General features: G+C 34.7%; 8 protein-coding genes, 1 long non-coding RNA gene and 4 other non-coding genes across 20 annotated transcripts; 7 read left to right on the forward strand and 6 right to left on the reverse strand.

Moving 5' to 3' along the window:
* Positions 1-18,185: 18,185 nt before the first annotated feature.
* On the forward strand, positions 18,186-47,072 carry LOC149076138 (homeobox protein PKNOX2-like). 2 transcript variants are annotated; one of them, XM_089243682.1, is made up of 10 exons: positions 18,186-18,751; positions 20,798-21,034; positions 22,058-22,229; positions 26,280-26,498; positions 33,484-33,645; positions 36,486-36,609; positions 37,319-37,446; positions 39,422-39,498; positions 41,592-41,788; positions 45,180-47,072. In XM_089243682.1, exons 2-10 carry the CDS (start codon positions 20,814-20,816, stop codon positions 45,371-45,373), a joined length of 1,494 nt encoding a protein of 497 aa, XP_089099808.1. In that variant the 5' UTR covers positions 18,186-18,751; positions 20,798-20,813; the 3' UTR covers positions 45,374-47,072. The 2 variants fall into 2 exon arrangements, with proteins under 2 accessions (XP_089099808.1, XP_089099807.1); XM_089243681.1 differs by having other exon boundaries at positions 18,746-19,199.
* Positions 47,073-146,586: 99,514 nt separating this feature from the next.
* On the reverse strand, positions 146,587-146,660 carry TRNAS-GGA (transfer RNA serine (anticodon GGA)). The gene has a single exon. It is a non-coding gene; the product is annotated as a tRNA-Ser (tRNA).
* Positions 146,661-280,311: 133,651 nt separating this feature from the next.
* Positions 280,312-288,086, forward strand: LOC149076140 (uncharacterized). The gene is made up of 2 exons (XR_016194207.1): positions 280,312-280,439; positions 287,819-288,086. It is a non-coding gene; the product is annotated as an uncharacterized LOC149076140 (long non-coding RNA).
* A 17,229-nt stretch (positions 288,087-305,315) lies between these two features.
* LOC149076141 (uncharacterized) lies at positions 305,316-305,714 on the forward strand. Its single transcript, XM_089242186.1, has one exon. The coding sequence runs from the start codon at positions 305,316-305,318 to the stop codon at positions 305,712-305,714; it is 399 nt and encodes a 132-aa protein (XP_089098312.1).
* Positions 305,715-311,041: 5,327 nt separating this feature from the next.
* On the forward strand, positions 311,042-911,319 carry LOC149076142 (cell adhesion molecule Dscam1-like). Of its 7 annotated transcripts, none has more exons than XM_089243683.1 (18): positions 311,501-311,672; positions 875,531-875,863; positions 894,573-894,872; positions 896,071-896,325; positions 897,849-898,130; positions 899,799-900,065; positions 900,461-900,799; positions 902,101-902,397; positions 902,528-902,713; positions 905,213-905,308; positions 906,289-906,300; positions 907,452-907,543; positions 908,297-908,480; positions 908,586-908,729; positions 908,856-908,886; positions 909,057-909,214; positions 909,365-909,568; positions 910,754-911,059. In XM_089243683.1, the coding sequence occupies exons 1-18, from the start codon at positions 311,606-311,608 to the stop codon at positions 910,921-910,923; spliced, it is 3,417 nt and encodes a 1,138-aa protein (XP_089099809.1). In that variant the 5' UTR covers positions 311,501-311,605; the 3' UTR covers positions 910,924-911,059. The 7 variants fall into 7 exon arrangements, with proteins under 7 accessions (XP_089099815.1, XP_089099813.1, XP_089099809.1 ...); XM_089243685.1 differs by lacking the exon at positions 311,501-311,672 and adding an exon at positions 775,398-775,762; XM_089243684.1 differs by lacking the exon at positions 311,501-311,672 and adding an exon at positions 775,607-775,762 and having other exon boundaries at positions 909,365-909,562.
* On the forward strand, positions 385,843-385,914 carry TRNAS-GGA (transfer RNA serine (anticodon GGA)). The gene has a single exon. It is a non-coding gene; the product is annotated as a tRNA-Ser (tRNA).
* Positions 447,728-447,800, reverse strand: TRNAR-UCU (transfer RNA arginine (anticodon UCU)). The gene has a single exon. It is a non-coding gene; the product is annotated as a tRNA-Arg (tRNA).
* On the reverse strand, positions 827,946-828,017 carry TRNAA-GGC (transfer RNA alanine (anticodon GGC)). Its single transcript has one exon. It is a non-coding gene; the product is annotated as a tRNA-Ala (tRNA).
* A 20,325-nt stretch (positions 911,320-931,644) lies between the features above and the next one.
* On the forward strand, positions 931,645-946,752 carry LOC149076146 (lipoprotein lipase-like). Its single transcript, XM_089243691.1, has 8 exons — positions 931,645-931,727; positions 931,976-932,319; positions 932,484-932,630; positions 934,676-934,802; positions 937,777-937,884; positions 940,175-940,303; positions 941,365-941,631; positions 945,973-946,752. Exons 1-8 carry the CDS (start codon positions 931,667-931,669, stop codon positions 946,611-946,613), a joined length of 1,824 nt encoding a protein of 607 aa, XP_089099817.1. The 5' UTR covers positions 931,645-931,666; the 3' UTR covers positions 946,614-946,752.
* A 4,146-nt stretch (positions 946,753-950,898) lies between these two features.
* LOC149076147 (MFS-type transporter SLC18B1-like) lies at positions 950,899-977,892 on the reverse strand. The gene is made up of 13 exons (XM_089243692.1): positions 977,528-977,892; positions 969,863-969,958; positions 969,683-969,756; positions 967,487-967,634; positions 967,168-967,236; positions 961,872-961,959; positions 960,789-960,928; positions 960,544-960,642; positions 959,842-959,933; positions 959,060-959,155; positions 957,486-957,560; positions 954,977-955,070; positions 950,899-952,291 (listed from the first exon to the last, which is right to left on the reverse strand). Exons 1-13 carry the CDS (start codon positions 977,780-977,782, stop codon positions 952,193-952,195), a joined length of 1,425 nt encoding a protein of 474 aa, XP_089099818.1. The 5' UTR covers positions 977,783-977,892; the 3' UTR covers positions 950,899-952,192.
* Positions 977,893-1,024,321: 46,429 nt separating this feature from the next.
* Positions 1,024,322-1,046,808, forward strand: LOC149076148 (G protein-coupled receptor dmsr-1-like). The gene is made up of 2 exons (XM_089245496.1): positions 1,024,322-1,024,489; positions 1,043,430-1,046,808. The coding sequence occupies exon 2, from the start codon at positions 1,043,549-1,043,551 to the stop codon at positions 1,044,788-1,044,790; it is 1,242 nt and encodes a 413-aa protein (XP_089101622.1). The 5' UTR covers positions 1,024,322-1,024,489; positions 1,043,430-1,043,548; the 3' UTR covers positions 1,044,791-1,046,808.
* A 21,497-nt stretch (positions 1,046,809-1,068,305) lies between these two features.
* LOC149076149 (kelch-like protein 10) lies at positions 1,068,306-1,070,105 on the reverse strand. The gene has a single exon (XM_089242187.1). The coding sequence runs from the start codon at positions 1,070,103-1,070,105 to the stop codon at positions 1,068,306-1,068,308; it is 1,800 nt and encodes a 599-aa protein (XP_089098313.1).
* A 28,418-nt stretch (positions 1,070,106-1,098,523) lies between these two features.
* Positions 1,098,524-1,116,513, reverse strand: LOC149076150 (proton-coupled folate transporter-like). Its single transcript, XM_089243693.1, has 7 exons — positions 1,116,437-1,116,513; positions 1,114,018-1,114,959; positions 1,112,301-1,112,543; positions 1,111,445-1,111,528; positions 1,108,182-1,108,338; positions 1,105,897-1,105,952; positions 1,098,524-1,102,241 (listed from the first exon to the last, which is right to left on the reverse strand). The coding sequence occupies exons 2-7, from the start codon at positions 1,114,901-1,114,903 to the stop codon at positions 1,102,174-1,102,176; spliced, it is 1,494 nt and encodes a 497-aa protein (XP_089099819.1). The 5' UTR covers positions 1,114,904-1,114,959; positions 1,116,437-1,116,513; the 3' UTR covers positions 1,098,524-1,102,173.
* Between the last annotated feature and the right edge of the window lie 8,703 nt (positions 1,116,514-1,125,216).

Genomic DNA, 1,125,216 nt, shown 5'->3' on the forward strand with positions numbered 1-1,125,216 from the left:
TGTCGACATACACCGGCGATGGTCCGAATGTATAAGAATATAATCAAATATTTCGGACATTCACCATCAGTGCATGGTGAATGTCGACATTCTCCAATTCCGGTCTTTAATAGTGATATATATATGCCGCAACTATCCAGGAAAAAATTAAAACCTTTGTATAATTATTACTTTTTGCATGTTCTACAAATAGATATCTGTATAAAAATGCTTGCTAAACATGTTTCTGATTATAGCTGAAATGCAATTCAAATACTTAATAATTGAGTAATGAATAATGATAATGTTTATAGTAAACGATATTGTTTATAGTAAATAATATAATAGGATATTTTTAATCTTTATGGTTAAATTTTATGTGATATTCAATTTCTTGAAAATTTGTTGTTTTTTTGGAAAAAAATTGCTGTAGGCGCCAGAAACCTCCAAAAATTTGTTACTTAAATAGCAAGCACCATTCGGGTATAGGCCAAGAAATATGGTATTTCAGCTTTTCTCAGCCTTTCTGAATGCAAGGACCAGTAAAATAATCTGAGACAATTCGACGGACTTCTAACTAGCATGCGTCCCGTATTTTACAAGACATTCCTGTGCTTTTGTCCGTTCCAGTTTCATACAATTGTCCCGTTTTTTCAACGAAGCTTATTCAAATTTGTAATCTTCACTTAAAATGGTGAATGAAGATAACTTTCACAACATATGAATTATACTGTGGAAATTATGACTAAAAATATAAATACTCATTTTTCCGATCTTACATATTTTGTCATGTGTGTTAAACGTTTTTTCCCGTGAACTACATTTTAATTCACCTCGAGTCCCAGTAGTCCTTCACTTTTCCACCGATTCATAACTTTCAGCGATTTCAGCAAGAACTGGTGATTTTGCCAACTTATGCCAATGGTTTTGGTGATAATTGGCGCTGTCTCGTATTTTGCCATATTTCAGATCACAGTTTCCCATAATGAAAGTGATCCCCCCCCCCCCCCCGCAGTAATGAATGGTTTAGTTTAAATGTAATAAATTTTAGTTTACTGCGGTTTGCTGCAGTCCTTCATTTCCAGACTTTTCAGCAGTTTTAGCGAATTTGTCATGAACTGCATTTTTTGGTTGCAATTTACTTCATATTTAATATTGCGATTTCCAGTATTTTCTTCGATTAGATTTTTCTAATGGTTACCCTAGGTATGAAGGTCTGGCCCAATCCACACGAGTAAAAGGGTTACATCCAGTGCCGTCTTAACGCATGGACCCATCCCAGGCTCAAGAGAAGAAGAGAAGAGGGACTTGAGTAAAATGGAAGTAGTTGAATTTTTCAAGAATTTGCTAGGTAGAGGACCTCAGAAAAATCACTTGGCCCGAAGCCAGAAATTTCGAATGGAGGGGGGGGACCACTTTCATTTCGGGGGGGGGGGGAACAAAGTGGTAGAACAAAAGATTTGGCCATCTTTTTCCTTTTTTTCGGTAATTTTTTCACATTTCGGGGGTGGGACAGACCCCCAATTCTCTCCCCTTCCGCTACGGCCATGCGGGGGGCCTACGATGCTCTTAAGACAGCCCTGCCTACATCCCGGAAGGGACTGAGCCCGTGTCATGTCTGGTCTGACAGGTAATGGAGGTCTAATTTTTATTTGAACCCATACGAATGTTACTAATATCAATGAAAACATTTTTCATTTAGTTTGAATTAAAGTAATCAAGTCTACCTGTGCGTACCATCGCCGCAGACCACTTGTGTTCCGCAGACCATAGGTTGAGAAACTCCGTGATGCTGTAATTCCCATGAAATAGGACATGCTCGGACATGTTCACTAATCGACTAATGCTTTATTCATCGGATCGATTACCTTCATAGAATTCGCATAGTTTGTTGCAGGCCCGTAGCCAGAAGTTTCGTTCGGAGTGGGACCATTTGCATTTCGGGGGGGGGGGGTGTCAAATTGATAGAACAATAGATTTAGCCATCTTTTCCCCTCCTTTTTAGGCAATTTCTCACATTTCAGGGGGGACCAGACCCCCAAGTTCCCCCAGCTACGGCCTTGGTTTGTTGCATACATATTGGAAAATTGCATTTGTCTGATTGAAATTAGTGAAAAAGAAAAATGAATTGAGTTCAAACAACTCTTCGGTGCATACATATATGCATACTTTTAACTTTTTTACAGATTGATAGAAAGTAATTTTTTCCCCTTCGAATTATGTTTAATAATTTTAAAATTTGGTCCAGTCAATTCAAAATTCCAATTTTGAATCTTGCAGTTTTTCATTTCTAATTCATTCATAGTACATGGATTAACAATAAAAAAAATTTTCATTACTATTCTATGTCAATGTAGCACTGATCCACACCAAAACTAAGTAAAATTGCATCTTCATTATGGCTATTTAATTTTATCGACTCTTTTTCCTATGATTTTTCGAAACTTTTTTTTTTTTTCTTTTCGTTGCTGCAGTGACTGCTCATTGCTCATGAAAGTCATTGTTTAATACACTTCTTAGCTTGGGAAACTTCACATGGAACGTAGCCAAAACTTGGCCAAATGCCACGATTTCACTTTCGTATGCTTTCAACCGCATTCACGGATCTCGATACTTGGCTGGGGCAGATCCAAGGCGATGTGTCCGGGGAAAGGGGGACCAAATGGGAACAAAAGGTGGTACGGTGACCCTATGCTCTATAATTTATGTGGCAGAACCATGCTGGCCTCTCTGGATCAACACTCGATACTTGATCAGGTTTTTCAACTGAGAATAGAACTTTTTTTTTGTTATGCAATATGTATACCGTAATCTGGGGCTACTTTGCACCTACGGGGTTAGTTCGTACTAATGCGGAAAACAGGGCTATCTTAAGAGCATCATGAGACCCCGGGACAAAGGATTTTTCTGAAGCTTTTCCTGGCAAATATATCTGGCCAGAGAAGTTTCCAGAGTGAGTATATAGGCCTATATATTTCAAAAAGATCTTGATTCTAATGAATATTTCCAAACAGTTTCGATTCTGCCGGACCTAAGATATCTGTATGGGTGGAGATACGCACCCCTCTCCCAAGCGTCAAAGGTGGGGCCGACTGATCCAATATATGTGCGTATATATAAATTGACATCATAATTATCATCATGCCCCCCTCTCCCCCCAGAATTTCATGTCTACCTCGGCCTATAGGTATCGGTCCGCTCAAACATTTGAGCTACTGATGCATTCGTAATTTTGTGACTGGAAATTTAAATTTTTCTTGACAAAAGTTTCAGCTAAAATTGAGCACCACAAATACTGTATGTTATAAGCAAACGACATCCAAAATAGCGGTTGTTAGTGAACCGATAGGTTCGACGTCTCCTGTCGAACAGAATCGGAACTGTTTTGTAAATCATAAGAATATTTAGGTTAATGTTGATAATCCTTTTTTTCAGCATTGGGGCAAAGTTACCTGTGTAGGTTCAAAATAGCCCTGGATTACGGTAACGACATTTTTTTTTTTTTTAATCTTTTTTATAAATCTGGGAGCATTTTTTTTTTAAATTTATATCCAGCCAATATATTTCAGCTTCATCAGCTACTCTGTATGAAATAACTGCAGAAATATATCAGCAGGTTTTACATATACTTTAGTTTACGTGCTGTATGTGTTTTTTAAGAGAGAAGGGTACTATCAAAGCCTCCTAGATGCTATAGTTATGGATACTATATTAGGAGGCTTTGGTACTATTCTTTGGTGAAGTTCGGAAAGAAAAAGACTACCATATATTGCTGGTCTCGGTCGGGTCACTTATGGCAAAGTTCTCTTTGGTGGTCCGGGTCTGAAGTGCATCCTGTTCTGCTGCCCAGATATATTCCCTTATCTAGTATATTTATTAGTAAGAAGAGATGTCCACGTTCAGCAGAAAAAAAAAAGTTAAACCTTTTGCAGAAGAGAACAATCAGTGCATTCTTATTTTTTCCTCTGTGGTGTGTCATAATACTGTATTTTGCACGCGATTCCCTCATCAGCGGTGATAAAAAAGTATAAGAGAGAACTTCCCTTTTTTTTGCATCGTGAGTAATTTGTGGTTTGTACCAATCAAAATTATAGTCTCTGATGTTTCTCCGGCTCCATACGTATGCATTATATGTGTGTAAACGTATAAGCAGTATTTCGTGACACGTTTCTTTAAAAGAGACGACTGAACGCAAGGCTTTTTTTAGGATGTCAATTTCGGTTGATGGCAATGCCTCTCTAATGTCTCAGTGTGTTGGATGCACTGTACGTAGGTGTTCAGAAAGAAAAATTTACTTTCACAGAAATTAGAAAAATTTGGTTTTTTAATTATTTCTTGTTGGGAAGTAATGTTTTTTTTCCTTCCATTTATCTCGACGTTAAAGTTTTATAATTAAGTTACAAAGAAGTTTTTTTTTAACAACTGGTTGTTGCGAAGATGAATTTTTGGAAAGAGAGAAAATTCAGCTGCCTTTGCGGGGAATCGAACCCACGTCCTTTCACTTTCCCGGTAAACGCACTAGACTACAAAGGCAACGAATTTCAATCTTTCCTTGGAGTTCGTACCTTTTATAATTAAGTTGCCTGCAGGAAAACAGATTCCGCGAACAACTCTTCTTTGCTATTGTAAAAAATATGATCACATATTCTTTAGATTCTAGTAATTTTCGCGAAAATCCGAAACTGTGTTCTTTCTTGGGACTGTTCCAAGTTGCCGAACCATTCTCAATTTAAAATGGTTTTTTTTTTCAATTCGGTTCAGTTTTCTACCCTACCCTAAAGTTATTGATTATTTTAAAGTAACTCTTAGATTACGTCATCTAGTATCAGGGTCGTAACTTGAAACGAAAATTTACTCTGTTACCCGAGTCATTGCTTATTTTGGCTCTCCCCCTCCCCGAGTAATTTTGAACGAAAAACAGTAAACTCAATGTATTTCATAATTCAGCACCCGGGGCATCAGACTGCCCTGCCTTTCCCTAATTGCAGTCATGGCCCCCACAAGGTTGAAGCTGAAAGGGCTCTATCCTTGGCGCTCGGATGATTCTCATCATTTTTTTTTTCACACTATAAAGAGACCCGTGAAATATCCCAGTCTAGGGGCCCTGCTCCAGGATGTGGGGGCCATGGTTGCAGCGCTGTCGAGTATTATTTACTAAATTGTAGAAGCATACGCGTTCTGCATGTTCCATAGAGATAGAGCCATAACTATAATACAATCGAACTAGGAGATGCGAAATTAAATGAACGTACTATATTCATTGTGAGCCAGGTAAAAAAATTATTGAAATTCCTCAATAATTACTATGGTGGGTTTTTGTTTTCTTCTTAGTTGGTTAAATGAAGATTAAAAAAAAAGGCAGATAAATGATTTTTTATAGTGAATAAAAATCGTTATAGTTCCTAATCTTGCTTAGCTAAACTATTTTTCAAAAAGCTGTAAAAGCTGTATGGTGGACATTCTGTCCACCCTTGAGGCACAGAATGATTATTGTGTGTTCATGTCTTGTCTATTCTATGTGGTTTATGATTTGTCTTTGAAATGTATTTTGTGTTTGTTTTTTCAAAATAAAAAAAAGTTATTTTGAGAAGATAGCGGTCACCGTATTACAAAAATCACCTTTCATGACATCGGAATAAGTTAAATCAGTAGACGTCATTAAGTGCAGAAATATCATACATTACTGAACATTTTTCGTAAAGTCACTGGAAATATCGGGGGAAGGGCACAACTGAATATTTCTATAGGTGTTATACAGTGGCGTTGCAGGGATACCCTAGACGTGGAGCACGGTGTGAAAATAATAGCTGGGCCACGGAAAATTTTTAGGACCTTCTTTTCTCCGATTTTATATGTTTTGTTGGGGGAGGGAAATCGGCACATCCACTATTTCAGAATATACAGGAATGCCGAGAAATACCCATGGAAAAAAATTTGAAACACATTTAAATGTAAACTAACACAAAAATTTGTGAAAATTCAACGCTGAAGGTAATTTTAAACTAATAAGGAAAACAATGCCCAAATTAAAAAAAAAATTAAACTTGATGAATTAAAAATAATTGAAGAAAATATATAGTTTCAAGTACCAATGAGAATCCAGAATTTATGCTAGAAATAATTCCAGAATGGATGAAAATTTGTAACTAATGAAAAAATTATCCCAGAACTGATGAAATTTCAGAACCAATGAAAGAAAGAGTTCCAGAATCGAGGAAAATTCAGTATTAATGACAAATAATTCCAGAACTGAAAGAATTAATTCTAGAATGGATGAAAGAAATAATTCCAGAATTAAGAATTAACGAAAGAAGTAATTCCGCAATTGATGAAAATTCTGAATTAATGATATAAAAAATTCCATTATTGATGAAAAATCAGATTAAATCCTCGAAAAATTTAAGAATTGGTGTGATAGCTTCCAATAATTTATTAGGAGTGCGGGGCCCCACAAAACATGGAGCCCGTTGTGACCACACCTGTCGCACATCCCTAAGGGTGGCTCTGTGGTGTTGGAACCTAGAAAGTTGTGGGGCGGGGCCCCAAAATCCTGAAGCAGGGCCCCTATTTTGAGATCCTTGGTGGGCCCTCAAGCCAGACTTTTCACAGACCCTTTAGCGTATTTATAGTATGAAAAACAAAAAATTATGGCAATTGTTCCGGGCCGCCGGGCTGGCCCTATCAGCCCCGTCATTGTGCGGGCTCGAGCACCCACAGAAGCTCCAAATACTTCTGACGCCCCTGGGAGATAGTGGCAAATATTGGGGAGGGGGTTGGACCCATGGGCGATAAATGTTAACGCTTATGTACAACATGTATAACAGAATCTACGCGAAGACGAGCGAGAAAGCACATTAATTCCGCAATAAGACCGGTCGTCTACTGGAAGCGGCTTGAAACGATAAATAAATCGCGCACAGTTGTCTGTATTAGCAAGACTGATCCTATTGCACAGAAACTGGGAGAACGTCGTCCACTAGAAACGATATAGAGGGAGACTTCCAGTGACAACAGCAGACGATCCACACATCCGAAAAAATTGGTATTTTACGCGTCTTGCAGTTACTACGAAGGCGCAGTACTGTTGTTTATTTTTTTTCGCGTCACTCATTCCGTTGCTTTTCCTTCTTTGGTCTTTGTTTCTCCTCCCCTCACTTTCCCGCTTGGACATGGACGCAAAATATTTGATAACTGCCGTTTATAGGTGTGATGGTAAGTATTTACTGATTAAATATTATTTATTTATTTATTCAGAACACGAATGCCTTCCCCGAGTTTGTGTCTCATTGAGTATGAACTTAATGAAAGAAAGTACAAGTCCTCATTATCCATTTCTAAAAAAATTTAATTTTTCAATATTTTTTCAAGGTTATTAACGAACTCGTCTGCACGAAGTGCAGTTGCGAACTCAGTAGCGTATGAAGGTCGTTTTTATTAGTGGACGACGTCAGATACTCCAAGCATGGACGGAGATACGGGGGGGGGGAGGCGTGGGGGGCCATCAAAGGTGAAGTCGACAGATCTAATGCATGTATGTACAGATGAATCGACATCATCATCATCGTGCCCCCCCCCCCAGACTTCCAAGTCTATCTCCGCCTATGACTCCAAGTCGTTTGTTGACACTCCCGTTGCTTGCCGCATGTTGCCGCTTTTAGGCCCCTTTCACACGGAGCGGATGCGGATGCGGACGCGGGTCCGCATACCCTTTCAAACGAGCGCTGAAGATGCGGACGAATCGCCCGCATCTTTAGTTCGAAATTCGTGCATATGAACTGTTTTTTCGCAATTTTTGTAATTATTTTTCTCCTTCACCCCTGATTCAGTGCCCATAGGCAGCCTAGAGGCATTCTTTGGTGGTTTAATCTACAGCCACATAGAATATGGGAATAAAGATGTCTTCATTCCGATCCTCACAAGTAGTCGATGGGAGAAAATGTCTTCAAATATTTTCAAAATATTTTGAAAAAAAAAATCCGTCTTTTCGGAAAAATATGGCAAAAAAATTCCAAAAACATCCAATGTTCGAAAAATCAAATCCAAAAACATCCAAAACATTCGATGTTCCAAAAAAAAGAAAAAAAAATTCGGCAAATATCAAAGAATTTGCAAGTATGAAAAAAGGGAGGGGTTGGGACTTTCAAAATGTCTGTGCTTAGAAATATTCACATCACAATTCTGTCTTAGGCCGGGATTACACTATAAAAGTTTTGTAAAAGCTCTTTGATAAAACGTGAAAAATTCAACCATTAAGATCACCGGTTGCATTTGCTTGAATGCAACCGATGCGCCTATTGGTTGAATTTTTCAACTTTTATAAAAGATCTTTTACAAAACCTTATAGTATAATCCCGGCCTCAAGTATGGATTACACTATAAAAATTTTATAATAATTCTTTTAAAAAAGCAACTAATATATTTATCGGTTGCACTTGCAATTTATTAGTTGCTTTTTTCAAGTTTTATAAAATAACTTTCATAAACCTTTTAGAGTGAAATCCCATCCTTACATTAGTCACTTCTGAAATATAAAATTTCATTTTTTTAAGTTTATAGACTAAATATCGAGTAAAATATACTCGTAGGTATTCGGGGGGAGCCACCAAAACTATTCAAGCGCTAGGGTCTTCAAACGTCTTAATCCGGCCCTGAGTGAACACCGTACGTAGATAACGTTGTTTAATAAAAGTATTCTTTTTAAAGTTTAAAAAAATTAACAGATTAAAAATTTAAAAAAATAACAAATATTTAAAATAATATTTCAGATATTTATATTTATAAATAATTTTAAAAATTTAAAAAGAAAAAAATGATTATTTTTAAATTAAATTTGAAAGTTATTAAAATACGTAGTCAATTAAATATTCGTAATGAACAGAACGGCTTATAATTTTGGTCCCGTCAGTGGCCGTTGTTGGCAGGTTTTATTGTATAAAATTGTGAAATAGGGACAAAAGGCAGTTGAAGTTGCTATATCTCAATCTCAAAAGGAAACGAAGGAATACACGTATGTAGGTACATTATATTAATGAGCAAGGACCATCATATGGTGTTTTTAAGGGTATTTATGGCAAATAATTAAAAAAATTCCGTGAAAAATCACCTTCAAAAAGTAGCCAAAGATGCGGACGAATTCGCTCCGCATCCGCATCGTCTGAATAGCTCCGAATAAACCTATTGTCAAAACTTCTATGTGCGGATGCGGAGCCCGCACTTAGGGCCCTTTCACACGGAGCGGATGCGGATGCGGGTCCGGAAGAAGTTTTAACAATTGGAATATACTGCGCCTTTCAGACGAGCCGAAAAATCTCCGCACCTAGGAAATGTTCATGCGGGTCCGGACGTCGTCCGCATGTGTCAAAACCTAAGTGCGGGCTCCGCATCCGCACATAGAAGTTTTGACAATAGGTTTATTCGGAGCTATTCAGACGATGCGGATGCGGAGCGAATTCGTCCGCATCTTTGGCTACTTTTTGAAGGTGATTTTGCACGGAATTTTTTTAATTATTTGCCATAAATACCCTTAAAAACACCATATGAGGGTCTCTGTTCATCAAATATAATGTACCTACATACGTCTATCCCTCCGTTTCCTTCTGAGATGGAGATATAGCAACTTTAACTGCCTTTTGTCCATATTTCACAATCTTATACAATAAAACCTGTCAACAACGGCCACTGACGGGACCAAAATTATAAGCCGTCCGGTTCATTACGAATATTTAATTGACTAAATACTTTAATAACTTTTAAATTTAATTTAAAAATTTTAATTTTTTTCTTTTTAAATTTTTAAAATTATTTAAAAAATTATAAATATTTGAAATATTATTTTAAATATTTATTATTTTTTTTAATTTTTATTATTTTTTTAAATTTTTAATCTTTTAATTTTTTCAAACTTAAAAAAAAATACTTTTCATAAACAACGTTATCCACTCAGGGCCGGATTAAGACGTTTGAAGACCCTAGCGCTTGAATATTTTTGGTGGTTCCCCGATACCTACAAGTATATTTTACCCAATATTCAGTCTATAAACTTAAAAAATGAAATTTTATATTTCAGAAATGACTAATCTAAGGATGGGATTTCACTATAAAAGGTTTATGAAAGTTATTTTATAAAACTTGAAAAAAGCAACTAATAAATTTATCGGTTGCATTAGAGCAAATGCAACCGATAAATTTATTAATTGCTTTTTTTTAAATAATTGTTATAAAATTTTTATAGTGTAATCCGGCCGGGATTATACTATAAAGTTTTATAAAAGAACTTTTATGAAAGTTGAAAAATTCAACCAATAGGCGCATCGGTTGCATTCAAGAAAATGCAACCGGTGCACACTCACACACACACATTTTGCATTCAAAAAATTCAACCAATAAGATAATATTGGTTGAATTTTTCACGTTTTATCAAAGAGCTTTTACAAAACTTTTATATTGTAATCCCGGCCTAAGACAGAATTATGATGTGAATATTTCTAAGCACAGACATTTTGAACGTTCCCACCCCTCTCCTTTTTTTCTACTTGCAAATTCTTTGATATCTCCTGAATTTTTTTTTTAGGAACATATTAGTTTTGGATGTTTTTGGAATTTTTCTTTCACATTTTTCCGGAAAGACGGATTTTTTTTTTCAAAATGTTTTGAAAATATTTGAAGACATTTTCTCCCATCGACTACTTGTGAGGATCGGAATTAAGACATCTTTATTCCCATATTCTATGTGGCTCTAGACTAAACCACCAAAGAATACCTCTAGGCTGCCTATGGCCACTGAATCAGGGGTGAAGGAGAAAAACAGTTACAAAAATTGCGAAAAAATAGTTTTTATGCACGAATTTCGAACTAAAGATGCGGGCGATTCGTCCGCATCTTCAGCGCTCGTTTGAAAGGGTATGCGGACCCGCGTCCGCATCCGCTCCGTGTGAAAGGGGCCTTAGGTTTTGACACATGCGGACGACGTCCGGACCCGCATGAACATTTCCTAGGTGCGGAGATTTTTCGGCTCGTCTGAAAGGCGCAGTATATTCCAATTGTTAAAACTTCTTCCGGACCCGCATCCGCTCCGTGTGAAAGGGCCGTTAGTGGACGACCAATCTGAGTCTTCACATGAAGTGATTACGCACCGACCTTTCGAAGAACGATATGAAAGGGAAAACGAAGTCGAACGTTGCCTTTCAGAATCGGTTTCACTGAAATGGTCTCGATTTAATTCACCTTAGTGAGCGTAAAATGAATGAATGATATCTTTGTTTTGCACAACTTCCCCGAAATACTTCAATGGTAGAAGTCCAAATAATGATTCAGACGGGAAAAGAGAGAGAAAGAGAATTTTTAACAAGAATCCATCGATCAATTTTATTGACGTCGTTTTTTTGTAAAGATTCTTTATATTCACGAACACAAGAAAAGCAGCAAAATGCATCATAATAATAAGAAGACCTGTATATGTGCAAGGTCATAACTAAAGGGGGACGGGGGGGGGGGGACGGCAGCTGCCTCGGGCGGCACAATTAGGGAGAGGTAGTTTTAGGTGGGAACAGAGAATATCATTACAAAATTATCGAATTTTAATCGAAGAGGGTTGTGGGGGCGGCAAAATAATATTTGCCCCGGGCGTCTGAATCATGTTTATCCTCCGGGCGGCAACAATCCTAGTTACAGCCCTGTTTATGTGAGGCTTACGCGAGGGGGGAGTTGGGGTTATAACTCCCCTCCCCCCCATCCCCAAGATTATAGTGTTGAGCCAAGATTATATTGTTATTTTGCAGGAAAAAAATCTGAACCCCCTCGAGAAAATTCTGCTTACGCCTATGTGTGTACACATATTCTAAAGATAACTTTTCTATTCAATAGCAAATTTGTTTTAAAACATTCAAAAAATACTGGGGAAAAACAGCATCTAGATTTGTCACAATGTCACTGCCCTTTCTATAATATATTGTTGGTCGAAATTTTTCTTTCTCTTTCCAGAAAAAAAAACAACTGCAAACTTTTTATTCTCGTATCTTACGTCGCTCCCATTTTCTTTCTCTTCCAGTTTCTGCTTAATGACGCAGAAAGATAGGAAAAGGAAAACTTCGCATTTTTTGTTAGACAAAAATTCCCATCAGCGGAAGGAAAAAAAAAAAATACAGGAATTATTGTAAGTAAAATGGTAGTATGTAGTAGGGAGCTACCACATGATCACAAGGGACACAAAAGATAAAAAAGGGAACCCCTGGGCTCAGTCAAATTCAAACATTGGAAGCAAAAAAATACTCTATCTAAAAAAAAGTCGTTTTTTTTTCCATTTTCCTCCTCCGTCTTTTGCATTTTATCTTTGCAGGGTTTAAACCTAAAAACACGATCAAACTAATGCATTTTTTATAGCAAAAGCCTTTTATGTTTTAGATCTTTAGGGTTCTCTTTAATCTACTAGCGAATAAGCTATTTTGAACATTTCCCCCAAGCCATGTATTTCGGGAGCATTTTTATTCCAGAAACTGACTTCAGAAGTAATTAATTAAGAGTATGATGCACTTAGAATTAATACCCCGACTTTAGTTTGGATGAACTTTGTCACCAGGAATAGACAAAGTTTAGGATAATTAGTCATGAGAAATATTTCGCGTATACTAAGATAATCAGCAACTATTATCATTTTTTAAGTTACACAAAATTCCATTACTTTTTGTCAATTAATTTTGATGTATTATATATAGTTTGATATTATGAGCACATTTAGAAAATATGTACCTCAAAAAACCCTTTGGATGAAATTGTATTTATTATACGATCCGTCCAATTCGTGGGAAATTGTCGCCTTTCGACTTGACCGAAAATTTAACCAAAAAAGGAATTTCTTCAGTTCTTGCTGAGTTTCTTCCAGTTGACAGGATTCATAGTTCGTTGGCCAAAAGTCTATCTCAGAAGATCTATGGAAAGCACATACATTAAAAAGGTATCGTAGTCTACGTTAAGCAGTTCAATTCTTACTTTTCGCAATGGCTGAATTCAAGAAAAAAGACATAATTTTCGTTTAAAAGAGAAAATTCGCGTTTTAGAATAGTATAAGTTACTGAAATTGAGACCTTTCATTGGTTAATTTTAATTTGTCTGATCGGACATTGTAAACTTTTCAAGTCATAGAAGATATAAGCAGGGCTGTCTTAAGAGCATCATGAGCAACTGGGCCAAGTGGTTTTACTGAGGCCCTACCTTGTAAATTCTGAAAAATTTCAACCGGATTTCATTTTTGTGAGGCCCCCCCCGGGCCGTGCCCAGGTGGGCCCATGCATTAAGACGGTGCTGGATATAGGTCATAAACATCGACTTACATGTATATACGTTTGCTAGCTTCTGTGTGAAGCACTATCGCTGAAATGTGCCAAGGTCGAAGAAAAAACAAGCCTCTTCCATATAATATATTTCACCAAATTCAAGTCACCAAAACAATTCAAATAAACTTTTTAACTTCCATTGCAGCTGTGGATAGAGTTATTCAACGCGAGCTATATTTTAATCTCAATTTTTTATCTACACTTTTTTTAAAGATAGATTTTAATTGATTACATGACGAATAGAGTTTATCAAACACAGTATATTTTGATATTTAGGTCTATTACGAGACAAATCGAAAATATATGTATATAAATGTATGATAGTTTTTCTATATTACAGGTATGATATTTTTATTTTTTGTTATTTTTTAGGTGTATGTGTGTAAGTTTAAATTGTAATGGGATCATGATTTCGTCATCGAATTTTCGCGCTCTCTCTTTTTCATTGACTCTCGCAATTTCCAAAGAGAGAAAAAAAAGTAGCGTATTTTTTTTTTTTTGCTCTCGTATTAATTATTTAATTATTACATGAACTTTTACTTCTTACAGGAGCATTATGTCCATACTGTTTGGAAATCGAAAGCTTAATGTGTTGACTCTGAATTAAAATTTAGTACCACAAATTTTTTTTTTGAATAAATATTTATATGGGAAAAAAAGTTACACCACTGTGTTGGGAAGGGACTTATGAAAACTGGCGCTCGTAACTTCAAATCAATCATTTACTATCTGCTATAATTAGTATTTCTTTTTTTTTACTCCGAATCTATTAGGTAATTATAAAATTCAAGTTATCCAAGCTTTATCCACATTCAAAAAAAGAAATTGCTCATGCCAATAGCTTTCTAATCGTCGTAATTTGTTCTTGCTAAATCCATCGATTATACATCTTTAAAAGTAAACTTTTAGCTCTTGTGGTTAATTCAGAGTCACGCCTACTCAAGAACTCCCCCTGCCCCGACATTCTGATTTCCAGGGGTTTAAATGATTTTTTACCAGCACATTTTCTTTAATGTATTTCTTTTTAACACACTTGAGAAATAATGATTTTTTACTCCTGGATATTGTCTAATATACGTTCAGTGAAACTGTAAACTTCTCAAAAAAAGGAGAAAAGAAAATAGGTTAAATGTGCATAATATAAACACTCACTCCTCCTTAAGGCTAAATAATAACTAACTTTTATATTAAAAACTTCAACAGAGAACCCCCTCCCCCCTTCTACGGATGAATATTTTTGTCCCGCCGGTTCCCGAAAAAGTACTGTAGTTTTATTCAAAGTTTAGTATTTTTTTAGTTCTTGAATAAAAATTTTGTGACTAGATGCGGTGTGTAAAAAGCTATGGTATTTTCTATGGAATCTTTTTTTTCTCAGGCCATTTTTCCGGATGCAGTTTATTCATCGCAGTGACTTAGGTATCTGGAAATTATGGTACTAATGATGTACAGCATTTATTACAAAACCAGGTAAATATCTTATGTCTCAGAGTAAAATTACGAACGGACACGGAATGAAAAAGCCTCGGTTATTTAAATTTTTTTGTAAATTTGTAAGAAAAAGCATAATGAAATAACTGAAGTGTTTTTAAAATTTACCTTGGTTGCTTGATTTGGAGAAATTATATTCCAATTCGTCTGAAAGCGTAAAGCCAATCCAATTTTTAAGCTGATGAAAGTGCACTTAGCCTATGAGAACGTTTCAGTTCCCGAAATGAAAACACAAAATGCAATGCTATTGGAATCAGCTACCTCCCTCTTCGATAATCCGTTTATCTTCATAAGGCAATTCACGAATTTTATTGAATGTGAATTTTCTTCTGCATTCTCCGCTCTTATGCCGACGGTGATTAATCTCTCACATGAAAATGAAACTTGAATTATTTTCTCTCATAATAATCTTTCTTTCTGCTTTTAAATTGAAACTTACATGCTAGCTAGGCTTTGGGGCTCAAACCCTTTACAGGAGACCCCTTTCAACTTTTGTGAAATAATGCCTATCAATGATAAAACATTGAAACGAATTTTCAAAATAAAGTAATATAGCAAGGAATAATAAAAAAACACCGATAAAATTCAGAATGAATAAAAATCAGTTACCATTTCGAGTCCACTTGTTTAACTCGAAGTCCTGAGCACGGGCTGAAAAGGCTCACTCGTCAGGACGTCACTGAATATTTGCGAGTATCCACTACCAAGTGCGAAAAAAAATCGTAGACATTTTCAGTTTTATTAAAGAAAAAGAAACAGTATTAAGAGAAAAACCTTAAAAATTATGTCAGCAATACTGGTGAAAAAAAAATTGTGATTCGAAACAATATTTTAAACGCATTTTGTATACACTCATATACGAAAAACAAATCGATAGGCAACCCCTGAATAAATAATAATTATTAATGTCTCAAATTTTCCCATCATTCTTAATTATTATATCTAATTAAGATCAGAGATACCCATCGTGATTTTAATAAAACTGCTTTACTTCATGCCAGAACATTTGTGAATCGTTGCTTGAAATGGACAATTAATAGCGTAAAAAAGAATAAATCGGAAATATATGAAATTATTCAATTTCTGAGTGTTTAAAACGAATGATTTTTTTTGTCAGCTGTTTCTTTTCCCGCAAATTTTATGTTGGAAAATAAAATATTCATTGATTTATTAGCAACGTATTTTTCTTTTCTTTCGCAGCACTCGCACTTTCAAAAACAAAATTTTGTAGGCTTCCTTGGTTTTGGTTTCGAATTCATTAATTTGGCTTTTGAATTCATTAATTGGGATTTCAAATTAATTAATTTGGGTTTTGAATTCGTTAATTCGGATTTCGAATCCATTAATTTCGTTTTTGAGTTCATTATGTATGAATGTTATCTTATAAGATATTAAAGAATCAATTAATTAAATTGCATTTCAACTATATAAGAATTTGTTCTAGCATTTAAAAAACATTTTCTAACAAATATTTGTTTGTTGAATACTGCAAAATTTTATTTCGGATAAGTGTGCCGCCGGAACTAATATATATTTTTTTCAGACTGCGTTGCTTATGCCCATGTGGCCCCAAGTCCAAGAAATACGGTAATATTCAAGTTAGCTATCTACACATGTTAAATCAGGGATTCTTAACCTACGGGTCGCAGGGCCGTCTTAAGAGTATCATGGCCCCATGGCCAATTGATTTTTCTGAGGCCCTACCAAACAAATTCTTGAAAATTTAAATCAGAACTCATTTTTATGAGGTTCCCCGTGCCGTGCCCGGGTGGGCCCATGCCTTAAGACGGCACTGACGGGTTGCAAAAGTTCCCATAGATGGGTCGTATAAATCCATTAACAATCCGGTTATAAATTCATTTGTTGCACCATGGGTTCCATGGAGTACCATTATGATTTCGGTTACCTGGGCTGGGACTCAGATATCTTAGGAGGATCTTCTTGAGATATGATTTTATATACAGTATGTTTGGAGAGAAGTCGACATGGGATATTTTTACAGAATGCCTAGGAATACTGAAAATTATTTATATAGAAATACGAACTATAATAAGAAAAATCAACATAATTTTAAGAATTTAAGAAAAAAATCATTTCCATAATTAATGGATTTAATAACAGAAATAATTCGAGAATTAACGACCGAAATCATTTCAGAATTGATGGCAGAAAAAATTCCAGAATTGATGAAAAACATTTTTAAAATTAATGGAAAACTATTTCAGAACTGATGGAAAAATAATTCCGCAATTAATGAAACATAATTCTAAACTTGTTAAAAAATAATTCTAAAAGTAAGGGGAAAAATAATTGGAAATTAATAAAAAAATAATAATAATTGGAAATTATTGAAAAATAATTCTAAAAATGAGGATAAAAATAGATGGAAATTAATAAAAAAAATAGATGGAAATTAATAAAAAAAATAAATGGAAATTAATGAAAAAATAAATGAAAATTTTTATGAAAAATTGTTGAAAATTATTGACGGAAATAATTCCAGAAGTAATGGAAAACATTTCTAAAATTAATAGAAAACGGCTCCAAAATTAATAAAAAATGACTCTAGAACGGACCAGAAATAATTCTACAATTAATGGAAAATAATTCTAAACCTGATAAAAAAGTAATTCTGAAATTATTGAAAAATAGTTCTGAAATTTGTGAAAAATAGTTCTGAAATTTTTGAAAAATAGTTCTGAAATTTGTGAAAAATAGTTCTGAAATTTTTGAAAAATAGTTCTGAAATTTGCGAAAAATAGTTCTGAAATTTTTGAAAAATAATTTTGAAATTAATGAAAAGTATATAAAATTAATGAAAAATAATTCTGGAACTAATGAAAAATCTATAAAATTAATAAAAAATAATTCTGCAATTAATGAAAAATAATTCTGTAATTAATGAAAAATAATTCTGTAATTAATGAAAAATAATTCCAGGTCCAGTATTTATGAAAAAGATCATTTCAGAATAGCTTTTAATAATGTGGGGCTCGGAGTTCAGGCCCTGTTGGCCTACCTTTTAAGACGCCATGGGAATTTTCCATTTCGTTAATCAGAAATATTTAATAAGAATTTTTAAATTGAAAACAGACTGACTGATTTGTCGTGAAGTTGATTGCTATTTACGTAGCGGCTAAAAATAGTTAAGAAGACTGCTTTTTTCAATGGATCACATCTAAACATTACTTAAAAAAAGTCCGTCGAATTAAAAAAGTTTTTCCCGCAAGTAAAGAGAAACACGATTTTCTCCCCCCCCCCATCCTCAAAAAATAATCCCATAAATCTTGTCTATTTTTTTTTCTCAGCAAAAGGCGCACATTCAAAGTTTCACTCGTAGATCCCTCCCTTTGTCCATCCGTTGGATGTAGCGGTAGATTTATTCTTGTCAGACTCGTACCTTTTCCCATCCCACAACCGCTTTAGGAAGCAAATTAGTGACGCCCACAAAAGCGGACCGTAGTTTTTAAACGCGTATTTTTATCCCGGATTTAATAAAAAAAAAAATTTAAACCCGGACGGATTAAAAAGACAAAGTCCAACTAACATATCCCCGGCAATTAATCGAGCCAACTGCTGGGAGGAGCAATTCAATAATTCGATCTGCGACTGGATGCAAGCGGCTCGCATGTCAACACAGATCTTCCGTTGTGGAGGACGACCCAAGGATGGCAGGGAGGACCACAAGGAACAACCCAAGACGGCACGATTCCCTGTTCTTTACGATGTGGAAATATGGTGCTGAATCGAAATTTTTGAGAACACGAGAAAAGAAGAATTTGTTATTGAGATAAATATCGGTGGATAAATTCGTATTTGGATTATTAAAAGGTGATTGTAGACGAGGTCTTGATATCCCTGTGGGCTCTCACGTGACGTCACGAGCGTCAATTCTAGGGTGGGCCCTGAGCCCGAGATAATTGACGCCGCCATTTTTGACGAAGACTGACACTTTGGTAAGATGCCACTCAATCTGTCTAATCCGCGCTCTCTCTCTCTCTCAACTGACTTGTTGTAGTGAATACCGCGATGTTTATCTCACATTATTTTTTTTCGCTTCCAAAATCCACAACAACGTGTTTATATTAATTTGATGAATTCACTTTAAAAAGCTTGGGATTAGTCTCCATTTTTATCTACGTTATTTTTATTCGAGGAAAAAACAATATATTATTTTTTGGATCTTTAATTGATAGTTTTTGCGAAGAGAGAGAGACAATCATTAATTAATGATAATTTCTCCAACTAGGTGCTATTATATATTTTATTGAGAATTTGTGTAGTGGTGATTTTTTTTGTTCGAGTTTTCCCTTTAAATTGGTATTTATAAGTGATTTAAATGTAGGTTGGATTTTTAGGGAGGATAAAAAAAAATCTATATAAAAGTCGATAATGATGGATATGGTAAGTTTGTTGGAAGAGAAGGAATTTTTTTTATTTAATAGCATGTCTCTTCTCTTTTTTCATATTGTCAATTTAATAATATATTATCTATTGACTCATTGATGACTTAAATTTTTGAATATTTTCGATTATTAGATAATTACAGAGGGATAAAAAAATCTCCTATGCTTATCTATGAATTCTATATTAAATCTTGTTAATAGTTCAATATAAGCTTTGTATTTGTGTTTACAATTTCAAATCCTTCATGAATTATCAAATATTTATAATAAATTGGTAAATAAACATGGCCTTTGATAAATGTTGGAAATGTGTTTATATTAATTTGATGAATTCAATTTTAAAAAGCTTGGGATTAACTCTCTATTGTTATCTATTTTGTTTGAGAAAAAAAAAATATTATTTTGTTTCTTTAATTTATTTTTTTTGAAGAGATAGTCATTGAGATCATAATTTGTCCAATCAGGTGCTATTATATGTCAATCAATTTTGTGTAAGAGTGATTTCTTTGTTTGAATTTTCCTCATAAATTTGGATTTATAAGTGATTTAAATGTATTTAGATGTCTTTAAAATTAGATGTCTTTAAATGTATTAGATGATTGAAAAAAAATGATATAAAGTCCATAACTGATATGATAAGTTTGTTGGAAAAGACAATATCAGTTATCTATTTAATATCGTCTTCTATTTTATAATATTGTCACTATAATTATATATTGGTTGTCTATTGGCTCATTATTGACTTAAATTTTTGAATGTTTTTGCATCATTAGATATAAAGGGGGAAAAAATCTCCAGTGCTTTCTTATGAACTCTATATTTTCTCTCTAAAAATCTTTCAATTAGTTTAAGATAAGTTTTGTATTTGTTTACAACTTTCAATCATTATGAGTGTTATCAGAACTATTTATTATCCCTTCAAAAGTAAATCGATAAATAAACATGACCTTTGTTTATTTATAAATGCTGGAAATGATTTTAATGATCTATACATTTAATCAATATGTATAATTAACTAAATTTATAGATTATTAATATTAATTAATGTGTGGATATTATTTGTGGTGTTAGTGTTTGATGAGGGTCTACAAAATTTGTGTATTGAAAAATTTTCTTTGATGAATGAAATTAGGAATTTTTCCTATGCGTGTGTGTAAGAATGTCTTTTTATTCTGTTTCGCAAAAAAAAAGTTTCTCTTCCTTTAAATTACACACTGTGAGCATTATTGCCTAATGATCAAGAAGGGCACTGGGGATTTACGCAAGGTCTGAAATTCAAAATTGATTAATTAGCTTACTAACATAACGTCTTTGACCCTAGTCTAGGAAGGTCTCAAATTGAAATTTATTTCTGTACATGTCTGGTCTTGTTTGTGTACAGCAATTAAATAGACAGGATGTTTTAAATCTTAGATTGGAGTGAGATAAGTGTTAATTATTTAGTTATATAGCATCATTGTTACCTATATTCCATCACATGCATTTTAAAATAATGATGTATTTAGTGTTTGTTTGGAAGACAATTTGATTTTTGTATGATTGTTTTCAATATAATGAGTTATTTTATTTACTGACATTTTTAAAAATTTTTCCTAGCAAATGTTGATTGATAATGCAAAATTCTTCTACTGGTGATGCTAAGACAGTAGGCAGTAATTCTAGTGACACTTCTGGTTATCCTGAGACAGGCATAGGCATGATTGGACAGTGTGGTGAAGATCTCGCCATGGCAAGTGAGAATCAGGGCTTGATGCCAGCCACTCCATCAACACCGAATATGATGGATCCCCAAGCTCAAGCTCAATTTGAAGCTGACAAGAGAGCAGTTTACAAGTAAGATTACCTCTACTTAGGAATTCATTTTATTGCTTGTAACCACAGCGAAGGCAGATTTTTGTGTTTTTTCTGTGTATTGTCATAATTATTAGTAAGTAAAGGCAGAAAAACACTTCATTAATCTGATTAACTTAAATTCAGAAAAATTGTCAGGAAAATGCCACAGAAGTAACAGCAAAAGTGATGAAAAATGTGTCATTATATTCATTGTTGTTTCACTTTGGTGATGTTAAACAAAAAGTTCATTAACATAATTTTTTATGGGAATCGGCCAAGATTTCCAATCATTGATGTTATAAATGATGTCATGATAAGCAAGGTTGGCACAGCATTGTTTGGGTGCATAAATTGCAGACATATTCTCTTGCTATTTATGGGATAAGTTTGATGCCATGTGACTATGGGTTCCATTCTGTCCACAAAAGGTGTTTGTAAAAAAAAAATCAATCCACACAATATATTGGTGATTGATACACCAGTTTCTGGCCCACAAGTAGTAGCTACATCACAAATCTGGCCCACAGACTGAAAGCATTATTTGCATATCTGGTTCAAAGAAACACATTAGGAAAAAACTTTTCTAAAAATTATTGTATAGTTTTATGTGAAAACATTATATAGTTGATTGCACAAAATATAAAATAGAGTGTTAAACTGTATAATATGTAACCACATTCTCATTTTTAGTTTTTTTTCCACAACCCATTGAAGTATATAGTAGAATCCTATCATGAGAAACTTCAATAGACCAAAGAAATCACTTTGTTATAACAAAATTTTGCTGTAAAGGAATTCCGGGCTTTTGCATTGTTCTTATGCAAACCTATCTGAGGGATTAGGAAAGTGTTAGTTAAACTAGATTTTTTTTGCTATAATGGTATTCATGAAAATCGGATTCGACTGTATAAGAAATTTATGAACAATTTAACAATTTAACACTGATTTTCCAGTCATGTGTAATTAAGTCTGGCCATAATATATATAGTTTATGCACTATAATTTATATCTTTCTTCTTTTAGGCATCCACTTTTCCCTTTGTTGGCACTACTGTTTGAGAAATGTGAATTGGCCACACAAAGTGCGGAAGTGCCATCATCTGAAAGTTTCAATATGGACATACAAGCCTTTGTTCAGCATCAAGAACGAGATCGAAAGCCTTTTTTCAGTGATGACCCAGATGTGGATGGTTTGGTATGACAGGTTATTTTATTACAATTCATTGCCTGATATTTTCCATGAGTAATTATAGTTAGAGTTTGAGGCAAATGCAAAATGTTTTGAATTTATGTCAGCATGTCTGCCAACATAAAAAGGGACTAATAAATCTAGGAAAAGGAATTATTTTAAATTCTTGGGAAAAAATATGCTTGGCTCCAAAGAAATATAATTGGCACCTACATTTTTCATCTATTTATAAAGCCCTGTATTAATTATTAACCCAGAAGTTTAGGCACTAAAAATGGTCCTAAATAGGCCGGCAATAAAGTATTAAAAATGCTTACAATAGACACTGAAAAAGGCATTATAATTAATGGAAGAAAGGAAAAATAGCTACCGTATATACTCTTGTATGAGTCGACTCTCTCACTTCAGGATCATCAAAATTGCAATAAATTGAAAACCTGTGGCCCTCAAAAATCAGCAAAATTTTAGGGGGTGGGGAGGAAATTGTATATTTTCATGCAATAAAAGTTACAATGAAAAGTGATTCAAATGTTTTGATTCATTTCTTCTGATTCTGCGAGCTCTATACAGAGAAAACGAAGTCATTATATGGTGTAGCATCTTCGTTTTCACCTTCAACTGTACTATGTTCAGTTTTGCCCATTGAATTACTGATACAGCACTTTTTAAAGTATTTAATGATTTCAGTGGAGAAAGAGTTCCACACCTTGTAAACCCACTGGTACACTAGACTAGTCTTCAGAATTCATTTGTTTGGTCTATAAATTTCTTAAGTAATCTATATAAAGTCCAATGGCATCACGAATCGTCAAACTAGCCATGAGGAAAATTTTGCTACAGGCCATGTAGCAAAATGGTTTGGTAAAGTGTGGGGATTGATGTTTTCTCTTCAAAAACTGAACCGTATATAAGTCAACCTCCCCCAAATTAAAGAACAAAACTTTCAACACAAAAACTCCGCTTATACACGGGCATATACAGTAAAGACTAAGATATTATGGGTCCAGACAGACCCCTGAGTTGTGCTCAGCTTGAAAGAAAGGGCCCGGAAACCTGTTAAAAAATTGGTTGCAAAACTTCACTTACTGCTTCAATTATAGTTCAACTTTTTTTTTTGTATAACAATGCATGATTCTGTGCAAAAAACTAAAGTATTTGTGGTTTCTCAGGATTAGGTCAATTCCAGTGCCACCATTATCAGACGCGGAGCCCCTAGAGAATATGATTGTGGGGCTCCTTCAAGATATGAATAATTCCCATTTATTTGTTAGTACATTATTTGGAATATTCATCAACATTTTTATAGCTTAAATGACTACCTTGTTTTATTGTTATAAAAAATATATTTACTCCTTTTTCTAGAAATTTATTAATACATATGTTAGACTCCTCAAAGCGTGGAGCCGGTGTGGCCACACCTGTTGTACACCTCTGAGAGTGACTGTGCTCAGTTTAATCTATGCTGAATATGTGTCTAAAATAAATATCCATGGTTCTTTGCAGTGGATTTATGGTGTAAAAAATAATTAAAACATCATGGGCACCATAGCCCTGTCAGCTCTTACCCCACCCCGTAAAGACCATGGCAACCTCTTAGGACAGTCATCGGTCATCTATCCATATACAATGCAGTCCAATGCATGAGCAAGATATGCTATGTGAAGCATGTGAAGAAAAAAACTTCTAATTTTTCTAATATCTTTATTCATACATTATGGATTGTATTCTTGGAAACAAAAACATTCAGGTGTAACACCATCTGGCCAATGCGAAGTTAATGTATGACAGCACCAAAATATCTATATCTCACACACTTACACCTATTTGAGTTCAAATGGGGCTGGAATGGTGGGGAGGAGACTCTGATAACAACTAACGCTGAGTTGTAGATTTTAAAGAGAGCAAATCACACACACATTTGAGTTTCTGCATAATATGGCAAATATTCACAAATAAGCTTTAAAAATGTTAAAATAGGCATTTCTGGCAGGGAAAATTCAAAGGTGTTTTCACACACACATTTGAAAATAGGAAAAAAAGCGTTTATGGCATTTTGCCTGAACTTCAGGCTCTGTTAATTAATAATGGTGATGCTTATGAAAGTTTGAATTCTGGGATTTTAACAGTTTGCATTCATAAATCTTAGGTCTTACTGATCTCCAGGTGTTTACCATGGTACATATAATATAGATGCTCAAGAAGTAAAATGAAGAAATAATTAAAACTAAGAGAAAAATACTAAACTAAAAGAAATATTAAAATGTTGATTTAGAAATATCTGGTCTTCAATGGAACCTATAAATTACTAACTACTTTATCACTAGGTATGGTACTTTTCGCTGTATATTAAAAGTGATCAGTATGTAGGTAATAAACCGTGTATAATGTAATATTGAAATAGATGCATATATGTACAGGGTGTACGGAAAAGGGCACTGCCAACTTTGAAATTGAATATCTTAAAAATGGTGAATGATAAATAATTCTTTTGCATGTTTGTTTTCAGCCTATAAAGTTTTAACTATTGGGTCTGACAAAATTGTGAAATTATTGGTTTTAACAATAGATGACAGTGCAGTTAACAAACTTTCGTTGGCCTTCAGATGCAGATTCATGTATTTGGTAAAAGCACAAACTCTCACAGATCACTACTTTTCTCAATCAAGGTGCAAATGCAGAGACTTAACAAATCTGATTTGGACCAGCACAGTGCCATTTATCATGGCTTCCACATCCTGGAGAAGGGGTTCCCCTAAGCTAGAATTTTTAGTTTGTCCCCAAGCCAGACTTCTCCCGGACCCTTCTATAGTGAATTTATAGCATGAGAAAACAAGAGATGATGGTAATTGTCCCAAGCTCCAGGGCTGGAGCCCTTGTGGATGGCATGCCATCTATAGATGAGATGTTCAACCAGGCTCATTAAAAATTGTGATGACAATTTTCAGCTATGTCTGATGAACATGTAACAAACTTTTTATCGAAAAGTTTTTTCAAGGTATTCAATTTTGAAGTTGGGATGCCTTTTCAGAAACCCTGGAACATTATTATTTTCTGTAATCCAAGATAATTTTTTTGTTAATTGTAAAAAAAGTTTTCCATTAAGAAGACATAATTTTCTTCTCTGTTTCCATGATTGATAGGTTCTGTTTAATTCAGGTTTTTAACCATGTAGTTTGACATTGACATCACAGGACTACATTTTTTCCAATTCAAGACAGGTTTTCGCTTAATACAGATTCCGTTAAAGACAGGTTTTACTGTATTCAAAATTTAGTATCAATATAGCATGATTGCATGAAGGTACAGTAGCCTCCACCATCTGAAATGAATGAAACTGGGACTATCTTGGTCACCAAAAAAGCCCTGTGAAAAATTATTATTATTATCTGAAAAACAATAGAAAAACTATTTCTATTCATCACCACTCTGCTCAGACAATTTTTTCATATTGCCCTGCTCTCTCATTGATGCTATAGTATCCATATTATTATTTCCGTAAGTATTATTGCCCTCCTGGTATTTTCCATCTCCTCTCTCTGGAAGTTGGGGGGGGGGGTGCGATATTTGCCCACTTTAGGAAACACTACATTAGATCGTTGCATGAAATTTTGGTTTAAATGTTTTCAGTGTTAAGGAATTATATGGACCTCAAACTGTTCATCGGGACTCAGGTTTTATAGACTACTGTAATTTTGCATTGTTAATGCTGTGATCTAAAAGTTATAGAACAGTATATATCATCTAATGAAATCACATATTAATCACAAACATCGTTTCCATAATTAAGTATTATCAACAATTTTATTCATATCAATTAAAAAATATTCAATTGGTTAATATCTATTGAGTGTTAAAGCATTAGAGAAACACTATAAATTAGGTACATTTGTTACTTAAATAAGCTCAAAGAAAGTGGTCAGGATGTTTGATGGTGGCATTAATTTCTTGTACATAATTGAGCTGTGATTATGATAACTACTTTAGGTTGTGAAAATTTTTTCAATACTAAAACTAAATGTATTGAGGTGTGAATAATTTTTTTTTCTGGAATTTCAGATGGTGAAAGCTATTCAAGTGCTGAGAATTCATCTGCTTGAACTCGAAAAGGTCCAAGAGCTGTGCAAAGATTTCTGCAACCGCTATATTACTTGCTTGAAAAACAAGATGCAGAGTGAAAATCTTTTACGACCAGATTATCCTGGACTTAGTAACAACATTCCAAGCTCAGGATCTAGCACACCATCTAGTGCGGGAAGCCAATCTCAGCCATTGCCAGTGAGTATAAAATACTTTTTTTTTTTAAATTTCGCACTTCAAGCTTTAGTATTGAAAACATTATAATCTTGTTACTACAATGCTGCTAATCCACAAATGTAATCTGCAAATTTTCAAGAAATAGACCAGAGGTGAGTGTTGTCAAAGTGTAAGGTGTATAAGTTTGTTTGTGAAGCATAAGAATTTCAGAATTTTCAGTGATACACTTTTTTACACGCTACCTTGATTGAAATATAGTATTGGGAATGAAGCTGAGCATGAAGCTTAAGGGAGACACTTGAGGATATTAAAAGTAGGGTTGGGTTTCTTTCAAATGAGACCGATTTCTTCCAAGACAGTGGAAGAAACTTAAAAAAAAACTGAACAATGCACTAGTTATTGTTTAGTTAAAGTACACATAATTAATGCTTGTTATTTTGCTTCATTGGTTGTAAAATAATATCAAATATGTTTTAAAAAGAATATTTTTTTAACATTTATTTATAAATATCTCACCAAAATGTGCAATATGTAATTTTCCAATAAAGCACACATATTAAAACAAATTATTTCAATTACCATGCAAAATGGTAATCTGAGTATAAAAAATATACAGTTTAAGGTATAATTAATACATGTTTGTGTATAATTATACCTTTTTTATTGTGAAAATAATTGTATTGTGTAAAGATTTTATGATAAAAATGTGATAGGGAATTATCAGCTTTTTCAAGTTCTTTTCTCCATAAGTTAGTTTCATATGCTCAGCACACTTGAGAATATTTAAATAAAAGAAGTATTATGTCACATGCAATAAAAGTGTAAAAGTATTTCAGGAATCATCATAGGAATGAAATATGATTGACAGACATTCCCTATGCAATAAGATCAAAGCTGCTGGGAGGCATCAGATATAACATCCAATTAAAATGCTTTGAAACATTGTTAATCAATGTTTTTTCATCATTGTGAGTAACTATCTCCATGAGGTGGATAGAAGCATGCTTGATATAATTAGAAATTTGAAATTGCATAAAGTGTCCAAAGATTTAATGCAGAAATTATAACCCATTTCTATAGCACTCAATATATCACCTAAAGAGAGATTATATAAACAGTGCTGATTCTTGTCGTCAAAAAATGGGGGGGGGGGGCTTTTTATAAAATGCTGACATATGATACCTTATTTCTAAGTCATAAAATTAAGATATGGAGAGACCATTCTTCCCTATCATTTGTTGGCATTTTATTGATCCTGAATATTGGGGTGAAAGATTAAATTCTGAACAGGAAGTGTGGCAAACTTGTAATTTAATTATAGTAACTTCTGATTTTTTTGAACTGCAAGTGCAAAACTTAATTCAGTCATACCATTCAAAGTACTTTTGATATATGATAGAAAAGAATATGTTAAATATCTGAAAATCTCAAAAAGCTATGATTGTATTGAAATGCTTCCAAGTTATTCCACAAATTCAGCAGGTTTAAAAAGAATTATATACATATATTTTTCAATTTACCCACTCAACTTTGGAACAGCCTAATGGCTGTGATAACAAAAAAGGTTTTGTTACACCATGTTGCACTGACCTGATAAAACTGTACAATTAATATTAATTTCTTGTCAATAAAAGTAATTTAAACTTTATACATAAATAAAGGACTTTCTATTCAAATATACAACTAATAAAACCTTTCAAAATGGGTACTATATATTAACATTATAGTTGAAGAAATCCTGGGTCATTTTGACCCAACATACTATTCTATAGAAAAAATGGGGTGTAGAATTTTCTTGGAAGTGTTACCCTTTCTAAAATTTTTTGTAAATGAAGATAGTGAAGGATAAAGGTCTTTCAAGGTCAAGGCCAATTCATTGTAAGAGCAGATTATCTTTTTTTCAATGGGGCAATGGCACAAGTAGAACTAAATATTTTTTTTTCTTTTGCAAACTTGAATACCTGGAATTCTGACGGGACCCAATAAAGATTTTGGGAGAGTAAAAGCTTAACTCTAGAAAAAACGTGTAGTTGAAATTTCTGTAGGCAAACGATGTCACAGAAAAAGTTTAAACTTCTGGTTTGCACCAAATATGCTTTGCACAGATTTTGAAACCTTCAAAAGTATCAGCGTCCAACGAATCTCTCTCTTTCAGAGCACATAGTGATGCAACTGATCAAGCCATTTGAGAATAAGGGCAGAAATGCCTCAACCGACACCTTTTTTTCACTATACTGAAGCTGGCTCAAATGCTAAAAGCCAAGAAATACGAGTTTAGTAGAGACGATGAGACGAAATCAAAGAGCAATATTATCTCATGCAATAAAGATAGTGAAACTACAGTTGTATGGAACAATGACACCACAATGACAATTTATCAAGGAAAGAACGATATAAGTTTTTCATTACTCAGCATGCTTCATCTGGCAGTCAATATTGGAAGTAGTTAGCCCCCAAAAAAGCTTCCTCACGCACACACAGAAACTATTTCACACTACAATTCAACAAAGTGGAACGATCGTAGTTGTAGCGATCAAATGCCCAGAAAATATTCGGTGAACGTGGCATCACTGCCGTTTTCTAAAACATCCTGGATCTCACTATAAAAATATTCCTGTATTTTGTATAGAGCAGTACAGAGGGCCAGAATTAGTTTTTGGAAAGCAGTTCCTCTAAAATCTTATTGAAGAGCTGCGTTCATCATACGTGTTGCCCTGGCGCAAAAGGAAACGTTCGTGCGCTCTTGATCATGTATCTGTTTGTGAGCGATCAAAATAATAATAATAGTAATAAATAAAAATAAACGAGTTTGATATGTCAGGTAACATAAAAATGTGGAAAGAGAACTGTTAATGTTTGCAACTTCAACATGCAATGAATGTGCAAGAATAATAAAAAAAATTGCTCAACTGCTCATTATAAATTCCACTTATCAGTAAGATAATCAATACTTATTTGGCAGAATCATATTATAGACTTTTTCATGCTCAATTTGACACGCTTATTTTACATCTTTTTCATATTATAGGATTACTGAAAAATGTTTTTGGACGGAATAGAGTAAATAATGTATACTAAATCTTATTTTTACTGAATTACATCATTTTTTTAGCTAATTTTGAAGCCCATTTTATATTTATAAACAAATATAATTTTCCATTATGAATACACAATTAAAAAACATTGAATAAGAGTAGGAAGAAACCCAGAAACCGAAAATAAATTCCTGTTTTCGCTATGAAACACTGTTTTTTCAAAGTTTGGGCCAATTTGACCCAGTCCGCGGTTCTAGGTATGCCGAAAGTGCTAGTGTCAAGTAATTTTCTTATCTTTATGACCTTGTTGAGCATGGTTTTATTCACATAAAAATATTGAAGTGACCTAACAAACTTTTTATTCATTGATCTTAGATTTTGTTTATTTTACTAAGGTCTTTTTTTGAGACTCATTGACGAGTCCTAACACTTATTTTATGCATATTGTATTAGAACAGTGGTCAGAAAGGCTTTAGTTGTAACCTCTATTTTAGTTGATCACAGAACATTTTTTTTTTCTTTGATAATTTTTATTAAAAAATCCTCACAATGAAATTTATTAACACATAGATTTTGAAAATATTGGTATTTTGTACTTGAGAGATTAATTATAATCCCAAGAAGAGAAGGCTGTTTGGAAATTTTCCAAACACCATATTGAGCAACAATAGTCCAACCCTGTTATAATGACCTTCAAGGAAAAAAGTAAAAGTTTGGTTTGACGACAGAAAAAAAAATTTATGTTCTAGATCTAATCTAATATGTTAACTTATTATCTTGTGGAAACAGACCAAAAATTTCTTTTGTTACATCCAGAAGCTCATTATAAACTAGGCACGTTCGTGTGGGCATTGTGCTGGGCTCTCATCCTGAGGATCCAGGTTCGAATCCCATTGACGGCATAGTGGTGGCTGGCTGAATTTGGCTTTCTGCGGTTCTTTCTTTTCCAGCTTTGAGGCGTGAATGCGAGCTGGTCTACCATTTGAAAAATTTTCTCCTCAGAGAGCAGGCAGACCTATAACACAATACTGACAAAACATGAAAATTCAATCATTTCCATCTTTACTTCAAAAAATGGAAGACAGATGGTGTCACGAACACGAAACAAGTGCAAGTTGACAACATAAATAAGTTAAGGTGACACATACACTCAGAACACACATTTTGGCATGTACTGATTCATTAGAAATTTCGTATAAGAATATGTCTGAATATTGCATGTGTGGTGCTGCTTGTCTTGTACAATTTTTATATTTTTATTATATTTTTTATGCCACTCACTAGCTAGGCATTATCTAGTGTGTTCTTGTATTGGAGTTCAGTCTGGCTCCAACTGTCGACCGCACATGTCATAAAAATCTTTCTCTCTTCTATTAAATAATTTAAAAAAGAAAAGGAGTCATGACTCTGTATGTTTACGAAATAACAACCAGACATCCACCAGCACTAGCATCACCATACATGTACGGTTTAGTAGTAGTATATCAGGGTTTGACTCGAGGAAGGGTTTGACACATGGAACATGAAATAATAGAGACTCAACCATACATTAGAATTGAACTTTGGTAAATAAATAAATGATCAAGTAGCCCAGCAGTTGGATGTGGTTGCCAAACCTTGTATTAGAAGGCCTTGAATTTAATTCCTTATCCCTGCTGAAAACTTGAAATGAGTACATGAAATCATATGGGCGAATTTTTTATGTAAAGTGAGTCATTGAAAGAGACAACCCCAGATGTCAGATTGCAGTGATGACTGAAAAATCTGTATTGGCTCTGAAATTCTTCTGTATGTGCTTGCAAAATTAGAGTCTACAGGTGACAAAAAATTTTCTGATTTCACAATAATGTTGCTTTCAACATACAAAGGTATTACTAGGCCCCAGAAAAGTAGAAAACACTATTTAAGGCTATTTTTTTATGTTTTTCTCCCAAAGAAATTTGGCTTGTGCTTAAATTATTTTTTGATTTGTCAAGCTTTGAATAGTTTTTTATTGAAGGGCTTTGCAGTAAGAAGGGGTTAACTCCATTTTTGGCACTTTTGAGCAGAGCACTTTTAAATTGTCAAAAACCTAGATGAATGCTTTTGGATGATGTTTTGAATAGAATAGGTATATAAATATAATAATGAGGAACTTACTTTTTACATGTTACAATGTTTTATTTTTAAACAATTTATTACAATAATAATAAAAAAATATTTATTGTAATTTTCAATTTTACCTATGACAAGAGAACCTAGTCACTTTTAGATTTTCACAGATTTGAAGTTAGTAGTTCTACAAGTGTGCCCTTCCAGTTAATGGAATGGCCGATATAATGTGGGGTCATTATAATGATCATAAACTGCATTTACTTACAGAGTGCTGTCCAAAACCTTGTCAACCCTGACTTTCAGATTTTGGACTGCTAGAGTCTCAAAAGATTTAAGGCAGTTTCTATAGAAGTAGGGCAGTTTCTCTACCAGTGTACTGGTAGGTCCATAAAATAAAAAAAAATTGTATTTGTTTTCCTGTCATATTTTGGTAAAATAACAGGTTTTGGACAAGTTTGTGGCAGTTAAGGACAGTTTTTTATATTTTTACTCAGTTTCAGTTTTTTTTAAAAATTTGAATTTTGATAATTTTTTAAATTTTCAATTAGTTTTCAGTGTATTACTTCCATTTAAAAAAATCTATTGGTTTTCATGTTATACGTTCGCTTTTTGAAGTTTTGACAATTGAGCATGGTTTTGTACAGTATAACATCCATGTGTTTCATCCAAAACCCAACCTGGATATATATTATCTAAAATGATTCTGTATAGTAAAAAATTATTTTACAATCATATTAAATATTTATTCTTTGTGTAACATAGTCACTTTAAACACATAATGAATGTGTGAATTTTCTGAATTTTTGGAATTAAAAAAAAACAATATTTGAGGTTTTGCCAGTTTTTGCCGGAAGTTTTCGATGGAGGGTTTTTGACATGATAGTTTAAACCATGGTTAAAAATGTCAAAAATTTACTTGCATCAAAAACCTGCTAACACTGCATTTGAGTCAAGTCCACTTTCTTGTTAAAAAAATATTTCCTTTGTTTGGTGTTAGACAAAGATAATTCCAGCAGTTAGTTCCTGTATTTCTCAATAGATAGAGCTAATACCATTGTAACATTGGGGCAGGAAAGGGGCTGACTCCCTGATCCAATGGAAAAAAAAAATAGAGCTAACCCCTTCTTGCTGCAAGCCCTTCAATTTTTAATTGGGGAGGATGAGAAATTAAAAATATATTAACCTTCTAATGACCAATGTTCTTAATTGGGAATATCAGTTTTATTAAACAGAAAAAAATATTTCTAGTCCATGAAAGCACTAGATTTTCTTTCCCATATGGTGTAAGATTTCACACTTAATTTAGGAAACAAAAATTTCAGCACTTATGCCATAAATTACAATTTTTAAAATAACCCATTTTTGAGAAAAAATAAAAATTATTATTTTTTGTTTTTTTTTGTAATGTGGTTTCAAACTATTAACATGGGCAATTCCAGAAAACATACAGGAAATATTTTGGATTTCATGAATTTTTTGGTTAATAAAAGGGGAAAAAATAAAAATCAATCTAGATCTGAATTTGGCCGTGGAAAGGTTAATATGATGAACACTAATCACATTTCAAATAAAAAAAATTATGGCTTCAGACTCTTCCATTGAAGGAAGAAATGCCAAATTCATTGTTTTTTTTTGACTTTGTAAAAATTGGATTGATTAAAAAACATTCTTTGTAGATAACTGGGCTTCATAGTTTTGGATAATAATTTGAGTCAAACATTCATGATGTCAGTTTATTTTTTCGATAAATATTTTGCAGTACCAAAATCTAGAAAGAAGGATAATTTATTTCTCTCAAAACACTTGAAAAATCATAAAAGTCATTCCTAGTTTTCTTTATGCTCAAAATGTTATTATTTTTGTTTCTAAATCTTCAGGTGGCCAGCAGTAATGGAACATTGAACAATTTTGTTCTGCAGTCTGGAGTATCCCAAAATTCTCTGTCCATGAACTCTCTGGATCAGAACCAAGTTGTACAAGGTAGCACAATGTACCAAATGGTGCACACTCCACAGGGTATTGTTGCACATCCAATTCAAGTAAGTTAAAATCAATTATAAATATGTGCAGCATAAATCTGTATATAAAATTGATTTTATGTCTGTTCGTGTATGTTCTCTGTGCAAATCTACCGATCATTACCAAATTTTGAATATACAGCAGTACCTCGGCTAATGAAGATGATTTTGAATCACATTTGTAAGCCAAAATGTGATTTTACATAGGTTTCCATGTAGAAAATTGATAAATCCCTTCTGGGAATTACCCAAAATTTCAAAGTATCTTTCATAAAACACTTAAGAAGCTCTATAAAAAATAGAAACTGATCAAGACATGAACAACTTCACAATTAGATGAAGGAGAATTTGAAGAAAGATGAAAATTGCAAATATTTTTATTTTACGCTATGTATGCAAGGTATAAGTCAGGTTCTATCTGGAAAACGATTTTGAGTTGAAAATAAATTAATCTGGCTCAAGTCAGATTCATTTTGACTGGCACAAAAATTGAGTTCATGACGTGTCTGTGTTATGTTATCACATGCATCCACATCCAACAAAATGTTCTTTAGCTGGATATGTATTCGTTAGCCAAGGCAGGAAACTGTAAAAAATCGTTACCTAACAAATTCATAAGCTAAGGTGTTTTTAGCCAAGGTATCACTATGAACCACCAATTAGGGCCTGACTTGAACGATAGGCTACTTTAAAAGTTTGTCAGAGCCAAGTTAATGCCTGAAATGGCAAAAAAGCTGTTGGGCATCAATGAGTGGTAGGCCTCAACAATGATTTTTGGAATGTTTATTTTAGTTATGGTGGTTCCCTAACACTGGATTTCAGACATGTTTACTCCTTTACAATGATTTGTCACTCATTAAGTACTTCCAGTATGGGGAGAACCCATGCCTCCTTGAAACTCCATATCATGAACCTAAAGAATATGGATTTGGCTAATGAACATTTTGGTTGACATGGGTGCACATACATATTTAACACAGCCATGTCGGGAGCATAATTTTCTTGCAATCAGAATTACTGACATTCAAGCCTGTTTATATCCACCTCAGAATCACTTTCCAGATTAATCTATATTTCCCTTCCAGAAAGCTTTTGGTTAAGCAAAGTGAAATAGGCATTAAAAAGACCTATATTTGGATGGTTTCAGTGCACATGTTCTTCAAGTGTGAGAATCTTAGCTTAAAACTGAACAGTTCGAATATTCTAGGACATTATATTTTACATTTTCATAAGTATGAGGGACAAAAATGAGCTGATCACATCACATAAGACAGTGGTTCTGAAACTGTGGGTCGTGACCCTTTGGGGAGCTGCTTAATTGAGCTAGGAGGGTCGCAAAGGATTTTCCAAAATTTGAATGTCTTAAAATAAATTTTCTTCTTTTGCAATGTAAATAAATACTGTAAACGTCAATCCCAAAACAAACCTTAACTCTTAGCTGAGCTACTTATTATTATCAATGTACGCACTCACTAGTCAAAAGTAAATCACAATTAATAAATTTTGAACACTACAGGGTGTCTGGAAAAAGTAACTTCAGTCTTAAAATTGAAAATCTTCCAGGAAATCGAATGGTTAGCCCTGTGAAATTTTAATTATAAGGTTCGATGAAATCATGTAGTTGAAAATTTTGATGATAGATAGAGGAAGCCTTATAAACATTAAACTTTTAACGGTTGCCAGAAACAGGTTTATTTATCTGCTGCATGCACATGCCAGCATGAGCACTCATGTATCTTCATGCTTCCCAATCAGAATATTGGTTTTTCGAAAAATATTGGTGCAGTGTTAACTAATGATTAAATTTTTAATTAGGGGTTACACTTTGAAAAGTTTGGGAACCACTGACATAAGAGGACATCCATGAACCCTACTGGGTTGTGTACATCATGTAAAATGCAAAGATCTTCAGTATCTTGATTGTCTTTAAATGCTTCTTCATGACTGTGGAGTTAAGTTGTTCATCTTGGCCTTCAGTAATTTTTTTGTATTTTTTTACAGTGCTTCTCTGCATTTATAAAACTTCGAACTTAATTTTGGGAACCATACCTGAAACAAATTGAATGATTTTCTGTAGAAACCTATGGAATAGCCTCCAGATGGCAACATATATATAGACAAATGATGCCACTCTCTGCTGTTTGTAGGAAGTACAAAAGCCTGGATAACCTTGCGGAGATGAAGAAAAAAATGAAAATTCACATTCCGAACGTATTCACTTTCCAAACTTTGTCTCTACTTGTTTATGCAGGCTTTCACACTTTATATGAACAGTGGAGAGTGACATCACGTTTCTCTTAATGTTCAGTAGTGCAGTTGGAGAAGCTCTTGTATTTATCTAATATAACAAAGAATTTTGAAATTTTTGAGAGTTCAAAACAAGCTCTGTGTTTGTGTCAGAATCTTTTCTGACCTAATGTATTATTTTTTACCTCTTAAAGAAGAGATGGGACCGCAGAGAAGCATATGGCAGTATAATATACAGTAAAACCCTGGTTTACCGAATGAGATAAAACTGACATTTTTTATTCATTAAATTGAGGAAAATTATCGTATCGAGGCATTAAATGTCTACACAGAAACTTCTACAAAAACATTTTTGAATCGAGAAAATCGTTAAATTGAAGTTTGTTATATATTGGAGGTCTGATTTTTTGTAATATGAATGACCATGGAATACTCTTTAAACCTGAAATAAACTGTATTATTTGGTTTATTAGTCCCTGTGTATAAAATCACCATGGAATGACAACAAATGATCAGAAATGTGTGGATTTAGATCCTCATTTTGTGGCAATTTGATCTTTGTGTAACATTGCTTTCAAAATGTTATTTTGATTGATCTCTATCTATTTTTACAGATACAAGGAGCAACTATGCAATCAAGTACACCAAATTCTCATGTTATACATGGCAGTACACCACTCTCTCAAATAGGAGCTTCAAGTCCAATAAGTCAGACTGATAGTAGAGTTCCAACAATTGGTAGGCATTTTTTTGTTCTTATATATAAAAATATGCAAACTGAATTATGTTTCTGTATACCATTGAAAAAAAAGGGAAAAGTTAGATTAGATTAATAACACATAGACTGAGTCAGAAGTTATGATTTATATTTGTGATTTTGCTAGATATTTAGAGTTCTTTTTAGAAATATTTTAGGCAGGAACTGTGTAATAAAAGACATCCTGTATACATAACATATTAATAAAAATTATTTATTATAAGGGAAATGTTTATTCATACAATCTTATACAGGTGCAAATAGTGAAAACTTTGGTTTGTTTATTTATGATTTCCATTATGTATTCACATCATTAGTTGATGACATTTATCTTTTATAGTTTAAAGCTATGTTCAGTACTTTTAATGATTATTACTGTTTATTAATAACAGTAAAAATGAAATAAATGAATAAAAAATTAATATTAATTTTTCATTCTAATTATGACACCTACTACTAATCAGATAAAAAACCATTATTGAAAGCAAGGAGAAATATCAGATTTTTCAATCTCTGTATGATTATTTTAGGCAAATACATAAGTTGGGGAAATGAAAATATATTAGTTGAAGGCAGAAGACACTGAGTATAAATGACAATTTTTGTGCAAACTCCCATTCCATGTAAAAATTTGTATTTTGTATGCATATTAAAAACTCTAGAAATAATAACTAAAAAAATAAATTGCAGCTCCAAGGTCATCCTTTGGTAGTGGTGACGAGGATGATGACCTGTTGAGTAAGAAAAAACAGAAGAGAGGGGTATTGCCAAAACATGCAACTAGCATCATGAGGTCTTGGTTGTTCCAGCATATTGTGGTAAGTATTTGAAGTTGGGCATTTTTTTTAACCCTTAACTGGCGTGGTGAGATCATTTTGACTCCACACATTCTTCATCTTGCCATCCCTTGAGAAAGAAATGCATCTGGACCATCTTATTTTCAGTACCTTTCAAGTTAGCTGTTTGTACGTGTTTGACAAATTTATGATGCTATTCTAGTTTTTCTTCCCTCCATATCATAGTCTCCCAAACTTTTTGTTCCATCGCCCCTTCATCAGAAATTTTTTTCTCTCATCGCCCCCCAACTGAAGTAAACCCATAGGATCCTATGTTAAATCAGTAGGCTCTATCACCCCCTTGGACCATTCCATCGCCCACTTTGGGAAACACTGCTCTATATCATCGATCAACTTCCTCCACTTGCGTTTTTTTTTGTCTGATAGTTGCAGTGTTCAGATGTTCATATCGGAAGAGTGCCAGTTTTCTCGAAAATGGTCTCAAATTAATCATGAAATATAGGATATCTGAAGTTGAGCATGAAGATAGAGCTGTTTGTGAATTGTATGCGAGATCTGTGTGATCAAAATGTTGTGTTGTTTGCAAAGACTGTGTTTCCGGCTTCGAATAAAACATTTTGCTACTTGTTAAAATATAGTAAATATTATTTTAATTTGTAAATTATATTTTCTGAATATATTTTAATCATATCTGTTCGTTTTTTAATCATGAAAATTGCATTAACAATTTAATATATAATTAAAAAAAATGCAAATATCATTATCTCTCCATTTCTTTCGAATGTGTGTCTTAGTAAAAGACCAATTTTGAGAAAATAGTTAAAACAATTTCAAAAATTTAGTGAATTGATTGATAGATGAATGAAGTCATGTAAAAAACCCATTGCTTTTATGAAAATTTCTTTTTGATTTTGATTTTTTAAATGCATTAATATTTGCTGTTGTCAAAATGGCACCACAATGCCAGTTATGCACAAAATTTTTACGATGACAGTTAAGGGTTAAAGTGAATAGTCAAGTTCTCTTTGAGTACTTATTTCTTCTCTGTACATACACATCATCTGATAAAATCAATCTAAATGATATTTAATTTACTTCACTGTAACAGCCAGTATTGGACCTTGATATCTCCTTGGTGGTTTTCATCAGTCAAATGTATTTTGCATTGTTTTCATTAACCTTATATATTAATAAATTCAAATTAAAAAAAAATAATTAAAATGGCAAATGCACGTTTTTTTGTTTTTATTCATAAGAATTAAACACAAAAATTAAATTCCAGTGAGAATCCTTTCATGCAAGCAGACATTTTTCTGGAAGCAAATGAGTGATTTGATGTAACTTTTCTAGAGTTATAAAAGATGCTGTAATTTTTTAGCTTAAGCATTTCACAAAGATCCATTGACCTGCACCAAAGCTTTTAGGCATCAGAATGTGGGCTAAATTACACAAACTAATTAAGTAGCATTGATATCATAAAGTGAAAAAAAAAATGCTTTCCCAACTAAAAACGTGCAAACATGGGTTTGAGTTTCTACTTGACCAGTTGGTGACATTAACAGAGGGTATACAAATGCTTGAAATAATGGAAGATTTCCCTACTGCATTAATTTCTTTGACTTTTTTCTGTAAGTGAAACCGATTCAATAAAATTAAATTTCAAATGTCAGATACTTACACCATTAAAATGGCAAATGTGATGAGCAACAGCTTTATAAATTTCTTCTGTTGAGCTGAGCTTCAAATTATATAAAAATAGACAAACTGATTATGAAACATTCCAGAAAGCAAGAAATCTTTTTTTTTGCCATCGAAAAAGATTTTTCCTCTTTCTTTTAAAACAAATCAATGGGCATAAATAAATACATATGATGAATTGAAAACTACATTTTTTAAATGTTCATATTTTTGTACGACACAATATATGTACAAATTTCACATATGCCTGATTTATTTAGTATTTAAGCTATATTAATTAGCATGAATTTCATTACAGCACCCTTATCCAACAGAAGAAGAGAAGAAACAAATTGCAGCTCAAACAAATCTCACACTATTACAAGTGAACAATTGGTATGCTACATTCCAATGTTATTTCTTAAAATGTATTTTTTTTTTCTGTCACATTTTTCTACTTTCTGCATCACCAAAGATTAATTGATGCTTGAAACAACAGCTAATTAAACAAATATATTACAACAAGAGAGAGTGGTGCATCTCAATAATTTTCTAATTCATAATATTCTTATCTGTATGCTTTATATTTGTTTCACACAGTGCACAATCGAGTCACATTATTGTGAACCCCCTCCCCCTCCTATTTTCGAAATAAACTGTCTAAAGCTAATGAGATAAGGCAAGAGTCTCAAGCTAGCTTAGTGCAAGTATAGGGTGAGATGTAAACATTCTAAAAGTGCTGCAGTCATTATGTGCCGATTCGTTAGAAATTCTGCAGAGGAATGTGTACGAGGTACATGTTCGGTTAAGTAGTAGTAGTCATTATGACCCCACAATGGTGCTGGTGTGTGGTTGTGGGAACATCAGGCTGGACTCTCACTGTGAGGATTCAAGTTTGAACCCCATTGACGACACAATGGTCGTCTGTAGAAGTTGGTTTTCTGTAGTTTTCATACTTCAAGGCCCGAATGCGAGCATGTCTCCCTTTTCTAAAGTCTTTTTGCAGAGACCAGGCATACCTACAACATGATACTAACATAACATGAAAATTCAAGAATTCACCATCTTTACTTCAAAATATGGAAGACAGAACATTAGCAAGAACACGAAGCAGGCACAACCCCGACAACATAAGTAAGTTAAAGGCCACACATACACTCAGAACACACATTCCGGCATGTGGTGATTCATTAGGAGTTTTGCAGGGGGGTGTGTACGAAGTACATGTACAGTTAAGTAGTAGTAATTACTGTCACGGGTTGAAAACTTAATGTATGAGATTGAAAAAAAGGACTATTATTAGCTCTCCAGCCAAGCATCTCAGTTTGTCTGAAACTCGGCTGCTTAAAAATTTTCTGTTGCTGGTGGTGTGAATTGGATGATTAAATCACTAAATGTAAAAAGGGGTCATGTCTCATTTTTTTCAATTTTTATGTTTTGACGAATTCATGTAATAGAGACACCAATGTGTAATTTTATGGCAAAAAATGCATTCATTAATGCTTCATTAAATGTATTCCATAGACACTAAAAATAAATTTTTTACTGAAAATGAACTATTGGAGAAAACATGATTTTTCTCTCTCTTGAAAACATCAAAAAATGAGATGTGGCCCCTTTTTACATTTAGTAATTCAATTGGTTTCAGTGGAATAAACTGAAAAAACTTTAGAACAAATCTTATAATTTGATTTCTTAATTTCAAAAATTTGTTAAGAAAACTGCTAAGCTCCTGACATAATATTGTTATACATGGGCAGTTCATTCAATGAAAGGAACAAAAATCAAAGAAGGAACCAATTATAAACAAAGGCAGATAACAAAGAATAAACCACAAATTCCTAACATGTTTAGACATCCTATGGGTGCCATTTTCAGAGGTTAAATATAACCATTGTCACTCTGACTGAGTTCGTTACCAAATCCTAATTCCCAATTGCTCAGCAGAAAAAAGTATATCATTTCACTGCACCCATAGTGTGTTGAAACCTACCAGGAATTAGTGGATGTTTCCTTGTTATTTGTCTTTATCATTAGTTCTTTTTTTGATTATATCAAGCAAAGTGTAAGGTTTGCATCATCTGGAAGAGGCGTGATGGTATCAGAGAGTGGGGGGGGGGGGAGAGAAAGGACCTCGTTGGAGAAGAGGAAAGAAGACTGGAGTGTTTTCTGGTTGTTAGAGTAGCTCCTGTAGATTCAAGAGGCAACTTGAAAGCGTGAAAGAATGTGTATAATATTTTAATGTTTACTGTTAAAAGTTAATTACATCAACTATTATCAGTAAATGACAGTATTTGTTGTTGAAGGCAATCAATGGTCAAAAACAAACCCAACACAAAGAATTATTATTACTCTTTGATAAAAAATGTACATGATATTAGTATGGTCTCTGAAAACACAAGTGAAAAAATGGATGAACATAATTTTATGCAAACAATTTTTTTTATTTATTATATAGCTTACAATGATGATACTACATTTTTCTTTAGGTTTATCAATGCAAGGCGCAGGATTCTGCAGCCAATGTTAGACGCAAGCAACCCAGAGACGAATCATAAAGCCAAGAAGTCCAAAACACAATCAAACAGACCAGTCCAACGTTTTTGGCCCGAAAACATTGCCTCAATTCAACCTCAAGTCCAGAACCAGGGTGAAGAGCAAGGTTCTACTGAAGCTGGTACTTCAGGTAGGGTCTCATTTCATTTACATTTACTGACAAGTAAATATCATTAGATCTTTTTACTAACAAAAAAGATTTAGTTCAAAAAGTTCTACACAAACAAATCACTTGAATAAATAATGTGATCCAAGCAAATTTCTTGAATATGTTTTGTGAGTTATAAGTTTCACTTAAAATCTTAGCATCATATTTTTAATTTTGTTCCATATTGTTATAAAAACTAATAATAAATTATTACATTTTTATTTGAATTAAAGAAGATGTGCAAATGTAAATAAATGTATCCATTAAAAAAACAGGACAGGCACTTTTTCAAATTATAATATATTAATTGTAAGTATGAAGTTTGTTCATAAAGTATCCAACCATAATTTTTCATGAATGAACCAATAAAGCTAGGGAAACGTGGTTTGGTGCACGTATGTAGGCCATCCTAGTGTACTACATGCTTGAATATTTTCCTGCCTGCAGAAGTTGCCAGTTGCAGGCAGACTGCAGATGAGTGTGGAAGTGTATGTGAGTGCCGTCACATTTTCGTTTTTGACAAAATGATAGGAAAAATTAGAACTATGCATTAATCGTAATGGAGCTGCCAATTGTCAAGCAGAACCTCTTGGTAGTAAGTACTCCTTGGTGATGGTTGTGCCATGCGGTACGTACTCATTATGAACCATGCTACTGGAAGTCAAAGAAGACGGTTAACATGAAATCGACATTGCTTCTCCTGAAGCTCAAATCGTCAGTCAAATTAGAATGAATGGGTCCAATGCTAATGCTCGCTCGCCTCGTCTGCAAGTTCTCTAATCTTGATTCAGTGATCCTGCATCACCAGTGATGATCTCATGTCTGGATATTAAGGACCTACCAGAACGTGCTTCATTCTCCATTAATGTGCAGCCATCTTTGAAACTGTTATACCATTCCTTTATCAGCATTATGCCCATTTCTTCATCTCTGAAGGCTTGTTGAACCTTATGGATTGCTTCCACTCAGGAATCATGAAGCTTCATGCAGAATTCAATGCAGTAGCATTGCTCAATTATTTCCTGCCATTTGGTTAAAAACGAAAATTTAGACGATTGCTCACTTGCATTTCCTCATTCACAGCGGTCTGCCGGCAATGGGCAACTTCTACAGGCAGGAAAAATTTCAAGCATGTGCACTGGGATTGCCTACATACGTGCACCAAACTATGCTTCCCTAGTTTTATAGGTTCATACATGAAAAATTATAGTCAGATAATTTTTGGACAAACCTTGTATAGTCTTTCTTGTGTAAGGGAAAGATAAATTTAATGTGCTGAGACTTTGAATCCTCCTTTTCTTTTCCATTTAATATTACAATTGAAAATGCCAAGATATTTAAATAAAGGATGTCTGGGCTAAAGATATCCAAAAGCAATGGCTTACACTGAAAGATCTACTCATGCTTCTCAGGTTAATAACACCTTATATGCTACTAAGTATTTGGCAAGAGATCAAGTATCATTTGGACAGCTGCAGAGCCACTAAAGTGCTCACATTTAACTTTATTAACCAGCAAATAAACATACGTTTGCCCTGTTCAATGCAACTTAGATTTATAAGTAACTAGTTATAATACCCTGCGCTGCCCGTGTTTTCTTCAGTGAGGATTTTTGGATGAGGACATACTTTCTTTAAGGGACATACAAACTGGGTCCAAGTTAACCAATATGGCAATTTCCTGCTCGACTTATGAAAGAAACAAATCTAGATTACAGACACATAGAAATGAATAGTTTTTTTCTTTTTGATGGGTGCTAGGTATTTCGATTTTTCTTCTCTGAACTTCAAGTTATCCATCTGCCTATTTTTGTTTCAAAAAATACTTAATTGAAGTTGTGGAATTTACTTCGATGTACTTTATGGGCCCATAATTAATTTTGAAACATCCTAAACTATATTAATTTATGCAGTTGAATATTAAAAGACAATACAGAGTCTTTTTAAAGACAATATTCATTAATTTTCATGCTTGAGAAGATATAACTATAAAGTTGAAATCAAAGTTATTGCATGGATATCCAACACAAAAGGTCCGTCTAATTACTTTATATTTAATTTCCTGGGCTTTATATCTTTAAGCAAACTCAATATTTCAAAAATCGAGAATTCAATTCAATTTTTAAAATTATTGATGTGGCAGAAAACCTCCACTAAATTTCCTCATTTCTATGGTAAAATCAGCAATTTTAACACTGAGGCTCAAGCAAAGGGTGACCCCCATAGAAATCAAAGTGATGCTGATGATGATTATGATATCTATTCAAAAAGCCTCATTACTGGGAGGATTGAAAACGACAAACCATTATAAAGGCATAAACTATTACACATATATACTAGCAGTATTAAGAAGTGACAAACCATTGTAAAGGCAAATGCATGTCTGAAATGCAATGTTAGGGAACCATGGTAACCAAAGTAAACATTCCGAAAGTGATTGTTGAGGTCCGGAACTATTATTGCCCAACAGTTTTTTTGCCCAGCTCTGACGAACTTTTAAAGTAGCCTATCATTCAAGTCAGGTCCCATTTGGTATATATGCAAAATTTGGCGACGGCAGATCTAAAATTGTAGATTTGTGTAGAGAACATACAGACAGACAAACAGAATCAATTTTATATATATAGATGTAAGCATGTGTGGTTCTCTCACTATTAGCCATTACATTCGTATACCTCTGGATTTTGTTGAGTCTGTATGTCCAAAAAATAGGCTTAGATAAACTTGGAAGTCTGGGGGGCACAGTCATTATTGCTGGGGGGGGGGCACGATGATGATGTCAATTTGATGTATGCACTAGATCAATTGACTCCACCTTTGACGCTGGGGGCATTGCCCCCCACCCCCCCCCGTATCTCCACTCATGGTCCAGAATGAGAAGCATCAATTAGAGAAAATCACTCTTTATTTTATGCAGGGTGTTAAAGTAGTCAATGCTCTGTGAAACATAAATACTCAACATATATGGTGCATAGCTAACAGCATGCACCACAAATTATTGATGAACCATTGATTCTGAGTACATATCTAGTGTAGTCTGATTTTTCTCAGATGCATCATTCATATTGCAAGGGGTTGTATAGTTATTAAAATTAAAAAAAAATTAACTTTTTATATGGACCCCTTGTGCTCAAAACCCCAATGAGAAATTGCAATATTTACTGAGATATTTGAATTAAAAAAATAGAGAAAAGTTAGGGAAAAATAACATAAATATGGTATTTGCAAAGTTTCTCTAATTGGAAGTATGCCTCTAGAATAAATGGTTCACCAGTAATTTGCAGTGTGTACTGTTAGCTATGCACCCTGTATATACATGCATTTTCAGTATTTTTATATTTCAAAATCCTGTCTTTGCTCAATTTTTTTTCTAGGTATGAGTGCTTCAGAAATGAGGAACCACTATCCAGCAGGCAGTAGTTCAACTCCTGGTCATTCCTCACCTGATGGAAACCTCAGTCAGAACTGTACTGATAATGAAGACAACACTAAAGCACTCAGTGTTGGGAGTTTAGATGAAATTAGCATGAGCAGCAATGCTACCACTGATGATGAGAAAGATCATTGATTAATCAAGCCTGTGATAACTACAGTGAATATCCAGGCCTGGGACTGAAAATTATTGAAGCCAAAGATGTTTGCAAATTACACTATTTTTGCATGATTTCTAGAAAAATCGTGTTATTTGACCGTGAATTAAATTACTGATTATCTTCAATGTTTCTACTTCAAATGAAGAGTAGCTTACAGTTTTAATGCAAATTTTGAATACCAAAAAATATAAGTTTTGAGAATTAGAAAGGGGGTTTATTTTTTTCCCATACATTTTTAGGCATAAGAGATTATAAATTGGGCAATCAGTTTTGTTTATTCATGTTTTATTATATGTTAAAATTTTCTTTGCATGATTGTTATTTTTTTACTTTGCACATAAATATCAAAGTGCTTATTTATTTGTATATATAGAAATAATGTGATTTATTTGAAATGTTACAAGGTTTTTATGTTTACCATATTTTTTTTAACGCACATACAAAATTATGTATTAAGATCAGTCAATTTTCATCTCATTTCATCATTCAACTTGAAACGATCATTTCTCAGAAAGTAATATTCATCCTTTGATTGCAAAAAAGTTAAATTTGTTACTGTTATCATTCTTGATTATTTTTTAAAAGGGATGTTTTTATTTTGGTTTTGACCTTGCCCTTATTTGTTGGAGATGAAGGACACAAGAATTTATAACAATGGCCATTATTATATTTTTTGAGTTGCAAAATTATTTTTCATGCTCATAATATGGTTGTTTCATGGCAGCGATTTCATGAGTATGTATTTGATATCGTTTGGTGGATAAAATTTAGACAAAACGAAGTGATGGACCAAATGACAAGAGATCTGTTCCAGTACACGAGATTTTATGCTTGCTTTTTCCAGTGAAATCTCTAGATTAATGGTTTGCAACCTTTTTTAATAGTGTAGCCCTTTTTACTCCAAAATTTCTATTTCTGATCACCACAGGCCTCTTTTATGTACTTTATTTTAAAATTTATTGATTTCTTTTATTGTCCTGAAGCGATCATGGAGCCCCTGCTCTAGATCATCCTCAACATTCTATTTTACCACCAAAAAGAAAACAGATTCACTAATTATTTTTTCCCATTTGGATCTGTGAATTCAAATGCTCTCATCAGCTATCATATGCGTTTTGAGTGTAGCAAAAACATTATTCCCCCAATGAGACCAGAAAACCAGAAAGGTGGCATACTTGGCCTCTAAATGGTATAAATAAAATTGATTTATTAGCTATAAGCTATATTGTTAGGCATTTTAAGTCCCTTGTTCATACAACCTTCAACAAGCATAATTATCAAGAAGCCGTAGAGATGATTTGTCTGAAGACAGGGATGAGTTTATTCAAAAAAAGTTATCTTAGATAATACAGTAAAACCTCGATAAGTCGTCACCTCAAGTTATCGAAAAATTGTGACGGCTTAAGCGGAGTGCCGTCAGTTTAAATGTGCATTATTGTAAAACTTTATAAAATTTAAATATACAGTTAAACCTCCGTTTTAGGGAATAAAATAAAGCACAAAACTATTTTAAGTCCTCTATTCCATGATCTGTCACCTTCAAATATGAACTAATTTATCTTTGAATAAGGGGACACTTCTATGGGTGTCCCTTATTGAGAGGTTACACTGCATAGTATTGTATTAAAGAATAACTTGGAGTTTACAACAGTAATAAATTTTTTTTCAGATCACAAAAAAAAAAAAAAAAAAAACTTTTACCTTTTTGAATTTTACTTTTCTTGTATGTATACAGATGCATTTATGGTTTTTTCCAGTAATTTTCTGATTTAGACTGAACAGAGCAGCTATTAACTCAAATTACTTTTTTCTCTAACACAGCACATTTAGTGCTTTGAATTCTTCATCGGTTGTTCCTTGAACAGATGTAAGGTAATCTCGAACAGTCTCTAAAGCTTCAAGAACTTTTGTTTTTTTTAGGTAGCAAATGAATTTCCTCTATGTCACTTTCGTCACTTGAACTGTTATGTTGTTTTTCCTCCGACAGTTCCGCACATAATGCTTTCACGCTCGCTTCTGAACATATTGCAAGGTTGTTATCAGTGCCCATATAATCAATGATATCGGGAATATTTGAGTTTTGAAGATTTATGTCATCCAATAAATTGGAAAAAGTATCAGAATCGGGGTCTTCATTTTCAACCACACTTTGCTGATCATTACTCACAAACCCTGCGTGTTTAAACACATTTTTCAGTTTTCTGTGATATTAAATTCCAACTTTTGTGGGTATACTTAATTGCATCTAAAACAGACACCTCAAATTTTTCATTTTCTTCAACAGCTTTAAGTAAATCTTTAATAAGCAATTTTTTATAACCTCGTTATAAAAAAATTCTCGAATTACTCCTTGATCGAGGGGCTGGAGAAGTGCGGTAACATTTGGCGGTAAAAATATCATTTCAATGGCTTTCAAATTTTCAAGACGAGTGTGAGCCGGGCAGTTATCTACTGTGGTAGCGACTTTCCTTCTTTGGTTTGAAAATTGCTTATCCAATTTACGAATTTGCTGTTCCCAAATTATTGTAGACATCCAAGCATTTGAATTGCTATCATAATCCACTGGGAGGGATTTAATGTTCTTGAAGCATCAAGGTTTCCTGCTTTTTCTAATCACCAGAGGCTTTAGCTTTTCAGTTCCATCCATATTTGCACCAAGCAAAATTGTCAAACGTTGTTTACTTAGTTTACTGGCAGTACACTTTTCTCCCTTAAATGCTAAAGTCTTATCAGGCAAAAGACGATAAAATAGTCCAGTTTCATCCATGTTGAACACATCCGATTCAGAATAACGTGCTAAAATATCCTGGAGGATGTGATTTTTCCAGTGTTCTACCACACTGACATTAACACATGCTGCTTCCCCATTCACTTTCTTAAAGGAAAGACTATGTCTCTTCTTGAAGCATTCAATCCAGCCGTTACTGGCATTGAAACCTTCAGCATCAAGTTCTTTTGCAATTTCTAGGGCTTTTTCTCTCAGAATAACAGCGGAAAATGGGACATTTTCTGATTTAATGAATTTCAACCATCTGAGAAGGACTTCTTCGACAACTTCAAATTTTGATTTTCGCAATCGTTTCCTTTGATCCGTGCAATCACTTGCCTCTATACTTCCTTTGGACGATAAAATATCGTTAAACGTGGTCCGCGGAATACCGTGTTCCTTGGCAAAAGCAAACTTCGAAACATTCGATTTTTCGAAAAGAGCAACAAATTTTTTTTTCTCCTTTAAAGATAAAGATGAGAGTTTTCGCTTTTGGGACATCATTAATTTGAAAACGTTTGTAAGATGGTTTGAAAGTAGCAATTTACTTACAGCACGTATATAGCATTCACTGACAAGAACCAGAATTCTCGGAGCTCATGTCATCATAGGGTATGTGACAATTGATATCATAGGTATATCTTGACAACTGAAAGAAGACACTTTCTTTTTTCTCTCGCCAAAACTGCTTCTCTTCAACTTCGGAGAATCTATGGCAAGCTCAGGCTCATGGGGGGGGGGGGGGAGGAGGAGGCAATGGATATGTTGTATCAGAATCCCATTCCCATTTAGTGGCTACTCAGTGGACCACCATATAGGTAAGAAGTGAAACCAGTTGACCCCACCCCTAGCAGCTTAATGATTGATTTTCTAGTAAGTTTTGTTTCCGGCTCCCTCAATCCCGAGGGGGGGGGGGTGATGCACTGCTCAATGTAAGAAAAAGGAGGTTGGAAACCATAAATCTCTTCCCATTTGGAAGCTCTTTTTTTTTATTGGAACCATAGAAACCATCTTTTTCTCTTTCTCAAGCTTTCCCACAGTGACGAGTTAACCGAAATTAGCGACGAGTAAACAAGGGTTTTATAATATTGTTATCTATGAGAACTACACTTGGACGAAGAAAACTGACGATTTAACCGGAGTGACGACTTATTAGGGTGACGAGTTAACAAGGTTTTACTGTATAATAGTTGAATTTTAATAGTTAGGAATATATAGATTTTAGATGCATTCATTTAGTTCAGGGGTTCTTAATGTAGGGTTAGGTCTTCGGAGATGGGTCATCCTAGTCCACTAACACCCAGGGTCTCTTGTGCAAGGGGCCATGACCCAAACCTGATTTGCCAGGTCTTCCAAGGAGGGTTGTGAAAATCCAGTTACAGCCAGGGATTCTTGAGCTATGGGTAATGACCAGGCTCATATGGTTGCTACACAAGTTTGATTCTCAGAGGCTTCCAAGATAGGTTGCACAGATACACTTACAGCCAGGGATTCCTGAGCTATGGATCATGACCCTAACTTGATTCACAGGGGATTTTGAGATGAGTTTTATCAATCCACTTACAGTCAGTCCTGTTATAAATTTCCACCAAGTTCGAAAACCAAACAGTCCCATGGGTCGTGAAGCTAATCATTTTGTTGATTTTTAGTTGCGGTCTGAAAAAGGTTAAGAACCCCCCTGATACAGACATATATCAGGGGTGACATCTCAAAATTCTTATTTTTTGTAAGTTCCATAATTTCCTGCTTCTGTAACATCCACTTTTGCAAATTTTGCTACTTTGAGAAAAAATGTCATTCTGTAATTAGTTTGCAGCATCTTAAGAAATGGGAGGATAGTTATTACGTTTTTTTTTTCAAAATAAAATTTTGACTCTTCTACTTTCATTTATAAGCTCTTATTAAAAAAATATATTTAGTCTCAGAAAAAAAACTGCAGATAATATGTAGCATTGGGGGATAATCTGCATTTAGTTCAATTTTCTTTCAAATATTTAATTCACATCATACAATGAAGAACCTTATTTAAATATCATACTTGGATGGATATTACTTTCTGGATGATCAAAGCAATTTTTTTTTTAGTTTTGATGAAAATATGCAAGTATGGTGAAGATTTTTATGAGTGAACGAATGTTTAGTAATTGAAGGAGTATATTATTTATACATTCTGGGACACTTGGCATCACTGTATTTTTCTTTCTGTGCAATATTATATCATATTATAGATATTTTTCTTTCATCGTTATTGAGATTCTCTTTAATTATGAGATATGGCTTTAAAAACGGATGTTTCTTATTTTTCTTATTTCTGTTTTGTTTAATGCCCTCTTTAGATTAGTGGTGCTTTAGAAATTTTTCCAGAAATCCAATAATGTTGATAAAAACGTTCCTATCATCTTCGGTGTCCTATTGTTATGAGGAATATAAAATCAATTTTAATTTATAGTAATGTTGACAATGCTTTGCAGATTCATAAATGTATTGATTGCAGATTTTTAAAGACAGAAATATTGTATCAATAGAAAATTAAAAATTTCTGGAATATACTATAATTCACCTTCATTTTTGATTATCCCTCTTGATTAAACAGGGAATTATTAGAAAATATGTTAGATGTGGTTGCTAATTTTGTTTCAAAGTTTTAAAAACCAGAAATCAAATTTTTTACTCGATTCCTCTGTCACAAAAATTTTGTAACCATGGTGATGCATTTCTTACTTGTGAAATATGCATTTGACTATATGATACTATATATCAATTTTTTCTTCCCTGAATTTTTGCATCTAAAATTGGGAGGGGGGGGGGGTTATCATTAATGATGCTAGAGTAAGGAAATGTGATTCACCAAGATTTATAATTAGTAATGTATGTCTTACTGCATTTATTCCTTTTTGTCTCTGTGAAAAAGATTGGGTTATTTGGTATACAAATCTTGAGTCTTAAAATATGGCTTGGCTTAACATGTAGAAGATCATTTAAGCCCGGGGGGGGGGGGGGGTCATTTAACTTTTTTGGTCGCAGGTCAGATATGTGAGATAGCTACCACTCACTACCACTCACCAAACTAGTGTACTCACCCTGTTATGTGGATTGATATTTTTTTTATATATCCCTTTTGTGGGTCATGAGTTATGCACATCTTGGACATCTAAACAATTGTTTACATTGCTCCAATACATGCAAACTTATGTGTAGATACTATGTGAATGTGTGTCTGTTTTTTTTTTTTTTTGGTAACAAAGCTCAATTTAAGCTTAACATAAATAACAGGTGTGAATCAGGTGCCTCTGAACGGAGCAAATCAGCTTGCAGTGTGATATAGACTGAAATATACTTAAACATACCCCTCAGACAAAAAATTTGTCAGTCAGAATTTTATGTTCAGCCACTGTTAAATCAAAGGATTGTGCAGGTTGGCCAGATTATGTGGGCACTATACTTGATATCTGGTGTTGTTCAAGACAGTTTTCATCAGTATTTGTGTGTTGAGTTCAAATCTGGTAGTTTTTTGGACCAGCTCAGATGCACATTTTCTCCTGAATATTCATTATGCTAATTAGCCACAGTTGTAGCCCAATAAATTTGCTTATTGCCATTTAGATGATAGGAATGGAAATAAGTTTCTGGTAAAGGTGCAGGTCAAACTGAAAAACCTGGTTGTCAAGAAATTCAGTGTAGGTATTTAGGTTCTAATTGCTCAAACTTGTTTCCTCAAATGAAAAACGCATTTCCGCATAACTGGAATATTTTTATGTACATCACAAAACTTTCTTTGCTTTAAATTTTACCTTGCTTAAAGTCTTCTTTAAGGACATCTCGATTTATAATGAAAATAATACCAAGCATCATTTGATTTGCAGACAGTAAGATCATGATTCATTCTTAAAATATTTCCAGTCCTCCATGGTCCAATGTTTTTGTCCCTCTGCTCCATCCAACTCAGAAACATTCTATAGACCATAGTTCCCCAACCTTTTTTTATCCCATCGCCCCCTTCTTCAGAAATTTTTTGCTCCCAGTGCCCCCCAACGCAATCTAACCCATAGAGTCCTATGCTATACCAGTAGCTTCTACTGCCTCCTTGGAACATTCCATCGCCCCCCAGGGGGCGTTAACGCCCACGTTGGGAATCACTGTTCTAGGCAAAACTGGGCAAAAGTCTCTGCACCCTGCAAAGTCCATATGCAAGTTGCTCCACATGTTTATAACAATATGCAGTTGCTAGTGGAGTTTTCTTTTTCCAAATAACTGGAAAGGACCTATGCTGACACATTATGGTAATTCTTGTCTCAAAGAAAAATGATTGTTATCTACAAGCTAGAAACACATTAGTGATCTGTTTGACAATATGGTCTTTATAGACATTAATTTCGACAAGACTTTAGTGAAGACAGGTTTTTATTGTTGTTGGTAGATACACATAGTACTGTTAATGTACTTACAAATTCTGCAGCTCTGTTATAGAATGTCTTGCCATGCTTAAATGTTATTGCTCTGTTTTGCCTCACGTCAGAATTTTCTTTGAATTTCATTGCATATGCAACAAACACAATTCATTCAGAAGACACTCAATGCATATTTTCTATGAATTCCGCAGTCAATGATATAGTGATTGATTTTTTACCATGCAAAGTTAACTACAGAAATCTTGAATTACTACTGCAATGAATCTGCTATGTGGCAATTTTTTGTCTGAGGTAGTATATCTATGAATTTTAGTGAGTAGATCGTCTGAACTTAAAAGATGAGTTAAATATAGCTGGACTGAAAGTTTGAATGATCCTATTCTTCGAAACGATACCAAAACCTGCTCAAAGGCAAACTTTCATATTGGAGAAATCAACGATAAACCTTGAAGCATGCCTTTATGTATGTATGTATAAGTTATGTAGCTTGCTTGTTGAAAACAAAATTTTAATCTGATTTCAACGAATATTCAATTTGTGAGAGGGGAAAAATAGGAGAATTAATCTTATTTTCAGCAAGCAAGCCACAAACCTCTATGACAAATGATTGTGAAGGTGCCTTTAGATAATAAGATACAGTAGTTTAAAGTTATTTCTCTTTAAATAACAAATATCTCCAATGTAATCAATTATATAAATTTATATAATTTTCTTTATTTTTATTGGAATCTGTTGACAATAATCTACTGTACCTAAGTTTTTTATTCAGTAAAATTTAATATCAATGTTTTTCTCAGCCACCTCCTTGGGTATTTTGCTTGTTGGGGCCTTGTATTTGTAGTTTTATTTATATAGTGGATCCTGTTAACACGTCCCTTAGATACCTGATTTTTATTTTTTGCTGATTATTCTTTAAATTTACTGGTGAACCAGATTTTTTTCCAATATTGAAACATTTCTTGTTTAAGAAGTTTCCCACTTAATACGTGTATCCTCTTCATACCTGAGTCAAAACTGACTAGTAAAATTTTTTTTTTGATTGATTTGTATTCACTGTATGCCAAAACACCCTTTAGAAAAAAAATATAATTAATTAATTCATTAATTATAATTTTTGGATCAATATCTTTACTAGGACCACTTAACTTAGACAACACATGTGTACCTCAGGACTTGAAAAAAGAATTACTAAAATTCATTTTAAACTATTTAAAACTGTTAAAAATGATCTGGTGCGGAGAGGTCATACCCATATTTTATGATTTCAATTATGAAGATGCATGAAATGGGATCCACTGCAGTAGTTTAGGTGTCTAATATCACATCTATCCTTTGTTTTTGGGCTGGAGGACGAAAAAATGTTTTGAAATTTTTCTTCACTTTTTCAATCCTATCCAAATGCTTTATTTTTTTCTTCATTATCTCAGTTTTCTGTAAGCCATTAAAAAAGGAATGTCCATATTGTTCATTGTAAATACATTGTGTTCACCATAAACAGGTACCTTTGTAGCGGATGACCATCGAAACATTTTGTCGAACTATAACGAAGAACTTATAAAGTTTAGAATTATGTTATTTTTGTACATACCACTGGTATATGCAATTCACTCTCATGGAGACTGTTCTCTCTCATCATTATTACACATTATATATTGTCTTTCATCAGAGATAAGCTCTTTTTATATATATTATATGTGATAATCTTTTTAGCCACTGATATTTCTTTCATTGTAATTATAGCACATGTATAAAGGAAAGTTTCACTTCTAAATGTATATATTTATTATGGATATACTGAGCAGTTACAATGTATATACATTTATATAGTTCCTCTTTTTTTTTTTCATTCCCCCATTTCGAATCGATGACATGGAATCTTTTGAAGATGGTCTCTCTGCTGACCTTCACAATTGTTATTGTAAAAAATGTTGTTTTACCTGAATCTTTACATTTTGTTACTCACAAATAAAATAAAAGTTTTTTCTAATACATGGCTGTTTGTAAATTGATTTCAAGAAAGATATTGATGTATTTATAATTCTGAAGATGACATTTAAAAGAGTATTGGCAGCACTTTTACAAAAACAGAAAAGAAGAGCAGGAATAGCCCACCCAATTTTAATTTCATAATTTGATGAATACACAGGGTTTATTTTTATTACTTACATACACATGAAAATTCAGGCATATGCTTTTTTCACTTCCAATATGGAAGATGGTTAATAGTACTTCTTGAACTTACATACACATGAAAAGTCAGGCATCTGCTACTTTCACTTCCAATGCGAAGGACAGGTGACAGCATTTATTGAAAACTAAACACGCATAACTCAGAAATACATTAGGGCCACGCATATATATGCACAACTGGCATGTACCAATTCATTAGAAAAATTCCTCAGCTGAATATTTACGAGATCTGATTCTGGGCTCATTTCTTTGCAGCAGCAAAATACAGTTTGCTGAATTTCTCGGCATTGAAAATCGGTTTAACTGCCAACTTTATTTATCAACAGATATTTGCCTCTCTGAAGGTGATGGCACGTTCAAAAGACATAGATTCATCTCAATCTGTTAAATATTTGTTGGAAAACCATGAGAAATCACATTCAGATACTTGGATTTGAATGATTTCTTCAATTGGAACTTTGAGTTGGAAATACAGTCGAGTCTCTCTATAACAAAATCACTTAACAACTCGTTACACAGAAACGCTTTTGTATTTATGGAAAGAATTCGTCCCATAAAAAAATTCACAAGTTTAACAAATAATTTTTCATATATCGCGTAAATTGACGAAAATGTGAGCATTCCGGTGAAAACTTAGTTATGTAGAAAAATTAAGCCTATGTCTAAAAATTTAAGAATATCATTGTGCTCGAAGCCCCCATAACGATGAATGAGATAACCCTGCATAGAGTATACAGAAGAGGTATGTTTTTGTTCACTAAATTTACTCAAAATTATCAACTGAATAAGTGGAAAGATCTCATTCATTGGGGGGGGGGGCAGGAGAAGTGGGGCACGAGAATAAAAAATAGATGCGATGGATGAATAAAGTTAAAGAAAAACGGATTTACAGGGTGTCCCATAAATAGAGGTAAAAACTTTAAGGGGAGGTCATAACCACTACATCCTTGAGCAGGGCTCCAAACCAGACTATACTCTTTTATAGTGAATTTATAGCATGAAAAACTAAAAAACATAGTAGTTGTCCCGGGCCCCAGGGCAGGAGCAATGGCAGCTCCACCCCTGTGGGGGCCATGGGGGAGAGGTAGAAAACATCAAAAAGATTGAGAATTGCATTAGACCTATGGCCGGAAATGTCGCATGTCACTAAGCGGCATTAGGGGGGAAATATGTGATTTTTCCTCATTTCTTTCTGCAGCTCCTTGTTCGTATACCATTGCATGCACCTCCTATTTTACACTAGGACAGTACATGTACACGTTAAGTACATGTACACAGTTATGCACGCTTCACAACGGTGACGCATTGATTGTCGAACCCTTTCAAAAATACCCGGTATTTCGCGGAGGATGGAGATTCTTTTGTCGGGGATGGTAAGAACTTTGAGCAAGTGTTGTGAAACTTGACGTATACACGTACTGTTATCGTGTAAATTATCGCTAAATAAAGGGTTTTTCCACCCATTATTGGCTTGTCATTTCTGCATCTTCGTTTATCCTCCAGATCATCAGGTTGGGGTTTCAAATTACTACAATCATACATTACTATGCGACTCTGTTTTGTGTTTTCTACCTCTCCTAGAAGTTTGTATACATTGAGTTTTGAATCACCCTGTATGTACTACTAAATGACCAACTAAATTTATAAATGGTAAGTTTTGAGTCTCAAAATTTGTAAATGTTTTAATATATTGTAATATGAATTTTTATTTTTATTTTTGATATTTGTTTGAATTTCGAAGAAAAATGTAAAAAAGGAGTGAATGTAATACCATTGAATTGGCAAAAAAAAAGAAAGAAAAAAGAGGGAATAAAGAACGTGTCTAAAAAAAAAAAAACGTCAAACGGATTACGAGTAACTCGTATACTAAACGTACTTTTTTGAATGGATACATACGTACATATACAATATGATGAATAGTATCAGCGTATACAAATATGTATTCATTGATTATCTGGAAGCTGCTCGACATCGTTTGAACCGTAATATTCTTTCAACATCCCCCTTTGATTCTCGAGAAAAATCTCGCTTAGTATCGATTTGAACGATAGAATAAGAACACACAATGTGTATGCAAAAATATAATAATAATAACAACAGAAAAAAATATGTTCTACTCTGGTAATGTATGAATTCCAAAACTATTTACTCAATGGGAAGTTGGTGTGTTAAAAATAACTATTTGGAATTTTTTTTATTTTTTGGAAAAAAAAACAACAAAACACACACAAAAAGGGAGTTCTAGCTTCCCCAAAAGAAAATTTTGATTGATGGTGTTCTTTCAAATGGTAAAATCCATATCTAAGAAATATTTATGAAGGAAGAGGAAAAGGCGAGATGTTTCATTTCATAAAAAAATGAAGCATCAAGAAACGTTTATAAATCATTAAAAAGGCTTGTTTTTATTTATTTTTTAATTTTTTTTAAACAGTGTAATAGTCTTAGAATGCAAATTTTGTTATTCACGTCCACGCGCGATTTTAGATTCATTTTTCAGGACTGTACCGAAATTAATGCAATAAATAAATAAATAAATATTAGGGAACATAAATGATAACATGTGTCACAAAACTAAGATACTCAACAATATGACAAAATAACAGAAAACTGGAATGTTTTTCGGAACTGGAAAAATGATTACAGAGACACACACAGGCGTACGCAGAATTTTCTCGAGGAGGGTTTCAAATTTTTTTCCTGCAAAATAATTCTATAATCTTGGCTCGGGGGGGGGGGGGTTAGAACCCCAAAACCCCCCTTTGCATACGCCAATGGAGACACATATACCATGGTTCTAACCTTTCTTAGCAGCGACTCAAAATCAAAAACACCATCAACATCCATGGTCTTTAAAAGTATGCTTGTAAAATGCTTGCTAAACAATAAAACGCTTGATTTCAGAATCTTTTGAACCCAATCAATTACTTATATGTTAACAGGTGGGGCAAACGTAGGCAGAGCCCGCAACCCGAATCAAACAGGGGCCCTAAATTACCAAAAGCTTCCACTGAATGATTTCATTCACCTTGCTTTCACACAATTCTGAAACTATTTCTTTCATGAATTCTGAGGAATTCTAAAATCATTTTCTCGTTAATTTCCAATTAATTCTTTCATTAATTCTTGTGATATTTTCCGCTAAATTTCGGGAATGTTTTCGATAATTCCGGTATTATGCAATTCTTTTCTTAACTTCGGCCTCTGTGGTCTGGAGATGGGGTATGGTTATCATCCGTTCTCTTTTAAGAGGACACGTCCTTCTTTTTGGTGTCATTTTAAGCGTCCACTGAGACGTTTTAGAAAATTCGTTCTTTTGTCCTCCTTTTCAGGTTTCCGAAATCACTTTCTTTCTTTTTTTTCAGAGGATTTTTTTTTTCACTCTGAAACACATCTCTTCATTGGTGTTTGAGTGTTTTTCCCACACATTTTTACACGCTTTGACCAATGCCCTCGAAATTCCCAGACGAATCCAAATTGCAACCAAGCGAGATAGATGCTATTCCAAATATGGCCTAGCTTGTCCTAGGATAACAGGAAAACGACAGGCGGAAAAACATATATGTAAAAAGAAAACCGCAATATTCATTTAGAGAATATATGCCATTGTTTGTTCAACAGCAGATGCCGTGTGCTGCAATGGGGAAATGGCGGGAAGGGAGAAGGTTAATTATTCCATTCAGAAATAAAGAAAGTAGGATGCAAACAACGCCCAATGCTGATTCCTCTGGGGAAAAAACACCATATCAAAAAGAAAAAAAAAACTTCTGATGGTATAGAAAGAAAACTCCCTCCTTGCTCCAGGCGAAGTAATAAAACTGACCAGAAGATGGGCACAATTCATTAAAAGCAATTTGAGACGGATTGTTACTTTTTTTATTTTTTATGATGTCTGTGCCAGACATATATGTTGAAAGTCCAAGACTATTACATTGCTTTTTGGCCATTCTCATTCTATCCCCATTTTTACCTGATCTGAAATTCTGAAGGAAAAGAAAATTACCAATCGACGGTAACATTAAATAACCTCAATTTTGCATAAAACCACCAAACGTTTCTATAAGTTTGATACATTTTTCTACATTTGTCACTTTTCCCGTAATTATGCATAATTCCCGATTGAAGTTGGTAAGTATGAAGTACGATAAATATGGAAGAAAAAATTATGCAAAAAATATCACTTATACTTCAACCACTTATCAGTTTCGACTGTACGTGATAAGTGCACTACACATATTTTACCATAAAAACTAAATTACCGTATTTTAATGTGTATAAGGAACCCGATTTTTTGGGCTTAAAATTTAGAAAAAGTTTGAAGATCTAAAGTTTATAGTACTATCGAGGTATAAGGAACCCCCTCCTATTTTTAGGACCCAATTTTTGGCAAAAAATGTTCCTAAAACGCGTTAAATACGCTAAATGGAAATAAGTGTTATGAGAACAAAAAACGTATAAATTATGTATTATCAGCATTGCAATGTTAGATTTCTTCACATTTATGAACATTTTTAAATATAAGCAACATCACTAATCGAATCCATCAGCCCAGACTGCAATTTGAGCAAAATTTCCGGTAAATTTAAATAATTTATTGACGATTTATCATATTTACCAATATGAGCTGAGGATTATACATAATTACCAGTAAATGTGAAAAAACCGAAATTAATTAAACTTACAAAAATGCTTGGTAACTATGCATAATAGCTGGTGATTATGCGTAATAACCATATTTATCAAATTTACGTAACATATATAGCGGTTCTGTTTTAATTAAGAAAAATTATTGTAGAGGTGGGTTTTTTCTGGAAGTGGAGCCATCTGTTGTGCAAATTGGATAAAAGGACGTCATCAATGGTGCGCACACGCAGCCGTCCTGCTTTCTCAGTTTTCGAATCTGGTAACCCTAATCTTGGGGTTTGGCTTATGTGTCCTTGAACTTAGCACCGCATGTGCTACCACCTGTTTGCGCCATTCGCAAATTATTCGACTATCCCACTCTACAAAGCTGAGATTAGTTTGTCCTAATGTTTAGCGGTTACATGCATCAACTACGGAGTTATTAGCGAATTCATTGGGTCGGTTCTATAAGAATCATCCCTGTGCTATGTGGATGCTGATTTTCCCAAAAATATGTAAAATCACGGCTCAAGACACTAAAAAATGTCTAGGTCTCGACCATGGCCACTAAGATGCCTCTGAAACCAGTGGTGAAACGCATGGATTTATTACCGAATTGTACTGGCATCTGTAAGATCCGTTTCAGAAGTGACCAATAGGTTAAGAACCCCTGAACTAAACGAAATATTTTTCTGTGCATTCAAATGTTCATTAAGATTCCATATTTTTTTCTAAATTTCTAGATAGTACCTTCACAGGAGCAGGTATATTTTCTTTTGAGAAAGGAATATATATGTCTTATTGCCAAAGCCCGAAATTGGCCAGTTCGTAAAGTGGCCGACCAGATCGCGAATTAGCAAATTTTGTTGTAAATTGACTTGCCCGTTTTCCGAATTTCGAGCTTTCGCAGCCAGTTCGTGAAGTCCGATAACAAAAGATGTGATACGGAGTCATCGCCAAGTTTGCGTATTTTTTCGTGATAATTATGGTCACATTAGCTATGGTAACCCATTATATCACGGTCAAGATGCGTAATCATTTCTTTTTTCAAAATTTGACAGAAAAACTATATATATATGTTTGTTATTATTTTTATTTTTTCCCCAAATTTTTTTTTTTTCTGTTGTGAAATGGAGATAATCTAATGCAGTTACTATGTGTAGCCATGTATCACACGTTGGGGATGAAAAAAAATATTTTGTTTACTGGAGCATTTTACATCAGCACATCGAATTTTGGCGGGGATCTCCGGCCACTTTTCGAATCGGTCGGCCAAAGCTCAAATCAATTCTGAAATTCGGACTTTGGCCAAAACTCTCGGCCAATTAGCGAAGTGAAAGGCCACTTGGCGAAGTGGGCGTACTTCAGGCTTTGGCAGTAATATATGTAGGCTACATGGTATCCTGTAAGTGCTAGCAGGGCTTTTACCTCATCAACCGTCCATCGTAGAGGTATCATTCCAGTTTAAAAAATGCTCAACAGGCGTTCAAAAATAACCCTGAACCAGTTTTGAGAGTGAAAATACAATGTTTAACAAAATGAAAAAAAAAAAAAACTAAATTAATATAGTCCCCTTGCCCTCTAACTTTAAATTAAAAAGTTGTCCTGTATCTCCTGAGGCCAACAGAAAAAATTCCATGTCTCTCAGTGCAATATTTGCCAAGGTATTTGAATCCAAAACTTGGAAAAAAGTTATGAAAGAACACTAAAAAACTAACGGACAACGCTCCTTTCCCTCATTTATGCTATCTTTTTCCAACTTATCTCCGATTTTTGAATTCGAATATTTCAGTGAATACTGCACTCACAAACTTGGAATTTTTTTTGTTGGCCCCAGGAGAGACCGGGCAAAAACTTCTAATTGGAAGTTAGAGGATATGGGAAACCGTGTATAAATTTAGTTTTTTTATTTTGTTACATACTGTATTTTTTCCCTCTCAAAACTGGTACAAGGTAATTTTTGAACGCCTGTTGAGCATTTTTTAAATTGGAATCATACAATCATACGACGGACAGTTGATGAGATAAAGGCCATGCTAGCTTATAATAACCCTAGGAATGAACGGGGAAAAAAATGAAACTAGAATTCCACTCAGGAAATTGTAACCAAAATACCCACACACACACCCGGGGGAAAAAAAAGAATGAATGATATACGTACATATACCGCGCAGAAGCAATTACGAATGGGATTTTCTGCATTCTAAATAGACAGCGAGTCGGAGAAAGAAAAATAAAAACATTTAGAGGGAAGCGAAATAATAACCGAAGCAACAAAAAAAATGTACGAGTAAAATAATAATGGAAAATAAAAAAAGATTGTTGCATACAATATATATAAGGAAAAAGAGAAAACTCTTCATTATTCACGGGAAGAAAAACAGGAAATTATGTATCAGGTTGCAGAAGAAAAAAAAAAAAAGGAATTATTTATTGATAAATAATTCAGGTTTGAGAATAAATATGGATGTAAAATGAAAAAAAAAAAAAAAAAAAGGAGGCGGAAAGGTACATTATGTTAATGCTCAGTTGGGAAATATTCCGCACTTTGTGAATATATAGAAGAATAAATAACAAGAGGCTTGAATAACAATCCGAGAGCTACTTGTACAGCAACTCTGAAAATATTCCGTTCATCGTTAGTTTCTTTTTGCGTTTCATTTTTTTTTTTACTGACCCTCAATCATACATCTATAAGTGTATTATGCATCTCCTACATTATTTCTAAATCCATAACAAAACCCAGTAATACATGTTGAGCGATAGAACACTCGGAGTTCCGCCTCGATATGTAATTATATTTGTGTACGAACTCGGTTTCCCATGATAAAAAATTGAATTTGGTAAATTTATGGATTATCTGCATAAATTTGTTACATTTATTTGCTTTCTCCTGGTAATAGAGTATGATTGAATCAGTGAAGAAAATTCTTTGGGGGAACGAAATATTTAATTAAAATAATACTTTAGGCAGGGAATTTTATGTCTTGGATTTACGATGTTTTACTTTTGATTTACACTGAAGTCGGATTTCTTTGAGGTGTAATTATTTGAAGTATAATTTTTTGATTTTTGTGTATTGTAAATGAAAAGAGATGTTTTTGGAGTGTGATTGGGTTTAGATCCGATTATTTGTGTGGGAGAAAGATATACGATATGCAACACACAAAATATGAGGTGCTTTTGTAATCTCTGATTTTTACAAATCAGATTTTCAATTAAGGAATTTTTGACAGGTGACGTTTTTTCTCTTGTTTATGCTAAATTAGTTTATTTCTTGACTGCTTATATACTATGGAGAAATGAGGTGAGTTGTGACGTCATAACGAGAATCTAACAATGTTTTGTGAAGCTCATGATATTTGTTCAGTAGGCGCTGCAAAATTCTTCAATATTATCTGTAAATGAATTTAAAGCTGAAATAAACGTGTTTTTGTAGTGTTGCGGGAAATGTAACTTTTGTCATATGATGCGTGAAGCGCATTCCGCTTGAAAATATAATAATTTTAAGTAACTCTTGATTAGGCTAACCATATTTTCTCAAGAAAAATATGGAAAATTATGCTCCTAAACACACAGGAAGATGCTAATTATCGTTAAAAATGATACCGAAAGTAGGTCAATTATTGCTATAATCACCGAAAACATCTCCAATCGTGGGAAATGAAGCACTACTGAAAATAACCGTTTTGCTTACAAGGTTTCGGCGAGAAATTCGGATGATCTCTATTTGACGAATGGGTGAAAAAAATGATAACCTCGTCCTAACCACACGTTAGAGAGGTAGAGAAGATGAAGGGGGGGGGGGAGACCAAATTATAAATAAAGGAAAACAGTATAATACATAAGTGCAGATAAAAGATAGAGAGATAAGACAGTATAGCTCTTTTGATCTTATACGTATACAGTAGAAGGATACATCGTATGTGGGGGTGGGGGGAAGTCACTAATAATTGTTTAGAAATAAAAGTAAGGTAAAAAGAACAACTTCGTAGGGTTACAACAAAGTCTGACGGTGATAAGAGAGGAAAGAAAACAGAGAGAGAGAGAGAGAGCGAGAGCTAGTTTGACTTTATTGCAAAGGCGTTTGGACGCAATATTGCGTCCTTGATCGTAAAGTGGTTAAACCGAATTCTACGAGAGAAAAAAAAGTTAAAACATGAAGAATATGTGAGATGGATATTCATTTTATTAGCCATAATTATAATTATCATAATATGAGTTATAAGTTAGGATAATAAATTATTCTTTGATTTCAATAGAGAATAAAAATTCAAGTTTTTCCTTCATTGCAAAAGCACAAGAAAAAGCACGACATTTTCATGAAAAAGTCAGAATGGCCACAATTTCGTGACAATACAGGAATATTCCAGGAAATACGGCTCAGTTGGTCACCTCAGTCCTGATGTGAATCTGTTAAATAAATAATTTCCAAAGAGAATTCTAGCGTATGAACTCTGTGTTTTGTGAAATGACGAGCAGTTTTTATTTTGAGAAATTGAGCTCAAAATAAAAACTTGCATACCGAGCGCACTTGCCCGGTATGCAAGGAGGCCCGGGTTCCATTCCCGGAGGAGGCAAATCAACTTTTCTTTCCAAATTTCAGTTTCGGCATTAATATCCAGAAAATTCAATTTCTCAGTATATTTCAGGCCGAAAAAATACCATCTCTTCAGTTTTTATTTTATTTTTGGTACCAGAACCATTACATTTTCATAACATTAAAAAAAAAAAAAATACAACAGCATTGAAAGATTTTATTTACCCTCAAATTATCTTTCTTTTGTTATCCCTTATTCAATGAAACTACATATTACAAGATGCGGAACCAACGACTAGATTCGCCCACACACAAGTAATATTTCCCATATAACGAGACGGTTAAGAAATTAGAATTAGATCCTGTAACAATTGCTTTGAGAAAATTTCTGAAACACTTAACAATGATTCACCATTAGTGTCTGCGACATGAAACATTTCACGAATACTTTCTTCCAGTTAGCATGGAATTGCACTCGTCGATGAAGAGAAAACTATTCTTAAAAGGAGACGAACAGCAGCCATTAGCAAAGCGGAGGTAGAAAGCGATTTTCCCAAACATAATTAAAGCTCTTTCGGCGTCACTTCGAAATTGGCACAAGCTTTAACCATCATTTTCTGCTGGGAAAACTCTTCCACTCTCCGAAGCTATATATATATATACAGTCGAAACCTTATTTACTTACTTCGAAGCTTCACGATAAATTCCCCTCCCTCTTCAGGATCTTTTCCCGTATGCGCCCAACCCTATCTACCCTTTAAAATTTCACTCCTTGTCCATAGTCCACGGGAAAACGCCTTTCCCCTATCCTACGATTTCGGAATTTTAATAAACGCATCGATCAGGTGTTTACTCGTCCACTTTGGGAAGGGAATACCTCTTCCTTACTCTCATCCTTTCATCAATTATCAAAACTTTAGCGCCAAGAGAGTGCGTAACGCTATCTCGATAAAGGACAGAAACGGGATACTTTTGCTTCATTATAAAGCGGAAATCATTGTATTGCAAGTGTGTCTATAGACTAACGTTGAAGTGAATTTGAGGTGCAGCTGATTCAGAAGCCTCAGGGAATGTTTAACGGTTTATAGTAGTGGTAGTTTCAAACGTGTAGGTGGTAAAAATCACTTGAAGTCAAATTTTCATTGTGTGGAAATTATATTGCTGGACTCGAAACAAATGATGAACATCGCTGTCTTAACGCATGAGCCCGACAAAGGGGGAGGTGCTTAGATGCATAGAAGGGCCTCATAATTAAGAAATGTGGTACCGGGGCAGCAATTAGATACTTTGTCAGCCGGGGCAAGCATTCAATTTGGCAATTCCGTGTAATGTAGAAGAAGCGGTAAAAGGGTGAATTCGGAGCCCCTCTACTCCAGCGCTCGGGGCACTAGATTCACCTATCCCGCCCCTTTTTACCCCAGTTGTGACCCTATCTTCTTTTCGAAAGTAAGTATATAAACCGAAAGGCTGGTAATTTCAGCAAGTTGGAGTCCTGATAATCACTTGTCCGGGGACCCTATGATACTCGAGATAAAAGTCACGAGTATCAAGATTTACAATGATGAAGTTATGGGATGTAAAGTTGACTTAAAAAATCAAACATTGCTTGGCGATGGATGGATGGATATCCATAATGAATAAATTCTGAGTGCTATCAAACGGTATGGTAAAGCCATCCATGTTGATACTATTGACAAATTCAGCTCATCATATGGAAATTATTTAACAAATTTGGTTTTTCGTTCAGTGAACTCAACAGAAAAAAAATTCAAATGTAAAATATGAAGTTTTGTTACAGACAATACTGAAAATGTACGGTTTCTTCCAGAAAGACTCTGGATGAAGAGCTTGGCTTTTCGGGACTTACATATTGGTGCAGTGCCCACATTTTAAACCTGTTAGTCGAAGATTTGGTTAAAACTGATGTAACAAAGTATGTTACAAGTATATTTAGATATTTCCGCAATCATCTCTCGAAAGCATGGTATCATGTGTAAGGTGGAAGTGCATTGGTCTTCCTGAAGAGGTATGATGGAATATTTATTGTGAATTTCTTGAATCTTATGTTAAAAATTTGTCACTTGTTACCAAAGTTTGTGAAGACCAAAAATCTCAGATACGAAAATCTGTAGTGAAATCTTAAATATTGGTTCAAAAAGAAATGTCAAGGGCATAATTGTGATTCCGAAACCAATAGCCATAATTAACGATTTTGTATAAAGGAACAATTGCTCCATATCTTAATGTGTGTTATCATGGAAAAAGCTGCAATTGAAGATAAAAGAAGCACCAACATCAAACAATAAAAAGGTCGTCATCAGAATATAAAAGCAGATATGAACAATCATTAACAGATTCACATTTTGTTGCATTTATTCTAAGCTCATCAGTGTTCACTTCTAATAAGGAATTGATGTCACAAAAGAAGAGAGAAACAGGGGTCTTGAATTTATCAAACAAAAATGCGGCTCTGGTTTCTTGGCAATAACATTAAACTTTTTGGGGAAGTTAGAACCGTTTCATACTAAAAAATGTTCCCCCCCCTAAGATTGCTGATACAATGTCTGACTTTGAGTGGTGGAATAGTTTGTATAATGTTTCGAGTAAAGATATAATTGCAGGGAGCGATATGCGATTTGTGAACATGCTAACTACAGCCAAATCATCGATGCCTGTTAAAAGGATTTTTTCAAGGTGTAGTTCATTCCGAATAGCGAAATCGATTAGGAGTGGACAAAGCATCCGCACTAGTGTTTCTAATTATTCACACAGGGTAAAATTATTTAATACTTGCTGTAAAAAAAAAGATATCTATTCAAGAAATGATTCTTTATCTCTTTTCTTAATAAAATGTTCTGATATATTTCATAATTATATGATTCTTTAGGGGCCATTCAAGTATTACATAAGCAGATTTTCATCCATTTTTGACCTCCTCCTCCCCTTGTCAGCAAAAGACAGCGAAACACTGATCCCCCCCCCCCCCGGTCAGCAAAATTTCGTCAGCAGCTTAGAATATTTCATATCTTCAAAAAGGGGTGGTTTTGATGACTTAAGCAACCTTCAAACCATCCTCTTCCCTTGTCATCAAAAGTCAGCAAATCCGAATAATATATATATATATTTTATATATTTATTAAAAAAAAACAATATAAAATCAAAAAAATCTGATTTAAATCAAATAAATCGATTAAAAAAAATAAAAAATATCAACAACCCTGGTGTGAACCGATGAAGTTAGGAAGGCGAAGTTTTGTGCATGTATGGGGTAGGCAATCCTAGCGCAGGAATTTTTTCCTGTCGGCAGACCGTCGATGAGTAAGGAAGTGTGTAAGTGAGCGCGCTGTGTCGCATTTTTGCTTTTGACAGAGAATGGAAGGAAAAACAACAACAACAACGCTACTGTATTAATCGTGATGGAACTGCCAATTGCGACGAAGAACCTCTTTGTAGTACTCCTTGGTGATGGTTGTGCCCTAATGTGAGTACTCGTCATGAACTACGTCACTGGAGTCATGGAGGACCGTCAGGATGACTTTGACATTGCATCTCCCGAAGACCGAAATGGAAATAACGGATCCAATGCTAATGATTGTCTCGTCTGCAAGCTCTCTGATCGTGATTCGATGATTCTGCATCACCACTTAGTCAATAACTATCTTAATTCTTGATGTTGAAAGCTTACTAGAATGTGCTTCACTCTCCATTGATGTGAGGCTATCTTTGAAGCGGTTGTACCACTCCTTTATCGGTGTGGTGCTTATATCTCGAAGGTCTGCTGAATCTCGCTGATTTTGTTTCCACTCGGGAATCACCAAACTTTCCCCAAAATTTAATGCGGTAGGGTTGTTTAAGTTTTTTTTGCCATTTTGTCAAAAACCGTAAATGAAGCGCTTATTTCAGAAACCCCGTAATGGCAGAATTTATTATTTTGAGATAATCAGGAAAAACCTTCTAACTTGCCTAAAAGCAGCCTTATTTTAAGAAAAAATCCTGAATGTGAATGACGGTCCCATACATTAAATAGAAACGTGGTATATTTATTACGGTTCAGGGGAGACTGGTGAAAAAAAACCCAGCCTCTGCAGTTCCGGGGCTTTTGCAGTAAAATAAAATTTAAAACACTATTTTACCATTTTTATGATATTAATAAGTTCAGTTGGGGGTAAAATCAACAAAGCTGACTTATAATAACATTGGATTTTATTTAGGGGAATTACAGATATTTTGTAGAAAGAAATAATCATATGTAATATCATTACATAAGTCAGAATCTTCTCTTATTTTAACTTCAGATGTCGGCCAACTCAAAATCATATTGTAGAATTCAGCATAGTCTGTGGTATATTCAGCAAGCTTGTGCAGATTATCCATTTTTTTTCTGTTGATTGGGGTTTTTTCAGCAGGGTAGCTTCAGTAGTTGGCAGTTCAAGAGGGCGAGTGGTCTTCCTCAGAGTGGCATAGTCTGTTCGCAGCAGAATAAAAATTTACTGCAGTAAACCCTCGATATAACGATATTCTGCAGGCAAAGAAAAATATCGTTGTAGATGGATTACTGTTATATCGAGAGACAATATTGTCATCACGTGCCACCAAATTTATGCTGCTGTTAGCATACTTTCTAAATCTGTGTTGTTAGTACCATCAGAAAACGTACTTTAAAATACTTAAAAATATAAATAAATGAAAATTTAAAACCGAAATATAATGAAATAAGCATATACACATCAATACAACTCAATATGATGAACTAAAATTAAATACAAATACAAATACAACGCCACAACAGGCAAATTGCCCAACGAGGTGGCTGAGTTAAGAACATCATGGATCCCGAGCCCCTACCTACTACTGCTGCCCACACATGCACCCCCCCCCCCCGCGGAACCCCCCAACGAATCGGTACATGCGGGAATGTGCGTGTACGTGTAGTGCTACCTGACGTAAAGTTTTTTTTGTTTCTGTGTAATGCTTGTTATGTGTAGTGCTGTCATCTGCCCCCAGTTTTTACAAACTATGAGTGAAGTGTTATGGTTGAATGATTTACCGTTGTAGGACTGTTGCTCTCTGTGGCGAGACTTTTTAACGGGGAGATCGGCTCGCATTTGCGCCTTGGGAACCACAAGTACAACGAACCACAAGTTGGGAACCACAGAAAACCAACTTCAGCCGACCACCACTGTGGGGTTCGAACCCGGATCCTCGCATCACGAGTCCGGCACTATAACCACTCGACCACCACAGCGGCCCACTCGACCACCACAGCACCATACATAGCACTTTAAATGATGAGAGATTAGAAGCACTGAGAGAGTGACAAATCTGTGATGTGTGGTTGGACATACGAGATCTGGTGGCAATCTATTCCACACTGTTCCAACTCTGCATCAGAAGCTATAAAATTTAGTATTACCCCTGTATTTTAGTATAAAAAACATAAATGTCAGCAAATCTTGTTTTTTCAAATTTTCAATTTTTTTCCCAAAAAAATTATTCATTTCGTTCAAATTTTTTTAGCCAAAATGGTGCAAGGTATATTTATCTTCACATACAATTTTTTTCCCAGAATTTTATTGCTAAATTTTATGTAATAAATCACACTTTTGAAGATTCACTTTCTCCTGTGGAAGTCATCTTAAAAAATTCCTTGAAAGTTCAACTTTAAGTGATGCTCTCTGATGAAAGCCCGAAGTTCATATTAACCATATTTCTAATTCAAAACTAACACAATCCTTTAAGTCAAGGCTTAATTCTCTAAGGTCAAAAGAAAAAATTATACAGTGAGAAAAAAATCACACATTTGTGACACCAGGGTCTGAAAGGGATACAAGGCACCCATTTTTGCTGCCACCAGGTAAAACCAAAGAAAGTGTTCAGAAATAGTTTTCTCGTAACATCAAACTCAGTAACTGTACCTCTAATATTGCAGCCATAAAAAATATCATAGAACCGTTCCAACCATTTGCAGCACTCCCCGTATTTAGACCTTTACAGTTATAAAAGGGTCAGCGAAATCGAGAGACAGACCAGCACAGAAACAAATTACGTATGGTGGAAACAAACACACGCAATCATTAAATTCGGAATGTGAATACGAAGAGATTACTTGGGAAAGTTTCGCCAAAACTCACGTCGCATCGCTTTTCGGGAATATGAACATCGAGAGCATGTGGGTAGGGGTGTCCAAAATATGAAATATTGATTTAAAAGCCCCCATCGACTATCAACTATTTGAAAACTTTCACAACCATCGACTTTGCGGTTAAAATTCGTGGGGGCTTTACGCATTACCGCAAGAATGATTTATAACTAACTCTGTGGATATGAAAAGTCGAAACGTATGTACAATTTTCAAATGGCAGGAGGAGGGAAAACTTCCGCGGATAAGAATAAATTAATCCAAACCGGTGGGCGATGCACAACGCAGTTTGTTGAAATATTTAATTTGATCTGATATGGAGGATGTGGATAGAGATATATTGAGTTGGTGACACACTCACACACACGAATACGCGTACGTACACACACACACACACACACACACACACACACACACACACATTCATGGAGAGAACCTTATCAGCAACTAAAAGGTTAGTTGGAGGAGAGAGAAAGAGAGAGAGAACGGGAGAGGGCATCTAAATCGATACAATTAATATTCATGGATGGAGAACGAGTTGGCACTCTTCGTCATCATTTGCTGCAGGGCCGTTTGGAGCAGCAGTCGTACAAATGGACTTTCAACGGAAGGGTGAAAATTTATACGTTTTTACCCTAGAATTGACTTTTTATCGATACGGAATATAAAAATGTTTCGCCAAATATATATTTCATTTGAAAAATCTTCCAAAAAGTCTCTCTTCCCATAAAAAATTTTTCTTTTTCACAAACAAAAATACGTGAAGTTTTGAAATCGGAGTTACATTTGTAAGGGTGAAATATTTAAGTTTCATGCTCGTCGAATTTCGAATGTACGATCCAATGTACGCAATCGTATCATGAAAAAGCGAAGTACGAATGATATCAATCTTACATAACTCATATGAAACATAGCCAATGTGACTCAAATCTCACCGGCGCCACAACGGTGGTCGGATGAAGTTGGATTTCTGGGGTTCCCAACTTCGAGGCGCGAATATGCGAGCCGATCTCCGTTAAAAAATCTCGCCACAGAGAGCAACAGGCCTACAACGTTACAAATATTCAATCATTACCTTCACTCACAATTTCAAATAGGTATAGATGACAGCACCGAAAAATCAGACACCGCACTAGATACACCTATGGTTACCAGACGTCCTCCTTTTCGATGACATTTAAATCATTGTCCTACGTTTTAGAAAATTCACTTTTTTTTGCCCCTCCTCTTCAGGTTTCTGGAATTATTCTTTCTTTCCTGGGAAATTTTTTCCCCTCTGAAATATATATCTCTTCATAGATATGAGTATTTGTGTGGTTTTACCCACTCATGTGTTTACACGCTTTCATCAATTGATGATTCAACGCCTTCTATTGGCAATTTTCGCTCTTATTTTTTCCATCCCTACAAAAGTCACCTGTGCGAACAATACCAACTCTGCGTCTGAAAAGAGGTTTTTTCCATTTTTGCTGGTTTTTATTTTTGCGTCCCTGTATTTGAGTTCTGAAAAACTGACATCTGTGAATATGTCTTATTCGAACAACTCGGGCGCATCTTTTTCAAAAACATCACCTGCAATAGGCCTATTTATGAAGAGCACACACACACGCACGCACGCGCGCTTCTTATGAATGTGCATCGATTCCATCAGTTTTGTAAAATGAATAACTTAAATTGCTATTGTATCATGAGAAATGAAATTAGCATTATGAAATGATATCGAAGCAACATCGAACGGAATTTTTCGAATTCAATTTCAATTCCCTATCACCTGATATTTGATATACAGAATCAAAATAACTTAAAATATTCTTTTCTATTTGCAATGTAGAATAATATTTTACAAAACAAATAAGTGGAATGTTTAACTGAGATAATACAGTAAGAGATGGGAAAAAAAGTTCAAGCAGGCACTTATAAATATCCCGAAAATTTCTGTCATTTTCTCCACTCTGAAAATAAATGGACTCGCGTTTACAGAAAAGGTATCAGATTTCTAAATGGATTCTAATCTATTTAAATTTTTACTTTCAGCGTAAATCGTGTTTTTCGCGTAGTAAAGCACAGTTCGCAGAGAGAGAGAGAGAGAGAGAGAAAGGTAAAAAAAAAAATAATTTATTTTTTTTTCAGAGAAAAAAGGAAGCCTTTCCCGTAGAGAGCTTTTGTAATTAGTCTCGAGTGCACTCGGATCTAATTTATGTTAACGGGCGAATTTCCCTTTCAGCACATGAACAGTGCTTCAGTTAATACATATGCATTGTTTCCTTTGTTCTTTCTGTGAATAGCACTGATGACTGAGCATTTATGGCTGCAGTTCCGTTGCTAAGGATTAAGCAGTCAAATATTCTTTGGAATTCTTTACAGGTAATCGCATCTCTGGGACCGATAATTTGTCGTTATCTAAAACAAAACTTTATCTACAGAAAATGCCAAGTTTGTACATAATTTAACTTTACAAGTATATTTTCCAACTTCAGATCGTTTGTCTTCATTTTAAACATACACGATTTCGAAATATGAGATTTTATTATTTCGATTTTATTGATTCGATTGATAAATTTGATGACTGCAATTTGCGACATTTACGAGGTAGAAAATCATTTAATGCTTTTTTCTCTGTGGAAAATGAAGGAAATATAATTTCTCTTAATAACTACAGTATGTGAATGTGATAGCTACTGGGAAGTCATAACCGTTTCATTGAAAAAATAATCGAACTGGAGACTTAGAAAACCCAATTATCGGATAAGTTTCAATAGTGAAAATCATTTTAATCCAAACCTTTAATAAAGTTTGATTATACAGGATGTCCTGTTAGTCCTAATGTAATTCGGCCTTTCGTGGTAATGAAAAATGTGGTTCTAATTGAAAAATGTTCAAAATGTGTTAAAAAACCCCCTCTGTACAAGCATTAGATTACAAGCATTCACGAGCTATTAGTTGATTGTTTACGCTGTCCATGTACGGTGCCTTTCAACACATATATACGCTCCAAGGTTGAAATATTCTATCTGCTTCCATAGCTTAGATGGAAGAGCACTCATCCGGGGTTCGAGTCCCCGGGGGGGGGGGCGCAGTGATGAATTTTCTTCCTTGTAATCTTCATCTCCACAAATAACCAGTCTTTCAATGAATCTTGCACTCTCTACTCTAACTTCGAGAATTAGAACATTGTTGGCCCCCAATCTCTTCTGAGGACAACAAATATCCCATGTTTCTAAGTGCAAGATTTGCTGAGATATTTATATTCAAAATCAAAGAAAAGTTGGGAAAGAACAGCATAAACTAACGGGTAGCGCTCCTTTCCCACCTTTTCACTGTTTTTTCCAATTCAAATATCTCAGCGAAGAAACATATGATTTTTTTTTTGTTTTCCCCGGGAGAGACGGGGAAAAAAATTCCTAATAGGAAGTTAGAGGACGGGGAGGAGGTGGAACCCATGTAAAAATTTAGATTTTTTTATTTTATGACATATTTTTACTCTCGAATTTGTATAAATTGATGATTGAATACATTTCGAACATTTTTTAGTTAGAACCATACCTCTACGACGAATGGTGGATGAGATAAAGGCCGAATTAGGACACCGAAACATAGAGATAAAATGAATCAAAACTTGTCATTATTTGCTGAAAATCAAATAACAAGAAATCGCATTACTTCACCCCTCATGTACCTAGTACACACCCCTGTGTGGAATCACCAACCAATCGATGCACGCCGGTATGTGTGTTTTGAGTGTATGTGCGGCTCTTGGCGTAGTTATGTTGTCAGAATTGTGATTGTTTCGTGTTCTATGCTCATACTACCATGTGCCTTCCATATTTTTAAGTGAAGATGGTAAATGCTTGAATTTTCATGTTATGTAAGTATCATGGTTTTTGGTCTTTTTGCTCTCTGCGGAGAGATGACAAGAAATACTGCATCACGAGCTATAGCTTCTTGTTTACAGTGACGGTTTTAGGTACTACAGTGTTATAGGTCGGTAATACAGTAAAGAACACAGAGATGAATCAACTCCAGAGCATATATTAGTAAATATTTCTCAACATGCCAACCACAAATATTTCAAATTCCGTTTTACTTTTTCAGTACCTACCGTACTGTTAAAAAAAAAGGAAAAACACAGCAATTGTTTTTTAAAGTCTTGGAAACTTTGATGCGAGTCGAAAATATTACACAGGGGTATGTGAGCTCTTTAATTTGTGTGTTAAAATGTTTTTTAGATATTGTTTCGTCGCTATTTATTGAAAAAGTACTTTAAAAATGCGTCTGCGCACTATAGACATAATACTGTATTATAAATATGATAGCTTTGAATTGGAATCTGTGCTGTCATCTATGAAATACAAAAAAAGGTAAACGTCACTGTTTTTCTCCATCATCGTACTCTCCACAAAGAGGATAACACATTGCAGGCGAGTCACAAATCCATCAACGACAGAGTGCAGCAGGTCCGGATGTATACATGACACCTCTCGGCGGATCGCATCTTTCAGTTCCAGCAGATTGGATGGACCGGATCGATACACCCGGGATTTCAAATATCCCCATAACCTGCCTGTGTCAAATCTGGAGACCATGAGAACCTGCAATGCCTGCTAATAATTTTATCTTCCCCGAACGTCTGTATTAGGAATGCCTTTACCGGAGGGAGTAGCAGTGTGACTAGTTGCTTCATCTTGCATAAACGTGACGGTAGAAAGCTCATCTCTTTCATGCAAATATGGCACGATCTTTTCGCGCAGAAGCGTTAAATAACTCTGCGCATTCACCGTAGCCGTTTTCCACCCACTGGGCACTGTGTTTCAAAGAAGAACGGTCCTATGATGAAGAACCTGTGGGATATATCTATATCACAATACCTAATATCACAATTATGGGTATTAACGTCGCCATGAAGCGAAAAATGAGCTTCATCTGTCCACAAGATGTTAAAGACCAGGTGCGATTCTGTTCGATTTTGGAAAAAGCCCACCTCGCATATGATTTCCTCTGTACTGTATCCGCTGGAAAAAGTTCACGGCACGACTGCAATCTGTATGGGTTTAGATCAAGGATTTCATGAATAATATTGCATATCGAGGATGGTGGTAAGCCAAGCGTCTGGCATCTTCACGAGCACTGCTGGTCCCTGCAGCTGATTCGGACGGTAACGCTTCCGTTTCGGCTGCAACACGTGGCGAACGTGCCTTATTTAAACATGGTCACCCGGCTTTCTTACACGATCCCCCAGCGTTCCAGTTTCCTCAAACCGCTGAACAAGCTTTCTGAGGTCTGTCGCTGTTAAAGGCCCTTTTCCAGTCCTGACATTCTTCTGAACTCGAAATTTACGCAAGGCAATGGTCGCTGATTCCTGGTTTACGTAAAACAACCTCACCAACAAAAGCTTTATCATTCTCACTCAGCATCCTTGTTCACATACACGGTGACAACTAACTGATTGTGGATTAGGAGCGCAAGTTCTTATAATCGTCTCATTTGCAAATTTCCACCGAAGTCGCTCGTACCAGCGACATCTATTGGATGTTTCTGAGTTATTTTTTCCCTCTCAAAAAAATTCCCGTGACCTAGCAATGCTAACCTTGCAAACCGGTTTTTATTTCGGTTATTTTTCGATTTTTATGAATTTTTAAAGTTTCTACGGACTTTTCGCCAACCTCGTAGTTGGACAGTTACGATTTCATTAAAATCTGTGAAAGTGTCCAGGATAAAGAAGCACAGTACCGAAGATATTCTGTGTCGTAGGGTTATGGCAAGTTTAATTCAAAATCGTCCAATGTGTAAAGAGGTTTCTAAATTACAAACACAAATACAAAGGCCACAAAAGGTCCAACGAGGTGGCTGAAACAATTATGCCAATAAAAAATATTTATATCAAATATTAATCAAATAACCAAAATACAGTAACCCATTACAAAAGCATATTTATCGCCAAAAAAAAAAGATAATTAATGATATATAATGCATTGCCCATAAAAAATTACGGTTATCTCATCTAAGTATGAATAGCTTCTCGATTTATCCCTATGTTTATCATACTCCTTTTTAAACGTATCGTAATAGTTGGAATTCATGACTCCTGGAGGTAAGCTATTCAATTTATTAACAAACCTATTTGAGAAAAACTCCCTGCGATACCACAACCTGGAATTGTCCCTTAGTAAATGAAGAGAGTAGTTGATTGACAGACTCATGGTTCATCCTACCCATCCCGTTAAAATTTAAACATTTCAATCATACCCCTACGACATCTGCTCTCTTCCAATGTAAACATTTCCAAAAAATCAGATCTCTCTTCATAGCTCAAGCCCCGAGTGCCATGAAGAGCATGCGTACCTCTACTCTGTACCCTCTCAACCAAGTCTATGTCTTTCTGTAGGTACGGTCGCCAAAACCTTACGGCATACTCCAGTGCAGGATGAACTAAGCCTCGAAAAAACGGAACAACTTTAGGCAACGCAGATGTCAAGTTTTATTGTATAATGACTATGTGTAGTCGTTTTATAAAGCAATTCAGATACGAATGTCTGGTAACCTCAGCGCATTGCATCAAGACATATGTGATTTAAATATTTCCTTTTTTAAGGTTATAAAATATGTTTTCTTTCCTCAAAGCGTTATAAACAACTGAGCCCATTGGGATTCTCTAGTGGTCTTCCAAACAAAAACAAAAATATTGAAACGGAATCGGAAAATCAATAAAAAAATAGGAAAGAGAATTAGAACTTCAAATGTGAATGACAAAGAATCCATTGGCTTGCGTCGAAACGATTCTACACAAAACCCAATGTTGAAAAAAAGTGATGGATACCTTTTTTTCTAGTTCTTATATCATAGATATTTTTTCAATGAAAAGCTTTTTATAAATCGTAAAAAAAACCTTGTTTTTTTCCTTCCGGAATGGTCATATTTAAAGATCTGCCAATCTTTCAAAAATCGGGGAAAAGTCAGTTTTTTTATTACTTTTTTTTACTTTATTTCTCTCCATGACTGCCACTTCCCCTGTCGTAATCACCTTCAGGTAAATCGATGAAGAAGTGCTTTTAACTCTGGACACTCTATCACGTTCCGCTAAGGAAAGCCCCGTGAAGGTTAGGAGATGAAGAAGAAGGAGACGAGTTTTATGGCGAGTCTGCAACGATGCTTGAGTGCTCCATTTGTAGATCGGTGACTCGGCAATTTTTCTTTGGCGTTGCTCATGTTCTGCCTTATCAGGATGAACTGGTTCCCGCAACTCCCGGAACTCTTCCCGAAACTTCCCGAATACCCAATTTTTTTTTTTTTTATGATTTTACTCTTTATCCTCTATTCTGTCCTCGTTACCTCTCTATCAAGATTGGATAGGTAGATATGATTCATGAACCATGCAGAGCCACTGCAGCGCACTTGTACTTACATTTCAGCTGATTTGATTCCCTTTGAAAAATGGCTGTGGTAAGGAATTTTTCTCTCTCGTCTCGTCCGATTCCGTGAATTTAGTTAAGATTGTGGAAGAAAGAAAGAACGGATTTCTAAGAAAACGGCACGTGCTTCTTATAAGATGTCTCTCGTTATCGATAGACACGATTCATCTTTAGAAAGAAGACTTTACTTTATTACAAGTGGTTACTGTTTTGGCTTATATAAGTAAAATTAGCAATTGCCTCAAGAGTAACATTCAATCTGATTGCTCGTGGAAAACGACAGTCTAAAAATAGACAACCAATTCTTGTAGATTTTCTTCCGATTCTGAAACTGCACAAGGGAAAAGCTCATCAAATAAAAATTCTCAAGTGCTATGAATAAGTCTTTTGAATAAGTTCCTCCGGCTGATAAGGTAACTAAATTTCTTACGAGTACTTATTTGGTGAAGATATTAATAAAGAAAAATCTTTTGGGAGAGAAATGAAATTTAATTCACAGTTCAAAGAAGGAATAAGATAGCTGAGTGTATAAAAAAAAGTACAGAAAAACCTTCTTAAGGGGAATTTGTTTAATACGAATTGACAGATTCAGTTACTCAATACGAAATTGATTAACACGAAATATTTTCGATCTTCCTAACAAGATTCGAGCAAATACGTATGTTTAGAGAATGGGTTTTAATACAAGTCCCTTTTCGATACATGAACTTCAGAGTTACAAAGGGAAATATTTTAGTGCCTTTAGAGTTACGAAGAGAAGTATTTTAGTGCACATGCGAATTACTTTATAGAGGAAATTATTCAAATTCAATAGATTTTTATACATACACGTGACTAGGGACATACACACATGACTAGACACATACATGACTAAGGTTGATTTAGATCCTATGATAGGCACTCGAACTATTATTTTTTCTCCTTGTATTTCAGAATTTTTTCCGGCATTAAAACGCCCTCTGGGGCAATGAGATAAAATCACATAAGCAACAGAACTTGGTGGTGCTCGGTCCGTTCTGTTCTGTAACATGTAGTCAATATAAATAATGCTATTATGCGCATAATTATTATGAAAATCTTATGGAAATCTTTTGAAACTCAAGGTCTCTTTTATTAAATGAATACAGTTGATATTACTTAATTTTTTGTTCGCAATAGTGATTTTACTATTGAAGAACCAGAGCTTCAAAATTTTTACATCCGTGGCACTCTTGTGAATAAGATTATAATTCCAAAAACCTCATGGCAACAAACCTCATGTACTTTCAAGTAGAAACATATGGCGTTTAGAAAGAAAACTATTCGTAAGTAGCGAGAGCGATTGTGTTTTCAAAAGAATATGGTATTTATGAAATCAATAAAGTAATATTTCTCCTAGAGAGTATCACTATATCCCTATAAAAAGTAAAAAAGTAGTTAGCTAAGATGCCACTTTGTACATTAAACCTTGTAAATTTTTATTCCATCTTATAATTCTAAATATCACAGTATGATTTGGTGGCCCACAAACTTCGTGGAAAGGTTTAATTTGGCCCGCAATGTCCAAAAGGTTTAATTCAAAATTCCCCTGAATTATACCAAGACCTCCAAATGTTTACGTTCGTGACACCCTGGAATGGGGTAATAATTTCAAAACCCACAGCAACTCTGCCCGATCTCAAGGAGCTGGGTGGTAATTTGAAGTAGAAACACTCCTGGTGTGAACCAGTGTTAAAAAGAAAAGAAACCTGCTCGTAAGTCCGAGTGACAATAATTTCAAAAATTCGATATTAATACAAATAAGTAATATTGCTCCGAGAAAATATTACTATATCCCCATAAAAATTTGAAAAGTGATCGATGAAGGCGCGATGTAGCATAATAATCATTGTCTTCTTCAAATCGGTAGATAAATAAACTGAAAGAATAATGTTACATAATACAGCGCAGCACAATGGAATAACCTTTCTTTGGCCGAAATCTCTCTTTTCAAAGACTCCTCATGATTTCATTAAATTCAACATTATTAAAAAATGAAAGAAATAAAACTCTGAACAAAGAAAAAGAGTTTCATCAATATTTGCTAATATCGAACTAAATAACAGATTGTTATTGTTAAAAAAAAACAGCAATTTATTACTTGATCACTAATTACTTCAGTACAAATTTATATACTAAAAAAATATAGAGAGAACTGCTAGGAATTGCTCCTATTCAAGTAATGTTCCTACAACTCAATCGAACAACAAAGGCTTAAGAAGAAAGAAAGAAAGAGGTAATAATTCAATTAAAAAAAAGAGAAGAAAACAAAATACAACTGATGGTGTTAAAAAAAGAAAAGGCGGAGGAAAAGAGCAATGAAATAATATAAAATACAAAAGAAAAGTGATTTTATTTGTTTTCGTGTGCTTTTATAAAACAGGAAAAGAGTTTTTCCTAGTTTTTCATTTTTTTTTATCCTTCAGTTTTGTAGATATATATATATATTTCTTGATAAGAGAAATCAATTTTCAGTTTTCCTTTTGGATCTCAAGCTCATTCTTCTCGAAAGTTCTATTGTTTCTATTTGCTGCTTTAGGGAGTTGTGTGTGAGAGAGAAGATGGAAGTGGCTTTTCCTTGAAGGAGGAGTAGATGCTAGGGTTTGTCTCGTGGGCGTTGGGCAAACATCTCTGCAATTGTTGAGTGAATTTGTTTTTTTTTTGTTTTTTTCGTATTTTTTTTTCTTTTTTGGGTAAAACTTACCAGTTATACCTTCTCTTTTATCCAACCTTTACTCTCTTCTAAAACTTCCTTATATATATTTTTTTCCATAGCTTTTAAAAGTTTCTTATTATTTTCTTTTGTTTTCAGCCCATGTTCTTCTTAGGGGTTTCTTATCTGGGATATACTGTAATACGAGAAGTGTTTGTGGGGTTTTTTCCCTGTTTCTATTTTCCATCTGAAAGGTTCAGTCTTAGAGTCAGTGTGGTATTTCTCGCGGAAAAACTTCTGTTCCATCTTAAATCTGTAAGCTTACCGTCGTTCCAGTAATTGAATTGTGTATAGTGTGAGGAGTTGTATTACTGTCTTCAACAACAATATGAAGGATTTTAGTGTTTTTTTTTTTGCGTTTTCTTTTGCTTCTCTGGTGGTGGTGTTCAATTTTTGGATCGATCCGGATCGAGATATTTTACTTCTCGATCATGTATTCTCTCCCCCCCCCCGGCAAAAGAACTCATATTAATACCTTGGGATGAATAGTTGGGAGGAAATGAATTCACGAGGATAGTAAATATCAATATCTTGCTTTTGTCGAGAACAATGATGTTCTAGAAATGAAAATTTACCAACAAACACCAAGAAGTTAAATGAATTTTTTAAAATAATGTTTATACTTTCAGAAAAAAATGTTAGTAATATTGAGTGGTATTTAAAGTGTGATATACTATAGTATTTACACAAAAATTGCCACGTTTTTAAGACAAATAAATCACACTGGTCGAATGGTCGACGCGTTTCGGCTCTTCAATGGAGAGCCGTCATCAGGACCTCGTGGTCAGAACTCACACGAATGAAGAGTGATGTTTACGTCTGGTCGTCCGAAGAGTTCGCCTTTGTATTTGCTGCGTCCGAGTGGTCTTTGGATGCGAATTGGGGAGCCATCTGTTGTAAAGTGTTGAAAGTTTTTTCACGACTGAGGTTAATAAAGCCTGTCCAAGCTGACGAAATAGGTGGTGTGTTTCTTCCATCATTAACGAGGAAATTCTGGCATGTTCTGATGAAATATCCCTCGAGAAAATTCAATTCCGAATTGTGTGTTGCTTTTTTAAAAACAAATGCTTTGTCAAAATCAAAATGATGTGAATGTTGCCAGCAGTGTTGGGCAATAGCCGAATTATCCGTCCGTCCCTTCTCAACATGCCTTCGGTGTTCGAGAACTCGAATATTTAGATTTCTTCTAGTTTGGCCAATATATCCATTTTCACAATTCTTGCATGGGATGAGGTAGATACCAGATTCTTTGGAGGGTGAGAGGATGGCACACCGAAGGCATGTTGAGAAGGGACGGACGGATAATTCGGCTATTGCCCAACACTGCTGGCAACATTCACATCATTTTGATTTTGACAAAGCATTTGTTTTTAAAAAAGCAACACACAATTCGGAATTGAATTTTCTCGAGGGATATTTCATCAGAACATGCCAGAATTTCCTCGTTAATGATGGAAGAAACACACCACCTATTTCGTCAGCTTGGACAGGCTTTATTAACCTCAGTCGTGAAAAAACTTTCAACACTTTACAACAGATGGCTCCCCAATTCGCATCCAAAGACCACTCGGACGCAGCAAATACAAAGGCGAACTCTTCGGACGACCAGACGTAAACATCACTCTTCATTCGTGTGAGTTCTGACCACGAGGTCCTGATGACGGCTCTCCATTGAAGAGCCGAAACGCGTCGACCATTCGACCAGTGTGATTTATTTGTCTTAAAAACGTGGCAATTTTTGTGTAAATTAAAACCAGGCAAAGTTACTCATTTTTTTGTGATAATATACTATAGTAGTTACAGTAGTGATTATACAAAATTGTTCTACTACAATACACAGGGTGCATTGGTAACAGCACACATGGCATGGCATTTTACTGGTGACTCGTTGATTCTAAAGGCACACTTTCAATTAGAAAAGTATTCATAATAAGGTGTAAATACATCAGATACGCCATTCATGTTGCAAAGGGGTTGCATAGTTACAAAAATAAAAAAAAAATTAACGTTTTATACGGACACCCTGTGATAATAACCCAATCACAAAGTTGTTGCCCTATCTCTCCTAAGACCAACGGAAAAGAATTTCCTGCTTCCAAGTACAATGTTCGCTGAATTACTTGAGTTCGAAAAACGGAGAAAAGTTGGGGGAAAAACAGCATTAAATGCGGGTAAACGATTAACTTTTATACCCTTTATATGTTAATAAGTGAGTTACAAAGAGAATCGGTATCATTACTTTATAACGGTATTTGTTTTGGTACTGTTGAATAATATGAACCGTAAATGAACCTTTTGATGCAAATTATTTATCCATACGCTCAAACAAACATTTTCAAACAAAAAAATATTTCTATTATTTTTTGGTAAAATCATTACTTTAACTAATTGAAGATATGATGGATTCATTCTTTTAAATGTTGATAAAAATATCAAAATCATATAATATAAAGATAATTAAATCTCATTGTACAAATGCTCTTTAAATCAAGAATATTTTCTAATATGTGAACATGCGAAACTAAACTAAAAGGCAAAAAGTTTCATACATGGTGCTTTGTGAAAAATATTTGGTAACACATTTTTTCAGAAATATATTGTGTGCAATAGGTATATCCTGTAAATATAAGCGTTGTGAAAATTTTCGCTTGTTTTTATCAGTGAGTCAAAAATATAGTGCATATATTCAGTCTGCTTAAAAAATATAGCCAAGATACGCCCATGGTTATTCGCATCTGTGGGCTTCTTCGCAATAACAGTCATTACGCAGCAGAAACAACTTAAAGTGTATCTTCATTCTAGAGCAGGGGTTCTTAACCTTTTTAGTTCCATGGACCCCTTGTGTCAGTAGAGTGAAGACAACGGATCCCCCTCTCTGAAAAGCACTTTTAAACACATAAAATAAAATAAAATAAAAACTAATTCGTTATAATCGAAAAATCGAGAACGGCATTACACTATAAAAGTTTGATAACAGATCTTTTACAAAACTTTATAGTGTAATGCTGAACTAAAGCAGAATCGCAAGGGACCGGCTATATTTTCAAAGTTGGACATGTTTCCGCATTATCAAAATTTGTTTATGAATGAAAATCAGTGGCGATAGTTTTCGGATTAAAATTCGTGAAGACATCAGATGTTTCCGGAAGAACAAAAGATGTGTGTGCGAGCGGTAAATAAAATCAAATCCACGTTATATGAGTACTTTGAACATTTTCCACTATATATATATTTTTTTCTTTACATAAACAAAATCTTTTAAATATTCGATGACTCAAAGACCTGCTTCTGATAAAGTTAACTTTTATGGCTGTTGCAAAATTTCTTTCAGAGTTGGTGGAAGAATCTTTGTTGCCAATGCATATCTGTGCGAAAAGCAATGAAAGACAATGATTTGAGAAACTTCTTTTTTTCAACAAAGTAGAGAAACCAGATTTATTACCAAGCATCATCAATGCAAAATGATTGAAGTTTCTTTTACCAATTAAAATTTTGTCAACGAAAAAATTTTTCCAACATTTTGAAAACATCGATAGCCTTTGTAGTTTCCGAAAGATGCTCACAAAATAAGAATCCTTTTTTGATGGCTCCAACATGCATATAGCAAGCAAAAACAAGAAGCTGGCAAAATTGAAAGATGTCTGAAGTTTCATCCGACTGTATACTGAAGGGAAATGGCTAAGCTACCAAATCCTCGCTGAAATTATGAATACACTTAATTACGAAAAAAATTTATATAGTTGAATTTTCTCTCAATCAAGCTCATGAACCCTCTGAAATACTATCATGAACTCCCGGTTAAGAAACCATGTTCTAGAGGGTGCACAACCTCTTGCCCGCAGGCAAAATGTGCCGCTAAGGCATCCCATCTGGCCCATGAAAGATGTTCCGGTGAAAAGTATGGATACACACAACATAATAAGTAACTGCGCTGACCATATTTCTTTCATAAAAATACGGGAAACGGGAAATAGATCCATACTGGAATTAACCACTTCACCAAGAAAATTGTAAAACGCACGTAGGCCCTATAGATGTCAATTACAGCCAAAAAATTGTCAAATGCAAGTAAAGTTTCTAATTATACCCAAAAAATTATCAGAAGTAAGTAAACAAGTAAAGTTGCTAGTTACGCATACAAAAAAATTGTCCAAAACAAGTAAAGTTGCCAATTATAGCAATAAACTTTCAAATTCACTAAAGTTGCGAATGGCACCCAAAAAAATTGTCGAAAGCAAGTAAAATAGCCATTTGAAGCCAAAAACTGTCATATGCAAGTAAAATAGCTAACTATTGGTAAAAATGCTAAAAATAACCAACGGCGGGAAACAGAGAGCTATGCGAAATACATTCATCTCGAATAGATCTTTATTTTCCACCATTGTCGATTTTCCAGCGTTTTCAACGATAGTTGGCTATTATGACTAATATCACTGTAGTAAACTATGATAAAGTCATAATTATTTGATAAAATTAATAAATCAATCCTGTATAAGACATGAAGATAATCCTGACGTAGTTCTGATTTCAATAAAGAATAAAAATTTAAGAAATCCTCATTGAAAAAAAAGGGGGGAAAAAACGAGACATTTTGTAAGGAAATCGGGACGGCATAAACTACGCGAATATCCCGTAAAATACAGGCCATTTGGTATCTTGCTATATGTACACGTTTCTGCCCCGCGAGCGGCAAAGATACCGCATATCTGGCCCATGGATTGGAAAGGTTGTGACCCTTGCTTTAAATATATATTTTCTAATATGAAGTTTCATATATTTTTAAAGCTTCCTACTCAGGAAATATTTCTTGGATTTAATACAAAATAAGGAAATAACGAGATTTAAGCAATTATAGATTTAATTGACCATCTCAAATCATGAAGTATTACCAAAAAGATTTTTTTTTTTTTAACAAGAGAGAAAGATTGTTCCGTGAAATTGTAATTTCGCATAATTCCCCGTTTCTATACCCAATTACTGATTCATTATTATACACTCGTGTATATATATATATACATAAGTATTTTTTTTAATCTCAAAAATTTTTTTTTTCGTTTGGTGTTAACTAATTATTCCAGTTTGCATAAAAGCCAATTATAGAAGTTTTTCCACAGTTTGTCTTTCAATAGGAGTATTGGATATATATATAAATAAACCTGAGCCTCAATATACACATAAATCTTGGGGGAAAAAATCTGCAATTACGACAGATTCCATAACAATGGGTTCCGAATTTATTTTTTTCCTCCCTTATGGTATTTAAGAAGTGGAACAAAAGAATAAGTGATCAAACAATGGGAAACCGTTTACAAGTTCAGCAATGCAATTAACGATGTGTTAACTTGGTTTAATTAATGGAAAAAAAAAGAAACCATTTCATTTTATTCCGTGAAGAAAATTTTCTTTTTACATCTCAATTTTTTTCACTTACTTGAACGGCGTTTTTTGATAGAAATATTTTTTCTCTCGAGATTTCTTGAAATATTTGTTGAATACAGTTTAGAATGAATTCTATGAATAAGACTTCCATTTTTTTGTATTTATTACTCTAATACGCGTACTTCAGAGAATATATGGGTTTTTCTCTCTCTCTTATGAGAAAGTCTCCATTTTTTATGACTAAAATATGATTGAATAATTAATGAAGTTTTTAGTGTAAGTACCATTTTTCTTCAGAATAAATTTTTTTTCAGAAAAAATGTGTGACAGCTAATAATACGTTGTTTCATGGGATTTGGTGTTCGGCTTAATTTCAAAGAAAAAAAATATTTCGTCCTTATAATTAATTATCCAGATATTTCAGATCAGTGGATATGGTAATAGAAGTATTTTTGAGGTACACTTAGTTGTGAATAACAACTTTTTTTTACAATCTAAAATTAATCTTGGATTATTTTTCTCGCGCATTTTTTTCATACATTCTTTTAGGAAGCTCCAGCTTCGACGAATACTCTGATATAATTTCTAAAGTTTTCAATGGTACTGAATTATTTTATTTTTAATTACATTTAAGCTAACCTTCTATGAAGTGGTGTATATTTGAATATACACAGAGTGAATTTGTAGGTGAAAACTCATTATTAAAAGTCTGTAAAATCTTGAACGTTCATTGTATTATATAGAAAAAATCTATTTTTAAGATTTATTTCAGCGCAACAAATAGCTGCATAGTGCCTTGAATTTTTTCTAAGTAAATGAGGTATTTCGTTGGGTAGTCCGCCAAATCGGGGGATACCCAGGCCATATCGCCATGTAGCAATATCAGCTGATTATTCTCACGGACTGGGTACCTCTCTTAATTTATCTATAAAACAAACATAATAGGGTAGGGGGCCGAAATATCGCCCACTTAAGCCATTGTTTTAATTACAAGACTAATTTCATGTGCAATTTGTGTAAAAATTGTTTTGTTCTGTTGTCTAGACTATTATCAAAAAATAACCTTGCGATCTCTGAATTTTTCCTATTAAAAAAAAATGTTCCCAATATCACCCACGTCTAAAATAGGATGAAATAAAGTTTAATTTATGTTATGATTATACTTTCTTTATTAAACGTGAAAATTAAGACAACAAAATCGAAAGTAATACAAGACAGTTTTTTTGTACTTTTAAAAATATAATTAACGTACCCTTTTAACACTTTTCCCAATTGCAACATAAAAAAACAAACAAACAACACTTAGGAGCATTCTATACAAAAATAACGTTTTGTTTTCTTTACTTTCCTCTTATCGCATTTTTCGTGGGACCATTTGTTACATATCAAACATTTTAACCATGCTTCTCCATGACAATATTGAGCATTGGGCATCATTATATTTTTCGCCACGATTGCTGTCGTTGTCGTCAATTGACACATATGGAGGTTCTTCATCTTCTGAAGAGATCCTTCCATTTTCCGATTTGCGTTTTTTTTCGGAACTGGTTTCTTTACAGCTTTGCCTTATGTTTTATGCCAGTGTCTTGCCAGAAGTTGAATAACTTTCAAGTGATAGTGCTTTTCCCTTTTCTTTTCTAGAGACAAGTCAGGGTATCTGTTGAAAAAGGGAGAGAGAGGTATTTCCTTCCTGAACTTTTTTCTTCAGAAAATGAGTGGCATAAATTATTTCTAATGGCAAGTTGAAATTCCATCTTTTTTACATCCTTTGTCCTAAGTCCATAGCAAGTTGTATCCATTAGTAAATAATACTATAATAATAAACAAATTGATCTTCTACATAAGGAGATAAAAAAAGCCTTCATCCTAGTGGCACATCAAGCAAAATTTTTGAAGTTCATCTTCAGGTTTTTTACGTGGCCTTTTAATGTAGATCTAGGTACTTGAAAAGCTTCCAATGCTTTCAATAGTCCTACCTCTTTATTTTTTTTATCGCTATTACATCTTTTTCATTTTAATCTTGTTCCACGTTTTTCTATGTGACATCTGAAAAAAACCTACTTCAAAAGTGTTCCTAATATATAGCCTAAGGCGATAATGGGAACACTCGAGTGGTCGATATTAGGAACAATCTATCGCACAAACATGGCGGCATCCGCCCCGGAATCAAATTGCAAACCAAGAAACAAACCACATCAAAATGTATCCTGTTACTATCATTACGGTCACTATCACTGCCTCAAATGATATAACGTTCTATCATTTGAACTTTATTGATTATACTAAAAGTAATGAAACGCGTTTATTAACGCATCGTACACGAAAATAAGAAAAAACTCAAAGAGCAAAGAAAAACAACACAAGTGCGTCTAGTTTCCACAAACAACCACTGAAGGGGGAAAGCTTCGTAGTTTCGGTAGTGGCCACCAACTACCAGCATTAATCAGGAAGAAACCGTGGTAGGCTGTATTGGAAACGTATACCTTATATATACATTACAAAATACAATACAATCATAACAAGTATAAAATCGAGTTGCATGAAAGAAAGATCATGATCTATACGTATACAATCATGAATCAAACATATAATCCTATATCGCATATTAAATCCTAATCCGAATCTAAAATCCTACATAGCATATTGAAATCAATCATGAATCTGATATAAAATCATAATCGGTTTTATCTTTAATTTAAATCATTCGGTTTCCACGCATTATACTGTTCTTGTTCCATCAGTCCTCTTTATAGTTGATGACTCTCTTTTTTTTTGTAAACGGCAAGGTTGCTCAATCTGTACGTGTGCTACTGGTTGATAGGGATCTGTGGGATCATTCTGTCTTCATTTTCTTCTACCAATCTTATTATTTTCTTAACTTTATTCACTCTGCTTTTGTTTTTAAAAATCTCTTTGATCCAGAGTGTGACATTTCTAGCAGAAGTCTAGACCTGTGCTTTGAAAAATATTTAAAAAAAAGCTGTTAAACATTGACATAAACGGCTTGAAGCCTTTGAAAGAGAAGGTTTCAACGCTTTCTTACAGTTTTATTTATTTTACTTCTTTTCTTACATCCATTTCTTTGCAACATCCATGTTACAAATAACATGGTAGGAAATAGTATATAGGTCTCCACATTATCAAAGGTGAGCATGTAGAAATTTTGTAGTAAGTAAAAATAAATTTGATACTTTCTCTTTCAAATTTTTTAAGCTGTTGGTTTCTATCTTTAACAACTTTTCTCAGATATCTGTTTCTCAAAACAGGTTCAGACTTCTGAACCACCCTTGCATTTGAAGAGTTCAGAGATTTTATAAAATTATACACAGTTTTAGTGTCAGAAATGAAATTTAGGGAAAATCATTCAGAAAAGATTTTACGAGTTGATTTTATGAGATGTGTAGATAAGCATTGCAACAACGTTTGGAATGAATTCTTTCGAAAGAGTTGGAAAAATATATATTATACTATATACATTACGTTTCATATCATACAACATTTCACAAAAAAAAGAACCCCAGCTTATGGTATTTGTTACTCATTATATCTGAACTAAACTTTCTTAAAAGAGCCAGAAAAAAATTAATTTAAAAATTATAAAAATTCATTCATAAAAATGAAACGCATCTTGCATTTCTTTGACATTTTCTTTGAAATCCGTGATTTTTACCTTATATACTCGCATAACAAGTTTAAGAACTCTCTATTCGACGTAAACACTTCAGACTCAGGTTCCGCTATCAAATAATAACATGCTTCGTCTTCAGTCACGCACACCTTTAATCTGTTTTTGTCGAAGGATTATTAATCTAAAGACGGGGAAAAAACGTCAAAGAATAAATGAGTATGAAGGCGTATGTTTTGTTATTTTCTCTTACTCTAATTGGTAAAGAGAGGAGGAAAATATTAAAATAAATAAGAATGTGACGGGAGAAAAAAAAAATCACATCCGTTCTATTCCTAAGTCCTGTTTTCCTTGTAAATCCTAGAAATTATTCCAAAGTGATTCGTGATGCAAGGCATTTGGTTCTGTCTTATTCTGATCTCTAATGGGAAGAAACTATTAAAAAAAAATGTAGAGATGGGACACGTTCCGTGTAATCTCTGTTGTTCCATTACGGATTATTTTTTTCGAGATTTGCATTAATGATACGTATAAGGTGGGGGAAAAAATATCAACCCGCTTTATTCCTAAGTCCTGTTTTTCTTGTAAATCTTAGAAATTATCTTCGGACTTTGACCAGGTTATCTCTAACTGCTTCACAAACTGGCTGGTCAATGCCCGAAATTCCGACATTTTCCGGGTCAATTTACAACGAAATGGACCAATTCGCGATCTGGCCAACTTCGGGCTTTGATAGTAACACATATATCAGGGATGGCCAAAATTTCTCTCTGTTCGAGGGCCAACATAATAGCCAAGTGTAGCGTTATTCACGGTGACAATCCATTCTATAAGCCGCACCAGTAAAATAACCCAGAAAAATCGCAAATTTGTATACGCCATATATGGTGAAACACAGGCAATTTAGTTGCTAAATTTCTACCCTGGGCTTCGTATTTCATCACTTAAATGACACACATATTCATTATGAATCTGGTTGCGTTCCCAGATAGCTTCGTCGGTTACAGTTCTGAAGTGTGATTGTTAGTTGACAAACTTTGAAAAACGTTCGTCATAGTCTCACAGTGAGCAGAGCTTCAAATACGCATTTCAGATACATAAATACAGAGACCACAACTCGCAACTTGTAACGAGGTGGCGAGAAAAAAATGTTAATATCGAACTTTTACAGCAACTTGTGTGTTCGAAAATAGTATGGTGAGCACATAGTAAATTGTTTTCGCCACTAGAAATAAATGAATGTAGATAGAGTCTGCTAATCAGGGAGTCTGCTGTCGGAACCAATACCTCAAACAATGATCAGAAATTCAATTTAATACACAGTTTTTACTTTGTCGAGGGCCGTACAAAATCCCCTCACGGGCTAGCTGTTGGCCGTCCTTGATACATACGATTCTAATCAAGACCGTTGTGTAGTGTTCACAGCTGTAGGTAAGTGAAGGTGCGCAAACCAGGTTACGAGCGTCAAGACGCCCGGCTGCAACTACCCCGTTTTTCCAACTCTTTCGTTATCTGCTAGAGACAGGCGATGCGTTACAGGTCTATTCTTTACCACACCATTATACGGCACTCTACGGACATTTGGTTTCATTCACGAATTGCTTGTGCTGCTATTCAAAATCCACACAGCACCACATATATATATGATCCATGTTTGATCGAACTCAAGTTAAACGTATCAGTGCTATAGTTCTGTATGTTTTTATCCCTCCTTGTCAAGCGTACCCCTCAACATTGAGGATTGATTGACCTTGTACTATGATTTTTGTACCATTTTATAAAGACAAAAATATAACCGAAACACAAGCAAAATAACACTTTTTCCCCGGAATTTCACGTGTTGATCTGGATGGAAATTATACGTTCATTTATCAAATCGGGCGTGAAATAAAGGTTGTAATATCCGGTGAATTTATTTTAAATTACGATTTTATAGAAAGAGATACGTGGTGGGGGAAATGTACAGAGAAAAAGAGACCATGCACTAGATGGACCTCTACTTCGTGAGGGTAAACTAATGGTTTTAATATATAACGTCAAGTACCGGAAGTTACGTCGGTTTCTTGGTCCGTTTGTTCTTATTCGTGGGTAATTTGCGAGAAGAAAAGTTATTTATGGTTCGAGGGTCGAGTCGGTCGTAGTCCAGAAAAATTTCAAGTTCTCTCTTCTTAAATGAGGGAAAACTGAGATTTTTCCACCCGCTACGAAACGAAAACCACGGGGAAAAAATTCGAGTAAAGATTTAGGCGAAATGTTCGAAATGAAAAGGAGAAATTAGGTTATAAAACTGTCAGGAGAAATTTATCGCTTTCGTGTATGGTAAAATAATGGTATCAAATAATAAGCTTGGAAAATTGGTATGACCTTTTATGATGAGAGCAAACGGCGTATTCTTTTACAAAGTACGCCATAAAGAAGTGTTAATGATAGCTCGTACTAAGAATGAGAAACTAATTTTCTTTGTAATTATAAATACGAGCATTCTGTTTAGTAATGAATCCAGGCTCGAAAATTCCTCGGGGTAGATATTATTATGATTATTATGATGCTTTCGATGAGGCACCAGCATCAAACATTGCTTAATATTATCCATACAAAAATTCTAATATAAATTTTTTTCTTGTGTAGAGAGATGCAGCGTTAATATTCATCGTACGGACTAGAAAGTTCTACGTTCATTATGTTGAAGAAAGCAGAACGAAATTTAGTCATATCACAGACACTAACTGGTTTATGTTGTGAAAAGTGGGTCTAATTAACGTATTGCTATTCCCAGCCTCTCTAGAGAGGAAACGAAAGGACAAAATGCGCAAACTTGGTGTGATTTTCCGACCATGAATAATCGGTTTTTGCAAAAAGTAAATGAATAAATAAATAAAATAAAGATACAATAAGCAAAGTTGTGGACCAAATATATAATTGTGGAAGTGATCGACATGATCAATGACGAAATGAAACATGAAAATAGGAAAGAAGCATCTCTCATGAACTAACGAAACTCTTACATGCTCTAGAATATATTTTTTTTATTGCCAAATGTATTGGTAAATTTTTCTGCCAACTGTGTGTGTATTATATAATTTTTTTGATTGTCAACTATGTATCACTTGAGTTTTTTTTATTGTTAACGTATTACATGAATGTTTTTAATGCCAACGATATGATGTGAATTTTTCTATTGTAAGGTGTATGTTGTCTTTTTGCATTGCCAACTGTATTAATATATTTTATTGCAAACTGTATTATGCGTTTGTTTCATTGAAGCTCTATTTTGCGAATATTTTTTTATCGCCCACTTTATTATGTAAATATTTCATCTCCCCAACTTTTCTTTCTTTCAAACCGGGCACAACTCCGGTCTGTCACCATTTGGAATTTAATGGGCCCAATCTTATCACCCCAACTGTATTATCAGAGTTTTTTTCAATTTGCAACTGCACAGTATTATATGAATTTTTATTGTCAACTGTGTGTGTGTGTATTACGTGATTTTTTTTTACCAACGGTATTATGTGAAGTCTTTTAATTGCCAACAGTATTATGTGAAGTCTTTTAATTGCCAACAGTATAATGTGTTTTTTTTTATTGCTAATGGCATTATCATAGGTTGAGATAGACATGAAAGGCTAGGAGAGGGCATGACAATGAAAGCTGTGGGGGGGGGGCATGATAATGATGATGACAATGCTAATTCATATATATGCTTATACATTAGATCAGTCAGCTCCATCATTGACGCCCTCATGCCCTCCGTATCTCCGACCATGGGTATTATATAATTTTTTTTTATTGCCAAATACAAGGCCACAACAGGCAAAATGCCCAACGAGGTGGCTGAGAAAAAAAGTGCCCATAACAAATATGGATGAAATAAATAATACGAACTCTTAAATTTATTTCCAGTCATGCGAAAATTATTTTAGCGGCACAGCATGATCTGGCAACGACATAGAACCATCGCGATAGTCGAATAATGATAGTCATCCATTTTCTGATGGCTTTTAATGGCACGAACCTTCAACACGTTACGCAAATTTACATAGCGGGTCTGTATTTGTTTCTTCATCGGTGATAATTTCAACATTTTTTTTTTGAAAAATTCGTTTCTGTGGTATCTGAAATACAGTAAATACCGACTAAGTTAGGAGTAGCTATTCCGGTACTTTTAGAAGTCAGTTTTGATCTAGTACAGACTTGAAGAACGACTTCGTAAGAAATAATGTTAAAAAAAAAAACAAAAAAAAACGGTGCAGAGATAATGATGAAAAAAGATGCAACAGAAATAAATGACTATGATTAACCGTTCATTGATTATATAGTATAAGTGTAATTTCGTGGTTGTACGAATTTATGGACTGCCAATAGCCTCTGGTGTTTTTGGTTGGCCCAGGTGGGAAAAGATGAAAGTTTAATATCGTTTCGAGCAGACCTGCAATCTTTCTATTTCCGGATGCAATTAAGGAGAACTTTGGTCAGTTCTATTCCCCTGGTGTTGTTGCTTCATTTCCGCCTCCCCGAACTTCAGCAAGAACCAACAAAACTCCCATTCGAGCATATCATGATTTCCCCTGTGAGGGGGGCTACACGAATTTTCGCTCAATATATCAACAATACATTGCACCCACACACCTAGAGTATTATTATTATATTATTATTATTAGTTTAATACCAGAGAAATTCTTTCAAACTTGTCTTTTAATGCTTAAATGATCCTCAAGATGGCAAAAACGAAAAAAAACAAGCGTGTATTTAGCTGAAGATTTACCGTAATTTCCCGTAATAAGGGTGAGTTTTATCTCAACGGTATGAAAGCTGAGGGATATTCGATAACTTTTTTTTTCCTGGCATTCTAACTTCGACGAAATCCTAAGAAATTTTATGAACATTTTTTACTACAAGGATGACGTACATATGTTTAATCAGCGAGAATATTATGAAATTCTTGAAGTAAACAGAAGTAGAAATTTCAAGTTTTGAATTATCTTAGTTCTTGAATGAGAACAACGTGCGGTTTGTATGAAGCTTTTAGCGTGTGAAAAACCTCGGCGTTTTTACGAAAACATTTTGTATCCAAAAAAATAACTGGCTATATTTTTCTTAATGCGGTGTAACTACTGTATTGGTTTAGTACAAAGTTGTATTAAAATGACTTATTTCTTAAATATATTACTGTTGTGTGCGGGCAATATCTGCATTCAGAGCTCCTTTTAAAATTTTTTTCTGAATTCTTATTCCCCAAGATTGAACTCCGATTCATTAGTGAAAAAAACACATCTAAACTAAATATGTCCTGAACATATACAGCCATTGGTTTACCATTAAAAAAAGAGAAATGAATCCGGTTAAGTATTCATCTCAGTGGAGTAATACAATTTTAAATTAAACGTGTTGTCTGATAATATTTTGTGCGTACGCAGGCTTTATGCTTTGAACCAAAACATAAACGGAAAAGAGTGGAACTCAATAGTGACCCTGCTGTCTCAACCGAGGTTTGATTACCCCGGGAGGAATGTAACGGAAAACGAGTAATTTGGCCATGAATAGGTAATATTTGTAGAAAAATGGCTGGAATTATTGATATTTCATAAGAATTGACTGAATGTCACAGTTTTGCCTCATTCAAATACGGTCACCCTATAATTGAGACCCTTTTTTTGCCAAGCCTTTATGTAAACAGCTGTAGACTTGATTTAAATTTTGAATTTATAATCATTTTTACATTTAAAATTCGAATACAGTCGAACATCGTTGAGAGGTTCTGACATAATCAGTTTTTTTTATTGGTTACTACGAAATTCATTCAATACGAAGGATTTTCTCGGTGTATTTCAAATTCACTCTGTATTCGAAATTCAGAAACGATAAACTCAAACAAACAGCAGGCAACGTACGGAAAACGAAGGCCCACAAACAGCTTGTTTCTCACCCCTTGGAGAGTCCATAGCTAACAGCACGCACCGCAAATTACTGAAGAACCTTTGATCCTACGCATACTTCCGGATACGAAAAAATATCCAAATAACGTGTAGTATGTTAGACATGCTATTCATGTTGCAAGGGATTGTACAGTTATTAAAAAAAAAATCTAACTTTTTACATGGATATACCATTTTCAAAAACCTAGTTAGAAAGTTGTTGCCCTGTCTCTCCTGTGGCAAATAAAAAGAATTCCATTCGACTGATATTCTGCGAGATGTTTGAATTTAAAAATCTGAGAAAAATTAGGGTAAAAACCCCAGCTTAAATGCGGGTAAAACGCGTTTTCTGTTAGTTTATGCTGTTTTCCCCCAATTTTTGAATTCAAATGTCTCAGCAAATATTGCACTTGAAAACATGGAAGTTTTGTTGTTGGCGTCAGGAGAGACAGGACAACAACTTTTTAATTTGGTTTTGAGGACGGTGTTTGAATAAAAAGTTAACATTTTTATTTTAACAACTATACAATCCCTTGCAGCGTAAATGGCATATCTGAGTACTACGTATTGTTTGGATGTTTTTCTAATTGAAAAAAAATATATATATATATATATACATATATAACAGTTCACCAGTAATTTGCCATATCTTCTGTTAGCTATGTCCCGTGTATTGTCTTGAGAAAAGAGAGTATTTATAATTTTTTACAATTCATATATAAAAAGGCTTTTTTTTTTGAATTAAACCAGCAAATAAAATTCAAATCAAATCGAAGAGTATTTTTCTTATCAAAATGATATTCCACAAAAGCACCTGAGTAAAAGTAATAGTGACAATTTCAAACTCGTACCTGGCGTTTCTTCGACGTGACTGGAGAAACGACAGGTACCCTGACAGGCAATGTTACACGGTAGTGAGGAGAAGAAGAGGTGATTTCAGACAGGAACTTGGAAATATAGTGGTATAAGTTTGAGCACAAGAAAATAATAATAATAATAATAATAAAAAGAGTGAAACTTTTCGGACACTTGAATGTGTCACTTACGATAGCTCGTTACCTGCTGTAGACGACGTCAGTTAGCGACAGGCCACCTCCCTTATACCCTAGATAGATATAGAGAGATGCTCTCGCACACTCTTCTACATCACAGACTCTTACTTCATTAGTGAACCACTTCTTCTGTCAGATGTTTTCTGATGCTTCCTGTTCTTCCGACGCATTCCTTTACTTCGCATGCTATTCAAAGTATGTTTTCATGGCATCCTCTTTGAATTCCTACATTCCCCTTTTTTCCCCTCAAAAAAAGAAAGAAATACATATGCGTACAAATTGGTATAGATGAAGTATTCAAAAGAAATTCTAGGTGAAATTGAATTATTTTCAGACATAATAGACTGTTTCACATGAATTTCAAATGTGATGAATATTTGGAATATTAAATTCTTAAAACTACGTTTACTTTAAGGGAATTATTACTTGAAGACATTGAATTAATTCCTTGAAAATTCTTTGATACATAATTTTAATCATTACCTACCTCCTAAAATATTAGCGAATAACATTTTCCGGTACAATTATTAATTATTTCGATGATTTGAAATACGGCGAAACTTAATTAAGATTATTCGTTGAGATGTTTTCAATTTATTTCGAAATCATGAATAATTTATTTTGATTTCGTGTGTGTTTGAGCTTGAGTGATATATACAGTATATATCATTTAAGTCACTTCACATGATGAATAATATATTTAGATGTATTTACATTATATACTCTTTTTAATTCTAAGGAAATGGAATGGTGATCCGGAATAACAATTCGAGAGCTGAGGTAAAGCACATTTGATTTTTTTTCTTAATTTCGACGTAATGGAGAAATGTCTGATGGGAATAAGAAAATAGATCAGTTTAACGTATTTTTTTTTTTTTATCATTTTATAGAATAGCATCTCTCAACCTTTCTTAAACCAAGGCCCACTGATATGTCTGAAACAATTCGGCGGAATACTAGTTTACAGTATCATGATCGCTTTTGTCTGGTATTTTTCGGGACATTCGCGTAGTTTCAGGTCGTTTCGACTTCCTCTACACAAATTGTCCCGTTTTTTAAACGAAGCTCACCTGAATTTATAATCATTTCTAAAATCATGAATGAAGAGAGTTTTAATCACTTATAAATAATATTATGATAAAATCATCAGTATGGCTGTATAATTTATATAAATTATCATCTATATATATATATAATAGCATTTTTCAACATGTCTTCTCGGAACGACATTTCAATTCACTGCGATTCTAGTAATTTCTTCATTTCCCCACCCATCAACGATTTCTCAGCAGTTTTAGCAACTGGTGATTTTGCTGAGGTATGGCAACGTTTTTAGTAACAATAGGCGATGGATGTCCCGTTTTTCTTAAATTCTTGTCTGTATTTAAGATCCCAATATTCAGTATTTTTTCAATGGAATATGCTCACCTCGTAAACTTTGAGGTTGAATAAACCGAGTAGGTGTTGAGATTTTAAAAAATCTCTTCTCAAAATCTCTCTACTTCTCGCCAAGTTTAGATTCATTTCTAATTTTCTTCACGATTACGGGTAATTTCAGTTTGAAGGGGTTTTTGATTCCCAGACTAGAGTCTTCGGTGGACCCAAAGCCGTGTTAACACAATGGTCCTCGGGCCACACAAGTGCAGCGGGTCCCCATAAAACTCAGATGTGGTTGAAATTTTTGAGAGCAAGCATGTTAATTGGTAGGCAGGCATTTATACCCAGGTGGGCAGCCTCAGGAAAATCACTTTGTCTGAGGGGGGCTCATGATGCTCTTAAGACTGCTTTGGCGGCCGAATTTTTCATAGGCACTTCTATAGTAAATGTGAGAAAAGGAAAAATAACTTTCATACGAAATCCACAGGACTGGAACTTCATTATGAAGAGGCCATGGGTCAGGACAAAACTGCCAAGAGTAGGTAGCACCCCCCCCCCCGAAATTTAAAATGCCGTTTTCTGCTATTTTTCGGATAATTCGAGTTTTCAGTAATCTGAGGTGGTCTCGGTCCCGTTCACATCGGATTATCAAGACTCTACTGTATTAAAACAAAATTGAAGCAGTTATACCCTTAATACAGAGGATACACTCACTAAATACGCATGCGCACACTTGGAACACTAATCTGGTTGGAGATAGCTCTTTATCTTAGGGGGAGGGATGGAAAAGTCATTTATCGAGACATTTAACTAACTGACTGAGAGTCTTGTGATTCAATGCGACAAGAACATGGGAGAGGGGAGGGTAAACGTAACGGTATGCAATTAATTTTTCCTCGCCTAATTAAATTCCTTAATCAAGTGAATTCATTCGAACAGGTCGGTGCTTGGGAAAGTTCCCACACACACACTCACAAATACGCTTTTATATCCTCTAGAATAAAATATTTCACGGGTCACCATGTGTCTTCAATTCAGTGTGTATCTAGATATTGTATCCGAAAAGCATTCATTGTGTCGCTAATCGCTGTCACGAGAAACTGTAATTGATCCAAATTGAGTAAAAAATAAATAAATATTGACTAAGAACCTCATTAAAACAGCTGATCTTTGTCAGAAAAAAAAAATACTTGCGATGATATTCCTTTTAATGCTATATCTGTGACATATTTATTTTTTCTTCCGTTTCAAATTGAAAAATTGTAAGAATATAGTAGAAACTTTCACACACGCATAGAGTTTGTTGATGAATACAAAAAAAAAAAAATCCTCTTATATGAAGGGTTGTGTAAGCTTTTTGGTTTTCTGCGCCGCATTGAAAGAAAGAAAAACCGTTTTGTGTGTATCACCGTTTTGGACGCAAAAATAATTTTGAGCCACATTCAAAATGCGAACGATTGGGTGATGAGAGAATATTTTGAACCCAAACTTATCATTCCAAGAGCGAAAAGAAAAAGCTGTTTCACGTTTCGTGGCAAAATGTACTCGAAATTTATCCAAAACAGGCATTAGTGCATTAAAATAAAACTTTTTTATGAGAGTTCAAAAGTGCTTGTTGAGCCGCATTAAACCTTAATCTGGGCAGAATTTGGTCCACAGGTTGTGTGTTGGACACCTAACAAGGGTATGTAAAAATTTGGTGGGCTTGCGCATAACTTCTGGAGCGAAACATGGAGCTATTTCTTATTTTATATTTGATCATGTGTATGTATTGATTATAATTTTTGTTTAATTGCATTTTTGATTGGGATGCTATATTTTTGAAATATATGACATCCATATTTTTATGGGCATCTTTTTCTCGGCCACCTCGTTGGGCATTTTGCCTGTTGTGGCGTTGTATTTGTATTTGTATTAATACTAATACTTAACCGTACAATATACTTCATAAACATTCCCCCTGGGGAACTTCTAACGAATTAGTGCATCTCGGAATGTGCTGTGAATATGTTCCACTCCTATCGTGAAGTTTGCTTCTGAAGAATGCCGGTTGTGTGTTTAAAAAGTGGTGCTATCTCTGAATTCCGAATTCAGAAGGAAACAACTCGGAAGGTTACTATGCCTGTGTTGTATTATGCGTGAATTTGAAAAATGTCGTAGGGCTGATCGCTTTCCGTGGAGAGACTTTTTTTAAATGGTAGATCGCTTGCATTCGTGTTGTCAAGCTGGAAAACCATCCTTCAGCTGACAACTACTATGTGACCTCCCTACCACATTAAGACATCCGGGTTAAAAAGTGCGATTCTGTGTCTAGGGGACATACACTGAATAATAAATGTAGCGATATGTCTGTAAACGTGTGCATGAATGCTAATACATAAATTGATACAAGATTCATCGAAAAACTGGTTATTTGTGGAGATGAAGATTACAAGTAAGAAATTTCATCACTGACCCCACGGGGACTCGAATTCCGGTCTCTCACTTGCCGGACGAGTGCTCTACCATCTAAGCTATGGAAGCAGATAGACTATTTCAACCTTGAAGGGTATATATATGTTGAAAGGCACCGTACATGGACGGCGTCAACAATCAACTAATAGCTCGTGAATAACAAAGGCCAACCAGATGGCCATATGCATATAGAAACATCCTCTCCACTTGTCAATACACGATTCATCGAAAGACTAGTTATTTGTGATTACAATGTAATCTTCATCATATATATACGCTCTAAGGTTGAAATGTTCCATCTGCTTCCATAGGTTAGATGGTAGAGCGCTCGTCTGGCAAGCGAGAGACCGGGGTTCGAGTCCCCATGGGGGCAGTGATGAATTTTCTTCCTTGTAATCTTCATCTCCACAAATAACTACTCTTTCGATGAATCTTGTATTGGCAACTGGAGAGAACGTTTCTGTATACATAAATTGAGTTTCCCCATAAATTCAGTGATTTGAAGCGCCCTGTATTGTCATAAATTCCGATTAAATCATTAATTTATATAAAAAGAAATCCGCATAATATTTACTAAAAATATACCAATCCCTTCTATTTTTACCATATAATAAATAATAATTCCTACATAATTTGATGAAGATGAATGAATCTATTCCTCGAATGTCATCATACTGTTAAGAATCTCGAACAAGCTGATGTCAGTGTAAATGTGAGAGTTTTTTTTTTCCAATTATCTTGGGGATTTTGGCGAATCAATATGTTTATTATACGGTGTCCCAACATGCCCCAAATCGGGCCCAGACAGATTCTGATGAATCATGCAAGTAGATGTTTCTTTGCCTTTGCCCAGTAGTCATCAGTCAATGTTTTGTGTCAAAGTTCTTTCGCCATTGACACATTTATCCTTCTAGTCACGTAAGTACTTCGAGAATCTAATTTACGAGAAAGAATTTACCGTAGGGAAGAGTGACTTCGTTATATGTACTAAACCTTATTCTTCAAAATAAAAAATAACAAGCTCTTGGGGTTTAAATAGTATATAGCATAAGATATTTTCATAAAAAACAAGTGCTATTCAATCATTTGATGTAAAATAAAGCATTGTTTGATGTACATGAATATAGATAATGCATAACCAGTCTCCAACATATTAAACTTTAACCCTCTTAGCGGCAAATAAGAGATATTTTTACGGTCGCTAAACAACCAATAAGCCCATTGGTTACATTCGCTCTAATGTAACCGATACGCTTATTGATTGTATTTTTTTGTTTTATTTAAATAACTTTTTTGAAACCTTTATAGTGTAATGTTCATGAAGTTATGTTATGAACTAAACGTTATGTTCATGAAGGAGGATGCCTCTTGGTACAGAAAAAACGTCAAATTTGTGTCAATAAAGAACGCTGCATGAAAGAAAGTTTTCAAGAAATATGCAGATCGGAGTCATAAAATGCAGGGTGTACGATTATCAGTTCATTTCTTAATTTTCCTGTTACTATTTTCCGCTCACACAAGGGTTTCATTGTGATGTCGATATTGGGGGAACACAAGTTTCGGCCAATCCGTTAGAAATTCTCCAAAAGAATGTTTACGAGGTGCATGTAAGATAAAGTAGTAGTAGTTTAAAGTTCCGGGGACACCGTGATGACCAAAAGTTTCACCCCATTTGGATTTCTTTTTATGAGAGCCATCTGAAAGAATTTTTTGCATGAAAATCTCATTCAATACACAAGTAGACCAGGTTGTTTTCTTTCAATTGCGTTGTTCATTTCTGTGGATACTACGCTTTTGGATTGTTTCAGTGGCCCATACTAGATTGCACACAAGAATGCTTCGATATTAATGGTGGTCATTTTGAAGGTATTTTCATGTGAACAATGTCACATGTATGCATTTGTCTCTTTTGTATTCCATAAAGAACTTTTCCAATATCGGTCAAACATTTTCTAATATCAATTGCATTTTCCTTGAAAACTATGGGCTGTAGACATGATTCGTCTGATGTATTAATGCACCAGAAGTGAAAGAGAGAAATTTATGAGAGACTTAAGAAGCACACTGCGTATTATTACACTGTAGTTTTTACGGTTAGTAGTAGCAGCAGTGGACGAATATATGAATTCTCAACTATCTTAGAACTTAGTGTGTATCTGGTTAAAAAATATACTAAACGCTGAAATCAGAGATTTGTCAGTATTGAGGCATTAAGAAGCAAATAGAATTGACGTTATTTACTACAATGAAAAGTTATATATTTTTGTGTTTCTCATCATTCATGGGGAAATCTCAATTATTTGGCGATAAGTTTGTTTAGCATTTGAAATCTCTGGCAATTGCAAACGTTGATCTTGAAAATGTTTGCAGATTTTAATGAGAAATTTCTTTCAATTGCCAGAGCAGTTTACTGAACTTAGACATTGCAACGCGAATTCTCTGTTATCTACTTGCCTAAAACTCAAGGACCAATTTGATAATTAACGAACTATACAATCTAATTCCCGGGCAGTGTCATCAATGCTGGAGGAAACACATACAATTTATGTCATATTTTATGATTAATAGAAGTGGCGTATTATAGACTGGCTCTCGATCTATTTATCATTATTATGCACTACTTATCAAGTTTGTTAAAACCATACACTACATTCGAAACGTCTGAAAATTATTTATTACTATAAGGAGTATAACACACACTGGAAGACTAGTTATGCATGATGAAAATATAATCCGAATAGAGGCTCGTTCGCTCCACTATTGGCCTTGTTCCCGTAAACCTCTGGCTGAGCTCATTAAGCTCTGCGCTATCGATCGCCAAGAGCTGGACGGAACGACCTCCATCCATTCAATCCACCCTTCCAAAAAGAGTTAACAACGGCCAACGTATAGCGGCAGCTCTCCCTGTCTCTGACTTTTGTAGCGGTTTGAACATCAGCCGAAAGTTTCGAACAACTGCAAGGTACTAAGTTCAATTATGTTACGAAAGTAACTTTCGTTCTCGGGGAAAACTTTAATTGAGACTGTGAATGAGAAAAGATGCCGGACGAAGATAAGGCGACGGAAGCGAGTAATTGAACAATTAAACTTCCAATATCTTCTCTTTCTTTATTATTAGTATTACTATATTCTTATCCTCCTCTTACTCTCCGAGGAAGACAATCGTTGCCACTTGGAAAAAGTTATATCCGAAGACTTTCATTTCTTAAAATTTACCAGATACACTGATGAAATAATATGAATTAGTTGTTTCATGCGTGAAAGTAAACGTTTAGCTCAATAACCACTATTCAGATGCAAAACTTCCCGAAAGAAAGAGATAAGATTATATATAATTATTTGTATTTTTTTTTGACTATGAATTCATTGAAATATCGAGAAAGTGCTTGTCAAGTATTCAGTCACGTCAGCAGATATTTAGCCATTTTTGAATCTCCCACCACGCCTTGTCAGGAAAAGTCAGCATATAACTCTGAGCCCACTCCTCTCTCCTTGTCAGTAAAATTTCGTCAGCTCTGTGCCCACCTCCTAACTCACATTGGGATCAGAGACGTAAATGGAGAGGGGCACGAGACCCCTATGCACCCTCTCCACCAGATGATAAAAAATTTATTTTTTGATGCAAAAAATATAAAAAAAAATTAAAATATTGGAAGAAAATATCTTTATGTGTTATAATCAATTTCTGTTAATTTCAATGCTATTTGAAGGCTAAGAACTCAAAATTTCTCTTTAAGAAATTCATTGCGACCCACCCTCCAAGCAGAACTTGATGCTCCAAGCCACATATGCTCAACCCATAGCCTTCGGAGTTATCTCCTGTGGCCAGCCACCTCAAACCTAATTTTGTAAAAATGAAATAAGCAGCACATTTACAGATCGCTTAAGTGACCCCTCGAACAATTCCAGAGCATTCAAGTGGCCACTGGCAAATTTTCAGATCACTTAAGTACGCCCTCGGCACATTTACAGATTACTTGAGTGACTCGCTGCACAGTTCCACAAGCTTAAGCGGTCCGCGGCACATTTAGAGATCCCCTTAAATGAATGTGGCACAGTTTTAGAGCACTTCAGCGGGTGGCCCACAGTGCAGTTCTACATCACTCAACTTACCCACGTTGTACATTCTCAAGTTACTTGAGTGATTAGCGGCATATTTACGGATCACTTGAATGACGAGCGGCACAGTTCCCGAGCACTTGAGTTGCCCACAACACATTTCTAGAGCATTAAAGCGGCATTCCCGGATCACTTGAAGGATCAGCGGACCATTTAGAGATCACTAAAGTGGCTCTATAGAGGACTTATCAATAGGGGGAATATTAGATAAGGTGCTCACAAACTGGGGAAAGGTTTTTCTTGTTTTTGGCACACCCAGTAAAGATGCCATTAAGAATATTTCATATTTTTATAGAGGGTGGTTGATGACTAAAGAATCATTCCAAATCCCTCTTGTCATTAAAAGTCAGCAAACCCCCCGTCCCTATCGATGTTACGTGATACTTGAATGACCCCCTTGGCTACGCTAACTGTTTGGTGGAGCAGATTTTCAAAAGCAGCCACTTTTGAAGAATTTTGAAAGGACTTCATTGCTTCGATGAATCTCGAAAGTTATTGATGTTGGAAGGGATTCCACATTTTTTGATTGGATTTTTCTCAAAAGCCATTTCAAATAACCGTTATTGTCTGAGAGAATTTTGAATTATTGTTGGATTCTGAAAAAGATTTATTTTTTGGGAGAATTCTAAAAAAGAATTATGAATGAATGTAAACGAATCATTAGTGAATAAAAAAGAATTCTGAAAATCAAATAACGTTCAAAATGAGTTCTGGAAAGCCATTGATGTTCAGAGAATTTTGTAAAACTTAAGCATTCGTTCAGGAGCATTCCGGGGTTTTGCAGCCATTGTTTCCTTGAGGATTCTAGCGAACCATTGCTTACGTGATGATTCTGAAATACATTGTAATACAGTCGAATCCCGTTTTAACGAATACCGTTATAACGAAATTATCGTTTTAACGAACATTTTTCTAATCCCTCAAATAAGTTTACATAGGAACAATGCAAATAACCTGAAATTCCTTTGTAACGAATTTTTTTTTATAAAGAAGTGATTTCTCCCGTCTCTTGGAGTTCGTTATAACGGGATTCGACTGCATTTCAGAAAGAAAGCTTGAAAAATTCTCAAAAGCACTTATTGTCACTTTTTCCAATTTTAATACGTTTTTCAATAATTTTCAAAGATATTTTGTTAATTTTAATTATTTCCATAATGTGCAGTTTATAAATTTGGCCAGTTAGATTATAACTATGTAGTGCTATAACTTAAAGGATAGACAGGGTGAACTTCACCTAATCTGCCAAAAGAAAAGAGGTGATAAACGAGCTGAAGTGGAACATAAAACACCATAGCAGCTCTGTCTTACCGTTTTTGACTTATGGTGGAAAATAGGAAAATGCGTCATATCTGAAAAAACCTGAATTTATGAAGTTCCTGAAAGATTTACAAGCAAAACTAAGCACTTATTTGGAAAGAGCAGAAAAAAAAAAATTCCCCACGAGAACACAGTATCTGGATTTAATGATGAGCCTCAAGTGCTAAAAGATTGGTGAAGTGCAAAATCAAATTGTTGCCAAAATCTGTAACCACCAATTCTGAGAATATCTACTTCAACGAACACTGATTTCAGTGATGTATTGCAAACAAAAGGCTAAATTTCTCCTCGACACCGATATGGTTTATTGTAGGCTCTTTCGATAGCTGATGGAATGGAAAACTTTTTGGCAAATCTGACCGATTATAGCTAGAAAAGTGTTTGCAGAATTGGAGGTTACAGATATTCGTGACAGTTCGATTTCCCACTTCGCCATTCTTTCAGCGCTTGTATCTCGCCATCAAATCCGGATAGTCTGATGAAAACGTGGTCGCATTTTACAGAATTTGTTTTCTGCTTTTTACAAATATGTGCTCAGTTTTTTTGTAGGTTTTCAGGAACTTCACAAATTCAGATTTGGCGTATTTTCCTTCTGTTCATCATAACTTGAGAACGTTAAGAAATAGGACAGAGTTACTACGTTGTTCATGTTCCATTTGAGCTCGTCTATCACATATTTTCGCTTGACAGGTTAGGTGGAATTCAACCTGCGTGTCAAAATACTGTTTCTAAATATCTGGAACCACTACTACTACTTAACCGTACATGAACCTCAAACACATTCCTTTGCAGAATTTCTAACGAATCGGTACAGGGCAGAGCATGTCGTGTGTGCGTATATGTTTTTGTGTGGCCCTAATATTATATATTTAAATACGCATTGTAATTGCTTCGTGTTTTTGCTGCTGCCGCCATCTGGCTTCCATATTTTGAAATGATGATGATAAAAGTTAGTATATTTCATGTTGTGCAAATATCGTGAGATATTATGAGAGAGATATCACGTGATCCAAAAAGACATATTAAAGAAAACCCGGGCAGCGCCGGGTATTATAGCTAGTATTCTATAAAACTGAAACCATACATATTTTCTCGTATATATAAGAAAAGTCGGCATACTGTACATAAATATTATTATTTTTAAACGTTATTCTTTCACGCATATCTCACTTAACATTTCATTCCCTGCTTTAAAAGCACTCATAAACATGGAAAAAGAGTAAAGTTCCTCTGCAACACGTCGACAAACCTTCTAGAATATTCGATTCAAAGAACGGGGAGAAAAAAGTAATTGACATCAATCCCCATGAATTGTTTTTAACCGATGGTGAAATTGACTGAAAAATTCTTCAGAAAAAGTTTTGTTCCATTTCACCCACTCTTGGGAGCACGGTTATTGTTTCGTACCCCATCATCTCTCTCTCTCTCTCTCTCTCTCGCACTTATGCAATGGAGTAGAAAAGCTCGATTATAGGCAAGAAAATAGAAATATTACAATGCCTAGCTATTACACATCGGGACGATGAATCCATTCTTCCTGTAGGAAATTTTCTCTTATTATTCGGTTGAAGCATTTTCGGGTTAGATCCGGCGAACTACCCCGTGTCTCATTTCTTGAGCTCTAGATATTTGCTTCACTCTCCTTTCCAATATGTTGATATAGGCGCAGCTGAAACTAATATCAGTACCGAAATCGTTTTTCTTTCGGACGGAGGTGAAAGTTAACATTGTCTGGTGGCTTTCTTTTTGCTTTTACCATCTTCTGTTCGCGTCGATGAGATTACTGAGGGATAGTGTTTATCTTATATTATATCTCCTTCGCTTTTTCTTATACTATCTCTCTTTCCATATATATATCTATTTTCTTCTTTTTCATGTGATTGGTTTTGCCAGGACGTCTTTATTCTTCTGGTTTAAGGAACACATGGGGAAGAAAAGAGAAGACAAAGCAGAGATCGTCGTCTATCCAGTGTGCTTAAGAAATCCCTGGTTGGAGATCTGTAGTGAATTCCAAATAGCGTGGGAGATGATTACTTAAACTCCATATAATTCTCACGTTCTCCTCGCTGTATACACATACAATATATGTTATATTTACGTAAATCTATTATGTATTGGAACACTGAACTCAGCGTTGCATGAGAATGATCTTGAGAAAACCTGTAATGGATAAAGTGGAAACACTGATGTTTTTTGGTATGACGTTCCGGATGTTGAGTGATGAAAGAAATTGTACCGAAATGAAATGAAAAAAAAAAAATGTCTGTAAATTTACATTTTTATTCCAATACCATGATTTTTCATAATTATTTTTGAAAAAAATCATCTAATTTATATTAAAATGTTAATTAATATTTGAATGTGTCTGGTATCGGTGATTTACGTACAAAGATTGACCTGGACTCAGCTATGTTTTTTGTGCCATAATTGCAGTGATATTCATAGTTAATAAAATGGCAATTTTTAGAATTCTTCTCAGTGAATAAGCTCAGCATTTTGTTTTCTAACTGCACTAAACAACGAATGAACTCAGCAATTTCTTTTCCTGTTGCATGGAATAGCGAGTGAGTTCAGCAATTTATTTTTCAACTGCTTAGAATATCAAGTGAGTTCAGCAATTTTCTTTTCAGCTGCGTAGAGTAACGGTAACGAGTGAAAATTTCTTTTTCAGCTGCATGGAATGGCGGGTAAATTCAGTAATTCTTTTACCTGGTGCAGTGAAATTGACTCGTCAATTATTTTCCTTGTTTCACGAAAATTTTTTATAGTATTTTAAAAAACACTGACCAGATAAAATCTAATACACGAGTGAACAAAATAAGAGAAAGTAATATACCAGCGACCATTGAAAATAGGGGTTGACGTGTTTGTATACTAATACAAATGAACAAAAAAATTCATATTTTGAACCCAGAGAAATCCGTTCCCATGTTCCTAATAATAAAGCCATAAAAAACGAGGAAAAACAGATCGGGATCTGCAGGTATTAACCTACAGTATATAATAGAAATCTTTCCAAAATAATCTCGAAGGAAAACTCGTGCTTCGGCTCAAAGAGAGAAAGAGAGCTAACAAAAACTAAACAATTCATAAGTATCCAATGAAAAGAGCAAGACATAGTAAAATATTTACCAAGTTGAAAGCGAAAATAGATTCATCGTACGAGTTAGTCGTTGTACAGAGATTTCATTGCCTTCGACTCCTCATCCGGGGGAGAATAGTTACCAGTTCCATTTTAAATGTATCTCTCTCTCTTGCCATACTCATATATTATTCGCGAAGATGGCCTGCAACACACACGTACCTTCAAATGACTGCGGGAGTCAAAGTACTCACATTAAATAATTGAAATAATTCAAAAATATCGCCGGGGACTTTCAAGAGCGAGATATATTTAGTACGGCAGGTTCACAGTATCGGAGATGTAACGGCGGTCAAAGTTAAAGTGATATTTCATTCCGACTATGCGACTCGTCTCTTGGATTGCTGCCATTTTACTTTAAACTGTAGAGATAGTAGGAATTTCGAGAGAGAGAGAGAGAGAGAGAGAAGAATGATGGTGGGGAAGGGGAGGGGGAGGGGAAGGTTCACACACATTACAGAAAGGAACAGAAAACGACTTTAATTTCTCACCAGCTCTCACTCGGAACTGCCGTGTGAACTATGTTGGTTGCTGTTAGTCGCTCCATACCCCGTCCGTTCAATTTTTTTTTTTTTTGAATAAAACTGAAATTGCTGGGGTTATTTTGCTCGAACTCGTATAAGTTCAACCGAAGGAGCGCGTTGCTCGAGCGAAAAGATGATTCCGTGCGTCGCTCTTGCGCACGAATGATCCACTATGAAAAATAAAAGAAAATTCACAGAGACAAAAAGAAATTGCTTATCCAAATGAAAAAGGCTCTAGTGGTGTTTTACTGAAGACAGAAATTGAAAGACGAATTGGAACTTGAGTTTCCTTTTTGCTATTTTTATGACTTTTTCTTGAAAATAATATAAGTTTCTATTCTATTTCGTTTTGTTTTTTTATCTTGTGCAATTCAAGACAAATACGTCACGTCGAAACTCGCGGTGGAAAACAATTTTCTAAAACGTCAGGTTCAGTATACAAGAAGCGTAAAAAAAATATTTATTGAAAAATACATAAAGAAAATCACTAAAGGAAAAATGAGGAGTTTAAAAACGATTTTTTTTTTCTCCGATAGTAGTTTCATGTTTGAAGTTTCGGTCGGATAATCTGGGTCCACAATCGAATTTAAGTTTGTATTCGAGGTTATATCACGGAGAATTCTAACCGAATGCAGCTGTTTGTACTGATAGAATCACTGGATGAATTTTGATGTGATCTGTATTTGTTATCGTTGAAATAAATTTAATAACTTCTTTCGTTCGGTATAAATGCAGTCAAACTCGGTTATAACGACATTGAAGTTTCCACGAAATTTGGTCGTTATAACCAAGGTTGGTAGTTCCAAGACTTTTATTTTTATGGGAATTTTTTCGGGAGCAATCAAATCTATTCTATAAAGCTTTCATTTCCTTATGATTACGGTGAAAATATTTTATCGGGAAATTTAAAGAAACTAAATTAAATTTATTGGAAACATTTTAAGGAAAATCGGGATCATGAATACGGGTTATTGCCGATTCTCGCCATAAATGTTGCCGTTTGTTGGCAAAAAATCGCTTATAAACAACTGTGAAAAATTAATAAGCTTTTTGCTACAGCAAGTCCACACAGAATTACCATGTGAAAACAAAAAAGCTGACCATATCATTATGCGAGATGGATATTTTTTAGGGGAATGGAATAGAATTGCTTATTTGGTTAGTCAAATTTTTTAAACAATTAATCGACTGATAAATCGAATTTTAATCAAATATTTTTGAATGCTAACCATTCATAACAAACTAGCATCGCTAACTATATGATATTAATTAATGCTATTTTATTCACACATTTCAAGCACCTATTTTCTAGATGTGAACAAATATATAGAAATATATTAAGAAATTCTGGCCACCCGAATGTGGCAATTTAATATGCTGAACACGTACTTCTCATATCGTGGAATTTGTTAACTCGGATCTTCTCGTTGTCAGAAAATCGGTTGTTTTAGGTTAGGCACTGATTTCGAAACTACTTCAGATCTTCATACTGTTTGCTTGTTTCCTTTAGAAACTTTAGGAAATATCTAAAAGAGGGTTTCGCTACCAAAATGGTACTGGTGAGGGGAAGATGATTCCCGAATGCCAAAACTATTGTTCACAATGGAGACAATATATGGGGGGGGGGGGGATGAGAAATGAAGTGGTGTAAGTAACATTGAAATTTTTTTTTCAAGACAAAGATATTTGCATTTGAAATTACTAGCAATTATCGTGTCAGGAAAATTTATATTGCTGCCATCCTCAGGCTATTTCATCAGCTTCAACTTGCACCACTTCATTTCTAAGTGAGTATCAAAATTCTTAGTTATTTTATGTATTTTATGTGACTAAGTACACATTAACCAAATCTGTGGACTTGACTACTTCATTTCTCAACCCTCCATATTTTGAGCTTCTCTGTTAGAACTCCCGTCAAACACAATTTAAAACGGAAATCTACACCTGTTTTCGTTGAATGTACTTGTATTTCCAACGTCGAAAAATTTGGTAAAATTGTCAAGATATTTGTCAACAATCAAGAATATTTAAATATGACTATTTACCTCAAATGCTGTGTATAGGGCATAATTTAGGACATCTGATCGATTTTGTCAAAAAAAAAAAATCAAGTTAATTTACAAACTTTAATGAAAACTTTAATTGAATTGATAGAGCAGATTAAATCAACTAAAATTTTTTACAGCGGTTTACAATTTATCGATTAATCGGACTATCCCTAATATTTATATTTTTATTCATATTCGCAACTACATAATTTATAAATTAATGGAATTCATGTTTACTTCTCTGATTTCAGTAAACATTATGAATTAAAGCAGTTTTTATTTAAAAAAAAACAGGACACACACTCTCTGTCTCTCTGAAAAGAAAAAAGTCAGAGGACAAAATTGCAGGAATGTTCCGTTCATAGATCATGCTATTGAGTAAATCGATGCGTCAAACACATAATAAATAGTTGAAGATAGCATAGATATTTCCTCAATGTTCTAAGCTTTAATTACAGGAACTTCTTACAAAAAAATCATAAAAACGGAAGCAAAAGTGACGAAAAATGGTCGTTATATCCGAAGTCACTGCGTTTTCATCGACGTAATAACCAAGGCTCATCAACATCCTGGTCTATGAGAATCACCCTGAACCGCCAGTTATGGATGTTATAGCTGAGGTGTCGTTACAGCCGAATTGACTGTACATATTTTCAGCTGTAAAGATCGTGAAAGTTAAGTTTCATTATATAGGGTGGTTCAAATTGGTTTTTGTCCGTACTTACCCCTTAACCGTTGACTTTAAAAGTATACTTCGAATTACAAAGGTTTTCAAATGACGTGCGGTTTCTTTCAATGACGTAATATTTTTTTGAGGGAACGCATAAAAAAATAAAAAGATTAACTTTTTCATAGTCCCCGTGTGCTAAAAATCCCAGTTAGAAAGTTGTTGCCTTGTCTCTTCTGAGGCCAACAAAACACTTCCAAGTTTCTAAGTGCAATATTTGCTCTTTCAATTAAAAAAAATTGACTAAAGTTGGGGAAAAAAAACCAGCAAAAACTAACAGAAAGTTAAAAAAAAAAAAAAACTCTTTACTCTCCATTTATGTGGTTTTCTTTCAAACTTTTCTTCGTTTTTGTAATTCAAATGTTTCAGTGAATAAATATCGCACTGAGAAACGAGGCAGGGCAACAACTTTCCAATTGAATTTTTTAGCACGCGGAGACCGTATAAAAAGTCAATTTATTTATTTTTTTTATGAGTATGATCCCTGAAAAAAAATTACGTCATTTAAAGGAAACGCGTATCATTTGAAAACTTTTTGTTATTGGAAGTTTACGTCTAAAGGCAACTGTTACAGAGTTTGGCTTAAAAACAAATAATTTGAATCACCCTGTATATTCAAATATGTAGAAAGTAAATATGATACGAGGATTTTATGCCGAGGGGGGCTCAGCAAAAAAAAAAAAATCAAAAAGTCATATGAGGATTAACTATGAATAGGATTTCATACGATCCATCTGCAAATAAAAAATTTAAATATATAAAATATCAAGGGAAAACTTTGATATTATTCATGACAACACATACACTCCTTGGATTTATTACAAATCCCCCCCTATTATAATCCCTTTCCAGGGGCATAATTTTTCAGCCATCTCGTTGGGCAATTTGTCTCTGTTGTGGCCTTTGCATTTGTACTTCATTTGCCATAATTAAAAATAATGTCCTTCTAACTAACCAGAACAATTTCTTTTGAAACAAAAATAATTTTTCAAAATAAATTAATTAGTACGTTTATGGAATTTCGAAATTTTATTAAGGCTACAAACATGGAAAAATTTTGCATAAAAAAATAAAGTTCGGAGAACGAGAGAAAAAATAAATAAACAAAAACATTTAAATTCAAAGGAAAGTGTATAAATCTACTAAATAGGAATTAATGAGTTCATGTTTTTATTTGGAGAGACTTTTTCAATCCAATACAAAAAATAGATAGGAAATGACTTTTTTTGTGATTTACATTTATAGATTTCACGACTTTTTTTTTTAAAGGTTTTTGATTTATCTTTTGATGGATTATATCCTAATTTATAAAATGAGTAGGATAGAAAGCGGTTTTTAAAAATTTTAGAGCAGATATTTTCTTCACATTAAAATTTTATATCCTTATACTTTTTTACGACCATTTTTTTATTTTATAACTTATTTATATTTTTTCGATAAAAACAGAAATCCATATGAGGCTCTCATGCTCAATAAATAAGATAATCAACAAGATTATCTCATTACCTCAAAAGTATCTGCGCACCAACCTCTCGATGAGTATAAAAAACAAGCCTGCCGCTCGGAATCGGCAATAAATTGTAGGTCCCGGTCTAATTAGCCCTCGTGCGCAGAAAATGACCGTGGTGCGACAAAAATGACCAATGAGCTTAAACTCTTGAAGCTTTTACATGAGATTATATATCTATATAGTTGGGGGGCAACTTGCTGAATTGGATAGAATCGTAGTTACCTCACCGTGTGTCCCCCAAGGAAGTGCCTTTGGTCCGGTAATGGTAACCTCTTCCAGCAAAATTTCCCTTTTGACTAATTTTTTCCCACGCTTTTCGAAAAATTTGCTGACATCTAGTGACGAAAATACCTAAACAAATATTTTACAATAGAAAAAGTATTGCACTGCATTGATTTCTTTATTTTTTTAAAAAAATTCTTTTGTTTGATGAACTTTTAAAATTTCCCACAAATGCTGAGAAATTTCCCACTTGGACAAATTTTGGCCAATTTTTCCCACGAGTTACCATCATTGCTTTGGTCCCACACATTTTCACTTTTTATCGATAAATTCGATCACCGTATCGATGGAATCGTTAGCAAATTCGCAGGTGACGTGAAACTAATGGGAGGTTTTAGTGCGATCTACAATTTGCACACATCTATAAGGATTATTAATCTCTAATTTTTCGAATATGATGTCGGACGTGTAGCAACTGTGCACTAACCACGAATTTTCAGTTACTGTATGTTCGGCATCATCCTCCAGAAATTATAGAGCAATAATTCCACACCATAAAACAATCCTCTGCTTCGTTTGAGGCTTTTCATGTGAAGGTCGGGGATGACTACGGTAACTGAAACGAAACCACATCTAATGGCCTAAATTCCAGCAATGGACGTAGGTGAACGCTCATGCGTATGTGTTGGGATTGCTGATTTAAAAAAAAATGTGGGAAAAATATGCGCCACCCTGTAGCTAGATATAAGGTGACTGATTGATTCAAACTAGATGGTTAATATATACAATTTATATTAACTATTTATTTGACCATGTCGCTCTCAAGAGCAACATGGTCAAATGTTGAATATGACGAAAAAAGTGTGATATGAAATGCACCATGCATATTTTTTTCAAATGAAGGCATTGTATATTTTGTGCTTGTTTCAGCATCGATGCCTTTAAGCTAACCCTGAACACTCGATTTTTACTTGTCAGCTGTTCATGAAGTTTCTATAAATATCACAGAATGGCTCAAAGGTACACGTGTACTAGCATTTCTTGATAAGTCAAGCGAGAAGGGTTTTAACCCTTGCATGCTGGATGGGAAACATCATGTGTGGGGGAGACATATTGCTGCACATTCTTCAACAATGATAGAGAAGTAAATTGGCAAACAATAACATTTTCATACTATTCAGATCTATGTAATCATATAAACACAGTGCATATTTATAGGGATGCTGCACTTCAAGGCAACATCCCATATTCTTTTAAATACTGACAATATTTTTTTTTTGTCATGTAATAGCACAATCAGCCTCACATTCCTCATTTTCTAAATAAAACACCTCAAAAAATTTATTTGTGTATTTCAATGTTTGGCAATTAAAGGGTTAAATAATGTATAGAAATAAAATTGTGGTTTTGTGTGTGTATGTTCTCTATATATATCTACAATTTTTAACTTATATCTACCAAATTTTGCATATAGACCAACTTTAACATAAATCGACTTGAACGATAGGCCACTTTAAAAGTTCAACTAAGTAAATGCACCCGACAGTTTGTGGACCTCAACAATGAATATTTCAAATTTACTTTGATTACTGTGGTTCGGGTGCGGTAGCCTAGGTCGATAAGATACTCGCCTAAATTACTAAAGCATGTGTAGAGGTGCGCTAATTCGATACCTGGTTCGTCCGGGTATCGAAACTTTTCTGACACAGGGGTACAACAGAAACGGCGACATGACCACAGAAAAAGATTGCTACCGCAGGGAGTCCCACATCGAGGGGTTAGTGCGCCAACCTCTCGTTGAGTATAAAAAAGAGTTGCCGTTCGGAATCGGCAATAAATTGTTTGTCCCGGTCTAATTAGCCCTCGTATGCAGAAAAAAATGACCGTGATCAATGGTTGCCGTGGTTCCCAAACAATGCATTTCAGACATGGCCTTAGTTTTCACTTATTAAATGCACCCAGCATATGCAGAATACCTGGGCAGCTCTGAGTATTATTGCTAGTAATTATAATAGAATGATTTGAAGAACACCCGTTGATTAAAACTTGAATATTCCTCAATTCTAGCCATAGTCAAGATACAGAATGTTTCCATTTATACACGGAAAAACGAACCCTTAATTCATTCATCTGTGTTTAACTATTTTTTCCTCTTGAGCTTATATGTAGATGAATAAATGGATGCATCTGATGTGAAATGTAACGCTCACGATGCTTGAGTAAACTTCTGTAATTACTAAAGTATGTATTGTGATACTAACTGTATATCTAATACATAAATCATGACGTTTCCGTTCCTTTGTTTACATTCACGCTTAAACAATTTTTTGCAAATTTTAACCAGACACAATATTTGCAACATATTCGTATAATTAACTCAATTTTCATTCTCCTCTTAAGTAATCAAGACTCAAGAATTATGTTTTCCTCTACTGTTTTGCGGCTATGGATTCCTCTTCTTTGTTTTGCATTTCTGTTACTTGAGAATTTTATTTATAGATGTACATAGCTTTGTGTTTGTTCAAGACATCATTGTGCCAAATTACTTGCCATTAGAAAAAAAAGAGTATTTTGCTTTTCGAATCTAATCTCGTGTATCGTAAATACTGTATTCGGAAAATGTTTGCACGTTACATTACAAAGGTTTATTTTGAAAAAATTATTTTCCGAGTTACTTAACGTACTAGTTTTCTTTCCTTATTAACGAGTTACAATATGCATAGTGGTGATTTTGGCAATGTGATTCTGTAGGATATTCGCATAATATCTTTGAAGCTATGCGTGTTTCAGTTTGATTCAAGATTTTTCACTGAATGACAAATGAAAAAAACAAATGTTTCCTTTAAATAAAATCCGTTTGCATTACACGAATTTACTAGCAAAACAGATACAGGTTGAACATTAAAGAAATGAACAATTTTAAAATTATTTGTAAATATATTTTGTTTACGTGTGTGAAAAACACTTAATGGTGTGCAGTATATGCAATATTTTAAAGGAGAAAACTGTATATGCGTTTTATAGCCGTATATATGTTATATGCTAACCCGGAGTCACTCGGCAGATATTGTGTAATTTTTGGTCAAAAATATTGTGATGTATCCTCTTCAATCCTCGCCACATCACAACAGTTATTGGAAGGAAGCTTTATTTTTTATACGTATGATTTTTTATGTAAGATATGCTCCAATCTGTTTGGCAGAAAAGGAATTATATCTACTGGGTGACTACGTGTTTCACACAATCCCGCATGCCAGAAGCACGAATGTGCAAATTTTTCTTTTTTTTATCAGCTGGTTGGATACCTTATTTTGCCATCTAAGTTTTGCTTGAAACGCAAAAGTGTATTAAAACACGTTACAAAAAGTTAGGAAAATAACTTCAATAGAGTAACTTCAATAGAGTAACTTCAATAGAGTAACTTCAATAGAGTAACTTCAATAGAGTAACTTCATGGGCAGAGTAAACATTCAATCGTCTTTCCCCACCTTCTTTTTTCCCCCAAGACCTTGCACATTCGTGCTCCTGGCACGTTCACTGTTCACCTCGTAAACATTCCTATGAGGAAAATCTAACGGACTAGTGTAATGGAAGGTGTTCATGCATGTGTTGAGTGCCTAACGTGCAGTTTGTTTCTGAGTAATGCCTACTATGCGTTGAAAGTGTGCTGCTGGTTCCCGAATTTCGAAGTAAACAACTTAGCAGGTTATTTTGTTTGGTGTGTTAGGGTGTGAACATAATGCGTCCGTATTTCAGATCCTGGAAACTCGCGTCGTCTCCGATTGGTTAAAAATCCAAATTTCAAGTTAAAAAAAAAGTTGAAATTCGGGTTTTCAACCAATCGGAGACGACGCGGGTTTCCAGAATGAAATACGGACGCACTATGTTCGCATCCTTACGCTTGAATATTAAATGTTGTAGGCCGAGACTTCTTTTTAAATGGGGGATTGGATTGTATTCTCACGCCTTGAATTCGGAAAACCACAGAAAATTTGTCGTGATGAAACGATGGTTCGTTCATCACGATGCACACACGACCGCACAATGATAATTAAGGGATTTTGCAGTCCCTATTTCAGTGCATCACTATATTGCGCTTGAAATAAGGAACGCAGGGTTTGTGTCTTTCGTGGTATATAGGTTAGCGCATTTTCCCGAATTGCCAGAGGACTGGGTTCGATTTCCGGCTATGAAAGAGACATTTTTTTCCCGAGTTCAGCACACCATAACATCCAGAAAACTCTCTTTCCTCTACGATAGCCGTATCTGCTATACCTCGTACAACAGGCATTCTCAACCCGTTGCTCGCGAGCACCATGGTGCCCCCTGAAGCACCCAGCGTGTCCGATCTCGTGCTCGCTAGCACTTGATCAATGTCACGACCCAATTGAACACCTAAAAATGAATTGCTTTCAAGGATTAAAACAAAGATTTCGATTTCATGCATCCATGTCAAACTTGCCGTAAGGGTGATTTCAGTTCATAAATTGATCATATCTATTGTTTTTTGATTCCCAGCTGGTATATATAGGAGCAATGTATCAAAAATTACTGTTTGTTTTGGAAATTATCACATCCATAGTCTGAATTTTACAGACAAAACATTTTTCTGCAATTTTTTTAAATCCTTACTCTTGATTTGACAATCGATGGGGTCGCACGGGGGTCGAATAAACGCTCAAGGAATTGATTCGCGCACCGGTAGAAGTAGAGAGAAGTATTATTACTAGGATGGAAAGAGTGTCAAAGCCAGTCGTGTGGATAGTGTTGACTACCATGGGCACAAACTCGTAATGGTACCAAAATAAAATGTACTCCGCAACAAATACAGAGGCCACAAAAATGCAACTTGCCGAACGATGTGGCGGAAAGAAATGGGGTAAAAATGCCCATATATAACAAACTTTAAGAGCAATACGTGTGTACGAAAAGGCCGTGTAATGAGAACATAGCAAATTACTCTCGTCACTAGAAATAATGAATGCTAATAGTTTGGTATAGTAATCATTTCTGTTGTGGAAAATGATGGCTTAAGTAATGATAAGAAGATCGATTTAATGCACAGTAATTTTACCTAGTCACGAGTCGCACAAAATAATCTCACGGGCTGCATGCGGCCCGCGGGTCAGCTGTTGGTCATCCTTAAGTCATATATGACAGTCATATAAGTGATTTTCACAGATATGCAATACAATACTTAGTTTTTGTATAAAATTTTGAACTTTTCTATCTCTTTTGTACATGCCTCTTTTGGGGAGGGATTCTCATTCACCGGGGGAAAAAGCAAACTTAGAGAAATATGGTTCTCTTAGCAAAAAAAAAAAAAAAAAAAAAAAAAGGTGGAAAGAAAACCTGTGAATTCATCTAAGTTTTTTCAAATTCTATTGTCATGTTTCATTCATTCACATACTTCTTTTCTTTCTTGATCTATGAATGGTTCACCAGTGTACAAATTCGATCGATATTTTGAGATTTGGAGCAATTCTTCCTCTGAATTGTAAACGAAAAAAAATTTACAATTGAAAGAAATGCAAGTCTTTACTGTTTGAAACAGTTGTCGATTCTTAAAGAAGAACATGGACAAAAATGAAGAACGAAATGGTTCAAATTCACAGAAAACAAAATGAAAGAAATAAAAAATAAATATAGAGATGGAAATATGAATCATCTCTTCCCAGTTTTTTTTTCATATTTTATTTTTTGATCGGTGAAAAAGTGAGAAAAATCTATTAAGGTTCAAATCTTGAAGAGAAAAAAAACGAAATTCGTATTTTGAGTCACAATTGGTGTCATGAAAACATGACAAGTCGTAAATGTTTAGGAATTTTGAAAGAAAGAGGCAAAAATGAAGTTCACATTGAAACTTCGATAAAATTTTTAAACTGTGAACAGAAATTAAAAAATAAATCGAATTCCAGTCGAGAAGAATTTACAAAAGATCTTATTCTAACAATACTTTATCAAAATATATATATGTATTTTCAATATATAATAATAATAATACAAAGAAAATGTATTTCAAGTTTAGATGAAATAAATACGTATCTATTGATTAATTCCGTGATTGTTTAATATTTCTTGGAATCTGTTGATCTATGGGATACCGTGGATACAGGGCCGTAACTATGCTGGGGCAACCGAGGTACTGCCCCACAAAGAACGTACACTTATTTTGCATCATTCTTTCCTTTTAAAGGGTAAATACGTGTGGCAAATCTGTTCAGGTGTAGATAAGATTTTTCTATCTAGGAAGCAAAATATAGTGAAACAGCGCTACAACGATACTCAATATAACGATAAATTACTCTACAACGATATGTTTCCAAGTCTGGTTTGGAAATGTCTATACTCTAATGTTAAACCGCTGTCTCTCGATGTAACGATAATCGCTCTAGAACTATATTTTCACTTGGTCCGCAGAGTATCGTTATATCGAGGCTTCACTGTATAACAATTCAATTTTTAGGGTCACCTAGAAAAATGGCATGTCCCTCGGGGGGCCTAATAGGGTGATATATGTATTTATGTCTTTTCTATGTGTTTTTGTTTTGTATTGTGTAAAATGTTCATGCTTTAGCACAAAAAAAAAAGAAAAGAAAAAAGGGGCTAATATTTATAAGCTTGTTTAATTGACTATATCAAAATAAAGAAAAAAAAGTAGAAATCTCGGGAAAATGATGAATGGATTTATTTGTTGAGTCGATGAAATTCTTTTATTATTAGAGTTTTCAATTTTCACTTCAGAACATTTGTTAGAAGTATTTTTATTCGAAGAACTTATATGAAGCTACTCTTGCTACATCTTTACGTATCTAATACATGATTTAGTGAGATTTTAATGGGTGTGCCAATTAAGCCAGGGACCTCGAAATCATTTAGAGTTGAATTGAATTAATTGAAGTAAACTTGAAGAGTTGTACGCATTCTGAATTTTTCAATTTCGAAATTTCTTCATTATCTCATTTCATTTCGTTTTTGGCGAATGCATCCTGTGTTCCACAACTGAAAGGCATTCTTTTTACAACATTTGCATCGGGCGCAAAAATTTGGCGATGCCTGGTCCCCGGAATTCGCTTGAAACGACCCTGAATTTGAACTCGATCTATTCCAACAACGATTTCAGAAACGAAATCGATCAATGAAACATGCTCAGTGCAAGAAATAAATTATTTTCCTCCGTTCCTTCGAAGAAATCGGTAACTGATATATACACACACACATGGTAAATGATGATAACATTTCGATTCATAATCCATCGCGCTACTAGGAATAATTTATTCAAGAACTAATCTGGAAACTGAAAATCCAGTTCGAGTTAAATAGATGAAAGTTTAAGAAATGGACAAAAAAAGAAAAAAAAAATCTATGTACGCCCCGATAGCCACTATTTTATTGATGGAAAGGCAGGAATTTTTTTTCCTTAAGAATTTGTAACAGTTCCAATATCAGATTTATCTTATCCATTCAGAGGAAGTGTCTTGGTGGTGCCGGTTCTATGGAAAAGAAAAAGTAAAAAAGTTCGTTGCTATCGCACTCCAGAAAGTCCTCTCCATATTTGATCGATAAGGATTTCCTCCTCGATGAAGAGGATCAGAAGGAGAAGGAATAGGGAATAGAAGGGCTTCTAACCTCCATTTATATTAGAACACCGACGACCCGTTGTTCACTTTTGTGGCACTAAGCCAAGAAAGTTTTCTTCTTTATAGTAATTTTTTTACAGGCGTCCCCCCATGAAATCACTCAAGATTTTACTAGTTTTATGGTGCGTGCGACCGTGAATTTTTTCCATTTTTTTTTGCGTGGGAAGTTCTTTTGGAGGATGTTTTGTCACATGGGTACAAATTTTGTACACGGAAATTATCGAACTCAAATAATGATGCTAAGGAAAAAAATAATAATAGAGGTATTGATCTGTTTTATTTAGCTTTTTTGTTCATCTGTGCTTCTGTTTTTGTTTTCGGAAAGATTTTTTGTGAGAACTTTCTTCTGTAAAAAAAAAAAAATTAGAATTATATATACTTCTTGAAAGTGTTTTTATCTTACTTTGTTTTCTTTTGTACTTCAAATAAAGGTTTTGTGAGCGTTCACTCGATATTATGCCAATCTCATCATGAGAGATTTTTTTACTAGATCAGAATATTTTTGAATACTTATTATATGATGCTGCGATTCATTTTCTTTTTGCTACACACTTGAGTGAGAGAAGTGCAGTGAAGTGAGATCAAGTAAGAGAAAAATAGGAAGTGAGAGGAATGAGATAACAAGAGATACAGACTAGAAAAAAATAAGGGAGAGAGAAGAAAGAGGAAAAAGCAGATTGAAGCAAGAGGAGGAGAGAAAAAGAAAGTGAAAATGAATATTAAAAAGAAATAGAGAAGGAAAGAGTTAAGAAAGAGTTAATAGGAAGAAAGAAAGGTGTGAGAGAAGAAATGTTAAACAGAAAGAAAGAAAGGTCAGAGAGAAGAAAAATAAAAGAGAATGAGAAAAGGATAAAAGAAGAAAAGAAAAGGGATGGGAGGAAGAGAAAGAAAGAAAGAGAGGAAATAGAAAATGGGGATGGAGAGAAAGAAAGAAGAAGAAGAGAGGTGGAAATTAAAAGATATAGTGAGAAAAATGAGAGAAAAGAAGCAAAACTAGAGAGAGAGAGAGAGAGAGAGAGAGAGAGAGAGAGAGAGAAACATGAGGGAAAAATACAAGTGGGGGAAAAAATCCTCAAAGCAGAGAAAATAAGACGCAAGACAATTAAAAGACATAGAAAGAAATGGGGGAAAAAGCGACAAGAGAAAGAGGCAGAGAAAGTTCCGAAAAAAAGAGCGTAAAGAGATATGGAAAAAGAACAAAGAGTAAAAGAGAGAGATAGAATATGAAGAGACACAAGAGGATGAGAAGAGAAAAAGATGAGATAAGAGAAAAACAGCACATAAATTATATTTCATTGAAGTTTTTTAAATCAGTTGTCACTCACTGACCACACGACCAGGAGTGAAATCTCTTCATCTTTGGCAGGATATCTTCGTTTTTTTCCCCTGAGCAACTTTTTGGTCCTCAGCTAGGAACGAAAACTAAATTTTACACCCATGTCCATAATAAGAAGTACTTTCCGATAATTTTCGAAACTCTTTTTAAAAGAGCGCATAGCTTCCTTATCCGGATAGAGAATCTGGTTTAAAGTTAGGGTCGATTCGAAAAGCATTCAATTTTCGTCGAAACAGCTTTTGAAATATTTAATTAGGTCTTTGATCGTCAAACAACGTTTGAAGATTAGATCTCGTTAAGGACAAAGAAATGTTAAACCACCGTCTTTCGACATACAATGCTCTTTGAATAATTTAAAATAATTGTAAAACTCATCATGAATTCTTATTTTTAAACGTCTCTGAAAAAAAGATGAACTTTCAAAGTAAATTTAAAATGCATTTACCTTTAAATATGCAATTAAAAAAAAAAAAAGGAGAGCTCACTAAAATATATTCGATCCATCATTCAGAAAGAAGTTTTAAAAATCACTCTTCTCTATTGAAAAATAAATGTTTCAACTTGACGATCGTATAATAAAAATTCAATCGAATGATCCAAAAAATTGAGTGGAAAAGTGGAAACCTTGAACTTGATTCCAGTTTAGTTTGTTTTTTTATGAAGATAGGTTGAAGCTGAACGACGTGCAATGCAAATGAGTATTCTCGAATATGGGGCAAGGGGGAAAGAAAAAAAACGTCGCCGTCGAGAAAACATGAGGGAAATGGGATATTTATAAGAAAGAAAACTGAAATCGATCCGTGGATTCAAAAGAGAATTCTATCCATCAGACGTCTTCGGGATTTTCCATCGGAACCGCAGAAAAAGAGAGAATTGATGGCCATCAGGATCGAGGGCTCCACTCAATTCCCTGGCTTTGACGTCATACTTTATATAAGTTGAAGACTTTTTTTTTTCTTGTAATATTATGATTCTTCAGAAATGGCACGATTCAGAAAAAGCGGAGCTTGAAATGATTGAAATAGATCCGGAACCGCATTTCAAACACATTTGAAGTAAGTCTTCTGCTATGCTGATTTTATTTTTTAAAATTAAAAGTTTTAAAAATACTGTTTTTTTTTAAAAAGTTAAGCACGGGATGCGACTTTGCAAATGATAGGTGTGAATTTCGTTGGATGTGAAAGTGATGGATTTTATGAAAATATAGAATGATATCTGTTTCAGATCCTTTACGCTAAAACGGGGGGGGGGGTATTGGTTTTTCCTCACTGTAGATATATTTGTTACGGTAAATGTGATGAATCGGTTATTATGCATATGTATCGACCGTCTTGGTAAATTTGATAAATTTATCACTTTTATTGGCAAATATGCGTAATATCCACACACAAGCGTCCTTGGTAAATTTGATAAATACTAAAAGAATTATCACTTTTATAGGAAGTTGTGCATAATACCCAAGCGTCGTTCGTAAATTTGATGAATAATTGATCGCCTTTGTCTAAGATTATGCATAATACCCTAGTGCAGGGTTTCTCAACCTGTGCGGCATGTCGCCCTGGTGTGCGTCAACCTTTGTCCCGCGTGCCGTAGAGGTGCGGCCGCGGATAATCATTGATTAGGAAACGCAAGAAAATACGGTAACCACTTAAGAATGAAAACACACACTTATTTGCTTTGTTTTTTATCTTTGAATTTTTCACAAATGAGCAAATCCATTCAGTAATACTCTGTTAAATTTGGAATAAACGGAACCAAACTTCTTCGAGTTATCTAGAATTTATCATTATGTGTTTTGGAAAGCAGTATAATTCTTAACTGTAATTATTAGGATAGAACAGATCTAACCGTTCAACAATGATTCATTTACCATAAAATTTCCAAATGGATAGAATTCGAAGACAGTAAAATAACAATAAAACAATAACAATTAGGGATAAATGATAAAAAAAAGATGGTTCGGTTTCAGTTTTCATTTAATTCATTCTAATAACGTTTCAAGAAGAGACTTATTATTCATAAGAGATTTTATTCTTCGTGTTAGGATAAGGCACGGGTTCCATCATCGTTCGTACATTATATATTGTTTTTCCGCCGTCTTAAATTTAAATTTATTGTCCTCATGTTTTCTTTCTGGTTTTGTGCAAAGAAAAAAAAAAAAAAAAAATGCCAAAAAAGGAAAAAAAGAAAATCCAACATTATAATAATCTTCTCAAAAAAAAAATATCCTATAATATTTTGAAGCATAATCCGCGGATTTTACGCAAGAAACTACGGTGACTGTTGGGAAATAAAAACCCACTTACTATTGTTTTTTAATATAGGAAATTATTTGAATTATAGAATAAGTAAATCAATTTACCTTACTCTAGTAAAAGGTTGAGTAAATTAAAGCAAACTTTTTTTTCAATTATACAGAGCCTTGCAAGGCCTTCCACATGCAGTGATAAATAGATAAATGAAACATAAATAATAATAAAAAAAATTTACACTGCAGCCTGTGCTTAACTTTTGAATGGGAGCAGTGTGATTCTTCAACGGAGTAGTACAAATTAAACTGTTCAACGCTGAATCATTGATCATAAAATTTCCAAATGAATGAAGTTTTATAATAAGAAACAATAGCACTAGGGGAAAAAAAGATAAAAAAAGATGATCGTTTCAGTTTTCATTAATTCATTCTAATAACGTTTCAATGTCTCGAAGAGACTTCATTTTATTCTTAATGTTAGGATAAGGTACGAGTCCCATCATCGTTCGAACGTTATATATTGTTTTTCCCCCGTCTTACATTTATTTTCGTCACTTTTTCTTTCTTGTTTTTGCCTTCTTTTTTTTCGCAATGGATTGATGTTAAGTCTCGAAGTCGTTTGATGGTAATTCTATGATTAGTGACAGTCTCGTCTCTTCTTGCGTGAAAAACGGCCATAATTTGACGATAACTGATAGCGCATAATGAGGACAATCTGGGCTCATTTTTCCTGTTTACGTCTGCCATTCTTGTCATTTTTGCCGTTATTAATATATGGAACGTAGCGCCGAGGATAACGGGAGGGAATTGTCACTGGGTCGAGAATGACGGAGAGAAAGAGGTCCTGTGGCCCGTACCCACCTATTTTATTTGGCATTTCAATGGGATCGGGTTGACACGAAGTACATACTCAGTGCAAAATAGGACAGAAAAAAAAGTGTCATATATCAGCTATGGCCTAGAAAGTATTTTTTTAATGTTGGTTCTGTACAGAGAATCCCAAATAAGACTCAAAATCACGTAAAACAGTTTTATTACCATGAATATTACTAATCCATAAATTGTCAAGGGGGTTAGGGGTGCCACTGGCACTGATGCCCCATTCCAGCACTTGGGTAACAGATATGAAAAAGATTAATTTTTTTATATAATTAATCAAGATGGCTGTGCTTCTACTGTCAAACTAAATCAACATCAACGAATCTCTTAATCCACGTCACATATTATTTGTACATGGGAACATATATCTGATAAGAGCGGCCTTTCCCATAATGATAAAAGTCAATACACTAGACCAGTGGTTCCCAACTTGTGATACACGTGATTCCAGATGTGTAATTTTCCAACAAATAGCTTTTAAATTAAAGTAAACTAATTAACTCAATTTAGTTGAAATAATTAGTAATTATGATTTATGAAACCTCGTGTAACGTTTTTGAAGGAAAAAAATTGGGTAAAAAAACTATTTCTTTCATTTTTAAAAAATAATTTTTGTTCATGGTCGTGAAATAAGGAAATTACTGATAGAAAATATGGGTACAATTTCACAAAATTTCCTTTTTGAAAAGTCATAAAAAATTAATTTATTTACAAATAAATCTTTAAAAAGTACTATGACACTCATTAGATCACTTTAATATACATGCAATTTACTTTATTACCACACACGCCCCGCTTCCCATCGGTCATAGATAACTATTAGATAACATACATAATCATTAGACCACTGTTCTTCACCCGTTTTTTGGCAACAGACCAGTTAAAGCAGTTGAACAATTTTGCGGACCGGCGGAAATCGGAGAAATAACCTGAGGACCGACAAATACAGATAGTAACATAAGAAAAATAATATGTGGACCGGCCAAAGTAGAAGGAACAACTTGAGAACTAGCAGAAATTGAATAAATAGAAGAAATAATTTACGGACTAGCAAAAGATAAATATAGGAGAAATGATTTACAGACCGACAAAAGATAAATTAAAAAAAAAGAGGAGAAATAACGTAAGAACTTTCAAAAAATTTCAGAAGTAACCTGAGGACCGGCAAGAGAGAGAGAGAGAGAGAGAGATAGAGTAGGAGAAATGACTAGAGAATACTAGGAAAAAGTGAACTAATGGGAGAAATAACCAATTTGTATTTGTGGACCACATAAAGATAAGTAAGTATATAAAATATAATTTGTGGACTAGAAGTAAGTATTTGATCATTTGATCATTTTTGTCGCAGCACGGTCATTTTCTGCACACGAGGACTAATTAGACCGGGACCTACAATTTATTGCCGATTCCGAACGGCAGGCTTGTTTTTTATACTCGTCGAGAGGTTGGTGTGCTAACCCCTCGATGGGGGACTCCCTGCGGTAGCAATTTTTTGCTGCGGTCAAGTCGCCATTTTTTTGTTGTACCCCTGTGTCAGGAAAGTTTTCTGACAAGGACGAACCGGGTATCGAACTCGCGACACCTCTAAACATCCTTCGGTACTTTAGGCGAGTATCTTATCGACCTGGGCTACCGCGCCCTAGAAGTAAGTAAATAAATGGGTTAAATAATTGGACTACCGAAAAAAGATTACACCGTAAACAGGAGTGGTAGTTTACGGATTGGCAAAAGTAGGGGAAAGGCAGAAAATTGAAGACTAGCAAAAAATAAATAAATAAGAGAAATTAATTTTACGGTAATTAACAAATAAATAAAAGAAATAATTCGTGAACTGAAAAACAAAATAAATAGTGGAAATAATTTGTGCAGACCTTCTGACGGGTGAGATTGTAATACAAACTGATATAGAAAGAACCGGTATAACATTTAATTGAATTTCAAATTATATAGCGGTTATATGAATTGGTCGAAATGTTTCGTGGACCACGGTAGGAAATTTTTGGCGTACCGGCACCGGTCCGTGGACCAGTGGTTGAAGAACACTTCATTAGAACTTTTGATTCCAGAAAAATGTTCGTTTCACACTTTGTATGAAAAATTTTTGAATTTTAATAAGAAATCTAAGATTTTTTTAGTTTTAAACAAAACGCTGAACAAACGAAACTCAAGTCCAAAATGGGTTAAAATAGAAAACATTAGTAGAGATACAATATACACAAAGTTAAGCATTTAAATGTTACTCATGAATTTTTTTGGAAACACAGGCCTTTTAAGCATTTTAAAAGAGTGTTACGTAGCACACGTCTTTAGCTATTTAACTCCTACAAACTTCTACAGGTACTTGAAGCAATATAGGTTGAGACCCCATGGGCTGGACCGACTAAGTATAAGGCGAATTCTTTTCCCCAACTAGATGCCTTCAAATCATTTTTTACTTGCAGTGATCATTTCCGAGGCGAAAAATGTGTTATCAAACATAAAAACCCGTTTTATTACTCATATAAGAAATAATTTATTTAGTCCACTTAAAAAAAGCCATTCTACATGTAATAAAAAATTCCAATTTTTGTCTTCTTAAACTTAATATCCGAAAAAACAAATATTTCGAAGGGAAAAGAAAACAATATCAACTGTTTTAGCACAGCGAGAAAATATTCAGACAAGTAGAAAACAAACATATATTTTCCTTAAATCTTTATTCCATTGTAAAACGGGAGAAAAATGGCAATATTCAAAATGACGATGGTGTTTCAAGTTTTAAATGTTATAGTCTACGCGTAAACACTCATCACACTTGAACTCTAACGACTGGTGATAAAAAGTCTGAATGAATCCATTAAGACGAAATATTTTCGAAACAATGCTCCATTTATTTTCGCTTCTTCACAACATTTATACGTGGGCGAAAATCACCAGAAAATTTTTCCGTGTGAAATATTCAAAACATATCTGTCCATACGAGTTCGGAAAGCTCTAAGAAATTCCAGCAGTTTTGCAAGTTCATTGTACTTCAGAGCAGCGTTGTTTTGTGTGACTTTCCACTTTGTTTCGAGACAAAGTAAATCGTGCGCGTGATGCGACGGGAAATAATCATTTCTTTAAGAGACAGTACTTAGAAACATATTACTTCTAACAAAGAAAATTTTTCTTAAATTTCGGGACACGAAGAAGTTGGGGAAATATTTCAGATAGCACATGCATCAGAAAAGAATTTCTCGATTCATTGCTCCATATATATATTCAAGGATTTATTTTATTTTATTTTTTGCATGTTTTAGTGATTGTTTAGTTCTAAGAATTCCAAGTTTAGCAATTATTCGTCTTGTCCCACGAGACGTATTACATTTTGGAAGCTTTCTTCAAAGATTTCCTATCATGCAAATTGCTAACCTGTTTTTAGTGTGAAGAGAAAAGTTGAAAATTTTATCTCACAACGTTATTATATGTATATATTTCTCTCACTTTTATTCTCAAGCTTTATATATGAAATTTACGATAAAATTCATGTAAAGAAAGGTTATAATCAGGCAACCAGGACTCATCTGCTTTTAGCGTTGGTTCTTCGTAGCGTTCTTAAACCAAAGATGCTCAACTTTTTGGAAATTGTGGGCCACTTCATTGTATGAAAACATGCCGCGGGGGACTTGAGTGATCTGGAACTGTGCCGCGGGTCACTCACGAGCTATAAATGTTTTCCGAAGGTCATTCATATGAGCTAAAAATGTTTTTTTTCCGCGGGTCACTCATATAAGCTACAAATGTGTAGCAGGCCACTTACGTGCTCTGGATTTATGCCGCGGGTAAAACAATTCATCTGTAAAATGCTTAAGATATGTAAGAATGTGCCGTGCGCCACCGATCTGATGTGGAACTGTGCCGTGGGCCACTTATATCAATAAGAGGACACTGGAAATGTACCCGAACCACTTAAGTGGTCTATATCGGTGTCGCGGGTTACTTAAGTCATCTGTAAAAGCTCCACGGGCCCTTGAGTGATGTGGAACCGCATTCATATTTGATAATGTGGTCACGGGCCATCTGATGACTCCGACGGCCACACATTTGGCCTGCGGGTCGAGCATGCGTAAGACATTAAGAGATCCTATTTCAGCCATTGATGCGCAAGTAATATCTTTGATCGTATTTATTATACGAGGTGATTCTTAAACAAATACTTACCCAGTTTTCAGTTGCTATTACTTAAACTTTTTTCTTTCAACCGAGCACAACTCAGGTCTATCGCCATGGGCAGATTTTACTGAGTTGTGCTGGAAGTGTAAGTGTGTGTACCTAACAGTCTGAGTGCATATCTAGTGTTGTGTATGATTTTTCAGTGCTGCCATCTATATCTCAGAAGCGAAGTGAGTGATGTGTAGTGACTGAATATTTGTACTGTTGGTAGGCCTGTTGCTCGGGGGGAAAATGGAGATATTCAAAATGGCGATGGTGTTTCAAGTTTTAAATGTTATTAGTCTACGCGTAAACATTGATCACCCTTGAAATCTAATGACTGGTGGTAAAATGTCTGAATGAATCCATTAAGACGAAATATTTTCAAAACAATGCTTATGAAGCATTACAGCCTTTTTTTTATCCTCACCGAGAGGTTGGTGCGCTAATCCCTTGATGTGGGACTCCCTGCGGTAGTAATTTTTTTCTGTGGTCATGTCACCATTTCTGTCATAGGAAAGTTTCTAACGAGGACGAACCGGGTATCGAATTCGTCACACCTCTGAACATTCTTTGGTACTTAAGGAGAGTATGTCATCCACCTGGACTATCACGCCTGCGTCCCGTCAGGTAGAAATACTATTGAAGTTTGTGTCCAGCTACTGTGGGAAGTGACATAAGTAAGATCAAGGTAAATGTTTTCTACGCTATCGCTTATCAAAAGCGTACGGTCCTTTTTTTTCACACAGCTTTTTTTTTGTTTCAAACCGAGCACAACTCTGGTTGTGCACTGAAAAATACTACTTACTACCTAGTGAGTTGTGCCGGAAGTGTAACTGAGTGTGTACCTAACAGCTTGAGTACAAATGTAGTGTTGTGTTTGATTTTTCAGTGCCGGCATCTATATTTCAGAAGTGAAGTGAGACATTGTTACGATTACGATTGAATTACATTTGTACTGTTTGTAGATCTGTTGTTCTCTGTGGCGAGACATTTTTTTCACACAGCTGCAGGATGAGAATGGAAACTTTATTCTCCAACTGTATTGAAAATGTCGTAATAGTTAACAGTTATGGAATTCATTTTGCTCAATTAGAAAGATCACCTTCTCCACTGGAGAAACTGCGAGACGCCCAGGCTCTGTCGCAGCAAGCAACGTAAGCACTTCGTCCTCCGGAAGGTGGGGGGTCCCGGGGATCTCTGGCAAACCTTCTCCACTGTAGATGCAGCCAATTTGACCTGACTAGTCATGTGAAACGATCGCTACCGTCCAAGAAAGAGGTTCACAACCTTCGGAAGCCCGATGCCCTGTTGAATTATTCTTTTCAGAGGAAGGCCCGGTCATAAACACGACTAATGGGAAATAAATATAAAAGGAAATGAAACGATGAATCTTCACAACACTGTCGGCGGTTGAGATACATTAGGTTCATGCCACTTTCTTCAGTCACAGGACACAATCTTTATGAATACATCAACTTAACGGATCGCGGTTGTGGGCGATCAAAAAAATTTCGATAATTTTCGATATTTTATCATTGGTTCTTTTAATGTTTCATTGATAACCTGTAAGGAGCTCCGTAGGTGTAGGAGGTTTGTTTTTCTGAGTTCTTGCGTGTAACATTGTAGGAATATTACTAACTGAACTGGTTTTTTGTTTATTAATCTTTTTCTTTTTTCTTGAAAATGTTAGTTGAATGCATAGGTATAAAGACGATGGTAGGGGTAACATTCGTGTAGTTTCTTTTAAATTGATTATTTGTTATTACAATTGTTTATTTTTGTATATTTGGATGTTGCCATGAATGTTGTAAGTTACTCTTTATGACCCATGAAAGGATCATTCCTTTGGGTCAAATACTAGTGTTTGTTTTTGTAATTGTCTTTTTGTATTGTTTGGTTTTGTGTTTCGTCTTGTCTTGTCTAGTAAATGATAAATAAATAAAAATAGACAGTACTTTGACACGGTTAATTGCTTTAATGTATGAATTTAATACTATAATTTAATATTTTAAGTGAATTTATAAATGCCATTCAACCGTTTTAATGATTTGGTAATCCATCTTTTTTTGTAATATGTTTTTAATTCAAAATTTAACATTTATTATTTTCTACGGACTATAATTGAAATATTTTGTGATGTTAATTAACCCTGTATCTACTGATGGTACTTAAAAGTATTGGTTCTCATGTACTAACTAATTGTAAAAAAAATAGTATTTGTTTTGTTTATTTTTAATCTTTTAATTAGAACTAGAGATGCACTTTTAACACTTAGATAAAATTATATGTACAGAATTATAAAATTTACTTTAATGTATATAAATTGTATATACTTAATGTATATAAATTGGTTGATAATAAACCAAAATAGAAATTCATCTTCATACACAAAAATATATCACGTCCGAAAAACCAATAAAATACTTTTTAAAAAAGCTATTCGCACACAGTTCCAAAATGGGGAGGGGGAACTCTTTTCATAGCATTAAAAATACAATTAATTGTCACAAATTCCACAAAAGATATTCTGTCAGTTATAAAAAACTTAAATTATGCAGATATAATACAGTGAGATTCATTTACTGTTAAAAAAAATATTTTATCAAAAAAATAAAAATAAATAAATAAAACATACCGTCATCTCTCACTATTTCCGCCTGAGTTTACTCAGATAAGATTAACGACCGCAATATTGTATTAACCAACTAAAATAACATAGTAACCAACGTTGTTGCATTGTAACAACTTCATGTCTCATCTAGACCTCATGGAAGGAATGCAAAATCCCTATAGGTCACAAAGAGAGAGAGAGAGAGAGAAAGAGAGAGAGAGAGAGAGAGAGTGTGCGTTTATTTTTTTTCCATTTCTGTTTTTCGTCTATATTGTACTGTTTTGATGTTCACTGTGTGCTTTGTATTTTTATCTGATTGTGTGTACATTTGAAAAAAAATGACTATCAAATAATTTACATGATAATTATTTATTATTATTATCATTATTTTCTTATTATACTCTTCCTAATCTGGTAGATAAAGGGTGAAGTGGAATAGTTGATCACCAATTGATTGTATCGTTCTACAATGCGTTAAAGGATAAAGTATTATATATGCCAATATACATCAAAATGAATTTATGCAACTTATTCCATAGATAAATATGAAATAGAAGAAATAAAGAGAAAGATGATAAAGAATAAAAAGTTTTGTGAAAAGTAGTAAAAGAATATTTCGTTTGAAACTACTTTTTTCTCGGCTTCAAAGCTCTCAAAAGGGTGATGTAATTGGAAAAATGTCTCCCACAGAACGAACCAGATGACTTCATATAGGGAACGGTGAATCACATTTCCATCATAAAATTGTTGTTCAAAGGGTTCCAAAAAAGAAGTAGAAACCAAATTTTTAACCGGAAGAAATTCTCTTAAGTTTCTCACTATGATTTTTTTTTCACTCTCTCCACCATTCGCACCGATAACAAACGGTAGTGATTTTCTGGTTCTTCGAGTCGTTCCAACTTATTTTTCTTTCTTATATATATAAGAGTGTGGGGATATTCCCAAGACGACCCGAAGAAGAACAGTTGAAGAAGCGAATCCTTCGACGACGCGTAGATCGAGTTTCTATTAACGACAAATCCGATCTTCCCTCAACAGAATCCTTCAGCTGGTTAGAGATAAATAGGCGAAGAAAAAAGAGATGGTGAAAAGAAAAAAAAACCCGATACTATAAGAAAGTAGTAGAAGAGAGAAAAGAAGAATCAAGCCATCGGAAACAGTCGGTGCGAGATCTTTCTGTTTGAGACGATACTTGTAACTGCTTCTGCTGCGAAAATCTCGGCCATCGTTAGGTCACTAAAGCCCCTTTTGTGATCAAACCTTTTATTCATTTTCCTGCATGGCCATCTCATGGACGTAGCGAACTAATGCTTACATTCATGATTATGACCCTGGATAAGCGCCGTAATGATGTTTGAAACTGTTTTCAGAGAAGTCGAATGCCTTGTATTTCCATAAAATGCTATTAAAAGAAAATTTGTGAATAAAACGAAAAAAGTCTTTTGATTGTTTCTAATCTAATAAGTTGATTATTAATATTCTATATTTATTCCTTTACTTCAGTGTTTCTCAAAGTATGCGCCGCGGCTCACAGGATCGTCGCCAATCTTTGTCAGGGGCATCACCGATCTGGAGATGTTGATCCGTGTGCGTATATATCTCTTTAAAGTGGTTCCTTTGTAAGGGTACCAAATTATTTTGGGGAGCCGCAGATGAACCATGGATTCAGTAAAGAAGGCGGGTGAGAAAAGTTTGAGAACTATTGGTGGTGTTTGAGTTATTGGGGGGGGGGGTGACCCAAATTTGGGTAGTAGGAGCTTCTGAGGTGGGTCGTACGAATCCCTTTACACACAATCCAGTTATAAATCCGTTTGTTGTGCCACTGCTTTCAGATCGTCTTGCCGATTTCAGTCTTCTGGGACCCAGACATTTTTTGAATCTTCCTGAGCTATGATTTCATAAACCAGTGTTCCCAACCTGGGGTACGTGAGTACTCTGTGAGGGGTCCACGGGGTAATTTCCGTTTACTATTACTGCAGGAATGACACATTATGTGCTGTGAAATTGTAATTTTTTGATTTTTTATGATATACAAATTTGAAACAACAATACATTTTGGACTTTTAAGGGGGGTCAAAATTGTGTGATCCCCGGACGCTACAGAGGATTCGCGGATCATTAATCGGCACCACAGGGAGTCCGTGGTGCATTGACCTTCACTACAGGGGAAGTCTGCGATTTAAAAAAGGGTGGGAAACACCGTAATGTACAATATTTATTTGGGAGATGTTTCTCTCAGGAAATTCAATGAGATTTTCAAATTTAAAATAGACCTATTTGGGATTTTCGTCCCCTTTGTTGCCAACAATATCATATAACATGTATTCACACGAATTGAAAATAAATTTGAAATCGAAAAATTGAAAAATAAAACCGATGAGTCGAAAATTGGTAGTGTTGTCGATTTTTCATCTCAGCTTTAGACGGTTACGAACCTTGCTTTAGGTCTTTTTTTCCTTCTTCCTCATTTAAAATTGTGTAGATTCAATGTTGGTTTTTTCTCTATTACAATACTTTGTATCCGGCTTCTTCCACCAAGGGCCATTCGTTCTATACTTGACTTCATATTTGTTCAGCAGACATAGCGGCGTTAAATCTGTACCAGACGGCTACTAATTAATTTTTTGCTTAGAATTTTCCTTATTCTTTAGCATTCATGAAATGTCATCTACAATTAGTGTGCTTGACTATAAAAAAAACGGGTGTAGTGAGTGTTGACACCCAAACTATGTGAGCATGAGAAAAAATCTGAGTAATAAGGAAAACGTTTCAGAAGAATGGGGTAAATAAATCGTCTTAAATATCATGTCAACAGAGATTATGTTTTAATGTCGATAGTTAAGAACATAGAATATGATAAGATTCGGATGAATATATGCATAATTTCTGATTACTCGAAAGCTTCATTATATATGTAATGAGCTCAATGTGATTTGGATCACGTGTTTCAGAACTTTTATTCAATTTCCTACTCGATGACACTTCACTGACTACTTTTTATATGCTGTATAAATACAACATATGAAATTAGTCTAAAGTACACAATCATTGATTTATGTATATTTTAGTCCTAAAACATGATTTTTTTTCTCTCTACATCCATTCAGTTGCCACCCCTCTACCCCCCCCCCGAAGGACTATTTTTCAATGACATAAATTGCTGCATTAACCAATCTTTCAAATCACTCCGAAAACGATGGCTTGTGTTACCAGAAATTCGTGGCCATCATTCTACAAGATTTATTTATTGACTAGTAATATCATTTCATCATATCTTTTTATCTAAATTGCCAGCAAGCAGATAAAAATCCATCGGCTCTCACCAAGAATTTCTCATCCTCAATTCCATAAGCCCTAATTTCAAAAAACCGATGTAGCTTCTGGTCCAACAAGAAGCCCATTCACATTTCTAAAGAATCACCAACGTCTCATCTTTTTCGTGTCTAGAGCTGACCATTTCTTTCGTCCGAGAAGACACACCCATACACGCTATTAAGAAGTTTTTCTTCTATTTCTTAAAAGGGTGCGGTGAAAAAGCCTCAACAGCCTATATAGTAGTAGTAGTAGTAGTGGTGCTGCGAGACAATAGGAGGGCGTTGAGCTGTGTTTATGATCCCTCGGCGCTGTTTCTTATATAACTAGCGAAGATCGATCAGTTGATCCATGATGGACGTCTTGTATCAGAATCCGTTCGCCCCCCTACACGCTAGAACACATTCACTAAAGGCCCCCCCCCCCGAACAAAACAAACCTAATCCTTCTTGCCTTTTTATACTTGCCAAGGCACGAAACGCAACTCATATATATACTGTAGGAGATGTGCGAATTTTTTCTTTTTTTTCAAAGAGATTTGCCTTCTTCTTGAAGAGCGTCAGCGGATTACTTTAGGAACTGGTGATTTATAACATCCAAAAGAAATAAAAAAAAGAAGTAAATAAACCAGAGGGATTTCTACTAAGATCATTTTTATGAATTGCACTTTTTTTTTCCATTTTATATGTGAATTTTGTAAATGAAGATAAATGTATCGTGAAATATATGAATGAATAAAAAAAATTTTTTTTTGTAAATAGATATTGACTGTTATTTCAACGAAAGATGAATTCAGCGATGTAATAACTTTCCATCATGCTTGAAGATTCATTCTACATCTAACCGATTCTACTTTTGAACCAAGCAATTTATTTCATGATAACATACATGCTTAACAACTACGATAGTGAAGAGTAAGGTAAGACCTGCGGGCCAGATGCGGCCCGCTCATAGGTTCTATCCGGCCCACTGCAAATTTTAAAATAATAATACAGAAATTTTCAGTTTCAGTGATTTAAAAAAATTAAGGGGCTGTTTCACTTTTTGCATTTTGCTTATAGCTGTGAGAATTTAAGAAAAAAAGAATTGATTTATATATATAAAAACTTTTACATACGCAAAAAATTGAGAAAGAACACGCCCTTGTAAATATGCATAAAGTATACTAATATGCTCATACGTTTTCTTATAAAATATACTTATATATTTTTCACAGTTGTACAGGATAAACCATTGTGTCACGTGAATCAATGTCGGAATATCTCCAGCCCACAATTTTTTTTCTTTTTGTGTTTTGGAGTGCCCCTAAAAAAGTTTGCTCATCACTGGACTGGTCGATTGAAGGCACTTCAATTATTTTGGGGATCTGAAGGAATGTATCAGGAACTAAGACGAGTTCCAGTCAGCTCTTCTCGCGATGTAACCAGTAAGTTTGACCGTGCCTAGTACATGGTGAACGAATAAGAACGAGCTTTCTCGGCAGCGCGGCACCTAGATGGCACCAATGCAAGCACGTATTTTGACTTCCCCTTTTAATTTTGGAGAAAAGGTTAAAGGGTGAAATTTGCACCCGCTGGTCCGGTGCCTTGGACACAAGACCCGTGTGCTCCATTTACCAGTTGCGGCTCTGTTTCTTAGACATGGGAGGAGTAATCCCCTACTGGTACTTTACTATGGCTAAAACTCTCTTTAGCAGCGTCACCATAGGGAGCTATGGGATCGGTTATGGTTGCCTTGAAAATTTCGAGGATAAAATGAATCAGAACGTAGTGAAAGAATTTTGATTCTTGATAAGTGTCTCACAGTAATTTCGGGTAACATCGAAGTGCCTCAAGATGGCGAAGGAGTGCTACAAGACATTTAAAACTCTCGAGTGCAACACGAACGTGAAAAATTTTGGGAGCTTTCCTCAGAAAATTGGAGAACACAGATTGAGACGTTCCTACAATGATTGTTGTTGACGATGACTAAATACTGTAACTGAACAATTTCAATTTTTTTCAAAACATGAACCATAGCGTGGATTTCAAAGTTTTGAAGAATTGCATACAAGTCAGCAACAGAGGTATAAGTTAACGAGAGTGTGAACTATCAAGACTAGGAATGAACCCCATCTCCAATTTCAAAATTTCACGGATCGCTTCCGATGGATATCATCCTAGGACTATTTACTATCAAGCTACCCTAGAGCGGATGGGCTGTACCGGAAGATAGTCATCAGAAGTAGTATGAAGCAGTGGTGTCAGATTGCGTCAGCCAGATGGTGCGGCAGTAAAATTCTTAGAAAAATGATACTAGTGAACATTAGGGGTGAATTATAAAGATTAGGTAGTGAGAGATAGTGGTGCAAAATGAGGAAGTAAAAAATATGGTGCTAATAGTAGGCCTACATGTAGAGCATGTAGAGCTCTACTTAACTATACTACTAATTATAGACCAAGTGAACATTCTCCTGAGAATTTTCTGTGCGACTGGTACGTGCCGGAAAGTTTTGTAGGTATTTCCTCCCCCCCCCCCCCCAGCTTAATTATTGTTATTGCCTGAGGTATGCGTATATATGTATTCCGAAATTGACAAATCAGTAAGTGTTTACTTGTATATATCCTAACGTGTAAGAATATAAAAGATGTGAGCCTGAGTTTGTGAGCCTGATGTTTTAGGAGCTATGGTGACAAATGTAGTTTTGTATATAGATACTATTACCTAATTATAAATCCCAACTAATCAAGGAAAAATACTTTTAATAAAGGAATATACTATCTTGTAGATAATATTGCCGAGGTTAACTTGGGAAGAAAAGTCTACTGGTCTCCGTCGGAAATTGAAGCTAGGTCTTCTTTCAATCCGGCTGAATATATTTATATATCTTATATCTTAACCAATATCTTATGGGAGACACGATTTTGTTCATCTTATAACACATACAGTAGCTTGACGTGGTGAAGTTGAGAGCAGCCTACTTAAATTTCAAAAAATGGCCCTAAAAGGTGCCCACCTCCCAACAGTAGAGACAGAGAGATGATTTCCGAGGTTGGTTGGGCAATGATACCCAGAAAGTCTTTTCTCGATGAACTGAGAAAAACCATCGTCCTATTTCATGTAAGTAACAATGAAACACCTGAACTTCTTTAGCATGAGAAACTGTTTCACCATGGACATATTTGCATGTGGTAATTCAATAAAAATGTAATTGTACTTCATTAATGTTTTTATTAGATTGCTCAACATTTTCTTCAAGTTTTAAAATACTAATTTCTTCTCTCTCCATAAGAATTATTTCTTTCTATATATACATATCATCCGTAAGATTGTATTATCTGAAGAAAGTCGGCGAATTTACTCCCATTCATTGTAGAATAAGAAACATGGAGGGTACCAATTCTACAGAAACAGAGATAGTTGGAGGAAATGAAGAGTCGATGAACCAATCACCAGAAGCCGAGACAGATCTACCAAAATAATAAGAGTAAAAAAAAGAACTAAAGAGAGAAATCTCACGTTTATCATTGACAAAACTGACGCCCTCTTTTATCTGGAAAAGCATTAACATAGATGGAAGGCTATTTGAATCTTTCAGGAGCTTATTAACGAGGTACTCTTTTCTTTTCCATTCCCGTTACTCGGGCTATATAGATTGACAGTTTGAAATCGGAGCGATAAGTGTGTCTGTCGCGTATGGGGTAGCACATCTCTTCGACCATATTATACCACACCCGCTCCATTCGCTTGGCATCAGAAACTAGTTTTCGATTTCCTCTCTGTATATATATATGCACATGTTTTTTACAGGTGAATAAATTTAAAAATAAAATCACAAAATGAGGAAAAAAAGATTCTGAAAGACACGAAATTGTTGTCAAAGTTTCAACTCTAATAAATAAAGTGTTGCAGTTTCATGTTATGTACAAGCACATGCTTATCATTACGCGTTTTTTTTTTATCAAACTCACTGTATGTATATATGTTCGATTACAATTTCATTTAAGTTAGCATCTTCCAACCCATTTTCCACTGGCCATATAGGCATGCTCTAGGATGCCTCATGTCCATGGGGAGCTACATGTCGATATCTGTTACTATGCTGTTCGTAAGTATGTTATGTAAGCTATTACTTCCAGCTTAGTACGGGGCCCCGAGTACATAACTTTGCTCGGGGCCCATGATGTTGAGACTGCCCTGCATAGAACTCCCACTAGAGCAGAGGTTCTTAATCTTTATAGTGTTTCATTAATTGAAGCCGTAAATTGCCTGAACGTGATATTCCTGGGTTGTTGTCGGCCATACTATAGGAAAAGTTTTCACGGACACTTTGTAACAATAAGACGAAGGCCACTGACCCCCTACGCCATTAATATGAAAGCCAAGCACTCTTTTACAAAATAAGAACCAGCAGTAAGTTAACAGCACCTGCCAGCTGTTAAAAACCAACCTTCGTATGGATAGCAGAGAGTGACATCATCCTCGAATAAGTTAATGATCCTTCATCCAAGCTCAGGGACTTGGAATTCAGATACAGTCCAGTGAAAAATTTCATTATTGGCATTGGGGGGGGGGGGGGGGCGAAGGTGAACATTTACTCTCCCCGTTTTCTAGGCACACTCTTAATGATTCGCCCCACTCTGTTTGAAGATTCTGTATCTACTTATGCTAGAGGACGGTCCCCCCCCCCAATACCTCTCCAAGGACACCTGATTAAAAATCACTCTGCATTTGAGAAAAGTTCACTGAACTCTATTCAAGGGCGCAGAGGGGACTAAGAATCCCTGGGTTACATTGAGGAAGCCCGGGCGAACTTCGAATAACAGTGACCGCACAAGACTGTAGGCGATTACCGACGATCAACCTGAACGTGGTCCATCATGTTCTCACGGTCTTCCTTAAGTAATCTATCCCATTTACGAACCTTATAATCACTCATGGTATTCGGACCATGTACTACCCAGATCTGGCGACAAATTTCAGCTAGTATCAGAGAATAAAGGAGTAAGGAAGAGAATAAAGGACCTCAAATGATCAATATAGAAAAATTTTGCCAAATTTTTGAAAGTAGCCTTTTTGTATTTCGTTCCTGCTTATTATTTTGTATGATTACATTTCAAAATGCAAACACGAAGAATTTCTTGGTGATTTTCTACCTATTTCGAAATGCATTCGAGTTGATATTTCCGGATAATTTTTACGCACTTTTATTGTTGAGATTAATGAATTTCGATTTTAATTAAACTCAATGCGTTTGGTGTACAAGATCTTAACTTATTTTCCTTTTTTCCTCCGGAGAATTTAGTTCTTTTTCTTTCTTTTCCCAGCAAGTTATTAATAAATCGGTAAATTTTTAAACAGCATCTACGTGCCAAAGTAAAAATACTTATATATGTTGAAGAGAATTAGAGAAAGCGAGGGGTTTTGAGATATAAAACCTAGGGTCGAGTGCTAGAAGGTGGGAAAAAGCTCTCGAAAAGGCGAAGGCCGCGCTACTAAAATGCCATTAATCTCTAAAGATGATGATCAAGCGAGTCATTATATAGCTATAAAAAGAATAGAATGTATGTACTCTTGTTAGATATCGTTAATCACGCTGACGTTATAGCATTAATCACTTTAAGCGAGGATGTGCAATTTTGCGAGGCTCTAATCCACAATCTTCTCCATCGGTTCGAAGTTTTATGGAATTTTCCATTTACTCTCTCCCTTTCTTTCATAGAAATTGGCTGCAATATATTTAAGTAGATCGGGTTGAGGAAATCACCCCTGGCTTACATTGGTAATAGCTATTGTACTATATGGAGAACGTTTAAAGTATCCAAGTTTCTTTTTTTTCTTTTGAAAAAATCTGATTGAAATATGATAGATGTTCGTAAAAATCTGCTAAACTTTTGATAGTTTAGTCTATATTGCACGTGTTCGGATTCAGTTTGTGAGATTTCTCATTTGTGTGTATTTTATGAATATATGATAAATCTTTAATCCGTTTACCAACAATTTCTTTGATGATGAAATTTCTCACAACGTAAAATTAATTGAAATTAATTATCTGATGATTGCGACATAACCATTGGAGAAATATTTTTATAAGCATTTTCATACATCTTTATGATTTTTAATACGCATTTTATAACCAATATTTGGAGAGAAGCACAGTAAATATTTTAATGCATGCGGTTCACGTATCAGTAAATTTGTTTGCATAGTATAAAATTTCGTCGACGATCCATTTTATTTGATATTTAGGTTGTAAACTTGAAGTTTGAGATAATCATAAGGAAACTTCGCATATCTTCGCCAACTAATATTCATATCAGGCAATAAAAATCATATAAAGAAAATATGAGTGAAATGATGTAGAGACTTTTTTTTTTTGAAAGAAATTCTATTAGAATGGTTTTCTTCCGCTTCGTGTTTCATTTGTTAAATGGAATTTGTCTTTTCATGAAATGAGCTTTCTTGGTTGTACATAGGGTTTTCAGATACACTCAATAAATTATTATTTGATTTGTATGTAATATGACTGAAACTGAACGTCTATGACTGCTTTTTTTTTTCGCTGTAGAATATAAAACTAAAAGATAAAAAAGATACAATTTTTTTTCTATTACTCTTTTAATATGCATTGAATTCTTGAGGTGTAATTCCAATAGTATTATAATTAGTTAGTTGCTTCCCATGCATACAAATGCTGTACAAATGTAAAATTGTATTAAAACAAGGATACAACTGATTATACTACAATATTCATAAATAATTATTGAAAAAAACCAATAACAATCTACAGAGTTTATGGAAAAATACTTCTTGGTTCAGAATATTTTCAGCAAAATCAATTTTTTTTAAAATGTCAATTTGAAGCATTATTAGAAAGATGATTTTTCTTGAATTTTAAAGCAAGCAATATAGAAAGGTCCAAATTTTATCTGAAGCATTATGTTGGGTAATCTAAATCTAATTGCATTTGTACCATTGATAGTATAGTAGAATTTTTTTTGTAAAATCAGCTACAATAATACAGAAAAGTTTTTTATTTTAAGTGCACAGTATTTTCAAAAACATATTGATTGCAAAACTATCTCAAAGGATCTATCAAGCATTAGTGCACGTGGTAGGTAAAATTTCCATGATAAACCACCTAAAGTACTTTATCTTTCTTCAATGGTTTTTTTGGAAAGAAAGGACTATTTTTGTAAAAATATTGCTACACTGGTTGCAATAAGTTATCTATTGTTTTTCTCGAATTAAAATTTTCAATTTGCGTCTAACATCTTAAAAAGTTATGTTAGTGCTATATATTTTCTCAAGAGAGTGATTTCATAATTTCAGGAACAACTATGGAAATTCAATTTGGAACAAAACTAAATGATCTCTTCTACTCTATTTAGCCTTTGTAACGATTATTTGAAGTATTAAAATGAATTGAAATTGTGACACATCCAAAAGTGTTACATTATGTAACGTGTATGAACAACGCATCATTAATTCATACACAACGTAAATAAATTTTCATGTACCAAGGAAAAAAGTTAGTTTTCTTCACAACATCCAAAATAGACTTAATTATAACATTTTATGACTCCAATGATTATAAATGGTTTATATCTAATATTTATTGCGAATTTTAGCGGGATTATAATCATAGATAATTTTCTATAAAAATTATAAATAATAGTGGAACCTCGACACCACAAAAGTACCGATATATACGTCGACTTAAGCGAATGTCATGTTAGAGAGGTTTCATTTAATCTCACCTTCACAATTTTTAAATAGCATTTATGTATGTTAATATATGAACGTGTGTACTTATAGATGAACAACTCTGTCCTATAATTTATAAATTAAAAAAAATATATTTATCTGCAGTATTCTATGAAATGTTTCCAAATAATCTCGAATTAGAGTGAGAAAAGAATAGCGCGTGTCAAAATATCTGTTTGTTGTGAATGAGTAGTGCAATTTTCAAAAATAAGAAAAAATTTCATTTTTAGCTTACTCAACTATCATCTAGCTAACTTCACTATCATCTAGCTTACTCCACTATCATATAGCTTACTCAACTATCACACAATCAAAAATTACAGATATCATTCATACGAATTCATTCACAGATCATTCACACCCATCTGTGAATTTTGCGGGTCTCAGGTCGAGTTTTTTCGGTTTCAAAGAGTAGGAAGTGACTCTATCCTAAGCTGTGAGACAGGATCTTCGACAAACGAAAAAAAAAAAAAAAATTGAAATACACGCTGTCGTGACAATTTATCAACTGGGCCAACAACTGGAGTAATTCAAAAAATTAGTTGTGATAACACAGTATGAATCGTCGTAGTCGACTTAAACGGCATTTAGCCATCTTGTGTCGATAAGCAGAGGTTTCTCCCTATTCAATTTAGTATTTGCCCACTACGATAATAATAAATGTCATGTTGTGTTTTTTTTGTTTTTTTTCGAGGTGGTTGGGTTATCCATGTGACAAGCTTTCGAGGTAATTCAGAGTATATATACGTACCGATATTTATAATGTAATCACAATAATTTTCGCATAATCAAATCCATCAACTCTTGTTCTTAAGTTTTAATTTTCAAGTGTTTAGCACAAAAATACCAGAAATTAAAAGTTATTTCGAAGAATTATAACTGGAAAATATTTTATTCTAATATCGTACACGTGTAATCTGTAATTGTGACTTTCATTTCTCACAAGCAAATAAGCGTTTCATTTGAAAGATAACTTTACTATGCTTTTACCCAAATAGGACTCGGAGCTATTTAGAACCAGAAGAATAACAGAATTTTCTTCACGCAAGTGTTATACTTCATTCTTAACGGTAATCATAAATATCTCATACTTGAACGAGTTTCAAAAGCTAAAGAGCTATTCAAGATTAATATAACTGGAACTAAGGAACAAATTCGCGCGTGTTGGTTTAATTTCAAAAATCTTCAAGTAGGGGGAAGAAAGAGAGAAAGAACCTTATTTTGAAAGCTGTGTACTTCAATTTAACGCAACAGGATAAGTAATAGCATTTGAAATCACCGTTTACGGTGTAACGAGCTCACAAATTATCAAATTAATTTTTAAAAAAATAAATAAAATGCAAATTTTCGGTTCTCAGAAACACACTAGATATCACAAAGTAAAATATATATTTAATCACATCATTAAAAATTACAATAAGTAAAATTGAACGCGTTCAAGTTTTCTCATTAATGAAAGGAAATATGCTTTATTACTTTTGTTATTAATACTGCAATATAAATATTTGCGTTTAATAATCGATTCCGAAACCATTTCTGACGGAGTTGAGAATAATAATAATATTAAAAGGACAAAAATAATTTAATAAAGGTCATATATGAGAAGAAAATGAAAAAGATCCGATATCATATTTCATGAATTTTTTTGTTTCTTCCGGTTGCAGGAATTTACTATTAATCAAATTCGTTCACTGTTCAGTTGGTTTTGATCTTGGCGAACAACTATTAGTGAATCTTCTCAGACATTTACGCGTAATAAACACAACTGCAAGAAAAAAAACTTACTCAAAGAAAACTAGGATAGTAATAGCTGCAAAGTTCGATTTATTTCTCAAACAATTTTTCATTAAATTCGTAAAGTTTTTTCCGGTTCTCTGGAACTTTCCTCGGAGCTGAAAGTACTATAATTCACAAAAAATAAACAGGAGAAATAAAATATCAATAATAATAATAATAACACGAATGTGTGAATAATTTATAATGAATAGCGTATAAGTTTTGTTTTCTCTTAGTGCTTTACAAAAATGAATATCTCTCACCTTTTGAATCATATATTCTTTGAATATTCAATCTTGCATGAACGAGTGGATGTGTATAGGTCTGTGAATATTGTGACGTAGATAAACTTTTCATACGTTCTCAAGAACTTCATTGAGTTTTTCGAAGTTTTATGCAAAATTAATGTTTCATAGAATATATTATTTATGCTAATTTTTATTTGCGTGACGCTGTGCTCGCATTATTTTTTGAAGTAAATAAATTATGGGAGTATTCCGTTAAATACCTCGATACACCTCGTATGTATAAGCCTCGAGCTAGACACTAGTAAACACATGGAGACTCAGGTGCAGTTACCATATATATGTTACAAACGCTGGTAAATGTGATAAATCCGGTTATTATACATAAAAACCGGTTATTCTTATGCATAATCACCGAATATTTTAGTAAGTTTGATAAATTTCCCTAAATTTATCACTTTTACCAGCGATAATACAGTACTCAAGCGTCGTTGGTAAATTTGATAAATACCAAAATAATTATCACTTTTATACTATCACGTTAATAAAATAAATTTATTAACACTAACAAATTCCGTGGACGGATCATGCTGATTCCTTGGGAATACGTGAGGATCACGTTATTATTAAAAAATTTTACCGGTGATTATGCATAATGAGTCGTTGGTAAACATGACAAATTGTACTATATGATGCACTACACATCATAATTCATACATGTATTGTTTCATTATATCGGGGTATGATCATAAAATTTGTTATCGGGGTCCGACTATATTCATCACACATAATAAACTCATTTAGAAATTTTTCATATATATCGAATTGAACCAATTATACAAGATCATTATGCATAATCACAAATAAAGGTAATAAATTTCAAGTATTTATCAAATTTGCTAACGACAGTTGGTTAGACAAGGATGACGTCACTCTCCGCTATCATACGAAGGTTTTAACAACTGGATGTTGCGAAGATATATTTTGGAAAGAGAGAAAATTCAACTGCCCCTGCGGGGAATCGAACCCACGTCCTTTCACTCTCCGGGTGAACGCCCTAGACCACTAGACTACAGAGGCACCTAATCTCTCAATCTTTCCTTGGAGCTCGTGTACACTGAAAGGGACCGTACATGGACGGCCGGACCAGACTCAGGCCAAGCTCACAACTGCTGACACTGCCACCAGATGGCGACTTAGACAAGGATGACGTCACTCTCCGCTATCATACGAAGGTACCGTATCGCAGGTAAGGTATATTTATATAATATTTCCAAAATATATTTTCGCAACATCCAGTTGTTAAAACCTTCGGACAGTTGGTTATTATGAATATTCGGTGGTAACAGTGATAAATTTATCAAACTAACCAAGCCGATTGGTAAGTATGCACAATATATATATATATATATATATGTAACTGATTTATCAAAACCACCGTAACGTGTATCCTCTGAATTCTAAACGAAATTAACATGAATCTTCGTCAGATATGACTTGTATTACGTTTTCTATATGATTTTGAAGTTCATTTCCTCTTTCGGTGAAAGGTTTCGTGAATGACATCCTTGAGGGCAAGTATTCGTAAATATTTTGTAAAATGTTTTGGCGACAAACATCTCGTAACACAGTGAACAATGTTACTGCATTAATCAATAGCCGAACAATAAGCCTTCCAATAAGTGTCAGTGTTGGTATCATTCATTCTGAGCGACGTTTTCGACGCCATAATGCGCGTGTAATAATTTTAGGCACTGAATAACTTTCACCTCTGAACTGTGTCGACGCCATCGGCGCTTAATTTCGTTATTCGGTTGATTTTGTGAAATTGAAAGATTCATTCGATTTATCAAGTCAAAAACACTACGAGGGGGGTCTTTCAACATAAGTATTTCTTTTTCCGATAATAATAAATTTTAAATTGAAAGTACAGGGTGTTTCAAAAAGAATCACCCGATTTGAAATGCGTATATTACGAAAAATATTGAACTCATAAGATTAAGATTGTATTATATAAAATTTTACTACATGGTTTTACTATAAACTTTACTATAAAGTATATTTTATAGAACTAAAATTTTTACTGTAAACCTTATTACATAGCTAATCAAAGTTTTTTTACAAACCAAATTAAAGGTGCCCAACATGCCCACCTTATGATGCACGGAATATGTCTATACGGTAGTCAAATTCGTCCCAAACTTTTGCGAGCATGTTTGCTTCCACTGCTTCCACGGCTGCTGTTACGTGCATCTTCAGTTCGGCTAATGTAGCTGGAAGGGGAAGCACATAAACGTAATCTTTTATAAACCCCCACAAGAAGAAATCGCACACTGTCAGATCCGGCGATCTTGGAGGCCACTGATGTTTAACTGAATCGTCAGGTCCCGTACGGCCGATCCATCGTTTAGGAATGTGATTGCTCAAAAATTCTTGAACGTACAAGCTCCAGTGTGTTGTTGCCCCGTCCTGCTGGAAAATGAAGTCAACCGAATAGGTTTCTAACTGTAGGAAAAGCCAATCTTGACAAACATTGAAGTGGTGGCTAAAGGAAGAGCGTTAGCGCTACCTGTCGGCAATTGTGTGAAACTCGAGATTTCCTTCTTTCTACCTATACATTATTCGATCAAAACGGATTAAAAGCTAATTAGTTATGATTTTTTTAAATCGGATGATTCTTTGTGAAACACCCTGTATATTTCTATAACGATTTATTATCAGTTATGAATCAGTTCAAATTAAAGAAACCAAAAAAAATTTGATATTTTTACGATTGTTGTCCTATTCAGAAAATTTAGAAAGCTGCCTATTTGATATACTCATATTATTTTGCACAGTGTGTCTAATGTGAGCCGCGCATTGGACCCATCACAGGTCGCCGCATGTGGCTCAACAAACAATCACAACCTAACATTAATTAACAGTTTATCCAATAATTTTATATTGTTTTGATTAAACTTCAAGTGTTTTTCTTTTTTGCGACGAAAAGAGAGGATAAAATGACTTAAAATGGTGTGTTTGGCTTCACAGTGTTCTCATCAACTACAGTTTGTATTTTGAAGTATGACCCATAAAATTTCTTCTGCCCATATGGGCTAAAATGGTTTGTTTTTCCCCTCCTCTTCTAGTGTATCCCAGAAAACTTAAAAGATTCGACAAACCTCTCTCTGGCCTAAGATATTTCAATTACTAGAAATCGTCTCTTTCAATACTTATCCCTGAATACGGTAATGTATTAGAATCGTTAAGGCTATGTTGAGTTTTTTCTATATGATTAGTATATATAGTTTTGTTTCAAAAAATTAGAACATATACCAGAAATTTACGAGCGTAGTTCGTGAAACGTTCGAGTCTTACAGCTCAAATTCATAGCATGGCTGTAATTTGCATTCTCATCATCATCTGAGAGGTTCTTCTTGAGCATATGGGTGGCGAAAAATTCGCATAAAAAATTTAATGCAACCTAAAATGCCTAACTACTTTTTTCTCTTTGTTTAACAAAGTTAGGACATCCTCAACCTTGTTTAAAAGGATTAGATTTGACTTAAAATGGATTATTACATGAATGTTTTCATGCAAATGAACATCACCTTGATCGAATAAGTGTTATATGTCTCTCCTGGTTAAGTATGTAAACTTGCAATAGGGATAGTTAAGCAGATAGATAGATTGGTGAGAGATATAGAAGGATTACAGCGAGAGAGAAATAGACAGCTTTTTTCCCATCCCAATATATCAAGGAAACACATATTTTCTGGATATTAGGTCGAGGTGAACTCGGAAAAAAAAATCATCTGATTTCTACCTGGCCTCAAACTGAGGCCCTTCTTGCAAATAGCATGCTTGCCCGGTTTGCAAGAGGGCCAAGGTTAGATTTCCGGTGAAGAGCAGATGACTTTTTTCTTCCGAATTATCTTGGCATAATATCCAGAAAATATCTGTTTCCTTGTTATAATAGTTAAACTTAACGTTACGGGTATAAAAAAAGGAAATTTCTGAAAAATCGAAATCGAGTGTGTATTTGCCTGGATAGTATGAGAAAAACGGGTGTTGATATCGGTAGAATACATTGAACTGCGGTCATCTTTGGCCTCGATCATTTATGCATCGGGACATTGAATCGATGTCCGATTGAATTGGACCTCAATCATGGATCTCATTGTCACTGTTGTCATGCGATAATAGATAGCTCTCATTTGCTTCTTCTTTCAATAACTCGTGATTACTTGGCTACTTTTTCTATTCCATGCTGATTAATGTCGTGCATATTCGTTCGAACTTTCTCAACCGTTGACTCCTCTCTTTCCTTCGACCAATCGGCTCTCCCATTACGATGGTAAGTGCTCTAATTTAGTTTCCTTACCGGAGCAGAATATAACAAGGAATTTTTTATTTTATTTTTGCACTGTAGTCATTCCACCGGGAATTAAACGAATAACCCTCCCTCTATTCTCCTTCGTTTTCTTTCAGAAATTTTCCTGCAGTACCAGAGATTCCAGCCTAGGGAATTCGAAACGGCAAACATTTCCTCCTTTACCACTTTTTTTTGTTTCCTTTCACTACTTTATTTCCAGCTTATTTGAGATTCTCCAATCTATTCCAGGAATATGCGGCGCGTTGTTATGGCAGAATGATACCCTGGGGATAATCGGTTATTTTTGTTATATACTGCTACTTTTCCATCATATGGAATTATTAGTTTCATTTTCACGTTTAACTTGATATCCGTTTATTAATGTTTATCTTTGGAGAAAAATGATTCTACTTCACTTTTATGTTTCATTTCAAAGAAAGAGTCTTTACTCAAAGTTATTTGGAGAATTTTCAAAACTTTAATTTTTAGTGTTTATTTAATGTCTTAACGAACTGGAGAAAACATTACGAAAAGAAAAAAAAACAATCACAGAAAATTTGCTTAGTGAGCTCTGATGAAAAATGTTAAGTTTCACGTCTGTGATTTGAGGAAACAGATTTAGAAAAATCCTTTGAATACTCGGATTCATGCGAGACTTATTTGAGTTCCTCATAATTTAAAGTTTTATTTGATCTTTTGTTAAGAGTGTACTCTTATAAAATTTCAAAAGGAATTTAAAAAATCAATTCTTACCAGTGATTTACAGTTCCTACGAATGATATGTACTGTACCATCTGCCAAATTGAAATCTTTTGAGGCAGTCACGTCTCTGCTCAAAGGTTGATATTGTGAATAGTTGACGTAGCCTAAACTGTTCTTCACTGGTATGGTATGGCCCATTTACTAATAAAAGTATCTCCCATGTTCGAGTATTATATGCTCTCTTCATTCTCTCTTGAATCAGCTATTGTGGGTGATTTATACATTAAACATTAAAAGACCCAAAACACCTCACCTCACATTTCAGAGAGAGAGAGATTTCAAAGCGTTCCAGAAGGATGGAAAGCAATTCATACAGCAGAACCCCAAAAATCCGTTGCAAAGTATCCGTTGCTTCAGAATATCTACAGCTGTAGGCAGTTATGTCATGGTATGCGAAATTTCTAAGTAATCCTGAAACTTGGGGAGGGGGAGGGGTGTCATACTTTTTAACACATGGCTAAAAATCTTCAAAGACTGTAGAAGAAATGTCATTAAAAATATTATTTAACTATTGATTTATTTCAAATTTTGTGCACTGATAGTATATGCTAACAATATATATATATATATTTCTGATAGTTATTATATTTTTAAATTTTTCAAACATTAATGAAAAAATATTATTAACACCTCACTTGCATGATCGAATAGAATGACATAAAATTGGAAAGAAATTACTTAAAACAAAGAAAAATATTGATAAACAAAGATAATATATATATAAAATATAATATATCATTTAAAATATATAAATATTGAGAAATGAGGCAAAAGAATGCGATTTTAATCATTTATGGTTTGACTCGAGCTTAAAATAGATTTAAAATTCAAATTTTTAAAAATTAATATGAACTAAATATGTGTTTTCTGCAAAACATTTATTATTCAGTTACACAAATAGATCTCAAATATTTATCCTCAATTTATGAACTGAGCAGTTTCCTTTATTTTCAATCAATTTTTATTCCATTACATTAATGTCATGCTATTTCATTATGCGCGCGCAGTTTGTTAGAAATGCTAATCACAGCCAGAAAAATTGCCAAAGGCAAGTAAAGTTGTCAACTGTAGCCGAAAAAATTGTCAAAAGCAACTAAGTTGATAATCACAGACGAAAAAATCATTTAAGACAAGTAAAATTGCCGATTATAACCGAAGTAATTGTCAAACGCCAGTAAAGTTGCAATTAACAGTCAGAAAAATTGTCAAACGCCAGTAAAGTTGCAATTAACAGTCAGAAAAATTGTCAAACGCAAGTAAAGTTGTCAATTACAGCCAAAGAAATTGTCAAACTCAAGTAAAGTTGTCAATTACAGCCAAAGAAATTGTCAAACTCAAGTAAAGTTGTCAATTACAGCCAAAGAAATTGTCAAACTCAAGTAAAGTTGTCAATTACAGCCAAAGAAATTGTCAAACTCAAGTAAAGTTGTCAATTACAGCCAAAGAAATTGTCAAACTCAAGTAAAGTTGTCAATTACAGCCAAAGAAATTGTCAAACTCAAGTAAAGTTGTCAATTACAGACAAAGAAATTGTCAAAGGCAAGAGAAGTTGCTAATCACAGGCAAAAAAAAAAAATTGTCAAAGGCGAGTAAATTTGCCAGTTACAACAGAAACAAGTGTAAAATGCAAGTAAAGTTCTATTTACAGTTAAAAAAATTGTCAAAGATATTGCATGTCGAGTAGTGTTCACGAAAGACCACTGAATTCTTTAACCTCATCAAATGGAACTGTACTTTGAAATTATTTTCTTACAAAAAGGGAATTAACTAAACAAATCAGAGCTAACAAAGATTTTTTGAAACAACTCCCCCCCCCCCCACCTAGAGAACACCAACAAATAAATTTTCCCCCCTTTTAACCCCTTTTAAGTTTGTACATAAACTAAGAACTTAGGGGCTCAATAATATAACTCCCATAAGGATTCTACAGTTTTACTCTCCGTCCTTACAGCGCAATTCTATTTCTAATCCACTTTAAAGTAATTAGCCTAACGATAGTGAATAAACGACATCTCTCTAGCAAAACTCTAATTGCCGAGCCAACCCCTTTTGGAATATTATTCGATCACAAAACCAGCTTCAGCGAGAATTCAAATCCTAATGCAGTGTTAATTACCAAATTGAGCTTTCCACTCAAACTTGGCGATACGGGTTATCGAATTTTAAAATTCAGTCCGTGGATTGGGGGAACGGGAACAAGTTTTCCCTTCTACTTCGCTCATGTCCAAAACTGGGAACTGGTATAGTAAAACTGAATTAAGTCTTTATCCTTTTCAGAAAAGTTATTCCAGGGGGAGTCTAGTTACGCGCAATTACGCGGTAAAGTGTCCAGGAAATGCATTTAACATGGATGAATTCAAGTTGCTTTTATCCCCCATCCACCTCCTTTCTTCCTGCCTTATCTTTGTTCCGCATTTACTTCCGGTACCAGTTTTTGAGGATTTCTGCCACGACGAGAAGAAGAGGTACCTTAATTGTTAAATTACATTTCTGGAGGGAAAAATAATTCAGTACCTGCGTTAATTGGTTCCTACGCAGTTAATGAATTATCGCCGAAAATTCGTAGAAAGCGGGAGATTCCTCGGAGATTTTATAAACACTCAGAAATCATTCTATAATGAAATTATGTTACTTGTACATTTCCTTGTGGTATTATTATTATCATCGTTTTAGAATAAATGCAAACAAACTACAATTTGGATGAAAGAAATATGAATGAGAGGTATACCTGGAGAAATACAGAGTGATTCTAAATTCATAGAAAGAATTTTAAGAGGTGATATAAAACGCTTAAACAAGCATTTTTAATGTGTGGTCGAATCGCAATAGCAAAGGCGGTAGAGCGTGTTTTTAGAGAGAGAGAGAGAGCACAACAGTACTTCACCAAAAGCAAATATCATATTTTTACGATGGAATTGCTCCAACCATTCGAGGGTGCAGGGTATTGTAATGTGGAAGGCTTTCTCATGGTGCAATCTGGGTAACGCAAATTATAGCACAAGGCATTTTACCGCTTGGCGCAGCGTATCCTTGACGGTCCTTGCTAAATTTAAAAACAAACTCCGATCCAATACGAAGGTGCATATGCACCCTGGGGCCTTTCAAGTATTACGTCAGCAATTTTTTTCAGCCATTTTTGACCCCCCCCCCCTGTCAGCAAAATTTTGTCACCTCTGCTCCCTACCTCCTATCACATATTGGTGGGATCACTGCACGCGGGGAAGGGGACATAGGGGGAGCCCCAAACGATAAAAAACTCATTTTTTTAAATGCAAAAAAAAAATTTTTATAAAAAAAATGAAAATTGCGAAAGAAAATACCTTTATATATGCTATTATAATCAATTTCTGTTAAATTCAATGGTATTCGAATTTTAAGAACTCAGAATTTCCTTTTAAGAAATTCATTGTGACCCACCCTCCAAGCCATATAATGAGAAATCCTTGGCCCGTGGACCAAACGTGGCCCAGGGGGGGGGGGGTTTATCTGATGTGGCCTGCCCCCCCCCCAACCCTAATTTTGTAAAAATAAACTAAGCGGCATATTTACAGATCGCTTAAGTGACCCATGGAACAATTCCAGAGCATTTAGGATTAACACAGATTGTTCCGGTGAGAAAAACGATAATGAAGCAAACATGGCTTAGGAAATGGGCTTCTTGGAAAGAGAATTGTCATAAACGTTTCTTGTTAGACCTCTCAAACTTTGAAAGCATCCATTAACATAGAAAATTCTAAGCTCTGCCCATAAAGGTACGAGTACATAATATGCTTAATCGCTTTTATTTATTACATGAGGTAATAAATAAATATATACCATGTGTTGACTTTTCCTTTTCTTCACTTTTTTCCTACTCTTATTTTTTGCCTGCGCACAGACTGGTTGGCAGCGCCACACCAGTCTTCCACCATACTAATTCCTAGAGGTGAAATGAAAATCTCTTTGATGTGCCTACCATGATTCGATACATATAAGTTGAATATTCGACTAGTGGACGTTGCTTGGCTCGCAATGAAATATTTTGTAACATCTGTACACATTAATGGGAAATTTCAGCAAGCTACTCGAGGATGACGCATAGCATGCGAATGTAAACGAGCCGCCACGGAAACAAATTAGGCCCCAAGAGGACAGCCATCACCATTTCTGATATCCGCAAAATTTTAGGTATGCGAAAATGTAGCTCAATCAATGAACTAACCTGTCAGTTAATACAGCCAATGACAACAATGGCTATTCTTAGCGTGAGGGTTATACTTGCACCACATCAAATTAACTTCGGATGACGTCATTTGGCTTACTTTTCTGTGTTGATATGTTTTGCTTTTATGTTCTTTATCTCTCCTTCTCGAAGCTTTTACGTGGTATTTTGAACCGCCCTGTATAAATTCAAAGCTATGTTATAAAAACCTAAAAGGTATGGAAAAGTACAGGCTTTTCCAAAATTTTTTGCACAGCAATCTCTGCAACGATTGACGTTAGAAACATACCTTTCAGCTATGAAAAAAAATTCAAATGACATGAAGCTCTTTAAAATCTCAATATTTGTTTGAGGGGTAGTAGATAGGAAAAAATAAAGAGATTAACTTTTTAAGCGGATTCGTGCTATGAAAAGTCATTTGCAAACAAATTTCCTGTTTTAAATGCTATATTTATAGCGCGCGAGGTATTAAATATATAAAATCACTATGTTTTAGCAGCTTATCACTGTGTTGGCAATTTTTCATCGGTTCAAAAGTTCCTTGGTATAGGAACTATACAGAAACGGAATGAACTCAACCATTTTATAGATTAACATTAAATAACAATTAAATTTTTTGACAATCATTTTGATAGTTTCAGAATTTTTACAATTTTGAATTCAACTTACATTTCGCAATTTGTAAAACCCATCCTCAATCCTCAATCTTGCTGAAAACTTCAAAGTCAAATATATCCGTTAAAAGTTTGCATTTAAAAATATGGAATTTTTTGCAAATGAATTTTTGGAGCATTATCTATATTTCACTAATTGGAAGTTTTGGCACACGGGAACTGTATAAAAAGGTTTTTTTTTTAAAAAGTTTTTTACGTATACGATTTAATTTTGAAGGAAAATATATCCGAGTTTTTTACTTCACATTTCATTTAATTCAGTACTTGAACATTTACTTTGAACGATTACGAACACTTCAGATCCCACCGTAAGATAATCCATCATCTCAAAACATTATGAAAAAGTTTTTGTATTGTAATAATGTTACGATTCTAGAACATAAAGAATAGAGAATAGACTAGAATATAAAGACTAGAACAAATAAAACGTTTCAGCGATTAGATTATATTGAAAAAAAACAACAAAAAACAGCTTTCTGTCTCTGAGAAGCATGATGTTCCACAATGAGTTCTCTTAATTAAACTAGTGGATAGAATATATATCATTAGTAAACTAATAAACCGATTCGATATTACTTAAAGTACTTTTTAATTATGGATGAGAAGATCCTTTTGAAGTATAATGTTGGCAATTTTTTAACATTGTGTGAAGGTAATTGAAGAAATGAAAATATAATTAATTGCAAATATTTCTATTGGAATACATGAATGAGGCCTTTCATCTTCAATTTTCACTAATCATGTCAAAAAAATTCAATTAATGATGTTGTAAAACTTGCGTACATCATACAATTTGATAGAAAATCCTTTTAATCATACCAATCGGAAATGTCACTTTAACTAACATTTTATCAATTTATTATTAATTTCTATATTACATGTCTTTTTAATCAATAGATACTACATATTTTGCTAGTTTGTGTATTTTTCTTGGAATTCAAAATTCATTATTCATAGCTGTGCAGTATAATGTGTATGAAGGAGGGGGGCCTCTTTACAAACGTTTTTAATTGGTTATCGGTAAATTGATTGAATTCATCTCGTATGCGTTACAATAGATATAAACATTAATCGTATCCTCATCAAGTGGAGAGGATGCCGTTTCGACACCGATGGACTGGAACATTAATGTCTCATACTGCTAATTATATACAAATGTGCGCATATTCCACATTACTCGGAAGATAGAAAAGTACTTACCGCATAGAGTAATTAGTACTAATCATTCAAAATCTTTCCAAGATTTGCCTTTGTTAATGCGTTTTATCCATTTTCTGGAAATGATGGAGATTAACTGTTTTGAGAAATTCAAGATTTAGAGTGGCTTTTATACGAAATATTCATTTGGCGGATTAAGTTTGCGGATGAGAATTATTTTTTTGCGAAACATTATTTCTCCAGTTTCAATAGGAAGAAATAATTTTAAGATTTATAAAAATAACATGTAATAAAATAATAGGAAATGATGAAACCATTTTTATTAGGTGTTTTTCTTCTGTTTGTAATTAATGATGAAAAATTTATTGTATCTCTCTTACGTTATCATCATTAAACATTGCAGACACTTGAATCACTTGTACAAAATAGAGATAAGAAACAGTTGTATAAATTGGTTAGTTGAATGGTTTATAATTTCTTTAAAAATGATTGAATGCAAAAAACCAATTTAAGTTGAAAATTTTAATTTTTTTAATAACATACACACGCACACAGTGTGGCTTTATGTCTGTTGCGACATAAGAACTTTCCTTCGTACTACAACAACAAATATATAGTATTCATTTCAACTGCTTGTTAGTATGCATGAGTATTTAAACTGTAATTATATTTAACTGTATTTACTAGACGGAAAAATTATGCATAATTTCAGCTATTTTTTTCTATTTAGTAGATAGAAACGAGTTAATAATTTCACTTACTGCATTTAATAAATGGAAAAATAATTCATATAATTTCAATTACTGTATTTAATAGAAGAAAAAAAATTCATGATTTCAGTTACTGTATTCAACAGAGGAAAGAAGAAAAGAGGACTTTTCATGATTTCACTTACTGCATTTGATAAAGGAAAAAGACTTCATGATTTTTTTAGTTACTCTATTTTATAGACAGAAAAGAGTTATAATTTCATTTACAGTATTTAATAGACGGAAAAGAATCATTATTTCATTTACTGTATATAATAGACGGAAAAGAATCATAATTTGTTACAGTATTTAATAGAAGAAAAAAACTCGTGATTTCAGTTATTGTATATAACAGGCAGATAAAGATTTCATGATTGAAAAACATTTCATAATTTTTTGTTATCACTAATCTTGAAACATTTTAACTATACATGTATTTATCACCAAAAATCGTTACAACCGATTCAAACTATGTAATCAGGCACTAAAATAGAACATTTAATATTGTGTCAGAATTTAATACAAACAATTTTTACAAATTGAAGAAATTCTGGAAAATTATTTTTCCTCTATAATAGGAAGATATTTAAACTCCCGAGAGTTCTCATGTCAAAGAAAAAATGAAGTTAAAGAGAAAAGAAACTGTATAAAGGGAAGTTCGGATTAAGGTGGTTTTGAAATGCAAACGCCTTCAAGCAACTTGAGAATTAAAGGAGAAATGTTTATATAGATCCTGTTCGACACAAAAAAAAATCACCGAAGATGGTAGTTTTGATTGAAAATGAAATGTTACAATTAGTTTATTTATTCGAATATCGAGAAATAATTTTTTTTTTTTGAGGATTGATTGAGGAATTTTACACTAAGTGAATGCTGTTATGAATGAGAAATAAGAAGAGTCTTTCAGTCGTAAAGGATAAAGTCTATCCATATGCCTTGTTAGCTTGAAAAGAATAACAAAATAAAATAATAATAATAAAAAAGGAAATATTTTCAAGCTGGAAGAAGCCATAATTAAATTAGTTTGATCGAGGCTCAGGAGTTGAAAGCAATTCTGCTCAAAAAAGAAAAAAAAAACTTTAGCTTCATTCCAATAATTTGTTCGAATATTTCACTAATGGCCACGAGATACATTAAATTACATTTACTTTATACCTCCCGGGAATAAAACCCAAAAGAAACGAAACATCCTAGAATATCCCATTCGAGGATTGGATGACATTAAAACGCTTAAAATTCTGTTTACTTTGAAGAGGAGAAAAATACGCGATCCATTCGTTGATTGCTTATATTTTCATCGTACAATCGTCAATAACATTACATAATTATTATCGTCTTCAAAATTAATATAACAGTAAATAAATTATAGATTTAATTGCACAGTAAAAAAACAATATATATATAAATATACTTTTGAATCTATTTTACGAAGTAAAAGGAATAATTCTCCAATAATTTTACAAATTTCGTCAACGAGATGTCCTTGTACCTTAAATTTCGCATACGTGTGTGTGCATGCATTCAATTATTACAATTTCATAATTTTCTAACCTGATTTATTTTCAATGCAATGAAAAATATAATTACTTATTCTGACCAATATGGTATTCTCTCAATCTGAGTTTGGGAATTCTCTACGTTCGAGAGCACTTTTCTATAAAAAGGAGTGAACTTTATACAAATACAAAGGCCACAACAGAAAAAATGCCCATAAAAATATATGGGTGTCGAATAAATATCTGAACTGTATCAAAAGTACAACAACCCAATAAGAGTAATAAAAAAACCAATAATTATGATAAAGTATGAATATACTGCCCATAAAAATTCTGGTAGCCTAATCTAAATATGGATAGCTTCCGATTTATCACAATATGTTTATCGCATTTCTTTTTAAGCAAGTCAATTCTATCATTATTCACGACCCCCAGAGGTAAGCTATTCCATTTATTCGTAACCTTATTAGGGGAAAAACTCCCTGTGAAACTACAACTTAGAATTGTCCCTTACAATCGATACTTCTCACCCTTTGTCGAAAGCGTTGATAGACGATGTCTTAATAACTCATGGTTCATCCTAGACATCTCGTTGAAAATTTTAAACACTTCATTCATATCCTCCCGACATATGCGCTCTTTCAATGTAAACGTTTTCAAAAAATCAACAAACTCCTCAAGCATCTGCATTTATTGCATGATTGCTTCATAATTTATGTCTTTTGAAAATGAAAAAATGTTGAAATTGGAGTTCATATTACACTTATAGTTCATCGGAAGTTTTCATGAATATCCTTTGGGGTGGGACAGGGGAGTGTTCAAGCATTACTTATAGTTCATGTACTATTTGTATGATTAACAGTGTGAAATAGATTTAGTATTTAAGGAGCAATGTAACAAAAACCCTTTTTATTCATTTTGAACTACCTATGTCATTTTGTATGAAAAGAAATCTTTATATGACGTCAAATAAATTTAAGCGAAATTCATGTAATATTCGAAACACGATTACAATGAATTCTGGAAATGAAATATTCTGTTATTTCCATAGTAAATTAAACTGGGAATGATGCAGGTTATAAGAAAAATTTAAAAGATCTTATGGCATGCTCATAAGTCATATCAAAATCTGTTAATGCACATGTGAATTTTTTGAAATTGCATTTTACATTTACACATCATGCATAAAACACTGTAATCAAATAAATACGTCATGATATAGATTTTGATTCGTAATTGTCGACATTGAACATCGAAGGACCGGACACATCCCCTTCGTAATCTTAGCAATATACGGCAAAATATCATATTAAAATTTTGCAATGTTACAATCTATAGATTTTTAGAAACTAAGTTTCAAACTCAAGTAAAATATCAATATAATAATATTCTTCGTATAAAACTCGTCCAAATTTTTTATTCACAGATTACTTGATGCAACAACGCAGCATTAAAGTGAAAGTAATATCAGTTCTAAGAGGCATGTAAAAGCAAAACAAGACATGTTTTGGAATCACAAGAAATGGAGATTTCATAAAATGTGAAAATTAATTGAAAAAAATAGATACTTTTAAAATGAGGTTTTAAACGTAGTCGGCTACCTTAAGAAATAAATTTTCGATATTACCCACCAGCAATATCACGCGCTTTTTTCCGTGAAAGGATGAGTGTCGTTATAACAAGTGTTGACTGTATATAACTAGGCATCACTTGCATTTTAAATAACAATTTTAGAATTCTCTAAAAGTATTTATTATTTCTGATAGACCTCAAAGTTCATCCCGCTCAACAAAATTTCTCTTATGAAATCACCAGATGCCACGAAAAACCCATTCTATATACCTAGCGGTGTACGTATCTCTCTGGTGATTGATTCTCATACGTAATTAGTACTTGTGGTGAGCATATTTCCGTTGGAATCACTTCAGTCATAAGCAAGTGCTAGTTATGTACGGAATGGCATTTAATCTTAAGCCAGAAATTGTCGTCGTTGTGCATTCCAAAATGGCATCGGAGATTATAGATATAGTTACCGTAATGACTGCATTGCCTAGACAACATCAGTAGCTTTATTGATGGGATCACGTCCATTACCATGCCCAAAGATATGATTAACCGACGCCATGTTTCATTATAGTATTAATAATCAGCGAGGGTTATACGGCGATTTTAGTAATAAACTCTTAGAGTAATATCGATAACTCTGCAAATCTTAAGTATAATTCCTACGTTACAATCAGGTGCCATATAACACAGCTGTACAAAGAAAAAAGAAAAAAAATGTTTGGATTTTTTAACCGATTTTGACTATATTTGGTGTACTAGTTTCAAATATGAAAACAGTTTTTCTCTCTATCAGCTCCACTTTTTGAGATTCAGCGTAAGTCAATGCGATATTTGACTGCACAACTCATTTAGTAGTGATTAAGTTTTCAAGCGGGGATTGGTTCTCGCTTTTTTCTGCCTTCCTTCTCTGTACTGCTATCAGCTCATTGTATAAAGACATATTTGTTGGCATAACCCAGCGTTTACATCTATCACAACTTATAAAGTTCTTTGTTACCTTTCAAATCGAGCACAACTACGGTCTATCGCCGTGGGCAATTAGTTACCGAATGAGTTGTGCTGAAAGTGGTTCTTTGTTTCGAAGGTTGGATGAAAAGAATGAATGACATCCAGCCGAAGAAGTTGTATTAATCATCCTGATGTATTTTGATGCATATGGTGACGTGTACGCCCTACAAAAAGAACAGAAAAGCCATCCCTGATTTTGTTAAAAGAGATTACCTTGAGTATTCTGGCGTCAGGCTTTGTGATCAAGATAAGCTTGGACTCAACACATTATGTGTAAAACTTGTACAGAACACCTACGACAGTGGTCAAATGGGAAGAGAATGAGTTTAAAACTTGGTGTTCCAAAATGAAAGAATAATATGATACCATAGCATTGGAAATAGAGAAGATTAGGTTTCACGAACGTGAATGGGTGATTTGTGTGGATTCAAAAATGGTTAACTTTCTCCCTGATCAGCAAGGGGGATAGCAGAGATAAACCATAATCCTGGATAAGAAAAGATTTGCTTACTCCAAGAGAGAACATGGTTATTGTAGAAAGAAATGCCATTCGTGAACCCTTAGGTGGACGAGAGAGAATCATCTTGTCTATTTTGCATATAAAGCAACGGTTAATGAAACAATTAACGAAACTCTTGATTAGGATAGTCCATGCTTTGCATATATGGGACAAAAAAAATGCCTGGAATAAGTATAGAGAAACTTGTAACTGAAATTTTTGATGGCCCTCAAATCAAAAGCTCATAAGCGGATTCAGAACGAAAAGCGAGAACTTCATTCGTTCATTCTGGCTGTTTTTCTCAGAATCTTGCGATACTAGTCTAAAATAGGGTGTTGTGATATTGTATATGCTGTATATAAGGTGCGTATGCTGCATTTCACCAGAACATAAAAACAACAGAAGACCGATATCGGGGCAGATGGGATGCTCGCATGGTGGCAGATTACTTTTTGAATCTGCAATTTGCTAAAAGACTGTGTAAACAAAGTTCAGTTCACTCAAGAATTTCAAACGAAAAAGCTTTCGGAGTAGAACAGAGTAATGTTTTTTTTTGGTGGGTGCATAGTTGGAACATGGTTTCTTGCTGGGTAACTTTTTTGATCAGTTATACCTTTACACATGCTCTAGGTCATTCTTTTGGTCATTTACATGCTTGCAGGACTCTAGGTCACTAACTGACCTGGTCCCTCACTCTGTAGGTCATTTCTTTTGGTCATTCACATGCTTACTTACGCTCTGAGTCACTCTTTTGCTCACTCACGTTCTTGCAAACTTTCTAGGTCACTCATTGACCTGGCCCGTTGCTGTCTGGACGGAAGAGGATTTATTGAGTGTTATTATAAATTTTGCCGCTCTTCTCCCATTCTAATAATTTTTTTTGGCCAATCATTCCTCAAATTCATAGCCCCGCTGAAGTTGCCGCCCCGGGCTGTAGCCCACTAAGTCTCCCCATAAATATGCCACTGGTTGTAGGGATATCCACTGTTCAAACTTTGGGTCATCTTGTATAGAATCCGTCGAGAAATGAATTCACAAAAAATTCATGAAGAAATGGTGTGAAACTTAATTTAATTTTAGTCGTATTGTTCGTCGATAATGACTTCCTAAATAATGCCATAATGTACGAAAAAATTGATGGAAATAATTTGATTTTCATTTCTATATGATGTGGAATAATTTGCATTCATGAAACTTTTGAATTGTCATACCACATTGAAAATCCGTGTTTTTAAATCAATACAAAGTTGGCGTTTTTTAAATATTACATTATTAATGAGAAAAGCATTTATTTTTTTCCAATCTTGGAAAGAAAAACACTTATGGAAATTCCAAAATTTCCCAGAGAATGACGATTTTCTTTTAGCAAGAAGTACGAGTTCATTATTTTAGCTAGAATGAATTAAAAAAAATAACATTAGTCCAATTCTCAATTTTATTATTTATTGTCAAATTCAAATTGTAGAAAACAAACGATTACATCCACCGTATGCTAAGTTACCTTCGGAAACATATGCAATAAAGTTTACCGTGACAGGCCAAATACCCCAATTAGTCGTACATTACTTATTAAATACTCTAAATTACTTGAATAAATTTAATATAATATCGTTACACTATGGGCTAATCCATTTTTAATGAGAGCGTGTCAAGATTGCTAAATATAGTTTCTGACGTGCTATTATTATGTTGTTTGTTCCCAATGGAATGAGCAGAGCGTACGTTAGAAGATCAAAAATAACTTCACAACAAGAAGTATTTGATAAGAGAAAAAAAAATAAGAAGAAAGAGGAGTAGTGGTGTTTTGGGTCGTTCTGGCTGCACCGCACCAAAAATTGTCCCGTTCTGGCTGCACCGCACCAAAAATTGTCCCGTTCTGGCTTCAAATAAAACACAAAAACCACAACTAAACACAACTTTACAAGTTTTAAAGATAGAAAACATTGAATTTTTTATATATGTAAACGAGTAGGCTTGCATTTTTATAAATTATTAGATAATGAAATTTGTTTGATAATAATATTTTAATATTTCTAAAGACTAAAAATTGTATAAAGACAAAAAAAAAACTTACTGTTCATTGTTTCTGTTATCCATTGTTTTCTTTTTTCAGGTGATTTTATTTTTATCACTATGTATGCTAGTACGAGCATAAAAATATTCAATGTCTTTTTTATGCGCGCACTAACATGAAAAGTAATAATTTTATCTTCCTTATTTATTCTTTAGCTTTTCTAATAAAAATACCAGGTACTGAAAAAATTGCTATAAAACACAAACTATTGATTACATAAAAATTATTTTTATTTAATCTAATTGTTCAATCTAAACTGTCCGAAAAATTAAATGCTTTGTTAGATTTAAAAACGCCGATTAATTCATTTCAACAAATTTTGTCATGTTTTTAGATCTTACGTTTTTTAAATCTGGTTTTTTTTTTTTTGTTTTGCGGCCTCCAACCTCCCCGAATAGCCGCACCCTAACCAACCAGGTTTTTGAAAACAAGGTAAAATATACCTAAAATTTTAAGTTTTTTTTTTAAATTTTGTTGTCATTAATTTAAGATTTAGGAGGGGTTCACTTAATAACACGCTATGAAGCTAGAAAAACCCTCCTCTAAAAACTAGCTTGAAGCATTTTTTTATTTTTATGTGTCCAAATGCAAAATTTTCTAAGTTATTAAAAAAGTAAGATTTATCAGTAAATGGGTTTAATGTTATCTTATTTTCTTTTAGTGTGTATAAAATATGTTTCTTGGATTTAATAAAGTGTTGTGTATGTTTTAATAGTTTTTCATCGTATAAAACTTCTTTATACGTAGTTAAATCATAAGTGTTGAGAACACTTTTTTTAATTCCTTTCCCAGCTAGTTTAGAAGACATCCCAAATGTGTAAGCATAAAGTTTTGGCTTCAATGAGCAAAATTCTTTAATAGGCTCCCCACATGTTTCATCTTTTAGATACCCTAATCTGTTTTTATTATCGATATTGTAGAAACGGCTATCAGAAGAATAATTACTGAAATCGAGAACATGACTGAAATCTTTTTTTAATTTTTCGTAAACATTTGACGCTTGGATATTTAAGACTAGGTTATCAGTGTCTGTGTAAATAAGCGTGCATTTGTTCTCCCCGAAATATGATTGAAAATTATAATAAAGATCAAACATTTTTTCTTTAGCTAATTCTAGTATAGTGAAACCTATGAAAATTGGTTTATTTAAAACAACTTTTTTTTTTCTATTTTTAAATAAAACTAAGTTTTCGTTGAGAATTTCAAAATATTCCATAGTTGGGTTCGCTAAATGTTTTTGAGTTTGACTTTTAGTTAGAGCACATTTAATGTCCGTTTTATTTCGTACGTTTTGGCAAGTTTTGCCAAAGAATGCATTATTCATTAGTTTATAGAATAATCGATCAAAATCATTTGTTGCTGATTTTCTTTGTGAATTATTAAAAAGCACATAGGGTTCTAAAAAAGGTTCCTGACGAAAACTCAGTATTTTATGTATTTTTATCAGTTGAAGCCCCATTTTGAGATAAAATTTTAGTAGTCTATAATGACAGGTATATAGATGCTTATCATATAAAGTGTTTATTAATTTTTTTACGTTGGAATTGTATTTTATATTTAGATTAGCCAGTAAGTCTTTTTGGTAAGGTGATAACATTTCCTCGTTAATAACTAGATGTTCAGGAGCTAGGGGGAACGAATTGTGTTTATCATGTAATTTTCTACTATATTTCAAATCTACTTGTAAAATATATCCAGTTTCACTATTATCAGGTACATTTAAAATATTGAATTTGTTAATTTCTTCATCACTCAACCAACGGAAATTACCTATTGGTAAACATTGAGTTTGACAGTAACCATAGAGATTATTTACGTCTAGAGAAAGTATGTATCTCTGTTTCTTACTCGGGTCAAAACCATATATTTCTGGGTTATTAGCTTTTACATGGCGATGATTATTAAAACACATCCCACCTCTCATGGCATCTTCTATGAAAGTGTACATCTGTATTTCTGGTAAAAGTTCAATACGAGCCATCGTGTATTTCAGTCCAGCTACCCATGTGAGGTGAGGTGTTGATAAGAACTTCGTTACTTCTAGACCGTAAAATCGATATATAATCGTTCTAAAATGCTCAAATACATCACTCAAAAGTAGCACATCCGTGATTTGATAGAGCTTAAGGTAATCACTGAATGTCGAACATTTAAAATTATTCCAAATTAATTTAGCATGACTATATTCATCGTCACTTATTTCAGAGTTTGTTAGTAAATTGAAAAAAAAATTTTTATCGGGTAAACGCGAGTATTTTAATTTTTTTTCATCATCGAAGAAAGAATAGGGAAAAACTCCTTTTTTTCTTAGTAAAAATTTATTTTTGGGTGTGAAAATTGAATTGAAGAGAGGAAATTCAGTATTGATATCAGCTAGTTGTTCTAATGAGCTCTGAAGAAATTTATACGAATCCAGTATCAGAATCTCATCTAACTGAATGGACGTGAATCGCTCCGAACTACTGGGTATAATTCTTATATTTTTAAAAAACTCCTTGGTTAGAGCATTGATTATTAAATTAGAATCATATCCTGTGAAATTGTGGATAAATAAAGGTAAAAAGAATTTTTTTTTTCTGTTTAAATTGCAGGAGTTGTGGGCAAAACCCATGAACTCACCTGTTGCATGACAATGATCCTTGACGACTGTATCATTATCACCGAAACACTGTCTGCAAATGTGGCAGAACTCTTTGTTAATATTATTTATACTATGTTTATCAAGTGGTTCTATTTCATGAAGCTCGTTAATAAGCTGTTTTTTTAATGTTTTAATTGTTTTTAAAAAAACCTCAACAGCATCTAACCCGCAATAATAATTTAAAAATATTATTTGCTTCTTTTTAACAACAGCGATAGCATAACTAATCGGTACATGTTTTTCTATAACAACAGAATTGTCACTTATAATTATAGTTTTTTTTCTTGTTATAGCTTCAAAATCCGCATACATACAGATAGGGTGTTTGACTGTTTTTATATAATCTTCGAAACTTGTCATTAAATTTTTAGGCAAACTCACGGGGACAATGTCATAGCAAAGTTGTTCGTGTCTTATGAGAGATTCTCTTCTTTTGAAGCCAAGTAGGCATGAACTGCAATAGTGATGTTTACCGTTACTGTTTATGAGTCTGTTGATATTTGTGATTAAAAAATAATGACCCTTAAATAAAAGTAAATTTATTTTTTTTTGTTCCCTTGTTGTTTTTCCTATGTAAAGAGGTGTTACGGATTTTTTTTTATATTTAAAAACATTAATTATTAGATTGTTTGATTTTTCGAAAATGTGTATATTATTAATATCCATAGGGAAATCTTGTTCATTAAATTTCAAGTATTTGAAAAATTTAAAATAAGAAGTTTTTTTACTTCTTACATTTTTTTTGGGGGGGATGAGAGCTGCTAATACAGCAAACAGAAAACATTTCTGGTCATTAATATTTTTAATTTCAAGTAAACATTTTTTATTTTTTAAATATTTTGGTAACGATACAAATTCACATCCACCCGTCAGAGGTTTATATCGACCTAAACTCAGATCTATAAAATTAATGTTTTCTATAACCCACCCACTACCATTTCTAACAAAATTATCTATTCTATCGAGAATATTAACTAAGGCATCATTCAAAAATATCATCTAAATTATTTGAACATATTATTTTAAGAACTTTTGATGCGAAGTAAAATTTGGTTCTTGATATATTACGATATTCATCGTATTTAAAAAAGGATATTTCCAAGCAAATTATGATCTTAAGATATGTTTTATGAAATTTTAAAATCAAATTTTTAATCTGGCCCTTTGTTTTCGATAATAATTTATAAGGATCACGTATGGTTGTTACCGCTCGATATGTTTTGATAAAGTTATTGAAAGCTGTTTGTTTTAATGCAAACATTTTGACCACATAATTTTTTTTTAAATATTAGTATTATATTATACGCAAAATATTATTTAATAATATAAAAATTTAGTATTCTTTTATTTTTTTTTATAATGAGTTTGGACACATAAAAGCTAAAAAAAATGATAGAATTTCTGATACCAAAATACTATTTAGAAGTATAAAATTCTAATCTCTTGGCAACGGGGTAAAATCTGCTGATCAATCATTCAATATAAAATTTTAATTCTTTCTTTTTTAAAAAACCACCACCACGATAAAACCTATTTCATACATACTTATATATACTTTTAATACACACTTTTTTTATATTTATATGATAAAATACTTTTTTTTTCCTTTTTTTCACATTTTTTTTGTATAGATTTTATAATTTTTTAACATTTTTTTTTTATATATTTTATAATTTTTTAACATTTTTTTTTGTTTATATTTTATAATTTTTTAACCTTTTTTATATAGATAAATTATAATTTTTTTAACATTTCATATATATATTTCATAGTTAAAAACGCGATATAAAAATCTTATTAAGAAATCAATGTTCTTGAATTTTATTATTTAAAATCATAGCGCGAATAAAATAAAAGCTAAGTTGTTCTTTACACGAGAATAAAAAAAATTTCTTTGTAAAAACTTACCAGGAGTAGCCATCTCGTCTTCCGAGCTTTTCGTTTGTGTAATGTGAAATGGTAAGCGATGCACTAGCTTTTTATTTTAGATTCAAGGTCAACTCACGCGATTAATCATTCCTGTTAAAACACGATATAGCATACCACAAAAATAAACATGGTTTATATGACATTGTGATGCGTGAAAGACTTGAAGAGAGGGGGTGGTGGAATGTTATGGTTTTCCCCATAATTTAACTTCGGTTTTAAGATAAGGGAGTAGAGGAAGCAATTATTCATAGCTAAGCCAAGAATTATAATTTGATCGTAACCTTCAAGAAAAAAGGAAGATGATTACCGAATATGTGTTACGGAAACAATCATATTGTTTCTGATTTTCATTCACGATTTGACCTTCAAGAAATGAAAAGTGACCATTATAATGTATTAACATTTGTAAAACTTTTTTTATTTCCGGGATGGTTTTTACGTTTCTAATTTATTATTTAGCGTTTCGCGAGGTTGAGGTAATTACAGTGTAATTTGTTTAACAGCCTTGAATTTTTTATATCCATGAATAAAAAAAACCAACAAACAAATACTCGAGATATTTATTCTTAAGTTAAAATATTTTTTTATTATTCTTACAAGTTAGATACAATATCATTGTAACATATACACAGTGCATACACAATCAATATAATCTTACATATCAATGTTATAATGACAATATGTAATTTTTTTTTTACAAAGATATACTCGAGAGTAGTAAAACTCGAATACTAGCAGATTGTTTAATTAATGAAAAGATTTTGTTTTTTCACAAAAACACTGTGAATTTCTGTCACCACGGAATCCACCGATAACAGTTTAAAGTATGCTATTTTAACAGAATTAGTTATCAACGGTAGATCAAAGTCAGTTTCTAAAACACAGTTAACGCATTCCGAAATGCTGTTGTAGAAATTATCGCAAAATATATGTGGAACCCATAGTCCAGCTTCTAGTTTTAAAATGCAAAAACCATATAGTTCATCATCCATCAACGATGTTGGAATGCACTCATCGTGAAGTTTGGCCAGAATTTTCTTGTTATTCATTACTTTGAAATATTTTAGTTCCAATGGACAGCTATCGGGGTAATCAAGGGATACACTCATCGCACTTTTTATTGCTTGAATCATATCCGAGAATAATAACGGTGTAGGGTGAGATGGTTTTTCGTTCGAGCGAACATAAACGTAACCATATTTCTGGTCCATCTTCAGAGCGTGGAATGATGAAAATTGAGATGTTCTAGCGTTTATATAATCACATTTACAAAATTTTAATTGGTGTATTAAAGCAAGCTCACGCAGTACTGTATGACATCATTTTGGGGGATACGGGAAAACTGTAGCATTTGTTTAGCAGCAAAAGAACACATTAACTTCTCGTTCTTTTCTTTATTGTTCGTCAATTCATTCAGTCTCTTGCCTCGCACGATATGTGTAAGGAAATACAAACAGAAAATACCACATGATTTTGAGAACGGTGATTGGTACACAGTTTCATTATATTCGGTAACTTTTGAATTTCTACGAATAAATCGTAAGATATACACGTTTCTGCATTTCATTCCGTAACTATCAAAGTAATAACATTTTTCTTCATCAAAAAAAATAGCGATCCAATGAGAACCGGGCTTATTTTTGGGGTCTATATTTACAATATACGCTTTATGCTTCCTTTTCCTTTTTAGCGGAAGTTGATCGCAAGCAAAAACCCCTGCAAACACTGGTGATAGTAAACTATCACCGTGAGCGATTTGAAATAGATCGTTAGAATTCATATTTAGAAATCGGTGTAAATGCTTCTAGATTTATCGATTTGTATCGTTTTTGGGACTTGAGAATAAACAATCAATGTCATCGTCTCTGTTAAAGCTTCTGAAAATTTAATTTCGATAGATAGATTGGAGGTTTCAGGAGTGGAAATCCAATCACCTTCACTTGAAAAGTCTGGAGTTAAATCCCATGCTATCAAGTAAAAACCGTTAGGATAATCTTCGTAGCTTATTGGGATATCAGTAGAACTGGAAAATTTGTTCAGGTCTGTGAATAATGACATATAATTTCTAACGTAGGATGTTGCAGAAGGAGTGTATGGGTTTGATGGATACGTCATGCCATCTTTTCTTAGACATATATAATTTATGTTCGAATGCCTGAAATTGAATGGATTTTTTCTTTCATCACCACTGAAATTTTTGTTTGGTACTAGACCGAGAATCAGTCTACTGGGAATTTCACTCAAGAAAGCATTTGATATAACATGGCTTTGCAAACCTGCAGAAAGGGTAAAGCTTCGAATCTCACTGTGTTTAATCTGAAGCTGTATATTTCCTAATTCCAATGCTTTAGCATGTCCTAGAAGAACAGATGGAGCTATTTGTACTTTTCGAACGTACAAACTAGCCTCTGTGATTAGCAGCTGTGTGTCTGTTACATCACTCATTAGAACAAACGAATTTTTAGCGCGTTCTAGCTTTATGGTAAGGTCAACTCCATTCAATAAAAGTTTTGATTGGTTGGCTAAATCAAAATGTAATGGACCTATTAAATCCATCTCTCGTGAGGCTTTGCAACGTTCATGACGTTGTTTTAGACCGGAGTTTAAAGAGTTCAGAGGGGCATGGTCATCCATTTTGCCAGCAGTGTCAATGTAAAACAGCGAACTAGTCAAATGAGTTTTTTGTGCTGCACTCGAGGTGAACAAAAGTGATTCAATATATGCCTTGTATGCATAATTAGCGTAGTTGCTTATTGGTTTATCATTCAAAAATACTTGCAACGAAGAAAAACACGTATTCAAAATATAATTTATTGGTGTAGATTTAGAAGTTTCGGGTAAATCTGTCCCATCTTGTTTCACGATTTTAGCTTTCAAATGCAAATAAATATTCGAAGGGTCTATGTATTTCTCAGTGTTACTCCCACTAACTAAAAACTCGATTGGACCTTTTTGTGAGATACTTGCGATTGGTTTTACTTCTACAAAAGTAGAATCATCCACAGCCACTTGAATGAAGGGTTTTTCAAAAATATCTAATTCTGATTTCAAACACGGACATCCTTTTTGTTCCATATTGGAAATAAATGTGATGATATTTTGTTTTAATCATCTATTTTTATAACTTAAGAAAATAAATCTTTTCGCTTTTTCTTGGTTAATTTTTTTTTTGTGATTCTGCGTCGTTTTCGACCTGAACCTTTTTGGATCTTATCAATAACATCGCTGGTTATTGAATCACGCATTTGCGTCAATCTGGATTTAGCAGCTGTTTTAAAATCCTGACCACTTATTACATCATTTGCAACGTTAGCAGATGTTTTCAAAATCTGTCGACCCAAATATCGACCACCTTTAGCTAGAAATGGAGTAACATATCTAAATATATTAGAAAAAAAACCATTTCCTCGTTGAATTAACCTGCCTTGAAAATATGGTAAGCCTCCTCCTGTTTGCTGATTGATATAGTAATTGCAACAAGCTTGCGCGCACAACATAGTGACAATACTAGATGCTTGTCACTATAATAAGAATCTGAAGAAAAAGGTAGTCTCTTTTATATCTCCATGAAAGATAAGACTAAAAAAACTTTTCCTGAGTGGAAACGAATTTTCGAACCAGATGAATCACGCAAAACAACCTCAATCGATTCGATAAAATTCCTCGATACGGAGCAATATAATGGACTTGGAAAGCTTAGTATAACCTGTTCATTATCTTTTTCTTTTAAGACAGGTATAATTTTAAGTAGTGGGGCCATGGTATTACCAATTAACTGACTGGAAATGATGTCTGTATAGATAAATATTTCTGAAACCCCAGCAAACAACTCAATTTTATGTTTTGAGTGATATATACCATGTGGATAGTTTAGTTTTTCATACCCCAGAATATCTGCTAGTTCCTTAGAAAGATTTAACTCATGGTTCTGTGGTACAATTATTCTCGACATACCTTTTTTTAGCATTTGAAAATTAATTTTTTCAAAATGAGGTGTTAGTTGTTCACCTTTCGCATACAAACCAGGAGGCAGAGAAAAATTTTCGGTTTTTTGAACATCTATTTTACGTTTGAATGCCACTTCAGCTATTTCAAAAAAATCTGAATCATTGACATTTACAGAGTTTTTATCATAAACACTTGCTGTGACACCGTGAGAAAATTTTGTAACTTCTCTTTTCAGATTCATCATAGCTGAAAAAGATGCAGCATCCTTTTTATTGATAATCAATTCAAAACCTTCAGAGACTCTAATTTGAACGTATTTCTCAGTTTTATCGAGTGAAAATTCAACTGCATTTGTACCTGTAATCAACTTGATATTCTCATTTAAACCCGAAAAAAATGATAAATGAGAAAACTCATCTTTGACTGGTTTAACTGGAATCATATAGTTCGGGATATCAAAACTTCGTTTATCTACTAGTGTAAAGTATTGTTTACTTAAGTCCCTTTTACTAGGTGACCATGAAAACGTATTGTGTGTTGTCGAAGTTAGAACTTTATCCTCCTGAGGTAAACCCAAAATAGCCATCAACTCAGATGCGTTTCTATCAAATTTAATTTCGTATTCAGTAGGAATAATAATTGTTACTTCTTTTTTTTTCTTTTTCACATTAAATGATATCATATTAGTATTAGCGGTGTGTAATATATTTTTATTAATATTCTCACTAAGTGTAGCAGTGTCATCTCCGGATAAAAATATTTTATATTCTCTAATGCCTGTATCATCAATCTGTTCAAAAAATGTTACTTGATATTTGGAGTTATCATCAGTAATGTTATACCATGTTTTAGGAATTATAATGTCTGTTAATGCGCATTTCCAATTTCCCTCAAGAAGCAACGGATTGAATAATTTTGTGATGAAATGACTCTGCGTATTTTCTGGAAACAAATCATTATTAGCGTTACTCGCGAGCGTTACGAAAAACTGATTCTTCATGTTTTTAAATCCGGTTCCCGTATCCATTCATTAAATTTCGAGCTGTACCCTAAAAATTTCACGTAGAATTCTTTGTTTTTACCAACTTTACGGGTTTTCAATATCTTTTCAATCTTCCAATATGCACTATCAAGCGGTTTTATAACCTTTTGTAATTCGAATTCGTTAAAGCGTCCAATAAGCGGTTCTTTTTTCAAATCAATCAAATCATAAGTTGGTGGTTGAGTTTTATACCGTGCTTTGATGAGAAAAATTTCTTGTGTCCAATTAGGTAGATAAGATTTATGGAAGACTTTCCTGGTTTTTGAAATTCTTACTTGGTCGTTTATTTTGAACTTGAATCTAACATTGTGGCTAGAGCCGTATAGTCTTTCAAAAATTTCTGAATGGTGAATTTTCTTAATTTTTGATGGGGCAAAACCAGTACTACGGTTAACCGAATCGTTGATTGATCTAACTAGCGCAGGTAAAAAGTGAATGTATTTATATTTCGAGGTGTGAGTGAATAGCCTATATATCTTGTCTTTAATTTGACGGATTTTTCGTTCAGCTAGCGCAGCTTTAAAAACTGATTGTGTTGAGTAATGTTCGATATTATTATCCCGAAAGAAAGTCTGTAGTTTTCTGTTGAAAAACTCGGAACCGCGATCGGTATGGAGTTTTTTACACTTTTCTTGTTTGAAAAGCGCTTTGAAAGCATGCAAAACTTGGTCCTGTGATTTGTTTTTGAGGGGGTGAACGAAAAGTTTCCTTCGAAACACATCAACAACAACTAACAAATATTTTACCCCTTTATTGTATCGTGAATATTTCTTCATGTCCATCAAATCGGCTTGCCACAACTCATTAGGCCCTAAAGCTATTGTGGGCCGAGTTGGAAATTTGTATCTGACAGGTTTATGAAGCGTATAAGTGTCCTGACGCATTAGCCAATCTTTCGCTAACCGCTCAGAAATATTCGCTTTTTTTGCTAACTTCTTCACACCACCAAAAGAAGCAGGATTTTCCAAATCGTAGTAAATATCCCCTAATAATTCAGCCATTGAGCACCAGGTTCGTGCGTTCTACTTCGTTTACGTGCACTTCTCTTAGGTTCTTTTTTTTTAAATGGTACTCGCACTGGAGTGAAGTAGCCTTCAGGTAAATTCACCGAACTTATATTGCGTTCATCCGGAGAACTTTTCTTCTTTGGTGTTAGCAGACTTTCCTGGGCCAGTGAAGGAGACTCTTGTGCGAAAGTTCTTTTAACCATATCATTTTGTATCCATTCGAATGGTATTCCAGTTTTAATCAATTTCATAAAAAACAATGGAAAAGCACTGGGGATTTCAGCTGATCTTCTATTTCTGAGTATAAAACTGAATATATCGATGATATGCGTACCTGGCAAAGATTTCCCGTCTATTAATAATTGTCCTTGTTCATTCCAGGATAGGTTAGCTTGCATCATTTTATCTATAAGTGGAAGAACATACTTCCTTGTTGTTTGTGGAATTGAAAGATATATCTGCTTAATTATCGGATCTTCGTCCACTTTTTTAGGTGATTCGATAACTGTTTCAGTTACATCAATCGATTCCTCAGGTTTTTGGATTGAAACTCTGACAGGGTCGTACGGAGTATGAACCAGTTTTTTGTATTTAGAAACGAGATTATTAAGTATTTTCACTTTGACGTCATCAGACATGTTGTTGGTATTCAAAAGATTTCCGATCTCATTTTCGGTTTGTGACTCCTCAGATATTCTCATTCGCCGAGGTAACAAATATTCTTCTGGAACTAAGGCCATTTTTTTAGCCATTTTTAACGCTGGAAAAGACTGCCTATTGCGCTGATCACAGAAGGAATAAGATATGGTAGAAACGCTCCACCTGTTTGATTAGATAATATCCGTTTCTTGACGTGGTTTGAGACCTTCTTGTCAGCAAGCTTTCTAATCACTGTCTTATATTTCTTAAGTTTAGAAACATTACAGTTCAGGTCCTTGTTATGTAGGGCATTATAGCATACTTCACATATAGAATGCAATTGGGATGGACTAACATTTTTCAGAACAGCACGACGTTGAAGTGGGGTTGCTTTTTGTAAGAAAGCAAGCATATGGTAATTTTTACGTATTGACTTCATTTTGTTGGAACAAAAACACAGTAGACACCTTCTGCGTCCGAGAAACACGAATCTCTCAAACGAAGCGCTTTGTTGCTTAACGGATGACAATCAACCAGCAAATAAGCATACGGTTTCTCAGTGCTTTTTTTATAAGCATCGATGAAGTATTTCGACTGACCCGGGAACATCTGACGAGCCAAACACTGAATTTGACTGCAATCCCTGTTGTTCCCAAATAAAATAAGATAATGAGTATTAAGGGAAATATTTCGAAAAATTTTATTTTTAGGAAACAGATTTTGAGTTAAAAGTATAACACTTTTATTGCCGTGATGAGATGTTACTGTAAATAAACGTGATACTTCATCATTTAAAGATTCTAATAAATCATCAAGAACCACGACATCATAAAAATCATCAAATGCTTCAGGTATGCCTTGGTAAAAATCTATTTTTGATTCTTCTATAAACCATGGCTGGAACATTGAATAACACCATAAGATATTGTTAATATCTCTCCCATAAAGATTACACTTTAATAACTTTCTGACTAAAGTTGTTTTGCCACTTAATGTGGGTCCAACAACTAGTGTAGTGGATGGGAAACGAAAATGATAAAGATCATTCATCACTACATCTTGACTGGCAAAGTTTTGAGAATTCATCTCTATTCAACTGCACACCGACAAAATATGGAGCTAGCTTCCCTTGATTGTTTTTAAAGAAATGTCTGATATCAAAAACACTTTTATTATCCTTTAAGCAAACATGAAAAAAGTAACTTCTTCCAAGATAAACCGATTCAAAACAAGATGAATTAGTGAGATTGGGCGTTAAAGCTTCTTTATCATGATTAGTGGTAAACAATATCAAGAGGAAAAAAAATAGCAGGCAAATAATGCTTATTACATAAAAAGAAATAAATCTTGTATGCCGGTTTTGAAAAGAGAGCATCGTTTTAAATAGCAACCTTGAATGCCGCGTGACAAGCTTACAATTGCGTTATCTTAAAGAAAAGTTTTCTTTTTATTCAGGTTAACAACAAAGCAGGTATATTATAATGAGATACGGAAAAACAACCTTGAGAGGGAGAGATTTTAAGTAATCGGACTTGCGATTTTTGGGTGTGGGGGTTTTCGTGTTTTATTTGAAGCCAGAACGGGACAATTTTTGTGAGGGTGCAGCCAGAACGGGACAATTTTTGTGAGGGTGCAGCCAGAACGGGACAATTTTTGGTGCGGTGCAGCCAGAACGACCCAAAACACCACTACTAAGAGGTAATAAAAGAGATGAATAGCATCGTGAAAGAATATTTAAAGCATACCTTGGAAGCGGGAATATTTCAGAGATGCGTTCGATAGCCATCGGTTCTCCGTCAGAATAGGAAAGAGTTGTTTATTGTATGTAATACCCTCTCTCTCGAACTACTTTTGCTAGCAGAGAGGCTATGGCAGTAATAAGAATTGATGTTCCACATAGGATTTGCTGGACAGGATAGCAAACTGTTTTGCGGGTGACATCTGGTAGTCCCCATTTCTCACAATTAGGAACCACCCATGAAATCTGTTCATGAATCGGAACAAAAGAGTCTGTCCCTAAGTCTGAGACTCGATAGCGGTAATTCAATTGGAATAGCTGATGAGGAAAAAAAACAAATCAAGACCAGAAAGCGAAATGTTGCTATTGCCACCATGGGAATTTATATACACAGTAAAACTCCGTTGTAACCTCTTCAAGCCTGAGCCAAAACTGACTACTTTAAAAAATTTTCTTTGATTGATTTGTGTTTATTTAATGTCAAAATGCCCTTTAAAAAGAAAAAAAAATAATGATTTGGGTTGATATCTCTTTGCTAGAACCATTTGAGTTAGATACACATATGTGTACCACTCAGGTCTTAACTTGAATCTGGAGAGAAGAGAATAGAGAATCTCCAACAGCTGGAAAATTGTCGTTGCGAAACTGTCTTGTTATGTGCAGAAGGCTCACAACTGCACAGCCTAATGTGGGAAGAGCAGGATGCATAACAAAAAATCTGGATAGGCCGGAGTTGTATAAAAATGCCACTCCCACCTCTCACATATCAATAAAACCACTCTTTTATTCATAAACAATATGCAATCCTTTGTTAGTTACCAAAACCCACTGTCATTCATATTTTCTACCGTATTAGGGCTGACCATTATTCATAAATGTTTGTCTTACTGTACGTTTTAAAAATTTATTACAGAGAAAAATATTGCACACATTTTTTTAAGATAAATTTTATAATGTCTAACTTAATTGCAGGAAACATAAAATCATGTATACACTGTGCAGTATGAATACATACACTTTTAAAATAAACAAAACATTAACGTAAAACGTAGGCTCAATTCTCACAAAAATTGTTTAACCCTCTATGGCTCACCCTATTAAAACGCATTAAAATTTTTTTTTTTGCTAAAACAAATGTAAATTTATGCTGTTAGCATATCTTTTATGTAAACAATAGATTAGCACATCAATTTAATAAATTAGAGTGGGGGTTTTTAATTAGGTAAAAAATGATTAATTAAGAGTTAAATACACAGTTTGATTTTTTTATAATGCTATCTATTAACAGTCGGACAGTTTCTTGCTTAGCAAAGTCGAACAGTGGTTTCCTTGAATTTATTTCGGATTCTCTGAATTTGGTGATATTTTACACGCAAAATTTCAGCAGCTCTTAAAAAAACACGCCGACAGGGAATCAATTCTATATAGTAAAAAAAGTATTCTACTTATATAGCCATATTTTGTACTGAAATGACACTATTTAGACCATGCATTCATTCATCGTATATACAACGGACCAGAAGTTTAAACTTACTTTACTTTTCATTGATAAATGATTACACAAATTGATTATACTTTCGACGTCTTGGCGAAGAAATTATTCTTTTTTTATCACGAAGAATAGTTATTTTTTAATTAGGCCAAATAGTCGCGAGACTTATAATAGAGTTTACCGTATCTTCAAAATTGATGCATTCACGGTGATTGTCAGATTCAAATTGTAGATTTGTTATGTTTGATTTGACCGTCTTAAAACCTAAGCACTACTCAAGTGGGGAAAAGCTGATCTCAGATGCATACGGGCAATAATAATGATAATGAATAATGATAAGGAATAAATGATAATGAATAATGATAATGAATAATGATAATGAATAATGATAATGAATAATGAATAATGATAATGAATAATGATAATGAGGTATACCGCTATATAATTTTTGAGGGTTTGTGCTTAAATCGGTAGTATCACGCTACTTTACCGCATACCGCCTTCACTCATATGTCGCCATACGGCAATTTCCAACTAGTGAAGTTGGGTGGGCAATGAAGGCGCCATCTGTAGGTGGTCGAACTAGGCTTGGTAGGTAAAGAACTTGTTTCTGATCTTCTATGCCCTGGATTTAAACTCGTGCACCTTGACAAAAACCTTCATAGAGGAAGACGAGCATCTTACCACTGCGGCGCTCGGACGGCATAAATCGGTAGACTGGCTCTTTCAGCCCACGAAGGTTTTCAACAGTTCGCTGATCTGAAGATGAATTCAGGAAAGAAAGAAAATTCAATTGCCCTGGCGGGGAATTGAACCTACGTCCTCTCACTTGCCTTGTGAGTGCCCTAGACCACTAGAATACAAAGGCAGTAAATCTCAATTTTTCCTTAGAACTGAAGTGCAGTGAACGGGACAGTACATGGGCGGTCTAGTAGTCTAGGGTGCTCCCCGACAAGTGGGAGAACATAGGCTCGATTCACCGCAAGTGCAGTTGAATTTTCTTTTTTTTCCGAATTCATCTTCGCATCAGCCAGCTGTTGTAAACCTTCGTATGGAGAGTGGAGACTAACATCATCCTTGGACCTAGTTTGATCCGAGAGAAGGGCAATGCTTGCTTTGCCCGGAGTCCACGATGCTGCCGAGATGACCTTGATTTCTGATTCCAAGTAAAATTTGATACACGAAATCATCAATATCCTGTATTGAATGAAATGATCAGACCAATAAGAGATATCCTCCGTTTCATACTTTTTCTCCCTTATCCATAAAGAAATGAAAGCCACTCATTACATTATGCGCCACCAATGCACGCACGTACGGATCGACGTGGTATTTTTTGATCCACAATGATCTCGACATAGATTCAATACAATAAAAAAAACCCATTTTTTATGAAATGGAAAATTTTATTTGCTTTCAAACAAAGTTTGTGAATTGAATGCGACTTCCCCTTCTTTTTTATTAAAAAAGAATGCTCGGATATATTGATGTATACATATAAGGAAAAAAATATATATATACAACACGAAACACAGACACCTGGAGAAACGATACCGTATTCGTCCAGGAAATGATGACAAAAATGCTATTCTACCTGCAACCCTTTCCCATCATACAGTATCACTTGCGGCACTCAACGAATTGGACTTGTGGATCCTTGTCTTCCCGTGGACAAGGTACATATATTCTTTCAGAGATCCTTTCGCTCGAGGGAAAATCTATTTACTTTGTGTTTCAATAAGTTTTTTGTTTGCTTCTAGATTTGTCGGTGTAAGCCTTTGGCCTTATTCTAAGAAATAAAATAAGAAGGAGGACAAAAAAAAAAAAAGGAAATTCCACCAAAAAAAATCAAAGTTCCCGTCATCCGTCAGAAATCATTTGGGACACGAGCGCTCAACATACAGATGCTCAATTGGATTTCTTATGAAAAAAATATAAAGCAAAGAAGAAGTTGAATTTGTGGGTAAAAGCGACTCTTGTAAAGATTTCGAAATTTCTTGAGAAAATTCGATGAGATGTGCTTTCAATTTTGCCGAAGGAATTCTTTCTATACAAACCCCCCAGACCGCCCCCCCCTTTCCTTTTGTTTTAGTTTTAATTTTTTATAAGATACGTTTCGTGGAATTCATGGTGATTGTTTTTCCACGTGATTTTAAGTGAGGCTTTTTCGGTTCTTTTCTTCTTTTATGATGGTGGCCCTGGTATGTATTTTTTGAAATTGAATGTGACTTTTTTTTTTTTGTGAGGCTGTCACTTAGTTCGTGACGTCAAATGAATTTGTCTGAATGTTTTTTCGGACGAATTTCTGCACCAAAAGAGGATACGAGAAAGAAAATAGCAATTCCTCATTCTATTGAGAGAATACAGTGGGCCCCGCTTAATAGGATAAGGGATTCCCCGCTTAAACGGTTAAAATCCTCCGGCACAAAAATTCCTTCCATAGAGACAACGTCAAAATTCCTCGCTAAATATGATAATTTCAATGTTTCCCGGCTTTGATCGAATATTACGCTTCACACATCAACTGTTAACACACATCAACTATATAAACATAACAATGTTTTTATTGAGTGAGACATTTGGGATTAACGGAAAATAGGTTCTTAAGATAAATACATTTGAGAGTAGGTACCTCCAAGTATCACGTTGTCTTCGATACGTACATTTAATTATTTCATTTTTGTTCTCTGTTGATCCAATAGAAGGCGCTAACTTTCCAAATGAAATGTAAAAATCTTCCTTTATAAGGTATTCTGTTCATTGTAATTAAGTATAATTTTTTGTTTCATTTTTTTATGCCTGATTTATTCGAGAAGCTTTATTAATATTGATCCTTCATCAGTTTTCAATAATTAAACTATATTAACGTTGTGAAATGGCAATTGAATTGTTACCTGCATGATCGGATACCCCGCTTAATCGGACATTGAGTGCTGGAGTCGCAGATATCTTTATAAGCGGGGTCGACTGCATTTAGAAAAAAAAATTCGTTCGACGTAACTATACGAATAAAGTGACAATACAATGACATAAATATTTCGTAGGATCACACTTAAGAGAATCGGTCAATGTTTTTCAACCTGTGGTCCGTGGATCCCGAAATTTTGCGATTATTTTATTGGGGTTCCATGGGGATCATTTTATCCACTTGCATTGTATAAGTGACAAATTCAGTGCTGTGAGATGTAATTCGTTTCCGCAATTGTTATGATATTTAAAAGAAATACATTTTTCGATGGGGGGGGGGGAAGGGGGGATTGATTGGCTATACAGAGGGTCCGTGATATCAAAAAGGTTGGCAAACAATGGAATAAGTCATGAAAAAGATACACGGTCATATGATGTATAAGCCTCTAATGTATCAACATTTATTACGAACGTTTTTGGTTGGCAGCCATATTTACAAAAAGTGTGTGGATAATATTGTTTCTAGATTACTAAAATGCTCTGAAGGTAACTAAAGAACTCCCTAGGCTGCAAGAAAGCATTATTACTATAACACTATGACCACTCCACCCTTATACAACTCGTATACATTCTTTTGGAGAATTTCTAACGACCGGTTACACGTAGGAACGATGTGTGTGCGTGTGTGTGTGTGCGTGCATATACGCGTGGCAAATTTGTGTTTTCACAGTATTGTTTGTTGTCAGAGTTGTTATATTATTCTGAGTGTATGTGCGACCCTAACGTATGTATGTTGCCAGCATTATTCTTTTTTCATGTTCTACTTCCACTTTTTAACCGTACATGCCCCTCATACAGATTCCTCTGCGGAATTTCTAACGAATCGGAACATGCAGGAAAGTGTTGTGTAACTGTGTGAAAAAAGCATGGCCTGAATGTATTTATGTTGTTAGAGTTGTGCTTTGTTCGAGTTCTTGCTGGTGCTGTCATCTGGCTTCCATATTGTGAATTAAAGATTGTAAATGTGGTTAAATGTTCATGTTATGTAAGTATTATGTTGAAGCACTACTACTACTACTACTTCCTGCACAAGAAGCTTTTCAGTGGCCAATCAATACGTAACATGTTTTCTTCATGCGCATTACGTTTCACATGTACGCGTATAGATAAAATAATCCGAATTTTTTCCACCATCTACTTCCGTTGGTATTTGGAGATTGATGGCCCTAAAAGTGTTTTGTACAGATTGTCCCGGATGTAATTAATTAAACGGGAAAACATCATTTGTTTTGGGAAGGAGGAAAAAAAAAAAAATCAGGTTTACGGAAATTATTCAACACAGATACACACACACACACAGAGTGGACAAGTTTAATTATAAATATATATCTCCCCCCCCCTCAGTTCCTTTTATTTAGTTCTCTATTAACTAGAGCTTTATTAATAACGAAACTTAATTAACCCATAAAAGCGCTCGGTCCTGATTGCATCTAGTCTTTTCATAGAGTGGTTAAGGCCGTCGAAAATATCGCGTCAACAGCGCCGAAGAAGAAAAACGTATAAAAACATTCTCTATATTAATTCTTTCCACTTTTAATTAAGATAGGCAGCGGTAAAAACATGTCAAACAAACACGTGCCATGGTGGAGAAACTTGAGAGAGGCGGGGCTATTAATTGTTTTCTAAGCGCCATTTTTCTTACTATCAATTGCTTCGTCGGGGCTGAATTCGGTGGTAGTGGGACGTACGGATATAAAATTTTATATATTCATATTATTTTAATATTTTTTACGATAAGATTGAACCTGAGAACTATTTTGACCAGAGTTTACGATTCGAAATAGAATTATAGACTTCCAACAAGGATTTTAACTGAACCTATTGAACTGAACGTAATCAGCTTAGAAAGAACGCTTGTAGTACTCCGTATAACTCGATACGCCATCTTTGACAAAATAGCGTCTTACTTTACCGAAAAGAATCGCTAGCTAATGAATAAGCACAGAGTAATAAAATTCATAGAAATAATTACACTTGAGTAATAGATATACAGGAAGTGCGGGCGTGTTATGGAATAGGCGGGCAATATTAAATACTGGGATTGCACTTTGCCTTCAGGTATGACCACTAAGTGGAACAGTGAAAAACTACTTCAAAATTCCATCCATTATGCTCTACAGTCAGTGACGTTCAATTGTCACCATCATTACATGTGCTGAAAGGAGAAGGGATGTTTTTAAATTTATAGAAATAAATTCAAAAAGTTTTCAAAAGTGTTTAGTATTTAATTAAACAGTTCCTAACTATTTGAAAGTAAGCGCAATGTATATCGAAGAGATGCATTTTATTACTTTGTGTTTATTCATTAGCTAGTGTTTCTTTCCGGTAAGGTGGGACGCTATTTGGTCAAAGATGGCGTGTCGAGTTATACGGAATACTACAAGCATCATCTGAATCGATATTTGTAGCATCTACTGTACCACATACAGACGATGCAGAAGCATTCTTCCTCCAGGACGGGAGGTTTTCGAAAGATAGAAAGGTCCGGGAATGTGTGCCCTATTTTTTGTGGGCCCACCTTGACTGTTCCGGATCTGAGAAGGAAGATTGGCACTGCGAATTTTGTAAATAGCCAAATAAATTATGAAGTTCCTATTTCTTATTGCCATAGAAGCAGTAAATCTTGTTTTTGATTAATTATAGTTAGTTTTTCTTAATGTGTAACACCTATTCCATATTGCCTGACTGTTTCATATTACCTTCCCGATAACAGTTTTGTGTAAAGTACCTCTTTTCTCGAACATGATATTTATTTTTAAGTACCCTATATTTGTCATTGGACAAGAATCAAAATTTTTTAAATACACAGGTCAAATTGTAAAAAAAAAACTCATTATACCAATTTATTTTCTCAACTTTCAAGCAGTTTAGAAAGCACATCCTATAGTGCCATTTCAGTACACAACAAACGGTTATATAAGTACAATACTTTTAAAAAAAAATCTCTTTAGAAGGAGTTAATTCCTTGTTGGTGTAATTTTCTAAGAGCTGTTGGAAATTTTGCGTGCTCAGACATTTATAAAATCGCATTAAATTGAGGAGATTGGAAATAAAATTCAAAGAAACAACTATTCACCTTAGGTAATGATTTTATCATTTATTAATTTTTAGTTATTATTACATTTTATTTGTGTATAGATAGCGGAAAATTATTTTATTTGTTTATGGATAAAATAAAGAAAAACTGTATATTTTGCTCTTAATTGGTCATTATAGGTAATTGAAAAGTCCACTTTAATTAATTAAATTGCTGTGTAATTTTTCAATTAAAATATGCTAACAGCACAAATAAAAAAAACAATGGGTGCTGTGTTAAAAAAATTTACCGTATTAAACAATTGTTTTAATATGTTCTTGGTGGGGGTGGGAGAAACATAGAGGGTTGAATTAGAATAATTGAAAAAATATAAATTGGGGGGGGGGGTATCCCTTAATCTCCTCGCATACTTCCTATAAAATTACTGTATATTAAATGGATAATTATACAGTATTACCCCTTTACGATCACGGATGTAATATTGCATCCAAACGTCCGTAGAATAAATTCAAACAAATTTTCTGTGTTTTCTTTCTTCTCTCTTCACTATCGTGAAGCCTTATAGTAACTCTATCTCAACTGAAGTTGCTTTTTATTTCCCTCCTTTCTTTGTATACTCTGATGTTAATGATTTTTTCCCATACATATAATGCATCTTTCTACTATATGGATGAAAGAGCGGAAGAGAACACGTAGGCTGGAGTGAAAAGAGACTCTATAAAAGAACTTTTTTATCTACCTTATCTACTGTACTTTCCCTTTTATATTTTTTCTACCGTGTAGTGAGGTTACGACGAGTTTACCAGACTTATCTCAAATTCATAAAATAGGGATAATCTTAATTTCTTGCCAAAAGCTGGTAGGTGAAGTGGTTAAAGAAAGTAGAGTCTACCAATCAACGTCCTCTAAAAGAGTAAATGTTATCCTGCACATGAGCTTAAGAGACCCTACGAATCTTCGAATTCACCGCATTATACTAATAAAGAAAATAATCCAGTGAAACTATCGACCATAAACTGCCACCTCAGACTCAGCTGCAAAGAATCTTACTCATTATAATAATGTAGGCTTTTTTAAATCAGCTTGAAGTTTTATTAAAAAAATAGTTATAGTGGAGGTGAGATTTTTTTCTTCAAAATTTTTTTCAGTAAAGACAATCCATTAGGAAAATATCTGATGCATCACAAAATACAAAAATAACAATACAAATATATGATAATCATACTTGCCAACTTCACTAACTACTACTAATGTGATTGGCTCTAATTTAATGACATTTCTTAATTTCCTACGCTGAAACGAAAGATAAACATCAAATTTTCAACTGATAAATTACACAAAAGATATGAATTTGCATGAATTTTGATGACTTTTGAAATAAGTAATAATTATTTTCACAATATATTAATTGTGCTCAAATTCTGCTCCCCATTATCGAATTATAAAGATTGCGGGAAAAAAATTCGTAATTAAGGAAGATTTCCAGTAATTAGAGATGTGGAGGGAGGAAATAACCAATCACATGAAAAAAAAAATGAATAAAAGATGATATTAAAAAGAAATCAAAAAGAATCTGTTCGGCAGCGAGTAAACTTAATTCTTAAAGCAAATTATCGTGTGGTCGACTTAATCCAACGGCATGTTAGTCGTGAGAGAAGACAGTGTATTTTTCGGACATTATCAAGCGGAGGTCGAAACGATCAATAAGCGTGTATAAGGTTAATATCTTCTTAATTACCGCGTAGAGTTAGCGGAAACTAAATATCCGGTAATTAATGTTTGCGATTGCTGATGATTTCACCCCACAGGCATTACAGATCCGTTACCGATGCCATATTAGCGAAGATAAATGATTTATTTTATTATTTCAGCTTTTTTTCCCCATCCTCCCATCTTTACAAAATAGGACTTTTATTTTGTTTAATGGAATTAAGTTTCTTAATTGGATAATTTCTCCGAGATTCTTGATTACCGATTTTTTTGTTTCTTGTCATATAAAAATAATCTCAGTAACTTCAATTCGTTAGAAAAAAAATATAAAATTAAAGTGGAAACCTCTTTATTCGGCAATTTTTTTTTGTTCCATACGGAAAATATAATCAAAAAAGACAGTATTTTTTTAACATGTGAAGATACTATCTTGGTAATTAAAAAAACATAAGCAAATTTCGTTTTTCCATTGAAATTCCATTACAAAATTGACTATTATTATGATTTATTGGCAGGAAAATGAAGAATAACCCGTGGGTTCTAACTTGATTTGTAAAAGCATGCAGCTGACGGAAATAAACTCCTCATAGAGGAATTCAATCATGTATAGAATTAAAATTTTCATGTTTGAAACCAGCATAGAATATTCGAGTATGTGGAAAATGACATGGAGGAATAACTGGATTTTTTTTTTTAAATTTAGCGAAGTTCGAAGGGCGACTAAAAATATTTATTTTTGTTCAATGAATGCTGGTGATTTTAAATGCATAATAAGTGAAATAAAAACTTCATAAATAAAAAACGAAATATAATAGTAGATTATATTTTTTTGACCAAACATTATGCATAATTAATCATTTTTAAGGACTGAGTTCACTATGCCGTGTGATGGCAGTAAATTCATATCAAGAACTTAAGAACTTGAAGGAGTTTCCAGTAAAAAGGAATTACTGGGGAACCTTTCTAAATAGCAACTTCAGAAAATGGCGAACTTCATTTTCAATACTGTACACATGAACATTTTTTTTGACCGGAATTTTCCTCTCAATGTTGAACAAGTTTTCTAAGAGGCAGGTTTTCTGAGGAACGAAGTAAAAACGAAGTTTTTACAAATTTTTCAAACTTTTATTTGTCTTCTATGTATTTCATCGTTTATGGTAAATTTTTTTTCCATCATAACCGCATGAGACAATTAAAAAGTTATACCGAAAGTGTAATCATCGATATAAATTAATAATAATAATAATCATCATCACCAACAACCACTTTCAATCCATTGATGGATGGCCACTTTCGATCCATTGCTTGGTCACTAAATTTTTCCATTCTACTCTGTTTGATGCTTTTACCATCCATTTGTCTCATTCCACATTTCGGATATCATCGCTCCCTCATGTTTGGGAACGTCTTTTTTTTCGTTTAACACCACGAGAATACTTGTGGTCTATTTCTTGTCCTAACTTCTAGCAATACTTGAAGTAATGCGCCCATTTCCACTTTAGACATTTAATTATTTTCCATGACATCATATACTTTTGTGTTCGGCTCCTTATCAATGATTCACTTTCTATCTCTCCTTGTGATGTCAAGCATACATGTTTCCATACTTTTTTGTACATTCTATAGTCTTTGTATCGTCCATGTTTCATCTCCTTAAGTTAGTGCTGGTAGCATATACTGGTTGAATAGTTTTGTTTTTAGGCAGAATGGCATGTTGTTCTTCAGAATCATACAGTTTTTGTCAAAAAGTGCTACACCCGATACTGATTCTTCTGTTTATTTCATTGGGAATGCTGATATCCATGGTGATTTCTTATCTCAGGTATACGTAGCTTTGTACTTCTTCTCTCTGTGTTGCTGAGTAAAATTTTTTCTGAAGCAAATGAATTGAACATAACCTTAGTCTTTTGCAGATTCATTTTCAAACCTACCTGAATACCGGCCTTCGCCAGTTCTAGTATAATTTCTTTAAGTTCATTTGGATTATTACTGCCAATAACAATGCGTCGGTAAAACGTGAATGCTTGAGAAATTCTCCATTTATTTTAATTATGATGATGTCTTCGGGCAAATGAGAAAAAGTTTTTAACCTTTAAAAAAACACATACGTATGCTGAAGTGAAACCCATCTGAAGAGCTACCTCTTTTTACTTTCAATTTCCCTAGTCCAGAATTTTTTTCCCGATACTGATTAGTTCACATTACAGTATTAGAAGGACTGATTTTAAAAGAAAAAACAGAGATTGGTGATCTTAGAGAGGTAGGCAAAACACAAGTTTCGTTGAATCAAGGAATAAAATTCAGTATAAACTTTTTCCGTACAGTTATTTTATATCTCTGTTTCATTACGATCAGATTTTAAAATTATTATTATTTTTTTAAAATTAGGTTTTTATTGTTATTTCGTAGTTATTGTATGCTTATAAATTTCTCGGAAATTTTCTTTTCTTTACTTTAAAACTGTTTTGTCTGTTCTAGTGTTCATATTTTGTAACTTTTTTGTGGATCGTGTGAAGTAACAGCTTTGCAAGTCCTTCCACACGCAGTCATAAATACTCTTATGAAAATGAATCAAACTTTTGACATTCGGTTATTAAAGGTGAAACAAAACATTTCAAAAATTATATTCATAAATACAATTAAACAGCATCAAAATTTTTGTTTAAAGTTATTTAGGTAATGTTGAGCTTTTTTTTCTCTTGAGTCGATCTTTCTGTGGAAATAAATGAATCATCATTTTGAACACTTTTGTCGCACCGCGGTCATTTTCTGCACACAAGGGCTAATTAGACCGGGACCTACAATTTATTGCGGATTCCGAACGGCAGGCCTGTTTTTATACTCATCGAGAGGTTGGTGCACTAACCCCTCGATGGAGGACTCCCTGTGGTAGTAATTTTTTCTGCGGTCATTTCGCCGTTCGGTTTTTCGGCCGCCTTTCAAAAACAGGAAAGTGTCCTGACAAGGACGAACCGGGTATTGAACTCGCGACACCTCTAAACATCCTTTGGTATTTTAGGCGAGTATTTTATCAACCTGAGCTACCGCGCCCAAAATAAAAAAAGCAATATTAATATATCATCCGTAACTTAAACGAGCATGAATACAAACACCGACAACATGTTCAGAAAACATTTCTTTAGGAAAAAAAATTACTCAGAAAATATTTAAAAATTGTCTACCCTTATCTTTTATCATTTGTAAAACTTCTACAATCAATAGTTTGAAAACTCAAAATATTCACTTCCAATGTCAAGATGCTTAAAAACAACATGCATGTATACAGATATTCGTATTTGAATTTTCTAGAACTGTTTTCTAATTTTTCTTTCCCCGAATATCACTTCATTATACACCAGAGTTTGCGGCACGTTTATTTTTCAGTACAATAATAATAATAAAGTCGGAAAAAATGAATAGCAATACGGAAAATCGTCGAAGTGCTTAAGCCCCGAACCGAAAAGAGGTGGAATAAGATAAGGTTGCGGAATAAACAATAATAGAAAAAGAAAGAAAAAGCTCAACTTGTAAGTTGAGAACTCTTTTGATAAACGAAAGAAATCAGTAGAAATATGAGTGGAACAGTTTCGTAGAGAGAAGTTATCATTGGCGAAAAATGGTGAAATGCCACCATTTTCATTTTTTTTATATATTCTTCGCATCTACAGTAAGAAATGTTTTTTATTTCTACGTAAATATATATAGACACATACGATCTAAAGTTACTATTTGAAGTGAGTTTCTACTAAAGAATCACAAAAAGAAGTTACACACATACATATATATATAAAAGAATAAGTCAGCATGAGAAAATATATAAATTGCAATTTTTTTTCCCAGGAATTGGGAGCTTATACTCCACCAATTTTATAGTTTCTGTGAGTAGAAGTTTATTATTATTCTTTTTCCTTCAAAAGAAATATATAGATATACGTATACCCAGTTCAATGACTACTTTAAAATACATCTTTATAGAAAAATAAATGCATGTATATTTAAAAAAAAAATATATATATATATATTTTGAGAGAATGATCTAGAAACAACAGTAAAGAGTACTGAATTTGCTTTTTTTTTACTCCCAGAAAACGTTCACGGAATCTTGTTTAAACGGAAATCTGTCTTTTGTATTGGTTTCAGTTTTTAACAAGCTGTTTGTGAAAACGGATTTGTGAGTTGGGAAAGAGTATTAAGTAAGTCGCGTGGAGATTTCCAAAGTCATTCATTCCTATTTTTGGAAGGGAAATGGTAAACAAAATCTATAAATAAATATATACATACTGTGCATATAAAGGTTGAAGAAAATATCAAACTTATTTAGCGTCTTACATTATTTGTTTAGTTGAATGTGATGAGAGTCTCTCGGGACATTAATAATGTAGTTCATACGAGTTATTATATCATGTCATGTTTGCCATGCCCATTTAGCTTCTGGTTTTGAATAGAAATGTATGAAACATCTTTTTATATGAATTCAAATACTCGCGCTTCCCCACAAGAAATTTGGTTACGAAAGAAAATGATTTCCGCACTAAATTTATTGAAACAACGAAGATTACGGACATTTAGTTATCGCCATTACGGATTTATTCTAAGCGCATAAAAGGTGACGAATAAAACATGTTGGCCGAAAAGACGGAAATCCTAGTTTCCTTCTAAAAGTTTATTGTGAACTTTTAGTTAGTGCGTTGAAATGATTTATAATATCCTGCTTTCAAGCCAAATTCCATCTATTTTACTGTGTATAAAGAAAGTAAATAAAAGCTGAAAATTTTTTCGTCGATTTAAAAAAATATTTAAAAGCTCAGTATCTTCGTACTCTTAAATTTAATAATCGTTTGAATTTAGAATTAAGGGGTAAATATAAAATTTTCATTTTTATACAACTAATGGCTATACACGGAACAAATAGAAGTTCGTTCAGATTGAATAATTTATATTAAGTGCTCAAACAAATAAAACCTTATTCAAAAAGAGTTATAGAGCCCAAAAAATAATGAATCAATTCAGGCAATTAATCGTACTAATAACATAAGATACAATCACAATATGTTTATATTATCGATAAACGTCAGTCTAAAAGCCATATTACAACAATAATAGAGCATGAAACAACACAAATACAGAAGTTCATTCTAAAAATTTCAAAAATATAATCATTTCTGTCAATATTAAATGAAAAATACACATGGAAATATGATTGTACATGTGAATACTTTGCGTGTCAACAGCATAATTTTATATATTTGTATTTCAATACAAGGTAGGGAAAAAGTCCGTAGAAAATATAAAAATTCATAAAAACCGGAAAAATAACCGCAATAAAAAACAGTTTGCAGGGTTAGCATCGCTAAGTCACGGGAATTGTTTTAAGACGGGGGGGGGGGAATAAAAAAAAGCCATACTGATGTACACAAGTCAAAGGAAAGATACGCAAATACAAATACAAATACAAATACAAATACAAATACAAATACAACGCCACAACAGGCAAAATGCCCAACGAGGTGGCTGATAAAAAGATGCCCATAAAAATATGGTTGTCATATGTTTCAAAAATACAGCAACCCAATTAAAAATGCAATTAACACAAATTACAAACAATATATACACATGATAAAATATTATACGATGCCCATAAAGATTACTTATGGTTGTCTTATTCTAAGAATGGATAGCTTCTCGATTTACCCCAACATGTTTATCGTATTTCTTTTTAAACGTGTCAATTGTGTTACAATTTACTACCTCCGGGGGTAAGCTATTCCATTTATTAACAACCCTATTGGAGAAAAATTCCCTGCGACACCATAACCTTGCATTGTCCCTCACCAAATAACGAACAGAATGCCACCAAATCGTTTATTACAGCAGCATGCGTTCTACATGACCACCACCACCACAGGGGATAACACATTGCAAGCTAGTCACAAATCCAGCAACGCCAGAGTGCAGCAGGTCCGGATGTATACATGACACCTCTCGGCAGATCGCATCTTTCAGTTCCGACAGATTGGATGGACCGGATTGATAAATCCGGGATTTCAAATATCCCTATAACCAGAAGTCTGTCGGGGTAAAATCTGGAGACCGAGGAGGCCATGGGAACCTGCAACGCCTGCTAATGATTTTATCTTCCCGAACGTCTGTATCAGGAATGCCTTGACCGAAGTAGCAGTGTGACTAATTGCTCCATCTTGCATAAACGTGACGGTAGAAAGCGTATCTCTTTCACGCAAACAAAACATTGCTGGATTTTTGTGAAGTGTGTTTTCTTTGTACAGTTAAAAAATTTAAGAAATGTATATAATTTTATAGAATACTAACCAATAAGTACATTGACAAGGCTGTTACTTAACCCATTTGTGCTCACCAGTATTTTTTCCGAAAAAAATTGCAACACATACGCTCTTCTGTTAAGCTGTACTCAAATGAGTACAATTGGGTACCAATGAGTAAATCAAGTTAACTCTTTAATGAATTCATATTAACCCACTGAAAGGACTCTTGGGATCACAGAGTGTCTGTGTCATCGTCATGTATGTCATTTTGTGTTTTGTGTTTTTCTTTTCTTTTTGATGTTTATCGCACTCGTTTTGAATGTATGTTCAATGTGTTGTGTTCAGTGAAATTGAAAAAAAAATAATATATATATTATTGCATTTTATGACGTAAATACCACGGAGTAAAATACATATATGACTATGAATTTAACGCAATCATATTGAATCGATGTATACGCCACATCTTTCAATGATAAAATTCTACTTTGACGCAATAGCGGTATTGTATTTTTCAGACTATCAGACTATCAAAATATATGAGGAAATGTTTCTAAAATTTCTCTGAACCAATTCTGGATCATTAATAAACAAATAAAGTTTTATTTCAACTATGATCCAGAATTGGTTCAGAGAATTTTAAAAACATTTCCTCATATATTTTGATAGTCTGATAGTCTGTAATACACTACCACTATTGCGTCAAAGTAGAATTTTATCATTGAAAGATGCGGCGCATACATCGATTCAATGATTGCGTTAAGTTCATAATATTAATATTACGTGAAAATGTTCACAGTCAATTTTCGAAGACAACATATTTTGAAACGAAAATTAGTGTGGACACCTTTTTAGTGCTCCGCCGCCTCTAAAATTAAATTTTCAAAAACTAATCACCGTGGGGGAAGGCAAACCAAAAAAACCCCGCTATATTTTATTTACATAAAAGTAAAAGTTAGGAAATTCAGTTTCCTAAAAGTATGTGAAATATTTCGATAATTACTAAAATAATGGTAGATATTTCAGAAAGAAAATGAAAGCTTAAATAAATAATTTTTAAAAAATTATAATGCACATTCTCGTCATGCATACAGCATCGGAATCTGCGGTTGCCAACGTTTTTCTTGTTTCTCAGAATACTTAAACTCCATATTAAATGTTTCACATTCACTGCTATTGAATTGGATTTGATTTTGGTTTTATTGGCAAAAGGACTAATTATGTCAAGCTGCGCCAAAACATGATCATATCAAAATAAGATAAAATTTATTCTTGTCATGTCAAGGAAGTAAAAGTACGTATGTGAATAAATCATTGTTGCGTTAAACGTAAAATAATGACCACTCCTATTGAATGATTTTTGGAAACCTGTAATCACTGTTACGAAAACAATAGAAATTATCACGAATCAAAAAAAAATTCAATTGATTTTTCATCGATTTACTACATGGAGGTAGCGTGTTATTCTTAAAATATTCCCAAAATAAGTACAGGGTGTTTCAGAAAGAACTCTCTAACTTTGAATGACTACTTGGCAGTAGCGATCGATATGAAGATGAAACAAGTAGTTCGTTTCTCGGGCAGGCCTGGAATTTATATGATGTCGGTTTGTGGAATTAGATACAACGTTGTCAAATAGATGACGTCAAAGTCTTTTTAAGCAGTGGGTGCCCTTCGCAACATGCGTGATATTGAACTTCGCAAACATGTGTTAAATCGAAAAACGATGGATTCTATATTATAACCTCGCTTGGCAATGACATAACAAAAGCGAAGAGAGCTGTTTAGAGTCACTTTCTCTACTGCAATGGAGGTGAATGAATCACTGATGAACTGTTCAAGTCGGTACAGCGTTTGAAGGCTTTTGCCGTGAAAAAATACCGTTCGAATGATACCAAAGAAAGGTCATGAAATGGAACGACCGTGGTGCTATCTATAGGTTAGAGTGCAATTAATTTTTCAAAGCAGTGTATTTGAAATTGAGTGGTATCCCCACCCCTGAAGTCGATTTTTCGAAAATGACTTTGAAATGTATTTCATTCAATTGTCAGTCACATGCAATAAATTTCTTGTCAATCAGTTAATTTGTTCTTTCAAAATAAAAGAAAAGTATGGTCAATGCTCTTCGTTTTGGTACTGCCAGAATTGATACACTGCATACAAAAGTTTCACTTACACATAATACATTTATATACCCCAAGTAAAATATTACATATCTTTATTATCATGATCGCATCATTATTGAAAAAAATGTAAAATGATTCACAGATTTAGCAATTGAACAATCAGTAGTTTTTTAAAAAATTTTGTTACATTCAGATTTTCGAAATTTATATATATATTTTTTTTCAAACTTTAAAATTCATAAAATTCTAATGAATGGCCGCATATTCACTTTTGAGGTTCATTTTACTAATACTTGTGAAATAAACATCTCTGCAAACTTTTAAAATTTTTGATGCAGCAGTTTCTTTTCTAATCTTACGGATGAGCTCAAAAACTGCGGAAAAATCGCGTTCAAAGTGTTTTTTCTTGTATTGTATACATTTACACTATAATCCATTACTTTTTCATTTTGAAAGAACAAATTAATTGATTCAAATGAAATTTTTTGCTTTTGATTTACAATTCAGGGAAATATATTTTAATGTCGTTTTTGAAAAATCGACTTCAAGGGTCGTAACACCCCCTTAAAGTCCAGCACATCAAACGTATCACTTGTTTCATCTTTAATATCTATCACAATTGCAGATTTATGTCATTCGAAAGTTAGAGAGTCTTTTCTGAAACATCTGGTAGAAAGAACAGGAAACCCCCCCCCCCCCAAACTTGCAGTAGAAAGAAAGCAATAATATTCGAATTCTAGTTCTATACTTTGATGAGAACAACACCGAGGAAATTTTTTTTCAATTTTTTTATGGTTCTTGTGAAATCCAGTTGTCATTTTGCGGACATATGAAGTCACAAGCAATGGTTTTTAAATCCTTTAACGACAATTCGCTACGGAAACAAATTCTCAGCGATTGGTGTCTTCGGACACAGAAGATATTTTCTCTCTCTCTCTCTATTCGTTATATTTATTTATTTTCTCTCAAGAAAAATCTGACGAAAGCAATTGAAAAGAAAAAGAAAAGTTGTAAAAAAAATAGAGAATGGGAGATAAAAGTATAACCAAGCTCTGTTTTATCCAATTGTACAGAATACAAGATGACGGTACTACATTACCACTGAGACAAGAGGTATCCTTAGAGGGATTTGCTATTCCCTCGGTAACTGTGGCTGCCACTTACAGATTCAAGTGCCTTTTATACTCTACTCTTTCGGTTTTTCTTTCCAACGACACCATCTCTTCGACTTTTCATCCTAGAATAAATATTTACGGATGCATTTCTTTTCATTGTTTGTAGAGACATAAAAAGATTCCCATAGGGTAATTTTTCTTTTATACGTGGCATGTACGCAAAAAAAGTTTTAAAAATTTTAATAATAACAACAAAAGTTTTACACTGGTTTTTTTGTACTCAAAATCTCAAGTACGATTGGAATGTATCCAGTAGAAACATCTTGTATCTAATAATCATAATCCTGAATTACAATATTTTTTTGTGATAAAAAATCTAGTGGAAAATTTCTGTTCATGAAACGGAAATGAATATCCCATTACGAAAATATTTCTTGTTATAGTAGAATATTGGAAATATAATCGTAAGTTCGTCTTCTTATCTTTCATAAAACAATGTTTTAGATTATATGTGAATTGTAAATTCCTGAATAATATTGAAAAAAAAGATCAGAATAGGTGACAGAAAATATTTTATTTCTATGAAATCGAAATCGATTTTCGGATTCTAATTTCTTAATCTCATTTAAAAAATGTTTTATTTTTTATCATCGATTTTCTGGATATTTTTCGTAGGACATGCACGAATATTGATGGGAGGTATTTCTCATTTGATGCAAATATATTCTTAGATATTGATATATGGCGAAATATTAGACATGGAATTGTTTCTTGGAATTGAAGATTAACGATATGAGTGATTCAAAAAATTTCTGACGAAATTTCAAAGCGTAATCAAAACTTTTTAAGAAAATGTTTACCAACAAATGCTACGTTTAGATGATACAAGACTTTGTCCAGGTGTGTAGATAACAGTGTGTATTGGTAACGTAATGGAAATGAAGGCACCATCTATCGGAGGTGTCCTCAAGTTCTGTGGGTAAGGAACTAAGGAACTTGTTATCTATGTTCTTCTCCCGTATAGAACCACTCAGGTGAGTAAGTACCCAACAGGGATTCAAACCCAGAGAAAAACGTGCCCATTTTAGTTATGCCATTCATTTTAATAGGGACAGTATTTATACTGATATACAAATATAATTTCTTAATACGTTCCCTCTATCCTCTAACTTCCAATTAGAAAGCTGTTGCCCTGTCTCTCCGAAGCCCGAACAAGAAATCTATGTTTTTAAGTGCAATATTCACTGAGATATTGCTGATTGAAAATTAAGAGGAATACCTCTCTCAGAATTCAGAAAAGTTTCATTAATAAACTGCAAAAATTGCAAAAGAATGTTTCGAATGTTTTTTTGAGTTTAAAAGTAGTTTTAATTTAGTTCTTGAAATGTGCTGTTATGTTCTTTCTCTCATTTTCAGCGATTTCTTTTTAAACCCAAATGTTTCAGCTAATATCGCACTTGGAAACATGGAATGTTTTTTTGTTGGGGTTAGAAGATACAGGACAACAACCTTCTAATTGAAAGTAAGAGGCATAGGCGGATATGGACTTGGAAGTCTGGGGAGGGGGGGCACGGCCATTATTTCTGGGGGGGGGGCACAATGATGATGATGTCAATTCATATATGCATATATACATTAGATCAGTCAACTTCACCTTTGACGCTGGGGGGGGGGGAACCATGCCCCCCCCTCCGTATCACCGTCCATGGTAAGAGGACAGGTGGGGGGAGAGGTGCTCGTATAAAAAATTAAATTTATTATTTCAGTACATTGGAAGTGTCCTCCGCAGAGAGCAGGCATACCTTCAACAAGATACTTACATGACATGAAAATCAAGCATTTACCATCTTTACTTCAAAATACGGAACACAGATGGCAAACACCAGCAAGAACACGAAACAAGCCCAACGCTAACAGCGCAAAAGCGGTAGGACCATGCATATGCATACACTCACACAACACGTTCCGACATGTACCGATTCGTGAGAAATTCCTCAGAGAGGAGGAAATTCCTCCTCTCAATGTGTACGGGTGTGCATATTCGGTTAAGTAGTAGTATATATATATGACTCTTGTACAAGAAATTACATACCTAAAAAATGGGCGCGCTTTTCGGAAACAATGTTTCTATCAGCAACGGTTCAAAAGATGTAGGGTATATAATGATATGACTATACCCCCGTGTATAAGTAGTTATATATGCGTATTTATATATGTCAAAAAAAGGGTTTAATGAATCATAAATTTCACGGAATCAACAAATATAGTAACACAGTAAAAATGCATATAAGTAGTATTTAGTACTCATGGAAGTTATATTAATTGACTTGGTTTAAATCATAATTTCCCAAACTTTTTTTTCCCATCGCCCCCCATTTAGAAATTCGTTTTCGCTTATCGCACCCCGGATTCAAGAGAACCCATAGGATCTGATCTTATGTTATACCTGTAGCTTCTGTCGCCCCCCCCGGACCATTCCATTACCCATCGGGACGGGGGTATTAACCACTTTGGGAAACCCTGGTTTAAATAAAGAGCTTGAAACTATAGCGTTTTGATTCTCTCCATTAATTAATTGCTTAAAGGGAATGATTTAATTGCAATTTTATCATATTTTTGTTCATGCAATATCATTGACACTTCTCTGGAGTAGGTATCGTAAAATTCGTACATTGGTTCGATTCATTATTATAAGTCAATAACGACATTTATAAATACATTTTACGCAAAACAAATATGCCACAAATAATTCCTAAGTGACGACGAGAGAGGAAATCAACGGTAATCAATCCATACACAACTTTACCAAAGGTTTCACAAAACCTCCCAGACTCACTTACAGTGTCTCCCGTAGACGCTAGCGTGTAGTTAGCAACACATTGGTCAGCTGACAACAATATTGATCTCATTCCCTTCCACCTATGTCGTAGTAAATAGTGCAAATAGCGTCGAATACAATCTCAGTATCGAGTACAATAATGACTGGTCGAAGCAATAACGGCGGAAGATACCGTGACTTGGACAGAGAAGAGAGAGGGCCGACAATATATAGGAAGTACAACAGCGGAAAAGGGTTCAGAGGAATGGTGGGTGAAAAATAATCTCATACCAACACACACAAACTGTATAAGAGAAAGACAATAAACCGAACACGAAGCTAAATTACACGCTTAATATATCGATGGCCTTTCATTTCAACGATGAGACAAACTCCAGTCCTTTTAATATCGATATTCGCTATATGAACACCACCTCCAACCTACCTACCTCATCAGATGAGCAAGCAGAGAAAGGCTTACATTTATGATCAACCGGGAATAATATTGTGGTGGTGTGTGTGGCAGTTGTCTTCTTCTGTTTGCCTTTTATTCAATGGATATTACTTTTATTGGCCCGTAAACGGGACCACAGTTTTATGTCCCGGATGGGGAATTCTCGGTATCAGTTTTTTCTGGGGGAAACTTCCTGCCGTAACGCGAGAGACTGAGAAGAGATTTCTTAAGTTTATTTACTTTATGTATTTTATTTTTGTCTCATATTAATTCAATACCAAGGGAGTTTTTTCACAACATCAACAAAAAAGAATGGTTAAAGACCGGATAATGGGGGGAAAAGAGATTATCGGATTTATATAGACCTTTGTACGAGATGTTCAAGGAATAAATGAAAATTGCACTGTTAATTCTGAAATTAAAGAAAAAAATATCAGCAAATAAAATAGAAATTCAGCGGCGACAGTGGCATGTCCGTATGATTGAATTGGGAGATACTAATAAAAAATTATTCCACCTTCGATGGAAAAAAATGTCTGTCAGTAAAATCTTTACCCTCTAGTTTAACTTAAAAGAATTTACTCCTGATAAAGAAAAGATAAGAAAATTTGTATTTATATCGGCGACTCAAATTCTTGAGTTTGTGTCACTTTTCAGTCTTGAAAGTTGTGAGACTGTTGACTCTCTATTTGGTTAATTATTTTTTTTTAGATTTTTATCGAATTTCACGAGCGTAAAATGTGAGAAAAATTCTGAACTTTAATCATCGATATAGTGTTTTGACGAATTTTCTTGCTAATGGCAGGTAAATTTCTTTCGGTTAATAGGGAGAGGTGCAGATTTTACGAATAGATATTTTATTATTGTGCCATATATAAAAATTTCAATTTTTATTCATTTCTTCCTATTGTTTATGGAGGTGTAAACATTATAGCTCGATTTCTTCTCTTTTTAATATTTTATTGTAATTTTTCAAATCCAATCATTAAAAATAATTCTTTTCCAGACATTTTCATTGCCACTGCGAATATTTTCGCCCCGGACTTCCGCGTCAGTTAAAGGTGACCCTGACTTCTGTTCAGTTAGATTAGGATCATCAATACTGTGCAACAACACAACGAGGTCAGATGAGTGGTTCAGCATGCTTAATGATGAAGTTCATCCATCAATGGAGATTTTATTCGGCGATGACATGTTCTAGGATCGCAATGTCAAGATATATAGATGTCGAATTGTGAAAAATTGGTTGAACAAGCACGAAGCACATTCAGACACGGGATTGACCATCATGTAGTCTCGATACAAAATCAACAGAGAGATGATGGAATTTGTTAGACAGGAATTTGAGAAGTCATTCGAGAGACACGTCCTTCATCCATCATAAGGATATTGGTGGTGCATTAACGCTACTGGGCTGCTGTACCTAAACGGTTTTCCAACTTCGAGGTGCGAATGCGCGAGCCAGTCTCCCATTTGAAAAAGTCTCTCCACAGAGAGCAACAGGCCCACAACGGTACTAAATATTCAACCATTACACTTCACTCACAGTTTGAAGAATAGATGGACACACTGAAATTAATATTTAACACTACGTCGTATTTAGACTGGTACACATGCGCATTTCTGGCACTAGATTGGCAATAGAGATGAACTGGATTTGTGCTCAGTTTGATAGAAAGAAAGAAAAGTCAAGTAGTAGTAATAATACTGTTACTAAATTATACGTGCACCTTTTGTAAACATTCCCTAGAGGAATTTCCAGCGAAGCATTGCATGCCGAAATGTCTCGTGAATGTATATGCGTAGCCCTAACGTCTGATGTCATACTTAAGCGAGGTTCATGTTCAAGACCTTATTAGAAGTAAAAGTGGCATTATAGCTTGAGTATTCGTGTTTTTATATGTTTAGTTTTGAAGAGTGGTACATCTGGTTAAAAAATAATCATCGGAGTCAAGATAATTAATTATGGCATGACAGACATTAATTATATTGTATGATAGAATTATAATTATAATGATTGTTGAGATTAAAATTGATGCCGTAATGAAAGCATTATAAAAGTCGTGATGGGAAGGGGGGTACGATCCTCCGAAGAATTTTTTTGGCCAGGCGGTGTATTTTTAAAAAAAAATGAATAATATTTATTTGTTTTTAAAATTTTCTATAAATCTGGACCTCTGGAAAATAACTAACAACTGAGCAAGGAGGATTAGGATTATTAGGATTTATTTTTTGATCATGTCTACTTATTGAACGAACGTCATGCGCCAAACTTACGTCCATGAATTCGTCCCAACGTTATCATGAGCGTTCTAGATTACTTCAGCAAATGCTATGAGAACGGAGACTATAGGAAAGCCGTTCACAAGAAAATTTGAAGAAATTTGTAGAAAGTAGAAAATATTCTCTCACGTCCCATTGTGCATAAAATTTCCATTGTACCATGACCATATACTGACTCAGATGGGAAGTAATAAGTTCATTTCTAAGAAAACATCTCTGCTTATCTTTTTAATAATGGGATATATTTTGAAGAAATTCTTGTTTACTCATTTATATATTTATTCATTTTTATAATATTTATGCTTCTTTCTCATTTCAACAAAGATAATATCTGAACTACTTCCAGAAAAATCATATACTTATTCCAGAAACACATCTCATTTCCTGGTACTTTTAATGTATTCAACGGAATATATTTCGTACTCGGAATCTATTGACACTTTTTCATGAAACTCATTTGCACATTCCATAAAATACATTACTCAAGAAATACAAGAAACTTAAGTCCCGTCAAGCGTGAGCGTAAATTTTAAGTTGCCGAGTGCTTTAAAATAAATGTATGAAGACGTTAAGGGCCGTTTACACGCAATTTTATTGTTAAGTTTCCAAGTGGACAAGTATATATATGGGATTCTATTTCTTCGGTTAAGTAGGCACATTGCGCTTGCATCAGTGGCTGCGGCCTCGTATTATCCAAAGAGAAAGAACATTGGCTACTTGATCACTTTGGTTGGGACAGTTTCTTTCAGCACACGATGACTCAAAAAATTTAGTTAACTATAATATTACTTGATACATATGGCCGGGCCTTTAATATTGAAGGTTTTGTTTCCGTTAATTGATTTTCTTGAATGTATAATATATAAGCATAAGAAAATATAATAGTTCCATGTTTCTGTGATACAAAAACACATCATCCTGAAAATGCAGAGTTTTTAGCTACTAACTTCATCCAGTGGTACTTTGAAACACAGTGCGTTTTCAGCAGTATTTTCAATAATGGGTTCTTTCAACAGTATTCTGAACAAAATAGATTTTTCCTTTAAATGACACCAATAGGTTTTTTTCAGCATCGTAGACACATTGGGCTGAAGAAAGTTAAGATCAGAGAGAAAGAAAGTTAAAATAATTGCATTCTACACAAAAATACATGGGCATTAACAGAATCGTGGACAAAAATGGGTTTTGATAGCATTCTGAACAATGGAAATTGTCTACTGGGGTTCGGACACCGTCGTCCGTTTGAGTTAGTCCTCAACGTTTCCTCAACACTAGCGGTTGGCATCATTAGGAGAATAAATTTTGAAAGTCGTCTAAATCATCGAAAACAATAAGTTTTAATAACATTCTGAGCAATTTTGGATTTTAACAGTATAATGGAGCACCATGATTTTCAACAGTATAGTGGATCGCAATGATTTTCAACAGTATAATGGATTGCAATGATTTTCAACATTATACTGGAACACACTGATTTTCAACATTATACTGGAACACACTGATTTTCAACATTATACTGGAACACACTGATTTTCAACATTATACTGGAACACACTGATTTTCAACATTATACTGGAACACACTGATTTTCAACATTATACTGGAACACACTGATTTTCAACATTATACTGGAACACACTGATTTTCAACATTATACTGGAACACACTGATTTTCAACATTATACTGGAACACACTGATTTTCAACATTATACTGGAACACACTGATTTTCAACATTATACTGGAACACACTGATTTTCAACAGTGTTTTTTAATTTAATTTTTTTTTATTTTATTGGACTGAACACAAACATAAAACATGGCATCAAAACAACCGAAAAAAAACAAAGAAAAATAGTAACCCCCCCCCCCCAAAATGACATTACAATAACACAGACACTCTGTGACCCCAAGGGACCAAGGGACTACAATTCCTTCCAGTGGCTCAATATAAATTAGATTGTGACATTGTTCTTCACATCGACTCAACAATATTCCTCACAACAATGAGATTGAACGGCATTCTATTGAACCATGAGTTGTAACAGTACTTTAGAACAATCATTTCCACCAGTATTCTTTGTAATGATTTTTTTACGACAATGTTTTTCAACAGTGTTTACGACAATGTTTTTCAACAGTATTTACTGCAATGATGACAACATTGTTATAAATACTGTTGAAAATAGTTGTAAATACTGTTGTAAATACTGTTGAAAATAGTTGTAAATACTGTTGAAAATAGTTGTAAATACTGTTGTAAATACTGTTGAAAATACTGTTGTAAATACTATTGAAAATAGTTGTAAATACTGTTGAAAATAGTTGTAAATACTGTTGTAAATACTGTTGAAAATACTGTTGTAAATACTGTTGAAAATAGTTGTAAATACTGTTGAAAATAGTTGTAAATACTGTTGAAAATAGTTGTAAATACTGTTGTAAATACTGTTGAAAATAGTTGTAAATACTGTTGAAAATACTGTTGTAAATACTATTGAAAATAGTTGTAAATACTGTTGAAAATAGTTGTAAATACTGTTGTAAATACTGTTGAAAATACTGTTGTAAATACTGTTGAAAATAGTTGTAAATACTGTTGAAAATAGTTGTAAATACTGTTGTAAATACTGTTGTAAATACTGTTGAAAATAGTTGTAAATACTGTTGAAAATAGTTGTAAATACTGTTGAAAATAGTTGTAAATACTGTTGAAAATAGTTGTAAATACTGTTCAAAATCATAGCTGTAAATAACCAAATGCGACCTCTATTTCACCAACTTTTCGTCATAGAGGGTATCGTTTCAATGTCAAAAATGCTCAAAATGTGTTTAGAAATCACGCTGTACTAGTTTCGAGAGTGAAAATACTGTCATAAAATAAAAGGAAAAAAAATTTATACGGTCCCCCTGTCCTTTAGCTTCTAACTAAAAAAAATGTTTTTGTTGAGCTCAAAAAAATCCACGTTACTCCAAGTGCGATATTCGCTGAGATATTTGAATTCAAAAAATCGATGAAAGAGGGTGGGGGAAAGAACAACATAAACTGATGGACAACGTCATTTTCTCTCATTTATGCTGTTCTTATCCAACTTTTTTCCAATTCTTGAATTCAAATATCTCAGCGAATATGACGCTTAGAAACGTGGTATTTTTTTTCTTAACCTCAGGAGAGACTGGGTCAAAAACTTTGTAAATGGGTTTTTGAAAAAAGGATGTCCATATAGAAATTTAGATTTTTTTTATTTTATGACACACTGTATTTTCATTCTCGAAACTGGCACAGTGTGATTCCTGAACAGTTTTTGAGTATTTTTTGAATTAGAACCATACCTCTACGACGAACGTTTATCTACATTAACTACATGAGATAAATGTCGCATTAGGACTCATTGGACACACTGTATATTTTTACAGCATCAATTAATATTATATAGTTACCAATACTACGTTTGTTATAAAAGGATTTCAAAACATTCGATTAAAAGTTTTTGATCAACCAGTTACAAATTTCAATCGATTCCCAGCTCTAGTTTTTATTAATTTTCTAGCAGGCAACATTGAAATTTCGAGAAAAAAAGCTATGAAAATTTCCCTCGAATGCTCTCCTCATAACGAATGTTTGTTGACGAAAACATGAATTTTTTCAATAATCTTGATTATAGAAAAGATCCAACCCACGTATCAGGAAATAAAATAATGGAAAAATTTTTATTTACGCAGTCAAATAAAATATTGGATAAGCTTTTATACTGCATCAATTAGCCGTTTTCAGTGTATTTAGATACATAAAAAAATGTTTTCATGCACACGCACAAAAAAAACCTTATTATATCTGCACCTTGGAGGATGAGCGCATATTTCAATTTTATGCTTTTTTTTTTTGCTCCTCTTTGGTCTCGTATCTGCAGTTGCTTAATTCTTTATGCTCGTGATGAGATCTAAATGAACCTCGAAACAACATTATCCATTAACTCGGAGGCATATAAACACGGTTCATCTTTTCTCTACTCTCCACATTCTCCAACAAAGCTTTATCAACAGAATCGAATTTAATAAGGCTTTGATAGGGCGTAGAGTGATGGGGGTCGGGAAAAAGCTTGCCAAGTCTCCCACATCCACAGAAACCATCCTTCGACATTTTTACATCCACGCCACGCTTGCTCTCTCTCTCTCTCTCTCTTCAACTCCATCATCCCCATGCTTTCAAACATTCTTTACTCGCAGGAAAATACTTCTCTCCTCTAATATCCTTCCAACTCATGTCCATAATATACACGCCACCATGAAGAAGGGGGGGGGGCATCCACTGTCTTCAGACCTCATCAGACCGGGGGGTGGACGGTGGAGGATGAAAATCCGTCGGAAAATTTTAATTAATCATCTTATTTTGTTAATTTTGGAGGAGATGGGGGAAAAAAAAATTATTGTACAGCCTTAAACAAGGGTTGAGTGACATAGCAGGTGCTAGGGAACCCTCTTTCTTCATCCTCTAGGTGCCGGCAGTTGATTGGACGCTGAGAGAATGTTTCCCCTTCCTCGGTTTAATACGAAGCCATTGGAAGTTATGGAAGGATTTTTATCATCCGTACTTTTATATAAAGTTGTCAGGGCATGGAAATTCACACTTTGTCGCTTTATTGTTTGAAGCTGCAGCTGGCACGAAAGTTTCATGTGAACATTCTTATGATTAATTGTTAGTTAAATAATTCGGAAATAAATGAGCTTTTATGTTTTTTATTTGTTTGATAAACGATTTCAAAAATCAAGAAAATTTAAATTTTGTAGTTTTAGTGATTTACTTGGTGAATATATTATTTGAGATAATTTCTCCAGTTTTTTGGATGGACATTCAATGAAATTATGACGTAATCGGTTTCATTTTTAGTCAGTCAATAAACAGGTACGTTCAGGGTTCCGTGACTACCTTCATTTTGATTTTATATTGCAAAAATGAGAAAGCTTCGCGAATTATATACCTTTAGAAAGTTGGTGGATATTATTAGAATATTTATTGCATTTTTTTTCATAACTTTTTTTGGTTGAAACTATTTGGTATTTTTTTTATTAGTTAGTTATTGAATCATGTTCCGGACATTATTCCGACAGCCGAAATTCAGACAGTGTTGAAATAAATCTGTAACCAAACGTCACATTATTGAAGATTATAAGCCATTGTTGCCCAACAGATTTTCTGCCCATTTCTGGCATTTGTTAAGCTTTGACGAACTTCTAAAGTTACTCATCGTTCAAGTCGTGTCCTGCATGGTATACATGCAAAATTTGGGGAACATCGGTCAAAAATTGAGATGTCGAGAATCAGTGTGGTCTAAGTCACTCAAGTGCAACTTTCCATAAACAACAAAGCGTTCTTTTCTGAAGGCTTTCAAAAAATCAGTTTTCCTTGAAATGTTTTTTGCTTGTAGGATACTTTAGGGGAAGGACCAATGTCACCTATTTCATTGATCCAATTGCTTTTTTTGCAGTAATAACAGTAAATTATAAGAAATAAAAAGGACTTAGACCACTTTGATATTAAACAAAACTGATGTATTGTTGAGAAAAAAAAACACAAATATGTGTTTACATATGGTCACAAAACTAAATTATTTGTAGATTTATTACGGGGTGTTGAGTCACTTCTGTAAAAAATGTGACTTAGATCACTTTCATTCTCAACCCCTCAATTGGAGATTTGTATAAACGACATACAGACACGCAAACAAATATGCATGTATGCATACAGAAAATCAATTTTATATACATAGATTTTAATAGGACTTTATTATTTGATTTCCCACAGTACTATCCTGTTAAAAAGCTAATGAAAAAAATGGAATTGATAACATTCACAATAAATTTTTCTACAATTAATTACAAACTGTTGGGATTTTCGGATCCAGATCCCTACCAAACAAAGTTATCATTTCTCAGTTCCATGGATGGACCACACGAGGGCACTCATCATATGGATATAGGTATGCGCCATTATACGAGTTGGCTTGTTGAGAGCATCCCGCATCTGCAACGCAGTTGTAACCAATGATAGAACGATAAATAGAACAAAAACCAAATTATTTGAACTATTTTAAGGGCGCGCTCTGTGATTCTATAATAAATATAGGAGCGAAATATAGCGGGTATTCACATATGCACTGGGGCTTTCTTTTATCGAAGATATTACTGCTAACTTTTCTCAGACATATTTTAAAACTACGACTAGATATCATTGAGTGCATCTTTTGAATAGTTATATACAATGTTGATATAGATTCTACTATTACAGTTTCAGAATGCTCTAAACAACAGGTCTTTTGGTTTTGTGCTCACCCTGTGATCCATAATGCATAAAAATTCTAGTTTCATGTCTGAGTTTTTCCCCGAAAGTTTATGGATCATGCAAACTAAATTTTGATTTGATAAGTTCACTTTGAATTTCGTCCAAAAAAGCCTTCACAATTGTTTTTAAGGTATCTAATATTTTCTCCATTTTAGGTAAAGTACACACATATCCACAATACGGTATGTTTTGAGTCATGGTCGTCTTTTCCGACTATTTTCATGTGAATATATCCGTGAAATTCTCTTTTCTTCCAACAGCAATGTATGCAGAATGCATAGAAAACTCCGCGGAAAAAATGAAAATAAATAAATTCCGATATCTCTTACGTAAGCGGATAAAGATTGGAAACAACGCGTGCGTGATATTGTTCTTATATAATGGTTAATCTTCTTTTGTTTCCCCTTCTTTTAAAGATTCCTTTTTACCATAAGGCTTAGTGAAATACCTACGAGTGGAAAAATAAAACATAAAACACTTTTTATGTGCACCGCTTTCTTCAAAAGCACGAGTTTTTTTTTTTACAAAAAAAAAATTAAATTGAAAGAAACACTTTCAACTCTGAAAGCGAATTCAGCAGATTCACAATGTGGTGCACCGATTAGTGCGAGTGCAACCCAATTCTCCCGAAACGATTTAAAACGGTTTCCATTAACCTTTTTCCTTCCTACATCATTCCTATATATACAGTATAAACGTACTTCTAAACCCGAGTGAGAACGTGAGAACCCAGAGAGTGAACGTGTTTAATCCATTTTTTACGATGATTCAGCGATAAATCTACTGACTTGAACTTTTTAGAGAACTAGACAGTGTTAGGGCTATCAGGCAAGTGTAAATTGCCACGTAGAAGATTTTTCCCCGAATTGACTTGGCAATAATGTGATTCGGAGCATCCATTCATGCTGCAAAATATTTAAGTAAATTAATTTATATGTGCTTGAGGATGAGCGCCTTCATCAGTTTATAGGTTTTTATATGGTTTTGTTTTAGAGAAACCTTCAGCCGACTGGTTTATTTATTTATGAGATATTTTCGTCCACAACCCTCAATGTGTTTGCTGCTCACAATGACGATAATTTACGAGATTGCGCTTTCTTGGTCAAATTGTTTTACCAAAACAGTAATTCCGCAGTAACTGCTCTGCGGAAATATTGGACTTGGAAGAGGATTCGAAAAGGTCCAACGAATGTTAAAAACCTTCGGAGTATGGTAACGAAATTTTTTAAACCACAGGATAGTTGGCTGTTCGTCCTGGAAGAGGAAGAAACACGTTTCTATTGACGCAGTACAGGAGGTTTCGCTTCAGGTGGAAGAGGACAGAACTTAAGCCACGTTCAACTGTCCATAAGATCATGCGGAATATATCCTCCGATATTATCCACACAAACATTCACTTGTGCAGTGGTTACCTCCACATGATTATGACGCTCGACTACGGTTCTCACTGCAGTTTCTAGCTCGCGTTGAGGTCGATTCAGAATGGCCTTGGAATATCCTCTGAACAGGCGAAGCACATTTTCACTTAGATGGTGTAGTCAATGCTCACAACTGCCGAAAAATCCACACGCTATCTTAGAGGCTCCATTGCATTCACCAAAAGTGACGGTAGGGCGTGGATTTACTGCATCATTTATTATTGGTCCCTACTTCTACCAGGAGTTAAGTTCTTCCAGGTGTTCGATCACCTGGAAGCGATATGCATTGCTGTAACAGAACGAAATTGTTCCGGTTCTGCAAGCACGTCACTGCCTTGCAGACACAATCTTTATGCAAGACGGAGTTCCTCCATACATTGCAGTGCGTGTTAAGAATGTTCTTAAAACACATTTTACAGAAGAACGTGTCATCAGCCGGCACTTCCCTAATCTAAGGTGGCCTCCCCGATCCGATGGATCTTAACCCATGCGATTTTTGGCTTTGGGGGCATTTGAAACGTCTGGTAAGTCGTGACAATCCACTTTACCTGACCTTAAAAGCCGCATTTCACGCCACGTGCTGAACATTTCCCCGCACACACTTCGGTCAGTTGTGGAACATGCCATCTTGCGATTTCGCATGGTATGTGAAAATGATGGCCATCATGTGGGACATGTTTTGTTGCAGTAACAATTGTAAAAGTTGTTTAACAATTGTTAAAATTGTGAACGTTTGCCTAAGTGTGTCATTTCTTAATAAAATACCCTCTGGTGGCGACATGTGCAACTACTTTTCCCCCCGAAACAAATTCCCATCACTTCATTAAGTCCTCCACATAATTTCATAATTTTCTGATGACTGGTTTCGCCTGTAGGCTACTTTAAAATAGGGTCTTTTAATTATGGACGCCCTGTATTATATATTTATGTATTTAATGTCATGACATATTAATGCTTTTACATTTTGTATTGTAAAGGGAAAATTTTAAAACCATAACCAACGTCATCTTTTTAAATGAGACCTATCTATTCTAGATCCTGATGCAACTTTAATCACCAGCCTAGGAAGTGACTATAAGAAGCGGAAGTTACTATGAAAGAACCCAAGTATTTAATCACTAGCACATGAAAAAACACCAAACAATACTACTACTACAAAACAGCATATACACCTCGTCTACATTCCTTTGTGGAACTTCTAACGAATTGGTACATGCTGGAATGTACGTGTAATGAACTTTTCGTGAAGTTTGTTTCTGCGTAATGCTTGTTATGTGTACAGCTGCCATCTGCCTTCAATTTTTCTAACTGTGAGTGAATTGTAATGATTGAATAATTGAAACGTTGTAGGCATGTTGCTCTCCGTGGCGAGACTTTCTAAACGGGCGATCGGCTCGCATACGCGCCTATAAATTGGGTAACAGAAAACCAACTTCAGCCGACCACCACTGTGGTGACGGTGGGGTTCGAACACGGGTCCCCGTGGCACCAAAGAATACTAGTGTGAAATACTACTTCATTCCTTTTTAGCGAAATCAAAATCGAGGTCGTGCGCCACATCTGAAGACTCCCAGGACCACATTTTGGCTCGTCATTGGAGCACGGTCATTATTGCTGGGGGAGGGGGCACGATGATTCTGATGTCAATTCATATATGCACATATACATTAGATAGGTCGACTTAACCTTTGACGCACCCCCCCCCCCCCCGTATCACCGCCCATGGTTTGCCCATGGTTTAAAACCAACAATCTAATTTACTTGAAAAATTATAACAAATAGTTATGCTTTTATTGAATAGATGCCAGTAGGAGCTCCAACTAAACCCTCTTTCTTGCATGTATAATAATAGAGTATGGGAATTAATATGAAATATGTATATATCATATTCAGCATACGAAAAATAATAGCATAGAAAAATTTTACGGCAATTTGAAATGAAAAATGTATGGAATCATACCACAAAATGTTTATTCAGATGCTGCACACCAGTTTCATACGAACAACCAGTTTTACTTCGAGAATTGAGATAGTTTGTTTTAGTGATCGCAGCAGAGATCCAATGCTTTTTCCTCTGGTGTATAATAACAGTATTATTTGTATGCTGGAACCACTGCTACCATCCACAAGAAATGAGGAAAATATGAGTGATAAAATATCCTATTGTTCGTTAGCTTTATCTATATTTATATCCGACACATCAAAAAGTATAATACGATTTTTTTTATTCCATAATATACGTGTGACAGAATATATGGCAATGAAATAAGAGCTGAAGTTGCGGCAAACATAAAAATATATACCGGTATTATGGATGGCCTATATCAGATTTACACCGGCATGCAGCGCAAAAATAAAAATATGTGAAATAATATCAAACATATCGTCCAGGTGGATGCTGCTTATCGGGTCTGAACTATTAATTGATTTTACTACAGTATCAAGAAATTTATTGAAGGACCGGACACACCCCGCTTCCATCTCAAGGAGATATCAAAGCGTAAAATCGAAGCGAAGAATTATAACAGATAGTTTTATTTTTATTCGATAGGGGACAGCACGTGTCCCAGCTCAACTCGGTTTCTCGAATGTCAATCAATCTTTATTGTTTTGATACAAATGTCCCATCAACCAAGAAACAAGTAAAAAAGAATAACAATTAGTTTTTACACTATCAAAATGGAAATACATCAATGAAGAAGGGGAAAAAAAACATGTGAGATGCATGCATTAGAATGTGCTCGACAAAATATACAGACAAATCAGATATGAAATAGTGTACACACAAATGCTTAAAAGAAAAATAGAAGTTATAGGCATGTTTTAGCCATAAGATAAAATAGTTTTACAGGAGAGAAAGAAGCAAATGATAATAATAAAAATAGTTTAAAAAACGGAAAGCATACATGAAGCTAAAAATTTTACAGTACAAAACGGGGGGGGGGGTGGAATGAAGAAAAAAGTTAAAAAAAATAGGAAATTAAAAAGTTAAAAATATAAAAAAAATAAATAAATATAAATATGTGTGTATATATATATTTATATTTATTTCAATATTTTATTTATGTTAATATTTATATTTTTAAATTTACAATTTGGTGACATTTTTTTACATCTGCGTTTTAGAAAGGAATGCATATCGTTATGGATCAGAATATTAAATAAATATTTTTATCTGTAGAACTTATAAGTCAGACAATAGATTATTACATGAGACCATGTGTTTCAAGTTCTTTTTAAATTGCAGAAATTTCTATCATTATCAAGAAATATATTGAAAATTTACCTTGTACAAAAATAGGATTTTGCAGTTTTTGTAATTGAAAGATGACCATTTTAATTGACAAATCAATTTTTTCCTTCCACAAATCTGAAATAAATAAAGTTGAACAAACAAACTGAGTTTTGATCAACTTGTAGTGACAATTTCTTGCACTATTTTCCATTGCGATCAAATCCGTTTAAATATTCTGATCAATATAAACTTGTAAAATTTGTGCCAGATATTTTGCAGCTATGTCAGGGTCTTGTGAAAACGAAACGAACGCAAAGCCATGTTTTTTCCAGTTTCTCCAACGTGTAATAATAGAATATAAATATGTATAATAACACTGTGATGGGTTGGGAAATTTTCCTCCTATTATTATCATCATTATTTTTTCGTGGATTCACAAATTATTTCTCCCATTAATGCCAGTCCGTAAAAATTTTCACGTCCAGTCCGTGTTAATTTCAACGGCCGACATGTATTGAAAGATTGAAGAACACTGTCCCAGACTACACATCTAGTCTCTATCAAGGATGTTTTGGTTTTTCCACATAAACTTTTAACAAATCTCTTATTTCACTCTATTTTATATGTCTAACAACTCACCTAGATTTATTTAGAAGCCTTAAATTTTCACTGAAGAAATAATTGTATACGTAAGCTATAAATGGGAGATTTAAAGGATCAAATTGTACTCAAGATATTTGAAGATACGAAGAACCAAACAATGTAAGGTATGAAAGAAATGGATGTTCGAGAGCAAATATTGCGAAATGTACATAATAAATTGAAAATAAAGGTAACACATAGACTAAGGAACGAAAATAAGATATTTCCCAACGAGGTTCGTGTACGTTTCTTACACAACACAGGCTCTTTCAAGTATTAACGATATTATTTATTACCATTTGTGGTGTTGAACATTTTTTTTCGATGTTGAAAGAGATCTTCCTAACATTCCTCATCTTTATTTCAAGTATATAGTGTATTTTCATCTTGTAGTTTATTTCAAGATTTCCTTCCCGCGTATTGTATTTTCTTGTGTAAAATATTTGAATTACACGTTAAAAACATCCGAATTTTTCGGAGTATTTACCAGCGTTTTTACTTTACATTATATTTGTAGCTTTCTGAGAGATAGAGAAATAGAGACCGATATATTTTTTTAAAAATAAAACTTTATAGATTATTTAATAAAGATTTATAGATGTTGTGCGGATGCGGGAGTAGAAAAATCGAGATTTTTTTCCCTATAAAACGGTAAAATATATGGTAACCAATCCTATCTCTCTCTTAACTTATTCCATATTTTATCATTTGTGGAATGATAAAAAATGCAGATTTATCAGCTGACATTTTTCCTCCAATTGGCGAAATCTTTAGCAATGGATTATACATAGGAAATTATGGTGTATAAAATCGATATACAGTGATGCCTCGGCTTATGAATTTTGCGGAAAATAACGATTTTTTTCGTACTTTTTCTGCCTAGGTTAACAAATATGGATTCGGCTAGCGAACATTTTCGTTGATATGGATGCACGTGCCAACATAAAATTAGCAGCATCGTGGGCTGAATTTCCACGCCAATCATCATCTTAGAATTTCTCTCACTAGAGCCCGATCCACCCCCATATCCACCTCGGAATCTTATACAAATACAAACACAAAGACCACAAGAAACAAATTGCCCAATTGGCTGAAGAAAGATTCCCATTAAAAATATGGATGTTCAATATAACTGAACGACAGCAACCCAAAATAAGAGCATGCATTACGAAATAAAAAACTAATATACTAATAATTGATAATATATAATACACATTGCCTATAAAAAAGATTATGGTTGTCTTATCTAAGTACGGATAGCTTCTTGATTGATCCCACTATATATATATCGTACTTCTTTTTATACGTGTCAATTGTGTTAGAATTCACAACTTCTGGAGATAAGCTATTCCATTTATTAACAATCCCGTAAGACGAAAACCTCCTTGGGACACCACGACCTAGAGTTTCCCTTACTGAACGGTACTGGTGTCTCCTTGTCGAAGCAGTTGATTGAAGGTGTATTAATAACTTATGGGTCCATGCTATCCATCCCGATGAAAATTTTAATCACTTCAATCATATCTCCCCCCCCCCCCCCCCCCCCACGACACCAACGTTCTTCCGATGTAAGCATATTCAAGAAATCTCTCTTCATAGCTCAAGCCTTGTGTTCCAACACGCGTAGCTCTTCTCTGCACCCCGTCAACCAAGTCCATGTCCCTGTGTAATTATGGCTCCCAAAACCTTACGGCATACTCCAGTCCAAGACGAACTAAGCCTCGGAAAAGCGGGAGAATGACTTTAGGCTCTTATGCCAGATATACTTCTATTTCTCTTTCCGGAAGTTTTTTAATCGTTTCAAGTGAAATGGAGGATTCAGGTAATAAAAAATGCATTAAAAAAAGGGGCCTATCAGAGAACACGTTCTTTCAGTGCATTACTCAGCATAAAACTAAACCGCCTGGACATTCTAAGATCTAAGAGATAATCTTTTACATCATATCATAGACGTAATACAGGGTGTTCTGTTAATGGGCCGAGAAACTCCGAGGGTTGTTAATAGGCATCAAGAGGAACAAAAATTGTGATGGAACATGGTGTCGCAAACCACGTTGGTAGGTTGAAAATCACGAAAAACGCATGCACAGGCTCCACAGGAGACGTCCAGAGGAGACGAAAGGTGGATGTCAGTTGATCGCTGAATGCGTTCGTGGGTTCGCTCACCGTATCTGACGTACTCACCATATCTGGGTCACTTTAAATCACACGTTTATACGATGCCTGTGGACACTACGGAGGATCTCATAGCGCGGATTGTCGCTGATGTAATGATGGATATAATCGTTTTACCCGTATTTAACATTTCCCCCCACCCCCATCTTCCCTGTTTTTTGAGTTTGAATATCTCAATGAATATTGCACTTGGAAACGTGGGGTTTTTTAGTTGGCATCAAGAGAGACAGGGCGACAACTTTTTAATTGGGTTTTTGGGCACAAGGTTACGATGTAAAAAGTTAATTTTTTTTACTTCAATAACAATACAGCCCTTGCAACATGAACGACATGACATATCTAAGTACTACAAGTTATTTGGATACTTTTTTCTAATTGGAAGTATTTTCCTAGGATCAACGGTTCGCCAGTAAAATGTCATACGCCCTGTTAACTATGCACCCTGTATATCAACAGTATTTTTAAAAATCACTTTACATATTTGCTATGCCTGGCATGAGTTTTTTCTAATGAACTCATAAAAACGATACATTACGGTATTTTAATTTTGGGAATCTCGAAAAAGCAGAGATCATTTATTGGAAAAATTCCTAAAACCTACAGAAAATGTAAAAATTGCGGTTTCGATTTAAACCAATTTATAAACGGAAATTACAATAATAACGAGATCCTGAAAGAAATTGGATTTTTGTGGTAAACGATGGGTTTTACGCAGAAGAGAAACAAGTGTATTTATTATAGGTATTTTACTAGGAAAAACAATTAAAATTCCTGAGGTTTGTAAAGAATAAAGTGTATTATCCTTTGAAGGAGAACATATGGTCATAATTTTTACTTAGGAGGAACGTACCTTTACGCAATGAATTCCACCAATACCCAAGAACACTATAAAATAATTAAATGATAAAAAAAATATGATCGCATCACAGGGATCGTTTCTATAATAAACGTTACAAGGACTACCGAGAACTAACTGCTGGTAATTACGTAATATGTTTTCGGAGGGATTTCTTAATCTTTTACTCATCCGTGAAACATTATTTCCCTTAACTGATCTACTTGGACGACGACGGTGTTGAACAAGCTGCTCGCTCTTGTAATTCGGACATCGTTTTAAAAGGACACGACCTTGCGGTTTTCAAAAGACCGTTCGCTTCTCTGTAGAAACCCTTCCAAGAACGATTTGCCGAGTTCCGAGAACCGGATAATTCAGCTGTCATGAATTGAGCGAAAATTGTGATGGAATAAGGACGTTCTTGAGGGAGGAATATATGAGGAACTTATTAATGATATTAAGATTATTTTTTCATTATTTTTTTGAATACCTATAGAATTACCTTCGAAAAAAGCTCTGATGCATTTCTGTTGGTGGATTTCGTACAACACAATTCTGTGTACGTAATTGGATTTCTTATTGCCATCACGTTTTCTTTTGATGAATGTGATCTTCGGATGAATCTGTGATATAGGAGATAAAAAAAAATTTCTAATATCCGGGTCGCAAATAAATTTTCATCATCATTCATATTCAGGATTGAAGAGAGGGGCCGATAGTTCAAAAACTATTGGACGAAATTTACCTAAACTTTGTGAGTTATTGCGACCGCTTCGTTATAGCGACCGGATATCATTTTTTTATTCAATATAATGACCTAAATAGATAATTCAATCCAATACAACGTCCGATATCAGCTCATATCCACTCCGAAATGGACGAAATCCTTGTTTTTCGTTTGCCTTAACTGTGTTTGACCTTGACCTTTCTTATTACAGAATTCAGTACATAGGTGCAGGGATTCAATTCGTTATTGTTGTTTTATTGCTAGTATATAACTTGATGCATTTTCATTGCAACTGCTAACATGAAAAACATAAAAGTGAATTATATAATTTTTTATTCCGTCCAAATATGAATTCACTTACGGAGTTATTTTTTCAAATGTTCGATATAACGACCTCTCATTATTTAACGTCGGTTTTCCGTAGAACGATAGGGGTCGTTATAACGAACGTCGACTGCATAACCACCATGGCTTTATATGGCTTTGGAAGTTAATTTCTAGCTATTGCAACTAATTCAAAGCTCCACGGCCTTTTCAATAACTTTTTCTCTCCTAAATTTCTGATTTCGAAGGATTCCGATGAACTTTATTCAAAATTTTTTCCCCTTGTTGAATATAAACATAGAATATTTAATTTTAATTTATTTTAACTTGTTGTTAATGTTTTCCCTTTCTTAACTCTTTCCACGGCATCAATAAAAATCACCAAAACTTCCCTGTCATTGACGTATATATTTTTAATGCAAAAAATATTTTTCCCGATTCTCAACAGGTGCAAAGTAAAAAGTATAGGGTAAAAAAGTATTTCACTGAGAAATCGACTTGGGATATTAATCTCTTGGATTATCAATACTAAAATAAGAGACTTTTAACGAGCGAGATATCTCGAAGATTGCATATAGAGGGTTGATTGAAAATCACAGGCAAGTTTTGCAAAGTTACGGCATATATAAAAAAAACACTGTTTCTACGAAAAATTTTATTCGGTCATTTTTCTGACTGCGGCTTGTAGGTTACATTCCAGCGGTTTATTTACCGGTAATTACGGTACATATTTGCAAGTCATAAGAAACCAATCCTCATGAAAATATTCCGAAATAGCATCATTTTGATATGCCTCACTAAACGTTTGTGTAATCGCCAGGTTTAAAAATTTCAAAGAAATTGGAAGAAAATATTTATTATTTTACGCGAATACTGACGCACCTTATTCAAATGATATCCATACTAATGCATCTTTTTAATCAACGCAACATTTTTACCCACCGAAAAAAAATTATTAAATATTACTGATTTTTTTTTCACTTTCTTTGAAGAAAAAACTATCCCAAGAGAGTATATATAACTAGATACGTTAATTAATAGGAAAAGATTCACTGGTTGACAAGTTTATTAGACCCAATGGAGTGAACCATTTCTCTGCGTTGAGATTGGAATTATTAGTGCTTCTGTTACGACAACGAAAACACGTGGAATGAACTTTTTTGTATATTTAATGAAAATTATTCCCTTTTCGTTGCTTATTTGAATCAAAATATAAATAGAATTGACACACGTTTTTCTCTCAAAAAGGAAAAATGTTCGTGCTGGGAAATGTATCTCGTGATTGTTAAAATAATTTAACCAAAAGGCAATATAAATATGCATAAATAAATATCCTATACGAGTTATTGTTGGTAATTGTTATGAAATTATGTTTTTTGAGTTTGTTGTATCAGGACTGGGCTGTAGCAGGTATTGAAGGTGCTGCCCTACCAGGCTGCAAAAAAGTGATCAAAATATTGTCTAAGGCCTAAGAATTTAATCCTGACTTACACTGTGACTTAAAATTTTATAAATTTAAAGATGCATTATTGTTATCAATTATTTTTATAGCCCATGCCTGGCCATGCCACACACACACACGCACACGCACACACGTAGTTGCCACTACTTATTTTCGCATGATATGTGGACAATCAAAATTGTTTGGTGGGCTATTTGCTGGGCTAGTACTTTGTAGCTTTAAATCTCCCGTAATGAAACTATTTTGTCGGGTTCTGTTTCGTACAGACGAAAAATAAAATGAAGATTGGTCATAGCTTGATAATTCGTATAAAGAACATACACCATAGCTATATTACACACGTTACTAAAGAGCTCACCGGGTTGCATGTGGACCGTGGGACATACCCTGAGGACTCTTAGTATAGAAAAAAAATTCGGTGGAATATGTAAATATGTATGCATGTAATATGTTAAATAATCCGGCTTCTCATAATAATATTTTTATTAAATAAGAAACAAATAACATTGCCAGTTTCTCTGCATGTAGTCAAATTGGTTACAATTAGATGGATGGAAAATGAGCTATTTTAAATAAATTATATTTCATCCATGTAATCGTAATAGGTTGAGAGACATGCGGAGGAACTGGTAATCGTAATCGCGTGGCCAGGAGGGAGGATATGAAGAGTAGAACGATGAATAAATGAACAGTTTCATGTCATAAAAAGGTGAGATCGCATGAAAATACATAAGTGTTGAAAAGAAAAGAGGATTCTAGGTGTTCTTTCCCAACATGAGTGTGTTCAAAGAACGAGCTAGTTGATAGTTTTCGTTTTCCCTTGACTGGAAGTAATTGATATCCTCGTTTTGTATGGAAGTGCATCAGTTGGATGATGCTATTGCGTGCATCTTTTCAATAGGATGACGTGAGGAGGAGGAGAAGAAAAAATATCATTCAGCGTATTCTTAGGGGAGACCTAAAACTATCAATCATATCATATATGGATAGAACAATTTATGGAACTAACGCACATGACATAAGGGGATTGAGAACTGAGTTGGAAATACCGCGATTCCTATGTGATACGGTTTCTGTATTCACACATCTTTTTCTTACTGTTTTTGCTTCTTTCCATATCGAATCACATCGGTTTCTTTAGTCAATCATCGGAAGATTCCGGATGGTACATGTCGGAAAACTTTATCACAGGGGTTAGTTTGAATAAAATGTTTTTCTGGAATTATGGCTCATATAAACGTTGCTATTTGATTCATATTTATGTATTTATTTATTAAGCATAGAAGGCATGCGATGCACCTACACTGAAAAAGTAATAATAAATAAAAATAATAATGACATTAATAAAAAAATAAATAAAACTAGCCTGTAGAGAAAACATTTCTCATATGGAGCCAGATCAAAATCTTCAGTAGCAAAAGCAAATCTTGCGTAGGAGGCGCATAAAAGTTCTGACGGTAGTCTGTTCCACATTATTTCCACACGGCATCTGTACCCGTGGAAATAGCAATCTGCTCTGGCCGTTTGTATTCTTATGTGGAAGTGATGCCTCCGTAGGTTAGCTCATCAGTCCATGATCTCGAAAAAAGGTTTCCCAGATGGTAGATAAATCATTTGGTGGACTAGTTTGTAGTACATGTTCAGATTTGCAGCGTTTCTACGACATTCTCGAGAGTGCAAACCCAGAAATTCAAGCCTCTCGCAATAAGACTAGCCACTCATGCCAACTATTCGTTTGTAAAGAACTTTTCGAAGAGCTTTATGCCCTTAATTTTGTAAGGGCTCCATACTTGTGAACAGAACTCCAGAGTCGGGAGAGCGTACAAACAGAAAGCATATGACAACGTATGCACATCACATTTGCGGAATGCCGTACATAACATACATGAAATTCTATTAGCTTTACAAACTACGACATGGTAATGCTCAGTAAAATTGAAGATGTGACTCATTGTAATACCTAAATCCATTGCCTAGCTGATAATATTCAGGATCAGTGTGTCTGCCCAAATGCATCGATAGAGATGTATTATTATTCGTATGCGATAATATTATTGAAATTGGATATTTTGACTATCACAATCATTTACATCTGCAGGATATTCTAAAAGCTTAAAGAATAATATTTTTTCGGGATGTGTTATTAATTAGTAACGGTTCACGGCCGCTGAAACTTCAAAATTTCGATTTCCCAAAAATGACTTTATAAAATATTTCTCTTGACTGCAAATCAAATGCAAAAATATTCATATCAATCGGTAGACTGGTTCTTTCAGAGTAAAATATGAAAGAAATGAATGATAATATAAAAGTATCCAATAAACAAACCTTGAACGTGTTTTTCCCAGATTGAAAGTTTTTGCTGCTCATCTGTAAAATTAAAAAAAAAAAGAAAAATACTACTCCAAAAATGCTGAAATTTTGTAGAAGTATTCATTCAATGTGCTAGTAAAATGAACCTTCTCTATAGCTATTGACCAATAAGAAGCATTCTTAAAAAAAAGTTGAATTCAAATACTTATGAAATATATATTTTTTTCAACTTTTAAAAAATGTAAAATTCTAAGCAAAGGTCAGAAATTTGAATTCGAGGTTTATTTCACAATAACATGCCGAATAAACATCTCTACAAAATTTCAGAATTTTTGGTAGAGTAGTTATTTTTAATCTTACAGATGAGTTGCAAAAGCTCCAGAAATGCAATCTAAGAAAAGCGAGTTCAAAGTTTGTTTCTTGGATGTTTCTACATTGTGTCTCATTCACTCCCTTTTTTCTTTTATTTTGAAGGAATCAATCAAACGATTTACACAAAATTTCTTGAAATTAATTTGCAATTAAGTGAGGCATTTTTCAGTTATTTATTTCAGTTATTTATGAAAAATCGAATTTCTGAAGGCTTAAAGGCCATGGCACTCTTTAAAAAACCTCCTGTACTCTAAAAAGTTATGAGTTATTCAAACTCGTAACTTCACTGCCCAGTCATATAAGCTTTGTTGCAGCTTTTCAGAATCCCGTAAGTGTAGGTCTCCTGGTCAAATTTTATTCATCAAGTCCGTAAAATAGCCAATCTTCGAAAAAAAATCTAAATATTTGTTGGCACTTGTATGCATCATCATTAATCACTGTGACTAATAATCAACATGCTCGAAAACGTTTTCAAAACAACATTCGAAATAGATTTGAACTCGGAAAAAAATAGCAAATGTAACATTTTTTTTCCTTGATTTTCAAATGTTAAAGAAAAATTCATGAAATGATCATTAACTTGTTTTTCCGGACATTTTTAACATTTTCTGGATAAAAATTTGAGTTGTTCACGTGGAGAAAAAACGAATATTTGATGCCTAAGAACTGCACATGACTCATTTTCTTTCAACTACAAAAAGAACCTAAAAATAAATAAATAAATACAAAATTTCTGAATTATTATTTTTCTTATCTTCAAAAACTATTCAGCTGTTTTCTTAATGAACCCACAGGTGCTTTTGAGTGAAATCCACGTAATAACTCGACAGAAGAAATAATTTTGAAATGTAATTACTGAAAGCATTTTTATTATTGTTATTCATTTTTGGTTTAAATTTGTCCACCAGAGTTAAACAAAAAAAAAAACTATTTATAAATAAGAACAAGAGAAGAAACAGAACTCAATTATAATCGGAATTTTAAGAAAAATATGACCATTTGGCGTAGTGAGCGAAACAAATACAAAAAAATGGAAGTTATAATTTTCTTCTGACATATATTTCTATTCATTTGCTGTAAATATTCATGAAGATACAGTATCATAATTTCTTAATACATAATTGATGAAATTTTAAGAGATAATGATAAAAATATGAAAATTTTATACAGTAGTTTATTCAGGTAATGAGTTTGAAACGATCCGTAAATACATATATTTGATATTTAATATGAAGTAAAGTTTTGTCAACGGATAGCATCAATATAAATCATAAAAACATTAATACTAATCTAATACCCAGTTCTAATTTTTTGCAACAAATTAAATTCTTTACCTCAGATCCAAAAGAAATTTAAAAAAAACCATATTAAAAAGAGCCAAAAAAGATGTTTTTAGCTCAACGGAAATTACAATAGTGCAGTTTTTCCTGTGCATAAAACCCTGATATTTTGGCTTCAGATTTCATTACTTTGATGAAACAATTTCATGTGTGAAGTGCGTACTAAAGTTTGCAAAGTTTAGATTTGTATCACTCTCTGGCTCTGAGGGAAAAGAATTAACATATGTATATCGAAACAAAGTATCATAGAGACACGTATATGAAGCATTTCTGAAGATTATTATTATTAGTAACTAGCTCTAATACCCGGCGCTGCCCTGGTTTTCTCCAGATCCTGGGAGCATGAAAGAAGTGACAAACCATTGTAAAGGAATGAACGCTAAACGTTGAATACATAAAATGTCTGAAACGCGTTGTTTGGGAACCACGGGAACCAAAGTAAACATTCCAGAAGTCATTGGTGAGGCCCGAAAAACCATTGTTGCCCGAATGTTTTGTTTTTGAACAGTTCTCATATTTTTGTACAAGTAAACAAAATGAAAAGCATTAGCCCAAAAAAAAAAATATATATATTTATATAGCAAAAATATTATTTTATGGTATTTATTCTAATAAGGCAATCTCATGAACTATAGCATTGCCTCTTTGTGAAAGCCTCGAGCATAACTGGAATTACTTAAATCAGTAGATTGTATTATCGCAGTACGTTGATCTTAATTCAATTTTAACAAAATATGACTTCTAATTCCAAAGGGAAAATTCCGATCCCATCAGTATCACCCTCGAGTCATTAGGCATAAGTCACACCACGTCACACTCAACGATTCACCGTGGTATGTTGACAAAATCTCGCACATAATGGAATTTTCGTGTAAAGCTCTCTCTTATGGTGAAATTCTCGAACAAACAACCTATTCAGAGAAGCAGACAAATAACAGATTTCCAAAACCAAGAAGAGTGTATCATAGAGAAATACATAACTTATATATACAGTATCTATCTATATTTTCAACAGGTACGCAAGAGAGAAGTAAATATTTTACGAACCACCAACAGAAGAAAATTACGATTTGGAAATAACTCGCCTCAGGGAATGCGAAATAGAAATCGCGTCGTGTTTTCGTCACTAATAGCTAAAATAGCTATTTAAATCCAATGCTCGGTATCAGGTTTAAAATTACCCGCGGTTTCGTTTTAGCTTAATTAACAAAATTAGACTCCGTTGCAGAAGAACATGCTCGATGAACTTTGAACTTCGGCTGGTAACACTTTGTTTGAAAATCAGCCATTTCAATCAAAGGAAACAATGCACTCCCCCTCCCCTCTTCTTTGAGTCTAGTTCCAACTCATCCGTGAGCCATGTTTTCTGATGCTGATAAATAGCTAACTCCATACACGGGTTTATAACGAAGTAAGACATTGATTGATGGGAACTGAAATTCATGTTGTGTTTTTCGTTAAAATATTTCGCGAGTGCTACTGATAAAACTACTGATAAAATAGAACAGAAAATAAAACAGTAGGCTATCTATAATGTCTTAACAAGTCCTTAATGGAACTTCTGTCTTTCAAAATGTAGAGATGACGTTGGATTTTTGATAAATACCATCTATTTTCGGAGTCTGCATGTGAAACACATGCTAGCAAAAATTCATTCAACTAATTTTAGATGAAATTAGAAAGATAAACTTCTATGCATCTAATGCAGGGGTATTTAACGTATCGCCTGCTGGCCAAGTGTGGCCCTTGGAGCTTTTCACCAAGGCCCACCGACCGTTTGTAGGAAATAACAGTAGCTAAAATACACTGAAAGACGATTAAATAAATACAAATAAATTCGATGATGGCTGCATTTTTCTATGGTTAATGCTGTGTATCTCATGCATTACTGGGGCTGTCTAACAATTTGGAGCTCTTTGGGGGCCCCTGGGGGGAAAAGTTAGCATGCGTAATTGCACTGTTTAAAGAAATGCTTGAAAATTTCTGAATAAAAAATATTTTTCTGAATTAATGAAAGGGATGGTTTACAGTATATCTAAAAAAAATAATAATTTTGCGATGTATTGAAAGAAATAATACCAAAATCATTTTAAACAATTACAGAATAAATAAAAGAAATAACCAATCAAAAAGAATTTCAGGATTGTGGAAAAAATATTTCCAGAATCAATAACAATGTTCAATATTATTTGGGGCCCTTTCTTTTTATACTCGAGGCCGTGTTGGCCAATCCGTTTAGATGCTACATTAAACTCATGCCCCCCCCCCCACTCCACAAGGGTGTAGCTGACAGGGTATCAGCCCTGATTCTTATCATTTTCTTGTTTCTCACTCTGTAAAAATCCTTACAGTAGAGGGAATGTCCAAAGACATTTGCCTGCTACAGCATAGGCAGGGGGCATGATTAAATCAAGTCTTGTGAATCAGGAACTGCATATTAGAATTCTGAATATTGCAACTGCAACATAAATTCGTGTCTTGGCACGAGGGTTTCACAGTAAATTTGAATTTGTCCTACAATGTATGGAAGGTTAAAGAATCCTGATCTAATGCATTTATGCATTAAAAATTCTTTAATTTTTCACGTATTTCCATAATTTTTTTCTATTCCTATACTACGTGCACTCATTGTAAAATCCAACATAATTTAGCTCCAAGAGACAGATTAACTCTTAATTTGACGATTTTGCTTTCAAAAGCAACATGGTTTCCTTATACTTTTCAAGTAAACGCGTTCTATATTTTGAGCTCATTTCGGCATTGGTGCTTCTAAAGAACTCCCAAACATCGAGTTTTACTTGTGAGATGTTCATGCAGTTTCTGTAATTACCAGCAGAATGACTACAGTAGACTGACGTATACAGGCTGTTTCACTATAATTGACCGAAAGGAGCATAAATTCTATGGTTCATTTTAAAAATTAAACAAAATTATGAACAGTGATCAGCAAAGAGAACGGAATTTATCTGTGGTTGTTGAGCCCCCACCTGTCAAAAACTCATTATTGGGGGAATACAAAAAATTTAAATTTGCATACGGCCCTCAATCTAAAAAATGCCAATTAGTAAATATATAAATATATATTTTTTAGCACTTTTCTATGTAATAATACAAATTTTTGTTGATTTAGGAAAAAAGCTTCTGCAATAGGTGGCAACAATAACAAATACAGTACGACACAAATAGTAAAAGAAGTAATTAAAAATAATCGTTTTTGGAAGAACACAAAAAGAAAAAAAAAATAGTTATTAAAAATTAACCCTTCTGTGTTTGCGAGAACACCTTTCTATATGAAACTCTATGAAAGAAATTCACCCCGTAAAATTTGGATCAAAATTCGCCGGGATATTCGTTTTTCTCATCTAGCGGTATTTCGATGACTAACAAGTGCAAGAAAAAGGGAAACACAAAAAAAATAAATGAAACATTACTGAAAAGGAAAAAATAGAATTTTCTGAAGTAACAGGATAAATTATGAATAATTATTTTAATGATTATTTCTTTATTTTCATAATTTACTATCATATCATTTCTTTACAAACATGAATTTATTGATATTCCCCATTTGGCTCCTAGAAAACTAAATCGACTTTGAAATTTTTTTCTTGAAAACTGCTAAAAATCACAAGTTTTGACTATCAATATCCCCATGGATTTCGATCCAAATTTTACGGGCTGAATTTCTTTGAGTTTCACAGAGGAAGGCACATAAATTAACAAGTTGACATTTTTTTCAGATTGAGGTCTGTATACAGACCCATGTTTTTCAAATATTGACGATAAATTATGTTTTTTGTTATGTAACAGCATTCAGGGTACCTCATTCGTTCAATATAACCGCTCAAAAACTTTCTTCTCTGGATATTTCAATGCTTATATTTAAATGCTTGCTAATTAACGGGTTAAACCAAAAACAAAAATTACACATACTAAAAGTCGAAATTAAAGAATTTAAATTCATCGAGTATAATTGTAGTTTGAGAAAAGTCGTAATTAAACATTACCTCGAATAATCGATATTGATTTTTTCGGTGAATGATCATGAGACAATTATTCATCGACATAGAACGCAAAATTAATCGTAATTTTTCATTTCGTGAAAAGTGACCCCCGAAAAATTTTCTTTCCTTTTCTCTCATAAAGTAAAATGTCAGACTTTTAAGCAATTGGACTTGGTACTTACAATTGATCCGATACCAATTCTTTTCATTTTCCTTCTATTCAAGGTGATGAGTGAGAAATTTTTAAAAAAATTTTCTTTCTAATACATTTCTTTCATCTAAATCTTCCAAGTTTCAATCGATCAAAAAAAAAAAAAAATCGTCTAGTTTCTCTCGCTATATCTTTTGTTAGAACCAATCCATTAAATCTTTTTATTCGCTGTAGTGATTCTTTTTACCAAGCAATAGAATTTTTTTTATAGAGATTTCAAATTTTCCGTATTCACCGCATAGAGGAAATAAAGATTATATTAAACACATTATCAAAGATTTTCCTTATTAAAGCTTCATTCGAATGCAATAACGAATTTACTACGATATTGAAAATGATCTTGAAAACATAATAAAATACTATTGAAAATTAACTTTTTTGTTAAGAGTAGTTTAATTTCTTTTGAGTAAATAGATATCATTACGAAAATCATTAAAGTTCATTTTCCCTATTCAATACACGGTGTGTCATATAAATTCGTAAATAGTTTAAAAATTCATAAAAATTGAAGGAATTGGTATATTTGAATACGAATTTGTGAAAAGTTATTTTGCCCAAAAAGAGTTTTTTTGCATAGTTAAAAATTTAGTTCAAATGTTTGGTCGATAGTGGGCGCTGCACGAAAGGAAATCGTTTGAAATATGCAAATTAGAGTCTTATAAAATGCAGGGTGTACTTTCAACAGCTAATTGCTGAAAATTCCTGTTACTTGCGCTTACATAAAGTTTTTATTGTGATGATGATATTGTTGGAGATAAAGCACTCTTGGTTAAGTTGTTTTATCTAAGCCAGAAATCGCTGGATGAAGTTTCACGAGCGTTTCGCCCAGAGAATGGATTGCAGAAAGGTTCAGGTACAATCACTTCTGATTCTTTCGTGAATTGCCCATCTAGCGAAAATATAAGAACTAAATTTTATGTACACAAACAAAAAGTTCCCCTTCGTGAGAATAACGTTTTTGCAAATCGCATTCAAATATACTAATTTATTGAACTTTTGTGAATTTTTAAACTATTTCGAGTTCATCGGACACCCTGTACATTGCTTGTTACTTTGGATGATACACCAACATGCTGATATTATGCTAATAATGACTTTCATCAAGTGCAGTTTATTATATACTAATACACCATAACTTAATAAATGCGTATAGTAAGACAGACTTTTTTGGTAAAAAGCTCTCAGACTTCCTCTGATTCCCCTTTAATGTCTTCGTTGAGTCTCAATTTCCCTTCTAATTTTCTCCTAATTTGAATAATGTGGACGTTCTTCATGCCTTTAAAGAGGAAAACTATCTAACGACTATTTCGGGAGCAAAAACCATTACAAAGAGGCGGGTACTGTAATTTTCGATTTTATAAAATTGGAAAGTCAAGTCAAGAAAAAATCCAATTGAAACCGTTAAAGTGAATAGCACTCATTAAATAATATAACGAGGTCAATCCCTCTCTCTCTCTCTCTCTCGACAGTTAATGCTATGTACCATAATACCTGCAATCCAATTCGATTGCTTTAACATATATATTTGAATCGATATTTAAATTTAGTACCGTAAACTTGGGCAACTTTAGTGCATGCATTGTTTCATATTTAAATTATTTGGCGGGCTGAGTTTTCGTGATATCATCACGTTCTTAATCCAGAATTGCTCACAACATGTAGTTGAATGCGATGAAGTGCTGAGTTATATTCTTAGTGGTGCTTCTGATTGTTGGCGCATTGATTTTTGTATTTAATGATTATTATAACTTAGTGAAAACTTCTTAAAACTTTGATTATATAGTCAAAATCGCACGTCAAGTGAAAACAAAAAAAAGCAATTAATTAGTTTACAATTTTATAGTGATTAATTTGCTGTTGGAAATATTTCTGTATGTTAATTAGCTGATTTTTTACGCCAAATATAATATAAACATATTACTTTTTTACGGGTAATATTAGGACATAGTTGTCCATATTTCGGTAATTTTAGAAAAATATATTTTAGTTCGTTCTGAATCCAAAGTAAATTGTATTGAGAAGGCAGGAAAATATATTGGAAGTGGCCAAACGAAGAGGACAAATTTTGGCTTTTGTACGAATTTGATAAAAGAAATTGCTATACCCAAAACACTTCAAGACGATTTATTTCTAACTGTCATGAAGAGAAACAAGTTTAATTTAATTTTATTTATTAATATTTGCACAACTTTCACCTATTTCTGTGTTTCAATAAGACGTTGTAAATAAGTGAAGAATTTTCCATATTTCACAAATTCCCATCACCTGTATTTCAGGAAAAAGTAACTTATATGTTGTTATTATTAATTACTTATTTCAGGTTCATTTCATTTTCTTGCATTTTCGTTGAGAGATGAGTAAAAAACAATTTCCAGTTCCTCTTAAACTTTAAAAAAAACAAAAATAACTTTACTAGGAGGAAAAAAAACTAAAACAAAAATTGCTCATTGTAAAACTACTTCTGTAGAATTTCTACACGCCAGTGTTGGTAACAATCAGACAAGAGTGCTTATATGGCTTTCATAGCGCAAAAACAGGCTTGTCCTAAAGTTACTCCGTCATGCTGGGTAACTTTAGGACAACAGAATTGTCTCTCCCTATTTATTTTATGTATAATTTTAAATAATTGAGCATGGTAAGCAAGCAAGCTGAGGTTTATAACAATATTTTCCCACAGAAATCATGTTGTTGACACTCACAGTACTGATAGTATATTCAAAAATGTACAGTTCTTGTCCTAAATTCACCCTAGTTTACGGAATGTGTAATTACCTTTAGTATAAATACGAATGGAAATAATAAAAAAAATCATATACTGATGATAACTTTTTATAGTACTATATCATATCGAACAAATTTAAAACTTTTTCTATACATCCCTGAACGTTCGAGATGTAAAAAGTATATATACGTTATATATAAAGAGAGATATATAACTGAAATATCTATATTAAATCTCAATATCCTTATTTTTACTGCGCAACATAAATAACTAGTTCAGTTCTATTAAATGGGCGCTTCTATATGAGAGCTTGGTTGCATGTAGAAGAACTGCTGCAGAATACTTCAAAATAAAAACGTTCATTTTAAGAGAAAGCTTTATTTTTATTGTGAAATTTATATACAACATTTTTCAATGCTTTCTCCGTTTTTTGAAACCGTACACTTATTTTATGTGTCCGAAGCAGTCCTGACGGAATTCAATGGATACAAGAAAAAAAAAGAAATAAAGTAAAAAATAACGAAAAAAAGGAAAGATAAAATACTATATAAAGCATAAAAGAAATGTATATTCGTATTATATGGAGAGAGAGAGAGAGAGAGAGAGAGATTTGGATAACGTGCATTCAAACTAAGTAGAAAAATATTCATGCAAAAAAGTAGAATGTATTATATTTCGAATGCTTTTATGTATACGAGAGGCAAAAGAAAAAGAATTTCGAGAGGATATCGTATTAGCAAGGTACGATCCGATTGCAAGATTTTTCTACGATATTTCCTTGTTTTTTTTTTTAAGAGTAAAAAGAACCTGACATACGCCGAAGAAATGTTTTGCATTTTATAGTTTTTTTTTTCCTACTTAAATATTTATTTTTATTATTATTATTATTTTTTTATATGAATTTCTAAACTTGTGTCAATGGCAGAGATTCTTATTTTGAAACTGAAATCCGACAGGAGACTGACGTAAACGCGTTTCAGTCTAAATTTTTAACGAATAAAGTTTCTGAAGTGTGTTATATGTATGTATATATATATGTGTTATCGTGAATTCATCCTGTTAGAATAAGAAGAGAAGTAGGGGGGGGGGATATACTTTGACATTACTTCGAGCTTTGATGTTTTGATAGATTTTTTTGGGATAATATCGAAGCTATCTTTTAAAACTGCACAAGGCTTCAACATACGAGTTGTACGTGAAGAGATATACTAATAACTGATTATTTTGATCTTCTAATTCGAATATTATTATGTAACACGTAACTTATATACAGAGTGGCCCATAAATTCGTAAATACAGTCAACGCCACTTATTAAAATAACAGATAATTTATTCATTCCGGTATTGTTATTTCTTTTGCAAAGAACGCAACAGACCAATATCATAACTTGGGAAAAACTTCGTTGATATATAATTATCAGTACTTCGGAAAATGCTATCAATTCTTTAACATCCAGTTTTTTTTGCGCATCCTAAAGCTAAGGTTTAACCGAACTTACTTTTTCTCCTTTAAGTTATCGTTATCAAGCTGCAAGACTATGTAGGAAGGTGCTCTCTTTCCCTTCTCTTGTTGATAAATATTTCCTTACTTAATGTCCTAAGCAGTCCGTAGCCATGTACGTGTACAGCTTTTGCAATAACCTTCCAATACCGAAGGCAAATGTATGACGATAAAACAAACCTTTTCCTTAATTTCTTGATCAGTTTCTTTCAGTTGAATATATTCAAATTTCTTTTTCTGTTAGACTTTCCTCAAGGGATCTATGAAACCTATTGCACATAAAAAAATTATCATTAGTGGTATACATTAGAGTCTAATGATTAGACAGGTTCCATTCTAACGCCTCAAAATTTCTAAATAACAAAAATGTAGGAGTTTAGCTCAAAGTTAAAAAAAAGGCCTGTTTTTTTAGAACAGTATTAAAAAAAATGAACGATCGAACATTGTGAGAACAATTATGTGGGAAAGAAAAGCAGTTGTCACGTTTTACCAATATCCGTTTACCATAACAGTACATATTATACGGTTATTGTTATCAGAAACAACGAGTATCGATAAGATCACATTAAGAGCGTTAAGGAACGAGGACTGTAGTTTACAATTTTTTTAAATTTAAGTTTTAATTCATAAAGATTGTAGGAATTGGCATTTTTGAATGTGGTTTGCGAAGAAGTTATTCTAACGATGGGGGATTTTCTTCGGTACAGAAAATAAAAACCCGACTTCACATATTTTTGTGATACACGGTGCTGCATGGAAGTAAATCAATGGAAATATGCAAATTAGAGTCTAATAAAATGCAGAATGCACAATTCTTAGCTCATTTTTAAATTTCCGTTATTGGCGCTTCAAAAAGTTTTCATTGTGATGTTGACATTAGTGGATAAAGCACTATTCGTGAAGTTGTTTTATCCCACCCATGACTAACCATCTGAATCTTTACGACGGTTTCGGACACGGAAGAGATTGAAGAAAGGTTCAGGTCCAATCATTCCTGATATGATTTCGTGCAGTGCCCTCTATTGACAAAGATATAAACTAATTTTTCCCGTGCGAAAAAAAAATCCCATTTCGTGAGAAGAAAATTTGGCAAACCGCATTCAAATATACCAATTCCTTCAACTTTTATGAATTTCCAACCCTACTACTATTTTTCCGCACATAAACTCGAGCGCTTTGGGAGCACCCTGTATATACAATTGCACACATGGAAGACGTTGGTTAGTTGTTATGCACATAACAATTAATAATAATAACACTTTGTATTTGGACATTGATTGTTATAGAGCAGTAAATTATATGAATGCGATGGAGCAAATAAGGTTATTATTTAATATTAATTGATTATAAGATTTAGTACAAGACACATTTACTGGCTGATAAGGTAAATTGTGATAGAAAATTGTATGCTGACTTATTTTAGAATTAATACGCTGACGCACATCTTCATTATTATTGTAACTAGAGACATTCATTATTACTGTGACGTAGAAATTGTTTACTTGATACGTTCAAGTTAATTGAGTATTTCTACTAATTCTGCGCATAGAACTAGCTTTTATTATTTGCATTATAAAGAGTGGAACATTTATTGCAATGTAATAAATGCAGCAAGACTGCTGGTCAAAATTAATTCAGTTACCGTATTTCAAGCAAACAAAGTCATTATTTATACTCTCGGAAATTATTTAAAATTTTTTCAAAACAATGCATTCGTTCAATATATACCATTACTTTAAAAACTTTAAAATGTGAATACATATTCAATATTGTCTTCTTATATTTATGTGTCAGTTGATTGAATAGCTGATGATAGTTATGACACTATTAACAGTTGTGTGTCAAATACTTATGCAGGCAAAAACTGATTACTTTTTTATTTGCAAAGACAAAGTATTACGTCTGCAGATTTTGCGATTAAAAATTCATTTTTTCCGTGGCAAAAAATACTTTTAAGAAAATTATAATTTCGGAAAAAAATACTTTTATATGCTATTGTAATTAATTTCTGTTAATTTCAATGATGTTTGAAAGGCTCAGAATTCAAACTTTCGTTTTAAGAAATTTATTGTGACACGTTCCAAGCCGATATATGCTAAACCCATGACCCACGGACCAAATGTGGCCCTCGGGGTTATCTGATGTGACCCGCCGCCTCAAACCTAATTTTAGTAAAAATGAACTAAGTGGTACACTTACAGATGGCTTAAGTGACTCGTGGCACAATTCCAGAGCGTTTAAGTGGCCCGTGGCACATTTTCAGATCACTTAAGTGACACGCGTTGCAGTTATAGAACACTCAAGCCGTCCATGGCACATTCAGAGATCCCTTGAGTGACATGTGGCACAGTTTTTGAGCAAAAGCGGCCCTCAGATCAGTTCTACATCACTCAAGTTACCCGCGGCACATAGACCCAAATTATTCAAGTGATCCGAAGCACAATTATGGATAACTTGAGTGACGCGCGGCACAGTTCCAGAGCACTTAAGCGGCCCGCGACTCATTTCCAGAGCGCTTGAGCAGCACAGGCACATTTCACAGAACACTTGAAGGATCCGCGGAACATTTAGGGATCACCAAATTGGCTCTGTAGAGGACGTATCATTAGGGGGAATCTTAGTTCAGGTTCTGATAAAAACTAACGAAAGGTTTTCCTTGTTTTTGGCACACCGAGTAAGATGCCATTGACAATATCTCATATTTTTATGAAAGGTGGTTGATGACGTAAGCGGCATTCAACCCCCCGTCATTAAAAGTCAGCAACCCCCCCATGGATGCTTACGTGATACTTGAATGACTCCAAACATGAAAATATATGCACTCACACACAAGACGAGAAAAAGAAAAGAAAAAAAATACACGTATATTACTCTATTAGGCCCCAAGGGACATGAAGTCCTTCCAATCAGCCCAATTAGTTAAATTATTGTATTTTGCTGTGATATTTGTCCGCGAGTGATTTAATATATTAGTGGGCTTTTTGTGATGTAATAAAATATATATAATACGTGCATTTCTCTCCAGGAGTAAAAGATTTGATGAACGAGAACGTTTGAAATAATTAACAATTGAAATGTTGTCATAAATAAATGAGATGGATTGAATATGTCTATCTGACAAATATATCTTGCGGTTTCACATCATATTATTTATACACATGTGAAACAAATTTTTGATAACTAGTTTCGAACTATGAATAGTCTGGTCACGTCAGAAGACAATTTTTCTTTCAGAACACGGCCCATTGCCAACTTATTTAAAACGCTTCGGACTCTCCAACAACAAATTCTGTAACTGTGGCGGTGAAGGGGACATACTGTACTATTTCACATAATGCCTGTACACTAGAGATGCTCATTTTCCACAAGTAAATCCATCTTACACAAACATATGGAAGAAACAAATCATTAGGTCACAAGTCCTCACTAAAAAGATGGAAAACCTTAAAAATTCCATGGAGACCCATACCCATACTCGGACACATCCGGACTTCAATCTTATCAGATAACTCACCGCCTATTACCCGAAGCAAATCCCTGCTACGGAATAGACTAACAATGTGATCAGAATTCAATAACCTCTATATTACAGTATACTCTCTGGTAGAGTATCTCTGATGACTAGCCATATGTGATTGGGTTATCTGATGTTCACACTTTTGTTTGTATTTATATCTCTGAAATGTTTGGAAATTGTGGAATGCGTATGGGATGAGCATATATATTATTTCATTTTGCATTTTAAGCATTTGAAAATATGTTTCCCGGTGATGGCTTTTCGGTTAGAAGTCCCGTAGGATAAGAACCGAGCCATCACGGTTAGTTAGTTTCGAAAAATATAGATGAAGTCATTCAAAAAAGTATATTTAACGCACACGATGTAAAGGATGTCTTGTAAGTCTTAATGCTGTCTTTTTCAACCGTTCGTCGTAGAGGTATAGTTCAATGCAAAAAATGCTCAAAATGTGTTCAGGAATTCTTTTCTGCACTTTTTGTGCGTGAAAATACAGGGTTTGTATAAAAGGGAAATTCTTAATTTTTTTACGCCCCCCTCCTGTTTTCTAACTTCCAATCTGAAATTTTTTGCCCTGTCTCTCCTGAGGACAAAAAAAATCCATCTTTTTAAGTGATACCTCTTATGTTTTATTCCTTGAGATACTTGAATTCAAAAATTGAATAAAAGTTGGAAAAGGATAGCATCAACGAGGAAAGAAGCATTATCCGTTAGTTTACGCTGCTCTTTCTCCAACTTTTCTCCGATTTTCGATTCCAAATATATCCGCAATATAGTGAATATTGCATTTAGGAACGTGATTTTTTTTTTTCAATCAGAAGACAGGGCAGCAACTTTTTCTGATTGGGGTTTTTAGGAAGGGTGTGGATATAAAAATGACGAGTTTTCATTTTGTGACACACTGTATTTTCACTCTCGAAACTGGCACAGAGTGATTTTTGAGCAGTTTTTAAAGTGAAATTATACCTAAACGAGAGGATCGGTTTATGAGATTAGGCCGCATTAGGACTTACAGGACACCCTGTAGTATGAAATATTGATTTCTTTGCCTATACTGTTCTCCTCCCAAGTAATTTGAGTGTGCATATTAAATTGCTACACTTATTAGTCCCTATAGACGTACAATGTAAGACAAATACTAAATTTGCAAGTTTTTGTCATACCACAGAACTTATCCGATTGCTACAAGTAAAATTCAGGGAAGAATATCAGACAAATAGCAAAGTTCACCTTGTAGTGTTGTTTGGCTCAAACAGTAGATATTTTTGGAAATAATAATCTTCCTAAAACAATAATTTCCGCTCTACCTTCCGGAATAATCATTGTCACTTCTGACCACAAATAAAAAAAAGTTCTATTATATTTGGAAACAAAAAAGTACAGTGCGCACAGCATAATCTGTAACAAAAGTACAATCCACATAAAATAGAAAAAAAAAGACCATAAAAACAACCTCTATTTCGAAAACTCAGCTACCGGAAGGGAAGCCGATTTTTGTACTCGTTTCAAAAGCAATTTTTCCACCAAAAATGCATTTTTTCTCTCATTTTAAAAACTAAAAAAAAAAAGTTATTCGTTTCCAGTTTTTGCGAAAAGAAATAAATTTTCCCTAGAAATGTTCAATCTTGTGATTACGCCAAATGCTCGTCGTTCCAAATTCTTCTTATTTTTCTCTCGTTTTTTCTTTTCTTTTATATTTCTTCGCTATTCTTTTAAATAAGAAAAACGGCAAAACACGTTGAGTTAAATCCGAAGCATCTGAAATCTATTTATTTGTTTGACCCGTCGTCGATTCGTGTAACGCTTAAAAAAATGAAGAAAAATCACAAAAAATACTTACGAGATGAAGTAAATAAAATATATATATGTTTATCTATATATTTCTGTTATTGAATTCGTCATAACGGAGGAAAAAAAAAGTTTATGTAAAACCAGAAAAAAAACAAAAAAAAACAACGTATTCGGGAAACATCAAGAATTTACATACCGAGACATTCGCTAGTATTTCCGCTTAATTCAATACAGTGTACGCAATATATATTTTTTCACTGGTGTAGAAATATCTGGAGCGGAAGATACGATTATTCAGCCGTGAGGGGAAAAAAATTTTCCGTTCCAATTAATATCAAACTTCTCTATTCCATATAAAAGTCCAAAAATAGATATAATATTTTATGTACACAATTATTTCTGAAAAATATTCATATAACCGTTGTAATGTTTCGTTATTCCAAGAAGAATTTCAGGTTGAATACGGTGAGTGCTTAGATGTCAGCGTGAATTACGTGAACAATTTTAATATGGATCTGAGCTATGGCGTATATTAATTTAATTTGAATTTTTTCGGTAAGAATAAATTTTATATTGAAAGTATGAATTTTGTTCAACATTATTGTTGAAATAAATATAATATCTGTAGGCTATTTTATTGTACCTGATTTTTTTTCAGATGATATACACAAGGTGCATCGGAAAGTCTTTTTATCCCGGAATAAGTCGGGAATTGTTGATGCTTGAAGCTTACTTTCAATTGGAAAAAGTTTCCACATAACGTGTAGATCTTATATACGTAATTCATATTGCAATGAGTTGTATAGTTACTAAAAGTAAAAAAAATTAACTTGTTATTTCGTCACCCTATTCTAAAAAATTCAATTAGAAAGTTGAATAATTTTTCTGTCCTGAAGAACCCAAAAAAAAAAAAAAAAAAAAATTGTTTTTTGTGAATATTCGCTTAGATATTTGAATTTGACAATTGCTGAAAATGCAGGAAAGAACCACATTGTTTTTAACATACAAACTCATTCTATGCTTGATATAATATTCCTTCCCTCATTTTCAGCGATTTTCGAATTTAAATATTTCAACGAATATTGCACTTGAAAATTGATTTCTTTGTTGGGCTCAGAAAAAACAGGACAGCGGCATTTTTGATTATGTTTTTTAAAACAGAATGGCCAAATAAAAAACAATTTTTTTTAATTTTAATAATTAATAACTACATTATTAACTATATTAACTATATTAACATAAATATAACATCCCCAGGATAAATACTCGTTTATATTTATTTTCTAATATAATACAATAATGTGAATGAAAGTACTTAACTATTTTTGAAATTGCAATTAAAGTGATATATATTCTATACAGGGTTTTCCACTCATAGGAATATTGTAATTATTTTCCACTGAATAGAATTTATGATGGAATTGAATTTCAGATATGTACTATTATCAATAGCGAAAGTGATTCAGACGATATAGTGATAAAAATTTAAGTATAATCACTGTTATAACTTTTAAATGGAATTTACAAATATTGCTTCATATGATATGCTCAATCCAAGGCCCGCGGGCCAAATGCGGCCTTTGGAAACCTCTGATGTGGCCTGCTACTCAAATTTAATTTTAATTCTACGTATTTGAAAATGAGGTTTAGGAACGTCTGAAATTAATCTAGATCATTTTGAAAATGAACGGTGTCATGCCAATATTGGTGTCATTCACTGTTTATTGTGTTGAGATTGAACAGTAAGTATTTTGATTAGAGGCTTCAATACTCTGCTGTGGATGCCAATAGTCTTCTGATGAATAGTGCATCGAAATACAAACGAAAATAATGAAAATTCCAGTCTGGTTTTTGTTTCAAAATCACATTAGTATCACAACTTTCTCACCGGAACTGATGAGATATCGCGCTTTCTTAAAACCTCTTATTTCAGCAATGACCAGCCAAGATACAGCATTTTGTAAAGCTGATTTTTTCTCTCGATGAAATGCATTTTCCTATCACCTTTACTTTGCATTTGCTGAAAACCGAAAAAAGGCCTCTATAATTCATTAAAAAATAAAAAAACAACAACATTATTTTAGATCCAGTTGAAAAATTATATGAAAATTATGAAACATTGCATTTTATTGTGGCTCACGCTCTCGAAAGGTTGAGCACTCTTGGATAACATCATTTCATTTAGTGGGTGCCGCTGCAGAAAGCAAAATACATTCAATTCATGGAATCATTAGTTTATTATTATGGTGGAATCATAGTTATTGAAAAATATGTAAATAAACACATTTGTGTTGAATGCACATGAAACTGATACCTCAAGAAATAGACAATGCGTTGCAGAATTTTATATCAGTAAAACATATAATTTTTCAAAAATCTAGAAAAATATCTGATTCTCAATACGATTATTGCGATTGTATTGAAATATCCATTCCAATTATCTGCGCAAATAAATCCAAACTATCATTAAAATACATCCGAAACGATATCCAGGAGAAAGAAAAACAATTTTAAAAGTTTTACTTACGATGAAAAAAAACTCCCATAAATTATATGGGTTTAGGGAGAATAAAAAGGATCATCCATGCAATTCCTCTTTCATGGAAAACTAATGTTCAAACATTTTTTATGTAACGTTACCGATGCCATCTCTATACGATAGTGATTTTAAGAGGAAAATAAAATCAATGTAAATAGTCATTTTTTTCTTGCGTAAGTTTTCTTATAAGAATCGAAATTTAAGAAAAAACTCGTGATCATTCAAAAACAAAAATGTTTAGAATATAATGATTGGATAAGACTAAAAATAGATTTCGAACAAGAAAAATTTGTCGTTACATATGGCCACGAAAAATTTTGAAAGATAAGTCACGAAGAAAAAAAAAAAACCATGTTTTCTTTTGTTTTTTTCAGGGACATGATATCTGATAAATTTTACGTGGATTTTCTTACTGGTCTCGCTTGGTTTTTCCTTTCGAAGTACCAACCCCTCCTTTACTATCCCATGTGTCATGGCCGTAAGAAACGATCAATAGTGGACGACCACTTTACGATATTGAAAATTATTTCTGGTTACTCTAACCGAACCTCCAGCAAGAGAGAAATTCGTTTCTTTTTATTTTATTTTTCTTTTATTATTATTTTTGGTCATACTAGCCAGGGAATGCCATCAGTTATGTATCACTGTGTACTCTGATGCAAAAAGTTCTGGTATGTTCGTGTAACGGATATTCTTGGAGGGGCTACTACAGAACCAATAAAATTATTTAGGTATCTACTACTTTTATTATTATTATTTTTTCAATTTCTTTAATAGAAGAGACACGAGATATCTCTCAGTAAGTTCTGGAGTGAAATAGAAGTTACCTGATACTGTCCGATTTTAGAAATCAAACAATCTTTCATAGCTGTGCATTTTTAAAGAATTTCTAAAACCTTTATTTTCTCCGATTTTGTGAACGTTTCTAAATAAGCGCTAGACTCCGAAAATGTTTCATAAATATTTGGATATATTTAATTTCTTTTTGAAATAGTGAACATTTCTCTGCTTCTTTCGTTGTAGAAATGATCTAGATACTACAAGTAATTGATATGCAGTTTTTCTGCAGTTTAGAGAAAAAAAAAAAAGATTATTGCATTGTATAGATTCACACGATTATACTTCGCCATTATACTGACCACATACACTTTTCAAAACAATTAGGGGGATATGTGCTATTTATTTAAATTTATTAAATTCATTAAAATTTATTTGATGATTAGCCCTTGTGACAACCCTTTGGGAATATCAACAATGTTCTTCGTAAATATTTTATCAATTGAGATTTTTAAAAATCACAATCAAATAAAAACTACAAATTCCCTAATTGGTTTGAGCAGTATACTTAAACAGTCGGTTCTTGCTATAATGACTGCTGCCGTTCCACCTGACCTTCTTGGACGCTATATGAGGAGGTTGTTATATCGAAATTGTTAAAGTAAAAATTAGCCTCTCAAAAGAATAATGTATCTATTATAGTCAGAATTAAAAATTATATTATTCATTTTGCCAGAATGAAAATGTATTTGCGATGAAAATGTATCTGATTAGAAAATTAGAATACTGTAATAACTAATTCTGCGCGCCTGCCCGCCCGCACGCACGCACCGACACACACACACACACACACACACACACACACCGTTAGAACAAGCGTTGACTGACCTTGTTTTGAAAAACGAATGTTTTGCCTTCTAAGTAAGTTTAAAGCATTCTAATACTAAATCACAACAAAATTCACACGAGATTTCTTGCGATCGATGTTACAGAATCATTTCAATTTTACTATATAAAGGATGATTTTTATTTTCGCGTCTAGATTAGAATTTCAACCCTTATCCTTATCTTATCTGCGTGTAGCGTGTTTTCTTTCATCTCTTATACTTTTAGATGTACATATAAATTTTGCAGCACATGTCGAAGCGAATTAGAATAGCTTTTATGTCTTTTGTTTAAAAAACTTTCTTTTAGATTCCAAGATTCCTCATGAAATTTCCAATTTCACAAAAATAACGAATTTAACACGTGCCATAATGGATGACATTATGCTTTAACTAGTTTTCGTTGCTTTTACAGATTTACATTAGAAAAAGTCGAATGTGCTCCGAATAATTAGTATTCTCATAACTTCAGACATCATCAAAAAGCCTCCAAAAACTATGCTGTAGCTGAAATATGATTAAAAATATTATTAACCACTTATTTTATTTTAAATTTAATACATACATTTTATAATGCATATTCTATGCTATCAAACAATGTTTTACATACAAATACAAATGCAAGGCCACAACAGGCAAAATGCCCAACGAGGTGTCTGAGAAAACGATGCCCATAACAAATATGGAGATGTCATATATTTCTGAAATACCGCATCCCCCTAATTAAAATGCAATTATAAAAACTGAAAACTACATATATACATGATAAAATATTATACAATGCCCATAAAGTATATTTATGGTTGTCTTGTTCTAAGTATGAACATATCTTTAATGCTTATGTTTTTGCAAACTTTTAAACGTTGGGGGAAAAAATGAATTGGTAACATCTTGCGTGCTAGGTAGTGCAAAGATAGTATGACATTAATGTACTTGAACAAAAATCAATTCAGAATGAAATAAACTCCAGTTCTCATTAATACTTAATTAATATTCTCCAGTTAAGAATAATAAGTATCAGAGATATGTAAAACACTGTATTAGCATATACAGCATATACAAGATATACAGAAGACTGGATGTTGTGAAGATATTTATTATTTTAGATGTTAATTTTTTAAGGAAGGAAAAAACTCATCTCTGCCTCTACCGGGAGTCGAACCCGGGTCCCTCTGCCTCGACTCCCGGTAGAGGCAGAGATGAGTTTTTTCCTTCCTTAAAAAATTAACATCTAAAATAATAAATATCTTCACAACATCCAGTCTTCTGTATATCTTGTATTAACAAGTGGAGAGCGACATTCATGTCATATATACAGCATATGTCATGACATATATTCATTTCACAACTAGTCAAACATACACTTATTTTTTGTGAAATACATTTTAATCAATTGTGAGTTGCAATAGCCCTCTATTATCCGCCACTGACTATTTTTCAGCAAAAGTTGACAACTTTACTTACTTTTGACAATTATTTTTTTTCTGATGGTCCTTATGGATTTCGATTCCCCATTTTTTCTTATGAAGGACATTTGGTCAGTCTTTCACTACAGATGCTTTCCCACCGGAACATCATACGCGGGCCGGAAGAAACTTCTTGGCGAGCCCCATTTGGCCCATGGGTAAGAGGATATGCATTCCTGGCAAAGAAACTAAAATACGTGTTAACACAGCTTATCCTGTAATAGTTTTTTTTCACTTCACATCGATGATCTTGATATATAAAACAAATTTTAACATTTTCCTCAACACAATATACTTAAATTTACAGCAAAAATCTAATGTCACTACACAGAAACGAATCTCTGTCATTCGGTCTGACAATGGTAAAGCTACAGGGATTTTTTTGGGGGGATTCTGAGTAGATTACTTACTTTCAAACCAAACCTTTCCCATCATACGAAGGAATCAATTCCATTGAGCAGCTTTATCGCAAAGGAGAATATATGACATATTGTAAGAACTTCGAAGAGAGAAGGTGCCACCTTCTTATAAATTTCATTTTCCGTGTGAAATTTATTTCCTTTTATTGGATTCCATCGTTTCTCACCATATGTATATCATTTTCTTCCTGCCGAGAATATGTATATATATTCCGTTCTTTTTTCTTTTTGTATATTTTCTTTATATTCTTTCTTACAGAGTGGATCCAGCGGCCAGGACATTCATCCTGTTAAAGGCAGAATCGTTCGATGATAGCTTTACGAAGAGAGAGAGAGAGAGTCAAAGAAGTTAGAAGAAAATTTATGGAGACACTAAAAAAGTGGCGATCTGTCAACATATGAAATTTAAATGTTTCCTATGTGAGAAGTAGATTTATATGCGAAAATTGATGGAATGGAAAACCTGGCTTTTTGTGTCACCATTCTTTTTTTTCTAACTTATATATATTTCCAGAGATATATGTAAATTTTTTTCCTCCAAGATTTATACCGGAGGTGACGTTGAAAATGTTTTTTTGAAGTTGCTTGGCTATGATAGCAATCTTTTACGTCAGGAATCTTCAACGCATGGCCCTCGGAGTTTTTGTCGTGGTCCCACTGATCATTTTCAGAAAATTGTTGAAAAAATTGGAAAAAATATTAATTCCAGAATTAATGAGAGAAATAATTTCGGGATTATCGAAAGAAATAATTCCAGAACGAATTGATAAAAGAAATTATTCCAGAATTAGTGAGAATTCGGAAGTACTGAAAGAGATAAATTTAAAATTTTGAAATAAATAATTTCAAAATAGTGAAAAAATTACGTATTAAGAGGAGTATGCAGTTTATCTGTGATTATGCATAATACTCTAGTGTAACTGGTGAATCTGATAAATATGAAAAAATTCTAAGTGACGTCTAGTAGGTTATATGTGCTGAATATAGTCGGACCCCGATACACTGATAACAAATTTTACGATCGTACGCAAATATAACGATACAGTACATGAATGAATTATCATAAAAAGTATATCCCATAGTACAATTTATACCAACGATGCAATACTTAGGTATGCATAATCGCTGAAAAAAAAAAGCGATAATTTTTGTAGTACTTATAGTACTTGTTAAACTTATCAACGACGCTTGGGTACTATGCATAATTGCCGGTAAAGGTGATAAATTAAAAAAAAATTATCAAAGTTATCGAAATGCTCGGTGATTATGCATAACAACCGGTTAATTTGTATAGTAACTGGACTTAGCACATTTACCGTAACATTGCCATTTCGATTTCGGTTCGGAATAAGATGTAAGATGTCATTTGACTATAAGTAGCGTTTTCTAAGTTGATCCGTTCTCTCTGAGATTTAATTTCACATTTTACTTGTCGCATTTTATTCTCTAAATTTCTCATTGTGATGAAATTTCCCATTTTCGTCCTATGCTGATCATTATGTGTAATATTTTTCTAAATGGAAACGAGGAGATACCATGCTCTTATAACAAGTGAGCTTACACTCGAATTTCATATACAAGGAAGAATATTTTTCTCATCAAAAGATTAAGCCTTTATTTCTATCAAATACGGGTGAAATTCGGCTATTTTTCTGAAAACTTACATCGGAAGTATTTTTACCACCTTTGCCTAGACATTATTATTAATATCACCACCATTCAAGGATTCAGAAATTACTAGAACATTTTCACGCGTTTTTAATTAAAAAAATTAATATTCTTAGGAGTAGAATGAATGGTTATACAGTAATTGAAATTCGAAATCAGTTCTTTTGAAGTGATATGAAAAAAATACGATTTCTGTCGAATAAAATCTAATAAATTCTTAACAAATTATGTTCTATAATTCACATTATTTGTATATACTTTCAATCATATATTCAGACAACTTGAAACAAATATACATGAAATTTTGAATTAAGACTAAAGGCAGGGGTCTTCCAACTTTCAGATCGGGCCAAATTGAAACTAAATTTTAAACATAATTTAGGGCGGCTCCGAGTTGAACAAGGGCAAATATAACTGAAGACTTTTCATTTTATTCATTCTGAAATAATTTATTTTGTTAATTATCAATTTTGATTAGTTCTGTTAAAAAGTAGTAAACAATAAGTGTTCAATGATAAATAATTCACCAATTAAAATAATTAATGAAATAATTTTTTTCACTAAATCTGAAATTATTTGTTTATTATTTGTTGTTATATAAATATTTATATTATTATTTATTATATTATTATTATGTTATTATTTGTTAAGTATTTGTTTACAATTTTTTATCATGTGTGTGTGTGTGTATATATATATATAACAAGATAACTGAGTAAAAGATGCCCATAATAAGTATGTTATATATATATAACATACTTGTTATGGGCATCTTTTACTCAGTTACCTCGTTGGGCATTTTGCTTGTTTTGGCCTTGTATTTGTATTTAAAATTTTTTAAATTATTTCGTTCAGTAATTCTGGATCTTTATTATGACTGGAATTATTTCCTTCATTTATTATAGAAAATTAATCAATTAAGAAATTAAATTTTTCATCAATTATTTCTTTCGTCCATTACGAAATTATTTTCATCAATTCCAAAATTATTTTTTTCATTAATTATAGAATTAATCGCTCGCTTTCCAACGTTTTCAACCGATTTCTGAAAATGATCGGCGGGCCACGGCAAAATGCTCCGAGAGCCAAATGGGGCCCATGCGTTGAAGAGAAAGCTGACTGAAAGGATTTATCCCTAATTATAGCATTTTTTAATACATGCGTTTCCATTTACTATTTTTTCAATTTTAAAACTCGTGAAAAACCAACAGAAATTCAGGCAAAAAAGGAAAATTTCAAACTCGTAACGTAAATAAAATTTCAATCCGATCGATTTCCTCTCTCTTTACTTCTTTTTTTTTTTTATAATTCATGATATTGATTAATCGGGAAGCAACTTCCTTGTATTATGCAGTGAACATCCCTGGTAAGTGAAAATCGATTTTAAAAGCATTTACTGGTTTATAAAGACATTTAACGCACGCTCTCTGAAAAGTTGGGAGGAAGTAATGTTTCCCAGTTTTAGAAATGCATTTTTAAACTTTTCAGTGTGTTTCCAAAAGGAAGAGAAAGAATCGTTATTGCCATCAATTTTGAAGAAAACATTTTGAGGTTTATATATAGCTTTTTGAGTAATATTTTTAACATTTGATATTGTATTTGAAAAAAAAAATTCCGAGTAATATGATCGAAAAATTTATTGAAGAAAATTCTAATAAAAAATAGCAGCTGGAATATTCAGTTTGAGATTCGATTCGTTTAAGCGGATAAGGACTGTAAGTAAATGGTTATTTTTTGGAATTTGTATTTCTTTTTAAACTAAAAAAAAAAGATTTCTATAATCGCAATTAATTTTTAGAAAAATATAGAAGGAAAAAATTGAATAAATTATTGATTGGATTTTCTCTCCATTTTGCTTGGATTTCTGTCGAGGAAATATGTGTATTATGATACCGAGCACGTATATCAACCTATTATTTGTATGGCTTGTGCAGATCCGAACATGAGCTGGTGCAAAGGGTTCGTGTCCGGTGTCCCTGCCCTGACCGTATGAGTGACAGTATGAGTGTCCAAGTAAGTGACGTATGCGTGATCAAGTGCGTGACGTATGAGTGACCAAGTGAGTAGATGAGGGACTTTACAAGTGACCAAGTGAGTAGATGAGGGACTTTACAAGTGACCAAGTGAGTAGATGAGGGACTTTACAAGTGACCAAGTGAGTAGATGAGGGACTTTACAAGTGACCAAGTGAGTAGATGAGGGACTTTACAAGTGACCAAGTGAACGAACGCATGAGTGACCAAGTGAGTGATGGTCATTCACTTGGTCACTTATACAGTCACTCACTTGATCATTCATATATAGTCACATACAGTCACTCACTTGATCATTCATATATGGTCACTTATACGGTCACTCACTTGATCATTCATATATGGTCACTTATACGGTCACTCACTTGATCATTCATGTATGGTCACTTATACGGTGACTCACTTGATCATTCATATGATCACTAATACAGTCACTCACTTGGTCACTCATACAGTCAGTCACTCATACGCCACTCATCCACTTATTTGGTCACTCATGCTATCACACATCCAATCACTTTGTCAGTCATGCTATCACACATCCAATCACTCGGTCACTCACCCAATCACTTGGCCACTCACACAGTCAGTCATTCATTCGGTCAGGGCAGGTGAAGTTTCAGAGACGAAATTTTCTTGGGAGGAATGTACCGGGGGCCAAAACGTACCTGGGGCAAAATGTCGGGGAAAGTTTCCGTAAACCGCAAAATGTGCAGTCACAGCAGACCATTAAATTACATTAACTAGAAATTACATTTCAGATTCAGTTGCTTGATGTTATATCAATCACAAATATGTTGAAAAGGTCGAGTTACGCGTGACATTTACAAACACCTGCCACACACATGCACATGACCATGCAGCCATTTTTTTTCTACTGGCACGTTACAATAATTTTCTAATATATATATGAGCTTGATGACTCAACCTAAAGTAATCGTTCCCAACACGTGATACGGGTATCTCTACGTGTATGAAATGGTCCATTCAGACGTCCTCGAAAAATAAACAGTAATGGCTTTAAAAAACAAGTAAAGTAATGCAAAAATACGAAATATATTTTCAATGGAATGCTATCAATGCATGCAACAATATAAGATGGGAGTTATATATAAGCATCATGCACATTTTTAGCGATCATTAAGTCTCTCAGACATTTGAAACGGTTCGTATGCATTTCTAGGGTCTGCACCTTTTAAGTGTTACGCACTTTTCGCACAATCTTTTAGGGGGGATGAGAACAAACTCCCTATACATTTCTTAGACTAAGCAAGCCTCCTGTGTATTCGAAGCCTGTGCACATGTCTAAGGCCGGTCGTCCGCTGGAAGCTAGCACAAAGCGAAAATAAGTCACTGAACAAGTCGCGTGTATGTGCAGGACTGCTATAGCGGTACTGCACATACATGCGACTTGTTTGGCTCGTGGTAGCTTACAGTGGACGATCGGCCTGAGGATCAGCAATTCTACGTACGCCTATTTAAAGAGGTACTCATTGCTAAGTGTCAACAAGTCTTCTTCTTCCACATGTCGGTACGCAAATACCCTACACATTCATTTCAAGCGGCACGCACTGCAAAATGTCTCCCACGCATGTCAAGGAATAGCTCATATTAAAGGTACCTAAAGCATGCATCTTACTCATTTTTAGGAGCACTCAACATACGAGTCATACTCATGTCTAGGCGGGCTCAAAGTATTTGTCTTACACATTTCTAGGGGTTACTCAACGCATATCTAGAAGGGCACGTAAGCTTACACATATCCAAGGCGTATTTGAAGATTCCAATTCTTTCGCAAACGTTCTCGAGCAAGAGTGCGCAAAATTTTCAATTTGTGGGCCAGATATCTATCCCAGATATATTTCTGTCGCTTGCGGGACAGAAATTTATGCATGAAGCGTGACCACATGACCTCTGTTTTATGGAATAATCCCATAATTTTGACCATCCTAACTTTTTTTTATAAAATGCCACGTTTTTTCGAACGAGGCTCACACAAATTTTTGAAATCCAGAAATGAGATTATTTTCATTAACTTCATGATTATGCTTCGTGAATTATATATGATAATTATGAAAGTATAATAATTAATTATAGTTATATATAAATATAATTATCCTACATATTTGTCAGAGAAGAACGTTTTTTGGCGAATTAACATGGTGACTGAAAAATTGGTATTGTGGTATGGAATTTGTAGTATAGAAAATATTGGTATTGGAATTTATGGTAGTATACATGCCAACATGAAATAGGGTCATTATTCCCTGAAAAAGTCAAAATAAGCATTATTTTGGACCTTCTTCTTCTACGGGAATAATTTTTTTGGCTTCTAGATTTTTTTGCGACTTGTCTAGCCCTGCAATACCAATCATTTCCTGCAATTGGCAATTTTAGCAATATATTTGGCTACTTTATCTGACTATTACAACTTTTTTTGACTATAGTTGACAAATTTACGTGCTCAATACAATTTTTTCAATGAATGACAAATTTACTTGCTTGATAATTTTTGCCAGTAATTAGCAACTTGACTTGTGTGCCTTTGATAATTATTATTATTGTAATTATTTGTAACTGGCAACTTTATCTGCCCTTGAATTTATTTGCGGCTGTAAATAGAAACTTTAACTTCCTTTGACAATTTTTTTGGCTGTGACTGGCAACTTTACTTTGCATTTGGTAATTATTTAGGCGATATCCCGTATTTTCATGAGGAAAATATGATCAGCCTAATTATTTATGTATTTTGCATATTGATACTTCGGTACCGGAACACCTTTCGCGGTTCGGACGGGAATCCTTTGGCATTCCACATTTGGCCAACGGGCTGGAGGCTGTGCACCCGTGTTCTAAAGTAATTCGCCATAACAGAAACAAGATTTGGAAAGCAAGAACGTAAACAGATACATGAAAGAGAACATATCAGTCATTAACGGGAGATTCTTGATCTCATTTCCGAGATGTTCAGTGTTTGTCATAGAGTTCACGTTCAGCCGATTCGCCGTGGGATAACAAAGGAAAGACGTCGGACAGATCCTTATCATAATAACGTTGTGTTTATTTATTACGCGAAATACAGGGATTTTCTTGCAGGAATCATGTCATATTCGAGCGGAAATACTCGGAGCTGCCGAGGTATCAAGATACAGTTGAAGTAATAAGAAATATTAAGCGAGTGAAAAAACAGTATTGGGTTAAACACATATCTTGCAAGTAATCCATATATAACATATTCCTCATCGAAACCAAATACAGTCGAATCCCGTTATAACGAACTCCAAGAGACCGAAGAAGTGAATGGTTATAATGAAATTTCGTTATAAAGTAATTTCTAATTTTTAATATGCGGAAAAAAAAAATCGTTGTGGCAGAATTTGATTCTAGGGGGAAAAAAATACTTATTTACGTTCTAGATAATAAAAAAGATGAAGTTGAGTTTTAAAAACAATACAAAGCAACTCAAATCAAAGCATTGGAGTTTTTTTGCATAAGTTTTACTTAACTAACATTTTAGAGGCAAATAATCCGTAATTATTATTATTTTTTGCACAAGTATTGGGGAAGCCAAGGAAACAACAAATTCCTCTAAAGTATATGCATGCTCAAACAAATGGTCTGGAAGGTTCCTCTGATCTGATAAATATCGTTTTAGAGTTTCAAACTTGCTTGGTGGTTTTTGGCCAAACTTCGTACGTCTTTAGGCCAGCTGATGCAATTGAAACTTCGGAGTGCATTAGCATTGCATTGGAAGGCTTCAGACGCTGTAAGTAGCAAAGCATACTCTGCGGCAACGGTTCTCAACCTTTTTTGACTCGCGGAGCTCTTTCTGGTACATAATTTCTATGGTGGAGATCTGTGTAGGCCAATTGTTATATCTGACTTTCGCTATTTCACCAGCTTTCCATTTATTCACATTTTCATATCAACTGAATTTGCTTCCCTGCAAATCTGTTTTGCTATCACACCATACCATTCTTTGAAACGATTCAATCTGCCGACACTTGCTTGAAAGTTTTCGCATCCAACAGCACGTGTGAATTCGAAAACCTTTTCTCCTATGAGTGGACCGATAACTGGCGCATTTCGGGAACGAAATGTCCTGATATCAGGTAAAGACAGCTGCATCCACATCTTGTAAATTCGAAAGTTAGATCTTTCTCCTAGGAGATCCAATAACTACTGTTTGAATTTGCAATTTCGATTTCGTCCGATTTTTTCAAAAACGTTCAAAGAGTAGATGGAGAGTGATTGCTGTTTTTCGGACACTTGTTTTCGAGTTCGTTATAACGGATTTTTCGTTTCGTTATACCAGAATTGCACAATACATTGTTGCTATGTAAATTGATTTGAAGGATGGGAAAAGTTTTCGTTACAACGAAATTTTTGCTATAACGGTATTCGTTATAACGGGATTCAACTGTATCAATAGAAGAATCACTATACGTATATTAATAATAACTAAAATGATAAAAAAATGGAAAGAAAACCAAATTTTTTAAAAGTTATGTTACGGTAAATGTGATAAATATTTTATTATGCATACCAATCGCTTTAGTATGTTTGATAGAGTTATTACTATTCTGGTGAATATGCATAATACCCAAGCATCATTGGTAAATTTGATAAATACTAAAAAAATTAACACTTTTACCGGACGTTATGGTAACAAGTGACGTTGGTAAATTTGATAAATACTTGAAATTTATCGCATTTATCTGCGATTATGGAGAATTCCTATTTGATAAGTATTAAAAAAATTCCAAATAAATCTAGTATGTGTGATGAATAAAGACGGACCCCGATACAATGATAACAAACTTTACGGTCGTACCCCGTTTTTATGATAACAAATTTTACGATCACATTCCGATATAACGATACAATACACGTATGAATTATTATGTATAGTGGCTATATATTTCCATCTATAGATTCATCAATACCATGGCTTACCAATGACGTGACACTTGTGTATTATGCATAATATCCAGAAAAATGATAATTTTTTAACAGTTATTGCATTTAACCCATTAACGCCGGTTGGTAAGAATATTTGCCATTCTAAATTTTAAGTTTTTTCTTTGCCAATAAATGGTGGAAGTGGTTCCACTCATTATTTTTTGTGTTAAAAACGTCAAAGTCGCCGTTAATGGGTTATCAAGGACGATAACTGTGTATAACCACCGGTGAAAGTGATTAATTCAGGGAAATCTATCAAATTTACCAACGACGCTTGGGTACTATGCAGAATCACCGGTAAAAGTGATAAATTAAGGGAAATTTATCAAAGTTAGCAAACCGTTTGGTAAGTATGCATAATAACCGTTTACTATACCCCATTTTTCACCTTTACCATAACAGTTATATAATAAGAAAAAGTTATAAAAATATTTACTGAAAGTAAAAATATACAGCAAAATAGAAAGAAATAAAAACTAAGGAAGTGCATGAAATATCAAGGCTCATAAATGTAGTGAAAATGAATAAATATATAAAAAAAATTACCTTACTATAATAATATAATATAAAAAACAAGTTCATAAAAAAAAAACTATCTTCATGTTCGCTAAAACAAAATTTGCATAAGGGTAATTCGCTTTCACTTGTTTCCAGGTAAAAATTCCCATTTTTTATGGCATACATTTCTTATTTCTCTGCAGAACAAAGGAATAAAAAAAAAAGAAATGGGGAAACTTATCAGTTGTTCATACGTGTATGGCTCATAGAATTCTGAAAAAAAGAACATTAATTTATTCATTATGGTACAAAAACGTTCTATTTTCCGAAAAAAAAAGGGTAAAATACAGGGGAAAAAAATACATGAAAGCAGAAAAAGAATTAAAAAGAATGCAAATGAAGGAACAATAAAAAAATTAAATATAAACTAATATATTAATTTTTTTGCTGCAGGTAAATAATTTATTCATACCTGATCTTATTATTTAGAAAAACTGTGAGAGGATTTTCAACAACTTATACGATTTTTTTTTATTGTTCAAGGGGGGAAGAAAGAGAAGACATGAAAATAAATTAATAATCTGATAATATTAATAGAAATTACAAATAAATAAATAGAAACCTGGAAATAGTTGTTCTTCGGTGGGAAGCATGAAAATAATAACAGCTATTGTTATTTACATGATAGTATCACTCGAGGTATGTCTGCTGGATTTTATCAGTCCTTTCTAATGGCCGCTGTGGTGGTCGGCTGAAGTTTGTTTTCTGTAGTTCCCAACTTCGAGGCGGAAATGCAAGCTGATCTCCCCGTTATCTCGCCACAGAGAGCAGAAACTCTACAATGATACAATTATTTAATCATCACACTTCCCTCATAGTCAAAAAACACAGCACTTGCCTGCACATTCCGGCGTTAGAAATTCCGTAGAGGAATGTGTGCGAGGTGCATTTACGGTTACGTGGTAGTAGTAGTAGTAGTCCTTTCTAATGAGTTTCCCCCCGTTTATTTACTATGTAGAAATTATTAAATTTGTTTATAAGTTATACATTGTTTATAAATTATAAATTTGTTTCAAATAATGTTAGAATGTATTATTACAAAACTATTGAAGTATTTCAAAAGTTAATTTATTTGGGAAGAATGTATTCACGCGCATTTCAAAACTTCATTAAATATTTATAATGAATAAAATTTAATTTCTAAACTAAGTGGAATAACTTATTTCTTAATCTTTTGAGGAAAAAGCTGTATTTACTCCAATTTAACTTATACAATTAATTTAATCTTATTTTTTAGCCGCGCACGTGGATATTTTTTGTTATTTAAAAAATAACAATTTTGTTATTTAATATTTATAAATATTTTCACCGATTCCATTATATATATATATAAAAGTATAAAAATTTAATTTTTTCAAAAAAATTGCAAAATCTAAATGCAGTAATTTCCGTAAATAAATACAAAATAATTTTATGCGAATACAGAAACTGTCGCTATTCCACGATGTTATCACTGCGACTAGGTTTATCTTTCCTAGACATAGTTATAATTCGAATATTTATTTCTTTTATTTTAATATACATTAAAATCCCTCTTAACGGGCACCTCTCTTTTACGGTCAAGTAATATATAATTTTCCCCCCGTATAATAAAAGTATTCTTCTCAAACTCCTTATTAACGGTCACCCCTCTATTACGGAAAACTTTTTTTTCCCAACAGGTGTCCGCAAGACAAAGGTTCCACTGTGTTCCTTAAACCCCTGAAATGCACAGGGTGAGCCCATTGACGTATGAGAGTACGGTCTGCAGTAGAATGGTATAATGATCAACAACTTTTATTAAAAATGAAACAGTTCAAAATTTTAGATGTAGATTGCGTTCTACCGTTTATATGGTTGAATAGAATAATCACATTCAAATAATCAAGACTACCCCGTAATTGTTAAGAAATTCAAGGACTGAAATAAAATATCGTTCTCATGTGGCTCGAGCCACAAACGGTGCTCACAGGAGTTTGATCGTAGTGAGTAAAAAACTACTAAAAACCAGGATTTTTGGTAATGTTTGGATAGAATTTTTGTAGCTATTAAGATTTTTTTTTATAAAGATACTTTTTAGTGCTGTTTCCTGTTTCCATCTATTCATCTATTCCATCTATATTTCAAATTGTGAGTAAAGTGCAACGATTGAACATTTGTACCGTTGCTCTTGCTCTCTGCGGCGAGACTCTCTAACGGGGAGATCGGTTCTCGCATTATCACCTCGAAGTTGGAAACCATAGGAAACCAACTTCAATCGATCATCACTGTGGCACCAGTGGGGTTCGATCCCGGATTGTCACGATGCGAGTCCGTCACTATGACCTCGCGATCACCACAGCTAGGGCTATATAGTAAGAGTTAACTGCAACATAAAATCATGGAAAGCAAACGTAAGCGTACTTACAGTTTACTCGATCAAGCCCCTTACATTTGGACACCCATATTTTGCAACTCTCTGGGTCTCTAGGAAAAGTATGATAAGTGACTTGAATCCCAAGTTTCTTTGACTTCGGAGAATTGTTCTTGTACGTTTGCAATGACACAATAACTCATATTTGTTTACCATTGCTTTACACAAGAATCACAAAAAAATATTTCAAAAATATCACTCGCGCATACCATTGAAACTAACAAAACACCGTGAATGAGAGATCACCCACTTGAAAACAGTGAAATGAGCAAATAAAATTTAAAAGAATCTTCTCTTATACAGTACGTTTTGTAAGCTAATGTCGTCTGCGAGAAGAAAGTAGCAGGGACGTGACGTCACACAGCAGCTCCGAGACTACACCCCCTGAGCCAAGACGACAAGCGCTACATGAAAGAGATGAAACAGCCATTGCTATATAGTCCTGAGCTGGTGCCGATTCCGGCGCACGATGAAATAACGCTTATTATATAGCCGTGACGGTGGTGGCCTGTCAACATGTCTGTTGATGTGAAAATAGATCCGATGTCCCGAAAAAATCAAAAGAACATTGTTTTAGATTGCTTTTCCATCGAAAAATAATGCTTGGTTCCTGTGAAATTTGCCTGACACCTAAATTTTTCTTTGTTTGTGAAGCTATCTATGTGCTACAGTCGAATCCCGTTATAACGAACTCCAAGAAACCGGTCAAATCACTTCGTTATAACGAAATTTCGTATAAGGAATTTCAGGTTTTTTTGCACTGTTCCTATGTAAACTTATCTGGGGGCTTTCAAAAGTGTTCGTTAAAACGTTATTTTCGCTATAACAGTATTCGTTAAAACGGGATTCGACTGTATTATATGTGCATAGCTTCATGCATTATGTATATGCACGTAGCTTCATAAGTACATACCTTGTTTGTATGATTTCTTTGAGAGAATAAAGGGACAAATCATGCCAATTCGTTCGAATCATGGGTCAGCCATCTCGTTGGGAAGTTTGTCTGTTACCTTTGTATTTGTATTCGAATTTTGTGTATCGTCCTCATAAAATTTGGCCTTCATACGGGTAACATGTAGTTTCTCCGTCCATCCGTTCGCTCGTGAACAATCCGAAAGAAAAAAGAGAAAGCGAAATCCAAAACTCTCTCTCTCTCACTTGAGTCTTTCTTCTTCGGAAATGTTATTTTTATTGCCGAAACAGATGTCGTTCCCCTCATAAGCGTAACTGAGTAACGCCGTTGACTTAGTACCTACCTATGAGAGATAGAAAGTAGCAAAAAAAGTAACAAGCAAAAAAATAAAAAGAGAAAAATAGCATACAAACCTCATTTTGCTGCTTCTTCCCTCTTCTATTTACATCTAAAGAAAAGATCTAGCTTGTTATTAATAGATGAACGTCTCGCACGCTCGTCGGTTTTATTCGCTTCTGCTGCACGTGCTCGACGTTCGAGTTTGAAACCTCCGGTAGCGTTTCATGTGCGTGCACACCCACATTCTTCATGTATCTTTCCCATCCTAAAGGTTGCCCTCTACATTTGCGTTGTTGAATTTATCTGTTTCCAGTTCACGCCACACGACGTAAACACTCTCTTTGATATGTTTGACGTTATTCCCGGATTCCGCTAAAAAAAAGTTTCCCTTTCGGAAATCGTTGAAGACCTACTTTCATACGAATGTATAAATAAAAAAATCGAATAGTTTATTTCAGCACATTTATGTTGATTTTCATTTTATTGCTACGAAAAAAAAAAAAATAATAATAAAGTAAAAGTTTCCATTTTTCAACAAAGTTTTTGATGAAACGATTTTCATTCTTAGACTTTCCTTTGAATCTGAAACTTAATTTTTTTTGCTAATTGATTTGTAAAATTACTTGGCATCATTGAAATCGTTTCGATGGCATTTCATTTTTAATTCATTGAAGGGTGTCGCAACCATTGAAGTTAACTTTTAAAAAATGATTTCAAAAAATATTTCACTGAATTGCAAATAAATTGCTAAAAATTTCGTACCAATCGGTTAATCTGTTCTTTCACAATAAAAGAAAGAAATAATGAATCATAGTGTAACGTTTACAAGAAAAAAACATTTTGAACGCGATTTTCTCCGATAGAAGTTTTTGAGCTAATCCGTAACTACTGGACCAAGAATTCTGAAATTTCACATAAACGTTCATGCGACATGTGATAGTAAAATTAGACCACGAACTTAGATACCTGACCATTCATCAGAATTTTATGAGTTTTTAACGTTTGAAAAAATATATATAAATTTCAAAAATCTAAATTCATATAAGAACTGCGATGAAAAACTTTATTTTTTATACACGGTCTCCTTGTCTAATAACTCCCAATTACAAAGTTGTTCCCGCTTTCTTGCTGAGGTATTGCTGGTTAAAAGTTAAAGCAACATCTTAGAATTCAGAAAGATCTAAATACACTGCAACGGAAAAGAATGTTATGGATATTTTCTCGAATTTGTTCCTCAATATATGCAGCTTTCCCCGCTCACATTTCCAGAACTTTTTCAATTCAAACATCTCAGCTAATATTTCATTTAGGAACGGATTTATTTGTGTTGGGTACAGAATAGATATGGCAACAGCATTCTAATTGGAAGATAGAGGAGTAAGAGCAAGTTTATTCTCCATACTTATCAAAGTCTACAAGAAGTCAGACTTTGATTTTCTCGATCAATGCTGTTAAACAAATTTTTGGACAAATAAAAGTTTGAAAATTATATTTTTTTCTACGTTTTGTTTGATACTTTAATGTCCATTTTAAAAACGTTAGCTGGAGTGCATCGAGAATGTGTACCACTTAATAAGCTGAATATTTTTGTCGTCACTAAGAGTCGTCATAAAGAGAACTTTCCAGAGGTATCGGAAAGTTGAGATTGCAATACGTTAGTGATAGTATATTTCCTCTATAGCATGAGAATGATAAGCAAAATTTGGGAAACAGTTTCATAACTGATGATCATGAACTGTTTCCGTAAATGAGGTTTTGAACGTGGTCAAGAAATCTTTCAGTGATGCTGATTCCAGAACAGTGGAATAATGTAGCAGCTAAAATAAATTATAATTATAAAATATTAAAATTTGGGAAATAGTCTCGCAACTGATGATAAAATTTTAATAATTGATAACCATTAGGCTATTATATGTGAATGTTGATAACTGCATAGTGATTTGTAGTCATTTTACGGATCCAGGATAGATTAATTAGATAATTAGAATTTTTTCTAGTGACTTTGGACTTCGAATTAACCGAGTTCGACTGTAATGTTAATTCTTAATGAGAGAGATAATACAAAAAATGTACCCAAATCCCCTTATCTGAGGGTACAATATTTTTTGCAGCATAATCCAAAATAGCTGTACTAAACTAAAACTATTCAATTGATCCATCTTATGATAAAATTGAACGGAATTTCGTGTCTCAAATTATACAATGTTGTTTCACAGCTATACTAAAGACCCAAAATAATTCAGAAAAACGAGTTCTAACTCCGTATCATGTCCTTCTAACAAACAATCTTCGTAGAAATATTTTTAGATCAATTTCTAGTGGCAAAATATTTTTCTACCAATTTTTTCCCCTTTTTTCTCAACCATCATATTTTTGAAGTGCTGCCTTCGCATGGAAACTTCAGGAATCCTTAAAATAAAAAAAATGAAAAAAAAATGTGACGAATCCAAACATGGCAGGTGCGCCACTGCCATTACTTCCACCATCGTTCTGTTGTTGACCCATCTCGCTATCTTTCTTAGTAGTGTGGTTGAATAAATATCGGGTGGAAGGAAAGTGAATGAAAGGAGACAAGTCAAAAGCTCTACTACGTCAATCTCCTGGGAAATTAGGTGCCTCAGCACAACTGCCACAGAAAACACAGCAAAGTCAACACAACATAATAAAACGAGTGTCCCTGAGGGAGAGAGAAGCTTTACGAATAAAACTGAGAGGCCATATAACTAGATTTTCCCACGGAAATTTTTCTTTTCTTTTGAAAATTTTCGTTTTAGTTCTTATGAATTTAATAGTCATACTCCTAGACTCAAAAGATAGCCATTTTTTTGTGTGAAAAGTTTACCAAGAAGAGTCCCGAAAAACACAACTTAAGTATACCTACTTTTCCGATGTTCGGGAGCTAATTATGGACAGTGGAAGTTTTCTTATGGAATTTCTTCGTGAGAACTTTTACTGAAAAGTGATGTTTATACCTTTTCTGCCTTTTTGCCATCCTAAGCTACGGACCTTCAGTCTTTTTTGGATGCTGACCATCGTCTATGCCAATCATCATTAGAATAGAACCGATATGAAGATTCTGATATAATTATGTTCCAATTAAAATCAACGCGATGGGGCCGTTCAAATATTGCGTCTGAAAATTTTTAGCCATTTTTGACCCCCCCCCTGTCAGCAACTACATCACTCAAGTTACCCGCGGAACATTCCCAGATTACTTAAGTGATCCGTGGAATAATTACGGATCACTTGAGTGATGCATTGCACAGTTCCGGAGCACTTAAGCGGCCCGGAAAAATTTCCATAGTACTTAAGCAGCCCAGACACATTTCCTGAGCACTTGAAGGATCCGTGAAACATTAAGAAATCGCTGAAGGGGCTCTATAAGAGATTTATCATTAGGGAGAATGTTAGTTCATGTGCCCAACAAACTAGTGAACGATTTTTCTTGTTTTTGGCGCACCGAGTAGGTGGCCATTAATAATATTTCATATTTTCATAAAGGGTGGTTGATGACGTAAGCATCATCCACACCCCCCCCCCCGTCATCAAAAGTCAGCAAATCGGGAACCCCCCGCCCCCATTGATGCTGACGTAATACTTGAATGACCACAACTCTTGAAAACAGAGTTCAATTCTGATGTCGGAAAGAAATAATTCGCGGGTACAAAGCCAGACATGGCCCACGAGCACTCTCAGCGGTGCTCGCTAGCACACAGGTGGAAGATGGTAGTCCGTTACGGTTGAAATAACTCGTGAACCATTGGTACCAGAAACGCTTTGGATCAAAGGAGTATATACAAATACAAATACAACGCCACAACAGGCAAACTGCCCAACCAGGTGGCTGACTTAAGAACATCATGGATCCCCGAGCCATTTTTTGGAGGTCCTACCTACTACTGCTACACCACACATGCACCCCGCCCACACCCCCCCCCCTCCCGCGGAACCCCCAACGAATCGGTACATGCGGGAATGCGCGTGTACGTGTAGTGAAACCTGACGTGAAGTTTTTTGTTTCTCTGTAATGTTTGTTATGTGTAGTGCTGCCATCTGCCACCAGTTTTTCTAACTATGAGTGAAGTGTTATGATTGAATGATTTTATCGTTGTAGGACTGTTGCTCTCTGTGGCGAGACTTTTTAACGGAGAGATCGGCTCGCATTTGCACCTTGAAGTTGGGAGCCACAGAAAACCAACTTCAGCCGACCACCACTAATTTTTTGACTAGTTCTCTCCCTGTTCTCTAACATTCAATAAAAAAGGTGTTGCCTCGTTTCGCTTGAGCCAAATGAAAAAAAAACCCACCATGTTCTTATATTCAATATTAGCTGAGATATAGGAGTATAAAATGATATTGTAATTTCGCTGAAAATTGAATTTTATATCGTAGTACGTTCCTTAGTACCGCATTGCAGTCGTATACTTGAGTACTCGCACCGCGAGGACTCAAGTTCGAACCTCATCGGCAGCACCGTGATGGTCGACTGAAATTGGTTTGCTATGATTTCAAATTTCGACGAGTGAATGCGAGCCCATCTCTCCCTAAAAAGTCTCATCCAGACAGACTTGCAACGCAGGCACGTAATTAGGATTTTTGTGGCGGGGCATCGTGGTGAGTTGATACCCCACTGTTTTTGGGGAGAGAGAGGCGCTAAGGAGTCGGTGTCAGGTTTTTCTAACGCTCGCCCTTAATCACACATTTTCAGACAACACAAATACTTAAGTTCAGACAATACGAATTTGAGCAATATCAGCAATTTGTAATTTTGTACGAACATATTCAATTTAAATATTATTGTCTTTGAAACCACGTAAAAACTTGAGCTTAATGTCCGAGTGCTTTAGCCTCTCATGACTATTCCCATTTGTTACACATTTAATGCAAGATTGATTGCCTTCATATACAGCAAGATTTTCAACTTTAATTATTTCAGAAGATACGTTCATAAACCACAAAAGATCTTGAACTGCTTTTACCATAGCAATCACTTTTGCTTCGGTAGAAGACAAAGCAATACAGTTTTGCTTCTTGCACGACCATGACATAGGACAGTCATTTATCATAATATTACCTTGGACTGATGTTCTATCATTGGGATTTACTCCCCGATTTGTATCGACATAACCGACAATTTCGAAAAGGAATCCTTTATTTTATATTTAATTTTTATGTGTTAACCGTTCCCTTCAAATATCTAAACACCCTTTTCAAGGCACTAAAGGCAATGCTCTTGGAGCTGACTCAAACAATTGACAGGAATTAGAATATCGGGTCGAGTAACGTGAGCCAGGTACAACAGAGAACCAATGAGCTCCCTGTACGGTCCTTTAAACAAATCCCCATTCATGAAAGATGATCATAGCAGATGTTGATTTCGGTTCCATTGTAACAGCACTAGGTTTGCATTTATTCATATTAAATTTCCGTAACAATCTTAATATATATATGGTTTCTGATCAAGATATAAGCAATCAGAAGAGAACTCCATATGAATATCTAAGAAATCTGATAATTCACATTTTGACATTTCAAACTCTTTAGACAACATGTCAATAATTATTTTAAGCTCCTTATCATCTGAGCCGGTAATTAACAAATCATCTACATACAACACAATGATAATTTTTTTAGCATCATTAAAATTTCGGATGAAAGTACACGGTTCAGAAATACATTGAATAAAATGAAACCTACTTTGACGACGAAGTTGACAAATTTCTGATACTAGATTCTGATTGGCGTGGGCTCTGTTTCAATCCATAGATACTTTTCTTCAGCTTGCACTTCCGGCCGCTGCCGTCGTTGTATCTCTGAGGTTGGTCCATGTAGATTATTTTATGCAAGTCGCTGTTCAAGAACGCGGTTTTTACATCTAAAACACACAAACACTTGTAGATTCTCTTGAAGTATCACCACAAGTACAAGTCGCAAAGCCGAGATATCGATGACTGGTGAATATGTCTCGTTGTGATCCAGTCGTTCTTTTTGCATAAAGCCGCGAGCTACAAGCCGAGCTTTATGTTTGCCATCGCGTTTCTTTTTGCAGACTCACTTGCATGAGATTGCTTGCTTTCCTCTCTGAATTCCTTCAAGAGTCAACACGTCGTTCTTGATTATGCATTTCATCTCTTCGTCCATGACTTGCTTCTAGGGTCCACGGGCGGATATACGCCACCCCCCCCCCGCCCCAGCGTCAAATGTGGAGTCGACTGATTTAATGTATATATGAATTGACGTCATCAACATCGTGCCCCCCCCCCCCCAGTCTTCCAAGTCTATCTCGGCCTATGCTAGGGTCGCTGTTCTTCTTTCGAAAGAGACTGAATAACGTTGTAGTCAAGCGTTTCTTGACAGGCAACCACTGTCATATAGGCTTCAGGATCAGGATACCGGATCGGCTGTTCCGTTTCTCTTTTAGATCTCCTTCTTCGTTCAAATTATCTTTCACGGTTGCATCATCGATAGGGTCGTCTGTGTTGTCACCGATGACGGTCTTTAATTCATTAAATTTTACATTTTTGGAGACCACGATACGTTTCGTATCTGGATCCATGAGTCGATATCACATTGAAGAATATCCGACGAAGATCATCTGCTTCGATCTCTCATCCAGTTTCTTAGAGCTTCAGAAGTTACCACGTACGCACTGCATCCAAAAACTCGAATATTGCTTAGATCCGGATCAGATCAAAACTTCAGTTTTTTTACGGTATTGCTTGGAATTCGATTATGCAAGTATGCAGCAGCTTGAATCGCTTCATCCCACATTTGTTTTGGCAAGTTGGCTTTAAAGATGAGGGTCCGCCCTTTGTCCAACAAAATCCGATTAGCTCGTTCAGCAACTCCGTTCAACATTGGTGTATAAGGAGGAGCAGGGTCAATCACGATACCATTTTCGGTTTCGTAACGAACAAAAGTTCACCCTTCACATATTCACTAGCATTTTAACATCTTATTTTCTTCATAGAAGTATTCCGCTTCAGAAATTTTATCAGTTCTGTAGGGAACCTCAATTTTCTTTTTCAGCAATCGAACCTCCATGAAGCATGAGTGATCATCAATAAAAGTGATGAAATACTTCCCACACGCGTGGGTAGCTGGAGTGATCGTGGGCCCTTTGATTCCAAGTGGGCCCTTTGCGGGTGCACCTGCCTAGTTACGGCACTGTTGACAGACGAAAGAAACTTCATTTGCCTCCACGGGGAATCTATACACTGTATCCAGTTTCCTGTATACATTGTATGAACAGTGGAGAGTAGCACCACATACATCTGGTGGCCAATGCGCGACCACCATTATATGGCCTGGTTTAGCGTATATATTCTCGATGAAAGAAAGTTGCCACTGCTTCTAAATATAATAAGTGCACTATAAGCGCACTCACTCGGATTGCGTGAAGACGCTGGCTGGTCCGATTCTCAAGCGGACGGATTCAAGTGAATTTTCAAAAATCATCGTCTCGACATTGTATCCAGTTTCTTGGCCATCTTGCTACCAAGCATTCAACTGACGTTGATTTCAGTCTCTTCACTTACGTTGGAATTTATTGAATTCATATACGTCATTGGGTGATGTTTATTTCACTGGAAACATATGAAGCCAGTACAATCACCCATGGGAAAACAGACATGTACATATTGCCACACTCACATATTATATTTGAGCGGTTCTGCTTTACGGATGATAATCCTCGAATTCGTAGCGAAGTACATAGAGACAGTACATATTAACACTCAAGTTGGGTTCATATGAAAGGATAACGGAAAATCGGCAGCGATCGTTAATGTTATGGTATGGAGACCGGTCGTGTAAACCAGATTAAAAGCCATATGTCTTGTTCGAATGAGATAAATCCCTCGCCCCGTGCTCGTTCCAGATCAGTGTTTTGGTGAGGATATATAAGCACAAATGTGGGGGAAGGCTTTAACGAGGCTAATTCCCGTATCAAGCACATTGTTATGCTGGACGTGGTCTGACATTCCAACCTAACCATCGTCGGGTGGGTGATAATTACGGATTCCAGCTACGCGATAAGGACGCGCGCTAAAAGCTGCTGCTGCTGCTGCTGTCGCATCCGACGCAGAAGTACGAACGTATATACTTCCTATTGAATTTGAATTGAACTCACAAGCAGCTCTGTGAACTGATATATATATATATATATATACACACAATGCATCATATAATATTGCGCTGAAATACCACGGATTTCTCTGGTCTCTTTGCTTATCGCTCGCGGCCACAGACGTTTATGCATGAAGACAAGTTATTAATATCCTTTGTTGAGAAATATTTAAGTCGAATTCTATGCTTCGATGGGGGAGCTCTTTATTCTGGTAATGATCTAGTCGATATTCATCTTGGAAACCAATAGCATACTTTGTTTGAATACCTTGCGTATAAACCAAGTTCTGGAAATGTGGAAGAAGGGGCGGGGGCGGGATACTACTCGGAATATTCAATATATCAAAGCAGCGTTCGGTGATTTCATGAAAACTGCATATGCATCTCTGCAATAACATGAGATTTCGAAGGCGAATGTATTTGTCTAGTACAAATTCTTTATGCAAAGAGTTTCAAAACTCATTCTAGAGCATATATATTGAAAATTCGAATTTTTTTGATTAAATATTTTATGTATGTATTTTTTTATTTTGCTATTCTCAAGGTATGAGTTTATTGTATTCACAAAGGTAATATTTTTTATACATTGATGCAAATGGAGTATGCATATATAGGTTGGTTTTTTGAATTTTTTTTATTATTATTTATTTAAAATTACTTATTTTATGCAATACGTGATTACATTCAATGCTAATGAGAACATTATAAGGCGCCGTCCTTTTCCGACAGGAAGCCACTCGGAGACACCATAAAATATAAGGTTTGGACTCACGTGTTCAAAATTGAAAGTTTTTCGCCGCGACACATTTAAGTCGTAATTCCGATCTAAAACGACAAACAGATCCAAGCAGATGTAAAATGAAAGGGTCAGATCTAAGTAGGTGCAATTTGAAAGAGGGCCAGATCTGAACACTAGATGAAAGATGAAAGAAGGCCATATCTAAGTAAGCGGCAAATGGCAAGATAGAAGAGAGCCAGATCCAAGTAGATACGAGATGAAAAAAAGGCCAGATCTGAATAGATGAAAGATAAAAGATGGAAGAGAGATCTAAATAAATGTGAGATGAAAAATTGTGAGATTTAAGTAGATATAAGGTGAAAGGGAAAGATCTAAGTTGATGTGAGATAAAGGAGAACCAGATCTAAGTTGATGTAAGGTGAAAAAGGGCCAGCTGGACACTAGATAAAAGAGGGCCTGATCCAAAAACTAGATGAAAGATGGTCGTCAGATATGAGTAGATTTAGGATGAAAGAGGGAAAAATCTAAGTGAATGGAAGACGAAAGGGCCAGATCAAAATACTAGATGAAAGAAGGCCAGTTATAAGTAGATTTCACATAAAAGAGGCCAGATCTAAGTAAACGACAAGATGTAAGAAAGTCAGACCCAAGTAGATACGAGATGAAAAAAGGCCAGATCTAAATAGATCAAAGAGGAGTCTCAGGTTCAAGTATATTCAAGATAAAAGAGAGTGAAATCAAAGTAAATGTGAGATGAAATAGGTCTAGGTTTAAGAATATGTAAGTTGAAAGGACCAGATGGCCTGATATAAGTTGATGTGACATGCAAATGTGCTAAATCTAAGTAGACGCAAGAGGAAAGTTCGGCAGATCTAAATGGATGCAAGATGACGTCGCAGCAGGATGAATTGGGTGCTCGAACACCAACAGTATTCTTTAGCACCGGATTGAACATCTCAGAATTAATTTAGAAATAAATCAAAATTTTTTTATAAAAGATATAGCTATATAAATCGAGCACCCACCCACAGGTATAAAACACTTCCGATGCCTCTGGATGAAAGGGCCAGGTCTATGTAGATGCGAGATTGAAAGGGACAGATCTAAGTAAATCTAACAAGGTGAAAGGTGAAAGGGGCCAGATTTATAAGTTAGTAAAAGGTGAAAAGCCAGATCTCTTTCCGATCGCCGAAGTTAATCAGCATCGGGCTCGGCTAGTACTTCTGTTTGTGGAGGGTGACCACCTGGGAACACCGCGTGCTGTGGGCATCACTTTTTAAAGATATTTTCCATAACGAGCTTGAGGCGACCATCGATTGACAGTGCCTTCATTTCCAACCCATCTCATTAATGGCAGTAAATAGCGATATGACCACAGTTGGTGTTTGGTGAAGTAGATCTCTCTAAGACGTCAAATTTTAGTACGGAATGACGACATAGTTATTTTGATTCCTGCATAACTTGTTTTGCACAATTGACAAACGTGAGGGTAAGGGGAGTGATTCTTTTTTTTATCTTTCATTACTTTGGGTAGATTTCGGTATAAATTTCAAAATGAATATGCATAAATTTGTAGGAAAATCGGCTGATTTCTAAGCTTCTATGTGTGATATAAGTTTATATAGAAATATACATATTCTTTTCCAGTTGTCACTGCAGCAAATGTTCTGTATAGTTGGTAATTGAGGCGAATTTTCCAAAAAACCATGATCAACATTCGTTTTCCGATATATTACAGTACAGGATCCGCAGTTTAATTTTAACTCCGGTTTTTTACAACTCACATATTAATCAAGCCACAAAAGATGTTACCCTTCTTTCTTGAACCCCGACATCACACTAAACTGACTGCTGCTTGAAATGACTCACGGAGAACAAAATTCATTTATCCAAGTCTTCTGTTTGTGTTACTATAAATACGACCCGTACTTGACACTGACATTTCATCCGTCATCAAAAAAAGAAATACATGTATATACTTCAACGGGGTCTTTGTAATACAAGTGACGAGAATGTCTGTGAGGCCCGGAAGGGTACCCTCGGTAAGAACAGTAACTGTTACGGAGTTCCTATTTGCTCTATTCACCTGGAATGCACGAGAAAAATTGCGTGCACGTGCGAGGTGCCGAAGTACATTTTCGTGGAAAAGTTTAAAATACAAAAATACAGAAAATGTAGAGAAGCAATCAGTGAGCTCATCACAACAGAACAGGGGCAAAATTTCGACAAAAATCGCTTCCCGTAACGTGGGGGGGGGGGGCCAAAAAACAGGGTAATATTCCACGTGGGTAGACACCCCTTCACTTAACTCAGAGGAGCTTAACACCCCCCTTCCACAAAACCAGGTTTTTTAGTATGATGTGTATGTCGGTACTCATAACTGAGAGGAGTTTTTGTATGTTGAAGATAGCGAAGAGAAATAATTTTTTTTTTGCTTGTGAAATTCATCATGTCTCCTCCCTGAAATAAAGAAAAGTATTTTTCTTTTCTTGTTCAGGAAGAGTTACGGAAAGAAAACAGGGTTATTACTATTTGTGATTTGTATTCCTCCATTTTTACAAGGGAGAAAGTATTTTCGCAGAAACTATTAGAGATTGTAATTGAGATAAAATGATGTATAAGAGAAAAGATGTTTGTACGAACTGTTCTGTTATAGTTTTTTGTTCGTTTCTCTACCAATTTGAAAACGAATGTTATTCTCAATTTCGTCCTATAAGCGTTGTTTGTATTAAGGAATGAGTGAGGCACGTGTAGATGCTTAGAAAACTGATATGAACGTCCTTCACTGACTTATGACTTTCCAGATGAGGAACGATATACCCGGGTATAGTGATGTATATGTTAGGATAAATGTGATAAATCCAGTTATTATACATAATATCCGGTTATTATGTGTAATAGCACACACTTTGGTAAGTTTGATTAATTTCCCTAAATTTATCACTTAATCCGGCGATTATGCAGAGTACCCAAGCGTTGTTTTTAAATGCAATAAAAGTACTAAAAAATTATCACTTTTCCGGTGATTATGCATAACACCCGAGCGTCGCGTCGTATGTAAACATGATAAATCGTAAATAGTCTATAAGGTTTTCGCGGCCATCATTTGATAAAAATTGTTTTTTCGGGTTCGAAGACCGTCGTCCGTTTGAGTTTGTTCTCATGATAAATCGTGCTATATGATATACTATACATGATAATTCATACGTGTATTGTATCATTATGTCAGGATACGATCGTAAAATTTGTTATCATTACATCGGGGTCCGACTATGTTCATCACACGACACACATACCAGATTCATTCGGATTTTTCTCAGATTTATCAAATTTACCAACGTTGCTTGGGTACTATGCATAATCTCCGGTGTAAAAGTGTTATTTTTTTTTAGTATTTATCAAATCTACTAACGATGCTTGGAAATTATGCATATTCATCGGTAAAAAAACATAAATTTATCAAACTTTCCGAAATGATTGGTAAGCATTCACAATAACCAGTTACTATATATAATAACCGATTTCTCACATTTACCGTAACATATTGTGAAACTCACTTACAGCGATATTCAAGGGACTGAAATTGTGTCGTTATAACTGAAGTTGATATTTGTAGGATATTGATATGAAATATATGCAGGGTGTCTATTCTTATTGTTGTCCACTTGGCAATTCCTCATAAGACCACCTCGCGCGTCGTCGTCTCCTGGTCGAAAAAACGACTCGAGTTTCCCGTTTTCCCTGACATGCTGCTTGTAAAAACCCTTCAAAACCAAAGAGAGTGAAGAAAAATAAAAAACAGTTTCTACTTAATTACACCCAAATGATCACAAGAATATTTGCAAAATGATACGTACTGAGAAGATAGATGAGACATCAATTAAAAAGTCGGCCATTATTAGTGAAAATGTTACGGCCAAATCCCGAAATCCGCTAGTTCGCGAATTTTCCAATTTCATTTTAATTTGATCTGGCTACTGTCCGTTAGCGAAGTAGCTGGTGAACCCTACCAAAGTCCGAAAAGAAAAGGCATGATTCTTGTTCATCGCTAAGTTTGCGTATGTTTTCATGTTAATGATATCGACGTTAGCTATTACAATTTATCATATCGCAATTACAATGTGTGTGGCAATCATATATTTTTCAAAATTTGTCAGAAAACTATATGTCTATAATATTATATAAAAATATCTTTTGTCTCGAATTTATCGTTTTTTTTCTCTCGTCACATGGATTTAATCCAATACAGGGTACTATATATAGCCATGCGTTAGGCATTGCGATGGAAAAAAAATGGATTTGACGCTTTCCGGACCGTCTTGCATCAGCACATTGAACTTTGGCCAGGGATCTGTAAGCCCTTTGCGAATTGGCCAGCCGCAGCCCGCAAAATTTCTGAAAATCGGACTTTGGCCAAAATTCTCGGCCAATTCACAAAGTGACCGGCCATTTCGTGAATTGGTCGAACTTCGGGCTTTGGCATAGCATATATGATATCCAAACTAACCAAAAAAAAAAAAATCGACTGTCGCTTACACGTTACCGTGGACTACATGCATAAAGAAATATCTCGGTAACCACGATTCTGGAATAGCGAGGAGACTAGTGGCACGTGAAGTCATCAGTCAACCGGTCTCGTAGGTATTCTAAAGGCAAGGCTCTAATATTCTCGTCTGAGTGGTGACATAAAAATACACGCTATGGGTCGCCTGGATATCGAGACTTCTAGTCTCTAGAACAAATGTAACAAATATTGTTGGACATCATCTTAGAAGTCGTTCAAGTAAAAAAAAAAGAAAAATTAACTATTTCCCAAACAGTTGCATGAAACATTATTTTTACGGTCCCTACATGTCATGTCTAGCGAACTAAACGCACTGGCATGTTAAAAGAAAATAAAGAAATAATCATTCCTTTACTGCGAAATTTAGAAGAAATTATGAAACGTTGAATTATGTGAATTTCAGGCAAATTCAGCGTCAGAAAACGCATCCTTTCAGCTAAGCTCTAAAAATCATACAAAAATTTAAATCTAAGAATTCTCAAACCTAAGATCTAATTTATGAAATTTAATCAAGATGATTTTCCTGAAATTTTATTCGTTAACATAACATTAGAAATTGTTCATTTGCGCTCCTTATTAAAAAATTAAATTATTTGAAATCGATTGCCATAAAATAAATAATAATATTACTTCAAACATGACATTTCCAAACAGACATTCTATGACAAGAAATGTTCATTTTGAACCCCATCTACATTCCTTTGAAACAGCGGTTTCCAAATAGGGGTGCCTGGCCCTTCGGGAGTCCACGACCTAAATGTAGAGTTGTGAAAAAACATTAATTTCAAATTGAAAAAAAATATAAATAAATTACTTTTGAAAAGAAAAGTTTTCATTAAATTTACATGCTGTAACGTTGCTAGACTGCAGTAGTAATGTTGTTATAGTTTAAAAAAATTTTACTCGTGGGATGACATCGCTCGTTTAGGTATATGAAACGTTGCTTTAGCTGTTTTGATTATTTTGCAGTCCAGTTGATGACATTGCTATAGCATCTACCAGTACTGGATAGAATGCCCTCCATGTTCGAGAACAGTCTTGCTAATACTACTACTAAACCATACATGTACCTCGTCCATATTCCTCTCCGGAACCTCTAACGAATTGGTGCATGTTGGAATGTCCGTGTAATGATACCTGGCGTGAAGTTTGTTTCTGTGTAATGCTTGTTTTGTGTAGTGCTGCCATCTGCCTTTTCTAACTATGAGTGAAGTGTAATGATTGAATAATTGCATCGTTGTGTAGGCCTGTTGCTCTCTGTGGCGAGACTTTTTAACCGGGCGATCGGCTCGCATATGCGCCTATAAATTGGGAACCACAGGAAACCAACTTCAGCCGACCACCACTATGGCGACGGTGGGGTTCGTACCCGGATCCTCGCGATGCGAGTCCGTCACTATGAACACTCGACCACCACCGGGGCAGAACATTCTTGCTGATGGATGGCTGTAGTTCCTGTTGCTGTGCTATGACAAACACCACTAAAAGTATTTGGGGACCGCTGCGTTTTTAAATTTGGTGAAATATTTTTGCATTGCTCCGTATTTAAAAAAAAAACTAATGTAATTAATAAAATGACTAAAAGAAAGTTAATCTATATTACTAATATTCTATTTTTGCATTTATATTTTCCAGAATGCAAATGAGAGAATATCCCAAACGTATTCTTTTTATCTGAAAAAATCCAGATGTTCCCTAATGTATGTTTTTTATCTTGAATGATCGCATTTATTTATTCAAGATTTAATATCATTAGAGATGAAACTAAATCCTCATAGACTCTTAATTTATTGCTGAGAGATTCTCCGTAGTGGTCACGAAAAATAAATCCCACCGCAACCAGATCTCGCAGCACCTATAATGGTACGTTTAAAGTGTCATTTCGGCACATTAATAGCGATGAACGTTTGGAAATGGAATCCAAGTGGTGTGGCATTCCCTATTATCACCCACTTATGGCAACGCAGATGCGGATCCATTAAGGACTGGCAGACGCGGGACGAGTATCTTCACTGAAAGTAATTAGTACGTCTACTGTAATTACAGCACGTTTTACGCATAGTTATTAACACGCTCGTTTTGCCATAAAACAATGTTTCGGGCGCTGCGAAAATTCATCAGATAATGAAGCCGAAATATGAGAGTGGAGAAAATTCATCTCGCGCTATTTATTCGACGACCCCGAGACGCAACATGTTTTGGAAGTAACAGTGTGTTTGGGTCTTGTCATAGCTCAACATGCAATGGTAAATTACGACTAACAAATTACGCATTCTATATGCTTTGATATTATAATTTTTTTAATGTTCCTTGATTTATAATTAATTTTTAGTTTTCTCACAGTTAAAGTCAATATATAGGGTGATCCAAAAATCCGTAAACAGTTACAAAATTCACAAAGTTTAAAAAAATTGATATACGTATTTGAATGCAGTTTGCCAAAAAGTTATTTTCATGGGAATGTTTTTCGTACAGGGAAAAAAATCATTGAAATTTTTGTTCACTCTCCTGATGCAAAAAGAAAAAAAAAATCACTGTTTCTAAGTGAATATACGCAGAGATATTCGAATTCAAAAAATTGAGGAAATTTAGGAAAAGAACAGTTCTAAATGCAGAAAACCCGTTTTACCCACATTTAATGCTGTTCGTTCCCAAATTTCCCCCGTTTTCCAATATCTTCCTGTTAATTCCAATATCTCTGAGTATATTGAACTTAGAAACATGGATTTTTTTTTTCATCAGGAAAGACAGTGCAACAACTTTCTAATTGGAAGTTAGAGCACAGAGGGGACCGTATGGAAATTTAGATTTTTATTTTGTTAGACATTGTATTTTCACTGTCAAAACTGGTACAAGGCAATTTTTGAACGCCTGTTGAGCATTTTTTAAATTGGAATTATACCTCTAAGACGCGACGTACGGTTGATGAGATAAAGGCCGTGATAGCTCTTACAGGACACCCTGTATATATTTTTTATAGAGTACGTGACAAAATTAGCATTATTGCTTTCGTAAATTATTCACTTTCCTGTGGATATATGTTATACATTTCTTTTCAAAATAGAGGTTGAACAGTAATTTTGGATGTTCGTTTGATTTCATGAAATCCATGCCACATTAATAAAACACAACGCCATTTCTTACAATGAAATTTTGGAATTTTCTTGAATTTTTCCTAAATTTTTTTCCCGAACTTTAAAACCCTCAAGTAATTAAAAATGAAATTATTTTCGCAAAATTATACTGCAAGCTCAGAAAAACTGTAGTTTGACCGAATGGAGAAATTAACAACAACTTCAAAGTGCTTTAATAAAATCTCGCAATTTACGGGAAAAACTCGGTAAACACTCATGAAAAGTCGGATGAAAAATGAAAGGAGGGAAAAAATATTTCGGGAAGCGATAAGTGAAAGAAGAGCGTTGAAGTGTCTCTCAAATACACGTTCATTTTTGAGTTTAGGAACAGTAATTCCATTTCATGCATCGCTCTCAATTTTTTTTAACCACAAAAAAACACCGTTTCATTGAAAATACTCACTCTAACAAACATAAGTGAATGTGAATAGACATGTGTACGTCCGAATGTTCTAGAAGAATGCAGATCACGCATACATGGTCGACCACACGCACGCACACACATTTTTTTTAAACACTGCTCTCACTCACATTCTAACGCCCGAGTAAATGCTTCAGGATATATCTCGTACAAAAAACTGCAAACATCCTCAGGAAATATAGCTTTTATATATATATATATTTTTTTATACCCATCCAAATAGTCCCTTTGTTCCCGTTTTTATTCGAAATCGTTTTTTTTAACCCTCAAAGTTCTTATTATCGATTTTTTGATTCGTTTAAGGGCTGTTGAATCTATAGACCGTTTTTCAAGTCTCAGCAAGAGTCAACTTCACACAAACCCGAAGTGAAAAGCGAAAAATAAAAAGGCAGAAGGGGAAAATAAATAGAAACGAGTAAAAGAGTGTTGCCACTCCATCATGCCACAACGCTTTTGATGGAAACATTTACGAGTAAAAACATATATTTTGCTTCTTTTAAAAAAATAGTAATAATAAAAATAAAAATAGGAGAAATCGCAGAAGCTTTAGAGTTTAGCCAACCGGGACTTTACTTTGGACGTAGTGTGTGGTGTTTCGTTCACTGCGGCACTTTCCGATGTATCATATCAAGAGGATTTCTTGAATTCCTTTGACAATGTGGTTTTTTTCCTTCTTCCTTCAATTCTTTCAAAATATACTTAAAATATACAATAAATGAAAAAAAAAGGGAAAGAATTGGTCTTTTTATGTGGTTTAATGAAAATCTGAACTCCTTTAGAAGCTACAAAGGATTGATACAAATAAATAAAAATTAAATCGGAGATAAAGAGTTGAAACACTTTTTGTAGGAAAATGAATACAGAGTCAGAGCCGCTTATTAGAATCAAGGATAGTGTTATCATTCGTGTATTGCAATCACTTTTGCAAAGAATGGAACTGATCAATATGATAACATGGGGGGGGAAAGTCGTTTATAGTTATCGGGACAATGAATGTTTTTTTGGCTAGAAGTTCTTTTGCGCATTCTGAAGGCTTTAATTAAATATGATATAGATAGTTTAATTAAATAGGATTTAATTAAACTTATTTTTTTTCTTGTAAGTTATCTTTATCAGGCTGCGAGACTATGGAAGGTGACAGCGGATCTTCCCCCCTCCCCCTTGGCAAACATTACCGTACTTGATGTCATCAGTTCATAGTATCATGTGGGGAGCTACTTTTGCAATGCCTTTCCGTTTTGTGAAGGCAAATGCATGACAAAAAAGCCCTTTTCTTCAGTTTCTGATCACTTTCCTTCATTTGACTAGATTCAAATTTCTTTTTCTGAGAGACGTTCTCGAGAGAGATCTATGAAACGCATCGTACATTTAAAAAAATATCGATTATTGATATTTGACAGTCCCATTCCATCGCCTCACAAAGGCTGAGTAACAAAAATGCAAAGATTTCAGCTCAAAGGGGGAGGAAAAAAATACAGTTTTTAAAAAAGGACGATTTTGAACATTTTGAAAACAGTCATATGGGGAAGAAAAACAGATTTGTCCTGTTTTGACGATACCCGTTTATCATACACCCCGTTCGATCAAACGGGATACATGGTCACCGGTATTTCGAACCGGACTTTTTCAGAATATAGTTTCATTCGGTTACTGTTATCAGAAACCCTGAGTCCCGTTCTGATCACATTAGGCACCTTGAACTGCATTATAGATAATTCGGACGTTTAAATTACTTAACCCTACATAGTTCCGTATATAGTTAACTATACATGGCTGATACAAGGTCAAAAATCTCATTATATTGATGTTATTCTTAATATTTTTTGGTGCATAGAAAGTACAGTAGAGCGTCTCTATAACGGACTTCGTTTATAACGGACAGCTAAAAAAATTTTAAAGTTGTAAAATTTTTATCTGACTTTGCGCGCGCAAAGACTTTGTTTTGAGTAGTAAAGCATCATGTAAACCAGAAGTTCTTATCCTTTTGTGTTTCACTGACCTTTTGAGCCGATGAGATGAAGGCCATGGACCCTTTCACAGAATTATATTAATCACAGATTTGAAAATAAAAAAAAAAATTAGTTGTTGAAAACAAATAAGCACAACTCAAGTCTATCACCATCTACGAACGATTTACTACCTAGTGAGTTGTGCCAGAAGTGTAACAGTCTGAGTGCGTATGTAGTGTTGTGTTTGATTTTTCTGTGCTGCCATCTATATTTCAGAAGTGAAGTGAGTGACGTGTTAAGATTGAATTACATTTGTACTGTTTGTAGGTCTGTTGCTCTCTGTGGCGATAGTTTTCAAAGGGGGAAAATCGGCTCGCATTCACGCCTCGAAGTTTGGAACCACAGAAAACCAACTTCAGCCGGCTGTGGCGAAGGTGAGGTTCGAACCCGGGACCTCGCGACGCGAGTCTGTCACTATGACAACTCGACTGCCACAGCGGCACTACTACTTATCCGTAAATGCACCTCGTACACATTCCTCTACGGAATTTCTAACAAATCAGCACACGCCGGAATGTGTGTTCTGAGTGTAAGTGTGGCCTTAAAATATATGCATGTTGTTGAGTTGAGCTTGTTTCGGGTTCGTGCTGCCATCTGTCTTCTATTTTCTGAAGTAAAGTAGAAGACAGGATGGAAATGCTGGAATTGTCAGGCTATGTCGGTATCGTGTTGTAGGTCTGTAGGTTAGTAAGCTGACTACAAATTGCAACTTAGTCATCAATATTTACATAGGATGGTAATTATCAATTATCAAAACTTTATGGTGGGTTACGAAAATGTTTCCTAAATTTTAATAATTTATAATTATGTGATATACTATATAATTGATCTTAGCTGCTATATTATTCCGTTGTTCTAGAATCAGCATAACTGTAAAAATTTCGTGACCATGCTGAAAGCCTAATTTATGGAAACGGTTCATGATCATCCGCTACGAAACTGTTTTCCAAATGTCGCTTTTCATTCTAATGCTCTATCAAAGAAATATACTTTCATTAATGTATTACGATACGTACTTTCTGATGCCCTTAATGACTATGCTCTTAATAAAGATAAAAAATTTAGATTTTTCGGATGGTACACCTTCATTCATGGATTGAACAACATAATCGACATTAAGTGTTACACATTCTTTATGCAATCCAACTGAACAAAGTTGAAATGGGCATTCTAGATTATCAAAAAAAAAAAAAAAAAAAACAACAAAAAAGCAGAGAAAAACAAAATTTTCAAACCTTTTATTAGTTTTTGAAAATTCGTTGCAACAACTTGACTGAGAAAAGCAAAGTCTGACTTGTGAATATTTTTCCAAACTAAATTTGCTCATACAAAAATCATGATTATTTTTCGTCCAACTTTGAATAAGTTGTGAATAAAAAATTCGAATTAGCCAGTTCTCCTGTACCTTGCATTTTAAAAAAGATGATCCAAAGTTTGAGAAAATGATGGAGCAAGCCTATCATTTCTAGTCTTCGAGTGCATGATCGGAAATGAAATTGAACGGTGCAGAAGGGTGCAACAAGCATGAATTTCACGTTGGTGAAATAATGTTTGCTGACTAAATAACAGAGAGGTGCCCTTTGCCCATAGTATCAGCTACTATACGTAATTGGATATATATATATAGTGTCATATTTCTATACATCTGTGATATATAGTCCTATATATATTCGTATAAAACGTTGGGGAGCTCTATTCCTTTTCATGCGCACCCTCTATATCGCTCCCGATCTTATCAAAGCCGTATAACATATTCAATAACTGGAAGTCAATAAAATCTGAATATATTTTATACCAATTGAAAGTGTATGTTGAATAGTTTTCACTAATAATATATATTCAAATTACGCATGACTTCGGAAATTCGTGCTTATTGCCACGACGACTGACAAAAGAAAGCAAAGCAAACGTATGCTTGATTAGAAAGATTAACATTAGATTATCCTAATTAAATTCCGATGTCGCAATTGTCTCATTGCATATTCATTACAAAAAACTTTCTAATTTACGTTTCGTAAGTAATTCTTGAAATTCGAAACGAGGATACACATATGGGTGGAGGGAGGGGGGGTTGTCTTTACTTCTGATCCGAACATGTCTGGGAACCATTCCACCGTAATTTACATTAATTAGCGTTAAATCTCTAAAAATGTGAAGTTACGAAACAAGGATATTTCTAAAACGTGTTGCACAATATCAATACTTGTGTTTCATGCAACATTGCGAATGCATCAGAGATACATTTTTATTAATTTGTAATTCTTTTATTACTTTTTAGATAAATTATCTCGCAGTGAGTGTGGGGGAGTCGGTGCATAAAATACATCGCATGCATTGTTGTAACCGTGAACGTATGCGTGTGCGGCAGCAGCTGTGTGTGTGTGTGTAGCTACGCATCAAATTGACGCGTCACGTGTTAATCCTTTACTTGGGATCAGGATATTAAACTTAATCCCCACACACACAAACACACACACACTCACCTGCAAAATACCATTCGATGTGTCTATAAGAATTATAACAGGTCTACTTCGTTTCCCGGACATTGTAATCACCCGGGAAAGCGCAGCTAATTTGTCCCGATGACTGAGCACTGAACCCACACAGCCATTAACGCAATTAGGAATAATGTGACAAGGAAATTTAAATAATTTACTGAGTACAGCGACGCAGTCGAGTGGCAGCGACTGCTCCATCAAACTTGTAAGCAGGAACAGGATAGTGGCGGGGGGGGGGGGGGTGGCCTTAATTCTGGAGGATCGATAGAGAAACGATTATGAGGTGTCTATAGATATTCCATGAAATGTGAACTAACTGTCCATGAACTGAAGCACTTTTTGTATTCATATACGAAAATTGATGAGTCTTTTGATCTCGATGTTGAAATAAATCATTTTGTCGAATTCATTTCCTACGTGTAGCTTTTTTTTCGCTTGATTGTGAAATTTGGGATAATTCTTAATTTTAATAGTAATTATCAGTACGATACAGCATTTACTGTTCATGAAATGTATCGTGGGAATGGGGAAATTAAAAACTTTTTTACATTTTTCTTCCGGTAAGTGCTAGAACGAAATCCTGTGTGTGAATATTAAGGAATTCGAATACTTCCGAGAGCACTTTTCTATAAAATGGTTCTCGAATAAACTTCAACGACATTTTTTGGTAGAAAATGTTTCAAAATGGTGAAAATAATAATAAATTTTGGACTACCTATATCATTTTCTGAGTCATTTTTATGTCAAATTTTAAGCAAAATTCATGTAATATTCGAAACATGACTGCAAAAATTTCTATAAATAGAATGTTTTGCTATTTTTATAATACGTTGAGATAGCAATGGTGCAAGTTATGAACCAACCTTGGAAGTATTGCGTCGTATGATCATAAGTTATACGCAAATCTGTTAATGTACGTGCGAAATTTTTGAAATTTCCTTCCACATATCGTCTATATATTTATCTGATTACAGTGATTTATACCAGTGGTTCTCAACCGGGGACCATATGGCCCCCTAGTGGTACTGGGATATTTCAGGGGGGCCACAGAAGAAAACGGAGAAAAGGGCCATGACAGATGGTTTGGAGGGCTGCAGAGAGCTGAGGAGAAAAATTAAGGTGTGAAGAAATAAAGCTTTCAAGTTAGTGACTATACACTTACAGAATCCAACAAAACCACCCATAAAACCAGGACCGTCTTAGGGCATGGACCCACCCGGGCCTCACCACCTACATTTTGCAGCAGATTCCCTAGGATCAAGGCCAAAACTAGATACCACCTATACACCCAGGGCAAGCGCACATTTTGATGCCGCTTGTAATGTTGAAGGACAGGTTTCAGAATGCAATTTGTGCTCCCTCGGGTCCAGTGCCCGGGACCCGCCTGCTCCCTCCTAGTTACGGCCCTGCTTAGGATGGGGTTTTTTGAAGGCCCCCCCCCCCTCGGCTACATTTTTCACAGACCCCTCCTCTACAGTTAGTACAATAAATTTTGAATATAAGTAGGAAATATGTAGGCTGTTTATTTCCAGCTAAGTATGGTACTACCATAGCATCATTTTACCTAAGGTGCCCATGATGTTGAGATGGCCCTGAATAGAACTCGGAGTAGCGGCGAGCTCAATAAATTCTAGGCCAGTGGTCTGGAAGCCAATCTTATTTGCAAAATTTTCGTTCAGTATAAATTCATTGAAAAAATTCAATACGTATAAAGGTTCTTGCTTCTAGAGGAGGGTCGTAAACTCTGGGTAAGAAGGGGGCCACGAGAAAAAAATATGGTTCAAAGGGGGCCACGGGCAAAAAAAGGTTAAGAAACACTGATTTATACTATCATATTGAAATTATCATATTGACTTATCATATTGAAATTTCGTAATGATACAATGAATAGAGTTTGCGAAATCGTGTTTCAAACTCATGAAAATGTCGAAAATAGCCTTCTTCGTAAAACGCGTTTAAAGTTTTTATTCACAGATTACTTGTATGTAAAAACGCAACACTAAAATGGACGTAACTTTGGTTCCGAGCGTCATATAAACAAAATAAGGTCTGTTTTGGAACCACAAATAATAGGGCTTTTAAAAAAAATGATATTTTCTTACTAAATGACATTTTTAATGTTGTCGGATTTCTTAAATATTTGATAACAGTTTGTGTTAACCGAAATTATAGTACCAAGTACTGCTAAATTTGTAGTGGTTCGTATAGTATTTCCCCAGCATTAACCACCGAGCTAGAGAATTCGGATTTTCTCAAATATCTGGACTAAGAATCGATAAAATTCGTTGATTTGAACCTTTTTGGTTCTCTGCATTTTAGGAACATTTCGCAAGTTCAGGTGATTCTAGCCTTGTTTGCTTTTGCTACCCATAGATCTTAATTCATTAAAAATGTTCGATACTAAGCAAATTTGCTCGTGTGGATCAAATGGGTAAAATGTAAACATGCAAGTACACTGCAAAAATATGCCGAGTTTTTGTATTACTTGATCATGCGTGCAATATTAAAAGAAGCAGAGGAAAAAAATCATAAAATAACATATTTTGTTATGCAAATGCGGCAGCATCTTTATTCAATTTCTGAACATGCAGAAAAACGTACAGAATACAAACGTATAGTGTCTGTATTTCGTATTGTGTTGGTCGTAATAATTAAAAAATATCAAACGCTGAATTTGGATTATTTTTGGGCAAAACGCATTTGCCAGAATGATGAACTATTATTTTACTCTTATTTGCTTAATTTATTCAGTGTTTAATATGAATTCATGTCGGTTTTTTGAATGACGGAATGACAGTAATAGACCAGACCTCAACATTCAAAAAGCTACTGTTGCATGATTTTTACGGCATGCCGGATAATGCCGAAAAATACGCTGATATGTTCACGATCTTTCAATGAAGAATTTCCTTTTCGAGTTAAATCAAGTTAAACAATTTCCCGATAGATTCGTGGTGTCAAACCCACGGCACGCGTGCTGTAAATGGCACGTCTGACGAGAATTAAAGAAATTCTATTACATTGTTTGATCAAAGAAATTCTGTCCAACTATTAAACAATCCTTTTCTTATTCATGACGGTCTTGTAAGCTGCCAAACCTGTATTTAATATGGTAGGCATTCTTACAATGATAATTATGTGATGACTTCCTATTTAATGCGTTTCTGTTCGGTTTTTCATCTTTGGGCATAGTTGCTGGACGTCTCATGTGCTAGAGCTTTAGGATCGTCCACATGGGGGACATGCATTGTATAGCACAATTACATTGTATATCCATGGATTCTTGGGGAAGGGGAGAGAGCGTTAAGCCCTTTTACAAAGATCATTGGGAAGGGAGGGTTAGTATTTGCAATCTTAATTTTCCTGGTAAAAAAGTTTTACATTTTACTCATGTTTACTTGTCTAATAAAACAGCAAATGACACCTTGAAAAAACTTCCAAAACCTAATCTCATATATAATGCTTCTTATGATAATTAACTCCAGTCATCAATAGAGTAGCCTGCTTACTCTCGCACGAGGTAGTAGCAATGTAAATTTGTTCGTAATCAATAAAATTTCGGAACTCCCCAAAGGAATTTCTGATTCTAGTCGGACTCAGCCTGTAGAGTGGCTACCGCTCTCATCGTTTGCTGGAACGAGACCTACAGGTTATCAGAACTAATTACAAGATGAACAGAAATATTTAAGCCCCGGATGAGATTTTGACCTTATCTCAGCACCCGGCTGTAAGTTGAAACTATTATTTCTTATGGACCTATTTTTTTCCCTAGAATACTCAGTAAAAGAGCTATTTAAAATCAAAGTTGCAAAATGCGAATCAATATCGACATTATTACACGAATCCCAATGGACACTTCCGTCAGTTCAGCAGCATTTCACGTCCCATTCCGTTTTATAATTACTTGGGGCTGATGCTTCGTTACCAGAAAGCAATAACGTGTTTAGACAAACGCACGCGAATGGGAAACGACGAATTCAAGCCCATTGTAATTTGTTTATACCCTCCTCGGGAGGAGGAGGCCTTGAAATCAATTAGCTTCGAGATTGGAATGGGATCGAACATTTCGGGGGAGGGAATGAAAGCTTCTCTCGAAACGACTGTTCGATTCTATTCTTGTTGTCCTACATTCGATTGTTCACATTTATTAAATACTGCATATTTGAAATTGTAATTTCATGTGTTAAGATGGATTTCCAAAGAAAAATCTATCGAATCGGGAGAAATCGAACGTTTTGGCATCGATGTTGAGAAATTTAACTGCTTATTACTGTAGAGGCTGTCCCAAATTAATTGCACAGGAATTATATATCCGCAACCGTTGACTTCAGAAACATACTTTCGGTTACAGAAAGTTTTCTATAGGTGCTATAAAGTACGGTTCGCACCTCTTCAGCAATAAGGAATTTCTATTATCGTAAAGACCGTTGTAACAATGAAGTACCGTAGTTTCCGGATTCGGATCTATGTCGAGCTCGACATAGGACCACTAAAGGTATAATTTTTCGAATTGGTCTGTCTATACATAAATATATAGAAAAATTAATTTTTTATGTTGACACTGTTAAGTTTTCAGCATTTATGGCTAAAAATTGGGTGTAGTTCACAAATTGTTATACGTAAATTCAAGTTGCAAAAATTCAGTAACTCCCAAAAATTATAATTGTTATTTATTGAGAATGGAAAAATAGTATCGTTGAGTTCATTCTAGTTGTGTACAGTCCCTAAAAATGGCAACTGTTGAGCCAATAAAAGCTTACTATACCGACGCAGTGATAAGTTGGCCCAACATAGTGATTTTATATGTCTAATATCTCTATAAATTATAAAATATTAATTTTATTTATAAATATGATTTACATTTCAATTAGGGATTACGGGTGGGAATCAATTAAAATTTTTAACTGGCTAATCAAAAATTTTTAATCGAGTAATCGACTGATTGATCGAATATTTTTTGAGACCATATAATGTTAACAGATACTATAAAAATATATTTTATTTTTCTCTCACACGCCCATTCGGCAGATGTAAACAAATATGGGAATAATTAAGAAATTAAGGCTGCCCGCTTGAAACAATTTAATATGCCAAAGCTAATTTTGTTACAACTTTGTAATTTCTTTACTTGGATCTTGTCGTTTTTTTTTGTTTGTTTTCAAATCGGTTATTTTAGGTTGCTCACTGATTTCAAAACTAATTTTGATCATACTGCTGCTTGTTTTTCTAGAAACTGCTCTCAAATGGTACATAAGAGAAGAGGAGCTGATGCTTCCAAGAATGTGAAAAAACTATTGCTCACATAGTGGAGACAATGAATTTTGGTCTCTTTTAAAATTCCCGTCAAACTCAATTTGAAACTGAAATTGTCAGATCTTGGGGAACATTAACTTGTTGAAAAATTTGATCAAAATATTGATTCAATTATTTTCAAATACGGCCATTTATGTAAAATGTTGTGTATAGGAACACAATTTGTAAGACATCTAATCGGTTTTTGAATTTTTTTTTTTAAAAATCATATTAGTTCGTAAACTTTTAATAAAAATTTTAATCGAATTTATTGAATCGATTAACTCAACTGAAATTTTTAACTGCAATTGGCAATTAAACGATTAACTGAGACCCGATTAATCGGACCAGTCCTAATTTCAATAATTGAAACTTTTAGCACATGGGGACAGAAAAAAAAAATTAATTCCTTTATTTTTTATCCATCCGACCCTCAAATAAATTTTGAAATTTTAAGTAATTGTGCATCATTTAAAAACTTTTGGTATTTGAAAGCACGTTTTTTTACGAAGTCAACGATTGCAAAGATGACCGCTGTGAAAGCAATTTTGGACAGCCTGTATATTGGAATGACTCTCGCACATTAGCATATAGGTGTCGATAGGCTGAATGAACGTCAGAACTCTGAAGTGTCGATAGGCTATAAAAGACAAATTCAATTTATAATAATTCAATATACTATATTTGTATGGGGATGATCTTTGATCGATTTAGTAATTTGAATTGCCGTCCGAAGCTCGATTTTTCACTAGTAAAGCAGAAAGAAAATCATGCTTAAGGCATTTAGTGGAAGTCGTTCGGAACCACGGGATCGGAAGAATGGCACGACTAGAGCCATTACCACCACATCAGTAATCGAGAAACAAGGCAATGAGACGTCGAACGGGAATTACGTTCGACGTCCCACGTCATCGCTAATCGATAATTCGATCCTTTGTGAGCAAGAGACATATGACTGTGCAATCATTAGTTCGCCTGGACTGAGCAGTAAATAGGAAATGGAATAGGAATGATTCTCTCACACCAAATGTGATTATGGCATGTATAGCTAGTTCCGCGCTCAAACATGTATCTCCATATTTTTTTCACAAACTTTCTAAACTATATAAAAATATTTTTTAAAACCTCTGCGCAAAATTTCCTACTACAGTAGTTCAGCAATGTTTCTGCACGCTGCGATGTTTCGAAAATGTTTCAGAATTGACTACAGAGCAGAACAGTACGGACCGAGCACGACCAGACTCAGTCGCTTACGTTACAAGCTCATTGCCTCGGAGGGTGTGGTCGTGCCGGAGAAAATCCTGTGTTACAAGGAGAAAAAAAATAATTGGGGGTCCCTATCATGGAATCTAAAGGGCCCTTAGTTATGTATGTGTATACATATACAATTACAAAAAACATGTGCGAGGTAGGACATATAACGAAGAGAATCAGCTTGTACAATGAGTTCGTTGTTCCCTACTTTAGCGTGCCTAGAGGAACCTTTGATAATACACATTCAAATGCTAAATTTAAAGAAGCTTATACAAGTATAAATATGAGCAAAAGTGTGAGAGCGTGCAATACAATCAGGGGCTTGAGAATTGACTACAACCAAACCTCGTTTTGTATGACCTTGCAAACGGAGTAACCCGCTAAACGGAGTCAGCCATGATCTCGTCACCCCCCCCCCTGCCTCATTCTTCCATTGATGCATTCGTGCACAGAAAATCACCATTTGGTGATTGAATGGTATTCTTTCATGATTGATTTATTTAAGTTATATATTATTTTTTTAACTAACCCTGTCATACAAAATTGTAAAATATTACAAAAGCTAAAGATGGTGGAACCATCTGACCATAAAATATTTTTTAGCTTTCAAGCTAAAAATTACTCCAGTTAAAATATGGTTACAAACCATAAATATTTATTTGAAATAAGAAATAAAAACTCAACTTATTCAAGTTTCTTTAGTAATTAAACTGTGTATTTTAGTAATTAAAACATTAAAAACGAAAATAAAAATGAAAGTTATTGGATTCATTTTTCAAAGAGCTTGAATCTCAATACCCTTTTTTATGTATTTTTAAATGATTAAAGCGTTACAGATCATATATCTAGCTCCTACTCCTAATCAGTACCTGGTCCGTCTCTCTCTGTCCCAACGAAGAGATATAAGCAGGTGGTTAAAGACCTGGACCATGCTGGAAAAAATCACATATCTATATAAATCACACCGGAATCTTTGTCGATAAACGATGAAAATGAGCATTTTCGTAACTGGACGTGAATGCACGATTGGCCATTTTCGTTAATTTCACGTTGAATTCTCGAAATCATGACGAAAGCGGAAGAAGTGATAATTTTATCGTGATGAGCCAAATTGGCCTCTCAACCTTTGCAAGTCTCTCGGAAGTCTTTCTGTAATAAACCTCGTGCAATACGCATATTTTAATCATATCAAAAATATTACCTCTTCACGAAAATTTTCGCAAGTTTCTGTAAATAAAATTATCGTAGTTCTCTATTATGGTTTAGGTGGTTTATTTATTTATTTTTTTTTTTTTGAACCAGATCCAAAGTGTAAAATAATTTCTTTACCCATATCCTAACGAAATTTCATGGTTTTCTTTCTGTGTGTGTGTGTAAAAAAAACACACACACCTATGAGTTTTTACTTGAAAAAAAATGAGTCGAAAAAGAATCAAACTTTTTGCATCAAGATTTGATAAAAATCGAGTCTTTGTCTTGGCCGAGCTTTCCTTATCCTCAACTAGGCTCCATACCAACCATCTTCAAACTGTTGCTCATGAGCACCAAGGGTGCTCAATAATCATGACAGATTTCGTGAGTGCTTTATTAACGCTTCAATTGAATACCCTATAAAAATTGCATTCAAGAATCACGATTAGCAGATTTCAGGAGACGTATGTAAATGTTGCCGTAAGGGAGTGCTCTCTGTTTGACGATTAGCATAAGCAGTGTTCGCGACTCGAGAAAGGTTGAAGACCCCCCGCTCTATACGCCCAACGGCTTTTCCCATATTGGAGCCATGTTCTGTCGAATGACGAGAAAACCGACAATAAGTGACCATTTAACTTATTGTAGGGAGTTTAACTTGAGCAGAGTTTAAAGGCGTATAATTAGGAGTTGTTACAACAGCGCCGTAGAGGACAATTTGGAAAAGTGACACGGTAAGGGCGACGCGTTGTGCGGGTAACCCGCTAACGAAGTTTGACCGTAGTCCCAAGAATCCAGTCTCGATGAAGCCCAGCATATCGTTGCTGTTAGTAGAAAACTCAGCTAGTCTTTATTTGAAAAGAGAAGCACGGAAAGTTTTTGTGAATTTTGTCTTTTCGTATAAAGAAATATAATTACAGAGCTTTCGCTTTAACAGTACCTTTCCGTACTGCACATGTATGTGAACTCTTTGTCGCATGGAAGTGAATACATTGTATTACTGGAGAACATTTCCCGGCCCGAACCACCAAATCGAATTACTATGCATACGCTACCCTACCATGTGGTCTGATGTGTAACGCCTAGAAACCTGAGAATGAAGTGAAGATTGTATATTATACAATATATTAATAAATTTATATTATACATTATATTTTTACCTATCGATAAAGCAAATGATATAGATGACAGGAACATTATTCTATAATTTGTACAAATCAGTAATATAAAATAATTTAAAATTTTGAACCAGCTCTCACCTTTAGACACTTTTCACGATACATAAATACTAATATCTAGGGACTCGGCACTCCTACTTCTGATGCAAAATACAGAGGGCAGGACTTCTCAAAGACGAGAAATAAATATATAACATTATAAATAACTTAGGACCATGCGATTTCATACTCATCAAATGCATTCCGGCCCGTACCAATTCGTTGAAAAATTCTTTTAGGATTATTTAAGTGCATGTACGGTTTACTAGTAGTAGTATGGTATTTTTGTAAGTTTAATCCGTGGATTGTACGTTAAAAAACAATAATTTTTTAATGTGGATCGTACAGGGTGTATGGGAAGTCCTGGACACATTTTGAATGTTAATAACAAATTAACCAATTGACATTAAATGTGTGGTTCGCGCAGCTTATATTCAGTGCGCAATATTTATCATGGCCTAGATTTTTTCCCCTTGATAAATTAAAAAAAAGTTCACATTTTGCTTACAGGTAACGCTGTAAAACAAAATCACAACATGAAAAAAGAAATATATATATGTATATCACTGTGACTTTTTATCCCAACAGATTTTTCTTTCTCACATGTTGGAATAGAAATGAATATTTTCGAAATTTGTTTGCAAAAAATATTTTTGAAAAATATGTAGAGATAACGTATAGATATACGTGTGTGTGTGTATAGAAAAATTATCCATGAAAAGTGAAATATTATGGAATCAAGGAGTGTGGCTTTTTTCCTCTCAAGTTTTTGTAGATATTTATTTTCCGGGGATACAGAGGCAATTTTTTTTGTACGTTTTTGAATTAAATTATCATATATATCGCGAATATTTGCCAGTATGGACTGTACAATGACATTTTTTGAGTTTTGCCATTTCAATGAGATTTGCTATTGCTCAAACCCGTGACTCGTTGGTCAAATGTGGCCCTCGTGGCTATCTGATGCGCTTCGCGACCTCGAAAATTGTTTTGTAAAAATAAATTAAGCGGCCCATTTCCAGGTCATTTAAGTTACTCGTGGTGCAGTTGCTTGCACTTGAGGGGCCCATGGCTCAGATCGCGGCACATTTCAAGATCACTCAAGTTGGCTGCGGCACGTTCACCGATCAGTTGTGTTAGCCGCAGCATATTTTCAGATCACTCGAGTGACTGACCTACGGCACATTTATAGATGACTCAAATGGTTCATTATACACTTCCACACAGATCACTTAACCCTTTGGTTGGCAGGCATTAAAATATCCAGATGGGGAAAAATTTTGAATATTAAGCAAATGGGTACCCCAAATACAATGATAAAAAATTTATTGTCAATATTTAAAAAATATATGGGACGTTGCAGCTCAGGGAACACACTGTATTTATATGATTTACATATATACTATATTTGATTAGTACAAAAATTTCATTCACTGTATACCAACTTACTGCTCTATCATTTTTGAAGAATGTCCTCCACACACACATATGGTATTTCACTCCAAAATGCAAGTGTCAAAAACCGATCTTGTTGGGATTGCCAAGAAATATGAGACGTGTACCTTTGATCCATTCTACTGATAATGATAGAAACTTTATGAACAGCTCAAAAGTAAAAATTGAATGCTCAGGAGTTGCTTAGAAGCATCAATGCCGAAACCAGCTCAAAAGTACAAACTATATTTATATGACAAATATAACAAACTCATGTTGCTTTTTTGACAACAAAACATTGCCAAATGAAGGGTATAAGATCGCACATATATATATGAGTGATATAAATTCCGGTACCACAGTTCCGGATCACTTAAAGTGAATCACGTTACATTTAAAGATACTTAAGTGGTCCGCTGCGCACTTACAAATCACTCGAGTGACCTGCAGTACAGTTCAAGAACACTTAGCGGCACATTTCCATATCGCTCTCAAGTGACCCGCGTCACATTTGCAGCTCACTGCGGCACACTTTCAGAGCTTTTAAGCAACTAACCACAGATTTTTAAATCATTTTAAATGGTCTATGGCACGGTTCCAGATCATTCAAGCGTCCCGCGGCATATTCCCAGATGGTTGAACATCCTTGTCTTATAATATAGTGAAATAAATTCAATGCATTTTACACATTGTATGGCATTTAATATTTTTTTTTTTACAGAAACCAGTTTATTTTTTCAGAATGTCAAATGAAAGACGACAAACAAAAGAGAGGAGAAAAATAACATTTTTTCAAAGAAAAACTTTTTTCCTATTCCATTATTTCGAAACAGACACAACGAAACTTATCCCAGAAAGAATAAAGAGGAGAATCTAGATTTTATATATATATATTGTGAATGTTGTACCACATTGAAAGCTACTGATGTGTTCGTATTATGTGTCCCAAGTGAACCGATAAATAAAATCATGATTCTTTTGAACATGAATGGATGAAACAGCAGTTTTTCTGTTTTCGACATTCATGTCTGAAAAAGTAAGAAAAAAAGTCTTTACTTTGGGATTTCGTTTCATGTCGAAAACATTTTACAATATAATGATAAAATATATAGGAGGGAGGATATATTTGAAATCCTAAATACCTTCACACGTGCTACACTTTTTATTCCCAGAAATTGCGGGTGTTTCGAAAATTCTGATCTTCCTTTGCAAAAATTTTCATTAGTCATTAAATATACGTATAAAAAAATTACTTGAATGTAATTGATTTTCTTATTATTCCTCAGGGGAAATCTGATGGAAATGATGACCGATGTACACATTTTCTTGATACTGCCACTCTAAATAATGATTAAAATAAAAAAAAGTACTCTTTTTTTGCACACACAACCTCCTTGTAGAACTGCGGGATAATTAGGCATCTGATACATTAAACAAACAATTAATTACGTGGAAAATAATTATTTTTAATGACTGTTTCAAGTCAAAAATGAAAAAAATAAAAATAAAAATTATTAACATAATTAATTTTTTTCCCAATTTCAGTGAAATTTTACGCTTTAAGTAAAACTTCGTAACTATGAGAGTTTTTCCATTTTCTACACACAAAATGGGATGGGATTTCATAATTTTTTTAATTGAAAAGATGCAAATTTTTATAAATAGGTATACTAAATATTTTAAATTTTAAAACATTCAAATAAAAGTATGCGAGTGTTTGTGGTTAATTTTTTTTATTTTTTCGTTGTTGGCTTTGATTTTCACTTTAACAAAAAAAACCATTTCGCATCAGATTACATGAAAAATATTGTTTTTACCTGGATTTCTTATAAAATATGGGGATATGTCATGAATACCATGTCTCTTTTTTACTCTTAAACTAAATTATACTAATATGTGTAGTTAAAAATAAAAAATCATTGAATTATTCAATAATACCAAATGTTGTTTTTAACTATCACAAATTGTTTTTGTTATTTTAATAATGACCATGAGAAATCAAACTGCAATAAAAAAAGATTAGTGTTATGCAGAAAAGATGTTTAAAAATTAAAATTTCAAAGTCATGTAAATATATATCTTCACAATTTTCTCATTGAGTCATAATTTTTAGATCTATGTTTTAAACCATAGAAACACGTTTCTCAACCATTTTGAACCCAAGGACCCTCTAAAATTTTTCAAAAAACTCGATGGGTGGTTAATTTACATTATATGTGGGCCTAATTTATTATTCCAACCAATGCGAATTTTATCAATATCAGTTATATGTAATTGATTTAATTTTGATTTAATCAGAATTAAGTTTGTAGTTTGCCCGTGAACCACCTATCTTAACTTCATGATCCGCGGTCCAGAGATTTATAAACACTGCCGTAGACCATTGAGAAAGCTTATTTCAGTGTATCAGAATAAAAACTCCGAAATTTCAATAGCATTTCCTGATGGAACGCCGTGGTATTGAAAGGTTCGCGACTTCCGGGCACTAATGCGAGCTGTGATTGATCTCCCCGTTAAAAAGTTTCTCCACTGAGAGAAATCAGGCCCACAACATTAAAAAAAAAAAAAATCACGCATGTCCATCTCAAGCAAAAGTAAACCAGCCAAGTTGTCTTCTGCTTCCGAATTCGGAAGGAAAATGACAGCACTATGAACATATAAGAAGCATTCCTAAGAAACAAAACTTCAGGTTAGGTTTACAACGCATACGCCTCTGGTCCCTGTCCTCCTCTGACTTTTATTCACTTGCTTGAATTTCTGTCTTTTGCGTTAAGAAATCTCGTTACTGAGCGAACTTTTCAATTTATGCAGGATGTGATTTATTTCTATTCTATTCATTACTCACTGCCACAGAAAAATGATTGATGATATAATGTCGGAAATATCACATTTACGTTGCCGAAGAATCATTTAAACTTTCTGTTCATGCGTGATTCCATCAAATTTCCTATTTTTTTTTCGATATCCAATCGAACTATATTTTTGGAATGGCCCTCACATAAGGATTGCTTTATTAGAATTTATGAAAACAATGAAATTCTCTGAATGAGCGTATACTCTGTTTTTGTATTCAGTAAAATAAAATTGCATACGATAGAAAAAAAATTAATTTTTATGACTATAGACACTTTCCACACATGTATGGTCGATTACAAATCAACGTATGGATTTCGGTTTGGTTGCGGAAGCGTTTGAAGCGCGAGGTCGAAACTGAAGGTGCTGAGTTAATGCAAGGGTCTTCAACCTTCCAAACATTGCGGGCCAAATGAAAACTTTCCACGAATCCCGCGGGCCACCACATCATACAGTGGTATTACCCGTTATTAAACATAGTTCAACAAATTATCGAACACTTTTATTTACTCTGAAATTATTTCTTTCATTAATTTTCAATTTGTATTTATTTAGAAATAACTTTGTTATTAATTCTAAAATTTTTACCGATAATTCTGTAATTATTATTTTTAGTAATTCCAAAATTTGTGCCAAATTATTTCTTTTATTAAGGTTTTTTTCAGCATTTGTGTAAACTCCGTTAATCGTGTATACCTCTTGTATGCTGAATTTTGCCTCGAAATATGTGAAATTATTGGTCTCAAATGTATACAAATCATATGAGAATTGTTTTGGCTCTGGTTCGCCCCTCCCACCGAATTCTTTACGACGGCCCGTTAAATGTACAACATTACTCTTGAATCTGGAAGGTATCTGGTCCATATAGCGTATATACCAAGGGTCAATAGAATACGTCCACCAGAACGGGCACTATATACGGTCTGAGTAGTTTCAGTATACTGACACTGCTCAGACCTATGAAGCTCCCGTTCTGGTGGAGGTATTTCATCGAATCTTGGTATACACGCTATGCGGACAATGGAAGAAAGGAAAATTTAACAAAAAAGCGCCACTTATACACCTGGTGGTCAGAAATTGAAAAAAAAAATTATTGCATAAATCTCTTTCCCATGGTCTCATTAATAAGATATTCTGAAAATTTGGCTGTATATTATTCGAATGAGCCGTTTTTATTCGAAGCACAGGAAATTTAATTATAATCACCCTGTATATTCTCAAAATGGTCGGCGGGTTATGGGTTGAAGACTCTGCAATGAGAAAACAACCATGATAGTGACAAAATGAACAAAATTAATATTAATTATTGTGTGTATGTTCGAGTGGCGTGGTGGTAAGATACTCATCTACCACCGTGAAGGATGCTGTCGCGGTCCTAGCTTCACACCCGGGGAAAAATATAGATCTTTTACTTTACGAGCTTGAAGCGACCACCGATAGATGGCACCTTCATTTCCAATCCAACTCATTAATGACAGCAAATTGCGATATAGCCAGAGTTGTGTTTGGTGAAGTGGTATAAATTATTGTATTATCAAAATTTAATTTACCTAATACACTCAACAGCGTCAAATACACGTGAATTATTATTGGTACTGTTAGTTGTTAAATGGGCTTCGGCACATAATTCGTCTTAAAGATCATTCTCTCGTGAATGAAGGATGGACGTCGGAATGTTATGTAATGCTTGCAGCTCTGCTCTTCCGAAATGTGTTTAAATTGACAAATATGGCTCCACGCTCCACTTACAACATCGCGCATTCTTGAAACCTGAATCACAATCTTCACAAGTGAAAAAAAATTTAGAATGCGCTTAATTTTCGAACATATTAGTACTAGTATTAATTTTGAAGGCGTATTAGATAATTATCATTCATAATATTCTAAGAGAAAAAGAATCTATCAGAATTGGTATGAGTTAATTTCTATAACGAATAATTAATTAAATACATTATTTCTTAGAAAATAAATTCCACTCTCATATTTTTCTATCGAATGATAAATTGCAACTATACCCGTCTCTGAAGAATGTTCTCCCACCTACGTTTATAATTAATTTCCTCAGACAAAATCAATGAATAGTTTTCTGTGAAATAAATGAGTTATAAATGAGTATTGCTATGTTAACACCATATATACAGAAATGATAAACGCAATAAGACTCGGTGTTCGGAAAGAAATAAACTTATAATCGTATTTTCGTAAGTTTTATTTGTTTTATGTAGTTTCACTGCGAATAGATTTAGTCGAAGTAGATTTTTTTTTGTTGATAAATTATTTCAACTCAATTTTCTATAATTTTTTTTTTATAATATTTTCTGAGTTTTATAATTATTTTTCTTTGAAAGCATGTTTTTTCTGGAATAAATGTAATGTCATTATAAGCAGCTTACGGCTGGAATATAAATGAGTAAACATTATGTATCGTCTCTACGATTTTCGAATCATAGAACTTTCAAATAAACAAATTAGCGAATTTTTTCTTATACGGCTGGAAATGTTCTCACTGATGAAATTTTCGGGTAATCTCTAAATAATAAGGAAGAAAAATTTAAATTTTACATCCTTGTGATGGAAATAAATATTTTTATAATGTTTGCATAGCATCATGAGTTTAGAAATTAATTTCTAAGAAATCTTATTCGTGTTAGTGGGAAACTCTTGTATCTTGACCATAGTAAACCTTGAAACACTTGAAATAGTTTTGATTGTATTATTTTTTTTCTAGCTGGGGGTTTTGGAGTACAAGAGATTAAAAATACATAACCACCTTTCAACTAAACGTGGTTTCAGCTGTTTGTCTACGGCAATGATAGATATTTGACAAGTAAGCATATAAAAGGTAAAAAAAATAAAATGTGTTCTTGTGTTTTTACTGTGTTTTTTCTCCACGTTTTAAGTTCAGTGAACTATATTTAATAGCTATAATCTATGCATTCTCCTGATAAATAGTATCAAGTGCTCAATTATACCAAGCATCATGAGAAAAGTTATTAATATTTTTCACAAATAATAGAGCGTCGTGTACCTTGGAGCAGTACAAAACTGAAAATTTTCCTAGTTTACCTTGCAATACCCAATTTACACCACTTTTTAATACTTCTTTTTTTCGTTTTTAAATGCGATTTATATTTTAAATTTTAGTTCTATACTTTTTTCAAATAGAAACTTCAGCTATATCCGTTTCTTATCTTTCATTCATCTTCGGTTATTTCCAGTCATTTATTTGTTGGAAAACCATAAAGTTTACAGCGTGGGAATGCATTCAACAAAAACTTTTACCAAGTGAAGTTCCTTAGGGGGAGAGGTGAGAGAATATTTTATTGTTTATCACTAACAGATATAGTAAATTTTGACATCACGGATATTGCATCTCTAATGCAATCATTTAGCATCAAAGGAACTGACAGAACTGACGATTTAGAAACATAATTTTCCTTTCTACAAGTATAATATAGAATAATTATACATTTCATCTATATAAATACGTTCCTACCTCCATTTTTGTTACTTTTGTTTACATATATATATATATTTATAATAACATTTGTGTATTATTTTGATAGTTAATTTTTCAATGTATGATTTATATAAAAATTTATTATTATTATTAATTATATGTTAAAATTTATTATTTATATCTAGAAAAATACTGATTACATTATTTTTCCTGTAGCATTTGCATTTTTTTATATTTGTAATTTTACCGTTCCAAGGTACAACAGTGTATGCTTCACGGTACAAGACCCCTTGTTGTACCTTGGAACATTTGTGCCTTTTCAAAATTCCATATTTCATAATTACAGTAAGAAAGTAAGAAAGAAAGGAAATGTAAAATATATATGATCCCATTTATACGATGTTTCATACAGTACACAGTTACTGAAAATGAATTTGATGAAATTTTACGGTAAAAATTGACTTGGAAAAAAAAGTTCTAAAAATAATGCTCCAAGGTATAGCAGTCTATACATACTGTAGGCCACTGGTTCTCAATCGGGAGCCATATCGTTCCCTTGTGGTCCTGGGTTATTCTAAAAGGACACGGGTGATAATCTAATGGAAAGACAGACATGAAAAGTGAAATTTGGTCATTTTTATGTCTGGGAATTCCAATCAAAAAAGAATTCAATCGGGCAGCGAGATTCTAAATGTCGAGAACCATTGCTCTAAATCGCTTTTCTAGTCACACACCGACCTAGTATCTTACTTTCTAGGTCACTCTTTTGATCACTCACCGACTTAGTGTCTCACTCTCTAGGTCACTCTTTTGGCGCTCACTGACCGGTTGCTTTAAACTCTAAGTCACTCCTTTTGTCAGTCACGTGCTCCAAACTCTCTAGGTCTTTCTTTTGCGCGCTTACCGACATAGTATTTCACTCTTTTTAGTCACTCACATGCTTGCAAACTCCATAGGTCACTAGTTTTTCCTGCAGACGCGTATTAATGGTTTGTGAACTATTATAAAAATTTTGCCACACTTCTCACATCTACTCTAATTTTCTTGACCAGTCCTTCCTCAAATTGTTCACCCCTTCCGAATTTACCCGCTAAGACACTCTGTAAATACACGCCTGGTTAAACTCCCAATAAAATATATAAAGACTCGGAAGTTATTGTTTCGTGGCTGAAATGTGGTTTATAGAAACTGAGGTTATTGTACAGGGTGTCCTGTAATTGCTAATTTGGCGTTTATCTCATCAATCGTTTGTCAATAAAGGTATGGCTTCAGTTCAAAAATGCTCAAAACATGTTCAGAAATTGCCCTGTATCAGTAATGAGAGTGAAAATACGGTGTGTATAAAAATTCTAATTTTTTATACGGCCTTTCTGTCGTCTAACTTTGAGTTAGAAAGTTGTTGCCCAGTTTCTCCTGAAGAGAGTCAAAAAGAAAAAAAAAACATGTTTCTGAGCGCAATATTCGCTGCGATGTTTGAATTCAAAAAGTGGAAAGAAAAGTTGGAAAAGAACAGCATGAATTGGGGGGGGGGGGACGCACTTTCTGTTAGTTGACACTGTTCTTTCCCATATTTTCTCAGAATTTTGAGCTCAGATATCTCGGCGAATGTTGTAATTGGAACCGTAAAAAAAAAATTGTTGTTCTCAGGAGAAACAGGGAAACAACTTTCTAATTGGAAGTTAGAAAACGGGGCGGAGCGTATATAAATTTAGAAATTTTTTTTGTGAACACTGTATTTTTTCTCTCGAAACTGGTACAGGGTGATTTCTGAACATATTTTGAGCATTTCTGAAATTGGAACTATACCTCTGCGACGAAAGGTTAACGTGATAAAGACCGCATTTGGACTTACAGGACACCCTGTATAATATACTTACAGTTATACCATTAATTTTCTTATGGCGAATGAATAAATGATTCTTATGAATTACGTAAGTTTTTTTTTATCGTATATAAGTTTTTTACGCCGATAAATCGAAAGACATTTTCTTTTATAACCGGGCTGATTGAATTTTTTTTTTTACATTGCATTGATGGACATAACGAATTACCACTTCGGTAATAACGAACGGCCTCACTTCGGAGCGAAAAATGGAGAACTCATTTAGCGTTGGCAGTTGCGCTTCTGGAAATAAGCTACCAATCTGTCACTCAAGTCTTCTTTTAGCATTACTCCCCGGTGAATTCACTGTTTCATCTTCTCCTTTGCCCATCTCCTCCAAGGATAATCCTTGTAGTCGATGGTCGAGCGGTCAGAAAGAAAGTCATAAAAGAAATCTTAAGTAAAGGGAACTAAATAAGGGGAGAACCTTTCGTTAGGCGCCTTCCCGTCGAATTATGCTCGGATGTCCAATTTTCTTTTACATGGAAGAAGAAGCTTCTCTTTCGTTATCATGTTCCAAGTATAATGGACACATCTCGAACATCTACTGCTTTCGTGTGGATTGAGGTGCAAGTTGAATATCGAGTGAGAACTAATCCATTTTGCCGAATGCGTTGGTTCATGGGTCTTCTTAATCGTTACCGGATGATTTAGAACAGCTTTTCTGAACCTATGGTCCGTTACGATGTTGTAGGTGGTCCGCAAGCAGACTTGAAATGAGAGTTTGTTCAATTGTGAAACTGATATTAGTAATATCCTCTTAGGCTCGTTTAAAAAACTAGACCCTTATAAGCTGACCGGACAAAAAAATTAATCACCCTGGCGAGCAAGCACAGAGGTGTTGTTAATCCGTTCAGATAACACAGCGGTCAAGTCACGTGATCAACTACGCGCACTGTCTCTACGTAATAATAAGACAGTAACGTTGAGTGAGAATTTTTTTTTTTTCAAGTGAGAATTATTCGTCAAGATGGGTAAGGCCCCTTTCAAACGGAGTGGATGCGGATACGGACGCGGGTCCGCATGCCGTTTCACACGAGCACTAAAGATGCGAGCGCACCCGCATCTTTAGTTTCAAATTGGTGCATAAAAACTATTTTATACTCGCAATTTTTGTAATTATTTTTCTCCTTTATCCCTGATTCAGAGTGCCCATAGGCAGGCTAGAGCCATTCTTTGGTGGTTTAATCTAGAGCCCCATAGAATATGGGTATAAAGATGCCTTCGTTTCGATCCTCACAAGTAGTCGATGGGAGAAAAAAATCTGTCTTTTGGAAAATATGAAAGAATAATTCCAAAAACATATCCAATGATGTTCCAAAAAAAATTATTTTTTTCACAAATGCAACCAATAAGCTGATGGGTTGCATTTGCTCGAATGCAACCGATAAATTTATTGGTTGCTTTTTTGAAGTTTTGCAAAATAACTGCTTAAACTGGATGCGACGTACCTGCACAAACTTCTTTCCTAACCGAATCCAGGCGGTTATCAAGGTCAGAGGCGGAGTTACACGATATTAACGTGATTTTTCAAGGGGTGACTAACGTTTTGTCCGTAGAGCTTACTTCGAGTGACCATATTTCATCAAGATATGCAAGAAAAATTGTCATCTTATATATGGAATACCGCTAATTCTGCCAAAACATGCAATTCTCAATTAAATTGCTAATTGTTGTGGAAATTAAAGGCTATGGTAATTCAAAGTAAAAAAATAAATCTCACGAAAAACTCCAAAACCTGGTGATCACATTTCATTGAGAAAAAGTATGAAAACTTAGGGTTCTGACTACGGCAAGAAAATAACGCCAATTGTTGTCAAAAACATCGTTATAAAGCTGTAAAATCACCAATTATTGCTGAAAAATCACCAATAAGTGATTTAATCGCGAGGTAATCGGGACTACTGGAAATTACAGTGAAATTGCAGTTGAAATGCAGTTCCCGGTGAAAAAAAAAAAGTTGAATATCACAAAAAAATAAAGTATATAAGATGAGAAAATTTTTATGGCCATAATTATCAACGCACAGTTTATAAGTTATGGGAATTATCTGTATTAAACCTTCGTTGAAAAACTGAGGCAATTGTATAAAAAAGTCGGTAAAACCAAAAATACAGGTGTGCCCTGTGAAATACGGTCATTATAGTCACACTTCTCATAGGGGTTCGTCGGTCGACATATTTCAGACATTATACTGGTCCTTAGATTTAAAAAGGTGGAGAAACGCTGTTTTTTTAGAAGAAAATTGTTGAGATGGAAATTTTTTGAAATTGAAATTCTAGTTCGTAAAAATTACAGGTCCACAACGGTAGAAATACTCAATCTATATTATATAAATTAAATTAAATTAATCAAAATTTTTAATTTAAATTAAATGTTATTAAATATCCAATCAGTTCACTCAAGGTTCGAAATACAGGTGGCAACACTAAAATTTTACACACAACACTGGATACGGAATCAGACTGTTAGTTGCACACGCACGGCACTTCCGGCACTACTCAATAAGTGATAAATTTCCCATGGCAATACACCGGAGTTGGGCTCAGTTTGGAAAAAAAAGATGGCAGCACCAGCAAAAAAAAACAAAACAAGCATAATACTGACGACATAAATGCATCGGAATCTAAACGCCTACATCCGCACGCACAACACGTTCCTTTATGCACCAATTGCTTAGTAATTCTTCATGGAAATGTTTACGAGGTGCATATATAGCTATGTGAGCTGGTTTTGAGATATAACTATATTATTCGAAGCAGTAGATTAAACAATAAAACAATTATTTATTTGCAAATATAAACGAAGGTAAAATAATACGCGATTTGGACGAGAGCAGGGACATGTACAAAGATGCGACTGGTGAATATAAACATCAAAAGCTCTCTGGCCAGACGGCCTTGACATGGAATTTTTGTGGTGTTGCCACAAAGAGGAAAATAATTTTTTGTAAGTTCTAGGAAGACACTACACATATACGGTTAAGTAGTAGTAGTGGTTGTTGCAGAGAATTTTTTTCGCTATTTAATCGGTTTTCTATATTTAAGCTCTAGTACATTTCATTTGGATAACCTAACGGGAGTGCTTCGTCATTATCAATTTTTGACATTAACCGAGTGTTTTTATCCCCTGTGTGTGTGTGTGGGCTCTAGCTCTGGATACCATAACGAATGAGCTATCGTTGGATTTCCTTCAACGACAGCTCCACACTTGACATCTCTGTTATTCTTAAAAATCATCCCCAACCGGTCCTTCAATCCTTTTTGACTGATAGACAAAAGATTAACTTAGTGTTATATTATATCTATGCTTTGGCTAGAGGCTCCGGCATTTTCCTTCGCAGTATATGAGTTATCATTGAATCTATCTAACAAGAGCTCTTCGTAGGTACCAAATTTGTCTATTCTGCGATTGTTTGCTACAAACATCGTCATCATATTCTTTTCAATGAGAAATGTGACTTAAACACAGAAATGTGACTTAAACACAGAAATGTGACTTAAACACAGAAATGTGACTTAAACACAGAAATGTGACTTAAACACAGAAATGTGACTTAAACACAGAAATGTGACTTAAACACTTTAGAAATGTAACTCAAACACTTTAGAAATGTGACAAAAACTTTAGAAATGTGACTTAAACTTTAATTTTGATCGGGCTCACGTTCACGAAAGCTATGAATGGGTCCAAAGTAGACAGAATAAGGCAAAAGTGTGCCCTTTTCAAAGCTTTTCAAAGATTCTGTAAGAAGTATACGCTTCCTGGTTCGTCACGTGAGATGAGCATAACTTTGAGATTTAAAATGGGCCCAATATGTACGATACCATATATGTTCAAATGCAAAAAGAAGAAAAAGAAAAACAAGAAACTCCCCGACTTTTTACTTCATTCATTCAGTTTTCTGTCAGTTCTTCCCAAAATAAATTACGAACTTAAAGACGTATTCATATCATAAAATGTCGCGTGTCCCATTTCTTTGGACCGATCGATGGTGTCGCCTTCCCTTTTCAACATTTGCAGTACGGATATGTAAGCCAATTGAGTAATCAGGAGGTCCGTAATGCCAGAAACCCATTATGATAGCCATAGCAGTCAATTATTCTCAGACAAACTTCAGTTACGTGCTTAAGTGATTTTTCATGCCCGATGGTTCCGCCAATCGTTTTTATATAGTTATGTGCGTGCAGTATTTGCTGTAATGTGTGTCTAAGGACAAAAATGGGTGCCGAAACGGCGCCATGTTTCCATGCCTTTCATTCACCTCTCATTAAATACAGATGATCATAAACAGGATAATAAATGTAGCGTCTTATCATTATGCTCATTTTACTTAGCAACGTGATTCGTTCCTTTAAAAATGTAATAGTTCCGTACCATATAGTAATATTTTAATGCATAGTTAAAGTATTTTTTTTTCTATCAATGGTAATAAACGATATTTTATTGATTGATTTTTCTATTGATTTTTTATTGTATTGGCTTATAATGACTTTCAACAGTGTAGCCCTCAACAGACGCAGGTCTGGTGCGAAAATAACATCGGTGGTAGGTGGTGTCTTAGCAATCCTGGGGTTCCTGCAGAGTCGATTTTATTTGCAATGGAAATAATCTAAATCCAAAAATTTATACATTATCACAGAATATTGAAAAAACAGATTCCAAGGGCTATGAAAATCGGGACTGAACGGAATAAATAATTTCAAATTAAAATTATGAATTGATAAAATTTTTAAAAATTAATGAAACAAATATATATCGCGAATTAAGAAAAATATCGAGAGACAAACATTATCATCTCGTGACATCTAATTTATGCTGCTGTTCGCATATTTTCCAAATCGGGGTTGTTAGTACCAACAAAAAAGAAGAAAAAAGAAAAAAAACGCTTTTGAGTATTCATTCGCCGCAAAAAATGTTTAGTTGATAAACAAAATTAAGTTTGCTTTATTCCCTCCTGCTAAGAGGTTTATTGCAATACAATTTAGTGTATCGAACAAAAAAAAATGACACCGAAAACTTAATTAACACTTTCGGTGATTAGGTGGTACGAAATATCGATATAATTGAATATTTTTAAGTAAAGCAAGTGAATGTGATGAGTTTAGGAATATATGCTAAAGGATATTTCGAGCAAAATAAGTATAAAAATATATCGTTATAGCGGTTTTCAAATTCTAAAAAAAATATTGTTATGGACGGGGTTGTTTATCCGTAGTAAAGGATATTGTTGCATCGAGTGCAGTGTAACATTTGACTATAGGCGATTTCAAACAAGATTTGAAAAAATACCATTGTGGAGGGATTTATCGTTATATCGAGTATCGTTGTAGTGAGGTTTCACTGCAATTGAAAATCAATATAAATTGAGAATTAAAAAATTTCAGACTTGATGAGCGAAGTATTTGGAAATCAATATGAAAATTCGGTATTCACGTAATTTTTCAGAATTAATAAAGAAATGATTGGAAATCATTGAAATAAATAAACACAGAACTGTAAATTCAGAATTGATAGAGATTTGGATCGATAAAAATTCAAAGTAATGAAAGAAATGAATTAATCTTTCAGATTTGGTGTAAGCCTCTTCAATGGTTTTGCGCCCCCCCCCCCCACCCCTCATTTCATTCATTGGCTCTGGGTCCCTATGTCCCAACCCGTTGAAATACCACTGGTTAGGGTATTTTTCAATTGAAAAAATTAAAATTTTAATCAACATTTTAGAATGAGGTGTTTATTAATTTTTTTGCTCCTTCCCCTCTATGATTTTGGATAAACAAAGGTTGAATTTACCACCCGGGGCATCAAGTTAGTCTTTTAGATAGTTATGGCTCCATGACGATGTCAGGCGTGAAGGCACCTGTCGCACACTCATAAATGCGGCTCCGACTTAGCACACATCAATACCTAAAGGAAGTAAAATCAACTCTAAAGACATTATAAATTCATGTTGGGGCTGGTAATGATGATTAAATATTAGGTTCAAACCAATAGAATCGTGGTATTATTGGTGTGTCGAATCAAATATATGTTTTAGGACATGATTGTATTGCTCGTGGCAGAGATAGTAAGGCTCAAGCTCTTCTAGGAGGTTATCAGAACAGCGATTTCCACCCGGAATCGGACATTGTTCCTATCACTTTGGTTTACATAGTGCATAACATATGCATATGTAGGAAGAGGAAGGAGCTTAAGAGAGGAGAAGGATAACACGGAAATTCCCGTATTCTATTTTGCTCCATCCCATTCGAATTCCTATGTCCGGTTTGTCCATTGTCCCCTTGAGAGAATCGCGGCACATTTCGTGTCGAACACAATCATATTGCCGTGTCTGTGACAAGAGCGCGTGCAGGACTCACCCGCAACATAATCTTAAAACCAATATATTACTGAGAACAGTGACTAGAGCAAACTATCAAAATCAATTATCGATAAGACTTGTATTCTCTTTATCTATCTATCTACTCTATCTGTGGTATGGAAGCTCATGATCCAAGCACGAATTTCGGATTCTGCCCGCATCCACTGTAGTGTTGCACCATACGTATGCAACGCGTACCTGTCTAAATAATTTCTATTCCCCCTATTTTCACACAGCCACATTGCTTGATTAGTGGCGTAGAAACGTCTTTGAAAGCGTTGAATAGCATTTGAATTGTGCAGTGGTCGAAGAAGTTAGATGAACCAGGGAAGATACTTCTTGACAAGCGTAAAAACTCGGAACATTATTATTCATTGGTTCTTTAAGAAGAGAGACTAAACTTTATTCTGGGATTTTTCCTCAATTCACAAGTTTCGTAAGAAAGTTTTAGTATTCCCATTCAACTTTTCTCACATCAATAAGTTTGAATTACGTCTTGAGTTTGCGTCTCTATGAATGTCACTCCAATTTGTCTATTTGTTGTAAGAAGGTATAGTAAGAATAGGTTATAAAGACATCATTTTGTCATGATACCTCGGTTATAACGTCGATAAGTCAGGGCCATGGCTGATCCCCCCCCCATACTATAATAATGTTCACGAACCCCTTTTTTTTAACATCAATCAGACGCAGAGACCTTCGATATAACAACGGAATTTTATGGTGTTTTCCCAAGAAACTCTCACAATTTGAGTCGAACGCATTGATGGAAATATTAGCAGTCTTTCCTATTGGAAAAAATCTCTCACCAGAAAGCAGAGAGACCTTCAACACGATACTTACATAACATAAAAATTCAGGCGTATGCATTTTCTTTCAATATATGTGAGACAGATGGCAGCCCCGGTATAACACGAAGCAAGCATTCTGATAACATAAATACGTTAGGGCAAAAGGATAAACTATATATAACAGTAAATGTGATAAATCCGGGTTATTATACATAACAATCGGTTATTATGCATAACCGCCAAGCATCTTAGAAAATTTGATAAATTTCTCTAAGTTTATTACTTTTACCAGCCATTATGCATAACACCCAAGCGTCGCGTGATTGGTAAACATGATAAATCGTACTATATAATGTACTGTACATGATGATTCATACACATATTGTATCATTATATCGGGATACGATCATAAAATTTGTTATCATTGCATCGTTGTACGACTATATTCATCACAAATACTAGGCTTATTCGGAATTTTTTCATATTTATCGAATTCGCCAATTACACAAGGGTAGTATGCATAATCCCAGATGAAGGCGATAAATTTCAAGTACTTATCAAATTTGCCAACGACATTGGGTTGTTATAAATAATCGCCAGTAAAAGTGTGATATTGTTTTCAGCATTTATCAAATTTACCACCAACGCTTGCGTAATATGCATATTGACCACTAAACGTGATAAATTTATCAAACTCAATAAAATTAATTCAGTCCCTTGAGTATTTGTTTGTATTGTGTGTGTATGTGTGTGTGTATTTGCTTATTATATGCTTACATTTGTGTATATGTTTGTGTAGTTTGTGTATTTGTGTAAAAATATGTTTGAATTTGAATTTGTGTGTTATATGCTTGTATTTGTGAAAAAAAAACACTACCAAGAAAATTGGTAACTACGCATAATGACAGGTTATCATGTGTAATATCCGATTTATCATATATTTACCGTAACATATACACTCACACAACACTATACGTTCCTGCATGTATCAATTGGATAGAAATCCCCCAGAGGAATTTTTACGAGGTACATGTACGGTCAGTCAAGTCACAAGCAATAGTATTTTCTACTGACACCCAAGACCATAAATACTAGATTTGTTGCGTGATGTCAATAATTGTACCGTTTTCCATCTTTTGAGTACAATATAAGCATTGGTAGAGGTTGCCATACAGGTGTTATTCTTTTCAACGCGTAAATAATTCGACAGGTCCAATATAGCCCTCTTCTCTCCCTATCGTCTCTCTATATATACTTTCTTCTATCTTAAGAACTTATCAAAAACTTGTCTCCGTTGTTCTTCCCACCAGGGAAAAATTAATAGAATGTTTTTTTTCCCCTATAGTTGCAAAAATGGAAATTCACATGCAGTATTTCTGGATAGACTAGGACGAGCCAACTTGTTTTTGTCAGCGAACGGGTCGCAATGGTGATATCGTATTGGAATTTTTTTTTGAAAAAAATGCCTTATAATGTATCACTTAAAATCAACTAAAACCACGTATGTAGATTTAAACTGAAATGTTAAGATAACTATTCACATGTTTTGGAAAGTTGATGATACAATAATATCATGAAGTTAAGAGATAGGGGAATTGACGATTATACCGCGTAAGTCAAATTCGTGTAAGTCACGGTACGATTTTGCATACAAATGGATACATGTATATAAATATTGGTAAATTGAGGCCAAAATTTAGAAAAAAACGCGTCTTTCTTTTTCACCTAATGATAATTTAAACCGTTTTTAAAGAATAATGAAACTTTCAAACCCAAACCAACTAATATATTTGTCTGGCTCCGGTTAAAATATTGGAATAATCAAAAATAAATTTAGCTTGAAAAATAATTATTAAACAGACTGTAATTCAAAAATTACCGTTCTCTTGAGAAGGCCGGGAAGCCGTAAGAAAAGGATCCAGCATCGTGAGAGAGCGTCGCGGAGATGCCGGTGCCTTGTCAAAGAGACCATGCCACCAGAACTGCCGTCGTTGTCTCAAGGCAGTAGGGAAATACAGGCCTGTGGACCTTATAGCGACACAGCTAATATACAATAACACAGAACTTGAGCGACTATTTGATCATTTTTGTCGCACCACGGTCATTTTCTGCACACGAGGACTAATTAGACCGGGACCTACAATTTATTGCCGATTGTGAACGGCAGGCTTGTTTTTATACTCATCGAGAGGTTGGTGCACTAACCTTTCGATGGAGGACTCCCTGCGGTAGCCATTTTTTTGCGGTCATGTCGCTGTTTCTGTTGTACCCCTGTGTCAGGAAAGTTTTCTAACAAGAATGAACCGGGTATACTTGAGTGACGATCCTTGGAACGACAACACTCGAAAGGCGAAACTAGAAGATCCCGGCATACGAGTGATTGTACACTGGGAACAGACAAGCGTGGCAAGACTTCGCTTTTTCTAGTCTGACCACAAAGAGATATCGGACTCCTTGGGGATGAGGAACGGCATTCTCTACCGCCGTTGGGAGTCGGAGGCCGGAAAGACTTTCAGATAGCAACTCATCATACCCGGAGGCCGTGTGAAAGAAGGCTTTAGAGTTGCACAGAATCGCGACTGATGGACAGGACCGATGTGGAGAAGTAGTGTAAAAACTGTGACTCCCGAAAAGGACTTCCGAAGCGGACTCGTGCCCGTCTTCAACGCGACAGGGTTGGTGCTCCGTTCAAGAGAACTGCACTTGACATCTTAGGACCGTTACCTGAAACCCATGATTGTAACAAGTTCGTACTTGTGGTGATGGACTGTTTTACCAAGTGGCAGGAAGCATTTTCCGTTTCCCAATGAAGAGGCCGAGACGCTGGCACAAGTGTTGGTGCAAAATAAGGTGGCTCGATACGGAGTCCCCATGTTGATCTATTCCGATCAAGGAAGAAACTTTACGTCAGCGGTTGGTGATCGACATGTGCAAACTTCTGGGAATGGAAAAGACACGACCTACTCCGTTTCATCCGGAAGTATGAAACCTCATACCAGGACCATCCTGGATCACCTCTCGCTGTTCGTGTCGAAGTACCAACAAGATTGGGACTCGAAGTTACTGCTGCTCTTGCTGTGCTATAGGAGTGCCGTCAAGGAAGTCACTGGATTTTCACCGTCACAGACTTTCATGGGATGGGAACTTCAGCTGTCGAGTGCCCTGCTGTGTGGGCGACCGCCAGATGCTCCTCTTCGTATGGAAGAATACATCGACAAATTCCAGGAGCATCTCCTGGAAGATGTGTTGCATCGCCAGGGACGGGGTTAACCTCGGCTCTGAGAAGATGAGCGTTTACTACGATGCAAAGAAATGGAAAATATGCATTTTAAAAACTTTTTTTTTTGCATGGTGATTTTTTAACGCATATTTTCTAATTTCTGGTACATGTATCGGAGTTTTCAAGTTTTTCAGGATTTTTTAGAGTATATTTTTGGTTTTAATGAATATTTAGAGGATTTTTAATGGATATTTTGGAATTTTTTAAGTGCATATTTTGGCATTTTTAAGGGTATATTTTGGCATTTTTAAGGGTATATTTTGGCATTTTTAAGGGTATATTTTGGCATTTTTAAGGGTATATTTTGGCATTTTTAAGGGTATATTTTGGCATTTTTAAGGGTATATTTTGGTATTTTTAGTGCATACTTTGGCATTTTAAGTGCAATTTTAATATTTTAAAGCAACCGTTTAGATTGCAATTGGCATTTTAAAGCGCAAATTTGCATATTTTGTCTCTTTTTTTAGTGCATATAATCGGGACTCTGATTCCCACTTAAGAACGTCTGCTATCTCAGCAATAATTGAAAAATCCCGTGCTTATGCTTGAATTTCAGAAATCTGGACTGTTCACAGAAAATTCAGGATAATTGTCCGTATATTGTGCAACTCGGAATGGTGGTGTAAGTCGGGCATTACTGTATTATATGCTTGGAAATATCATATTTTTTTACCACCTGTTAGTGATCGAAAACCGTGAAAAAAAAGAAAAGCCATGATTACAAAAAAAAAAATCTCCACAGCGATAAAAGTGTGCCCGAGTCATCAGTTGGGAACCACCACGCATTATATAACCTAATAATAGAGATAAAAGCCTCTTGATATGTGTGTGTGTGGTATGGATTCACTGGTTTAGTAGTGAGCCAACTGTTTCGCACAATTCACTATCAACTAACTGGAATTCTCTCATAGTAACTGAATACCGTAACGTCAGGTAATGAGTTTTTGATTGAGTTTTCTTCTTCTGTAAGTTGATTGATTGTATATGCCGTAACAATAAATCATTCGGAACATCGTCGGTACGTTTGTTTGACATGTTTCCGACGTTAACTTGCCATTGCGGCAACGTGTTGAGATACCGTTTCCGTGTTTCAGAAAAAAAAAATAAGACAAAATACGAGATAATTTACATGTTGTATAATTTCCCTAGAGTTACGCGTTTCGAATGATTTCATACATACGTGTAGTGAGTAGTTCTTGTTCACGTCCATTTTTGTTTTTGGTTCTCATATGTATGAAATAGTTCTCACACATATCAAGCCAAATACGACACACGCGAACCATATTTTATTCCTTTCTTAAATCGGCTTTATTCACGGTGAAAAATAGAAACCGTTTGGATGCCACGTTGATTTACCAGAGTCAGGATTTCCAGTTGATTTCGCAACAAGCATTGTTCTCGGTGTTGCGTAGGAAGAGGATCAGCAGGAAGGGCACACACATACACACACGCGCGCGCTCACAACGATGGAAAAAACCACACGCATAACAAGAGGAACAGGCCTATCTCGCACATTTCGATTGAACACAATACAAATGTAGCCCTGACACCATTACGCTATACAATAGTTCTAACAAATTATGGATTCTTCGCATTTCGGCATTGTCCCATCTCCTCTAATGTAAACACGTGCGTAATACGAGTTCTCGGCTAAACGGCAGCGGGTGCAACAGGTTAGCTTAGTGTGTTGCGTACACTGTTTTCTTTACGTTTTGTTAACTTTGGATTTGCATATAACGATTGAAAATATTACATAGGTATGGGCAAATAGAAATGCGGCCGTAATGCTTCTTTAACGAAACATTGTTTGGTGAGGCACTATGCTGTAATCGTAACACAGAAACTGTTTCAAAAAACTCATTGTGTCCAAGAAATTCCACAGCGATGATACCATAGCTGGCTGAAAAGTTTTTGATTCGCATGAAACAGCGTTTTCTCAAATGTTTTACTTTTTGATAAACTCTTAAAATGATTTTGTTGTTTTAAAGAATCATCGAAAAAAATTTGATTCTAGGGATCAATTGAAAAAAATATTCATATTGTTTGGAATTCTTGAAGAACTCTTGAAAGATATTCCAAAAACAATGATTCACAAAAGCAATTTTTTTTGCACATGTGTAAGTGCAAATCATTCAATACCATGTGAAATTTATACGGAATCGAGAAGCAACCAGTGAAATGTTTCTTAGGCCGGGATTACAATATAAACTTTTGGGAAGTTCTTTTATAAAACTTAAAAAATGCAACCAATAAGCCTAGTGGTGACATTAGGGCCTAGTGGTAACCAATTTGCTTATTGGTTTTTTTTTATTTTTCAAGTTTTGTAAAATATCTTTTACAAAACAGTCTTTATTTTGTTTTATCGCTTAATTTACGCTTACTGAAACAGCAGTTCGCAATAACAATAAATTTATCAATGAACTGAACAATTCATGTCTTACCCCAATAAGTATTACATAAAGTACACACAGTAATGAATTTTCATTACCTTTAATTACCTACAAAATTAAGTCATAAGTATGGATTTATACCTTCTGTGACCTATCCTACAAAGATAAAATTAAGTAAAATTAAACATGAGACCAGTTCCTCCCAACAAAAAAAGTAGCACTCGAATGGATGATAAACTGACATCAAAAAGCGAAAACATTCCGGTGAATGAATAAAATTTTACGTAGAAATAGAAAATGCCTGACAGCATATTTCCCATTATTCCTTCTATAATTCAAAAATTGTATTTTTCATAAACAATTCCTCGCAAGCATAATATATATATATATATATATTTTAATCTCATCCACATATTTATAGTTATTTAGTGATAGGAATACGAGATGCACATTTTTTGGGTAGATTTCCCAATGGTCAATGAACTGCTGTATCAGTCGCGAGTTGTTCTGGTATATTTCCGTGTTTCAATGTTTTCAGGAAAATTCATCTCCCTCTTTTCTCGTGTTCATGAAATATCAAAAGCGTTCATAAAGAGGCAGCAGCAGCTGAATACGGCTGCATCTCTCACATACGGAAGCTTTCACCTTCCGCATGTCATTTTCTTCCAGCGAGCACGCGATATTTTGCCATAATATATCAGCGGGAACTTTCTATCGAATAAAATCATTTTTGATGGCGTTTTCTCTCTCCTCTCTTTTATGATTTCCATACAACTCGGGGGCAGTGCCCGACGCTCAAATGAAAGATTTTAAAAGTGCCGCATACATTACAGAAATCCATAGATTCTCGGTACCATAGAATTGGGACTCACGCGGCACGTGGATCGTGCGACTGTATAATTTCGCATTGAAATCGGAAATATTTACGTACCTGATGAGCTATTATCATTATAAAATACGAAATCAGTTTCAAGTATATAATTATGTTCAGTTTCATTCGAGTTTATTTAAGTTTACTGACCCTAAATACGTTTAAAATTCAAGTTGTATTCATCAATCTTATCAGTGTACTACTAATCCAGCAATGCCACAACTCACAAAAGTTTCAATAGTGAAATTTATGAATTTGAAATATCTTCGTGGCAACATCATTGAGAAACACACAATTTATCAGATGAGGTAGAAATGAATTGTATTGCGTTATACAAGGAATTATCGCAGAACTGATAGTGTAATAGTAAATAGTTCGGTTTTGAATTCGTAGCGATAAGATTACGAGATGTATATTTGATCAATGGCATCATATATTCATCTAAATTTTCAGAAAATTATTCTCCTTCTGAAAGATACATTTTCTCATTATAACGGGATAAAATACAGTTAAACCTCTGAAGGTTCAAATTATTGGGCAAACTCTTTTCGGATATTCAGAATCTTTCCCCTCATATATTAGTTCATTTTTACCCCACACGCACACACACTTTAGCTTGGAGGTATACTATATAGCAGGGGGTTGCTAACCTTTTGTGTTCCATGGACCTCTTGTGCCAATCAGATAAAGACCACAGACACCTTTACGGAATAATATTAAGAATACAAAAAAAAAAATATCAATGTAAAAACAATAATATCAATATAGAAACAATAAGTCACTTACTTTCCTCATCTAAGCTCACGGACATCCTGAAACCTGTCCAACAAACGTTAAGAATGTTCTTAAAACACATTTTACAGAAGAACGTGTCATCAGCCGGCACTTCCCTATTCTATCAGGGGCCTCCCCGATCCCCGGACCTTAATCCATACGATTTTTGGCTTTGGGGGCATTTGAAATGTCTGATAAGTCGTGACAATCCAAGAACTTTACATGAGCTTAAAAGCCGTATTTCACGCCACGTGCTGAACATTTCCCCGCACAGACTTCGGTCAGTTGTGGAACATGCCATCTTGCGATTTCACATGGTATATGAAAATGCTAGCCATCATGTGGAACATGTTTTGTTGAAGTAACAATTGTAAAAGCGTTTAACAATTGTTAAAATTGTAAACGTTCGCCTAAATCTGTCATTTCTTAATAAAATACAAAGTCCCATCACTTCATGAATCCTCCACAAAATTTCAGAATTTTCTGATGACTGGTTTTGCTTGTAGCCTACTTTAAAATAGTATCTCTTAATTATGGACGCCTTGTATAAAAAAACCCGTTAAAGATAGGGCAAACAGCTTAAAGCATTTGAAAGAGAAGGTTTTTTAGCCCCAGCGCATGCATATGTTTACACTATAACTCATTATTTCTTTCTTTTGTTATGAAAGAAAAATTTAACCGATTGACGCGAAATTCTTAGTATTTTATTTGCAATTAAATGAAACACTTTTTGAAGTCATTTTGAAAATCTGACTTTAATGGTCATGAGACCCATTAAGGTTGACATCTTTCGCGTCACTAAGGGTGCGCATGTACAAATTTTGTAGCAAGTAAAAAAAAACAGTAAAACTTTGAAACCTTCTCTTTCAAATTCTTTAAACCGTTTGTCTGTATCTTTAATAGATTTTTTGCGAATATTTTTTCAAAAGAAGTCTGGGCTTCTGGACCACCCTGTATAACAACTTCATCCACAGTGCCTTCTCAGCATTTTTTTTTCCTTTAAATTTTAATAATGATTTTGCACGGATCTCTAAATATCAATAAAACTATATGTAATGTCTTCAAGATGTTATATAATTTTATCCAAGTAATTAAAAATTTCAGAGCGCTATTACGGATGCTATTAACGCGTAATATATTTGAATATTATTTTGTTTTAATACAATTTTTTTTAATCACCAAACATTTTCAGCGGCGACGGTGAATTGCAATTTGGCGCGTAGTTTCCAACTCTTTGTTGGCGATCATCAGCGAATTCAATGCCAGCGGGGAAAAAAACATGCCCAGTCGATAGACTGGTGTAGAGAAAGATCTTCTCTGCCGTCAACTCGCAGTTGTCGCGAAACACCGACCGGCAACTACGTTACACCATAAGTTCTGTGCTACTACTGCTGCTGAATTGGTGTTTAGTGTGTTTGTGTAAATGTGTGTGTGTACATTTTTATTAACCAACCACCACTCTCGTCTTTTATACCCATACTCGACTAAAAAAAATAGAGAAGGGAAAAAAAAACTAATGGACATATAAATATCACTTAACATCATTTTACGAATTCTCATTCCGACATAAAAAAATTATGGAAACAATAATTGTCAATGAAGAAGTAGTTATAAAGTGTCTTTTATACAAATTTTTATTAGTGAAACTACATTTATAAATCAAAGGACGAAAAACGAGGAATAAAAAAAACAATCCTCTACATTTTTTTGTTTTTGTTTTTTTTTGTATTTACTTCCCGTTGGATTAACTTAATTTCTGTGTTTATGATCCCGAGTGGAAAAATTCCTCGTGTGTCAGGAGTTTTTTTGTAGGAGAAATTAACTGCAAATCTGGGTGTGGACAAATATGGATGTTAAGAAGATCATTCGAAAGTCTTCGAGGCAGCTCATAATATTGCAGCTGTTATGTACAGGTAGGGAAGAAGTGATTGTTCTATATTTCCAAATATTACAATGTGATTCATCTTTTTAACTGGAATTATTCTAATAATGGATAATGTGATAATTTCTGTCTTTATAGAAGTTATTTTTCAGCACTGATTTCTATCTAGGCACTTCGAAAATTATAGAATTATAGAAAACAGAATGTTTGAATAATTACGCTGCATTTTAACATATGCATTACAGAGAAACGACTATAATCCTACAATTTTTTTCGCAATGCCTGACGGTTGGCCAATTATGAGTCACGAACGGTAAAGGAAACCAAACTGTGACGGATTATGATGTTAAAAAATGAAGTTCTCGATTAAACAGGCTTTAAAAAAGGCTAACTATTTTTGTGATTTGACACTTGTAATATTGTGAATCACGATTTTTTTAAGCATAGATGAACCCGGTTTACATCAATAGATCACTAAAAATTTAGCTGAAAAATTTTTTTTAGTTTGATTATTCAATTCACTTAATCGTCATTTATGACGGCTTTTAGTAGCATAATTTTTCAGCTATAATCATATTTTGAAACTATATGATGAGTATTATACTCATTCACTTGTATTTAAAATAAAATTAGAAATTTTCAGCTGTTCTGATTTTTTTTGAGTATTTTAAGCTCAGATAGACGAGTACTTAACGAATTCCATTAAAATTCCGTGACAGCAAAAAATTAACATTGGGCTTAGTTAAAAAAATACTATTATATAAATATCCGAAATATACTGAACAGAATAATTTATTTCTTAATATAATTGAGAAAAAATAACACAAAATAATTTATGTTATAAAAAAATTAAGTGAATTGTTCCTTTCACCAGTGAAAATATTATTTATATGAAAAATTACATGCAATTACTGGAATTACATAAATTTACATGAAAAATAGATTTTTAATGTCATCAGTTTGGCAACAGCTTTTTTCAAAAAATTGTATATTTTTTACGATGCTTATGTAAGGAAACAAACCGAAAAAAAAGACGATTCCATTCAAAGTTTTCCAAGTATGTAAATAATTTCGAAACTGAACTTGAATAATTCAGCAATACTTACTGATATGTCGGCATTTCATTAATAAACTGGGTGAGACTCAAGAGCTCTTCCTTTATAATACTCGGAATATATTAATCAAAATTCTTTATAATAAATATCGTGAATATATATTTATAGAAGATATATATATATAAAATTATAATCATCAGAATAAAAATGCTCTCAATATACGCCAGAAATTTATTATTTACCGGAAAGAAAACTTCGACTCGTGTGCATATATGATCGAACAAAAGTTCGTGTTTGTCACTTTCGGGATTACGTTACAGCATGAATTATTAACACTCATGAACCATGATACATTTCGCTTTCATTAATTTTTTATACTTGGACTTTTAGACCATATTATTTAAATTTTCGAAAAAGATAACGGAATGTATGACATGAATAAAATACAGTACGTATATACTTTTCCATCTCTATTGGAATTTTTTTTTCATGTGGATGTTTCCATTATCTATAATAATGGATGGGAAATTGTTGCAGGAAAAACAAGTATGTGGAAATCTTTGAAAATATTTCATTCGCGGGATTCGAAAAAAAGAAATAATATGTATATATAGCTTTTTGTGATAATCAGAACTTGTTTCATGGTAGTTCTTTTCAGAATGTTTTGATCATTTTATCGCATTGCTATCATTTTATGAACTCGGGGGGTAAATAAATTAGACCTTGAGCTACTGTCCTCACATATTATTTAAATATTTAATCTTGACGCTAAAAATGGGAATGTACTAAAATAAGTGGCAAAAAAAAATAAAATTCAATATCGTTAATCGTGATTGGAGAATGTGGAATATGAGCTGGTTGTTATTTTTTTTTCTCTACCTTAGATTACCAAAAGGGATAAATTGAGAGGAGCTTAATTTCAAAATTTCCACATTTTTCCAAAATGCACTTTCTTAACGGTTTATGAATGTTTGCGATAAGGTCTGTCAGATTATGCAACCAAGATTAATCCAACGGGAATATCTGTGATAGAAATAAGTGGTCAGTCGTTTTTATCAAAAAGGAACAATATATTCACCTTTTTCATACACACGCTTCGGTATTTTTCATCGCTCGATAACGGACACTCATGTTCGCTAACTAGGGGAGTGTCCGTTAATGGATAAAAAGGTCTATTAAGTCCCGTCTATGTAATTTAAAATTGTGTCCATCAGTGTAGGAGTCTGCTAACGGGAGTGTCCGTTATGGTAAATTACACTATCGTATTATGTTAATGGCGAGAGGGCAGTAAGGGTACTTTCCCGGGTTAGTAAAAACCTTCTGGAATTGACAGATGTAAAAATTTCCAATTTGACTTGTGACAAGCTCAAATTTTAATCGAAAGGCAACATTTCCAGTAATTTTTTTTTAAAACAGAAATTTTCCAAAATTCAAACGTGGATGAAAGTTGATCAATTCAATTTAAATTTTCAATTTTATTATCATTATTATTGTTACAAAACATATAAATCACACAAAAAAATCCATCAAGGAATCCTATAGGATCCATACACACCAGTTTCATACGGGTATAATCATTTCCAATAGTTGAATCAATAACATAATTTATGTGTATAATACATACACTAAAACAAAGTAAGAGGAAGAAACATAATATTTAAATATTCTTCTACTATTCCTACCATGCTATCTGTTGGGCTATTTTCTACTTTTGTAAAACAAACGTATTCCGGAAGAATACGTTTTTTACTTCTACTATTAATTTCGCAAAAGAAGAAATGTTCCCTTTCTGAAAATATGGTCCTTTATTACGCTTGGCTACACAGCTCTTCATTACGGCGATCCTGTTCATTTGTCAGTATTTCCTACCCTATTCCTAAAATATTTTTTCCTCGTCTGTCACAAGAAGGTTGGTGTGCTAACCACTCTGCGTGGTAGCTTTTCGTGAGAGCCATATGCTTGTGTGGTTTTATTGGTGCTATATTTCTCTGTTAAGTGTGAATAACACATCTTTTAGAGCACTAAGCCAGTTTCTAACACAAGTAGCATCCGAACATCCTTTGGTAATAATTTTTTGATATTTTACTGTATACATTGAAACCTCGATATAACGATATTCCGCAACAAAGAAAAAAATACCGTTGTGGAGGGGTTATCGTTACATTGAGAGGAAACATTATCATCACGTGCCATCAAATTTACAGTGCTTTTGTCATCTTTTCTAAATCGGCGTTGTTAGTACCACCAAAGAAAATGCACCTTTGAGTATTTTTTCACCGCAAAATTTTTTAACTGAGAAGTTGATAAACAAAATTCAGTTAGATCATGCCCTGTAAAGAGGTTTATCGCAATACATTTTGGTGTGTCACACAAAAAGTAATGATACCAAAAACTTTATCAACACTTGAGGTGACCAGGTAGTACCGAATACAAATACTATTAGACGTCCTCGGTGACGAGTTCGGAAACATATTGAAGGGCAATTCGAGCGAAAAATATATAAAAACAAATCGTTTTAGGGCGGTTTCGAAATCTCCTAAAAAAATGTCATTATAGAGGGGTTAATCTTAGTAAAGGATATCGTATGAAGAGAAGTTTGACTATGGGCGATTACAAACAACATTTGAAAATGTATCGTTATGGAAGGATTTATCGTTATATCGAGTATCGTTTTGCAGGGAAATATCGATATATCAAGTATAATTGTTGCGAGATTTCACTGTTTGAGGCTGACAACCGACGTCCTCTCACTGGCCGGGTGAGCACCCTAGCAACTGAGAGGACGTAAACACGATAGTCCACGCTAGGCCAGTTGTATTTTCTCTCTTTTCTAAATACATCTTCCCATCATCCAGCTGTTAAAAACCTTCGTAACGATTTCACTGTATCCCTTTTTTTATCACAAGAACTCATCATACATATTCAAAGCACATTATAATTTCTTTCCTGAGTATGAATTGTAAACGATACGATTTATGAAACTCCGTATCAATATTTTTATTAATCTCGTAAATGGATTAGAAACATTAAAAAAAATTAAAATATTTAAAAAAAATATAATGTTTACAAAAAAATTTTTTTCACCATAAATAGTTGAAAGAAACAAAACCCGTTAATACGTAATAAAAAATCAGTTAATACACGTTACTATCGAAAAACAATCTAATACCTTCAAAAACTATTTTGAAATCAAAGAATTAAGTAGCGTTCCTGGAATAGGTTTCGGATTGGATTTTTTTTAAAGATAATGCGAGAAAGCGGGGAAAAAAAACTAGAGAATTAAGGATAGAATATAAATAATTAATATTTCAACGAACAAATACTTTTTTCTTTATAGGCATTCTAAGAATTTTATTAAAAATTTAGAATTTTTTTCCCTATATAATGGATGTATCAGACGAAGTATTTATATTCGAATTTATGGATACTCGTCAAAAAATGTATTGGTTTCTCCCCTATAAGATATACAATTTGTTCTGATATGTTTTTTTGTTATTCAGTTTGTTTTTAGTGTTGCAGAGTTTGATATCATGTGCATCATTTAGATGTGTAGGAAGCGAGTGGGATTTCCAAGAATTTTTCATGAAGAGGGGGGCTCTAGTGGCACCAATAAATAAAATCCAAAATATGTACGTACTTGAACTGAGTTTTAGAAATCTGTATGCATTCTAACTTGGTGCAAAATTCTTTTATGCCGTACATCAGGAATCTACAACCTCCTGCTCGCCAAGAGGTTCCTCCAGCCAGTGGAAATTGTTCCGATAAAAAGTAAAAATACACTCAATACGATAAATGCTTAGGCTAATCCAGGTCCGAAGCCAGAAATTTCGTTCGGAGAGGGACCACTTTCATTTCGGGGGGGGGGGGGGGCAAAGTGATAGAACAATAGATAGGGCCAGCTTTTTTTCCCTTTTTTCGGTAATGTTCTCACATTTCTGGGGGTGAGAACAGAGATCCCCAAGTGTCTGAGCCCCCGAGTGGTTCAGGGGTAAGATGCTCGTCTTCCACTATGTATTTTACCATCAAGGTCGATGGGTTCGAATCTGGGCATGGAACGTCAGAAGCAAGTTCTTTACCTACCGGGCCTGGGGCGTCCACCGATGGACGGAGTCTTCATTTCCCATCCAACTACACTGGTTGGAAATTGCCATATGGCTGTAGTTGGTGTGCAGTAAAATAGTAGACCCCAGAGCCTCGCTACGGCCTTGGACTAACCACATTCCCTTTATAAAAAAACTCAGTGAATCACGACCTATACAGCTTATCCCCAACTATCGCCAAAAATTATCAAATGCAAATTAAGTTGCTAATTATGGCCAAAAGAAAATGTCAAAGGCAAGTCACTAATTGCAGCCAAAATAATTATCAGTCTATAGCTTTCAAGTCATGAAAAAAAAACGTAATCCTAATGCCAAAAATTCAAGTAAACCTCGTTGAAAATAAGGGGAAAAACGGAACATTTTATCAAGAAGTTGAAACGACCAAAATTACGAAAATGTTCCTTAAATGTGGGTATATGGTCATCATATGAACACAAGTTTCTGGCCCGCGAGCGACAGAATTACCGCATATATGGCCCGCGGACCGAAAAGGTTATGTACCCCCCTGTCTGTACATTAGTCAAGATAGTGCATAAAAACTGTTATTACTGAATAGTTTTAGAAATTCTTGACACTTTCCGAATCTTCCAGGAAACATTAGTTACCTCACCAAATAAAAAAATTTGAAAACTACCAATACAATATTTACTGCAAGCAATATTGCAATCACTTTCAACTTATAATTTCCCTCATCATACCAATATCTATAATTGGATGAAAAATTTAGAATTATATACTGAATTTCTTTCTAATATTAATCGACAGTTTATGGAAGTTGAAGTTCAACCAAATTGAGATATTTATACAGACTTTTTGCTCATGCTGTAGCTATTTATATGATAGAAAACATTTTATTACCGTCTTGAAGATTTCATGTATAAAAAAAACACTTTGATATATAACTTATAAGTATAACGTTTTTCTTCCAAAATGAATATAATCGTTTAGGATCGTCTTACACATATTGGGTTTCCAATTTTCTATCGTTTTGGTGGTCCTCACGTAGGGGGAATCGGCTTATACACTAACGGACTTATACATAAGTATATACGGTAAATTTTTTAAATTACTTTCGAAACTCTATTTTTATAAAGTTTTATCCTTTTTTAAAAAATTCAATTATTTAAATCTTTTGATAGAAATAACTTCCATTATTGGCTTTAGTCAATCCACAATAATGAAATATCTCGGTAAGTCCACTCAGAAATGTAATTATGATATATCAAACTCCTGTTTCATGATTTGAACCGTTGGAAAAAGATATTTTCGCAAAGGGTATATATAGTCATTTCTATACCCCGAAAAACATTCAATAGCCGTTAACTAATACCGGCTAAGTGCTATGTTATGTTGAATAATAATGGGTTTTTATTAAATATGAAATCGACCCTGATGATAAAGGGATATTTCGCATTATTATAATTCATTCCACGTAATTTGAAATTTCAATTAACTCTTTGAAAGAAATCTGCGATAATCGTAGAAATTTTTGTTTGTTTGTTTGGTTTGACTTAAAGCTATAATTAATTTCTCGCGTTAATTTTCTCAACTACTTAACGCGTCTTATTCATTCATATCTTGAAAGAGAGAGAGTCCACGCAAAATATAAACAAAAGTTGTGTGCCTTTTACACTCGCTAACCGAGTTTGGGTCTTATAAAATCCTTTCATTTACGCCTTTTAGAAATTAAAAAGTAATTTTTAAATTATATTTAACGATGATTATTCTGGAAATGAATATCCCTCGTCCAGAAAGAGTTTTAGAACACTAACTCGCTCCAAGTCGAAATTTTCAATGTGAATAAATCGGATCAAAAGCTTTCTCGCTGAGCTGTTAGGAAACATTCAAATACAGAGGATATAGAAACACTTTTGCGGATCGAAATTTCAAGGAATTATCCAATGCTTTTGACAAGTTCTACAATAATAATTACTTCTCACTCCGCTGATCACGTCTATGATGATTGGGAAAATGGAAATAATTGAAATACATGAAAAAAAAGAATATATAAATCCCTTTTCTTCCGGGTGAATGGATTTCGATGACTTAATTACTCAATTTTCTAAATGAACGCTGACAGAATCTGCTGTTAGTTTGTTTTCATACGTATATAAAGCGTATATAAAGGCAGGGATGTATGCTCGATCAAAGAGCGTATGACCGCAGTCTGGAACAGATGATTGTGGGAAACAATTGGCGAAACTATAAATTCCTAGGTGACGTTGCATTCTTTTTGAAATATATCACGAGATAAAGAACACATTTATCGGAATTTGCACTAATTAATATTTAATAAATTACAAAAATTAATAGCTCAAACAATTGATATTTCTTCGATGACAAACGCAGCGATATCGTTGTTACTCTTGCAATAAATAATTGGTTACAATAATTACGGAATAAAACAATACTAATAATACGAAGAGAGAAAATGCGTGAATGAAAGAGGAAAAAATAACCAGTAAAGAAAACTTTTATGTTTGTCACCGTAAGTAATAGCTTAATATTAATTATATTCTAAATTCTGATAAGTTATTCGAATTATAATTGATAGCAGATTATCTTTACAGCTAGATATTGCACAAAACATCTTTTGATGCTCCCGTTATCTTAAAAATTTTAATTAGTACTTTCTTAAACTTTCAACTGGGAAACACTGAGAATTTGTTTGAGCAGGTATAATTAGCAAACTAGCTATAATACCCGGCGCTGCCCGGAGGTTTCTCTGTATACTTTGTGCATGCACAAAGTGGCAAACCATTGTAAGGAGTAAATGTATCTCGAAGGTATTTTTAGGAAACAATTGTAACCAAAGTTAACATTCGGAAAGTCATTGTTGAGGTCTACGAACCATTGTTTCTTGACTGTTTTTCGCCCATTTCGGGCATTTGCCCTGCTCTGGCGAAGTTTTAAAGCAGACTATCATTCAAGTCGGATTTTTTATGTTTTGGTATATATATGCAAAATTTGGCGATGATTAGTCTAAAATTGTAGATTTGTATGGAGAAAAAACACAGACACGCAGAAAAAAATCAATTTTATATAAAGACAAGGTACCCTGAATGTATCATGGAGAAAAAAATTATTGTCAGCGTTAAAAAAAATGCGTCACAAATACAACAAACACACTGTATGTACAAATGATTCACATAGATTAATTAGAACAGCATATAACTGCCATATAGCGTTTACCACTCACTTTTCTATCCATTGTTGAAGAAATGACAACAATATTTCTCCCCCACACGATATTTCACTCCAAAATGTAAGGGTTACCAATCATCCTTGCTTATCCTCTCAAGTGTGATTTTGAACCATTCTGCTGGTGATTGTAGAAACTTCATAAACAGCTCATAAGTATAAATCTGTTTAGGAGTCGCTTAAAAAAAGCATCAATGCCGAAACGACCTCAAAATGTCAAATGCCATTACCTGAGAAATATACGAAACTACGGTTGCTTAAAAGCAACACGGTCGAATAAAGGGTTGAAAATATCAAAAGATATCCATTACTATTCTATAAATAAATGGAAATTATTTTGTTACAAATGCTTCCACAGTTACAAGCGTGGAAAACATTCAAACAGGGAGAATAATTTGCTGAAAATTAAATACTAAAGAAATTCGTAGAATTCGTTGAGTACTTTTCAAATTTGGAGTGAGAGTGAATGTGATATCTACAGGTGTGAGAGAAGAAAATATTTTTCCAAAGCTGCGATAACAAGTGGATAGTACAGCTTAATTTAAAATTTTGGAAAGAGCTCATCTCTCTGTAAATCCCAATTTTTCATGAGACAACTGAGTTTTTCTATTGAGTTATTTGAGCAGTTTTTTTAAATTAACGTACAGTTGTTGCTTATTTTAGAAAAAAAACTGCTCAAATAAGTCAAACGTATCAACAGAAATTTAGTTGTTTTGTATCATGAAAAATTGTAATTTTTAGAGATGAGCACTTTATGGAATTTTCGCAATTCAGTTTTACCCTAGTATTTTTCACATGATAAGCAACGCTTATCGTATTTTAGAAATAGATGGCATTTAAAAATAATGAACTACGTTGTGGAAGATATACGATAAGTAATAAGCTTAAAAATTTCCGCTTTTTAGTACTTTCGGTGTTACCACATCTCATAACCACATATTTGATGGCTAATTCTTTGTATTCTCAGTCACTGACTCTGCAAAGTTTATGACTCACTTTGAACTGAATAAACATGAGTTCGACGTTATCGCGCACGGAACGTGAACAGCCCAGCTTGCATAGCAATGCCTCTCAGAGAAACTCTGAGAGTAAGAATCCAATCGAAAATGTTGGGTATTTAAAAAAAATCGACGGACAATCATTCTCTTAAAAAATGTGCAGTTCATTTCTGAACATTTTAAAGACGGGAATCGGGAGAAGGTAAGAAGGTCCGCCGACTAACACGCAACGCTTATAAAATACATTCCCTTTCAAGCTCTTTTTGCCCTAACATCTGTGTTTTTTCACCTGGTCATTTAGAGTCTTTCTGGAGGAGAAAAAAAATACTTTGAGGTAAAAAAACTCTTATGATGAGGTTTTATTTTTTATTTTTTCAGGTTCATTCGTAAATCATGACGTATTAAATGAGTTTGAACATGACTTTCAACACAATTGGTCTTGAATTAGTAGCCATTATTCAACTTCAAAATCTTAGAGATCAACTTTCGAAAATCCAACTTGCGTTTAATATGTTTTTTTTTGTTTGAATCAGATTCTTAAATAGACCTCGATACATAAAGATCTCCGTATAATGTCATCATTTTTAACGTCACCCGGCCTATAACGTCGCTTTTTATTGGTTCCTACCAGCATAATTAGTGAATTATTAAGCCACCTCGCCTCCTATAAAGCCATTAAAGAAATTTTTATTGAGTTCCTAGGGGTGACGGTACACCGAGGTCTGACCGTATAGCTATTATATAATATCAAAGGTTGTTTCAAAAGCCAATGAAACATTTAAAAATGTGTGTTAATATTTCTTATTTATGCGTGTGGATTTTAGCTGTATAATGGTGGAAGTGTTTTATTCTTTCTTCGAAGCACGACACTGAGGTAATGTTAAAACCGTATCTCAGACAAGGCTATTCCATACATACAAAAATATCGAATTTGAACACCGTTTATTTTTCTCCGTTTTAATTTTTTTGATTCCATATACTCGGAAGCTTTCTGCAGCTGAAGAACAAGTTTTAAATTCCAGTCAGACGGGGTCGGACTGAGATCCCAGTCCCTTGCTTGCGGTGCATTAAACCACCTAATCGATGTATGAGGGTCTGCAGTAAAACCTATATCGTGACCAAGAATCTTATTTTTAAAAATATAAAAAAAAAAAGTTCAAAGTTTCACGCACAGATGGCTGTTGTTCTGTTCGTGATTGGTAATCATTGAGCTACTGAAGATACGAATCATGCGAATGACCACAATCCATGTTAGCAAATTTATGGATTGTAATTAAGTACAAGTATGTGACAGGCAGGCACAGGACGATTTACATAATTAGAATGTGGCAGCTGCAGGTATTAAAAAAAAAGGTTTAAAATTCTAATACACTTTATATATTTCAACTGTTCGTGTCAAATTTTTTGCTATACTATATGTGGATAATTTTTTCAATCGAAAGTATGCCTCTAGGATCAGCGGTTCTCCAATAAAATGCGGCAAGGGGGAATTGAATAATCAACCTGTACACAAGACTTTTTTAAATAACACGATTTTATTTCAAAAGCAGTGTTTAAATAGCGTAATTAAATTAATTCAATCTGATTTAAATAAATTGATTAAACTCTTCTTTAAATTAAATTCGAATATCTTTTGAATTTTTAAAACTTCAAGTTTATATTTTGAATTCGTGCATTAATATATATATATATATTTTTTCATTTATTAAAAATCCAAGCTGGGTTTTCAAATTATCTTATCTGCGGCTTAGAAAAAGTGTAGACTCTTGAATGATTTATTAAATGAACGTCTCCGCAGAGTTTCTTCAATATCAGGCACTCAGTAAAGCACACGTATTCTCGATAATATGGCGGTGATTAATCGGCCGAAGAGAAGAAAGTTCTCGAATTCTTTTCCATTTCGGAAAAGTCACGTTCAAAAATCCATCTTTCAGGATGAGGCGAGCGTATAATATTTATATATCTATTTATGGGATTATTCTCTCAATTGGTGTATCACTGATATTAGAATTGAAAATGAGCGAAATTTTCATGCGGGTCTGTCTGAATGGTTATTTGCGATTTTGATAATATTATTTTATATCATACTACATTCCTCCCGAACCTCGATAGAAATATCCGGACATGTGTTCTATGTTCTCGATTGTTATAAACATAATTGAATCGTTGTTTCTGGATTCAGACTTAACATGGTTGTGGTAGAATCCAACGCAAACCTCTCGATTATTGTGATGATGGAGGTGGTAGTGGTGAAGCTATCGTGGGATAGATTTAACCGATGTAGCTTTAGTTATCGAGTTATTTCGGCTTGGAATTCCCTCCTATGAGAATTTATTCACGTCTCCAACAGCCCAGAATCGATTACAAACGATGCATCTGCTTCTTGGCAGGATTCATGCTCGAGATGTTATTTTGATTGAATCAGGATAATGATTTTTGGAAGCATGTTTCGAATTGTAGAAAGAGTGTCTTTTTCACGAATGCTCTGTCTACTCCTGGATTTTGTAACAATTCAATAGAAATTTACTGGTACATCTGTGATTGCAATTGATTTTTGACGCTTTTGAAGTTTTTCCAGGCAGTTAATTAGCTCGTGAAAAAAGTACCAAAATCAAAAATTTGAATACAAATGTATTGGTACAATTTACTGGTATTTTTATTCAATTTAGTAATTGAATAAAAATTTACTGGTGCATCCGTGATTGCAATTCTTAATTTTTTGCCACTTTTAAAGTCTTGAAGTTTCTCGGGACAGTTAATGAAAAATAACAGGCTCGTGAAAAAAGTACCAAAATCAAAAATCTGTATCACATAATTTAACGAATTTTTGTTCCGTTGTTATGCGTGTTTTGACACATTAAGACGCAGATTTCACCACAATCCAATCGGCATGTTTTCTTTTTTATTATAGGGGGCATACAAAAATTTCAATTACATTTTTCCGAATCGTCATTTTTTTGGAGAAAAAGAATCAACCCATTTAGAACATTTTGCTCTCGTTGTTATTACTTTTTTTCATGTTTTAATTCAATTACAGGATTAACAGTAGAATTTATAATTCGTTCGGACACTTTTGACAAAACACTTTTTAATTTATTTTATACTATTTATTCTTTATATTTAAAAAAAAAAAAGTTATTCTTAAAATTTTCTCCGTTAAATTAGTCAGATAGTTATGATAGAATTGCCAACCGTTACCGTAGACCAGTGATTCCCAGCGTGGGCGTTAACGCCCCCTTGGGGGCGATGGAAAGTTCCAGGGGGCGGTAGAAGCTACGGGTATAACAGGATCCTATGGGTTAGATTGCGATGGGTTAGATGGGAGGAAAAAAATTCTGAAGAAGGGGGCGATGGGACAAAAAAGGTTGGGAAACTATGCCGTAGACCGTGATACGAAGCACCGTGTTTCCTCGCATCCTCTCCATCTTTGGAATGGAGTGGTGGATTTTTATGTAAGGGGCAGTTCAAGTATCACGTCAGTAAATTTTTTTACCATTTTTGACCCCCCCCCGTCAGCAAAAGTCACCAAATCTATGCCCCCCACCTTCCCTCTTTGTCAGCAAAATTTCGTCATCAGCTCTACCCTCTGCCCCCTAACGCATATTCGTGGGATCAGAGATGTACGCGGGGGGGGGGGGGGGGGCTCGACCATCAAAAATATATTTTTTAATGCAAAAATATATTTCAAAAAATTATAATTTCTGCAGAAAATACCCGTATATATATGCTATTATTAATCAATTTCTATTAATTTCAACTCTGTTTGAAGAGCTCAATGTTCTTTTCAAGCTATTCATTGCGACCCCCCCCTCTAAACCATATATGATAAACCCTTGGCCCGCGGACCAAATATGGCCCTGGGGGTTATCTGATGTGGCTTGTCCCCTCAAACCGAATTTTGCAAAAAGGAACTAAACGACACATTTAGAGATCCCTTGAGTGACATGTGGCGCTGTTTTAGAGCACGTAACCGGCACCCATTGCGGTGCTACATCACTCAAGTTACCCGCGGCGCATTCTCAGATTATTTAAGTGATATGCGGTATATTTACGGATCACTTGAGTGATGCGTGAAGCAGTTCCAGAGCACTTAAGCGGCCCGGACACATTTCCAGATCACGTAGATCCGCGAAACATTTACAGATCACTTAAGTTGCTCTGTAGGGGACTTTTCAATAGGGGGAATGTTACTTCAGGTGCCCGCAAACTATCGAAAGGTTTTTCTCGTTTTTGGTGCTAAGAGTAAGATGACATTAAGAATATTTTGTATTTTCGTTAAGGGTGGTTGATGACGTAAGCATCATACACCCCACTCCCCACTTGTCATCAAAAGTCAGCAAATCGGAATTCCCCCCTCGATGCTGACGTAATATTTGAATGACCCCTAAAACAGACACGTATTATATTGCATACCTACTACTTATTATTGAATAAGTGTATGGAGAAAATTTCGTAGAAAAGACGACAATTTGAAGAGGATAATCTGGGTTAAATAGGGATTAAATATATGTATTTTTTTATATTATAATAATTTATTCAGGCTGCGCCCTGGCCACATTTCTCAAGCTCGCTCATTGAATGTTCTCGTATAAAGGAAGAATTTCTACAATGTTGAATTACAGTTTAAATCAAATCAAGAAAATTTGATCGGGGAAACACTATTTGGAAATAAAATACATGCTGTACAACATCCGTAAATCAAAACATGACTAATTATTATTGTTTGTCCAGTTATTAAGTTTCGGTATCACACATGTGAATTTCATTTGCTTTGCTGATAATTTGTTATGGGTAACTATAATTTTAAAATAAACAGAAAAATATCAGGGACGTACATAAATTTCAAGTTTTTGTATATTTCAAAATAGTCATTAAGAAAAACAAACGGGTGTTCATTTATTTTGCTATCGTTACTAATGAGTGTTCATATTCTCTACAATTACAAAATTAGCAGTAGAATTTTATATTTTTTTTCGGATATTTTTCGTGAAACACCTCGTATGTATTTGCTCTTTATATTGGGAAATATATATATATAGATTTATTCTTCAAAATTGCTAAAACTGGAACTTCAATCTTATTTGTCGTACAATCGAATATTTATAATCGACCCGCCGAATAATTTTTACCGCTTTCGGAAGTTTTATTTTTTTAACTTCTAACTAAAAAAGTTAGGAACAATTCTGTTTCCATAGCAAATATTTTGATATTTTTCATATGCTATCAAAGACATTTGCCTCACACATTGACATAAATATTTAATTTACACTGATGAGAAAAAAATTGCCTCATCATACTAGAAAAATTGCATTTTTTCACGAGTTAAGGTATATTCGTAATAAGGTGGAAGGGAATGTGATGGGTACTTCCTTTCTCATGAAATGGTCTTTTAAAAAAGTCTGGGAAACATACTTCAAGCGATCCATGGCGACATTTCCACCGAGCTAAAGTATAGCAGAAGAAAAAAAATCATATTCTACACACTAGCTAACTTTCTTACCCGATAAGCAGTCATAACACATACTTTGTAGAAAAGGAGGAAGGAATACCAACTATACTGATAATTTTACGCTCCACGTAGCACTTCATAAATTCGAGAGTCTTGTAAAATGATTCTCGTCACCTCCTTCTTGAATTTCGTTAGTCTTTACTTTGTTGAAGAGTTTCCTCGTGAGAGATATATTAAAGGGGAAAAAAGGATTATGCGTAACGTAAAGTAAATAAAAAAGGACATTGAAAACAGTAAAAAAAAAGGATTTCAATAATTTTGGTAATTGAAAACAGAAAACTACGCAATTTATATTCCATTACCGTAATTATTTTTTGAATAAGCACGGGGGGGGGGAACATTTCCCGAAAAGGAAAAAAAAAAACATTTGTGAGCTAAAACGCAAGTGCCGCAGTGGCGTAAGCGCTGCAGTCTTCCACGATGTGCGGTTTCCCAACTTCGACAAACATTTAAAAAGTATTTCCGCTGAGAGTAGGCAGATGATACTTATATAACATGAAAATTCAAACATTTACCATCTTCAAATCAGAATATAAAAGTCATATAAAGGAATATAAAAGTCAGATGACAGCACCGCAGTGCAGAAACTAGAAACAAACACGACTCTGCGTGAACCGATTCGTTGAAATTCCGCAGAGCAATGTGCATGAGGTGCACGTATGGTTAGTAAGTAATCATTACATGATGAAACTTGAAAGCTAGCTTCATTTCAACTAATGTTTCCTCAAATAAGAATTTATTAGAGAATATTTTTTGCAGAATCAATTCTGAATATTTCAATTACAATTAAATGGGCAGATGTAATTGAAAATGAGATAGCGTCCGTCGATATATTTTTAGGATTATTTTGAGAGAAATATTGCTTAACACGCATGCAATTTTTTAACATGAACATTATTTGCAGAGAATTTATTATAATCATCATAACTGAACCATAAAAAGGCTTTTTTCTCTTCAACTACTTTCAACTTTCAGCATCATCAGCATTTTCAGTTCAGTCCTTTTTGCTTATACAGTGAAAACTCTTTAAATTAGCCACCCTCTGTTTCTTAGAAAACTCCAAGTAGCTTTCCGCGCGAAGAAAGGCAATAACAGATATTTTTTTATTGAAATGAGGCAGTATAGACGGAAAATATTCCGGACCAGAAAATAATTGGTTTTATAGAAAGCTTTTCAAGAGAGTAAGGCTGTTTATAATTACTGTTTAAATTATTATCCGATGTATTTTTTCACAATTGTATAGTTAAGTTTCTGTGAGTGGGTACCGAGTAAGAGAATAAACTGGCTAAATGGATAATTTTCTCTTCGGGATCCCGAAATAAATTATCAGATAAATATATACCGTTTTAGTTGGTATAAGCGCTACACTAATTTCTCATTTTTAATCAGAAATCTTCAAACGTGATATTTATTATGTTCCCTGAATGTGTGTGTGTGTGTGTGTGTGTGTGTGTGTGTGGATACAGAGTTTCCCTATTGATTTTTTTCGTGTACAACTTCGTTTGCACAAGACGTTTAGAACAAGGAAGCTCAACCTTTAGGAAAGTACGGACCACTCCAGTGGTTTGAGATCGTGTCATGGGCCACTTAATTGAGTGATCTGGATCTATGCCGAACGCGCGCGCGCTTTTCTCATTAATATGTAAATGTGCCGCGGTTCACCTAGATGATCTATAAAAGTGCAGTGGGGGGGGGGGCATTCAAGTGATCTGGAACTACGGGTCTCTTAAGAGTGATTTATAAATAACGCTTGTGACTCAAGTGGTCTATATATGTGCCGAGAATAACTCAAGTGACCTATGTATGTGCCACAAATAATTTAATTGTTATGGGAATGTGTCGCGCACCTATTAACTCGTCTGGAACTGTGCCGCTGGTCTCTGAAAGGATCTGTAAATGTACCGAGGTCTTGTCAGTGGACCTGCTAATGTGCCACGAGTCATTTAAAATGTTCATAAGTGGGTTGCGGGCCACTTGAGGAATGTCGAACTGCACTGCACATCACTTAAGTGATCTGTAAATATGCCATCGGACACTCAGATATATATAAATGTGACGCGGAACACTCAGAGATCTGGAACTGTGTCGCACGTTACTCAAATGATATGTGGATGTGCCCGGATCACTTAAATTATATCTGAAAATATACCACGGGTCCACTCAAGTGATGTGTAACTACAAAGCGGATCACTCAAGAGAGATTCGTTTTATGTCTTTCAGTTGATTTTCACAAAATTAAGTTTGAGGTCACGGGCCATATCAGATGACTCCGACTGCGATATTTGTCCTGCGGGTTATAGGTTGACCATGTATGGTTTAGAATGTGTGTTTATAATAGAAAGTCACACATAAATACTATATTTGCACAATTTTACAGGAAAGTATATACTGCATAGATATAATGAAGCGATTCCACTATATTTTTAATGATCAGAAATGGAAACATAACTTACTTACATTTTTCCAGGTTTCAATTTTCTAATACAAGAGGTTCGATTATGCTTTTATTTTGTCACAAATATAATATAATTTTTTTACCAAAAAAAAAAAAAAAAATACGTGGCATAAATTAATGCACAATCCATAACATCCACACGAGTTACTACCATTCGTCTTGAAATTACATTTTTGCAAATTAATGTATGAAATGCATTCGTCGGAATAAAAGTGAAACTTTAATATCATTATTTCAGAAAAACATACCCTTGGAGGAATCCAAAATCTAATAGAAATGAGAAATTCCCTGGAAAAATCTTTAATAACTCAACACTTTCTTCCTCCTACCTTCATTTTTATAATTAATTTAAAACATCGATATTTTTCTTTCTTCAGAAAATGAAAAACATTTTATTTTTAGTTTAGGATTTCGAATTTTCTCGATGTATTTGGAACATGATACATCAAAACAATATTTATATTTATTTTTCATGAATTCATCTACCATTTTTTTTTCATTTGAAAATAATACTAATAAATAAATAAATAAATATATATATATATCTATATATGTTTCTTGTAATCATTTAATATATATAAAACATAGCGAACTGTACTTTTATATAAAATCAATTGAAAAATAATATTTTTACGCTATTTTTTTGTTATTATATATGTTTTCTGAAAGAAATCTAAAAGAAAAAAAAAATGAAATGTAAGATTGCAGTAATTTTTCTTTATAATAATCTAAAGAAAGAAAGAAAGAAAAGAGCCAAGGGACAAGTATTTTCTAGATTTCGCAATTCTTTTTTACTTTATACTTAATGGTGTTTTCTATTGCATTTATATTTTGATGGGATGAGAAGAAAAAACGAAATTCAACCTTCTTCTGTGCTTTCGGTAATGCATTTTTATTGATATCGCTCTGGGCAATTTCATGTATTGTTTTTGGTACATATATAGATATATTTTTACAGTTCAATACTACCTTATATTTTTTAAAGAATTTTTAAATATACTACAGTTACGTATAGAGTAGTTAGGAGCATAATTAAAAAAAAACTTATTAAAAACAACTAACTTATACACTACTTATTAAAACCACTTATGACATTTTTGTAATTCTTGGCAAAATGTTGTGTCTTTTTTTTTTTTTAAATTTCAAGAGGCCAAATATTTAAATAATATTTTACCAACATAGGATACTGTGGCTTTTTGACTTGTTACAATTAACTTGTAACAAGTCAAATATATGTTTCCTCATAAACTGAAAGAGAAAGACGAAATTTTGCCACCTTCCAAAATTTTAACGAACGAGATTCCTAAATGCAGACAACTCAATTTCTTCAGAAAATTTGTTATTGATTTTTAAAATGTGTCCAGGACGGTCGGTTCACCCGTAATGTATGATCCACTTTTTTTTGTCATTGGAATTAGACATGAGTGAACGCCAGAACTCAGAAACGGACTTTTTTCACGTTACCGAGATCTCTTCCATCTCGGCAGTTTGAAAATTAATGCTCTTAGAAGATGGTGGTAACTTTTTACCGAATTGTATAAAATTATTAGTATCAAATTCAAATTATTATTGATGATCAAATTAAATCGTAAAATTAATTAAAGCTATTTTGTCTTCAGCTTTGAGCCAGTGCGATAAAATTACGTAATTGGACTTGAGAGCTTGTTTTAATAACTGAAGTGATTTGAAATTATCTTTAACGAAAAAAGAATATAGAATTTTTTGAATTTCAAATTATTTATGTTAAAAATTAAATAACACTAAAAATTTAATGATAGAAAAAGGTTTTTATTCATGTAGTATATGTTTTATTCATTAGAAAAAGGAGTTTTTTTCCTCTCACACGATTTCGTATTTGATCAAAACATATCTCTCTCTTCAGTTACTTGATTCTCTAAAGTGCATTTCAAGCAAAAAAAAAATTCAGCAAAACTTAACGCTGTTACTCAATTCACAGCTAAAATAATACTTTGATTCATTCATTTATTGATGCGTGCAATTTGTGAATGAAAAAGATCCGAAGAATTCAAAAATGTGAGACTTTCATTTGAATTCAATTCACTATCTCGTTTAAAATGGGAAAAAAGGGAGAAAATTTTGTGTATACACACTCGAAACATTTACGTAATTTTAACGTATTAAATCTTTACACACACGTGTGAATAAAACAAATTTTTCCAAAGAGCGTACTATTCTTTTTGATTTTTATAGGGTTTGTATATCCAGGAACTCGAGATCCGTTTCCTTCATTAGACATGAAAATGTCGTTATGCAAATGAAGTGTTAATTGATTCGGAATGTGTAATGGAAGGGTTCAATTGAATTTGCTGTCAACCTAATTTAAAAAAATTCCAGATGCTAGTCTAGATATAATGTACAAAGTTCATTGTTAGTTTGTATGAAATGTTTGCATTCAACTGTTTGACCTATAATTTGTGAAAAAAAGAAATGAGAAAAATATGTTTTTTCCTTCAAATACATTTTTAAATGGATTTTATATTCAGAAATCATTTCATTTTTTTAAATGTCTGTTCAGTTCGTTGAATAGAAACTAGAAAATATTTTATAAAAATAGCGTCTTCAGGTTCCACAGTTATTTCCGCCATTGTTTCCTGTGTAAGTGCTCATGTTCAGTCTCTTAATGTGTAAGATTTAATGTCCAGTATGCCAACATTTCCTTAAAATGAATATTAAACGTTTTCTGGACGCTTGACAAATTCTCTTAAACAATTTTAATAAGAGTATAAGAGAGAAAAAGTGTAGGCAAATAAGTATGGCTGGAAAGCCGCTCATTGGCTTTGCGCCTGTTACACGAAGTCATTTTGGAGAATGGCCAACCGAGCATTTCTAAGTGGAAGAAAGAGTGTTGTTGTGTTGTCATAAACACTCACGCATACACAGCACGGCCCAGACATTCTGCAATCACCGACTTCCTAAATGAAGGATTGACTCAGTGACAGAGTCACAAGATTGTTTAGTAGCGGGAAGTTGATTCCCTTTACAAGTTTGAAATATTGTGAGAGAGACGCGCTTTTGAAATAACATCGTGTTCCACGGGATTTAACCACGGCAGTCATTATTTCTGAAACGTTTGACTTTAAAGAAATACTTTTGAGTATTTCGGTTGGGATACAAACAACCACTAGTTTACATATTATTGTGGTAGTAGAACCAACTGTTTTAGAATGTTTAGAATGGAATTTCTACACTTGCATTTACCATGTGACATTCTGACAAATGTCATCTAGTTTATATGGAAATCATAAACTGATTTATAAATTTGATTTAAGTTTATCAATCATATTATAGCTTTTCGGATTCATGTAAGACTTCTGCATTTACTGTAATATCGCCCACTTGTTTAAAAATTTGGTTTTTTAGAGTCTTGCGGGGCTTGTATTGATGTGACTCGTCTAAAGAAAGTGATTATGAACATTATTCTGTTTCTTTCAAATGACAATAAATTTGAATGCATTTCAACTCAACTCTGTAGAACCGATTGATTTTGAGCATTTTCTGACAAAAATTTGTTTGTAAAGTATGAGAAAATAATTATGAGTAATGACAGTTTAATCGCGGAATTTGAATTTCATTCTTTAAAGGTGATACGAATACAACACGATCATGTACTTGCTTTTATTTCTTGTTGCTGAATTTTTAAACTTTTATTTGATATCAATATTTTTATGGGTATTTTCTGTTTTCTTTAGCCACCTCGTTTGCCTGTTGTGATAAGAGAATTCAAAAATGTTTTTAACTTGTTTTTTTAAATATTTTTGCCTTGGGAGGGAGCTACACCACTCTGCGTACGCCCCTGTGAGGTAGATACGCCAATTTTAAGTTATTAAAAAATTTACTGTAATTGTCTTTCTTTATACTGCAGCTCCTAAACTCACGAGGAGCTTATTCCGGAAAATACCATACTCGTATATTAAGAAAGACCACTAAGTCCCCGATTACAGGAGTTATTTAAATTTTAAATTGACAATTGCTCAAAAAGCTATCACAACGTGAGTAATCAAGTAGTGAATGCTTACTGGACAATGCGAGGCCACGCCCACTGGCGCATGAGTATAGTGCCTAATTGATTGAAGAAAGGCCTGTTCCTATTCTACTTGTCTACTTAAACACAAAATCACTTCATCACTTACCAAATAAACAAACCCTTGTAAACCTTGAACCTTCACTCATATATCGGAGTGCCGTAGACAAGACATTAAAACCCGTGTAAATAGCCCTTAACGTCTCCATATAAAATAATTGACGACTTAAAATTTAGTTAACTACTAAATCACTCATCCCTCGAAAACGGGGCTTTAGACAATAAATTTTTCCATTAACGGACCACGAACAAAAAAAAAAGTTTATAAATTTTTCCTGATACAATTTAATTTTATCAATTACCTAATTCGATAAAATTTCACAAAAAAAAATTTAAAAAAAATTCCAACCACAAAGTTTACTGTTACTTTCTCAAACGAGCTGATTACTAAATGAAACACAATCAAGATACTTACCAGACTCATGTTTTATAACTTTACGTTCCGTCATTCATCGGTATTATAATAGACACAAAAACACATTTAATACCTACATTCACTATTCTTTTTTTTTTTCTCTTAACATAACATTAAAGAAAAAAATTGAAAACGATAGTAAAGTCTTTAAAATCAAAGTCGTAAATATCCAGAACAATAACTTTCCCTGGAGATAAGCTCCATTTCATGGATCCTGTTTCAGAGCAAAAAAAAAGCAAAAAAGATTTTAAAAAATTCTGGATAATTCCCTCAAAAATATCTTTATTGCTTCTTGAATTTTTTTTTTCAACTTGTTTTTATTTGACTTTGGAATGAAAAAAAAAGATTTTTTTTGTCTGTTTCTAGGCCGTAATCTCATACTATAGCTCTTTTAACTTTATTTGCATAATAAAGGTATTTAAGTGACTTTGCTACGGAGAGATATCTCACTTCCCTAGAAAAACTAGCATCACTATAGTGTCTATTTTTATTTTTTTTTAACTGAATGGGACGTTGTTTATGAAGGCGTGAAATGTGTCCACGTACATTTGGATGCTTCATTTTTATTATCATTTCAAACTTAATTTTTTTTCTTCTTCCATCCTATTCTCGTTTGTTTATGATTTTTATGATCTTGTAAATGTTTCGGAAACCATTAAATTGTATATATATATACTTTTTTCTTTTCCTTTTTTTCATTTTCTAGAATCGTTTTCTGCAATTCTGACATTCGGAAGTCATATTCGATTCGTTATTACCAGTCTCCTTTAATGGAGTTTATATAGATATATATTTTCTTTTCCTTTAAGATAAGATTTTGAATACTCGAATAAACTAACATTAGACAGTTTGTTTTGCTTATAAGTTTATTCTGACTTGTTAAATGAGTGTAATATTTTAGTTTGGATTGTATAAACCTTTATCAATTGATGAGATTTTCTTTTGGAGATTTATTTGCTTATATAAAGTATATATTTGCTTTAATTGAATCAATGATACTACTGTAGATTAGTAAATACGGTTTTTTTATTATACATTTTTAATTGAATTAATTTATGAAGCATTCTGTTATTTTTCGAGAGTAGTTTTTGTTTTAAGAATTGATTTATTCTATTAATGTGCTTTTGATAGCAGTATTTTTAAATTTTTCCGTTGTCAGAAGCAACGTCTTTGCCAAAAAGTCTTAAACTTCTCAGATATTGTCGGTCAAATTGATACTTTCCATGGAGTTCGCAGGCCTCAAAGTTGCACTGCAGTACTCATTTTATTCAGACTGAAAAGGGGACTTTGCGTAACGCACAGTGATGTCATAATGGATGGATCAAACGGGCTCCAAATTACAGAATAAATTTCAACTTTCATTAAATATGTTTTTTCCTGAAAATTATTTAAATTATTTCCTCTACAAATTCTGAAAAAAAAAATAGAATGATAGAATGAATATATTTCTTCCGATAACTCTGAAGTTATTTTTCTCATTAGTTATGAATTCCCATCAATAATGAAATTAATTGTTTCACTTATTCTAAGCTTACTCTCACTAAATTCTTTTTTTAGATGATCACTTTTTACCCCTCGAAACATTCTGGGTCCAGTCCCCGATATAATTAAGGCGACAGTGTTCATAGCCCGTCTCATCCTGGAGGCGGGTCCCTTGGCCGAAATCTTTGGGAGGCACCACACCGGTATTATTCTCGGGCTCTTCTAAAAAATTTATAATATAAAAAACTAAAATAATGGATTCATCATTCATACCCAGGGCTGGATCCCTCTCAGTTTCACAGCAGGAGCGGGGTGGAGGGGGTACACGGCACTCGTAATGTAATAATGTTTTCCCCCTTGTATCGTCATTTGATGTTGAGAGCAGTTATTTTCTGGGAATACTCGACGGGCCGCGGCAAAATACTAGGATCACATTTAGTCCACGAGCTATGCATTAAAACCTCGGGTCTTCGCTATCATCTGGGAACAATAACTCTTTAGAAGAATGTATTCCAGTATGACTGATATCTGACGCATTTTCAACATAAAAATCTCGCTGTTTAATAAAATTTGGGTGTCGATCCAATAATTGACGAGTACGAACTTGGAAGCCCAGTTGCTACTGAGCCCCAGGTTGAAGATGCCTGGCGTGAAGTAATTACTGCAAGTAAAATTTTTACATTGCTCTCATGAATTATCTCGAAATTCACTTAAGACCTAAAATATTAAAATTTTTTGCTACAGCACGAAGTTTTCGTTTGTTACTTGTTTATATTTTGTCTTCATCAATCATTCAAGGGGTATTCGTGATTTTTTAAAAGTCAAAATAGAAAGAAAAACCAACAACGAGCATTTCAAGTCATCGTTTAGTATAGTATGCTTTACATAACTCTAGTGCGTTGCTTAAAATTCATGATTTATACGTGATTTTGAACTAATGTGTTACGTGGTTACTGGATGCATTGAAGTTCGCTTTTCTACAAAGGAATCATATTCTTAAAAGATGTGGGATGCGTTGATGATGTCACGTGGACTATATTTTCAATTAAAATAACATTGTTCTAGTTATGGAATATGTAAAAATCAAGAACGATAGTTTCAAAGGGGGAAAAAATCAGATTTCATTAAAAATGAAAAAGTTTTGAATAAAGTATGACTGTACATACACACACAAGTAACTTGAGCGTTGCTTAAATTATAATCAACCCCGACGAGAGAATCTCAAAAATATTCATCACAAAAAAGAGCGAAAATTCACCGCAAGTTGCGTCGCATCATCATGTTGTGGAGACAATAGTTACGAGTTTTCCCGGAACTCATTTCCAGCAACATTCACAATAAGTTCCAGAACCGGAAGAAAGGAAGGAAGCTTTTCTGGGACTGTCAATTATTCAAAATTACTCCGGCAAAATTCATTTTATTCATTTTTCCAGGGATTATTATCCATTAATTTTTCGGATCGGAGCTCTCGTACAATAATTTTATCCCGGAGACCGAGTAATTCATTTTCTAGTTCAGTGCAGCGGAATTAGAGAATCATATGTATGTAGGTATCTCTCGAAGGCTACAATATGGGAAATATTCGGTGAGGGAATTCCGAACCATTCGCTATTCTTATTTAATTCATTGATCGAAGATAGACCTAAATTCCGAAATAAATATGACTCCTATATTTTAATGTTTTAAATTTTGCTCTCTACTCTCTGATGCTAATTCCATTGATATAATATGGTTGAACTTGGAAATATACCACAAACAGGATTATTGAATTAAAATATTCGAGAAACATATATTTTGTTTGTACACGAATTTTTAAATGCCCTTCGTCATGTATAATCAGTAGGAAATTCCAACTCGATAGGATTTTCATATGGTAACAAACTTTTGAAATATTTATTTATTCTGAATGTAGTAAGATATAAGAAAAACATTACCAAACCCAACCTACTGTTATTTTGGATAAATTCATCATATGGAATTCGATAATATGAATATTATTTTGGATATATTCGTATTTATTCGAATACGTTTTATACGTTGCTATAAATATAATTATAGCATTAGCATCTCACGCAGGCTCACAGTTTCATTCTGACCACGACGTTTGAAGTGAACGGACGTAGTTTTTTGGGTGAGCAACCGAGCGTTAAGATTTGGTATTCAACCCCTCTGAAGACGACACATATTGGTGTCGAAATGTATTAGGATTTTTGTATTTTCGTGTATTTGCCTTATTCGTTGGTGTGCTCTTAATATTCTTGGGCAAAGTTAATCAACTCTTCCATAAATACAATTCTAAAAATATAGCGTTATTGATAAATTTTTTATCATGCTAATTTTTGGTGGCTTATTCTGTTTTTTTCTTTCGAATAATCTTTAATAAAATTTTGTGAGCTATGAAATAGATTACTATACTGTTGAATATACCCATCTATGTATGCATGGAAATGGACGCAACAGGGACTTGACAGAACTCATTAGCATTTTAAAAGGTTTTTCAGGAAGAATGGCCTATTGTAATCTATGCTTTACGTCATCGTATGATCTATCGGCTACGTTTGAATAAAAGATCGTTTAAATTATAATACGATGATAAGGATTATATATATATATAGATTTTTTTTTTGGTTGTGTGGGCTTTCTGGTTATCAGATAAAACCAGCCAATTCTTTTTTGTCTTAATTATAATTGAGACAAAAAATAAGTTCCAGATTTATTATTATTTTTTTACATCGTCATAAAAATTGTACAAAGGCTGTTTTACGAGTACCGATGTTTTACGAAGAGCGTTCGAGAGGATTACAAAAAATTATGGTGGATTTTAATGTTAAATATGGAAAATAATAAATAAGCGGGAAAGGGGGTTGTGTGTAGCTTTATTCTTTTCTAAAAAAAATGCATTGGGAAAATATGAAAAAAAATTATATATCTCCTAATACAACTGACGTTAATTTGTAAAAAATACACTTTTGAATTAATTGCTACATCAACTAGTTCATTATCATTATCAGAGTAACTCATCCTCATAGTAAATTGCAAGGAATTGAGTAATTTGTTACTCATTAATAATGCTATCCATTCACAAGACACTTTCTATTTTGGGGGCCCAATTTTTTGTGAAAAGTTCCTTATGCACGTTAAAACACGGTTATCAATTGTGACTGAAATCTATGATTTATTTGTCTCTTTCTATGACAAGCTTCGCATTTTTTTTCAGACTTACTATAGTATTTGTTGGTTATTTTAGAGCATAAAAAGTGGATAAAACCAAGAATTTCAATCACTAAATCATTTATTCAGTCATTTTCATTCTGGGTTACTGGGCAAATTTCAGCCTGTATAAAAGGGGAAAGGCGCAATTTTTAAAAAAAATTTTATGAGTAAAGAATTTTCTTTGATTAGGGTCCCTAAACGAAGAAAATTGTCAAACCTCATAAAAGTAAAATTTTGGGTGTACAAATTTTACTGGCTAACAATTTTTTGGGATTATAAAAAAATTAAATTTTTATATTCCTCAAAATTCTTCTTTTACATGAGTAGAAGATCTTGATTTTTTTCCCCTTTTTCATTCAATATTTTTTTTCATATTTTACATTAAAGCGAGAATCAAGTTTAGAGTTTTTATTCCTGTTGGACACTTTTCGTGAATCACACCAAACTTGCAGGTTTAATAACAGTGGTGTATATGATGGGTGAGTACATATGAGTACATGGTGTATCATAAATTCGTAAATAGTTTCAAAATTGGTAATAAAATTGAAGGAATTGGTATATTTGGATGTGATGTTTGTGAAGAAATTATTTTCACGAACACGTGTATGTGTTGTTGTTGTTGGTTTTTTTTGTACAAAAAAATAGTTGAAATTTTTGTTGGCAGATGTCACTGCACGAAAACAAATCATTGGAAATATGCAATTCAGAATTCCACAAAATGCAGGATGTATCATTAACCATTAACAGCTCAATTCTGAATTTTCTTGTTACCGGTGCTTACAAAAGGTTTTCATTTTGATGATGACATTGGTAGATGCAGCACTATTAGTGAAGTACTCTTACCTCAGACATGAATCACGCTTTACGAATGTTTCGGACACAGAAAAGTTCGAAGAAAGGTTTTTGAAAGAATTCTGTGATTTGCTTTCGTGCAGCAACCTGTATCGACAAAAATTTGAACTATTTTTTTTCATTCCTGAGCCAAAAAAGCGAAAAATCCTCTTTCGTGTGAATATTTTTTTCGCAAACCACATAAAATATACAAATTCCTTCAATTTTCATGAATTCTTTAACTATTCACGAATTTATGAGACATTCCGTATAATCGGATACACGATTTTTTAAGCAATGAATAAAAAATGTTTAAAATTTTTTTCCTCCGAATTTTAAATTAAACGCTTATATCTTGAACACTTTTTTGTTTGCATATTCGATTTTATATATAACACTCTCCGAACAAATAGTATCTCTCCACTAACTACAAATTATTTTCCAGTCTATTCGGATTCTCAGGCAACAAATAGTAGCTAAAAATACGGAATAAAAAACGATTGCTATGTATAAATATATTTCGACAAAGAAAGCATCTGGGGAAATGGAGAGAAATTAATATTTGTAGGCTTTTTTGAGAATGGGTTCTCTCTCGACGATCGTTTTTTATATTTCTTTTCGGTATGCTTTGATAAATTTGGGTGTGCCCTTGACGATCGGTAGTGAGAGACTATTTTTAGACCATAATTTTATTATGCTCGAAACCGCGTCAGAAAGAGAGAGAGAAAGAAAGAAGGAAAAGTTGATTTCATTCCACCTCCACAACGTTAAGCGAGTTTAAGGGGGTATTAAAAGAGCCCATAAAACTTCGTTTACTGGGCTTCGTTACAATGTTCCCAGACATCGGCCCTACCCATTTTTATAGCACCGGGACATTCAGTGGCTCGAACAGTGTGGCGTAATATATATAAACGGAATCTTTTTTTCTTTTTTTTTCACTATTTTCCGAACATTTTCACCAGTTGGTTATCGACACTGATGCTAGTTTAAGAGTTCCATCATCGGTCGGATAACGAATTTCCTTTACATCTTGAACGTGTGATTACGCTCTTAGAAATGCGATTTTTTACCCTTTTTTATGTATTTCGTTATTTTATTGTTATTACCAATAGTGATACCGTTATCGGTATGGTCAGCGAAATAGAGCGAGATAAGTACCTATTCCCGTGGACTAGTTATTAATGACGTTTCGATGGCTGTTGACTAAATTGAAAGCATTTTTCCTTTCGAAATAACAGAGATGATAGTATAGGAAAAATCATGTAATATTTGTTTTTATATAGTAACAGTTTTCTAATATATCATTTTTGGTAGTATTTTTTGATTGTAATAATTTTTAATATATGATTTCTTTTAATTTTTTTAATACAACTTAAATGGAAAATGTTGATAATTTCAGAAACATTTTGTAATTTAAAAATTATACCAAATACTTAAGGAAAGTGAATCCGATTTTTTTTCTATTAGATTTAAATAACACTAAATTTATTCACATTATCATTTTCGATTATGAGTTTTGAGTCTTGAGGATTTTGAACAAGCTAATGGTGCTGACAGGTCCTGATTTCGAAATCAACAGGCGGCGGGTGGAAATCAGGAATTTAGACACTATCTGCGACTGAGGTCAAATATCTTTGATCAGTGGATATATATTGTTCAGATTTTAGGGCCCTGGATGCCCTACTTGTTTATGTTAAAATTAGACAATGCTGCTGCAAATGAAAATACTGTGTATCACGGAGATTTGCTTCAACACTGCATTTAGTTGCTCCGGATAGTGCCATGAAATCGATTTTTTTTTTTTTTTGGTAATGACAACTGAACATTTGAGGACATTTTCTTTTCGTTGATAGATTCTTCGGAGGTAATACTGACTGGGTCAAAATTTCATGACACATTTTAAAAACTAATGCAAAATTAAGCGATTGTGCATGGAGATGCGGTATTGAGTAGAATGATTGTCATGTGATCAAGATTTTTCTTTTAAACTACAATATTTCATACACATATTTACTGTAATATCTGTATTACCCCCTGTATGTTAGAAGAATCAGGTGGGTAATATGGACTCTACCGCAATTCATGTTAGCAAATTAGTGACTGGAGATACAAAGGCTGTTCACATCAAAAGTGGTATAGTGTAAAAAAATGTTACGCATTCTAATGTGTACTATATCCGTTGGTGTCAATGTTTTAGCAAAGAGTCATGAATTTTTAACTATTTTTTTCTATCTAATAAAATGTATGAACATGAGAAACATGTTACTGTAAGTCATACGCAAATTGAAATATACCACGGAAAAAAGTTCTACAAGACAGCAATGAGAGAGTTATATGACATCAAATTTCGTACTGGTAGATGTGCCTATTGTCATTAAAAATTTGTTTTCAAAATCCCTGACACACCAAAAAATAATTACCAACTTGAACTGGACATGTTGGTTTTTTATAATAGATTCTGCAGATTCTTCAATATACAAAAAAGTAGACATCCATAATTTTATGCTGCATTATACACGGAGAAAAGCCAGTCGAACTAAATTATTCTCAAACATCTTCTCCATTCTTATCTTTTTATTCTTCTCGTCGTCAGTACCTTAGCTTATTACACCAGTGACTCGCTTATTTGCTGCTACAACTACTTACTACTTCTACTACTTTGTTACGCAAGTGAACATCGCTGGAAACAAACGGTTGAGTAGAACAAAATAAAAATACACATAGAACAAACGCTTGTACAGTTCAAACAAGCGGAAAAGAGTTCCTACTAAGTGCAATACTAAAGGTAAAAACAAAAGGAGCAGAAGAAAAAAAAAAGCAATAATAATGGAAGACAAATTTTTAAGACAAAAGAAAAAAATTCCAAGCGTTTTCCTTGTTTACACCGACCTTTGCTTTTTTTTTTGTCTCTTTGGAAGACGACTATTGCGAAACATTCCTACGGAAAACAGAAGAAAGAAAAATAAGGCTAGACAGCAAAAATGAGGGAAGGAAAACAAAAATAAATTCTTTTCTTCCGCTGTGAAATTTACGGACGAAATTCCGAGTCCGAAAATTGCACCAACTTGCGTAAAGAACGGGGTCGAGACCTAGTCGTAGTTGTTATTGCCGTAGCGGTGTTCCCGTTGGAAAAAGGACAGTTCTCCTAAAAATAAAACAGGACAGTTTCCTTTTTCTTATTTTCGAGACAAAAAAAAGCACAATGTTATAAAAATGCAAGGAAAAAAAAAACAACTTTTATTACGTGAATTTTTCTCCAAAAAGAAATGAAATAAGAGAAGAAATTGCGGTTTTTTGAAAATTTTCGAACGTACGTTTTTATGATAGATGATCTCTTAGAGTAGATGAGATTTGTTTTCCTTGCTTCGGGGATGAAATTACACGAATTTATAGATGGAAATGGACACAAAAAAGTTATGATTTACATTCGATTTATGAGCTGTGTATCCATAAGAAGCAATCTATTATATTACCTGACATTATTCACACTCGGTAGAATAATTCATTCGGCAAAATCGGATTTTCTTTTCCTTCTTCTAGTCTGAGGTGCCACGTTATTTTCTGAATTTCTGAATCTGGATGTCGTGATGAAGAATTGCATTTTTATTTGTTCTTTTATTTATTTATTTTTTTATTTATTGCATTTTCTGATGTGGAATGAATATGTTCCATTTGTTTCCTTCTTTTGCATGACGTGTGTACTACAAAAACATAAGTACGACGGTGATGAAATGCATTCGAATTTACAATTTTACAAAATTTTTTCAAACACAAGTCCATATTGTTCACGATTTTTGGTTACTTGAAAAGTTATTTTTGATCTGAGAAACTGAAACAATATGAGATTCGAACAGTGGTGACTTAACGGGTGTATCCCATAGCGCACATGGCTCCGAGTCAGACTGTAGCGCCCTGTATTGGCAGAGGATTTTCATCAATTCTAAAATTATTTTTTCACCAAATATGAATTTTCATTAATTCTAGGAAACCATTCTTTTTTACTAATTCCTGAAACTATTGTTTCATTGATTCTGAAACTATTTTTTCATTGATTCTGAAACTATTTTTTCATTGATTCTGAAACTATGTTTTCATTGATTCTATTATATTTATTGTTAAATATGAAAACCTTCATCAATTCTGAAAATATTTCTTTCAATAATTGTGGGAAAATTTTCCATTAACTACGAATTTTCATGAATTATGACAAACTTTTTTTTTTCAAAAATTTCTTTCACTAATTTTTAAATTATATGTCATCGATTGTGAAATTATTTCTCACCGATTCTGAAATTATGTCTTTCACTAATTCTGGGATACATTTTTTCATTGATAGTTTTTTTTCCAACATTTTTCTATAAATTCTCTATGTCAGCCTTTTATCGGCTGGCCAATGCAAAAAGCTTTGAGAGTTACTTGTGGCCGTGCGTTGAAGAACCCTGGTGTAGGACAACAGTAATGTGCAGCAACGAAATTAAATTTAGATGAATATATCAGTATTCAGTAGTACTGAGTATTTATTTGTGGATAAAGATGGTCATTATATGACCATCCATATCACACTGTTTAAATATGTAAATTTATAACACATAATATTTTAAACACTATATCTATAAAACATCGAATTGTGAAGAAGTTGGCTGAAAGAGCGCGAGATATCAGTCTGAAATTAATGAAATTAATTTGACAGATTATTGACACATTCAGAATTAATAAAAAGAATAATGAAAAACCGGAATCGATGAAAGAAATTATTTCAAAATAAATACAAATTGAAATTTAATGAAAGAAATAATTTCAGAGACACAAAAGTATTCAAAAATTCGGAGAACTTGTTTTATAACGGGTAATACTACTGTATGAATTGTTAGCCCGCGGGCTCTATGGAAAGTTTTAATTTAGCCCACAACGTCTGAAAGGTTGAAGACCCCTGGTATAGGCTAATGATATAATTGAAAAAAATAAATGAAAAGGAAGTTAATGAAATTTCATCGGGGAGAAAATAGGATCAACTGGAAAATACTATTTTCCAGTTTTTCAGGAGTAAAGATCCAGATACTTGTCAAAAATAATAATAATAATAATAACGGATTACAGTAAAGATTGGTTGGAGGAGTGGATACGTGTAAAAAGAAAAGGTATTGCGATTTTTTTCAACCTGAAGGCACATCGAGGTTCACAACACCGTAAATCCTTCCTGTTTTTATTTTCAATGTTTTTATTCCGTGATTGTGCCTTCGAATCCAATGAAATTTCCCAAAAGTTTCTTCTCGACGACATGAAGTGTCTTTCAATTCTCAGTACTCTAGTTCCAAGAAAAATATCAAGTGTGTTCGTGGATTCCTGCCGTTGCACCGAAGGAGATCCGTTTTCCTCCAACCTCCAGGGGATTTAAAGGATCTTCTAGAAGATAACTTTTACACCTGCGTCCATTAGAGTTTCAAAGAATCGAATCTGATAACAGGGTGATCGACCCTGAGAATGTGTTTCTTTCTTAGTTTTCTTCTCCACATTGCTATATTAATTTAAGAATAAGTTCAAAGTCAAAGTAGCTATATGAGACAGACTGTTGTTGATGAGAGCATTTCTTCACGGCTATTCATTAAACACAAGATGCCAATCCAGACTTTATCGTAATAATATACACACGAGGGTCTGCGATGATGGAAAAATGTAACGTTCCATCCGGCGTATCTGTCAGCGATGGCTTAATAAGATCAACCTGAAAGAAAAAAAAAACCACTTGCGTCACCCTTAGATACTACACGTCGTATCAATTATAGCGAACGTGACCCTCAACGAAAGAAAGGGTCAGAGTCAAATCCTTATCTTGACCCCGACGGGAAAAGGGTCATGCGGTCTAATTGCGAAGAGCATTGACTCCTTTATGCAGTATATATATACACACAGACATACGCATAAGCCACACCACACACGAGGAAAGTAAAAAAAAAAAAAACAATCACTTAAAATTTGGGGTTTGTTTTCAGTTATCCTTGTTTACGAAGACACGCTGTATTATGAGATAGTATAAATTAGTAAAAAAATGCATAAACAGGATCTGTTTCAGACAATAGGAATGCTGTTCGTAAAACTTTAAAAAAGAAAAAAATCAAGAAAATTATTATCACTGTTAATAACTTTAGCATTATAAGAGGGATATAATTCATACTTATCTTTTACATGGAAATGCTCTACGTTATTATTAGAACTCGAGGTGGTTTTGGATTTCTTTCCTACAATAATTTATATTTTTCTTAAAATTGAATATCTTTGAGGGTCTCATACGTTTCAACATGGGCAAAAAGCCTCGAAAACCATGCTCTAGCAGAAATAAACATTAAAAGAAAACATTATTTAGATATTAAAATTTGGTACACGTATTTTTAATTGTTATATGCTATGCTTTGCTATACTAAGACAATGTCTTACATATATTGATATATTTATTATTTCGTAAATTTTTAAACATGCAAATCGCACTAACATCTTGAGAGCATGATAAAACTTGACAACAATGCAATTGAATAAGAATTAAAACCACAACTGAAGAAAACTGTTCAGCCCATCAAACGAGGTAGGATATTTCGTTGACCAATGTTACTTTACGACCTTGTTAATACGATAGATACAGGAAACTGGCTAAGTGAGGAGATATCGATGTTTCAGGAAAGGAAAATTCATCGCTGCCCTCACGGGGGACTCCAACCCAGGTCTTTCGTTTGTCGGCCGAGTGCTCTACCAACTAAGCTATGACAGATCGAATTTCCTCTCCTTAGAGCGTATGTGGTGGCAACATTCTACTAATAGCTCGCAAATGACATTGGGGCCACCAGATGGCAGTATATGACAAAAGACGTCATTATTTTCTCAAGCGCTCAATGTGTGTGTGTAGACAGCGCATTGCTGTTTAAAATAAGTACGGTAAAAGGAGTTGTAACTACAGAGGGAGTTCAAAACCCTGAGGAAAATGTTCGTCCGGATTTCTCGTTATAAGCGGTTTTTCTTCTTCTGCTCTGTCAGGTTATGAAATTTTGAAAAATTGCTGTTCTATATGCATTAAATTTTTTGTTTAGATAAATTTCTTCTAATAAAAAACATCGTGCAGGCATAACATATACACTCAAAAACATGCGTACCGAATTTGAAATAAATCACTGGTTAAATAATATTTTCATTGATACTTCTATTAGATCATACTTTTTTTGAGGATTTGGTGTTATTACTAGACGCCGAAAGTTTAATGGCCAGAAAAGCAATAAAAATGGTCGAAATAGGCTGGCAAAAAAGGCACTAAGAATACCTAAAATAGACACAGAAAGAGGGCATTTATAATTTATGGAAGAAAATACAACTAAAAGCTAAAGTATTAATTGTCCAAAAAGTAGCTGAACGATTGGTTGCACTTAATCTGTCTACTGTTTCAATTAGAGTTTATAATAATTGTATTATTATCCAAGTTAAATTGATTTCAAGAACAAAATAAAGTATTTGAGGTCCCTCAGGTAAATTAAAGGGCCACCGTTACCAGATGACGAACCCAAAGAGAAAATTATCTCTAGGGTTCCTTCGAGTTGCGAATAATTCTCGTTCATTCAATGTATTATTTAAAATAATCACTATCATTTCTATATTTGAAACATTTTAATAAGTTTTAACAACAAAAAACATATTAACAACACAAAATTACTTTTTTTATATTCCCACATATAAGGGACTCCTCCAAGCGCGGAGCCTGGTATAACCGTGTCTGTCGCACACCCCTGAGGGCAATCTGGTGAATTTGGTTGAATACCAAAAAATATGTATGTAAAACAAATAACCATGATTGTTTTGCAGCGCATTTGTGGTGTAAAAACAAAATCAAAACGACATGGGTCCCCGGAGCTTTGTGTTCTCCTACTCTGTCTTGGGGGACTCATGACGCCAACTGATGACCTCTTGGAGCAGTCATCGGTCAGCTATACATATACAATGCAGTCCAATGCCTGAGCGAGACATAATGTGAAGCATGTGGAGAAGCAAAAATTTCTAATTTTCCTATGCTTTTCTAGCATGGGCTACGTTCATCTGAAACACTACAACTAACACCCACGGCCCCACAGGGGTGGGGCTGGCAGAGCGCCAGGCGGTGGTCGATTCTTACCTGAACTCTTGTAACAATTCTTGTTTTTCATGCAATAAATTCACTACTTTCGGGCCCGTGAAACATCTGACAAGGAAGCCCGACAACGATCCCAGCCTAGGAAGGGGGCCCTGCTGCAAGATGTGGGGGTCATATGCTAACACCATCCGGCCAAAATAAAGTTAACTCCTGACAACACCAAATTCCCTACATCTCAGATCATCATTTCGCCAAATTATTCTGTTTAAATGAAACTGGAAGGAGGGACGAACTTTTTGATGAAAATTAACACTAAGAGTTGAAATTTAAAAAAAATCATTTATTTTGTTTTCAATACTCAAAATAACCACATTTTGCATTATGGACTCTGAAATGCACGAATGAACGTAAAACTATGTTAAAATAGGCATTTATGACAGAAAAATTTCAAAAGAGGCATTTCTGAACAAAAATAGGCATTTATGACAGAAAAATTTCAAAAGGGGTATTTTCGAAGAAAAGCTTGAAAATAGGCATTTAAGGCATTTTGCCGAGCTCTAGTTATTACTAAACAACATTGATTATTCGAAATATGTTTTCAAAAATTTTTCTGAGATTTTCTGCGTCTTATATTATGTTGAAATGAGACTGCCATAAAAGCAATATGTATAATGTAAAGTCATAAATTATACTTGGACAAATATGCGTTGTTTTTCCTAAAATTTCATTTATTATTTACCCAGTCTCAATCTCAATATTATTTTCATCTTACTCTCTCTCATTTTCTCATCTTCCTTCACCATTATTTGTAATTTATTAATTTTTCAATATTATAATCAACTTCATGATTATTTTAGAAGGGGAAAAATATAAAAATATTATGTTATACGATGCAAGTAAATGCCGCCATTTATGATATTTCCTTAGATATTCGATATAATTAAATATCTTAAGAAATCACAAGCAAGTTTTGTAAGTAATAATCACTATTAGAATAATAAAAACTTCTATCGAGAATAACGACTCTTAATGTATCTCCATTCGTTTGCATACTTTAGCATTCGGGAAAAAAGTTATTTAATAAAACGTATAAAACAAGTATACATTTGTATAAAAAATCAACGTCTAATCTCATTAGAGACACAATCACAGGAATTATTTATATAAACATACTAAAACCAAGTAATTATCTGAGCATTTACGGCAAAAATATTTCTCTTAATGTTCTCGGATTCTCATTGACTGAATGATATATTATTATTAAAAAGTCTCATTTCACTTTGATTTATATAAAAATCCATTAAGATCTCTTTGAAGAAAACCCCATGGAGAAAAAAATATATACATAATTTATATGATTATTTTTGATAAAAATACGGTGTAATGGTATATTTATAACATTTAAAATTCAATTTACTTGTTATCACACTATCCCGTCTATTACACGAGTTTAGCATATTATTTCATGAATTTGTATAGATTTGTATTCGTCTCATTTCTCCCGAATGGTAATTACATTAGCACATTTTCAATATTCACAATACATCTCTAAGAAAATAGATACGGTATTGAATTAGTATAGAATTTTATGAGGAATATTACGATCCGGAAAAAATTAATATATGATATTATTGGGATAGATGATTCTGTTTTCTAGGAAAGTGTATTAGTACCATAATCAATAATAAGTGGTAATTCATATGTATTATTATTACCTTCTGCAAAAATCTCTGATTTTATCATATTTTTTCTGTTCTACTGTAAAGAATATTTTGATGGCTACTACTGTATTAAATTTGTGAAAATGATTATGAAATAATTATCCATTAAATTTAACAAAAAGGATTTGTTTTTATTAATGAATCAATATACTTCATAAAAGCAATAGTTTTTGCAGAATTTTAATGAAGAAAAATATTTATAATGCTGTTTCTAATAATTATTTAATTTTTTAGTGTTCTTAGATCAGAAATCTTCAGCACTTGGCCCATCGGCCATACGTGGCCTTTATAGCGTTTTGTCGTGGTCTGCTGTCAATTTTGAAAAAAAAATAGCAACCCAAAACTAAAAGACTATAAAAAAACTTTTTGAATTAAAATGATTTCAGAATTGAAAGAACTTGAATTTTTGAAATAATTTGAAAATTGATGAGAAATCCTATTCATAATTAAATAGCAAATAAATTAATTGATTCTTAAATTAATATATAAATTATTTCAGAATTAATATATAAATTATTTCAGAATTAATATATAAATTATTTCAGAATTAATATATAAATTATTTCAGAATTAATATATAAATTATTTCAGAATTAATATATAAATTATTTCAGAATTAATATATAAATTATTTCAGAATTAATATATAAATTATTTCAGAATTAATATATAAATTATTTCAGAATTAATATATAAATTATTTCAGAATTAATATATAAATTATTTCAGAATTAATATATAAATTATTTCAGAATTAATATATAAATTATTTCAGAATTAAATACAAATTCATATTTGATGGAAATAAATTATTTTAAGTGTAATGTAAATTCACGTTTAATAAAAGAAACTATTTTAGATCTAATGTAAATTCGTGGAAGAAATTTTTTTATATGTAATGAATTATATTAATATTATATATATATATGTAATATTATATGAATGATTTAAACTCATGTTTAATGGAAGAAATTATTTCAAATGTCATGTAAGTTCATGTTTGATAGAAATTTTTTTTTGAAATAATGAAAATTTATGTTTAATGGAAGAAATTATTATAGACGCGATGTGTGAATTAATGTTTGATGGATGAAATCATTTTACATGATGTGTAAATTTATATTTTCCTTTGAAAAAATTATTTCAGAATCAAATAAAATTCATAATAAATGAAAGAAACAATTTAAAAATATGTAAAAATGCATATTTAATGCAAAAATGATTAGAATTTATTTACATTTATAGTCAACACAGGTTATGATTTGAATTTGGGTGAAAAGTGTGGAATTTATCCACATTCTTTTAAAATTGCACCTCTTGGTCTAATTAGTATGAATAAAATGGTCGTAGAGTTTCAAATAATGATAACCAATAAATAGTCAAATGTATATCGAAAATAAATAAAATCCATTTGTATTTTTTTAAAAGCCTAAATATCTAAATAATAATAAGTTATAAATTTTTTTCAACCCACTAATTATTTATCGGCTGATGAATCTATACTTTGCCAACTTTGAGAAGGAAAAACACCGAGTCAAATCATTGATTTTCTCTCTCTTCAAACGCCAAATTAATTAGACTGAGGGTAATTTATTGCCGTTTAAATTAACGATCGAGTGATTGATTGTTTCAAGTCGATGTCAGAAAACCGAAGAGCAACTTAGGAATATTCGAATATTTTTTTTTCTGCATAAGTTGTCTAGGTTGTCAGCGAATTTTCTATGATGTGACAAGGAGTTAAATTTCGCGGGGGTGGATCGATTCTATGTCTCCTGAAATTTTATTACTGTGATATCTTTAGTCACTGAACCAATTCAGGGAAATACCAGACGCTTATGGTGATCTTACATGAAAAAAGTGGTAGTGACAAAATATTTTAACTTGATATATACTGTTGAGAATGTGTTGTCGATATACAGTGGAACTTCAATTAACGAGCTTAATTCGTTCCGCGAACGTGCTCGTTATCATAATCGCTCGCATATCGAATCAAACGTCACATAGGAAATAATGGGAGAAACTCGGATAATTCGTTCCACAATTATTCATTCACATAAAAATGATAATAAAAGTCGCATTCAATTAATAATGCTACACAATAATAATATAATACATATTACACTAAAATATGTATTATAATATAATAACGTAGGAATAATTGACTTACTCTAAACGAGTCAAGAGAAGAGGACTATCGTTCAGGACGATTTACGGAATCTGTTGTTCGTAAACTTCTTTTTATGTATCTTTGAAATAGATCCTATTAAATGACACTTGCTTTTGCCTCTTTTTTTTATGATTTCTTGGAAATGGGAAATTGCATTGTCATTGGGTTGATTCATTGCTCGTTTTGCTACAGCTTTAATTGATTGGGGCTTTTCTACAAAATTTTGCACAGATCACCATATTTTACACATCTCCCTAATCTCATTCGAAAAAGTGAGAGACTTCTCCTCATTTCTTTCTTCCTCAGACGAGATACCCTTCATAAACGGTTTCGTACAAACAACATCCATCTCCTGGCCACTAGTACTTGAACGTCATCTTCATGAACCTCCAGTCTCATGGTCTTCGAGAAGGACACAATCTTTTCGACAAATGTTGGCTCCTGTTTATGACCTAACCCCCCCCCCAAAAAAAAAAAAAGTCACGTTTAATAATGCAAACAGCCCACAGTTTTTTCCAAGCAGAATTAAAAGAAAAATTTAAACGCCCACACGCATGGTTGCAATATTACATCTAGTCTCCTATGCGTAAACAGTCATGCTCTCACGTGTGTTAATTTTTCAAGTGAGGCACGCTGATCGGAGACTCTAGGACAGAACATTACTCACGGTTCCACAGTAAGCGTGTGGACGAAAGAAAGAATCCATCAGTCCAGTTGTGATAATGTGAAAATAAATAAACAAAGCGAATTAAGGGTGGACTACGTTTGTAGGTGTCAAAATTGACGGGAGCTATTTTCTTTAGAATACAGAAAAATTCATGGTAGTGTCAACGCGAACAAAAGAAATTATGTATAATGCCACAAGTGACCTACTGTGTGCGATGATCAAAAAACAAATAAACAAAGTCTACCTTGAAAACTGAAAAAAATATCTCCGAGGAGAGCTGGCAGACTTTCAGCACGCTCGCATAACATGAAAAGTCAGATGGCAGCATCAATATAACAGGAAAAAGCCTGAGGATTGAAGAGGTAAAATGCTCTTTTACCACCATGAGAAGTGCCATCAGAAGCACGGGTTAGAACCTGGGGAAATAACATAAATAAGTTGTTTTCCCTACCGAGCTTGAGGCGTGGTCAACTGGTCTGTTTTTCTGTGGTTCCCTACTTCAAAGTGTGAATGCGACCAGATCTCCCCGTTAAAAAGTCTCACCACAGAGGGCATCAAGTCTACAACGGTACAAATATTCGATCATTACACTTCACTCACAATTTGAAGTATAGGTGGCAGCACTGAAAAACAGACACAGCAATAGCTGCGCACTCAGACTATGCGTTATTTACACTTCCGGCACAACTCACTCGGAGGTAAATTGCCCATGGCGATAGGACTATAGTTGTGCTCGGTTTGAAAAAAAGAAAGTAATAGCAGTAGCGGATGTGATGTCGTGTGGACATCGTGCTAGAGGCTAGACTATCATCGTGAGGAACAACAAGTTCAAACCTGTTGGCTGAAATTCGTTTTCTGCGATTTTAGAAGTTTGAGGTGCAAATGCCAACCGGCCTCCTATTTGGAAAAGTTTTTCCGTAGAAAGCTGGCAGACTTTCAGCCTAATAATCACAAAACATGAAAATTCAGACATTAGTCATTTGATTCGGAAATAAAAAAAACAGATGACGGCACGAGAATTATGAAATAAGCATAATTCTGACAATATAAATATGCTACCGGTCCCTCTAACACACATTATAACACACATTACAGCGTATAAACAATTCATTAGAAAGAATGAGACGGTTTATTCTCAGCCCAATACATCGAGGAAATAGATTTTTTCCTGGATATTATGCAGAGTCAAACTCGGTTCTTACCAGCACTCGAACACAGGCCCTCTTACAAATCGGGCAAACGCACTACCACATGCACGACTGGAAACATGACCCTGCCTTTCTTATTTCGGCAATGTGACATGAGACGCTAAAGGCGTATCCCTCTCATAATTTCAGCAAATGACCTCCAGAATAAGGAAGGAAGTGCTATGTCTCCTCTGGTGTATATGGTAGCGCGCTTGCCCGGTTCGCAAAACGACCTGGGTTCGAGTCCCTGTGGGGACCAAATGACTTTTCTATTCGAATTCACCTCTCACCTTGGCATAATGTCCATAGAATTTCCTTTTGCTCAAATTCGTTTGAAACTCTCCAGATGCATGTTTACGAAGTGCAAGCATGGTTAAGTTTGTGGTATATTTTAAGTTATATTTTATTTTAAATTAAGTTTTGGAAGTTTGGTGAAGTTATGGTTGCAAAAAAAACAACAATTGAAAAATTCACAGCCTTGCCAACTACGTATATATAGTCATTATTAGTCTATCATATTTCCTTGAACTTTATTACCGACAAATTTTCATTTTGAGGAAGCGTATGAAAAATTTATTGCTTCATCATTTTTAAAATATTATCCATGAATATCAGAGAGGAAATCCATAATAAGTTCAATTTATCCATCGAAGAATATCCCAGAAATGACTTCGATTTAGAGACCTGTCAAGAACATTTGACTGCGAAATAAGCACTTTTCTCCGCGACAAATTCGAAATATTTTACTCGAATTGTTCCTAGAGGAAAATTTATCCCCCCTCTCCTGACGTAGTTATCATTATTCTCTTCCTAAAGCGTAAAGAAAAGGGTGTTTCCCCCCTCTCAGACCACATGTCACGCTGCTAAACGGCTGTTTTCCAAGATCCTTCCAACGCCTTTCGCCCTCACTAAATTTCTAACATTTCTCGAATACCGCCCTATACGACCAATCCACACACTCACAGTGTATGCACACGTATATATATACTTGCCATTTCTGTTCTCCTCACCATCCATCTGAAGCTTAATTTGCATCTTATCCCCATCAAATTCATTGCAAACGGAACTGAGTTTTAAGTTAATCCGTAAAACGGGAGTCCTTCGTAAAACTCTTTTCGGAAGAACATCGTCCTTAACTGGAGCTTAACTCCTACAGTCTCAGCCGAGTTTTTACGCTTTCCCAACGGCTTACTCGGATTTCGGACCCGGATTGCCTGTTTGGAATTTCTATTCATTTGCTAAACAATTGCTTAGGAAATTCAGTTGCGTAATTTTTCTTCATCCATTGGAATCGGAGAAATTTTTCCTCTTTTTATTTGGGACTTTCAGACATTTCATCGATGACGTTATCGAAGTCTTTATCGAACGTTTTTCTACAGGAAATTTCTATCGTTATTTTCTTTTAGTATTAACACTTTTAACACAGATTGACAGAAATTACGTTTTTTAGTTTCTCTCAATGACAACTTAAAATAGTGAAATAATCATAAAGAATGTGCCACCCAGTGTACATTTGCTTGGAAAATAATTGTTAAGGATTCAATCTGAACAGCAATGCGGTTAAATCACGCTACAATGATACTCAATGTAACGATGCTCTTTTAAATCATCTTTGGAATTAATTGCCTCTATAGAGTAATGTCAATCTCCTCTCGATACAACGATATCCTGAATTACGATAAATCCCTGTATAACGATATTTTTTTTTGCAAATATTTCGTGAAACCACTACAAGCTACAACGATAGTATTTGCATTTCACTCAAAATCATCTTCGATGTATTTTCAAATTCCTATCAGTGTTTGTTCTTTCGAGGGTGTTGAATAACATCGGTATTTTGCTTTGTCTATCGTCCGAAAGTGTAACTGAAGTTGCTGAGAAGCTACTTTTTCTGTGTAGTATACCAACACTTTTTTAATCAATTAATAACTTTGTTTTTGCTTATATATATCAACGCATTTTATGGTGATACAAACAACACCAACTCAGAAGAGATGCCAACAACTGGATAAATTTGTTGGCGACTGATGAACGCTACCTCTCGATATAACGATAACTTCTCTACAACCATGTTTTTTCTTGCTCCGCAGAATATCGCTATATCAAGGTTTCAAAGTGTTGTACAGTCAGATCTCGGCGTACGTCGTTAATTCGTTCCACAAAAGAAATCACATTCATCTCAAAAGTAGCCTAGAAATCCTAGGAAAAAAAAAATGGGAAGCTGAATCAAATTATATCGATTACCGAGAACTATTCGGGATCATGTAGATTTGTATGATTCATTTGCCTCTATTATAATTTTTGCAATTTTAAATGGTAGTTTTTGTGCTTGTTCAGAGGTAATGTGAGTAAATGATCAATGCACCTCGTGATATATAGTAAGCGTTGTCTCATCTCTTTGGAGTTGCTTTTGCCGCCTTGGCTCAGTGGACGTGGTCTCGAATCAGCTGCATGACGTCACTGCTTTAATACTTTTTAACCAAACCACGACCTTGAAATACCAGGGTAGCCAATAGCAATTAACCGGTTCTGTGAGGGCGAGGACGTCAGCTGACGTCAGCGATGCCAGCCAGCTGGTACTGGCGCGTCATGAGACAGCCTTATTATATAGACCTCCAATGTACATAAATTTTGTTGAAAAGCCTCCAGTGATCTCCATTTTCATACATCAATAAATGTTGAGGTTTCCTGAAAGCACCCAAGTTCCCCGGGATAATATGCTTTCATCACCAAGTGTGATAGAAGGGGGTGTGGGTGTCTTTCAGTTCCTATCAGTCTCATTAATTCTTAGACTAACGATGTAAGTAAGTAAAGCTAACTAATTTACATAATAACAATAACACTAACTAATAACATAATTTGGTAATCACATGTTAGGTGAATGTTTTTACTAATATATTGTTGAAATAATGAGGTCACTGAGTTTCGAAATCTAACGAACACACGGATCTTTACCAATTTTATTTAACACTACCATCATTAATAATCGTCAAAAAAATTGCCAAATGTAGGAAAAATTAAAGGATATGGCAGAAATTGCTGAGAAATATCTTTATGATGGGAAATCAATTATCACTGCGAATCTGCAGTGAATTAATTTTTTCCGCGGCATAAAAATAACAACCCACCCCTACCCTCCTGTAAAATTACCATCCCTGTAAAATGCTATATCATTTCAATGAAATATAGGCTTTTTTCGATTGGCAGAGAGTTGAGTAAGAGATTTTGGTAAAGTATTCAAATTGAAAAAAAAAAAAACATTACAAAATATCTAGGCTTATCAATGCTGAAATAAGATAATTTTGAGGAGACGAGATATCTCGTCAATGTCGCTGAGAGAGTTCAAATCTATTTCACAAAAGAAATGTAAAAATATGAGATGTATGTTTAATATTATAGTCCGTATAAATAATCTTGAGAGAGAGGTATTGTTTAAGCAACAAAATTTATCTTCAGATATGCTTTGAGTTAAGATTAAGAATTCGAGCAAACTTCGTTAAAATACTACTACTTAACCGTGCATGCACTTCGTACACATTCGTCTACGGAATTTCTCACGGATTGGTATACGCCGGAATGTGCATGTACGTGTTGTGAACCTGTGAAGTTTGTTTGTGTGTAATGCTTGTCATGTGTAGTGTTGCCCCCTGAAATTAATTTTTATAGCTATGAGTGAAGTTTAATGGTTGAGTAATTATACGTTGTATGTCTGTTGCTCTTTGTGGCGAGAGTTTTCAACGGGAAGATCGGCTCGCATTCGTTAATAATATTGGAATTTCCCGTAAAGTACTGGTCAAATGGGAAGCTACTTTCTCATCGTTTTGTCCCGTGGAGATGTGACGCCCGCAGTAAAATATTTCTTTTCCAAGAACGAGACGTTAAAACCTTTCATGCTTTCGCTCAAATTGCGTCCAACTGCGAACATCTTTAGGACGAGGTGGCGTAACTGCGGAAATACGTAATTCTAAACAACGTAAATCGGGGTATTACTGTATTCGTTATCATTAAAAGTACAATTTCGTTCCCTGATGCTCGAAGGGGCGACTTGGGGGGGGGGGGAGAGCTATAATGACTTATCATTAAAAGAATCTGTTTTTCATCAGAATCGCAATGTAGTCATCAAAGTTTATCAAAGTTAATTAGAGGCAATTATATATATATACACCAAGTGGCCAAAAAATTAGGAACACCGTGCTACTCACCACTAATATCGTGTAGGGCCTCCTCTGGTTTCGATGATAGCAGATATTCTACTAGGCATGGAATTTATAAATTGCTAAAACTGATGAAGAAAAATATTAGAGCATGCTAACGAAATGGAAGCTCTTGATTCCCTCAGATTAGAAGATAATATTTCGGCGCTTTCAACACATCTTTCAACATCGTCCCACAAATGCTCAATTGGGTTGAGATCGAAAGACTGGGGGAGGGGACGGCACTGAAGCAATTGAAACTCTGAATCATGTTCTTCAAATAAATCTGACATAATTCCAGCCCTGTGGGAGAGTGCATTGTTCTGCTGGAAATATATAAAGTCATCATCATCAGAAAACATTATGACCAAAAACGGGTGCACGTGGTCAATAACGAGATGTGGAGGTGGACGCTGGCGTCGACCGATGTTTCCAATTGAAATAAGAGGCCAAGAGTATAAGAGGGAAAATGCTCCACAGATCGTGATCCTACCATCACCCGCTTGAACAGTTGTCATGTGGCATGCCGGATCCATGCTTTCGCGCTGCTTGCGCCACAAAATCGGATCCAGCCATCAATGTCATGGAGAAGAAATATTGTTTTGTCAAATCAGAAAACCTTCTTCCATTCATCAAGTGTCCAATTACGGGGTTCTCATAAAAGCCGTTTTCTTCGATTTTGCAGTGAAATCAAGGGGACTCTGGTTGGTCGCCGGCTATTAAAAGCAATTCGTTGAATCAGGAGAAAGCTTTTTACCAGCAAATCCGGTTTATTCCGTCAGCACATGTGCTGCACGGACGAGTTGAAGTTTAACTGATGGGCGTTTTTTTTTATACTGAGTGTATATGTTACTGCCAAAGCCCGAAATGCGGTCATTTCGCGAATCGGCCAATATTTTTGGTCAAAGCCCGGTTTTCAGAAATGATTCGGACACTTCGGCCCGGAGATCCCTTTCCAAAGTTCGATGTGCTGATGATGTAAGATGGTCTGGCAGGTGCCAAATCCATTTTTTTCGTCTCCAGTGTGTATACATGCCAATATATTGTAGCTGTATCAGATTAGTTGTGGCGAGAGGGGGAGAAAGAAAAATTTTCTAGAGAAAAACTATAAAAATGAGTTAACACACATGGACTGCCTCTTGACTGCGGTTTTATGGGTTGGCATAGCTAACGTGGACATGATTATCGCGAGCAAATGCACGAACCTAACGATGACCCCGAATCATGTCTTTTGTTATCGGACTTTGGCCTGGGATCTCAGGCCAGGGCCAGTTTAAAGCGAAAAATTAGCAGCAACATATTTATATACCGAGTGTAAATTCTTATCATTTTCCAATGGTTATTTCGTGAACCGTTGGTTTCAAAGACAACTTTCAATTAGAAAAAATGTTTCAAATGATGTCGCCCATCATCTGAAATGCCGTTCAAAAGAAGAAAAAAATTAGCAACAACGTTAGAAAATTTAAATTCTTTCACTGTTACCGTCCTCTAATTCTCAGTTTAAAAAAGTTGTTGCCCTATCCCTCCTGAGACCAACAAAAAAAATTCCGTGTTTCCAAGTGCAATATTCGCTGAAACATTTGAATTAATATATCAGATAAGAAGAAGAATAAAGCAGAATAAATGAGCAGAAAGGCGCGTTGTCCATTAGTTTATGTTGTTCTTTTCCTTTTTTCTCTGATTTTCAAATTCATATATCTCAGCGATTACGACACATGAAAACATTCGCCCTCAGGAGAGACAGGGCAACTCTAATTGGAAGTTAGAGGACAGGAAAACCGTATGAAAACTTAAATTTATTAATTTTTTTATTAAACCACTTAACAGTTTTGCCCGAACACCTTTTGGGTGCTGCGAAAGGATCTTTTTCTGACCGCCCGTAAGCCGCTCGGGCAGTATATTTTTCTACGCCAGTCCTCTGATTTGCCCGGCTTTTTGTCTTTTTCTAGTTTGCAGTGTTTCTAATAGATGTCTCTATTTGTCCAGATAAGTTTTGATCGCAAAACTAGCTTAAACCAGTCTTAAGATTAGGTTTTACTGCTTTTCGTTGACGCTAGTTGTTCGGGAAAAAAGCCAACTTTAAGTAAGTTTTCTATGTAATTAAAAATTAGCATGAATTAATAAATACAGTACTTGTAACCGTTTCAACTGCTGATTTGAATTTATGTAATCGATCTGAATACAAAATTGTTTATCAAAAATGTGCTCATTTTTGGACACAATATGGCGAAAAAGGGAAACTTATGTGGTTAATAGTATTTTTCATTTGGACGTCATTTAAGATAATAGGAAACATCATTTGAAACATTTTTTTTTCTGATTGAAAGTTGTCTCTGAAATCAATGGTTCAGGTAATAGCCATTGGACAACGTTAAGAGTGGACACCCTGTATATATGACACCAAAAATCATACTTACAAGCTAATCATGCCATATTTTTCTGTGAAACTGATGATTTTATCTAAGAAAAATAAACCATGAAACAATGAACACCTGAGGAAATAAATAAAAGAAAAGACTGGAATTTTTTTGTTGGAAAAATAGCGTTTTCGTTTTACGATAAATTTTTGTATAGTTTTTGTGAGCATTCTTTTTGGAAAAATAAAACGGTGAAGTTGATATGACAAGGTTTTATGCTCGAGACTAAAATATAAAAATACATATGTATATAAATCTTTTTTTTTTCGTTTTTGTGCGTTTGCATGAGCTTATGTATGGAAGATTTTGTTCAATGCATTCATGCAGTTTCAGCATGTTTCCCTATTTTTTTTTTTTTTTTTACAATATGTGTTATTTAATACCATGACCTTTCGTTTCGGAATGCATTACGAGATGAAAATGTTGAAAAATAGTTTAAGACATGCTGCAATAAAAATAAAATATCCATAGTATATTGATGAAATTGAATTTGTAGCCTCCGAAAAGATATTTATTCAACATTTCGAAAGCCTCTGTCTCTTATAACTTACATTTTTCGATATTTTACTCGTACATGAAATTATGAGTGTAATAAATCTCACTGAAATCAAATGAAGTACAACCGAAAAACCTACGAGATTCACATCTATTTTCCCCGAATTTTCAACAATTCTTATGAAGACGCAAAACAAAGGTGTAAAACATATTCGATAATATAAGTCTTCTTAACAAATATCTAAGAACACCGGTTGAAAATTGTTTGAATTCTTGCGTAAAGTTTGAGTTGAAAGTATTCGAGGTATTTTCGCTCTCGATGAGTCAAGTCCCTTGACAAATGTTTAAAGAATAATGAACGTATAATACACGGATATTAATTAATCAGTTTTCAGAACGAGTGAATACCCGTCCAACGTATTTAAGAAATTAGTTTTCCGCCTTTAAACAACCGTTGGTTTTAAAATTATTCTAAGATTCCCTTCCTTTGATTTTCTTCATGGGTTGAATATTTTCCTTTTTTGAACATGTCCTTCTGTGCCCTCTGTTTACTTCAACTCTATTTGAATAACTTAATTAGTATGCTGGGATGCATTTTTCACTGATTTCTCGAGATTTTAAAATTTTAATCCCTTTTTGTGATTAAAAAAATATCACCGTGACTCAATAGGCATAAACCACAAGATTAACGTCAGTTTTGAGATACACGTGTATCACTTCCCCCTGCATTCTAATTTGAAATATTTAACGAACATTCTTCATTAACTCGTAACAAATACACATCTCTGGCTAAAATTAAATTTCTATCGAAAATTCCTTTTATGAAAATTGTATCGAGTATTGAAAATTTAAAAAAAAAATCTATCTCAAATTTGGATGTATGTCAGCATTGACGACTATCAAACTTAATCTCTGACAGTTCAAAACTAATCACATGTAAGGGACTCAAAAGTAACCAGAATGAATTTTCGAGAGAGGAAGGGGATGTTTTTTACGTCCGCTTCGTCAGTGAGTATTAGTGTGTATTCTCCGTGTCATTTAGACAAGCAGTCCTCGAGAAAAACTGCATGGATTCAGTATGATTTTGATGTCTACCAATGAGCGTCGTCGATTTTCGATGTCGAACTTGAAAGAACGTGTTTGCGTCACAAGTTTTGTTTCTTCTTTGAGAAAAACGACATACAAATTGACCGTACCAGTTCTATTGAACTCCAGTCAATGTTTCCAATTCAGGATTGTTCGATAACAATCGTACATTATTTCACCGTAAATATTTTGAATTTGTTTTCATTCAAACAAATTCAGAAACCCTCCTCCCCTAAAACCTCAAGGGCTTGCTCAAACCTTCTTTTTTCGAGCCTCTCGAAGTATTTTGTGACCATTTTTTGCTAATGTTTACCCCTTAGGCTCTGCCATGAGGAAAAATCTGATAGAAGAGATCTCAGCAACGGGATAGGCTTGATGGTAGGGCATTCGTGTGGCTTTCCTCCAAAAACACACTGATCGATGCAAACACGTCCATTTGAATCTGACGCACAGTGAACGAATGAAAAAATCAGTTATTTATAAACCTCTCCTTAATGATGCAGATTTATCAACTGATGCGGATGGTAGTAGTGTGCAGTAAATGATTACACACCGAGTGGAAACAGGTGAACAGGTGAAAGGGAATGCCCCCCCCTTCCTCCAAAGAAAAAATTCTCACAACTTTTGGAACGCCCCAACCCCCCCCCCCCCCGTAAATTGTATTGTGCGCATTAACATAATTTCCTATATATAAAACCACTGATGAAAATTTGATTATTTGAAGAAAAAAATAGTCCGTAATAGCGTAAAATCCTCATATGAAAGTTTCATTCCTGAATTATGAAATCTTGAGGAATGGAAGGAGTTGTTTGTCAGGTTTTTGTGGGATAAAATTTCTGCCACAAATTTTAAATTTTCTTCTGTTCAAAACTTTTGCTACTGTATTTTCACTTTGTTTACATATAGTTGTGTCTATATTTTTTGTATGGATGTTTCTTCAGCACCTGCATACCATACTGAATTTGTAATAATGTATAAATTTTTCAATGCCGATTCCCCAGGCGACCACCTGTATGTGACACCAAACACCACTGGTTGAAAAATCCCGTGTGCCGATAAATGACCGAAGTTGGTGTGCGGTATAACAGTTTCCTAAAATGTAAAAAATCGAGTCTAAGGGGCCCCGCTATTGTTTTCGCACCGGGAATATTATCCACATTGAGAAATTCCGGTGCTTTTTTAGCTTATAATATGTAGAATATATATAGAAAAATATGGTGCACCCACTCCTTAACTCCTTAAATTTTTTCATCAAAAACGAGTAATGGTCACCTATAAAACCATTAAATAGAATAAATTTTTCAGACAGACCTTCCATCGAGAAATACGTGTGGTAAACCACTTATTTCAAGATTAGAGCCAGAATTCTGAAGGAACCATCATGATAAAAGAAACTTGCTCCCAGAAATCACGAAACAAATTTATCTACGATAAATCCCAGATACATCCCTATTAATGATCCAGATTTTTTACTTCCCATGGAACATTGTTCCGGAAAAGGTAAGATAGGGAGAAAAACAAACAAACAAACGAAAGCTAGTTTCGCTTCAGTGACCATTGTCCAGTGAGAACGAGGGCACCTGCCGTCAAATGGTCAGTATCAATTCGAACAGAAGCAGATCTTTCATTCCTGTAGTAAAAAAAATAAATAAATAAATAAGATGTAGAAGAAGAAATAAAACACGAAAAACTAGGAAAGGGAGGAAAGAGAAAAATAATACTCGTATATAAATAGAAGTTACCGGGAATAGGAAAAAGAACGGACAACTCCATCCCAGTATCTCAGGAAAAGTGAAGATTTGTCTGTACTTGGATTGAGACGTTAGCGCAAATACCTGCAAGAATTGCCTTTTTTTTTTTTTTACTTCAAAGTGTTTTAAATGAATTTTGTAATTAGACATACAGTCGACCCGCTTATAATGGATAAACAGATAAAATCCGCTGGAAACCAAATTTCTCCCATAGCCCTTTGAGACCCGAGCATTCATTTTTCGGAGTTTTCAAGATGCTTTTTACATTTTTGATATTCAAAAAATGCTTTAGAAACACAAATGTCAGCAGATGTTTTTTTTTTTTTCAAAATATATTTTCTTTTTGTGAAGACATAATTCACTTCGTTCAGATTTTTCTGAAAAAAAAAAAAAAAATCTTATACTGAGGAAAAAGCAACCACAACATTTGTGCATGCAGGGTCTGAAAAAAAAAATAACACAAAAAGGTCCCGTTTTTTAATTCCCAAACCATTTTAATTCGCAATATTTACTTTAATCATAGAGATGATTTGCATATTTTATCAATATTTATAATATAATAAATTTTGGATTCTCACATATTTATCATGCTAAACTTTTTTTGCTTTATCGTATTTTTTTTTTTTTTTTTTTTGTTGAAATACATTTTATGTCACTGCAGATTTATTTTCTCGCCAAAGGTTATTTATGCCCTATAATTGACAATTTTCTGGGATAATTGGCAAAATGTTTTTGGTGAGAATATTAATATCCAGTATTTATGATATATATATATATATATCATATAATATCCCGGGATTTCCCGTATTTTGTTCTCACTGAAGCATGATCATCAACGTCAGTACAGTCAACGAAACTACTGAGGGTACAGGGGGCAACTGCCCCGGGGGTAAAATTTAGTGGGGCGCAAATTTCAGGTGATAACAAAAACACATTTTGGAGGGTGTTGCCAAATCACATTTGGTTCTTCTTTTGCAAAAATCCAAGTTACGCCCTGGTCACAATGAAATGGCAATTCCGTTTACAATATTTGATGATGTTACTGCCAAAGCCCGAACATGGCTTGTTTGCGTTTGTGAATTTTTCAATTTAATCGAATATTTCCTCGATCCGTCTAATGTTCGAATTTCGGCTTTGAGTCAGCCAGTTCCCGAAGTGGCTAGAGATCCCTGGAAAAATCCCGATAACTAAAGACATAATTCAGGGGTCATCGCCAAGTTGGTGCATTTTTTCTTGATAATAATGTCTACGTTAGCTATGGCAGCCCATCAAACCATAGTCACGATGCGGTAACCATATTTTGTCTTCAAAATTTTACAGAAGAAACTATGTGTGTCTATATTTTCTCATTTTCATAGTTTTTCTCTCAAATTTCTTTCTTCCCTATCATTACAACTAATTCAATATAGCTACTATATATAGCCATGTATCAGACATTAGCGACTAAAAAATGGATTTGGGGCCTAACGGACCGTCTTACATCAGCACATCAAACTTTGGCCAGGGCTCTCCAGACACCTCACGAATAAGCCGACCGAAGCCCGAATTATTTCTAAAAATTGAATTTTGGCAAACCGTTCGGCCATTTCGTGAATGCATATGATTTTTTCCCCTAAACGTCAACCTCGGTTGTAACGAAACTTTGTTTATAACAACAAATTCGCGTGGACATCTTCAATCTTATCATATTCCAGTTTGACTGAAATTATTTCGGGCCATTTTCTATGTTAACTTGAAATTATTAACACGGATAACGAAATTCATTTCACATAATTAAATAGATGATACCGACTATGATTTGTCACTTTATGAGTTTGGTCATTAGTTATCGTGTCCACAATGTCTTTCTATCGTAATGGATAATACTGTTACAATTATAGTCATGAGATATCTCGCGGAAACTTAATCAATATGGAGGTGAATAATGTATCTTTGACTCTTCCATTCTCAGATTTAGTCGCACTAATACTCGATGCGGGGAAATGTATTCATTGTAGTCTTTTAAAGTTTCCCGTTACAAATTCACAGTTTCTAAAGGAATTGGCGTTTCGTGAATCATGAGCTGTCTGATGGCCATTACCATAAAAATGGCATCAGACACCTTTTTACGATGGTTGTCAGTGCCAAAAGAAAAACCGCTTATTTTTAAATGTGTCAACACTTTTTTAATATGCCATAAAAAAATTTCATTGTGCCTCGAAAAGGTTTTTTATCAATGTGCCGTAAAATTTTAAAATAGCCATGGCACAAAAGTTTGAAATAAATGCGCAATGCAAAGTATCGTAAGCCAGCTTAAATTAACTTCGACAGATATTCTTTATCGCCATCTATGGGCAATTAACTACCTAGTGAGTTGTGCCGGAAGTGTAAGTGTGTGTACCTAACAGTCTGAGTGCATATATAATGTTTTTCCGGTTCTTCAGTGCTGCTATTTTCAGCATCAAAGGTACCAATAAAAACTTTAAAATTGATATGCTATTAAAATAAATGTGCCATAGAATTTGAAATAAATTCGTTATCCTCATTCCTTAAATTAAAAAAAAAAATCGGGAAAATTTAATAATCGATGTCAAAAATTTCAAATAAATAAATAAATAAATAAATAAATAAATAAATAATATATATATATATATATATATATATATATATATATAATGCCATAGACATTTTAAATAAATAAATCTGTCATAAAATTTTAAATAAATCTGCTATAAAAAATATACCATGAAGTATCCCAATTCTGTCAAACTGGCCTAAAAAGAAAAAAAAAACCACTGGAGCTCAGTCATAGTCATATTCCACTGAGCGATCTTATTTTCTGGATTACGAGAAACTTTATGAAATTTAAAATGGTACTTACTTGAGTTATATTAACTATATTGATTACACACTTATTAACTAATCAATTTCTTTTTAATCTTAAAATGCTGTCATCATTTCTGTATTATTTTGTCGATTCCCTAGTTGGATTTCATCGGTATGCCTTTATATTCGGAATACACTTGAATTATAAGTTATACACCGAGAAAAAAAAATCAAACTATTGTTTTAATATAAATGCACTAATTTCATTCGATGTTCTTATTACGTCGATATAATAATTCTGTCACGGAAGCCATTCTGATTTTCTCAAGGGAAACACGACGTAAACTGTAGAATTTCCTTTCCTTCTAGATCTCGAGATTGACCTTCGTGTATTCTATTCACTATTGTTCTGCAACACATATATACGTATTCTTCAGATGAAAATCACCTAGTAACCCTCCTACTATTATGCCGCTTATGCGTTTATTTCTTTTACCGTCTGTATGGGTTTAGCCTCCCCCCCCCCCCCAATTAATGAATGATGTCCATACTTGACATGTCCTCTTACATCCTACCTCTTCTATTGTGTTTACGTGACTGAATCACCTTTACGTATTATCGTTCGTCGTCGTTGATTTGTGGCTTTGTGTTTTACCAATACAGTTTCCTTAACGGTATGTAATTCTTTATGGTACCACATCTATTTGATCCAGTTTTCAGATGAAGACAGAGGTCGAGATCATGACTATAAACTATTGAGAGATACCGAGGGTCATGTCGGAAAGAAGTTCGGACGAGTTCGTTCGCGTAGCTAGCTTAATTTCACGCTACAGTCACAAAAATGGTCATCGCATGGTTAAGTTGAAAAACCACACGTTGACCTGATCTCGATTATTTCCACATATATATAAGAACACGTTTCTCATTCTGATATTTTTGTAGCATTTCGAAATCACTCGGAATCATCGAGACATAATCGAATTGTACGCATTCCGAATGCAGTCAAATTGAATCACCAAGATAGATAAGAATCGTCATTGACCTGGTTTTAGCCGTTCTGATTGAGCCTCAAACATTAGACTCCGCTCTAATTATCCCATTTGGGTGCATTAAATGACCATGATGCGATAAAATGAACAAGATTGGAATAGATAAGAAACTAAATTAAGTTATAGAGAGTACCATGTGTATGTGCTTTTTCTTCATTTGATTTCTAGTTTCAAAACTGAAAATTCTTTCTACGGCCTTCATTATTCAAAACATATCGAATAGTACATATTATTTGTATTTATTTTATTTAAATGTCTCTCAATCATTGTTGAACAATACTAAGTTACATCCAAATCTACGTAAATGCAACTGAAACTGGAAATTTCCCATGATGATAATGTGCGTCAAGTCCTATAGTGGGCACCGTTTTTTGAAATCGTGGATAATGTTATCATTCGGGATTAGTTATGTAGAGAATTTCCACCACATTAACATTTAAGCGTAATGTTTTTAACTTACTTATGTGATGTTCAAGAGTTCTTGTGAATTAATTTTTTACATGGAAAACAAGAAGGCAATAGTAATATCTTCATCATTAATTTAATTTAAATTTAATGTTCCGATATTGAATATGCCAGTGTACCCAATATTCAATTTTATACGACTCGTTGAAATGATTCCTGGAGAGTTAGACCAAAAGATATAGAAATAGTCCTAACACGGACAAATATTTAATCATAACACTTCACTCATAGTTTGAAAAATAGATAGCAGCACTAAAAATTCACGCACAACACTAGATACGCACGCAAACTGTACATAGTTACGGGTAATAGTTACATAGTACATAGTAAATTGTACATAGTGATAGACCGGAGTTGCATTCGGTTTGAAAGAAAGAACAAAATACTCGTGTATGTGGAAATTAGAGAAATATTTAAAATTCCCAAAGGTGACATGCAACACCCCTCCCCCCACGTAGGAAAGTGGGTCAGACAGGACTCCACTCCGGGGACCAGGATGTGAATCGCATTTTCCCACACTTTAAACTTATGATGAGCGATCTTGTGGAAATTCCTGACCTGGGCGCCCGCGAAAGATCCCAGCCTATGGGTCTTGCTACGTCCCATTATTAACCAGATCATGGCCCACCACCCTGTCGCAATGAAAAGATACGTACAAGCAGGTGTTCGAAGGAGACCTGGGACATGGTGGAAAATATTTGGTATGTGCAAGTGAAGTTTGTTTCTGTGTAACGCTTGTTATAGTGCTGCCATCAATTTTTCAAACTATGAGTGAAGTGCAATAATTGAATAGGTCTTGCTACCGGATGGGGGGGGGGGGAATGAATGTTGTCGTGAATATGAAAATTTATTTTAGTTCGAAATTCCGTGATTATATGGATTTCATCAATGAATTTCATTCAGAAATGGTCCTCGAAAAAGTGATTAATCACTTATAAAGCACATAGAAGTGATCCAGGGGCGAAATATGGCTCAAAAGTCAAAACGTTTGTTTACTCTCATGTGCTATAGATCATAAATTAAAAAAAAAATTGCTATACTGACCATTACGGAGCAAGCATACCAGCTCATAAATGCATTGATATAAATATAACAATAACTTTGCGAATGCTTTCAATAAATGTGTAGAAGAAAACATACCAAAGGTTGAATATACAATTTTCCTCAGTAGCAGCAACTATACATGGAAAGACACCACATATAAAAATGGCAGAAATGTTTCCTCCTTAATCTTTCTCTGAATGAGGAGGAGGAGGAGGGAAAAACTCATTCCATCAGATCGTCCATTCTTATTCCTCCATCATATAACTCGGATAGTAATATCTTGAAAGTTTAATTTAACTAAAAGAAAGGAGGAACGAAAATGCACCCGGAACGGGAATGAATGACCAGGAGAAGGAAAAGGACGGGTGAATAGGTTTCGCCTTCAATCATCCCAGGATTATGAATTTCGAGAGATAGAGAGAGAGAGAAACAGTTCTTTCCTTCCATTCCAACCTCTTGATCCCTTTCCGCCCTACAATCTTTTCAAATTTAATTTATACTTCCGTTTCTATTTAGAAAATCAATTACTGAATCTGATCAGAGTATAAGATAAGGAAAAGAATATCTTTCTCTCTCTTCCTCTCTCATCTCTCAAATTTAAGACAGACGTTTCAATTACATACGCAAGAATGATTTCACTTCATTTCCCCTGGACATTTTTTTTTAAATGTTTTATTTCTATAAATTTCAGTTACTAATAATTTCTAGAACAAACACTACATCTCAGTTATTGCTTTGAAACGGTTTTCCAATTAAATTATTCACTATGAAGTTTCGTTTTATTTTTCGGAAGATTCCAATCGATGGAGCAATTTTATCACTAATAATATTTTCTTTTTCCGATCTTTTTGAAGAGCACTCGAATATTTCCGGTAATTTCGGATAATTGAAAACTTTTCTTAGGAAAGTTGCTTGAATTAATTTGTGAATATATATATATATACTAATACTTTTAGCTTGATCGATTGGAAATTATTTTCAATGGTTCGATCATTTTTAATGACATATCTTGATGATGATTTAAGGAAAATATTTTTTTTTTGATCGGATATTATCAATATTTTCATTGGTACGTATACAGGACCTGACATAAAAAATGTGACAGTATTTTGTAATATAGATACAGTCGAGTTGTTAGAATCGTGGATAATGTAATCACCCGTTACCAATTTTGCAAAGAACGGAATTTGATCCAATACCATAACATATAAAAAGGCGTTTATAATTATCGGGACTTCGGATGATAAATTTTTTTCCGCTTCAAGATTTTTTTTTGCGCATTCTGAAGCCTAAAGATATAAAAAAAACTTTTTTTCCCCTGTAAGTTAACGTTATCAGACTAGGAGGCTAGAAGGTGTTTTGTCCCCCCCTCTTTTTGTTGACAAACATTTCCATACTTGATATCGTAATCAGATCGTAGTATTCTCTGCGATCCATGTACGTGTGGAGCTGCTTTTACAATGGAATTCCTATAGAAAAGGCAAATGTATGAAGAAATAAAAGCCTTTTCCTTCAGTTCTTGATCTGTTTCTTCCAGTTGACCAGATTCATTTTTTTTCCTTTCCTGACTTTTTCAAGGGATCTATGAAATGTATTGTAAATATTCCGGAAAAATATCTTAATTCGTGATACACAGTGAAACCAGTTTAAGACGGGCACTGTATGAGACGGAAACCTGTCTTAAACGGAACAAATATATAGTCTTGTGAATAATTAGTGTTTTTTCAATCATAGGAAGCTTCTTTAAGACGGAAACTGTCTAACGCGGAAACGGAAGCCATATTTAGTCTATTTGTAGACACAAAACCTGCTAAAACGGAAAGACTTTTTGGCCAAGTGCAAGTTTTTGGATGGGATGAAAGTTAAGTCGTTCTGATGTCTTTTTTCAGACAAACTCTTTCGCTTCTTGGAGAAATGATGAATGCTTATTATCTATCTGAACTGGTTCTGAGGGTCGGGTGTGAGAGGAAGTGGATTTACTATTGAAAATTTAGCAAAAGCTCTTGTTTAGAATTTATTTCATTTGCGATAGAAATGGTGACTTTTATCAGAAAACACTCCTATTTCTTGGAAAAAGTTTGGGGAGAGTAATACACGCGAGGGGACTGAATTATTGTTCACAATTTAGCGATACCTCGTTTTGGCTACTTTAGAGATTTTCATTCAGTGTAGAGACGGCCACCGGCAACAAGAAACGGGTATTGAATTTGAACACAAAAATGTTACAGGTATGTGGAATCTTCCTTCCACAAACATTATTGATTGTTGATCTCATTGTCACTGCTGTTTTAAAAAGATATGTAATTTCTCAATTTTTATTTTAAATATACTGAAACCTCTCTACAACGATACTCGATATAACGATTTTTCCTTTACTACGATAAATCCCACTATAACGATATTTTAGGAGATTTTTAAAATCACTAAAACGATATTTTTTGCATATTTTGTTCAAAATCGTTTTGAATTTGATACTGTATCAACTTCGTCACTTGTTTTCCTTCCTCTGAAGGCATCTGATATCATCAATGTTTTGCACTAAAAAATCACCGAAAGACGCGAGTTTAGTCTTGTTACTTTCTGTGTAAGACACAAAGTGCAATGCGGTTGCACTTCTTTGTGCAGGGGCAATGAATCAAATAAAAATTTTTTCGGCAAATAAATACATAAGAGCGCATTTTCTGTGGTATTAACAATGTCGATGTAGAAAAGATGACAAGAAGAGCATAAAATTGATCTCATGTTAGGATAATTTTCCCTCTGGATGTAACGATAATCCCTCTACAACGATATGGTCTTCAAAATATCGTTATATCCAGGTTTCACTGTATTAAAAAAATTCCATTTTTGATAAAAGTAAGTGTTCATTCTATCCAGGAGAACTTTTCATATTGAAGTTTACCTATATTAGTGCATTAAATATGAAATTTCAAATGCATAGCTATTTGAAACAGCAAACATGAAAAAATTCAAAATAATAATACGCATGTCTATGTTTAACGGTCGTTGGTTAATATAAATTAGGGTGATGTTCTCAAAACTTAAGTTTCGTAAACGATAGAAACAATTCACTGCATATATTTTTATGTGCATTTCTATAAAACGGAAACCTGTCTATAGTCCGTTTCAGGTTAACTTTGCAGTGAAGAGGAAGCTACGAGGGAACCTCATCACTCGTTGCTATGGCAACAAAAGCCTCTTAACCAATGTATCGATGCGCGGCCTCGGTAAGGTATGGACGATTTCTAGGATACCGCGAAAATGTCGTTGTGGTTGCTATAGATTTTTGGATAATGGTAACCAATATTTTTTTCTAATTTAAAAATTTCAAACGAAGAAACATCGGTTCAAAACGATATTTTTCCTTTTTTTTTTCACAAAATCATTAAAAAAATTGAAATATTCTGTATAAATGATCATCATAAAACTCCGATTTATGGGAACTTTATTTTGCGGCGGAGGAGTACACTCTCTACCTTTCTCTCCACTGCAAAGTTAACCTGAAACGAACTATAGAACGGAAAATAATTTCAGTCACTTTACTTTCCGTTTCATACAGGTTTCACTGTACATTAGACAGTTGCATTCTAACGCCTCACAATGGCTTAAAAACAAAACTACTGGATTTTACTGGAGTGAAAAAAAGATGGAACCGGTTCAACATTTTGTAACAAATTATGTAGGCGAAAATACAGTTGCCTCGTTTTACCAATACCCGTTTACCACACATCCTGTTCAATCAAACGGGATATATGGTAACCGTACTTGCAAACGGGACATTTTTCGGATACAGTTATTATTCGGTTATTACTATCAGAAACCTTGAGTCCCGGTGTGAACACATCGATATAGACTGTGCATGAAAACACGTGATCTTCATTTCGAAATTTTACACATGGGGCGCCATAGCCCAGGTCAATAAGATACTCGCCTGAAGTACCAAAGGATATTTAGAGGTGTCGAGAGTTCGATACCCGGTTCGTCCTTGTCAGAAACTTTCCTGACACAAGGGTAGACAGAAACGTAGACATGACCCCAGAAAAAGGTTGCTACAGCAGGGAGTCCCACATCGAGGGGTTAGCGCACCAACCCCTCGGTGAGTATAAAAAAGGCTGCCGTGAGGAACCGGCAAATAAATTGTAGGCCCTTGTCTAATTAGACCTCGTGTGCAGAAAGTGACCGTGATGCGACAAAAATGATCATATGATCAAATCTTATACACGTCGAGTGGCCTAATTATTGACCGACAAAGGCAAATTCCATCCATGCAGATCGTTATGAGTAGGCCGACTATTTTTTCATGGATGGGGGAAAACGAGGGATAAGGACCGTAAATATGGGAAAAATATGGGACATCACCAAATATTATCGAAAGTGTTGCCAACTTTGGGGGAAACTACCAATTATGGTTATAATTGCTGAAAACATGTCAATTTGCGAGAAATACAAGGATATTACCTATGACTATTAATTGTAGTCATAATTATCATAAACTATGAAAATCATCTTGATTTCAGTAAATAATATGAAATTGCGAGCAAGCTTTGTTGAAAAAACAAGAATAAAACTGAACGTTTTTTTTATATTAAAAAAAAGTCGGGATGACCAAAATTAGGTGAGAAATTAGATATGTCCCATTAAATACGGGTCATATGTTCACCCTAATTATAAGAAACGGTTTACGGCCTTTGCCATTGAAAGCTGAATACACTGAATAATCAGCTGGTTAATCCACGATGATGCGCCTGCGCTCAGCTGCCCTGAGTGACATTGATTCGATGAGTATTTAGTATTTGAATGTGATGCTGAGGGATATTGCTGACATTGTGACGTTGATTCGTTATCATTATACGGGGGGGGGGGGGGGGAACAACAATCGGTCAATGCACAATGTCCCGTTTGCAAGTACGGTTACCATATATCTCGTTTGATTCAACAGGATGTGTGGCAAACGGGTATTGGTAGAACGACGCAACTGTATTTTCGCCCACATAATTTGTTGCAAAATGTTGAATCGGTTCCATTTTTTTTTTCACTCCAGTAAAATCCAGTAGTTTTGTTTTTAAGCCATTGTGAGGCGTTAGAATGCAACTGTCTAATGTACAGTGAAACCTGTATGAAACGGAAAGTAAAGTGACTGAAATTATTTTCCGTTCTAGACAGGTTTCCGTTTTATAGAAATGCACATAAAAATATATGCAGTGAATTGTTTCTATCGTTTACGAAACTTAAGTTTTGAGAACATCACCCTAATTTATATAAACCAACGACCGTTAAACAGAGACATGCATATTATTATTTTGAATTGTTTCATGTTTGTTGTTTCAAATAGCAATGCATTTGAAATTTCATTTTTAATGCACTAATATAGCTAAACTTCAATATAAAAAGTTCTCTTGGATAGAATGCATTGTACTGCATATTCTTGGGTGAAATAACGACTGACGATTGGGCTGGCCAAGAAATAGATATCTTAGAAAGTCAGCTAGCTGACATAGGCACTCATGTTGCTTGACAAAGCTCTAGGCACGCTTTGCAGATAGGATCCGATAGGCTGTAGTGCGTCATCGATTTCTGCCATTGATAATATGCCGGAAAATTGTCAACAAATGCTGATTTCATCCAAAACCAAAATCCTATGTTGTTGAGATATACGGCATTCATGGATTAGCTCGATTCCTCCTAATCCGGGAATTGAGCTGAGTTCCTCGAGCAAGAGCTACCAGGAATAGTGAAATGCACTTCTACACCGTAGAAGTGCAAGTATCTGTTAACAAAAATTATGAACAGAGTGAGTATATAGCCTTTTTAGACCCTGTTCGCAAATGTGGAGAGGGGGTTGTCTATTCTCACTTTAGGTGACCTTTTTTTGCAGGGCTTTCAATCCTGACTTCTAAGATTATACGAGTGCTATAGTTGTGAAGTTATAGTTGTATAGTTGTGAAGTTATAGTTGTATAGTTGTGAAGTTATAGTTGTATAGTTGTGAAGTTATAGTTGTATAGTTGTGAAGTTATAGTTGTATAGTTGTGAAGTTATAGTTGTATAGTTGTGAATTTATAGTTGTATAGTTGTGAAGTTGTTGTAGTATCTTTTTGTTGTTGTTGTTGTTTTTCTATCAGCTAGAAAAACAACAACAACACTAATTTTGTGATATTTGGTCTGAAAAGGATTAGAGATAACGTGGAAATCTGATTTAAAAATAGAGGTCGCACCTTCAGAACGCATTTGTTGTTCGGATTCTTCCATACTTCACGCAGTTCATCAAACTAAAAAAAACAAGAAAATATTATGATTTTTATCATTTCAATTCTGGAGCCAATTGAGTCAATATTTGATATTAAAAAGATGATGCATAATAATGCATAATAATTTGTTATTTGAAATTTTTATTAGCCAAAACAATATTTTCGAACAGTGCCACTCTTATGTAATGCATCCAAAAATGTAATCAAAATATTATTTTGAAACGAGAAAGAAACTTATTAATCGGATATAGCCGTGCCATTGTTCAAAGTCATTTCGTCTTCACCATCTCTACTTCGAAGTCTCATCAAGCTTGCTATGTAAGTGTTATACGTAGCAAGGCCAATGTTCTCTGAAAGGTGGTTATAATGTCTACTAGACTGTGACCGGCGAAACATTTACAGACAAGCCGTGAAATAGATAGTAATTCTTTCGAAAAGCAGTTGCTCCAGAAAAAAGAGAGCGTCAACTCAAGACAAATAAGAACCTCTCAAAACTACTATCCTAACAATTTTTGAAAGGACGAAAATATGTGTGTGATAAAAAGAAAGATATTTCTGATTGATATGATGATATCCCCGTTTGGCACCTAATTCCAAAAACTCGATGACTATATTGCCTATCTTAATTTATTTTAAGCCATTTCAAAACACGTTTAGTTTCTCGTATATCATGGATGTCATTAGCTTGAAATTTTCATCGATGGAAAGTGACATATATTTTATTTTTATAGAAAAAAACCATGAAAGTAAAATCTGATACACGCGGTTTGAGCAATGATTGTTTGTGTGGGAAGATCGTACCTAAAAATCAAGAGATTGTAGAAAAATCTAGTTTTTGGTAAGATTATAAAATAGTTTAAAAAATTGTTTGCAAAAATTCGTAAATTTCACATTGAGTATAGTAATACATTACACATATGGTGTTTCATCAGAAGTGTCTTTAAGAAATAAAAATTCTACCGTTAATTTCAAAATTTAAGTCGAATATGAAAAGAAAGGATTGTGCTAATCTTGAAAATTCATTATAGTTATTGCAATACAACTTAGTTCTAAGATACAAAGAGAGAGAGAGAGAGAGAGAGAGAGAGATACAATCCAAAATTTTTCAAACATTTCATGCCAGAAAATACAATTAATGCGTTTGTTTTTCCAGGAAATTCTCCCGACTCAAGTACTGTAGAAAAGATGCCAAACATTCTGTCGTGTGTAGAAAAGAAATGTCTCAGTAAAATGGAATGTTCAATAACGAGAGCATGACAATAAACGCATCTGTTTAATCATTTATTAGTTCCATAATGAAGAAATGAAAAAAAGATGTACTTCACTGATACAGTCAGAGCCAAAATATATTCCAGGGATAATTTCTGCTTATAAGAGAAAACATTTCCTTAAATAACTACAGTGAAACCTCACTACAACGGTACTCGATATAACGGTGAATCCATCTAAGACGATATTTTCTCAAATCTTGTATGGAATTGCGTATGGTTTAATGTTAAATTCTCCTCGATACAACGATATTCTTTACTATGATAAATCCATCTATAACGATATTATTTTGAAACTTGCTCAAAATTTATTTCAATATATTTTTGAATTCCTCATACGTTTTTTATTTCTTGGACATTTATTAACATCGGTGTTTTGCAACACTCGGCCCTATAAAGTGTTAATGGAGTTGTCTGTATTTCTACTTTTGTGACTTTTGCGTATTTGTAATACAGAAAAATATATTCATTTAACTTATATAAAGACGAGACACTTTATTTTATTAATCCGCAAATAATTTGTAGTTTTCGCTGCGAATAAATGCATATAAGTACATTTTATGGTGGTACTAACAACGCCGATTCAGGCAAAGATGTCTACAACAGCATAAATTTGGTTGTGTGTGATAATAATGCTGCTCTCGATATAACAACGGTAATCCCTTTATGTTTTTGTCCCGCAGAGTGTTGTTGTATCGGGATATCAATGCTTCAGTAGGTATTTAATTTAATCATCTAAAATGAGTGATACTCTATCCACTCGATCCACTTTAATTCACTTAATTTACGCATTACATAGTTTTGCATAAATCTTCCATTAAACATTTAAATGCAATCGCAATATTTGTTACTGATTATAATTAATGATCATTCCAATCATTTTATAACTTATATGCATGAAAAGTCAATGTTATTGAGTTAAATAAAGCCGTAAAGCGTAAATATATACATGTACGTGGACCTATGTCACGAATTCCTCAATAAATACAAGTTCGAAGATTAAAATTTCTAATACGAACTGTTAGAACGCAATACGCATGCACTGGTCAGAAAAAATACCTTAAATTATATATGATAAATACAAATAAAAAAAAAAGATAATTTGCATCATTTTCCATTCGAGAGCGAGATAAAATAAAGTGAAAATATATTCCAGTACTGATTTGAAAATAAAATATGTATTTATAAGTACAGCGCTCAGTTTACCAGGACATAAATTTGAATTCTTCGAGTCGAAGCGTTACAATTAAGATGATGAGAAAGAAGTTTCGAAGTCAATAAAAGAAATGCAGTCTTGAATACATAATATACTTAAAAAAATAAAACAAAGTCCCAATCTTTAAAAGGAAAAATAAAAATTATGAATGCATTTTTCTTAGTGAAATTCGATCTTTCTGCAACTTTCCCCGTCTTTTTATTTCTCTCTCCATACATTAAAATAAATCTTTTAATGATTGGTCGATGGAAGAAGAAAAAACAACATGTTTTAAATGAGTCATTGAACTCAGTTCCTGAGGTAATTGCTCCAAAGATATGAAACAAATCCTTAAAAAAAATAATACCAGCTCATACTAAAGTAATAGCAATCACTATCTCTGAAATCTATTGGGAGGGGGGAAGGAACATTTTGCTTCTTGTGTTTTAAGGCAATTAAATCAATACACATTTATCGGCTTATTACCTATTCGGAAAACAGCTTCGAAATCGGTAATGTACATTTATAAATATGCATTATCGATTTCGAATTTTCCTGAGATGAAAATTATACTATTTGATATATCGATTGAGAAATCTTCAGTCTGTTAATTGATTTATTGTATCGACGAAGGTATAGTATGGAATATTTTTCTAATGCATTTCAACACTTGATGTCGCTCTCATTTGTACATCGATGGATTTATCAACAAATCTATAGATCTGATTCTCTTTGTGAGCATGCATATCGAGCTTCCACTTGTTATTAAGTACTGTATCAGGATCTAGTTAGACTAAAAGTCTTCTTTTGTAGCATCTGCTATTATCGTAGTAGAAAATTTACCCGAAAAGAGACACATTATTCAATCGATATGCCAAGTTTTGCTGAAAGTCGTAAAAATCCAGTCGAATCAATCATTTTTGTGAAAGAGAAAAGAAGATAGTTTGAGTGGAAAATGATTCCAGATATATAGAGGCATATATTTTGAATCATATCATTGGGTATCTCCAGGTTTCTCTTGAATGATCCGGTGATCAATGATCCAGGCCATGGCTACAGAAAACTAGTTAATGCTTCATTTTCTTTTCAGATAAGCAAGACGACTCCCATTTTGGCTACGGTTAGGGCAAGGGTCTAAAACTTTTAAGAACTGCGAGAATAGCAGGGGTGCACAACCTTTTAAGTCTGTCGGGACAGATATGCGGTATTTCTGCCAGTCGCGGGCTAAAAATTTGCATTTAAAGAGTTATTTTTGTTGTTCCTTAACATTTTATAACGTGTCCCGTTTTTTTCGTCCCGTTATTAACATCAGAATCCACACATTAAAAAATATTGTCTTCCTAGTCTTTCTTCAATTAATATACTTCACTTGGGTACATAATGCCAGTTATACAATATGCTATCACTATCACAGTTTGGGGTGGTGACTACGAAACTTATATTAACATGATCAGAAGTTATTTCAAAAAGTAATCAACAATGTATCAAAAAAATATTTATGATCCAGGACTGCAACAAACAAGACACAAACCAGCAGAATCCAATCCGAAGCGATAACACCAAATAAAACCATAATACAGAAAAAAATTTTATACAGGGTGTTAAACAATTTTTATTCTATAAGTTCCAGCACGGCCTTTTTCTCATTAACCGTTGGTAGTAGAGGTATGATTCCAATTTAAAAAATGCTCAGAAGGCGTTTAAAAATTACACTATACCCAGGCGAGTGAGACACTATTTATAGGTGAGATATCTCGTCCATGCCAGTTTAAGGGTTAGGAAGGCTGCAGATGTGTTTATAATAATTTTTTAACAAAAATTATTTTCATATTATTGGGTAATGAATCGAGGAACAAAAAGGTTGTGGAATTTAATATTATTAACAAAATTCTTATTGAACATTTCAATATGAGTTTAATGCATTTTCTAATGACGACTCAGACCAGTTTTCGTTCCATACACCAAAAAAAAAAAAAATTCCATTAGGATTCAAACGTAAAATCTTTTCAAGCTCATTTAGATTTTAACTGAATCTAAAGGAATCCAATTTTAAATTCAAATTAAATATTTCGTTAAGGATTTCAGGGGGAGGAGGGTGGGGGGGGGGAAATGTTGTCGTTCCCATTAACGCTTTTAAAATTGGTCCAAAGAAAGAACGTATAAAATTTGGCTGGATTTCAAGAAACGACCACTTCTTTCGGGGCCACCGAGTGTCATCGTCTTAGAGAATTCTCTAGATATAAGATCTAAAGAATACACACACATATAACAGAAATCAGGGGCATCAAAGGATTTTCCGTCCGTGTCACTATCGCTGAGGCGGAACGTTGCAATTTCAAGAAAAGATTGCGCGACCATCAATTGACTCATGGAACTAGTGATTTACCCATCATTACCGGAGCACCATTTTGACTGGACGATTTCTATCTAACTGTTATCTCTCTACTTTTTTATCTCCATTTATTTCTTTGGACTACTCGATTTCAGTTTCAGCCCCCCCCCCCACACTCCCAGTTTCCGCGTTTCTAGTATATATAAAATCTCGATGCTGTGTTTCCATCTTGTTTGGTCAATTGCTACTGCTGCTACTCGAGCAGGTTTCAAAAAATTGCCCTTTTTTCGAGAAAGAGTTCGGCAAAGTCGCGTGGATTTATCATTTTTTTGATGTTTTGTTTGTTATTATTATGTTTTACTTATTTGTTTCTTATTTTGACTGCCGTTTATTTCCGGTTTCCTGTACTTGTATGTAATGGATTTTGGTTATACGGGTTTCTTGACCTCCGTCCAGTTTGTCTTTTTCTAGAATATGCGAAATGTATACGATGTATATACGCGTATACTGTTACATAGAGTTATTTTCTTTCCCAATGGCTTTAAAGTTTGCGAGATGCATCGGGAGTTTCTCACATGATGTCGAAGAAAAAGATTTGTCACTAGCGGTCACATTGTACTTGAATTTCTTTTTTCTTTTCTTTTTTTCGAGAGTTTGAGAGCATGAAATATTTTCTGGAAAATCCATAACTTATTTTTTACACACGTTTTATTTCTATGCATCCACACACAAAGAAAAAAAAACGAAGATTTCGTCGCATATCTCTCATGCTTTATTTGAATATTTCGGGAGACACTGTATAATTCTTCCATCTATTTGGTGGCCGTCGATAGCAACAATATGCGTCATCGTGGAAATATTTTTAGAGAACTCTACCAATTCTCGGTAATGTTGTTCAAATGTTTCTTCTTTCCCTACAGACGATTGGTCTAGGTTTAGAGAAGCCTTTTTTAAACCCCTTACAGCGGCAATCCCGAAACATCTCGGGTTCTTAAAACTCTCTCAAAACGGCAACTCCGAACCCATTAACCGTTGTAACTTTTCTTCTCCTGATAGCATGTCTTTCTTTTCCCCCCCCCCCTTTCGTCCTGCCAATCAAATGCCAGTGGGCGAAGTCAGCTTCTGTTCAAAGCCTGATAACAGAAGGGGGAAGAAAAAGAACTTTCCCTTCTAAGTTGTATACGATTATGCTTTCAGCATAAATAACACAAACGGTAGCTTTTGCCCTTTCCTTGCTTCATTATAATTAATGTTTAATTTTGGGGGGGGGGGCGACGCATTTGTCAGCTCACGAGATCGGGAAAAAATATTCTTCTTGAAAATAGATGGCAACTTCTGGAAGATTTTGTGATTTTCACTGTGGCAGTTATAATGCGGATCAAGAAAATTTTAAAAAACCACTTAAAGGGTTAATGTCCCGTTCCCCGCCTTAAGTTACCCACGGTACAGTTGCACATTACTCAAGTGGGTCGCGAACACGCTTTCGAACCGATGAAATAGCCTATTCCTAAAAGTTGAGCACCCCTGGGGTAGATAGTGCAAAATACCGACGTTATTAAACCCCCTCTAAAGAGCAAAAACTGATGGGGAATTTAAAAATATATTGATAGTAATGTAAGCAAAGTATAAAAAGTATCGTTTTCGAGGTATTTATCGCAGTAAAGGGTATCGTTGTATCAAGAGGAACTTGACATTAAACTACAGGCGATTCCAAAAAAGATCTGAAAAATCATCGTTGTACAGGGATTTATCTTTTATCCAGGGAAGCATCGCTGTAGCGAGGTTTCACTGCATTCAGTTCTAATTACAGTATTAAGTTTGCACTTACAGGAAATTTATAGGTATTTTTACCATTTTATGAATTTATCAATATGTTAATACATTTCCAATTGAATGAAATCTCATGTAATTTACTTAAAGTATTACTGTTACAAGGAACTCGAACTTTTATTGAATCATATGTTTTTCTTTCATTCTAGGTGAGTGAAGAAATTCAGTATTCTGTTACAATGATGGGAAGATTGATCCTTTTTTAATCGTGTATGTGTGAGTTCTATTTAAACGTCAGTCATTTTTGATAATTACTTTTGTTTCACAATAGACAATTTTTATTTCAACTCCCTAAAAGTGTATCAGAACCTACAGTTTATTGACGAACAAAATCGGCTGCAATCTTGCTGTCGCGGTGTTGGTGTTCTAAACTCTCGGTGAGGGGACTTTTGTGGTGGCCTTGTGTTTTTGGGGTCGTCTACCGAAGAAGGGGGGGGGGGAAATCTATTTACCAAAATTATTTTATTGCTTTTTAAATAGGGACCGGCTCGAATTTGAGAAAGTTCCTCTACAGAAAAAAAGACAGATCTTTAACACTTACGTAACACGAAAATTCAGCTATCGGTCATTTTCTCTCAAAAATATGAAATACATATGGCAGCACCATAGAACACGATGCAGCACAATTCTAACAGTTTTTTTAGTGCCACGCATATACTCATGATACACGTTCCGACATGTATCAATTCGTTAGAAATTTTCCTAAACCGCCCCCTCCCCACCAATGTTTACGAGTCTAACAAATAAAGAGTTGACGTTAATTGGAACACCTACCAGCAAATTCAAAATATAAAATGGTAAGAATATGACCCAATCTTATGTAAAAGACGATTCTGAATTTTTATCTTCAAACTGACTGCAGTAATGAACGTTTAAAAAACCCTCTACACAAATGCAAAGCTAGGGTTAATTTTAATTGAATTAATGCAAAGCTAGGGTTAATTTCAATTCAATTAATGCAAAGCTTAGAAATTAATTTAAGGGTTAAGCGACCCGTGGCGCATTTACAGATCACTTAATTTAGTGTCCCGTGATACGTTTTCAAATCAACGAAGTGGCCCACACCGAACACCCTTGATGTAAGACATACTTTTTTTTATATAAAAAACATATTTTTAATCTTTTTTCATAACCGTGTGAAATTCCCAAAAAATAATTTTAATAATTATTATTATCCATCGCATGTAGGAAATTGAATAAATGACTTTCGATTATAGATAAAATGTTTGAAAATAATTTTTTTTTCTTCGATCTGATTTGCGGTAACGAAAAGAAGCGTCTTTACTACTCAGAGTACGTCTAATTTGTTATCCAAATTAATACTGATTTTCTACAACCTGGTAGAGGAGAGTAGACATGGGCAAAAGCTCGTTCGGAAAGATACGGAAAGAGAATTAATTTATTTCTCCAACTTCAAAGAATGATGAATTCACCGTCTTTTCCCGTTTCCAGATTTAGCATCCGTTTGTGAATCTCTCTTCCTCCTCCATCCGTATACTGTTTATCCGGCATTTCCTAACGAAATTACGCGATTCATCTAGAACTTAATCGAATTCGTTTGTAACTTAACGAACAAAGCAAATGTCCCTGCGTTAAAACAAACCAGAGTTGGCATTCATTCGAGTGTCTATCTATCGGAGGAAAAATAGATGGCGCAATACTCATAGTAACACGGCAAGAGAGAGAAAGAGAGAGATAGAAATCATGGGGAATTGGATGTGAAGTACGTACCGTACACGGTGTTTTTGAATTATGAGATAGTTTAGAAACGACTACTTGAAAATTGATTTCTCTCTACGAAACAAATCCAAGTTTACAACCGGAAAATAATCGCTCAAGCCATGATGATGGTGATGATGAACCCTTTATAGAATATGAAATTAGTGAATTCCTTTTATGAAATTCCTTTAAATCGCAAATGAACTCGCAATACCTGGATACATTCGCCTGCGAACATCCGTGTCGTACATCGAAATCACGGGGGGTTTTTGATCTCCCGATTCGGGAATAAATTTTTAACGGCTTCAATCGATGATTCCTTTAGATCTTCAGTTTCGTTCCCGTTAGTGATTAAATTGCGTATAACATACTAAAGAAAAAAACAGGGATGACATGATAAATTATTGATTCCAATTACCTTCACGGTCCTAAACTCGAGCTTACTGGAAGCTCAAAATTATTTTTCTTTATATCAGAAATACTAAAATTATGTACCGAAGTTGTCGATTATACATTTACATATAAATATTGTAGTTTAAATTATATATCAGGTAGTTTGTTAATATAAAGATCGATCCAATGGAACTCTCAGTGAGTTTTTTTAACATGGATGGGAAAGATATACATATTTGATTTATTTTTATGGACATCTTTTTCTCATACACCTCGTTGGGCATTTTGCCTGTTGTGGCGTTGTATTTGTATTTGATTGTTTGGTAGTACCGAAATAAAGTTATCTTGATGGAATCATAGAATACTCTTGCGTTTGTTACATAGATCGTCACCATAAACAGTCGGATGGGCATTAAACTTTTTAAAGAGAAGATTTGCACGTTAAAAAGGACGGTGGGTTGTCCGCTACAATGCACATTGGTTAAGCTTTATTAAGTCGTCAAGAATAAAGTGACATGCTTTATTCTAGAGCAGTGTTTCCCAACATTTTTGATATCGTGGCCCCCCTTTAATTAAGGTTAATCCACTTGTGATGCAGGTCAAAACCGGACCACAGTGGATAACCACTTGTCCTACGTGGACCCTGTGCAGCGTCAGAAAGTCAATTATGAAGCCTACCCTCTCCCCTAAAAATCACAGAAGGAGAAAGAACAGCATCTTTTTTAGTAATAATTTTTTTTTCATTTAAATGACATTTAAGACAACGGGCAACATCATTAGAAAAAAAAAAATTGTAATTGAAAGTTGTCTCCAGAACCCACGGTTCAGGAAATAGCCATTGGACAACGGTAAGAGTTAACACCGATAATTTCCTCCACCTTCATATACCCACTCTCGCACATTCTAATAAAATAAGTTTAAACTGATTCTTAAAATAGTTGAGGAAAACACGAAATTTTTTTTTTCAAATTCGATGGACTTTGTCGGTGGAAATGATGGCATCTTGAACGAGACATTCTTGTCCGGGAAACTAGGGTTCAAGGATAAAGAAGAATACAAAAGAGGAATCGTCCTGGAATAGGAAGTAGATGGTGTTCCGGGAAAAAAGAGAAGGAAGGATGAAGAAAATGACGTGTTAAAAAAGACGTGAAGCGCCTTTTGTCGAAATATTCAGTTCCCATGTAAAATATCTATATCTATATATATATGCACATAAAAAAAAAAATAAAAATTGAAAAATAAATATAAAAGATGCAGCTTCTCTCTTTTTTACTATTATAAAGGAAGGAAGGAACTTAAAACGATCCTGAGAGAGTGTCCGGGAGGTGGGACCGTCGGATATGACGTCATCTGTCATCATCTGTCAGCCAATAGCTTTCATTTATATCCGGGTTACACTATACTCTCGGAAGGTGTGGACGGATGGATACATGACCGGGAGAGGCGAGAAGCAGTAGGCCGTGGACGAAGGTTATCAAAGTGGAAAATGTCCGATTTGCTACTGTAGTCTTTTTCCGTGGATGACAAACGGCCTTCGGATGGACGACCATGTTGGATGACGTCGAGAAGAGCAGAACGGTCGGGAAGAAAAAAAGGATGGCCTTCTTCCCACTTTTTTCTTATTCCCTGACGTGAACTGAAACTAGAGAAAAATTCACGAGGCAATCCCGAAACATTAAAATGTTCCCGGTTGAATATTTTAAACCACAACTATTTCACCACCATTTCACCACCTTTAATTGTAATGTTGATCAGGGCTAGTGTGTCTATTCAATATCCACGCGCAAGAAACATCGAAGAAGTATTTCTATCATGTCCACCATGTGTTCTGAAGTATTATTATGGTGATCCTTCATACTCATCTGAAATTCAAGGTATTCTAATACCTTTCTTGTCCCTTTTTTTTTAAATGGTACGGGAGTGAACTTCAATAAAATTTTTTGACAGAAAATGTCCCCAAATGATGAAAACAATAATAACTTTTGGACTAAAAACCTTGTCATTTTGTATAAAAAAGTCATTTTTATGTCAAATTTAAGCAAAATTCATGTGATATTCCAAACACGACAGCAAAAAATTCTATAGATGGAATGTTTTGTTATTTTCACAGAGTATTCACATAGTAATGGTGCAGGTTATGGACTAAAAATCAAAATTTTGTATTATGATATGATCATAAGTTACACTCAAATCTGTCGATGTAAGTTTAAATTTTTGGAAATTTTATTCTACATTTCGTCTATAAAACACTTTAATTAGAGAAATATAGGTGATAGACATTACATTTTACTTCATAACCTTAGCAGTATATAGTAGAATGGCATGAATGTCGCTCTTCACTTGTTAATACAAGATATACGGAAGACAGGATGTTGTGAAGATATTTATTATTTGAGATGTTAATTTTTTTTTTTTAAGGAAGGAAAAACTCATCTCTGCCTCTACCGGGAGTCGAACCCGGGTCCCTCGATTGCCGGACGAGTGCTCTGAAAAAAAAAAAAATAATAATATCCCAAATAATAAATATCTTCACAACATCCAGTCTTCCGTATATCTTGTATTAACAAGTGAAGAGCGACATTCATGTCATATATATAGCCATCTGGTGGCTCGTCGTCCATGAGCTATTGACTGATCGGTTCACCGTCCATTGCTCGGTTCCGTTCGGCACATATATATGCTCTAGCGAATGAAAAATCTCTATCTCCTCTGTAGCTTAGTGGTCAGAGCACTCGTCCGGAAATCGAGGGACCCGGGTTCGACTCCCGGTAGAGGCAGAGATGAGTTTTTCCTTCCTTAAAAAAAAAATTAACATCTCAAATAATAAATATCTTCACAACATCCAGTCTTCCGTATATCTTGTATAGTAGAATATCGTATTAAAATTTCGTGATGATACAATGAATAGGTTTTTAGAAATCGTGTTTGAAACTCAAGTAAAATGCCAAAAAAAAAAAAAAAAAAAAAAAAATAGCATTCTTCGTAAAACACGTTTAAAGTTTTTATTTACGGGTTGCTTGTATGTGATAACGCAACACTAAAGTGGGCGCAACTTTGATTCTAAGCGTCATATAAACAAAGCAAGGCCATGTTTTGGAATCACAAAGAATCGGAATTTCATAAAAAATAAAAATCGATATTTTCTTTCAAAATGACGTTTTCAACGTAGTTGGATACCTCAACCCTTATAGCACCAATGACGAGATATCTCGCCTAACTTGATACCTTTTATTTCGGCAATTTTGAGATATCTTGCGTCCTCAAAACCCTCTTATTTCGGCAATGACGAGCCCAGATGCTGCGTAGCGTTTCCATACATACAAACATGCTTTCTATCCCCGACAACCTGCCAGAACAACTGCCAGTAGACGGAGTCAGCTTTTGGACGCCAAATTACGCCAAAGATTGGTAACAGAAGAAGAGAGAGACTATGCTTTTTTTTCTTTCCCTTCGGGATAGCAGATAGCCATAATCGTTGTCAAAGTCTATAGAATTTATCAAAACCTTTGTCAAAGTCTATGAAAAGTTTATCAAAAGCTTTTTCAAAGTCTATAAAAAGTTTATTAAAAGCTTTTTCAAAGTATATAAAAAGTTTATCAAAAGCTTTTTCAAAGTCTATAAAAAGTTTAACAAAAGCTTTTTCGAAGTCTATAAAAGTTTGACAACAGCTATTATAACGTCAAAAAGAAAATACATATTGAATGCATTTATTGCATATCTGCACCCATCGCACATAAATTCATAAGTCAAGCTTGGTTTTTTAATACTTTTTATCTTGTCTTCATGCTTCAAACGGAGTGAAGTCACTATGAATCTTCTTTGGTATTTAATTTCAAATCTCGATTGTTTGATGAACTTTCAATTCAAGAAACATTCCGATGACAAGACATCGATCCCCTTGAACAACGTAGATTAAAGTCAATGGTTTCCAAGACATCTCCACTGTGATGCTGTTCATGGTGTTGGCAATCTGCTGAGAAAAATGTCGGTAAGAGAATTTATGAGGGGAAAAGATTGAAAGCCAACCTGTTAAATGCATGTTAAAAAACAAAAAAGAAAACTGGAAACAGACTGTTCTTTTTTTTGTAGTTTGTTTTTTTTAATGTATATAAAATACACCACGGATTGAAATCAAGCCAGAGACTTGCTGTTTGGCTTTGTGCCTTCATTTCTAAACACTACATAAGCATTCTACGCTTGATTATCTTTCATAGAATTTTTGATTCATAGCATTAACACTGTCAGAGTTTGTCATGGCGTGAGTTAGCTTGAGCTAATGTTCAATTAAAGGACGTTAAAAACCGGTTTTACGAAATAAAATGGGAAAATTAAATACGTAGGTATGTACCGAGAATTTATGTATCCAATTCTTTTTTTAAAGAAAAATGAGGGAAAAGATGCGGTTAATAAGAAAAAGTGCCATGATAAGCATGAAACATTTTTGTGCTACTGCCAACTCCGCAATTTTTTTTTGTATATGAGCGTATAAGTGAATCTTTGAGCGCCAAGAGAGAGGCTGAGAGTCATGCTACGTGAAATTATTCAGAAACAGTCTATTTTTGGTTGTTTATCTATGTGTGTATGTGGTCAGAATTTATGCATTCTTATGAAACAAGTTTGGAAAGCGTTTTAAAGTTTGTGAAAATTGATGGTTGAGTTCTGAGATTGGTTCTGAAATGTTCACGGAAATTTCCTTGTGAAAGAAATTGAATGGGGTTGGTTTTTTTTAAATGTATTAATAGTCTACTTTTCTCCTCCTTCCGATACATCCATGAATTTGAATGTGGAACATTCACTTCGTGGCTTTGGTGTTTATTGATGTGTAAAAATTTTCGGACGTAGTGTGTTACGAGGAAATGAGATTTTTAACTACAATTCTAGGCTGACCCGTAACCAGTCTGCGGCAACTGATGCTGGAAACCAATGCCCCAAATCCTCGAGTTGAATGGAGGCCCCCCCCCCCAGGAAAAAATTTACGCTTATTTTGTATATTTCTAAGAAAATTTGGCAATTTCTTGTTTCAAATAATTTTCAAAATAAGAGTAGGAGGAAGGGAAGAGATACCCTCTTTTTCTCCGGGCACAACCGACTCTTCAAAAGGGGCCCCGTGAGGTCCCGAACAAACACGCTTCCTTGATTCTAAGGCAGATATTTTTTTTCTCTTTTGTTCCCAACCTTTTACTTTCTTAATACCCCTGGAAATCCATAGGATTGCGTATCCTTAAAAATGTGTGAGAAACGCGAGTAGTACCAAAATTGAGTGGTAGGCGTGCTTACTTCTGGAAACTTACAGGAAACTCGCACCCCATCTTGAAATGCGTCTGAGAGGCTTCGTTACTTTTAGAAAGTCGTTAGAAGCTTGCGAAGTCCATAAATTTAGCACATCCTCAAACTGAAACCAAAATACCGTAATTTAATCATTTAATGAGTTTAATTGAGGTGCCAATTAATAACTTCCGAATACGAAATTCACTAAAACCATTAAATGCTGTTGCGTTTTTTCGAGAGTACCTTCGAGCAAATTTATTGGAAATTCCCGTTCCGGAGGCTACTATCACTTTGGTCGCCATTCCAGCTGACTTGGCTTAGAATGGAATTCACTCGATTTTAGTAAAGGTTTTTAACGTTTATTGTTACATGAATCCTTTGTTCTAATAAAAATAATTCCAGCTCCACCCCCACCCCCCTGGCAAAAAGATAAAGGCTACAGACACCTTTATATAGAATAAACAATAAGTTGATTCTTTTCTAATTTAAGCTCACGGTTTCAGTAAAATGGTTTTGAGCACAACACGATATTAGAGTATAACATATTTATGCTGTCAGCGTTATGCTTGCTTCGTGTTATACTAGAGAGCTGTCATCTATTCGATATCTTGAAGTGAAAATTTCGAATGTCAGAATTTTCACATCATATAATTGTCATGTTGAACGTTTGCTTGCTTTCAAACTTTTCAAATAGGTCTTAATGTCTGCAAAACGGAGCTTTTTAGACATTTGAACACAACGTGTTGCTTCTTCCAGAAATAACGACAGTGTTACTCATTGGTGACAACTGGCAGGTATTTGCAATATTTATCGATTTCTCGATGTACGGTTCTTGTCTTAGACCATAGTTTCCCAAACTCTATGTTTCATCGTTCCCTTCTTGAGAATTTTTTTTCTCTCATCGCCCCCCAACTCAAACGAACCCATAGGATCCTATGCTATATTCTTAGCTTCTGTCCCCCTATCTTGGACCATTCCATCAACCACCAGTAGGCGATATCGCTCACTTTGAGAAAAACTGTCTTAGACATATGGCGGATTTCTGGATGTACGGTTCTTGCCTTAGACTATGGTCAAAGCGCTACGATGAGGGAACAATACCGGGTTGAGGCTTTTCCAACATCCAGATCGTTTTCCAGCAGGATCGAAACACCTTCTGTTGACATTTAGCATTCCTCAACATTACTCGGTTCGGAGAAAATATACAGACAAAAGAAAATACAGTACTCACATCGAACTTTTCTCGATACGTCTTAGAAGTTACTTCGTGTATCTCGTTGTCTCTGAAACTTTAATGTGTATTTTTAAGGAATCCCTTTTTCTCTAAAAATTGGGGAAAGAGGTTTCTCATACGTGAATGGTATTATAGATATTAACAAACCACTCAATTACAACATTTACATTAACAAGTACCAAAAACATATTTGTGATGTATCAAATGACAATAATGAGAAATGATAAATAAATATGCCCTTTTTTATATGCTTACATATTATGAAATATCTTAATGGAAAACCTTTTCCAAATTTTTAGCCCTAAAAGAAATTAAGAGGTTCATTATACACGTTAAAATAATGTACGTTAAAAAGGGGGAACAAAAATCAAAACGAAAAAAAAAGCGCAGGTGCCACGGGCCACTAAAAGATGGCGCTGCTCCCAACTGTGATTGTGTAGGTGAAAGAACCTTCCGAAAGATGGCGCTTCTCAGAGGGGTCATTCAACGGGTTTTTTCCCCCTTGCATAAACAGTCATTTTCCCTCTATATTTTTTTCTCAACTCTTTGCTCATTTTTTTAGTGGAAACATCAATTTTATGAAAAACATTTCTCAAATGAAACAATTGAATTGAACAAAAAATCTTAAAAAAAAAATTTGACGATTTTTTTTTTTCAGATTTGATTATTTATTTCTGACAATAAAATTAAACAGAATCTATATTAATGAAATCCTAAATTCTGAATGCTTCCAATGAAACAGTGATGATAGAATGACTTCATTGTCGAAATGTAAAAAAAACCCCATACTCTGTTCGATTTTCTGGGTGTACAAGGTGGACATAAAATAAGTTGGCTTATGCCAAGGATTATCTGGAACTTGGAACTTGCGAGACTCCATTGTAACTGTAACACATAATGAGCTGTGGCTCATAGAGAACGAGTGTGTATCATGAAATATGAATTCTGTTGAACAAAAATAAAGGGTAAAAACACAACACTCGTTATAATTCTCAGTTGGGTCACGACTCAGAGAAGAAATCTCTCTCTCTCTCTCTCTCTCTCTCTCCATACCAAAATAATAAAAAATATATATATAAAACCGAGCGTGCACAGTTTGATCAACGCCTTACGCAATTCCCAGATTATGTTTATCCTTATGACTAGAACGTGCTACTGAATCTAAACAGAGAGGAAGTGGTAGTTTTCTACGACGTGTGGCAATAACTATGGTCACGAAATGACCATCATATCACCGATTTCGAGGTGACAAAATGGCTCTCGAAACTTATTCAATGCTCTTGCCCTAATTTACGCTCCAATGACCGCGAATACAAGTTGATGGCCTCTGTGTGTGTTTTTTCGCGAATACAACGGCGTGAACTAATACCTCGTATATGTGTGGGGTTTGGTTTTTCTTTTCCAATATACTCACAAATGGAAATACCTTCACGCTCCTACTGTATTAACTAACTCCGAATAAATCAAATAACGTATGTGATATATCTTTCATATCTGTTTCACCCTTTCATTTCATCGGTGTTGTCAAGGCCCGGATGTTGTTGTCCTAAAAAATCTTGAAAAATGACTTGAAAAAATGCCTTAAAAATGGAGGGGGGGGGGGGAAAATACCCTCAAAATAATGAAACAAATTTCTCATGAAAAGCTGGTTATGTTCGAATGTCGAAAGAAAAAAATTTGGCAGCATCAAAATCACATGTAAATTTTTTTTTCTCGTTCAGATTTCATCAAAAAAATATTTTTGTTTTCTAATAAATGAGTTATAATTCATGAATCTATTAGGAACACTGACATTATGGCCCCTATAAGAGTGGGGTTGGCAGGGCTCTGACTTGGGAAGGGCGACTTAGACGATTCCTACCATTTTTTGATTTTTCACAAGAAATTCACTACTGATAGGCCAGTGAAGAATCTGGTCCAGGGCCCTGTTGCTGGGGGGGGGGGGGGATGGGGTTTATATAAAACGAAAAATCAACCCCCTTCCCCACCAAGAAAATCCTGTATGTGACTATGGTTAAGAAGCCAAAAGGCATCTTTTATTTTCCAGAAATTCAAGCATAAGAACTCAATGCGATCAGTAATCTCATAATTTTTTCAATCTTTTCCATTGTCAAAAAAAGTTCAAAAGTGAAAAATATCGTGAAAATGCACAAAAAATGTCCCGAAACTAAAAAAAAATGCCTTAACAGTGGGATAAAAAGCAGAAAAATGCAAATGTTATCAACATCCGGGCTCTGGTCATGACATTAGAATCTGAAACTAATAAAATAGCAAAAATAAAATGAGGTGTGGGAAAGTACTAAGGTGTTTAGAGAGAGAGATTTCTGCTTCCGCGATCATAGTGCTCCAAGACGGCAAATACGTACACGTGCTTGCACGTCCCTTTTTTCTTATTGAAATTTTCAAGATGTTTTTAGCACATTGTTGATACTAAAAACTACATTAAATTTCGGCTGGGAATCGATCGATTAAAAGTTGTATCAGGTAAATGAAAAAAAAAAATTAATCGATTAATTGAATTTTAATCGAATATTTTGTCGTGACTATATAGGGCGCGGTCGATAAGATACTCGCCTAAAGCACTAAAAGATGTTTAGAGGTGTCGCGAGTTCGATATCCCAATTTTTGTCCTTCCACAGAATATATCCACAGAGATATTCGAATTCGAAAAACATTCGAAAACACATCCCCCCCCCCCAGATGGTGCTGTAATATTCTAACTGAACCTCAAGTGAAAATCTAGTAGAAGGGGAGCCATGGTAAAAACGCACGCTGGAGCTCAGCTGTGAAAAAAATCTCAGTTGTGAAGATTTAAAATGTTTAAGTGAAGTATGATGAGGGGAAAGAGGGACTCTTTCGGAATCCAGCAGAACTGCATAAACCCAGTGCCACATTAACGCACGATCCGGTATGATCCGGGGGTTCATGCTCAGGGAGCGAGGACTACATGATGAGATCTGGTACTATGATTTTCAAGCGTGTGTAAGTAAATATGTAAGTGGTTTCCAGCTGAGTATGGAGCCCAAGAATATCAGTTTGCCCAAGAGGCCATGATTTTGAGACGGCTTTGCACAGAAGCCTAACAAAAGGAAAGCTCCAAGGGTTCCAGAAATCAAACCCATTTATAAAAGTTTCGTTCACCTTGAACTTATTAAAAAAAATCAATTCAATAAGTAGAGAGGGTCTCACTCCTGGAGGGAGGATGGGGTCTGGATAAGCCGGGAGCCGCAAGAAGAAAATATTCTCCAAAGTGGGAAATGGGCAAGTAAATGTTAAGAAATACTACCTCATACAACCGACGTAACTCAATTATGGTACACATTAGTCAATATTATTATAGTTCATGACCAGAACCACTCCTGATACTGAATATTGACCGGTATAAATGATTCATAATAATTGAATTAGACGTCATAAACTTTTATGAATAGCATGTACCTAAACACTCGAGATCATTATCATCAACTTCGTTAATTCGTTAACAATACTAATTTCCTGAATAGCTCCACGATAATTATCGGATACGGTACTTCATCTGGTAAGTATTCCATTGCTATTATATAAGTAAGCAGCGAATTTATATCTCAAACGAAGAGGAAAGATCAGCATCGACACCATTCAGTTGTCGGATCGTTTATGAGTCTCCAGAACTGAAACCTCCTTCGATCCGTCAGTTTCCTAATTCAGTACATTAGTACAGACATATACACAGAGAGAGAGAGAGAGAAATGGATGCTTCATCTCGATCGCAACATTGCGATGGGGGGAAGGGACATTTGGTTCAAATGCAAACCATTCAGGCTTTTACATTTGTATACATATAAACGCCGGCATACATTACCATTATTCCGTTACGATTGCTTTTGGGAGGTGAACGGGATTTAGACAAGACATCCGAAATTTGTCTGAACTCTGAGTAATTTCATTCGAGTGGAAGGGCTTTCGTGAGAATCGTCTACAAAAGGATTCGATTAAAATGATTCATAATTCGATAATAAGATTCCCGTTTTAATTAGATTATATTGACATGTATGCTCGTGGGATCAAATATAGTGTTGGATTCGGTGTACAAATAGCTTCTTTGTTTTACCTGTCCAACCTTTTACTAGTACTTTTATGAGTGAAAATACCGAACATTCGAAATATCATGAACATTTACTTGATATTACACAGGGTGATTGAGATAAACATCGCCAAGTTGGTAGGGCAATGCAGGCATACGATAACAATCCAAAAATCACATAGGAACAACGGTGCGCAAACGCAATCCGGAACCGCTACTGGTAGTTGTTGCGTCACACACACTTTTAAAGCAATCTCGAACTCAGCAAGCATGAAGTAGCAATTCTCAGAACAAAAATATTTTTTTAGGGGCCACATATACACTCAGAACACACATTCCGGTATGCACCGATTGTTTAGAAATTCCGCAGAGGAATGTGTACGAAGTGCAGTTAAGTAGTAGTAGTAGTAAGCACGCAGTCTATGTATCGGCTCCGGATTGCGTTTGCACACCGATGTGATTTTGGACTGTTATCATATGCCTGAATTGCCCTTTCAGTTTAACGATGTTTTTTTTTCTGAATAACCCTGTATAGATCGTTGAGCAAAGCGGCCATTATCTTGTATGCTTTTGTTTGGAATTATCTCTGCAGGTAATACCCCCCCCCCACCCTCCTGCACTTACATTATCAATTAAAAGCAGTACAATCTACCTCACCTCGTGCCACCAGGAGTCCCAATTTGAAGGACCTACCTTGGTGCGCTAAACGATTTCCGAACTATCCGAAATTTCGAATTTGATCCCAGATAGATGATAATGGTGAAAATAGACAAAATTTGGCAAGCATCAGTGATAGTAGGAACTACTTCCGTCGTACGTGCACCTCGTACATATTCCTCTACGGAATTTTCAACACTGGAGTATGTCGGAAAGTGTGTTCTGTCTGAGTCATATGGCCTTAACTTGTGTTGTCAGAATTGTACTTGTTTCATGCTCTTGATGGTGCTGCCACCTGTCTTCCATATTTTGATGGTGGGTCCTTTAGAACGCACGCCAGGGCCATCGATTTTTTTTTAATTTTTTTAGCAATCTATATTTTTACTTGTATATGCTACTTTGAATCTCGTTGTTAAATGCATTTTGTCAAAGGGGTCCCCGAACTTCAAGTATAACCTGATTATTTTAATTACGCCTGACCTCGCACATGGTTTTTGAAAATGTACCTAAATGTACATGACTCGGTGACCTTCAAGTCCCACGCCAGGGCCTCCAATTCGTTTTTTTTGTTTTTACCAAATTGTTTTCAACAGTCTCGCAATTTGTGTAAATATTCATGATAGTACGTGCTACTTTCTCGTATTTGAATGCATGTTATCGATGGATCCTCTTGGTACCCTAAAATAGAAGCCCCCGAAATCGTTGTATAATCTGATTATCTTTGTTATGTATGTCTGACCCCTCACGTTTTTTTTTTTTCGTTTTTTTTGTAACTATATGAATCTATAATATAATCTATAACTATAGCACATACATGACTAGGAGTAATTTAGATCATATCATAGGGACCCGAATTATTGTTATTGTTTTATTTTTATTAATTTTTCTCCTTGCAACTCAGAATTTTCTCCAGCACGACCAAGTCATCTCGGGCAATCAGCTTATATCGCGGAAGCATCTGGTCGTCATTGGTCAACACCGATCAGAAAGCCTCCGCGCAGAGCTTTTACGTCACAGAAGTGGGCCATTTCACCTGTAGCCATTGAATAGGGCAGTCCGACGTATGCGAAATCTTTACTTTTTATTTTACTGTATATTCAACGACTATAGGTGAAATGGACGTGACGTCACGAGCTTCGCGTGGAGGCGTTCTGCTATATACGTTGTTGGCTCGGTCAGTTCTGTACATGCTCAAAATACTTCTCTGGGGCCCTTTTTTTGATGATGTGATTCTCAGATATTCCCAACAGATCTGTGTGATCTGTCTAGAGAAATTGTTAGTGTTAGTACAAATTTCGTGCCCGAGCTGGGATTCGAACCCAGACCTGTACAATAAAATGCTAGCTCACTAACCACTTGACTGCCAGGCGGCCTGTTTCTTTCTTTTTTTATACTATCAAAAACAATAATTTGAGTTGTCCTGCGTTGTTATAGAATAGTGGACCGACCATACATCTTGCGCAAGAGATTTTCGATGTAAAAACCCATTATCATTGAAAACGAAATTGAAAAACTCCATGGAAATATCAAGGTTGAGTTAAAGGTCAACTGTATTATACGAGTTCGTATATCAGAGAACAGTTTTCACAACCAGAAACGCAATTTCCTGTTTTCACGCCCTAAGTGCCCCGTTTTTGTTTTTTCCAACAAAAATTCCTGTCCGTGCATCAAAAAAACGGGGTGCTTCTATTTTCCGGTCTTATTTTTTTTTTCAGTCACTTTTCTTTGTCAGACTAAACAAAAACCCTGCGTGTCTATCCATTTTTTTTTTCGCTTTCCGTTTTCTAGACGGAATTTTGTTGTTCTTTTCTTTTTATAACTGTATATCCGCTGAACGTGACCTTCTGCCCGTGAAAGAGAAGCTGAATATTCCAGTGCTGTGTGTCTCATCCTCTTCATGGACACTTTATACGCAATGTTTCTGACGATTATTTTATTTCGATTTTGCTACCTGAAAATTGAATTAGTCATCAAAATGGCGTCACGCACACAACTTTCACAAAACGTGCTTCATGAAGCTGAAATCTAAGCGTTTCCACGTAAGAGAAGTGTGACCAGGTGAAAGTGCTTACCTTTCACATCAAGCTTCTTGAACAGCGTATTAGCGTCTTGCATTGTGCATTCAACCAAAGAAAAGTGGGGAGTTAGGGTGTGTCATAGACACGGCCACAGGTTTTGACGTGAATGCGTTTTTTGTGCCTAGAATCGCGTAGTAGGTATCATCGGCTTTGTCTTTGGAATAGCTAACAAACGATATCAATGTCGTCCATTTTCGTTGTGAACTGCTCGAGATATAGCGGAAAACAATTTGTTAGGATTCGGGACCGCGAACCTAGTGCCCAGACGGAAAGAGATATTGAAACCGGAGTGATATCTTTGTTTGCACCTCTGCCATGTGCATCTGACGATATCATTGCTTTTCACTTGCATTATGTACTTCCTGAGATATAAACGTTTAAAAATTTTCGTCATGCAACTTTTTGCGAATGCTCCCAGTATCGCCAGGTGATGTAAAAGACGCATTCACGTCAATAATGAGCATTATGGACTAAAGTAAAACTTACGTTGTGTATCAAATCAAAACTGCCCTACACTGTGGGTCTAATTGTAACTAACTTTCTTTGTTTATAAAAGCAAAACTGCATTGTTATGAAACTATAACGAACTTGCATTATTATGAAACTATAACGAACTTGCATTATTAATGAAATAGAAACTTGCGTTTTTAATGAAATTTTCCTTGCGTATCAAACCGAAAGTATTTTACATCGCTTCAGAAATCATAACGAAATTACATTGTTAATGAAACCAAAAATAACTTGCATTGTTATTGAAATCAGAAATAACTTGAATTGTGCGCCGAACCCAAGCTAAATTGTGGCGTTTGTGAAACCACAAAATGCACTTGCATTGTTTATGAAACTATAACGAACTTACGTTTGTAATGAAATTGAAAATAACTGTGTGAAATCGTGAAATTGTGCGTGAAATCGTAACTTGTATATGAAACCAAAACAAAATTTCATTGAAATGGATTGAAACTGCATTGAATTTTTAATGAAATCAAAAAGAATTTTGCGTCAAACAAAAACTAACTTGTATTTCGCGTAAAACCAAAACTAACTTTTACCGTTTATGAAACAAAAATGAATTTGCGCATTGTTTATGAAACAAACGAACTCACGTTGATCACTAAAGGAACGAACTTGCATTGTCCATGAAACCGAAACAAATTGACACTATTTATGAAACCAAAAACTACCTTGCACTGAGCATAAAACCGTAACTAACATCATTTTTGATGAAACAAAAAATAGCTTGCATGATGGTCAGTTTAAGTGTCACGATAATATCTCAATGTTTACAAATGTTGCAGAACAAATAATCAGTCTTAGCCGAGAAATTATCAAGAATAACTCATGTTTCAGTAGTTTTTTTAAAAAAGAAATTATTGAGAAACTTTTGTTCAGACAAAAAATATTTCAAATATTTATACTTTTAAATGTACTTTCCCGTTGCTTCAAACGCAATTTTTTTTCAGTTAGTTTCAAGATTCTTTGATCTTCGGTATCCATTAAAGAACCTTCCAGATAAGCAAGAGAGAGAAACTGTATCAGAAAACATTATTTTTTAATCTTAGGAAAAAAGGAAAAGAAAATTAATCCTGAAACTTTCTTTGCCGACTTATTGGTAGTTTCAATGACTTTTATCCGAAGATACAGCGGAGTCGCACTCAGCGCTACGAAAACGTATGTAATCCGAATGAAAACCTCCATCGAGAAACCTTGACATCTTCCGCATCGATAAGTGGTGGTGGAACTAATTAGTCCGACTTACTGTCTTAATTACGGGTCATTTAGAGTCAAGTAAGTCCTGGCTCGTACTTTCTAATTGTACGGTCACTCGGGCGTGTATACAGTTACCTGTTAAAACACAGTATCATTTAAAGCTTCGTTATCCTTTTTTTTTTTCCTTCAATAAGCGTGGAAATTTAGTGCTTTGGAATCGGATTAAGAAGAAAAGCAGTAGGAGTTTAGCTTGACCGAGATAGATCCTAATCAACTTTTTTTTTAGTATACGCAATCTGTAAATTCGTCCAATCAGTGATATAAAAATGCATAATAAGGACTTTTAAGTATGTTTTTGAAAGAATCGTTATACAGAACAGAAAAAAAGAAATCGAAGTTTTATTTGAAAACAAAATTTTTTTTTTAGTATGGGGTTCTCAACATTTTAGAACATGCAGGTGAATTCATTGATTTAAAAACATGTCGCTGGCCACTTCAGTGGCATGTAAATGCGCCCAAGGTCACTTAATGGAACTATGTATGTGTACTGCAAGTCACTCGGTTGAACTGATAATGTGCTGTGGACCGCTTTATTGATCTGGAAATTTGCTGCTGGTCACTTGAGTAATCTGAGAATGCTCAGCGGGTCTCTTAGGTGATCTGTAAATTCGCCCCAGGTCACTTACTACTTTACCACACACCAACTCTGGTCATATATCGCCACACGACAATTTCCAACCAGTTGAGTTGGGTGGGAAATGAATCCTCCATCCACATCGGTGGTCGCCCTAGGCTCGGTAGGCAAAGAACAGCTGCATTCAATGCTCAGATTTGAACCCATTACCGTTGATGGTAGCCTTCACAGTGGAAGACGAGCATCGCACCACTGCTCCACTCGGGCACCACAAGTCACATACTGGAACTATGTAAAGGGATATTGCATATCACGTAAGTGAACCGATAATGTGCTGCGAGCCACTTTAATGATCTCGGAAATGTGCTGCGGCAAGTTGAGTGATCTGATGATGTGCCACGGGCCACTTAAATGGCTTGGAAATTTGTTGCTTAAGTTATCTGGGAATTTGTCACCGTACTGTTCATCGTGGATCACTTACGTGATAATGTGTCACTTGGTTCATTTTTACAAAATTAGATTTGAGGTCACGGGCCATGGGTTCAGTATGTGTGGCGTATGCAATCATTTAATCTCTCCAACGAATCAGCGATATAAAAATGCGCAATAAGGACTTTTTAATCATTTTTCTTTTTGAAACGAATCATTAAAAAAAATGCATTTGAAAAGAATTAATTTAAATAATTAATTATAACTTTAATTTTTTGACCGAGGCACCCATTAATCAATCTGTTGAGTTTATTGATTAATTAATTGATGGTAATGGAAAAAAATCATAATATAGGTTTATAGATTTTATGTGGATATATGTGTGAAAAACATGTGCAAAGGATAAAAAAAGGTTGTCATAGAATAATTTTTCCGAGAATTCATTGATTTCTTGATTTGTTTCTCAGCTGTTGTTATTTTTTTATGCCATAATTTCTGGTTTTCAGCATTTGAAGAAAAGTGCATTGTGTATTAAACTAGAAACTGCATTGTGCGGTCGTTTATCAAAGCCATACTGACGTTCATTGTGCATTAAATTAAAAAATGCTTTGCATTAAATATGTAATTTAATTGTAAACTCTAATTTGTATAGTATTACTGAAATTGACTGGGGAGAGATAAATTATGTTATGTTATGTTATTACGTATCAAACAAATACCTGTCTTGCGCATATGCATGAATAATATCAATTTCAATACAAACTTTCAATAAAATTAATGAAAGGTAAGTAATTGCGATGTGTTGCGTATAATAAATATTGCGTAAGTAATAAGTATTGTTTTATGGGGGGGGGGCTGGTGCATTAATATTTACAAACTTAAAAAATACATTTTTTACGTACTTGAATTACAGTGACTTGCTTTTAGGTACTAGAATTACAATCTCAGGGCCGTCATTTCAACTTTTTCCGGGGGGGGGGGGGAGGGGACAAAGCACATGTACTCAATGTATGTATATACGGTATATATATATATATATATATATATATATATATATATATATATATATATATATATATATATATATATATATACCATTTTTAGTGTATTTTCGAAAGCCACCCCCCCCCCCCTAAATGACGGACCTGATTACAATGACTTGTTTTTAGGTACTTAAATTACAATGAACTTTTTTGCGTCTGCATTAGAATTTTGGTTCTACCTTACACCTTAAGAATTTTTAGAATATTTTAATATAAACTGCTGGGGCAGAGCATATTATTTGTGCTACGGTTCTCCATAATATAAAATGTTCTTTTTTCAAACCATATTTTGGAACACTACTTGTTCAACTGTCTTGAAATTTCGTACGTTTTTTGGTTTTCTGTAACGATGAAATTGCTTATTTAATGGGATGGATAGGATGGACCATGAGTTGTTAGTACACACTTAATCAACTACTTCGACAAAGGGACACCAGTATCGTTTAGTAAGGGACAATTCCAGGATGTGGTGTCACACGGAGTTTTTTTCTAATAGGGTTCTTTATAAATGGAACAGCTTATCTCCGGGGGTCACGAATTGTAACATAATTGACACGTTTAAAAAGAAGTACGATAGATATAGTGGGATAAATCGAGAAGCTATCCATACTTAGATAAGACAACCATAATCTTTTTTTTTTATGGGCAGTGTATTATATATATTATTAACTATTAGTTTTTTTTCGTAATATATGCTCTTATTCTGGTTTGCTGTAGTTTAGTTATATTTGACATCCATATTTTTTTCATGGGCATCCTTTTTCAGCCACATCGTTGGGAAAATTCACTGTTGCGACTTTAGTGTTTACATTTGTATATAAAATGTTTTAGAGAAATTTCATGGCATAAAATATGGGTATATTCTTGTGATTTTTAAAAAAGTTGCAAAATGGATCGCCCTAAAAAAAAATGTTATTAAGACGGTGCCAAAAACCAATCTTTTATTTAAAAGAAACGACTGATAATTGATAATCTTCATTGTTAATGTCGTATTAGAAATCCATTCATTATGCCTTAAATGTTTAATTTCACTCCTTGAAAGAAAAAGAGCAAACATTGATCGTTCAGCACTGCGTGGAAGATTGCGAAGATGAGCACCGTTTTTTGGTTGGAAACAATGAAAATGAATTGAAAAATTTCTTTAAAAGAAACTAAAGGTTATTTTTAGCCATTTAATTCAACCGAAGAATTTCTATTTTATTTTTTATTTTTGAAAGAATGAAAAAAAAACAAAAAAAAACTAGAAATATCCAGTTGTCACGCAATGCGCATAAATTCAAGGTAGGCACGAACACTTGATTTCATCCACGAAGCGTACCAAGAGCTTGTGACTTGAAACGTGCTGACGGCAAAACATTTTAAAACAGGAAACAAAGAACTCGGAAAAAGAAGCGAAAAACAGTTTTTTTTTCTTTTAAAAAAATATGGAAAAGAATTACGTTGGAGTAGTTGAGGTGGTAATGACGATTTTCTGGAATAACTGAAAGGTGGAAAATTTCTTACATTCCAGAGCAGGAATAAAATGCCCTTCCTTTTTTTTTCCTTATTTCTCTCAAGTAATGCACTGCGTTCTCAAAATCCAAGCCTTTTCGCAAAGAAAATTCATTCTCCAGAACGGAAACAGGAAAATAACAAAAAATATATATATTTTCGGATGCTTGATAACTCCTGAACTTCCTTTTGCTCTACTTTTATTTTTTTTTTAATATAGACATATACCATGTTATATAAAGAAGAAAAGTTGGTTGGTTGGAGAAGAAGACATTACACGATTTGAGTTTATGTTTTCGTTGATGTCCTCATCAAAATGATTCGTTCACCTGTATTTAAGGACTTATTCCCGCAATTTTTTTAACCTCCTAGAAAATTTCTGTAAAAATGAAGACTTTACCTTCATGTCCAGGGCTTCGAGAGATAACACACGATTGAATTTATTGCGATTTTGGAAGTTCAATTCACGGCGAAAATAAAAGAAGTCCCATGTATATGCCAATAGGTATTGTTCCGGATAATGTCCCTTATACAAGGCCTTAAAATGAGTAAAGAAACAATTTGCAGGACGCCACAGATTTATTTAGAATAGCTATTTACACGTATTCACAAGCAAAGCTTTGAACTATACATGCTAAACAGAGAGCCCTTGATAGACGGTATAAACTCTAAAAAAAAATCTAATAGCAGTATCTATTGCTACTGTTTATAAAGTGTTATACAGGAGTCCTGACCTTCTTTTTTTTGAAAAAATAAATATAAAAAAAAATCTATTTAAGATACACACAAACGGCTTGAAGAATTTTAAAGAAAAGGTTTTTCAAAGCTTTTTTTTTTACTTACTACAAAATTTCTAGTTGCGAAGCTTTAGTGACGCGGAGGATATCAAGCCTACATAGCAGCTTTCATTACCATGTTATTTGTAACACGGTTGCTACAAGGAATGGAAGCCGAGTCGAAGTCGTCGAAGTGCGGTAGTTAAACTTCGTACTTAATACATCTTACGCAAAAATTCTGCGCAAAATTTATTGTACTATACCTACTAATTAGTTTCGGTATGCTTATTAACATTTTGGAAAAGTTCAAAGCAGTAAAGATATCATTATTATTTTAAATGAGAGAGTTTGTGCTTCTTCATACAGGAGTTTTTCATGATGCGAGTAAAATTAAGGAAACTCGGGATATTACTGTATAATAAAATGAAGTTAAGATGGATATTTTTTCTTTTCGTTGCATAGTAAGTCTATTTTTTTTCCTACCGTACAGAACATGTAGTTTTAGAGAGACGAATCATTAGCATTAAAAAAATAATAATGCATTCGCATTCTATTTTGTGCAACTTAATTTAAAAAACTTGTGGATTTTTATTTTAAATTAAACTTAGAAATATTGTCGATATATTTGATATTTTATATTAAAAAAAGTAATAATATTCTAACATTCTTTTGTATCATACTATATATTGATCTATCGATCGATCAACCCAAAAATAGCTTTTACCGAAAAATTTAAAAAACTAAAATTCTTTGCGGGAAATCTCATTTTTTGAAAAATGCGTCCCATCAATAAATTATCACCTTCCAAAATTTCATAAAAATGTATTTCGTTCTTCCAATGCCTTCACTTTTTATTTTCTTTCACCGCATATATTTAATGCTCTAGAGATCTTTGCACTGACAGTTTCAAGGTCTCTCTCTCGCCATTGAATGCACCAAAGAAAATAGGTTGAAACGGATTAGTAGAGAAAATGTGTGTGCGAAACACAATCTAATTAATATCCAATGGCTGACCGAGTTACGAGATATAATTCATTCATAACGGACAAAAAGAAATATGCCTTTTCTATTTCGAAACCATTAATCTGTAGGATATATTATATCATTTACCACAATCGCCGTGTAACTAATCTTCGAGATGCGCACTTAATTATCTTTTGCCTGGATATAAACGATTAATCACGTATAATTTCTCAAAATATGTTTCCTCTAAATAAAAGTAGAAACTTCAAATGACTACTTTTAACCGTGGGTGGAAAACACAGAAATATTCCACAATTACTTCCGCAAGAAAAATTCCTGATGTTTTTTCAAATATAAATATTTTCAGTAGAATGTTTTTTCCCCCGAAAATTAAAAAAAAAAATGCCTATGTATAGTTTTCTAAAAAAATTCAAGTAACCGGTTCATTTATGAATGTACCTATATTTGATTTTAGAATACAGGTTGGGTGAAAGTAAAAAAAAAATGAATTTAAAAATTAATAAAAAAAATCAACCGATTGACATAAAATGTGTTTTTTGAACCAAAATATTTATCATGGCGTGGCGTAGAGGTTTTCTTTTTGGATAGACAATAAGAAAAGTTCGGAATTCCACTCACAGATGGCGTTGTATCGCCGAAATTCGACTAACACGAGAAATTCGACACAAACAGTTTATAATTAATATTTATTGCGATTTGCGTTACTGGAAACTACTATCATCTTCGTTCTAGATGATCACATATGTAGCGATTCTTTTCCCAAGTTAAGACCTGCGTTATGTGTACCTAACTCCAATGTTCCAAGCAAAGATATAGACCCAAATTAATTAAATTATTTTTAAAATTGAAAATTTATTTTTTAAGTGCATTTTGACATACGATAAACACAAGTCAATGAAAAAAATTGATTGCCAATTTGGCTTCAGGGGGCGAGGAGGCTGTATTTCGATGTGAGCACCCTTTCTAGCTCGGGCTACATCTGATTTTTAATTAGTTTTTGAAATTAGACATATACTTTTCCCCTTCTGTTATTAACACACATTATTATATTTTACTTGTATTAAGTTATATTTTCTTCTTATATTACCACGAAGGTATCTTGGCTAACAATAATCCCATTTTTGATGCCAATCGAATGCTTTAAACTTGGCTCCGAGCTACATCAATGATCGCGTGCCGAATCTCGAACTGAACATTCTAATTACGTTAACTGAGGCTTATCTCCGCATCGAAACAACCGTCCTAACATTGAATTGTCCAAGTGACTTAGCGGCAAGGTATGACAGATGCCTTAACCATTCCTGTCAGGTGCATACACGCACATATATACACTACACACATACACGTGAAACGGATATCTGCGTAATATATCATTCCAAGTATCCCTCTTCGTTCCGACAAGTTCGTGTCAATCAGGAAGAGCTACTGGTAGCGATTTGGACGATATCTGATGGTAAACGCGTTGCTGAATTCCAGTGTCAAGTAAATACTTTTCATACTGTACTGACATGGATTAAACTGTCAAATAATATTTTGAAAAGAAGGAAAGCGACAAAAAAACTTCCTATGAACGCAGGAAACGTCAAGTTCATGAGTGGAATTGTCATAAATTACAGCATTTGTCAATATATATATGTGTGCCCTCTGACTATTAAGAAGGCTGTCCAAAAAAAAAGAAAAATACTGTGCAGGAATCAGTAGCTCGATGAAAGCGACTTCGGATAAATGAACAGGATGGATCTAAGTTCAAACATTATAACTTGAGTGGATATTATGTAGTGTCAGTGAGAGTACTTATTGTACAGAGTACAGGTGCGGATCCAGGGCGATGTGTCGGTCGATTAATGAACTGATTGTGTAGGTTCGTAGGAACATCCCGTATTTCACGGGACTGACTTGTTTGTCTCCATATTATCAGCTTTTTGAGAGGGATGCGATCCCCCCTCCCCGCGCTCTCTGGTTCCTCGCCCGACAGGGTATCTGTGATTAAACTTGGCGTGTTCTGTGGCGTCAACTACCAATTAGAAAATTATAAAAATCTTTTGCAACGTGTTAATGGAAGTATTTTTGAATTCCTTTTAAAGACCAGATGTCAACTCCGCAAACCCCTTTATACTCGGCACAGCTTTTGGTGCAGGATTGGCATGTTTGTAAAAGAGCTTTACCGGCAAAGCACGTTCTTCTATAAATTTGAACATCTTACTCTTTAGTGACGAAACGGGCCGCTACGTAGTCGTGTGGCATGATGATGGACTTACATCGCGATGATCTAGGTTAGAACCTCGTTGAGGGCATAATGGTGTTCTGTTGAAGTTGGTTATCAATGTTTATCTTTCTAAGTTACGAATGCGAGCCTATGTCTTCCATTCAAGAAAGTCTCTCCATACAGAGAGTAATCAGGTATACATCAATTGAAATTTACGCGTAATACACACATTCACTGAGGTTTTTTTTTTTGTCTCTGAATTCTAAAGACGGCATCACTTCTTGGCACTCTTCTGAAACAAACGTCGGGTAAGTTATGAAACACATACTCGACACATTGCAACATGCATCAAGTCGTTAGAAGTTCCTCAGAGCAATATTGTCTCGCTGTACTTGCGATTTAGTAGTAGTGAAGAAATAGAATTGTTTTTGCTGAAGATGTTTGGATAGTTTACCATTATGAGCTTGAGGAATTTAGCCACATATTTGAGAAGAATCGATATGTGCACCACAATTAAAAGAGAAAAATCCTCTGGTGGGTGGACGGTTCTCTCCCGGAACTATTTTTTTACTCCCAATTTCATCCTAAACTTTTAATAAGGCGCTCCTAAAGCTTCGTAGCTTTCTAAAGGGTAGTTGAAACTAGCTCAGAACACGTCATCTTTTATTACAGATACCCCGTATGTAACAACTGACATCCGTTGACCGGAGGTCAGTCACCCATTCGTCGACAATGTCGATTTTGGTTGACCTCGTTGACAGCTTATGGAATTTTATAGCCCCAGGGAGACGTTAATCCTCATCGACATCTAATCTCCACGTACAAAATATAGTCTTTTTGTTTTTCACACCCGCATTCGATATCCTTCGCCATAAAAATCATGAGCGAATACATATTTTAGTTTGATATTGCAAAAAAAAAAAAAAAAATAACATAAAGATAAGCTCTGACTGCCACATTGATACTGATCCCTAAAAAAAATTGTGTGTGAATAATAAAATTTTTTTCCATCTCCATGATCATGTTTAAGACGAAAAACATTAACAATGGGGGTGGGAGTGGTGATAAAATATAATCATTAGACACATTAGGGTGGAGGCACCCACATTTTACAAGGGTGGAACACCTTCTTGCGCTCGTGTGTAGATACCACATCCTGTCCTTCAGTGAAACGCCCACGCGGATTTTTTTCTTGAGCCATCAAGTTCATTGCTGCTGTCACGGGATGAAAAATAAGACGCATGGTTTTGTATGTGCTGGGGCCCATTTCAAACCTTCTTATTACTTACTCACTTCTTGTTATTTGAAAGACAATGTAACCAACACCCAAACGGAAGGAAGAAGGGCGTCGAGCGAATTTAACGTTTGAAAATTAGAAAACTAAGTAAAATGCATTTTTGTGTGAAAAGAGCGACAACAGAATCGATCTTTTCAAAAACGCACAAGTCTAGACTTAAATTATCACCCATGCATTCCGGCTAGACGCGATAGGAATCTAATAATAGTTTTCCCGCCTACAAACTTTACGGCATTGAAGTTTTCACTTTATGACCTTTTTTTTTAAATAATTTCACTGGAAAAATTATCGTTGAAAACTATTCTCATTTATATAACATTATTTTTATACAGGATGACTCTCTAAAATACATTATATATTCCAAAAGTTAAATATGAAATCAACTAATTCTAATAGCAGTGTAGTTTGCATTGAACACATTTGTCATTTTCAAAATACCAATAAAAAAATTTTCCAAAATACATTGCGTTTATGGCGTTGTGCATTATGTATTCGGTTAAGTTCCAGAAATAATCGACACATACTTACATGAGCCCCATCATCAAATCTATGAACCATGTATCGTTTACAAAATGCTTCTACGAATATAGCTCCGGTAATACGTGGGCTTTTCTTTACTGTCCGTATCGAATTTTTCACGCTTTTGTTTACGTGTTTGCCATTTATGCCATTTCATAATTTTTGTTTCTCATGTCTGCCCGAATTTTTTACAATAAATATTGTGAAAAAAATCATCTCGATGATGGGGGGCAAAATGTGGAAAACTTGGCATATGTGACAAAGGTTTTGTTTAGAATATCATCAATTTGTATACATAATTCATATCATAAATTTTCATACTGAAAATATGAGCCATACAAGTTGTCTGATCATATTTCGGTAAAGAAAAACAACGGACATAAATTGTTACCGGAAAAGAGATGGCAAGGATTTGTTTATTTCCATATTTTTTTTTTTTATTCAGGGTTTTGTTTATTGTAAATTTCTCGTCATACGTCAAGAATTTTGTGTCTTATTTATGTTGTGTGCGCATGTTTTTACTTTTTTTATGTTTTCATTTGAAATTCTTGTCTTGTTTATGTTGTATATGTTTCTTCTTTTTTTATGATCTTGTTCATGTAGTATTTTTATTTTATTTTATCACGTAAATTTTCGAGCATCCGTACAGGCGTCATTGCCTCTAGATGGTAAATATGTTTCACAAAAATTAATTTTAATTCTTTCTGTATATGCGAAAATGAATTTCATTTGAAAAAAATTGCCAATAGGCTAGAAATTAAGGGCTAAAATAAGAAAAATATGGGAGAGGAATATTTATATTTACAGCCATAATTGTCCTAAATTATGATTGAAATAACCATAAACCTTCAAATTCTTGATTTCATCCAAAAGTATAAATAAGTTAAAGTACTATAAGGTTCATTTAAAACAATCGGGGGGGGAGGGGGAGGAGAACGGCCTCAATTATGGGAAAATACGAGAATATCCATAAAAACGCGGGTCATATAGTCCCCCTAATAATACACCAAACCATACTCTCATGAGATATTTTGTTGATTTTATATAAATTTTTGAAATGTGACATCGGATTTTTGACCAATCCTGTTGTTGGACAGTATGTAAACAGTATCTCAATAGCATCCAATAATCCACGCATAAGAAATTTTCAATTCAGTAAATAACTTTAATGGATTCTACACGTTTTTCCTCTTACTGGCAGGCCATTTACTGAATTCGTAATAAACTGGATAGAGCATTGACTTTGATAAAACTTTCAAATTACAAATATACGTCTCTCGTTATCCGAAAACCCTCATAAAGCTCTCTCTCAACTATCTGTTTAAATATTTGAGCCGAATACTTCACTCTTCACTCGTCGTAATATTGAGAATGCCGAAAATCCCCCCGATTGCACGCGAACTTTATTGCCAGGGTTTTACAGCTAGCCTCTGATGATTATAAGGCTCAGCTTCATTTCCAGAAAACGGGCTTCTCTGGGACTCGTTTACGATCAGGAGGCTCTCTGCTTCTCTCTTACTACTTAAAATTCGTATCTTAACTTAGTTTAACCAGATTTGTGTTAGTTTGTGTGTGTGTGTATAAGGAGGAGTAGTGTGAGAGGGGATATTGAGTAGGCGTGTTATTCAAGGAAGGATCGAATCTCTCCGAGGATTTGCTCCACCTTCTATAAAATCCACTTTCTACTACCTAAACGCACCCCCCCCCGCACTTAAAATAGGAGCGAAAAATACCTTCTTGAGTAAAGTTCTGCTGCTGCTGCTGCAGTTGATTCAAAATGAACGCCTTGATCCGCCAGTAAATATTTCCAAAGCAGTTTTGCTCGGTCTGGAATTGAGGTAGTAGAGACAGAACAGAGGCCGTGACAATGATGGCGGGAGAAGATCCAGTTTATTTCTCTAACCACCACCATAGAATTTAGAATCTCCTCTCCCCCCCCCCCCATCTCTGTCTATCCAATTACTTCTTAAGCAACTCCTATCTCATCAAAGGTAGAATTAAATTAAGCTACTACCTTAGCTTTGCTTTGCCAGTAATGAGAGAGAGAGAAAGCTCTTCTATGTGTGTATGATGTCGGCCAGTGCTTTTAAAAGGCTCCATGGTGGTTGGGTAGGTAGGTTTGTAGTGGGAACAGGGATTCAGCTGAGTAAAGTAAGTCTTTCGTCTTTGCTCAGAAGGAGATTTGCCATTGGAATTGCCTAGAAGGGTGACTGGCTCTGGCACGTAGCCTTTTCTCTATATTTTCCTTTTATGCAAATATAACTGCAAGACGGTGGCGTTTTCGACTGATTGTATGAAGAAATTGTGATGTGGGAATTGTGAGTCATAAACCCGAAATAATTTTGGGGAATATCGGATACTTCTGATATTCTACAGGGTGTTTCATAAAGAAGAGCTAGCAGTAAACACCGATACAAACAATTGTCATAAAAAAATTCATGGTCTAACATCAAACGCAAACGCGCTAGCGCGTTTCGAAACGGCCGCTCGGCAAACGTTAAAACGGCGTTCCTGTTGAAATTTATCGGGAGAAAAAGAACATCATGCATGCAAATAAATATTTCATGCGTTCTCGTTTTTTTCGGCTGTGGAAGAAAAAGAAAACGTATGCAAATCTGCGCCATAGTGAATAAAAGGTGCGGACGTCAGCCCTGTGAAATTATTCCAGCGTGCAATAGCGCGTTTTGCGGGCAACCGCCTGGCGTCCGCGCCTTTTATTCACTGTGACGCAGATTTTCATGCTGTTTCTTCTTCTTGCCCAGGTTACATTTCCATGCATGGTGTTCTTTTTCGTCCGATAAATTTCAACAGGAATGCCGTTTTGACGTTTGCGGAGCGGCCGTTTCGAAACTCGCTAGCGCGTTTGCGTTTGATGTTAGACCATGCATTTTTTGATGACAATTGTTTGTATCGGTGTATACCGTTAGCTCTTAAAGTTTTTCCCATCTTTTCTGAATCACCCTGTATAGAGTCTATTTTGAAACTAATGTATTTGTTGTCTTTGAAAATTGAAGCATAAATTCTGATGAAATCCTTTAACGCTAAGAAGACGAATCGACGGACTATACCTAGAAAGACGTAGGGATCTGTGAGACCCCATAGCTTTTTTTTCGGCAGTTTTTGAACATTTTAATGTGTTAATGCGAGGTATAATATGTTTTAAGTCAGAATAGAGTTAGAACACAAATAGTTAAGGATGACAGTATTTACTTTTTCATCCGTTTTTCAGTCTTCAAAGCATTCTGTGCAAACGATCACTCTTGATGTGCGTGAGTGTGGAGTGAACTCGGGACTGGAAGATTTTTATTTTTTCCCCGATATAGGATTCCAGCGCTACATAACTTCTAGGTTTTTACAGTATCAGTGAATGGGGTTTCGCTTTATTTATTTGTTTTATTTTTCTCGCTATTGGAAGCACCTCACGATTAATTTTTCTGAACCAAGATTGTCGATTTCGATTTGAAAAAAAAAAAAAGACATTGCCAGAGAGTGGGATGGAATCAAGTATCTGTAAGCAATGAATTTCTCGTAAAATATTTTGGAATTATTGAACGTTCTATTGACGAGAATAGTCCCGTGATATTCCATACACTTCAATCTGCAGCAGTTTTTTCGGAACCGAAAGATATGATATCATTGAGCTCTCCGATATTTATGAAAATCAGTTGATGTTTGGCCAAAATTCTAAGTTGTTTTGTGGCTTCAGTGTGGTTTGCGTTTATTGTTTCCAGCAATGATTTATTCTGCTTCAGCTGAAGCACCGCTGTGGAGTATAATTTCATTCCAATTCACACATCCTTTACCAAGACTGCGGCTTTTGCTTCGCGAAAGTTGTGCATTGGATAGTTTTCCTCCTCCTCCTCGGAATGATCATCATAACTACCAGTGCTTCTGGGTTTCTCTAAACGCAGCCGACTTCCTAAAAATTTCCTCTTCTGTGAATTTGCGTCTTTTTGCTATTATCCTACAGCAATCATAAGCACGTGGATGTACAGAACAAGCAATTTATCGAACAAAATGACAGAAATATTGGTTTTCCAACTTCTAGGGGTGAATGCGAGATGTTCTCCCATTAGAAGAAAAGTCTCACCGTAGCGGGAGCAGGCAGATTCAACTCAATACTTACATAACAAAAAAAAATTCAAGCATCTGCCACTTTTACTTCAAAATGTGAACTACAGATGGCGACACCGCTAGAACACGTGACGTGCTCTACTTTGAAAACATAAATACGTTAGTACCACACACATATACTCACAAAGCACGTTCCAGACTATACCGATTTGTCAGATTCCCCAGGTGAATGTTCACGAGGTGCATGTAAGTAGTAGTAGTAGTAGTGATGACTGAAAAGATCATAGAACAATGGAGTCCCCCATAATTTAAGTTCTGATTCGAATATGGGTCTGGAATGATTAATCTTTTTTCCCTCGAATAGTCTTGAACAGCAACAGAATTTCATCTTGCGGAGAGAAGGAAAAAACCCAACTTCTTTTTAAATGGAAGACAGTCTCACATCTACGCCTCGAAATTAGAAAACAGCATAAAATCGAACTCAGCCGATCACCACTGCGTTGCCAACGGGGATCCACTTGAATCCTCGCCATTCAAAATCAGGCGATGCCCACATACACATACTTCTCTTTGAAAATGACTACGAAGTAACCATTTCGCTGAAACCAAACGCTGTTGTAAAGATTGTAACACTTATTGTAGCACATGTTATTTTAAAGTTCCAGTTTATATCCTTTGAGATCCGGGTGCCACTAATGTGCGGGTTGATTTTAATCACTGTGGAAAATTTTTCTTTCGACCTCTGGGAGTAAAGCACTGACTTAAAGGATTGTGTAGGTTTTGACATGGTGATGTGAAATTTGGAAGGCTTTCATCAGAGGGCAGCACTTAATGTTGAAATTTCCGGGGGTGAGGGGTTTAAGAGTTCTTCCAGGAGAAAATGCCCCCGGGAAAAGTGTGATTTATTACATAAAATTTGGTAATAAAATTCTGGAAAAAATTGTATGTGAAGATGACTATATCCTGCATCATCTTGGTGGAAAATAATTGAACGAAGTGAATTTTTTTCGAAAAATTTAAAATTAAAAAAAAATTCCGACATTTTTTGAGTATCAAAAATGCACAAAAACATTTTGAAAATTCCAAAAAATGAATGGGTTATCAAGGTGAGAGAGACATTTGCTTTCCACATTTGGAAGTGAAGATGGTGAATGCTTGAATTTTCATGTTATATAAGTATCATGTCGAAAGTCTGCTTGCTTTCTCTGCGAAGAGATGTTTAATGAGATAGACAGCAAAATAGACGTTCGATATGCCTCTTGTAAACGCCTATTACTATTGTATTGTTATCAACCACGATGAAACATCCCGATAGTAGAAAAAATTTCAACTATCATTTCTCTGCATCAAAAAACAAATTTCAACAGGAAAATATATTCACGTAAGGTTAAAAAACATTTAAAAGAACTAATCATTTCAGACTGGTTTAAAATCAGACCTCCAATTTTAATTATTCTATATTCAACACAAAATGAAAAACAAGTGAGGTGCACATTTTTCTTATCGCTTTGAAAAAGAGTAAAAGTGCTCGTATAAAAATATTTATTCTGATAACCCCCGAAAGAGAATATTTACATACAGAATCTTCGTAACGCTCGTTTGTGTAAAGACCGTATATTTATATACACGTATATTTTTCCCCCTCTCTTTTGAGTTGTGTTATTGCTTCCACCTACGCAAGGAACAAGGCTATTTTTCGCTTATAGCCTCGGCAGTTTCACTATCTCAACTACCGGCGATTAAATTAATGTTTATTCAGAAATTTTAGAAAATGTATTTATTTCCCTGTTTTTTTCCTGGGAAACATTTGTTGTAACATCATTTTCTTTTCCGTTGCAACTATGAATATATTTATGTAATCACTGTTTGTGAAGATGCATTTCGTTATGCGTATTACTATTTTGATAAATTGATAGCCGAGGATATGAATTAGAATAGAACCTAAGTAGTAATTGTTATATGTATAGCTGCTTTTTATTTCTCGATAAATCTATCCGTTTTTCTTTACCTGGTACAATCAATGTCAAAATATTATGTTCGATAGGTATGAGTACGCATTATTTTCGAAGAGAAAATCTACAAGATGTACTAAAACAAAAGTACTATATTGGTTTACAGTAAGTAAGATGGGAAAGATTATAATAAAAAGAAAAAATATTCTTGTAAGATTGCTTCCAATGTTTCCAAACATGTTAGACTAGTTAATGGTGTTTCTCGTATCCACCACTTCCATTATTTCAATTGATATATTAATTTTTTTTCTCTAAATTTTTTTCGAAAAAAAATTTGAACGTGAAGGTTTAATATGGATGTATCGTACCATCCAGATCGAACCCATTCTGAAATTAACCGTTATATAATACATAACAGTTATATATGATCATGTCTCGCGACTGGTCCAGACGCTTCTTTTTGGTTTCGGCTGTCTGCTCGGTAGAACATCCGACTCTCATGCGGGAGGGTTTAACTATTTAAGCGGCTTTTAAAATTTTTCTGATCCGGATTATAACTGCTACAAGGGAAATTACACAACTTTCAAAAAAATCACCTATTTTTAAAAAGGATATTTTTTCCTCGATTGCGTGAGCTGATAAATCTCCCCCCCCCCAACACAAAATAATTATAATAAAAAAAAACAAAGAGGGGAAAAAACTAGTTTTCTGTTCCTTTTACAGAAGCGTACACGGCGAAACGTGTACACTTAATCGTATACTACCTTGAAGGGAACGAGAAAATACCATTTCTCTCCACTTCTGTTACAAGACTTTGAACAAGAGCTGACTCTGTCCACTGGCAGTTGATTGACAGGACGGTGGGAAGGAAAACGTGTTTTCAGCAAGACTGTTGTACAGAACTAGCTGGGCTCGGGGTTGCCGATATGAGGCGGTTTTAAGAAGATAAGTGGTTTCGGCATTGCCGAAATGAGAAGATTTTAAGAAGAAGAGATATCTCGGAAGTGTCGCTGTAAGGAATTAGGTGGGGCCAACCGAGCGAGGTGGTCAAATGCCTACGGTGGCTTGGTAGTGTAGACCGCTTCTTTCTAGACTAACAAATTTATTTTACAGTGATCCAAATGGACTCCCATCATGTGGGTTCCATTTTGAGCTCTTCAAACATTTCTACAGTTTCTTGGTAACAATAACATGGTACATGGACTTCGAGATTTCAGGTGTGAGCCCATAAAAGGCATCGTGGGTAATTTTGTATCCGTGACAGCTTCTATTGCACCATCGATCCTGTTGTCAGTTTCGAGTGAAATTATTGAATTATCTCTGCAACGCTCTTAGCCATTTTCGTTCCCATACTTGAAATGGCGCAATAAATTTAGTCAAAGGGCATTTGCTCCTATTATCTGGTGTAATCTTTAACGTGTCTTCGCTTTGATATTCTCTGAAGAAATACTGTATATAAACTTACATGGTAATTTGCAAGATGCAAATTTATTGAATATCCCTTCCTTCTACATACATTTCCGTAGTTATTTTGTAATTAATGGTAAAACAATGAAACCATGTAGCACCACGGTGCTCCTTGAAGTACCCAAAGTTATCGATACGCGTATCCTATTTAGTGCTCGAGAACACTTGATCAACCGTTCCAAAATTAAACACTTTGTACAAACTGTATTCAAGGATTGAAATCATCCTGATTTCATGCGTTCATATCCTAAGCCTGCCGTAAGAAGTTACTCTTTTTTAAAGATGGGTACAAATGGTGCGCGCGACTATAAAAAGGTTGAAGACCTTTGATCTAGCTGTTTTAATAAGGAGCCTATAAGTTTGATAAGTATTAAAGATTCAGGTAAGTTTCAGTTATTTCAAAGTCAGGATTTGTTGTTAAATATTCATTTTTATGAATATGTAACATGAACCGATTCGATCTATGTGCACCTAAATTTGGATTCCCACTGCTGTTCCTACAGCATGTTTGTTATTAAAGTTCGCCTGTTCAGAAGTCGTGAAGATTGTTCAGAAAGTTGTGAAAGATCTTTTGAAAAGTCATAATTAATGAATAGCTGGAGTCTTTGAAGGAACTTCCCCAAAACATTTCTCATACAATCATTGAGATATTCTTAAAGATTTATACCTTTATGATGAATAGCAACGGCTGTAATTAGCTGAGAATAGTAGAACACCAATTATAGTGACACCCTCGCTTTTTTCCCGTAGAGATCTTATACTAACACTTATCTTATACACATCTTATACTTTAACCGAGGCATAGCAGAAAATGGAGGCTTTTAAAAAGGGGAGATATCTCATCGATGCCACAGTAAGAGGGTTAAATAAAAATCATATATTTTTCTGATTTCATAAAATCTTTATGATGAATATTTACGGCTACAGAAAGCTCAGCATAGGGGAACTCAAATTATAGCCAACCCGCATATTGCTATAGGAATCTGTATATTAAATTAGTTTTATGCATTTTACAGCAGTTTCAAGAAGTCTATATCAATGATTAAATCTTTTATGCCATCTGATTTCGTAGCTTATAACAGAGATATCTCCTCTTTCGAAACTAAATATAGCCTTCCCAATTATAATAAAATGATGTTATTTCACCATATCCAATTTTCCGATTCCAAACCAGTGAAGTATTGAGTGGAAACTAATCTGGATAAGATACCAAGTACTATATAGGCTGAAAGTGAACTATCTCACTTGTGATCGTAATTCATGATGAAATAGCTCGCTATGAAGTTCAAAGAGGATTTATTTGCAATGGTATGTGTGTGATAGTCCGCTCTTCATTCTCATGGAAAAGCGCATTGTATCTCCTAGGGAAGAGATTCAAGCTGCTCTTTGAAGATTATATCCCTACAGAAATATGAAGTTGACCAACGAGTCGGTCACCTTTGTGATGACTAAAATCCCTTTCCATAAGAATCTCCATTATTTAATCCGACGGATGAAAAGGAATTCGGGATATAATTACGCACAACGAGGTCCAGTCTTCCTTTATGATCATCGAGTGAAAATGCGTAGTTACCACGTAGTACGCGGAATGGCTAACTTGGTTGATTAAACATCTTCACGGTAGCTTTTAGCTACGCCGAGCATAAATTCCGTGTTTATTGAAGTTTCCTCTGCTGTTTTGATGGATGCTGCATACTGTATTATTCCTCTACAATAAATGCAGAATCGATGAATGTCAACCAGGGTATATTAATGGACAAGTGGGTTGTAGCCAGAAAACTGATGAATATTTCGATTAATAAAATGACTCATTATATATGAACAATAAGTTACAATACTTTTTATCGCAATAGTAACCTATCTTCACATCAACACCTTTTTGATCACAGCAATAATTACAATCAACGTCAATGCGAATTTTTTTTTCATAGTAATAATGAGGTTTTCATAGTAACTATGAGCTATTTATATGCGACAATAACTTTTTTTAACTCATTATAATGACGTAAATATTGTCTTTTATTTCTACCAATTTTATGCATACAATGGCTAATCGTGCTATGAGCTGTAGACGCATTCAATTCTAGATGCTTTTTTTCAAAGACAGCGCGCACACTGAATATTGATGCATTAATATCAAAGGGACTTTTTAAAAGACTTATTCCATAAATCCATGTACAAATCCATTGAAATTCATACTTTCTAGGGGAATCGATTAAAATTTTCAACTGGTGAATCAAAAATTTAAATCGATTAATTGAATTTTAATCGAATATTTACAAATACTATTCATTCATAGCAAACGTAGTGCTAGTAACTTATAATATCAATGCATGCTAAAAAACTATATTCTATTCATTTCACGCATCTATCCACTGAATAAATATAAACAAATACAATAGGTTAAGAAATAAAGGCCACGTCCGCGTGAAGCTATTTAATATCGCTTCCCACACCCCATTTGCCAGAAACATGATTGTGCAAATTTCTAGAACTTGGAAAACGACTTTTGAATGTTTATTCTACTGGTATTCTCTATGGTAGTTGTCCTCTCCTAAAATGTTTTGCAAAATGTGTTCCGATAGAGGATACACATTTGCGCTTTTCTGACAAAATTTAGCAAAATGACTGATCCAACCAGCTGATGAACCCAAAAGTGAAAATTTCCACATTCATGTCGCTAGGATAAAAGGAACGATATTCTGAACATGCCTGTCATATCCTGGGATTTCATAACTTTTGTTGAATTTACTTGTGTCTCCTCATGTCGGAAAATTTTATCAAAATATGGATTCAAATATTTTAAATACGGCCACTTATCTGAAATACTTTGTGTAGGCACATAATTCAAAACATTTAATCAGTTTTGTAAAGTCAGTTTTGTTTTATTTAAGTTATAAATCAAGTTTATAACTTAAGCTTTAGTACAAATTTTAATTTAATTTCGATCGGATTGGGCAAGTCGATTAACTCAACTAAAAAGTTTTACTGCGATTAACAATGTATCGATTAATAATAATAATCGGAAAAGCCCTAATATTTTCTTATGCGAAATTAGAAAAAAAAAAAAAAAACACTGAGGAAATCAAATTTAAATAAAAGAAAAGAAAATCTATAACAAATAAAAATATATAAAAATACAATAAGTTTTTCCGATAACATTAAGAGTGAAAGGAAAAAAATTAATAACAACTCCTCTTATAAAATGCCATCGCGATTATCATCGAGAATTTCGTTCCACCGGGCAGCAGATGTTATTACCATATTTACCTTTAATTACGATATCAACGCAATCACAGATGAACATGTGATCACAGATTAAATATAATAATAATAATAACATCAATGAAAAATAAATAAAAACAACTACACCAGAAAGCAATTACTAGATTAGAAATCCGATAAAACTAAAGCCTAGAGGCTTCGAAGTAATCAACAACTAAATGATTAGTCGTATTAACACAAGCCATTTTTTTCCCCCTAGCTTCATATATATATAAAAAGCCTGTAGTTTTTCCTTTTTTTTCTCACTTTCAGTCTTGTCTCTACCTTACAGAGATTATTGTAGATCTCTGCCATTTTCCTCCTCCTCTCTATTCTACGTGATCAGAATACCTTGAGGTAGAATATATATAAAAAAGGTGGAGTCGTTGCGGTTATAGCGATACCCTGCATCGATAACACTTGTCACGTGTTCATTATGGCCCGATGTAATCCTATAGGTCTTAACGCTTGGTCCGAGGCGCAGCCGTTTGGTGTCTATCATCAGCATTCCACATCAACTCGCTCTAATAAAAATAATAAATTGATTACTGGTCTATAATATTATTCAATAAGCGGCGTTTGTTATTATTAGCTGTTATGGTCATTTATAATCTTTGTTGACAGACTGAACACCGTTTTCTTTTGGTAATGTCTTCTTCTTTTATATATGAGGTGAAAATGATAGGATATGATCAATTGTATAGGTTATTTATCACTGCTGTTGTGTGACCAATCAGTTTTGACAGTTTGTCCATTATCGAAGATATGACTGCAAAATATGTTCATGTATGTCATAGTAAAATTCTGACGATTGATAGATACTAAGTTTTACTGATATAAAACCCGGGGTTTACTGAAGCAAACTGGTAAAAGAACGAAATGGAAACATTTATAAGCACAACTATTACTAATTAATGATTTTTTTTGTAAAACATAGACTAACATCACAGAATGTACAATTAACTAGCAGTTTTGGCAAATAAAAAATTAATTAATGTTGATTGACAAAAATGTTTAGTATTAAATAAAGATAAGATAGTGATGATTAGTTCATAAAAATTAGATTTAGAGAATTACAGATTCGTAAAAATGCGACGATTTCGTCACCTGTAGAGCAAAAAGGGAATTTCACTGATAGCTTAGGGAGATTGATGTAGTAAAAGCCCAAAATAGAAGCCAACGAGCAGTTTACTGTTAAAAAGTTGGATTTACTGCTTTTTGGGCTTTTTTTACCCAAACATATCGCCCCCCCCCCCCACACACACACACCAGAAGTACGAATATGCAATGTCCTTGGAAAAAAGAATGTAAGAAATGACGTTTGAATATTTACTCCACCCATACGTTATTTCTCCCTTCATCATATATCGGGGTGCCGTATATGGGACCATAACAGTTCACACCCTTCCCCCCCCCCCCCATCATCACTTTGTTAATTAAATGCAGTAGTGCATTGAAGTCACGGTTGGTATAAAACAATAGGAGTGACGACAGTCTAAAGCCCCGTTTACATGGGAAATGAAAAATCCGGATTTACCACTCCTCCATAGGACAAAATCGCAAAGGATTATGGAAAAGGGGTATTCACTCCAAAAATCCTCATAGAAGAGGGTGTAATTATTTCCTCCTTTTCTTACGAGGGAAAAAAAGTCGTCAAGTGGGTGCCCGAATTCTCAATACTACAGCAATACCGCACATATAAAAGGGGCTTCACACCATATCTAGGATCGTAAAAATTTTCGACGAGAAATTTTTGGTTGGACAATATTTTTTCTCGGACGCTCTTCGTAAAACACCTTGCATATCATCCCCCCCCCCTTCATGCCACAAGCACGAATATGCGATTCCCCCCCCCCTTTTTTTTATTATCATTGCTCTATGGAAGTTTTTTTTTTTTAATATTTTGTATAACATGTGTTTCAATAGGGATAAATATTCACGTTTCATGCGCACAACTTAGATACCAATACGAGGTATCCAGCCAGCTGATAAAAAAGGTAGGGGGGGGGGGATTATTGCACATTCGTGCTTCTGGCATGAGGGGGATGATATGAAAGTATGAAAGGTGTTTTACGAAGAGTGTCCGAAAAAAAAATATTGTCCGGCCAAATTCCTCTTCTAAAATTTTCGATCTTAGATATAGTGTGAGAGTTCTTGAGTCCCGTTTACATGTGCAGTATTGCGGTAGTAACTGGGAATTCTGGCACCCGCTTGACGATTTTTTTCCCACGTAGGGAAAGGGGAGTAAAGGAAAAGGAGGAAATATTTACACCCTCTTCTATGAGGACTTATAGCGCATACCCTTTTCCCATAATCCTTTGCGGAGTGGCAAAACCGGATTTTTCATTCCCCATGTAAATTGGGATTTAGACTGTTGTCACCCCTATTCTCTTATATACCAACCATGGCTTCAATACGCTACTGCATTTAATTGACAAAGTGTTGATGGACGGATATGAGCTGTTAAAGTCTCATCTACGGCATCATGATATACGAGTGAAGGTTTGAGGAAAAAATTAAAATTCTCTATGGTTCATTCTATAATTCAAGTAAAACATGAAAAAATGTAAATATAAAGAGAAATTTTTTTGCTGTGATCGTTTCAATCTCGTGAAATATTAGGGAAATATAAAATTAAAAAATCATCTACACGAAACCCATTAAAGACATTTTACTTATCAAAATTTGGACTCTTCCTATCAACAAAAAAAAAACTTACTCCGTAATTTTTGAGTCGAAATTCGTCGAGATATTGATGATTGAAATTATTTATTTTGCTTTTTTTTTTTTTCGTCAGTTTCCGTGTTTATTTAAAAAGACCGTCATTTTATCACTTTTATCTCTTTGGACTTTGTTTAGAAGAGAAAAAATGTTTGCTTTTTCTATTGGAAGAAAATGGGGTGGGAAATAAACTTTGATTAGGAGTTTTTTCTATCATAAATTCGTCACTGTTTCGAACATGGACGTTTTCGTATCATTTCATCTATTCCGCGCAAATCCTCTAGTTTTTTTATTACCTTGTTTGCCGGAATAAAGAAATCCCCAGGGTAATAAATTTCGCAGCACTCTATAGAGAGCTGTGTAACTTCGCATTCAATGTCTTCATTAGACATTTTATTTCTTGCACGTAACGTTTGTTACGCAACATCGGTTATTAGTGTTCCTCGACCGCTTTGTTTTTGTGGAATTCTTGAAATATTTTTGAAAATAAGATTTATAGGCAACCCTCAATCAATGGGTCCATATTCTAGGGAACCCTTAACTCAACATCCATAATTACTAGCAAATATACGAAACTTAATCCTTGTTCTAAGAAATTCTAAATAGCGTTCTCTATGTGAAGCTCTTGAAACAAAATCAGTGTCTATGGCAGGGGTTCTTCACCGTTTGTGTTCCATGAATTCTTTTTTGAAACCAAAACAAAGTTCAGGAATACCATCTGTCAGTAAGATGAACATGTCATGAACTTCTTTACAGAGTAATATTTTGCATATATTAATGCATAAACAATAGGTCAATTGTTATCCCCCCCCCAAACTCATCAACCTTTTGAAACATTTCCAGGGAAGTTCATTGGTCTATAGATTTTTTAAAATAATATCTACATTCAATGTGTGACCTGTGAAGTTACATACAGTTCTAGAAATCACTTAGAAAATATCTGTCTAAATACAGAGAATCATAGAAATAATATAAATGTTCTAAGAAACTCTCCTCATGATATCCATGTTCTAAGGAACTCTCCTCACGATATCCATGTTCTGAGGAACCTTCCTAATTTTATCCATGTTCTGAGGAACCTTCCTAATTTTATCCATGTTCTAAGGAACTTTCGGAACAGTAAGCATCAAGGTCCTCCATAGATTTAAGCATAACTGTTTGCACTGCAATTCATTGCCATAAAGTTAGTTGGACTGCTTTTTATTGCTTTTTTTTCGTAAAAAACCGTAGTAGTATCTAAGGAAACCAAAGAATTTCACGGAACCCCCGATTGGAAATACTAACCTAGGTTGCGTGTGCATGATACGTATAGTGATTTTTTTCCCCACTTGTAATTTACACTGCTCGCTCGAAAATACGGATTCTGTGTTGGTTCATGTCAGTTTTTTTTCCTGATTTTGCCATTTTTTTTATTCCATGACTAATCAGGATAACGATCCTGACGGGAAAAAAAATTGGAAATAGGGTAAGGGAAAAAAGGAAAAGAGGAATGTCAATTAGCAGCTAATTAATTTAATGGGAATCAATTTTCTATTGCACTGTGGAATCATGTCGGATCGTTACGGTTTATGTCATTAGACATACGAGTGCTTTGCATGTTTACTGAAATAAAAAAAAAGGGCAGTTTGATTGATGGTTGTTTTTATTGTCTTTATATATTTTTTTTGTTTCTTGTGGCTCTGCCCTCATTTCCCAGGCATTTCAGAAAGTGATAGCTCAAATTAAAGTTAAAAACAAAAATTGTTTGGGAAAGTTTAAACTTGTGCGAATAGATTTTTCGATTTTTTTTCCTTTAAGCATTGTGCTGCATTTATTTCAATGAAACGATAAGGAAACTGAAATTTTCTGCCATTTAGGATTTTTTTTCAAAACTAATCTTGGCTTAATTTGCCCATTAGTCTAAAATGCAGAAACTCAATATGTGCGACCTTCTCTAACATAGCTATAGCCATTTAAATTTAGCCATGGTTTAATTTGCCTTAGAGTCACATCACTGACGGATAATAGAGAAAATCCATCACACAAATAATGAAAATCTATCGCACAAATAATGAAAATCCATCACAAGAATAATGAAAATCCATCACAAGAATAATGAAAATCCATCACAAGAATAATGAAAATCCATCACACAAATAATGAAAATCCATCACACAAATAATGAAAATCCATCACACAAATAATAAAAATCCATTCAACAATATCACGAAATAAAAATGTTTTCCCGCCAAAGATACCGAACAGTGTTTCAATTTTTTGTAACTTTTCTCATATTTAGCTGCTAATTTTTTGCGCTTGGTCAGTCGAATTGCTGCAATAAATAAGAAGCCAACTGAGAACACCGTGAGACTTTCAACCACAAATACACTAAATCGCACATAGCCTAAAACCTTGTAAGCACTTCTCTAAAGAACTTCTAAGAATCGGTGCATGTTGGAATAAGCTGTATATGCGTTGTGTGTATAACATGAAATTTATTTCGGAGGAATGTCTGGTGTGAGACTAGATAGGGCGGTATGACTTTGCGGGCGGAATTTTTTGAATGGGTGTTTGGCTCACATACACGCCTTAAAGTTGAGGAACCACGGAAAACCAACTTCAGCCAACCAAGGCGTCTGGAATATAGAGTGAACTCATCGTCCTCCATCTTAGAAAGGCAAAGTCATAATACTGACCTGTCGCACAGAAATATGGCGAATGAATCAGCCTAGAATTTCCAAGAGCTCTGCATCTGACCTCCAACAGGGTGGCTCTAGAAAACATCTCTTCCCGTGTGGGACCTATTTTTGGTGCGCTTTGACCACGTTTTTTGGGTGGACAACGTTTTTTTCCCTTTCAAGACAGATTTGGTACACCCTGGAGTGGCGCCCCTTGTGGCCGCATGGGTCACACGTCCCAAGAGCCGTCTTGACCAACACTAAGTCTTCAGTAGGGGTTAGAACCTGAATACTCGCCAAGTGAATTTATCATGATGCCCGTACCACTGCATGGTGGCTATTTTCTCTGACTTGCCACGTGACACATACTACTACTTTTCTATTTTCCTCAGAATAGGGTAAAAACTTAATAAGTACATCGGCGTAATACAATGGCTCTTAAACTCTTGTACGTCACGGTTCCCTTGTTCAATTGATGGTTCATCTGTGGCTCTCTCATTAATTCTAAAGAATTTTCATCAATTTTAGGATTTTTTCTTTCATTCGTTCTGAATTTTCATTGGGGAGTAGATATTTATCAGCATTCCTGTATATTCTGTTATAATGCATAAATCTTTGGAGGTGACCAATTCTGTTCCACCACAAAATATATAAAATCGGGGCTAAGGAGTCCGAAACAATTTTCCAGCCGGTCCCCGCGTCTGATAAGAGCGGCCCTGCCGTGACACACGCTTTGAGAAACACTGGCATAACGGACAGCAGTTGTGGTTCGTGCCATCAACTGTCCAACAGTGTATCTGTTCTATAACTTCTTTATAAAACACCCTATGTTTCTCATCGCTTCATGCTCAGTAATGCTGAACGAAAGCTCAAAACTTTATATTTCTTAAACAAATAGTTCATGAAATCTATAAACGTGTATTTGATAATTGATCATTCGGTTAAGTTCGTCCCCTGATCATTTTCAGTTCGACTTCCAATCTAATTAAACCATATCTATTCGACGACAGTCTCAGTATGCTAACACCCAAACCCAAGACGAACAGATCCACCACAGGCTCAATTCATTATTCCACCGAAAAGGAATCTCTAACGCGTAAAACCTCCAGCAGTAAATACCCTTCACTGCACGCCTATAAGCAATCAAGTCGCTGACAGAGACATCTTGCACAAACCCCTCCAACACCAGTTTCACCACAACTTCAATCGAGTTTCCAAGACACACCAACCACCTTTAACGAGTCGCATACGTAATGAGCACCTCGTGGACACGCACACGCAGACAAACCACGGGAAACGAACGCCGCGGGGTTTGAAGAACAAACCGCGTCCTCAACAGAGATGTCTTATTAAAAGTACACATGGTGTTTCCTTAAAACCCCCCTATAGGCAGGATTGGGAAAGTAACTAAGAATTAATTGAAATAACCAGAGTGTATATAGCAGACCCGTGCGGAAAATCGACTCGTATATTTGGTGGTGCGCGGTGCGGGGTGTGACTAGTTAACCTGTTTCATTATTTTCCGCCCTTAGGCAAGGGAACGGACCACCCGATGACCATCAGCCTCAAGGAATATGATTATTATTATTAGTAGTAAAGGATTTCTAGTGATATTCTCAAAGGGGGCGCGAGAGGCAAGAAAAAAGTTTCAGACAACATGAGAAAATTCTACTCGTGTTACGCTTTTATTTTTATCTTGTGATCGCTTTTTCCGAAAAACCTGTTATTAATATAATTAATAACAACTGGCTGGGATGGTCTTATCCAAGTCTGAAGAAGACATGATGGATTTTTTTTCCCCCTGCTGTAGCTCCTCCCATTACCTGGGGGTTTCCTTTATTAGGAATATTGTGCTACTGGTTGGTTGTTACTACAACCGTGGAAAATTGTCTTTGATCGATGGCTTTTGGATTCTTGATTTCATCACGAAACCGTGAAAACTCAATGTACGTTTCTGAGAAAACTCATTTCTACTGGATTTTTTTTTCACTTGCTTTACGATTAGTTTTTTTATTCCATTAAATTGACTGAAAGAAAATTAGTGGATAAATTCGGAGAAATTATTATGATTTTGATACATGATGGTGAAGTGACAATTTTTTTTTGTCATCTAATTTTTTAAAAATATCGTTCTGTTGAGTTATTTTGTGCACTATATATGCAAAAATATGCATTAAGTAATTGACTAGATTTATGAATTAATTCTATTAAGATTTCTATAAAATTTACATAAAATCCATGAGAAATCTTGATCATCGTTTCAACTACTAAATTGCACGACCAATTGCATAAAAATTTATTTATATGTATTTCTTATTTTTTTCTTGTGGTTACTAATCTATCGCTGTTAAGTACATTAACCTTTTCGCTTACAAGCTATTGACAAGAAATTCGGTTGATCTGTATTTGACGAATGGGCGATAAATATGGTAACCTTGTCCTAACTTAACCGCACGTTAGAAAAAGAAAAGAAGGTGAAGGGAAAAAGTAGGGAAAAAAAGAATGAAAGGAACACAGTATAATAGATAAGTACAGATAATAGAGCATGCATACGAAGTAGATTTCTCTTTTCACCCTTATCCTACCTGTTCCCTTTCACTCTTATATATATATACACGTAGTAGAAGGATATGCGTCATATTTGGGGAAAAACACTAATAATTGTATGGAAATAAAAGAAAGGTAAACAAAAACAACTTCGTAGGGTTACAACAAAGCCTTGCGATGATGAGGACAAATAAAGAGAACAAATAGAGCTTACTTGACTTTATTCCCCATTCGATTGAACGCAATATTACGTCCTTGATCGTGAAGTTGTTAAATACCGTTTTCTGCATGTAATATCTTCATTTATATTCAGATCAATGGAAGTTCGTTAAGTTAAAAAAAACAACTTTATTAAAACATTTTTTTGAAACTTTGTTTAAAAATTCAGCAAATGTTTTAAAGAATTAAAATTTTTTCTTCTTATCTCTTTCCAAAAAAAAACCTGTTATAAATATAATTAATAACAACTGGCTAGGACTATTTTATCCAAGTCTTTTGCTTTAGTCCCTCCCATACCTTTGAGTTTCTTCTATTAGGAATATTGCTACAGGTCGGTTGTTACAAACTACAGCCGTAGTCTGGAGAAGACATGATCAAGTCTGGACAAGACATGATGTATCTACCGGGTATCCTGTAATGCTAATGCGACCTTTATCTCATCAAATATAAGAGGTATGATTCCGATTTTAAAAAAATGCTCAAAAGTGGTTTAAAAACTACCTTGTATGTTTAAGAGTGAAATAAAAAAAATTGTAAAATAAAAAAAACCAAAATTTTTATACGGTCCCCTAGTCCTCTAACTTTCAATTAGAAAGTCGTTGCCCTTTATCTCCTGAGGACAATAGATGTTTGTTTGAAATTCCATACTTTTCCAAAGTGCAATATTCACTAACATATATCAATTCAAAAATCGGAGAAAGTTATGGAACAGCAAAAACTAACGGACACACACAACACTCCTTTTCCTAATTTATGCTGTCCTTCAACTTTTCTCCGATGTTTGAATTCAAATATTTCAGCGAATATTTTACTTAGAAACTCGAAAATCTTTTTGTTGGCCTCAGAAGTGATAGGGCAACAACTTTCTTACTGAAAGTTAAAGTACAGGGGGACCGTTTAACAATTTAGATTTTTTTTAACTTTGTTGCATATTATGTTTTTGCTGTCACAACTGGTACAGGGTAATTTTTGAATGCCCTTTGAGCATTTTTTATTTTTTAAATTGAAACTACATCTGCGACGGTCGGTTGATGCGATAAAGACCGCATTAGCACTTACAGGACACATATTGCTATAGCCCCTCCCATACCTTGTATTAGGCATACATATTCCTACTGGTCGGTTGTTACTGCAGGTGTGGAAAAATTGCCTTTGATTGATGGATTCGTCACTAAAGAATGAAATTAAAGTACATTTCTGAGAACACTCATGTTTTTATTTTTTCTCTCTCTCATCTGCTTCACAATTATAATTTTTATTCCAGGAAATTGGCAGAAAGGAAATTAATGTTGAAATTCGAGAATCTAAAAAAAAACTAAAAATGATTTCGACACATGATAGTCAAATGAAAAAAATTGTCACCTCACTTTGAAAAATATCCCTCTGCATACTTTTCTTTGAATTGACTAAATTTATGGATTAATTCTGTTAAGATTTCTATGAAATTTACGAAAGACATAAGTCATTTGAAATTTCGATCATCGTTTCAAATACTTAACCTTTAGTGTTACCAAATACAGAAATTTTGTTATTATGTAATTCTTATTTTTTTCTCAGTGACTGATCTATCACCATTAAGTCCATTGAATACCGGTTTTCTTCCATGTAAAACTTTTCATTGATTTTCAGAAAAAGGGTTTTTTGTTTTTTCAAGTATGCATTGAGTTCAAACAATGAAAGACTCAACAAAAGCTCTAAACAATGTAGAATAATCAATAAAAAATTTTAAGATTTTTTTTTATTCATATCTTAGCAGGCAGAGTCGAATTACAATGATTAAAGACTATCATGGACATAATCAATACAAAAAATACAATAAAGTAATAAAATAAAAATAATTCATCAAATTAAACACATTTTATTTTTAAAAGGAATTAATTCGACTATACTAACACATAACACTGTACAAAAATAAGTATACTTCATGGAAATACAAATGAAGAACTAGATACAAGGAAGACAATATTTTGCACAAAGAAAAATTCAGCACGTTTTGAACAATACGAGTCACAATTTTTTTTATGTAATGAACCTCAACAAGATTTAATAATCTGATTTTATTTCAAAAAAGAGTCACTTTTTTGCAAGAGCGAAAAATTTAACAGCCGATTTTCTTTAACAACGAGTCTCAACGTTATTTCTTCATCCAGTCGAAACGTCATCAATACCTTTTAAATTGCAAAGTATTTCAAACAATCAAAGTTCCACCAATGATTTTTTCTGATTATGAAAGTCTTGAATTGTTTTTAAAATAACAAAAAAGTTCTATTAAGTCTAAATTTATTGGTCTTATTTTTAAAGTAAAATTGATGTTCTTATCTTATTTTTAAAACAAATTTTTACTTATGTTCTAGTTCCTAAAATGACGATAGTCTCTGTTTTTCAATATTCTATTTTCAAAAATAATTATTCACAAAAATAATTTTTCTAACAATGAACATGACAACAATAGTTCTTCAAAAATTAAAAAACCAGACATTAAACTTTTCAATGAAACGATGGAAATCGAATATTACACAAAATAATTTTGTAAATTTGCGGAAGGTATATCCTCGAGCGGTAGCAGTAATAATCGATAAAAATCAAAAGCGATGCATAATTTCTGATTAATAACCCCGAAATGATTAAAATTATAATTATCCATTGTTAAACGTAATACTATATAAATAGTCTCTAGCGCAAAAGAGAGAAACAAATAAAATTCCCTCTGTCAAATAACAGTTCGGATGTGAAGTTTTTGAATAATTACGCATGGGAAAAACTACCAAATACGCTTTTGTTGTCTTATTGTATAGACGGCATCTGGGATTTCAACAAAGCTTTTGTTATCCCCGGATTGTTATTCTAAACATGAATCGAACAATAGCAATTAAACAAAGCAACCAGATGATAATCAACCTGTCTTACGAAGATATAGCATTGATATTCATGATTGATATAATAAGAAGGTCCTTGATACGCTCTTTCCGAACATTTCATTCTTATTTATTTATTTATCTATTTCAAGGGGGCATGTGTTTGCCTTTTTTTCCCTCAGTATTTTTTGTCAGGGTCAGGCAATCAATCTTTATTTTTTCCTCTTATTTTCTACAGCTTCTAATCTGTTTGAGTTCGTAAGGGGCCACCTATCTTATCCTAAGAAAAGAAACAACGGACCCAAAAATGGTAAAAGAACCTCGAGATCACAAGCAAGTTAATAAGGCGTGCAAAGCCATTGGTTATTTCTTAGGTTAGGTGTTAGGTGTTGGGGGGCTATTTTCCGAAGGGGAAAGTGAGGGGCTTTAATTTAGTTTCTGTTCCCTCAATCACGTTTTTTCGTGAGCAGAACTTTTTTTTTTCCTGCCTCGTTTTCTTGACTGTGGCCCCACGTTTTCGAGGGTTTATTTTTTTTGTTTACCCTTGGGGCCGATTTGCGCCCCCTTAGCCCTCGTATCACTAGTCACGAGCGTGTCTAACTGAAATTCTCGCCCTTTTTTTTTTCTAGGATCCGTGACTTTTCTTCGTTTTGTTTTTATTACACCCATCTGTTTGCTCTATTTTTTTCCCCCTTATGCAATATCTTACGAGAGGGTCTTCCAGCTCCACTGTTTTTACTGCAGTTATCTAAGTTTTTTTTCACTAAAATTCGTTCTGTGTAATATATCTTTTCCCCACCTTGACCCTCGGTATAGTTCATCTTATCTAGATTGTACTTTTTTTTTGTATGTTTCCAATTCTGAAGAACAATTTTGTATTGCTCTTATTATCGAGTTGGTCTATATGAGCAGAAATAAGATTTAAGTGGGATGAAGTCAGTCACGGAATGAACGCTAATTTTTATAGTGTTCTGTTTCTGAAACTTGCTATTTGCAGACTGGCTGGATGTGATGGATACATTTTGAAGGAAATGACTCGGTCTAGATGTGGGCTGAAATGATGTTTATCCTATCTAGGGTCCCTTCGAGAGAATAGGATGTTCTGCTCTGCATCACATTCTGTGTAGGTCGAAATAATATCAGCCGTGTATCACAATGAATACGGCACAAGAATTACTTTGTTTATGACCGTGAAGAACGTCAGGGTTTCGGGATCTTTGAGCTTCTATTTTTATAGTTGAAGCACCTGGAACTATCGTCCATCAAAATTTTTGGGTAAATATAGAGGCGAAAGAGACATAACTGGCAATCGGTTGGCAGTCAAATGATATGCCCATGAATACAAACTCTACCTCAAAGTAGGGAAACAATCTCCATTCCAAAGGTGATTTAAACTCAAAAATTAGATTATTAGCTCTGTATCAGATTCTGTGACGGTCGGAAGTAATGTCATCAGTATATCATAGTTGAAATGAATGCAACCTAAAAATAGCCTGGCCTATGACCCTTAAAGCATACCATACCATACGGGGACCCAGAAATTTCGCCTCCGACGTTTCACCCTTGGCATATTTCTCATCCGGAAGTTTCGCCCGACATTTTGCCTGCCCGTAACCATATAAGTGATCGAGTGAGTTACTAAGTGAGTTATTGTGTATGTAACCAAATGATAGTGTAAATGACCAAGCGATTTTGAGCGCACATTACTTGTGATTGTGCGAGTGACCAAGTGATTGGGTGAGTAAGAGCCATAGAAGTAACCATATAAATGGGAGTGAGTGAGTGACCTTATGAGTGACCGAGTGATTGATCTTATAAGTGAACAAATGTGTGACCGCATAAATAGGTGGGTGTGAGTGACTGTATGGTTGAGGGAATAACCATATCAAACATCAAGTGAGTTTGTGTGCGAGTTACCATATTAGTGACTGTATGAGTGACATATGGTCACTCGATCACTCATACGGTCTTTCATTTGGTCACTAATACGGTCACTCATACGGTCTTTCATTTGGTCACTAATATGGTCACTCACCCGGTAATTCATATGGTCACTCCCCACTCACTTGTTCAGTCATACGGTCACTCGCGCACTACTTTTCACTCATACGGTCTTTCACTTGGTCACTCATACGGTCTTTCACTTGGTCACTAATACGGTCACTCACTTGTTCATTCACACTCTCACTCCCGCATTCACATGGTCACTCATACGGTCACTCATCCACTCACACTTCGTCACTTATGCGGTACCTCACTCACACCTTTACTTCGTCACTTACACGGGTAGGGCAGAAGAAATATCAGGGGTGAACCTGGGTGGGCGTAAACCTCCCCTTCCCCCACCATACCATAGCCTTGAAATAGCTTGGCCTATGGCCGTCAAGCAGCGTTCCTTAATTTATTTTTTTTTGCCAATGACTCCGACTCCTGGAACATACTTCTTACTCGTGAATTTCCTACCCCCCCCCCCATTCCCCCTCCACCGTGATCTTAATCCATTTTTTGAGTAAATTTATAATGAAGAAAAATGTTATGAGAGCCAACATTCTTATTCCTCAATATTATTGTTTCGTAAATTGACTCTCCTACCAAGCACACTCTAGTCACGTTAAAGGATCTGAGTACATTCTGTACTGAAGCACGAGATGGTCATGTAACCGAATGCCCCTTTAGAAGGTCCGAAGCTCAAAAACCATGACAAAAGGTCTCATTATATAGCGATGCTCTCTGTCGACATTAAGCCCGGGAAAGCTCATGCGTTAACGCGACGCTGGTTCTATGGGTAGCTCTGCTGAATTCTGAATACAATCACATTTTTTCCTGTCATATTTTAGTTAAAATCTTTATATTACAAAGGTATAAAACACAAAAAAAGAGAAAACAGAAACAAAGGAATGATATGACCGGACACCCCAGTCTGATCAGCTGAAGGATAAACGAAGATCCAGAAATGACAAGCCAATAATGGGTGGAAAAACTCTTTATTTAGCGATACTTTTTTACACGTCAAGTTTCACAACAAGTGTTCAAAGTTCTGATCATCCCCGTCGTAAGAATCTCCATCCTCCGCGAAATACCGGGTATTTTTGAACCACCATTTCATGATTGATTTCATTCAATCGATCATAAATTTTACACTTGTTTACTGGCGAGGTGCGCAATGGCTCCTGCCCATGTATGTAATATATCTTTCTCAAGCTCAATAAATGGTTAGGTTCCCCGGAGGCACCCGAGTCCCCAGGGACAATGTGCTTATATCACCGAGTGTGACAGAGCCTGGTTGTCTCTCGGTTCCTATCACTATCACCATCAAATTGCATTAAAATCCTTGATATAACTGTTCCATACATGGCTATCAGACATCCTTTATAAGACTTGCCTGTGGAAATAGCACTTCTTGAAATGTGGCAAAAATCAGCATTCCAATTATGCTTTGCGTACACACCAGAAAAATCCATTGAATTTTTCAAAGCATTCGCGGAACACGAGGTGTGTATTGAGAAGATAGGTGAATTATTGCAATAATTACAGTGATCGAAAGCCCATTCATTCAGCGTAAGACCTATTGGAAAATTTCACTCGATCAGCAGATGCAAATTTCGAAAATATAACTCTCTTGAACGGATTGGGGAGGGGGGGGGGGGAGAGAATGAGATTTTTACGTATAATCGCGTGATAAGGCATACTTTTTCAATCAGCAGCAAACTTTTAAAGTTAATGGGAAGAAATTGCCTTAATGCATAATTGTTTCCAGCTATAAATTATCTACTAATTGTGTGAGAGAAGGAAAAATCGGAATTATGTTACGCAATAAATATCATTAGTGCCATTCATTATGTAAGATTCAGCCGCGATTTTCGGTATGTTTCGTTGGCATTGCAATACACAGACCGGGTGTTAAAGTAAAAAAATCAATCAAAAAGCTGTTAGATGAATTCGTAGAAGCTTCGTTCAGTAAAAACAAAAATTTACACCAACTGTGCAGACGATGATCTTATCACGCTTATTAATTAATAACTGTTCATATAGTCGGACAATGAACAGTCAGAATATAAAGAGTGTATATTATGACATTTATAGTCACAGGGACGGAATTAGTGATTTTATAAGTGGATTGAGAGACTCTTGATATCAACTGTCAGTCTGATTTATGGGGTTTAGTGCACGCTAGTTTTCTAAAACAACACATCTTCGAACTTTTCACTCTTCAAATACTATAAAATATTGTGCCTAACTGCGAGTTCGAGTTTTTGTTCTACCTACACTAAAATTATTCTTAACATATTTTAATATATACTACTGGCAGGCACATTACATATGGTAATGTTTTTACATTGAAATATTCTTTATTCAAAACTGAGTTTTTTTGTCAGATAAGGAACATTTTTTTTCCCAATACCACTTGTTGAAATGTCTTGAAACTTTATGTGTAATATCCTCTCTGAACGAGAGGATTTCTTATTAAAATGATTCAAAGAAATTTTATGGCACGAAGTACGGGTAGATTTCAGTGATTTCTGAAAAAGCTGCACGTTGCTGAAGTTAAAATTGAGAAAAAAATATAACCAACTTTTAAAATCCTGAATGCTCTCTTCACATACAATTTGCATAAAAATTTTCATAGAATTTGAGAAAAGAATGGAATGCCTGAATGAACAGAAAATTTTTTATTGAAAAGAAAAGTGTGTGTGTGTTCTTTGAAGGAGAAATATTTTTCCCATAAGAAAGCATGTGTGTGTGTGTGTGTGTGTGTGTGTGTGTGTGTGTGGGAATCCAAGATCGTGCACCAACTCCTTTAACAAGTAAAAATATGTGCTCTGTTAAAATACATGCATGGAAATTCACATTCAAAATTAGAAGGGTTAACCAGAACTTCATAAGATTATCGATGTTATACCCTGATTTTTAATTAAGAAAACGATATTTTTCAAATACATTTCGAAATAGCTTCCATTACATTCCCCCCATACTTATTAAATAACACTCATAAAGCATTTTAAGATTTGTGTGATCATTAAAATTAGGAAAAAATAATAATTATACAGGCATATGCTGCCAGTTGCTAAAAAATAATTATATTTAATTTTCGAGTATGAGTAACAATACTGAAATATTTTTAAAAGAAATTAATGACTCTAAAAACTACTCATCATCTATTTTTTCCGCCCTCGCAAACGCTTTGACATCTTCTATAATGAACATCAATAAAAATTTAACACACCTCAAATAAATACAAATAAATACAAATACAAATACAACGCCACAACAGGCAAAATGCCCAACGAGGTGGCTGATAAAAAGATGCCCATAAAAATATGGATGTCATATGTTTCAAAAATACAGCAACCCCATTAAAAATGCAATTAACACAAATTATAAACAATATATACACATGATAAAATATTATACAATGCCCATAAAGAATACTTATGGTTGTCTTATTCTAAGAATGGATAGCTTCTCGATTTACCCCAACATGTTTATCGTATTTCTTTTTAAACGTGTCAATTGTGTTACAATTTACTACCTCCGGGGGTAAGCTATTCCATTTATTAACAACCCTATTAGAGAAAAATTCCCTGCGACACCATAACCTTGCATTGTCCCTCACCAATCGATACTGGTGTCCCCTTGTAAAAGCGGTTGATTGGCGGTGTACTAAAAGTTCATGGTCCATCCTATCCATCCCATTGAAAATTTTGAACACTTCGATCATATCTCCTCGACACCTGCGTTCATCCAATGTAAACATATTCAAAAAATGAAGTCTCTCTTCATAACTCAAGCCCTGTGTGCCAATAAGGACACGCGTAGCTCTTCTCTGCACCCCTTCAATCAAGTCTATGTCCCTCTGTAGGTATGGTCTCCAAAACCTTACCGCATACTCCAGTCCAGGACGAACTAAGCCTCGAAAAAGCGGAAGAATGACTTTAGGAGAACGCGAAGAGACCTTTTTGAAAATGAGACCAAGCATTCTATTCGCTTTTTTGACAACCGCTGAACAATGTTCAGAAAACTTAAGTCGCTCGTCAATGAGAATTCCCAAATCGGTGACTCTAGTTGCATCCGGGATAGTGACACCATTCAACTCGTAAGAGAACCGTGGGTTGTTCGAACCAAAATGAGCGACCATGCACTTATCTACGCTAAACGTCATGCTCCATTCATTTGCCCATGCTGCAATCTTGTCTAAGTTGGTCTGGAGCAACTCCCTATCGCTTTCATTCCCGATTACCCCCATTAGCTTCACATCATCTGCGAATTTGCTAGTAATTCCATCGATACCCTGATCGAGTTTGTCGATAAAAAGTGAAAAAAGTATGGGGCCAAGGACACTTCCCTGAGGAACTCCACTTGTGACGTCTGTCCAACCAGAGAATTCCCCGTTCACCATAACTCGTTGCGACCTATCTCTTAACCACGATTCTATCCAATTCAGCAAGTTGCCCCCTATTCCAATCTCGTGTAAACGCTTCAAGAGTTTGCCATGTTGTACCCGATCGAATGCCTTCTGGAAATCAAGGTAAACAACGTCGACATTTTTGCTCTTACCCAAAGCCTTAGTCACGTAATCGTAGAAGCAAAGGAGGTTAGTTACACATGACTTCCCCTTCCTGAACCCATGCTGATTATCCGACAATACATTATTCTCGTCTATCCACTTCACAAACTGCCTTTTGATGATAATTTCCAAAATTTTCGAGAGGGAGCTCGTCAAACTCACTGGACGATAATTAGACACCACTTCTCTACTACCCTTCTTAAATATCGGAACAACGTTAGCCAGTTTCCAATCTCTCGGGACGATACCCTCAGCAACACTACTCCTGTATATCTGTGCGACTGGCCCCAACAATTCATTAGCACCTTCCCTGAGAACCCTGGGATAGATATCATCTGGTCCTGGTGCTTTGCTTGCACATACATTTCTTAGAAGATTTAGGACCTCCACGTCTTCTACTTGAATATCGTTGAGGGTTCTATTACCCCATGCAACACCCGTATATCGAATATCATTATCTCCATTAAAAACCGACGCGAAAAAGTCATTGAAAGCACTACACATGCCTACATTGCTCTCTACCTTAGAGCCTCCTATCGAGAGGGGACCAACTGTCCCCCTCGATTATAGGTCCCCCTAATAATCTTAATATCTTTAAATTTTAAAAGAAAAATCGCGTTTCCTAATAGATTTTGAAATCGTTTCTATTATATTCTTCCATACCGATTAAATAACACACGAAAAGCATTTCAAGATTTGCATGGTCATTACAATGATAAAAAAACAACCAGCATGTGCTGCGTGATGTCAGACATTCATGGGAAATTCACACCTCCTCCAAACAAAAAAAAAAGCCTCACAACCTCATCTCGAACCATCAAGAGGCGGACATTGCATGACTTTCTTGCTTAAAAGCTATTCAATGGGCGACTGCAGAATATATCGCCTGATTAACGGCAGTGATAAAAATCTCGTAAGTACAATACAAAAATCACTAAAAAAAAAAAAAGAATAGCCATCGTAGCCAACCTTCAATCTTTTCTTCTTCACCGATGCTATTCCTTTTCAATAAGCGAGTACATTTAAACAATCTATGTCTATAATGTTTCTTATATTATTATTTTTTTTCTCCTTTCCTCCTTCAAAAAAAAAGTATAAGAGGCAGTGGCAAAAAGACCGTACACATAACAACAAAGTACCAATTAGGAGACCGTGCTCCTATCTCATTTTCTTCTAAACTCTCTCTGTCTCTCTCTCTCTCCATCTCCATTCCTCTATATTCATTTTCTACGCTCTTATGGAATAGAAGATGGGCAAAAAAAAAAAAATTATTATTTCCACACACATATACACAAAAAAAAAAAAAAACGAACATGGAGGACATCATTACCTATTGTTAAAAAGAGTACCACTAAAGGAACTCTCTCCCTATCCACATATATGCGATCACGCTCTCTCAGACAAAAGGTTTTTCCAGAACAAAGCCCCCGTCTTAAAAAATAATAATAAAAAATACTAGATGGAGTTCTGAGACATGGAGAGAGAGAGAGAGAGAGTCTGATGGTATATACATGTGTTTTGTGGATAAGATATGTATGTATACTAGTAAGTAGCGCCAAAGCAATACTCTTTTTTACTCCAGGATATTCTGAAGAGAGGCTTTTGCTCGCTCACATATCATTATGGTATGAGGAATGGGCTGCCGGAACACGCAAAAAATCAATAATCTTCCGATTTTCGAGTGATTCTCGTTTTGCACGATCCTAAAACACACGCATTTATATAGTACGTATTTTTGCTACTAGTACTGCTACTATTTTCAATGGCTTCGTATGAGTTTGCTCGAGGCCCTAAAGAGACGCTGTAATTTCATTTTTTTTCCAATGTGTACCGTCGTTATCTGAAAATTTTTCTCTTTTTAATGTCTTTTTCGAGATGGTAGAATAATGATCTTTGAACGTTGTGTGCTTATGAGATAGGATAGATATGTATTTATATGAGCGTGCGTATGAAAATTTAGATTTTTACTGATGGTAAGTATACGCTAATGCTTATAAGGTTTACCATATTAGAAAATACGTCTGTCTTGAATGGGATTTTTTTAGTTTCGCGTTGTGTTGCTCACGAATATGTGATTCAATCGTCTGCGCATATGAGGGCAGTTTTCTCTGTGATTTCTAACATGAGCTGAAATGTGAGCATTCATGAAAGAGATGTTATTTTCTTTCTTTTTAACCCTGTCAGGCTCGAACATTCATTTTTTTGAAATTTTCATGATATTTTTGTTATTTTTCATACTCAAAAAATACAATAAAAACATAGATGTCAGAGAATCTTTATTTTTTTTTTCCAAATATTAAATTATTTTTTGTGAAGAAATAATTTATTTGGCTCAACTTTTTTTCAGCCAAAATGATAAAGGGTATATTCATGTTCACATAAAATCCCCCCCCCCCAGAATTTTATTGCTAAATTGTATGTTATAAATCGCATTTATCTTGGGGGCACTTTTTCATGGAAGCCATCTTAAACATCCCCTGAAAATTCAGCTTCAAGTTCATATTCACCATAATTTTAACTCAAAACTTACGCAATACTTTATAAGTCTGGGCTTAACTCCCTGAGGTTAAAAAAAGAAAACTTTACAGTGAGAAATAGCAAATCGCACATTTGTGCATGTAGGGTCTGAAAGGGTTAAATTTAACGCAGCAGGTAGGGGGTTGTTGTTTCCCAAGGGTCGAGCAAACTCAAGCAGAACAAACTTAATATATTGTAATTATGAAGCGGGCCGTATCTCGCAATCTTCTGCTCATGCGAAAGATGTATTTTGAGAAGAAAAAAGGATAAACACATACGAAGTCCATATCGAAGGCCCTTTCGTTGTCGACTCTTTACGTAATCAGTTGAAGGTACCAAACCAGTTGAAAAGTGCAAAGTTCAGCTACTTGGACCCAAAATATGAGGCAGACCCTGCCCTCATATTACGCTAAGCATATTTTGCACAAGTTAGGACACAAACTTCAGGCACTTTTCTGTAATTAATATGACACTTACATAACATGAAAATTCTAACTAAAAAATATATTCTTGACATTTTCACTTCAAAATGTAAAAGAGAGATGGTAGCGCCGGTAAAACACGAAACACTCATAATTCTGAAAACATATAAATACGTTAGGGCCGCACAAACAATTGCAACACACATTTCGACATATACCAATTCGTTAGAAATTCAGCAGAGGAATGTATACTAGGTGCATGTACGGTTATGAAGAAGAAAATAACCCATATGCGATGAATGAATTTTACATGCATGAATCGAAAAATATGTGCACACACAGTATTGCAAGAAGTTACCGAAAATGACCTGCTGAAAACACTGGTAATATGGTTTATAAATGTAAAGAAGTTCAACAGAAGACTATTCCGAAGAACATACTGAGAGTGTGTTACGTTTTTCGATTATATTCACTTTATCCAAGAATTGTTAGTTTTCAAAATCAAACATAGTCTTACTATCCGTATTCTAAAGCCTAATCAACATCCACTGCTCTACGTAGCTTCAACCCACGAAATACCGGTTTTTAGGTGGGGGAGGGGTGGCTTGAGTAGCGCGGGCTATTTTAGTGGTCGATTTTGCGTAGACATTCTCCATAAAACCAGTTTTGCGATACTCAGAATATATATATATATATATTGATAGCGCATCAAAAATGATGAAATAGTTGAGTGAATTTGCATATATATATATATATATATGCATTATATTTCATCATTTTTGATGCGCTATCAAGCTATCAATCAATATCCCGAAGCATTTATTGCCCTTATTTCTCTACTTTTACACGTTTTTTTTAACATCATGTTTTCCATCCATAAAAGTCTTGGAAATATATGGAACGTATTTTTGATGTCGTCTCTAACAGATCCATTCGACCGGACAGGGCAGACACCGGGTGAGGTGAAACGGGGGGTTCTTCCAATGGGAATATTACCTTAAAAGCTGTCATGTTGGTTCCGAGATCACATACATTTGCCACAGCGAGAAAGTGTCCCGACGAGATAAGCGGGGCCGAGACATTTCTCTGAAAAGACATAATATCTACGCAGGTGTTCGGGGCATTTTGAATGTTTGTGAGTCAACGACAACTGCTCTTGTCACACGTCGTGTTTGGCCCTTTCTTGATCATCACGAACGATTTCTCTCTCTCTCTCTCTCTCTCTCTATACAGAAAACGTATGTCAAATAAAGCATCTCTAAACATAATATGCTGATGGAGCTGCTCGAGTAGGATATAGTGTATGCGTGTACCTCGGTCTTTATAGGAACATAATATTGCCTTATGGGGGCAGAAAGGTTAGGAGAGGTGATGGTTTTGATGCAGCAGTTGAATAAATATGCCAGCAGCCGTGTAATTGCATTCATTTCAGTATCATCTGTCTTATGATGAGAGAACTAGCTTTTTAGCGATCGATGTCCGGTGCTATGAGTGACTTTTCATACAAGGTGGAGACAAATTAGTTGGACGCTTTCGTAACTGAATAATTTGCAAAATATTAATTGTAAGGTACCAGTCCAATAGCAGATGAGTAGCAATGTATCCCAAGTTGGCGGATAGATGGGGATTTTTAGTTATGGGGCAATTTTAATATGAGCAACAGAGCGAATAGACATAAAGTCAGGATTCAGGGATCTGCAAATCTTTATACTGCCTAGACCATGGCCCCCACAACCTGAAGCAGGGTCCCTAGGCTGGGATGTTTTAGGGGCCCTTTATGATGAATTTATAGCGTGAAAAACAAAAAAAAAAGTTTAAAATCCTCCCGGGCCCCAAGGCTGAAGCCTTGTCAGTCCACCCCTTGTGGGGGACATGGCGTAGACCCCCCTTCCCCCTAACCAGTTCGCCGCTCTGCTTCAATGAAGATCGAAGTGTGGTCGAAGAAGACCTGTAGGCCATGCTGGAAAATGCGCATGTATGTGTATGTACTGTGAACCTAGAACGAACGCACGCATTACCTGACGAATTTGCAAAAGAGCTTTCTGGCTTGTACCAATTCGTTAGAAATTCCTCACAATGTGCATGCATGTACGGTGTAGTACAGCGGAACCTTCCCTACCGATACTCCTCGTTAACAGACACTTTTCTGATCTCCAGTCCCGTGGAATAGGGCTTTAATGTATTTCACTTCCCGTTATCGGACACTGATAACACACAGTAAAATCAGGCAAATTCTAATTTTTTTTTCCAAACTTTAATTTATTAATTTTTTAATGTCATAAACCGAGAATTTCACGTATTCGACGAATATCATGTTTTATCCCAAGCTCGTGTTGGTAAATAAAGTGTTCAGTTAATTATATAATTTACGAAAATTGATAATAATTGTTATATGTTTATTATAGTAGTAATAATTTAAAATTATGTTCAGTTAGTTATATAAATAACTGAACACAACCACGGTTTAGGATGGTGAATACGAATGGTAATTATGGTTTTGTTTGTTGATACGTGTAAAGAAGGCCAAGAGACAGGACTGATAATGTTGTTATGAATGTTTTTTTACCTTTTCACTTAAAGAACTGTGAAGAAGGTAAAAAATTAAAGAAGGTAAAAGGTTAAAATTAATTTTTATTGCAAAATGTATATGAGAAGTGAGCACGTATCATGTACGGAGGTAAAAATAATTAATTGGTTTAATGAAGGAATGAAAAGTTATGTATTTCTCCATTTCATCAAACTTTCATTTTTATTTGAGAACTATGCATAATCGCCAGTAAAAGTGATAAATGTAATGAAATGCAATCAAACTTTCTTTGTATCGATACTATTGGTGATTATGCATATTCCCAGTGTTGTCACAGTGACGTATACATTTTAATCCATGGGAACCAATTGCGACCGAAGCCAAATGCTGAATAAATGTGAAAGTCGTATAAACGAGGATCCATTGTATATTATATCTGCCCATTAAACGGACAAATTTTTTGGTCCCATGGATGTCCGTTATGAAGAGGTTCTATCGTAGTAGGTGACAAGGCTGATGAATGATGTGCTTAAAGCACCACAGTAATAAAACATGATATTTGGCGATAAACAGTGTCAGAAGTTTGGAAATGGTGTTTTGATAACCTTCGTTTTTGCCACTTATAGTAACCACGGTATGCCATAGGATAGCTGTCTCTGTGCTTTTGTCCACCTTATACAGCGCAAGTTGTAGTTTGTGCTGCTGCACACACATGCGTTAATAAAATAGGTTTAAAATAATTAATCACAGTTAACATTAATGGTATTACTGAACTTTTTTCTGCCCCAAATTGTTTGTAATTTCATTATTTTCTGTGTAGTTAATTCCCGCATGTAACTTTAGTACTTGTAAACACAAATAATTTTTCAAGAGAATGTGAGGATTACATTCCTGCGGGAGGATACTCTGCCTTCTTAGAAATAGTTTTCTTTTAATTTTGGTTGTGTTGTCTTTTGTTATTTTGCACTTTCCACGCACGTATAAACAACAGCCGTATGCAGTCACGTATTCCAGTGGTTGAGGTTCGTTTTTGTGGCGTTACTTGTTCTCTGCTGATGGATGGCGATGTGGTTAAACGGCGCGAAACTCTTTCTCTATATATATATCACAGGTATCCTCCTCCTCCTACTTGTGGTGAGAATAAAGCTTCATTTTCACCTCCTTTCCCCAAACCTTCATCTACGTTCTTCTCCTTGTGAAAAGTGTTACTGTTTACGCCATTGAAAAAAAGTTGTTTTTCCCCCGAGTATCATTTCGATATTCCTTATTATCCCCTTCCTCGATGTTCTGGATCCGTATTGGAACGTGTTCCGCGTTCCATCGAACTTCGTTCCGATATTTTATTACCGGGGGGGGGGGACTGTTGGAACGTGCCAGCGGTTTTATTTGTCTGCGATTTTTTTTATCTATTTACTTATAACTATTTAACTGGAATCAACGGAAAATTTTTCCGTGTTTTCTCCTGATTTTTATCAGATTCTTCATAAAAAAAAAAACACTTTCAAAAACAAGTGACGATTAGTCATAAAAAAGAACAAACGAGGGAAATAAAAATGTATTAATGGTTCTGAATAAATGCATTTCCTCATTCTTTTTTAACAGCCACTTTTTTCCCCATAAATTTCTGATACTCTATAGAAATTTTTTTTTCCACACGCTTTTTCAATCTTATGCCAGTTCTGTAACTTTTCTAAATTATGCGGAACAATATTAAAAGTTTTCCGCAGTGAACTACGATGAGATGCGAGGATCGTTCAAAGCCTCATTTCGATAGCAAAGGACATTCCGATATCTCCATAAGCGTGAAGTGGGATGTGTAATAGTCTTCTACTCTATCTTTCAAGTTCCGTTTCAAAGCTCCATTAAGATGAAAAACACACTTTTTTTTTGGCAGTAAAACATGGTTTTATTGGATTATATTTTATTGTTATTTATTGGATTATTTTTTAAGGTTTGATATATTTTGCTATATGAAATCTGATCGGAATTCTTAATTTCGGGAATGATTGATTGTCCTCGTTGTCACATAAATGGGATTGAGTACATATCGTTAAAAATTGATATTTATATAATTTAAGCACAAAGTACTACAGTGTAGCCTCTTATAAATGACGTTCAAGTGGCTGCGTCACAAAGTCGTATAAATGTAAAAATTGCATATGAAACATCTTTGGAAATGACCTCTTCCTCCCCCCCCCCCATGGACCTAAGAAAATCGTAATTATTGAATTTAACGACCTTTAACATCAGAAAACACGTCTAATAATCGAGGTTGAGTGTCGAATAAATAAAATATTTTAACATTAAAAAGTATAGGAATGAATCACAGTTGGATAATAACTCTCATAAATGTAAAAGTCGTACAACCGAGAGATGTATAAACAGGGTTATACTGAAATTGAAGTTACTGCTCATGCACAGCAGGCAAAATTGTTTTTTTTTTAATTGTCCTTATTTTTAGGACCTAGCAAACTGGATCTAGATCGTTTGTAGAAGAGAAAAACATGTTACTGCTTATGAAAGGTACAACACTGATATTGAGCAATGAAGGACCGGGCACGCTCTCGCTTCCCATCTCAGAGAGAAATCGAAGCGTTCTCGAAGGATGGGTGCACCCGGAAATTTATCAGTTTATGTGAAAATAACAAACAACGATATTTCATACCTACAATAAGGAATCTGGAATAAAAATTGTAATCATATCATAGTCCACTCTTAATCAGTCTATAATCGTACGATTACAAATACAAATACAACGCCACAACAGGCAAACTGCCCAACGAGGTGGCTGACTTAAGAACATCATGGATCCCCGAGCCCCTACCTACTACTGCTACACCACACATGCAGCCCGCCCGCGGAACCCCCCAACGAATCTAAATGCGGGAATGTGCGTGTACGTGTAGTGCAACCTGACGTATAGTTTGTTTCTGTGTAATGCTTGTTATGTGTAGTGCTGTTATCTGCCCCCAGTTTTACTAACTATGAGTGAAGTGTTATGGTTGAATGATTTACCGTTGTAGGACTGTTGCTCTCTGTGGCGAGACTTTTTAACGGGGAGATCGGCTCGCATTTGCGCCTTGAAGTTGGGAACCACAGAAAACCAACTTCAGCCGACCACCACTGTGGGGTTCGAACCCGGATCCTCGCATCACGAGTCCGGCACTATAACCACTCGACCACCACAGCGGCGAATTACGATTGTTCTTATGTAGATAGTCTCACAATAATTTTTTGTATATGATAGAATCTAGAATATATCAATCTCCCTGATTTTCAGTGCAAGCATTCACGCCGGAATAAGCTATAAATTGTCGTCCGTATGGCAGACCCCTCCATTTCATTCACGTCGGCCAGTAGTGGATGAAACAACTGAAGCTTGACTTCCTAAGCGTAGATTATATTTTTTTATTAGGTGTCGGTGAAACAGCCGATGCTCGTCTTAGCCGTAAATCACACTTTTTAGTAGTCCATGCTACCTATCTTGTTATCTTATAAGACGGGTCTTCTGAGCGTGGGTGTCACCCACTTGTTCCTACAGCTCGTGTCTTATTATGGAGTAGATGTAGGTTACGGTCCAGGAATTGAATCAGCTTCTACAAGCGTCGAAAGTTCAGAATACTGTCTAGAATTCTTATCTTCCAAGGCAGCATTCTGGACTCGTACAGTTGACCAAAGTGGAAGGCTTCCGTCTGGAGAGCACGTGACCATGTAATGCCAAAGGAAACCATTCGAACCGCAAATGTATACGCTGTTACTAGAGCGTTTAAAACAACGTAGAAGATACATCGGAAAGGGGCCATGCTCGGTGATAACGATGTCCAATTTTGACAGAAAGAGGGGAGGGGGGAAATAAAATATTATGGCGTCCCTTTTTCGATTAAGATCAAATGCATTAGGTTATGTAATGAACGTTCGAAAATCCTGGGGTACCCAAAATCAAAGGACCTGGCGTCGTCAAAGGACTTGACAACTTGCCCCACTTGTCAAAGTGGAAGTCAGTCGTTGTGCGTTGTATATGCGCAGAGATTTATGTTTTTTAAATGTTTGATTTTTTTGGATTGGATTATTGCTTTCATTATTGTCTGGATTATTTCTTTCATTACTGTCGGGATTATTGTTTTCATTATGGACTATTTCAGCCGGATTATTTTCTTCCCTAGTCATTGCCTGCCGGTATGATTGTAGTCTACTGTGCATCGGATTAATGAGAGTCTATTTTGTCCCCATATTTTCATATATTTGTTTTTTTCAATCCAAATTCATCAAAAGCTTCCCCGTTTAAAGACTGAATCCAAATGAAATACAAAATTTTCAACACAAACTTGTTTCATTGAGCCGTTCAATAACAAAATCTATAATAATAATTAAGTAGAAAGATTGCGTCATTTTTTTCTCAAGTCTTTTCCAATGGCGTCTTCAAACTAACCTCAGATCATTTTGCTACTAGGCTAATTGTAAAGCTCAAATATAGTAAAACTCTTTTGATCATTTATGTTCTATCAATTCCAATGCATATGATGTCGGATTGGGGAGAAGGAAAAAAAACCAGATAAAATCATATTAGTTTCATGCGATGGCATTATTAGAATTATTCCGCTTATCATTATTACGCGGTTATACTCGAGCCGTTTACTTTGTTCACGAGAAAATTTCCCTTAAAACAAATTTTTTTTCTTCCCCTCATTCAAAAAGGAAAAGGAAGGCCCGATTGAATGGCGAACGAATACGATAAACATGATCGAATTAAGTAAGTGAAATGGAATTTTCGGCATTGATTGCTGCCACCCGTTTCAAAAAAAATAAAATAAATAAATAAATGCTTAAATTCCCATTTGCTTGTCTTTCCTCTTTTGTGAAGGTGCTTTATTTCTTCGGATCCCATTCAATTGAATCGACGATCGTTCTTTTTTTGGGGGAGGGAATAAGAAAGGACAAAACAATAGGAAAAGAAATAATATCGTATAAAATGAAGGGAAAAAAAAATCTTTTAAGAATAGGAAGGCATCTCTCGGGCCATGTATCCTCCACCTCCAATTCTCCCAAACGGACAGAAATCTTTGAACAGAAAGGACAAAAGCTGGGAAAAGAAAGGAATAGAAAGAGAGCGGCTATTTGGAAAGGACAGAGAAATGGTTGAAAACAATATGGCTGTGTCCGGAAGCGATGCCTTGTTTGGAAGGGACGATATCCCGTAGATGCTGTTTTTTTTTTGTCTTATCTGCCTCTTGTTGAAGAAGAAATGTTAAGGATTCAAACATTCTATTCCCATTTTAGATCATGGGGTGACCAACTTTCAGGAGAGTGCTGGCCTTTCCATTGGTTTGAAAACTTGTCGTGGGCCACTTAAGTGATCTGTAAATGGGCCATGGATTACTTAAGTGATCTCGAAATGCGCAGTGGGTCGCTTAAGTGCTCTAGAATCCTGCACTTAAGTGAACTTTAAATATATCGCATCTCACTTATGTGATCTGGAATTGTACTGCGGACTACTCGAGTGATTTTAAGCTGCTCCGTGGGTCACTTCAGTTATCTGGAAAGGCACCGCTGGTCACTTATGTGATCAGGAAGTGCGCTGTGGGCGGGCCACTTGAGTGATTTATAACTGCACGAGAGTCCTTTTAGTGATCTGGAAATGCACTACGTGGGCCACTTCAGTGATATGAGAATGTACTGCGGGTAACTTGAGTGATGTAGAACTGCACCGCGGACCACTTGAGTGTTCTGAGACTTGGTCGCTAGTCACTCGGGTGATACTTAGTTTATTTTTAGAAAATTAAGTTTTAGGTCGCGGGTCACATCAGAGGAATCCGTGGGGCCACATTTGGTCTGTGGGCGCAGGGGTTGAGCGTGTAGGTTTTAAATACATACAGGGTGAAAACTCTTGAGTCCGTTTCAGATAAAATAACTCTTGAATTTATTATTATAATCATCACCTTCAATATGATTTTTGTTATGCTTTGGCCTATGTATTACCATTGAAATTTCATTTTCGCTCTATCTTAAGAAGTATAGTCAGTCTGACGAAACAAATTGTCTGTCGGAATCAGTGCCCCAAAATCACTCTAAAATTCCTGAAATATCTTTGAGAACAAAATCAGTGTTTAGCAGTGTTATAGAAACGGTTTTAATTATGAAAAATATCATCGAAATAACGTGCCAAATTTTCACTTTTTGAAGCTGGTTGAATCCCTTATTATTACTTTGTTTTTATCGCAAATACAACACCCCACATACACAGTACACGAATATTGGACAATAACAAAACAAAAAGAAATACAAAAGAAAAAAAAACCACACATATACACTATGTGGCCTAAAGGACACTGAATGAATGCCAGAACTCCGACAAACCGAATTTTTCCCGCGGTCGAGAAATCTTTCAGCCCAGCTTCGTGGCACAGTCAAAATTTACATCCCTGCCGGGACTCGAAGCCGTGGCCTTTGGATAAGAAGTCCAACGCGTTGTCCACTACGCTACAGAGACTCCCGAGAGGATACCATGTCCTACCAGGAAGCTAAAAAGAATTTGTATTTGATTGCTGTTTTCCCAAATACTAGAATGCTTAACTCCTGTTGAAACGCATGTTATAAAGCATTTTAAAGAAATGACATGACGCATAGGTAGAGTAAACATCCCAACACCATATCCCACGTTTTGTAAATTTGCACATTCATGCTTTTGGCATGAGAAGGACGATATATTTATCTTACTAAGAGCAGGGCTGTCTTAAGAGCATCTTGCCCTCCGGGAAAATGATTTTTTTAAAACCCCCATACCTCGTAAGACGTTTAATTTCGAAACATTTAACCAAATATCATTTTCACGAGGCTCCCGGCCGTTCCCTTGTGGGCCCATGCGTTAAGACGTCACTGACTAGCAGCCGTATATGTACTGATATACAAAATTTAATTTTTTTATACGGTTCTCCAGTCCTCTTACTTTCAGTTAGTAAGTTGTTGCCTTGTTTCTACTAGCATTTGTTTCTTTTAGAGCCCACGGCTCCAACAAGGGTGGTGTGTGCTAACAGGACTTCTCCTCGCACGAACGATGTTTATCTTTTTCTGTTTTTTTTTCACACGATGGATAGACTATATATATGGCCTGTGAAAAGTCTAGCTTAGTGGGGCACGGCAAAGATCCCAGCCTAGGGGAGGCCATGACTGAGCTCAAAGATATTTCCACGTTTCTAAGTACAATATTAGTCGAGATATTGCTCATATTGAAAGTTGATGGGACAACTGAGAATTTAGAAACGTTTCAACCCTCTATGATTCGGTACATACAGTATTTGAATATGCACGGTAAATACATGGTGGACTCTAACCCATTAAACCAATTAATTTTCTCATTTTGTTTAGTGTTTTATGAAGTGCATCTTTTAGTGTCATTTCAGTATAAAATACGGCAATATTAGCGCAATAACTTTTTTTTTAATCGAGAAAGAGTTGATTCCTTGTCGGAGTGATTTTTTGAGAGCTGCTGAAATCTTAAGTGTTAAGAGATTTTTAAATCACACAAAACTGATAGGATTTGAAAAAACAACCTATCAACTTTGCTAAGAAAATTTCATCTGCTTGTAAATAACAATAAAATAAAAGCGAACAGCAGGTATATTTTACCGTCAATTGTTCGTCGTAACTAATTGAAAATTTGACTCTAATCAGTTAAATTACTGTGTTTTTGTATTGTTTCAATTAAAACTATACTGAGAGCACAATTTGCATTCGTTCTTTTCAAAAATAAAATATTTAACACATTTTTATGGGGTTGAATCGTATTGATTGATAAATATAATGCAACTTCAAAATCTCGAGTTTTCAGACTTCTTTTTCTTACTTTCCCCCTATACAAACTACGTAAAATAAAATAAAAATACGTTTAGATAACTTTTACTAATTGAAAGCATTTTTCTACAACTAACGGTTCACGAGTTATTTGAGCGGAAACAAACTTAAATTCTCACCCTCTATACATCAAAGATAGTACTTATTCACTTGATGTTGTTCCTCATTGAATCAATGCACAAAAATATACTTTTTAAAAAAATTTTTTAATCATCGATCTAGGAGAGGAAAGTGCACGCGTTTTAATTAAAAAACAACGACGTCGCTGTTATCAGTCGTTTAATTTAGGTTCGTTAGATTGATTGTCTGTCTAAAGGAGAGCTTTAGAAAGCTAGACGTCTGGTGCGCCGATGTCTAGAGGGTGAAACTTTCGATTGACGTTAATAGGGGGAAAACGAAATTTTTTCGCCCAAAGCCAGATTTTGAGAAGCGTCGATTACGGAATTTTAATGGCGTTGGGGACATTTAAGATATCTTTACGTTTTGTCATGTTTTTAAAATTCTAAAAGAGCCCATTATTCCCTCTCAATTAATTATAATGAAATAATGCTCGATGGACAGAAATGTGTATTTGCATCTGGGAATCATCTTGAGGATCAGGTGCAAAATAAGAATTATTCGTTGTTTTCTAAACGCCTAATTGACAAATTTGAGTACTAGTTACATTACACATTTTCATTGTTCAGTAAAGTTCTAGTCTGCTCAATCAACAAATGATTAAGCCTAATTTGGTAACCAAATTGTTAGTGAATATGATTTCGAACCTCTTGATATGACAAAATACCGCGAAACCTCGCTGCAACGATAGTCGACGTAACGATAAATCCCTCTACAACTATATTTTTCAAATTTTGTTTGGAATTGCCTAAATTCTAATGTTATACAGCTCCTGATATAACGATATTCTCAACTACTCAACTACTCAAGTGATCCGGGGACCACTGTAAATAACCCCTGCTTAATTCCTATGCAATTTGAGTTTGGACGGCTTCGTGTGGGTTGTGGGGGGGGGGGGGTCCTCCCTAACGAGAATCATGTCTCCAAGTACCGTTTAGTCATTAGCCAATCTCTACGTTAAAAAGTCTCGCCACACAGAGAAACAGTACACTTCACTCATAGTCAAAAAAATAGGTGACAGGTGGCACTGTATAGTAAGGCACTACAATAAGCATTGCACAGAAAGAAATTTCACGTTAGGTTCAGAACGTACACGCACATTTCAACTTGTACCAATTCGTTAGAGGTTCCATGGAGAAATATGAACGAGGTGCATGTGTGGTTTAGTAGTCATCACTTGTGTCTCTTCGTAGAGAGCAGGCATAACGTAATACAGTAAAAACCCTGGTAACCCCTCATATGCGGTCACTCCCTCTTTTGTGGCCAAACAATAATTTCCCCTTGTGTAATAAAAGTAAGCATTTCAAACCCCTGGTTAACGGTCACATTTTTTATGGACGTATCCCCACCGGTGTCTGCAAAAGTGAGGTTTTACTGTACTCTTACATAACATGGCAATTCAATTATTTACCACCTGCCCATTCCGGCATGTACGGATTCATTAGAAATTTCGCAGATGAATGAATACAACGTGCACGTTCGGTCAAATAGTAGCAATAGTCATTTGCTATGGACGAAAAAGTAATTAAACTTGAAACATTTTAATTAACTTGAAGACCGATCGCAACTGCTGATCAAACTCTCTTTAAGGATAAATCGGTAGAACATACCCGGATAAAAAAATGTTACTAATAAACTTTGCAAATATAAGAGAATTAAGAGAATATTACTTTGTCTTTATTCCTAATGTTTTTTTATAACTTCTTATGCCGTAAGGACTGAAATTACCTTTTACTGTATCAATTGCGACCCATTGAGTAATTGTTGCGACAATTGCGTAGAAAATGAAAGAAATGGTAGAAGGGTAGCCATATATCTATTTATCATAAAGCTTTCTATATAGATATCAAATAGGGTGAAAAATTGTTTTCTTGCTCCACTGTTAAAAGGAAAAAAAAATCAATTTTTTTCGCTTCTTCGGGGGAATATCCGAAATTGGTTTCTGCTTATGCCATCTTCTTCATCTCGTCAATCTGTCGTCCTTGAGAACATCAAATGCAGCCTCCTGTGCTGCAACTGCTGCCGTTCTCCACTAAGAATCGACGAAGACGACGACGACGAGGACGTCTTCTTCCTCTAAGATTAATGAAAATTGTTGATCGTCGAAACTTTTGAAAGAAGAAGAAGAAACCTAGGAGGCCATTGATTTTGAAGGATTGCATCGGCCTCTCTCTCTCTCTCTCTCTTCTACGATCACTACCATCATCCAATTTACCTCTCTGTATATTGGTACTGTACCTCCATCATCATCTACCATCTTTTCGTTTGACTTAGTGATTCTTAGAGGATAGGGAATTTCAAGTTATTAATAATCTATTTCCTTCAGGAGCGTAATTGGTTGTAAGGGAGACATATATATATATGCTAACACACATACGCACGCATACTCATTGGTGGTTATTGAGAGAACTCATCATCAAAGGTTCCAATGAAAAGCCATGAAATTATCCGAAGTCACGGGAGAAAGAACCCTAAAGGTTCTTTGAGAATCGACAGAATGCATCTATCTATTGGTTCTTAGACCCATGCTAATTCGAAGATCAGAACACATGATATTCTTTCAGCTAGGATCATGCAGGAGTGCACATGATCCCGAATGAATGACTAGAGGGGATTCACTTCGTAATATATTGGTAAAATACAGCAAGCTTTACCGGAATCAAAGTTCTATAATGAGTCGAGAAGTATGATGTATATTCAATGAGCTTTATGAAGAGTTTTATTGAAATTCAGTATTAATAATATCAAAATTTTGTCATTCAGAAGGTTTTTCGGATTTTTCAGTTAGATATGCCTTAACCCTCGCAGCTGCATTGACGAAATATCTATCCTTTTTAAAAACCTTTTATATTATCAATGACAAGCTCAGACATTTTGTAAAGCTGATTTCTCGATGGAATACATTTTTATCCCACTAACCCCCCAGGGATGATTCGAGGGAAAAATCTCTACTTGTTTTGTGGGACATATTTTTGGCGCTCCGACCACGGAACTTTTGATCGACGAAGCTTTCTTTGCCCTTTGAGCTTGAATTTGGCACCTTTCCTATATGCGGCCACACGGGTCGCATGGTGCAAGATCCACCCTTCCCATTAATTTTGCACCAACTCAAACGCGGAAAAAATCCTCATAAAAAAGATATGACATTTTACTTCCTCCCCCCTAGTAAAATGTCATATCTTTTATTATATGACATTGTTATATGACCCCCCCCCCCGGGGTTGGGGTTCAATGATTTCTGATACGCCGTTTAAGAAGCCATTTAATGTTCAACATCCCGATAATACCAAAAGCTGTTGAATGAAATTTTAAAAATGTCCACATTTTGAAGTGAAAATAGCATTAGTAATTTATACTTCAAGATATAAAAAACAGGTAGCATCACTGGTATGCCAAGCAAGCATGATTCTGACAATATAAATACGTTAGAACCGCACATATATACGCACAACACATTCCTGAATATATCAATTCCTTAGAAATTTCCTAGAGGAAAGTTTATGAGGTTGCATGTGCAGTTAAGTATGAAATTTTGAGTTAATTTTACATGTTATATCTTGAATGAGGACGTCTAAAATGTATCTGTAACAGTAAAAGTGAATTTTGGATACATTTAAAAGGCTTTATTTTACTGGAGTTAACACAATTTAAGAGGAAAAAAAAATTCAAAGCAACTAAATGATAACAGGAGTTTTTTCACAGGCCCGAAAATTCCCAGGACGTCGATTTTATTGGCAACGTAGCAAGTAATAAACCGCTTAATTTGATGTTTACGTGAGGAAAGCAATAAAATACCTAATTAAATTGCATTAAAGCTCGTCCCGAGTTATTCTCACTGTAATTGTGAGGGTATCAAGGTTATCGATATTTTATATATAGATGCATTGGATTATGTCTCAATGTGGTTTTATAGCTTCATTTTAAGGATATAAAATACTAAATATTTCTTTCCAATAAAAATATTTTTTATCATTCTTTGAAGCTAGTATTTTTCTAATTAAAAGCTCGACAGCTCAGTCCTAATCGACAATAGCTTTAATCGCAATTTACTGCGGGGGGAAAAAAAGTACAGTATTTTTATGTGTGGTATTTTCTATATCATGAAATCTGTTCATGGTATAGAAAATCGTTTTATTCCTTTTTTATATATATATATATATATATATATATATATATAACACTATATATATGCATATATATATATAACACTTCTCTGTTTCTGTTTTAAAAATATTTGTCTTTGATAGGCTATTCAAAAAAGGATCAAGTTAGCTTGCAATGTTTACGATGTAACCCACTTATGTATTATAAAAAAATGCTTTTCGAACTAAAATGCTCTATGAAGATGGAAAAACGAAAAGAAATAAGAAATCTTGTTTTTTCGTTTTCTGCATATAAGATTAATTATTGCTCATTGGTGAGTTCACACTCGAGTAACATTTGTTTCTTTCGCGTCTTCAGGAAACATTTTCTGGAAACAGAGAAACCAAAAGAATAGAAAAAGAGTGAAAGGAAAATAGAAAGCCAAACAGGCCATCGATCATTGTATAACTTGACGGAGAGTTTGTAACAAACGCATTGTACAATCTTTCTGAGGTGACAGTTTGTGAGTGTTTCCCACACAAGGTTAGTTTGAAAATCAACTCACTTGGCAACTCCGTTTACTAAAGACGTCGACTAAATTCCCATTGAATAGGACACATACAAGTTCTAAGACCTTTACAGCGTAACTATTCACCAGAAAATTATTAAATTTCAGGAAAGTCTTAGTTGAGAATGGGGAGAATTTTCGAAGCTCCTTTGAAGACGGAAAATCCCCGCTTGAACGTACAAGAGTTTCACCAGCGAAGCACGTTGTATACAATCAGTCTTTAGCGAGAAATTAAGCTTGATGGCACAGTGGTGATGTTGGTTTTTTTTTGGGGTTTTCCAACTCCCGTTCTCCCGTTTTAGAAGGTCTCTCCGCAGAGAGCAGGCGCACTTACTACACGATACTGTCATAACATGATAATTCAAGCATCTTTCATCTTTACTTTAAAATATGGAAGACGGGTGGCAGCACTAGCAGAACACAAAAAAAAAAAAAAACAATTTTGATATCATAAATACGTTAAGACCATGCATACACTCAGAAAACACATTCCCGCATGTGCCAATTCATTAGAAATTTCGCAGAGGAATGTGTACGAGGTACATATATGGTTAAGTAGTACAGTCGACGCTCGAATTGTACGAGCCTCCAATTTACGAACTGAACGTTTTTCCGAAACAATGTTCTGGTCTCAAACAATATACCGTTTTTTTGTCAAAAATTGTGACTTAAAAATAGGAGCGTTTTTTTGTACATGGATAAGTAATACAGGTATTATTAACGATATTATCGATATACCATTTCAACATTTTTCAGCCAATCGTAAGCCCCGAAAATCAGGGAAGGGGCTCCTTATACACGATAAAATACGGTACTATTTCTTTGAACGAACTTTTATTTTACGAACTTTTGATATTAACCATTTTTCACGTCCGTCAGGATTCGTAAAAACGAGCGTCGACTAGTAGTAGTGAAAAAAATAAGAACGCAAATGGTTATGATTGATATGTTTGGATACCCTGACGCGAAGCTTGTGTACTTTGGTTATACATTTGTAAAAATTTATCACGTGCACTAAATTTTCACAGAACTCCCCCCCTCCTCCCCTTCATGTGGTAAATGTTGAAACTGAGATTTTATTTGCTTTCAATTTCTTTCTAGACGTTTTTATACTTTCATAGCTTTCTGATGGGTAGTTAAACCTTTCAGTGGTTTTTGAAACTCCATTGATCCGCTTTATAATTGCCACAGTAGAAATCGCCAAACGCCTGTGCGAAATGCCGCTCTTTTTTTCAAGAAGACTATTTTTCCCCTATTTTCGAGGTGACACACGTCTTCTCCTTCCTGAACTCCAAAAATAATAAAATAAAACAATCGACGAAGAGAAATAATTTGGCTTCTATTATTATTTTTACTGCACGTATATCCCAATACTAAACCGAAGTCACCGGAAAAAGCATTGTCTCTTTCGTTCTGTTATCAAACTCTGAAAAAAGCTGACTCCGCTCACTGGCAGTTGATTTGAGAGAGTTGTAGGGAATGGGGGGGAGTGGAACACATGTTCGCGAGAAAAGCTTGCTTTATAGAGATCTCTTGACTCGGCCGAAATAAGAGGGTCTTAAGGAGGCGAGATATCTCGTCAATGCCACTTGGAAAGTTGAGGCCATGACTCTTACGATTCTTATGATTTGTTCTTATTTGACACTATAAATTCACCACATAGGGACCCGAGGAAAATCTGGCCTGGGACCAGTTGAAAATCCCAGCCGAGAGGCTCAGCTGCGGGATGGGGGGGGGGGGGGTCGAGAGCATGGCTGAGACTGTAGACTGCTTAGGTAACTCTAATTACACACTACTATTAAGCAAAATAAAATATTATACCACCAAAAAGGTAATTTTTTGGAGAAAACATAGACATATATATAGATATTATTATTTTTATACAAATGTAAAAATTTACACATTTTTTGAACAATATTTTATATTCGTGGCTTATTTTATGACTTGAAATACTGCATCACAGGTGTGATTATTATTTTCGTATGATCAATATCTCATTCAATATGATGCGGTATGTGTTTTTTTTGTTATTTTATTTCTTTGTAAAATCTTTATAACTTTTTTTTCATCATTGATTATAATAAAAAACAACTACTTGAAATCTTGATTTAAAATCCGAAATGCAATGAAAATATTTTCGCAACATTAAAAAAAGGTAACGGTACCTATGCCAATTATTTTTTACAATCAATTTATCTATCATCATACTAGAATATCAGATAAAAAAAAAACATGAAAAACCTCGAATGACAATAATAAATAGTTATGAGGTGAAACTTAATTAATTTACTCAATTTTACAAGCTGGAAGTTAGCTTTAACTTAATTTTACTTAATTCGATTCCGTAGTGAAGGTTAAGTTTTTTTGTTTTTTTTTGGTATTTTCACTTTTATTCTGAAGAAAATCCGCACTAAGAGATCAAAATAAAAATCAGGAAACAAACAAACATCGGTTCAGAAAAAGAGAAAAAAATTAGTTCCAAACACACACACACAGTAAATTAGAAAGAGTAGGAGTTGAAAGAGAATAAAGATTACATCAAGTGATAGGAAAGAAGAATTAAAATATAAAACTTTTTTTTTGCATTCTCACAACAACAAAGTGAATAACAATGAAAGAAATAAAAAAATTTCCTGCATTACTATATTCTTTTATCTTTATGTATATATATATACATACATAAAGATAAAAGAATTTCGATTATTTTTTTCTAAACGTGTTTCTCAGTCTTTTATAAATTCTTGAAAATGTTCTTGATAATCGTTTAAAGTCTTCAAAGAAATAAAAAAAACCAGCAAAAAAATTGGCGAGATCGAATAAAAGCACTTTATATAAAAATATAATATATACTTCAAACGCATGTTTTTCTTGGTAAAACATATCTTTTTGACAACGTATGAAATGGTTTTTTTTTTTAAATATAAGAGATTATGTAAAAATAATATCATAGAAAATATATGAAGCAGGTACGTAAAGAGGATCGACCATTCGGGGGGTGGGGGGGGCACAAAAAATTTCCCTCGCGAAAAATTTTGAGTCACCACCCTTAAAAAAGTATTTAAATTTACAGCATGTTAAGGGGTCTTTCGGAAAATATGGGTTCTTCGAAAAAATATTTTTTGTATATTTCACGGAAATATTAACATTTTTTTCTAATTTTTGATCAGCTTGATGGGAAGGGAGAGCATGCGTTCCCAAAAGCACCCCCTTGCTTACGCCTCTGTATAAAGTATGTTATTTTGCACGAGTCTTTTAAGAACAGATCTTTATTATTATATTAGCATTACCGTCAGTGTACGTAAACCAAGCTGGCTTGTATACTTCTCAGTTAACAGATCTTTGTCATTAAAACACTAGGAAACAGTAAAGAAACATGATATCCCACGCCTGTTGCAGCGTTACTATGTATGTCCATTCTACGAACAACGAGGGATCGTTACAACGAATATCGATTGTTCCTCATTTTATCAAAAAATAAACATTACGATCCAATGTTGAAATGATGTAATAATTTTTATAACTGTGGAAATCGTGGCTTCCTGACTACAAATACAAATACAACGCCACAACAGGCAAAATGCCCAACGAGGTGGCTGAGAAAAAGATGCCCATAACAAATATGGATGTCATATATTTCAAAAAAATACAGCAACACAATTGAAAACACAATCACAAAAATTATAAACAATGTTTATACAGAGATATAGATGGCTTTTTTCTCAGCCAGAGATATCAAGGAAACAGTTATTTTCCGGATATTATGCTGAGGTGAGCTTGGAAAGAAAAGTCATCACGTCTCCGCCGGGACTCGAACCCAGGCCCTCTTGCATACCGGGCAAGCATGCTACCATCTACACCACTGGAGACACATGAATCTGCCTTCCTAATTTCACGCACTGTGTCGTGAGGCGCTGAAGTAGAGGCATTAGTAGCCTCTCTTAACTTCAGGAAATGGCCCCCGGGTGGGACGGTTTGGAGAGATATAGATGGCTTTTTTCTCAACCAGAGATATCAAGGAAACAGTTATTTTCCGGATATTATGCTGAGGTGAGCTCGGAAAGAAAAGTCATCACGTCTCCGCCGGGACTCGAACCCAGGCCCTCTTGCATACCGGGCAAGCATGCTACCATCTACACCACATGAATCTGCCTACCTAATTTCACGCACTGTGTCGTGAGGCGCTGAAGTAGAGGCATTAGTAGCCTCTCTTAACTTCTGGAAATGGCCCCCGGGCGGGACGGTTTTTCTCCTCGACGGTGGGTTCGATTCCCGGCGGAGACGTGATGACTTTTCTTTCCGAGCTCACCTCAGCATAATATCCGGAAAATAACTGTTTCCTTGAATGTTTATACACATGATAAAATACTATACAATGCCCATAACGTATTTATGGTTGTCTTATTCTAAGTATGGATAGTCTTTTGTATATTGCGCTGTGTAGTGTATACGTTATATTGGGATATCAAAAGTGAAGAAACAGTTTTAAGCGAATTTCATAATTGAACGGACGGTGGGCGAGAAGATCTGGACACATTTTTAAAGTTAATAAGAAATAAACCAATTGACTTAAAAAGAGGTGAGATTTGCATTAAAATTCTTATCATAGTCTAGAGTTTTTTTGATAAATTTTTTAAATAAGTATTTCAGTTTACAACAGTTCACAAAGAGTGAAATTTGTTTTGTGATCGAGTTTTCAATTTGACAGCGCCACCTGTGAGTTAAATTTGAATGTTTTTCTTTTAAATTTGTCAAGGGGGAAAAAAACGCAAGTCGTTATAAGTATTTAGTGCAAACCGCACCTATTTATGTCAAAAAAAAAATTAGTTGATTTACTATTAATTTTTTATACGTATCAAGGACTTCCCGCTCACCCTGTATTATACGAAGGTATCATTTTTCTCCAATATAATAAATTTTCTCATAAGAATTCATCGAAATTCTTCACATTTAAGGGCAGTGTTTCCCAAAGTGGGTGATATCGTTCCTATGTGATGATGGAACTGACCAGGGTGTGGAAGGAGCAATAGAAGCTGCAAGCACAACATGGATCGTACGGGTTGGTAATTGGCGATGAGGGGGGGGAGAAAAATCTGTGAATTGGGTGATAACACAAATAAGTTTAGAAAACTCTGTCCTAGAGCATCTAAGAAAGGGACGATATCCGTGAAATATCGGTAGAAATTCTGGTCAGAGTTTTGGACAGTTTCGTTATGATCAGAATTCCCAAGTACGTGTTATTTTCGAATGGATTCAAATCAAATACGTCATTCCCCGATCCATGAAGGAAAATATTATGGAGGAGGAAACACACCTTAAAGATTTTTCCCCTCCACTTTTTATATTTTTATTTATCGCTTCGTTTCGTTTTGTTTATAAGAAAATAAATAAATAAAATAAGGAAACTGTGTGTGTGTGTTTTGTTCCCCACCGAACTCATAGAACAATATGAATCTGTAGCATTTCTAACGGATTGAACCTTATGGTTATAGACACCTTATTGCATTTCTCACATGGTTCTTGTAGCTGCACCGAAAAAATTCATCTCATAAAACTGAATAAGCTTTCTAATCTGAATTTCTTTTTTCATTTGAAAACATTTCGGATTGGATGCTTATTTTACATAAATTTCGTTTTCGAAAATTGGTGGTCAAAATTAAAGTGGTACATAGTATTGTGCCGTCTAAGGTGTTTTTTTTCTGAAGGTGTTTTTTATATGTGTTTTAGGAAACAAAATTCTATTCTTCTCTGGCTGTCTCCATGGGGAGAACGACGCGAGCGAGGTGATACTTGCGGGCACGGGGGCAATGAATGAATGAACGCCAGAACTTTGCCACTGGACTTATCCCGTAGCAGAGATTTCTTCCAGTCCAGCTTCGTGGCAGAGTCTGGAACACGGGCACGGGGGCAAGGGGGACCACATGTATTAACCTTTGCTAACTTTTTCCGACACAACTCTGGCCACACAGGCCATGTTCTTTCCATTTCATAATTTGAATTTGCTGGTAGATGTCACAATTAATGACAACAACTCTTTGTTTGCACAGTATGTATGACTGTGATTTCGTTGATTTGTTAATATGTTTTGTTGGTATTTCTTTACTATGAAGTTTGCAATCCAAATTTTTTTTCCTTACCATAGTTTGAATTACGAAAAAAGTATTTTTATATTTGGAAAGTAATATTATTCCAATACATTTTTATACATGATTTTTGCGGCTTTGAACGTCGTGTAAGCAGTACAATTCGAAAGAGATTTTTTTAAATATTTTGTCCGGCTTTCAATATGTGCTACATTACATACATTAACAATTAAAAAAAATTATCAGCTAGAAAAAAAAAAAATTGAATACTGAAGTAAAAGGATCATCAAGGTAATACGTGACTAGAAAATTTTAAGCTACTTTGGGATACTGGTTATCAGTGATTAAAACTTTAATTTTTGAATAGGAATGATTTCAATGAGTGATTATTCAAACATCATTCACAGTCTTTCATTGATGAGATGGCTGAGGGGGGGGGGGTCAATTGCTTTTAAAACATACCTCCATCTTCATATGTGTACATTCATCTTAACTAAACCCCGAAACTTCTCCAACTCCTAATCCCATCTCGTCTGTAATCACCACAAAATTTGTTAACCGCGACACTACCCAATTGTCCGGGGAAAATATGTTGTAAAAAAGTTTGTATGCTTTTTTTTTTTTTTACACTAAATAAAGTGTTCCAGACTCTGCCACGAAGCTGGGCTGGAAGAGATCTCGGCAACGGGATAAGTCCAGTGGCAAAGTTCTGGCGTTCATTCATTCAGTCTTTCATTGAATTTATTATCAGTCAATAATAGGGAAAAGTCTGATTTATAGCAGTGACGAAAACGCTTTGAGTGGGTATTTCGCGTGTCTGGTGCCATTGAAAAAAAAACAATAATAAATTCAGTCATAAATTTCACTTGTTTGAGGAAGACATATGGATTCATAATCTATCTTATTCCTCAATTTTTTTTTTGATTTGTCACCACTTCTCACGCATATGTGGGAAAATTGTGGATCGAAGAATGGTGGTCCCACATAAAAAAAAAATGTAGTGAATTCCATGCTAAATCGATTTTATTCTATTTTATTTTTCTCCCATAGAGAAGGACTCTGAAATTCTCGCGTTTGCAGCATTTCTGCACTTCCGGATAAAGAAGTGATGGGGGAAAAAAAACTTTTTCTCGGAATGGTTTGGTCATGGAAAAAATCCATTTACTTCCGATGGATCTGGAATAATTTTTCCTCCATCTTTTCCATCCACGCGAGGTTTGGAATGAACGAATTTCCTGTAGGGGGAAAAAAACATATCTCTGTGGTGTTGAAAGGAGATGAAGAAGAAGAAAGAGCATGCCGAAGACCAAGGCATGAATTTTAAATTTTTCTTTCCACCGAGGACGTCTCTACGGAGAGAAAACGCAGTCTTCACTCTATATCTGTCCTTCGTTTTCCCAGTCATTCGATGATTTCACGATTTCTTGGAAAAAACTTCAGGTATACGTTTTTCCTATACGAAGAATGACGACTTCATTTATGTCATATACACAATAGAATCACAATAAATTGTACTTTGGTATTTTTTATGACCACTTAAAACAGGGGGTGCACCTTTTGATAGGTGCAGGTATGCGGTAATTGTCGCTGGCCAGAAATTTGTATTTATATTGTAGCCATGTGATATGTGTTTTGTGGCACATTCCACTAGTGTCGGCTATGCCACCTTTTTATTTTATAAAACTTTATTATGATATAATTGCGACTCTATCATAATTAATTATTGACACACAAATTTATTCATCCCACATATTTTTTGTCAAAAATATATGCGTATTTTTTTGGGGTAATTTCATTTTGACTTGCAGTGCACGCATTTTTTTCCGTGATTAGCGATTTTTCAGCAACTTTAGTGATAGTTGGCAACTTTACTTGCCTTTGAAATGTTTTCGGGTTTAAATGGGAACTACTTCCCTTCGACAATTTTTTTAGATATGCTGAAAAAGTCAACTTTACTTGCCTTTAACAATATGACAATTTTTTGGCTGTAAATAACAACTTTCCTTGAACAATTTTTTCGGCTGTATTTGGCAATTTTTATTCACCTTTGGCAACAATATCCCGTATTTTTATGAAATAAACATGGACATCCTAGGTAGTTATCGCGTTATGTGTTATGATATTTTTCTCTGGAACAAGTTTCGCGGGCGGGGTGAAACACCTCGGGGGGGGGGCACATTTGGCCCACAAACCGGAGGTTGTACACCCTTGACATAAAATATCAAAAAACCATGAATAAACTGGGTGTGATCAAATTTAAAATTTGTGTAAACTGTCGAGAACAGTAGAAAAATGCATGGCTCTTTTTGTGATAGCCGATAGTAATGTTTTTAACGTGTACTGCTTGTGATACCACGTACAAATTACATCAGCGTGATATTAGGCTCTCGAAGGATTCCTTAACCTCAAGTCGTCCAGTAACTTCACTCAGCTTCAGCTTGGTCATCTTCTTCAATGGCAGATGACTCTGCTCCTTACTTAGGCACTTCTTCATCACATAAGAATTCCGGTCATATCGCTATACCTCAATTTACTGGCATTAACGAGTTTGTTTGGAAATGAATTCGCCATCTATCGGTCGCCTCACGCTCGTTAGGGAAAATATCTTGTTCTATATTCTTCTTCCGGTTCGAACCCTAGGCGTGACGAGAATCTTACCACCGCGTCACTCGGACTTCAAGGAAATTGTGGATGATCAGGCTCTCATTACAGCCAGTGGTTATTAACCAGGAGACCTTGGAGACGTTTCAGGGGGGGGGAGGGTTCTGTGAGTTTAGGTGAGGGAACAATTACCTTTTTTTAGATTATGTACTGAAAATAATTCTGTAAGGACGGTCCAAAAATCATGGCTTTATCTCATTAGCAAGGAGGTCTTTGTCTTTCATCTTATTGACAAGTGGGTTTTCTGGCTTTCATCTCATGTGTACAAAGGGTTCGTGGGACACAAAAGGTTAAGGACCCTTGGACTATGCAATGTTTCTCAAAGTGTGCGTCGTGGTTCCTATGGGCACTACCAACCTTCGTCAGGAGCATCGTGGCGAGCTGGAGACATTGATCTGTGTAAATATTTATGTTTTGAAGAGGTTCTTTTATATGGAAAAATACCTACAAAAATATTCTGGAGAGCCGAGTATAAACCTTAAATTTGGCAAGAGAGCCACGGGTGACAAAAGTTTGAAAATCACTGGTCTAAGGTCTTCTTGTATTTCTAACAATGTACTCTCTACCTTCAGGGTCAAAGCAGCTGTTTGTTACCAGTAGGTATACTTTATCGTCAGGGACTCTCGTTACCTTTTTCGTTCGGTCAACTCTATTACTCTTATTATATTAATTGAAAGTTTCTAACAAAAAATACGAGGATAAATGCCACAAGAGAGCAAGGATCGTCACTAAAATGGAATAGTGATAAAATTTGCTAAAAGAAAAATAAACAATCTGCATCTAATGCATATTCAGAATATCACCCCATTTTGTTGGCTGAAGCCATGTCTGGAAGAAACTTCAGCCCTAAAACCTCATTTTTTTCAGTTTGAAAGGTTTGACACTCACTTATGTGACGAGTGAATGTGTTACGTGATCTTGCATACAACAACCAAGTGAATCGGTGAAGTATCATAACGCTGGAAGACAAGCATTTTGATCTTTCGCAGTTGGAAGAAACTTGGGAAAAGACAAAAAAGGCATTATTTAAAATTATCGATCTTATGAATTATGGCTCCTGCCATCTTATTACAAACAATAATACGTTTAGGGCACTGAAACAGGGTGCATGAATGGCAAAATGGAATAGGGATTTCGAAATTTCTTCAGCAATATCCATCAATTTTTTTTCAATGTCTATGTTACTGTATGTGTATAATATCTAGAGATCATTTGTCCTTAATTCATGAACTATGAGGTTTCTTTCACATTGTTACTACGCAAGCAACATATACTTTATTTTACTTATCATCAAGATGTCGGTAAGTGGAACTAATATAAAAGAAGAAAACCGTTCAATGATCATTCGATAACTCCACCGAGATTTTCCATTGTCTTAATACGAACCATAAAATTCAGAGAATCAACTTTGCATGTGCTTTTGTTATGAAATAGCTATTAAACGCATTAGGTATGCATCGCGTGTCCCGCTACTCCGTTTGTGCAATCATTCATTAAGGAAAATATACCATTGGAAAGATTTTTTTTAAAAAAGGAAACACATTGGCATCAGTATAAAATAATGAATGCATAGATTACAAAACTTAAAGGGCGTTCGTTCGATGTCAAAGCGCTATTCAATAAGATTCGAGCGTCGTCACCGAGAAGACAATGTGTCGAGATGACGAGATAAGGAGTTACCACGTCTGAACAGGAAAATAACCCGTCGACGTCGCCGTCATTGGGCGCGGGTGGATACCAAGACATGTCTTTAAAATGTGTCCTCCACCTTCTACTTACTTTCCAGACAAGAAAATTCGAAGTTGTGTCATTTTCGAACACCCATTTCCACACAGCCTACGCTCTTTTAGTATATTATCTGCCTTATCGTCGTTTTCGAAAAGTTCGTCCCCACCCATTTGCAACCCATTTGGCATTCTAATTACCCATTCGGGCGTCAATTTGTACATTAAGAGTTTGTGTCTCGAAATGCATTTATTTGGCGGAGGTCTAACCTTCAATGGCACGAGTGTGTATGTGTGTGCTAGCGAGAAGATTATTTCAACCTCTGGGTATGGGGCGTCGGACAAACATTGTTAAGTGCACGGTTTTCTTCGCGTATCTGCATAACCATTGAATCTTTGTTTACAGAGGTAGAGAAGTATGCGTAAATACAGAGCATAATGTCTTAATATAAATGCGATACTTCAAACTTTAATTCTTAAGAAATCAACTCCATCTGATTTTCAGTTCTGAAGTTGTCGGCTTCCTTCCAAGGAATGCGATGCGAGTCTTAAATGAGGAAACAAAAAGAAAACTGCTTAATTTGATTATCTCTGTCACTGATTTTTGATGAACAAACTAAAATACATTGTAGTCATAAACTAACTTTGACGATATACGAGCCCCCAAGTGAGCGCAAAAATCAACTAATGTGAATGGAATTCGGGACATTGGTATTTCTCAGAACATGCGCTCAAAAATGAGTAGACAAACAAAAACTAAGCTCTCACGGTTACGGTTACAGCAACAAAATTTCGAAAAATTTGAATAGCAATACTTACTTTAATTCACCGAAAAATGATCGGCTCAGTAAAAAACCATGAATGGCGTTGAAAAGCCACGGTTCCTGTAGCACCATAAATGATAAGCATAAGAAGATCTCACTAAGGGGTTGGTGTGCGCAAAAGAAAACTTCGAAAAAAACCACATCTCAAAATTGTCAGAGATATTTTATTCATTCCAAAGAGACGAAATTAGCACTGACGTTGTGCAACAACTTGCTCAAGGCAAAAAAATAAATTAATTTCGGGTATGAAGATCGCGTAAAACCTTGAAAAGTGCACACGTACTCATAAGGAACAAAAAAAAGAACAATACCCATGACTGATAGGTTTTTGGTAAAGCTCAAAATGAAGGAAGAATGGTGACTTTTTTTGCCTTAATTAGAAAACCAAACAATAAAATTCATAAACAGTCAAACCTCGTTAATGAGTCACTATTGGGAGAGCAAAAATATGACTTAGTAAGCGGAGTGACTCTTTAAACGGAGTAAGCCATAGCTGTGCCAATTCCTGTCTGAGGATAATTGGGACTTCCCAAAGGTGACCAGGTAAGCGGAGTGACGTGTTAACCGGGTGACGCACTAACGAGGTTTGACATCGCGTTTCAGTATGTTCTCTATACAAATCTACTGTTTTGGGCCGATATCGTCGCCAAATTTCACATAATATACCCGACTTGAACGATTGGAACGAAATGCCCGAAATGAGCGAAAAACTGTCGGGCAACAAGGACTTCTCGTACTAAACCATAATTTTTGGAATGTTTATTTTGGTTACCGTGGTTCCCAAATAATGAGTTTCAGACATGTTTACTCCTTTATATCGGTTTTTCGCTTCTTCGATACTCCCAGTGTATAGAGCAGAGTCGTCTTAACGCATGGGCTCATTGGAACATGACCCAGGGGCCTCAAGTGCAAAGAACACCTTCATGATAATACAACCTGATTAGGATTTTCGAGATTAAGCATATAAATTGGTATAAATTAGTAAGTAGGTATTTATAGTCAGATAAGAGGCTTTAGAAAGATAAATTTTCACGGGTTCCCATGAGGCTCTTGAGACGGCCCTGACATAGCGAAAACCTAGCAGTGTCGGGTATTGCAGCTAGTTTAAAATAAGAATAGAAACAAAAAAAAAACATCTGCAACAAGCTAGAAATTGAAAAAGAACGGTAAGCAAAAGGAAAAAAAAATCAACATTCTACCTTCATTTTGAACTTCATCAAGAACTCCGTAGTAACTTCGTCACTCATTGCGACCAATCGCCGGACACTAAATTTTCTCCCTTACTAATACCAATGCAAGGTTTGTTAATATGGCACCTCGGATTCATATCACTGAAACGTGGTCACTCTAAAATCAGACGCAATCATTTGACAAATCAAGGAAATTGAGCTTTTCTTAAATACGACATAAAAATGAAATAAAACACATATATTACGGCGTTGTGTGTGAAATTAAAAGGACATTAGTACAGACAGCCAAGGAAAAATGCGAAAATATTTTCTTTTATTTTGGATCACGTCTGAGCAAAACGACGAGAGAATCACACCCATAAATGTATTACAAGGGGTAGATGAATGATAAAAGCGTGACATATCGCAGTTTCTTAATACTGACAAAGTCACTTGCGCGATTATTGCTCTGCAGTAGCAGACTGTCATGAACGTGACCAAATCTAGAATGAGAAACGATAACAACGTGGACGGAGGCAAAATCGTTTCCTTTAATCGCGTGACCGTTACGCCCATATCTTGGATCGATATCATACACGTATGTATGTATGAGCCTTTATGAGTAGGAATCCATCTTTCTCCCGCAGTTAAAATATAAAAAAAAGAAGAATCAAATAATCAGTGCCGTTATTATTATTATCATTCAAAAATCGAAGACAGAAAAGAAATGATGACATCTGCCGATCCATTTTTGCGACAAGGGATGAATTTCATGAATAAATTCTTTCAATCCTCTCTCTACTTCTATACATCTGAAAATACATCTGAAAGATTTCAGCTTTGGAAGTTTTTAGAGTTTTCCAATATTTACTGAAGATTCCCAACACCTCAAATATGGAAGAATTGAGATGGAATTGGAGATTTATTCGTTGGAATAATACGGGAATGAGTTTGCCGTTGTCAAAACGTTTCTCCAATTTGATTTCCTGAGTAATTTATGATGACATTGCCAAACTTGTGATTCGAACATAAAGTGCAAAAAAAAAAAAAAAAAAAAAAAAAAAAGCTTTCAAATTGAATTGAAGCTGATGAATTTATATGTGTCATGACAAATCTGCCAAGTTTTGAGAATTTGAAAAATGGTCAGCCCATGCTCAGTCTTCGGATGTTGTAACATAATGAGTCTCACTCTATTGATCAGCTTATTTCTCATTATTGTTGGCTAATTACCTAACCAATCTCTGGTTCGACAAGATTGAGTTTCTGGAGATGTCAATTCCGCTGTTTATACAAGGGTTTGGAGAACTGGCTTAAGCGAAGATGAAATTTTAGAAAGGTAGTTCAGATACCTTTGAGGGTAGTCAAATCTTCATCCACTCGTAATTTTTGAATGCAATGCGCTAGACCAGTGGTTCTCAACCTTTGAAAGCCCGCGGCCCGGTTATTTCTTTTTTGTGAGTGGAAGGCCCGGTCATACACACGAATAAGGAGAAATAAATGGTTAAAAATGAAAAGGTCAACAACTGACTGCCCGGTTGGACTGATGTCAGGGTCCGCTGGTTGAGAAACACTGCGCTACACAATTACGTTACAAAAGCAACCAACGCTTTTCTTTCCCAAAAGCAGTGTTTCTCAAAGTGTGCGTCACAGCTCCTAAGGGGGTCGTCAAGCTCTGTCAGGAGTGTCGATGTGAGCCGGAGATATAGATCAGTGTGCCTATTTATGCGTTGAAGTGGTTCTTTCACAAGTGTGAAAATATCTACTAAACTATTCTGGGGAGTCGCAGACGAACCATGAATCGGACAATGGAGCCGCTGATGAGAAAATTTTGAGAACTACTGCTCTAAAGCATGTATAATGATGTATGATGATTAATGATCATGATGATGCATGATTTTTTATACACGCCGAACGGGATCATACAATTACAGCCATACCAAATTCAGCCGACATTCGACACCAGATGGCGGCGCTGGTGATCAGCTGAGTTAGATCTCACTGTTCATTCTACCATCCTCCCTTTTTCACCTTATCTTCCAAGGAAAGAAAAATGTTCGTATCTTCTGTCGCACTGCACTCGCCCAGATTGTGAGGATATTTGTTCGATTTCCCACAGAAACAGCTACATTATCTTTCCAAAATTCATCTTAATAAACCAGTACAGTAAAACTTCCGGTATTATCTCGACAACAACAAGAAACCGACCGTAATCCCAGCTCTGTCCCCGTAAGGATTATAAGCTGGTTATTGAGAAGAATATGGGCACGGTGGGAAAAAAATCTGAAGATATATCGAATCAGTGAAGCTCCCCATCGCCGAGATGGGACCTCCTAGTCCAAAATGCGACGTTACCAGCAAAATGTGCAATATATATGTTTCTGCCGAATTCGGCCAATTCGTGAAGTGGCCAGTTCCGGCCAATGATCGACATTCTGGCTTTCGTCGGTCAATAGCCGACCCCTTATGTCGATCCCTACACATCCCAATACGGGGATCACTAGGATATCGATATTCAGATTCCTTGGATCGTTAGGGTTGCCATAGCTAAACGTAATTATTATCATTAACCATAGATAAATATAAATGACCGTAATTATCGCAAAAAATACTCCGACATGGTGATGACCCCGAATCATAGGGATGTATATGGATATATAGGACCGGCTAAAGCCCGGTGAAACCCCAATTTTCGGACATTGGCCGCATCAACTGCGCTGGGCTGGAGGCAGTAATGAGCATCGAGCTTTGGCAGTAACATATACGCAATATGAAGAACAAAATACGTTATTTCCACAGTATACGCCGATCAGTCGGTGATAAAATGCATCGCTGATAATAGCGCTGATAATGGCGATGATAAATCGTGATGCATATCTCTAAGTCAACGAACGTTTTGTATATTATTGCATTGGAAGTACAAGTCTTCCCCTCTTAAAGGGATATCGGACACCCCGCTTAAAAGGATAAAATCCTCCAGCAACAAAATTTCTCCCATGGAGATAATGTTAAAATTCCCCACTTCATATGATAATTTCGAAGACTTTTCCCCCCGATCAATCGATTACTACGCTTCACACGTCAATTATTAATACATATAATACAAATACAACGCCACAACAGACAAAATGACAAAAGATGCCCCCCATAACAGATATGGATATCAATATATTTCAAAAATACAGCAACCCAGACATGATAAAATATTATACAATGCCCATAGAGAATACTTATGGTTTGTCTTATTCTAAGTATGAATAGCTTCTCGATTTACCCCAATGTTTTTATTTAATGAAAAATTTTTTGGAATTAATGTAGAATATGTCACTGCTAAGATTGGGGGAAAAAATTGAGAGTAGATACTGGGGCGTCCAATTATCCAAATTGTCTTCAATACTACATAATTAATTTATTTTTGTTGTTTGTTGAGTCATTAGAGGGCGCTAACTTTCCCAATGAAAATTAAAAATGCTAGGTATTGTGATCACTGAAATTTCATTTTTGATGTCTGATTTATTCGAGAAGCTTTATTAATATTGGCTCTTCATCAGTTTCCAATATACAAATCATACTGACGTTGTAAAATGGCAATTGAATTGTTCCCCGCATAATCGGATATTATGTGCTGGAATCATTGATATCCGACTATAAGCCATGCCAACTGCACCCGGAAAAATTTTCACTTTTACCCGCAAGACATAGTGATGCAGTTTTGATGCATATCAAGTGAAGACTCACTGTTTTGAAACATAGTACGTAGATAGTAATAATAATTACCCGAACATGGAACCTTCAAAATTTAAAAAAAAAAAGCAATTAATGGATAGAGATAAGACTAGTTCTTGTTAAATCAGCCATTTTTTTTTTAAATCTTTCTCGACGTTATACGTCGAGAACGAAACTAAAATGTAAGTCAATCATTTTTCTAATTCTCCTATAATGAAGGTGGATTTCGCCAGAAGCTCGAATGAGATACGAACTAGTTCCTCTATAATCGAACACACGCTAACATTTTCCTGTTCGAAAAAACTGGCACGTATAATTAATTCAATTAACAGAGAAAATAGGAAAAGAAAACAGCAAAATTTTTAATTGCTTTCAGTTGCGAATTTACAACTTTGCAAGTCATAACCCCATGAAATGTTACTTGTTTTTTTTTCTCCTCATCCAAAGAACATTCTCATGGTCGTAACAGATAACGTTGTCGAGTTATTGTTAATTCCATAAAAAAAAGAATATTTTTTTATGTGTAAAACGAAAAAAAGAATGATCCGTGTACATTAAAATTTTAAATATTCTGTTTTCTCAGCGACAGTTTTGTGGAGATTATTCTGTACTAGTGAAGCTTCATTCGTTGATATTCATGAACTTAAAATTAATTATTGAAATTTCAAGCCCCTTTTTTAATGGCTATTGCCCTAATCTCACCTCTGGCAGAAGGTTATTGCGATGAAAAGCATTCCTTCCCCTTCCTACTTCTCCTCATGCCCTCCCGTCTTAAGCCTTATTATGTCCGGGATTTTGTAGAGTTAGGCTCGAGTGCCGTAATTGCAGTTATCTCTTGCCGAAAATATGAAATTTTTTTCCTCTCTCTTCAGTTTTCGACCATATCATTCTTGCCAGAGAATAGAAGAGAGACTGTCTCCTGCCCCCCGCCCTCTCTCTCTCTCTTTCTCTCATGCACTGTCACTACACTGTCTCCATGTTTCTCTCTGATTTCCATGAATGTCAAGTATAATTACGGTCGTACATTCTCATTTACGTAATTAGGCTTTTTTTCCCCTAATATTCCAAAGTTAAGTACACCAGTTATCGTATACTTTATTTCTCTCTGAAAGTACTAACATTGTATAATTAAAAAAAAATGCATATATATACGTATATTATTTTTTAAATTTTGCTAACATTCATATTGATATTTTTTTCGATGTTCCGTTTCATATTGAAGAAATTTATACTATGGAACTTATATGTCAGTAATTCCTAATAACAGAATAACAAAATAAACAGGCAGGTGTGCGAGATGCATAAACGGTTAAGTAGTAGTGATAGTAATTTTTTTGAATGGTTTTAACTACGTTTTAGATCATACATGCTAAACTCATGGCCCATAGGCCCTATGTGGCCCTCGGAGTAATCTGATGTATCCCGCGACCTCAAACTTAATTTTGTGAAAATGAACTAATGATAACTCAAATTATCTGTGGTGTAATTCCACATCACTTGAGTGGCTCGTGGCATATTCTCAGATCATTTAAGCGTCTCGCTCCAAATTTACAGATCAGTCAAAAGGCCTGCGGTATATTTATTTACAGAACACTTGGGTGACCGGCAGCACAGTTCCGGAGCAATTAAGCTACTCGTGGAACATTTAAGGATCACCAAAATGACTCGTGGCACAACTACAGATCCTTCAAGTAGTCCGCTGCACATTTTCTGATCACTTAAGTGACACAAAGGTAGAGTTCCAGAGTACGTAAAGCTGACACCGGCACAGTTCTAGAACGCTCTAGCGACCTGCAGCATATGTTTACATTACTTAAACGAACCTCGGCACATTTATAGATCACTTGAGTGACTTTCGGCGCTATTCCAGATCACTTAATTAAGGGAGTGGCCCGCAACATATTTTCATTTCAAATCAGCAAGTGTGGCCCGCATTCTCCTAAAAGTAGAATATCCCTGTTTTAGATTGTTGTTAGGTGCGATGAGACATTTTTTTATGAAATTAGATATAGAAGTAGAAATTGTATACGATAGTGTTCGCCAATAAGCATAAAAATTCAATTTACTCCAAATCTCTTTGAGGAGTGAAAATGCTTCTTAAAGTTTTAGGTAATTTTTTTAAGATAGCTATTTCTCTGTTTTTCATAAAAGCGCAACCATTTTTTCATAAAACTCCCCTTCGGAATTTTGAAGTAAGAAGCTATAACTCTTCAAAAAAAACCAAAAAAAAACAGATAATACTGTATTTCAGTACAGTGATTCTCAACCTATTGAGCGCAATAGCTTTTGATCCACCAAATGTCTCAAATAAGAGGAGGATTGCTGTAAGGCATAATATTCTAATGTTACCCTTGAAAAAATCCACGATCGTAAAAGTTCAGACAAAATGTGTGTTTTCGATCATATGTATTAGTATAAGATACCTGATATAATAAGGTACCCGAAGGTACATCAGCCACTTGTACAGACTATCCCATAATCGACTGACTGTTTTCAGAATGAGATAGCAAGAAACAGCGACAGATATTAACGTGGTTCTTGCGGAACACACATGTGCGAAGTCAGGAATTTCAGATATGTCATTCATGTTGCAAGAGGATGTGTAGTTTTTAAAAGAAAAAAGTTAACTTTTTATACGCACATCCTGGGCCCAAAACACAAATAGAAACTTGTTGCAATGTCTCTCCTGATGCCAACAAAAAACATTTCACGTTTCTAAGTGCAATATTTGCAGAGATATTTGAATTAGAAATCGGAGGAAAGTTGCAAAAGAACAGTAAAAACTAACGGACAACGTTTCTTTCCCAACTTTCCTCCGATATTTGAATTCAGATATTTCTGCGAATATTGCACTTAGAAACCTGAATTTTTTTTTGTTGGCATCAGGAGAGACAGGGCAATTGGGTTTTTGGGGAACAGGATGTCCGTATGAAAAGTTAACTTTTTTATTTTAAAAACTATAAATCCTCTTGCAACATGAATGACGTATCTGGAATTCCTGACTCCGAACACTTATGTTCCGCAAGAATCATTTTGATAACTGTCACCGTTTTCTTTCTATCAAATTTTGGAAGCCGCCAGTCTATTGTGGGACACTGTATGTAGAGAAAAAAAATGATTTGTAGCAAAATATAAACCTGTGTTGTATTCAAACTTACATTCAGAATGAGAATCATCATTTTATTTTTTAGGTCATAAATAGTACCTAGAATAAATTCGAAATACGTATTTCTTATTGAAGTTGCAATCTTCAGTTTATAGTTAATGTGGATATTCAGAAACCGTTTACACGTATTTCTCCACGCAAATAACAATTTTTGATATTCAATTTATCTCACTGCATTCTTATCACTGTACAATAAGCGAACGTGAAAGGAAAAGAAAACATTATCTTCTAATTGTGACTATGTACCGATATTTACTCACGATGAAAAGCGTATCGAGGAAACTAATTGCTAAACGTTCGGTAAATAGGTAAGTAGTTAGTAAATGATTAATAATATAATTTGTTGGTGAAAAATTCTCTAATTAAATCAGGTTAGTGAATAAGAAGGGAAGGAAACACGAGAAGTTGGGCCGCTTTGTTTCCATAATAAAAAAGTTATTCGGGAATATAATTGATGATATTTGCATTTTCTTTCCGGAGGAAAATTTTGATAGGTTGATTGATATTCCAACAATTATAATGAATCACGTGAAAAAAATTCTCGGTCACGCGATCTTTCTCGGGTACTTAAATGTCACTGTTGTGAAGATAAAATGACAGTATAAGGTAAATTTGAAAGAGAACAGGAAGAACTGTGTGAATTTCTAGAAAAATACTGAACCAATCGCTCTGAAACTTTCGTCATATATACTCTATGTCAGCACTCACCATTACCAACGAAATTTTAGTCACGAGTATATTTAGGGGAAAAAATCAGTGAGAAAAAAATGTTTTTGATCAACCCTGTATCAGAAAAAGCTTCAAATGACTTGCAACTTTGGAACAATATATTATACAAACGTGTGCATTTTCGTGAGAATAAGCACGTATATTAACGAACATATGTTTTATATTAAGGAAAAAAATGTTTTCTATATAACAATTTTCATCGCATGTTTTTGCTTATAACATGCGGGGTTTTCAAAAAATTTCCACGAAATTTAAAGCAAAAATGACGCTACGCACGAAATATGCTGTATAGAAATTTAAAATGTGTCAAATCATTATTTCATTATTCACAATGAGACATGAGTAAATCCAGAAAAATACCGAATGAATCGCTCAGAAATTTTGGTCACATATACCCTATGTAAGAGGATACAGGAGGCGATCGCCCCCAACGTTCCCCAAATATTTGTATTATTAGCAAAAGTGGTTACAAAACTACAGTATTTTAAAGTCTTAAGTCATTTGCAGCTTTTTCTGATGCAAAGGGTTGATCAAAAATATTTTTTTCTCATTTGATTTTTTATCGGTTCCTCTAAATGCACTCATGACTAAATTTTCTAAAGACCGAAATTTCAGAGTGATTCGATCAGTATTTTTCTAGAAATTCGAGAAAAAATGTTAAAACTTCTAAAAGGATAGACTTTTGGCTATATAGTGTATGCATTTTCTGAATGCGATGGCTGGAAGGAAATTTACTTTAGCGGAGATGACATGAATCACACACACACATGGAGGAAAAAGAGCAACACTGCAACATGTTAAAACACCTGTCGTCTATATTTTTATGAAGTTTTACCTCTTCCATGCAGTTGTAGTTTCTGAGTGATACACACACTCACGGTTTTTTTTTTCTACCTAAAGGTTGGAGTTTACCATAATCCGTGACACTGCATTTGTAGTATTAGCAGCTGTTAAAACTGAAGGTCATCAAAACAAAAAATGGAACACACCCACACTGTCATTTCATATATCTTGCTTTGATATAACACTGTTAGGATATGATATTTTCCGTCCATTTCTATACGATAGAAATATTTTGAAGTAAACCTATGATCGAATTTTCAAGTCTTTCATTGCTGATGTACATATGCAAATACAAAGGCCACAGCAGACAAAATGCCCAACGTAGTGTTTGACGAAAGTCCCATATGCATAAATGATTTTGGCTCTTTCCGTCCATTTCGAGAAGTGACTACTACGTCTAAACGTACATGAACCTCGTACACATTCCATTATTTGGAATTTCTAACGAATTGGTACACGCCTGAATGTGCGTTCTGAGTGTTCGTATGGCCCTAACGTATGCATGTGAATCAGAATCACGCTTGTTCTGCCACCTGGCTTCTTTATTTTAAAGTAAATATAAAAATGATTGAATTTTCATGTCATGCCAGTTCTAAGTTTATCATCTATCGAAGTCACATCGAGTTGTTGGTTTGCCTGCTCTTTACGGAGATACTGAAGATCCCTGATCAATGTGCTGATGTAAATGGGTCCGGTAGGCCCCAAATCCATTTTTTTCATCGCTAATGTGTTGTTCATGATTATATATGGTAGCTGTATCAAATTAGCTTTATGTGACGAAAGAAAAAAAAAAGAAATATGAGAGAAAAACTATTTATATAACAATATAGACATATAACTTTTTTCTATAGAATTTTGAAGGAAAAAAAATGATTACCTCATCGTAACTGAGATATGATGGGTTGCCATAGTGAACATAATTACCACGAAAAAATACGCCAAATAGCGATGAATCCGAATCTTGCCTTTTCTTTAAGGACTTTGGAAAGGGATCTCCAGCCACTTTGTGAACTGACTGGACATAGCATGAAATGCTAACATTGCCAGGGCCAATGCAGAAAGAAATTAGCCAATTCGTGAAATCGCCAAAACGCGCCTATTCCCGACCGATTTTCGATTTTTGCAGTAATATATCGAATGGATTTTCAAATTTTCACTTCCATGTCGAAAGCAAAAAAAGCAGGCATTCGATCTAAGCTTGTCAAACCGGATGTCAGTGCACTTACCTCTGGTGGCTATACACATTCAAATACTAAGGTTGGAAAATGAAAATCTCCACACGAAAATCATTGTCGAAACGTCATTCACAGCCGTGTGCAATATTGGAAATTTTAATGCGGTAAAACTCGGCAATTTTTTTTTTTTAGCAGAAAAGACGAGATCATTTTTTTCCGGCGAAAAATTCATAAAAATTTACATAGATATTTGAAACTACCGTTCGCGTGCAGAGCAGTTCACCACGAGAAATTCAAATCGATAGAAATAGCGTACATGCTTTGAACAACTTTCTATGGGTGAGACTTTAAGAATAAGACACAAAATGTAGAAGTATTAGAGCATAGATAAGAAAATATATGTATCTTAAGATTGATGAAAAGTTTATTCATACATAAAAAAAGTGTTTCCTAAGGTTTTCACTGGATGAAAGATTTTAATAGCATTTTCTTTGGTTGAAGTGTCAATTGTTTGCGTAAAACTACCTCAAATATTGACTCAATTTTCCCATTTACTCAGGTTTTGCGCTTTTCTTACATTTTTTTCATCATCATTATTATTATACTTCAAAAGAAATCGTATCCAAATACTAATCAATGTTATTATTTCTTTTTTCTTAATTGATTGCCGAGCAATGTCTTTTAAAAGGTTTCTCAAAAAAAAAAAATCTAATTAATTATCTGGGGGAGTATTGCCATCATTAAAGTAAAAACATTGGATTTTATCTTCTATCGTGAAATGGCTTTGATAATGAGCAAATGTACATGTTGTCTGCATTAGAAGATAGTACACAAAGTATATTTAAAATAAAATTTCACTGTTATTTCTGGTCTAGTTATGGAAATTAATCGAAAAAAAAAAAATCTAATTTTAGAATTTCTCTATTTCAGGAAATATAATGTTGTTTTTTTTGTTTCTTTATAGGTAAGAATGTTATTGAAATATGAATTTATGTGAATGATGGTATGATCGTGTGAGTCCGAATTACTTTATTTGAAACATGTTTCATTATTTGTATTAATTTGATTATTTTGTCTTACCGCGGTTTTATGCACATGAAGACAGATTATAATGGAATTCATATTGACGATTTTAAACTTATGCGTTAGTGCTAATCACAAAAATTCAATCTGGCTGCTCAATTCAATCAGTGGTTGTGTAATGCTGATCACACATCTTAGAGCAGGCCTCCAGGCCAGACCCTTGCGAGCCTTTCTACAGTGAATTTTCGCGGTCTATTTTTTCACAATAACGTTAGTAAAGCATTTTTTTTTACAATTAACATGACAATATCTCCAAAACCAGAACCAATAAAATTTTTTCCATGGTGATATTCATATTCAGCAGGTCAGGAGCATTCAGAACTGTATATTTTCATGTCGGACGCAATTTCATTACTGTTCGGTGAATTCGATTATAACCGGTAAAAGTGAATTGAGCGTGCAGAAACTATAAAATACAGCCCTTGAAATAGTCAAAGCATAGTCTGTGTATATTTTTGATATTTTGCTTTGTTTTTGTGTGTACCCAGTTTTCTCTTCAATAAATACAACTACAAGGCCATAACTGGTAAAATGCCCTACGAGGTAGCTGAAGAGCCCATAACAAATATGGATGTCATATATTTCTAAAATAAATAAAATATTATACAATGTCCTTAAAAATATTTAAGGTTGTGTTATTCTAAGTATGGACAGCTTCTCGATTTATACCAATGTCATCGCATTTTTTTTTAAACGTGTCAATTGTCTACCCCCGTGGGTAAGCTATTCTACTCATTAACAACGATATTAGAGAAAAATTCCCTGCGACACCACAACCTAGAGAATTGTCACTTCCCAATAAATACTGTTGTCTTTTTTTATACTTTGTATACACGCTTCATTGTGTGTATAATCTATTCGTGTATATATAGAGTGGCTCCTTATTTTACTGTCGAATAGTTGATCCTAGAGACATATTTTTAGTTCGAAAAAGTATCAAATTGACTTGTAGAACTAAGATACGCCATTTATGTAGCAAGGAGTTGTATAGTTATTAGAATACAAAAAATATATATATACAGTATATACTGATGCCCTCTCCTCAAAAACCCAATTAGAGGTGACCTGCCTCTCCTGAAGCCAATCAATGAAACGCATGGTATTTAAGACTGAGATATTTTAATATCGGAGAGAAAAGTTGGAAAAGAACCGCATAAAGTAATGGACAAAGCTTCTTTTCCATTCAGAAATAAATTCTACATCAAATTCTAATATCTGAGCTTATTAACGATAAACTACGACACTGTTCAGGAAACCAGATGTTTTGTCAATATAAATTAAGAGAGTAAAAGTGAGAATATTACATGCCTAATTTGATACAAATACAAATGCAATCATCAAGTCTGCAACAGGCAAAATGCCCAACTGAAAAAAGATGCCCATAAAAATATGGATGTTGCAACATTTCCTCCACATGATCTATTCTGAAATATTAATATCGGTGTTTGTGAATTAATTCCCCAAGGGTCAGCCATTGAAGAAGTTGAATAATATTGGAAAAAATATATAAAAAAAACGGTATAAATTCCGGTCAACAAGGAGAATCAGCATTCCTTATATGTACGACAAATTAATGTGACATCAGATCTAAAATTCTGTGTTTTTACGACCGTCGTCGTCAATGGCCTCGCACTTAAATCGATTTATAACAGTTTCTTCCATAAAAGATACATCGTACGGCGAAAAGAAAAAAAAAGAGGAAAAATCTGGCTGTGAATTAAAGGAACAGGTCACGGAAAAGCTCGAGCAATCGGGCAACACACGTCCTTACAAGAAACGATCTGTGGACCCTCCGAAAAGCCCCAATTCCACACGATCGCTTGGTTTGATTCCTTTCTATTGGGGCAAGGAATCTTCTCTTTTATATTAAAAGGAAAAATAAAAAACAAACAACAACGAAAAGATCAAGGAATATACAGAGGAAGGGAATTGAGTATCCTTTACCTCTCTCATAAGTTGGAGCAGAGACAAAAAAGAAAAGGAATAAGGTTCGGCGGTATATGAGAACAGAAGAGAAAAGGCTGCCCAAAGGCAAAGACGACCAGAGGGACTGCCTTGTCATCATGTACAGAACAAAGCAGGATTCTCTGTTTCTGTCTGGGTATGTGTGTGTGTGTGTGTGTGTGTGTGTCTGGTGCCTATGTCTTTAATGTGTCCCTCCTGGTATTGATCCCATGGGTTGAGATGGAGAAAGCAGCCAAATAAAGAAAAATGACGAAGCCGATGATAGAAGTTGGAGATTCAGGAGTGAGGGAAATGGAATCTTCCTGAAAATAGTTTTCTCGCTAGCCAACAGGGGAAAAAAATCATTGGATGAATAGATTTTTTTTGCGTGCTTTTGTTCTACTCGGTAGGGCAATACTCCAAACAGATGGTACTTGGTAGGCATATGATGCTATAGAGGTATTCTAAATTTTTTTTTGTAAGTATTTCTTATAAGTATTTTCCTAGTGTAGTTTCTGGAGAGCTATAAAAAAGTTCATTCACATTCGATGTACTTATAGAATGGACTGAATTTTTTTGAATGTACTACTGCAAAAGTTCATTTGTACGTAGGCCGCTTTGAAAGTTTCTAGCGGTGAATAGTTATACAGCTGAAATAACATTTTGCAAATAGAATTCCTTACTAGCACCAATGCCGTTTTGCAATCTTTCAAATACATTTCTGAGGGGAATTCTGGAACTCCCTAATCGACTGGCAGTTAAAAATACCATTCACTCCATCAACCACAATTTTGTACCTGCAGATCGCTTATAGGCAGCATCTGCCTTTGGGCTGGCACAACAAGTTTTAGGGACACAAGTAGTCTCCTGCATATTTCAGAAAACTCCCCTTCTAAAAGCATTTTAAATTAACAGAAATTGACTGAGAAGCGTATAAAGATATTTTCTTAGGAGATTTCGTTTCTTTTTTAAAAAAATTGATTGTCTTGGGGAGCGCGCACGAGCTCCCACAATGCCCCCCCCCCCCTCCTCTTCTATGAATCTGCCATGAGGGCCTCTTTTTGATTCAAGGGAACGAAAAAAAATTACACAAGGCTTTTCGTGGCCAGACTGTAGGGTGGATGAGGCAACGTTTTCTAGCACTTTGGGATTTGGTCAGTTTTATATATGAGAGCTTCTTCATCTCCACAGAAACAAATTGTCGATTGCTATTTGGTTTTTGGGTTTCATTGTCAAGTTTAAGTTCATCATTTGTGACTTTGCTAGAAGCGGACATTGAATTTCTTTTAAATAACTTTTCTAACATGAACTGTCTCAGAAGAAAAATAAATTAACGTCCAGCAATTTTTATCGCTTAGAATTATGGATATAAAGTTGTTTGCGCGTTGCACATATCTATTCCCCAAAGTCTAAAACACGGGTTCTAAAACTGTGTGCCGCGGCACCCTTGTGCGCTTCCAACCTTTGTCAGAGGCACCGTGGAGCGGTCCCAAAGGAGCTGACGAAGGTTTTTGGGAAATATTCTTTGTTAAACAGCTCTGGAGAGCCGGTGGAGCTCTCCAGAGCGGATAAGCATTGAATGGGAAACACGGGTGCAGCGGGTGCAAAAAGTTTGAGAACCCATGGTCCAATAGATTATGTCAGGCAACGTTTCAGTATCCATTGATACACACAACGACAGCTTGCATGCTTCTGAACACTGCGAGCTTCTTCTTCCGCAGGTAGTCCTAAAGGTGCTTCCATCTAAAAGACTGTCTTTAGTATTGAAATTCGTGTAACCGGTTTCCAGCTTATGTGCTGAAAGGTGTAATTTCACCTTTTTGCATTTTACAGTTTTAATCATTTCCATAAAACTTTTCATAGAAGTCCCATCTCGAAGTCACAGAAAAGCATAGCACGCAGTGATCTATATTGAGACTCATTTTTTGTGCTTAATCAACTCTTCTCCTGGCCGCTTTAAATTTATTCCTTGTTTGAATAAGCAATTTAAAAAGGACAAACGGTTTTAGATCATCACAAAGCATATCTCTGCTTGTGTAATCACCATGATAGGGCTTATGAAATCATATAGTGGTAGGCTTCTGGAAATTCACAATAGTTTTTTTTAGTACATTCGTATTAACATATAACAGCAGGGGGGGGGGGGGCAAATAGGAATGTCCTATTTCTAATAAACCTTGAAATAATGGTAAGCATTAATTATATCCGTGATGTGTAGATACGATCCATTATCATGAATGCAATAACTAGATAAGTAAAATGATTTTAATTATGTGATGAACAACCCTAAACTCTGCTGATTTATCATTAAGATTAATCAAGAGATTTCATAAGCACACTTACTCTTGTTTGTTCATCATTGCTTTTTTCTTGTTAATGAAAATGTGACAAGATTAAGAGTCTTAGCGAGGATATAAAGGCGAGATCTCAATCAAAGCCTTGTAGGAAATAACTTGCCGAATTTGATGTCTTTCCGAGCTTATAAAAACCTAATTCTATTGAGCTTAGTTATGCCACGATCAAAACATTGTTAATGGAATTACAATGTCACTGTATATTAATGGAAGGATTACCCAAAATTGTTTAGTTATTAAAAGCAAGTTCTGGAGCGTGATTTCTTCAGTTCGTCAGTACAAATAAGATACATAATACATGCGTGTAGAGAAAATGAAGTTCCCTTAAAGTGTAATATGAACGCCGAAATTCCAAGACCGATTCCATCTGTATCCATGTATGTACATCTCAGCGTGATTCTATTCGACGTTGATTTACACAACGCTATGCTATTCGCCTCCGGTCGAGATATATTCTGAAACTACACGTAGCAAATCGATGCTCATCTTGATGCATTGGATGACATGCCATTCCCGGAAGGGATGAGGATGATGATGTTGATGGGGATGTCATCAGAATGCCATGATACAGTTTGTCCGAGTGTACTGATCCCTCATTTATCACATCTGTTTACAAGGCCGTATCGTAAACATTGTATTTTGAAATTAAAACTGTGTACAGGATTACAATCTAAAATATAAACTATTGCACAAGTTCATAATTTTGATATGCTACAATGCAACTACTATTAGTATATTCTTATGCCAAATAATCCAAATATATAATCATTAGTATATATTTTTTTAAATTCGAATGTCTGAATAGAGTTTAAAAATTGCAATTTTTTTTTCATGTTTTTATCACTGTTGATTAATTTTATACAGATTGATACGATTGGTACTTACACTTTTGATTGATCAACGTATTTTATTCATAAAGAAAAAACTCTTGGAAAAAAATCACCACGAACCCGATATGGACCTTATCGGCAATCACAAATTTACATAATTGAGATGCATGTGTTATATGGTAAATGTGATAAATAGGGATTATACTGTGAGAAATTATGCATAATTACCGACAATTACGCATAATCAGCAGACGTCTCGTTAAGTTTGATAAATTTCGCTACATTTTACCGGCGATATGCATAATTGGAAGGTTTGTTGTATTTGAAAAGAAAAAAAAAGTATTTTTCTCTTCATTTAATCATAATCAGTTCATTAGTTTTTGCCCTTACGTGATTCGTTCACACAAGTATGTTACCCCAACAAGTGTTAGCTTTCTTCACATACATCAAAACATGTCAAAGCTAAAACATCACTGATTACAAATGCAAATACAAAGGCCATAACAGGCAAATTGCCCAATGAGGTGGCGGATCATCATCATCATCATAGACTGAGGATAATAACAATAACTGTAACGCTCAACTCTGGTGAATTTAAGTGTTAAGTGTGTGTGTGCGGTTCTATTGACGATATATATCCTGTTTACCAATGCGACTTGGGGATTATGCATTATTCTTCGGTAACTGTGACAAGTTCGCAATACATGAATAAAATTTATTAAAATTGTCGAAATGGGCGATGATAATGCATAATAACCCCCTATCATCCGTAATCACGGATTTATCACATTTAGATAATTCTGCATAAATGACAAAATAAAAAGTAAGAGAAAGTAGAAAAACATGAAATTTAGAAATTTGATAGTGGCAGTTGCGGTGTAGAAACAATATTTTTTTTCGAGATTTTTGTAAGAATTGAAGGGAATAAAAATTTCAAAAAACAAATCTAAAGGGGTTTTAGGTGTACACATTATAGTTAAAAGAGGAATTATGAAGTTTTTCTTCGTGTAAGAAAATCGTAAGCAATTATGTAAGAAAAATCAGTACGTAATTTCAGCTCGTACATGATTTTTTCAGGATGAGAGAGAATATTATACGGGGGGGGGGGGGGGCAAAAAGTCGTAAAAACTTTAAAAATGAATAAAACCCGGAAAAATAACCGAAATAAAAAAGGATTTACAGGGTTAGCATGGACAGGTCACGGGAATATTTTTAAGACAGGGAAAAACAGCCGATAGGTCGCGCTGGTACGAGCGACGTCGGTGGAAATATGCAAATGAGACGGTTATAAGAACTTGCGCTTCTGATCCACAATCAGTTCACCGTTATAAACCGTGTATGTGGACCTGCTGCACTCTGCCGTTGCTGGATTTGTGACTTGCTTGCAGTGTGTTATCCCCTGTGGTGGCGGTCATGTGGAACACATAATGCTGTAATGAACGATTTGGAGGCATTCTGTGTTCGTTAATTTGCGCATCTTTTCTTTGACTTGTGTACGTCAGCGCCATCTTTCGGCTGTTTTGAGTTTTTTTTCCTGTTTTAAAAATTTTCCCGTGACCTAGAGATGCTAACCGTGCAAACCATTTTTATTTCTGTTATTTTTCCGATTTTTATGAATTTTTAAAGTTTCTACGGCCTTTTTGCCCACCCTGTATTATTCTTAGTTCCGTTCTGTAGTATTTGTTTTTCCTTCCTGCTTACAATCATTAGATTCAATATTTACCCTCTTTTTTTTAATTCTAGTCAGATGTAAAGAAAATGGTTAAATACGGCAACATGGCGACAAACATGATTGTGAATTTCCTCCAAGCGGATTTCCGAATAGAAATACATAGATATTGGAGTGTAATACGAGTTGTAGGAGAGAGGGGGGGGGAAGGGAGAAATGTTTTCCAAGACCACAGACTGAGAGCCCATCGATTTCGCAGTTATTAGACTAAAGTCCTACGGCGTCGTTGCCCTTACCTAGAACATGGAAAGAGCGATTGCGCTAATAGAACTTGACATAACCTTAGAGGCCCTTTTCCCATGGAGTTTGCCGTTGACATCATTCATTTAGGCTCGAGGGGACAGCAATAGCACCTCGTTATCCTCGGCAGAAGCCTCTGCAACTCGGGAGTGTGTGGTGTATCGCCATAAACAGCAGCAGTAGTAGTAGTAAGTAGTATGCGGCGGCGGAGGAAAAATTAACTTTGAAGCGTGTACACGTGAGCACGAAAATAACGTAATTTTCTCTCGACTCGGTACAAGTAAAGAGACAACGAAAGAGCGAGAGAGAGAAGAACAAAGAATATTAGCTTAAGTACAATAACGAAGGTACTCAACTACCTTACATGCTAGCTTGTCTTCTTATTTCCCACATGGAAATCACCGAAGACGTACGTAACTTCTTCCAATCTTTGCTGCTTGCTATGTCGGGAAAGCATTACTTATAAATGACGAGCTCTGCCCTCCATCATCATATTATATTGAATTATATATTCATTTATTCACCATTTGAATAAGAAGTTTCGCATCGTCACAATCACTTTTACCGTAGTAATTTGATCTTAAGAGTCAGGCATTTCCGTCTAACATCTTTTGATCACTCGTCGTCTTGAGTAACATAACGTACGCAGAGACGTTTACTTTTTCCTTAAGATTCTACCACAGTATGTCTCCGTCTCACACTACATAAAACGTGACTATGTACAGCAAAACTTAATTTGCTCCCTGGATCGCGGCTCATCATTAGATGCTACATTTAAATTCAAAGTTCATCAAAGAATGTAGGTAAGGGTCTCTCTCATCTTTGTTAAAAATCTAAACCTGCACAATTCAAGAACATATCCTTTAAGGTGTGTGATTGCAATATGCCGATTTTCTGTATTTTTTTTAATTGGAATGGAATTTGAAATTTAATGTTCTCATGATGTGCAGCTCTTTATTTGGACACACGACCCTTTTTTTTTCTTTTTCTTTTTGCTTGGGTGATGCGTAGTTTCACTGAAGTTTTACCTGTAGTACAGGAACTGTCATTTGGAAATTCACGTGGTTATTTTCTTACGATACATTTGTATCTCTTCCCAGGTTCCATTACTCCACAACTTTAGTTCGTTAATCATGACTTGCGCAGTTTTTAATGATTTTTCAACAGAAGTCCTTGTAATTTCAATCTGCGTAAAATTTTATCGGTTATGTAGGTTGCTTTAGAATGTTTGACATGTTGATTTTAATGCCAGGAATGTTGCATTCACTGCGCATGAGTGAGTATCGAATTTTTTTGGCAGAAATTTCACGTGACTAGGTCTCTAGGGATTTTTTTTTATATTCACTAAGGAAGAAAAAAAGGATTCACATATGCCCGAAATGTGTCTCTAAATTCCATGAATAAATTTTCAATTTCGGATTCATTAATTCATTCATAATTCATTTAGCCAAGAGGTAGACTGATTTTTTTTATACCGTCCATTGAGATATACCGTGGATCGTTACAGGGCCGGACTTAGTCATTTGGCGGTAATGTGCGAGAAAAGTTTTGCGATCCTCTTCAATATTACGAGAGATATTGTGCTTGTGTTAGGCGTTAGATCCAGAATTAACTAATTTTTACCCAAATTCCAGATTAACTAATTTTTACCCAAATTCCAGATTAACTCATTTTTACCCAAATTCCAGATTAACTAATTTTTACCCAAAACATGAACTGAAATTCAATTTAGGGGGCTCGGTAAAAGTCTGAAAATTTGGATCAATAGAAAAAAACCTTTACGAGGAGGTTCCAGAGTAGTGTCTTAACCCATTGACGTACTGGATAGAGTGTAGGTCGATAAGGAGTTCCACATTGACGAGACGTACAGTATGCGAAACAAAATAACGTCTAATTACATTGAAATAAGATTTTGAAACGGTGTGACTGACACTTCAAGACTGATAAAGTGACGGGCCCAGAGAATCCCTTCTCAACGTGGCTCATGGTGGTGTTAAGACCATGCGCCCCCCCCCCCCCCATTTGGAAACGCTGTAATGGCTTTAGAGACCTTAGGTATAGGTCTTATATTTTCCAAGTATTTAAAACCACAAAATTTTCTTGAAAAACGACATAAGAAACCCTAGATGCTGAATAAATCTTACACTAAAGTCTTGTTAAAAATCAAGGCTCCCTTTGAGGATGTGGGTTCAGCAGGTTAACAACCACATTTTTGTCTCTTGATAAATCTACGCATTTTTCATCAATAGAGTTTCAAGTTTTGACTTTTCAAAGCATGAACATTTATATTGAAATATTACACGTAGTCAATACAATAAAATCAATCTTCACGGCCCTAATACTTTGAGTTCCGGTGCGATCACACCTGAAAAAAGAAATGATAATATTAATCTCTTACGATTAATCTTAATAAATCTTACGATTACGGGCGTAATATTACGTCCAAACACCAGTGAAATAAATTCAAACAAGTTATATGTGCTTTCTTTTTTTTTTCTCTCCCCCCCCCCCCAACCATCACGAAGCTTTATAGCCACCCTATTAGCAGAAGTGGCTTTTTATTTCAATCCTTTCTTTACTATTGCATGTAAGAGCGAAGAGAACAACGTAGGGTGGAGATGAAAAGAGCACTCTTAAAAAGAAAATACCTTCTCATCTACCTTATCTAAGTTATTATACTTTTTCCTTTTTTTTCTCTCCCCCTCCCCCCTCTTTTCTAACGTGCGGTTAGGTTGGAACAAGGTTACCAGATTAAATATAGATAATCCAAATTTCGTGCTATAAACTTGTACATGAAGTAGTTAAAAGTAGACGCACCTGTAAACAGTCGTTTGAAAACTATTGATGGTGATTTTGAAACACAATAATAATCATCTATATTGGTTGATTAACTTCATTTGCATAGTACATTACTCTAAAAAATATTGATCTTGTCATTGTCGTGTACTCAATGAAATGAATATTGTATACGATTTTCAGTCACGCGTTAAAATTGATTGAACATGATCAATGCCATTTTATCGATCGCGACTACTTTATGCTCGGAAGGTATAAAAACAAAAAAAGCAGTAATCAGAAAAAATCATTGGGTGTACTGATACCAACCCGAAAAACAAATCAAATTCAATTTTTTTTTTCGAAAAACGGAAAGGAAAATATCGTAATGAGAAAAACCAGAAAAAAGGGGAGTAATTATCCAAACTTTATTCAAAAAACTCCTTCATTTGATTGGCACACACACACACACACACATTCTATGTTTTTCCAATTTTATCTCTCAATTTTCTTTCAAAAAAGAAGAGTAAGGAGGAGAAATCATCTTTTCTTTCGAAAGCAATTATATGAAATTTGCCGTATTTTTGTTTTGATTTTAGAGTTGCCACCGTTATATCGATCTGACATTTATGTACAGCAAATTAACAGAATTCTCATCTAAATAACATCATCATTAAAATATTTTTTCTTAATTTCGAATATTTTGTGACAGTTTTATTTCTTTTTTTTCAAATGAGAGCATTTTCTAAAATTTGAATAATTTTTTTTTTCCACATTCCCATCGAACGAATGCGGTCAAAATAAAAATAAAATAAATACGAGAAAGGGAGAAAAATGGATGAATTAATTAAAAAAATCGATGACAGAAATAGAAACTGTCGGAGAAAATTTTCATCGTTATTTATTTTTATTTTCATTTTTTTTTTCAAATCGATGATAGTTTAAAGCGTCACGAAGTGACTCAATGTGAAATCGAATCCCTTCCATTATCTTTATCGCCATCGTTGTCGTTATAACTATCGATGAACAAGAGAGATATAGCGCTGTTTCGAGAGAGATTTCAAACATTCTACTTTCCCCCTCTCCCTATTTCTCCTGAAATATATATATACCTTCTCTCTATTTTTATTCCGGTGAATTTTTCCCGCTTTTGATTTCTACTCACTGGAATGAGATGTGATAGGAAAAAGAAATGGATACAAAAAAATCACTTTTCTCGTTTTGAATGTTATTTCGAAACACATAAAAATGGTTCTTTTTGAGGAAAAAATATTTTGGATTCAGTTTTAAGTTAATACCTTGAATAAATAATGAAATTGTTTTTTTTTTTACTGGGTTAATAAAAAATACAGTATTTCTGTCGGTGATAGTGAATTATTAGAATTGATGTGAGAGTAATAAATATGTTGGTGCATATATATGTGTGAAATTATTATTTATTTCTAAAAACATTGCGTTTATTGTTAGTCCCAAGGATTTAAAGCTGGGAAATTTTGCATTTTTATTGCGGCTTTTACTTTAATCCTTTATATCCGAAATTGTGAAAAGTAGAATAAGAAGAAAATTGTAATTAAATTAAAATAAAAGTATAAATGTAATGGTAATATAAATAGCTATCATGTAAATTATTTCGTACGGTCATTTCAGTTCTAATTAAATACATAAACAAAAACAATGTTTTGAAACAAAATTAGTTTGTTCAAACAAAATTATCGAACCTTAAAATAATAAAAATTACATAGGCAGAAATTATCGTATGTCTCTTACACAATATGGCTTTTACATATTTATGGCAATTTTGAAGGCTTTTAGCGCTTCCACCAATGCGACGCTTGCATTGATTTTTGTTTGAAGGAATACAATCACCACAAAATTATATCATCATACAAAATTCAAATAAAAACTAATTTAACCGCATTTAAACTATTCAGAATTGGCTCTGAGCATTTGAACTATTCAGAATTGGTTTTCGGCACTGTTCAACAAATTTAATTAATTTATTCATTTCATTCATACAGATGCAGTTACGGTTTTTTTTCCTTTTAAAATAAAATCTATCTAAGGATGCTGACTGATCCATATTAGTGAATTCAATAGCATTTAGTGAATTGTATTTCATTTCAATTTATTTAATGCATAATAATATTTTTTACGCATTTATAACAAAGGTCGCCGAAAAAAAGTAAGTACATGAAAGTGGTATTTTCATTTTGCCATTTTACACCAAGAAATTTACTGCACAAAAAATATTTTCTCTAAAAGTGTGCAATAAATTACATGTAAACTATATGAAAATATTTTTTGGAAAAATATGATTCATTATATTTTCATAAGATAATATTTCCATAAACTCTCGAGATAATATTTCCATAAACTCTCGAGATAATATCATAAGGTGTCATCACAATTTCTATTTAATTTCATATAACATTTGTATTCATTTCAATTCGATATAAATGAATTCATGAAGCTGAAAGAGAAAATCCTCTCACGTAAACGGTATCGTTGCCTATCAACAGAAGAAAAATTAAAATAAATAAATATACACAAATGTATATCATCCTATTATTTCTTAACACCTATTCATATATATTAGAAGGTATCTATATCCCCAGGTTATTCTCTATCGAAATGTGAACTACAACATAATTCCTATCCAAGCAAAAATGCAATATATTTCAAGATATATCAAACAACAACAACAACAAAAATATATTTCACGATGAAAGATGAAATATTTCATAACCGGATGGGAAACAAACAGAAATTCAATTAAATTTTAGAGACGAATTTTATAAAATAAAGGAAAAATAATTGAAGAATATAATAGAAAATAATGATAAAAGAAAGAGAAGAAATCGATGACTTTCATTATACGTAAAACGAATTTTGAACTTTTGAAAGCGATTGGACAAGAGCGTTGTCGTCTTCACCCCAAAAAACCTCAAAACTCACATCCATATGAGGCTCATTCCATTTCTTTCTTTTTTCTTCTTGTTTTCATGTGGAATCAATGATACAGTTGGTAAAAGGAAATGAAAACATCAGCGTTGGAGAATGCTTTATTCTAGTTTAGTTTTACTTTTTTTTTAGCCTTATACACAGACAGACATTTCACTTCGTCCTTTTCCCCCACCATTGTTTTTCAAGATGAGAATTTTCCCTTCTTCTCAGAAATCGAAATAAAAAAAGAAAAACCTTTTCCATAAGAATAAGAAGAGACGGGAATCGTCCTGGAAAAGAAATCGTTTTCTACACTCAATTTCTTTCTGATTCCAAGAGTGCACTCTCCGGAAAGGGTGGGAGTAATCCAGGCGTAAGCAATCGGTTCCAAGAAATGACTTTTTTTTTTTGGTTGCCTTTCATTTCTTACGTTTTACTTTCGTCCTTTTTTTCCTAAATTAGCCTTCTGCAAATGAATGAAGCAATTTGCTTTTCTTTTATATATCTTTTTTTTTATCGAGATGGAATGGCAGCAGGAGAATGAAGAGAATGAAGACATTGATGGCGCAGGTAACCAAAAAAGAATCTCCGTCGAAGAATTTAAAATACAGGTATAGTTGTCTTTTAAAAGCTCTCTATCCGCGATTCAGTCACAGACATTGCTGTAATTAAGAAGAAGAGAATAAGGCTTTGAATTTTTTTTTTCTATTTTTTATAGGATATTTGATCCCGCGGATTTTTTTTCTACGTCCAATTCATGATAATTTTGGAAATGGGGGGAAAAAAATTAATCCAACGGTAATGTTGTAATTCTGTCTCTCGATAGAAATAGAAACTGGAAGAAGTGAAACAAATTTTACTGCTAATTTCTGACTGCGTAATTAAATTACTTCGTCTCACTAAACCAATGTAGAGCCTGGGAATTAATTTCGTTAGGGGTTGAGTATAGAGAAATTTTTGCTGTTTGGATGAGTGCTACTTGGTGATGATGATATGTGTATGGATTGTAAGGTTTTTTTTCGTGATTGGGGGCTATTTAGGGTTTTATGTGAAGGAAACTAATTAAGTAAAGGGGTTTCTTTTGTGTGTATGAGTGAGAGAGAGAAGTTCGTATAAGGTTTGTGTGTTTCAGTGATTTAGATCACTGTGATCCAAATAGTTTCCATGATGACAAATATTTATGAAAAGTGTATCACCTCAATCTTTTCTTTTTTTTATCGGGATATAATGGCAGCATGATAATGAATTGATGTCGCAGGTAACCTTAAAAAATTTCCGACGTGGAATTTTAAATACTGGTATTGTTGTCTTTGAAAAGTTCTTTATCTTCAGTTCTGTCACCGACATTGTAATTAAAACGAAGGGAATAAGGTTTTGGAATTTTTTAAATATTTTTTTATAGGATATTTGATCCATGAATTTTTTCTTCCTACAGTTCATGATAATTCTGGAATGGGGAATAAAACAAATTAATCAGACGGTAATGGTGCAATTCTGCCTTTCGGTGGAAATAGAAGCTGGGAGAAGTGAAATAAATTTTGCTGCTAATTTCTGTCGGTGTAATCAAATTATTCCGTCATACTAAGCAAATGGAAATCAATTTCGTTACGGTTTTAGTGTATGGAATCTTTTTTGGGTCAGCGCTACTTTATGGTGATATCGTGTGTGGTGAATGTAGGCGTTTTTCAGTGATTGCGAGCTTTTTAATTAGATTTTATGTGAAGGGAACCAGTTAAGTAAAGGAATTTCCTTTATATGTATGCATGAGAAAGAGGGTAGTGAGATTATATGTTTTTCAGTGATTTTGTATTCACAAAAAACTGTGAATACAAATAGTTCCCCATAATGAATTTACTACCTCAGACTTACAGACGAACAGAACTAGTTTTCATCCACTGATCGTTATGTCTCCAACTCACAAGGGTAGCAAAGGTTTCTAACCGAAATACGATTTCAACTTTTTAAAGATAACAAGTATCAACTTACAATTATTTCTAAGCAATATACTATCTCTAACCATCTGCGGCTGACAAGGATTTCCTAACAAAACTCTGTTGAACCATGATTTGTAAACGGTGCTCTAGGTACTAATGAATTTCAAACAATGTTCTAGTTAACAATGAATTTCAAACAGTGTTCTAGTTAACAATGAATTTCAAACAATGTTCTAGTTAACAATGAATTTCAAACAATGTTCTAGTTAACAATGAATTTCAAACAATGTTCTAGTAAACAATGAATTTCAAACAATGTTTTAGTAAACAATGAATTTTAAACAATCACGTATGAAGAAAATTTTCGAATGACAGGAGAAAAGAGTGATATTGGAAAAAAAAAATTCATAAAAAAAAATTCTAGGAAGCAGATTTTCGAAAAGCACTCAACATGTTGAACAGGCTTTCCGACTTTACTGATATAGAATGATTTTTTTCAAACAATTGCCACCGAGTAATCAATGATTATTCTTCGATGAAATTGCAGGTGAACTTTATGATATTCAGAATTGTCATGACAGTAATAATTAATTTAATTATTTTAAAACAAACTTAATCAAGAAACAATATTCACTATAAAACTATGTTTTCACAGGCATCGAATTTAAACACGTAATCGAATTCTTGGCCTGAAGATAGGTGGTCTTGTTCTTAGTGAATTAGAGGCTATTCCCACGGTGACCATGAAAACGTGAAAACTTACATTAGCCCCGTACATTTCTGAATTCTCTTTAAAGCTGCTGGAATAAAGTTTTGATGCTCTTGCTAATCCTTCACCATGGAATCTCAAAATTATCTCTAGGATTTCTGGGATGTTGAGCGGAAGGATTACGATAGAATGTTGCAGAAACTGTGGTAGCAAAATTATGGATTGTGTGTGTGTTTATGAGAGAGAGAGAGATAGAGAGAGTCCAGAGCTGTCTTTGTAGCCTGCGAGATCTTTCGCAACGATAAACCCTCTCTCTAGTTCCATGTTCCTCGATCTTTCATTTCTAAAACCACTTTTCCATGGGAGCTTCTCCAGGCTTTTCGGCTGATGGATAGACAGACAGTAAAAGACCCTTTTAGTTCCTCGCTTGCGAGGCTGACTGACCTCTGTTGGAACTCCCCGTCCGTCCCGGAAAATTAAACCTTTCCTGGAAAAGAGTTGAAGGTACGGCGTAAGAGGATGATAGCATGCAGATTGTTGGCTTTTGCCATTATCCGTGCTTATGAACTCAGCAGACTTTGTAATTACCGCTGAAGAATTCATTGTATAATTAATTTCAACCTTTCCTGTAATTGCCAGAAATTCCAATTATCAACAATTCCTCTCATTTTCTACGGCCATCTTCCGTTTTCGTACACTTTATTCCAGAAAATCCCACGCGTTACGTCTCTATGATGATGATGCAGTTTCAGTTTGAGGCAGGGAATTTTTGAAATCCCCTTGGAATTCATACGGAAGTCATCGTGTCAACAGGAAGGAATTAAAGGGTGGAATTCCTAAACGAATGAAAGATTTGCTTGAGGGTGGTGCAATGTAAAGGTTGGGGAGGTGGAGGGGAATAGTCTTCAGAAATAATCTTATTACTTCGAAATAAATTATTCATTCAAAACTGAGTATACTTGGATTCTTCAGTAGCGTTTTACTACTATTAATCATAGGAATTCGTTAATAATTACTCATTGCTCATGTGCCACGAGTTGATGCTCTCTAAAGTCAAGCAGAGGAATTTCTCGAGGTTCATTTTTTATCATTATTTTTTGAAGTTTCTTCGGCAATTGAAAATTACGATGGAATAACATTTAATAGCCGATCTATTGTTGAAATAACTCTTTTATGTGAAGTTGGTATTCCGTAGATGTTATGATATCGGCAAAAAACAAGAGCACTTTGTTCCTGTGGAAACTGATTAAACAAACTTAGAACAAGAACCAGAACATCAAATGCATTCTCTATCGTAGAAACTACGGGTATGAATGATATACTGCTTAACAATTCTAATGCAGAATAGACTCTCACGTTTAGACTTTTCAAAGGTTTGAATGAGGTTGAGGTCATATATAAGGATATAGTTAAAGTCAAGTTGTCTTGTTGAATGTACACTAAAAATCCGATATAACGAGTACGGCTTATAATGAGAACTTCGCTTTATGGAATGGATTACGAATGACTCTCAAATGGATAATGTTAACCGCACAAAACATTTTCTATTATGGTGAGTTAAAAAATTACGAAGCTTTCGCTTTAACGTTAACAATTCTCTAGAGTCAGTTTTTCTTTCTTTCCCTTGAAGAATTAAACTAAAAGGTTGGAATTAAATCACTTATTTTAGCATATGCTCCTCGTAACATTGCTCTGAGGTACTTCTAACAAAGGATGGCCTCAGAAAAGTTACATTTTTTTTTACCCTCCTCCCCATATTTTTAAGGCTTCCCCCCACTATGACACGGGATATATAACGATTTTATCTGACCTTTGTCTCTCTCAGTGACTAAGAGACACGGTCACTGCCTGAGCTGATTTGAACGGAACTTTCCGTTTGAAATCGTTTCCGAACGGCTGAATAAATCGCGCAAAAATAAAATTTCAACCAGCAACATCAAATGTGAGCCGTCAAGTGTTCATAGTGGCAGACTTGCATCGCGAGTACATGGTTGCGAACCCCACCGATGCCGAAGTGGTAGTCAGCTGAGGTTGGTTTTCTGTGGTTCACAACTTCGAGGTCGAATGTGAGTCGATCTTCCTGTTAAAAAGTCTCGCCACAGATAGCAACAGGCCAACAACGCTACAAATATTCAATCATTACGCTTCACTCACAATTCGAAATTTACAGATAGATGACAGCACTGAAAAATCAAACACAAATCTAGATACGCACTCGGACTATTAGGAATGCACACACTCAAACTTCCGGCACAATCTGTTTAAATTTATGGGACATCCTGTGCATTGAGAGATAGGCGGCTTTTATAGATAGAGGCAACTAATGCCTCTATTTCAGCGTTTCACGCCACAGTGCGTGAAATAAGGAAGGCAGGGTCATGTCTCCAGTGGTGTAAATGGCAGTATCTTTGCCCCGTCGCAAGAGGGGCGCTAAATTCGAGTCCCGGTGGAGACCAGATGACTATTCTTTCCTAGTTCAGCTCGGCATAATATCCAGAAAATATCTGTTTCCCTTATACCCTGTGTATTGATTCCTTTTCCTAGAGAAATCCAGCAGCAAAATGAACAGAACTTGCCGCCTGACATCCCCCATATGTCATAGAAGTTATATAAAATTAAACCACATTCGTCTCTCAGCTCCGTCTTTTTTTTATGGTTTTTCCAAAAAAGAGAGAATTCATCATATTTATCGGACAGATGAGATTTTTTTTTTTCATTAATTGAATTCCAGAGAGGAAAAAAAAAATGGGTGAAGCGATTGGGGTAGAAAGATGGAAAAAAAAACCATGAAAGAAAACATGAGAGCAAAATCCATGATAAGAAGGTCGACGAGAGATGATACAAAATAAAAGGCTATAGGAAATATTCACCAGAACAAATGTTCCTAAACAAGAAAGACTGAGAAAAAATTCATTCCGGTACAAATGTACTAGCTGCGGCTGTCATGTCCTCATTCCTACATTTATTTATTTTTTTTCAAAAAAATATATATATACCGTTTGAACAATAGATCCAGGAGTCATCGTCCCGGAAAATGCGGCGCTTCCTTTCATAGACATAAATCAGGAGTCATAATTTTCTCGTTCTTCATAAAGAATTCTTCTGCCTCCTTTTGTGTATTTCCACCGGTTCTCCTCTGTTTCTCTGGCTACGCCATTGCCTTGCAGATGAAAAATGCATTTCCTCTGTCTTGTCTCTTCTCTATATTTCTCCCCCCTTCTCTCTACTTCTTTTTATTCTTGCCTCATCTATGGGACAAGAACTCTCCTCACTGTATTGCAGCTGTAAGTACAAAGAGAGTGTTCCAGAAAGACCATAAATTTTCAGCTGTTACTTGAATAACACAACTGTATTCGAAATATTAATAGCTGACGTTATAGGAAAAAAAAAAAAAATGGGGGGCTCGAATGTGTCTATTTTGAAAAGTATTTTCCATTTATTGAAGAAGTGGTGAACCTTTTGGCACAATATAACGCAAAAACCAGGGGGGGGGGGGAAGAAAACTAATGTTTTATGTTTTTAAAAAAAATTCCAATTTTTTCCGGTTATTGGGAATCCCCACCCCGATTGTTCCAACGTTTTGCCGACATTGATGGAGTACCAATGATGCTCAACGTTTTGGATAGAGTGAGGTCCACTTCATTGGATGAAAACTTATCGCGGGGAGCCTATGCCATTTGGAAATATGCCGGGGGTCACTTAAATGATCTGAAAACTTGCAGCGGACCACTTAAGTGTTATGAAACTGCACCGCGGGAAATATTAGTGATCTAAAATATGTCGCGGTTCCCTTGAGTGATTTGGAACTGCACCACTAGGCACTAAAGTGATCAATAAATATGACGTGGGGTTTCTTTCTGGGAAAATGCCGCAGGCTAACTAAATTATATGAAACTTCACACCGCGGGTCGCTTCCATGATCTGGAATTGCACCGCGGGCCCCTTGAGCGATCTGGAACTGCGCCGCAAGTCACTTAAGTGATCTGTAAATGTACTTTACATATGCAACTGTATTCGAATATATTACAATACCGTGGATCATTTTAGTGACCAGGTTAACTAAATGATCCGGAACTGCACCGCGGGTCACTTCCACGATCTGGAAATACACCGCTTAACCCTTCAGCGATCTGGAATTGTGCTGTGGATCATTTAAGTGATATGAAACTGCACTGCATCGTGGGTCACATAAATGATCTAGTAATGTGCCGTTAATTTAATTTTTACGAAATTTGGTTTGGAGCCATGGGCCACATCACATGGTTTCGAAGGCTGTATTTGGCACGGCGGCAATGGTCTAAGCATGCATGGAGTAGACACCATATACCACGAAAAATCCACCGTTTATTACTTTTGGTCTGAATTTTTTTTGTTTTTACTTGACGTTAAATCATCCAGGATAAGACGGGATCAAACAGGAAGTTTAATTGCATTTTAGTTTACAAATAAGATGACAAGAAATTAATAAATTTCTTGAAACTTTTAAAATCAATTTGAAATTAATTATGAGAGTTCTCTTAATCCGCCATTAAATGCAGATTAGCTCTGACGGAGGGTTCTTTATTCATTAAATGACGGTATTAGCAGCATTCTGGTAACATCTGCAGTTCATTACAGTGACATTATCAACGTCAAGCTAGACGGAATATATTGAGCAGTTTTAAACAACGGCAAGATTTCAGTTTAATTCTCAACTTTGTACGTAAAAATTTTCAATTAAGTGAAAAATCGATTGACAATTCCGCTTTGAACATTCGGGTTAACGCTTTCAGGACATATGGTAAATATCTTCTGTATTTCACTATAAAACTATAAAACTCCATGTATTCACTATAAAACTATAAGACTCCATGTATTCACTATAAAACTATAAAACTTCGTGTATTCACTATAAAACTATAAAACTTCGTGTATTCACTATAAAACTATAAAACTTCGTGTATTCACTATAAAACTATAAAACTTCGTGTATTCACTATAAAACTATAAAACTTCGTGTATTCACTATAAAACTATAAAACTTCGTGTATTCACTATAAAACTATAAAACTTCGTGTATTCACTATAAAACTATAAAGCTTCGTGTATTCACTATAAAACTAGTAAAAGAGTGTAATCGTTCACTTTCATTTAGTGAAAATCTATGTTCGTTTTCATGTAAAAACTGTCTAAACTTGAGAAAAATGGAAAATAAAATTTTTAGACTAGACTAAAATAGTTGAGAGAGACAGAGAGATACAACCGGAACAATAGAAATGAGTCTGTTAATCGTTTGAATCATGATTTAGAGATAGCCTGATTGACTCAGAAAACAAACTAGCTGTCTTCAAACAATTGGAAAACGCCTCTGATAGATTACATCTTTATGAAACAAGTCAGAGGAAAGATTATTCTGTTCTACGTGAGAGAGAATTTATTTATTTTTTTTTTTGTAGAATATTTAACATTGTCAGATTTTTACGTGCCAGGAGAAGGTTTCAAGTGCCCGAGTGGCATGATGGTAAGATGCTCGTTTACCATCGTGAAGGTTGTTGTCAGGGTCTCGGGTTCGAACCCAAGGGAGGATATAGATAAGATATTTTCCCTAACGAACTCGAGGTGACCACCGATAGACAGCGCCGTCACTTCCAACCCATCTCACTAATTTCAGCAAATTGCAATATAGCGATATGGCCAGAGTTGGTGTTTGGTGAAGTAGTAGTAGAAGGTTTCAAGAGAAAGAAATTTTTTTTAATTTCCTGAGCATAATCCGAAAATTTCTCTACTTTGAGAAGAAATATATACATATTGCATATCCATTGCGTAATTCAGATGTGAAACCTTCTGTCACCAATAATGAAATCTTAAGGTATGTTTGAAAGAGTACTTAGTCATGTTTTTGTAAATAAAGAAACAGATATTTTCCTTCTCATATCTACACGCCATCTATAAATTTTACACGGATCTCGATATAATGGTAACAAATTTTACGATCCTACTCCGATATAATGATACAATAAGTACAATAAATGTATGAATCATCATGCATAATACATAGTAAGTACAATTTATAAAGTTTACCAACGACGCGACGCTTGGGTATCATGCATAATCACCGGTAAAAGTGATAGATCAAGAGAAATTTATCAATGTACCAAAATGCTCGGCGATTGTGCATAATCGGGATTTATCACATTTACCGCAAATCATAGATTTGCAAATATATCAGTCTTCGAAATCTGTGTAGAGAGTGTCAAGAAATGAAGTTTAACATTTCAACGTCACGCAAGGGAACATGACTATTCTAATCTTCTAAAATCATTGCAGGACTTTATTATTCAACATCCCCTTCATTTCTTTTTTTTAATTTCCGGGTATTAAAACATGTTGTCTAGACAACTTTTTTTAAAGGGCACACGATTGTGTGACATGGTCTTTTATTTTTGTCAAGTATCTCGTGTCGCGGCGATTGCTTGCGTTCGCAAAAGGCCAGTAGTATCAAGTAACACCGGTATATAACAGCAATATAAGAAGATTATTCCACACTATCTGATATCCTTTTTCTTCGCTGTAGTACTATCAAAGCGGGATGAGATGATAGGTAGGTCTTTTTGACGTTTGGGCGTTAGCCAACGTGTGTTCAAAGAACAATGGACCAAAGGGAAATGAAACACCTTGACTTGGCACTCGGTCAGAGGGAGAAAATGAAAAAAGAAAATTCCCGAAAGGTACGCGATAAGGTTCTTTATTTTTTCTATGAAGAGGAAGAGGCACGGACAATGGTCAAGGACAGCAGTAATTCGAAGAGCGTGAAACGTATTAGTAATTACCATAAAACGAAGGCCCGAATAACCTTGATGAACTTTTTATATGCGACTTTGTTATTTAATACTTTCTTTAAACAATTAACATTTCGGTGAAACTATGGGATGAAAACCTTGGGTGTAGCCGGAGTTTTGATTCATAGAATGAGGCTTAATCAGCATCAGTGCGTGAAGGTTCGACGTATTGAATCTTTGAACACTATTTTTGTTTCCTCATTTGAATATCGTCTACTGTATTTGCATATATGCAAATATATGTTGATGAGGAGGTATCTTAGGCTCGAGGAAATTGTATAGACTTATAAATGAAGTGTTAGAGAAATATAATTCGAAGAAATTGTTTAAAGTTCGTTGTTAAACTTGTTAAATTAATGAGCATAATTATAAACTTTCATGGGTAAATAATTGCTAATCAATGAACAGTACTTGAACAAAGAGAACAAACATATGAATAAAAATAAATAGTTCCTTACGATAAATTACGTTATTTCTATGTGAAATGCATCTCATAAGTGTTTTTTTTTCAGTAGAATATTCAAAGGCTTGAAAAGATAAATTATGAAAGACTCGTGAAAATGTTTTATTATGTTGAAACCCTCAGAGAAATTTTTCACCAACTATATACTTCTAATCAATTAAATTTTTTTTTTCCTATCTAACATATTGCGAATGATCGTATCTGCCATCGACGCAAGAATAAAGTTTGCTTTACATGTTGCTGAAGATTGGAAATAATTTCAGATTATTCCGAATTTGATGCGTTCCCCCCATTGTGGTAAATTCAATGAATAAAATTATGTTTTATATTCTCGTATGAGATTATTTTTTCGAGTCCAGTGGTTCTCAAAATTTTGTCAATCGTGGCTCCCTTGCAGAGTTCATAGATTATCTGCGGCTCCCGAGAATATATCAACAGAGATTTTCACTTATAAAATAACGACTATAGAGCATAAATAGGCACATAATTAATATCTCCGGCTCACCACGACGTCCCTAGGAGCCGCGCGTACATTTTGAGAAACACTGATTTGGTCCATCGATAGCGCATTCTCTCCGTGAGCTTTCCTTAATTAGCTTCATTAATTTTTTAACGATTTTTCAAAAATGAAAACGGCGACATGACCACACAAAAAATTGCTACCGCAGGGAGTCCCCCCTCGAGGGGTTAGCGCACCAACCTCTCGATGAGTATAAAAAACAAGCTTGCCGTTCGGAATCGGCAATAAATTGTAGATCCCGGTTTAATTAGCCCTCGTGCAGAAAATGACCGTGGAGCGATAAAAATGATAAAATAATCAAATGATGATCAAAAATGAAAGAGAAAAATCATCATATTATATAACTCGACGCTTTCGTCGCTTCGTGCTTTGAAAACCATATTAATGTCCTTATATCCACCTATAATGGACTGGGGGTCTTTTGTGGATGGGTCGTAATTCACTTCAAGGGTCGTAATTCACTTTGTTGCTCTCGTGCAGAAATGTGAAGTTGCGTAAGTTTTCTTATTGATTTCGATCAACTTTTTTGATGTAATCAATCCAATCAATAATAAAAATCACGAGTCACTTCGATTGTCAGATCCCTTGAAAACATGAATTCTCACATACATATGAATTTTATTCACGAAATCTCCGAGCTGCTCAGGCCTACGAATGTCATTAGAAGAGAAAAGAAATCGTTTATTCTGGCAAGGATGCCAGATTGGGAAAATGCAAATCTGAATTTAGAAGTTTAATGCCGGGCACGAGGAAAATAAAAAATTTGGGAAAATCATACGGCAATTTTTAATCAGAATTTTTATTTGCTTTTCTGGCCATCAACAGAAAGAAATTTGAAAACAATATATATATTTTTTGTCATATGCCACATTACGTCTCATGGCTCTATAACAGCACATTATTATAATGACAGAAAAGGAACAAAATTACCATCAGTTAATAAGTTATAAAAATATAATTAACGCTTAATTTTTTTCCTCCTAAGTTATCAGTAACCATATATTTGGAGTGCTGAAAAATTACTCTATATATAGTAACACGAAGAAACTCCGATACAAATTTACAACAGAAGGAAACGAAGAAATATTCACAAATTCAGCAGCGTTCCCAAATGATCTCAACAAATCTTCCACGCTCCTTCTTCAGCGATATTATATCGTCCTTGAATAAATGCGAACATCCTCAATTGACTCGTTCCTTAATGACGAAAAAATTCAGTTTGATGCGGGACATTTCGAATACAAAAAAAAAAAAAAAAAAAAAACCCGGATAAGTATAGAGGAAAGAGGTGAACGCTACCCAACTTGAACCGTTAGCAAATCGGGAAAGGAGTTATGCAAATTAGACGTCTCTTAGAGGAAATCGTGATGTACTGCTGTCTTTAGGACTTAGTGTTATCTCTCTCTTTCTCTCTATACGAATATTTTTCACTTCCAATTCCATCAAAGACCTCTTCCTCATGTCGAGCATTGCATGCGAGTATGTTTTATGCATGCAAGAGGATTCCTACCAAACTTGATATATATATATATGTATAAAAGTTTTTGTATAATGCAAAATAATAGTAATAAAAAAACTTTTTTTTTTCCCCTTCAAAACTCCATGTCCTGGAAGGAAGTAAGAAACTGAAAAGAGAGAATAATAATAAGAAAAAGAAATAAAATTCGTGTCTTTGAGAGTCACCGGATTCGAAGTCAAATCCACTTCACGAGGAAATTATATCCACGAGAAACTTATACTGAAGTTCCTGCAAAGTACTGTAAACCTATTCCGTTTTTTTTTTTACCTTCATTTAATCTTTCTCTATCGAATACTTTTTCCCTCCACATCTGGAAAAAAATAAGGAAAAAAAAATTCTTTATATATATATATATATATATATATACGCGACAGCTGATTTTCTAGATAAATACTCAAGAATAAGAAGAAAAAAATAAAATTCTCAGTCTCTCATGTCTAAGAATTGTCGAGGACAACATACTTAAAGTACTTTAGGGTGTCTACAGTACATCTGACTTCAATACCTTCTTTTATAAAGCGACATTTATATGTTAGTCTTTATTGCTCCTATCTAGTTCTTCTTTCAGGATTGTTTCTCTCTCTGAAATATATCTTTTCTCCGAAAGAAGATTATATTTGCTAATTGGATTTTTTATATATAATTTCTCGGTTATATTTTTTTTTCTGAATCAAATAGTCATTTTTAATTAAAAAGTAATTACTAATATTACAAATACTCTTTCTGATTATTTTATTGAGTAATGTCGAATGTTAAACATTTATCGAGTGAATTAAAAATGTTCAATTTGTATATGCAAAACTGGTTTTCCATCTAATTGCTTGTTCGGATGTTCCTCGTAAGACGTGGTCCCATTCGACCGGCGGGGCTTAGAGCTCCAGCCGGGGTGGGGGTACGGGACGATTTTCATAATTGTTTTTTTTCTCGCGTTGTTAATTCAGTTAGAAAGGGTCAGTGAAAATTGAGGCCTAGGGTACCGCTAAAAATCCTAGCCTAGGTGCCCTGATGAGGAAATTGGGTCATAGAATACGAACATGCAATCTATGACTGATTAACACTAAATTTTGCAGATATGCCAAGTAGGGTCCTTCAAGAACGATGTGCTATTTTAAATTTTATCAACAGCTGGCGAAAACTTCATCAAATTAGGCAAAAACGTCAAGAAATTGCAGAAACTTTGTCAAAAAATGGCGGAAACAATATCAAAAATTACAAAATGCCAAAAAAAAACAAAAAAAACGACAAGAACGTCAGAGAATTATTTGATTCAAAACATTGCCAAATGGTGAAAAGGTTGTCGAAACCGTGAGAAAATGTCAAAATAGTTTGATTCAAAACATTTCAATAACAATTTAATTGAAAACATTTCAATAACAATTTAATTGAAAACATTTCAATAACAATTTAATTGAAAACATTTCGAAAATAATTTAATTGAAAACATTTCAAAAATAATTTAATTGAAAACATTTCAAAAATAATTTAATTGAAAACATTTCAAAAATAATTTCATTGAAAACATTTCAAAAATAATTTCATTGAAAACAATGCCGTGGAAACAGTTTGATTCGAAAGATTGTCAAAAACAGTTTGATTCGAAAGATTGTCAAAAACAGTTTGATTCGAAACATTGTCAAAAACAGTTTGATTCGAAAGATTGTCAAAAACAGTTTGATTCGAAAGATTGTCAAAAACAGTTTGATTCGAAAGATTGTCAAAAACAGTTTCATTCAAACAATTGTCGAAAAATGATTTGATTCATTAACAAAAAAGGGGCGAAAATGTCGTTAAAAACGGCAAAAAATTTTACGCTAATGATCTCCCTCTTTCTTTAGTCATCCCTATCCCCATATTCATAAATATAAATAAAAACGCAAATTCATCGGCATGTGTAGGAATGTGTAAAAATGACTTCACATACGCATTTTAAGTTTCTCATTGTGAATTTACATTTTGCCTAAAATGTAAATTCTACATTTCAGGCAAAATTATGTATTCATCCTACTTAAGGATGAATACACAATTTTGTACATATACATGAATACGTTGTAGCGTTTTAAAAAATTTCTGAGAATTGTCGAGGGCAACATTCTTAATGTCAAGGTGTCTACATTGCATTTAGGTTCCAATATATGTATAAGTCTTGATTTCTATAATTTCTATCTATTTTTTTTTTGTAGTAGTTTTTCAGCGCAAATACTATATTTTGATAAATTATAAGAAAAATTCAAAATTTAATATAATTTTAATCAGATATATTTGCAAAAAATTCTCAAGGGCACTAGTGATCAAATACAACAATTTTTTTTAATCAAAAAGTAATTGCACAAGTACAGAATTATTAACATTATCGAGAATATTTACTAATTTTATTTCCAAATGCTGCATTTACTTACTAATCGAATTGAAATTTTCCAAAAATAAAAAACATTTACAATTCTCTTTAATACATTCCTCTCTATGAGAGAAAATAGCACCGTTATACATATTTTACATGTCTATCTGATTTGTATAGTGAATTCACGTTCATTCGAGCTTAATTTGGCGCTTTTATATACTACCTTATTATACAGGCATTTTATTCTGAACTTGTCACAGAAATTATTTATAGGGTCTGTTAACTCTTCATTAATATTCCAGAATGAATTAGTTTAAAATTTAATTAAAGTAATATAATCCCGATTTCTTTCGGAGAGTTTCCATGACGAAAAAAAAATGTTTAAATATTAACAAGAATTTTTTCCTCTTTATTAGTAAACATTATGGTTTGATGGAATAAATTATGTCCCGATATGAGCTGGCAGTGGAATTTTTCCAAATTTTGTTGCCATGTCCCAAATTTTTTATATGAATTTCTTTCATTAAAAGGATAGATTATTAATATAACTCCGAATTAACCATAATTAATTAATTTGTTTTATTAACTTGAAGTATTCGAGAATTTTTTCAACTTTTTTGTATTATTATTTTATTTTATGATATATAATAGTATAGTTTTTTAAATATAATTAAACATAATACGAGATAAAATTACTCGTTTTTTTTAAAATTAAAATTTGAATCAACTCTCTTTACGATCATGGACAAAATATTTCGTCCAAAAGCCAGGGGAATAAATTCAACCCAGTTCTCTGTGTTTTCTCTCCTCTCTCTTCATTATCACAAAGCTTTATTGTAACCCTATGAACCGAAGTTCTCTTTTATCTTGCTCGTATTTTCCATCCTCTTGTTAGCGATTCCCCCCGCATATAATGTATATTTCTACTGTATACATGTAACAGCGAAAGGGAATACATAGGGTGAGGGTGAAAGAGAAATCTGCTGTATACTCAGAGACGAAAATGATTTTTTGATTAAAGTAAAATAATTAATTTATATGAATTAGAAAGTTAAGTAATTGCAAATTGACTTTAATTGCAAAGAAAAACATTCTAAATTGATGTCCAATTTTTTGATACTTCGAAAATATGTTATTTAAGTAGCCAGATATCATATACAAAAAAATTGGGCGATTTGGTCTCGAATTGTACTTGCGGCCACGTAGGGGTACTGGAAATTCACGAAACTGATACGTCGTTGAACGGCGAACTTTATTGGAGTAACTATAAACACTTAACAAGTTAACGTTGTGAATCAATGCCACCCATAATCCAGCTAGCCAGCCGATGTAGCTTCGGGAATGATGAAAATTTCCTAATTGCCCAGGAGAATTAAGACGTAGGATGCTTATGGAACAGGAATGTGTGCCTAGAATGAGCTAAAACATCTGGGTGTCCGAAAATTGGCTGACTTGGACAAGGACATGTGACGCAAACATGACATCGATTCGTCGTTGTACGGCCTACGCGACTAGTGACATCCAACGAACGCGGACGGACCACCACCAACGGAATTTGATTATCGAGTCCGGACGTGCCCCAAGGACGCTATAATATCAGTTTAGATTTCGATTCTTAGATCATGATTTATCATAATTATTTCGTTGATTTATACTCCTGTAATTGGACTTGTTATTCTGTTATACAAATTTATATAGATATATATACATATACATATTTAATAAAATTCCGGATGCACCCATCTTTAGGGAACGCTTTGATATCTCCTTGAGATGGGAAGCGGGGTGTGTCCGGTCCTTCAGTGTTCAATGGTCTCGAATTGTAAGAGCAGTCAAAAATAGTTTTACTTCACTTTCAAATGGTTTCAGTTTAACAGTAAGGTTAGCTGAAAGACCTAAAAATTCGGAACATTCGACATGATACATGATATACATTGTATGATGAGTATTACGTTCTCATTTGTGTTTAGTATTCAACTTTGATTAACGATCCGAATTCAAAGTGCTACAGAAATTCATCCGATGACAATCGAATGTATATTCATATATAGTATTTGCCACGTTTTTGTGTGATATATCATACAAAAAAAATTATTTCGAAAGGAATGAGGCAGAAGAGAAAAAAATCGAAACTGAAACAAATTGTTGTTTGAAACTGTAGTAAACAGAAGAGAGTAGAAGAAAGTCCACCTTGGGGTATAACGGATATACAGTAGGTACACAGGAATATATTTAGCTTTTCTCGAATTATTCAAATTCATGAAGAGAGAGAGAGAGAGAGAGAAAGAGAAGGGTTCGGGAATTTTTCTGAAAAATCGTTTACCGAATTTGCAAGTATCATCTCTCGCATACATATATACACGCATGTGAGCTCCAGGCTTATCTGTACCTGAGCTAATGCATTTTTAAACAAAAGTCGCGACTATCAGAATTTTGTTTCTTATCTTTTTATGCAAAGATACAAATCGATGCGGTTGGGAGAAGTTTCGGTGTTATCCCCTTGCAATGAAGTTCATTCCTTTTTCCCCTTTCTTTCTGTGAATAATTTACTCAAATTTCGGATATTTTTATCTTCAATAAAAAGGCCTTAAGTATTTTCGGTATATAGAGATATGCTTTAGTTGTTTCTTTTGTTCCAAAAATATGTACGTGTACTATACATATTCTTGTCTGTCTAACAGCAATTTGTCTGTCTACCGTTGTATAATACTGTGAAACTCTTTTAATGCGAGCAAGATCAATGCTAGGTCACGAATAATACGAGCGTTTCTGAAACCTTTGATTTTGAATTTGTGAATATTTTAAAATTTATTTGATTTAATTATTTTGATAGGGACAAATCGGTGCATATAATGTTGGCGTATATCGCTTTGAACTGAACCCTGCTCCACACACAAAGACATAGCTTAAATCCTATCAATTTACAGATACAGTACTTCAAAAATCGAATCCAACATCGACGTATCAATGAAGATTGATTTCCATAGTTCTGGTTGGATCAGGACTTTATTTAATCAAAACATTACCTTGTAGAAAATTCAAATATACAATGCAATGCATGTAGGTGTATATACTGTATATATATATATAAATGTGTGTGTGTGTGTGTTGTTAAATATGGCACATTTGCTACATTATAACAATATGCAGAATCATTAATTTCATCTGGGTCTCTACTAGTACTCTGATTCCCAATCAGAGTAATTCGTAAATTCAAATTTACAGATACTGTATTTTTATAAGAAAAATACAAATACAACGCCACAACATGCAAAATGCCCCAACGAGGTGGTTGAGAAAAAGATGCCCATAATAAATATGGATGTCACATATTTCAAAAATACAGCAACCCAATTAAAAATGCAATTACAAACAATATATATATATATATATATATATATATATATATATAAATGATGAAATGATGAAATATTATACAATGCCCATAAGAATACTTATGGTTGTCTTATTTCAAGTATGGATAGCTTCTTGATTTACCCCAACATGTTTATCGTATTTCTTTTTAAACGTTTCAAAAAAAGGTCGAATGCCTTGTTAATAAACGCAGATGCAGGCAGAGACCCATTAATGAGGTTTTCTGACGCAGCCCCCTCCTTCCTTTCAAGTCGAGGCTACGGGGATACCTTAATTTGTATCAAATTATGGAGCAAAAGGATGAAAAAGCTCATTAGCCCGATGAAAGCCCTAACTATTTATGTACACATATAAATAAGAGCTTGCCTATCCAGCACCTCGATTGTGAGAAGCCATGTAAAAAGATTTTGTAGATTGTAAAGATTGTATCCAAAACGATACTTTTTTTTCGTTTTAGCAGATTTCAATATTAAATTAAATGTGAAATTTATGTTTTTCTAGGAAAGTTAAAGTTATATATGAAGGACTCTTATATCATAATATTATTTAGAGTAGAAACTGCGACAGTTTATTTTTTCAAGTTTCGACTATGACGGCCATCACGTTATTGTCAGAATTACAACACGGGATTTGTATATTTCGTGCTGTCCCGTTTTTTTAGCCTTTCCTTTTCTTTCTGGACCAGTGTAGTGGATGGAGATTTCTCGTGTTATATACGTGTGCAGTTTCTGTGTTTTGTGTATGTGTGTGTATACGTGGGGCCAGAATGGCTTCCATGACAACTAATCGCCCTTATGTTGACCTGTTTAGCTTACATTTCATGCGGAACTTTTTTTTTTTCAATATTTTTTTCCGAACTTCGGTGGTTCACGTGGTGGTTTGACGTTCATACACACACATTCGTATATATATATCATATGTATTTTGTATTTTTTTTTCTTCTCGTCTTTTACGTATCATTATTCATTATTACTTTCACGTGCTATACCTTTTTTTTTAAATCTCTTTTGCACGACTGGCTTCCTGGTAGGTGTGTTCAACCGGAGAAAATGTAAGAGGATACTAATTGATAATTTCTGGCCAATGTTTACGAACATTAATGCGAAAGGGAGTGAGAAGAATATAATATGGCTTATTCAGTTATATAAAAACAGGAGTATTCGCATGTTTTTCTGAGATGGATGATTTAGGATGAGAGCTCATTCGAGTCACCATAAAGCAAGCTAATATATGAACACATGCAATGGGCGGCTTTTAAAGAATCGCAGCAATATTAAGTATTATGATCAGGCATATAACTAAATAATGCTTAAAGCTATAAATATTTTTAAAACTCGCGAATTTGTTTATTTATATTTTTGAATGTTTCATCACAATTTCAATGGCTAAAACAATGTACGATATTCAATAGTCTATTATAGATTTTGTATAGAAATCTAACATAGTGGAATTACTTCATAGTAAGCATACCACGAATACCATTTCTTTTTGGTAAATTTATGAAAAAATAAAAATTGAAGTAATTATAATATTAATCGATAATGTGTGCGTGTGTGTCTCTGTCAGCCTGACACACGATGGTGACATTGTTTTAGCACCGGGCCTAAAATTACATATGCTCAGCCCTGGGAAAAAGATCTGAATCAAATTATGTTCATTCTTGATTGTTACAATGTCATCCAGCTTAGGGTTACCAGACGTTCTTTTTTTATGTCATTTCAAGCATCCCCCAAAGTTTCAGAAAATTCGCCCTTTTGTCCTCCTTTTTCAGGATTCAGTAATTATTTTTATTTTTTCCGGGGGAATTTTTTTTCCACTCTGAAACCATGGGCGGAGATACGGGGGGGGGGGCGTGGGCTGCAGCGTCAACGGTGGAGTCGACTGATCTAATGTATATATGTATATATGAATTGACATCATCATCATCGTGCCCCCCCCCCAACAATAATGACCTTACCCCCCCCCCCCCCAGACTTCCAAGTGCATCTCCGCCTATGTCTGAAACATCTCTTCATTAACATGTGTTAACATGTTTTTTTCCCACACATCTTTACATTGCATTAACTAACCACCGTCGAAATTCCCAGAGTACAAGAATCCAAATTGCCAGTAGGGCAGCGGATAATATTCTAACTACGGCTCAGCTTGCTCCAGGACAGGGCCGCAACTAAATATTTGGTTAGAAGGGAAAAGTATGAATTTTAGCACCCCTTTATAATATTTAAAGTGAGGTAACAGAAGGATAAAATTTGCGTCTCCTTTGGTCCAGCACCCGGGGAACCAGATCCGCCTGCATCCTCCCCTACCTCTGGGTTGCGGACCTGGTTCAGGATAATATGGGGGGAAAAACAGCCCGATAAACAGCTCTGAAAGAAAAAACCGCGACATCCATATTAAGAATACAATTGTTTGCAATATCTAATGCCATTTACTGAAGGTAGAGGCGTTACCTTTCCCCATTCGAAAAAGAACGAAACAGGATGCAAACCACAACACTCAATGCTGATTCTTAGTGGCACTATCCGTTGTGAATTGGGAAAAGTGACGTTAGAAAATCTGTGCCTAGGCTCCCTCCTTTCTCAATTTTCGAATCTGGCAAACCTAATCCATCTGAAGGGGGGGAGGGGGAAATCTCACGCTCAAAAACATTATTGACCTTTTAGCACGAACTCGCCATGACGTTTTTTTTTTTGTTTTTTCCTGAAGTCCTGCATTTTATACAAAAACCATTGTGGGGCCAAAAAATGATCAGAACGATGAAAAATTGTTTATTCACATGTTAATTTAGTAACGATCCCTCAATTGGTCACGTCACGTCTGTTTATATGAGGAAAGACTCAAAATTTTCTCGTCTAGACCAAATTTACACCCCAGAAGCCAACATAATTTAACAATAGTTTGGGGCTGTTAATTTACGGACACAGAATATTGTATCTCTCATCTACAAACTCGAGTGCGTGATGAATTCCCAAATACGGTTAGAATTCTGAGTTTTAATGTATTTATTTAATCCCGCTGAAGTAAATTCTATTTCGTGGTACACGTGGGAAATATATGTTGAAAGAAGAGAAGGAAATGGCGCCTGAAACAACAAAATAATATACACTAAAGAAGATTGAAAAAGTCTAAGAAAATATTTTTTTCCAGGCCAAAATACCGAACAAAAAATCCCCAAGAGGTAAAAAAAACGAAAGCATAAAAGGAAAGAGGTATAGCCGTTTCACATGACATACAGTTGGAGGTACGGACACGTTGCTGGTTGAAGGACGTTGCGCGAAATAGAGCAGTATCTGCTGTAGAAAAGGGTCAGTGAGAAAGAGAAGGCAACTGGAAAATCCCAACGGGCATTACGTCCCGGAGTCGAGATTTGTAGGTGGCATTACGGAATCCTCTCGGTTGCGGTGTTTGAGATTAGTTCGTTATTTGACCGGTGGGAGAGATTTTGCCAGGTATGTCCGAGAGAATATCCCGGACAAACAGTAAACCTTTTATTCTCTCACCGACATGTGTCATGGCTCGTAACTTCTCTGTTTCCTTCCATTTTTATTCTACTACTAAATTCAAAAAGTTCCGGGACTTATTTTAGTATGGAAGAATGGGCACAGATATAACTTGTTTATTTTGTGTTTCCTTCGAAGTAACTACCCTGTACAATTATGCAGTTTCGTAATTGTTCGTACAAAGGCGTAAATACGAATCGAAAGTTATTTTTTGTCACACCTTCCAGTGTCTTCGTCGCTGCTCGCTGGTAGACGGAAAATTCACCGACAGCAGGGTTCGGCCCAGTGAGCCAGTAAATGAGCGAGGAATGGCCGAGTGAGTGAGTCAGTAAATGAGTCAGTACAGTAGTTAGCAAGTGAGTTACAAAGTGGTTAGAGAGAGAGTGTTGGTGACTGAGCTCAGTAGTGAGTGCCAGAATGAGTGACCTAGTGAGTAAGTGCGTCACCTGGTATTGAGTGTGTGACAGAGTGGGCAACCTAAATAATTTGATGATAGAACGAGTGACCTAGTGAAGGAATGGTAAAGTGAGCGACCCAATGAGTAAGGGGTCATTCAAGTATTACGTCAGCATCGAGGGGGGATTTCGGATTTGCTGACTTTTGATGACAAGGGGGAAGGGAGTTTGAAGGTTGCTTACGTCATCAACCACCCTTTTTTAAGATATGAAATATTCTAAGCTGCTGACAAGGGGGGCGGGGTCAAAAATTGCTAAAAATCTGCTGACGTAATACTTGAATGCCCCCTAAGTGAGTGGCCGACCTGCTTAGATAGTGATCAAGTTTTGTAGTGAGTTAGTGATCTGGTGAACAACCTAAGGAGTAAGTGAGCGACCCAGTGAGTGAGCAATAGAATGCGATTGAATAAGTGACCTGGTGGGTGAGTGAGCGAGAGCGATATAGCTCTAATGACAGGTCGGTTTTGTAGTCTTCTTTAATTTGGTCAAACTGTTGTCGGGAAATTTTTGTCGATAAATTTTCCTAGCGGTAATCGCATGGCGGTGAATTGCTGTCGGTGAATTTTCCGGACACGCTGCTCCCTGTACTTCTTTCAAGACAAATGCGATGGAAAAATTGTAACCATTTTCACAATTAAGAAGAATTCCCCATAAGAGAAATATACCCGAGAGCCTCGTGTCCAGACGGAGTGACATCTGGTGGTACATGGGTTTTTGAGAGTACGTATAAGGGCGCAAATGTGTAAGCTAGCTATTTCTAGCTAAGTATGGGACTCATCACTTGGCCCGCGGGTTTCCATGATGTTGAATATGCCCTGCATAGAACTACCAAGAAAGAAATTCCCATCGTTGAACTTTAATCCGGGCTAGTAACTACTGAAGTCCGGCACCGGTGATTTTTTTAAAATAGTGCTCACGTGAAAAAATAAAAAAATGAAGTTGGAATCTACGAATGGACTCAAAAAATTCAGTTCCGCATTCGATTCACCAAATAATGTTCCATTTACCCTCGTTGTTACAAGAAACGTGCACCAAAGCAATAACCACATTTGTTCCCTGTAAGGTGATTGCAGCAAATATTTCCACAAACTTCCTCGGCATAATAAATTGATATCCTGTCTGAATTATACTGTACGGCAGACCCCTACATAACATTTCGGTCAAGAGAATAATCCGCTACCGGGAAATAATAGCGGTCAAAATGTGGTTTTGTGGAGGGATGTAAAAAAAAGAAAACAACATTATATTATGCAGGTAATTCTACCTTAAAAAAACCTGTTTTCTTCAGTTTTCACTTTCTTTCGTGAAAATTGCAAGCGATTTGTTCCATCCTCGTTGTTGTGTTCCAGATCATCACCTTACTCATGTAGATTCTACCCTCTTTGATATCTGCCCACAGCAAATTTTTTTTTCGGTTAAAGCCTTGAGGCTAATATCAGCATTTACGCTATGTTGTTATTATTTTTTCTAGTTACACTAGATCAGGAGCATTGTAGAATGATCGTGAAACAAGGGCGAATGGAGAAGGGACCCCGACGTCTAATACTTTAGAAGGATCGTGCTCATGATTTTCGCTCTCACTGAGGCCCGAGTCACGAAGGGCCATGACCCCGGACTCACTCAGACCCGCGCTATGGGCTCCCGGAAAACGCGTTACTTTTTTGTTTTAACCGTCTTTTATTATTATTATAAAGGGGGCCAGTCACGAAGCTGACCTTTTACGATCGTGCGTCACGAGTGAGCTTCTCCCTTATATCGTCTTATAGTAAAGCTTACGAGACTCGAGTGTTAAGATATTATGCCGGGTTTTTTTGCGAGCTACCGCTTGGAATAGTTCGAACAACGCACGTATTGGTGATTTCGAGGCATTTCTGTGGGACGTACTGCCACTTGGAAAAATATTGCAATTAAGTTTAGTTCACTTATGCGAGTTCCTGGTCTAAGATCAGAAACCACTAACTAGATCTTCTTAAGAAAACAGAGAGAGAGATTAGAGCGAGCACAATGACATTCACATTTTAGAGTAACTATCATTATTAATGGAATTTCGGGATAACGAACTTATACTGGAATGGCCTTTGTACTGATTCATGGCTATCGCGAGCGACTGTGATGTCTGGAATTTTAATCTTTATGGGCACCTAAAGCTCTTAAATTCTCCACATAAACTTGAGTGGGTTTTTGTAGTTCCCTTTATCTTCAAAGAGTCCATCAATTTTATGAACGGTCATTGATTTCTGTGTTTTCACCAATGGTCGAAATGGATTTCGGTCAGTAAACAAAACAAATATTGGAGCAGGCATTTTCAAGCCTCAGTTGCATTTTTCAAATGTATGCGACGGATGATTATTACGCGTCTTTGAATCATGGTTGAACTAAAACCGAAAAGTACCAATTTCTGAATCCATTCGAGAATTCGCTTGGCTGAGCATATCTAAAAATATTTCATAACATTAAAAATACGGCACATATGACGTGAAGTTATCGTACCAAAAACTCAAGACATCGAGACTTGAACATACGAACAGTCAGATTCTACGGAAAACATAATTCCAACCTTTTTGAAATTTCAAATTCTCTGAAAAGGCCCTCAAAAAGTGTTTTGAACCAACATTTACATTCAAATAACGAAGAAACTCTTGATATACCGGATGATTCAAATAGTTTGGCCATAGGACTAACTCTGCAACCATTGACTGTAGAAGTATACTTTTAGAACTGACAAAAAATGTTTCAAATGGCATCAGGTTACTTGAAATATCGTAATTTATTTGTGGGGTCATACATATTTAAAAAGTAAAGAGATTGAAGAAAAGTGAAGAAATGGGGAAAACACAACATAAACTTATGAACAATGCTTCTATTCTTCATTTATGATGTTCTTTCGCAACTTTTCTGAAATTTTTAAATTCAAATAACTAAGCGAATATTGCACTGAGAAACGTGGATCTTTTGTGGACCTTATGAAAGATGGGAGAAAACTTTTTAATTGGGTTTTTTTTGTATAAAAGTTACTTTCATTATTTTTTTTTATGTACACGACCCATGAAAAAAATTACATTTTAAGAAACCGCATGTCATTCGAAAACTTTTTGCAACTGAAAGTATACTTCTAAAGTCAACAGTTGAGAGACAGTCAATTTGAATCACCCTGTATATTGTCGTTGTATTCGTACCGAATTGTCACTCCACAAAGCATTTTGTGGACCTACTTTCTGGAATCACTTCATGAACAGCACTCGAAATTTTCCGAAACTAAGTTTATCAAGGCTCAGAAAATCGAATACCTACTATAATATGCGCAGATTGGCGATAATTGACCAGTTGTTCCATTTCAGTCTGAATAAATTCTCATGAAAAAATATTCAGTCGAGTGTTTCCACAAATGAAGTTGTACATCTAGTTACTTGAAGTCAAATTTTATACAATATCAATTGAATAAGGCCTACGAATATGGATTGAGTCAAATTGGTTTCATCACTTCTTTTCTTCTACATTTGGCTCCCAAAAGAATAAATCCAACTCTTGACATATACTGTCTGTAAAATTATTTCTGAGTGACGAATGGTCAGCAAACAAAAAAATAAATCACTGTTTCACAAAGTGGGAAATATAGCTCCTTGAAGGGAGGGGGGGGGGCGATAGAATGTATCAGGGAGGGAGGGGGGGGGGTGTAGAATTTGGAAATATGAAATGGCAGTCCGTTTAGGATGATTCAGCAGGTATACGGTAATTTCGCCTGCTCTGACCGTGTGGGTGACGAAGTGAGTGGGTGAGTGACGTAATGAGTGACCATATGAATGACAAAGTAAGTGGTGAGTCACCATATGAATGACGAAGTAAGTGGTGAGTCACCATATGAATGACAAAGTAAGTGGTGAGTGAACATATGAGTGAATAAGTAAGTGGTGTGGTTCAGTGACCACATGAGTGAATAAGTAAGTGGTGTGGTTCAGTGACCACATGAGTGAATAAGTAAGTGGTGTGGTTCAGTGACCACATGAGTGAATAAGTAAGTGGTGTGGTTCAGTGACCACATGAGTGAATAAGTAAGTGGTGTGGTTCAGTGACCATATGAGTTACCGAGGGAGTGAACGTGTGAGTGAGCAAGTGCGTGACCTCGTGGTCACTCACTGTCACTCATACGACCATTTACTTGACCAGGCATACGGTAACTCACACACTCACTCGGTCACTAATACTGTCACTCACACACTCACTTGGCCACTCATATGGCCACTCATTCACGCAGTCACTCATTTGATCATTCATACTGTCATTCACTCAACCATACAGTCACTCACACCCACTTACTCATGCGATAGATCACTTGGTCTCTCATAGGAGCTGATCTGGGCAATCTAAATTTCCGGAGACGAGAAGTTCCAAGGGACTGGGGCGAAAATGCCGGGAACGGAACGTTAGGGGGGGGGGGGGGCAAAATATGATAGAGTCGAGATTTCCGGATCCCGGGTCAGCGGGGGGGGGGGGGATAAGATAAATAAATTTTTACGACTAAGCTCTATATTGAATTCTTGCGTTATTCTATTTTATAAACCGAATATCACGGTAGATATTGATTATCTATGATTCATTTAAATGCTTAAGGCCGGTATTACACTATAAAAGTTTGCTAAAAGTACTATTATAAAACTTGAAAAATGTAGCCAATAAGGTCAACAGTTTCATTTTCTAGGATGTAACCAATAATCTTATTGGTTAGATTTTTTTAGTTTTATAAAAGGGATATTATCAAACTTTTATAGCGTGATACCGATCTTAGAAATTTCGGTTGCATTTTGTTCATGATGGAATCTTTGTATGCAAAATACACATGTTGTTCAACCTACAATCTCTTCACTTCTTAGACCAGCATTGCACTATAAAAGTTTTATAAAAGTACTTTCATAAAACTAGAAAAATGCAACGTATAAGCATTTCGGTTACATTCGAGCGAATGTAACCAATAGACTTATTGGTGGGTTTTTTTTTCAAGTTTGTTAGCGATCTTTTATCAAACTTTATAGTGTTAACCTGACCTTAGACACTTTTTCTTGAAGCATTTTAGATGAAATTATCGGTCTTTGCATTATTATTTTAACGAAGTGTTCGAATATCATGTAATTAATTAAATATCTCGCAAGGCTATTGGTTATACGCATAGGTGTCTAAAAAAACCATCTGAAAATTTTCCGTTCACAAGCATGTTCTTTTCAAGAAGTATCATCGGGTGTTAATTGACAGCGAAGAGGTTTTCTAAAACCGACTAGTCATTTAGCAAAGATTCCCCATATATTCCTACACATACATATATTCAAGAAAATTTATTTCCAATAAAAATAGGAAAAGAATGAGGAAAAATCTTTTTTTCCTGTCCCGCTACTCACCATATAACGCACACTCCCAATCCTCTCTACTCTCTCTTCAACATGCTTTCTTGAGAGTCATTTTAAACGAGGTAAAGATGGTGAAAGAGAGAGGGGGGGGGGAGGACATTGGAAGATGAAGCATGTAGTAATCTTCGCTCTGGTAACCAAGCCGATATCGAAAGAGGCTCCTAAAGTCCCTTCCGTAGAACCTACAGTGAGTACTTATCCGATACTGGAGGGATTTTCCTCTGTCCCCATTAATTCACAAGAGACTAGAGAATTATCGACACCTAAGCATTGCATAAAGCAATGAATTCCCTTAAGGAAATTTCCACGCTGGGAGGTGCGTAGAGAGGATCCCCAAAACCCACTTTAATACATTCACGAGAATATCTAAGCGTCACATCTACGATGGCTATTTCTAATTTCAATCCGGGATGAAGAACCTTCCGTCCCGATAGTAGTTGTTTGTTATGTGTGCATATATCGTCAAGGTATTTCTGGTCATTTGTAAAAGGTGCGAATAGTAGTTGTTTACCCCCCTTTCCTTATCTTGGCAACTTCTCGGGATTACTTACTTGCTCATCTCTTAGTTATTCGGGATGAATAATTAGTTGGCAACCGCGCCAGAAGAGATAACATCCCAGAGAGTCTTGCTTATTCTAGGATTTTCTCTCGTGTAATGATTCTGTCTTTATTCTGCTGATCCAATACACGATGTTGTTTAACTGAATTGGAAAGAAGAAGAATCATTGGAGATACTCCTGATAGCAATGTCTAAACAACATCGTATCCCGTTAATCAAAGTATAGTATGCATTATATGGGGGTGTCTATAAATTCAAGTTTCTTTGTTCACATCTGTATACAGCAGTGTGGCTATTCATTAGAAAGCTATGAAAAATTGTGAACATGTCTTATCCCAACCAAAATTCTCTTTTATGTGTGATTTGTTCTATTAATGAGGATATACCATTTAATGAAGTAATTTTCATTTTATGTAATGCATTAGTTTTCATTAAATTTTTAGTGGGTGGAAAGTATTTATCCCACCAGCACTCTCTGGCACCAATATTAATGAGAGTTACTTGAAGGAGTGAAAATACTCCAAATTTTAGATTTTCCTTTTAAATAGAGTTACAGTAAACTCTCGATAATCCGGCCCATCCAGTAATCCGGAGTTTTTTAGGCGGGTGTTTTTAGAATATAGAAGAGGAGATCATGTTACTTTACGTCTGTATGAGCAGAAGTTTACATTATTTAAATTTTATTTAATTTTTCAAGTGACTTCCAGTAATCCGGAGCTATCGATAATCCGATACACCCTGGTTTGATATGTGTCGGATTAGCGAGAGTCTACTGCATTTCTCTGCTCCTAAAGTCATTCTTCCGCTTTGTCGAGGCTCAGTTCGTCTTGAACTGGAGTATGTCGTAAGGTTTTGGAGACCACATACCTACAGAGGGACTTTATCGAGGGAGTGCAAAGAAGAGCTACGGGTGCTCTTGTTGGCCCACAAGGCTTGAGCTATGAAGAAAGACTTGATTTATTCAGTATGTTTACATTGCATGTGCGGGGATATGATCGAAGTGTTTTCAACGGTGTGGATAGGATGGGTCATATCATTTTACAACGCACAAACAACAACCGCTAAATTTTTGAAGCAAACTTGACGATTAAACTAATACATATTATTGTTTATAAAATATTGAATAATATCAAACCATATTTTTGTTTCCTGTGGCACAATCAAAAACCGGTCATCTATTTTAATGGAAGAAATGTATTAGTTGTGTCTTTTATATGATAGGTGGCAGCAGGAGCTTTAGTTCAATGATGTTTCTTGCATCTATCTATATACAGGGTATGATGTAAGTGCTAATGCGACCTGTATTTCATCAACCGCCCGTCGTAGAGATATAGTTTCTATTTAGAAAATGGACGCTTTTTTAGCATTTTTTAAATTGGAATCATACCTCTGCTACGGACAGCCAATGAGATAAAAGCCGGATTAGCACTTACAGGACACCCTATATATAATTAATTTTCTGTCTGGCTGCTTCTGTGAGTTCTCCATACAAATCTAAAACTTTTAACCGATCGTCGCCAAATTTTGCATACATATCAAACAGGATTGACCTTGAACGACAGGCTAATTTAAAAGTGCCCGAAATGGTCAAAATACTGTCGGTCTACAATGGTTGGAGGGCCTCAACAATAACTTTTGGAATGTTTACTTTGGTTGCCGGGGTATACTAACAATGCGTTTCAGACATGTTTGCAATGGTTTATAATTTCTTCAATGCTTCAAGCGTATGGCAGCACCGGGAATTACATCCATGCATATAAAATTGATTTTCTGTTTGCGTGAGTGTATGTTCTCTATACAAATCTACAATTTTAGATCGATCGTCGCCAAATTTTGCATATATACCAAATGGGACCCGACTTGAACGATAGGCTACTTTAAAATTTCGTCAGACCAGAGCAAATGCCCGAAATGGGTGAAAAACTGTCGAGCAACAATGGTTCCTGGGGCTCAACAATAACTTTCGGAATGTTTACTTTGGTTACCGTGGTTCTCAGACAATGCGCTTCAGACATGTGCATGCATTTACAATGGTTTGTCACTTCTTTAATCGTGCCAGTATACGTATAACAGTTTATGGCTTATAACGGTTTGTCATTTTTTCGATCCTCCCAGTAATTAAAGGAAAACCCGGGCACAGCGCCTTGTATTATAGCTAGTATTGAAATAAAATAGATTTGTTACAAAACAGATTTTCTGTCTTGATTTATTAAATATAAAAGTTTGGTTTGTTAGTGTTTTAGAATTCTCAGAATAAGATTTTCTTCAGATTTGTAGAATTCTTGGTATAATTTTTTTTTTTTACAAGAGATAACATTTGTCAAGATTTTTCTTCTTATTTTTATTTGTCCAGCAGCAAAGGTGAAGTTTATAAGATTTTTTTTTTCTCTGGTTATTTTTCTGAGAGTTGGCTTATACATCCCAGCCCCTTGTTTATCAAAAGGAACAGTGCAAGCACATAACACTATTGACTCGGACGCAGCAAATACAAAGGCGAACTCTTCGGCCGACCAGACGCGTAAACATCACCCCTCCACGACTCATTCGTGTGAATTCTGATTACGAGGTCCTGATATCGCGTCGACCATTCGACCAATTGAATTTATTTGTCTTGAAAACGTGGCAATTTTTGTATAAATATTATTATAATTTATTGCTTAATTCCTTTTGTTTTGTTGAACGATTTTGCGAATATAATTTGGGTACTTTTAGTTAATTGCTTAAAAATAATTTTAGGAAGGGGGACGTATATATATTCGGAATTACGCATGATATTTTCTTGATTTTAAGGGAATGTTTGTTCAATAATGAACCAATTATTGAAATTACATTCATTTCTTGGTGAAGACTTTTATCATCCTTTAATTTTTTTTAAACACGCGGTTAAAAAAATGAAATAAGTGGAGAAATATAAAATTTGGGAAAAATAATATTAAAAATAAGATTCATTATAAATTAATTCCCGAACTGGATTTCTTAGGAATATTCTTTGATCCTCCCAGGACATGTTTCAGTGCTCAAACACAGAAATTCTCGACCGACAATAACTTTAATGGCGCTAATATTTAAATCAAAAACCATTAGCACGAGACCTTTGAGCAAACAACCATCATACAGACGATCTTTTATGATGAATTCTTTTTAACATTTGGGGATTATTTTGGTCTTATTATGCAGAGATTTCCGTGTTTTTACTCTTAGTCCTGCAGGATTTTAAATTTTAAAATAGATTTGCTGAATCTCTCTCGCTGTTTGAAGGACTTTGAAGACAGAATTTTTCAATGTTGAATTCAATTTACATAATTTAGTGTTATTTTTTATTTGTGGTGTTTAAATCATGTTGGGCCGTCCCTAAAGATCAAGTGTTTTCTTTCTTTTCTGTTTTTTTCGGGTGATGTTCCCGTTTCTAAGCGTTGTTTGTAGGTGCGTGTTTCAGCTACTGCTGTATATTTTTTATCACAAACAGTATTTGTAGCAAAACGGTGAAATTGAAAGTCTACTGAAATATGCAGTCTGGATTTTGTGATTGGTTCTGAAGGGTGTTTTAACCCTTTCAGTAGCAATCCTGAGATATCTCGTCTCAAACGTGATCTACTTTATTTCTGTCACCCCGAGATATTTCGTCTTCTAAAAATACAATGAGCTGCTTTTAAAGTAAAACATGTTTTCCATCTCTCCCACTCCAACCAATCAACTAACTGCAGTGGGCGGAGTCAGCACTTGTTCGACGTTAGATAAGAAGGAGCGAGAAAACTAGAAAAATAAATTTCAGCTCAGTATAAGTGATACAAAAAGTTTTACACATATTATGAAACTTGTCCGATAAAACGCTGCATGTATTGATCATTGAGTGACAGTACTTGCACCAAAAAAGACTCATTTTCCTTTGGTTACCCAAAATGAATTCCGTAATATATATATACAGTATAAGCTGTTTCTATCACATTCATTATACTTACTGAACACAAGAACATCTGATTTTGATACGTTTCACATCATTCAAAATAATTTTTATAAAGAAAAGGGGAAAGTAAAGTCTAAAAAAATTTTTTTTCGCTCAAAAATGCACAAGCAAAACGCCCAGAGAACTTCCAGAACCAATAATAATATCTAAATGGCTCAAGAAACCCATAAAAGTTAGCAAATGGTGCATTCCGCCTGCGCCGTGAAAAATATTCGCAGGGAGTGACGGTAAAAATCTCAGTAATTCACCATGCAACCACTTGGCATGATAACACAAAAAAATATCGGCCTAACCTTCAACGCATTAATCTGATAACACTTACGCCAGACTTCAGCAGTAATAGGCTCAGATTCATTGCTTTCCAAAAGGAAAATTGCACTAGGCTTCCGTGATAAAAGCAACGGGATAACGAGGAAATTTGGCATTTTTTTAGTTTAAAAAAAGTGGGCCCCTTTATTTATCATGTGGGAACGCTGAGCTAAGATTAGGAGAGAAAAAATAGTTGAAAGAAAAGTATATCCACCATATATTTGTGTATTTTACAGCTTCCACTACAAAACACCCCATGCATTGAGATCAGTTTCAAAAGGGAGTCAACTCGGCCACCCACGAGATAGCAAAGTAGATGCTCTTCTACCAGCCGGGATCTGTTCGCCTCGGTACTAAAATGATAAGCTTTACTGACCTCTTCCCAGAGATTTCGTGGCCCCTGGCTGTTGATTGCTGAACGAAGCTTCCCAGACACTGAGCTCTTTCTTTCTCCCCGTTTTAGCCCGCTGACAGCCTAAAATAATTATTTACAGATAAGGCTTGTTCAATTGGGTGCCGAATGATAGGTCTCTTGTCTCGGGCTCGCACACAGCACTCCAAATTTAGGCTCTTTTCATTCCCTCTCTCCCCCTATATAAATCTCGTACCTATTTCTGAGGCCATAGAAAATGTAAGAAAGAAAAACATTGAAATTTCTCTTGCCTTGTTTATCTAGTTAAAATGTTTATAATGTTCGCCACACATCCGGTAAAAACTGCCACTCGTTTAACGCAGCTTCAGACTGCAGATTCTTAGCATTCTCGCTACATCAGTCCTTGGCAGTGTTCTGAATTCCTCAACGCTTCTTTTACGTTCTGTGACGCGTGAAAGTTTAAAATATTATGAATTACAAGATACGCCGACACACCTGAAAAAGGTCCCATTACTTTGTGAAGGGCCGGAATTGGGGGGGGGGGAGGGGGTGCAAATGGGAAACTGTGCCTGGGCGGTAAAATTTTGGGGGGGGGGCGGATAGTAAATTCGAGGTGTGAATAAAAATGAACCGTTATGAAATCATCGAATTGGTAGAGACGGCAAATTTGTGTTCGCACCCACCCCCCCGACACGCTCAAAAATCTTAGTTACGGCCTCGACTTTGCATAAAAATAGCACAGTGTGGTTCGAAACTTTTTTGCAATGCTTTTACGAAAATATTTGTAATTTCATTTTAAATTGAAAGAGAATATAATAATACAACAACTGCACTTCTTTGAGGATAAAATTTATTCAATAGAGGGCTGTGAAACAGTCTGGGGGAATGGCAATTTGGAAATTTAGAGGTGTGGCGAAGTTGACATGTCGATCCTCCTGAATATAAGGTTATCAGTTTTTACACTCGTAAAATACGGATACCCACGTCTGTCCTCGATCAATTTTCGATCGCATGAGACAATTTAGCTAATTTAGCCAACTTTTGCAAATTGACACCTATCAATGGGTAAGTTACTGTTATTATCGCGATAAAAAAACGTTCTAAGATTTAAAAAACAATCTGCTTAAGAAGTATAGTGCTCACATTAACAGAAACAAAAACTAAAATAATAATTACTTTTTTTTTCTTTTCTTTTTTGTTAAGACGTCAAAAAAGTGTGAAAGTGAATATTTACGAAAAATTATCAATAGGCTTAATGATAGCTCAAGTTATACTTCCCACTAACTGCGACTTATTAACGATTTTGGTCAATGGGACCAATACATTGTCATACCATTGGAATGCATTGGCATCGAATGAAAAGAAAGAAAATATGCATCATAGAATCTACGGGGATGCTGAAAAATATCAACTTGTAATTTAATGAAATTCACACAAAAAAGAGTGTAAAATAAACGCAAAAATTCTGGAAATTCTTTGAAATTTAAAATATGTCCCAGAATTAATGAAAGAAATAATTCGAGAACTAATAAAAATTTACAAAACAATTATTGATAAAAGGAAAAGTCTGAAATCGATGACACAATAAAAAAAATTCGGATTTTGTGTGAAAAATCCAAAATAAATTTTAAAAAAAAGTAATTGAAAATCAGAGAAATTAACTTGAATCAATGAAAGCTTGGATTTCATAAAAATTCAAAATTAATAGAGAGATACTTAACCAAACCTGATACTTACATTTATACCAAACCTAAGCCTGTGAAGAAGCCCGCTATTATTTTGCCCGTATATGTAAAGATAAGCTATAACACTAATAAAATTTGATTAGTAAAAGTACCATTTACAAATTCAACAAAAAATTGAAAACTCGAATATCACTAACGTTAAATTCTTGCAGATTTTATTTTTGTGATAACGTGATTAATAACGTCATTTTATATTTAAAAAAAAAAAAAATTCACGCTTTAAAAATTAATGTTTCCGCTTTCTCGGCATCTACCTTGTGATAACGTAACTTCAGTGTCGCGATAAAACGCCTGATAAAACTTATCCATTAATTTTTCTTCCCTGCATATAACATGTTATATATACGTTTTTTAATCTGTGGGTTATAAATTAATGTGTATAAGGTGTCAATACTATAGAGATGTAAATTTTTTTATCAGGCTTCACGCATTTTAGCTAAAATGACTTGCTGCAAACCAAAATAAGATAGAGACACCTACTGAATACATAGACATAAACGTGTAAGAGAGCGGGTAGAAAAACACGAAAAAAGAAAAGTGTTGCTGTCTAGCTACGCTCGAAAAATGATGGATGTGTCCTTATGAGGCCGTGTTGTTGGTTGGTTGGTAAACTTTTGGTGCAGCTATTTAAGATGGTGTTTTTTCCCTTCTACTCCATGATTGACAAAATGCTCAATATTAATATATGTAATCATAAGGTATACACAGCCTTGAAGGCAATAACAGAATCCGTGGATGTTAATGCAGGGATCTAATAACATTACACATGGTTGGGGGAGAGAATCCTTTTTTTAATATACACCGTCTACACAAAGACTTCGCGATTTGTATTTTTGGTGGATGTACGTCTGTGGTGTCATATGTTGAGGAAAGATGGCACTAAATACTTATGTGAATTGCGTGTAGATCCTCCAGTTTTTTTATTCTGTGGCAAGTTTTTTCTGTCGCTTTTGTATTTTTCTGCCTTGTCTCTTTTCACATGAGCGTAATCAGAGGCTAAGGCAAGGGGAAAAAGGGTATAAGGGACCAATGCCCCCCCCAAGCCAACAAACATTTCGTATAAAAAAGCAATATATCGAAAGTAAATAACCTTTTATATACGCTATTTTAACCCATTTCTGCTAATTTAAATACTTTTGAAGGGTGGTAACTCAAAAATGTTCAAGAAGAAAATTTTGTGCCACCCCCCCCCCCCAAGTCTTTTGTGCCCTCTCATAGGTCGATCCTGCGTACGAAATATTGACCAATTCATATTACAAAATACTGAATTCTCCTGAGTATAGTACGAACAAACATGACATTTTGGTGGTGCTATTATTCACATTGGAAAGCACTGGTCTAAGCGAAATGTTGCGCAAAAAAAAAAGCGCAGTAATTTCACCAAAACTTTTTCACACTTGACAACTGGATAGAATGTGGTGAAGGTGACCTCGACGTGCGGAACAGATTGACCCCCCGTGACCACTCCTCCCCTTTCTTTACAGCATCATCACAGTGAGTATTTGTCGAGCTCATTTACCAGTGATTATATGTAATCCCCAGCTTGTACTGGTAAATATGATAAATTGTTAATGAATTACTAAAATTTACCGGTCGTTTTGCACAGACTCCAGTCTAGGATGAGATTCGTTTGAACCCCACCATCGCCACAGTGGTAGTCGGATGAAGTAGATTTTCTGTAGTTCCCAACTTTGAGGCGCAAATGCGAGTCGATCTCCTCATTAAAAAGCCTCACCACAGAAAAGTAACAAGCCTACAACAGTACAATTATTCAATCATTACACTTCACTCATAGTTAGAAGAATGGATGACAGATGACAGCACTACACATAACAATCATTACGATGAAACAAACTTTACGTTTGGCTCACAACAGGTACACGCACATTCCGGCATGTACCAGTTCGTTAGAAATTGCTTAGAGGAATGTACGAGGCGCATGTGCGGTTGACAGCACTACAGTAGTAGTAGTCTAAGACGATGGATTCAATCGATTTACACTGGTTTTGCTTGCTACTATACCACAAAAGACCGATAATTATTTATACATTTTTATCCTTATACTCCTCGTTTCCATTGAATTTAAGTTTTATGATAAAATATACGCAAAATAGCGCACCATCACATATGGGAGAAACTGATAAGTTGTTTGGATTTAAGTGACATTTCCGTATGACATCTTCCATCACAAACTTACCATCTTAATTCGGGAATTATTCATAATCACCGGTACAAGTGATAAATTCTCAAAATTAATCAAACTTACAGGGACGATAGGAGAGAATATGAATAGTAACCGGCGATTAAGGATAATAACCGATTAACCACATTTACCATAATATATATTAAGTGTTTAATTATTTAGTTAACCATACCCATGATATGAATATTATCAGACGATGAAAGTAGACCAGTGCATTTCTTGAATGAAATGAAATGAGTTGATAATGATAATATAGTATAATGATAATAATAATCGTAGTGCTTACAATATATATATGTCGTTACATGTTTCTGATGTATATGAATGTATGGAAGCCTGTAAGAGAGTGTTCAATCACAAATCTCTCGGGAAAATACGTCGAATTCAATAAAATGCAATTCGAAACGGATTGGCGTTTAGGCAACTCTAGCGATGGTGTTTTCCACCTCCGAAGACGTAATTTAGGGATTATTTAATCATCCAGCAAAGCGATGTGGATATGCATTATTAGTGTTTACTCGGAATTTCCAACTCCCACGAAAATTTAATTACTGAAGCGAGTACTAATATGTATTGTGTAAGATGTCGCTAGATGCATTTACTTTTGCGATGAAGTGTGTACGTTGTATTCCACGAACGTGTAATCCTACCTTAATTCGATTTTAATTTAATCCTCTTCAGGAAACTGCAACTTCACGGTATTTTCAGATTTCCTCTTAACATCCTAATACGTTTATATGGGAAAGCAACGAGGTGCGTGTTTCGTAGATTTTTCTAAACTAATTACCTGGAATTTATATGCATTTTGATTTATGCCCTTCTCAGTTTTAACTCTGTTATCTAATACCAATACGCGTCATTCAATACTTAATAATTATTTTTTTAGTTGGACTTGATTCTGAGAGAGTATAAAATTCAAAACTGTGTGCGTATATATATACGCGAGTAATCTCGTTACGAATCTCGAAAACTCTCGTGTCGGACTAGCATCGTGCTGGACTATCATCGTAAGGATTCAGGTTTGAACTCCCTTGTCAACACCGTGGAGAGTCTGCTTAAGTTGGTTTTATGCGGTTTTTCAGCTTTGAGCCACGAATGCGAGCCGGGATCCCATTTGAAAAAAAAGTGTCTCTCAGACAGCAGGCACGCTTTTAACGAGTTATTTAAGTTGCAAAATAACAGGAAAATTCAATCAATCACCATTTCATTTCGAAATATGGATGGCAACGCCATTATAACACGAAACAAGCAAAATTTTCTGACAACTTAAATACGTGAGGGCCACACATGTACACACACGCATCACGTTCCTGCATGTACCAATTCGTTAGGAATTCCCTAGGAGAATGCCTGCGAGGGGTTTGTGTGGTTAAGTAGTAGTGCCGCTGAGGTGGTCGAGTGGTCATAGTGACGGACTCACATCGCGAAGTCTCGGGTTCGAACCCCACTGCCACCACAGTAGTGATCGGCTGAAGTATGGCGTCAGCATCGGGGGGGGGGGTTTTGGAGGAGGTCAAAAATGGCTGAAAATCTGCTTACGTAATACTAGAATGGCCCCTTACTGTAATGAAAAGGTTGTTTGTAAATTTACAAGAACGACTGTTATTTAGTATAGCTTGCAGTCTAAAGCCACAAATAACGAAAACACAGAGGACTCAACTAATAATTAGCGTTTACCAGACTTTGTAGACATTTTGATTGCTTAAGAGTCATCACTGCCGGACTCAGGATGATACCGAATTCGTACCTTAAGTTCCAGAATAGAAAACTGCTCACTAAAACACGACAGAATGTAAGCGGTTTTTAGAACTGAAATAGCACCTACATCGAATTTTGTATTGGGAAATTAAAATGCAAATTTTTAAGCAATCCATTAATGTTCTGTATTTTGTAATGATTAAAGTATTACACTGATTTAACAACATTCAAACGTTAAGATTGATTGTTAATGCATTTTATAGTGAATCAAGGCAATCTATGTAAGTATTGTATTGCTATAAGAAGAGTTTCGAATCACATCTTTCACGAGATCTGGATCTAAAGCTCTGGCGAGTCTTCCAGAAATAGAAAACACTATTTAGACTAAAATATTTCACCATCACTGGCATACGCAAAAAGGGGGTGGGGTGGGGTTCCAACCCCCATTGAGCCAAGATTATAGGGTTATTTTGCAGGGAAAAAAAAGTAACCCCCCCCCCAGAAGGAAAAAAAAATTGAAACACCCCCTCTGTTCTGTGTACGCCTATGTTCACCATTATATGAATTTCAGCAAGGTGGTAGACAATTTTTGTTCTGTCGATTTCCCTTGGAGAAATAAGAGTGTTTTCTCTTCACTATGCATTTCGAAAATGATGTATAATAATTGGAGCGTTTCATAGTGATATGACCATTTGAAAAAAATTATTTTTAATGACTTGGGGTCACAGTTCCAAATCACTGAGGGAAACCACTATGCGTTGCATCAAAAATACGGACTTATAATACATTTCTTTTCGATTTTTTTTTTCATTATTCCGTGTACATAATTTCGTCCAGTATAATAGATGGATACATTAATGTAACATTAGAAAGAGTGAAATCGTTGCTAAGTATGAGTGTGGTCCTGGAATAATCCTTTTCTCAAACTACGATCCCCACCACTGGTTGGAAGTCAGCCTTGTAAAATGAAGTATGAGTGGGATACGCAGCGCAAGATTTCTGAATAATCATAGGACTCGTATTTTACAGGACATTCATTCTTGCTAGTGTTCATGTTAAGGTAAATAGGTCATTATGCATACTTACCAATCACCTTTATGAGTCTTATAAATTCATCACTTTTACATAATGCCCAGGCGTCGTTGGTAAATTTGATAAAATAATTCATTCTTTTAACGGAGATTATCCAAGCGTCATTGGTAAATTTGATAAATACTGAAAACATTATCACTTTTACCGGCAATTATGTATAATAACCTGCGTAATTGATGAATTTGATAAATATGAAAAATTCCGAATGAGCCTGGTATGTGTGATGAATATAGTCGGACCCCGGTACAATGATAACAAATTTTGCAATCGTACCCCGATATAATGATACAATACATGTACGAATTATCATGTTTACCAAACGACACGACACTTGGGTGTTATGCACAATCGCAGGTGAAAGTGTTACTTTTTTTAGTATTCAATTAAATTTACTAACGACGCTTAGGTACTATGCATAATCGCCGCTGAAAGTGACAAATTTGGGGAAATCTATCAAACTTACCAAAATGCTTGGCGATTATGCTTAATAACCGGTTATTACGTATAATAACTGATTTATCGAATTTATTGTATCATATATGCGAACAAAAAGGCAAAAGACAAGCTCAAAGTAAAAACTCACTAGAGGAGGAAAAAATAAAACTGAAAGAAACAGGTTTCTCAGGAAAAAAGCATTGATCTGTTAACTGCCCATTCGGTTACTTTCACGGATAGAAGAGACAGTGTCAGGCCTGGCTGCTCTGAAATAAACAATTAGTACTTACTGATATAATCACTGGTATTTATCATCGTAATAAAACTTTTTGTTTTGCAGTCACTTACTCACGTCGAGAGATTTTCAGTGAGTAAAAAATTAAGTTAGGCACATTCACCATACTCCGCTTATTTTTTTAAAGAGAAAGGCTATGAAAGAATAACGTTTCGCGAAATACTACATAAAAGGAAAGAAAACTTTTAAAGCTGAAAATGTCGCAGCTTCAGGTTCGGGAAATTGCTGTACTCAAAGGTCAGTTCTCAGAAATGTGTCGTACGGAACCTAGACACGACATCGATAAAAGATGAAAATTTATCTTCCAGGGAAACAAGAACGAACATGCGGATGGAGGAATATTACTATTATTATTATTATACCGCTTCAAAAAGTAAATTAACCTTTCATGAAAGAAGAGAGACGACCATTAAAAATTCCTTAAAAGACGAGAGACGAAGAAAAGAGATTTTTACGAGCGATTCCAACGGCCCGGTCGTGTGTCTACCGGAATGGAATGAACTGAAATTTTAATGCTTCCTACGTCGTTTGTATAATGTTGCAAGAGCCGGAGGAAAAGTGTTGCAATACGTATCGAATGCGTTCGCAAAATGCAGTCATTTCTCGTTCGAAGTATGTATAAGGAACCACCTTCACGACGCTAGTTTCACTTCCAGCCGTACGAGAGTCTCGTAAAACACCGGGGTTATGACGTCACGCGGTCGTTCGTGACGTCACACAGAAACGTCTTATATAAATACCGGTACCGGTAACTCGTATCATGAATAAATTAAAGCGAAGAAGAGAGAAGGTAACTTATGTTGCATATATTCATGTATACACCCGGTATTATATGGAGATAGGCTCGAGGCTCGCCGCTCGTTTCCAGAGAAGCTCGTTCAAGTGCTTGCCGGCTTGTATTTCCTCTAAGTCCCACGGGTACCTTTATTTCATTTTGACGTTCCAGCAGGTTGCTTCGAATGAGTCCCATCTGAAAGATTAATACAGGAATAGGGTAGCCCTCCTCCTATTCCCAAGGAACATGCAACAGCCAACAGTTCCGCGGCCGTCCTTGAAGAACGGTTACGACTTCTTTATGACTGTGAAATGAAGGCGCAAAATTGAGCTCTTTTATTGGTCTTCTATTTTTCTTTTTCTTTTCATGTTTTTACTTTGCACCTAGACAGCTCTAAGATAGTCCTAAAATTACGCTTTGAGGTTTGCGTGTTAAATAAGTCCTTGGAACGACTGTTCAAGCCTAGGAAGAAATAAAATTTAAGCCGTTTTCGTTTCTGATTTTATGCACTTATTTAGTGAGTTATTACTGTGAATTTCATTTTTCAAATCCGAAAATTTATTTTTACTAGTTTGAGTGTGATTTATATGGTTTATAGAATGCTAATAAAGTGTCCAAAAAAAAGTTATACGGTTTATTCTAAAATCGGAGTAAAATATAATTACAGGAAAAGGTGATTAAGTTGTGATATTTTCACTTCCGTGAAATATTAATTGGATACATGCGAAAATTAAGATTTTTATGATGTCGAGAACTAAAAATGAAAAAATGGTAATCGGTAAAAATATATGATCACTTTATATTGCACCAAAAGGGGATTGTATATTTTGGACCATTCTAAATTCTCTCCCACTTTAACACGCCAACTTCTTCTTTCTTGTTTCACACAAGTCTTTTCTACACTTCTTTTGGAATCCCGGATGCGGTCTCCGGCCTTTATGTGCCACTGGTCGCACGTGCAATTTTTTCTCCATGGGCGTTTGGTTCAGCTATTTTTAACGCTACTCATTTTTAACCCTCTATCGTTGACCCCCATAAAAACGCATTGATTTTTTCCCTTGCAAATATAAATGGAAGCTGCTCTAGCATATTTGTAATTTAAACAATGCATTCGCCTAACAATTCAATTGATTAGACTGGATATTTTAATTACCTCAAATTATTAAGTAAGGGTGAAATATACAGTTCACCTTGATTTTAATGCTATTTATAAACAGATAAAATCTTGCTCAGCAAAGTTAAGTAGTTTTCACCTTGAATTTTATTTCCAATCCCTCAATTTGGTACGATTTTGTACATCTGCGAACACATAAAATTTCAGTAGTTCTATCAAAAAATTACACCGATAGGGAATCAACTCTATGTAGATTAAAAAAGTATTGTTATTTATATATAACTATATATTTTGTACTGAAATGACACTACATGAGGTACTCGTTCAATCGTACATCACGCACAAAAAGGGGGGGGGGAAGGGGAGAGAGATAGAGAAAAAAGAAATTGTATAATATGGCCTTTCTTAACATGTATTGGCCATGTACATTCATACATGCAGGGGGTCATATCCAAGTTCCATTGCCGCATACTACTGGCGAACTGTTAATCCTAGAGGCATACTTCGAATTAGAAAAAATATCCAAATAACGTGTAGACTTCAGATACGTCATTTATTCTGCGGACTTACTAACGGACATCATTCACTAGTGTTATTCAGACAACGCTTCTTTCCATCATATATGCAGTTAAAAACCAAACATTTTTTCAGGTTTGGAATTCAAATATCTCAGCAAATATTGCACTTGGAAATGTGGGTTTTTCTTCCCAAGAGAGACAGGAAACAACTTTCTCATTGGGTTTTTCACGACAGGGCGTCCGTATAAAAAGTTATTATTATTTTTTAATTTCAGTGACTATACAATCCCTTGCAATATGAATGACTTATTTCATTATTTCGATCATTTTCGTCACACTACGGCCATTTTCTGCACGAGGGGGACAATTTGACCGGGACCTACAATTTATTGCCGATTCCAAACGACAGCCTTTTTTATACTCACCGGAAGGTTGGTGCGCTAAACCCTCTCTGAGGTCATGTTACCGGTTCTGCTGTACTCTTGTGTCAGGAAAGTATCTGGCAAATGAGTATATACTGTATATATTCATTTCTCGAAACAGCCAGTATAAATCAAAAGTATGCCTCTATTAACAACAGTTTGCAAGCAATTTGCGGCAAAGGGACTTAGCTTGCACCCTATATATCCGACCCTACAAGTTTCAAAATATATATTAATTGGCAGAATTTCCTTTTCCTTTTACTGCAGGAAGGAATTCAAATGAAAATTTGTCAACATAGTGATAATTTTAATTCTTGATTTTTCTGCCACTCTTTACGCACTGGATTGAATAGTGATAGAAAACTGACAAAAATTACAAATTTCAATCATCAAATCAGTACAGTAATACCTCGACGAATTCTCGTTCAACTGCTCCGGAGTTAATTTCTTTCGCTTTAGAAGAAAAATAGATTAAAATTTACTGATTGTGAGACTTCTTCAATTTCGTTCATGTAAAAATTTTAGTTTTTACATACCCCACCCCCCCCCTCCCTTCACTCAATTATAATTTTACTCTATCATTGCTCAGTTTCCTTCTCCTTCACTGTTTTGTATTCTCATTTCATTCTAATTTTAGAATCATCATAGAATTTCTGTACCTTCTCAGGCACTCTTCATGAAACAGCCAGTATAAATTGATATTTAATTTTCTTTTTAATTAATTTTTTGTATTTCTTTAAACCAGAAATATCGATTCGCTATTCAAAATATATATAAAAAGCGTCATTTACGATATTAAAAGTCCATCGTGCCACTCGTATTTTAAATTAATTTTTTAATACTTATAAATAAAAAAAAGACTTGAAAGGATCATTAAATTTGAATATATGAAAAAAAATTATGCAAGATAAATAATAAACGTTAATAAATTGGAAGTTTATAGAAACGTCAGCAAAAAAGAAATTTCATGATAGGAAAAAAAATAATATTTTTTCCGTAACTTTTTTTTTTAAGTCTCATGTAGCTTGAGAGAGTAGTCATTCGAAAAATTCTTCACGATTAGCACAACTCAGTTTTAAAAGAAAAAAATGATGTGCTATAGATAAAAAGAACTTTTTTATATATAAATTTATTTTTGGTTTATAGAAAACAGGCTATTTTTTCCTCGGAAATTTCTCTGGAATTTCTAAAATTAAAACGTGTTTTAAAATTTTCAAAAAGTTTTTTTTCTTCTGTTACTAAGTACATGACCGACATCGATGCAATAGGAAAAACTCTAAAAATTTACCAATTGACTTCTTTGATTGGGTCGTATAAAAAATTCATTCTTGCTACTCCTTCATCACTCAGTTATTCTACACTATGATGGCTCAAGTGCCTTCTCTTTTACTGATTTTTAATTCTCATTTCATTCTAATTTCGGAATCAACATGAAATTTTTGTATCTTTCGGGAACTCTTCGTGGAACATCCAGAATAAATGGATATCAACACTCTTTTGCAAAATTAGTTCTTTTTTTTTTTTTGCATCTCTTTGAACCAGAAATATCGATTCAATATTCAAAAGTGAAAAAAAAAAGTTCACGATATTAAAAATCCATCGTGCTACGGTTCTTTAATTTTTTTAATAGTTATAAAAAAAGACTTGAAAGGATCATAAAATTGAATATTAAATTTGGATATTAAAAAAATTTATACACAAGACAAATAATGAACTTTAATAAATTGGTTTTTAATAATTGGTTAATAAAAACTTTTTAGAAACGTCAGCAGAAAAAAAAATTCATGATAGGAAAATTAATATTTTTTCGTCTCGTATAACTTGAAGGTAGCCATTCGAAAAAATTTTCATGATTAGCAACTAAGTTTGAAAAAAAAATTGATACGTTAAGATAAAAGAACTTTTTATATGTATTTATTTATTTTTTTGAAATATTAGGAAGCAATTTTTTTTCTTGGAAATTTCAATAAAGATGGTCTAAAATTTTCAAAAAGTTATTTTCCCTGCTACCAAGTCCATGGCCGATATTGTTATATACCTTGAAGGTGTTTTTACATCTATTCAGTCTTTTTTTTTTTTCTTTGAGCCTCTTTTTTACCTATATTTTCGTTCTTACCTCAAACCTCGATAAAATATTCCTTTTCTGTTGATTTCGACATTTCTCCACCAACAACCCCTTCCTCAAGCCAATCTGAATTCTCCATATGTGGAACGTCTTTTCTCTGCTTCTTTCCTCTAGGAAATATATATTCGAGAGATCTACTTCGGAAATGGAAACATCTTATAGCTATGTGCGTGTATTTTCTTATTTACTTTCTTTTTCTTTGATGCATATACGCTTCGAAAAAAAACTGCTTACTTCCCCCTTATGGCCTATGAAAATAGAGGGCATCTGTTGTCCTCCCGTGTTGCGATAAGAATATTACGCATATGTACTTACGTACGCATATAAATATGCGTATGTATGTATATCCCGGGCTAATAGACAATGGATTCATACACGAATTGTTTTATTTTACCGTTTTTCTACTGTGGTAACACTTTCATTTTACGACTTTGATAGTGTTATGGCCAGTTGTTATTTGGCATAAGTAAAAATGGTTTCTTCGGGCGTTGTTGGATGTTTATGGCTTGAGCGAAAGAAAAAATACTTTTTTGGGCTAAATCACTATTTTTATCATCCGTGGCAATTTTTGTCATAAATATTTGTGTGTGTTTTGTGATTGAGTTTTTTTTTAAATGTGCTCATGGGAACATTTCCAAATATAACCATGTTCTTGTACTCTTCCTAGTGAAATTAGTAGCTAATTTCTTTCCATGGTTTTTCTCATTCATTTAAATCATAGTTTCTCGACTTTTTTGTCCCATCGTCCCATTCTACAGAAATTTTTTCTCCCATCGCCCCAAAACGCATTCTAACCCATAGGATCTTATACACGTAGCTTCTACCGCCCCCTGGAAATTTCCATCGGTCCCCCCCCAAGGGGGCGTTAACGCCCACGTAGGGAATCACTGATTTACATCATATATATATATTTTTTTTTTTCTTTCGTTTTTGCATTCCCTTTCATTAGTTTCGTTCTTAATTCTGTAATTTTTTCCATCACCACTATCATTCTTTTCAGTGTGACTGTGGCTTTCCTCTCTGATTTTTATTTCAATCCTTTAGAACCTTTGCTCAGAAATTGTTCAACAATTTCGTCGAAAATTTTCCTCTGGAAAACAAATGTAAAGAAGCAGCAGCATCTCTACATTTCTTTCTCTCCATACTTCTGCTTCAATTTTCATTCACTTCTATTTTTCATATCATCTAATCCATTTATGATTATTTACACAGCGAAACCTGGCTATACTCGATATAATGATAAATTCCTCTGCAATAATATTTTTATTAAAAATCTTGTTTGGAATTGTGTATATTCTAATGTTAAACTCCTCTCGATTCAACGATTTTCTTTACTACGATAAATCCCTCAATAACTATATTTTTAGAGGGTTTTTGAAACCGCTATAACGATATTTTTTGTATTTTGCTCAAAATCGTTTTAAATTTAACTTTAACTTCACTTGTTGTCGTTCGTCTAAAAACGTCAAATAACATCGATATTTTGCATTACAGGATCATCGAAAACTAAAGAAAGCTAACTAAGAAAAGCTCGGTATTGTTACTTTCTGTTTAGAACACAAAAGTGCAATGCGTTAAATTTCTTTTTACAGGGACACAATACATCTAAGTAAATTTTCTTCATCAGCTAATCAATTAAAATTTTTTGCGGTGAATGAATGTATAAAATCACATGTTCCGTTGTTATAAACAATTCCGATGTATAAAAGACGACAACAACCGCATAAATTTTAAGGATAATGCTGCCTCTCAATGTAACGATGATCCCTTTACAACGATATTTTTCCTTGGTCCGAATAATATCGTTATATCGAGGTTTCACTATACATGCTTTCTGCTGAATATCCTCACTCACTGATATCATATCTGTTCTCTCTCGCTATCTTTTCATTCATCTTTCATTTTTTTTATTTATTTCCCTTCGTAATTCATTCATTTGTACATATTGAATTTGTTCATCGCGATTTTATTCAACTCATATTTTTCTTGTACTTCATATAATTTCCTTTTCTTACTTCATTTTTTATATTCCTCCCTCTTTTTATTCTTTAATTTTTATTCATCACCCATTTTTTTTTACATCACGATCACTTATTTCATTATACCTTTTTCTCAGAATTTTCTCTTTCTCTTTCTTTAAAATTCAATATTTAATTTATCTCGTCGCTTCTCTGTCCTGTTTTCCTTTAATATTTTATTCAAATCCGTCCTATTTTAATTTTTCGCTCACTTTCATTCATATACACACTATTTCCCGATTGTTCTAGAATCTAAAATATAACTCGACTTGCATATTGTAACTTTATTTTCTCAGGGAACATATCCAACATATTTTTGTAAAGCATGTTTTGGGAAACAAATATTTTATAAGCGTCAAAGTGTTAAAGAACTAACCTGAATAAACAGGAAAAAAAAAAACCAGCCGGATCGAGTGTCAACAAAGATATGAAGTTAACTCATTACGTACGAAAATCTTAATTAGTGGAACAAGAATGTTTAGAAACTATTTCCTAAGGATGTAAACTGAACTGGTTAAGTACAGGTATGGTTCGTTTAGGCAAATGATGGGCCAACTATGGCCCGTGGGAAAGATATGGCCCGTCAAGGGGTTCCATCCGACCCGCCAAAGGTGTTCCGGTAGAAAAGTATAAATATACTCAACACAATAACTACCTCGGCTGACCATGTCTCCTTCATAAAATCGGTTAATACGGGATATTGCAAATTATCACTAAAAACAAAATTGCCAAATGCAAGTAAAGTTGCCCATTACAGCCAAATAAAAACTATCAAAGGCGAGTAAAGGTGCCAACTATCGCTAAAACTGCTGAAAAATCGCGAGTGACGGAAAGTAGGATGCTTCCACAAGAAGCAATGAAAGAAAATTTCACAAAAAAGTTGGGACGACTAAAATAACCGGAATATCCTGTAAAATACAGGTCATATGGTCACATTATACATTCAAGTTTCTGGCCAGCGAGCGATATTTTATCACATTTATGACCTACGAACTGAAAAGTTTGTGCACTCATGGTTACTCTACAAACACGCACATTCACTACAGTATATTGCGAAAATTACAGCAAAAATTAGAAATGCAGAGAATTCTAATAATCTCTTTGGAACTACGTACAAACATTTCTGTAGTTCGAATATAACATGCTTGAATATAACATGCTTTTGCCATGCCCCCCCCTCTATATTCCATAACTTCACAAAATGTTTTATCGAAACATAGAGAAGAAATAGAGATTATAAGGAAGCTAAAGAATATGGAATACGAGCTCCTCGTGCCCACTTCCATTTCTCTGGTTCGGCGATTTGTTCCATGCGTTCAGTTCTATTGCAGTTCAGTGCAGAGCCAGTTATCCTTGTACGTGCATCTGACCCAACTCTAAAACTACTGTTTTATTATATAGGTTGTTTTTCCTTCTATTTATACACTTCCAATAGTTCTCTATTTTTCTTTCTTTCTTTTTTTACGGTTATTTTTCTTTTATCTTATAAACTTATAAACATAGCGTATACATGTTCTGTGAGATTTCTCGCCAAGAGAAAAGAAGTTTCCGAGTGAAACCAACCTATCTTACACATTAGCCTTGAATATTTCATAGACACCTTCTCAGATAACGGCCACAGGAGATCCAGATAGCGATTGGTATGTGATGCGTACATGTGTGTGTATATATATATATATAACTAGGAAAGGGTGAGATTCAGTCCCAACATCAGAGCCATAGAGTCGACTCACAACATGAACTCACCCTTGGGAACAACATCGACAAAAGATATGGTGGTAAGGTTCAGAAATTCATGGATTTTTTCCGGTATCGGAACCAGAGCAAATGAAATTATTTATTTATAATCTTTGCAGTTGTAATATCAATGGTAGCTGTATTTTTTTTTTTTTTTGTTGTGGATGTATGGTTGCTGTTTTATAGATGGAAAATAATCGATTGAAAGAACAAAGGTTTCTCTCCAAAAATAGTCACAGGTTTGCTTACATCCATAGCATTGAGAATTTAATTGGGTTTCAGCTATTCTTCTCGTTATCAAATGATTATGCAACCTTCATATATAGGTATCCGACTATACATATTTCTTGTCACTTTTCCGTAAAATAGTAGTGGAGTGAAACTTAAATAATATTTTTCGATAGAAAGCGTCTCAAAATGGTGAAAAATATAATAAATTTTGGAACACTTATGTCATTTTCTATGAAAAAGTCATTTTTATATAAATTTTAAAGCAAAATTCATGTAATATTCGAAACACGATTGCAAAAAATCTATATGAATGAAATGTTTTGGTTTTTTCACAGTAGATTTAGCTACTAATAATGCAGGTTTGACACAAAATTTTAAAGAATTGTATGGTATGCTCATAAATTATACCCAAAAATCTGTGTGAATTTTTTATTAAATTTCAATCTACATATTGTGAATAATATGTAGTACACTACAATTGGACAAATATACGAGATAAATTTTTTGGTACACAACCTTAACAATATATTACATAATATCATACTAAAACTTCATGATTCAATCAATAAATTAATAGGAATCATGTTTCGAAAATGTTTTACAAATCATGTTGTAAACTTTTATTCACGTATTACGTGTATGTGAAAACACAACACAAATTGGAGTAGGTAACCAGTTCTAAGAGTCATAAACAAAACAAAGTTAGTTTTGGAATTACAAAAAAATGAGACTTTCATAAAAACATAAAAATTAAAATCAATATTTTCTTCTAAAAAGGACGTCAAAAACGTAGTCGATACCTTAAATTTCTAATCATTGTAAAATATAAGATGAAATTCTGTAAAACGTATCAATTATTATTTTTTCGCTTATTACGGTGAAGATAAGTTGCTGCAATAGCACTTATTTTAACTCATGATTTTCTCTATCAAATAGAAGATATTATTTTTGTCCGAAACAGATGTCTTATATCTCTACGTGTCTTGCTTCAAATAATCATGACAAAAGAAATGGGAAGAAAGACTCGGAAATATTGGTCAGGAAATGAGAAAATTGAACGGGAATCTTTTTCTTTTTCCCAATAAATCAACGAAATAATAAAAACTCCTTTAGAAAAATATTGTTGAAATCAAAACCTTTTTGGCAGAAATGGAAAAAAATATATAGATTAGGTTTATCATAGATTTATATCTAAGATAAAACTAATCTAATGCGTGTTAATTTCAGTTTCGATCAGTATGTTCTATAAGTTAAGTTTATCTTTTCAAAGTTACGTGTAAGAGACTTTTAATCTGAGTTAGATGGTGTCCTTTCTTATGAAATATTTCTCGAGTTCAGCGAAAAATTCTATTTTTTTTATGTCTTCCATATATTCTATATATGCTGGAATAGAATTAGATACGAATCACGTTATAACGAACTCCAAGAGACCGGAGAAATCATTTCGTTATAATGAAATTTCGTTATAAGGGAATTCGACGTTTTTGCATTGTTCTTATGTTAGCTTATCTGGGGGATTAGAAAAATGTTCGTTAAAACGAGATTTTCGCCATAACGGTATTCGTTAAAACGGGATTCGACTGTATTTCATATTTTCTATGGGAAGAGAATAATTTTGTGAGATACTTCAATATTAAATTTCACTGATTTAAAAGAAAATTGAATTCGTCATATGTCATTCCATTGAGTTTGATACGAGATTTTTTTTCTATCGTTCAATTAGTTTTTCTATAAGCTAAATGTATATAGCAAAACTTCCTTTAATGGCCACCTCGAACAACGTTAATCTCCGAACAACGACCAAATTTTGTTGGAACCCAACGCGTCCCATAGACCTAACATTACAAAAAACCTTCGAACAACGATTTCCGAATAACGGCCACTTTGGAGTTGGGGGAGGGTGGGGGGTAAATATTCATATCACCGCCCCTTGGATCATTCCATCGCCCCCAGGGGGCGATATTGCTTACATTGGGAAACACTGGTCTAGTTGAAGCTCCAGTGTGAACAAAGAATTATTTGGAGTTGCTGGTACACTGTGGCGAATTACTTTCAATTTACAAAATTGAATGGGATATGCATATTTAAAATATAAATATAACCACCATATAGAGATTATATATGTAAATTTAATCCAATTTTTGATCTAAAAAATACTTTTGATTAGACCAGTTCTTACAAAGAGGATAGTGACTTTTTTATTAGTCTTAGTAGTTAATTACTCATGAATTTCATGTATATAATGATGCGCATAAGTACCTTTCTACAGTTTTCATGAAATCACCGTCCCGATAAAACTAGAATTTTTCTCTTTCCATATTTGTTTCTTTAAATACAAAATGATAGCTGTTATGATACTTTCAATAACCAACAAAAATTCGTAGAACTGCCATAATAGTTACGATCCTTTTCTGTTATTCCACGTATTCATCCCATATAGGGTTTTTTTTTAGAAAAAATAGAACACTCTCTAGTCATGACAAAGCATTGTAAATATCTGAAGTCATGCGATTTTAATAACTATCCGGAGAAAAAAAAGACTTGGAAACTGATAGAACGGCTTGTAGAAGTTACATCTGCAGACGAACAAAACCCACTGGAATGTTACAGGGGAAAATCTCATGTCGTTCTGTCTTAATTTTTTTATTTTTGTCTTTTGACTTGACATTTGTCAACAGAAAAGCATTTTACTGTCAATTTTTTGAGACAAAATACCTCAAGTTTATAAAGTTGAATCTGATATGTATATTTATATTATAAATATTACGTACAATAAAAAATAATTTCATCCAATGGATTTAAAAATTTCCATTTTTAAATCCATTATCCAAATCTTTTCTGATGACAACAATATTATTCTTACAAAAAGGATATTCAGTGACTTTTATATTATTCCAAGTAGAAATATTCATGAATTTCATGCATACAATGACGCGCATAAGTATTTTCTACAGCTTTCATGAAATCTACGTCCCGATAAAGCCAAATTTTTTTCCTCGTCCATATTTGTTTCTTTAAATATAAAATGATAGATGTTATGCAACTTTCAGTCAGTACTCAAAAAAAATCGTAGATCGGCCGTAATAGTTACGATCCTTTTCTATTATTCCACGTATTCATCCCATACGTTTTCATATATATATGGGGATTTATCTATTTTTCCACAAATCTGTAAATTTTTTTTTTATAAAGAAAGAGAAGAACACTATAGTCATGACAAAGCATTGTAAATATCTGAAAGTCTCATGCGATTTTAATGAGCATCCAGAGAGGGGAAAAAAGACTTGGAATCTGATGGAACGGCTGTAGAAGTTTCTTCTGCTGACTAACAAAACCTACTGAAATGTTACAGTGGAAAATCTTCTCATGTCGTTCTGTCTTCATTCTGTATTTTTTTTCATTTTTTATCTTTTTGACTTAACATTTTATTTCTTTTCTACCTTTTTCCTGAATGTTTTTCTTCTCGTGAAAGCCAACATCATTTCTAGGAGACGTCGTTCAGAAAGACACCAGCAGCATTCCCAAGCGCATAGTGGCGAAGGAACGAACAGCAAGAACACCAAATATTCTTGACATCCAAAAGCACTGGAGTGCACTTTCTTTCTTATTTTTTCTTGTCATTTGTTCTTCATTTTTTTTCCTCTCTTTTGTATCTCTTTTTTGTTCTGTCTTATACCTTTTTTCCCCCTGTCTATATCAAAAGTTCAGAAATGTACTCGAAGCATTCAATATTATTTTCTTTGGGAACAGACAAGAGAAAAAATAGGAAATAGATGTATTCCTTTTTTTTTATGCTTGAAGTGAGGTAAAAAAAAAAGTTACAAAAACGTTTTATTATGTTATCAGTACAAAGATTTTATTTCAATTTTTTTTTCAAATATATATATATATATCTTCCGAATAGCCGTAAGATCGCTTTGGTGCTTCTTTCACGCCGAGTTTGTCGCTTTTCTGTAAAAAGCCTTCTTTTTGCAATTTTTTGAGAATATTCTTTGAATTTTTTTTCATATTTTGTTTTTTTTTATTATATAGAAAGCTTTTTCTCGAGATGTTAAAGAAACCTTTTTTTTTTAAAGAATTTTCATGTTGCGCGTCCTTATTGAAGTTTTTTCTGCAGTAATTTCTTTCATTAGCAAGGAATTATTATTTTTTTTTTGTTTTAAAACAATGGATAATTAGTTTTTTTTTCATTGAAAATAACTAATTTATTAGAGAAAAAAATCAATTTTCGCATTCCAAGTCTTTAATCTATTATCATTCATTATATTTCCTCAAGAATCATTCGTTAATTTATCTAGTGATATTGAGAGCTGGCTAAACTTGTTGGCAGTGAAACAACTGAGTAATTAATTGAACTATAGTCACTAGATATAGCTATCCTTATTCCTGTCGCCTTAAATTGGACAGCTGAGACAAGCTCGCATTTTGGTACTTCCGTGATGTTGAACGAGTAGTCAAAAGAAGATACAATTTAAAACTATAAGGTCCTCAAATCTTCTAAATTGTTGAACTAGAGACAAAACAAAATCATATAATAGTTGGGGGACTTCTCTGGTACGAGCACATCAGATTTTTCCACTATGACCAGCATTCTTTTGAGAAAAAAGCTCACATCCCTTGTGAGGACAGAACGATAGTCATGACCAGTTTGTTTTCCCCTTAGGACACCAGACCCGTCTACTTCTCCTTAAGGTCCTACTTGTTGGTTGTAGATAATAGTCTAGATCAGGTACAGATCTTATAATAATTCAACTCACCCTGTTGCTTGTGAAGTACTGGACAGTGCATAATGCTTGCGAGAACTTGATCGAGACTCCATTCGGGAACCCCTCCTTTCAAGTTGCATTCAAGAATTCGCATTATGCTGGTCTTGCATGAGTATATGGCTAACCGGTAACTTCCAGTGAGCCATATAGGTAACTTCCGCTGATGCCGGGTATAAAAAACCCGGTCGGTCGTCTTAAGAGCATCGTTGCACCCCCGGCACAAAATTATTTTTCTATTTCAGATGCGGTGGCTATAAACTCCTGCTTACCGATTTTCAACATGCTTCATCACAACAATCTTAACCGGATCTCGTTATCGGGGGGGGGGGTCTCTTTTCTGCACTTGAAGCCCATGTGTTGTGGCCGCGTGGGACAATGGGTTAAGGCGGCAATCGGTAATAACTGTGCATTCGACTCGTAAAAGGTTGAAGTGAAGAGACCTGGTCAAGATGTCAAAAAAAGCATTCCATATAATACAAATACAAATACAAATACAAATACAACGCCACAACAGGCAAATTGCCCAACGAGGTGGCTGCTTAAGAACATCATGGATCCCCGAGCCATTTTTTGGAGGCCCTACCTACCACTGCTACACCACACATGCACACCCCCCCCCCCCCCGCGAAACCCACAATTACACAAACTCTACCAGCCTGGAATTGAATTCACTTAAAAAGAAATGAAATCACAAAGGAAAATAACTATGCATATACTTTCTTAGCCACCTCGTTGGGCATTTTGCCTTTTGTGGACTTGTTTTTGTATTTGATAATAATTATAATAATAATAATAATAAAAAGGCAAATATAGAGGCAGTGGGATGATCGCCTCCAGTTCACTCTATCACCCTGGGTGATATGACTCTCCCGTTCGAAGAACCTGCTATATCCGCTTATGAGCATAGGTAGTCACGGCAGTGCCCTGGGAGTGATTTTCTGATCTCCAGGCGGGAACATGAGATATTCACCCATTTGTAAAAGTCGCAGAGAGCAGATAGACGTACAACATGATATACTTGACATAAAAATTCAAGCACTTACCGTCTTCACTTCAAAATATGGAAGTCAGATGGCTGCACCAGCAAGAACGCGAAACAAGCGCATCCCTAACAATATTTATACGTTAGAGAGGCCACACATTCCGGCAAGTACCGATTCGTTAGAAATTCCGCGGAGGAATGTGTACTAGGGTGCACGTGCCGTAGAAGAAGTAATAGTAGCAGTAGTGCCCTGGGAGACCAAGGTAAGCTAATAATATGTAGAAAGATCAAATTTGAAACTCGGGTGTTAATCTGCAGACCAACAGTTTCTTCACGAATGCAAGTACATTCCTAACCAAGATCCAAGTCTAATCAGCCCTCCGGTGCGTAAAATGACCATGATTCGAAAATTTAATGGAATACTTCACCAAAAGAAACTTAAATAATCATAAAGTGGTCACATGGATGAAACACACGCACACAATGTACGATATCTCGAATTGTGACGCGGGATGGACCATTCTTTTTTTTTTTTAAATACACTACAGAAACGAAGTTTTTCTTTACATGCTTCACTTTAATGCTTGCTATGCAGTAATTAAAAAAGCATATTCTCTGCCCGAGGGTCATAATTCCAGCGGAATTTGATCGATTCCAAATTCGAAAAGTGTCAGTGTGAATGGGGTGGAGAAAGAAATTTGAAAGTTAATTAATGACCTTATTTTATATTATGAATACTTAAACAAGTATCCTAATTAATTTCAAATTTGGACCGAGAGAAATGTTCATTAAGGCGTTGTTGATGTGCTTCCTCAAAGTTTATCGGACAATAAAAATCTTTTAGACAACCCTCTAAAGAATTATCGTATTTACGCTGGAATTTCTTAAACTTTTAAGACTTTAATCACGTTGATTACGGTGTTTTTTTTTATACTCCATCTTTCTTGTAAGAAAACTGCGTGACAGACAGCAATTTTTTTTTCCTCCAAATTAAACTAGTTTTTGGTTAAGGGGGAAAAAAATAATTTGAATAACTTAATTAAAGTACGGTCACGGTCGACTGTGTATGCTTTGCTAATTTATTATTTTGCATTCTTAGATTTAAAATGTAAAGTGGGTTAACGTATAAGGGAAAGATAATTGTGTGCGTAATAATTACTCTTTCTTTATAGGGAAATCAGTTGAAAACGATCCGATGCGAAAATATTACTCAGAATTAATGAATACATTATTATGAGTATGTCATGTGCAAGGGTGTGCGCAAGGAGTGCGGTCCACTTCATTTGTTTGAAAACGTGTCGCGGGTCAATTAAGTGATCTGTAAATGAGCCACGGGTCACTTAATTGATCTGGAAATAAGCCGCGGACCATTCAATTGAACTAAGATTGTATTGCGAGCCACTTAAATGATCTGGAACTGAGCCGCGGGCTGCTTAAGTAATCTGATAATGTGCAGCGGGCCACTTAACTGCGTGCCACGCATCACTGAAATGATCCAGTGCGGTGTTCCAAGCCATTCAAGTGATCTGGTACAGGGTCCGAAGCCACACAATGATCTTTTAATGCGCCGTTCGAGTGCTCTGGAAATGTCCCGCGGAAAACTTGATTGAAGAGAGAATGGGCCGCACTATACTTAAATTATCTGGTAATGTACCACCTATTTCATTTTCACAAAATTATGTTTGAGGTCACGAGCCACAGATGACTCCAAGGGCCTCGACTGACCCTCAGGTCATGGGCTGAGCATGCATGATGTATGACATTAAAATATATTCACCAATCTAATCTAATCAGCAGTCAAACTCAGCTATAACGACCTCAGTCGTAATGACACCTGCGTCCAACGTTAATTAATAATTGGCGATCGGGATATACTTATACGATAAATTAATCTACAAAACACAACATGTTTGGCGAAAATCGGTGATGTGCTGTAGTAATTATCCCAGTGTCCCTTTTTTCCGCGGTGAAAGTCTTCTCTTACCATAAAGAAATAAAAACTTCGTGCAAAGTATAGTAAAATCTCTCTTGGCGAACGCCGACGGGACAAAAAAAATTCGTCCTTAAATTACTTTAAAAGGGATGACCGTTAATCAGGGGTTTGAAACGCATACACTTTTATTATACACTAGGAAAAATTACTATTTGGTCGTAAAAGAGAGGTGACCGCATCCGTTAGGAAGGGTTTTATTGTATTTATTTGATTGCCCCTGATTATATTTTTCTTCAAAAATAGGTCTAGAAAAAATCCTTTTTCCTATTATAAAGACACCTCGGTTATAACGATGTCGTTACAACCGAGTTTGACTGTATTTATGTAAGCAATTTTCAAAATGAACGAAACTCATTTAATTGTCAATTGTATTTCCTATATCTTCCTGAAATAAAGAAATTCGGCTAATAAAGTATCTGTTGAATACACGTCATTATAATCAATTAATCAAAACGGAATTAGATACAAGCAAAGTTGTCTTTGAGAACACAAACAGGCGACGCCACTCCATCTACCAGAACCAATAAATCATTAATTTAGCAGACACTGTATTTTTCCTATCGAATTATATCTCGCATCGAGTTACCAGAGAGCTTCTATTCTAGAACATCGACTGTGTAATTTAATAATTTATCGTAAACCACATGATGCTATGTTTTCGCAGCGTCTATGAGACCCGTCACATCGGTGTCTTCCGATAAAAAAGTGTTTTACCGGCTAATTTATTTCCAATCCTGAGCTGAAAATTGCTTTTAATTGGTCTTACACTCCTTTTTAATGACGGGCTTTCGGAGCGAATGTAGTAGTAGTAGTAGCAGTGATAATAAACGGTGAAAATATTAACTCGTCATGCAGAGAGCTGATATTGAAAGCAATGGCAAATTATATACTGTAAAAAAAAAAGAACAAAAATGGCAGGAAGTCTTACACCAGACACCTGCAATCACTTTTCTTGGCTTCTATGTCTTTTTTTTTGGCACGAAAGTCTTTTCATCCATTCATCTTTCCACGCACGTGGAATCTTTCATCTTGATGGACATTTCCACGATGAATGAAGTTAAGAACACTAATTAACACACCTCCCCCGGCCATAACAAATTTAGCTATCGTTCAGAAATAATTTATTTTTCGCTTCTAATCAACTTCTTCCCATTTATTTCTGTAAGATGTCTTTTGTTCGCTTTATAATTTATTTTCGAATTCAGAACGAGACTTATTAGGTAAATCCGAAGAAAAAAAATTTTCGGAAGATTTTTGTGTGCTGAGTTAGAAGAAAAATCTGATGATCGATCAATATATCAAGCTATCATCTTCTAGCACACTATTTTTGAGGCAATACAAGTATTATAGACTAGGTTGGTTGAGAGAAGAGATACTAGGGTATTTATTTGTACTACTATGGAAAATCCCGTCAAGTAATTTAGTAGTTAACTAACTTTTAAGGCCTCGAGTGCTTTAAAATGTGTGCAAACGTTAAGAGTCTCACATGGGTTCAGTTGTTAAGTCGTCAAGTAGACAAGTATGATGTAATGGGGTTTATTTTTTCGATTAAGTAATCTGTATGCGCATGCGGCAGTAGACATGGCCTTACGTTATCCAATGAGCATTCACCTCTTTATTATTTGCGTTGAAACAAATTTTAATACTTGACCACCAGTATACTTAACAAGCCCGAGTGGCGCAGTGGTAAAGATGCTCGTCTTCCACTATGAAGGTTACCATCAAGGTCCGTGGGTTCGAATCCGGGCATAGAACATCAGAAGTAAGTTCTTTACCTACCGAACCTAGGGCGACCACCGATGGATGGAGCATTCATTTCCCACTCAACTCCACTGGTTGGAAATTGGAGTATGGCGACATATGACCGGAGTTGGTGTGCGGTGAAGTAGTAGTAGTGTACTTAACAACTAGATACTTGAGGACTAAATTACTTGAGGCGTGTAAATGGGCCTTTAGGTTTGCGCTACAAAAAGAGTGGCATGGTACCTTCATATACTTTCAGTTTAAGGAATATCAATGAAATGTCATCATAATCTGTAAGTCAGGAAACTCAAACGCACCAAAACGCCCGTGAATCAGATGTAAATCAGACGTTGATTGAAATAATCAGTCTCACTCTGGGGATATTTCACAATTTTGTGAATATTCTAAAATTTAATTATTAAACTATTAAAATGTATATTTTAACAAAGATTCCTGTGTTGAAGTAATTTTACGTAGAAAGTTGTTGGCATCAACTGAATTTCACATTTATAACCATTTTTTATCTGTATTCATAATTCAAAAACATAACGATCAGGAAATGTCAGTTCAGTAACACATTACAGGCTGAGAACAAACGTCTATATCCTTCCTCAAAGCATGAATTTTTTATTTAAAATTTGAAATTGATGATACTGAACCCCGTTTATACCATGGTAATATATTTAATATATTTTTTCTTCAACCAAGAATTTTATTTTAAAATTTTAAATCAGTTTCTACGAAGTAGAACACAAGAAAATACTTGAAAGATTGTTTTATGTCAAGTGGAATTATTGATTATTATCAATAGATGGCATCTTTTATAATACACGATGCATTGAAGGGATAATATTTCAAAAGAGTTAGGTAGGATGGACCTTTTGATACTAATACACTATCACGACTGTTAGTGTATGACAGTAAGGAGCATCAACACCCTTCTGCAGTAATTTGGTAAGTAACAGGATTGCAAACTCGTGATCTTTGAGCTTTTTTGCTTTTTGGTGCATTTGATAAACATTAAAATTTATTTAAGCATAAAATTTTTGTAATTATTTTATATATAACTTTCTAGCTGGCATTGTCGAGATATCTCGCTTTCTAAAATGCCCCTTATTTTAGCAATGACAAGCCCAGATATTTTGTATGAGAGGTATTAGACACACAGAAAGAGATGAAAGTCAAGCAAGAGCAGCATTTTTTATAGAATATATAGAATATATTCAATTTCGAATTTGATCTTCAAATATCAGAGAATATCATCCGAGTGTTTTTGTTAATGATGCACATATAATATGAATCTCAATCCACTATTCCTTAAACATCTCGGCGGAACCTTCAAGAAGGGAGAAGTCGTGACGCACATCCTTATCATCACATATGAGTCATTTCGAAGGGGATGAAAAAAACTATCATCTCAAATCGTGTCAAAGTTCGTAAAGTTTGACAAGAAAATATTTTTTTTTCTCGGGGTGATTTGCTCAGCTCGTTATGGTGATGCTGACTGGTGATTAGACTGTATGAATTCATACATATAAGGAATTAATGATGGTTGGCTGAAAAAATGCACTAACTAATTGTGCCTTATTCGCTGTTACCACTTCGAATTCCATAGCTTTTGCATTCCGTTATTCATGAAAAGATACTACCTAAAAGAAAAAGAGATAAATATTTTCCTTGGAGCGTAAAACCTCTAGTATCTTTGTATGTTAGTAGTGGCTTCAGCTATTTCTTTCTGCCCCTTTTAGGATTATTTTCTAAAGGTTTTCAATCCACACATAATTCCTCTGAATACTTTTAGTGAAACATTTTTCTCTCAGTCAGGCATGAGAGCGAAAAACAATGAAAGGAGATAGTTAAGTGGTAATGGTTTTCTTGGTTGAAAGTAACTAATGCAGAAGTAAGGTTTTCGAAACTATATATAGTCGGGCCTTCTTAATCGGGAATCGGGTAAACGGACATCCTCCGCTTAAACGGTAAAAAGCCCTCTGGAATTAAAATTTCTTCCATATAGGAACAGTTTCTCCCCCCCCCCCTTATTATAATAATTTTAACAACTTTACCCTGCTTAGAACAATATACCAACCCCCAAAACAACTGTAAATATATTAACCACTATGTACATAGTATTTTTATTAGGTAGAACATTAAGAAATTAAGTCTTCGATATTTTTTAGATGTTTAGATATAATTAGATTATATCTAAGCAATATATACATATATAGATGTTTTTAGACATTTTGTAAAGCTGATTCCTCAATGGAACACATTTTCCTATTTCACTTATTCTGCACCAGCCGAAAATCGGAATAAAGGCTATTTTATAGCTAAAAAGTTTTTCGTGATTTCTCTGCTATACCGAATGAAAGGTTGAAAATATTTACTAAATATAACTCTAAGAATATTAACTGAAGCATTTTTCTATCTGTCTAACGCTAAATTTCATTCAAGATTAGAAATATCCAATGTTTCTCAAGAAAATTGTTATAATAGTATAGTAAACCCTCTCTTTTGCGGACACCCACACGACAAAATAATTCGTTCGCGTAACAGGAGGTGACCGTTAATGAAGGGTGTGAAATGCATACTTTTATTATATCGGGAGAAAATTATTATTTGGTCGTAAAAGAGGTGTGGCCGCATTTAAGGGGTGTCTGTTAAAAGGAGTTTTATTGTACATGTATTTATATCTCTAGTAATTCACAACATTAAAATAACATAAACACTCAAGAATTTTACAGCATTTATAAAAAAAAAAACTCGATGAATTACTTTAAAATGTATCTTCCAGATATAAAGAGACGAATGTTGCTTCTTCTGAAAAATAACAAAAAAGATACATTAAATTCTTGAGGAACATAAAAAAAAAAGTGCGTGTTTAATGTTACGTTTCCATCGCTATAAATCCACCTGATATAAAACAGATGAAAGTTACGGCTTGGTATGAACACTTTGAGGTTGTTAAGAGAGATATATGGAGGGTAAAAAATACAGGGGGGGGGGGGAGCACATGCGTCCAAGAGTTTTCACGCATTTCTTGTTAAAGAAAAAAATATATACATGATAGGAAATGTATGCTTGGTGGAGATACCGAAGGATAATGCTATTGCCCGTAGAATGAGCCGTGGAGGGTATGTACACATACAAAAACTCCTAATTCGATGGTGCCGTGGAATTTTTTTTTTTTTCTATTTTCTTCTCCACTTTCTTGGATATATTTCTTTTCCCTAGGAAAGAATTTCCCTTCAAACTAACCTTTCCTTAGCCCCATCTACCCTTTTTAGGTTCTGGAACACTGATTTTCTCTTGCTGCCTTCTTTACAACCAGAATTCTTTATAATCAGGAGCTTTCGCGAAATGCTTGCCGTAGTACTTGAATGAGGATGATTATGTGAAATATCTGAGGAGCTAAAGTGATTCGACTTCGAAGTAAATTAGTCTCTAGTGAAAGATACTACCTCAAAAAAAGGGGGGATATTTTCCATGGAGCGTAAAACCTCTAGTATCTTTGTATGTTAGTAGTGTGGCTTCGGCTATTTCTTTCTGCCCGTTTTAGCTATTTTTCTAAGGGTTTTTAACCCACGCACAATTTCTCTGAATATTTTTAGTGAAACGTTTTCCAGTCAGGAATGAAAACGAAAACGAATGAAAGGAGATAGTTTAGTGGTAATGGCTTTGCTATTAGTATATTCAGAGGGTATAATAACGGAAGTAAGGTTTTCAAAATTACATACAGTCCCCGTTTAATCGGGTATTGGATGAACAGACATCCTCCGCTCAAACGGATAAAATCTTCTGGAACCAAATTTTTTTCATAGAAACAATTCCCCCGCTTATTAGAATATTTTTAACAACTGCACCCCGCTTAATACAATACTACAACCCCAAAACAACTGCAAATATATTCACCCCCATGTACATAATATTTTTATTAGGTAGAACATTAGAAAATTTATTCGGTAGAACATGGCAAATATGTTCCCACTTAAGAGTTTAAAAAACCTAGACTTGCAGGCTCGAAGTGTCTTAGCTGTCTTCAGTACATTCAATTATTTTATTTTTGTTCTCTTTTAAGCCAATACAGGATCCTCACTTTTTCCATAAAATAAAAAAGAAAATCCCAAAAAGTTTGGAATAAGAAAAAATTTAACACACGCGGAAATAAAAAAATTTGAGTTTATTATTAAATTTGAAGTTTGAAATTTTAGAAGCAAATAAGTCTCTCACTTCAAAGTGAATTAGTCTCTCGTGAAAGATATTACCTCAGAAGCAAACAACTTTCATCACACAATGTGGGGTCGGAAAGCAAACTGCGAGCCGCGAGAGGGCACTTTCTCGAAGTAGTAGATGAAACGCCACCTTTTTAGAACCCGCCATTCACAACTACTATCCGTCGCCGATGTGATGTCTGTATGGCGTCATTTGAGCATTTGTTGTAAAGTTTTCAGTAATAAAAATTCTTTCTCCTTTATTATTCGTCTTTACTTTTTTTCTTCATTTTCACCACGTAGGCGCCCTCTCACGGCTCGCAGCCTGTTTTCTGACACCACTTAGTGACAGTTGTTTGTTTTGGCGGGTGCTATTACCCCTTACAGTTCTGACCATGAGTTTAGTTACACACTATATAATATCTTCGGCTATGTCTTTCTAGCTTTTTTTCTTTTTGAAAAAAAAAAAAGGTTTTCAACCCACACCCAATTTCTCTGAATATTTTTATAGCGGCACGTTTCTAGTTAGGAATGAGTTAGAACGATAAAGACTCTCTCTTGAAAGGAGATGGTTCAGTAGTAATGGTTTTGGTGTTAGTACATTGGTTCGCATGATGATGATGATGATGTAATCTTGCTTAAAAGATACTTTAATACAGAAGTAAGGCCTTTCGGAACTACATTTATGTATTGAGGGGTGATTCTACATCGCCAAAAATAAATAGAATCATCGGCTGTTACTGGATCCGATAATTGAAGACTTACCGAGTGCTGAGAATAGCCCTGGGCATTCTTCCTACGCTGGGAATCGCCGACATTTTACGTATTCCGGCATCATTCGTTAATGAATTCCTCTCGTGGGAAAATGAGTGAATATTGCAGCAAAGCGTGCTGTGGAGGTCAATGTTGAGGGAATTTTCAAACCACTTAATCACTTATGGAATACATTAAGGAAAGAAAATTTTACTCCGTAATTAATGTTAGATAATATTTTTGTGAATTGTGTTTGAATTTGATCCACTGGAATAGACTTTTCTTTTTTTTCCTTTTTGGATTTGCGTAATTATAGTTATGTTTTTCAAATAGAATTATACTATTTATTTAAAATATAATTTTTTTAAAGAACTAAATTTATTTTTAGTAGACTCCATTATTTTTTCAAAGACAATTATTATATGATTTTTAAATATAATATTTTTTTTAATAAAATTACTTTTTTCTGAGTATAATTTTAATTTCTTGCAAGATATACTAAAAACTGGTTATACTAGCATGTATAGATTCTCATTTTATTTTTGGAAAGAAAAATTCTGCCCTTACGGGGACACAAACCACGGTCTTTCGTAGTCCGAACGACTGCTCTACCGCTATATAAGCTATAGAATCAGATAAAACATTTCTTCCTCAGAGTTTATATGAACTGAATGGCACCACATCCGATAGACAGAAACAATCGGCTAATGGCTCGTAAATGACATTACGCCCACCAGATAGTGACAATAAAAGCAGCATCTCTACATTTAGCCTGTTTCCTCCGTATATCTTGTATTAATAAGTGGGGCGCGAACACCCTTTTCTACATATTTAATTTTTTTCAAATATAATTTTAATTTTTTTGTGATGGAATTATTGATATTTTTTCAAATGTATTTTCATAAAATTTCAAATTTTCTTTCAAATAAAACCTCAATGAAGCACTGTATTCTTTAGCCTATCCCTTACCCTTAAGTTTTTCAAGGCATAATTTTGGAAGCACACAACGGTTAAATTGTTACGGCATTTACGTTAAATTTTGTTTTAAAAACAATCTGCGAGAAATTGGCCGAACACTATTGTAAGATAGTCAAATGCCGACTAATTAAATTGCGTTTCAATCACTGAGAATTTGTCTGATTATGCATTTCTTAAAACAAATATTTGTTTGTAGAATAACGTATGTATATGTGTTATAACTATTTTTTTTTCCGGAAAAGTATGACGATTACATCGGATAAATTTTCCTGTTCATGCGACGCTTACGTCAGAAAATGCGATAAATAATTTAATTATTCTTCATTTAAAGAATCATTCTTTACTACTTTTGAAGTTATAATTCCACTATTAAAACCCATTCGTACCCACTGTACTCATTTGAGAACAGCGAGGAATATTTCAGCCTTGCAGCTGCAATGTATTACTTTGAATTGGATATTAACAGCGAATAATTTAGCTCATTGACTATAAACTAAAAATCTCAGGGGGAAATAATTTTCTACAAGATCCATTGCTCGGCACCTAAAAAAATTAAATTTTGAAGATGCGAACGAACGTGCAGAAAAAATTGCTATACCTATTTCCGTTCACGATTACGCTGTTACTTTACTATTGATAGTGATTTAATATTAGAATGGGTGAAATTCTGGAAAATTTAATCATGTTAGCTGCATGATTGAGACATTTATTTATGTATACTTATGTATCAGTATTTATGAGACAGTCGATTTTCTCAGCAGGGGGATTTTTTTCAGGTTTTCTATATTCAACAGATCGATACGCTATACATGTATCCCTGAGGAGTTTAAAAATTCACGCGCATATGTGAATCTTTTGTATGAAAGCACCCAATAATTTTTCATTTTTATGCTGGAGAAGAACGTTTCTATTTTTTTCTCTTCTTTTTTTCATAGTGAATATTGTTCGAGGGCAAAAGAGGCTTGGAATATACTTTTAGTGCGACGCTTCAGCAATGCATTTAGTAGATATCCCGAGTTTTTATGTGAGCACCTACTCGTGTTTTGCCGCAGCACTCAGCTGTTTCTCGCTTCTCTTTTGCTTTTATTCTAGGATTCATGTTATTTCCTGCTGGTCCTCTCCACTATTTCCAAGAGAATCTCCTCTCTCCAGTTTTTATTCGGGTTTTGCCTCTCGAGGTGGTAACGGTCGCCAACACATTGAAGTGGATTTTCTGTTTTCGCCCACTTCAGAGATAGAAAAGGCCCCGCGGATCTTACACATGCACATTTGAACTACTGTAAACGTCTGGAATTCTTTACTCTTTTCTGTGTTCCCTTTTCTTCATTTTTTTGCTTATCTTCCATTTTTCGTAAAATGTTTTCATCATCTCACGGTTATTTCCCTTGAAAAATGCATACGCTATAAATTGTATTTTTACGTGAAAGCGCAATTTTAAAATGTGTTTTGTTCAATTTGAATGTAGTTCTAAAAGTAATTGGGGTTCATCGAGGCCAAAATTTTAAACGAGGGTACGTCTATAATTATTATATCGGTACTCGGTATATCGCAATACGGACAGAATTACAAACTCGCATAATTATTGATAAAATGTGATTCATTGCTATATGTCGATCGTATTGGCTTCATTTTCTTGTATTTCTTGAGAGGTTCATTAGTGTAAAATAATTTCGTTAAATTATACTTTAGTCGGTCTGTTACCAAACCGGAATTACAAGTCTTAGGCATGGATCATTGCTAGATTTTTTTCAAACAAAATTTGATCAAAGATACTTTTTTTTATTTGTGCCGGATTTAGTGAAGTAACCTGATACTGTGTGGTGACATTCTGTGGACCAATGAAAATATCAGAGAGCTATATCAAAATTAACTGGTAACCCGTTGACCCTAGAAGAATACTTTCAATTAGAAAAAATATCCAAATAACGTCTGTACCTCATATACGACATTCATATTGCAAAGGGTTGTACAGTGATTAAAATATAAAAATTAACATTTTATTCGGACACCTTGTGCTCATAAACTCAATTAGAAAGTCGTAGCACTGTATCTCCTGAAGCCAACAAAAAAAAAAAAATTCCACGTTTCAAAGTGCATTATTCGATGAGATATTTGAATTAAAAAATTGGCGAAAAGTTTGAAAAAAAACCCAGCATAAATGAGGGAAGGAAGCGTTGTCTGTTAGTTCACAATGTTTTTTTAACCCTATTTTCTCATTTTTGAATTCTAATATCCTAGTGAATATTGCACTGAGAAACCTGGAATTTTCTTTGTTTTCCTAAGGAGTAACAGGGCAACAAACTTCTGATTGCGTTTTTGAACACACGAGGACTGTATATTTTAATAACTGTATCACCCCTTGCAAAAAACGTGAATGTGATGTGTATATAATTATTATATTATTTATTTCACGAATACAGTTAAACTCCTCTAAGACGGCCACTCGGCGTTCCGCAAAAAAGTGCCGTCTGCGCAGGTGACCGCCGAATTGGGGCTGTATGACGGGAAAAGCAAATTTCAGGAGGCGTGTCAAAATAACAGCTTTCAATGTCACAAAAAATTCTTATGCTCAATTTACTTACAACGCCCACAAAACAGATACATATACAGTCAAACCTCGCTACAACGATACTCGATATAACGATACATCAATCTACAACGTCATTTTTTTAAATATTGTTTGGAACAGCTTATAATAGTCTGTAATGTTAAACTTCTTTCGATACAACGATTATCATTTACTCCCCTCTATAACAATATTTTTAGGCGAATTTTGAAACCGCTACAAAACTTTTATTAATTTTTTATATTTTTTTAATTCATGTCGCATGTTTCAGTTCTTCCGAGGACGTACAATGATAACGAGGTTGGGCATCACCTAATCACCGAAAGTGTTCGATATTGCTACTTTTTGTGCGATACATAGAAGTGTATTGTGATAAACTCCTTTACAGGAGCAAACACATCTAACTGAATTTCTTTTATCAGCTAATCCATTAAAATATTTTGCAGCGAATAAAATACACAAAAGCAACCCCCTGAATCCACACTAAGCTGTGAAACCAAAATGTTCTCGCAAAATTACGCAATAAAATCACTTTTTATACAGGGTGTATAGCTAACTCATCGAACAGCAAATTACTGGCAAAAGTTGATCCTAGAGGCGTACTTCCAATTGGAAAAAAAATTATAAAAATAACTTATAGACCTCAGATACGTCATTCATATTGCAAAGGGTTGTATAATTATTCAAATACAAAAAAAAAATAAATTTTTATACGGTACGGTCACCCTATGCTCAAAATCCCAATTAGAAAGTTGTTGCCTTGTTTCTCCTGGGTTTAAAAAAAATCCACATTGAAGATTGAAAATTCAAATAATGGAGAAAATTGGATAGGGGAACAAAACATACCAACATAAAAAAAAAACGGAAAAGGTTTTTTTCCTTTCATTAATATGATTTTTTACTAATTTTTCTCCATGTTTTGAATTCAAATATGTCAACGAATATTTCAGTTAGAAACGTTGAATTTTTTTATTGGCATCAGAGGAAAGATAGGGCAACAACTTTCCAATTGTGGTTTTGAGCAAGAGAGAGTTTCCGTATAGTAATATTAATATTTTTATTTCAACAACTATACAACCTCTTGCAACATGAATGGCAATATCTGAGTCCTACACGTTATTTGGATATTTTTTCTTATGGGAAGTATACCTCTGGAATCAACGGTTCACCAGTAATTTGCAGTTCAAGAAGTTAACTATGCAACCTGTATAATTATAAATTATAAATGCACAGAAGCAGACGCAATCTCGACATGACTTCATATTTTTTTTATTTCCTGCAAGTAAAGGTAATAGTCCTGTTTATATATTTGCAGATCACTCCCCACGTACATAGACAATCAAAAGAAGGAGGAGGAGGAAGGCTACTTTCGTAACTAAATGAGAGGGTTTCCCAAAGTTTGCATGAACGGCTATATTGCGTTCGATTAAGGTTAGCCACCTCCCAAACCATCATCTCGATCCCACAAAGCCTTTATATAGACACTCACTATCATCCTACCCACGGCCACCTACCTCTCTGTTACTACTATCCATGGGCCATTATCTCCCTCCCCCCCCCCTCTCTCTCCAGTCGAAAGATAGAGATTCTACGTACACTACACCACACAACCCTTTGCCCGCATTTGCCGTACTACTACTACTACTACTGCCTATAACCTCTGGCTGGCTGCTTACCCGCCCACACTCGATAGAAAGCCTCCCTCGTTTTCCACGGTTTGATTCCGGAGCTTCAGGTGTGAAATTTCCCACAACGTGTTTCCTGTGTTTTCCCTGATGCCCGAACGCGCAAAACGCCGCTCTATCTGGCTCTCTTTCTCAGTGTGTATATGCATATTATACTTACCCACGACCGACCTCTTGTAAATGCTTTTGATGCCAGCCGCTTGGAACGAATTCTTTTCGCCCTTGATAAAGAAATGCTCGAATTTTTAACTCGAGGGAGAAATTTCTCTCCTCTCTCTCTCTTTTTTTTTCTTCCTTGCTTTCGCCAAAACTCTAGAATTTTTAAAAGGTCGAGGCTTTGAGTTCGTTGGTGATGAGGGAAGTTTGGCAATTTGCGGTGGAGGCCTGACATCAAGGAACAATTTACGTACATAGAGCCGATGGAAGAACGGATCCGTTGATTTGAGGAAACATTTTTTTTTTTTCTCTTTCACTTTTCCTCTTGAAAAGATCGCTTATAAAAGCGCTTAATCGGAATGGCGATTAGCTACATGAAGTAAAGCCTATCTTAACATGAAACATTCTAGGTATGAAAAGACTTCTTGGTTTATCTCCCTGGAAGCACATCATCATTTATTCAAATACTGATTGGTATCACAGAAGCATTCTTTTTTTTTTTTTTGATGAAATCACAGTCATAATAGCATGTGTAGGTATGCAAGAAGATTTCCTTAAAAATTAGAATAACATTTTTGATTTAATGTAACCATTTTAACAGACACGATCATAGCATTTTTGTATCGTTATCGTTAAATACGGGAAACTGATGCATTTATTGCACCACATCGTTGAGCAAAGTCTTCTTGGGAAAATATTTTCGAGGCATTTTATATTTATTTTCTAGTAAATTTGTAACTTAATCTTGGGTCCCTATCTGGAACCCTCATAAATGCACGCACACACACACACAAAAACTGTCCTCCCATTTGAAAATGTCTCTTCTCAGAGATCAGACAGATCTTCAATGCAATACTTATAGGCATCCAAAGGCGTACGCAGAATTTTCTAAAGGGGGGGGGGGGTGTTCAATTTTTTTTCCTTCTCAGTGGGGGGAGGTTACGTTTTTTCCTGTAAAATAACACTATAATCTCGGCTTGTGAAGGTGAACCCCAAAACCCCCTTTGAGTACGCCAATGTAGGCATCTGCTATTTTCCCTTCAAGATATAGAAAAGAGCTGGCAGCACCAGTAGAACACGAACCGCGCAAAAATCTGGCAACATAGCTGCCACATTTAGGCCCTGCTAGCCACCCCTTTGTGAAGGCAAAGGGCTAAATTCACTATCACAAATCATGTGTATGAAACCAATGACGCCTTATCGGGTGAGTCAACACGGTTCACACCCAAAGTCTGGAGCCATGCAAGGTCCTCCATTAACATTAGTAATTTTTTGCTCTCGGAATTCTTTTTTTTTCTCTTTTGTTTCTTACTTTAATACCCAAGTTCTGGCATTTTATAACTGTCTCTTCGATTCAATGTTTTACTGTTGATAGGTATATTTTACAGAAGGTTGAAAAGGAGGCCCCACGCAAACTTGTCCAGCGTAAAACCAATTTCTCATATATTATGTACGGTATGTCTCACGAGATCTGCATATAGGCTATAGATGCGGATTTCTCTAGTTTATTAGATAGTACTAAAATCAATTTTTGAAGATTATCAATATTCATCTAATACTGGAATACAGTTTCTTAATAATTCTGTGGAACTCATTAAATGCGTATTTTAATCAAACTAATATCATATACAAATTATTGTACATTTGAAGTACTTAGCGATAAAAAATCATTATCTTTCTTATTAAAAAGCTTAGACATCATTGTATGGGAGAATAAAATCTATGGAGCATTGGATTTAGGCCTATGGTTAAGCTTCAAAATATTCAAACGGTGACCGAACATAATTTGTATTTGTATTGTACAATCTGATCCATCTCACAGCATAGGGTGAATCAAGGGTGTTCAACTTTTAGGGCAGTGCGGGCCACTTCATTGGTTTTAAAACGTGTGGCGGGCCACTTAATTACGCAATCTATAAATGTGCTGTGAACCACTTGAGTGATCTGGAGTTTCGCCACGAGGTCACTTGAATACATGCTTATACAGTACAATGGCTACAATAGGCAAAATACCCAAATGTATTGATGAAAAAAAAAATGATTTAATGATTTGAAAATGTACCACGGGGTGCTTAAGTGCAGTGCTGCGGTGATCGGTAAATATGCTGCGAGTCACTAAAGTGATCTGCAACTGTGCTATGTGCTACTTGGGTGCTCCCGAACTGTGCCGTAAGCCACTCAAGTGATCTGGAAAGCGCCGCTTATTTAATTTCTGCAGAATCAGGTTTGAGGTCGCAGGCCACATCAGATGATTCAAAGGGCTACATCTAGCCCCCGGGATATGGGTTTGGCATGTATGGAGCAAACAAAAATACGATGATTGGTGTAAATGTAACAAAGCTCCACACATATATATATATATATATATAACATTATCAGATTATATTAACTAAATCATGGCTTGAAATTTTCCGCATTCAGTCTGAAATATAACCACACCCAAATCGCGATGCGAAAAATGTTCGATTTTAGCCCTAACTTCAGTTTTGCAGGTACTAAAAACGACCATCTGCTTGTTTCCGTGAAAATTGCGGCGTATTATTAAAATTTGATTAATGGATCCCCGAGCTAAGCCAATTAATCACCATATGTTAATTTATAATTCAATAATTAGGTAACTATTGCAGCCATTTCATAAATGCAATTTTATCTATATTGCATTACTTGGGTGAAACGTGATGTCTAATATGCACGTACTGCCCGTTGCTCGAGAGAAAAACCTCCTGCGCACGGATTAAACAAGAATTTCAGTTATTCTGATGAAATATTGATGTCCGTAATAAAATACTAATATTTGATGAGCCATCTTCTCTGATGATTGATTCAGGCTTTCAACATCAGTGGGGTTTCAATGAAATGCATTTAAATTGCTACCTGTGTAATATACTCCAACTAATTCAGGAGAAATCCTCAAAATAATTATCACGACGAAATTGTGAAACATGCAATAATAATTATTTGCTTAATTAATTATTAAAATTATAAGTAATTATTAATTTATTATTTCCACGCGTATTTCTAACCAACATCACATTAGTGTATGCAATATGCTTACTTAATGAGTACCTTCGAGCATTTCTTGTATTTTATATTAAATCTGAAAGTAAATTTAAAGACGTAATCCTACATAATTAGTTTTCTCACTTTATATTGTATATCACGTTTATGAAAAATCGGCGGTTTGCACAGAAATTTTATATTTTCCTTAAAACGAAACATCGTTATTTTTTCTCGTAATTTTGGTTTTAAAAATGCATATTATTATTTTTTAATTAAATAATTCCTTATTTTTTGTCTTTGTTTCCAGGTGAGTCCGAATACATCTTTGAATAATTTATTGCTTCTTGAAAATTTCAGGTAAGTTTTGTGTGATTGTAGTTTCTTTTTATGAAATATTTTGTTAATAACGAAATTATGTATATATTTCCCAGAAATAAAGGCCCTTCCCTCAGTGCTAATTAATATAAATACAGTGGACAATTGTTCTAACGACCACGTGTTATGATCGGTGCATTATAACGACCGATACGATCGTCCTAATTTTTTTTCATAATCATCCCAGTCCATTTCCCATCCAATTTAACGGCTTACAAAGAACAAAGACAGTTGAATTCAATACGCTGTCCTAATGCAAATCCAAATCCCATTTTTTGCCAAGAAATATTCGTAATCCGTGTTTTTTCGTTTACACAAATTATGCGCGTTTGATCATTACCTTTGATATTGGAGATTTCGGTAAGTGGACTGCGTGCAGGTGTGTCATAAATTCGTAAATATTCAAAATTGAAGAGATTGATATATGTGAATACGGTTTTGCGGAAATATTTACGAAGCCTTTTTTTTAATTTAAAAAATTATTTTTTTGTCGATAAGTGGTCAGGTAAACCAGTGCGCAGAAGTGATCGGACCCGAATCTGCCTTCAATATCTTCTTGTGTCCGAAACGCTCGTAAAGATTCATCGATAGTGCTTTATCCACCAATGAAAACCTTATGAAAGCGCCAGTTACAGGAAACGTCAGAAATGAGCTGTTAATCGTATACGCCCTACATCTTATGACTCTGATTAGCATATTTCCAGTGGTTCGCTTTTTGTGTAGCGCCCTCTATCGACAAAAACTGAACTAAATATTTTTTCTGTAAAAAAAAATCCCCCTCAGGGAGAATAAATTTTTCATTCCATATACATTCTTACAATTTTTATGAATTTTTTGAACTGTTCACGAATTTATGGGATACCCCATTATTAATTATTACAATGTTATTACTTTCTAACTTGCTGAATTTTCACTTACAACATGAATTATATAAATCATTTTATCTTCCAAACGTGAATTCTCTCAAAAAACTTCTTTTTTTTTTCAAACGTTCGATGTAACGACCTCTTAATATACCATGCATTTAAGGATCATTATAACGAACGTCGAACGTATAACTTAATTCAAATATTTCTTTATGATAACACCACATCTATGATAGTATCCTGCGTAGGCGACTTCCAGATGGAGTTCATCCACACTGAAAATTAAAAAAACTCATCACACAAGAAAAAAAATTCGTGTTACAAAATAAATATGTAGTGTATGATCCTTTTATATTTTAAGCCGAAAGTTCTAATTTAATTCAAACTTGGATTTTTAATCTTATTATGGATTAACTAAGGTTTAGACTTGGAGAGTTTCACAAGACTCAGAGAGTATGTGCGTGGTATAATTCTCTCCAGGCAAGAATACAATGTATTTTTTTTTTCTTTTGCTGTCCTTTTATGGATATTTTCACTTGTAAATCAAATTTCAGCTTTGAAAGCCTTCGTAAATTTTTTTCTGACAAATACTTTCCTCGTTCGAGTGGATATTATGGGAAAAGTGAATTAACTTGTTTTTTTCCCTTGTAGACGCAATAAATTCATGAATGATTGACATTTTAATGGACCCGCTGGGTTGTTCTGAAAATGAAGTAAACATATATCGTGTCAGCAACATCTATGTAAAGCAAATTTTTAAGTAAATCGTTATTTAGCTGACGAAATGAATTTATTGTTAATACTTGCTGTTTAAAAATTATGACAATGGCTAAGAAAATTTACATAAATTCGATCAGTTGTACGAAATTTGTTGCATCAGTTTTCAGAAATCTTCAAATTCAAATATTTCAATTTCCATGATTAAAGATACATATAGAGTAATATCTAAATAATGAGCTTTTTCATCATAGTGAATTTCTTTTCTTTAAAATTCACAATTTATGAATTATTAATATGAAAGTTACGGTATTACTTGCTTGTGTGCAAAGTTTTTTGGATATATAGAATAAAAGTTTATTATATATATGCTTTCAAATTTTCTTGTATATATGTTACGGTAAATGTGATAAATCGATCACCATACATACTTACCAATCGTCTTATTAAGTTTGATAAATTTATCATTTTTACCGGCGAATATGCAGAATACCCATGTGTCGTTGGTAAATATGATAAATGCTTGAAATATAACGCCTTTGTCTGTGATTATGCCTAGTGTAATTAGTGAATTCGATTTTAAAAAAAAAGGGAAATTCCAAATGTGTCTAATATGTGTGATGAACATCGTTGGACCCCGATGTAATGATAACAAATTTTACTATTGCATCCTGATATAATGATGCAATGCATGTATGAATTATCATGTACATTATAGTATATCATAAAGTGCGATTTGTGTTTACCAAAGACGCGACGCTTGGGTACGATGCGTAATCGCCGGTAAAAGTGATAAATTTAGGGAAATTTATCAAACTTACCAAAATCCCTAATAACCGGTTTTTTTTTTATAATTACCACATTTACCGTAATGTGGTATATACAACAAAATTTTAGTATATATTTACTTTAAAATTTTGTGGTATAAAACTTTTGTCTTTATATTTTTTGTTTCAAGCCAGAAAAACTAGGGTTTATACGACTCAATAAGATTAACTCAACTAAACAAGATTGAGACAATGAAATCCCAGACTTTTGCCTCATTTTATGAATTGAATAGATTTATTTATTTTAACTTAGTTTTTATTCAACTACGTTAATGTCATGCTATTTTGAATCCTAACACAAATGACGTTTAAAAAAAAGTACGATAAACAAATTGGGATAAATCGAGATAAAAATATCCATAATAAGGCAACCATAATATTTTTATGGGCAGTGCATAGTATTACTTTAGTTTTTTCTTACGCTTTTATATTGGGTTGGTTTATTTTAGCTACATTTTAATCTGTATTTTTATTGACATCTTTTTTCCAGCCTTTGTATCTGTTGTAGCCATTGTGTTTGTATTTATTATGTCCGAAAGGCGACTTTTTTTCTTAATGTTTTAAAATTCGCATGAATATTAGAGATATGTATAATAATATTATTATTACTCAAATGAATATTAGAGATATCAAAATTATTACAATGATATGACAAATCATATACAAGCAAAAATTATGTGTAAAAAAATTTTAAATAAATTAACGGTTAAATAAAAATTTAATTAATTTTTTTTCAACTACATCATAGTTATTTAAGCCATTTGACCATTTAAAAAGAAACGAGACCTTTGATGAAAAATGAGAATTTTTGTCATACCTGCATGCAACTTTTCTTATCATATATTTCTCTGTATAGAAATTTCTTCTCCAACTACTTGACCATTTGACCATAGAAATGATGTATCAGCTATATTGTTCACTGGACATGATCCGATTGCGTTTCTTTTCCACAAAACGAAGGCTAAAAAGATAGCCTCTTCTTTTTCATCCGATTAATTTAATATTATCCGAACAGAAAAAAAAAATGCCGATAAAAAAAGGAAAATAAGGAAAAAATAATAATAAAGAAGAATAAGAAATATATATCTTATTTTTTTCCTTGCAATACGTTTCTTCACCGTTTCAGTGTCGTTCCAATCTGGGCACGTGACCGTAAACGCTAATTAGATCCAACAGGCGCTTCATGGATACTAATTAGAACAAGGAGTCGAATTAGAAGGAAAGTGTAAGACAAGAATAAGAAGAAGAAATGAAATACTTTCTTTTTTTACTTTATTTCTTTATTTTTCTAATTCTTTCTTATTTATCTTAGTATCATTTTATTATTTTTAACTTGTTACTGGGATATGTGACAGCCGTCCCTATTCATTACTCGCGTGCGTTAACGTTTTGGTGGTATCATAATCATTTCGATGTTGACATTTTCAATGACATTGTGAACTGATGGTCGTTCTGACGCACAATGGTGCTAGCGCTGTTGGCAGTGTATTTATAATGGCCCTTTAATGACGCTCTTCAATGTCCTTTGATAGATAGTCCGTACTTGGGTTGAATAGCAGTCGCACGCGTGCAATCAAATAGCATACAGATATATATTTATACATAAAAAACAAATAGTTTTTCCGTCCTTTATTTGATTCTTTAGAGGAGTGATTATTTTTCGTAATATGGTCTATTCTTATGGTTCGAATGGGTGGCCATAAATCACGATCGAATAAGGTAATTATCGGTGCGAAAATTCGGAGAAACATGCATGTTTAAAATAGGGCTGCATGTATATATTACTTGGTGAATGTGATAAATCCGGTGATTATGCATAATCACCGACCATTCTGGTAAGTTTGATAAATTTTGCGAATATGTCACACTTACCGGGATTATGTGTAAGCCCCAACTCGTATTGGCAAATATGATAAATCGTCAATGAATTACTTTAATTCACCGTATACAGGGTGTCCTCTTAACTCCTGGGCCAAACTTTGAGGGAAGGTAAAATACACATAAAGAAGCATTTTTTGTATAGCAATGAGGGGTGGTCGGAAATTAAAAGTGTTGGGGAAAACCGCAAAATGTTGAGGAAATTAAAAAAGCGTTTTCATTTGCATAAATAATTACAGTAAGAGCTCAAATGTGCCACCACCACCGCCAACATCGATACAGGTTAGGCAGCGTCTAGCGAGTGATTGACATACCCTTTCGAAGATGTCAGGTGTTTCACGAGCAGTTGCAACAGCAAATGAAAGTTTTGCAATGAGGTCCTCATCAGAGTTTTTCCGCCAACACTTTTCATTTCTGACAACCCCCCCTCCCCTTTGCTTTGTTATGTGTATTTTACCTACCTTAAAGTTTTGGCCCCCGAATTCAGGGATACCCTGGATTTTGTTTCAGTCTAGGGCAATGAATTCAGTCGGTGATGTTTATTACGTTTAAAAGTGTTGATAAATTTGAAGAAAGCTGACATTACAAAAATGATAATAATTTATACGTTTTTATTCTTATAACGATTATTGTAGTTTAATTTAATTTCTTATGGCAAAATATGTGTATGTACTGCCCCCATCACATACGGGGGATATTGATAAGTATTTAAGTGATATGTTTCATTCTTTATTTATTTATCATACTTACCAATTTCATTCGGGAATTATGAATGATCACTGGTGAATGTGATGAACGTGGAAAATTTATCAAACTTACCGAGACGATTAGTGGTCATGCTAATAACCTGTGATAGTGGATAATCACACATGCATTTACTGCAACATATGCATCATATAAATATAGATATTTACCATGAATATATAAAATGGTGGAAATTCTGGTCATCCAACGGAAAATAAAATTTTATGGAGACAAAATTCCCAACCGAGTAGAATATTTATGAAAATTCCCGTATTGGAGAATTTCAATAAAACATTACGAGAGATGGCCTGTTTTGCAATATCTATCCGAAAACAGAGAACATTTCTAAAATAAATTTACGGTATTGAAAAGAAAATATTTTTTCATTCAAATTACAGAAATTTCATCACTGGCTATTACGATATGTGACAGCCGTCCCTATTCATTACTCGCGTGCGTCAACGTTTTGGTGCTATCGTAATAATTTCGATGTTGGCGTTTTCAATGACATTGTGAACTGGTGGTCTTTCTGACGCACAATGGTGCTAGCGCTGTTGGCAGTGTATTTATAAAGGCCCTTTAATGACGCTCTTCAATGTCCTAGATAGATAAACAGTACTTGGGATGAATAGCAGTCGCACGCGCGCCATCAAATTATTCCATACAGATACATGTAAACATAAAACACAAATCGTTTTTCTGTTCTTTATTTGATTTTGTAGAGGAGCGATTATTCTTCGTAATGCGTCTATTCTTACGGATGGAACGGGCGGCCATAGATCACGATCGAATGAGATTATTATCGATCGAAAAATACGGAGAAATATACATATTTAAAGTAGATCTGCATATGTATATTCTAGGGTAAATGTGATAAATATCCGGTTAAAAAAACTATGCACAATCGCAGCCTGTTTTGGTAAAGTTTGTGTGATAAATTTCCCCAAATCTTTCACATTTACAGGCATTATGTCTAATATCCAAGCGTCGTTGGTGAACATGATAAATCTTACTAAACTTATCATATTTACCGGTTATTGTGCATAATTGCTCTTTATATATATATATATATTATGAACCAGATATAATGAACTCGGATTTAACGAATTTTTTCGAACATCCACGAAATAACTCCTTCTTGACGAATTATTGAATCGACCCTCAGTATAACGAACTCCTATTTAAATTTTTTTTTTATCGTACCCGCTATAGCGAAGTATCATTTACAAATTTTACTACCGCACCCCCTATATAATGAGCTCTTATTTAACAGATTTCACGATCGTACCCTTGAGTATCATTTTACCAAATTATCACTTTTTTTACGTATAATTTTCTAACATTTACCATATTCCAACGATAATTGGTTATTATGTATAATCATAGATAAAAGTGATAAATTTATCGAACTTACCGAGGTGACTGGTGATTATGCATAGTCACCGGATTTATCACATTTACCGCAACATATATATCATATTTTAGGGGACTCCATCAGGTATATTATTCCGAAATATTTTGTAAGTCAGAAGGTACGTTTATTTTTGCATAGCTGGTACTTAGGTTGACTGAGTTGATAAAATATGGACTGGACTGCTTATAAAATTGAAGCCGTATTGAAAATTCATTCAAACTTAACATTTATTACTTGTGGTTTAAATCATCTAATGAATTATTCAATTGTGAAAACAAAATATAATATACCTGACACAGTGCTGTCAGCAACGCCATGGACTGGATAATAGATATATTGCAGGTATGGCAAAAAAAGGAAAAAAAAAGCAATCTTAATATCACAGCACGAGTATTTATATGAATTGAAAATAATACTGTTGCCACCAAAAATAAAGAAAACTTCTGTGAAAATATAATATCGATTCAGGGTAAACAAGCAGCTCCACAATGTAAAGATAGGATAGTCAACATAAAATATTTAAAATTATGATGATTTTGCTGATCCAACAGAAAATGAAATTTTACGAAGACCAAATTCCTGCTGAGAAGAATATTAAAAAAAATCCATGCAATGGGGAATTAATTTTTCAACAAAACATTCCGAGTACATTTTTGCAAATATTTATTCAAAACTGGAGAAATTTTTTAAAGCCATAGTTAGAAAAATCGTTTTAATCCGAATTTTACGAATTTCACCACATGTCAATATATATATTTTTTTTCAGTGTATTAAAAGCAAATAATAAATATTTACTTCTATCTTTTGCTAATGTGTAAATATTCAAGAAAATACCATTAAATAATAAAGACATTTTTAACATGTTTATTGAGAAATAATTGTCTTTTCTAAGTTCTTTCTTACCTGAATTTTAAAACAAAAGCGCACTATCTGTTAAAAATAATTTTTTATAACGCAATTTTTTTGCGATTTCATATTTACCAACTTACCGGGTTGGTAATAACCTATGAATCAATTAAGAAAGAAATTGAGTTTAAAATATTTTAGAATTTTTTATGTAAAACAGTTATATAAAATTTGTCATTTTTTATCATTTCAAGAAGCTTTCTAAGAAATTGCCACTTATTTTTCTCCATTCTTCTCAACTTCAACGTGTTTGAATAATTATTCTCACATAGAACATGAGTAATGGGAATCCTAAAAGAAACCCATTTGATTTGTAGCTATGAAATCCAAAACTAACTTTTATCTGAAGCATTCTTTTACCGAGTATTTCTTAAAGAATAAAAAAAATCCGATCCCTTAATTTTCAATAAACAATTTCTTACATAAATAATGGGAGCGGTGTTTTTGATCAATAAATCAATGTTTCAAAGGTCGAACAATTCCGATAAATTGTATGCACTTTTTATTTTGGAGTCTACATTTTGTTCGTTCTTTTGAAAATTGGGTGGGAAATATCCGAAATTCAGGAGAAAAGGGGAGTAGAATGCACAACATAGTGTTTTAAATATTATATGCTGTGTTGGTGGGGATCGGGATCGATATTTATTTGCCTCTTTGCGTGCGTCATTTCCAATATCATCAAATAATTTTTCAAAACGCGTACACAATAAAAAAAAATGATAAAACGGGGGGGATTACAAGCTTTCCCCTTATTTTTAACTGTAGATTTTAAATTTTAATAAATTTTATTTGTTAAAATTCGTGACTCGATGAAGAGAAAATAGCTTGCTTTCATGTGTGGATTATTGAATAAATACAGGTAAGAAAACCAAATTATGCACTACAGTTTTATTTATTTTTTTCTCGCTCCGTTGGTAGAAGATATAATTCTAAAGAACCATTTATGGTTATATCGAATGTCAAGGACAACAGAGCGATCATATTTGTGCGTGGCAGTGATGGTGGCACGCGTGCTTTTAACCTTCTATGGTTCCCATAGGCGTATACCTCCTCCAAAAACGGTATTTAAAAAAAAAATGCATAAAAGCCTATAAATTGGTGATATTAAAATTTTTTTAATTGAAACAATGCATCAACACAGCAATTTAATTAATTTGGGTGGACTTTTTCATTAGCTAAATTGGTTTGTTAAGGGCGAAATGTATTAGTTGCCTTCATTTTACTGTTATCTATACAGTGTGTCCTGTAGGTACTAATTTGGGCTTTTTCTCATCAACCGTAAGTCGTAGAGGTACGGTTCTAATTTGAAAATGCTCAAAATGTGTTCAGAAATCACTCTGTGGTAAATAAAGTGTATGATAAGATAAAAAAATCGAACTTTTTATATGCCCCCCCCCCCCCTTGTTCTCTATCTTCCAGTTAGAAAGTTGTTGTCCTGTCTGAGGCCAACAAAAAAATCCCATGTTTTCAGTTGCAATATTCGCTGAGATATTTGAATTCAGAAAATCTGAGAAATGTGGGGGAGGAACAGAACAAATTAATTAACAACGCTGCTTTCCGTCATGTATGCTGTTCTTCCCAAACTTTTCTTCAATTTTTGAATTGAAAATATCTCAACGAATATTGCACTTAGAAAAATTACAATTTTTCGCTGACCTCAGAAAAGATAGGGCAATAACTCTCTTGGAAGTGTGTGGAGAGAATAAGGAAACCTGTAGAAAATTTAAATTTTTTATTTTATGACACAGTGTATTTGACTTCACTCTTGAAACTGGTACAGTGTGATTTTTAAACACATTCTGAGCATTTTCAAATTAGAACCATACCTCTACGACGAACGACTGATGAGATAAAGGCCTAATTAGGACTTTCAAGGACACCACGTATAAACAGATGAAATCTTAATCAACAAATTTCAATAGTTGTTTCTTTGAATTTATTTCCGATTCCCTCGATTTGATGCGATTTCATAAATCTTAGAACGCGTGAGATTTCAGCAGCTCCTAAAAAATCACACCGAAATGAATTCAACTCTTCCCAGTAAAAAAGTTTTGTAGTTATATAGCCGTATTTTGTACTTGAATGACACTAAAAGATGTGCTTTCTAAAATGCCACTAAAATTCGGTAAATACTAAATTATAATGGGGTTTGACTATGTATTTACCATGCATATATTCAATAGCTCTTTTTTTGGCCAAAAACGTCTTGTGAGTTTCTTGTAATTGACCGTTTCAAAATCGACGAGTTGGTTTTCATATGCTCAAATCATAGTACTTGAGTACAATTCATGAGTATAGTATGAATAGTATCAATTCATGATACGCTAGAATAAAATAATCAAAATTGCTGACTAAGGATCTTAACCGTCAGTGGCCTTTCGCATATATGAATATATATCGCAAATACATAGTCGAAAAAAAATCTATTATACAAATTTATTTTCTTAATTTTTTTTTTGTATTTTAGGAAATAATTTTTTAGTGTCATTTAATTACAAAATACGGCTATATAACTGCAAAACTTTATCTTAACTACAAAGCTGATTGCTTTTCGGTGTCTTTTTTTTTTTTTTTTGGGAGAGAGTAGTTGCTAAAATTTCACACATTCAAAGATTTACAAAATCGCACAGAATTAAAGAGAATGGAAATTAAACTCAAGGTAAGACGTTGAAGTCAAATTGCTGAGCATGATTTTGTCTGTCCAAAATAACAGTAAAAAATAAAGGAAAACTCTCATTTTACCCTAAATCCATTTTTGACTGACGTTACATTTGCTCAACGTTTTGTTAAAAAAAAAAATTCAATTAATTTTCATACAAATTTCTGTGTGAAACAAACATATTTGGAAATTAACAAGTCTAATGAGTGGAATAGTGCTTTTTGAAAATTTGTTTGCAAAGAAATTTGATATTCATAACTTCAAACAAGAAATTTCCATAAATTTTATCCCAGGTTTAGATCTGGATATTTTCTCCGTGACCGTTAACAGAAATAAATAATTTTGTTTCAACAAACTGCTACTTATTTTAACCAAATATATTTAATTAATTTATATTAATTAAACTGTTGATTAATTGTAAATTTGCATTAATTATAAAGAAAAGCATGCTGAGTTAATGTCCAATTTTTTGAACTTGTCAAATATATATTATTTAAGTAACTAGTTATCATGCATAGAAAATTGTGTAATTTCACCATAAATTAGAAGAGCGGTCAAAAGTGGGTTAATCGCTAACTGTAACTAATTAAAAGATCCACTATAATTAATTAAATTGCTGCGTTGATATATTGTTCCTATCAAAAACTAGCTTAACAGCACCCATTCACATTCGCATTTGCGAAGAAAAAAATATAATGCTTTCTTGAGAATGAAGCATAGAGTTTTAATGTGTAGAAAGGTAGAAATAATTATTCATCAAATTTAAATTGTGATGAATGCAATAAAGCCCCTACAGTTTTATTTAAATCTACAGTATTTGCAATTTAGATTGCTTGAAAGTCTTTATTTGAACTTCATGAAATTTTCAATTTAAGAGGTTATCTGCCCGGATGAAAATTCAAGACAGTACTATATAATACGTTATAGGACCAGCATCAAACTTTCAATGTCTTGGAAGACGATCGGCTCTACTTGGTTCTGATGTATGTTTCCAGCTGTCGAAGTTACTAACTAAGTAAGATGAAATATGCGGACGCAATCTGAAAATGTCCCTCCTAATTAAACGGAGAAAAGTTCCAATCAATCAGCCACAGTTCGCACTAATTACACTTCCTGGAGAATTCCATTTTCCTATTATCACTTTGACGAATGAGATTCCCGAGTTTGGCTTGTAAATGTGTCCCCATATGCACGTCGCTTCATCTCCCGATGCGGAGAAGTTTACGCAAAACTTCCCAGAAAATTTCCGTAAAGACAAACGTCTTTTCATTATGCTGACATTATTCTTGCACCTACGTACGTATTTTCGCCGTTCAATTTCTTTGTTAATACAGTAAAACTCCTGACACCGGCGGGTTAAAAAAAATTCTACCGTAAAAGAGAGTTGACATTAAATCAGGGGTTTGAAATGCATACTTTTATTATAAAAGGAAAATTATATACTATTTCACCATAAAAGAGGGGTGACCGTAAAGAGGGGTTTTACTGTTGATCATCAACATCAAACTACACATGGTTCCGAGTTGTCTCCTCTGTATCTAAAAGTTCCTTTCTCAAGCAAATACAGAGCAGTCAAACTCGGTTATAACGACATCGAAGACTCCACGAATTTTTTTTCGTTATAATCGAGTTGTCCCAAAACCAAGAGTGACTTTTCCAAGATATTTTAAGTAAGAAAAATGTAATCAGATGCATCGAATACTATAAATACTACAGGGCTGGATAAATCACAAAAAGATCTAGGACCCAGAAAATTTTTTAGGCGCCAAAAAATGTTTACCCGCAGAGAAAGGTTCGAAGTAATGCTTCTTTTGCCATTTTCAGGGCATAGTGTTATGATGCAGATATGCTCTTTTATGTTGGCAGATATGCTGTTTTCAATTCCAAACATTTTGTGCTGCTCTCAGCCTGAAATTTGATAGTAACTACAACAAGAAAATTTTAGGCATCAATACCAATTTTTTTAGTCGCCATGGTGACCTGGCACCCGGAATTTTTCCAGCCCTGAAATATACTATACTTATACATGACATAATTTCATTATGAACACAGATGATCATATTTTATGAAGAAAAATATGGGAAATTGGGATCAGGAGCACACACACATATATAAGAGATTGCCCATTCTCGCCAAAAATATCACCAATTTTCATTGAAATCGTTAATTATTGCTTATAAGTAACTCCTTGACGGGGCCATACCAATAATAAAGTTAGGGCGTAAAAGGCATGTAATAAATATTTTTTTAATCTATAAGTATTAGTAGAATAGCCGACGAATACGTGTCTCTATGCTATGAGCTATAGTTCTAAGAATTTCTTGAGAAAACTATATATAGAAACGCCAAAGCAAAAGCGTGGGAAATAGTGTCATTATATCCAAGGTCGTTGCGTTTTCATGTACTTCATAAGTAAGACCTTTAAATTATTCTCTATGGGAAACAGTCGGGATCACTAACTATTGACGTTATAGCCGAGTTTGACTGATTATGAAATTTTTAAAACATTAATCAGTATCTTATATGTAAACTTATATGTTTTTAATTGGGTTGCTGTATTTTTGAAATATATGACATTCATATTTGTTGTGGGCATCTTTTTCTCAGCCACCTCGTTTGGCATTTTGCCTGTTGGGGCATTGTATTTGTACATAGTAATCTCTAATTGAAGTGCATGGAAGCTCAATGGTATCCAATCAAACAGGTGCATGTAGTCTTTATTGATGCATTGAAAAATATATCATGGTTTACATACTAGCTTGACTAAGCAGAACGATAGAATCAAGAAAATCCCATATTTTATTGAACAAGTAAAAAAATCTAAATTTCATGATACCAGTTGCTAGGTTATATACTACATTTGCATGCCTATCGAGGGAGTTGATGAACGGAACTCGTTGAAAATTCGCAAAAAGAGTTCTATAAGCCGGAATATATGAAGTACAGCATTCAAATACTGGCGATTTGGATATGCATTCGCATTAAAAAAAAACATTTTTTACGAGTTTCTGGAAACATTAGCATGCGCGGAAAATGGCCATAAAAGGAACGCGATACAATACATGAACATATAAATGCATGCATCATCGCAAACGCAAACATCGATTTGAAAAGTTCATAAATACGATACGTTCCTCACGGAAACCATTCTGGAAAAATATAGTGCATTTTGATTATTAATGCATTATACATTACCATTTTTGTTCATTATCATATTTTCATTGTTAATTATACTAAAATAATACTTACCTATTACTAAACAGAATCGTTAGAAGTTTCTTTCCAATATTACACAGATTTTTGATAGTAAACAGATTTATTTTTATAAAATAGAATATCTACAGAGAGAAAATGCGATAAATATTCGTATATATATGAATGTCTTTTTATTAGTAGTTTATAAATCATAAAAATTTTAAGAATTTAGAAGTATGACAGAGTTTTATAAGCAATAAGTTCTACCAATTATAGCTGACGGTTTTTTTTTTCCATGTTTGTTTTACTATTTGGTAAAAAAAAAAGAAAAATGTTTATTTTCCTGAGCAAATTCAATTTTCCCTTCTTTTGTTTCCTCAAAAATAGTAATAAAAAAAGATAGGGGGGTTTTTCCCCATTTTCTATTTGGATTGCTTTCAATCCACCTCAGGGAGTGAAGTAAAAACCTTTTGAATCGGATTACGTCTAGATAATTCGGTGATGGACATTTCCGTAGAGTTTACTTTCTCTAGACCCTAGAGTGCTTTTTCCCTCCTCCCACTTCCTCTTTTGAAAGTTTTATCGGATTTTATTTGTAGGTTTCATTTTTTTCAACCCCATGAATGTTATGTGTTTTTATGTTTTACGAAAGTGACCGCTAGCTTTTTCAAATATTTCTTTCTTGGAAGGTATCATTCATGTATGATGTCCATTAATCAATTTAAATGCGTGTATGTATATTATCTCGTGGGTATGGGCGAACTACGGCCTGCTGGCCAAATGCGGCCCGCTTAGAGGTTCTATTCGGCCCACCACAGATAATTATATATATATGTTACTGCCAAAGCCCAAAATTGGCCGAATCGCGACGGGGCTTGCCTGTTCGAGAAATGGTCAGTGATCCCTAGCCAAAGTCCGATAACGAAAGCCGCAATTCACCACGTTTGTTACGACAACCCATCAAATGGCAGTTGCGATGCGGTAAGCACATTTTTCTTCAAAATTTGGCAGAAAAACTATAAGTTTATATATAATTATTTTTTATTGTTTTTTTCTCTCTACCGTCACTTGGATCTAATGTGATACAGCTACTACATATAGACATGTATCACACGCGAGCAATTAAAAAAATGGATTTGGCTCTTACCGCACCGGCTTACATCAGCACAGCGAGCTTTGTTCAGGGATTTCCGGCCACTTCGCGAAATGGCCGCACGTCGGGCTTTGGCAGTAACACATATATGTACATATATACGTTTTCGATTTCAGTATTTAAAAATAATTAATTCCAGCGGGTGTTAAATTTTTTGCATATGTAATACTAAAAAGATGTGATAATTTAGATATATATTCATTTATAAACTTTTTCCAAGTTATTTTTCACTCTTATTTAATTTTATTTATTTATTATTGTTATTTTTTTTTTGGCCCGCTCCTAAATATGTTTGCCCATCACGGCTATATTGAATGAGTTAAACAAAATATGTATGTCTTGAAGTTTAATAATGATCATAAATTCAATTTAATAAACAGCATTTTCTTTATATTGAATCAGTTTTTATATAATTACATTGACTAGCATGACATGGGTGTAAACAATAATTCTTTTTCTTAATGTTTTGAAAATTTACAAAACAAAACCTCAGTATCAGAGGTACTGGGTGTCCCATAAATTTGTAAATAGTTCGGAAATTCATAAAAGCTAAAGGAATTGGCATATTTGAATGCGGTTTAGGAAAAAGTGATTCTTATGAAGAGGATTTTTTTTGCTGCAGAAAAAAAAAAAGTTCAGATTCTTGTCGATACAGGGCGATGCACGAGAGCAAATCAGAGAGATCTGAACCTGAATCTTTTTTTTAAATCTTTTCTGTATCTGGAACTTTCTTAATTCTTCAGCCCTTCATTCAGTGGTTTCCATTTTTCAGCTTTTCATTTGTGGCTAAGTTAAAATAACTTGAATAATAGGACAATATCCACCAATGTTAGTATCACAATGGAAACCTTAAATGTTAGTATCACAATGGAAACTTCAAATGTTAGTATCACAATGGAATCCTTAAATTTTAGTATCTCAATGGAAACCTTATGTAAGCGCTGGTAACGGGAAAATTCAGAAATCAGCTGACATTAAAAACACAAGAAAAAGATGAATTTCATTTTTGGTCGATCATCTCCAGAACGTCTGGACAAATTTAAATCAAATTTGGTTTTTACATAGGTTGATATAATAAAAACAAAATGGGCATACAATAGTTATGATATAAGACGCATTAGAGCCTGGTAGTATGACACACAGCTCACAATATCGAACAAAAAATAAGTTAATAGAGGGTATGGTCTCTTCTCACTGTTAAACAAGGCACACAACGTGAATTCATACTAGAATTCATTCTCACCTGAATTCATACTGGAATTCACGAATTCATCCAGCTGTTGAGAGGTGTCTGTGGCAGTCAGTCCTACTCCCCCAGCAACACTGTTTTCAACTCCTGTATGGTTCTGGGAGAGGGGTGACGAGTTGCAATTGCCCTCCCAAGAACGCCCTCGCTATGCACAATATGGTTCAGGTCTGGAGATATGGCTGACTACTTCATCCGGCGAATATCTTCCCTTTCCAGAAATTCGTCGACCATATCAGTCCTATATGGACGCACGTTGTCGTCTATTAGAATGAAATCAACGCCAGCTGCATCCCAGAAAATGTGAACATAGAGCTCCAAGGTTTCATCTCTATACCTGACAGGAGTCACAGATCTTTTGGTAAAGAAACGAACGAAGAATCTTCATTTGACTTTGATCACCTCATAGCCCCTCTCGCCCAAAATAGATATTTTCTATTATAAATTTTCAATTCAAATAGCTCGGCGAATATTCAACTTGAAAATATGGAATTTTTTGTTTTTGTTTTATGCATTAGAAACAGGAAAAGAAAGCTTTTAGAGGTTTAAATTATAGGTGAGTAAGACAATTAATTCGGCCACGTACAGAAAACAAATAAAATTTGTATTTTAATAGATTTCCAGCTATTTGGAAACAAAATTTAACAGCATCTTCCCGTAATTAAAATATATACATATATATACAGTACATCGAAAAAGAAGGTTCTACAATAAACGGTTTGATATTGGATGGATGTATGTTCAGTATAAGGATTTGAATAGAGAAATTTTTCAAAGCAAATTCATGATTTGGGGGAAAAAGTTCTATTTAAATTATGAAAATTTCGGCCCGTGTTTATACGTTACCTTTTTAAATATTGAAGATGGGGAATAGATATTTGCTTTTGTATCTTGCTAATATGTAAATATTTGAAAAAAATAGGCTGTATATACTGTATTTATTACATGTTTATTTAAAAGTGTTCATCTTTTTTCTTAGATAACATTGATTATCGACTTTAGAGAAGAAAAAAGAATACACATCATATTTAGGCTATTTTCCATATCATATATATTTTGATAATCATATGCGAATCTCTATAGAAAAATATGTAGCTTAAAATCTTAATAAATTATAACAAAAAAAAATCAATTTAAAAGAAAAATGACAATCGAAGTCGGTGATCTTCGTTAAATAGAAATAACCAATTCAAAATATAGAAATTTAGTCCAAGTTCAGTAATGAATGCAGAAAATTGAATTATAATTTGTGTGTACTATCATATTAAATAATTATATCAACGCTACATACGATTTATCGTTTTGTATTTTAGAAGACTATAAGGAAAAAAATAAGATATGTGCATTACTGCATTGCTTTTGCATTTTTTAAACTCAATTTCATAATTTCCATAAATTCAGAAGGAACCTGAAAGGAAAAAACTTAGTTTTTTTTAAAATTATGCATACCCCTAATAAATATAAACAAAATAGATATTTGAATATTATAGATTCGTATTCTGCGTGCGTTCTCGATTGCACAAAAAAATTACTGTATACAGTCTGTCGTAAAACTTTACAATCGTTTTTTACCGTTTAAGTTCAGAAATATAGCTTTATTATATTTCCTTAATATATAAAAAAGAGGGGTTTTTCTTCATGTTTCTTGGAAGTTTCTTTCCCCTAATGGACAAAATCAAAATTTTCTTTTAAAAGCAAAAAAAAAGAAGAAAAAAAATCAAACACGAACTTGCGTGTAGAATACAAACCTGAATTGGAGGAAAAATATATTCGTATACATAATACGTGTCCGTATTCTGAGATACTTTCTTCGAATAATGGTAAAAGATTCTAGACGATTTTAGAAATCACGAAATTCTCTGCACAAAATATACTCGTTCCTGCGGTTTTAGCCGTAAATATAAAATGCATCGACTATATACCGTAGGATCCATTCGCTTGGTGAAAGAATCAGAATGTGGATTTATGTCTCAAGAAAATATCTCTCTGGCTTCCTTCCACAAAAATTGTATTTTCGTTATTATTATTCTTCTTGTGTTCCATGGTTTCAATCCGAACCAAAAAAGAAATGAGTTGCTATAGTGAATTTTTAATACGGGAAAGGAGGAAAAAAAATATATTTTCGAATATATTTGGTATTACGAGAAAGTTCTCTTATACTTATGTTGTTTTCAAATGCTATACCTGCTTGCTAAAAATAATTCTTGCTAGTTAAATATGTAAGATTACGTGAATAATGCCAGTTAAGGCTTAATTTTCGGTTGCTCGTGAATTCCTAAAAAGGGAGAGTTTCGGCGGAAGAATAGTGGGAATTGAAGGTATATGAGGTTTGCTTGTTTTTTTTCGTGGCATTCAAATACTTCATCTACGAAATTAGGCACTGGAAATTTTAAATACAAATTCAGATTCATGATATTGGCACCTCTTGTTCCTTAAACACGTTAAGCATCGAGAATTTTTTGTTTTTTTAGCAGAATTCATTTAGATTTCGTTTCAGGAAATACCCAAACGTTGAAGTCTTTGAAGTTGGTTCCAAATTTGTTAAAGTTTGTGATTTATAGAATGGAATCTAAAGATGCTAGATAAAAAAAAACCAGACAGTTAGGAGATACTAAAAACAAAAAAATCTTCCGTACTTGGCAATTATGCTCGTTCCGATTCAGCGTGATACAAATGTAGTTACCTACATTTACACCAGTCTATCACCATAAATTGTGGGCACTACTTTTAAAGGATGATAGAACACATCTAAATAAACATTTTTCATAATATGAGGCGTGAGCGTGACACCAACGGTGAGCCGCTAGGCGGCGCTGAACACATAAAGCGCTGGTTGTCGCTGAACAAATGAAGCGCTGGTTGTCGCTGAACACAGTAATACTTATAATTGTTTCTATTGCTGGCGCAAAATAATACATGATAATATTGATAAGTATAACTACCCTCTTAAAATTTTGCCCATGAGTTCTAAGTAAATTTATATGAGTTATTGTTGTGAATTGCTGAAGGGATTGCTGGTTTCTGGAAACAGAAAAAAGCGGACGTGTATTTTTTGTATAGTGCTGCAGATGGGAATGTTCCAGGAGCAGAAATACTACACCGGAAGTGTTTTCTGGTAAAGACGCGTACTTACCATCACAACCCATGAACGGCAATTATGAAATTTTGGGCATTCATGCCCACGCGGGCAAGCAGGCAGAAAGAATCGTCTACTTTTGTCTGCATGGAGAGAGAGACACCCAACGAAGGAGGGAAAAGAAGAAGCGATGACTGCGAATGCACAGATAATGCAAGACGCGTATACTCCCAATCTGAGCGGAGTCATCGTGATTCCTTACTCGTCTGCTGATGTCACTCTCCCAAAATTAATTACAGTGGATGACGTTGTCTCACTTTCTGTGCAATGGCATTATTCTCGTTAATACGGACAACTGCGCGACTGGTTTATCGCTTCAAGTCGCTGCTAGTGGACTACCAGACTTTATCGCTCAAAGGTTTTTCGAGATGGCATGTGTCTCGTCGCAAACACTCCCGATGAAGTCTTCGAGCTTCCAGAGCATTCCCGTCCACAGCACTGTACATAAAGTGCATGCTCACCTTTTCTTCTAGATTCTTGAAAATAGCCATCACCTTTTTATTTCAAAACTAAAACTACAATAATCGGCAAGAACAGCTCTTTATTTTCTTATTCAGTGACAGCGACGCCTATCTGCTCACCACTTGCGTTAGACCCATGTAATAGTAATAATAATAGTATGACGAGACGTGTTGTATGTATCACACTCTTTAAATGTTTGCCCGTGAGTTCTGAATCACCCTGCATGTATGTCTTATTGCAGCGTTTCTTAACCTATGGTTCAGAGAGGATAGGCAGCCCTCTGGCAGAGTTGAGAGTTACTTTCACCAAAAATGAAAGTTTAATGAATTGCTTGTAACAAATATCCATGATATTCATATGGGTTCAAATGAAAAGTTACATCCATAATGTACTAAGAGATGGTATATACACTATTACCCGAAATATACTAAGAAATTGAATTTTCTGGTTGTTATGGTGAAACTAATATTTGGAAAGAAAAATAATGTCTTCCGGGAATCGAACCCGGGTCCAGTATCCCACATCAGTATCCCAGTATACCGCATCAAGGGTGCTAGAGTGGCATGGTGGTAAGATGCTCGTCTACCAACGTGAAGGTTGTTGTCAGAGTCCCGGGTTCGAACCCAAGGGAGGATACAGATAAGATATTTTCCCAAACGAACTCGAGGCGACCACCGATAGACAGCACCTTCACTTCCAACCCATCCCACTAATGGCAGTAAATAGCGATATGGCCAGAGTTGGTGTTTGGTGAAGTAGTATACCGCATCAGTATCCATAATACAATTTAGTGTTCCGTTGAAGTGTTCAGACATTTTATCGGTTTTGTGTTCAGAAAGGTCAAGAAACGCTGTGCTATTGTATTGATAAATTAGAAAAAATAACGAAAATCAGTAAATAGATTAACTCAACACAATACACTGTTGATAAAGAATAAAGTCTCAACCAATAAGAAGAAATCCTAGCTATTTTATAGAAACAAACGCTGAAAAGTTTGTTACCATTAAAATTTCTCAGAAATTCTCCAGTTGAAACTTCCACAAAAATATTCTTTTTTCCGTACATCGTTGAAATCTGAAGTTTCTGCTCCATTCTACGAATTTTCTAAATAAAAAAAAAATTATATCAAGTCACATCTTTCTCTCGTTATAAATTCATCTATGTGTGTGCAACGCCATTCTATTATATTCCCTCAATCCCCATACCATCTTCAATATAGCTCTATTCTTGAGCAGCGGAACGGAAAGAATGTTCCCGTATATGAATTTTGAATAGTTAAATATTTTTGTTATCGTTGAAAAGATTCAAAACTCATTAAAATAGCTTTTTTCTATTTTAAAATTATTCCTATGAAAAAAGTATAATGTTAATGTACCATATTTCTCGGGACGTGTATATATATATATATATCTCGAAGACGAAGAAGAACAAAGGAATTATTTTGAAATATTAAAAGAGAATTTCGCTCAACGAATATTCGCCTATTCTACACGATAGGTAGAACAGCTTCGGTTTTGAGAGAGACTGAAATATTCAATCTCTTTTCCTACCTTGAAGCAATTAACTCGCAGAGACGAAAAAGCTGCCTAATGTGAGGAAGGAAGGAAGGATGGATGAAACAAAGCGAGAAGATGGGCTCACAGTTTTTAGCCCTGCTCGTTTTCAATGAAAATTCTTAATTAAGAGATTGTTGTTAATTAAGTCCCCGAGATTTCATCCACCAAACTGTTTAGCATATCTTAACGAAAAGTGTTATAAGACTAACTACCCCAAGGCCGTAAATTAGTTCTCATTGGACGGAACTTTGTACGAAAAAATAACGAGAAAATAAAAGAAGACGTGTATTCAGACACACACATACACAGAAGCAGAAAAAAAGAAGACAGTTTTAGCTCTCTCTTTCGTAACTACAGGATACGTAATAGAAGAACTAAGCGTGTTTTTTTTTCTCTGAAAAAAAAGATAACCATAAATATTCTGGATAACTTTAACTAATGGCTTTTATATTAAAGTGGACGAGAAAGAAAAGTAAAACGTAATCTTACTTACTAGCGATGTTCATTTTACATGGAGATTATTATGTTTTTCTACTGTATGTAAGATCGATCTTTGGAATTGTTAGTTGATATTTAAAAAAAAAATGCCAGACAGAAGATAAAAGTTTTGAACACTTAATGTTTGCTTTCGTATTATGAAAAAATGATGTCAATAAGATTAAACTGTTTAGCTTTTGAAGTCCTGTTGTTTTATTTCTCCATTTTCTTCTCTCAGCGGCTTTTAAATAGTCTAAAATTCAAATAAATTTCATATGGAGAAATATTATTTCAGGTTATATTACTTGTGTGTGTGTGTGTGTTGAAAATTAATAATCTCTTTATTTTCTTATGTACTGGCAGCTGAATGTTTTTGCTTGAAAATAAGGCTTCATAGGACGAAAATGTGTACCGTGAGCTTGTTTTTTATTTTTATTCAGTGATTAACATTTTAAGCATCACTGACGAGATATCTCGCCTCCTTTAAAGTACCTCATTTTAGCTTTAACTAGTGTAGATATTTTGTAAAGTTAATTTCTCGATAGAACACTTTTCTCCCTACCTTTTATTTTGCACCTGCTGGAAATTGGAAGAAAACCTACTACAGAGAAAAACGATATGAAATTTTATAGGGGACTTGGTGGTGTAAAATTCGAAGTAATGCGTACGAGGTGTGTGTATGGTTGAGTATTAGTAGCAGTAGTAGTAGTAGAGGATTTGGGGATTTCTACAATGCTGCGGGAAGGGGTTAAAAGCCGTTTGTAATAAACATTCCATACATCAAATGTTTAACAGGAAAATATATATTTTTATGTAGTGGGCCGAAAACTTGAGATTACTTATAGGTATTCGTTTGATTCCTTAGTTTTGAAGAGGAGTGATTTGAAAAAAATTATAATAATCGAAAAATAGTTGTTGGGTTGTCTTTTTGTCTTTCTGTGAGTTTCGAACGAATATTGTCAATGTTACAACGGAATTCAAATTAGTGTATACATAATATATTGAAATTTATCTTATTTTTTTGCTTCTCGGATCCTTTTAAAATTATTTTACAGTTGAATTGTAAAACTTATTATATATTTTTCTGCTTTTACCTTTGGTGGATTAAATGTTATCATATGCTTACCAAGTTTTTGACACCCTGGCAGTGACTAGAGAATACCAGGGTCAGTTGATTTGCCTGGATAACTTCAGAATTTTATTAACATTCCTAACATTGATTGATCAAAATTATTAACTTTTCTAATGTTTTGTAAATGATAAGCTATTGAATTGAAATTAAATATGATAAATTATGTGTTTATCTGAAAAATGTGGGAAAAACATGAAGAAACAAATTAAGAAACAACTATTGAATATTCACCGAATGAATTATGCAACAGGATTATTCTTTTAGATTCATAAGACATGTGGCTAAATAAATATCACAGTTTAGAGATCTTTTCTTATAACCATTTCAACTTTAAAAGATTGATATAGTCAGTTAGAACCATAGTTATAATTCTATTTGAATGTGTATAAGTTAATTAATTACTGTACATACCTAAAGAATATGAATGAACATGCATATACAGAATGTATATGAAGAATATGAATTGGCAGAGAGCTAAGAAACTGAAACCATGGAAACCACAAAAATTAAGATTAATGAATTTTAATTGTAGAAGACGCCCACCTTCTTCAAACCGTACAAATTGCACTTGCGGTTGTATATTAGTTAGTCAGCCTTATAGTCTGTGTGGCTTAAGGGTGTTGTTAGTAGAGCTGAGCCTAACTACTTCTGCTGCAAGTCATTATCACGTCAAATTCGCTTGTTACACTTTTTCCCCTATGTTATGTTGTTCGGAATAATTAGAAACGGCAATTTGTTTGAAACCACAGTTCGTAAACATTCCACGTAATTTCTTGTGTAGAACTTCGAAGAAGTCTAAGATCTTCCACGTGGGAAGAAAATCATTTAAACGGAAACCAAATACGAAACACGAAAGGGGGATATCTTCAGATACGTATAAACAAGTGAGTTCCGAAATTTTAATGCAATATGCGTTATCTTTCGTTATTTATACAGAGTGGTCATAAAATAGCTTTGCCGATATACGAGCTCCTAGCGGCTGCAAAAACCAACGAATGCGAATGAAATTCAAAATATAGGTGTTTCCGAGTATGTGTTCGGAAATGAAAAAAAAAAACCAAGTTCTAGCTCTCGCGGTTATGATTTCAGCAACAGAAATTTGAAGAATTCAAATAGCAACACTCACTTTTTATGCATTGCGAAATGATTGGCGCAGTAAAAAAACCATGAATGGCGTTGAAACGGTACTTTTAACACCATAAACGCCGGTGCAGTAGGCAGACAAGAAAAGAAAAACAAGATGTTGGTGCGCTAACCCCTCCGTCGAGGACTTTGGTAAATCTGTGAGACGTTCTCCTCCGATGGGTTAGCTCACTAACACTTTGCGGAGATCTTTCTTCGTCTGCGTCCTGCGCTGGCGTTTATAGTGTTGCAGGTACAGTTTCAACGCCGTCCATGGTTTTTTACTGCGCCAATCATTTTGCAATACATAAAAGTGAGTGTAGCTATTTGAATTCTTCCAATTTTTGTTGCTGTAACCATAACCGCAAGAGCTAGAATTTAGTTTTTCTTTTCATTTCCGAACACACTCGGAAACACCTATACTTTGAATTTCATTCGCATTCATATGACTTTGTGGCCGCTAGGGGCTCCTACATCGTTAGAGCTATTTTATGACCTCCCCCCGTAGATCTTGCGTTTCGTGTGATGAGTCGATTGAAATCTATGCATAAAATATTCATCACTGGAAATGTAGAAATGGCGCTGCCATTAGATTTGTTTGAAAGCATTTAAGCCAAAACGTAATCCAATGGACATGGCAGTGAGATTAAGTCTTTCAACTTTTTAATTCCCTATTCAAGTAGAATAATGTTCGAGCTGTACCAGGCGTGTCGCGTCATCAGTCAACGCCAATAACTTTAGAAAGATTTGGATGGCATCAGCGGAATGAAGCTCTATAACAAGTTCCTAGAATTGGCAAAATCGATCAATGACTTAGGATCGCATGAGGTATGTTAATGTTAATAGGAAGGACTGCTTCTTGGTTGCTGTAACCCACAGACGATCTTCTTGATAAATTATAGATGATTTGTGAGAAGGCATTTGGAGAACACTGAAGACTGAAAATATTTCAGGATATTTTTTCTCCATGTTTTTTTTTCTTCCCGAACATTTAATCGCTTCAGAGAGAGATTCTTTAAATGGTTGAAAAACCATAACGCGCCATACCATAAAATTTCTCTACAATCTATCCATACGGGTTGTTTTACAAAGAATGTCCGATAGAAATAAAAATAAAATTATGGTTGATTTTTGAAAACTGAAAAGTGAGGTATGAAAAAATTCAGTTTTTGGTAGTTTCCCTTCCGTAAAAACAATAATGTTTATTGAGGAGTTATTAAAATTAACTTTTATATACCTGTAACAAAAAAAATTACAATAAGTGAAAATCACACTTTTTTTCTATTAATTTAGCGCGTAATTTTTTTATGATATTCTTCATTTTTGCCATATTTTACATGCTAAAATGGCCATGTATCGAAAAAGAATACTATCGCGGAAAGTGAATTCTCAATACACAGTTTATTTCATATGCACAGAATATTTAAAATTACTTTATGAGAAACGTATTTAACATCTAGCGGGGCAAATGCCTGTGCAGGCAATTAAAAATTAATATTCTAAGGAATAAATTAAAAATTACAAAATAAACAAAAAAAATGAAGAAAAACACGAAACACTAAATAGGCACACACAAATACATATACAACGTAACTAAAACAAGACCATTTTTTCCTAACTAAAAAAATATACATAATTATATAAAGTAGCAAAGTAAATGAATTCTTGCTCCTAATAAATGTCGAAATACAAATCTACACTATATGCATCTATTTAAATGAATAATTTCAAATAATGCTCTTTTGAATGCTGCGTATGTGGGCATGTTCTGTTTTCCAATAGTAATGAATTTTATAATTTTAATTATAAATTATTAAATATGCGCTCAATTATTAAATATGTTTACGGAAAATTTCTTTTTTTAAAAGTAGGAATACGATAAATTATATGAAGTATTCCCTCGGATAAAATTATCTCTCAAATCGCATAAGCTTTTATTACTGTTCGAGAAAAGTGTATTACGGAAAATATAGCATTATGACGCATGGGAAGTAAATTAGGATTTCTAAAAATTGTAGAATGAAAGTGAACGTGACTCAAGTTTCTGTACTTTTGAAAATTTTTTGAACTGGAAATAAATTAGTTTTATAATCACCACCCCATATAATTTTACCGTAATTTCGATCATCAATCTGAAGAGTTTTCGTTCGAATGTGATTTTGAAACGGAACATATTTCTGTCAAAAAATAAGAAGTTTCATAATATTTTAATTCGTTTTTTTACTAAAACCCGTACAAAAATTTTAATTTTTTTAGTTAAATTACCAGAGCTTAGTTTTACTTTCACTGAGATTGATTCATATTTTCTTAGAACTTTAGAATATATCATAGACCAGGAGTCTTCAACGCATGGCCCGCAAGCCACATTTGGTCCACCGAACTTTTTTGTCGTGGCCCGCCGATCATTTCGAGAAAATCGTTGAAACTCGTTAATTTTTGAATAAATAAAAGAAATAATTCTAGGAGATAAATAAAAGAAATAATTCTAGGAGATAAATAAAAGAAATAATTCTAGGAGATAAATAAAAGAAATAATTCTAGGAGATAAATAAAAGAAATAATTCTAGGAGATAAATAAAAGAAATAATTCTAGGAGATAAATAAAAGAAATAATTCTAGGAGATAAATAAAAGAAATAATTCTAGGAGATAAATAAAAGAAATAATTCTAGGAGATAAATAAAAGAAATAATTCTAGGAGATAAATAAAAGAAATAATTCTAGGAGATAAATAAAAGAAATAATTCCCGAATAAATAAAAGAAACAATTCCCGAATAAATAAAAGAAACAATTCCCGAATAAATAAAAGAAACAATTCCCGAATAAATGAAAGAAATAATTCCGGAACAAATTGATGAAAACTCAGAGTTAATGAAAAAAATAATTCTAGAACTGATGAAACTTGAATTCTTGAAACAAATAATTTTTGAATTCTTGAAACAAATAATTTCAGAACTAGTGAAAAAAATAACTTATTGCTCAATGAGTGAAATAATTTCGTATTTTCTGATGGAAATGATTTCGCAATCAATAAATAATAATTACATAATTATTGAAAGAAATTATTTCAAGATATATTGAAAAGAGGAAAATATAATTTCAGAATTACACTGAAATGAATAATTACAGAATAAGATTTAAAGTGATTTCAGATCAAAATTAATCTCAGACTTGATTAATTTAATCAGTAATTAATCAGAAACTTTTTCAGAATTAGTGCTAAAAATAGTTTCAGAGATAATCAAAATTGATAATTTTTAAAAGAAATAATTTCATAATGAATAAAAGTTCCCTGTTTAACTCGGGAGCCCAATGTGTTTGGCCCGCGGGTTTAGTGGGAAGTTTCAATTTTGCCCGTGTCTGGAATGTTGAAGACTCCTGTCATAGACTTTTTATTCTTTTTGGACACTTCACGAAAAAAAATCCCTTGTACAATAACTCCCTGACTGAAAACATCGCATTTTGAAAATGCTTAAATCCAAAACTAGCATTTCAAGTTAATTCCTTCCAGATATGAAATTTAAATTCATAGAGGGTTTTCACAGCCTTGGAAAGATCGCGATACTCTTCCGCTTGTTAAACCTGGAATCCTTTATGACAACCGAGGAGAAGGAACAAGATAAACACTACTCAGACTACGAAAATCAAACCATTTGTTGTCTCATACAGGATTTTTTTATTCCGCTCTCCAGCAGATAGAGTTGAACCATATTATGAATGCAGTAGAAGAGCGAATGTAAATGACATTTGCTTGTTGAAGAGGCATCTTATACATACATGTATGCGCAGTTTTTATTTTGTATGTGTAGGCTGTTGTAGGTCTTCTCGTTTGCTGCTGCTGCCTACCAGACATTTTAATGCGGACTGTTTATCCTCCCTATTGGAAGAGTTTATGTGATTCTAAAATGTTTATTTAACTGGGTAAAGCCAAAAAAAAAAATGAAAGAAAAATAAATAAATAAGAAAAAAAGATATCCACTTGAATTTTTTACGCATTAAATTTACATAGGAAAGACTTGGGACCATTTCTTTGCAATGTTGTTTTTTGATGTTGCCCCCATCCTTTCTTTGGCTCTAAGCCTATCTTTTTTTTTTAGTTTATACTTATTCCCGATGTACCTTTATTCGATTTGTTCTAAGAGAATCATAGCTCTTCGGGTCGCTTCGGGATAAAACTGGGAAAAAATATATAAAAAGAAATCCTCTCCACATTTTGTAAGTGAGATTGATTGTTCCAGGACGTAGGCAAAACCCTGAAAACGGTCGTAATCCAAGTGAAATATATTGAATTTTTTTTATGTATGTTTTTTTTGCAAGTTTTTTTCTTTCCTCTCTCAGACACAGGATTACTATGGTGTACGTGTTTCGAGTTCTTTTAAACTTTTTTTTGTATGAATAAAGATTGGGTTCAGTAATTAGAAGTTTTGAATAAAAGAAGGGTGATGTTGTACTGGAATTAAACAGCATGGAACACGCAGGCAATAAATAAATAGTGCTTAGAATCGATTTCATGTTTTATTTACTGTACAGCGTTTATGCAGAAATTTCCAAGACTAGAGCAGTCCATTATCGAAAAAATTGTATTACTCGTTGTCAGGGTTCGAAGAGAACCCCCATTATCACTTGTTTATTACGTTGCTTTCTAGAGTTCCTCGAATGCTCTATATTTTACAGAATGATGTCGAAATGTTTTGTTAGAGTTCTGTATTTAAAGGACATAGAAAAATCGTGACTGTTTAATTTCTGATTTTATTTTTGGAAACAATAATTGTCTAATGTTGACAAATCTGGTGCCTCTTCTTGCACATAATCCCTGATGTCAGTAGCAAAGGAAAAGGTGATGGTGCTGATCCTCGGCTGAAATGAAGCACATTGATAAGTATCTGCTCTTCCGCCTTTCGAATCTTATCGTTCCATCTTGTCTGCGCCTTCTTGGACGTTTAACATCACAGGGTGGGTACTAATATGGAATATTTATGGTCCGTTTGGTGTCCTTTTTTATTGCAGTATGTCCAGCCCATTTACACATTTTAAACGTACTTTTCAATATCATTTTATATATTACCAATTGTTATAAAATTCGAAGGATGAGAACTTATTAAGGTCATTCTTTTCTATCAAAAGTTCGAGAAAAGTTTATTTATTGTTGTCCTTCAAAGATAAGCTGTAGTAAAATCATTTCTTTCAAAAAATGTATAATAGAACATATCAAATAACAATAACTATGTTAGAAAGAAATATGTCTCTCAAAATCACACTTATACAAGATATTTGTCACAGAAGACAAGTTAGTGACAGATAAACCAAAAATTCAGCATGAATATGATGATAAAAAAAAGAGAGTGGTACATATCTCTGGATATACGATACAGCTTTTCTTAGAAGACATCCAGAACAACTTTTATATGTATTCTCGAAATATTCTTTCTTGTCCTTCAAATCTGCGGATATTGCTGTGGCATAAAAGAGAAATAGAGATGCCCAAACACACGTATCCGTATACTTTAGAGCTACCATTTAAAGTCCTCTGCTTGTAACGGGCGATCCGATGTACGTTTTCTTATCGGAATTTCGGTTGAAAAAAAAAACATATAAATAGGATCTCTTGTATACTCCCACACACAGCGATATATATTCCAGCTCAGTAAATGTATGATACGGCATCCACTATAGATCTTGAAGGCATCTTTTTGGGTGATGATGATGACGTTGCGTCTTCCGGATGCGGAGAAGTAGTGAACGGTCGAGAATAAAAGCCGGACGTATGTCATTCCCGTCACGTCCGAATGCCATCATCTTTCCGGAATCCAGGACCGGCCGCATATAATGCCCCGATGTCGTGCAACACAGCCACATACAACACACATACATATATATTTTCCGTATATTGTTATAGTTGAAGTTGTATTGGATTATGAGGTTGGATGGAGGCTCGTGTATACTATATACTCTATTTCTCTGTATGTGTCTGTCTATATTCGGATTCTGTGTCCGTCTACGTCCGTCTGAGTGTCTCGGTGGACTTCGAGACTCAAATAAATGCGTGGTATTGTCCATCTACTTTTTTTTTTCTTTCACATATTCTTGCTTTGATTCTCTTTCCACTGATTTTTTTTCAAGAATTTTTTCTTCCTTTCAATGCATTTATTTATTTTTGTGAAATATCTTCTTGAAAGTATGATTTGTGTTTTATAGGATAACAAAAAAATGTAGTTTGGGCGTAAAGAAACTGTTCAAAAAAGACAGTGGGGTCGGTCGTGAGAAATGAAACATCCTATGACTTAGACAAAGAATAAACTTTATTTTTGGATGTCTGATTGGCAAGTGTTCAAAAAACACGTGTAGATGTTATAAATTACATTAAAACTATGGTATTTAAGCTAGTTAATGTAGTTATATATTCAACATCAAAAAATATTTTTTTAAACATTTGCATTGTTGAGGTTCAGAAACTATGCTTGTGCAAATAATTAAGATAATGTATATGTATAGCATCAAAAGACATTTAACGCATAGTTTTTGATGTATTTAATTTTACGGAATTTCCGGGCCTAATAAGATATCCAAAAGTAATGGTTAATGCTGATAGAACCCCATATCCTAAGTTAAGAAAGTGCTACACCGTTGATAGGAGCTATATATCTTCGTTTCTTTATACAAATACTTTATCACAGACACGCATGTGCGCTGTCGACAATTTCTTCGAAACGCTTTTCGCAGCAATTGCGCTTACTGTCGGCGTGAGGAAGCTGTGATCGGGTGAAGTTGCTTTCCGGTGGTGTTCCAACCTCAAGGTGCAAATGCAAACAATGTGATTTTGAAATTAAAAGAAAAAGTCTTTCTACAGAAAGAAATCAGGCCTATAACATTTAAAATTCACGCATAGTATGTGATACAAGCAAAACGAAATGCCGAGTTGTTCGCTTCCGAGTTCGGAAGGCAGACGGCAGCACTTGTGTAATGCATGACAGGCGTTCCTCAGACACATACTTGACAATGGTACACTCTACCAAATGAAAGGCGAGTAACTGAAGTTTTACAGAGGAATGCATGAGTGGTTTAGTACCAATAGTAGTAGCATGGTGTATGCCACGACATAAGGTTCAGTGCGTGTTTAGGTCAGCTGAATTTAAACCACTCACGCTTGTTAAACGCTGGGTACGAACTGAGTGTAATGTGAAGCCTCTTACAATTCATATCAAGAGCCCTCTATCTCTGCAGTAGTTCATTTAATAACTCTTCAAATTCTATTAAACACATGGCAAGAGATCGAGTGCCATTCGGACATCTGCAGAGCCACTAAATGTGCTCACATTGAACTTGCAACTGGAGGACTTGCTCTCTTCAATGAAACTTGAATTTATAAGTGTGTGATTCTCTCACTATAAGCCGTTACTTTTGCAAACCTTCACCCCCCCCCCCCCCACACACACACGCTCGGTCACCCTGTATATAACTGTGAAAGTTATGGCATTTATAGGAATCTATATCTTATATCATTCTTCATTATTAAAAACTCGCATTAAATTTTGTTTTTCCCAAAGTTACCCATATGAATAATTCAGGGCGTGAAAAGCATTATCAGCAGACTCAATCATAGGTACAAGAAGAACCCTTAATGGAATACTGGTTTTTCGTAAAGAAATCTCCCCGAAAAATTTAAAGTTTTTGAATTTTGCATTTTATAAATTGAACGATAGAGATTAAATTAGGAAATACATAAAAATTTACTCAAATATATTTATTAATTTTTTTTAATGTTTGATTGCATTGGAGAGGAGCACATGGCCCCGCGTACGCGACTAGATTGAATGCCTTTCGCTACTTCTTTCGCCCTCATGGAATAGTAGGTATGAAACTATCGTATTTTTAAAAAACATTCTATGAAAACATAGCTTTAAGTTGATTGCCACCATCATATATTTTATTTTCAATCAAAAATTAAGACTATTCAGATATCTAGATTGCAACTAATTGACTTCTTTATATATATATGTTCTTCCTAAAAGATTGCACAAACTAAACTGAATCTCCTAATATTTATTCAATGAAATTAAAATGTAAGGATGTGAATGGGCTCTTTATGTGGATGAATATCACGAAATTTATATTGAACCAAGTTATTGCTAAAATATTTGATTTTTTTTCTAAGATGCATCGAGTAAAATGCTTTCTATTAGTAAATATGTACGTCTAACCCTAACGATAACTATGAAGGCCGCTAGATCCTTGAAATTCACTTGTATAAGATTTTAGACCGACTCAACGTTACACAAATATCATTTCTAGACCCATTATAAACATATTTGATGCAAATCCATTTAGGTTCTTTCTTAGGTACATATTCTAAAACATATCATACCGTGTGTGCACGTGTATGTATATTCATACGAATGTATGTATTCATAATGGAGTTCTTGGATTTCACAACGAGGACTCGAACTAGTAGGCGATTACATTTTCCTTCAAAGTCGTAGAGAAACAAATTTGGGTTGGTTTGAAAACATGTTGCGAATAAACATCGGTATCAATTACGTTCCCTCTAAGTGATAAGAAAACATGATACCGTGTGAAGATTCTCGGAATCTTTTCAATAACAATTTTCTGAAAAATTTCGTAATGGAAAAGAATTTTTCTATGATATTACATTAACATCAGCTCTAAATCAAATAGCTTCAAAATTTCATAGTTTTAATGGTAACATATCTACATAAATTGCCAATATTTCTTTATTCTTTTTGCATTTAGGTATTTTATTTCCATTAATAATGAAGTTTTACTCGGAATCAGCGTTGAGCAATGTATTCCATAAAGATGAAAAAAAAAAAATTGGTGACTAATTTCAGTACTTTTTTTTTAATTCAGAGGATTTTCATCTATTTTGGACAATTGTCGTAATATTTTTCAACAAATAGTTTATACATTTTATATTTTCGTCGTAGATAGAGATTTCTAACTTCACTTTCAATTTTTATTAATACCTTTTTGTATCTATATATACTGTATATAAAATTGATTTTCTGTGTGTGTGTTCTCTATACAAATCCTACAATTTCAAATCGATCGTCGCCACATTTAGCATATATACCGAACAGGGCCTGGATTGAACGATAGGCTACTTTAAAAGTTCGTCAGAGCAGGGCAAATGCCCGAAACGGACGAAAAGCTGTCGGGCAACAATGGTTCCTGATATGAATGTCTACTCTGGTTACCGTGGTTCCCTAGCAATGCGTTTCCGACATGCATATGCCTTTACAATGGTTTGCCACTTCTTTAATGATGTATTCATGTCATAATGATGTTGTTATTATTGCTATATTACCTTATATTACCTATATTACCCTAAAGTATTCCCAAAATTTATGAAAATATTTATTAAAATAACATGAAATTTTGAAGCTAGCTTGAAACGTTGATTAGATATTTTATTTTTCAAGTGATTGAATTCTTACAAAATTATGATGAATTCTTACAAAAATTATGATGAATTCTTACAAAAATTATGATGAATTCTTACAAAAATTATGATGAATTCTTACAAAAATTATGATGAATTTTTACAAAAATTCATTTCGTTGATTCAACATCCAATTAATTATATCGAACAGTTGTAAGTATGCTAATTAAAATAGTTAATAACAAAATGTGGAGATAAAACATAATAAGAACAAATTTTTAAAAACAAATATTTTTTTTGGAAAAAAGAAATAGTAAATGTTTAAATAAATATAATTATTAATATAATTGAACTAATTGCATAGGCTGAACTGCATGTCATAACCGTATAGAAAATAATATTTTGGAAAAAATATTTCTATAACAGCGAAATAAAGCAGCGTTTGAATGAGATTTACGCTGCTTATCACGAGGACCAAAATGCGACATAAGAAAATATTACGCTTTATAGCGTGTCTTAGAGACGCAAAGTTTGGATTTTTTTTGCGTTTAATCATTTGAAGAGAGCACAAAAATTCCAGTATTACATCATATTCTTACGGGACAGAGCCAGGGCCACGTCTGGTCTTACTGTATGACATAAATGCATAGTTATATAATTCTCTGAATGAATCTCACCAGCTTTAGATGGTAAGAACAGTTTTACTCCGGAAGCAAGCAACACTGCCTAGCATCAAATTAAAATTCCGTTACTTCCACAACCATTAGCATGACATCTGTATTGCGTTCATTTCGTAGCATGGATTAAAAAAGATCAGTATCTGAGTTCTGAATTTGAAGATAATATCACTTATCGTGCTATACACGGTGAACGTGATTACTTGTGTGGAAATGAATATAATTTTTATATTATATAATTACATATAATGAATATTAATATAATTTTAAGAACAATTTCACTCCTCTCTAAAATTCTAATAGGTATTTATTTTTTTTTTATCAGTGGGAAATAACTCTACGAAAAACAAAATTACATAAAATTTGGAAGAGTACTTATTCACACCTCAACGAAATTTGGAGGAGTAAAATTGAATTGGGATGCGTATTGGCGAACACTGAGTGAGATTCTGATGTTTTCAACAGGAAAAAGCTATGTACGCATCTTTTCTTACGAGTTAAAACATCCATACCATTTTAACTGGTTTGATCTCTTGCAACAAGACAATGCGCCACCACACAAGTCTGAAAGCGTGATCATAGTTGGAGTGACACGCATTTAGGTTTACGTCACCATATCAGACCTCTATGAAGTAAATTTGAGATGTTATGCAATGCACTGTGGAACCGAGAAACATATAAGCCTTACATTACAACAAACTCCAATCACGCCACAGAATACATAAAGCACACTCTTCATTACACAATTCAACACCCCTTAGTATATTATAATAAGATATGTCTATGCCAGGCCGAAATTTTGTAGTTGCATAATACTGTCATGGATCCAGAACAATTGTCAGAAATAGATCTATTATGTATTAAATTCGTGTAATTTTGGCATAATCTACGCCTATGTACGTATACAGAAAAATAATCATTTTGAAAAAAAAATGAAAAAATGTTTTTTGACTTGAAAGAAAAAGTATTGGAAATTGATTTCCCTTCTCAGATAAGTTAAAAATGTTTTTTTCCTAGAAAGAAAATGACGTTTTTCTGAAATCGTTGGAATCCGCAACTAATGAATGCATATTGGATTTTCCCACAGAAAAATAGGGAAAGAAAAAAATTTCATCAGTCCCAAGAAAAAAAATAATGTTATTACATTGAATCTGTTTTCATAATACTTTTTATACGTAATATTGGTCTCTTCTCAACTGTGAATTGAATCCGAGCCATTTATCCTGATTTTCCACTCCTTTTGGCACGGGATTTTCTAGGGGCAACAACAACAATGTATAAAAATAAGGTAGGAGGGATTCCTGTAGAATAACTTGGCCGGTTTTCAAGCACTTCTAATCCAGTTCAAGAACTTAAAAAACCAGTAAAGGGGATTTTCAAAATTCTTTTGTAAGCAAACAGGTATGAGCTCCATATTGAAATCCTTCTTTTATCCCAAAAATCTTTCTTTTACTCCTTTTATATATTTCTTTTGTTCCTCACAGTGTATAACACTGATTTACTTTGCTAACAATTTCTTACTTTTCTGTTTCTTTTGCTGCTCTTCATTCAAAGAATTCATAAAATTTGTTTGCTTTATTGGAATCGGATCAAAATTGTGCATTTATGGAGAAGCAATATTCTTTGAAGTTTTACAAGAAAAGTATTCATTTTATATACTCCATATAAATAAAATAAATGTTTTTTGTTCCTTACTTCCGAATAGAAAACTTTGATATTCCGATCGAAGAAGCAAACATTTTGAAGTTTTTAAAGCTGATATTATTCACATACATACACTTGTGTTTGGTTTTTCTGGGGGAATTTTTCATGTTGAATGAAAATTTTATGTTTCCCAGATTTTTCTTCAAATGTGAATAAGTGTGTAAATAAAGAATAAATACGAATAAGTATAAATGTATGTATAAAGAATAAATGTGAATGAGTATAAGCGTGTTCTTCCGATATATCCATGTCATCAGTCATGTATTAACGTGAAATTTAAAAAAAAATGCAAAAATACAAAATATACAAAAATTTATATCATTACTTCTGCAAAAAATATTATTACTCATTTTGTTAAATTATTACAGTTCAAGTTACTTCGACCCATTATAAATCTCAAAATCATAAAAGAATAGCTATTAAAAATACAGAAAATTGATCATATAGGAAATAATTCCAAGGAAAAAAAATATAATTTAATATTGTATCTGTTTTCATAATACTTTTCATGAGTAATATTGGTCTCTGCTCAATTATGAATTGAATCCGAGTCATTTATCCCGATTTCCCACTCCTTTTGGCACGGCATTTTCCAGTGGTAACAACAACAATGTATAAAAATAAGGTAGGAGGGATTCTTGCAGGATAACTTGGCCGTTTTTCAAGCACTTCTAATCGAGTAAATATCCAGTGAAGGGAATTTTCAGAATTCTTTTGTAAGCAAACAGGTATGAGCTCCATATTGAAATTCTTCTCTTTCCCCAGAAATCTTTTTTTTATCCTGCTCCTTCTCTCTGTTATATATTTCTTTTGTTTCTCATAGTTGTTCACAGTGGATAACACGATACAATTTGCTAGCAATTTCTTACCATTTATTTTTTCTTGCCTGCTCTTCGTTCAAAGAATTCACAAAATTAGTTTGCTTTATTGGGCTTGGATCAAAATTGTGCATTTATGGAGAAGCAATATTCTTTGAAGTTGTGAGAAGAGTATTCATTTTTCATGTACTCCGTGTAAATAAAATAAATGTTCTTTTCCCTATTTATTTCCAAGTGGAAAACTTTGATATTCCAATCGAAAAAGCAAATATTCTTGAAGTTTTTAAAGCCGATTTTATTCACATATGCCCGCTTTTGCTTGAACTTTTGGAAAGTTTTTCATGCTGAATAGAAGTTTGATATAAATTTTTTCAAATATGGATATGTACATACGAAGTATGTGTACGTGAATGTATTCTTTCAAAATTTTTGAACAAATTTTGACTCGGTTAACGAGCGATGATTCGCATTAAGAACAAAAATTTACGCTTTGTTCATTTAGTTTCACATTATCACAACTGAGCTGATGATTTTTTTGCTTTCGCCCACACATGTTATGTAATTGCGGATAATATTCTTCTCTAAAGTCTCCGGTAAGCGTGCCTCACTCGGAAAATTAACACACATGTGAGTGTGAATATTTTCGATATGAAACTAGATGTAGCCATGAGTACGTGCGCTTAAATTTTTTTTTTTCAAATTCTACTTAGAGAAAACTGTGGGCTGATTTGCATTATTAAAGGCTAGCTCATGAACAGGAGCCACTACTTGTCGAAGATATTGTGTCCTTGGAAAAGACCATGGACAGGAGGTGCATGAGGATGGCATTCAAGAACTAGTGGGGGGGGGGGAAGTCTAGGAGTTGACGGTAGATGAAGTAATGGATATCTTTCACACTCACCAGCAAGAGTTTATAGACGTCATCTGAGGGGGAGAAAGAAGTCCCTCACTTTAAATGAAATTAGAAAGATGTGTAGAATGAGGGAATCTGCAGAAAAGAACCACTTAAATAAAGCTGTAGCAGCGTGCGAGCAATGAATCTGTCCATCGAACACTGAAATTTACCATTTTCCAGAAATCCTAAAAAGGAGGCAAAAGCAAATGTCATTGGATAAGGCTCTTTTTTGAAAGTCACGCAAAAAGAATAAGTTTGCAAACAACAGTGAGTATGTAAATTGTCCTAAACAATAGTCCTCCTGTCTATCGTCGTTTAGAATAAGTAAACAGTCAGTTATGTTCGTAAACACATTATCGCATAGTATGTTTGTTTATGGCGTTATTTACATTAATAACGGGGGGACTATTTCCGATGTTTAGTAAAATAAAGAAAATATGAGAGTTCTCTGGTAAAAATTTAGGTATAAGGAAACTTCAGTATATCGAGACTGTTCAGTAATATCAATCATTTTTTATTACATTTCTTTGTATGTATTTAACTGTAATACCAGAACTATCATAATTAAACATATCTTAATATTAGATGTATATCATTATGGTGATCTGCAAGTAATATTAAATTGATTTTTCTCAATATTCGACGTATGATTATCAATGGTTCAACTATGAAAAAAAAATTCAATCACTAAAAAAACAATGTGTCAAAGCAAATTGCAATCAATAAATAAATAAAAAAAATAGGTTTTTCTAAATTTGATTATTGCTTGAGTAATCGCATGAGTAATATTAATGTCACACAACAAATGTTTTTAAATCCTCAAATTTCCATTCCATTTATTATTAAATAATTGAAGCATGAAGATTTCGATTTCAATACGATAATCAGAAAACCGAATATTTTATTTTTTCTCAAAATAATTTTTCAATCATTTATTTACATCTTTTCTGATTTTTTTTAAATAGATAAGAGTGATATTAATGTAAACTTGCTAAGTTTTCAACCTCCCATTCATAAAAGTGATCATGTTTTTTCTCCTTAAGGTACTAAGTGTTCTTGAAATATAAATTTTCTTTTGGAAATGATTAATTTGCCTAGATATTACAAAAAAAAAAGGTTCAACCACGTACCTGTTGTTTAGTTAATTTTTTGAAGAAAAAAATGCAACGGTTATTTCTTCCTCTTATTTTATCTCTTAAAGAAGACGTGATAAGAGATAATAAGTTAAGATAACATGCATTCTTTATGCCTTTCTCGTGAACTTGAATGTTTTCTTTTTTTCTTCTTGTTCATTCAAATAGTGTGGTTTGAGTTTTTTTCCCCCCCAAAAATACATAAAATAAACGTTTATTATTTTTCTTTTTATTTGAAGTTTTACTTTTCCACATACTTTTCTTATTTTTTTTCATCGTGGTATTTGTTTTATGCCTCACCTGGCCTTTTAAGACAAGTGTCTCAAGAAGGAGATGGTTAGAAGAAGAAAAAAAAAAACCTTTAGTGAATGAGTAAACCCTTTCGGGTGAAAGTGAAAAATTAACCGTGCTCTAATTAACTCTAATTAGTAGCTCAACGCTTAATGATATCGCAGAAGGGGCAGAGACAAGAAAAAAGGAAGAGTAACAGTCTACTAAATCTAAGGTCTTCTTCATTTTCTTGTCTTATTTATTTCTTTTCCTGTGTTCATCTTAACGGCAAAGATTAAGAGTTGGGTGCAAAGAACTAAGATTTTTCTTCACTTGTCCGACAAGAGTGTTTCTTCAACATTTTTTTTTATCCTCCTTCGTCTCCGATTTTCTAACTCCATACGAAACTCTGTGAAATGGCGAGATTAAATAATGAATGTGAAAAAAAAAATCAATTTTGAAAAAAAAAAGATAAATTTTGCTGCGAATCTCAATCTTACTGAAGTCTAACAAGATTTCGAGTAATTCTGTAATTTCGATTGGAAGGAAATCTTTACGCTTAAAAGGATGAATTCGTAAATTCAGTTTTTTTTTCCTGTTTGCGGAATTCAATTCAATGATTACATTTTTTTATAGTTATCATAGAATGAAAGAAAAGCAAAAAAAAAACAGGATGATGTTTTGTGTATATAAAAAAGAAATAGCATTTGTTTCCATTAAAATTACCTAGCTAATTACACTGTTCTCTCTTCTCTAACTACATTTTATTAAGAGTTGTAGAAGTAAATGTCCTCAGACCTAAAATCTTCGTGCAAATAGTGTTTGTAGATTATATTTTTCGCAAATCCACCTCATTTTTTACCCAAAAAAGTAGAAAATAAATTTTAAACCTTTCACTAAGATATTATAGACTTCTAATATATTGTTTAAGAGTACTTGTTATAATGCTAATTAATTTTTAAATTAACACGCCATTTAATTCTTAGTTTGAAATATTATGTTCATTAATTGTTCATTGACTAATAAACTGTGTTAATACACTTTCCAAGCAGATACTTTTTACTTGGGGAGATAATTTCCAAGAAGTCTCTTCACTCAACTCTAGAAATACCGAGCATTCGCTCTGAACACTTTCTGAAATTTGATCTCACCCACTATACCTTTATTTTTCAAAATTTGGCGCAGTTCCCCTCCGTGAATTTTTCTAATTTGTGGAAAGGATTAACCAAACATACGGGGTGTTTCAAAAAAAGAAAAAAAGATGGGCTAATTTCTTAAAGGCGGAAGTTTAAATAATACATTTTTTTTTTTGTTTTAGAAATACTTGGTAGAAAGTAGGACACAAAGGTATTCGCACATGAACATGGTCGTAAATGGTGTTTTCTTCCAGTTTTGTTCCTACGTGACCGCGCACATCCATGAATGCTGAATAGGGAATTTCTACGAAACACCGTTCAGTGAGGATTCTTTACATTATAGGACCCTTTATAAAAATCAGCGTAAAAGAAAGCATAACTCTGTGCACGTACATGCATGTATTTACATTTATGCAACATAACTATCTTGACGCCAATATGCAATTAATGAGAAATGATAAAATGGTTTTCCTTCAGCATCAACTTGAAAACAGAAACTGCAAAATTGCGGCAATTCCTCACGTTCGTTCTGCTAATAAATTGAGTATAAGTTTCAAACGTAAAATCTCATGATTGCTCCAGTTGGGATGAGGGCGGGGCATAGGTGGCGGAACCCTAGGATTCAGGTGATTGGAGCCCTTTAAAGAATGTTTGTGAAGCATGCCCTCAATAATTTATGAACATACAAAGCAGTGTACGTGTTTTATTGAATTCCATACATACGAATACGCTAGCATCCCTAGTCACCCATCATTGTTTTACCTTATCGGAACCCCTGATTGGAGAGGATTTGGACTCTATTGCAGGACTCTAAATAACGGAACAGAAGAGATTAAGGCTAATGTTTCTCAGTAAATGGAATCGTACGAAATTCAAGCCGAAATTCGTACATATTTATTGACAACTGATGCAGATTTTTTCATACCAGAAAAATGAGACACAGGCAAAAATAAGCACTAACACATCTTTTGGATACATTAGTAATACATATTAATACAAAGTAACGATATATATATTCCATAGGCTTACCGTCATTATTTACTTTAAAACTTACCTGAAACCTTAAAAATCACATTCAATTCGTCGTTTCCTAAAAAATTACGCGTTTACATCTTATCTCGATAAGTTGGAAACCGCCATCAAACACAATGTCAGTTACTTGAATGAATTGCGAAAACATCCACATTAATGGAAAAAAAAACATTTTCAGCTTTTTTTTATAGATTGATAGCATAAATATTAATGTACGTGAATTTGATAATAATGTAATGACATGCCAAAATAACTCCACTTGAGAAGCCTTCTTTCTGGTTATTTATTCCAATTCTTCGGTGGAACGGGTTCAAGTAACACGAGGCGAAAAAAAAAAACCCTTCAATATAGTATAGGTGAGCTTTTAAGAAATTTGTGACAGGCGAACGCATCACAATTGCCAGATCACGCGCTGATGAACAGTAATGGAGAAATTGCAAAATCCCTCTCTTGCTACTCTTATTTTTTTTCCCACCATACACTCCATTGAAAAGCTTATCGGTTAACACTAAGAAAGAGAGAAGAAACTTCCGTTGAAAGATAGGACACACCATCCATTCTTTTATTATTATTATTTTATCCTTTAAGAAACTTCACGAAGTGTTTTGTCTCCTTGATATTCTGACGTTATTGACGAGAGTAACGCACCTAAAAAAACACTAGATAAAAATTCATAGAAAAACCCAAAAATTCATTTTCATCATTCATCTCTCTCCCTTTCATGAAGTGAAGCAAGTAAGAAACATAAAAAATATATATATATATATGTATATATACAAGGAACGAAATGATAGGATCTCGGGATTTCTATTTATAAGAAGAAAAATATATTATAAGAAAAAAATCTACTTACATTGGAACAGAATACCGCAACAAACTAGATAAAAAGGATAAAGTGAGATCTCTCCTAAATTGTGTTCGATCTACTAACTCAATATTTTACTATGTATATATGTATTATATATATGGCTTCTGCTTACTTTTTCGTAAATGTAGTCAGCCGCTTTCTGCGGAAATTTCAATTTAAAATCGCAGGAAATTCAACACCTGATCACGAAAGGTAAGAAAAGAAGTGTTGGTAGAAGGAGATCAAGTTTCCCAAAGTGGTGTCGTTTCTTGCATCCTAAAGAGCACTTCAAGATCGTATACTTTAATCAACAACCAAATCAACTTCGCTCACACACCTACTCTCAATACCGTTGGCTAACATTTTTCAGAATAAATTGTTAGTTATTCGGAGCTTTAAGGAAAGTGTTCAACCGAGATTTAGTAAAAAAAAAGAGCATTTAAAAGTAAAAAAGTAAAAATACAATAAAAAAATGCAAGAGTATTTTTCGAGATTGCTCTAAAGCAGGGATTTCCAACATGAAACTTCTCGTGGTACCTTTGATATAGTTATAAGGCTGTTCCGTAGAATCCTTGATGATAATGAGGTGGTTCAATGGAACTGGAACAAATTTTTGAGTATTGATACAAAAAAAATGTCCCCACTGTCATCTCAGAAGCATCAGCATAGCCCCAGAGCAAAATGAAAGAGGGCTTAGGCAAAACCTCTTAATTTACATATTTATTGCTATAAATCATTATATCATACCTGATCTTGGAAGCCCCTAAACAACTGAGGCTCCCGTGCCGTGCCGGGTTGGACTCGGGTGTTAAGATGGCCCTGGGTGTCCCATAAAGTGCATGTAAATTCACGGATTCTCACTTCTAGTGGATAAAAAAATTCTGAGAAAAAAAACTTCCTTTTGCAACTTAGAATTTTCTGATGAAACGCAAAATGACATTTATGAATTTCTGGAGAATCTGGTTGGAAAATTAGGAGTAAAAAAATGTAATGTCACTGTTTCTAAATTGTTTAAACATCCAAGTGGTATGATTTTCTTTTAAACCACACTATCTTGTTAAAATTCAAAATAAAGAATAACGTATAAAGTATTAGTAACGAGAAAGTTCTCTTCTTTGAAAAGCTGTAGTTTTTGCGAATTTCATGGCATTTGATTTTGTGGCACCTCAAAAAAGCTGTCGCAGAACCCCATGGTTTTGCGGAACACTAGTTGGAAACTAATTTTCTAGTCTTATGAATTCCCCCTTTTTTTTGCTCGAAATTTCTACTCAGAAGTGTTAATTTTTTTTGTTCTATTTGATGTACAATAATTATTTATTATAAATTCAGTTCTATAGCTCAGTTCTTGCTCCAATCGTTATCATTCATGTCCTCAGCCACAGTAACACATGATTCTTCTTGGTTTTAATATAATAGGCCTACTACGAAAATTAACGTTCTTTTTGCTTGCCTTGTGCTTAAAAACGAACTTTAGAGATTTAGAGAAACCATCATATATGTATTAGTACATGGATCATATTCCTATGTATAAAAAAAAAATCAATGAAACCTATGCAAAATAAAAATTTTGTAACAATTTTTGATAGCAAGAAAAATTTAGAGTCAATAGTTTCCTTAAGAACCTGGTAGTTAAAAGTGACTGCTATTAATTACAGTAATAGCTGGTGAATATGCTGTTGGGATGTACCAAAAGTAAGACAAGTTGTAAGATAAGGTTACACCAAAACAAAGCAAAATAAGACAGACGATCTTCAAACATTGAAAGAAGCTCAGTTTTTTTATTATTCTATTGAAGTTATACGACTTTTTCCAAGGGTTTCTAAGTTACTTATGAAGTTACTGTGGATAGTTCTTTATTTATCATTAATTATGCCTTTTTTTGTAAACCATGTAAATAGTATTTATTTTATGCGAAACCGATGAATTACTGCATAATTTGTAAATCGCGCAAGTTGGTGACGAACTTGGTGAGCTTAGTGAAACTCCGATTTTTTGATGATGTGAAGGCGTAGAAAGCTTGTACAGTAGAAAGAAACAGAGGGGAAACGGGAATTTCCGAGATTGTTCGAGACGTGTGATTTTAAGATAGCTTGCCATACAGAAAGTGGGCGAGATAGAAGCAGACCTCACGCAAGCTCTTCGTATTAGCGTATCGCTGTGTGTATTTGAATCGCTGCTTAAATTAGTGCAAATTGTTGTTGAGTAAATTTAATCTGTGACGTCTTGCATTTTGTCTTTATGCCGTTATCCAATCCAAGGACTTGTGAAGACAATGTTATATCTTATAAGTAGTTTAACCCTCCCCCTCTTAAATACGGGACATAGGACTTGCTAATATCAAAATTAACTTTCTCAAAGAATAATAATAGTAATAATAATCGCCAAAGTGAATACTTTTTTCTAAACGAAACAACTCGCGGACAATCAGAAACAACCATTTGGGGAAGAGAAACATACGTTTATATAATCTATGATATACTATTTTTTAATACATTTCCTTGAATTGCTCGCATCAATGAAGGATCGATTGAATCCATGAATTAGTTTAGAAGAAAGGTCAATACATCTTGGAGAGTGTTTGGACATCAGAAATGAATAAGAGAGGGTCAATACTGACTCTGATTCTCTTATTTTTATAATATAACATAGCCTCTCTCTCTCTCTCTCTCTCTCTCTCTCTCTCTCTCTCTCACACACCATGTCATTTTTGTTGAGAGCATAATTTGTTAGTTTATATCCTCCACAATCAAGACATTATAGAGTCTTTCTTGATGAAACTATTCTATATATATATATATATATATATTTATTTATTTATACATGTATTATCCAGATCTAAATCATCAGTGTCGTGAATATCTTGTAGCAAGACTGTTCTTAAATGTTCGCAAAAGATTAAACATGCGTGCGTCTGATATATACAGATTCTTGAGTTCGATTCAAAGTCCTTATTCCTTATCGCATTGGCCTAGCTCAGGGGTTTTCAACCCATGACCCGCGGACCAAATGTGGCCCTCCGAGTCTTTTGCCGTGGCCCGCCGATGATTTTTAGAAAATAGGTAATTTGCATAGAAAATCTAATACATTCCAAAAAAAAAAATCGTTTAAGAGCTCTGGCCATTGCAATATGTACAGCTGTATTTAGAACTGTGATATACTTTACAAACCTAATAGTAATGTGTGCATTTGATACATTAAAAAAGCCGTCATAACGAATTCAAGGTACCCGGAGCCAAAACAGTTTCTGAGAACTATGTTTTCATATAGGCTGCATATTTCGAGAGGCCAAAGTAGGCATCCGAAACGTATACATAATTACACAATTCACAAAAATTCTGGAAAACACCTTGATGAAAGAGCTAATTTTAGAATTATTAAAAAATACAATTTTATAATTGATGAAAATTGATGAAATAGTTACAGAACTACTGAAATAAATAATTACAGAAATGGTGATAGAAATAATGGCAGAAATAGTGATAGAAATAATTGCCGAAATAGTGATAGAAATAATTGCAGAAATAGTGATAGAAATAATAGCAGAACTAGTGAGAAAAATAATTGCAGAACTAGTGAGAAAAATATTTTTTGAATTGTTGAGAGTAATTTTCAGAATTTCTAAGAGTAATAATTCATGAAAAAAATGAATAAAATGATTATGAAATAATTTCACAATTAGGAAAGTTGGAAGTTAAAGGAAAAATAATTTCAGAATTATCGGAAAAATTTCAAATTCATTAAAAGAATTAATTAATTAAAAAGAATTTATTAATTTTTGAATTAATGAAAGACAGTTATTTGAAAATTAGTAAAAATTCAAATTTAAAAATAAATTCGAGAAATAAAAGTGTTCACACACACACAACATAAATTTGGAAACCCTATCTCTAAAAATAAAAAAGGTCGAAAAACACTGGGATATAAATCTAAGTGCAAAAATGCACGTGGATACGCGAATGTTGCTGATCCCTTACCAGTTGGCATAGCTTAGATACACCCATAGCTGGATAATCAAATGCCATGTCATTTTTACTTGACTATCCGCGCGACTAGCTTTCTTCTCCTCTCTTCCTTTCTCTCGTTTTTACTCCACTTCAATAGACTATTTCACTCTTAGTAAGAAATAAATTGACACGATCGTGGAATCTCGTGATTTTCGATTTTTCCCCTTCACATTATAAGCCATTTCCAATATACGTTCCGAAATTCAAGAAATCGCAATCCAAGAAACAGACAGAGAAGTACTAAGAAAAGTGAAAAGTCTCTTTCAGAAAAGCTGACAGACATCAAAGGGTGACGACAAAAAGACAACAGGATATTCTTGTAAAGAGAAGAGGTGGAAAACTTCTTATATTCAAAACTGTTCTTTCTCGCAGAAATTCAAGGGGCGAATATGAATAATGGGCCCTCTGTGCTCCAGGTTTCCCACTCTGGGATACATATATATATATATATATATATATATATATATATATATATATATATATATATATATATATATATCAGAAATACCTAAACCAGACAGACTCTCGTGGGTGGTTGCATACCTTTAGGTCATATAAAAATAGGATTTTTGCCCTTTTTTTTTCCGGAGTAAAAGGCGAAGAAAAAATGAACTGTGTGAGAGGTTGACAAGAAAATGAGAAAAATCACTTTCGCTATGGAATTCCTCATTTTCCTCGGCGGTGATTTTTCAAAGTTAGGAATTCAAAGAATCTAGAAATTTCTTTGGTGGGAGAGAGCAAAAAAAGGAGCAAGGGCTTGTGGAACACGCGACGTTTCCTATATATATACTCTCTTCTCTCACACCTTTTTTTTCTTGCTTATTTCAGTATAAGAAGCCGCCAGCGGAAAATGAAACAGAAAGTGAAAGAGACGGAACTGGGACAAAGAGAATATTCCAAACGAACCACGTTCAGATATCGAATAAAAAGGGGAAAAGGCGACGCGACTCTGCAGAGAGAAATCTCTAATCTCTGAGGTTCTTCTGAAATGTAAAAGTCAATATAGAGTATAGAAGTATAGAGAAGTCAATAAGCAGAGGCATGACATTCGTATAAAACGAATTCCGAAAGAAATTAATATTCTGAAACATAAATTTTCAATTATTTTTTGAAACCCAGATATTTCAGAACATACATGCGCATTCTTTGTCCCAGCGGTTCTTAAAACTTCTTTTGACTCGTGGAGCTCTTTTTAGTAAGTACAATGAAACCTCTCGCTACAACGATACTCGATATAACGATAAATCTCCTCGACAACGATATATTTTTTTCATTTTATCCATATTATTCCTGTGGGAATAAGTTGCTCGTCTTCCACCGTGAAGGTTACCGTCAGGGTCCACGGGTTCGAACTGGGGGAAGAACGTAGAAAACAAGTTCTCTACCTACTGAGCCTAGGCCCACCACCGATAGATGGTGCCTTCATTTCCAATAGTAGTAAATTGCCGTATGGCGATACGACCTCCTCCTCCTAACCAGATCGTGGACCACCGCTATGTCTCAATGAAGAGGTGGTCGAATAAGACCCGGGTGATGCTGCGAGTGTATATGTTGTAAACCTAACAAGAAGTTTGTTTACGTGTAATGTTTGTTATAGTGCTGCCATCTATATTTGGAACAATGAGCGAAGTGTAATGACTGAATATTGTACCGTGGAAGACCTGTTTTTCCTCAGTGACGAGACTATTTAACGCAGAGATTGGCTCACATTTACGATTCGAAGGTGGGAACCACAGAAAACCAACTTTAGACAACATCCACTCTGGCGACGGTGGGGTTCGTACGCGATCCTCGTGCGATGCGAATTCGTCCCAATGACCACTAGACCATCACAGCGGCTTTCAATGTGACTGGAATTAATGTGTAGTGATCCAGTCGATGTTCCCATAGGAATTTCTCATCCATAAACCACCGCCAACAACACCCATGGGGCCCCAACGAAGGAAGTTTCCTGTGCTGATTTTCAACATGATACTTACATCACATGAAAATTCAAGCATCTACCATTTTTATTTCAAAATATGAAAAACAGATGGCAGTTCAAGCAAGAACACGAATCAGCATAAATACGTTAGGGTCTTCTGAAACGTACACTGTAGTAGCAGTGGCCTGAGTAAGTGCCTAACTATAAAATAACAAAGAATATTCAATATATGAAGATAAATGGAAAATTTCACGAAATCTGTGAATGGATGAAATGCGTTACCCTCGCGTGTCCAGTCACCTTTTATTGTAACGTTACTAGTTACTATTGGGAGAAATTCACTTTGAAAGTCTTTGCTTTCATGGAGCCGAAGTGAGGGAAATAGGATGCAAACAATTGTAGCATTACCTATAGAATGGAATGACCATCGAATACTTCCGCGAGAAATGGGGAATTTTTCCAACTCTCGAACACGGTAGCTCTTGAAGCGAAACGTGCCAAGTTTCAGTGATATCCTTTCACTGTTTGAGTTTGTTTCGACACTGGGGCTGGTGGAATTACACTTCTCTGGAATTCGGCATCAAGGCAGAATTCCTAGTGGCGAAGATACTTAAAACAGAAAAGGTCTAACAAACACACGCTCGCGTGCCTGCTAACCTACGACCGGAACTTAACAAGCAGTAGACGGCTGTGAGGAAAATTAGCTCTGAATCCTAGAATATTAAAGTCTCTAGAGCGAATATGAAGTCTTTGGCACTGTTTGCACTCGATCTCTCCAGATGCCTTGGGCGTTCAAAAGCATTCGCTCTCACGTGATCACTTGTGTGTTCTGGGTAAACTTCACCATTCGTTGCTATCACGTGAGTGGAAATATCGGGAATAAGGAACGGGGAAGAGAGAGAGAAGGGGGGGGGGGATATAATTCGGCTTCACTTAAAACCTTATCATTCAAGGCAAATGCTGCCGGACATAGTAATTGCTCTCCCTCTCTATTTTCTTCGAGGATTGGCTAAACAGGGAGCTTAGAGTTAATAACGATTCCGATAAGATTATTTGCAGTACTGGTGCAGGCAATATTCGGATAAAAATGTGGGTTGTTAATCGCTTATCATCATACAAAACGGGCAAGGCTACCGTGCTAAACGGAGCAATTGATATACATTTGATGATAATATGTGATGATACAAATTTTTGATTTTTATACATTTTAAAATAGCCATAGAAATGATAAATTTCGTAAATTTAAATATCGTGTCTCAGTAGAATTATTTTTTCCCACACACCCACAAATCTATATAAAGAAGAGTGTCTATATTTGTTCGTACGAAAATAAGAGGATGATCACTGTCTATAGAAATGTCCTCTCCACTTGTTAATATCAGATTTATTGAAAGACTGGTTATTTGTGGAGATTAAGACTACAAGGAAGAAAATTCATCTCTGCCCCCACGGGGACTTGAACTCCGGTCTCGCTTGCCGGACGAGTGTTCTACGCTATGAAAGCAGATAGTGTATTTCAACCTTGGAGCGTATATATATGTTGAAAGGCACCGTACATGGACGGCGGCAGCAATCAACTAATAGCTCGTGAATAACATTTCTATATGCATGTGGCCATCTGGTGGTCTATGTCATTCACGAGCTATTAGTTGATTGCTGCCGCCGTCCATGTACGGAGCCTTTCAACATATATATACGCTCTAAGGTTGAAATACTCTATCTGCTTCCAAAGCTGAGATGGTAGAGCACTCGTCCGGCAAGCGAGAGACCGGAGTCCGTGTGGGGGCAGTGATGAAGTTTTTCGCAGAGTTGGATTATGCTACTATGAAAATTTACCGACCTAGAGGTCCTTGAAATATTAAGCTGACTGATCCACCATCTTTGAGCAAAATTGTGCTGTCAATATTATCGCTATAGCCGATCGCTGTTCCTATCTTGCTTTCTCAACGATTAGACGTCTCTTAAAAAGGTACGACGCTCAAAGATGTACGACAAGTCCGCTCTCATTTATAGAAAATATATATGAAACCAGTTCTAAGAAGCGTATAACACAAAATATTTTCTTAAATCGGGCATCCGCTCGTGAATCCCCAAGGTGCTGACTAAAACACCCGAGAATGCTCGTCGGAAAATTTGATGTCCGCGAGTGCTTCATCGACACTCGGTAAAATTATACCATTCAAGAATTCAAATTGCACCAGTCTGACTTTAAGAATAACAGACTCGGTGTTCTTCTTCCGATTCGAAAAAAAACATTGAAGATGTTCCATCTAGAGGGAGAGTAAAAAAGACGAACTCTCAATATTCATGACGTTCAGAGAGGATGCTTTAAATTCGCATCTATGGTGAATAGGTAGCGTCAATAAATCACGAAATATCCATAACATCAATTTGAAATAGTGATCCTTCATCAATATTGGTGCTTAAGAAAGTATACGATTTGCTTCAAAGAAAGAAGATTTAAGCATTTCCCGAAAAGTCATGCAAAATGTAAACTTCCTTGCAAGACTTTCCTCGAAGTGAAGATTTTCCTTTCCGAGAGACATTCTTCGTGATCGTTAATCCTAAAAAAAAGGAAAAGTAAATGTATCGCGCTATATCTCGTACGATACACCTGAATACTCTATCCCCCTACAGAATACCTTATCTCGCGAGACGAACTCCTTTATTAAAACGTGTTCGAAAAGTTTATTAAAAACAGTTTTTGTTCGTGAGCTTTTACCTTCCACCAAAGAGGAATTATTTCGCCTCTTTTCACAGACAGAGAATTCAATAAATTGTTTCACGGCCCTTACGAAGAATGAATATGATATCATCCGGAAACTTCAACTGCTGAAGATATCCGAAAAATCTACATATACAGCGTCATTAAAATTCAATTAGACGAATATTGCGTCTTTGCCTGTGGAAAGGGTTTAGGAGAAGAGCGAGGAGAGTCTTCTCTCGGATCATGAGGATAGGAGAGAAATTTTTGTAAATGAAGACTTCATAAAGGCTTCTCGGAAGATTGGTTGCAGCAGCCATGATGATGAGATGGAAGAGAAGAATGTGTTGGGTACCGGCGACGGGGATTTTTCCCCCCCTTTGCATATTCTTGATAATTTTCATGAGGTTACTTTTCCCTCACAAGGCGATGAAGAACGAAATCTCCGTAATTTATAACTGAATAACTTACCGTAAAACGATTCGAGTCGTCTCTTTCGAGGAGTTTCAGTGGATTTCCAAATTACAAAAGACCTGGAGTTTCCGCTTTCCATTGTCAAAGATCCCTGGAACTGTGGTATAATGACGCTGGTACAATTTTCTCGCTACTGTGATGGATTTTCATGGAAATTCATTTTCCAGATTTTCTTTTTCTCGGACCGACTCATCGTCATCAACCTATGGAAACATCAAGCCCACGCATCGTAGAATGGGTTGTTGAATGTTGCGTTGTATATTAATAAAACACCTTGATCTCTACTCACAAGTGCATGAAATTTTTCTGGTCATTAGATGCAACAAGAGCAAAGTAATATTCGCTAATACGTATCCAGACGAGAAAAATGTTGAGTTGTTTGAGATACCCTGATTGCTATTAAATAACAACCAAAAAAAATTTATTCTCGATATTTTTAAAAAAATGGGATGTTGCACTTCAGCAAGCACTGCATTTATATTATTTACATAGATTAGAATAGTTTGGAAATGCTATTTATATTGTTTGCCACCTTACTTTTCTATAATTATTCAAGAATGCACAACCTGTCTCCTATACAAATGGCTATTTCCCTTCAAACTATTTGATATTTTAGTTATATTTGCGATCCATATTTTTATGAGCATCCTTTTTTTCAGTCACCTCGTTGCACATTCTGCCTGTTTTAGCCTTTCTATTTGTATTTGTAAACACGTGTTGGTATGTAAAATCAAGCAGTGACTGTAAAATCAAGCAGTGATTGTTTTTGAAGTTATAAAATCTGTCGTAAAAGTCATGGGAAGTTATTCGTGATTGTAATTTGAAGTTTAAATTGAAATGGTGCATAGATGCAGTGGCGTTTTAATGCGTGCGCAAACGCGGGTACGGCAGGAAGGCTTCGTGACAGTGAGATCTAATTACAATTATTGACAGTGAGTGTGTAAATTGGGTAGGTACTTGTAGCCAGGTTGGGGGGCGGGAAAATCACTTTCCATGGGGGTCAATGATGATGTTCAGACGGCCTACATAGATACCCTAATAGGTTTATACAGGATTCACACATGGAGTATGTAACACTAAACCACACATGTATCTCGTCCATATTCCTCTGCGGAATTTCTAACTTATTGGTACATGTTGGAATGTGCGTGTCCGTGTAGTGAACCTAACGGAAAGCTAGTTTCTGTGTAATGCTTGTTATAGTGCTACCATCTACCACATATTTGTCGAACTATGAGTGAAGTGTAATGTTTGAAGATTTTACCGTAACACTACGGATGTGTAACACTACGGATCTAAGTTTCTTTGAATTCAGTTCGCAATGAAAGATTGATAAGGCAGTTTGTGTTGAGTATCACAATTAGTAATGCACTCAACCATCATGGATTCATTTTGGTGCCATGTAGATTTATAGACGGATACAGAAGGAGGTGATACGAGCCTAGGTTCACTAAAAAGTTATTTTTATTGGCATAGCCGGAAGGATGAAGGTGGACATTTGCTGCCAGTTCATTTCACGCACCCACGGTGTCTCCCCCTCCCCCCAGCTTGTATCCACTTATGTTCGAAGACTGGTGCTGCTATTCCGGGAAATAAAAATATGTGACTGATAAGAGACAAGACATGCTATAAAACTTCGAGTCCATAGGCAGAGGGCAGATATCCGATATACAGGTGCGACTATACACTTGTTGCGATCATACATCTTTAGAAGCTAGAACACAAATTTTTGACATTAAGGCAAGCCTATGGATAACAGTCAGTGTTTCGGTATTGATTACCAGATCACATCATTTTGGTACGAAACTGTCGCAGCTTCAGTATGAATTATTCCTGGTCAATTTACTGGGAAACATCGAGAGTTAATATGAGATATCCGCCTGGAGTCGAGAGAGGTGGCACTGACCATTTGGCTTTTTTAACGAAGAGTCCTGGTGTTAAGTGAGTTGACCGCATTCGTACAGCGAGAGTTTCATCGGACATTTGGAGATGATCAGCAACGTGAGACAGCGTCTATAAGAAATCATGAGTTTAGAAATCATCTACGGCGTAGGATTAGATCTGTAAAAGACGAGGCTCGTACTGATAGAAAAAGATTTGAAGAATTTTTTCTTCATTTGCCTATTAAAGGTATCGAGCGTATGAGAATGAACTTAAAGAGGAGCTCGTGTCGATCAGTTTGGTGATCTTGTATTTGTCAGATTGAACCTATATGTACGATGCCATTCAACCGTTTAAATTGCATAATGTCCAGGAATTTCCGATTTCCCCACAGAAGCCGGCATGTTGGGAAACAATGGGGGGCGGGGGGAAGCATGCCGGGAATACCCGTATCTTCCGGGATGTCAGGAAATTCAAGTCACAGATTCCGTAAACTGTGGCGAAAGATTCTTGACTGTGTAAAAGATACTTAACGATATGGAATCGATTGAATTGGCTGATTTGAATCTTGTCTGTTCTCTGCATTTCAGTTTTCTTTGTTTTCCACGAACTACGTTAGAAGTAGCTCGAATTTTATGTTTACTTTTGCTACCAAAAATCCAGTTTTTTATGGTAGTAATATTTATGAATATTGGATACTAAGCATATTCGTTCTTATAGATTAGAGGAGCTAAATGAAAAAATAATATCGAAATATTTTGTATCATTTGATCAAGTTTATTAGATTTAAATGAGCAAAAACTCAAGAACTTCACTACGAAACATGATGCTCTAATTGAAAAGCAACATCATATTTCTTCAATCAACAAAAACATGCAAAAACTGTGTGCACAATATGCGGTACACAATATCTCTATTTTGTACAAGGCTAACGGTAACTAACTCAGAGCGAAAGAAAGGCTTGGTTTTCACTACCTTTATCAAATTCCAGGACAAATCACGTTTGCTACAGTGAAAACTATCCTTTTATTGCGATTCGCGTATTTATTCAGAATTCAATATAGATTAATATCAATTTCTGAATGTATCACGTAATCCTTATTGAACCTCGCTTTTCACGGTATGCCGGGAATAAACCACACTCCGACATTCAAAAAGCTGGCGTGCCCCAATTTTTATGGCAGGCTGTCTAATGCGGGGGAATACAACAACTGCCACAAAAAAAAAAGACCGTTGCGAGTACATTGTGGCGAGTGTATCCAATTGACACATCAAGACGTGAAGCCCGATTTGTGTCTAACCTTTTCCGACAGTACAGTATTCCTTGTTGTGTACAATAAATGTGTTATCCTACTTTAAAAGCATGTAGCGTCACATGCCGCACCTCGTATAAAGTCACACATCAAATATTGACTCTTTGCTAAGGATTATCGTAAAAAGGATTATTGTAAAAAAAAAAGAACTCATCGTAAACACACAACGCATGGAGAGGAGTGAAAGTGAGGAAGTCAAGGAGTTATTGCCAGTGACAGAATCTCTGCTGGAATGAATGAATTTTCCACACACACAAAAAAATAAGAAGAGTTGGGGAAGGGGCTGGCACATGCAGAGAGCCATAAAAAAAATATGTTCCTGCAAAAAACCTGGAGCATGGCGATTTGAAAACGGGGCGAAAAAGTCGTGTTTTGACAACAAGAATATTTGTCACACGTCATCCCACGCACAAACTCTCCCGGACCATTTCCAACTGCTATCCTGGTCGACAAGAGTTAAGAAAAATAAACCTCAACATTGGTTTTTGGGATCTTCTTCGGGACAACGCATATCGGGGGAAATATAAAAAAAAAAGTACATATGTGTGTGTATGTGTTTGTGCCAGGGAGAATTTACCCGCATAACCGACAGCCTATCTTTTTCCTCCTCTTTTTTTTTCACGGACATTTTCCTGCTTTTGTACACATACATTTTCTCTCTATTTTATATATATATATTTTTGCAGTGTGCGAAGCGGAAGAACTGATACGTTTCACTCGCAACCTGGAGTCAGATATGTCAATATCACGGTGGTGTTTGAACCGAGACAGTCTGAAGCTTCGAGAAAGAAAAGAAATATATAAAAAAATTTCAAATAAGAGATAAAAAAAATAAGAAAATAAAAGAGAAATGTCGAGAAATACTGCGGGGGAAAGATTTTTACTTGTTTTCAGCCACAAAACTGCAAAAAAAACTTCTTTCTTTTTCTCGGTTTCTACGTTTATTTCCGGAATCGACCAATATCGCCCAGAAGGAGGCCAAAGAAATGCAAATGCGTGGTTTCGAAATACTGTGGGTGTACCCGTGTATGCATATTTCCTGCTCCTCTGTATAGTACTGTTCAGCTATACGGCTATCCAAGTTTGATATTAACGTGCTGTCAACCATCTTGACAGAAATTTTGTATATAACTACTCGTTTACTTCGTATTAAATCTCCGTTTTTAGCTGCAGTCAATCTCCGTTTACGTTAAGGGATAAAGAAATTATGTCGTTATAACCGAGATTAAAATGCTGGTGTGAAGTATGATTCAAAGAAAATTCTCGGACCGAAGATTCATTAGCAATAATTCATTGAGACGAAATTCCCTGACCAAAGATTTAATGACAATAATTCACGATAACGAAATTTACCAACCAAATATTCAGAGACAATAATTCATTGCGGCGAAATATTCTAACCGAAGCCTCAACGACAATAAGCAACCGCGGAGAATTCCACCGACCGAAGATTCAGTGACGACTCAGTGACCGGAGATATATTGACAATATTTCACAGCAATTAAATTCATCCGCCAAATATTCAGTGACGATTAATAATTCACTGTGAAGAAATTCCCTGACCCCAGAGATGTAGTGGAAATAATTCATTTCGATGAAATTCACCCACCGAGAATATTCAGTAATAATAATTCACTACGAGGAATTCTTCGATGGTAAAATTCATTGAAGGTGAATTCACCGACAACAGTTTAGCACCATGCAATTCACCGAAAGAAAATATCATCGAAGAGAAAATTCACCAACATCGACCATTTCTGCCACTCGTTTGTTGTCTTGATCCGCCGATATCTCTATGAGATGTGAAGCGAGTAGTGTCCGGTCCTTCAATGTTCAATGCCTTGGTCGCTCAATCGCTGTCTCGGCAAAAAAAAATAAATAAATAAATAAACATATTTGTAGGAATGAGCTAAGCTTTTAAGAATTGTTCAAATAAATAACCCGAAAATTAAAACTACTACTACTAAACCACACATGCACCTCGTCCATATTCCTCTGCGGAACGTCCAACGAATTGGTACATGTGTGTATGAATAGTGAACCTTCCGTGAAGTTTGCTTCTGTGTAATAGTTGTTATGTGAAGTGCTGACATCTGCAACCAATTTTTTAAACTATGAGTTTTTTCTTAACTCATAGTGAGTGATATGTAATGAATGAATAAAATAAAAGTGCTCAAAAATGTGTTGTTACATATCCGATTCGTTGCTTTAATTGACGTTAAAGCAAGCTTCATTGACATTATTCTTTATGAAAACTGGCCGGCATATATAGCTGCTTATTGACGTTATACAGTAGCTGAGATATCGGGATTACCGAAGTCCATATTATACAACAGATTCGGAAAACTGGCTGAATGAAGATGTATCGGCTTTTCAGGGAAGGAGAAATCATTAGGTAGAGCACTCGTCCGGCAAACGAGAGACCGGGGTTCGAGTCCCCGTGAGGGCAGAGATGAATTTTCTTTCCCTGAAACACCGATATATCTTCATTCAAGCAGTTTTCCCAATGGTTGTATTAACGGGGAGAGTGACGTCTTTCTACATATTATTTAGAGTGACTGCAATTTATACTGTTAGTATCACACTTATATACTGTACTTTGGAAAAAGCAATTAATATACAGATATTCTATGGACAATCCAGTTTCTTCTTCGGTTCTCAATAAATCGAAAAAATATATTCGTTTGAGTAAATATCCAAATAATCAATACAAATGGCGTTTTATCTCCGATCTTCTCGTAACTAAATCAACCAACAAGAGCTGAAACAGACCATCCACCTAAACGAAAAAAAAAAGGGAAAAAAAATCAACAAAAACCTAATTACATTTCCAGTTGAATACGGAAACGGTAATACACCGTACAAACACATAAATAGGGTTATCATACACGGTTCGATGCTGTGGGAAGCGAATGGAGAAGCTGCCGGATAGCCACCCCCACCCACCTCCACCCATTGCTAGCTTAGCCGACAGATCCTAATCAGCAATGTTTCTTCGGTCCAGATAAGGCTTCTCCTCTTCGTCCAGTATAAGATGATGTTCTTCTTCGCTTGGTGCCATACACGGAAAGACGTGTATTGGAATGTCTCTGAGCTGATGGTCGTTGCTAGGGGCTATGACACTCGTTAAGCAGAAAATTTTCAGTCCCAAAGATATGCTTAGCCGTTCTTTTTGACGATCGAAAAATCTGAAACTGCTCGATCCCTCATTAAGAGGATTACTTCGGCAACAACAGCAACGGAAATGGTGAAAAGTAACCTAGTTTTTTCTTCTTTTTTTCACGTTTTCCATCCTTTTTCTAAATCCCTCCATCATTTCTGCTCCATGTTGTTGCTGCTGTAGCGTTGTTTGCCTGCGAAGCGAAAATGGATTAATCCCACCGTTCATAGCAACGAAAATGGAATTTCTTTGTCTTCTCTTATAATCCATTGGTGAGCTTTAATGCTTCATACTTCCTCGTGGAAACTTCAGTGTTGTATTCTCTCTCTCTCTATCCTAGAATTCTCAATTAATCTCTTTGATTATATGTTCGGGTGGAAAAAGGAATAAATAGAACTCATGGTCTGAATTTAGCTTCAAATCCAGTTACTTTTCGTCATCTGGACTATAATTAATGTTTTCGTCCCTTAATTATATACGCTTGCATGCATGCTCAAGGTTATCGAGATTAAACTTCTCCAATTCAGAGGATTTTGGAGGGCATTTCAAGGACTAAATGACACCAAAATTCGACAATAGATAATTCAAAGATGATTATCGATGATGATTATGCTCCAGTGTCTATGGATGAAAAAAATATTGATAAAAAGTCACCAATAAGGAGGTGCCAATACTCAGCAAATCATTCAACAGGTGTTCACTAACTACTTAACCGTACATGTACTCCATAAACATTCCTCTAGGGAATTTCCATTGCAGATGTTCACTGCTTTGACTTCCCATAATGCCTTCTGTTCGCAGGTCTACCGATAAAGACGGTAAATCTGCCGCATCTCAAATACATCATCCGACAGCATTTCAACATGTTCACGTGTTCTTCAAATGTCTGCCTTAAACTGTTCAAAACACAGGTTTTCAAACGCAAAACATAGCTAATATACATATCTATTCTATAATATAAAATCACAAACAAACTCGAAAAGGGCCTGTTGCTAAGCAACCGAGTGACGGAAGTGGGTGAAATTTTTGAGTGACGGAAATCTGTTACGGAAGTGGGTTCGATTCATATATCGATATTCACATTCATATATCGTACATTCATATTCATATATCGATATGATATCATATATCGATATTGGGTCGATATTCACATATCGGGACCCATTTGACCCATCGGGACCATGTTATGTGCATGTACCAAGAGGCTCCTACATCCTACAGCAGAGCCCTTAGGCTGGAATTTAGATTTCGAGCCCCCAAACCAGCTTTTCAGGGGCCCCTCTGTGATTAATTTATAGTGTGAAAAATCAAAAAGTGATAAGAATCGTTGTGGCCCCTGTCAGCCCTTCCTTTGTGGGGGGGGGGAGGTCCATGCCGAGAGGTATATATATGTATAATATACACACACAACAGCAGTGCTCCCAACACAGGGTCGGGGTACCCGGGGAAGATTTCACGTATAAGTAAAAAGTTTTCATTTCCAGGGGCCCTTGATGGATCTCATTGTTTTCTTGCTGCTTTAACGTTGAAAAATTTCGATAGCGGAAGCAAAAGATATATCCAGTCTGGGGCCCCACCAAAAGTATGCGAATTGGTGTCCCGGGTAATTGGTTGGGGGGTCCTGGATTTTATTCGTTGGTAAAACGAATACAAATGAAAATTTTTCATGGTACTCGCTCCGTGGGATGGCCGACAAGCTTCCAAGTCGGGGCCCATGTTTACAGGTTTCATTTTGGGTGCCCTGGATTTTATTTGTTGGTAAAACGAATACAAATGAAAATTTTTCATAGCACTCGCACCGGGGGATGACCGACAAGCTTCCAAGTCGGGGCCCCCATGTTTACATGTTTCATTTTGGGGCCATGGACGAATCTCATTCTTTTCTGTTGTAGAATTCGCAACAGCGGAAGCCCGAGATGAAGCCAGTCTGGGGCCCCACCAAAAGTATGCGAATTGGTGTCCCGGGTAATTGGTTGGGGGCCCTGGATTTTATTCGTTGGTAAAACGAATACAAATGGAAATTTTTCATGGCACTCGCTCCGGGGGATGACCGACAAGCTTCCAAGTCGGGGGCCCCATGTTTACAGGTTTCATTTTGGGGGCCCTGGATTTTATTCGTTGGTAAAACGAATACAAATGAAAATTTTTCATGGCACTCGCTCCGGGGGATGACCGACAAGCTTCCAAGTCGGGGACCCCATGTTTACAGGTTTCATTTTGGGGGCCCTGGATTTTATTCGTTGGTAAAACGAATACAAATGAAAATTTTTCATGGTACTCGCTCCGGGGGATGACCGACAAGCTTCCAAGTCGGGGGCCCCATGTTTACAGGTTTCATTTTGGGGCCCTGGATTTTATTCGTTGGTAAAACGAATAAAAATGGAAATTTTTCATGGCACTCGCTCCGGGGGATGACCGACAAGCTTCCAAGTCGGGGGCCCCATGTTTACAGGTTTCATTTTGGGGGCCCTGGATTTTATTCGTTGGTAAAACGAATACAAATGAAAATTTTTCATGGCACTCGCTCCGGGGGATGACCGACAAGCTTCCAAGTCGGGGGCCCCATGTTTACAGGTTTCATTTTGGGGGCCCTGGATTTTATTCGTTGGTAAAACGAATACAAATGAAAATTTTTCATGGTACTCGCTCCGGGGGATGACCGACAAGCTTCCAAGTCGGGGGCCCCATGTTTACAGGTTTCATTTTGGGGCCCTGGATTTTATTCGTTGGTAAAACGAATACAAATGAAAATTTTTCATGGCACTCGCACCGGGGGATGACCGACAAGCTTCCAAGTCGAGGGGCCCCATGTTTACAGGTTTGATTTTGGGGGCCCTGGATGAATCTCATTCTTTTCTGTTGTAGAATTTGCCACAGCCGAAACCCGAGATATAGCCAGTCTGGGGCCCCACTAAAAATCTGCGTATTGTGTCCCCGCTACTGGATGTGGGGGGTGTCCGACAAGCTTGCAGGTCAGGGCTTCATGGAAATGTTGGCAGGTTGTAATTCGGTGCCCCTGAATGTATCTCATTGATTTTTGTGGTTTAACATTGTAAAATTTGCAACACATCGGTAGCCCAAGATATATCCAGTGTGGGGCCCCACTGAAATTCAGCGAATTGAATCTGGGGACCCCCATGGGGAAGTTTTCTGGGGATACTTGATGAATCTCATTTGTTTTTTGTTGCTTTATTATTATTTTCATTAAAATTCGCTTCTTCAGTAGGCTGGTGCTTTCACACGTCCCTTTCCCCTTTTCCATAGCACGCTGATGAAGTGGGACGAAATAAACAAGATATGTTCGGGAGAGAAGTGGGGGGGGGAGGGGTTGGCCGCCAAAGGCGGCAGGGGGGCAGAGCCCCCCTAGTATATATATAACAAAGAAAGGCGTAAGTGAACACATTCGTTGAATGATTTGTTGAGTGTCACCTATTTGTGGATTTTGTACTTCCCCCCCCCCCCATTTCATAGCTTAGTGCAGCGGTTCTCAACCTTTTTTGACTCACGCGGAGCTCTTTTAAGTAAAAAAATTCTATGGCGGAGCCCCGTAGGCCACTTTTTTAATTATTCATCAAAAATACTGATTTATTTTTACTATTTAAAAATATTTATAATTATTTTTTTTAATTTCACTGTTTTTTTATATATTTTCCTCGAGCGGCCGCGGAGCATCTAGAGAGTGCACGTGGAGCACCGGTTGAGAACTTCTGACTTAGTGCATCACAGAATGCGTGTATTGTTCGAATTTCATGTCATTCACCAGTAGAATGTTCTCCACAACCCTCAAAATTAGAGAAGTTTGATTTCGATAAACCTGATATTACACATAGTGCTTACAACGTCCCGTTTTAACGAATTCCCATATAGTAAAAATCACGTTTAACGAACACTTTTCTAATCCCCCAGATAAGTTTACATAGGAACAATGCAAAAACCTGGAATTCCATAATGACGATGTGATTTCTCCTGCCATTTGCAGTTCATTATATTCGACTGTAGAACATAAATGTTTTAACGATAAATAAAATTGTGTCATGTAATTGGTTCATCAAGTGACAGATACTCAAACAAATTTTTTAATATAACTGCGATAACAATGAATGGTTTTTTCCTCACGAAACTTCGATGACCATCATCCTCTCACAATACGAAATATTTCTGAAACGAAATCAAAATACTGACATTCAAAATGAGTAATTTGACAATACCAATAATGTAGAAAAAATTCAAATAAATAAGAAATATATTCCAATAGAGAGTTTCAACTATTCTAATAAATTGTATTTTATGTAATACTAAATCCTTTTAAATAATTGTAAATACTGTATTAGTATCTTACAATAACTTTATTGGACAATTTTGATATTATTGTATAGAACATATTAAAACTAAAAAATGTATAAAATGTATCATCCATGACGAAAGCAATTCGTATGAATAAACTTGAAAAGATCTAAAAATAACTTTATGAAAAAATAAATAAAATCCGATGAAAAATTAGGCGTTATAAATAAACGATAACGACGTGAAATAAAGTACTATATGGGATTTTTGAAGCCACTGGTAATAGCTGTTGGATGTTTGGCAAATCATACCCTCGTTATAACAACTACGTAACGACAACAGTCGTTTCCTCATACATCCTTCTTAAAAAAAATAAGAAATATTTTCAGTGTGGGGTCTTTGCCAGAAAAATGAACGAAATATTTCGCAACATATCTAATAATTATTTATGGCAGCTGCGACCTTCTTGTCCGGGAAAAATTCCTTTTTTTTTCACCAGTATGTGTGTTCCTTCTCCTGCTACTACTTCACTTACGAATTTAGCGTTATTCCTTAAGTGGCGGAGCAAACTAGTGTTTTAGAAGCAGCCTTGTCCTGACATATGTTGTAATGTCTTTATATTTTTGTTTCACAAGAGACTTTATATATATATATATATATTACCGAAGAAAACGTCACAGAATGCCAGGAACAAAATGTCGATCAATTATCCTTAATGATAGGGTTCCTATTTTTTTTTATTTATGTTTTCCTCCATCTTTTTCTTGTCTCCGATCTCTATTCGCAAGAGCAGGTCGCGATCAATTTATCTTAAGCATGATATTATATATATTATTATTTTTTTTAAGTGCATAGTTTTTTTTTTTGTTACATTTTGTCATTATTTAATTTCACCATTATTTTTATCGATGTTATCAATTTTTTTTTCTTTAATAATTCTATTAAAAATATTTTAATTGTTGATGCGGAAGAGCCATAACTGGAGAATGCATGCATTACTTGGACGCAATCAATTAGTTATTATGCTGGAGTGCTCTTGGTTTGCATTAATTACGTTAGCAACAATTATCGGTGTCGTGATTAATAATTGGTTTATGTATTATCAAGGATCATATTATAAAAAATTCTAATCTTCGAAAAACTGTCATTGAATGGATATATTGCTTGTAAGAAGAAAAATTTCTTAGCTCCGTATACGTATAAATATTCAAATAAAAACTTGCAAACATAACAACAAAATATAAATTGCGTAATTGACATTATTAGTAAGACAATGTAAATTTTATATTTGATTTACTTTCCTTCAGCAGTGTTAATCAACCAATAAATTTTAAAATTCCAAATAAAAAAAGTAATCCTTTAAATCCATGAATTAAAACAAATGCATGAGGTATTTTTAAAATACATAATGTTTAAATTAATTAAAAGAATGAAAAATTCCACTTTTTCTTCATCATTCCGTAATAATTTTTTCTATATTTGTATGTGATGAAAGAATTATTTCTTTCCTTAAATATGATCTTGTACTTATAATAATGTATTCCCTTTTGAAATTATAAACTACGAAAAAACATAACAGTAATTCAAAAAGAATTTTGACGTTCCGCGATGACGGAAACGATACTTTCTCATTATCGCAATTTCGCGTGAGAACTAGCTCTATCTGATTCGTACTGTTGAAGGTCGCGATGAATTTATCTTATACACGATATTATATATATATACGTTATTATTTTTTTAATTTCATTTCATGTTTTATGCGCATATTTTTTGTTGTTACATTTTGTCATTTTTTATTCAATCTCACCATCATTTTTATCCACGTTATTAATTTTTTTTATGATTCTAAAAAAAATATTTTAATTGCTGATATGGAAGAGCCATAACTGGAGAATGCATACATTACTTAGACAATCAATTAGTTCCTATGCCGGAGTGCACTGGGTATGCATTCCTTACGTTAGTGACAATTATCGGTGTTGTGATTAATAATTGGTTATGTAAAATCAAGGATCGCATTAGAAAAAATTCATCTTCGAAAAACTGTCATTGAGTGAATATATTGCTTCTAAAAAGGAAATAGCAAAGACTTATAAAATATTTAAATAAAAGCTTAAAATGTAAATTACGTATATGACATAATTAGTAAGACAATGTAAATTTTATGTTTGATTTACTTTTTCTCAGCAGCGTAAAGTAACAAATAAATTTTGAAATTCCAAACCAAAAAAAGCGATTCCCTAAATCTGTGAATTAAAACAAATGCATGAGTTACTTTTAAAATACATAATGTTCAAACTAATTAAGAGAATGAAAAATTCCACCTATTCTTCATCATTTCGTAATAATTCTAAATTTGTTTGTAATGGAAGAATTATTTTTTTCCTTAAATATATGATCTTGTACTTATAATAATGTATTTTATTTTAGAATGTTAAAATAAGAAGAACATAATCAGATAATTCAAAAAGAATTTGACGTTCCTAGGATGAAAACGAAACTTTCTCATTATCGCAATTTCGCGTGAGAACTAGCGAGAGAAGGCTCCATCTGACTCATATTATTGAAGAAGAGAAGCAAAAAAAAAAAAAAAAAAGCGGCAAAGAAATGCAATTAAATGCCCACCGAAACAGAAGAAAAAAAAATGTCGGAAAATGTTGTCGAAAGGAGAGTAAAATAAAAGACACGTAATAAAACATTCCCTAACGAGCTCTAATGAAACACGAAAATAAAAACTATTCCCATCACAGGAATCCAAGCTGGAATTTTTTTTTCGTTTCTACTTTAATTCTTTTGCAAAAATCAAGGGAATGCGTAACAGATGCCACTTATGAATGCTTGTGGATGAAGTTATAAAATTTCAAAAATTAAAAAAATAAAATATAGAAGAATCTCTTTAAAGTTCTAGAATTCTCTATTATTCATTAATTGCATCGGTTTTTTGCGTAGTAATTTAACAATGGAAGGAACTCTTTCTTAAAAAATTCGTGGTTACATACCGTAGAAAGATGATTAATTTCGAAACATGTTAATGGCCGCAATTTCATTGTATTCGATTATAATTTGCGAAACGTTCTCAATTACCCTTTGTTTTTGGCTTCGAACAATTAACTTGCAATGTGGTTCATTAATTTTTTATAATTATTAAAAATGGGTATGAATTGAATTCTAAATTCTATTCTTTATTGACGTAGACATTGTGTTTAGTATTAAAATGATGATGCTAAGTATTTGCTCGTAAATGTTTTCCCTAATTATTAGAAAATTTTGAATTACAATACACAATCCTGGAAAAAATGTTAATTGGTATAATTATCTCGTTAATGTGTGAGAAATCAACATCATAATTATATTTGCTCAATATTTCGTAGCTTTTATATACAAAGTTAAGTTAGTATAACGTTATTCTTCATTGAAGTCAATTGGTAGTAATGAATACGATACCTTAATGACTATATGAAATTCATATTAATAAATTTCAAGCCAAATCAATGCAATGGGTATTAATGATTCTCTTACGAAAAACTTGCTTCCAAGGGCTGTCATAAACGATTATATGTAATTAAAATTTCCATAAATTCTCTACAAATTCACCGACTGAAAATAAAATTGGTCGATTCCAATAATCTTCAATTTCAGTAATGCAAACTCAATTAGTATCTCTTTCGAATAAATGCTATCACTCATTAGTTTTTGGGTTCTTATATCTGTTGAAATGTATATATATATGTCAACAATTTCAATAACTATTTTTCAGTAAGTATTTAATTAATTGTCTAAATTCGTGATATTTTATATAATTTGGTTATTAAAACGTATTTTGAATAAATTAAGTATGTATATGAAATTTTAAATTCATACTTTTAACTGAAATTATTATTCGTTTTTTATTTATTTTTTAGGTAAGGCAATTTCTATGAATTCACTGAAGTTGGTTTTCTACAGAAATGTTCAGTACCAGGTAATAACGTCTCATTGAAAAAAGTTATTTATATTATTCTTATCGCTGAACCTTAATCTTGATTGAGTAATGAAATTACAGGAAATACTGCGTTCTGAGCAGGGCTGAACAAGTCACGAGAAAATCTTTTCGACAATTTTTTAGGCGCCAAAATGATTTTTTACCCGAAGAAAAAGGTTCAAAATAATATTTCTTTTGAATTTTTCAGGGCATAGTGACCCCCTCTTTCATATTAGCAGATATGCTGCTATTAATTCCAAACATTTTGTGTTGCTCTCAGAATGCAATTTAGTAACTACACAAAGAAAATTTTCGGTGCCAATACCAGTTTTTTAGTGTCGCCATGGCGATCTGACTCCTAGGACTGGATTTGTACAACGCTGGTTCAGAAAATTCTATGAATTCTTCAATTCTGTAAGGAATTCATAAATATCGATCATAAAAAGAAAAATTTGCATTCACAATATAATATTGCGAAAGTGTCTTGAAAAAAGAAATTTTTTAATCATATTTTTTCAAAAAATATTTTATAACGCCATTAAACATTTTCGATTCATTTTTAAGGTTTTTTTTTTTTTTTTTAAATGCTATTATAAAGTGTTAAATTTATTTTATGTCATCGACAAATGCAATATCAAGAGAGGATCGATGATATAAAAAATATATTTTTTAAAAAGTGTACTTTATTGTAAAAAGTGGGAAAAACATAAAAAAAAGTGTACGTGTTGAGATGGTCAGATTTTGTCCAACAGCTGGTGTCAAACTCTGTTGCCTATCAACTGTGTCCAAAAGATCCGGGATTTTTTCTACGAAGAAACAAAAAAAGGGACAATTTTGCTAGGGGGAAAAAAAACGAAACAGGACATAAAATTTAATTTCTTTGAAACAAAAAAAAATAGAATTTTTTTAGTAAAGACAAAAAATAACGGAACATTTCCTTGATATTAACTTCCATCGCAAACGTCTGTTGTGACCCCAACGAAGCTCGTTTCTTCTCTTTTTTTATTGTCATTTTTTTTTTAATGCAAATTTTCTTTTCTTTTTTCTCTCCATGTTCTTTCATCAAAGTTAATTTTCTTAGAGCCTCGAAGTCTTCGTTTCTGTTTATGTCATTAGCTGACTTTTTTTCTGCTTATCTACATTTTCTAGTTTTCTTCCATCACATTTTCCCAAGGATAATCTTCCCCCAGCAAAAAAAAAATATTATTCTTTCCCCTCTGATATGAAGAATGCATTTTTTTTCTTCTTTTTTTTTTAATATAGAATTATGCAAATTAGATCTTGCGCTTGATGACATATATAGAAGATGAAGCGTTAAGGGGGGGGCTACAGGTTGGTTCAGGATCACGTGTTGCACATTAGAATGTTACTAGGCAGTATAAAGGGTAGGTATGTATTTCGCGAAGAGTGTGCGAGAGGAATAAAACCTCCATTGATAATTTTCAAGTAAAATCTGAAGAAATTCAATAATGGAGAGGGAAGTTTGAATGTGATAGCGGTACGTTCGTGAAACAATAGTTGAGGGCAATGCAAAACTAAAATTCTTATGCAGTTATGCAGCCCCTCAATGAAATTAATGTTTTTAAGTAAAATTTGGTCATCTCTCTTTTATTGCACCGGAAGATACTTAACCTGTAACATTTTCCATAAGCATTTGTTGCGAAATGGATGAGTGAAATTTTTCATTTTTATCACTTTTAAGTGCTAAAATACTTAACTTTAAATGCCAAAATACTTAACTTTAAATGCTAAAATACTTGACTTTAAATGCTAAAATACTTAACTTTAAATGCTAAAATACTTGACTTTAAATGCTAAAATACTTAACTTTAAATGCTAAAATAATAGCTAAAAAATAAATAAATGCTAAAATAATAGCTAAAAAATAAATAAATGCTAAAATAATAGCTAAAAAATAAATAAATGCTAAAATAATAAATAAATGCTTTAATTTCAGAATCAACAGTAAAGTTTTTCGTCCATCTTTAGTGAAATAACTCTTATTTATGAACTGATTGATATAAATTTATGAGTAATAATGAGCATAGAAACCTATCTCAAGTGATGAATAAACAAGAAAAATGTAAGATTAATGCAGCAATATGCATTCTTTTTTTGGTTAATTTTTCTGTATGAATGGAATGTCGAGTGTAAGTTAAATATAAAATAATGAAAGTAGTTTTGCGACCAATCAGGAAGGACGACCCAAGTAATCATTTTATAATCAACGTTTGCTTCCTCAATTAAATGACTCGCAAATTATAATTTGATTTCAAGGAACTTGTGAGAGAATCTATTGGCCCGCAGACATCATGACTGGTCCATTAAACGAAATTTGTTCTAATTAATAATTAATTTCTCCCAATATACTGGCATTTAGAAGAGTTATATACAGTCAAATCCCGTTTTAACGAATACCGTTATAGTGAAAATCTCGTTTCAATGAATACCGTTATAGCGAAAATCTCGTTTCAACGAATACCGTTATAGCGAAAATCTCGTTTTAACGAACCCTTTTCTAATCCACCAGATATGTTTACATAGGAACAATGCAAAAAAACCTGGAATTCCTTTATAACGAAGTGATTTCTCCGGTATCTTGGTGTTCGTTACAACGGGATTCGACTGTACCATCAAGGGTTTGCAAAAAGCTATAAAAAAATCCACTGCCGATCAGTGATTCTCCCATCGGCGATTCTTCCATATCACCGCGGGGAATGATTGCGAAGTTTTTCGCTACTGATCCGGCGGACTATCACAATTTTTTTCCTCGGTGGTCCGATTGTTTTTATCAATGGTCTCGGACCAGCGGACCACCAGTGATTTCGAACGCTGCTGTATTGCCATTATAGTTGTCATGTTGAACTACCCCCGTTTTGATGAAATCAAGACACAAAATTTTTGCCGCAAAATGAGGACTTTGTCCCATTTTGGTGGTAAAAACCAAGTTCCTGTTTCTAATTGGTCAGTTGAGCTACCATTAAGACGAGAAAATTTAAATTTTGGTCAGTTGTTCTAATTTCGTCATATCTAGAGGGTTGGTATACGTCCTCCTTTTTGAAGTCATTTCAAGCGTTTTCCTACGTTTCGGAACATTCGACCTTTTCGTCCTCCTTTTCAGGGTTACCGGGATTTTTTTTTTGAAATTTTTTGTTTCTCACTTTGGAACATAATGTCTCTTCATTGGCATGAGTGTTTTTGTGATTTTTTTCCATTGCCCAATAGCCGTCTTAATTCCAGGAATTTTTTTTTTTTTTTGCTGTCCTGTTTTGGAGTTGGGGAAAATTATTTTTGTGACCGGTTTTTTTTATTGGTCAGAATAGTGGCGCCATCTATTGCAAAAATTGGGAAAAGTGACGTCACCATGGGAACACGCGCAAGCGTCCTTTTTCTCAGTTTTCGAATCTCATATCCCAGTCCATATCCAACCTTCGTTTGACGTTCAAAGCCTTGACAAAATTCGAATTAATATTCGGATTTAGAGAACCAATATCAATTAATGAAAAACTTTGCATCGTTTGTTTATTTTCGTTTATATAACTTTTTGTATTTATCCCACACATCTCTCAGTACGCTTTTCCTCCTCAAATTTGTGGAGTCAACACTTAGAAATATATATACATACCTATCGGCTAGGAAATACGGTGGGTTATTGTGAAATAGTTCTCACCGCCCTCGGCAATTAATGAAATACCTCGTACTCAACGTCAATTAAGTCTCATTAAAACAAGACGAAAATTCACTTAAATGCGATATTTTTATATTTTGAATGAGTTACAAAAATTCATTGCAAAAATACAAATAAAAGGAAAAAAATTTATCCATTTACATATCTAATGAACTTAAATGAAATTATTTGATATTTGGGAAGTAAGGAACTTCCAATCATTGAATTCGTTACATTTTTTTTCTTTTGATCATTGTGATCATTGAAGACATCAATGGAAAAAAAATATATATATACTTCAATACCCGTTCCCGTTATTATAGTTTGATTAATTTCCCGAATTTTCCTTCTACATTAATGAAGATGTTTTTGTAACGTGTACTAAATCCTGATACGGAATAACGAATCGAATTAAGTGAAGTATAATTTCAAACTTTGTCGAAAAGATCGGAAATTTCTTGGAATTTTTCTTTACTACATTCTTATACTTCTTTTAATTTCGAGAAGAAAAAAAAAGACATTTTCTTAAATACGGACATTCCTAAAAATTAATTGGAGGTGCTTAAAATATTTCTCTGTACATATTATATATAAGTAAATTGCGTGTATTTATTTATTTTTTTTTTTTTGGATCTTTCACTGATGCCACCCACGTTTCCACGGTCTGATCCGCATTCCAATGGTAACAGAATCCAATTAATTGGTTTTCTGTTAATTGCGTTGTTATAATTGCTCCCGGAAATTATCTCTTTCCTCTTTTGGCTCCTATTCCAATCTCTCATTTTATTATTATTTTTTTTTTTTTTCATTTCTTGTTTTTCTTCAAACTCTCACACCATTCATCCTTTCATTTCTTCAGCCTTCATTCACTTATCCTTCGGAACGTTAATTAGAGAAACTGGTGATCTGGGAACATCTTTCTCTCTTTTATTCGATACTGTTTCTTTTTTTACATTTTATTTTATTTTTACTCTCTTTTCCCCCTCAAGTTTTTGGTATCCTGTATTTTTCAGGGTTTTGTTACTGGTTTTCTTCCTTTTTCTACTTCATTTCCACCGTATCCGTTTACCCTCCCATACGAGAATTAAATTTCCAGACAAAATAAACGGGTGATTAGTATTTCACTCGATACGTGGAATTCTTTTTTACAGTTTTTTTGTCAATTGGGATTATCCGGAAATTTATTGAAATAAAAGATGAAATATTTTTCACGCATTGATAAATATTTACGTATATCTCATTAAGTTCTTTGTATGTATTTTGTTGCATTTGTTTCTCTTAATTATTTAGAATTAAAATGTAAAATTATTGAAGCAAATTAAAAATTTCTAGTCATTCAAAATCATTCTCTACACTTAAGATTTTAAATTTATTTTAAATTTTATTTCCAGACCCGTAGTCATGAAGAAAAACAAGATGAAGAACCCAAAATACCATAACAAACGGGAACAAAAAATGAAAAGAAAAAAAACCGAACCAAAGTAGGGTCACTCACAGATATAATCCCCCTAAAATTCACTCTACCAAAGTAACTCCCAAATAAGGGACGGCTGATAATAAATTTGTAATGACTGCGGCTGACCAAATAGACATTTGGATCCTTTTATTTCTATCTGCTCTGGTCCGTTGTTTCTCTGGGCACAGAATTTCGATATCTGTGCGAAATGACATCCTAACGTGCTACCTCATACAATGCAGGGAATTTTTCGTTGCTCAGCAAACGACTGTGTACAGGGAAGCATTCTCTCCATACTTTGCGAACTTATTCACCATGAAAAAATGGTGCCTTTCATTGTTACTTTTGCTCATAACCAATGAACGGGTAAAAATTTAAAAATATTTTGTCGGTAGAAATGTGCATTCTTAAAATATTGAAAATGAGTATACAGTACATATTATATTACATGTAAAACATCATTGAACTGGAACCAATGCTGCCACCTATCAAATAAAAAATACAACTGTCATGATTATTCGATTGAAATTGATGGCCGGTTTTTGAATAATGTGTCTCATAGAAAAATTCAATATGGTATGACATTAATAAATATTTGATGAGTAATAATATTAGCTGAATTGTCAAATTTGTTTGAAAATTTTAACAGCTGTTTGTGTGCTGTAAACTAACGATAGCGAGATGAGCAATACACAATCAAGACATCCTGCTTGGATTTTCGAAAAGGTAATCACAAACAATATAGGCCAGAGTCAGTTCGATTCTAGTCTGTAACTTTATGATAATAATTACAGTAAACTAATAACAATATTTTATTTTGCTCATTTTACTAATATCAATTTACCGTACACAAACAGTAACTGTTAAAATTTTCAAACAAACTTGACAACTCAACTCATAAAATATTAATTAATATCATATTATATTGTTTTTTATATGCCACATATAATTTAATAATCCAGTCGTCAATTTAAATCGGAAAATCACAACAGTTGTATTTTTATTCGATAGGTGACAGCATTGGTGCAGCTGACTGATGTTTTATATGTAATTTAATACGTACTCCCTATATACTCATTTTCAATATTTTCTAGAAGGCACATTTTTACCGACAAAATCATATTTTTAACTGTTCATTGGTTATGGACAAACGTAACAAAGAAAGGCACCATTTTTGTCATGGCGAATAAGTTCGCAAAGTATGGATGTTTATTCTGAGAATGACTAAGAAGGCTTTAATGTACACAGTCTTTTGCTGAGCAGAGAAAAATTCCCTGTATTGTATAAGGTACCATGTTAGGCTATCATTTCGCAGAGATATCGATATCAAAATTTTCTGCTCAAAGAAACAGCAGGTCTGTGCAGGTGAAATAGAAGAGAATGTGCACTCTATCTGAAAAAAAAGTTCGAAGCATATTTTATGTAGGAATAAAATTTTTCCTTTCACCGCCTAGTGTAAAAGATGTAAGTAAAAATGATGTTTAGTGTAAAAAAAAATTAGTGTAAAAAAATTCCTAGTGTAAAAAAAGCAAAAAAAAAAAAAAAATTGTCCCGGGATCCCTTGTTATAGCCCTGACAGGCCTACCCTTGGAAGGGGGGTGGGGTGATGGGACTAACTTAAACTATTCAGGATGGATGCTTGATTTCGTACTCAGAAAATACTCACCGACAACTCGGATGAACACCCTATGTGTGATTCAATGAATAGGATCATGAATATTTCAATAGAAGAATATGTTAGAGTTATTGTACAGGAGGTTTTCCTCTTTGGTATGGCTATAATCAAAGCTATTGATTGGTCAATATGTCTCTCTATCAGCTGACGGGGCACCAACCTCATGCCAACGCTTCGACTTATCTGAAGAGCATCGTGGACAACTCGAGCAAGTGATGTTCAGATGGTATCAACCCTATTAGGTTGAAAATTATAGCCTACCAGTTTTCATATTTTCTCTTGAAAGTCATACTGCCGGATCTCAAATAATCCGAGCCCCCCCCCCCCCCGGATGAGCTCAATGCATTAAAAAAAGCACGGAGAGTCTCCGCTTATCACTCCGCAAAATGTTCACAAAAAAAAACCTATTTTTAAAGATAAAGTACATCTTAGATCATAGTTTCCCAAACTTTTTGTTTCATCGCCCCCTCCATCAGAATTTTTCCCTCTCTCATCGCCCCCCAATTCGAGTGAACCGATAGGATCCTGTGTTAAATCCATAGCTTCTATCGCCCCCCCCCCCCGGACCATTACATCGCCCACTTTGGGAAACACTGTCTTAGATAATGACATCTTCGAATAGTTCATTTGAATTCCCATAGATGGCAGAACACTACCAAACCCAGTAAATCTCTTAAACGCAAAACGTCCAATTAAACACACACACTCGTTTCTCTATAATATAAGAATTTTTGAACCAGAAGCTAGTTCATGAATACCATTGTTCATAATCCATACTTATCTGGATTCAATAAGTGGTAAATAGAAATTTTTTTTTTCATTTGATTGGAAGTGAAGATTCTTGAATTGAAGAATTTACAAAACTCCACCATCTACGCACGTAAGTCTCATCCAGACACGGCACGGGACCTCATTTGCATAGGTGCTTCCAGGATAAAATCTGGCACAATAATTAAATATGCTAATTGAGAGGTGGTGCCTAAGCCTTCATTTTGCCCTGGGGCTATGATTTCGTTAAAATAGCTATAGGAGACATACACTTTTTTTGGATAAATATTCAAAATTAGTTTCACTTCCGTAGAACAGCTTCGTTATTACCAAGGTTTCCGTGAAACAGCCTTATGAATATCAAGTTTCTGAGAAAAGTTTTACTTTGGAAACCTCTGACCTAGAGGATGTGCAAGCATAGTATCCACAAGCGTCGTAGGTGAATTTAATATAAGTACTAAAATATATCACTTTTACCAGAGATTATGAACAATACCAAAACGTCGCGTCGTTGGTAATCATGATAAATCGCACTATATGATATACTATTCATGATAATTCATAATTTATATTCCATAATCATATCGGGGTACGATCGTAAAATTTATTATCATTCCATCGGGGTCCGACAAAATTCATCACTCTTTTTTTCATGTTTATCAAATTCTCTAATTACACTAGGATATTATGCATAATCAAAAATAATTCAATAAATCTCAAGTATTTATCAAATTTATGAACGACACTTGATATTATGCATATTCACCGGTAAAAGTGATAAATTTATCAAACTTACCAAGATGATTGGCAAATATGCATAATAGCCGGTTATTATGTATAATAACCACAACCGATTTATCACATTTACCGTAACATATATGTTTTTAAAAAAAGTTTTTATTGAAAAAAACTCAATATTTGATAAAATAGTTCTAATAATAAGGATTTCCATGGGGAAAAAAATATAACATGATTTTGATGCAGTATGTGAACTACTATCTTCTAATTGCTCAATATTTCATTCGGTTAAAAAAAAATAGCATAAATGGATGAAGGTAAAGAAAAGCTCTTAGAGGTAGATCTAATCTCTCAAAAAACTGAATAAAACCCTATTTTTTTCCTCCCTAAAAGAGAATAAATAAAAAGAAAAAAATGTTCCTAATAGTAAGGTATATAGATACATGTTTGAGAAAAACAGCATCATTGCGATTTCGTGTTAGAGAGGAAATTGGAAGTTGAAGGTAAGGAAATAAGAAATAAAATAAGAGGGACTTTTTTTTTGGATCAGTAGCAGCAGTTGCATTAGAAAGAGGGAAAAGCAGTCGCTCACCTTATGGTCGAATAACATTCCTAAGAAATACACTAAAAAAAAAACCTGGATTTATTTTTTACCTCTTCTCCACAATATAAATGTAAATATTCCGGTATTTTGAACAGGAATGACATTTGTTGCACGTGTTACCCGTAAAGATGTGAGATCTTTCTTTGGAAGACATCGCTTTACATGAGTTTTCCGGGAATGGGAGATTAGAAAATAAGAAGAAGAAAAAGAAACCACAGAATGAGAGTTTATTTAATCGGATACACTTCCAAATGTGGTTAAAGCTACAATGTGAGATGCACTCCGTATTTTTTGTGATGCATTTTATTTTCAAAAAGTACTGAATAGTTCGAATGCGAAAACATGGCGAGTGGGAAAAATATATATGTATATATTTTTTACATGAATGTAACTGCTATTTTCAGCCATAAATCTATATTATCTTTATGTTTCACTGATCTAGCTTTAAATGTATGAATATCATTAGAGACCTTTGTTATCAAAAATTTTATTTCTCTTGCGGAATCAAGTCTCAGCTACATTCTCAAATTTCTAATAAATATATAACAATAGGAATATCTGTGGAAGGAATATCAAATATCTGTGTATGTATATTAAAAAGTTTTATCTATATGGAATACAAAAAAGAGATATCTCTATAAGGAGTATGAAAAATATGAAAAGAAATTATTCATAAAATATGAAAAATATGAAGATGAAATATCTCTATATGAAAAATATGGAAATGAAATACCTCTGTATGAAATGCAAAAAACATGAAAAAGAAATATTAGTATAGAATATGAAAAATATGAAGAAAAACATATCAATATCGAATATGAAAATTGTCAAAATGGAATAACGCTATATGAAGCACGAAAGATGTATCCCTATATGGAATATGAAAAATACGAAAAAGAAATATCTATATCAAAAATAACTGTAATATAAATAATTTCATTAACGGAACGTGGCTATGAAGTGTAGAAAACACAACTATCGGGGAGAAAAATGTTTCTTAAAATCATGAAGAAAATCATTCCTATTGTTCTGAGGCTAGAAATAGAGTGAGCCTGATTTCAAATTGTTCTGCACATATACAGTGTTTATAGGAAAATACTCACACGTTTCACCATGTTCTTAGAGACCTGGTGGAACATCGTGGTGTCTACATACTCCGAAATCTGGACAGTAATGGTAATGTTTATCTTCAGTTTCCCCAAGGTGTGTTGACCTTTTTTGGTGTACAGCCAATATAAAGCGCAGCCAATTTTCAAAACCCGAAATGTAGTCAAATCTGGAGCACTTGGTGAATAGTCTTTCTGAGATTTTTACTTAAACTCACTTAGATATAATATTTATTTAACGAATGCCGGCCAAATCTTACGAAAATTTGGGTCGCTGTCGCTACAATGGGTTCAAATTCAAAGTTTCTTCGGCAACGGCAATTTTTCAACGTAAAATAAAGAAAATACTCTAAAATTAGATTGAAGCATATGACAATATTTTGGTAAACCTCTTCTTCTAAATTTGTGTACAAAACGGGAGTCTGTTATTCGTCACATTGACATGGTGCCCCAGACTTCCTTTTCAGAACTCCACGTTCGATAAGTTTTACCTATAGACATATATGACGGAACCCTGCCTTCATGTTTGAAAAATGTACCATCCAAAATGAACATGTCCTCACTATGCTATGACTGTATAGCCATCAGTTCAACATTACGAAAAAAAACAAAGGACGAAAAAATGAATGCAGTTACGTATTTAGGTATTCGCCGATACGCAAAGTGCGGTGTAATTTTAAATTGAATTTTACAGCAAACGAATATTTTGGTCCCCACCTCATAGAATGTTCTCTTATTAGATCGGATATACCGAACTAAATTCTCGCTTCCTTCAAGCTCCTTATAACGGGTCATGACATTGCGAATGATGATAGGTGAAATACATTGTTTATCAATATATGATGGTATATGGCTCTGAAGTATGAATGCATATATGGCTGGCTGTGTGTGTGTGAAGTCATCGCGAGTTTGTTTTTCCAGATGAGCTAATAAAATTAAATACGTATGTAATTTAGCTCGTAGCTTCACGGTAATACCATCAATGTTCTAGTGAGAATTCATACCAGCGAGAAACATTTTGCTCAAGGTAAAGATTTAATGAATTCGCAGGGCACCGTTTCATCTTTGTCTAATTGCACGAGAAGTAAACAAGCTTCTCGCATTGACAGATGTAATGTAATAACGCAATAGCAAACATTGTTCGACGGTGAGGAACAAATACGCTCCGGGTAGGAGAATGGGAGGACACAGGGGCCAACGCCATGTATTTTAAGCCATCAGTCCAGCTGTTTACGGTTGACGAGGCTTAACCAGGTATATACTGATGCTTGTACTTGGTGGATGTTCGATTACAAATGATGGCAAGGTAGAGTTGAAGGATTCGGGATGTGGAGTCTCTCTCTCTCTCTCTCTCTCTCTCTCTTCTGCATACGTATAATAAGAGATCCAGTTAATGTCCAATGATTCTCCTCCGCTTCTAGGAACGAATGCCTCTCACTCGCCAAACGAGAAGTGTTGAGTTTAATGTAAACTGAAACATGTGCCGCTATTAGTACGTTGCCCATAGCTAATTTCAAAATGATGCTACCGTAGACTACGATTTCGGGAGTTATTATCGGATTGTTGATTAAGCACGAATATATTTCTGATTATGCGTTTGTTTGCACGAATTCTTGTTCGAGGCATCTTATCTTCCATCAACCGTATAACGTTTAATTTGGTTTGCATCCTAATGCGTGAAGATAAGAGTCATCAAATTTACATCACCTCAGGATTCGTATTTTCTTGGTGCAGTTACTCGGAAACAAAGTAGTTTCTCCCGTTACTTGCATTTCAAATATTTTTTGATGCAGAAAAATCTGAGATCATATCCAATAAATTATTCCAAAATAAAAAAGCCATGTTTTCCAATCTCGAGGAAGTGTTCTCCTACACATGCAGTAAATTTTATTTATAATAATAAAGGTTACATTGTCTCTCTCTCACACACGCATATTAGATTTATTTTTTTTTAAATAATTTTTGGTCTTGCTTTATCTACTGAAATTGAACATTTTTTACTCTTAAAAACCTTGCTGCACTGTGTGCATGGTGAAAATTTGTATGTCGTTACAGCGCTCTTTGCCTTCTAAACCATTGTAATGTTTAATATAATTTTCATAATTTCTTCACCACCATTATAAACATATTGCCTATTTCCTGCTAAAAATGAAATTGAAATATCATGCAGATTTCACAAGCATTGGCGTACGCAAAGCGAATTTTTGGGGTTCTAACCCCCTCCTTGAGCCAAGATTATAATGCTATTTTGCAGGAAAAAATGTCCCCCCAACCCTCAGAAGGAAAAAAAAATGAAATCCCTCCTCTCGAGAAAATTCTGCGTACACCTATGCTCACAAGTATGTCCTTTGATTTAGAAGGGACCGTATATACAAAATTTGAAAATTATCTCATGAACTAAAATATAAATGAAGCAAATAAAAATATAAATTTACTCATTCATCACAGATCAAACGACCTTATCTTAAACCATAGAGGTAAGCTCCTGAATGAGCTCTGCATGTTAAATAATTTATTTATTTTGAACGGCACTTTTCCCCAAGACAACCCAGGTAATTTCACCATCTTTAATCAAAATGGTGCTAGTGTAGTTGATTATATTATTGTATCTGCTAATGTGTACCGTCAAACAGTTGAATTTGAGGTTATCCCGAAACTCGGTTCCGATCATTTCCCTATCAGAGCAACCTTATATTTAATGGATACTAATTATTTTGCGAAACCAAATATAAATACCGGTTTTTTAAAATCCTTTTGGAATAGTGAAGATGGCTCTAAATTTGTAAACGATATCGACTCACGATTTTCCGCTGATCCAGATATCGGCACCGAAGAAATCGTTCCATTTCTGATGCAGACCGCAAGAAATCATGGGTTAATAAAAAAATCAAGGTCATCGAGGGGCCTTAATACACGGAATGGACGCTTCGGTTGGTTCGATGTTGAGTGTCAGACTGCTAGAAGGGAGTTACGAAAAACAACCAGGATTTTGAGCAGGTGCTATAATAATCATAATTTTACGCAATACAAACTACAACGGAATGTTTATAGGTACTTATGCAATAAAAAAAAAGCGGCATATTTCAAGAACTTAAACGACCAAATTTGTTCCAGCAGAGATTCGAAATCCTTCTGGGAGGTTATCAAAAAATTCAAGAGAAAAAAATCCCTCCATTCTGAAATCAACATATCAACATGGCACAATTACTTTTCAACTGCGTTCAAAGCGAATAATAATACAACACGAATGGAACCTCCATTAAATAATAGCTGTCGTGCAATTGACCCAATTTTGGATCCCGATATTACTTTTCATGAAGTAAAAAACGCTATTCAGAAACTAAAATGTGGGAAAGCCGCAGGTTAGGACTGCTTAAAACCCGAATTTTTTAAGTTTTTAGGAGATTCCTCCGTGATTACTCTTACAGATACCTTCAATAAAATCTATACCTCAACTAATCTACCCGAATCTTGGATCGAAATAATTATCTCCCCGATACATAAAAAGGGTGATGTTAACAATCCGGAAAATTTTAGAGCAATTTCCCTCATACCAGTAATTACAAAAATATTTACATCAATCTTAAACTCCAGACTCTATAATTGGTTAAACGTATATGACGTTCTCCTTGAGGAACAAGCAGGTTTCAGAAAGGAATATGGTTGCATGGATCAAGTGTTCGTTTTAAACTACTTCATTCAAAACAAATTAAAACGGAAGAGAGGAAAGCTGTTCTCAGCTTTTATTGACTTCAAGAGCGCATTTGATTCGGTGGACCATCAAATTCTCTGGTCGGTTCTCCAAGAGTTTAATCTTAGTGCAAAATTTGTTTCCATGCTCGCTGACATATACAAAAAAGCCGTCGCAAGGGTGCGCTGCTCATTAGGATACACTGAGTTGTTCAACATTAACTCTGGTGTTCTTCAGGGAGAAATTCTGAGTCCCATTTTGTTCTCATTGTTTTTGAATCACCTCATAATTCGCTTAAATTCTGCAGAAATAAAAGATTTGTCTTTCCCTGATGGAACACAACTCAACATCTTGCTGTACGCGGATGACGCAGTGTTACTGGCGGACTCCCCTATGAATTTAAGAAGAAAAATTGATATTCTAGAGCAATTTTGTAAGGACTATAAACTAACGGTCAATGTGAACAAAACAAAAGTCTTGGTCTTCCGTAAGGGGGGGAAGAAGTCCAAAAGCGATACATTCTTCTACCAAAATAAAATATTGGATACCGTTAATTCTTATACTTACCTCGGAATTCCCTTTTCTTCCTCTGGAACATACCATCTGGCAAAAAATCACTTCCAAGCGAAGGGTATATCTGCAATACATGCATTATGGCCTATTCTTCTTGGAGCCAAACTTAATTCACCTCATAGCTGGTTTAAACTATTTAACGGTATGGTAACCTCTGTCTTGATCTATGGCTCACCAATTTGGTCAATGCATTACCTTCTACAACTCGACAAATGCTTCTCTTTTTTTATTAAGAAACTATTTAATTTGTCAAAATATACTCCAAATTACATATTGCGATTGGAACTCGGATATACCTCTTTATCTATTACATTTATAAAGTTGATTGTTAAATTCTGGATACGTATTCTCAAAATGCCGGACTCTAGACTTAGTAAGAAATCATATTTACACCAATATAGCAACTCGTCCACTGAGTCAAAATTTAACTGGGCTTCAGACGTCAAACTGTTACTTGAAAAATCTGGCTTTGGGTTTGTTTGGTTTGCTCAGGATCCCAACACAGCTGTTAAGTTTCTGCCACAGATTCTGCAAACACTTGTAGACCAAAATCTCCAAATTGACATGAGTGCTATGGAAAATAGTAATAACCACCCTCATTATAAGTTTCTCAAATCGCATACATTTGTTGAGGATTACATGACATCAAAAATTGATATCACAGTGAAAAGAGTCCTTTTTCAACTTAGAATAAAACATAATTCAATCTTTTTTCATGGAAAAATCTTTGCAATATCTCCCCACAATTTCTGCAATATGTGTAATCTGAACGAACTCGAAACCTGGCACCATGTTTTTTTCAACTGTTCAATCTATCGTTCATATAGACGAAAATATCTGTCTAACCTCATAAGTCATTTTGATTTGAATGGTCTCTTAAAATTATCTCATAAACAATATCATTCAATTTTCAATTTCATTGTAGCTGCTCAAAGACTAAAAAATTTTATTCTCACAGAAAGCGAGTATGCAAATGAATCCGAGACATAAATATATTTTGATGCACTCTTTGATATATATGTGTATTTTTTTTTTTTCCTATTCAAAGAACCTTCTTATGTTCCTATTCAATGCGTTTTTGTTTTAAATATTTTTATGCATTTTTTTTCTTGCTTTATTCAATATATTGTTTGTAACGTTTCTCACGAATGTAACTAACTCAGTGCAATCCTAATCACCAATCTCAAATTGATGTATTGTCTCTCTCCCTTCAGCGTATGATATATATTCAAATGTCACCACCATTGTAATAGGCTCACGGCCTAACAATAAAAATTCTGTCTGTCTGTCTAAAAATATAAATTTAAAATATAAATGAAAGTTAAAATTTTATATTTTATATGGTCCCCTTTACCAGGGCCGTAACAAGGATTTTTGCCCCCCGGGCAATCATAATTTTGCCGCCCTACAACTTCAAAGTTCGATAATTTAAAATTGCCGCCCGGGGCAATTTCCCCCCCCCCCTGCCTCCCTATAGTTACGGCCCTGCCTTTACCTATACTTATGTTTGACAAAAGTTTGTTCTTCGTCTAATTCAGTCTAATAAAAGAAGCTCCATATCTCTAAGATTCAAAAAACATAATTTTCCTCACTTTCGAAAATATCAAATACATAAAAAAAAGAGTAATAATAATAAATACACTGCTGGCCACCGTAAATGCAACACCCTGAAGGAAGCATGCAAATAGTATGAAATTTACAACATGCATTAGCGGAGGTGAGATATGCAAATGATTAGAATTTCAGCGCAGACGCACATCACGCGCGCCTGTGGCGCCACTTCAAAGCGCTATTTAAGGCTTGGAGATTTCGACGATTTGAAGTACGGCAATTGTGTTTTTCTTGTGGTTTTTTCAAAAAAACGATCAATTATGCCTCGTAGAAAACAGCGATCATCTTTTGATCAAGTATCCAAGTTCGACAGAGGAAGGATAGTGGCCTACCGAGATTGTGGATTATCTTTCAGGGAAATCGGTAGTCGCGTTGAACGAAACCAAAAAACTGTAATGCGGATATGTGATCGTTGGATGCAGGAGGGTACGACGGACCGACGTGTTCGATCACATCCACCTCAGTGCACCACTTCACGTGATGACAGGCGTATTGTGCGTATGGCAGTGACGGATCGCTCAGCCACATCACGAACCAAAGCACAGCACATTCAGTCTGTACCGCATCATCCAATGTCTGCGCGTACCATTCGACGCCGTTTACAGCAGAGTGGTCTGTCCGCGAGACGTCCATTGCTTCGTCTACCCTTGACGCAGAACCACAGACGTCTCCGCCGCCAATGGTGCGATGAAAAAAGGATGTGGACGGCACAATGGAATGAAATTGTCTTTACTGACGAGTCACGCTTCTGTCTGCAACACCACGATGGTCGGATTCGAGTCTGGAGACACCGTGGAGAGAGGATGCTGAACAGCTGCGTTATGCACCGCCACACTGGTCCTGCACCGGGTATTATGGTATGGGGCGGTATTGGATATCACTCTCGCACTCCTCTAGTACGCATTGCCGGTACTTTAAAAAGCCAGCGCTACATCTCCGAGGTGTTGGAGCCAGTTGTCCTTCCTTACCTTCAGGGCTTGCCCGCAGCCACATTTCAACAGGATAATGCGCGACCACACGTGGCACGCATTGTCCAAAGGTTCTTCGTCAATCACCAGATTGAATTGCTTCCCTGGCCAGCTCGCTCTCCGGATCTTTCGCCGATAGAAAACATGTGGTCCATGGTTGCTCAACGATTGACCCAGATTACATCCCCAGCTGCCACACCAGATCAACTTTGGCAACGCGTGGAAGCTGCTTGGTCTGCTGTACCCCAAGAACACATCCAAAGTCTCTTTGAATCAATGCCGAGGCGTGTGGCAGCGGTGATCTCCAACAATGGCGGCTACTCTAGCTACTGATTTTGGCAGGAACCACACTTCACAGAAGTCTATAAATTTAATCATTTGATGCTTGGTCAACATGTTATCTACAAAATAAATATTGTTGCGATATCTCTTGTCTTTCTTGGTGTTGCAATTTGGGTGGCCAGCAGTGTATATATTTTTTTTAATTTTAAAAAATGAAGTTGGTATTTTACTAATTTTGGGATAAATGAAGGCAATAGTATAAAAACTTTATTTTTAGACTTTTGTGCAAGAATCGATTAAAATTTTTAACTAGTTAATTAAAAAATTTTAATCGATTAATTGAATTTTATTACGATGTTCTTCGTAAATATATCATATTAATTAATGCTATAAAAATATGAAATACTTACCCCGGCCTAGAAAATATATGATAAGAATTGATTAAGAAATTAAGGTAGCTGGATTGAAGCAATTTGATAACATATTTTGTCAAAACCTGTGGTTTTTTCACGTGCATCTTGTCGTTTTTTCTGGGTTTTTTTTTTTCTTTTAATTTTATCTACTGTTTTTGTTTAGTCACCGATTTCGAAACTACTTCCGATCATACTGCTATTTTTTTTCCTAGAAACTCCTCTCAAATGATACTTGTGAGGATAATGGCCTCATGATTCCAGCAGAACAAAAACTACTGTTTATAACGGAGAGAATGAATTTTAGTCTTGTTTTATAAAACTCCTATAAGACTTAATTTTAAACAAAAATCACCAGTTTTCATTGAATCAACTTATATTTCCTCATGCCAAAAAATTTGATGAACATATTGATTGTTTTTTTAACATGGTCCCTTGTCCAAAATGTTATATGTATACAGGTCGTAATTTAAGACATCCAAGAATTGATGGAAATTCAGATCAAATGAAAAAATTCTAGAATCGATAAAAATCCAGAATTGAGAGAGAGAGAGAGAGAGAGAGAGAGAGAGAGAAGAGGGAGATGTGTATATGAGAAAATTCAGAATTAATGAAAGAAATAATTCCATTTGATCATTGATAATTTTTGTCGCACCACGGTCATTAGCATTTTCTGCGCACGAGGGCTAATTAGATCGGAAACTACAATTTATTGCCGATTCCGAACGGCAGGCTTGTTTTTTATACTCGTCGAGGGGTTGGTGCACTAACCCCTCGACCTGGGCTACCGCGCCCCAGAAATAATTCCAGAATTGATGAAATAAATAATTCCAGAATTGATGAAATAAATAATTCCAGAATTGATGAAATAAATAATTCCAGAATTGATGAAATAAATAATTCCAGAATTGATGAAATAAATAATTCCAGAATTGATGAAATAAATAATTCCAGAATTGATGAAATAAATAATTCCAGAATTGATGAAATAAATAATTCCAGAATTGATGAAATAAATAATTCCAGAATTGATGAAATAAATAATTCCAGAATTTTGATGAGAGAATTCCATAATTGATGGGAGAGAAATAATTCCAGAATTTGATGAGAGAGAAATAATTCCAGAATTTGATGAGAGAGAAATAATTCCAGAATTTGATGAGAGAGGAAATAATTCCAGAACTGTTGAAAATTCCAGAACCAAATTAGTTGAAGCTCAGACACCTTGTTCACAACGAAAAAAAAAATGTATTTTGATGTATGAATAGTTTTCACTTCTACTACAGTAAGGGCGGAGCGCTGCCCCCCCCCCCTATGAACCGCAGGGCTCGGTGCGGAAGCACCTGACGCACACCCCTAAAGGTGGCTCTGTACCGAAAAGATATAGGTAGGTAGAAAAATACAGGGGAATCTACATTCCTCTTAAAAGTATATTCCTAAAAAAGTCTACACTCCTAGTTTACGAGTTTTGATCTAATGTATGTGCTTTTGTAGTTTTTTACTCCGTGCTACATATTTATGAACTACAGCACAAAGTTTACTCACAAACTGTATGTATGCGAATGTACATATTTTCTTTTTAGATTTTATTTATTTACTTACCTTGTTTATCAGGTCCGTAAGGCCCTGACCTTATTCCAAACACAGATTTTGAATTTATTCTCCATAGAGATTTTTCATTTAATATTGATTTTTTTTTTCTTTTCCTGTTTCAGCAATCGCGTTGAAATTTTTCCTGACAGTTTTATCGAATTTTTGTTTCGCCCCAACACTCAGTTATTCTCCCATGTGAGAATGAGAAATAAGCTTGACTAGAGTAGAGTATAGTGTAGAGAGAGATGCTTGTAGCACAGGTACTTCCCTCCTGCACTCTTCCTTTTCCTCCCATTTTTTATACATTATTCCACTCGGAAGGTTCCGTTGGCAGAAGCTTTTTGAAGTTCAAATTCGAAGCGTTGGTTTAAGCTTTGAATAACAAGAACTTCCTCGAATATCGAACGAACAGCTGGTAAAAGTTCGAGTCATTTTTAATGTTTATTTAGATTATTTTACACGCATATTATGTTCATCCTTCAGGGACGCGTCTCATAGTGATAATATTTTTATATTATAGAAATTTTACAAGGCATTGAATGAAAAAAAATTATGCAATAAAAATAGTACGTTCGCTTTGCATTAATGTACTCCATATATGCATTATCATATTTACTATCTCAAAAAAATCGCATTTTACATAAATACATTTATTACTTGCTAAACTTCATTCAATGTAATATTACATACCATATATTCTCCAAGGATTCCTCTTTTTCAATAACATTCAAGACGATACTGAGTAACATCCATAGATGGCGATAATGTACGAATCCAGCTGTACCTGAATAATACTCCGAGTTTGGAGATAAGAAGTACTGCTTACTCTAAAAGAGGTACGTGCGGAGACCAAAATTAAATTGTATCTTTTATTGAAATGGTTAGGCGTAAACTTGTATCCCGCCAATGGACCTGATCCACATCAACCAAAATTGGCCACACTCTCCACATAAACTATAGAAAGATATTGTTTATGCGAGGCCCCCTCCTTTCAATATTTTTTACTCAAAAATTTTAAGTCTTCCCATACGCCTACGTCTGAATATCGCAGTGTTTCTCAACCTACGGTATACAGACCATTGGTTGTCCTAGAAGATTGGACAGATGGTCAGCAGGCAACGGGGGGGGGGGAGGGCAAGGAGGGTAACTACCCCGGGTGGAAAAATTTATGGGGGCGGTAAAGTATAGGTGATACACAGAACGCCGTGATAAACTTATCGCATTTTTAATTGATGAGGGAGGTAAAATCATGTTTTCCCAAGACGGCAAAATAATACAAAAATCCTAGTTACGGTCCTATCGTATGCGGATCGTATTCTGTGAAGCAAAACATAAACTGAAATAAGGTCTGTAATAAAGGTAAGAGCCTTTATGCCAACATTTGTAGACGTCTTTTAAATTTATAATCGTTTTATAGTGAAAAGTCAAACTGCACGAAAAATTAAGCAAATTATAAGCTCAATCACATCACAGGCCGGTTACAATTACAAGAAACTTTCAAGACTCGTATCCAGCCATTAGACCGCATGTTTGTGACCCCTGTACTAAAGCGTACTTGAAAGTTGTTTGGAAAACAATCTACGACTTTCACTTTTACGTATATCGAAGCATACAATGTCCTTTTATATTTTTCTAAGCTTCTCCAAAATTGTGATCAATGACATAATTTCGATGGGGAATAAGGGAGTGTTTTCTTTCTATAGTTACAATCATGCAAATTCAAAAACGTAACTTAAGCTATCCTAAATTACTGTTTATGATTCTCGCCGATATATTTGGGTATCATCCACCTAGATACGAAAGAATCTCGATAATTTGAAATAATCAAGAGAAGAATGTTACTCATATTACAACCAACCACTCAAAAAACTAAGCGTAATTTAAAAAGAAAAATGAGTATGCGCACTTGATTATCAAATATACATAAATCTAGTGATTAATGTCTTAAACGATCATTTTATGACCACGTAAAGCGAAAGGAGGACGAAGAAGAAGAAAAGCACGAAAAATTTAGTCAATTACTAAAAAACTCAGTCAAATGCTGTCATATGATCTCATAAACCATTAAAGCATTCCACTGTATGTTGCCAATAATTTCAATAAAAAATAAATTGAAAAAAGTAAGATTTCAATCTAATCAGCAGAAATTTGTACTTTTCTTCAACACGGATCGTTGTAATATTCTATGAATAGATCGTAATTTCTCCCCTACTAAATATGTATATACCTGATACTCTGAACTCGTAAATCATGATGTATTTTTTGTGAAATCGCGGAATTGCCAATCTCTGAAAAGGCCCAATGGCATATATGCAAATAAATATTATTATTATTATTACACCTGATTCTGAAAGAATTTGACACCTTAGAAATCAAACGCATATGTAATTGAAAGTATACCTGCCACTATAGAAAACCACGAATTCAATGTTTTCATTTGGAATCCAAAACTTCCACGAGTTTAACGTGTAGACAACCTTTCACGTTAACTTTCTATTCGTGTTGAATCTCGAGACAACACAGTTTCAACATAAAATTCACGAGAGCAGTATTGAAAGTAAGCTTTTCCCTCTTTCGAAAGCATTTCTCCGAGTATTTTCAATAAAGTTTCAGATCTGGAAGTTGTAAATTGACTCTCATTTTCTGTTCGTTCAAGTAAAAGGGGGGAAAAACTTCTATTTATTGAACATTTCTCAGACGTACGAATAGGGACATATGAGTGCAAGCTTGTTTTCCATCGAGTACAAGCTCATTTTATGAAACCTTCGTCAATATCCTATACTGTTCGAAAAAAGCAAATAGACTTTCTCTTGCCCAAAGTCAGAAGTAAAAGAGATTTTTCAATACGATCTAATGGGAAGATAAACATGAACAGATAAGGGAAAAGTCTTCTCCTCACTTTTCTTTTTAATTCTGAACTCCATTCTGTGAGATGTTGCTCAGATTGTTACGAGAAAGGAGCAGTCACAATCCTCGACAGAACTCCATATAAAGTAGATGAATTCGGCTTACCTTTTCCTTTCTTCAAAGGTCGAGTGGTAGGATTCTCTGCAATGTTTACTTTGGGTTTCTCGAAGACGAACAAAGAAGATGAGCTGGCATCTCGATTGCTGTCAAGAAAGGGGCTTTGGAATAACATAAGCTGGAGGGCGTGAGAAACTTGGCAAACAGTGATTTGTAACGCTGGTGTACTACAATTTATGCAGCTGGGTATTGAGTTAGTTTGAGCACGTTTCCATGGCTAACAACTGGCTACCCTTCAAGTGGGTATAAATATCTGAAGATGGATACGCACCTGGAATATCTCTTGAATATTTTATTATTTGGAGTAGAGAAAATAGAAAATTATTAGAAATTATTTATACATTTTTTTTTATTCTTAAAATTTATTATTTTGTCATTATCAGTTTTGTAATGAATAATGAGTTCCGGTTAGTTTTAGAATAATTTATTTTCTAACAACATGGGATATACAAGTACATTCTCCGGATTACGAGTGCCGTTGGGCAAAAAATATTCACATTCTTCAAATCAACGAATAAATGGTTTATAAGATTGAAACATTTTCGACTTATTCGACGCGGGAAATGCTTTGAAGAACTCGATTCCAACCATTTGTCTTTGTCTCTAAGCAAAATTACTTTTAGACTACGTAGCAGTGAGATTTGTCTGAAAATATTTATTTGGCGGGCATGTAGAATGAATATAAGAGATCTGTGTTATTTTAAATGAGAAAGAAGTTCGCTTCAAGATACAAGTTTTCTTATCATTGGAGTAACTTTCGAGAACAAATTAAACTCTAAACTCGAGTTTCAGCCATTCATTTTTCATTGAACTGACCAAAAAGAAATAGTCGCATTATGAAACATTTTATTAAATATCCTTTGACAGTATTAAATATGCATTTGACTTGACAATAATTTGGTGAGAACGTGCAATGTCTTAGCATTTAGGCAGATTTACATAATTTTTCACCAAGATCTTAAGTGAATCCAGGAAGAGTCGACGACTTCTTAGTGCCTCATTTCTTCTGATTCAAATGTCATAATGACTCACGCTCTTTCAACCCTTTTTTTCACTTTGAAACACGTGTATTTTGGATTCATCATTCTCGAACATACCATCGCCCTCAGAGAAATAAATGTCTATCGATGTATAAATATGGTCATTAAGTGAGCTAAAATACTCAACCGACTTCATTTTATTGCTGACTTTAGTCTAGAACAACAGAAACAACCCCAAATCCCAATGCTTGCTGCTGATGTTACCACAGAAAATGTTTAGTGAAATACGTTACTTTTTTTTATGTAGTGCCCAACCAGAGCTGCTTCTACTTTGTATCAATTGAATTTTATCACAATTTATATTTTTGTGATTGATGAGTCAATCAAACAAATGATAAAATTATGTTTCTTTTGAAAATTTCAGCATTATAAAAATAAATGCATAATTTTTCTTTCTCATACTTCTTCCGACATTTGGCATTTTCCTACATTTTCACGTTTCCCACGTGAAGAAGTTTTCTTTTTGTTCGTCTTCGGAAATCTTTCAACTCCTTTGAATTCAGCAACTGCACCAAAGCACCAAAGACACGAACGAATGAAACAAAACAAGAAAATACCGTACGAACTTTCTTTCCCTTCCTGTCAAAGGATAGATAAAAATTACCTGGCGCTGGTGCCATTCGTCCTCACTCAGTCTGAAGAGAGACCGAATGCCACCCACAAAGGGCCCACCGATAAATCTTCTTGCATCGGTATTTTGGGCCGTATACCTTCGTGCGTGTATGAGTGTGTGGGGTCCAAACCAAGAAGACATGGGACAAGACACCCGAAGGTACCTATCAGCCTAATGCGTGCCCCCTATTATCGATGAAAAAGCCCTTTAAAACTGCGGGAGATTAACTGCCGGCCATCAATCTCGCCAGAGATTTCAGGCATAACCTTGACATCGATGGGGGGGTCACTCTCAGAAGTCCTCTACTTCTTTTTCTATTTCGCGTTCTTATTGGACGTTGTTGGCAAAGACGTTTCTTCAGGTGAATAGTTAAAAATGTTACGACGACTTGTATACTTTTAGTGTGCAGCGGTTCTTAACATTTTATGCTCCACGTACCCTTTGTGTCAATAAAACTTATGTCAGGTACCTCCTTTGCCAATAAGATGAAAGCCACGGAATCCTTCAGACTAATATTTATAGCATAATGTAAAAACAATAAGTTCATTTTTTTTCTGTTATCCATACTCACGCGAACCTCCTGAAATTCCTCCAATAACCCGTGGTCAAGAACCCACTGTTTTAGTGCATTTTGTAGAAGACACTTCTTCAGGGATTTCTCTATATCGGGGGTGGAGAACTTTTTCAGTCCGCGGGCCAGATATGCAGTGTTTCTGCTACTTGCTGTACAGAAACTTGTATATAAAACGTGACTATATAACCTGTGTTAACGGAATATTCCCGTAATTTAGGTCGTCCCAACTTATTTTATAAAGTGTCCTGTTTTTTTCTTATTTTCATCAAGACTTGGTCGAATATTTGAAATTAAGAATTAAGATCATTTTCATGACTTATAAATTATATTACGATAATTATGACTAATTATCACAGAGTTATAGTCATATAAATAAATACATCTCACATATTTATCCAACATATTTTTTGGTGAAGTACATCTTGCCTTACATCATTTTCTGCGATTGGCGATTTTTCAGCAATTTTAGCGATTGTTGGCAAATTTACTTGTCTGACAAATGTTTCGACTGTAAATGACAGCTTTATATACTTGTGTTTAACAATATTTTTGGCGATATTCCGTATTTATATGAAGGTCAGCCTAGGTATTTATCGTGTTGTGTATACTGATGCGTTTCTACAGCAGCAATTTTCGCGGGTCGGAAGCTGCACACCCCTGCTCTAAATTATCTTATGCTTTTACTGCCAATTAATTACGATAAATTAAGAAATACAGAGTGGATTTATTCGCGAGCATATTTTTAATCATAGTGGGACTAATAATCGTGATTAATTTATTTGATTTGGAAGTAAATTACTTAATTTATTTTTAAAAATAAAATGAATCTATAATGATAATCACACACATACACACATACGTGAAGAAACGGATAAATTAATGAATAACTTATCATTTAGAGATATCGAAAAGCACTTAAAGAAATTCATTCAGAGCAATTAAACTTTTTATAGAAAAATTTGGATAATTAAGAGGAGAAATCAATTATTTATGATAATTAAACACCAATAGAAGTAGTATACCGAAAATTCAAAAATAATAGAAGAAAATTATTAATTTATAAATAAATAATTATCGTACTTGAAGTATTTTTCAATGAAAAAAAGGTATTAATTTTTGGACAATATACATCAAAACATTAATTAATTTAGGAACAAAAACCTTTTATGGAATACATGTTTATTAATATTGAAATCAACCGTTACATCAAAAAGTAGATAAAAGAAAATTAAAATTGTAGAAGATTAAATGTATATAAATGCATAGCGGAAGCACTCAAAAATGCTAAACAGTAACGTCCCAATCACGGGACATACGAGTGCTTCGTCCCGTATTTTTTTTTACTTTTATTTTAATGCATAATGTAATTAGTATGTCTCTCGCTCGTTTCATTAAAACCTCTTGTATTATTACACTTGTAATTAATATAATTTTTGGAACTCCCTTTTCTCTCTCTCCCGGGAAATCTCTCGCAACACCAGAAAAAAAAAATTACACTCAAAATGTAAATTAATGATTTTATTAATTAACGTATATTTAACGTCTAGATTCATCAGGAAGAAATAAAAAATAATCTCATATGATTCGTTAATAATTATTTTTTTTGTTATTAATAATTAATTTTTTTTTCGTATCCGTGAACGTGACATTGATAGATTATGAAGGAACGACTATTATTCTCTCTGTAACGTTCTCCTCCCAGAATTATTCTCATAATTTCTACAAAAAAGCTTTGTTTGGCTTCTGAGAGGATACAAATCCCATAAATTAAATGTTGTTGTTGTTGTTCTTCTCATTATTATTTATTATTATTATTGAATTTTTGTTTAGACTGACGATGTATTCATGTCGATTTATTTGTTCAAAAATCATTTTCCTCCTAAATAAACGGATTATTTAAGAAAAGAAAAATGTATGAATAAAGTCACGAATATAATATACGTGACATGATTAGGATTCGTTGGTAAATCTCGGTTACGGCACTTTACTGGTTCTTTTTTGTTGTTGTTCGAAGTGATGGGTGTGAGATGGGCGCGCTTACATTACTATGACGCTAACATTAATTATATGCCGTAACGTGTATGAATTACTAACGAGTTGGTGTTTATGAGATTTTTGTTGCTGAAAGTCGTTCGCTCTCGGGTTGCGAAATTATCGTGAGTGATACTTACTGTGTGCATATAAAGGCACGTATACATTAGCGCGCGGATCATGCAATGAAAGCATTCGCAATTGGTTGTTCAGTAATTTGTACGGTGTTGTGAACGATTCTTGAGTTGTTTTCACTGGATCCACCTGGAATCGGTTTTTTTCAACAAACACAAGGGAAAGAAAGGGAGGAAATATTTTATCTGTTCTCATAGCGTAGTAGTAGAACAATCGCCCGTCGTATAAGCGACAGGGGATCGTGTTTTTCTAGACGTCTTCTACGAAAAGTTTTTTGTGTTTACCCCTCAATGTGGGGGACTCTTTGTGAAAGTGGGGCTAATTATATGGACTAATAAGATTAAGTTTAATGTAATATATGTTCTTTATCCACCCCCCCCCCCCGCCGAAATACTGGTTGTCTTCTTCCGAACGAAATTTCTGGTTACGGACAAAACACTCTTTCATTAGCTCGATTTCCTTATCGAGGTCTTAATCGACTGTACAACCGAAAATCCCATTCAAGAAGTGGCATTACACTGACTTCAATTTGAATATGGTATAACTCGAATTTATCACTTTCCTCGAATTAACGAATAAATCTTTTGGTCCCGTCCAATTAATTTAATCCAGTGTTTCTCAAGCTATGGTTCGTGGACTAGAATTGTTCCAGAAACAGGTGGTCGGCAGTAATACAGTACTTAAAAAATTAATTTTGATTAAATAAAATCGTTCAGTTTTTCCGGAAATCGTGATTAGTAGTATTCATGCATCTTTAAATAAGACGTTTAATAAGTTACTGGTTTGTTAAATTTTTTCAGACGTTCTACTAGTCCTTGAGTTCAGAAATGTTAAGAAACGCTGATATAATAATTTTGCTTCTGAATACAAGTTGAGTTACAATAATTTGGTTGATGAGGGCAGATTGGAACATTTCTCAACCTATACAGTAGTATACGGAAGGTGGCCCGCTGCCAGAGACTGGAACATTAAATTATACTTACACGCAAATGTTCAATTGTAGTTGTTCAATTGCCTCAAATGTTAGTAATATTTAAATATGTTTAAATATCTGCAAGTATTGTGTGTGTAAAGCCGGAATTACACTATAAGAGTTTGATAAATTCCTTTTTATAAAACTTAAAAAATCCAGTCAATAAAGCTCATAGGTTACATTCGAGCAAATGCAACCCATAATCTTACTGGTTGAATTTTTAAATTTTTATAGTTATAATCCCAGCCTAAATGGTTGGCCTCCGAATTATTTCAGGCATTAAATCGGTCCTTCAGTTCAGAAAGATTGAGAAACTCTATTCTAGAGTAAATCGAGGAAACTCAATTTGTAATCAATTGCAGTCTCTTATTTATACCATAAGATATAATAATATTGTCTTGAAACAAATCAAGAAAAAATTCTCATTCCAGATGCAAATATTCAGGCGGATGAGCAGATTTCAATAATATCATTTTGGCCGGTATTAAACTATAAAAGTTTCATAAAAGTACTTTTATAAAACTTGAAAAAGGCAATTAATAAGCATATTGATTACATTCAAGAGGGTGCAATTAGTAGGTTTATTGGTTGTTTTTTTCCCAAGTTTTTTGTAAAACATATTTTGAAAAACTTTAAAAATACAACTAACAAGCGTTTTGGTTACATTCGAGCGAATGCTACCAACAAGCCTAATGGTTACATTTGGTTGCATTTTTCGAGTTTAGTGAAGAACTGTTATAAAAATTTTGTAGTGTAATCCCGGCCTTAATAACAAAAATCATCTGACGTTAATTTTACCATAACATCCAAGAAATTCATGTTTCTCTCTCGTGCAAACAGATTCCCACGTAGGAATTGTTCTTTAATTTTGAAAACCTCTAAATCTCCCAGACAAGAATCGATACTGTAAAAGAACATCCTAGTCCAACGGTTATGCATATTTGTTTGTTCTTTCCCCGGTTTTGGTTGCAACGGTAGAAAAACAAATCCGAATGCTTTTTTTTTTACTTATTTATGAAGAACATCCTCTCTCTCTGTAACGGATGGAGGGGGATTCGGAAAAAATGATGCTTCCATAAGAGTTACTTTTTTTCGTATTATTGTCCTTGTATGGAGGTGTTTTTCCGAATACTGGGGTTAGCAGATAGAATTTTCGCGTCTACCATCTGCTGTGAGATCGACGGCCCGTGACGCCTGTAGAGTAAGTGAGGCCTACGCACATTAAAGGAATCACCTCCCCTCTTTTTTTTAGATGGGAAAGGTCAAAAGAAAAATAAAATGCGTACAGAAATTGCATTTACGAGGGAGGAAGAACTCCTACCACGAGATGGATGATGGGCAGCTAGAGCGGAACCTCTCGCGTACAACATACGCATTGAATTCGATCATAGTGGTTACTGTGTCAATGTTACCACGGATTCCTCTTCAGATTCACTTTTTTTTTCTTAGGCACCATTGACTTCTTAGAGAGCAAACATCTTTCACTTTTATAACTTTGAATTTTGAAAACTTCGTTCTTGTCGTGACTAGTCTGCCCATATTTCTTAGAGGGAGAATATGGAAAATCCTATCCTAAAAATAGAAAAATACGGAAACTCTCCAGTTTTCGCCAAAAAAAAATATAATAATAACGATTAATACAACTCCCTGAATCACATCTATATAATTTAAGTTTTTAATGTGTTTCACTAAAAACAGCGTCTAGCATTACGAATATGTGAGGTAAATACAGTAAAGTCCCTCTTGACGGACAACCCCTCAAATGCTATCACTCCTCCCTTACGACCAAATAATAATTTTCCCTTGTATAATAAAAGTATGCATTTCAAACCCCTGATAAAAGAGGTAGTAGAGGTCACCACCTCTTTTATGGACGAATTTAATCTATAATTTCAGTAAATATTGCAAATTAAAGTACGTTTCATTAACTCTTTAAACTAGTGTTCCGCTAAGTGGGCAAATGTAGTTCGCTGGCGGAACGATAGAAGAGTTTAGGAGTGGTGGTAGAAGCTTTTGATTTATTATAGGATCCTATGGGTTGGCTTGAGTTGGGGGATGATAAGGAAAAAACAATTGATGAAAGGGACTATCAAACAAAAGGTTTGGGAAACTATGCTTAATACGCGATATTGACGAGATATCTTGTCGAAAGCTTCTTATTTTAGCATTGACAAGTTCAGATATTTTATAAAGTTCATTACTAAATGAAACCTCTTTTCTGATACATCATAGTTTGCATCTTCTGAAAATCGAAAGAAAGCCTACTTCATTTAAAGAAACTATGACATTTTAAATGGTGTTCAGTGGTTTTTGCTGTACCGCTGAAAGGGTTGAAAGGATGGACATTCGCAAAAAAAAGTTCGGGATATTCAAAAAATACGTGGAAAAAAGAGGAATATCCCGTAAAAGAGGTGCCATGTGGTCGCTCTAGTCATTACGGGCTTTTTCACAATTTCGGCAATGAATGTTCGGAGTGCATTTTTTTTTCTTCTTTTTGGAACACATGATTCGACTACTATATTCTGAAGTGGCAGCCATCTGCGTGAACTTTTCACTGGCCTTTGGCTAGTAAATTCATAGCTAACAAAATCAAGATATAACAATATGCTAGCACCAAGATCAACAGGACATCGTGTCGGACCCAGGGATAACATTTTCTTAAGACAAAAATTGTACGTGCAGCCAACTTTTGCCGGATTTTTCCAATAATAGGATAGTGTACCCGCCATTACGAGGCTTAAAACGAAATTAAGCCAAACGAAAGATCGCAAAAAATTAGAACAAAACCAACATTGAATGTTAAAGATTCGAGTTGCTTTACTGTCAGCCATATTATATAATTTGATACCTGTATAACTTGAATTGTTACTTTTTTTTGTCTATTTTGTAACTATTATAAATTTATTGATGTATAGGATGTCACACATAAATTCGTAAAGTGTTTAAAAATTCATAAAAATTGAAGGAATTGGTATATTTGAATGCGGATCATGGAAAAGTTATTCTCACGAAAAGGGATTTTTTTCGGTACAGAAAAAAAATTACGGTGAATCCAAATTATGACAGCGTGTGCTAGGACATGCGAACCTTTCTTCAATCTCTTCTGTCTCCGTGACGTGTGCCAGGGGTACAATGGGTACAACGATCACCCACACTATTCTTTTTCACAGGTCTGAGCACCCTGAGAATTCATTCAAAAATCATAATCTGCTATATAAAGCTCAAGCCGAGCACCCACAGGTGCATAACACTTCCGACGCCTCTGGTCCGAAACATTCGAAAAGCTTCAGAGGGCGATTCGTAGCTGAAGTAAAACAACTTCACTTCAATAGTGCTTTATCCACCATGCCACGATCGCAATAAAAACCTTATGTAAGCGTCAGCTATAGGAAAATGCTCCCATGCCGCATCCTCTATCGACGAAAATGTAAAATAATTTTTTTTTTCTTGTCCAAAATTATTCCTATCCTCTTATACCAACCATAGCTTCAGTGCACTACTGCATTTTATTGGCAGAGAGATGATGGGGGGAGGGGGGTGGTATGGACTGTTAAAGTCTCAGCTACGGCACTCCGATATACGATATTCGAAGGCTCAATATGTGTACATTCAAAATTCTGTTCTACTGTATGTTCCCTTACCAATCATGATGTTTCTTGCCCAAGAAGCATATTATGTGCATGAGGATACACAGTACTTGTAATTAGAATGTTCTCATAGAATAGGTTGAAACAAAACAATGTCGTGTGAATATTCCTTTTGAGTTTTATATTTTCCCATATGATCCGCATACAAAAGTGTTAAGATGAATTGAATCGAGTATAGATCCTAAGGTTCTTGAATGTTCTAGAAAGAAATTGCAGCCGAAAAATCGAATTATGATCTGCGTAAGAGTTTATTGAAATTCTGAAAAAAATCGTATAGCTCACGGTGATGGCTTATAATTAGTGGAAATTCTATTATTCTTTGGCGTTTACTTCTCTAACTGCTCAGTCATGTCTTTTGCCCGAAGCCGTTTTGAATATGGATGATCTTCATTTACGCTGTGTGGAAGTCACTGTTTGTAGAAACTGGTTTCAAAAATGAAAAAGACAAGCACATCACATTAGTGAAAATAGAACATGTTTCTTTAAGCTTCAGGGGGTCGGAAAAAAAAAATCCAATGCTCCAAAAAAGGATGTTTCCTGACTGAAATCTAGAACGATTGCTCAAGTTGGGTGGTAAAATACGTGATTAACTGAATTGTTTTCGGCCATTGTTTCCTCTGTTGAACAAAGAAAAAAGAACAAATAATAAACAATTCGTCTCTTTCTGATTCTACGAAGGTTATGAATTTCTGAGAGAAGATGGAAAAAAGAAAAATAATATAATAACATGACTGCGATTGCATTTAAGTCACGATTTTTGGAAGTCGTGTTCAACAAAACAGAAAAATATGATCTGAAACGAGTAATAAATTTCCAAGTAATATATAATAGTTGACGTTTTTCGCCGTATGTTATGCGATTTCAGACAAATTTCTCATTGAAAATTTAGGGGGCAAACATACTTTAGATTTCTCTGTAACAAACAGAACATCAAATAGACATGTTATTGTGTATTGAAGAATATGTGGTGGCCCGCTGATTGATGGTTATTGTCAAATATTTATCAATCCACATGTATTCAACAACAACGTCTTACGAATAGAATCGTATGTAAAAAATTTATTGTGAACAACGTTCCCCACATCTCCAAGGAAAGCATTCGCAACAATAATTTTTGATAACGACGTGATTTTGGAGGTACATTTTTTTTCAAATATTTACATATTTTAAAATATGTTAATAAAAAATCCTTAAAACCTTAAAAATATCTTGATGTTTGATGCTCGATTTTTATCGTCTTTTGAAATTACATCGTTGCATATTAAAAAATGATAGTTCAAATGTTAATTCTTTTTGGCATATTATTATTGAAAAAAATATTTTGTAGAAGAACATTCGATTTAATAATTATTACTGCAATTGTGCAAAAAAAAAATTCAGTTTCCATTCAGTGAAATAAATCTAATACCGCCTGACTCAAAATTCCATTAATTTTGAGCATATTAGTTCCATTAATTTTAATGCATATTCCATATCAAAAAAAGGAAGTTTCATTCACGTTATTATTAACCTCTTCGTTCCGTAGGCACACATATGTGTACCTCATTTTTAAAGGTTTTAAATGGTTTTTGAATATTATTTTTCCAAGTTAACACTTGTATCTAACTCAAATGGACTTGGTAAAGATATCGACCCAAATTAATTATTTTTTTTTTCTTTAAAAGGGCATTTTGACGTACATTAAACACGAATCAATCAAAAAAACATTTTTTTGTAATAGTCAGTTTTTACTCAGGTGTGAAGAGGATAGCATACATACTTAAATACAGATATCATAGAGACAGAAAGAAAATAGTAATCGTATATGAATAAAAAATGCCTGACTCCAGCTCTAACCATGGGCGTGAGGTTATTGGAAATATTGGGATGGCTCAATAATATTTAGGGGGGGGGGGGTTGTCTCGAATCCAATATCTCTGTAGGTATTATGGAGAGCTGGGGTGGTAAATATTGTGGAGGGGCCGGAAAAAAGTAAATGTTAACCTATGGCTCTGACTGTAAATATACCTGAAAAAAGCAGGTTAAATCTAAAGTAACTTTAGCTGTTCATCTACCACATTATGAAGTATAATTTTGCTGATCATATTAAAAATCTTTGTTCTGAGTCATAAAAAAAAATTAGTTTTCTTGAAAGAATGTCGAGAGATTTCAACGATATATTAATAGTTCAATATCCATTTTTAATACCATTGTATACCACTGATCCAAACTAGAATATGCTTCAATTATCTGGAACCAATTTCCCACTTGCCATATTATGAGTCTTGAAATTATTCAAAACAATTTTCTAAGGTATTTATATTTCAAAAAGCATGGTCCTTATAACAAATGTTTTATCTCTACCACTCATCTACGCAACAGTTTCAATGTTTGTTTACAAAAACGCAAATGTTACTTGCTCGTTTTTTTCAAGAAACTATTGAATAACCATATTGATTGCCTATCCATTTTTAACTAGATAAGATAAAAAAGTGCCACAATTATAAGATTAAGTGCCACAATTATAAGATTAAGTGCCACAATTATAGTGCCACAATTATAAGATTAAGTGCCACAATTATAGTGCCACAATTATAAGATTAAGTGCCACAATTATAAGATTAAGTGCCACAATTATAAGGTTAAGTGCCACAATACAAGATCAAATCGCTTATTTGCTGCCAAGTCATTCAATACTGATATTGGTAAATACTGTGCTGTACACAGATTTTCTGAATTTTATAATGAGCTTCCATCCATCTGGATATTTTTCATTCGTCTGTTACAGACTTCAGAAGATTTTTGTTGTGATTGCGTTGTATCACAGAGTAATAATACTATATCTTAAGTCTATTTTTATATCTTAAGTCTATGCGTTGTATATATCTTTGTGTAGAGTTTTGTATTTTATGTAATTTTTGTTGCTTCATTTGTATTGGCTATTTTATTATTTATTCTTATCCTGTGCAAATTTTTATTTTTGCGGCAAGCTCTAATTGGGTTTCAACCTGTTGCTTGTTTTTTTTTTTTAATAAATAAATAAAATTAGATTACTGTTTTTTTATTGTACAATAAAATAATAATAGTTATTATGTTGATAACTTGCTGGTCATTTTAGTTTTGATTAAAGACAGAAAAATTGTTTGTTAAACAGTTGGTATCTAACCTGGCACTTTAAAATACCGTAAGTAGATAAAGGGTTAAAATGCTATAACTTCTCAGACTTTAAAACTCTATAAATCATACAGGTTTTTAATATCATAAAACCGAACATGATTTATTTGTGAAAATCTATCTCTAAATAATTTAAGAACTACTTGAATCATAATAACGTTATAAAAACCTTTTTCTTATATAGCATATAAAAATTTTACATGTACATTAAGTCTATAAATCATAACCACATTCACAAAGGCTTATTTCCGCCACACATATAACTGGAATAACATCACAGCATTAAATATATTTCCACCGTTCCTGGAAAACAAAAACTTAAAGTCCAGCATTTTAAATAAATAAACTATAATTTAAAAAAGAAGAACCTCAACAAATAGGCACATAACTCCTGCGAAAACAGTACTTATATTTATTAGAAACAACGATATGAAAGATACACATAAGGAAAAAAAAGAAAGAAAGAAAATTTAGTATTATTTTCTTTTCTCTCTTTTTGGTAAACTTTCAAGTTAAGTTTTGTGGAATAAATTGAATTTAAGGCCCCGCTTCATCCATATATATATTTTTTTCTTCTCCATCCCCTTGCACTTCAACCGGTGAAACTTTCGGTCTAGTGAATTTCCTTAGAAGAAAAATAAAAAAAAAATTGAATAAAAGTTTTTGGTGGAAAAATAAAAAATAAATAAAAAAAACTACCTGGATCTAAGGAAAAGTTGAAAAGGAAAACTGAAAGTTGGGCATATATGTATAGTGAGAAAAAGAGAAGAGTATGGTGAGTTTGTTGAAACCTCTTCGGACCGTCCTCTTCAATTCCAGCTCCTGCTCGTGAAGGTCCCGAAAAAACCTGTCAGTATGTCAGAAAAGAGAATCATGAAAGCTGGATTTTCTGAAGACTGTCTCTTCTATCTTATATGTGTATATATATATATATATATATACAATTTTTTCGTTCTTATATTTTTCAAGTATTTTATTTCCTGCATAAATTTTAGCTGTACCTTCTCCTCCTCCGCCTAAGCATGATCTCTCCGCGAAAGTAATATAGTACACTACATATATCTCTCTGGTTCGATTCTACTCTGCATATTTCCACGTCTTACTTTATTTCTGACCCATTCGTCATGACATCTAAAGTCATTTGCTAACACACGCTTTTTTTCGATGCACATTTTTCTTCCGTCGAAGAATCACGATTTCGATGTTTTTTTGAAAGAGATATATGCATGGACTATGAAAATGTAGATACGCATCGATGTATTATCGAGATATTATACGGTGTTTTAGAGTTTTATATGTATGACATTGCGTCAAAATGTTTCGTCCGTCTCATGTGATTTTTTTTATCTTCGTTTTGCTTCGGTATTTCATACAAAAATCCATTTTGATTCCGATTTTTTACGGCACTGATTTCCTTCGAATTGGATATCATACGTGCGGGCCCTTTATAATCAAGCGAAAACCCGTTGCTAGAAACTACAGCTGGTCTCTAATATTGTTTTTAGTGTATTTATTGGTGAAAAAATGTAAGGGTGATCCCGGTTTTTCGGAGCTTTTTCGCACCTCCTTCTGAAGACATACGCGCATTATATTTCTATAAAATATTTCTTGACACTGAATCTCTTTATTAATTATTTAGATAGCATTCTAAAGGATCCGGGTAGAGGATCCGGGTTCGAACCCCACAGTGGTGGTCGGCTGAAGTTGGTTTTCTGTGGTTCCCAACTTCAAGGCGCAAATGCGAGCCGATGTCCCCGTTAAAAAGTCTCGCCACAGAGAGCAACAGTCCTACAACGATAAATCATTCAATCATAACACTTCACTCATAGTTAGAAAAACTTGTGGCAGATGGCAGCACTACACATAACAAGCATTACAGAGTAACAACAAAAACTTCACATCAGGTTTCACTACACGTACACGCACATTCCCGCATGTACCGATTCGTTGGGGGGTTCCGCGGGGGGGGGGGGTGTATGTGGGGTGTAGTAGTAGTAGGTAGGGCCTCCAAAAAATGGCTCGGGGATCCATGATGTTCTTAGGTCAGCCACCTCGTTGGGCAATTTGCCTGTTGTGGCGTTGTATTTGTATTCCTTGTATTCCTTGTATTCAATAATGCGTTTTACCAAATGAATGTAATTTAAGTATCCTTATTCGGACCACTCTACCGAGGGAACTAGTGGGTGAAAAAAACATTATACTTGGATAATATATTTCCGTTTTAGACCATGGAAAAACGACTAATAAGTGCTGTTAATAACTTCATACACGGTTTTAACTCTGATCATATGTTGCAACGTTAGTTTACTCCCAATGTGGTGTGAAATACTTATTCATACCAGATACCATACGAGTTTGGGGCTGTTTCACCCACAGGTTAGTTCTCCTGAAGAAACTGAAAAGGGACAATTGAATTGGAACAAGGATATTGCAATCCCAATACTGAAAATATTTCAGTTATTATATTATCAAAGATTGCACTTCCATCTCAGTCATTTAGATAAGTGATTCTCAACCGGGAGCCATATGCCCCCCGTGGTTCTGGGATGTTCTAAGGGGCCCACTGGGGAAAATTAAGTGAAAGAAGATCCATGAAAGATGGTTCAAGGGACCACAGAGAGCTGAAAATAATGTACGTGCAATAATAAAGATTTAAAATTAAATAAAATTTGTTGGGAAAATGTGTAACTACTTTCAAAATTCTGCAGGGCTGCCGATGGAACGAGGGCCTCATTCATGTCAGTAGAACTACACGATAAGGTACTGTGATTTTCGATGTAAGTATGCAAGCTGTTACTTGCAGCTGGGGGGGGGGGCAGAACACCACTTTGTCTAGGGGCCATGATTTTGAGACGACCCTGCATAGAACTCCCACAAGAGAGAAGCTCACTAAACTTTAGCCCAAGAAGTGCCGTCTAAATGCGTGGGGCCACACGGGCATGGCCTGAAAGCCTAAGTTGTATAAGCCAAATCATTATGAGAGCTGTGTGTGGTATTATGATTTAAAAGAGTAAATATGTATATTTATAAATTGACAGGGTGAAATTCTAGTCAGACAGAAGCCTCTGAACATAATTTTCCTGGGACTTCAAGATGCTGTTTAGATGGCCCTGAGTCCAAGTGTTCAACTTTATGAAATTCTCTCATTCATTATAAATTTACTGAAAAAAATAAATTCAATTAGTAAAACGGGTCTCGCTCATATATGAGGGTGAAAGGGGTGGTGACCTGAATAAGACAGGAAGACCATGAGAAAAAAATATGATCTGAATGGGGGCCATGGGTTGAAAAGGTTAAGAAGCATTAGTCTAGATAATATTGGCATTATATTATGCACTAGATATGAACGATAAAAACTGCAAATTTTTATTGATAGCCTTTATGTTTTACATAATTCCTTTTATTTATTTAAACTACTATACAATGAAAATTACTTTATTCATTATCCTCATGAATAAAACCATTAAAATAAACAATCTTGAAATTAAAATATTCATTCATTTATCTCATTACCTATCGACACCATTTCGCGCAGTAAAAATGAAATAAAATACACACCCCTTTTATTAGATAAATATCAATATAAATCCCAAAGCAAGACCGTAACAAGTGGTAGAGTCATGACAAGATGTGACAGGTTTCCACGATTACATTTCTTTTAGTAGACACGATGCCAAGTAATATAGTAGATCCCCCCCCCCCCTCTTCCAAAATGGGGAAACAGCAATAAGAAAAAATAAAGAAAGGAAGACTTTTAAAAGCATTTCCAAGTCGTACTAAAAGATGTTGGCAGGGCAAGTCAGAAAAGACTTGCGGAAAAAATAGGAGCATCGAGAAGAGTCAAGATGTTCGAAGAATGTTGTAAATATATATCTATATTGTTCCTTGAAAAGTAATTAGAACTGTTGTGTCGTAACAGCTGGTCCTTCAATGATGGAAAACTATGTTTCCCATCCTCTCCTCTCCCATCTTCGTGTTGCCGTTTTTGGAATTCTACGCTATATTACGCTTTGAACGTTTTATTTGCTTTGTTTTGATTCTCTTCTCTACGTCGGACTGTCTGACACTGCTTTATGAAATTCGAAACACTCGTTCTTGAAGAAAAATAGAAAAGAAACAAAAATAGTAATAATAAGAAGAAGAATCGAGAACGTATTGATTTTAGCGAAAGGATTGGTCCAAAGACGAAAACTTTTGTGGCTTTCGCAAGGCGAAATTTCTTGGTTTTTGGCTTCATAAATATCGGCGATAATCGATTGGAAAAAAGTAGGTGGGAGTGTATCCAAAAAGAATCGCCGGGTAGCACCTTGAAAGGCCGTAATTTCTTATCATTTCGATTGTTTTTGTCAATGGCTTCATAGGCGTCGGAAACAAAAGTTCTGTGCGCGCTCGAGTAAAGACAGTACATATTTTGTGTTAACCACTATGCGGTCGTCTGTTCATAGTGGCGGACTCGTATCGCGAGATCCCGGGTTCAAAACCAGCAGCACAGTAATGATTTGCAGAAGTTGGCTTTTTCTGTGGTTCCTTACTGCGAGGCGTGAATGCGAGCCGGTAATCCCATAGTCTTAATACAGAGAGCAACAGACCTAAAACGGACCTACAAATATTCAATAATCACACTTCATTCATACTTTGAAAAACCGATGGCATCACTAAAAATTCACGTAGGACATTAGATACGCAATCAGACTAGCAGGGGCACATGCACACTTCCGGCACAACTCATTGCGGTAGCAAATTACCTATGGCTATAAATCGGAGTTGTGCTCGGATTGAAAGAAAGAAAAGGATATTTTGTATCACGGAGCTGATTGCCCTCATTCCCTCATACATAAAGCTCTATCTCAGAACCCACGTATCAGAAAGCTTCTGACGGGTCTCCTAGTCGGTTTAAAATATCAAGATCCTATATAACTCCCTAGAAACACATAGTCGAATCCCTCAAGAACCCAGACTCCCAATTTTGAATCATGCGAAATCACGTGAATCAATCACGATTTTTCTTAATAGGTGGAAACATACACGCAAATTTTTCTACTTATTCTGTGTTAGTGTCACAGAATCAGAGGTATCAGAATATAATGCAAGCTAACATGAAATTGTAAATTACATCTAAATCTTTTCATAATCTGATCATCTTCTAAATATTTTCATGGAACCAGGGCCATCTTAACGAGTATAGCCGGGGGCCACGAATATCAAGGGAGCCTCATAGTAATGAGATGTGGTACTAATTTCCCAGAGTAAAAATGTAAACTTAACTGGTAAGCAGATAATTCCAGTCAGGTAGAGGGTCCCCAGAACATTGTTTCGCTTGGTGCCCCGTGACAGAGGTGTACGTAAGGTGGGACACAGGGGGGGTCTTGTCCCCTCTCCCAAGACGAACAAAAAATTAAAATTATTTTTAAATATCTTTGTGAAATAATTAAATATTGAAAGAAAATATATTCATATGCCATATTAATCAACATTTATTAATTTGCAAAGCTTTTTGAAGGTTAGTAAAAGAAAATTCTCGCTGGAAAAAATTTGTTGTGGTAACCCCTCACAGCACAAAAGTCGTAAGGCCTATCTTGCGTACTCCCCCCTGATCTGTCATGCACTTAAGACGGCCCGATAAAATTTGCGAATACACCCATCCTTCGGGACTTCTTCGATATCTGTTTGAGATTTGAATTGGGTGTGTCTGGTCCTTCAATGTTCAATGATAAGACGGTCCCACGTTGATCAGCACTGCTATAAGTCCTCTAGGTTTTTGATATCATTCATTTGAACTTGAAAAATTCCGAACATCTACGCATTTCCAGATAAATTGAGAACTGTTTCTAAACTCTATGATGGGAATTTCAGTTTATCTTTTGTAATTTATATCTCTATCAATATTGATGCGATTTCTAAAAATTTCGACTTCTTCAAACTTTCTCACAAGAAGTAAATGGATGCAAGAATAATGAAGATGTACATTAAAGACAAACACACGCACACAAAAGAATTGGACTAAAACTGAACAAAAAAAAGAAGCTCAAAACTTTCAAGAAATGAGTTTTTCCCCCCTTCATCTTATTGTTCCATCTACTATCTTCCACGTAAGGTTTATTAAATTTGTTGTTTTGTTTTTTTAAGCTTATGACAAGGGAGAATTGCGCGAGAGTCGCTTCCAGCACGAGGCAATTTACCTGACGAAGTCGTCTCCGGTGTTGACTTAACTCTAGATTGAAACAACATGCATCTAATTTTACCTTACGGGGAAGATGAAAAGTTGATTTTTGAGGAAAGTCTCTCTTTCATTGTATGTGTGGAGCTTTTGAATATTTGACGTGGATAGAGTCGGTCTTGACAACAAAAGGTAAAAGTTAAGATAGATCAAAGATAGCTGTTTGTGATGGAAAATGGTATAAAAATTAAAAACTCACTTTCCAAAAAAAGACAATATTTATATATATATTTCAATGGACATACTGAAACATCCTAAAGCTATTTCTAAAAAAAATAAATATTGCTAATTAATAAAATCCAAAATAATTAGAGATGTTCATAATTTGATGAACAATTTTCGTATTTTCCAGCAATTATCTCTATCTTTTGTTGTTTCTGATCATTATTTTTTAACTGTCTTGTGAAATTACCGTAAAATATAAAACAACCTGGGAACCTGGGGAATTTTTCATACAAATAGCTCTGTTATTTAAAACTATATACTGTAATTTGATGAACAGTTTTTGGAATAATCTGACCTTTACGCAATTATCCTCTTTGCTCTGGAGCTACACAAGTGTGTACCTTACTTACTCAAGTGGTACCAGTAAAGATATCTGTTCAAATAAACTAATCAATTAATTATTTTTTTCTTTTCAAAAGATATTTCAAATCAACAAAAAAAAAATGTAGTCAGCTTTGGCTCATGTGTGAAGAGTTTACATACCGTAATTTCACACAACTATAGTCCAAAATAACACCATTTTCTACATTAATCATCATAACTTCTGTATATTCAAGCTATTCTAATTTTTTTTTTTCTGATATTGCCTGTAGAAAGATCAAACATTAATGTTAATGTTTTTTATTCCTTATGTAGGTCAAGTAGGGATTTTTAAAAAATTAAATTTTGGACCATAGTTGTGTTACGAAGTCCCAACTATAGTCCATCAAATATTTTGTGTTATAAATTGCTTACGAACCATAGTAGAGGGCGTTCTAACCACATTTCCATATTACACTATTTATGCTCTTTGCTTTGATAATTAAATAGTCCATTAGATGTTGTTAGTATTTCGATTATCGATGTTTTAGTGAGCACGGGCGTTTGGACCATATTTGTGTGAAATTGCGGTACAATATTTCTGCTTTATAGCTCCCAATCACAATTATTTCTTCTTTTTTTTTTCTTCTATCGTGAAAAATTAAAAATATACTATTTAAATCATGAATAACTTATTTTACTATTATATTAATATAATTTTTTTAAATAATATATAAGTAGTGATTCTGGTCATTGATCACTTTCACTTACAAGAAAGAAACATCCCTATAATTTTTGCTATATTTCATTGTATTTCCCTGCGTATGGATTATTCATTAAAAAGATGCATGCTGCTGCGTCATATCTGCAGCTTTTTCCCGAGAGGTTGAAAATATGTATGGAAAAAATTATTAAAAAAAAATATTTTTTAAAGACAATATGGATGGAGTAGTCTTACAGATATGAGTGTGAAAATCGACATTTTCACTACGAACACAGGGAAAACAATCCCCTTCTATTGCTTAAAATTTTATTGATGAATGAAATTCCCATATGCAGACCAAATTAAAAGGCATCAAAATTTAGGGGGAAAAATTCAAATTCTTTAAAAATTATCAATTTATGGAAATCTTTCATTAATTTTTGATTTAGTTCGCAACACCGTATAACCCCCGTGTGAAAATAAATCAACTTCTGTAATACGCTGATATTTCGTCTCAAAGTAGCGAAATTGACATCTGTGGATTATACGGGGGAAATTACGATAACTACTATGAAATGCCCCTGTTACTCCTACCACTACTAAACACTGGAAAAATTCTACTTTTTTGTTTTTGGAATCACTCGTTTGTTGCGGAATGTTATTTCAAAGATCACTATCGGTATACAGTGTAATGAAATTTATATTTCCTCTGAGGGTCTAACGAAAGATGAGTACTTCAAAAAGAGCGTCTGGTTCAGCAATTTTTGCTCAAGTATTAAAAAAAAAAATATCTGAGAATAAGTCGACTGAAACTTAACTCACACCCGCTATCGTATTAGGAGACACATCAAAAGTGCATCAAATTTTATCTCAGGTACTCCACGGTGTCAGCAGCAAAGACACGATAACAACAAATGATGGTGGAGTCGAACGTTCCACGAATCCCATATAAAACAGTGCTGGAAACTTTTTCTTCACTGGTCCATATACTGTGTATATCGACCAGAGAGAAGGTCGGGGGTTCAGTACGAAATCACGTACGAAATCTCCAATTCCATTCACTTTAATGCTACGCGTTGCATACGAAAAGAAGCGTACGGAGATGGATGTATTTCACGAGGGAGTAGGCCCTGAAATGTAGAAGGGAATAACAAAATAATAAGAAGAGAAGAAGAAGAAGCCCTTAAAGAAAACGGAAGATATTTGTTGCACGTCTTCTCTCTCCTTTCTACACTGCAATATCTGTGTGTGTGTTGAATAAAACATACATTGCTAGAATCAACCTCACCTTTTGCCATCGTGTGGTTTAACATCGTAAGCATTGATTGAGCGACTTCGTATAGCGACTCTTATTCAATTAGGTACTCATTTGATATGCAGGAAATTTTTTTTGTCTGACTCGTATTTAAGGACAAGCATGATGATTAGTCAAGGACTTGAGAGAGAGAGACTTTAAAAAAATTATTACCATTTTAACCACATTAAAAATTGTGTTTAATTCGATAAGAATGTTTCGAATAATAATGATGGAATGCTGAATCGGGATCAGTGTTTGCTAGGTTTTAATTTTTTCAGACACTGTACTTATCTTAATTGTTTATTTTTCTTAATATCATTATAAGCAAAACAGTTGATGCTGATGCTATAGTAGCATTTCATCCCATCTCGGACACGCATCACGAGGACATGGGAGGGCTTTCAGTTAATTATATAAATACTATATACATATCACTTAATTTTTAATTTTATTTATTTTAATTTTATTTATTTTAATTTTATTTATTTTAATTTTATTTATTTTAATTTTATTTATTTTAATTTTATTTATTTTAATTTTATTTATTTTAATTTTATTTATTTTAATTTTATTTATTTTTTATATTATTTTAGTTGATTATGAAATTCACTGCACACCCAATTGACAATTTTTGTTATGGGAGCACTATATTTGTGCAATAGTTGACTATATTATTATGGTGACAGTTGGATTCTCCGTACTTTTCCGTATTGACAATGTTAATGTCCCATATTTGTCTTGATAAAATATGGTCACGCTACTTTTAACAGTAATAAAACGATATACTGCAAACAAATTTTCTAAAAAAATTTCTAATTACAATAATGGAACGTATAAGTAATGTTAGAACCTGTACTTTTCTTTTTTCGATATACAGTTAATTATTAATTATTAAATTTATTATTTCGAACTTTATTTTATCACTGAATATCATACTCATGATATTCCATCATATAACCATCATTTATGAATAAAGTAGTGTAAAGAATATGAATAAAGTAACGCATCTAAAATACAGTAATTTTAGCGTAGAATGTGGAGGAAATGTTTACAATAATAATAACAATAAAAACTGAATTTTAATTTTAAATGAAAAATTCAGAAAATACTTCCAAGTTTATAAATTCGATTGGAATAAAAATGAATTATCAAAAACTTGAAAGAAAATTATATATTTCAAGGTCAAATGAATACGCAAATTCTTTCGATAATGCAAATAATCATGAATTTTTTTTTCTTCTTTCAAATATTTTCTGTATTGACCAAGTATTAAATATTTTTCTCATTCTTCACGATTCTTATATGTGTTTAGGGAAATTTAAATGCATTATAATGCTTCTGGTATTAAATATACTGTTATTAACATATGCCTATGAAGTAGATAATATAAGATTATGAATCACGGTGTTTTCGTAAAATAGTTTACTGAACAAGGTAGCTGAATATAAAAAGTACATGCATATATGTACGGACGCTCGGAATACATAAATAACGTCTTTAAATGTACATATTCGATGAAAGTGAATTTGAGATAACAGACTCTCTCAACAACATACTGATTTTATTAAGATATTCAAAGTATATTTAAATAGACTGGTGTTTACTCAGTATTTCCTTTTTGTATATTAAGTATTATATTCCAAATTTATTATAAAGGATAAAAATGGGGATAAATCTCTTATGATCTTGGAGTATTTATTGAAGGTTTTTTTTTTGGGGGGAAATATTTTTTTCTGGCATTCTTTGATGTAGAAATATAGATTTTACTATAATAATAGTATTAATAATAATATTTTTTATACCATCACTTTCAATATTTGACTTGTCACTTTTAAAACTCCTTTCATTGTTGATTAATGACTCTTAAGAAAAAAATGTTTTAAAAACTATATTTTCTTTTGTTGTTGAGATAAGAATAGTTTATAATGTTTTCTTATATCCATCGCGTTTAAAAAGAAATCCGCTTTATATTCATTTTTTGTTATTAGTAGTAATAGTTCTTACATTGAATAGCGTTCGGTTATCAAAGGAAAAATTGAATTTTAAAATAATAATAATAATAATGTAACTGAAAGCTTTTAAAATTATTACGTCATTCATCAAAGATGTCGTTATGAGGTAGCCATATAAAAATTTAATTTTCATCAATTCTTTTTGATTTAAAGCATTTTACTTAAATAGGAAATGTTAGGATATCTATACTAAGTATATACCTTTGAAAAATTTGAGATTTATAGCAAAGTTTGATTTCCTATAACTTTACTTTGTAAGCATGAAATACACACATGTTTTTTTAATGAAAAAAAATTAATTTAAACTGGAACAAATTTTTTTGACCTATAAAAGGTAAGAAAAATTTAAAGACTTCTTTAAATCAAATTCAAATTTTTAGTAATCATTTTCTTAAAAGATTTCCTTAAAAATATCCATAACAAAGTGTAAAACATTTTAAATGCCAAATTTTCATGAATTTTTTTCGTCATTCAATATTTCGAGAAAAGAAAAATAATTATAAAAGTAATTAAGAAATAAAAAGGATTTTAATTATTTCTTATTTATAATTTATTTAGTTGGAAAATTTTAATTGAAATAAGAAATAAAAAATCATCACTCATTTATAGTTCAATAATTTAATGTAATTATTACTATATCAATACAGAAGTTATTGCTAAAACAATTTTAAAAACACTTTATAATGTCGAATTTCCTCCATTAATGGTAATTTGAACAATGTCCATATATCAAAAAAATTAAAATACAATGTAATGCATGTATATAAATGTGAAATCTTTTCCATTTATCTCACATAATAATTATAAATTTCAGATGTTTCAGATGGCTATTAATCAATGAAATAACGATATGAAAATGAAAAATTGAAGATTTATTAGTAGATTTTATATTCTCAATTATATTAAGAATTCGTGTTCCTCATTATCTCTTCGTACTCATTACTTTTTTCTCTTCTAAAAAACAGTTCTAAAAAAAACACAATACGTGTTTAAATTAAATTTCGCACTTGAAAACTTGCGCTCCATTTCAATATATTATCTTGATAATAATTGAAATAATCTTTTCATTGTGCTATATTAATTTTGAGCTGCTGTTCGTTAGGACGAAATGAGTGCTATTAATTAAAAACCTGAAGTAATTAGCCTTATTGTTAATTTTTTTTTACTATAATTTCCAAGAATTTATCGCGTTTTTTTCCGAATTAAAAACAGTCCTCGTCTAAAAATAATTTCTAAATTTATATAAGAAAAACAAAAAACATTTTAAAAAACTGAAAAAGAAATTTTTTTTTCCTTCATCACATTATTTACTGTACATGATGGGGAAAAAAAAGTAATTCTAATAAATAAATAAGTAAATTTCATTTCAAACTATTTTTTATCCGGAGACGGAAAATTAAAGTTTCATTTCCCATTTTTATTTCCTACTTGCTTATAAATAGAAGAAACAAAAAAGCAAAAAAAATTGTTTGGAAACAAATGAATTTCTTTGTAACAGATACGCAATTTTCATCCGTATCGTAAAGGCTAAATGTTCTTGCTTCAGTTTGATTTTTATAATGAAGAAAAATTTTGTTTCTTCTTTTCCTTTGAAAAAGAAGGAAAAAAACAATGGAGTACATTTAATAGAAATTTAGGAGGGGAAAAAAACATATACGTTTTGGTAAAAATTTAATTCTGACCGCAGTAAATGAAAACTATGGGGGGAAAAAATCCGTGATTGATTTTGGAACAAAAACCTTTCAAGTTGCAATAATTGAAAGAAAAATATCTAAGGAACAACGGGGGAAAAACACTGCAGATTAACGATGTAGTTGTTTTATATACGAAATCTTTAGAAGAAACTTGAAATTGACCATTTAATTAAAAATAAATTAAAAAAAAAACAGCCAACTGATCTGGTGCACAGCTACATATATAAGTTATCGAGACGGGCTGCTCGAGCTTACCTGCCGCCCGGGTACGAAGACTAACGTGTCCAGGACCAGCACCAGGCATGAGGCGGCCGCCTAGGTCGGCATGGTTCCAGGAGCCCCATTTTTTATGACAGATTTATTATGACGGTGTCACCACTCTCGCAAAATTTTGCGCATCGAAATAATTTTGAAGAGAAAATGCGAGTGGACACAGTAGGCAAGCCCGTCATTTAGGGGGCAGGGGGGTGTATATATATGCAAATATATATACTGCATATGCGTACCTTCAGTACATGCTCTCCCCCTGGTGGAAAAAGTTGAAATGACGGCCCTAAATATAGGTAAATATTGCACAAAATACTTTCAGTGTTAAAATGCCATTCGAATCTTTGCTATTCAATGCTTAATTCATCTCAACACACCTTTTTTCTAGCATTACCAAAAGAAGCACCTATCTCTGGAGAAGCTGGTTTCTGAAAATAAATTATGTTCTTTCTCTTTTCTGTTAAGGATCTTTTAACTCTCTACCAAAATTTTTCCAATTGACTTTCCTTTCTTTAGTCGAATTCAAGTTTGGATTACGCAAGTCCACAGTGCAAGTTTGGGTTCCTTGTTCGTCTTCCGACAAATTCTTCTTTCAGCCAACACCATACTAGAAGTATCTCTAATGTGGTACAGTTTTGATTCCGGAATGTTCTGACGGCCCATTTCCATACATTTACACCTGTTCTTTACTGCTGTTTTAGAAGAATTATTCAGAAAACTGGATTGGGATGAGAAAGGAATTAAAAAAGATGGAGGATTTCTCAACCATTTCCGTTTTGCCAACGACATTGTTATTATCAGCAGTAATCCAGACGAACTAGAAGAAATGGTACCAGAACTTGCAAAGGCAAGTATTCAGGTGGGTTTGAAAATGAATCTGCAAAAGACAAAAATTACGTTCAACTCCTGTACGTTGAAGAAGACGACCTTGCTCAACAACTTAGAGATAGAAGTAAAGTTATATGTATACCTGGGACAAGAAATTTTTCCATGAATAACGGAATCATTTATGAAATAAACAGGAGGATCAGGATTGGATGGAGCACTTTTGGCAAAAAAAACTATATAATTCTGAAGAGTCACATGCCACTATGCCTGAAAAGAAAAGTGTTTAACCGGTGTGTGTGCTATCAGCGCTGACTTATGGAGCGGAAACATATATACTCACAAGCAAGACAATACAAAGGCTACAGACAACACAAAGAAGCATGGAAAGATGTATGCTAGGCATCACAAGAAGAGACAGAAAACGAATTACTTCGATAAGGAGCCACACAAAGGTATCTGATATCATGGGAAGAATTAAACGTCTAAAATGGAAATGGGCTGGACATATTGCAAGAAGACAGGACAACAGGCCCCCACAGCGGGATGTGGGGCAATGGGTCTAATTTTAGGCCACCTTACATACAGATTGTTCTGTAAGTCCTAATTCGACGTTTATCTTATCAACCGTTCATCGTAGAGGTATGTTTCTAATTAAAAAGAAAGAAATTCAGAACGTGTGCAGAAATCACTACACTGACTTTCTAACTAGAAGTTAGAGGACAGGGAGGGGGGGGGGAAAGCAGACCGTGCAGAAATTCAGATTTCTTTTATGACACACTATATTTTCACTCTCGAAAGGTTGATGAAATGAAGGCGGAATTTAGACTCACACGACACCCTGTGTAGTGTTCTTTGAGGCAGAGACGTGGGAGGGGTGAGAGGTCGGTGCCTCTATATCAGGGACCTTCAACGTATGATCCGCGGGCTACATTTGGCCCTTGGAGATTTTTGTTGTGGCCCGTCGATTATTTTCAGAAAATTTATGAAAACATTGAAAAATGATTTATTTCAGAACTAATGAAAGAAATAATTACAGAATAAATAAAAGAAATAATTACAGAATAAATAAAAGAAATAATTCTGGAACAAATTGATGGAAATTCAAAATTAATGAAACAAATAATTTTGGAATTGAGAAAAACAATAATTTATAAATCAATGAGAGAAACAATTTTTTAATTAGTGAAAGAAATGATTTCAAGAGATACTGAGAAGGAAAATAATCTCAGAATTACTATAATAAATAATTACAGAATCACTTGAAATGATTTCAGAATGGATTAGTTTGATCAGTAATTAATCAAAAACTTTTCCAGAATAAGTAGTAAAAATTATTTCAGAACTAATTAATATTGATAATTAATAAAATAAATAATTTCAGAATAAATAAAAGTTTTCAACTATTCCCCCCCCCCGGGTTTATATCGGGCCCCATTGTCCCCTTCTATTAAGATGACACTAAATTACATGAGTGGGTGGCCTGCAGTTTTCGTAGAAAGTTCAATTTTATCGACAGAGTTTTAGTTTTTAGTTGCAGCCTTGGGCCACCTGGGTCAATTGTTTGAGACAGCCCGTCCCCTGCACTAGTGCCGTCTTAACATTTGGACCTCATGATAATGAGATCCGTTCAAGATTTTTTAAATTAAGCGCATGAATTGTGGTAGGTAGGCATTTCTACTCAGATGGGAGGGTAGGGCTCAGAAAAACTGATTTGTCCAGTTCCCATGATTCTCTGGCGGCTCTGATCCAAATAACCGATTAATGCTGTAATGTATCAATTGAAAAAAAAACAAAGATTGACATGTGAAACTTGTATTGAAATGCAAATACCAACATGAAGAGGAAATGCCCTTGAGCGACGATGTACACGTATACAATACTCTGTTATTTTCGTGTACTAGCAGGGGTTTTTTTTTCCGGGCACACTCTCATAGTACAACAATACTTAACGAGGTAATCTTCAATGTACAAGGAAGGAGACGAAAAGATATGGGGGGGGGGGGGTTGAAGGAAACACTATTTTAATAGTAAAATAGGCCTTGACCGTTAAAACTGATACCCCGTAGGTTCCCATCTACCATGTCCGGACACCTATGGAGTTTGCTTCCTTTTTCTCACATCTATTTGCGTGTACAAACTACAACCTGATTGTCCAGGAACAACCCACCACCACCAATGTCCCGTAGTTATGCTTACTACAAGTATAGAAGAGGATACGTACAACACAAAAGACCTAGCAAGACCACCTACGCCTGGGAAACGAAAGGTGGAGGAAAGAGATTTTTCGAAAAGTTTCCTATACAAAGACGTTACTAATTGAAGCGACGGGAATCCGTGGTTTATCCTTCGGGACCTCCCGGGTACGGGGCGAAAATTGGGGCGGAGGATAGACCTCGTCGCCATAAACCAATCCCATCGACCGTTCTGCTAATCGCTCCCCGTCCTTTTTGAAAAGGGCTAGTAACCATTGATTAGAAGACATTCAATCATGCTGAAGTCAGTTTCTGAAGAAAGACGGTCTCCTTCTCATCACACCCACGAGAACCGTCGATGACGATGAAAGGGGGAAAAGACAAATCAGGACCCTAAGGACCATATATTATTATATTCTTCCTCTTGACAGCCGAAGTTTTCCACAAAAGTCATTGACGTGATTTACCGCCTAATCCTTTTCGGCGAGCAAATGGTTCTCACCATTATATTATAATACTGCACGTGTGTGTGTGTGTAAACACTTCTTGGCGCATACATTCTTTACTATTACTCTCGGGGGACCGGTGATTACAAAAACTCTGACATGAAAACGTAATGAAAGGGCTTGTCTCCATCCAAGGTTCCTTCGTCGTTCCTGAACGACGGAATTCACATTGATGAGAAGTTTTTCGAATCTTCAAAAATTTTTTCGATGTACAGTTGTATATTTTTATCGAGTGTTTAAGAACGATATTTTAAAATGAGAAAAATCCTTGGAATAGTTGTAACGAGCGTTTGTGAACCTATGGTCCCCACACCAGAGGTGGTCCACAAACGATAGCATAGGTGGTCCATAGGCAGGCAGACTTTGATAATTCAATTCTAACTGAATAAAAGCTTCATTTCGATTGTTGTAACTGATACTAGTTTCAATATCCATAAGAGTTTAAATAAAAATTGTACCTTCATGTACCATACCCTATCAACAAAAATGCGGGATATCACTAGTTGTAGTCAAAAAATGCAATTTATGAAAAATTCGCTAATCATTGCCAAAATGGGTGAAGGGTGTGCAAATAAAGGGCTGCTACAAACAAAAATATATTTGACAAAAAAACGTTCAAATGACTAGATTGCCATATTTCATTCAGAAAAATAAGTAGAACTGGGATCTAAAATACGGGAAATCATCAATTGTCATCAAAAACGTTACCATAAGTCGAAAAAAATCCCCAATTGTAGTTAAAATCGGGGAAGAAAATGTTGAACCCTGACAAATTTTGCAAGATCAATATTTGGATTTATAGCTCTACTAATTATCATACATAAATAAGTTCTGAAAACGCTGTTTAATCAAGATTTTAGTAAATATTGCCTATTTAAATAAGCACCATTGATAAAACGAGACAAATGTATAAAAAAATTCGTAACAACTGAAAATATAGTAATGCCCCAAAATACGGGACAAAAGTGGTCCCTGGAATTGTTTCAGACATTTTACTGGTCCTTGTTTCAGAAAGATTGTGAAACGCTGGTTGTAAGGTCGGCAAGGATTTCACGCGAATCGAAACGTTGGGGAAAAACTCTGCCTTGCAGCATTTCACAAGAGCTCTCTAGAACGTGGATGTTGCTTCAAGAGCTCTCTGGAACATTGGTATTATCTCAAGAATTCTAGAACATGATATTATTTCCTTGAGAGGAAGGAAACAGATATATCATATTATGAAGTCATGGATATATATCATTTCCCTCTGGAACTTACCTATTATATGTCTTATGATTTGGATATCACAGCAAATCCCGTTTACAATGTTCCCCTTATAACATTTTCCTGCTGGTACGACTTATTTCCCTGGTTCTAACTATCACTAATACCCACCAATATTTCCCGTTAAAACGTTAAAACAACGTTTTTTCATGACATTTTTTTGAAAACATTATAAGCCGGATAATGGCATAATCCCATTTCAGCAATAATTGGCATAACAAAGAATGGCATTTCAACTCTTTTTCTTTGTTATTTACAAAAACATTGGCATTATTCCATGGGTTGCTACAGCATGATAGCATTTCTCAAAGCCCCTACACACGCTCAGTTGTACGCAACAATATATACATATATACAGGGTGGGCAAAAAAGGCTGTAGAAATTTTAAAAATTCATAAAAACCGAAAAAATTACCAAGATAAAAAACGGTTAGCAAGGTTAGCATCGCTAGGTCAGTGGATTTTTTTAGGACAGGGGAAAAAACTCAAAAAACAGCCGATAGGTGTCACTGACGTACACAAGTCAAAGAAAAGATACGCAAATAACCAAAACAGAATACCTCCAAATCGTTTATTACAGCAGTATGTGTTCCACATGGCCACCACCACCACCACAGGGGATAAAACACTGCAGGCGAGTCACAAATCCAGCAACGACAGAGTGCAGCAGGTCCACATACACGGTTTACACATGGCTCCCACATCCTGGAGCGGGGCCTCCAGGCCAGGATCTTATGCGTGCCCCTTACCAGATTCCACGGGCCCCCTATATGATGAATTTACAGCGTGAAAAAACAACAAAAATGGGAAAATCGTCCCTGGCCCCAGTGCTGGAGCCTTGTCAGCCCACCCCTTGTGGGGGCCATGGGTTTACAAAGGTGGACTTATTGTGCATTAGGAGTGCAAGTGCAAGTTCTAATAACCGTCTCATTTGCATATTTCCACCGAAGTCGCTCGTACTAGTGCCACCTATCGGCGGTTTCTTGAGGGATTTTTTTCCTGTCAAAAAAATTCCTCCGAAGTAGCGATGCTAACCCTGCAAACCGGCTTTTATTTCAGTTATTTTTCCGGTTTTTATTAATTTAACACACACACACATACAATCTTCTATATATATAAAATTGATTTTCTGTGTGTCTGTGTGTGTGTGTGTATGTTCTCTATACAAATCTACAATTTTAGATCGATCGTCGCCAAATTTTGCATATATACCAAATGGGACCCGACTTGAACGATAGGCTACTTTAAAATTTCGTCAGACCAGGGCAAATGTCCCAAATGGGCAAAAAACTGTCCGGCAACAATGGTTTTTGGGCCTCAACAATCACTTTCCGAACGTTTACTTTGGTTACCGTGGTTCCCTAGCAATGCGTTTCAGACATGCATATGCCTTTACAATGGTTTGTCACTTCTTTAATGCTGCCAGTTATGTATAATAGTTTATGCCTTCATAATGGTTTGCCACATTTTCAATACTCTCAGTAATGAGGCTTTTTGAATAGACGTCATAATCATCACATCAGCATCGCTTTGAGAGTCAGGAAAAGGGTGATCCTCATAGAAATCAGTGCTAAAATTGTCGATTTTACTGTAGAAATGCGGAAATTAGTGAGATTTTCCGCCAGATCAATAATTCTAAAAATTGTATTGAATTCTCGATTTTTGAAATATTCAGTTCGTTTAGAGGATATACGAAGCCCAGGAGATTAAATACGAAGTAATTAGCCAAACCTATACTTTTGAGTTGGATATTCGAGCAATACCATTGATTTCATTTATATCTTCTCAAGTATTAACATTAATGTCTCCATATTGTCTCTTTTGATATTTATTTGCATAAATTCATGTGGGTTAGGATATTTTAAAATTAGTTATGAGCCCGTGAAAAGTGCATCGAAAAAATTCCACAGCTTTAACTAAGGATTTTCGGAAGCTGGAACAGACAGATGGATAACTTGAAGTTCAGGGGGGGGGGGGAATCGAAGTACCTAGCGCCCCTTAAAAACAGGAAAATATATATTCATTTCTACGTTTCTGTGTAAATCTATATTTGTTTATTTCATGAATCGCGCAGGTCGCCATATTGGTTAACTTGGACACGGTTTGTATGTCCCTCAAGAAAAAGAGAGGGAGATATCACGTGATCCAAAAAAGCCTCATTGAAGAAAACCCGGGCAGCGCCGGGTATTATAGCTAGTATATATATATTATATAATATATATTACAAGACGTGATTTGCACCAAAACATTGGCATAATTTTCTCAAAATGGATAAAGAAACACACTCCAGGCATGCCCAATAGCACACCCCAAACGGATATTGAATTCTCCCGTTCATTTCCTTATCTGTAATCCCATACAACACATGTTGAAAGTAAAAGAAATTTTCTTATCAGTTGATCCGAGATTTGTTTGTTGTCGTCAGAGAAGAGTAAAACAATTCTTTAATTCTTATAAAAATTTTTTACTGTATTTAAGTGTGCTGGCTCTACCTCTTATTCAGACCATGGCCTCGAAATTATAATTAACAAAATAAATAGGGGATTCTTAACCTTTTAAGTTTCAACACACCGCTAATAATATAAGACCACTAATAATATTCAGTAAATAGGCTATGTTGAAACAATGAGTTAACTGTTTTTTACATCCTAGGTCACGGAGCCCCTGAAATCTCTTCAAGGGCCAATGGTTGGGAACCCCCCCCCCCCCATAGGACATGGATATTATTACCTAAAACATAGGTCTTCAACCTTTTCCCAGTCGTGTGCACTGCCTGTACCCATCATAAAAGAAAGAGCACCCTTGCGGCAAATTTGGCGTATGAATGCATGAAATCAGGATGATTTCAATCCTTGAATGCAATATGTGCAAGGTGTTTAATTGAAACGGTCGATCAAGTGCTCGCGAGAAAACGGTTTGAAGATGCCTGACCTAAAACATATGGATATTACAGTATTTCGTGAGTTTTCCTGTAGCACAGGTTTTATGCGTAATCCAGTGTTTAAGCAGTACGAAAAGTTGTGAAATTCTTCATTTATAGCGAAATGAAAATATCTACATCATAGAAAAATTTATGACTATTCAACTTCCGTGATTAACCACCAAGGGTGAACACATGAAATGAAAAGGTGGACCCCCCCCCCCCCCTTAAAATACAGAAATTGGTCGGAGTATTTCACAAAGAAATGAATTTTGAAAAACACCACCTTCATTGTCATAAAACTGATTTAAAAATAATGTATATTTCAAGACATAAAAAAATAAGATTAAAACATTTCACAGTAAATACTTCATTTTCTAAGAATTTTTTCCGCAATAGTAGAATAATAGACTTGTATAGAATTCAGAATTTTTTTTCCCGATAAAGAAGACCGACTGAATGGCAATTTGCCGACTCGAATGAAGTAGGTACATGTAATTTTTTGGTTAATTTTCCCCTTACCTTCAATTTCAGATTAAAGTGATTGATGGGGGGCTCGTTTCTGAATTCACAGGAAATATAAAATTCTTAGAAATAATTTTTACTTAAAAAAACAGTATTTTTTCCCCCCTTACCAACATATATTGTTCGCATTTTTTTATTCGAGTAATTTGTGGAGACCTATAGGAAAAAAAAACACAGAAGAAAAACTTCTTTGGGAACCGAGTGAATTGTCTGGAGCGAGTCTTCACGTCAGATTAACACCCGTCTGTTAGTTTGATTGACATAGTCACTTGGAATTATAGCATTTAGATCGCTTGCCGCAATGACTTCCCATGAATTTACTTCTCTGTCTTGGACTGCTTTTTCTTCACCTTACTTTCATGAATCAGTAGACCATAAAAGAAAGAAGGTACAGAATGTGGAAGTTCGGTTGATTCTTTCTTTCTCCGATTTTTTTTTCTTTCTTTCTTATCTATACCTACTTTCCAAGGATGATGCATAGACATGAGAAGAACATGAAAAACAGAAGAAAAAAATCTCCTTTTTTTTTTGTATAGTTTTTTTTTTTTCATTTTAATCTTTTCTCCTGAAAGAAAGACGATCTCACAGCGAATATCTGCGGTTACAGAATCACTCCAAGAGCTGGAGTATCTCAAAAGAAATTTAGTATCACTGGCTACGAAATCCAATATTCAAGAGTTAAGAAAAGAAAGGCCAATCGAAGTAAAAGAGGAAACACTCCTCCCCTTTATCCTACGAAGGTATTGTTTTTCCCCTTTCACTATATATAAGAAAGAGGGAGAGGTATCTCTAAGTACTGAATATAAGGAGAGGAGGAATGCATTCAAGGCTTTGAAATTCTAGATGCTGCCTATATGAAAAGAAAGCGGTGGCTCTAGCATCACCATACTAGTCTATTATGAATAAGAGTAGGAATCAATCTCCGAGCACTATAAGTAATTGATCTTATTATTTACTAATTCATAACGTTAAGTGATTAAATATGATACGTGAATACAAATGCATGAGAAGATGCGGATTTACGGTTTTGCCGCCCTTCTAGTTTAATTTTCTTGACCAGTTATTCCTCGACTGGACCTGTGCTATAAACTGCTTGATCTCCACTCCTTTTAATATGCCTGTGTCTCTAAGGCTGTGCACATAGTGATGCGACTATGAGGTACGCGAATTTGCAATAGAGATTAGCGACGAAAACAGTTGTATTGTTTTGTTATACACCGCACGTACTTAAGGCGCAAGATAAGGAGAGAAAAGCCAGCTCAATGAGGTCTGCGACTTGAACAAACAAGTTTGTTTTCGCCTCTAACCTCTATCTGCTGACTGGTTCTTATTCTTCTTTTTTACTCTCTCTCTCTATCTTTAAAAAAAATAAAAAGAAGAGCTTCTGTCGAATGATGATGATGATCATCATCATCACACCCTTACATTTCAAAACTTCTCCGGTCATTTTCTCTATCCTCCTCCTCCTGACTATGTGTGGGCATCACTTCCCACATCCCCTATGCGATTTTTTTTCCTAGTCACAATTCTCGTACCTCTCCTCCTCAGTATGTGCGCAGTCTATACTCTAAGTCACTCCAACGCCTAAGGCCGATCACATAGTTTGGCGACAAAGAGGTACGGGAGTATATAATAGATATCAGCGAAAACAATTGTATAGTTTTGTTTTACACCGCACATACTCGAGAAGCGAGAAGAAGAGAAAGAGGCCACTCAACGAGGTTCGCGACTTGAAGAAACAAGTTAGATCCACCGATTTTCACCATTTTCTAATTGGCCTGTTTTCTCCCCTTTTTTCCCCCTTCCCCCCTGTAAAAAATATCTTCTGAAGAGGGCCATAAAATTAAATTAAATGAAAATAGATGTAGAAATGAGAGAGATAAAAAAACATAAAATTTATTATCATTCTCATAATGTTGACTTTTTTAATGCGTATAACATTCGTAAACACAACCAACATTGAAGATCGTATCCAATCTTAAATTCTAGTAAACTTTTGGTAAAGTTGAGCAATTTAATTGACCATTTATCATATTTACCAATACGAAATCGAGATCACTCATGATCGCCAGTAAATGTGATAAATTTGCAATATACGAGCAAAATCACTAAAACTTACCAAAATTGTCCGTGTGACTATGTATATTGAATATTGAAGGACCGGACACACACCTCTTCATATCTAATAGAGGTATCGAAGCGTTCCCAAAGGAATGGTGTATCCAAAAATGTATTTAAAAATAATAAAAGAAAAAAAATCAGAGAAATTAAACACAACACATGGTCACATATATAGCAGTTCGGCTTTATATAAGTTTAATTAAACTGTAAATCATAAATACGTTCGAATCCTCACTATAAAATTCTTTATAAACCAATCGTCTCTATCGATTGAATTCATTACTTCATATCTTCATTGGTGATTATGCACAATAACCGGCTGTTATACATGATCATCGGATAATCATCATATTTACCGCAATGTGCATAGGCCTACTATTTACAGGGCCGTCTTAAGGGCATCATGGGCCTCGAGCAAAGTCTCGAAAATTTCAACCACATTTCATTTTTCTGAGGCCCTACCAGGCAAAATCTCGAAAATTTCAATCGTTTTCATTTTTGTGAGGTCCCTTTCTTCTCTTGAGGCCCCCACGCCGTGTCGGGCCCATGCATCAAGACGGCGCAGACTCATTGCATTTCGATATGAGCTGTTTCTGCTTAGTCTTCCTCGATTATTTCATGGAACTAATGCCTCGATATGATGGAGTATAGCAGTAGTTTGAAAATCTTTGACACCCTTTTCTGAAGGGTGAGTAACCCTTCCTCATGAAAGTAACAATTTTAGTACAAATTGTATATAATAAAAGCTATGTGTAACAGTAAATTCTGGTTCCTTCCACCCCACTGAGTAAGTACATATGAATATCCTCGACTCGAAGCGACGCCCTTGACAAAGTTTGTCGCCGCCCTTGGAAGCCACAAAGAATATTTTGAGAACAGTTGTGGTTATTCTGTTCTATCGTATTGCTTATGATCATTCATGTTTTATGAGTAATACATTAAAAATTTTAAAAACATGAACATACGTCGACAAATCACGAGAATTTCTGAAAAAAAAATTCACAAAATGAAAAAAGAAAGAAAAATGAACAATTTTGCAAGTAATAACATAAAACACACAAACTTTACGAGAATGCGGGACCCCTGATTTGAAACGTGTTGCGGGTCGCAGTCCACTTAATTAACTGATCTAGAATAGCACTGCAGGTTACTCAAGTGATTTGTAAATGTGCCGCGGGCTGCTTGAGTGACCTAGAACGCTTAATTGCTCTGAAACTGTACCACGGGAAGTTTACTGAAACTCAGCTGTGAGAAGCTTAAATACACTGGATCTGTGCCGCGGGAGGGAACTGCACCGCGGTTCAGGGTTAGTAACAAAACCAATTTTTTTTGAAAAAAAACCAAAATCCAGGTTTTTTGGTTTAAACCTTTTTTTTTTTTCTTTTTTTGGTTTTAAGAGCATTTGTATTAAAAATGATAAAATTTTTGAAAAATCATTCAAACTTCTAATCATTAATTAAAATAAAATGTTTATTAATGTAACTACTTAACACAATTCCCATATTAATTAATCTATAAATATTTCATATATTTTAATAAAAACCACACAACTTTTGCAATATTTAGTTATTTTATAACTTAACTCAAGGAAATATTTTGTGTTTCAGAATTCTTAGTATTATTAACCATATAATAAAGATGTTTTTTCCCCTAGTTACTCTTTCAATATGCTTAATTAGGACTAAGCAATTATAGTTTGCTTAATGAGGCATAATTAATGCAATTTAATAAGCAATGATTTGCGATATACAGGGTGATTATAACTAAAGTTCTGATTTCAAAACACTGTAAAATAAAAATCACTAGTCAGAATAACTTGAAAATTTACACGAATGCCCCTTAGGCAATGGAATTTTGTATGGCAAAGAGGAAAAAAAATGTAGGATGACACTGTACTCATCCAGCACATGAGAAATTTGCTCGCCGAATGGATATGACAGCCAGTCAAGTCAAAATGATAATGCAATTAGTATGGCACGATTTCATAATTCATGGAAACATCACAAAAATGAAGTCACTTAAACAAAAGAGCTACTACAACTTAGACAAATTTTAAATATGTTGTCCACTGTGTTCTGGCTGTGAGATGGAAGAACAAAAGTGCTTGTTCAAGAACAGATCAGAGTACGCCTATGCCATGGTAATGATGTGGATGTGCTCTCAATTCAACAAAGTTTGCAATCCGACCACTGACATAACATTTTGGGAGTATTCCCAAGGCCAAAAGTTGCAAGGATCATAGTAGTGTTCACCTGTCTAATCTAAAAAATTCAAAATCTAAAAAAAAATTTAGGCGAAGCAAATTCGTTGAGAGCGAAGAATGTTTCCCCCACCCCCCCAAGAAAACCCGTCCTCAGTAATTCAGTAATGCCCCCTCCCCCCTGGACTTTATGACTCTATCCCATGTTGGAAGACACATTATTGCAAGATCAAAAAAATTGTCTCATGCGTACACTTTATTTTAGTAACGATGCATATAAAATTTTAGGTGCCAAAAACCGATTTTCTATTTCACCCCGGTATTTGGGAATTGTCTAACCTTGCTATTCACACACTGATGCTGTTGAAGTACCGAAATGACGTTGTTGCGCAAAATAGATTATACCGCTGGCCAAGTACAACATCATACTTGTATATTTTAAAGTTTTTTCTTTCGTCAAAGAAAATTCCATTACTTCATGCAATGGACCCATGAAATTTTTCAAGCCATTCTAACCAGCAGTTCTTATTCGTGTTTTGGAATCAGAACTTTTATTATAATCACCCTGCATATAGCTGATTATTTTTCATAAATCACTCACTACTGTACATCCTAACCAAACGGTGACCCAATACATATTTCAAGGAATTTCCAACTGAAAATATTTTTGGGCAGGGATCACCGTCCACTTCACGAACTGGACAATTTCGGGCTTTTAGTACTGTACAGTAGAACCTTGATTAACTGGGGGGTAATGTTGAAAATATGTAAAAATAATAATTCAATATTAAGCCTGGTGACGTTATACTGTACGATATGTGCTGCTTCCTATTTAAAGAAATGAAAATATCTGTGAGGAAATGCAACTACAAGTACACTGGTTTCTTTTTTTATTATAAGACCACCCACCATAGAATATGCAACGGATCACTCGAGTCACGTGGAACTGCATCGCGGGTCACTTAAGTAATCTGGAAATGTGCCACTTCATTCATTTTCAAAAAATTAGGTTTTAGATCACGAGTCACATCAGATAACTCCAACGGCTACATGTAGACCGCGAGCCACGGGTTGAACGCATGTATGGCATAAACAATTCCAAGTGACTACATAAGTTATTAAATCCGTAGAATTTCGATTGAAGTTCAATGTACATTCGGATTTAATATGCGGTATTAATAAATAATAATAATTCTTAGTATAATAATTAGTTAATTATATTTATTAATCATTAATAAATATAATTTACAATATGCATTCAAATGAATTTTTACGAATTATATTTCATGATAACGTTAGTTTATCATTGAATATATAAACTCGAATGCGGCTTTTAGAAGAAAAGAATGCGATAAAATTGTTTCTTCTTTTTTTTATGTTTGTTTTCGGACGTTATTTTCACGTGAATTCTTCACCTAATACTCGACTTTCCAGAAACAGTGTTTTACGGACCACAGAACACGGGTCTTTTTGGATTCCCAAGTGTGACATCCGTGAATTCCTCCATGGAATTTCCTCAACTTAGCTGATATCCTTCGCCTCCTTGTTTCTTTTCCCTAGGCGTTGACATTGGATCTGAACTGGAAAATAGGATCTCTTATACACTGCAACTTGGCCACGTGTGTGTGTGTGTGTGTAAGCACTTGATGTTCTTTGCATATACGGGAGACTGGATACATACGATGGATAGAAGTTTTCTTGGGGAAAATGTTATCTTTGTGTGCGAGAACTTACACTGAAGTGATTAGATGCTTTTTGAATCAAGTGAAGTATTAATAAAATATGTGCGCTATAATGAATTATTAAATGTTTATTTAAACAAGAGTTTCAATCTTCAGTTAAAATACGATATAATAAAATGTAAGAATATTTGAAAACTCAGAAAAAGAGAGGAGAAAAAATTACTTTCACCCATTTATCGGTTAAGTAACTAATTAATTAATTAGATATTTGATAAATAAACTTTGCAAATTAATTTTTTTATTGATATTATGCATAAACAGATAGTCTAATCAAGGCATCTCCAACCTGCTTCCTGTGCACAGTGCTATGAGTACTAAATCATTCAAGTGCTCAATGTTTGGCATTATTTGATTATCTGTGACTTATTTCATTTTCACAAGTCATTGATCAGCATATGATCATAATAGAAAGACAGTAGTATTATCTTATGAAGACCCAATGCGCACACAAAGAGAAAAGCCCCATTTTACATGCTATTTTAACCTATTTCTGTCAATTTAAATGTTTTTGAAGGGTGGCAATTCAGAATTTCTCGGAAAGAAAATTTTGATGTTACTTCCAAATGGTGACTCCTGCACACTCCCTTGGTTGAGAGAACGTACCAAGTGGGAAAACGTATCAAGTGGGAACGTCATAAGCGAGATTCACTGTAATTATCCTTGGTTTAAGACCGAGGTCTTCAAAATGTTCCTAGTCGTGAGGTGCCTACTACCTGTACCCATCATCAAATGGAGAGCATCCTCACAACAAATTTGATATGCGAATGCATGAAAAAAATTAGGACGATTTTAATTGTTGAATACAATTTGTACAAGGTATTTAATCGGGATGCTGATTAAGAGTGTTCGTGAGCACGAAATCAGACATGGGCATATGGGTGCATGCTAGCAACTGGTTGAAGATGCCTGGTCTAAGACATGAACCTGCTTAGGGCCCTCCGGGTCCTGCACATGAGCGATTATTTTTTGGTTAAGGGCCTTTGTTGTGCTCGAGGATCGGAAAAAATACCTTTGGAAATGGCCCTCGTCATTAAAAAGAATCCAGCCTTCAAGTCTTCTTTTAGTTCTTTCCCGAGGTTAAATTGTTTTAGGAATGAGGAAGAGAAAAGGAAATCTATGACTGTTCCAAGGCAATGTATCCGATGTATCCGGAGTGGCAACTTGTTGTTAAGGTTCGTTGGTCATACTGTATTTTGTGGGACAGGCTAACTAGGGCCGCAACTATGGGCGGGCAGAAGGATCTAGTGCCTTGGGCAATGGATCACTAAGGGATGGATAAGGGCAATGGATCGCTTAGTTTACTCTTTTTCCGTTAAAAATTACTGGGGGGGGGGGGGGGTGCCAAAATGGATTCTTGTCCTGGGTGGCAGAGTAAATTTCTAGTTATTGTCATGGTAATATGGTAATGCTCATGACCCTCCACAGCGGAGCAGCTAATAGGAGCCAAGCCCGGGACGATTCTCATTATATTTTGTTTAATACTTTAAATTCACTAAAGAGGGGCCCGCGTAAGGTCCAGCCTAGGGACTCCTCTGCTGCAGGTTGTGGTGGCTCACGAGTAAGAGCTGTAATGTAGATGAAGTTATCTGGCGTAATTAAGAATGGTAAATAATGCTGGACCGAAACGCCAGGATTAAAGACCATTCATTTTGCCCCATATTGATCCTTCGGGTCATGTGGCCACAGGCATTTTGTCCGGTAAACAATGGTGTTGACTTTGTATTAACAAAATCAAGTTTATCCAAGGGTCACCTCGGTTAATGTCCTATCAGCGATCGGCAGGGTCGTCTTCAGGGGCGGCACATGAGTCTTTGCACCCGTGAGGCTGGTAAGCTTGAGCAGCCTCAGCAGCATGCGCTGATTCTCGGCGTCATCAATGAGACTTCAAGCGACCCTTTCCTCATCATCATATATTGAACATAAATTCCCATTTTCCTTTCAGGTAATAAATGGGCTCCCCTATAATTGATATAAAATGTTCAGTGAATATTCCTAAATATTTCGAGTCTGTACACGATATTAAGAAAAGTAAAGATCAGTAATGAAAATATTTTCCAAAGTAATTAGTCTTTTTTAATCTGCATTCATTTTTTCACCTCAAAAAAAGCCAAGGGGGAAAAAGCATAATCTGAGATAGAATAAATCATTTTGGTATACCATAACATAGAATATAGAAAGTTATCGATCGATACCACAAACAAAACAAAATGTAATTATCTTAGATAAGATGAAATCTTTAACGACTATATTCCTCGCTAAAGATTACCTAATTATTTTCTCTATGGAAATAATATATATAATTTTTTTTCATCAAAGAAAAACAAACAGTTCATTAGTACATTTTTTTCATAAATTTATTTTAAAAAATTGGATAATACAGTGGAACTTCGGTTAACGAGCGGCTCGGTTAACGAGCAGTTCGCATTACGAGCAAATGAGCTTCATTTATTTATTTTCACGTTATGACAACTGCGCTGATAGATTTTTTCCCCATGTCTTTAGTCCACACTGTGACATTGTGAATGATATTCTCCTCTACAGTACAGCGTGCCTAACTCGATTAATAAACACCCTTACGAACGTGACTGTTTACGATACGATACCATACATAGTATTGTAACCAGTCGTATACGCGCTTGAATTTTTTTCAAAATTCTGCTTGGAGAAAATTGTGGGCAGATTGCATTATTGAACGTGACTTCAGGGACTTGCTCATGAACAAGGGCCACCATTTCTGAAGAGATTGTGTCATTGACGAAGACCATGGAGCTGGAGATGCACAAGCTCGACATTCAACAACTAGCGGTGGAACTTGGTCATATACGCAGACAAACTGATGAATCTCCATTGCGCGCAACAGTGGGATCTCGTCTATAAGAAAGACGAAGAGACGAATGAGGAATACGTCACTTCAAATTAGATTGAGAGATGAGTAGAGCATGGGAATCTGTGCCAAACTTTGTGGAAGAGAATCACCCCAAATAGGTAGCAGTGTGAGTAATAAATCTGCCCAACGATATTGCGATTTTCCATTTCGGAAAAAACCAAAAAAAAAAGCAGCAAAAGCAAGTGTCGTAGATAGAGTTCCATTTTAAAGTCACATAAAAAAAAATAAGTTTATAGACGCAGAATGCAGTGCGTAAACCGTCCTAAATGATAGTCTTCCTCTCTCTGGTCGTTTGGACTTTAGAATAAGTTTGTAAACATTATCGTATTTGTATGTTTATTTATGACATTATAAATTTTTAAATACTTTATTGTCTTATTTACCGTATTATTATTGTGTTGCATTATTTAGTGAAAGACGTTTTTGCCAGTCATTGTCATGTAAATGAATAATTGTGGAACCAATAATCCAATTTTCTATTATTTCCTATGAGGAAGTTTCCTTCGAATAACGAGCGATTTGGATAACGATCATGCTAGCGGAACGAATTAAGCTCGTTAACCGAAGTACCACTGTAGGTATTTTCCTAGCGAACGAAAGACTTTCATTATCAAATATTAGTGGATTAGGTACTGCTTATTGGAAATGGAGTTCAAGGTTGAGACAAAAACTTTAACGGAAGGTGAAAAAAATATTAATATCAGGATATTACATTTTGACGTGTTTCCTATCGGTGAAATATTAAGTGGTATTTGATACTTAACATTTTTAATTCATTTCTTGATAATCTGGGTTAGGAGTTATTTTCCAAGAGTTCACCGCGTCATTTCTTTGTTGTGATTAAATTGTGATCTGCTGCTTCTCAGTATTTCGGATAATCTACTTATCAGATAGAAAACAAAATTGTGCGTGTACATGAATGGGAGGAAAAGATTTGCTAAATTGACAAGAAGCACTTACAATCGGCCGAGAAAATTTTGACGTGACAAGAATCTCACAGAATCATTGAACATGTCGGAATGTGCACGCGTGAAGTTGGCTCAGGCAATTTTTTTTCGAATGAAATGACGACTCATCGCTGATCCTTTCATCATCAACGCATGATTACGACCGATTTCTCTATTGAAGTGACAACGATTTACTTCTAATCTAGATTTGCTCATAGGCGTAAACTTGTATTGCGCCCATGAGCCCAAACCTCCCACCTCCACCCAAAATTAGATTCTTTGTCGGATCCCCCAGCTAGATTTTTTACGGGACCTCTTCATATTAAATGTATAGGTTGAAGAAAATGATAAGAATCGTCTCAGAACCCCAAGCTTCACCCTGTCATCTTCGCTCTTGTTGGGGCTATGGTGGTACTGTAGTAGTATACAAGATTGTAAGTCAATAACACAACCAATCCAAAATTCCTTCTAAGAAAAATCCCCGTTGGCACCATAAACGGGATGTCTGGTAATCGTATACAAATGACAATAATAATATATAATATTAACTCGACCATCGACAAGCCAAACGGTAACTCAGTTTTTTTGTGAATTCAGATTTTTTTTAATAGCCAAACAGAATTTTCGTCGAAAATAAACATTTCATCGCAATTTATATCAATGGGGATAGATCACGTGAATTCTAATCTGATCCGCATCTATTCTACATAGATGTTGAATTTATCCATGAATAAACTATTTTGAAAATTTTCAACAAAGACTTAAATCGAATCGCAAAACCCAATCAAGTTTCAAGACACCGCTGACATGCCATTTCTCACGAGACCCGCGACACGTCTATTTCTTACACACCGCGATATTTCACAATTGGTTTCAAAGTTACATATGACACATATGAATGAAAATTAATCCTTGAATTTCACAGTCTAGCTAGCTCGACATAAAAGTGAATTATTGATACAGGATCACCAGAGAGAATATATATTTTTCCCCCATCTCTTTTTTTTCATAAACCGCGTCGACGCGGCTTCTACACATAAAAGTAGGTGGCGCCATCATCGTTTGAAGTGTGACGTTCTTATCGGACACACTTTTATTCTTTTTCTTTCAGTCTTATTCAAACGTATAAATATCTTAGCTATCGAACTGATGACCCGAACATAAGCTTAAACCAGTCGAAGAAACATAAAAAAAAAGAGGACAGAGTACGTACTTCTTCGTTATAAGATGGAAGGGGGAAAAAACGCATTTCTTCAATGATAAAAAATGTCCGGGCACTTCAGAATGAGCAGCGTTGGCGCGATCAAAAGTTTCCATAAATCACGAAGACGTTTATTTTATTTTTTTCTTGTTTCTTTATTATTATTATTCTCTCTCTCATTTTATTTTACTTTTTTTCTTATTCTTAACTTTCCTTCAATTTTCGAACGCCATCCTCAATAAATAAATACCCAAGGAGAAGACAAGAAAGAAGGAAAAAAAAAAAAAGGATAGGGAAGAAAAGTAAAAGAAGTGCAGAGCTCCTGGAAATTTCTAAGATGGGAGAAGAAAAAAAAAAACGTCTTTCCAGACGGAGAATCCCGTATTACACCGGATAACCATCTATCTTGAGGTGGTTGTCAGCGCATGCGTCATTTCGACGCCGTTTTAGGATTGGGGGGCAGGGTGCAGGGGACCCTGAAGAATTAGGGACTCGTTTAAAAAGTGCTTTTCTATAGTAATGCGAACATTGAAACTCTCATTTTTTTTTCCTTTTTCTTCCTGAAATTCTAATGCATTTTTTTGAAATGAACAAATAAAACGAAACAGTATATTAAAGGAAAGACTTTTTTCTGGATATTAAACGCCGCAGTGAACTCCGAAAGAAGTCTACGCCGGCAATCGAAACAAGTCCTCTTGAATCGCAGACAATCGCACTGTCCATATACGTACTTCATTCATTCATTCATGTCTATATACGTACACTAAAGGACGCATGACCATTCCTTCGTTATTTACGCTCTGTAGCGTGACGTGCTGAAGTAAAGGCGTAGTAGCCCCCATTAACTTCAGCGAATATCCTCCAGGTGGCAATTGGAGAGGGGGGGGGTACAACCCCAGGCCCCTCAAAAGTGGTTTTATGTGGATGACCACGCAAAATTGAACATTGAAAAATAGACCGCGCTGTGCTATTTCAAAACCGGTTTTTGCGCCGGTTGAAGCTACATATAAACAATTTTGATTTTAACGGCACCAATTTCCGACGTGTTATGCAAATTTATTTTATTATATTATCACACGCAGCGTCCTCTATAGGCTACTTTTTCAACTAAAGAAATTGTGCAATAATAACTCCCTCCTTTCTCCCCCGAAAATATTCTTATTCTACAATAGTGTGCTTTAATTACTGTACATTATTTTCTCGAGGATATAGTAATGACTAATTAGCAAATTAATGTCGCGAAACGCATGTTTTTTTTTCTACCAGAAGAACTGGAGAAGCTCCTTGTTTATTCTTTGAATTATACCACCATATATGAGTTTCCTCGAATATACGAAGGAATAATTAAGTTCAAAGAATATTTTACTAATATGCAAATTATGCGAGTTTTAAATATGAATATTTTAGAGTCGTTAAAGGGAATTCAAAGATTTATTTTTGAATGTGCTTCTTAAAGCCATTTTTGTCTATGGTTCGTTAAAAACTGGAATATTATGGACTAATTAGTCTTATTTTATGCCTAAAAACGCGATTTGAGTCACTGCGGGTTGGGGGGGGGGGACTTTTGATTTTTTTCTTCTAATTTTATATTCTTTTTGGAATTTTACTATGGATTAGTGGGGAAAAAATGCAAGAGAGAGAGAGAGAGAGATTAACGTTTTTTTTCTATTTTTTTTTTCGGATTGACTAGGATTAGTACGATTATTCAAAAATATATATGAAAAATGAATGGAAATTCAATATTAAAAATTTTGTGACGACTGTATTTTTTACCATAATGCTATCGACATACAGGCAATGGCGGACGAAAGTCGGTCGAGGTCGGTCGTTTCGCCCAATCAGGGCGCAGAATCTGGACTCTCGTCTGTAGATATGGTGAACTTGCGTCGAGGGCGCAAAAGAAAATATTGGGTCACTTAAATTGGAAAAAAGTGTGAAGTTTATGTTTTTCGGGGCCCTTTAGAAGTCGGGGACCCGGGCGTGCACCAGCCGTTACACCCGGCTCTGTATCATGTAAGGCGTCCTATAAATTCTTAAATTGTTAAAAAATTTGAGAAAATTGAATTAATCGGTAGATGCGATTATGCGATTTGCGAAAAAGTTTTTCCTCACAAAGGTGGATTTTTTTGTTAACAGAAAAAAAATTAGTTCAAATTTTTGTCGATAGAGGGAACTGCACGAAAGCACGTTACTGGAAATAAGCAGATCAGAGAGTTATGATTATATGCAGGGTGTGCCGTTAACAGATGATTTCGGAATTTTTCTGTTACTGGCGCTTACATATAAAGTTTATATAAAGTTATATATAAATATACAAACTATAAGGTTTTCATTGCGATGTTGACATTGGCGGCATGGCATTATTGGTGAAGTTGCTTTACCTCAGCATCGAATTGCCAGCTGAAACTTTGCGAACGTTTCAGACACAGGAGGGATTGAAGAAAGTTTCGGGTCGAACCACTCCTATTTCTATTACTTAACCGTATATGCACCTCGTACGTTCCTCTACGGAAGTTCCAACGAATCGGCACATGCCAGAGAGAAAGAAAGATTGTGTTGTCTGGGTAAATGTGTGGCCCTAACCTAAACGTATTTATGATGTCGAGTTGCGCTTGTTTCGTGTTCATGCTACCATCTGTTTACCATTTTCTGAAGTAAAGATGGAAAAACTTGCATTTTCATGTTATGTCAGTATCGTGTTGTAGGTCTGCTTGCTCTACGCGGAAAGACTTTTTTAAATGAGAGACCGGCTCGCGTTCAGGACTCGAAGCTGGAAAACAGCAGAAAACAAACTTCAGCTCTCTCCGGCACTGTGCAGCCAACGGGTCCAATCACTCTTGCCGGAATGGCATGCATCACTCTCTATCGACAAAAAAATGAACTAATTTTTTTTTGTACTAAAAAAAACCCTTCGTGAAAATAATTTTTCGTCAACCGCTTTTGAAGAAACAAAATAATTCTTTCAATTTTTATGAATTTTCAAACTATTTAGGAATTTATGGGACACCCTGTATTACCAGAATGCGCTTGCTTCATATTGGAATAATACAGGAAACCTTTTCACCTGTGTCGATGACTGTTCTGACTTCACTCATGAAATCATATATAGTATATGATTTTTGATGATGAAAATTTCGCTTTCAAATTTTCATGCTGAATGCGTATTGCTTATAATGCGTGTCCGTATGACGCGATCGATGACGAGAAATTTAACTTTGGCCGATCATAATCTTCACTGATCTTATGTAACTTCAAAGGATAATCAATCAATGTATCAATCATGCATGAATTTCTCTTTTACAATTCTGTGGGAAACACATGAAATGACGTTTGATGGGTAATTTTTGTTTCCCGGGAGTATTTCTTTCGTGATAAATCATGAATCATATCTCTTGGTAATGATTGAGGATCGGTTGGGATTTTGTTTTTTCATGTTCATGGTTGAGATGAGGAGAGACAACAAAAGGTATTACTCAGTATTACGAAAATTGTTATTCGTTTGATTCCAGGGTGAGCCAAAAGCCTCTAGAAAGTTTAAAAATTCATAAACATCTCTAAAACATCGTCGACTATACGGTTTGCACCCAAATTTGGTGTCGTGAGCTCGAATTTTTCTTTTGCAGAAAAAAAAATATTGTTCAGAATTTCTGCGTTATTGGGTTCTTCGGGTGGCATTCCAATCTGCAGAAACTGCCGTAATGCTGAAAGCCCAGGTCGATAAGATGCTCGCCTAAAGTACCAAAGGATGTTTAGAGCCGTCGCGAGTTCGATACTCGGTTCGTCCTTGTCAGAAAGGTTTCCTGACACAGGGTACAACAGAAACGGCGACCTGACCACAGAAAAAATTGATACCGCAGGGAATCCCCATCGATGGGTTAGCTTACAAACCTCCCGATGAGTATAAAAAACAAGCCTGCCGTTTGTAATCGGCAATAAATTGATCATCTCTACAACTCCTGTATAAATACTGTCGGTACTCGTTGTAACAGTCATTCCATTACATAACGACGAATAGGATAAGTTCCAGGGACGTCATTTTAATTTTTCGGGGGGGGGGGGGGGCAAAGAACATGTACTCAATGTATGTATATATACACCATTTTTAGTGTATTTTCAAAAGCCAGGGGGTGGGCAACGGTCCCCTGAGCTCTCCCAAATGACGGGCCTGATAAGTTCTACATGTATTCAAATTATGCCTATTTTATGTGTTTTGTTTCTTTCGATAAAACGATCACCCGATATAGCGTTGGCCGACGGAAGGATGGGGGGGGGGGTTATAACGAGCGTCGATGTATATGGTATGAGGCCCTTCTGTAATAATTTTGAGACCTCTCGATATTTCTAGTAAGAAGTTTTCAATAAGAAGTTTGCCACTTCTGGCGTAGTGTTGATTTCCTAGTGAATTTTAAAAGTAAAAATTTAATACTGCGTAAAACCCCAAATTAGCTACTACTTCACCAAACAGCAACTCTGGTCATATCTCTATATTTCAATTTACTGCCATAGGTTGGAAATGAAGGCGCTATCTGTCGATGGTCGCCTCAAGCTCGTTAGGTAAAATATCTTAGCTATACCCTCCCTCGGGTTTGAACCTGGGACCGTGACCTTTACGGTTGTAAACAAGCATCTTACCAATACGCGAATCGGGCACCCCAATTAACTGTTACCCTTATTATAAAGTTTCAAAATGTCAAACACTGGTCTCGAGTATGGAGTGAAAGCCAAACGTATGTCATATTCAAACAAACGAAAATGTAACTTATTTGTATTGATATTAATACCATGGAATGTTTCGTGATGAGAAAATGGGTCTAGGTGATGGGTCTGTGCCTATACACATAGCAGTCGATTGAGCCTTCTTCATTCTTCCATTCCAAAGGACCTTAGCCCAGCTGTCACGACTACTACCATTATAGCTCAACCTCTGCCTCAACGTAATGATGAATCCGAGATCCGGATATATGTCACAAAAGAACCATGTCTTCTGTAGCGAATGGCCAAGAAATGGCCGCTAATGGTTTATCGAATACGCATTTGGCGTTCTTAATAACGAAATTATTCGGAAAACGTCGAAAGCGAATATGATAGAGATGGAAAAATGGAGATATACGAGAGAGAAACTCTCTGTCTCTTTTGTAATTGAGAATTTATTCATCTTCCAGTGCAATGTCATATCGATTATAAGTTACGAAAAGATCGTAATCGTCGACCTCTATTGATTATTCTCCAGATACTATTCGATTAACGCAAACAATATTAACAATATCGATCACTTGGGGATAATATATCTACCAAAGGGACACGTACAGCAATAGAATAGAATAGAATATCCCGTTGTTGATGATATAATGCACAAATAAAGCACCAATTTGAAGAAAAAAAATTCATTAGCAGATGCTTGTAACGGTTGCTTGTAATGATAGATGGGATTACATGGGATAAATCGATTAGGTGGTTTATCAATCTGATAAAGAAATATTTTTTGATGCTAATTAAAAGCTCTATCGGACTATATACGAGTACTGTATTCAAAAATTATACTGATTTTAGTTTGAGTACATGTACAGCAGCAGCTTCTATATATTTCCACAGACAGCATTCAGACCTTCAATATGATACTTACATAACATGAAAATTCAAGCATCTACCATCTCCACTTCAAGACAACATAAAAAGGTAAAAAACAAACAAAATTTCAACATGTACCGATTCGTTAGAAATTCCACAGAGGAATGTGTACGAGTTTCATGTACGGTTAAGTAGTTGATAGGCACAACACGGAACTTCGTTCTTTTTTAAGTCGCGAGCACTGATTATGCCTAGTATCGGAAGAAAAACACCCATGAGCAAATCTAACTTCTCGAATGTAAAATGAAAATTTAATATAGAAGTATGTTGATCAAGACCTCAAAAGGACAAAGTCGGACACAGACATCGAGCACTCTTGGATGCAATGGCTACCTTTATGCATTGCCTCACCCAGACATTAATAAGACGGCCCTCAACAAGTTGATGACACCTTTAACACATTGAGCTCATAAGTCATGATTCGGAAGAATTTGAAGACCCCTAAAATAATGCAAGAAATAGGAAAAACTACTCGTTTCAAGCCAAATTCAAACATCTCCGCCAAATATTATGCCTATTTTTATGGTCTTTGAAAACTTTCTCAATAAACCTTAGAGATTCTATAATGTTGAAAATGAAATCATTCAAAACATGACTTTAAAATCCTTGCAACGAATCCGAAGATTCAAAAAAATCCTCATTCATACATCTATAAAATACAAAATCTAAAGGAATACGTGAGGAAATTTACATAATAAAAAACCAGAAAACGAGCGAGAAGCGGCTTCTTCACAAATGAGTCGCATAAAAAAAATAATAAACGCCCTAATATTCTTAAAAAGTGCTCCTGTTTTTCTCCCAAAAATGACGATTTGTCGCCCTTTCGCTTTTTGCCATGAATTTTACATGCCCTTTTTTTTCACAGCAAGAACAGCCAGACTTGTAAAACCTTACGAAGAAAACAAAACAAAATTTGTTCAAACGAGTCATAAACTGGCTAGTGCTGCTGCCGCTTCCTAGATTTCTGCTACAGTAAAAATCTTTGGCGTAAAAAAAAAAACCTTTTTGGGTGATTTAATCGTGGCGTTGGATTTATTGCTACTTCTACAGAAACGCTGTAAGGTAGTGTTTAAGGAGAGAAGATGCTAAAACTCTCTCTTCCTTTATTTATGTTTTTACCTTGTTCGAGAAAGGATTCTTACCATAAAAACCACCGTTTTTGTGTGGTTTTTTCCTACTTTGGTCAGGGGTTTTAAGGTTCTAGATTGGACTTTTTATATATATATATGTGTGTGTGTGTGTGTGTGTGTGTGTGTGTGTGTGTGTGTGTGTGTGTTTTAGTTTCTGCTATTTCTGGAAACGTCCTGGAAACGAGAAAACAGTTTCCACGGTTGGAAATCGTTCAATATTTTTACGGTTTTGTGTTGTTGTTTTCTTTCTTACACTTATAGTCGATAAGCTATTTTAGGTGGAATTCCCTTAGTGACCGTGATCTCTATGATGTCTCGAAATTCTCCTATACGAGTCACGCAATAGCAATAATATCCCAGGTCTGTGATTGTTTGTGTCGTTGAAAGTTGTTGCTATAAATCAATATCTATTTAAAAAAAATATATTTAATCGATATTGATTTGAAATTTGAAATTTACTATTACTGTTAAGGTCATAGATCTTCTACTCATTAATCGCAGGCACCGCGAACCCGAATGTGGTCGATGCTCATTCTCAATATATACCCATGATGCCTCAGGAATCGTCCTGAGTATCGTACTGAGGGGCTTAAGCACACGTTAAAGTGTGTCGTCTTAGATTTCAAATATGGGAATTCACTAAATGTCGCAAAAAAAGTCACTAATGGCTAAAAAAATTTTCAAATTATTCTTTCCACTACCTTTATGTACGAGAAAAATATAAGACAACCATAAGTATTCTTTATGGGCATTGTATAATATTTTATCATGTGTATATATTGTTTATAATTTTTGTTAATTGCATTTTTAATTGGGTTGCTGTATTTTTAAATATATGACATCCATATTTTTATGGGAATCTTTTTCTTAGCCACCGCGTTGGGCATTTTGCCTGTTGTGGCGTTGTATTTGTATTAAAAAAAAACTTGCAGCAAATCTGCATGAATTAAAATTTATATTTCCATAATATAAAAAAAAATTTTCAACATGGCAAATACTTGTCACGAGCATTTATATTTAAAGTCATAATAATCATCTCTCACAAATTATGCAAATTACTGTATCTTCATTCTTCGTACAAAATTGAAGTAAAAATTACGAATTTAAGTGGGCTTTGTCAAAAAAAGAAAGAAAAATTTACAAAATCCAGATATCGAATCATAAACATGCATGATAATTTAAATTTACTTTTTGACAATGTTCTGTAAAAAACGCCGTTTTGCAAAAATACTCCTCAAAATTTTGCAGAGGAATAAAATTACTCTATACGCTTGCTTTTTCGGATAACACTGTGGAAGTAATTTAGGGAAATCTTGAAATGAAATTGTATTGACAACCGTGCTGTCTTAAGGCATGGGTCCACCCAGCACGGCCTGGGGAGCTCAAGAGTAGAGGCCTCACAAAATGAGGTTTAGCTGAAATTTTCAAAAATTTGCCTCGTAGGGTTTCAGAAAAATCCCTTTACCCGAGGGCCCACGATAATCTCAAGACGACCCTGATATTGAAAGTAGTAATCATGGCAGTAGTGATTCCCCTAATAGAATGCCGCATTTTAGGGCGCCAATAATGTGCCTCGAGATAAGGCAAAGGCCCCGTTACACAAAACATTTAATCTCATTTCCCAAGGTGCCGCAAAAGTTTAAAGTTTTCGGGATATTCGTGTTAAGCAAATGAAAAACGATTTTCTTTGATGACGTCAGGAACAACTTTCAAAACAGATTATCCTCGTGAAAATAACAAAAGTTCATGCGCTTCTTTTGTTTGTTATTAGGCGGCTTCTTCTTTTTTTTTTTCATGAGACAATCTTTTTGCCTTCCAGAAAAGAAAAGAAAAAGATCTTATCACGGGCAGGTACGACCTTGACTATTATTAGGCGGCCTGTTTACTCTGTTCGTCTTCTCTCTTCTCCTCCGCTATATCTCTTACCTGTTAGTTTTCTTTCTATTTTGTAGTTAGCTTATATCTCTTTGAACAGAAAGCCATTAACTAAACGGTCTACCTGGGGGCCCCTAAAAGAGATGGTTATCTATGAGAGCTACTGTTCGTTTAATTACTTTTACGAGGGAAATACCAGTAAAAACCTTTTTTTTTTCCTGCGCAACCCGAGGGTCACATACTGCATTCCTTTTGCTATTTATTCATTGTTCCGTCACTATTCTTGCTATTGCACGTATACCGTATGGCTCCTCCGAAAACAGCGATATATCACGTTACAGCAAAGATGCTCAACCTTTACGAGAGTGTGGACCACTTCGTTGGTTTGAAAACGTGTTGCGGGCCACTTAATTAAAGGATCTCGGACAGAGCCGCGGGTCATTTGAGTGATCCTAAATGGCGCCATGAGCGATCTAAGGGCTCTGGAACTGTGTCGCACGTTACTCACGTGATAAGTTAATGTGCCACGAGTCACTTAGATAATGTGTTAATATGCCGCGGTCTGCTTGATTGATCTGAAACTGTGCCGCCGCTCACTTACATGATCTGTAAATGTGCCGCGAACCATTTAAGTCGTCCTAAAATGAACTGTGGGCCACGTTACTCAAGTGATATGTAAATGCAGGGCCGCAACTAGAGGGGAGCCGGCGGGTCTCGTGCCCCGGGCGATGCACCCCAGGGGACGCAAATTTCATTCTGAAACCTCTCCTTCAACATTACATGGGGGCGTAAATCACTCAAGTGATCTGTAAATGCGCCGCTAAGTCATAGGTGGAGATTGACTTGGAAGTCTTGGGGGGGGCACGATGATGATGATGATGATGATGTGTCAATTCATATATACATATATACATTAGATCAGTTGACTTCACCTTTTACTCTGGGGGGCAATGCCCCATGCCCCCCGTACATCCACCCATGCGCCGAGGGCCACGGGTTAAGCCCTCACAGCATACAGGTGCCTTTAACTTATATTAGTGTTTGCGCGAGTATTCCAGTGCTTAGTTGAGTATTTGATGTTTCTGTTAAATTTCGCGCTCGCGAGGTTTTGATCGAGATCGGTCAAACTTCGGTCGTTCGGTCGTGGTAGCCGTATGGACTTTATTCTGATTATGTGCATAAACGGTGCCCGTGATTTAAAAAAGAAGTCAAACATCACTGGTGATCACACTGAAAATTATTTATTTTTCTGAATGAAAATCTTGAAATAAAATTATACTGAAATAGTGATCAAGGTAATGATGATTTCTTTCCAAATGCCACACTTTTATTGGTGCCAATTAAGTGGCTCGAGATAGATCAGAAGCCATGCTATCATAGGCGCTGGAAACAGGAGGAGGTGCTGAGGATATTTCAGCTTCATGTGAGGGGTCTGAGTTCACCCAATAATTAATAAATACAATGCAACGTACCCTTTCCCCCGTTGCATACGGGCTTGAGTCACGTATATGCGGAACAGCTTTCAACTTTCAGCCCTCTCAACGTTCTCATGTTGGCACCTCAACGTCAACGTAACGTAGGTATACAATTTTAATCTCATTTCCCAGGCTCGTAACTAGACTGGGGGCAACGGGGGCGATGCTCCGGGGCCCCGAGCAGAACTGGTGGAGGGAAGTGCCCACAAAGAAAACAATTCACTCATTTTGCTCATTTCTTGGAAAGTTTGAGTTCCTTGTTTGAAATAATATGCAAGAGAGACTCACTTCCAAAACGAAACAAATCATTTAAAAAAAATGAAAGGCGACGAGGGGGGAAGGCAAACTCCTCCTTTTCAGAGCATAACCCTTTCCGGGGGGCCCAATAAAAAGTTTGTTCCGGGCCCCGAGAAGGCACGTTACGACCCTGTCATTTCCCAAGGTGCTCCCTCGTCAGACGCGGTTTATTTTTATTTAATACAAATTTTGTAGATCAATGTCTCTCTCAATAACCACTTTGGTTAACTGCGAAGGTTAACTGCGTGTAACTGCGAAGGTTTGATTAGAATAGTGGAAGTGTCAATATTAAAAAAACCATGGAGGAACAATACTCTTCAAAGTATTTTTCAACACATTATCGTTTTTTCATAATTTATCAGACAAGCCTCAGTAAAAAGTCATCAGAGATTAAAATGGCCATATCATCCTCACTTAACACCACTGATTCCAGGTAGAACCCTTAGAAAATAACTTTTGTCCCCTTAGTCCCGGGGGACCTCTGTTGCTAAGACAGTACTTGTTCTCTCTAAAGTGTCTATAGGCCGAAACACGCTACATTGACGTGACAAGATTATCACGTCACGTCAGTGTAATGTGTTTCGATGCAAATAAGTGTGCATGTGATTTAGGGAGACATAAGACGTCTTTCATATGTTAAAAACGTTTTTCCACATCTGGAATGCTCTTTTTGAAAGAGTCAAAATGAAACATGTACTCAATTAATGTATTGTACTTTTTACGCTGCGGTGATGCAGCACCTTCAGCATTTGAATAAGTGAGGTCATGCTGTTATTATTCAATACTGTGGTATGAAATCAGATACGTACATTTTTTCCCTATTGTAATAATTAATAAAAGCAAATTAATGAAACTCTCTTATATACGATTCTATTATGTTCTATCTAATCATTAGAAAAGTCTCAATCAATGCTGTCTGTCTAGTCTAGTGTTTCCCAATATCACTCCTGGGGATTGCGATGCAATGAACCAGGAAGGCGATAGGATATACAGATATTACATAAGATCCTCCGGAATGGCTTGACAAAGGGGAAATAAATTTTGAGAAAGAGGCAGCGAGACAAATAAGTTTGGGGAACTCTTATCTAGCCACTCAAAATCAGCCCTAGAACATGAACGTGTCTGATTAGCCAAACTGAGTGCAAAAGATTACTTATGCGAGTGTGACAAAACAAAAAATGATCGATTACGCGTGTCTTTCGATATAAATTTGAAGAACCAAATTATAGAAATCACTCCATATCTCTGAATCTTCTCAAATAGCTATTAGAATGTTTCTAGCTACTCTCGAGATGTTTCTAGTCAATGGTGCTACTCACAACATACGCAGGAATACACGTCGAACAGTTTCTAAGAAGCAGAACCTTTCTCCTTGGAAAAATAAGTATTCTTTTCTTGTCTTGTTTCAACATTTCAAGATTTCTCGCTGTCTTTGTTGTTGTTTCTGGAAGAAAATATCTTTCTCGGAAGATTTCAAGCTGTCTCTTCCTCTCTCCCTCTCTCTCATTCAAGAAATTCTTTTCTTTGCTGTTCCAGTTTTTCCTCTTTGATATTGCTGTCTCTACTTCGCCTTGTTCCCTTACCGGAAAGGCACATCAGTCGAACCAAACCATTATTTTTAAGCCCTTTTATTCCTCCCTCTATCTCTTTTTTTTCTCCTACTTTGGATCTTGGGAATCTCGACATTTCGACTGAAGATCTATCATTTGCCTTTGTGTTTGTAGGTATGTGATACCAGGGATGTTGATGAGGGGAGAAGAGACAAGATGATGAAGAAACCTTCTCTTCTCTTCATGGGCGCTCTTCACGTTCTCTCTCTCTCTCTATAGAAATGTATTTCATGGTTTTTTTTTCCTTTTGGATGAGGATGGTCTCCAGAGTAACTAGCGTTATACAGATTTCAGAGCAAAAAAATGACTCTAGCAAAACTTTACCGAGATAAGAGTGGTTAATAGAGAGCTTCTGCTTTTTTTTTGTATCTTTCTGAAGATTTTGTCGTGGTGAACCTCAATTTTGTGTAGAATATTTTTTCTTAGTATCTAATTGCCTTGGTGGCTTCTGGTATATAGGTCATTGGATATATGATCTTTAAAACGCATAGTATGGATGAACTACATTCCATCATGTACCAATTCGTTAGAAGTTGTGCAGAGGAATATGGACGAGATGCATGTCTGGTTTAGTAGTTAGTAGTATGGATGAATTCCAGCGATTTTTTTTTCCATATCTTTTCATCATGATTATTTGAGTTAGAAGCTTGTATAAGTGGTTAAATGTTTGGTTATTCGCCCATTCTAGGTTTAAGACTCGATTCAGAATCACAACCTGATTTTATTTTTATCATTCATACAAGTACAGTATTAACACAGAAAAAAAAAACCCAGCCTGAGTCAGACCCTGCTTTGATGAACTCTGATTTCACGAATTCCTTCATTTAGCGATTTTTTTCGAAAATTCTGGTTAAAATAGAGGGCAAACCTCTATTTAACGAATAAAAACCCCGATATAATGAATATTTTTTGAACTATCCAAAATTTTTTTCCTTATTACTCGTCCCCCAAAATTACAATCCGAAGATCTGACTAGTAACTGATTTTCAGGCATTCTTCAGAGACAAACAGAAAAAGAGGAACAGGAATCTGTTCCTTTTTTCAGTGTAAAGGAGGCAATAAAGTAAGAATGTACACGAGAAGTGGTTTTTCCTGTAAAATAACACTATAATCTCGGCTTGAGGGGAGGTTAAAACCCAACCCCCACCCTTTGCGTACGCCAATGAACACCAATACCATAAAACAGTGGTTCTCGAATTTTCGTCACCTACAGCTCCCTTGTTCAGTTCGTGATTCATCTGCAGCTTCCTATAATAGTTTAGTAGATATCTTACACCTTATAAATCCACTTCAAATCATAAATAGACACACAAATCAACATCCTCAGCTAACCGCGACGACGCCTCTGGCAAATGTTGGCGGCGTCCCAAAGAGCCGCGAAGCACACTTTGGGAAACACTGTCAAAAAAAAAAATTGTGCTGTCCGCATGTTTAGATTTCAGTAATAAAGTTACTTCCAGTCTGTGTTCTGTCTTGGCAAACAAAGAATAGCGGATCATTCGAAGATAAAACGTTTTTCAATTAATAGAAAATTAACATTTTGACAGAATTCAATGAAAATAATGGACCTATGTACTGATAATGATCAAGCAATTTTTGATGAATCCTCACTTTATTCTTAAGTTTATGAATTTTTTTTTTCAATTGTTGGCAGCAATAAGTTGTAGCTGCAACCCCCAAAGCAAGTAGCTTTTAAAATTTGACGTTTCGAATGTGGTTTATGCTCCTAATCAATTTGAACCTGATTGAACGAATGTGAAAATGTCTATATTTTCCGATTCCCCTAATCATTTTTTATTCCTTTTCTCGCTATAAATTCACTATAAATGGGTCCGTAATAAGCATAGAGTCATAAGAGTATAATACATGTATATCTTTAGGTAATAAATCTTTAGGTATCTAATGGTAATAAGTCTAACCGGGGGCCTGTAAAACACCCCAGAATAGGAGTCCTGCTCCAGGATATGGGGTGGGGGGGACATGAGTTTTGGTTATGAGAGGATCCACTTCATCGCATATTCTAATTTTCAGGAATGAGAATATTCATTAAGACACCAATAGAGCACCAAAAAATGGACAGCACTAATTCAGTCAGATAAAAAGCCTATCCTATAGTCGCGCAAATATCCTTCCTTATTCCAGCGTTCATTACCCATCAGCAATTCGTACGAGCCATTCAAGCTCCTCATTGTACAGGCCAGGAGCTGAAATTCCTGAACTTCTTTCTCTTCCAATAGGCATATGCTGCTCCCCCAGAGCTTTTATCTACACACCTGAAAGGGCATTCCTGAAAGCCTCTCCCTCCCAACTTTTCTTTCCATTCCTTGGTTTCGATGGTACCAGAGTCACTTCTCATAATAGAAATGACCTGTCCGAACACAATACCTGACTTGAGCATTGTGGAGCTCCCAGAGGGAGAGCGAGAGAGATCAGACACAAAGAAAAGAATGTTTTTTTATTTATTTTTTGCTTGCCCTTGGACACTTCTCGGATCTCGAAAATCTCTTTTGGTTGTCAGTCAGCCGATATTATGTACTTTTCTTTCTAAAAGATTTCAAAATCCTTTTTCCTCATATACATCATCCAAACAGTATTTTCCGGGATCTCTCTCTCTCTCATTTTGTCTTTGTTTTCTTACGCATTATATATAGTGTATGTTTGTTTTATCGAGGTTTTTTTCCAGAAGTTTCGTATTGCGTTGTTTGCCGTTAGTGTCCCTGGAGACTTCTGTGTCCAAATAAATAAATTTTGTTTGGACTTTTTTAACATCCTAAAAAATGAAGTTTTTCTTTATATGATTAGTGAGGCGAAAACAATCAAACTGGAAAAACTAGTCATGTTGCAATATGCCTTTATTTTTATTGATGTGTTTCAGGAGTATTTTATTTCTAGAGATTTATAGCTTTTATAAAATTACATGTTCATAAGGTTGCACAGTCGGGCTCACTTATAACGCGGATATTACATATAACGAAGTTTCTCCATTTCCTACGAACGTCGTGTTGCTTATCTATGCTTATCAAGTCGGTACGGATGTAACGAAGTTTGCGTGCCATAGGCGTAAGCAGGATTTTCTCAAGAGTTGGGTAGGGGGGGGGGGGAAGGTTACGTTTTTCCGCGTGAAACAACATTACAATTTCGGCTAGAAAGGTGGGGGGGGGGGGGGGTTAGAACCCCATATACCCCTATCCTCCCTTGCGTACGCCAATGTTTGTGTGTAACGAATATTTTTGCTGTTTTTTCTTCATTATAATTTCAATTCAACTGTATAAAAAGTGAGAAAGTTTTAGAAAATATGTGTTCGGTCCTTTCTCAAATTACTGTCTTAGGACATTCAGCCACCACGAATGATCCTCAATATGCTTGTAGAAGCGCATGAATTTTTTTTCTCCGTTAGGGGTGTGATTACCAAAAATGGTTGCTTCATAAATACATGATTATAACAATTAAAATATTAATTGTTAAATGTTAATTAAAATGTAAATTTTATGCTTGAATGAATAAGTAGATGAAAAATCATTCCAGAGCTTACGCAGGACCTATCTTTGAAGTGAGACACTTTGGTTGCTGCGCAAGGTGTACAACGAACCTCTTCCAAAGAAATTTTGAGCCTTTTACTTTCAAAATGAATCATTTATAATTGAAGAAAATTGGTTTTATCAGAACATAAAGTTATTAATGCCTAGTATGGAATTTTTAAATTTTTTATTACTTTGGGAGGGGGCGCATCTGCCCTCTGTGAATGAAAGGGTTGAATCCACCAACATTAGGCAATTGCAATTTGAAGTGTGATTCATTTTCATCGATTGACGACTTTTCTGTGATTTAAGCACGAGTTGGCGACTACTTACTTTTGGTATAATTTATGGCGATTATTGGCAATGACCGTATTTTCCCTATTTCGAAGCCCAATTTCCAGTATTTTTCTCGATCAAATATGGTCAGCCTGATGTTCACATGTTGTGTGTGAGGAAAATATTTTTCTTTCCAACTCTAGAGCACTACTTTAGTTTTTTCCCCTCATCACTTTTTGGCGGTATTGGATTAAATTTATTTTAACCGCTGAACATAAAATTCATTTGCGACCATTGCGACCTAGGCTTCATTGTAAAAATTATTACGCATTATCACCTCTCACATTTTGGAAGTAGAGCTCTGGGACACCCTGTTCTATTCGTAAAACGAAAATTACATAATTTATATGCAAAGGGTGAATAGACTGAGCCTGTCTTTAAGATACTTGTGCTATGATACCAACAACGCCAACAATACGTAACTCAAGATTTTATGGATGAATTCTGGAGCTAAATTTTAATTTTAATTAGCTCTTTTCCCTCTTTTAATTTAGTTCAATTAAGACAGGCTTAAAGACAAACTCTGTTGATATTATACTAACGGCTTTACTTGTGCCCACCTGGGTAAAAATAATTAGACATTCTTCTCTATCAATTTATGTTTGTGAAGGGAGTAGAATTTACGCTCATTGCTATATTTCTCGAAGGCATCTGTAAATTTAAGAACACCGAAACGCGCAACGAATTCTCTTCAGTTGGAATATGTTTACTATTTAGAGAAATCATTTTCCGGAAACATTTCTGGAGAGAGACCACCTCGAGAGGGAGGGTAGAGGGAGGTACAACCTCAGGAAAACTGCATCCATCGTTAATCATCCGACAAGCCAAGGAGTAACTTCATCCGGCAGCAGCAGCTCGTATAAATAAAATAAATGAGTCATTTTCCAGATGATTAACTGAGACTTACTCAAGATGAATACTCATTCATTTTTAAACTTTCGGTGCGTTTTAGAGACACACTCTCCAAAGCCGCTTAATAAAGTGAGCAGGCCGTATTTGTTTCCATCATTTCCCTCCACTTTTCCATCTCATTTGAATGTCCTTCCTTGACTTCCTGTAGAAAAATTTGGATTTTTTTTGTTTTGTTTTACAAAAATAAATAAGAAACAGTAAAAAAAAATCGGAAGTTCGTTCGAGAAAGAGGGGAAAAAAACTGGAGTAATTTATTACAATTTAAAGTGCTTCTCTCCAGAATTTTCTTGACAAGATTTTGCTTCGTGGAAGTGTAAAAGGCCATTTATTTTGTCACTTGGTTTAAGAAACGACGCGCACTTTAAATATCGAATAAATATACATTAATATATGTATAATATATAATTTTATCAATTTCATAGTTTCGGATGATTTTCAACTACCCGATATCATATTCGACTGAGCATATCCACGGGTGTGGATTTATATGTGGATTGCACGGGTGTCATTCATATCAAAAAATGATATAAACGAAATATGATTCTGTGTTTAAGTTAAGCCTCAAAAAAGTTTTTTTGATGATGATAAATAAAATATTAGTTCGTGCACATATGTATGAATCTAATCTCACATTGCATCTCATTAAATACAGGAAATACTTCTATACAAAAATACTGAAAATACAGTAAACTGTTTTTAAAGTAACCTTTATTTTTCCCCCAATTTTTTATATTATAGCGTCCGGATTATGCAATCGCAATGTTTAGACACTTTTATAGTTAGTGTATATAATTGCACAAAATCACCGAAATTTCTTACAACAATTGCACATTTATAGAATTTTTTTTATATTAATCGTATTCTATTAATGTTTTCAAGATAAATTTCATTTTTCAAATTTATTTAATTTTTTCAAGGAAATATTTCAGCATTGAGCATTGATCATTTTTAGGACACGTTTGTAGGCATTTTTAAATGCAAATTTTTGCGCTTCCAAGTGAATTTTTTCTTCATTTTTTGAGCATTTTTTTTAGTTTAATTACTTATTTTTCTTTTTTCCTGGCCCATACTTCAGTGTTTTTAATAAGCACATTTTTTCATTTTTCTGCATTTTTTTTCCATTTGAGTGCTTTTTTTTCTTTCTTTTTTAGGCCAGTCATATTTCCGCATTTTTTCATTTTATACACGTTTTTCAATATTCCTATGGAGGCTCTTTATGGCACTTTGAAGAAATTTTCAAAACATATTTTTTATTTTATGCATATTTCGATATTTTTGAATGCGTATATTTTCACTATTTTTACGATATTTTTTTTCATTTTTCGGAACTTTCAGATGCATATTTTTTTTTTCATTTTTCGGAACTTTCAGATGCATATTTTTTTTTCATTTTTGCGTTTCTTTTTAGTGAGATACTTCGGCATTATCATATGGATTTGTGCTCATTGATTGTACACATTGGCGTACGCAAAGGGCCCCCCCCCCCAAGCCGAGATTATAGTGTTATTTTGCAGGAAAAACTGTAAACTTCCCCTGAAAAGAAAAAAAAAATTGAAACCCCCCTGGAGAAAATTCTGCGTACGCCTATGATTGCACATATATCTCGTAATTTTTAAGTGTAGTTTTAACTTCAGTGCATATTTCAGCGTTTTCAATGTATATTTTGCCGCTTTTTTTAGCGAATATAATCCGGGCTCTAATTATAAATTTATTAGAAAAGGAATAAAAAGGGGGAACTCACACACTAAAATTTCTAATCCGCGCTTCCGCATATAACATCCCGAGAAGTAGGAGCTTGAACTCTTTTCTCGGCATGCTGGAAATCACTAAACCCCATGTAAAATCTCATATCTTTTTAAATGAAATAGGTTTTCTTCCGATTCTCTTCCGGGTGTAGGACTGAAAGTGGTCCATTGAGAAATCAACTTTACAAAAGAATCTGTAAAGTAACTCAATTGAAAAATTCCGAGAGAAAATTGCAAGGGAAAATAAACTACTAATGGAAGCTCGTCTTTGCTAAATTAATAGGCTTTAAAAGAGACGCGAGATTTCTCGTCAATGCAGGTAAGAAGATTAATATACTTGGTAAATTACTTCACATTAGTTCTAATAAGTATTTGAACACTAGTAGTCCCACTCTTTGTTTCTCCATATCGTTGCTCATTAACAATCGAACAATATTTTTCTCACACACGCAATACATTTATGACAAACTTTAAAAACAAATATTTGTTTTTTTCGTTTTCATTCCAAACTAAAATATAATATAGTTTGAATATTTATTGATATACAAACCACTCCTTATAAAACAAGGGAAATCGTAATTAAATTAAATTAATTTGTTTTACTTCCTGTCTCCCCCAGTGGTGTTTCTCACCACTTCAAATTTTCTCCCATCAATATACATTATATTCTTTTTTTTATGTGGAATGATCCTAATTATACTTCGTATCAAAATTAAAAAAGCTTTTACTTTCTTCTTTATATAGGAAATGCACATAAAAACAACCTGTAATGTTGGAAGAAAATTCATGCGAAACAAACGATTCCCAAGGCATTGTCTCGAGCTGCCATTAGTAATTTATTTTCCTTGCAATTTTCTCTCGGACTTTTCACGTTTTGGAGTTATTTTCTCCTCCCTTTTGTTCATCGCTTTTAGTGGCGTAAATTAAAAATATCTGCTTTCGAAATACATATTGACTTTCGAGATGTGGAAATGGAAGCTTTTAAGTGCATACATGCATGCATATATCTATACACTACGTGTTTCTCCTTCAAGCATGAATCACATGGCGTAATTGCAAAACTTCTCTCTGTGCCGAGATGTCCCTAGCCATTGATACTTTAACTACTTTTCTGCAGGTGATGCTCTTTTGTAACTCAGGGAGTACGGACAGAAAAGCGGCGAGTGAAATATTACAAAAGTTCGCCTCTCTCTATTTTACTAGAGCCAAATGCTACTGGAGATACGAAATTTCAAAAGTTTATCCGTACGTTATAGTAAAAGTAATTCTTCCGTGTGTGTCCGTTATCGTGTGTAATAGGTATGTCTCGGTGATATCACTAGTTCGAAATTGTTTTGAGAAAATTTAGAATTGCAATCGGCATAGATCGGCAGAAATACGGGTGTGTCCCAAATCCATTCATTTTGGAATCGATTTAGTAGGAATTACAGTTCGTCATTGTTATTTCGAAAGGATAAACAAGTATTTTATCTCGAGAGCGTAGCCTAAATTTCAAATTAGTCATAACTATTAAATAATAGTATATAAATATATGTATAGATGTATAAAAATCTATAATTCAATAAAAATATAATTATCAGTCTCATACTATAGAAAACAATTTTTTTTTAACAGAAGTTTTTCAGAATCTTTCATCATCAGAAAATTTTGCTTTTAGAAAATTATCGCCGCATGGCAGTATTGCAGTCTCGTTCATCCTTTATGTAGACAGGATGATTTTTGTTGTTAACATTATAAATTTACGTGAGGCTGAGGAGAGGGAAATGTGTAAAATTGTGGTCTGGGAACAGCCAGAGATGACCTATGAAGGTCTTAAACCAGAATAAGGTATTATATTCTTGCTACTGATTCTTTGATTCTATCAAAATCAAGTTTAATCTCCAGTTAGAATCCGTTGCTCAAACCAGTTTAGAAGTTTAGTATAATTATCTTCATATCAAACATCGGGATCAAGCTTTATTCAGTGGGTTCTTAACTTTTAATGTTTCACAGACTCTTTGAGGGAATAAAACGGAGGCCAGGGTGCCCTCCTTGCAAATAAGATGAAGGCCACAGACCCACTTTACAGAATAGCATTCAGCACAAAATGATGGAAAAATGAGAGTTGAAACCTTTCCAAGAACCCCAAAACGTCCGTGGACCCCTGTTTAAAAATCACTGTTACGCATAATATATGTGTAAATCAGAGTATCATAAACTTATTTATTCTACCACACACGCTCTCTTCTCAGAGAAAAAAATTTGAATTCGCTCTCCTTGCTTAGCCAACCCGTAGTATTCATTGTTGTCAATCAATATATTGTTTATGTCGCTTCTATTGGTCCTTATTCCATTCCAGTGCCCACAAAGAGCGATACAATTCACTTCGGGAAACACTGAAACAACTGATTACTGTATCTTCCACGTAGCAGTACATGCGCAAATAATAATAGAGCAATAATCATAGGCGTAAACCTATTGAAAATACTTGGACTCTGAAACATTGGATGAAGGGACTCAAACCCAACATTTTTATATGCAACCCAATCCCAATATTCAATATAAGATACTATGGGTTGGCGCTTAAGTGAATAGAAATTTTTTCCTGTGAGAAGAGAGGGTGTGGTAGAGAGAGAAGGGAGAGAGAGAGAGAGAGAGAGTGCATAAGTTTATAATAACTCTGATTTACCCAGATATTATGCATAACAGTATACATCAGTGGTTCTTAAACAGGGGTCTACGGACCTTCTGGGGTCCTTGGAGAGGTTTCAAGGAGATGGCTATTGCAGGTTTATGGTGATGGTTGAAAATAATTGGGGGGAAAGGGTCAGTCCCAGTGACTGGAAACATGTTTACGTCGATATTAAATTAAAAATGAAACTACTCTCTCGGCTAATCATACAATAACAAACTTATAATGAAACAATAATAAAAGAAATAATTTTCAAAAATTCATGTTGAGACAATTTACCCCACAGGACACACACAATAATTACAAAATGAAGTTTTTTTTAAATATCGTTTCAATTAACAGAAATACATACAAAAGTTCATATTCTTACTTCTCCAAACTAATTGCTATCGTACTTTGAAAGTAAATTGAACAAAAAAAAAAGAAAATATAAATTAAATAATTGCTCACACATATGCTGAGTATAAATTTCCGAATTTCAAAATAATCCCTCAAGATATTTTTTTTAGCTTTTACTTTTTGAAAAATGATTATTTCGAATCGCAAATATTCAAATATTTAAATAAATAATAATTTTTCCCTCACAGTAGGAAATTGTGTGTATCGTTTAAAAATAATTAGAAAATTAATCCCTTTATTTGCGTAAATTTCTGAACTGGAATTACTTTCGATTGAATTGCCATTCATATTTTTATTTTTTAAACATAATTACTCTACTTATATATACTATAAATTTAAATTTCAATATTTAATGGAAACAAGGAAACGAAAAATGCTCAGAGATGTCGTTTTCTCCTTTTTATCTAATAAGGAATAAAAATTGCTTTGCAAAGAAAAATATGATGGCCAATTGAAAGGTTTTTATGCAGAGTCGTCTTAACAGCACCATGACCGCAGCAGAGGCTTACGCAGAAAGGGCTTACAAAGGGGGTCCGCGTTCCCTTCAAACAGGACCAAAAATTAAAAAATAAATGAAATATAGGAAGGAAAACCCCTTTACATGTTACCTTAATGAATTTCTATCAATATACTGTGAAATGTTTGTTTTTTGGAGGCTAGTATAATTTAAAACTTCTCTGAAAGAGGTTCATTATGTCTCCGCCGCTCAACCCGATGTGCTGCTCCGGTTCGGTTCTGCGTACGCCTCTCATGGACATAAAAGCCATTGTTATATAGCAAATGATGTTTCATACCTTTGTGCCCGAGTGGCCTGGCGGTAAGATGCTTGTCTAGCACCCTAAGGATTGCTGTCAGGGTCCCAAGTTCAAAGCCGAGGGAGGATATAGAAAACATATTTTCCCTAACGAGCTTGAGGCGACCACCGACAGCGCCTTCATTTCCAACCCGTGTAATTAATTGCAGTGAATTGCAATATAGCGATATATGGTCAGAGTCGATGTTGAAGTAAATTGAAGGTTAAATATTAGTTTTAATGATATTTCTATTATAGAGAGCATAGATTTCACCACATTAAAGGTATCGGCTCTTCCTTAAATTTTAGTTGCTTATTTCACCGTTTCAAGTTGAGATTTCTCATTATATAGTGTTTGTTGTATTGGAGTCGCTGGTATGGGCATGTGGTGTTTTTATAATTATTTTATAATTAAAGAAATTTATTAAATTCAGGAAGTAGTTGGTGTCTGTTTTACATTATGTCTTTATATATATATAAATGTCTTTTGGCATAAATATTCAAAATAATAATAACTTCAAACATTGTATATTAGAATTTTTTTTATATTCGCTTCCCACGTTTTTTATGTTGCAGTTGTATTGTCAATAAGTTAATGACGATGTCAACACTTCTGAAAGCTACTCCTGACTCAAATTAAAACAAAAAGATAGTTAAAAATTCTAGAATGTTCAAAAGTAAATTGAAATTATCTGTCGCGAGTTTGCTTTCAATCAACCCAATAAAAGTTAACTTACGTCTGTGATTTAACTGAAATAGATCAGAGAAAAATCTTCTTAATGGAAGTGACCTCAAAAGCAAATGCAAAATTTCTTATTTTAAATGGTTGAACGAAGCAAGCCAAAATAAATATGCAAATATTAATGACAATAATCGGAAAAAAAAACCATATAAGACAGGCTTTGTAAATTGAAGTTAGTGATAATAGGATGGAAACCGGTAGAGCAGATTATCTCCATATTATCTTGTGACATTTATTGTGACGTGAGATTGCGTCAATCTGCTATTTGACCTACACTATATTTCCAAAAGTATGTGTCCTTTTTAGAGTGTTTTCCCCTAATTTCTAAAAAAATACTGTGCAAATTGTTCAGAAATTTCCTTCACGTGAACTAATTAAAAATAATTTACATAAAAATGCTAATATCTCTTAAATAATAAATTGCCCTATTCTAAATTCCTGCAATTCTTTTTAATGCCAATTTTTCTGTAAACTTCATAAAAATTGCGTGAAAAATTTGCATGTTATAAGAAAAAACATGCGATGAAAATTGGAATTTTTATAGAAAGCATTTATATCTCCATGAATATACCGTGCTATTCTCACGGAAATGCACACAAGTATTATATAAAGTCGGTAAAAATTTTTGTGAAAGTTACGAAGTTTTATATCATACTGGGTTGATCAAAAATTTGTTTTTCTTATTTAATTTTTTTTTCGGTCCCCCAAATGCTCTCTTCACTAAATTTTCAGTGGAAATTGCGGGTACGTGCATAAAGTTCACGTGACCGAAATTTCAGAATAATTTTGCTAGAAATTCGAGATAAAAATGTGTAAACTTCAAAAAAGACAGTCTTTTGGAAATATAGTGTATGTTCTAGTCTCTGATGGTATAGGGGGTGTCTGGAGAAATGTATTGATCTTCATTTTTAGACTTAAAAATATCATGTTTGTTCCAGAATCTTTGCACGTCAGATAAACAGACAAATAGCGCTGGAAAATGCAATGAAATCATTAAAGAAGGTAAACGTCCGTGAGTAAATTCAAAACAAACGCTAAAATTCACATTTAACATAAAAATCCGAGAGGAAAAAAAGTCTTTACTTGAAGCTTTTGTTAGTTAATTTGGCATTTGTCACGTTTGAAATCCTACGAACTATAGAAATGAAACTTTAAACAAAATCAATTATTTATTTATTTTGAATTTTTGAATAAAAAGATCTAAATACAAATAGAATACGCGAATATTAGATTTTTTCCCGGAAACTCGAGTTAGAAAAGATATTCGATTTTCGAAGAGCCAAAATAATAATAGAAAAAATAACAAAAGATAATATTATCGTTTTATTCTGAGCAATCTCCGATGATTTTTGAAGGAAATAAAATTGTTATTGTTCATATAAAAGGATATTTTTTGATGCTTTTGTTCGAAATAATCGAAAATTTCTTTTTTGTTTTCAATATTTTAGTTCCTGCTTTTATACTGTATAATACTTAAGTTTATTATTTTTTATATCGAATGAATAAATTCTATAATTTTCGGAGAGTAAAATGTTCTATCATTTCTTTTTTCAAAATAATGGTATTATTATATATATTGGTTGCAAGTGTAATGCGTGTATTATCTTCAAATTCAAAGTAGAATTCTTGTTCAAAATTTTTATAATTAAAAAAAACGATTATGCAGTATAAAAAAGTTCACTATTCGTTATATACTGAGGTATAATAATTCATTTATTCTTACGATTATTTGAAAAATATTTATTTGTATATATATTGTTATTTTCATATTTCTTATACTTGTTATGGTTTCGTACAGGGGAATTTATTTGGAACTTCAATATTTATTTGATTATATTTGTTTTTACTATAGCCTACTATGTAATTGCAGTCTTTTTCCTCATTATTGCATATTTTAGATTTTTGCTAACTTTAATATTTGTCTGGGAATTACATATTCGTAAATATACTTTAAATAAAGATTTATTTCTTTTCTTTTTTCAGGTGAGTTGTCATGATGGTGATGTGTTACATGAGTGTCGGTTTATATTCTGTATTGCGAGTATATGCGATTGCGATGTTGATTGTGACTTGTTTGGTGTTCATACGAGGTAAAATTCTTATAACTAAACTCAGACATGAAATGCAGTTTTTCTAATCATAATTAGTACCTTCATCTTTTCTAATAGTACAACATTAAATATGTGTATCGAGAATTTTTATGTTTTTTACGTAGGGAGTTGCAAACCTCCACGCCTGGGTCAATCCCATCATTATTTTTGGTTTTACACCACAAATTTACTTTGGACGGAAAAAAATCTTAGCCTAGGCTGGACACAAATTGATTCCAGGATGCGGGGGGGGGGGAGAGGGAATGACTGAACTTCGAGATCTTCCCCCACTGGCAACAGCCTTGCAATTGCACATATGTACTTCACAAGATTTCTTTGTCTTCAAACCATTCATTCATTCAAACCGCCACACTGTCTTCAAACCGTGGTCGAACTGTGTTTCCTGCTGTGCGGGCATGTGGAGAAAGTGAGAATCCCGGTGTCTGAAGCCAGTGGTATAGTGGTTATATTTTAACATTTATGATTTACAAGGAAATCAACACAAGGGAATTACAAACAGTCTTGCCCTAGATCTCACCAACCTCGCCTATGAGTGTCGTATCTTAACTACTTAGAGTAGTGGTTCTCAACACAACAGCTTACACTTATCGCCAGGATTCAAGTTCGAAGCCCATTGGTGATACAGTGGTAGTCGGCTGAGGTTACTTTTCTGAGGTTTTCAACTTATAGGCGAGCAGCGATGTTTTCAACTTGGAGGCGAGCAGCGATGTTTTCAACTTGGAGACGAGTAGCGATGTTTTCAACTCACAACTGCGAGCCGGTCTCCCATTTGAAAATGTCTCTCCACACAGAGCAGGCGGATCCTGAACATGATACTTACACAGCACATAAAAATTCTAGCATCTCCCTCTCCACTTCAAAATGTGGGAAACAGATGACAGCGTCAGCAAGAACACGAAACAAGCACAGCTCTGACAACATAAATACGTTTGGAGTACACACACTCAGAACACGCATTCCGACACGTACCGATTCGTTAGAAATTCCGCAGAAGAATGTGTACAAGGTGCATATGCGGCTAAGTAATGGTAGTAGCCATGACAGAACTCTCAGTTTCTCCCTCTCCGGCAATGACCTTGCAGCTGTACATGCGTACTTTTCAAGATTTTCTTGTCTTTAACCCTAGAATACTAATTGAAGAAAAACTGCTATGATCAGAACCCCAAGGTTCACCTCTGCGACAAAGCCACTTGAAATTTCTTACTGCAACTGCATGTTAACTGCCCATACCAGCCATACCTCTACGTCTCTGAGACTTAAAGTTAGTAATCTAGGGTCAAGCTATCCAGGCCTCTCTGGTTACGGCCACGCATCTGTACTTCTGCACATACGTATCCTGCAAGATTTTTTTTGTCTTCAATCCATGATCAGAACCCCAAGGTTCACCTCTGCGACAAAGCCACTTGAAATTTCTTACTGCAGGGACTCATAACGCAGCTTCGGACAACGGCCTTGCAGCTACACATGGCCTACATGTTACCCTGCAAATCTTTTTTCTTTAAGGTATATGTCTTGACTCGGTCGACTCTCTGCTATCTGGCTATGTCTTTGCAGCTGTACATACGCACCCTTCAAGATAAATTTATAGAAATAATATACTTTCTCATCACATCTATTGTGGCGCAATATCACACAAGCAACAAAACAATATATAGTAGCATATTGAAAGGAACATTTATTTCCGTAAGGAATCATGTTTCTTCTGAAGCCCCCCATTCTTATTATTTCAAAAGTGTTGCAGTCAAGCAACAAGTAAATGTGAAAATATAAAATAAAAATCTATGCAAAATATTTCGTTTGGGTTGTGTCTGTAAACATATTAATATCCCTAGAGACTTTACGAAGAATTTTTTTTTTTCAGACATAAAAAATATTAAATATTATTTCTTTCGTATTCAAATTTCTCACTCATGAATATTTTCGGAATATTTTTTTTTTTGCATGTGTTGAAATTTAGATATAGAAGTCTGTATATGTTTCGTCGACTTAAAACAAAATGGTCTTTTGGGGTAAAATGAAAAAAAAAGGGAAAACATAAAATCTCATATAGGCCAAGCACGGATACGACTCGTGAACCTCCGTCTGCATTTTTTCTTTGGTTTGGAATTTATGCGTCAGAACACTGTCAGAGGGTTTAATTTCCGTGTGTTCGGGAAATTGTCTGGAAAACGACTACGAGCGTCCTGGAAGTTCTAACGTTAAAAAGGAAAGTACAGTAGTATCCGGTGTTACAAAAAAAAAAAAAAGAAAAAAGTCCTGCGGGCAAACTCTTAAATCTGTTCTTTTATGTTTCCGAGAAGAAATTAACGCCCGGACATAAAAAGTCTAAAGAACTAAAAGAAACAAGAGTTTCATTCCAGGACTTTTCTCGTCCTTTTTTCTTTTTCTTTTTTTAATATATATATTATCCGTTTTCTGGAATAGCAGCGTTTTACCCGTTGGTTGGATTCAGAGAACAAAAAAAAAAAAAAAAAAAAAAAAATCGCGTTTTATTTTACTGCGTTTAACAACTGTTATATGGTGCCATTTGCAGTGTCTGGCTCTGGAGACATTGCTTTCCATGTTGTAGTCAGTGTTGTGTCAGGAAAATATTAGTTTCCTTTACAGAAATGGAGAAAAATCATTGAATGGACTCACTTTTTTTTTAATCATGTCAGATTCTAATGACTGTGTATATACATTATGCACACAATATGCATGAAATGTTTCCTGACTCAAATGTTTTTGATGTAACGTGATGCATGATAACATCTGTAAAACATTGATAGCAATAGAGTCTTTTCAATAATTTTGCTTATCCATAATCATGAGAAATTTCCGAAAAATATCCGTGATACTGAGAAATTTTGGAACAATATCCATAGTCTTAAAAAATTTTGATGAAACAATATCCGTTCCCATGACCCTAACAAGAAAACGGATATTTTCTGGATATTATGTCGAGGTGAACCCGGAATGTAAATTCATCTGATCTCGAACTCAGGCCCGCTTGCAATCCGGGAAAGCATGCTATCATCTACACCACTGGAGACGCGATATTTCATGCACTGTCACGTGAGGCGCTGAAATAAAGGTATTAGTAGCCTCTCTTAGCAAATGGCCCCCAGGTGGGATGCTAGAGACAGAGAGTGATAGACGACTTTTTCCCTCAGCCCAAAATATCAAGGAAACAGATATTTTCTGGATATTATGCCCAGGTTTAACTCGGAAAAGAAAAGGCATATCGGTAGTCTTGAACAATTTTGAAATAATATTCATAGTCTTGAAAAATTTTGTAACAATATTCGTGGTCTTGAGAAATTTTGAAACGATATCCGTGGTCTGCGATTTTGAATGCAAGTATCTGAGCGAATATTGCACTTAGAAACGTGAAGTTTCTATTTTTTGCCTCAGAAGAGACAGGGCAACAACTTTCTAACTGGAAGTTGGAGGACGGATGTAACGTATAAAAATTTAGATTTTTTTTTTAGATGTTCGGACTTTGTTTTATTTTTATTTTATTTTATTACACACTATATTTTCCCTCTTGATATTGGCACAGAGACATTTCTGAACATATTTAGAGCATTTTTTTAAAATTAGAAATAGACTTTTCTATGACGAAGGGTTGATGATATAAAGACCGAATAAGAACTTACAGAACACCCTGTATATTAGTAATCGCTAAATTATGTACTGTTGATAACATTGTTCCCGCTTGTTCGTTCATAGTGTTCGCAATATTCTGTCACACACACAAACACGCTTGTATTCTCACCAATCGGCAGATATCTGCTTGTTTGATGTATGTCTGTTGTGATATTGATCAGGCTTTAAACCAGGCTGTGCTTGAAGTCGGGAGTGTCATGAATCTCGCATTGACGCACCATTGCTTTCAAGTAGCATCACGGAGAGGTGCGAGGTAGGGTGAACAATAGGGATTCTTAATGAATGTATTCCACGTGTTAGATATAATGGAGTGCCTGATGCAGTGCTATCTACTAATATCAATTCGATAATCCTGATTGAATCTTATGTATAATAAATGTCATTGATCATGGTCTCCAGGACTAGATTTGAACAAGTGTTAAAGGTACAGGGGGCTGCAGTACTACGTATTTTATTTGTACTTTAGTTAATTAGAAAACTTCAGTTGAAAACTTTATAAATTTTCTTGACTCTAAGAAAAATATATGAGTCTTGCACATACAGCTAGAGTAGTACTGAGAAAATTTACCTCCCTTGCCCTAATTTTTAACCCTCCCTCTTGGCTTTCAGTGGACCCCCCATTCTGTCTGATTTGAATTGATTTTCTGTCTATTTACATCAAGGGCGACTCGAGTTTGCCTGCCACTCTTCTATAAAGCTTCATGTGCCGCCCTAAAGATGAACTTGGTAAAGCGGGGGAACTGACGAGCTTTATCCTATTTCACCCAGGGATTAACCTCATTTTTGTCATTCTAAAGCCCCACACTAGGGTCGCAACGGGGAAGGGGGGGCAGTTCGAACTTTTACCTCGGGTGCCGTACCAGAGGGGGACGCCAGTTTCACCTTTCAAACACCTTCAACATTACGGGGGGGGGGGGGGTACCAAAATGCCCGCTTGCCCCGGCTGACCAGGCATCTAGTTGCGGCCCTGCTCCCACACCACCATTGTTTAAAGCAGTGGTTCCCAACATTTTTTAGGCTATGCCCAAACAAAGCATCTCTGAAATCCTAATGCTCCCTCCCCCATCCTGCTCTTAAGAGTACCTAATTTTCCCCGGTGAAACTTCAGTTCCATAGCAAAGTTTCCTTCCCTCCCCCAAATGTAAGAACCATCATTTTTTCGCTTTGCCTCCATGAATTTTAAATCCAGGGGTATTTGCCCCAAACCCAATTCTATCTGTTTTTAATTACATAAAAGCAGTGGTTCTTAATAAATGGTTCTTGGAGAAACTTCGGGGGGGGGGGGGTCCGCGACCTTGGATGAAAGAATAATTAACTCATTATTTTTACATTGCTATACGCAGAATATTAATTTTCTAAAGGCCTTCATTTTGCATAATTTTGTTGGCACAGGGGGGTCCGTGGGCTTTATTTTCCTGACACAAATTTTCCGTGGAACACAGAACACCAAGGACCCTTAGTCAAATCCCTCGTACTGAAAGAGAAAAATAAAAGAAAGAAGTCATCAAAAAAATTGTTGAAAATTAAAGATTCGAACTGATATAAAAAAACTGGAAACTGGAATTCGGGTGGCTTCAAGCTTTCATAGAAAAACTGGAATTGCCCCCTTGTGGGGTGTCGGCAACACGCTGGGAATCACCTGTTTAAAGTAACCACAAGTGTTCGTGATCATAACGGGTGGTTAACGATGCTTTTATTCTATAATAAATAAAAGTCGCATAAATTCTAAAATTATTCCTTTCATAAATTCCAAATTATTTCTCTCATAAAATTTCAATTATTTTTTCATTAATTCTGGCACATTTTCATTAAAAAAAAAGAAATCTGGCATTATATTTCACTAATTCAGGAAATGTTTTCCTCAATTCTAGAAATGTCTTCATTATTTTTCTGGAAATTTTTTTGACTACCTTAGAACTTTTTTCATTACCTCTAGAAGTTTTTTCCTCAATTCTGGCAATATTTTCATTAATTCGCGAGATGTTTTTTTTTGGAAGAAATTTTTATTTCTATTTCTTTTATTAGTTTCAAATTCTTGACAGTAATGAATCTTTATTAATATTCTTTGGGCTAATTTCATATTTGTATACAGATCTTTTTCGGTATACCTATGAATTCCTTAATAATGCTATACTCCTATTGAATGCCGGCTACCCCCAAAATAAATAAAACCATGTCGGAAGAGAGCAATGAAAATGTCTAGGTCACGACTTAGGCTTCTGAAATCGTTAAGACGCCCCTGAAGCCAGTGGCGCAACAAATGAATTTGTAACCGCATTTCGTGCGGATTTATGCGACCCACCTCATAACTTATAAGTCCATGCAACCAAGTTCGGGACGCGACTTGGGTTATAGGTTAAGAACAACTTCGCAGAGTATGGAGATGAAGAAACCTTGTATACCTTATTTAAGACTGCAGAGGTCCAAAAAAATACTCAAGCCCGACACTAATGGCCTTATAAGAAAAGGTTAATAATACTATACCAGGAAAATAACCGAATAAAATATGAGATTGAATTTTGAATTCGACGAAAATAAAAACATATTCTGAATAGACCACACTTAGATAAAATATCGTTTCTCGGGAAAGTTTTTCAACACTTCTTCAAAAAACTCTTTGTGGAAGAGAGTATCGAATTTTCACAAGCGATGTCGATGTGCAGTGAAACAAACCGTAGGAGTGCGTACATTTTTATATTTATGTTTTTAGTTTTCCAATATGACTGCGGAATGTTCACGTGGTTATTTTGCATCAAGAAAAATACTTCTTTGAATAGATGTCGTCTCTCTCTCTCTTCCTCTAAACACAGTCTTTTGGAATCCGAGCCAGAAGCCGCGAGGGAATCCGAAACAAAAGCCTGCTTGTTTCTTATGCTAAATCGTAAAAGAAAACCACTCGCAGCTACAAACAAGATTTTTTCATCTACCCGTTATTCTATAAATACCGTGTATCTATCCGGCCACAGGCTAAGAATATTGGTTTTTTTCTATCACAGTGCTGCCAGTACACGTACCTAATCACTCGTCAACTGCTGATCTTATCTTTTAGAAAGAGATCTTTACAAAAATCTTTTCAAAGGTCCGAGAGGTAAAAAAACGCCATTGATATGAGAAAGATAGAACTTTCCAGTCCTGTCGCGAACTTTTCCCTGAGGATGATCAATTTTAAAACAAAATTGGTGGTGTTTTTCTGCCTAACATATATAACCTTTAATTTTTTTTAAATCAAAAGGTACATAAAAAATATCCACTGGCTTCTCAAAGACTTTGGCTTAATTTCTGTAACTATCCAATGGCAAAAAAAAAATTCAGGCAACCCTTTTGAACATATCTTCAGAAAAATCTCATTTATACGCGATATCAAAAGATATCGTATACCATAAAAAGCAGAAAGATGAACATTCTTCATAGTTATATTCTTCGATAACTTATTGGCCTCTATGGCCGGCAGATCACCTTCAACAAGTGAACAAATGCCCAATGTAATGACCATTTTGCTCAATTTGAGATAATTTTATTTAGTCAGTTATGTTACGGCAAATGTGATAAATCCGGTGATTTTGTATAATTGGGTGTAGGTCGATTGCTTTCACGCTGAATCGTTCTTCAGAAAAATGGAGTCGATTGCCCTCACCCTAATTTTAGAAAGACGGGCCAGTTGCACAAATTTTTTTTAACTTTATTTTAATAGTTCAAACCAACGCTATCTATAGCAGAAGGCCTCCGCGCAAAGATCGTAACGTCGCTGAAGCAGGTGATCTCACTTATAGCCATTGAATATAGCAGGTCGACGCATGCGCCATCTTTGCCCCTTTTTTGTAGTGTATGCAATGGCTGAGTGCAATGTGAGATGACTTTCCTCAGTGACGTCACGAGCTTCGCTCGGAGGCCTTCTGCTACAGATTGTCTTGCTCATGTGAAGGTGGAAGAAACATCGTATACAACCGATGTTTAATTGCGTCCAATTATTTTATAAGTGGGCACAAGTTATGCAAATAAGCAATTATTTAGTTAATTATCAGAGTACCGGGAATGTGCCGTTAAGTTACTTACCGGAGAAAATCATATCTCCATTGTTCTTTTTTTTTCTGGAATTCCCGTTAATTCCTACACATAAAATATTTTTTTCAAGCCTAATGACCCAAAAGTGTATATTGCTACTATAGCTATCCACCATCTTGAATATTTTTTTTCCTTGATTTTATAATACTTTTGTTGTTGTTGTTTGTACTTTTTTTGAGGGGCAGCAAAGTCTCTATTACGATTATTTATTTATTTACTACCATAATTAATCATATTTTAATTCCCTTGAGATTACCAATTGTAAAAGCAATCGCCGGTGTTTTCTGCCTACCATACACTAAACATTAAAAAAAAAAAAAAATCAAAATATGGATATCCAACTGACATCTCAGAGACTGCCTTAGTTTTCTACTAATCCAATGGTGAGAAAAAAAAAATTTAGGCATCCTTTTTGGACATGCCTACAGAAAAATCTCATAAAATTGCATTTATACGCGATATCAAAAGATATCGTATATCATAAAAGGCAGAAAGATGAACATTCTTCATAGTTTTTCTTCGATATCGCTAACTCAACTTATTGCCCTCTTTTGGCGGCAGTTCACCTTCAACAAGTGAACAAGTGCCCTACGTAATGACCATTTTTCTCAATATATATAAGAAACGTAAACATATCGTACCTCAAATGCTATCTTATACATGTCACCAATTACGATCAGAGTACCGGGAATGTACCATTAAGGTGCCTACCAGAGAAAATCATCTCCATTGGTCTTTTCTTTTGGAATTCCTGTTTATTCCTACACATACACAATGGCATTTTTTTTGGTTTTACTCTTAGCCCAATGGCCCAAAAGTGCACATTACTGCTATATCCATCCACCATCCTGGATATTTTCTCCCTTGATTTTTTATTACCCTTTTTTTCCTGTTGTTTGTACCCTTTTGAGTGGCATCAAAGTCTATTACACTTATTTATTTATTTACTTACTTACTTAATCTTATTTTTTTTCCCCTTTACTTACTTTGAGACAGCAAAAGAATTCCTATAGTTATTGTTAACGACTTGCTCGGGATGTAAGAAGAGGGAGTAAAAAAGACAATGAAATGTTTAGTTTTTCTTTTTTTCTTATAGGGATTTAAGGGTTGGAAGAAGCAAGGGAAAAAAAAAAGAATTAGGCAAAATTCCCCGTGGGAATTCCCATTTTTACCCCTCCATGAAATATGGATTTGTGAAGACAGCACACGGAATGGTGTTAAGACATTTCTCTTGTTAGCCGTCCATGCCCATAATAATAATAAATTCGTTTCGTTCATCGTTGGGAAATAACACCGTTTCTTTCCGAGATGAAAGTAAATAAATAAATAAGGTACAAATGAAAATAAGTTTGTATTTCTCTTGTTTATAAAAGATTCGAAAGCCCATTCTTAATCTTGAATATCCGTTATATGATTCCTTCTAGTTTCGGTGATGAATGTGTTTTTGGAATGAATCTTGACTTGTTTGATTTCCGGGATTATTTCCCAAACCAGAAACAATATGCAACTGATTAATTGATGGATGATACAATACTCTTTTAGTGAAAAAATAAGCTATAATATTTCGTTCCATTCATTTTTAAGGACAGTTGGAAAATTTTCTTGTTTTGTAAGACTCGGAAAATCACGAAGTTTCCGTATTATTATTTCATTGTGTTCTAGTTGAATTCTTCCCGAAAATACACGGTGATTCTGAACACTGTGGTAGGAACTTTAAAAGTTGGTGGAACGCATTGGAAATTTTTTTGTTTAGCAATGCGAATGGGAAAGTGACGCATTAGGTCCTATTAGCCTATTTTGCCACCATTGAATGGAGTATTATAAGGTGTAAACAACTCAAGGGCGCAATAATATTCTTGTTTAAAAACGTTGTAGAGCTTGGCATGCTGAAAAATAGCATGTTTATCTTCTGTTTGATTCGTGAATATGACTATTCGAAATTGTTCTCATGAATAATCACCTAAGGTGTGCCTAGGATGTTTTCTCAATATATTTTTTCTACTGCAACATCATTTATGATGGGAACAATTTGTAAGTATACAAAAACAATCAACATCCTCTAAGAGCGGTACAAAAATGTATTGTCAATAAGAGATATTCTGTTAATATCAAATTTCAAGAATGCATCAACAACGGAACTTTCTGAAGATCTGTGAATCGCAGTATATAATTTTTTATGAAGTCACCTGATTTTTTAAATTAAAAATTCAGTTTTTTCCAATACCGCGTCGACAGCTCATTGATGATTGAGGAATGGAAAGGTCAATAAGCCAACAGAGATTTTAAAAAGATGGGTCCGTGTAACATTGCATTTTAGACAATAAGAAAAAACGAGTTTTTCCAAAAAAATTGTCCCGATATATTGATGGAATTATTTATATTCCTGATATATTGATGGAATTTAAATTAACCATATATTTGAGTTGACCTAAAATTTAAGTTGACCATATTTCATCAAGACGGAAATGAGACATTGAACCAGTTGTCACCCAGTAGTAGATTAAATATTAATTATTCAGGACCGTAACTGGGGGGAAAGGGCAACTGCATCGGGCCGCAAAATTTAGGGAGGCGGCAGTTTTAAGTGGAATCAAAAATATCGAATTTTAAAGTTGTGAGCTTGACAAAATAATGTTTGTTCCGGACGGCAAAAATCCTAGTTACGGCCCTGTTATCATTACGATCTAACCAAAATCACTCCAAGAAAATGTTTTAATCAAGACTAAAAGCGTAACAGTCCATTTATTTTGTCGCACCACGGTCTGCACAGGAGGGCTAATCAGACTGGGACCTACAATTTATTGCCAATTCCGAACGGCAGCCTACTTTATACTCACCGAGAGATGGGTGCGATAACACCTCTTTGCGCGCAGCAATCTCTTTCTGTGGTCATGTCGCAGTTTCTGTTGTATCTCTGTGTCAGGAAAGTTTCTGACAAGGACGAACTGGGTATCGAACTCGCGATACCTCTGAACATCCTTTGGTACTTCAGGCGAGTATCTCATTGACCTGGTCTACCGTGCCCTCGCATAATTGTAATGCAATCATCAAAACTTGATAAGCTCAATGAACTATTGTCGTTTCGGTGAATTCAAACTTTTATTTACTCTCTTATTTACGCAATTACAATCTGCAGCTTGAATGCTATTTTGCACTATATAAGTAATATTTGTTTTAGTAAGCTCTATATCACTCTTGAAATTCGTAAAAAAATCAGGATCACCCTGCATAATTTGTTTGTACTATTTATTCTGATAGCATAAGTCATCCCTCATGACCAATAATTCTCGCTGAAATTCCATTTTATTTTCTCGCCCGATAAATAATCGTATTATATTTCATTACCGGAAAAAAGAAAAGCAATCTTCCTATTTTAAGAGTAATTAAAAATTATTCAAACAGCGATTTAATAAGTGCCTCAGAAAATATGGGAAACGAAGAACAAAAAAAAAAGAGCAATTAAAAATAATTGCAGTACAAAACTAGATTTCATTTCATAAAGAGAATAATTTCCAAAAAAAATTATTGTTCTGATTCGTAAAAATTCTGTGTAATTTCCTCTTTTTCATTCATCTTTTCTACTTTTTTTCAATTTATTAAAAAAAAAAATGTTTTTCGTGGAACCTGTTTGAACTATCCCCCCTCCCATTCCTTCCAGCAATACCGTGCTTCCATAAGTTTTCCGTCCCGTATTTAATACATAAAAAAATAGATTTATATCCCCTGACTCTTTTTCCATACATATTTTTTCCCTCATTTTAACGTCTGGCTTCTTTGAACCCTGAAATTTGAAGACTTCTTTTTTCGGATGTGTTCAGTACTGTACCCCATACTCATTTTTTATTTTATTATTTTTTTTCGGGGCGTCTTAAGCTCCTTAATCCCATCTATACCCACTTTATACTTTCAGCGGATAATCTTTTTCGCCCTCATACCTCTACATCCCTCGATATATGTTTCTATCCAGCAGCTGCATTTTTCCCAGGAATATCCTTTTGAGCGTGCGGAGTAAAGTAATAGGCTTGCAGAATGGTTTTATTCCTTTTTTTTTTTTTCTCTCTTCTTCAATCGTTTCCTTTTCTTATTATAATGGTAGCATTAAGGTATAGGAGACCGCTTTTCAATGGATATACCTATTCCTATTTTTATGTATTTCTTATTCTATACTCTTATAATCCTTCGTAATTGTTTATTCAGTACTTATCTCTTCCCCTCTTTTTTTGACAATCCATTTTAACGTCTATTTTTCGCTCTTGTTTCCTATCGATATTTTATGCTTATAAGTACAGTCAGACTCTGTTATAACAAATACAAATACAAATACAACGCCACAACAGGCAAAATGCCCAACGAGGTGGCTGAGAAAAAGATGCCCATAAAAATATGGATGTCATATATTTCAAAAATACAGCAACCCAATTAAAAATGCAATTAATAAAAATTATTAACAATATATACACGTGATAACGACGTCGAAGATTCCACGAAGTTTTATCGTTATAACCGGGTTATCGTTGCAACCGAGGTTGACGTTTTTAAGACATTTTCTGACGAAAAATATAACCAGAAAGCAATGAAGTACCGTGCAGGAAGGGTTTTTTTTTATGAATATGGTTTTATGAATGGGTCGAGTAAAATACGGGAAATGGGACATCACGATTCTCACCAAAAATGTTGCTAAATGTTGGCGAAAGTGCCAAATATAACTTATTAAAAACACTTGGTGAGTATTCAAGGTGAATCTGCTAGAATATATTTTATAGGAAAAAATGAACTTGACAAATATGAGAGACAAACATTTATGTCCGTATTAATAATAAAATATTTTAAACGGTGTAAATCCACTTCATTTCAGATTCTTTATTAGAATCTGAAACGAAGTGGATGTGATTAAATTTTTAAATATTCCCTGCATGTGTGAACATGGTTGCGCCTACGATCAGTCCTAAGCTTAAGAATTTCTTGGTAAAACGTCATTGGAACGAAAACGAAAGTGACGAAAAATTTGTCGTTATATTCGAGTTGGTTGCTTTTCATCGATAATATAAGCAAGATTTATTAATATTGCTGTATATAGCAATTAGTGCGGCCACCAATTATTGACGTTCTAGCAGAATTGTGATTACAACTGACGTCATTATAACCAAGTTTGACTACATGCAGTGGCGCCGACATGAAGAAAAACATTGAGGGCGCTGACGAGGTGAAACTTGCCAATCGTCCTGTATAAACGGGATTCAAGACCGTACGTAGGAGGAGGAGGAATGCTCTGCATTGCATATTCATTAATTATTGGGGCTGGGAAGCTGAAATAGCCTTAGGCTCCCAGGTTCTGGTGCCTATGACTGTGTATCAATTCAGATCCATCTGTTTAAAAAAACACAGCTCTTTCGTGTTGAACAGTATTTGGCATCACGATCGTTTGATTTTGGCTTTAAAATTGTCGTTTTATACATTTATTGATTTTAGGCATGTAACAATATCAGCCTTTTAATTGCCAATGTTCCCAACTATGGACATCGATTCTAATAATTAGAAAAAAACTTTTTTTCGTTCATGTCAGCACTTGATTTTTTTTTTTTTTTTGCTGATGGTGGGAGAGTCTAAACTTAATCTACAAAATAACAATTTTAATCATTTTAGCACTTATGCCAAAAAAGCATAAATTAACTATTTTTAAGGAGAAGAATAGAATTTTTATTAATTATTATTTTCTAAATTTTAATGTTGTTTCTATTGGCGCGGGCAAGTTCACAAAACACACAAGAAATTACTTTTTCAAGAATTTTATGGTTGATATTCCTAGAAAGGATCAGAAGGGGGAAATATAAAAAAAGAAGAAAAATGAAAAAAATCGATCCAAATCTGAATTTGGAAATTAAAAGGTTGATGACTCATTTGAAGCTATTCTTTTCCCCTGATAAATAAAATGGCTCTTCTGTTCTATATTTGCAATATTTTCTCTAATTACGTTCAAAATATTCGTAAATCTGTCAGGTTAGATTCCTTGAAATAAGCTTGATTCCTGTAATTTTTTTTTATTGCTGAAACAAGGACACACACACGGGCTTTTTATTAATTTTGGTAATTTTGATAATCAGGCAAAAATATATTCTTGGCCAAAGTGTAGGAAATGCCAGTCAAATTGACATACTGTTTTCCGATATTTATGAATAGAAAGTGTTATTATAGGAATTATTTGATGTTTTATCCCCTCAAAAAATGAAAGATTTTGTCGCAGCAGGAATATCTGTATTTTTACATAATAATTATTGACTATTAATGAGTTTATTTTTGCATAATTATAAAAAAATTATAAATAAAACTGTCAAGTTCAAACTTTAGTTTTACAGATTAAACATTATGGTTATTACCATAATGCTGATTTCGTATTTCCAAATTCAAGCCATTAACCTGAGATCCCTGAAGTCGTTTGGAACCAAAATCTTATTTACTATTATTTTTTACCCACGAAGCTTCCCCTTCAAACTTTTTAGGTAGTATGTTGATTGCGATGGAAATATTTTATCATTAATGGATTCAAACTCTAAATGAGGAATATAGAGTTTTTAGAATATGTAATTTTTTAGAATTTTCTCAAATGTGAGAAAGTAGGTTTCCTCTGCCAGAGTTCACAAGAAGTCAAACTTTGTGTACTGCTATGCTGCAATCGAAGGTTTTCATCAGCAGATGTACGTCCACTACCGCGATGGACATCATGGTGAAGATGGCTGCAAGAAAGAAGGCGTCGGAGGAGGTCGTCTCTTGTCCTTGCTTGATGCCACCTGCAATGATGATATTCTCTACAGTAGTGGGCCGCTGATGAAAAGCCTCGATCCCTGCATAACATTGAAAATTGTTTTCTTATATTATTTAAAATAAAAATACAGTAGACAGAATTTATATGATATCACAAAATAATGACATAAAACTAGCGGCTATCATTCAATAACCTAAGTCTAATCCTATTTCATCTCTCCGATGCCGAAATAAGAGATAAAGTTCAAAAAAAAAGTAAACCGCCTTAAAGCACCCTCTTAGTGCAGAAGCAGGGATTCTTACACAGAAGAGCATATTGTAAGGCCTTTAGGAGATGGATCTAGCCTAAATGTCTCTGAGGAAACCCCTCCCTTAAAACGTTTTATAATGATGCTCCACAGTCCGCTAGGCAAACATATAACACTAGATGTTTGAATCGAACTCCATATACACCCTGCAGTAGAGGCACCTGGCATCTATCTTTCATTGTATCCTAGAAAATACCTTTGACTTCCATATTTTCATCAATAGCAAATGCACGGTATGGTAAAAAAAAATGTCTGCGGGAAAATAGTGGGGCAGTCATCCGACACAATAAAGGTAACCTTTCTTTTCTCCATATTCAGACGCTTTTTTACCTATCGTTTTCTTGTGCCTTCTTACCACTGCATCAACTCTGTGTTATATAAAGACTTACCTCTACAAAGTACACCATGGTACAAGTCTAGTGCCCTTTGCTCCTGTGGCAGAGAAGCCTATCCTTTGTGGCACTAGTTGGAAAAAAGAGGAGGAATATATCATAGTGCACTACACCGCAGGAACGTTTTAAGGTTTCTTTGTGAACGGTAAACTGTAGCCAACCGGGCGTATATACGTACATACAATGGTTTTTGTGGTGTACTGTATCTTTTTTTTTTTGTCATCTACCTATACTGCACACCCAGAGCTTCTTTTTTTGTTAAATGTCTTTCTCCTTTCCTGATCCTATAGTGTGATGAATCAGGAAGAAAACATTTTCTTGCAGAGGGGATTGGGATATTTAAATTGATCGTTCAGAGAAGTTTCACATTATTCGGGACAGGTGGTGCTTTCCGAAGCATAGCTTATAAACGCTTTTATAGTACACACACAGTAAGAATGACTAAATATGATCTTGTGTGTGTGCTTCCTTAGATATTTAGTACAGTATTTGTGCAATGTCTTAAACTTGAAGTATTCATAGAACTCCTGTAAATAAACGGGAGCGTTATCAAGTTATTATTATCATATAAATTGTTGGAAATAAACAAACACTATCGAAAAATATCTTGTATTAAGATATCCTAGACTTAACCCCCTTACATGTCCCGTTACATGTCCCGTTTACGGGCCATGCTGATTAGGAGCACGTCGAAACCACACACTTCTTGAAAATCTTTTTTCGATCGTTGGATATTAAAAACGCCATAAAACCACGAAAATTCTGTCGTTATATCGAAGTTAGTGGCATTTTCATCGACGTAAAAAGGAAGATTAATTATCATTATTCTGTATGGGGATCAGTCAACATCGCCAGTCATTGACGTTATAACTGAGGTGTAGTTACAACCGAGGTCATTATAACCGAGTTTTGACTGTAAAATTTTCCTTTATTTTACTGTTAAGTATAGACTGATAAAATCTTGCTTGATAAAGTTGAATAGTTGTTAAATTGAGTTTTATTTCCGATTTTATGTCAATTTCGTGCGATTCTATAAAACTGAACATGTGAAATTCCACAAGCTCTCAAAAAATGACACCGATAAGAAATCAACTCTTTCTAGATGAAAAGTATTGCATTTGTGTATCCGCATTTTGTACTCAAACGCCACTAAAAGATGCACTTTCTAAAATACCGAAAGAAGTTGAGACAAGTAATAGGTATAATGAGTTTTTTGACCACGTATTTCTGCTATGCATATTCAAATATAAGTCGGAATAGAGGGATAAGTTATTTAAAATCTTATCCCCCCGACCGCCTTCATAGTGGTTATCTCAAATGCTGCATATACCATCAAAAAAAAATTTAACGCATGTTGATGAGAGTGAACATGACGTTGGAATAAATACAGGTATGAAGTTTCTTCGTCGCTAGTCGCAACTATGGGGAAAGCAAAACTCGACAAGGAAAAAAAAATTATACATTATAATTTTTCTCGTGTTAATATATACAGTATTCCTTAATATTTTTTTTCTAGAATTTTCAAGAAATTTCTGAGAAAACCTGGTTTGTGTAACATCGTTTAACGCTTAAACCATGGTTTATTTATTTATTTTTTTGATAACAGATTTATCAGTTGTGTAAGGAGGAAAAAATAAACACTGTATATTTTTATATTTATTTATTTATATTTTTTTTGGATCTTATTTTTATCTTTTTGGATTTCTTCTGAAATACTGACTTATTTTTATATTTTTCGCCAAGAATTAGAGGTGAATAAAACCTACTTCTTCATTTTTTCCCAGTTTCTTTTATTTCTCCGTTCACTCCGTACTGATAAATTGAAAATAATATTTTTTCTTGAAAAATTTATGTTTTTCAACGTTTATTCTCTTTACAAATGTGGAAAATTATTTCAATGTTTTAGTCGATATTTCTCAAAAATATATCAAAGATAAAATGTCCAAACGATAATTCCATCTATTACCTGGATATTTTCTTTTGTTTTTAAATCCTTAATATTATTCTAAATTCTAAATGATTTTGAAGAACATCATGTGCATTTCATTTCATGTACAGTTTTTAAAACTATCATTAAATTTAAAAGACTAAAATTATATTTTTAGTCTTTCATGCAATCATTTTACAATTATTATTTTTAACTTTCATGCAAGGAGTTATTAATAATTAAAGACCCATAGCACAAAAGTAAAGAATGCACAACTGTACATGTAATATCAATTATTACAATTTCTATTAAAAGCGATTTGTCACAAATTTAGAAAAAAAAACATCAAAATATTTGTTTTTGTAAGAATTCTCTAAAATCACCCAACGATCAAAGATAAAGAAATGAGAAATAAGACACCAACTTTAATAAATGTAATAATTCTACATTTGTAAATTTAAAAAAATGATTCTCAAAAGGCATTAGTGATAATTATTTCTAAATTTGGAAGAAAAAATATTTAATTCACAGAAGAGAAAAAAAAATGTTTCATTCAAAAGAGAGGAACGAAAATATATTTCATTTAAATTTCGGAAAATACAAATTTTTACCTCATTTGATGAATTTAAGAGTAAAAAAAAAAATAGACGAAAATTCAAATATTTTTAACCAGTAAAGACAGATCAGAAGGAGAAGAAAAAAATAAAATACATTATTTCATGTGAATTGTTTCATTCGTAACAAGAAGTGGCATTTTATTAGAAAAAAAGAAGATAAATTGCGAAATTTTATACGGAAAAATAAAACGAAATTGTTCAACATCACTCAAGCTGATTAAAAATTAGTAAATAACAAGAACAACCTACCAAAAATCGATGCGTGGATATTTTATTTTTTTAAATAACAAAAATAGTTCAACATTGAAGAAATCAAAGAGAAAAATGTCAAAAGGAAAAGTAATCGAAATAGAAATTTTCAAGAAATTTAAATTTTTTTTCGTTTTCCGTCTCTGTTTCGCCGCTCGTTAATAACTCGGATTAACGAGAACATTCTTCATTTTTTCGTTCTGTCAGGCATTAACTTCCTTTTTAAATCTTCGTTTAACGATGACACATGAGATTGGATACATATATATTTCTATATATTTCAGTTTTCATTGCTAGAAATTGCTATTATTTTTTCCTCTTATACATTGTTAGTGCTGTTTTTTCCCCTTAAAAATCAAATGCTTTGCATTTCAATATTAATAAGTACTTGACAATATAATCTTAAAGACTTGGAATTCGAGTGTGAAGAAATTATTTTTAAACTGAAGTCACGAGCTGATGCATATCCAACTTCTTCTTTTTAATATTGTTGTTATACAGTAATAACAAGTGGTTAGTTTTTGGTGGTTCGTTGAACTAATTTCTTAATTGCTGAAGCCAATTAATGTTACTGATATTTTGAAATAATTATGGTAAATATTTTTTTTATATTTATTTTAATGATTGTATTTATTGGATATAGGTTGAAAAAATTTCGTAAGAGCTGTGTTATAAGAATTGTATTGATTTCTTAAAAATCAAATTTTTTTTTATTCATATGCACTAACGTCTGACTGTCATTAAAAATTCCATGAAAACACATGTAAATGCGTCTGACATGTCTCTCTGAGGAAAAATGTATGAAAAAAAGGACAGGAGTAAGAGCCCCTTAAGCCTTTTCCTTTTATATGAAGAGTAAAAATATAGCCATTCTAAAAACTTTTTATTATCATTTTTAATTCGGTTTTAACTTTATTACATATGTCAAATCCATATTTGATGGTTGTCAAAATTTTGGAAAATTAAATACATAAATAAACTGAATATATATATATATCGCTCTTTTGTTCCCAAAAATAAATACTGCGTAAAATTTTGAGATACCTACGTCACTGCTTTCATGTTAGGCATTTCTTACTAGATGTTTAATCGGCCCCATTATTTACAAAATCAAAGTGGCGATAATAACTATGACGGATAACCGCAATCAACTATTTTTGACAGAATTTTATAGAGCTGGTGAAGCCTCTTATTGAAATAGACCATTCATTTCGATTTGAAACGTTGGTTATTTTGATGACTATTTTACTATATTTCATTATCTTGACCTTTCTCAGCCCGTGGCCCGTTTTGGACCTAATTTACTTATCGTGGTCTTCTATGTTATCTGAAAAAAAATCCCACCATCACGATACAAATCTCCAGACGCCTGACTGGAGGTGAGTGAGCTTCCCTCTTAGGAGTGGAAGGGGCTCCTGTATATGAATGGCCGTTTTCACTTCATGGCCCCCGAGTGAAGACGTAAAGTAATCTTTCGGGGGCTTCATATTTAGCTAGAATTTTTGTATTATTAGCTATTTAAATAAATTTTTATTACATTTTTGTATTATACTAGCTTACGTTTTTGTATTATTAATGCCGAATGTGGGATTCCATGGATGTGAGATTCTTCCCAGACTTCCCGGATAGGATCATGTGTTGACAGCCCCGTTGGTGTGGGAAATTTTTTTGGTTTTTGAAAGTGTTCACAGTTTTTTCCCTCATATCTCACTTAAACGCTCTACATCTACACGTCTAAACTTTTTCCTCAGCTTTCCGTGGTACTTTAACCATACGCCATGACTGCCCTTTCATTTGATTTGCACCTGTGGATCCTTTAGAGAACAAGTTCTTTTCCCTACTTAACCTGAGACGACCCCCCGATAGATGACCAATTCGTTTCCGACCCAACTCGATCGGTAGTAAATTACTGTATGGTGACTGTAAATTACTGATATGGCCCGAGTTGGTGTGGGTAAAGTAATAGTGTGGTTCTACTCAGGGGGATGATGTGGGGAGATGTGGCCGTAATTTGAGAACAACTGCACTATCTAAAACAAAAAAAATCATACTTTCGTATTTTAATTGTAGGGAAGAGAGTTCACGCATACTCATTACACCGTGGTAATTCTAAAGAAAATAACCATTTCCTAGCGATTAATTAGAATTAGATCGATAATTTGTTACGTTTGCTGAAATATTTAGGACAGAAATGATGAAATATTTATCAATGTACACTCCACAAACCACGTGCGGCCTTTTCTGACAGATTCTGGGAGAGTTCCAAACGGTTATAATGATACAAAAATTTTTATGTCATTGAATGAAAGAGCGCCATTTGTTTCATATTGTTCGATGCGTCAACGTCACGCATACTAAATCATTTCAATATTTCAAACGAAGGGAAATTACTAATCTAGTTTCCTCGTGGCAGCTACGAAGTGCATTACAGTTTCCCAACAGAGCTCTTGTCCGCCCACACATTCTCGTATATGCAGAGAATTCTAGTTTCGGGAACCCTATCTCACAGATAGGTGACGGCAGAGATGGAAACGGTTGTCGAACAACGAACCAAGTCGTTTCTTTGTAGTATGTAAATCACGCGGTGTTTCATTCCAGGGACAGCTACTATGTATGTACCAAGCACATACATATGCAACAAAACCCAACCCAGGAAATTCAAAATGGAAGAAAACGAGGACAGGACGAAACTTCCGTACGAGAGAGAGAGAGAGAGCGAGAGAGAGACCCATTTCCCTAGCACTTTAGTATCACAGAAGAAATTTAAATTCTTCGGTAAAGGGCACAATAGACCTCCTAAACCAGCCATAAATAAAATTTAGAAGCACTCACACACCACCAAGAAACAGTAAGTATCAGAAAAAGGAGAAAAAAAAAGTCTAATTTTGCTGGATTCGTGTCGAACGAAGTGACGCCAAGACTGGTTGGAGAGAAGGAGACGACAATGTCTTTTCAGAGCTGGATTTTCTTTCTTATTCTACTATATTATTATTACTACTATTATTATTTTTTTGGCTTTAGCATCGAAAAGTGACAGTTGTCTTGTAGAGAGAGGAATCCACGAGAAAGAATAAATGTTCTTCGCGGCGTCGCGGGGGTTTTTGCGAACAGAGAAACTGTTTTACATTAGGTTGTCGAAGAAGCAGTCTTAACATTAATATTCAAGCGGAGGAGAAGAACTTGCAAGCATTTCCATCCCCATACACATACACTTCTTTTTTTTCTCTTAAAGCTCCTTTTCCCGATTTTCCTTCTTTCTCGATTCTTAAGATTGATAAAAAAAAAGAAGAGGAAAGATACTCTTCTTATAAAGCATTGCGAATCTTATTAGAAACTCGGCCGGAAGCTATCCGTGTTGTTCTTAATGCATTATTCTGCTACATTATCCTCGGGAAAAAAAGTCATGTCGGTTATAAACATGGTGGAGATAAGAGATTATAAATAGAGGTATCTTTCTCACACTATTTTGTTTGTTTATGTTCTACGATGGATATTTTATTTTATTGAGGTCTCCTGAAGTTCAAAGTCACTATAGTGTATAAAAATATTGGAAGAGTCGAGCTTTAAAAATTAGCGGTGAATGGTATAAATTTAGTTACAATTTATTGAACGAAGAGAAGCTGACTTAGGGAAAAGAATGCACGGCTTTTCCGATTATGTGTAAATTGGTAAGGCATTAGGTTATCGGTTCCAACTTTTATTGACTCGAATTTTAATACATAATTTCTATGTTGGGGTCCTGTAGGCATATTTTCTTATTTATTTATTTACTTACCAAATTTACTGATTTATTTTATTTCCTCGATCTGCAGCGGGGCCCCTGGGAAGTGAGCATGGAGCCCCAAGGGTTCTGCGGAGCACCGGCCGAGAACCACAGTTTTAGGGTCTTCGGACTTTTCATTTGTACAACCAAAAAACACTACGTAATTTTCACTTCTAATTTTAAAAGTATTTGGTGAATGTATGTTAAGTTTCCATCTTCCACATTTTTATTAAAACACTAAAAAAATTCATATATATATATATATATATATACAGTATGTCGTAGACTAATTCAAAAGTCCTTATTACGAATAGCCTGGATGAAACCAGGTGGTTTGGTGATATATCGTAGGTGGATTGAAAAATTTGGTTTATTGCATTAAGCATCCATGGATGAAAATGGGCTGTTTGAGCAAGCAACTGAAAAATTTTCCACATAGCTTAACCCCTTTACGATCATCGACGAAATATTTCGTCCAAACGTCAGTGGAAGAAACTCAGTCCCGTTCCATGTATTTTCTTTCCTTTCTCCTCGTTATCGTGAAGCGTTATTGTAACCCTATGAGCCGAATTCATTTTTCCCCGTTCTTTCTACACTTCTGATTTTAATGATTGTTTTCCTGATTAATGATCCCCCCCCCCCATATAATGTATCGTTCAACAAAAAGCATTCAAGAGCGAAAGAGAACACATAGAGCGAGGGTAAAAGAGAAATCCATTGTAATCTCTCCCTCTCTACTCTACTATACTGTTTTTCCTCTTCTATTTATTTCTTCTTTCCTTTCCCCCCTTTTTCCTTTTTCTAAATGTGCGAACAAGGCATCCAATTTCATCCTAATGAATTTAATAAAATATAAACCATAAACAGAAAAATAACTTGTTGCATCATACTAAATAATGACTCTAACCATACATACAGATACTGAAGCTAACCCCCCTTACATACATGGAAAAAATTTCACATTTGAGTTATATATTTTATTGTAATAAAATTCAATTCTCTTCAATTTCGGCAAATTTCGTTCTCTTTAAGAGAATAGGAGAAAGGAAAGAGTAAAAATTGCGATTTATATATCTCTGAAAATGAAACGTATCTGTTATTTTTAGTGGCGTTAAAAACTGTGTGAGAGTGTTTTTATTTTCATTTTTTTTTCTCCGTTTCGGCCATCAAATTTAACGAATTCCATTTCCGGAGACTCCAGCTTTTCCACAAAAGACCAGTCAGAGAACGAACGATACGTTGGCGCCTCTCTGACGCCTCTTCACAAATTTGTCAATTTCATTTCCCCCATGTTTTATTACTGAGCTTTTTCTTTTTATCCTCATTTTATTAAGGAGAATAAATTTGCTTTTTTATTTTTATTATATGATAAATAGAATGATGCTAATATATATTTATCTTTTTGCAAGGAAATACCCGTGTTATCCATATTTTTCGAGTATTGTGAGTGATACAATATCCTGCGGAATTCTGGATGAGAGAAATGTATTTCGGATATTTTTGTTTTCATTTTTGAGGTGGAGGTAATGATTGATAGTCCTGCTTAGTGGTCCGTCTGAGACATAACGAGAGTGACCGTATGACGTATTTTCGCGTAGTTTTGGTCATCCCTAAATTTTTGTAAAAATTCCAGTTTTTTCCGGAATGTTAAACGAATTACTTGTATTTGATTCCTTACTGAAATTAAAACTTACAGATTATATTGTGGTAATTATGACCGTAAATATGAATATTTATCTCACGTGTTTGTATATATACATATCATTTCCTAGAATCCATTTAAATTCGCGGCGATTTGTGATGGAATAAAATGTACTAAAGCGGGAATTATTCGCTGCTTTATATTCTTCGTTAGTAGATTTTTAGCGATTTAAGCAAAAATTGGCGACTTTGCTAGCATTTGGCAATGACATCGTTTTGGCTAGTGCATATATGATAATTTGGCCGACCATATTTCATGAAGAAAAAATGGAAGGTACGGGCTATTGCCAACCATCGCCAAAAAAAGTTGCCAACTGTCTACAAAATTGTCAATCATTGCTCAAAAATTTGCCAATTTTTGTAAAAAAAGAAATTTGACAAAACAATTTTGCACTACAAAAGAAAAAACTGCAATTCTAATTGAAAAAAAGTTAATAATCTTCGGTAAAAAATTGTTGATGGTGGAAAGTAAAGGTTATTAAAAATTGCAGGGGATCAAAATGCACTTCACGGGAAAAAGTTAAAATTCACAAATATGTGAGATGAATATTTAAACTTTTGTTGATAATTATCTGTTTTTTTCTATTTAATTTCATTTATTTTAGTATTTTTAACTTGTTTTAGTATTTAAGTACGTTTGTTTTTAAGTAAGTGTGAATTTTTTGTTGTAGCTGATTTTCTTTTCATGAATTTTTACATGCTTTGTGTGTATTTTTACATGCACAGTGTTCATGCCTTCTAATAATGTAATGTCTAGTGATGTCTTCTAGCGTGTAATTAAAATAAATATAGGTAAATAATATAATTTCCAATCTATGAAAATGATGTTTATTCATAATTTAAATAAACATGCAAAATTTATGAAGGTTTCAATGAGGAAAAATTGAAAAAAAAGGAATACACATTTTGTACAAAAAAAGTGTTGGGATGGTAAAAAAAATGAATGAAAATACGGGAATTTCCCGTAAAATAAGAAGGTGGTTATATTGCTTATATAAGTGGGGGGGGGGGGGAGGGGGTTATATTGTCATTACTTATAATGCCAAATCTTGATTCTTCCAATCGTGATTAACTCCAGCATGCAATAAAATGCCCATCACAAATATATCTCAAATTTTATGTTAGTTGTTTATTTTAAAATAAATATTTCAAATGTATACACAATCAGACAAAAGTGCAAAAAAACACAGTGAACGTCAAAATACAAAAAATACAATGCAGACAGAAAATAATAGGAAAAAAAAATAAATACACACTTTGTGACCTGTAGGGATTTTGTAATCTAATCATTCTTAACAAATGCTTCTTATGTAAGTCTTTTATATGCTAATAAAAAAAACCCGACTCAGAACAATGCTTCTTTAACATAATCATATAAACGTCTAAAAATGAAACTTATGTCATATCTTCATCTCCCGGGAAAAACTTTATGGATATAAAAATATATGTTTAGAATTTTCCGTGACTTTAACGTGAAATTTTTCGAATGGGAACTTTCAAGATATTAGTAGTTGAATCGACTTTTCAGCTATCCGAAGGCATAGATGGGATACTAAACTTTTTGATGACTTGCTTTTCTTCATCCCTCCATATATACAGCGATATTTTTTCGTATATGTGAGAATTTTTTCCCTTGAAAGTTATTCCACCACCGACTGTCATATGCTGAAATACTGCCATTTTTAGCACGCTAACTACATATGCCATTAGGATAGAAAGTGTGTGTGGGTAAGGGAATATATTTTTCATCCACCTCTATCCTCTTCTCACATTTTCAAAGCTTTTCTCAAGAGAAATGAAGACTGAACGAAAACTCAGAAGACTGTTCTATTTGCTCCCGGGCATCTTGAAGATTTTGAGAGGCAACTGGGAGAAAGAGAGAGAGAGAAGAGATGGAAGAAAATGGTGGGACATGTCTTCCCCATTAGCACCGCTGACAATCATCACAGAAAGCTTCGCACCCATTTAATGTCTTACTGGATCTTCCAAGTTTCCTTTTCAGAACTCTAAAAGAGTTTAAATACGTACACGAAGAACCATTAGCAGGGTGTCGGTGGAAAAGGAAAGACACACACACTTGCCCCATAAAGTTTCTCCTATCTCTCAACTTCTCTAACTGTTCGAGAGAAGATGCGTCTTACCGATGATTGACTTGATTCGTTCTCGGTGACTTGCACTACGTGACACTTTAAAACGCCTTTTCCTCTCTCTTGTGACGCTAACTGCTAAACATTTTCCGGAAGAGCTGAAGTCACAATCGTTGGATTTGTCTCCCGGGAGGGAAACGGCTGAGCCTAATTTCCCACATTCGGGTCGTTCCTTTAGAAATATTTTCCATTGTCCGATACGACGGCGGCGAAGAAATGTTCTGGAACAAAACCTTGCATCTCGGTATAATTATGTATGTATTCGCAGAGAAGATAAATTCAGATATGATGAAAATAGAAACGATGAGCTCTCGAGAATTCCTTGTGGTGGAAAATATAAAGAGATGTCAATTCAGATGTCACGTGGATTGACATCTTTCTCACATTAATTCTTGTAGCAGTTGAAGATAATCAAACATCATCATCATCATCAATGGTGCATCAGTGTTAAGACTGGTTCGTCCCCATGTTGAGCAGTCACCACTTGCTGTCTTGGGCTTTGTTCTTTAGGTGGTTATAACTACTTTACCGTACACCAACTCCTATCATATATCGCCATATGGCAATTATCCAACTATAAGTAGTTGGGCGGGAAATGAAGGAGGCGCTATCTATCGATGGTCACCCCAGGCTCGATAGGAACTTTTTCTGATGTTCTTTTGACTGAATTTGAACCCATATACCTTGACGGCAACCTTCATAATTGAAGACGAGCATCTTACCATTGCGCCACTCGGGTGCAGTTGGTTATAACTGGTACATTCTGCGTGATTTAGTAGCGTTGAGATCCACGTGGCCCTGGACGTTCCTTTTTAATCCTGCTTTCCGTCACGTCTCGCAGCAATCCACCGTGCCGGAGAACATGTCCCATCCAGTGTAGGTGTCTGTATTTAAATCTTTCCCAGAATTTTCCCCAATGAATACTTGTGAATATGACCGATCCAATGTCCAGCTTTTGCGCTCCATGCGTCTCCAGCTCCCAGTGTTTCCAATTGTTTCGTGATAATCAAACAGTCAGACCGAATTCAAAGACATGCTCTGGTGGTTATTAGCTTCATCCAGATGAGTATTCTGAACACGCATATACTACTACTATGACATCAAGATGTTGATGGTGCATACTTTAAGGAAGATGCAGCACACGTGAAACGTATATGCTTATTTATAATGTGAATTTTTTTAAGTAGAAGGCACAATTTTGATTAGCATGTAAGAAAATAACGTGTGCTTTATCCGAATCCGTTAGTACGTGCATCAGATAAGTGAAACCACGGTATCGAAATTACGTCAAAGATTAGCAGGATGAATGTTCCATCGGGGTAATAATGTTTTAGTACAAAATTATCCAATCCATATAGTGCCTTCCCCCATCGGAGTAACAACAATAAAAATTAAAGGATTGTAAGCAACGCCAACAAGAATTGTTGCATTTATTGAAACAAGTTCTTTTCTTTTTCTTTGTCTTCTTTTTTATTTAACAACACTGAACGGTTTTCAGTGTCAATAATAGCTCCCAAATAGGTTGCTAGAGAGCCTGAAAACACGTCAGTTGTGCACAATGATAGAGAGAGAAGAAAAAACTACTTTTTAGTGTGTTTTTAGGGGCCGTCTTAGCCGCACCATGATCACACGGGCAGAGTGATGTTCCCGGTGCCCGTATTTAGCTCGACGTATCTGCCTACAAATTTCCATACTTGCTGGCGAAAATCATCGTAATAAATCAGGTTATTACTAAGTAAGGTGACCTTGAAATCTCTAGTTGAATTATCGTCCTCCATTAATGTGCAATCAGGATTGCCGCTCCTAATAATAATAGTAATAAGAAATCCAATGAAAGTATGTGTGTGTAAATCTAGACAAATACAAAAAAATAATAAATCAGAAACTTCTTAAGAAATAATGGTTCACATTAGCTTAGAATTTTTAACAACATCCAATGCGGCATACTGACGTCGATATAATACTGACGTCACACTTTGCACACTGATGCAGGATGATAAGTCAGCCTGGAGTGTTTAGTGGCTATAAGCTATATATCACCAGGCCTCCTACGCACTTAGGCCCGCAGGTCATGCTGGAGTCGAACCATGTATCAAGGCGGCTTATCACTCCATACAGTTTGTACCATGAGTTACGAATCCCCCTATACAAACAACGCCAACTATGTAGGAAGTACAGTTGGCCTCACGTAATCGAATAAACGGATACCCCGTTTAAACCTTCACCAATATTCTTCCCATAGAGGAAATATTAAAATTTCCCTCATTATAAATTCAACATTTCCCCGCTCAATGGAATATTACGTCGCACACATCAACTGTTAATAGACATCAACACTATACACATAATGAATGAATTAATTAAGTTAGTTGAATGAAGCATTTTCAATTAACGGAAAATATGTTACACTAAGTTAAGGGAAATACATTTGACAGTAGATACTAGCCGGGTATTCACACTGTATTCAATGCGTACATTTGATTATTTTATTTTTGTTCTCTGTTGAGCCAGTAGAGGGCACTAACTATTCTAATGAAATTAAAAATCTTGGGTATTGTGATCATTGCATTTAAATATAATTTTCACTTCATTTTTGATGTCTGATTTATTCGAGAAGCTTTATTAATATTAATCCTTCATTAGTTTTCAAATATACAAACTGTACTAACGTTGTAAAATGGCAATCGGATTGTTCCCCCGCCTAATCGAATATTGTGTGCTGGAATCGTTGATATTCGATTAACTGCACCTGACTGTAATTGAACTTTTCTTGAGACAACCGGAAACATCCATTAATTTTTATAAGCATCAACATAAGTAACGTATTTAATACACCGAACCCTATAGAATATAAAACACATACCATCGAAGGAACTATGATAATTAAACCAATGTAAGGCCAAGAATACGAGAGAAGCATTATTACGAATAACAATTTTTTAATAGAATGCGAAAGCAGAAAAATTAGACTTCTGTGAACGAAGTTTAAAATTAGAAAATTCCACAAAGGACTTTTTTTTTTTTGTTTCCATTTAAGAACTCATATATTCATGTTTTTTATCTTTCTCCTCTTAGATCTGCATTGTCTTAAAAAAATGAAATAAAATAAAATTGCTCTTTACATACATCGAAAACGAGGCCATGAAAGAAGAACAAAAACGAATTAGAAAGTAAACCCAGGGACATAATTAAAAATATTCGAGCCAAATGATTACATACCTTATTCTTCTTCTTTCTTTTAATAAAAGAATACATAAAATGTAGGTTTTTATGAGCAAAATGGGGGAATGCATACTCTTTCTGCCCTGTAGAGAATGGGGAAAAATGAGAAGCCAAGAATATATACTTTTAGATGATTGGAAGAAACAGTAAAAATTTCTTAAAAGAAAAACCAAAACAATGGTTTTTCTTCCCATAAGTTCAAGTTGAAATGGATTAAGGAAAAAAAAAAAAGGTACATATCACGCAATGTTCAAGCCAATAATTCTCCTCCATTCTAAACTCACACAAAGCACGTCATAGAGTTCATAAAAATTGCCTCTTTCTTCTCTCGTATATATTTTTTTAAATGCTTACATTACTTACATTAAACCAGCGGTCCTGTGGTCACGCAACTGAATTATAATGGATACAAATTCATTTCGTTTCAATACTCTCTTCTATTTATCTAGTTTGTTTCTTTTTCCATTTTGAAAATTCTATTAGCGGCTCAATTAGTTTCGGCTGACAACTTGACAGTTTTAAGCAATAAAAATAGGAGAAAGAAATAGGGTTGAAATGAAAATTCTGTTTTGATTACTGAATAAAAATGGGAGGAAAAAAAAAAAAGAAGTCATCATAGGTGATTAATCAATTTTTAACGGGAAGGAAAAAGACAGATGATTGAGTTACAATCTTAATGTGGTGCCGTTTAATGATGTGAGATGGTGGTTATTTTATTTTCTGATAAATTACTGATGGATTCTTTTGTAGAATTTTTGACGTGGAATCGTTTGAGGATGTCATTCTTGTCGTCATTGAAAGATTATAATGTGTTTTGGTTTTATAATCAAATTAACCTGTACGCTGAATATTGGTGCGTCGATTTCTAGGTATGGGTACTTATATGAGCATGGATGTCTTTGAAAATGCTCAGAATTTGCTTTGTTTTTAAATTTCAGACTCCTATTACTACAATCTTGAGAAAGTACTCTTAGAGAAATTGTATTTTATTGAAAATTTTTATAAATTTAACGTAATTTACTGTAATAAAACTGGGGTGATAAATAAACTACTTACTACACGTAATAAACTATCGTGGCTCTTTTATAGCTTTAAAAGTTGATTTTTAGCTCTTTCGGCTATTTTAAATCCAGGACCTATTCAATCGACTTTTTTTTTCTGTTATTCTGACATAAGTAATGAATTGAATTATTCATGTTTTTCCCTTTAACTTTGAGTTATAAAAATGCAGACGAAAAGAGACAAAAACACCTTATTAATATCTCTATTGTGAAAAAATTTTATGAATTTAATTTATTTTCAAATTTCATGAATTCTGTTAACTTCCACACCCCTGTATCCCTGTATCGGCACTTCCACACAATAGCGTACTCAAGATCTTCTAAAAGGGCGGGGGGAGGTTTCACTTTTTTGTTCTTCCCAAGAAGGGATTTTTTCCATTTCTTATTGCAAAAAATAACCGCAATCTATTACAATATAGTGTGGAGCCTGGACGCTTTTAAACATATCCTTTAACACAAAATGTCCCTAAATGTCCATCTTTCCCACGTTGGACAAATTTTAATGGAACCGTTGGTATTTAACATAGAGGTTTTACTGTATTACTGTTTTATCCAGGTATTTAATGATTCCTTTCTCAAGTTTAGACTTGAGTTAATTACCTAATTAATTAATTTAATTTTTTTAAAGGACAGTTTTACATACAATAAATACAAATCAATCACTTTTTTGTATTAATTGCCAGTTTTGTCTCAGGTGTGAAGAGGTTACGTGAATGTAACAAAACTGTTTTCTGATTGCTCAATACTGGGGGTGAAAGCTTCAACTGTTAGAAAGATTTTTGCAGTGAATACCGGTACTTGAAAGTGCCGCTGTGGTGGTCGAGTGATCAAAGTGACGAACTCGCGTCACGAGGACCCGGGTTCGAACCTCACCGGCGCTACAGTGGTGGTCGGCTGAAGTTGGTTATCTGCGGTTCCCAATTTCGAAGTTAAAAAGTCTCGCCACCCAAAGCAACAGGACTACAAAGGTGCAAATATTAGGTAATTACACTTCACTCATAGTTAGAAAAACTGATAGCAGATGGCACCACACTATAACAAGAATTACACAGAGACAAACTTCACGGTAGTTTCACGACACATATGGCCGTATTCACCGACACAGTTCAAACTACAACTCAGGTTAAAGGATTAGCGATAAACACGGATTGGCTAAAATCCTCAATTTAACCAATCCGTCTCGATCTTGAATCCTTCCACCTGTGATTGTAGTTTAAACTGTCTCGGTGAATACGGCCGATATACGCACATTTTCCAGCAAGTCCCAGGTCTTCTTCGACCGTGCCCGAGTGACATGGTGGTAAGATACTCGTCTACCATCGTGAAGGTTGTTGTCTGGGTCCCGGGTTTGAACCCAAGGGAGGATATAGGTAAGCTATTTTCCCTAACGAACTCGAGGCGACCATCGATAGACAGCGCCTTCACTTCCAACCGATCTCACTAATGGCAGTAAATTGCAATATAGCGATATGGCCAGAGTTGGGGTTTGGTGAAGTAGTAAGTCTTCTTCGGCCACCTGCTTATGTCTCTTTATTGCGACAGATCAGCGGTTCATGATCTGGTTAGGAGGAGGATATTGAAAGTGAATATTTTAATTTCGCACCCGATTATAAATGGTTTCTTGAATATATTGAGTAATATTCGATCAATGGTTCTCAGAAACAATGGTAATCCACACTCTATCTTTAATATACTAAAGAACTTTTTCTCACCATGATATTGGATCGAAAATTCATTGAGATATCGATGATTGAATTTTTCTTGATCTTCACGTGCTAAAATAACTTCGGTCTGAAAAGAAATCAGGAAATGGATATACATATATCCTAACTTTAGCCCCTAAAGGAAATTAAAAACCAAGGGAGTAAACGGATCCGTTTTTTTTTTTTTTTCTAAAGTGAAAAAGCCATTTTAGACACTGATCACATGCAAGGTAATACCCCTTGGTAATCTCTCTGAGGTCAATACATCATTTGGTTCTATTTCCTTTCGCAGACTTCAGCCGCACATATATCTTCTAGTTCCGGTGTTTTTTGGGGATTACAAAGCCCCAACGGATTACACGAGATCCATGAGCTTACACGGTCATTTGAGTAACGTTATTCGAGCAGCAATAGGTGATGGTTTGCCTTTGTGCACGCAATGCTTTTCAACGGGTCATATCCCTTCCACGAATGTAACAAACATAGCAGCTGAGAAAGGGATCATCTCTACCACAAGCACTATCGCCCGTTGAATGCATCTGCATATCTGTATACATCTCTGATGTTCTCCCTGTATACGAGGAGAGGGAACTATAGAGCTATACGGGAGAGTGAGGGCATTTCTGAAAGCTTCTAATCGAGCGATGTACTACACCTTTAATCTAAAGCACGCAGCAAGGCTGGATAAGGGTTGCTGTATGTGTGTGTGTGTTCAGTAGTAGCCGATAATGAGACAATTCCATTAATGGCAAGGCCATGTCGCACTCTCCGGATGTAGAGCGGGCCGCAGTTTGCTCGGACATTTCCGTGGAGGAGAAGTCTCGTTGATGGTTATCAATAATTGTTTGATTGGCACACGGGAGGGACACACGTATTTCCATTGCTTATTATACGGTATGTACGTCCTATTCTGGTGGAACGTCCATTCCGTGACGAGGTATGCACGTGAGACAGCGTGTCACGAGCATACATAAAAAAAATAAATAATAATTAAGAGAAAATCGAAGCGGTTGTTATGGTGGAGGTATAGGATGACATTAATGTTGCTTATCTTGTTCCCTTTACGTGCGTTTCATGGGAAAATGTACGTGGCTTACCATAATATATGGTTGATAAAAAAATAGTGTCCACGTTCGACCTGCAAATAATATATTGATAAGAACATTACGCATTCATCAAATAATAATTCGAATCCTATACACAAAATAATATACAAATTGTTAAATTTATCACTTTTTTGTAAATGGTAAATAATTATATAAGTATTAGTTTCTATTTTCCATAAAGGAAAGCAATTAAATTTTTTAATGCATACAAACAGAAATATCCGAATCTTTTCAGACTTTTTATCAATGAAAAATGTACTATTTTGTGAATAATGATATACAAAGTAAACATTCCCAAAGTTAATTTTGGAAAATTTTTCATTAAAATTTCGAACAATCTCAAGGTAACACACACACACACACGCACGCACGCGCGCGTCTTTAAAATATATTTTACTTCTCACAGCACTTTATCTAACGATAAATTATTCAAAAATATTTCCCGTAAATAGCATGTTATGTTAAATTAATAAATGCAGCTATCTATTGAAAAATATTATGAATAATGTACTTATTCATTTTGTAAATTCATTATTATCAGATTGAATATTTAGTAAATCCTGATAAATATGGAAGTAAAACGAAAGTATTTCTCGATGAAACCGCACGTGCGTGGGATCGATACTCATAAAATGCAGATCAATTGAATAATAATTTTAACGATATTAGGATTTTACAGTTTGAACCTCAGGTAGTAAATACTTCATAGCTGTTCATCTTCTTTCAAATGCAAGATATGCGCAAAGAGTGAATAAATAATTAAAAATATATTTATACAGGGTGCATAGATAACAGGGCGTATAGCATTTCACAGGTGAACCGTTCATCCAAGAGGCATACTTCCAATTAGAAAAAGTATCTAAATAACGTGTAATACTCAGATGTTATTCATGTTACAAGGGGTTGTATAGTTATTAAAATATAAAAAAAAACTTATTACACGAACACCCTGTGCTTTAAAGACAATTACTTCCAGATAGTACGCAGAGTTCACTTTGGGGGGGGGGCATAAGAAGTCTCTTCCAGAGAAATTCTGAGTTTTAATAATCATCAAAAAGCATTTAAATTAACATAAATTTATTAAAATAACAAATATGAGAAGAGTATTGTTTTTCGAAATTTTAATTGTTTCACAATTTTATAGTTTGCAACGGAGATTTTTGATCGTATTTAGGTGGGGAAGCTATGTCCACATCCGCGAACGACACTGGTCACTTCCATTTCAGAAAAATAGATACAAGCACTTCGAACACATTACACGCAGAACGCAGACATTCATTATATGCATAGGTAAATAATGTTATTTATTTATACGCCTCTTTCACTTATGCGTCGTTTGTCCTTGTTCCGTTGCACCGACGCATAAGCGAGGGATCAATGTAGTGACTTCAGTTAATACACACACAACACTTTCGGGCAAGTGACAATTCCTCAAATGTTTTACAGAGGTATGTTCGCGAGTTGCACGTATGTGTAGTTATGGTATGATATTCAGAAAATACAATTACAACGCCACAACAGGCAAAATGCCCAACGAGGTGGCTGAGAAAAAAATGCCCATAAAAATATAACTTAATATAAAAATAAAAAAAGTAACTTCTCAGTTCATGCACACACACACAAACTAAATTATATTTGAAGAATTGCTAAATCATCTTTTCAAGTCAGTAAAATTGAGAACTACTGACCCTATATTGATGAATATCAAATTATTGTCCCTCCAAAAAAAAAATATATATATATACATATATATATCTGTTAATCTAAACGATATAATTATATATACATTGATGCATCATAAAAGTATACCATACCATTACGTAAAAAAATTATGCAAATAATGATGCAATCAGCAATTTGATTTTTTCAGTCACAAACAGCTCAACTTTCAGCTTGAAAAATAAAGTGTGAAATAAAATTAATTAGACTTTAAAGCAATGCTATATATCAATTGAAAAATTATTAGCATTTACGAACGAGAAAAATGATCGTGTGTTATCATTCATTTTAATTCGATATTAGAAAATTATTAAATAATAAATTTAATAAATCATTAAATTTATTAATTCGAAGCTTTTTCTCTAGCAAACCGTGTAAAAAAAAAATCATTTTGAGACACGTGTAAATTAGCATGTTACAACGAGGAGAAAATTCAATTGGACCTTATTATGCTATAAAGGGGAAGAATAAGTAATTAATAAATAAGAAATGATAAAATAAAAGCCCTTCTTTCATGGTTTTACTGACTAATACTCAGAGTCTTAAATTTGATCCGATGATCAAATTACACGTCCGTCATCGAGACTATATCTATACTAAATGAAATTAACTTTTACAAGAATGTTCTTCTCCAACAAGAAAAAATAATGATAAATTAATTTAAATAAGTTGGAGGCATAAAAAAAAATTCTTTCATTTTTTTGCAGATCTTTTGCTTGGTTCAAAAATTCCACTTTTACTTCAATATATATAATTACGCTTTTCTTTTTTTCATTTCAAAATTTTAATTTCAAACATATTACTGCTTAAGAGAATGAATATTTCAGGCCTGAATTATTTCCTCTTACTCATTAATATCGGGAGGAAAATATTTCTAGAATCTCCTAATGCGTTTACCGGAATGTGGGGGAAAAAAGTGTAATTGAAAACGAAGAAAGTAATTGAAAATGAAGAAAAATTTCCGTATCTTCGGTGGGGAATGTATTGTATTAAGAAGCAGTCTATTGTAAAAGAGAGTGACCGCAGGTAATGTTATTCATTATTCTACAACGAATGCTCATGGAACAAAAGAAATTATTATTAATATTGTTTTTTCCCGTTGCCTTAAGGGAAGTCTTGAGAAAATAAAATGAAAAAAAAAAATTTTCCATCATGGTTTCTTAATTAACAACGAAATTAGATCGTTTGACTGCCGTCGGCGGATCAACGGTTGGCCATCGGTAGTTAAAGATGATGATGATAATACAATTTATATTCTCGAAAACCTGTTTCGATTTTTTTTTATATATATTGACAGTTTTTATGTCCTGAGGGTCCTTTGTTATTGATAGGTTACGATAGGTCTTCTCTGAAAGTGTTATGTAATACACTTAGATAGATAAGTAGGAAGATCGAAAGTTTCGTTAGACTATTGTTGACCGAAAGGTGTAATTGACAGGACTCATTTCGTGATATGACGGCTATAGATGTTTGTGAATGATTTTTGACGACTTTGTTTGCGAACATTTAACTTTTACCACAATGAAGTTGTCAATTTTATCAATTCATTTATTTATTTTATGCATTTTTGAGATTGTGTACGAGAACATGAGCTGATGTTCTCATCGAAATCGCGTGCGGCTCCGTCGATTGTTGGAAGGTTAGCCAATTTCTGGACGTTCGAATATCGATGCATGTCTCATGAGGATCGATGTGGCCGATGAATGAAAAGAAATGAATGAGAAATAAACGTTTCTGTGACTTGCCAGATGGCAATGCTCGCACTGAATGGGACATGTGTTACCTATATTGTAGCCATATTAAATAGTTAGTATATATTTTATTCTAATATTCGTTGAACATGTCCGATCACTGTTGAATGTGCTATCGGTACTACAATAGAACATATGTATCGGATTCAAGTACAGTAACTATCGGTCGGAATTATCAAGTGATTATGGATGTTATTAGATGTTAATTAGATTTATGAAACGAAAATGATCGTACTTTTGGAACGTCGAGTACAATGCTCGTGATTTGTATAGAGTTCTCAAGTAATGAAAGATATTTTTAAGAAAGAGAAATTATAGAATTATTTGCATAAATAAAATACAAATCAATTTTAATAAGATGAATGAAAAAATAACAAAATCATACCTTTTCTTTCCTGCGTATGTAACAGTTAATCTCACTATTTTTTGAGAAGAAAAAAAGTCCTCATGTTATCCGCAGTGGCACATATATATCTGCATATGCAACTTACATTTCTCAATAATGAAATCTTTATTAATGCAGGGATTGTTTGTCACGTTTTTGTTGAAAAAAAATGTAGATTTTTCTAATCGAATCTATTTTATAACTATAGATGTTTAAAATAATATTTTTTTGAAAATTAAGCTTCGAATATTTATTTTATAGGCAAAAACAACCTTCTCAAAAATACTGTAGATAATCAATAGTAAGATATTACGATGTTTTTTTTTTATTGTTACACAAATACAAACATTTATTACACTAATACCCACGTGCGCAAACACACACATAATACAAACTTTGTGGTTTCAAGGGATTGTGAAGTCCTTCCATCAGGCCTGAAGTAATTAGCTATTGAATATTTTTAATAACAACTATTATATTCACTAGATAAGTTTTATTTTTACTGTATTTTTGTTTATACATCTTTGAATAAAAGTTTAGTATTAAATTACACTTATTCTTAGAATAGAATATTTATACATTATTTCTACCTTTTTCATTATCATTGTACTTTGAGCAACATTGTCCTTATACCTACCCACAATACATTCATCAAAATGGTTTTGTGATCTATACTTGTAACGAAGTCAAAAATTATATGATGATTTTAACTTAAAATCCGTGTGGAATACACGCAGGAAAATACAGTAACCGATACAGTATTTTATCGTTTTAACTAGCAGTTCCATTTCTATTCAAAGAAATTTTTAACACTTTCTAAAGACAAATATATATTTTTTTTCATTTTCAAACTTCTTTTATGTGTCTAGAAAGTTTTTAATTAAAGACAGACAAAGATTCTTTTCGGATAATAATTTCTGTGTGAGGTCATCCAACCAATTCATGTTCAAAACGGTATGCTAATCTTATCATGACATAAAATCAAAAATATTCAAATTTATTGTGTAAAAAAAAAATGTCATTGCAAAAAAAAAAATACTCAGAATAAACTATTGGGAGGGGGGGGGGAGAATCAGTTCTAACACACAAGCACAATAAATTTCATCATTATTCATTAATTATTGCATTGCCACGTTCTCGCTAAATAAGAAAATAAAAAGTCTTTGCAATATTATCATGAACTTTTAAAAATGAAAATATCAACATCTGATTCACTTTTTACATCTGTATCTGATTACATATTATAATTCCAACGTTTTCGGTGATAACTAAAGTAAAATAACGAATAAGTAATTTTATGATAATGAAATTTTTTATAATAATAATTTACGAATTTATTCAAGCTTTACTCCCTGTTCTCATGAAAAAGTTAATATTCCCCAAATATTGTTGTATTTTAGAAGAAACCGAAGGAAACTCCCCACCTGATTGATTACATTTCCAAACATCAAAATTCACGCCGTTACCTGGGGATAGTACACATTAGAATAATAAAGACTCTCTCTACAGTACACAAGATCCTACAGGGTACATGTATCTTTAGCGGAAATGATTTGGTCACAATACCGGAAACAGACGTGAGTCAAAATCTAATGAACTAAGATGGCGGCTTTCTTCTCCTCAGCTATATAAGTATTATAAACTTCTACCGAGGAGGTAAAAATATTATAGACATCACCTGAATACTAATGGATGGGAACAGGGTCTTTGTGACCGCTACCCATCTTAACGGGTTTTTCTAAAATCCGTTTGTACATCATTTCTATCAGAGATTCTACGTTTTTCTTTCCCGAAACAATAGGAATGCTATGGATTCATCATTTTGAAATGCTTATATTATGTCGGGATTATTATAATTCGGTTGATATTGTGAAAAAATTTCGAAAACGGATTGACAAAATTACTGTTTGTGAAACTAAATAAGTTTTTTTTTTCTATTTTGTAATATTTTATTAAACAATTAGGAAAGATCTTACGCATAATTTTGTCTGAATTAGTGGAAATTATATTGCTAATCTTTTCTGTATTTTAGGTAAGAGTTCTCGATTATCTTACAGTGACTGATATTTTTACCTGCAGAGTTCGGTAAGAAATGCTCCAAAAATTTTTATTAACTGTTTATCATTTTTCAATTAATTTATTTGAAGTTTTTGTTTTTATTTTGAGGTAAAACAAAAGCCCATTTATTTGCATTTCGGTTTTTCTATTTAAAAGTCAATCTTCTATAACAGTGGTTGTACAATCTGGGGCCCCTATTTCTCTTTTGCGGTAGTGGGATATTTTGGCTAGGGCACGCAGTGCCGTCTTAATGCATGGGCAGAGCAGGGCATGACCCAGGGGCCTCATGGAAATGACATCTGATCAAAAAATTTCGACAATAAGCATGCAAACTAGGTAGGCAGGCATTTCTACTCAGGTGGAGGGGGAGGGGGGGGCGGCTCATAAAAATCATTTCGTTCGGGATTACGCCCACGATGCTCATAATCGCCTCAAGGGCCATGGCTGAAAATCAAGTGGAAGTGGGAGCCACCATTGCTAGTTAAAGGGAAGTTTGAAAAGAAAAATTGAGTTGCAAAGATTATAAGTGAATTATGGCAGAAAGTGATGGTTATCTTCTCAGAATCCAGCACTTCCCCGTAGGACCCAGGGTTCTTATGAGGTGAGCGGGGGGTTCCTACAGCATATGTCATGAGATTTTTGTGGGGGGGGGGGGCAAAAATTATTTCGTGCCCCCACAACAGTAAAATTCGATGGTTTTATAAAGATGTTCTTGTTGCCTATAAAGTTTACCGCCTCGGTCAGTTTTCCTCTTTGTCTCCATCTAGTTTCGGTCTTGCAGGGTCCTCGTGTCTATAGGAGACCTAGTGATGAGATCTTCGAGAGTTAGTATGCAAACATGTATGAAATCTCACCCTATTACTTCCAAAAAAAAATTCGATAAGCAGGAAAGGTTGCGCTTATGAATGATGGTGGGGCCCTGGATAATAAAAGAGGCCATGGAAAAAAAAATATTTTCCAAAAGCGGATATAAGCAAAAATAAAGTAAAGAAACATTATTCTACAATATTGAAGGCTTCAAATCATAATTACTTCGAATACTTCAGGCAATGCTTGTCATATAAAAAATTCCTATAATCATGTCCCCCACATTCTGCAGGAGGGCCCCTAAGCTATGCTCTACTTACCACTTCAATAGAAAATAGGGCCCTAGGCTAGGTTTTTTTGGTGGGCCCTCATGATCATATTATTCACGGGAAAGACTATAGTGAATTTATAGTGTGATAAAAAAAACCAAAGGAATCATCTCGGGTCTCTAGGATAGAGCCCTGTGAGCCCCCACCGTTGTTGGGGCCATTCATATAATTGTCGGATTCTAATAGCTTTAATGACAATAACTGACACCAGATAGGACAAAACGAATTTCAACTCCAATGTAGAAACTAACTCAATCTACACAAATTATCTCTCTTCATTTTGGTCAAATTCTTTCGATGACAAATCCTTTCAATCCTTAGGATAGAATAAAATGAAAATAGGATTTTTTTCCCTCCTTATTCCTCAGGATCGAAATCTACTTGATGCTACACAGCAACAGCTTTAGAGAGATTATTGGGTTTTTCCGTGAGAAAAGTTGATTTTTTTTTCTTCTTCTCTTACCCCCCCCCCCTCCCCCTCTATCCTTCTTTATACAGTGCTGCTTGCTCCATTCTGGAGCGATTGATCAGGACATTCTGCTAGTGATCCGTAGTAAGTTGTGACGGACCAAACTTTCTATTTAACTCATCCCCTCTTTTTTTTCCTCATCCGGACTTTAGTGATAATGGAACAATTCCATTAGAAACCTTTTCCACCCCCCTACCAACTACAGCTCCCCAACCATCTCAGTATGGTGTTTAGATATAGAACTCACGCACGGCACACGTAAGGCACCAACCAGCACCTCCCCATCCAACATTTTTTCCAGAGTGGAACAGCGAAAGCCTTCGAAAAATTTATAAAGGATGCTCCATTAATAGAACGTTACTTTCTTACCTTCCAATATTTCACCTTTAATGGTTACAGGGTAATTCAACTTGTCAAATACCAGCTATTTTCAACTCTATTTACTCCCTGTTTTTTTTCTCCTTTTTTAATGAAAAGAATGGGAGGCGTATTAATAATGCATAATACGAAAACTTTTGTTATCTTATTCGTTTATTTTTAGATAAAATGTTTTTAAAGTCATAATAACTTGTCACTTTGTTAGGAAAAAAATGTTTCTTCTAGGAATTACTTGTAAACTGTAAATCCGTGGCTGTGTTTCTCTCCAAGAACATAATTTTTTGGATGGTTTAAAATAAATTTTATGTGCAAAACTATTGGTGAAAATGAATACGATGTCATATATTTGTGTTATTATGCGAAAATAAATTCACAATAACTGATAGATAGAACAAATATGACATACGAATTACAGACCAATATTTAGGGGTTTCTTATGCTTGGCTATGTCAGATATGTTACACTGCCATGTCCTGTCAAATTAGTAAGATCGCCAAATTAAAACAGACTTGACTATTTTTTAACCGGAAATTTGACAACCAGAGCAATCCTAGTAGCACCATAGCCGCCCCTTCCCTCGGGCAAAGTCGTTTTCTGAGGGACTCCTACCCGGCTAAGAATATCTGCCTACCAATTTACATACTTTAAAAACTGCAAACGGATCTCATCATCAATGAGGCTCCTTCTGCATTTGAGCCTCACGATCCAAGCCACACTTTAACCATCCCGAGCAGCTGCAAATGCTGTTGCTTGTGTTTCTGCCGTGCTAATAAGTATAATCCATAAGTAATGTAATAGAATCTGAAACCCAAGTACTTCGAAGTGATAGAAAATGATAAAATAAAACTGGGCATACGGGGCTCGTGCTCCCTATGCCAACCAAAAATTAGAAGAAAAAAAATTAATATTTCTGTTAAAAAATTAGAATATCGAAAAAAAAAAACTTTTCCAAAGTATTTTTAACTAATTTCTGTTACTTAAATTCTTTCTGAAGGGTGGTAACTCCAAATTTTGCGGGAAGAAAATTTTTGTGACCCCCCCAAAACAATTTTGAGCCCCGTTCATTGGTCGACCCTGCGAGTGAAATAGAGTGGCAAATATTGAGGGGGGGGGAAGAGACTCTTGTGCAAGTTAATACCTTAACACCTATAGATGAATGGGGTATTTCATTAAGCAAATTATTGAAGAATGACGATTTGCAACTATGCTGTTCGTCACCAGCAAATTCTAAATTTAGAAACTTCATCAACACAGCGTCTTTTTTAACGATTAAATGCAATCACTCCTTTCTTTGCAAGCCATTTGCGCCATTTCGTACCAACAGACACAAATTTGCATAAATTCCCGTTCCACGAACTACCACCACTAACTACCTCAGGTATAAAAATAGGTTTGTGGGATCCGCCACCAGTCTTCACCAGTAAACTCCATCAGCACTCATAATACCTTAGGGATATAATCATATACACCCGAAACTTCCGACATGCACTAATTCGTCAGAAATTTCTCAGAGGAATGTCTACGAAGCGCATGTGTGATCTAATAGAATTAGTCTTCATCAACTAATTTTCATAATCTCTACGTGTTTTACCCATATTTTTATTTTTTTTTGCCTGGGGGAATGTATATTATCCTTTTAAACTTGACATATTTAATTTTTTGTGTGGGACAAACTTGAGACAGACCGATAAAGCAGTCTTCAACGCTCCAATGGTTATAGATTATCAGTCACAGACTGTTTTTGCTGGAATCAATCAATAATCAATTATTCCAATTACCTAATTTTACTGCGCATAATCCATGGAGTTATACGTTAAAAAACATGGGAATTTTTTAATGTGAATTATATACCGCTGCATCTTATCAGACGACTTTTTTTCCTTAAGTGGTTAGAATAGAAATGAATATTTTTCCAAAAATAATGCTATAAAAATAATTTTTTTAAAGAATTATAGATGGCGTGCAGATGCGAGTAAAATTTTTTTTAACAAACAAAAGAAGACAAACAACTCCTCCCATATATTCATTAACCCTCTATAGTTTACCCCGTACAACATGTGTTGGGAAAAAGATTTATGTTTACTAAAACAGATGTAAAATACAACAACACAACAATTTAATTAACAAGAGTGGATTTTTTTCAGTAGTTAAAATACTGAATTAAGAGTAAAATGTGTACAATTTGGCCTTTTGATCTATGAACAGATAAAATCTTGCTCAGCAAAGTTGAATATAATAGTTTTTACCTTGCATTTTATTTTCCATTCCCTCAATTTTTGGTGAGTTTTACAAATCCTTAAACACGAACAATTTCAGCAGATCTAAAATAATGACGCGTCAGAAATTTACTCTTTCTAGATAAAAAGGTATTGGACTTATGTAAGAGTATTTTGGATTGAAATTATATAAACTACATAAACTATAAGACGTACTGTTCGTAAAATAACAAAAAAATAAAAAAATTCAGAAAAGAATTTAGCATATAAAATGGATTTTTTTAAATCATGTATTAGGTGGGGAACTTCTTGCAAGAAATGATAGGTAGAGCCAGACGAGCTGCAGTAGTAGTGTTTACAGTCTAATTTGCATAACCACGATTGTTTTGGAAACGGTAAAGTGTGTTCTAGTTGTACGCAAAATTTTGTTCGTTGTTTGCAACTTTTAGATGCAATACGGGACGTGCAAAATGTCTGTTGAAAAATCTAAAATTCACCACATCATTAATTTGGTTCCACTGAAAATTCAAACTTAATGTTTTCAGCGATAAATTTCGTCCACCGTAAGTGTCAGAGCAGTAGGATACTGTTTCTACAATGGACATTACCCTCGACAATCCAGCTAGAAATGCTCCGTGCGAGGGCAAAAAGAGCGCTAAACGCACACTGACATACAAGAAGGTCATATTGTCTCTCTAGTGGGATCACCGTGAATAATCTTTTATGACTTTCTTCCGAAAAGGTATTCCTTGCTTTCTTTTTTTCTGTATCCTTTTTTCCAGACTAAATTTCTGGCAAGAACTGGGCTCCCGACCTAATGTTCGCCACGTATATTAAAATACTGTATATATTGGGCCAGAGATGGTTAAGATTTCGTTTGTGATGAATGAAATTCATTATACGATATCGGTCAAACTTGGGTAATTCGACTTCCAGAGGCACTAGAAAAAAGTTCAAATTATCCAAGTAATCTATCCTAGATCTGTGAAATGACCACAAATTGCAACTCAATCATCAACACATTCACAAGAAATAATAATTATGAATTGTTAAAATTTTATCATAAGTTACGTTTTTTTCCTCTCCAAGTTCGAATTTTCCAGAAAATTTGAGAAAAGTTCGAATTAAGCAAGAAATTTCAATATCAAATTAGATAGAAAAGTCAAGGGGGGGGGGGGGGGGGGACTTCATAAAAGTTCGAATTTTCCAAAATTCGAAAAAACCAAGTTTGGATTAACCAAATTGTACGCCAACTGCATTTTCTCTCAAAGTAGCTATACTTGCATCTGCATATCTTGTAAGCAGAAAATTACGGTTTTTGACATCACAAAAATTGTTTAACTATTTTCTCGTGTGTAGTTAGTAGAAAGCATATATAAAAATAAATCTCAAAATAAAAGTGTTTTAAAAAAAAGATGAATTGTAATGATAGAAAAACATGATAATTTTTTAAAATTATGAAAATAATAATTCATTCATTGAAGGGTAAAACCGAAATTTCGGTTCACTCGAATAACCTAAAGTGAATTTCAGATACTCGATCCATTAAGCGATGTTTCCGCATGAGAAAGAGACATAAATAGGCAGATCGGTCGACTGAGCAATAAACAAATATCTAACGACGATCAACTTCGACAAAAGAAGGTGAGAGAATTCACGGCGTTAAATAACAAGCGATTAAAAAGCTCCAAAAGGGTCGATGTTAAGGTGAGCAGCAGCAAATGATATCCACGGGATCCGAAGAGAAAAGGAACCTTCATCAATGCAAAATACGCAGAAAGACACAACACGTGTGCCGCCGCTGATGAAACTACCAACAAGAAATTCAGAAACCCTATTGTTAAAAGTTGATGGAGTAAAGAGGTGCAATTAAAGTTTCAACCGCACTAATGGAGGTGAAACCAAGCATTTTCTAGAAGAGGTAAGGAAAAGTGTGTCACAAAAGAGGGTTTTACGTCCCATACTTTGGCGGCGGTGCTCTATGTTCGATTCCCGCCCGTGTATGTGTGCGTGTGTCACCCTCTTTCTTCTCATCGAGGGAGGAGATACCGAAGGAGGCACTCGAATTTCCTTTCCAAGCTAATGCTCAAAAGATCGGGGCCAAAGCAAAAATCAATGTAATTAGTGGAGGTTTCCGGTGAAATTTACTTTCGGTGGTTACTCGAGTTTAGTGTGGTGGAAGCGGAAGAAATTCTCTTGGACAAGAAAGGAGGAGAGAAAAGCAGGCACCTTTCTCTCTTCTGCTTCTTTCTTATTCTCCTCGTCGATTCCATATAAGAGCTTGATGTCACTAATGGAATTGTCGCTGTTGGCCTTTTCAGAACTTTCGGTGTTACTTTATACCGATTGCGGAGAGGATGGGCGAGGACTAACAAGTATCTTATGTGATGTGCGTTTCTATTTTTTTTCCTAATTGTTTTTTTTTGGTTGGGCGTGAAACGGGGAAATCCGGCTGGTCTTTGAAAATATTGAATTAATTTGGGTGTTAATTGACAGAATCTGTCAAAAAATTATCGAAAAAATTATTTTTATGTAACGGTAGTGGAATATAAATAAAGGCTTTCTTTATGTATAGAAATCAAAGGAATTGCTACATAAAAGAAAGTAGCTTTATTTTAGGTAAGTTTTTTGGAACATAAAAACTAATTTAAATTTAAATTTTCTATTAGTCACATTTTTTTTTCTCAGTTATTATTTTCAGTTACTTCAGGTTAAAGCTTTGAGCTACCTTTTTTGTACCAAATGGAAACAATTTTGTTTTCAGGTATGGCAAAAAATCAACAACTCAAATCACGCTAATATTAGTCATCTCATTTTTACTGCTAATATTTCATCGCTGACATTCAATTGCTTTTGTCAGTTCTTTTCAGTCAGTCACTGTTATTCATAAATTACTGGAGCGTAATCTTTCATCACCAAATCTATTCACATAATTCAACCGAAAGATGAATTTTCTCCATATTATGACGAAATAGAGAATTAGCGCTATGAGTACATATATGCTTTGAATTATGTATATCTGTGTACTGATAGTGCAGACCAATGTTTGCTTCACGATTGATTCTGATTAGATACCTTGAGCAGGTGCGGAGGATATAGCCACACCAAGCCGCGAAACATTAAGGGCTGTAAAACGGGATTAAAATACATAAATTGCAAAAAATCGTATTCATTTTGACTTCAATGGCCTTAGCTGAAAGTTTTATCAATTGATAGGGTATTATATCCACCTGAACCTGAAGAATCAGATGTACCTAGGTTCCATCACTTATGCGATTTCGAACCTTCCCAATGGATAGACGCAACTTTATAAGATCATTTCTTTTGTAGTAATTGATTGATAATGTATGTCATCTACAAAATGAGACCCATGCGTTATTTAACGCACACGTAGAAAGACACCGTCCCTACTAGGTCAGGGAACAACCCCACATGCAAAGCTTTTACCAAGCTCCTGAATTGATTTTCCCGTGAAAAATATGAAAAAAAAAAAAAATTCGTATTAAGTCGATCCTCTGGTCTCTAGAAGAGCCCTCAGTCTTTTCATTGTAAAGGACCATACATGTATTTCAGATAGCTTCAAAATGGTGTCCGGGCCGCTAAATACCTCAGCAAAGAACTCAGGATATACAGTTACAGTTACTGCATTCTGTTTATTACACATTTCAGTTTGCTTTCGTCACAGAAAATGCAGTCTAAAAAAATTATTGAAATTTCCCTATCTTTTAATTTTAAATCAAAGTTTAGGAATATTTTTTTAAGATATTCTGAAAAATTTCAAGATATTATACAAAACTTAATCCCATATAAACATATAAGAAGATGCAAGATAGCGTATTTTGAGAGGCTAGCTTGAAATCCGGTACATCCGAAAACTTCAATCTGTTTAATAAATGAAGAAAATAAAAGAATTATTGGTTTAATAAAACTTGAAAAAAAACCCATAGCATAGTATAATAACCTCGTCATACAACTATTATAATAATATCTTACAATGCTGACTTAACAAGGGCTTACTTAATATGAGAGATAACAAACTACACAAGGTAAGTCTGGGTAAATCCTTTCCATAAGATTGATAAAGAGGCTATAGAAGAGCTCACTATAATATATACTTATATTCTTTTTTCCTTTTTTTTTTTTTGTTCCGATGCTACAGTTCATTTATTACGAGTCCGGGACAATCGAGTGAGGGTAGGCAAAGGGGCATCAAATGATAACCCAGGACCAAAAGATGACAACTCTTTCCATTCCTTTTCCTGTTACTTTTTTTTTTTTCCTATTTATGGTTCTTTGTTGCACTTTCTCAGAGAGAGACCTCCGTTCGTTTCTTAAGAGTAAATCAACCTTTATACAGAAGAGATAGTATTTCCAGGACAAGCGGATGAGCAGCAGAATAACGACCAGCTGTCCACAATTTCCCTTTACTCTCCTTCATTTATACTTTTTTTTTTTGTCCTGGAAGGACGGATACGTAGAAGATGGTGCTTTAATTACGCGTTCCCGCATCTATTCGCAATCATTTTTGCTCCCGGCCATTCTCCTTCTTTTGCTTTTTTTTTGTATGTATTTTGTATCTTGTTTCCTTTTTTTTTTTTGGTGCTTTTCCCCTCCTCTCCGAGTTTATCTCTATGAGCTTGTGCTTTTGGATATTTCCCCTGGATAAAAGTGTTGATTAGATATTTGGTCCTTGTCCCGGAAGGAATAACGAATACCATTATTATTTTTCTTTTATTAAGACTGTATTTTTCTCTCTTGGTCTTGTGGTGGTAGTGGATGCAAGATCTGGTATCATCTCGTTTCGAACATTTAAATTTCTTTTCACATACTGTTCATAATTTATGCGCATGAGATAAATCAGCGTAGTGAATCACACTTGCAGTTCGAGATTCAGTGGTGCCCAAGGAAAATTCGAGCCGATCTGCCTGTTGAAAAGCCTCGCCGAGAGAGCAACAGGCCTACAACGGCACAATTATTCAATCACTACACTTCGCTCATAGGCAGAAAAACTGCTGGCACATGGCAGCACTACACATAACAAGCATTGTCCACAAATAGACTTTACGTTGAGTTCAGAATACGTACAAGCACATTCCGGTATGTTCCAATTCGTTAGAAATTTCGTACAGAGGAATAGAGTATATGAGCGAATTACAAATGAGCGAAATACGCTCTAAAAATATGCAAGTATATCCTAAAATTTCAAAATATGCTAGTATGCACTAAAAATGCCAAAATTTGCACCATAAATTGACCAAAAGTCGCCAAATATTCTAAAATATGTATTAAAGATGAGAAAATATGCATCAAAGTAACCCAGAAAAAAGAGCAAACACGTTTTTGAAATACATATTTTCTATTTCTTAGTTCACGTGTACTTACAAAAGCAATTCTCATGTAAATAAGTTTCACGTTTCTCATTCGGCAATTTCTCCTGTGTAGGCCAGTATTTTAACACATTAAAAAAAAAGAATTTTTTGCTCTGAAGGGAAATGAAGTAACTCCAGTAACAAATCAGAAATAGCGGCCAAAAAGTGGCTAATGTAGTGAAATAATATGAAAATAACGGCTAAAAGTGGCAAATTTTTCACCTGAGATTTAACATTTGACCAAACAAAAAAACCCATACAGTGTGCAAAACTACCCAGATATTAGCTTAAGCCTATTGCAGCAAAAAGTTCCTGATATTTGAGTGAGTCGGCCACGTACTTCTCACAGCTCCCCACATTCATCAAATTATTATTTAAAATACGAATTTTCCCATGCTTAACGTGCGGGAAGAAAAAAACCGATGTTATGCACACCATATTCATTTGAAAAATATGATTGAGCTTTTGTAAACGTTCAAAAATATACACTTATTCGGAAAATTCTTTCATTTGCATATTCAAATGCATATACAGGATTATACGCATTTGCATATAATACGATCGCTATTCATAACCATGCCACATGAGATAAGTCAGTTTTGTGAATCAAACTTGATGAGTCTACGACTGTAATTGATAACAAGGGTTAGGCACTAGGTCAGCAGCCTACTTCCAAGATCCAGGACAAACGAATGAGCAGCTGTTCGATTTCCCTTTACCCTCCTTTATTTTTACTCGTTTGTCCTGAAAGGATGAATACGTAGAAGATGGTGCTTTAATTACACGTTCCCGCATCTATTCGCAATCATTTTTGCTCCCGGTCATTCCCTTTCTTTTGTATGTATTTTGTATCTCGTTTCCTTTTTTTTTTTTTTGGTGCTTTTCCTCTCAGAGCTTATGAGCTTGTGCTTTTAAATATTTCCACTGGACAAAAGTGTTGATTAGGTTTTTGGTCTGTATCCCGGGAGGAATAATAAAATACCTTTATTATTTTTCTTTTGTTTAGACTGTATTTTTTCTCTTGTTCTTGTGGTGGTAGTGGGTGCCTTTTCTGCTTGGATGCCAGATCTGATATCGTCCTGTTTTGAACATTTAAATTCATTTCACATTGCTGTTCAAAATTGTGCGCGCGTGCATGAGAGGAGTCAATATAGTGAATCGCATTTGCGATTCAAGCGTCGCAGATTCCATGGGTCAAAGCCGTTGCTAGAAATTTATTTCGGAGGAGAACAACTGGCATTTCGGGGGGGGGAGGGGGGTCGAAGTGGTAGGAAAAATGACTCAAGCATGATATTAAATATATATGTTACCGCCAAAGTCCGAAATTGGCCAGTTGACCCGGTCAATGTCCGAAATTCTGTGGAAGTTTGGACAATTGCCTAAAGTGACTGTAGATTGCTGTAGCACTGAAATCAATTTCGAAATATTTCGGTATCCCGATTCTTTTGGTCGTTAGGGTTGCTATAGCGCACCATAATTATAAATGATCATAATTATCCCAAAAAAAAAATCGTCAACTTGGTGATGACCCCAGAATCGCGCCTTTTCTTTGGCCAGAGATCTCCAGCCACTTCACGAACTGGCTGAGCGAAAGTCTGGTTAAAGCCCGAATTTCGAACATCGGCCGGGTCAACTGGCTAGCCAGTTCACTCTCCAATTCTTGCCGAAGTTCTGATTTCTGAATCAATTCAGTTGGTGCTCGGACCCGTGCTACAAATTAGACCCGCCGCACACGGAGCGATCACTGTCAACACCAGTTATAGCAGACTCTGTGCTCTGCTGGTGTTGTTACTCCAGAATGGACCAATCAAAGAGGTCCCCTTGACGTTCCTGGTTTCTTCGCTGCGAAATATCAACAGGTAATACGACTAACAATCCTGTGTTCATGGTGCATTTTTTCTTGCAAAATTATTGACAACGCAAACTCAAAAATAAATGAAAAAGCATCTCAAAATTTGGTAGTCTTCGAAATTTTCAATCTAAATGTTTTTAGCTTGCCAGGCATCTATAAGGCGTTGTTAGATTTTGAAGGACGTTCTCGCTGAAGAAGTTTCCACGGACAGACCCAGATTCTGTTTTATTTATTACTAACTAGATGTTTAGATGTTTGGTTAGCTGAGGCAAGCACGCATCTTGGCGCCCCCTCCGTAATGTTGGAGGATAGGTTAACGAGTGAAAGCGGTACCCAATCTGGTCCACCAACCGATGCACCAGACTTGCCTGTTTCTCCCTAGTTGCAGCCCCTGACAGTCCTACAATTTCTCTCCACAGTTCAAAACAAGATAATCGGCTGACTGACATAGCTGTCAGAATACCTCTGAATTTCTCATCATGCCAATCACAGATACTTTTGGGAGATATGGTCTGTACATAAGCAAGACAAAGGGCAGCACCACAACAACAAACCAGAATATAACCGAGCTGATTCAAGTGGGTGTTAACCATAACCAGAAGGACCAAGTATTCATTTTTGAATCAGCCCACAGAGCTTCTCTCTCTTACGATAAAGATATAAAATACGACCGCTCCTTGAAAACAGTCATCATTGTCAGTATCATGCGGTTTTATGATCGCCTCTATGGTAAAAACAGAAACTAGATTCATCAGAAAAGACTAGTCTTGAATCCTGTTCAGCCCCGGCTGATTATAGGCGTGCCCTTTCTATTGTGCTCGAAAGCCAGAAATGGTTTTTTCAGGATACCCTGGGAAATATATTCAGGCCATGCTTTCCTATTCTGTATGGGAGGGGGAGGATCTTGTGTGATTCTTGGTACGTGAAGATATTTTTCTTTCTTTCTTTAATATTCAATAATTCTGAAATTATTTCATTCTTAATATATCTTGAAATCATTTCTTTTCAAGAATTATGCAATTATCCAGTTCTTAATTGTGAAATAATTTCTATCACAAATTACGAAATTATTTCTCTCACTCATTTATAAAGTTTTTTTTCTTCACTGTGATGCTGAAATTATATTATTTTTTTTCAATAATTCCAGATTTATTCCTTTCCGTTAATTCCGAAATTATTTCGAAATGATTATTATTAATCATTTTTTAAAAATCGTCGGTGAGCTTCGACAAATAACTCCGAGGGCCAAATGCGGTCCGTGGGCCATGCGGTGAAGATCCCCTACTCTAAGAAATGTTCCTAAAGAAATACGGGTCATATGGTTATCGAAAACATAGTCCAATGTACACAACTACACTTTTATCTCGGCCAAAAGGCCGAGAAGCGATGCAATGTACACAACTGGGAACTGCATTTTGCTATCACATGGATTATAATAGACATATGGATTTCGCTTTATAAACTCATCGTTTTGTGAAATTCATTAAAATCATTGACTTTCCTCTCAATTATTATTAATATCCTTGCAAACAAACGTAATATTCAGCTTAATTGATAAATAATTGAAATATGATCGTGTCTGCATTTGAATTTCAATGCAGCAGACGCATAATTGCGTTCATAGACTGTGTGTTTGTTCGAGCGTGGGTCGAACAGGCGAAAATACGTGCAGTATATGTGAGTGTGTTGTTATATTTGCGCATCTCTCCACAGCAGCTAGCTTGCGAAATTGTGTTTCTCCCCTCACCGTCTGGCTGTATAAGCCCCTCGTGCCATCGTTACGGAGTTAATCCTGCAGAAATGTCGCGGGATTTAAACGGCGACGAAAATCCTGGATAAATCAGACTCGGGTCATCATCTGAGGAGAATGTTTTCCGCCAGCTTGAATTATATACAGACAGACTCTTTCCATTGATCCGTCCGTCGCAAAATGTTACACTCCCGTCCCTTTTCCTGTTGGGCGATTACCCCGCACCTGCCTTTTGCTCATCTTCTCTATGCGTTATATAGAATTTCACGCATGACATTCTGCCATCAATAATCCAATTTCCCCGAACGTATCCACACTGGACGAATGAATCAATATGGCGTTATGCACCGAAAAAAAAAAACGAATTCAATGAAAAACTTTTTTTAAAAAGTTAAACTTTCTGAAAAAATTTACATTGAATCCCGCTTTATTATTCAAAATATCATATTTTCACAAGTTATGGGAAAAAAAAAAACTTCTTTGGATACAGCAGAAGTTTTTGCAGTTTCAATTTTCGGCACCCTTGATGCTTACAACACTGTCCAATTAAATTAGAAGAAATATAAATTTGGGAACCGCAGAAAAGCATGTTCCGTATAGCACTAATTGAAAGCCTATAAGATGTACTCTACAGGATAATTCCTATGATTGTTTCGATTTCCTTTTTACCCCTCTTAATTTCTATACGTATACAGGCTGTCCCAAATTGTCAGATCAGCGGAAAAACTCTACAACCGTTGATTTTGCAAGTGTCTTCCAAGTATTTACAAAATTTTATTTTTGATTCAGAAAAATCCCGATCGGTTTGAAATTAAACGCTAACAGAGAGAGAGAGACACACACAAACCTGACCATATGAAATTCAATATGACATACATGAACCAAACAAAACTATAATGCAAAAACACTTTTTATATGTTGCACCTAGAGACGCGGAAATAAAATAAAAAAAAAATAATAATTACATAAGAAGCATTTTACAATACGAATTTGAAAAGCTACTAATAAACAAAATAAACGCAATTGAACCCGAATACGAAATGGGCAATTTGGGCAATTTGCCAAACAAGGAGGCTGAAAAAATTATGCCCATGAAAATACGGATGTCGAATATAACCAAAATACAGCAACCCAATATATATATATATAAACACACGCAGGCTGTTACCAAAAGGAATATAAATTAATAATGACATGATCCTCACGCATTCTGGAGGGATCAGCATGATCCGTCCAGGGAATTAAGCTCTGGCCTGTGGTTCATTTTAAAATTCAACAAGAATATCAAAAATGACCAGCAAAGAGAGCGGAATTTATGTGATAGTTGAACCCCTCCCACAAAAAATACATTATTGGGGGAGGGGGGGGGGTACACAGTGAATACATTATTTTGACAACTCGTTCGACATTACGGTTAGCGAGAGATGCTAAATCGCAAGGGTTGCAAACTAAACTTTGAAGTACAAAATCAATACTCGGTGCTAGCGCTGTTTCAAAAACAACTCCCCAACCTCGATTTATTAAGGTGAAATAATCAGCTATGCGTCAAGTCATAAACCACTGGGTCGATGATAACCATAGACTAATGTCGAATATATCTACATGTATTATTGATACTGGTTCCCAAACTAGACAAGTAAGCGACCATGTTTAGCATCATAATGGTTAAGTCCACGCATGCAAATCAACAGAGCTCAAAAATTTTGAATTTCAAACGTCATCTTCCATATCATCATCGTTACGCCTCACGATGGAAAAAGGATAAAAGCAGAAAAGAAATCATGTCAACTTTTTCTAAAGACATTGCAGTTGAATAATGTCTTCAGCCGTCTTTCCTTATTGATTGCAAGAAAGGCTCTCTTATCTGCCAAAACGTTATCGACCCTGAAAGAAATCAATGACGATAAACTGCTTTAGCTTCATATCCGTCGGTTTATGAAAAAAATAATAATGATAAGTGACGCAAGATAGATTATTATTATTATTATTATAAAAAAAACACACACACATACAGAACCAAGGGGGTGATCAACCAGGTCAGGACGATTTTAGGTCTGTCACCCGACTTCCGGTCTGTCACGGACCATCATGTGTCGTCATCAATTTCTGGTCAGTGAAATACTCTTGGCGGGGCTGCTCATCCATGTCGACCTTCCTCTCCAGCTGGACTATTATTTTTTGTGGGAGGGTTACATTGACTTATGGACTCGAAATGTTAATACAACAAGAATAAAGCTAGCTACCTAGCATATTAAGATCACATAACGAACTCCTTGCACGTAATTATATGGAAATGAAGTCGGTGGAGAATAATCCTAAGTCTATTGTGTGTGTGTGCTATGGGTCCGAAATGAAAGACCGAGAAATCGATATTGTGTTTTGCATGGTGCCATTTATATCATGTTGCTGTGGTTTCTCGACCACCTACTGTAAATTTTAGCATGGGTCCGAGGACCCAGAATGGATTCAGAAATCGAAATTTCCAGCGTAAAGCTCAATACGAGCACCCACAGGTTATTACACTTTTCCGACGCCCCTGTAATTACTTACTCATTTTTTTTAATGCTTCGACCAATATAAAAACTTTTTTCTTTTTCTGATTCCGTACACATCATATTGCAAGGGTTCTTCACCTTTTCCAGCCGCGACCCAAAATTAACTGCACGACCAACTTTGCGACCGAACAATATTTTTTTGAAGTTAGAAAATGAGTATTGAATATTTAAAATTAACGGAATATATATATTTTTCAATTAGTGACACTAGAGTCCATAGCGTCTCAACAGTTGTGTCAAAAGGGCCCCAAACATGGCCTCCACATCCTGCAGCAGATCCCCTAGGCTGGATTTTTGTTAGATCCCAGCCCACATTTTCACAAGCCCCCTGTTTAGTTAATTTATAGTGTGAAAAAACACAAAAAAAAGAAAAAGAAATTGGTCCTGGTCCTAGTGCCGGGGTCCAGTCTGCCCCACCCTTGGGGGGTCATCACCCAAAATTAATGGAAGTTTCCACTAATGCTGAAATTGTTTTTGTCATTCTGTGTGTGTGTGTGTGTGTGCGCGCGCACGCGTGTCCTGCGGAATTTTCAATTATTCTTCATTAGTTCTTGAAAATTCATATTTTTCACCTTTATTTTTCATTAGTTCATTCATGAACTCTGTAAAGTTTCCATTGATTTCGGAATTATGTATTTTTAAATTAATTTCTCGATTCTGAATTTTCATTAATTTTTATTTATTGTGCTTATATTTTTTGATATTTTTCAGCATTTCTGAGCACTTCTGTAAAAATGTTATTAATTTTTGGAGAGCCGATACCCCAAAAATATCATACATAAAGTCATGGCTCAAGAGGAACCCCCCCCCCCCCCCCCCCCAGAAAAAAAGGGGCTCAGCTCAGGTCACAGAAATTCTTGAGAAGCTACACTTGAAATCAGTGACGAGACAGACGTAAAACCAGATTGTAAAGTGGATTTGTACGACCCACCTAGTAAGCCCCTGCGACACAATGCATAGCAATAATGAAATCATCATTACTGCTAAGCAGTTTTTCAATTGAAACATGTTTGAGATGAAAAGAAACTCGAAGCAATCAATTTGGGGAAAATAATGCGAAATTTGTTTTTTTTAGTTGTGAGAATCAGTTGTAATTAAAAAAAATTCATCCGAGTTTTTAAAATTTTTTTTTTTTTTAGGAATTGTTTCATCCGAAAGATAGAAATTCCCTTCACGGAGAAGTTATAGAATTAATTATACATATCCTGTGAAGCGATTGTCTTTTTGTTAAATAAAGTAAAAAGAAAACATTTATTTTAATAATTAATTATTTCATTGAGCTTGTGTTCAAAATAATGTTTTGTGTAGAGGATTATTCTCTGATCAAAATCTTGGAGGATCATCAGGAATCTGAGGTTTGAGGGTTTTGCAGCCCTCTACAACATCTGTAGAATGTGAGCATATTTTGTGTGGGTAGTTTCTTTCATCTCCGTAGATTCGAAGGGTTCCTCATACATTTTATAGATACCGATATTTCGATCAAATTTACTATTCGAGACAGGACCGTCATGTCGAGAACGTGGACCCGGACCCTTACCTCTTTGGCATTGAAATCGAGTGAAACGGTCTGAATCGAAAAGCCAATAAGAAATTGTAATGGAATATTGAAGGGAAAAAAATGAAACTATAAATGAAAAATTATGGAAATGATGAATGAGAAAAAGATTGAAAAGAAAGAGTGAAATATTTAATGAAAAAGAAATAAAATGAATGAAAAGGAAATAAAATAAGTAATGAAAAAAATGAATAAAAAAATAGAATGAAATAAGAATAGAATGAAATAAGAATAGAATGAAATAAGAATGGAATGAAATATTGAATGCAATAAAAATAGAATAAAATATTGAATGCAATGAAAAAAATGAAAAATTAAAAAAATAATGAAGAATTAAAAAATAATGAATGAAAGAATAGAATGAAATAAGAATGGAATAAAATATTAGAGAAAAAAAAAACAAAGAATAAAAAAAATTAAATTTGAATGAGAAGAGCAAATATTGAATGGAAAAAAAAAGTAAAATATTATGAAAATTTTATGGAAGAAAATTAGAATGAATATTATATGAAAAAAAAATGGAATTAAATTAGAATGAATATTATATGAAAAAAAATGGAATTAAATACTGTATTGAATGGAGGAAAAAAATTAAATAAAAGATACAATTTCAGAATAAACGAAAATCTTCGGTATTTTGTGGCCACGGTTCATCTAAGCCTACCATTAAGACGCCACAGTGTCCAGAAATATTTTTGTAAAGGGCTTTCAAAGACAAACTCGTTAATAAGGCAACTGGGTACGGAAAACATACAGAACATGACCTCGGTGTAAAATAAACATTTTTTTTTAATGCATCCCTCCCCATAGAAGGGATCAAGAAAACCCGAAGAGAGACAAGAGAACCAGAGATCTTCCAAGAACAAGATGAGAGAAACCTGCCATTCGTCCATCCACAAGAAGATTCGCTTCAGTGAAGAAAGACCTTTCCCATTTTCCTCTTCCAACCGCTAGGAGTCGCACAGCAGCAACAATATGAAAAAAAAACCCCTAAAAAAAAAAGCCACGAAGGTACACCCCCAAACAAGAGATGAACAGGGAACTATGGGAAGTCACACAACAACAGGTAGTATAGTATGTACAGCAACGAACAGCAGGGGTCACTGGAACGAGCACCAAAAGCTTTCATAGCAGAACCAGTCTCCAGCTAGTCAACAACATCCGTCGTCTCTGTGATGGTGATGCATCGTATGCGCTAGTAATAACCCCTGCGCGTGCTTTTTTTTCTGCTTCTACCGGGCGGCGTACGGGTTTCGCGATTCCGTCCCCGCGGTCGTTTTGAAACACTGCTGAAGGATATTTTCGTATTTATATTTAATTTTTTTTTGTGTTATTGACTATTTAATGAACATGGGATTAAGTGGATTTTACGTCATTTTGTGCCTTGGGATAATCACTATATCTGATACAAACGGTAAGAGAATTTACATTTTTATCTGAAATTTATCGTGCTTTTACCAACGTGATTTATCATCTTTTTTTAACTATATTCTAAATTATGTGGTGTTTGGTCAGAACATGATATTTTCAAAAAATGGCTTTTTGCTCTAAAAGTAAGTCTTGCTAATTATAACTAATTAGAAGTGAGATATATACGTGCGTACAGGTAAACAACATGCTGATGTATGATATTTTAATTTGTTTTTTTTGTGCGTATGCTTTCTTTTTGATTTTTGAATGACAATGAAAATGCTTATATCTCAAAAATGTGATTTTGGAGTTATGTTCTGACTAAACACCACAGAATTTTAATTTTACTATTAATCTCTATGAACTATTCTTATTTAGCTTATATTTTATATCTTAACTTCGTACCTCTTCTTGTCTATCATTTTAACTATGGTTCACCTTCATAAAACGTGTTTTTATTAACATTTTTCACAAAAAAGGATGTAAATTGGTGGTTGGTGCTGTTAACATATTTCTGATTGAAACAATTTGATTAATGAAAGTGGATGTGTTAATTAGCTAAAATGGTTAATTAAGGGTAAAATATACAGTTTGTCTTAATTTTAATGGCATATATGAACAGATAAAACCTCAGCAAAGTTACATAGTTTTACCTTGAATTTTATCTGCAATCCGCTCTATTTGATGCGATTTTATGAATCTCTGAGCTCGTAAAATTTCACCGGCAAGAAATCAACTTTTTCTGGATTTCTTTATTAAAAAGTTATCGTACTTATACAACTGTTATTTGTCCTGAAATGACACGAGAAGACGGACTTCCTAAAATGCCAAAAAAAAAAAAAATTGAGAAAAGAACTATTGGTATAATGTTTTTCAAATATACACGGGACCATAGAATGTTGCGAATGTAATTATAGATAACTTATTCTGATTTCAATTAACATTGGCAACAGTATTGTAATTGGCTAACTATTGATTGTAGTTTATCACTCTTGTCAGGTTGAAGAATTATTGAGTTTTTCAGAGCCCGGCCCAAAATTTTTGGTGGTCCTTCATTAATCTGTAAATGGGATGTCTTGTCGTTCTAGAAATTTGATTCGAATTATTCTATTTTAAAAATGAAATAACTTATCAAAATATGAACTTGAAGAAAAATGAATAAAAGCAATTCAATATTAATAATATATTTTTCCTTCAGTTTTCGGGCCTCGGCTTCGTGGCTCTCGTATGTTGCAGCAAGGTTCCAAGGCTCTATAAAGCCAGACGTGGAACGGGTTCTGTCCCGTTAGGGATGTAAACCCGTTACCCTGTTGGATTGTGGGTTGGAATCTTTTCATCTCTATCATTAAGGAAAATAATTGAAAATTTTCTGATGTGGAATAATTAAGTGGAATAATTCGTTAATTTTCGATTGTGGCTTCATGGACCCTATGCCCCAATCTTTCATGGCCCCCCCCCCCCACTAAAGTGAAATTTTGTGTGAAAAAAAGAGAGAAAAAAGAAAAGTTAAAAGGTCTTCCCGGGTGTCAGGGATAGGGTACTGCCAGCCTTGATCTTTTGGGGCCCCTCGTGTATGGCTTATCACGTTGAAGGGTTCACGAGTTTGGGAGATGGTGTTTATAATTTTTGGTGATCCTTGTAACTTCTGTAAGAAATTGTCTTGTGGCATTGGAAAACCGGAAAATATTCGAATAATTCTATTTTGTTATAATAAAATATTGGATTAGAAATGTAAGAAAAATTACTAAAAAATTTGAAAATTTATATATTTCTTGTTTGGTTTGGCTTTTGGGTCCATGGCTCGCGTACCCTGTAGCAGAGGCTCTGTAAAACTCAGGGAAACAGTACAGACGGGATGTAAACCCGTTACCCTGTTGGATTGGGCTGAGGATAGGATCTTTGTCGCCCCTCCCGATCAAAGTTTTTACGGGCCAGACTATAAATGGTGAATTTATAGGGAGCTGATATCTCCATTAAAAAATCTCTCCACAGAGAGCAACAGGCCTACACACACAACGATACAATTATTCAATCATTGCACTTCACTCATAGTTAGAAAAACTGGTGGCAAGATGGAATCACTACATATAACAAGCATCACACAGAAACAAAACTTCACATCAGGCTCACTACACGTACACGCACATTCCAACATGTACCAATTCGTTAGAAGTTCCACAGAGGAATATGGACGAGGGGCATGTGTGGTTTAGAAGTGAAATTTATAGGGTGAAGAAACAAAAATGTAATGAGAATCGTCCCGAGTCCCTATTTGGAGCCCTGCCACCCTCTTGCAGGGGCCATGTGTGTGTTCTCTGAAGTCTCCTCAACTCCCCTTTAAGACGCTACTATGTTTGTGGTTTTCAAACTTCAGAAACGTGCCCCGTGATCACATGCTTTCGGCGTCCCTTGAAAATAACAAACGTACAAATTACAAATCGGGAAAATTAGGTGATTTTTAAAGGAATTTAACTTAATAGCCCGGTGAGATGCGACGCCCGTGAAAGCTTTGATTCACACTTTGAGGACCATCTAATATGTTACATAAACTAGAGGATTTTTTAGAGCTTTAGAGGAATGAAATATTTTTTGCAAAAAATAATTGTACCGCTCTAGAGATAATATCTTTGAAGAAAAGCTTTTTCCATATAATTTTAAATTAATCATGACTTCATTGAGCATTAAATAAAAAATAATTATTATTCTTTTAATGATTTGAAAATATTGATCATACTCAAGGTAGAACATTTTTTGCAATGATATAGTGCAGTATTTCATGAAGATCATTATTGTATAAATACTTTTATATTCTTATAAAGCGTTTTTTATTTTTCCTTTTAATATTTTTTGTTTTATAAGAAAGAGACCTTTTTAAATATCGGGGAAAAAAAAAACCCGTGTGTAATTATTTCTAAATTATTATTGCTTTGCAAGTACAAATTATAAATCTGTTGAATTCGAGTATCGAAGTTTTCTGGAGGTATTCAGAGCGTTAAAGTCACGGTATTTCTGTCATTTTTTGCGCAACACATGGATCTCGTAAAAGGTTATTACTTGCTCTTCGAAATAATGGTTCGAATAAAGAATCAATCTTTCGCTTCATCAACATTGAATGATCTCTCGTGAATCCATCTGTGGATATTACGTGAACATCATGATCGGTGAAACATAAGCGTGAGGAAAATTACTCGCGAGCTAATGGGAAGTAGTTTCTCGATGTCACATTAAAAGACATTCATTTATTCTGAAAAAAAATCAGTTTATTATGAAGAAGTTTTTGTCAAAAAAATGTCCATTATATCTTAACAGATTCCGTAACTATAGTGAGTTAAGAAGGTCAAAAAGCGCCATTTTATGCTATTGGGTAGAGAGATGGACAGTATTTCTTATTACTGAAGAGTTTCTGATGTGGACAGATTAAGGCAAAGAAAAGCTAATCACCAAAGTAATTATTTCCAAACAATGAGCCATGAGATTGGTTTGGTGCACCGTGAGATATTTTGAAGATAAAACTATGACCGTGAATGAAAAAAAAAAATCTCGTTTAATTCACGAATGCATAAATTTTGATTTTGCAATTCAAAATATACCATATTTGACCACTTTCATTCACGTAGTTTATGATCTTTGTTTACCATGTTGCAAGGCAACTAGCCCTTCGGAGAGGTGGTCTTTTAACAGATATTAATATTCAGAACAGAATAAAAATTCCTGACCAAAGAGAATTGTCCTTATAGCAGGGCTGGACAAATCGCAAAAAAGTCTAGGTGACAAAACAATTTTTACTCGAAAAAAAGGGTCTAAAATAATGCTTCTTTTGACTCTTTCATATCTTTTTCCTCTTTTATGCTGCATTTTGCGCTGCTCTCAACCCGGAATTTAGTAACTGCATTAAGAAAATTTTAGGCGCCAATGCCACTTTTTTTAGTCGCCATCGCGATGAGGTGCCTCGGATTTATCCCAACCTGCTTATAGGAGGGGGTCCACCCTACCGAGCTAGTTCGAAGCCCCAAAGCAGAGTATGCCGAATAACTATCAATGTTTCTGCAGAACAACCTGGAAGAATTTTTATAAAAGTGTAGAAAACACACTATTATATACATGGGCATTTTTACCACAAAACATTTCCAGTCAGCCGAGGGTTTATTGCAGAACAATGCAGAACATTCTGCTTTGAGGTTTCGAAAATTTTTTCCTCGGCATTTGAGCACTGAGTTAGAAAATTGCTAAACGATTAGGCAAAGTTAAATTTCCATGCTTATTTCGAAGATAAGTACAGTACTTGTACAGTCATAGGTATTCCTGGGGGAAAAACACGTTTTTTTCAAAATTAAAATTTCATTTGGTGTTGCATGCGGGATCAACGCTACTTGGGCCTAGAATTCGTTTGAATAATTTCTGATTGTTAGCAAACACTTATTAAGAATTAGTATGTATGGTTAAAATAATAGTGTTTGTTCTTTTCTGGACCGCAAACAAAACAATTCGGGGACAGACAGTCGAAAATTAATTCCGGAAGCCCGCAATATCGACGAAGTAATCTTTGTGTCGGCAACTGACAAACATGCGGATGCTCTTGTTTCCCGCCGAGTTCAAGAAAGACGAGGACAAGGCAAAGGAAGGATTAAGAATAACAATAATAATAATAATAATAATGCAAATTGCGGTTGTTTGAGGGATCAACGAAGATGCAACCAGACTTTGCAAAAAAAGCATTATAACGGGGGTGCTCTCAAGAATCCAGTGCACGTCTCGTAATGGAAGGAATTCAGTTGGGTCGCCCCAAACGGGCCATACGGTTATGTGTGTGAGTGTTAAATCAACTGAATAGGTAGAAACGGAGGATTATATCTGTAGAAGAGACCTAAAACGTGTCACCTCGAGCACACAACCCATTGTTTTATATATATACATACATGCACATAATGTTGTCGGTCATGTCATGGGGGAAGACTAGTCATTCTTTCTTACAAAGCCGACCTATTTTACAAATCTGAAAGAATCGCTTTAAATTACCCTTTCACGTCCTCACGTGGGAACAACGCAGACTGGTTTACGGCAGCAACGGCACAATATGAAACCATAAACAACAATAATAATAATAATAGTAAGTAGAGAAGTGGAAAAGAAAAACGTCTTTCGAAGAGCTTGTGCAGCAGGAAATATTGTCCAAAAAAAAAAAACTCATCAATTTTTATGGCACAATTGAATTCAACTGTCAAAATCCCACGAAATACCGCTGTCATAATCTACGGTAACACTCTTATATGTACAAGTATGCTACGTGTATGTTTATTCTGGGTTATGATGTACGGGGATTATTTTAAATGACAATAAAGGATATTTCAATCGAAATGTTATTGCAAGAGCTTTTCGACGGATAATCGATTTTGTTTTATTTGCTTTTTAAAATCTCCCCCCCCCCCTCTCTCTCTACGCACACTTATTTTTCGGTGATTTATGACGTTTAATAATGATGGTGATTCGCATAATGGATTTTCAGGGATTTATTTCAGGAATTTATGGTGATAGATTATTTAAAAAAATCCGGCGGTTTATGAGGAGAGTTTTTTTTTTTATATTCTGGCATTAAATCGGTTAAGTATGTCTTCGAATTAAGTATAATTAGTTTTTAAAGGGATTGGAAATTTGTTTACTGAAAAAAAAATGAAAAAGTGGGAACAAAAACTGTGAAATAAATAAAGAAATGAAAAGTAAAACAGAATAAAAAAAGACTGAAAAGTGTAGAAGATTATATATATAATGTATTTTATAAAAAAACTTAAGTACTATCGAATTCGGTTAATACAAATAAAGAGGTTTATCATTTCTTCTTTGTGAGAGATGGAAAAATAAAAGTGAGGGGGGGGGGGGAATTGAAAAATGGTATCATCCCAGTTGAGAACACATTAACAAATTATATTGCAGAATAAAACGTTCTTCAATTAGTGCATTCTGAGGACTTCCTACGTAACGCATGTATTAATACTGTAATAATTAATTATTTCTCATGTATCAAAACTGTAAATGAATTAATTCCTGTGTCCCCAGAGCGTGTTTCGTCTCTTAATATAAGGTAGTTTTCCAAAAATAAAGGCATCTATCCCTCTAGGAAAATATTAATTCTCGAAGCTATTTTAAGCCCTATAAGCATACATATTAAATAAGCACGCATTCATGTTACCAAGATATTTCCATTTCCTGCCTGTTATAAAGTTTGAAATTCGGGGCACTTCAGCGATTGCCTACCAGAGACAAGAGCTGACCAATGTTTAGAAACTTTCAGTACAGTGTGTGTATTTTTAAACACTGATGAAACAAAACTTTTTTCAGTGGTTTTGGATTTTCATTCGGCACGTTAACACTTGTTTCTCAACTGAACTTTTTTTTAACCCTCTAACAGGCATTGACGAAAAATCTCGCATTTTTACTCGTTTACGTGGTTTTTAGAATTTCCCTGATTCGCATTATAACTGCCAGAGTGGAAATCACTAAAACACTTTTTGTATAAGTGCACCTTTTTTTCAAGAATAATTTTTATTTTTTACTTTTAGCAGCTGATTTGTTCTTTCCTCCCATAAAACGAGAAAAAAAAATTAAAAAAACAAGGAAGAGAAATCATATATCTTTCTTATTATTAATACAGTACGCATATTCCTTCCGAGGTGGGGGGACACAGTATCTCCCATTTCTGTTATCAAACTTTCAATAAAAGCTGATTCTGCTCCTGGCAGTTGATGTGGCGGGTTGAGGGGGATTGAAAACATGTTCTTAAGAGAAGAAAACTTACATCGGTATCTGGACTCGGCATTGCCGAAATAAGAGGGTTTTAAGGAAGTGAAATATCTCGGAATTGCCGAAATACAATCAAGTTGGACAAGATATTTCGTCATTGTCACTAAGGGTTAAAGGTTTTCATTCTAGCAGTAACAGCCCAGAGCGATAAGTGCTCGTAGAGAACGTGAAATTTATAATACAATTAAATCGAAAACCAAATATGTTCGTATAAGCCAACATCTCGTATCAACCGTATTCATACTGAACGAGTTCGACTCTATATAAATATTATTTAATTATTTTTCCTATTTTTGGAATATCGTTGCAAATCAACGAGTTTTCACCAGAAACATCCTGAATATATTTTCTGCTTGCAGGAAAAAAAAAGATCTTGCACGGGTAATTAGATCTCAATAGGGACCATTCTTTGAATTATAAAAGGTGTATTAGCGGCGAAGTTAACCAACAACTTGAGCGGAGCTAATAACCTACACCATGGGAAAAAACCTAAGAAAATGAAAGAAAGCTTTTGGTTATAAGAAAGAACTGATGCTTTTCTGTTACTTACTCCTTTTCCTTTAAAAAACAAAGAAAATCGCGAATCTTCCCAGCATATCTTCCACACATGGATTCCTAGAACCATGACCATCAAAAAAAAACTTGACTAGAACGGACAAAAAAAGAAACAACAAAAAACATTACTCTCATATATACATGAATACGCACCATAGATTTCTCTTACTCTTCACTTTTATTTATTTTTTTTTTGTCTAGATTCTCATCTACCATCAAAGCCGTTTTTTCTTGTTTTTGCGTATTTTTTTTGCTTTTGGTAGGAAATCGTTGGAAGTTTGGTAAGGAGGAAAAGAAGAGGTTTCGGTACGCCATCGCGGTACGCCATGGTCAAAGCACGGCATGGCGTGGTGAGAGCAAAACCAGAATACCGATGACAACATGCTCCAATAGCGTGGCGGTCACTGGTGGTCAGTGTTGCGTTAACTGGAAGGTTGAGGGAGGAATATGGCTACCCCGCACATTACTTTTAGTAGTTTGATTAGGTGATTCCACTCCCTCTTATATCCCGTCCTTTTATTTTCCATTTCTCTACCAATTTTTTCCACTTGTTTTCCATTTTACTTTTTTTTACCGGTAATGTATTTATGTCTCTTTCCCCATTTCATCGTGTTATTTTTTTGTGGTTTTCTCTTATTATATTCGAGTCTTTATTCTACTTCTTTTTTATATTTTTCGTTCTATGTGAAGAGACTGAGAGTGATTTGCAAAACAGTGGGAGTTGTTTGATGATTTCTCTCTCTCTCTCTCTATTCCATTTCCGAATTTGCGTAATTATTGTGTTAGGAATGCGTTACAAGCTTTTCTGTTAAACCTGTTATCAGTTCGTTTAATACTGACTTACCTGAATATTTAATAGTTGTAGAATTATCTTTAGATGTGTTGTGTATAGGTATTAGGAAAATATATATAAATATAAATATATATATTGTAGAACCTTTTTTTTCCACATATCCAGATGAGAGGAGAAATATTTTTTTATAAGTGATGTTACGGTAAATGTTTTAAACCTGTGATCATGCATAATCGCTGCTTATAAAGGCTAATCATTAGTCACCAATCGTTTCGGTAACTTTGATAAATTTGCTATATTATTCAACGACGATTATGCACAATTCCCAAAGGAATTTGGTAAGTTTGATAAATAGGAAAAAAAATCGCCTCCTTACTCTTTATTCAATCAAGTTCATTTGTTTTGTCCATATTATTAAACTTACGATAGTGGCTGCCGGTAATTAAGCTCACATACAACCATCGGATTTATTACATTTACCCTGATATATACAGTATACAATGTACGTTCTGGCTGACTGCACGCATTGCTGTTAAACAAATGCCATTTTTTGCTATAAATCAAAATAGTACTTGGTACTGTATTGTAGAGCTGGACAAATTCCAGACGCCAGGTCACTATGGTGGATACGGTACAATAAATCAGTATTGCAGCCTAATGTTTCCTTACGTGAAAATTCTCTTCTTAAAAGTCTCTTATGTATGTGATTGCTAAATTGCAGTGTATGGATGACACAAAATTTTCTGATTTCACGAAAGCGCGTCTTTTAATATAAGAAAAGGATATAAAATTCCTGAAAAAAGGAGGAAAAAAACATAACTTGGGATAGTTTTTCCTTTGAGATTAAATTCTTTCTTTTGGCTTCTAAGAAACTTGGCTGGCACTTAAAATATTTTTCGATTTCTCAAACCCTGCTGTATCGCTATGTGAAATAGTGCGTGATTCCTAAATTAGTCTAAAGATGACACAGAATCTTTTAATACGGGAGGGAGTCGGAGTACCACAATATAAACATACAAAATAAATAAATTAATTAACAGTATTTAAGACAGTTTTTCTTGAGCAGAAATCCTTCATGGCTGGTAAAAAATTTGGGTTGTGCTTAAAAATGTCTATTCCCTGCTTGCGTAATTCTTTATTTCAAAATAACGCAGGATTGAAACAGAATAGTGTAGTATATTCTTCTTCTGATTTTCATGTAGGTGACAATTGTATTTAATTTCGAAAAACTAAAAATTGTATAAACATAAATTGTATTTAAAATAAAAATTTGTATTTAATTTTTTGTTTTTAAATGTCTGAAACACCAATTAATCCAATTAATTTTTCTTATTTCCCGTTCATCTATATATCCATTTCGTTCCTTGAAAATGCTTATGGTACTTAAAATTTTAGAGCTCGCCTTATGGTGTCACTTATTTTCTTATAATTACACTTCACAATAAACCTTGCTACTCACTTCAATGATTTTTTTTTTTTGTGTAAGCTTCTTCCTCCTATACCTAAAAGACTGTCAAACGACGAAGAGACTCGTGTTCTCATGATTGCTTATCCGGATTATGTTCACAGGTTGTGACAGATATCCGGATATCCTTGATTGCTCAAGGCTTAGTTCGATAGAAGGGCCATGGAGGATGTCCCTTGTGGGTCTGGCAGAATGTTTTCTGTCTCTCTAAGAGTGGGGGGGAGGGAAAAATCTCCGAGTATAGACAGAAATAGAAATAACCGTACAAACATATAAGTAAACAGGAATAAATCTAGACATGTCTGATCCTTTTATTTAACTAAAACAAAAACACCATGAGTTATGGGAATGGAACTAGCGGATCTTCGTTGGATCTTTTCGAAACAGATGGGAATTATATTTTTTTATTTTTTAAAATACATCTGGGCCTGATGGGAAGACGGTGACTTCTGTCATGTGAAGCCATATGATAGACATAGGTAAAAGGATATTTATAAAAAAAAAACACTTAATTTCTTTCGTAAAAGAGAATTTTAGGAAATCTCCTATAAAGAAGCCAGAGGTCTTCAACCTTTTTCCTATCAAGAGCACTGCCCGTACCCTACTTCGAGAGAAGATTATCCTTGAGGTTGGCGTACGAATGCACGAAATCAGAATGATTTCAATACTTGAATGCAATGCGTAAAGGGTTTCCGATTGGTAAATTGATTAAGTGATCACGAGCACGAAATCGGACACGAGCATCGAGCACTCTGGGTTCTTCGGGGAGAGCACCGTGGTGCTCGCGAGCAACGAGTCGAAGATGTCTGAACTAAGCCGTCAATTTCAGTTACTGCACCTTTTCCTCAACACATTTTATATTCACGCTGTGCGAAAAAAAAAAAAAATCAACGCACTATGTCAAATCTAATTGCAACAAAATTTTGTGCTTTTAATGTACACGTAGAGAAATAAATCATCGTATTTTCATGCGTATAATCCGGGATTATACTTTATAAGGAACGTCTGTAGTTTTTTATATGGACTATATACTGTTGCGTATTTCATATGAATCTTTTTTATTGAGGGTGTGGAAGAGAATTAATTATTTTTTAAATTTTATTTATACAATATTACTTACAACAATTTTTTGAAGATTTATTGACAGTATATACACTACAATCTCACATGCGTATTATAAGTTACGCCGCTGCGAGTTATACGATTATATTTTCTCTCAAAGTACTGAAATCGCACCAGTGGATTATACGCTGGATAGGGTACTGTATTAGAATTTCAAACCAATTATACGATTTATTGAGCAGAAATATCTACACAAAATGAGAAAGTCAAAAAATGTCGTTTGTCCACCAATATACAATCACACACAAGGAGGAAGTCTCCAATTACTTAAGACATGCATGCTCAACCCATGCTTCGCGGGCCAAATGTGGCCCTCGGAGTCATCTAATGTGGTCCGCAACCTCAAACCTGATTATGTAAAAATGATATATAAGCGACACATTTCCAGATCAATCAAGTGATTAAGTGACCCCTCGGCGCATTTATAGATGACTTGAGTGATCCGCGGCACAGTTCTAAAGAAATTGAGCGGCTTGGGGCACATTTCCAGATAACCTAGGGGGGGGGGGGTGTAACTGCCCCGAGTGGTAAGTTTTACGTGAAAACAAAGAACACTATTACGAAATTATCGAATTTTAAATTGGTGGGTGGGTGGGGACAAAATTATGTTCGCCTTGGGCGGGAAAAAATCCTACTTACAGCCTTGACTAAAGTGAATATTTACAGATCCCTTAAATGACTCGCAGCCCATTTTCCAATCACTCAAGTGACTCGCGACGCAGTTTCAGTGACCCGTAGTGTAATTCCAGATCAATTAGATCACCCGCGGCACATTTGCAGAGCACTCGGGTTACCTGCGGCACATTCCCAGAGCACTCAATAACCCGTGGCTCATTCCCAGATCACTTGTCACACGCGCCCCTCTTTCAGATCACCCAAATAACCCACTATCCGTATAAGTCCACAGCACTTATACGGCCCGTGGTGCTGTTCTAGATGAGTTAAGTAACCCACGGCACATTCTCAGATTACTTAAGCGATTCATGGCATATTTACAGATCAATAAAGTCACCGCCCGCATTCACCTAAAGTTTGAGAATCCTTGACTTGAGCCGTCAATCCCATCCACTGTATAATGCTCATTTGATATATTTAAGTAATCGTGGGCCATTCTTGAGAATCGAGTCACAAGAGGAAAGCTTCAATTTTCCTTTCTTCTCCTTCTAAATTGCTCATTGAAACCATTATTACATAAAACTCGAAATAACTAGATTAACAACAGAATTAAACGATTCCTACCCTCAACTCTGCATTGTAAACAAAACAAGATGAGATCTTTCTTTAACTCGAAAAATAAGAATGTAGGCATCTGGGCTAATGAAGGAAAACATTTTTAATTCGTTACTTGTTGCGTTCAGTTCTTAATTGAAATTTTACCATTTGTAAGAGAGCTTTAAGCTTATCTCATTTTCCCTTCTGCCCGAAATAATGCTATTTAGATAATACATAACATTATAAACTTTCCCATTTTATGTTCCGTTGTAATTTTCGAATCCTCCCAAAAAGCATGGACTCGTTAAATATACGTGATGAGAGGAGCAGGAAAGAGCATCCCAATTTTCTACTTTTTTTTAATTCTCCTTCTCTATTATTTATACAAAACGCTAGTGAAATCTCCGTTTGTATACGTGAGAGAGAGAGAGAACGTATTCATTCTCCACCCGCTTTAGCCTCATTTACTCGTGGGAATAATGAAGAGCATGAATATAAAATCATTTGCGGGTTCCCTCTTTTCCTTCAGGAGAAAGGTAATATTATACTGTAGAGGCCTAGATATGTTCTGGTGTTTTTCGGCGCAGCCTTGACCCGGTGTTCATCTCTCTGGTAGTTTCTTGCATTTTAACCGCGAGAGGATTCGTGGATCTCACCCACAACTTATAATAAGAGAGAGGAAACAGGTCAGAACCATTAGGCCGCCAAGAAGGTGAAAACATTACATTTCCAGTATCATCACCGCAATCCTTTTTCTTTCGTTTCAATTCCATTTTATACGCCCTCTATACATATCCGAGATGCGTCATTTACTCATGAATTGCTTTCTCGATGAAAGCTTATCTCCTTTTCTTAGCCTAGAGTGAAGGCTAATATAATTTATACATTTATTATTTTTTAAATCAAGCGTCTTATAATGTTTTATATTAGAGGAAATAAAAAACGCTCATATTATTCTGTATGTACTTCCACAGAAAGTCACGAACTCAAATTAGAATTTTTTGGTTAGTTCGACTACTAAATTGGCTCTATAGAATTTTTAGAGAGAAATGTATCAAATGATTAAATAATTTTCCTGGAATTCAGTGAATTCATAATGCTGAACCAGCTACATATATAAGCTTTTTTTTTTTAATTTTTCGGAATATATGTTACATTAACCATATACGAATATTGAAATCTATTTTCTACTTGATTTGAGCTTTGTTTTTTCAGATATATTCAGATATAATTTCTAGAAAAACTATCATCTCAGTTTTCTTGAAAATATCAAACAGGAAACAATTAAAACTATATTTAATGAAAAAATAAACTTATCAAATCATTGAAGATTTTCATAATCCCAAGTTTTCATCATCATATCTTCGATCAATTCTGAAAGTATTTCTTTGATGGACTCGCTCATGAAGGTGAGACCCGATGACTTTTTCTCTACGAATTCACCACGGCATGATATATATCTAAGAAATGTCTATTTCTTTGAATTCTGAAATTATATTTCTTTAATCAATTATGGAATTTCAATTACAATTCTTTGATTGTTTCTGAAGTTATTTGATCAATTAACTTATTACTCTGATCAGTTCTGATATTTCAGAAGTCTGATTTTCATCAGTTCTGAAATTATTCCTTTTATTAATACTGTATTTTCATCAGTTCTGAAATTACAGTGAAACCTCGCTACAAGGATTACTCGATATAACGATAATATCTCTACAACGATATTTTTCATTGGTCCGCATAGTATCGTTACATCGAGATTTCACTGTATTCCTTTTTTTAATACTGAATCTGTTTTTCGTTTTTTGTTTAGTGCTCACGTTGCAATGGTGCATAAAAAAAAAATATGAATAAAACTATATTTTTTGGTCTTTTCGGAAAACATAACAATCATCATCATGTCCCAGTCATGAGTCAAAGTACCATTGTGTCAAATACTAAAGACAAAAAAATTGGAGACGCGTTTTTGTTTTTTATGAGAGAGAGAAAGAGACAAAAGATAATAATCCTCGCAATGTGCGTATGTGTTGTATTCCATAGCTATTTACGGTCCCATCTCTCTCCTCTACATATTCTATATTTTATGCGCGGGTGTACAAGTAGATAGGTACTTTTATTCATTCTAATGTACGGCCTGATGTTATTTCCGCTCAGAAGATACCCAAAACAGAGGAAAAAACAAGTAAAAGACAAAAAAAAAAACCAACCATTTTTTCTCGTTTCCCGAATCTGATCACTTGCTCCATGGAGCGTGTCTGAAACAATGGAAGCAAAAGAAAAATTGGTGAACTACAGTATAGAATCTCCGTCAATGCCTCTTTTTTTTTAATGCTTCGAAAGCCATTTTTCCACCAAAAACTGCTAAAACTAGCTTAGGTCAGTGAACTACATTTAGATTTTTTTTTTTTTTTTACCAGTTTGAGGGAGGCTGTTGCACGTATTTTGCTTGCCGTCCCATCAACGAACCAAACAACGAAGATTTCTCACGAGACGCAGTTTTTCTGCGTCCGTCGTGCGTTACCAGAAGTGATTACCTGCCAGTTGCATGTACGCAAGCAAGTGCGTATACGTATATGGGATTGCATAGTGCGAGTATGTGGGAGGAAGGAATGATAGATACTAAGGATACGCGTCTTGAGTTCGTTCAAGTCATGCTGAACATCATCTGCGACGTCTTTTCCACTCGAGAGAAACATCTTCACTTTCTGCGAAAAAAAAAAATTATTTTTATCGCCGATGATGTTGCGATCGATTTCTTACAGTTGTCAGTTGCATTAGAGTTTGACAGATCAAAAAAAATATTTAGGTGCAAGATTGATTTCTTAGGAGCCATGCGTGGTTTCTTTGCTGAAGAATGTTTTTTTTTCTACTTTTCTGGGACTTAATTTCTTCCCCATGTTAAAAGACACTGTAAATAAATCAGAAAATGTGTCAACCTTTGACTTCAATTCAGCAAACACATCTATAGAAAGTTTAAGGCGCCAATACCGATTTTCCAGTCGCCATGCAGATCTGGCGTCTGTCCCCAAAGAAGAATGTTTTGCATTGTTATATGCAACGAACCCTCGACTGACGAAATGTTATGCGGCAAAAATTCCCGTAATAGTGTTTTCTATACCTTTTTGAAAATTCTTTCAGATTGTTGTGCAGTGGCACTGATTGTCCTGCGGTCCGTTGCAGATTTTAGCATATTCTGCTTTGGGGGTGACTGTCAAGCCCTATGTAACATAAGGGATTTTTGGAATGGTATACAGCCGGACTTGACAAATCGAAAAAAAGTTCAAGCGCCAGCAAAATTTCATAGGCACCAAGCACTTTTTATTCAATTATTCAAAATTATTCAAAAATGGGGCATAGATCTGTCCGTGTTTTATAGACCAGTGTTTCTCAATCGCCTGGCCGCGACCCAGTACCGGGCCCTAACCCTAGTCACACTGGGCAGTGAGTGATTCACACAGTTTCATTTTTCCCATTAATTTTTCGTTAGTTGTGTGTATGACAGGGCCTTTCATTTACGCAAAAGAGATTTACCGGGCCCCGGGCTTCCAAAGGTTGAGAACCACTGTTATAGACGACTGGCATACTAACTGACACAATTTCCGATAATTTGCTGTTGTTAATTTCAATTAAAATTTCATTCGCAAAAAAAAAATTAAGCTCCAATGTAAATTTTTTAGTGAAATACTGTGTCAGGTTGTTACGGTAATTAAAAGCTTGAGATTGGCACCTAATCCTTAAAATAATGTGAGTACTGAATTGAAGCCTATGACAAGGTTTGATACACCAAAAAAATTAGGTGGTAGTGATTAAAATTCAGTCCGGAACTGTAAGCACTTATCACTAATGCTTTCCATAAAATTTGACTAGAACATGCTACATCACGTGTGTAGGAGAAACTTTATTATAGAGATTATTCTAGCAAATTAAACTCAAGTGTACATATCGAATACATGTAGTATGTCGGAAAAAAAAATCTACGTAATTTTAAAATTTTGAAATCATGTATTAAAATTCTGAATCTCTCCTATCGTTTGTAGGCAGTCTTTATGTTATGCAACCTTTTAAAAAATTTAGATTTCAGTTCATTTTTTACTAGTTTTTAAATTATCGAGCTAAAATTTAAGATATTATCCCGAGGAACGTAAAACATCGTCGAAGAAAATATGCAAGTGAGCATTAATTGGATAAAAACTTACTTTATGAATTGAGACTTCTTAATCCTTTTAAATGTCATGCAGTTGTAACTTGAGAGCGAAAATAAAATTTCGTAAAAATGAAGGTTTACATAAAAAAAAACAAAGTCTAACTTTCACAATGAACAACTACTCGTTAACCAATTCAGCTTCAAGAAACTCTCCAACAGTTTTCGAGTTTCAAAACGTGGATAAAATACTTAATTTTCATATACCGAGAATTATAGAAGTTTTTTTCTTTCCTTTTTGGATCTACATTACTGAGAATTCTTTATTTTTTCTGTCAAAATTTCTTCGTGCACAGAAGCATCGGAAAAAGGAATAGCAAAAAAAAAAAAAGAATTCAAAGAGTTTTCAATCGTAATTTTAATGAATTCCACGGAAACGGACCGGCTTTTAAAACAGTTTCCCAGCCTCATTACGGCTCTTGAATTTCCCACGAACAATAGAAAGTGGTGAAAAGAGATTTTGTGTGGTGGTTCGAATGTGGTGCAAAAAGAATAATGAGAAGAAGAGCACAAATTTGAGAGAAAAGGACTCAATGCGTTCGTTAACGCATCGGTTCAAGCAATCGTTGAACATTTTTAAGAAATTTCTCACTATAACTTTTTTTTCACAGATTTTAATGAGTTTAAGAGAAGTTGAAGCCAATGCGAAATTTCAATTCCGTTTTGTTCTTCAATTTTTTTTTTCTCTCCCCCTACTGTGGAAAAGTGCGAACATTTCAATTCACTGATTCGAGAAATTTCCTTCTCATTTTATTTGAGAAGAAAGAAATGAATAATGTAATTTGCATTTTCGTGAAAGTTAACGGAGAGAATAGTATATTTATTTCAAAAAATATCTCCCGCAACTTCGAATCAAAGTGTGTGTGTGTGTGTGTGTTGAAGCGATCTCGTTGGAAATTGTTCGATGCTCGTTTTGTTTCGTCTCACATCCTTTACTATTTTTCACTTGGATTTTAACCATTTGCACAGTTATATCACAAAATAATTATTCTTAGTGGTGTTCGTTAAGAAGTTTAGAGTTCTGTTCGTTCGATAATAAAATACTGTCAAGCTGGATTATAACGACGCCGAAGATTTCGTGAGTTTTTATCTTAATAACTGAGTTATCGTTACAACTAAGGTTGCCGTTTTCGGTACCTTTTTTGAGGAAACATGTAAGCAGATGCGATCAAATGCTCCGTTAGAAGCTGTTCTTTCATAATGATTTGGGTGGCCATATTCGATCCGGAAAAAACGGGAAATTTGGGTCATAAATACCAGACCACATATGGCAAACGAATAGCACTTGGCGAGAAATACAGTACTGGAAAATAAGTAGTGATTTAAAATGTATTTCACGGGAAAAAAATTAACATGACAAAAAGTAATAAAATTGAAATAAGTAATATAAATATTTGTAGCCATATTCATTCAACACAATTTATAAATTATGCAAAATACCCTCATCTCTGATTTTAGTGCAGATTAATAATTAGAGGCAGTTTTATTACAAAACAAAGAAGCAAACGGGAAATTTTTTTGTAATGAACAGAATCGGAGAAGGCACAATAAAGAGAGAAAAAAGTGCGGCTAATATTAATTAAAAGCATTTTCAACATCGGAGTCAAAAACTTCTTAAAAACTCTTTTATACATCGTTAAGTGTTAAAAAAACCACAAGAAGGAGAAAAATGTGTTGTATCCGATTCCATGGCATTTTCATCGACGTTATTTATAAGCAAGATTCTTTAAAATTATTTTTTCATGAGAATTGGTCTCAACCACCAATTGCCGTTATAACCAAGGTGTCGTTAGAACCGAGGTTGCTATAACAGAGTTTGACGGTATGCCTGACCCTTAGATCAATGCGAAATGCGTAATCGCGCGAACTATTTCAGGATTTATTGTGATTCAAGGCAAACTAGTTTGAATCTCGCACGGCCTAATCAATGAATCAAACTTGAAAGTAGAGACAAATCGACTAAAACATGGCACATTCACATTAGATTACGTCTGGTCTCTAAGTTTTATAGCGCATGTAAATGGATGACATGGTCTGACCATGGAACCCGACAGGTAATAAAACTAAACAGTCGTACTGTAATTGTAGGGACACCAGACTACTCGAATATAAATTCGAATCACAGACTGAATATCGGCTATCTGATTAGGAAATAACATAGTTGCGGATATATTCGAATATATGACATGAATGTCGCTCTCCACTTGTTAATACAAGATATACGGAAGACTGGATGTTGTGAAGATATTTATTATCTTCACAATTGTCTTCCGTATATCTTGTATTAACAAGTGGAGAGCGACATTCATGTCATATATATAGCCCTCTGGTGGCTCGTCGTCAATGAGCTATTAGCTGATCGGTTTCACCGTCCATCGCACGGTTCCGTTCGGCATATATACGCTCTAGCGAAGGAAAATCTCTATCTCCTCTGTAGCTTAGTGGTCAGAGCACTCGTCCGGCAATCGAGGGACCCGGGTTCGACTCCCGGTGGAGGCAGAGATGAGTTTTTTCCTTCCTTAAAAAATAAACATCTGAAAAAATAATAAATATCTTCACAACATCCAGTCTTCCGTATATCTTGTATATTCGAATATGCTTGGCAGACGGGACTCGAAATATTAGACACCGTTAGTTTTATTTTGAAGCGGAGTTTTATTTCGAATTCAACTTCTGAACACAGCCCCCAGCTTGAAATTTGATCAATTCCTACTGTAAGCCCACATTACTGTAAGTCCAATATTGTAAATTAAAAAAGGTTCTGTGTTGTCCTTAGACTTAAATTTAGTAATCAAGCGCATAAAATTTTATATACAGGGATGATTATACAATTCCCTTTGCCGCATTTTATTAGCGAACCGTTGATTCTAGAGGCATACTTCCAATTAGACAAAGTTTCCAAATAACATTTAGACCTCAGATATGCCATTTATATTGCAAGGGATTGTATAGTTATTACAGTTAATGTATAATAAAAATTAACTTTTTATGTACGGGCACCTGTCTTTCAAAATCAAATTAGAAAGTTGTTGCGTTGTCTATACTGAGGCTAACAAAAAAAAAAAATCCATGTTTTTGAGCTCAAACTTGGCTTAAATATTTGAATTCAAAAGTTGGTAAAAATTTGGGGGAGGGAACAGCATAAACTAACGGGTAACGCTCCTTTCTTTTATTTGCTCTGAGTTTTTTTTAATTGTTTCTCAGATTTTTTGAATTCATATATATCTCATCGAATATTGCACTTTGAAACGTGGATTTACTTTGTTGGCCTCAGGAGAGGCAGGACAACAACTTTCCTAATTGATCTGTTGAGGACAGGGAGTCCGTATAAAATGTAAGTTTTTTATTTTATTTTAATAACCATACGACCCCCAAAAAATTGGCCATACTTGATAGATCCTTGCTAGTTTCTTTATTGTGGGAGTAATATTGTAGGGGACCGCAAAATCGTTTTTGGCAACCGTCCATAAAATGCCTAAACGCGCTGCAACTATAAAATTAAATTTTTGATGTACCCGTCGGAATTATCCGACAGAATTAGAGCTCGACCTAACAAACTTATTAATGTCGGGAAAAACATTGTCATACATGATGAGAAACAAATTTTTCCTTGAAGAAATTACGTTAAAACGTTTCCTTTAGCATGACAGTCGTCATTGCTACATGTCACGATTTCCACGAGACCCCAATTTAGCCTGTGCTTCCACCGGATTCAATCAAGAATCCGCAGAATGAATATGTCATAGCTACTGAATTATTGTCAGCTCAGTTGGGCTGAAATGAATCCATTTATATTCATCTTAATATCAAGTGATTTCGGACTAAAATACGTGCTTCAAGTTATTTGACTTTTACTCATTGGGAAGACGTCCGACGTCAAATCTGTTCCGAGCAAATTGGTGTACGCCTTGTTATTAGATATTTATGTATCAAATGTGTGTGTGAGTATCTGGTTTCAGTGTCACGATACAGTAAAAAAGAATTTAAAACGATACTGAAGGAGCGGTGGTAAAAAAAAGGGGTAGAAACGAAAAAGTACGTGCCTTAACATTGGCCGCACACGCAAACACGAGAAATATCCTTGGCAGTGCTGATTCATATCTCATTTTTGAAACAGACTTTTTTCTCTGCTCAAGTTATAAAAGCGTGGTCGGTATTTTTCTCTTTCTTCGCTTAGCTTCGAAAAAATGATCTACATTTCTTTTTTCCTTCATTTCTTCCCTTTCTTACACGTGGGAAAGTACATCTCATACCTCCTGCGGAATCAGTGGGTGGTTATGGGTGGACGGAGTCACGAAAGTTGGAGATGTTCCCCTCCACTGTAAATACAGTGGGAACATTGAAAAATAATAATAATATATAAATTGTGCATCCATGTTCCTGCTTTTTTTTCTTTTGTACATGGTGTGGATTGTGTTTTAGCTCAGACTAAGTGGTTCGAAAAATACGTGTATGAGAGATCTTTTCGAGGTGTGATAAGTTCGTAGAACTTCAAGGATTATTTGGGTTTTGATTGTGGTTGTACAATGACTAGATTACGTGATTAGATCGGTGATTTTTTTTTTAATTGATGCCATTGGTAGGGCATGGATGAAAGCATTATTGACTTCTCTCCGTGATAACGTATATCCGTAAGATTTATTTCTACGAATAATCAGTCATGTTCTGGGATTATCCAAAAACTGTGGAATTCTGGGCTCTATTTCTGTGCTGAAGGTAATTTATTATCATCCAGCGCGTCACTTCATCGGGCTTTTATCAATTTTTAGCTATAGAAATAATCGTCATCTGTTGTGATACACAGTGATATCTCTAATTACGAATGCTTCATATTCAATTCAATTACTAATTAAGAAAGCTTCATATTGCGAGTAAGATCCTGATGAGTATTGATCCTAAAGAAGGGTTTCACTGAGCTAGGCTTACGAACGATTGTTTTTGTCTCACCAGTGTTCACAAAAGAGAGTTTTACTTCATTTTTGCATTGTAGGAATGTGGAACAAATTTTAAAAAAAAATGTCTGATTGATCGTATATGGTAACTCAGAGTAGGAGTCAAATGATAAGCGAGTACAGTAGTACCTCGACTAACGAGTTTAATGCACTGCTTTTTTTTCGTATCATGAAAAATTCCTAAAAGAAAAAATTCTTTTCAGAATAATAGTTTAATTTGCTGTAAAGACATTCCTGTTTCGAAGAATTTATACTATAAATACCATGATATTCTATACCCATAAATTTTATAGGTATAGAATGTTAGCCTTTTTGAAGGAAACAATCTCTTTTACGAGATAACTTCTTGTACAGTATCTCGCTCAATCCACTGAGACTTGACATGAAAACTAAGAGGCACCCTGTTTGGTTACTTTCCCCCCCCCCCTTCTTAATTGATACATGGAAGTGCTAAGGTAAAAAGATTCATATATTCATCATCTAACAGAAGCTATGTATCTCGATTGCATTTTCTTTCAGTTGTACACAACAAACCTCTGCAATATTTAACATAGGACATCGGACGTTGGGAAACAAGACATCGCCTGGCATCCATTGTCTCGCGTTGGGATCAGTCTCCCATTACGCCACTGATTCTTTTGTCTTCTTGTCTATTTTACTAATTGCAATTAGCAACTAATTATCGTAAGAACCGCTGGTAATAAAACAAGAGGGAAAAGGTTTTTTTCCCTTTCTTCTTTTTTTTCTACCTAATCATTTGTTTTAAAAACAGTATAACACTCCAATCATTCTTTTGTTTTCAAACCCGACGGTACTTTAAATCGTTGTCAAAAACTCCCGCTGTATCGTCGTCTCTTGTTATAGGAATACTTAATTGTGTTGATACAGCCGATAATTGCACTGCTTCATCTTTTTTTTTCCTTTCCCCACGTCCCAGAGTACAAATTAAACGTGTAATTTTTGTCCGCTAAGGAAAATGACAAGCAGTTTAAATATTAGCGTGTCCGAGACATCTGTCAACAGCTTTGTGGTTTTGGGAATTGCCTGCAAGAGAAAAGATTTTTGAGCAATGGGATATAATTATTTTTAATTCACTTTAAAAGAGTTGAACAAATATTTTTCACCATTACCCCAGTGTACTATTCGAAAAAATATATTTGCATTTGACAATACTTTTATCCGAACGGCTTAAAAATCCCTCGAAATCACTGTCAAATTTAACTAATTTCCAGTTTTGTTTTCTTAGGGAATTACTTGCTGCAGAGAGAATTTCTGTTTTGTTTTTAAAAAGTTCACTCGGAAAAATTCAATTATAAGTGAACTGAGGTTATGCTTAAATACTATTCTATTTTTAGGAATGTTTTCCAGATGGTATTTATTGATTTTACTAGAATATAGGATGCTTAATTTATAACTGTACTATTACGAAAACAATTGTATGAATGTTAATGCGGTAGAATAGTAAATTGAAAACACTGTGATACAGAAGGCAAAGGTTCAAGAAAAAGGGAGAGGGATAAAAATTCAAAAAGAAAGGGCAAGGGAAGACAGAAATTCAGAAAAGAGAAAGAGGAAGAAATTCACAAATGAAAAGAGGTAGAACTTAAAAAAAAAAGAGAAGTTCAGTGAGGCAAAAATTTCGATATGAAAAGAAGCCGAAATATAGAAAACAAAAGGAATCAAATTCAGAAAGCAAAACTAATCAAATTCAGAAAGCAAAAGGAATCAAATTCAGAAAGCACAAACAATCATTCAGAAAAGGAAAAGAATCAATGACATATTCACAAAAGGAAAATAGGCAGAAATTTCGATATGAAAAAAGGCGGAAATTCAGAAAAAAAACCACATTGTTTTATTGGACTGATGGCAGATAATCGAAACTACATGAGTAAATGCCCGAAGAGCTCTTGTCCCCTTGTTAGAATAGGCACTGGGACAATTATACCATTTGATCCCTTTGTTCCGTCATGGCTGATACGAAGGAACATTCGATTATCAACTCGAATATATTTGAAAGATTCAGCGTTTCAGAACTTGCAAATCACTTTATTTCCAAAGACGTCCTTCTATGATAGGGGTCTTCAACCTATGGCTCGCTGGCCAAGTGCGTCCCTTCTACCTTTTTTGCTGCGGCCTGCCGTCCAATTTTAGAAAATAGCTATTTTCCATAGAAAAATGATTAAATCCCAAAGAAATAAAATAAAAATCATTAAAGATCACCGAACCTCTGAAATCTGTACTGCTGTACAGACAACTGTAAGTTATTTCCCAGATTCAATAGTAATACTGCGTATTTAATACTTTAAAAGGGCCGTCGTAACCAATGCGGGAGTGCCTGAGCCTAAACAGTTTTTGAGGCCTTGATTTCATATAGACTACATATGTCGAGAGGGCAAATTCGACATCCAAAAGGTATACCTAATTACAGAATTTTCAGAAATGCTAAGACAATATAATGAAAGAGATGATTTTAGAGTTATTGGAAAAAAATAATTTCATAATTGATGAAAATTTATAATTAATGAAAATATAGTTACAGAACTCCTGAAAGAAATAATTGCAGAACTAATAAAATAAATAATATTGGAATTATTGAGAATAATTTCAGAATTGTCAAGAATGACTTCAGAATTGGCAAGAGTAATTTGGGAATTGTTAAAATTCATGAAAAAATAAAGAATTAATTGATGAAAGAAATGATTTCATAATTAATGAAAAAACAATTTCATATTTATCTGGACAAATTTCTGGTTTAATAAAAGAAATAATTGATTAAAAATAATTAATTAATTATTTAAAGAAGTTAATTTAAAAAATAAATAAAAATTCAAATTTAATTGAAGAAATAAATTCAGAGCAAATAAACTGTTCAATAAATTTGGAGAACATTGTTTAATAACCGAGAATACCATGTTATATGACTTGGTGGCCCGCGGGCTTCGTGAGAAGTTTAATTTGACCCTCAATGTCTGAAAGGTTGAAGGCCCCCTCAGCTCTATGAGGCCTCCATATTCATAATATTCCATCAAATTCGTAATTTAAGATTCATTCTGACTGAGAAAATTTACTAAAGCAATTTTGCTCCATGATACATGTCTCATATGATTTGATGGTTCTACTTATATAAAATCCTTCTGTAAGAAAAAAAAAAAAAAAACTTGCATTCGACGCTGCAATGTAAGTACCGAACTTTAGTTTCACCTGAATGCTGAAATTGTTTCCGAACTCTTTTCCCAGAGAGAGTTAGAGATAACGCTTATAATATAGTCTTATTTCACCGTTGGAAGGCAAAAGAAGGGTAATTATAAAAGACGATTATTAAGATGATGCACTCCAGAAAATGGCTTCCATCTTTCTTTCTCGGTAATAATTCGGTAATAAGGGAGAGAAAAATAAAATAAAAAAATAAATAAATAAAAGTACTACCCCCTTAACGCTAAGGAGATGCTGTTAAGGCAACACCTGCTCATATTCTCAAAGACGGAAAAGTTTTCTAGCATATATTCTTCAGAGTTTTCTCCTTTTCGAGGATCATTGCCTGAATAAAAGCGGACGTACTAGCAGCAGCCGTTTGTGCTGAATTTTAGTTGTTTCTATTATCATTATTATTATTATTATTATTATTGCAACTGTTATCATTATTATTTCTCACTGTTGACAGTAGAAGATTTTGCATCATTCTTTTCTTTTATGAGAGAGATAGAAAAAAAGATAATTATGAGAAGAGAGAAGAAATGACGGTTTGTAAGATCGACCTATTGATGAAGTTTAGAGATAAAAACTATTGCACGATCGTGCTTTTAGTGAAAGGCTATAAGAGGGAAATGATAACGCTGTACCAATTAGCTTTGAGAGATTTCTTTACTCATCCTTTTTTTTTTGTTATTATGAACATGAAAGCAAAAGAAAAAGACGATCAATATAAAACATATTATCCCAGGAATTCATCCTTCAGTCGTGTTCTCTCTGTGAAAATAATTGATGAGATAATTGATCGCGGGAGAACATTCGCTTGTTTTTTTTTTTTTTTACTTCGCTGGACAAACGTCAGGAATTTCATGAGCCGATTTGCATTAATGCTTTTGTGTTCATTAATTGCGTGTTTTCTCATATGTGTATTCCCGTGCGAATATCGACTTATATTCGCAATAGAATACATATATACTCACACGAAGGTAAATGAGAATAATAACAGGAAAAGTGTTTTGGTGGAGTAAAATACTACATATATCGTTAAAAAAATTAAAGAGTAAATTATTAACTAGTTGCGGAAATTTGTTTTGGTAACAAATTGCGTGTGCAGAGGACCCCAAAAAGTATCTGAAGCAACCAGAATAATATTTCACGCGTGCATATTCAAAGATGAGTGTGGACTCAGAGGGTGTGTGTGAGGCCATTGACTTAAAAAAAAATTTAAAAAAATAACGTGTTAATTTTTTTTTAGATTCATGTGAAGTGTTATGAATAGACAATGCCAAATTTTTCCGATTTTTGAAGATCCTTCTGAAGTCTTATTTTCTTATATCCGAATAAGGTTCAACCCTTACTTTGTTTGGGATAAGAGGTTATACTCACTGCAAATATTAGGGCTTCAGAAATTTTGGGGAAAGGGCAAACGAGGTTCAAACCAAATTTCTCAGGACGCAAGCATATTTTACTCTTTTGAAAAATCATCCGAAAATTGTTCCCCTGTACTTTTCAGGGCCACATAGAGCTGTGAAAAAATTGAAAATTTTTTTATAAAAAAAAAAAGAAAGCCAAATATGTGGTGGGGGAAAAATGTGAAACCACTTTCAATATTCCAACAGATCTGTCCATAGAACCTAAGCCATCTTAACACATGGACTCGTGCAAGCGTTGCCCGTGCCCTCATGTCCATACGAGGCCCTCATAACGAGATCTAGTGGTATGATTTCCGAGGGCAAGTATGTGTAAATATGCAAGTCATTACTTTCAGATGATGTTAGACGGAAATGCATAGAACTTCCACAATAAGGAAGCTCACTAAACTCTAGCGCAGGATTGATACGGAGCCAGGGTGATATGTATTTCTGTGGGAGGGGTGGTTTAATGCGTAGGTTCGTGCATTTTACTCAAACCTATTTTTCCCATATGATTCGGCTTTTAGGTGAGATGATAGACCCCTCCCCTTTCTGAATTTGTGCCGAGCTCAGGGTTTCAGAGATCAATCGTTTTTAAAAGTTTTGTTCGTTATAAAATTAATTTTGACTAAATTCAGTTCAATTAGTAAAAAGGGTTTCGCTCCTGGTTGAGTGTAGGGGGAGGGGACTCTTTCCTGGATAAAGACAGGGGACCATGGGTTAAAAAAGGTTGAGACGAGAACACTGCATTAATGTACACAAATTTGTATTTTGATCATTGAAATCTCTGAAGTTTTGTAGAAGTTTTAAAAAGTTAGTTATCTGTAATCTAAAGAAGTAGCCAATATTGTGCATCATTTTTCAAAATAAAATATATGTGTTGTCAGTATAAAAGACCATCGAAGAAAATCGTTTGAATTATCATTTTTTGAATGAATTGGTGAGTTTAAACGATTATTATCCGTGTTAACTTCCTAACCATACACAACAATAACATACTGATGCTTAAAATTACACGGTATCCTCTTAACTGTGATAAAAACGAGAAGTCCATGCCAAATATTCTGCTCATAGTTAAATACGGAGAATTCACTGGACCATTTCGGATTTGGTTATATTTCCGTAAAAGGCCACCAAAGCTTCGTAGCCATCAGATTTTCCCAATAGTTGGAATACTACCAGCGGCGAAGTATAAATTGTAATGTCAGTGGCGTAGCCGGGAAAATTCCATTCCCAACGCGGATCCGAACGGGTTTTTGGGCAGTCAATATCCTAGCAACAAGAAATAGATACAATGTTTCGTAACCCGCAGCAATGATGTCGATGGCACAGCGTCAAAGCCAAAAATTTTTCTCTCGCCGGGTTATTATGTGTTGGTAGGTAGGATAGATATCTCTCTCCCAACGCCCACGTCTACTGCATGAAAATACAACGGGAAAAGAGAAAAGTTGAGAGAGAGACATCGTTTAATCGCTTGGTTAAGTTTAATCTCACTAATAAACTTTTATTAAATTTATGGCCCGGATATTAAGCTGAAAGTGGGCCTTGGAGATTGGAATCTGTTCCCGTTTGCCATCAACTAAAGTACAAGCTGCCTCTCTACGTTTTTGACTCTTCCTCTTACATATTTTCATGTTCTTTTAACTCACCCACACAAGCATTTCTAGAACATTCTAACTATTTAATTTAGTGGCTGACACACGAACGAACGGTGAAATTCATTTTAGTTTTATGAGTAGTTTTTATCGGATAGGAAATTTTCACAGGAAGCACATCCATCTTTTATTGCTGCTATAATTATTAAAAAAAATAAATATTCATGTAAATTTTTTTTAATATATATATACCATCCTATTTTATCAACAATAAATCAAGCTTTAAATATAAGGACTTTTCGATAATATTTTATTGAGTTTTAAAGCAGAAAATAAGTACACATTTCAGTTTTATTCACTATCCCTCTTTATGGTCCCGTCTATATTTGAATATATGTGATAAATTCATAGTCGAGAGTTTATTCCTTGTTTTTGTCATTTTTTGAGAGCTGTTGAAGTTTTATTTCAGAGACACCAAATTCACGGAATTGAAAATAAAATTCAAGGTCAAAACCGTTCAATTTTGCTAAGCAAAATTTTATTTGTTCATGAATGTCATTAAAATAACGGCAGACTGTCTATTTTTTAGATAATTAAAAAAAAAAAATCTTCTCTAATTAATCAATTATTCTGTTTATGTACTGTTTCTATTAAAAATATGCTAACAGCACTCATTTACATCCGCATTTTCTAAAAGTAATTTTGTTTTCAATACGTTTTCATGGTGGGAGGGGGGAACCACATAGGGGTTGATTACGTAAAGCTGAGTGGGGGGTTGCCTGCTAATTATATGAGAATAGTAATGAAATCCTATTGTTTTGTAACATATAATAACCAAGTTTTTTAAATTAAAATTATGATACAGACTGAGTGAAATGATTTGCGTAGCCCCATTTTGTTTGTTTTAACTGTTATTGAAATGTAACGAAATTTAATTCTATTACTTGAATAATGTAAAAAATACATCCAGAGGAATTCGATTTCATTATCCGAATGCAATTACGTAATTCGGCGAGAGTAGTTTTTTTTTATTAGAAATTTTCATCGAGTTTTGTTCCTTATTTTGGAGCTTGATAATATTCAAACGTAATCTGAATAACCAATATCAAAGTATACGGGGAAATTAAATTTCTACTGACTGAGAAAATTCTGATATTATACAAATATAATGAGAGACAAGAAGGATACAAAATATTTTATGCATGTATATACTGATTACTCACATGGAAAATAATAAAAAATGCCGATTGTAATTTTAAACAAGTATATCGCTTGGAAACTTAAACATTCTTGTTACTTCGGAGTCAAATGCTAAAATACGTTGTGTCGTTTGATGCATGCTTACCGTATTATTAGCACATAAACAAGCACATCCATCACACGAGCTTCCTAATTTTTTTATTACTTGACACAACAGTATTTCATATGCCTTTATAGGTTAGTATACACGTGATGTTTTTTTTACTCTTCCCCGTATTGTTACAGAAAACTTTATGGGAAGATCACTCATGGTGGAAGAAGAATCTAAAAACAGTCACTGTTTATCAAAAAGCGCTGTACCTTCCATAACAAAGTCTTTGAGATTCCTTGCAGAGAATATATATATATACAGTATATCCCGACCTTTTTGAAGCTCTTTATTTTTTGTTTGTGTTCTGTTCTCCCGTTATTGCACTTACTATCTTTCTCCATCTCCGAACTAACATCTTATAACAGCTGTAACAGAATTCTTCGACTACTTTACCTCAAAAATATGTTTTAAGCAATATTGTATCTGAATTTAATGCAACACTCAGATTGCCAGGATTTGACTTTTCTGGAGTAATAGAGATTCCTAGAATTTCCTTTTTTCGCGAAATTATTAACCCTTTCTGACGCAGCGATTCCAACTGAAATCACTAAAGTTTTGGCTTTTACTGCCCAATTCTTCGTGTGCAATAATATTTGTATTGCACTTCGCGGTTCCATTCTTTAATGATAGATTTTAAGTGAATTGTTGTTCCATCTCGATCGGCTGTATGAGCTAAACTTCCTTCTCTTTGTTTATGCCCGCACTATCATTCTGATTTCTGACTGCCTGTGAAACACTCGGAAATTAGAGCAGGTGTTCATTGTGTATTTGAATGTTATCAATATTGATTTTCATTTCTCATATGGTCAGAGAATGCTATTCATTAATAGCATTTTTGAATTTAAAATTATGTAGGGTGATTCCATAATTCCCCTTGCTGTATTTTACTGGCGAACCGATGACCTGAAGTATCTGAATAATGTGTAGAACTCGATACGTCATTCAGGTTACAAGGGGGGGTGTAAAGATATTAAAATTTAAAAAAAAAAACCATGCGCACACCCTGTTCTCGAAACACAATTTAAAAATTGTTGTGCTGCTTTTCTTGAAACCAACAAAGAAAATTCCTCATTTCTAAGTGCATTATTCATTGACGTATTTGATTTTAAAAAATCGGATGAAAATTCTTGGGGGAAAAAAAAACCAGATAAAACTACCAGACAGTGCTTCTTTCCCTTATTTATGCTGCTCTTTCGAAACCTCCCTCCGATTTTTAAATTGAAATATCTCAGTGAATATTGCACTTGGAAACGTAGAATTTTATTTCTGTCAGGAAAGACAGGGCAAAAACTTTCTAATTGGATTTTTGAGGACATGGTGTCGGTATGAAAAGTTAATTTTTACATTTTAATAACTACATCATCCCCTTGCAACATGAATGACGTGTCTCTGTTCTACAAGTTATTTGGATAATTTTTCTAATTGGAAATATGTTTCTAGCATCAAAAGTTCATCAGAAATATTTGACAAGGGGGCAATTAAGTAATCACCCTGTATAATTTAAATACATGACCCCAAAATGTCACATTGCCACTTGGAATCGTCTCAAAATTTGACCACTAAAATTTATTTTTCGGATAAATGTTTGATATTCATGTTCCGTTCAACCTAAAAGTGGAATAAATTGATAGACATTTTTTTATACAATTGCCAGAAAGGAGGGTAGGCATTGGACATTGAATATTCGCTTTCACTCCCCCCCCCCCCACTTGGCATTGCGTGATGTGTTAAATCATTCTCTATTGTACAATATGTTTTTCATTGTACGGCATGGCATGCATTGTGGCTGAACACTATAATTTTGATGATCGATTACCACATCACTTGTTCAAGGGTTATGGATCAATGAAGTGTCACGTGATTTGCCGTATAACAAATATGTACGCAGACTATATTCCCATCTATTTAGCCTAGGATTATTTCAACTCTCTATGGTGCGCCCCCCTATGAAAATGTATTGGAAAAAGTGTGTTATTTTTACAAAAACAGATGAAAATCGGTTCTGTTAGCGTATTTTTAGTTGAAAGAATACATCGACGTAGCAATTTAATATGAAGTGGATTTCTAAAATATTTACAGTGGCCAATTAAAGGTGAAAAATATACAATTTTCCGTTATTTTACTGTTTGTATAAACTGATAAAATATTGCTTAGCAAAGTTGAAGAGGTGTTAGCTTGAAGTTTATTTCTGATTTCCTCAATCTGACGCGATTTTATGAATCTTTGAACTCGTAAAATTTCGGCAGCTTCTTAAAAATGACACCGACAAGGAATCAACTCTGCGGAAAACTTGGTTCCTTGTCGGTGTCATGAAGAGTCTTTTCCTACATAAAAGTGTTTTGCACTTATAAAGCTGTATTTTGTGCTGAATTGGCACTGAAAGATAAACTTTTTAAAATGTCAAAAAAAAGTTAATAAATAAATCGGTACAATAAGGTTTTTGAATCAAATATGCCATGTAAAGGTTGATTGTAGTTAAAATTCCCGTACTCTCAGTAGTTTTTGTGTCAAAAACAACTAATTCGAATACAGCCAAATTTTCATGATATCTTAATGAGACCATGGGAAGGAGATTTATGCTATGAAAGAATAGTTCAATCTCTGACCACCAGGTGAAAAAGTGGCACTTTTTTTATTGCATTTTAATTTTTCCATCATCCATGTAGCCATTTCATACGTCCATCAGAACGGAAGCAACAGAGGTGTACGTAATTTCAGTGAGTATACTGACACTGCTCACAGACCAATGCAGCCTCCCTCGGTATACACACACACTACTCAGACCTATGTAGCGCCCGTTCAGGTGCACGTATTTCATTGAACCTTGGTATATACGCTTTGAGGACTATGGAAAAAAAAAGAAAATGCGATAAGAAATCACCATTTTTTCCACCTAGTCATCAAAAATTGAACTATTTTTTTATTGCATAAATCTCTCTCCCATGGTCTCATTAAGATATCCTGGAAATTTGGCGGAGTTCAGATAAGTAGTTTTTGAGAAAAACTATTTATAATACGGGAAGTGTAATTATTATCACCTTGTATATTAAACCGTGCAGCGGACTATAGAGCGTTAAGAAGGAATTTCGGGGTTTTTTATAATTACACAATTCACGAAACAATAACTAACACAAATTATTGAATTCGAAGATCTCTCCTTTCAAAATATATTAAATACTTTTTTTTTAACGCTAACGGTCATAAAAATAGTCAATCCGAAATCTATTATCCCGTCCAAACCATCATCGAAGTTCATTGCTACAACACTGAAATCGACATAATAGCCATTTTTTCCCGAAACGTATCCCTTTTAGAGCTGGGGAAAAAAAAAACAGGAAAAACACTCATATTTATGCAAGTAGATAGAACGACTGCAGTTAAGTACTGGTGATGATAATAATAATAATAATAGAAAGAGATAGAGAAATGTTTTGAAATATAAATAATATTTTGCTTTAACTAATCGCGGGGGTGGGATTCCAAGTATTGAATATCATGTGGAAAATGAGAACAGAAAATATAATACTGTAGTAATAAAAAAGAAGTACAGTAGTGTTCCTGCCCGTCAGCTGTTGGTAATAGTTTTGCCGCAACTTTAGATAAAGTTAACGGTTCACCGAAATCGGAATCGAAAAGTTAATGTTAAAAAGAGGAGAAGAAGAAAAAAACGTGAATAAAGTGAATAGAAAAATGTTCTTATTCCACTTTTATTCAGAGCTGAAATACTTTTTTTTTTCGAGTGTATTATAACTGCCTTTTTTTATCAGCATGATTTTCTTTTTTGCAACATGATTCGGTGATGCCAGAAGAATACGATACTCGAAACTGTTTTTTCTTACTAATACAGTATGACTAAAATTTTTATGATTTTTCTGTTTATTTTTTATCATTATATTTAAAGGTATTTGTTATTTGATGCTCATTTTGAAATTCGATTTTATTCATAATTTTAATATATTTTTTTTTTCAATTTTCTCTGATACAATTTTTTTTGGCATTTATTTATAACTTCAATTTACTTTCGATATTTTTTGTAATTTAAAATTTTTTAAATTCAATAATTATTGGTAATACTTTTTTTTTCTTTTATAGGTAAGAAGAATATTTCATTATAATTTTTTTGAATCAACCCTACAGTTAGCTACCTTGTCGTCAAGGTAAAGTTTCATATAAAGTTTAAACTATAGAAATTATAATGATTTTTTTAAAATGATTTTATAATATTTTTTAAGTAATTAACGAACGATATTTCTTTTCTTATAGTATATTTGGTATATATTATATATATGGGTGTGTGATTTTTTAAAAAGGAGAAAAAAACAATTAATGATTCTTAATTGTAAGATTCTAAAATAAATTGGTGATAAAATAAATTGAGTTAAATCAAAATTAAATGAAATTCATAGTGATTCTTATTTTTGATTAATTAAATGATTATTAATATTATTTTATTTATTTATTTATAAATGAGAATAATAATGAAGTTCTAAATCTTAATTTAAAACACAAATGTTCGGAATAATAAAAACATTGTTAATAGTAATAGTTTAACTAATATAGTGCAGCTAATATATGATAGTTAAAAAATTAAGTTTTCTTCCTAACCATACATAAATTTAAATACAATCAGAATAATGCAATTATGTAAGAGATTTTGCAGGGAATGGTTTTTTTTTCGGTATTCCAGTGTCGAAAAACTAAAATAAACGATTGACAGTGGAAAATATTCCACCGAAACCATGTTATGACATAAGATGATCACTTGATAACATTGAAAATCTTCTATAATCACTTTTCTGAATGGCCATTTGTTTCGGCCATTGTTTAATAAATAATGCTTGCTCTCTCCTCTAAATCAAAATAATTAACAAGAACTAAAGATCAAATATATTTAACGAATGCTAATTGTCATTGTAGAAATTGGACCGTTTTAATATTGACCAACAACAACAACATTCTTTCAACAGGGTAATGTACTCATAATGATGATGGTAAAGTGCATCAAAAGACTTAAAAATGTTTGGTAAAAAATATACAAAATAGAATAATATATGTAAAAAAGTACGAAATGACCCGTTATATTTCCCTCGGAAGTATTTTTCGGAATCACTACTCAAGCATCACGAAATACGAACATTAGTTCCGAGAAATTTTCGGGCGTAAACTTCAACTTCCGAAGATGAAGGAAAAAAAGCAACAAATAATAAGAATGCAGCGAAATTTATTCAAATCGCGTGACGTAATTAATTCACAAATATTCGAGAGCAAGCAAAAAATAACAATAATAATAAAAAAATGGCAATATGCAGCAAAAATGTGTGGACGAATCATTTCATTAGCATATAACCATCCTAGAAAAAGAAAACTGCGATATTTGTAATCTCGACCGCACCTACTTTTCTTTAGGGAATTACAGCTTTTGCTATCTTTAATTGAAGAAAGGAAAAATTATATTCCATTCCTCCACTTCTTACGCTTATTAACCTTTATCTATGCATAATTGCTGTATTTCAATATTAACGAGTCTTAATTCCTTCAAACCAGGGGTGCACAACCTTTCCAGTCCGCGGACCAGATATGTGGTATTTCTGATACTCGCAGGACAGAAACTTCTACACTACGTCACAAGTGACCATATGGCCCGTAATTTTGGCCGTCACAAAATTTTTATAAATGTCCTTTTTTTCCATTACTTTCAACGAGGCTTACTTGAATTTTTGAAAACAGGTATTAAAATAATTTTCTTTTTCTTTTTTTTTGTATTTGAATTACTTGCCATTGACAAGTCTTTTGGCTAAAATTAGCTATTCCACTAGCTTTTGCTATTTTTTTTAGCAAAAAATTGACAACTTTTCTTGCCTTTCGCAATTTTTGACGTTAATTGGCGATATCCCGTATGAATCCTAATTTTTATGAAGGAAATTACTTTTCTACCAAAACGCCTTTGGTGGGGCGGATGGAACTCATAGGCTGGCCGCATATGGCCAAAATCCCAACCCATAGATACCTCTCCCCTCTTATTTATAGGCGGTGTTGATATTGCCCGCAAGCCGGTGATTGTGTACAGCCTACTTTAGATGCCAGGGAACACTGGAAGTTTGAATTCGAATATTATGCGGAGAGATTAATGTGTTATTTTTAGCTACTTCTAGAACAGGAAACGCTTTACTTCAAAGTGGTCCTCAGGGCATTGCTTTTATCCTCTTGAAATCTGGTACGATAAATTACTATTATGATCAGTAGTCATCTCGTGAAAGATCTCATGTGTTGAAGAATATTGTGCTGTATTTGCATTGAGTTTATCGGATAGGAAGGATTGAAGAAACGGGACTAATCGATTCATATACTAATAATTTCCACTTTCTGAATTAAAATTTTAAAATAGAGCTCTAGTGTTATCGTATCTCAAATGAGGGAAGTTATTGAATTCATTCTTCATGATGAAAAATATTCAGTATATATATTTGACGTAAAGTGCTTAAAGAAAACGAAAATTCTATAGATAATTCCGTAATCAAAGTAAAATGTAGGAAAATATCTTCAAGTGGATTGTTTACTGCGATTGTTTATCTTAGAAAAATTATAGTTGAGGGACAAAAAACATATATATCGAACTTATTTGCAGCTTTCAATCAAAAAAAAAAAAGCCAATTGATAACATTTGCGTCTCTGTTTTCCATCAAAATGGAAATTTATCTCTTAATATGGGGGATGATAATTCATCGAGGTATCAATAATTTAAATTTTTCTCTCATTTTTGTCTCTTTTTACTCCGATCTCCGTATTACAATCATCGAAATTTTAACAAATTTTCATTTAAATGAAACGAAGTAAATTTTAGAAAAAAAAGAGGTGGATATTAGCATTTTCTTTGTGATTGGGTGCTGCGAAAAGTTTAAATTTTTATGCTCCTCTAATTATATCAGTATCGCGGCTGTGGAAAACTATAAAACTATCATTATGACGTAAGTCCTTTCCTGCTCAGTGGCAGAAGATTTCTTGTCACTAATGGTTGAATTGGGATTTCCAACTTTATTTTATAAGATAACCAGACAAACGTAACGAGAAGCGTTTTTATTTTGCCCCACACCTCCTAAAACACAACCTTTTTGGGCGGAAGCCATATTCAAACTCACTTTTTGTCCTCTCGCTGAAGATAGTTTTTTTTCTACACCTTCCTTTATCAACTCATAAGAAAAACAAATTACGTTACGTGGTATAAGGCAACAGATTATTAGCAAAAATGTCCATACTGAAATAAAATAGATTTGTTACATTACTAATTAGTTTTATATTTTTGCCATTTTTTCACGTTCCACTTCAATTTCAGAAACAACCACAGAATTTTGACTTCTTTTGAATATTTTTGTTAAGCACAGCAAGCATGTGCTGAAAATTCGAACATAGCGTTAGGACAGTAAATTTCAGGATTTTGACGACCACGGCTCCCTTTTCCTTCTATCGCATATATCTGCGACAGCTTCATCACAATTACAATCTCAAAAATTGGACAAACTTTGGTTAATTCTAACCACTCATTATGCACGCACATGTAAATATCTTTGCCGCGACATGATGCACCTGACAAAGCTTGGCGTTGGCCCTGGTAGTCATTTCGCAAGGATCAGGGATGTTGCGATGACATTTTCAACGCAATGAATGCAAAACGCGTTATATTAAGCATAAAATTTCTCCTTCCTTACCTATTCTCATCGATCATCCTAGAAATTCACTAATGTAACATGAGGAAATAGGAAAAGAGAAATAACTCAAGGCAAATGGTATTAAAAAAAAGAAATACATATATATAAGATTCCGACGTCCATAATGGAGATGAAAACAATGATGGAAGTAAAACAAAATACGTCATTGAATCCATTGTCAAATGAGAAAATGGAGGCGGTGGGGGGGGGGGGGATCGAAAGGGGAAAAAGTTGGAATCTCAAGAATTTTCCCCATTTTCCCGTGGAATTTTTCCTTTTTTGGCACGTGGCCGGAACCTGTCAATGACAGCTTCTAGGCTTCTTTGACGAGTGAGTCCATTCCCTTAATGCTATTATCGGAAAATCGCTTTAGGATTCCCGTAAACATCTTTTTTCCTATTTCATCTCTAGAGTTTCCGTTTCCTCTTTTTTTTTTTTTTTTTTGTCATTCAAATACACAATTTTCATATATTGAACACATTGTGTAGAGATATTATTAGTTTTATCCATTATATGGAAATTTCACTCACTTTTGATATTAAAAAAAGAATGCTTATATATGGAAATTTTAGCAACTATTGGAGTCGTCCGGAAATTTCTAAGCTGTCTCATTCTTGTAGGTTTGAACGAAAATAGAAGGTTCAAGATTTTATCTTCGTTTTTTAGATTATCCAGCAATTTCTTTTATCCTTTAGGTATTATCATAAATACCACCCATCCTTGTAGAATTTAGCCTGTTTGTACAGGGAAAATTCATCTATGTGGCTTTTAAAGGAAAAATTTCTCACTCACAGTAATACATTTTAGGGCAAATCAAATGAACTGAAATGCCTATGGAATTTGTTTTCAGTGATAAAAAATAAATTTGTGCTTCAAAAAAAAAGGTTCGTTTTTCTGTGTTTTTCTGGAAGCGTCATAAACAAAATGTATATGCAGTGGAAAAAAATTTTGGCTTCCGCAGCTCCTTTGCCCTACTATTAAATCACACGTGTAACTCGTCCATATTCATATACTGGATTTCTAACTAATAGGTAGTTGTCAGAATGTGCGTGTATGTGTTGTGAACTTTTGTCGGGAAACCTAAGGTGAATTTGTTTCAGTGGAATGTTTTTCATGTGTTGCTTGTCAAGTGCTGCCATCTGTTATCTTCAGCTGTCTTAGACATGTATCCGCCTGCTCCCTTTAATTGTCTAACAAAGAACAACTCCATGGTATTAAATAGACACACAGTTATAACTGACAATGACTAGGGTCATCCCAGAGACCCACGGAAACCACAGATATAAGGTGTATTGATATTGATAGGCCACTGAATATTGATAGGCCACTGAATATTGATAGGCTCAAAGCAGTTTTTCCCTCTGATTAATTCAACAAAATGCTTATGGACTCATAATGCTCATGTATTTGTAGGAATGGTCAGAATATCTAAGCTTGGCTTCAAGTGCTTAATTTCGGGTATTGTTCGATTTTTTCTTTTCAGATGCCGTAATACAGTACTTATATGGAAATTCATTAGAATTCATTTTCAAAACAAATTTTGGATTCAAAACTTTAATAAACAGTCGAACAGTTGATTTATGAGGACCCCATTATCTCCACACAGGCTTGATAAATATTTATAAAACTTTTAGGAATATTGCTTTCATTTTATTAAATTAAAAAATTAAATTCCAAAAACAATGAAATTTTTCATCAATTATATGTAAAATCATCAAAATGCTGTACAAATATTCAAAATATACCAATTACGATAAAATACAGACTGGATATCTCAGTGATGAGAAACAGAGCAGCAATAAAAGTTATCTTACAAAAAGAAACGGTCAAAACTTTCGGAACTATTTAATATTAATTATGTGGAATTTTAAAGTACATAGTTTTACAGAAAAGCTGTATAGAGACACAGAATATCAGTCTTTTTATTCATTTTGGGTCAACCCGCGTGCTTTCTCCGAAGAAAACGATAATGAAATGGAAGTGGAGACCAATCCCTTTACCACTGCAGAAAGCGTCAATAAATGTAGGTACTATGTATTTTACAGCACACGTACAAATAAACCCACATGGTACGGAACAGCAGCTGCAGGATGTGGGCGAGGTAGCGTGAGGAGGATCTTGTTGTTGTGGCGAACTCCTCAATTAGACGCGCTTCCTTGAACCGAGCTTCCTCGAGTCGGTTGTGTTATTATGATGAGTGAAGTGAGAGTGCTGAGTTAGTGACTTCTCAGAGTGAAACACACCAACGCTATCAACTGAAATATACCGTGTCGTTCACTGTATCAAGCCAACTCCTTACCACACCGTCGGCCAATTCAGGCATCAATTCGTTTCCGTTTCCTAAGAAAAAATACTGTATACCTTTTCCGTTCGGTTAGACCGAATTATTTTTTTCATACGCTCTGCAGATTTTCACTATTTCGCTAAAAAAAATTGTAGAGCTTCTCTCGAATATTCGTGAATATTTACAGGTACCGTATTCTAACAGTTGTGTTGATGCTACTAATGCCGCCCAACTCGTTCATGACGACATCGAAGATTTCACGAAATTTTATCGTTACACTCAAGGCGTGGCTACAACTGAGGTCAGCGTTTTCAAGACCTTTCATTTCGATGTGATCTGGGTGATCATTGCCGATTCTCGCCAGAAATTTTACCAACTGTCGGCAAAATTGCCAATTATTATGCATAAACAATCCTTGGAGGGAAGCAATGTGCTACACAACGAGTATATGCAAATATTTCCTACCTTATTCTAGTCAGATTGTTGTACAAAAAAGAAAATAATCGTAAACTTCACTGAAAATACGGGACATTTTTGTATAGTACAAAAGAATTCTGGCAAAATTACGGGAAAATACAAGGATATACTGTAAACTGGTCAAATGAATAGATAAGTCGGAGCGTCAAGTATTTAATAATTTCTTTTTGATTGCTAAGCATCAATAAAACAACAGAAAAATATTCGCTCAATCAGGTTAGGTCCAACTCTAGGAATTTCTCAGAGAGCTCAGAGCCAACACTTTCTCTAGCAGAAAGCCTCCGCGCGAAGCTTTAAAGTCACTGAAGACGTGCATTTCACCCGTAGCCATTGGATACAGCAGGCCGACGTATGCGAAATCTTAGCCTTCTTTTTCAGAATATCCAATGACTAGGTGAAAGGGATGACTTCAGTTATGTCACGAGCTTCGCACGGCGGTCTTCTGCTCATTAAATCTCCTTTAAAATGCCACATCCTTTTTTAATGCAGTAAACTTTTTTTCCGATTTACAGCAGGTGCAAAGTGAGGGAGGTAAAGGAAAAAGTGTTGCATTTAGAAATCAACTTTTTTTTACAAAATACGGCTTGCCAATGTGCTAAGATAGTATTTTAAGGAAGCGAGATATCTCGTCAATGCCACCGAAAGGGTTAAGGGTCACTTGACGGCTCTGCTTATTATGCAGCCAAACACTTTACGCCCCATCTCCACGCATATTCATGGCCGTTCACATACAATTGATATTAATTTTTTAAACCAATTATTGACAGCCTCCTCCATTTTACCGACTCTGTGCACATATATTGCACAAGCGTGAATGTGTCACGCTCGAATGTTATTTGGATCGAGATCGAAGGAGAAACGATGAAAATACTTCAACGTAAAAAAATCTAAAATATTGAATATTTATGAATTATCCTCCTTTATCCTTGTCTTAAATTTATCATCTATGAAATGTCTCATTTATAACAAAATGCGTTAAAAAAATGAAAAGTTTATATATTTTAACGATGTGTATTTTTTGTGTATCGTCAACACTTAGAAGCATAACGAACAAAATACATATTCGACATTGTCCAGAGCTTAAAACTTCTTCGGTGCTTACGTGTTGCTGCTGCTGTTGGAGATCCTTTCTGTTCCCGTTATTAAATCAGCAGCACTTTATAAGCACAAAACATCTGTTCCCTCACATTCTTATTTTTCATCCTGTAAATGAAAAGAAATTTCTCGCTTGTGAGGGGGGGAAAAAACGTTATAGAGGGGCTTATACTTTTTTCCCCACTAATTAAAAAAATGAGCTATGGTGAAAAAAATTGGCTCTGAAAAGCAAGAAAAAAAAAAAAATTACAATAATAACAACAAGTGTGAGAGTCACTTTCTTTAGAGATCTTCACGCTTCGGTCGACAAATTGAAAAGCAAAAGCAGCTAAGAAGTAAACAACTCTCCGGCAATCCTTGTAGCATCACTAAGTAGTGAATACAAAGAAAGAAGACAATCTCTCGATTCGAAAAGTGAAACGACTTTGTTCGTCCAAAAAGATGTTGTGACGCCCGTGTCAATATGAGTAATAATATGCAAATGAAGTCCATATGCAAAATGCTTTTCGCTGTCTCTCGCCATTTCTTTCTTTCTTCTTTCTTTTTTTTTTGTAACGGTTACAGCCGATCTTTGTACTTGGTTAAGCAAAATCAGTGAAAAGATTTTTCGCGTCGTCCTTCGAAATTTCCCGTACTCATTTACATTCAAACTGTGGAAAAATTCGGGCACGCTCCGCAGCTGTCGCACGCGCAAATTATGTATTCCGCCGCTAACTCCTTCTACGGTCACTTACAACAATAACAACAGTAATGATAATTATTATTCAATGAATTCGACTGGTGTCGCTTCTTCTTGTGGAAACGTTATTGATCGGCCTGTCTATTTTAGCATATATATAATGAATTTTCGCCACGCAAATTTATTCATTTTTTTAGTTTTTGAACGACAAAATCGATATTTAATCATCGATGCGTTGTAGATTTATGGCAGAGTTGTATGCAGATGGACTCGGTTATAACGACATCGGAGATTCCATGGAATTTTTTCGTTATAACCGAATTGTTCTTGAAACCAAGGTTGATATTTTTACGTCTTTTAGCCAGGAAAAATATAATTAGATGCAATCAAATACAGGGTGTTTCAAAAAGAATCATCCGAATTAAAAAAAATCATAACTATTCAGCTTTTAATTCGTTTTGATTGAATAATGTATTGGTATAAAAAGGGAAATCTCGAGCTTCATGCAGTTGCCGGCAGGCAGCGCTAACACTTTTCCTTCGCTGCCACTTCAGTGTTTGTCAAGATTGGCTTTTCCCACGGTTAGACACTGATTCGGATGGCTTCATTTTCCATTAGGACGGGGCACCACCACACTGGAGGACGTTCGAGAACTTTTGAACAATCGCATTCCTAAACGATGGATCGGCCGTACGGGACCTCACGATTCAGTTAAACATAACTGGCCTCCAAGATCGCTGGACCTCACAGTGTTCGATTTATTTTTGTAGGGGTTTATAAAAGACTACGTTTATGTGCCTTCCCTTCTGTTTACTTTAGCCAAACTGAAGATGCGCGTAACAGCAGACGTGGAAGCAGTGGAAGCAAACATGCTCGCAAAAGTTTGGAACGAATTTGACTAGCATATAGACATATGCCGTGCATCCCAGGGTGGACATATTGAGCACCTTTAATTTTGTTTGTAAAAAAAACTTTAGAATTAGCCATGTAATATAAAATTAATCTTAAGTGTCTATGTTCAATATTTTTCGTAATATACGCATTCAAATCGGGTGATTCTTTTTGAAACACCCTGTACTATGCATGAAGGTTTTTCACTGGTAAGGATGACCATATTTTGGTAAGAGAAATACAGCAAACCGGGATTATAAATTCCAGACATTGCCAATTCTCGCCAAAAATATTGCCAATTATCGGGAACATCACCAATGCATTATAAATAAACCTTGGCTGGAAATAAAATGCACAAGTGATGGTAACTCGTGGGAATTTCCCCTATTTGTGTGAAAAATTGCTCAAAATTTGTCCACGAGGGAAATTCCCTATCATTTGTAGGAAATTTTGAGTGTACATCAAACAAAAGGATTTTTTGAAAAAATAATAATAAATGCAGTGTAATACTTTTCTAGTGTAAAAATATTTGACTATGTTTTTACCCCCGGTAAATAGCAACACATTTTTCGGAATGTGTGGGAAAAATTTATAGGAAAGGAAAATTTTGCTCGAAGTCGGTACCATCATTGTATAGAACAAACAGTATGGACTGAGTACGACCAGGCTCTGTCACTTACGCAATATAAGCGAAATTGCCTGGATGTCATGGTAGTGCCGGAGATATAAAATGGTACAGCAGATCTGCAGTGAATCAAAATTAATTTATGGGGAAAAAATGTTTAATCGTGACTATGTGTTAGATCAGTTGTTCTCAAAGTGTGCGCCGTGGTTTCTCAGGGCACTTCCAGCAATTGTCAGGGACTTATTAATGTGTGCTTATTCACTACCACGAAGAGGTTCTTTAACTATTCGGGGGGGGGAACCACGAATAGTGCATCAGGGGAAAGGACCTACGACAGTCAAAAGTTTGAGAACCACTGTGTTATATGAATATTTAAATTTCTGTGATTTCAATTATGATAAATCATATCCATTAAAATATAATTAACGGATTATGCAAAGAATTCCAATCCCTAGTCTTAGTAAAGATCATGAGTTTTAAAAAGATCTCGGATCATTTTCATAAAAAGATGCGGCAACTTAAACAAAGAAAAAATAACAGAAATGCCCCGTATACAGGTCCGACCAATGAGTAAGTGAAAATGTTAAGCACGATAACGATAGATGAACAGATGAAAACTTTTTTCTGTAATTCTGGGAAAAACACAATAAAAACGAAAGTGATAACAAAAAAACGTCGTTATATCCGAAGTCATTTAGACGACATTATACGCAAGGCTTATTAAGAATATTCTCAATATGAATATTCTCAGCCGGGACTTCAAATTATTGACGTTACAGTCGTGCAACCAGGTTTGACTATGTTTCAGTTTTCATTGTGCCAATTTTCAGAGTAATTTTTTTTTCTTCTTGCTGGTGGTCCTTCAAATATGTAAATGTGTCATCTATTTTGAATACAACCAGTTTCACCGAAAACTCATTTTCATTGCGCAATAAGTCTGTGGAATCAGAGAAAAGAATACAAGAACTTGAATTATATAGGCCATAGTTCATAGGTCATATCATGCAAGGCTGTGAAATAACGTCGACATGCGTCGTGTATTTAACCACTGGATGCAAACTGTCAGTATTTGTTATTAAATGTAATTTAGATAACGGATAGTTTAGAACGGAAAGGAAATGAGACAGGAAACGCGGAATTTAACTGTAGGGGTCCGTAGGATGTGCAATTAATTTTCCTCTACCTAAGAAATCATATAGTGGGCGTAGTCCGGATTCATATCCTAGTGAAAAATTTCTATGGAACCACTCGAGGTTACCCAAGCGTTTGGCGTATGATTTCACCCATAGTCTCGTGGCTAAAGGAGCCGTGACTCGTAGCGTTTTTTTTTCCGTCATTACTAACTTATAGAATCCAGTTCTATTTCGTTTTTCACGGACATGGTCCGGACCTACGACGGAAACGGAAGTTGGGTTCTGTTTCGTGCGGTATTGGAGTAGGATCTTTTCATGAATGATTTTCATGGTTCCCTTTAAATATCCCCGTTTCATGGTTAGTAGTTCATACGCTCATATTTTTTTTCGATGCAAATGCATGCGATGGGGGGAAGGGTGTCGTAGATACCGGAAATTGTGGAACATGAACAATGACCGCCGAAAAAAAAAAATGCCAAACGGGAAAAAATTGGAAAATATCGTTTAAATGGCTGAAAAATATGGTTGATTAAAGATTATTGTCAATTGGAGTGGATTAAACTACATTTCACGAAAATGTACATTTCGTGAACATTTTCGGTGCCAATAACATTGTTTTAGTCGTGATGGGGACCTGGTGCCTGTGATTTCTCAAGCTTACTCATAGTAATAGTTACCATAATATAATTTATACTATATGTTAAAAATTATCATTCTTCGTTTTAGTAAAGCATAAAAATTTCAAAATTAGCTCCATAGAAAAAACGAAAAGAGCGGAATTTTTTCGTAAAATATTTGAGACGGCCAAAAATACCCGAAAATTCGGGAATGTCTCGTGAAATACTGGTCATACGGTCATCCTTCCCAATAGTCTTTCTACACTAAGCCCTAAGGTCAGTGGCTTTGACTCTGTGGCCATAACCAAAAACCACGCGACGGACATTATAGAGGACGGCACCTCCCCCTCCAATCAATGGCACTCGATTTATTTCCGTTTTGCCCTGCTATATCATGTGCTGAGCAGGATGGTGGCATTCGATTTACGAAGTTTACCTGCATACCGTTAGGGGTGGGACAGGGGTGCATCACTGAGATTACCCTACCCAATAGTCTTGTTCTAGAATATTATAAATTTTTTTCCTATCTCGTTATATCGGAAAAAATGTCATGCAGAGAAGTAACAAAATTTGTTTATAATTATGATATATTTATTCATTGATGATATATTTATTCATTGATGTGTTTTCAAAAATCACTCCAAGTTACAACGAGTTTTTCGAAAAATTGATGAGATAATTTAACGCATTCACATTCACATATTAACTCATACATTTATATTAGATTCTCTATTAATGGAGATCATTTCTCTCTCTGGAGTATTCAAAAACACGAACAACGAATGTTGAGAGACAGCAAATAATGATTACATTACTATATAATTTTACCATCACTTTCTCTCATGGGGGCGATTAAATGAATAAGAATGAAAATATTTTCGTTTCGAACGTCTTCAAAACATCACCTTGAAAAACACTTGAAATATTTACCATTTCTATTCCATCGCAATATTGAATTTTTTGATGAATATTTTCACAGTTCATTAAAAAAAACTTGCTTTAATCATAATCTTAACAGTCTATTCAGTCACGCGATTTTTATTGAATATCATTTATAAAAACTTTCCCATTCGAATACGGGTTTTTTTTATTTGAAACCGGGAAAGAAATTGGATTTAATTAAACGGCAGAGAAGAGAAATGTTTTTAAATATATATATATTTTTAAATTGCTACTGACTTTTTAAATTGAATTTTTTTTTATAAAAGCGTTTTTATCCCTTTTAAATTGACAAAAAATATTTAGGAATTAAAAACAATTTTTTTAATCTATTTCAGAATGAAAAAAACGGTTAATAACCAGATTTCGAATAATATGACATTTTAATTCCCATCTTGATATTTTTCAATATTCTTCTCTAAGTTCAATTCAAATTTTTTTTTTTTTCTATTAAAAGATTTTGATGATAGCATAAATATTATTTAGAACAGTGTTCTGCAATCATTTTACACCTGCGGACCAGTGAAAATAGTTGAAAAATTTCGCGGAACGGCGGAAATGAGAAAAATAATTAACGGGCCGGGAAAAAAGAAATGCGTTTATTAATTATCTGACCAGAGCAACATTAATGTTCAATAATTAGCGGATCGTAAAAAGTGAGTATGTTGAATTATTTGCGAATGAGCAAAAAACAAGTATAGAAAATATTTTGCGGCAGGGCTAAAAATAAAATGGAAAATAATTAACGGACCGGCCACAAAAATATACATGACTAATAATTTGCGGATCGGTTAAAAAAATGGAAAATAATTATTTTCTATTTTTTGTAACTGATCTACGAAGGCCATTAACAAAAATGAACGTGCATTTGAATACTTATGCTAAAAGTTTCCACGTCTAAGTACGGAAGAGGTAAAACGGGAGTGGGGGGGGGGGTATTTATAGGTCTCCAGATACACACGCTTTTGCAAGATAAACTGTTTGAATCCAATCTCAATCCTGATAAATCCTGATAATTTACATGCCTGGCATTGTTTCCAGAATATTAGTACACTATTTTTGGGCAACCTTCGTGCTGAAAATGACAAAGGCCTAGTTGAAGAACTTATATGTGCCTTCGAGAAAAGCAACGTGTCACTAAAAATTCACTTACTGCATTCACATATTGATGTCTTCCCAACGAATTGTGGCACTTTCGGTGTCGAAGAAGAGAGCGATTCCATCAGGACATTTCTGCAATGGAACAGCATTACAAAGAAAAGTAGTCAGTTTCAATGTTAGCATGTTAGCAGCTTTGTGCTGGATGATATAGAGAGATGCTCCGGACGTTTCCCCACAAGCGACAGGCAAAAAGACGACGTGTACAAAAAGGAAAGTTTTTTTTAAAACTGTCATTCGCACTATTGCATTCCCATAGCGTTATATGTAAAATGTATACAGTGAAATTACTCAGAGAAACCTTAGCCAGGAGGCGACCCGAAATCTATAAAGAACAGATATTTTTATCTCTGTAAAATTTTCACTGTTGAACTAGTTGGAGGACAGACAAAAAATAAATGTGAACAATAATTTGCAGATCGACTAAAAAATAAAATGAAGGATTATTTGCCGATACAGACTTGAAATAAATAACAAAAAATCATTTTTTGTTATTTATTTATTTTTATCTAGTAGTTATTTTTTATTCTTGCCAAACCGGCAAGAAATAAATATGGAAAATAATTTGCAGACGGGCAAAGGATGAATAAATTGGAAAAATGATTTGCGGACAGGTGAAGTATAAAAAATAAGAACAATAATTTGAAGATCTGAAGAAAAAAAAAAATAAATAGAAGGAATAATGTTTGCAGACCGGCTGACGACAAAAACAGATACATTAAATTCAGAGAGACATTATTTCATTTTTTTAAATCCGAAATTGTGTAGGGGCAACATAGATTGGACGAAATGTTTTGCGAACCGGTAGTAAATTCTCCCAGACCAGCACTAGTCCGCGGAACAGTGATTGAAGAGCATGGCTTTGGAATAAATTTTGTTGCCATGTTGCAAACAAAAATTTAAACCGCAAATATTTTTGAAAAATCACTGTGCAAATCTGAATAATTTATCAAGATACGATTAAAAAAAATCATGCTTAGTCGGATCATCAGTTCTGAGATAATTTATGTAAATCTTATGAAAATATAATCATGTAGAGTATGAAAGAGAATAATTCTAATCCGCATTTATCTGCGTCATCTTCATAGTATAAAGCGATATATACCTGTTATAGGCATGTATTTCGGTTAATAGCATGTCTTTGGGTCGGTAAGCAATTAAAAGATACAAGTTTATGAGATTTTACGCACATGTTAGTGTTGTAACTCTATTTTTCCTATATAATGAAATTTTTTTTTTTTATCTGAAGATATCCACTTTTATTTGTTTCTGATTACTCGTTTTTAGGTCTCAACATATTTTTTTTTCATTCCAAATTGTTTCCGCATTAGCATATATTATCATACGGTTGCATAAGTATTAAAGAAAAAGATTCAAAAGAGTATGAATATATTGTTTTAGTGTATAAACCTTTATATTGAAAGACTATTGCGCCTGGAGAGAAAAGAATTTCATGCCGTGACTACAGGCTTTGCAGAGAGTGAAAGAGAATATCAACGTTTATATGAGATAGTTGCACGTTATCTACCATTACTAAACGTTCTGATCGTTTTCTCCTGGAGATTGAGAAAACTAATGAAAGAAAGACTGGTTGTATTTTTGTTAAAGGTGAAAGATCATATAGAGCATGGGTTACAAATACACTTAGGAATTTTCTCCCTCTTGGTTCATATGAGCCGAGTATATCCCTAATTAAAAATCTTGAGACTCATAATTATTATTTTTTTAGTCATATCATATTATAATCATTACTTTTTATTGGAGTATAGAGATACTAGAGATGTACCTCTCACATATATGATCGAAAGGGCTTAAAAGAAAGTAATAAGCATAAAAAAAGGTTTTAGATGCAGTATTTTTAATAAGTTTTCAGCTGATCAGTATTTCGATATTAACACACACACATATATATATATATATATATATATATATATATATATATATATATATATATATATATACATATATTGAATACAAAAGCTCTGTTAATATGGAGAGATACATATGTATTCTTTCTCTATTTAATACACTTGAACGTGGGTGGCTCCGAACAGCCCAACGTTATCACCGAAGGCGTATTGCACTTATCGCTTGATGTTAAAAAGGATTGATCTAATTTATTCCAATACAGACTGAAGTTATGCTACCTACTATTGCGTTCGAAGATGTTCGATTGCATGTCGGTCCAGAGTACCGAATGGTTCCTCATTGCTCTTAGCTCTGGAGTTACTTCTCTGAATTATCATAATTGTCGATGTGGGGGCAATTTCTACCCACGGATTAGGAAAAATTATTAATTGAAAAAATTTTGATTACTCATCGGTGAACTTAAGGACAGAAACTGGATAACATACAGATAGGTGAGCCTTTGTAGGTGGATACTAAATGAGATGATATAAACCGATTAATTTTATAGTCCCGTTCTTATTCAATATATTGTCGCGTCGCCGGATCTCGTCGAACCTCTGTCACCAGATACGCCCCCATCGTGCGGCTCTCTCGGGTTCTTCGCCGGGGACTTGAAGATGGGTGAAAACTAACAGGAACGAGGATTTGAGGAAAAATAAACGCCTTTATTTACATAAACTAGAAGTTCTGCTAAAACTACAGCAGTCTTTCAAACGTACGTCTTTTCACCTCGAATTCTACTGTCCGAGTCCCTAGAATTTCGTTCTTCCGTTCCGGTTCGTTCTTCGTTTCGGACACCTCCTTTCCGGCGCTTCGGGCACCATTCAGAAACATTAGTGAATGGGCACTCCTTACTTGAGGAATTGGATCTTTCATCACTCGCTTAAAAGTCTTCATACCTTCCAGCATGGTCAGAAAGTTTCTATCACTATGCTCTAGTATGAGTATCATTAGAAAAAAAAACCCATTGATTTATTTCAAATTTGGTACGTTTCGATTGTATATGCTATAGTATGTTAACATAATGATTTACATGTCTCCAATATTTATCTTTTTGCAAATTTTCAAACATTAAAGGGAAAAAATGTATTGCTAATATATTGATTGCATGATAAAATAGCATGACACCAATGTAATGGAAAAAATTAGAGAAAACTGTTCATTTCATCAAATGAGGTTGCTTCCGATTTAATGAACTAATTTTTCCTTCATTTTGAATAATTTTTTTTTCAGTTCATGTAATGGTATTTCATCAGGCTCAAGGTTTTAACAATACGTTTCTTTCCTTAAGTTTGAAAAATCTGCAAAAAATATATGTAATCGACATATTTAAAACATTATGTTAACATACTATAGCATATACAAGCGAAAACATTTGTAAAATATTTGAAATTAGTCAATAGTTAAATATTATTCTCAATGGTATTTATACTAGAGCATAGTTTGATCGATTCTTTTTGACCATGTCAAAAGGTATGAGAGAGAGAGACCCACTAATGAAGTGAAAAATTTTGTCGTGATTTGGTTGAATGACGATCGGCAGCGCGAACGATAACTTGAATCATACTTCTCCAATGAAAATGAAAACACGAATTCCAATATTTCAATATTATATAAAAATCAATCACTAAATTAAAACTTCGATTTCTTACAAACTTATTGCGAGACCTTCAAATAGAAGTTGCAATATGCACCAAATTTTAAATAGAAAATTTCAATGGAAAAATATAACCATAGGTTTCAATAAGATTTCCGAGATTTCCAAACAGTTTATATTAAATTTTTCTCACAAATACTACACCTACATAGCAAATTTAATTTACCCGGACATTTTGTAGATTTTCCTCTTCGGGCACACACAGCATTGACGAATACTATCTCCTAACCTCTTTTATCTGTTTCGGAGAGTCTGCTTCATCAGAGCGACTATCACTACGATATTTTTCCAAACAAAGAGCAATACCAATAATAATAATTCGATCGAAAAATCTCGAAAAGCTGAGTGGAACGCGTCAGCTGTCAGGTGATCAGCACGGGGGAAGGGGGGAGGGAATTATCATAAAAATCTAATGTTCTGAAGAAAGGTAGGAGAAGAAAAGGGAAACGTACCGTGAGAGATCCAATCTCTTTTAAATAAATTATGTCTCACTTTGATCATTTAAGAGAGAGAGAACAGCGAAATTTTTAAGAAAGAAAACTATCGACAAAACGGTGTCGCGCCTAGATACTAACTACATTTTCGCTAAATTCACCGGCTTTAACGTTTTATCGGAAAAATTTTAAACACTTTTCTCTCTCTCCTTCTCTCTCTCTCTCTCTCTCTCTCTCTCTAGGGCATGTTTTAAATTATTAACATCAGTCTAATGCACATTACGATGATTCCAGTTATTTTGTTTCAAAAACAAAATTAATGAGAACAAACAACAAAATATACCAAAAAAAACATACTAGCTTAAAAACGGCAGCCTTCTTGATGAATATGCACACTAAATTCATTATGCGTCAAAAGTAATCATCCAGTGTTCAGCGGATGAAAACAATGAAAGCAAAAAAATAGTAAGAAATAATTCCTATGAAAAATTCATCATTTAACGAGAAACAAAAATGAAAAAAAAAAAAGTGGATAATACAACTGAATTGTTTCTTCTTGATGAACCACCAAAACTTAAAAAAAAATATACAATAGAAACAAAAAAAATTATAATAAATAATTTAAAGGAAAGGACGGAAATAAATACTTAAACCGGAAAATTTCCCAGTTTGTTTCCAATTTTTTTTCCCCTTGTTCATCCGGGGGGTATAATTACCCAGATATGACAAAACAAAGAAGAAGCTCCCTTTCGCATTAATTACACTACTCTGTATTTCCCTTATTCTTAATTTAATTCTGAAGAGAGAATTTCTTCCCTCTTTTTTGCATTTATATTAATTATTTCTTTTATTTTCGAGAGTATTTTTTTTGTTTGTTTGTTTTGTTATTTTCCAAGTAATTTGGAGGATTGTCGTTTACTGACTAAAACAGCGAAATCCAAACCATTGTTAAATGAGAGACGTTCTCGTGTCCCGTCAGGACCCATCAGTTCCCGTTTTTTTTTTTCTCATTTCTTTTGTGTCTTTAATTACTTTGTTTTGCTTCTCTTTCTAACAGACGTCCCCCTCCATTTTACTTGTTTTTTTTTCTTTCTAAATTTAATTCCCGATTTGTTAGTTAACTTGAAAGAATTTATTTTCTCTTTTTAGATTCTTAACTGAGAAATTTGAACGAATTAACGTTGATTTTATCATGAATCATGAAATACATACATGAATGGGTAGAAACATTTTTGATAATTACAAGAGTTTTTGTAACAAAAGAATATTTTTCGAAATATAATCTTTTTTTAATAAGCTGTAAAATTGCTATGAAATTTTAATTGAGAAATTTTTAAAATACCACCAGTCGAACCTAAAGTAAATACAATCGGAAATAAAAGTGCTAACTTCGAGGTTTATACACTTTATCCGGTCAAGTGCAATACAGTGGTAATGATTAATCATTTAAAACCATGGAGCTATGTTTACAAAAGTAGTTTTTTACTTGTAAATTTTTACTGAAAGCGCGTGCTTTCTACGTGGGTCTTGCTAATAGGCATAGACTAAAGATATAAAGTTATTCTAACTCTGTGCAAATAGGTGTAGGAATAAAAGAATAGAAAAATTGAATATTCTCTCAGCGATAACCCTCTCAGCGATATTTATGAGATATCTCGCCTTCTTAAAATATTAGCATTGACAAGCCCAGACATTTTGTAAAGTTGATTTTTCAAAGAAACACATTTTCCCCTATCCTCCTTACTTTGCACCTGCTAAAATTCGGAAGAAAGCCTACTACATAAAAAGAGATATATCATCTTTCAATGAGTTTAGTGATTTCTGCAATGCCAGTAAAAGGGTTAAGAATTGTTTGTAGGAACGTCCTCTCCACTTGTCAATACAAGATTCATCGAAAGACTGGTTATTTGGGGAGATGAAGATTACAAGGAAGAAAATTCATCACTGCCCCCACGGGGACTCGAACCCCGGTCTCTCGCTTGCCGGACGAGTGCTCTACCATCTAAGCTATGGAAGCAGATAGAATATTTCAACCTTGAAGCGTAAGAATTGTTATTTACATTTTGTTTCGAGATTTCGGATGGAAAATCAACATTCAGTTAAGTGGACTTTCCCAATGGTTTTGTTTATTTTTCTACAAGCTAGTCATATTGCTACCAATACCATTATAAAAAAAAATCAGTAGAAACTCTGATTCGATTGTAGAGTGTTTATTTTCACGTATTCGTTGCGTTACGAAATCTTTTGAAATTGTGATAAATCTGTTATGGAACGCCGAAAAAGATGGAAACATGCATTGAAGATCGTGATAAAATAATCCAAACGTTGGGATACTAAACGTAATTGATATAAATGAGTCATGATAAACTGAGATAAGGGCTGGAGAAGGAACAGGAAACATACAGGATTAACGGTCATAAATAACAATTTCGACGATAATAATGAACAATGAGGATCATCTATACCACATGTGCGATCATTTTGCGTGTGATATGATCCATTGTGCAATTTTTTGAACGTTTTTCCAGCCAGAAAGAGCGAGAGGGATGTGGACTTGTTCCGCTATATTTTCAATTTTCATTGATATAGAGGAGGAAGTAGACGAGATATTTAAAGGCGGGGTGAAAAAGCTTCGTATGTGAGAGTTCCATGTCTAATAACTAGGTATTGGGCGCTTTGAATAATGGCGGACCGTCCCAAATACCAGCAGAAAACCATAATTTACGTGATCGGGGGAAATTAGGAAGAACTCTCGTAAATCGTCACGTGATGATCAAGGTGGTAGTTCAGTTTGTCAAGGAATCGTGCATAGCCAAGTCTAGTCCCAGCGCCAGGTTTTGGAAACTTATCCGTCTTCAACGGGAATTAAACCCTATGATTTCGCAGTTTTGAGAAGTGCGGGTTATGATCGTAAACATAAATTTCTGCAGCTATTGTTAAATATAGTTCCGTTCAGCGGTGCCTTCATAAACGTTTTGACCTTCACTGTATTATTCCCATATTTTCCGTCGTTTACTAGAAATAACAGGTAAAAGAAAAATTTTCAGTTCAAACGGTTATGAGTTACCCTCTGTATAGCGTTCATCATGTTCACTTAGCGCCGAAACAACAGATTTAAAAACAAAAATCGAGGTACTAATTTTCTTAAACACGGGGTGAATACACTTATTATTTTCGTTGTTCCTTTTTTTATGAGCATGTGTGGCATTTTCGTGATAGTTCAGGGTGAATTCTCCCTTAAACTATCGAATTTTCTTCACCTTTGACCTGTTGGGAGCTAATCTCGAACGATTTGTTATCGGGTTTTTTTTTGTCCTTATTACTAGGATATAGTTTACACGTGAAAAAGAATTTCCTACTAAAAACAATGCAGTGAATAATCAAGTAAAAAAATAATCCTTAGTGTTTTCTATTATCCTCTAGTTATCGATAGAATAGAACGAGTGGCTAATATGTATATGTATTTTTATGCATGATAGGGTGAATTTATATTTATGTTTCTTCTACTTACAATACATTGTTCAGGTGATAAAAGAAAAAATAATGAAATGGGGGAATTTTTATTCTATCTGGAAATTTAGTGTAAGAAATCTTTACTCTGTGAAATATACCACATTATTATTGCCTACATTACCTTGCTGTCAGTATAATATTTAAATATTATTCCAATGTGATAATGAAAAATATAGTTTTTCTTCTCTTATATAAGTACAGGTTGTTCCACAAATTCGTTTAAAAATTCATAAAAAGGTAAAGGAATTGGTATACTTGAAATGCGATTTGCAAAACTTATTTTCCCACAGGGGGGATTTTTTCTTTTTGGTACAAAAAAAGGGGGAAAAACACATTAGTTCAAGTTTTTGTCGATAAGACGGGTCAGGGAAATCTATTCGGCAGGAGAAATTGAACGTGAACCTTTCTTTAATCTCTTTTGAGTCCGAAACGTGCGTAAAGCTTCAAGCGCGATTCGTGGCTGAGGCAAAATGTCACCAATAGTGCTTTACCCACCAATGTTACATCACAATCAAGGGCTTATATAAGTGTCAGTAGTACTGGAAATATGCTGATTTGCATATTTCCGGTGATTTGTTTCGTGCAGCGCCATGTATCCACAAAATTTGAATTATTTTTGTCAAAAAAACCCAAACTCATAAAGTTTTTCCCAAACAGCGTTCAATTCCCAGGGCCGTCACTTCAACTTATATATATATATATATATATATATATATATATATATATATATATATATATATATATATATGTGTGTATGAATATATGAATGAAAATATGATTTTCGAAATATTTACGAATTTATTGGCACACTGTAAATAAAAGCTCTGAATGAATCGAAATAATTAATATCAAGGTATAACTATCATTGTTTCACTTTGAAATTACAAAATATGTTGTAGAATTGAGGTCCATGAATAGAAAAAAAAACAAAAAAACAAGCATTTGATGAAGATCCCAAATTGCAATTCATCGCATTAGAATTTTTGTAAAGTTAAATGAACCATTAAAAATCATTATTATTAGAAAGTAAATTTACATCAATTTTATTTTGATTTTTTCCTCTTTTGATTTTTTCAGAGAGAAAAGATAATCAACATGTAAGAACTCCAAAAAAAATAAAATAAAATAAAATAAATATATATATATATTGCTTTATAATTATAAATTTTTTTTTATAAAATTCGTTATAAAAGAAAGTATCTTTTCGATCGACTAATGACAACGAGAAAAAAGGAACAATCAATGAGTTCTAGAAAAATTGGGAACAAGAAAAACGCAAGAAACAAAAAGTTTAAATTGTGTTTTTAATTCTAAACTAGAAAATTGTTTCGACTGCTTGTAACTGGTTTCTTGCATAATTTCGAATAAATTCAACCTGGAAAACGGATGAATCTCTTGCATTATTCATGTTACGGAAATTAACTTCCAATGGAGTAAGCATATGCATATGAGATAATTTTTTTTTTTCATTGTATCTGTATTTTTCTTTCTTTTGGTTTCATCAACCCTAAAAAAACTTTAAATTTTCTTCCTTTTTTTTCCCCTTTAAATTGCGTGAGTAAGTAATTAGAACTGAGATTTCTGCCCATACTGAGAAGTTACGTTGTTTAAGAAATTATTTGGCATCTATCAAATTAGTGAGTAATTTTTTCGAACATTTCTCGTAAATATTTGCTCACTTTCTATAATAGAACCCATGAATTAGAACTTGAGAATGAGATTGAAAATGTAGTTGATATTTATTAATTTCAAGTGATTTCTATGTTTACAATGTCTGATAATCGGAATAAGACAGTCACCTATATATTCAGAAGCAGAATAAAATTTTCTAGTGAATGCCAAACTAATTACTTGCATAATTTACATAAGTTTTCTGGAAAGGATTTTCTTAAGAATGAAAATGAAAATACATTCTGCATAATGGGAGTAGTCCTGGTACTTATTTTTATTGCATATTTGCATGATTTTGCTATTCTAGATCTCTCGAAACAATTTATTTCTTCCGTATATGTTAATCTAAGTTTTTCTGAGTATGTTTATCTAGGGGAAAAAATCTACAGGGTTTTGAAAGTTTATGATCAGTTCTCCAGTACAAGGAATATTAATTTCCATCTTATGTTTCTTATTAGTAATTTTTTTCCCTCATCCTCGCATGGGACGATGAAAATTTATGGAATCGTTTTCTCCTATTGCGAATATGTATTTTCACGAATTCTTCCGGATAATGGCTTTCTTTTGGGTCTTGGGAGGTCTCGACGAAAATCATATTCGTTCGCGAATCTCCTTTACCGACCACAAATATGTCCGAATATAGTTTTTCCTATTCTACCAACCCTAATATGTGAAGACGACTCGCATTACTTCAGTTGTATTACTTCTTGTGGGATGGAATCATTGCGGAATATGCGAATTGTTTTGCTTATGCGAAGAAATTCGTGGAGTGTCTTCATATCCGCAAAGTTTCCTGACCTGGTGCAATTATTTTATGATTTGGCCTTGTTAGCGTTACTAACTCAATTCTGTGTAATAAGTGTTTACCTGAATGAATGTTCATCCCAAACGTCCTATGATAAACTGTATTAAATAATTTAGTGAGAGAGAGAGAGAGAGAGAGAGAGAGAGAGAGAGAGAGGAGACTGTTTTTGTTATATAGTCGATAAACTCCAAGAAATGGTGTTAATTTGAATATACAAGGCAAATGTAAAGTGAAAATATTTATCAATATTTTACTCCCGCAAATCATTTATTGGGTTGTTTCCCCAGTTTTAGAAATTTTCGTAGCTATTTTTATTAATTAAAATTTTTATGTAAAATAATATGTTTCCTGCCCAAATTTACATTTGTATTTATGAGAAAATGTGTAAATTTTTGAGTGAAATAATTTTTAATATTGTGAATGTAGCAGTTCAATTCCTATACAAATGCGTATTCGAATACCATTACAGGCATACTGACCGATTAGGTAATTGAAAAATAATAATCAATATTCCTTTAAAGAAGATAGAAGTTAAAACTTATTGTGCATATAGGGACCAATGTTTCCGATTTTTCAGGCCTTATATCAAAAAACTCTTCCGGTCTCGAAAACAAGATTCTTCCGATTTTTCGCATCTTTATAGAAAAATTTCTAAAAATTCTTAAATTGAACTTTGCTTGAATGAAAATTTTTTGAAGAAAGTGCTTTTTCAGTCCTCGCAATTCCAGGCTGACAACGTTTTGTCAGGAAAAAAATATGGGAAATTAGAATTTAAAGTACACAGGAATTGTCACCAAATATGATGCCAAAAACAAGCTAAGTTGCCAATTATTGCCAAAATTAATCGGAACAAGAAAAAATATAACAACGTTCCTGGAAAACGGGTCATATGATCACTCGATGCAATCCAATAAATCCCGATAGAGTTTTTCCTTTAACTTCATTCATTTTTTATTCGGTTGGAAATATTTAATCACGTGAAAAGCTACAGATTTTTTTAAGTCTAGGAATTGGCACCTCTGTTATTGTTTCGGAAATCAAATACAGAATCATGAAAGATTCATAAAAGCTTGAGAAAAAATAGAGAAAATACTTTCAAAAAACAGATTGTATCATGTCCATTTCAAGACATTTTCTGATTAATTTTCAAAATCGAAGATAATTTTTATAGGTTTTTTTTCTGTGAAAGAAATTACATTAAATCCTCACAGAAAGATAATTCTTGCTTTTTAATAGAACCACTGTTAGAACTAACATTAGAACCAAGATAAAAAAGAAAAACATAATCTTTTCAAGAAAATGTATTGGACTTGCTCTAGATGTTTTCAAGAAATCAATCCATTGATTAAAAATTGTATCAAAAAAAAAAAAAAAAAAAACTGTAAAAATTAATATATTGAACTAAAAAAACGTATTAACTGAAAATATCTTTAATGTTCAATATATACAGTATATGCGTACGTATATAAAATTGTTCTTCCATGAAATAAAAAATTATCTCATCCAGTAATACTCCCATTATATGACACTTATATTAGAAAGAAGGAACTTCTCCATTTTTATTTCTACATCATTTGTTCTCGGAGAATTAAAAAAAAAAAAACCCAGAAAAGGGATAAAAAAAGAAAATATCATCTTAATTTTCTCAGAGTCCATTAAATGCCATTCATCAAAGAGAAGAAAAGTAAAGCCATTTATGTAATTGTTCATTAAAACAATAATTTATCTACTATATGAGTGAAATAATCCTTAAGACTTAGTACGTATTTATTGATTGATCTCTTAGTTTCCACTTTTTAAGCTTTTGTTAATAAGTTGGTTGAGAGTAAGAAAAATATCAAGAGGCAAAAAAGATGAGAAATGATCTGGAATTTCATGGGTTTTTTTTGCTTTGAGACATATATATTTTTCATTATTTTCAAAAATTACACCTTCAATAAGGGAAAAAATAATTTCGGGGGAGAAAAAGTGATTGTGTAATTTTCTCCCACAAATTCTCGCGATATCTTTCCCAGAAAATTGTTGAAAATGAATGAATGGGCTTTAATATAATTATCTTAGTCTCAGTAAGGAGAATATTTAAAAAAAAAGAAAGAGAAATAAGTAGATTGTAGAGGAGAACCAAAATTAATGTACGGTACTTTGAAAGATATTGCACTATTTTTCTTTTTTTTTCTTTTTTTTTAAAGATTTTTATCCGACCGCCAAAGGGTGGTGAGTAAATACCGAAGCCAGATAAGAAGAATGGGATAGTTAAACGTTGTATTTCATTTATTAGTGTAGTTATCTCAGATATTTGTTGAAGAGAGAGCTAGAGAGAGAGAGAGATATTGTGTGTGTAGGATGCATGTGTGAGAATAAAAAACACCGTCTGACGCTGGTAGAAGATACATTTGTTGTTCACCCCGAGGGGGGGGGGGAGAGGTTTACTTTGTTGCGAGAAACGCTGAATATGGTAACCCTTGATAAGATAGGAACGCTTCTTTAGGTTTGCCATGTGCAGCGTCTGGGTTCTAGTAAGTAATGACGTTATTAAGAAACGCGAAATTTCCCTAAAAACTGTAAAAAAAAAGACGTTGTTGTAGAAAGTGAGAGAATGTTTGTTATTTTCCAACTTTTCGAAAATTAAATGTTTCCTTCACTTGATTTTTGTGCGAATAAAGTAATTCAAAATGGTATGGTTTGAAATCGAGTCAGGCTTTGAAATGTAAGGACTTTAAGGACTTTAACACTAAGGCTGCGGAAATAGTCTGAGAAATGCTTCTCTTACTGTGACAGCGTAAAACAATTCCCCCTTTCTCAGTTGTCTTTTGTGAAAGATATAGATGACACTCAAACTTATACATTGTAAAATTACAATAAGCTCGAAAAAAGGAGCGATATAAACATAGAATCTGGATTCGAAGAAAGGAGCTCCTCCATCCAATACAGTACAAGCAAACCTGTCAGAGAATAAAGAAATGATAAAAAAAGGGGACTAAAACGAATATATATTATCTATGCAACATTTAAAGAATTTCATCAAAAAAAGCATTTTAACATCACAGGATTTGATGGCAGCAAGCTACTACGCCCATCTTCTGGAGATGATAGGAGCGCTCTGAGGGTTTATACATTTAAATCACTTTAGTTTTAGCAACGAGAAATATTATTTAAAAACGTGAAAAAAATAATACATTGTAGAGAACCAAAGTTAATGTACGGTACTTTTAAAGCTATTGCCTATTTTTTTAAGGATTTTTATCTGAGCCCCCGAAGGTTGGTGATCAAATGCCGAGGCTAAATAAGAACAATGATATAGTTAAACATTGTACTTCATTTATTAGTGTAGTTATCTCAGATATTTGTTGAAGAGAGAGAGCGAGGGGTATTGTATTAGAATGTAAGAATAAAAAACGTCAGATGAAGGTAGAAAATGCATTTGTTCAAATCGAGGGCAGGGTGGAAGGTTTACTTTATTGCGAGAAACACTGAATATGGTTACCTTTGATAAAATAGGGACTCTTCTTTACGTTTGCCATTTACATCGTCTAGGTTCCAGTAAGTAATGACGTTATTAAGAAACGTCAAATTTCCGTAAGAACGGTGAAAAAGATGTTGCAGGAATGGGAAAAGGGTTGTTATTTCCAACTTTTTGAAAATTAAGCTTTCCTTTACTTAATTTTTGAGTGTTTGGTTTCTACCCGACGAAATCGTTCAAAATGGTATGGTTCGAAATCGAGTCTGGTGTCGGAGCCAGAATAAATGTGTTTTAAAGGAACCGTTGTTCGTGAAGTTTGTTTTCTAGGAGTCGTGTATTTGTTCAAGGCTTTTAATTAATTACACTATTTCGTTTCCGAGGGATAGGGAAAGAGATAGGAGACGTGCGAAATTGATTTAGTTTTAGCGGAAGAATAGATTAAGAGTCTTATCAGCGAATTTTCCTGGGAAATGTTTCTTAATCAAAAAGATGGGGGGGGGGGGAGGATGTTCTTCACTTTAAACGATGAGAAAATCTCACTAATTTGTTATTTAATTCTTGGGAATATAAATTCGATTTCTGGTGGAGAGTTTAACCATGAAAAATAAACCAAACGCGTGTTTTGCATTTTTCTCGTGGGTTTTTAACCATTGAGTTTCATTACTGCAATTATTTCTAACACAAGTAGGGACTTCACATATAATTTTTAAAAAAAAGAAGAAAAGTCTTGACAACCAAAGTTAATGTACGCTACTTTGAAAGGTATTACGTTAATCATCGTCAGACTCCGATGATTCGTTCCTCAATTATTCATTCACATAAAAAACGACTGATAAAAATGGCATTGAATCAATGATTACCAGCTGTTATCTGCTGGCTCATTGCAATACTTTTAGTTTTGAATGACTTTATAATAGAACCTATGTGATGACACTTTCTTTTGCCTCCTTTCGAGTATTTTGTGTTAATGGGAAATTACATTGTACTTGTTGCAGGATAGATTCATTGCTTGCACCACTGCTACAACTTTTCTTGGGTGGTTCTTTTCTACAAAACTTTGGACGGCTTTCCGCATTTTACACATCTCTCTAATCTCATTTGAAATGAGGAATTCCTCCTCATTTCTCTTTCGCTCAGACGAGATCCCGTCAAAGAAGCTGTTGCTGGGGAGATCCATCAGTTCATCTTTAGTCAACTCCTCTCTTAGGTTCCTCTACTAGTTCTTGAATGCCGTCCTCATTCAACTCCAGCCCCACGGTCTTTTTACGAGGTGCGTGTGTGGTTTAGTAGTAGTCCATTGTTTTTAACAAGGGTACAATCTCTGACAACTGGTGGCCCCTGTTCTTGAGCTAGCCCCTCAAAATCACATTCAATAATGCAATCAGCCCAGTTTTGGAGAAGAAAAATTAAGGGGTATGCTTCATCGATGATCTTGAGGCAGTGCACAATGTTTAAATTGTTTTTCCAAAACTCAAAGTGGGTTTGGTCTACTTGGCATGCTGACTGGAGACTGCGCGGGAGAAGAAGATTATTCACAACCCCACAGTACTTGTGTTGGCAAAAGCGAAGAACCACCGGTTTAGTTATTACGTGCAATTGAGTAAAAAAATCGCAAAATTTTTGCTCACAATATGCGAATCATCACTCGTTAATCGAGACAAAATCTGTTCAAAATTTTTGCTCATTATGCGAATCCCTCGTTAACCGAATTAACACTGTATATGAAAGTCTAGAAATTCAATGGCTGTTGTAGGAAAACGTGTTTGAAACATTATTTCACGCTTGTGTGTCATTAAAAGGCTACCTTATTAACACAGTTATTTGGAAGTCTTCAGATTGTTTACAGATAACAAGTATTTCAATTACCTAAACCTCTACTTTTTCTTAGTAATGAACTTTTTCCCGCAAGTTTAAGGATCGGACCGTGAATTGCAAAAGACGGTCTAAACAGAGAGGGAGGGAGGGAGACAGCGGAATGATGGGATTTATCTGATACGGCTGTCGCCTTCGTTTGCTGTTCATAAAACCCGACCACTAGCCAATAAATCGAATTAATGCTCCAGAACGCGTCTTCTGGCAATGGTGTTGTCAGTCAATAAAAAGCAATTATTATCGATCGCCAATACGCTATCACTGACTCCCATACCTCTGCTACTTTCATTAGTGTTTGTCACGAATCTTCACATGGCAAAAGACAGTATTGGGTACTGGGGGTTGATAGGGTGAACCAGATAACGTGCCATATATTCGTCTCTTTATCGACCTTTCTTCCCGCCTCAACCATGGTTCGCCAATATGATGTTGGATTAGACTTGATGCTTTCTGGCTTAATACCTGAATGTAACATGCGTAATTTTTCCCCGACACTTTTCTATTATTTTCACACTTGTATCCATTGAATTTTCCAATGAAAGTTGCTCAGAATCCTGTATATTATGATTTGTTTTAACGGTGTCCTTGTCAGGTTTCCTGTACTATATTTTTGAACTGCATACATGCTCATCGCTAGGTCTCCATCGTACGCTTCGCTTTGAGACCTTCCGTAACATGTATAGATATGTTCTCCTTTTTTTCCATGTAGCACAAGCAAATGCCCTGCACCATATTTTTGAACTGCACATGCTCGTCTCTAGGTTCCATTGTTGTACCCTCTCGCTAAGCCTCTCCCCGACATGTACGGTTTTATTTTATTTTGGCCGGTTCTCCGGTTGGAAATGATTCCGGCAAGACCAATAGATTCAATAAACGAATGAATTCAATTCACCATTTCAAAGAGAAAATGTGCAACTGTTTAACACAAAAACTTTTGTATTTAAAGATCTATTCAGTTATTACATACGTTCATGAATTATCCGTGAATATATTTAAATAAAATAAATTTGAGTTGATTATTTTATCATCTCTCAGGATTATTATCATCTGAGTTCCAAATACAGGTCATGCCAATCAACGGAGAACGCTGATAGATATTTTGATGCCATCAATAAACACCATACGCTATCATGGCCTTGTGATTCCGATAACCATCATTCAGGCGGTTCTGGGATTATAAGATAAATCTTTGATTTGTGTCAGTGTACATATATTGCCTATCGCCGCTAACAACGGTTATCCTTTAAGATACCCCAGCTTGTCAGACATATTTGTAGTTTTGATCATCGCTATGGAGAAAATATGTATGTGTCGTCACCGCTTTCCTTCGTACTCCTCTTCCTTCATCAAGGAAAGTTTGAATGTTGCTGGAGTTTTGACGGTTGACCCTTCTTAACTAGCCAATCACGTACGCTAGCTCGTGACATGATCGGACAGAATGGTGGGATGGGGGGGGGGATATTTTGATGGAACGAGGACATACGACGGTAAAAGGATTAGTCGATTCCTCATCTGATCACGTCCGTCCGCTCACAACCCACCAACACGCGGCGGCTCTCCATCAATACCTTCCACCCGCGCTCATTTATTGCAAGGGAAATGTCACAGGACCGATTAATTGATTAGACGAGAGGTTACGTGTCAGCAGTGACACAAAAGTTGGCCGCTGTGGTTAGAAAGGAACGGTATAGTACGTTCCTCTTTTCGCCCGCAATCCTTTTTTTCCCCCTTCGAGTTTTCTTCAAAATGACCCTATTAGTCTTATAATAAAACAATGATCAAATAAATGACTTTTTGATGTTTATAGACTACAATGCGTCAATCAATATAGCATGCTCTGATGTAATAAATGTCTGAGCCAGGAGTTTTCACCGCATGACATGTCAGCTATTTTGGAAGTTAACGGATTAATATAGCTTAATGGTAATTAGTATATCTATATAATGCATTATTATCGAGCTTGGCGGCCAGCGAGCTGACTTGCAATTTTCTACGCGATACGGAGGATATAGAAGATAGATGACAGCACCAGCAAGAGCAACAAACAAGCAGAAATACTTCAGGGTCACACATACACTTAGAATACCCATTTCGCATATACCAATTCGTTAGAAATTCCGTAGAGGAATTTGATTTGATTGTGTACGGGTACCATGTACGATTTACATGGACCCCGTAAAGTAGCAATCGTTACCAATAAGTTTTCACTGGACAACTTAACTGTAAATAGGCCTACACCTCATAGATATTCCTCTGGGAATTTTTTGTGAATTGCCCCATACCAGAATCTGTTGTGTGTGCAGTGTTGTGTTATACTGGTGCTTTCATCTACCTCCCATATTTTGAACTGAAAATATCGGATTCTTGTATTTTCGTGTTATTCAAGTGCCATGTTGAAGGTCTCACTGCTCTTTTTGGACTACTACCTCTAAACCGCAGATGCACCTCGACCATGTTCGAATGGGTACATGTCGGAATGTCTGTGTATATGTTGTGAATAGAACGTGAAGTTTGTTTCTGAGGAATGCTTGTCAAGTACTATCATCTGTGCTTTTTGGACTGAAGCTGACCATAGCCTGCCAAAACGTTATGTCAGTGGTGGCGAATTGATTTGTCATTGGTTTCATGCAGTGGACCTTCGCGTAATTTGGAGGTAATAGTGAAAATATAATTGTTGGAATGTGCATATAGATGTTGTACCTAAATCATACCAAGAATAGTGTAAAATATTTTGTAAGCACATTTTTAATTCCTTTCACAAGTAATATCCGCATCTATAATGTGACTAATGTTACTGAACATATACCTTCCAAATATATATCTCACCCGATAAGAATTAAACAAATATTTCGAACATCGTCCGTCCATTCTCTGCCATTTAACAAACGGAAATCTGCAGTTATCCTCCTTTTCTTCACTAAAATCTATAAGAATTTTAAATGGGATTTGAGAACGCCCGGTTTTCTTTCCTTCGCATCGAGGAAACCGCTGTATCTCATTTCGTATCGTATTATATTACTGAAAGTAAAGGAGAAAACTTTAACTGCTCTGTCTTTATTATTAAATGTTTTCGTTCAGGATAGAGCCCTTCATCTATTTCCCTCTTGCAGCCATAAAGTTCGCACTCTGACAGTGAAACCATCTCTTGTCTGTATAGATAATCCCCACACGTTGTGTTGTGATTCTTCTTCTCTCTGTACTTTACGTAAAGCGTCAAATCCCTTTATCCATTCGATGCGTCCCGAATAAAAACCCCCCTCCGCCATACATTTATGGAATCGAAAAGAATATACCGAGAGGCACCATCTTTCTCTCTCTCTCTCTTTCTTGGATATTATGCAGAACCTAGAAAATATGAAATTCCTTAGAAAAGTCCAAATCAATATTTCTTTTCGTCTTCTTAGTGTGTGGGGTGCCCCACATGTTCCTGCGTGTGCTTATATTTTCTTCTTTTCCATCTTTATGAAAGGAAGAATACGATCGCATCACAAGTGACGGCTTCCTTCATAAAAGTTTTGGTCTTGAAACCGATATATACAGCTAGATTTTCAAGTTCTTATTCGACTTGGTGCTGCTATACGCACTCAAGAATGGAAGAGATGCTCTATATGCTGTATACTTTTTTTTTCTATTTCCTCCGCGGATTCATGTTCCACTGGATCGTGTTCGTAAAATATATACGTTCATATTTATCACGTGAATTTCAATATTTTTACTTTCAATTTTTGAAATGTGATGAAGTTTTTCTTCGCCCCCACCCAAAAAAAAAGAATCTCTTCTCTTGATCAAAGTTCTCCAGTCATCGAAGTTTCCTGAGTGAAAAATCAACGTGCGTAGCAACGTATATCGGAAGATTCAACACTCTCGGATATTGTAGGTCCTCACGTAAGTCGGATAAAATGGAAGAGCAGTAACGTGCCGTCATACGGGATATTGATTCCCCCCCCCCCCATCAAAGCCTGTCACATTTTGATAGGGGGAATCATCACTAAAATGAAACAGAAAAATCTCAAAAATGTATGCCTGCTTTTCCCATCTATAGCAGTGGTTCTCAGATTTTTGTTATCCACGTCTCCCTTGCCTTGGCCAACGTTAATCCGTGATTCCACAGAATAGGCGAACAAAGAACTCTCCAAAGATTGATGCTGAAAGGGATCTAACCTTGGGGACCAGGACAGCTATTTTCATGATGTAAATTGACTATAAAAGGTTTGGCTTGGGGGCGAACTAAAAATTCTAGCCTAGTGACCCTGCTCCGGGATTTGGGGAAAATTCACACATCAATACTCCCCAGCCCACTGCGATGCACCTGGAGACCGAGAAGCCACGACACACACTTTGAGAATCACTGTTCCGTAGAATTCTATTTTAAATGCAAACACAGTGGTACTTCAGCTAACGAACGCCTCAGCTTACGAATATTTCGGCTAACGAAGGTTTTTATTTTGCGATTGTCCTGCCTTAGCTAACGAATACGAATTCGGCTGACGAACATTTTCGTTAATACGAATGCTCACGCTAACATAAAATAGCTGCGTCAAGAGTTTGATTTTCGCGCCAATCATCATCGAAATCACTGTCACTAGAGCCCGATTAATACAGACGTCTTTTTCGCCTCGGAATCTTTTTTCAGATATATCTCCATTTCTCTTTCTAAAATTTTCTGAATCATTTAATCATTTCATGTGAAATGAAAGATTCAGCTAATAGAAAATGCTGTTTAAAAAAGTCTATGTTTCCAGAGCACACATTCTTTTAGTGAAGACTTTTTAGCGTCAATCTGAACGGTCTGGACATTCTAGAAGCTTATCTTTCCTATTTGCATGTAGGAGACACATAAATCAGCTGGAAAAATCCCAAATGGAAGAAATCCCTAACATCTACGCACTCGACTGTGTCCCCAGTCTACACCCAGTCTACTAAACCTGGATAGTTGACTAAAGATGGTGTTGGTTGTGTACTTTAGTGTAAAATAAAAAGATCTTCAGCATCACTCATCTGGTACCGTAATACTCATCTATCCCGTTTTCAAGCTTTCCATTTTATCCTTAGGTCAGTTTTTTGCGTATTTTATAGCATTCCTTTGGTATTTTAAGAAACTTATCTTTAAATTTTTTGCAGAACCTGAAACGAATCGATTGATTTTTCAAAGAAACCTATGGGAAGTCAAGTTTCGGCTAACTAACGTGTTTCCGTAACAAATCATCTTCGTAATCCACTACCACTGTACAGATTGTAATATAATGTTATACCAACAAAAACAACTCATCCAGAGGGAAGAATAGCATTCCAACCCTGTCTTACACGTGAACTTGAATAACAGTAAAGAGGTATTGCACGACTTTTACCGTTTCCGAAGCAGAAGAATGCGACTTCATTCTTATTAGCTGCGGGGCCTTTCGTGACCTTCGAAACTTTGTACACCTCCTATATATTCTTTCTACTTTTATATGGATTACCCGAAGTCAGAATTGTCAACCGTTTAAACAATTTATTCTTTTTATATTCTCTCCCTCTTTTCTTCAACGTATATTTCTTTTTATACGCCACATAATCCCAGTGTCAGTATCTTCGCTCTTTGTTATATTTTAAAAGTTTGCCTTGAGCTTATCCAGCCAAGCATATATAAGTTCTCTGGTATCCTGTCAGTGTTTTTGGGCGAAGATTTTTATCTGCGTCGGTTCTTCTTGCATTAGAATTCCATAAAACACGCGAGCGTCGTATCCGATTCCTTACGGTACGCCGCGCATGCGTAACGACCTTAAAGATTTTTTTTAACAAAAAAAACACACACACACACACGCAGTTTTTTTATTAGAGATTTTTGGAAGACCAAAACAAATCATCAGGAAATGTATTTAATTTTTCTTTTCTGAACGACAATTGATACGAAACTTTTCAAGTGATTGCATGAATCGAAAAGCAGTCAAAATGCAAATGTGGAATTTCTCCGAGAAAATAGACATTATTCATGGGAGAAGAAAACACTGTGAATCAATCAATCTATACTGGTATATCAGGAGAAAAATAACTTGTGATCGGAATTGAAGTTTTCCATTTTCAGTGCAATTTTCATAATCAAACATGATGTTTGATATTAGTGGTTCATAGCACATTTACCCACGATATCTATCAGTTTCTTATTAATTAGAATAACATACCCACGGCTATCCATACACATAAACTTCTTACACGTTTTTTATGGTGAGTTTGTCTCTTGGTTTTCCCCTCGATATTACTTAGCATCTTAATTCCCATTTTCTGCTAATCTTTTTATTAGCAGAAATTTATTCTATCGAAAATGAAGCATTTTCTTCTCAACGCGCCAATTAAGAAGATTAAGTTCTTACAACACATTCGATTCTCTTGGGAATGAAAAAACAGGAAAAAAATGTATATTTATACCAGCATTAAAATTAACAGGTAACGAGAAATTATTAATAGTAAACAAATATATAGCAGAGAAAAAACAATATCAATGAACCTCGAGGGCAGCTTTGGTTTCGTGATTTCCCATCTATTCCAACTAATATTGCAAAAAAATTAATCCTTAGGAAAAAGATTTACAGATTTGAATACCAATAAAAATTTCCGCTGAGTAATAGAGAATGAAATTTTCTTCTAAGAAGCCGCAAACGTAATTTATTCAGCTAATAATTATAATCACGTTTTTTATACATTTTAAGCGTTTTCCGATGTGAGGAATGTTTCACATAGAGTTTGTCCGAAAGGAATAAAAATTCTATGGTTGTTTCTAAGATTAAAGTAAAATGAAACAAATATTATCAGGAAAAAAAAGTGGAACATTTATTTGTGATTAATCATTCCTCTAAAATTAGGAATAATCTAACAATTGTAAAAATTGTTATGGCTATGAAAAATTAAAGTCTCGAAAATTAAAATTAATTAAAGTTGGATTAAAATAAAAATAAATTAGAATTTGTGTGAAGTTAACAACGTCACATTCAATACGCCGAGATACCGATTGATGAAATTTGTGACTTTTTTCGCATTTTACGTTCTAAAATAACGTTCTTGCATAAAATGAATAGAATGAACTGATCGAGACACACAGTAAGTACAACCAGAATGAGAAATTTACCAACAGTAAGAGGAAACAGAATAAATTGCTCAACAGCGAGAATAAAACAATGAAATTTTGATTAACAATAAGAATAAACCGAATGAAATTGATCAATAGTAAGGTATAAACAAAATAAAATTGATCAACATTAACAATAAACAAAATAAAATTGATCAACATTAACAATAAACAAAATAAAATTGATCAACATTAACAATAAACAAAATAAAATTGATCAACATTAACAATAAACAAAATAAAATTGATCAACATCAACAATAAATAGAATAAAATCTACAACAGAAAGAATAAACAGAGTAAAACTGATCAACAGAGAGAATAAACAGAATACAATTGAACAACAGCGAGAATAAAACAATGAAATTGACCAACAGTGAGAATAAACAGTACAACTTTTAAAGTATCAACAGTACAACTTTTAAAGTATCAACAGTACAACTTTTAAAGTATCAACAGTACAACTTTTAAAGTATCAACAGTACAACTTTTAAAGTATCAACAGTACAAATTTTCAGTCATAAAAAATGTTGAAAATTTCGCAGTTTAATCATGGACATCTTGGTGATTTTTCATCCAAATTTTTACAGGATAAATTTCCATTGGTGCAACAGAGTAACAGGTAGGTTCTATTGAAAGCTGTACAACTCTAAATATCAATTTCAACCCCGCCCACCCCTCCAATTACCATTGTACGGGATCGAAGCTATAACAGCTGAAAATCACACCATTTCTTCATTGATCATTTTTCAAATTTCACTCAAATTTCAAATCGGCAGTTTAATTTTTATTCTCATTTGGAACACGCTTAATATGAATACATTTTCAATAATATTTTATACAAGATCCGCATATCTTGTATTAACAAGTGGAGAGCGACATTCATGTCATACAATAATATTTTAGTTAGGGAACAGTGATTTTTTCCCCTCTTCTTAAGTACTGTTTCCAGCAGGTGCAAAAAAGGAGTCCTTTACCCCACGTAGGGCTCTAGAAAACCCTAAAAGAAAATTACCTATGAATTTAGAGGGAAAGGGGGAGAAGAAAATCACTAAATATAATCTTGTTTTTCAAGCACGTCTCTTTCTTCCCTTGGTTTTGACCACCTGCTGGTTTTTCAACACGTTTTTGAAGTTTTTCCTCAATACTATATAGTTATACTTCTAGAATCGTGAGGACGAGTCTAGAGAGAGAGAAAAAAAAAAATGGATTCTAATCCCTTACAGGGAGCCATAATTTAATGGGGTCAGTTTGTTCATCCAAAAACCTGACTAACTCTAGAAAATAATCGACAAGAAGCGGCGGGAAAAAGAAAGATGGCATAAATGGGAAAAGATGTACCTACTTTGAGAATTTTTGGTGGGTCTATTGTTAAGGCATCACCTGTCATCGTACAACATAATTTAGTTTTGGATTTATTGCCTCTCTCTTCAACCTTCAAACCAGCTGAGGGGTTATTAACATCAACTTTGAATGTATTATTACAATTGTTTTTTTGGTGGGACCATTTGAAGCTTCAAAATTATCCCTGGGAATAATTTTTTTTAAGTGCAATTTGAACTAGTTTTCTTTTTAGTTTAAAAAAAAAAATGGTATACTGTATTTACAGTCAAACGCGGTTGTATATAACGAAACCTCGGCTATGACGTAAAAAATTGGGGGTCTGGACTGATTCCCATAGCGAATAATATTAATGAACCTTGCTTAAAATGTCGACGGAAAATCGGATATATAACGACGCATTTTTTTCATGCTTTTGGTCCTGTTTTTTTATGGCGTAATTCCCAGAATTACAAATCATCACAAGGGAGGGTTTGTCGATCGTCATATTGATACCGACTGCTGTAAAAAGATTTATTAAATGTTCGGCAATCCGACGTGCTTCTAATTGACATGACCGTTGTACGGGACTGCAAACTTTCCGTAGCACCGCATTTCTGGCCAAGAGCTATTTCGAAAGCATTTGGAAATTTCGTAGACAACTGGCGATATTTTTGGCGAGAAATGGTGACATCTCGTATATTTGACTCCCGTATTTTTTTGATCAAACATAAAGTATGAATAAACTATAATCATAATAAATGTAGTTGGCTCTGCTTAATCGGATATCAACTTTTCTAGCACACAATGTCCGATTATGCGGGGAACAATTCAATTGCCATTTTATAACGTTCGTATAGTTTTTATGTGGAAAACTTATGAAGGATCAATATTAATGTAGCTTCTTGAACCAATCAGACATCAAAAATGAAATGGAAATTTAATATTTAATTACAATGATCACAATACCTACAATTTTTACTTTTTATCAGGAAAGTTCTCTATTGGCTCAACAGGCAACAAAAATAAAATAATTCATTGTACATATTGAAGAAAACTTGAATACCTGGGTGCCAGTCAAATGTATTTTCCTTAACATAGTAGCATATTTTATATTAATTCAAAATGTTTTATTCACTAAAAACATGATGTGTATAGTGGTTGATATGTACTAACAGTTGTAGTATGAATCGTAATATTCGATTAAGCAGAGGAAAGCCGTTGAATTTATTTTTAAAGCCGTTCCAAATTATCATATTAAGCGAAGAACTTTAACATCGTCTCTGTGAGGGAAATTTTAGTGAAGGAGGATTTTAACCATTTAAAAGAACTATCCGTTATCCGATTAAGCGGGGCAGAGTCCATGCTCATTTGATTTCATCTGATTGCATTTTTCGTCTAAAAAGGCCTTGAAAACGTCAACCTCGCTTGTAAATGACACCTTTGTGTAAAAACGACAATATATATATATATATATAAAATTACAGAATCTTTGATGTCATTATAACAGAGTTTGACTGTATTTCGTTAGTGCGCAACAGAATTTCTCCAGTTTAATTTAATTAAAAGCTAAAACCGAGCACGCCATCTGTCGTCTTCAGAAAGAGACGAGACCGCGATCGATTTCTCACTCAGCCGGAGTTACGTTCAAAACAGTGTGTTAAGTTTCATAGATGAAGATTATCGCTAAATTTATGTGAGGTTTCTGTACTAGCGTCGAGAGATGAAATATCAAGTAACACTTCCCGCGAAACGGAAGATAATTATAAGATAGAATAATTGAATTAATTCTACATGATAGGCAGGGCCCCTCGACTAAAGCGATTATCCGGCTGGATCGTATTAATAATTCTTACTCGTGAAATGGTGAAGTTTATCGTATTTATCAAGAAAGCTAAGCTACATCGGAGAACAAAGCGTTGCATGTATGATAATTACACGAGTTGCATTGAAAATCGGCTGTGCATGTGCGTAATCTCTCAATTACATACAACTCGCTATCTATATACAATAAACTGGATTGATAACATTTACTGAGATATATCTTTCGACTTTTCTTTTATCCAGAGGTCCTTAAAAGTCAACCTAATCTGCCGAATCCTGTAAATCTCAATCAGCTGAACCTATTGGAACCTGGTTCATAGGCCTATCTGGACCTGTCAGTATTCCCCTCAATTGGCCCCTAATGCAGGGCATGGGGAGAAGGGAAAGTTTGGGTCTGGTCTGGTATCGGAACTTTGCTTTCAGATTTGGATTACGAGATTTATTTTTATCGTGTCGATGAACATTATTCCATAATTAATATCCATGGATTGCATGCCAATAAATCTCCATAAACATAGAATTTGTGCGGAGAGGTATTTCCCATTAAAATTATTGTAATGCTTTCATGGATGTTGTGAATATTACTTACAGGTTATGTCAATTTAATGAGGTGCCGTAATATATATTGTTCAATGAGGAAATGTGGTTCTCTATAGGTATTCACCTCCTTTCGATGAATGCATCTGCCCTCGGGAGTCTAGAAAACACGTGTTAAGTTCGTTTTCAGCTCAAATGACTCTGAGCCGTTGATTTTATAATCATATTTTTAATTAGGAAAAGTATTCAAATAACGTGCCCATTTTAAATATGTCATTTATTTCACTGGGGGGGGGGCGAATATGTACTGAACTACCGATGTAAAAATTTTTTTTTATAGGTCTCACTGTTCTTTAATTTCAATCATAAAATTGTTGCCCTGTCTCTCTCTTGAGTGTAAAAAAATAATAATGATATATATGTAAGTGCAATGTTAGCCGAGATATTTGCGAAAATCACTGGAAATGGGGAGGAATGGCATATATTAAGGGATAAACTCGATAAAAAGTTTGAAACATTGTTCTGCTTTTTGCGTTTCATTAATATTATACGTTCTGAAAAATGTCTCCCTAACTCTAAACATACATTTTTTCTTCTTGGGCTTAGGAGAAAAATGACAACTTTTCGATTCGAAGTTGAAATGCGTATAAAAATTATAAACGTATATAAAATTAAATTTTTTGTATCTCAGTACATATATAAGTCTTCTAATAAAAGTATTAACGACATTTCCATGTAAAGATGGGCACCTTATTTTAATACTTTTTGTACTAATTAAAAATATGTTTCTATATCACCTACGGTTCAAAAGATAAAAGGATGTACAGGGATATGACTTTGCAAACTGTATATTTCAACGTTCTCTTTAGAATCATCTATGATTTATGTACGTATAGATGGCCGCGGACAAACATTTAAAATTCTGATTTTAGTGTAATTAAGTGCAAAGCAGGAAGGACGTGTCTGGTTTGTACTCGTGAAGAACCTGAGAAATATCAACGCTAATTGTGTGCTGTCTCAATTGACACACAAAATACTTCAGTGAAACCTCTTAAGGGACACCCATGGGACCAAACATTTTGCACCTCAAATAGAAGTGTCTCCTATTCAGAGATAAATGAGGTTTCATTCAAACGGACTTAAATCTGGAAAACCATCCCTAGGTGTCCCTTATTCGGAGTGCCCGCATCCACTAAACGGAGGTTTTGCTGTAATTCAATGTTCTCAACACTTTATTGCCGACATTCTTATACAAAAATTCAGCTACCTCGGAATTTCCTTTTCTTCTAAAGCACTTCATGGGCTCCTGTTCTTGCTCAGACGTTTCATATTATAATCTCACTTTCCATTTTTATCGACAAACCCAACGTATATTCAAAAAATTCGATAACGTATAGCCTTTCCCCAAATTTTGGGCGCGCGCGCACACCCATATATAGCATTATATGTATACATCTACAGTGTATATATTTTTTTCCGCTGATGGAAGCTTGAGGTTCATGATGTCTGAGATTGAGCTTGATGATTTCTGTGCCGTAGAAAATTCTCTTCGTTTCCCATATATTTCATAGTTTCTTTCAAGGCAATTTGAGTAATGCCCTTTTTTCTGAATACAACAGCAGAGAAGGAATCCGCCTTCACCTCATGGGGGGAGGGGCAGCTAAAAACCATTCCGATGGATGGAAGAGATGATGATGATGATGATGATGAAAAAAATTGTTTCGATTTTTCCTGGGAAAGGAAATTTGTTTTTATTTTGCTCCATTCCGATTTTTTTGTTAGAAGCTTTTCGAACGGAACTGAATCGTTTCAATGGATCGGAGAAGAAATTGTGTAACGTTTTCTCGATTTTTGATTTTCCGGGTAAATTTTCTTAGAAATGAAGTAGAACAGTTACTATGTACGGTTTCAGAGAATTGTTTCATTCCAAGAAAATTTCAGTAGGGACTTGAACGCGTTCCGTTGAATCGATTCTTTCTCTCTCTCTCTCTCTCTCTTCCTCTGCAAATTGGCTGATCGATGTCTATGTACATGCCTCGGTGTTCTTTTGGATAACTTTATAAGGAAATGGGTCATTATTATTCTACTTAGAAGCAAAAAGAAGAGTAACTATGCAGCTTTTTCTAAAAATAGAATCGCTTCGCTTTTCCTTAATCAGCACACATCATCAGAAAATGATGCAAGAACAGCATATAGCTTTCCACATGCCAAATTTTTTTCCCTTTAGTAATTTGATTTTCTTCAGTGAAAACATTAAAAAAATATAATACAATGAAGAAAAAGTCACGATAAAAATTGGAATAACTTCACATTTTGATAAGCAATGTAAAAAAAAATTGAAAATCAATTTATTTGGAAATTACGACTGGCTTTTTTTTCTTGATTACTTTAGAAATTTTATACTTTTTTGAAATTTTTATAATTGTAGAAAAAATATATTGTCGACATTAATGTATATATTTTCTTATCTATTTTGCAGGTGAGTTTTAAAATTTCTACTATGCATTGAAGAATTGGCTGTTAAGGTATAAGATTATCTTTTTTCCCCTTTCATTTTCATAGACGAAGTTTTAATGTTATTTTAGCATCATGATTTATTTTCGATATATGCGATATTTTATGACATTCATAAAAGTAAATGCATAAACAATAACAGAGATACACGAAACATAGGAAAAGTTTCTTGGAAAAAATTTCAAACACGTCCCGTGAGCAATGATACAACTAGTTATGTGATACAATTGATAATTTATAGAGATTTCCCTAATCATGCGATGCATATGGAAATAAAGTTACTATAATTTCTTTCTTTTGCGGTAAATTTGATTACATACATTAAAGGTTCATTTTAGTACCAAATCAAATAATTTTTATTTTGTTTCTGATTTTGATATACATAACGTAAAGAAGACCAACACTAATACAATAAATAGATATTGCCAATAACTATGTATAGACAAAATACGGTGATTCGAGCATTTGTAATGATAGCGACAGTGAAAATTATGTATACGGACAATAATGTACTGCATACAAAAATTTATTTTCAAAAATAACATTTTTGATTAAGAATATTTTAATTTTATGTATTATACTCTTAAGTCGATTGTTTTTCGTGTTATTCTTACTTATTTATTATCTTATTATTTTACTATTATTATTTGTTTATTTATTTTATTATTACTATTTATTTATTACTTTATTATTATTATTATGATTTTTCTCTTAAATTTTTGATTATTTTACATTTTATTTACAGATGAAAAAACTATGCAAATAAACAGAATGATCAAAAAAATTCAAAATTCATGCATATACTATTACGTACATAATTTAAAATTAATCATCATTGTAATTAAATTACAATGCATAAAAGTATTTTCAAGTAAAAATTATAGCTATGAATATTCTGTAATCTGAAAATATTTATTTTATTTTATTCACTTACGTTTATTCATTTCATACTAAATGAATAACTAATATATATATATTTTTTTTTAAATTTACTAAATTCAAATGAATTGTGGAGAAACATATGTTCACCATCTGCAGCGGAGGTCTTCAACCTTTTTTGTAATCGCAAGCACTGCCTGTATCTATCCTCAAAAGAACGTGCTTTTTTCCAGCAAGTTCGACATGCAAATCCATAAAATCTGGATGATTTCAATCCTAGAACGCGATTTGTACACGGAATTGAATTAAAGTACCAAAGGATGTTTAGAGATGTCGCGAGTTCGATACCAGGTTCGTCCTTGTCAGAAAACTTTCCTGACATAAGGGTACAACAAAAAACGGCGACTTGACCGCAGCAAAATATTTCTACCGCAGGGAGTAGTACCCCCCCCCCCCCATCGTGGGGTTTAGTGCACCAACATCTCGATAAGTATAAAAAACAAGCCTGCCGTTCGGAATCGGCAGTAAATTGTAGGTCCCAATCTAATTAGCCCTCGTGTGGAGAAAGTGACCGTGTTGCTATAAAAAAGGATAAAAAAAAAAAAGGAACCAAAAAAAATCTAATATACACTGAAATAAAACTAACAAAAACGATTCCTTATAATGGCATGTAATAAAATGCAAAATTAACAAAGCACTAAAAAATTTTAAAAAATCCACTCATACAACACATTTAAGCACATTTAAGCACATTTTTCTAAGCCTAAAAATATATATAGTGAATGAATATGTAATTGAAAAAATATTTATTTGGATTTTAATTATTTATTTAATTATTTGTTTGGGAAAAAATTGTCAGATGTAATAATAAATAAACATCTCAGAAAGAAGAAATTTTTACATTTGCAAATTACATATCAAATTTCGAAACATTAATTGAAAGCATAAACTGGTATTCAAGGCAAAATTTGTATTAACATTATGAAAAATCTGAAAGATATCAAGAGTGAGCTGTTGCAAACTGTATACGGAAATTTTTATTAAGCTCTACGATAGACCGAATAGGTCTCCGAGAGCTGTATAGTGCATGCTTCATTATTATTGTATTGTCTTTCTAATTTATTTTATTTTTTTCTTGTATTGTATGTGAATGTTGGTTTTTGCAAAAACAAATAAAAATGTAATACTGAAGTGACAAAGCTACGGTGGATAAATGTTTGCTCCTCCTAAATGCCAAAATAAGCGTCTGCATCCGCTATTGAAATGAATTACGCACATATCCGTTTCTATGAAATAAAAATGAAACAAAATAAACGGCTGATATTCAATATTCAGATAATTTTTCAAAATACATCTACCACCAGTAAACGTAGTTTTCATCGCAGAAAAATCAATACATTCCCACCCGAAATCAATGTCCTGACGTACGGCCGGTCTTCTCAAAAAGAACAAAAGACACATTTACTCTCATACAATTTAAATATCTCCCCTCCTTTCCTATTTATAACAATACTGATTTCCCGAACGTTCAGCGGGTAAAAAGTAATTTAAAGAAGTAAATATTATATATATTTTCGAACCCCCCGACCGCCCATTTCTTATTTATTTTATTTTATTTTTATCGTTTTCCGTTTCTTCTCTTGTAAATCTGATATTCAAAAATAGGTTTTAGAATATTTTATCAGGAGGGAGAAATGAAAGTAAGGCACGTTTATGTGTACACATACATAAACGACGTATGATTTATAAAGAGCTAGTCAAACATCCTCTTCATCTTCTCTCTTGAAGGGTCTTGCGTGCCACCATGAACCATCCGGAAGATGCTCAACCCTCCATTTATTTATTTTTTTAAAAATATATAATTTATCGTGTTCTGAACCAAAAGCCTTTAAATCAATATCGTTAAAAATGTCGTGTTCTAGTACCCTTTACATAAATACGAGCACTTTTGGAGCACTTGCTTCCGAAATCATCCGTTCTTAAAACGTGCTTTTGTTTTTTTCTCTTTTATACGTACTCCCAAAAGTGTTTTAAGCATATTTAATTTTTTTTTTATTATTTAAATCTTTAGTGTTTTTAGAGTAGGAAAGGAAGAGGAGGAATAGTATATACATACACCTTTCACTGTAATTTAGTGGAAGTGCTTTAAGATGTTTACGCCACTGTTTCTTACGGAGCTATAGAATTCATTATACGACAGTATTTTTTTTGTTTCCAGTTTTATGTCTGGATTTTTATTTTAGATAGTGTCCGGCTGGCTCCGAAACGTTCATTGTTCCAGAAAAAATTTTACGTTCAACCAGGGGGAAAAATAAGTCTAGGTGACTTAAACGGTAGTGACGCTGTAAACGATTTTTAAGTCTAGTTTTAGAGGTTGTCGGGTTTTTGCGAAATTTTCTCGTTGAAGGTTTCTCCCCTGCCATCTCTTTTATTTTATTTTTCTTCCGCTCTTAAATTACGTGTTTTAGTACGAGTTTCGCAGATTTACAGCGGCGTACTTGATGGAAGACTTTGAAGGCGGTATAAAGTGAGAATTTAAAATTATTTTTGTACTTTAGACAACCGGGGAAATGACTGCAATTTATTTCTCGAATTATTTCTTTCTAGTTGTGAAAATTCTTTCACAATGCCGCCATTCGATTCTCCGCTGAATATTTCTAGCCATTTTATTTATGCAAAGAAAAAAGTATTTCTACGTTTATATAAAAAATTAAAAATATTTTTTTGTGAATGAATTATTTTTCACATTCATCGCCAATAATTATTTAAAATTAATTGCTTTCTTTCTATCTTTATAAATGTTGTGTTCTAGTTACTCATACTAGCGCTCTTTATATAAATACGAGCACTTGCTCTTCCGAAAAATCATGTTATTTTTTTGCTCTTATGCTATCGTGTACACGTACTCCTAAAAGGTGCTTCAAGAAAGTTTAATTTTTTCTTGTTATTTAAATCTTTAATGTTTTTGGAATAGGGAAGGAAAGGAGGAATGGTATATACAGGGTGTCTTGTAAGTGCTTGCACGGCTTTTATGTCATGAACCGTCCGTCGTACAGGTATGATTCCAATTTTAAAAATGCTCAACAGATGTTCAAAAACTGCAGCAGTTTTGAGAGTGAAAATACAGCGTGTGACGAAATGAAAAATATAATTTTTTTTACGGCCCCCTGTCCTCTAACTTTCAATTAGAAAGTAGTTTCCGTGCCTTTTCTGAGTCCAGCTAAAGAGATTTTATGATTTAACTGCAATATTCGTAGAGATATTCAAATCAAATATCGGAGAAAAGTTGAGAAAGAACAACATAAATGAAGGATAGGAGCGTTGTACATTAGTTTTTTGCGGTTATTTCCAACTTTTATTTTTCGAATTAAAATATCTCAGTGAATATTTCAGTTACAAACATGCGTTTTTTTTTGTTGGACTCAGAAAAGGCAGGCCGACAACTTTCTAACTGGAAGTTAGGTAACAGTGGGACCGTATAAAAATTCAGATTTTTTTTATTTTGTGGCACACTGTATTTTCACTCTCAAAACTGGTACAAGGTTTGAACGCCTGTTGAGCATTTTTAAAATTGTAATTATATCTCTACGATGGATGGTTGATGAGATAAAGGCCGTGCTAGCACTTACAGGACACCCTGTATATATAGCCGCGGTAACAGCTAGTGTATGTATAAGTGTGTGCATGCTTATTCGTGCGTGTGTGCGTGTTCTACTGCCAAAAACCAATTTGGGCAATTCGCGAAATGGTCGGTGATCCCTGTCCAAAGTCTGATAACAAAAGACACGATTCGTGAAAATCGTCAAGTTGGCGTATTTTTCCGTGATAATCGTCAAGTTTGCGTGTTTTTTCGTGATAATCGTCAAGTTGGCGTATTTTTTCGTGATAATCGTCAAGTTGGCAAGTTGGCGTATTTTTTCGTGATAATCGTCAAGTTGGCGTATTTTTTCGTGATAATTATGTCCACGTTTGTTATGGGAACCCATCAAACTGCAGTCACGATGCGGTAATCATATTTTTCTCCAAAATTTGGAAGAAAAAACTATATGATTGATGTAATTACGTATTTTTATAGTTTTTACTCTCAAATTTCGCTTTTCTTCTCTCGTCACATGGAGCTAATTCAATACAGCTGCTATATACATAGACATATATACACAGAAAAATGGATTTGGCTCCTACCAGGCCGTCTTACAGTACGGCAAATCGAGTTTTGGTCTAGGATCTCCGACCACTTCGCGAAAGAGTCGGTAAAAGTCTGAATCATTTCTAAAATTCCGACTTCAGCCAAAACTCTTGGTCAATTCGCGAAGTGGCCGGCCCCGTCGAAAATCGGTCTCATTTCGGGCTTCGGCAGTAACATATATATACATCTACGGTTTGGCACTACACTTCTTTTATTATTACTCTCGCAAATTTTATCATTAGAATTCTTAAAAATTTTGTTGATGTACAAGAGGAAAATAATGATGGCATGGACAAAATCCTTAAGAATCTGTAGAAGTTATCAAAGAAAAATGTGACTTTTAAAATACGTATTAATTTGAAATCAGAAAAGTTACATTTCAAGCATCTTTTGAAATATTAACTTCTTGATATAATGACAAGTATTTCCCGAGAGATGTCATTCATCTTCCCTCTTTCATTTTCTGATTTCAAATAGTAGTAAGAATCTTCCTTTCGATGATTTCTTGGCGATTTCATGACATGAATATTCCAAATTCTGTTGAAGTAGTATTCTGATGTCTTGCATTTCCTAACCGGTATTAATTCACGTAATACTTTACAATGGCAAACAACGATAACATACGCATGATGGCTTTCATATACATATACGTTATTCAATTACGTAATTAAAATAGCGTGTTCGTCTTGTCCAATATAGCATGCATGTAATTTCATAAATATTAGGAAATGTTCCTTCTTTTCTCAATTGATAGCAACATGGAGATGTATAATCAAAGTAGTGTGAATAATTATGTTCGCAAATTCAGTTGATTTGCATAAAAAGCTTAGGGTGCGTGGAGATAATATAAGGAACGAACACTATGCCGAGTATCTTTATATCTCCTCCTTCCCATGTATAACGCCAATTACTCGGTAATTCTTATCGAAGTTTAGTTCATATTGCTCACTTGAGAACATTTACATTATCCGGATCCTCCTCTGTACACTTTGAACATGAGAAAAGTTCGCAGTATTTTGCATAGTAATAGAGCTTATCGAGATAATTAAGATGTGTTGTTTTCGGATCGACCCATCTTTCGCGAACACAAATGTTTACCTCTACTTTTTTCTTATATTTTTTCCTATGTTATCATTATCTACGTGGATTGGTAATTTGAGCGTTTATAAATTCACAAACGTGTCCGTTTCAAGGATATTTACGCTTGTGATGTTTAGAAGCAATTTTAATCAAGATAATTCCGGTGAAGATATGAATTTCAATCCATATAGCTGTCACTGTAAATGGGACAAATCCAGTGATTATACATAATCACCGGTTTCTATGCATAATCATTGACCATTTCGGTAAGTTTGGTGTAAATTGTGAATTTATTACATATACCGGTGATTATGCATAATACCCTGCTCATACTGACAATTAAGATAAATCGTCAATGATTTGTTTAAATTTTCATAAAGGTATCAGATTCAGTCCAGGACAGAGTTTTTCAACCTCTGTGCCGCGGCGCACTGTGTGACGTGGCAGGATCGTAGGTGTGCCGAGGCAATTTTTGAAAGAAATTGACTAAATTATTTCTAAAGGAGTCAATTTCATAACTTATTATTTTGTTTCAGGAATGTTAATGACTTTTTAATGCAAGTTAGCAACAAATTGTTCTGTCTGGTTTAGTAATTAAATTATTAAAACCAGTACTTTTTCAAAACTCAATTGAAGTGTACCGCGAAAGTTCAACCACCGTGTGGCGCGAAATAAGAAAGATTTAAAAACACTGGTCTGGGATGGCGAATTCGATCGGTAGTCCAATGTTGGTCATATTGTGAATATGAAAGAAGCCACCAATGAGCCACAATTATTTTAATTTTGTTTTTAATTTTTATGAAAACAAAATGCATGTAGTCCAAGCATCACGTATTATAGGTACCAATTCCTAGACTTGAAAAATCTGTAGATTGTCACGTGATGAAACATTTCGCACCAAAAAGAAAAAATAAATAAATAAAAGAGAAAATTTAGGATATTTTTGGATTGCATGGAGTGATCATATTACCCGTTTTCCTAGGACGTTCCTGTATTTTACGCCGTCCCGGTTAATCTTAGCAATTATTGACAATTTTATTTAAGGATTTGTCATTCAAGTAAAGCGCAATTTGAGGATTTTTTATAAATTTTTCTATAAAGATACGAAAAAAATCGGAAGAATCCGGTTTCCGATAAGAAGATTTTAGTAAGGCTAAAAACTGAAAGGCTTCTGGGTGAATCGGAAGCACCTACGTCGCAACGTAAGGTCAAAACTGATGTCATTAAATTGAAGTAACATTTCCGTACGATTTCTTCCATATTCATCAAACTTACCAACTTCGTTTGGACATAACGCCGGTAAAAGTGATAATTGCAATGAAATTTATCAAATTTACCGTAACGAATGGTGATTATGCATAAAAACCGGTGATTGTGTATAATTTCCAGTTCATCACATTTACCATAACATAGCCATTGCTTTCAGCAAAATGAATTCACGGAAATCATTTTAGGAAGTAATATTATGTAAGATGTATTTTATATTTCTGAGTCGAATTTATTCCATGAAAGACATAATCATCGATGTACACGGTAGTATAATATTAAGGTACTATATAGTACAAAAGGCATATTATCCCCACTTTGTACAAAGAAATAGCATATTGCAATCTATTCATCGTGAAAGACATGAAAGGAGAAACATATATTCGTAATAACGAATTCTGATTCCCCCTTCTCTTCAATATAAGAAGAATTTGAATTCGTGATTTAAATCCCAAAATCACGAACATATATATAGATATTGGAAACGAAAAGGTCTACTTGATTTTATTTTACGGATATCGACGTCTAAAAGTTCCGCAGGAACGACGAATTTTCGTTTCGTAAAATTGGAATAACTCGATAATAATTCAATCTACTTCGCCGACCATAAGGAGAAACCCTATTTCAAAAACGGCTCTTGCAAACGCATTAAATGTACCGTGTTGCGGGGGAAATGGACGAGAAAGCTAAGAAATGGTTTTCAAAGACGGGAGCAAGAGAAATTGAATTTTCGAGCACAGTTATTATTATTATGGTAAATATCCTTTCCGTATAAAGTATATCATATTCCGTTTTCTATATTTCTATATCCCACGTGTTGCTGGTAAAAGAGTTGGAATTGAGCGCGGAGACCTGAATCTCGACGGTATCCACCGCAACAAAAAGACGTCATCAAAACGACATTACAAGAGGTTTTTTGTTAGAAAATCCGCTCTCTTCACCTTAACCGTATTATTATCATCTATGAAATCCTCTTTTCCTTGTGTTTTCCCCCCGTAAGAACATCTGCCGAACTCATCTTTGATAGCTTGAAACGAAACGCTCTTTGCCCCGCCATCACTTGGAATTAGCCACCACGTTCGACACTTCCCAAGAATTTTCTGGTTTAATGGAAACGTTACCACTTTTGTCTTCTTAAATTTCATCGAGAAAAAAAAAATAAATAAAAATGATGGAGAATGAAGACACGGAAGAAAATGGGATAGGAAGCGTTAAGGAGGGTAAGTGCGAAAAGACCTTAAAAGATGCTGCACCCGTTATCTGGCTGGTCGCAGCTGTACCCGTAATGCCTGCGTCATTAAAAAGATATTCGTTTCGACCTTTTTTCTATTTTCTCTCACCCAAAATGACGAGGAGAGAAACAAAAGAATGTGGATGGAGAAAAAAAATATATATAGAAGATCTGGGGTTTTTTTTTTAGAGGAGGAACATATAGAAATGAGGCTTTAGATCTTTCAAGAAGACACTCTATCTCTATATAGGCTCGCATCATCATCCTTTGTTTCATTGCGATCTCTGCACATCGATGGGTCGTTCGATTCGAGTACTCTACCATCTTCTATTTTCAAAAAAAAGTATTAATGGTTATTCTCCAATCGATGCGATGCCACTGAGTCATCTATAAGTTGCGTGTGTGTGAAATGTGACTGACGAATCAATGGATCATTCTCTCGTGTTGAGTAGACAGCGTGTGGAGATGTTGGTACTCACTCATGCATCATCTGTTTCATTTACTTCTACAATTAATGCATCGATCGTTGATGGGTTATTAAATAGTTCTTATGTTATTAACAATCATTTTTTCAATAACATAGCTTGCTTAACCCATTTTTGATCACTCTAATTCATGACCAAATATTGCCCAATTTTTTAATAAAATTATAAAGCCCAATAGAGAGAGACAGGAAGTTACTTAAATAACATATTCGATAAAATTAAAAAAACTGGACATTAATTAAGCAGGTTTTTCTTTATAACTCGTGGTAATTTCCAATTAATTTACTCTTTAATTAATATAAATGAATTTGCCTAATTTAATTAAAATAATTAGCAATTATGATTTCAGAAACATCATGTAAGACAAAAGAAATTAAGAGGGAAAACCATTTTTTTTCTATTTTAAAAAAATATTATTTACTTTTATGGGAATGGAAAAAAGAATTTCCAGAGAGAGACGGAAAATCAAGATGAAATCTCTAAATATTTCATTTTTGAAAGATCATAAAAAATTAAATTTCTTTGTAAAAAAATTTAAAAAATACTATGACACTCATTAGACCTTTTAGTTTATAAAAATGTTGATTTCATACAAAAATATGTACGAAAATTAATAGAAAAATACGCTTAAATGAAGTGTTGCTCAAATGCAACGTCAGTCAAAAATTAAACATTTTTTTTATACGTGATACTTTAGATCTTACGTGAAACGTCCTAGCATATTGATTTATTTAATATTTGTTTTTGTTTCACCATCTCGGGGAAACAAAGTGGCAGATGGTATGACACAATATACAGTGCATAGCAAATAGGGCGTTTGGCAAGTTTCGAAATAATGTGTAGACCTCAGATACGTCATTTATGTTGCAAGGGGTTTTATAGCTATTAAAATGACAAAATAAACTTTTTTTGAAGTCCCCGTTAGCCCCAAAACCCGATCAGAAAGTTGTATCTCTCCTGGTGCCAACTCAAAAATTTTACATTTCTAAGTGCAATATTCATTGAGATAATTGAATTCGAAAAACGGAGGAAAACGAGTCAAAAAACAGCATTGAATGTGAGTAAAATGGTTTACCTTTTTTCTGATTGGAAGTGTGCCTCTAGTACAGTGGTTCTCAACCTTTGGTAGCCCGCGGCCCGGTAAATCTCTTTTGGGTAAGTGAAAGGCCAGGCCATACACACAACTAACGAGAAATTAATGGGAAAAATGAAACTGCGAATCACTCACGACCCGGTGTGACTAGTGTTAGGGCCCAGTGGTTGAGAAACACTGCTCTAGTATCAACGGCTCGCCAGTAACATGTCATACGCCCTGTTTGATATGCACCCTGTATAATCCATTCTACGGAATTCCTCAACAACGCAAAATTTGTTCAATTTTGACATTTTCAGTTCCCCTCCTCGAAAAATTTTAACCAGCCGTATATATATTTAAAGAGCCAAAATATCTGCCACATTTAATTCTATCGTTTTTTTTTCCTCGAGAAAAAAAAAGGATTGAAATTACTTCACTAACAGTGCTGAAAGGAACCTACTAATCTGGTATTCATATTATTTGCATGTGACAGTGTATTCCTGCAAGGCGAAAAAAAAATATTATACGTATTAAACGTTGTTCCAAGTCTATAGGGAAAAGTTTCTATTGTTTTTCTCGTCCCTCATAGCAATTTATCTCCGTTACCGTTCCTTCAGAACTTTGCTTTTTCGCTGGCATCCTGCCACCAGAACCAAAGAGGGCAAAGACACCACCACCACCACACGCGCTTGCGTTCTCTCAGAGTGAGTGCAGTTGGGTAAGGGACTCCCGCCATTGCCTGCATCAAGTACTGCACATATGAATGGAAAAGGCGTGGGGTGTATGAGAGGAAAATCTCTCGGTACAATAGCCCAACCAGCAATTACCCTAAAGTGAACGCAGATAGAGTAGCTGACAACCAAACCAGAGCCAGGGAGATGGTGAAGCTTTAGAAGGTTGACGAGGCTCTTTGAGACGCGCGAGCGCAATCAATATGAAGCATGTAACTAAAGCGGACCCCTCACGCCCAGAGATGGATGGCCGAAACTGTCAGCGACAAGATTATCCGCTGGTCCGACGCATTCCCTCTTCCTTACATGTGTGTGTTTGAGCTTGCTTTTCTCTCTCTTCTCCATGGAAAATCCATCTCTGGGATACATATATTCTAACCGGAGACAAAACCCTGCCCACATTCATGATGCCCCGAGACCGAAGCCATTAGCCGCCCTAACACCCGGAGATGGGCAAGCTCGAAGAACGGACTCGAAAGATATCAGACTCATTCCTTCAACGTTTGTCCCGAGCAAAATGTGTCACGAGCTTGAATTCGAGAGATTAATCGCCGGAATCATAGTTGTGACGGCGTTATTTGGCCTTTTCAGCCGTTCCCATCCTCCAACATCTTAAATATCCCTCCAACCATCCAGGAATTCCTGAGAAAAGTGATGTTTCCAAGACCTAAGTACGTAAATTTTTGAATATTGACTCGCTGAGAGTGCGGGGGGGGGGGAGGGGGGTGTTTGCGTGTCTAGACAAAATTTAGGAAATCGCTGTGTGAGTGAATAAGGGGTTATTGAAATCTTGGCTGTGTAATTTTCAGTCTTGTGGCTGCGTTGGGCGTCATCTGCTGTATCGGTGTTCGACGAAACCACGGGGCACGAACGATACTTTCATGAACACCTCGCAAAGTTCATGATATGGTGTACCAGAGAGAGAGAGAGCATTGTTTTGATGATCTTTCACGTGATTTTTAACAGTTCTCTCGTGGACGAGTTCATTAGCGGCCGGTCTCACACCCACGATGTCTACGGAATGATGTAATTAAGAACAGCGTGCGCGTGTTCGCGTCAGTATTAATTATGAATAGCATGACGAAAATGCAATTTGTCCTGTAACTAGAATAAGCGTTTGGTATAGTAATTACTTGTTAACGATACTTTTACGTCTAAAATAGTATAAGGCATGCGTCCGTGTTAGCTATGCAACCAACGTCCGCTACTCGAATAAAGATGAACGCTGCTAATGCAACTGCGATGTTCTTATGGCTCCTATTAGACCTGGTGGAAAATTGAATCGTCCATCGCCCCTTTTTCCGTTTCCAGTTATTTTCTGCTTTCAATTCTTCTCACATACATCAGCTAGAATTTTCTCATTATCAAAGTCGTCCAGTGAAAATGAGGAGATTAGATAAAAGTCACAGATTGATGGTTGAAAATATGTGAATAAAGTGACTATATGTCGCATCGAAACACTTACTGGACTATATGGGAAAATACGGATATGATCAACTGTACCTTAAAAATGTAGTGGTGTTAGTTCTATGGCAACCATCGTACATGTCATGTAAATTTACGATTAGAGTTATGAAATTGATATTTTTCTTAACAATGTTTTTACGTAAAATATCGCAGTGAGTTAGTTAATGGAGATTTATACATTATATGCAGTATATTATTACACTTCATAGCATTAGTGTAATCAATATTATATATACAAATTATTTGATCAATTTTTTTTTTATATTTGAAAAAAACAAAATTTCTATAATTACCTGAAAAATTAGAATTATTTCTATAATTACTTAACAATTGACATTGAATACCACCCATGGAAATGAAAAACTAAACACAACACTACTACTACTAAATATTTAGCGCACTCCTACTCGGTCATATCGTCATGCAACAATTTATTACTGATCGAGTTGGGTCGGAAATGAAAACAATATGTAATATCATTATTCTTCTCTGGGAACTGATCTGCTGATCAAAGAGTATCCTTCATGGTGATATGGATGAGTATTGTATACCACTGCACTACTCTGGCGCAACCCGGACTAAACAAAACAACAAATCTGCGGTGAATTTAAACGCATTTTGGACAATAACGTGGACAAATATATGTAGATTTGAAATAGAAACCGTCGTACCCTGATAGCCAAAATCGGACCCCTCAAACTTGCGCGCATATACAGGGTGTCCTATAAGTGCTAATGTGGCCTTTATCTCATCAACCGTCTGTCGTACAGGTTCAACCGTTTTAGTTTAGAAAATGCTCAAATGGCGTTAAAAAATTATCCTGCACCAGTATTGAGTGAAAATACAGTGCAACAGAATACAAAAACCAAATTTTTATACGGTCACCTTTTCTTCTGAATTCCAGTTAGAAAGTTGCTGCCCTGCATCTCCTGAGGCCAACAGTAAAAAATTCCATGTTTCTAAGTGCAATATTCGCTGAGATATTCGAATTTATAAATCGGAGAAAATTTGGGAATGTTCAGAATAAATTATGGAAAAGAGCAGTTTTTGCTGTTCGTTCATAACTTTACGCAGATTTTTGAATTCGAATATATTAACCAATATTGCACTTAGAAACATGGACTTTTTTTTCCTGGAGGGCTTCAGGAGATACGGGAAAACAACTTTCTAATTGGAAGTTAGAGGACAAGGTGACCGTATAAAAATTTAGATTTCCTATTTTGACACACACTGTATTTTAACTGTGGATACTGGTACAGGGAAATTTTTGAATAACTTTTGACCGATTTTTTCATTGGAATCATACCTCTACGACGGACGGTTGATGAGAGGAAGGCCGCATTAGCACTTGCAAGGACGCCCTGTATATATTAATATCAACCCGGATAAAAAGCGTTTGGGCAAAACAAAAATGGCAGTCGTATACAATTCCCTAAATTCAAGTTCGAATACATTTACATCTAAAGTCATAAAGGAGTTAAGCAAATTATTTTCATTAATGATATCAGTAAAAGCAAAAATTAAAGCAGTATTTTGAAATATGTAGGACACACATATTTGACAAAAAAAATTCAATTTTTTAAAAAAAGTCGGCCGAAAGTACGAAAAAAATCACGTAAAACACGGGTCTCATATAAACTATCATATTAACCCTCTTACCTCCCTTATACGCGTTATCTCGCCTTTTATTTTAGCAATGAGAGGGCCAGATGTTCTGTGAAGTTGATTCTTTTTTCTCAATGGAACGCATTCTCCTATCACCCCATTACTACGCACCTGCGGAAAATGAGAAGAAAGCCTACTTCTTAAAAAAAAAATACACTGCTGGCCACCCAAATTGCAACACCAAGAAAGACAAGAGATATCGCAACAATATTTATTTTGTAGATAACATGTTTACCAAGCATCAAATGATTAAATTTATAGACTTCTGTGAAGTGTGGTTCCTGCCAAAATCAGTAGCCAGAGTAGCCGCCATTGTTGGAGATCACCGCTGCCACACGCCTCGGCATTGATTCAAAGAGACTTTGGATGTGTTCTTGGGGTAAAGCAGACCAAGCAGCTTCCACGCGTTGCCAAAGTTGATCTGGTGTGGCAGCTGGGGATGTAATCTGGGTCAATCGTTGAGCAACCATGGACGACATGTTTTCTATCGGCGAAAGATCCGGAGAACGAGCTGGACAGGGAAGCAATTCAATCTGGCGATTGACGAAGAACCTTTGGACAATGCGTGCCACGTGTGGTCGCGCATTATCCTGTTGAAATATGGCTGTGGGCAAGCCCTGAAGGTAAGGAAGGACAACTGGCTCCAACACCTCGGAGATGTAGCGCTGGCTTTTTAAAGTACCGGCAATGCGTACTAGAGGAGTGCGAGAGTGATATCCAATACCGCCCCATACCATAATACCCGGTGCAGGACCAGTGTGGCGGTGCATAACGCAGCTGTTCAGCATCCTCTCTCCAAGGTGTCTCCAGACTCGAATCCGACCAACGTGGTGTTGCAGACAGAAGCGTGACTCGTCAGTAAAGACAATTTCATTCCATTGTGCCGTCCACATCCTTCTTTCATCGCACCATTGGCGGCGGAGACGTCTGTGGTTCTGCGTCAAGGGTAGACGAAGCAATGGACGTCTTGCGGACAGACCACTCTGCTGTAAACGGCGTCGAATGGTACGCGCAGACACTGGATGATGCGGTACAGACTGAATGTGCTGTGCTATGGTTCGTGATGTGGCTGAGCGATCCGTCACTGCCATACACACAATACGCCTGTCATCACGTGAAGTGGTGCACTGAGGTGGATGCAATCGAACACGTCGGTCCGTCGTACCCTCCTGCATCCAACGATCACATATCCGCATTACAGTTGTTTGGTTTCGTCCAACACGACTACCGATTTCCCTGAAAGATAATCCACAATCTCGGTAGGCCACTATCCTTCCTCTGTCGAACTCGGATACTTGATCAAAAGATGATCGCTGTTTTCTGCGAGGCATAATTGATCGTTTTTTTGAAAAAACCAGAAGAAAAACACAATTGCCGTATTTCAAATCGTCGAAATCTCCAAGCCTTAAATAGCGCTTTGAAGTGGCGCCACAGGCGCGCGTGATGTGCGTCTGCTCTGAAATTCTAATCATTTGCATATCTCACCTCCGCTAATGCATGTTGTAAATTTCATATTATTTGCATGCTTCCTTCAGGGTGTTGCATTTACGGTGGCCAGCAGTGTATATGACATTTTACTGGGGTTTAATGATTTCGGCTATGCCGAGAAAGGGTTTTAAAAAATGCAATCTAATTTAACATTTTTAATGGAACGAATTCAATTCACTGAAAGATACTAGAAATATGGCTCTCAGAGCGTTGGGAATCCCTAAATAGTATTTGAAAGTACAGTATTAATTTATAAAAGCACTTTTAGCAACATCCAGTCGGAAATGACGTCGTTATTTTCAATATTTAAGTCATACTCGCTATCATATATCTTAATCATGACGATTGGACACTTGTCAAACATTATTCCATTGACGTACGGGCTTCTTGGCTGGCAGAGCTTTATCTATCGCTTCTAAAATTATCGCCAGTAGTTAATTATTAATCCTTGATGCCTATCTGCAGCCAATCCGTCACGCCAATCAGAGAAAGAGGTAACTACATAGAGAGAGGCAAAACGTCTCGTAGGAATGTTATATACGTACTCTATATATATCTACCTCGAGAAAGCCGCTGTGTCCCATCTATCCAATTCGACTACTCTGCCGCTATCATAAACTGAATAGGCCTATTGGGTCGTTTTGGCTAAATGCTTGGCTAGCTTCCCAAATAGATAATAGTGATGACGAAACGGAAATTACGACCCGTCGCTTTTGCTATTACGAATCAATCAACTTTCCCAGTTTATTGGCTTTCGGTAGAAAGAGTAGAGCTATGCGTTGTGTGTTGAGAGAGGAAAGGTGTTATATTTAGTCTCGAATGGATATACCGCGTATCCATTCACATTTAAACATGGGATATTGTATTATTATCGTTGTGTCATCAGAATGACATTTTTCCTATCTATTCCTTGGTTTAATAGGAATTAATTGTGAAAGCTTGAAAGCCTAGATTTCAATACGAGTGTTTCATGGATGATTCCCCCATAGAAATCAATGTTAAAAGTTCCGCTTTCATTGTGGAAATGCTAGCGCCACTATATCAATAGTTTTAAAAAATTGAAATGAATTCTAAATTGTCCAAATTTTGAGTTTTCTTAAAGGAAATAAAGCTTAGACAAATAATATTAAGAAAATTATTAATGTCAAGAAAATTAATCAAGTTTAAAAAAATAAGTTAATTTGGCTTTCCACTTTTACTTTTGAGTCTAATATACATGCAATAGCATTGCAACTTTTCATTTATATTTTCTCAAGTATGAAAATGAAAATTTACCCCTCCATTTTATTTTTCAATATTCAACTGCAATTCAAATGGTCCATTGATTGCATTGAAGAAATTCCACACATTTAATTGGCGCATTGGAAAAATAGAAAAGGAAAATAAGGAAAAAAGAGGTAGATCAATACCTTGAACTTTAAACGAAAATCGAAATATTTAACGCCCATCATGAAAAATCGATTCATTTCTACATTTCTTTAATCTAAATTTGTTTATTCAATAAGCCCCGAGGAAGTGGCCATGTTGGTTACCTTGGATACGGTTTGTATGTTCCTCATACCGTTCGTTGAATGAGAAAAATATCACGTGATCCAAAAAGCCTTCATTGAAGTAAAAAATTAAAAAAAAAAGAAGGCGGTTGATAGTTTATCCCCATAAAATCGTAATTAATGGAAATATAGAAATCTAACTTTTTATACTTCCCACAATAAAATAGATATCAGTTGGTAAAATTTAATTTAATTTGCATTCACTTATTTAACCGAAAGAAATTCCTCCCATTTGAATCCAAAATTCAATGAAAATAAGAAAAATATTATTTGCATTGAAAATTCATTGTTGGAACTTATAGTTTTTGCTACTTTTATGCGCCGCAATAAACAAGTCTTAAAACGAATACGAAGATAACCACAAAAAGAAAGCAAACAATTGGAATTTCAATCCTCGATACCTAATCAAATTTCAATTTAAATATTAGAGATAAATTTATTTTTGTTAAATAGATAGACCACAAATCATATTAGCTGAAAATTTTCCCATTAATAGCCGCCTAAAAATAGAATTTTAATTCTTTTCAGCCCCTCTTTGTGAAAAACTTGTGACCTTATGCATTACATACCTTAATCTTTTAATGAACCTTTAATGTATCAATACAATTATTAACTTATCGTTCTGTATGTCAAATATATAAAACTGGTATTTGTAAGAAGAAAAAAAAAAGACTTCAAATTTTTAGGCTTCTCACAAAGTAATTCCATTAATTTCAAATGCTTCAAACGAAAAAAAATAGAGTAGTATAGTAATAAAAATTTCTTTGAATTTATGTACGGCAACGAAGTAGACAATGCCATTTATGTGAGTTTTGTGCGTATGCCTTTCTAATGACGGGCACAACAAATATTACAAATGGCCCCCAAAAGAACAACCCGAATTATCACTTTCGTGTCCGCTAATGGGAGAATTTGGAGAATTTATTCTCCCGGTTATTACTATTATTTTTTTCAAAGTCGTCGACACCGTACTAGTCGATAAAAATTCCGCATTTTTGAGTCAAGGCACAAGATATGCCGCCATCATGATGCTGATAGGAGGAGGAGAAGTGTGAGCACGAGAATTTTCTGTAGTCGAAAGTGAATATTTCACGAAGTTTTTGAAATACGAGGGGCCGTTATGCTTGGGGAGAAAAAAAAAATTCTTCGTTGTTCGTGTTTTCCACCGCAATGACAAAAAAAAAAAAACAAAAGCTCCGTGAAAACGTAATAATATACATAAAAAAAATTACATTTGAAAAAATACAAACAAAGGGGGCGAAACAACATAAATTCCGTAAATTTTTATTTCTTCTCGCTTATTCGACCTCCCCCCAATGCGCCCACTCGTTAATCACAAAATACGTCAACTTTTGCGGAAAGAAATAAAACGGGAGAGGAAGAAGAACAAAAAAAAAACAAAAAAAAAAACAGGAGAAAAAGGAAATAGAAATTTTCTCGTGTATACCGAGAAAATATGTGAAGATATCTTGCATAATAGCTTACGTGCTGAGAATTATGAGAACTCGCACCAGACACAGAAATGGTTGTAGAATTTATGTTATCATTTATTCGCAGTGTATTTCTTACAATGGGACACGGAAAAAGACAGTGATCGGCTTTTTTTTTCTCCCCTTCATCCCCCAATTTTTCTCTAGTGTATATCGGAAGAAAAGATGCATTTTAAAATTTTAGATTCTAAAAGAAACACATAATACTAGGGGAAGAAATGGAAACGGTTAGAATTTTCTTTAAATTTCAATATATCATTTCCAGTCATATTTTTTTTTCATTTGAGAAATATTTACAAGTAGATAAAGTGGATTTATTTACTCTTATTCATTACTTCATCTACTCTTATTCATCGGATGTTATCCGAAATCAAACTTTTTTTGAATAAAAATTTATACAATTTCCATGTTCGTTTTAATGAAAAAAAATTATTATATTTATGTTTGCATTTTTAAGAGAGAATGAAATGTAGTGAAACCTGTACGAAACGGAACGTCCAGAGACTGAAATAATATTCCGGTTTGGACAAATTTCCGCTTCATAAATATACAAATCAAGGCATTAATCATTGAACAGACTGTATTTTGATTCTGTTTAAGACAGGTTTCCGTCTCATGCAGTGTCCGCCTTAAATAATGGTAAATAATGTAAGAAAAATACATCAAGGGTGTTCAACCTTTAAGCGACTGCGAGCGTCTTCATTGGGTTGAGGCGGGCCACTTCGGCTGAAGCGGGTTACTAAGTGATCCGGGAAAGTTCCGCGGGCCATTTAAGAAATGAGGGAATGTGCCGTTGGACGATTGAGTGATCTAGAATTGTGCCGCGGACCATTGAAGTGCCATATGTGCCATATGTTGCGCTGTGCCATATGTCACTTAAGTGATCTGAAAATGTGCCGCAGACTACTTGTGTGATGTGGAACTGCACAAACGACCGTGTAAGTGTTCTTGAACTGTGCCGCGGGTCACTTAAATGATCTTTATTGTATTCCACAGCTACCTTAAGTGCTCAGTTGATTTTCACGAAATTCGGTTTTTGGTCGCGGGGCCTATTATGGGACTCCGAGGGCCACATTTGTCCATGGGTTCAGCATAAATGCAGTACATATTCACCAAATACAGGAGAGAGTCGCAAATTATTGGATATCGTCCTTGAAAGCTTTGCATTTAGCTCGCGGCTCATAATGTTATTGAGCTTGAAATAGTCAAATTTTTTAATTTTAAATATAAATAAAAATGTTTTTAACTTGAATTCAAAAAATAAATGCCTACAACAGTTCAACATAAGATCCTTTGAATCAGACTTAGTTTTATTAGTATAACACTAACTTCATTTATATAATCTGCGCATGTCTAATAAAAATGTAGGCGACTGAACCTTTTCTTTACCTAATTTTGCGTTCGTCAACGTAGACCCAAATATACGTAAAGACCAAGGTTTCACAAATCAAAGAAAAAATCAGGCACTACCCAAATTTCTCACAAAAAAAAGTCAAGCAGTTTTCCAGAAAAATTGTTTAAAATACAGTGGATCCTGCTTATGACGTTTTCCAAAAAACCGACATGAAGAAACGTTGTAAGCGGGAAAACTCTTTAAATGGGAAATCTTAATGAGGGTTACTTAAAGTTGAGACCCCGAAAATAAGTCGCACTAAGCGGGAAAACGTTATAAGTGGGGACGTTGTAACCGTGAACGACTGTAGTTGTTATTCCACTTTTGAGGCAGTTATCGACATCTTTTTTTATTGGCGGATATGCTAATATAAATGCTGAAAGTTCTGTTTTGTCGTCAAACTTCAGTTTAGTAATCTCCAGAGAAAAATTTTAGGTACCAATACCAATTTCTCGGTCACAGATTTTTATTCACCATGAAATGACAAGCTCTGATAGCTTTCTCACTTCTCGTAAATTTCGAAATAAGAGTATTATATCGTCCATCGAAATTAATAATTAATTTTTTCAAATGCCAAGTATATGAAAACATATTTTTTAATTTCAGTGTAAATGCATTTTGCAATTTACGCTTTTGATGAAAAAGGAGAAATGGCAAAATTTCCGAAAAGTAGTATATCAAATTTCCGAAGTAAATAAACTATGAATTACATATATTAGGCGTTCTCGAGGGTATATTGCCTCTTGAATCACATAAAATGATCCAAGAAAAATATTATACTTAAGCGGATGATAAAGAAGCATACGAAGAAGATTAAATTTATTCATGAATAAGTAGAACAAAACCAAAAAGAAAGAAATACATATTTTGGATGATTCTCGTGCTTGTAAAAATATCATAAAACAAATAAGATGTTTGTGTGATAAACCCGAATTGTGTTTGTTTTAACAATTGATTATGAACAAATATTTATCTTGAACATAATCACTCATCCAGTTAAGAAAAGAAACAAAGAACTGTTAGATGCTGATAATTGATACTTTTCTTAATTATTTTGCCAGCTGTATATATTCGATCGTGTGTGGACTCAAATGGAAAAGGTCTTCAGGAGTTATTTACTGAATTGTCATTCAGTAATTAGCAGCTTAGCGAATGGGAAGTTACGAGTTAATTCGCTATCCTAATTCGGGAAATGAGAGAAACTTCCCGAATCCAATGATGTATTTTCTGTTGATTTTGTCTCATCAGATAATATATCTCCCACGGGGGTGGTTTCATCAAAATGTATGTATATTAAGGGAATTGTATACAAACGTCAAAGACAAATGTTAACCCCCATTTTCCTGAGGATTCTTAACGTGCCATCCAGTTAGAATATGTAATCTTGAGAATCATCAACACTTCCGTTTGCTTTCTAACGAAAATTCCAACCCTTTCTGAACTGTTGAAGTTATTAGAGAGGTGATAGTTACCCCTTCTCTGTCTCCACACACACACACATACCCATTGCATTTTAAGGCATTTTCACCTGTTTTCGAAATCCCTCCAGGGATAAGAGCACCTTTGGGAAGACCGGGATCTGGAGCAATGGGGGGAAAGACAGGTTGGGAATAAATTATTTCGCAACGTTTGTTGACGAGAAAGAGGGAGATGCAGAAGCAGGCTTCCGCATAAACCGCCAATTACGCGCTAATCTCCAACGAGAGTCGCATTTCCGTCGGTGGTACCTTGAGAAAAGTGGAGAGAAAGGAAAATGGAGGAACCAACCCCTTTAACAACATTCTCTACTTACCTCTTTCATTCTCACAACACCGACGCCGTAACCCCCCTTATGCATGAAGTAATAACCTTCTTCCAATTCGAGCGCTCTTAACTAAGAAAAACCAAAAGTCTAGTTAAAGCATCTCTCTCTCTCGCTCACACTCTCGCACTCGGCCCTGTTCTCCAACCAATTTGCATACAGAGGAAATTGTATTCCCCCTACCCCGCCTTCGTTTTTGAGAAGCTAGGTGGATAGGTAGGATGAAAGCGAATATTGTAATTAGGTTAGGCCGCTGGATATTCAGACTGATCTCTCTTACTGTGTCTATGACATTGGATCGATTTCCCCCCCCCCCCCACTCCATGTTTACTTGAGAGTTCAATGATAATCTTCACAGAATCTTCTCGGTCTACGGTCCAGGTTTATCGAGACAAGAAATAGAGTTTACCTTTTTTTGTTAGTTACTGTCTTAAGCAATGTCTGTCTCTCCTCATAACTGAAATGATGTCAGTTAAGATGAAAAATTTTATGCTTAATCTTTTGATCGAAACTTTTCAGAAATTGATGGAGTCTTTAATACCCATCGAAACAAAATTTTTCTTTACTTTCGGAATGTTTAGCTATTCTCTTAGTCGAGTCTTCGTCGGCATTTGAATGTCAAGTCACGAATCGATCGACGTAAAATACAGGGTGATTCATAAAGAAGTAAACAGTTTCCAGATGCTTAAGCTGCTTAACCGTACATGCACCTCATATAAATTCCGGAGGGGAATTTCTAACGAATTATTACATGAAGGAACGTGCGTGCGTGTGTGTGTTTGGCTTTAACGTATTTAGGTATATTGTCAGAGATGTGGAAATAGAAGTTGCAGGATGACAGTGCAGTGGCAACTATATTCTCCAATTGGAATGAAAATCGCGATGTGATACGTCGAAATCACTCCGCTGTAGACGCTGCCATTTTGACTGATTAGTTCATGTGACATACTCTATCGCGTACACCCCAGCTGTTCCCAAATACTTCTAGTCGTGGAGCCCACTGGAAATCTTTGTGTGTGTCTACCATGGACCCCCCACTTTTGTCGTGGATCTCATGGAATCTTGACATCTGCTAGCAGCAGAAACTACAGCCAGGTTCTCGAACAATGGATGACACTGTATCCAGTACTAGTAAATGCGATGAGGTAGCAATACCGTCTACTGGACAGCAAAAGAACGAGAAACACCGTTTCATACTCTTATCGACAGATGTCGTCAATTTTGGTCATTAGCAATGTTGCAGTGGTGCTTTTGCGCGTTAATTAAATCAAACTTTTCTTTCGAGTAATCTACTTATATTTTTTTAGCTTTGCATCAATTCATAACTAGGCCGTAGTCCCCTTGGGGTCCAGACAACCCCGATTGGGAACCACTGTCCTACACCACTTCCCTTAGTAATGGGACACAAACATCATGAGGGAATCTACCTAACAGATGCCTAAGCTCTGGTTCACTTTTCCAACTGTACCTGTTTTACCAGCATCTGGAAACTGTACACTTCTTCATGAATCATCCTGTATAAATGGTAGAAGAAACAATAATTCAAAAAATTGAAATAAAAAGCGATACAACCAAATTAAATTTGTTTTCATTTATAGAAAATAAAAATACAATATCAATTTCAACAATTCGCATATTAACTATGAAAAAATTAAAAATCTGCTATATTTGAAACAGTTCTTAAATTATTTAACATGATAATAAAATAATTAGAGTGTAAAAATGTCATGTTACGGAAGGGGGATGATAATTCTGTCATAATTATTAATTTTAATTGATATGCTTGTTTTCAGGTATTTTTCTCTTTATATTCCAACAGCTGTCGTTCGTCTCTCTCTCTTTCATGTAAATCAGATCCACGCAAATGAACAGCTTGATTAATTGAATTTCCTTCGTATTTTGCTACTGTTCTTTTTTTTCTCCCCACGTATAGCGGATTTCGTTTGCCGCTTCTCAAAAATCACGGGTTTGATACCTACATCGTGAAAATGTTCGCGGATAAAATCAGCGTCATAATATGTAAGAGAACGATATTCGACTGCAAAACAGTTGTTAAAAGTTGTCTTTCTTCTAAATAATCCCGCTGTTATGCAACATCTAAGGCTCACCATAAACGTCTTACGCTTGTCAGAAATGCGTGACCTCAAAGTAAAGAATGGTATATGCTAGTTAAATTACTGAGAGGAGTACCGTAAATCTTTTGAATTCCTGTCTACTTTTTTTCTATTGTATGTATCATTTATTAGTTTCGCAGTTATATGCAAATTACGTAATTCAACTCCTTTGGGGGAATTGATTTGCTTATAACTCTTCATTTTCGGGCTTCATCGTGATATGCCTTCTTGATTTCTGTTTACTCCTTTTTATCTAGCTTAGCTCAGAGCATGAAAAATTGAGAAGAGAAATAGGCGTCAGTCAAATTTTTTAGCAGCCAAACATTTTTTTTTTGTCGTGAAGAATGGCTAAAATAATTTTCTTAGACTTTTCTATTACTTGGTGGTCATTTCCAAGATGGTGGAAAAGGCTGCACAAATGTTACAATCTTCTAGACTTCCATTAACTTCCAACGCTTGACGAATAAAAAAAATGTGCCAGCCCATCAACCCAGTTTCTTAGAAGCCAAGTATGATCTTTGATTAAGCAAAATGTTCTTGAATTATAGTTTTTTAGTTCTTCCATGGCAATATCCTTTCTCATGTTCAAAGACAAGCTATCATGCAATCAGAAAATTTTTATAATCCTTAAGCTTCAATTTAGCAAACACAAAAATTTTAGGTGCCAATGCCAATTTTTCAGTCGCCATGGTAACCTGGCACCTGGAATTTGTCCATACCTAGCTCAACATATTAAATTTTGATTTAAAAAAATATTATACCCTATTTTCTGAAATAGGAGAGTTGTTCTTATTAATGAATGATAATGAATGATTTATATTTTGTTATTAAGTGATTTATAAGATGATTTAATTTATAAAGTGACCATTCATATGACAACGGATCGACAAACTGCGAATAGCTACACAATTGTCAAACTATATGGTATCGGTGAACTTATTTTCAGATAATATCGCATATATATATTGCAATATTCTTTCCTGACTATTTTTTTTTGTCTTTTTCCGACAGCGACGACGGCGCAACTGATGGTAGGCGAAAGTCGTGACGTTGTCGAAGGTGAATCTCTGAGACTACCTTGTCGTTTCCACTCGGCTTTCGCGACGAGTACGACGCAGTACTTCTGGAGCAGGGTCAACAGGAACGGCAAGGACAACGCTGCCATCAACGCAGCGTCCCTGGACTCTCACTACAGCATAGACTTCAGCCCACAGGAAGGGAAATACGACCTGGTGATCTCCAGGTCGAACTATGACAAAGATAACGGGAAGTTCGAATGTTGGCTGAAGGAAGGCGGCAGCGGAGTTGACATCTACAGTGTATCATACGTTGTCACTGTTCTCAGTAAGTCTTTTTTTATTGCACTTGCCTCTTCTTATATCATATCTTTACATTACCTTCAGCAGAGGCTGGCATGACAATAGCAGTCAAGCTCAACTCGAACATATCCGACCACACGTTTCTGTCGGTTTCCAGAAATATATCTCAATATGGTATCAGATATTCTTTATGCACTTTCTCTCATTTGGCATTTCAACAATATTTGCTTGCTTGGAAAAATTATAAGGGCCACCTTTATAAACCTCCCGATCGGGCCAATTCTTTCTGGTCCAAAAATTTTCTTCACACAGAAAATTTTTTTCCTTACCTCCATGAAGAGACAATTTTTTGCACAGAAGAGGGGCACGACAACCTCTCTTAGGGAATCTCTTTCTTTACTTTTTTTTTAGATTTCTATTACCAAGAGCAGTTCAGCCATCAGTTTATTATACAGACTGTCCGAGCTTTAAATATACAAAAGCAATGGCTTGGGGACAGAACCACTCATGCTTTACTATGTTAATTATGAAAGTGATGTGTGCTGTCGATAGGGGGATTGCTTCGAGTTTTCTATCCAAGTTCTCTACGAAGTTCACGCATATGCACTGTCGACAACTGCCTTGAGACGCTTCTCACAGCAGTCACGCGCTGACTGTCGGCCAGCTTGTTTCTCCGCAGATAACAGGCAAACCTCCTACATGATGCTTACATAACATATAAATTCAGGCACTAGCCATTTTCCTTTTTAAAATATGCAAGACAGCACCAGTATAACACAAAAAAGTACCGCTGACAACGTGAATACATTAAGACCAAACACGCAAAACTTTCTTGCATACACTAATTCGTTAAAAAATTACTCAGTGGAATGTTTACGAGGTGAAGTAGTTAACATGTTGATGCCACGAAGTGCATGCCTTCATATCAGCAACGCGTGTTACAAGCCGTGTATAAACTGAGTGGAATGTGAAGCCTCTCACGTGCACCTCATACACATTCCTCTACAGATTTTCTAACGAAATGGTTTTTAATTAAACTAAAATTTATTACTTATTATGTGTGGCTTTCTCACTGTAAGCCAGCAGTTCTCACACTTTTGTCACTCGCGACTCCCTTACCCTAGCCATCTTCTAACTATGAGGCTTCTATGAAAAGTTTAGCAGATATTGCATATTCTTAACAGAAAACAACCACAAAAGTTTGCAGATGTTCGTAGGAGCATGAATATCTGCGATCATCAATATCTATAGCGCGTTGCGACGCCCCTAAGAGCCGCACTGTGAGAAGCACCACTGCAAACCATTACTATTGGATGCCCGTAGTCCGGATAATTTGTACTTCCGTCCAATTTCATACTGACAAACGATGCCCTAGAATAAATTATTATTTATAATCTGTGAAACAGCAGTTCATTGAAGAATATTGTAGGATTTGACTTACATTGAGAAGATTAGTGAATTAATACAAGAAAATATTTTTGCTATCGCGAAAATGCTAATAATAACACCAGCACAAATGCTGCAATTGATCACTTAAACTCTTTAAACAGTGTGTCTCAATACGAGCAGAAAAATTTAAACGGCCCATGTGTTTTCTTTCAATTCAATGGATAATTCATCATGGTCTGGCAGATAACGCAGAGCCCTAATATTTTTAAAGGAACTAAAATTGTTACAAAAAGAAGAAGGAAAAAAAAAAGAGAAGACGAAATGAAAAGGTTGTTTAGTCAAGTGAGGATAAGTTGTTGATTAATAAACTGCGAATAAAGACAGGATTAGAAGTTTTCCCTTCCATTAGAAGCATGATATCTTTGGAAAAAATCTGTACATAAGCCGATATTCTTGAAGAAATCTCGCGAAAGAGAGCGAACTAAGTATCCATGTTCGAAGGAAGGAGTGAGGGAGGAGGAAAAATGAATCAATGGATGGAATACTTAACGAAAAAAAAGGCTTGAGAGCGAAATAATTAAGTCCCATCCTCTTCAATTAATATACTGTAGTATGAGCTTTAGCGACGATGCTTCTCTCGTTCCAAGAGGATACTTCCAAGAAACTGCTTGCAGTTCTTTTTCCCTTTCCTGTACATATTTCCCTAGCTTTTTTTTCCGTCTCTCGAAACGTTCCTTTAAAATATTTTAAAGCATCTTCCCCTAAAGTACGTTGTTCACTTCGAAATAGACAATTCATACACTCGGGAACGAGACATAGAAGTATTACAATGCCAAGTTATTCGGAGGGAAACCTCTGCTATATACAAATGGGATTTGCCCTGGAAACATATCATCGTGACTACGTTAGGTATCGATCATGTTTGGAATTTCTCAAGAGATTCCAATACACGTGACTTCAACCAGCATTCAGAAAAAAAAAATAAAAATCCGAAAACAAGTTTCTAGACTTGAATATTCAACGTGCTTGAAGCTCTCAGACAAAAGATGTATTGTTTCTTAGTTTTCAGTTGACGCTCGTTCACGTTATCATGAATTATGAAAAATAACACTATCAAATATTAGAGCTTTGTATTCAAGAACATATTCGAGTTACTTGGAATATATTTTTTATTGGTGCAGTAAATGTTAGAAAGGATTCCGAATATTGCAAGTATCTATTAGTCAATGCCTGAGGTATCTGGAATCGGCAAATCAGTCATCGGGGACGATCAATAAATAATCTCTACAATAACATACAGTATTTGGCAGGCGAGATTTGGAGAGTGAAACTCCCACCTCATTTTTCGTTAATATCTAGTTTCAGTATTTTTGGATATGATCCATCTCGGTTTCGCACGGGTTATTTTTACATATTTACACCAGGATCACCAAATACGCTGACTGTACCGAAAAGAAAGCTCAAGAGATACACCCCCCCCCCCCCCCCAGAAAAGGACTTCATCAGGGGCTAAAGGTGGATTAATCACCAATATACTGTAATATATATATATATACACAGTCAAACCTCGTTAATGAGTCACTCTTGGGAGAGCAAAAATATGACTTAGTAAGCGGAGTGACTCGTTAAACGGAGTAAGCCTTAGCTGTGCCAATTCCTGCCTGAGTACAATTGGGACTTCCAAAAAGTGACCCGGTAAGGGGAGTGACGTGTCAACCGGGTGACGCACTAACGAGGTTTGACTGTATATATAGTATATGTGTTATTTTTTGTGAACATAAATATAATATTCGTATAATTCCCAGTTCACACACATTCCTACAAATGTCGAACCTTTTCCAAATTAAAGGAAAGGAATCATCGGGTAACAACAGTAAATCAATTATTTTTATCTCCTGTCATTACTATCTCTTCATTACAAAGTAGAAATTTCATCTAATTTTCAAAGTCGATTCATATTTCATGATTCAAAATATCAGCTTTCTGCATTCTCTCGAGTCAGTGAAATATTAATAACAATGGTTTTTTTTTTCTTTTTCACTTCACTCATTTAATTAGGAGTTTTACTGATTAACTTTTCCCCAAAATTCCTTGTTCGAATTCACAGCTATGTGTGTGGTTTGTGTCCAGTGGAGCTGCATTTTCTCACGCTAGTTTCTTCGCGTTGTTACGTTTTCTCCATTTAAACTAGTTTGTTCGATTTCCTCTTCCACGTAATTAGACCCTCTCATTAAATATGGATTTCTAATTAGTTTAATTAACCCTGAAGCGATGAGTTTCAAGGTTTTCTTCTTTTTTTTAGCTCTACTCTACTTTTTTTTTTCTCTTATTTTTCTAATGTGGACTGAGATACTGCACATTTACTTTGTTGTACGTTCAGTTCGATGTTCTTTCGGTGTTTTCATACAGAGTGGAAAGTAACAGCATTGTATGTAGGAGGGAAAAAAAAAAACTAGTTCTTTTATAATTGAAGGGCATTAAAGAGGCGTAAAACTTTCCTTTTTTACTCTTTCCACCTGAGCTTCATAAATGTTTTATTCTGAGCTCTTATTCAAAACTGGTTCCGATGTTTTTTCGTGTAAATGAGCTTCTCCCGATGAAATTAAAGAAGTAAAACATTTTATTAATTAATGATTCGAATTTATTTTTGTAGTTATGTGCTTTATGTGTTATCAAACGTCTATCTGTGAGGACAGTTGTAAAAGAAGTGGAAAAATTAGAACGACTTCAGTTTTGGTGATAACTTCAGAATCCCGCATTCATACAGCGTGGTGTTTAGAAACCTTGTTTCGAAACATATTACAGCGACAGTTCTGGGCGGCTTTTTTACACAAAGGCCACAACAGTCAAAATTGCCCGAAAATAAATAAATTATAAATAAATGATGTATTAAAATAAATATTTTATGGCACAAATGAAAGTTGAAAGTCTACTCAGGCGCGCAGTTTGGCTTTTGTAGTAATGGGTTTGTTTCGGATGCCCAACGAGGTGGCTGAAAAAAGATGCCCATAAAAAATATGGATGTCGAATATGTATCTAAAATAGTGTATGTCAAAAATATAGAAACCCAATTAGAGAAATAAAAAAAACAAATAAATATGACAAAATATGAATATACTGGACATAAAAAATTATGGTTGTCTCATCTAAGCATGGATAGCTTCTCGATTTATCCCACTATGCGTATCGTATTTTTTCAAACGTGTCAATTGCATTAGAATTCACGTCCTCCGGATTTAAGCTATCCCATTTATTCACAACCTTATTAGAGAAAAAATCTTTGCGATAACACAACCTAGGATGTTCCTTACCAATCGATACTGGTGTCCCTTTGTCGAAGCAGTTGCTTGACGATTTATTAGTAACTCTCATGGTCCATTTTATCCATTCCCATTGAATTATATTATATTTCCCCCCCCCCCGCTCTTCCAATTGAAACATTTTCAAAAAATAATGTCTCTCTCCATAGCTTAAGCTCCGTGTGCTACATAGAGCACACGTGGCTCTTATCTACACCCCGTTGACCAAGTCAATGTTCCTCTGTAAGTATGGTCTCCAAAATCTGACGGCTCTACTCCAATCCAGGACGAACTGAACCCGGGAAAAGTGCAAGGATCACTTTAGAAGAACGCGAAGAGAAATTTTTGCGAATGAAGCTGAGCATTCTATTCGATTTTTTGACCACCGCTAAGCAATGTTCGGAAAACCTAAGATGCTCATCAATGAGAAGTAACCGCTCTTATCTCAACAAGTAACAAGTATTTCGTGAAACTAGGTGTTTTTTTTAAATAAATTATATTGAACAGATTGGTATATTGAATTGATATATATTCAGCGTATGTGGTCTTACATATCCATTTATATGTGGTCAACCAGAAAAGATTCCATTAGATAGGCACATCACATTGGTGATTTACTGCATACTGCTTGACACATTTACCACCCGTTACATTATCTCACTTTAATTTATTCTACCACTTCAAACATTTTTTTTATGTTGAAAAACGCTCCCTGAATTTATAAAAAGCCTCATACCTCAAGCTTTTGCCTCCAAACCATATAAATTCTATTAAACAAATTCTGAAGAAACCACTAAAAAAAGCTGGTACTTTGAAAAGTGAGATGAAGTCTTGAACTTCTCTCTTTCCTTCGTTAAAAAACTTAGGGGAAAAAAATGTTCAGTACTTTTGAAGACGAACTAATACAAAAAACAAATCCTGGTTAGGTTTCAAAGTAATCTATACATAGACAAAATGTTTCTATATTATGGTCATATTTAGTACAGAAAAAATTCAGGTCCGACCGAATTATTTCTAAACTCAGAAACTTATAATGCACCGAAACATATTTCTAGAGAGAGAGAGAGAAAACCCCTTTTCCAGGTCAAATCGATTCTCCGCAGAACTCATTCGGAACCAAAACAAGATGATGAGGAACACGATTTCCAGCTTGAGGTTCAAATTAAATTGTAATTTAAAAATTCCCTTTTACTAGACTGGAATTTTCGCTTGGAATGTTTCTGTAACTTTGTCATTCCGTTTCCAACGCGATCACCTCCAGGGTAAAATCAGAACTGAATGAAAAGGAAATTTCCCGGAAAAACCGCGTATGGAACGTTTTCGAGCTCCTCCATTACTGAACTCGTAGCAACTAATGAATTAATTTACGTTCTGGCAGGTTATATTCCCACAACGTTTAATAAACTTCTATTCGAACATAGCACACCAATGACAATTTTCCCTTGGGTTGTTACCGCATTAAGTATTTTTTCATAAAAGTATTCCATATAATTTCATACCTCAACTTCATACTATACAGTGTGCATATGTAAGAGCACGCATGGCTTTCTACTGGCGAACCGTTGATTCTAGAAGCAAACTTCCAATTAGAAAAAGTATCCAAATAACGTTAATGTTGCAAGGGGTTGTATATTTGTATATTTATTAAAATAAAAATGTTAATTTTTTATACGAACATAGTTGTTGCCCTGTCTCTTCTGATGCCAACAAAAAAAGCTCCACGCTTCTAAATATCATATTCACCGAGATATTTCAGTTGGAAAAATGGAGGAAAGTTGGAAAAAAATAGCGTTAAATACGGGTAAAACAATTTATCCTTATTTAAAATTATTTTTCTCCGATTTCCCTCCGTTTTTCAAATTCATTTTTCTCCATCAGAAGAGACAGGGCAACAATTTTGTAACTGGGTTCTTAAGCACAGGATGTCCAAAAAGTTAACATTTTTATTTTAATAACTATACGAAACCCTTCGCAGCATGAATGACATATCTGAGTACTAAACGTTATTCGAATACTTTTTCCAAATTTGAAGCATGCCCACCCCGCTAGGTTCAACGGTTCACCAGTAAAATGTCATACGCCTTATTACCTATGCACCCTGTATAACTATTTTCATTGAATTCAAAGAAGTGTTTTAGTTTTATTTGGCATTGTTGTAGAAAAATAGAAAATTTTAATGTCCCCTGATTCTTATAAAAGAATTAAGCGGAGTTAAAAACACAGGTTTTTTTTAATAATCAGTTAAAATTTTCTAAGCGTTGAGAGCTTCTTAGCTATCTAGGCTAGATTTCCATTATGGGCAAGAGAGTTATTTAAGGCTTCATATTACAACAATATGCATTTATTGATCAACTTCAGGGGTCTGTCCACAATTTTTTTTTCAATGTCCTGCTTTTGTGAAAAATGTTCTTATTTTTGTGAAAATAGTCATTCATTTTGTAGAAATCGAAACAATCTAGTCATCATAAAAAGAAAAGAAAAGAAGTAAAATTTCTGGTGTGTTAACTTTTCTGATTCTGAATTTTGGCTCAACTATCCTCAGCCTCCCAAACATCATGAATCCTGATCATAAAAAAAAACCATAATGTTTGCTTTGCCAAGGACTTCTAGAGTCGATGTTGAACTCCTGTTAGTTATATATTTAGGGTCAGTGTATGACCCATCTTTTTCGCATTTTTTGGCATTCCCAACTTTTCAACAAAAATGTCTCGTCTTTTCAATGAAGGTTACGTAAATTTTAATTGTGATCGGGGAATAAAGACGTGATTTTTGTATAATTTCATTCCTTCACATGTGTGAATGTTTGACATTTTTCGAAAAATTCATTCAAATTGCATATTAACTTTACGATTTTGTCACAAATTAGTGGAGTGTGCCGCTTTATTTTTCAAACTCATTGGTGATTTTTTTTATGATGGCTAGCATATTTTAACAGTATTGTGAACTATTGGCTACATCATGTCTCGTATTTTTACACAATGACCATCCCAATTGCCAGGGCCTATTCCACATAAGTTCGGGTCCTGTGGAAACATTACTTATTTTTGGGCCGGGGGGGGGGGGCTCTTTTTCATCCTTTTGAGGTGAAGGCGTACGCATGGGGAGAAGGGCATGGAGGGCCTCCTCTCCGAAGACGATCAAAAATTAAAAACATTTGTTAATATTTTTGTAAATTTCACGTAAAATGTCGAAATGAAATTACAATTTTGAGGCTTCAAAAACCTGTTGGCCCTAGGCATGTACTCCGTTTGCCCATGCGAGAAACATGCCCAGCCAATTCCCTTATTTGTCTCTATAAAACTTGGTCACACGTCTTGATGTTAAATTTTAACGCTGAACCATTTTTAAATTGGATTCTAATTACAATTTTTGATACAGGGACATTTGTGTTTGCATGAAAATGCACGTAGAACACATGATTTTGACCTCGATGTTGTACGAAGTGAAGGTCTCTTAGCGGCATCTATCGGTTATCACAAGAACACGACGACAATCGATGCTTCTTTATCGACCGGCTACAACGTGGCACGCGGATTGCTTTTTCATTTTCCCAGTTTTCCCGCGATGGGTCTGTGTTTTCGCCCTCTCTCTCCTTCGTTTTCTTTTTAAATCAGACAGACACATATATGTGCAAAAAAATGTCAGTGGCGTAGAGGAGAGGGGTTACAGCAGCAAAATAATCCAGAGAGTTTCTCTCGCTCAGAGACACAAACGCATGCAGAATTCCGTAGAGGTGTCTGGAGTCGCCGAAGAGTCGGGAGGTCAGAGCGTCTGCGCGAGGGGGTTCGGATTGGTTATAAGCGACCCTTAGCGGACCTTTAAGCTAGAATTCCCGACTCGGGAGAAGATCATTGGCCTGACCCCGATTCCATAACTCATTGAGAATAAGTTATTCTCTTCGATATTCTTTTATTATAGCCCCTCAATGAAGTGAATGTTATTCAAATGTAACGCTTCCGAAGGAATGTGTCCAGTCACGAGAACGAAACCGCAGATGAAAAGAAAATGATATAGAGATGATGGTCTGAGACACTTTAGTATTTATTGCTTCTTTTCCAACGTCAGGGATATGAAGGAAGATATGAGTTACGACAATGTGTGTGTATTCATACATTCTATTGATACATTCGTATAGAAGCGTGATAAGCTATTGGGGATATCACACGAAATATTTTCACAGTACGATTTGTTTTTCAATAAATGAATTCAGAAACACGTGGTTCAAAAGTTAAAATCGGCGTTTCTCAACGTTTTTCTGTTCTTGTGGAACACTTGAAAGAATGCTCATATTCCAGTGAACCTTTTAACCCTCGGGAGAGCTCGTGAAGTATTTTACACTTTCTGGGGCAGTAGTTCTCAACCAGGAGTCATATGCCCCCCACCCACTTGCTGCTCTGATATATTCTATGGCCCCTTTCGTACACACCGATTTTGTCCGGACAGAAAAATGCCGGCTGTCTTTTTTTCGTGGGTGAGGAGTGAGGACCGGAGGAAGAATGGGGGGAGGGGTCGGCTTTTTTTACTAAGGACGGAGGACGGATCTTTCCTGTCCGATGGCGCTGATGCAGCAAACAACTGAAAATGACTAACAGAAGACAATGACCGGAGGGTAAACCGGGACGGCATTTTACCGCCCGGACGAAACCGGTGAGTGTGAAAGGGGCTTAAGAGAGGCCATAGATGAACCAAAGCTAGGAGAAAAATATGCCGTTGATCAAGGTAACCACATAGATCGATGGAAAAAGACATATATATATATATATATTCAAGGCCGCAACTAAGTGGGAGTGAGTGGGTCTGGTACCCCTTACAAAGGGTCTGGTAAATCGTACGTGCAACTCGTAAACATTCTCTGATGAATTTCTAAATATCCCTTGTGGTCTGTAGAACCCGCAAAGTCCACGCTCAATGGAACAGTAACGATGAAGTAATACTCGTGATTTAAGCGTGTAAGGAACTCGAGCTAATGTCCGTACTCTCTACGTTCCATGACTTATAAACATATTATTTTTGCTGTATTCATCATTATTTAACATAGAAACTTTGACGATGTCTCTGAAAATACTCGGATTTAACGGGTTCCTGGTTGGGAAATGATTTTTCAAATCATGGATGAACATTTCATATGGTTTATTAAGGTGAAAAGTATATATGATCATTTGGAGAAGCTGTCACGTATAAGCTTTCTGTGAAGAGTTTTGTTGATTGGTTTCTTGATCAGATGCAGAGGTTTCGGAAGTGTTTTACACCACTGGGCATTTAGTACCCAAGCTTATGAGATTTAATGAGAAGATTTTGATTCCCGATTCGATTCTGCGGGTGCTTTACCCCCGTGCTACAAAAAAATTTAGGTATTCGAATATGTACTGCACCCTTAGCTGCGACACCACTGCACGGATAGCTGAAAAATTTTCAAACTATGCGTGATTTTTAAGACCACCGGGATAACACTGTACGTCTTTTGATTTTTTCCTATTCGAGAAAGCAGCCGTTTTTTCAACAAAAATTTTCTCCTTCGCCACTGACCCACATCAAACAGATTCTGGGTTCCATCGATTATGCTCTTTGTTCTGGAGCTGATCGATAGATATACGAAGAAGAAGGACGTTGTTGCCGTTGTTTCAAGGAATATCTTTCTTCTCCTTTCTTTCAGCAACTTCAATCGCAGCAGAACAACAACATCTTATACTGAACCCACTGAAATATTCATAGCGTGTGTCGATCTTTATAAGCATGTGCTGAAGAAAATAGAGCAGTTCTCATGGCAGATGGCAGAGAAGAGAAATGGAGCTTTTCCTGGAAACAAGTCGTTTTCGGATAACTTCGTGGAACTCCTTATTCCTCTTGCTGTCTAACTCTAAAACAGAGCTTGCGAGAACAACCAGTTCACTCTCCATCTTTCTATTCATTGCAAACTAAAAAAGCAGCTTTCTCTAATCGATACATGTAGATAGTGTATCATCAATACTGATCCAAGTATAGCTTCGTTAAAATTTTTCGACAAATAATATTGATGTAAGCATGTGTGGAGATATGAGCGGGGTGTTTCAGAAAAGACTCCCTAACTTTGAAATGACATTGTTCGGAAACAGTAACAGATATAGAAAGATGAAACAAGTAGTTCGTTTAATGGGCAAGCCTGTTATTTCAACTACGCCGGTTTGTGCAATCAGTTACAATTTGTCTAATAGATGGTACCACAGTCCTTAAAACAGTGGGTAATATTGTCCTTTGCAAACATCGGCCAAATCACATTGCGATGGATTTGAAAGGGTCGCTTTGCCTGGCTATGACATGACAAAAGTAAAAAAGTGGAGTTTGGATCCATTTTCCTGCATTGTCTCTACTATATGTGTATGCGCCCCAAATAATGTGTTCAAGCTCAGTGTTTGGGGACTCTTACTGTAAACAGTGACCTTCAAATGCCCCCCCCCCCCAAAAAAAAAGCAAGTTGGGAAATTAAACTTTTGTGTCGCCATCCATTAGTCAAAATTGTAACTTATTTTGCTAACCTGTGTATTCAAAATTCCAGACACGCTTATCGAACAAGTAATACTCATTTTATCTTCCTATTTCTCACTGTTTCCCAGTTATATCATGAAGAAAGTTATAGAGTCGTCCTTTGTGGAATATCCTGTATTTCATATCATATAACGCAATAATTCATTAAACTCCCAAACGGAGATTTTATTTCACCTGAAAAATAAATATGCATCACACTAAATAACTCCTCCACCCCCACTCCCCGATGTAACAAATTTTAGAAGTTTGCCAGACACCAACGGTTGTTATATATGGTAAACTGATGCAAACCATAGGCTATGAATACTAAGTCCTTTTTAAGTATTCAGTAAAGCTGTTCGAGTGGAAAAAAGCAACTAAAATATGTGCGTTGGAACCCAAAACATTGGACTACGTGCGAAATATAAGAAACTCTCATGCGGAATAACGAAATATCTCTCTCCCCCTCATGGATATACAGCGTGATTATTTTGGTTTCTTGAGTAGAAGAGAATGTGTTGAATTTCAACAGTTTTTACGATGTTACGATGCCCATGGATTTCATTTTATTTATTTTACAAAAAACAGGAATTTGTCGCTTACATTTCTTATCATAATGATCGCAAATTAATGTCATAACACAATTATCGCGAAATAACGAGCATCTAGTGTGGGAGAAACACGGTTTTAACGATCCTTATTCTAATGCACAATCCATATCCAGGAATAGCGCCATTAACTCTACGCTTTCGTGGAAATGTCAAGCCGTGAATCATTATACCTCGCGAAATCTCCGGTCGATGACCAGAAATTAATACCCTTCGCTAATTGAAAATTTGCTACACACCCAGGCCGATTATCCCCGTAGATTCAGATGCGAAGATACTATTAGTAGTATATACGTCTTGGAGAAAATCCATATCCTCATTTTCCAGCTGATGAGAAATACTTAATCACAATAGACGAAACGCTTGAATAATAATTTCCTACTAAATTGCTATAGGCGTAAACTTTATTGGACCCTTGGGTTGGAGCCATTGCCCCACTATGCCCATAATACTCGTGTTAATAACGGGTTTTAACCCCACCGATATTTTTAATAACTTTACATCTATATTGAGGCAGGAAGTTCATGCATGTAAATTAAAAAAAATATTTTTATAAGTTTTTTCAGATATTATATACAGGGTGGGCTAAAAGTTCGTAGAAATTTTAAAACTGAATAAAAACCGGAAAAATAACAGAAATTAAAAAACGGTTTGCAGGGTTAGCATCGCTAGGTCACGAGAATTTTTTTAAGACAGGAAAACAAAATAACTCAAAAAGCAGCCGACAGGTGACGCTGGCGTTCACAAGTCAAAGAAAAGATACGCAAATAACGAACAGAATGCCTCCAAATCGTTTATTACAGCAGTATGTGTTTCACATGACCACCACCATTGCAGGCGAGCTACAAATCCAGCAACCGCAGAATGCAGCAGGTCCCCATACACGGTTTACAACGGTGAACTAATTGTGGATTAGGAGCGCAAATTCTTATAACCGTCTCATTTGCATATTTCTACCGAAGTATTTATATTCCATTAGTAGTATTTGTATTCTATTAGTATTCCGAAGTATTTGTATTCTATTAGTATTCCGAAGTATTTATATTCCATTAGTATTCCAAAGTATTTATATTCCATTAATGTTCCGAAGTATTTATATTCCATTAGTAGCATTTGTATGCTATTAGTATTCCGAAGTAGTATATTTCATTATTTTCAATATTTAAGTGACACTCGCTATCTTATACCTTTACTATGACGATTGGACACATATTAAAGATTATTCCTTTAACGTAAGGGATTCTTAGTTGACAGAGCTTTATCTATCGCATCAAAATTTAACTGCATTTTACTTGGGGTAGGCGGAGGAGCGGGGGGGGGGGTTGTGATTTCTGCTATGTCAGTTAAAGGACTAAACATTTGTGAAAAATGTAATTTAGAACAGAGAGAGATCTCATTTCTCCCATCATATTCTGCGCATTCATTAATATCTGAAACGTTGAAAAAAATTCATGTATTTTGCTGAGAGATTAGGTTTTTTGCATGCAAAAGAGCAAACAAAAAATGCATTTAAAAATATTTAATACCGTTAAAACTGTTACTCCTGTCATATGACTCTGTTTCTACTCATTAAATATAAAAGTAAATAATTTCAATTAATTTAAATACCCCCCCCCCCCCATGAAATGGAAGATGAAATGTCAGTCACCTTAATAAGACACTTCTTGTTCTTTTCCTATAATACTCAATATCGGTTTATTACATCAGACTGAAACCCATACGCATTAGCAATGTAACAAGCAAGCCCTGCATAAACGTCATGGAAATTATACATGACTAGGTAAAAAGCAAAGTTCCGAAAGAGCAATAAAAAGTGAATCATAACCAGGACATCTTCCAGCTGCTATCACACTTCAAAACAAGAAGAATAAGAAAGACGATAAGAGAAGAATTATAAGAAGGAACATATAAAAGAAGAAGACAAAGCCCTTCTACCTGGAAAAACAGGTATTTCTCATTGTTGGTGGCGCATCCAGAGGATGGTTACAACACGCGACCTTATGAACCTCAGAGTCATTGCGCAGGCAGATCTGAACATACTGGAGGTCGGAGGTCTCAAGAAGATTAGGCAGAAGATCAGAGGGAGAAGAGGAAAATGTATGGTACAACTTCTACTTGTATAGTCAGTATGAAGAGAAATACATAAAATAAAATAAAAAATAAAATAAGGACTAGTCGTGAGCTAGTCTGTGCAAGAGGTCAAACGAGAAGCATGTTCTTTTGCCTCTATTAACTTCTACATTCTTGCTACTTTCTTCTTCTTCTCGCTGATCTATTGTTCATTTAGTACTCTCCAAGACGCTCCGAATAATATTCTTTCAAATATTTTTTCTTTTCTTTCTGACTTTTACTTTCTAATCTGACAAGAAAGATGATGGTTCTTCTTTCTTATTTCATACGGCACATCTTTCTTATTACCTGTCTTATCTTCCTCTTCTTGTGGTCTTTCAAGATTTTCTGCGGAATTTTAATGCTACAGATTTTTTTTTTTTTTTTTTTTTTTGAAGTGCTAATAAATTTTCGACCGACTTTGCGGAGCCTCTTGTTATACCGTACAGTTTTACCTCCTGCTTCTTTAGGAAATCTGGTTTTTGTGTTTATTGGTGGCTTCGGTAGCTGGTGAAAGTTCGTTGTGCTCTTGGTTGTAAATTTAATTATTATAAGTTGTGGTTAGGTTTTCGGAGGCTCATGATCCATCCTTCTTCTCTCTGTCCTCCCCCTCCCCCCATACAACCGTAGATGCATATAGGATGTTTGATAAAGTATGTTACACAAAGTGTCTGGAAGGTCGATTGAATACATCTAAATAATAACTTTTCGTCATTAGATGTTTGGTCAAATAGTACAGTAGTAGGTAAGGTGGTATAGGGAGAACTTCTGGAGAGTGTATGGCTGTATGGCAGCACTTCAGCCAAAATATGTACGCACCACATTTTAACAGCTTTCCACATTTGTGGCTGCATATGCCAGCAACTATTTGGAGATACATGCGGTTCCGGATGATGGAGAAGGCTCATTTTCGTCGGAATCACTCGAACCCAGGGCGGAAACTTGATTATATCAAAGAGCCAGACACGTGTCAGACGGGATCCGTATTGAATAATGTTCTGTGCATACGTGGGCGGTATTCTTGGAATCGAAAACACAAACTGAAAAAAAGTCAATCCTTTGAGTAAACAATTATAGCACCATTCAAATTCACCACAATTTTTACAATTTAAATTCGAAATTACAAGTTTACAAATCATAAATCCAATCACGTTCCAGGCTGTGGACCTGATACGAAGCTTTCAAGGGCCAGCAGGTTTCGACTCCCTCAATTAAATACCACATTTGCGCTACAATGGATTGGATCCTCGACAGGTATATCACAGAGATCCCTCTTACCACGATGTCTCGATCAGTCTTGTTTTGACTGCTTTTCGAGAGGTCATCTTAAGGGAATTGTGTACACCAGGGGTCTTAAACCTTTCAGACATTGCGGTGCAAATTAAAATTGTCCACGGAGCCCACGGGCTACCAACTCATGAAGAGGTATTTATAATTTTAAGACAGGCTGCCTTTTACGAGGGCTTACTCATGTAATTTATAAGGTCATCTTAATTGAAGGGGCCTCAAGTTAAATAACGACAAGAATAATTGAAGACCTTTATTTTTTTTCCCGAATTTTATTTGTTTTATTAATCATCGATTTCGATTAGTTTTGAAATTTTTTTTCACTAATTGTGGAAAAGTTTCCGATTAATTACTGATTAATTTTAACCTGGAATAACTTTAAATGATTCTGTAACCATTTATTTTGATAATTCTGAAATTATTTCTTTCTCAATGTATCTTGAAATTATTTTTTTTTATAATTTTGAAATTATTCATTCTTTTATTAATTGTGAAATCATTTCTATCACAAATTACGAAATTATTTTCCCCATTGATTTATAATTTATTTTTTGCCACTTAATTATGAAATTATATCTATAAAAAATTCTGAATTCCCATCAAGTCTGGAATATTATTCCTTCTTTTCATCAATTCAAAAATTTTTCTTTCATTAAATTTAGAATTATATCTTTTATTACTTCTAGAATAATTTCTTTTATTACTTCTAGAATAATTTCTTTTATTACTTCTAGAATAATTTCTTTTATTACTTCTAGAATAATTTCTTTTATTACTTCTAGAATAATTTCTTTTATTACTTCTAGAAATATTTTGCTCATTAAATCCATAATTATTTCTGTCATTAATTCTATAGAATTCATCCTATGTTTTCAACGATTTTCTGAAACATCGGCGGGCCACGACAAAAACTCAGAGGGCCAAATATGGCCCTTGGGACACGCGTGGAAATCCCCTGGTGTACACGATAAAAAAGAGTCTGTGCAGTTAAAATGCTAGTCCGTTTTCCGCACTCTTCACAATTCACAAAATACAATTAACGAAATCATAAATTTGACATTATATTTGTTTTGCACAAAATTAACTAGGTTGTTTTGCTTTCCAAAAAAAATTGGGATCATTTTCCCAAAGACAGAACCTTGTGAAAATGTCTGGACAGACCCCTGGTTTTGTTCTTTTGGCTCTACAGATATGTTTCGACTAATTTAAATTTCTTCTCACATTATTATATATATATATATATATATATATATGCGGGGTGTTTTTTTCAATTTTTTTCCTAACTTCTGTTGCATTTATAAGTCATTTTACATTAATTCCATGTCAAGAAGCAAAATTCTAGAAAATACACTCGCGTCTCTATGCTGATATGAGGCTTTAGAAACATCTATATACGCTACATATACAGCAAATAAAATGAAGTCGCAGTTTACAGAAATAAAAAAGATGATAAAACGAAATCAATTCTGCGTTTATGTTCTTTAAATAAGAAAATAAAACTAAAATATATTCTTCCAGAAAAAGAGGAGAAAAACGTTACTGTGAGCAGTCTAGAGATGGATAGATATCACACAAGTTTCAACTCGGCTGATTTGCTCAGCATGTTGATGGCAGAAAAAAAAAAAAATTTTTTTCCTGTATTTTTATAAGAAATTCGGAAGAATGTGCTCAGAATGAAGAAAGTGAAATTTCTCTTTCATGAATACAAATAAGTCCAACGATATGCGACTGAAGTAATTCTCTTCTTTTTATTTTTTTCCAACATGTCTCCAGAATAAAAATATTTGCTGTCAACTGGGCGGTAGAGCTTCAGGAGTGAACGATGCACTGGAAAAGAAATAAATAAATTTACTGGAGTTGCATAGTTTAGAAAATAAAAGAAAGAACGTATTTTTCATATGAAGTTATTATATGGAATTTTGAGATATTGTTTTTCTCCTATTTCTTGTGCTCTTTTTTTTAACCGTCGCATTGCCGTGTTTTCCCCAGTTTTTAAGTCGGAACTATACCATGTTTATAGACACAACAATTTCCATTCGGGTCAGGAAGATCATGGTTACGTGCTCCAGAAATATATTGAATGATTGTACTGAAAATTTTACCTTACGATGCTGTTATTCACGTGACTGATGCAACCATCCGAGAGAATCGTAAAACTGTAATTTGAAGAAGACTGAGTATGAAATTGGATTTTGTTGTGGTATCACTTCAGACGATTTTGTGTGGTTTGTTTGCGGCGAATAAAACATTTCATGTTTTATCCGAGGAAACAAAAATGCATGTTATTGAGGTGGTTGGACATGAGTTTGGAAATAGTCAATGTATGCAAAGCGGATATGACGTGACACGAACTATTTCAGAACATTGTACGGAGCAGTGTTTCTCAAACTTTTTTACCCCCTTTGAACCATATTTTCTTCTTACGCCCCGCCCCCCCTCGTTTCATTCTGGTGTCTTCTACTCTTTTCCCGGTGCGTGCAGGGCCGTCTTAAGAGCATCATGGGGCCCCCGGGCCAAGTGGTTTTTCTCAGGCCCTACCTGGTAAATTATAGAAAATTTCAACCGAATCTCATTTTTGTGAGGCTCTTTTCTTCTCTTGAGGCCCCCGGGCCCATGCGTTAAGATGGCACTGGGTGCGTGACCCTTTGTACTTATTAAACTGAATTTAGTCAAAACTAGCAAAGATTACATATAGATACTAACAGATTACATATTTACGTAGTTACTCTCGAAAGCCACTGTACCAGATCTCTTCATATAGGTTCCTTATGAATATGAGGTCCTTCGACCATGCATTAAGGTGCCCCTGGTTCTATAGGCTGGATTCTAAAAGAAGCCATACTTTTTCCCACCATGTTTGACTTAAAAGATTTATTTTTCCCACATCTAATTACCTCTACATCTATCTGTGGCCCCCTTAAGCATGTTTGTCGTCCCCTTTCACTTGATGTTCACCCATGGTTCTCTTAGACCACACTTGCTCACCTCATGGCTCGTGGGACAAATGTGGCCCTCGGAGTCATCTGATATGGCCCACGACATTAAGCCTAATTTTACAAAAATGAACTATGTGGCACATTTTTTTTTACAGATCACTTAAGCAGCGACACGCTGCACAGTTCCAGAGCCCTAAACGAACCCGAGACACATTTACAGACCACTTAGGTCCCCCCGAGGTGCAGTTCCACCTCACTTATGTGGCCCACGGCACATCTACAAAACACTTGAGTGACCCGCGGCACAATTCCAGATCACTAAGGTGGCCGTGATGAAGTTCCAAATCACTCAAGTTACCGGTGACAGTTTCAAATCAATTAACTGGTCCGCGACACGTTTCCAAACCAATGAAATAGCCCGCACTCTCCTAAAGATTGACTATGCCAGGACCACGAGGATGGCCATACGGCTCCAGGTTGCAAACCACTTATTTGTAGATTAAAATTTTAAACTGTTTTGGATAATTGTGCAGTTTTGTTATACTAATATCGTAATTATATCTAATATGATCTTTAATTGTGTTTGACGTTTCTGTTACTTGCAGTTCCCCCTGGTGAACCTCGAATAACGCCACCGAATCCGATAGCGAGAGAAGGTGAACCAGCAGCTTTGACTTGTTCCAGCGAAGGTGGTTCTCCAGACCCACAAATCAGATGGTACAGGGATGGCGTATTACTTCAAGCTCAGTTGCAGAAAGGTGGATCCAGGGAGAGACCGACTTCGAGCGTACTGACAGTGACGCCCAGGTTGGAAGATGATGACACCATGTACAGATGTGTGGTATGGAACAGAGCAATGAAAGAAGATCAAAAGTTGGAAGCCAGTGTTAATCTTCGAGTACACTGTAAGTGTTGATCCTCAAAGTGTATAACCGATACCTCTATATTTATACTGATTCTATTGCAATTTTTTGACACTCAATTTTATACAAATACAAGGCCATAACAGGCAAAATGCCTAACAAGGTGACTGAAAAAAATATTCCCATAACAAATATGGATGTCATATGTTTCTAAAATGCAGCAACCCCCCCCCCCACCCAATTAAAAGTGCAATTATAAAAACTAAACAATATTGTTCTTTAAGTGGTTTTCAAAATCATCCTGATCCACATTATAACTGCCACAGTGGAAATCACTAAACATTCTACAAAAATTGCCAACCAGTTCCACAAAATGACATTTTTTTCCAACTGCGTGTCCTGATAAATGCTCCCTCCTACCCATGATTCCAAAAATAATAACCATAATAAAAGTGAAGGTATAGTACCGTTGTATGTTATTTATGCTGCACACTTAATTATATACTACCTCGAAGAAAAAAGGAAAACAGTTATCAGACTTTAAACAAAAACTGACTCCTCCCACTGGCAGTTGATTGACAGGACGGGGGGAAGGAAAACATATTATCAGGCAAAGCTCTCTGTACTGAGCTAGTTGGGCTTGTGGTTGCCGAAATGAGAAGGTTTTACGAAGACGAGATATTTTTTTGGGGGATTGCCACCGTAATGGTAAAAACCAGAGCAGTCTTAAAATCATCATAAGCCCCCCCCCCCGTGCCAAATGATTTTTCTGAAGTCTACTTCTTACGTAGAAATACCTGCGTTCTCTCTCCAATTTACATAAATTATTCTCGGAAATTTATATAGATCTGATTATATATATTATGCACTCCGCACTTCAGGCTCCCGGGCCTTACCAGGGTGAGACAATGCGATAAAGCGGTACTGCTAAAAATGTTTTGATGTCACTGATATTCACTGCAATAATATTACAGGTTTTTTTTATTTCTTTTTATTATTATCACTCATACAGATACTATTTTTCTGTATTTTTTTGCATTCGCTGCATTTCCTTCACTCCTTCATTTTCCTTGTGGCATTTTACACACATAGGCTATATTCTTGCTTTACTTCTGTTCCAAACCGTTTCTATTCATCAAAATTTCCGAGTTTTTCTCGTGTTACATACACGTCAAATATCTCATAAAATGGTAATATATTTCTGTAACTCATATTTTTTATTTTTTTTCCCCCATACCAGTCTCTCCGAGAATAACAGTGGGTCCATCAAACCCGCTCAATGTCCTGGAAGATTCAGACGCCCATTTCAGCTGCAGTGTCATCGCCAGCCCTCCTGTCCGCACCATAAGGTGGATGAAAAATGGCCATTTGCTGTCGAACACCCCAAATCACAGCATTCCCTCCGTCAGGAAAGACGACAGTGGCACTTACAGTTGCGTCGCAGACAACGGCGTAGGTGATCCTGTTCAAGCGAATCTCGAACTTGCTGTCTTATGTAAGTGACAATTTTGTTTGTACATCATACTCAAAACTATGAAAAAAGATATGTGATAGATTCTTTTCGAAAAGCAACGGGTTTTCGTTTAAAGAAAAATTCTGAAAAATTTATTACATATATAAAATCAAAACATTCTCCTGTATATTTTTCTGAATTCGTACTGGATAGAACACATATCAAAAAAATATTAGTAAAATTGAAAATCAAGTTTTATATTTGATAGTTTTTGTCTTTTAGACTGCGTATACTATCAGTGAATACAGTGATACCTTGGCTAACAAAGAGATAATTCGTTCCGAAATCATATTTTTTAACCGAAACGTGATTTTCTGTAATTCTTTCAATAGACCTTGACATGGATTCCTTTCTATGGAAAATCGTTTAACTCTTTCCAGGAACTGCCTAAAATTTCAGTTGCTCTCACAATATACATATAGAAGTACTATTAAAAAAAGATAAAACTGCCTGCATTCTGAGACAAACAGCTCATAATTGTACGAAGGAGACTATAAGCTTTTTCGGAGGATGATCACACTCTTCGCTATCCATTCAAAGACTTTCGATAGCTGGCTGATAGAGACTAAGATGAATAATATAAGAAAGAGAGAAAAATTCAACTGCCCTTGCAGGGAATCGAACCCACGTCCTTTCACTTGTCGGGGGAGCGCACTAGACTACAAAGGCAACGAATTTTTCAGACTTTCCTTAGAGCTCGTGTGCACTGAACGGGACGGTATATGGACGGTCGGACTTAACTTAGGCCAAAGCTCACAATTGCTGACATTCGCCACCTGATGGATTTTCTTTTTTTCCTGAATTCATCTTCGCCTCAGCCAGTTGTTGAAAACCTTCGTATGGGCTTTTTATTTTGCACTATGTAGTAAATCGAGTTTGTGAGCCACAGTAAAGAAAAGTTTATGAATTTGTGTACTCTCAATGTGATATGGTCATTTCATTTCTCTCTCACATACATGCAGATGGAAAAGATAAAAGTTCTTAGAATCTCCATATTGTTCAGTTTGGTATTGAAAGTCTTTACCGTATCCACTGAAACCATTTATGTTCTAGGCTTTTTTATCATATGCATTTTCTTAGCTTAATTATAATTCATGTTAATTGAAATGGCTATAAATGTTTATGAAAAAAAATAGAGGTGTGTTTCTCTGGAAAGCTCTTCCCAGATAGAAATAAACTAACTTTGCCAAAGTGACAGTAACTCATTGGATTAATTTTTATCGACATGAAAATTCGGCTCGGAGCGTGGTTGTGCTAGGTTAGCATGTGCATCCACCTAGACTAAAATGTTTGTTAGCGGAATCCGTGTTTGTTAGCAGAGAAAGAAAACGCCAAAATAAATCTTTTGTAGCCGAAAAATTCGTTAGCCAAGGCATTCGTTAACCGAGGTATCATCGTATATGGTTTGAGTTCTGTTCTTTACATGTTTCTAACCATCGCTATTATAATTAATTTACTTATTTTCATTCACTGTTGTACTAATTTTTAACTTATGTCTATTATAGATGGTCCGGAAGTCAAGCTGATTCCGGATAAAGAGATCTCCGCCGGTGATTCATTGGTTGTAAAATGCAACGTCGATTCTAAACCATCTCCACATATGATTCAATGGCTTAAAGAAGCTGATCCTTACTTCAGACAAACAGGAGACACCTTGAGGATAGAAAAAGTCTCCGTCGACGACGGAGGCAGATACATCTGCCAGGCCATCACTGCTTTCAGACCTTCTGGATCGAATGTGCAGACTGAATCCATTGGGAATTCATCCATCAGTATTCGTGTCAGACGTAAGTCTCATGCAATCAATCATATTATATAGATAAATAAGATTCTTACATGAACATGGTTAGTGGAGAATCTGACCTCGAATTTCAGGAATGGGTTGACAAAAATTATTTTCTCAACATTATGTGTTATTTTAGGATATCATTTTACAAGGTATACGAAAAACTGGCTGTATATGCAAAGATGCTAATACTTGCAGGAAAAATATTCGTATCTGCCTCCACGGGAACTCGAACTCCGGTCTCTCGAAAACCGGAAGAGTGCTCTATCACGAAGCTATGAAGACAGGGGGACAAGGAAGAGCACTCGTCCGGCATACTAGAGACCGGGGTTTGAGTCCGCATGGAAGCAGAGCTTAATTTTTCTTTCTGAGAAAATCATCATTTCTAAATGAGGAGGTTATTTTTAAAAAGGGACGTTCTCACTTTTGCTAAATTTACAGAAGAAGTATTCGTATATCGTTACAGAAGAAACAAGCGTATTTTTCCGTAATATGTTTGCTTTACAAAAGTGAAAAATAACATTTAGCATGTAGGAATGGTAGGATATTTAAATACTATGTTTCTTGATCAACATCAAGGGTGTGTCCAGCCAAAGCTTGGATTCATTTTCCGGACCCTTCAAAATATTCCTTATCTGAAAAAGCTCATCACAAAATGCAAATTAATAAAACCATAAATTTGGCATTTCATTTCTTTTGACATAAATAAACTAGATTATTTCGCTTCCCACAAAATTATTCATTTTTTTTTTACAAAATTAATGATCCTTTTTACAAAAATAAGGGATTTTTTTTTTTACAAAAACAGGACCCTATAAAAAAAGAACCCCTGAACATTCAAGGGAGTTATCTACATTTCAGTTTTGGAAATATTCCGTTCTGAAAGAAAATTAGTGGAAATGTTACTCTTTGATTAAAATTAAAGCTGGCCAAGTCTAAAAAATTGGAAATTTCTACGTCACCTGTTGATTCCAGAAGGTTTTATCTAGCCCAGGAAGATACCCTTACTGCCTCCTCGTCGTTAACGTAAGAAACACGATCGTTCTACAAGGGAACATCTCAAACGGACACTCCCGTTAGCAGACGCTTCCACCGAAGGAAGCTACTTTGAATTACATCGACGGGACTCTACGTAACTTACTACACATTAACGGACACTCTTCGTTCGTGGACAACATTCACTCATTTCATGCGTGCTTGTTATCGACAGATGAAAAATACCGAAGTGTATGAAAAAGATGAATATGTTCCCTTTTGATAGAAAAGACTAACTTTATAAATTGTGATTTCTACCAAAAACATATTCCCGTTTGAATAATAATCTGACAGAGCTTATCCCAAAGACTGGAAAACTGTTAAAAAAGTGCATTTTGGAAAAAAAAATAAAAAAAGGTGAAAATGTTCCCTTTTGAAAATAAGCTCCTCAAATATATCCATGTTTTCCGTATATCCAGTATTAACAAGTAGAGAAGGGACGTCTTTCTCTACATCTACGGACACCATTCTACTTGACGTTCATCTCGTTTCAATTTTCCCCATTGTTCGGTATTATTTAACGTGCATTTGAGAAATGCTCCATAACAAGCATGCATTTTTTTTTTAATCTGTAAAATTATGTAAATTTTCATTTATATCATCGCAAGTAATTTCGGAATTATTATTTTTACAGATAAGCCTGGCCAAGCGGAAATTTTACCAGTCCAGCCAATCGCTATTGCTGGACGCCCGTTTACCCTAGCATGCACGGCTAGTCCCCTAGGTTGGCCAACTCCAAGCTACCGCTGGTGGAAAGAAGGCCACCAGAAAGTTGAGCTCAGCCATCGAGCGAATTATACGATGTTGTCCATGCACATGAGCCAAGAAGGAAGATATTTTTGCCAACCTTATAACGCTCTGGGTCAGGGTGGATCGGCATCTGTTTACCTCACTGTACATGGTAAGTAACTGTTCTATTTTATAACTCTAATGATTAACCTATCTTCAGTAAGGGGTCATTCAAGTATTACGTCAGCATCGGGGGGGGGGTTCGGATTTGATGACAAGGGGGGAGGGGGTATGAAGGTTGCTTATGTCATCAACCACCCCCTTTTGAAAATATGAAATATTCTAAGCTGCTGACGGGGGGGGGGGGTCAGTGTTTTGCTGACTTTTGCTGACAAGGGGTGGGGGGGTGGGGTGAAAAAATGGCTGAAAATCTGCATACGTAATACTTGAATGGCCCCTAGGAAAACAAAAAATTATTGATGAAAATAAAATGATCCTCTACTTACTTAGATAGTTTCATTGCTATGCGAATTCAAATCGAATTTAATCGAAATTTTTGCATTGCAGAACCAGCGACCATTACCATACCATTGCGTCCGCAAGTTATCAAAAAGGACAAGGAAAAGGAATTCGACATAACGTGTCGCGCGAAAGGTAAACCCAGACCCCGTGTCAGATGGTTGCAGAACGGACAAGAGATATCCGAGGACAGTGGACTATTCAAAGCTTCAACCAGTGAGATACTGGAAGATAATAACGCTTTTACTGTGCAGAGTACTCTTTCGTTTGCTGGACCAGGCAGAAGGGACAACAGTTTGACTCCGGGTGATCGAGGACGGTACACGTGCGAGTTTGAGAATGGAGTCGGTGAAAGTGCTCGGTCAGAGATGGTGCTGCGTATCGAACGTGAGTATTCTTTCACAAATATTTTCTAAATTTTGATTCGAATTCCCCTTTAGCAGGGGTGCACATCCTCCTGCCCACTAAGGGATTCTATCCGGCCCGCGAAAGTTGTTCCGGTAAAAAAAGCATCAATACATACAACATGACAAATACCTAGGCTAATCAGAGGCAGATTTAACGTAGGGCCTGGAGCGTCACAGGCCCCGACTTCTGAAAGGCTCCTAAAACCCCCAAGTTTACACAATATTTCCAATTTAAGGGGCCTAATGTTTTCCCCTGAGCCTGGGGCTCTCAATGACCTCAATCCGCCTCCGAGGCTAACCATATTTCTTTCATGAAACGTACGGAACATCGCCAAAAAAAATGCCGAGGCAAGTAAAAGTGCCCATTACAGCAGAAAAAAATGGCAAGTAAAGTTGTCATTTCCAGCTGAAAATAAATTTCCCAAGGGAAGTCAAGTTGCCAGTTATATACAAAAAGGTCAAAGGCGAGAAAAATTGCTAGTAAGAGTCGAAAAATTGTCAAAGGCAAGTAAAGTTACTAGTAAGAACCGAAAAAACTATGAAAAGCAAATTAAGTTGCCAATTACAGCCAAAAAATTTGGCAAGTAATGTGGTCATTTTCAATCGAACAAACTGTTTATAGTAAGCAAAGTTGCCCGTAACAGCCGAAAAAAATTGTCAAAGGCAAGTAAAGTTGCTAATAACAACCAGAAATGCTGTCGAAGGCAAGAATATTTGTCAACTTAAAAAAAAATTAAAGGTAATCGAAGTTGCTAGTTATCGCTGAAATTTATGAAAAATTACCAGTCGCGGAAAATGATAGGACTGCAAGTCAAAAGATTTAATTCACCAAAAAAAAAAAAAAGCGTCTGGCAGATATATAAGATTAATATATTTATATGACCATATATATATAATTAATTATAATAGAACCAAAATTACCATAATATAACTTATAATTCATGAAAGTAATTTTAATTTTTAATTTCAAAAATTCACTAGCCTTGCTGAACATAGAAGGAAAAATGGGACATTTGTGTGTGATACGGGTCATATAGGTAATATTAAAAAAAATTTTGGCCAATGAGCGGCAAAATTACCACATATCTAGCCCGCGGACTGAAAAGGTTGTGCTCTCCCTACCATTTACAATTTATTTTAGTATACTTCTCGACGAATTACAATTAAGTAATTGTTTGATGCAGAGTAACATTCACTTCTGAATATTCAAACATTAAAGCATTGTAATGGTGATGAAGTTTCAAATTCGATTCACTTAAAGCTGTTCGATTTCTACAACAGATTCCCCAGTTGTTCGCCATACATACAACCGAGTCGCATTCGATGTCGGCGAAACGGCAGTTCTGCAATGCAAGATGCAAGCATATCCCAGTCCGACATTCGAATGGTTCACCAAAGGCAGGATATTAGACGAATATGGAAATTACGGAACCAACATCACTGACTTAGGGGAAGATATCTACGCCGGAGTGCTGTCGATCCGAGATGTTAAGGAAGAGGATTACGGAGAGTATACGTGCAAAGCATCGAATCAAGTTGGAGATGATAAGAAGACCATCATCCGATTAGTAAAGAAAGGTAAGGGAGAGTGATTTCACATTAAGAAAACAATTCGATAATTTAATGTTGATTCAACTGTAAATATATATTTTCCGTACGTACTTTGAGTAGCTAATGCACTAATTCGGCAATACTTTTCCGACTCTAGGTCCTCCAGAAAAGCCAACAAGTTTAGAACTCATTGAAGTGAGTTCGGACAAGATAACGCTCAGGTGGCAAGAAGGGTTCAACGGGGGATTTGCAAACACCGAATTCTTAGTCACTCACACAAACTTGCACATGGGACAGCAAATGAACGAATCTTGTCGCTCACAGAACTTATGCCAGATTATAGGTAAGATATAAATTTTTGTATTTATGAAATATTTAAATTGTGTGTTAGATTTTCTCTTAAATAACATGTTAAAATTACAAAATATAAATACTTGTAGGCGCAGCTAATGGAGAAGTAATTTATTCAAAAAAAAAAAAATACAAATTACACCGTGGAGGAAACAGCGCGTACAATACAACACACAGCAGGAACGCCATGACCGCTTCTTCCTGGTTTGAAAAACTCTCGAACTTCACTTCACTGGCCACGAGACCCAGTCTAGGGCGTCACTTATATTTGCAGAGACGGTCGGCCTTGACCGTTACGTACTCATGATTAGTGATCACTACCTTTTAACCATAAGAAAAAACTAAATGATTTAATAGTGAATTTAAAAGTGAAATATCAACAAATACCTTTATTTGCTAAAATTGTGAAATGATATGAGAGACAAATTAAGAAAATGAAACATAAAGAAAAATATTTTTTAAATATTTTAATATTTTATAAAATTATATTATTTTAATATTTTATAAAATTATATTATTTTAATATTTTATAAAATTATATTATTTTAATATTTTATAAAATTATATTATTTTAATATTTTATAAAATTATATTATTTTAATATTTTATAAAATTATATTATTTTAATATTTTATAAAACAAAATTTATATAACCAATGCTCTACAGTTAACACCAAAGCTCAATAAAGATATTCTTCAACTGCTTTGGGTAATACAAACCAAATCAAGCAATGGATTATTATATGATGTTAGTAGTTATGATTAATTTTATTTATACAGTAAACATTCATGATTAACACGAACTAAAAGTGAATTTCAGTTTATGTTAACCATAATGATGTGAAAAAGATCTGAAAAAAAAAATGTTTTTACATTTTCAATATTTATTTAAAAAATTTAAATAACTAATTTTGATTTCATATCTTAAAACTTATATAAAGCTCTAATAAGATCAAAGCTCGACTACGGTTCCATTGTATACGGGTCAGCACCTCGGAGTTATCTGAGTGTGCTCGATCCAGTTCATCATCTTGCTCTCCGCATTTGTTCTGGAGCTTTCCGGACTTCCCCTATGGAGAGTCTGTATGTCGAATGCAACGAGCCATCTATTACAACAAGACGCCAACAGCTTTCTTTGAAATATTATATTAAAATGAAATCTTTACCAGGTCATCCACTTCATAATGTCATTTTCATTCCGTCATTTCATAGACTTTTTGCTGCTCGCCCTTCATGTGTTTCATCTTACGGTCTTCGTATGAGGGCACTTGTGGAAGAACTAGAATTAGACATCAGTCGTGTGGCCCCAGTTGCTTGGCAACTGGCACCATGGGAGCAGTCTCTGCCAGATGTCTCTCTTTCATTATCATTATACCCTAGAGCCACCACAGCAGATGTCATATATCGACAGATTTTCTTCAGGCACAGGGGTAGGTACAACAGGTACTTCCCCATATATACCGACGGCTCCAAGAGCCCTGGGCATGTCGGTTGTGCCTACATCTGCTGTGAGGAGACATCTTTCAAACTTCACCACACATTCTCTATTTATTCGGCAGAACTGTACGCAATCCTTCAGGCTCTACGTCATATACGACGCAAACGCCACCGACGATGCATCATCTATAGCGACTCTCTCAGCGCATTGCAAGCACTGTGTTCCTTCACTTTTCACACTCATCCATTCATCCATGCCATTTTTCACGAACTACATTACCTCACTCATCATGGTACTGCAGTAAAATTTTACTGGGTACCAGGTCATGTAGGAATACCGGGCAACGAAAAGGCAGACACTGCAGCTCGAACAACAACCAACATTGATAATAGCCTTTTGGTACCTGCCAGTGACCACTTCTCAATCCTCCGGGAAGTGATGCATCGCCGCTGGCAGGAGCACTGGAACAATCAAGTAAATAATAAACTGCATGCCATCAAGCCCACACTTGGCCATTGGCGTTCGAGTTGCAGAACTAACCGAAAGGAGAAAGTTCTGCTTGCCCGGTTACGCATAGGACACAGTCGCCTCACACAATCATATTTGTTATTACTAGAGAGTCGGCCACAGTGCCCACATTGTCAAAGTCCATTGACCATTGCTCATGCTTTTACTTGTTCACATCATCGTCATCATTTTACGACCGCTTTTGGTCAAAGTCATCTTTCACTTCATGACATTTTAAATGACAATAGCGATGCATCTCGCATTTTTAAATTCATCAAAGCCATTGGTTTTTATAACAAATTATAGTTTTACAATTCATGTCATTGTTTTACGTTTGTTTTCCTTTTTATATGTTTTAGTTTTTTGACACGACAAAAGGACATTTTTCTTATTTTTGTGTCATGTTCTGGCGCAGTTTGGCCAAATTGGTCCTTGCGCCAAAAAATTCAAAATCCATCCATCCATATCTTAAAACTAATGTTCATTACATTTGCATTAGATGTATAAAATGATGAATCACATTTTATTGTGTCTTACATAAATTAGGTTTATCAGCAAACACAGAATATCACTTCAAAGTTCTTGCTCTGAATCCTAGAGGTTACAGCCCATATTCTGAAGAAATCTCTGTAACTACAAAGGGTAAATATTTTTAACCATTTTCTCATGCTTAAAATATTGAGCGTATGTCTCATTATAACACATATTCTAATAACCATTTTCCAATTAACGTTGCATCACTATACTAATCTGCAAAGTAAAAAAAAAAAACTTTTATACTAATCGATAGAAATCCAAAATAATGAATTATGACAACACTTTCTTTTACACAACTGTCTGTCTGCATGAATAGTTTGTGATTTTTCTTTTAAGACTTGCCACATTTATGTACTAATATGTTAATCATATTTGCCTTCAACTTTCATTCGGAAAACTCATTTCATGACCAGTTGTATTTAAGCAAAAGAACACAGATCTTAAATTCAATTGACTTTTTCCAATGACATTAATAAGATGAAAATATTTTAAAAAAAACAACAAATTGTAAAAAAAGAAAAAAATTTATTTTTCTTTGATAGATTTGCTTTGCATGAACACATTGCATGAATAACTTAATAACATTTTTTCTTTTCATAATTTTTTTTTCTGAAAATAAAACCAACAAACAGATAAATTCTTTTATAATAAAAGTTACTTGGTGTTTACTTATAAAGGAAACAGCTGGTATATTTTTTCTCCTTGAATATTACGTTAAATTATTTTGATTTTGAAAACTTCATGCACCTTTTTGCTATAGAATTATATAGTAACAAGAAACTCAGTAAGAAAAGTCAACTACATGTGTATCACGTGATACTGAATTTATTCCTTGTAAATGCAACAAAATTCATGCAATGGACGGTATCGCAGCACCAGTTATGTTCAATATCACATTAAGAATAGAAAGATATTTTTTTTTCTCTTCTGTGTTATGTTATTTCAATCACCATTCACATTAGAACATAAATAGTTGCACTGATGAATTTATTTCATAAATAAGAAAAAGAGAATAATAATATTCATTGAGTTTCTAAACTACTTTGTTTGTAATTTAAATTTTCGTTTTTTTCTTTTTATTGCAGTGAATCTCAAAGGTAAGCAATACTTTATTTTAGAAAAAATAAAATAAAATAAATTTATGCACACTGCTTCAGTCCTTCTCCTCTTTTTCTGCACACTTTCTGCTTGGATTTTTTTCTCTTCTTTATTTGGTATTATGTATTATTCTTGGGGGCTCTTTCCTTAGATCTGGATCTAATTTAGTTTGGAAATAGAAATTTCTGGCTCAAAATCCCTCAACAATTACCCTCTGCTGTTACCTTGTGGAATCTTGGCTGTTATGCGCATATGAACATTGTATCTATTAATTGCGTCAAAATAATTCTTTTTTTTTCATATCAGCTGTTTCCTTGTTCTTGCTTGCTATTATTAGATGTAGGAATACATAAATGTATGATTTCTGTATGCTGAAATTTTTGTTTCTATGTTTATGATGTGTGGAACACTTATTTAATATTCAATGACAATTTGATTCTGAATTTAAATCTCATATTAAATGCTAAGACTCTATAGTTATACAATGAGTATCAGAGATTGCAATCTGTACCAATAACTTTTTAAAATGCATACAACATTTATAAAATATATAAAAATGTGAAGGTGCTGTTTTAGGGGAATATATGATTTACAAATTGTTATTGAAATATTTAAGCAGCAAGGTGAAATAAACCAACCATTAAAAGCTGCAAACTTTAGTATAACATATGACAGAGATAGAGAGAGGAAAATTATCTTTTATAGTTTTTGAATCACAATTAAGATCTGGGAATATAATTATTTGGAACCATAATATTTTTTTTATTCTCCAAGAGTATATGTAGTTTTTAAAGTCATCTCATCATCTGAATCCGCCATTAAGTAATATTTTCAAACCAGTCAGTAAAATTTCCGAATTTTGATTGAAATTATATAATAATTATGATATATGTAATCAAAATTATTGATAAGTTGAAATAATCAAGGAACACATACATTATCACAGAATATTGTCATTTATAATAATATTCAAACACACATGCACACACAGTTAATTGCTTAACAAAAAAAAGAAATCATTATTACTTCACCACACACACACACGCACACATTATTATTATTCATTACTTCACTACCATTTCATAGTTTATCTAAAAAATTTTAATTTGTAGTTCATCAACTGAACTGTTTTTTTTTCTTCACATGATAGATATGCCAAGGCCATCTAAAGCTCAGTTTGATAAAGATACTGGATATTTAACCTTCCATGTCGAACTCACTGCCTTAAAACTTCTCGCAAAGGTACAGTCAAAATTTCATTTTTCTATGATTTATTGTAATGATGGATGTGTGGATGGTAAAGAATGTATGTTTGATGTGAATTTCCTCATCATTACGTGAATTCAAGGATTTGCAACTGTTTTTGCGGTTAAGAATTAATATTTAAACCTTCAGAAACCTTGTTATCTATAATTTTGCAGCATGTGGAAACATGTTATTTATGTCTCTTTGCTTCATGTGTAATTTTTTTATGTTTCTCATTAATTTTTTTTTTCAAAATAAAAACTTGTATATGTGTGTGCTACATAGACCTAGAATAAACCTTAATATTTGTGAAGTGTGATGATGGTGATTAAATTTAGACTTGAATTTTAGATTATAATCTGAATTCCAATAGCTGAAATTAAAAACAAAAAACAAAAAACGATTCTGCCTTCTTACTGACAACCATATTTTTATGGGCAATGTATTTTATTATTTTATTTTTGTTGCTATATTTAGGATATGATGACCATGTTTTTATAGACTTTTTTCCAATATTATTTATTTTTTATTGATTTTCCTTTATTTTTCTACCCCATCATTTTTTTCCCGACCACCTTATTGTGTCTTCTGTGAATGATTATACTTTTTTTTTAATTACCCACGTCAATGCTGAGGATGTGTTCCGAAACTCTTGGAATATTTCTACCACTGCATACCAATATATATGTAACCAATATATATACATTTATTTATTTATATTTACTTATTTATTTATTTTTTAAATCTTAGATTGAGGCTCGCACACCGAGAATGGAAGCTTGGATCTTGCAGACAATAGTGCAAGTTATAAGGCCAATCGAGAAAGTGCAACTAAGACCACCAACGGAAGGGTTCACATTTGTCAGGGTCAGGCTATGCCTTGAAAGCAATGACTCATGGTGTGGTGATCCAAGACTTGCTAATACAGTTGATGGTGGGTTATGCGACACGAAAACCTTTGAATTCATGCTCTGTAATTTAAATAATAGTAGAAATTCAAACTTTTTATAAACATATTGTTTCTCATGTTTTTGTACAGAGGCTCTTCCAAACAACAAAGAATCGAGGACAGCTCTCCTTACCGAGCATTTGATCGTGATAGTAGCTATAGCTGGTGCAGTTTTCTTGTCGCTTATGATTATGGTTATCTGCTGCTGCTGGAAGAGAAGAACAACCCCAAAAGGTAAACTTCTAATTATGGAATATGAATATTATTTGAAATGATTTATGCTACTATCACTAATTCTCTTAAAATTTGCTGAAATATATTTTCCTAAGTATTCACCATCTCCAATTTCTGTTTTTTCAGAAAAGAAAGATTATGAAATGGAATCAACCAGGTAAGTTGCATTTTATATCAGATAAAAACTATCAATTTACTATTATATTAACTAAAAATTATTGGTCTTTAACAATATTATTGAACACAGCTGACCAGTTGTTGTTTAGATTGAATTTAAGAAAGAGTTTTGTCATCTTCATAATAGGTTTTGTTCCATTTTTCTTACAGCCCTAGACCAAAAGCAGTGACTCCACCATATTACCCTGATGGAGTGGTCAACAAGGGTCTTGATGGTACTGTGGATGACATAAGCAAACCTGGAATCTACACTACAAATACATCAGCAATAAATGGTCACATTCCTACTGCTGGTCATCCCAGTGCTGGTTAGTATACTCTTATTTATTTTCCTCATATCAATGAATGCATCATTCAAAATTTTATAGAAATAGATTAGGCGTTTAAAAAAATGACAGTGATTTATACGAAACATTTCAGAGACATAACTTTGTAAATGCCAATTTTATTTTGTCCAGGGATGATTTTTACTCCTGAGGTTCAGCCAAGTCCTGGAAGTGCCTTGGATCACACAGAACCATGGCTCAAAGCTAGTGAAGATATGACTGGGGAAGGTTCTTATCAACCTTATGATTCAAGGTTACCAAATGGGTACTACATAGATGACTACCCACTTACAGAAGAAATGATGAACATGAAAAACCAAGAACACCTCCGTGAGTGTATGAAACAATTTATATATTAATTACGATAAATCCAGATATAGATTTATAACTATTGCAACATACTTTAGTTTTAAGTTCATAAACATGATTTTTACTTAAAATTTTTTTTATTAAAAACCTACATTTATACATCACACTGAATTTGATTTTATTTGAATTTGTTGTTTTAACATTTGAAAAGAAAAGAGCAGTACAGTCAGGAGGCCTGTCCAGTAAAAACTTTGGTCAAATTTGTGGACCCTTCACGAAATCCTAAATCTGAAAAACAGACCCTTCACAAAACAGAAATTAATGAAGCAATACATTTGAAATTTCATTTCTTTTGCACATAATTAGCTAGATAGTTTCACTCTTTTTGCTTATGAATCACTTTCACAAAGACAGGACCCTCTCTAAAAAGAGTCTGGACAGATTACTGACAGCGCTCCTCAAATGATGGTAAAAAAACCGTGTGTGTTCCAGTTATATGTAATGTTTTCCTTAATTACAAAAAAATATTTTAATATGGTAATATGAGCCTTCAGTAAAGATAAAAATATTTTCATCACACAAGTTTCTTATAACTTTCATTATTATTAGGTAGAATCTCCAATATAAGATCATTTCACATGAGATCATTCATATAAGTCAATATATGCGGTCAAAAAGCAATGCTATTTCTTAACCCTTTGAGCGGCACAGCAGAAATTACTGCATCCTTCTTCAAAATGTGATATATTTTTAATTAATGAGAATTTCATCCAATTTTCAGCAGGTTCAAACTAAGGGAAACAGAAAAAAGTGTTGTTATTGAGAAATAAATGAGATATTTTACAAAATATCTAGGCTTGTCAATGCTAGAATAAGAGGCTGTTAAGGAGGTGAAGTATCTCAACAATGTCGCTTAGACGGAGTTATAAAAATACTGCACACCAGTTCTCAGAGGCTGGCCTAATTTTCGCATGGGCATGTGAATCATTTGCATTGAGTCCAATGAGATTTGTATTATCTGAATACTATATTCGATCTAAATCATGACCTCCAATGTTTTTAGACTGTTGGGGCAAGTTTTATGTCATAGAACTTCAGTTTGAATTTTTGTGCTGAAAAATAAACATCATGAAGTATTTTATATTTCAGCTGTGATATGAATTTAAAGTTAAAAAACAAAAACCCCTGCTAATTGTTTGTTTCATTTTTCAGATTCTCCTTACTATGACGTAAATGTGAGTGGTGTTCCAGATAGATACGCCCTTGCAGGAGATGAAGAAAAAACTCAAAATGTCTCATTATCTTTTGATGAAACGTTAGAAAGTGGATATTCGACTCCGAATTCCAGGTCTAGGAGAGTGATACGAGAAATTATTGTCTGATGTGCCACAACTGGTCAGTTGCTATGGACCAAATGTCATATGTGATAAGTTCAGCGTGATCAGCTGAAGACAGAAAATAAATAAAATATATACATAGAGATATATATTATATGTATGTAGTTTCATACACACATATACATATTATCTCTAGAGAGAAACGTGTCTTGTGAGATTTACATAAGACATTCCGATTCCAGATCTCAGCAAGATTTTCATCCTGCAAAATTGAAATATATTGATGAACCCGATACATATGAAGTGCATTTATAGAGAAGAAAGGAAACAATGTGTGCTATGCATTAGATTTTAAGCGAACGTATTACTCTGCACCATTCCATGTGCCAGTTTCCAAAGTCTCACATGTTGGCACACACAAGCATATGCGTTTTCAAGACCAAAAAAAATATATGAACTAATCCAGCTGTGCTGGATCATGATACTGTGTTCTTGTGCGTCTCTTCAGAGTTTTTGTAAATATTTATGATGGACGAAATAATGTACATATTGTTTGACTCTCAAGAAGCACAAAATGGAATTAAAAAAAAACACTATGACTTGTGAAATAATTATATTATTGAACTGAAGATGCATTTCTTCATCGCCTTATGTACCTGGAGCTGTACACTGTTTTAATGGTTTTAATGATTTTTGTTTTGTGTGTTTGTGTGTCAGATTTTTCAAAAAGCAAGTTGGTTCCGTGAAAAGAAATACAAGAAAAGTGTGTTAAAGCTGCATCTAAAAAAAAGACTGCCATGTTTTTTTAAAGCTCTCTAGTGTACTATAAAACATGCATATACATACTACATGTATATATCAATGTTCGCAAAGCAATAACTTACTTATTCCTATCATATCTGAAACACAATTTTGCCTTCATTATTATTATCACATAGAGCACATACATTTTTCATATTTTGAGTGAGAAAAAAATTCAGTAGTTTCAAAAACTGGAGAATATAATTAGAATGATTTTTCACTATGATGTGCCTGCTGTTTAAGCCAATGATTTTCAAATTGTTGTGAATTTACATATGTAACTTAAATGCATAATAATTTACAGACGCAAACATGACATCTAGTCAAAACATTCACATTTAAAAATTATGTCATCTATAAATGAATTTATTACTTATCATCGTTGTTTTAAAATGCAATATGAATCTCACTGATGAATAAAATATTCAATAACGTGATTAAATTCAATTTCTCAATGTAAATATATTTATTTTTGTTCTCAAATAAGTTGGTAATCAGTAACCATCGTGGAAATCATTGATTTAAATGGCATTTTATGAAATCAGTACCAGTTCATATCACATCATTAATTTAATGAACAGAAGTACAATTTTTATCATTCCACATGGGAATGAAAAGATTTATTTTCCATCAATTATGTCATTGAAGAATGTAAATTGATTATTGATTGCTCTTATCTTGTTTAATTATTTAAATAGTTTTCTCTCACTATTATTTCATGTTTATGTGTATTTTTTAACAAGATCATGCAACTGAATGAAATTGAACGATTTACACTCTCCTACCCTCTACTTCAGTTTGATTATGACATAAATTAATCACTAGGAAACAAAAATTTTAACTTATTTTTTTGACATTTTAAATTTTTATACACATTCCCATTGAATTTATCATTATTGCATCAAACTATGCATTATTGCATCAAACTATGCATTATTGCATCAAACTATGCATTATTGCATCAACTTACATTGACAATATAAATGAATAGAAGAAACTGGGAATTGAAGTAAAGTACAACCGTTATTAATCTAACAATTACTAATTTGGCCAAAATTTTTAAAATTATAATGTCTACTGTAGATGAAAAACATAATTATATATTTTATTCTCTGGCTTATCAGAACTTGAGTTGGTCTCATCCTTAAAATATATCAGCAAAACAGATCAGAATTTCAATTAAAAGAAGTTTTTGTCAAGTTCTTATTACTGAATATATTTTTTAACATTTCAGTTTTCTGCAGAGAATCCTATCATATCCAAAAATTGAAAACAGATCCATCAAAATATGATTGTCCCGTAAACAAGTGAATTTAAAGATTAATGCAATAACATTTATGTACATTTTATATAATCACTGTGTTTTATCGATTATTTTTAGAAAAACTCATATTGTCATCATTGAATCATTATTATATTAGAATAATAATGATCAAAATTTTTAGTATATACAAAAGACTCAGAACTCAAATGAGGTATTAAATGATGAGAAATATCTTAAAATTGTTATAGAAAGTACTATAACACCGTTTTATGTGATACAAGAGAAAGAAATTTTTAACTTTCTTTTTTCTGAATATCTTCTTCCTGAATATCTTGATTCTTATTAAGCATTGCACTATTATATTTCGAAAAATTATGAAAACCTTTGAGAATAAGTTTTTGGTGAAACAGCCGAACTTGTATTATTAAAGCTGGAAAAGTTTGAAGACTTAAAACATTAAAGATTAATAAAGACTTAATTTGGTTTGCAGTTATATCATCATTATTATTATTATATATAATTCACTTTAATCATTTCCGTCAGACTAAATTTGTTTTCACACAAACAACAAATAATTTGTGTAGCAAAATAATTTAAACATTATATCCTCAACGTGAACTAAATTCCAGTTATGTGCCTCAGTTTCTCTTCTGAGTGTGAATGTATAGTCTCATATAACATAAAAAATGTCAAAAGTGTTTCGTTTTTTATATTGTGAAGGATCGGTTTTATAAACACAATATTTAAAGAATGTTATATCATATTGCATATGGATGCAGCTTTACACTTGGATGTCTTGTCAGGTTCCTGAGATGATGAGCTATAGCTTTAAAAATAAGATGAAAATGAAGATGGGGTGATATATGTATAAAATTAAAAAGATGAAATTGATTGAGAATGTGATTATATTGTAATATGAGCTCAGAGAAAAATATAAATGCAGTTACAGCTCTTCGTTTACTGTTTATCAGCCGTCCATAATGAACTCCTACCAGGTTGTTGGTCACTGCCTATTCATTAAAAATAGCAATGTGAATCAACTCCTACAGACTTTACGACAAAAAAAAAATTATTATATAATATATATAACATACCAATGTGCGAGTGTGAAAAAAAAATTGTGCCTAAAAAAGTGGAAATGTTGATGAAAAAATGTTCTGAAATAATGTAACACACACACACAGAGGAACTCATTCTATATAATTAACATAGTGCTTTCGATTATATGAATGAGGGCTAAAAAACTAGCCGTCCTGGTTATATCAGTATTTTGTATGTATGCAAATCGGGAAGTGTTTTCTGTCCACATATCGCATTATGTTTGGAGTTTTTCTAATTTCATTTTTTAATTTTCTTTTATCATGACCTGAATGAGGTATAATGATGATAAAAAATTAACTACGCTTGATGAAAGTGTGTGATTTTTTTTTATATGTAGAATGAAGAAACGTGGGGAAAGATTTGCATTCAGGAAATTTGTCTAATGGAAATGAATTATAGTCTGTTGCAATGTTGTTATGATTTTAGAGATGTTGCTCAAATTATAAATGAAAGTTGTCTATCAAAGGAACCATGTTGTATTTTTTTCCCTCCTCGATAAATTAGATGAATGCAACTTGTGTTCCATCACAAAAAAGATTGATTTTAAATGAAATTGTTTGTTCCTGTTTTGCTTATTGTTTTCTTTTTTTCGTAGACAAATGTTTTCTTGTTTCTCCCCCCCTCGAGTATGTGAAAAAATTGTGGTAAATTTTTTTGTCCTCCTTGTAGCATACTTTGTAGAGTTAGTTGTTTATCATCAATGTAATTGTGATGTCTCATTGTGCATGTCCTGTATTAAATTTTGATTTTTCTTCTTTGTTTTACGATGGAACTGAATACGAGTTGTAAATACATTTACAAAGACATTTTTATTACGTTTTGTTTTTGTGTACTTACTGTCTTTGTGTCTTTGTCTCTCCATTTCTCTGCAAAGTTTTGACTCCCTTTACCTTGTTTATTTTTCTTTCTTTGTTTTTTTTTTCTCCTAAATAAAGTTACACTTCCTTTGTACATTTTTGGTTTTGTTAGCAATTATTTTCTTTCAATTCAATGAGGTACCCTTCTTTTTTCGTTTTTGTTTATTTTAATGTATAATATTTTATTAGGTGAAGTGCTAACCCATTAACGATGACTTTGATTTTTTTTAAAAACAAAAAACAATGAATGGAACCACTTCCGCCATTTATCGGCAAAGAAAAAACAAAATTTAGAATGGCAAATTTTCTTACCAACTCGAGTGGTTAAATTAATTTCCAGAGTGATACCTTTTATTATATCACACACCTGACAGCCCTTTTATGTTTAAGGAAAGATTTGGCAGGTGAAATAGAAAAGGCAGGGTTTTTCTAGCAACTTGTAAAATCAGGGAAATGAAAAATGGTCAGGGAAAATGTAGAATATTTGACAAAAGTCAGGGAAAGTTTCTGGGAAGGGAAATAAACTCGTAAAAAACCAAATTTAGAAAATTGGAAGGTTAAGATGTTGGATTATATTTCTTCCTTTACAGAGTTTTGGGTCAGGGAAATGGTCCAGATGGTTTTTCTAGGACCACTGGAAGGCTTTCAGGCAGTGCCATCTTCACGAATTGGCCCACTCGGGCTCTACCTGGGGGCCTCAAGAGAAGAGGGGGCCTCACAAAAATGAGATCCGGTCGAAATTTTCTAGGATTTACAAAGTAGGGCCTCCGGAAAACCACTCGGCCCGGGGGCCCATGATACTCTTAAGGCGGCCCTGCTTTCATGGCTGATGTTATGATAAGATAGTTGCAGGCTGAGGAGTCCTTTGGAATTTGAAGCTCCTAGCAAAAAAGTATACAAATTCATTAAACCCTATATAAATATGTATATATACATATACATATATATATATATATATATATATATATATATATATATATGGTTTGATTAATATACTTTTTACATAGTCTAAGAACATTTTAAAATGGTGTATAAATTGAGATTTATAGAGATGTTATAAATCTTTCAGATGAAAAATCTGTTTTAAATCTTTCAGATTTATAACATCTGAACATGTTCTTAGGAAATAAAAGCGATTGAAGGAAGTGTGATAATGATTTTAAAAGAAAATGCTTGCATATTCTCAGAGCTAAAAATTTACCACTGAAGCAGTGTTTCTTAAAGTGTGTTCCGCGGCTCCTAGGGGCGTTGTCAACCTTTGACAGAGGCATCGCTATGAGCTGGAGACTGATTTGTGCGTCTATTTATGCTAAAAATTATTTTTTAAGTGTGTGAAATTATCTACTAAACTATTCTGGAGAGCCGCAAATGAACCATAAAGTGGGCAAGGGGAAGTTTGAGAACCACTACAATGAAGAGTGCTTGAACCAATCTCATCTGACAGACGAAATATTACCTACAGCTGTGGTCGTTTTATACCACGGGTGATCAACCTCACTACAAGGAAGAACCACTCCAGAGTATCATTAGTTTAAATTTCTGCCACAAAAATTTTCAATGTGACAAGATGCTCATAGATGAATGAATTTTTGCGTTTTTAATCTGTAGAATTTTTTCGGTTGTAAATTAATATCTATGAGTCGATGTCAATCCGATATAAAGTATCACTATCGACAAATTTGTTTTTATTTGCCCACAAACTAAATTAATTACCATGTTCAAAATCTTAAAAAAGAAAAAAAAAAAAAGGACGGCTATGAATCCTGAATATGAATATTGATAAAAAGTGAGATGGAGGGGAGAAGAAGGGTGCGGGAGTAGCACGAGTAAAATTTGTGGTCTTAATTTTAGCATGGGTGGTTAAAAGTCTGGCCATTCCTCCTTTATACCGAAATAATCTACAATTTCTGAGCATCCTATACCTATTTATACTCACCGAGAGGTTGGTGGACTTCCTGCGGTCGCAATCTAATTTTGTTGTTTCAGTGTTTTGTTATTTCTTTTCCATTGACCAATAGCCGTCGAAATTCCCAGAATTTTTTACGTTTTTGCTTTTTTATAGCGGGTTCTGTTTTTGTTGGGGGAAAATTTCTATTGTGGCCGGTTTTATTTGGTCAGAATAGTCGCGACATCGATTGTGAAACTGGGAAAAGTGACAGCACTAAGGGTGTACACGCAGGCGTTTTCCTTTCTCAGTTTTCGAATCTGGTAACCCTATCAGAGTGGCACTAATGAAGCTAAAGTATATATAGCTTCAATTTCCCATTTTCCAAAAAAATTTTAGTTTTATTTATTTCACCACTTAGGTATGCATGTTAAAATGAAAAGTACGTAATAGTAAAATCAAGTGATTCAGATTTATGTATTTTAAATGAATTTGAGCTTTGTTTTATAGCTATTTCTATATCAGCGAGAGGATATATATAAAGTATATTAGCGAAACTTTTCGGTTAACGAGCTTAATTCGTACTGCCAACGTGCTCTTTATACGAATCCCTCGTTATTCGAATCAAACCTTCCTATAGGAAATAATGGGCATTCGCATAATTCGTTCCACAATTATTCATTCGCATAAAAAGGACTAATAAAAAAAATTCTTGAAATTCTTAAATAATACAACACAATAATAATATCTATCTATCTATCTATATATATATATAAAATTGATTTTCTGTCTCTGTGTGTGTGTGTGTGTGTGTGTGTGTGTATGTTCTCTATACAAATCTACAATTTTTGATCGATCGTCGCCAAATTTTGCATATATACCAAATGGAACCCGACTTGAACGATAGGCTACTTTAAAATTTCGTCAGACCAGGGCAAATGCCCCAAATGGGCAAAAAACTGTCCGGCAACAATGGTTTTTGGGCCTCAACAATCACTTTCCGAACGTTTACTTTGGTTACCGTGGTTCCCTAGCGATGAGTTTCAGACGTGTTTATGTCTTTACAATGGTTTGTCACTTCTTTAATGCTGCCAGTTATGTATAATAGTTTATGCCTTTATAATAGTTTGCCACATTTTCAATACTCTCAGTAATGAGCCTTTTTGAATAGAGGTTATAATCATCACCATTTTGATGGTCAGGAAAAGGGTGATCCTCATAGAAATCAGTATTAAAATTGCCGATTTAACTGCATAAATACGGAAATTTAGTGGGGGGGGGGGGGGTTTCCTGCCACATCAATAATTTTAAAAATTAAATTGAATTCTCGATTTTTGAAATATTGAATTCGCTTGGAGATACGAAGCCCAGAAAATTAAGTATGAAGTAATTAGCCGGATCTACTTTTGAGTTGGATATCCATGCAATAACATTGATTTCAACTTTTTATTTATATCTTCTCAAGCATGAAAATTAATGTCTCCGTATTGTCTTTTGATATTTATTTGCATAAATTCATATAGTTTAGGATGTTTTTAAAATTAGTTATGCGCCCCGTAAAGTGCATCGAAAAAATTCCACAGCTTTAATTAAGCATTTTTGGAAGCTGAAACAGGCAGAGATGGATAACTTGAAGTTCAGGGGGAGGGAATCGAAATACCTAGCACCCATCAAAAAAAAAGGGAGAAGGGGACAATTCATTTCTATGTTTCTTTAAATTTAGATTTGTTTATTTCATGAGTCACGCAGGACGTCGCCATATTGGTTACCTTTAGACACGGTTTGCATGTCCCTCAAAGAAAGAGGGAGATATCACGTGGTTCATAAAGCCTCATTGAAGAAAACCCGGGCAACGCCGGGTAATATAGCTAGTAATAAATAATACAATAAAATATATATAACAATAATGCCATAAATAAACGTGCAACACGAGAATACTTACAAATTTACTTACGCAATTAAACGCGACGAAAGAGAGGAGGACTACAGTTTTGGACGACTTAGGAACCGACTCTTTTCTGCAAACTTATTCTCTTTGTCCGTCTTTGAAGAAGAATGTATCCAATCTTACTTGTTTTTGCCTCCTTTTTAGAATTTCTCAAAAATGGAGAATTTGCATTTTTCTTGGATATATTGCTCGCACACTGATACAGCTTTATTTAATTAGTTCTTTTTTCTCTAATCTTATTTGAAGTGAGGATATTTCTCTCTTCCTCAGAAAAGATGCCCTTCATAAGAATTTGCTGTTTCATGCAATGTGGAGGTCCATCAGTTTGTCAGCAGTCACTTTCTAGCCAAGCAGAATTTATAAAAATAACTACATCCTGCCATACGCGGGGTCACAGTGCGACATCTAGTTTCGTATCGTAAGCAGTCAAGCTCGTACACAGGTGTTCATTTTTTGAGTAAGGCACGCTGATCGGAGAATATAGGGCAGAATATCACCCACAATTCCACAGTGCGTGTGTGGACCAAAGCGAAAAGCCATCAGCTCAGTTGTGATAACGTGACAACGAATAAACAAAGCGCAAAATTTTTGCTTGTAGTGCGAATCATCGCTCGTTTATCGAAGCAAATATTTTTCACAATTTTTGATCGTAGCGAATTGCTCATTAACCGAAGTTCCACTGTATACATATATATTTGCAATATACTCGTACCGAGAAAAACAAAATTTGTAAAATTATTCATCAGAATTAAAAATTATAGATTTTCAAGAAAGTTTTTATTAAAAAATAGAGAATTTCTGGCATATTTTTAAGAAACATTGCGACGACCAGAATCACCGGAAAATACGGAAATGTCCACGGGTTACAACATCACACTATTCGTACTTCAGTTATATAAAATCAGCAGTGAAAACCAATCGCAAGACCTGTGCTGTTATGTCTTGATGAAAAACCAAAACTCCAAAAATATCAATATTAAAATACGACATTCTGCTGTCATCTATCAGCAGATTAGAATTCACTTGAACGTCATAAACACGCTGTTAGATGGCAGCACATGACGATCGGAAGTTCAGCTAAAGTTTTAAAGTTCAGCTATAGGGTTACCAGACATCCTCTTTTAGAAAGACGTCTTCCTGTGTGATATCATTCCAATCGTCTTCCTACGTTTCGAAAAATTCACACCTTTGTCCTCCTTTTCAGGTATCCAGAATTATTATTTTTTCGTTTGTGAAAAAATATATCTCTTCATTCACATGAGTGTTTCCCGTTGACCAATAGTAGTTGAGATTCTCATTTTTGTCTCCGGTTGGGAAGAATTATTGTAGTGGCCGGTTTTATTGGACAGAATATTGGCGCCAACTGTAGCGAAAATTGGGAAAAGTGACGTAAGGATTCATACAGGCGTCCTCTACTTTCTTGAGTTTACGAATCTGCTAATCTTAGTTTAGCAAGTGAAAGCTTAGTGTTTAATTGTGAAAGTGAAGTGTTTAATTAGCTTAGCTAGTTTCGAGAAAAATGCGGGAAATTGGAATTCCAAATGTGAGAAATACTGGAAATTGATATTCAATTTACATTTTCATATTTACGTATATTAAAAATTTACAGAGAATTATAAAACTATTTATTATAAATTTTAATATAAATTTACACATATACAATCGAACCACGAAAAAAAGGGCATATAGATGAGACCTGGCGAGAGGGTTGGCCAAAAACACTCGGGAAATTGATGCTATTATGACATTTAACAAACACAGAAGAGAAAACAAGAGAAGAAAATTGACTTATATATACTACTACTACTTAACCGTATATGCGCCTTGTACACATTGCTCTACGGAATTTCAAAGAAATCGGCACGTGCCGGAATATGTGTTCTGAGTGTATGTGTGGCCCTAACGCTGTTTAGGTTGTCGAATTTGCGCTCGTTCGTGTTCGTGCAGCAATCCGTTCTCCATTTCCTGAAGTAAAGTGGAAATGCTTGAATTTTTAATGTCACGTCAGGATCCTGTTTTAGGTCTGCCTGCTCTCTGCGGAGAGACTTTTTCAAATTGGGGGCCGGCTCGCATTCGCATCTCGAAGCTGGAAAACTGCAGAAAACAAACTTCAGCAGACCACCACTGTGTCGTCGAAGAGGTTCGAACCTGGTTCCTCAGGACAAGAGTGCAGCACAATGCCCACACGACAGTACAGCTGCCAACTTATGTACAGGGTGTCCTGTAAGTGCTAATGTGGCCTTTATCTTATCATCCGTCCGTCGTAGAATTATGATTCCAATTTAAAAAATGCTCAAAGAGTGTTCACAGACTACTGTTCACTGTATCAGTCTTGAGAGTTAAAATACGGTTTTGTAACAAAATAAAAAAAATCTAAATTTTTGTACAGTACACCTTGTCCGCTAATTTGAAATTAGGAAGTTGTTGCCCTGTATGTCCTGAGGCCAACAGATAAAATTCCATGTTTCTAAGAGCAATATTCACAGAGATATTTGAATTCAAAAATTGAAGAAAATTTATGAAAGAACAACAAAAACTAATGGGCAAAGCTCCTATTCCTCATTTATGCTGAACAATCCCAACTTTTCTCAGATCTTTGAATTCAATTATCTCAGCGAATATTGCACTTATAAACATGTATTTCTTTTTGGCCTCAAGAGAGACAAGGCAACAATTGTCCAACTGGAAATTGAAAATTATAGGACAGAGGGGACTGTATAAAATTTAGATTTTATGTTCTGTTACACGCTGCATTTTCACTCTCAATACTGGTGCAGGATAATTTTTGAACGCCTTTTGAGCATTTTCTAAACTGAAACCATACATCTACGACGGACGTTTGATGAGATAAAGGCCGCATTAGAACTTACAGGAGACCCCGTATAGTCCTACTACAACGAAATCTGCATATAGCCTCAGGCTATAACAATCAGATAACGAAAGAAATGGCAACATGAATCATGAGAGAAAATTGTTCAGCAAAATATATTAAATCAGTTATGGCTGTTGTGATAAATATATTTTAAGTTGGGATTTCTAACATGCGAAGGCTTTTGATTTCTCTTAAAGAGGCACATGCAGCATATTCCAGCAGCGTGGGCCTGCAAAATTAATATTGCTGAGTAGCATAATAGTTCTAGCTGCAGCGGGGTAAAGTACATTACGTGCATTGTATTTTACATATTTGTGGTTAATTTGAGAACACATATGCAATTTTATTGCCTTAAACATTGAAATTGGAATTACAAATATGAAAAATACGGGATCGGTGTTCGCTAATACGCATCTAGATGCGTGATTCACGTATCAAAATTCAATTTTACTCCTCCAAATTTGATTGAGGAGTGAAAATACTTCTTCAAATTTCACTTGATTTTTTAAATAGTTATTTCTAATAAAAGAAAAAATACACCCCCCCCCCTCCTAAAATTGTAGAGAGGCTTGAAATTTCTCTTCAAAATTATATTTTAGGATAATACTGTACGGGATAAATTATCCAATTATCGCCGAAAATGATGTCAAAGGCGAAAGTCAACGACTATTGATAAAATCACTGAAAAGTCGTTAGTGGTCGGGAACGAAACACTTGTTCAAACTGCAAACTGTTAAAATGACAAATATGTGAAATTAATATTTTTATTCATAGTTTTAATTAACATGAGGGGGGCGGATTAAAGTCGGTTGAGGCCCCGGGAGCAAACGGGAGTATTGGGCCTCTTGAATTAGGAAAAAGTGAGAAGTTTTGGTTTCTCGGGGACCCTTAGAAGGCGCGGCCTCGGTTGCGCTCACCGTTAAATCCACCTCTGCACACACACACACACACACAGATATAATTTATGAGTATAAAAATTATTTCAGTCCTTGATTTCAATAAAGAAGAAAAATTCAAGTACGTTTCGTTGAAAAAATACTCGTGAAAAGCAAGACGTTTAAAACAAAAATGTCGCCAAAATTACGTACAAATACGGGAATGTCCCGGTGAAATATGGGAAGTATGTCAGAGTGAAGTAATGAATCTGTTTCATAAAATGTAATGGCTAGATGCAAAAAATAAACTTTTTTCCCTTATCGATCGTTTGAAAGATAAAATTCTGAAGAGAAGCAATTTCCGCAGAAGCAGAATTTTTCAGTTTGCAATCCGCGCGTTACTTCTATGATCGATTGAATTTTATTTTGTGCTGCCATCTATCAGTATATTTGAAACTTGAGTGTTTTGAATTGTCGCTAGATGGCAGCGTAAGTACCATATGATGTCTGGTTACCTACCATGTATGGCAGCCATGTTCAACCCATTGCTCGCGAGCACCACGGTGCTCTCTAGAACATCCAGTGTGCTTGATGCTCGTGTCCGATTTCGTGCTCGTGAGCACTTGGTCAAAGTTAAAAATTTAAAACCTGGTACGAATTTCATTTAAGGATTGAAATCAATCCTTATTTCATGCATTCGTATGTCGAACTTCCCGTAAGGGTGCTCTTCTTTTGATGACGGATACAGGCAGTGCTCGTGACTAGAAAAAGATTGAAGACCTCTGATGTATGGCGATACAGTCAAACCCCTATGTAACGGCATCATTTGTTTCGCAGATTTCTGGTGCTATAACGATACGTTATATCGAATCACATATTAGCGTGTGTAATTCTTATAAATGGAAGATTTGTTAACTGAAAAATTTTGGCACGGAGCTAAAATTTTGGCGGGGTTCGACTGCGTTACTGTCATTTTTCTGACCTGGTCAGAGCGTCCGAAGCCCTTGAATATGTCTTTCTGTCTAAAAAGAGTTTCCCTTTCTTCACGTTTATTATCCTAAATTATCCTAATACAGTGGTTCCAAATTGTGGGTCACAACCTCCTGCGTCACACTGGTGATTCAGGGAGTACAGTTCTCATACTTTTGCAGACCGTGTCTCCCTTGTCGTGACAACGTTGATGAGCGGCTCCCCAGAACAGTCTAAAAAAGACTAGTTTTGACACTGAGTGATATTTATGTACAGTTGGCGTAACTAGGCAGGTGCAGCAGGTGCACCCGCACAGGGCCCACTTGGAAGGTGGGGCCCCAGAATTGCCAATTTATGCCCATTCTGGACCCAAGAATGGGCTAGAAGGGGGCTTAAATGCAAATTCTTGCACAGAGCACAGGAATGGCTAGTTACGGTTATGTCTACATATCTGTACCTCAGAACCATACTTCCGTATGCCCGTAACATACTATAGTATGATTCTGAGGGGGGGGGGTGTACACACACATATATATAATTGACTTTCTTTCTCTCTCTCTCTCCTGTGCGTGCGTGCGTGCGCGCTCTATACAAATTTACAATTTTAGACCGATCGCCGCCAAATTTTGCGTATACTCGTATACGAAGCAGAATCCGAATTGAAAGACCAGACCTCGACCAGAAACATTTGTCCATCCATTAGGAACGTTTTATTATAAATTTCTGTGTCTAAATTACGTTTTATGCTTATTTTAACTTCCTGTTTTTAATTCATTTTGTATTCTTAATTTTTTACATGCAACATTTTTATGTTATTACAGGTTTTCTAATACAAATACAAGGCCACAACAGGCAAAATACCCAACGACGTGGCTGAGGAAAAAGATGCCCATAACAAATATGTCGACGTCATTATAGTTCAAATTATATTTAATGCTATCTCAAGCAGTATTCTAACATCTTGCTGCCATTCAAATATCACATTATGTGATGATGGTATATCATGAGCAAATCCATGCTATACTTTTCCCGCGATTTTATCGATAATCATACAACATGTTGTATCACAAACATCATTTTTTATGCATTTCACATCCATAAAATCTCTTTAATCACATAATTTGCATCCTGCCTTCGAAAAAGCACAAAATATTTATTGTTCCAAACAGTTTTCAAGAATATGCAACGTACTCCAAGGCGAGTAAACAGCTTTGAACACGTTTTTCGCAAAACGCGACGCCACAGTGGTGGTCGGCTGGTCGTCTCTTACAGTTTCTCACTGCGTGTTATCTATTCACACGCAATCTCTGGTTTGTATTATATATTTATTTCTTAATTCATTTCTTCGTGCACCTGTTTCTCGTTTTTCTATGATTTTCTTTCTTTTTGTGAGCAATCGGCAATGTGATTTATAATTTCTTAGATGTATGTCTTGAGGAAGTACATCATATTGTGTAATTATTTTAGGTTATGCGACTCTTAAAGACAGCATATACAGGTTGCATAGTTAACTCCTCGAACTGGAAAGTACTGGCAAACCGTTGATCCTAGAGGCGTACTTCCAGATAGAAAAAGTATCAAAACAACGTGTGGATCTCAGATACGTCATTCATATTTCTAGGGGCTGTAGAGTTATTAAACTAAAAAAAACATAACTTTTTTGCACGGACACCCTGTCCTCAAAAACTCCTATTATAATATTTTTGTCCCGTCTCTCCTGAGACCAACAACAACAAAAAACTTCACTTCTAAATGCAATATTCGCTGGGATATTTGAATTCAAAATTTGGGAAAAGTTGGGGAAGAACAGCATAAACGAAGGAAAGAAGAATTTTCCGTTAGTTTATGCTGTCCATTCATAACTTTTCTCCGATTTTTGAACTCAAATATCTAGGTGAATAATGCACTTAGAAAAATGGAATTTATTTGGTTGGCCTCAAGAGAGACTGGGAAACTACTTTCTTAGTAAGTTTTTGAGCACAGGGTGACCATATAAATTTTTTTTTTTATTTATTTCAATAACTATACTGCCTCTCGCAATATGAATGTCGTATCTCAGGTCCACACGTTATTTGGATACTTTTCTGATTGGAAGTATGCTTCTAGGATGAACGATTCGCCAGTAATTTGCGGTTCGAGAAGTTAGCTATGCACCCTGAATATTCTAAATAAATATATATTTAATGGTTTTCTTTGGTTCCCAACTTCGAGGCACGAATGTGAGCTGACCTCCCCGTTGAAAAGTCTCAGGTTCTCAATAAAAAGATCTTCGGGGTTCCATTCTCCTTATAAATTCTCATTACAGTATACTATATACAGTATATCCTATTGTGTCGTCAGTCAGTTTCAGTCAAAGGTGTTTTATTTTTCTTCTTGGGTGTTTTATAAAATTTATCTTCAAATTTTGGGCATAACCTGGAACGAATCAAACGATTTTCTACAGAAACTTATGGGAAATTTCGTTTCAGCTAACGGAGATTTCGGCTTACGAATGTGATTCCAGAAAGAATTATCTTCCTTAGCCGAGGTATCGCTGTACACTTTTGAGAATGGTAATTCCTTGAAGATGCAACGACGTGAGAATTTCTCAATCTTTACGTCAACTTATGCTAATTTTTAGTTGTACTATTCGGGAAAAAAGAATAATAAAAAATTATAGAAGCAGCTGCACGCTTAGCATTGCTTCGGTAAAAACAAATGTGTTGTTTACCTTACATGTGGGAAGTGACACAATCTACATCAAGGCCGTATCATCTCCTCATTAAATCTTGTCGTAAGAACCCCAGTCGTTTCTCTCGTTAACTTGTACACCAATGGGAAAAATAAACTATTAATATGATACGTGTGGAAAATACACACTCTTCAAACGTGCATAATTTTCAGGCATAATGTCATTTAAATACAGATTTGCTATCATTTCGAACTGAAAATTTTCTCGCGTGTAAGTCTCTCATCAATTTTCAAAATAATGGTTCGAGCACATGCTACTGGTTCCAATGAATAATGTAAATTAAAAAAATCTCCCTATTCCATAATAGTTAACTTAGTTTGACAAATAGTAACAGAAAATGAAGAAGACAGATAGAAGACAGATGACCAGCAAGAGCAAAAAACAAGACAACATTAACACGATAGGGCCATGCATATGCATACACTCACACAACACGTTACGACATGTACCGATTCGTTAGAAATTCCGCAGAGGAATGTGTACGTGGTCCATGTACGGTTATGTAGTATTAGCAAATACAAATCATAGAATTTCTTATCTAGCAATTTCATGAATGAGAAGGTGCTAGTAATTATTGGTTAACATATTGAAGTCGGATTTTCATAAACGTACAAATTTATAGCATTTATCAATATCGATATTAAACGGAAGGGTTCAATACGAAGATAATAATTTGGATATGCAATCGCGATATACATATATGTTTGAAAACACAAGCTTGTCATTGCGCGAATACATTTTAATCATAACGAGTGATGACGGAAGAAAATTTCTCGGACGTTTCGTAAAAAAGTGTATTTCTGGATCGAGTGTTTAATTCTCATTAATACAGCCAAGTAATTTCAGGAAAACAAGGAAGAATAAATGCAATGTTTTTTGTGCAGCTGCCCCCGGGTAGTGATAACAAAAGGCGGTGAATGTGATGCATACGCAGCTGGCAACCTTTCTATGAGGTTTTGTTTAAAAACCTTCGTTTTAATTCCGAGATTGCCTTGCTCATCTGTAAACGAACGCAAGAAACAGCGAGAGATTCACATCTATGAAGCTTTTATCTATGTGTGCCAAAATTCTATGGCAAACGAACGATGACGCTTTTTGTGGTTATTGTTTCTTTAAGTTTTCTATTCATTTCATCTTTCGTGAAATCTTAAAAGATCGATATATAATCGTGTAGAAATGGAAAGTTAAATTAGAGCATATTTTCACTCACACACAGTGAAAAATCGCTATACCGATATTCTGCAGACCAAGAAAAAATATCGTTGTAGAGGGAGATTATCGTTATAGCGAGAGGTAGAGGAGGCAATAGATTATTATTATCAGTAGACGCCACCACATTCATTCACACTTGGCATTTCTTTTGGATTGATGGTGTTAGTACCAAGGAATAAAATTCATTTATGAGTGTTTATTCAGAGCAGAACAATTGTATTTCATTACTTGATGAATAAAATCAGTCGGTTGTTTCACTCTGTAAAGTAGTTTACTGCCCAACACTTTTATGTTACAATGAGCTTTGTTGAAAGAAAGGGGAAATGGTATGAAAAAATGTTGGTCCAATCAGAAGCATATGAATGTCCCGTAAAATACGGATCATAAATTCACACTATTCATAGTGGTCCGTAGAAATGTTTCAGACAGTTTGCTGGTCCTTGGATATAAAAAGGTTAAGAAACGGCTTTGTAAAAGGTTGGCCTAGTCATCCACAAGATCGTATCCACAGCCGTCGAATAACGAGAGAGGCGTCATGGCAGCCAAAATGAAAATATCCACAAGAGATAGATAGATTTAGAAATAATTGATGGGAAAACGATGCAGCGGAAATCCAAATTTTGGCAACTCGAAAGTAAGAATGTTTTAGCCAACAAGAAAGAATTGATCGATCTTCCGCAAAATTCCGTTATAAAACCAGAATGCGTTGGAAAACCGCTCAACTAGTTTTCAAAAATATGTCTTTTTATATATATATATATTACTGCCAAAGCCGCAAGTGTTAACAATTCACAACGGGGCCGACCACTTAGCCAATTGGTCAAGAGTTTTGCCCAAAGTCCGAATTGCAGAAATGATTCGGAGCTCGATGTAAGACGGCCCGAAGGAGCCAAATACATTTTTTTTAATCGCCAACATGTGATACATGTCTAAATACAGCAGCTATATTGGATTAGCACTATGTAACGAGAGGGAAAAAAGAAATTTGAGAGAAAGGACCATCAAAATAATTATATAACATACAGTTCTTTGCCAAATTTTAGAGAAAAAAATTATTACCGCATCGTGACTGCGGTTTTATGGGTTGTCATAACTAATGTGGACATAATTATCACGTAAAAAACAACGCCAACTTGGTGATCCCGAATTATGTCTTTTGCTATCGAACAATGACCTGACTCCCACTCGTGAAGTGGCCAATAATCACCAGCCACTTAATGAACCGGCCTGTCAATGTCCGAATGACCGGCTCAATGTTTAACGAAATTGACAAAAATTCGCGAAATGGCCTGGCCCGTCACGAGTTGGCCAATTTCGTTCTTTGGCAGTAACATATGTATACCATAGATATAAATAATAGCAAAAGTTTACACACAATAGCTATCCCGTTACACCAAGAAGAAAACTTTTCTTTGTTCGCAGAAGAAAATAGCTTATATATACACAGAAGTACATAGGTGACAGGGCGTATGACATTTTACTGGCGATTCACCATGTTCACATGTTCAAGTGTTTATTGTCTCTCCAATAGAAGGAGATGTAAGGCAATAACTTTTTTTATAGGGTTTTTGGTCACACGGGGACAGTATTATGTATAAAAAGGGTTTTTTTTCTCTATTTTAATCATTATTCAACCCCTTACAACATGATTTTCTAATTGCCTCTGGGATAAACGGTTCACCAGAAAATTGTCATACTCCCGTTACCTATGCGCTTTGTATGAAATTTTAGATTGATTGGAGTGAACTAATCTCTATTCTATCACACAATTACATTTTTTATGAACTGTTAATTATGGATTCAGACCTACAGTGCTCTTTAATAAATCGTTATAAATAAAATTTTGTGAACCTGTTTTTAAAATCAATATCAATTCTATAGCATTCGACCCTTTAATTGGCAAGCATTGAAATATCCATAGAAGAAAAGTTTTCAGAGGTTATATTAAGCTACTACTACTTCACCAAACACCAACTCTGGCCATATCGCTATATTGCAATTTACTGCCGTTAATGAGATGGTTTGGAAATGAAGACGCAGTCTACCGGTGGTCGCCTCAAGTTCGTTAGGAAAAATATATTACCCTCCCTCGGGTTCGAACCCAGGACCGTGACAGCACCTTACCACCACGCCACTCGAGCGCTATATTAAGCGAATGAGTTACCTTAAATGCTGTTGACTAAAAAAATCCTGGATATTTAAAAGAATATGGCAAAGTCACTTCAGGGGGCACACTGTATTTACATCATTTACGTATATTTGAATAGCATTTATTGTTTGCCAACGTATTTTTCCACATGGTACTCTTCTCAAAAATGCAAGGGTTAAAAGTCGTTCTTACTTTGGTTTATCAAGAAATAGGAGAAAACGTGTTCCTTTGAGCCACTCTTCTGGTAATTATAGAAACTTCTTGAACATCTCGCAAGTAAGAATCGAATGTTTAGAAGTTACTTAGAAGCACCAATGCCGAAACGAGCTCAAAATATGCGATGCGTTTACGTCAAAGATATAAGTGAACGACATTTTGTGCTTTTGAGAACAACATTGTCAAATGAAAGGTTAATTATGCGTGTAATTTTCATTTTCTTTGGATATACTTTATATGCCAATGTGCTATATAAAAGAAATTAAGAGATAATGCATTTCACACAAATGTATTTGCTCGCAAGAAATGTTGTCAACGAAAACTTATAGGTCTTCTGTTTTAAGTTCCAATGCTCTTACAATGCTTTCTTATTATGTAATAGCTTCCCACAACAGTATGAAAAACCAGCAGCTTTATAACATTGCACATGGCAAAAATATACAGAACATTTTGATACTGAAGAATAGTGCATGCATAAGGCTGCCTCATAAAAAAACGTGTTCGAACGGAGTAAAAATTGTATGAATGATTCTACAATTTAAACAATATTTTGAGAGTGATTGACGAAAAGAGATCGGTTAAATATTCATCTGTGATAGTAGCGCATGTGCAAAACAATATTTTGAGAAAATACAAAAATTAAAATTTTATTTTTCCCGATTCCAAATCAGAAGAATGTTAATTAATAGAATTTTCTGCTCTTTGTATTTTACTGAAAAAATTAATCCTGTCACTTTTGCTTTAAAAAATCACACGTACGAGATTATTAGCGATCAAAGTTCTTGATTTTTGTCGTTTTTCACTTACTAAAACAATTTTCGTTTCTTTCAAACTAACTAGATCTCTGACGTTATATGTTTATAAAAATTTCAATTCTCATATTTTACCCTAATTATCATGTTATGGAGGTGTCTCTATCGAAGATTAATTTTTCCTTTCCGCGGATCATTTTTTATATTTCACTTTAATTGTAGATATAACAGTAGAATTTTTGCTTATTCCTTTGACACAGTTTTTGTGAAACGCCCTGTATGCATATGCGTCGGACGCTTAGTATGACATCACTAAGTTTTCACAAAATGATTAAAAATAATGGACCATGACCAAATATTAAGAAAAATAAATTATCATTTAAAACAGGAATGCTTTTGATTTAAGGGGGTCTCATACCTTTTAACATAGTGAAAATACTATATGCCCTAGTAGAAATATCATTACAAATACTACTTGACCATTGATTTCTTTCAAAGTGTTTTACGCTGCTGCTGTCTTTAATGCATTATTTTGAAAATTTGAAAAAGTATAAATATTAGAGATATGTATATATAACTTTACACTGACGTACGATAGTATATACTGTATAAGCAAAAATATGCGTAAAAAAAATTAAATAAATCAATGGTTAAGAAGTCTTTTTAATGAGATATTTCTACTAGAGCATAGTTTTCATCATGTTAAAGGTATGAGACCAATTAAAAAAAGAGTAATGTTTTTCAAAATGAATCTTATTTCTGCTATTTTGATATAAAATTTCACATAATACTTAATGTTATTATAGCCCAATTTTCAGATTACTTGAATATATAATAATATTTTTCTCACGATATTTTCTCGTGTGATGAAAATACTGAAGCGAGTGGAAATCATCATGTCCATAATCTCTGATTTACATTTAGCCCAATTAACATAAAACTCGGGTTATTTTTTTTTTCCTCTGTCTCTCTTTTTGGTTGAGCTTCAGAATTCTTGTGTATAATCAGATGCGTAAAGATGATCCATTTTCGTCATTCCTTGCAAAGTGCGTAATTGCCAGTTAACAGGTGTTCGCATAATGAGGGGATAGCAGAATGCTTTTATAAAGAGCTTTCCGAAAATTAGCTATTTTCAAGCCTAAAGCCTTCATTGAAGATGTACGCGCACTGTGCACTGCTGTGCGCCGTGCTGATCGTGCAGTGTGCTCCATCTCACAGTACGTCCAGTTTCTACCCAGTTTTATAATCATAATAATAACAACTCTATATTCGAACGGCACATCTATTATTTATGGAAGGGAACTGTGAATTCACCAAAATTTACTATAAACCCATGCTTTTCGAAAAATTAATGAGTCCACACAACCTTTTGTTCTTATTTGCGATTAAGAAAGAAAGTAGATGAAAATTCAATTTAATTCTCACGGTTTTCTTTAATTTATTAGTTATATTTTCTTCATTCCAGGTGCAAACTGGTTCGAGGGAGCTTTTCAAGGAGCCAAATGTTTTGACAGTACGTGGGAAAAACCTGACGGTTGCGAGGAGAATCTCTGGGACGTTTTCGAACCCAAATTTGCTTTGCCAAAGCAAGAGGAAGACCCCGAATATGAGGGTCAAGCCGTGAGACGTGGTGGCGAAACTCCAGTGACAAACCTCTTCCTGTTCACAAATGCAACCCAGGATACTCCAGAATTCATGCATGTTTGTGGTGGTTTGCCGGCTCCTGACACTGCTTTCAATCCTAAACGCCAAACTGTGATAATCGTTCACGGTTGGCCCGATGGCGTGTGCCGCAGTGCGTGGATGAGAGTAAGTGAAACTTTTCGTCGGCCAATTAAACTTGATAATCGCAGAAAATATCATCCAGAAAAACTAAGTGATAAAAGTTATTTTATCCTTAGTAACTGCTGATCACACGATTGAGAAGTGGATAATTGCCAAAATTTAAATTTTGAATTCATTTCGCATTTTAGGAGTACAAAGACGAGATCCTTCGAAGAGAAGACACTAACGTCATCCTCGCTGATTGGACGTGGGGCAATTCTTTCGATCCCGGTCTTGCGACTGAAAATACGTGGATTGTTGGTCAACAACTTGCTTATGTTGTTCAACAATTGGTGGTAAGTAAATTACCATGTTTTTTTTCTTCTCGTATGTCTGCGTCAAATCAAATTTTCGAGTGTTTTCTTTGAAACTATCATTAAATTGCCTATACAAGACCCTCTGCTATATCTATCTAGCTGCATACGAATATGGTACAAAATTTTCTGACGAGCCAATCTTCTGTAGGCCCTATATAGTGTTTTTGCTTTTCCGGAATACTATATACAAGGGGTCCTTAACCTATGGGTCACAGGGGCTTCTAAGATGGGTCGTACAGGCCCTTATGCAATCCAGTTGTAAATCCATTTGTTGCACCTCTAGTTTTAGAGGTGTCTTAGTATCAGAGGCCTGGGCTGGTACCTAGACGTTTTTTAGTATCTTAAACCCCGATTTAATATATTTCTGGGTAAGTCGGTATAAAAGTAAAGGCATAAAATTATTACAAAATGCAGAGGGATTGTAAAATTTCGTACTGAAAAATTCGTCCCACACAAAAATATAAACAAAACCAAAATAAATGAATTCAGAATTAATGAAAATTCGCAATCAATGGAAGAAATACATAATTCCAGATTAATGAAAATATTTTCAGAATTACTGAAAAGTAATGCAAGAATCAGTGAAAGATAATGTGACATTTTATGAAAAAATAATGTAATAATTAATGAAAGGAATGAATGAGAAAATTCAAAATTAATGGGTGAAATAATTCTAGTATTAACTAAAATTAAAATGTCATGATTTCAGTGAACGTTTTCATGTGATTTAAAGGGACTCTGACTCAGTCCCCGTTGACTCACCCTAAAAGACGTACCCTGACTACTTTATCGCACATCAACTTCGGTCATATATCGCCGTACGGCAACCAGTGAATTTCGGTGGGGAATGAAGGTGCTATCTGTCGGTGGCAGCTGCCCAAGGCTTCGTAGGTTAAGAAGTTGTTTCTGATGTTCTTTCCTGGATTCGAACCCATGGACCTTAATTGTAACCTTCATAGTGGAAGACGAGCATTTATCTTTGCGCCACTCGGGCGCTGCGTCACCTAACCGGATTCAAAAAACTCTAAAATGAAACATTTTATTATTTATGAATAATTAATAAGCATATATTTTTGATTATAACGAATGGAATGGTAGGTCGTGAAGTTGATCGTGTTATTGATTGTGGGTGTCGGGAAAAAAAGCTTAAGAACCTCCTGCCCTATACATTTACTCATCTTTATCACAGGGCTACCCTTTCTGGAAGTAAGGGCGGGGCGATTATAAGGCGGACGTCCTTCCCGAGAGCCGGATAGCATGGGGAAAACTTGTCTCTCCCGTCAGTACGGGACGATCCTAACACAATGAAAACCTAACACCCAAGAACTTACACAGCAGGTCGCTCCTCCCGACTCATCGCACTAGATCCGTGACTATTGGACGATTGGTTTTCTGAGGATCACGGGGTGTCCCTCTTAGAAAAGTTATACTGTCACATATCCCTACCAAACTAACGTTTACGAAATAATGCTTATATATATATATATATACCGAATCGTAATATTGTACACTGTTTGTTAGAATCAATGTTGCAAAAACAGTTCGTAACTTTTACACTTTTAAAATATTTCTTTGTTATCGTCTTAAAGCTCCAAGAGCTACAGAAAAGCAACATTTTACGCAAATATGATACATGTATATATATTCAGTGGTGTTTGGTCAGAACATTATACCTCCAAAAAATGGCTTTTTGATCTGAAAGTAAGGCTTACCAATTATAACTAATTTAAGTGAAGTAACTGCACAAATACGTGCGTACGGCTAAACAACATACTGATATATGATATTTTCATTTGCATTTGTGTGTGTATGCATTATTTTTGATTTTTAAATAACAATAAAAATGCTTATATCTCAAAAATGTGATTTTTGAGTTATCATGTTCTGAAAAAACATCACAGAATTATAGTAGGCCTACTATATATATATATATATATATATATACGTACTTCAAATCTTTTCTTTTATTAAAATTTATATATTTCCCGTGTAAAGGATTACAACGATTTTTTTCCCATTTTTAGACATTATATCAGCTCGATATTAACTACCTACATATCATAGGCCACAACTTGGGTGCCCACGCAGCTGGTGTCGCTGGCCGCTTGATTCAAGAACAATGTGGCAAAGGCAAAATCGCCCGAATCACAGGTATTGAAGAAAAGTCTATCAAATCAATCAACAGATTATCACAATGTATAATTTATCGATAGAGGTTCACTCTTAAAACATATACATTTTTATTTCTATGCGAATAATATTACGACCTAGAATACAACAGGGTGCATAAGGAAGCACCTTTATCCTGGAATAACTCGTGAACCGTTGAACCTATAAAAGCCTTTTTCCAATTGAAATAAGTATCCAAATTACTTGTAAAACTGAGATATACGTCATTCATAGTGCAAATGGGGTGTATATATCGTTATTAAAATTAAAAAAAAACTTTTTAATACGGATACCCTGTCCTTAAAAACCCAATTGTTTCCTATATATACAGGGTGGGCAAAAAGTCCGTAGTAAATTTAAAAATGAATAAAAACCGGAAAAATAACCGAAATAAAAAACGGTTTGCTGGGTTAGCATAGCTAGGTCACGGGATATTTTAGACAGGGGAAAAAAATAACAAAAAACACCCGATAGGAGGCGCTGGTATGAGCGACTTCGGTGGAAATATGCAAATGAGACGGTTATAAGAACTTGCGCTCCTAACCCACAAGCAGTTTACCGTTGCAAACCTGCTGCACTCTGCCGTTTCTGGATTTGTGAGTCGCCTGCAATGTGCACCACCCTGTGGTGGTGGAACGCATACTGCTGTAATAAATGATTTGGAGGCATTCTGTTCGTTATTTGCGTGTCTTTTCTTTAACTTGTAAACGTCAGTGCCACTTATCGGCTATTTTTTAGCTTTTTCTTTTCTGTCTTAAAAAAGTTCTTGTGACCTAGCAATGCTAACCCTGCAAACCGTTTTTTATTTCGGTAATTTTTTCGGTTTTTATTCATTTTTAAAGTTTCTACGGACTTTTTGCTCACCTTTTATATATTATATTCCATGTTTTTAGGTGCAATGCAACGAAACCTCCCCGCCCGCCCGCCCCCCCCCCACCCGCCGTGAACGGACACTTTTCTGATCCCCGGTTCCGTATGAAATACGACTTTAATGAAGTATAATTCACACTCCCGTTAGCAGACAGTAAAATCAGGCAATCTCTATTTTTTTTTTCCAAACTCTAATTTATTAATTTTTGGTCATAAATCAAGAATTCATCATATCTAACGAGATTGTTTAATCCCAATCCCGTGTAGGTAAATGCGGTAAATCGTCGATTAATTAACTGAACATAACTATGGTCCAGGATGGTGAATTCGAATGGTAATGTTGGTTTTGTTTGTTCATACGCAAGAAGAAAGCCATCATTAAAAGACTAATTATGTTTTAATAATTTTTTCATCTTCTTCACACTTATTTTAATTGAATTCAATTTTTATTGCAAAATATAAGTAGTGCACGTATAATGTACGGATAAAAATAATTTGGTTTAATGAAGAAAAGAAAGGTTATAAATTTTTCGATAGTTATATATCAGAATTTCCAACTTTATTTGGGAATTATGCATAATCACCGGTAACAGTGAATAAATGTAGTGAAATTTAAGCAACGAGACGATTTGTGATTATGCATAACAACTGGTGTATCAATTTTAAGGTGACATATACATTCTAAAATATACAGGAACCAACTGCCACCGAAGCCAGACATCGTATAAATGTGAAAGTCGTACAAGCGAGGTTTCAGTGTATATCGTGCTTTCCCATTATCGCACACTCCCCGTTAGAAGACAGGAGTTTTGGTCCCATGGGTGTCCGTTATCGAGAGGTCCTACTGTATTAGCCTAAATATTTCAATTTGGAACACTCAAAATGAAGTAAATAACCGGATAAGCTCATTATATGCAGCTATTTCTCGTCTTCAGCGATTTTCGAATTCATATAGCCCACCGAGTATTTCACTTAAAAAGAATCGATTTTTTTTGTTGGGTTCAGGAGAGACAGGGCAAAAAATTTCTAACCGGGTTTTTTTAGGACAGGGAGACCAAATTATAAGGGTTTTTTTTTCTTAAATTTTAATGGCTATACAACCCCTCGCAATGTGAATGGCGTGTCTGAGGTCTACACGTTATTTGGATACATTTTCTAATTGAAAGTATGTTTCTAGGATCCACGGTTTGTAAGATATCCCAAGATAAAGAGACTCTCCTATTGCACCCTGTACTGTATGTATACAAGACAAGGCGTAAAGGATATTGAAAATATCCCATGCCAAAAGGATTTGGAAAACAGCAAAGACTTAGCAAACGCACTTGTACTGTATACCCATCTGTTCACTGTAGAGTGCACATTTCCAAAAGTATGGAATAAAATTAATTTTCTTAAGTGTACCTCGGAATTGCACTATTGAGTGATTTTACAGTATGAAACGAAAACAATAATTTATCTCATTATTTTGATAATTTCTCGAAAAGTATCATGTTGTATGTCACCAAATTTTAATTAAAAATTACTTTAGCTGAAATACAATACTTTGGTCCTAAACAACAGAAACTGAACTACAAAAATACAGCAATATCTCAAAATTGACAAAAATAGACATACCATGATATGGTTCTCTCTGAGGTGCAGATATAATAGTGCCTATTATACCACTTATTTTTTATGCCATTCATACAACACTTTGATGCACTTCCGTGCAATAGGTACGTCTCAGAATCAAGTTCAGTCCGAACAATCAATTCATAGATATTTATATGTTTTGTAAAATTGAAGGAGTGTTTTTCTACACACAGTGTAGAAGCTGTAGATACATAGTGTCCCACAATCGACTGACGGTTTCCAAAATGGGATAGTAAATAGTGTCAGATATTAGAGTCATTTTTGCGGAATATAAATGTGCGAAGTCAAGAATTTCAGATACGTCAGTCATGATGCAAGAGGTCGTATATCTGTTACAATAAAAAAAAAACCAATTAATATTTTATGCTATTTATTTCGTCGGATTATTTAAATTAATTTATGCGTTGATATGTATTTTTTAGAATTACCGTGTTCTTTTTAATCTCTCCGAAAGGTTTGGATCCAGGATTCCCAGACCGTGATGAAGCCTTCAGGCTGGATCCAACTGATGCCAATTTTGTTGATATTGTTCAGACTAGCGGAGGTTTCTGCCCGACTCAAAGTAAGTTTCGCGGATGTCATATGGTTTTCAATTCATTATCATTATTATTATTATTACGAAACACAAAAAACATGTATATAAATACAACCATACACATAAATGCAAACGTAGAAACACACAAATACAAACACTTTGTGGCCCCAAGGGACTCAGTAAGTCCTTCCAGTAGGTCTAAAGGGGGAGGGGTTAGATTTTTAAAGACAAATAAATTAGCTGGACTGCATTGAGAATTTGTACCCCCAAATACCGATTATGTTTTTTTTCAACCTATTGCATCAAGGTATACCATTCCAAATCAGAATTTTTTTGTCACCATTAAGACGAATACATAATACATAAATACAAATTACAATTCATAAATATAGACAAATACAATCTACATAAGGACACTAGTACGATTACGAACTGATTAAGTGTGGACGATTTTATGATCACCATTTTTTATTCCAAATTCTTTATTGTATATATGTGTACAGAGTGATTCAAAACTCAACGTACAAACATTTAGGGAAGGTAGAAAACAAAAACGAAACAGAATCACGTGTGTTGAATGTATGATTGGAAATCTCAACCTGATCAGCTGGAGGATAAACGGAGATGCAAAAATGACATGCCAATAATGGGTGGAAAAACTATTTAGCGATACTTTAGACGAGAACAGTACGTGTACATATTAAGTTTCACAACAAGTGCTCGAAGTTCTCACCATCCACAGTTATGCACGCTTCACAACGGCGATGCATTGATTGTCGAATCCTTTCAAAAATTCCCGACATTTCGTGGGCGTTTGCAGCTGCGACAGAGATTCTTGTGACGTGGATGATAAGAACTTTGAGCACTTGTTGTGAAACTTGACGTGTACACGTAATGTCCTCATGTAAAGTATCGCTAAATAAAGTTTTTTCCACCCATTATATTGGCATGTCATTTCTGCATCTCCGTTTATCCTCCAGCTAATCAGGTTGGGATCATACATTCAACCACATGTGATTCTGTTTTGCTTTTGTGTTTTCTACCTCTCCTAAAAGTTTGTACGTTGAGTTTTGAACCACTTTGTATATGAAATATCGTAGTTTCTTATTTTCACATTTCGGATACACTCATCCTCTGGGAACGCTTCGATATCTCTCTGCGATGGGAAGCGGAGTGTGTCCGGCCCTTCAATGTTCAATGTCATCATTAAGAGTACCTGAAAGTTCAGAGTGTGATAAGTTAATGGTGAAAGTGTGATAAGCGTATGTCATTGATAGCATAGGATGATAAGCGAAATTTGGGGAAGAGTTTCTTCACTGATGATCCTGAACTGATTTCGTAAATCAGGTTTTGAACATGGTCAAGAAATTCTGCTGTGATGCCGATGCCAGAATAATGGAGAAATGTAGCAGCCAAGATCAATTATTATAATTATTAATTATTAAAAATTTGGGAAACAGCTCTGTAACTGATGATAATATTTTAATAACTGACAATTATATTGCAATATGTGAATTTTGATTAAGTGAGCAAAATTTCGTCAGCAGCCTTAGAATATTTCATATCTTCAAAAAGGGTTGTTGATGACGTCAGCAACCTTCAAACCCCCCCCCCCCGTCATCAAAAGTCAGCAAATCCGAACCCCCCCCCCTTGATGCTGACGTAATACTTGAATGACCCCCTTTGTGTCTCGAATTGCGTGGTAGGTGCTTACATAATGAAATTATGTCATTATCACCGTCTTTGTTTTTGGAATAGTTCATAAACGATACCAGTGTCGTCTATTTTTGTTGTGAAGTGCTCGGGATGTAGCGGAAAACAATTTGTTACTCATCAGGGAAGCGGGCTTGGTGCTCAGACAGGAAGAGATATGGAAACCGGAGTGATATATCGTTGCATTGGATGAACCTTTGCAATATACATCTGCTGATACCATTGTTTTTGACTTGCGTTAGGTACTTCTTGAGATATGGATCTCTTTAAATTATTTCGTCACGCAACTTTTTGCGAATGCTCCCAGTATCGTCAGATGATTTGAAAGACATATTCACGTCAAAAAGAAATGTTGTTGTAAACAAATTAGTGTCCTGTTGGCAATAGACGAGGTCTCTGAATGGTTTGAAAGTTCTGCATTCAGTGAGAAACGTTAAATCCATTGAAAATATTTCAGAGAACAATTCAATGAAAATTTCTACCAGCCACGTATTTGAAACTTTTTTCATTCATAAACTTTATTTATTTATGAAAGTTGTTTAGGATTGATTGATTGTATAATTACAATATATCAATTGACACAAACATAATTCTCTATTTACAGTTCTTCTATTGGACCAGAGATATCCTTTGGGACATGCTGAATACTTCGTGAACGGCGGCAACACATTCGGACAGCTGTCGTGCGTGCCTTACATTGTAGTATCACTTCTGAAGTTTGATTGGTTCTACGGTAAGAATCAAATATTTTATTCTGGAATTTTTTTTTTGAAAAAATTGCTTTTTGAGACAACTTTACGTTTGCCATTAGAATTAGTTTTTAGCCACCAAAATAATATACAGGGTGGGAGAAATATACTAGACACATTTCAAAAGTTAATGTAAAAAAATCGACCAATTGACATAAAAAAGGGTGCAGTTTGCTCCAAAATACTAATCAAAACGCGTCGAGTCCTTCTTTTAAAAAAATTATAGAAAAGTTTGAAATTTCACTCGCAGATGGCGCTGCAAAACTGAAAACTTATTCCTTTTTCCTATTGCTCAAAGGCAGAATACTATTTTGGCTTCAAGCTAAAATCTAACGTTTTATTATCATTTTATTTTTTTATTCAGCTATATATATTATGAGGAGAATATCTTTGAATAAAACGGTCTAACGAATTTAGACCTAACGTTTTACGAATTAGAATACTTTTTAATTTGCGGTACGTTCCATACCCGTAGATCCCCTCAGAAAGTCTTTCTGCCGAGAAACTGCGAATCTGGTCAAATGAAAGACACTGACCCTGATGTGAGAAGGAAGGAACTTTTTGTTTTACATCACATTTGTCTCCACTGAAGGTAGGCCATTGCACAAGTAGCTTCATGCATACATGGGCTATAAGCAGCTAACTACTACCCGAATAGAGCATTGTGAACCGAGTTCGGAAAGGCTTATAAACAAGGGAGAGGGGGTTCACTATTTTGTGCCTCATATAGTCTTGAAAGTTGATAATGATAATTTATGGGGCCGGAATAAGTATTTTCCGCTTTAGCTTCAAAATGCTTACCCACCTCTCCCCATCCCCCTAAAAAAATTTTTTGACGAAAAAAAAAAAACTGATAACATAAACCAAAATCCCGATAACAAAAATGTTTTCCCATGTTACAATACTGGTCCGTTCCGTACTTTGCAGAAGTGATGACAATGCACGAATGATATAACATTATCTACGATTTCAATAAACGGCGTCTTGCATTGGCAATTTTATTGTTTTTCTCATATAAGACACGATATTTTTCTCTTTCTCACAGAGAAAATCAGTATGACACCATGGACTTGCGCCAACTTGCAAGCCATCCAATACTTCAAGTCTACCATCTTCCCTGAAGATAACCCAATGGTTGCTGTTGAATGCGATTCTTGGGACACATTCAGTGGCGGTGGATGTCGCGATTGCGGTGATGATGGTAGCCAATGCTCCATTTTCGGATACGATTCTCCTCTCACGGTCGGGGTGATTAATGACGAAGAGACGAAAAAGTATTATCTGGAAACTGGTCTTATTTGCCCTTACGTTAGTAAGTATTTTTTTTTATCAATATTTCTTCTGGGTCTAAAACATATTTCATTGCAAAGAAATTTACAAGAAGTGGAATTTGTCATATCTCAATACACCACTGCAAAAGATAACAGTACCGAAATATGCTGTGGTTCTTTTTAATTAACGTCGACTTATACATGAAGTTTGCGATTTTTTTATACTGCAGTAGAATCTCTCTTTTAGGCCGATCGTCCACTGGAAGGAGTAACACGCGTCAAGCAACGCGAGCGACAACAACCGACTCTGAGTCAGACGACTAGGGACGTGTGACCTCGTCCCTTGAAAGCGACCTTTACACGCTACTTAATTCGCGAATGCACTCCGTGCAGACCAGTGTGCTCGTTGATAAACTTCAGGAAATATTGAAAACTGACATTTTTGAGAACTGGATGCAGAGGATCTGTATTTATCAAGTCCGTACTTAATGAAACATCTGACACAAATTCAGTGATGGCACTTGTGTTGTGATTGAATAAATAATAAGATTTTCAGTCGATTACATTACTTACCATCACAACCCATAAACGGCCATTATCAAATTCAGCTTTCATGTTCACGTGGGATAGAAGGGAGGGAGGAAGGGTGTGTGTGTGTGTGTGTGTGAGAGAGAGAGAGAGACTGATCAAAAGACAAAAAAAAAAACGGAGTGGCGTGAAAATTATAAACAATCGTACTGCGCCTGCGCAGGTAAGGTAAGACACGCATAACCCTATTCTAATCGGATTTAGTCAATCGTCTGCTGTTACCACCGGAAAAAGTCGTTTCTAGTGGAAGACAATCTCCTCCTTTTTGTTCTATGGAATCAGTCTTGTGAATACAGACAACTATGCGCGACTTATATATATCTTCAAGTCGCTTCCAGTGAACGACCGGCCTCACTGGCCCTACTAACTTGGTGAAAGTAGAAAAAAGGGGTCAGAAGAGAGAGAGGAGAGAGAGAGAGAGAGATATTAAGGGGGAAAATATGGTTAAAGGAATGAGATTAAAATCAGTGTGCAATTAATTACGCAATTAATTAGTCAAATACTTTAGGGTACTTTACTTCCATTGGATGCGCATGCGGCCAAGCTGTGATAGGGATACATTTACGTACATAAACATACATAAACCATTCATCATTCCGATCTATTACTTTAGTGATTCACTACCGATTGCCATTTAAAGCAGAACGATGTTGGAAACACCTTTAATTCATTTATGTTCAACGGGGTCGTTCACGATCTCTACCAGATTTATATGTAAAATATTATATGGGTATTTTTTATTTTTTTAAATACACACTTTGTCACATTCTTCACATAAATATACTGAAGGACTGGGCACGTCCCGCTTCATGACATAAATACAGCAAATATATGAATCAATTCAATTCCGCTGAAAAAAAAGTTTCGGGCACAAATGGGTTCCGGCATGGCCCAGGTCTTTTTCTACCACCTACTTATATCTCTTCATTGAGGCAGAGCGACGGGCTATGATCAGATTAAGGAGGAGGGGAATGCGTAGTAGTCGACATAGGTGTACACAGTCGGCGCTCGTTTTTACGAACTTGATAATTAGTTTTTAAAACGAGAATTCGAAAGAGACGATGAAAAAAAAAAATACAGGAAATAGAACATGAGTTAGTAATTCACCTTTATTGGCAGTTTCTATAAGAAATCACTTATAACATTCTTTGCTTAATCGATACATTTTGATAAATATAAGATTCAATGGAATTGATGATGTAGGGCAGTGTTTCTCAAAGTGGGAAATATCGCCTTCTGCCGGGTGATGAAATGGTTCGGGGGGCGATAGAAGCTACGAATATAGCATGAAATCCTATGGTATCGCTTGAATTGGAAGGCGATAAGAAAAAAAAATTTCTGAAGAAGGGAGCGAGGTGTGTGTGGAAGAAAAAGTTTGGGAAACTATGATGTAGGTAGGGTCACACACATTTCACGTAATCTCGCTTCTCTGAAATATTATCGGGATGGTGAAACACCGCTGGAACCACTTGCCGAAACGATCGTCTGCTGATCTTTGATGACAGGGCTCAGTATCGTATGCCGCGAAGGCGATGATGTTTAACGAAATTTCAACTCGCTTGACGAGAAACCTCCCACACACACACTTTCGTTCGCAGAAAGAGATGATACTCTATACATGCCGTAAGATGCAGATGTTTGGCGGCTCGGCGGCATACGCTATAACTCAATGTAATTTTTTTTAATCTCGTACTTTCTAGCAATTTTTGTCTTTGTAAGAGAGTTCACACGTATTTTAATTTCCTTCAAAAAATTTTTTTTCATCCACTGCCACAAGCGCAATCTCTTCCGTTCTGTTAACATAACGAAAAGGAAAAGTAGACGAACAGCAGTTGGCTGAAATAGAATTCGATCGACTCGACATATGAATGACCCATTTCTAATGTATCATCCATTTCTGAAACCACCAATTTATTCAATTATAATAAACATAGAGTGAACTACGTTGTAAACGCATTTTCGATTCATGGTCTCCTCAGCCAACACTCGAACCCTTCTTCCTGGTACGTGTTTGCGTATGTTGGTGACTGATGAAAAATTAGGGGAGTGAACTCTCTGCCTCTATTTTTTCTTAAAACAGCGTGGAATTGAAGTTCATTTTTGATTACAACGATTTCGAAGGCAGCTAGAAGAATAAAATAGGAAAACAAAGTTCACAACATTACCTATGTCGCATGCTGTTCGGGACAGAGGAGTAGTTCTTGAAAAAGAGCGTGTTCGTAAAATCGAGTAACGACTGTAGATAATTGCCAGTTACGGACGTTCTCGTGACATCAATTTTTTCTGACTTTGAGATCAACTGTTGAATAATTTTATTTTCTGTATAGCGCCTGTAGCTGTCTAGTACAGATCGAGACACTAAATAATGACTCGTTAATTTTAGTGATTAAATGCTTTGGAATAATCTGAAGCTTCTCTTATAACCAGCTCTTTTTTCTCTGATCATATAGTAACTACACCAGCCTTAAAAAAAAATCCATTGCTTACTTTGTACAATACACATGAGTAGAGTAATAGGGTACAGTAATTTATAATAATATAATCTCCATAAAAAATTATAACATAATCACCCAACTTTATTGTTTAATTATTTAGCTCAATTTTTGAATAATACTAGTGTAATGCAATATTCCTCGACATCGCCTCATGCATTGACTTGGTCGAGGGGGGTGCAGAGAAGAGCCCCGCTTGCTCTTGATGGCACATGGGGTTTAAACTATGAAGAGAGACTTGATTTTTTGAAAACGTATACATTGGAAGAGCACAGACATCGGAAGGATATGATCGAGTGTTTAAAATTTTCAATGGGATGGATAAAATCAACCATTAGTTATCAATACATCACAAATCAACTGCTTCGACAAGGGAACACCAGTATCGATTGGCCAGGGACAATTGTACGTTGTGGTGTCGCAGGGAGTTTTTCACCAATAGGGTTCTGAATAAATGGAATGGCTTACCTCCAAGGGTCGTAAATTATAACACAATTTACACATTTAAAAACGAATACGATAAACATATCGGGGTAAATCGAGAAGATATCCATGCTTAGATGAGACAACCATAATTTTTTTAAGGGCAGTTTATTTATATTTTATCATACTTATTGGTTTTTCATTGCTCTTATTTGGTTATTGTATTTCTGATATAGTTTAGATATGTATTCGACATCCATATTTTTTATGGGTATCTTTTTCCAGTCACCTCGTTGGGCATTTTGTCTGTTGATGCCTTTGTTGTGTATTCATATTAGAAAAATAATTTGTTGATTGACCACACGCACACACACACACAAAATAAATCATCATATTAATTAAAAAAACGGCGAAAAATCAATAGATAGGAATAATTATTTGCATACTGGGTGACAGCAAAAACAGAAATAAAGAAATTTGGATACAGTATTTCATTTTTTAAATCTGAAACCAAGTGGTGGTTTCGTAGATTGGTCGGGATTTTTAAGGATCGTCAGCGCTTCGAGGACGATTTCACTCATAGTTGGAAAAATTGATGGCAGTATTAAACATAGCGAGCATTAAACTGAAACAAACTTCACGTTGGGTTCAAAACACGTATACACACATTCCAGCATGCACCAATTCGTTAGAAATTCCGTAGAGGAATGTGTACGAGGTGCATGTACGATTAAGAGATTAATAGTAGCAGTGGTTTCGAGGCACAGAGACTTGGAAACACTATTGTAAAGCATCTAACTGTAAGATGCGTGTTAATTTTGTGAATGAAAAAATATATATTATGTTGATTGCAATTCTTCTTTTTTTTCAAATTTTCAGATAATGATGGCATTGACTTGACAAACTTCAAGTATGGTAAATTTATCGAAGGAGGCAAAGGAGGAAGTGGCGGAGGCTCCAGCGGAAGTTTCTTGACCAGCATCCTGAACAGAACGATCGAAACCGCAAGCAATGTGTTAGGAGGTTTAGGTGGTTTAGCTGGTGGTTTAGGTGGAATAGCAGGAGCAGGCGGTATCGGTGGAATGGCTGGAATGCTTGGTGGCGCTGAAGGAGGACTAGGAGGTGGTGCAGGAGGATTAGGAGGACTAGGAGGAGGACTCCTCGGTGGCGGAGGATCGAAAAAAGGAGGTAAAGGAGGATCTGGCAGCGCAGCTGGCGAAGGCGCAGAAGAGGGCGACGGTGGCGAAGAAGGTGAAGGTGGTGGCGATCTCATCTCGACTGTCTTGGAAACCGTTAGTGGGCTTGTCGGTGGACTTGGCGGTGGTGGGGACGAAGAAGGAGGTGGAGGTGGCCCTCTTGGAGGCGTCCTCGGTGGAGCAGGAGGAGGTGCAGTCAGTGGCGCACTCGGAGGTGGTGGAGGAGGACTCGGTGGCGTACTCGGAGGTGGCGGCGGAGGAGGAGGGGGTAAAGGACGAGGCAAAAAGAAAGGAGGTGGTGGCCTTGGCGGCCTACTCGGCTAATAATATGCAAGACCTGTAAAAATTTAGTTAGCACTTACAATTTACACCATCAGACTTTGTGAATAAACCCCAAGAAGAAAAAGAACTAAAAGAGTGTTGAATTTTATTGTATTTCAATAAAATGTAATGTTGTTTAGAATATTGTCGCAGCATCATTTATGTAAGTATTCATTCTTGTTTTAAGTTTGTTTAATCTCTCCGATTTTCATAATAAATTAGATTAAACATGCAGGATTGTCCAGAAATCCTGCCCTATTTCGAAGAAAAAATATTGAAAAAAGGCTATGAAAGGTATAGAGACAAAGGCTTAAAACATTTGAAAGAGAAAATTTCAAGGTTTTTCTTTCACTTACTGCAAAATTTCTACATGTGCGCCGTTGGTGATGCGATGGGTGTTACAAAGAATGGAAGTAAAATGGATGTAAAATGGATGGAAGTAAAAAAAACTATGAAACTTCTCTTTCAAATGCTTCAAACCAAGAGTGCTCAACCTTTAGGATAGTGCGGGCCACTACAAGAATCAAGATACCTTAGTATGGCTTATTGACCATTGGGATTCATGGAAATATTTTTTTTTTGGCCCCTAACTCTCTTAAAAGTTGAAAAGCTCATGCTATAGACTAAATTATAGGGCTTTGGGCTCCTGTTTATAGTGCTTCCTCCACGTGGATTCTGAGGAGGAGCACATAGACTAATTTAAGTTTCAGAAGAGCACAGAGAGAACCTTTCCAAAGGAATATTTCGAGTCTTTAACCTTCAAAAAGAGTTTAAAAAATTCACAGAAATAGATTGAAAAACAATTTTTTTTAATTTTTTCTTTCAATTACCAGCCATCTTGGGCCGCATATTCCTCCCTTCGTGTGCCTTTTACAGGGGGAAGGCATCAGGATATTAGAAGATGCTTAGGTGGGGCATGGCGAAAAAAAAAATGAGTAAACACTGTTGTGATCGAAATACATTAGCTCTAGGCAGGCCTACCCTTATCAGACGTGTCTCCGCGTCTTAACAATTTAAGGGGTTCCTCCCACTTACCCCGATTTTATATATTCTGGGAAGGAGAGAAATCGGCATCCAAAATAAAAACTCATACGTTATTACAAAATTTAAAAAAGCAATGCTGAAAAATATCCATGCAAAAAGTTTGGGCACAAATATATGTAAATTGACAAAAAAAATTGATGAAAATTTTGTGAACTGATGAAAATTGAAAACTGATTTTTTTTTTTGATTGATGAAAGAAATAGTTCTAAAAGTAATGAAAATCAGAATCTAATGAAAGAAATTATCTGAGAACTAATCAGGATTTAGGATTGATGAAATGAAAAAAATTAGATTGAAAGAAATATTTCCGTCATTTAATAAAAGGAATAGTTTCTGGAAATAAAAGAATTAATTTTAAAATTTATTAATTAAAAGCAATAATTTTCGGGATCTAAAATTAAATATCCCAGGTTAATGAAAGAAATAATTCCAGAATTCTATAGTTGAAGCTCACTCACAGTGCACGCGCACATAGCTTGTTTACGACAATATATTTAATACAAAAATATATTTAATATACATCTTTTCAATTCTATTACTGTAAGTGTGGAGCCCGGTGCGACCGCCCCTGTCGCACATCCCTAAGGGCGATTCTTTTAAAAAGAGACTTCTTGGGCATCATGCTGGAGCTGACTTTGTGTGTGGAACGATTTTATTTTTGTCTTCGTTGGGAATCAAGCCCGTATTCTTTTGCGATTCGGGCAAGCGTGCTGACCGATATACAAAACAGATGCACCTTTCCTTTCCTTATACATTATCATTTATGCACAAAGTTAAGTCGACGCTTGTTGTAACAACCCCCATTGTACCGTCAAATATCGACGTCATATCGCGTGGTCGTTGTATCGAAATGAAAAACATATATCATAGTCGTTATATAAAAACATTTGGACTTAGCCTATGGGTCGTTAAAATGGAATAGCAGCTGTAACGTGGGGTTATTCTCATAAGCATCGACAGTATTACTCATATTAGCATGATGCGCTGAACAGAGACATTGCAACCTCCCCATAACTGCAACTATGCGATCGTGTGAGAATCGTGCTGGACTCTCATCGCAAGGATCCAGGTTCAAACTTCCGTTGATGGCGCAGTGCTGGTCGGCTGAGGTTGGATATCTGGGGTTTACAAATTCGAGTCGTGAATGTGAGCCGATTTCCTATTCCAAAAAGTCTCTACGCAGAGACCCGACAGACCTTCAACCCGACATTGAAAATGCGTTTACAACAGTACAATACTTATGACATGAAAATTCAAGCATTTAAAATCTCCGTTTCAAAATTTGAAAGACAGACAAAATCAGCAAGAACAAAAAACAAAACTACTTCAACAACATAAATGCATCAGGACCATGTATGCTTCGTAATGTACCGATTCGTTAGAAATTCCGCAGAGAAATATGTACGAGGTGCATGTACGGTTAAGTAGTGTAGTAGCCTGTCATATAACTTCAGCAATAGTCACCACAGGTAGCGACAGTACAAAGAGAGATGTTCCAAGCCCAAGAAACTTCTCGGAGACAAAAACTTTTTCTTTCCATAGTTTGTCTCTGCCTAATATCCGTAGAATCCTCTTTCCTTGATGTTTTGTGAGCTGAGAACAAAAACAAAAATCCCTCCTTGTACAGTAGATCTATAGAAAGCCTTTTGGAGAGGGGAAACGATTTTCACTCATTGATCATACCGAACAAAATCATTGTGAACTTGATTCAACGATACACTATATATACTACATATATGTAACGGCAAATGTGATAAATCGGCTATTATTCATACTCACCAATCGTCTTAGTATGTTTGATAAATTTATCACTTTCACCGGCAAATAGACATAATACCCAAGTGTCGTTGGTAAATTTGATAAATATGAAAAAAAAAAAAAATCCAAATGAGTCTAGTATGTGTGATGAATATAGCCAGACCCCGATATAATGATACAATACACGTATGTATGATCACGTATAGTGTATCACATAGTACGATTTAAGTAGTAGTGAAATGTGCGTTTCTGGGCCGTAGAAGCGACGTCTCCCACAGAAGCTTCTACGGCCCAGAATCGCACATTTCACTGCTACTGATTTATCATGTTTGCCAACGACTTGTAATATGCATAATCACCCTTAAAAGTGAATAATTTAGGGAATTTATCAAATTTACCAACAATGATTGTATAACTGTGCGTAATCGCCGGTTAAAGTAATAGATTTAGGAAAGTTGCATATATTTGTTTGAAAAATCGACTGAATGCTCATTAACAATTCTCAATACTCTAAATGTAATTTAAATAGTAGAATTTCATGCGATACGAGTTATAGTCGGTGTCTTTTAAGGATTGTGGTTTTTTTTTTTTGACACAGAAAATAATTTAGTCGTCGTATTAACGTCAGTAGTGTAAACACTATTTGACTACATAAATGCACGTAATGAATATTCCTCTGGGGAATTTCTAACGAATTGGCTCAGGCCGGAACGTGTGTACTGAGTGTACGTGCGGTCCTATCGTATTTATGCTGTCAGAGTTATGCGTGTTTCGTGTTCTTGGTGCTGCCGCCATCTGGCTTCAATATGTGGAAGTGAAAATGATAGATGCCTAAATTTTCATAATATGTATGTATCGTGTTGAAGATTTGCTTACTCTCGGCGGAAAGGCTTTTTGCAAAAGGGAGACCTGCCCGTATTCGTGCCTCGAAGTTGGAAACCAACTTCAACCGCTCACCACTGTGCTGCCAATCGGATTCGAACCTCGCGATACGTTTCCAGTACGATGCCCGCACAATCACACACAGCAGCGTAATCACTATTTCTAGTACACCGCACACGCATCTCCAAAACATTCCTCTGGGGAATTTCTAACGAACTGGTGTATGTAGGAAAAGTGTTGTAGGTGTACCATATGTGGCTTGAAAGAGTTAATAATGTCAGAGTTTCTAAAATATGCGATGTCCGACAGCATCTAGTGTGAGTGTGTGATTAGGTCGTTATAAATAAGTCCAATGAATTAACCGGCGGTGCGCAAAACGTCCGTGTTAAATCAAGCATCCAATTATTTGCGCATAAGTCAGTCGTCCAATCGTAAATAAAGATTGTAATCTTGATTTTAGTAGCCTAATCACTGCAAACCTAGAAACTTCTATTTTTTGAAAACGTACGCGTTGCAGCGGATAGGCCGAGAAATACGATTGATATTCACTATTAGAAATCGACATCGAACTTACTAAGACTATAAAAACGAGATGAGAAAAATACATGAATTATTCAATGTTTATTAATCAATGATAAAAAATTACATTAAAACATTTCGTGAACAGAGAATATTTGAAAATATACGATACGAGTACTTATAAAAAAAGACTATTGCATTAATAAAAAAGACAATTTAATTGATCAGAAAATCAGCTAGTAACCTCTTCCAAATGGAAAATATGAAGACATTGATAATAAAATAACTCATTAAATTCTTTGGTCTTCAATTTTAAGGGGACTCTCTTATCTTTTAACATGGTAAGAAAATTCTTGTGTTGAAATACATCATTTAGATAATTATTTATAATTTGATGATAATAACCAATTTGATTTATTTCAAATTTTTTACTACATATATTTGATTACATATTATATCCTGTCTGTGCAAAATTTCAACTATCGTGAATACTTAATTTTTTTAGAAATTTTCAAAAAATGCATAAAAACTAGCTTGCGCGGGTGATGAAATTGTAGGAAATCAATGTAATTTAAAATAAAAAATGATTCAAAATAAAGAAAACTGTTCAGTGCGTTCAGAAAATGTTGAAAAAGATTCAGATTTTTTTTTTATCGGCTCAATCTTATTCAAAATAAATTTAAAATTTAAAAACTTTTTTATGGAAATTTATAACCCAAGTATTTATGAATGGATCTTAAATCTTCTTCGTCATTTTATGAACTGAACAGTTTTTTCTTTATTTTGAACCAATTTTCATCCAATTACATTGATTTTATGCAATTACAGCTGTTTTTAATGCATTTTTTTTTTAAATTTGTAAAAATTAGGTATTGGAGGTGCGTAAAATTTTGTACTGGCATAGGAAAGCATACGCAATCAAATAATATGTGGTAAAAGTTTGAAGCAAACCAATGGATAAATAACATTTTAAATAATATTTCTACATAATAAAATTTTTTACCGTGCTAAAAGGTAGGAAACCCCCTTAACAAAAATAATGATAGTTGTTGCTATACATAACCGAAGGTTAGCAAAAGTTTCTTCATCAGTGAAGCAGTCGCGGAAAATATTCATAAATCGGTTGGACTTAAATGTTCGACTGCGATTGAAAATACGTGTATTCTCCAAAAAAGACTTCGACTTCTTCCTTTTTCCAATTCGTCTTACGAAACATACTCTGTTGATATTCGTTTCTCGTGGATTAGCGCTACGTGGGCTCGACTGGTATCTTTTGTCGTCGCTGGTTCCACTAACTCGAGATCAACATCAACTTTTCGTTCTTTGACTCTATGGCTTATGACTAGGATCCCTGATTCCGTTAACTCCGAGATTTCCAGTCAGGCTCCATTACTCTGATCTTGTTCTCCCCGCCTTGAAATATTAGACTTGGGTGTACAAGTTGATTTGTACGCTAGTCTACTCGCAATCATCAGACCCTAGATAGAAGAAATTCAAAAGTTTTGAATATTGAGAGAAATAACAGCCGCAATTTTTTATGTTAGGAATTTTTCTTATACTAGCATGTAAAAGGTCCAAAGGTGTCATCCTCAAAAATTTTTCGAAAAAAATTTACCCCTAATTCGTTTAATTATGCAAAAAATATATAAATACCCTTCGGAATTATTATGGGTCACTCAAAAAGAAGTAAATATTACCATTTTGGAAGCCAATAGAGGCTACACACGCAAGAACGCATTTTAAAATCCCGCGCCTTTAGAGTCTTGAGTGACGTCATTCAAACAACATGATTTAGTACAGGTACAAAAAGGAAAAAAAAAGTGAAATGCTGTGAAACCTCCTATATTCAGTTGCAATTGGTTCCTATACATTTTAATGTTAAAATAATCTATTTATTCAAAGCAAAACCTCAATTATTCGACGTTTTAACTTTGACTCGAACTCCGAATCTTTTGAAAATACGTCCATCAAACGCGCAATATTTTTGTATGCATTGAAATCGCGTTGCTGCAACAGTTTTTCTTGCATTTTGTCACCGCGAAAGCCATAAATTTTAGGATGATTAATGACGTATACGGAAACAACCAATGATGTAGTTGATGGTAATTTAGAGTGGACTCTCAAGTGATTTGTTTATTGCTTGTTGCTGAGACTACGCAGACGCGGTGAGTCCAAAAAAAACGAGTTTCAATTGTCTTGATGGCCATATTTCCTTTCAGAGTTTTTCCTTCTCCCAATGTTTTCAGCGTTATTCTCAAAGGTTAAGCAAGTCCACGCACTGTAAGCATTTAGAGGGTACTGGTCTGCCGATAAGAGACACATAGGGTACACATACACAACAAGTTCTTTCGACCGTTTCCTGTGGAATTTTCTTTCGTTGTGGTGCTTTGCCTGCTGGCTGTTTCAAATCCGCCGTTCACAATATCGACAAAACAAAAAGTTCTTTGTTTAAAAAAACCCCGAAATTCTGGAAGAATCCAACAAGAATTTTAAATTCATGACGAAAGTCGATATAGAAAAACAATTGAATATCCCTATGGCAACTTTAAAAACTATCTTAAAATAGAGAAACAAAATCAAAGACCAAGCTGCTGATTGCAAATCGTATACTGCCAGAAAAATGAGAATCCAAAATGGCAAATTTTTTCAAGTAGTGCCATCTCAAAGCATGGGCACTTTAAGGCATGGCCTTAAAAGAAGATCGGGCCTCCCAAAAATGAGATCAGGTTGAAATTTTCAAGAATTTTCCTGGTAGGGCCTCAGAATCATCACTCATCATCAATAATTCTCAGGGAAATCACTTGGCCCGGGGGCCAATGACGCACTAAAGACGGCCCTGTTCGAAAGTCGAAATTTCGTTTTAATTTTTTCCCCAATGTGTTCTGTCACAAAGGTAATGTTCCACTAAGTTTTATTTCTTTAAGTGATTTGACACGCGTGCTATTTAATTATTTTAACCTCATGTGTTATTGAAATGATATATTTTTTGATAACAAAGTTGGAGATGCAATTGAATTTTATAATATTTTGTACGCCTGTGGAGGGTGAAGAAGTCATTTTATTTAAAAAGTCTCAGTTATTCGACGTTTTGGCTCGGCCTCTTGAACGTCGTATAAACGAAGTTCCGCTGCTACTAGAGAGTTTCTGGGGGTAGGAGAAGATGAAGGGAAGAAGAGAAAGTGCTTCATAGATATTGCGAAGACGCGCGAGAATTGATGAGTTGCCAGCTGTTATAATTTTAAACAATTTGTTCTGGCTATATTAGTTGTATTCCGTCACTAATTTTTTGTTTTTTATATGTTTCTGGTTGACATGAATGTACCTTAATTTTTTCATAATTTTTTTTATGATGACACATATTTGGACCCTTTCCTTGTAAGAGATAACCAACGAATAAGGAAAATATATGGAAAATACAAAACTTCTACTACACTGCGACACACGGTGGGTGTCGTCCTCGAAAGAAAATATATAACCACTAATCATGCTTACAGAGGATCCCACTTGTGTTGGATAATAAATCTTAACTCCCGGTTGCTTCTAATGAATTGGTAAATATCGAATCTACCGTGTATGTGTTGTGTATCATCAAGTTTGTTTCCGAGGAATGGCTGCCATGCGTTCGAGAAGTGGCTTCCTCATTCAGACGCAAATAACTCATCAGTTTAATTTTGCCGATACAACGTAGGCCTACTATACCTCTCCTGATGCGTTTGCCCGCATTAAATGCTGTTTTTTTCCAACTTTTCCCCATGTTTCGAATTCGCGAATATCTCAAGAGTATTGCACTTGGAAACGTGGAAATTCATTTCTTGGCCTCAGGAGAGACAAGGAAACAACTTTCTGATTAAGTTTTCCAGGACAGGGTGCCCATAGCAAGTTATTTTTATTTTAGTTTGGTTACGATACAATCACTTGCAACATGAAGGACATCTGAATTCTACACGTTATTTGGATCCTTCTTCCAATTGGAAGTATGCCTCTAGAATGAACGGTGCACCAGTAAAATTCCATACGCCCTGTTACTTATGCACCCTGTATATCAATTTCACATGCGCTCGTATAAATTACGTTCATACAAATCGAGTGTTTCATGTTCTGTTCACAAATTTTTTTGGAATCAACATCATCATCATATGAAATACATTCAGTGTTTTGTTTACCAGAAGAGTCTGCAAAGCTGATACGAAAAGAGTAGAGTACGAATAGCCAATAGTATCAATGAGAAATCCTCCAGCAGCTGGACCAATGAAACCACTGTAGAAAATAAATAAATTAGTGTAATTAAATAATCACGTAATTAAAACTTATTTTGAAATACAGGAAATATATAAATATGACGTAATTTATGGATGGATATATTCAATTGTGAATAATGGAGTTTGTGCTTGGGGAAGAGAAAGCAACGATAGTAACATATATCAACTGAACAACACATGCAATAGAATAAGATTCCAAGTAATAAATATTACTAACCCAAATAAAATAGAATGTCAAACATTAACACTTATAGGAAAATTATATGATTGTAAAATTTGCATTATTAAATAATAAATAGTTGACAAAACATGAAATAGAAATTCAGCTAGACAAAGTAGAAATATATCACGTCCCAAAAACAAATAAAACACTTGATAATAGAAGCTACTTCTATACAGCTCCAAAAATATTGAACTATTTTTATAGCATTAAAAATACACTAATGTTACAAATTCCACAAAAGATATTCCGTCAATTATAAAAAATGCAAATTATGCAGATATAATACAATGAGATTCATTTACTGTTTAAAAAAAAAACTGAATTTCATGAAAAAAATAAAAAACTGTACTGTGATTTCTCAGTATTCCGCCTGAATATTTCTCAGATAAGATTAACGAGCGCAATACTGTAACAAACAGCTAAAATACCATAGTAACCAACGATGTCGCATTGTAACAACTTCAAGTTGTATGTGTCATCTAGACCCGATGGAAGGATTGCAAAATCCCTGCAGATCACAAACTGTGTGTACATTTATTATTATTTTTTTTTTGTCTTCACACTGTCATTCAGTGTGTTTTTTGTTCTTTTGTCTGATTGTGTGTGTATTTTAAATAAAAAAATACTCATTTTTAATAAATTAATAAGAAAAACTACATTAAAGAAAAAAAAATCTATTTCCAAACAAACAAACCAAATTTTTTGAAAAAAGGCCGATATCGTTTTATATTTTATCTTAAATATAAAAAAATATTATATTTTTCGATATTAAAAATAACTGTATGTGTGTGTGTATTATAAACTTATATTTTTTGCGAAATTTCTTAATGATAAGGTTATGTCCATAAAAAACTTATTCAATGATACCATAATTTAGTTTAACGTTTTTAAGTTTGTTTAGTTACGATAGTTTAACTAGTTTACATTTCCACTTGAAGGAGTTGATAAGATATATAAGTACCATTTCGATATGCTGATGAAAATCGTTTCTCTCTCATTCATGTAATTTTTGTTATACTTCATTTCACCGACATCGCTATTATATTCAAGAGCTTGTCAAATATGTTTTTAAGTACTGTATATGTATAGGGGGAAAGTTTCTAATTATGAAAGTCGGCTTTGAAGTGTTTCGTATGTAAAAATACGTCTGGTTTTGAAATTCTGGATTATGGTGCTCCGTCTCTTAGCGAAACGATGTGAAAGAGGGGAAATGGGGGGGGGGAGTTTGGGGAATCATGTAAATTTGAAATATATAATCCAAAGGAAATTATATATACACACAAGCATACTGATTTTTAAGGGTAGGCAAATATTTTTCACATCACTTATCTGCTGCTGTCTTTTCCTCATTATTTTGTTATTAAAAACCTTCTTTTGAAATATATCCTTTGATGGTAAAACTTAAGTGTTTACTATTGATATAATGTAAGCAAATGTTTAAGGTAATTATTGAAGTATGGTGTTGTAAACATACCATTCTTTCTAGCCGTATGTCAAACGAAAATGCTCCAAAAAATAAGTGCTCCCCACAATATAAACTACTACAGTCATAATGTCAATATAGAAATATCAAATGCAGCTGAGAATAAACACTATTATTATGCCTCAAATATAATAACAATAAATATTAACCCATTTGTGCCTGCATCTCTATGCGCTTTGAATACTATTTCGATATTGGGATATTTTGTTGAAATTGTGCCAATTAAGAATATTAGTCAAGAAAATATATATATATCAAGATATTTTTTAAATGCATCAGCAGGAAATATCACAATGGACGCCGAGTGTCCTGACTTGAGGACAGCAAGATATGACGACACGTTTGGAAAAAAAAAAGTTGAAGTGAAATGAAATTGAATTGTGTTAATTATTCCCATTAAACTGTGATATAAATAATCGATTACAAAACAACCACTTGCATAAAAATAACAATATGCATTGTAAGGTAGGAAACAAAAATGCCCACGAGATAATGACATACACCAACTTCAAAAGTTCATTTATAAACCAGAAATTTCTTCGTTGCCAATCTCTGAGTTGGTTGCCATCTACATGTGCTGAAATATACAACATCTAATTGCAAGTCTAAAACCATTATACCTGACTATACTGAAATGAATACAGTGAGTGCAAATGGGTTAATAGACGAATCTTGGTTCTCCATTATATCAATAAATTACTTCTTACCCTATACAAGCGGAAGAATACAGAAGTCCCGACACCATTCCGTACGTTGCAACACTGTCTGGAAAACCTCGCTCTCTAAATAAAGGAGAAAAAATATTTGTCACATTTCTTTTGAAGGAAAACTCGGAATATGAAATTGAAAACTGGTACATATGACTTTTTCCTGTGGTTCCCAAATTCAATCTCTCCGTTGAAAAGTCTCGCCACGGAGAACAGAAAGCCCACAAATAAACAATTATTCAATCGTTACACTTCACTCATAGATAGAAAATTTGACGACAGATGGCAGCAGTATAACAATCATCACACAGAAACAAACTTCATGTTAGGTTCACAACACCTACACGCACACTACCGGCATGTACCAATTCGTTAGAAGTTCCACAGGGGAATGTGAACGAGGTGCATGTGTGGTTTAGCAGTAGTACATGTGATTAATACGAGTACTACAAAACTTTCTCGCAATCCAATGCCAAACTTTTTAAATCAAGGTTTCCGTCATAGTTTATTATGATCAACATTAATAATTTTCTTTCTAAACTGAGCACAACTCCGGTCGTGCTTCAGAAGTTCTTTCATGACTGAATATTTATGCTGTTTTTAACCCTGTTGCTCTCAGTGGTGAGACATTTCAATTGGGAGACCGGCTCGCACTCGCCTCGAAGTTAGGAACCACAGAAAACCAACTTCAGTCGACCACCACTGTGGTGACAGTGGGGTTCGAACCCGGGATATCGCAATGCGAGTCCATCACTACGACTCGACCACCACAGTGGCAACATTAAGTAGGCCTACTATTTCTCTTATTTATTTCTTCAAATAATTTCTGCGTGACAATGAAAGCTGTAGGGGGGGGGGCATGATGATGATTGTGCCGAATCATATATATGCATATCAGTCAGCTCCGTCATCGACAAATCCCCTCCCCCCTTCTTCTCCCGATATAACGAGAAAACCCTTTTACAATGGTTTTTTTCGCATCTTGTTGGAATTGCCTATAATTTAATGTTAAATGCTCTTCTCGATACAACGATACCCTTACTATGATAAATACCTCTATTACGATATTTTTTGAGAAGATTTCGAAACTGCTGCAACGGTATTTTTTATATTTCGCTTAGAAAATTATCGCGAATGTAAATTTTTAATTCCTCGTCAGTTTTTGTTTTCTCGATAGTGTTTAAAAACATCGGTCTTTTGCACTATCCACCGATGTGCAAAATGCTATCCGATGTTTGCTATCTATCTTCGAAAGTACCAATGAAGGTGCCATGAGACTTACAGCACCTCATGTATATGCACATGAAAGTGGCAAACTACATTCCATGGTGAGACAACTGACTAAATTTTATCCATCAAGTAATCTGTTACAATTTTTTTGCCTTGAGTAAGCTCTCATAAATGCCTACACAACGCCGATTCAGAAGAGGTTCCATGTTTGGCGGAATCTGATGATACTACCTCTCGATATACCGATAATCTCTCTACAACGATATTTTTTCTTGTTCCGCAGAGTATCGTTATATTCGAGGTTCCACTCTATATATAAGTTATTTCAATCACACAATACTTACATAGTGTGTTTAATGCCGTGAGTGAAGCTGCACATAATTTCCCCAGACATGGCCAATCCAAAGAGAACTTGAGAGACGATAACAACTGATAGAAGCCTGCGGATAACGACAGGTTTTCAGAAATTCAGGAAAATAAAGTTTAAATAAACAAACCATCAATTAATAACTCTTTAACCTTTTCAGACCCGAAAATTCATTTCTTGGAATTTTCAAAACATTTTTGCATTATTGATACTCAATAATGAATCATATTGAAGCTCAAAAAATGCTTTAAAAACATTAATGTCAGCAAATCATTATTTTTTCTCTTTTTTTTCTTGTGAATTCATTTCGTTCAAATTTTTCAGCCAAGATGATGAAGGGTACATTCATCTTCACATACAATTTTTTTCCAGAAGTTTATTGCTAAATTTTATGCGATAAATCACATTCTTAACGGAGGCATTTTCTCCTGGAAGTCATCTTGAACCCCCCCCCCCCCCCCCGCTCCCAAAAGTTCAACTATAAGTGCTGCTCACTGGTGAAAGCTTCCAAAGCTCATATTCACCATATTTCTAACTCCAAACCTACATAACCTTTTGAGTACAGGCTCGATATGAGGTCAAAAGAAAAAGTTCTACAGTGAGTAAAAAGCCGGGACTGAAACGGTGAAAAGCTCAAATCTCTGAGCCTATAAATTGATATGGGAAATGGTACAGCATAGGAAAATCATAACAAAGTATGGATTAAATTTTTAAAATTAATGAAAATACAGAGATTTCAGAATACGAAAAACTACTTACGTTGGGAAACCAAAGAAAGGTGCTGGACCCACAATGAGAAAACACAGCGTGAATATAAAACAGGGCATCAGCGCCAATACTTGCGCATTTTCCTAGAGAGAGAAAAAACAAAAATTGTTTACCTATTTTGTGAGAAAGTTATTAAGCCTCATATATTTTCTTCTGTTTCTTTTATGCATCGGAACTCCTTTCAAAACATAGGCTTAAAGTTATTGGGAATTTCAGGAGGACTCAAAATATTGGGGAAGGAGGGAGGGGGGGCTCAAACTCAATACTGTATTTCTATAGGTATTATGGAGATTGTGTGGCAAATATTGGTGGGGATACATGGATTAAACGGAACCTGTCAAAGGGTGTAAACATAGTGCATCCGTATTTCCGATTCTGGAAACCCGCGTCGTCTCCGATTGGTTAAAAACCCGAATTTAAAGCTAAAAAAGTTGAAATTCGGGTTTTTAACCAATCGGAGACGACTCGGGTTCCCATAATCGGAAATACGAACGCACAATGTTCGCACCCTAACGTGGAAACTGAAAAGAAAATATTGTACCCAAAAAATTCCACACAAACACTTCAACTGTTTCGCGATCAATAGACCAAGAGATCATACAAATTATTAAAGCACTCTTTCCTCCTTACCTGCGAATTAACAAAGTTGAACTGTAATTCAAATGGGTAAAAAAAAACAAAGAAAAAACTCACGAATTTCTCCGCAAAATAACCCCAAAGGAAAGAAGCAACGGCATCTACTGAACCAGAAATCAAAAACATTCCACCAGTTGCTTTGGGTGATAACAAAAACTGTAATATACAAAACACAGACACTGTTTGTGAAAACGTTATTTGAAAAATTTATCACACGCATGACACTGACAAAACAATACTGACGCTTTGCATATTACGTTATCTCAAAAAACTCTTAAAATATTCCATTCTAATATTCGTACCTGTCTTAAATGAGGCTCCAAAGTAGCTTCGTTGAAACCCAAAGTCATGAAACAAACTCCAATGACTAAAATATCCAACAGGAAATCGAAATTCGTGATAATTTTCTTTGCGCTGCTAGGTTTTACACTCTCCGTTTTCTCTGTGAATAAATGCGAAGTATAGTCATTCATGTAATGTGGCTATAGAAAATTCTATATACGTGTGGTATTAAATTTAGAGACACGACGCACACGTACACGTCTTCCGTTTTATAGCCTTTATTTTCAAATTCTAGTAGCGTACTGACTTTATGAACAAACTCAATTTTTCAAAGAAATTTAAGGTATTTCATCATCTTTCTTGTCACTGTTCTATAACATGGTACTGGACTGAACTTAAATAATATTTTTGATAAAAAGTGTCTCGAATATCGAAATAATACATTTTGGACTACCTATGCCATTTTGTGTGGAAAAATCATTTTTATGTCAAATTTAAAGCAAAATTCACGTAATATTCAAAATACAATAGCAAAAAATTCTATGAATGAAATGTTTTGTTAATTTACAAAATTATATGTTACATTTAGCTAGTGATGATGCAGGTTATGAACAAAAAATTTAAAGGTATGTATAACGTGCTCATAATTTACACTCAAATCTGTTGATGAACGTGTGAATTTCTAGAAATTTCATTGTACATATCGTGTTTATAACACTGTAAATATATGAGAAAGACCTCAGATTTTGATTCACAATGATAATTTCGTAATAGATTTTCAAAAATAAATGTTTCAAACTTGAATAAAGTGTCAAAAATAGCATTTTTTGTGAAACGCGTTTTAGTTTTTATTCACAGATTACTTGTATGTAAAAACGCAACACTTAAGTAGAGGTAACTTCAGTTCTAAGTGTCATATAAACAAAACAAGAACTGTTTCGGAATTACAAGAAATGAGGCTTTTCATGAAAAATAAAAATCGACATTTTTTTTCCAAAATCACATTTTCAACGTAGTTCGTATTGAAATTTTCATCGTTTTCGGTGAACAAGAAGGAGTAAATATGCAACGTCAATATGGAAATATTCAGTTATACATCTTACCCACATCGGCGAACAGAAAAAAATTCACAAATGTCCCGGACAGAAGCAATGTTCCGATCACACCAAAAGGAACTATAAAACCACCATACTATAAAAAAAAAGAATTGAAGATGAATTAATACATTTCTATAGAATTAATACATTTCTAATTCTAACGAATTATTACGTTTCTAATTCCAATGAAATGATGCATTTCTAAAACTTGAAAGACAGCGAGTGTTAATAATGATATGCAGCTTGTTTTACAGTGTTAATAAACGCCTTGTCATTCTCAACTATGGTCGAAGACAAATTCCTCCAATTGCAAACATGTTTTAATGAGTTAAAAAATTATTCAATTATTCGTATTATAACACTTTTATGTATGGAAATCAATTTTTGAGAAAAAAAATACAAAATGTAACTTTTTATATATATGTTCTATTCCCTATTTTTATAGTTATAGTTTATAGTGAAATTTAATTGATCATATAAATTTTGAGAAGAGATTGAAGGCCGTTCACAAATTGAACAGCAAAATACACTTGTACTTGACCAAATAATGAAGAATCGGTTTCGAACAAGTCTCTGATGAAAAAGTTATTTACTTATTATTACTGTAATATGTATATAGTACACTTTTTATTTTTTTTATCTATACAGTTTAATAAATCACTTGTTTGTGGAAAATGTAAATTAATTAATTGTTTGTATTTCTGCCTCTGAAATGTTTAGAAATTGTGGAATGTGTATGAGATACACAAATGTGCTATTTTATTTTGCTTGCTATATTACTGTGCTTGTATGTATAACTGTTTCTGAAATGTTTGGAAATTGTGGAATGTGTATAGGACGAGCATATGCATTTTTCATTTTGCATATTAACTATATTGAAAATATGTTTTCCTGATGATGGCTTTTCTGTTAGAAGTCCCGTAGGATATGGACCGAGCCATCACACGGTTGGTTAGTTAGTTGAGCAAAAACAAATGATATTGAATAACATTAAAGGGAAAAATATCAACCTCTAAGTAATTCCATGTATATACACCCCTCCTCAATTACAAAAAATTTAGCTCAGAAAACAATTCTGATGAACTTGGTCAAATTTTTAGACAAAAATGTGAAATCATGTAAGGTTAATTGTCAGGGACTATTTTTTTTTAATATTATAATAGTGATCTGGAAAAAATATAAAAATTCAAATTTCGGACACTTTCAAAAATTAATTTATTTATGTGTACCTTGATATGAAAAGAGTCGAGTTCGGTTATTACATACCCTCTTGGTCACAGGCGTAAGCAGCACTTTCTCAAGGAGGGTTTCATTTTCTTTTTCTTCTCAACCCGGGGGGGGGGGGCGATTTACGTTTTTTCCTGCAAAATAACACTATACTCTCGGCTTGGGGGGGGGGGGGTTTAGAACCCCAACCTCAATTCCCTCCTTTGTGTACGGCAATGTTCTTTGTGATTCGAGAAGTTTGCTATAAGCGAGGTCTTTAAATCAACTTACGCAGCAGGGGATCGCCTTTGAGAAAATAAGCTTATGCAGCTAGTAATTTAAATTCAATTTTCCATGAATATAATTTGATTTCTGAAAAGTTTCGAAAATGTATAAGAAAACAAAATAATACAACAACAAGCATACATTTTTGCAAATGCTAATGTTTTCTTTGAGTTTATGCTGACGGATTTACATTTGAAGAAAAAATTTTAAAATTTATTCAGATAAAAAAAAAAACCCATCGCGCACGAAATATATTGAAAACAAATTGTGTCCACAATCGATTTTCTGGAATTAGAATAGCTTTGTAATAGGGAAATTACAAAGGTTAAATTAAAACATATTTTCTTTTATCACTATCAACCATAAAGTGATCAAAAAGAAACAAAATAAAAATAGCAAAAATTCAATAATTCCAAAAACATTTTCAAGATCGTTACATTCATTGGCGAAAGGAAGCAACAAAAATGAGTAGAATTTGTAGCGCTGTCTTTCGACGACAAGTGTAACAGCTTTGATAAAGAAATTTATTATTGCTTGGAAAAATTAACGTGTTTTTATGAGAAAACGTCATCACCCGCATATAACGACTGTTACGCAAAAGTCTGTCTTTGACTATATATATATAAATATATATTTATTTTTTATTTTTTTCGGTATGTTATATCCACAGTGTAATGTTTTAAGCAGGGTATGTGTTCCAAGAGAGGTAAAAATTATATAAAAGTAAATCGGCCAAATTTCAAGGATTACACAACCATATGTTATATCCACGGTGTATGTTAAAAGTGCGTGCACTCGACTGTATTTAAGTCATTTAAAACATTTTTGCAGTTTGACCTTTATTTGTCTACAAACAACAGTTACAGAAAAGATCCCGGGTAACGACTTTCTGGACACGCTGTATATTAAGCACAAAAGTAATATCGTATCTAACTGAGGTATTTGATACCTGACGGCGTGGGGAGGGGCAAAACCAATCTGAAAAGATCGAAAAAAATTAGGGAACAATAGCTGATAGTAAAGGTGAGTCTGGAATGAGCAACCCATTCAATTTGAAGTCCTACTAACAATAAACTGAATGACGAAGTCCCCTGATTGTTGTCAATGAAGTGATAGGAAAATTCAGTAAATATGAAAATCAAAGGAATGGATAATTGCTGCTTTCAAGAAGAAAAACATGAAGCAAAGGAAAATTTTTAAATTTAACTGGTCAAAGAAAAAAATCGAAGACATGCTTTGATAATCATATGGATATAGAATAGTTGTATGTAGAAAGACCACAACTCTCTAATCAATAAATGATAAATTTTAAGGGGGGAAAATACGTTTCGTAAATTGCAGAGAAAATCCTTAGGTAAAAGGATTAAAATTAAAAATGAGGCGAATAATGTATTTTTATTTAAATGAAACATAATTACGCAGAAAATAATTGAAAATATGTATGTCAGAGATTATTATTTTTAAGACAACAATAATATCTAATGCGGTATATAATATGCAGTCACGCCGCTTAATGTGATCACACCGGGACTCGTGGTGTGTGATAACAATAACAGAATGATAACTATATCCGAAAAAGTACCATAATCCCGGTGGCCATAAATCCTGTTTGGTCGAATGGGACATGTCGGTTCGGTAAAACGGGAAAATTCTGTTTTAATTTCCCACACAATTGGTTGCAAAATGTGCGATCTCTCCTTGCTTTTTTTTACCCCATTCTTAAACGGGATTTTTTTTTCTCCTTTGAGTTAAAATATTGCATTTTTGTTGTCCGGCCATTTTGAGGCGTTGGAATGGAACTGCTTAATGCATATCACGATTAGGATAATTGTTTTAATCTACAATAACTTTCATAGATCCCTTGAGAAAGTCTCTCAGAAAAAGAAATTTGAATCTAGTCAACAGAAAGAAACTGGTCAAGAACTCAAAAAAGCGTATTTTTTCAGTCATACATTTCACTATACGAAGGCCAAAATCAGTTCCACACGTAGCTGATGGTCGAGTGGACGCAGTCGCATTGCGAGGATCCGGGTTCAAACCTCACCGTCACCTTAGTGGTGGTTGGCTGAAGTTGGTTTTCTGTAGTTCCCAACTTTGAGGTATGAGTTCGAGCCGATCTCTCCGTTAAAAACTCTCCCCACAGAAAGCAACACGTCTACAATGATACAAATATTCGATCGTTACGTTTCACTCACTTCACTTCTGAAATATAGGTGGCAGCACTGATAATCAGACACCTGACAATATATACGTACTCAGACTGTTAGTTACACGCACTTGCACTCCCGGCGCAACTCACTCGGTGGTAAATTGCCCATGGTGAAAGACCCGAGTTGTGCTCGGTTTGAAAGAAAGAAAATCTCCACACGTGTGCAAACATTACATAGTAACAACCTTCACGTTAGGTTCACAACACGTACACGCACATTCGAACATGTATCAATTCATTAGAAATTCCGCAGAAGAATGGGGATGAGGTTCTTTCGTGTGGTTTAGTGGTAGTAGTAGTAGTTGTAGCTCCACACGTACTTTGATCTCAGCGAATAAGTACGGACTGATTATGACTTGAGTAAAGAAATGTTTGACATCAAGAGTGAGGAAGGCTGACAACTTTTTTTTTTTTTTACCGAGCACAACTCAAGTCTATCGCCATAGGCAATTTACTACCTAGCGAGTTGTGCCGGAATTGTAAGTGTGTGTACCTAACAGTCTGAGTATCTAATGTTGTGTATGATTTTTCAGTGCTGCCATCTATATCTCAGAAGTGAAGTGAGTGATGTGTAGTGACTGTATATTTGTACTGTTTGTAGGCCTGTTGCTCTCTGTGGCGAGACTTTTTAACGGGGAGATCGACTTGCATTTGCGCCTCAAAGTTGGGCTGACAACTTGTAGCCTCCTACATAGCCTTGCAGTCCGATAACGATACTTACAGGAAAAAAATGTTTGAATTGGATTCGATTTTTAATTCATTGGCGCAAGGATAAATTTGGCCAAACTGCGCCAAAACAAATGATTATATAAAAATAAGAAAAATTGTCCTTTTGTCATGTCAAAAAAATAAAACTGCGCATGATAAAAAGCAACGTGGAACGTAAAACAATGACATGAATTGTAAAAGAACGATAATTTGTCGTATAAACCAATGGTTTTGATGAATTTGAAAATACAAGATGTGCATCGCAATGGTCAGATAAAATGTCACGAAGTGAAAAGTGATTCTGACCAAAAGCGGTTGTAAAATGGTGACGATGATGCGAACAAGTAAAAGCATGAGCAATGGTCAATGGACTTCGATAATGTGGGCACTTTGGTTGACTCTGTCGTAATAACAAATATGATTGCGTGAGGTGACTGTGTCCTACGCGTAACCGGGCAAGTAGAACTTCTTCCTTTCGGTTAGTAATGCAACTCGAATGCCAATGGCCAAGTGTAAGCTTGATAGCATGTAGTTTATTATTAATTTGATTGTTCCAATGATCCTGCCAGCGGCGATGCATCACTTCTCGGAGGATTGAGGAGTGGTCACTAGCAGGAACCAAAAGGTTATTGATTGTTCGAGCTGCCAAAAAATGTTTGGTTAAACGTTAGCTTCAGGATGCCCAAAGAAAAAGATTCGATGAAAAAGAAATTGATAACATTATCCGAAGTCCCAGTAACTCTAAATGAATTTTTTACGATGTTATGACATTGATCCGTTCCGTTCTTTGCAAAATTGACAACGATACCCGATTGATAGCTTTATCCGTGATTCTAATAAGCGGCGTCGACTGTAATAAGGTAAATTAATAAAAATATTTTAGTCTCTTCTTACTTCATATAATAATCCTCCTATAACTGGACCCACTGCCAAACCAACTGAATACGCAGTTTCTACTGCAGACTGGAAAAAACACGTACACATACACATTTATCAGTTCAAAAAAATTTCAATTCTTTTAAATAAATTTAATAACATCATAGAATAAAAATTCAATGAAATAGTTCCAAATATTATTCAGCGGTTTTTTTTTTACATTTTAATCACTACGTTTAGAAAATAGATAATAAAAAAAAAGCAGTTGTTAAATGGTCAAGCTATAATATTGGATTCATAAATAGTGTAATAAAGAGTAATGACGTTTCATGCGTACCATGGCGCGACCAATATTATGAGGAAATTCGCATCCTATGATGGTATACGAAGCTGTCAGAAAAGCTGATGCTCCCAGTGCATCGATTATGCGGACGGTAAACGAGCACGCAACAAATGGTATGCCATTTGGAAGCATCGTCAGAGTTCTGTGAAAAGATAACAAATTAATATATTTCTCTCATCATTTGTAAGGAAAGATATCACTATCATCACGGGTGGATTTGTATGGATATGCTAAAACGACTATGATATTCCCGACAGTAACGATAAATTTTCGCGGATTTACAACAGACAGGCTCGTAAATATACCCGGATATAAATTATGTAATTCATTCGAAGTGCTCCCCCGAAATAAATGTCTTTCGTACAATTGCTTGAAAGATGATATCAATGAAAAATAATGTATTCACGGGTAAAAAAAGAAGTTGAAGTTTGTAATACTCTGACAACTTTTTCTCTAAAGTAATTTGTACCTGTGGACTTGAAGGAATTTTAATGCTGGAAAAAAAAAATTGTGTAAGTTGTGGATGAGAACAGTTTTTATATAGGTTGTCCTGTAAGTGCTAATGAGGCCTTATAACCGTAGTTGTTCTCACTGTTAAAACATTTACTTACATTAAAAGAAGTCATCATGTGCAGGCCGGACATTAATGAAAATGGACCGGCATTCATTCCATTATCATGGAATCTATTTTTCCCGCTATTCGGTCTTTTATACAGGGTGCCCTGTAAGTGCTAATGTGGCTTTTATCTCATCAAACGTCCGTCGCGTCGTAGAGATATAGTTTCAATTTAACACAGCGTGTAGAACTGTTTTTAAATTGCACTCCTCTGTTGCCATGAATTTTTATTTTAATTTCAATAATTTGAATTTTTTAGTTGAATATTCTATTTTCCATACTCATTTTTATTAGCATTTACCAGAATGGGTCATTTTTTTTTTTATTGATTCTTTGGTAAATTTTTCTCATATTCTTTTTTGTACTGTTATATGATAACAATAAATTCGATTTGATTTAATTCATTAAAAAATGCTCAACAGGCATTCAAAAATTACCCTTTACCAGTTTTGAAAGTGAAAAAATACTATGTAACAAAATAAGAAATCTAAATTTTTATACGGTTCCCTCTGTCCTCTAACTTTCAGTTGGGAAGTTGTTGCCCTGTCTCTCTTGAGGCCAACAAAAATAAAATTGAATATTGAAATATTTTAAATATTTGAATTAAAAAATCTCTCGAAGAAAAGTTTGGAAAGGACCGCATAAATGAGGGAAAGGAGCGTTGTGTCCGTCACTTTTTGCTCTTCTTTCATAACTTTTCTAAGATTTTTGAATTCAAATATTGCACTTAGGAACACGGGTTTTTTTCTGTTGGACTTAGGAGAAACAGGGCAAGAATTTTCTAACTGGAAGTTGGAAGACAAGGGGATCGTATTAAATTTTCTGTTTTTTTATTTTGTGACATACTGTATATTTCCACTCTCAAAAATGGTACAGGGTAAATTTTAAACGCCTTTTGAGCATTTTTTAACTTTAAATTATATCTCTACGACGGAAGGTTTATGAGATAAAGGCCGCATTAGCACTTACAGGACACCCTGTATACCGAACCTTAATATAACAAAACTTTTATCTCTTTGAATTGACAGTTATTTCATGTTGCTTACAGTTATTTTTTTTTTACAAAAATCTTCTACATAATGAATAACTGAGTCGAAGAAACTAAAAAAACAATCCAACGTGAATTTGAAAAACAACACACGTGATTTCATTCTAACAAGATAAAATGTTTCGGCATTTAATTTAAGGGATATAATACTTTGTTTTATTATTAAATGTGATTGGATCCAACCTTCCGGTTGTTATACACGTATAGGCCATGTTCTAACACACAGTCGAATCCCGTTATAACGAACTCCAAGAAACCGGAGAAATCCCTTCGTAATAAATAAATGTTGTTATAAAGGAATTCGAGATTTTTACATTGTTCCTATGCAAACTTATCTGAGGAATTGGAAAAGTTTTCTTTAAAACGAGGTTTTCGCTATAACGGTGTTCGTTAAAACGGGAATTGACTGTATTTCGAAAAATTCATTTGAATGCGATTGCATCATATATTTCAGGTATACTAAATACATGTTATAACGAGTGACTCAGGATCAATTTAGATAAGGTATAATTTGCCGGTGACGTACCCAAAAACTATGGAACAAATACCAGACACTGCCATGCCAACCTTCATCAAACAACCAGGAGTTAAACGAGCCACCTGCAAAAAAATATTCGCAAAAAATTAGACGCTTTCCACTTCTCCCGTAGTTTTTTTATAAGTTATACTTTGGAATCACGCGGAAATCAAAATGAGTTAATTTTACCAGTTTCCCATGAATTGGTGACGCTAAACCACAAACTAACGAGTATATGCCGAAGATCAATCCATATTCAGTGGCACTTGCTCCTTTCCTTTCCGCCTAAGAAAAGAAAGTGAAACGATAAAATTGAAATTTTTGTTCATTTATTATGAAGTAATTTAAGAGAGAGCAAAAGAATATTTATAAAATTAATGTTCATTAGCTGTTTTTTTAACTAAAAATAAAAACTTGTTTAAAACAACACTAATGGGGTTCTCAATAAGGTTTTTGTACTTAATAAAAGGTATGGTCAAATTTTCAAATATAGAGTCACTTTTTTTTTATTTCCTATCACACTTGCGCTGTACTAAATTGCTTCATTTTATGTATTTCGCCAAAAGTATACACTTCGACATCGGCTGCTGCTGTTATGATAAATGTGATAAATCTGGTGATTATGCATAGTTATTGACTATTTTAGAAAGTTTGATTACATTTTGCGAATTTCTCTTATTTGGTTGCAGTACTTTATATAGTTCAAATATATATATTCGACATCCCTACTTTTTATGGGTATCTTTTTTCAGACATTTTGCCTGTTGTGGCTTTTGTATTTGTATTATTGCATTTTCTATTTGCGCAAATCCCCAGCTCGTAGGGGCAGATATGATGAATCGTCAATGAATTACTGATATTTACCGGATAATATTATGCTCAAACTTCAGTCCAAGTTGATGAATTCGCTCGGTAACGTTGGTTGTGTTTGCATGTGTTGATGAATGTGAAAAAAGAAGTCATACTACAAGACTGATCAAAATTTTCATGTTTCAAATTTCTTCACACTTGTTTCGATTTTATTAAATTTTTATGAAAAAACTCGTGAAATATATAAATACATCACTTACGGGAGGAAATTCATAAGTGATTGAATTAAGAAGTGACATTTCTTCCATATCTATCATAATTAACAACTTGGTCTGGGAAATACGCATAATCACCGGTAAATTTATCAGACTTAACGAGGCGTTTGGTGATTATGCATAGTCACCGATTTATCGCATTTATCTTTATATGGCGATTGAATCGAGACACGCACATGTACTCTCACATCATCATGCACGTGTTTTGTTTTGAATAACATTGCCCTACCTATACAATGTTTTTCCTAGAGTGATAACGTTAACAAGGGAAAAGAGATTAAATGTTGACAAAGTGGAGAAAAAACAAGAATAAGAAAATAATTTTCAAGTTCTAAGAATACTGACAAACGTTTTGTTCTAAACTCCAAATATCACACTTTTGTTTCTTTAAATGTTCTCGAAGAAAGAATCACAAGCATCATAAAAAATTAAAGAATGAAACAACCCGTACCGTGGTTCAAGATACGATTGTCATTTGTGTGAAAAAGACGTCTCTGTTTATTTAATAGATAAATTCCTTTTTCTCTTACTGTTTCCAAAAAAGAAGAATGTGACGTAGTCGAGTTTCTATCAGTTGAAAATCTAATAAATAACTCACTTCGCTATAAATATATTTCTTTGTTTATGTGTTATCTTCTTGATGCTGTAAATTAAGCAGCCGGTACCTTACGTAAACTCTTTGTAAAACATCACACAGAAATATGATACATAACACACGAAGACTGAGAATTATTCTTTTAGGTTCATCAACTCTGATTTCATAACTACAGTCAGGTCTCTATTTGATGAAGTCGCATGTCCCCACATAGAAAATTCGTTAACCCATTTTTGATCGCTCTTCCAATTTCATGATCAACTGGCCTAATTTTTTTATATATGATAACTGAGTATCTTCATAACATATTCGAGAAGTTTCAAAAAATTGGATATTAATTTAGAATTTCTTTCTTTGTAATATTTTTTTAATTAATATAAATTCATTAATTTAATTAAAATAATTACTAATTATGATTTTGGGAAACCTCATGTATCATTTGATAAAAAAACGAAAAATTAGTTTTCTCTACTTTTCAAAGTAAATATTTCTGTTTATGGTGACTAAAAAAATTCCAGATCGAAAATCAGGATGAAGTTTACAAAAATTTCATTTTTGAAAAGTCATACATAAAAAAGTCTCTCTCTCTCTCTCTCTCTCTCTCTCTCTCTCTCTCTCTCTCTCTCTCTCTTTTCTCTCTTTAATTTCTAAAAATGTTCAAATGTAATTGAAAAAAATTGTAAACAAAGCATTGTCGCAAATACAATGTCAGTCAAAAATGAGAATATAAATGCGTAGATTGCGTTATAAAAACGAAACAGAAACGAAGAATACTAATACTTAACCGTATATGCACCTCATACAAATTCCTCTACGGAATGTCTAACGAATTGTTGCATGCCGGAATGTGCGTGTACCTGTTGTGAACCTAACTTGAAGTTTGTTTCTGTTTAATACTTGTTATGTGTAGTGCTTCCATCAATTTTTCCAACTATGATTGAAGTGCAATGATTGAAAAAACAGAAACTAATTTATCCACTTTATTAATTTTAACATACAGTATATCCAAAGCTGTAAAAAAAGTCTGTAATCTTGCTTTGTTCATCGCTTAATCGCTGTACAGAAAATTTTGCAGCATTTTAAAGTTGTTTTCTCTGTATAAAACAGAACTTTTGTTGGCAGTTTTGCTTTTCAATTTGACGATTTATAGCATTTTTAGGAGTTTTTTTTTTCTTTCAGCTTATGTGAATTTAACGATTTAATGAATTTAATTTGAAAATTCAGTCAGAAAAATTTCGTTCTTTCGTAACATACGTAATATGGAGATTCATTTACACGTAAATTTCGCTCAAAGTCAAGGTTATGTAGAAATTTCGTTAAATAGAAAACTTGAACGCATTATATAGATGTTCAGTGAATGGAGACTCGGCTGTACTTTTTTCTTTCCTTCTTATCTAGCTTCGTTAGGAAATGAGATTTATTGAAATTTTTCATTACAGAGAACGGGGTGAAATTAGCTGTCAATTAATTGTTATTGTTCGAGCAAAATTAATTACTAAATCATTAAAAAACTATTAACGTTCATCATTTGATCTGGAGTCAAACGGATCATCGTTGTATTTTCCTAGATCCGGGCAATTCATGATCATAAATATCAAATAATTATTAGTCAATATTTGTTAATGCGTGTTGAATGACTGGTATTTTTTTTTACTTCACCGGTCATCTGAATTCGATTATACAGGGTGGTAGCTATCGACCGCCTAATAATTACACACGTGATTCCTTGTGAAAAACTTATATGGGGAATGTGTTTTCCGTTTTTTGGATCGGACGAATATTTAGTAAGTACGAATATTTAGCTTTCGAGATTTTGTCACTTGTCATTTTCCTAATGGTCATTTGCCAAACTCCGAACGAAAGTGCATTTCTCCACCAGCAGCCGGTTGTCACTTCTTGAAAAAATTACCTGAAATATTCAATCCCATTAGAAGCCAAGTTCTTTCTTCCTTCACGACTGGCACTTTTGCTTTCCATGTAGTGTGATACTATAACCTTGCTATTACGTACATCTTACGCATTAGCTTCGTCTTCTATGTTGGCAAATTTATCACCAGATTTATATCGTATTAGATAAATGATAGCTGTTCGAAACTTTTTTAGCCAAATCAACACTTTTTTGCCAAAATGTGGCAAATTGTTTACCTTCACTATCAAGTAAAATTTTTTGAGGGAAGTTGCATGCAGTACGTACGTGTTAACTGTGCGATCATTATTTTACGTTGTCGTTTTAATCAGATTACATGCTGATCAATGAAAAAACGGCAATCTTTCTTTGGGTTTTTTTAACCTTCATCAAAACTGTTACGCGTAAAAAGCTTCAATGAAGGATGTAAAAATGGTAGCTTAACGAATGTGTGACTGGTGGAAACAGTAAAATAATAACAATGATTGAATCGGAAACTTTCAATCAAACTTATTATGTTATGAATTGACATATTCAAAATAATTTGGTTTCGGAATTTTTCTATTGATTACACTACTTAATACCGATTTTATTCTAAAAAAAATTTTAGTGATTTTATCGGTGCTTTTCGGGCATTGATTCTGAATCTGACATTGGTTTTATCAGGTTGGCTCAAGTTTTGGGGATGAAGTGAAAGGTGAATTTCAATGGTAATACCATAAGCCAGGTGTGGATCTATGGAGGGGAGGGGGGAGAGGTCGCCCTCACAAGCAAAACGCGATAATTCATGAAATCTTCGGGACTTCTATATGATATTGCCTTTTTTTTCAACCAAACCGTTGTAAATTACCTGTGTATAAAAGTTTTTGATTAAATAAAAAATTCAAGAAAACTTAGGAAAAACCAGTAAATTTTTTTTCAAAAAATTCAGGATTGAGAAAAAAAACGGTGTCCTTACAGTCAACACTGGCCCAGCGTCTACGTTTGGTTGTGGTAATACACACCTGATCGGCAGCCCGGCCGCAAAATAACTTTATGGTCTAAGTGTTTTCGCGTTGGATACCGTTGACTGTCAGAGCCGTCTTAAGAAGATCATGGTCCCCCAGGCCCTACTTCTGAGGTCCTACCGGACAAATTTTCAAAATTTTCAACCAGATCTCAGTTTTGCGAGGCTCCTTTTTCTCTTGAGACCCCCGGGCCGTACCCAGGTGGGCCCATGTTTTAAGAGGGCACTGTCGACTTGCTGTTTGCAAGGCTGATCCGTGGCACTCACCTAATATAAGGTGCATGTCGCAATATTCTTGTATGCTGAATGCCATCAAATTAGAAATTATAACACAAAAATAAATAAATAGACGCAGCACTTTCTGGAGAATAAAACAGAATGACTAACGCTTATCTACAACCTCTGCTGTAAAGCTGGCGTTGGGAGATGCAAAGACCATATTCTGATCGACTTGTAAAAAAGTTTTTTTTCTTTCCTGAAAAAAAGTGTGAGAAATTTTATATTTAACGTATCTATATTAAATGTATGTCCTTCGTTTTCTGTGTAGCAGGGTTAATGCATTTTTAGCATGGTCAAAAACGCCAAGTTGTACGTTTGGTGAATTTAGCCGGATTTTTTAATGACGTCATCAATTTCCAAAGTGTTATAACTCATTAATTTATGGGTCCGATCAAAAAGCTGAAAATACTTTTCCGCATTAGTTTTTCATAAGGAATCACGATTATCGGGACGATCGATAGTTACCACCCTGTATAGAACAATACGGGAGTATGAATTCATTTAGAATGATATAATTTCTTCGTTTTGTACTTGATACACTGAAATATAACATTCAGTATATTGCACATATTTTCTAAGATGTTAATGCGTTTTATTAGAGGATGATGTGTCACTCTCTGCTATTCATACAAAGGTTTTTAACAGTTGGCGGATGCGAAGATTCATTTGGGAAAGAGAGAGAAAATTCAACGGGTCCTGCGGAGAATCGAACCCAAGTCCTTTCACTTTCCGGGTGAACACCCTAGACCGCAAGACTACAAAGGCAACGAATATCGCGATCTTTCCTTGGAGCTCGTGTGCACTGAACGGGACACGCACTTTCCAAAATAGATCTTCGCATCAGCCCCAGCTGTTAAAAAATTTCGTATCGATAGGCTTCTAAGATGAAATTTTATCCAGCCTACCAATTTATTTACAAATATATATAATTTGTTTACTTCCTGTAAAAGAAATCGTATTTTTGTGAAACAGAAATTTCTCAACTTTCGGAGATTAATTGAACGATATTTTAAGAGGAAAGTACATAAAAAGTTTGATGCATATACCTTTTATATCCTCAAAGTTTTACTTTTTTTAACTTATTAAAAAGAAAATAAATTGTTTTTGTCTTCAAGAAACTACTATAAAGCTTAGTTTGAAAGTGCGTTTAACTCACTTTCAAACTAAGCTTTATAGTATCATGATATAATATATCATGAAAAGAAAAAAACAATATCACTTTCATGACCAATGTCTCAAATGAATTCGGATAAATATTGCTTCTTACAGCTTTTCAATTGTCAGTAGTGCATTTTTTAGCAATTACGAACGAATCAAAAAAGACATATTGTAAAAAAAAAATCAAAATTTGCAGATAGTATTGAAATTGAAATATAGTACCCGTACTGCCACCTAGTGACGGATCAAGAAACTACTGTTTCTCAAAGCTGTCAGCAGATGGCAGCACAAATCGCAGTCTCTACGGAGAATAAGTGCGCCAAGTTCAAACAGTTTAATTTTGTCGTGTTTTCAATGAATACGATCAAATAGATTTTTGACTTTGAAACGAGAGGGATAAATATAACTTCACATCAAAATGGAACAATTCAAAATAAGCGGGATTGTATTTTCATTTTCTGTATAATTGTAGTAATTTTAACTATTGAAATTTTTGCATTTTGCCGCAAATAACAACAAATGTACAACATTTTATCATCAAAAAAGAATTTGAATCTGTAACACTTACTTTTTATGCAAGCTAAAGTTTTGTTTGTGGATTTTAATTCATCAGAATATAATGAATGTTGAATTCTTCGAACTTTTAATTTCTCTTAATTTTTTGAGTCGGAAACTCCTATGGAAAAAAAATTCCAGCAGTGTGGAATGTGTTGGAAATACTTTTGTAAAATTTCTAAAAGAACCAACCAAGCAAACAAAAAATACCCCATTTCATTTTCTCTCAAACAGCAAGAACTTATTTTCGAGCTCATGATTTGATTTCTGTCCTATAAAAGTTTGAAACTATACGTAAAGTCTATAAATCTTTTCCTGTCACCTAAATTCTGCAGCGGAAAACTTGTAGCGAGTGCGTATATCTATAATGATTCGTTTGTTAAAAGTATATCAAGTATACTTTATCGAAATCCGATTTTTATAATCTATGATTATTTCAATGCATAACACAATAGAGTAATAACTGAATGAATAATTAATTCTTAATAAATTAATTAATTAGCTTATAAAAAATTAATTAATAATAAAGTAATTATTCAGCTTATTAAAATTAATTATTTAGCTTAGTAATAAATAATTAGTAGAGTAATAACTTTCAAAGCCCCGAAATTATGAAACAAATTATTAAAAAAATTAAAAACTTAATTAAAAAACAATTATTCAAAAAAAATCAAAGAGCATTATTTAAAAAAATAAAATTATTTTAATAACTAAAATTTGGAAAAATTATGTTAATAATTATAATTATTTAGAGAGAGAAGTTACTTATATGAATTGCAAAAAAAAACTATTGCAAACAACATATAATATTGAATCGTTGTATTAAACTTATAAAACCATATTTATATCGAATAATCGAATAAAACAACAAAATATATCGTCGGATTCTCATTAAAATGATTTTGTTTCAGGTACTATAACCCACATATATGAATTGGTGTGTTGAATTCTTCGGTATTTGATGGATATTTGATTACCTACGGCAGTCATTTTCATTGAAACGAATTTTCTTCAGACGTTTTACACGCTAGATTTTGTTTGTGACCAAAATTTATCTTCGGAATGCTGTATGTATAAAATTTTTATTATCATGTAAACTCCATAGTTAATTAAACTATCATTAAAAATTACCGGTATTACAAGATTCATCATTTTAAAAAACTATTCATATGTTTCTAGGATAATATTTTACAACATGTTCATATTTTTGCGAAGCAATTTGCATGAATAAATGGAAATGGAAACGAATGTTGGCACAACAAATTCTTACCTCATCAGGAAAGAAAGGAGCCAACAAAGAGCAACAGCTTCCGAGAAACAAATTCCCATAGATGACAGAAATGAGGATCTTTATTTTCCTAGGAGTCAGAGTCTGCTTTTTCTGTGGTGACTCTGCATGTTTCGCCGCTTTGTCCGACTTCGTTTTCTCGACGTCCGTTTTCTCTGATATATCGACGCCCGTTTTCTCTGATATATCGACGCCCTTGGAGCGAAGCACATTGAAAATTTTCGCGAATGTCTTCATGTTGACGATCGACTTATACGTGGAAAAGTCTGACAAGGCGCAGAATGCACCGCAGGGAATAGAAGGCAAATGATACCGACTCCTTTTATAAAGTTGGTGTCTGATCTTGATTCGATAGGGGGCAGTAGAAAGAGAGGGAGAGGTACAGAAAGAAGATGTAGAGGAGTAGAGGCACCCTTCCAAAATCATTTCCTTGTTAAGAAAAAAAAATGAAAGAGAAGGTCGTATTCTATTCGGAAACACTTCTTTTCCTCTTGCTCTGACTACGTCGAGATGAAGTCGCAACATGATTTACAGCGGTTTACTTTCCAAGCAACGTCTGTGAAGAACGTAAATGAGATAAGGGTACAGTAAATTTAGCACTCAGTATGGCACATGATCTCTTACAGAGACGAATCATTGCGTCATGTCATGACGAGAATGCTCGGACAATTAATGGATCGCAAATTACATCACATGGGCAATATATCATCATTATAAGAACGTTGCTCCTACAGTATAATGGGGAAATTTTCATTGGTATTGAATCAGATACTTGATTGCGAGTTTGTTTCTCTGACTTTACGCAAAGAAGTCCGGTAAATGGTCATACAGCCAGACTAAAATCATTGGAAAAATTAACTAGCGGATATAAAAATATTAATTCTAAATATTCAGTGCCGGAATGCAGAAACATGATTAAAGGGGGATGAAAACTTTGCTTATCAGTCAAGAGTAAATAATTCAATCGTAGACTACCAGATAAGGTTAGTTAAAATTATAATAAATAAATGGTATTTTTAAAGCGATTTATTCAGCAATATCAAATGGTAAAAACGAATTAATGGTTCTAATTTTTTATTCATGTTTTGTTTCGTCTCCCTCCAATATGAAAAACTTGAAAAAAAACACCTTTAATTAATAGGTTCTTAACATTTTTGTCGCGACTCAAAATCAACAACACGGTAAACTGCATGATCCAAGACTCATAGCTTTTTACGTACTTTAAATGGAAAATATTAAATTCCTAATTTAATTTAATTTCCCCCATGCACACGACTCTGACTAACGTGCGCGCCTATATAAAGAAATTTCTCTTTTTTTTACACACTATATTTTACTTTATACAGCCCAAAACAGATGAGTCTCACAAAATTGGCGAATTATGCTTTTTAGGCTAGAAATATTCATTACACTGAACAATAATGAAATTGCGTTCGACAAAACACTGTATGATTCCAAATGATTTTTACCTGCTGAACACATGAATTTTACCACGAAAAGTTTTATTGGCTCTTGTTTTTGTAATATCACTACGTTACTCATTACAATAGAGTATTATATATAACACAGTGAAAAACTGAGTTACGAGTAACAGTCATTGGACCGGTGAGAGAACAGTGAATAATTTTCGAACCAGCGAAAAAAAAATAATAGTGTGGTGAAAATTGCTTCTAACCATTCTAACTTATCCTACTTTATGGCGTTAATTGGCCATTAGATTGCATACCAACCATGGTTTGCAATCAATTCACAAAAAGATGAGGGAAAGGGGAATGAGATGTTACAGGCTCCTCTTCGGTACCCAGTATAGGTTCACGGTTCCTTTTTTTAAGTAGCTGGATATCCGCAGTTTCTTTGTTAAAAAATATATATAAGAGTCAAATTTTTCCACAACAATGCCAAAAAACTAGAATACTTCCTTGAATTGAATAAAAACAGTTATACAAGGTGTATAGGTGCATATAGAGGGCGTTTGACATTTTGCTAGTGAACCGTTGATCCTAGAGACGTACTTCCAATTAGAAAAAGTGTCAAATAACGTGTTTATTTAACCTGTGTACTCAGATATGTTCGTGTTGGAAAGGGTTGTATAGTTATTTAAATGGAAAAAAAAAACTTTTCACGCAGACACCCTGTGTTCAAGAACCCAATTAAGAAATTGTTGCCCACTCTCTCTTGATGCTGACAAAAAAAATAAAAATAAATAAAAAATTCACGTATCTAGGTGCAATATTCCCTGAGATATTCCAATATTCGAAAAACGGAGGAAATTTGAGAAAAAAAGCATTAAAAATGTGGTTAATGCAGTTTACCCATATATATTAAACAGTTTCCTCAATATTCCTCCGTTTTCTAATTCACATATCTCAGTGAATATTGCACTTATAAATGTGGATTCATTTTTGTTGACATCAGGAGGGACAGAGCAACAAGCTTTTAATTAGGTTCTCTAGCAGGACTGCAACTAGGGACCCGGACGCTGCACCAGAGGGAGACGCATGTGTTTCACCCTTCACCTTTCCTTCAGCATTACAAGAGGCCGCCAAAATGAGTGCGTGCCCCCCGGCTTACCAAGCATCTAGCAGCAGCCCTGTTCTGCAGCACATGGTGTCCGTATAAAAATATAACATTTTTATTTTAATAACTATGCAACCCCTTGTAACATGAATGGCATATCTGAGTGCTAAACGTTATTTGGATATTATTTCTAATTGGAAGTATGCCTCTTTGATCAACGGTTCACCAGTAAAATTTCACACGCCGTGTTACTATGCATCCTGTATATACGAGGCTTCAGCACTGTTTCTGAGACATAAAGCGCTGTGACAACTTCCATTTGATTCCTCTGTGTTTAGTTTTTATAACTTAAACAACTAAATAATTTTTTCACATGAATAAAAAATTCAAAAGCATCTTCCTTACCCCTCTAAATTACAGCTTCCTAATCATACAGTTGCTTCAAGCATTTGGCGAAATGTTTCACGGCCCGGTAGGAGATTTCCACTGACCGGCACCGGACCAGCAGGTGAAGAACACTGCTACAAGACATGATATTATCTAGTGGAAAGACAGAACAAGGCATAAAGATTCGCATCATAAAAATTTCATGAAAATACACACACAGAGAAAGTATTTCATATTTCTAAATTAGGTATATATTTAGTGCCTGCAATCATTTACAACTGCAAAATTCATATTTTGCCATGTAAGGAATGGCATCGTAAGCGGCATGCGTTTTTATTTTAATGTTTCAGCTAAAATCCAATAGTGTCACAAACCATCAGGCACATGAAATCCACATGACAGGCTATTAGAGCTAGGTGTTAATCGACTAAAGGACGAAACGTCTAACAGTGAACTAATGAAATATAAATTTATACGATCTTTAGGAAACGTAGAATATGTTATCATTTGTAACCTACAAGGTAATCAACTTACCAAAAAAATACTAATACATAAATAATTAAAAGTAATCATTTCTTTTCCTATAGTCCTCCACGCAATTCACTTTGGCCTTATAATAAAAAATAAATAAATAAAATAACGATAACTTAACATTATCATTAAATTAACGGATTCCGGTAGGTATAAACGGGTGAACTCGATCGCAAGGCCGTCTTTAGTCGCCATCTGGCTTTCTAGATTGTTTGGTGTGATTTGAGGCAAAAAAAGAAAAGCCTGTAATTTATTTACCGCATATGATGTTCTTCGATTTACATTGACGCAATTGCAAAAGCGATAGTAGTGATTGACTCGAGGCACCCTTCATGACCAAAAACCCATTTGGCGGCACAGTCAGGTGTGGTTTCCAGTCCGCCACTGTGACACGTGTGGTAGGAGATTTGAAAATCTCATTTCTTTTCTACGATATCATGATGGAAGGAAAAACCTTGCCACTATCACAATTTTTTTATTCATGAATGGTAATGGTGATATCTGCTTTTAAAGAACGATTATGCTAATCTTTCTGATCACCTTGATTACATTAATGACACATCCCCGTGTATATATAAATATGTATAGACGTTTCAGTAACACATTTGTTTGTCGCGCTAACAGTAATCTCCGTAAGCATAGAGATAGACTCTCCACTTTTTAACATAAGACATACAGAAAACTGGCTGTTATGTAGAGATGCTGATTTTTGGAAGGAAAAACTCACCTCTGCCTTTACGATTGCTCGAACCTATGCTCTCTCGCATTCCGGATGGGTACGCTACCACTACGCTATAGAAAGAGATAGGATATTTCTCCCTTTCAGCTTATATAAGCTGAACGGTACCGTGAGATTGGTGGCGACGGCAATCAGCCAATGGCTCTTGAATGGTGTCATGCATTAATAAGTGGAGAGGACATCTTTATCTATATATATATATCGTCATGTAGTGGTCTTGTTTTCATATACGAGTTAGTAACTGATTTCTGTCATCGTTCAGCGTATTTACGCTCGAAGGAAGAAACAAACAATACTGAGGTAGACACTCATCCAGTTGGTTTTTATAAAACTAGGTTTGAGGTCGCGGGCCACATTTGGCCCGCGGGCCGTTGGTTGAGCGTGTAGGCTGTCGATCCTAATGGCAATCACTTGACTCGAGAGTTTCCTTTAGAGTTTGCTTCTCTCTCTCTCCTATCTATCTACATATTTATCTTTATTCCTCCTCCTCTAAGGTTTATTTAATTCATAGGTTTAAGATCCCCTGCTTTGAATGGATTACAAATTTTATACAGTGCACGGCGCTCAATATGATCACATCAGGACTTGACGTTTTTGATAAAAATAACCGATTGATAACTTTTCAGGAAAAGAATCCCAGTTTAAATATGCAATCGTGTTCGCTTGTAACTAACACGGATATCACGAATTTTTACATATAACGAAGTTTTACAAGTCTCATGAATTTCGTATTGCTTATCTATGCTACTTTGACTGCTTATAACGAACACCGATTCCAACAAAGTACGCCTATAATGAATTTTCTATCGAATTTTTGTCACGAATTTCTTTGTAATTTTATCTAAATCTTCTCACCTGTAAATATACCTTTCAACAACTAATAATGTCTCTTTTCTTTTCTTGGAAGACATTGTAGTAAGGCTGTTTTGGATGCTGTAAAATCCTATTATTTTGCTTCTTTTTTTTCTACTTTTTTCCTTTAAATCTCATTTTGTTAGTAGAAAACCTCATTAAGCAGAAAGGAATAGGGTGGTGGAGGTTATTTATTCCTAAGAATCATCCTCCAAACCATCTAAAGTGCACATTTGATATTCTCAAACTAGATTCGAACGTTGTAGACGTTTTATCATGTGGGGATTAATTTTGATATAGCTATACAGTCGGTTGAAAGTCAAAAATGAAAAAAGAAAGGTATATAAAAAAAAGGAGAAACAGGATTAACCGAAATTTATTATTCTCTCTTTAAATGGTTCGAAAAAATGAGACGAAACAATTTTCCGGTATCCGGGTCTTTCTAAAAAATAGACATAAAAATAGACATTATATTTCGCATGCTTATTATGGCAAAAATTATTTGAACGCAAATCGTTCAAAGTCCACAGAAATACAAGAAGAAAAAGCAATGAATGCCATGTTTCTGTTAATGTATTCAATTTTACGAGAGATTTCAATTAAGGTTTTAATATTCATTAAAATATATCACTTTAATCTATTCATTTTAAGCAGGCTCAGATTACAGAAAAATGTATATCGTGCATGTAAAATGTTTCATTTTTTAACGAAGTTCACGTATAACGAATAGTTTTTTCTGACTTCGTTCGTTACAAGCGAGTCCGACTATATATATATGTGTGTTACGGTAAAAGCCCAAAGACTGGTAGAACCTAAGTTTCACCAAGGCGAGTTGGTGAAAGCGCGAAATACGCTTGTAAACGTTTTCATTTCAGACATTTACCAAGTCGCTCGAAGCCCGTTTTTAATGAATAAATGTCATTATGAGCCCATTAGTTCCTGAACTTATTAGTTGCTTATTAATCAATAATTCATAACAATTTAATAATTATGACTAATTAATAATAAACAAATAAATGAATTAACTGCCATGAACTTATTCGTTTCGGACACTAATTGAAAAAATTGCTAAAATAATTTACTCCTGACGCTGATTAAGCAATTATTAATTATTATTAATTGCTAATCATAATTAATCTACTCCGACCATCAATAATCATCATGACCATTGGTCAATTGGCTCATTGAAAACGGGTTTTTTTTAACTGTTAAAATTAATTTATTTTCTCCGAACAGTATGAAGTTTCAATTAATCAATGAATCAACTAATGATGATTGGTCGTTATTTCGTTAGCATCAGGAAGTATTGAGCTCTAGGTAATTGATTGATTCAATAGTGTTAATTAGTAAGTTATTATAATTATCAAATTATTATAATTATTAATTAATTAATGAGAGTCAGGAACTAATAAGTTCCCAATAGTTAATTTATTGATTAAAAACGTATTTTGTCTTGGTAAAAGTTTGAAATGAAAACGCGTTTACAAACGTATTTCAGGCTTTTGCCGACTCGCCTTGGTAAAACCTAGGTTTTGTCAGTTTTTGGGCTTCTACCGTAACATATATATGTATCAGTGCGATGTCTGGTTTGTTTGAACATGACGTTTGAAAAAGGGGATAACTCCTTTTCCCCCTCTCCTATATAAAGGATTTCACGAAATGTTAAATCGTGTCGTTTTTTCTTTTTTCAAATGTTTTAAAACAGAATTTTTTGTTTTACCCCTTTAAGTTAAAATCCTTTATTTTAAATCGCAGAATTGAAGAATTGAATTGAATTTCGAAGAATTGAAATAGGACGGTTTTACGTATAGATTATTTTTTTTCTAAATACAATATGAGTAAATACCATCGGTCCCTTAAAAAAAGATTTCGAGTCATTTGATTATGATGATATACAAGCACAACATGAAGGACAAAAGAAACATGAATGTAGTTTAATCGAGAGGACGCACATAAATATTTGAACGATATATGCATGAAATGCGTTTAATAAAGACGAAAAATATTTTGACGTGCAAGACTTTTACAACAATCATTAATTTTCTAGGTGCCTGAACTGGAAGCAGGGTGTCTGAATCGCATTTGATCTATATCACTTTGCTCCTGTAGAAAACACCATTTCTATAACGTAAATGCTTTATTAAAAGAGCGTCTTAATAGCTCCGAATTCCGCCAGATAAGTCTGGAACGTCTACACTTTATTTTTGTACCGTACTTATCAGTAGTAAATTTAGCTGGCAGTTTTTAACGACACAGCAATGAAAGGGGTAATGTTCAGTTTCATATGAAAAGATCTCCTCTACCCTGAACTGTTCGTGGCTAATGAAGTCGAAATAAGAAGCATCAGGGCGGCTAAAACCTTTAACGCTCGACCGCTCTTTCCCCGCTCGACCGGACGAAAGTCTGGACAACTTGCAGCAAGTGATAAAAACTAAGTAAATCTTGACATTTACGATCCATTTCTCGCTAAATACGATCCAAAAAGAGCTTACAGCTTTCCTGAGGGATGGTTTTCTTTTTTTTTTGTCAACTTTAAAAATTTTTACCTCCTACGTGCTCATTAACGTATTCAATCGCTTTGCTTTGCACAAAGTTAAGTTCTTTTCACGAGTCACTATTTGAATCCCAATTCTCTCCTAATGTTTTTCTTTTCTCCCCCGACAGTGATGTTCAATAAATACCGTTAGCACCCCCCCCCCTTTAACAAGCATTTAACAAGTGTTACTATATCAGAAAGGTCCGAGGAGGAATGTGTGTATGAGACTGTATTCAATGAAATATATGTGTGTGTGTGTGTGTGTGTGTGTGTGTGTGTGTGTGTGTGTGTGTGTGTGTGTGTGTGTGTGTGTGTGTGTGTGTGTGTGTACATATGCCTAGGCTGACCATATTTCTTTAATAAATATACGGGGTATTGCCAAAACAATTGTCAAATGAAAGTGAAGTTGCCAGTTACAGGCAGAAAAAATTGCGACTTTACTTGTTTTTGACAATTTTTTCGGCCGCAAATAGTATCTTAATTTGCTTTGACAATTTTCTAAATGACAAAGTTTCTACGTTCGAAACAAGAACTCCTTTCTTATGAAATTCTGTGTGCTAAACACGAATTTAACCATAAAAAAAAGCTTTCTCTGTAACTGCACATTTGATACACATTTATAACACAATACAAAGCACTGAAACCACAAAAGTATACGGAATTCTAAACAAATATACGGAATTCAAAACAAATATACAGGAAAAACAGCACAAATATATAGAAATTTCACCAATATATATACAGGGTGTCCTTTAAGTGTAAATGCAAGTATGCAAAATACCAGTTTTAAGAGGGAAAATACGGTATGCAACGAAATAAGAAATCCAAATTGTTATACCGTTTCCCTGTCCTGTAACTTCTACTTGGAAAGTTGTTGTAATTTTTTAACGCCTTTCGAGCATTTTTGAAATTTGAATCATACCTTTATGACTGGCAGTTGATGAGATAAAAGCCGCATTAGCACTTACAGGGCACCCTGTATATAGAAACAAAACGCAAATATACATAGCAGCTCAACAAAAATACACAGAAAACTACCGTAAGGGGGACTCTCTAGAGATTTTCATTTTAAATTCTTTATATTTTATACGGATTTAAAAATATTTATTTTACTCTTTTCCTCTTTCACTGAAAAAAAATAATATTTTGAAGATTAATAAATAATCGAGTTAAAACAATATACCGAATTAAAATTGATATTTTAATTAAGCCTTAACTTGGTATATAGTGGTCTGTAAGCATAGAACCATAATGTTGAAACTCTTCGGAAAATTCTTTGAAAATCGGATTATCATTTTTTTTCATATTTGAGACAGTTTTTCCTCGATTAAAGTCATTATTGGGGATCGAATAAAGCGTAATTCGATTTAATTGAAGCTCGCTTAATTAATTAAAGTACAGTAAACACCTCAACGGGAGGTTTGTTGTGATTAAAAAAATATATTTATAAAGTGGATGTCTCACTACAAACCTAGAGGGGTATGCCGGAAAATTCTTCGTATTAAAGAAATATCGATATTTAATTAATCGTCCTTGAAATGAATTGATTTCAGTATTTTCATGGAATTTTTCTCTTTTTTCTCCCTTTATTTTCCCTTTGTTGTGTTAGTAATTTCATTACTAACGCGTGGTTGAAATAATTTGTTTTCAAGGAAATTTATGGAAGACAAAATTATTCTGTCAAAACAATCAAATATGATTATAAGTAGGATGAGTGTTTATAGAAATAGCACTTAATGGGAAAATACGAAATTTCCCTTAATTGATTCCGACTTATTAATCCCAGGAAAAAAAATTGAAATAATTACATTTTGTTTGAAGATCTGAATAATTGAGTTACATATCAGTATTACATCTCAAGTAATTTACTTATGTATCCGTTTTCTTTCTTTTGCTTTGTCAATGAAATAATCAATTATATACAGGGTGGTACAAAATGAACGTTCTGGTTTATATGCTTTATAACTTTTTTATTTAATATTGCATTTTTTTCTTTTGCTTCAGAATTGTGTAAAGAAGGAATGGGGAATTTTAAATGGAACAGTACACAATAGAACAACGAACAGAAATCATTGAGTTTTATTTTTCAAACGGAAACTCAGTTATTCTGACGCAGCGTGCATATCGTCGATATTTTAATGTGCGGACTGGACCCTCAGTGCCAACAATAAATCGTCTGGTTGCGAATTTTCAGCAACAAGGTTCAGTAAGGAACCTCCCTAGTGCACATTATTTCGCGTAGGAGTGATTTCAATTGGCCGTCGCGTTCACCGGATTTCATCGCTCCAGACTTTTTTCTTTGGGGCTATTTGAAAGAAAGAGTATACGTCAATAAGCCACAGACCATACCTGAACTGAAAAACAATATTCGCAATGAAATACGTGCCATAACCCCTGAAATTTTGCAAAAAGTCATGCAACATGTGTTTAAAAGAGCACTAATTTGTGAAGCGGAAAATGGACGACACGTGCGAGACGTACTTTTTCACGTTTAAGTTAACAATATTCTCCATTCATATGCTGTATTTTGACAAAATAATGTTAACAAAATTTATTCAAAAATAAAAAAGTTATAAAGCATTTAAACCATAACGTTTATTTTGCACCACCCTGTATATTTCTTTTTAAATACAGCATATCTGTAAATTTACCGTATACAGGGTGTCCTGTAAGTCCTAATTCGGCCTTTATCTTATCAACCGTTCGTCATTGAGGTACAGTTTCAATTTTAAAAAAATGCTCAAAGTGCGTTCAGGAATCATTCTGCACCAGTTGTGGGAGTGAAAATGCAGCGTGTCACAAAATGAAAAAATCTATACGGCCCCTTGTCCTCTAACTCTTAATTTGAAAGTTGTTTCCCTGTCTCTTCTGAGGTCAACAGAAAAAAATTTAAAGTTTCCAAGTGTGATATTCGCGGGGATACTTGAATTGATACTTGATACTTAAAAAGGAGGAAAGGTCGGAAAAAACAGCATAAAAAGTAATGGACAACATATTCTTCCCCCCTCGTTGAACTCAAATAGTTCAGCGAATATTACAGTTAAAAGCATGAGTTTTCATTTGTTGGGTCCATAGAAGATAGTGCAGCAACTATCTAATTGGAAGCTAGATAACGGGGGACCGTATAAAAATTTTGATTTTTCATTTTGTACCATAGTGTATTTTTAATCTCAAAACTATTACAGGATGATTTCTGAACACATTTGGAACATTTTTTTTTTGAAATTAGAACTATACCTCTTCGATGGAAGGTTCATGAGATAAAGATCGAATTAAGACTTACAGGACACCCTGTATACTCGTGTAAAATCTGGGGTTTTGTTTTTGAAAACTTTGTTCCTATATTGGAGGGGGTGGGGCCGTCTTATACAGTGTACATAAGGACATACGGCAGGGACTAACTACATGGGAAAACAAACTATAACTCATGTGCAAAAGTTATATTCAACATTTAAAGTAATTAAAAAAAACCTTTCGTAAGATGCGAGACAAAAGATTGGGAACAACAATGATGGAATTTATTTTCTGAATGTACGTATGTAATTCAAGAAATTTATTTCTTTAGAAATTGATTACGTCACTTCAAAATGCTGCCAAATTCCCCGAACGTGCACTAAACCTGACGTTTTCGAAACTGTTAACAATACTTTTGTTTACTTAAGTTACCACAATTCCCAAACATGCGTTCCCCAACGAATCGGTACATGCGGGAATGTGCGTGTACGTGTAGTGCAACCTGACGTAAAGTTTGTTTCTGTGTAATGCTTGTTATGTGTAGTGCTGCCATCTGCCACCAGTTTTTCTAACTATGAGTGAAGTGTTATGATTGAATGATTTATCGTTGTAGGACTGTTGCTCTCTGTGGCGAGACTTTTTAACGGGGAGATCGGCTCGCATTTGCGCCTTGAAGTTGGGAACCACAGAAAACCAACTTCAGCCGACCACCACTGTGGGGTTCGAACCCGGATCCTCGCATCGCGAGTCCGTCACTATAACCACTCGACCACCACAGCGGTGAGGTGGTGATACATTGTTTAAATACCCATAATTTTCATCATAACGCTTAAATATTAGAGTAATCTAGAAAGAGAAAACCTACATTTTGTAGACGCTGCCAAAAAAATTTAATCGAATTTTTAAAATCTAAATTCAAGGAAAAAAATCGGAAAAGAGTTATAATTGCTCTGGACACACGTCGTAAAATTGAATTTTCAAACCCATTTTATTATTTTTTCGTATCGTTGTCAAATGAAACATCTTTTCATCTTATGAGCATCTCAAAAAATTCAAATATATCCACTTGAAAAACCCGTTTGACGCATTTTTAATTTCTACAGTGTCTATTGAAATTTTTAAAAAAATAAAGACTCTTAGAAATTATCACGCAAGTTTCTTACACACTTCAGAGAGATTTCTCGGCGTTAATCAAGTTTAATTATTGAATCAGCTCACCGTGTAAATTTAATTAAGAGATTAAGCCAAGATTTTAAAAAAAAAATTGTTTTTTTTTTTCACAGTTTGCTTTCAGGACTATGCTAACCGCTCGTTAACTTACTAAAGAAAAATAATTTTGTGTGTGTTATAACGTTTTTCCTTTTCTTGCTTTTCTCGTCTAAATCTTCCGTAAAAGAGTAATTTTTTTTTTCTGCTTCAATTAATTTTTAAGGTGAATTTGAAACGTTTGAGTAGGAAAAAATGAGTGTACAAATAAATTTTTGTTAATATTCTCAAAGAAAAAATTATCGCAATGAATTTATTTCTTCTAATTAACATGTTCATACTTACTCAAGAAAGTTCTTCAGGTAATCATTCCGAATTTTTATACTTCATAATATTAAAAAAATTTACAGTTTTTGAGATATACGTGAATTTAATTAAAATTAAGCGTATAAATCGTGCAATAATGACATGAAAGTATTTATCTTTCCAAATTTTAATTGATTATAATTGAAAATATTGTACAGATATTTACATTTTCTTTAATTAATTTATATATCGATTAAAAGAATCGATGATAATGTTTATATTTGAATAAAAATGCCTGAATTTTCTAAAGATTAATTAGGAGATATAGAAAATATAATAGTTATGGATAAAGCATTTTATTTGTGTTAATAAACTTAAAAATCACTTCATTGATTGAATAAAATGGTTTTTAAAATATACTTTCAGAAAGTATTACTGCTTATTAAATTAGAGAAGAAAAATGTTTCACACATTATATAACTTTTTTTCTCTTTCTTCAACTAATTTTTGGGATATTTTTGAAACATTAAATACAAATACGCAGGTCACAACAGCGAAAATGCCCAACGAGGTGATTGGAAAAATATGGATGTCGAGAATATACATCTAAACTGCATCAAAAATACAGCAACCAAATTGGAGCAATAAAAAACCGCCAATAATTATGATAAAATATAAATATACTGCCCATGAAAAATTATGGTTGTCGCATCTGAGTATGGATAGCTTCTCGATTTATCCCAATATGTTCATCGTGTTTCTTTTTAAATGTGCCAATCGTGTTAGAATTCACGAACTATTGCATTAGAAGCTATTGCATTCATTCAAAACCCTATTAGAGAAAAACTCCCTGTGGCACACCACGATCTAGAATTGTCTCTCACCAATCGATACTGGTGTACCCTGGTCGAAATAGTTGATTGACGATGCATTAATAACTCATGGTTCATTTGATCCATCCCATTGAAAATTTTAAACACTTCAATCATTTTCCCCATCAACATCTGTGCTCTTCTAATACTCCAATCCAGGACAAACTAAGCCCCGAAAAAGTGCAAGGATTATTTTAGGAGAACGCGAAGAGAAATTTTTGAGAATGAAACCGAGCATTGTGTTCGATTTTTTGACCACCGTTGAACAATGTTCAGAATAAAATTACCCAGATCGCTGACCCTAGTTGCATCCGGAATAATAACACCATTCAACTCTTACGTCAAACCTGGGAATAAAATAGAAAGAATAGTAGTTTATATAAATTTAATTTGTTGAAAAATTCTATAGAAAATTATTTTGATGAAGCTATTTCATTCAATCACTAATACTAATTTTACTCAATTACTCAATTGTCACTACTCATCACTAATTTTGTTCTCAAAGGTATTTCAGTGATTTTAGGATGATTTTCGAGAGCTGATTTTGAATCTGGCACTGGTTTTGCCAGATTGGTATAGTTTTTGAGATAAAGACAAATTTAAAATTTCAATTTATAAACAGCACACAAATCACATTGAAACTGTCTGTTATAGATAAGTACGGTAAATTATTGGCAAATGTATTTCAGTGATTTTAGAATCAGTTTGGGACGTTGATTCTGAATCTGGCATTGGTTATGCCGGATCGGCTATAGTTTTGTAGATAAATTGGAAATTAAATGTCAATTGTAATCACACATTGTTGAGCTTATGCATTATCTCAAATTTTGGAGCCGACAAAACCAACACCAATTTTGAAATCAGCAGCCCCAATGATAAGCCCATTAAAATTTCTTAAAGAACATGGGAAAAAAAACATTTTTTTTAGCAGTGTTATATTATATAATCCAGGCATAACTAAATATTATCCAAATTAAAAGTTTAAAAGATATAGTTGAAAATTATAATTTTTCTCAATAATTAGCTCATTTCAATTTTTTATTAATTATTTATCAAAGTAATATGAATGAAGAGTGACAATTTTTTTGTCTTTCCTTTTTATGATCTGTACATTGCTAAGTTAGATCGATAATGTTCTTCATTCTTGAGTAGAAATGCATTAATGACCTTATGATTAATTAGGTGATTCCGAATGTGGTTTTTTTCTGCGTCCGACCCTTTCATTGCTTTTTTGTAAAAGAAATAAGTTATGAAAGGCAAAATAGATGAATAGTGGAGATGTTGGAAATAGCGTTTCTCCTACAAATATAGATAAATAAAATAAAAATAAATAGATAAAGAGAAATGTGAGGAAACGAGAGGTAAAAATGAAAGAAGCGAGAACACAGACCGCGACTGAAGATGACACGAGCAGCTGTTTGATCTCAACATATTTAAGACTACCCCTTAGCCCCCGCCCTTGGATCTCCAAGGAATAAGAGAAAATGCTATCCCTATTACTTCCCCTGCCCTCAGTAGCTCTTATGAAATCTCATTCTGGGTGGACATACCACAAGAGCGGTGATTCGGACATCAAATGACAAAGGGCAACAACTGGTCGCCATTGATTAGTTTTTTTGCCCACCTAAGAACCGAATTCTTTTTGTTTTCCCATTTCTCCTTTTACGTTAAGACATAAAGCGAGTCTCTGTTGTTCCTCAAAGGCAAACTCACCTGTGGGAATTAACCAATGAATTCTCGAAGCATCGTGGAAGCCAATCAAGGATTTATATAGTATGGTATTTCCATTTTAATGTGTGCATTCTTATTTGATAAATTTCAGCGAAACCCTGATACACTCGAAGCTCGATACAACAGCCTTCTTCGTACCGTCAAAATCGGACGTTATATTGGGGGCTTCGTTATACCGACAGGAAAACATAATTATATGATAGTCGTTATATGAAAACATTTGGGGCTTATCCTACCGGTCGTTCTAATGTTATGGTCGCTATAACGTGGGGTCATTATGTGTTGGTCATTATGTGGGGTCGTACGTGTATGTACCCACGTGTGTACTATACCGTGGGGTCATTATAACGAGCGTCGACTGTATAACGATATTCACCGATCAAGAAAAAATATCGTTGTAGAGGGGTTATCATTATATCGACAGGTAGAATTATTACCAATCGCTTCTGAATTTACGCTGCTGACATCTCTTCTGAATTAGCATTATTAGTATCACCGCAAAAGATATTTATAGTCGGGACAAAAAACATTCTAATTGATTAGTTGAACAAAATTCAATTAATTGTTTCACCCTGTAAAAGAATTTACTGCATTATACTTGTGTGTACTGCACAGAAAGTAGCTTCATGTCAACTTCATTAACTTTCAAACGATAGATACACGGACCCCCCCTTCCCCCCCGAAAGACGCAACTCAAAAGCAGGCTGTGCTGAAACATTGGGACAAGTCCTTCAAACCAGGATGTCTGGTGTTCCTATTCTTCCATTTCTCAACCTATATAGTTCGCGGACAGCGGTGGCATCGCTGGTCATTAGACAGACTTGATAATTCAATTCTAACTTGATGAAAAATTATTCAGTTGTTGTAATTGATATTAGTAATATCCATATAGGTTCGAATAAAAATTGTACCTTCATACTTAAGTTCCCCATAGCTCCACAAGGAAAATGAGGAAAATAAATTGCGATCCTAAGCACGGCTAACCACCAAATATAGCCAATTTGCGACGAGAATTCGCTAATTACTGCTAAAATGGGTGTGTGGGGGGGGGGGATTAAATGACTGCTACAAGTCATGGTGAACAAAAATGTATTAGACGAAAAACAGTCAAAATGACCGAAGGACCATATTCCATTGAGAACGATAAGAGGACCTGGGATCTTAAATACAGAAAAATACAAGATGCTGCCAATTGTCATCAAACATGTTGCCATCAGTCGGTAAAACCCCAACTGCGGTAAAAAAATCAGCGAGAAATTGGAGAGAAAACGTTGAAAATTGCAAATATTCGAGTTGAATAACATTTATAGCCATAAAGTTATACCCCATGATTATCATAATAAGTTAAAAAAACGCTGCTCTATATATCCAAATGTAATATACTCCAACAATCTATCTTTTTTTTCGACCCTCCCTATTTCTGAAAACAGCCGCAAAAATAGAGATGGATTCAGTAACATGTGCATTGAGCTTATTGTTCGTTCTGGGTAAAACTGAAGGTGAAGTGGCTCTGCTGCATTGGAAGAGCCAATACCGGCTGTATTGATAAGAAATAGTTTTCTCTAAAAAATTTTTTTATCAAAACTTCATTTCGAATCTTGAAAAAAATTAATAATCCTCTATTTTTTCCCATCCCATTCAAAACAGTTTTTTTTAATTTTTTTTTAATGACTTCACAATTTTTGTTTAAAATTCATAATTTCAACAAAAATACAAAATAAAAACATTTCATTTCATTGAATATATTTATTTCATGAATATTATTATAAACACGGAAAGGACTGCTTTAACGCTATTTTTTTTTTTCTGAGAAGGGTGATGGAAAAAATTCCTACAAGTGAAATGAGGTTTGGTTTCGGGAATGAAGTCAGTTTTGTAGTTATGAAGATAGAAGGTGAAAGGAAAAACCAAAAATAAGAAAAGGAAGGCAAAAAGAAAACTTTTCGTCTCCGCTAACGAAGAAGATAATTGGATGCGCCTACAGGGTATAAAGTAATTCCGTAGAAAAGGAAATGACTGCCGTGATTTTTACCTTGTGATCCCGAAAAGAAAAGAAAAACTACGTTAGAAGTAAATTCCGCGGCCCGTCTCGATGCAGCATTTCACTACGGTAGTTTGCAATATCCCTTGTTATGCTGAAAAAAATCCGGAAAAAAAAAAGGGAAAGCAATAGAGACATAAAAGTGTCATTTTGCTGTCGACCATGACATTTGATGTCTCCTACGTGCAAAGGATTAATAATAAATCTTTTTAGATAATTTAAGTGAGGGAAAAAAATTATTAGCTTATGGTTAGTTTTTTCAACCTCAACGATGCCCATAACTGATTCCAGATTCAAAGACAGAATCACGCAACTGTCTGTAGCAAAAACCGTGAATTTCCCCATAGATACTTGCGAACAAATCGCAAGACGGTCTATCGACTTTTTCACGCTTACACGCCTACATTTAGACGACAGAACGCCATGGCATTTATCCGAGAAGGGATACCATAGATCTGTGATTTTGGTCTTTTGAATGTTGCAGAACACGTGATTTGTTGCACAACAGTCCATTGAAAAATCACTGAACAGAGTGAAGACTAGTGCTCTGCGATTTTGTCTATATACTTGTAGACAAAATCGGCCATAATAGCATAGACAAAATAAGCAGCACAATCACAGTACTGTAGAGTAAATATAGGCATGGTTGTTCCCCATTCGAAAAAGTTTCTCCGCAGACAGCAGTTATACCTTCGACACGATACTTACATGACATGAAAATTCAGACATTTGTAATTTTCCCTTCAAAATATAGAGGACAGGTAGCCGCACCAGCATAACTCGAAACTAGCATAATTCTGACAACATAAATAAGTTAGGAAAACGCGTGCGTACAAACACACACACACACACACAACACGTTCCTGCATGTACCAATGCGTTGAAAATTCCGCAAATAAACGCTGTCGTACGATACAAATACATACAAACTTTCAAAATTAACAAAGCATAAACTGTTCATTAAACTGATTGCATAAATATAAAAAGGTAATATTGAAATTCATTGATTTATTATTTTTAAACTAGGCCGGATAGTACGGAGGCCGGATAGGCGAGAGTCAACTGTATTTGAAAATATTTATTTTGCTCGTAACTTGGATTTCTCACGAGTCGGAACACTCGTGGTTTCCCTATGCGAGACGTTACTTTGTGAATAGGTATTTTATAACACAAAGTGTTCCCTACGAATTATTCACAAACTTTTGAAAATAAGTTGGAATAACAAATGTTCATATCAGTATATCCCTAGCATTTCTTGAATGTTTCAGCTTAAGAAAACACGAAAATAAGAGTTTGTGAACTTCTAACAAATTTGAGTCGGAAAATCCGTGAGTGAAAGTTTCACTCTTTACTTTCGAATAAAATCCAGAGCGAGAGAGAGAGAGTCGCTCACGTTTTCTTACGAAATAAAATTAAGAAAAATATCTTCTACGTCACGTCTTGAGAGTGTCCATTAACGCGAGAAGATGTGCAAACAGCCACACAAATCCCTTCACTTTTTTTCTTACTTCACACCATTTGTATTTCTTCTTCGGAACATCTCTCTCCAGTGGAGAATAAAAGTTTTTGTAGAAAATAAGGCCTCTCTCTCTTGCAATAACAGGAAATTTTGTTATGTTGAACGTCAGGAAAAAAAATGTTAGGGATTCCTCTTCGCTTTCTTTTCATTTGCGAATGGGGGGAATCCATGTTTCCGTTCCTACTTCTGAATGTGACAGCTCTGAGTTTTGCCTCCCAATTTAATTCTGAGTGCACGGGGTTTTTTTTTTTGTCCAGAGAGATCCAATTCCGTAAAGTTAACAAAGAAATACCCCCAAAACTTGTAAAGATGCGAAAGAAACGATCTGATAAATAATGAGTGAATTCGTTCGATCGCACAACATTACAGCCGATAGTATTTATTGAGAGAAAAAATTCAACTTTCGTAATGAATTTGAGAAATATAATTCGAAATGAAGATTTTCCTATATATATGTTTTATACAATCTATCGCATGTCTATAAGACGTGTCTATTATTATGTAAAATAGTCAGATGACTTCTCCAGAGTTTTTGTTTTGATTTTATCTTCCTCTCTGATAATTAAATGTTAAAAGCTATAAACACTTCACATTTCTATCATATTCATTCCGCTATAACGGATCAAGTGTTATGATAGCAATTACTTGAAAATGTTCAACGAAATGAATCTCTTTTGGCAAGTTAATCACGAGAGTATAATTATACTAAAAAAAACTGATTAGTCAAAGAGCCAAAAATAAAGCGATGCACGCTAAAATTTAAGAGCCTTTGAAAAAGCTAATCTCGAATCACTTCACAGAGCAGTTTCTCTGTGAGTTGTTATATCACCTATATAATTAAATACAGGGTGGGCAAAAATCCGTAGACACTTTAAAAATGAATAAAAACCGGAAAAATAACAGAAATAAAAAACGGTTTGCAAACGGTAGCATCGTTAGAGGTCACGGGAAACGACGTTTTTTAAGACGGGGAAAAATAACTAAAAAAAGGCCGATAGATGGCTGTGGTACACGAGTGACTTCGGTGGAAATATGCAAATGAGATGGTTATAAGAACTTGCGCTCCTAATCCACAATCAGTTCATCGTTGTAAACCGTGTATGTGAGCAAGGATGTTGACTGCGAAGGATAAAGCTTTGTTGGTGAAGTTGTTTTACGTGAATCAGGAATCAGCGACCATTGCCATGCGTAAATTCCGAGTTTAGAAGAATGTGAGGACTAAAGATAGGTCTTTAACAGCGACAGGCCTCATAAAGCTTGTTCAGCGGTTTGAGGAAACTGGAACGCTGGGGGATCGTGTAAGAAAACCGGACGACCATGTTTAAGGAAGGCACGTTCGCCGCGTGTTGCAGCCGAAATGAAAGCGTTAGCGTCCGAATCAACTGCAGGGACCAGCAGTGCTCGTGAAGGTGCCAGAACCTTGGCTTACCACCATCCTCGATACGCAATATTATTCATGGAATCCTTGATCTGTACCCATACAGATTGCAGTCGTGCCATCAACTTTTGCCAGCAGATACAGTACAGAGGGAAGCATTTACGAGGTGGGCTTTCTCCAAAATCTAACAGAATCCCATCTGGGTCTTCAACATCTTGTGGGCAGATGAAGATCATTTTTCGCTTCATGGCGACGTTAGAAGTCATACTGTCGCATCTGGGTGATATCTAATCCACGTGAGTACACGCAGAAACCTTTGTATTCCCCAAAAGTGACAGTGTGGTGTGGGAGTGCCCGAGTGGCATGGTGGTAAGATGTTCGTCTACCATCGTGAAGGTTGTTGTCAGGGTCCCGGGTTCGAACCCAAGGGAATATATCGATAAGCTTTTTTCCCTAACGAACTCGATGCGACCACCGATAGACAGCGCCTTCACTTCCAACTCATCTCACTAATGGCAGTAAATTGCAGTATAGCGATATGGCCAGAGTTGGTGTTTGGTGAAGTAGTAGTAGTGTGGTGTGGGTTCACAGGTTCGTTCATCATAGGGCCTTTCTTCCTTGAAACGCAGTGCCCAGTAAATGGGTGGAAAACAGCTACGGTGAATATACGCAGCATTATTAAACGCTTCTTCGCGAGAAGGTCGTGGCATGTATGCATGAAAGAGATGCACTTTCTACCGTCACGTTTATGCAAGATGGAGCAACTAGTCACACTGCTACTCTCTCCGGTCAAGGCATTCCTGATACAGCCGTTCGGGGAAGACAAAGTCATTAGCAGGCGTTGCAGGTTCCCCATGGCTTCCCCGGTCTTCAGATTTGACACCTGCAGACTTTAACACCTGATTATAGGGATATTTGAAATCCCGGTTATATAGAACTGGTCCATCCAATCTGTCGGAACGCGATCCGCCGAGAGGTGCATGTATACATCCGGACCTGCTGCACTCTGCCGTTACTGGATTTGCGACTCGCCTGCAATGTGTTATCATGTGTGGTTGTCATGTGGAACACATACTGCTATAATAAACGATTTGGAGACATTCTGTTCGTTATTTGCGTGTCTTTTCTTTGACTTGTGTATGTCAGCGCCACCTATCGGCTTTTTTAGTTATTTTTTTCTGTCAAAAAATTCCCGTGACCTAGCGATGCTAACCCTCCAACCCGTTTTTTATTTCTGTTATTTCTCCGGTTTTTATGAATCCCTGTATATGGTATATATGGTGTGCATAAGAAACATAGGATATGAATTAAAATGTATTGCGCTGGATATTAACTAATTGAAAACTTCCGTTATAAATTTAAAAACACTATTAATCTTATCACGCTAAAATTTGTTTAAGAAATATTAGATAGTAATTTTCGATAAAACCCAAGAGTTAAAAATATATTGTAAAGGGACTTAGACGTATTATATATATATATAGTCTGTTGAAGATTTTCATAAGCTCTTGCATAAAACCACCAGTTATAAAATATTACAAATAAAATCAAAAGAAAAATGTTATCAAGGTTGTTTTAAGTTGTTTTTTTGGCATCATACACTACTCTGTACTGAATTTTCCTTCCTCAAAGCCTTGAAATGTTTCTTATTTCATAAATTGAAAATTTTCTGGTCTCCAACCTTGAAAATTATCTTGTTTCGTGCCTTGAAAATTTTTCTTTAACCTTAACCATGACCTTACCTTTAAATTTTTCATTTTTTATAAACACCCACCCTTCATTTTCCCTCCAATCTACCAATTAGTGTTTCGAAAACTTTTTTGAAACTTCTATTCACATTTTATTCCTCTTTACTTATACTTCTCAGATACATGAAGGAAACGACTTATTTTTTTTTTAATGTTCAATGTTAAAGGAGAAGTTATTTTCCCCTTTTTAAATTTCGGCTTTCTATAGAATAAAAAAAGAACACCACAATGTTTACCGAAAAAACAACATTTTTTTTCCCTCTTGCTTGATTTTCTGAATCAGTTTGGAGCTAACAAGACAATGGAGCTATGCACAGAATCTATACAGAGGTGTGATAACAAAAACCTCTTAATCATATTAATTTTTAAAAAATTCCAATGTGTCTTTAAACAGTGGACTCACATTAATCCAGCACATATCAGACCAGAGAGTGTCGGATTATTGAAATCGGCAGATTACTGGAAGGCAATTGGAAAAGTCAATTTAAATAACATCAACTTCTGCTCACAGACACACAGTGACACGTTTTCCTCTTCTATGTTCGAAGAAAACGCGCCTAAAAAACGCCTGATTACCCGATGGGCGGGATTATCTACAGTCTACTGTATTTAGAAACTTTTTGTTCCACATTTTGTGAGTTAAGCAGAAAACATTTAAGTTCATTCGCCGAGATATTAATTAAATGAAGTGTTCAGCATGCTTTAAAGGGCATCGTACAATTGAGAAAAGTTTGATTCGATGAGTTTGATTCAAAATTAACGATATATATTTTTCTAATATACCTTCAACAGGGACAACTTTTCCACGTTGGGCAACTTCACATTTTGAAAAATATGATTTTTTGCGCCCTGCGAAGTTCCTGAACCAGGAAATAGATTCGCACTGAATGATAGCTTTTCCACTTGTTTTCAGCCTCATCAGTTACTTACAGGTGTTGTCGGTGTTTTTTTTTTTCACTTGCGGAATAATAATAGTATTTGGTAGTCTACAAAATTGTCTGCCCATTCATTTGAACTTAAGGCCTAAGTATATAAAACTACTCACTCTGCTTTATATACAGCATATAATACTCTTTCAAATACAAATACAAGGCCATAACAGGCAAAATGCCCGACGAGGTGGCTGAGAAAAAGATGCCCATAACAAGTATGGATATGAATCAGTTTAGATATAAATTTTATGTTGCATTTAGGTTTAATAATATAACATGGTAATGTTGTACCAGGAAGCTTGGTAAAATTGGGGCAACTTTGTCGACCTGAAATTTCGTCATTTTCTCGATTCTTGCATATTTTTTTGCAAATCATGTGTTTTTCGCATTTTTCTTACAAGTCGTTCAAGTACTAAGACGCATTAGGACCAAGTTGGAAATTCACAGTTATCAAAATTATGCTTAAATTGTTTTTTTTTCCCAAATTGAAAGAATTTTTGTATGGGTCAAAGTCTTAACATTTTGTATTTGGATGATTATCACGAAATCGGCCTAAATTGTGTCCCTAGCAATTGACGTTTAATATATTTGACACCAGATCATCATCACTTTCTATTTATATTCCTATTTCTGACACAAGTTGCCACTGTGTTTTTAATTTTTTCATCAATCGATTTTTAACATTTACTTGAAGAAATTTCCATTTGTCATTCTCTTGACTGTCCCCAGCTCATTTTTCAAATTTTAAAATGATAACTTTCTATATAATAGAACAAAAATATATTGTTTTTTTATAATATATATGTTTAGAATCAGTACACTTTTTCATGCTTCATCTTTTTCATAAATTTAAATTTTTTTAGTTATTAGTTTACAGCCAAATGAAAATTTTCGCATGCTTTTTTTTCCTATTCGCGACATCTGGAAAACATTGGTTATGTCCTAAAACACCAGTTGCCACCTGTTAAGTTTTATGTTGAAAAGACTAAGAAGAATATGTATATGTCACTTGAACTTCCTTTTAAATCAATTAGAATTGTAAATTAACTAAAATATATAGACAATGCTGCGAGTGCCAAACATAAATATGAAGTTAAGTGGTGTGAAATAGACGAAATGCCACGTCGGATTTGGCTATCTCTGAACTTGGTTTAATTTAAATGAATTTCTTTTCACTATTAATTTTGAACAAACTTCGCTGTTGACTATATTTTATTTATCAGCAGGTAAAGAAGTGTCTCTGTGAAGTTTTTTATTTATTTTTTTATTTTAGTGCCTTCAGTTTGCTCCAAGTATATGTAAAAAAAGTACTAAATTACCTGGATATCAATGTTTAATACTGAAGAAAGCCAAAGGTTTGTTCAAGTCATAGCAAAGAAAGTATATATATTAAGTAATAAAAGAATAAAGTTTCTGAACTTATATACTGTTCTTCCGAGTTTTGAATTACCCAGAAAGTACAGAAGAAATCGATATTTTCATTTTACGAAAACATCAAGAAAAGGATCTAGAAACAAAAACTCAAATAAAACAGATGCTCGATGGCGCAAAACTTTAAAGTAAAGATGAAACAGAACATCTTCAAGAAGAAGAGACGTGCCCTTTATTTTATTTTATTTTTTACTTTTTTTATTTAGAGCCAGACAGAGAGTGAGAGAAAGAGAAATGCTTTCACTTTCCTATAGAAGTACATCGAATGGAAATTTTCAATATCGGGAAATTAGATTCTAACACCCATTTTCCTTAGAAATACTTTTTATTGGTTGAGAGCTATTTCCCGTTGGGGGGAGGGAGGGTAGATAGTGTTGGCAATGAACTTATACATCAACGAAAAGTGCCTCCAAATCGAATTGTATTACTTGCAGTCTTATTTGAAAGAAAATCGTCTACTAAGAAAGGGGCATTTTTCTTATTTGATACTTTACTCTCCCATTTAGTTTTATATCAATAACGAAATGAGTTAATGACAGCATTTAGAGGTGTGGAACGTTTTGGAAAGCGAAAAGAATCTAGAATTTGTGTGAGATGTTCGGTTTGTTTCTCTGATCTTTTTATTCGTATCTCAGAAAATATCAATTTATTTTCTCGTCATATGTAACGTGCACAATAATTAAAGTTCACTAATTCGGAGCTGTATTACAGTCGTCATTATTTATCAAAGAGTTATAAAACTTTTAAATGCCTTAGCACGTACAGTGGCGAAATACCTTGACTCTGTTTAGATGGAAAAAATTCACACATTCCAGCTCCCTCCCTCCCCCTTCTCTCGAGAATCTTCATAGGTAACCCTCGTAAACGAAACTTTGCGTTGACTTTTATTTTTTTCTTCCCCGCTACAGTTTGACGAGCGAGAAGAAAATGTTGTCACATACATAAGAAAGGGCTGACTGGAAGAAAGAGAAAGAATGAAAAAAAAAAAAAGCTCCTCAAAAATCTTTTTTCATCCTTGAATATTCTTTCCCCTCATTTTCTATATATTAACGACTGTACCAATTTGTGATATTTATCTCTGCTAGTTCGACTGAAAATTAACTAGATTTGTTGCCAAAAGCCTGTACGTAAAGCGGTTACTGAAAGAATAAAAAAAAAATTGAGAGTAACGTCAAACATCAGATCCGAGACCCATCACTAGAAACTGCTTCCTACATAAATGTAGTTCACATGCTCATCTTTTTTTTTTCGCAAACATGGAACAAATTGCTCAAGCTCCGTGACCTGAATATCTTCAGTATAGAAATCATTTTTATTCTCAATTTCTCCAGAAATAGTGTGAGCCAAAAAAAAAAAAAAAATTAATCTAAATTCACAGGAGCGTGCTTTGCTGGTGAAATTATTTTACGGATACGATGATTCCGCACCAAAAGCTATGCAGAGATTTTTGGTATTTAGGGGACAGAAAACTCCTCTTAGCTTTTTATTAAAACGCTTCTAAAGTTTCGCATTTTTCTGACCGGTAAAGGCTATAGAGAACTGAGGACAAAACTTTGACAGTGCATACCCTGTACATCGTCTTCGTGTATATTTCTTAGTTGTACAGTTATGGCTTCTGGATTATCTAGAATTGAAACTTTACAAAATTTTAATCCAGTATTGCTTATGTTTAAGCTTCAGATAAATCAAATACAGCTAAATTTAACAAGTTTAAAAGCCTCTCGATGATGGCGTATTCGTCCACTTGTTCCCTCAAGATATATTCACGAGAGGGAGTGTGAGAGCTAGTAAACCATGAATTTATGGCGTCCATAAGAGACGGATATAGATTTATCCTTGTCCTATCCACTTTCGTGTGCAAGCATACACGTCCAGTACATAACTCCCCTCAGGCGTGAAGATACTTATGCTATAACGGTACATCATGTGTGAGAGGATGGTCGAGCACGTTACTCCAGGAAGATACGCCATCGAAACGAAGCTATCGAACCATCTGTCGATAAAACAAAATAAAGGAGTTTAAGAAGGGTATTCATATTCGATACCTTTGTTCAGCCGCAAAGAATTCCTTTAGCACTAGGATTGGGTTTTTGTTTTATACCGCTATAGCAAAAATGCATGATGCTGCTGTAAATGTGGATTTATTTCGGATTAAACAAGTGTCATAAGAACTAGGGTTTCCTATCTTGACATAGTGGCGTATATAAGGGTTTTGGAGAACATGGGGGGACCCTTGAAAAAAATCCAGTGAAAAAAATCTCATGTTTACATTTTTCGGATTAATACTGCGTGTTATTCATTAATTTCAAAATTTCGGAATGTAAGCTGCTATACGATACTGAGTGATACCCCCTCTTACTCAAGGATCCAATGAGGCAAACAATGAAGTGTTACTAAGGATACGGGACATATGGCATATACGGGATTCAATAAAGCACACGTTATCACGCTCCATAGCTCAAGCGATTCTTCAGATAGTGTTCTGCCACCTATGCTCGCTTCCCAGCTAGAGCAATGAAGAAAATTTTATGTTTGAAGCTATATGTACTCAATTTACTAGCAGAAAGAACGTGATGTGTTGGTTTTGCAATTTTGTCACTGTTCAAGTGGTTGCAACAAGCAAACCATTTTGTCACTTACCATGTAATTGTATAACAAGCTCGACTTGGCTTACATTATATTGAACCATTTTATTTAAATAATACGGAAAACGAAGGTTCTGTTCGATAACGTACGGGATCTTAGGCTACTGTACAACTTTTACTCTCACTTAGTGGACTCTTTGGCACATCGACCTGGGCCTGCGGCCGCAAAATGCGTGGTCGAAAATAAAATGTGATTCACCTCCTTCATTTTACCCTCGAAAGCACTCTGGCATCTCAGTGCCCTTATTTTCCACCAAGTATTTGTAATAGAGAGAGAAAAAAAGATTATTTCAATGCATTCTACCCACCTTTTAGAAATTAGCCCATCTTTTTTTGAAACATCCTGTATGTTTGCTTACGCATGAAATGTAGCGAAACACGAACGATTCTGCACCCTGATTTTAGAAAGGAAAATGAATCATTTTATTTTCCAAAAAAAATAATGCATTAATAGTATATTTAAAATCTAGTTAAGCAACGAAATTTTCAACTGCAGCCAAAATGACTGCTCGATTAGTTCTACGTAGAAATAATTTTTAAAAATCAACTGAATGTCTTAAAATTTTCGGTTTTTGCTCCGAAAGATTCCTTTCGACGAATTAAGAAAAGTCACTGAGGGGGGTTTTCAAGTTTTAGAAAAATAGATACAAATGACGATCAACGTTTGAAAAGCGGTCAGAATGACCGTACGGTAGTTTTAGTGTTAACAAAAAGATAATAGAAAAGCACTTCTTTTGTGATTTTATACCTCCATTTCCCATTGAGTAAAAATATTTATACGTAATATATACATATCGACTTTACGAAGGGATACATCCTATATCTTACGTGGTAACTTTAATAAACATATCATACAATGACATGCTAGATTCTACGTACCGCCTGTTTCTCTGTTCCAACCAACCCCACCCATCCGGGGTAAAAGGCAGTAAATTCCCATTCGATGGGCCTCAGTTGTTAGTTTTTCAGTGTTCAATGCTGCGTGATATTATTGACCCGTGTCTAGCCCAACAGAAACAACTCTAGAAAATTATGGTTTCTCCTGAAGCTTGCGCAATTGGTATAACAGAATATCATACCATACCTTATTGGCCACGCAAAAAAAAACAAAACAAGAAACTTGTGTGTGTGAATAAATCTCATTACTTATTTATATGGTACTTAATAAAAATTATTCAAGTTTTCGTTGGTCATTGATCATTTTTGTCACACCACGGTCATTTTCTGCACACGAGAGCTAATTAGACCAGGACCTACAATTTATTGCCGATTCCGAACGGCACGCTTATTTTTTATACTCATCGAGAGGTTGGTGCGCTAACCCCTCGATGGGGCAACTCCCTGCGGTAGCAATTTTTTGCTGCTGTCAAGTCGCAGTTTTCGTTGGAAAATTCATAGTAATGATAATCGGTATATAAATATTTGAAAGAAAAATTATGATTTTTTTGAAGCATCCCCACGTTTCGGTCGTTATTACTTATACTTTCTGTTTATTTATCTATTTAAATACACCATGCGACAGTAAACAATCCAGTTACAGCAAGGTAAGACATAGAAATGGGAGAGCAATAAAATCAAAAACTGAATACAATGAAATACACAAATATAAACAATTAATACAAAAAATAAAAACAAACAAATGAATAAAAAATATGTAAAAATGAGTAAATGATAGCCCTATGACTATGTGAAATAACCGGATCAATTAAAAATTAAAATAAATAAAAACAATAAAAACGCTAGTCCATTGAAATAAACAAATAAACTAAAACAAAATAGTTAAGCAGGTGACACGCAAGAAATCCAATGCAAAAGAAAAAAAATCGCTTACCAATCGGAGAGAAGAGTCTCTTTGAATTTATAAATAGGTGTAACAAATATATCTTTTAACAAAAGTTCTTTAGGTAAACTATTATAAAATACAAAAGTCTGTTATCGCACAAGAAAGAACAATCGAGGTTCTAAAGTGATATGTAATATGAAAAATAACATGAAATAATTTATTTGACCTGGTGTTATACCTGTGACCAAGAATCCTATTCTAGGCAACAGAAAAAAAAATTGATATTACCATTAATTAACATGAGATTTGCCCCCCAGAAAAATTTAAAAAAAGAAAATTCTTCTCTTTTGGAGACGTAATTAAAAAAGTCGGAGGAAAGTTATTGAAATTGTCTCTAAATTTCTCAAAATACAAATGTCGCATAAATGCATTTTGTATATGAATCACTGTAATATGGATTCCATACTTATTCAAGTTTTTATTGTATAACGGAATTGAAAAGAACAATCATTGAATCTAAATTATTGAAATCTTTAGTTATTCTTTTAAATCAGCCAAGTTTGCGATATGAATTTGTAAAAGTCATTAATATGATCACGAAAGCTAAAATCAAAGTTACAAAATTACAACCAGGTCAGTAACAGAATATATTCTCTGTAAAATCTCAGTGGCAATATAATAAAAGTATGTTAAAGGGTATTTCATGCAGGTAAGAGGCATAATAAAGCATTTGATTACATTCAAATGTAGATGATTCTCAATACATCAGTGATAAATATAGGATAACTTATCTTTAATTTAGAATTTACAACGAAATCAGATATTTTAAAATCATCAGCAAATAATAAGCAATTATGAAATTCAGCTGCAAGGAAGGTCATTAATAAATATGAGAAACAGCAAAATTCCAAGGACAGACCCCTGAGGGGCTTCAGATTTTGCAACAAAATCCGTCACAAAGAGATGAGCCAGAATATACAAAAATCTGTCTGTTTCGGGAGTACGGAGCAAATAAATATTACCAGCATTATCACAGAAAACATTTTTTTCTTAAATTTGTGTATTGATTTTATAATATATTTAAAAACAGTAATTTATATATTTGTGAAACATTAAAAAGGAAGTATGAAGTCGACTTCCAATATGCGTAACAGTTCGTGTCCATGGTTCTCTGCAACTTATCGCAAACATACTCGAAACTATATACTAATTACGACCCGCGTTCGCAATGTTGCCACTCATAATCAAGTATAAGAACATTGTCGTTGGTGTTGAGATTAACTGTTCATCCTTAAAGCTCAACCTCTCTGAAATTCTGTCTTTCTAATCCGAATAGTTTCGAACATATTTTAGGGTTCAGTTTACATCCGCAGAGCATTGAATACTCAGACGAGCTTATTCACCAATTCTGCGAATCCTGTATCTCGGAACTCTGGTCTGAGCTCATACAATAGAGCCCATTGACATCAGTTTCAACAAGGGCTAACCATTTCATTAGAGATTTTGCTCCAAATACTGGGAAGTGGGAATAGGAAAATTATCCAAAACACGCTGGCTATTTATTTAGTAAATTTGAATATTTACGCCTGTGCCCTCTTGGCAAATATCATCTTAGTTACGTTTCCGATTCGCAGAATAATTCAAATTCTCAGAATAAAAGACAATAAGGATTGTAAAAAGAAACTGTTATCTCATTGTCCTTCCAGGAAACTGTAAAACAAAACTTACTGTTCTTCGATTAAGATTTTTGTCATTTTGATTGAATTCAATTCCATTTGCTGGAGCAGAACGAAATTACATCAATTCTTATCTACTGATTCAAATCCCAATCTGTCGATTCCGAAGATCAAATAGTAAATATTCTGCGAATAAAGGTCATGATTAATGTTGACTTATTCTCATGAATGTTGACCTTTATTCTCGAGCATCAAAAGGGAATTACTGGAGAGGAAACTACTATTCAATCTGTGTATAGTGAATAGTGAAGTCTATTCATTACAAAACGTGCAATGTACATTTGGTACTACGGAAATAACAGATAGGAATCATAGAACGGAAATGCAAATATGAGTCACTGCAAATATCACTCCTTTAATTTACGATAAGTGGAAGTATCTTGAAATTTTCACGATAAAGAAACGGACAAGTACAGGATGAAACCTCGAGGAAACTCTTAAAGTTTTCTGTCAATGAGTCGGTAATTTGATCACGGAAAATATCTTTAGAATTTCCAAGAACCCTAATTTGATTTTATATCGAGAGTCTCGTCTATCTCATCTGGACCGAGTGGATCGTTGAAAGGATTATGAGCGGACGCTGTCTGCTCTGCTCTGCTTCTCTCTTCGTTTGTGAGACTTTCATCAAGGTTAAATTCTGCCGAATCAGTCAAATCCGATGGGTTCATTTCATGAATTTAATGAATCTCAAAACCAATTTGAACAAGAAATGGAATATTACTATAATATATTAATGTGTTAGATGATAAAACACGGATATATTTTCGTAGATTAACAGGATCAGTTACACGAAATCTTGAGTAATTCTGTCGTTGTAGTTAGTTTCTAATATTGGTGTAAACTAGTTGATGATAAATTAGTTCTGTAATTACATGTGTTTATATCATGAATATTTTATCAAATTTATGATGGAAATTCGATATCAGCAGTGTTCACAAATCAGGTTTCAAGTTTCAAAATTAAGGAACCAATAAAGGTGTCATTGGGATTCTGTTAGTTGGTCCTTTTAGGGCGATATTCACCGACATGGTTTAAGCTATAGTCACAATTTTTTGATAAGAGATCGACACGGATTGGTTAAGTTCAAGGTTTTAGCCAATCTATGTTGATCTCTTATCCAAAAATTGTAACTACAGGTTTAAACCATGTCGGTGAATACGGCCCTAAGGGCCGTATGATAACTTAGTTGCCAAATTATACATGTTACTGGCAAAGCCCGCAAATTGGCCAGTGCGCGAATTGGCCAATTTCGTTGTAAATTTACTCGGATAATGTCCGAATTTCAGCCTTTGGCCAGTCAGCTCGTAAAGTGGTTGGATACTCCCTGGACAAAGTCTAAAAAGAAAAGCATGAATCGGGTCATCGCCATTTGGCGTATTTTTTTCGTGAAAATTATGGCCACGTTAGCTATAGCAACCCATCATATCACACTCACGGTGCAGCAATCATTTTTTTTCTTCAAAATTTTTCAGAAAAAATGTATGCTAATATTATATAATACTAGGGGGGCTCTGCCCCCCTGCCACCTTTGGCGGCCAACCCCCCCCCCCCACTTCTCTCCCGGACATATCTTGTTTATTTCGTCCCACTTCATCAGCGTGCTATGGAAAAGGGGAAAGGGACGTGTGAAAGCACCAGCCTACTGAAGAAGCGAATTTTAATGAAAATAATAATAAAGCAACAAAAAACAAATGAGATTCATCAAGTATCCCCAGAAAACTTCCCCATGGGGGTCCCCAGATTCAATTCGCTGAATTTCAGTGGGGCCCCACACTGGATATATCTTGGGCTACCGATGTGTTGCAAATTTTACAATGTTAAACCACAAAAATCAATGAGATACATTCAGGGGCACCGAATTACAACCTGCCAACATTTCCATGAAGCCCTGACCTGCAAGCTTGTCGGACACCCCCCCTGTGAGAATTTTTCATTTTTATCAATTTTACAACGAATAAAATCCAGGGCCCCACATACAGTAGCGGGGACACAATACGCAGATTTTTAGTGGGGCCCCAGACTGGCTTTATCTCGGGCTTCGGCTGTTGCAAATTCTACAACAGAAAAGAATGAGATTCATCCAGGGCCCCCAAAATCAAACCTGTAAACATGGGGCCCCCCGACTTGGAAGCTTGTCGGTCATCCCCCGGTGCGAGTGCCATGAAAAATTTTCATTTGTATTCGTTTTACGAACGAATAAAATCCAGGGCCCCCAAACAATTACCCGGAACACCAATTCGCATACTTTTGGTGGGGCCCCAGACTGGCTTTATCTCGGGCTTCCGCTGTTGCAAATTCTACAACAGAAAAGAATGAGATTCATCCAGGGCCCCCAAAATGAAACCTGTAAACATGGGCCCCGACTTGGAAGCTTGTCGGTCATCCCCCGGAGCGAGTGCCATGAAAAATTTTCATTTGTATTCGTTTTACCAACGAATAAAATCCAGGGCCCCCAACAAATTACCCGGGACACCAATTCGCATACTTTTGGTGGGGCCCCAGACTGGCTTTATCTCGGGCTTCGGCTGTTGCAAATTCTACAACAGAAAAGAAGGAGATTCATCCAGGGCCCCCAAAATGAAACCTGTAAACATAGGGCCCCCGACTTGGAAGCTTGTCGGTCATCCCCCGGAGCGAGTGCCATGAAAAATTCCATTTGTATTCGTTTTACCAACGAATAAAATCCAGGGCCCCCAACCAATTACCCGGGACACCAATTCGCATACTTTTGGTGGGGCCCCAGACTGGCTTTATCTCGGGCTTCGGCTGTTGCGAATTCTACTACAGAAAAGAATGAGATTCGTCCAGGGCCCCAAAATGAAACCTGTAAACATAGGGCCCCCGACTTGGAAGCTTGTCGGTCATCCCCCGGAGCGAGTGCCATGAAAAATTTTCATTTGTATTCGTTTTACCAACGAATAAAATCCAGGGCCCCAAAATGAAACCTGTAAACATGGGGCCCCCGACTTGGAAGCTTGTCGGTCATCTCCCGGAGCGAGTGCCATGAAAAATTTCCATTTGTATTCGTTTTACCAACGAATAAAATCCAGGGCCCCCAACAAATTACCCGGGACACCAATTCGCATACTTTTGGTGGGGCCCCAGACTGGCTTTATCTCGGGCTTCGGCTGTTGTGAATTCTACTACAGAAAAGAATGAGATTCGTCCAGGGCCCCAAAATGAAACCTGTAAACATAGGGCCCCTGACTTGGAAGCTTGTCGGTCATACCCCGGAGCGAGTGCCATGAAAAATTCCATTTGTATTCGTTTTACCAACGAATAAAATCCAGGGCCCCCAACCAATTACCCGGGACACCAATTCGCATACTTTTGGTGGGGCCCCAGACTGGCTTTATCTCGGGCTTCCGCTGTTGCAAATTCTACAACAGAAAAGAATGAGATTCATCCAGGGCCCCCAAAACGAAACCTGTAAACATAGGGCCCCCGACTTGGAAGCTTGTCGGTCATCCCCCGGAGCGAGTGCCATGAAAAATTTTCATTTGTATTCGTTTTACCAACGAATAAAATCCAGGGCCCCCAAAATGAAACCTGTAAACATGGGGCCCCCTACTTGGAAGCTTGTCGGTCATCCCCCGGAGCGAGTGCCATGAAAAATTTCCATTTGTATTCGTTTTACCAACGAATAAAATCCAGGGCCCCCAAACAATTACCCGGAACACCAATTCGCATACTTTTGGTGGGGCCCCAGACTGGCTTTATCTCGGGCTTCCGCTGTTGCAAATTCTACAACAGAAAAGAATGAGATTCATCCAGGGCCCCCAAAATGAAACCTGTAAACATGGGCCCCGACTTGGAAGCTTGTCGGTCATCCCCCGGAGCGAGTGCCATGAAAAATTTTCATTTGTATTCGTTTTACCAACGAATAAAATCCAGGGCCCCCAACAAATTACCCGGGACACCAATTCGCATACTTTTGGTGGGGCCCCAGACTGGCTTTATCTCGGGCTTCGGCTGTTGCAAATTCTACAACAGAAAAGAATGAGATTCATCCAGGGCCCCCAAAATGAAACCTGTAAACATAGGGCCCCCGACTTGGAAGGTTGTCGGTCATCCCCCGGAGCGAGTGCCATGAAAAATTCCATTTGTATTCGTTTTACCAACGAATAAAATCCAGGGCCCCCAACCAATTACCCGGGACACCAATTCGCATACTTTTGGTGGGGCCCCAGACTGGCTTTATCTCGGGCTTCCGCTGTTGCAAATTCTACAACAGAAAAGAATGAGATTCGTCCAGGGCCCCAAAATGAAACCTGTGAACATGGGGCCCCCGACTTGGAAGCTTGTCGGTCATCTCCCGGAGCGAGTGCCATGAAAAATTTTCATTTGTATTCGTTTTACCAACGAATAAAATCCAGGGCCCCCAACAAATTACCCGGGACACCAATTCGCATACTTTTGGTGCGGCCCCAGACTGGCTTTATCTCGGGCTTCGGCTGTTGCGAATTCTACTACAGAAAAGAATGAGATTCGTCCAGGGCCCCAAAATGAAACCTGTAAACATAGGGCCCCCGACTTGGAAGCTTGTCGGTCATCCCCCGGAGCGAGTGCCATGAAAAATTTTCATTTGTATTCGTTTTACCAACGAATAAAATCCTGTTCCAACGAAAAAAATTGTTTTTCTAATTGGAAGTTGTCTTTAAAGCCAAAAGTTCAGGATATAGCCATTGGCCAACGATAAGAGTGGATACCCTGTATATAGCCATGTAAGTGCATATCAGCCTTTCGTGGATGTAAATAACTAAATAAATCACGTGTTGGTGAAGAGGAAAAATGGATTTCGCGCCTAGTGGACCGTCTTACATCAGCACATCAAACAACGGCCAGGGATTTCCCGCAACTTCGCAAATAGGCCAGCCAAAGTTTGAATCATTTCTCCGAATTGGACTTTGGCCAGAACTCTCGGCCGATTCGTGAAGTGACCGGCTATTTCGCGAATCGGTGGCACTTCGGGCTTAGGCAGCAACATACATATAGAAATGAGTGACGGCCAAAGGATGTGCAGAGGTGTCGCGAGTTCGATACTCGGTTCGTCCTTCACAGTGGGTACAACAGAAACGGCGACATGACCACAGAAAAAATGCTACCAGCAATTTTCTGACCTGCACAAAATTGTGTGGGCGGGGTGCATGTGTGGTGTAGTAGTAGTAGGTAGGGCCTCCAAAAAATGGCTCGGGGATCCATGATGTTCTTAAGTCAGCCACCTCGTTGGGCAATTTGCCTGTTGTGGCGTTGTATTTGTATTGTATTTGTATTGCATTGGCATACACAAGGGGGAAGACGAGATTATAGTGTTATTTTTCATGTAAAAACATTAAAGTCCCCCCCCTTCAGGGTAAAAAAAGATTTTGACCCCCCCCCCCTTCTAACATTTAGATATTTATGAGAAACTACATGACAACACAGTCAGTGCTTCTGAACCTGAGTCACATTACCCCTCTTTGTAGTACTGGGATATTTACTTTATAAACACTGATTTTTGTATACGTGGAAGTGTAGAAATCAAATAGAAGGGATGCCATGATAGGGTTTAAAGAGACACAGAGAGCAGTGAAAAACATTTTCTCAGATGTGAAGAATTAAACCTCTTCTAAGGGAAATTGGTAAGAAATGTGTGTGGCTATTCATATACCTTCAGAATTTAACAAATTCTCGTAGAATCCGGGCCATTTTAAATCATGGCCCACACCATCTATATATAGCAGAAGGCCTCCACGCTCGGCTCCTCTTCTTCATTGGCGTTTCGACGCCACTAAAGAAGTTTTTTCACCTCTAGCCATTGGATATAACTGTTGTCGCGAGACATTGATCTAAAGCATGGATAAGTTAATATATATATATATGTATTTTTTTTGGATATGGGGATCGGGTTGCGCTATGGCGGCCACAGCGTTGTCGGTGCGAGAGGCGGGAGCGTTGTGGGAGATTGGGAGGGACGTCTGGCTCTCGGAAAGGCTGTGATGTTGAGGCTCATTTTTCCGCTATAGCTCACCCAATTGGGAAAGGGCAGAAAATCACTTCATTGTGGTAGGCCTGAGCTATAGTCGGTTTCAGATAAAGATAAAGCCATTGGATATAGTAGGCCGACTCATGCGATATCTTTACCTTTTCTTGCAGCATATCCAATGACTATAGCCGAAATAACTTCTTCAGTGACGTCACGAGCTTCGCTCGGAAGCCTTCTGGTATAGTAATGTTGCCCGGGCTCTAAGAGGTCTACATGCGTTCTGATGTTATGATTTTTTAAAGAATTTAAATTGGTGGGCGATGGTGGGCGGGTGCTCTCCCAGCCCCGAAGGAGGGCGGCTCCAGACTATCAATTTGCTTCGGGCCCACATTGCTGTTGAGACATCCCCCCCCCCCCAAGATAATCGGTGGTCCATGATCATCATGGGGTCATCATGACTATAGAAAAGCTACATAATGACATCTAGCGCTATGATTTTTGTGGTTTTCGTAATATGCAAATCACTAGCTAGCTGTAGCTAATGAACTTTTAGAATATTTTGCGGAGGCCCCTGGTGGATCACTTTCCCCGAAGCCCACGTTGTTGAAACTGTAGCACAAGAGAAATTTCGCTGAATTCTAGCTTAGGGGGGGGTCCAGAGACTGACCTTTTTTAAAAAAAATGTTTGTTTACTATGATTGAACTAAATAGTAACTAGAAATAATCTCGCTTCTAGATGAAGGGGGCCCTGAATAAGACGGGGCCCACGAGAAGAAAACATTTTCCGAAGAAAGCCAGGGGGGGGGGGGGAAAGCTGAGAAACACTGATCTAATCCACCTAAAAACTCTCCTTGTTGTCATTGAGTCACTGCAATTTTTCATTAGAGCGAAGAAGAAATGGAAATTACACCCGAAAATATTTTACATTTATAAGATAAATTTTAATTATGTCCACCTGAGTTGTGAGCCATAAATATTGACACGCGTTCGTTTCATCACAGAAAATTATTAGACGGAGGCCGTAATATACACTCATTTCCTGGAATCGGCGAACGTTGACAGCCTCATCACATTACAAGATATCGTCTCGAACGAAAGACGTGACGCACTTTTAATGAGATCACATTTCTCAGCAGCACTTTAGCTGACATTTCATTTACTAATAAGCATGTATCGTGTATCAGATACGGTACACGTCGGAAGCCGTACCTCCTATACAGAATCATTGAATGCTACGTTAATTGAAATGTCCAGTTTTTCATACCTGATTTTGGTATTATTTATAGAAAGATTTTAGGATATTTTCGTAATGTATTGATAATCACATTTCATTTATGAAAGCAGTATTATGTAAAAGTTTATAAACAAAATTTGGTGTTGTAATAAATAATTGTAATTAATGGAATTAAATTAATTTTATCCCTATTAAAATATTCCTATTTTTTCCAATTTATTGTGTATTTTATTTTTAGCTATTTATTATATCCCTATTTTTCGATATTATTATGTTCCTTTTTTTGCTATCATTATAGTTTATTAAGAAAGAAAAAAAAAACACAATATATATAAATACAGTATTCTGCTCAAGGGATCGCTTGATCCGTCCAGAGTATACAAACATAATTTTTTCTGTGGTGGCAAACACTTTCATATAATAACAAGTACTAAACAAAATGCAAATATACAAATAGACAGATATTACAGAGGCCTTGGTGTGACTACACTGTATACTGGGGGGCCAAGAAGCATCTCCCTATTTTAGTAAAATATTAATATAATTGATAATTAGTTTTTTGAAAGCTCTCAATTCATTTTCATATTTTATTTCATTTGGCAGGTTATTAAAATATAATGAAGCCAAATATATGAATTGCTTTTGGGTTAATGTTTTTTTAGGTTGTATAATATTATATTGAAACCTCGACGGAGACGTGTGTTTATTGTGGGCATTGCTTGATTTCAAACTAAGTAGGATTTTTATAAATAAACATTAGACTTCGGTGTATACATATAGTTTTTCAATATTAAATCTATTGTCTGATTTATAATTATAGGCTAGTGTAGGGTTTCGAGAGGAAATAATATTTATAGTTTATTCAGAGCACTTATTAAAACACTTAAGTTGGACTCATAATCACCTCCCAAACACATAGCATACCGAATAAGTGAGCGGAACCAAGCAAAATAACCTGTATGAATAAATTGGAGATATATTTTTTAAACAATATAAACGAACATTCATGTATTTTATTTTGTTACTAAGTGCAGTTCCATGAGAGTTCCATTTCAAACTTCTGTTTATATTGACTCCTAAATATTTAAACTCTTCAGTTTCCGAGACAATCGGGCAAAAACATTGGGTCATCAGAACATCCCAACTCATGGCATGGAATTTTAAGAAGAGAAATATTCATTTCAATATTTCTATTATATAATTGAACATTTAGGTACTTAGTTTTGTTGAGATACAAGGTTAACTTATTATGACTCAACCAAGTGTTAATTTTTGTTAAATCTTCTTCAGTATCAGATTTCATCGTGGTATACGTTTGTTCTGACAAAACAATAGCTGTGTGATCGGCATAGCTAATCTAATCACCATGTAGATTCAGATTATTGATATCATTAACAAAGATTAGAAATAAAATTGGTCCAAAAACAGAACCCTGTGGGACGCCCTCTTTAATAATCCTGTATGCACCTATTGTATCATTTATTTTAACTGCTTGCATTCTATTTGACAGATAAGTTTTAAACCAGTGATAAGTGTTGCCTCTTAGACCTGAACAATATAACTTATGCATAAGAATGGTTGATCGACACCATCGAAGGCTTTTTTAAAGTCTAAAAACATAGCAAGATTTCTATTGCTGTCACATTAATACTTTCATACACTTTTCTGAAAATTTCAGAATTGCCACCTCGGTATTCTTATTTTCAAGAAAACCGAGTTATTCCTATTTTATTTATATATTCCTATTTTATTTATATATTCCTATTTTATTTATATATTCCTATTTTATTTATATATTCCTATTTTATTTATATATTCCTATTTTATTTATATATTCCTACTTTATTCTCTTTTATTCCTATTTTATTTATATATTCCTACTTTATTCTCTTTTATTCCTACTTTATTCTCTTTTATTCCTACTTTATTCTCTTTTATTCCTATTTTATTCATTTTATTCCTAATATATATAAATGACCTGTGTAACTGTAACTTTTATCTGAAGGGAAAAATCACTGCTTTCGCTGACGATTTAGGCTTTTGTTACTCTGAGGCCGGTCCACTAGAAGCTACCACGAGCGAAAACAAGTCACGAAACAACTTGCATGTATGCGCAAGACCGTTACAGTAGTCTTGCGCATACACGCGACTTGTTTCCGCTCCTAGTAGCTTCCAGTGGGTGACCGGCCTTAAAGCTCGTCAATTAATTTGAGGAATAACGTGCAGAACGATCTTAACGAAATAAATATCTAGTTTGAAAATAACAAATTGAAATTAACTGCAGGTAGATATAAATTTTTGTTGTTTAGTTCTGGTACTTTCAATGATTTTGGTGTCCTTAAATATCATAGTATGACAGATGGTTGTATCTCGGATTGTATGTGCAGTTGTTAATAGAGTTGACACCTTTAAATACTTTAGAATTATCTAGAATTATTTATTAGAATTAATTTCGTAATTGATGAAGTTTATAATTAATGAAAAAATAGATAGAGTTACTGAAAGAAATAAGTCCAACAATGATGAAAGAAATAATTATTGAGAGAGGTGGAAGAGATAATTTCATACTTCATGTATATTTATTAAAGAAAAAATAATTTCAGAATTAACGAAATAATTTGGAATCGCGGTGAAAAAATTTATTTCAAAATTAATAAAAATTTAAATTTAGTGAAAAAAATATTTTCAAAGTAAATGGAAGTGTACAATAATTTGGGGAACTCTGTTTAACGGTATGACTTCAGGCCCGTGGACTTCATGGAAAGTTTTGATTTATCACGCAATACCTGAAAGGTTGAAGACCACCCTGGTGTAAACTATGATTGCGAATCGATGTTTTTACACTACCGTATTGATATGACATTAACACTGTTTTAACATGATCTACCTTTGTGCATATGGCCAAATTGACTTGCCACTCGAACATTGTTAATAAATAATTTCTTTTATTTTCTTCAGGGTCTTATGTAGAATAAGACACACATTCTAGCGTTAACGCATCTCCGTTGATTTATGATAGCAATTAGTTTTATGACTACCTCATTTGGCTAACCTTACTCCGGAACTTGGGTATATGCTTGGAATGAAATACAATACTATGCTCCTGGGAATATTCGGTGCTCTGAAAGCATTGAAATACACGTGGAGGACACGATGGCGTGCATGATTACTCGAAATTATAGAGGAAGTCTAAACTTTACTTCTTTTGTACCGAAATTATGTACGCGAAGTGCCTTAATGTGCAATTATTTTCGTTACATTCAGCTCGATTTATGCCTGCAACGAATTCAGTAAAATAACAGCAACAGGACTTGAAAGGTCAAAAATCAAGGTTAAATCAAGCTCTGCTTGTTGACACCTGATAATGATTAGTTCTTTCTTCATTTGGTTGCCCTTGAAAAATAACCGAGACAGTGGAAATTATGTGTACGATTTTCTATAATGAGTCTGGTAGTACAAGGAAACGTATTTGAGTCTGCCTCTGTGGGGTGGGGGGAAGTATTACATCATGATATACATTATAAAAAAAAGAAGAGAATGACATAAAGTAACTTTTTTTTAGAAATTTTTCGCTTGAGTTGTTGGGAATTTTTTTTTCTTTAATTTTTTAAAATTTTTTCACAGTGAATATATTTCTCAATAAGTGACCTCAATAAGTTGGAAACCATAAAAGATAGAAACTAACTTCCATATATGGCTTTAGATTAAATTTTCCGAACAACGCATTCGTATTCTTAATTAAATTGACTGAAAAACTTGAAATTCCATTTGAAAAATGAATACAGTGCACTGCAAAAGTTTAGACACTAGTTGAGATCGCACAGTATCTGAAAACTACTAATTGAAAAATCACAAACTAATTACCACTTATGGGGTGAACATGTACGTACTATAGGAGAACAAGTATCTCCTGGATTTTTTTTTATGCCGAGTTGAACTCGGAAAGAAAAATCATCTTGTCTCCGCCGGGACTCGAACCCAGACCCTCTCGCATTCCAGGGAAGCATGCTACCATCTACACCACTGAAGACACGGCTCTACCGTCTTCTTTCTGAGTTCACCTCGGCAAAAAGAATTCCAGAAAATATCTGTTTCAATCATATATTGGGCTGAGAAAAAGCGGTCTATCTCTACCGTCCCAACTGCAGTCCATTTGCTGAAATTAAGCAAGGCTACTAACGCCTATACATCAGCGCCTCACGTCACAGTGCGTGAAATAAGGAAGCCGGGGTCGTGTCTCCAGTGGTGATAGTAGCATGCTTTTGGCAAGAATGCATGAGGAATTGGGTTCGAGTCCCGGTGAAATGACGAGGTGACTTTTCTTTTCGAGTTCGCCTCGCCATAAAAAAATCCAGAAAATATCTGCTTCCTTGATATTGTTACGTCGTGTCTCTGGCGGGTCACTTGTCGAACTTCCTGTCACCAGATTCGTCCCGTCTCTCGGATCTCCCCAGGGTTTTTTGCCGAGGACTTGAAGATGGGCAGACACTCACAGAAACAAGGATTCGAGAACAAATAAACAGCTTTATTTACATGAACTAGAAGTACTGCTAAAACTAGAGCAGCCTTCCAAACATACCCCTTCTTTCTTCGTATTCTCCCGTCCGAGTCCATTCAGAATCTCGTTCTTTTATTCTAACGATCGCATGCCATGCTTAACTTGTATGCGTTCACAGCCTCTTCAAATTCTACCCTTCGTAGCCCCCACCTCGACAGTTGCTCGTCCCGGGCAATGTAGTCCACAAATCGGTGAGTCCTCCGTAGTCCTTGTGGTAATAAGTAAGTCTGATGACATAGACAACCTTGAACTTCATTGTCCTTTGAATCCACATCTCGACGATGTTCAGCCTCTTTCTAAGACGATGACGTCCTTCCCATAAGCTATGGAATTTCGAACGCCATTTCTTCCTGACACGGTAACGTCTTTTCTATGAAGTCTGAGGTTTTGGGCACCATCTTTTCCGTCGTTTCGGATATACTTCTTTTCAGATTCCAATATTCGTGGATATTGTGGAATTCCACATTTTTTAGCATTATTTAGCAAGGATTTTCAGCTAAGAGTTCAAAAACAATGAAATTGGTTGAGAACCACTGTTTTTTCATTGAAAATGAAACGGATTTACATAACTGCGATACCTCAGTTCATAAAAGTTAATTTTATAAACAAAATTATTAGAAACAAATAATTAAAATAAATCATTATTATTAACCATTATTAATTATTATAATTATTATTATTTAATAATGTTGTTTATAAAATTATTTTTTTTACGAATCAAGCCAAAGGGCTATTGCTTCTCCAATATCTTCTCACTTTGTTGTAGCATAATGATCAGAAGATTAAACCTATTTATAAATATCGTACTTTAATGACAGTAATGAAAAATATTTATCAGAAATGAGAAAGTCCGAAAGTGGAAGACTAATCAAAAGTGAATTGATTAGTCATTTATTTACTTAATTCATAGACTAAAAAAAATTGTGTGTGTGAATCGAATAAATAAAGCTGATCAAAAATGAGTACACATAGAGCAGAAACGGAATACAGGGTGATTATAATTAAGAAGTTCACGTACTCTGAGTATTCTTTCTCAAAAACTTAGCAGAATATAGAAAAAATTTTAGAATACCTTATTTTATAACCATGGGAGAGAGATTTATGAAATTTCAAATGAAGTTCAATTTTCGACCGCCAGGTGAAAATTCGGTGCTTTTTCATTAAATTTTCCTTTTTTTTTTCCCCCATGGACCATATTGCGAATATACCAAGTTCCGATGGAATACGTCCTCCAGAGCAGACGCTATACGGGTCTGAGTAGTGTCAGGATACTGAAACAACTCAGACCTATATAGCGCACGTTGTGGTTGATGTATTCCATTGAAACTTGGTATACAGGGTGATGGGAAAAACTTTAAGAGGTGCATGCCAATACAAACAATTGTCATCAAAGAATGAATGCATGGTCTAACATGAAACGCAAACGTGTTAGCGCGTTTCGGAACGGCCGCTCCGCAAACATTAAAGCGACATTCCTGTTGAAATTTATCCTGAGAAAAAGAACACCATGCATGCAAAGGTAACCTGGGGAAGAAGAAGAAAACGTATGTAAATCTGCGTTACAGTGAATAAACGGCTCGGACGCCATTCCGTTCGTTACAACTGTTTCACGCTGGAATAACTTCAGAGGGCTGGCGTCCGCGCCTTTTATTCACCGCGACGCAGATTTGCATACGGTTTCTTCTCGTTTCCCTGGTTACATTTGCATGCATGGTGTTCTTTTTCTCCCGATAAATTTCAACAGAATGCCGTTTTAACGTTTGCGGAGCGGCCGTTTCGAAACGCGCTAGCGCGTTTGCATTTCATGTTAGACCATGCATTCATTCCTTGGTGACAATTGTTTGTGTTGGTGTGTACTATCACCTCTTGAAGTTTTTCCCATCTTTTCTGAATCACCCTACATGGACCACGGAAAAATTTAAAATGCAAATTAAAAAAAAGCGCCGCTTTTTCACCTGGTTGTCAAAAATTAAACTTTTTATTATTATTTTTTTATTTCATAAATCACTTTGCCACGATCCCGTTAAGATATCCTAAAAAATTGGCTGTATTCGGATAAGCAGTTTTTTTTAAAGGAAAGCTACTCAGCCTACGGGAACACATTTAATATAATCACCCTATATATTAAAAGAAGGCGTAAAAAAGTAGAAATATTTAATGCAAAACATTAAATTTCATTACATCCCGGGAGCAAGGATTTTTCTGCTGCTACATTAATAGGGTTTTACTTCATGATGCGGAAGTGTGATTTTATTTGTCCGTGTAAGTTTTCCTAGTTCCAGAAAGAAGAAGAAACATTTTTATTTTTTTTACAAATATTCTTCGAGAGTTAAAAAAACAACAATGAAATAGTATTTTTGTTGTCGAACTTCAGCGACTTTTAAAACAAAGAAGTGCCGGAGGAAAAGTTTCACTTTTCTAAGTCAAGTTAATATACCTGTCAATCCAGTTTCTGATAGAATTTTTTTTGTCCGTTTCAAACCAAGAAACTAGATCAGACTGAAATTGGTTGAACGTTCAATATATATATATATAACTATTGATATAGTCCTGGTGTAGATGAAAATTTATAACTAGTGAATAACGACTTTTTTCTCAAAAGTTCCAAAGAAAATTATACTTCACTTGGATTACAGTATGTTAGTTTCTTTTATTCTCCTCGTGAGAAAACATGTAGCTGTTAATGAAAATCTATGACGGGAAGTATGAACTATGTGTATAAGGAAAAATAAATTTTAATACTCTTTGTCTTATTTTGTTTTTGGTTGTTTGCAAGTAAAGGTGCAAATGCTGGTGTTGGAAATGGATGTTTTGGAAACCATTTAGTATGTAATTGCTCAAATAAGAGCATTAACCCATTATGTCAAAAACTATATTATTTAACTTTTTGAAAAATGTTTACATAAAAATGATAACATGAATGAAATATGGAAAAAAAACTATTTGGGAATTTTTTTTGTAAAATAAAACTTATTAATTATATTAATAAATTAATCATTATTTATTAAAAATTTCAGATCAGTTTTATGGAGTTAATAACATTTTACAGCAGTCGGTTCAAAATTTAGATACAGCAATCAAAACAGAAATTACAATGCCTAATTAGAAATGAAAACAAGTGCCCCCCTCCCCAAAAAAGGGGACAATGGTGAATAATGGGTTAAATATAACGTGGTTGGAACAAATATTATATATAATTATAATTTTTGAAAATGAATTTGTAATTAAAATTATCAACAAATTTTACGGTACTATGAATTATTATTTTTTATTACGAAAATATAAATTTGTATATTATACACAGTGAAACCTCGATACAACCATACTCTGCGAATTAAGAAAAAATTTCGTTGTAGAAAGATTATCGTCATATCGAGAGACAACATTAATGTCAAGTCCCACCAAATGTATGCGGTCGGAGGCATCTTTCCAAAATCGGCGTTGTAAGCAACACTAGAAATATATGCTGTTAAGTATTCATTAGCAGTGAAAAATTTTAATTGATCAGTTGATTAATAAAATTCAGCTAGATGTATTGCCCTTGTACAGAGGTTTGCCGTATTTCACTTTTGTGTCTTATACATAAAAAAGCAACTGACGCATCTTCGACAACACTTTTGGTGATCATGTGGTGCAAAATACCGATGTCATTACACGCCCTCCGAAGAAACAGATGAAGAGTTTAAAAATGATTGAAAGTGATTTTGTGAATGTGATTTAAAAAAATATCGTTGTAACAGTTTCAAAATCTCTTCCAAAAATATCGTTATAGAGGCATTTATCGTAGTAAAGAGTATTGCTGTACCGAGAGGATAGACATTAGACTATAGGTAATTCTAAACAGGATTTAAAAAACATATATCGTGATAGAGGGATTTATCGTTACATCGAGGTATCGTTGTCGGGAAGTTTCACTGTGTGGCAGTTAGTGATAATAATATCATTTAGAATGAAAGCTCAAAAATGTTGAATGAAGACCCAAAAAATATTAAATAAAGGCTCAAAAAATAGAACTAACTTTTAACAATCGAAGTTTTCCCGTTTGACCTCAATCTGTCATGGCAATTCAATAGGTAATCATTCAAAAACTTGAACCAATAAAAACTTTACAAATAATCAAAAATATTATATGATGCATTAGTTTCAAAAATGCAAATGTCATTCTGAACTCTACTTCAGAAAATTAAAATGAATATATATACATGCAAAATAACATTTGTGGAACGATAGTTTTCCTCTCAGTCGTTTCTACGTCTGATATTTTTGATCTCATCCAGAGAAATCTGCAAGTTACATTAACAAAAATAAACCTACATAAATTCATATAAAATTAATTATCAAAAACTCATCCCCCGAAAATGAATTTAAATAAATTTAGTTTGATTAAACATACGTTTCACATATTTTAAATTAAATTTCAACTTAGAAAAAGAAATAGAGAAAAAAAACGAATAGACACACATTTCCCGAATCCCTCCATGTTTTAAATGTGAAGCAAAAATTTTCAATTAAATTTTATGTGATGCATTCGATGATACATAGTAAACCTCGTTTAAAATAATCATATTTCATCATCCGTTCCACTTTATTCGTTTAATGAAAATAGAAATGAAACGTAACTCGTAATAAGTCTAATATAAGAAGTTTAAAATAAACAAAGTTGAACAAATAAAGTTTCAAATTAAAAAAGTAAATAGATTCATGGCTTTACTTTCCAATTAAAATCCTGTTCCTACACAAACAGGTGGATTTCCAGGAATTTCCAGGCGCATGCGTGAAGAAAGGAGCTCACTTCTGATTGATTCAGACATCAAATAAGCTAAAGCGGGAGAAATCATTTCGCCATCCGGGGTTTTTTTTCCCTTCACCATTCATATCCCGGACACCAAGAGAGCAAGAGGTCAGAAGTTACCAGTGATCACAAGCGGTGGAAAACTTTTAATGTATAGAACCGAGAGGATAAATTGAAATACACAAAAGAAATATACTGATCAAAAAATTAAATCAAAAATATTTATCCGCAATTTCGATTCTCCTACCGCTTCTCTGAAATGAATTTCAAAGTAAGTTTATATTTCCGTGTTTATTTTATTTCACTTAAACAATTATATCTTTCGAGAAGTAAGTTTGCTGATTATGAAACGACTTAGAATAGTTCTAATATTATTCCATAATTAATGTAGTTCGAAGAAATAATTTTTTTTGGCTGAAAAAGGTTTTGTTCTGTTAGATCTCTACGAACCTTATTATTCTTCTTACACATAGATAAAGATAAATTAAGAACGTCTAACACATAATTAAAAGAAACTTTTAAACGCTTAAACTTTTTTGACATAAATAATATGTAATACTTATAACTTTATAATTGCATTGTAATGAGGGACAAGATTATTTATTTGTATTTTCATGCATTTAAGGGGATTGGGTGTACGTTAATTTTCTAAAAAACACATTTTGGAATTCTAATTTCCAAATACTATAAAATTTTGTGCATCTAACTATGTTCGATGTTTTGTTTTACCTGCTCTGAAATTATTTTTAACATTTTTAAACATAATTTGCCGGCAGGCACTTCATGTTGTTGAATTAAAATTCGAAAAAAACAAAACCTATAATTATAAAATCGTAAATGCTCTTGTTAAACTGTATAAAAATATCCATAAAATTTAAGAAAAAAAATTAATGTCTAAAGTGAATAGATAATTTTTAAATGTTCCTTAAAGGAAGTAGATTTTTCTCATAGGAAAGCGTGGGAAGCCGATCGTGTACCAACCCTCTGAAATAAATTTTGTTATTGATTATAAAAATGACGTAAAATAATGAATCAGGGAAAAAATCTACCGAAAAAGGTTTGAATGTTCTTATTTAGTATTTCTATTTCATTTTTGTATATTTTTACGGATCATAAAAATTATTTTTCGTCAGACACAGATAAAAATTCAACAATATATAAATGAGATACATATAATGATGTAATTAATTAATGTATAATATATTATGAAACTATCGTTTTTTCTAGTTTCTTCTTTATAAATTAATTTTAAAACGATTATAGAAAATAGTAGTATTAGATTGAAAAAAATGTAAAAAGTTAGATGAGAATTCTTAAACAGTAATAGCATGTGTCCCCCCCCCCAAGTATGAATATTTTTTTTCAGGCCCTTGCAATTAATTTTTTTCTAATATTCAAGTATTCTCACTGCATAAGTATAATACAGTAAAAACTCCGTGTTTTGCGAATACTGGCGTGACGAAAAAAATTCGTTCGAAAAATGGAGGTGACCGTAAATCAGGGGTTTTAAATGCATGCTTTAAATAGACTCGAACAATTTTTATTCTCTCGTACAGGAGGGGGAGGGGTGACCGTTAAGAGGATTTTAATGTATATAAAATGTTATAATGGTTGTTTTATGCTCCCAAGTTCTCATTAGACCGGGATCTACAATTTAAAGCTTCCCCCAAGTACTTCTGCTTACTCACAACAGAGCTCAGACATTTCTAAAGATTGAGCTGAAACTTTACTTTTATTAAATGCCATTTAAGAAGTTACTGGAAAGTGTCAAAAATAATTTAATATTTAACTTAAACTTTCCCTATTTATATGTATATATATATAGGCGTTGGCCAGATATTTCATCTGCCCAGTACCCAAGTGGCTGTGTACCAACCATTCTGTTGGTTTTGTTCCAATCTGGCTGCCACTTCAAAATTCCTCTCTAAAATAACCCACTTAAGAACTCTAAACTATACGTATAATGGTGAATATTCTGGTAATTAGTGGATGCGTTTTCGATTTTTGCACGTATGAATTCTCATACAGAGTGATTCTATATTCATGGGACAAACTTTAAGAGGTGATAAAAAACACCTAAACAAGCATTTTTGGTCATAGAATGCGTGGTCGAATCGCAGTAGCAAAGGAGGTAGAGGGTGTTTTTAAAGAGTGTACAACAGCACTTCACCAAAAGAAAATATCATATCTTTCCGACGTATTTGCTGCGATGTGTACTATCAACCACTCGAGGATGCAGATGGTTGTACTGTGATAAGCTTCATGGTGCAAAATGGGTAAAGAAAAATCTATCACAAGTCATTGCACCTCTTGTCACAAGAATCCAGAGTGGTGCGATTGGGACGATCACTCCTCCCAATAGATGAATAGTATGGGGAGAAAAATTGTTGTGCCCTGTAAAAGCCATTTTGTGTTTCTTATGTTTTTCCGCCTCTCAAATATAAATTGTGTGTTTCTTTAAATGCTGTGGCTACGAAAAAATGAAAATAAATGAGCTAAACACTAGAGAGTGGTCGAGGAAAAACTCGAATTAATCATCTCATGCAAGGCACATTAATTAAAGGCACTTGCTATTCTGAACGTATTTGACTTTCGCGTTACTTTCGTTTCATGTGCGGATTGAAATAGGAAGTGCATTCGCTTGTCGAACATCGGAAAGCCTTTTCTCAGTGCAAATACCGCTGCGAGAGAGGGGGGTAGGTTTCTTTGCCAACCCAATAATGTTGAAAAGTCAGGATGTTTACACGAGCCTGTACTTCTTCGCGGCGGAATACGAACGATTTTGTTCATCGTTCATTCGTTCTGCCCAAAGATCAATCTGATGATATTAAGAAACGATTAAATATTTTCTTGCGTGACTAATCACACCATGAAGTATTTATCTCAAATGGACGGAGAAACTTTCTCAGAGAGAGACGGGGGAAAAAAACTAGCTAAAGATAATTTCATTTTACCCTTACATTACTGCCGCCATTCGGAGACGATGGGAACTAGCCGGCCCATCGTCAACTGCGGATTTGAATTTCTATAGATGATCCATTTAATTCTATATATGATTTTTATTAATCCTTATCTATCTATCTATATATCTATATATCTATCTATATATCTATCTATATATATATATATATATATATATATAATAAATATATATATAATGAAATATAAATAAATAAATAAAAATATATATATAAGGTTAAAAGCATTAAAAGCTCAACCCTCTCAGCAGCATTGACGAGATATATCGCTTTCTTGAAAAGGGCTTTATTTCAGCAATTTTCAGGTATTTAATAAAGCTGTTTCCAGACTTCCCCCCTCCCACCCTGACTTTTCACCTGCTGAAACTCGGACGATAGCCTACTTCAGTGTTTTTCAGCCTAAGATTCTTGAATACTTTGTTATTAGGTCCACGGAATCATTTCAACTTACTACTCTCGCATGAATGCCACATTTTTTTTATGTGAAATTGTAATTTATTCAATGATATGCAAACTGTAGAAAATTTTTTTTTTTTTACACCTATTTATATCATATCCTGTGTTTTAAGGTTTCATGAAACCATTGCAAACGTTTGTTTGCAGAGCTTTACATTTACATGTAACCATTAAGCTCTATGGACTATAACACATTTACATGTTATAGTCTTGATAGAAGCTCGCTTTCATAGGTATACTTATTGTTTCGATTGTTGATGATAAATTATATAATTAAATCAGTTTTTTTAAACTAAAGGTTGTATAATTAGCGAAATCTTTCAGAACTGCGGGGTGACTTCGGACAGTATTTTATATTCGTTTCTACAGGAAATGGATTAATCGTTGACTATCTGGATAGCCTAAACTCTGAAGAGGCTTCAACCAGTAATACTAATAATATAACTAAAAATAAATAAATAAACCACATAAGAGACAGAAAAGTCAAGAAAGTCTTTTCATGCCAGAAGAATCTGAAATCGATGCTCCTGCACTACAAGAGATGGGAAGATAAACATGTTGTGCTAACTCCTACTGCAGAACCGTTTGATGAAGGACAAAGTAGACCCATAATTAGAATTGGAAATTTATTTTACTCTAATATGAGGGAAAAAATAGCCATGTCAGATTACTAAACTTTTCATGATGAATATCATGTAAATTTCATGGAAGAAAAAGTTTGACTGGAAGTCAGAGCTGAAAGATGAGATTTGGTATTCGTCTGACTTTTTCTCTCTCTGTATGGAGAAAGGATATTCCCTCCAAAAAACAGGCATGTTGGACTAGGCAGATTTATATTGTAGGCATAAGAGAATAATTTCCAATAATAAAAATAATTGTAATAAAAATAAAATTATGTATTTATACTTTTTTTCATTTGTCCACAATTATTTTCACTGGGTGAGATGGAAAAATACGCTTCGTTAGGTGAAATATCAAGATAATAGAAGAATGCACCCAAGTCACCATACTTGACGGGGTGATTACTGCTACTCTACTACTATACCCTACATGCATCTTGTTCATATTCCTTTGAAAAACTTCTAACCAACTGGTACATGTTGGAATGTGTCGGGCCGTGTTGTGAACCTGACGTGATGTTTGTTTCTGTGTAATGCTTGTTATAGTGCTGCCATCTGCTACCTAATTTTCGAACTGTGTGTGAAGTGTAATGACTGAAGATTTTACAGTTGAAGGCGTGTTCCTCTATGTGGCGAAGCTTTTTAAAGGGAAGATCGGCTCACATTCGCATCTCGAAGTTGGGAACCACAAAAAACCAACTTCAGCCGACCACCACTGTGGACGGGAAAGACTGCCGCGATAGTGGTCGAGTGGTCATAGTAACGTACTCGCGTCCGATGACCCGGATTCGAACCCCACCGTCGCCATGGTGGTGGTCGGCTGAAGTTGGTTTTCTGTGATTCCCAACTTCAATACGCGAACGCGAGCCGATCTCCCCGTTAAAAAGTCTCGCCACAGAGAGCAACAGACCTACAAACAGTACAAATTCAATCATAACACATCACTCACTTCACTTCTGAAATATAGATGGCAGCACTGAAAAATCAAAACCTCCCGCACAACTCACTAGGTAGTAAATCGCCCATAAATGGTGATAGACCTGAGTTGTGCTCGGTTTGAAAGAAAAGACGGGAATGACTTAGATACTTAGATACGGCTTTGCATTCATTTTTCTCCATTACAATTTGTTGAAAAACAATTATTCTTCCATGAAAACACAGGTAAAAACTTTTTCTCCCACTAGTGGTGCAACGTTTAATAAAAAATGTTAATAATGTCCAAAATTTGCACTCAAGTCACCCATTTGATGGTGCATTTGTTGTGTCTTCACCAGTTAGATGCTCAGAAATACCCACCTTTATTTTTTGTACAGAAGTCCTCTGTGTTTCTTAAACGGAAGTAGACGAACTCTAAATGGAGTTTTTGCTGTTTGCGCATGAAAAGAGCCATATCTCCGACTAGTTGTGCAGTTGAAAGGTTAAAATGAAGGATTGTAGTTTTGATGGTACTGGTAGATTCAGCTAGAAGAGCTGAATTTAATGGTACCACGATGTTAAGAACAACACTAATTTTGGCTTTCGAATCTTGTATCAAACACGACCGGTCATGTTATACATTGTTCATTGGTTTCATTACCGAACCCTTTCGAAATCCATTGTGATGTCACCGTCAGACATGAGTCTATCTCGAGTGAAGTAATCATTGCCCCCATCGTTACCGATGTTATTCCCCCTGAAGAGATAGTTATTAGAGATGAAACGTATATCAATCCCTGAACGCCGTGACCATATGAAACGGAAAATACTCATTTGTTTGAGTTCGTTCCTGTCATCTCTGAGGGGTTCATCGAGTCGTTACACGTACTGGAAAGCATATTCGGTAGCGATACATGAAATTCCTTGTGCCGAAGCGGAATTGCTTTCTTCCAGGTGGATAACACGAGTTCATTCTGTAAGAGATTCGATTACCATCTGGTTGACTGAATTTTCGTATTCCAAGGGATCTTTTCAACTGAGGTATCAAGTCAGGTCTTGTTATAGTGAAGACTCTCTCGCGTTCGATGAAACACCTCCAAAAAAGAAACAAGTGTGATAACTGTAAAATTATGTTAGAAAGTTTTCAACGTATACGCACGCAAAGCATGAAACTCCACAATAACAACTCAATTTTAATCCTCTATGTAGATCAATAGGAAGAAAAGAAATGGGAATCAAACAGCTCTTTCATGTACAAATGCGCTTCAAACTTAATATTTTTACATTTCGAAAGGTATCGGGAATTTAATATACATTGCGTCCGGTAAATTCGTAAATATTTTAAGAAGTTACAAAAATTGAAGAAATTGATAGAATTTGAATGTACGGTTCGTTAAATAGTTATTCTCACCAAAGGGGATTTTTTTGGTTCATTTTTATTAAATCATTTTTTGCCTCACTACGTTAAATTTTTGCCCACGAGGGCTAATTAGACCGGGGCCTACAATTTATTGCCGATTCCGAATGGTCGCCTTTTTTTCTTTATGCTCACCGAAAGTTTGGTGCGCTAACTCCTGGATGTAGGACTTCCTGCGGTAGCGACCTTTTCCTGTGGTCATGTCGCTGTTTGTGTTGTATCTCTGTGTCAGGAAATTTTCTGACAAGGACGAACCCGGTATCGAAATCCCGACACCTCTAAGCATCCTTTGGTACTTTAGGTGACTATCTTATCGACCTGGGCTATCGCGCCCCCTCTTTTATTTTAGTACTGAAAAAAAACATTAGTTCAAGTTTTTCTCGATAGATGGTGTTGTGAGAAAGAGAGGTGTAAATAGTTGGTCCTGAACTTTTCTTCAGTCACTCGTGTGTTCGAAACGTTCGTAAAACTTCAGCCACCAATTCGGAGCTGAGGTAAAACAACTTCACCAATATCAAAATCACGATGAAAACCTTATGTAAGTGTCAGTAACTGGAATATTCAGAAATGAGCAGTTAATCGTACACCCTGCATTTTATAAGGCTGATTTTCATATTTCCAGTGACTTGCTTCCGTGAGTCACCCTCTATCATAAAAAATTTGAATTAATTTTCTCCCCTTTTTCAAAAAAAAAATTCCTCGTGAGGATAACTTTTTCCCAAACCGCATTCAAATATACCAATTAATTAAATGTTTTATGGATTTTTAAAGTATTTACGAATTTATGGGACACCCTTTACAGACACTGAATCAGCGAAATCAAATTATCACAATTCTATCTACCTTGAATCTTCACTCGTATATCGGAGTGCTATAGATGAGATATTAATTAACAGCCCATACCTCCTCCATCATCCGCCAAATAAATGCAGTAGTTCATTGAAACCATGGTTGGTATAAGAGAATAGGGATGATGGCAATTCAAGAGTCATCACACCATCTCTAAGATGGCGAAAAATTGAGAAATGTGGCTGGAAACACATCTTTATCTCTGGGGTTACCAAAAAATAATAAAGTCACCATACGATGAGTAAAATGTTGCACATGTGTTAATATATTGATGTGATGACAACTTTACCCATAAATAATAGTGAATTAGCTAGAAATGTTTTTAAAATTTTCTTAGGAATGTTCGATAGACATAAAACTCGAAATAAACACGATTCGACATTCGCACTCGATCATACAGTATTCCAACTATGTGAATCAGTTCACTAGGGGGACTAATCAGCACCTCCTAGAGATAGAAGGCCTCTGCAGTGTTTGCCATGAACGTCATTCAGACTACCTGGCAAGTTTGCCACATTTTGAAACACACCATCCTATTTCGTTTCTTCTTATTTTGGCGCAGAATCTTCCTGAACGGCACAGAAATACTGCAGAGTGATTGGATGTGGGGCATAGAAATCGCCAATTCTGAGCCCGATCATTTCTTTTCCTCGCGATACTGGCACGAGCAGGGAATCTTTTTTCTCTGAATATTCTGAGGGAAAATGGTCTACTTACTGACCTCATAAGCAAACTGAAGCCTTCTATCTTTAGGAGGTGCTGGGCTAATACACCAAACTGGCCATATCATATTACCATACTACCAACTCTGGCCATATCGCTATAATGCAATTTACTGCCATTAATAAGATGGGTTGGAAATGAAGGCTCTATTTATCGGTGGTCACCTCAATCTCGTTAGGAAAAATATCTTGTGTATATCCGTCCTCGGGTTTCAACCTGGGCAACCATGATAGCAACCTCTATGGTGGTAGACGAGTATCTTTCCGCCACGCCAGTCGGGCGCACTGCTAAGCGACTGCTTCCGAGAGATTTGGTCGTAGTCAGCATTATTAAAATCTGGTTCAAAGAAAATGCGGACTTAGAAACGTTCAAGTATCAGTTCAAGAGCTTCAATTATACATCAAACTGCTTTTATTTGTGTGAAATCAACATTAACGTGTCGTAATTCAAGGTACAAAGCGCAATTATTTCTCTCCTCTGCAAAACTGAGGTAAAAGAATAAATTCCAATTACTGCATTTTATCGGGCGCGCGCGCGTGTGTGTGTGAGAATAAAACTTTCCATTAGTTCCACATTGTTTTGGTGAAGTCAAAACTTAATTTTATAATACAATACTTAGAATTTTAATTTTATTTAATATTTTTTTATAATATTAAAATAGGGATTTAGGAGGTTTTATTTTCACATTTTCTAATTAATGTTCACAGTTTCAGTGAATTAATTAGTCCCGTTTAGGTTAAAATAAATTTTGTTTACTTGAATATTAGCTTTACTTTACATCACTATGTAAAATTATTTTAAAGTATGGATAAAAATATCTTTCCAATATTAGTATTACAAAAAAAATTGCGATTGAATATAATGAATGCTAAATTGATATTTTTGATGCTTTACGCTGAAAAAGCACTCGTTCGTCTACTTACAGCATAATCTGCATATCAAAAGCCTAATTTTTTTGTCACTGACACATGTTTCCTGAACATCTGTGCTTTCTTTTATCGTAAAAGAAGTCTCCTAACTTCTTTTCCTAGAGGATTATGCAACTAAAAGCTGTTTCCATTAATTTATTAGCATCTATATAATCGTTTCGCTAACAAAATAAAGATCGGGAACAGATAAAAAATAACATCACATTTCTTGCATTTCTGACACATCGAAAATTTTTTTTGCGTTGCTTCGTAAATAACTAGATCCAGCTTCAGTCATTCCGATAGTAAATGCATCTTGAGACTAACTACAACTTTTGACACTTAATTACACGATCATTGAGATCCATTTGTTGCTGCATAAGTTACTATTATGTTCATTAGCGCACTTTTTCTTCCCCGACTACGATGTTGAGTATATTTATTACTAATTCCTGGATGTTGTTGACCAAAAACATCCTGAAAAATAACCATAAGAAATATAGTCCAAAAACTCGAAAACATTTTCTAAAAATGCCTTGAACACTAAAAGTAATACATATAGAAATTTATGAAGCAGATAGAATGCTTCAACTTTGAAGCGTATATATATCTGTTTGAAAGGCACCGTACATGGACGGCGTCAACAATCAACTAATAGCTCGTGAATGACATAGGCCAACCGCCAACCAGATGACCACATGCATATAGAAATGCCCTCTCCACTTGTCAATACAAGATTCATACAAGGATAGATAGATAGAAACGCTCACAACCCCGGACTGATGCAAAGCACCTTACTTCCGTTACCTCAAAAGAGGCAGAGTTGTGTCGGAAAAGTTGGCAAAGATTTATAGTGGTGGTTCTCCTTGCCCCGTGCTCGCAAGTATCGGATCACTCGCGTCGTTCTCCGCATGAAGACAGCCATCATACATACAAGGAAGAAAATTCATCACTGCCCACACTAAATTCTGACGCTTGATCTGATCTGGAGCATTCAACTCCGGAACAGTACAGACGGACGCCCACTTCACCTGCGGTCTTCGACATTTCCAGTTTCCCGAAAATGGGACACCGATCGGAAGACTGTTGTCTTATTGGGCATTTGGGAATTCATTTTTGAACGTCTCAATAACGGCTTCAAACGAATGAGTTGGAAAATATTGTTCAATCATAAACATTCTTTGCTTCTGGCAAAAAAAAAAACATCTCGATCACACAACAAACAAACAGCCAATAAGTATGGGAAATGGAAAAAGGAACGACTTTCCATCTTGTACAGTATATTGTTGCTGTCTATGAAAAAACTTTTCATTTACAATCAGTAGAATTTGACAAATTAATTTTTTCATTACGGGTTGCGCGACTTTTCTATCACTCTGTATATATGTACCAATCATTTTGAGAGATTTCACATAACATCTTCATTGTTATAGTAGTTTGTAGCCACAAATTACGCATAATATAGTGAGAAGAAATATGCTTTACTCTTCGATTCTTCATAGTGGACCTTGAGTCTATCCAAGTAATAGTGTTGAAATAACCCTATATGTGACACTTGTTTAAAAATCGCTTTGTTTTTTACACCCTTATGTGTGGTATTTTTTACCCCTTGTGTATTTTTTCGTCCAGAGAAGCTTGGACGAACACTAGGAGTCAATTGGAATGCAGTTCACTCTTCACATGATCAGCTTAGCTCGAATTTCGTGGGTCACGTAATGCTAAGAGAGGGAGAGAAGGTTGAGAAATGGAGTCAGTTTGTTTGAATGGACGAGATATATATTTGATTTATCTGTATAAGAGATGATCTCAACAGTAACTTATTTGCTGCGTGAATTCGACGAATATTACCAAACATTTCGACATATTGCAGAGCCTAATGCTATTTATCCAGCGCCTCATGTGTTATTTTACAGTTTACAGAAACTTTGCCCCCGACCATTTGGCCTAGAAAATTTCGTCCCTAGTATTTCACCTGCCCTGACCGTATGAGTGACAAAGTAAATGACCGTATGATTGATAAAGTGGGTGACCCGTAGGAGTGATCAAATGAGTTGGACATTTCATCCTGATTTTTCACCTGCCCTAGCCGTATGAGTGACCAAGTAAGTGACTATGAGTGAACAAGCGCATAATCGTATCAGTGACCAAGTGCATAATCGTATCAGTGACCAAGTGCATAATCGTATCAGTGACCAAGTGCATAATCGTATCAGTGACCAAGTGCATAATCGTATCAGTGACCAAGTGCATAATCGTATCAGTGACCAAATGCATAATCGTATCAGTGACCAAGCACATGATGAGTAGCCAATGATTCTCAACCACCTCGTTGGGCATTTCGCCTGTTGTGGCGTTGTATTTGTATAAAGTGACCGCATGAGTCACCAATTTAGTGACTAAATGAGTTGGACATTCAACCCAGATATTTCGCAACCGACATTTTGCCCCTTGTGTGAACTATTATGTCAATTATGTCACTCACTTGGTAATTCACATGATCATTCACTTGGTAATTCACATGGTCATTCACTTGGTAATTCACATGGTCATTCACTTGGTAATTCACATGGTCATTCACTTGGTAATTCACATGGTCATTCACTTGGTAATTCACATGGTCATTCACTTGGTAATTCACATGGTCATTCACTTGGTAATTCACATGGTCATTCACTTGGTAATTCACATGGTCATTCACTTGGTAATTCACGTAGTCATTCACTTTTTCATTCACATGGTCATTCACTCAACCATAGTCGCTCACACACTTACACGCTCATACGTTCACTCACTCAGTCATTCATACGTTTGCTCACTTGGTCTTCACTCATACTGTTACTCACTCACTCATATGGTCACTCAACTCACTCACTCATATGGTCACTCAACTCACTCACTCATATGGTCACTCAACTCACTCACTCATATGTTCACTCAACTCACCCACTTATACGGTAACTTACCTAATTAATCGTTTAGTCACTCACACAGTCAGTCTCTCATACGGTCAGGGCAGGCGAAATGTCGGGTGCGAAATTTCCGGGGGCAAAATGTACCGGGGACGAAGCATCGGGGGCGAAATATTTGAGGCGAAATTTCCAGTTCCTTCATTTTACGATATTTCACAAGAGGTATATTCAATGTAAAGGAAATTCTAATGTGCTCTACATCCTCTTGCAATCACGCCTTTTCTCAACTGTTGCAGCCATTTAGCTGCAACGTCTAATAAATCTTCTTCATCAGCAGCAATCGTTATCCAAAAACTTGTCAAAGACACGCTTTTTCTTGTGAAAGGCTTGTGTGTGTAGGGGGGGGGGGGAAAGAATCGATTTTATGAGGTTTTTAGTTTTCCTTTAACGCGATTACAAAACAAGAAATATGCCGGTTTCTGTGGAAATTTAATTAAGATCGTGATTAAAACTTAATTAAAATACATATTGATTAAACAAAAATCAATTTTCATGATAATCGAATAAATAATATATTTTTTTTAGATTAAAGTATGTTTTTTTTTTGGTCGAATTATTTTATTATGAATTAAAATGAATTTATAAAATTTCGGGATTTTACGGTATTTTAACAATAATTAACTGTTGTGTGAATCCAGCAGAGCAGTTATTTATATAATCTTTATTGATAATTCTAGATGTTCAAATAAACGATTTGGAGCAAAACATAATTTTAAAAATAAATCGAGATTTATACAAATTGAGGAATCTCGAGCAAAAGTCTAAGTGAACCAATATAAGAACAGGATGTCACATGAATCCGTAAATATTTAAAAAATTTATAAAATTTGAAGGAATTGGCATATTTGTGAATGCGGTAGGCAAAAAATAATTCTCATGAAGAGGGTTTTTTGGGTTTTTTTTTAATACTGCACGGAAACAAAACCCTGAAAATACGCAAATCAGAATCCTATGAACTGTAGGGTGTACGATTAAAAGCTCAATTATGAATTTTCCTGTCGCTGGAGCTTTCATTTGGTGTTCAACCAATGACGTTCACATTGGTTGGTAGAGCACTATTGATGAAGTTGTTCTACCTTAACTACAATCCGCCGGCTTAAGCTTTTCCAACGTCTTGCGCACACAGAAGATATTGAAGAAGGGTTCAATTCAGATCCTACTACTCCTGCCAAACTTTTGTGCAGCGTTCTCTATCGACAAAAAATTAAACTGATGTGCGCTGTAATGGCTACGTGTTTTTCTCCTGACAAAAAACTCTTCATAAAATGACTTTTCGCAAACACTAAACACTTTCTTCAATTTTTATAAATTTTTAAAATATTTACAAATTTATGAGACACAACGTAAAACCTTTCATATATGTTAATTATAAATTATTATATAAATTCAACAAAACAATAAATAATCTTTTTGTTCAGTAATATGGCTTTCGCAGAGGGCACTCTTGTGTAACCCAACTGTACAGAGTGACGGAATTCATAGCTAGCTCGTTTAACTACAAATATTATGTTAGTGAAGCATATCTTGACATGAGTAAGGCGTTCGACAAGACTAAACATGATACACTACTGGTCAAACTTACCGACATGGGCTTCCCGGAGCATTTTATATTACTCTTCCATAGCTATCTTTCAGGAAGAACTTTCAGAGTTATAAGTGGAAAAACATCGAACGTGAACCCAGTGAGAGCCAGTTCCGCAAGGATCCTGTTTAGGCCCCCAACTCTTCTTACTTTATATTAATGTCACTCCTGCACCTCTCTATGCGGTAGGAATCATAGCACTTTTTGCTGACGATGCCATCATACTCACCAATCACAGGAAATCTAAAAAATGCCGTGAAAATCTTCAAGAAATCGTAAAGGACATTGAGAATTGGTGTGGCATCAACGCCATTGAGCTGAACCACAGCAAGTGCCAATTTATTTGGTTCACAAGAAAAACGGACCCAGGAAACACTCCCATCTATATCGGTGGAGCGGCCGTGGAACCAGTGAGAAAAGTAAAATGCCGAGGCTGTATTCTGGACCGGCCAATGACTTTTGGTCCGCAGATTGACTATGTCAGGAACAAGGCCACCCAAGCCCTAGGCATGCTCTCCAAAATGACATTTCCTCAAGCTCGTCTCCCCTTAAAGAATAAATTCATACTATATAAATATATACTTCGACCAATTATGACGTATACAGCCCCGGTCTGGGCCTACGCAAGTCATAGAAACATGCAAAAACTACAATCTCAGCAAAACAAGATCCTAAGGTCTCTTGTGAGGGCACCTAAATTTATACAGGGAGCTGACATCAGGAAAGACCTGGGTATACCCCTTATACTGGACTTCATCAAAGATCTGTCTACAACCCACTATGACAAACTGCAGAACTCTGAATATGGCCATCTCAATGAGATAGTGGATTACGACCCATTACAGAGAACAATATGAAGTGAAGTACCATAGGCCAAAAAGAGTCATCCTATTATATCCCACTTTATCTACTTTCCCACTGGTATATTGTACTCATTCTTGTATCCGTATATGTTATCTATATGTCTTATATATTATTGTATGTATTATATGGTTTTGTCTACCAACGATTTTTTTTAAATATTGAATATTTCAATTTCTCCCCCTTATTGTGATCTTTTAGAGCGCATACTACATTTGTACTTTGGACATGACGTTAGACTTGATTTCTGTTTATTCTACACAAACACACACTCATGCTTTACATATACATGTACAAACTTGTCTTTCTCCTTCACAACGCCTCAGAAAGGCTATTTGCAAGTCGTCAGGCAGCGTCATTATGCTGGGAAACGACGAAATGAATTAAGTTCTGTTCTGTGTGATCCTTCTGTTAAATGTATACCGTTGTAAAGATAAAATCTCGTTTTAACGAAAACTTTTCTGATCCTTTATGAAGAAATTTCGTTATAGCGAAGTGATTTCTCCGTTTTTTTTATGGAGTTTATTTTAACGGGATCCGACTGTAATATGAGACGTTCGAATAAAAGTTTTAGAGTATGGACACACACACACACAAAATAAATAATTAGCAATATACATCGAGATTTATGCAGTTGGAGAATTCTTGAACAAAATTTATTTATTAAACGAGTAAATATTACTGCCAAATCCACAAAAGCAAGTTCAATTTTAAACTTTAAAATTAATTAACTTTAAAAAATCGGAAATCGTCGGATAACCAAATTTCGATTATCTTTCAAAGAAATATTTTGTGTGTGAACCATTTACTAAAAATAAATTCTTCTACTTACTACATAGATCGATGTATAAACAATCAGTAATTAAACAATCATAGAAAATTCATTGCAGTATGGAAACCGGTAAATATCACGATTCTAAAATATTTGAGTTTTAAATTGGAAATAATACACTTCGAGAGAATAAATCATCTTAATTTCCCCCTTTTTTCAAAGTCCTCTTTCGCTTAATGCAGTAAAAATTTTAGAATAATTAATTTAAACTAATTAGTTCAGATAACAAAGTCAACAGACAGTGACTTGGTGGCGTTTCTACTAAGTTTCTATCGATGCCTAAAAGAACAAAACCGAAAAGAGGGGGAGGGAATGATAATGACTATTGTTTCTCTACTTTTTTCCGTTCAATTTAGTTTTTACTAATTAAGCTTTAATTTCCAATTTTGGATTCCATTCGATTCTAGTAATTGAAATTTTATCGATGGTTGAATTATTTCCACATTAGATCGGAATTTTTTCCTCCTCGGAATAACGAGCTACGGTAGACGCCGCATATTAGAATCATAGATAATGTTATCATTCGGGTATTGGTACCACTTTCGTCGGAACATACCAATAGCATAACGTGGAAAATAATTCGTTTTTTGTTATCAGGACTTCGTTTATGTCATCAATTTTTTTTTGTCGAAAGTCTTCTCTTATTGAATATGTATAAGCTAAGGTTGAACCTGACTGATTTTGTTCCCTATAAGTTATCGTTATTAATCTGCATGACTTTGTAGGAGGTCAGATCAGAACGGACCGAGCACGACCAGGCCATGTCTCTTAAGCGATATAAGCTCATTGCCCCCTCCCCCAGAGGGCGTGGTCATGAAGGACCACAATGATCCGATTGAAAAAAAAATTAATAATTGGGGTGACTATCACGCACGTGATCCAAATGACCTTTTGCCATGTATGTGCCTTCATGTGGGAAGTCAGACATGTAATGAAGAAAATCAGATTATACATTTAGTTCGGGGGCTCCCTTAATTTAGGGTACCTAGAGGACCTTTAGACAATATGCATTCAAATACGAGATTCCTTAGGAGGTCAGAAGGCTCTCTTATTCACAAAAAGTTTCCGTTCACAATGTTCTTATCAGGCCATAATAGCCTCTATGATCCATGTACGAGTAGCTCTTCTTTTGCAATTTATTTCCTAGGGAAAGCGCATGTGTAAGATTAAAAAATAATTCCTCTCTTTCTTTCAGTTCTTCGTCAGTTTCTTTCAACTGACCACATTCACAGTTCCTCAGCCGAAAAACTTTTACAAGGAAATATATAGAACGTACAGTACATTATAAGTATCGTATTTCGTAAAACACATTAAACCAGTGGTTCTCAACCTTTGAAAGCCCGTGGTCGAGTTGATTTCTTTTTGTCTTTGAAGGCCCAGGCGAATACATCGGCCGATATACAGGAATAATGGAAAATAAATGAGGAAAAATGAAAGTTAATCACTCCCGGCCCGGTTTGACTGATGTCAGGACCCGGTACCGGACCGCGGCCAAGCGGTAGAGAAACATTACATTTTAAACAGTGTTCCATTCTAACCTCTTCCAAATTTCTGAATAAAAACGAGTATTCTAGCTTAAAGGGTAGGGGGAGGGGGATTGTGTTTTAGAACAATTGAAAAAAAAAGGACGATTGAACATTTTTGAAACCTGTTATGTTGGGAAGAAAAACGGAGTTGTGGGTTGCCATACGTCCCTTTCAACGAAGCGGGACATATGGTCATCGTACTTACAACGGTTTTTCTCCCGATCGGTTATTGTTATCAAAAACTTCAAGTTCCGATTCGATCATATTAAGTGGTGTGCACTGTATACCACAACTTATCTTATTTAACTACGAATAAATTCCCTATGGATATCGATTAAAAATTTTAAGTGAATCTCAATTTCTTTCACGTATATTTCATTTTAATTTTTGTTTCTTTCCTTCTAACTATAGCAATCCGTGGTAAATATTGAACATGAGACGCGTCTGGTCTCATTAAGCCACACGCAATCTTTAATTAATCTACAGGATCTTCGAATCTAAGATGTTTGTGAATATATATGACCGGCGGAAATTCTATTCGTGATTTCTCATTAATTGATTATTTGTCTCTGAACCAGATTTTCCGATAGCTAACTTCCCCCGAAGCAATCATTGAGACGAACTGTAAATAGTTATTAATTAACTATGTGGAAGATTCTTGTGGCATGCTGCTGTTTTTAAGAATTTCAATTATTTAGCTATTGCTTTCCGCGAATTTATAGCGGGACAACCTGAGGTATAACATGAGGGATTATTTGTGAAATTTACGCGGGGTTTAGTTCGCTAAATCCGTCTATTTATCACGATGTCTTTAAGAGCTTCTGCAAGATGGCAGGTTGGAACAAAACCTTCGACGTGAATTCTTTTTCAGTGGATCTACAGAAAATAGATAAGTCTGTGGAGTTATCGAAGTGATCATTCTCCTACCAATTTTCTCAGCTCTGTACAAAGCCCTGAATATAGGGTGACCGAAATAAAGGTATCCAAAAGTAATGGCTTACACTGAGAAAACCGTACATTCTTGATATTTATGAAAGGGGGAAGATATGTATGCAGGTGAATTTATGCGCCTTCGATAGGGTATTAACACTAAAAGGGCAGGACTATGCGTTATACCTATAAGGGTTCCTGGCAGTCATTTCGAATGCTGCTTTTTTTTAGTGCAATATATATATTCACACTAAATTTGTACTATAAAAAATAACAAGCATTGGCCTACATGGTTAATTTATAGATTTTAAAGAAATTTACCTCATCTCAAGCATACAGGATATCAATAAAATGACTCTTTAACCTTAAGTATGAAAATATAAAGGACAACTATTGACAAGATTTACCATGAAAGAAAGATAAACATTGCTCACACATAGATCCCCTCGTAAATTTCTATATTTTTATGATGTATAGCTTTTTGTATGTGTATCACGGACTTCTCTATTCAGACTATTTAGTTGTTCGCTCATGCTAAGCAAGTTACATTTTCTATACGCATTTTGTACATTTTCCCCCAACAAACGTTTGGTAACCTACTGCATATCTCCGATGTCTTGTTTTTGCATCGAGAAATTTGCCACTTTAATCGTTTCCTAAAACAGATGATAGTACGAGTATAACACGAGAGAAAGTATAACACGAGAGAAAGCATAACTCGAGACAAAGCATAACTTCGACAACGTAAGTGCATTAGTGCCACGCATATTCACATATTTCTACTCCATCGCTCCTGCACACACCGATTCTTTAGAAGTTCTCTTCCCGAGAGAAATGCTTACGAGATGCGTGTATAGTAAAGGAGTATCAGCATGTGGAAATTCAAGGCGCGAATGTGACGAGAGAGAGAGAGAGAGAGAGAGAGAGAGAGATTTCATGCTTAAAAAAAATATTTTCTCAGAAAGCAGCAATCAGGCCGATAACATTCAAAATCCACGAATAATATAAAAAGCCAACTAGCTTGTCTAGTTGATTGTTTCCAAAGTTGAAAGACAGATGTAAGCGCTTCTTTGAAACACATATACCAGGCATTCCTGGAAAACAAACTTCAAATAAGATACACAACAAGCAAACAGCGCACTCCGCCATGCCCTAATTCCCAAGAATTTGTCAGAGTGTCAACGTAAGATTCACTTGGTTGACACAAGCTTTGACAAACTGAATTCAAATCAATGGCACATGTTAAACGCAGTGTATTAATTTAATGAAATGTGAAGCCTCCCACATGACTTGAAGCAGCGTATCTCTCACATTAAACTTTATAAACCGACAAATAAACTCTTACGTGTTTCACTTTTTTGGTTCAATTTGAATTTATAACTAATAATGTGTACTTCGTCCACTACATATAAGAAAGACTTACGGATAGGTGTACATACACCTATAGCCCGGGCACCCTGCACATACTGTACATAGCCTAAATACAGGCTCGCATAAATTACATTTAAGTATATTGAATCTTCATAGGTTATGTTATTAAAGATTACACCACAGTCACACAAAATGTCATTTCATCATTGATATATTTGCTGCTTATCTGTACATTTTTGTTAGAGACTAAACTACGTCTCCGTATTCGTTTCAGGAAACAACATCTCGACTCAAAACCAAAATGTTCTCTCAACTGCATTGATTTCACATAAAAGCCGTTTTCTGGTTTATTTCTCGAACTATCGAACGAAAAAATAACGTCGTTGAATCCTGATGTACCCTACGGTGATTTCCTTGATATGCTGTTTGGCAATTCCAGAACTGAATTCAACCGAGCAGGAGCCATTCGACTACTTATACCAGTCAGAGCAAGATTACTTCCCGACTTATGCCAACCAGACCTATTACGATTGGTTTGCGGATCCTCTGAACTTCTCCTTGAACACCACGTCTGTTCCGGAAGTGGACACTGACGACGACGAGGATCATCCGAGACCATATTACGGGGACAAGTTGAGGCAACTGAGACTACACTATCTCCCAGTGCATGGATATATAGCTGTAATCGTGTGCATATTCGGGATATTTGCCAATGTATTGAACATAATTGTGTTGTCTCAAAAAGAGATGATATCTCCCACTAATGCCATACTTACAGGGTTAGCCGTCGCAGACATGTTGGTAATGGCGTCATACCTGCCGTTCTGTATCCACAACTATCTGCACCTTAATCAACCGTATGAAGTGAAGTTTTCTTATGGTTGGGCTGTATTTACGCTGTTCCACGCGCACTTCACCGTTGTGTGTCACACGACATCCATATGGCTCACTGTGACGCTGGCCATCTGGAGGTTCATGTCGGTGAGCTTTCCGGCAGCAAGTAAAACATGGTGCAGCATGCCTCGCGCAAAATGTGCCATTCTGTCCACGTACGTCAACTGTGCCATATTCTGCCTGCCATCTTACTTCACGTTCACGATCAACGAAAGGGAGCTAAACGGAAAATTGCTGTACCAAGTCGGTTTCAGCAAGATGGCGCGATGGAAAGGCTTCGACCTCGAAAAGATAAATTTCTGGATGTTCAGCGTTCTGACGAAGCTCATACCATGCATAGCTCTTACGGGCCTGAGCCTGGGACTGATAAAAGTTCTGTACGAGGCCAATATCCGCAGGCAGCGGCTCAAGAACAGGGTCGAACACGACAAGACTCACGACAGGACGACGCATATGCTTCTCGTCATACTCTTGCTGTTCCTCATAACCGAATTTCCGTCGGGGATACTCGCCCTTCTGAGCGGTGTGCTGGGTAAAGTCTTCTTCGACAACGTCTACCTGAACTTTGGTGAAATGATAGACCTCTTGGCCTTGGTCAACAGCGCCATAAATTTCATCTTGTACTGTTCAATGAGTAGGCAATTCAGAGATACGTTCTCGAATCTCTTCACCTCGAAGATAGTCTCGAAATGGATGGCTATTGCTGAAAACAACACAACCGGAGATACTACGTGCGTATGACTACCGGTATGCCACTAGCACAAGTTCGTAAATTATTTTATCAGGAAATTCAGATATTGGCTTTGTGTTTGCTACCACAGGCTCTGAATTTCCTTGAAATATTCTCAAAACCCGTGTCACGGTCCTATTCAAAATGGTCGTGATAATTAAACTCGGAATTATGATAAGGAATGGCGTCGAATTAAAATCAACTGCCATTGCTAATACCGTAATATTGTAATAGAGTGGAGCCGCTTGTATATCGAGAACATGAGCACGATTACGGATTTAGAAGAATACACTGAGACGCTAGAAAAACTGATTAACTGTACCTTCGGCTCTGAAAGCCCTTACCAAGCAGTTCGCAAGCCGACACTTGTTGATGCCCCAGCATTGAAATGCAGCAATTTGAGTCAGTGTTGCACATCTATCTCATGAAACGATTCCTGTCAGCTGTCGATGAGTCCCCTTCCTTCAGTCTTCTTGCTCCACCAGCACTTCTGTCGGAGATTTGTCGATTTTTTTCGTTTATCATGTGGGCCATGTTCTGGTCTAATGGTGGTGATGTTTTTCCGGATTCCTTATGTTCACGGTGCAGTCTTGCGATGGTGTGCGCGAAAATTCAAATTTTATCTTCACCTCGGAAATGCTGTGACCATCGGAAATCTCCCGAGGGCAACTACAAAGCCACGTTTGAAGTCACTTAATTCGTGATAACCTGCTCCTGTTGCAGCAGAAATTGAATAAACAGCTTCCCTTGTTACCAAGTTGTCTTATGCAGGGTGATTCTAAATTCACGGGACAGACTTTAACAGGTGATATAGGACACCTAAACAACTATTTTCCATCACAGAATGCGCGGTCGAATCGCAATAGTAAAGGCGGTAGAGGGTGTTTTTGAAGAGTGCACAACAACACTACACCAAAACAAGTACTACATTTTTCGGACGGATTCGCTGCGAAATATGCTATCAACCATTCGAAGGCGTATGAGCACCTTCGGATTAGATTGGAGTTTTTTATTGGTGCAAGGACCATCAAGATTATGCTGCACCAAACAATTATCAAGCAGTATGATGACTTGTACCAAAATTTGCGTTACCCAAGTTGCACCATGAGAAGGCACTGCTGACCACATCGACTTACATTGATTGGATGCATTTCTCTCTTATTTGCATACGCTCGGCTGTACCAGTTTTCCTGGCTTCTCTGTGTATATTGTTAGAGTCTCGGAATATCTTTGTGGAATATTTATTAACAGCATTTGAATCAAGAGGAGAACCCGAATGAAATAATGACCATGACTATTATCTAAAACTTGTTGTATAATTAAGGTGCTTGCTTTAACAAATGATCGATCTCTAGGCTTCGGTCAGCAACGCCATAAATTTCATTTTACGCTGTTCAGTGAACAGGCAATTAAGAGATATGTACTCAAATCTTTTCACCCCGAATATAGTTTCGAAATGGATGTCTATTTCTGAGAACAACACGGCAGGACAGTATGACTACCGGTATGTCATTAATACAAGCTCGTGAATTATTTTATTTTTTTCAGAAAATTCAGAAATTGCATTTGTGTTTGCTATCACAGGCTTTGAATTTCCTTGAAATACTCTCAAAACCCAACGCTTATATTCAAAATGCTTGCAATGGTTAAACTTGGAACTATGATAAGAGGCATGGCTTCGAATAAAAATCATGAACTGTTTCTGTCAATACCGTTCTATTGTGCAAGAGTGGAGCCGCTTTTATACACCAGGAACATGAACACGATTACGGATGTAGAAAACTATATTGTTAGAGTCCCGGAATAACTTTGAATTTGTGGAAAAATACTTGTGAATATAGTATTTGAATCGAGATGAGAACCCGAAGGAATAATGAATATGACTGTTTTATCCGAACTTTGTTAAACAACTTAAGGTGCTTGCGTACATAAATATTGTCATTGTAGGAAAGATTTTAATGTATGCGTTAAGTATTATAGCAACACCCGACGTGCTGCATTTTGTTCTCGTAACTGAAAATATGCTCAAATAAATTGTGTCCCGTAGTACTTCAATTCTCTTGAATGAATAGATATCCAGATTAAAAAAAAAATTAATCGCGACTGGATATGAATCTTTATAGAGCCTCATTAGAAAGCCAATGATTACTTTTTCAAAACGTACTGTTATCCATGTTTATAGTTTAATATTCAAATATTCACGATATCGACTGAGCGCTCCGTGACTTGCGCTCTGGGGACATTGTTGAAAATAATTACTTCTGTCACTTGACACGGGAATATTTTTATTTTTTTATTATTTATTTATTTGTGTTTGAGGACTTTCATTACCCTTTGGAAAGCCTCAAGATGAAAGAAGAAACTATTACCATAATAATGAGTCTATTTAAAGAAATATATATCCAAATACCGGCAACGGTTTCAGAAATCACAAAAGTGAGGCAAAAAATTTCGAATAATTTCGGAATTTATTACTTGCCTTGAATATATTTCTGATTCTCTGAGCTTCTATGTTTTTGAATTGGAAACACGGTTAAAAGTGAATACCTAGTTGTTGATTTCATTCTATTACGAGAATGGAGCTCGTTTCGTATAGAATAATTCGAGTGAGGCTGAATGTTTATTAATTTTCTGTTATCGATTTTAGTAACCGTATAAATTTGCAAAGTTAAGAGGAGTTTCTTTTGAATATTCTAACAATACTAGATTCATACAAGTATGGTAATGAGTGTATTTTTATGCTCCAAGAGCAATTATATGTCTCAAATACGCAGGGTGCCAGGACTAAAAGGTATCCAAAAAATAATGGCTTATACCGAGAGTACCACTCATCCTTTATTACGAAAGTGTTACACGATCGGTAGGGAATAGCTCCAAATTCTTTATACAGTTGACGCTCATTAACATCGATCGTTCTAAAAAGTATAAAATTTAACTTCTCCGGAAAATTGTATATTCTATTGACGGAATGAAGATATTCTTTCATTCCGTCTAGTACGTGATACGGAAAAAATAAACAGCCGAGTTGTTTGCTTACGAATTCAAAAACACATGTGACAGGCACTCCTCACAAAAACTTCAGGATGGTACACGATACATTACGGCACGCACCAATTTGTTAGATGTTTCTCTCTCGTAGGAATGTTTACGAGGAGCATGTACGGTTTAGTATTAGTTGTGGCAGTTGAACGCTACAACATAATGTTAAGTGCGTTCTTAGGATAGTTGAATTTAAATCAGTGTGACGGGTGTTAAATGCCGTGTACGAACTGAGTGGAACCTCCTGCATGATTTGAAACAGCATATATCAGCAGCAGTTAATTTAATAAGACCTCAAATGCAATTAAACACTTGGCAAGGCATCGAGTACCGTTCAGGTAACTGCAGAGTTACAAATGGTGCTCACATTGAAATCTACTAACCGGAAATTTTATACTTGAGGAGTTGCCCTCTTTTCAATGCAACTTGAATTAGGTTTACGAAAATTTCACCTCTGACGTTTCATCCACGGTACATTTCGCCTGCCCTGATCACGTGAGTGAAGAAGTGAAAGAGTATGAGTGACCAAGTAAATGAGTGAGCGACCGTATGAGCGAATAAATTGGATGAGTAACCGTATGAACGACCAATTGAAGGGATGAGTGACCGTATGAGTGAACATGTGAATGAGTGAGTAACCATATGAGTTACCATGTGAGTGGCCATATTAGTGATCAAATTAGTGACCGTATAAATGATCAAATTAGTGACCGTATAAATGATCAAATTAGTGACCGTATAAATGATCAAAGCAGTGACCAAGTGAGTGATTGTACGAGGATTAAGTCAGTGGGACAGTACCCCGAAAATTTCAGCTTCGTCATTTCGCCCTTATATAAATATGAGTAGTCTGCAAAAATGTGAATAGTAGGCCTACATGTTAGTGTGTGCTTAGTGAAATCACAGTGAAAGTGCGATATAACGATATTTTATCGATTATACACGATATAAAGGTATCATACGGTCACTCACTTCATCACTAATACGATCAGTCACTAATACGATCGCTCACTCATTCACACACTTGGCTACTCATACTGTCACTCATACGGCCATTTACTAGACCAGTCGTACGGTCACTCACTTGGTCACTCATACGGTCACTCAAGCAATCACTCACTCACTCACTCAATCACTCATACGGTCACTCAAGCAATCATTCACTCACTCAATCACTCATACGGTCAGGACAGGTGAAATATCATTCATAACTGATCATGTGTGGTTCTCCTGCTATGAGCTCTTACTGTTGGATACCTCTGAACCGGGACACCCCGTATGATGAAATTACATTCAACTCGCTATTGATTTGAGACACAAAATTGTAGAATTCAAATTTAAGGGAAAATATCGTTCTATTTGGATGATGAGATATTATTGTTATTTGGTTCGCAAGCAAGAATAATCAATTTATGAAGCGTACAATCGATCATTTTCCTTCGACAGTTTTCCATTGGTGCCTGGAGTGAACTTAATAGGGAAGTGTGTGACGGCTGGTCTCTATTGATGTCCCACGGACACGACAGAGATTCTTTGTAGCGATTGTTATTTCCTGGGAGAAGGCGCATTCTTCTTGAAGAATGTCTGAACCTCCTCTTTTCTCCTTGTTTCGTCTTTTCAGTAGATACCTGCGGAAACGTAAATGGGCAGGACTGCGAAATCCTTTCAGAGAGAGAACTCGAAATGCAGACGTGATACGAATGTGAGCTATTATTCAGCGAGAAAATTTCGTCTCGAATTGTTTGCCATGGAAATAACATGCTAGTAATTAGCATTGCGCCTACTGCTCATTAATGGAAAAGCATTGCTGCGAGAATGATCTTTCATTAAATACTGTTAAAAAGCTTAAAGAAAGCTTTTAACGATTGTGTTAGGAAAGATGCAGTTTGGAATAGAACCGGGTTAAGAACTTGTATAAATTTTCAGAAAAATAAAGTCTATTGAAATAATAAAATGATTGGAAATAACTCTTATAATAAATAAATAAATAAATAAAATCCCTGGCAGATCGTAAAGATCTCTTAGGAATACGTGCTGATCACGTTACAAAAAAAAAAAAAAATCTTCAGTTTATTGTTTTCAATAATGCAAAAAATTGTCAAGACATAGAATAGACTTGGATAGTCAAGAAATGCTGAATTTAAAAAATAAAGTAGAGCAGCGGTTCTCAACCGGTTCTCCGCGGAGCACTTACGGCTCCTTGTGCACTCTCCAGGGGCTACGTGGCCGCTCCGGGAAAATTAAAAAAAACAGTAAAATTAAAAAAATATATATCATAAATATTTTTAAATAATAAAAATAAATCAATTACTTTGATGAATAATTAAAAAAATTGGTCTACGGGGCTCCGCCAAAGAATTTTCTTACTAAATAGTGCTCCGCGAGTCAAAAAAGGTTGAGAACCGCTGCAGTAGAGCATCGATTAACCAAAACAACTGGAGACTGGGGGGTGGTCGGATAACTGACCATTAACGGAAAATAAATTGTACCGGTATTACAGACGCAATATGAAACAAAGAAACAGTGATATTAAACACGAAACTGCATAAATTTTGTATCACTTTGAGAAATATATACTGTATATCATTTATATCATTTGGGGAAAGCACTAGCGGCCGCTAGTGGAATTTCTACATGGCGCACAAATTTGAATTTGCCGACTGGATTCGGTGCTCTACTGTACTTTTATTTTAAAGCTTAAGTAAACAATGTTAAAAACCGCTATTTTCAGGTTTAATAAAATATTTGTTTTTCTTTGCGCATATTTCAGTTCTTATGTAAGAGTTTCCATTATAGGCACATTCTCTGAAAAAAAGAAGATACAAACCGTTTAGCAACACGATAAAAGCGTCGAGCTAGAATGTAAAAAAAATTTTAAGATACATGAAGATAAATTACTTCCTTTTTCTTTTTATTAAAAAGAAAAAATATAACATTATTATTATTTTTTTAAGAATTATAAATGTTTCAAGATGATAGTATTCTTATACTTAATTCCACGTGAAAAATACTAGAAGAGGAAATATTATTTTCCGGGTTAAATGCTTTTTACCCCCCTCCCCCCATTTATCCGGTTTTTCCAACTTTTCTCCTTTTCTCCGTTTTTTGAATTCAAAATATCTCAGCAAATACTGCACTTAGAAACAAGGAATTCGTTTTGTTGGCCTCAGGAGAGACTGGGAAACAACTTTCTTATTGGGTGTTTTAAAACATGGTATCCGTATAAAATATTAATTTCTTAATTTTAATAGCTATACAACCCCTTGCAACATGAATGACGTATCTGAGTTAAACACGTTATAGGTACTCGTATATTTTTTCTAACTGGAAGTATGCTTCTAAGAGATTGAATATTTCAGTTAATTTTCAAGAAGTGCATTTCTCCGCTGCTTACGGAGAAATACACATAACTGACGGTTAGAAAAATGACACGTCACAAAATTTCAGAAGCTTATAACTCACTTAATATTCGTCCGATCCAAAAAACACTTTCCCGTATCAGTTTTTCACAAAGAATCACGTGTGTGATTATTGGGCGGTCGATAGTTTCCACCCTGTATAAATAAACAAATAGAACATTAATGAAACTTTGGAATCAAAGAAAATTTTAAGTTGGTGAAAGAAATAATTTCCCAAAGCCAATTGAAATTTGAACCTGAAAAAATAAAAAAACTTGTCTGAGAACTAATGTAAAGTCGGAATCTATAACTTAAAAATAAGAAAAATAACTAACAAGTAAATTTCAGCTCATCCACAAGACAATGAAAATTTGGAATAAATGAAAAATAATAATTTTCGGATTTGAGGGAATTCAGAATTCCAGAATGGATGAAGATTCAGAATTCTAGGGTAGATGAAAATTCCGAATACCAAAATTGATTTGAAAATTCAGAATTTGTGAAAGGAATAATACAAAAATACATTTCTTTCTAGGTGGAAATGCAGAATTATAGAATTGATGTGATGCAGAATTCTAGAACAGTTGAAAATTCATAATTTATGAATTTTCATAATTATGAATTTATGAGAGAGGGAATAAAACACGGAGAGCTCTTGCTTGAATTTATTCTACTGGAGTTTGGACGTGATATTACGCCCGTGATCGTAGAGAGGTTAATCACATATTGTGTGCTGCAACCATGGATATCTTTTAAAGCGCGGCTGACTGCATTTAGTTGCGAAAAGCACTTAAAATTCGTTCCAAACACTATTAAAATTCATGTAAATTATTTATCTACGTTAGTTTAAAATTGTTTGTTGGGCAGCTATCCTGAGCCGAACGTAGTCTGGCAGCGTAGGGCTGGACTCAGCTAGCTTGAGCTGGAATAGGCTGAGGTATACCAGGGACAGCACACAATGTTTTTCATTCCTCCATTTCTCACGTGTTTCAGAAATTCGGGATCACAGTCACTGTTTGGTTATCGTTGACGAGAACACATCAGTGTGATTGACAAAAATTGGATTATCGCTTTGATACCAGTCAGTTGATTGGGGTGGGAGGTTTCTCACTTCAACTTAATTTGTTTATCTCAGAAAAACTATGAAAATTTTCTGCTGCCGACTCGTGTAAATAGTGTTAACATATCTGTGAAACTTTATTTTACTGGGAAGTATCTATTTCAATTTGTACCCACCCTGTATGATAAAATAATCAACAGATAATATATGTATGATAAATCATCAATCATGATAAAATGAATCAATAGCCATTGGGGCAAACAAGTAAGTAACAAAAAATATCATGAGTTCTCGGAAGGAACAAAGAAACTTTCATGTACAGCCAGCATACAGCCAGTTTATTGAAGAACCTGGAAAACTTTTCGTTGAATGCATATTTTTTTTATTTGAATCAGGCGTATTTCGACAAATTCTGGCACATTTTGATTGATTTTCGAGAGCGTACAAGACTTCAGAAAAACATCGTTTTGAAAAATTGAATGCATTCACTATCATATCTGTCATACAATATTTTTTGTTCTTTATGCAATGGGACAAAAAAAAAAAAAAAAGAAGAAAAACTCTACTTGTGCGTAAATATTTCGAATTTTTCGACATGAAAAGATATATTCCATATCCAAATAATGGATACGGCCCATAATTCCCTTAGACATCCAAATTTTTTTAAATACTTTATTTTTCAATATATAGGTTATGGATCCTTAAAATATGTTATTTTCTGTTCATGGAAGTAAATACGCGCAAATGCGCTCACGTTGAATTAGTTGAGTTTAATAGATTTTCAAGATATTGTGAGATCATGTTTGATACTGATTTGACTAATCAAGATTGTGGACGTTTCTGCTAGAGGCGTACTTGTGAATTTTACGAAACATAATTTAATGAATATTGCATGAAACTGCAAAAATATATATACACTCATGTAACAAGATCAAAAAGTTTAGAAGCCCTATTTTATATATTTCATGGGAAAGAAGAATCGACATATCCGAAAATCCATATTATTATTACAGGATATCACTGATTCGATTAGAAATATTACTTACTTGCCCTTTCTCAGTAATTTCAGTCGTTGTCAAAGAGTGCACGTAAAAATTAATTATGCTGACAAATGGTCAGCTTATTTTGCTCTTTTCATTGCATCTATTTTTTTTTTTTTATTCGTATTAAACGGAATATTTTGATTTGTGACATAAATAAAGATGGATTTCCATCAAATCAACTGATGCTTCACAAATTGAGAAATACACGGTTAACCTATTTCATCTAGTAAGTTATACCAAAGGATCAATTTCAAGTTTAGGTTCTCGGGCAAAATGTTTAATGGATAGTTTTGGAAATGGAAATGAAAGTAATAAACTCGTTCTAGAGCCGGAAGTAATTTTACAAATAGTAACGCAAGTGTTTCCTCGCCCTGGCCTAAAAGCCATACTGTATTTATCTCTGATATTGTTAGTAAAATTTAAATCAGTTTGGATTCGACAGTGATGTAGCCAAACATAACTGATGCATCGCTAGATTTGCCGATTTTATTCAATTATATAGGGGTGTCCAGAAGTCTGGAACCGTTTTGGAATAATTATTTTTTAAAAAAGCTATTAAATTTCAGCATTTGAAAGATAAGGTGTCAGAGATTTTTTTTTACTTACAACAAAATTTCTACCCACGCTAACACATTTAGTGACGCGAAATATGTGAAGCCTATATAGCAATTCTATCCATCTCATTCGTAATATGGGTATTCCAAAGAAGAGAAGTAAAGATGGAAGCGAAATTGCTGGTTGTAAAAAAACACTTTTTGAAACTTTTTCTTTCAAATACTTTAAGCCGTTCGTTTGTCTTTATATATATATATATATATATGGCAAAGTTTAGTGGCAACACAGTCTAACAGAAATAAAATCAACGAATTATGAAAAAAACAATTTTTTTTCTCACTTCAATCCATCCTTACTTCAATTCTTTGTAACATCCATGTTACAAATACTATGGCAAAAAATCTGTATAGGCCTGACATCGTCCACATCAATGAAATGTTCGCATTTAGGAGTTTTGTAATCAATAAAAATAAAATAAAAACTTTGAAAATTTCATTTTCAAATGCTTCAAGTAGTTTGTCTCTACCTAAAACACGTTTTTTCTACGCTTTAAACGGTTCTTTTTTGCTAAATAAATAAAAATAATAATAATAAATTATCCTAATCGCATTATAACTGTCTTAGTGGAAATCATTAAACCGTCTTGAAATTGCCACCTGAATTGCCATTTTCAAGAAGAATTATTTTGTACGCTTAAAACTCTGAAAAGATGGGAGGAAAAAAAACACAATCTCTCTACTGTTATTCAACTCTGAAGAAATGTTGACCCTGCAGTTGCAGTTGATGGCAGCACGGCGGGGTGGGGGGTGAAAAACACATTATCAGGCTCTGTACAGACCTAGCTGGGCTTGGGATTGCCGAAATGAGAGGGTTTTAAGAAGACGATTCATATCTCTTAATTGCCGCTGTAAAGGTTGAGAAAACAGGTCCAGATTTCTCGACCACCCTGTATATATATATAATATGTGTCATATGAATTGAGTGACTCCAATATCTAAAATGAAGGGGAGCTGAACCGATTTTGGATATGGGTAAGCATAGAGCTGTAAAAAGGCTCAAATAAGGAATTCGAGGTTAATAAAGGGCACAATAGTGTAAAAATGTTCTTCTTCATTGGTTGAAAAAAAAATTTACTTGAGATTTAGTTCAAATTTTTTGTTGATAGAAACACGGGAACAAGTCCGGGAAGAGTTTCTTCAAGGATAAAACTTTCTTCAATCCCTTCTGTGTCCAAAACGTTCGTAAAGTTTTAGCCGGTGATTCGTGGCTGAGGTTTACCTCAATGCCAACATCACAATTAAAACCTTATGTAAGTTCCAGTAACAGAAAAATTCATAAATGAGTAGTTAATCGTACACCCGGCATTTTATAGGACTCTCATTTACATATTTCCAGTAACTTTCTTTGATGCAGCGCCCCTATTAAGGAAATTTGAAATTATTTTTTTCAGCATAAAAAAAAAATCCCTTTCCGAGAGAATATTTTACCGCATTCAAATATACCAATTCCTTCAGTTTTTGCCGATCTTCGCCAAATTTTACATATATACCAAACAGGGCCCGACTTGAACTACTTCGTCAAAGCTAGGCAAATGTCCGAGACGGGCATAGAACTGTGGGGCAAAATTTGTTCGTGAGCATCGAATACGGTTTTAGGAATGTGTTCTTTTCAATTACAGTGGTTCACAAAGAATGCCTATCAGGCATGCTTACCCTTTTAAAATGGGTTGTAACTTCTCCAACGATCCCAGTATATGGACGAAACCCGGGCAGCGCCAGGTAATTTTTCCTAGTTTGATATAAAATTTGCTTTTGTTCTGTTATTAAAGTAATGTCACATAGATTAATATATTTTTAAAAACAAAATGTAATTGAAAGTATGTTTCTAAAGTCAACGGTTGCCGCAGATATCCGCTGAGCAAACAATTTGGGACAGCCTATAAAATTTTATTCCTCTCTGACACTCCCTGTATGACAATAATGAGAAACTTCTCTCTATTATAAATTTTATTTTTTACTTCCCCTACGGAAGAGTGCGAGAATTCTGGAGGTTAAAAGAGTGTGATCAAAACTAATTTCCCGATCATTCTTTCAATAATCATCTACTTATCGTGTATATTCGCTTCGGTAAAGCTTTAGTTCCCACATGGTAAAACAAAGTTGTGGAAAACATCCACAAACATTATAATCAAATTTCGCGTTTTCCATTAAAACGTCAGTGAACAATTTAATTACCGCCCTTGAAGCAGCAACAACCGCAAAATTGCACCGGGAAAACATTTCTTGAAAACCTGATAGCAATTTGTGCGCAATGAAGGTAATTGCATCCGCGATTTTCTTCCGATAGCTTCCCGAGATAAAGGGAGAAAGGAAGATGGAAATAGATTTTCTGGTCGCATAATTTTCTGAAAAAAGATTATTTTCTATGAGAAAGTGTTGAGAATGCTAGGTTTCTCTGCATGCAGAAGCAACTTAAGTTACAGTAAAATCGGATCACTATTTATACTAATTTTTATTACTCAGATTGCCACATTTCGAGCAATTCTTTGTGTCTTATTGATATTTGAACAAACGCGGGAGATATGATCGATGTGTTACAGGGGATGGATAGGATGGACCATGAATTATTAGTATACCGTCAATCGACTGCTTTTACGAGGGGACACCAGTATCGATAGGTAAGTCTAGGTTATGGTGCCGAAGGGAATTTTTAGTGGGAATTGTTGAAGGGATAATTATTATCCCCTTACCTATCGATACTGGTGTCCCCTCGTAAAAGCAGTCGATTGACGGTATACTAATAATTCATGGTCCATCCTATCCATCCCCTGTAACACATCGATCATATCTCCCGATACCTGCGTTCATTCAATGTAAACATATTCAAAAAATGAAGTCTCTCTTCATAACTCAAGCCCTTATATCCCACAAGTGGGAGAGCGGGGCCAAGTTTGGTGTTTGCATAACTCACGCCCCGTGTGCTAATAAGGACATTCGTAGGTTTTCTCTGCACCCCCTCAACCAAGTCTATGTCTCTCTGTAGGTATGGTCTCCAAAACCTTACAGCATACTCCAGTCCAGGGCGAATTCAGCCTTGTAAAAGTGGAAGAATGACTTTAGGAGAACACGAAGAGACCTTTTTGAAAATGAAGCCGAACATTCTATTCGATTTTTTGACCACTGTTGAACAATGTTCAGAAACCTTAAGCGCTCGTCAATGAGAATTCCTAAATCGGTGACCCTAGTTGCATCCGGGATAGTGACACCATTCAACTCGTAAGAGAACCGTGGATTATTCGAACGAAAATGAGAGGCCATACACTTGTCAACGCTAAACGTCATGCTCCAATAACCTATGCTACAATCCTGTTTAAGTTGATCTGGAACAACTCCTTACCACTTTGATTCCCGATTACCACCATTAGCTTCACATCATCTGTGAATTTTCTAGTAATCCTATCGATACCCTGATCGAGTTTATCGATAAAAAGTGAAAAAAGTATGGGGCCAAGGACAATGCTTTGAGGAACTCCACTTCTGACGCCTGTCCAACCAGAGAATTCCCGTACACCATAGCTCGTTGTGACCTATCTCTTAACCACGATTCTATCCATTTTAGCAAGCTGCCCCCAATCCCAATCTCGTGTAAACGCTTCAAGAGTTTACCATGTTTGATCCGATCGAATGCCTTCTGAAAATCAAGGTAAACAACATCTACATTTTTATGACATGAATGTCGCTCTCCACTTGTCAATACAAGATATACGGAAGACTGGATGTTGTGAAGATATTTATTATTTGAGATGTTAATTTTTTAAGGAAGGAAAAAACTCGTCTCTGCCTCTACCGGGAGTCGAACCCGGGTCCCTCGATTGCCGGACGAGTGCTCTGACCACTAAGCTACAGAGGAGATAGAGATTTTCCTTCGCTAGAGCGTATATATGCCGAACGGAACCGTGCAATGGACGGTGAAACCGATCAGCTAATAGCTCATGGCTAATAGCTCGTCGGTGGCTCGTCGTCCGGTAGAGGCAGAGATGAGTTTTTTCCTTCCTTAAAAAAAAAAATTAACATCTCAAATAATAAATATCTTCACAACATCCAGTCTTCTGTATATCTTGTATTAACAAGTAGAGAGCGACATTCATGTCATATATATAGCCCTCTGGTGGCTCGTCGTCCATGAGCTATTAGCTGATCGGTTTCACCGTCCATTGCACGGTTCCGTTCGGCATATATACGCTCTAGCGAAGGAAAATCTCTATCTCCTCTGTAGCTTAGTGGTCAGAGCACTCGTCCGGCAATCGAGGGACCCGGGTTCGACTCCCGGTAGAGGCAGAGATGAGTTTTTCCTTCCTTAAAAAAAAATTAACATCTCAAATAATAAATATCTTCACAACATCCAGTCTTCTGTATATCTTGTATCTACATTTTTGCCGTTACCCAAAGCCTTCGTCACGTGATCATAGAATGAAAATAGGTTAGTCACACATGACTTCCCCTTCCTGAACCCATGCTGATTCTCTGACAATACATTATTCTCGTCTATACACTTCACAAACTGCCTTTTGATAATGATTTCCAAATTTTCGAAATGGAGCTCGTCAAACTCACTGAACGATAATTGGACACAGCTTCTCTACTACCCTTTTTAAACATCGGAACAACATTAGCAAGTTTCCAATCCCCTTGGGACGATACCCTTAGCAACACTACTCCTGTAGTTCCGTGCGACTGCCCCCCAACAATTCATTAGCACATTCCCTGAGGACCCTGGGATAGATATCATCTATTCCTGGTGCTTTGCGTGCACATACATTTTATAGAAGATTTAGGACCTCCACGTCCTCCACTCGAATAGCTTTGAGGATTTTATTACCCCATGCAACACCCGCACATTGAATATCATTATCGCTATTAAAAACCGAAGCGAAAAAGTCATTGAAAGCACTACACATGCCTGCATTGCTCTCTACCCTAGAGCCTCCTATCGAGAGGGGGCCAACTGTCCCCTTATATCCATTACTGACGTATCTAAAAATGATTTTTTTTCGGTCTGAGCCAATGTTATCTGCTAGCCTAGATTCAACTTCCTTTTTACTATCCCTTATCGCTTTCTTCAACACCCTTCTTTTCTCAGTAAACAATGACCTCGTCCATTTTTATACCCTCTGAATGCTCTTTTTTTTTTTTTTCAAGATAAAGGTTACGCACGCTACCCGTGAACCATAGAGGGTGCGATACGCAAACACGCTTTTTTCAAACAAAGAGTATGACGTCGTGCAAAATACAGGACAGCTTCGTATTAAATTCTTCCTATTGATTTACAACCCCGACTGATTCCAACCGGTCTTTGAAAACTTCTGCTAACCTCTCTCTCAAAACATCAAAGTTAGTTCTCCGAAAACAAGGAACCAGTCTTTTATTATCAACCTTACCCGAAGAAAAGTTACAGTAAAAACTGACGACACGATGATCATTGGAAGAAAACTCTCACTTATAAGACGATTTTCGGAGAACTCGGTCAAGTTAATAATGGTATTCACTTACATGCGTTTCTCACTTATGCGTCTTTTTTTTACTTGTTTCCTTGAACCAACACACAAGTAACAAATCATCATATTCATTGAACAATAAGCGAAATAATTTTTACATTCGTTATTCCCCATTATAATTAATTACGGTTAACCCATCATGGTAAATAATTGAAACGTATTATAAGCCAACGCTATTTACTAGAGGATTAAGAAACATATATGATTTCAATGTGTATATACAGTATATATGTGCATACTGTTCAAACAAGTCAGAGTGCCTAACGGATATGCTATTCTGGCTGTACGTATACCGATGGTCTGAATTATCTGGTGTAATTAACCAGTTCCAAACCGGAAATTTCTCGACCTCTGCAACATCTGCCGCAGCATCGTCTAAATTGCAGGTATTATGCGTATCCACATTCCTGAGAGCTTCCGGCTGCCTGTAGTTATCCTTGCTTCAAACACAATAGCCATAACGTATGGTAAGTAATACCGATGATCGGATCAATAATTGAATTTAATCGATTTCCTGCCTCTTTGTGAAACTGCCGAGTATCGCCTTCGTACTGTAAAGTAAATTAATTCACACGTCTCTATATTAATTGCAACAGGGAGGAAAATCAGTGTTAAACAAATCCTTCGGTTAAGTTTCAGTTTTAATGAAATTAAACTTGTTGAAATACATGCTGCTTCACCAATAAAATCATTATTATCATGTCAGATCATGATTTGTTGCAGTTGAATGCTGTCCAGCTATAACATACTGTCCAAAATTCGTTTTCCTATGCATTGCGAAGTCTCTACCATATTCTAGCGTGTATGAACGAGAACCCTTTTTGCCAAAAATTGGGTCCCGAAAATTCAAGGGATTTCTTAAATATAGAAAAACTTTTCAACTTTTTCATTTTCCAAATTTTATGTCCAAAGGAAATGAGGGAATAAAATACGGTAATTTACTTATTGATTGCACAAAATAGATACAGATAGACTACCAATAGAGCTCGATGGAAATGATGCTCCTACATTATAAGTAATGTAAGAGAATCATAACTATATTAGCCAAGTTCTAAATATATGTGGCAAATTTTAAGAGGATATAAAAGACACCTAATCAAGCATTTTTGGTCATAGAATGCGTGGACGAATCGCAATAGCAAAGGCGACAGAAAGTTTTGCAATGAGTGCACAAAATAATTCACCAAAAGAAAATACCATATTTTTCCGACGTATTTGCTGCGATATGTGTTATCAATCATTCGAGGATTCAAGTGGTCCTAATGTGGTACGCTTTCTCATTGTCCAATCTGGGTAACGCAAAATCTACCACAAATCATTGTACCGCTTACCACAGCAAAGATCCCGAGAGGCGCGATGGGGCGATTTCTCTTCCCAAGAGCTAGTTAATGTGGAAAGAAGAATTATTGTATCCCGTATTTTACAGAGCAATCACATGCATCTACACAATAAATCGCCTCTCAACACATTTCTCTGGATCTGAGCCTAGCTTGTCATTGTTTGGCACAGCATTGATGGTCCACGAACGAATAAAAACACAAACTTTGGTTTAAAAAATAAGTCTGGTTTTTAATTGGTGCATATATTCAACTTCGGATTGGATTGGAGTTCAATTTTTCTTCATGTGAGCACCATCAAGGTAACGATGGTGCGCCAAACAATGACAAGCGATATAATGGTAAGTTTTGCGTTACCTAGATTGCACCATTAGGATGAAAAAATATATAAATATGATCTCTAGTATCATTTTACACGTATAGCCTAAATATGTAAATTGTGAAAGTTATTCAAAATTAAATGCCGTATAACAAAAAAATAAAACTAGTCGTGATGGCCGTTTTCTAAGGTCAGATTTGGGCAATCGGCACCCAAAAATTAAGTTAGAACAGTTAAATTTTTCCATGTTAGAAAAACCTAAAACCGTGCAGACTAGTGTAACTTCCTTTCTTTGTTTCAAACCGAGCACAACTCAGGTCTATCACCATCTATGGGCGTGAGTTGTGCCGGAAGTGTAACAGTGTGTGTGCCTAACAGTCTGAGTTGCTTATGTAGTGCTGCGACTGATTTTTCAGTGCCGCCATCTATATTTCAGAAGTGAAGTGAGTAATGTGTTATGATTGAATTACATTTGTACTGTTTGTAGGTCTGTTGCTCGCCTTTTAGAGGGGGAGAAGATCGCCTCGCATTACGCCTTGGAACCACAGAAAACCAACTTCAGCCAACCACCACTGTGGTGACGGTGGGGTACGAACGACGCGAGTCCGCCATTATGACCACTTGACCACCACAGCGGCAACTAGTGTAACTAATGAATATGCACGAGTCCCGTATATACGGGACGACCTATAAACTTTTTGCTGCCCCCCCCCCCAATATGTTCATCATGTCTGAGCGTAATGTGCTCTTGATGATGAAGGGAAAATTAAAAAATATGTGAAACTCTCCCCCCCCCCTCAAACATTGAAATCTTATCATTGTAAGTGGTTTTTCAAAACACAAAGCTTGTTAGAAGATGGGGAGGAAAAAAAAATGTGATTAAATAAGGAAATTCAAACACTATAAGCATTTTACATGTTGGGTCAAAGGGAAAAAAATGGATGCAGTGCATTAGCAAAAAAAAAAAAAAAACAGTGCGGAAATTTATTTTCGCGGAGAAGGAGTTCAGTGCGAAATAATTGGTGATCAATCAATTTCTCCTCGTCCTGTCGTGACAAGAGAAGGTGGCCTAATGGGAACGATCTCACTTCGATTTGACGCGGAGTGAAGCGAAATTCAGGTGTGCCAGCTGCATGTCGAGAATACAAGAAATTCTTCGTTGCTTTTGCAGGTGATTAAAAAAAGGAAATGTACTTGATTATTTTCCCAAATATAAATCTCATTATGCAGTATTTACATAACTCTTTGTCTCATACACTTTGTCTATCAGGGATCCAGAAAATTCGCCTACGACACTGCGCCCCAAAAATCTCACCAAGGACAGGGCGAATGAACGTATGAGTGAGTAACAGGCGAAGTGAGTAAGTGAGTGAGCTGGTGAGCGGTTGAGTGAGTCTTTCATGCGTGAACATACCGGTCATTGATGCGGCCACTCACCCACTCACTGGGTCACTCATATGGTCACTGACACAGTGACTCACCCACTCACTGGGTCACTCATATGGTCACTCACACAGTGACTCACCCACTTACTTGATCACTCACTCATATGGTCACTCACTTGATCACTCACTCATATGGTCACTCACTTGATCACTCACTCATATGGTCACTCACTTGATCACTCACTCATATGGTCACTCACTTGATCACTCACTCAAACGGTTACTCAACTTACTTGGCCCCGTCCGGGTCGAAATGTGAAGGACAAAATTATTTTCGTAAATTTGATGACTTGTTCACTCATACACCCACTCACTTGGTCATTCATATAGTCACTCCATACTCATTTTGTCACTCGTACTGTCACATCCACTCAATTGGTCTCTCGCCCATTCAATTTGTCATTAATATGGTCACTCCCTTCTCATTGTGTCATTCATATGGTCACTCTCTTCTCATTGTGTCATTCATATGGTCACTTACTTGGTCACTCACACGATCATTCACCCACTCACTTGAACCCGTCCGGGACAAAATGGCAGTTGCGAAATGTCGGGGGGCCAAGTTCCCGTAATCATGTCTATGAAAAACTGTAACGTCTATCATGCCTGAACTCTTTATAACAAATCTATTTTCCATCAAATCTGAAGCTCTTTCAAGGATATACCAAGGCATTCTTGCAATGAAATTTCACTGATGTCCATGAATTTTTTTTTAGTTCAATATAATCTCGAAAAATGGCATTTCTTTGCTGTAAAAAGAATATAAATAATATAAATAATATAATGGGTTTGCTGTATGCAAACCCATACCACATGAACATAAATAACATACCAGCATTTTGTTGATGAAATATTTATTTTCATAGCAGAGTTGAAAAGAAAGTCAAATTCGAAAATGCTTGGAGATTTTTGATATAAAAATACACGTACCGAGGAAAATGAGAACACACTAAATAGGTATTCAATAGTGAGTAAACATCTCAATTCTTGTTATTATTTTGGTGGTGATAAATAATAACTCTAAAGATAAATCCTTGTATTGACTTAAATAACAAATTAGATTTGGATTAAAAGATATTAAAATTAAATGTAAAATTATCATAAATGTATTACAGCAGGAAGAATAGAGGCAAGCTTCATAATTGAAATTGATTCATACTGCGTTTCCCCAGAATAATGGAGATACTGCACTGTTCTACACTGGCTTCGTTGAGCACGTGGTGGCTCATACAGTCCACGCCGCTCAATGCAAGTCGCATCGGGACTCGGGGTTTTCGATAATAATAACCGAATGATATAAATTTATCCAAAAAAAAAAAGTCTCGTTTGTAAGTACTGTGACCATGTCGCTGTGGTGGTCGAGTGGTCATAGTGACGGACTCGCATCACGAGGATCTGGGTGGGTTCCAACCCCACCGTCACCATAGAGGTGGTCGGCTGAAGTTGGTTTTCTGCGGTTGCCAACTTCGCGGCGCAAATGCGAGCCGATCCCCCCCCCGTTAAAAGTCTCGCCACAGACAGAAACCGGCCTACAACCATACAAGTATTCAATCATTACTCTTCACTCACAGTTAGAGAAATAGATGGCAGTACTGTAACATGTATTTCCATTTTGGGGACCCGTGATGTGTTGCCATGTGGTCTTCCACGCTGTCCTCGCGTATCTTTTTTTTTTTTTTTTGTGCTGTCCCCTACACGTTAGAAGTTCCTGGGGAACATTATCATCAGGGCGAGTTTTGTTTAATAAAGTACTGTAACATGCATTACACAGAAACAAACTACACGTAAGGTTCACTACATGTATATGCATAAACAAATACAAATACACATATTCCATGCATACAATTCCACACATACATATTCCAACATGTACCAATTTGTTAGGAGTTCCGCAGAGGAATATGAACGACGTGCATGTGTTTCAGTAGTGCTGTGACCAAACATCCTTTTTACTCGAACAGGATGTCTAATCTTTTTAATATACATATACGAAAAAGATTGTAATTAATTATGATAATTGGGGAATAATAACCATAATTTATGTGTTATGAAAATAATCTTGATTCTTGATTTCAGTAAAGAATAAAATTTGAAGCTTCGTTGAAAATCCTGTTAAAAAAGGGCATTCCATGTAAAAAAAAAATCGAACGTCGAAATTCACGGGAATTCCCGTAAAATACGGGTCATATGGTCACTCTATATATATGCCAATTTCTGGTCCGCGAGCAGCAGAATTATCATATATCTGACCTGCGGACTCTAAAATTTGTGCACCTCTGTTATATACGCTTTAATATAACCAATTTAAGGTCAAGGACGTAATAATGCGTCCAAACGCTGGTGGAATAAATTGAAACCAGTTTTTCTTTCCTCTCTTCATTATCGTGAAGCTTTTTTTTAACCCTATGAAACGACACATAAAAGCGAAAAATAACACGTAGGCTGAGGGTGAAAAGATAAATCTACTTCGTGTCTACTCTTTTATCTATTATACTGTTTTCCTTTCATTTGTTTCATAATCTTCCCTTTCTTCTACTTTTTTTCCTAACGTGCGGTTAGGTTAAAACAAGATTACCACATTTATTGCCGATTCGTCAAATAGAAATCATTCGAATTTCTTGCCAATAGCTCTTAAGCGAAGAGCTTAAAGCATTCTTATCCGTGAAGGCACAAAAGCTGAAAGAGCAAAAAATATTTCGTGATTGAAATTCATTTCTCAATGAAACATTCATATTTTTCCATTTATTCTGTTGGTATCATTCGTCTTGATGATCCTGAAACTAACCATAAGCGTTTTCGCCCTGAAAATAACTTCATGTTACTTCAGCGACGTATAAATCTCGGAAAAGTGCTTTGCGAAACTGCTCAGGACTTTCGTTTTCATTTTATACGCATAAATTAATTTATTTCCATAATTGCGTGCGATGTTTCTCCCCGAAATGGCAGCCAGTTACATAACTATAGTAGTGTTATCAGAATCTCTGAAGCTATTTCTCTTTTTCTCTTCTGCAACCGTCTTTCTCGGGTCTTATATCTCTTGTAGTTTTGGACACTTATGCACCCATTAGTTTTAATGGTTAAGTTAATGATGTCTTATTTGAATTAGCGGATTTTTCAAGGAAGAGCGAAGCTAGAGTGCACTCTTCTGTAAATTATGTTCTGGTTATATTGTCGTGGGAGAGGTGAAAAAAATTATAAAATTAGGAAACTAGGGAAAAAGAAAGATGAAACATTTAATTACTTGTGCAGTGGATAAGAAAACCAAGTTACCTCTGTGATTATTCCGCTTCGCTTCTCTCCTTGATGACCTCTTTGATTCAATGCGGATTTTCTTTTTACTCAAGACACTTTTTTTTGTGGACAACGAAAGACGTCAAATGCAATAATTCGTAATTAAAAAAAATTATATTGACTATTTTATTTTTATTTATTTTTTCAAAAATGATAAATTCGAAATACATATATTGAAACGAAATATTCGAATTTGAATATTAAATATTAAATTATATTATTAAAATATTATAAGATGGGTGGAAGTAATCGAGAAGCTAACCATATCTAAGGAATGGCAACCATTATTTCTATGGGCAGCTATTTTAGTTGTTTAGTTGCTTCTTCTGGCTTATTATTTTCGGGTAGATGTATTTAGACTACGAAAACTATCATTTTATGGGCTTTTTTTTCTTATACTGTTTATTTTTATTTTTTCATTTACTTTTTTTACAGCCACCTTATTGGGTAATTTGCCTGTTGTGGTTTCTGATTTTGTATTTATATTTCAATAAATTGAGGTCATTGGAAAAAATATCCAAAATTCTTGCTTTTTAAGGTAACCGACTACATTCCAGAACAGCACTTTTCTATAAAATAGTACTGGGGAGAACTTAAATAACATTTCTTGGTAGAAAGTGTCTCAAAAAGGGTGAAAAATAATAAATTCTGGATAACCTGCACCATTTTCTATTAAAATGTCATTTTTATGTCAAATTTTAAGCAAAATTCATGCAACACGATTGCAAAAAAATTCCATGAATGAAATGTTTTGTTATTTTCACAGTGCATTCAGATAGTGATGATGCAAGTTAAGGGTACCTCCTCCAAAGCTGAACGTGGCCCGCCGCTCTATCTTAACGAAAAGTTTTGTAAACCAAAATTCAAAGGATTGCATGGTACTTAATTACGTACCAAACTTCACGTTTAAGTTCAATAAGTTTTACCCAACTTATACATCAAAACTGGTTCAGGGTGTTTTCTGAACATATTGTGAGCATTTTTCGAATTGGAATCATGTCTCTACGATAGACAGTTGATGAGATAAAGGTCACATGATTTACAGTGCACCCTATATATATAGAAATGTATACAATGATTTATACAAATTTATGAATTATATACAAGGAAAAATTCACCACCAAATTCCAAACCAAACTATAAAACTTTTTTTTGTTATCTTATTATCTGACAAATCTCTGTATCGGAATTTCAGTTTTGCGGGTTGGGGGGGGGGGGATTACAAGTGATAATTTTTCTAGAATTTTTGAAAAATCATTTCTTAACATTTTCGGAAACTTTTTAAAATTATTCACGGAAACTGATGCACTTCAACTATTTAAAAATGTTATCTATAATCTGAAAAAAATGAATAAAGCACTTCTTTGTAGAGGAGATGCTCATCATAGAGAATTTCTAAAAGGAATTTTATATTTATCAGCAGAGCATTATTCGTTTCTGAAGGTGAAAATTAGCTCTTAACGAAAAGTTAGCTTAAATTCATGAATTCATCGCACTTTTAAAATAAACGTACTTGTGTGTGTGGTTTCGACGCTGAAGTTGCAGATAAGATCACGATGATGTAGAGCGTTCAAATAAGGATTAACAATTCCAAGAGGGTATTGTTTTCTTCCTCTCGAAAAATTAATGAGCATATGTATAAAATTACCTCCTTCAACATTTCTCTTCAATATCTTCGGAAGAGAATAATTACGCTCTTTAAATGCGTTGTTCAATAAATATATGCCTTTTCGAGAGAAATCGTGATAATAATTACACAGGCATAAATATTTGTTTGGCGTAAGTACCACTTTAGTTAGGGGATTTCCGAATTATATATACAGGGTGATTCAAAACTCAATGTATAAACTTCACAACGGAGACGCATTAATTGTCGAATCCTTTCAAAAATACCCGGTACTTCGTGGACGTTTGCAGCTGCTACGGGGATTCTTGAGACGAGGTCCAAAGGTCGCACGCCCTCAAGCGTGTATAACTGTGGATGGTAAGAACTTTGAGCACTTGTGAAAATTGACATGCACGCGTACTGTCCTCATGTAAAATAACGCTAAATAAAGAGTTTTTTCACAAATTATTGGCTTGTGTCATTTCTGTATCTTCGTTTATCCTCCAGGTGGTCAGGTTGGGGTTTCCGATCATATATTCTTATGTGATTCTTTTTTGTGTATTTGTGCTTTCTACCTCCCCTAAATGCTTGTACGTTGAGTTTTGAATCACCCTGTATAGTTCGCTGTTCATTTAAGATCACTTAAATCTCAGTTTAAACCAGGTGTAACAGTCTCCCCTACATTTTTTTTTATCAAAGCATTCTCAGTCATATAGAAATATACATAAATGCCATACAACTCTTTACTGTGTGAACTACACTTATTCTAGTATAAGTTGAATAAACCAAACACAAGTTCACAAGCAAGTCTCTACTGGCGTTCGTCGATGCCAATACAAAAAAGTGTCTGGGAAAACATCAATCAACTGATTACTCGCATTAATGAAAGTACCTGTGCTTTCCATATGGTCCATTGGCAGAATATCTCCTGGCGTTCAAAAGATCCCCCACAGTACATGCACCAGAAGCGCTGCGTGGCACATTCAAACTGGACACGGCTATCCAAGACCGTTGCTCGAAGTCGTAACATTCAACTTCAGACATGATATTATAGCCGTTGAATCCGCCAATGATGTAAATTTTCCCATCTAACTCCGCAACGCTGAAATTGCTTCTGGCATAAACAAATGGGACGTCCTCGAGCCATGATCCGTGAAGAAAGCTGTACCTGTATACAGCAGTGACCCTGTCGTGGCCATCGAAACCTCCGAGTAAATAAAAACTATGCTTATGCCAACACATGACATGTCCACTCCTGGGACCGGGCAGGTTGGTGAAAGACGTCCATTGGTCGGACTCGGGATCGTAGATTTCACACGATGAAAGAATGTTCAGTCCGTCGTATCCGCCACTAACGTAGATCTTCCTCACATGAACAACAGCGTAGCCATCGCTTCGAGCTTCCCTCATGGGCGCTATCATCGTCCACTGATTGGTCGAAGGATTGAATCTTTCACACGATGACTTCCTATCGACCCCGTCGTATCCACCGATCGCATAGATATGGCGATCTAACGCTACGGCTGCGACGTAACAGCGACGCTCCGCCATCGCGTTGCACTGGTGCCAGGCTCCCATGACTATATCAAAGCAACGCATCGATCGAAGGGCTCGCAGTCCGTTGTATCCTCCGAGCACGTACACGCGGTAACCCAAGAGAGCCGTTCCGTGATACGACCTCAACTGCGTATCTTTTATTGGAGGAAGGATCCAAAGATCAGCTTTGACGTCGTACACCTCGAAGTCACGGGTCGGTTTCCCGTTTGACCATCCACCGAAACAGAAGATCAAGTGTCTCGGTACCCGGCTGCGATAATCTTTGGAAGACAAATTACAGGAACGGTCGTCGTTATTGATTGCCCGTCCTTCTTGGAATTCGCTGCACAGACCCAATCGAATATTCGACTGCAAATCAGTTATCGCCCAATACCGATCACCATTCCCACCGCCGCTCGCCCATTTCATGACCGCGGCTTTCAAATCATCCTCCATTTTGACATTCAGGTGATCGTCGTCCAAAAGAGTCGCCAAATCATCCAAAGTCAACAGCTCTGTGAAATCTTTGCTCTCTCTGAAGACGTGATCAAAGTTCCATAGAAGGAATCTCCTCGCTATCATTTCCAACATTCTCAATTGATAGCTTCTAGAAATGTACATGAACGATATGCAGTTCTGAACTGAGAGGCGCCGCATCATGAAGTCACTGCAGGATTTGGTCAGTTCGGATATCTGGTACTTGGCTGAAGCTTCCAATACCTCCAGAAGGTTCTCATCAGTCAGCAGGTCGGTCGACCCCTCGTAAGCAAAGTCAGTGATGACTCGTAAGGCTTGGTCGTTGATACCGACGAGTTTGGCGACGAGCTTTCCTCGAGGCTCACCAATCCCACTTTCTCGTTTAAACATGCGGCGGAAGACGGGGCTCAGCGCGATGAATAAAAAACTGTGGACGTCAACTTCAAGCCCACTGTCCAACCGGATCTGGGCGTCACATAGCATTGACTCGTTCCTAAAATGCCTCAGAGATCGGAATAGTTTTTCTAGATATTTTGACCCGATGCATGTCTCACAATCGCGGCAATCTGGACCGCCATTGCAACTGGAATGGTCGAGAGGGGTCACGATGTGATCGACACGACTTGGGTGTCGGTTGATATCGCTCGTTGATGATTCAGTGCTCATGATTCGATAACTTTCTCAATATGAAAAATTTCACGAAGAGACGAAACGTATTTCTGATGCATACAATGCTTGAAGCAAGATATGCCTATGCATCGACTTGCACGGGCATTTATAATCATGGACAAATATGAAATTTTTGGGCAAATGTTTGCAATTTAGGAAGCTTTATAAGGTTCTCTTGCCTAATTTATGGTTCATCTGTGGTGCCAGAATAGTTTAGTAGATATTTTCACTTGTGAAAAATCACACAAACCCATGAATGAGCACACAAATCAATATATCCAACTTGCCGTGACATGCCCTGACAAAGGTTGGCGATGCCCCTAGGAGCTACGACTACACTTTGAGAAACACTGTCCTAATGGTTTGAACTACGTCATTTAGTTATTACGCAGAATTGGTGTTTCAATTGAATTGCTAGTATAATTTTTCCGTACAATTTCATCAACGCAATTACCATGAAAAATGAAAAATAACTTTTGAGCCGCCAGACAAACACAAGAACAATAAAATAAGTGCATTTTTTGCTTCTTTTAAAGTGCGAAACCAAATTTCGCATTTTAAAGTACAGCATAAGGACCTGTGGCTAAAGAAGGCAAGGACCTGTGGGAAGAAGCATCTGTGGCTAGAGAAACATGTTCAGATTTTTTCCACCATGTGACACATATTTTTTTTCAAAATAACCAACTTATATACTTTACGGGAACAGAGCGGGGGACATGGTCGCAGGGTGATTGGAGGGGCCAATGTTCCCCCCCCCCAAATCTGACCAAAAATTAATATTTCGGTGAAAAAATTTAAATATCGAAAGAAAATATACCTTTTATATAGTATTTTTACCAATTTCTGTCAATTAAAATGCTTTTGAAGGGTGGTAACTAAAATTTTATCGGGAAAATTTTTTTTTGCCCCTCCCCCCAAAGATTGGTCCTGTCTCTGTATAATTGGTTTGTTGTTGTCTTTGAAGTTAAAATTGCAAATGCCTGAATTCTCCGCGGAGCGACAAAAATTATCGAAATGACTCAATCCGGGTTCACACAACCGCATAGCAATGAATGGTGTCTACTGCGGCACAAATTCACCTTTGTTCTCCAATATGAAATCAGAGTAATATTTTTAACTTTTGTGGCTATGCATTTGTTACTGCCAAAGGCCAAACTCGGCCAATTCGCGAATAGGCCCATTTCGTTAAATATTGACACAGTTCGAGGCTGGCCAGTTCGCGAAGTTATCGGTGGGTGACCAATGGCCAAAGTTCGATAACAAAAGGCATGATTCGGAATCATCGACAAGTTGATGTATGTTTTCGTGATAATTATATCCACGTTAGTTATGGCAACTCATCAAACCACAGTCCCGATGCGGTAATAGTTTTTTTCCTCAAAAATTTGGCAGAAAAAAACTAAATATATAACTATTTTTATAGTTTTTTTCTCTCAAATTTCACTTTTTCTCTCTCGTCACATGGAGCTAATCCAATACAGCTACTACATATAGACATACAGCACACGATAGCAATTTAAAAAATGAATTTGGCTCCTATTGGGCTGTCTTACATCAGCACATCCCAGGCTCGGGATCCCTAGTCACTTCGCGAAATGACCGGCCAAAGTCCATATCATTTCTGGAATTCAGACTGTGGCCAAAACTCTTGCCTAATAAGTGGCCTGCCCCGTCGCGAATTGGCCGTATTTCGGCCTTTGGCAGTAACATATTTATGGGATTATTTATTTTCCTTCTTTTCAATGATTTTCTTGACATGGTGGTCCCTAAAGAGATATTTCTTTAACTATTCATGGTGCTCGTTTACCGTAACAAAAATTGTCAGTTATGTTTATTAAAAATAATGTAATTTAGCTGATTTTTCTCATCACTTCATCTTTATGGCTATCATATTATCATATTCAAGAATATTAGAAAAATAGTAAGTCAACGGTGATTAATAATTAGAAACTAAGGAGAAAGAAGATTAACTTTCAAAGTCACTCCCCATCTTTGAACATCCCTCACAAATGACCTCATAAAATATAATTAGGACGTGTTTTTTTTGTTTTTTTTTTTGGTTCATTTCATAAGTTGAGTCATGCATCGCTCTTGATAACAGTTTTTAAACACTGCAATTATGTTCATTCAGGATATTATAAATTTGTGATGAACTAATTTTCTAGGAGTTTGAAAATTTTAAATACAGAATTTCCAAAAGAACCATCATTATCATCATCTGCTATTGAAGAATTAAGTTCTCGAACACAAGTCAATTATTTAATATTTTAGAAGGATCATCCATCAAAGATGAACTCCGAAAAATGCATTTTCTTCTCTCAATATAAATTTTGCTCATTAATGTAGAAGAATTTTGATTTTGATATAATTTTTAAATAAATATTTACAGTGAATATGTGATTTTTTTTCTTTCAAAATACGTACTTTAATCATGATTATATTGCCGATGAGTAGGACTTTATTTTCCTTCTGTACATTAGTTATAGGGTGGAAAATTTAAAATGCGTATTTTCCGAAAAAAAATGCTCTCGATTACATTCATTTCTTGAAAAATTAAAATTAAGGGTTCACGTTTCTTACAGGGAAAAAAGTCACGTATCGTCACAAAACATTCGAAAATTTTTAATTCACTTCAGACGCTTTTAATTTTGTGAAGACTTTTATGTAATTCAAAGAGAGTTTTTAGAGAATTTTATTTGTTGGTATTTTTTTTTTTCGAATATTAACTTCAGCAACAACACCCGAAAGTTTTTATAAAAATAACTAAAAATTTATACCCATATTTTATGCTCTGAAATTGAATGAGGGGAATAATTTTAATGAGAAATCCTGTGGGTAAAGCGTATAACACTACAAGATCAAGAAACTTGCAAAGTGGCAAGACATTTAAATATGTAGGGTTTGGGTTTGGAAAAATGATATCCATCTGAAAAAAAATGAAATTTAGAGAAAAAATCATTTGAATGGAAAACCTTGAAAAAAATAGAGAAAAAAAATTCATGCATATATACAGGGTGGGCGAAAATTCCGTAGAAACTTTAAAAATTCATAAAAACCGGAAAAATAACGAAATGTAAAATGGTTTGCAGGGTTAGCATCGCTTGGTTACGGAAATTTTTTAAGACAGGAAAAAAAATAACTCAAAAACAGCCGATAGGTGGCGCTGACGTACATAAATCAAAGAAAAGATACGCAAATAACGAACAGAATGCCTCCAAATCGTTTATTACAACAGTATGCGTTCCACATGACCACCACCACGGGGGATTACACATTTCAGGCGAGTCACAAATCCAGCAACGGCAGAGTGCAGCCGGTCTACATACACGGCTTACACCAGTGAACTGATTAGGAGCGCAAGTTTTTATAACCGTCTCATTTGCATATTTCCAACGAAGTCGCTTGTACCAGCGCCACCTATCGGATGTTTTTGAGGGTTTTTCCTATCTTAAAAAAATTCCCGTGACATAGCGATGCTAACCCTGCAAATCGTTTTTATTTCGGTTATTTCTTGCGGTTTTTATGAATTTTTAAAGTTTCTAAACGGACTTTTTGCCCACCCCGTACATGAAAAAATATTTACAAATTTAATATCATTATTATGCATATAATCACTGACCATTTTATTTTTTTATACCAGTTTGTGAATTTTGTGAATTTTTCACATTTACCGATGATTATGTACAATCCTTACGTACAATCCCTTCGTATTGGTAAATATGATAAATCGTCAATTGAATTATTCAAATATATCGGACATTTTGCTCAAACTTCCGTGCATAGTGATGGATTGGATCAATGATGTTGATCATGCTTTAAAATGTTGATTAAATCTGGAGAAAGCTAACAGTACAAGACTGAAAATAATTTGTACGTTTTTATCCTTATAACACCTATTTTCATTTATTTTTATGGTAAAATACGTATAGTGAACCCATCACGTACGGGATATACATTATGCATAAGCACCATAAAAAAAAAAGATAAATCTCTAGGAAAATTCATCGAACTTACCTAGACGATTGGTGGTTATGCATAATAATCGGTAATTATGGATAATAATCGATTTATCACACGTACATTCACCGTAACATGTAAAAAATAGTAGATATACTGATACGCTTTCGTACTTGACACGCGTGTCGAGTAACAAATATCGATGGATACAAAATAAAATACATCTGTGTTACACCAGAAAGTTTCAAATAACTTTGGATACAAGCGAAAGGCGGGAAAAGTTATATATACTCGAGTTTCACAAAACTTCTACAACATATACACTAGACGAAACGAAACAGACTGTGAAAGCCTCCTTCTATTTTTTTTTTTCTTCATATAAAACACAAAAATTCAACATTTTCCCTGGAAACCGGGAAAATTCCAGGTATATAACACAAAGAAACTCTTTATTTTCAGACAAAGGATCTCGGGGTCTCAAGTTCTGACCGTAAAAGTTTCTCATTCTTGGGTTTCTTTATTTATCATGTTACTTCTCAGGCTTCTGTTTATATGCGTCAAGCGGAGAAATTATTCCCAAGAGATTTTGCGAAGCAGAAAAGAAAACAAATAAAACGATGACTTCAACCTCTCATGTTTCTTTCCCGAATGTTATTCGATTTGAGTAAAGCAAGTTTCAACCGAAACACCGCTAATTCCATTAGAGATTTGATGAAAAACAGAGAGAAAGTATTTATTTTCCTCTCTCTTTCTTATCCCCCATTAGGTTTTAAGATAATCACTTTCGAAACTTTAAAAAATATATTTATTTATAATATATATTTAATATCAATTTTTTTTCAAGCTTTTACGTGACTTGATAGGTTATGTTTTGTTTTTTAGTTCTCGAAGAAAATTTATATACATTTCCTGAACACGTGTTATGAAATCTTTATAAACTATTTTAAACTTCAACAATTTTTTTTTATACAGAGGCTATATTAAAGAGACTTTATATGAAAAAGGTTTGTTGTATTATCTCTTGTTTTTCTTTATTAGTTTGGGAAAAGATTGAAAAGTATGCAATAAATTTTAACAAAACTCTTTCTCTTGGAACTTATAAATATATTCTTGCCATGAACAACGCGTGCTCGCTTTCTTATACGTAATTTTTGATTAATTTCCGTATATGTAAGTTGTTGATTGGATATTATAACTTGACAAATGCTTAAAATCACATTTTATTTCATAAAAAAATTTATTTTATTTAGGAACTTATTAATACATTTTTATATTACAGTTTATTGAAATCTATCTGTAAATCTGTTGGAAATCTATTTGTGTGTTGTAAATCTACAGTTAATAATCTATTTTATGCACTTAAAGTTGTTTTAAGATTATATTTGTAGAATCCCTAAAGCCAAGATCTGGGCATTTTAGTGTCAACCCTTATGCGACGGACTGCAGCTGTAATAGTAAAAGTGTTTTACAATTTCTTCCAGGTGGACGCTATCCTTGCATGGTCTGGCCTCATATGCAAATAAGGATTTATTATTATTATTAATTTCTTCTAGGAGCACTACTAGTCCGATGTTGCAGTCCTAACTCGAGGACAAAATTATTTTACACACTTCACCGCTTTCTTGCTTTTGTTTTCTACCTCAGATAGATTTCTGGCATGTTTTATACGTATGTGGTACACACACTTTACACATGCACACAGTATATACGTCTCTCTCTCTCTCTATATATATATATATGTATATATGTGTGTGTGAGTGTGTGTGTGTGTGTGTGTTGCGGCAAATGTGAAAAATCGGTGATTAACCATAATCGCCGGTTATTATGTATAATCACTGATCGTCTCAGTAAGTTTGATAAATTTTCCCATATTTAGCACTTTTACCGGTGATTGTGCATGATTTCCGAATGAAGTTGGTAAGAATGACAAATAGGAAAGAAATCATGCTGAAATTTACATATCACTTGAATTCAATCCCTTTTCAATATTATCCACCGTACGTGCTGAGTGCACTACACATATTTTGCCATAAAAATTGAATTAAATAAAAATACGTGTTAGAAGGATAAGAACGTATAAATTATTATGTCCTCTAGTGCCAGCTTTCTCCTCATTTATCAATGTTTTTGATATAATCAACATCACTGATCGAATCCATTAACCTAGACTGATATTTGAGCAAAATATTCGGTAAATTTAAGCAATTCGTTGACGATTCACCATGTTTACCTATACGAGCTGAAGGATTATGCGTAATCACCAGTAAATGTGATAAATTCACGAAATTTATCAAACTTACTAAAGTGATGGTGGTGAGGTGATTATGCGTAATCACCGTATTTATCACATTCATTGTAATCCATATTCTGTATGAATAAGAAATGCAGAAGGAAAAAATACTTATCTTATATATAAATGTGAAAGTATGTCTGTCTGTCTGTCGGTATGTATGTATGTCTGTTCTTTATACAAATCTACAGTTTTAGGCCGATCGTCGCCAGATTTTGGATATATACCAAACAAGACCGGGATTGAACCGTAGGCTACTTTAAAAGTTCGTCAGAGCTGGGCAAATGCCCAAAATGGGCGAAAAACTGTCGGGCAACAATGGTTTTGGGGGGCCTCAACAATTACTTTCGGAACGTTTATTTTGGTTGCCGTGGTTCCCTAACAATGCGTTTCAGACGTGTATATATGCCTTTACAATGGTTTGTCGCACTAACATGCGAGTTCGACTGAAAAATGGCTCAACACTGCTATCATTTTCACATCAGTTGATCAAACTTGGCAATGGAAGAATTCCCGTAGACCCAAGCACTGGACTGATTACGTTCCCAAATGGATTTTGCCAGTTGTTAAATTCAGTTCAAGAACTTGCAGACAAAGTCTTCCCAAACATTCAACAAAATCACCGAAACCATGAGTGGCTTTGTGAGAGAGCGATTCTGGCACCGAAAAATGACAGTGTGAACAAGATCAACGAAAAAATCCTAAAAATTATTCCAGGAGACTCCACATCTTACAAATCGGTTTACACTGTCACAGACACAGCGCAGACAGTTCTGTATCCTGCAGAATTTCTGAATTCTTTGGATATTCCGGGTATGTCACCATACAACTTGACCCTCAAAGTCGGAGCACCTATAATGCTTTTAAGAAATTTGGAGACACCGAGACTCTGCAATGGCACCAGACTCAAATTGCACAATTACGTCATCGAAGCACCGATTCTAACTGGATGTGCCAAAGGAGACGTCTTCATTCCACGCATCCCAATTATCACTGAAGAAATGCCATTCATTTTAAAGCGATTACAGTTCCCGATTCGTTTAACTTTTGAAATGACAATCAACAAAGCGCAAGGCCAGTCGTTAGCAGTGGCAGGTATCAACCTACTTGAGCCCTGTATTTCTCACGGACAGCTTGAAGTCGCCTGTTCACGTGTTGGTAATGCCAAAAATTTGTACATCTACACACCAGATGGGAAAAATAAAAAATATTGTGTATCCACAAGCGATTGCCTCAAGTTTTTAATTAAAATATTTAAAAATAAAAGTAATTTTTTCTTACTTGATGCAGAAATTTTTTTGATTAAGAAATAATTAATAAGCTATACGTATGCATAAATTTTTTACGGGGCGGGCAACGTCGCCGGGTATCAGCTAGTCTTTTATAAACCATATGTATATTTTTCATCAACTTAAATTAGACGACGTGAAAACGATCTATATACACATACATAAGGAACATCATTTCTCTCTCCCCTTTAAAATATGCGCAAAGGATTTCTCACACAACTTTCTGCAGCTGAAGAACGAATTTTAAGTCCCCGTCAGACAAGGGTGGCCGAGATCTCAGTCTCCTGCTTAAGATGTGTAACTTTTATAAAGGCAATTTTCAGTGTGTGTGTGGCAAACTTTTATCCACCCGAAGAACATGTTTTTGAACACAATACGTTTCTTGAACTTTCCCAACTATCACGATACCGTTTAGCACAGTTTCGAATGAATGCGATTGCAACAAAAATTTGTGCTCCATATAGGCTCTTTCACTTCTAAAATCCCTTAATTCTCAAAAGAACTATCCTTCATTATTACCCTGATTAAATTTATTTAAAGAGCATACTTATTTTCACCTTTGGTTTAAAAGACAAAAAGTTCGTTTACCTTATTCATGCTCTACATGATGGAAGTGGAAACGCAAAATTTTAAGTTCGTTTTTAAAGTTAATCTTACATAAAAACGTTCACTTATAGTTGTCTCGTTAAATAAAGAAATTTAATGAATACTTTAATTTGTTCAAGATGCATGTGCGCTATTCTTTTAATTAAAGCAATGTGTTGAAAGGCTCATGAATACACTTGACCAAGTTTTTCTACCTCTTCAATGTAATTAAAAATGTTTCTTTATTATAATTTTTTTTTTTCATGCACAGTAAAATTTTTATTGTTCGTCTTCCTCTCCATCTTTGAGATTCTTGTTGAAAAATCCTGTTTTTTTTTCAACTCGTCTTTCCATTTCAGATGTATGGGAAATTCAGAAAGTCTTTTTGCCATTGGAGCTGTTTTTATTATTTTAAATAAAAATAATTTACTTGGTCATCGCCAAAAGTGTCCTTAATGAGATGATTTCGAAATTCAAAACACGTGCAAAAATGTTTACCGAAATCAGAAGCACATTCCAACGATTTTAGCATTAAGCATGGTTTACATAATTTGATACTGAATATTTTACTGTTTATCAAACATCAATTAAGTGAGGCTAAGCTTACCATGTTTTATCTTTTATTTTTCATATAAAAACTATGTTGTTAAGTTTCGAGGATTTACTTTTCAAAAGTTACAATTATAACAGAAATACATGAACAAATAAACAAATGAAATTCAGTTTTTTTGCACATAAAAAAGGAGCACCACTAATGTTAAATGTATATACAGGCTGTATATAACATTAGTGTTTCATGTTATATATATATTTCTCAATCCCAATTGCCTGCACAGCAGATATCTGTGCAAAATGCAGTTACTAAAAATTTCACAATTTCTTAAGGTGTGGTAAGCATAAAAAACAACATCACTAATAATGCTAATTATTGAAATGCAGATCCCGCTCTGAAACGTCATTTTTAAAAAATTAATATTTTCAATTGTAACATTCATCGAAATATTAAATATACAGGGTGACTCAGAAAAGATGGGAAAACTTTAAGAGGTGGTAGTACACACAAAAACAAAATTAAAAATTAAAAAATCAATTTTTTTTTTTTTTTGCGCTACCACCATTTAAAGTTTTTCCCCTGTTTATAAGTTTTGAGAACTTATCACTGTGTTGGAAAGTTTTGATTAGCATAAAAGTTGCCGTTTTTAGGGACTGTACACAAGTAAAATTGGACTCAACTTTTTTTTCTTTTCTTTTTTTTTGTGCGAAAAAAATAACAATTACATTTTTTGACAATTATTCTGACAATTTCAGAGAATTTTTACAACTTTGAATTTAATTCACGTTTCACACAGTTTATGAACCACGCCCGCAATCATAGGCGAACTTCATAGGCGTTCTTCAGCAAATGCTGAAGAACTTCGAAGTCAAATATCTCCGTTAATATTGCATTTAAATATAAGCGATTGTAAATTACTTCTCAGAGCCCCAATTACATTTCGCTAATTAAAAGTTTTATCATACAGGGTCTACATAAAAAGTTAATTTTTATGTATACGACTTCTTAGGAAATTTAAGATATTTTGAGTAACAGTATGTTATTTGAAAAAAACATTTTGTAATAGAAATTATGTTTCTAAAGAAAACAGTTGCAAAAATATCCACTGTGCAAACAATTTGGGACAGCCTTTTTAAACCTTTTTCTTGTTCGAAAATGTATAATTTTTCATGTTTTTATAGTACTGCTATGAAGTTGTATTTTTTAATCCTTTTTATAATTTAAATTTTAAACCGAGTGACAAGATAAGCATCTGCATATAGAGAATAAAAATAACAAGGAATTTCATTTTCCAGAATTTCTCTGGAAAATTTATTTTACTTGTTTCAACGTATCTTTCTTTGCATTTCAACTATGAAATGCACGTTCCTTTTATTGCAGCAAGAGTTGTAAAATAATACCTCTACTTATTAAGTTGCTGCTGATTTCGCTGGAATTTAATCTGATAAAGAATTTTGAACATTTTGTTAACTTTCTAAGCATGTCTTTTATATATATACACATCACTATTTGGCTTATCTGAAATTCTATGAGGTTTTCCGAGAACCTCTCCGTCGAAATGATATGATAATTTTTTTTAAATTTCTTTGAAATAAAAAGTTGAAATTCTATCATCATCTTAATTTCATAAAAATGTTATCTTTAGGAAATTGTTAATCTCTTTCAAACAATTTAATTTTTTGTTGTGAAAAGTCCACGGATTTTAAAGAAAAAAAAAATGCTGTGACGCTAAACAACTTTTTTATTTCTTTTTAATATCGCTTCTGTTTTAGAAATTTTTGATAATTTTCTTCAAAAAACCTTCATTTATTACTCTTTTTTCTTAGTTTGAAAGACTTGATATAATGCCATACATAATGATGTTTTTAATACATTTTGTAACTTTAAACACTTCGATATTCTGAGTTTTGTTTTTTAATACGTGTTAAGCCTATTTCCATGGGTAAGAAAGGTTTTTTGCTTTTAGACTAATTATCATTTTTCGCTGAACAACGAAGTTATTTTATTCAAGTTTGAAATATAGTAGGACTTCGAATACTTCGGCCGTTATTAACCGAAGTAATTTTTATTAATTGATTTTAAAAATTTGGTGCAATAAAATGACTTGCATTGTGACAAACTGGTTCTCACAGAATATCTACAGCAGTGCTTCGAAAAATGAGCGGTATCGCCCTTTGGGAGTGGGTTGGTAGAAACTGTAGATACAACTTGATATCTTATGGGTTGACTTGGTAAAGGGGGTGATAGGATATATATTTATTTTCAGAGAAGAGGGAATGAGACAAATAAAACTCCGGTCTAGAAAAAATTATCTTAAACCCGTTATTCGTGGAAATCATGATGCTTCCTGAAGCATTCGAGATTGTTCTGTGACAGAAGGCATTAAAAGACTATTTTTAAATGCCCTGTATATAAGCCAGGGGCGGTCAACCCGTGGCACGTGAACACTTTAAAAAAAATTAAAGAAATTCATTTTTCAATTAAAGATATTCTCCTCAACTTCTTAACATCCTTTTTCATATGAATGATGGTCTTGTAGGCTGCCAACCCTATATTTAGTATGGTATGCACTCTTAAAACAATAACTATGTGATGACTTTCTATTTAATGCGCTTCTGTGCGGTTTTTCATTTTTGTTCATAGTTGCTGGACGTCCCACGTGTACAAGATTCAGAATCGTCCACATGGGGAGGTATGTATTGTAGAATTACATTGTGTATCCATGAATTCTTGGGGGAGGGGCGCTAAGTCCTCTTACAAAGTTTATTGGATGGGGGGGGGGTGCCCAAGCACCCTGAGTCATCAGGTTTTGGTGTCTATGTCCAACATGGTGTAGATAAGATGAACTTATACCGATATACGTACATACAGAATCTGCATTGCGATAATCGAAATTGTGACTCAAAAACAAAAACAATTTAGAACTCAAAAGAGTTACAAACTGGACATTTTCACGAAACTAACAGGACAGCCGAATAATATTCTGCATAAACGAAGAAAATGCTCGTCTGCTTGTTAATGTTCGTAAAGTTATATCGTAAAGTTCACATTGTTTCACGGCTTGGATAAAGGTTGGCCACCCTGATATAAAGTAATCTTTTAAATGTTTTAAATTGCTACATCCTTAAATGAGAGTGGAATTGTAAATGTGCGTGGGTTGTAATTGCATTTATGCATTTATATACACAGGGTGGTCTAAAAGTCCTAACCTCTTTTGAAAAAAGTATTTAAGAAATAACTATTTTTTAAAAATTAGTCACCAAGTTATTTTTTTACTTACTGCAAAACTTCTACTTGCGCACACACATCTTTAGTGACGCCGAGCATATAAAGCCTATATAGCATTTCTTGCAATGTTATTCGTAGCATGTGTATTATTACAAAGGATAGAATTAAAAAATAAATGGGAATAAAAAAAAAATTACTTTAAATGTTTTAAGCCTGTTTGTCTCCATCATTTTTTTTTTTTATCAGGTCGGTACTTTTGGATCACCTAGCAATTAATGCAAGTACAGATATATGAAAAGATAGAAAAACTCTCAAATTCAATTAAAAAGTTTATTGCCTACAGCCCAACAGAAATAAAATAAATAAATTGTAAAAAAAAGTTTTTCTTTACTTCCAACAATCTTATTTTTACTTCCTTACTTTCATTCTTTGTAACACCCATGTTACAAATAACATGGCCAGAAATGCCATATAGCGGCGTTTCTCAACCGATGGTTCGCGGACGACGGATGATCTGCGACGATGGCATAGGTAACCCGCAGACGATTTAGCTACAATTTTAGTAAACATTGCAAATTTAAATGAGCATCTTTGAAAACACGGGACAGATGTGTAAAAAAATTTTACAACAACTAAAACCAAGGGAATGTCTTGTAATAGTGGACCGTCGAATTGTTTCAGACATTTTACTGGTCCTTTAAAGGTCCCAGAGAGGTTGAGAAACGCTTCTATATAGAGTTACATTCTCCGCGTCACCAAAGGTGAGCATGTAGAAATTTTGTAATGAATAAGAAAAAAAAATATTAAACCTTTCTTTCAAATGCTTTAAGCCGTTTGCCTCTATCTTTCACAGTTGTTTTTTCAGTTTTTTTTTTTTTTTTTTTTCAAAACATGTCAAGACTTCTGGATCACCCTGTATATTACAAAAAAAATCCAACTTCGTTCAATCAGTTGATCTGCAGTAAAGAAAACATCTATTCCCCAAGTACAAATACGGATGCGTAATAACAAGCTTATCCTATATGTGAATTATTCTAAGCATTTAAGAAGTAAATTTTTCCTCTATCTTGTGTGTGTGTATATAAACTGAAGAGCCAAAAAAACTGGTACAGGCTTGCGTATGCAAATAAAGAGATATGGAACCAATCAGAGTACGGCGCTGCTGTCGGCAACGCCTATATAACACAACAAGTGTGTGAAGTGTGTGGCATAGTTGTTAGATCGGTTACTGCTGCTACAATGGCACGTTATCGAGATTTAAGTGAGTTTCAACGTGGTGTTAAAGTCGGCGCACGAGAGATGGGACATAGCATCTCCGAGGTAGCGATGAAATTTGGATTTTCACGTACGGCCATTTCACGAGTGTACCGTGAATATCGGGAAATTAAATCTACGACATCGCTGCGGCCGGAAAAAGATCATGCAAGAACGGGACCAACGACGACTGACGAGAATCATTAAACGTGACAGACGTGCAACCCCATTCAGCAAATTGCTGCAGATTTCAATGCTGGGTCATCAACAAGTGTCAGCGTGCGAACCATTCAACGAAACATCATAGATATGGGCTTCCGGAGCCGAAGGCCCACTCGTATACCCTTGATGACTGCACGACACAAAGCTTTACGCCTCGCCTGGGCCCGACAACACCGACATTGGACTGTTGAGGACTGGAAACACGTTGCCTGGTCTGACGAGTCTCGGTTCCAATTGCTTCGAGCTGATGGACGTGTACGGGTATGGAGACAACCTCATGAATCCATGGACCCTACATGTCAACAGGGGACTGTTCAAGCTGGTGGTGGATCTGTGATGGTATGGGGCGTGTGCAGTTAGCGTGATGTGGGACCCCTGATACGTCTAGATACGACTCTGACAGGTGACAGGTACGTAAGCATCGTGTCTGATCACCTGCACCCATTCGTGTCCATTGTGCATTCCGACGGACTTGGACAATTTCAGCAGGACAATGCGACACCCCACACGTCCAGAATTGCTACAAAGTGGCTTCAGGAACACTCTTCTGACTTTAGACACTTCCGCTGGCCACCTAAATCCCCAAACATGAACATTATTGAACATATCTGGGATGCCTTGCAACGTGCTGTTCAGAAGAGATCTCCACCCCCTCTTACTCCTACGGATTTATGGATAGCCCTGCAGGATTCATGGTGTGAATTACCTCCAGCACTACTTCAGACATTAGTCGAGTCCATGCCACGTCGTGTTGCGGCACTTCTGCGTGCTCGCGGGGGCCCTACACGATATTAGGCAGGTGTACCAGTTTTTTTGGCTGTTCAGTGCATATAATCACTGTTTTCACTAAACATTTCCATTTCAAAAAATGTAATAAAAAGAAACAAAATGAAAATTTTTATTAATAGGTAAAAAAAACACTCTCAATAATGGAAATCAACGATAAAATTTCATAAAGAAGCAGCTAAAACTTGTATGTCGAGTTCCATCAAATAAAATATTCAATTGTTGAGATGCTTTTAAAATTAGATATAAAACGAATTCAAGTAAACAGATAGTGTAGGCGTAGATGATAATTACCCGCGAAGTAATTCTTATTTTTGTGCTTGTGTCACCTTTCGGAAAAATCAAATAACGTTCCTTAAAACAATCTGTTTCGTGTTTATGTTTCCTACAATCTTTTTGAATGAATTATCACAGAGAGAGCAATCTTTTTATATAAAATAATTTTCCTTTATTCGGCTATCTACCTTTTCAGATACCAGAATGTAGATTCTTGTGTTTTACCAGTCTTCTTCTATTCTTTTTCTTTAATAATTCTCAAAGACGTGTTTGTGTCAGAATGTGTTAAGATTCGCTTTTATAAAATGAAATTATGGTTTTTCCCCAAAAAAGATCGGGAATGAGGGGCAAAAAAACAAGATAAACGAAGGGCAAAGAAAAATATTTCTCTGTTTTGTAAATTTTAGTTTTCTTTCAGTTTTAGGAATTGTTTCGGAGCTCCGAAAAAAAATTGAATTAAGTTCTGTTTCTTTTTCATCTGACATCCTTCAACAATTGCAAAAATATATATTTTTCATGTTAAAACACAATCATTCATAAGCTAAAATAATGCTGTAATTATTCGGCCCAAATTATTCTTAATACTATGAAAATGATCAATTATTATTAATTATTGTTGTGTTTTCATTTAAAATAGAAATACTTAAATTGGAGGGTGAACAAGTAATATCTATATTTCTTCTAAATCAGATATGTATTTTTAATTCAGCTATTGTCGAAGAGTTTGAGAGATTGAAAAAAAAAACAAATATGAATATTTAATTATTGACATTTTCTTTCATATGTTGATTATTTTTACTTCGTCATCAATTCGCAAAAAAAAAAATTATTTGAATAGAGAAAATATATGTAACTTGGAAAAAACATTAATCATAAACATTTCTGTTGCAATAATTAATGAGACATAAATCAACAAAAAATTATAACAGCTCGAAGTTCTTTTTAAAGAAAGTCTCATTATTCCCTCTTCTTTCGAAAGCGCATAGGATGGAGCTAAAAAAACTGTCTAAATTAGCATAATTTGCATGAAAATGAGTTTCGTGAAGTCTTTGAAATTATGACAAAAGATGGTAGAGGTATTTCAATTGATTAGTACGTTGTCTAACGGAATATAACTCCATTTTTCACACAAGAAAAACCACTAAATCAATGTTTGTAAACTGCTGTATTTTTCTCGTTTGAAAAATAGTGTTAATATGTATCACTTTTTCAGCTACGGTACTACAAGATATATTTCAAATATGCGTAAAAAGATATCAAATTTATTTATCTTAATTTCCGTAAATTCCTCTTTTTATGTTGTAGAACATATTATTTTATTTATGTTATTTCTGTACTTATAATTATAAACTGATACTAATAAAATGCAAAAAAGACACAGAGAAAGACGATATTTTTTATTTATCTTATCAAAGATTGTTCTCACGCACAACTTATTAAAATAAAGAAAATTAGAATATTTATGAACTAAATTTTAGAAACCATACAAGAATTTCTCTAAGGACGGGATTACACTATAAAAGTATGATAAAAGATCTTTACAAAACTTGAAAAAAAAAAAACAACCAATAAGCCTATTGGTTACATTCGCTCGAATGTAACCGATACGCTTATTGGTTGCATTTTTTAAGTTTTATAAAAAAAATATGTTTTCAAGTACTGTACATGTATGGGAGAAAGGTTTTTTAATTATGAAAGGTGACTTTGAGAGAAGTGTTTCGAACGCAAAAACGCGTCTGGTTTTGAAATTCTGAATCATAGTGCTCTTTCTCTTAGCGAAACGATGTGAAAGAGGGAGGGGGAGGGTTTGGGGGGAATTTCGTAAATTTGAAATATGTAATCAAAAGGAAATTAAAAACACTCAAGTAACACTAATTTTCAAGCGTAGGCAAATATTTTTCACATCACTTACCTGCTGCGGTTTTTCCCTCACTAATTTGGTAAAAAAAATCGTTTTGTATGAAATATATACTCTTTTATGACAAAACTTAACTATATACAATTGAATTACAAATGTAAGCAATTGTTTTTTACGCAATCATTGAAGTATATAGATGTAAACATATCGTTATTTTTAGCCTTATATCAAACAACAGTGCTCCAAGAAATAGAAAATAAGTACACGTCATGATATAAACTATTAAAATAATATGAATATTGTCCTCACGGACTGGATACCTATGGCAATTTATTCATAAAAAAAACATACATTACAAAATATACATTACAATCATAACAACTATAAAATCATAATACAAATACACCACAACAGGCAAATTGCCCAACGAGGTGGCTGACTTAAGAACATCATGGGTCCCCGAGCCCCTACCTACTACTGCTACACCACACATGCACCCCCTCCCCCGCGGAACCCCCCAACGAATCGGTACATGCGGGAATGTGCGTGTACGTGTAGTGCAACCTGACGTAAAGTTTGTTTCTGTGTAATGCTTGTTATGTGTAGTGCTGTCATCTGCCCCCAGTTTTACTAACTATGAGTGAAGTGTTATGGTTGAATGATTTACCGTTGTAGGACTGTTGCTCTCTGTGGCGAGACTTTTTAACGGGGAGATCGGCTCGCATTTGCGCCTTGAAGTTGGGAACCACAGAAAACCAACTTCAGCCGACCACCACTGTGGGGTTCGAACCCGGATCCTCGCATCACGAGTCCGGCACTATAACCATTTGACCACCACAGCGGCATAATCTAAGTATAAAATCAGTTGTGAGATCACAATCTACGTATACAATCAGAAATCAAGCATATAATCCTATATTCCATATTAAATCTTAATTCGAATACAAAATCCTAATCGCATATTGAAATCAATAATAAATCCGATAAAATTCATAATCGATTTCATCCTCAATTTAAATCGTTCGATTTCCACGATCATTATACTGTTCTTGTGCTATCAGTCAGTCTTCTTAATAGTTGATCAGTTTCTTTTTTCTTTGTGAACGGCGAGGTGGCGCAGTTCGTACTTGTGCTATTGGTTGATATGGCGTCTGTGGGATCACTTTGTCTTCATTGTCTTCTATCCATCTAATTACTTTCTTGACTTTATTTATTCTACTTTTGTTTTTAAAAATCTCTCTGATCCAGAGTGTGGCATTTTTAGCAGCGGGCACAGCCATGTGCTTTAGATGTGCAGTTAATTATCATGTCGTCAAGTAATGGAGGGGAGTGCCGATTTCACCACAAAAGCAATGATCTGTTCCTCGTTTTTTGAAGCGGTGAAGGTAATTTGGAAAAGGTCCGTGATTGGTTGTAAAAAATACAAGTTCTCTGCTCCAAAACAAAAGTATCCACGAGATAATGAAATACACCAACTTCAGGAGTTCTTTTCTAAACCAGAAATGGAGTTTCGGAAATTTTTTCGATGTCAATCTCTGAGTAGGGTTGCCATCTACATGTGCAGAAATGTACAACATCTAGCTATATGGCTAAAATATTATACAAAGCCAAATCCTCACTGTACTCGAATGCGTACAGTGGGTACACATGGGTTAATAATTATGCATGTTCACCTTGAAAAGTGATAAATACAGAATTTCCATATTTATCAAACTTACCAACTTCATTTGGGAATCATGCATAATCGCTGGCAGAAGTGGTAAATGTGCAATGAAATTCATCTAACTTACCGAGGCGATTGATGATTATTCATAATTATCGATTAAGCACTTTACTGTGCCATATATATTTCAAAAAAACATATCTTCAATTTTTCCCAAGTTTCAAAACTAATTTTTTTTATAAACATATTTTTCTAGCCGTCAGGTTTTGAAGAGTAATAGAATTTTTTAATAAAAATTTCATTTTTTTTTCTCAGCTATAAAAATTTATTTTTTTCTTCCGAAAATGTTTTCGTTCATTTTATGATTTAAGCTGAAAGATATACATAGAACCGAAATTATGTTTGAACTGAACGAAATGAAGCTAATGGAAACGACCATAAAATCAATTTCGACTTATTCTGTATATATATGTAGTACGTAAATCTATTTTTTTTTAATCATTTCATGTGATTTCCATTACTGTAGGGTGAAGCTCAGAAAACTCGTCTTAGCATCTTGTTTCCAATACCCTACGTAGAATTTATATTTTATTTTCTATTTATAGAGACTTTGATCCTTTCTCATAAAATACAGCAGGGAGTTCGAATGTCTTCGATTAGGATGCCCGATCCAGTAACTAGTTAAGGTTTTGAACGAAGGTCAAACTCAACTTTCAGAAAAGTACTCGTATAAACTTCTCCCAGTTGAGTTCGATGAGAATCATCTTCGCGGAATAGAATTACGAAATTACAAAGAGGCATTGTGCTTTAATGGAGAACATGAGTCTTTGAACATCTCTATTTAGCAATCTTCCCCAGAAAAATTCTAAATTACTTTCGGTATTCGAGGAATAGCTCACCAGTTCAACTTTTTTTCTTCAAATATCATATTACATATTCTTTCATTGCAATGGTATCAACTAAGATATACATTGAATAGTGAAGGACCAGATACAACCCACTTCACATATCAGACAGATATCGAAGTGTTCCCAAAGGATTGGTGTGGCTGGAAATTTAATAACAAGTAACATAGCCGTTCCGACAAAGGTAACAGAAGTAGTTATGGCTATTACATCAACTAAGATAAACAAGAGGTGATTTCTTAATTCCCCTTGCCGTATTCACTGGCGAACGGTGTGAGGAAGAACCTTGGACTTACTTCCTCCTCACACCAATAACTATAACTGTTCACTTTGAATATAACCGCCACACTTAGGACTAGCACATGGTATGTACTTGCACCTTCTGCATCTGTTTTATATATTTTTATCTTGACAGTAACTTTACTTTTTCTTCTACTTGACAAAAAACATTTGTTTGGCTTTTTATTTTGATTTTTGAATTCAATGGTACTGCAGCAGAACGTCGGGGATCGAGCATCTATTTAGGGTATGGAGGCCAAGAAATGCTCTCAAAAACGTTCTGTGTTAAGCCAATGTCAGGGTGTGTGTGTCCCCCCCCCCCCTGATGAGAGCTCTAGACATTGCCTATGACTTTTTTTCAATTTTGAATTCCTATTCGAATTTTTCATTTTTGAATTTCTTTTCGAAATTTTCAATGTTGATATTTTTTGCTTTCTTTTTCCAGTTAACATAATTAATTTTTTCACATTTAAAAATGGAACTTTAACAATGTTTTTTCACTGCATATTACAGCTGCCTGTGGCGCTGGTATTGGTGAGTTTCGACAAAAATTAAATTTTCATAATGTACATTTCTATATATATATAAACTTTATATACAGTATTATACTCATGGGATCGCTTGTTCCGTCCAAAGTATACGACATAAATTTCTTCCGCGGTAGCAAACACTTTCATAGTAAATATCAAGTACTAAAACAAAATATACGAATAAATACATTATAAAGACCTGGGTGTGATAACACTGTATACCCAGGACTGAGAAGATTTTTATCATTAGAATAAAAGATTAGTATATAATTAATTACTAATTTTTCGAAAACTGTTAATTCATTTTCTTATTATATTTTTTCATTTGGCAGGTTATTAAAATATAATGAGGCCAAATATATGAATTGCTTTTTGGATGGGTTTTTTTTTTTGGTTGTATAATATAATATTGAAAACCTCGAAGGAGATGTGTATTTGTTAGGCATTTTTTTGTAACTTCTCTTAATATTAAAATGAACAATAGAATTTTTATTCCTTTCGAACACTTATGTTGAAACACTCCGTATATTTCAAGGCACAATAAAAAAAAGTAAATTCTGTAAATCCTATTTTAAAATTTTACATACGCCAAGTATTGTTTCACTATTGGATATCTGTAAATACATGTATCTCTACGGATATTATTCTATGAGTGTCATTTCCCCAAAATGCTTTGTAACATGTGTTTCAATAGGGGTTAAACATTCACGTTTCTGACGAAACTTAGATAGCAAAATACGGGATCCCAGCTGATAAATCCAAAAAGTGAAAATTTGCTCATTCATGATTCTGGAATGAAGAGGACGATACACGCGTTATCATTTCATTCAAGTCAAAAGCCTTTTAAATAAGAATTACATTTAATTATAACCCATTAAACTAAATAAACTAATTTAATTCAATTTAGAAGCACAAATGGCGTAATATCAAAAAAATAGATACCTACTTCCAGCCGTAATGTGTGAACCAACTCACAAACATGAAAAACTTATGATGTGTTTCAACAACATTTCTAGACTGGATTTTACAGAAATCAAACTTCTGTTTTTATGACGTCATTCAACAACATCAAAACAAATGTTTTTCATCTCAGTAATCGCAGATTTTTGCTTCACAGAGAGAACAGCTTCAAAGTTTTCCCCTAATAAAAAAGCCAAGCACCAAAACTAAAAGTAGACTGTACGCTGTAATGAGTTTTTTTCTTCTTTTGTTGTTTATTTGAATAGAAAAAAAGCAAATTATAATTTGGACTTTAAATTTATTTTTTCCCTTAATGCAAAAAATTTCAAATTGTACGCTAAGAATGTCTACGACTTTTAGTTACGAGACATAAAATGAAATACGAAAGAAATCGCATGTGTCAAGTACAAATAAGTTCCATCAGTAGCTTCATCCACATAGTTCAATACAGTATTAGGATCAGCAAAGACAATCCCTGCAGCTATTTTTATTTATTTTTTTTTTTTAAAAAATGGAAAAACAAAAAGCAACAGACAAATAAAAGATTGGAAGAAAAAGATCAAAGGATTCAGGTCTTAATCTTTCTTTTGTATCTTTTTTGGAAAAAAAATGCAGTAAATTTCAAAAAAAAACCTTTTAAAGTTGCTTCTAGTTTTCAAAACTTAATCCTTTATAGCATCTGCAAAAGTTTTTTGAATCTTGATCAAATAAAAGATTAGGAAAAGATAAGTAATGTCGGAAACGCTGTAGGAAAAATGATGAAGGATTATTTTTGTATATTTATTTTCAGAAAACCGAATATGAATTATTTTTGCTTTCGGACCGTGAGGAGAAGGAATTAGATCATCTTCGTTGTCACCTTGTCAGCCATTGGCCGACAAAAAAAAATTAGCGTTATGATTTTATTCGATAAATAGAAGATTAACTAATTTAGTTTGACTTTGATCTGGCTAAATATATGAAAAAATATAACGTTGTTTTATTGAAGCCTAATAACAAGTGTATTAAGTTTTCTATTTTTCAAAGTTATTAACTATGTTTTTCCCACGAAAAGGGTGGTTTTTTATTCACTTCCAACAACCAAATATTCAGTTGCAGTTGGAGTAAAAAGAGAACGGAAAGAACAAAGCACACTAAAATAAAATAAGAACAAACGAAAGATAAATAAATAAAATTAGACAGCGTATCCGATGAAAAAATTAAAAATTGATAAATTTTATGCAGATAACAATAACCGATTGGTAACGATATCAAAAAAAGACCCCATCGTACGTATTTTTACCCCTGTTAAACTCGGTGTTCCGCTGGCCCCTCTTCTATTAAGATGGCACTAATGAACAGTTGGGGGTCCGCAGGCCTCGTGGAAAGTTTCAATTTGGCCCACCATGCCTAAAATGCTGAAGACCCCTTAAGTAAGAGATTGCATCTTCGTCAAATAATAAAACTCTTACAACATTATGTACGTGCTACTATTGTATTTCTGAGAAAGTCTTTGAGGAAGAAAAAAGGCCCAAATAAATAAAAGATCAAACAAGAATTTGTTGTCTTGAATCGGAAGCTTTCAATCGTATAGCAATAAAACTAACTTTATTCTAAGATACAACAACATAGATAACGCATTCAATATAATTTAAGTAGAGAAGTGTATATTGCAGTTACCGAATCATAGCATTCTGTGGCTATATAAACTTCAGACTTCGAAAAAACACCTTTCTTTTTATCTGTTCCTTCATTTTCTATGAAAGAAAATGGTTCAAAGCATTGAACACCAAATCCATAGTTCTTAATTGGATTTTTTCGTTTTTCCCTCAAAGGTGAAAAGAAAAAACAAAATGTTAAGAACAAAAAAAAAAATGGCTTCTTTTTTTTTTTCCCCCTTCAAACTACTACTTCGACTATAAAAAAAAATTTCCCAAAAAAAAGAAACACGCCTTGTGAATGGTTTTTCGTTTAAGGATTACAATTTCATTTTCTTAAGAATAACAAGTTCTAATACTTTTTGACAGTAGTTCAGTTTTATTTATTTATTTTTTTTTTCATCTTCGAAAACTTTGAGTAAGTGAAGAAAAATTTAATTTTTAAATTTCCAAAAGCGTGCTTGTTTCACCAAACACGCAGCGGTTTCTGTAATGAGCTCAGTTTAAACATTCAAAAATTATTTGTTTATCAAGTTTGTTTATGTTTTTTCACTCAATGTAGGAAACCTATAACTGAAACACATGCATATGAAACGAAAGATCAATATAATGTGAATACATATATATATATATGCGAATTTTTTTCTCCTATTCTTTATTTTTGCAGCCACCTTGGGCATGGCCTCTGCATTTGTATGTGAAGGTATATAGGTTTACTATACGAATATTCGTGAAAGAAGAAAATATTAAATATTAAATGTTAAAAGTTTTTAAATTAAAAAAAGATCTTAAAAAAATCGTAAAAATTTATAAAATGTTTTAAACTTGAAAAGAAAATGATTTATTATTAAAAACAATTCAGCTTTTTCCCCTGAATGCAATTCGAAACATGCTTTGATGCAGTAATAAATTCTGTGTAAACTTATCTCGCATTTGTTTTTCAGAAAAATACCATCCCTTATTCTTATTCCTTATCGCAAAGATTTTTGTTTTTTATTTTTTTGTTGTAATATTTTTGTGTGATTTCCAATTTTCTATTATTTCTTTTTGTTCAATTTACCATACCATACCATATTATTTTTTAATGTTTTTTTTGTTCAAATGTTTCATCAAAAATCTCTTTATTGTAAAATCAAATTTCCTTTAAAAAAATGAAAAAAAATAAATAAAATAAACAAACAAACTGGAACTTGTTTCTTAATCTGGTTTGATTTTTTTCCCCCTCTATCTCAATCATTTCTAAGCATTAAAAATATAGAAAATTGTGAGCGCTAAGGAAAAACTATAAAATAAAATATTTATCCGGAGTCTTCAACGATACATTTCCATTTCTTAAAACTCGTTTTCTATCCGGTTTTTACTTCGAGTCCATTCAAATAGAAAGAAAATAATCGATTACTTATGTTAGAATACCATATCTCGAGTTAGGAAGAGAAATCGCTTCAAGTAACCACCGCTGGCTCAGAATTCAACAACTAGAATTTTATCCTTTAGCAATCTTATGCCCCTCCCCCCCCCCCCACCTTTCTCCTTCCTGAAGAAGAAATATGCAAATATGGAAAACTTCAAATAAAACATTTTTTTTTTTTTTGGAATGGAGGCTCATGGAAACTTTTTTGTGTTTATTTTTAATAGAATAAAAAAAAGCGATATACTACATCGATTTTTCGAATTCGTTTCACTTAACTTAGATAAACAGTGAATGTGCTATTAAGTAACTGGATAGTTTGTGTTGAGATAATAGCAGAAGAAGGTTACGCGTGGGGAGAGATGGGAACATTGGAAATCCCCTCGAGTGCCTTCAAAATGTACAACAAAAGAAGCGAATATTGAATCACACAGAATATGCATATAGAGCATTTAACGTGCTATCTTTTGTCCCCTGTACGTATTTTGGTTCATTGCTTATTCAGCAAAAATTAAGAATATAAGATGGTTTTTAAAATATCATATGGCAACATTTTTACTTGCTTGAATGTCATTCAGTTCTAATTTTTTACAGCATTTCCTGTTTTCGGAATATTTGAATAAAAAATATTTATGTTGCACTGCAAAAGCCCGAAATTGATCAGTTCGCGAACTGGAAAATTTTGTTGAAAATTGACCCGGAAAATGTCAGAATTCCCGGCTTTGGCTAGCCAGTTCGTGAGGTGGCTAGTTATCCCTGGCAAAAGTCAGGGGGAAAAGAAGTATATTTTCTTTGGCGTATTTTTTCGTGATAATCGTAGCCACGTTAGCAATGGAAACCCTAACTATGAAAGGAATCAGAGTATGGAGATGTCTCAAATAATATATAACATTTTATATATATAAACTATTTTTGTTACCTTTTATACCATTTATTGTCTGCTTCCATCGTATATTATCACGTTTTAATATCAATTCTTTTGTGTAGTTTTTTTGATAATAAATTATTCTTTCATGGAGGGGGCGACCAGTAAGAGGAGTTTACGGGGTCATCCCCTAACCACGATTGTGGCGAGGCGGGAATGGGGGGGGGGAGAGGCAAGGGCAGCGACCATACTGAGCAGCCACAGCTCAGTAATTATTTAAAGCAGTTATTCATTAAATTGATTATTTTTATATTGATTCACACAAGATACTTCGTCCTGTTGCCAAGAGCAACCGTCTTTGCAGCTGCGTAGCATTCTTTGTTCTGTTTCGACGGGCTGTTAACCGTATATACCGGTCATCAGTTGCTGTAGTGGCGCGTGGCCGACCTTGCCCTGGTCGACGTCTAACATTTCCTGTTTCTTGGAATCGATTCCACAGCCTTGCAACAACACTTCTGGCGACTCCAACAGCGTCCGCGACACTACGTTGTGTTTGCCCGGATTCCAGTCTGCCTATAACACGCCATGCCATGGATTCCGGTAAATCACGTTGTTGAGACATCCTCAAGTCACCTTGTCTCAAAAAAAAAAATACTGCGCAATCGAATTTCACAGTTACGGCAGTAAAACAGACGTTTCTGCAACATCCCGATTTCTGCCCTTATCTCCATTTTCTGGTTTTTGACGTCATGAACTTTGATTTGCATATGAAGTTTTCTTCTTCCGTTTCCTGCTAGGCTTTAAATTATGGATGATTCATTTTATGTTACCCATCGGTATACATCTTTGCGTAATTTTGTTAAAACCATGTGCTCCCCTAATTGTTTTGAGCAGTGTAGTTTCGTCAGTATTTAAATTTTTATGTAGAAAGCTATGAAATTCTTTTCCGTTGACGCTTATATTGGGGAACTTGACCGTACATGCACCTCGTACATATTCCTCCACGGAATTCCGAACGATTATGCAGAATGTGTATTCTGAGTACATGTGTGCCCTGACATATTTATGTTGTCAGAATTGTACTAGTTTTGTGTTCTTGCTCTGATGCTGCCATCTGTAGTTCATATTTTGAAGTAAAGATAGTAAATGTGTCTGAATTTTCGTGTCTCATGTTGCAGGTCTGCCTACTCTCTGCAGGAAAATGATCGAAGCAAAAAGAGTTTCCGTAGAAACGTCGCGGCTTTTTATGAGCCGCATGTAATTCTTTTATAACTAAAAATAATAAAAATTAAAGTCCAAATAAACAGAAAAATTAACAGAAAAACAAATTAAATTAAGTTATATTTCTTTAATTTACCTTTGAAGTTTAAAAAGATTAGCAATTTTATTATCTTCAAACTTCAAAGGTAAGTTAAACGTATACAGCACTCAATTTTATTTAGATGATGGTAGTTTTGTTTTAGTAAGTCTTGCCTTTGAAGTTTTTTTGTAGCATTTTGAAATATTACTAAATGATATCATTGAATTTTATTCTGCTGTAAAAAATTAAATTAGTTTTTCAACAAGATCAAAAAGATATACATTTAAATAAATGTCCATAAAAATTTAGTAGAATAACTTGAACTCACACGTCGGGCGAAAATATATACATATATTATTGAATAGCTCGCGGCTTTTTGAATTAGCCACAACAGATAAAACAAAAACATTTTTAGAGCTATATAAGCCGAGAAGTCACGGCACACAACTTATAGGCCAGCCGCTATGGTGGTCGAGTGGTCATAATGGCGCGCGAGGATCCGGGTTTGAACCCCACCGTCGCCATAATGGTGGTCGGCTGAAGTTGGTTTTCTATTTTTCCCAACTTCGAGGTGCGAATGCGAGCCGATCTCCCCGTTGAAAGAGTCTCGCCACAGAGAGAGAGAGAACAGGCTTACAACAGTACAATTATTCAATCATTACACTTCACTCATAGTTAGAAAAATTGATGGCAGATGGAAGCACTACACACAACAAGCATTACACAGAAACAAATTTCATGTCAGGTCCACTGCACATACACACACATTCCAACATGCACCGATTCGTTAGAAGTTCCGCAGAGGAATATGGAAGAGGCGCATGTCTTTTTCAGTAGTAGCTTACTGGCCAGAGTGTGCAATACGCCTACTGGCGCAATGCGGTCTGCTAAGGAGTTTCTATCCGGTCCGCGAAATGTTGTAGAAGGAAATATACACACCGAAAGAAATATGCCTAAGCTGAAAATATTTCCTCGAAAAAATACGGAAAATCAGGATCTCTACGTAAAAAATATGGGGCATTGCTGTCGAAAAAAAGTTGCTAAAGGTTGCTAAAGCTTGCTGTAAAGGTGCTATTTATCACTGAAAAATAGCCAATGGCGGAAAATGAAATACTGTAAATCGCAATAAATTAAAATGTAATTTACACGAAAAACGTTCAGTTTGGCGAATAAGTCAGACTCATGGGCCGAGATACCCCAAAGGTGGAGCAGACTGGTATAATGTATAGGTATGCGTGCATATATATGAACTGACATCATCTCATCGTGCCCCCCTCCACGACTTTGAAGTCTATCTCCGCTTATGGCGAGATAAATATTTATATGACTATATATATAATTACAGTCAACTTATAATTATCACTATAATAATCAAATATAATTATCAAAATTATAAAGTTATGAAAATCATCTTTGTCCTTTATTTCAATCAAGAATAACAATTCAAGTATGCTTTATTAAAAATTGACTTTATATAAAAAAAAGTCGGAACGGTCAAAATTCAGGGAATGTCCTGTAATATACAGGTCATATGATCATCTTATAATATACAGCTTTCTGATCCGTAGACTGAAAGGATTGCACCCTCTCTCTCTTGGGGAATTAATAATAAGAGGAGGCAAATTGAGGTAAAGGTTTGACAATCAAGAGCCTATTTTTCAAGTATCATTTCAGTAAATCTCGCATCCTTTACTGTGATGTTATGATTTCAGATTCTGAAATAACGACAGAAAATAACTTTTACGAAACCGATTCAAAATTTATAAAGCGGTACATACGACCAAAAATCTGGAAATGATGCTCTAGAAATCGTAGCCAAGAACCTGAAAATAACGATTCAATTTTTTTTTTTTCTTTTTTCGTTCATGTATTGCTGATCTACACTTGAATAAATAAGATGAAACCTTCGTTCTTCGTCGAAATGAATGGAAAGTTTCATTTTCTATTCAATAGACGAAGAAAGGCGGTTTCTACATGTGGGTGTTGATTCCCATCCCGTTTCCCTGCCGGAATGCCCGAAATTCACTAAAAGAAAAAGAGATGTTTATGATAGAGCTTCGAAATTCTTGCTATAGGCGTCTCCTTTGCGCATAAATTTGCATGATAATTTTCTACTACACTGCGATCCTTATTAGTTCGTTCACCGTGTGGAAAGCTCACTGAGCGTTCCTCGATGCAAACTAAAAGCATAGTAACTGTTTATGAGGTTTGTGAGTTTATTGCCACAGGCTGAGCGTGCACGAATTCGTATCACACACGAGTGATATCGAAAAACACGCAAATATATATTTTCGAATTGTGATCATCATACATTAAATGGCTGTTTTAGAAGTATAAACTTTGTGCTTGGATGAGCACAACCAAACCTGTTAATTACATGCGCATGAAGGTGGAAAAATAGTTGGTAAATAAAAAAGGAAATTTATAAACGCATAAGCCGGTAGTGCAAGTCTTTCACATAAGGACTAATAAAACAATTACGTGAACTATCATAGATAACATAAATCCTTGTTTTCAAAGTGAATTTTTTCTGAAATTTTCTTTTAATTTCATGACATAGAATATTTCTCAGCACAATATAATTTATTTCAGCTGATCCTAAACATAATACATGTAATGCATGCAAATATACATTTTCAAAATTATGTTCATCGGAGCTGATTTGACTTATAATTTAAAGCGGTAAAAAATATTGAACATATACATGTATACAAATATTATCAATTTCTTAATATACAAAACTTAAAGCGCTACAATTAAAAATATGAAATTGACTAACACATGAAGGCACTCTGAACACTGTTGCCATCATATACCTTATGCATGTACAGCACTTTAGGCTTTAAAAAAAGTGCAATACATTTACAGGGCACACAACAGTCCTTTCAGCCTGAAATAACTAGTAAATGGGGAAAGCCACAGTGATGCAACTTACATAACAGTATAGTAAAGCAGGGCTGGACACATGAAAGAGGGTCACTATGCCCTGACCAAAAAAAAAAAAGTCAAAAGAAGCATTATTTTGGATCTTTTTCTTCAGGGTAAAAATTTTTTTCTGGTGCCTAGATTTTTTTCGCGATTTGTCCAGTCCTATAGTAGCATTTTTTCCCACTTACATTTTTCTATGATGATTTTTGAAAAATGTAAGCGGGATCCACTGTAATTTGCCCCCAATCTGGAAAATATCAATTATTAAAATTTGAACCTTTTTTTAATTTGCTGAAAGAAATTTACCCTGTAACATTTGGGTGCACGCGCAGAGGTATCAGTGATTGAATTTTTTTTTATTCTTGCCCCACTTTAGAAAAAATTCTCTTCACTCCTGTTAATTATTTGTTTACTATATTTTTAGCATTTTAAAAAACAGCAAACATCAAGAATTTAAATCACGGATATCTTGGAGAATTTCTATTTAAATGTTACAGAGTAAGTTTCTTTTGGCACAGTCAAAAAGACACAACTTTGACTGAAATTTCTTAGATTTGGAGCAATACAAAATTTTCAATTTTTATATCTTCCCTTTCCAAATCATTATTTTATGAGCTACTTTCTATTGCATTTTATCAGGTGTAATCACTCTACTATTGCTTAGCTGCAGCTCTCTGCATTGGCAAGTTGTTGGCAAGTTACAGACAAAAGGACTCTCATTCACCCTGTATACATAAAAAAAAGTACAACACAACCTGTGACAATCATTTCACAGGATAAAATATCTTATCTGCATAAATAATAATAAACCATATGAAAAATTTAAAATTTCTTCTAGCCGAACATAATGCATCATAATTTCTGTCATAAATAAGCAATTGATGAAAATTGGTAAGAATTGATAATATGTTGCTGCTTCGTCATATAAAAATCTTGTTATCCTTATATTCAACTCACATAAAAATATCACTTATCAATTCCTCATTCCTCACCAATCACCAATTAACTTAATTGCATCTGTAAGTTGAATAATCTGTAAATGGTGGTAATCTCCTTTACAAAAAACGAAGAATAATCTGCATGTAGTAAATATTCCCAATTACAGAGTAGAATGATCTGCTTGTATAGTATATAAAAAGCTGTTTTTTATCAATGCGCAATGGCACAAAACAAGGGGCTCAAAAGGAAAGACACAAATAGATAAATTTACAAAGTCAATTCAAATTCAATTTACAAATGAAGCCATTACGTTTTACCTGTACCGATTTAAATTTTCATGAGAGTTAATTTGATACACTAAGCATAGCTACCTTCTAAGAAACACAATGATGAAATAGCTGCAACTACAAATAAACATGAATGTTATATCATATTAAAGAATGATGTGAATGAATAATGATCATTTATTTCGGTCTTGTTCAATTCAATCATCATCAGAGTCTTTTAAACATATTTGTCTCACTGCTCCCAATTTCAGAAAAAAAGTTTTCATTGTCCCCATTTCTAACCAAAACCATATAATTACATGGTATGTCAGCTGCTACCAACCTCTCTCTAATTCTGAGAGAAAGCAATAGATTCCAATATCACCCACTTTGAGAAATATTGATCTAAATTAATTGTTTGTTAAGAGTCTCATGCTCACCCAATTCCATTATAAACAGTTAAAATATGATTATAATGGTTATGTATGTTGTATTATAATCATGCTCTAGTAAGTACACAAAAAAGGGGAAAGTAAAATAAATAACTAAAATATGAAGTAAACACATCTATACAAGAACATGAACAAGTCCAGGGGATTTCCCATTCAAAGTTTTTATTTTTTCTAGCTGAAAAATTTATCGCAGTAAAATTTAATTATTTTTTCCACTGAATAAAGTAAAATATTTGAGATTTGAGAGCATACCACCATTTTTTTTTTTTTGTCAATTTTGTATATGCAATACGGTAGGACCCCAATCACCCGAGCCTTAATAAACAGAGTTCTGGGTTATTATAGGTACTTTTCATAAATTGATTTTGAAAACTGTGTGCAATAAAATGACTTGTAAAATGTCCTGTGTTCTGACAAACTGGTTCACAGAATACCACAATGCAGGGGTTCTCAAACTTTGTGCTACTGCGCCTGGTATGCCGACCTTTGTCAGGGGTGCTGCGGAGCAATCACCCTGACAAACATTTTTCGAAAATATTTTTTGTTAAACATCTCTGGGGAGCAGGTGGAGCTTGCAGATAAGCATTGAATAAGAAACAGGGGCGCTGTGGGTGGAAAAAGTTCGAGAACCCCTGTCCCAGCGTGTGATGAAGAACAAAATAAGGTATGTGATCTTCAAAATGTTGTAAATTAAATACACCCAAGTACAGTAGACTCTATCTAATCTGGCACATATCACACCGGGGTGTGCTGGATTGGCGAAATCGCCACATTTCTGGAAGTCAATTGAAAATCCTATTTAAATAATATAAACTTCTGTGTAAGGACATGCAGTGACAGACTTCACTCTTCTATCCCTCAAAGAAATACGGCCTAAAAATACTGGATTACTGGAGGGGTTGGACTAGTCCACAGTCGGATTATAGAGAGTCTATTTCTTTTGATATTTTCATTGCTCTATAAGGAATCGAAAACAACTTTAGTGTCATTTTTAACTCTATTTCTGCACTTACGGAAGCATTTAACTTCAGAATTTTTTAGGGATCACATTAGCTCGAGTACAATTGGACAGGGAGTACCTACTGTACTTGGTAATGTGTTAAGACCAAAATTTATCACATCTATTTTATTAAAAAATGAGTATGTTACATGCAGGCTAATGCAGTGTTAAAAATTTAAGCATTCTTGTTCAAGAAAGACAAGTGATCACATTTTGTTCCAGATATATTTTGGTGCTACTAACAGGATGTGATAATATATTACTTCAAAATATGCCTCTTTTCCACTTTACTTACCCTGTGTTATCAACAGTTTTTATATTCTTTCATCAGCTTTATCACAATTTATCTTTGAATTTTAATATATTTTTTTAAAGCAAAGATTATCATTACTGTACACGCATAAATATTTACAACGAAACAATCAAAAATATCGACAAATGCAAATCATAAAAAGAATGAAAATATGCTGTAGGAATTATAATTTTTTCCTCAGTATTCATCTCTGAATCAAAATTAAATAAATATCTACGCCTACTCAGCAGAGTCACAAGAATCAAGTTTGATTCCATTAGTAAAAGTTTCAAAGAAAATTTTCTTTAAAATAAAATAAAATCACAAAAAATATGAAAGACTTTCAGTGTGGTATGTCAAGCTCTCTGTGGATTGGCATAGTTGTACGTGTTTCCTCAGTAGATCCATCGTCTGAAAAAATGAAGGAATTGAAAAAATTATGACAAAAATACTGAAATGTGATCTGCACAGACAAAATATAATTTTTTCATGTTAATTATTATTTTTTGCAGGTTTGACAGAAGTTACAGAGTATCTAGTCTGTAAATGCTGAGCATACTAATTCTTGTAGTCACAAAAGCACAAAACAATTTTCCAAGAAACTGAACATAAACTATCACCAGTGTTTAATATTACCTGCAGAAGGTTAGCGTGAAATAAGTTCCCTACTTTAGGGAAGTCTGGAGTGTGTTTTACTGCTCCAAATGAAACAAAATGTGCACTACAGATAATTCTAAGGATGTGCTTATAACATTCATTAAATGAAAATTAGTACAAAAATCTAGATAGATGGTACTAGAGCATACATATAAATATTGAATATGCTTACACATGTAAATGTTTAATATGTAACACAAAAACTGCTTAACATGTTACTCTTCGCTTTGAACAATGCACTCTAATTGCAAAACTGTATTTTCTACAACTGCACATAGTGAGTCTTCCGAAATATCCAGAGCATGGTGCTGAATGCTGTCCTGTATAATTAGACACCATTGTTCAAACTCAAAAGGGGGGGGGGCATATTGAGCAGTTTTAATACTAGATATTTATATGTGTAAGGGACTATTCAAGTATTACGTTAGCATTGAGGGGGTGGTTTCAGATTTGCTGACTTTTGATTGGGGAGGGGGGGGGGATAAATGATGCTCACATCACCAACCACCTTTTATGAAAATATGGATTATTCTTAATAACATCTTTATTTTCCATCTTTACAACGAATATTGAAAATGAGAAAAACCTTTCCCTAGTTTGTGAACAAACACGAACTAACATTCCTATACATAAGTTCTCTAGCAAACCTCTCAACTCTCACACTTTTCTAAGACCTCTGTAGACCCCCATCCTATCTTACTTATGTGGGGAGGGCAGTGTTGGCTAAACTGTTTGTTGTCCACTCCGTGCATCTCATGCATTGTCCTTGAGTGATTTACTGGACTCTCATACATGAGCAGGTACATGCTATTCAAACGAGGGAAAAACTGATTCATCGAGGGTGTACCTGGTGATTGGTAGGGGTGAGCGGTTCTATATTCAATCTGCCCCAATATGAATGATACAATTTTTCGTGAATTGTGGATGGATATCACTTCCCCCATCTCTGAGAAAATGATCTGCTGTGACTTATGAGACAAGCAAAGAAATTACTACATTGTGAAAACAATTTTCTTGTATGATAGAAAGCTGTGACTGCAACTGGTTGGTGGAATATCACAAAAAAAAAGGAAAAGTTGCTTGCATTTATTTACTATTTCTCTGAAATATTTGATAATGCATGTTGTGGGCTCACTTTGCTCTCAGAAAAAAACTGGTAATCATTGGCTAATCAATAGAAGCACATCCGTAAGAATTCCATCAGTCAACATAGATAATTAAATAAAAAAGGATTACTGTACTCCAAATTATTCAAATGGTTTTTTTTAAGCAAAACATTTTGCCATTGATTGATTAACATCTCTGAAATTCAGAAAAATCATGATCAGGAAGAATACAGCTCTCAATGCTTGGCAGTTCACACCAACTAGCAAAAGCAATGTTTACTACTCCATTAATTAACGGTTAAACTATTAATTAAGGCACTCAAAACACAAGCTAAAAATATAGTGTGTTCAGTATAAATAATCATGTGAAAAATGATCCTGTGCATTTATAGCAAAGTTCACTGCTGCAGTGTCAGATGGTGGTGGTGGTCAGACTCACTATGTATATTATCGAAAGGCAATCCCAATCAGGGGCACACACACAAGATGGAGGGAACACAAAAAGCTTATGAGGGGGAGGGAGACACAATAATGGATTTCTTAAAATAAAAATTTTGATTTATTAGCCTTCAAATAGCATTGAAATCACACAACATAAATTGATGATAATGATGCATAAAAGTGTTTTCTTACAAAATTTTTGTTTTTTTACAAAAATATTTTTTTCATCAAAAATAATTTTTTGATCATCTGGAGGGTGGGGCACAGGATACCCTCCTCCTGGCTGACGAAATTTTGCAGATTGGGGGGGGGGGAAAGGGTCAGTGTTTCGCCGATGACGGAGGAGGCCAAAATGGCTAAACATCTGCTGACATAACACTTGAATGGTCCCTAAGTATATGCAATATTTACATGTGTGCTCCAGTACCACCTATTAATGAATTTTTATATCATTTTTTTTTAATTTAATAAATCACAAGCATATCATTTGAATTATCTGTAGCACAAATTGTCTCATTTGGAGTAGTAGAATTAACTCCAGAACTCTTTGAAGTGTGGGGGAACCTATTTCATGTTAACATGGTATATTGTGATTTAATCAAGTTTTAATTCTGCACATATGTAATATAATTTTAAAAAATGAACGCTCAAATTAATGCTCATGAGACTGAAAAAAATTATTATTATGAATGGTTCATTCAAAATACTGTCAACTGTGCATCTCTATCCGAGAAGCAAGTACAATTGTCTATTGACACGAAGGATGAATTTGAATAAATTAATATTTAATCCACAAGATACATCCTATAAAAATTCTCTGGCACATTCAGCAGAAAGCATTGCTTCAACTACTCCTTATACAGGCAGAGAGAAAAAACATAACACAGAGGGAGAGGGGTTCCGTTAATGACATCACAATCGTCTGGGTCAAATCTGACACCACAAAATATATGATAAAAACATTTTCCCATGCACATAACATTCACACACAAATTTGTGACATTTATAGTTTTAAAGGAGTTAGTTATAGATTGAATATTTTAAAACTATGGAAAGTATATTGGGAACAGCGAGTAATATAATTATTTTGGTGATTATTGATATAGAGGTCATTGTTATACAATGGAACTTTGGTTTACAAGTATAATTTGCTGCATAAACATGCTCATAATCCAAAACACTCAAATATTGAATCAACCATTCTCATAAGAAATAAAGAAAACTTAAATGATTCATTCCACAAGTCACCCCGTCATGCTAACCATGATTCATTTCAAAGAGTGCAAATTAATTTATTTTATATTATTTTAAGTTTTGTATTGAACACAAAGATTTTTCAGAATAATACAAAAAAGCTGAGGTTTTGTTTTGAAATTTCTGCATCCATTAATACACAAGAGAGTCAGAAAGTCTTTCATGGGCTAAGAATGTCATGTCGTGAACAGCTGGCACTCCACTCACCAGTGACATTTTAACAAATAGAACCACACGGCCCGGGAAGTGTCTCCAAGTCAAACAAGGGTCCTGAAGTATTGAAGGTTTTCATTAATATGCATATGAATATAATATTTTTTCCTTAATTTTGCCCTCCATTAAAAAAATAAAGGCAGTCTCAAAGAATTGGTTTTCTGTGGCTCCCAACTTTGAGGTACAAATGGGAAACTTCTTGTTAAAAAATATTGCCACAAAGAGCAACAGTCCTACAACAATACGAATAAAAACTATCAGTTTTTAGCATGGCAAAGTGATGGAAATGTTTACTGCTAGCCTGTGACATACTAGCACAATATATTATGATAAATAAAATAATCAAAATACAAGAACAAAAATGATTTTGAATGAATTAAGCAATTAATGCTTACCTTTTTCAATCACATTATATGATGTGATTATATCAATCGGTGTCAGGTATAAATATCTAAAAAAATGAAGTGCATTACAATAAATAATTTAAAAAAAGAACATTCAGAAAGTATCCATGAAATACGTAAATGACAAGCTGCATAGGTGGATGCAACTCAGTGTGAAATGTGTTAAAATTAATTAAGAAACTTAACATGAATGCTGCATCAAATATCTGTGAACAAGAAAAACTAACTTCAATGTAATAATTACTTTTCCATGTTCTATAAACACTATTTCTTTGAAAATGCTTTCTAAATTCTCAGAACTAATTCTGAATACAGTGATACCTCGGCTAACAAGAATGATTTATTCCAGAATCCAATTTGTTATCCGAAACACAATAGGTTTCTATAGAAAATTGCTTAATCCTTCATCTACCAAATTAGTAAAAAATGAAATAATTATCATATAAATTTTTGGTAGATCATTTTAGTTCCAATTAAGGCCTAAAAACAAATATATATATATATATATATATAAAATTGTTTAATGCATAAGGATTTAATTAACCTGGTACTTTGAAGTTTCATCAGCATTATATACACTTACAAGAAAAATAAAAAATGCTAATTCAAATATGTTAAATAACACAATAATGAATATTTAATTATTTTACCACTGAAAAAACCATACGTTGCTAATTAACACTTTATAAGAGGGGTGAGCAGCTTGCCGCTGTGGTGGCCGAGTGGTCATAGTGACGGATTCGCATCGTGAGGAGTTCGAACCCCACCGGCGCCACAGCGGTGGTCGGTTGAAGTTGGTTTTCTGTGGTTCCCAACTTCAAGGAGCAAATGTGAGCCAATCTCCCCATTAAAAAGTCTCGCCACAGAGAGCAACACGCCTACAGCATTACAAATATTCAATCATTACACTTCACTCACAATCGGAAGTATAGATGGCAGCACTGAAATATCAGACATAACACCAGCTACACACTCAGATTGTTAGGTGCACTCACTTTGTTCCAGACTCTGACACGAAAGCTGGGCTGGAAGAGATCTCGGCATTGGGATAAGTCCAGTGGCGGAGCCCATGGCGTTCATTCATTCATTCACCTGGTCAACCATTCCAGTGCACACAAGCATGCCTTAATATGCACAGTGGACATTTTGAGCAATAATTCCATGTAAACAATGCATATGAATGCCACAAAGTGTCTTATGTCTTCAATGAATTAAAGCTCCTTTTTTTATGAATGGATGTGGTATCATAAGCTTTGATTCACATCAGACTCAAAGTATGTCTCAGAGATATGGTTCATCAGACATTTTGCATTTTCACTTATAGCAAGAATTATTTTTCTGCAATGTTTAAAGCAGTGGTTTCAAACCAGATATGCATAGTATGGAAAAGAAATCTTGGGGGTTGGGTGCAAGAGAAATTTTAAGGGTGCGAGAGCTACTACTACTAAACTGTAAATATGCACCCCATAAACATTCCTCAGGGAATTTCTAATGAATCAGTGAATGCAGGAATGTTGTGTGTATCTGAATGAATGAACGCCAGAGCTTTGTCACTGGACTTATCCCGTTGCAGAGATTTCTTCCAACCCAGCTTCGTGGCAGAGTCTGGAACACTTTATTTTGTGTCAAAAAAAAAAACATACAAAATGTTTACAACATATTTTCCCTGGACAATTGGGTAGTGTTGTGATTAACAAATTTTGTGGTGATTACAGACGAAATGTGTTGGGAAAAAGTTTCGGGGTTTCGTTAAGATGGATGAATGTATACATATTAGGATGGGGATATGTTTTAATAGCAATTGAGGGGGCTCCCATGCCATTTCATCTGTTACCTTACACTTGCCATATTATATACACAGGATACATAAAAAAATGTTGTTGTGTATCTGCATGGTCCATACTTATTTATGATGTCAAAGTTATGCATGGTTTGTATTTCAAAAGTACTGCTATAAGTTTTCCATATTGGAAGTGAAAGTGGCGTATGCCTGAATTTTTATGCTTATGTAAGTATCGTGTTGAAGATGTGTCTGCTGGCTGTGGAGAGACATTTTCAAATGTGAGACAGACTTCCATTCTGAGGGCGAGAGCTGGAAAATGCTCTGTCATACAATCCTTAATAAGGTGAGAGAATGTAAATCTAAGTTTGCTAGAGATAAAAGATTAAAAAATATTTGTTTAACTACTGAACTGAGGTGTGTTAGCATTACAAAATTTAATGTAAACAATTAACAAACATAATAAAATTTATGATAGTAAAAAAGCAGGACTTACAAAAATATGATCAGAGCAATCACTTGCAATAAGGCAAGTATTTCATAACATAGTCCATGGAAAAATGGTAAAGAAACATGAAAAATTGAAGGCAAGATGAATGCGGCCAGGAAATAACAGATGTTTTGAATGATGGTGGAAAAAGCAAATATTCTTCCTGTGAAACAGACAGAAAAATGTGCCTTCAATTTGCAGTTATAAACAGTAAAAAAAGAGAGAAAAGGAATTAAAACACACACGATACAAAAACATTTGGTAGTGGAAAATAATTTAAGCAGGAGCATGGCCTGGAAAATATAAAATGTAGTTATTCTAAAGAGAGAGAGAAAAATACTAGACTTAAATAAGCTCCTTAGTATTCTTAAATTTAGAGATCCAAAATGGCAGAACATTTCCAAATTCATAAGAAACAATAATTCACAATTCATCTAACAAGATGGTCAGTATGGAAATTGAAATGAGAGATTTTAAAATTTCAAGTATCATTAATATTACTTATCATGGAGATTTCCATTCGATAGTAGTAAATTCTATCCCCTTTAAAACTCGACTAAGCTTTCATTTTTGAACATTTTCAAAATGTTTTTGCATTCTTGATACTTAAAAAATGCATTAAAAACACAGCAATTTTTTTCAATTTTTTTCTTTTTTGTGTGTAGAAATAAGTCACTAAATTAAATTTTTTTCAGCCAAGATAATGCAGGGTACATTCATCTTCACATATATTTTATTGCTAAATTTTATGTAATAAATAAAACCTCACCCGGAAGCACTTTCTTCTGGAAGCTAGGGATGGAACAAATAGTGATTTAACCGAATACCGAATATTTGGCTAATGTCTTGGCCAAAACCAAATATTTGGCAGCCAAATATCAATTTTCTTAAAATTCATCAAAATTATAAATAAAATTGCCATTTTTAATTAAAAATAAAATTATTGGTGATTTTTAATAATTGATATTGAAGTAATTATTTTAATTGATTTTATTATAATATTTTATTTAAATAAATATTAAAAAAACTGGTAACCAAAAGATTTTTGATGCCACGATACTGACAATCGAATTTAATAATGATATATTATATTTTAATATTAGTGATACCTCAGTAACAAAGATGATTTGTTCCGGAATCACTGCATTAGCCGAACGTGATTTCACATAAGTTTCTATGAAAAATCATTTGTCTCATTCCAGCTTCTGCCAAAAATTTAATGATATAAGTTTTTTAAAACAATGAGGGATACTATAAAAAAAAACTGATTGAAGGCTAAAATGAACAGCTTAAAAATTGTATAAATGAGAATAAAGAGGAAGATAAGAGATGTTGATCTTTTCATTTTCTAGCATGAAACACAACCAGCACCAGCTTTACTCTACTAAAGCTCGTGTTGACACAACCCAATCGAGTTCATGTGTCCCCATCCATTTGTGATATGGTCAGATTATTTGCAAGTCTGACACATGATGGAAAAGATAATCTATTAGACTGTTCAGCTTGAGTCTTGAACTGAAAGAAAGCATGCTCTGAAAACATAGGCTACCTTTTTTCTTATAATGCATTTTCTATTTTGGCTGAACCTTTCATTTCATATGAAATGGTTCAAAGAATTTCAGAAAGAGAAGCTTGGGTAAATCTGAAAAAAAAAATAATTCTGAGGTGGACACGAATTAAGCGGGCCCTAGTGACAGTGATTCTGATGATGATTGGTGTGAAAATTGAGCTCACAAAGCAAATATTTTATGTCAGTGCGTGCATACATATTATCAAAAATGTTCGTTAGCTGCATCTGTATTCATTAGCCAAAGCAGAAAAATCACGAAACATCTTCATTAGAATGAAAATTCTTAAGCCAAAGCATTCGTTAGCCAAGGTATCACTGTGCTTAAAGAATCAATTTTTTTCCCAACACGTTAGAATTTTACAGCTAATAACAAAAATTTCAACCATTATTTACTATCAAGTATTAATTCATCATACAATGTATGACTTATTTTTCCTCTCTAGATGTCCCTTTCAGTAGCTCAATGCGTTTCTTGTCTAAGTACATCCTTCAGTTAGTTGAATTTGTGTAATTCATGCTCACTTCCACCTTATTGCAGTAGGAGATTCTATTTTCAGTTTGATGTTTTACTTCTTCTAGAAACTCACCCTGACATAACCCCTTGCACAGAAAGGGATAGGTATTTACCACACAATAAAATATAATCAGTAAATTGTTAATTAATGTGAAAAATTCCAATTAATATAATTTTTAAAATTAGTTTGTTATGCTAAGATTTACACCACTATTCAGTCGAATACCTAAGCACTCTATATATTACACAAATATTTGTCTCATCTCTACTGGAAGCCATAAAAAAAACCTTTTTTTTAAAGAACTTTTATTTATCTCTTATCTTAATAATACATAATACTTTTACTCTTTTTTTCATATTTTTTATTGTGTTTTTATTTATTTATCATAAATTGTAACAGAAATTTATTGTAACACACACATTTCAACATATACAAACACTTATTATAACAACCAGTATGAGACTAGAGTACACTTGGCTGTCTTGTTTTTGTTATGTGAATGTTGTTTTATTTTTGTAATAAACTGCCAGTTATCATTTTTATTATTAAAGTTCAACTTCAAATGCTGCCCTATGATGAAAGCCCCCAAAGTTTGTATAGTCACCATATTTTTAACTCAAAACGTCCACGATCATTCAAGTCAGGGCTGAGGAAAAATTTCTTTTTAACAAAATAAAAAATTTTACAGAGAGGAAAAGCAACCCACACATTTGTGGCACCAGGGTCTGAATGGGCTACGTGAAATGTAATAATTAAAACAGGTGCTTAAATCTGTCGCAATAACATTTTACAAATTTGTTTCACCAAATAAATATGAATTGTGAAAAATAATTTTTTTATACAAGATCTTATCCATAATATTTCAAACTCAGTAATTCAATTGGCCAATGCACATTAAGATTAATTTTCAGATCTGATATAGAAATGCATATTATGCTATTAGTCAGTAAAAAGAAAAAAAAACCGTTTCAGTTACTAAATTTGTAATTTAATAGAAATAAATGTTGACGATCTTGATTCAAAAACTCAAAAACTTCATAAAAGGTACAGACAACTGGATGAATTTCGGTAGGAAAATTCAACTGGACTTTTGCAGACGAATGATCAAGCTGTCTGTATCTTATGTCTAATAGTGGGAAAAGTGACATCATCTCAAAACTTTCAGTCTGATAACAAATATGTACCTTTCTCATCCTCATCAACCAGTTTTGACAGAACTGACTTCACAGCTGGTATTGGAAATTCTGAGAAAATATAAAGAGCTCCACCTAAAAACATAAAACCATGAAAAATTCAATAAATTTGTAATAATAAAGACAGTTAAAAACATACCAAAAATATATGATAATTACAGTGAAAACATAGTAACTCAACACATGGACAACTTGACTATCCTGGCAACTCGACATTTATTATTCACATGGGATTGGCACAATACTAAATTCAATGGGGGGACCTCTACTTAACACATGATGACATTTTCCTGCAAAGCCTACTACGATTTATACTATGTTATCACAACTCATTTTCAGATATCGCTCATATAACGATCAAAAAATGAATTTGGATTTTTTTTTACTTTTCCCCCCATTTAATTTATGATTCTTCTGGTTACCTAATGCCAGGAGAAAGACATTTTTACATGTTTTGCAAAACTGATCAAAAACTAAGCATATGGAAAACGCGTTTTTCAGAAATAATATGTTTTCGAACTAAACCACGAGGTAAAAAATTTAAAATAATTTTCAATTATATACTTCTCACAAAAAAAGAATAAGGACATTTAATAAAGACACTCGCTTCTTTTTCAAAAGACCGTGACAATGGCTCTCTCTCCCCCCCCCCCCCCCACTAAATGACAGGCCTGAATGAAGTGATTTACCCGGTTTCTTGGAGTTTGTTATAACAGGATTTGACTGTAATGAACATGCAGACCTCTCATCTCTGCATTGTGAAAGTTTTTGAAAGGCATAAATAATAACAGTTCTTAGATACATAATGAATGCAACACATAACTTAGTATGCATCAATATGACTTACTGCAGTATATCATAGCTTTCGAACTGCTGAGTCCAAATAATGCAACACCAGCTATCCTAGAAAGTACTCCAATAATGGCAATGATAAGATCAGGCATGTGAAAGACATGAAAGCAGATGGGTATCCCAACAATAAGTGCTATCCCTTCAATGGCGAACTGGAAGGCATTGTAGTTGCTGTATTCTGTGATGTCCCATTTCAGAGGATCCAGGTGCACGAACAAATAATTCACTGTAAATTGTACTGAAAGTAAAGATACAGATCGTAAGTTAACATTGAAGATATTCCCAGATACTTCAGAAGATATTTTCTTTTATATTACACATCACAAATCTTTTACATTACACTTGCAGTAGCACTTCATTTCCCGCCATTGGCAATTTTAGCAATGATTAGTAACTTTGTTCACTTTATTTTGCATCATATTTTCCATCAATTGACAATTTCCGGATATTGAAATCCTAATTCCACATAGTTTTCCCAGAAAATGTGGTCAGCCTGGATTTCAAGAACTGAAGGAGTAATTTCTTTAGGGATTTTTCATTCAAACAGAGCACAATTGAGGTTTTTTTGGAATTTTTTTTATAAAGATATGAAAAATCAGAAGAATCTGGTTTCAGACTGGAAGATGTTAACGAGACAAAAAATTCAGAAGACTTCTAGGAATGTCAGCAGCATTAATACTTATACAAGAGCACCTCGCCCCAAATGTTAGTCCTGTGATTGGTCTGAATAAGCACTGTTTTTTTTTTTGGTTTTTTTTCTTCTGACTGTATAAGTAGATGTATATTTACAGGAAGCAGGCTATATTCCTGGGCATCAAGTCCGGAGAAGTGGTAAATGTGAATAATGAGTGGCAAAGAAAATTACAGTAAAATGGGAAAAGGCCAGCAAAAACCACACACCTGACACTGCCCAAAGAGGGGAGGTGGGACTAAGTCAGTGAGCGAACAAATGCATGATAGAGCGTGTGCAAGCATATGATCATGAGAGTCACCTAGAGGAAGGGACAGCATTGGTGAGTGACCAAAAGAATGTGCAGGAATGGAAATGACAGGCGTGGCATAGAGAGCAGGGACCAGGTCAGTGAGTGACCAAAAGAATGACCTAGAAATGAGTATGTACAAGCATGTGAATGACAAAAGTGATCAAGAGAAAGAAAGAAGGACAAGGTCAGTGAGTGACAGAAAGTGTATGCAAGCATATGAGTGGCAAAACACTGTGGAAGAATAGGAATGGCAAGAGTGACCTAGAGATCAGAATCGGGTCAGTGAGTGACTTAAGAGAGTGTGTAAATATATGAGTAACCAAAACAATACCTATATGACCTAAAGAAAGGTGCATGTGTGGTGTAGAAGTAGTAGGTAGGGCCTCCAAAGAATGGCTCGGGGATCCATGATGTTCTTATGTCAGCCACTTCGTTGGGCAATTTGCCTGTTGTGGCTTTGTATTTGTATAAGGTCAGTGAATGACTAGAAAGTTACCAAAACATTTTGCAAACATGGGAGTGAACACAAGCATGTGAATGACGATAAGAGTGACCAAGAAAGCACCACAATAGGTCGAAGAGCGATCAAAAGGGTGGCCTAGTGAATGCGCAAGTATGCGAGCGCAAAAGACAGAGGCACATTTAAAGGGAGGTACCAGAGGGTCACAATGTCACGATAAATATTCTGTACAGTTCCCAACAGAGAGAGAAATAAGGGGAAAAAATTACCAGCATGTCCGAAGTACATAATGGCCAGAGCTAGAAGCAGCAACAATATCCGTTGTCTCTTGCTACATGACCTCTGCTTGAAAACTGTTCTAAACGAGTCTCTGATGTGTGACAGGCTGAAGAGATCACCAAATGACACAGGCCTGCTCTCATTCAACAAAAATTCATCATCGTCGTCATCAGCAGGAACAGGTTTGTAAGGGATATGAATTATGACATAAATCGTAATAGCTAAAGCCAGTATTATTTCAACGGAAAAAACTTTGGCATAGTCATTGAAGGAGCTTACAATATCTGTGTTGCTCAGGAGCGCTCCAGCTAGGTAAATCCCAAACGTACCACCAATGAAAATCATGGCTTCAAGAATCACAATCCTTTTTGTTCTTTCTTCTTTCGTAACTATGTCAGAGAGATGTCCGAATGTTCCAGCTATCACACCGACTGTCCCAAACGATATGCCGGAAATGACGGAACTGATCAAATAATAGGCTATATTGATCTCTATGAACATAGAGAGAGTCAAATTGATACCGGCGGCTATCAGTGTCCCTATCGGAGGTATCAACATTGGAATTTTTCGGCTGAAGCGATCGCTCCATGAAGCGACATAAAAACCACTGATGAGAGTAAAGAATGTCATGCAACCACTGTAATATTTGTTCCACGTACTGGTGATAGCAACCACTGTTTTGTTATTGGACAATTCTGATTTGTGTGCACAAACGCTCATGTTAATCGGGTGATACTCCATAATACATACTTTCGTAGTAAACAAGCTCTGCAAAGCGGTGGACTCCAAGAAAATAATGAACATGTATACAAAGAGAACGGGTTCTACAGAAATCTGTTTCAAAAAATTAACAATCTTCTTTAAAGCTTCAGCCATGATTAGGATCTAGATCAAACGGGAAGCTTTTTGTATTAGTGTCGAAGAAGATTCACCTGCAAATATCAGAAGGAAAAAAAAATTAGAGTACATATGTGATACACATTTGATGTCTTGTAATCAAATCAACAATGGATTAATTTGATTCTCCAATCAAATCAAATTAATTAATTAATCAATGAGAATAAGACGGCACTAAAATCTCACATCCCGAAAATTCATCGCCAACATGCAGGGCCAGAAAATTCACACACAACTCATCACCACATAATTTATCAACAAACATACATAGTGAATGAGCAGGGGAGTAAATAAGTGACTGATTGTCAAGTGAGTCTGAGAGTTAGCGAGTGAGCAAATAAATGGGTGTGTGGGTGAGCAATTGAGCAATGAACGGGTTAGCAAATGAGTGAACTAGTGAGCAAGCAGGTAAGTGAATGAGTGAGTAGGTGAGGTAATGATTGAGTCACTTGCTAACTCATCCAATTGCTTACTCACGTGGTCATTCAAGTGACTATTACTCACCCACTGGCTCGTTCAGTATGCTCACCCGCTCCATCGTCCACTCACATGGTTACTCATTTATGAACTCACAGTCACTCACTTGCTTATTTACTAGCTCATTCCCTAACACATTTGGTAACTCCCTTCCTCACAAAATTGCTCACTTCCTAAATGACTCATTCACTAGTTCTGAACTGTTGTCAGAAAATTTTCTCAGCTGTATTTTCTTTGCCCTAGCGGGAATTTTCCTACATTGAATGTTGTCGAGAATTTCACACAAAAATACAGTCAACACCACTTATTAGAATCATGAATAATGTTATCATTTTGTCATGAATAATGTTATCATTTTTATCACTTTTGCAAAGAATGGAGCAGACCAGTATCATAACATAAAAAAAAAACAATTTTCTTATAGTTATCGGGGCTTCTGTTAATGGTATCAATTTTCCTTCCATCTAAATTTTAATAGAATCTTTTTTTTAGTTCATTCAGAAACTAAGGTTTATTGAAACTTTTTTCCCCTGTAAGTTATCGTTATCAGGCTGCAAGACTATGAAGGTGGGTAGAAAGTGTTCTCCTTCCTTCCCTCCTTCTTTGTTGACAAACATTTCCAAATTTCGTAATTGGTCTTTAGTATTTGCTGCGAGCCTCTGTGGTGGTCAATGGATCATAGTGATGGAATCGCATCCCAAGGGCCCGTGTTCAAACCCCATCGTCATCGTCATCACAGTGGTGGTATACATTACAGTTCCATTACAACACCTCACAATGGCGGAATAACAGAAATGCTGGGGGGGGGGGTGAAGTAGAGTTTTCGAATAGCATTTTAAAAAATGCTGTGGATACATACACGAAGCCGGATGTTTATTTGATGTACGGCAGGAAAGAAAGTAACATCACTCCTTCGTGGGGAAAGGATCACGATGGGCTTGCTGCCCATCGTGATTTAAAAAGTATTAGTGGTCTAACATTTATCAAATATTCATATTTGACTCAAACATAAACAAGATAAAATTAAATAATTACCGGTTATAGTAATCAAGATCACTGTGTCTATGCCTCTTTTCTCACATGTCTCCCCAAACAAAAACAAAAATCTTCGCTGTTTTTAGCCTTTAGAAAGTATAGCTGTGATGACAGAATTCACCATATTAGGCTTTTCGAATTGACGTCATAATCATTATCAGCGTCACTCTGAGGGACAAACACTGGATGATCCTATTGATGACCATACGTCCCGTATTTCAGGATAGTCCTGGACAGTCCCGGTATTTTCTGTTTTTTTATCGTCCCGACTTTTTGGCAAAGGTGTCCCGGTTTTTCCCGTATTTTACACGAAGCCTAGTTGAATATTTATTAATGTTTATTGAAGTCAAAGATTGACATTATTTTGCAACTGAATTTTTGATTTTCGAAATATTGAGTTCGCTTAGAGATACGTAACCCAGAAAATTAAATGTAAAATAATGAGCCAGACCTACTTTTGGTGTGGATATTCATGCAACAACATTGATTTCAACTTTTGATTTATATCTTCTCACGCACTAAAAATAGAATTAATATCTCTGTGTTGTCTTATAATATCCAATTGCATCAAATCAATTCATATGGTTTAGGACTTTTTGAAATTAATTATGGGCCTATATAAATTACATTGAAGAAATTCCGCTAGAGGACACTAATCATTCAAGTCAAGTCAAGCAGAAATTCCGCAGCTTTAATCAAGCATTTTTGAAGCAAAAACCCGCAGATCGATAACTTGAAGTTAAAGAAAAATTTCGAAATATTTAGCTCGCATTAAAAAGGGAAAAAAAAAGATTCATTTCAATGTTTCTTTAATTGAGATTTGTTTCTTTCATGAGTCGCACAGGAAGTCGCCATATTGGTTACCTTGTACTCTTTTCTTTGATTGTCTTCTGTCTTTGAACGAATGACCATAAGTCCAGTATTTCTACGGCATTCCCGTATTTTCCACAGAATTTTGGCTGTCCCGATTTTTTTCGTAGGATTGTTTCGTTTTTTCCTATTTTCCTCAACGGAGCCAAATTAAATATTTATATTTTATTGAAATCAAAGGTATAAATTGTCTTCCTAACCCATAAATTATATTATGGTAATTTCCCAAGTAGCACAAAGATATAGATCTATATCGTAAAATTTCAGTTTCCAATATAGATCTATATCGGACCACGATATCGTTCTGGCTAAAAAAGGCATAGTCGGAGATAAATAGATCTATATCGTGAATGTGATATATTCAAATACTTCAAAGTTTGGACGGTAGATGGCGCCCTTTCGGAAGGGAAAAAAAAAAAAGTGTCATTATTTGGAGGTGGGTGAACTCTTCCCATCTCTAACGCCGTATCTTACCAACCCACCACTAAAGCACTGGTTATAGTTTCTTATTATAACATTAAATTACAAGTAATATTTTTTTACTTGTATTTTCAATCAAATTTATTCATTTTCATGTATGCACAAAAATTACAAAATAGAAATTGTGAGACATATTTATCATTTTGAGGCAGATAATTGAAAAATTATATTATAATTAAGGAAATTATGTATAATACAAAAAACACAAGAAACAAATTAATGTATTGTGTCGTATATTATTTAAAATTATTAATTTATATGCTAATAAAACAAAAAATACAGAATAAAAAATATGCATCACAAAAGAGTTAAAATTCTCAAAGTATGGTAAAAATGAAAACATCAAAGGAAAAAAATAAATAATTTTAAGAAAAACACACAACAAAAACAAAAGCAATTTTTTTAAATTAAAAAATATGTGCAATTATAAAGTGGCAATTAAAGTTTCGGTGGATAAGTTCTCGCTCCTTCTAAAATACCAACATCTACGATATAAAACATACACAGTAAGGATTCAATTATAACTGACGAAATGATTTTGATATATCAACATAATCAATCCTATTAAAATCAAAATTTCATATGAAAAATTCAAACGTTTTTAATTTCAATTCAAACAAAAAATTGTACACTCGACTTTAAATTTTCTCCAAATTTTTATTTCAAGGCAATATTTGTATTTAAAGGCACACAATATGGTGATATATCAGCATATTGTGTATCTGATATATATCTTTGTCAGGTTCACGATACAGATGTATGTCATGCTCAGGATATAGAGCTATGTCGTCTTTGATAGATCTATATCAGGTCTTTATCGAGAATCTGATATAGATCTTTGTCAGGTGCACGATATAGATATATGTTTTTCAAACTACATTAAAATAATTTATTGTCCCAAGTTTTTGTCCTTCAAAGTAGAGATTATTCACATGGAATCAAATACATATTCGGCTGAAAAATTAAAGATTTGATCAATTAACATCATAAATAATTTGCACCATATAAGACGAGATCGTTCTATATCATAGTTATGACATCTGATATTCCTCTGACATTTCGATATATAACGATGTGGTCCAAATATTGTACTATATCGTTGTGCTACTGGGGTTCAACTCAAGCCTCTTTAAAGGCCGCTGTGGTGGTCGAGTGGTCATAGTGACGGACTCGCATCGCGGGGACCCGGGTTCGAGCCCCACCGTCGCCACAGTGGTGGTCGGCTGAAGTTGGTTTTCTGTGGTTCCCAACTTCGAGGCGCAAATGCGAGCCGATCTCCCCATTAAAAAGTCTCGCCACAGAGAGCAACAGACCTACAAACAGTACAAATATTCAGTCACGACACATCACTCACTTCACTTATGAGATATAGATGGCAGCACTGAAAAATCATACACAACACTAGATACGCAGTCAGACTGTTAGGTACACACAATTACACTTCCGGCACAACTCGATAGGTAGAAAATTGCCTACGGCGATAGACCTGAGTTGTGCTCCGTCAAAAAAAAAAAAAAAAAAAAAAAAAAAAAAAGCCTCTTTAAAGGGGTTTTTAATTTTTTCCTAATCCGCGTTCTAACTGCTGAAAAAGTGGAAATCACTGAACCTTGTAGAAATTGTCCCCTATTTTAAAGTAAAATGGTTTTTTTTGTTTTTCGAGCCGCTGTGGTGGGAGCAACATCGAATGCAAGGAAATCACGTGACTCGTTGAATAACACAGTTACTGCCTGGCAATTTCCCCATTGAAATGTACATTGTACAGTTCAGTCTCAAATATTGCGTTTTAAAGATTAAAACAGTATAGAGAACTCATCTAAAGATAGAAATAGATTAAATTTTTCATTTCATTAATACTGCAATAATTTCTTTCATTAATTCTGGAATTTTCTTTCATTGGTCCTGGAACTTTCATTAATACTGAAATTATTTCCTTCATTAATTACTATTTCTTTCATCCCTTCTGGAATAATTTCTTTCATCAATTCTGGATTTATTTCTCTCATTAATGCTGAAATTATTTCTTCCATTAATGCTGAAATTATCTCTTTCATTAATTCTGGAATTATCGCTTTCATTAATTTTAGAATTTTCGCTTTTTCGTTAATTTTGGAATTATCACTTTCCGTACTTCTGGAAATATCTTTCATTAATACTGAAATTATCTCTTTCATTGATTTTGGAATTATCTCTTTCATTGATTTTGGAATTATCTCTTTCATTGATTTTGGAATTATGTCTTTCATTGATTTTGGAATTATCTCTTTCATTGATTTTGGAATTATGTCTTTCATTGATTTTGGAATTATCTCTTTCATTGATTTTGGAATTATCTCTTTCATTGATTTTGGAATTATCTCTTTCATTAATTTTAGAACTATCTTTCATTAATGTTGGAATTATTGGTTTCATTTATTTTGCACACAAATATCACTTCAATTCTGAAATAAACGCTTTTAATTTATTTTGGAAATATCACTTCATCAATGCTGAAATTATCTCTTTCGTTAATTCTAGAATTTTTCTTTCATTAATTCTAGAAATATTGCTTTCATTAATTTTGGAACTATCACTTTTTCATTAATTTTGGAATTATCACTTTCTTTACTTCTGGAAATATCTTTCATTAATACTGAAATTATCTCTTTCATTAATACTGAAATTATCTCTTTCATTAATACTGAAATTATCTCTTTCATTAATACTGAAATTATCTCTTTCATTGATTTTGGAATTATCTTTCATTAATGCTGGAATTATCGCTTTCATTTATTTTGGAAATATCACTTCACCAATGCTGAAATTATATCTTTCATTAATTACAGAATTTTTCTTTCATTAATTGTGGAATTACGTTCCATTAATTCTGGAATTCTGTTTCATTAATTCTGGAATTCTGTTTCATTAATTCTGGAAATCTGTTTCATTCATTCTGGAATTCTGTTTCATTAATTCTGGAATTCTTTTTCATTAATTCTGGAATTCTGTTTAATTAATTCTGGAATTCTGTTTAATTAATTCTTGAATGACCTACTATTAATTCTGAAATTATCTTTCATTAATTTTGAAATTATTTTTCATTAATGCTGGAGTTATCGCTTTCATTTATTTCGGAATTATCGCTTCATCAATGCTGAAATTATCTCTTTCATTAATTCTAGAATTTATTTCATTAATTCTGGAATTACCTTTCATTAATTCTGGAATTACCTTTCATTAATGGTGGAATTATTGCTTTCCTTAATTCTAGAATTATTGCTTTCCTTAATTCCAGAATTATTGCTTTCCTTAATTCCAGAATTATCTTTCATTAATTCTGGCATTGCCTTTTACTAATGATGGAATTATCGCTTTCATTGATTTTGGAATTATCTCATCGATGCTGAAATTATTTCTTTCGTTTATTGTTTTAAACTCCTACTTATGCGTAACTATTTACTTCTATTTTTTTTGGATATACGAACCTTTTAAAACTTTTCCCTATAGCTTAGTGGCTCTGAATAGTATATAGGCGCCAAAAATATTTGTAGAAAATAAAAAGAAACAAATGGGGTCTCTCTCTCTCTGTCACGAGAGAAACTTCTAGTTTTCTCTCCCTCTACAAAAGCAGCTGCTTGCTTATAGGAAAATAGGAGGTAGTTGGAAGAGAAGACTAATTCGAGTGTACGCTTGAGAAGCCGTCTGTCGGGGGCTCTTTGTTTAGCGTGTGTAGTCAAACCTCTGCTTGAGAATACGTGTAAATAGCTATTCTAAATAAATATGTGTCGTCCTGCATTTTTTTTTTCGTCCTTTACTCATTTCAAGGAATTGCGTGAGAAGCATTATCGTTGAATGTCCGTTGAGGTTACGTCAAATTGTTTCAGACATTTTGCATATCCTTGTTTTCAGAAAAGTCGAAAAACACTGTTCCAATCGAATTTTCGATACACTCTGGGGCCGTTCAAGTAGTACGTAAGCAAATTTTTAGCCATTTTTCACCTGTCAGCAAAATTTCGTCATCAGCTCTGCCCCTCTGAATCCTAACTCATATTTTCGTAAAGGGTGGTTACTGACAAAATAAGATTTAACACAGTAAAGTAGAAAAAAAATTAGCAAAATAGAATTTTACAACGGTCATTCTAGTAGGACCGAATCGGCCCTACTAGAATGACTTCCAAGTAAAGAAACGAGACATTTTATCAGTTGCAGAAAGGTAAATTTACAGATAAAATTTTAGATAAGATTACAAAGAAATTTATGACAATTTGATGTCTGAAAATCGGTCGAATATTCGTTATAGGCGTACTTTGCGGAAATCGGTGTTCTTCATAAGCAATGAAAATAGCATAGATAAGCAACACGAAATTTACGAGACACTGGAAAAATTTCGTTATATGCGGAAATTCGTAATAATTCATGTTCGTTATAAGCGAGTCCGTTTGTATAATCAAATGTAATTTAGAAAATGATCTAATAACTTCAACTCCATGCTATCAAAAGACAGCACTAATGATATAAAAATATAAGTAAAAAAAATTTGAAAGAATAATAATAGTAATAATATCAGAATTATTGTAATTCTTTTATTGCTATCGAATTTTGCTTTGTGAAAGGTTAATTTTTTCTTCACTGCGTTCATATCAAAAGCATGATTATGCATCCAACACATAACTATTTAATCAAATTTATCAACGACGCTTGGGTATTGTGCGTAATCACCAGTAAAAGTGATAAATTTATCAAACTTACCAAGACGATTGGTAAGTATGCATAATATATAACCGATGCATCACATTTACCGTAACATGTATAGAGGGTGATTAAAATTGTTTGTCCATAAAAATATCTCTGCGACCGTTGACTTTAAAAGAATATTTCCAATTACAAAAAGTTATCGCATGGCATCGTTGTCTTATAATGTAATTTATATGAGGGGTCGTATGAATAAGAAAAAAAGTAATCAGTAATACTGTACTCACTGGTAAGAGCACCTCGAGCATGGCGTTTTCTGGATCCGAGCTACGACGTCGTTCAGTCTCTTCACGACTCTGTGGGGTCCTTCGCATGACGTCTGAAGTTTCGGGCGCAGTCCTTTCCGGCGCTTCAAGTTCCAGAGCCAGACGAGGTCTCCTTCCTTGAAGTCATGAGATGTTGCCTTCGCATCGTAGCGGTTCTTCATCTTTTTGGAGCCGATGTTGATCCTGTCTCTGGCGATTCGATGCATGTCCTCGAGGCGCTCCTGAAGTCCCCGGACATATTCTTTTGGTGGAAGAGAAGCACGTGGACGGCAGTTCGGTACGCCATAGGGAAAAGCGGTAACTTTGCGTCCCAATCCTGTTGGTTCTGCGATACGAAGAGCGAGAAATGATTCAGGATGGTTCTGTTTTCGTCCTCAGCGAAGCAAATAGAATGGTCAAAATGATGAAAGCCTTCTGCGCATCCATGATGTCAGTCGTAGCAAAGACCCAGTCGGGTAAAGGGCTTATATCCCTTAAGGGACAGAGTCCGGGTCTTGTCTGGTACATCAGTCGTAGCAAAGTGAAAAGGAGTTGTAGGTTTCAAATCTAAAATATAATACGCGCTCGTGAATTCTACTCGACCATCCCATCGGATTCCAGGTGGAGCCAGCACCTCCTACTGATAGAAGGCCTCCGCAGTCTGCTTGTGACGTCAGTAAGTAGTCCATTTTTCCTCAGAATATTCAGGGGGGGGAATTCCCTGCTCGTGCCAGTATCATCGTTGTGAAAAAGAAAAATGATCGGGTTCAGAATTGGTGATTTCTATGCCCCCACATCCAATCACAACGCGGTATTTGTGAGCCAATCAAGAAGATTCTACACCAAAATAAGAAGAAACGAAACAGGATGCTGTGTTTCAAGTTTGTGTGGCAAACTTGCTAGGTAGTCTGAATGACGTTCATGGCAAACAGTGCAGAGGCCTTCTATCTCTAGGAGGTGCTGGTGGAGCGGAGTCGTTTGCGTCTTCTCTATTACTAGAAGCTTGCACATGCCGCCGAAAACCGCTGAAGTGAAGTTCCTTCCCTGATCGGAATGGATCAGCATGGGGACTCCGTATCGAGATATCTAATTTCGCACCAAAACTTCAGCCAGCGTCACTGCTTCTTGATCAGGAACGGGATATGTTTCCAGCCATTTGGTAAAATAGTCTATGGTCACCAGTATGTACTTGCGACCATTGTGGGTTCTGGGTAACGGTCCGAGGATGTCCAGGGCGATTTTCTCGAATGGCGCACCAACGTTACAACGAGGCGGGCTCGGGTGCGCTTCGGAGGTCCTTTGCGAGCGGCACAGTTGTTGCAATTCTTGCACCATTTTTCCACATCTGTCCTGGACTGGAACCAATAGAACCGTCCACGGGCCTTCTGGAGCGTCTTGGTGATACCGAAATGTCTACCGGTCGGGCTTTCGTGCAACTCTTTCAAAACTTCTTTCACACGGGCTCTTGATAGAATGAGTTGCCATGTAAACGTTTTCCCGTCCTCCGACTCCCACTTGCGGTACAGCACGCCATCTCTCATCTCCAAAGAGTCCCATAGTGCCCAGTATCTTTTGGTCCTCCAACGGGAAGAGGCGACGTTTTGCCACGTTGGTTTGTTTCCGGCGGATTCCTTCAAGTCCATTATTGATCGTACGTCGGGATCTTCTATTTGAACTTTTTGGGTGTTCTCGTCGATCCAAGAATCGTCATTTGAGACTTGAGATGTTATATGTCTCACTAGAGGTTCCACCGGCTCGTACTTCTCCTCTGCCTTGAGGCAATGACGACAGTTTTGTGGACACGGTTCTATCGTCAGGGCGTCGGCATTTTCATGCGCTTTTTCTTTACGAGGCTGGATCGTCCTCTTGATGCCATCTGACTCTCGTGAGAGAACAGTTCCGGTCCTGACATTGGTCTTGTCTGCATCGGCGATGCACTCTTTTTCCGCCTCTGGAATATCCGTCATTTTCCTTAGAGCTACTTCGTTACGACCACATCCGAGCAAGGCGATACGTTTCGTAGGCATGTGCAACTGGTCGTTCCTCATGTCCAAGGAAAATCCGTGTTTCTTTAAGAAGTCCACTCCGTTGATCACGTAAAAATAGCGAAATATGCCAAAAAAAAAAAAAAAAAAATGCAAAGACGTAGAAATCCAAGCCCTCTGTATATTGGCAAATATATCAACAGATGTAATCTAACCAAATGAATTCGCGCACGAGTGCCGCAGTGGTAAGATGTTCGTCATCCATTATGAAGGTTACTACCAAGGTCCATGGGTTCGAATCCGGGCATAGAATGTCAGAAGCAAGCTCTCTTTGCCTACCGAGCTTGGGGCGACCACCAATCGATGAAGTCTACATTTCCCACCCAAATCCACTGGTTGGAAATTGCCGTATGACGATTTGTAACCGGAATTGGTGTGCAGTAAAGTAGCTAAATGCATTCAGTTTGTCGAA

This window comes from Pholcus phalangioides, unplaced genomic scaffold, assembly GCF_987345545.1.
Source record: "Pholcus phalangioides strain wild (caught in Gottingen) unplaced genomic scaffold, Ppha-v1.0 ptg000015l_1, whole genome shotgun sequence".
In the NCBI taxonomy this organism is placed as follows: domain Eukaryota; kingdom Metazoa; phylum Arthropoda; class Arachnida; order Araneae; family Pholcidae; genus Pholcus; species Pholcus phalangioides.

What these genes read in the sequence shown, in the direction of transcription:
- LOC149076138 (XM_089243682.1), top strand. Translation starts at nt 20,814, where the DNA reads ATGCAAAATTCTTCTACTGGTGATGCTAAGACAGTAGGCAGTAATTCT. An exon ending in GCCAATCTCAGCCATTGCCA is followed by an intron (nt 26,499 to 33,483) that starts GTGAGTATAAAA and finishes CTAAATCTTCAG; the next exon opens with GTGGCCAGCAGTAATGGAAC. An exon ending in TAGTAGAGTTCCAACAATTG is followed by an intron (nt 36,610 to 37,318) that starts GTAGGCATTTTT and finishes AATAAATTGCAG; the next exon opens with CTCCAAGGTCATCCTTTGGT.
- LOC149076148 (XM_089245496.1), top strand. Translation starts at nt 1,043,549, where the DNA reads ATGTACCCTACGGTGATTTCCTTGATATGCTGTTTGGCAATTCCAGAA.
- LOC149076147 (XM_089243692.1), bottom strand. Translation starts at nt 977,782, where the DNA reads ATGAAGACATTCGCGAAAATTTTCAATGTGCTTCGCTCCAAGGGCGTC. An exon ending in ATAATATTGGTCGCGCCATG is followed by an intron (nt 967,237 to 967,486) that starts GTACGCATGAAA and finishes TGTTTTTTCCAG; the next exon opens with TCTGCAGTAGAAACTGCGTA. An exon ending in CCTTTCTTTGGTTTCCCAAC is followed by an intron (nt 959,156 to 959,841) that starts GTAAGTAGTTTT and finishes CGTTATCCGCAG; the next exon opens with GCTTCTATCAGTTGTTATCG.
- LOC149076149 (XM_089242187.1), bottom strand. Translation starts at nt 1,070,105, where the DNA reads ATGAGCACTGAATCATCAACGAGCGATATCAACCGACACCCAAGTCGT.
- LOC149076141 (XM_089242186.1), top strand. Translation starts at nt 305,316, where the DNA reads ATGTTGATCTATTCCGATCAAGGAAGAAACTTTACGTCAGCGGTTGGT.
- LOC149076146 (XM_089243691.1), top strand. Translation starts at nt 931,667, where the DNA reads ATGTACGCGCACTGTGCACTGCTGTGCGCCGTGCTGATCGTGCAGTGT. An exon ending in GAAGTTTGATTGGTTCTACG is followed by an intron (nt 940,304 to 941,364) that starts GTAAGAATCAAA and finishes TCTTTCTCACAG; the next exon opens with AGAAAATCAGTATGACACCA. An exon ending in TCTTATTTGCCCTTACGTTA is followed by an intron (nt 941,632 to 945,972) that starts GTAAGTATTTTT and finishes TCAAATTTTCAG; the next exon opens with ATAATGATGGCATTGACTTG.
- LOC149076142 (XM_089243685.1), top strand. Translation starts at nt 775,693, where the DNA reads ATGAACATGGGATTAAGTGGATTTTACGTCATTTTGTGCCTTGGGATA. An exon ending in ATACGTTGTCACTGTTCTCA is followed by an intron (nt 875,864 to 894,572) that starts GTAAGTCTTTTT and finishes TGTTACTTGCAG; the next exon opens with TTCCCCCTGGTGAACCTCGA. An exon ending in GAACTTATGCCAGATTATAG is followed by an intron (nt 902,714 to 905,212) that starts GTAAGATATAAA and finishes TACATAAATTAG; the next exon opens with GTTTATCAGCAAACACAGAA.
- LOC149076150 (XM_089243693.1), bottom strand. Translation starts at nt 1,114,903, where the DNA reads ATGGCTGAAGCTTTAAAGAAGATTGTTAATTTTTTGAAACAGATTTCT. An exon ending in TATGTACTTCGGACATGCTG is followed by an intron (nt 1,112,544 to 1,114,017) that starts GTAATTTTTTCC and finishes CTTTACTTTCAG; the next exon opens with TACAATTTACAGTGAATTAT. An exon ending in GAAAGCTATGATATACTGCA is followed by an intron (nt 1,111,529 to 1,112,300) that starts GTAAGTCATATT and finishes TTATGTTTTTAG; the next exon opens with GTGGAGCTCTTTATATTTTC.